Source organism: Heloderma suspectum, chromosome 4, assembly GCF_057233095.1.
Source record: "Heloderma suspectum isolate Gila_16-S chromosome 4, 16-S_ref, whole genome shotgun sequence".
In the NCBI taxonomy this organism is placed as follows: domain Eukaryota; kingdom Metazoa; phylum Chordata; class Lepidosauria; order Squamata; family Helodermatidae; genus Heloderma; species Heloderma suspectum.
Genome location: NC_139461.1, coordinates 168,320,866 through 169,474,298, shown reverse-complemented (window position 1 = coordinate 169,474,298; position 1,153,433 = coordinate 168,320,866). Strand labels below are relative to the sequence as shown.

At 44.7% G+C, this 1,153,433-nt stretch overlaps 4 protein-coding genes and 1 non-coding gene across 13 annotated transcripts; 3 read left to right on the top strand and 2 right to left on the bottom strand.

Moving 5' to 3' along the window:
* Positions 1-83,205: 83,205 nt before the first annotated feature.
* Positions 83,206-224,927, bottom strand: BRINP2 (BMP/retinoic acid inducible neural specific 2). Its single transcript, XM_084848181.1, has 8 exons — positions 224,130-224,927; positions 157,065-157,408; positions 121,674-121,864; positions 117,272-117,471; positions 106,883-106,988; positions 101,701-101,937; positions 95,193-95,415; positions 83,206-85,870 (listed from the first exon to the last, which is right to left on the bottom strand). The coding sequence occupies exons 2-8, from the start codon at positions 157,331-157,333 to the stop codon at positions 84,757-84,759; spliced, it is 2,340 nt and encodes a 779-aa protein (XP_084704307.1). The 5' UTR covers positions 157,334-157,408; positions 224,130-224,927; the 3' UTR covers positions 83,206-84,756.
* A 40,255-nt stretch (positions 224,928-265,182) lies between these two features.
* On the top strand, positions 265,183-571,604 carry ASTN1 (astrotactin 1). 2 transcript variants are annotated; one of them, XM_084851218.1, is made up of 23 exons: positions 265,183-266,796; positions 357,765-357,952; positions 389,927-390,320; positions 391,445-391,591; positions 394,692-394,799; positions 401,353-401,502; positions 404,764-404,931; positions 406,663-406,747; positions 454,377-454,451; positions 457,793-457,930; positions 458,499-458,649; positions 468,614-468,780; positions 469,914-470,108; positions 475,826-475,953; positions 483,229-483,333; positions 485,107-485,295; positions 536,518-536,786; positions 538,193-538,326; positions 543,271-543,422; positions 545,764-545,899; positions 551,793-551,893; positions 562,583-562,766; positions 565,842-571,604. In XM_084851218.1, exons 1-23 carry the CDS (start codon positions 266,469-266,471, stop codon positions 566,074-566,076), a joined length of 3,927 nt encoding a protein of 1,308 aa, XP_084707344.1. In that variant the 5' UTR covers positions 265,183-266,468; the 3' UTR covers positions 566,077-571,604. The 2 variants fall into 2 exon arrangements, with proteins under 2 accessions (XP_084707344.1, XP_084707343.1); XM_084851217.1 differs by having other exon boundaries at positions 391,418-391,591.
* Positions 571,605-578,522: 6,918 nt separating this feature from the next.
* Positions 578,523-777,439, bottom strand: PAPPA2 (pappalysin 2). The gene is made up of 22 exons (XM_084851216.1): positions 776,602-777,439; positions 758,751-759,810; positions 731,901-732,046; positions 723,390-723,683; positions 717,934-718,126; positions 713,558-713,679; positions 712,415-712,904; positions 707,675-707,803; positions 696,882-696,973; positions 688,879-689,072; positions 687,446-687,574; positions 678,274-678,409; positions 676,393-676,603; positions 661,444-661,615; positions 653,121-653,298; positions 651,118-651,331; positions 622,700-622,868; positions 621,633-621,765; positions 618,566-618,675; positions 612,696-612,767; positions 586,499-586,597; positions 578,523-579,665 (listed from the first exon to the last, which is right to left on the bottom strand). Exons 1-22 carry the CDS (start codon positions 777,119-777,121, stop codon positions 579,591-579,593), a joined length of 4,938 nt encoding a protein of 1,645 aa, XP_084707342.1. The 5' UTR covers positions 777,122-777,439; the 3' UTR covers positions 578,523-579,590.
* Positions 777,440-856,548: 79,109 nt separating this feature from the next.
* Positions 856,549-1,098,468, top strand: COP1 (COP1 E3 ubiquitin ligase). 8 transcript variants are annotated; one of them, XR_014790395.1, is made up of 21 exons: positions 856,549-857,014; positions 863,717-863,776; positions 866,098-866,195; positions 872,700-872,764; positions 874,725-874,844; positions 877,201-877,269; positions 897,558-897,617; positions 899,066-899,142; positions 902,907-902,964; positions 908,366-908,480; positions 910,282-910,417; positions 939,878-940,021; positions 956,522-956,630; positions 958,583-958,664; positions 993,255-993,371; positions 1,041,409-1,041,526; positions 1,057,552-1,057,676; positions 1,058,753-1,058,913; positions 1,081,815-1,081,906; positions 1,093,518-1,093,562; positions 1,096,018-1,097,158. XR_014790395.1 is itself a non-coding variant. In XM_084851212.1 (20 exons), the coding sequence occupies exons 1-20, from the start codon at positions 856,632-856,634 to the stop codon at positions 1,096,033-1,096,035; spliced, it is 2,160 nt and encodes a 719-aa protein (XP_084707338.1). In that variant the 5' UTR covers positions 856,549-856,631; the 3' UTR covers positions 1,096,036-1,098,468. The 8 variants fall into 8 exon arrangements, 6 of the variants coding, with proteins under 6 accessions (XP_084707338.1, XP_084707337.1, XP_084707336.1 ...); XR_014790394.1 differs by having other exon boundaries at positions 872,700-872,776; positions 1,096,018-1,097,156; XM_084851212.1 differs by lacking the exon at positions 1,081,815-1,081,906 and having other exon boundaries at positions 1,096,018-1,098,468.
* Positions 1,078,586-1,078,722, top strand: LOC146347728 (small Cajal body-specific RNA 3). The gene has a single exon (XR_014791649.1).
* Positions 1,098,469-1,153,433: the final 54,965 nt, after the last annotated feature.

Genomic DNA, 1,153,433 nt, shown 5'->3' with positions numbered 1-1,153,433 from the left:
GCCCGGCCGCGAACTCGAAAGTTTTTTTAAAAAAAAAACAATGCCCCCATGATAGGCTACGTGACGATTAACGTAGCCTATCACGGCTAGATCTGCAAAGTCAGCCATGATAGGCTACGTTAATCGTCACGTAGCCTATCACGGGTGACTTTAAAAAAAAAGCGCGTACGCTAATGGCGGCCCCCGTTGCCCTTATTTTCGCCGTAGTCTACGTAAAGATTTACGTAGACTACAGCGACCAAATAAGGAACGGGAATGGCGGCTCCCTATGGGGGCCGCCATTATCCGTATGCGCTTGTTTTTGTTTTGTTTTTAAGTCACCCGTGAGAGGCTACGTGATGATTTACGTAGCCTATCACAGCTGACTTTGCAAATCTAGCCGTGATAGGCTACGTTAAACATCACATAGCCTATCACGGGGGCGTTTTTTTTTTCTTTTATTGGAATGGTGGCAGCGGCAGCCGGTCGAAAGACCGGCTGCCGCTCCCACCCAGCACGAACACCCGCCGAACTGCCGGCCGGACCCACCGCCGGGAGGGACATTCGGCAAAGGTAAGTCCCGTCCCGGGGGGGGGTGCGGGGGGTGGGGGGGTGCGGAGGATTTCTCCCCGAAACTTGTTCAGGGGGCCGAACACGTTGGCGCTCGGCCCCCCGAAGTTTTGGGGAGAAATTCTCCGCCATCCCTAGAAGAGGTGAGGAATTGGCAGGAAAAGCTAGAAGCAGGAGTGTGGAGCGAGCCTCCATTTCAAGCACATTTCAGACTTGAATTGATCTGGGCCTGACTTGAGATGGGATGGGTTATACCTGTTAACACATGGTGGCTCTTTTTGAGTGGGGTTCTCCCCCACACACATACACTTTTTGAGCCCCCACACTAGAGCGTCATCAGCATCCCTAGTTTTTGGTAGCATATCTTCACACCATTTTACCTTGATTTAGGGTGGCCATGTGTCCTCTTTTACAGAGGACAGTCCTCTATTTGAAAGGCTGCCAGAGGACTGTCCTCTATTTTGAGGACAGTCCTCTGTTTGAAGGGCTGTCCGGTCCAAATCTAGTTTAACGGAGGGGGGACCCATCAGAAGGAAGAGGTAAAGGGCCTTGAAGTTGCCCACCAACAGCACCTGGGCAACAGACCGAGCAGCAGACACACAAATCACCAGGTGCAGTCTTCCATGCTATAACGAGATGCACAGTATTTCTATTTAAACAAAATATTTCTAAATTGGCATCTATAGACATGAATTAGCATATGCAAATCTTATGCAAATGGATGCCATCTTTTGTTATCTTTTTTCAGAGATACATTTCCTTTTTTGGGTGGTGGAGGGCAATTCATAAGTGGCCACCATACCTTTATTTCACAAGGTGAGGCGTGCCTTTCTACAGCGGTGGCCAGGGAGGAGTCAAGACCATTCAACAGTGTAGCTGCTGCTGAACAAAACCAACTGAACAAAACCAATCCCACATGGTGAAATCAAGTTAAAATGTGAGAAAATAAACCACTGAAAACTAACACTAATTCCCTCTGGTCTTATCTCAAATGTAAGGTGCTCCTATCCTGTCAGCAGCTGCATACCCACCTGCAGGCTGCTGATTTCAGCCCCATCACCTCAGCCTGTGCTGTTGCCTAGCACCTCCCATGAGCACTTGCATTAGGCCGCCCTTCTGCATGGTCACTGGGCAACAGCAGCAACACCTTCCTGCCTCTTTTACCCCGGCACACCTCCTGGTCTGCTGCTGCTACATTTCTAAGCGCAGGGGGCCATGGAAGAATGGCAAAGCAATTCAAGAACTGCAGGGGTGTTTCAGCACATTTTCATTTCTGTTTTCCAAAGCTAGCTGGGCTGGTGTGGAAGAAGCAAGCAGGTACGCCATGCTTTAGCACCTTATTCAAATGTCCCGTCATTCATCTCGTCATCAAGACCCACATTTTGGGGTCAAAATCTGAGTGCTTTCGGCTGTAGTCCTATACATACTTACCTGGGAGTAAACCCCACGAACTCACTGGGACTTCCTTCTGAGTAGACGTGTTTAGGGACTGTACTGTTTGACTTGTTGGGCATTCTCTTCTGTGATTTCTGTCAGGCATCAAATATCATACAACATCTGCCCGTGATTGTATACTACTAACCTATTGCATATCCCCTATCAAATGCTAAAAGCCACTTTGTGTGATATGTACAATACCATAAAAATACTAAATACATGCCAATGGCCAAATAATTGAGATTTGTGACCCCCCTCCGCCAAAAAATCTTTCTAGTCTTAGTGAAAGTCTTTTACTTCCCTTAAGGATTCCTCAGGTGTTTGCCCATGCGGGAATCCCAAAATTTGCTTCAAACATTTGGTAAATATTCAACAGCAACATTTGAAGAGGCAGATTTTGAGGAGAACTGATGGAAGTGGGCTAGAGAATGAACTAAATAAACCCATGTGTGCCAACTCTGTTAAGTAATAATTTCCATCATGTCCCCAAGTGTTAAAATAAACTAACCAACAAACCCCCCTTTACCGTGACATGATATAATTAAAGGTGGGTGGAACTGCTGGGTTTCCACTTTGCTGAGTCTGGGTGGAGAGCAGAATTATTCCATTCCGCTTTGCCAAAACTCAAGAAAAGACTGCGGAAGCTGAAATGGTTTCTGTGTGATCAGGCAAGGGGATAATAAAACACACACACCCCTCCTTCAGGGGTCACGGTCCTTTGCATTCAAGTGGGGTCTAATGCAGCTCCTGAGTTGTGTATGACTCCCTCCTCTCATGCTCAGGTCTCAAGTCCAGCAAGAGGAATGTCTTTATTACCTCCTTCTTGCAGAGTCTGAGGGCTTCATTTTGGGATGTGGGTGCAAGTGTGCTTCCAAACGGGGCTTCTGCTGAGCAATCGTCCTGCCCCATTCACTGAAAGATATGGGTCGGGAGGCAAACTTTGTCATATTCCATCTATAACCCTCTCAGGTTTCCCCACTGCTTCTTCCAACTTTCTTCTTACCACAAAAAAATCCATTACATAGTGAAAGACGGAATAGCTGCACAATGCCTTTGGAGTGGTAGCGCTAGGAGCCCTCCATCTTGAAGGGCCCTAAGTTAGGGGTCTAGAGCAGCTCAGAGGGTACACTTCAAGGCAGGCATACAGAGACAAAAACATCTCCCTCTAGCTGGACTGGAGGCCTTCCTGTCTTTCTGGAGTGGGTTTGGGACTTTGTGGAAAGCAGTGAGTCCTAAGCCTGCTCTGGAAATGCTTCTATCCCCGCCAGAACAGCTGTGGCTTTAGTACAGATTCCATTGGGGGCAGAACTCCATCCTCCCCCTGCATTAGGGGTGGACGAAAGTCACTTACCTGTCCTCGAAGATTTCCCGCGGTGGGGGGGAGGCGCTTCGTTGCTCCCCCCGCGAAGTTCAGGCCGGGGGGGGGGAGGCTTCCCACCTCGCCTGGCCGAAATTCAGGCCGGGGGGGAGGCTTCCTGTCTCGCCCGGCCGAAATTCAGGCCGGGGAGGAGGCGCCTCACCTCGCCCGGCCGCAAACTAAACAGTTAAAAAAAAAAATGCCCCCGTGATAGGCTACATGACGATTAACGTAGCCTATCACGGCTAGATCTGCAAAGTCAGCCGTGATAGGCTACGTAAATCGCCACGTAGCCTATCACGGGTGACTTTAAAAAAAAAAGCGCGTACGCAAATGGCGGCCCCCATAGGGAGCCGCCATTCGCGTTCCTTATTTGGTTGCTGTAGTCTACGTAAATCTTTACGTAGACTACAGTGACCAAATAAGGAATGGGAATGGTGGCTCCCTATGGGGGCCGCCATTATCCGTATGCGCTTTTTTTTTTTTTAAAGTCACCCGTGATAGGCTAAGTGACAATTTACGTAGCCTATCATGGCTGACTTTGCAAATCTAGCCATGATAGGCTACGTTAATCGTCACGTAGCCTATCACGGGGGCGTTTTTGTTTTGTTTTTTTTATTGCAATGGCGGCGGCGGCAGCCGGTCGAAAGATCGGCTGCCGCCCCCGCCCCTGATGAAGACCCGCCGAACCGCTGGCCGGACCCGCCGCCGGGAGGGACATTCGGCAAAGGTAAGTCCCGTCCCGGGGGGGGTGCAGGGTGCGGGGGGGTGCGGAGAATTTCTCCCTGAAACTTGTTCGGGGGGCCAAACACGTTGGCGCTCGGCCCCCCGAAGTTTTGGGGAGAAATTCTCCGCCATCCCTACCCTGCATACACTGAGGGATGCTGGAGAAATCTGCTGCGGACTCCAGTGAGGCTGCATTCCCAAGAATCAGACCTGTGGAGTCCACAGTGGACTGCCCCCCCTTACCTGTGCATCCTCCAGATTTCACATAGGCTGGCTCTCCGGCTTTATAAAGGGGTAAACAGCTGCAATTTAGGTAGAAATAAGTGCTTCTACCCAAAATGGCATAAAATACGCCAATTATAGCTGGACGTTTCCCACAGTAGGCTAATGGGGGTTGCCATTAGTCTATATCGCCTTTTATAAAGCTGGAGAGCTGCTACGTGAAATCTGGCAGACACACCAGGGCTCTGGGGAAATCCACGGGGGGGGCAAGCAGCCTGGATTGCCCCCGTTGGACACCCCCCCACACCGGACATTGGGGGGTTCACCCATCCCTAGCATACACACCTGATTAGTCGATTTTAGAAGTCTTCACTCTTCAGTTCTAATCTCCATTGACTTACAGCTAACCTGTGGCAAATTTGGGGGGAATAAATCTCAAACGCACTCCTTTAAACTTATTTCTGCTGGTGCTGGTTAGATTCTGGTGCTGGACTTTCCTGCAACTGGAGTTGAAGCTGACTCTGGAAAGTGAACAGCTAATAAGTGTGTGACAGGAATAGAAATTCATCCAGTACTCCCTGTACTTCTTCTCTCTGCTAACTGCCATTTCTCGTTAATTGGGTTTTTGTGTACACCAGCCATTATTATTTCATTTTGGCAGCTAGTTCCACATTCAAAGCAACCAGATGAATCCCCTGTCCCCTAAGGAGCCCATTATGTAATCGAGAGTGAGTTAAATTTTTCAGATGGAGAAGTCAAAGGAATGGCGGGAGGGGGGCGGTGAGGAGAGAGATACTAGGCTCAAAGAGAGTTAGAGAATGTTAAGTCCTCTCTCCGTGTGTCCTGCCCTACATGTTAAAGGTGATTTTTGGCTGCCTGCAGAAGCAATGGCCCAAGGTTTCCTCTTCTTCTCTCCCCCATAACTTTGAATGATGCAACACTTATTTATTATTTTCATTATCTCATTTTTCTTCCATTAATAATCCAAAGTGGCTAACAACAAAAATTAAATTAAAAGACTAAAAACCAAAATGATAATAATTAGATCACTAATCAAAGCAACAAAGAATGCAACAAATGATAGACCCACAGCCAGCAGTGGAAAAGGAGAAGAGGAGGAGGAGACGACAACAATTTGGGCATGCACGTTTTGGCAGTAACAATTACTTCCAGCCTCTCTCATCCTATGGCAACTGCGTGTATGCAGAGGTCTAAGAAAGAGATGTCAAGGTGGCAGTTTACACACGTGCAGCAGAACTGGTGCCAATTAGGAGAAATTCATTTGGTTCACATTTTAATGCAGGCTTACCAAATTTCACATTTTTTGAACCAGTATGCGACCCGAAATTCAGTTATCCTTCAAAATTCACACTTCTCAAAATTTTGCAGTGGAGTTCTCCAGTCAATAAATACATACAAAAAGGTATATATTGGGAGAACATACACACAAAACTGAGTATTAGGGGAAATGACATCCAAAAATTGGAAGAATTGCCTGTAGTTTTATTGGTAGTTTGTTTGTTTGGGTTGTCTGTGTTTTATTATGGGGTGGGGGTGGGGGTTACAACTATGCCACTGCTTGGCACTGCACATTATGTTGCAGGTGCAGATGTGTGGTAGATTTTGTGATAATATTATGTACCATTATGTGACAATATCAGTGCCATCTAAGAAACCTAGCTTGCCAAGTAGACTATGCACCTGTGGCCAGTTACTAGTACTACTTGGTAAAGGGATGTCTGCAAATGCCCACAGTATTGGAGGGACAGAGGCTGGGAGGGCAGCAACCAAAACAACAGGAGGAGCAATAGGAATAAAGGGGAAACTAATAGTCTGAAAAGCTTGCTTCCCTTGATAGGCATAATAAGATAATTCTATTTATAACTGGTGATCACTTCAAATATTTATTCCCTGACATGGTACATTCCCCTGTACGGATTTTCTTTAATTCGTTCCATCTGTGTATTGTGGATTGTCAGGTGTTTTTCATTCCATTGTCTGCTCATTGACAGAATTGGATTTTTCCCCTTTCAGAAAAGTCCACCACAATTTACGTAGCTTTTGGCACGTAACGTTTTGCATACTTTTCTTAGCTCAGTGTACAATCACTGAGCACAGCACACAAAAAAAGAGTGCTACACTGCTAAGGATGGGTGAACCCCCCAATGTCCGGTCTGGGGGGAGGGCAGGGTCTGCTGCTTAGGCCTTTTATGCTGTGATTTACATAGAAGAAAGTGTTTTATACTTGCAAATGCTGTAAACTATGTAATTTACAGCCTTAATTTTCCCAAGATGGGCTAATGGTGGCCGCCATCAGCCTATTGCACCTTTTAGACAGCCGGAGAGCTGCCCCACAAACTATGGCAGATGCACCAGGTAAGGGGTGCTGGTCCACCACAGAATTCGGAGGTCGGATTCTTGGGAATTCAGCTTCATTTGGGTCCACAGCAGGTTTCTCCAGCATCCCTATGCCCAGCGGAGGCTGAAGAGAGATCAGAGATGTATAAAACATGTTTTGCTTTAAAAAAAAGAGATGTAAATAATAGCATATTTTCCACTAACTTTTGTACAACTAAATTTTGTTACATTTCTGAAAAGTTTTTTTTAAAGAAGAAGATCCACAAGTCCACATAATCTGCTCAGCTCGAAAGATGCTGCTCTATTGTGGAATCTGTGGGTCACTTCAATGCCCCCCAAAGTCATTTGAATCCATTTCAGATTTATCCGACATCTCTAGTTACCATTCAGCTAATGTGAGACAAGGTCATAGTAGGCCTTAACATGGAGAAAAACAAGCTCTCAAGATTACGGCATCATCCAGTCGTCTGATGGCCTGCTCATATGGAGCCAATGGAAAGGTCACCCTCTTCTCATTACCCTCCTCTGCTCTTTTCTATGTTTCTTACATGGGACTCCAGCCCCTGCCCAAAATCTCATGGGATAGAGATCTCCCAAGACTTCAGGGGTCTTCCTTCCCCTATTCTACCAGTGATCTCTTGCTTCCAAGAGGCATGCCTGCACCTTTCCCAGGGGCTTCTAGGATGAACGGTATGCTTGCTACTTCGCTGCGACCTTGACAAGTCCCCACATTACAAGTCTTTTATATCCTTAACAACAATAGGGAGAAAGAAGATATAACAGAAAGGAGAAAGGAAGAAAAATCTCTCACAGCATGTTCAACATCACATGAATGGCTTGTAAACATTTCATCTGAATCTTCCATAATTTCACTGAGGATAACTGCAGGAGATGTAGGGATAATCGCAGGAGATGCCCCCTCCCCATAGACTCCAGAAATAATCTGGAATAATTCTACTGATTTCATGGGCTTCTTATGGACACCAGGAAATGTAATCCTGACTGTATCTTTGAGTCCTTGGTATATAGGATGAAACTGGGCCTGGCCTAGAGGTCAAGACCTTTTGTGGGGTCATTCTGCCACACTCTTCCACTTTATGTTATTTACTGGAGGTGCCAGAGAATGTCAGAAAAATCTCCAATTGCTTCCTGAAGGGGGTTTCTGGATGCTGCCACATATGTGTGACACCTCTCAAGTAGCTGAGGATCATGTGAACTCATGAGCAGATTAAGCATTGGGAACTGAGGGAACTAAGGGAACTGCAGCCCCCAGCCCACCATCTCAGGGAGCCCACTAGCTAGCCCAGACTTCTGGCATCCAAATAAAAAACACACAAGTCTCTAGCCCTGGTAGTACCTGAAATATGAGTCAAATAGTCAGGCACTATTCTGTCTAATTGTTATGTGCGAAACAAGGCTGCTACCACCTTTTTCAGCATGTTTAACCAACTGACCATCTTTGAGCAGCCGGGCCAGTCCTGGCATTAGGCAGACTGAGGTGGTTGCCTCAGGCAGATGATGCTGGGACGTGGGAGCAAGGTGTTGGAGGAGAGGGCTATGAGCCACGTGGCGTGGCCTGCCCTGCACCCTCTATGCGAACCTGCTGTTTTCAGGTATGATGGAGGACAGTGTCTCATCATCAGGGGTGAAGAAATATTCAACTGCCAGTCCATTTGGCTGCTGTATATGGAATGGGAGGGGGTGCCTTTGACATCATTTTTGCCTCAGGCAGCAAAATGTCTTCGGCTGTCCCTGGTGTAAGCCACTGAAATAAGTTCAGAGCGACCATTTTCTTCAAAGGGGACCATCTGCTTCATTTTGAGCCCCCCTTTTGTTGGGGGGGGGGTCTACCCTCATGGAGCAGTGATTACTACCCATAGAAAACAATGGAGAATCCAGAATTTTCAGTGGCACATCCAGCCCAAAACAACAGGTAGCAGCAATGACAACTTTCTCTAGCTCAGGTCTTATTTCATGCAAAAATGTCTATTTTCTACTGAGTTTGTAGATAATTTTTTTAAAATCACTCTGCCATCACAAATAAAGCCCACCATTGTGCCCATATTAGATGGTGTGGCAAATCATGGGTTATATGAGAGAGAGGGAGAGAGAGAGAGAGAGAGAGAGAGAGAGAGAGAGAGAGAGAGAGATTCTATGTGTGATTATTTTTCCTGGGACTGTGTGCTGTATGCTATAAAAGGAGAAGTAAAAATAGGAGTTTGTGTTTGTATTTCAATTCTCTACCATAGACAGAGTAGGAGGGAGCAATCCTATGCAGATAGACGGCCAGCTCCAAACTTGGAGGTGACCGCCTATCCAGTGCACGGTGGGAGGAGCACAGAGGAGATGGCCTCCTCTGCACTACAGCTGCCCTACATTTGCGCCTAGCCATGGGACATCAGAGCGCAGGGAGGGGAGGCTGGACCCATAGGAAGTGTCATACCAGCACTTAGGAACTCCCCGCCCCGCCCCTGGGAATGCCCCCTTTCCCTCCACTCTGCACTGCTCTTACGAACGCAGAGTGCAGGGACAATCCACGCTGCTTACGAGGCCGCAGGGGAGGGGGTGGGGAGGGAGTTCTCCGGGAACTGACCAATCCCCTGGCCGTCTAGCCGCCGTCTATCAGCCATAGGATTGTGCCCTTAGAGTCTTCTGAGTCCAGGAAAGCCCAACAGATTACTTCCAGTAAAATACGTAGTAAAAAATGTTTTTGTATTATTGTTGTACATAATATAGCTTTCCTGGACTCTGTGTGTGTGTGTGTGTGCGTGTGTGTGTGTGCGCGCGCATGCACGCAGGCACACAAATTCATGTGAGAGTGTAGTGTTGGAGGCGTAGAAGGAGGCCCGTTGCAGCCTGCCAGCCCCAGAGCCCCTCCTAACCCTGATCCGGCCTCTTGTGAACTCCTGCAGGCATGGACTGCTGCCGCTGGAAGTGTTCAGGCAGGAGGTCATGGCTGGGTAAGGAGGGAGAAGAGAAAGAGCTCTTTGAGGAAATGTTCTTTGGCTCCACTCGCCCACATCATGCCAGTCAGCAATGCACTCACCCCGTCAGCTGTGTTTCTTGGCCTCAGCGGCAGTAACGACAAGGTTCAGCAGAGAACAATTCTTCATGAACAGGAACAAGAAGAAATCCCTTTCTGAGGAGAAAGTGTCAGCTACAAGCTGCCATGCCAAGGCCCCAGTCTACCCCATTAACTCACTGGATGTTTGTTGGGGAGCCTTCTTTGACTCGCAGCCCAGCTTGATATGTTTAGGTCACAATCCTAGGCATGGTTAGGCAGAAAAAAATTCTACAACTCCCAGCATTCCCCAGCCAGCCATGCTGGCTGCAGAATGCTGGGAGTTGTAGGACTGGCTGGGAAATGATGGGAGTTGTAGGACTTTCTGTCTGTCTAACCATGCCTAGGATTGCACTTTCAAGCTGACAACAGGCCCTTTCATACATGAGCCTAGCCACTGCTTATGGTGGAAATGGTTAGCAGTGAGAAAAACAAAATGTTGGCCAAGTGACTCTACACATCCGGGAGCGGGGGGCGAGCCACATGACAGCTAGAACTGAAGCAAGATTTTGCAAAAACAAATCGCAATTCTGCAAAAGGTTCAGATTTGAAATTCAACATGAAAAGTACAGTAAGTGGTTGGCCTCTCCTGCTTATTTTGGGTTTGGCAAAAGCACACAGCAGTCACATATTGCCAAAGACAGCAGATCATTGCATGTCAGCTTTCAGACAGTGTTACATCTGAAATACCATTGTGATGTGATGTAGATGAAGATCCAGGCCGGGTGTGGATGGGAGAAATCTGTTCCACCCACCACCACCACCACTGCCTTAAGCCTCGCTTCCCTTGGCATTAGCAGCACGGATTGGAGCAGGAACAGGAAGTGAGACACTCCCACTGGAGAGGAGCAACAGCCTCTCAAAAAGGCCCTGCAGTCTGGCCTCCACAACCCACCCTATCGCTTCCTGCCATAGAAGTGAAATTAGAGATGTGTGGCATTGCCCTTTAGCATTTCACAGCTACCGCTGAAATCCTTTAAACCTCCCTAGTAACTCCTACAGATGTTTCTCCATGAGCCAACCCTCCAAAATGTGCCATACATTGGGTGGCAACTTACAGATGGGTGCAACCCCTCTGGGAAATGGTGCTAAACATAATCAATATGCTTTGAGTGTCCCTTGACATCCCTGCAGATGTTTCACCTGAAAATGACACTCCATACATTTTCTTGAATTTCATAGACAGTGGCAACTCTATGGAGCTTATTCACTTCCATGGCAGAAAACACAGTCTGTACATGCAGGAGAACCAGGTGGCATTATTAACTAGGACGTCACCTAGACAGGAAAGGAAGATGTCACCCCCAAATTACATAAGAGCCAATAAGGGTGCAATCCTATGCAGGTTTAGACAGAAAAAAAGTCCTAGAACTCCCAGCATTCCCTAGCCAGCATGGCTCTCATTTGAAGACTGGTGAATGCGTGGGGATCTGCATAATTAAACTGACCAGTTAAAATTGACTAGGGGGCTAAAATCTGTACAGTTCACACTGTCAGCCTTGCACTCCACCTGAAGGATCAGGTTTACAGGTATTAGACCTAGGTATATTAAAAAGAAAGGAATGGCTCCACCATCAGTTTTAGCAACAAGAGAGACTTGGAATGCAATGGCTTGCCAGCTGCAGCTTGATCCATATTCTCATGCTAAACTAACCTTATGGGAGAATCCAGTTTTGAAAACAGAGAGACAACCTTTTATGTGGAGGAGCTGGGCTGACAATGGAATTTATCCTTTAGATCAGCTAATAGGTTCGGATGATGAATTTCTACTATTTTCAGTATTGCGGATTGGATATCATTCATCATCTAGTACTAGCTGGCAGTATATTGAGCTTCAGCATTTGTTGGTCTATATACAGCCCATCAGCATTGAGTGCTGCAGCCTCTCCAGCACTGTTGGAGGAATTAATTGGTTCCCTACAGAAAGCGGAGCCCACAATAGCTGCCTATAAAAGTCTTCTGGAATGTAGTAAAGTGGATGTTCAGAAGGTCAGAAGTGAATGGAATGAGGAATTGGAATGCTCTATACAGTTTAATCAATGGAAAGTTGCCTTAGCTTCCATATATACTATTTCTGTAGATGGAAAAGGGAGACTGATTCAACCAAAATGAGGTTACATGTATCCTGGACACCACGGAGGCTTGCTAAGAAGAAGCTGGCCAGTTCTGCCAGCTGCTGGTGATGTAATGAGGGCAATGCCTCATTGAGGCAAGTGATGTGGGTGTCTTCTGTTGTGGCCTCTTTGGGGTTGGAAGTCACAACTCTTATACATTTTGTTCTTGAAAACTCAGCAATAAGCAGATGTCCATGCGCTTGTAAACTACATCCCTGTGACATGGGGATGAACAGATGGACAGCAAAAGTAGGTAGAGCCTTTAGAGTTGCAAAGACACTGATACTTCAGGCTTGGAAGGAAAAAACGCCCACCTCCTATCACTCAATGGACTTTGAGCGATCGTACGACATTTGAGCATATCTCCTACAACCATCAAAGTCATATGGATGCTTCTTTAGATATATGGACTGCTTATATTAACGTACATATTTGAAATGTTAATCCTTTTTCTCCCCCTCCTTGTGTTTTCTCTTCTTTTTTCTTTTGTTTCCCTATAGGTAATGATTACTCTATATTGATTGAAATGTTTCGTGATATGAATTCCCCCCCTTTTATGCTTTTTTGTTTGTTTGTCATTATGATTGTGTTGCAAATCAAACATTTTTTTTTAAGGTATTGGATCTGGCCCTGTGAGTGGATGCTCAGATATCCTCCATGGCTCATAACCCTTTCTATCAGCTTTGGCTGATTCACCAGCTTTGTCTTTTCCTGGGAAAATGAGATCTGACTGCAATTATATATGCCCCTGATAACATCTGGGTTGGATTACTGCAATCAACTCTATGTGGGGCTGCATTTGAAGACTGTTTAGTAACTACAGTTAGTACAAAAATCAGCAGTTCTGCTCACTAGTTCAAATAATAAGGAGCACATCTTGCCAGTTTTAAAATAAATTCATTAGCTGCCAGTTTGTTTCCAGACACAATTCAAAACACTAGTTTAAAGGAGCAATCCTATGGCCACTAGACATTGTCTAGAGGGCCATAGGATATGCTCTTTTCTGGGAATTGATCTTCCCCCTCGTCCGTACTGCCTTGGAGGCAGCACGGAGAAGCTCCTTTGTCCGTGCTCGAAAGAGGAGCATGGAGTGACTGAAAAGGGGTGGGGCTGGGGGCATTCCAGGGCAGGGAAAGCAGAGCTGCATGTATGACACATCCTATGTGTCATACATGCAGCCTCCTCTCCCAGTTGGCTTCCCGTGGATAGACAGCCAAAAACGGCTGTCTAGCAGAAAATAGCAGGGCAGGAGAGGCACGGAGGGAACGATCCCCCCTGTGCCTCTCCTGCCTTGCTTCAGAGGCAGCCACCCTTAACCTTTAAAGCCCTACAACAGGCCGACATGAGTCTGTGAGGGTTTTAAGACCTTTGTCAGGGATCCTGTTCAGATCAGAATACCCCCACATTCTGAAGTGAGGTGTGAGTGGTAATTAGAAACAGAATCTTCTGACTTGTGGCACCTCACCTTGTAATACCCTCCCTCAGTTTTGCTGCTGCTGTTTACCAGACTTTAATCTGGCTTTGCTGCTCTGCTTTTAATCACTTTTATATTCTTTAATATGTTGTGAGCCAGCTCATGAACCTTTTGGTTAGGAGGTAGGGTAAAATTGTGATCGGTACATAAATCAGTGGTAATAGTTAGTTTTTAAAAAGTAGAGCATAAATCGTTGGCTGGATTGGGACCAAACTGAATCTACAGGAGTGATTGCTGCAGCCTCAAAGGCGTGGGCCGTCCAACTTTTCTGTTCCACCCTGGCTTAGACTTTTGTTCTCCATCCTTTGCCTCTGTCACAAAATCACAAAAGTTCAGAGAAGACAAAATCCTGAAGGGCCAGTTCATAAAGCAATGAGGCTACAAATGATCCCACCTACTGAGCAACAGAGAGAAGTTCTCTCTTTTATATATACAGTTATCAATATTAAACAGTCGTAATTGGTGCCTTTGGGATACCAACTTTTCTTGCACTCTCAAGGAATTTCTAATGATTAATGCATGCCCAAGGTACCGTCAGCTCAGTACAGATTCTGCGACATGCCTGGTGTCCAAATAAGAGGCCATTAATTATTCCTCTTATTATGGACAAAAGTAAAGCAAAAGTCATGCAAAGGAATGCATGCTTTCTTTCATTTTGAGAAGGATCATCTGTCAGCTAGCTCAAAGCCTTGATGCTGCTTTTTATGATGTCATTGGAGCTTCGATGCCACATGGCAAAAACAGCAAGCTTTAGTTTTCAATGTTTCTGTGAACAGTTATCAAGACGGTATCATCAGCATTGTCACCAGCACACCTGGTTTTATTTTATTTCAAAATGAAGTTAAAAACAGAGGCAACAGAACCACATGAACAGACATACCAATACAAGAAAAGCATGAAAGAAATAAACTCACTAATTACAATTCTTAGTGTCTCATGGATATGCTTATGGGACAGCTAGAGTAAAACAGCTAGAGGAGAAGCACACTATCTCATTAATGTCTTGATATAGAAGTTACATAGCATATAAAAGGTGTGTATATGTCTGTGTGTAGATATTAGTGAGAAAAAATATAGGCACTGATCATTAGTTATATTGTTATATATGTCATTTTCTTCATCATATAATTTTAGTCATATGTGAATTTATGCAGATTTTATCAACTAATTACAGTGCAATCCTATATATGTCTACTCTGAAGTACGTCTCATTGTTTTCAATAAAGTGTACTCCCAGGTAAGTGTGTATAGCATTGCAGTCTTAGGGTTGGGTCCAATGCTGTCATTCCATTGGCAGATTCCCCTCCCTTGCAGGTCTTCAAAATCTGCTCCAGAGGGCTGGAGGGGGGAGGAGAGGGGGGGAGGGAGAGAGTCTAGAAGACTTCTGCTAGCGCGATGTTGGATTTAACCCTCAGGGTGTTTTCCTACATACACTTAACTGGGAGTATGCCCCATTGAACTCAACAGGGCTTACTTCTGAGTAGGCATGCATAGGATTGCAGTGTTAATCTATTAAAATTCATACAAATAATCAACAAGATTTCTTTAATCAGATGACAGCCGTAACAGAGCTACCAATTACCAAACCATCCATTTAGGTGCTTTCTTGTGATATTCAAGGAAGTGTAAGATAAGCTACAACTTCAAACACAAAACCTACCAAGCATCAGAGTAGCTATGTTGGCCATAAGCAAAATTCCAAAATCCATAGTAGTGTAATACCATTATTAGGCCAACTGAGGGTGCAATCCTATGGCCACTAGTCAGCAGCTAGATGGCCATAGAATTGGTCGGTTCCCAGAGAACCGACCTCCACCCCCTCCCACGCTGCCTCATAGGCAGTGCGGATCAGCCCCATGCTCCACACTTGGAAGAGCAGCATGGAGCAGGGAAAATGCAGTGTTCCTGGGGGCGGGGTGGGGCAGGAAGGTTGGAAGTGCCAGTACAACACTTCCTATGTGTCATCTGGCCACCCCTTCCCATGCTCCAAGGTCCCATGGTTACACAGCCAAAATTGGCCGAAAGCAGGGCAGCGGGAGTGCAGAAGAGATCCACTCCTCACCATTCCTCCCGCCCTGCACTGGATAAGCAGTCGCCCCCGGGCTCAGAGGTGATCGTCAATCCAAATAGGATTGCTCCCTTTAAATCACAAAAATGGACAAGCTTTTGAAATCCTGATGTCTTCATCAGGCAAGATGTTACAAAAAGTATGTGGAGAGGAAGGAGATTTGGGGCTTTTCAGATTGGTGAGGTTTCTTTTGTTCAGCACAATCTGATAGAGCTCTCCCAGTCACATCAGAATCTTTTGAACATGCGTCCATTGATTTCTTCCATTTAGACAGAAGCAAGGGAAGATACGGATATATTTTAGTTCTGGTGGATCATTTTACAAGGTCCATCTGGGCTTATCCTACTACCAGCAAGTCTGGAAGGACAGCAGCAGACAAGATTTTCAATGATTTCCTACTGAGATTTGGTTTTCCCAAACTACTATATCATGGTCAAGGCGAAGAATTTGGAAAACCACCTGTTCAAACAACTACACCATTATTGTAACAATTCTTATACTCAGAGGCAAAGCATGGAAGGGCACAGCTGAGGCTGCAATCCAATTACCATGAGGGGTTCTACTCCCAGAGTTCCTTGTGCATAAGCAGGAGAGAAGGTCGGAGCACCATAATAATCAGAGATGATCACAGGGAAAGTGAGAGCATCTGAGCATTTGAGGAGAAAAAAACCCTTCAAGTCTACTTTTGGAAAAGAGTATGAACTATAACCACTTATCTTATTATACGAAATTTACCCCATAAAACAAAACAAAAAAAACGTGCAACTAATTTTCAATGAAATGTGCATTGGTCTGCAGACTGACTGTGGCAGAAGCCGAAAGAAGTCTCAGCAAACCAACACTCATCAAAAACTGCAAGCATTCTACTGTGGCACAAGAACAGTTAAGCCCCCAAGCGATTTTGTTATCAAAGGTGAACATGCAAGAGCAATTGACTTTGGGGGAGATAATTCATGATTTTGCAAAGAAAGGGGTAAAGAAAATAAAGCTTTATTTGTTTATTTATTTATTTATTGTGTGCTCCACCTTTCTCCAAAAAAAAAAAAAAAAAGCACTCAAGGCAGCTGTAAAGTCAATTGGTCTATTTATAAAATGTCTGCAGCTGTGTTGGTCTGTTAGGATCAAAAACACACCAAAACATCAATAAGATAATACCTTTATTAGGAGTTAGGATCAATTGTAAAAGATACAAAATAGTCAGCAAGCTTTATAGGACTCTTCTTCAGGCTGGATGTGAAGTTAAACAAAAATAGCAAAAAATGGGGGGCGGGGCGGGACTGGGAGCGTGGTAGAAAACCTTCAGTATGACCTATGGTGTAATTTCAGAAATGGAGAAAATGTTACTTCAGAATTAAAATCGAAACTTTTCTTCCATGATTCATGATTCATGAGACTCAAGACTCATGAGATATTATGCATGGAATAGGATTGTGGCATGTGTATGTAGGAGGCCTGTATTATAAGTTTGTATTGGGGGGCGGGAATGATGCTTGCACCCTGCCTGTAGTGCTCCATACTACTTCATACCATCCTCAAGACAATGGCAAAGTAGGAAGAATGAATCAGATGCTATTGGCTGTGTTAAGAACTTTGCTGGGTAAATGAAAGGCCAACTGGGCCCCTGTCTACATGGCACCGCCTTCACCCTTCACTCCATTGCAACTGCGCAGCATTGCAGCTTTGAATTAACTTTGGCTGCAATACAGTCGTGATTTACTGTGAGCTTCCCTAAAAGACTCCGCCGTGCCCTTTTTTTGCCATTATATTTTAATGTGCAGCTGTGCAGGCCCTTGAGCGTGGGACTGTGATACTTCAGTGGCTGTTTTGTATTTTAGGGGTTCTGTTGTGTCTGTCCGTCCCTAGTTAGGTGAAATGCGGGTTTTCTGTGCTCCTTCATTTCCACACCATCTGTTTTTAGTTCCCCAGCCTGAGACTCTCGCGATGGTTCACACTCACAAGTGTGAGCAGTACATGCCTACCCACTGCTCCGAAAGGGTGGCTGGAGTGAAGTTGGTCCTCCCCCAAGACCCCCCCCCCCCAGCCCTTGGGCACTGAGTCCAAAAGCAACCATTGCGAAGATACGGAGCTGCAAAAATGTGTGAAAGTGTGATTAAATAAATGAAAATGCCTCCCTGTGCCTCCGTAACTTCGCAGCTGTGAAGGGACGGGGGGAGTACAGAGGCATCACAGAGTGATGCAAACACTATGCACACCTACAACACACCCACCACAAAATGCGAAGTCGCTCTGGGGAAGGGACAGACAGCTCGCAACCACAGCAAACCCACAGCAAACCAAAAACATCATGGCAAAACCCCTCTTTGGAAATCCGCATTTTCCAGGAGAAAACCATGGATGGCTGCGAAGGGGCGACAGCATTGTCTGTCCTGAAGGACCTCAACTTGCAGCCACCCTGGAGTAAAAGGCTCGTGTAGATGGGGCCTGGGAGGACCTCCTTATCCAGGTGACCCATGCCTACACAGCATGATGTAACCTGAAATTGATCCAAACAATTGCAAAAAGCCAGAGCCATGAGGTTCTCCCCTTTTTATTTGTTATTTTGGAGATCACCAGACTTCCCAATAGGCGCTGCATTTGGCCTTTCATCATGCACAGCAACTTCATCAGCAGATCTTAACATGGATGTAGACAAATGGAAAGAGCAGATGAAAGAAACTTACAAATTGGCATAATAGAATTCTCAAACAGTTGCTCTCTGTGGGAAAGCACTGTCACAATCAGAGAGTGCCTGGTGCTGCTCTCATCTCTGGGAACAGATTGCTAGTCAGGAATCGATCAGAGAGAAGATCATTTTAAAAAGAACACAAGAGCACAATAAAACATGAATGTTTAAAATTATAAAATATTAGACACATTTTGATTGTAATAGACTGGATCCAGACCAGCAGCACAATCGTCTGCATGTTTACTCAGAAGAAAGTCAAATGTATTTCAATGGGGCTTGCTCCCAGGTAATTGGGAGCAGGATTGCAGGCTCAGTTAGTTGAACCTAGGTCCCACTGAAATCAGTGTGAAAAGTAGGGCTGTTCACCACCTTGTCACAAAACCTGAATAACAAGGCGAAGCAGGCAGATTCGGAGCAGCCTCCTCATGATACCAAGCAGAGCAGAACTGAGGCACCCCGAGGCGAAGCGCCGCCCCCCACGAAGCACCTCCTCCACCTTGTATAGGCGGAGTTCTACTTAATGCCTGAGCAGTCCAGACAGGCTGTCTCCAAAATGTATCAAGTTCTGAAAGCTCATGTGGAGGGGCAGGAGGAGGAGGCGGGAGGAGGCAGGAAGGCGAGCACAGGAGGAGGAGGGAGTGTACTTTGGCGAATAGGAAATCGTGGCCAGAACTGACACCAGCAGTCTCCTCTCCAATCAGAAAGAGTGATGGAGGAGGGGGGTATATATTTCAGTGAAAGGCTGTGTTTGGTTATTGCATTAGCTGTGTCTTTGGGAGAGGGCTGGTGTATGGGTAGATGATCTGATGTGTGTGTGCACATGTGTGCATTCCTTGCAGTTCCTCTTTCTATTTCTTCATTCTCGACTGCCATTAGGCTTTCCTCGACATTTAAAAGAAAACAAACAGCTAGGTTGTATTGGAATCGTTCCCTCGCTCCTTGTGCAAGCTGACCCTTTGGGACTGTGTCTTTGCACTTGTTGCATCCACCTTCTCCTATTTCTTTCTACCTCCAACTCGTTTGTTCTGTGTTTTATTCATATTCATCTCCCTTGTCAATAGTTTTTTCAAACATAGCTTTTCTTCACTTGTTGCTGCTATGCTCCCCCTTCCCCTGCCATTCCATTGTTCATATTGCTTGTGGACTCCGGAAAAGGCTGCGTTTGTTTTTTAAGGTTGACCTTCACTTCTGCTTTCTCCATTCTATTTCCTTGTCATTTTTGTCTTTCAACTTTGTCTCTTCTAGATTTTTAAAAACCCAGTCTTATTTCAATTTTTAAAAACAAACATTGACTTCTGGGCATGTTCCTCCCCCAGCCCCCTTAAGTCATATTCAACCATTTAGTTTTTTTTTCCTTTCTTAATCCTTAAAGAAAGGCATATTATAGCAGCCTACATGTTTAGTGTTTGGATCCTTCCCCCCGCCCCATGCTAAAGTGAACCGTCTGGGTTTCTTTTCTGTGTTGTTCCTCCAAAGCAGAAATTAAAGAAGCGTTTTTATTTTTATTGTTTGCTTCAGCTTAGCTCTTATCTTATTGCCTCCATCATCCTTCTGTGTTTCTTGAACTTAACCTGCCTTCCATAAAAGAACATGACATATTAAACGATAAATTAAAGAGGCCCATTATTTACTTAGGTAGTTCTGCTTTTCTTTTGCTCTTGTGTGTCTGTGTGTGTGTCTGTGTGCTAGGTTGTTGTTCCACCAATGCTACACGTCCCAATTTCAAGACAGTGTTGAAAAAGCACTAGACACATGCTACTTATATTAATTACTTTCTTATTCCAATAACACTCCACTGTGTGACAAAACAAACCAGTGCTATATGAGGCATCTTCGGGGTGTTGGCAGGGGCAGAGGTGGGCAAGGTGCTGCTGTCACTAGCAGCACTGTTAGGCAAACTGTTCATCCCCTAGTCCAGCTAGTGCATCCCGGTGCAGTAGGGCAGCAGAGTGCAGAGGCCAGCTGCAGTGCCTGGAGGTCACCGTTTGAGGCCGGCATAGGCAGCTGCAGTAGTCGCACTCTTGCCAAAGGTGTCTGACATCCTCAGCATGGTGGAGGGCGAAGAGCAGGAGATCCTCCAGGGTGTGTTGGAGGAGGAGCAGCAGGCAGAGGCTCCAGCACCCAGCCCCTCTTCCATCTCGTGTGGTGCCCCCCCAGACTCAAGCAGTAGTGTAGCGGCAAATTAGCCCTACCCCAACCTTGTAAGATATACAGCCTTCCACTGGGCTCCAAAAATAGTGCAGCTGAGAGTAAGGCAGTGGTATTTCAATTGGAAGTCTGGGAAAAAATGCAGGGGTGTTAAAATCTTTTTCACACACTCACTCACACACTCACTCAAACACGAACATTTTAGGTTTTCAAAATATGATACTCTAAGGAAGCTTCACCCTCTCAACTCAGCCCTCATGGACAGATCCCTTCTCATTAAAACAGCCCCCTTGCACACTCCCTTAGCATCCCAACATCACCATTAGCCTTTCCTAAGCTCCTTCATTATATCGCTCCCATCCCACAACATTCACACACCCAGCAGGATTGAACGACACATACACGCGCACGCGCACACACACACCTTTCTTCCCTTCCCCCAACTGATTTTTTCTGTTTCCCTCCCCTCCACTAGGGTTTGTTTGCCCAGGTACATGCCAACCTTGTACCAAAAATGTTAGCTGACAGAGCATCTGGCAATTCCACCTACTGTAAAATTAATGTTCAAGAATTATCAGTGCAATCTGATGGGTGTTTATGTCGAATTAAATTTACAGAGAACTTGGGAAGGCAGCTAAGGCCGCAGTCCTATGCACGCTTACCTGGGAGAAAGCCCAACTGGCAAAAGAACATAGTTTACTGACTTCTGAGTAAACATGCATAGCATTGTGTGATAAATCCTAAAAACTGGCACAAACCAACTCTTACAATGAATATTAATAATTCAATAGCTGAACAAGACATCATCTAGCTTCTCATTTGCACCACCCATCTGCTTCCATCTTTTTCACGTTCATCAAGATGTGAAAGAAACTGTTCCGTAACATTTCTCCAGCCCCTCCCCCCCAGCACTGTAAAGCACAAAAAGGCACCAATCCTAAACACACATACTGAGGGAGCTGGTGTATTGCTGTGGCTCTCTTCTCCTTTCCTGCCCTGGAATTGTGGGAGTGGGATAGGATGGTGCTGTAGATGGCTCTGGCTGCTGGTACTGGGGTATAGTTTGGAGAACTACCAAGAACAAGTTTAAGCATCAGGAGTTGTAAGGGTGATGCAGTAATGAGCCCTACCACCACCACCACCACCATAAACAAACCTCAGTTAAGGGTATGTAAATCAGCCTGATGTGTGTTTTTCAATAAAAGGTACAAAACAATGGGAGCATATTTTCAAGAGGAGGACAAGGGACTAGGCCATTCACCCTTACTTCCTAAAGGCACATTATATCTAAATGATGTGAGGAAAAAGGAGAACATGATGACGACAATGATGTATAATCAAAATTTATGTTTCAAACAGCTATGTAACGTTAGATTACAAATTAAATTTAAATTCAGATTGTAACTTTCTAGGGGCAGAGACCTGACTTTTTTGCTTATGATTCTCTGTAAAGTGCCACATATATTGTAAAAACCAAAGTCTGTGCGTCTTCTGGAAGCAGCTGAAGACATGTTTTATTCAAACTGTCTTTTGGTGACCAGCAACAGGGAAAGATAAAGTAGATTGATTAGCATATTGTTACCAGCCCTGAGCCTTTGGGATGAAGTAGACTATACATCCAATCAATTAATTAAATAAATAATAACATCAGATATGGACAACAGTGATGATGTATTCTTTTCTACCTCAGATAAAATAGCGACCCTATCATATGGATAGAATAAAGCCTCATGGCCGTGGGGCTTACTCTCAAGTATGGGGACTTACTCGCAAGTAAGCGCAAAGCAAATATATGGAGGAAATGTGTGTGTGTGTGTGTGTGAAGAGGGAAAACAAGAGAAAAGCTGCTTTACTTAACAAATTTATTGAAAGACCACCAGGGTTGCTGGTAATGTGCACTTTAGGCCCTCCCCCTCTGCTGGAACAGCCAAGAAGAAATGCAGCAGGCTGCAGCCTTCCCCAACCTGGTGCCCTCCAGATTTGCTGGATGACAACTCCCATTGGCTCCAGAAAGCATATTGGCCATGCTGGATGGGAGGGGGGGATGATAGGATTTGCAGTCCAACCCATCTGGAGGGCACAAAGTTGGGAAAGACTGGGTAAGAGACGTGATGGAGAAGTTCTGTGGCCCCTGTGCAGAGGCAGGTGAGGTGGCCGCTGCACTGGGGCTCCCAATACCCACGTGCATGTCTTCTCAGAAGTAAGCATATATATTTCAATGAGGTTTATTTCCAGTTATTTCTTATTTTAATTTAATTTTTAAAATTTAATTTATTTTTCAGTCATATAGACTTCCTCCTTCTTCTCTCTGCCCTCCCCACACCCTGCTGCCTTTTTTGGCTGCTGCCACTGCCATCACCCAACAAACTGACTGAGCTGACCTAGCTGAGTCTGATGTTGGCCAGTGTGTTCTTGGGCATGTTGTGTCTGCATGCTGGGTTGCCGTCGCTCTACAACTGGCTAGGCTTGCTGCGGGGACAGGATTGACGATCAGGATCAGAGTCTCCAGCAAGCAACTTAGCCTGGCCCTTGTGCTCCTTCCCTTCCCTGAAACCGGATGGTGACAACGCAGTCTCAGGCACAGGCGTGGTGGCGGCTCCTCCATCTCTCCCTCTCGGAGTGAGAGAAGGCGGGCTGCAAGAGAGGGTGAATTAACCCTTTGCCAGGCAAGGCTGCCTTGCCCAGGTGGCCTCTCAGGACAGGGGAGGGGAGAATTCGCCATTCTTCCTGCCCCATGCCTGGAGCCTTGGGGAGAGAAGCTGCTGTAGCAGCAGCAGCAGTGCCCGCTCACAACAGCATCTCAGGCTCTTCGAGCCACTTGTCCCACTGGGAGCAGGAGGGACCCAGCTGAGACCTGACTCTAAACCGTCCGAGGTTTTCATCCTGGTGAGACCCCCCACCACTGCACCCCTGGACTCAAGGCAGGCAGCCTGCGTCTCCTCCTCCCCTGAAACGTCAGGGCAGCATTGTGTGGGATCACTTTGAGTTGGGAGCGGATCCCAGCACTGCCGTGTGCCACCACTGCAAGGCATCTCTGAGCAGGGGAAAACAGCCAGGGCACTACAGCACCAGCGGCCTGCTCCTGCGCTTAAGGAGGCAGCACCAATCGGTCTTGCTCAGGGAACATCCCCAAACATCCCAGCAGGCCAGCAGCAGGGACAAGCATAAGGCTGGTACTGTTGCCAGAACTCCTGCAAGCTCTCCGTCTTTCACCCCCAAGAGGCTTAGGCAGGCCCCCATGGAGGAGATGGAGTGGGGGAAGTACGGGTCCACCCGGTGGAGGTTTCCAGCTTTCAAAAATCAGTGGCCCTTCTGGGCTAGGCACTGACCATGTTCATTCAAGATACGTTCAAAATACTCATTTAGTGTGTGCTAGAAATAAACAAAAGCAGATAAAAAACAACCTCTTCCAGCCTGCCTGCCAGGTAATGTGCATTCAGCCATAGAGAGGCTGAGCTGGTGATTCTTCTGAATGAGGGTTGTTTTGCACTTCAAAGAAACCTTCAGCAGAGATTAGGGATAGTGACCTCCGCTTCAACACACTTTCCCTTCCGAGTTTGGTCCGAGTTTCTGGGAATATCACATTCAACCTGCGCCTAGCACACAAGTCATTGGGGCAAATGACCTGGACTTTGGCAAGTGGGATGCCCTCGAGGGGGGCTGGGAGGGGCCAAGGTTTCACGCACATCTGTGGACACAGGGAAAAGTTATAGCTCTTTGCTTTGAGAGTTTTTGTGGGGAACATCAAATTTCACCTGCACCTACCACTAAAACCACCATGCCAAACTGTCTGAAATGTGGCAGTTGAAGTCCCCAAATTTCATGTCTGTATCATAAAAACTGAAAAAATTATGACCATTTGTGTTTCCCCATGCAAGTCAATGGGAAAACACCAAAAACAGGTGATCCGGATATCCAAATCTCTCTTCGGATTCAGATCCGAGTCAAAGCAGAGGGGTCCGAATCAGTCTGAGGCAGATAGGGGTCGCTAAGGAGCATCTGAAGCAACATCAGAAGCAGAGCAGGGGGTCCATGCATAGCCCTAGTGAAAAGTGAGTCAGGAATTAACTTATGACCCATTGATTCCAAAGGGAACAAAATGCAATTCGTTTCTTCCAACAGATGGCCAACTGCTTCCAGTTACAAGGAAACCAAAACCTCTATCAATTCTTCTATTACTCAGTAGCTGTTTCCACCCCACCACTACTACATAAATTCAGCACTAGTTGTTTGTGCTTCTCTTGTTCAAAAGTCACCCCACCCTGGGAGTCAGCCACAGCTTTAAAAGCTTGTCCTTCAACTATTGTTTTAATGTCATTGTTAGATGTGTGCACTCCCTAGATTTGCACACCTGGATGTTTAGAGTGTTACTCTTGTTATTATTTCCCCTTTTTCAGGTTCACCTCTGGATAAAGACAGAAAAAAATATTAATGTTTTATCAAATATCTTTACAATTCAGTTTTATTGGCATGTTTCAGGTAGCCCATCATTTATTTCTTGCATAACTTTTCACCCTCTTGCTTGGCATGAAGTGTGCAAATAGCACTGTTCCACCCTTCTAGATTTTGGAGGCACCAGTCATTATCAGCTACTGCTGTATAATGACTGTTGTTGTTTTTACTGTTGGTTATATCCAGCTTTTCCTGTTGTCCTTCCTCCTGCCTGTCTCCTTGCTTTGCCACAGACCCCTTGGGGGTCTCTTTTCTGTGCCTCATCTAAGTGCCCAAATATTTAAAAAAGGACAACCCTGGCACTGGGAGCAGAAGAGGCTTTTGAGTAGCAATCGTTAATCATGATTCCACTCTCACCTGGGCCTGCCATTATGGGCTCCCTGTCTCCTTTGAACAGGAGCAGCCCCTGGGGAGGGAAAGGTGGATAGATAAGAGCCCTCAACAACTTTTATAAAAGCAAAAAAGCATGCGCACACACAAACACACACACCGCTGCAAATGTGCTGAAGTCGCTTGTGACAACCTGAACAGCAGGAAAACACTCCTGCCTGCCAATTAACAAGGAACTGGAGCTAATTTGCCACCTGTACTGCACTTTTGAGCCTGTCAGGGGGGAGAAAAAGACACCAGCAACCCCTTCATCTTGGCTCACCGCCTCACAGGATTTGTCAGGCAATGCAATTCGGGGCGGGGGGAGGAAAGTCACAACAACAACAGAAAAGACTCCCTACATCTCTGACTCTTCCAAGGAAGCTGAATGAATGCACTTAGAAAATGTGCACAGTTTGGAAACACAGAAGAGCCATCTCCTTTTTATGAGAGCTTATTGAAATCTCACCTTTGCAGCCCAGAGAATTCCCTGATGACCAGTGATGTTCTAGCATCCACCTCTACTGTGTTTATGAGGGGCACTGAGACAAAGGCATTTAATTTTATGTACCCCTAACTCGGTGCCTCCTCTAGTTACATCCAGAGTAGATTTCTGCCATTTGCTTTATGTGAGGATGCCTTTGAAGACCATCCAGAAGCTTCTGCTAGTGCAGAATACAGTGGCCTAGATGCTGGTGATCATCTTATACCTCTTTGGGGTGGCTGCACTGGTTGCCTATTCATTTCTGAGCTCAATTAAAATGGCTGGTATTGGTCTTTAAAGCCCTGAACAGTTTGGGACCAAGTAACTTGAAGAACCATCTACACCTGTATGAACGTGCCTGAGCCATTAAGAAATGTGGCAAGGATCCTACTCATTTGCCTCCCATTAGCAGCAACTGGATTGGCCGGTGCAAATGTCTTTTCAGAAATGGCCCTGTAATTGTGATTCCCCTTCCCCCAAAAGGCTCCCGCTTGGCTCCCTCCCTGTCAGTTTTTAGATGGGTCCTTAAGACCTGTCTATTCCAGCCCACTTTTTGCCAACCAGGGTTTTTAGTCCATTATGCTGAGTTTATTTTTCAGTTGGCTGGCCCGCTGAATTTTTTTTTTTACTGTTTTAGATGTTTTTGTTTTATTATCAATGTGCTGCTCTCTTAAATTGTGTTAATTGGATGCCACATTGGGAGATTTTACTTGAAAAGCAGCACATGAATTATTTGCTTATTCTATAGTATATTCAAAAGTGGACTAGGAACTCTTCAAAAGATAAAACTAGTGATGGGCTGACTCACCCAAATTTGTGCCAGAAGTAATCGAGTAATATTTTGGATATGCACACCTGGTCAGAATGACTTGCTCCTGAGTAGGCATGTATAGAATTGTGTTATAAAGCTTGTTTGTGCCTTGTACTTAACATTGTTGACAAACCAAGTTTGCTTTTTAGCCAGATTTAGAAACGTATTCTATTTTTCCTTTTAAGTTCCAAGTGACCTGATTTCCTAAGAATAAGCATATATTTATCCATTGTATTCTAAACTGCCTCCGGGATTGAACTTTCTGTGCCTATCTATGTGTTTAAACATTTTATTGTGTTATATGCTGCTGTAAAAAGCTATTTTCTGTTTTTGCAGAGCGATGAAAGAATGCCGGAAAAAGTGACTTTTTTTGACACTGTCAAAAATGTTTGTGAAAAATGATGAATAGCTTTGGCTTGGTCCAAGTGTCAACCCACCTCTGGATCTGTGTGTCTAAAACTTGCCATTACAAAAGCACTTTAAAAAAAAAATGCTGAAAGAGATCAGAGCACTGTCAGAATCCTGCTTGCCATTAATTCTGGGGGTTTTTCTGGGGAAGTAAAATTCAAATGCTCAGAGGAACCCTGTCATTGTCTTTGATTCAGAGGAAATACTTTTTGGGGTGGTGGATGGGGTGTTTCATGCTGGCCAAATGAAGAATAATTCAAGCAGTGCCCAGTACTCTACAACCAACCAAATATCTCACAATGATATTGGTATTGCTTTAAGCAAAGCTACCAGTTACAGAATTCATACTGAGTCTCCACTCTCTCTGCAACATTTGATAAACTTGCTAATTCTACTACTTTATTTGTCTGCCATGATCAGAGCACATATTCGTCCATACCACCAAACATCCATTGTGCTCCTTAATATTTTGTTTCCAATTGCATTGATCCCATGCAATGTGAATTCTGAAGCTTTGTGCATTCTAATTCATTCTTCATTTCATTCATTTATTACATTTCTATACTGCCCAATAGCCAAAGCTCTCTGGGCGGTTTACGAATATTAAAAACCTTAAAAATGCAGTATTATGCATAATAAAAACAGTTTAGCTACAAACATATAAACAAAGCACACACACACACACACACACACACACACCTAAACAATATCCCATAACTTGATTATGCTGCCAAATGCCTGGGAAGGCCTTCACCTGGTGCTGAAAAGATAACAAAGTTGGCAGCAGGCAGGCCTCGCTGGAGAGTTACTTCCATAATTGGGGTGGGCGGCGGGTGGCAGTTGCCAACAAGAAGGCCCTCTCCCTTATTGCCACCTTCTGAGCCTCCCAAGCCTTAGATAATTATCCTGTTCAGATGTCACACTAAGCCATGATGGTTAGTGTTTTTGAGCTAACCATGGTGGCATAGTGTGACATCTGAACAGGGGTCAGACCTAACCATGGTGGTTTATTAACCACACACAAACCACGCTCACTAACCACTTGCTGCAACATGGTTAATGGGCTCCATCATAGTTAGCTGCATGTGTGGCAGGGGTTCTCGCAGTGGCTAGCACTAACCACCCTGCAGCATGGTTAGCCTAACCACCCTTCCCCAATGTGCATCTGAACAGGGTCAATGAGTGTAGTGTACAGGTAGGTTCATGCCCACCTGGGTTTTAGTAAATGCAGGCCAGCCCTCCCATGAGGTGGGGTGAATCCCTGCCTCAGGTGGTAGAGCAGGAACTGCATCCTTCCCCCACCTGGCAATCTCCTGGGACAGCCCTCCCACAATGCCTGGCTCTGAGGAAGGACCCCTTCAGAGCCAGGCATTGGGCCTGGGCAGCTCACTGAAGGGCTGTGCTAGCCACTTTCTCTGGCCGATGCAGCTCTCCAGAGAACCTTCCCACCTGCCTACAGTGGGGATGGGGGGTGGCAAAGAAGATGTAGCAGCAGCAGTAAGGAGAGGGGGGTGATGACACAGCAGTAATTGAGGGTGATTATGGTGGGGGAGCTTGTGCTGGGACTGAGCATAAGCATGCCTATTGGTTCTTACTTCTCATTGGGCTGTCTTTTCCATTTGGGAGGCTTTGAGGTGTTTTAAAAACAAAGAAGATCAAATCTTAGCAGCCCAACAAGTCTCACCATCCACATGTCTAACTTTGCCAGGTGTGGAAAGGGGGGTGGGGGGGCTACTTTAAGATTTCTGTAAGAGCTGGAAAATACAAGGCATGTTCAAAGTCAACAACTGATAAAGTTACATGTTTGTGACGATGGTGAAAAGGGTTACGTGCAGCAGCCAGATTAGTAAGAAAGTGGGGGAGGGAAAGAGATTAACAGCCCAGACAAAAAGTGGAAGAAGAGTAGCAGAGAAAAAGTGGCCCAGGAACCTGGCTGAAAGGGCTCTGTGACAGAGCTGGGCAGAAGGTAGATCTCCAGATGTTTTGGACTTCAACTCCCAGAAGCCCCTGCCAGCATGGCCAATGCTGGGAGCTGACGTCCCAAACATCTTAGAAAGGATTCCTGGAATCCTTTCTAAGCTTGTGTTTCAGGGCTAGTCTTTTAACTTTCAGAGCCCACATGCTGCTGGTGGAAAGTAATGACACCCAGCTACTCCCTAACCGCAAGTCTTATGATCTCCTGTAGTAGTTCAGTTAGGTAATTTTAGACTTTGGACTTAATGGTCTTACATTCTTACGTCCCCACCCCACCCCACCCCACCCCACATCAGATGTTAAAGTGTATTACTTCACTTGCTTCCAAATGTGGTAAGCCAGAGCTGCTTAGATTCTGGACTTCATGGTGTGTGTGTGTGTGGGGGGGTCCTTTCTGAAAATGGTCTGGAGGGCCGTCCTGCTCATTGTGCTGAGTGGAGTCCTGGATGTCTGTCCCAAAGCCCAGCCACTGACAGCACCGCTGATCCTCTGGCAGAAGATGCTGCTGCAAGAGGGAGCCTCTTCAGGTAACGTTGCCTACCCCGATGCTCGACCCATCATTTTCAGCGAATGAATGGCCTTCTGGGGTCTCTCCTGTGCTGAAGGGAGCCCTCTTCCACATGTCACCCCTCCCTCCTTCTTCAAGGTAAGGCTCTCTCTCTCTTTGGCTTGGGGAAGATGTGCGGAGGAGACCACCATGAATCTGGGCATGGTAGTAAAATAATCAGTTGGGGTTGGTGAGAATTCATATCAAACATCAACAAAAACCCACAACTAATTTTCAGGATGAGTTGGAAGGGGCTCACAGATACCTAACGATTGGCCACAAAGGAGAGAAGATAAGTGGAGATAAACAGCAGGCAGAGAAAGGCAGCCAGTGGCTCTATCAGAGAGCCAGCAGCGGAGTAGGCATGGGTGGGCACCTGCCAAGGCCCACATCTCAGGAGGGGCCCACTGCTGACCACCAAAGCCCCTGGTCCTGCTGTTCCTCCCTTTAGCCATTGCCTCCTACTCTCTCATAGGGATGTGCAGATTAAATTTTATCGCCTCGGTGAATCTCTTTTTGCTTCCCTCAGAATTCATCATAAGTTTGATGAGCGTGACCACACTTGAAAAACTGTGTATGGTTCTGGACACCATACCTCAAAAAGGATATTACAGAGGTGGAAACGGTGCTGAAAAGAGCAATCAAAATGATCAAGGGGCTGCAGCAGCTCCCCCATAAGAAAAGATTACAACATTTGGGGCTTTTTGGTTTAGAAAAAAGTTGAGTATGGAGGGAACATGTTAGAAGTGTTTGAAATTATGCATGGTGTGGAGATAGTGGATAGGGAAAACATTTCCACCCTCATAATACAAAAACCAATGAATCTGAATTGGTGGGAGATTCGGAATAAATAAAAGGAAGCCCTTCTTCACACAGCACATGGTTAAACTATGGATTTCACTACCACAAGATGCAGTAATAGCAACCAATTTGGATAATGACTTTAAAAGTGGATTAGACAAATTCATGGAGGATAAGGCTATTACTAGCTAATAGTCATGATGGCTATATATTACTTCCAGTATTGGATGCAATGTGCCTCTGAATACCAGTCGCTGGAAGACATGAGTGGGAAGGTTCTATGGTTTTGCCCTCATGTCCTCTCATGTTCTTCCTATTGGAACATCTGGCTGGGACCTGTAGGAACACAATGCTGGCTAGACAGGCCTTTAGTCTGATCCCATATGGCTCGTCTTGTGTTCTTTCATCCGTACGTTCTTATCTGAATAGGGAACCCACAAATTCACCTCCAAATGTCACTTCAGGCAAAATTCAGTGGCAACTCTTGTACTATTTAAGTCTCATTTCCTCCTAAGTCCTGCTTTTCACAATTCCTTTTTTCTCCTAGCAATCTCTTCCCTGAAGTGACCTCTTCCCTTCCATCTCCAAGGTGGCTCTCTCTCTTGCTCCTTTTTCTCCTCTCAGAAGTCATGTTTAATGGATAAATGTCCTAGCCATACATTATGCAAAGTTGTTGGAGAGCTTGTGTTGATTACGTGTCTTTTAAAAATGCATACAGGCTGACCTTTCTTTGTTTGCTTTTTTATAGATTCACAGGGATCTTGGAATGAAAAGTTGAGCTTAATGTGTGTCACAGCAAGATTCATGCATTAAAAACTTGTCCAAGTTGGAGCAGAGAAGACATCCTTGCTGGACGACTTTGCTGATGAAGTACAGTTTTTCTCTCCTCTATTAAGACTCAAACCTGGGGGTGAGAAATTTCTGGGATGGATGCAGACTTAGCCATACTTTGAGTAAACCCACCAAAATCAATAGGATGTAAGTTAGTCAACTTAAGTCTCATTAATTTCAATGGATCTACTGTAAGTATAACTAAGTCTGGATCTAATCCACAGTATATAAGCCAAGCACTGGGGAAACTGAGTTTCATTCAGCCTCTAAGGGCGCAATCGTGTGGGAATAGTTGGCTGCCTCTGAACTCAAAGGTGGCCGACTATCCAATCCAGGGTGAGCAGAGCACAGACGGGATCCTCTCCTCCATGCTCCAGCAGTCCTGCATTTTTGGCTAGACAGCTGATTTTGGCTGTCTACCTGGGGATGTCAGAGTGAGAGCAGGGTTGGCCACAAGACGCATAGGAAGCATTGTAATGATCCTTCCGCGGTCTCCTCCTCTCCCTGCCCCCGGGAATGCCCCCTTTTCACCCGCTCCGCACTGCAGTTATGAGTGCAGAGATGGGAAAGAACCGCATTGCCTACGAGGCAGGGGGAGGAGTGGGGAGTGCCGTTTCTGGGAACTGAGCTTGGAGCCCTAGCTTGGCTCGCAGAAACTGAAAAATCCTATGGCTGTCTAGACACTGTCTAGTAGCCATAAGATTGCTCTCCCATCTGGGATTCAGGTTCAGCTTCCATCACTGATGCTCTGCTCAGGCAGACCAGAAACAGATGACATATGGGATGATTTCTACACACAGGGTAATTTCTCCTGATAGCCCTACCAAACAGACAAAAGCTATTCAAAGTATCTTTGTTACTCAAATGCTGAGGTGATTTGAGTATTGCTTAAGGATGACACAGTAATGATACTATTGTTGCTTAAAGATCTTCTTCTTTCATATCTTTCCTCACTGACCAGGATCACTCTTTGCATAGACGTATAATAAAATGGTAAGCAAAGTGGTAATCCATACTTCAGGTCACTTCAGTAGTTCCAGAACACGGTCATGAATGTTCGCTTTTCTGGCCTCTAGACTACCAGTGGGAAAACATCTCAGAATCTGAAACACGACAAAACTGTTCTTTGTTCTAGTGCAACATGCTCTCCTGTCAAAAAGTGGATTTCAAACTCTACTCTTTCGGTATTTCTGTCGTCTGGTTGTAATCCTTCGGTTCATTACATACAAACATCTGTATCTGAATATGAATGAAATAATTACTGATGTTATGTCAAACCTCACCATTCAAATTTAGCAATTCAAATTTAGTGTGGTATAGTGGTTAGAATATTGAACTGGGACACAGGAGATCTGGGCTCTAGTCACCATTTGTCCCTGAAGCTCAATGTGGGCAAGTCACTGACTCTCAGCCTAACCTACTTTGCAGGGTTGTTGTGAGGATAAAATGGAGAGGAGAATGACCATGTAAGCCACCTTGGGTTCCTTGCAAGAGGAAAAAAGTTGGGAAGAAATGTAATAAATCAATAAAACATCCCACACAGAACTAAACAAACCCCTCCAATAATGACTTGTAAGGCTCTAGGGAACTGTAGACAAGGCCAGAAATGTCTTGAGAAGGAGGGTGCTGGACCACCTTAAACTTGTCTGAGCAAATACAGTGAAGCACCTAGCCCAAACGACCAATAGCTTTTTGTAAAGGCTCTTTATATCATCTTTGTTAGCCTCTCCTCTAGCCCTTTATAGTAACTCCTTATATACACTCCTATACACTTCTTAGCTCTTCTGTAGCTTATGGTTTTTTCACGCCAAATTCATTGTTAAATACAAATTAGATACCTTTAGTATTAGAGCTGTAGTTAAAGCATCTAATATCCATTCAACATCGAGGCTTCTGGGAGGAATGGTTTCAGCCTCACCATGAGCTTCAGAAGTTCAAGAAAAGGGAAAGCTGATGGAGAGCACACACAGGGACTTAGTAGAGCAGACCAAAGACCTCTCATGTAAGGGGATTTTCCTGCCCTCTCTTCCCCCAGAGAAACCTTTTTGGATGCTTGAGGGTCCCTTCTGAACGGTGTGGGCTTGGCGGGTTGCTGGGGGAGGGAGGAATTGCCCCAGAATTGCCTTGCACAAGCTTGACCCTGCTTGTAGAAGATGGCTCTGCATGATTTAGGCCAATTCCTCCTTCCCCTAGCAGCCTCCTGTACCTTATCCAACACTGTTCAGGAAGGTCCCCCAATCCTCTAGAGAGACTTTGGGGGGAGGCAGGGGTCTAGAAAGTCCCCTTTCATGAGCATCTTCCCACTTGTGGTTCTTAGGAGCCAAGTCAATGTCTTTGCATAAAGCTATAGGTGACTTGGATGGGTACGTTTTCGTACCTTGTTCAGACAAGCTCAGCTATTGTACAGTGCTCTTCTATCATCATCTTCATGATCACCGTCAGTGTATTTGTATGCCACTTTTCCATGTTCAGCCATAAACCATGCTCAATGCGGCTTACAACATCAGGAAAGTTCACATAATAAAATACATTACAAATAGCCTGGTCTTTTATCTGTTGTGGGGCTTTCCTGGGCTTACCTATAGTTCCCCAGAACCTTGAAAATCACTCTATGGGGTTTTTTTGCCTAGCTTTGTCTGACTTGTAATTATTGTCCATGACTTAGACATCAGGGTCAAACAGAACTGGAGAATACCCAAATTGACCCAATGGAATGAAGAGACAAAGTCTCAGGATGTTGAATATATATATATATACACACACACACACATTCATTGAAGTAGCCCAACACCTTTTGGCCCTGTATAATATATATAGGCCTTCTTGAAGTGCCTGCAGAGACAAAAGAACTGTCTCCAAGATGAATCCTGCAGCTGGTGCAAAAACAAGGCCCAGTGTCAAGGGCAGGAATGGTTGAGCACCTGCCAAGGGCCCACGTCTCAGCAGATGTCCATTGGCAACACTTCCCTGGAGTTGCTGCTCCTCTTCACTATCGCAACCTGCTTGTTCACCTGCCTCTTGCTCTGGCCCAGACAAGTGGGTGAGGGGGGAGAGAAGAGGAACAGTAGATGCTGCTGCCTCCTGGCTCCCTGGCTGCCAAGCAAGCAAATGGAAACAGTGACGAGGAAGAAGAGGAACAAGAGCAGCTGGTGACAATGATAGTGGGAAGACAGACTCGCTGAGGGAAAGGCCCCATTGAGGGCGTGTTGCCCAAAGGCCTTCAAAAACCTGGAGCCAGCACTGGTAAAAACACTCCTTCTTTGTGCCACCAGGCACTTACATCATGGAAGCATCAGTGGAGGCAGCTGTTGGGCCCTACGAGGGTCAAGAAAGGCTTGCAGAGCATTCATGGTTGTTGTGAGCTGAGCCACTTGATCCCTTAAGCCATGGTTTTCTCGCAGCAAAGCCCCCATCATGCAGTGGGGGCTGGAAACAAACCGTCCTGCTGGGCTCCTTGTTTTATAAGCACACACACAGTTAATTGCAATGGAGAAGTCAATGAAGCAGGCCAAGAGCATAGCTGAGTTTTTACCAGCAAACAAAGATTGTGCTGCAGCACTTTACCCTTCTGCCAGGCTCAGCCAGAGAACAGACACCGACTCTTGTTTGAGTGGATGTTTATTACCAGAACACCAAGGTGTGGTGCAGTCAAGAGTTGCCAACGTGGCCCCTTGGGACTGGACCCAGAACAATAGGTGAGTGGTGTTTATACAAACAAGTAAACAAGGCACATGACATAAGCTCTGGGGGATTTTCCTGCTGGTATGGCTGGTGCTCCTGTCAAAGCCCAGGTCGCTCTGTGGAACGCAGAGATGACTAGGGCGGTTGACACGATCGCGCCCAAGCAGTCTATTTTATCCCCCATGCTGTTCAACATCTACATGAAACCGCTGGGGGAGGTTATCCGGAGGTGTGGGCTGAGGTGCCATCAATATGCAGATGACACCCACCTCTACCTCTCTTTCTCATCACACCCAGGTGAGGCAGTGGCTGTTCTGAATCAGTGCCTGGGCACGGTAATGGACTAGATGAGGGCCAATAAACTGAAACTCAATCCAGACAAGGTGGAGGTACTGTTAGTGGGTGGTTCGTCTGCCCGGCTAGGTGATATTCAACCTGTTCTGGAGGGGGTTGCACTCCCCCTAAAGGACCAGGTTCGTAGTTTCGGGGTGCCCTTGGACCCAGAACTGTCACTTGAGGCACAGCTGAACTCAGTGGCATGGAGCACTTTTTATCAGCTTAGGCTGGTATACCAGCTACACCCTTATCTGGACAGAAATAACCTAGCCACAGTTATCCATGCTCTGATCACTTCTAGTCTGGATTACTGCAATGCGTTGGGGCTGCCTTTGAGAACAGTCCGGAAACCTCAGCTTGTCTAAAATAGGGCAGCAAGATTGTTAGCAGGGACTGGCCAATGAGATCACATTATGCCAGTACTTTTCCAGCTGCACTGGCTGCCAGTCCATTTCCGGGCCCGATTCAAAGTGCTGGTATTAACATTCAAAGCCCTTAATGGATAGGGCCAGGTTACCTGAAGGATTGCCTCCTCCCATATGTGCCTGCCCGGACCTTAAGATCATCCTCAGCAGTCCTTCTCCGTGAGCCCCTGCCAAAGGAAGTGAGGTGGGTGGCTACTAGAAGGAGGGCCTTTTCTGCTGTGGCACCCCAGCTGTGGAATGAGCTCCCTAGTGAGGTTTGCCTACGGTTGGCGGAGAATTTCTCCCCGAAACTTCAGGGGGCCGAGCGCCAACGTGTTCGGCCCCCTGAAGAAGTTTCGGGGAGAAATTCTCCGCACCCCCCCGCACGCCCCCCCCGGGACGGGACTTACCTTTCCCGAATGTCCCTCCCGGCGGTGGTTCGTCGGGTCTTCGTCAGGGGCGGGGGCGGCAGCCGATCTTTCGACCGGCTGCCGCCACCGCCATTCTAATAAAACTTTAAAAAAAAAACGCCCCCGTGATAGGCTATGTGACAATTAACATAGCCTATCACGGCTAGATTTGCAAAGTCAGCCGTGATAGGCTACGTAAATCGTCACGTAGCCTATCACGGGTGACTTTAAAAAAAAAAAAAGCGCGTACGGCTAATGGCGGCCCCCATAGGGAGCCGCCATTCACGTTCCTTATTTGGTCGCCATAGTCTACGTAAAGATTACGTAGACTACGGCGAAAATAAGGGCAATGCTATTTGCGTTACCCTTATTTTCGCCGTAGTCTACGTAAAGATTTACGTAGACTACGGCGACCAAATAAGGAACGCGAATGGCAGCTCCCTATGGGGGCCGCCATTTGCGTATGCACTTTTTTTTTTTTTTAAAGTCACCCGTGATAGGCTACGTGACGATTTACTTGCAAATCTAGCCGTGATAGGCTACGTTAATCGTCACATAGCCTATCATGGGGGCGTGTTTTTGTTTTTTTTTTATTTCGCGGCCGGGCGAGGCGAGGCGCCTCCTCCCCGGCCTGAATTTCGGCCAGGCGAGGCGGGAAGCCTCCCCCCCCCAGCCTGAACTTCAGGGGGAGAGCAGCGAAGCGCCTCCCCCCCACCACGAAAAGCTGTGAGACCAGGTAAGTGGCTTTCGTGCACTCCTAGGTTTGCCTGGCACCCACATTGTTTTCCTTCCTGCACCAGGTGAAGACATTTTTATTTTCCCAGGCATTTTAGCTTTCTAGTCTTTTAGCTTTGCTCTTTTAAATCTGTATTTTAAATCTCTGAATTGCTGCTACGTTTTATTCTGGTTGTATTGTTATATTGTGGTTTTAATCTTTAATATTGTACATTGTTTTACTGTGTGCTTTTTGCTTTTAATTTTTGTGAACCGCCCAGAGATCTTTGGCTATTGGGTGGTATGGAAATGAAATAAATAACATAAATGAATACGCTTTGGTCAGTATTTGGTGCAGTGCTGAGTCAAGGGGCTACAAACTTTCTTCAAAGGAAGTTTTCTGGTTTCCAGTGACAAGGGCCCTGCTAGGCATTGTGACTCATGTGCAGTAAGTTAATCAGCCACCATCCTCTAGCACTTATGCAATCACTACGTCCTTTTGTCTACGTGACTCTTGGCACCTCAGCAACACATTCCTATGCTAACAGTGCAAGTGGTATTTTTCCACTTCAGTTGTCAAGAGTTAAGTCCCAACATAGCCAAGGTCAAGTACACAAGAGAGCAGGTAAGTATAATCAGAATCCAGAGGCAGCATCAGGCCAGAGTCCAAGGTCAATAATACAGAGGTCCAAACATCTACACCTTGTGTCATATCATTGCAATCCCCATCATGGAAATGCTATATCCCTCTTGCACATTTATACCTCATAGGACACACAATTACATTTGTTGTGGTATATTGGAAAATGTGGAATAAAAAGCAGGAAATAACACAACAAAAGTGGTACATCAAATGTGTGATGTACCCCAACAGTCACCAGTGCACTTCAATGCCGCTAAAAGCAGTAGCACTGGGGAAACAAGATACCAGGCATGAGGCTCTGAAGAGGCAGCATTGTTTCTAGCACTGGCTAGGCTGAAACTGAAGGCTTATATCACCAGAGCCTTTTCAGCCCCACCTGAGCTCAGCTGTCATTCATTATAGCCCTCTGGCAAGAGTCCTACTCATGAGGACTCATTTCCTCTTGAGGAGTCCTCCTTTGTAGTCAAGCATTCCTTCACACAGGAGCCCTACTGGCCTGCCTTTTGAGGCGACGACACTCCCGGGGGCCAGGGGTTGCTCAGCCTCTGCCTCAGAGGCGGAGTCCCCTGCCCCTTGGAGAGATGGACTTGCAGCCACCTCCCCCAAGGGCCCAGGGTCCTCCTGATCTTCTGACACTGGTTGAACTGGGGTGCTCTTTATGTCTGGGCGCTCTGGCTCCTCCTCTAAGGAGGCTTCCTCCAGTAGGAGCATAACACCATCCACATTCTGTTCCAAATATTAAATTAAGCATGACTGGATTGGGGTGAGGACATCTTGGCCTGATTTCTTCAGCAATGGGGATGTGGTTCCCTCTTCACCACAATTCTCACCCACCTTTTTGTGAACATTAGATGCTTTTGGTATCTCTGCTGATTTGCTGCTGAATTGGGTTATTAATCTCGTGGAGGCTGTTTTTTCTCTCTTACTGGTGTATTGTATTTGTCTTTATTTTTATTTTATGTTTTACTGGATGTGTTTTTAAATGATGAGTTTTAATTATAACTTTGACATTTTTTCTGAATTTTATTGTTAGCTATCTTGAGTGCCGTTTTAGTGGAAGGGTGGGATATAAATGGAATTAATTAAGGACACAATCCTATGCATGTTTAGAGAGAAAAATGTCCTATAACTCCCAGCATGACTTGGACAAAAAGAATATACAACTTTGAGGGCCTGTTAAAATAAGGCAATATGATGAGGTGCAGCGAGCATTACAAATCAATTTAGAAGTCAGGGGGAATGTTTGTTTTTGTTTTAGATTCTCCAATAAAACTTGAAATTGCTGGTCCGATTTCAAATTGAGCTGACAGGAGTTTGTCCATCACAAAAAATAATGACTTTTAATGAAATAAAAAAGAGAATAGTTTCCTAGTGCTGTGCTGATGATCTCTCCCAGCTCCCTTATATTTTATTTTTATTTTATTTATTTATTTGCTGGTGAAAATTTCCATTTGAAGGGGCAATGTTGGCAAAAAATATATAAATGAATATATGCACTAGCTGGGGAATGCTGGGAGTTGTAGGACTTCTTTTCTTTCTAAACATGCATAGGATTGCACTCTTAATTAATTAAAAAGCATATCCTTCTGCCAAAAAAAATCACCAAAAAAAGGAAGCACATATCATGGGGAGAAAATGTTAATGAAATACGACTGCCTTGTTGCAGCTTGGCACTGCAGGTTCCACAATTGCAACTGACTCTGGTACTTTCCATCTCTGGTGAGGGTTCCCCTTGCAGGTCCTACTTCCCAAACTGAATATCCTAGCCGGAAGTGTTTCTACATTCAAACTATTATTACAACACACAATTAACAATCAGGTATTATCAGAGACATTTTTTTTTGCTGCACTCAATACGCCAACAAATTTGGAACATTCAACAGTGGCCACAAGACTGGAAAAGGTCAGTTTACATTCCAATCCCAAAGAAGGGCAATGCCAAAGAGTGTTCAAACTACCGCACAAATTGCGCTCATTTCACATGCCAGCAAGGTGATACTCAAAATCCTACAAGCTAGGCTTCAGCAGCATGTGAACCGAGAACTACCGGAAGTACAAGTGGGGTTTCGAAGAGGGAGAGGAACGAGAGATCAAATCGCCAACATTCGCTGCATCATGGAGAAAGCAAGACAATTCCAGAAAACGTCTATTTCTGGTTCATTGACTACGCTAAGGCCTTTGATTATGTGGATCACAACAAACTCTGGCAAATTCTTAAAGTGATGGGGGTACCAGACCACCTTACCTGTCTCCTGAGAAACCTGTACGAGGGTCAAGAAGCAACAGTAAGAACCGGACATGGAACAACCGATTGGTTCAAAATTAGGAAAGGAGTACAACAAGGCTGCATATTGTCGCCCTGCTTATTTAACTTATATGCAGGGTACATCATGAGAAACGCCGGGTTGGATGAATCACAGGTCGGAATTAAGATTGCCGGGAGAATTCTCAACAACCTCAGATACGCAGACGATAGCACCCTAATGGCAGAAAGCAAAGAGGATCTAAAGAGCCTCTTGTTGAGGGTGAAAGAGGAGAGTGCAAAAGCTGGTTTGAAACTCAACATTAAAAAAACTAAGATCATGCCATCTGGGCCCATCACTTCCTGGCATATGGAAGGGGAAGAAATGGAAGCAGTGACAGATTTTATTTTCTTGGGCTCCAAGATCACCGCAGACGGTGACTGTAGCCATGAAATTAAAAGACGCTTGCTCCTTGGGAGGAAAGCTATGGCAAGCCTAGACAGCATTGTAAGAAGCAAAGACATCACCTTGCTGACAAAGGTTCATGTAATCAAAGCTATGGTTTTCCCAGTAGTAATGTATGGCTGTGAGAGCTGGACTATAAGGAAGGCTGAGCGCCGAAGAATGGATGTTTTCGAACTGTGGTGCTGGAGAAGACTCTTATGAGTCCCCTGGACTGAAGGAGGTCAAATCAGTCAATCCTAAAGGAAGTCAACCCTGACTGCTCATTGGAAGGACAGATACTGAAGCTGAAGCTCAAATATTTTGGCCACCTAATGCGAAGAGAAAAGTCTCTGGAAAAGACCCTGATGCTGGGAAAGACTGAAAGCAAAAGGAGAAGGGGACTGCAGAGGATGAGATGGCTAGATAGCATCACCGATGCAATGAATATGGACTTGAGCACGCTCCGGGAGAGAGCGGAGGACAGGAAGGCCTGGCATGCTATGGTCCATGGGGTCCTGAAGAGTCGGACACGACTTAACGACTGAACAACAACAACAATAACATTATCAGAGACAGCTTATCAAACATAGTGGAAAGATATATATTTTTCCCTCCTCACTTCTTTTTAGCACTTCCAACCGGATTGCACACACAAATCACACAAGCTCTGCGGGAGTGTTACACCCTGGATCAGCAGATAAGACTGTTATTCACCTTCTGCCACTCCCCCTTCTCACAGGGTGGTGAAATACAAATAATAAGGTTTGGATGAGTTCCTATTTTTATCTGAATCCTTTTCTTCCAAACCTGGTAGCAACAACTTGATTTTCCACTTGGAGAAGCTACCTAAGTGCATGGTGATTTATCACAGGGAAATTTCCCCCGCAGCTATAAAACGGGAGCCATTTCAACCCTGCACATAATGAATGGCCCCATAGCCGGAGGTTGCTGCCATTGCAATTGAGTCTGCCTCCATGCAGCAGCCAGAATTATTCCGATCAATGGACTGCCCTTTAGTGTGTTTTGTGGAGAATACTTTGTGCCCACTGCAGGGCTTAATAAGAATCGTGTTATCAGCAAAGGGATGTCCCGGGGGGAGGGGAGGTGGGGGAGAGTCCAATCTAAAAGTTTGAATGCGCATTCAGAAAACATGCAAGTTTGGGTGTTCAAGCTAGTTACCTCAACAAATCTCTCTGTGAGGTTTTCAAATACAGTTCTGCCTGGGCTCAGTTTGAAGCAGTTTTTAGGGAGGGAAGGGAGGGACAGGGCAGGCCAAGTTATTTTGGCACTTGAGGCAGAAAAGCCCACAAGTGCCTCTCCTTGGAAGTAAAAATACAACCATGCTAAATTAAATAACCAACAGTTTGCTGCATTTTTGAGGACACCCAAAATCAGCTGCCTGAAGCAGCGGCCACAGCCGGGCCAGCCGGCCTAATGAGAGGGCTGGCCCTGGGAGGCGATGCCCAGACTCACTCAAAAATAGCGTTTTCTTTGCCTGTACTAGGATTGTGTGGAATCTTGCTGGGAGGTAGGGGGAAATTGCTGGTCTCATCTAAATTCTGACTTCCCTCAAAATTCCTCAGATATTTTACCAGATTCAGTTTACGCAAAATTCATTGCAAACTTAGGGATATACAGGTGCTCCCCGCTCCCCTCCAGACATTTCAGGAGTTTTATCTAAACCGTTGTTTTCTTTTCTTTTTTGCCTGTCTTGAAATTTCTCAGATTTTTGTTCTGCTCTGAATCTCAAAATCTACCTTGAAATTTCATTTTAGGTGAAGTTCAGTGGCTGCTTCATAAAGCAGAGGGTGGCGAAAGCCCATGGTGCGGGAATAGTCCTCTTAAAGGATACAGTCGCTGGTATCCAGAGGGAGTCCTATTGGCCCCTCGTGTCAACTGACAGCTGCTGAGCCAGCAGGTGCAGTACTACTACTGCTGTCTAGCCAGCTGCCCTGGTGGCGCCTACGTGAAATGGAGTAACAGAGCGCATGTCCTCTTCTGGCACGCTGGTATCGCTACACACAGCTTGTCTACATACATACAAAGCTGCTGGCTTAAGACTCCTGTCACTTTACATCCCCTAAACTTTATTCGTCTTTATTCCTGCTCCCTCCCAATCCCTTTTCCTTTTGTGTTGCATCTTTTAGACTTTATTCATCTTTTTTCCTCCTCCCTCCCAATCCCTTTTCCTTTTGTGTTGCATCTTTTAGATTATAAGCCTGAGGGCAGCAACTGTCTTAATGTTAACCTTTCCAAGCCACTCTGGGAGCCTTTATTTGGCTGAAGAGCAGGGTAAAACTGCTGCAAATAAACGATTAAATAAGGGCACCATCCTCTGCAGGTTTAGACAGAAGAAAGTCCTACAACTCCCAGCATTCCCCAGCCAGGTTGGGGAATGCTGGGAGCTGTAGGACTTTGTTCTGTCTAAACCTGCAGAGGATTGCACCCTAAATAAATAGCCTTATCCGGCCCATGGGCTAGAGGTTCCCCATCCCTGCCCTAAAGCCATGACTGGGCTAGGGCAAATTCACTTTTATAGCCAGGAGTTGCTGATATAGACTCTTCTTAGATAGGATGTGCTGCTGCTGCTGCCAGTATAGGTACCCTTGCAAGTGAAGGATTCTGGCTCTGCAAATTATATTTTAAAAAATCCTTATTTTGATTTATATTAAAAGGTTCCTTTATGCCACCTACTAAGAAGCCACAATGTCCTCAGATACTTTCCTGGGGCTGGGGCTGGAATGTTCTAAGCATACTCCATTTAAGCAGATGATGGAGAGAGAGAGAGACAGGGAGAGAGAGAGAGAGAGAGCGCAAGATAGCGCTTTCATTGGGACCCAGGAGTACTGTTCCTTTCAGAGGCACTGCCACAGAACATCTTGCTGCACCTCTCTCTCCCATGAAGCACTGCGTGGTAATCCACAGGAGAGGGAGGGTGGCTGAAAAGAATGAAAAGCTCAGCTCCCTTTGCACAACTCCTATGAAATACATTAATTTCTATGCAAGTATACACACACACACACACACACACACATACATACATACATACATACTTACATATATATATATACACGGTCAGGGCCAGAAATATTGAAACAAGGATAACTGTTTTGGCAGTTGGCCTCCATACACCACCACATTGAAGTTGAAAGGAAACACACCCAGATGGGAGCCAAGTCAGGACTTCCAGCTGTAATTCAAGGGGTTTGGCAAAAGTGGGGCACTAACCATTCAGGAAGGACAGCCAGTGGCATACACACACACCCATCATTGGTGGCTCATACGTAATGGAACGAATGGCTGGCAAGCAGCTGCGTGGCCAGGTGTGGCCTGTTTCCTGGGTACCCCATGACCAAGCAAGCAGAGAAAAGGCCTGGAGGTGGTTCTGAGTGTTACATTTGCATTTGGTAGCTGTTCACTGGAACTCCCAACATGAGGTCCAAAGAGATGTCCATGCGAGTGAAGGAGGCCATCATTAGGCTGGGGAAACAACATAAACCCATCAGAGAGATAGCAAAAACAGTGGGAGTGGCCAACACAACAGTTTGGAACATCCTGAAAAAGAAGGAGTTAACTGGCAAGCTCAGCAACAGCAAAAGGCCTGAAGACCACGGAAGACAGCTAAAGTGGATGACCACAGAATTCTGCTCATGGTGAAGAGGAACCCTTTCACAACATCTAGCCAGGTCAAAAATGCTCTTGCGGAGGTAGGCATTTCATTGTCAACATCTACAGTCAAGAAACGGCTTTATGAATGTAAATACAGAGGCTTCACAACAAGGTGCAAACCACTGGTAGCCCTCAAAAACAGAAAGGCCGGATTAGCCTTTGCCAGCAAACACCTAAAAAAGCCTGCCCAGTTCTGGAATAAGATTCTTTGGACTGATGAAACCAAGATAAACGTGTACCAGAATGATGGGAAGAGAAAAGTATGGAGAAGGAAAGGCACAGCTCATGATCCAAAGCATACCACATCATCTGTCAAACATGGTGGAGGCAGTGTGATGGCATGGGCATGTATGGCTGCCAATGGAGCCGGGTCACTGGTGTTTATTGATGACCTGACTGCTGATAAAAGCAGCAGGATGAATTCTGAAGTGTATAGGGCTATACTTTCTGCTCAGATTCAGCTGAATGCTGCCAGACTGATAGGACGCCGCTTCATATTGCAGATGGATCATGACCCAAAACATACAGCAAAAGCTACCCAAGAGTTTCTCAAGGCAAAGAAGTGGGATGTCCTTCAATGGCCAAGTCAGTCACCTGATCTCCACCCAATAGAGCATGCTTCTCACTTACTGAAGACAAGACTGCAGGCAGAAAGACCCACAAACAAGCAGCAGCTGAAGGCAGCTGCAGTATAGGCCTGGCAAAGCATCTCGAGGGAGGAAACTCAGCATTTGGTCATGTCCGTGGGTTCCAGACTTCAGGCAGTCATTGACTGCAAAGGATTTTCATCCAGGTATTAAAGGCGATCCTTAAGTTTGAAATTATGTTGGTTTGTTCCATTACTTATGAGCCACCAACGATGGGAGGTGTGTGTATGCCACTGGCTGTCCTTCCTGAATGGTTAGTGCCCCACTTTTGTCACACCCCTTGAATTACAGCTGAAAGTCCTGACTTGGCTCCCATCTGGGTGTGTTTCCTTTCAACTTCAATGTGGTGGTGTACAGAGGCCAACTGCCAAAACAGTTATCCTTGTTCCAATATTTCTGGCCCTCACTGTATGAGGAATTGACCATTCTGTTCATTTCGGTCTCCTTCCCTTCCTCCTCAGCACCATTCAAGGACAGTGTATTGAAGCTGCAAGTGGATAGTTGCATGTCTGAATGCAACATAAATGCAGGGAAGCATCTGGAAAATGGACCAGAAATGTATCTTTGTAATGTTAAGGAAGTCCCAGAACCAAGATGTGTGAATCTGGGACCTTTGTAACATGTCGGTCCTATACTTGACCCTTTGCAACGTTATGGATACAGGCATCCTCAACTATTTTTTGGGATGAGCAGATGACCCCGTTCTGTATTGTTATGATTCCATGCCTGCCCCCCCCCCACACACACTTCACAATTGATCACATCAAGATTCCATTTTTGTGCAATGCATACAAAACAAAAAACAATGTGCATATGGGCTCATACCCATCAATAACCTGCAGGGAGGTGAGGTGAACTGAAAATGGTGGCAAGCTACATGTGTTCAACTGTCAGAACAAGCTCTGGAAGTAAATTAATCCAACAACAATGAACGAATGGTGAGTTGCTTGTGCATCACTGCTATTCCATAAACAAAATCAGGAAATTTGGAACCCTAAAATCTTAGCTGTTCAATTCACTTTGAACTTTGTTTCTGTCTTCCAGGGTATTAGCTATCCCACCCAATTTTGTGTCATCTGCAAATTTTATCAGCATTTCCTGCATCATCCAAGTCATTAAAAAAAATGTTGAAGAGCACTGGGCCCAGGACTGAGCCTTGCGGTATCCCGTTTGTTACCTCTTCCCAGTTTGAGAAGATCCCATTGATGAGCACTCTTTGAGTCCAATTCTGTAGCCAACTGTGGATCCACCTGATCGTTGTTTCATCTAGCCCACTTTGAGCTAGTTTTCTAATCTTGGGCACTTTGTCTAAAGCTTTGCTGAAGCTGAGGTATATGATGTCCACAGCATTCCCACAGTCCACAAGGGAGGTTACCTGATAAAAAAATGAGATCAGATTAATCTGGCAGGATTTGTTCTTGACAAATCTGTGTTGGCTTCAAGTAATCACTGCATTGTTTTCAAGGTGCTTACAGATGGGCCAGCAAGGTGATGCTCAAAATCCTACAAGCTAGGCTTCAGCAGTATGCGAACCGAGAACTACCGGAAGTACAAGCGGGGTTTCGAAGAGGCAGAGGAACTAGAGATCAAATTGCCAACATTCGCTGCATCATGGAGAAAGCAAGAGAATTCCAGAAAACGTCTATTTCTGGTTCATTGACTACACTAAAGCCTTTGATTGTGTGGATCACAACAAACTGTGGCAAATTCTTAAAGTGATGGGAGTACCAGACCACCTTACCTGTCTCCTGAGAAACCTGTGCGAGGGTCAAGAAGCAACAGTAAGAACCAGAGATGGAACAACCGATTGGTTCAAAATTGGGAAAGGAGTACAACAAGGCTGCATATTGTCACCCTGCTTATTTAACTTATATGCAGAGTACATCATGAGAAACGCCGGGTTGGATGAATCAGAGGTCGGAATTAAGATTGCTGGGGGAATTATCAACAACCTCCGATATGCAGACGATACCACCCTAATGGCAGAAAGCGAAGAGGATCTAAAGAGCCTCTTGTTGAGGGTGAAAGAGGAGAGTGCAAAAGCTGGATTGAAACTCAACATTAAAAAAACGAAGATCATGGCATCTGGCCCTATCACTTCCTGGCATATAGAAGGGGAAGAAATGGAAGCAGTGACAGATTTTACTTTCTTGGGCTCCAAGATCACCGCAGACGGTGACTGTAGCCATGAAATTAAAAGACGCTTGCTCCTTGGGAGGAAAGCTATGGCAAACCTAGACAGCATAGTGAGAAGCAGAGACATCACCTTGCCGACGAAGCTCCGTCTAATCAAAGCTATGGTTTTCCCAGTAGTAATGTATGGCTGTGAGAGCTGGACTATAAGGAAGGCTGAGAGCCGAAGAATTGATGCTTTCGAACTGTGGTGCTGGAGAAGACTCTTACGAGTCCCCTGGACTGAAGGAGGTCAAATCAGTCAATCCTAAAGGAAATCAACCCTGAGTGCTCATTGGAAGGACAGATACTGACGCTGAAGCTCAAATATTTTGGCCACCTAATGCGAAGAGAAAACTCTCTGGAAAAGACCCTGATGCTGGGAAAGACTGAGGGCAAAAGGAGAAGGGGACGGCAGAGGATGAGATGGCTAGATAGCATCACCGATGCAATGAATATGAACTTGAGCATGCTCCGGGAGAGAGCGGAGCGGAGGACAGGAAGGCCTGGCGTGCTATGGTCCATGGGGTCACAAAGAGTCGGACACGACTGAACGACTGAACAACAACAACAGATGGATTGCTTTATCATCTGCTCCAGAATTTTCCCAGGGACTGATGTCAGACTGACTGGACTGTAGTTCCCAGGTTCCTCCTTTTTGCCCTTTTTGAAGATAAGGACAACATTAGCCCTCCTCCAGTCATCTGGCACTTCACCTGTCCTCCATGATTTCTCAAAGATAATAGACAGTGGTTCTGAAAGTTCTTCTGCCAGTTCCTTTATTAGTCTAGGGTGCAGTTCTTCTGGCCCTGGAGACTGAACTCATTCAAAGTAATTAGGTGTTCCTTGACCATATGCCTATCAAGCTCAAGCTGCAATCCTGCCCTTCAGCCTGTACTTCACCTTTGCCAGGGGGGTCATAGACCTGTCTGTTTTCTGAGTGCTTTCTAACATGTGTGTTTAAACCACTCACAGGGAACCGTAATGTCAGAAGGGGCCCCTAGTACCAGATGCTGGGATGGATATTGCTTTCACGCTCTGCTTGCAAACCTCCCTGAAGCATCTGGGCTTCAGGTGGATGGAATGCTGCATTAAATGGATTGTTGGTCTAATCCAGCATGGTAGATCTTGCGTACATTGGGAGTAATTACAAGATGGATCCAAAGTGCCATCATGGTCAGGATCCAAAGAGCTCCTTTAGATGTGCCCAGTGGAATTTTTTACTCCCCAGCCCTCCCAGAACAGCAAGCCCCTCCCTTCCATGCCATGTCACAAGTTGCTTTTTGAAACTCCCATCAATTTCAAATGCATTGTTTGCCATGCAGCATCATGGCATGTGTGGGCAGGCTTGTATTTCTCTCTCTCTCTCTCTCTCTCTCTCTCTCTCACACACACACACACACACACACACACACGAAGCTCCCTTGGGCTTACACAACTAGTTGCACAGCTGTTTGTATTTTCTAATTGCCATCTTCGTATGAAAACCCGAATATATAATATTTACAGGTTTTGGCATGTACAATACCTTTTGCAATGTACGCCAGTAGTTCTCTTCAGCAGGGACGGAGGTTTGCATGCTGTGACATTAATTAATTTTCCATCCTGCCTTTCAGCTCCAAGACACCCCTGCTCCCCATGGCAGCTTATATAACCATAAAACCACTAATGATTAAAATAAAATAAGAAAAATAATACAGAGTAGGAAATAAAATGCAAGACCATCAGAGCAATGTTCAAGTAATCTAACCAATGCTTTACAAAATGAAAAGGTTTTATCATAAATCTAAAGGCCATTTGAGAAAGAGCCTGGCAGCAGGCTTGTCTGAGCAGGGAAATGCCCAATTAAGGTGCATTTTGTGTAGCCACATCTCTAGTTTTAGTGCACCAAGGGCCAAAACTACATGTGGAGCTAAATGTGTCACTTCCAATTACACAAATCTCTCGCAAGCATTTAAATAGCAAGTGGCGGGGGGGGGGGGGGAATCAAAATTGGGACTGCAGGGAGGGAATTAACCCTTTTCTCCCACACTGCAGTCCCAGTGAAAATAGCCTCTCTTCCTGAAGCTACAGTTTGGCTTGGGAGGGGAGCTTCCATTGGATAAGAAAGAGACTGGCATCTTCTCTTGATTTTTGGAATAGAATTTTAGGAACACATCAGATTACCATACAGCAGATTACTATAAATGTGTGTGCAATACCATAGCAGCCTACTTGAGTAAGAATTGCCCCTTTTTTCTCTGTACTCTGTATAATATGATGACCATTTTTTCTGTTTTCTTTAAAAAAAAATACATCTGTGGGTTTAAAACAAAAACAAAAAACACCACTTGTACCGAGAAAAAAACTGGGAGCCAGTCACATTCTCGCAGAACCAGTGTAATGTGTTCTCTGCTATACTTATCAGTTAACAACACCATGGATGGGTCATTATTGAACCATCTGAATCGGCCCTCCCCAACCTGGTGCTCTTCAGATGTGTTGGACTGCAACTCCCATCATCCCCAGCAACTCCTACAACTCTTTCATACGGAGATGCTCCAGCCCCTTGATCATCTTCTTCCTTCCTTTTATTCTTAAACAGCCTCCAGTCTGCACCTTGCTTTCCACAGGCACCAATCTAAAGATTTAAGAGTAGCCCCTGCCTGTCTTATTGTTGAAAGTCAACATCCACAGTGTCCAGATGAACTAAAGGCAGAATACACCAGGGTCACTCCTGGAACAGAGGAATCTGATCCAGATCAAAAAGGGCAAAGCATCTCTCTCTTTCACTCTGAGAAGAATTTCCCAGTGGCTCACAGGCTTTTGTGAAGCTCTTTGCAGTCAATATTGTAAGAACCGGCATTAACATAATATGAAATAACAACCTGGGGAATTCACACTGAAGTGGTTAGTTCAACCTCACTGCCACAGAGGAAAAGACAAAGATTAGAGTCCATCTTTCCACAAAGCTGCTCTTACACTGGGGAGAAAGCAACTTTGGCTGATTGGAGCTCGCTGGAATAATTACTTCATCAAAAGCAAAGGGCTGGTATGTGTCCTAAGAATATTCCACCAGTAGCAAAGACTAGGGATACCACCAACACTTGAAATTAGGTAGTTTGTTGGTAGAGTCTGTTATGTTCATAATGCCCATATGTGTACCAAGGATGGATGGCTATCTAACAAATTTTAGTATTTTTGTTATTCAAACCAAGATTGATTATGGGCACCTCTATGGCATCTCAGCTCTGCCATTTCTGCACATCCTGATGGTGGCTGGTTTAAGCCTTTACTTTCTGAAGGAAATGTAAATGTCCCGTTTGCAACTGTCGTGGAATGATGTCACTTAACCCTTTGCTTACTGGCTTCCAAACCAACCAGTGTAAAAGTTTGGATTTGAAATCCGTCAACAAACCACGAACATTTGAAAAAACAGCCACATAAGTTAGTATCCAACCCTTGTTCAACATGTCTTTTGCTCTCATGGCTTGGTTTCATTTCTGTATGCAGCTAGTCAACTGAGGCCATTTCTCTCTAGTATCAGACTTTTTTCGCCTTCTTTGGCAAGTAAATGAACTAATGATCTCATTAGACTGGAGTGCTGGTGGGTGGCACCATGAGGGGAGACTGGAAAAGGAATCCAGGGAGAGGGAGATCAAGAGGGGAGCAGTGCAGCCTGGGGCAGCTGGTTAGCAAGAAGATCTGGGCTTCAGCAGATGGAGGTGCCACAGCTCCTCCACGCACTGCAACCACCCATAACAGCCCCAGTGGTTCCATGCCGACTGTGGGGTGAACAGTAGGGCATGTGAAAACAGCCATTCAGAGAGGGGAGCATAACATAGTTATGTATGACATCATGGTGGATAGCATGATACCATACTATAGTGCCCAAGGAACACCTTGTTGATGTGCATGCACAACAGTTGATGTGCATGCACAGTACTTTGTATATACACAAAAAGTCTAAAAATAGTAGAGAACTTTCATCAGATATTGGACAGATGGAATTCATAACTTGATAAGCAAATTACAATTTCTCTTGGGGTAAATTTACCCATCATTAGCAAATACCTTATATAACAAAGACAAAGGCAAAGCAATGAGAGGGCTGGAGTAAGCCCAGGGGACTTTCCATTCTGAGTCGCCGTGCGCTCACCATGTGCTCCTGAGAGCGCCGATTGAATTGAAGGGGTGTGGCCTGAGGACTCCCAGCAGCTGTGTGGGTGGGAAGTTTCAGTCTGTTTCCCGCCTCCTAGCTGAGCAGAGCAGAGGAAGCTACTCCAGCTGGTCTAGGGGCTATACAAGCAAGCAAGCTCCCAGAGAACAAGCGGTCAGAGTGAGTAATCAGGAGTTGGCCAGGAGAGGTCAAGGGGGAGGCCCCTAACATTTTTTAAAGTTTCTTTTTCTTGTAACACATACTTCCATACCAGTGGGACTCTGTTTTTAATCTCTAGTGAATAGAGGACAAAGCACAGGCTACCCCAGTACAACCAGAGAGCTAGAAACAAAAAGAGAATAGAGACTATGGAAGGAAAAGACTCTCAGTGGTGGTGACCTGCAAGGTGGTGACCTGCAAGGTTTTCTTGCCTGAGATCAACATGGCCTACATGGGCAACAAGTGCAAGTTGATCACGCTGTTGGAAGAAAAAGTAAGAGGACTGGAGTGGTGACTGGCAACCCTCCAGGGAATAAAAGAACATGAAGAGTTCTTGGACAGAATGGTGGAACTACAGCAGCAAAGTGAAGAACAGAGGCTAGAAGAGCAACAGCAAGCAAGGCAGAAGAGGAAAATGCTGAGGTGAGGAAAAATGAAGTAGAGGACACTCCTTGGAAAAGGGTGAAAGTTAGGAGAAGAAGAACTAGACGCCACTCTGCACCAGTGGAAGCAGTGGAGCTATGAAAACGTTTCCAGGTACTTGAGGATGAGACTGGAGGACAGACTGCAGAGGAAGAATCACAGGGGAACCTGCATGAGAGCGAGCAAGAGGCTAAAGGTCAGTCAAGCAGAGGCAATGAAACCAAGGCCTTCAACAACAAGAAGAGAAGAGGAAGAGGAGTAGTAGGGATGTACGAAACACCTACCTGGCTCCGCGCCGGGCAATCCGTGGGGGGGGAGGCGCTCCGTCCCTCCCCTCGGAATTCTCGACGGGGGGGAAGGCAATCCGGTCCTCCCCCGCCGGAATCCTGCCCAGCCGGCTCCGCTCCGTGGCCAAGCCGCGGAGCCACTGGCCAACTCTGGCCGCCCACAGCCAGACATCCAGCCGCTGGACAGCCCTGCAGGGACGCAAATGGCAGCTGTCATAGCCGCCGCCATTTGCGTCCCTGTATTGAGCCGTGATAGGCTACGTAAATATTTACATAGCCTATCACAGCAGGGGGAAAAAACCCAGCATACGCAAATGGCGGTAGCCGCCGCCATTTGCGTATGCTGGGTTTTTTCCCCCCTTGCCATGATAGGCTATGTAAATACTTATGTAGCCTATCACGGCCTCCACAGGGACACACAAGGCGTCCCTGCGTTAGCCGTGATAGGCTACGTAAGTATTTACGTAGCCTATCATGGCTACGAAGACGAAGCGAATGGCGGCCGCAGGACGGCCACCATTCGCAAAGCAGCATGGACGAGAGCAGGTAAGTGCTCCATTTTGCATGCCTTTTGTGGGTTGGGGGCGGCGGGGACTTCGTCCCGCGCACCTTTTGTGGGTTGGGGGCGGGGGCTTCGTTCCGCGATGGATTTCGGGGGGCCGAATGCACTGGCATTCAGCCAAACCGAGATCCGTCGCGGAATTCTCTGACATCCCTAAGTAGTAGTGGGAGACTCCTTACTGCATGGGATCGAAACCCAAGTATGTTGCGAAGACCCATGGACTTGCCAGGTATGCTGTCTCCCAGGAGGATGGATTAGAGACATGACTGAAGGGTTGCCTACACCCATAAAGCCCACTGACAGGTATCCCTTCTCATCCATGTGGGAACAAATGATACCACCAAGCGGAGCTATGAAGAAATCACATCAGACTTGACGCTTTGGGAAGGAAACTCAAGAATGTTGGGGCCCAGATAGTTTTCTCATCCATCCTTCCACTACTTAGAAGTGGGATAGAAAGGGAAAGAAAAATACTCTGGGTGAATGACTGGCTATGAAAGTGGGGCTGACGTGAGAGATTTGGATTCTGGGACCACAGGCTATACTTCCTGGAAGATGGACTGTTGGCAAGGGATGGGTTGCACCTCACAAAGGCTGGGGAGAATGTGTTTGGCCACAGCATGAGGAACTTTATCAGGAGGGCTTTAAACTGAATCCTACGGGGAAGGGAGACATAAAGTTGGGGGTAACAATGGACGAAAGCTCATGCACTGCAACAGAGAGAACAGCTCTAATAGCGCCCAATAATAGTCTTCAGAAACATGTTGGAAGAAAGCCAAACTTGAAAGCATATGTTCTTCAATGTCTATATACTAATGCCCAGAGTATGGGAAACAAACAGAACAAACTTGAACTCTTAATACAGGAGGGAAATTATGACTTCACAGGTGTAACTGAGACTTGGTGGGATGACTTCAATGACTGGAACACAGCAATTGAAGGATATAACTTGTTCAGAAAGAACAAGAGGAACAAAAAGGGAGGTGGAGTTGCACTACATGTGAAAAATACATATCTCTGCACAGAAATACAGGAGGGTGAGCTTGGTAGCCCCATCAAGAGCATCTGGGTTAAAATAAATGGAGCAAAGAATAAAAGGATCCTGGTGGTCAGAGTCTACTACCAGCCACCCAATCAAGGAGAAGACAAGGATGAAACTTTTGAAAAGCAAATAGCCAATGTTTCAAGGAAGCATGATGTAGCAGTAATGGGAGACTTCAATTTCCCCGATATCTGTTGGGAGACAAATTCTGCAAAACATGGCCCCTCCAAGAAATTCCTGACTTGTGTTGCAGATAACTTCCTCCTACAGAAAATAGAGGAAGGAACTAGAGGATCGGCTATCCTTGACTTGATCCTAACCAACAGAGATGACTTAGTGGATAAAGTAGCAGTTACAGGAACTCTGGGAGAAACTGACCATGTTATACTGGAGTTCTTGGCTCTAAAGGAAGCAAAAGCTGAGTGTAGCCAAATGCGTACCCTTGATTTTAGGAAAGCCAATTTTAATAAACTGAGAACAATGATAAGTAAGGTCCCATGGCAAGCAACTCTAACAAGAGAAGGAGTCCAAGATGGGTAGGAGTTTTTTAAAAAGGAAATTCTCAAGGCACAATTACAAACAATTCCAACAAGAAAAAAAGGAGGAAGACAACAGAAGACGCCAATGTGGCTTCACCAAAAGCTGACCTGAAAACAAGAGATGACCTGAAAACAAAAAAACCCACACATATAGGAAGTGGAAGGAAGGCCAAGCTACAAAGGAAGAGTACAGGCAGGTAGCACAGAATTGCAGGATGGCATCAGGAAGGCTAAAGCTGAGAATGAGCTGAGGTTAGCGAGGGATGCTAAAAGCAACAAAAAGGCTTTCGCCAGATACGTGCATAGTAAAAGACAGAGGAGAGAAATGGTGGTTAACTATTAAATAAGGATGGCAAAAAGATAACAGATAACAAGGAAAAGGCAAAAGTGCTCAATTGCTACTTTGGCTCAGTCTTCTCCCAAAAGAGGATCTATGACCCCCCTGGCAAAGGCGAAGTACAGGCTGAAGGGCAGGATTGCAGCTTGAGATTGATAGGCATATGGTCAAGGAACACCTAATTACTTTGAATGAGTTCAGATTTCTAGGGCCAGATGAACTGCATCTTAGAGTAATAAAGGAACTGGCAGAAGAATTCTCAGAATCACTGTCTATTATCTTTGAGAAATCATGGAGGACGGGTGAAGTGCCAGATGACTGGAGGAGGGCTACTGTTGTCCCTCTCTTCAAAAAGGGCAAAAAGGAGAAACCAGGGAACCTGGAAACAAAGCCCTATGAGGAGAGACTGAAAGAACTGGGCATGTTTAGCCTTGAGAAGAGAAGACTGAGGGGAGACATGATAGCACTCTTCAAGTACTTGAAAGGTTGTCACAGAGAGGAAGGCCAGGATCTCTTCTTGATCATCCCAGAATGCAGGACACAGAATAATGGGCTCAAGTTACAGGAAGCTAGATTCCGGCTGAACATCAGGAAAACATTCCTGACTGTTAGAGCAATGCGACAATGGAACCCATTACCTAGGGAGGTGGTGGGCTCTCCCACACTGGAAGCATTCAAGACGAGGCTGGACAGCCACTTGTCAGGGATGCTTTGACTTGGATTCCTGCATTGAGCAGGGGGTTGGAGTGGACTCAGTGGTCTTATAGGCCCCTTCCAACCCTACTATTCTATGATTCTATATTAAACCTCCATTTTGGCCATGGTCTGCCTCAACAGCAGGGCTGATTTGCCTGCTGTTTATAGATTCATTGGACTGGTGATCGTCTTTGCAAGGCAGGAGCTGGCACATGTCTTTCATGCATATAACACGTGAATGGCACTCCAAGTTGAGGTACATCCATGTGTAAGCCCAGTTGCTTTTGTAAAGGGAAGTCTTGCCATCCTTTGAGAGTGAACAGGTTTTGTAGATGGGAAGATCTACCAAAGGCTTATATACAAAATACTTAGTTTCTACACACACACGCATGCACACACGCAACAAAGGTGGCGTGCGTAAGTATCAAATTGCAACACAACATGATCAGCACTGGAGCCCACATGCCATTGGGATCAACAGCAGTAACTGGTCAGGAATGTGACACACTGGGAATATAATACAGCCAGGAAAGATGTAGCTTTGCTGACTCCAAGTTGTTTTACTACTGCTGTGATGGGAGCATCACATCACCCTCTTTTATGCTGATTGCCATTGTTTTTTTTATCATGCTTTTATCCTTGTCTATCATTTCATTGATGTTTTTCTTATGTTAGCCCACTGTGGATTCCTTGAAGAACTTTGTTTTTAAAATGTTTTATTAAGTGAGTCTGTCTCTCTGCATCATGGACCAGTTCCACACAAGATGGACAAGAGTACCTTTGCATCCTGATCTAAAATTCAGATTGTGGATCACAGAGGTTTTTGTTTTCCTTTTTAGCAAATCTAGGTGTGTTTAGTCCTGGTGATGAATCAATACTTCATCATAATAGTTGACTGGATTTTATTTCAGGCTATCTTTGCCTAGACAAGATGGAATGGAAGCTAGAAGCTATGATCCCAGAAAGGGAGATACACCAACCTGTATTTAACAGCCCTAACCCCATCAGTCAGGTCACCATCTGCTTCACCTGGATTTTCAGGTGATAACTGTGGCCAGTACATTCCATCAAATATACTTGGACAGGAGCTGTAAGGATAGCTAGATAGCTCTAACTATGACCCACATCTCTATAATGTCATAGATAGACTATTGCAGTGCACTGCATGATGGGCTACCTGGTTCTAACCTAGCCTTCTGCCTGACATGCTAGATGTCTTGTCAAAATTTGATTTAAGAAATTCTGGTATCTGTATAGGGCTAGGAGTGGAGCCTGGGGCAGGTCAGTCACAGAGCCTAGCAAACGCTAGTGCGGGGGGAGGGGGAGGCAACCCAGTGCCCTCCGGATGTTTTGGACTTTACCTCCCATAATTTATTTATTTAATAGATCTATATACTGCTGAACATATTTAAAAATATCTCTACGCAGTTCAAAAAATACATTATAATACTATATTAAAATACATAAAACTGCTAAATACTAATATAAAACATTAATAAAAAAACATTAAAATAAATTAAAACAGCACTGTAATTACAAACAAGCAGACCATCTCTGACCATTGGCCATGCTGGCCAGGGCTGATCAGAGCTGAAGTCCAAAATATGCATAATCCAAAAAGGAATAATAGGATAGGGTGTTTTTTTCCCTCTTCTGGTCTATTGGGAATCCTACATACTTATTTTGAATGTGCAGGGGGGGTACATAAAGGAGCATTCAGACATCTGATTTCCCCACCTCCCTCCTGCCTGCACTCTGAAGGGGTATAGTCCAAAACCGGCTACCTCACATGAGACTTCTGATGAACTGCTCCACCTCAGTCCAAGAGCGGCACTAATTTGGGACAGGGGGGGAAATCAGGGTGAGGAAAAAATCTGCCTCCGAGCCACAAACCACAGATTTCTCATTCTAGAAATGCCATTGGCAATCCCCAGCTGAGAGCAGAATGCAAAGAGGCCAGGTTAAAGAGTTTCTCAGGACTTGGAGGGCAGGGCAGCAGGAGGGGGAAAATAGGAGAAGTGTATGCCAGTCAAAGGTTAAGGATGACATAAACCATTAAGAACAGGAAGAGGAAACTGTTAATGCATTGAACTGTATGTAATGCTCAGGGCATCTCTAGGCATAGTTTTTAGCAAAAACACACACACACACACACATACAGAGCACAAATTTCATTCATCATGTCAATGAAGGAAGTTTCTGCAACCCTAATTAGTGCCGTTATTCTCTCTTGCAGCATTCTGCAAAAAGGAGTTGATCCCGTGGGTTCCCATTCTGGCACAAGCTGAGCCTCACCAATGGCTTCAGGTGTTACCCTTCACAGGCAGGCAGGGGCCGTGTACTTGCTAAGTACTTAAAAGATCGGGGGCACAGGCCCATGACACAGATTTGCATGTGCTAAGGCATGCATGTTTGCATGTGCTAATGCATGCATGTTTAGAATGGCTAGAATTTATTCACCAATTTTAGCAAAAATAACAGTGAGCAATTACAGCATCCCGCTTCCCACACAGTTCATAGTGACAGAATATATTCCGCAGAGATTAAACTTCAGCATTTCCTTTTTAAAAGATCAGCCATTGACCACACGTGTTGCAAAACACACACACACACATACACAGCAGATCACATACATTCTGTTCCGTTCCACACAACAGCCCCTCTTTATTTTTCCATCCTCCAGCAAGTCTTCATAAAAACAAATGTTTTGTTTTTCTTTTTTGCAAGTCTCCTCTACCTCCTCCTTGTTGTATGCAAGATGTTGTTGTCTCCTCCTCCCCATAACTTAATTTGTGCCAAGACTTCACCAGAACTCAGCCAAGGAGTCTGTTTTCAATACCATAGCTAAGTTATGGAGAAAATACCATTACCATGTACCAAGTGCCTTTCCCTCACCACTGAAGCTAGTATCCATGTAAAAAATAAAAAGAAAGACACAAATGACAAAACATGTATGGGTTTAGGCTGAAATGGCAGCCAAATTAGTGGAGTAGAATGGGGTGTGCAGTTTATTAAGACAGCAGTACCAAACTCACAACCTAAGACTTATTTCTAAGAAAACATGCAGAGTGTTTATTGAATTCATTTCATTTCTATACCACCCAATAGCTGAAGCTCTCTGGAAGGTTCACAAAAATCAAAGCCATAAAATACAACATAAAACAATATAAAATATGAAAGCTTAAAACTACAGTATAAAAGTACAACCAAAATAAAACCTAGCAGCAATGCAGAAATTTCGAGAACAGATTTAAAACAGCAGAGCTAAAAGACTAGAGTGCTAAAATGCTGGGAAAATAAAAAGGTCTTCACCTGGTGCTGAAAGTACAATGAAAGGAGTACAACGTAGTATCAGACTGCAAACCTTTTTGTATTTATTACAAAAATAACTTGGGCTGGAATCCCATGTACACTTTTCTGGGGTAAGCCTCACTTGAACATAATGGGACTTTCTTCTGAGCAGACATACATTGGATGGTATAAGTGAGCAATACTTATTCCCCACCATCACCAAATTAACTCCAATTTTTATTAAAGCTTGTCATTCCATTGCTGGATAATGGCAGCTAACAAAGTAGCCCTAGATTCCTTCCTCTGCCGCCATGAACCCACTTTTCCCAAAGAGTTGGGTGAAGAGGAGAAAAACAAATCACCCTCCACAGCTCAGCGCTTGTAGCTCAGTAGTAGAGCATCTACTGTTGGTGGAATGAAGTTCTCCAAGATGCCCAAGTCTGAGTGGGGTTGTTCTTCAGCAAGTGAAGCCTGGATTATCTGAGGGAGTAATTGCAAATCCTCCTTTGCCTCCCTATAGCGTTCATAGGTTTTCTATATCAAATTTCTCCCACATGTATCACAAATTTCCTTCCAGACTTGGAACCTTAGGGGGCAAATAGCAGCCAGGACAGATTTTTGGCAAGAAACCAGCATGGGGCCCAATCCAGCTCCAGATTGGGGCCCTGCAGCTATTTTTCATACAAAATAAAAGTGGCAGCAATAAGCATGGTTTAGTCTTCTTCTTTAAATAATGATGATGCATAATTAATGTAATGTGTGCTTTGGCCTTTACACTGAGGTAAGGAACAAATTGGAGCAAATTTTGTGTTTTTACAGCAGAGGAGAGGCACAAGAAAGGACCAGTGCAACCTTTAGCAGAGGTCTACAACTTTTTCCACTTTGGGCATTTCTACCCCAGCCTAAAACCCTGCATTTAAAATGGGGCCTTCTGCTTCCGTTTTAAATGCAGGATCACGACTCCTTTTTTCACCTGCTTCCTTTCCCCCCACCCCTTCCCCCCTCCTTCTCCCCATATCTGAATCTTCCATTACCTTTCATTGATCTCGCTCCTCTTCTTGCCACTTTTACTATTTTCACAGAGGAAACTCAAGCAGAACACAATGGGGTAATTTGATAGCTCATTATCTGCGATCTATTTAAAAACGGAACAAAGGGCATTTAGTGCAGGAGATTCAAGGCAGGAGATGCCTTGAATCATGTAAAGAGCCTGCAAAATTCCGTGAAGGAGCAATCTCAACTGTAGCATAAAAGCTCAGTGTGAAGGAGCCCAAAATGTCTCTTCATCTGAAGTGAGCAGTGTGGTGAAATGGGGAATGGCTTTTTTTTTTAATCAACCTTCAGCAAATTACCTTTATTTCTGGGAGATGCTGTGCTGGTGGTAGAACTTCATGGTGGATGGGCTTCTTTACTGAGTTAAGATTGGTCGGTGAGGTTCCTACAGTTGTTAGGACAGTGGGAAGGTGGGAATTGAGAGGGGGAGAGGGCTTCAATGTCTTTGTGCTGTTTTATTATTTTACTTGGCATTGAAAAAGTGGGAACTGCTGTTACTGTTCCTTAATAAGAAAACAAGCACATTGTTATTGATCCAGTATGGCTTAGTGGAGATCAGTATACCCATGTGAACTGGAGCTGGCAGTTTACACAGCAGCAACACAGATGCCCTGGTATTCTTGAAGGTGCAGGGCTAAGGGAAGGATCATTCATCGGACAGTGACAGTGGGGTGATAATACCAGAGTTAGGCCTCCCACTTCTACAGGGTGTGGGGTCATGAGCAGCTTCCAAGTACAGTGTGTGCGTGAGAGAGAGACAGAGACTACGGCCACGATTTGTGGGTTTCGTAGAGGCATCTGTTCGGCTACTGTAGGCAACAGAATGCTGGACTAGATAGTCCTTTGAATAACTGATCCAGCAGGGCTTTTCTGATGAGAACTGCAAAGCCACTGAGGACGTGGGCTGTTTGCCGGTCTTGGGCCCTGGAAACTGCCTGACTTGGGCATCCTCTGGAACTGGCTCTCACACTTGGAAGGAAGAGGCAGCCATGCATGTCCAGTGATTTATTATTAACCCAAGAGCTTGGCTGTTGGGCAGTATAAAAAATGTAATTAATTAATAAGAGATTTGTTACTTAGCAGCACCCTGAGGTTGAACTACCAGGTTTTTCACCCCATAGATTCCACTGTAGTTTTAAATTCACTGTCAAACCAGGAGGCAAGATGGCTGTGGCTTCACCTGTTTATTCTCTCTCTACCCTGTTCCTCAGTCTGCTTTCTTTCCCTGCCTGCTGTGTGGCACACTTAGGGCGCAATCCTCTTCAAGTTTAGATAGAAAATAGGCCCACAACTCCCAGCGTGCCCCGGGCAACCATGCTGGCTGGGGCATGCTGGGAGTTGTAGGCCTTCTTTCTAAACTTGCATAGGATTGCGCCTTTAGAGTCCTTTTCACTACATCAGCCTCCCCCAACCAGGTGCTGTCCAGACCTTTTGCACTACAACTCCCAGCCTTCCTGACCATTGGCCATGCTGGCTGGGAATTCTGGGACTTGTGGTCCAACAGTCCTGGAAGGCAACAGATCAGGGAAGCCTGTACTGCATGGAGCAGAGGGAGAATGGATGAGAGACGGTTAAGCCAAGGGTTTTGGGTGTGCGCACACATGAGCTCATTTGCGTGGCCCTCGGTATGCTTGCTGTGTGCGGCTTCTGCTCCCCTGGGCATTGGGGCAGCTGCCGGTTGAGAGAAGCAGAGTGGAGAGTTCTCTGCCTGTATAAATATGACTCCTGAAGCTTTGAAACAAGCACTCCTTAACATTCCAGTCAGGTTCTCAGGCCTACGACAACAACAACAACAGAAAAAGTAGTGGGGGGGGGTGGAGAGAGGGAGAGAAACTCTCCACGCACTCTTGCAAACTGTCAACCGGCAGGTTTCTCCCACTGACAGTGCCATCTAGAGCCCCTGCTCCCTCCCTCCCGGGCGGGCGGGCTGACTACTCTGCCTTCCTGGTCACTCCTGCCTCGGACCCCCCGCCTGTCAGGCAGGTGGCTCAGCTAATCAGCCAGTCAGTTCCTTCGACAGTCAGTTCTGATTCCTGCCCACCCCTCAAGGGATGGAAATGTGGATGAATAAAATGGTGGTGATGCCCCTGTCATCAGGGGTGCCATCTCTTTTGCAGTGGCCTAGCTCCTGCGCCTTGAACAAGGTGCCCCATAGGCAGGAATTCCCCAGGGCAGCTTTTCCTACTACTTTATCTCCATGCCAGGAAAAGCTTCACCTGTTAAATTTCTACCTGACAAATATCTGGAGCAGGGCCAGTTAAAAGGGTTGGCACCCCTAGTTGCCATGAAGGTTCATAGAATCATAGAATAGTAGGGTTGGAAGGGGCCTACAAGGCCATAGAGTCCAATCCCCTTGCTCAATGCAGGAATCCAAGTTAGAGCATCCCTGACAGGTGGCTGTCCAGCCTCGTCTTGAACGCCTCCAGTGTGGGAGAGCCCACCACCTCCCTAGGTAACTGGTTCCATTGTCATATTGCTCTAACAAGTCAGGAAGTTTTTCCTGATGTTCAGCCGGAATCTGGCTTCCTATCACTTGAGCCCATTATTCCATGTCCTGCACTCTAGGATGATCGAGAAGAGATCCTGGCCTTCCTCTCTGTGACAACCTTTCGAGTACTTGAAGAGTGCTATCCTATCTCCCCTCAGTCTTCTCTTCTCAAGGCTAAACAGGCCCAATTCTTTCAGTCTCTCTTCATAGGGCTTTGTTTCCAGTCCCCTCATCATCTTTGTTGTCCTCCTCTGAACCCTCTCCAGCTTGTCTGCATCCTTCTTAAAATGTGGTGCCCAGAACTGGACACAGTACTCCAGATGAGGCCTAACCAGTGCTGAGTAGAGGGGAACTAGTACTTCCTGGGATTTGGAAGCTATGCTTCTGTTAATGCAGCCCAAAATGGCATTGGCCTTTTTTGCAGCCTCATCGTGTTGTTGGCTCATATTCAGCTTGTGATGAACAACAATTCCAAGATCCTTCTCGCTTGTAGTGTGGTTGAGTCACGTATCCCCCATCTTGTAACTGTGCATTTGGTTTCTTTTTCCTAGGTGCAGAACTTGGCATTTATCTCTATTAAATTTCATTCTGCTGTTTTCTGCCCAGCACTCCAGTCTATCAAGATCACTTGGAATTTTGTTTCTGTCTTCCAAAGTATTAGCTATCCCACCCAATTTTGTGTCATCTGCAAATTTTATCAGCATTCCCTGCACCTCCTCCTCCAAGTCCTTAATAAAAATGTTGAAGAGCACTGGGCCACTGGTTGACATGTCCCATATTAGTGCTCCAAACAGGAACTATCCCTAAGCACTATTCGTATGATGCATAGTCCTTTGGCCTTGGTTCCCGCCTCGCCTTGTTATGATGAACTCAGTGAGGCTTAATGCTAAGTAAACATATACAGGATCATGTGTTTTTCGTACATTTGTGTTTTGTAAATTGCCAGCAAGCATATATATTATACATAAAGCAGGCAATTACAGCAAATTTTTTGCCGCGTAAATTGACTTCTGCATTAAGAGCTATATATAATTCATAAGAGGAGCTGATGTTTGGATTACTTTCGGGACAATGTCAGAAGGACAATTAAATAAGCAGATGTAAAAATGTGCCTGAAAAGTAGGCAAAATCCATCATGTTATAACCCCCAACCCACCCACCCACCCCACCCACACATCTTTAAAATGCTTCTGAATCCCTGCATGAAGTGGCAGCTTTGCTATTTGCTTTTTAGCCTGTGCGGGGAGGCTCATGATTGAATGCTTCTCTCTATGCACATAGGAAACTAGCAAATCGGGGAGAAGGGTTCTAGTTAAGGCTTTTCCCATCTGTGTGGGGAATTATTTTATTTTTATTAGAGCAGCATTCAATTAAGGGATCCTCTGCCTACCATCTGAAGTCATACAGACCAGACATGGGTTTGCCACGTCACCTGCTGTCAGAGAAGGAGTAGGCAACATGGTGCCCACAGACCCCAGTTCAACCCTGGGCGGATTTCCTGATGCCCACCAAGGTGCCCTACCACTCCCACTTGTATTGTTGTAAAGAAATATATTAACACGTTTTCTTAGCAGCTGTAGGTTCAAAGGAGCTGTTTATTGTGCTGGGGTTCAGACCCCACCTCAGCCTTGTAGACAGTCTTTGGGGCAGGTTACTTCTCCTTTGTGACTAGCCACGCCTCTCATGGCAGCCATTTTGTGGGGGTGCCCAGGACAGTTTCCCCAAATGCCAAATATGCCCATGGGGCCCCAAAAGGTTGCCTACTCCTGCTCTTAGCCAAATAATATTTGGTCTGAATAATATATTCAGATAGCCAAATAATATTTGGTCACAAAGTAGCAGCCTCCCATTGCTGCTTAGATGCCATTTTAAGGCAATTAAGAAGCAACCTTAAAAGCACTCTCTGAGGTGAAGTGTCTGGTAGCCATCCACTCTCCTTAGTGATTTCTAGTCAGAGACCATCTCTAGCAATTGCAGTTGTTATCAGCCTCCACCTCAGTGCAGCAGTTGGGTGTATAGAACATTATAACTTATCATTATGTGGAGAACAAGAAATAAAGCATGACAGATACCTCTTACTCTGCCAGCTTCTGTTAGGAAGAAGAAAGCAAATAATGGGAAAGAATCAAACCATTTCAAATTTTGCTGTGATACGCATTTTGCAGATCACTGCAACACTGTGTCCTAGCAAAATATTCTTCAAGATCATGAGCTGGGGAGGAAGGCACCTGCTAAATTTTCACATCTGCTAAAATTATTCCTTCTATCACACTCAAAAAGGTACAGAGGCTTAACACTGTGAGAAGCCAGGTTTTCTTTTCTTTTTTAAAAGTTAAGTTGCTAGTTCTTATAGTTGTTCTGAAAGTAGGTTTCCGCAGCTGCCATCTGCTTAAAATGTAAGGATTGTCTGGCTGGATTAAGACACAATCCATTGAGTCAAGCACTTGGGACTTTTTTCCAACAGCAGCCAATGAACTACCAACCTCTGGAAGCTCACAAGCAAGACATAGAGCTGATCTTGGGTGGCCACTTCATCTGGTATTTGCATCAGTATATGGGAGTTCTGTTTATAATCATTGGTAACCCTTAACTTGTATGACACTGGGGTCTGGCTTGACCATTTTTCTTGATGTTACTACTCCCTGTACAGTAATGCTGGCTATGCTGGCTGCAGGTTTATGGGAGTTGTAGTCCCACACACCTGGAGGGCACCAGGTTGGGAAAGGCTGCTCTAGAGAGCTCAAAACAGCTAACAGAGCGCTCCCAATGGTCTCCTGTCCAAGCACTGGTGATGAGGCCCACACTTCGACAAAACTACAGCATCAGGTCATCCCAGTTCATTCACTGAGACTTGATTTGATTGGCTGATCTGGTGGAGTGATGGTGGATGAGTGAGCTTGGACTAAATTGCCCATCAGTTCTAATGTCAGGATTTTCGGTAGCAATGCCATAAAGGGATTGGGAAGGAAGGGCCTAAAAAGGAACACTCTTCAAGTTCTGTCATTCCTAAAACTGTGTATACCCACCCAAAGGGCTAATCCATACATTCCAAATGTGAGGGTGATTTTGAATTGGACGAGATCATATTATGCCAGAACTCTTCCAGCTGCACTGGCTGCCAGGCCATGTCTAGGCCCAATTCAAAGTGCTGGTATTTACATTCAAAGCCCCAATAGCTTAGGGCTAGGTTATCTGAAGGATCGCCTCCTCCCATACATACCTGCCCAGACCCTAATATCATCTTCAGCCATCCTTCTCCGTGAGCCCCTGCCAAAGGAAGTGAGGTGGGTGGCTACCAGGATGGCAACCTTTTCTGCTATGGCACCCCAGCTGTGGAATGAGCTTCCTAGAGAGGTTCACCTGGCACCTACGTTGTACTCCTTTCGGTGCCAGGTGAAGACCTTTTTATTTTCCCAGCGTTTTAGCATTCTAGTCTTTTAGCTCTGCTGTTTTAAATCTGTATTTTAAATTTCTGCATTGCCACTAGGCTTTATTCTGGTTATACTTTTATATTGTCGTTTTAAGCTTTAATATTTTGTATTGTTTTATGCTGCACCTTGTGGTTTTAACATTTGTGAACTGCCCAGGGAGCTTCAGCTTTTGGGCAGTACAGAAAAGAAATGAATAAATAAGAGCTAATGAAATGCCCACAATTATAACAAACAAGATGTCCACATAAGGCTGGTGGTGGGAATCCAACTGGGCTGTTGCAGTTCAACCCCCCTGCCACCCCTGGTTTTCCTCTTGGTAAAGGAGAAACCACTCAGAGTTAGCAGCACTGGGCCGCTGTCCCCCTCCCAATGTTAAGAAACATTGTTCAAAGCTTCTGTTTTCCCAGCAGGAATGAAAGGCAGGAAGTGAAAGTGGTTCCATTTGCGAAATTGCCATGATGGTGGCTAAATTCTGCCTCTAGCAACCGCAGGCTTTTGCATCTCCTCCACTCTGTCCTAAACTGCCTGATTACTTTGTCTCATTGAACGCAAAAGAGCCATTGGGGGGTCAGGGGATCTCTTCTTTGTGGAACTCGCATCTTTCATTTCTGAAGCCTCATACCGGGTTCCGTGTCTTGATCAAGCTACAGTGGGCTGGAACCCAGGAACTGGCTTAATGCAGTAGAAATATACAGCACAAAATGGCCTCCTGGCTATAGTCCAACATTTGCTCTTCTACCAAAAATGGGGTAGATGGGGGAATGGGATGGGACACTGCACTTATGAAAACTCCAAGTGGTGCAAATATGCAACTTAGCTGCTGCGTTCTTTCCAAGATATTCCTGCCCATGCATGGCACAAAGCTGCTCTGTTCTCATATGAGCCAGCAGGGGGTGGCATTGTACATGCATCACACAGGGAGGAGCCAATGGAGCCAGAATCCTATTCCTCCTGTAAACACACTCCAAAGTTGCTCCCAAATTGGTTTAGCCCAAGATTCTTGGGTGCTTGAAATGCCACCCCCCAGACACACACGCACACACAGACCCACTGACATAGGGCAACTTATGGCTATCCCCTCTTCTGGTTCTTCCCCCAAACTGATGGTTCCTGGTGGCCTTCCCAGCTTGCCCTCGGGTCTGGTGGTGCTGCTGCTGTTGAATATCAGGTCGGCCCAAATAAAATCTCCCTTATCCGTGATTTGATTGTGGATGAGGGGGCTGACCTGGTATGTATTACTGAGACCTGGGTGGGGGAACTGGGAGGGGTCACTCCTTCCCAGCAGTGCCCTCCTGGGTACTCAGTGCAGCAGCAGCACTGACTCAAGGGTCAGGGAGGGGGGTTGCCGTGGTCTATAGAAATTCGATCCCCCTCTCTAGGCTGCCTCCCCATTCGAGCACCCCCAAACTTAAGTGAACTGTCACCTGAGGTACAGGTGAACTCAGTGGCACGGAGCACTTTTTATCAGCTTTGGCTGGTATACCAACTACACCCTTATCTGGACAGAGATAGCCTAGCTACAGTTGTCCATGCTCTGATAACTTCTCTTCTGGATTCCTGCAATGCGTTATACGTTGGGCTGCCTTTGAAAACGGTCCGGAAACTTCAGCTGGTCCAAAATGAGCTCATATTACGCCAGTACTTTTCCAGCTGCACTGGCTGCCAGTCCATTTCCAAGCCTGATTCAAAGTGCTGGTATTAACATTCAAAGCCCTTAATGGCTTGGGGTCAGGTTACCTGAAGGATCGCCTCCTCCCATATGTGCCTGCCTGGATCTTAAGATCATCATCAGCGGCCCTTCTCCGTGAGCCCCTGCCAAAGGAAGTGAGGTGGGTGGCTACTAGGAGGAGGGCCTTTTCTGCTGTGGCACCCCAGCTGTGGAATGAGCTCCCTAGTGAGGTTCGCCTGGCACCCACATTGTATTCCTTCCTGCACCAGGTGAAGCCCTTTTTATTTTCCCAGGCATTTTAGCATTTTAGCTTTCTAGACTTTTAGCTTTGCTGTTTTAAATCTGTATTTTAAATCACTGCACTGCTGCTAGGTTTTATTCTGGTTTTAGTCTGGTTGTATTGTTATACTCCCCTTCATGGATCACTGCCTTGTTGTGGCGAAGGGGCTTGCGTAACTCAATGAAGCCATAAGCTATGCCGTGCAGGGCCACCCAAGACAGACAGGTCATGGCAGAGAGTTCTGACAAAATGTGGTCCACTGGAGAAGGAAATGGCAACCCACTCCAGTATTCTTGCCAAGAAAACCCCATGGAATGTATCACAAGGCTAAACGAGATGACGCCGGAAGATGAGCCCCTCAGGTCGGAAGGTGTCCAATATGCTACTGGGGAAGAGCAGAGGGTATTTCCAAGTAGCGCCAGAAAGAGTGAAGCGGCTGGGCCAAACCCGAAAGGACACTCAGCTGTGGATGTGTCTGGTGGTGAAAAGAAAATCCGATGCTGTAAAGAACAATATTGTTTAGGAACCTGGAATGTCAGATCAATGAATCAAGGTAAGCTGGAGGTGGTCAAACATGAGATGGCAAGATTGAACATCGACATCTTGGGAATCAGCGAACTAAAATGGACAGGCATGGGCGAATTTAATTCAGGTGACTATCATATCTACTATTGTGGGCAAGAATCCCTTAGAAGAAATGGAGTAGCACTCATAGTCAACAAAAGGGTGGGAAAAGCAGTACTGGGGTACAATCTTAAAAATGATAGAATGATCTCAGTACGAATCCAAGGCAAACCATTCAACATCACAGTAATTCAAGTCTATGCCCCAACCACTGAGGCCGAAGAAGCTGAGGTTGATCGGTTCTATGAAGACCTACAACACCTTCTAGAACTAACACCAAAAAAAGATGTCCTCTTCATTATAGGGGATTGGAATGCTAAAGTAGGAAGTCAAGAAATCACCGGGATAACAGGCAGGCATGGCCTTGGTGTACAAAATGAAGCAGGACAAAAGCTAATAGAGTTTTGCCAAGAGAACATGCTGATCATAGCAAACACTCTTTTCCAACAGCACAAGAGGCGACTCTACACATGGACATCACCAGATGGTCAATATCGAAATCAGATTGATTATGTCCTTTGCAGCCAAAGATGGAGAAGCTCCATACAGTCAGTAAAAACAAGACCTGGAGCTGACTGTGGCTCAGATCATGAGCTGCTTCTTGCAAAATTTCGGCTTAAATTGAAGAACGTCGGGAAAACCACTAAACCGTTCAGGTATGACCTAAATCATATCCCTGATGAATATACAGTGGAGGTGAGGAATAGATTTCAGGGATTAGACCTGATAGACAGAGTGCCTGAGGAACTATGGACGGAGGTCCGTAACATTGTTCAGGAGGCAGCAACGAAATCCATCCCAAAGAAAAAGAAATGCAAGAAAGCAAAGTGGCTGTCTGATGAGGCTTTACAAGTAGCTGAGGAAAGAAGGGAAGCGAAAAGCAAGGGAGAAAGGGGAAGATATACCCAACTGAATGCAGAGTTCCAGAGAATAGCAAGGAGAGACAAGAAGGCCTTCTTAAATGAACAATGCAAAGAAATCGAGGAAAACAACAGAATGGGAAAGACTAGAGATCTCTTCAAGAAAATTGGAGATCTCAAGGGAATGTTTTGTGCAAAGACGGGCATGATAAAGGACAAAGAAGGCAGGGACCTAACGGAAGCAGATGAGATTAAGAAGAGGTGGCAAGAATACACAGAAGAACTATACAGGAAAGATCTGAATGTCCCTGATAGCCATGATAGTGCGGTCACTGAACTTGAGCCGGACATCCTCGAGAGTGAAGTCAAGTGGGCCTTAGGAAGCATTAGTAACAACAAAGCTAGCGGAGATGACAGTATTCCAGCCGAGCTATTTAAAATCCTAAAAGATGATGCTGTTAAAGTGCTGCATTCAATATGCCAACAAATCTGGAACACTCAACAGTGGCCACAAGACTGGAAAAGGTCAGTTTACATTCCAATTCCAAAGAAGGGCAACGCCAAAGAGTGTTCAAACTACCGCACAATTGCGCTCATTTCACATGCCAGCAAGGTGATGCTCAAAATCCTACAAGGTAGGCTTCAGCAGTATGCGAACCGAGAACTACCGGAAGTACAAGCTGGGTTTCGAAGAGGCAGAGGAACTAGAGATCAAATCGCCAACATTTGCTGCATCATGGAGAAAGCAAGAGAATTCCAGAAAAACGTCTATTTCTGCTTCATTGACTACGCTAAAGCCTTTGATTGTGTGGATCACAACAAACTGTGGCAAATTCTTAAAGTGATGGGAGTACCAGACCACCTTACCTGTCTCCTGAGAAACCTGTACAAGGGTCAAGAAGCAACAGTAAGAACCAGACATGGAACAACCGATTGGTTCAAAATTGGGAAAGGAGTACGACAAGGCTGCATATTGTCACCCTGCTTATTTAACTTATATGCAGAGTACATCATGAGAAATGCCGGGTTGGATGAATCAGAGGTCGGAATTAAGATTGCTGGGAGAATTATCAACAACCTCCGATATGCAGACGATACCACCCTAATGGCAGAAAGCGAAGAGGATCTAAAGAGCCTCTTGTTGAGGGTGAAAGAGGAGAGTGCAAAAGCTGGTTTGAAACTCAACATTAAAAAAACGAAGATCATGGCATCTGGCCCCATCACTTCCTGGCATATAGAAGGGGAAGAAATGGAAGCAGTGACAGATTTTACTTTCTTGGGTTCCAAGATCACCGCAGACGGTGACTGTAGCCATGAAATTAAAAGACGCTTGCTCCTTGGGAGGAAAGCTATGGCCAACCTAGACAGCATAGTAAGAAGCAGAGACATCACCTTGCCGACAAAGGTCCGTCTAATCAAAGCTATGGTTTTCCCAGTAGTAATGTATGGCTGTGAGAGCTGGACTATAAGGAAGGCTGAGCGCCGAAGAATTGATGCTTTCGAACTGTGGTGCTGGAGAAGACTCTTACGAGTGCCCTGGACTGCAAGGAGGTCAAATCAGTCCATCCTAAAGGAAATCAACCCTGAGTGCTCACTGGAAGGACAGATACTGAAGCTGAAGCTCCAATATTTTGGCCACCTAATGCGAAGAGAAAACTCCCTGGAAAAGACCCTGATGCTGGGAAAGACTGAAGGCAAAAGGAGAAGGGGACGGCAGAGGATGAGATGGCTAGATAGCATCACGGATGCAATGAATATGAACTTGAGCACGCTCCGGGAGAGAGCGCAGGACAGGAAGGCCTGGCGTGCTATGGTCCATGGGGTCACGAAGAGTCGGACACAACTGAACGACTGAACAACAACAACAAAATTGTTATACTGTGGTTTTAAGGTTTTATATATTTTATATTGTTTTATTGTGTGCTGTTTGGTTTTAATTTTTGTGAACTGCCCAGAGAGCTTCGGCTATTGGGTGGTATAGAAATGAAATAAATAAATAAAACTAGAGCTGTAGCAAATTTGTCTCTAAAGATTTGTCTCTGCAGACTTTGATAGTCCTACTATTTTCTCTGAGTGAATACTAATGTGCACCATCAGCAGTTGATGCCCAATGATTTTTCAGTAGCAGTATTTGATGTGCACTAGCTTTTAGTGATTTTTTCTGCAATGTGCATTCACTCACTCACTCACCAGGAGACATCCCCTTGATTTGGTTGAAATCCAAACAATATTTCAAACTTTGATGCCCAAATTTAAATTTTGACATCATGCATATACATACATACATACATATCTACCATATTTGAACTGTACTTCAGCTCTGTGGGACACAGGTAGATGAGAAGTTCTACTGCACATGGACACACAACCTTTGCTATGAATGGGAACTGCACAAGGTCCAGCTGTATAGTGGGGCTTGCCCAGAAGAACTTGCCACCAGACTGCGCCTGAGAGGTCAGATCCACTTGACTCTGGCTCTGATACCCTTAATAACACCTCAAACCAGCTGCCTCAATCACAAGCCACCACAAAACCTCTCCCCTGGGTGGCAGGCAGCAGCAGGAGCCCTGACAGTCATCCAGCGATGTATCATATCAGCCGGCAGCAGATGCTGACGCTCCGGCTGGCTTAACTTCCCTAGCATGGTAAAACATACGGCACAAGACCTGAGCTAAGTGGATGAATAATAAATCCCCCTGGTCAAGGCTAGCACACTGTGTCCCGCAGCTCAGAGGCAGACTTAAAAGGCCCCCCTGGATCGGCTGGGCCAAACACCGCCTGGGGAAGGAGGTTTTCACAGGTCATGAAACAATTTTAGAGTTCAGACAGATTTTCCCCGCATGCATTTACAGCTTTGCCTTAGCTGGAAGAGGCAGCCTTTGGGTGCTCTGGCCTGGCCCTCTTTCTGTCTCAATCAGTCCTACCCCCCCCCCAACACCAAACACAGGATGAGGTTTGGTGGTGACAAAAGAACTCTCTGCTGCTTTATGTGCTAGTTGCCTGCCCTGTATTAGCCCAAGGTGACATGCGATGCTGAAACCATGCAAGTGTTCAGGAACAGGAACAGAATAAACATTTCACTGGAAGTGGCAACACTGCTTTGTGTGGTCAGTTTGTTTTTACAGTCCGTAGCCTTCATTCCCTGCTGCTGTGCCAGCTTCCATCATTTGAGGTTGCTCACAGCGTGAATATCCTCTTTTGGGCCCAGGGTTGTCAATCTTGTTCTGGTGCTGCACCTGTGGCTTTAACAGGATACGTGACAGACTTGTGGTAATTCAGCAGGTGATGCTTCTCCTGATATGCATATCAAAATGATAGGGAAAGCTTCCCCTGTTTAATTTCTACACATCAGGAGGCTGTAATTAAAGCAAGATACTGACAGACTTGTGGTAGTTCAACAGGTGATGCTTTCCCTGATATGAATATCAAAATGATGGGGAAAGCTTCACCTGTTTAATTTCTACACTTCAGGCTGTTATTAAACCAGGGGCGGACAAGCTGTGCCCTCAGGCCTAATTTCAGGTGGCTGTCAGTGAAACGTCAAAAGCCCTCTCCATGGGATCAGTTCAGACTTCTGTCAAGAGAGATCTCTTCCTTCCCTGGTAGCCCACTGAGCAGGAAGAAAGAGGGTGTGAGAGAAAAAGGGGAGGCAGAAATGGAAGGAGGGTTTTTGCTCTGACCTTGCCCACTGCTGGCTCCTGACAGATTACCCATGAGGGAATGCAGCCCTCAACATTAAAGCAGGGGTGGGAAGCATGTGGCCTTACTGCAACCCCCATCATCCCTAGCCAGCATAGTCAGTGTTGAGGGATAACGAGAGTTGCAATCCAACCACATCTGGAGGGCCACATGATCTCCACCCCTGTGCCAAAGGAGCAAGAGCAAGGCCAGCATCCCTTGCCCGACGGTGTATCACAGGTGTGCACTTACTGATGTCCTTTCTCCAAAAGGAGGAGCATGAAACCACTCTGTTAAGATCATCCCACGTCAAGGAGCACCAAGGTTCCTTTTGTCCGTAGGCATCAGGGTGCAGCCTCGCCTTATAAGGTGGCAGACTTCTGAATGGAGCTGAACAGCAGGCAACTGGTTTCTCTCCTAACCTTACTTTCGAATGCATCAGACACTTCTCGCTGTGCTGTGTTTGGCCAACAGAAGTCATTCATATGAAAAGGCCTCTAGTCCAAAGCCTTTAGACAACCATTCGTTTGCAAAAATGTACAACTTGGCGAGACAAAACCTGGGGGAAAAGGGGGCTTCACAAAGCCGTAGATTTAAGAGCCCATATCAACCCTTCCTGCACCTACATTTTCACACACTATCATTTCAGGTTAAGTTTTTGCTTTCAAGTATAACAAGGGTGGGGAACTGTTGGCCTGTGGAGGAACCTCCATGGGTCCTGCCCCTCTCACAGGTCACACCCCCTCCCCAGACATAATCCCCCCCCCATTTTATTTTTCTCTGTGCATGGAGCTCCGTGTCTCTCTCTGCAGAGAAAGGGACCTGAACGGTGCTTGGAGATGCTCCAAGCACAGCCAAGCCACTCCATGCACTGTCCCAATCAAGACAAGAAGGGATGCATGAAACCAGCACGTAACTTCGCTGGAGCTTGGGGGAGCTGCTTCTTCAACCGCTGATTGAGTCTCTTTGCACACTGCACACTGACTCTCTGGCCACACACTCTGCTGAGTCTCTTCCTCCGTGCAGAGACAGGCACAGAGCTCCGAGCCTCTCTCTGCATGGAGAAAAGTAAAATGGATGCAGGGTAGGGCCACGTGAGGTCAGAGGAGGGGAGAGGTTTCAGGGGAGGGACTTTGCCCCGCTGAGATCATCTGGCCCTCTGGATTTCTGCAGGGGGGAATCCAACTCCTGGACCAAAATAGGTTTCCTACTGTCACGCCCCTGCTGGAGGAATCTGCCTCCTCTGAGGAGCTAGAGCTCCCAGAGACAGGTGACATCAAGGAACCACCCATGGCAGGAGATCGGGGAAAGCCTGGGCCCTCAGGGGAAATGACTGGGTGTCCATCCCACAGGAGAAGGAGAGAGGCCGAGGCTGGGTTGCCACCTAGCCCCTGAGAGAATTGTCACCTCAAGAGGTAGTCCAGTAGGGCTCCTTTGAGAAGAAGTGTTCGGTTGCAAAGGAAGACTCCTCAAGAAGAAAGGACTCCTTGGGAGCAAGGCCTTCCTCATGAGTAGGACTGTTGCCCGAGAGCTTGTAATGAACTTCAGCTGAGGCCTGGATGGGGCTCTGGAAGCTCTGACTATGTGAGCCTTCAGCTGGAGCTTACACGTTGCTGGGAAGAGTGCCTTACTTTCAGCTCCAGTGTCCCTGACTTTGCCTTATGACTGAACCGCCATGCTGCTGACCTCTGCACTCCTGCTTGACTCTGCTTTTTTGGACGGCACTTCTACAGTACTACTTGTTTGGACCTCAGCTGTGCCTCAGACCTTTCTTCTGGAAACCACAGACATGCCTGGTTATACTGTGCTTTGACCAATGCCTGTATCTTGACTGTTCCTGCCTAGGACTGATCCCATCCTGGACTGATACCTCTGTGCCTGTTGAATTGACTTGCCTGTGGGATTTGCCCCTTGATTTGCTTAACCCACAATCTGATCTAGCCAAAGCAGGACACCAACCCTGAAGCACAGCAGTATGTAGTGCCTGAATGCTTTTGCTTCTTTGCATACCTTCTGGAATGTAATTTTCCTGCTGTGGCACCCCGGCTGTGGAATGAGCTCCCTAGTGAGATTCGCCTGGCACCCACATTGTATTCCTTCCTGCACCAGGTGAAGACCTTTTTATTTTCCCAGGCATTTTAGCATTTTAGCTTTCTAGACTTTTAGCTTTGCTGTTTTAAATCTGTATTTTAAATTCCTGCACTGCTGCTAGGTTTTATTGTGGTTGTATTGTTATATTGTGGTTTTAATGTTCTATATATTTTATGTTGTTTTATTGTGTGCCGTTTGGTTTTTATTTTTGTGAACCGCCCAGAGAGCTTCGGCTATTGGGCAGTATAGAAATAAATAAATAAATAAATAAATTTTTTAAAAATGTAATTGAATCTAAACTTCATTTAACATGTCTAGCACAATTTAGTTGGTTTTATTTTTGATATCTTATGTCTTCTATCTGTCCTAATTTTTATCCTAAATTTAACTATATTTGAATTTTTAGGAGAAGGACTCAGTGGTGGAGCACATCCTTTGCATGCAGGAGGTCCCACGTTCAACCCCTGGTAGAACGGGCGTCTTGCAACCCCAACACCATTTGCATACCTTGAAGTCACCTTATACAGGGGAACATGATGCACCTTCTCTCTCTCCTGTTTTCACCTGTCCTGTTGTAGGAATGGACAAATTACTCTATTTCCTGCCCATATTAGTTTTGCCCATATGCACCCACAAGTCTGTCCCACCCCATTTCCACATGGAGATACACAATTTCCTCTCCAACTATGCATTTTGATACATTTTTTGAACTGAGAACTGCATCACAATATTTGAAGAAGTGCAAAACTGGATAGCTAATCCAATCCACACATTAGTCTAGGAGGTGTGGATCAGGCCCAGGAAGAGGTTTCAGTCTCTTCCAATTGGGTTGCACTCTACCCGAAGGCACATGTGTACTGGTGGGAAGTACTTTTGAACCCAGCTTTTCTTCTGGATAAATAAGTGTCAGCTGTGACCAGGAGAGGTTTTGCCCATCTTGGGGTATGCCTACTACACCCTCTCTGGAGAAGGGTGATCTTGCCCCACTTACACCTGCCATGGACTACCCTGGAACACTCTGCACGTGGGGCTGCCCTTGAAAAGTGTCTGGGAATTGCGACTTGTGCAAAACGGCCAGTCATATGACCTGATCACGCTGATGCTTTATCAACTACACTGACTTCCATTCTGTTTCCAGGCCCAACTCAGGGATCTGGGCCATACCTTTTAAAGCCCTAAATCAGGGCTGGGCAACTTTTGGCTTTCCAGATGTTTTAGCCTACAACTCCCAGCAGCCCTAGCCAATGGTGAGGGATCATGGGAGTTGTACACCAGAACATCTGTACCACTTCAGTCACATGACTGAATACTTCTCCATACCGAAATAAAACTGAAATCCCTCCACATAGAAAGTGAGTGTGTCAGGGAGATAGCTAGAACCTTTCTCCCTGATAGACTAGTTTTCTATGTGGAGAGATTTTTATTGATTTAAATGTGTGGAGGAGCATTCCACCATGTGAGCCCCTACCTTCAGTCTGAAGTGTGGCACAGCTCAGACAAAAGATTTATCACCTCAGTGAGAACTGGACAGAGGGAGGAGCCTAAAGATGCATTCCACCGTGTTAGTCTTCTGTTGCGCTATGCACTCTGGCGCTCCCCTGTACTTGGTGGGGCTCTTATAGGGTCAGGCTGGAAACTGAACTGCTTCCCATCAGTGCGCCTTCTTGTTGTTGTGACTATATGCATTTATTTCTTCCATTATTGTGAACTATTAACATCAAACTCTGGGGAAGAGAGCAAGAGAGAAACTACAAGGGGGGGAATTCACTATTCAGCCTGTGGCTTAGACAAATGAAACGGCAGGTTATTTCCTTCAGCCAGTATCCTTGCAGCACCCTGGAATTTAAGCAGGGATCTGTCAGCTCTTCTAAATGACTGATGTAGATTTAATCATCCTCCTTGATGGATGATGGCTGCAGAAAAAGTGACAGTTCCTTTCTCTCCCCTTAATTGGAAAGAGGGGTTCTCATTGGAGGAGGAGGAAAGCGTTTTTGTGCCCTCCAGCCAATTGGAGAAGAGGGCGTCTTGCAACCTGCTTTGCAAACAACTCTGCGGTTTCGTGGCTGCCCAACCTGCCTGCTGTTGCTGGATGTAATTATTTTATTTGCCTACCTGGGTCAATAAATGCAAGTCAGCTCTCCCCCTTCAACTGGCTAGGCAATTTAATTGCAAGTGATGATTAAAGGCATATTTGCTGAGGTTTAACTACTACTCCATTTAGAGAGTCATTAAGCTTTCACGAGGGGCCTTACGCATCACTTGCTATGATCTGCTAACTGCAGCCGTGTTTACCAGTGTGCTCCCAAGCTATGCCACTGCAAAGGCCAGTTCCAGGTGGCTGTAAGAATGGGGCACACTGCTTTCCCTAGGTCATTGCACCCAGCTTAATTCTACAGGGTTGACATAGCAAATTAAGCAAGACAAGCTTGTCTCAGCATGGACATACAGTGTTGGGGAAAGCATCACCTGCTAAATTTATGTGTCGGGCTGCTGTTAAAGGCACAGGAGCAGGGCCAGTAAAAAATGATGGGAGAAGTCCTCATCCTATGCTGCTCTTAACAACAACGTGTGTTAACAGTGTGTCCTTTCTTGTATCACTACTGAGAGCTACTACTGTGTGTACGGGAAGAAAGGATACAGAAGAGAGATCCAGGGTGGTACCAACCAGCTAGTCTTTTTTTAAAAAAAAATTATGTGTGCCAAAGTATGTGCAGTGCGAAAGTTGGATTACACCTCCAAAAAAGTTCTCACATGTACGTAAAGCAGCACGTTTCTAGTCCTCATGACTGTAGTTTTTTTAATCTGTTTATTCTATTTTATAGATTTATATCCTTTTTTGTGGAAGCATTTATGAAGTGGGTTAAAAAAAAACACCACACAATTAAAAGCAGTATTCCCCCCCCCCCCCCCGGGACTACTTCATAGTCACTGTGTATTTTACATCATTTATTCCAATGGCAGCATCATTTGGTCTAATAATAGTGATAGGTTTTGTCTGAAAATACACAGCCTGTTCTGCAATTTGCTTAGAGCTGTGTATGCAGTAATTCCATAGGAATGCCAGGTGGGGGATGGGGAGACCACAATGTAGTATTGGATGAAGAAATCAACTTCCCAAGAAGCTCAGCTTTAGTTTTTAGAATAGGTTTCTAGTCCTTGTGACTGCAAATACGATTGTAAATATGTGGGCAAAGTCTGCTGGAACCTTAGAAGAAAGAAGGGTGTCTTAAGGTGCAATCCAATGGATGTTTAGACAGAAAAAAATGGCCCAAAATGTAAGCCTTTTTTCTGACTAAATATGCATAGGATGGCGCCTTTAATAAGATTTTCAGTGATTGGTAGCAGGGCTTCAGTTCTTGCTTGGCTCCTTGTCCCTCCCCTGATAAGCAAAACCAGAATAAATAATGCAAAATAAAACCAGATGCAGAATAATTTAGGAAAAAAGGAGAAATTATGCACAGATGCTGAATTTGTATAATGTATTCAGGTTGCAGAATTCTATTTCCTTGAAGCAAAATTTCTGTTGCCTGGTTGCAAAATTTAGAGCGTGTGTGTGAGGACTGTGAACTTTATTTTCTATAACACAGCATAGCCCTTACTGACCTTCATAAAGCCCACTAGTTCTGCAGTTGGCGGGGGGGGGGCTGATATGAGAGACAGATGCATTTAAATGATTGGGCCATCTTATTCAGTCATGGAACTGGCATTTCTCGAGAGAAACTCCTTTGAACTCTCTAGGCCAGAATTTGATGGGAAATTACAGCAGGGAAGAAAGCATCTGTGAGCAGCCACATTTTATTATTTTTAGATGTGCAAAATGTTTTACAGTCTTGATCTTGCTGGCCATCATGAAGCAGGCGAAGGGTCCTATTCCCATTTTTAGAAATGAGAAAAATATTCCCAAGGTGATTCAATGAGGCTGTTTACTAAAGAGGAATTTGAACCCTGGCCTAAGGTGATCCCATGACAAAACAGTCTCCCCATCCCAGGCCTCAGATCAGATGGAGGAGTTTCTGGCTTGCTCTATTCCTCCACCTTCTTATCTTGTAGCTTCCATTCCCAGAGATTGTCCTTCAACCACACACAGCCGCCCTGCAGCTGCCACCCAGCTCCCTCTCAGACAGGCAAGCTCTACCCCCCCCCCCATTCATGGTATCATAAGAAGAGCCTTGCTGGGTCATACCAAGGGTCCATCTAGTTCAGCATCCTGTTCTCACAGTGGCCAACCAGAGGAAGCCCACAAGCAAGACATGACCGCAGTAGCCCCCCCCTTCCACTCCCCACCCAGCAAATACCATTCAGTGACATACATACCTGCTCTGCAGATGGAGCTTCCATGAGGTGCACCTCTCCCCAGTGTGAATCTCCCTCCCCCATATGCTGAGATTCAGGACTAGGGTAGCAGGTAGCTACTTACCTAGTCCCAGAGCTCAGCAGTCTCACACCATTTTGCTATATGAGGGAGGATTCCCCCATGGTTTATCCTTGCAGCCCCACAATTTTTCTCACTTTATTCTGAGTCCAGAAACTTGGTTTCCTTAGCCATACCATTTTGGTTTCAAGAATACAACGTCGAGATGTGGAAAATATACCTTGTGCTGGTCCAATGAGGACTTTTAAAAAGAACACTGAGGATCCTATAGCTCAGGTGTTTCATTTTTGTGTTTAGACCAATAGAAGATGTTGCTGACCAATACAATATGTTGCTCAAAGAGCATTTCTACACCAGCCTAAAATCCCACATTTATAACGGGGCTTTCTGCTTCTGTTTTAAATGCAGGCTCACAATGGAATCCCTTTACACACGCTCCCCACATTCTTTCCCCCCTTATCTGAGTCTTCCGTATGTTTAATTATACAGCCACTAGATGGCGCTGTGGTCTAGCTCCTCTTATTGCCACTTTTTCTCTTTTCACTGAGGGAACTCAAGCAGAACTCAAGCACCATAATTTGATAGCTAATTATCTCCAATTTTTTTAAAAAAAAATTGAATAAAAGGTCATTTAGTGTGGGAGACGCCCAGGAGTTGACGACATCATGTAAGAGACCCTCAAACTTCCATGAGTCACCAATCTCAATAGCAGGACAAAAGCTCCATATGAAGAAGCCCAAAGTCTAGCTTTGTGCCTTCCTAGCGGAGTACCTTGTACCAAGCAGGGAAAAGAAAGTGTGTTGCTGGAATCATCCATGATAGGGTTGATTCACGATCCAGCCTTGGCCAATGAAATGGTGGGTCCGTGGGTTTCTTAAACTGTTTAGAAGCAACACAGCTGCTGAAAATAGAGTACCTATATTTAGGTTAGGCATTTTTACAGTTCTATCAAAGGTACATTGAATTATCATATGCTGAATAAAAGTTAAAAGAAAATTGTAATATTAGCCAACCCAGGGCCGGGGGTCAGTTTAGAGAGTACACAAGGCAAAAAGTCCACTTGAGCTGCAGCAAACACCAGGTAAAGAAGTTTGGGAATTCACAGGAGGCAGCAGTTACAACTGAATTTAAAAATCTGGGGGAGGGAACTTTGGCTCATAATGGCTGGTCCTAGTCTGAGTCGAGCCTGGGGCCATTCACCCATTATTGGTGCCAGCTCTTGTATGGCCTTGATCCAACCCTTGCTATATGGAACCCCTACTTGCTACTGCTCCTGAACTCCTGTCCTGAGTCAGTCTGTTCCTCTAAAATTCAGTGTCCTGTGCCCTCACTGCTGGAGTACTAAAACAGGACAATGGTATTCCCAAAGTGGATTGGAGAATATAGTGCAGAGCCCTCTCAGTACCAGACATGAAAGAACAATCTTTTGCCCTTATCAGGCCTCTTGCCATTAAGATCTCCTGAACAGATCCTTTCTTCTATGCAGGAGGTAGGAGTAGTGCGTTCTGAACAGATCCCCTGCAGTTGTGGAGCATCCTTCCAAGATGGACCCACTTGGCAGATCTGTGGGGGGGGGGGAGGGCTGTAAAGGTTTCTCCTCTACTAGCCATCTGGCGCAGGAATCATTTAGGGTTCTTGAATGCTGTTGATTCCTGACCTTTGCTTTTCGCTGCTTTGGGATGGCTTGATGTTATACAAATTAAAGTTTCTATTGTTATCAGTCTGCTTGACATCTTTGATTAAAATAAATGTTAAACCTCTTGAAACAAATATTAAGAGAAATTAACCAAGCCCCACCTCTGATTCAAATGGAACAGAAAACACAAACGTTTACCCATAAACATGAGTAAACGTTTACCCATAAACATGAATATGGGATGGAAGAGAAACCTCTCAAAGTCAAAGCAAAGATTTACATAGAGACGCAGTCAGTACTTGCCTATAAGGCGGGGTAGGCAGCCTGGTACTCCCCAGATTATTCAACTACAACTCCCAGAATCCCTGACCACTGGCCATGCTTGCTGGGATTTCTGGGAGTTGAAGTCCTAAACATCTGGAAGGCACTAGGTTGGCTATCCCTGCTCTGGGACAGGCCTGTGCTGTGGGATCATCCAAAACGTATTCTCCTAAGCTATGAGACCACCTTTGTGGGCAGTTGAGGGCAGTTGCAGTCTGTGTATCACAAGGGCAAATCTTACCCAGCCTGATCTGGAAGCTTTTATAAGAGGTCAAAGAGCATCATCCTGGCCTATTTGTGCAAGGAGGCTTGGTATGGCTGGCCTCCTAGTCACTGCCTCCTTTGCCCAGAGATGAATCCTTCTTGACGTCGCTCAGGTCATGTCAAGACCCCTTGTGTGTTAGAATTCAACATAGGCTAGGATGCATACAAGTTCAGTGAGATTAATTTGGTCTTCAAAAGGTGGCACGACGTCTAAGAGGTAGAAAATACTGGCAAAGACCAGGAGCACGCCAGTAAAAGAGAGCGAGAGAGAAACAACCAACTGCCCCCTAGTATGCACACAGATAGGGTGGGTGAATTTGTCAACACTGGGACCCATTCAAGCGATTTGGCTACCAAGATGTCTCCTTATTTTCCACCAAATTGTATCCCATGTCAGACCTATTTGAGGACACAGGCAAGCAACTATTGCTTTCCTGGCTGGAGGCCTGGGGCCCGTCTCTCCTTTCCCACTTGGAAGGGTGCCTTGGCCTTCCAATGTGGTGCAGACAGTAGAGGGGCTGGATGGAATTGGAGTGGGGGCTGGTTGTAGCCCATGGGCTTCCACTTGGCCATCCCCGATCTAAAAGCTCAGTTCAACAATGTAGCCATTAAGAACATCAGAAGAGCCCTGCTGGATCAGACCAAGGGTCCACTGAGTCCAGTATTCTGTTCACATAGTGGCCAGCCAGCTGCCATTAAAAGAGAATGTGGAATTCCTTACCTTGGAGGTTTCCAAGAAAAGGCCAAGTAGCTGTCAGGCTTGCTTTAATTACAATGTCTCCTATGTTTAAAGGAAATGGATTGGCTGTGATGATGGATTGGGATCCCTTATGATGCCACTGGATTGCATTATCACTGGACTGATAATGCTAGTTCTACCAACAGCATAGAAAGCGTGTTTTTTTTCCTAGACATTCCTAGAGAATTTTAATTGGACACAGTGCTGTGTTCAATTTCATGGCAGGCAGGTGAGTTCTCCTGGGGTATAGTTGGAACAAGCAGCAAGTGTGTATTACAAGGACAGAATGAGAGTGCGCAGCTGCTTGGCAGAGTCACGGTAGCAGGTCGCTCTTGGCACGCACGCACACACATACTGTAGGAGGTGTGTATGAAAGGGGTAGTAACTGGGATTCGCAGCAAGCTGGCAGGTGTGCTTTCCTCTGCAATGCTTAAGAACTCCGGCATTAGTCAAGGGAGCGGCTTAATTGCTAATCTCAGCATCTCTGAAGGATTTCACGCCGCAGTCCAGAGAAGGTGAAGTTTTAACTTGCAGAAAGGAAGCAGAGCAGAGACTTGGATTAAACTCTGGCCCCTGCTACAGACCAAGATGGTTCAGGTGTGCCAAAAGCAAGGAAAACAACTCACCAGTTGGAGTCATATTCCATTTATAAGAACATCAAACTTGCCTGGCTGGATTAGACAAGGGTGCACCTAGCCCAGTGTTTTGTTTCCGAGAGTGGAAAGACAGCTGCTGCTGGGAAGATGACAAGCAGGGCATGAAGGAAGCAGATCTCCCCTCTTGTTTGACCCACCACCACCATCTGATTTTCAAAGCATACAATCTCTGGCCTTGAGAATTCCATCTAGCTATCATGCCTAATATTTACATTAGGGCTTATTCATGGCCAGCCATCCTAGAGACCATAGGAAGTGATCTAGGCAGTTAACGGGAAGGGTGGAGGGGGTGGCAGAGATGGTTTCACTACAGCACCAGAAGCTCCTTCCCCTTTTCATGGGGAATGGTATTCCATTGAGCAGAAACACCATAGGAAAAGGGGGCACAAGGAAGGGTGTAACCGCTAAGCGTCCAAATGGCTGAGTCCAGAAGGAAAGGGAATGAGTGCAAGGCAGGGTCAAGTGGGCATCAGCTGCTCACTAGGGGCTTCTCCACATCAGTTTTATCCCGCAACTTTACTGGGAACCTTCTGCTTCCAGATTATTTGCAGGATTAAGATGGGCTCCTTCACACACATTTCCTGGGTTTTTTTGGAAGATTGGCCTTATCTGCAAGTCCTATATGGTTCATTATACTAGATGGCGCTGTTGTTAAAGTGCCACTTCCTCTTTACAGGGACAAATTCAAACTGCTTCTTTTTATTAGCTCATTAGTTCCATTTGAAATAAAGCCGTGGAAATGGTTGGAAAGCACGGGAGAGGCACCGGAGGTTGACAACGTCATGTAGAGGACCTGCAAAGTTCCGTGAGTAACCAATCTTGATTGCAGGATAAAAACCTTATGTGAAGAAGCCCTAGAATGCAGGCTAAGATGGGCTGAGGGGAGCAGGCAAACTGCAGTTGGCAAGGAAATGAGAGGGAGGGAAAGAGCCGTGCTGGAGTTTGACAAACCACTGAACCAATGACTGCCATTTTGGGGTGGGAAGGCGGGATATAAATCAATCAAACAAACAAATATTGAGATTGGCCAGTTGCTGCTGTGAACCCAATTTGTGCCCACCCCTATAACATGCCACACAATTGTAGCTAGGTGGTTGCCAGGACAATAATTTCCTTGCTTTGGCACAAGCTTACTGCATGATTGTGGAAACGTCACCATCCCTCATTACTCCTACTACTAGAGAGGTTGCTGTGGGGCTAAAAAACAGCACCCTGATCTTTCTGGAGGAGCAGGGGAATACACAACATAGGGACACCAGATTTATCTAATTTCCTTCTTATTTTTACATTTCTCACACAACACTCTCTATCAATTCCCTTCTCTAAATAGAGGGGTATTCACATTCTCAAACGGTAGTAGCTTACTCTATCAGTAACTTCACTTCTGTACTGTCTGCACTCACAGCTCAGGAAAGAGTAAGCTGATGGTGCAAAGGTGAGGTGCTTTACCACTAAAGTTACTGCTGGAATAAACATATGTTGTTTAAGGAGCATGAGTGCAAAAACACAAACCCCATATCACATATTTCTTTCCACCCACAGGTTTACACAAATGTGCACATGTATGGCGCACACATGTATAGCATGCACACCCACACAACACCACACAGACTGCATCTGTTCAAGGAGTCATTTAGAGGATCATGATTGTTTACTGCTTTCCTCTTTTCCTCCAAAAACAAAAAAAACTATTTTTCTCCCCTGCCCTTACAAAATATAGTAAAACATACATTTGGCTAAGATGTATAACTCAGCTGCAACAGTCAACTGGAAATGGAATAGCCCACTCCAAAAAAAAATTGCAAAAGTAGAATACTTGTTTTAAAAAGCCAACCAATTAAAACCAATACATAAGTAAATAAAAGCTTGAAAGGCCAATCTTCCATTGGGCTCCAAATACACATATAACAACAACTGCCTAGGTGTCACCGCAGGTACTCTTCATGGGTCCTATTTTTCCTGGTGAAATGAGTTAGGTGTGACAGGATCATGTAACATGAGTGGAACAGGAAAAGAGTATGATGTGTTCCCTGGTAATGGGTGGGAGACAGGGACAATTCGGGCACACTTTGCATGCCCCCAGTGCTCCCACTCATCAGTTACCAGAAGGATCTCACCCCGCAAAGGAAAGGAATGGATCAGGGAACTGTATGGAAATGTGGAGCAGGGCAGTAGCAAGGCAGCTGAACCTCTCTTCCTAAACTCGTTTCTTTGGGAGGAACAAGTCCCACTGACAGCAGTGGAGCTGAATTCCAAGAAAGTGTGCTTAGGATGGCAGCTTGAGAAAGAAACAAAGAGAATGTAAAGGCTATGCCGTTGTTAGAAACACCCATAAAAACAATACAAAAGCAAACTGCACCAAGGGAGGCAGGGACCAAAGAAGGGTTCTCCTCAGTGGGTGTTTTTGAAGCACTTGCAAGAATGGTGTCCAGCCCTTTTGCTGTTCCTCTCCCCATCCCTGTTTGAGGGCTTACTGGCCAGAGTACCAGAGCACAAAAGTCAAAGTCTCTATTGCCACCATTTTGCCATCAGTCACTCTTTTCCCCCCACATCCTCTCCTGGATCCTTCACGTGCCTGTGTATGTTCTTGCAGCAGCACTGCACTTTGGCCTCCTCTGGGCTGTGTCATTCCAGAGATTTGTGCAATCACTCATCCCCAAGTTTGGCGCCATGGACCCTGCAAACACTGGAGTCTTGTCAGCTGGCCCCTGAAGCACACAGCTGGCATGAAAGTAAGGCCTTTGGAAGTCTCCACTTCTCTTTCCCCAGTCCTCTCCTCCAGGGTTACAAGAACAGCCCTGCGCTGCCCCACGCCCGAGGCTAGCTACACAGTTTGCCAGTCTCATACTCCACTGGGTTTGGCAGCTTGGCATTGAAGGCCTGCAGGGTGGATTGGATCCGACTTACCTCGTTGTTGGCCAATTTGAGCCTGTGCCGGAGCAGGCAAGAGAAAAGGTCAAGGCGGATTTTTCCGGGTGGAGAGAGACGGTTTACTCGGTCCCTGATCTCAATCAGCTGCAAAATGGCAGAGTCTTGGGAGCCTTGAGTGTACGGGTAATCCAGCTGAAGGACGAGGTCTCGAATGGCATCGGACTCGAAGGGCAGGCTATAGCCAAAAACCTGTAAGCTATTGATCCTCATGTACCCTAAATTCTTGGAAGGGTCCATCTCCAAGGGCTCGTAGAAGATGGTCTCGTTGGAGGTGTCATTCAGAGATTTGATGCGGCTCCTCAGGTAGACGTGGACCGTCTCAAAAAAGGTCTTCCACTTGTTGCCTAGCGTGAGGGTCCAGTTTTGGCACTGGCCAGAGGCATCCACGTTAGTCCTTTCCCAGTCAGGAAAGCCACTCTCGTTGGTGGGCATGAACCAGCTCTCTGAGTGGCTACCCCCAAAGGGGTTGACGTAGATGGCCATGACCGGCTCCAGGGTGCTGTTCTTGGTGAGGCAGATCTGGAGGGAGAGGGCCAGCATGAGGTGGACCAGGCTTGGCTTGTACTTGTTGCTCTTCAGGGTCACCAGCATCCTCTTCCTCCAGGAGGGGTCGAACCAGGTGCCCAGGCGCATGTCGTTGCTGATGAAGATAGAGTGCACTTCGATGCGGCTGTCCCGCTTCTGCAACAGGTACCTGAGCTCCAAGTCCTGCAGGTCTGTCTCCAGCCCTAAATAGTGCTCCAGGGACTCGGCCACCTCTGGGCGGCACAGTCCCAAGGTGAGCACATAGCCAGGATTGCAGGAGCCACACTGGGTGGCGTTGTCCTCTGCACAGGCAGCACATTCTGGACCGTCCCCCAAGGCACAGGGGATGGTCCCCTGGCAGGAGGGCTGGTCGTGGGGGCAGGTACAGCTGAGGCTTTCTTCCACAAACGTCCCTGGCACAGCACTCTCGCTGCAGTAGAGGAGGGACTGAGCACGGCTCCACCAGTAGGTCAAGGGCCTGCAAGAGGGAAGGGAGAGGAAAAGAAAAATGAGCCGTCTTATCAATGCAGCAGGAACAGAGCTTCCCCCACACCCACTCCCAGGAGAGGGCAGTGGCATTCTTCTCCAAGGAAACCCTAAGAGGGCTAGAATGGGCCTTGCTTGGTTAAGCTGGCAAATCTTTGAAATCTCCCCAAATTCTGAGAGTGGAATTCCATATTTGAAAGTTGAATCCACACATGAAAATGGGCAAAGCAATCCTGCTGGTTTAGGTGGGAAATCTGAGGGCAGAGGAACTGCCTCATGCAGGAACCGTTGGGCTCATGTTGGCAGGGAAGAAGGGAAGGGTGGTGTTAGCATTCTCCCCCAGACCCTCATTGTTTGCCCTTAACTTTTACAATGTATCTCCCAGTGTTTGCAATGGGAGCTGAAATGACGTATGCCTGCTCCAAGGCTGACATGCATTTCCCCCGATTCCTGGGTGTGGGGGAGGTGGAAGCATAGGAAGACTATGGTTCCTGCAGATTCTCAGTCCACCCTCAACATGCACATGGAATGCTCCCTTTCTGCCTCTTCGTAGGGATGGGAGAACCAGAGATGCTTGAGCTCGCTGAAATTCTCCAAACCTTACGTCAAAGCTCAGCTCAGCTCACTCCCACTCTCATTTGCGACCATTTTTTTCAGTTTGCTCAAATGCGTATTATACAAAAGTATGCGTTTCCCCCCATTGACTAAAACATGACAATGTGCATGTTTTAAAGGTGTATTTTTTTTAAATGTGCACTTTAAAAAATGCACTTTTAAAAGTGCATATTGTGTTTTAAATAGTGCACTTTCTCCCATTAAAGTGTGAAAATATGAATATTTAAAAATATGCATTTTTAAAATGCATACTTTAATATTGTGCATTTTTAAAAGTGTGTATTTCTTAATGTGTGCATTTTTTAAAGTGCATACATTTCTCCCACTTTAAAAAAATGCACACTTTAAAGTTGTGCATTTTTAAGGTGCACATTTTGTGAATGCATACAAAAGTTTGGGAATTTGTGAACATTTCTAGAGAACATGCACTCCCATTCACTTTTGCATTCAGGTTTGCAAATGGAGCATTTTCGAGTGATTTGTAAACTGAGCGGAAATTCTTATACACCCCTCCCTCTACCATTGTTGGAGCTCTGCTGGAGAAGCAAGGGCTGTGAAAAACTCCTCGGTGGCTAGAAGGAGAGTTGCGAGGTCAGGTCTCCCCTTCTGAGGTTGTACCTCTATCCACCTTGGAAGGGGAAATCCACAATTTCCTATGGCCTGTGGGACTCCCTCCCAGAGACCACAAGATGCAGTCGTAGCCTTGCTGAAATTTCTTGCTTGTTGATTTTGCAAAGCATCGCTTATGAAATATTGTACTTTATCAACTGTCAAAATATCATCACATATTGAGTGCTGTGATCTGTTATCTGCCAACTACCACATATAGTCCAATACTAAATACCAGTACAGGTCAACTATCAAGTACAGTCATGCCTGTTATCAAATGGTGAAATTAAATATCTGATGTCAAATGCAGATTTCGGATAGTAGATATTAGCAAATATTTGGGCAGTCAGAGAACAACTATAGGACATAAAAATCTACAGTGGAGAATTTGGAGAATATCTGAGAACAAATTTGTTTGTGCTTTACATGGGATTAGTCTGCTTTTTCCAGAGCCTGAGCTTTTTCCTGAGAATTTGGCATTTCTGTGCAACAGGCAGGCTGGTGGTTAACAGAGCAATCTGAAGATGGTGGCCGGGGTGGGGAGGTCTATGGTGCAGGAGCCACCACTTCGTAAGTCCTGCTGACTTGCACCATCCAGGGCAGAATTTGGGAGAAGCTGTTTCTTGTTCACATGTGTCCCCATTGCCTCCAATGAGAGGGACTTTACTACGCCATCTGTTGGGCTGGCATAGTTTCTGGCTCTGCTTGAGGACATGTCAGAGGAGTGGGGGAGGCCGAGGACCCTGTGGATACTCAGCCACCCTGACACCCCCAAACTGCCCTGTTTTTGGCCCCCGTACTGGCAGAGGCAGCCACAGTGGCAGAAAGCTCCAGTGCCACCCAAGGAGGAGATCTGTGGGTGGAGATGGAGGTCCACAGCCAGGGATGGCCCTGGGATAAATAACGCCTGGGCAAGGAGCACCTCTGACTTCTGCCCCCACCCCAGCCGGCCAGCTTACAATGCCTTCTATTATTATCTCTAGTCCTTTATCATATGTGCAGTTCCTATCGCGCTTGGTAATGTTGTCTCAAAACAAAGCTGTGTTCTGCTGCTTTCTATCTAAAACAAATGTCATTAAACTGGAAATGGACAAAGGAACATACTTTAGGGCTCATCAATGGAAGTTCATTTTTAGATTTAGTACCCAAACAACATGCAGATGTTGGGGGATGGGGGCAGGAAGGGAAAGAAGCACACTGCTTTCCTTTGCCATACCTCACTGCAGACAGTTCACTCAACAAACACTGAGTCACCAAGCTCAGCATCCCCCTTGGCACCCTTGGTGTGAGGGTCCAGGCAGTCCACCCCTAAGGCTGGTCCTGTCCAGAATATCCAGTGCCCCATCAGTAGCGTGCCCGCCCCCAGGGACCATAGGATTGCTCCCAAATTTTCCTCTGGATTTTTCTTTGGAGAAGTAGGGATGTGTCAGCAATCCACCAATTTTTTTCGTGTCATTTTCTTTAGACTGTTACACATGTGCAGTTTGCTGCAGTTTTCGATGTGTATTTTTCTTTTTCTTACAGGTTAATGCACCCACATGTATATCCGCTTGGTTAAATCATGGCACAAAAAAAAACCCTGATGTGATCCTATGATCACACTGAGATTTGGTTTTTTAGCTATGATGATTTCTTCAAAATACACAAAGTGTATCAAACTGTACATGTACCAATTCAACATTCAACATTTTAGAAGATTTCCACGTTAAACCCAAAGACAGGCAGCGCAGAACACGGGGCAAACTGAACCCATGGAACAATAACAGAATGGGGGTGATCTGCTTATCCCTGGCAGCCATGAGGAAGGGGCAGGTAAGGAGGCATGACAGAGATGACACAAGTCTTCCTGCAACCTAGGCCAGATCTACACCTTGTCCCATATCAAAATGAACCCATCACGGTAATGCTATATTGCTCTTGCACATTTAAGCCTCGTAGTGCTCACCATGACAAAAGAAGTGTGAAAAGAGCCAAGCATTCTCCAAGGTCCCTCCAGTGGCCCTGGGGCCCCCACTCTGCCTCCACCCCTCAGATGACTTTGTGGGGGTGGGGAGAACATATGAAACCTCCCTGTCTTGCTCTCATCATAAGTAGGATCCTCTCTACGCCTCCCTTAAGAAGCGGGAAGGGAGGGAAAGCTTTCTGGCACCCAAAAGAGTTTGGGGAAGGACAAAACTCTCAGTGGAGGTATCTGGTGTGGAAAAAAGCCCAGAGGTCTGCACTGGCCTTCATATACTTTTCAAGGATTTTCAGAGCACCAGAAATTGCCCACTTCATCCATTCATCAGAGTGGGGAGCGGGGGTGAGGGGCTGACCATCACTACTGAAGGGTGCGGAAACTCTGTCCCTTGCTACTTGTGCTTTCAAAGAAGTTTGGCCTAGGGTTTTTTGCAAAGACATTCCTCATCAGTGATTCCTAGACAATTCTCTCACTGATTCTGCAACCCCACTGCCCCTTCTAAAGAAAGTCAAGGAGCCATTCCACAGTTACGTTCAAGCTATGCAAAGTGAGGTGGTAGAGATGGCAGGACTGACTGCTTAATCAAACGCAAGAACAACAATGCAAACAACATTAAAAAAAATATAAATCACAGTACAGATTTTTTAAAGTCTTAAGATTAGTACAGATGACAACACTTTTCCTGCTTGTAACTTAGTATTTCATGCCATCAGGAAGTATTTATCTTGGTTTTTAAGCTGTTAAGGTATCTACAAAATGGTTAAAGGAAATTACTTCAGTATTTAACGGACCCACTTTCCATTTTATGTGATTATTAAACATTTGCAATTACTAATCATGTGTATTTATTTACATATGTATTTACATTTTTATTTATGTAAAATAGGCAGTGTGCACCCCTTCATGGATCACTGCCTTGTTGTGGCGAAAGGGCTTGCGTAACTCAGTGAAGCCATAAGCTATGCCGTGCAGGGCCACGCAAGACGGACAGGTCATGGCAGAGAGTTCTGACAAAATGTGGTCCACTGGAGAAGGAAATGGCAACCCACTCCAGTATTCTTGCCAAGAAAACCCCATGGAACATATCACAAGGCTAAAAGATATGACACCGGAAGATGAGCCCCTCAGGTCGGAAGGTGTCCAATATACTACTGGGGAAGAGCAGAGGGAATTTCCAAGTAGCGCCAGAAAGAGTGAAGCGGCTGGGCCAAAGCCGAAAGGACACTCAGCTGTGGATGTGTCTGGTGGTGAAAAGAAAGTCCGATGCTGTAAAGAACAATATTGTTTAGGAACCTGGAATGTCAGATCAATGAATCCAGGTAAGCTGGAGGTGGTCAAACATGAGATGGCAAGATTGAACATCGACAACTTGGGAATCAGCGAACTAAAATGGACAAGCATGGGCGAATTTAAGTCAGGTGACCATTATATCTACTACTGTGGGCAAGAATCCCTTAGAAGAAATGGAGTAGCACTCATAGTTAACAAAAGGGTAGGAAAAGCAGTACTGGGGTACAATCTCAAAAACGATAGAATAATCTTAGTACGAATCCAAGGCAAACCATTCAACATCACAGTAATTCAAGTCTATGCCCCAACCACTGAGGCCAAAGAAGCGGAGGTTGATCGGTTCTATGAAGACCTACAACACCTTCTAGAACTAACACCCAAAAAAGATGTCCTTTTCATCATAGGGGATTGGAATGCTAAAGTAGGAAGTCAAGAAATCACCGGGATAACAGGCAAGCATGGCCTTGGTGTACAAAATGAAGCAGGACAAAGGCTAATCGAGTTTTGCCAAGACAACACGCTGATCATAGCAAACACTCTTTTCCAACAGCACAAGAGGCGACTCTACACATGAACATCACCAAATGGTCAATATCGAAATCAGATTGATTATGTCCTTTGCAGCCAAAGATGGAGAAGCTCTATATAGTCAGTAAAAACAAGACCTGGAGCTGACTGTGGCTCTGATCATGAGCTTCTTGTTGCAAAATTTTGGCTTAAATTGAAGAACGTAGGGAAAACCACTAAACCATTCAGGTATGACCTAAATCCCTTATGAATATACAGTGGAGGTGAGGAATAGATTTCAGGGATTAGACCTGACAGGCAGAGTGCCTGAGGAACGATGGACGGAGGTCCGTAACATTGTTCAGGAGGCAGCAATTAAATCCATCCCAAAGAAAAAGAAATGCAAGAAAGCACAGTGGCTGTCTGATGAGGCTTTACAAGTAGCTGAGGAAAGAAGGGAAGCGAAAAGCAAGGGAGAAAGGGGAAGATATATCCAACTGAATGCAGACTTCCAGAGAATAGCAAGGAGAGACAAGAAGGCCTTCTTAAATGAACAATGCCAAGAAATCTATGAAAACAATACCATGGGAAAGACTAGAGATCTCTTCAAGAAAATCGGAGATCTCAAGGGAACCTTTTGTGCAAAGACGGGCAAGATCAAGGACAAAGAAGGCAGGGACCTAACAGAAGCAGATGAGATTAAGAAGAGGTGGAAAGAATACACAGAAGAACTATACAGGAAAGATCTGAATGTCCCTGATAGCCATGACACTACAGTCACTGAACTTGAGCCGGACATCCTCAAGAGTGACGTCAAGTGGGCCTTAGGAAGCATTACTAACAACAAAGCTAGCGGAGATGACAGTATTCCAGTTGAGCTATTTAAAATCCTAAAAGATGATGCTGTTAAAGTGCTGCACTCAATATGCCAACAAATTTGGAACACTCAACAGTGGCCACAAGACTGGAAAAGGTCAGCTTACATTCTAATTCCAAAGAAGAGCAACGCCAAAGAGTGTTCGAACTATCGTACAATTGCGCTCATTTCACATGCCAGCAAGGTTATGCTCAAAATCCTACAAGCTAGGCTTCAGCAGTATGTGAACCGAGAACTACCAGAAATACAAGCGGGGTTTCGAAGAGACAGAAGAACTAGAGATCAAATCGCCAACATTCGCTGGATCATGGAGAAAGCAAGAGAATTCCAAAAAAAATCTATTTCTGCTTCATTGGCTACGCTAAAGCCTTTGTTTGGATCACAACAAACTGTGGCAAATTCTGAAAGAGATGGGAGTACCAGACCACCTTACCTGTCTCCTGAGAAACCTGTACGAGGGTCAAGAAGCAACAGTAAGAATGGGACATGGAACAACCGATTGGTTCAAAATTGGGAAAGGAGTACAACAAGGCTGCATATGGTCACCCTGCATATTTAATTTATATGCAGAGGACATCATGAGAAACGCCGGGTTGGATGAATCACAGGTTGGAATTAAGATTGCCGGGAGAATTATCAACAACTTCAGATACGCAGACGATGCCACGCTAATGGCAGAAAGCGAAGAGGATCTCAAGAGCCTCTTGTTGAGGGGGAAAGCGGAGAGTGTGAAAGCTGGTTTGAAACTCAACATTAAAAAACGAAGATCATGCCATCTGGCCCCATCACTTCCTGGCATATAGAAGGGGAAGAAATGGAAGCAGTGACAGATTTTATTTTTTTGGGCTCCAAGATCACCGCAGACGGTGACTGTAGCCATGAAATTAAAAAGTGCTTGCTCCCTGGGAGGAAAGCTATGGCAAACCTAGACAGCATACTAAGAAGCAGAGACATCACCTTGCTGACAAAGGTTCGTATAATCAAAGCTATGGTTTTCCCAGTAGTAAAGTATGGCTGTGAGAGCTGGACTATAAGGAAGGCTGAGCGCCGAATAGGGATGTACGAAAGGGACTTACCTTGTCCCGCAGCTTGCTTCACGGTGGGGGGGAGGCGCTTCGCTTCTCCCCCCGAAGTTCAGGCGAGGGGGGGGAGGCGCCCTGCCTCGCCCGGCCTGAATTCAGGCCGGGGAGAAGCGCTCCGTCTCCCTGGCCGCAAAAGAAAAAGTGAAGGAAAAAAAAAAAACGTGATAGGCTACGTGACGAGTTACATAGCCTATCACGGCTAGATTTCCAAAGTCAGCCGTGATAGGCTATGTAAATCGTCACGTAGCCTATCACGGGTGACTTTGAGGGGAAAAAAAGCGCGTACACAAATGGCGGCGGCCCATGGGCGCCGCCATTTGCGTTTCTTATTTTGGCACGTCTAGTCTACGTAAAGATTTATGTAGACTACGGTGAAAATAAGGGAACGCTATTTGCGTTGCCCTTATTTTCGCCGTAGTCTACGTAAATCTTTACGTAGACTAGACGTGCCAAAATAAGGAACGCAAATGGCAGCGCCCATGGGCCGCCGCCATTTGTGTACGCGCTTTTTTTTTTCCCAAAGTCACCCCTGATAGGCTACGTGACGATTTACGTAGCCTATCACGACTGACTTTGGAAATCTAGCTGTGATAGGCTACGTAAATCGTCACGTAGCCTATCACAGGTGTGTGTTGTTGTTTTTTTTACTTTTTTATTTTGTAATGGCGGCGGCGGAGCTGGTCGGGAGACCGGCCGCCGCCCCCACCCCCACGAAACGCCGCCGAAACGCCGCCGGGACCTGCCGCCGAGAGGGACATTCGCCCACGGTAAGTCCCATCCCGGGGGGGGGGCGGCGGAGAATTTCCCCAACACTTTCGGGGGGCCGAATGCCTCGGCGCTCGGCCTCCCGAAGATTCGTGGAGAAATTCTCCGCCATCCCTAGCGCCGAAGAATTGATGCTTTCGAATTGTGGTGCTGGAGAAGACTCTTACGAGTCCCCTGGACTGCAAGGAGGTCAGATCAGTCCATCCTAAAGGAAATCAACCCTGAGTGCTCATTGGAAGGACAGATACTGACGCTGAAGCTCAAATATTTTGGCCAACTAATGCGAAGAGAAAAGTCACTGGAAAAGACCCTGATGCTGGGAAAGATTGAAGGCAAAAGGAGAAGGGGACGGCAGAGGATGAGATGGCTAGATAGCATCACCGATGCAATGAATATGAACTTGAGCACACTCCGGGAGGGAGCAGAGGACAGGAAGGCCTGGCGTGCTATGGTCCATGGGGTCATGAAGAGTCGGACACGACTTAATGACTGACCAACAACAACAACAGGCAGTGTGCATATTTGAGCTCAAAGTGTTTTGTCAATAAATTCTGCTGTTCATACCTATGATTTCCTTTACAAGGGTGGGCAATATGTGGCCCTCCAGATGTTTTGGCCTACAACTCCCATCAGCCCTAGCCAGCCCAGCCAATGGTGAGGGATACTGGGAGTTGTAGGTCAAAACATCTGGAGGGCACCAAGTTATTCACCCCTGCCTTTGGATCTTGATTGTTTTATGCCATACCTGGCATGAAAGGCAAGGAAAGAGATGCCCACTCCTTTTTATTCCTTACTTTAACGGACTTATCATAGAATCATAGAATAGTAGGGTTGAAAGGGGCCTATAAGACCATCGAGTCCAACCCCCTGCTCAGTGCAGGAATCCAAGTCAAAGCATCGCTGACAGATGGCTGTCCAGCTTCATCTTGAATGCTTCCGGTGTGGGAGAGCCCACCACCTCCCTAGGTAACTGGTTGCATTGCCGTATTGCTCTAACAGTCCGGAACTTTTTTCTGATGTTCAGCCAGAATCTGGCATCCTGTAACCTGAACCCATTATTCCATGTCCTGCACTGTGGGATGATTGAGAAGAGATCCTGGCCTTCCTCTCTGTGACAATCTTTGAAGTACTTGAAGAGCACTATCGTATCTCCCCTCAGTCTTCTCTTCTCAACTTCTCCCATAATCACATAATGGTTATCCCATATTTCAGGTCTTGGAGTTCCACAGAACAGACATCAGCAATTGGTAACATGCTAGTTTACCATGTGCAGGGAAGTTTGTTTTTACATGGGAGCATTTCAGAAATATATGACACGCATACAGACACATCCCACCTACCATCTGAAGTGCTACAATCCAGAATCCCACTACTTCTCATTCTTTCTACCATTTCATTCTGCATGACCTGTGGAATATCTCTAGGCCTCTCAGGGATTCAGATTCCATATTAGATAATAGTTCCCATTCAGAATGCTTCATACAAGTACCCCAAAGGACACTGGCCACACCCCAACAGAGAGTTCAGGCGTGCTTAAGCCCAAGGACATCAAGGCTGCAGCCCTGTCTTGGTTTGAGGCCAAAGACACCCAACTAAAAATATTCCAGACCTCTCCTTCAGGAGTCTGAAGCGAGGTTGCCTGTGGCAGCGTTTGGCCAGATTGAAAAGGCGCCGGACAATCCAATGGGTCTTCTTGGACAGCATCCTCAAGGTGGTGCCCAGTTTCTGATAGCGATGCTGAATATCAAGATCCATTGCCCAGAATTGGGAGACAGCCGTTATGTTCAAGAAGCGGTCCACTGGGAGCTTCTTCACCAGGGACTGAAGTTCCTCTGTCAGGATGGAAGGGAATGTCAGCAAGAAAAAAGCATTAGAAAACAACATCAAGATGCCGCGGCTTCTTTCGGAAGGGAGATGACCAAGTGGCAAAGCTTGTCCTGGACTGTACTACTTCAGGCTGCTGGTGGGGGTGGAGAATTTGCATGTTTCAAGGCTCTCCCAAGAAGAAACTCCCTGTGCACAGGAAACTGGTAAGTCAGGAGGATAGTTCAGCCTAGCTTTCTCCCTAACAGGCTATCTTCCCTCCCATGAGGCAGCATTCAAATACACAACCCCTCCCTAGAGATTGAAACCGTGCAGTCCAGGAAAAGCTTCAGCATTTGATTCTGTGGAGTGTATTTGCACATAAGTTGCAATCCCCCTTTCTCCATGCACAAAGAGCAGGGAGCCAAGGGGCTTCATTTGAGTCCAGCATAATCCTCTTGTCCCCAACCATGCTGGGTCCACTGCTGTTGTGCTGGGGACCCCACAAGGTAAGGAAGCCAGTCACTTCAAGCTAGGGGTGGGATTCAGGGGGTTGGGGAGGGGCTGGCCCCGCCTGCCCACTTGTTTTAAAGGGAAGGCCCGGCCTATTTGGCTATTATTCTCTTGGGGACGGAGTATTTAACCTTTCACTTATGTTAGCTTAGCAGAAAACAACAGACATATTTAGAACATTACGTTTTGCTAGTATACTCTGTAAAATGGGTGATTTTGTCTAGCCTATCTTCTAATGACAGGCTAAACGAATTTACCCATTTTACAGATGTTTAATTCATTCCTTGATAATCTGCTACATATATGCAGATGACACGTTTTGTGGCTTGATGTGAAGACTGTGGATAAAATCATGTGCTTGTAATGGGCTCTGTGCACAGGTCCAGTTCTTGTCGTGTGCTTGTGGTACATTGTTGTATTAATCTGGATTATGTAGACAGATAACAGTGGCCTCCTCTCATTCACGGGGGCCTCCCTTATGTGTCCTCTTTTACAGTGGATGGTCCTGTATTGAATGGGCTGCCAGAGAACTGTCTTCTATTTTGAAGACAGTCTTCTGTTTGAAAAGCTGTCCAGCCCAAGTCTGCTTCAGCTGGGGCTTGAAGTTGCCCACCAACAACACCTGGACACCAGACAGGTCACCTGGTCACAGTCTTCCCCACTATGGTGAGACAGAATGCATTTCTATTTAAATTATAGTAATCATTTCAAACTTTGCAGCTATACATATAAATGAGCACCTGCAAATGTTATGCAAATTTGTGTCCTCTTTTTGTTTGTTATGCATTTCCCCTTTTGTGGCAATTCGTAAGTGGCCACCCTACCTTACTCTTGAGCCACAATTCCAACCCTGCTTCAAACAAAGACTTGGAGTTGCAGTGGATTGGATACTCTACAAGCAGAAGCAGATCTGGGGCTGCATGCAAAGGCTTAGGAGAGAGGGAGTTGCTGGATTTCTCAAGGCAAGAGGCAGGAGCTGCTTAGCTGGGGTGAAAGGCCTGGCTGCGCATTGCAGTGGAAATACAAAACGGAGGGCCACACAAACAACAACCCAGAATGTAACAGACAAAAAAAAAAAATGACTTTTTCGGGGAATTTGCCACCTTGCCAAGCATCTCTATAGCCCTTTCAAACAAGCCACGCACAAACTATCATGCTGGGTTCTCACAAGCGATCCTGAACAACCCAACAAGCTATGGGTTCTCAGGGTAGCTTCTGCGTGGTTAACAACCCACCTGCAAGCCATTGTGCTGGTTTGGACAACACAACAAGCCGCTCTGAAACAAACAAGGGTAACAACCCACCGTGGGTTGTTGTGTTGTGCGAACCAGGTCAATGCTTCTAACACTCCATTTGTCTCCAAGCTTGTGTTGTACAGCCCCTCCCTCAACGAAGGGAATATTAGAACGGAATGCAATGTCATGTCCACTTAACTGCTATATAACTGTCCTGGAATATTTCCTATACTGACTTTGTCTGTGGAGGGACCAGGACTGCAGCCTTAGAAAGTGGCCCTGTGTAGAAAAGTTGGACTCCCAAGAAACCCCTTTGCATCCCACTGTCATTGTGTGGCAGGAGTTGCATTACATCCTAAGCATCAGCTTCTGACTTTTTCACTGCCTCACATTCTCTCACAAGAGGGTGTGAACAAAAAATGTTGACTAAAATTGAAAAAAATTGCTTTATTAAAAATTCAACATATTTCCCAAAATTTAAATTAATAACTCTAAATTCCATAAATACTTACATGTTGACATTCTAGTTTTCAAGTGTGTGTTTTTAAAGATCACCAAATGTTTCAGGTGCCAAAAAACTGAACCTCTATGAATGTGGATATCGCTGTCAGATTAACACCATCCACAACCAAGATTCCTACTTAGTCCGACCTGATTCAGACTACAGCTGGGCTGAGTTTTCAAGCTGCCAAAGGTTCAGGCAGAATAGGGGAGGGGGAATGTGTGTTCAGGGACATAACCACCTCCTTCCTTCACATTTTCAGGAGGGAGAGATGAAACTCACTAGCACTCCCACATAGCTCTGATCAACAGGTGGCTGTCATCTTTTTCCCAGAATGCCCTGTTCGAAGGAGAATCCAGGGTGGTGGTAGGGAGAGATGACAACCATCAACTGATTGGAGCTTTAAAGGAGCTCCACAAGTTCCACTCTCAAAACAAGCTGTGCACCCAACTCCTGGAAACAGCCCTCACCAATTTTGTGGCCTGCAAAGGGGGCTATGAAATCGGAGCCGGGGTTGTGTGTGTGTGTGGGGGGGGGATTTCAGCCCAGACACTAAATTCAGACACTCTTGTCAAAATCCAGTCTTCAGGTTTTAAGCTCTGGAATCAAACAGTCACAGTTCAAACATAGGAATGAAATATTAGAGTAGTTTCCAAGCTTGGCTACACATGACATACATCACATCAAGGCTAGTTACTTGTAAGCCAAGCTCTGACGATTGAGAATTCTGACGCTCCCATGGAGAGGAGACAGGAGCCACAAGCCACCTTGCTCAGCTTATTTCACCTCTCCTTTAGCATAGCAGGTAATAATTGTCCCAAGGGGTTGGGAAAGGAGGGACAATTCATCTGCAGAGGAAGGCAGCTTTAATCTCTAACCTCCATTCAGCAGTGGTTAAATAATTGCTGTCTTACAATAGATTTACTAAAGCTGACATACCATATTAGATTTAGGAAGGGAAGAATTCAATCCCCCCCCCCTGCAAAAAAAAACCCCAGCACCTTGACATTCTTTGGAAATTCATACAGTACTGGGAAATAAATTATCGGAAAAACAATTTTAGTTGGATAAATGTTATTGAAGATGAATCCAATATTTTGCATCTTGTTTTAGGAGCTGTGATAGTCGCATACATTTTATAAACTCTGTAAGTATCGTGTATTTGATGTAATTGTATTGACCACCCTGTTTTTATATGAGCTCATATTTAAAGTGAATAAAAATGTCTTCATCCCTTACTGAAAGCAAGCTCAAGTACATGCAACTGAACTGAACGTGCAGTACCTCTACTACCCTCGCCTCCATCTTCCTCTGTAGCCTCCTCCTGTGTTGAATGTTATAGAATCATAGAGTTGAAAGGGACCTTGGAGATCACCTAGTCCACCCCTGTTCAATGCAGGCTCTGCAGTGCAGGGTGCAGCTACAACATCCCTGACAGGTGGCTGCCCAGCTTCTGAACCCACCACCCTTTGGGCTGTAAGCTCCATGGGGAAGGGCCTATCTTTTTATTGTTAGCCTTTGCTAAGGCTCCACCCATCCACAGTGGAGGGTGCCCACCATCTCTCTGTATGATTTACTGTACTGGTCTTACCTCCTTCTAATCAGCCTCTGTCACATTTCTGCATTGGCTGTGGATGGATCATTTACTCAGTCTTGATGCAGAAAGGCAGCTGAATCACACGCATGCACACACACCGCTTCCCAGCAAGCTCAGAACATTGACTCATGCTCCTCAATGTGTACATATGTTCACATATGTCTAAGTTCACATACGTTTTACTTCTATACCTAATAAAAGTAAACCATTTCAGGTGTAAGAGTGAAATGGGCCTCCCATTTTAAGTCAGGAAAAAGTGTGCCTCGACTATCAGACATCTGGGGAAAGACGAATGCTTTTTATTCATGTTCCTGTGCAAACAAACGTGGAAAACATTTACACAGTTATCCAAATAGATAAAAATCCAATCTTATTTTCACCCTGATCCCGCTAAAGGCATATGCAGATGCAAGCCAGCTTTTCCATGTGTATTCGTAGCTGGCTCAGAGTAATCACACACAAATGCATGCCATGCAGATGGTTCCTGGCCCAATCCAGCTGCTGGTCACATAATTCCTGATAGCATTCATCAGCTACATGGCAGCAGGGGTGGGGGGGTGGATTTAGCCACACCCATTTCCCCTACCAGTCCATTGCTGTTTACCTGCCTGGGCTACACCTGTACTGCTTGAGCTGTTACACTTGCATGCAATTGCACTGGGTGGACTACCTCTGCATTTCCCTCCAAGACTGCCTGATACATTGAGAGCAAAGTCCCTACAAAGATGTTTCCAGACCACATTGACTCCCTGATCTAGGGATTAGATTGCACTAAAACATTATAGCAGCATTGTGCAAGCCACTGACTGTGCGGCGTAGTGGCTATACTGTTCAACTTAAGCCAGAGAGACCTGGCTTTAAATTCATGGGCCAGTCACTCTCTGTCAGCCTAACTTACCTCGCAGGGTTGTTTTCAGGATAAGAGGGGGGTGGAGAGCACAGCCCAGAGCTCCTTTGAGGGAGGGGCAGCAGCAGGGCACAAATGTAATAAGCAGAGTTCTGCTGGAAGCTGCTGCCCCCTTTCAAGGACAGGTCTATGATGTGTCTTGACTGGATTAGGAGGCTCCAGTCTGAAAATCCCAAGGATTAATAGCTGTGCAAGGTGTGTGTGTGTGTGTGTGTGTGTGTGAGAGAGAGAGAGAGAGAGACAGAGAGAGACAGAGAGAAGAGGGGTTGGAGAAGGAGTGCCAAGGCTGTGTGTGACAAATCCTACAATTCTCAGAGCAGCGTCCTCCTCCACAAGTTCATTCAGGCTTGCACCAGCCAGTGTCTACAGTAAAGGAGTACAGGTAGCTCAGAAATACTTGCCTTTTCATGGAATGCGTGGCTTTTTAATGGCAGGCTGTCACCTGATCCCTGCTGAGTTGGTATCTGAAATATCACTGCCTGCAGGGGTGGTACTGCAGTGCAGCAGAGAGCAGCGGCAGCAACAGGTCAGCAGCTCCTTCTCCAAGCAAGCTGCCATGGTGACATAGAGTAAGGTGCTTGAGCCCAGTTGCCAAAGTGCCTGGTTCAAGACCCCTGTACACACTTCCGAAGTTAAAAACAGCAACTTTTTCCTCTGTTGTATTTGCTTATTGTTTTTATCATCAGTGATTGTAAGCTGCCATTGAGTGCCATTTTTGGTAGAAAGGCAGGGTACAAATCCAATCAATCAGTAATAAAAACAGCAAAGAGTTTTGTGGCACCATAAAGACTAAGCAATGAACTTCATTAGTATTAGAAGTGGAGAGACCACTCCCAGCAGCACTAGCTGGCATGGCCAATGATTAGGAATCCTGGGAGTTGTAGTCCAAAATGTCTGTATGGTACCAGGCTGGGGAAGGCTGCTCTATACACAATAAATGTGTTAGTCTTTCAGATGCCACAGGAAATAGAAAATATGGTTGCCTCTTTGGAATGTGCAAAGATAGGCCAAAATCAGTTATTGATTTGAGAAGGACAACAGAGAAGGATCTGTTGTCCTTCTCACTGAATAAATGGCACTCTCTTTCAAAGGCAGCTGTAACTGATGTCCCTAGGGACTGAAGGTGCAACACATTTTCCCAAATCACAATGCGACCATTTCCCTGAATTTGGAATTCCCTGGTGAGAAAGGAATGTAAGATTTTAAAGAACAGGCAGAGTGGCTTCTTCAGCTGTGCTGTGAGTTCAGATTTGCAACTGATGTCACGATCTCAGACTGCTTCAGGTATTGGGACAAAATGTGTACAGGTGACATCATGAGGACTAGCCAATTGGTGGCCTCCACTGCCAGCTTTTCCTCAGTTCAAACTGACCATGGTGGAAACATGCAGAACGCATTTTGTTTTCAGAGCTGGCCCTGAGACAGAAAAAAAGGTATTTTGTACTTAACACATTGATGGCACTTTCAAACCAGTTGCATTTCTCTAAAAAAGAAGAAATTACATCCGGGTCTACATAGGTAAAGTCAATGTTTTGGAAAATCCACATTTCCAAAACTCACCTGATTCCTGAAACTGTTGGTTGTGACTCTCCCAAACTTCCTGGATCTGGAGGAGGCCCTCTTCCATAGCCTGGATGTCAGCTTCAGGACAGTTGCACTGTGGGAAACTAAACCCACACTGGCACCAGCAGTCATTCTCTTGGCAGATCAGCTCCCCCTCCGAATTGCAAGTGATGTAGCTCAGGGCAGCAGCCACAAAACCTTCTCGCAAGTACTCTGGCAGCAGTGCCTGTAGGCCTGCAAAAAGTATACAGAGATGTTACAGGGATCTGCCTCAAGAAGGTATTTTGGAAACCAAAGAGCTGCAGTCACTTCCATAACAGATTTTTCTGACCTACCCACTCTCTGCAACAGTGGCCCTTCTCAGGATACCAAATCTTTAAATACTGCACACCAACCTAACTCCCTGGTTTGTGATTTGTAACGGTGTGCACACACACACTGTATGTACACATGTTGTACTTAATGCGAGTTGACTGGAGAAAGTGCGTAAACACTGGCAATTGTGCACATGTCAAAAGAAGCTGCCGAGAATGTGCCCAAAATAGTCAGGGTCCATGCCGCCATGGTGGAGCTCATGCTTGGCATGTGGATGGTCCCAGGTGGGACCCCAGCATCTCTAGGTAAAGGATCTCAAGGAGCAGGTCTGGGAAGGACCTTAAGGAACAGGTCTGAGAAGGACCTCAAGGAGCGGGTCTGGGAAGGACCTCTGCCAGAGACCCTGGATTGCTGCTGTCACTTGGAACAGGCAATACTGGGCTAGATAGAATTTGGGCCTGACTCTCTGTAGAATGGAAGTTCTGGGCTTACCATGCATTTCTGTTCTTTGAGAGAAGGAGGACAGCTAGCATTAGGACAGGCCCCTCCTCTGGGGCTGGGAAGGCAGCCTCCCTTTCTTGAGTCAGGAAGAGGAGAAAGGGCCTCTCCTCTGGATCCCCAGACATTGCTGTGAAAGAAGTACTTGTGCCAAAGTCAAATCAACAAATGGCAACAACTAGCAACAAACATAACCCATTATTGTTGTTGTTGTTGTTGTTATTATTATATTTAAGACACTCTCCCTTCATCCCTATGAAGGGTCCCATGAAGGGATATTCAGATATGGAGGGAGTCACGGAAACAGAGAGAAAGAGAGAGATGGGGAAGAAAGTCTCAAGACTAGCGATGACCTCTCCACCAAATTCTTGGAGCTGGAGCACTGGGACGAAGATATTGCAGTGCTACCTAGGCTGGGCCTAGTTGGCATCCTTCCCTCAAGGAGAACAGAAATTCACAGGTAGGTCAAGAATATCTGCTTCTCCCCTCAAGGGAAGAAGGACAGCTAGCCTTGGATGCTGAGAAGCTGGACTTCCTGGGGCGGACCAATCGAGGGTGGCCATGTGTCCTACTTTACAGTGGGCAGTCCTCTGTCTGAAAGGCTGACCAGCTCAAGTCCGCTTTGAAGAGAAAGAACCCCAAGGAGGGAGAGCAGGGAGGGGCCTGGCAGTCGCCCATCAACCGTCACCACCTGGAGAGCAGACTGGGCAGCAGGCTCACGGCTCACCTGGTCACACAGACTTCTTGATGATGGTGACGTGTATTGTATTTCTGTTTAAAGTATAGCCATTATTTCTAAACGTGCACCTACATATATAAATTAACACATGTAAATTTTATGCAAATCTGTACACTACTTTTGTTCTCTTTTTTGGCAATGCATAAGTGGGCATTCTAGGCCAGCCCCTTAAGATGCTTCCTAATCTATGATGGTAAAACCCTTTGGAGGTGTCATCATCCAAAGACTGCCTCAGCTGAGGCAAAGGGATCTCATAATGCCTGGTAAACCTAGCCATGGAGACCCAAGTGGCCTCCCTGCTTGTCTCCTTCAGAGAAGCCCTCTCTTCTTCCAAAAGGCAGCAGATGTCACACCCTCTCCCAAGAGAAGTCGCTAGATACCCTCAGATGCTAGACTGATTTTGCCTTCAGCTCCTGGAGGTTTATGCTCACCTCCTGTTCTACGGCTGACCAGGTGGTTTGGGGCCATCCTTCATCTCAGTGGGCTCCCCAGATGTTAGGACTGATCTGTTGTTGCCATCCTGCATTGACATACCTTAATAGGATGTCTCTGGTTCAGATGATGTGGTGAGCTTTATCATTATTTTTTTTAATGGCATATTATGCATGGGACCCACATTTTGGGGGTCTTGTTAATTTATGTCTGGAAATCCAACAAGAAGGTCTACAGTGGTCTGGAGTGAAACCTTGCCCAAGGGAAGACATCTAGGCATGACAGCATTATCCTTAGATGATTTGCCAGGGATTGAATTTTAGATCCAGGGAGCCAATGTGGGTGAGAAGCCAGCCAACTTACCAAATACTATCACTCAAGGGAGAGGAAAACTCAATCTATGGCAGTGTTGATGGCCACTTCCAGATAGTGAATTAACTGTGATGGAGTCAGAAGATTTTTCTCCTTGATTAAGAATTTGTGATAATGAAGGGTAGATATTTGTTATAACGAAGGGTAGATATGTTCATTTCCATATGCTTCCAACCTTGATCCTCAAATGGGGAGTGCACCAGCAGGTCATCTACGCATGGATAAATGTAAATTCCCCCCAGTTGCAGGACACCTCCAGGATCTTTGGGAAGAACCTGGCAGCTGAAGAGAGGGATGCAGAGTTGGTATCGTTGATCACTGTAGCTCATCCTGCTCTGGCTGCTAGCTCAGAATGATAGGCATTGTGATCCAAAACATCTGGAGGGCACCAGGTTGGGGAAGGCTGCTACAGCTGAACCAAATGTACTGGTTTTACGTACAGGACTGTTCAAGTCTTGTTTTTCTTAGCAAGTGAAAAGACAAAGAAGACACCCACCCTCGCCCCCACCCCCACCACTTTTCTAGAGTGGGGACCAGATCTATGGCCATGATCTTCAGCTGGTGTACAATTGCTTTGGAAATCCTCTGATGTTCTGTGGTATCACTGGAAATGGGTACCAGAAAAAACTTTATCTCACAAGATCCTGGTGAACCCCAAATATAGCCCCTGGGGACTGAATACAGAACACACTGGTAGTCCTTGGCGGTGTCTTTCCATTCTAATTTCCATGCTGTCTTGCATCAGAAAGAGAGACTACCTAGCATTATGATGTCTCCTGGCAACCACACTGGAGCCTTGGGCCAGGCTTCATGCTACAGAATGTCCAGTGAAGCATCTGCTAGGAAGGCAGAGAGAGAAACCTTCCTGAAGATGTCTTTGGTTTCTTGGTTAAAGCCAGCTTAGTCTAAATTCTCATTGGGCCAGATTAATGCAGTATGCAGCCTTTGCAAACAAAGAGGCTGTGGATGATGCCCAGAGGGCCATGGCTGAGGCATCGAAATCCCTGCATAAGTTAGACTCCACTCCCCTCCCCAGTTGGCTTATTGGGAAATCTTCTGCACCAGAAGGAAACAGTCCTTTTGAGGTGAGGGCTACAAGGTGGACATCCCTTTGGGGAGTGGCCCGTTTTTTCATGATGTCCTCTCACAACTGCTAGGATGTGTGACAGAACTGGTGATACAATTTGGCTTTGGATGCCTTTCATAATTCTTTCCAGCCAATGATGTCGAAGGGTGCTGGTACCAAAATGGATGGAGCAGACAGCAGGGGCTGGTAGAAGAGCCAAGGTGATCTCAAGGGACTGGATTACTTTAGAGAAGTTCATTGGCTTGCTCATGGGTAGGCTGAATCCATAAGTTTTCCATAGATGGTTGGGAGGTAGGATCTGCTGTTGGTTGCCTGTGAGGAGAGGAAAAGGCTGTGGCAGCCCTCAGCAGTATTGGGAGAGGCATCTGTTTGACAGCAGCCCATGCACACTTCCTCTGCCTTGCCTGCGAGCCATGGTTTGTTGCGAGTTCATTTGTAGCCGGGGACCCCCTGGTCCTACTCCTCTGGTCCAACTCCTCTGGTCCTACTGAGAGGAAAGCCTGGCTGGGGGCTGTTCTGGCATATTGGTTCCCTCCCTGGCTTTCTTTGAGTCTCTGCTGCAGAAGGAGGGGTGTGTGGGTGTGGGTGTGGGTGTGTGTTTAGCCTGTTTGGGTTGGTTGGTTGGTTTGCATCAATGACAACCCCTGCTGGAATCTGCCTCTCTGGGGATTAAGGGAAGGAACACTTCCTCCTCGAGACTCAAAGGACACTCTCTTCCCAGTCCTAGAGGAAGGGGTGTATCTCAGTGTCAGTTATCCTCCTCCAATCAAAAAAGGAAAGAAAAACAAGTTAAAATGTCTTGCAGGCAATTGTGCACATTGCTCAGTCAACATGCATATGTCTCCAAGTGTGGGTAATGTCAACTGGGCAGTGCACATATTGGTTGGTAAATGTGTGTATTCTGTACTTGGAGTCAATGTGTTTCGCCTGGGCAATGTATAAAATGTATGTAAAAGCAACACATGTTAATCAGGAATGTACATAATGTCTCTGATTAATTTACATTCTACAGCAACCTTTAGTGATTATCCATATTAAATGGGTTGTGCATGAAATCTCTTGTCAGTTCTATTAATTTGTAAACATTATCTGCACCTTCATAGGGAATGTACACGATCTCCAGTATTTATGTATACTGCCAGTCAAATCCCATTAACCTTCAACATACATAAAATGACATTACCGTCAGTGAAATAACACACATAATGAAGTATACTTATTTTTCTGGGTATGTGGTACAGCCATGTGACTTGGCCAGGTGGTCAGCTGACCTACAGGGCCTCACATGACCCAGCTGGTTGACCTACAGCAGCATCACCAGAGTTAGCTTTGGATGTGGTCAGGGGCAGAGCTGGATAACAGATATAGAAGAGCGGGCAGGTGGGGGGGAGAATTCCTGTGGGGAAACAGTCTTGGGCCTGGGAGGAGTTCTTACCATGGTAGCTGGATTTAATTCTTTAATTAGGGTGGGAAAGAGATGCCAGTCATGTAATTCAGTTCCCATTCTGAGGCCCTTTGACATATAGATTCCTAGGAAAATAAATGATGCTGGTAGGATAGGAGATCTCTGGGGTAAGCCATGCACTGTATTAAATGAGCGTTGGCATTCTTTGCAGCATAGTATTAGGAATGCAGTTTCCTCCTTGTACACAAGTTAGAAGAAGGGTCAGTCCTGTTAGTGTCAAATGAGTAATGCAGATGCACCCCTGGGCAGTCAAAAGGATAAACATCCTTACCAAGCAGTTGAACTTTGTTCTCAGGGCTCTGGACCAGAACAGAGCTCACAGAATCCAGGTTGTCATAGTTACTGCAGCCAAGTGGCCCTGTCCTGGTTTCAGTGACCTAAGCAAGGGAAGAGCACAACTTTTAACACCTGAAGCGAAAAGATGAAAGGATGTCTGTCTGCCCACCAACAACCTGGTGCTTTCAAGATATGTTGGGATGACAACTCCCATAATCTTTGACCATGCTGGTTGGGGATGATGGGAGTTGTAGTTAGGGAGGCCATGTGTCCTGCTTTACATAGGACAGTCCTCCACTTGAAGGGCTGTCCAAGTACGGTTTAAAGATAAAGAACTGTAAGAAGGGAGAGCAGGTGGGGCCTTGAAGCTGCCGATTAACTGTTACCAGCTGGAACACAGATTCACACTGCTCTCTGTGACAAGCTGCATTGCATTTTTAATTAAATTATAGACATTATTTCTAAATTTTCATTTGTATGTATAAATTAGCACCTATGCAAATTGCATACAAATCTGCACCCTCTTTTGTCCTCTTCTTTTTTGGTGATGCATAAGTGGCCACAGTAATAGTAGTCCAAAACATCTGGACAGGGGGCACCAGTTTGCCTGGTTCAGCAAGTGCTTTACGTTGTTTCATGACAAGGCTGGACCTGGAAACAGGCCTTGTTGTCATCACGGCTTCCTTCTCTCTGCTCCACTCACATCAGGCTGTCATGTTTGGGCAGGACCCTGGCACAGCCCCACTGCCTCAAAGGTAGGGATGTACGAAAGTCACTTACCTGTTCGCGGATTATGTTGATGGTGTGTGGGGGGGCGTTCCATCCCTCCCCCTGGAATCCTCGCTGGGGGGGAGGCGCTCTGTTCCTCTGTGGCCAGCTGTGCTCCGCGGCAGCTCTGCGGAGCAGCCGGCCAGGCCCGGCCAGGCCAGAGCCGTCCGCAGCCAGATTTCTGGCCACGGAGGGCTGTGGGTAAAAAAAAAAAACACGTACGCAAATGGTGGCGGCTACAGCCGCCGCCGTTTGCGTTCCTTATTTTTGCCCTCTTAATCTACGTAAATATTTACATAGACTATGACGGCGAAAATCAAGGGGAACGCAAATAGCGTAGCGGGCGCTATTTGCGTCCCTTTTTGATTCCCCGTTTTAGCCTACGTAAATATTTATTTTACATTTATTTATATTTATTTATGTAAATATTTATTTATGTACATTGTTTTGTTTTGTTTTTAACCCACCCAGCCATGATAGGCTACGTAAAGATGTACGTAGCCTATCACGTCGTGTGTGGTTTTTTTTAAACCTAGTCATGATAGGCTACGTAAATCTTTACGTAGCCTATCACTTCTTTCTTTTTCTTTTTCTTTCTTTTTCTTTTTTTTTACAAGAGTGGAAATGGCGGTGGCGGCAGCCGGTCAGAAGACTGGCCACTGCGGCCACGGCTGCCAAAGCCACCGCCGGAGCTGCCGCCGCCCGGAAGAGCCACCCCAGGTGAGTCTCGTCCCAGGGGGGATCCACGGGGGGGGGGGCAGCAGGCCGTTCCGCCACGGAGTTCACGGGGCCGAATGCACTGGCATTCGGCCTCACCGTGATCCATGGTGGAATTCTCTGCCATCCCTACTCAAAGGCCACAATTGTGGCTCTGCCTCAGCTCCCTACTTCCCAAGTCCATGCCCCCCCCCCGACCCTTATGGGAAGTGCCAGGAACTCACCTCCTCACCAGTGGTTTCATTCCCTCCCCCTGGAAAGAGACACCCGCCACGAGTGCCCCTTCCTTCCCCTGCTCCAGCTGATTCTGCCTAAGTGGGCCTCCCTTTGGGCAGACAAGTGGATCCAACGGGGTCTCCTGCTCTGCTTGCGAGTGCTCCTCAAGAGCCTGTTCTCCTACTCCAATTCCCCTTCTCTCTTCAGTCCTGGGCGTTGTTAAGAGGTGTAACCACTACAAACCCCAGCAAGCACTCCTAAAATAGATGGCTTTTTTCCCTTTTCAATTTTGCATCTGAAGTATATCCAAAAGCAGGCCTTTGAACTTTGCTGTAAATCAGGGGAAGGCACCGTTTTTGGAGCCCACCAAGGTCCCCTATCCCTCCCACTTAAAAAAAACAAATCACGCATTTTCTGACCGGCAGCTGGGATTGCTTCAGAGCAAAGTGAGGGCCTCCAGCCACAGCCACCCTCATTTCCCATTAATGCCTCTGGGCCACACATGGGGCACAGAGGCGTTCTTAGGAAATGAAGATGGTGGACAGCTGCAGGCCAGTGCTTTCCTCTGCAGTGTGCTTGGCTAACAAGAACATTGCCAAATGTGCCCACGGGGCCTAAAAGGTTGCCTAGTCCTGCTGTAAATCTTGCCTCGCTCCTGCTAAACTCGTTCCTCCCCAACACGTCCCTGGTGCTCCTTCCTTCCCCAGCCCAACTCTCCTCCCCTCTTCAACACCTCACTCTTTGCCACAATCATCTGTGACACTACATATGTTTCAACTGGAATAAGTACATGTTTCTTATTAAGTACCTGTTTCTAAAATGGGACAGGAAGCATAATGTATTCATAGTAAGAGCTCTGGGATTCCTATAGGAAGTGGCCTTTGGGGTGCCACAGGCAACATGTGAAGGGTCTCTAGACTTTTTTTTTTAAAGGGGGTTCTGGATGTGAGTGGGGAGTGTTGGGGTAGGAAGAGGGTGAATAGACCTTTCCCAATGTATCAGTTCAAAATTGCTGTACTGGAGCTGCTTTGCTTTGGAAGGCAGGAACACACCTGGGGTTTGATTTTGATTTGGAAAACATCCTGCAAGAAAGGGGGTGGAGGATGCTGCTGCTGCTGCTCTGATGGGATTTACACACACACACACACACACACACCTGCATCAAAGTTTCACAAAACCCAGCTTGTTGGGAAACACTCTATATGTCTGCTTCCTCATGCCTACTTTGGCCCTTAACCTTTGAGTAGTAAGCATAAACCTTCCACCTAGGCTCCTCAAGAGAACTTATTCATCTTTAGCACTGAGGAATTTTTTTTCTGTCTAAACATGCATAGGATGTGGTGGCGCTATGAAGTAAAGTGTGGTGGCAGATTCTGGATGCCATTGACAGTGGTACAGTAGGAGACGGGCAGATCTGTGCCGGTGGCTTCTGCCAGGGACTTCTGCCAGGGACTTTTTTCTGTGCAAGCATCATCAAAATGAAGGGGAGCTGTGCAAGAGCACATGTTCTTCCATGGCTCCCATTTGTTTCAATGGGATTTGCACAGGAAATATTTCTGGTGGATTGTACTCATGTTAAGTAGTGTGGCCAGGGAGGGGCTTTTACACATTAGGCACCCTGGACTTTTCTACATGAGGCTTTTAACCCGCCACTTTACCAAGGCTTCTGCTTCCAGATTCTCTGTAGGATTATGATTGGCTTTTACATGTGTGTTTTTTTTCCTGGGGTTTTTCTTTCTCTGCCTTTCTATATGTTCCATTACACACCCACTAGGTGGTACACCAGTGTGGTGTAGTGGCAAGAGTGTTGGACTAGGAGCTGGGAGATCCGGGTTCTAGTCCCCACTCGGCCATGGAAGCTCACTGGGTGACTTTGGGCCAGTCACAGACTCTCAGCCCAACCCACCTCACAGGGTTGTTGTTGTGAGGATAAAATGGAGAGGAGGAGGATAATGTAAGCCACCTTGGGTTCCTTGCAAGAGGAAAAAAGGCAGGGTATAAATGCAATAAAGAAGGTGGTGCTGTGATATAGCGGAATTGCGCAAATACATTAGGGTTTCATGCTGCCATTCACAAAAATACCAGATTTTCTTCGTTAGGAAAAAAACAATGCTATAATGGTTGCAAAGCATGAGAGAGGCCCCGGAGAATGAGGACATTGTGTAAAGCACCCGCAAACTACAGTGAATGAGGAATCATGAATACACAATGATAGATAGATAGATAGATAGATAGATAGATAGATAGATACATAGATAGATAGATAGATAGATAGATAGATAGATAGATAGATACATACATACATACATACATACATACATGCCTCGTGTAGAAAGGTTCTCTGTTTATACCACAATATCTCCATCAACCTCAAAACTTCAAAATGGGGGTAGCATAAACACAGAAATCCAACAAAAAGGGACATTAAATGCAATAAAATAAGAGAGAGTCTTGGAATAGCAAACCTTGAAGGTCTGTTCTGTAAGCAAGAGCCAAGTGCTCTAAGCCTAGGACAATGCAAGAAGCCACATTGCCTCTAAAAAGAGGAAATAATTGTGTGGTAATTGGCCTGTTGACAGAGAACAACCCTGCCTCTAGCCTTCTCCCACTCTAAAGAAGCTCAGCATCATTAGCAGGGCCAATTTCCCATAAATAGCACAAAGGCGCCAATTGTGGTCTGACTCTGGCTCCCTGCTTGCTGCCCCTCCTGTTTCCTTGGCAGGGGGGAGTAGGGGGGGGGGAACGGATGACTACAGTGATGGGTTTATAATTGCAGACCCTGGTGGCGGATCCCAGGGATGGTAGCCTTGCTTAAGCAACCTGCAAATTAAAATCCAGGCATACAGAGGAGCTGATGGCGGTGGCGGGGTGTGTGTGTGACAGAGCTGCTGTACAAAAGCAAAGGGAACTGGGAAGCAAGTGTCTTTTCTGGTTTGGAGCCTGGCTGTTCCTGTATACCCCTGGAGGGAGGTGTGTGTATGCGTGTGTGTGTGTGTGCGCGCGCGCTGGAATTCTGAATCAACTTTGTTCCCTCCCCCCACATATTTGGTTGAAAATGGGATCAGGACAGGCATGTGCAGCAGCAGAGGGGAAACCTGTGACTGGATCCACTAGGACTTGTTTGCTCATCTCAGACATTCTCTTTCATCTGATGTGGAAATCCCAGGTTCAGTCTTTGGCATCTCCAGCTTTAAAACATCTTGGGTAGTAGGGCTCAAAGCCTTTGAGAACTGCTGCCAAAGGAGACAGCACTAGGTGGGATGGACCACTTGTCTGACTCCACAGAAGGCAGATTCATATGTTCATGCAGAGTATGCATCTTTGCTTTCTTTTACTTGCTTTGTTTTTGTGCTAATTCTGACTTGGGGCTCCATTTTTGTCACTTTCTTGTTGTCATGGGCTCACGTGGAACAGGGGCTTTAGTGTGTGATCATGGCTACTCAAAATTCCTCATTTTCTAGCATGCTTGTAATCCAGAGATTCATATCACAGGTGGACAACAGGTATAAAGCTGTGCCAACAGGTAAGAGAAGCAATTTCTTTCATGATAATTGCTCTGTTATTGTGGTGGCAGCTTGGACACAATTGAGAATTCGACTCTATTTTGATATGGTTGCTGAAAATAATTCCTGTTTGAAGATGCCTAACAACAATGATAAAACCAAGAATTAACTATTTTAAAACGACCCTTACAGTACAATAATAAAACGCTATAACAGCAGCAGAAACTGCAGTGTGAAGTGCTCCTGCTCAGGGGTTCAGCAAGCCATGCCCTTTTCCAGAACATTCCATCCCATTCCTCACACACCAGTCAGCATTCCATGCATTAGGGTGTTGGGGGTATCACCCCCACTACACACACACACACACATGCACACACTTGGGGTTTTAAAAAATATTTTATGTCTGCAAAGGTTGAGGTTTCCCCAACCCTACTGATACCTTCTTCTCATGCATGAATGGTGCTGCTTTAGCTATATTTATTTATTTCATTACTACAGGGGCCCCCAACCCCCGGGCCGCAGACCGGTACCAGTCCATGGCCTGTTAGGAACAGGGCCACGAAGGGGTGTATGAAACCTCCTTATCTGGGGTCTGCGGGGGGAGGGGAGGTGATCCGTCCTTCCCCCCTGGAATCCTCGCCGGCCCCGGCCAGCTCCACGGCAAGTCTGTGGAGCTGCTGGCTGGCCCCAGCCACTGGGACGCAAATGGCGTCCACATAGCGGACGCCATTTGCGTCCCTGTTCTTCAAGTAATAGGCTACGTAAATCTTTAAGTAGCCTATTACTGCAAAGAACAGGGATGCAAATGGCGTCCGCTATGCGGACGCCATTTGCGTCCCTGTGGCCGGAAGTCTGCCCGCAAAACCTCCCCCCGCCCCGGTCCGAGGTGCAAAAAAGGTTGGGGATCGCTGCATTAGTATACCACCCAAAAACCAAAGCTTGCTGGGCAGTTCACAAAAATTAAAAGCAAAAAGCACAGGATAAAACAATATAAAATATAAAAGCATTAAAACTACAAGAGAACAATAGAACCAGAATAAAACCTAGCAGCAATGCAGAGATTTAAAATACAGATTTAAAACTGCAAAGCTAAAAGACTAGGAAGCGAAAATGCTAAAATGCCTGGGAGAATAAAAAAGTCTTCACCTGGAGCCAGAAGGAATGCAATGTAGATGCCAGGTGAACCTCTCTAGGGAGCTCATTCCACAGCCGGGGTGCCACAGCAGAAAAAGCCCTCTTCCTGGTAGCCACTCGCCTCACTTCCTTTGGCAGGGGCCCATGGAGAAGAACTGCTGAGGATGATTTTAGGGTCCAGGCAGGCACATACGGGAGGAGGCGATCCTTCAGGTAACCTGACCCAAGCCATTAAGGGCTTTGAACGTTAATACCAGCACTCTGAATCAGGCCCAGAAATGGACTGGCAGCTAGTGCAGCTGGAAAAGTCCTGGCATAATGTGATCTCGTTGACCAGCCCCTATTAACAATCTTGCTGCTGTATTTTGGACCAGCTGAAGTTTCCGGACTGTTTTCAAAGCAGCCCCACATATAACGCATTGCAGTAATCCAGATGAGAGGTTATCAGAGCATGGATAACTGTAGCTAGGCTATCTCTGTCCAGATAAGGGCGTAGTTGGTATACCAGCCTAAGCTGATAAAAAGTGCTCCGTGCCACTGAGTTCACCTGTGACTCAAGTGACAGAATCCCATATAAGGATTCACACACAAAGAATTAGCTTGCTCTTATTATACAGGGTATCTCCCATTTCCTAATATTCTGCCACACTCTGAAGTGACCAAGAACTAGAATCCAGAATGGGGTTACATAGATAGCAGCAGGTTTGATTCTCAATATGTGGAGTCACCAGAGGCAAGTAGGTTTAACTGCTCCCTCAATGGTGTCCCCAAATGCACCAATTTACTTGCCTCCGTGTTCAGATGGGTGCCATTCACACACTTGGGGAAAAGTAAAGCTCTGAAATTTGGGAACAGTTTTATGGCAGGAGCAAAACCTGCTCCACCGCTGGCACAGGATGCCCAGCTCTGACTCTCTTCAAGAAGGTAAGATGTTTCTCTGTGAATCCTCCACAGGTCTTTGCAGTATATACGCTGTCTCTCCACACACACAAACACACCCCCATCATAAAGATGGGCATTTTGCTATTTTTTAAAAACACAAACATGCATAGGGAGTAACATATATAATAGCCAGTTCCCTCCATTCTCTTTCTGTCAGGCATAGGCCCTGTGAAGGTTTGAGGCCTACAGAGGCAAGGAAAAGAAAAGTCAGGCCTACAGGCCTGGAGTTTATTGTTGGGACAGGGTGTCCCTAGGAGGAAGAGTTTCATTTCCCTAGTTAAGTTTCATTTCTTCAGGTTTGAAGCAGTACTTTCGGTTTTGGGGGAGGAGGATATAACAATGGGGAGTCAGGAAGACCAGAGCAGTAGGAGCAGAGTCAGGGAGACCAAAGCCTGAAGAGAGAAGGAAGAAACAACCTGGGGAAGTCTAAGTACAGCTACGGTAAAGGAACTTACCTTTTGCCACTTTTATTTTCTCTTAATGGCTTTTGTATCACTCAGCTCTATTGTGTAAATACCCTCAGTTGTGATTTGCTTGCTTTACTTGACCAGTAAACTGTTGTGGTCAAACCCTGTGTCTGGAGTGTCAATCTCCCCATGCCTACAGCCCCACATTATTGGAAAGGGGGAGGTAAAAGAAGGAAGGTGGGACTCTTAGGACGCAATCCTTTTCAGATAGGCGGCTGCCTCCGAACAGCAGGAAGGCTGAGTGCGGGAGGAGGATGTGTCGTACAGGTGTTTCTGCTCCCCCCGCCCCGGAACACCCCCCGGAAAGCCCCTTTTTTCAGCCGCTCCACACTCCTCTTGCCAACGCAGAGCACGGGGCTGTTCTGCATTGCCTCCGAGGCAGCACGGAAGTGGGGGGAGGTCGCTTCCCAGAAAACCAGATATCCTATGGCCGTCTAGCCGTTATCTAGCAGCCATAGGATTGCTCCCTTAAGGAGGCAAGAGATCCTTAGGGAGTTGGTCAGGGGGTCCAGGTCATAAGGGGAACCCTGACGGGCCCATACTCATATTTAGGGCTGAGGTAAAAACCCCTCCCGCAATTTACCACCCCATTCACAAACAGCAACACTGCAGTGAGGATTATGGAGGCAATTTTGGGATGAAAGCTTTGTGCGGAGGTTTTTCATTCGTAGTGGCAACAGCCAGCAGTGCAGTTTCTCTTCTTTCATAGTACTGGAGCTCCTCTTGGTAGCTGCCTCGTAGCAGCCACCATTTCCCCCTGAAATTGCCCTGGATATAACACTGTTCCAGAGCCTTTGGGGGAGGGAGGAGGAGGTGACTCCCTCAAAAAAACTGCAGCCACGGGTGAGAGTTGCCATCCCCCCACCCCACCCCACCCGCTTTGGAAGAACGCTACAAACCGGTTCAGATGACACAACAGCCCATCGCGGGTTAATTAACTGCTGGGGCGCTGGGGTGTGGGCAACCCCAAGCTGGGGATTGTGGTGTCATGCAAAAGTGGCTGAGGAGGCTTATTCAAGGATTAAAAGAACCTTCACGTGACTCACGGTTTGTTCTAGAGTTATGTGAGGGTTGTTTAACACACAAATAACCCTCCCCAGCCAGGTTCACCCAACAAGACAAGCCACAGCAACCGCTGGCTGGGGCTTGCTAGGCACAGCATGTGTCGCGGCACCCCAAGGGTTAATTAAACCATGATGGATTGTCCTGTCATCCAGTCTGGCCCAATGTCATGACTGAGCGCCCTTCTGGGGGCCATTCTAGAGGGGGAAATGGCAGGCACTGGTCACTGAGAGAAGCTCCACTACTGCTGCCACTCCTCAGCCACCAACCCCTCAGACATGAAATTTTGCTTCTCCCAAAGTCACCTATTTCAGGCCCCAATTTTGAGCCAAAAGTTCTAAAACTGGTTCCGACTGAAACCCGCAGCGGATGCACTGCCCCACTGACATTGGAGCCACCAGCTGCCACTGGCCCAGCCCTATCCCAGGCAGTGACAGTCTTCATGTGGGGGAGAAGCAGTGGTGTAATGGAGGCAGGGCTCACGGGGTCAAAGCACTAGGATCTTCTGATTAGCAGGGACAATCTCATCATCTGCCACCCACCCCAGGCTTCCCTGTTCCCTCTGAGTTTAGCTGTAATCTTCACAGTGGCTGGGGGAGAAATAGATTTTCCCAGCAACAATATATTGTTGTGAGCTATTCCTGTTGTAAAGCAAAATATTTTGGGGTAGCTTAGTCTTGAAGACCCATTTGCTTTACAAAAGACCTTATGGAGATAAAAACTGCTAGAACTCATTTGTTGACTTTAAGATGAAATGCTTCACCTTGGTGCTGGGAACAAAACTCCTGGAAAACTGCTGGTATTATGTTGCCCGGGGATATGGTATATCCCTCTCTTTCAGTTTCTCCTGCAGTCTCAAGTCTCTCCAGCCAAAGTCCAAAATGCGAACCATTACACTGCCCTTTGCCAGCCCACTATTCTATGACTGTGAGCTGATCCTAATAAACTGGGTATTATGGTATGTACTGCTGTTCGGTGACTGTGTACACACACACAGATAGATATAAATCAACACAGCTACCAGAATTTTGGGGCTGTCCTTGGGGCTGTGGCTATGGGGACTATCATGATTGGTGTCTGCACTTCAGAATTTATCACTACACCACAGTGGAAGAGTGAATGTACACTTTCTCATCTGCCACACACTGTAAGTAGTGCAAAACTACATGCACAAACTACCCTGTTTGTGTGAAAGCTTGATTCATGCAGTCTCCTCCATGTTTTGAATGGGAAGAATCACATGAATTGGGCAGCCACACACAGGCCTCACTCCCCAACGTGCCCATCAAAGTGCCAGACCCTGAAGTACAAATATTTAAACAGTTGTAGTCAGCCGTCAGCCTCAGGTCAGGTTGCAGTCATGGCCTGGAGCACTTGTCACCACCTGCATCTGGAGAGAAAGCTGCAGCCCCTTTTTACAGGCATCAGGCCCACTCACCATCATTCACACCTTTGCAACCTCTGGGCCTAAATTACTGCAATGCACACTATCCAGAGCTGTTTTTAAAACCCGTTTCAAGGTTTCCATTGGCACAGAACACATTTCTATCCTTACATCGCCCTTCTAGGGTTTACCTTGATGGCAGCAGTTGCTATCTGGATGTGATGGAGGCGCCGCAATGTGCTTTCACGGTCGATGAAGTACGAGGCTGCCAGCTGGTGCAGTGTTTCCAAGGAGACAGTGGCGTTACTCGCACCACTTCCTGAGGGGCCACCAACTTCCGCTTTCTGACTGAGCTTGCGCTTGTCCACAAAGATGGTCAAGGACTCTTCTCCTGCGAAGACACAAGGCACTGTATTTAGTCTGTCCCACACTGGAATCCAGAAGACCTGAGACTAGTGCCCCATTAGGGTGACTCTCCAATCAACAAAATAATGAAAGACAGCAGATCTGGAAGCTTTATGTCAGGCACTAGGACCGGATTGGCCCTCTGCTGTGACCAGATTCCATGAACCAGGAGGATTCTCGGTTATTCTAGGAGAGTCACAGCTTGAACTGCTTGCAGTTCCTTCTTTTGACCAGCAGCCTTGGTGGCGCAAGAAGGAGTGAGCCAACTCCTCATCCAGAGGCCTCCTGGTCTGAGCCCCACAATGCTTGATGCTGCCCATATTTCTTGCTTTGCAAAGCATCAAACTAGGTGTGGCGCTTGGAATGTCCATTCCAGTGAACCCTCACTGAATAAATGAACTAAGGTTGTCCTCCTGGCTCTGGGCAATTTCTTCCTCTATAGCACAGTTAGATGCAGTTATAACTGAAACATGCTACTATGCATGGCTAGTAACCATTAGGTTAGGCCAGGGATGGGAAATGTGTGGCCATCCAGAGGCTGCTGGACTTCAACTCCCATCATCCCTCACTATTTGCTATTGTGCTAGGGCTGATGGGAGCTGCAGTCCAGCAACATCTGGAGGGTCACACATTCCACACCCCTGAGTTACATGACAAGAGGCACTTCCACAATGGACGTCCGACAGATGGGCACCTACAGCAGTTGAGAGCACAGAAAAGGATGCCTAACACAAATCCTGGCCAAGGAGGAGAGAGGAAGAAGCAACAGCCTTGGCAAGTGGGAAGATACTCTTTAAACCAATCAGTCACTCGCACAGTAAAATGCCTCTAGTTGTCTTTAGCTGCCTGGCAAGCTTGTTTTGTTGCTAGGAGTAGACATGACTCATGGATTTCTAACAATCCATACAACTACTTTAAGTCCTCCCTCAAACGATGGCTTTAATCGATAATTACACATCCTCCACACCAATTAATAATGGTGAGATAAATTCATTGCCAGGTTTGGAGAAAAGGTGATCCGGTGGACCGCTGCTCCCATGCAGGCTTCAAGGCTGGTCTGAGGAGAGGCATAGGGATGGCAAGAATGAAAGGCCTGGGCTGTGGGATCATCAGCAATTCTCAGCCAGGAAAAGACAACATGGTACAAGTAGGTAACGGGTTACACCCTAACGGAGGAGGCCTGATTTCAAATCCTCACTCAGACAGAAAGCTCAGGCACCTTGGGCTACTAGGCACGGTCGCTCCACCTACCCTGGCTCACAGGATTGTTTTGAGGGGGTGGGGAGACCAGGCATGCTATCCCAAGCTCCCTGCAAGTAGGGCAGGATGCAAAATATGATTATGGAATGAGCAACCTGTTGCAACTCCATGCCTGCTGCAGCTATTTAAATGGGATGTAAACCGCCCCTGTGGCTTTTGCCAGAGTCTTGCCCTTCACTCCGTGGAGAGTTTGTGGCAAGTAAGCCCAGCTCTGTTTGCTTGTGGAGCATGTACAGTACTTACGGGTCCTCTCTTTGCATTCTGTACTGGGGAACACGGGCAGGAGGGTGCTGTTGCGCTCATGTCCTGCTTGTGGATTTCCCATGGGCAGCTGGTTGGCCACTGTGTGAACAGAATGCTGGACTAGATGGACCCTTGGTCTGATCCAGCAGGGCTCTTCTGATGTTTTTATCTACCTGCACCAGGTTGAGGCAATACGACCAGAGGTAGCATGTGCAGGGCAGGGCAGGAATCTGACAGAACTGTTGGCACGGGAGTCATGCCTGCCTGCCTCTGTGGCCAAGGAATTTGGAAATTGCTCTTGAGGGTGGGAGGTCTTACCCCCTGCCAGGAAAGCTTTTATCAGCCTCTGCACTTTTCAGCTAAAGATGGTAGCTTATTGAGCATCCACCCATAAATATATTACAGGAACAAGGGATACACCACAGCTGCGGTTAAGTCTGGGGCTCTGCTACATACCAATATCTGTCCAGAGTGGAATCTGAACCCCTCTGCTTGCCGCTTGCCGTAGCGATGCTCTTGACCAGCATGCTATACAGCCTGGGATCAGCATGAGCTTCCTTTCTCCTCCATCAGTGGTCATACCCCTCATTCTTATGCTCTACAATTAGATACTTCTGATGCAATACAAGGGCAGGCATTTTTCAGCACATTCAGAGGCACCAAAGGGGACATATCCTCAAGAAGATCAAGAGGGGGAGGCAGGCATTTGAATGGGTGGGTCTAGCGCTTACAGTAATATACAAAGTGAGCCAAGGGCTTTTATTACATTTTTCTTCCTTTTACACTTTAGAAACCAAGGTGGCGCTTGACTGTGCACTCATCAGTCCAGCCTGGCTGCTTCAAACACCCTTAGGAATGATGGCATGTGATGATGTACCATTGTATGGGGGAAAGATGGCTGGTCCCGTGGGGGTCCCTTGGACCACGTCATACATTACTGTATGCTAGAACTCACTCACCTGGAAGTCAAATGACTTCTGCTCCCTCCCCCCACCCCTCCACACAAATATCCCCAGATTCCCCCCATCACCACCATCGCCTTTGTTGGGAAAGAAGTTCTGAGAAAGAGGTGTGTGGGTGGGGGAGCCTGTGCAAAACAGTGCTTTGTGTGGCAGCTGCTCCCTGTCGCTTGTGGCTGCCTTGCCCTGAAAAGGCAGACTTGGGATGAGAAAAGGGGTTTCCGGAAGGTAACGGTTCATAGCGGAGAATCGGAATCTCTCCGCTATGAGAGCAGCATTCTTGAGCACTGAGCTATGGTGAAAGGGTGGAGGGAGCCTGGGAGGAGCCTCCCACTGACAAAGTGCTGAAGAGGCAGTAGCAATGGAAGGGTTTGGCTGTGGCCAGCAACAGAGCCATCATGACATTGTTCCCCTGTGGGCTCATGCTCTCTCAGAGAGGCTGCTGGGAAATGTTGGAATGGAGGACCATGATTGGTAGGGCTCTTAGCAGAGCCAGGTGATGTGGAGCTGCTGTAGCTTTTGTTAGGGATGTTGTCAGTAGGGATATTGGAGGAATCCGTTTGGGGGATAGAGCCCCATGGGTTTTCTTTGGTTCAGCCCTTGGACTTCGTTCTGTTTTCTGCTGTGGAGCCCAACTTGGTCTGCAGCAACTTAGTCCAGTTCGCAGATTTTCCATGCTTTTTAAAATTTGCACAAATTACGGCTGAAATGTGCACAAATTACGGCTGAAATGTGCACAAATTACGGCTGAAATTTGCTCACATTTGTGCAAGTTGTGCAAATGTGCACAAACTGCGCCTGAAATTTGCAGAAATTTCGGCCATAATTTGCACAAATCTCTACAGTTCAACACACACAAAAACACGCTGAAAGTTCCCAGAGTTCACAGGGGGGAAACCTGTGGCTTGGCCCACAAATGCAAACCAAGTTGGGTACACCACAGAACTCCATCAAGCCAAATAAGAAACGGATTTCCCAGTGACGGACATCCCTAGTTGTCAGGACATGGCTGTCTCATTGGTAGGGCCGAAGCATTGATGTGGGCTGCACAGAAGGGGAAACAGCCACTACCATCATGTGTGTTGTTTCTACTGTGGCAGCTGATGTTGTGTTGCCAGCTGTCCACTGGATCCCTGTGCCAGCCTAGCACAATAGCACAAAATGGGCTATCAATAGCCCATTTTCTGCTATTGATAAAATAGGATTTAGCTGCATGGCTGCCACCCTTTGCATACTTACTTGGGAGTAAATCCCACTGAACACTGTGGGACCTGCTTCCAAGTAAATATATACAGCCTTCCCCAACCTGGCACTTTCCAGGTGTTTTGGACTACAACTCCCAGCATTCCTGACGATTGGCCATGCTGGCTGGAGCTGATGGAAGTTGTAGTCCAAAACATCTGTAGAGCACCAGGTAAGGGAATGCTGATATGGGCTATGCTGCACCTCTAGACACAGTTACTTGGGAGTAAGCCCCACTTCACTCAATGCCACTTACTTTTGAGAAACATGCTTAGGATCATTTTTTCTGTTGCGTGCGCTTTCTCAAGTGCTAAAGGGGTTCAGTTCACATCACCAAACACTCAACAGCTCTCACAGCTGTTGCACTGAGCATCATTATGCCCATTTCAAAAGTGCCCAGGTATGAATCAGCTCATGTGGCCTGAGACTATATTTTGTGGGTTTAAGAGAGAAAGCTCGCAGGAATAAATAGATGAACATTCACCTCCAAGAGTGGCTGAGAGCAGGAAATGGGTCCCATATTTTTTAATCAGGTTCTCAGTGATCTGTTGGAAGCTGGGCCGGCGCCCCAGAAGGCGAATGTTGCGGATGAACTCTGGAGCCAGAGGCAGAGGCAAGCGGAAGAAATCTCTCCTTTCCAATGCCAAGTTATTCACCTTCCAACGAGCAAATTCTCTGGAGGGAAAGCCAAGAAAGACCAACAATAAAGTACGTACATTTAGCCAGGGGGTTCTAGGAATGTTTATATATACAAACGAGCACGCTTCTAACCCCTCCAAATAAGATGGTGAGGGAAGCCTTTGAAAATGTGTTGGCAGATTCTGCTAAATATTTTGGGCACATCAGGTTTTTGTAGACATCTTTTTTTTTTAAGCACAGGCCTTAATTTGCACTATGTCACAATATGGAAATGCAGTGGAAAGAGAATCTGTTGAACCTGTCTGTGACGCAGTTGTTAAAGACAGAGATAACATCCTAGTGGATTGAAAGCTTAATATGCATGTTTTTTTGCCTGGGGGTTGGGACTAAACCTTGCCTAAAACCTTGGAAAGATGCCATGCATCAGAATAGGCAATACTGCATTAGATGAACCAACGATCTCTCTTGGTATAAGGAAGCTTCCTTTGTAAATAATTCTTGCTGGACCCATATATAGCGAGACAGACAGATATCGATATCGATGTGGTGTTTCCAGGATGTAGTTAGGTGTAAACAAACCCACAAACACTTGCAATAGTTATTCACACTTTACACTTACCTGGGAGTGCAGCCATAGATCCCCGAAAGAAGAAGAAAAATACTACTTGAAAGTCAGCCTGAAAACTATAGATGACTGGAATTCACCCTGAAAAATGCCATCAATGCTACAACCTCAGCATGCTTACTAGGGAGTAAGTCTGACCGAACTCAGAGAGATTTAGTTCTGAGTAAGCAAACATGGGATTGCACTCTACATTTCTTTTTGCATCCCTCAACATCCCTCATATGTTCCTGCTGCAGCAGGAGCCTCCATATTCACCCTGGCATTTTATTTTTGCAGGTATTGCCACTTGTGTGGGGTGTTGCTTCACAAGCCCCAGACTCCTAACAGGACCTTCAGTGCTGGCGAGAGGCAGAAGATGACATCCACAGTACAGCTTGACTAACAACCTGTGAGAATGTTTTGGGTGGGCCCCAGATGAAGATGTACAGAGCACACACACACACACGCATCCCAGGCATTTCACTGGCCTTACCGAGGCTCTCTTTCTGCTGCCTTCAAAATTCCTTGCAGGTTTTTCTCAAGCAGAAACCTCCCAACTCACATCTAGTGTTCCACTTCAGGCCGATGTGATGGCAACTCCGTGGAAGGCTTCATTTTCATGCCTAGTACTTTGACTGCAAGAGGCCCACGCTGCTGCTGATTGCTACAGCCAGAAGTGAGTGATGTGGCCGGCAGCTTGCCGAGACACATTGTGGCACTAGGGCCGAGAGTGCTAGAATCATAGAATCATAGAATAGTAGGGTTGGAAGGGGCCTACAAGGCCATCGAGTCCAACCCCCTGCTCAATGCAGGAATCCAAGTCAGAGCATCCCTGACAAATGGCTGTCCAGCCTCGTCTTGAAGGCCTCCAGTGTGGGAGAGCCCACCACCTCCCTAGGTCATTGGTTCCATTGCCGTATTGCTCTGACACTCAGGAAGTTTTTCCTGATGTTCAGTCGGAATCTGGCTTCCTGTAACTTGAGCCCATTATTCCGTGTCCTGCACTCTGGGATGATCAAGAAGAGATCCTGGCCTTCTTCTCTGTGACAACCTTTCAAGTACTTGAAGAGTGCTATCATATCTCCCCTCAGTCTTCTCTTCTCAAGGCTAAACATGCCCAGTTCTTTCAGTCTCTCTTCATAGGGCTTTGTTTCCAGTCCCCTGATCATCTTTGTTGCCCTCCTTTGAACCCTCTCCAGTTTGTCTGCATCCTTCTTAAAATGTGGTGCCCAGAACTGGACACAGTACTCCAGATGAGGCCTAACCAGTGCTGAGTAGAGGGGAACTAGTACTTCCCGGGATTTGGAAGCGATGCTTCTATGAATGCAGCCCAAAATAGCATTTGCCTTTTTTGCAGCCACATCACATTGTTGGCTCATATTCAGCTTGTGATCGACGACAATTCCAAGATCCTTCTCGCTCGTAGTGTGGTTGAGCCACGTATCCCCCATCTTGTAACTGTGCATTTGGTTTCTTTTTCCTAGGTGCAGAACTTGGCATTTGTCCCTATTAAATGCCATTCTGTTGTTTTCTGCCCAGCACTCCAGTCTATCCAGATCACTTTGAATTCTGTTTCTGTCTTCCAAAGTATTAGCTATCCCGCCCAATTTTGTGTCATCTGCAAATTTGATCAGCATTCCCTGCACCTCCTCCTCCAAGTCATTAATAAAAATGTTGAAGAGCACTGGGCCCAGGACTGAGCCCTGCGGTACCCCACTCGTTACCTCTCCCCAGCTTGAGAAGGTCCCATTGATAAGCACTCTTTGAGTCCGATTCTGTAGCCAACTGTGGATCCACCGGATCGTTGTTTCATCTAGCCCACTTCGAGCTAGTTTGCTCATCAGGATATCATGGGGCACTTTGTCGAAAGCTTTGCTGAAGTCGAGGTATATGATGTCTACAGCATTCCCACGGTCTACAAGGGAGGTGACTTGATCAAAAAATGAGATCAGATTTGTCTGGCAGGACTTGTTTTTGACAAATCCATGTTGGCTTCGAGTAATCACGGCATTGTTGTCAAGGTGCTTCCAGATGGATTGCTTTATGATCTGCTCCAGAATTTTCCCAGGGATTGATGTCAGACTGACTGGTCTGTAGTTCCCAGGTTCCTCCTTTTTACCCTTTTTGAAGATAGGGACAACGTTAGCCCTCCTCCAGTCATCTGGCACTTCCCCGGTCCTCCATGATTTCTCAAAGAGAATAGACAGCGGTTCTGAGAGTTCTTCTGCCAGTTCCTTTATGACTCTAGGATGCAGTTCATCTGGCCCTGGAGATTTGAACTCATTCAAAGTAATGAGGTGTTCCTTGACCATATGCCTGTCGATCTCAAGCTGCAATCCTGCCCCTTCAGCCTGTACTTCGCCTTTGCCAGTGGGGTCATAGACCCTCTTTTGGGAGAAGACTGAGCCAAAGTAGGAATTGAGCACCTCTGCCTTTTCTTTGTCCTCTGTTATCATTTTGCCATCCTTATTTAATAGCTGAACAACCATTTCTTTCCTCTGCCTTTTACTATGCACGTAGCTGAAGAAAGCCTTTTTGTTGTTTTTAGCATCCCTCGCTAACCTCACCTCGTTCTCCGCTTTAGCCTTCCTGACGCCATCCCTGCAATTCTGTGCTACCTGCCTGTACTCTTCCTTTGTTACTTGGCCTTCTTTCCACTTCCTATATGTGTCCTTTTTTGTTTTCAGGTCATCCCTAAGCTTTTTGTGAAGCCACATTGGCTTCTTCTGTTGTCTTCCACCTTTTCTTCTTGTTGGAATTGTTTGTGATTGTGCATTGATAATTTCCTTTTTTAAAAGTTCCCACCCATCTTGGACTCCTTTTCTCGCTAGCATTGCTTGCCATGGGACCTTACTGATCATTGTTCTGAGTTTATTAAAATCAGCTTTCCTAAAATCCAGGGTACGCGTTTGAGTACACTCGGCTTTTGCTTCCCTTAGAACCAAGAACTCAAGTACAACATGGTCGCTTTCCCCCAGAGTTCCTGTAACTGCTACTTTATCCACTAAGTCATCTCTGTTGGTTAGGATCAAGTCAAGGATAGCCGATCCTCTAGTTCCTTCCTCTACTTTCTGTAGGAGGAAGTTATCCGCCACACAAGTCAGGAATTTCCTGGAGGGGCCATGTTTTGCAGAATTTGTCTCCCAACAAATATCGGGGAAATTGAAGTCCCCCATTACTACTACATCATGCTTCCTTAAAACATTGGCTATTTGCTTTTCAAAAGTTTCATCCTTGTCTTCTCCTTGATTGGGTGGCCGGTAGTAGACTCCGACCACCAGGTTCCTTTTATTCTTTGCTCCATTTATTTCAACCCAGATGCTCTCGATGGGGCTACCAAGCTCCTCCTCCTGTATTTCTGTGCAGAGATATGTATTTTTCACATACAGTGCAACCCCGCCTCCCTTTCTGTTCCTCCTGTTCTTTTTGAACAAGTTATATCCTTCAACTGCTGTATTCCAGTCATGAGAGTCATCCCACCAAGTCTCAGTTATACCTATCAAGTCATAATTTCCCTCCTGTATTAAGAGTTCAAGTTCGTTCTGTTTGTTTCCCATACTCTGGGCATTAGTATATAGACATCGAAGACCATGTGCTTCATAGTCTGGCTTTCTTCCTACCTGTGTCTGAAGACTATTATTGGACGCTATCAGAGCTGTTCTCTCCATTGCAGTGCATGCGCCTACGTCCATTGTTACCCCCAACATTACATCTCCCTTCCCCGTAGGATTCAGTTTAAAGCCCTCCTGATGAAGTTCTTCATGCTGTGGCCAAACACATTCTTCCCAGCCTTTGTGAGGTGCAACCCATCCCTAGCCAACAGCCCATCTTCCAGGAAGTATAGCCCGTGGTCCCAGAATCCAAATCTCTCTCGTCGGCACCACCTTCGTAGCCAGTCATTCACCCGGAGTATTTTTCGTTCCCTTTCTATCCCTCTTCTAACTACTGGAAGGATGGATGAGAAAACTATCTGGGCCCCAAAGTTCTTGAGTTTCCTTCCCAAAGCTTCAAAGTCTGACGTGATCTCTTCGTAGCTCCGCTTGGCGGTATCATTTGTTCCCACATGGATGAGAAGAAAGGGATACCTGTCAGTGGGCTTTATGAGTGCAGGCAACCTTTCAGTCATGTCTCTAATCTGTCCTCCCGGGAGACAACATACCTGGCGAGTCCACGGGTCTTCGCGACATACTTGGGTCTCGATCCCACGCAGCAAGGAGTCTCCCACTACTACCACTCTTCTCTTCTTCTTCTTGTAGGCCTGGGTTTCATCGCCTCTGTTTGACTGACCTTTAGCCTCTTGCTCACTCTCATGCAGGTTCCCCTGTGATTCTTCCTCTGCAGGCTGTCCTCCAGTCTCATCTGCAAGTACCTGGAATCGGTTCCACAGCTCCACCGCTTCCACTGGTGCAGAGTGTCGTCTAGTTCTTCTTCTCCTAACTGTCACCGTTTTCCAAGGAGTATCCTCTACTCCATTTTTCTTCACCTCAGCATTTCCCACTGCCTCATCTTGCTGTTGCTCTTCAAGCTTGTGGTCTGCCCTTTGCTGCTGTAGTTCCCCCATTCTGTCCAAGAACTCTTCGTGTTCTCTTATTCCCCGGAGGGTTGACAGTCGCCGCTCCAGTCCACTTACTTTTTCCTCCAGCAGCGTGATCAACTTGCACTTGTTGCAGGTGTAGGCCATGTTGTTCTCAGGCAAGAAAACAAACATTGCACACACCTTGCAGGTCACCACCACTGGAGAGTCTTGTCCTTCCATAGCCTCTTTTCCCTTTTTGTGTCTAGCTTTGTGATTGTTCTAGACTAGCCTGTGCCTGCTCCTCTACTCAGTAGAGGTTAAAAGCAGAGTCCCACTGGTGTGGAAGTGTGTGTTACAAGACAAATAAATGAAAAAAAGTTAGTTAAAATAAAAAATAAAAATAATTAAAGAAAATGTTAGGGGCCTCCCCCTTGACCTCCCCTGGCCAACTCCTGTTTGCTCCCCCTGTTCGCTCGCTTTGGTCGCTCGCTCTCTGGGAGCTTGCCTGCTTCTGTAGTCCCTGGACCAGCTGGAGCAGCTTGCTCTGCTCTGCTCTGCTCAGCTGGGAGGCGGGAAACAGACTGAAGCTTCCCGCCCAGTCAGCTGCTGGGAGTACTCAGGCCACACCCCTCCAATTCAGTTGGAGCTCTCAGAAGCTCCTGGTGAGCTCACAGCCAGTCAGAAGGATAAAGGGCAGGGCAGCGCCCTGGGCTTCCTGCAACCCACTTACCTCTTAGCCTCTGTCTCCTTTGTCTCCTTTGTCTCTTCAACCACTGCAACTCCCCTGGCCAACTCCTGTTTGCTCCCCCTGTTCGCTCGCTCTGTTCGCTCGCTCTCTGGGAGCTTGCCTGCTTCTGTAGTCCCTGGACCAGCTGCTAAAGGGGTTCAGTTCACATCAGTCTGATCCTGTTCTATAAAGGAGTATTTGTGAGCCACACTCCATCTGTGTGAACTAACTTTCCAGATGGCCAGGCATTTGGGAGGCTTTCTACAAGGCAGCCTGGTATTATAGGCAATCTTTAGATAAGGCAAGGTGGCCCAAATATCAGGAGGAAGAGGTAGGGGGCGTATATGTGCATGGCCACACTTTTCCCTTCCTCCAAGGCTGCATAAAATAAGCAAGCAGGTGAACTCACTGGAGAGTAACAACAAGATACTACACATCTACTTGAGTCTGAGCCAGGGTTGCCAAATTGGAGAATCTGGGTTGGTTCCATTCACTTGCGCTGGAAGAAGGGAGTACGGAGGTGATCTTGGCTGATTCCCTGTGTTTCTTTTTAAAAGCGATCAGGCAACCACAGCTTCTCCTAAGCCATTCTTCTACTTGGCTTCTCCCCAGCAGGGAGTGAAGGCTGTGCATGGTGGGATTTGTAGCTTCCTTTGTCTCCTGATTCCTGCCTGGCAGGAAATGATGCTCTTGAAACTTACAGTCAGGGCCAGAAATATTGGAACATGGATAACTGTTTTGGCAGTTGGCCTCTGTACACCACCATATTGAAGTTGAAAGGAAACACACCCAGATGGGAGCCCAGTCAGGACTTTCAGCTGTAATTCAAGGGGTTTGACAAAAGTGGGGCACTAACCATTCAGGAAGGACAGCCAGTGGCATGCACCCCCCCCCCATCGTTGGTGGCTCATAAGGAATGGAACGAATGGCTGACAAGCAGCTGCGTGGCCAGGTGTGGCCTGCTTCCTGGGTACCCCGTGACCAATCAAGCAGAGAAAAGGCCTGGAGGTGGTTCTGAGTGTTACGTTTGCGTTTGGTAGCTGTTCACTGCAACTCCCAACATGAGGCCCAAAGAGGTGTCCATGCGAATGAAGGAGGCCATGATTAGGCTGAGGAAACAAAATAAATCCATCAGAGAGATAGCAAAAACAGTGGGAGTGGCCAACACAACAGTCTGGAACATCCTGAAAAAGAAGGAGTTAACTGGCAAGCTCAGCAACAGCAAAAGGCCTGGAAGACCACGGAAGACAACTAAAGTGGATGACCGCAGAATTCTGCTCATGGTGAAAAGGAACCCTTTCACAACATCTAGCCAGGTCAAGAACGCTCTTGTGGAGGTAGGCATGTCATTGTGAACATCTACAGTCAAGAGATGGCTTTATGAATGTAAATACAGAGGCTTCACAACAAGGTGTAAACCACTGGTAACGCTCAAGAACAGAAAGGCCAGATTAGCCTTTGCCAGCAAACACCTAAAAAAGCCTGCCCAGTTCTGGAATAAGATTCTTTGGACTGATGAAACCAAGATTAACTTGTACCAGAATGATGGGAAGAGAAAAGTATGGAGAAGGAAAGGAACAGCTCATGATCCAAAGCATACCACGTCATCTGTCAAACATGGCGGAGGCAGTGTTATGGCTTGGGCATGTATGGCCACCAATGGAACCAGGTCACTGGTGTTTATTGATGACCTGACTGCTGATAAAAGCAGCAGGATGAATTCTGAAGTGTGTAGGGCTATACTTTCTACTCAGATTCAGCTGAATGCTGCCAGACTGATAGGACGCCGCTTCATATTGCAGATGGATCATGACCCAAAACATACAGCAAAAGCTACCCAAGAGTTTCTCAAGGCAAAGAAGTAGGATGTTCTTTAATGGCCAAGTCAATCACCTGATCTCAGCCCAACAGAGCATGCTTTTCACTTACTGAAGACAAGACTGAAGGCAGAAAGACCCACAAACAAGCAGCAGCTGAAGGCAGCTGCAGTAAAGGCCTGGCAAAGCATCTCGAGGGAGGAAACTCAGCATTTGGTCATGTCCATGGGTTCCAGACTTCAGGCAGTCATTGACTGCAAAGGATTTTCATCCAGGTATTAAAGGCAATCCTTAAGTTTGAAATGATGTTGGTTTGTTCTATTACTTATGAGCCACCAACGATGGGAGGTGTGTGTATGCCACTGGCTGTCCTTCCTGAATGGTTAGTGCCCCACTTTTGTCAAACCCCTTGAATTACAGCTGAAAGTCCTGACTTGGCTCCCATCTAGGTGTGTTTCCTTTCAACTTCAATGTGGTGGTGTACAGAGGCCAACTGCCAAAACAGTTATCCTTGTTCCAATATTTCTGGCCCTGACTGTATATGCAGTGCAGGAGAGGCCAAAAGACTTCTCCTGTCTGCTGTGAATCCTTCTCGCTGCTGGTTATCTCTTCCTCCTCCTCCACAAAGATATTTTTTTTTATTTTTGCTTGGAAAGGGGATGGGGAACTGGCAGAGGAAGAGCGTGTGCTTGTTGCCAAGCTTCCATTAAAAATACTAAAAACAATTGTGTGTGTGTGTGTGTTCCATATTCACAACAACAGTTTACAAAAACAAAATCTCCTGGAAATGAGCAGAGGGGAGTGTGCCCATCCCTGCATCCATTGAGTGCAACTGTATTGTTTTTAAATTGCTGATTATAAGCTGCATTGTGCAGCTGAAAGGCAAGGTTAAAATGTTTAAAATAAGTAATAATGAAATAATGCAGAAAGCAACTTCTTTCAAGTAAATAGGTAGCACCTGACTCTTAGTATAATGATATCACAGTAGAGTGAGTGCTGGTAACAATTTATTAAAGTTTTACATTGATGATCACCAGGTAGGGGACTGAAATGGGCTATTGGATTGGCCTCCCACTGGAACTAGACTAGGACTCCAAGCTTTCCTGGACCTGGAAAGGTTGGACTACTGAATTATCACAGCTGTGTATGTGTTTAATATTTATGTGAAAACAACAAAATGTCTTGTGACACCTTAAAGACTAACAAATTTATTATGGGAGAAGCTTTCATGGACTTATGTCCACTTCATCAGATGTATGAAGTATTATCTTCAGTTGTCTAGACAAATTACTATTCTCCTGAACGGTCGTTATGCTTACTTTGCACACATTCAACTTTTAATGTAATTATCACAGGCTGTGTTGTTTAAATTTCATTTTCATCTGACTCCAGTGTTAACATTTTTTCCCTCTATACCCAGGTGTGTGTGTGTGTGTGTGTGAGAGAGAGAGAGAGAGAACTGAGAATAATACTTCATGCACCACCAAAGCTTATGCCATAATAAACGTGCTAGTCTTAAGGTGCCGCAAGACCCTTTATTGTTTTTGCTGCAACAAGCCAATGCAACTACTCCTCTGTAAAATGTTTACAACAGTAGCTACCATGGACATAAGATGTTTACATTTATACCCATTTTAAGACTATGTAAGAAGAGGTTTCTTGGTCATATGTGCTCAGCTTCAGCCTTTTCCCTTCCACCATAAACATTCATTTTGGATATTTTTTTGTAACACCAGTGGGTTTAATTTCCCTTCATTACTGGTTCAACTTTTTAAGGTTAATAATTCAGCATTTTCACCTCTCTTCCATGTAGCATTATGGGAGCCAAAGCATGGCTGAGGAAGCAAGCAAGCAACACCCAGAATGGATGATCATAAACGAGAGTGGCAGAAGGAAAAGGAAATTGGCCTACCCACTGGAAGGAGGGTCAAGGGTGGAATGCAAGGTAGCACAACCTGAGACTTGTTTTGTTCAGGGAACATAGCTAGATCTGGCCAGTAGCGATCCTAATTTGATATATTTATGTATAGTTTTATATATTTATATAAATATATAAGATTAGGGGAAAATAAGCAATGCTATATATTTATATAAAATTAGCGGTGTTCCTAATATATGTTGTGTGACCAAAAGGGGGTTGTTTTCACCCTGCACTGAAGGGGAGCCGTAGCGCAGTGGTAGAGCTGATGCTGTGCATCCTTGGCATCTCCATCCAAAGTAGCCTTCTCTAACCTGATGCTCTCCAGATGCTTTGGACTTCAACTCTCAGCACTGGGGCTGATGGGAGTTGAAGTCCAAAACACCTGGAAGGCACTAGGCTGGGGAAGGCTGACCTAAAGGATCTCAGGTAGCAAGGCCAGGAAAAGGACACCTTGGAGTCACTTCCAGACAGAAAGGCAGACAATACTGCATTAGATGGATGGCCAAATGACCTGACCCAATGTAGGGTAACTTCATAGGACCTGTTAGGTGTCAATAGACTGGAAAGGCACCGCTGCATTACTAACTGCCTGGAATGACCACAAGAACCAGAGGCTGAGGTCAGGCTTATGCTAAGGAAATTATCAAGATCTCTGTGCCAAAACAAGCATCATCCTGCTCAAAGAATTGTCCTTGGTTTGGTGTTTTTTGTTTTTGTTTTTAATTATACTCCACTCTTCTTCAACAGCAAGCCTAAATTCTGCTACAACCTCCATAAATAATTCTTACTGAGAATATTTGCATACTTCCGCTAATTTTGCATAACTGGGGCTGGGGGGGGCGGGGGACTAGTTTGCATTATTTCTTCTGGTACCATGAGAAGGAGCACAGAACTATACAGGGCATCGGCGGTCCACCCCCTGTGCTGAATCAAATGTGCCCATTTTCTTTATTTCACGGAATGTATCGCAAGCTCGGATAAGTACAGATTGCTGACTGAAAACTGCACCCGTTTCTGCATTTGATTCTGGGAGGTGTGGATTGGGTAAATCCATTAAAAAAACAAAAAACCTTGATGGGATGACTTTCTCACCCATCCCTATTGGGACACTGGAACTCCCCCCGCACAGAGGTAGAGCATCTTCTCTGCATGCAGAAAGTCCCATATGCAGCCCTCAGCACTCTCAGTGAAAAGGATCTTCAGATCATAGGCAGCAGGACTGAGAAAAGGGCCCAAAACCTTGGAGAGTTTTATTCATTTATTATTTCTTTATGGCGTTACTATGCAGCTTTTCCAGCATACAAGTGGCCCTTAAAGCAGCTTACAATCAATCAAATTACATAATGAAAAACACATTAGCAAATAAACCAAATGAAATTACAAAACACCCATAGTAAGGAAAGCAAGCTATCAAAATCTGAACAGGGAATCATTAAACATTAAAAATGCATTTCAAGGGAAGTTGTCTTCACAGTCCTTCAAAGGGCTGAGCGTTGCTAGCAGTCAGAATAGATAATAATGGAGCTAGAATGGTCCAACACTGTAACTTGGTGTAAGATGATTTCAGATGAAGTCTCCTTCACCATTTCATCTGGTTTATGAGGTTACATGTACTTTCAAGCATAACTGTACAACCATAATGGTCAGAAGCATTTTTTTAAACAAATAAACAAAAAGATCTAATTCTTCGGAGGATGAATGTTGAGGCCAAATCATACAATACCCCACAGTGCTTCTCAGCATGTACCCAACCCGGTTTAGGGTGAGGAAATGCAAAGGAGGCCAGCAGGGCTGTCAGGCCTTTTAATAGTTGCATAGAAGAGGGAGGTTTGTCAGGTCTAGGTTGTCATGCAGGAGATAGAAAATCTACACCTTCCAAAACTCCCTCTCCTTGGAAGGTACAGGGGCCCACCCGCCCTGTTTTCCATCTGCTCACCCTACTAAATGTGCATGTACTGCTGTGAATGCAGCCATGCAGCTTTATCTTCCAACATAATAGTTCTTGATAATAATATTTTAAAAGCCCCCCCCCCCCGTTAAGGAACAGCTTTTATATTTGGCCTTTCCTGGGTTGTAATGTTAGAAAAAGTTCTTGCTTCTGGTCAAATGAGAGGCCAGGCAGGCGACAGTGGAGCCAACAAAGTTTTATTGATCGTTTTGCAAAATGGGTACAGAGCAGTCTGGACACAAGGCGTGGTGTGCCCAACCTTTTTATACCCACCCGTAACGGCTCAGTACTTTTCCATCAGCTCTCTACGCATACTCTCAGCTTAAGCTGACTCATTGGTCACGTGGCATGCCTATGTATCCGAATCACTAGCTACTTATGGTGTCCTTTTTATCTAACAGTATCCAATGTTAGTCCTATGCAGAGTAGATCCATTGAAATGAATGAGACTTAAGTGAGTCAAGACTTAATTGTCCCATTCATTTCAATAGGTCTACTCTATATAGGACTAACATTGGATCCTACCCTCTGAGTATAGCTCTTTCTACATATCAAATATAGGATTATTTGTGCTGTCAACAACATGGCCTCAGGCCAGTCGCAATTTCTCAATCTAACTGTCCTCACAGGTTTGTTGTGAGAACTGGGGAGGGGCGGGCGTGCAGGTGGGGAAGGCAGGGAGAAACAGACCCTAGGTATGCCACCCTAGCTCCTCGGAAGGATGGGATAAAAATGTAATTACAAGAACAGTACCTATTCTCAGCCACCTATCAGGACATTCTCTGTATTGAGACCTCTGCCAAAGATAAATGTGTTGACGCTCATTAATTTCATACCAGCCTTCCCCAACTTGGTGCCTTCCAGATTCTTTGGCTGACAATGATGGGAGTTGCAGCCCAACACATCTGGAGTTCAGCAGGTTGGAGAAGCCTGTTTTATACAGAACAGCTTAGCATCTGCAACCTGGGAAGCAGATCGTATGATATGTGCCAAGCAGACCTCCGCTTAAGAGGCCTCCCATAGTCTTTGCACTGTGATAGCTGGCATGGAGATGATTTCAGCAGCCTGCTGTGTTCCCTGAACAATGCCCCTGAAAACAATGATTGGCCAATTTCATTCTAATCTTGACAATTTCACTGTAATTAAAACCAGGCTGTGGCTTGCAAACACTTTAATTAAGTCTGATTGGGAGAGATGGAGGAGAAGCAGGGGAGTAACTGATGGCTGGCAAAGCCAGCAATAACACAGAGTTCCAAGACATATATATGCATCCACCCACACAACTGCTGAGTGAGGTTTTACACCAGGCCAAATGTGAAGTGAAGCAGGAAGATAGGAGTTTAGGCTCAAAGGACAATTGCAAGATTACAACCCTAAGGGTGGCTGAGGAATGCTGGGATTTGTAGGACTTCTTTCTGTCTACACATGCATAGGATTGTGCCCCAAGTCTGTGTTTTCCAAACTTCTGACTGCTCAGGCCAGATGTTTTTTTCTGCATTGTAATTAAAGGCACACTTCATTCTTTAACCTGAAAATATTTATTTCTAGAGTGTTAAGAATAAAGATTAAGTATCCTCTGTGGAGCCCACCTGGTACTATTTCTGCTTGAGTTCTGGCTGTGCCTCCTGGTCTGGGTGTGCCTCCTAATTGAAAGGAGACAAGCTCTGAGCAGAGACTCGTGCAGAAACTCAGCAGGCAAACCCCTCCTCTGAAGTGGGTAATTCTTCTGTATCTCTGCATCAGCAGTGACTGGATGCTCTGCTCACACACCATGAAGAATGACGCACCTGTAGCAAAAGTTAATTGGTAGTAGGCAAAGCCAGAGTAGTATATCTTGCAGAGATGCAGTGGATGGATCCACCTCTTTAGTGGTTGGCTTTATTTAATGTATTTATTTATTGTGGAACACATTGTGAATTACTGTCCTTCTTCCTGAACGCTAAATCCTCCTTTCTCCAGGCACCCAGGTGTTCACACACTGCACACACACACACACACACACACACACCTTTTGTTTCAGTGGTAAAAGAGGCTTGCTGCCCAATCCTAGGCATGTTTAATTGGAAGTAGATCCCACTAATTTAAATAGGACTGAGGGTGGAAATACATGACATTAGAAACACAGAGTTAGGTTGATGAACGTCAGTCCCACTCAACTTTTCTTTCCCCCTACATAGCATGTACTTACTCTATATCCTCTATCCTGAAGCCATTGCACAGAATGTCTTCCTGTCCCTGACATGAGGTCACGGGGTAAGATGCACTACATGTTACAGATGGGGAGTGGGAGGACTCAATATGGAGCTTCCATTTTTAGTGGCAGTCCTGCATTTCTGCTATGGTCTCAGTCTACCCTAAGCCCCAAATAAGTGTGAACAGCATTGCATAAAGCAGAGAATGATCTGTAAGCACCTGATCGTGTAGCATTGTGCAAGGTAAACACAATGCTACATCTTGTTCATTGTTGTGAGCCGCCAAGCAGTATAGACATTTAATTAATTAATTAATATGCTTGGAGGAGAAGCCATTGGGAATTCCATATAAGCCACTCTGAGCTATCTTCTTTCTTTTTGTTAACATTTTATCAAGGCAAGAACACATTTGGATAAATCTAAAACACTTTCCACATCAAGGTCTACTTGAGTAAAACTATATGCATGATTGTGATCCCTGCTTAAAAAAAAACCATTATCTTATCGTAAATGTGTCTAATGGTATTCTTGCTTCTCATACTGTAATTAAACTGGTAATTTGCTCCATAACTTGAGTTTATGGCTTAGTGTCCTAGGGTCTGTCCCCTCTTGCAATTAACTGAATGTACAGAATAGAAGAAAGGGGGTGGGGAGTAAGCTATCCTTCACCTTGCAAGAAATTGTTACCTCCCGCTTCCCTCCTGTTTATGGCTCATGCTATGCCTGCAAAAGTGAAGGGAGAAAGGGACCCTGAAAAAATTACAAAGCCACAAAAAAGAAAGCTTCTTCCAGTATGAGGGTTGAACAGGAGGGTGTCAACCCTCTTATCTTATTGCTCAAGCCAGAATTTCTACCTTTACCTTTAAACATGCTGAGGAATTGGGAGCAGGGCTGGCCTTAGTGGTGGGCAAGCTGGGCTATCATCCAGGGCACCAAGCTGAGCTGAGGGGGGCACTGAGCTCAGGGGCTTTTTTTTTTTTTTAATCACCGTCTGCAGTGAAGTAGGGTGGCAAAGGCATGTGTGTATAAACTTTCCTTCAAGGCTGTACAGGTTGTTTGGGTACAAACTAAAAATGATCTTCCTTCAATTACCTTTACAGTATGTTTTTTTCAATTTCCACTTTGATGTCAGTTGCGCTAGGTGAAAATCAGTGGAACACAGCTTTACTTTGAGGCAAAGTTTCCAAGCACTGAGCACTTCAAATACTGTAAACACTATAAGCACTACATCAATAATAATAAAGTAACAACTGCACCAGGCCCCATAAACCCTCTGAGTGACCCTGCAAAACTGACCACAAGGGGCAGGATACGAAAGGCACTCCTCGCCCAGGGCACTATTTCTCCTAGAGCCAGCCCTGATTGGGAGACAAGGGGTGCTTCTAGATGGATCACAAGCTGACGGTGTCTCAGCTGGACCTCCTGTAACGTTCAGTGAATTAGGCAGGGCAATGGCATGAAGAAAACCTTGCCTGGAAGTCCCCTCAGGCTAGTCCTGCCCAGTTATTTCCACTGGTCATTTTTAGCCACCACCACCCCGGCACACTCTACCTGCACCTGGTATCCTTATTACTAAAGCAATCAAGGGATACAGTGACCAAAACGGGGGGCGGAGGGCAGTGAGGACTGGCAGGAGAAGCTGTGGCTACCTTGCACTCTGCTTCAGAAGCGCATTTAGAGGTACAGGGTCGCTCTTCCGGTTTCCACCTGGCAACAGTGCATCACTTGGCTCCTTCTGTTCCTGTCAGGCGTGTCTTTCTCTGCCTCTGGGCATCCCTAGAAATTCTTGAGGATTTTGTTTGGTCCACATTTCAAAGTGAACGGGCCTGATCTGCACCTCCCAGAGTAGCATGGAACTTGGAGTGCTCTCATTCTTTAGATTTTGCACTTCTCTAAAATTTGTGGTTCACTTCTCTGCTCAAAAAATGTACCAAAATGCATATAACATGCATAAAACTCCTAAGGTTTATTCACTGATAGTAAGAACCTTAAGCTATAATATTTTGGTATTTGTTGTAATTTTAGCCCTCCCCCTTTTCCTTTGGCTGCGCCCCCTTTGCCTTCAGCCCCACCCACCACTACAATGTGGCCCCTCAGGGATTCTCCAAAATGAAATCCAACCTCGGGCTGAAAGAGGTTCCCTACTAGGGCTGTGCACTGCTTCGGTCCAAATCCCAAAGTGGATTGGGGTGATTTGGAGTGCTTTGGTCTGAATCCAAAGTGGGTCTGGAGTGGTGTAAGTGTTATTTCCCTTCCCCTCACCCCTTAGCTTGTAGGGAGTTTTTTCTTTCCATTTCTGCTTTTCTTTTGGTCTTGTGTGTGCGCGCTGTGTGCGTGCACCATACACATTATTGTTGCACAAGCAGTGTGTGGCCAAAGCAGTACACTAACACACAGTCTGATATGAAGCATCATCACTTTTGCTGATTTTCCAAGCCTGTCACTTGTTTTCCCTTGTGTACATCAAATGACCATAAGAAGAATATGATCAGGCTAGGCTATATGTATTTTTAATGTTTGTTTCTTCTTACCCTTCCTGAGGGAAAGGGCTGCCAAAATGATCAGGGGGCTGGAACAACTCCTCTGTAAAAGGCTTCAATGTTTGGCCTATTGAATATAGAAGAAAGGCAGATAAGGGGGGAAGTTTATAAAATTATATGGAGTAGAGAAAGTGCAGCAGTACAATTAATAAATAAGCCCCACTGAGTTCAGTCAGTGTGACTTTTCTAATTTGCAGCCAAAGAGATGGTTAAGTTTTCTTTCTTACTTTAAGGAGAGCCTCAGCCAGGTGGCAGATTCAGGACAGACAAAAGGAAAGTATTTTGCACTTCAAAAATAAAACCTATATCAGAGATTAGGGATTGTGACCTCCTAATTGTCACCTTAAACACCTTCTGATTAGGATCTCTAATCCCCTGTGTGGTTGACAGTTGTTTTTTTAATCTTTTGTTTTAGTCTCTGAGAAAAGGAAAGTTTATGCATGACTAGCACAAAAAACCCAGGGCCAAACTGTCTGAAATTTGGCAGGTTGAGTTACTTCTCATAGGGGCTACCAGGTGCCCAAATTTCATGCACTTCTGTGGAAGCACTGAAGAAGTACAGCTCTTTGCTTTGAGAGATTTCCTTGAAAAATGCATATTTTACCTGCACCTAGCACAAAAACTACTGGGCCAAACTGTCTGAAATTTGGCAGGTTGAGTCACCTCCCATAGGAGCTGCCAGTTCCCCAAATTTCATGCATTTATCGTAAAAACTGAAAACGTTGGGGTCATTTCTGTTTCCAATGCAAGTCAATGGGAAAACGTAAAATCCGAATAATTCGGATATCTGAATTTTGATTTGGATTCAAATCCGAAGCAAATCAGATTGGGTCCAAATTGGTCTGAAGCAAATCAGGGCTGATTCAGAAGTTCCAAATCAGCCTCCAAAGCAAATCAGGGGTTCTCTGCACAGCCCTATTCCCTACCCCTGCCTTAGAACAATATATATAAACAAACACACCTACAATTCTTATTAAACCCCCTTTTAAATGTAGGTGCTTCCAGACACGAGTTTTATTGTGCCTTGTTCACTCAATTTTACCAGGTGTCTATACAATGCTGTCTTCCATTTGTAGCCCATTTGTTTTCCCACTTCTTCCATCTTTTTCCTTACCAGAGAAAAATTGGTTAAGGAAGAAAAGATGGAACAGCTGCACAAAGCCTTTTGATTGTTAGGGTGGAAGCCCTCCACCTGGACACATCCACATACTGGGAATGGGTGGGGCCATATGATGTAGTAATAACTATATTCCCATAGTGTTCCTATATCAAGGCTAAAGTTTTGGACTTACAATGGGGATAACCTGGATCCCAGTCCCCACTTATGAAGCTCTTTGGGTGGCCTTGGGCCAGTCTACCTCACAGGGTTGTTGTGAGGATAAAGATTCCACTCTGGAATCTGTCTAGGGCTCCTTTTACACAAGCTTCCCACCCCCGCTTTTCCACCTTATCTGCATGTTCTATATGATTAATTATACAGCCACTAGATGGTGCTGTGGTCTAGCTCCTCTTGTGGCAGGTAGGTTTTCCTCTTTTCCTGGAAGGAACTCAAATGGAACTCGATGTGTGGTATTTTGATAGCTCATTATCTCCAATCTTTTAAAAAATGGGATAAAGGCCATTTAGTGCAGGAGACGCCCTGGAAGTTGATGACATCATCTAGAGGACTTGCAAACGTCCGTGAGTAACCAATCTCAATAGCAGGATAAAAGCCCTGTGTGGAGAAGCCCTAGATGTGGAGTACTATATAAATGTTGTAAATAAATAAAATAAAAGGGGGAAACCTGAGCTCTTTAGAGAGCAATCCTACGCGGGGAGACAGCTGCCTCCAAACTTGGAGGTGACCACCTATCCACTGCACGGCAGGAGGAGCAGTGAGGAGCGCATCTCCTCCGCGCTCCAGCTACCCTGCAGTCATGGCTAGACAGCTAAACTGTTGTCAGGAGCGCCCTAACGCATTCTTTCAGAAAACTCCAATAGCCAACTCAAGACACAGATGAAAGGATTCTTTGCAAGGCTTTAATCCTTTTACAACTTAGTGACTCTTTCAGGTGCTAATCACCAGCGACTAAGCAATGAACAGCAGAGTAGCCTATGCTCCGGGTAGGCAGTTGATCCCCGTTTGAAGGAGAATCACATGAAGACTCTGAACTTATGGGCTAGGGAGAGATCCTCCCTCTTTCCCTTGGGTCCATGGGAGGTGGCCGTTGCTTGCGCGCCAAATGGGCGCTATGCCTCCTTTCTGCGCCCTCCATCGCTCGTCGCTCCCTGCGTCTGCGTCAAACAACTAGCAAGCCCCCCTCCCGCACTTTCTCACTGCCAGGATCACTATCTATCTCAGGAATGCCGGCAGGAGGAATCTCTGCCAGCTGCTGTGCCTGTGAGGGATGGGCTCGCTCCTCTCCCACGGGTTGCTGATCCTCCTCAGAATCAGAACTACTCTGGGGTTCTTATCGGCTCAGTTTCCACCCTGACAACTGTCTAGTGGCCATAGGATCGCGCCCGTAGAAGAAGGGTGATATAAAAGTGTCATAAAGTAAACCTTGGCTGATTTTTGCTACTGTTAACCATCCCGTGGGATGGGATATAAATCAAAATAAATAACGAAATACACCTATTTATGTACGTTATGCCAAATGTCCAAAGTTTAGTAGATGTTGGGACTGGAGGCCGTTTTTACGCTGTTGCTGTTGTGTTTTTAATTGTTTTAGGGTGCAATCCTATTCAGATAGGCAGCTGCCTCTGAACTCGGAGGCAACCACCTATCCAATGCAGGGCAGGAGACGCATGGAGGGGATCGTTCCCTCTGCACTACTCCTGTCCTGAATTTTCGGCTAGACAGCCGATTGCGGCTGTGTAGCCGTGGAAGCACAGAGCGGGGAGGGAGGCTGCTGTACGACACATGGGATGTGTTGTACAGGTGTTTCTGCCCTCCCCGCCCTGGAACACCCCCAGGAACGCCCCTTTTCAGCCGCTCTGCACTCCTCTTGCGAGCACAGAGGATGGGGCTGTTCCATGCTGCCTCCGAGGCAGCGCAGAAGTGTGGGGAGGTCGGTTCTCTGGGAGCTGACCTCAGAGCGTGGGCTCCGAGGTTAGTTCCTGGAAAACCAGATATCCTATGGCCGTCTAGCCGCTGTCTAGCAGGCATAGGATTGCTCCCTTAATTGTCTTTAATGTATTTATTTTATTATTGATTGTAAGCCAGCTTGAGTGCCATATTTGGAGAGGTATAAGTCACAAAAATAAATAATAAATGCAGGCCAATTGCAGATTAATTTTGTGAACGCTTATATATGAGTTTTCCCACTTTCTAGATACACAAGTAAATGTTGATAATCATATTGAAGTGACTCTCAACATTCACAGATCACAGAATTTACTTTTCCTCTTTTGATTAAATTGCATTATAACTGGTGATATGTAATTAAGAAAAGAAACAAAAGCTACAATTTATATTCAGAGGCACACAGGATGAGGCTGGGGAGGAAAATGGGAATGGAAAAGTGGATCATTAAGAACAGCTATTACCCATAATGGCAAAATCAGCCATCGCCAACCTTGGCCCCTCCAGATGTTTTGGCCTACAACTCCCATCAGCCCCAGCAAGCATGGCCAATGGTCAGGGATGATATAATTTTGAGTAACAGCTGCTGGGGCCAAACCATGTGAGACAGCTGATGCTTTCAGGCTCTGGCTGTAGGCTTCCTGGAAGCAGGGGCTCGTGTGAGAAACAGAATTCTGGACTATATGGAACCACAACTGGATTCAGTGAGGTTCTTAGGTTCTAACACAATTCCCCAACCTGGTGCCCTCCAGATGTATTAAATGTCAACATCCATCATCCACAGCCAGCATGACTAATGTTCAGGAAGTTGTACTCCAAAACATCTGGAGAGACCAGATTGGGGAAGGCTGTTCTAACACATAAAGTTTGATATCAAAATAGTAAGTTGCCCAAGTTCAGCGCAGCCCTACTTTTAACACGTTTTTTTTCTCAGTGGCTGGATACGCTCCCTAGCGAGAATTCCATTGTGAAAACTTCGGTGGGGAAAAGAGAAAGAGAGAAATAACCCCATCAAAAAGTGACAAATATTGGTCTGAGGTAAAGCTTGTGAAGCGCTTTGCCCTGTTAAAATGCTCCAGAAAAGATCTGTGTGTGTACATGTGTGCGCTTTTAATTAATCAGCAGCGGATTAGTCTACCTGTGCTACTCTCAAAGAAAACCCAAAAGGTTAGCAGTTGTCTGCCTACTCGCCGCAGTGGAATGGAAAGACTGAGGCTGCCATGGTCTCACAGGGTAGTGTCTTCCTGCCCTACCTTCGTCACCAGGAGCACCTCAAGAGAGTCGGGGTCCCATAGTGGAAAGGAAGAAATGTATCGGCAAGTGGAAATCCCTCAGCTCCCTCGAGGCACAGGGCTTGAGGGAACAACAGACTGAGCTCAGGCCCTGGCGCCTGATGTTATTGTCAGACGTGCTGCCTTTCAGTATCTCGCTTGTTCCTGTGTGTGTTTTCCCAACCCACCTCCTGGCTGTTCGGGTTTTTGTAAGTGCAGAGAGGGGGAAATGTACACAATTCTTTCAGGAATAATTAGGTGGCTTTGATGATGCTCATTAAAGTGAGAAATTGACAGCGCTGATTAGAACGAGGCGGCTTGTAAGCAAGTACCGTGAAAAATTGCCAGGCTTGGGACTCTGTGGAAGCTCGTCCATCATGACCTGTGGCGCCTCCTTCCATCTACCTTCCCACTGGCTAGAAATCAGTAAATGATGCCAGAACACATCAGCCTACACAAACAAGGGAAGGGAAGAAGCCGGGTATGCTGGAAAGGAATTTTTAGCAGAACAAATAAATGCCCATTAGGCGAGTGGCCAAAAACCAAAACGTTATCGGGCACAACTGCATTGATGGCCTCCTCATTAGCTAGGATGAGGAGGCAGGCTGAGGGGTGAGTGAGGGCCTGGGAGAATGTGATCTGATTGGTTAGGACTCCTGTCCATCTGCTGGAAACCCTATGCGCAAGGAAGATGCCCCTTCAGCCTCAGCTGGTCGGGGTCAGCACGGGAGCGATGCCAGTTTCAAACGGAGCGGAAGTGAACGCCTGGAAAGAGCTACTGTAGCCCTGAGGATCTTTGCTTGAGGTGCCACTGACACAGTTACCCACCCCAAGAGTTCAGGGCTACACTGGTAGGGGAAGTAGCCACGTTGTTGACTCCTCTTATGTTACTGCCACAGTGTGGCAGGGAGCCATTTGGTAGTGGCCCCAGACCTCCTGAGGTAAGATTCAAGGCCTGCCTCAGCAATGGGCAGCTTTGGCAAAGGAGCATCTCACCACATCTGTACCATACGGCTTCCAGTCTGTAAAACAGAATGGTGGAGATCTATTTTCTAAGGTTAATATGGGAATGAATGAGAAAAGGGAATGTTATTATCCACCCTGAGGATTACGGATAGAGCAGGACAAATGGGACCTGCAACAACTGTGTCCCAGTACTGGGATAAAGATGGGGTATAAATAAATAGAAGAAGAAGAAGAAGAAGAAGAAGAAGAAGAAGAAGAAGAAGAAGAAGAAGAAGAAGTGGTGGTGGTGGTGGTGGTGGTGGTGGTGGTGCTCAGGTTCAGGGTTCCAGCTAGTATCCCCCCACCCCCGCCCCCCACCCAAGTTTGATTTTTCTTTTCAAATTGTCACCCTTCATCAGGGATAGACAACCTGGTGCCCTCCTGGTGCCTTGGACTACAACTCCCATAATCCCCAGCCAGTATGGCCAGTGGTCAGGGATCATGGAAGTTGTAGTCCCTGCTCCACACTCCATAGATCTTAAGCATACTCAGGCCTCTTCAGAGATTGTTGTTTTTTTGTGGGTGACCCCTGTTAGGGTTGTTGTTTTTTTTAAAGCGGGGGGCTGTACAACTGCAAACCTTGCGGTTCCCCCAAGCATGCTGATACTTCCCTCTTATTTCTCAGTGGACCGAGTTTGGCTACAATCCTGGTGGCAGCTGTTTCCTAAGTTTGCTACTGGGGAGTGATATAAATGTAAAGTAAAGGTAAAGGTGTCCCCAACCAGTCGTGTCCGACTCTAGGGTGCGGTGCTCATCCCCGTTTCTAAGCCGAAGAGCCAGCGCTGTCCGAAGACGCTTCCGCGGTCATGTGGCCGGCATGACTGAACACCGAGGGGCACAGAACGCTGTTACCTTTCCCGCTGAGGCGGTACCTATTTATCTACTTGCAATTTCTTGCTTTCGAACTGCTAGGTTGGCAGAAGCTGGGACTGAAGACGGGAGCTCACTCCGTCACGCAGCACTCGGGTCTCGAACTGCTGACCTGCCGACCTTCCAGTCTGCAGTTCAGCGTCTTAACCACTAAGCCACCGCGGCCCCACGATATAAATGTAAAGGCACAAATAAATGAACCAAGATCACTAAATGCACTGAATCCTGGCCTGGACAGGACACCATGAGGGAGACATCTCTATTTTATGACTGTACTTTCCGGGCAAGGTACGAATGTTGTGTTAAGACCAAGGATGCAGTGGAGCCAGGGCTCACTGGGATGCTGCAGCAGCACCTGCGCTTTCTCTTATTAGCAGGGAGGCTGACGTCACTGGCCAACCCGCTCGGGCTTCCCCGGTTCCCTCTGAGCTGAGCTGCAATCCTCACAGTAGCTGGGGCAAAATGGATTTTCCCAGCAACAATATATTGTTCCCTGTTGCAATGCAAAGTATTTTGGGGTGACTTGGTCTCAAATGGGCAATGAAGACTCATTCCCTCTACAAAAGGCCTGCTCCTGGTGGAGACAAAAACTGCTAGAACTGGTTCATTAATATGGGTCAACATAGCAGACTGGATTTTTGGACTCACCTTGGCTATGGGCACTGCTATGATGAGCGCCTGCACTTCAAAAGGTCCCACTACACCACTGGTTAAGACACATTCTGGGATCCTGCAAACTGGGTTTAGGGCTCAAGTGAAATTACCCATTCTGTCAATGGGCTGAAAAATTGAATGCTGATTTGAATCTATCTATCTATCTATCTATCTATCTATCTATCTATCTATCTATCTCAGAAAAACTACAACAGACCTAAGAACAAGATTCCGTAACCACAAATCTGCAATTCTTACCAAAAAAACTAGAGCAGCCTGTTGCGAGACATTCTAACTCACCTGTACATAGTCTCTCAGGTTTACAATTGCTTCCAATTGAACAAACAAAGGACACTGGCATGCTTGGTAGGAAAACACCTAGATCTAGAGACTCAAACCCCTACCACTTTCTAATAAAATTATCCAGATGGAGAATCTACGATTCTGTATTTTTACATGTTGTCCAGGTCGTCGACTAACTACTCTGACCACTGGCGAATCTCATTGCTGATGCAAAGACAGGGGATTGGTGTAGCATACCGAACAGTGTCTAAAGGGCCAACTGGTATGTTACCCCCAAGGAGAGAATAGCCTGACCCCTGCTGCTTCCACTGCTGCTTGTTTTGAATGCTAGAGAACAGCAGGTTTCCTTCTCTCAAATGACTTGTGGGGACTGGTCTCGGCACTTGCTTCCTCCCCCAGGAGAGGTGAGTGCTTTTCGGACAAATGCCCAACTGGCTGCCACATGTCTTAGCATCCTGCTGCCTTCTTCTAGCAAGACGACAGGGATTGATTCAAGGCGCCACCTCATTAACTGGGCCATGTCGATTGGCTCAGAATCAGAAGTATGAAAACATCGGGTTTCTCCTGATTAACAGTATTGGTTAAGAGCTGTTGTAGCGGAACGGCTAAGAGACAGAGCTATGATTCAGGAGGGCTCTGGTTCACGTTTCGCCTCTGTCTTGATTCACTAGGTGGTGATTTTCAGCAAACTTCTCTCTCTCTCTCTCTCTCTCTCTCTCTCGGCCTCAGCCTTCCCATTTGTAATATGGGGATAATAATACTGAGCTACTTTACAGGGGATTACAACAAGATAATATACGTGAAATGCTTTGTACACTCAAAAGTGCTATATAAATGCAGAGTGCTCTTATTATTAAGTAGGAGGGGGGTTACGTTTTTCGTTTGCATCACCGCTGTGGCCAGTGCCCTCACTAAGCTCATTTATACAGACCCAAGAAAACAACCCTATAACCAAAGCTAAAATGGAAATCAAGTTTTCTCCAAATGTGAAGTTTCAGACGTTTGAAATTACAAGTCTGAGCTCCCATTTTTGAATGCCAAATGGGACGGTTGTCACAGGGCACCTACAACCTCACAGGGCTGCTATAATGATAAGATAGATATTTCTACGCACATGCATCCCGCTTCAGAGCAGTGAGAAATGTCAGGGGTTCCAGTGTTTACCTAGGGTCTAATTCCCATAAAAGGAGTTCACTGGAGATTTGTGCCCTTTTTGTGACAGAAGGCTTATTTACATACATATACAGGCTGAGCATAAGATGGGGATTCCAGCATTAAAACTCCAACAGAGTTTCCCCATCTAGCTTCCAGGGGAAGCCCTAGTGACATGGGATTTCCTGCAGAGAGCAAAGTCAGCTCTCTGCTTCCTTTCAGTCTCAGTTCCCGGACAGACTGACCTCCTGCTACACACAGTGACCTCATTTGCCATTGCCTCTTGCCTAGAGAGGGTTGGGATGAGTCACCTCCACCCATCACCCATGCCTTCTTGGGACCTCATAGCTCCAGTTGAAACACATTACCAAATTCAACACATCACCAAGGAGCTATCGACTGCCCTTTGGCGAGGTCTCAAGAGATATTGTCATGGGGCTCCCACCCTGATAGTTCTACCTACAGAAATCTTAGATTCCAGAATTACAGAGTTGGAAGTGATCCTGAATCTCTTTGCAGTCAGAGGCACTGGCCCGCAAGGGACCCTTGAAAGGTCATTCAGATCCATCCGAAATATTGTAATCTGCCACAAGTCCTTGACGTAACATGGGAAGGCATTATATATAAAGAATTAAATACAATTTGAAAGTCTTGTGTGTAACAAAACCTTGAATCCAGATCAATAATTTACAAACCTTTAAAAAAATAATTTACAAACCTGACTTATCCTGTTAATGTTTGTTTCAGCTCTCCCTTTAAGCTTGCATTTGTTCACTCTATTAAATGGTTTACTCTCTAACCTTGAAATATTAACAACCAGAAAAGCTCAAGAACAATAGTAACTTTTCTTATTTTTTATTTATATTGGCATAACTGACCATGTCAATATTGCCATTAAGGTGGAATTAAAGGTACAAAGGGGGGGGGGAACAAGGGGAGAGGCCCCCAGTTTCCCCTGTTTTTTCTACCAGAGGCCTCAAATGAAAAAAAAAAATGGAATAGGGTGGGTGGGATTGAAACACTCTTTTACGAAATATTTTCTTTTTTAGAATGATGAGTGAAATATTTTTAAAACAGTGTTTTAAAATAAGGTTATTCTAGCCGATTCACACTGCTGCAACTCTCTTAGATAAAACATTCAAAAGTCATCATGTTAGTTGCTACTCCTTTTGACTTAACTGCTACCAAGTGATGTTCTTGCAGCCCAGTCTTATGTATGTTTTCTCCAGGTGTGCCTAGATTGCAGCCTTAGCAACTGGTGTTGGAAAAGTACTTTCAAATACTGCAGAATACAGAACATACTTCATCAGATATTTCATGCAGGAATGCAATCTGGCAAGGAGACTACAAAGTAGTAAAGCAAGATTAGGTTTGATAAGAAATTAAGTAATGCATATATTCCAGTTTGTTTTCTAAAATGTGTCCCCCCACCCCACCCCAAGAGAAGGAAAAAGAGGTCTACAATTTCCAGAAATTGTACATCTCAAGGTGGAATTGAGTGGCTTTCCAACTGAATTCATATCAAGTACCCAGTTACCTAAGAACAACTCAAGAAAACTAGCAAAAGGGTTAACGTCAACTGAAATAGGCAACACTATTACAGGACCTAATAACGTCAGCCACATCATCAAAGGTTTTCTCACTTGCTCATCTTCCAGTGTGATAGATATATGCTATCATCTGCCAGCAATGCCAGCCTCTACTCAAAAGAATAAATGGAAGCAAAACTTCCATCAGAAATGAAAAATTCAGAAACCAGTTCGGGAACATTTCAATTGCCCTGGTCATTCTGTCATGGACCTTAAAGTGGCCGTTCTTGAACAAAGGAATGTCAAAGGGAGATTCCAGTGTGAACTGCTGAATTACAATTTACCAAGGAGTTCAATTCTATCACCTCTGGCCTGAATCATAATAACAGGTTTTAACCCACTACAGGTGTTAAGTGGCTTACCACTGCCACAGTGTGTGTGTTATCATCAACAATACTTTGTAAATGGTCAATGAAATTATTTTACATACACATAAAGTTCGGTGTAATTATCAGTCTGTATTTTTTGCATTTCTTTTCCCTCAGATCTCACTATTTACAATTCACACACACAGGCACACCAGCACACTCACGCACGCACCCACTCACGCACACACACACACTGTGTATATATCCCACAATAAGTTAGTCAGTCTTTAAGGTGCCACAAGACTCTTTGTTGTTTTTAGACTCAAATGCAAAGCTTAACATTTTGGAGGACCACCATTGCTCCTGATTATGTAAAGAAGCCCTTCCCCAGTCTCCTTCACAGCCCTATCTCCTTTCTCCATCTTCTCCCCTCAGTGAGACAGTGACAAAGTCTGGCACAGAAGTAACAGTCACTGACAGACAATAGCCAGTTCCTCTGGATGCCCAGAGCAATATCTTAACTGCCTTAAAATATTTGCACATTTCATTTCTCTCCCCTGTAAATCTTTATTTTATTAGCAGCCCTGGCTTCCTGACAGAAAGCAGTTTGGCAAGGACTGAAAAATTAACCGCTGAGTGTAATGGCACCACTAGACTTTGGAGCATCAGGAGAAACCCCACTGGGCTTTCAAAAACACAAGACAGAGGGTGCATCACCATAGATGCTCCCTCTCATTCCAGGAGAGAGTGCCCTCAAGTGCTTCTGTGCTAGGATTTTTTTTTAAATCCAGTTTGTAGCTTGCCTCATCTCAGTATCTTGGGTGGCTTATAACTTTAAAATGATGCCATACATAATTAGATAAAAATCAGCTAAAAACAGAGTATATACTAAAAAATCTTAGATCCGTTGCAGCTTAAACCATAAAAGTTCAATCCTCACTAAATAGAATGGTCTTACAAAGAGATGAGTGGAACTGCTGAGTTTCACTCCCAAAAGATTTGGTAGAAGTGGATGTTTTTGTCCACATTCCACCAATCTTAGTTTTTTGGGTCATCTTCTGGAAGCTGGTTGATTTCTGGATGAGTCTCACTGTCTATATACCAAGATCTGCAGTACTCAGTAATATAATTGTGCTATGCTGTTGCATGAAATGCCAGGCCTTGCAGCACATTCGCAGTACTGACTTCACTGAGTGTGCACCCTAATATGGTCTGGAGAACCCCTTCTAGGAGTGCCATACAAACTGCTGGGGGAGCGGGGCATAGCAAACTGCAAGAAAGGATTGTTGCCTTCAGGCTTTGCTTGTTAGCAGAAGTAACTGCCTATTCACTGTTGGTGACACAATGCTGGATTATATGGATCCTTGAATTGATCCAGCACAGCTCTACTTATGTCCTCATATTGCAGCTACCCAGCACTATTCAGCAAAAGCCACCTATGCATAAAAATGCAAGTTTCCGACTCTCTCTTTTTACAGACACACATACAGCTGATGGGAAGCAGTATCTTTCCACCAGCTCAGCTGAGAGATGCACTATTCCCAGTCCCTAACCCAGCAGCAGCCGTTCCATCGGGCTGTAGCAGGAGAGACAGGAAACAGGGCCATTTCACAGTCTCTACTGAGAGACCAGCTCCCTTTATCTCCTCTGCCTGAACAGTTCTCATCTCAGCTGGTCATTATTTGCAACTTTAAGAACTGGTGCCTGCTTTTATCCTCCTCCCTCCCCATTCCTTTATCCTTTCATGTCATGTTTTTTAGACTGTAAGCCTGAGGGCAGGAAATGTCTTACTTTTTAATTGATTTGTAAGCCACTATGGGAGCCTTTTTGCCTGAAAGGTGGGGTAAGAATGCTTTAAATAAATACATCTACCATCACATTTTCTGTAATTTGGAGAATGGCTTTTACACACCTCATATCATGAATCAGTGGATTTTATCTATTTATTTATTTAAAATTATTTTTAGGTTGCCTTTAGGGGTAGATTTAGAATAAGGTTTTCTCCAAAGAGTGACAGGGAAATGCACTCCTTTACTGGAATTGTCTCCCTTGGTGCATAGAGTTTCTGAATTATTATTATTATTATTATTATTATTATTATGGCTTTGTTGTTGTTTATTCGGTCAGTTGCTTCCGACTCTTCATGACTTCATGGACCAGCCCACGCCAGAGGTTCCTGTTGGCCGTCGCCACTCCCAGCTCCCCCAAGGTTGAGTCCGTCACCTCCAGAATATCATCCATCCATCTTGCCCTTGGTCGGCCCCTCTTCCTTTTGCCTTCCCCTTTCCCTAGCATCAGCATCTTCTCCAGGGTATCCTGTCTTCTCATGATGTGGTCAAAGTACTTCAGTTTTGCCTTTAATATCATTCCCTCAGGTGAGCGGTCTGGCTTTACTTCCTGGAGTATGGACTGGTTTGATCTTCTTGCAGTCCAAGGCACTCTCAGAATTTTCCTCCAGCACCACAGTTCAAAAGCATCTATCTTCCTTTGCTCAGAGTCAGCCTTCCTTATGGTCCAGCTCTCGCAGCCATAGGTTACTACGGGGAATACCACTGCTTTCACTATGTTCACTATGCTTTGTTGTCAGTGTGATGTCTCTGCTCTTCACTATTTTATCAAGATTTGTCATTGCTGTCCTCCCAAGAAGTAAACGACTTCTGATTTCCTGGCTGCAGTCAGCGTCTGCAGTAATCTTTGCGCCTAGAAAGACAAAGTCTGTCACTACCTCCACGTTTTCTCCCTCTATTTGCCAGTTATCAATCAAGCTGGTTGCCATGATCTTGGTTTTTTTGAGGTTTAACTGCAACCCAGTTTTGCACTTTCTTCTTTCACCTTCGTCATGAGGTTCCTCAGCTCCTCCTCGCTTTCTGCCATCAAAGTGGTATCATCTGCATATCTGAGACTGTTAATGTTTCTTCCAGTGATTTTAACTCCAGCCTTGGCTTCATCAAGCCCAGCACGTTGCATGATGTGTTCTGCGTACAGGTTGAATAGGTAGGGCGAGAGTATACAACCCTGCCGTACTCCTTTCCCAATCTTAAACCAGTCCGTTGTTCTGTGGTCTGTTCTTACCATTGCTACTTGGTCGTTATACAGATTCCTCAGGAGGCAGACAAGATGACTTGGTATCCCCATACCACCAAGAACTTGCCACAATTTGTGATGATCCACACAGTCAAAGCCTTTAGAATAGTCAATAAAACAGAAATAGTTGTTTTTTCTGAAACTCCCTGGCTTTCCCCATTATCCAGCAGATATTGGCAATTTGGTCTCTAGTTCCTCTGCCTTTTCAAAACCCAGCTTGTACATCTGGCAATTCTCGTTCCATGAATTGCTAGAGTCTACTTTGCAAGATCTTGAGCGTTACCTTACTGGCATGTGAAATAAGTGCCACTGTTCGATAGTTTGAACATTCTTTGGTGCTTCCCTTTTTTGGTATGGGGATATAAGTTGATCTTTTCCAATCTGTTGGCCATTCTTGTGTTTTCCAAATTTGCTGGCATATGGCATGCATCACCTTGACAGCATCATCTTGCAAGATTTTAAACAGTTCAGCTGGGATACCGTCGTCTTCTGCTGCCTTGTTATTAGCAATGCTTCTTAAGCCCCATTCACCCTCACTCTTCAGGATGTCTGGCTCTAGCTCACTGACCACACCATCAAATCTATCCCCGATATTATTATCCTTCCTAAACAGATCTTCCGTATATTCTTGCCACCTTTTCTTGATCTCTTCTGCTTCTGTTAGGTCCTTGCCATCTTTGTTTTTTATCATACCCATTTTTGCCTGGAATTTACCTCCGATGTTTCTAATTTTCTGGAAGAGGTCTCTTGTCCTTCCTATTCTATTATCTTCTTCGGCTTCCACGCATTGCTTGTTTAAAAATAACTCCTGATCTCTTCTGGCTAACCTCTGGAATTTTGCATTTAATTGGGCATATCTCCCCCTTTCACTGTCGCCTTTTGCTTTCCTTTATTATGGCTTACCGAATGATTAATTCATATAACTGACATGTAACGCAATGCTCCTCAGCACTACAAGAACCCATGAGTAACTCTTCCCTTGCAGCGAGTAGAGAGGCAAGATGACTACTATCCCAGAAGCACTGGATAATTTCTCTATCGAGACGCAAAGTGTCATTAGCCCAACGATAATTCTTACTGCTGCCCGTAAAGCCTACTGTGAACTTTATCAAAATCAGTTAGGCTGCCTGGCCCGCTTTTGCCACTCCAGCCCCAAGTGGCTGGCTTATATATATATACATATAAATTTATCTTGCCTTTACAAGCAAGATGGTCTATAAATACAACAAATTTCAAAGCTCCGTGTGAAGCCTCAGCAAGTTTTGAAGGTATTGTGTAGTTTATTGCAAACCTCGCGCTGGTCCTGCTTAGAACTCTGTGCTAACCTAGATACATGTTTTGACTGTATCTAGCCTTGAACACTTGACCTCACTACCGCCTTGAACGTACAGGAAGACATGAAAGTGCCTTATGCCAAGTCAGGACAATGCTCCATCTGCTTCACTCGGAGCAGGAGCTGCTCTCAGAAGAACATTAGAACGGCTGTGCTAGTTCAGGCCAAAGGCATTCTGTTCCCACAGTGGCCCACTAGATGCCTTTGGGAAGACCATGAGCAGGACGTAAGTGCAACAGCACCCTCCCGCTTATATTGCCAAGTAACCGGTATACAGAGGCATTCTGACTCTGATACTGGGAGTAATATACAGCCATCATAACTAGTAGCCATTGATAGCCATATGCCCCATGCCTTTGTCTAATCCTCTTTAGCGCCATTCAAGCTCTCCTCCAGGTTCTTCATGCAAAGGTTTTCCCCAGCCTGGCTACCTAACATCCTTTTTTATTGGAAGTGCCAGGGATTGAACCTGAGGCTTTCTGCATGCAAAGCATGTACTCTCCCGTGGAACTACAGCCGTCCATCGTGAGCTACACTAGGCTAGCTAGGAGGTGAAGTTTACTAGAACCTATCCGTATGCATTTAGAGCCTGACCATTTTAGAGACACGGAACAGATCACTCCTCTTGCAGCTCCCTAACTCCAAGTTCAGATAGTTATGGCACCTGAAAGGTGATCTCCATCTAGCCTGCTCTGTCATAGAGCCTTCAATATTCTCAAAAGTCAGAACCACCTCTCTGTGGTGGCCCCCACTCTGTGGAACTCCCTCCCTAGGGAACTCCGTCATGCCCCCTCTTTAATGAGTTTCCGTCGTGCATTAAAAACGTGGTTGTTCAGGCAGGCATTTGGGGTGGGTTAGGGTATTTTTTTTAAAAAAAAATTATGGTAAAATTTTATTGCTTTAAATTGTTTATGGTGGGTTGTACATCGCCCAGAGTGGCTGGGTGACCAGTCAGATGGGCGATTAATAAATTTAATAAATAAATAAATAAATATACGTGACTAACTTTGACATAACGGCTGTCATGTGTAGCTCGGCTATCTACTATGCTTCTGTCCTGTCCATGATGTTTTAATTAGCCCAGTCCGTTTTTCTCTTCCTGCAGTTCAGACTGGGTACGGCTGTCGCATACATGAACTCTAAGGCTGTGATCCTATATGCACTTACCTGAGAGAAAGCCACATTGATCATAAGGGGACTTACTTCTGAGCAGACGTGTATAGGATTGCACTGTAAGTCATCTGACAAACTGTCTGGTGGAACTGTCCACATACAGATTTGCACTTTGAATCAAAATGTTATGCTATTGATGCACTTTGGCAACTTGATGGAAAGTAGCTGGTGCAGAAAACCAACATACCAGGGAATGTGGATGTGCAAATGACACTGGAGTATCGGTGCCTTCTAAAATCCCTTCTTGGAGAGAAATGTCTCAGAAGGAGCAGAACTTCATGCAAGCCTCTGGTTCTCCCAAGGAGTTGCTGATCTAAAATGTCTGCTTTCCCCATCTAATTTGATGCCTGGGTAGCTCTGCTGCAGCTTCCCAAAGTTAGCAAGCCGGTGAGCAAGCGAACAAAGAACCACAACACATTTTAATAACAACAACAACAACAACAACAACTGAACCACTGATCCTGCCTCATAAAACAGGCTTTGCTCATTTACTCTGACAAGAACTGTTGAAATATTTATGACCATTTTTCATAGTTAAATAGCATGAAGTCTACTGAAGGCAATCCCCAAACGTTGGCTCAGGACAATCAAGCTGCATTGCAGATGCTCCTTATGCCAAATCTGAGCCTAGCAAACACCCTTCAAAATGAGTCTTTCATGGGTTAAGCTTCAAACTTCCCCCAAAATGCATTCAGGGCTCTAAAGGTTGTCCCGGCCTTCCCCGCTGTGCGCTGTGGCAGTGGCTCTCAAGCGGTTGGATGCACACCCTCCTGGGACTGGGGTGCCAGCCAAGTGCTTGTGCATGCGAAGTTCCAGGAAGGGATAAGAGCCTGAAGAAGGCGGTGACTTGTCTCCCACCAGCCGGGGCTTGGGTGATTGAACGCCCAGGCTGGAGGATCCGTTAAGAATCCAAGTTAGATTTGTGGGTGGATGTCTATGTCCTCGTTTAGAAGAGGAGCAGAACAGAATCCCTCTGGCCCCCTCTTAAAACCACACACGGGGAGCCATCTTAAGAGGGGCTCATGGCAAAAAGAAGGTGCAAAATGCAAATACAAGCCAGAGGTAAGGGTGACAAAGCAGTTCTGCCACTTTCCCCAATCTGGAACGCGAATGGCGGCTCCCTATGGGGGCCGCCATTATCCGTACGCACTTTTTTTTTTTTTTTTAAGTCACCCGTGATAGGCTATGTGACGATTTACGTAGCCTATCACGGCTGACTTTGCAAATCTAGCCGTGATAGGCTACGTTAATCGTCACGTAGCCTATCACGGGGGCGTTTTTTTTTTTCTTTTATTGGAATGGCAGCGGCAGCAGCCGGTCGAAAGACCGGCTGCCGCTCCCGCCCCGCACGAACACCCGCCGAACCGCCGGCCGGACCCGCCGCCGGGAGGGACATTCGGCGAAGGTAAGTCCCGTCCCGGGGGGGGGTGCGGAGGATTTCTCCCCGAAACTTGTTCGGGGGGCCGAACACGTTGGTGCTCGGCCCCCCGAAGTTTCGGAGAGAAATTCTCTGCCATCCCTAATCCCATGCAGCAAGGAGTCTCCGACTACTACTATTCTTCTCTTCTTCTTGTTGTAGGCCTGGTTTCATCACTTCTGCTTGACTGACCTTCAGCCTCTTGCTCACTCTCATGCAGGTTCCCCTGTATTCTTCCTCTGCAGGCTGTCCTCCAGTCTCACCCTCAAGTACCTGGAATCGGTTCCACAGCTCCACTGCTTCCACTGGTGCAGAGTGGCGTCTAGTTCTTCTTCTCCTAACTGTCACCCTTTTCCAAGGAATATCCTCTACTGCATTTTTCCTCACCTCAGCATTTCTCACTTCTGCCTCAGCTTGCTGTTGCTCTTCAAGCTTCTGGTCTTCACTTTGCTGCTGTAGTTCCACCATTCTGTCCAAGAACTCTTCGTGTTCTCTTATTCCTCAGAGGGTTGAAAGTCGCCGCTCCAGTCCTCTTACTTTTTCTTCTAGCAGTGTGATCAACTTGCACTTGTTGCAGGTGTAGGCCATGTTGTTCTCAGGCAAGAAAACAAACATTGCACACACCTTGCAGGTCACCACCACTGGAGAGTCTTGTCCTTCCATAGCCTTTTTTCCCTTTTTGTGTCTAGCTTTGTGATTGTTCTAGACTAGCCTGTGCCTGCTCCTCTACTCACTGGAGGTTAAAAGCAGAGTCCCACTCTTTGCCTCTGTCTCCTTTGTCTCTTCTACCACTGCAACTCCTCTGGCCAACTCCTGTTTGCTCCCCCTGTTTGCTCGCTCTGGTCGCTCACTCTCTGGGAGCTTGCTTGCTTCTGTAGTCCCTGGACCAGCTGGAGCAGCTTCCTCTGCTCTGCTCAGCTGGGAAGCAGGAAACGAACTGAAGCTTCCTGCCCACAGCTGCTGGGAGTACTCAGTCTTTTAAATTATTTTAAATTATTTACCTGCTTCATGGAAATTAACAAATGGTTAGTGTAAATGGATTCTCCACACCCTTTCGACAGCTAAAAGACTGATATTACAACATTGGAAGGGTTAACACTCACCTCCTATAATGCAGCGGACTGAGAACCTTACAACTCTTTCAATATTTGAATGGGTAGCATATAGACACCACCTTCAAATGGATGCTTATTTGGATATTTGTTCCATTTTTGTTGAAGCCTATGTATAATTACTCGAAAGTTGTATGTGTTTCATACAAATCCATGTACAAATATTAAAAAATGGATTTTTAAAAATAAAATACAAATTGGGTGCCTGCAGGCACCACTTTGGGAACCCCTTCATGGGAGCCATTGGAGGTGCCCCCTGGAGCCTAGGCAGCCATGGGTGTGACATTGGGGACTCCTATCCTAAAGAATCCTGGGAACTGTTGTGGTCTAGTTCAGGGTTCCATAACGCAGCAGTGGGCAACTTGTGGTCTTCCAACTGTTCTGGCCCACGACTCCCATTATCCCTCAGTATGCTGGTTAGGGCTGATGGGAGTTGTAGGCCAAAACATCTGGAGGACCACAAATTGCCCACCCCTGCCCACATGGGAAGGAATAACTATTAACCAGCTCTAGTCCATCAGGTAGATATGCCCAGAGACATCCACTGACAGGAACATTCCAGGAACTTGGCTTTTTCACCTGCTGAAACAAAAGTGTGTTCTGGTTGTGCAGCCCTACCAAGTCTCTTTGGCTTACCTGTAGATCCTGTACCTGGTGGTGAAACCCTGCCGAAAGCGTTCCATGAAGTCAGCATACTCCGGGGCTTGGTGGAATGGTCCTCGATCAGTAAGCAGCCAGTCCAGTGGCACTTGGCTGGAGGAGGCCGTGGAAGCATGCTGTTCGTGTGGTGTGGCGACAGCAGGAGCAGCCAGCCCCCAGCATCCCAGAGCCAGGACCAGTACCGACGACACCCATGGGACCATCAGCCGGAGCCCGTTAAACCGAGCGTCGCGCTGCCACCTCATGCTTCTCCTGCTCAGCTGGCTCCTTCATTCTCTCCCCACTCCTTCCCTCTGGGCACTCCTTCAGGATTTCCTGCACTGGGAAGGCACAAGGATAAGAAGATGAATCGTGCGTGATCCAAACAAGCTGCTGCAAAATACCTAGGGCTGCCTTCCCCAACCTGGTGCCATCCAATGTTTTGGACTACAGCTCTGGAATCCCTGACCATTAGCCATGTTGGCTTGGGCTGCTGGGAAGTGAAGTTCAAAATGTCTGGACGGCACCAGGTTAGGGAAGGCTGACTTAGGAGAAGGGCTGCACACCTTGTGTGATCCACCCAGCGGAATGCTTGCAGTGAAGAAGCGTTTCTGAACATGGGCTCCAACCAGAGATGGTCCAAGACACTTTAGATGCCTGAAAAGCCAAACAGAGCCCCCCCGCCCAGGGGGGGTAGTAAATATAGAAACTGAATAATTGGCCATTGGCTGACTTTCAGTGGTAGACTAACATCTGCCACCTGAGGAGGGCCCTTGCCTGGTTCTGCTAAATGGTGGGAGTGGCACAGAGTTCAGTTCTCATCAGGATAGGCATCCTTCTGCTTGGGGCCACTGTGCAGGCTCAGGGCTACCGGCTGGCCCTGGAGCATTGCGCCCCCAAGTGGAGTGGCTTCTTCTTGGCCTCATTGTCTCCATCCTGCTCTTTTGTCCTGAGCCATGTGGGGCTAAAAGCTGCGGGAGGAGAGAGGGGCCAGTAACACTATAAAGGTAAAGGTGTCCCCAACCAGCCATGTCCGACTCTAAGGTGCGGTGCTCATCCCTGTTTCTAAGCCGAAGAGCCAGCGCCGTCCGAAGACGCTTCCGTGGTCATGTGGCTGGCATGACTGAACACCGAGGTGCACAGAATGCTGTTACCTTTCCCGCCAAGGCGGTACCTATTTATCTACTTGCAATTTCTTGCTTTCGAACTGCTAGGTTGGCAGAAGCTGGGACTGAAGACGGGAGCTCACTCCGTCACGCAGCACTCGGGTCTCGAACTGCTGACCTGCCGACCTTCCAGTCTGCAGTTCAGCATCTTAACCACTAAGCCACCACGGCCCCTTATTAACACTATAAGTAACACTATACCCTGCCCCTAAACAGGATTCATAACGTTCACAGGAACGTTATCGATACAGGCAACTGAAAGGGAACTGCAGCTGAACATAGGGATGGTGGAGAAATCTGCAATGGATACATTCTCTATGAATTTCTAGGAAATCTGCAATGGATACAATTTCTATGGATCTGACCTGTGGATTCTACAGTGGCTTTTCCCAAGTCATGCATATTCTGCAGACTTCCAGACCCGTTTTTCACTTTGCGGGGGAATTAATGCACATTAGCGCTAATGTGAATTAGTGGGAGTAGAACAGAATACTGGTTAAAACTATTCTGATTTTGTCAGTGAGCAAATGATGGAACAAAAGATGCCTGACTTCCACGAAACCCAGGCAGAACAGATGTAAGAAATCCGTACATCCGTAATTGAACGTATGAAGATGCCTTATATACTTGGGACCAAAACAGACATTACTGTAAAGACGTAGCTCCTAGCTATGTCTTTCTTTCATTTTTACTCTAGAGTGGGCGCAGGGGCCCCAATCTGGATCAGGACCCTAGTGTGTGCAGTAAGGGGGGGTTAACCCTTTCCCCCCAAAAAGTCTGCTGGTTCTGTACCAAAATAGTGATCCAGAAAGCAAATGGTTCACTATTTTGCAATAGAAATTGCAGTAGCATCCCCCCCGCTGATCCATATCAGGCCCATAGCAGGGACAGGAGGGGGGAACCACGCAAAGAGCTTCGGCTATGGGGCAGTATAGAAATATAATACATGAAATAAATGAAATGAAATCCCCCTATCCCCATGCTATTATCCATAATGGAACCCCACCTACTCTAGAGTAAAAGGGAAAGTAACCTCTGGTTTGGCCCTCGGTCATCCCATTGGTCCATGTAGCCCAGTATTGTTGGTTCTGACTGGCAGCTGCCCTGCCGAACCTCAGGCCATCTTTCCCACTGAGATCTTTTTAACTGGAGATGCCAGGGATTGAAGCCGAGGCCTCCTGCAGGCACAACATTTGCTCCACTAAGCTGAATGATGGCATCTAGGCACCTAATACAATGTTCATACCGTGAATAATAGACCATAGCACAGCCTTCCCCATCCAATTGCCTCCAGATGTGTTGGATGGAGAGCCCCATCCTTCCAGCCATGTGTCGCCCAACACATCTGGAGGACAAAAGGTTAGGGAAGGGTGACATGGCTTTTACGTAGCACAGTTCAAGTGTCAAAGCGCTTCCCAAACATTATCTCAGCAAGCCTTACGGTTTGGGTTGACAAGTGACCGGGGGTGGAACGTGGTGAGCAACTCATGGCCTGGCCTGCTCTTGTGCCTTTAAGACCAGCTTGCCTCACAGAGATTGGCAGATGAAGCTTTTCACAGCATGGAGAGATGAACAAGAAGACTGTCCTAATCTTCACACACACATACACACACATTGTGTTCAATGAGCGTGTGCAGCAGGGAGCAGGACTAGGCCACCAGGGTTGCCTCCAACATCGGCATGCCCGTTGGCATTGCTTCCTGACCCCCACATGTATAGCATATGCTCTGACAGGGTGACAGCTGTGCATAGGCATCCTTTTCTGATGATGCACTGAACACACAAGATTTAGGGATTGGACTGGCAGGGTCCAGTAGGCAGAGTCCCACATCCCCTCCCCACATGTGTTGAGTATACATGGGGCGGAGAGGAATGAGCACACATGCCTGTTATCACTGCTGAATGTCAGCACATCAAACTGCGTAGCCGCTTGAAAAATTGGCAGCCCTACTTAACAACTGGCCTATACAGCAGGCCAATATCCTAATCATATTATAGGCATGGGGGTTAACGTTGAGAAAGAATGATAGCATGCCCACCGCCGCCGGGTATGCTTATGGCTCGCTTTTATCACAGAATCTTATTCATGTCACGTATCTCTCACACCATACCTAAATTTGTCCAGCATTTATCCATCATGGGCTAGATCTCAGCCGTGTCTGTACCTGCCACTGAGCTACACCCCACTCGTTCTTCAAGAGGACATCTGCTCTGCCACCCCTACCCCCACCTTGATTACGGCACCAGTATTTTTAAAATCAAGCATTGTCAATCCCAATGCTGCCATACGTGCCCTGTAAAGGCACACAGCTGATTTCTTTTGTTCTAAGGCTTCCATCACTGAGGAAATGAAATGCTGAGTGACAGCAACGGGAATAATTTGTCAGGATCACAATGCCAGTTGCCACACCAGCGAGACACGAAAAATAAAGAAATAAATAAAATCCCAGACAGACAAAGCAAACACAACATAAACAAATAACCAAGCTGAAAGAGCACTTCTTACTCCCAGTCTGGGGCAGGATTATTTCCCCCCCTCCCCACAGAATTCAACTCCCATCTCAGAAGTAAAACATGTGTAAATGATTTCAAGGAGCTGGATGCGAGGTCAAGGTTGCTTCACATATAAATCCTGCCCCAGTTCTGGATGGAAAGCAGTTGAAAGTCTGCTCCCACGAGTCTTCATTTCCAAGTCTATGTATGATTCTCTTCTATCCTCAAAAGTGCAAACGTTTTCTGTTCCCACCCCACCCCCACACCAGAAAAACAGGAGCAAGAATAGAACAAGTGACAGAAAGTTTCACTACTGCTATTATTTACACAACACCATCAATGAACATGGAACCTGACTGAGGGGAATGAAGCTAGGGATGTACGAAAGGGACTTACCTTGTCCCGCAGCTTGCTTCGTGGTGGGGGGGAGGCGCTTCGCTTCTCCCCCCGAAGTTCAGGCGAGGGGGGGGAGGCGCCACGCTTCGCCCGGCCGAAATTCAGGCTGGGGAGAAGCGCCCCGTCTCCCCGGCCGCGAAAGAAAAAGTGAAAAAAAACCAAAAAACCCCGTGATAGGCTACATAACGATTAGCGTAGCCTATCATGGCTAGATTTCCAAAGTCAGCCGTGATAGGCTACGTTAATCGTCACGTAGCTTATCACGGGTGACTTTGGGGGGGGGGAAAGCACGTACGCAAATGGCGGCGGCCCATGGGCGCCGCCATTTGCGTTCCTTATTTTGGCACGTGTAGTCTACGTAAAGATTTACGTAGACTACGGCGAAAATAAGGGCAACGCAAATAGCATTGCCCTTATTTTTGCCGCAGTCTACGTAAATCTTTACGTAGACTAGACGTGCCAAAATAAGGAACGCAAATGGCGGCGCCCATGGGCCGCCGCCATTTGCGTACACGCTTTTCCCCCCCCCCCCAAAGTCAGCCGTGATAGGCTACGTACGATTTACGTAGCCTATCACGGCTGACTTTGGAAATCTAGCCGTGATAGGCTACGTAAATCGTCACGTAGCCTATCACGGTTGTGTTTTTTTGTTTTTTGTTTACTTTTTTATTTTGTAATGGCGGTGGCAGCAGCCGGTCGGGAGACCAGCCCCCGCCCCCGCCCCCACTGAAACGCCGCCGGGGCCCACCGCCGAGAGGGACATTCGGCCACGGTAAGTCCCATCCCGGGGGGGGGGGCGGGGGGCCGGCAGAGAATTTCCCCAACACTTTCGGGAGGCCGAATGCCTCGGCGCTCGGCCTCCCGAAGATTCGTGGAGAAATTCTTCGCCATCCCTAAGCAAAAAACAGTTCCCTATGTTGAGGAACTTATCATATACACAGGAGCCCTGCTGGGGTGACAAGTTAGCAATGCCATGCTTGGGTCTTTTTTACTTCTAGGATTTACTCCCTCACTGATGCTGTTCAATAAAGGCTGTAAGAGTGCCACAGGCGTTGTTTCTTTGTTGCCTAGGGATAGACAGATGACCCTAATCCAGCCTTACCCAATCCAGTGCCCTCCAGATGTGTCAGACTACAAATCCCATCATCTCCAACCAATGGGGTTTGCCCGTTGGGAATGACTGGAGTTGTAGTCTGAGAGGTCAGGGAAGGCTGCCCTAGTTAGTTCAATCTGGCTTCGGCTAGTCTCAGAATGAGGTTTGGGGGAGGGAGGGTAGGAAGCTTGATACTACCAGGGCCAGGGGCCCCTCCACTTTCTGCTCTGGGGGCATGAAGGGAGGCAGGCTTCTCAGGGCCTATAAGTGGGGTGGGTCAGTGCATGAGGCAGTCAGTTGGAGGGACAAGATGGACAATGAATTCTCCTCGGATGCTACTCAGCGGTGCTGACCTATCAGGTAAAACAGAAGGGGGGGGATTGGTCACATGGGTTGCCAGGACATGGGGTGGCCAGAAGGGCTATTGACCCGTGCAACACTCCTCCTGCTTGGCCCGGATGTGCCTGTGAGAGCCCCTTCCTGCCTTTCCTAGTGAGAAGTTAGATCCTCAATGCAAACACAGGACCTCCAGCATGGGAACCCTGAGCTGTTCCATTCAGCCGGGGCTCCCACTGGAGCCCATGGGATCCTGGTGTGGACAAGGCTTGTTCTTAAGGCTAGCGGCTTGGTGGGGGATGCCCCATGGTGTTCCTGTTTCCTACTTGCTGCTGTGGCTGAGGGGGGAGGAGCTGCTTTGGGATGCTTGTGCGATGTGGCTTCAAGTCCTGGGAGCTGCCTCTTTTTTCTCCCTGACATGACTGCTGGTGGCTAGGCATGCAAAAGTTGACTGGGGGCCATATCCTTCCCCACTTCCCACGATGGGTCTTGACTCACATCACTCTTTTCCCAACTTCATGCCCTATTTGTTGACCTACTGGAGGTTGTTGCTGTCAATGTGTGGTTGGGGCTTCCCTTCTTGCCTGATCGAGTCCCTCTCTTTCTCGTCTTAGCAAAAGACCACACACACACACACACACACACACTGGGGGACTTTGAACCCTTCTCCCAAGGAGGGCTGTTCATCTTCTCCTCTGGCCTCCTGCTGACACAGCTATTTGGGTTCAGTGTGATGTAGCTTCTCCTTCCTTCCCTTTATGTTTTGTGATAATAAAAAAAATGGCACTACTCGCTAGCCACTGATTCTGGCCTAAGCAGTATGTCCTATAACAGGACTTGAACCCCTCCTCGCAGGAACATCTGGCAACTCCCAGTATCTGGGTCATTGCTGCCTGTGCCACCGGAGCCCATGTGGCAGGGTGCTGTGGCCCCGTAAAGCAGGGAGTTGTCCTGGGAGCATGTCCCCGTCCCTCTCAGGGCATTGTATCCCTCCATGTCTGAGTGGCAGGGGGTGTCATCACCGCAACAGTCTGTGATTTGCAGCCGCTGCAAGGGATGTATGAGAATTTCATTCCAGCTTGCAAAACTGCAAGCAGGCTGTGTTCATAACTCAGGACACGAGCGCAAGAATGTGTTCACCGAAAATGTTCACAAATTATCGAACATGTGTTCGCGTTTGATTTGCGCAACTTTCCCTGTTTGACTTGCCCAGATTTCCAAATTTGCACAATTTTTAAAAGCAGCCCCACTTTAGTCTATGGGGGAAATTTGCACAACTTTGGGGATTTGCCAGATTTGAGGGGTTTTGCACAACTTTCATCTTCTATAACTCGTTTTGAGCAATTTCCCTGTTCGAGCAAACGAGCAGCCATCGCAAATGTGAATGTAGATCAAGCACAAGACGAGTGGCGAGTTGATGTTCAGAGAAGCTTGGTGAGGTCTCACATCATCGTTTGTGCATCCCTAAGCACTGGTGGTGTTGCCATGGTCACTGGCGGGTCTGGCTGTTGCTTTTGCTCCATCCTGTGTTCCTTGGAGCTGTGGGTTTTCCCCCCTCCTGTTCTGGGCTGGACAAGTATAGGCTTTGGCAAACGCTGTATCTCTCCCTCCCCCCACCACCACCCAAAGGATAGGCCAAGGGAGACCATCTGTTGTGAGGGGCTTCTCAGGGCAGAATCAGTGGCTAGCAAGCAAGCAGGACAAGAAAAGGGTTCCATACTCCAGAAGATCTGAAGCTGTAAGGAACCCAATTAGTCAGCAGAGCAGTTAGGGTGAGCTGGGATTTCCTCATTGCCATCCATCTGGGGAGGAAGAGCACCGTGGCTTTTTGCTGGCCTTGCTTCTATTTTCATCAAATTAGTGGTTTCATTGCATTACATTTGTTTGCATGGAGAACTGCAGCCACCGTCATGGAAGGTTTCTCTCCACCCCGGGAATGTACTATCTGGACAACTTCAATTAATTGAGAAAGCCCCACATAATGTGTCAGTAGTTATTAACAAGAGAGAGGACTTCAGGTAAAAAGAATCGAGACTTATTTTTTCAATTAATCCTAGTTGTGTGTGTTTTAAACTTCAGAATATTAATTCTGATTTTCATTTTGCCCTTTGAAGCTAAGGGAGACACTAAATCTAGCGCCTTCTAGGAATGCGCAATTTTTAAATTTAAGGTATTTTTCTGTTTTTAAAACTTCATTTGTTTAGTGTGCAATCCTATGCATGTTTAGACAGAAAAAAAGTTTTGTGCCCTTAGTTATTCAGTTAATAAATCACTGTCACTTTTGCTATTATTTCATTTGCTTTCATTATTCCTATTCATTTCTGTTTCCCACGGTTTCAAGTGGAACACCCAGATGCTCTTCTCCTGCCTGTAACTTCTGTTATTGTCAAAGAAACAAATGCCAGAGTTCCAAAATAGTTCCAAGTGTTATTTATTTATTTATTTATTTATTTATTTATTTATTTATTAGTTATTCATTCATTTCATTTCATTTCTATATCACCCAACAGCCACATAAAACAATATAAAATATAAAAGCATTAAAACCACAATATAACAATACAACCAGAATAAAACCTAGCAGCAATGCAGAGATTTAAAATACAGATTTAAAACACCAAAGCTAAAAGATTAGGAAGCTAAAATGCTAAAATACTGCAAGAATAAAAAGATCTTCACCTGGCACCGGACGGAGTACAACGTAGGTGCCAGGCGAGCCTCTCTAGGGAGCATTCCAGAGCTGGGGTGCCACAGCAGAAAAAGCCCTCTTCCTGGTAGCAACCTGCCTCACTGTGGGCAGGGGCTCACAGAGAAGGATTGCTGAGGATGATCTTAGGGTCTGGGCAGGCACATATGGGAGGCGGCGATCCTTCAGGTAACCTGACCCCAAGCTGTTAAGGGCTTTGAATGTTAACACCAGCACTTTGAATCAGGCCCGGAAATGGATTGGCAGCCAGTGCAGCTGGAAAAGTACTGGCATAATGTGAGCTCATTGGCCAATCCCTGTTAACAATCTTGCTGCCCTATTTTGGACTAGCTGAAGTTTCTGGACTGTTTTCAAAGGCAGCCCCATGTATAACGCATTGCAGTAATCCAGATGAGAGGTTATCAGAGCATGGACAACTGTAGCTAGGCTATCTCTGTCCAGATAAGGGCGTAGTTGGTATACCAGCCTAAGCTGCATTAATTCCTTGCTAATTCAGAAGGCATTCAGGTGGTGGTGGTGGTTGGAGGGTAGGGGGAGGGAGGGTTGGTAGGGAAAAAAAGACTGTAAGGAAAAGAAATGGAAATGCAACAATGTCCAGGATTTGAGAACATTTAGTCATGTTTAATCCATACAACTAGCGGACACTGGTGATTTCTTGATATATTGTTCTTTTGTGATATGAAACTAAAAACTAATAAAGATTAAGTAAACAAAAAGTTTAAGCCAGCCTTGTAAATAAGCCCACAAAAGTTACAAGCCTGAAAAGATTTTTACTAGCTGGTTGGGGCTAGAAGAGGAGAACTAAAAAGCTGCATTTCTATGCTGGGTGCAGAGGATGGCTCCAGTGCTTCACCCCTCATCTGCCAGCCTATGCATTCACCGGCATGCAATTCCTGGTCACCAATGGCGACCAGGCTAGTGCTTAGATTCATGGCTAGTTTAAGCCCATTGATTTTTAAGATTGTGTTAAACTGTGGCCTACCTACAGACATACAAATGTTATTATATGATGATGTTTTTCCACTTGCATTTTATTCAACAGGCAAGGGCAGGAAATCAAGATGTTTTCACGAAAATTGACTTTTTGCTCCCCAATGGAATATTCTTTATTTTTACCCAGCCATGTTGCTTCAGCAGGAAAGTATTTCAATCAGCTCTAATTGATTCACATGCTGTATTCTGGCTTTCACACAGCTGACAAACCTTTGTGGATGCCTTGGTTGAAACAGGCACCCCACCGTGCAAGCAGCATCTCCCCAGGGGAGCAAACTCAGTTCTGCCAGAAGAGTAAATGCAAAACTTGCAAACAAATCTCCATCACCACCTTCAACAATAAACTATTCAAAGTGCAAAAAACAGGACATGCCAATCACAGCATGTGATATGCTATTCTAATGCAAATATAGCAGTGCAACTACCAAACCTTGCTTTTTGTATGGTAAAATATTACCATAAGGGCTGACATAGGCGTACAATCATGTGTGCAGCAGGTGTAATGTGAACGCGCATGCACACCTTTCTCAATACACACAACACTGCAATCCTTATGATGGCTGTGGGGAAATCCATTACGCAAGACAGAAGAAGCCAATGTGGCTTCACAAAAAGCTTAGAGATGACCTGAAAACAAAAAAAGACACATACAGGAAGTGGAAAGAAGGCCAAGTAACAAAGGAAGAGTACAGGCAGGTAGCACAGAATTGCAGGGATGGAGTCAGGAAGGCTAACGCTGAGAACGAGCTGAGGTTAGCGAGGGAGGCTAAAAGCAACAGAAAGGCATTCTTCAGCTACGTGCATAATAAAAGACAGAGGAAAGAAATGGTGGATCAGCTATTAAATAAGGATGGCAAAACGATAACAGATGACAAAGAAAAGGCAGAGGTGCTCAATTCCTACTTTGGCTCAGTCTTCTCCCAAAAGAGGGTCTATGACCCCCCTGGCAAAGGCGAAGTACAGGCTGAAGGGGCAGGATTGCAGCTTGAGATCAATAGGCATATGGTCAAGGAACACCTAATTACTTTGAATGAGTTCAAATCTCCAGGGCCAGATGAACTGCACCCTAGAGTCATAAAGGAACTGACAGAAGAACTCTCAGAACCACTCTCTATTCTCTTTGAGAAATCATGGAGGATGGGTGAAGTGCCAGATGACTGGAGGAGGGCTAATGTTGTCCCTATCTTCAAAAACGGTAAAAAGGAGGAACCTGGGAACCAGTCAGTCTGACATCAATCCCAGGGAAAATTCTGGAGCAGCTGATAAAGCAATCCATCTGTAAGCACCTTGAAAACAATGCAGTGATGACTTGAAGCCAACATGGATTTGTCAAGAACAAGTCCTGCCAGACGAATCTGATCTCATTTTTTGATCAAGTAACCTCCCTTGTGGATCGTGGGAATGCTGTAGACATCATATATCTCAACTTCAGCCAAGCTTTCAACAAAGTGCCCCATGATATCCTGATGAGCAAACTAGCTCAAAGTGGGCTAGATGAAACAACGATCAGGTGGATCCACAGTTGGCTACAGAATCGGACTCAAAGAGTGCTTATCAATGGGATCTTCTCAAACTAGGGACAGGTAACGAGCAGGGTACTGCAGGGCTCAGTCCTGGGCTCAGCGCTCTTCAACGTTTTTATGAATGACTTGGAGGAGGAGGTGCAGGGAATGCTCATCAGATTTGCAGATGACACAAAATTGGGCAGGCTAGCTAATACTTTGGAAGACAGAAATAAAATTGAAAGTGATCTTGATAGACTGGAGCGCTGGGCAGAAAACAACAGAATGACATTTAATAGGGATCAATGCCAAGTTCTGCACCTAGGAAAAAGAAACCAAATGCACAGTTACAAGATGGGGGATACATGGCTCAACAACACTACAAGCGAGAAGGATCTTGGAATTGTTGTCCATCACAAGCTGAATATGAGCCAACAATGTGATATGGCTGCAAAAAAGGCAAATGCTCTTTTGGGCTGCATTAATAGAAGCATAGCTTCCAAGTACTAGTTCTGCTCTACTCAGCACTGGTTAGGCCTCATCTGGAGTGCTGTGTCCAGTTCTGGGCACCACACTTTAAGAAGGATGCAGACAAGCTGGAGAGGGTTCAGAGGAGGGCAACAAAGATGATCAGGGGACTGGAAACAAAGCCCTATGAAGAGAGACTGAAAGAACTGGGCCTGTTTAGCCTTGAGAAGAGAAGACTGAGGGGAGATATGATAGTGCTCTTCAAGTACTTGAAAGGTTGTCACAGAGAGGAAGGCCAGTATCTCTTCTCGATCATCCCAGAGTGCAAGACACGGAATAATGGGCTCAAGTGACAGGCAGCCAGATTCTGGCTGAACATCAGGAAAAACTTCCTGACTGTTAGAGCAATATGACAATGGAACCAATGACCTAGGGAGGTGGTGGGCTCTCCCACACTGGAGGCGTTCAAGACGAGGCTGGACAACCATCTGTCAGGGATGCTCTGACTTGGATTCCTGCACTGAGCAGGGGGTTGGACTCGATGGCCTTGTAGGCCCCTTCCAACCCTACTATTCTATGATTCTATGAAGATCTTTCTGCCCTGTCTGGAGATGAAAGCCTTAATCCCAATGATTTATTTGTCTGTTTGTTTTAGAATATTTATATTCATTTAAAAAATCTCAAAGTAGTTTACATCAAAAATAAAACAATACATCATTATAAAAGCACAACATCTGGACATATTAATGGTTGAGAAAAGCCAGGGTAAACAAGTAAGTTTTTAATAATCACTGAACGCACATGATTGTCAGAGGGGACGTCATTCCAGAGGGAGGGTGCCAGCAGAGAGAAGGCCCAGTCAGTTTCAAACAGGTGAACCATTTGGCAGTTCAGAGTGCTTATTTGGCCTATAGCCACTGAGTTTAGTTACTGTGGCTCTAGCTGAACAGAACCTAGAGCTAAAATCCAGTGGTTGGGGAGGTGAGCTGAATTCCAGGGCAGGTTTGGAGAGTGTATGGAAGAGCTGTTTGTTAGCCCATGTTTGACTCACACGGGAGTGACTCAGTGGGCAACGCCAGTGATGCTGGCCGTTCTGCCCTTGCTGAGGTGAACATTGTGGCTCCTTGATGTTTTTTTTTTAAAGCCAGTCACAGCTTTATAGCACTCTGAGACTGACCTGAACTCCAAGGAAGTGGATGAAAATGAGTTGCCATGGAATGCTGAAGTAAATGTGGAAGCTTCTGCTCAGGCAAAATGTGAGAGAAACAACTAAACAAAACAAAAGCAAAAAAGAATTTCAATAAGACTAAAAAACAAGCTTGAGTAAAATATTCGTGACAAGATTAGCAACATTTATCAATGGGATTTCGCATGTCCCTAGTGAAAAAATCAAACAGTGGCAGAGAAATAACCTTCCTGCCAAAGAGGAAAGAGACCACAATCCCAGTCATAGGCAAGAATAGCGGCCAAAGGGCAGGACATGGTGGCAGCCCCCTCAATATAGTACAGATAATGAGGTACTGAACTTATAGTAGTAGCAGCATGAACCCCTGGTGTCACCACCAGCACCAGCAGTGTTGCTGGGAAGAGGCCTTTACACTGCCCTCCAACAGCCAGGTCTCTTGAGAGTTGTAAGGCCAGGGTCCCTTTGACATCATCTGCTCAGAGCAACAGCGGCAACAGGAACATCCAGTGGTCTAGGGAGAAGAGTCTGAAGCACATCTGCCCTCTACAGACATCCCTTTCCTGCCACCACCAGGGCCAGTGCCAAGGGTAGGCATGGTCGGGCACCTCCCAAGGGCCCGCGCCCCAGCAGGGGCCCACTGGCAAGAGCCCCCTGGACTTGCTCCTCCTCTTCAGCAGTGCGACCTGCTTGTTCACCTGCCTCTCCCTCTGGCCCAGGCAATGGCCGTGGTGAGGAGGAGGAGGAGGAGCAGGAGATGCCACGGCCTGCTTGCTCCCTGGCTCTCTGCCTGTCGAGCAAGCTGGTGGAAGCAGTGATGAAAAAGAGGAGGGGCAGCAGGAGCTGGTGACAGCGGTGGTGAGAAGGCAGATTTACACAGGGAGCAGGAGCACTGCGGATGCCTTGTCCAAGGGCCCTCAAAAACCCGGGGCCGGCACTGGCCGCCGCTGCCACTGCCACCTCTGAGGAGAGCAGAACAAGGAGCTTCAGCAGTTGGACATCAGCCCAGGTCTGCTCCATGCCATCAACATACAGCACCTGGTGTTCCTGTTCTTCCAGCGAGTGCAATACAGTCCGCTATAAATCCGATTTTGTTATTGACGGAAACTGCTTTGGGAGCCATTACGGATAAAAAGGCAGCATACAAATACTGTAAAACAAAGGAAGTTGATTTTGCCTCCAGAATAAGTTACTGTTTTAAAAAGAAGATTTTGGAATCCAGCGTTTCCAGTGAATTACCCACAGCTTGCAACTTTAAAAAGAAAAGGTCTATTTGACTCTCGCCACCCCAGCCCCAGCCCTGCAGCATGATCCTGACTGTATGGGCAAGTGTAGGAGCTGGGCAGGAGGAACCTCAGAGAGGAGGAGTTACAGCTATATGGAGATGTGGATGCAGATATCAGCGCACCTCTCCGTCAAAATATGGTCTGCAGTGTACGCCTGGCAACCAGCTCTTCCAGCCTACGGTTCATTTTCCATCCAGCCCCCCTGGGAAGCTGCAATGTTAAGGATTATTTCCACGTGTCTGATTAACTTTGCACTTGAGTCACGCACAATGTGTGTGGCAGGCCTATGCTGGAGCGACTACACTTGCACACATCGTCTGGCTGTGCCGCTCAGCCCTGGTCCAAAAGCCCGCTGTAAAATGCCAGTCTTTGGCTCCCATGAAGCTCTAATAATACACTCTGGATGTGACTGGTGACAGCCCTGCTGTTCGGTTATAAAGGACCACAAACGGCTCCGCTAGCGCATGCCGCTCATGACCCTCCTCCTCCTGCTCTTCCAGTCCTGCGCTCTACTAATGCATGCCAGTCAGCACATTCAGTACGCTCCCTGCTATTCAAGTCTTGGATCCCCACATGGTTCTTGCACAGAATCTCAATCTAGGCCTTCATTACCCCCTGCCTTTCCATCTCTTCCTCCACATGTACAAAAGAGCTGCCACCGCTGCGTTTTATTACTGGCCTCCGGCTCCCCCTCCTACCCCTGTTGTGAGTCTCCTGACCATTCGGCTGAGACACCTTAATCTTGACCTGAAGTGTGCTGGCTATTCCAGCTCCAGAGATAAGCAGGAGGAGAGGAAAGGTTTAATAGTGTGTAGCTTAGGGAGCAACTTCCAAGACGGCTTCAAAATCGGCCTCACACTGGCATATCGAAAAACTGAGGCTGGCCAGCTTGCCAACCATGACGCTGGGGAGACCGCATCTGAACAGGAGGCCTGAGGCCCTGTCGGCAGCCACAGCATGGGTGGGGATCTGAAAAGACAGCTAAGTTACCCCGTCTTAAGGACGTTTTGCCAAGAGGGCATGACAGCCCCCCACACTCAGCCTTGAACCCAGACCCTCCCCCCGACAGCAATGGATCTGGCGGGAAGTCCAGACCCAGCTAAATATTTATCTATTTGATTTATACCCCACCTTTCTACCAAAAAATAATGCTCACGGTGGCTTACAAAACAATTTAAAATAGATTAAAACAATAAAATGCATTGAAACACAATAAAAACATTACAATTACAGAATAAAAACAGCACCCAAGCCAGAGACCCGCTTAGAAGCCAAAGGCCTTCTTGAATAAAGCAGATTTTGCTGCCATCGGAAGGACAGCAGAGAGGGAGAGCGCCTAGCTTCCCTTTGGAGGGAGTTTCACAGCCTGGGAGCAGTCACCAAAAAGACCCTCTCTTGTGTCGCCACCAAACATGCCTCTGAAAGCAACGGTCTCGAAAGAGGTGCCTCTCCAGAAGATCTTAAGAACTGGGAAGGCTCATATGGGAGAAGGTAGTCCATGGCTAGCTTCAGGGAAGCTTCTCCATCCAGGGTCTCCTCAGGAGGAAGGGTTTACTCAGAAGGACCCAGTGTACCTTGTAGCCCAGCAGATAACCAGGAAGGAAAGGAGCTGGCTGTAGGGTATACATCTCTCCTGGGGCCTTTGTTGGGATAAAAAGTGCCTATTGGGCTGCCATAGAAATCCCAGCTTATCCTTGCTCCAGCTCAGTCTTGCTCCAAGTAAAATGACCTTTACTTCAGCCCCACCTCTGGGTTGCCCTCCTGCAGGGCATCTGATGATGGACCCAGCCTCATGTGGGCCAATGGCCAGACTGCATAAATTCTGTACATCTATGGCTTCAGGATGCAAAAAAAGAGACATGTTTCAACTTTTCTTTCTGCATCTTGTAAAAATCTCCTTTGGGCTTTGAGGGCAAACATGCCATCTGCCTAAGGCAGGGGTGGGCAACTTGTGGCCCTCCAGATCTTTTGGCCAACAACTTCCATCAGCCCTGACCAGCATAACCAACGAGGGGGGGGGGTGATGAGAGTTGAAGTCCAACACATCTGGAAGGCCTCCAAGTTGGGGAAGGCTGAACTAGACAATCTGAGTTCAGATAGATAGACAGACAGACAGACAGACAGACAGACAGAGAACCTTGCACAATGCTTCAGGCAACCCCCAGTGCAGCGAGTGCAAGAGAAGTTGCTGTCTGCCGGAAACAGCTCATTCCATCCTGATGCTTCACCCTGCTGTTTTTCTGCTTCCCTTGCATGTGCAAACAGGGAATGGTTATCACCTCCTGTGGGCTCTGGCGCACTTGAACTCTCCTGGGGGGACTCCATAGCAGCTGAATGGAAAATGTGACAAACAATTCAACACAACAGTGATCATCTCTCCCCAAGGGCCCTACAGCATCAGCCGCCTGGAAGGAAAGGGAATAAACTTGCAAGCCACGCAAGCCACGCAGTCCTGACAGCTGATGAGTGACCTGGCGAAATGGGCTTCCAAAGGAAACTTGAGACCAGGCCTTGCCTGGCCCAAAAGAAGATAAAAGGTTTGCCATCTGCTCATTTTCTTTTAATGGGCAATCCATAGTTTGAGAGCTCTTCAGTCATAGAACCAAAGCCTTCCATGGACTGAATGCTGCTGTAGATAAGACAGAGTCTCTCAGCTTCCTTCCCCCTCTCCCCAGTTCTCCATCTAGAATACGGGGTTAATAATACTGACCTGCTTCACCTGCCTTTGTTGTATTGCAGCCTTCCCCAACCTGGCACTCTCCAGATATCTTGGACTACAGTCCCCCACCATCCCCAGCTAGCATGCTGACTGGGGATGCTGGGGGTCGTAGGTCTAACATATCTGAAAGGGACTGGCTTGGGGAAGGATGAATTACAGCAAAATTACATATGGGAAGAGAAGCACTTTGAACACCCTAAAGTACTACATCAATACTAATTATTCTTATTTTCCATAAAGGCAGAATTGAGCATACGAACAAATTTTAAAATGTTTTTGGGATCAGAAGCAAAGGGGATTCTAAAGGCAGGAAGAAGCAACAGTGAGTTTGCTTTCAAAGGAAAGAATACAAACATGTTACTGACATTTAGTTTTCTAGAAATGGGATGTGCTCTGTAACTATTTAGCCACACCAACTTTGCAAATTGGGAACAGAAATCTGCAGTATACAAAGTCAGACACTGGTCCATCTAACTCAGCACTGCTTACCCCAGGTTCCAGATATGTTGGGCTACAATGCCCATCACCCCAGCCAGGCCATGCTGGCTGGGGTGATGAGAGTTGTAGTCCAGTCCAATACATCTGGAAGGCACCAGGTTAGGCCAGGCAGGAGTCTTCTCCCAGCCATACCTGGTGATGTCAGGTTTGAAGCTGGGTGGGGCCTTTTGCATGCAAAGCACTTGCTTTACCACTGAGCTGTGGCGTTCTTCAAGAAAACCTCTGTGTGGGATAATGAGGGGATATAATGATCACTACCAGTCTTCCCTGTTCTGCACTTCAATATTTAAAACTACCTTACTAGAGAATCGTGATTCCCTACAAGCCCTTTGTGCTATTATAGTCATTTAGCCCAGCTGACAAAGGGAATGTCTGGACTTACCCTTTTCACCACTTCCTTAAAAGAAAGAAAAGGCAGCAATCTGTGGCTGAGATCCACAGGACGCAAAATTATTGCTCATTGCTCACTTCAGCCTGCTACTCACCCTGCATATGTGAACCGCCCAGAGAGCTTCAGCTATTCAATAGTATAGAAATGAAATGAATAAAATATGGCTGTTGTAAAAGAGCTGACTGAGTTTTAAGTAATGGGGGTGTACGCATGTGTAATCCCCAACCCACCACCTGCTGCTGCATCTGGCCCTTGGGGCCAAAAATGTTACCCACCCCAGACTTACATGAATGGGCAGGGAATTTGGATCTAGCACCCCTTTACGTGCACCTTTCCTGGCAAGACTGCTGCTGTCTCTGTAGATGTAGAGCAATATGACAATGGAACCAATGACCTAGGGAGGTGGTGGGCTCTCCCACACTGGAGGCATTCAAGACGAGGCTGGACAGCCATCTGTCAGCGATGCTCTGACTTGGATTCCTGCATTGAGCAGGGGGTTGGACTCGATGGTCTTGTAGGCCCCTTCCAACCCTACTATTCTATGATTCTATGCTCCCAGGCTGTTTCAGATATGGGTAAAGTCTTCCACCTGCCTGGTTTGGCTTCCTGGCATGTTTACTGATGTCATTGATAAACCTGCCAGCAAATGTACATGGCTGGCAGTCTTTATATGTATTTGGACTGGGGCTAGAGTCACCCTCAGGCAATTGCCGGCCCCCCAGAATCTTAGTATGCTTTGGGGAGAAAAAGAAAAAGAACAGGAATGTCTGCAAAAAGCTGTACCCTTCAAGTAGCAAAATCTGTGTGACTTGCTGAGCCCCTTCCCAGAAATGTCCAACACATTAATTGTATTGAGACGAAACCAGGAGGTGGTGAATGTCTTGAAAAACTTTGCCCTCTGTGAAATGTACCACTCCTCTTTCAGTATTTTGTTTGATTTTTGCTGGGGCGGGGAGGGGGGGGGAGCAGCAAACCAGGGCAAAAATGTTAATTCAAAGGGTAGGATGTTGCCCTTAGATTTGGCTTTGTGATATCATCACATAGCCAACTCTTACAGGCTGCATAATAACATCATAATATTGCCCACATGAAGCTTGATTGGCTTCAAAGAAAGAAGCCGTTGGAGATTTGTTGTTGCTGTTTTTAAATGGCATGAAACCTGCAGATTGGAAAGAATGAAGCAGCACTGAACAGTGTGTGAAAAAAGGAGAGTTTTGTGAAACTTCCCCCAACCTCATTTTTTCGAACACAAATTTGGCACAGCCCTAATTCATATTATTCATAAAATAACACTTTCAAATTGAGCAGATGTATGTTAATCAGCATACATTTATTGATGTGAGAGTTTATTTTGAGTATATACTTAATGACTTTTTTTGTATCAAGTAACTAATTTTGATGTACTTCAGGGACCTGTGTTTAGGGATCCTTTAGGAGAGAAGAAAGCCATGAGGCCTTCCAAGATCTGCTGCTACTCAAACAATCAGTTTGTTTTCCAGGCCAAATTCAAGGTGTTGGCTTTGACTTTTAAAACCCTATACAGTTCTGGCCCAGCCTATCTCAAGGAGAGCCTCCAGCAATACCAGACAGGCCGCTCAACAAGATCAGCCTCGGACAGCCTTCTCTCTGTCCCATCAGCCAGGACAGCTAGGCTGGCGAAGATGAGGGGGAGGGCCTTCTCTGTGGTGGCCCCCACTTTGTGGAACTCCCTCCCTAGAGAACTCCGCCATGCCCCCTCTTTAATAAGCTTCCACCACACATTGAAAACTTGGTTGTTCAGGCAGGCATTTGGAGTGGGTTAGGGTATTTTGAGAACATGATGTCTTAATGATTAATTTTACTGTTTTTGATTGTTGTATTGTTGTACATCGCCCAGAGTGGCTGGGTGACCGGTCAGATGGGCGATTAAGAAATTTAATAATAAATAAATAAAATAAGGCATCCTAGATTAAGATATGAGTTTCCACAACTTAACAAGGTACCTGACTCTGTATTAACTGCTAGTACTCTCTACAGAAGCTCCTCCCCTTTTGACCCCTGAACCAGTACGTCCCCAGAATGAAGGTTCTGGATATTGGGGTGCCATGTCACCTGAGGTTCAGACCCTAAAACTCAAAGAGGTGCCTGGGAACTAAGGGGAAGTGCCATACAGCAGGGGTGATGCAGCTTTCTCAGTATTTCCTTTTTTCTGTCCCAAATCTCCCATCATTCAGCTTCAAGGGATGGCCTTGGGTTCTAGTATTTTGAGAGGGGGAGAAAAATGTCTCCCTATCCACATTCTCCACACCAAGCACAATTTTGCACGCCTCTATCATGTCTCCCCTTATCCTCCTTTTTTCCAAGCTAAACAATCCCAGCTGTTGTAACCCTCCCTCATAGAGGAGATGCTCTAGCCCCTTGATCATTTTACTTGCCGTTTTCTGCACCTTTTCCAACTCTACAATATTCTTTTTTGAGGTGTGGTGACCAGAACTGTACACGGTATTCCAAGTGGGGTTGCACCATAGATGTGTATATGGGCAGTATGACAGTGGCAGTTTTATTCTCAATTCCTTTTCTAATTATGCCCAACATGGAATTTGCCTTTTTCATGGCAGCTGCACACTAGGTCAACATTTTCACTGAGGTATCCACCACAACCCCAAGATCTCTTTCTTGGTCAATCAGTACTAGCTAGGATCCCATCAGCACAAATGTAAGTTGGGATTTTTTGTCTTATTTATTTATTTATTTATTTATTGCATTTATACCCCGCCTTTCTCCCTCTCTCAAGGAACTCAAGGCGGCTTACATTATCCTCCTCCTCACCGTTGTATCCTCACAACAACAACCCTGTGAGGTAGGTTGGGCTGAGAGTCTGTGACTGGCCCAAAGTCACCCAGTGAGCTTCCATGGCCAAGTGGGGACTAGAACCCGGATCTCCCGGCTCCCAGTCCGTCACTCTCACCACTACACTACACTGGTCTTAACCTGCATCACTTTACATTTGCTTACATTGAACCACATTTACCATTTTGATGCCCATTCCCCCAGTTTGGAGAGATCCTTTTAGAGCTCTTCACAATCCCTTTTAGTTTTAACCACCCTAAATAATTTGGTGTCATCAGTAAACTTGGCCACCTCACTGTTCACTCCTAATTTCAGATCATTTATGAACAGGTTGAAAAGCATTGGTCCCAATACAGATCCTTGTGGAACCCCACTGTTTACATCCCTCCATTGTGAGAACTGACCATTTATTCCTACTCTCTGCTTCCTGTTCTTGAGCCAGTTTCCAATCCATAAGAGGACCTCTCCTCTTATTCCATGACAGCTAAGTTTGCTCAGGCATCGTTGGTGAGGGACTTTGTCAAAAGCCTTTTGGAAGTCCAGGTAAACAATGTCTACTGGATCACCCCGTCCACATGTTTATTGAGACTGGGATGCGAGGCAGCAACATTATAGAGGCTTGCACATTTGACTTATTTGCAATTAAGTAAGGGATGGGAAACCTCTGGCCCATGGCCAATTTGGCCTGCCAGGCCAGCCCAGCAAGTCCGCAGGGTATCAAGTTAGGCCCCTCCCCTTCCCTGAAGACTCCCCTTTTGTGGCAATGGGAGCTTGGGGAGGAGGTGGGGAGAGGAATCCCTGGTGTTATCTCCAACTGGAGTGACATCATCAGGCCTGCAGAGTGACAGATGGGAATCATCGGCCCCCAGACGTCTGTGGTTCCCTACCCTTGAATTCAGCTATAGGGCACAGGTGTCAAACCGCAAGGATGTGGGCCAAATCTGACTGATGGTCCAGCCCTCCAGGGTTCACTAGAGAGCCATGCCCCCCTAGCCCCACCCTCAAGCCCCAGACTACCAATTATTTGGTGGTTTCCTGGCTTTTGCATGGTTTTTTTCTTTCCTTTTTTTCTAATCTTGACATGCAGGATTACTGGCAAGAGCTCTAAGCTACAATGCATTGGTAGTTTTGGTGCCTTGGTCCTACCCCTTCTGCCACTGGCTCCTCCCACCACTGGAATGTGGCTGCTCGAGCGCGTCTCCACACTTGAAGCTGGCCCTTGGGCAGAAAGGGGTTCCGCACCCCTGCTATAAAGCTGACGCTGCTTTTTTACCTCTGATTATTTCATCTTACACTTAACGCCGTACACATGCTTTTATATCCCAGCCTCATTATTTTTGCATCATTAACATTTATTATTTTAATCTCCCCCATTTGTCTCCATTGTAGATTTTGTGCAGGCGATTGCTCATGTTCATGAACACTCCAATCATGGCGTTACGGTCCTTGCACTTTCCTTACCAAGTAACTATTCTTCTTCCCCTTCTTTCCAGTCCAAGACGTATCTACTGTCATCTTAATTGTAATCAGGACCCAGGACCAGGAAGTGGCTCCCCCAATCTATTTCATTTAAACGGATGATTTACAACCCAGTGAGCAATTTGGTAAGCTGGCCATTGATTTTGGCAACTTAATGAGAAGTTGAAAATCTGGCCCTAAGGAAGAAAAATTGGGCTTTTGTTCAGTAGTCTGTTGATGATCATCACTATTTATAACTTGCTGAATAATTTGCTTAGGCATGGAAGCCCAATCATAGATGCTTTACCATATGTTAATGCTTTAAGATTTATACATTGCCAAGAACAGAGGATACATGTGTATGATTAAGGAAAGCCTTACACCAGCCTTCCCCAACCTGGTGCCCTCCTGATGTGCTGACTACAACTCCCATAATCCATAGTCTGCATGATTATGGGAGTTGTAGTCCAGCACATCTGGAGGGCACCAGGCTGAAGAAGGCTGCCTTGCACAGTCTGCCCCATATACAGGCAGCATTTCTCCTCCTTAGAGTGGAGAGACATGCAAACCACGGCCTGGTGAAAATGAGCCGGAGGGGCCTTAGCTGTGCTTTTGGCAAGCAGCCTCTCCCTGTGCCATCAGGGATGCTGTAGGATTTCATTAGCTCCACACTTTTAACCAAACAGGCCTAATTTGTACTTTCCAGTCTATAACATGTCAAAATTCAGTTATGCTGTAGATTGTACTTCTCTGAATTTTGCAGTGCAGTTTCTGGCTCAAAAAAAGTGTACAAAATGCATATTTGAGGGAAAGTGTATACAATCATGAATATTTTAGGGGGGGGGAATACATTAGGCAGAATCCAACAGGGCACTGATGCCCCCACCGATTCCCTTCCACCCCGTCAGTTCCCTTCCACAAGTGGTTGTTGTTGTTCAGTCATTCAGTCGTCTCCGACTCTTCGTGACCCCATGGACCATAGCACGCCAGGCCTTCCTGTCCTGCGCTCTCTCCCGGAGCGTGCTCAAGTCCATATTCATTGCATCAGTGATGCTATCTAGCCATCTCATCCTCTGCAGTCTCCTTCTCCTTTTGCCTTCAGTCTTTCCCAGCATCAGGGTCTTTTCCAGAGAAAATGTATAAATTCTCTTCGCATTAGGTGGCCAAAATATTTCAGCTTCAGCTTCAGTATCTGTCCTTCCAATGAGCACTCAGGGTTGATTTCCTTTAGGATTGACTGATTTGACCTCCTTGCAGTCCAGGGCACTCATAAGAGTCTTCTCCAGCACCACAGTTCGAAAGCATGAATTCTTCGGCACTCAGCCTTCCTTATAGTCCAGCTCTCACAGCCATACGTTACTACTGGGAAAACCATAGCTTTGATTAGATGGACCTTTGTCGGCAAGGTGATGTCTCTGCTTCTTACTATGCTGTCTAGGTTTGCCATAGCTTTCCTCCCAAGGAGCAAGCATCTTTTAATTTCATGGCTACAGTCACCATCTGCGGTGATCTTGGAGCCCAAGAAAATAAAATCTGTCACTGCTTCCATTTCTTTCCCTTCTCTATGCCAGGAAGTGATGGGGCCAGATGCCATGATCTTCGTTTTTTTAATGTTGAGTTTCAAACCAGCTTTTGCACTCTCCACTTTCACCCTCAACAAGAGGCTCTTTACATCCTCTTCGCTTTCTGCCATTAGGGTGGTATCATCTGCGTATCCGAGGTTGTTGATAATTCTTCCGGCAATCTTAATTCCGACCTCTGATTCATCCAACCCGGCATTTCTCATGATGTACTCTGCATATAAGTTAAATAAGCAGGGCGACAATATGCAGCCTTGTCGTACTCCTTTCCCAATTTTGAACCAATTGGTTGTTCCATGTCCGGTTCTTACTGTTACTTCTTGACCCTCATACAGGTTTCTCAGGAGACAGGTAAGGTGGTCTGGTACTCCCATCTCTTTCAGAATTTGCCACAGTTTGTTGTGATCCACACAAAGGCTTTAGCATAGTCAATGAAGCAGAAATAGACGTTTTTCTGGAATTCTCTTGCTTTCTCCATGATCCAGCGAATGTTGGTGATTTGATCTCTAGTTCCTCTGCCCCTTCAAAACCCAGCTTGTACTTCCGGTAGTTCTCGGTTCGCATACTGCTGAAGCCTAGCTTGTAGGATTTTGAGCATCACCTTGCTGGCATGTGAAATGAGCGCAATTGTACGGCAGTTTGAACACTCTTTGGCATTGCCCTTCCTTGGAATTGGAATGTAAACTGACCTTTTCCAGTCTTGTGGCCACTATTGAGTGTTCCAGATTTGTTGGCATATTGAGTGCAGCACTTTAACAGCATCATCTTTTAGGATTTTAAATAGCTCAGCTGGAATACTGTCATCTCCGCTAGCTTTGTTGTTAGTAATGCTTCCTAAGGCCCACTTGACTTCACTCTCAAGGATGTCCGGCTCAAGTTCCGTGACCGCACTATCATGGCTATCAGGGACATTCAGATCTTTCCTGTATAGTTCTTCTTTCCACCTCTTCTTAATCTCATCTGCTTCTGTTAGGTCCCTGCCTTCTTTGTCCTTTATCATGCCTGTCTTTGCACAAAACTTTCCCTTGATATCTCCGATTTTCTTGAAGAGATCTCTAGTCTTTCCCATTCTGTTGTTTTCCTCAATTTCTTTGCGTTGTTCATTTAAGGCCTTCTTGTCTCTCCTTGCTATTCTCTGGAACTCTGCATTCAGTTGGATATATCTTCCCCTTTCTCCCTTGCTTTTTGCTTCCCTTCTTTTCTCAGCTACTTGTAAAGCCTCATCAGTGGATCCCACCAATTCCACTGTACAAGCAGGATCCGCTGCGTATGCAAGGGAGATTTAGTGTTACCTAGGGGAAGCCCCCAAATGAGCAGAAATGCTTGTTTCTGGAAGGAGGCAGGTCACCGGAGCTCCCTTATACGAGCCCCACTGACCTGCCTCCTTCCAGAAATGAGTGTTTCTGCTCATTTTGGGTTGCCTTGGAAGTGCTAAATTGCCACAGGGCAAGCAGTGGGGGTGGAAGAGAAATGGTGGGGGTGGAAGTGCCCACTGGATTCTGCCCATTCAATTTAAATGCAAGTTTGGGTGAGTTTTGTTTTGTTTTTAAATCGCAGATTGATATGGAAATGGGACAGGATGGACGTGTGATCGAAAACTTGCAAAACTGACACAGACCAGAAATACAGTGATCCTATTTGCAATATGGAATGAAGGTTTGCTGTTGAAAGGGAAAAATTTCACTAGATTAGTGTTAATGCCTCAGGTGAGCACAAACAGTTCTTTGGATCCAGGTGCAGATGGAAGGGACACCACTGATGAACACTGTTTTTACTCCCATGGCAGACTCCCAAATTTATGCCACTTTCCATGAACCCAAAGCTGAAAACATGCCCACAGAAGATGCGCCTAGTCACATAATGGCTGCTATTGGGGCCTGGCTAGTCAAAAGTGAAGTAATCGTGGGCAGGGGGGAATAGTGAGGCTAGAGGCTGGGAGGGAGGGAAGGGAAACCAACAAGGCAAAGGGGTACAGGGGAGAGAAAGAGCAAGTCTAAGGGCTGGGAGGTGAGAGAAACAGCAAGTTAAAGAGATGGGGAGAGAAATAGCAAAGCTAGAAGCTGGGAGGGAGGGAGGGGGAAATAGCAAGGCGAAGTGGTGGAGAGGAGAGAAAGAGCAAGGCTAGAGGCGAGAAAGGGAGAGAAAGAAGATTGCCCTGACATTTTCCAAGGTTTTTTAAAACCCATTTTTGAAGGGGGCAGTTAAATCATTCCAATTGCCAAATGCACTCAACCTGGTAGTCTTCATCAGTGGCATAAAGGTTGCAGATAGTCCTGAACCAAGGAGTGCTGTGGATCTTTCAGGGTACTCCTTCTCAGAAAAGTTATCATTGCTCAGGTAGATTGCTCCTGCTCAGAAGCCTTTGAGGAAAAAAAACACCTCCAACTGCTGTTCAATCAGCAGCAGCTGTCCAAGGTCACATTCTCCTCCCCCACAAGCAGTGTTCGATGGCTGGATGTGTTTTACAGTGTTAGGTTGCAGGCACAGGACCAAGGAGAAGCTTCAATGAGGCAACTCTGCCTGGCCTATTGCCCTCACTAAGCCTCTGATCAACCAGGTAACTAGCTTATCATCTTCTTGAAAACATTCATAGTTAATTGTACAGTGAAAAGAAAACATTGCACAATCCAGTATGTATTTTAACACCAATAAATAATATATTTCCCATTTTTGCCCCAGTCCAGGCTGCATCTACAATAAGGCCTCTTACTGCCCCACTCTAATTGCACTATTGCTAGCTAGAAAGTGTAGTAAAAACCTGGGACTTTGGTTTCCACAAACTGCTGAGCACACGGCCCTAGAAATTCAGCCCTGTTATGAAGTTAAATTGAGCATTCAGAATTACTAATGACCTTTATAAATGTTGCTTTTAAGCCACTATAATTCATCCTATGGCTCTGACAACCATTTGCCTGAGGCTCTGCCTGCACCTGTTTAAATCTGGTCATTTGTGCATTGGGAACATATACCTAGAACATATATACACCTAGTCCCTTTTAGCACTTTAAGCTTCAAAATGTATACAAAGCTTCAAAATAAATACTCCTTTCTAGATGATTCATGATCTAGGGCTGCCTTCCCCAACCAGGTGCCCTCCAGATTTCCTGGACTTCAGCTCCCCCCACTCCCATGAGTTGGCCATGCTGGCTGGGAATTACAAGAGTTGCAGTCCAACAGATCTGGAAGACACCAGGTTTGGGAAGGCTGATCTAGGGAGGGTCAAAACATCCAAGGAAAGGATCAGGAAACAGAAAGGGGAGAGGAAGCAAGTTATGTGAGGAAGGTTTGGGTACAAAGGTAACTTTAATCTCAGCAGGAGGAGGAGGAGGAGGAGGAGGAGGAGGGAATCCTGTCAGGGTGGGAGGGATGTCACTCCAGCAGTAAGAGGAAACTAAGGAAAATGCATACAGCAGGGGCAAGACATAGAATTCTTGGAGGTGAAGTGAAGACTGGTGATAGATGAGCATAGAGGACAAGGAGGAAGAGAATGAAAAAGAAGAGGAAATGGGCAGAGAGTAATGGAACACAGCGCCACTGAAAGATCTGTAGTAACACATGAATAACATAGGATCTTGGAGAGGGCAGCAATCTTCCTGAGGACCTTCAGCATGTGAGCTCTGTTGCTGAGCGATGGCCCCTGCCATCTCTCTTTATGTAAGCAACAATAAACAGAATGCAGTTGGCAGACTAGGGTGAAATCCATGTGCAGTGGCACAGTGGCGTTTGCACCAAGTGGATCATAAGAAGAGCCATGCTGGATCGGATCAAGGGTCCATCTAGTCCAGCATTATGTTCACACAGTGGCCGACCAGTAGTCCAAGGTGATGTCAGGGCCAGGTTCTCCCACACAATAGCATTCCTGGTGATAGTTATGAAATTTTTCTCAAGACCCTTTGCTTTGAATTCTCTGTGCTGGACTAGCGATGGCAGACAGTACAGCCACAGGCCTAAGGTTCTTTGCTCAGCAAAAGGCTTCCTGTGATGCCTTATCCCCACAATGAAAAAGGCGGGGGGGGGGGAATAGCCCGATGTTTGTTTCAAAGCTGGTGGATTGTACTCCACAGAACCAAACAGCCTCTGCTTTATAAACAAACCTCCATGTTTTATTTAAACAAGCCACCACCACCACCCGCCCCAGCTCTCTTGGGCTGTGGCCTCTCTCTCCTCAGGCCAGAAGCAGTAGGTATTCCCTTCAACTACTTCCTGGCTCCTCCCAGGAAACATACTCCATCCAGGCGAAATCCAACAATTCTTTCATGTTGTTACATCCCTTCTCTTTTGAGAAAGAAAAAACTAAAATAAAAAAATAAACTGGAACTTTACACATAGTCTTTCAGGTGTGCTCTTAATAACTCACCCACTTCAAGTGTGTCTGGGTTCAGTGATGACATCCTCCAGCTGCCATCCTTTATTCTGCTCCCCTCTAGACTCAGGGTGTATCCTTGCTGCAGCATCTTCTTCTGCATTCATCTTCCCTGGACAATATTCTGGTGTGTCTGAGGCTCCAGTCTCTTCGGGGGCGTGGGTTCAAATCCCAGGTCTACCACCATGTTTCAGAGTTGGTGGATTGCACCCCACAGAACCAAACAGACTCTGCTTTATAAACAAACCTCTAAGGGAGCAATCCTATGGCTACTAGACACTGTCTAGAGGGCCACAGGATATGCTGTTTTCCGGGAACCGACCTCAGAGCCTGTGGTTCGAGGTCAGATCCCGGAAATCTGACCTCCCCCTTCGTCCGTGCTGCCTCCAAGGCAATGTGGAGAAGCCCCATCCTCCGCACTCGGAAGACAAGTGCAGCGCAACTGAAAAGGGGCGTTCTGGGGTGGGGAGAGCGGAGCTGCGTGTACAACACATCCAATGTGTCGGGCGGCAGCTTCCAGTCAGCCCCCCCACCGCTAGATAGCTGAAAACGGCTGTCTAGCAAAAAACAGCAAGGCAGGAGAGGCACGGAGGGAATGATCCCCCCTGTGCCTCTCCTGCCTTGCTTAGGATAGGCGGTCGCCTCCAAGTTCGGAGGCGGCTACCTATCTACCTAGGATTGCGCCCTAAGTTGTATTTAAACAAAGCCCCTCTACTGAGCTCTCTTAGCCTGTGGCCTCTCTCTCCTCAGGCCAGGAGCAGTGGGTTAGCCTCAACTTCTTCCTGGCTCCTCCCAGGAAGCACACCACATCCAGGCCAAATCCAGCGGTTCTTTCATATTGTTACAATGTTTACTGTGTAGCTTTGGCATTATCAGAACTATGTCTTCCAGGCCTCATATTTCAGGTTGTATTTTACCACATAACCTGAAATAATAGTAGGGACCAAGTGATCACTGAGGGAGGCATGGAGGGGAGCAGTTCTGGGAAACACTGAGAGAGAATTGAAAATTAGGACAAGCGGGTATTTTAAGATCAGTTATAAGCACTGCACATTAAAAAAAAGAAAAGAAAAGAAAAAGCGTTCCACACTTCAGGCTTCCCGTGGCATCATTCTGTAAAGTTTGTTGAAGAAAAGGTTCACAACACAAGGCCTTCACAGCTGGCTACGTTCTGTAAGAAGAGTTGGCTACATACAGCAGTGATGTCCTCACAGTTCTGGAACACATTTACTCAGGCATGGTTGGGACATGATATCCAAAACCCAAATAGTTCTGTAATATTCCAGGCAAGGGGGGGAATTGCTATGAGGATGAAGGAGCCTTTTCTTAGCTGAAGCCAAGAGGAGGGTCTCTTTCTGCTGCTTGAGGGTGGGCTGTTTGAAGTGCCTTGCGTAATGGGTTTCTTTCTTTTCTTTGCTGTGAGTTTGCTGTGAGTGAGGTATTCTTAAGTCTCTTAACATGAACTATTTAGTGAATTGCTAAATGTGAGCATAACGTTGATATTATTGGTACTGGATATTGTTAACTGACCTATTGGTATGTCTTGTGCTTATTTAAACTTCTTGTATGTTTTAAATGAACTGTAATTGAGTTAACATCGTATTATAATTATGGCTATCGTATTGTTTCTGTGAACCACTTTGTGGAAAATGCGGTATATAAAAATTGCCTATGATTATGAAATGTGCAACCTCTCTTCCCCTCTCTCACTCATTCACTCACACACATCTTGAAAACGGCTTTCTTATCAGTTAAATTACAGGCAAAAAAGATGTTTTTACCACATTTTAATTAAAATTGGGCAGAGCCAGCAACAGAGTCCAGAAAAACTTGCTTTGTTGGTGTGATCCAGTCCATAATCTCCCAGTCATCCCTGCTTTAAACAGTAACACAACACAGCACACAAGGCACAGAGAAAAATTTGATGACTGAAATAAAAATGGTAACATCCATTGTTATTACGTATGACACTGGCCTGGGCTTCCCCCTCACAGACTTGTGTTTCCCTTCCTCCAGGACATCCCACGACATGCCATGTTCACTACTTTCTCTCTCCCTCTGCAGATCTTTGAAGTCCAGGGGCACCATTTTGGGAGAGAAATCTCTCTCACACATGCGCACACACACACACTGCATTTCAGATCACATGAGTATTTTTCCTCAGGAGCACCCATATCTATTCTCAGCCCAACTCACTGATTCTGCTCTCACTTGGGCTTAGGTATAAAAAAGTAGCACTGTGCTGAATTTTTCGACCTGTTTATTTTTGACCATTTGTGGCGGGGAGGGGTGAAAAGAAACTGCGAAAGAAATCCCAAAAATTGTGGGAAGGGGTGAGAATTTTGGAGACATTTCTCAGGGTGCAGGGCTTCAGTGCTTCCCTTACTGTAAGGTGGTGGTTGAGGGTTCAGAGGAGGGCAACAAAGATGATCAGAGGACTGGAAACAAAGCCCTATGAAGAGAGACTGAAAGAACTGGGCATGTTTAGCCTTGAGAAGAGAAGACTGAAGGGAGATATGATAGCGCTCTTCAAGTACTTGAAAGGTTGTCACAGAGAGGAAGGCCAGCATCTCTTCTCCATCATCCCAGAGTGCAGGACACGGAATAATGGGCTCAAGTGACAGGAAGCCAGATTCCGGCTGAGCATCAGGAGAAACGTCCTGACTGTTAGAGCAATACGACAATGGAACCAATTCCCTAGGGAGGTGGTGGGCTCTCCCACACTGGAAGTGTTCAAGACGAGGCTGGACAGCCATCTGTCGGGAATGCTCTGACTTGGATTACTGCATTGAGCAGGGGGTTGGACTCGATGGCCTTGTAGGCCCCTTCCAGCCCTACTATTCTATGATTCTATGATTCTAGGGGTGGTGCGCATGCACTTTCTTTTACCCTTTTCAGTCCATTTTGTCCTTGCAGCCTCTCTGTCTGCTTGAGCTTTCTGTAAAGCCCCGGAGAGGACTTCGCCAGGACTTCCTCCCTTGGGGCTTCCAGTGCTGCTGCCTGCTGAGTGCCTGAAAGGAGTTATGATTCTTACTTGTCTTCTTCTTGTTGGGAAGCCCCAAGGGAGGCAGTCCTGATTATGTCCTCTAGGGAGCCTTCCAAGGAGCTCAAGCAGATAGAGAGGCTGCAAAGACAGAACTGGGGGAAATGGTGAAAGAAAGAGCAATAAGGTAAGCACTGGAGCCTCTTTCACAGGGAAACAAAGTGGTTGCAAAAGGGCACATGGGGTTTCGGCACAGCACTATAAAAAGTAACCACAAGAAATGTCCTTAACATACACCACTTTTTGTGGAGGGGAGGTTGCTTTTTGTTTTGTTTTTGCAATTAAATTAAACAACGGGATGTTGTTATGAATATTCCCCCCCGCCCCACTTCTCTGAATCTTTTTGGCCCCAGGATTGAAATCTGAAATGGCACCCCTGTTGAGGGCTACAGCCCTGGATAAATGTCTCATTTGTCCAATAAAAAGATGAGATGCCCTACAAATGTACCCTCCATTTATTATTCACAGCCTAGTTTACCATCAACTTCACTAACCACCCCTTTGCTCCCTCCCATATACACACAGAGGAGATGTTACACATAGAGGCTTTTGGAAAGCCGCCAGTCAGCATCTCAAAGATGCAATTTGTACATTACGTCTCAGAAGTGCTTGGCTGGTGGTAATGCTCACTTGGCAACTCATTAACAGCGCAGTTCAGCATTTCAAAGCGTAGAGTCCAGCTAGACGGCTTGTAGGCTGAGAGGCCCCATCCAAGATGAGGAAAGACGAAGGTGGCCATTGCTCTGCCTTCATCCATGCAGTGTCCTTCTTAGGGCCAAACGTGAAAGCAATTAATGTGAACATTTTAATGTATCTATTAGCTGCCGTGGGGGTGAGGGGAGCAAGCAGGATCAGAACCACAGGATGCAGGTAGGCACAGTTTAAGCCTCCCATGGTGCCATAGTCCTGACAAAAATTGCCGCCAGAAGCTGTTATTAAAGGGAAGCTACCCTTGATGCCAATGCTAAAATGACACAGTTATAGAGTACACAGTCCTTTTCAAAAGGCTCCTCTTCGGTCTAGTTGGTTTCCTGAGGGGCAACCGAACCCTCAGATGACCTCAGTGCCTTGTTAATAGGATTATAGGGAGGGCTTGTATCCATTTGCATTTGATTCAAGCCTCTTTCACAAGTGGAGATGGATAATTTCTCTCAGTTTATAAACATGGTTAATGCAGCATGCAACTGTGGACTGGAAACAGGGACACACACAGAGACACCATATTTAAGTTGAATGTCAATCCCTGGAAGTGAGACTGTTACATTTTAAATGGATGCTCCTTATCTTGTTCTTGGGAACAGAAACAATCCTAAAGATGCCTCGTATATCACACTGAACACTATCTTTACCGTAGAGAAATGTAGTAGCTAAGCTCCCACAACAGCATAAAATGTTGGCTGTGCAATTTGAAAGTGCTCAGAAATCTTAACAAGAAAAAGTACTGACAGTTTTTAAATAATTCAAAGAGGGGTGTGTGTGTGTGAAGTAAGAGGAAAGTATAACAGAATAACAACTGTAACAATAAGAAATAGGCACGTGTCGTGTACATGGTGCTTGAAAGTGTTCAGAGCGCATACATTATCATTGTACACAACAACCCTGTAAGGTAGTTCATTATTATTATCTCCATTTTGCGGATGGGAGCTGAGGCTGAGAGAGTATGACTTCCTAAAGGCTTCCCTAAGAACCTCCTTAGTGAGTGCATGGTAGAGGCAAAATATGAATATGGGATTTCCTAACTTGCATCTCTGTCTCTTGGCCATACAGTAAACCAGGTGAAGAAGCAATTGGTTTAACTTATTTGTTAAAAGTAATGACATGCACCCCTCCCAATACACTTCAGAAATTTGGCTAGTGCTACTGAAATTCCTTTTGCCTCCCTCAAAATTCCCTGACTATTACCAAATCAGTAACCTTCAACTTTGCCTTGAAATTTTGCTTTGGCAAAATTCAGTGGCAATTCTATGGCTGGTAAAAACAACCACTGCCAAGCAAGGCCAGGAAACTTGATTGGTAGAAGTAACATTATCTAACTGACAATTTAACCTTTTCCAATCCACTTTCTTCCAGTCCAGCTGGTTCAGATATTCTTCTCCCTCAGGGAATTGTGCATATATAACTGCACAACACCATCACCACTCTCACACCACCACCATTCTCATGCTTTTGTAGAAGCACACTCTGTTTGTTTTCAGTTGCTCTTAGGCTGCCCTTCAGTATGAAATTTATTTATTTGTTTGTTTGTTTGCATTTCTATACCGCCCCATAGCCTGGGCAGTTTACAGAAGTTAAAACATTAAATACAATATAAAAAGTTTAAAAGCCATTTACATAAAACCACACAGACAACATACACAAACAACGTATTACTAAAAACAACTTTGAACTGTCAGTCACAACTAAAGACACATCCAGGACCGATTAAAACTCATCATCAAAATTCTCAGAGTGGTGTACAATCAATATTAACATAACAATAAAAGGCATAAGACAAAGGCAAAGACCAAAACACCCGGGATGGGTCAGAGTTTTGCCTCCACTGGAATCCAAGCTGGAACCACAGATTCCACTTGGAGTCAGGGACCAGGGATGGGGACACTTTACTATCTTAACATGCTGTCCAGGGCCACTCAGAGGGTTTATGAAGCCTGCAGCTAGTGTGACATCGGAGGCTCTGCCGCTGTCCCCTACAAAAACGCATGTGTGGGACTCTACTGAGCAATGTGGCAAAGCCAAGGCAGAAGCCAATACAAGTGATGAGGCACAGTGCCCCTTGCTTTGCAGGGCCCTAGGTAAAAAAAACTGGGGTCCCAGTTTCACACACATATACACATACACACACACACCCTCCAGGGTCTCCACTTACCTGTAAAGCACACAACCACATGAAAACAATACCCTTGTCAAAAAAGCGGCTCCTGCTGACGTTCCCTAATCTTTACAACTACCAGGGCTGGTGTCAACGGTTGGCACGATCAGGCACCTGCCAAGGTCCCACACCCCAGCAGGGGCCCACTTACAGTAGCCCCCTGGACTTGCTCCTCTTCTTTACCATTGCAACCTGCTTGCTCACTTGCCTCTCGCTCTGGCCCAGACAACGGTGGTGGTGAGGAGCAGCAGCAGTGGATGCCTCGGCCTGCTTGCTCCCTGGCTCTCTGCCTCCCAAGCAAGCTAGTGGTAGCAGTGCTGAGAAAGCGGATGAGGAGCGATAGCAGCTGGTGACAACGGTGGTCAGAAGGCCGATTCACTGCGGGAGGGGGGCCATGGAGGGTGCCTTACTCAATGGCACACAAAATCTTGGAGCCAGCCCTGACAAGAGTACAGCAGTTCTGCCTACCTTCCTGTAGGCATCCAACCACACAGGCACTTCTGGCCTTAAGATAATAATACTTAGTGTTTGGGAGTGTTCAAGGCACTCCATGTACATCATGGGTAGGCAACCTGGTGCCCTTCAGATGTACTCCATCTCCCATCAGCCCTGACCACTGGTTTGCTGGCTGGGGTTGATGGAAGCTGTAGTCCAAAACGTCTGGAGGGCACCAGGTTGCCTGCTCCTGACATACACTATATCACTGCAATCCTTCAAACTGCCCTGCAAAGTAGGTTCTATTACTACCTTCATGCGGAACATGGGAAGCCAAGGCTGAGAAAAGAGTGGCTTGGCTAAGGAGCTCCAAGGGGTTCATGGCAAAGGTGAGATCTGAGCCAATTCATAACTCAGGCCCGTCACTACAACACTGCACCAGCTCTCGCGTTAATCTGAGTCACTTTTGGACACAGCAAGTCCCAAACCCCTCGCACAGCAGCTCAAAATCCTGCCTGTTAATATATAACTATTTGTCGCATTTGAGGCTAATAACAGGCAGCTGGGGTGGGGCAGCAAAAATTAGGAGGCGGAAAACTCAATTTCATATTTTTCTCTCCAGTGGCTAATGTAGGATTGGCCCCTATGGATCGTTCTCCACTGCTTTGTCTTGTCCAGCAATAAAAGATTCTAGCGACAGGGCTCCGTCCGCTTCCCCAGGGAACTAATTCCACGGTCTAGTGGTTTGGACTGCTAGGAAATGTTTCCTGATAGCCATTTTATGCATTTCCTTTCCTTAATTTCAGCCTATTAGTGTGGTTTTTATAGTGTCCCATTTCCCCACACTCCAGCAGCCCAGCTTCTTGGAGCTGTAATTTAGCCTCCTTCTATTGAAATCAAAGAACAAATAGCAGCGCCTAGCTACTGGCCCTCTCCCACTATCTGGGTGTAATCTTTCCTCTCCCCCACCCTCTCACCCCCTTTTTCTTCCTTTATCGTGTGTGCCCAGCTGCACTTTTTGCTTTGCCACAGCGAGATGCCCATCTGTTCTTCTAGAAATAGGCTTCAGATATTTCTGACATCATGTCAGATGCTGCTCGGTCACTTGAGAATTCGATGGACACGATGAATGCAGAGAATGCTGGCCCCCTTCCCCAGGGGATGTGTCCATCTCTGAAAGGGGGAGCCTGAAAAGCAAAGGAGGATGGAAAGAGCTGCCAAAGCCGGCAGATGGTGTGTAAACTGCTCGAGAGCTCCCCAATGGCTAGCAGAGGAACAGTCAAGACAGAGTGAGGGAGACAGAGGAAGGGCCCATAGCCTGAAGACGGAGCTCACGCTTTGTACGAAGTCCGTACACAGTCCCAGGTTTCCTCCCTAACATCTCCAGTGCAAGGAACAGTGGAGGCTGGTGGCACCAATGTCAGTGGGGTGGTGAATCTGCTCTGGGTTTCATTCAGAACCAGTCAGAACTCTAATGGAGCTATCCAACCTTGGCTCTCTGCCTGTCAAGCAAGCAAGAGGTAGCAATGCTGAGTTCTGACTGGTTCTGACTGAAACCTGGGGCGGATTAACCGCCCCAATGACAAAGGAGCCACCAGCCTCCACTAGAAAGGACCTCCAATCTCTGAGATGCTGTCAGAGGCTGCAATACAGGGGGCCGGGGGCTTCCCCATGAGAATTCTCTTGCACAGCCAAGGCATTGCTTTTCTGCAGAGAGCTGGTAGTGGAAGCACTATATTGGACAGCAATTAGGCCAGCCACTTGCACATCGCCAAAACAGCAGAAATGCATCACCCCAAAAGAGGACAAAAGAGGACAGATCTGCATAAAATTTTCATATGCTAATGAATATATAGAGATGCAAATTTAGGAAGAATTACTATAATTTAAATAGAAATGCAATGCATGTCCCCACAGTCTTGGAGGCTGTGACTAGGTGACCTGTGTGCCTGCTCAGTCTGCTGATCAGGTGCAACTTCAAGGCCCCTGCCCTCTCTTCTTGTGGTTCTTCATCTCCAAACTGGACTTGGCCTGGACAGCTCATCAAATGGAGGGCTCCTTCAAACACAGGACTGCCCTCTGTGGAGTAGGACACGTGGGGAAGGCCAGAGCTCAGGGGTGGAGCACCTGCTTTGCATGCAGAAGGCCCCAGGTTCAATCCCCGGCATCTCCAGGCGGACGGGAAAAACCCAGCAGCACGTGGCTAGATGGACCAAAGCTCTGACTCAGTATAAGGTACCTCCTTATGTTCCTAATATTCTTCTGTCGTATCCACTCACATCACAAATAAGTTCCATTCAGCAAATTCCTTTCTAACGCTAGTTGGAAACCTCCTGTTCGCCAGTTCAGCTCATTTTATTGCTTCCTGTGGATCTCAGAATGAGAATTAGTGATTAGCCTCCAATTTGCCCCCAGAATAGTCTCTCTAAATTGCCTCTTCCTTCATATCGAACCAGTCTGTCAAGGGGTTCCATGTGTGCCATGGACATACACCTGTGCTGTTCTACAGGTCCTATTTGTTTCAATAAAGTTTGCCAGTCATTCAGCCAACTTTGATGGTGCTCAGGATCTGACATATATGAGCCAAGCCTGGCCACAGCGATCCCTGCTCTAGTAACCTCCTGATTGGATTACTGTAATGTGTTATGCATGGAGCTGTCCTTGAAGATGATTCAGAAGCTTCCATTAACTCAGAATTCAGCCGTGAGAATTCTGACTTGCTGCCTATTCGAACCTGAGCCCAGTTCAAAGTGCTGGTGCTTAAGAGACCTAAACAACTCAGGACTAGTGACACTGCTGAATTTTGAAGTAGTTGGATCATTGGTCAAAACTTGTCCACTCGTAACGCTCACCTTCACAGTGAGAATCGATTGAAGTATTACGAATCTGCTATTAAGTTTGGAATTGATCATGAGCTTCAAAGCATGTTCAGTAAAGTAGCACAGTGAGCCCCCCACCTTTCAGTCATCCTACCCCCTAGATGCCCCTAAAACCTACTTAAAGCAGTATCATTAGCTGCTACCCTCATTGTCATCACCACAGCCACAGCTCTGGCTCAGAGGAGGAAGATGTGATGGGTCCATCTTCATACCAGCGATGGTGAGCAAACATCACAGGTTATAATCACGCAGGCAGGCCACATGAAAACATCAGAAAGGGGCCACATAACATGGTGATGCATGACATCATGCTGCACTACATGATTCCAAACTACAGCTGCTAAGATGCACCTTGATATTGTGCTTGGACAAAAACGTTTATAGTGGGATGAGATTCAGTATTACAGGAGAACTCATTCAAGCTCACATAGATTAATTTGTTACTTTCTCAGTAAACAATGAATTCACTCAGGAAAAGTTCCCCCATCGCTACTCAGGACCCAGATATCCAAAGGAGCACCTCCACCCATGCCATCATGCCCATGTGTTCAACACTGCAGATGAGGCCCTTCCCCAAGTACCATCAGTTGGTGAAGTACATTATGTCTGTACAAAGGAGAGGGCCTTTTCTGTGGTGGCATTCCAACTCTGGAACAGCCTCACTAGGGACATTTGACTGATGATTGCAATCTGTTCAGTGCCAGGTTGAAACATACTTATTCACCCAGGCATTTGACATAGGCTTTATTGCCAGTCTGCAGTTTTACAGTTTTGTTGTCTCTCCATTTTATATTATGTGAAGGATGACAATATGTTGTTTTGATGATATCATATGTTTATTATTGTAAACTGGCCTGGAATCTGTTAGGATAAAGGGCAGTCAAGAAATTTTTAGAATAAATCAAACAAAGAAATGACAATATATCAGAGATGAATGAACACTCTTCGAACATTTCTAACCAACCCCCGGTCCCAGTCTTGGGGCTTTGCAGATTTGAATAGTGGTGGAGGAGTGACTTAACCCTTTCCCCTCCTGTCATTTGTCTACTCAAAATCACCCTGCCCCTCCCAAGCTCCATTCCCATCTGCAAGAGAAAAGATATGGAGTCCCCACATTTTATTCCTGGAGGGAGCAAAGCAGCTTGGGGGGGGGGTGATATCGAGCAGACAAGCAGTCAGAGGTGAAAGGGGTAAACAGTCCCTCCTCATGCCATTCCTCTGCCAAAAATGGCATCTGCCCTAAGGTGCATGTCAGTTTTTTTAAAAGGAAGAAGGAAACTTTTCACGTGTCTGCTTTGGCCCTGAGAACTGAACCTCTGTTGTATGACTATAGCTCTCACTGATGTTTCTTGCTTCTCTAAGGACACTGTGACTCTCTCTCTCTCTCACACACACACACACACACCATCTGCAGTGCAAACAGGTGGAAGCATGAGCTTCCGTCATGCATTAAAAACGTTGTTGTTCAGGCAGGCATTTGGGGTGGGTTAGGGTATTTTAGAAAATGTTTTATTGTAGAATTTTATTGTTTTAAACTGTTTTTATTGTATGTTGTACATCGCCCAGAGTGGCTGGGTGACCAGCCAGATGGGCGATTAATAAATTTAATAATAAATAAAATAAAAGACCAACATGGCCAGAGAGCAGCCAGAGCATGAACCATGGGGATGCAGGACAGCAGTCACACAGCCACCATGCCCCCTGCCCAGAAAAAAAGATCTACAAAGATGCCTTGAAAAGTCACAAATCAATTTCCACACCCAGAGCTCTTGGCAAGGTAACAGCCCCCCTGTGGATGCTTCCCAATTTCCCAGTGAGCTCTATGAAGAAGCCTGCTCTAAAGAAAAATAAGAGGCAGAGGTTAACTGCTGCAGTCACCGAGAGTGCAAAGTAACTTATTTTCAGACACGAAGGCTTTTGAAAGGCTAGAGACAGATGCTAGTTTAAGGAACCGAAGCCTATGGCTATATCCTCACCTACTCCGCGCATGCTACGATCAGGTGGGAAGGCCACCTCTTGATAATTTTTATGGATTGTTCATATTTTGGAGATGTATTATGGAAAGCATTTAGACATCTTTCCTCATAAGAAACAGAATCCCAAATGGACGTCAATAAATATTGCATGAATGACAAGTCATAGATGATGTATTCACCACTTTGGTCGGCTGAATGAAACTATACATCTCCTGTCAGTCTGGTGCCGGCTACACTGCCACGAAACTTATGTTGCTTTGATGCCAGATAAGGAATTTCCCTCGGCACAGGGAAACTGGAGAACAAATTTGTATGGAGGGGAAAATATCCATTTCCCTGGAAGAAAAAATGGCAGAAGCTGTTATGTGCTGCACTGGCTTAAAGAAGATGGCAGCTGCTGCAAGCACTGGGATTGCCTCCCCCCTCGGCCTACTGATATTATGAATGGCTACACTGTCCAAAGCCTGCAAGGTAAAAAGGTGTCAACTGTGCTCCTATTACAATGGGAGATGAGCTACAGCAAGGATTGGGTCTTGTGCCAGTGTTGCTGAGGCCCCTAAGGAGGAGCAGCAACATGCCTCCTAAATTTGGGGAGGGGGGTGCAAAGAAGTCCCACCGTTTTAACAATGGCCTTAATATAGGGTGGGATGCCATCTGCTGTTTGAGCTGGGCTTTATAGTTTGGTTTTAATGTATTATATTTTAATTGTTGTATTGCGATTTGGCAGTGGGGGGAGCTACATAGGATGAGTTCAGATATAAATGTATAGAAGTATAACTAAAAACCATCAGTTTCTGCTCAAATGTGTCGCTGGGCTTTTATTCCACAGGGTCGGAAGCACTCCAAAAACCTGTAAAATGATTGTTGGGCCAGACACAATAGTGGGAGAAAAAGACCGAGTATTCACACCAGAGGTGATGATGGCTCTACTGTGCTACCTTTACTTCTCTAAAAAGGAAAACACCTCTATTGTCTGCCTTCAGGCTAGGGAGGATCCATGCAGGCACTTCCCAAAGTTATGCAATGTTTTCTCAGCAGTGCCAACTCCAGGATTTTGGGAACCTTAGGCATGATGCCCTTGGTGGGTCTTGTTACCCTGGAAGAGGAGGGATGTGGAAACTGAGAATTTCCTCCATAGGCGCATTGGGGATGGGTGGGTTGCTCATTTCCACAAGCACGAATTTGCACAAATTTGGGACACTGAGAAAAATCCAATTCCATCAGTGAGCAGACAACAGAACAAAAGGCACCTGACAATCTGCAAAATACAGATGGAATAGATTTCACAGAATCTCTACATCCCTACTCTACCCTTCTTGGGTGATATGTGCAAACTCAAAATGGCAGCATAATGAAGGCAGTGGACTGGCCCTCTGCCTGCCTGCTCTGGGAGCCTGGAAATGCTAGTGTGAGACATGAGTATGTAATCACAATAAATGCTCTTAAAATGCACTGTTGTGGGGTTATTTTCCCCTCTGAGAGGCCCAGGAGGATCAACAGGGTTACACTCCCCTCATTCTTCTCCCCCACGCCAGACTGACCAAAGCAGACTCCCTGCCAAAACCAGGTCTGAATCCTGACTGAAACAGCTCTAGAAACTCATTCAAGAGTGTCTCAAGTTGTACAGCAATTTGCCCACTCAAGCACCATCTTGTCCAGATGAGAAAAACAACTTAGGGTGCAACCCTACGCATGTTTAGACAGAGAGAAGGCCTACAACTCCCAGCATTCCCCAGCCAGCCAGCCAGCCAGCCATGCTGGCTGGGGAATGCTGGGAGTTGTAGGCCTTCTCTCTGTCTAAACATGCATAAGGTTGCACCCTTAAGAATGTGTCCTCCTACATGGGTTGGGCCAATGACATGTTGGGGCAGTCCCCAACATAGTTGTCATGGTAGTGATGAAGTCCTGAGACACCCCTGTCAAGGTAATCTTAGCATGACTGTTGTGCGGAGTTCCCCAAGACTAACATCCCGGAGGTCTTCAACACCAAATCTGAGACCACCTTTGTGAGCTCAGACTATTGGACAGCAGGACAGGCGGTACACTAACAGAATCCCTTGGATCTGTGTTTGGCTGCCCTGTGTGGTGGACCACTGAACTGTAGATGGTATGCTTCTCAGTGAAGAACCTTCTAGCCTGACTCCACCCACCCAGGCTGGCCACTGGATGCTTCTGGGCAGGAAGATCAAAGGGGCTTCCTGTTCCTGCTGAGCCTTGCTTGAGCAACAAGATCTTCCAGAGCTCTGCATCCTTGGTTAGCCTTTAATCCTGGCTTCTGGCTTGTTCTTTGACCCTGACTCCCGGTTTGTCATGGAGTCCTGACTTACTCTTCAGTCCTGACTACTGGCTGATGCCATGGCTCCTGGCTCACCTCAGACTGTTGCATACAGCCTGGCCCTGACATGTTACCAAGCAGCACAGGAAGGAGAGCATTAAGTCCTGCACAAATGGCCCAACTTGAATTCAGTGGGGAGGCAAGGCTGAAGAATTCAGAAGCAGCTGAACAATAAAAGAACCGCATTGCTGGCTTGGTTAGGTTTGAAGGTGAAAAATAGCGGGATTAGAATGTCAAATTGCTGAATCCTGCAGACCTGAATCACCCAGCCCTTTCAAGCTGTGTGCTTTTCTTCCTACCCGGCAGCTGCTAATTAAATCCCAGCTTCAGAAAAGTTTATATATAAGGAACCTTGCTCAACCTAGCAGGTTGTGTGTTGTCAGCCAAATAAGCAAAATGAAATCGCTGTGCCTCCGGAGGCTGTGGCGATGGTGGGAGCGAGAACAGCAATATTAGAGATTGGTGGCAGGCAAACAGACTTCGGGGGGGGGGGCTTACACATCCCCCCCCACACACACACACAAACTTCTACTTCAGCATCTCAACGTGGGGAGGAAAAGGCTTTCAACATGAGCTGTATCAGATTCAGGGTCCTGAACCAACCCTTGAGAATGCGCTTCTGCATTCTCTTTGAATGGTCCTCATTCGAATGTGCGGCAACCCCTGACAAAGGGTTTGCCTCAGCAACTTTGGGATTGATTCAGAACTGCCTTGGCAACTGTAACTCCAGCCAAAATCAAAGCAGGCTCTTTGTTTCCATGGTCACAGGTAGCAAGCAAAAGTGGGATAGGCTCTCCAGCCCCACAAAACTAGAGCTGGAGTCCCGGCAGGGATACGAGGATTTCTTTAATTCCACAGCTAGGATCATTAAGAATGGCATGGAGCAGCCTTCCCCAGCCCTCCAGATATGTTGGACTACAACTCCCATCATTCTCAGCCAGCATGGCCAATGGTCATAGGAATGCTGGTGGCAGCTGAACACCTCCATAAAGGCCCCAGGTTGGGGAAGACTGGTATCGGGGAAAGAATTTTGGTAGGTGCAGCTTGTCATACAAGTCTGAGGAAAGCTGCCTCTGCTGAAATGCCTTCCTTTATGCAGTGATGAAGGCAGAGGACTACTATTGCTCCTTCCTTGAATCTGGCCACCCTGTGAATTCCTTGAATCTGGACACCCCAAGAGGGCCTGGGAGAAAAGGGGCCCTTTCCTGCCTACTAAACCAGCAACATGTGGAAGCTCCCCCTCCTCAAGTTTTGACTGGCCAAAGGGGACTATACCTATTCCCCAGTGGAGGCGGGTGGCTCCGATGTCAGTGGGGCAATGAATCCGCTCCGGGTTTCAGTCAGAACTCTAAAGGAGCTATCCAAGGTGCAGATAGCTTGGATAGCTCCTTTAGAGTTCTGACTGGTTCTGACTGCAACCCGGAGCAGATCCAGCGCCCCGCTGACACCAGAGCCACCTGCTTCCACTGCAACGCCCTGTGTCATGTCAGCTCTCCATCCTAGATGGCTGGAGACTAGCCCCTTACATTACATCTGGACTTGAGCCCCTTTCAGAAGACGTTTCCATGTGTAGAGTAAGTGCATGGCGGGGGGAGGGGGACTGTGCTTGCCAGCCCCAGCCCTGATGCCAGTGAGCCCTGTTGGTCCTGCCCCCCAGACCTGTTTGCATTTGCCAGAAGGACTGAGATTGGCACCAAAACACACAGCATTTAGGCCATCCATGGGATCTGGCACCCTGCACAAGCCTTTCAGACATTCCATTTAATGCGCAGAGGTTTGGTGGACAGAGCCAGCAGAGCACCCTGATGGTGGGGCAGGGCCAGTGGGCACAATCCTGCGTCCCCCTCCATGCATTTAGCAACTGCTGTTCATATCACTTGCTCATCCCTTTGCCCCTGATGACAACTTAGATGCTGCACCTTGTCCAGAATGTCACAGCCCAACTCCTGATGAATATAGAATCACAGAACTGAAAAGGACCTCGGAGCTCCTCTGGTCAGTGCAGGCCCTCCACTAACAGGGTGCAGCTACAGCACACCAGACACATGGCCATCCAGCCTCTGCTTCAGTCCCTCTCCAGCAAAGGGGCACCCAGCACCGCCCGAGGCAGCCTGCTGAACAGCTCCTGCCTTAAGAAGCTTCTTCTAATGTTTAGCCGAAATCTGCTCCCCTGCCATTTCCACCTGTTGGTTCCAGTCCTGCCCTCTGGAGATGCAAGAACATATACAGCCAGTTTTGTGGCAACTGCATGGGCTACCCGTGCTCCTCAGGGCCTAACTCAAGCTCTGCTGCAATGCTTTATGAACCGGGAACAATATGCCTACGAGATCACCTCTTCCCATCTGAGATGCAGGGACCTGATATCTCCCCCCTCCCACAGATAAAAAAGTGACTGGGGGTGGGATTTTGACCAGGAAAATGGTCCAGTAGATTATGCACCCCTCTGGCCACTGCTTCATTCTCCTTCCACACCTACTTTCCTAGGCCTACTGCTTCCCTATGCCCTCTTCAGACACCTCCCTCTGGCCCTCTCTTCTCCCCGCTCCTTCTTGTGGAGAACTCTCCTCCTCCAGACTCCCTTTCCTAGGCCCACTGCTCCTCTTGACCGGCTGCCTCCTCCTTTCCTTGTCCCCACTACATTTCCTTAAATGCCCCCTTTCCCACAAGCCTTTTCCTCCTGCACTGACCCTTTCCTCCAGTCCAGCTTCTCAGACCACCGCCTGCTCCTCTTCCTTCCCTCAGCAATCCCGACTCTGAACCCCCTGTCCTGATCCCCTGCCCTCCGCTGCTCAGTCTGACTGTGACATCATCACTGCTCAGCCACTGTGACATCAGCCCAGCCAGTCAGTGCCAAGAAGCGACTATATATTAAGGCTTCTCTGCCTAGGTGCAAGGCCCCTGCCATCCAACCACACTAGAAGTAACCCCTGTGGAAAAAGAGGTTGGCTGTTCAGATGGTATAAAGCTTTAGAACACTTCATGATGATGTATGTGAGAGAAAAAAAACAGTCTCAGATATAGCACTTTTGTCATGTTAATACATTTACAAAGTTTATCCTACTTGCATTCAGGTCAGTATTTTTCAGTCCCCAAAGCTATGCGTATTTTTCTGATTCTGCAGAAGCATGGAGTGAGGCATCAGGCAGCGAACTCTGAGCTCTCACTCTTTTTTTTTTTAAATCATGACATTTTATTTTATTTTGAAATAAGGTTAACAAAATAAAGGGAACAAAAAGAAGTAGAAAGTGCATAATAATAAATCACAATGACTAAAGAAACAAAGGAATTCACCCATTATAAATCTAAGTAGGAGCTCAATTTCTAATGAAAGTAAAATTGCAAGTTCTTAAGCCTTAGCTGCTCTAATATTAGCTGCTTTAGGATGTTCCGGGGGAGAGGCCAAGGGAAGCAAACGCGAGTAAGGGAGCTCCGTGGTGCCCTTCCGCACAATTTTCTGCATTTCGCGCGACACACCTACACACGGCCGCCGACACACTAATGTGTCGCGGCACACAGTTTGGAAAGCTCTGCTCTAGGAGATACAATTAAAACATAGGAAATGGATCCTCCCACAGAAAAAGGGATGCCATGGTAATCTGACAGATTTTATTTCTGTGCCAGCTATTATCATTCCACTGCTGTGAACAATTATCCCAAACCCACCTCATATCCAAGTCTATCTGGTTTTACTTTCTGAGAAAAAAAAATCCCACTGGTTGACAGCTGCACGTGCAAATTTTTGCACAAGCTTGTCTGAAAAGAAAAATGGCGGTTGGATGTGGAAACTCTTGTGCAAGCTAATTTGGGGTTTAAGAATCATTGTGGGATGTGCTTTTGGATGTGCATCCCCTTGACAGCAATGGAGTAGGTAGATCACACTGTGCACTTCTGAAAGCAAGGTTATCCAAGAAACTCCACATATTCGAGACCATGGGGTGAAAAGCAGAAAATTCCCTTGATGTGTCAGTTTTCAGACATCCCTTCCCTTAGCATTTTTTGTATAGCTGCTCATCTGCCCAGAGATCTGGTTGTTAGAACAAGACTATCACCCTGGATTATACATAAGCGTCAACAAAAGTGGACCAAATATCCAAATAGGTGCCCATTGGAACTATCACCCTGGGTTGTATCTGGGCCTAAGGCGTTGGCTTAAGCATTACAAAGCCCAAACCTCTGCTGGACAGATATGGAGCTTCCGTGGGCTGGACTGGGCCCATGGGCTGGAAGTTCCACACCCCTGTTGTAATGGTTTGAGGCTGATGTGGGTTAGGGGTGCCAGGGCCCATTCCGGAGATCACATCTGTCTTTCCAATAGCTCTGTAGCTGTGAAAGGCGATGCAAGCACAGCTTCTTCCATCCTATATTTCCTTCCTCTCCCACTTGCTGGAGGAAGTAGGACTCTCATTCTGTAGCATATTTTATTATTTATTTATTTATTTATTTATTTCATTTCTATACCGCCCAATAGCCGAAGCTCTCTGGGCGGTTCACAAAAACTAAAACCAAACAACACACAATAAAACAATTTAAAATATATAGAACATTAAAACCACAATATAACAATACAACCACAATAAAACCTAGCAGCAGTACAGGAGTTTAAAATACAGATTTAAAACAGCAAAGATAAAAATTTAGAAAGCTAAAATGCCTGGGAAAATAAAAAGGTCTTCACCTGGCGCCGAAAGGAGTACAATGTAGGTGCCAGGCGAACCTCACTAGGGAGCTCATTCCAGAGCCGGGGTGCCACAACAGAGAAAGCCCTCCTCCTAGTAGCCACCCGCCTCACTTCCTTTGGCAGGGGCTCACGGAGAAGGGCCGCTGATGATGATCTTAAGGTCCGGGCAGGCACATATGGGAGGAGGCGATCCTTCAGGTAACCTGGCCCCAAGCCATTAAGGGCTTTGAATGTTAACACCAGCACTTTGAATCGGGCCCGGAAATGGACTGGCAGCCAGTGCAGCTGGAAAAGTACTGGCGTAATATGAGCTTGCAGGCCAGTCCCTGTTAACAATCTTGCTGCCCTATTTTGGACCAGCTGAAGTTTCCGGACCGTTTTCAAAGGCAGCCCCACGTATAACGCATTGCAGTAATCCAGACGAGAAGTTATCAGAGCATGGATAACTGTAGCTAGGCTATCTCTGTCCAGATAAGGGCGTAGTTGGTATACCAGCCTAAGCTGATAAAAAGTGCTCCGTGCCACTGAGTTCACCTGTGCCTCAAGTGACAGTTCTGGATCCAAGAGCACCCCCAAACTACGAACCTGATCCTTTAGGGGGAGTGCAACCCCCTCCAGAACAGGTTGAATATCACCTAGCCGGGCAGACAAACCACCCACTAACAGTACCTCCGTCTTGTCTGGATTGAGTTTCAGTTTATTAGCACTCATCCAGTCCATTACCGTGCCCAGGCACTGGTTCAGAACAGCCACTGCCTCACCTGGTTTTGATGAGAAAGAGAGGTAGAGCTGGGTGTCATCCGCATATTGATGGCACCTCAGCCCACACCTCCGGATAACCTCCCCCAGCGGTTTCATGTAGATGTTAAACAGCATGGGGGATAGAATAGAGCCCTGTGGAACCCCATGGCACAATTGCCATGGCACAGAGCAATAATCCCCCAGCACCACCTTCTGGAATCGGCCATCCAAGTAGGAGCGGAACCACTGTAGTGCAGTGCCTCCAACTCCATAGGAGCATAGGAGGCAGAAGGACCAGGGGAAGCTCTCAAATTGCCACCCATGGGACCCGTTCTTAACCCATACCGATGCAACAGGAGAGACTGCCGTTGCTGCATTTCAAGCCCCATTCCATCCAGAGTAATGTCACTCACCCTCCTCCTGCATAGAAATATAGTCCCACCCCCCACGGGCTTCGGCAGATGGGAGGCAGGATGGCACCTGGGAACAAAAAGGGCAGAAGTTGCAGTGGTGCCACTTTCCTGAAGCATCAGAACTGCTAAAGCTGTCTGGATTTGCAACCTGGCAACCCTGTGGATTGGGGGAGCGGGCCAGGAGAAGGCACAGCAAAATCACCTTTCCCTGCAGCAGAGCTGTGTAAACAGAACAGGTGTGACCTCTGCGTTGCAAACTGGCCATTCTAGGTGTGGGCTGGAATACAAGGATCCAGAAGCAGAACCTCTTGCCTCAAGGGGCACAAGAGTAATTGTTCCACAGTAGCCGTGCGGGAGAACTAAAGCTCTGAGTGAGCTGGTATAAATTCACCTGCTGCACTATAGCTAATGGCATGTATTGTGCTCCCCTTCTTCTTGAAAGTTGGGTTTCCAGCCCATTGCATGTCCAACAAGGTGTCTGGCCCCTGGTTAAAGCATTCTTAATTGACTGCAAAAGCTGATTCAGGAAATGAATGTAGCATGACAAAAATCAATGCTAATCGCCCCAACAATTAGCTAATGCCTTAATAATTGGAAATCCAGGCAGTGCCTTGGTGTACTGTATGTCCCCAGGGTTGTCAGTGCCGCCAGCTTCAGAAAGGAAGTGGGATCATGACTAGCTTTCGGAGGGGTAGAGCTTAGCGCTGTCCAAGACTGATAATCTTGCCTGAAGTCTAAAAATTGAGGAGAATTTAGAGATCCTTTCCCAGGAGAAGAGTTTGAGGAATTATAAAGGAAGCAAAAGCTTTTGATAAGAATCCTCAAAATTGTCTCCAGCTTCAATTTGGAGGTCCCTGCCAGGGCTAAGCTAAGACATTTTCGTGCCTAAAGCCCCAATGTGCACACAAACATTAATGTGCAGCATAATCCCCTGGGAGGGTCTCCTGCTCCAGCCCCATTGGAATGAATGGGAGCTACACAATGAAATGGTGGGTTGTGCCCCAGTCAGAATAGCCTTCCCCTCTACCACCTTTAGTGGTGTTCCAAATCTGCTGCCTGAGGTGGCCACTTTACCTTGCCTCATGGAAGAGCCAACTTGGTGTCTTCCAGAAGTGAGAGCAGTAGAGCTCTTGCATAGCTCCCCTGCACTTCTGTAGGGCTTGTGCAGGAAAACCCCCTGATGGTTGTGACTTTAGCCAGCATGGAAGCACCCTTCAGCCACTTTTCCATGATAGGATCCGGGAACAGGAGGACATATGTGAAGAAAGCAACTGCTTAGGCAGGGCTAACTGTCTGGGTCTGGATGGATGGGAATTGTATAGGAAAGGTCCACTCAATCAGTCCTGCCTGCCCTGTTCTGCCCCGATGAGGCTCTGAGCTCTCAGGGAAGCAGGCTATGGTTGTGGTACCTCTTTCACCAAGTGGCATAGTGGCAGATGCAGTAATTCTGTTTGTTGAGATCAGGTTTCAGTAGATAAAGCAAAGGTAAGCTTGGACAAAGTGAAGTCTCAGGCAACAAGGCCCAGACTTGGCTGATAGAGCACAAGCAGGCTAGGATTAGGCACAGCTGATCAGGATCTTGGACAGATCACTGGCTGAAGGTTTCTTACCTACAGCATGGGGAGCTGTTGCTTCAGCAGGGTGCAAAAGCCTTACAAAAGTAGGCCAGCCTAAGTAGTGCAGTGAGCTGTGCCCCCCCTGAAAAGCTCCCTAGGATCTTAAAGGGACATTGCCTTATTCAGTAGCCATTTGCTCTTACAGTGAGGGATTTGATGGGGGAGAGTCCTCTGAATCTGATGAGTCCAGCAAATCCGTATCTTCTGGCCTGAATGTAGCTGGAAAAAGGACATGAGAGCCAGTGTAGTGTAGTGGTGAGAGTGACGGACTGGGAGCCGGGAGATCCGGGTTCTAGTCCCCACTTGGCCATGGAAGCTCACTGGGTGACTTTGGGCCAGTCACAGACTCTCAGCCCAACCTACCTCACAGGGTTGTTGTTGTGAGGATACAACGGTGAGGAGGAGGATAATGTAAGCCGCCTTGAGTTCCTTGCGAGAGGGAGAAAGGCGGGGTATAAATGCAATAAATAAATAAATAAATAAACATGGAGACGCCTCCTCTGCGCTTGAGTGGGGGAGAAGGAGTTTGAAGCTGTCAAACATGACACTACCCACCTAGTTGCACCATTTGTGCATAATGCCCAGCCATGTAAGACAACGTCATGGAAAAACAGCTCCCACACAGCTAGAGCTGTGTCTAAAAGGCACCTGACAAGTTCACTTTATAGGACTGTGCTGTGGTGTTGAGAACCGACCAGAGTTCATGAAGGGTATTGATGGAGAGTTATGGTCAAGAGAAGAGTAAACTTTTAAGGACAGGATGAATGAACTGGGTAAATAAAATTCAGAGGGTAGTTATCGTCTTCATTTCACTTGCTAGAAGACACCCCACCCCAAACCAGCATTCACCATCTTCCCCCGTGCTCCTTTCCCCCATTGTGCCCCCTCTTCTCACACGGAGTTCTTTCATCCACCATATTATAAGCACTCAGAAAACACTAGAAAGTATGTATGCCAGGCACATTAAAGATATGTTATTAGGTTAGTGACTTCAGTACCACTGGATGTATTACTTTTTGTATTTGTCAAAGAAAAAGTACACACACACACATATTAAAAGCACCATGAACATGTTCCTATTTTTAAGTTGTTAAGGTAGAATTTCTCTCTTCCCTGGGTGACTTTTAGGAGCAGGTAACCCAAGCCTATTCATGACTAGATATATGAAACCGCCTTTTACCAAGGCAGACCACTGATTCATATAGCCCAGTACTGTCTACACCAGGGGTAGACAAAATGGCACCCATGGGCACCACTGTGCCCCCAGACACCTTTCTATGCACCCACTGCAGTGCCCTAGCCCTCTTGCCTTTTTAAAGTTAATTAACCAATTTCCTTACCAGCACTGGGATTGCATCAAAGCAAAGTGAGATGGGGGGGGGGGGAGAACTCCTGTCACTTCTGTCTGTTAAGCTGTGGTGGGTGGGGGAGTGTGTATGGATGATCTAGAGTGAGAAAGAAGAAGAGATTGGGGGAATGAGTTGGCTGGGGTTGCGGGGGGAGAAAAGGGGTTTGCCTTCTTTGAAACAGCTTTCTGTTGGCATTGAAAACTGTGGGTTCAAAGGAGTTGTGGAGTGTGCTGGGACTCAGACCCGACTCTGCCTTGTACTCAGGCTTTTGGTGGATTCCTTGTCCTTTGTTCCCATGGTACCCATTTCGTGTTGGCACCCAGGACAGTTTCTTAAACTGCCAGATGTGCCCATGGGTCTACTCTGACTTGCAGTAGCCCTCCAAGATCTTTAGGCAGAGTCTGTTTTTGCCTAGCCTTGTGACTTGAGAGCCTTTTTCACTGGAAATGCCACAGATAGAACTTGGAAAGTATGTTCTCTGTCGCTGGGCAATGGGCTTTCACTGCACCTTTTTGGCTTATTACGATCAGTGGATGGTGCTATGTGTGTGTCATAAGGGACAGCAGTGCTACAGTGCCTTCCTTCCCCAGTAATTCCGCAATATGTCTGAAAGTTGGACCTTCTCGGTGGCTGCCCCAAGGCTTTGGAACTCCCTTCCCAAGGAGGCGAGAGTGGCACCCTCCTTGATTTGTTTTCGCAGGCATGTAAAAACTTTCTTGTTCTGGCAGGCCTTTGGGGAGAGCTAGTCTGGACCTGTGAGAATAGGACAGATGGATACTATATTTCTTGTTGTCTTTTAACGTTTTGATATTTTATTCAATTTTAATATTATTGATGATTTAATTATATTTTTAACTTTTGTATACTTCTATTTATATGTTTTAATTGTACAAGTTTAATGTTGTAAAGTGTCCCAGTAGTAGGAAAAGGCGGGATATTAATGAGGATGAGGATGATGAGGGATGAGTCAACAACTGGTACGTGCAGCAAGAACATTTCTACAGGAACTCTTAAACAGGTGCAGTTGGAGGCGATGTGGTTGGAATTTGACCTCCTCCTCAGATCTGGCTCACAAACTGCAAGGCTTGTGCTTCTAAATTGCCTAGAACAGCCTCCACCAACCTGGTGCCAACAGCCATGCTGGCTGGGGATGATGGGAGTTAAAATCCGGCACATTTGAAAGGGACCAGCTAGGGGAAAGCCGCCTCAGAGAGTTCACAGGCTGCTTGCTTATTCATTGCCTTTGTATTTACTTTTTCCTCTCCAGTTTATAATCCTCCTCTCCATCCCCCTGAAATGAATCGCTGGCTAACCGTCCTCCTTATTGCTCAGTTCTCCTCATATATATCATCTCCCAAGGAAGCGCCTTCAGTCGGGGAACCGTTAATCTGACTTGCCTCTAGGAACTCCATGCTTGGTAATTAAGAGACTAGGCCTGGCTCAGCTGGGATTTCATTGGTCCAATAAATGTTTGATCCATGCAATGATGATGGACTCATCAATTCTCCAGAGTCTGGAGGAGCGGGGGCACAACCAGCCTGTAATATGAGACTACGGAAAATCATAATACATTTAATCACAAAGCCCTTCAAGAATCCTTTTCCACTAAGCACCTCCACTCTTCTGAACATGTTTCATGTACTTTTGGGACATACGTTCATAGTAAAGACATTTACATTGACTTTGCCAGAAGAGCCTCTTCTACCCTAAAGTTTTCTAACTAGTAATTTCTACATTACACTCCCCATTCTACACCTGTGGGGTAGAACAAGCAAATCTTTCATTTTTGCATCATCTTACCCCTGCGGCTCCATTAGGAAATTCTATAATCAAATGCCTCCAAGAGAATTCTGGAATTAAAACTGAGATCCCAATGCTTAATACCGCCCAGTATAGTTTTCTGACCCAGGGCTAATAAAAGTGTATCATCTCTGAAGTTTGCCAGATGAGAGACAATTAGAAATAGATCATTAGTACCCTTTTATGGATTAGAAAGAAATCCAGGCAAGGAGGTGTCAATGTTAAATCTAGGGTTACGACTTTAGTAGAGTATCATAAAACTATTAGGACAGATGGGCCATCAGATAAGTGACCAAGATGCCTCATCCCAGACCGTAAATAGGTAAGAAAAACAAGCTCACAAGACAGGATGATGTCAAGGAAATAGGTTTGTGTCAAAAACATACCTGTAACATGTCAAAGAAAGCTAAAATGTTGGGTAAGTATGTTGATATGTGCATTAATCTCGATAAGAAGCTTCAAAACTTGATAATCTTATTTAGACATATGAAGATTTAAAGTAGACAAGTTATCTTTGGAAGTCTTTGATAAGAAATATAAACTGTAGTAAAATAGTTTGGGCATGTTTTATAGCATCCAAAAAGTATGTAAAGGAGACTCAGCACATGCAACAGTGGACAGCTACCCCCAACTTGTTGCCAGTAGAATCAACCTGGTGAGCTTGAGAATGACTGTCATGGAGAACTAGCAAATGTCCTTGACTCTGCTTAGAAGCCTTGCTTAAGAATGATGTTGGATGTTCCATGTGTTTGAATTTATGCATGCATAAGCCCTTGTATTTAGTACTGTTATGCTAATACTTTGTAGTAAAAGACATAAAGACAAATCTTGTCTAAGTGTTTCTTAAGAACTAGAATTCTGTATTACCCATATCAGAGTGAAGGACTGAACTGGCTCTAGATGTTATCTGGTTAAAAGACTGACTATATACACAGTAGACAGGTGATAAGTTGTTGCCAACATACAGACAATATAGTCTGAGAGAATCTCTGAACCAGGGCACATGCCACACCTGCTCTCCGCCACCCCCAGAGCAGGCACAGAGGCTAATTAAGAGTGACTGTGCATTTTTAAGGGTACTATGGCTGAAATGCCAAGTTTTCAGATAAACTGAAAAAATCCTGCTGTCTGCTGCTACTGTCAAATGCCATGTGTCTCTGATTTTCTCTTCTTCCACTACTGGTGGTTGAATGTGCTTTACTATGCAGGCCCAGGGCATGAGAAGCCACAACAATGTCAGGTCTGCCTGGCTTGCTGCCCTCACTAAGCCTCTGAGCATGAAAATATTACATGTTGACTTTATTTTTTAATAAAATTGTTGACATGTCACAGAGCCTTCAGTGCCCAATTTGTGCCCCTGCCCAGGTTGCACCCAGGAGCAGGAAACCCTTATTGCCCCCCCTCCCCCACTTATTGCACTATCAAAGCACTTGGTTCTTCGTAGGGCAGTTCAGTAGGTACAAGCAGGGCTTTCGCTAGGACACTGTAAACACTGTCTCCATCCAAGCACAGCAGTATGGAGATGGCACAATCTATGCAAGGGCTGATAGTAACATGTTACGGCTGGACAAAGGAAGATGACCCTCTCCTTAGGCCTTTGTATAGCTTAATAGCTAAGGACTGAATGTTTCGTAGCTGTGATGGTTGGTGGTTGTCTCAGATTACTGGCTTTGCAGGTCAGACCTACTGAGCCAGGGTAGGGGCTGAAACCAGCATTAGGTCTTGGTGGGGTGGAGGCAAGGACGAAAATGCAGAGCAGTTCACATGCAGCCATTCTAGATGAATGTCTGCATTTTTGCAGATGAGTTAAGCTCCTCCGGTTGTTTGTTTGTTTGTTTGTTTGTTTTGCAGTTGGCTGAAAAGAAGCAGCCACAGTGGGTGGGGCCAGGGGAGCACTAAGCAAGGCAGTTAGTTGTTCCAAACAAATGAGTTTGTTTAGAGTAGCCACTATTTGTGGTGAGTCTCAGCACTGGAAGCTGACACAATAGAGCTCCCAAGGAACCCAGCTATGAATTAGGACTGCCCCAGGGTGTGTCTCACCGTTGCCACGGACTCATGACGTGGCCTTAAGCAACCCATTTCGCCCTCCCTCCATCTGCAATATGGCCTTAATGATATGCATCACCCTTCCGGAACTGGTGTGAAGATGGCGTCAGCATAATATCTGCAAAGCATTCTGAGAGCTGTGAAGTGCTCACAGAGGCTCCGCAGGTTCCTGAGCCCTATGACCGGGGGAGGATTGCTGTGCCAAAAATTAAGACGCGCCTTAAGGAAGCCTGGGCAGAAGGGGAGAAGAAGGCCATCCATCGGCAGAGGAGTGCCATTTGCCTAAGGCTGCAGACTGGTCCGAGCAACCTCCCCGTGGACCTCCGGTTTCTGCCTCATCCGGAAGGCACCATTCCCAAGCAAGCCCATAATATTGTATTTATTTATTTCATTTCTATACCGCCCAATAGCCGAAGCTCTCTGGGCGGTTCACAAAAATTAAAACCAAACAGCACACAATAAAACAATTTAAAAGCTATAGAACATTAAAACCACAATATAACAATACAATCACAATAAAACCTAGCAGCAGTGCAGGAGTTTAAAATACAACAACGCCTAGACACGCACAGCAGCCAGTCAGCACGGACTGAGAGGAGAGACTGACCCCTGCTGGCTGGCAAAAGCCGTGGCATCATGCGGCAGCTCCGGCTTTTCGGATGAGGCGTCCTGAGACCCAACTAAGCTTGCAAGACCGGCTGGGATCACAGCGCGCGGCTCGTGGCCTCGGGCGATGGAACGCGCCCTGTAATGTGGTAGAATGCATTTCTCAGCGGAGCAGCTCGTATGTATTATTAAAGGGAAGAGAGGGGCTGCGCGTTGCTTCAAGAGCTGGAAGCCCGTCTTGGCAACAGGATTCAGTTGTCTTGGAAAGTGGGGAGGTTCCGTTTGTTAAAATGAAAAAAAGCAATGAAGTTGTGCCTTTCAGAAAATCCCCAAAAGTATTTATTTATTTCATTAAGTTTATATTCCTGCCTCTTTGCCTAAAATGGCACTCAAGGCAGCTAAAGATAGCAAAATACAAATAAAAACAGAATCTCAGTTCGGACAGGAAAATGACCAGAATTAATTTGGGAAAGAGACTGTGGTATAATGCAGCCTTCGGCAACTGGCAGCCTCTAGTTGTTATGGACTGCAACTCCCATCATGCCATGCTGGCTGAGAATGATGGGAATTGCAGTCCAACACAACTGGAGGCCACCAGGTTGAGGAAGGCTGGCGTACTGGAGAGAACATTGGAATAGGGAGGTCTGGGTTCAAACGCTGCAGGGTCTTGGGCAAATCACTTTCTCCAAGCCTACCCAAACTGACAGCCACAGAAGCTAGTGGCTCCAATGTCCATGGGGCAGTGAATCTGCTCTGGGTTTCAGTCAGAACTCTAAAGGAGCTGTTTAGCTCCTTTAGAGTCCTGGCTGACTCTGACTGAAACCTGGAGTGGACCCACTGCCCCACTGAAATTGGAGCCACCAGCCTCCACTGCTGACAGGGTTGTTGTGCTGATCAAATGGGTCAACCCCATCCTTGGGGGAAAGACAAGATCCCAGTGGCCCACTGTTTTTCAGCCCTCATTTCCCCTTCTTTTCCTGCCCCGGCCGTTTGCTCCTCCAGCTCTACTGCTGTTAGCCAAACAACAGCAGTCTCATGCTCTCTGACAGTACTGTTCCTGTTGGAGCACGTTCTCCGTAGCTGCCCCCAATGCATGGAACACCCCCTCTGAGCATGATACGGTGCTGCCGCTTCCTTCATTTTCACAAGGCCTTTGGCTTAATTCCGTAATCTTCTCCTCTTACCTGTAATGCATCTTAAATTCCTGTAGCTGCATTTGCTCACATTTATCCCTCCATACCCACCTCTCTCTCTCTCTCTCTCTTGCTCTCGTCTTTCCCAGCGTCAGTTTTAGATTGTAAGTTCCTTGGGGCAGGGTGCTGCCTACTTCTTGCTTGCTTCCAGGCCGTGTGCACTGATGGCACTACATGAATTGTAATCATCGTGATGACAAATAAATTTTGCAAATCTGCATTCTTTGTTCTGTTTCTTGATTTGATTTCAGGAGGTTCAGTCCCTGACATCTCAAGGGAGCACTGAGGAAAAACCTTTTTTTCTGAAACTTCTGGTTTCAGAATTTCTGGAAGATTTAGAGCTTTACACTAAAATACGCCAATGTTTTTGGACTTTTGGCCTGGCCCTTTTGCCTTCCACCCTCCCGCCCACCACTGGAATGCAGACTCTTGAGAGCTTCTCTGAACTTTAATTGGGCCCCTGTGCTGAAAGAGGTTCCCCACCCCTATATAAAGAATACTGAGCGGGACGGACCAATCTCTGAGAGTAAATGGCATGCTCCTGCGTGACGTTTTGATTGCCCAATTTTGTTTTGTTTGCACCATTTGCAATTTGTCTAGAATTAGGACACCTCATGTTCAGTTCAGCACATCTGGGTTTGGCAATAAAATTGTAAGGTTATGCTGGCAAGGGCTGAGGAGAGTTGCAGGCCAAAACATCTGGCGGGCCACAAATTGCTCATCCTGCTGCAAGGGATGTGCATACTCATATATCCATAATTTTGACAGAACTTGCACAGCGGCCATTTTGGCAAGCTAGCACAGAGAAAAGGGTACCTGCCTTTTCGCAGGTCACTTCACCAACTCCTACACAAACCAGATCTAAACATCTAGACCTCTTTCACCCAGCACTAATCACTGTGCAGCTTCTCCTAGAAGCCTTCAGCAAACAGAATAAGTCTTGCAGGCAATGTCTGAAGCTGCTATCCCAAATGCCTCCTCTTAGGCTGACCCCAGTCTATCTAGCTCAGATACAGAAGGCTCCTTTGTTGACCTCTGTAACATTTTTCTGCCCTCGCCCCAATTCTCCCCCCCATAACAACACTGAACAACCTGTATAGAAAAAGTGAGAAAATCCCTTGGCATACATTCATTCAATGAGCTTTACAACAACCTTGCGAAGGTAGACTAGTACTAGCATTGCCCCCACATGGTGGGCGGGGACTGAGAAAACAATGGCTTGCCTAGAGTCACTAGTAGTTTAGGTGGGGTTTGAACAGGAATCTCCTGTCTCTTACTAGCAGCTGCAGGGCTAGTGGAATGTCATCAGGGGACACACACCCCACCCTTCTTCCATGCCACAGTGCTGATAAAAATCCCTTGGCACACCTGCTATTAATTGTTATTTTAAGAAAGGCCACGGCAGCAATTGATATGTTTACTGTCCTCGGTATATTTGGATAAGGGCCTCATACTAAAAATCAAACTCATCCTTTTCATGTGGGTTTCCGAATATGGATTAGTTACCTAGTTACCGCTTCACACTCTCTTATATATTTACAGCCACGTAAGATAACAAGTTGCGAATGCGTGCTTTCTCACCCATACTATCAATGTGTACTTTTGGGCGAAGTAAGCACACTTTTGCAATGGACCCTGGAGCGGTGCCTTTAGCAGTGGCTTGATCTGCAGATATTAGCATGCAAAAATATTTACTTCCGTGCTGCAAAAAGCTTCACGTGTTCCTTTGTGCAATCAGGCTTCTGTTAAAGACAACAACTGTATGCCAGACAGACTGTTTTTTTCTGGTCAGTTGGCACCCCTAGATGAAACAGCGATTCTAGTCCACGTTAATTGTCATTGTGAATATGGACCCTGGGCACAGGAGGGCAGAGAGTGTTGTGTGGCATTAGATTTGGGGGAGGGGCAGAACCAGCTCAGCAACAGGCTTATTGAGCAAAGTGGGATCTCTCTGCATCAGTTCCTTACTGCAGAATGGGAACATCGCAGGAGCCTACACTGCAAGGCTGCTGTGAGGCTAAGCTTTCGGTCCTGGGCACACTTTCAAAGGGATACATCCTACTGAACTTAGTGACTTACTTCTGAGTAATAGGACTGGGCTGCAGCCTGCATATGAGAGAACAGGCCTGTTGCTGGCTGCTCCTGAAACGTGGGGATATGATGGGCTGCACAGATGCAAGGGGGAGGGATGCCAAGGGTGTGGAGAGGGCAGCGCGGCACATCACCTTCCCTCCCTGGCCTTGCTCTTGTTTGCGCGCCTGGGAGCATCCAGCCCCCGGGGCTTCCGCAAGGGGACCGTTGGCTCTGCAGTGAATTGCTGGCGCCTCCTGTGAGAGGACTGGAGGGAGCCGGGTGACGCAGGAAACTAGCTTATTATTTTGCCCTCTGGCTATGCTCTGTAAACATCTTGTTATGAAGGCAATGGCGTTTCTCAGAGGCTTTTCAGCTAGAGAATGCCAGATCATTTAAATACCAGCAGCCTGCCCTGGGGAACACTGAGGGAGGCTGTCCGTGCTTCTTCCAGGGCTGATCGCTGCCAGCAGAGCATGCCAATAACTTGAATTCAGGCACCTGAGCAAAGGCAGTTGAGGGGCTCACAGGCATCCTAATTATTATGAATTATGTTTGTGACCCATCCTTCCTCCACCAAGCGCAGGGGGGCGTACATGCTATCCCTACCCCTATTTTGTCCTCACAACAGCCCTGTGAGGCGAGTTGGGCTGCAAGATGGCATAACCTTTCTAATGGAATAGGGATTTGAACCAGAGTCCAAGTCCAACGTTCTAATGCTCCCTTCCCCAACCTGGTGCTGTTTGGGGGATGCTGCGAGTTGTAGTCCAACCTATCCGGAGGTCACCAGATTGCTGCTCCAATGACTCCTTCACAGTAGCTTCCCCCATCTGGACAGGGCTACCATTTAGGGAGGGCAAGAGAGATCACGCGCACACTTCAGATCCCATGTGACTATTCTTCAGGAGCATCAATATTTCTAATCAACTCAGTGACTATTGCTATAAACAGTTAAAGGGGCCTTTGTAGTAGTTACACTTGGCCATGTTACAAACAGAACAGCCGCCTTTGATACTGGCCTTTGGAGAGCTGATTCGTCACAGTGGCCCTGCACAGACGTAACACTGGCGCCCTGCGAACCATGGTTTGCAACTCAAGGACCAGCTCAGCAATGCACCAGCTCTCCCCTCTTCATGAAGCGGATGCCCTTCCCTTCCCAGCACAGCAGACTTTGGCTTCACACGTGTACCAATGCCACAGCTAATAGGGGCAGAGAGGGTAGTGATTTTTCAGGGACAAATAACTGAAAATAGGGGCACGTTGGAGGGTATGGCAGTGGTGCTTATGGAAAGAGAAAGTTTCGATAGCTATTGCAAACAAGTGGGAAGAAGGGGGAATTTGCTCCGAAGAGGAAAGGGAAGGGAGCATGGGTTCCCAATGCTGGCTCCTACATGATAAACCATGGTTTATAAGGAGCCAGTGTTATGCCTGCCCCAGGGCTATACTTCTACATGAGTTTTTATGTTCCAGCAATATGTGTGGAGAAGATTGTTCAGAATCTAGTGCAAATTCATTTGCAGTCCCAGAATCTGGACTGCAAATTCATTAGAAGAAAATCAAGTTTCTAGCCCTCATACTTGCAGAGACACATAAATGTGTAAAATGATACAAAGTCCCTCAAAAGGCTCCAGTTTTCAATCATATTACTCATGTAACCCTAATTTGGGTTTAAATGTATTTATCCCTTTATCGCTCTCTGCTCCCTGCTGTTAAAAGCTGTCAAAGTCATGAGATTCAAAATAAACACAACTTAATGCAAATATAAAGTTCCTTTTATGCATGATTTGGGTTTGGGGAAGAGAGTGTAGAATATTATAGTTGTTGTAGTTCAGTCGTTAAGTCGTGTCCAACTCTTCGTGACCCCATGAGCCATAGCATGCCAGGCCTTCCTGTCCTCCGCTCTCTCCAGGAGTGTGCTCAAGTTCATATTCATTGCATCGGTGATGCTATCCAGCCATCTCATCCTCTGCTGTCCTCTTCTCCTTTTGCCTTCAATCTTTCCCAGCATCAGGGTCTTTTCCAGGGAGTTTTCTCTTCGCATTAGGTGGCCAAAAAATTTGAGCTTCAGCTTCAGTATCTGTCCTTCCAATGAGCACTCAGGGTTGATTTCCTTTAGGATTGACTGATTTGACCTTCTTCAGGGGACTCGTAAGAGTCTTCTCCAGCACCACAGTTCGAAAGCATCCATTCTTCAGCACTCAGCCTTCCTTATAGTCCAGCTCTCACAGCCATACATTACTACTGGGCAAACCATAGCTTTGATTAGACGGACCTTTGTCGGCAAGGTGATGTCTCTGCTTCTTACTATGCTGTCTAGGTGTGCCATAGCTTTCCTCCCAAGAAGCAAGCGTCTTTTAATTTCATGGCTGCAGTCCCCGTCTGCGGTGATCTTGGAGCCCAAGAAAATAAAATCTGTCACTGTTCCATTTCTTCCCCTTCTATATGCCAGGAAGTGATGGGGCCAGATGCCATGATCTTCATTTTTTTAATGTTGAGTTTCAAACCAGCTTTTGCACTCTCCACTTTCACCCTCAACAAGAGGCTCTTTACATCCTCTTTGCTTTCTGCCATTAGGGTGGTATCGTCTGCGTATTGGAGGTTGCTGATAATTCTCCCAGCAATCTTAATTCCGACCTGTGATTCATCCAACCCGGCATTTCTCATGATGTACTCTGCATATAAGTTAAATAAGCAGGGCGACAATATGCAGCCTTGTCGTACTCCTTTCCCAATTTTGAGCCAGTCGGTTGTTCCATGTCCGGTTCTTACTGTTGATTCTTGATCTTCGTACAGGTTTCTCAGGAGACAGGTAAGGTGGTCTGGTACTCCCATCTCTTTCAGAATTTGCCACAGTTTGTTGTGATCCACACAATCAAAGGCTTTAGCATAGTCAATGAAGCAGAAATAGACGTTTTTCTGGAATTCTCTTGCTTTCTCCATGATCCAGCGAATGTTGGCGATTTGATCTCTAGTTCCTCTGCCTCTTCGAAACCCCGCTTGTATTTCCGGTAGTTCTCGGTTCACATACTGCTGAAGCCTAGCTTGTAGGATTTTGAGCATCACCTTGCTGGCATGTGAAATGAGCGCAATTGCACGGCAGTTTGAACACTCTTTGGCATTGCCCTTCCTTGGAATTGGAACGTAAACTGACCTTTTCCAGTCTTGTGGCCACTGTTGAGTGTTCCAAATTTGTTGGCATATTGAGTGCAGCACTTTAACAGCATCATCTGTTAGGATTTTAAATAGCTCAGCTGGAATACTGTCATCTCCGCTAGCTTTGTTGTTAGTAATGCTTCCTAAGGCCCACTTGACTTCACTCTCGAGAATATCCGGCTCAAGTTCAGTGATCGCACTTTTATGGCTATCAGGGACATTCAGATCTTTCCTGTACAGTTCTTCTGTGTATTCTTGCCACCTCTTCTTAATCTCATCTGCTTCTGTTAAGTCCCTGCCTTCTTTGTCCTTGATCATGCCCGTCTTTGCACAAAACGTTCCCTTGAGATCTCCGATTTTCTTGAAGAGATCTCTAGTCTTTCCCATGGTATTGTTTTCATAGATTTCTTTGCACTGTTCATTTAAGAAGGCCTTCTTGTCTCTCCTTGCTATTCTCTGGAAATCTGCATTCAGTTGGGTATATCTTCCCCTTTCTCCCTTGCTTTGCGCTTCCCTTCTTTCCTCAGCTACGTGTAAAGCCTCATCAGATAGCCACTTGGCTTTCTTGCACTTCTTTTTCTTTGGGATGGATTGAGTTGCTGCCTCCTGAACAATGTTATGGACCTCCGTCCATAGTTCCTCAGGCACTCTGTCTATCAGGTCTAAACCCTGAAATCTATTCCTCACCTCCACTGTATATTCATAAGGGATATGATTTAGGTCATACCTGAATGGTTTAGTGGTTTTCCCTACGTTCTTCAATTTAAGCCGAAATTTTGCAATAAGAAGCTCGTGATCTGAGCCACAGTCAGATCCAGGTCTTGTTTTTACTGACTGTATAGAGCGTCTCCATCTTTGGCTGCAAAGAACATAATCAATCTGATTTCGATATTGACCATCCAGTGATGTCCATGTGTAGAGTCGCCTCTTGTGCTGTTGGAAAAGAGTGTTTACTATGATCAGCGTGTTCTCTTGGCAAAACTGTATTAGCCTTTGCCCTGCTTCATTTTGTACACCAAGGCCATGCTTGCCTGTTATCCTGGTTATTTCTTGACTTCCTACTTTAGCATTCCAATCCCCTATATAAATGGTCTCTGCATGTTTAGCTCTTCCTTGTCCCTTTCCACTTCTCTTGTGTTCAGTTCATATATTGAGAGCACAAAATCCAACAGCAGGTTCTCCTGAATGACCTCCATTGTCATGAATAGGAGTTCTCTCGCACTGCTCCCATTTAGTTCAATGGGACATAGACGGTAGAATTGCCTAGTGGCTTGGGTCCCAAAATATATAATACAGTGTGTGTGTGTGTGTGCATATGTGTTTGTGTGTATGCGCGTAAGTGAAAATCGAACAGCACCTTGTTATTGTTATGATTATTGACATCTTGGGCTGACAAGGTCAACTTGACAGTGATTTTTAGACACTATTGCGCTATTATTATCCAGATGACACCTTGCACAGCTTGATGAGCCAGACTATTTACGACTGGCAAGAAACCAACGCTTTAAGAAAAGACTGCTACACACATTACATTTTGCCAGATTTTACCATATTATTATTTTAACCCACCTTATATTTTACCATATTAAGGGTGCAATCCTATGCATGTTGAGACAGATGAAAGTCCTACAACTCCCAGCATTTCATAGCTGGCTGGGAAATGCTGGGAGTTGTAGGCCTTTCTTCTGTCTCAGCATGCATAGGATTGCACTCTAAGGGTGCAATCAGTTCCCACCTCTCAGGCCTAGTCACTAGTTCTACACTCTAATCAGGAGTGGACAGCCTGTGGCCCTCCAGATGTTAATGGGTTACAACTCCCACCACCCCTGACAACTGACTGTGCTGGGTTGATGGGAGTTGGAGTGCCACAGGTTGTCCAGCCTTGCCCAAAGTTACCATTGTTATAAACCATGATGGGCCTCTATACTAGCTAAGCAATTCATTTGTGAATGTGTCCACAGGCCTTTGGACCTTGCTGGATGTGGCTCCCCACCTCCTGAAATGTAAAATTGGACCCATTTGGTCCTTTTATCAAGAAATAATTACTATATCATCTTAAAGTAAGGATGGTACTAGAGATAGTAGACCCAAGCAATCATCTGTCAGGGAGACATTAGTGCACTCTTTATTACATCTTTGATAGCAGAAGCATCCCCCGAAGCATTTTCCCCCTACATTTAAACTCAACGTGCATTTTATTCTTCTGCCTGAAAAGGTGTACTTTTGAAGTGTGTAAGAATGATCCATCCACCCCACAATGGATCCCCCTCTCCACATGTTATTGCTTGAGTCACTTATCTGCATGTGCCTCCTGACCGGAGGACAGCAAGTCCAGACAAGTGACTCCCGCAGACACACAACAGGCAGCCCCTCTGAGCTGGGGTAGGTTGTGAGTGGGAAGAGATATCTGCTGCTTCTCTGGATCTGGAGTGCCTGAATGATCCAATCAGACCCAGTGCAGAAGCGTGGCAGAATTGTCCAATATAAAGTATGATTAGAAGCAGTGAACTAAGCCAAGCTGGGGCAGGCAGCTCCCTTTGTGGATGGTTAATTTGTGCTCAGAGGAGTTGTCCATTACTGAACGTATTTATCTTGCATGGCCTCCTCTTGCTCCTGGTGCAGCACCACTGCGTGTCACATGGCACACAGTCCGGGAATTCCTGAGTTAGGGGGAACGGAAGCAAAGGAGGATGGGGCTCCTGAACCTTTCCCTGGGTGGGAGAGGGAATTTTTGCCGGAGCCACTTGCCATTCAAGGGTAAGAGGAGCCTCATTTGCCAGAAATCTTTCTACTATGTGACTATTAAAGGCATAGGAGCCCTCTCCTCTTTTGCCTTGGGTTCTCCTCCTGCTGCTTCTAATGCTGATGGACAAACCACACAGCACATTTGGCAGATGGGACATTTGTCCCAGGTCCTGGATCAGTTTTCAAGCCAGGATGGGAGGAGGAGCAGTAAGAAGCCAAACAGGAGAAAGAGCCAGAGGAAGAGCACTGAACTGAATGGATGAATGCATGCATGAATGAATGAAGAGATGTCTGTGGGTGGGTCATGGAAAAGATGGGGTGCATAACTGGATGGTGATACATAAAATCACACTGGGCAATCCTATGTAATTTTGAGAAGGATGGCAGCTACTCTTGAATAAACTAATGCTTTGTGCACAGGACTAGGTTCAACAACGTACAAGGAAATATTATACTGTCCCCAGAACCACCAAGGAACCTAAATTCTTGCCCCACTATACATATCTATGATGAATAATTACCTATACCGCACTATTAATGTGCAAGGGTCTTATGAGCCGGGGGTTGTTTATCCACAATAGAACCCTACAAGGTAGCCTGTTAAGGAATTAATTTTACAATGAAAATTACCTTCTTACAAATGGAGAAAGGGCGAGAGAGGCCTGATTTGTTCCTGGCCATGACAGGATTTAGACCCAGCTCTTCTGTCTCCAAATATAACACCCTGACCATTTTTGCAATACAAATCCTACAGTTATTTAGAGAGAATGACCTGTAATACCTAGGAGGGTTACCAACTATTTTATCAACCCCCATGCCTATGTTAAAACTCCGGGCCTAAATTATCTCTGTCACTGTATAGCTCTACCCTGATATATACTCTGTTCACACTGCCATAATCTATTTCAATCTCTGATGACCTCCCCACCCCCCAGGAAGGGCTCCTGTGCCTTTAGCAGTGGCATAACAGACAGAAATTCAGCAGCTCAACCTTTCTCCTATCACACCATCTCCATGCTGAGAAAGCAACACCTGTTGAATTTCTGCCAGTCATGAAGCTCTTAAACCTTCAAGAGCCCTGCCAGAAAGCAAGGACTAAGCCTTATTCCATCTCTGATTTTCACTGTCTGCCACACACATCTACTCTTAGGTAGCCAAAGAAGCAGGCAGCTGAAATGTCTCTCTGACATCCACCAACTCCCCACCAGGTCCTTGCATTTCTTAGTCACAGGGTGCCAGAGCTCCTGCTTTGAGAAATCCTGGTTTATAGGGCATTTAAACTTGCCCTCTACTCACAGCCACACAGCAGATCTTTGTAACCCACCCGCATTTCCATTAAGAACATACTTAACGGAATGAATGGATTGAAGGGAGGGAAAACAACCACTCAACACCACTGCAAGCACTCATGCTTAACAACGATCTAATGAATTAATTGAAAACATCCTTTGGAACTGGCTAGATCTATGTAATTATGTGTACTTTATTGTCCTTTCCCATTCGTCCCCTCCAAGAGAGGAAGGAAGGAGGCAATCCACATTCCAATTAAGTCAACAGCAGGACTTTGATCTTAACAGGTCTGGGTGTTGTACTTAAAAATATGTCCACTTGGGACCACTTCACCAATTACACTTTTAAGTGTCAGCCTAAGATGTGCTTAGTGGGCATCTAAAGTGTGATTGCATCAAGCAAATATATCATACAGGTGCACTCATCAGGGAGATATTGGCTACGTCTCCCTGTTGGAGTGTCCGCTTGGTGGCAAACCTGGGTTTGCCTCTTTGTAAGGTGTAAAGTGATCTTCACATGAAATGAAATAAGAATTCCTGGTATGGCACTGAGCAACCCAACTAAGAAAAGCACTTCCATGAAGTCCAGCAGTGTGCCGGCCAAACACTATTTGAAATATTAACCTCAAAACAGATATTTCCCTATAACCTCCAGAAGTTCCTGTTTACATTTGGATACTGATAATTTGTGCATGGTTTTTTTACTGACACAGAACAGTTGATTCCCAAAATACAAGTTCAGAACTGAAAAATCTAGGATAACAACTTCGTTGCTCTCTTATTCTTTTTCCACAACTATATAGGGCGAGTGTGTTGATAAACTCCAATGTCAGGTACAAATTCAGTGTAGGTTATAAAATATATACGTTTCAAAAGGGCTGCAGCCAAATTGCTTATAAACCATGCGCAATGCTCCTCCATAGAATTAATTATTATTATTTCCCTCACACTGTGGCTGTCGGAAGGGTGCCATCCTCAGGATAACAGCAGCCTTCTGAGATTAGACCCAGGATTCTGCCTCAGCTGGGGCTCTGATCCCCTCGCTTGCTAGAGTTGGGATTCAAGGGTTGGTTTTATTTGTAAACTGCAAGCGTTTTGGTCTTTTACACCTCCAGTCACATGGAGAGCTGTGTAAGAGAATGGCAGATGGTTATTTTAACTGGAAGCAGAGATGTGAATGGTTCCCAACTGTGCAGCCAGCAAAGAGCATTGCAGGTTGGGTGGGTGGGATATCAGGTCTCTGTCTTCTGAGTTAGAAAGGGATGATTACAAGGTGCTGGGGGGGGGGTGTTGTTGCAGCCCCCAAATTGAAAACGTGGAACTTTTGGACTGCATGTTCCTGCTGTAATAGCCAGCTCCCTCCACCCCACCCCATTGCCATTTAGCCAAACTCCCATCGTGATTTGTTTGGGAGCTTTAGGAGATAGGCAGAATTATCTCAACAACCAAGGGTTGTTTCCCACCTGGAAATCACATCCTTGGGATGAGACATCCTTACCCCATCAACCCAGGTGGGAAGGGAGGGGCTGCAGTTACTTCGTGTGGTGAGGGAAATTCACTCTGCACATGCTCACCAGAACTCTTTATGATTACATGTTCCAGGGCTGAGCCAGTCTGAAGCCCTGGTTGGAATTAAGTCCTGCTCACTGCCTGCTGGCAGTGCCTGCTGCCTTCCTGCCTTCTCTTGGCAGGTACACAGACTCAGTCTTCAAACTGAGGATGGCTCAGGTGTTTATAGGGTGGAGTCACACAACACCCCCCTTCCCTACAAACACACACAGATTCCCTCTGAGTGCTGGTCTAACTTGCCTCCTTCCACCCGCAACCATGTAAAACATCCACTGCGAAGGCAGAAAAGGGTTAGGATGGATGGATGCCAGCTAATCAATCACAGCAGCTAACAACAGAATCAATCAACCGGTATGTTGCCCATCACCCCCCTGCCAACTGCGGTCCAATCCCCACCAAGACCGGGCACTGTGTCAACGGTCCGCCTTGAAAGGACTCCGAGACCATATTGGTGCCGCTGTACGAGAGCCCTGCCTTCAACCTTCGTGTTAAGGCACAATCCATCAGCGCTCTCCCGTAGGGCTTCGCCCTCGCCCACACACACTCCCTGCCTGATATGTGGCATCTCCAGGCACTTCACATGGCATGGCCCTACGAATTCAGCAAATGTGACTCCCTGCCAAATTCACCAAATGTGACCCCCCCACACACACACCCACTTAGCTCTCCCTTGGGGGCAGCAACAGGCACGTTGGTCGGGCTTGCATTAGGCAGCCAACCCAGCCGCCTTGAGAGCAGGCTGCATTGTCCAAAGGGCAGCTGCCAACGAGAGTGAACAGGAACTTTGGAGACTTACCTGCCCCCAAGGCTTTAGGGATGGGGAAGACGGCTGCCGCCCCGAAGACGGGCTCAGATGGGCTCCAGCAAGCAGCTAACTCCACTGAGCAATCCAGAGGTGGCCAGAACGCTCTTCTCGGGAGACCTGGACGCCAGCACCCCGGCGCTGCTTTAAGGCCTTCCTGGAGAAGTTCCCTGCGATGGGTGGACGGGTGAACGGTGTCCCTGGGCCAGCGCCGCTTTGGGTCCTCGCCTGCACAGGTTCCGCCGTGCCATCTGCCGCTCCGTTGGACGGACGCTGCCCACCACCATCCTTACTGGCACGATTCCCATAGAGCTTGCATGGGAGGCTGGTGGGGGGAGGAAAGAAGCCACGCTGCCTCTTGCAGAGGGAGAGGCGAGCGGGATTCAGAGGGACAGAACACGCGGCTCCCCCTCTTGCCCTGCCTGCGCGTTCCCTCCGAGCCCAGCCCTACCCGCGGCAGCCCGTTTCCTCGGGGCGGGAAGCGGGACCCAAGCCGAGAAGGGGCCCTTCTTGGGGGGCATGGTCCGCCCTCTGCCCGGAGGAGGTAGCCACGCTCCTTGCCCTCTGGCTAGCGTGGATGCCCAGCGCCCGGCAAGGCGAGCGCCCCAGCGCCAGGGTGTCCCTCGCGGGCCATGCTGGAGAGCTCGGATCCGGGCCCCGCTCTTGCCTTTTCCCGGTCCTGGACGCCTGGGGCGCGGGAGCTCCGCTCCGTCTCCCTACGTAAGGCAGTGTCACCTGCAGGTCCCCTCGCGGAGAGTGCCTGAAAGATAACAATGCTACTTGCCTCCCTCCCCGGGCTCCCTCCGTCGGCGCGGGCATGCAGATCTCTCCGCCAATGGCAGCCTGGCTTGTACTCCCTGCACGTCCTTGATTGGCCCAGGAGCCTGGTGCAGGCGGGGCGGGGCGCGGCTTGCCTTGGCCGGGGGTCTCCTCCGGCCCTGGCTAAGAGCGGAAGCGTCGCTGCCCCCGATCTTGCCGCCTCCTGCTGCTGCGGCGGCGGCGGCGGCTCTGAGAACTTCTGCCTCCCTGCTGGCTTTCCTTTGGTGCGGCTGGTCTGCGGATCCGGCGCAGAGGAGCGTTGGCCGGGGCTGGGGAGCGCAAGGGCTGGAAAGGCGAACTCGGGCAGAGACGGGAGAGCGCGACACCGCGGAGGCATCAGAAAGCGGGGCGGGGGATTGGGGAGGGCGCCCCGCGAGGGGTCTGCAGCTGGTCGCTGCCTTGCAACCTCTTGCTCCTGAAATATTTAAACCGATCGTGCTTTGGAAATGAGCCCAGAGCAGAGAGGCGAGCGAATGAGGCGAGCAGCCAGACGGACAGATCTTTGCAGAGAGACAGGGAGCGGAGCGGGGCGGGGGCGGGGGCTGGGGGGGGGGAGAAACTGTTAGCTTTCCGGAGGGAAAGCAAGGCAGCCAGGGCAGGGGGTGTCTGTCCAAGGTTAATGCTCAGAGTTACTCTGGATATGGCCTCGCCCCTCCTTTTTGCAGGGGGCCCGACGGCACAGTACATGCCTACACCTCCTCCCCTATCCAGCACATTCAAACACCATGTCTGTCTTTCCCCACAGACAGACTCCCATAACCTCGTGCGCACGCAGGCACACAATCAGCCATAAGTAAAGTGAAACACATGCCTGACTCTCCCGTAAAGATTAAGGGGGCCTTAGAAGGGGTTAACTCTGACTGGATCATGCCTGTAATCTCTGACACCAATTCATGCCACCCACTTTTCAGCAAATCCATTCAAGTGCAGCCCGTTCTAAGAAGCTTTCTGGTTAGATCTCTTCAACCCAAGACTACACCTGCTCTACCTCTCACGCCAGAGGGCCACAAAAGGCCTACATTAAACAGGCATTGCCACCAGGGTTGTAGGTAGGCAAATCTCTGGCAGGGATCCTTGGGCTTGGTCCTGGTGTAGCTTGGTGGCTAAATGTCTGGATTGTGACTCAGGAAGTCCCTGGTTCAAACCTTACCTTTGCCATGAACTTACTAGGTAGGTGGACTTAGACAAGCTACTGTCAATCACACTTAGTCCCCCATTTGCCTACCTTATAGGTCTTTTGTAAAGACAAGATGATATATGCTTTGAACACTTTAAAAAGCACTATATAAATGCTAAAATGTGAAGTACCATCAGCCCTTCTCTCTTTAGCACCTCTGCTGTATCTAACTTAACCCTCTCCCCCAGTCCAATTAAAACCTCTCCCCCTGAAGTTTCCTTCCTTCCCTCTTCCATCCCTGTTCTTATAAGGTGATTAGACAAATTCATAGAGGGTAAGGCTATCAAAGGCTACTAGTCATGATGGCTATATATTACCTCTGTGCATTCATCTGTCTGCACTGGGGCTCTGTTCAGGCATTTAATGAAGGGTCAGAGGTCAGGAACAGGGTCTTCCTGCCACCTCCCTACACGTGTATGTTGAACGCTTGTACCAAATGGCTGAAAGAGACTATAGTACCAAAGCACATTCAGCAACATTCACGGTCCCAAATACCAGTATCAGTGGAGGCTGCTGGCTCCTATTTCAGTGGGGCAGTGAATCTGCTCTGGGTTTCAGTCAGAGCTCTAAAGGAGCTATCCAAAATTCTGAACTCTATCCCCAAAATAGGTTTGACACCTTGGATAGCTCCTTTAGAGTTCTGACTGAAACTCAGAGTGGATTTACTGCCCCACTGACGTTGGAGCCACCAGCCTCCACCAATCAGTATACTCATGTTGACATCGTGTTTCTAGCACACATATTGGTATCACCCTTACACACACACATATGTATTCACTCACTGCCTTGCGTGCACAGACAGAATTCACGCAAGTATCTGCAAACTGGCACACATTCATGCAAAATGGGTTTTCACACAGACACACTTCAAAACCTTTCCTCCCGCCTCTAAGCTAACAGACTAACAACAAACCTTCTTTGGAGGAAGAAGCCAGAAACAATATAAACTTTACAGAAGGATATAAACTGTCCCTATTTCAAACCCCTGGGTGCTGCTGATCTCCAACTTCAGAAGAATACCTGACAGAGTGATCCAAACAGGAAGCTGCTTGGCTAAGACAAACTTCCCAGGTGATGATTTGGTGCAATGGATGGAGGGGGGCAGATAGTTATGAAGGGGAAACATAATGGGATTTGTTTCTCCAGTGAAGATGAAAAATTAGAATTTTGCAGACAGCAGAGAGGTTCCTGACAGCTCTTTAATTGGGGGAAATCATAAGCCTTGTTTTATGGCAGAAGAAGAGAGCTTTTACTAGTGGGAAAAACTAGCCTATTTCCCAAAGCAGTATTTCCTGTATTAATTGAATCCCTTAATTTTTGAAAGAGATTTTCAAGGCTATGGTTGCCTGTACTTCTAAATAGCAAAATCCTATTGGGGGAGAGAGAGCAACAAGTCAGGAGAGGCATGGTGGTGGATTGGTTACATTATACGTTGGGTTATACAAATAAGAAATACCCATGGTTGCTTTAGAAGCTGTTTATTCAGACTTGATCTATTATTATTACACTTGTAATAATTTTTGTGAACTGCCCAGAGAGCTTCGGCTATTGGGTGGTGCAGAAATGAAATAAATAAATGAAATTTTATCCTTCCCATCCTCTAAGGAACTCTGGACAGCCCATTTTTTCCCCTTCCCTCACAACCATCTTGCGAGGTATATTAAGCAGTGTGGGGTAAGGGAGGGAGCAACAGGCCCTTGGTCACCCAGGACATCTCATGGTCAAGCAGATATTTTTAACTCCGGTTTCCTCTGATGGTCTATCCACTACACCACACTAACGCTTCAGGTGTTAATAATATGAATCACCAACCCTTGCTCGCCCAGGCTGAGAAAGTTTTAGTGGTACAAGGCCCACACCTTTGGGGCCTTAAAAGAACTGGGAAGCACTGGAGAAGAGCCAGAACATAAATACAGATTACCTAATATGTTTAACATTATTTAATTCTATTACTTCTCAAGTTTTTATTGAACAATTGGGCAGAATACTGCATTCATGCTTTTCCTGACATATCCATCAGTAAAAGTGGTAGAGCATAGCCGGCTGGGGGATTCTGGGAGTTGTACTCCAACACATCTGGAGGACCCCGGATTGGAGAAGACTGTGCTAGAGACTTCCTGAAAATAATGGAAAAGGCCTCCCAATTCCACCATCAGTGGATACAGCCCTAAATAATACCCTCTTGTTCCGCATTCTTCAGTCGCTGCCAGATCCTGAAGCGGCAACTCTTCAACTCTCCAATAAAGACAATGATCAGATCATTTGTCCTTAGAGGCAAAGAGCCCTAAATATTCGCAGGCTCTTTGCCTTATTTCAACTAATCTAAATTTCTGACTAACTTCTTGATCATGCAAACAAATAAATGATGGATGAATATTAAAAGACTGTTGTTGTTTTAGGATCAGTTAGCAACTGGAGCCTCCTGGGCCAAATCTAGCCTGCTGTGAAGAGAAACTCCCTTGCCAGCCTAAAGGTAAAAGAGCTGAGGACAACGGTGGCAACAGAATTTCTGGCAGGATATGTTGGGGGGAGTGGTTTGAGATCCTGGGTCACCCACCAGCCCTCGTTTACTTCTCAAGAACCTCCTAGTAAAAATCTGTTTCTGACCTGGGCCTTAGAGAATGACACATCACCCAAAGAGATCTCCCTGTGCCTGTTTTCTCCCACAAAGATAAGAGGAAGAAGCCAAGAAATGAGCTTGGGAAGAGGGAGGCAGGAAGCGTGGTTTGATTCTGCCAGGGAAGCGGAGGACAGCACTGGAGATTAAGGCTTTGGAAGGTCTTGGGAACAGAAAGGATTCAGAGATTTAGGGGACTAAGCATAAGGATTAGCCCAGTGGCTCATGGGAACCAGATGTTCAGAATGTAAGGGTAAGGACAAAAAGTGTTGACCACAAGCTCTGATTTTCCTTCCTTCCCACTCCTCCTCCTTTGCTGCTGACCTTGGCTCCTTGAAAAGCAAAATCCGCCCACTCAAGCAAGTGAAGATCCGCAAACTGGGGAGTGGAGATGTTTAAAAAAAGAACTCCAGGGATTGGGTTTTGTTTTTGTTTTTTTGCAAATGGGGAGGGAAGACTGAGCAAGCAAGCGCACACGCACACACCCTGGGAATTTTTTCCACGTAAACAGGCATAGGGCCAGGCTGCACAAGCAAACTCGATTAGTGGGGGAAGGAGCAGTGGTGAAACAGCGCAGGTATGCAGATCCTCCAACTGATTGGACTGTTCACATCCACATCCCTCACTGAGCTTAAAATACTGAGTAAATTTTTGAAGGGTTCCAATGGAAAAAGCACAGGACTCTTTCATCCCTGGGAAGTAGATTTCCATTACCCAAACAACTGGGATGTTCCACTGCAGGAGCTCCAGATGGTATGGAATCAAAACCACGACCCCTGCATGGATGCTCTAGATCAGCTTTCTCCAACCTTCCATCAGCTCCAGCCAGTGGCCATTGCCCATGCTGCCTGGGGATGATGGCAGTTGTAGTTCTGAAAGGTGATGGGTTGGGGAAGGCTCATCTTGATCTTTGGGGAATCTAGCTCTTTGGGGAATGGAAGTAGAATTTGTTTGTTTATTTATTTCTACATTTCTATACCACCCAATAGCTCCGTGGGGGTGGCGGTGCAGTTATGCAGAGAAACCGCAGGGCGTGATCCTTGCATGCCCTGTCTCTCTGCAGAAATGGCAATTCTGCTGGGAAACAGGATGGGCTGCGGGAAACGCGCAACTACTGGGAAACAAGGTGCACATTTCATGTGTGTCTTTGCCTCCCAGCTGAATTGCTGGGAAACTGGCCGCAAGGCCACTTTCGGCAGCGGCACAATCACCTTTGTTCCCAGTGGCAGCTGTGGGAGAGGGTCCAGCTCATGTTGGATTCCAGGGAGGCCAATGCCACTAAAATAATCCACCCCTGACCTAAGCCAATATCCCACTCTACAAAGAAGTTCTGCCACGCACGCACGCACGCCAGCACATATCAGCTCCTCTGCAGATTAACACATGCCACTCAGACTATATCACACGGTTTTTTGTGTGTCATAACAACAAAGGAACACAACCAGGTGCCCTATGTTGGAGGAGTCCCCTTGATTCACGGAGAAGTTTAGTAAAACAACCTACTAGATGGCTGTAGTAGGCAAGGCAAGCCAAACACTATGGGAAAGGTAAATATTGCACACAAAAAAGCAGGATGTCTAAAATGCTTGTATGTAAATGCTTCTGCACTCTATTCAAGTGCAGAAAAGCCACAAAATCTGGTTGCAGGATTCATCTGGAATATCTCAGCTTTCACTGTTTTAAAGAAAGAACTTGCTTGCTTTTTAGGTTTCAGAGCTATGCTTCAAAGTGTGTAGGCAGTGCCTACGGAAATCTCAGAAGCCAGAGGAATTGCTGAATAGGATTTTCAGGGAGCAGGGTACAGAATGGTAGAGCTCCCCCATGTGGTATAGTGGTTAGAGTCTTGACTAAACCCCCACTTGGTAATGAAGTGAACTGGGTGACCCTGGGCCAGTCGTGCTCTCTCAGCCTCACTTGCCTCACAGTGCTGTTGTGAGGATAAAATGGAGGGGGGTGAACAATGTATGCTTCCTTGAGGAAAGGCGGGATATAAATGTAGTAAAATAAATAAAAATAAAATAAATTCTTTCCCTTTCCCCATAATTAGCAAAAGCACAGTAAATTATGCAAAATAATAAATATTTATTACATGTATATCTTGTCTTTTCTCCAAGGAGCGCAAGGCAGTGTACATGATTCCTCCCCCCATTTCATCCTCACAACAACCTTGTGAGGTAGGTTAAGCAGAGAGATAGTGATGAGCACTAGGTCAACCAGTGAGCCTGTCAGCCTACCTGATCCTAATCTGACACTCCAAATATATTGTTATGCTCATTCACCCAACTACCAAGCAGTGAGAAGTTTCAAGGGTTCCAACACTTACCAAAGGTCAGTTCCCATAGAAGGAGATCACTGGAGACTTATGATGATTCAGTGATAAAAAGTTTATTTACACATATATACAGCCCGAGCAAAAGATGAGAGTTCTCACCTTTAACACTCTAATAGATTCCTATTATCCTTCAGGTTTTTAGGGATCTCATAGCCAAAGGATTTCCTGGAGAGAGCAAAATTAGGAGGACTTCCTGCTGTACACACCAACCTCACTCACTCACACCCCTTGACTAGTGGGGGAAAGAAAGTTGAGTCATCTCCACCTGTCACCTGGGCCTTCTTGGGCCATCCCAGCTCCCACTGGAGTTCTGGTGAAATACATCACCACAGTGTACCAACTATCAACAGTCTTCAGAAGTATTGATTACTTACAGAAATCTTAGAGTCAGGAATTATAGAATCAGAAAGGATTCTGAATTTCTTCGCAAGCAGAGGCACTGGCCTGTAAGGGACCCCTGAAGGGTCATGTACACTAACCCTCAAACCCATCACAATATGATGCAGAGTAAGAGAAATAATACAAATGTGCTTATTTGCACCTGGCCACAGAATTCAGCTTTTATTATGTTGCAGACTTTGAGTAGCCTAGGGTGATCATTTTTCCTTTAGCACAGAACTGTTGTTGTTGTTCAGTCGCTAAGTCGTGTCCGACTCTTCGTGACCCCATGGACCATAGCAGGCCAGGCCTTCCTGTCCTTCGCTCTCTCCCAGAGCGTGCTCAAGTCCATATTCATTGCATCAGTGATGCTATCTAGCCATCTCATCCTCTGCCGTCCCCTTCTCCTTTTGCCTTTAATCCTTCCCAGCATCAGGGTGTTTTCCAGGGAGTTTTCTCTTCACATTTGGTGGCCAAAATACTTGAGCTTCAGCTTCAGTATCTGTCCTTCCAATGAGCACTCAGGGTTGATTTCCTTTAGGATGGACTGATTTGACCTCCTTGCAGTCCAGGGGACTCGTAAGAGTCTTCTCCAGCACCACAGTTCGAAAACATCCATTCTTCGGCGCTCAGCCTTCCTTATAGTCCAGCTCTCACAGCCATACATTACTACTGGGAAAACCATAGCTTTGATTATATGAATCTTTGTCGGCAAGGTGATGTCTCTGCTTCTTACTATGCTGTCTAGGTTTGCCATAGCTTGTTCTGTCAACCGTCATTAGCCATGATGGCTACATGGGAACTCCCATATCCAAGGGCAGTGTATCTCTGAATACCAGTTACCCAGGGACAAACAACAAGGGGAATCTGCCACACAAAATTTAAATTTCAAAAGGTCTCAGATTAATTACAAATTTGCATCTTATTTGCACCAGTATCCTCTAATACTGAGACTGATCCAACATAGCTTAAATTACATGTTAACAAGGTCTCCACAGGATCACAGTGGCGGGTGTTACAGGGCTCTCACCAATTCATACAGAAGAAATTAATTTAGGACAAATATTTCTGAAGGATAAAAGAAAAAAACAGAAGGAAAGGATGTCAGGAAATAAATTTTTCTTTATGACTGCAATTGAACAGATATTCCTCATCTGCTTTTGCCTACAGGGCTTCTTCTTATTTGGTGAAGAAAATGACTTATGTAACAGAGTTGACGACCTTAGTTGTGTGACATCTCCAGGCTGAGAAAAGGGTATGACCAATTATTAAGAAGAGAGCATCTTCTGTTTATCAGGCCAGAGTCGCTTGTTGACCTTGGAGCAGGCAAAGTTCTGTCTGGGTTGTTTAATTGTCATCTCATTGTTTTAAAGGCACCTGAAGGATAACCCAGGACACAAGTCTTCCTTATGCTGATTCTTTAACCTTCTGCATAAATTCAACAATTTATAATCCCTTGGCTATCTTCATTGCTCACCAGTCTGGCTGCATCATTTTTAAAAATGATGTAATCAAAACTGGTCAAAGTATTCCAACTGTCATCTAGCTTGTGCCACATTATTTCCTGGGGGGTGGGGGAGGAGGGAGGGAGCGATGGGAAGATGCTGATACTGTTCCCAGACTTTACAATAACTCAACAGTTCCACCATCTCCACGGCTAAAAACTCTATGGATGGCTGGTCCAGTTACATCCCTTTCAAACGGGGATTTGGTTAGTCTGAAACATCACAAATGTGGGAACTGCACATTGGGTTGAATCCCACCCAATAAGTGGCTGTTACAAATCCTGCATTCTTTCACTGTTCCAAATTGTCTTATCACAGCTATGCAGCAGTTGGGGTGTTTAAAACTTGTGACTAAGAGGCCCTTTTCACAACAGGTGCAAGCCAACCAGCACCTCCTGTAGAGCTTTTCAGCTGTGGAGATTGTGGAAGTATGGAGTTAATGTAAAGTCTTGGAACAGTATCTGGAAGCAAATCAACCATTGCATTTTGGAGCCACCATCAAGTACAACTTCTAAGTATCTTTGGAATGATTTATTCAAGACTTCCAGCACTTTTCACTGCAAGATCACTATATAAACAGAAACTGTTGGCACATTATGAAATCAACTTGAGGTATTCGTGTTTTGCCTAGTCTGTATTAGACAACATTTAATACAAATTTTTTATACATTATTAGCTTTGGACAAATCATTATACATTGGGAACTTACTGTATATATCATTGGTATATTATTTATTTACATAATGGATAGATCCGTTTTCTGATAAAGTTACCAAAAGCACTATACATCACTTTAAATATCAATAAAAGAATGAAAAATCACATAATAGAAAACCAACAGTGTGGTATAGTGATTAGAGTGCTGAACTAGGACTGGGGAGGCCTCGGTTCAAATCTTCAGTCACAAAGCTCACTGGGTGATCAGTAATACTTTCTCAGCCTAACCTACCTCACAGGGTTGTTGTGATACAATGGGGGGTGGGGTGGACCATGTATACCTACACCACCTTACGCTCCTGGGAGGAAAGGAGGGATACAAACATAATAACTAACTAACAAACACAAGGATAAAATGAGAAGACTGAAAATGGCAGCAAATGTTATCCATGCCATTAAAAGGCCTTGGTTAAATGGAAGTGTTCAGCAGTTAGTGGAAAGTGGCCAAAAGTGAGACTTCACGGGGGCAACCATTCCAAAGGAGAGCTACCATTGCTGAACAGGTTCTGTGCTGCACTGTGGCGGATTTCACTTCAAACAGACAATATGAATGCCAGGCCTAGCCAGAGAGTGGGTATCATGGCCTAAGGCCTGGTCCTAGACCTGTCTACATCAGTCTCTGGTAATGGGGAGACCCTCTTACTGGGCTATCTTAGGAAGCAGCCACCAAGACAATCCCCGTACAGAATTTCCCCCAGAGGAGGATGAAAAATCCCAAGGAACATGATGCCTCCATCATGTGCTCCCAACTCCTTCCCAGAAACTCCCTCAGTTCTTGGGATTGCACCTTCAGCACCATGACAGTCCAAGGGAACAGGAGACATCACAGCTCTTCTGGAGTGCAGGCCATAGGAACAGGGCTTGGCTGTTTGCTGAATCCTGCAGACCATCCCTGGTTGAGACTGCAGGTTCTTCTTAGGGATGTCAGAGAATTCCGCGACAGATCTCGGTGAGGCCGAATGCCAGTGCATTCAGCCCCCCGAAATCCATCACGGAACGGCCTGCCACCCCCCCGCCCCCCACGGATCCCCCCCAGGACGAGACTTACCTGGGGTGGATGTTTCGGACGGCGGCAGCTTTGGCGGCGGCTGGTCTTCTGACTGGCTGCCGCCGCCGCCGCCGCCATTTGCAGTCTGTTGTGTTTTTCTTTTCCCCTCATAGACGTGATAGGCTACGTAAAGAGTTACATAGCCTATCACGTCTGGGTAAAAAACAACAACAACTGCGTACGCAAATGGTGGCGACCACGGCTGCCGCCATTTGCATTCCTTATTTTTGGTCATCTTAGTCTACATAAATATTTATGTAGACTAAGACGGTGAAAATAAAGGGGAACGCAAATAGCGCTCAGTACGCTATTTGCATTCCTCTTTCTTTTCTTCGTCTTAGTCTACGTAAATATTTACGTAGACTAAGACGGCCAAAAATAAGGAACGCAAATGGCGGCGGCTGTAGCCGCCATTTGCGTATGCGGTTTTGTTTTTTTACCCAGAGCCCTCCGCGGCCAGAAATCCGGCTGCGGATGGCCCTGGCCTGGGCCTGGCCGGCTGCTCTGCGGAGCCACCGCGGAGCACAGCCGGCTGTCGAGGATTCCGGGGGGGAGGACCGGATCGCCTCCCCCCCGTCAAGGATTCCGGGGGGAGGGATGGAACACCTCCCCCCCCACCATGAACAGAATCCGCGGAAAGGTAAGTGACTTTTGTACATCCTAGTTCTTCTCAGACTAATCCTTCTGCTCCAGGCCACTGGCTCCTCTGCAGGCTGCAGACCTGGACAGGAGAATTAGTAGGGCCATGTGGGAGCAGTTGCTCCCCATGGTATGCTGGCCTCAGGCTAAAAAGGGCCTTAAAGGTGCAATGGTATGCATGTTTAGACAAAGAAAAGGCCGCCAGCTCCCAGCATGCCCCAGCCAGCCTGACTTGCTGGGGCATGATGGGAGTTGTAGGCCCTTTCTCTGTCTAAACATGCATAGGATTGTGCCATAAAGGTAATAACCAGCACTTTGAACTCTGCTCTGAGAAGTTAACATACTGCCAGTGCGGTTGTGGCATAGCACATACAATAAGTTCTGGTTTCTCGGCTCCAGCAAGCAAACTACCAGCTTCTGAACTGTCTTCAAAGACAAATCATGAAGGGCAGATTGCAATAATCCAGTCTGGAGGTTTACCAAGGCAAGAAAGACTATGGCTAGGTCATCAAAATGGAGTTGCAGCTGGTTTTGCACCATTCATTCATTCATTCATTCATTGAATCATAGCGTTGGAAGGGGCCTTCAAGACCATAGTAATCCTTTATTTTTATATTTAAATTGTAGTTTATATCCCACCTTCTCTGTACAGGTCAGAGCAGGTCACAGTGCATCAAAAAGAGAGGTGGAGAGAAATAAATTTGACTTGGCATGGATCGTGTGAACACCCCTTATCTACTATAAACCCCAGAAACTTTAATCTCCAGTGCCAGCCCTAAACATCTTTGCACCTGAAGGAAAAGGCTGAAAAGATTCCCACTCTTGATGTACACCAGGGCTGATTTAAAAACAAAACACAAAACTGCAGAGGCTGGAGTCAAGAAAATGCAGCCCTTATTAAATTTGAATGTTCATTGTAATACTGGCCCTGTGATTTTTGCACTGGAAGGAGAGAAACGCAAAGGCTGGAGCACTAGAATAACACATCTCTGGCTTCCCACCCTTGTCAGAAGATGAGCCGCTGCATTCTTCAACAGCTGAAGTTTCTGGATAGTCATTAATGGCAGCTCCATATGGAGTGCATTACAGCATTCTTGCCTCTGTCAGAATAGCAATGGCAGGAAATCCCACTGGCAGAAAGTTTTACCAAAGGGTTAATCTGGAGGAGATCTAGGAGCAGGATCACCAAGGGTGCAGAGCTACTCCTTTCCCCTGGATGCATGCAAGAGAGCACTGCCTCCTAGCAAGAGGGAGCCAAAGAAGTTTGCACTTCTTTAACCAGGGCTCGTTTTTGCACTGCTAAAGGCCATTCCCTGTGTCAGTGTTTGTGTCTGCCTTTTGCAACCAAGTAAAGTTTGCATTGCCTTCCCTTTGTGGACTCAGTTATTCAGCCACACACAGCCTCAAGGTTATGAGAGAATTAATTATGGTCCTTGTGCCTCCACCTGATAAAGACGGTTTGCAGCCTTTTCACCATATGGATTTTATGTAAAGCTTTCCTGCCCAGGGGAGGCCAAATTTATCCCTGAAAAATATCATTTTCTTCCCACCAAGCCACCAGGCCTGGTTTTGTCATTTCCTTCTCTCCCCAAGACGATTCCATATGGTTCCCAGGCAGCTCCCTATCCAGGCAGCTCACAGAGCCACGTCTGCTAGCTTCAGTACAGAAAGAACTACATCGTATGCTTTTAGACCACTGTCTGGATGGAGCAGTTCTGCTGGTGTATAGAGCCCCACCCATTTATTACCGTTGCTTGCATACACTGGGCATGATCCTGCCTACAGTTAAGCACTTTTATGCCACATTGGTTTTAAGGGGAGAACAATGTATATACTTTGCTTACTCTAATTGGGATTAATGGAACTTAATAGCAGGGGCATCATTTCAGGTTGCAGCGGGGCAATATTTCGGTAAGAATTCTCAGCAAGACAAGAGGTGGTCTCTCGCTCTCGCTCTCTCTGATATCTGCAAAGTTAACATTTGAAAAGTAGTTTATTTTCGGAGCATATGTTGTTTTTGGTTACTTTTTATACCTCAGAATAGCCAAAGATGCAGATGCTTATAACAAATAAACACATGTAGACTGAAATGCTGTGCATGTGTGCACGTGTGTGCAAAATGCCCCCCTGCCTTCTGTAAATGGCACCCTTACTGAAAAGTGCTTAACTTCATCAGGAGCATTCCTACTCTTATTTTGCCCTAGCCATTGCAGCAGGGATGTTGAACTTCTTTCAGCCCAAGAGCCGAATGCCATTTTTGGGGAAGCTCCAGAGCCGCATTCCAGCGGTGGGTGAGACAAAATACCAAAAATACCAGCATATTTTACTTTCAAGCAGGGGTCCCCAACCTTTTTGGACCCATGGGCACATTTGGGAATGTGAGAAATAACTGTGGGCACCACAACAAAATGCCTAACCAGCGGACTGCTGCTTTGGTGTCTACCAAAGTGGCATTGATGGATCTTAGGCTGCATCTCATTCAGCAAAAACTTGTGTTTCGTGTCTATTGGACACCGCAACATCTCTTTGATATGGGATTGTCTAATTTGGCTAATTGCTGGCAGTGCAATACAGCGAATGCTTCTTTTAAACATATGTTTTGGCAATGCCCAGTAGTTGCTTCTTTTGGGGAAGAGGTTATTACACAGATAAATGTACTGGAACAGTCTTTAATATTCGCTGATGTACATGCTCTTTTAAATTGTTTACCTGCTTTATAGAAGTGAACAAATGGTCAGTGTAAATGGATTCTCTGCTCCATTTTGACAGCTAAAAGACTGGTATTACAACATGGGAAAGTTAAACACTCACCTCCTATAATGCAATATATTAAGAACCTTACAACACTTTCAGTATTGAACAGGTGGCATATAAACCCCACCTTCAAATGGGTACTTACTATGATACCTGGTCTTTTGTTGAAGCCTATGTATAACTGCTAGGACATTGTATGCATATTTAAAAAGGGGGGTGTTTTGTGGGTGCCCATGGGCACCACATTGGCAATCCCTTCACGGGCACCATTGGAGGTGCCCACGGTTGTTATGGCGCCTGTGGGTGCAGCACTGGGGACCCCTGGTTTAAAGCTCTTCCTGCCTGTAGCCTCAGAGGCTTTTAGAATGGGGGAAAACTGCACAAAAGCAGGGAAACCACAAAGCGATCAGTTTTTGTGGGGAAGAGGGTGGGTCAGGGGAAGTGCCCTCTGGGGAACCCCCGAGGGCCAGATTAGAATCCCAGACCAGCTGTTTGTGGAACCTGGGCCTGAGTTTCTGCACCCCTGCATTAAAGTAATTCCTTCTGAGCTGTGGCCAGGAAAGACCATTCTATCTTCATTTTTATGTGCAACTTTCCAACTGTGTATCTTCCTTACAGCGGTTTTTTCCAGAGTTATACAAACGGCACATAGAATTTTGTGCATAGCAATGATACCTGTTTAATATTATTAGATACTGAAGTCAAGGCAAATGTGTTTTAAAAAGAGGAGAGTGTTTTAAGTTTAAAAAACGGATTACACTGTCACAACCAATATTCCTGGCTCTTAAGTACTCTGTTGTTGGGTCTTGGCATAAGCAGGCTCCGGCAATAGCAGACGGCTCAAGCTGCAGAAATGAGGGGTGGGGGGGTCAAGCCATTGTGAAGTCTTGCCAAGACCTTTCCTGAAGGCAGGAAAAGTTTCAAAACCCGAATGGAGTCCTCTACTTATACCTGGCAAATATTTTCAAAAACTCAACACTTTGTTTCATACATTTTGTGGGGGTTGCTCCCCACCACGAATATTGCTGAAATGGATGCAACTTCCAATTAAAGAAGGTGGGTTTGACTCTCTGGACCTTGCTTTATACCATCAGGCCTATTTGTTGACTTGTACTAAATTTTTGTCTTTTCCAATCCAATTAGATTTTCCACCCTGGTCAGTTTTGGACCCTTTCTGTCTGGAACCTCTTTCTAAATGGATGGCATTAGATTCTCAGCATATTAGAATGGACAAACTTCCTCTCACAACTAGAGGAGTGTGGCGTATAATATCACATCAATTACAGTTTGATCCATTTTCTCATGCTCAATTGACTTTATGAAGAAATCCAGATTTAAAAATGGGAAGGAAAATGTTTTTGTGGCAGACCTGGATAAGTTGATTTTTACCCTGGATCAATTATTGGGCCCTGACAATGAGTTTTTGTCATTTTCTGACTTGCATGCGAAGTACAATTTATCTGCTACAGCTGGATAGCAATACTTGCAATTGCAAGATTTGTTAGAATCTAGATATGGTCCTGCTGCTTTTACAGCTTCAGAGTCTCCATTGTTATTGGAAACACTTATAGCGGCTCAGTCATATCAACCCACAATTCATGTATACATAAATATTTGTTATCAATAAATAAATAAGATACTCAGGGTTTAAGACAGGAATGGAATAGAGAATTGGACCACCCATTTTGCCTAATGAAGGGAACATGGTTTTAGTGTTGGTATCCGAAGTATCTATGGATCTTAGCCTACATCTTATTCAGCAAAAAAACTTGTTTCGGGTTTATTGAACTCCACAATTTCTCTTTAATAAGGGTGTGTCTAGTTCACATAATTGTTGGAGATGTAATACACCTAATGCTTCTTTCAGCTATATGTTTTGGCAATGCCCAATAGTTGCCTCCTTTTCGGAGGTCAAATGGATAAACTTTGTATTGGAACACTCTCTAATATTGAATGATGTACATGTCCTCCTACGCTATATACCGGGTAACTGGGATTTGACATATGCTCAGCACAAATGGATTTTTTTAGCCCTTTTGATAGCTGAAAGACTGATGTTACAACATAGGAAGGACAAATGCTCACCTCCTATAATAAAATGGATTGAGGACCTAACAACACTATCATTTGAATGAGTGGTATATAGGCGCCACTTGCAAATGGATAAAGATATAGATATTTGGTCTGGTTTTGTTGAAGTTTATGCATAATTTTCTGTCTTTTTTAGAATGTTATATTTAAGGGAATACTGATATTTTTATGCATGTAATTTCTTGGGGATTTTTTCCTTCTTTTTTCTCTCCATGATTTGTCTTGTTTTGATAAAATCACAATAAAAAATAATTAATATGAAAACCAGAATGGCAGGGATGAGGGACTGGCAATATACAGGAAAGTGGGTCAAGCTGAGGAACAAACAGGCGAGTAGTCGGAAAGGGCAGGCATGCAGATTGTCCACTGAGGACTGAGATATAAGTAAATGCCCTTCCTTAGCAATGTTTTGCTCAAATGGAAGGGAACCAAGAAATGTTATTGGTTCCCCGTGATCACCTGACTACCTAACTAGCAGTGTTCCAGTCAGCTAATCCGGCTAGGTAGCCTGGTGTTCTCAGTTTCATCTTTTAAAATATATGTACTTTATACATATAAGCTGCGGTGGCTTAGTGGTTAAGACGCTGAACTGCAGACCGGAAGGTCGGCAGGTCATCAGTTCGAGACCCGAGTGCTGCGTGATGGAGTGAGCTCCCGTCTTCAGTCCCAGCTCCTGCCAACCTAGCAGTTCGAAAGCAAGAAATTGCAAGTAGATAAATAGGTACCGCCTCGGCGGGAAATGTAACAGCGTTCCGTGCCCCTCGGTGTTCAGTCATGCCGGCCACATGACCACAGAAGCGTCTTCAGACAGCGCTGGCTCTTCGGCTTAGAAACGGGGATGAGCACCGCACCCTAGAGTTGGACATGACTGGTTGGGGACACCTTTACCTTTTTACTTTATAATATAAAGCAATTTATTTTAGTAATGCATATAAAATGACAATTTTGACAAAATTATACAAAAAAGGAAACAAATGTGTAAAAATGGGACGGGGTAGAAAAAAACCAACCAAACAAAACAAGGAAACAGAATTGCTTTACAACAAGAACAACAAAGATTTCTAACCTATTATGTTGCCAATTAACATTCCAATAAATAATAAAATCATTCCATGTATCCACAGTACAACCTACCTGTTGATTTCCCATTCTTTATTAATACTTTCATAAAATTGATCTATTCCTGTTATTTCCAGGCGTTTGAACAACCATTCATGCACTGTAGGTGGATGAGTCTTCTTCCAATTTCTAGCCCACACTATTTCAGTTGCAAGCAACACATTTATAATCAACCTCTTTTTAATATTTTATAGCAAATTCAATTACATTAGAAAGAACCAATGAAGGAGACATTAAAAACCCAATCTCAGCTTCATCTTTTTGAACAGCTGTCCCAATAGTGAAGTAAGTGTCATGAATTCTGGGGTTTGAATGAGGAGCATCATGTTCTGAAGCTGGAGCCTGGCTTGAGATAGGGTGTGTTCATCTCTCAGACCAATGAAGAAGGGAAGGGCCTTGTACATATAGACGGCAACAGTTGTGTACTGCCTCTTTAAGTAACAAACCGAGGAGTTGGAATGGTATAAAAGCCAGAAAACAAAGGAACAGTCTCGTTATTTAAAACACTGATGTCAAAAACAGTGGGATGTGTTAGGGATACTTGAGAATAATACTGAAGAACAGAAACCCTTCCAATATTATATTTTTATTAATCCCTTATTGCTCAGAAGCCATCCAAAACAAATGGCCCAGTACACCAGCACCTGAGTTAGTCAAACCAACTAAATTCACCACACATTACTAGATGGGATTAATGCAATAAGCCACAAAGATTCCACAAGAGCCACGTTCTGATCCTCATTCTGGGCAATAATTCAAATTCCAGAAAAGTAGCCAAGAAGAACCCCAATGTCTGAGATTGCCAAACCAACCTAATTTACCAGTCACACAGTTGGATGGGATTGATGCCATCACCCTCAAAACTTCCACAGAATTCACACTCTGGTGCAGTTTCTGGCAATACAACATATTCCAGAAAAATGGCCTGGAATGCCAGCTTCGGAGCTAGCCAGACCAACCAGATTCAACAGCCACACATGACTAGCCAGGAATGATGCAATTGTTTGTTTGTTGCATTTTTAAACCACATTAGGTTTAAAAGTGCATCACATAAGATCTCTGGGTGATGTACAACACATTTAAAAACATAAATCACAAACAATAAAATAACAAATAAAACCAGCACATAATAAAACCAACATAAAGACAGCAGCAAAGAATAGAAACAATGCATAAAACCAGAGTACAACCAGCAGCAAAATAAAAGTGCAATGATCTAAAAGCACTAAAAACAGTTTTTTAAATGCCTGGGAGAATTAAAAGGTCTTCAACTGGTGCCAAAAAAGACCATATTGTAGGTATCAGGTGAGCCGCTTTGGGGAGTGTAGTAATTGGAAGCGATTTAAATATTGTATCGAGTTTAGACTCCACCCCTTTAGCTTGTGCTTGTGGTTACTTTGTTTTCCTATTTAGTTCAGTGTTAGCCTGTTCCTCAATAAATACCCTCTTGTTGTTTGGGCATACAAGTGAGCACTCTGTTTCATTTATATTAAATAAATGAGAACTTAACAAGAGGGTATTCCACAGACGGGGTGCCATCACTGAAAAGGCCCTCTTTCTTGTAGCCAACCACCACACCTCATTTGGTAGAGGCATGTGGAAGAGGGCCTCTGATAAGGACTTTAGTGTGTCTGGATAGGTAAATATGGGACAAGATGCTTCTTCAGATAACCTGGTCCCAAGCTGCTTAGGGCTTTAAAGATGAAAAACATCACTTTGAATGGGGCACAGAAATGGACTGGCAGGCAGTGCAGATGGCAAAGTACTGTCATAATATGATCATATTGGCCAGCCCCAGTTAGCAATCTAACACCCCTCTTTTGGACTAACTGAAGTTTGTAGTCTGGGAGTACTTATAGATCCAGCTCTGTCACTTGAGGTCCAAGTAGCTTAAGTGGCACAAAGTTCCTTTTATCAGCTTCAGCTGATATACTAGCTACAATCCTACCTGGACAGAGATAGCCTAGTTACAGTTATCCATGCACCGGTAACCTCCCACCTGGGTTATTGGAATGTGTTATATGTGGGACTACCTCTTAAGGCAGACCAGAAACTTCAGTTAGTGCAGAATAGAGCAGTGAGGCTACTTACTGGAACTGGCTGTTCAAACATATTACTGCATCAACTGCACTGGTTACCGGTTAGTTTCCACGCCCAATTGAACATGTTGGCGCTGACCTTTAAAGCTCTAAATGGCTTAGGACCCGTCTACCAGAAGAAGCGCCTTCTCCGATATGTTCCTGCCCAATTGCTAAGATAGTCTTTGGAAGCTCTTCTTTGGGGGCTGCCACCGGCAATAGTTGATGGGTTGCTACCAGGGAAATAGCCTTCTCTGTAGTGGCCCCCCATCTGTGGACCACCGAATAGGCTTGATAAAAGGCCCTAAGCTGTGTTCAGATTCGGCATGAGTTTTCCTCCACCTGCATTCCAGCAGTTGCCCCACTGCTTCATTGCCCTCAGCATAGATGTATACCAAGGTGCTGCCCAGGGTATGCGAAGAGGGAGAGAGCACTTAGGCACATGTCAACCACACAGGACATTTCCATGTTCCACAGAGTGCCCAGGGTATTGACAGGAGCACCAGCCACGCCAGCAGGAAAATCCCCCAGAGGCCTCTAAAATCCATCAGAATCCATTAGCCTCTGGGAGCTGACCATTTCAGTAGATCCCCCAGTGACAGTCTAAACCTCAACAAAAAATGATTTGAACATGACATAGATATTAAATCCCCTCACCTTCAAATTGCCATCTTTCTGCCTGAGAAAGCTACACCCAGAGTGTGTCCTGCTACATGTGTTCAGCCATGACATGCTGGGTCAGCCCCGTGGTTGTCATGCCCATGGAATGCCAACTTCTGAGCTAGCCAAATCAAACCAATTCACAAGTCACATTAGACAGGTGGGAATGACGCGACCACCCAGAGAAGTTCATCAAGTGGTATAGAAATGAAATAAATCATAAGCCACAAATCTTCTGAAAAATTCATGTTCAGTACGCCAGATTCCACATATAAATAGAAGTGGCATTTTGACCTAGTTTCTACTCCAGAGTTTATTGCATTTTTCCAGCTGGATAATGTTTGATGAGAAATGTACAGTCTCTACCCAAACATATTCTGATTATTTATCAGCACTTGGCAGCGAAGACCACAGCTGACCCTATACTAGGAACATATCTGAGCGACACCATCAGTTTCTCCTTTCTTTAGTAAATAAAATACATTTTCTTCACTTTTCTTATTCAATATTCTTCTAATTAAAGATGAAGCCTCCAATTAGTTTGTTCAGATCATAAGAACGTAAGAAGAGTTCTGCTGAATTAGGGCGAAGGCCTATGTAGTCCAACATCCAGTTTCCCACAGTGGCTGACCAGGTGCCTATGGGAAGCCCACAAGCACAGACAAAAGGGAAGTCCTTCTTCACACAACACATAGTGACACTACGGAATTCACTCCCACATGATGTGGTGATGGCCACCAACTTAGATAGCATTAAATGGGGATTAGACAAATTCATGGAGGATAAGCCTATCAACGGCTACTAGTCATGATGGCTATACCGCTGGGCTCAGCAGCAGCATACCTCTAAGTCACAGTCTTTGGGGAGCATCACACTCTGTGGGGTGAATTCTGAAAAGCCTTAGTATGTGCTGGGAATATTATTACCATCTAGCCTGATGTGGCACGTCAGCGGTATTGTGGAATGTCACTGAACCAGGAAATTTATTTTTATTTATTTCATTTATTTCATTTCTATACCGCCCAATAGCCAAAGCTCTCTGGTATGGGAATGGTATGGGAATATCTTATATGAGTTCTCAGCCTGGCTTAGGGATGTGTGAATCAGCAAAATGCAAACTTGCTGAAGTTCTCTGAATTCCATCTTGAAGCTCGTTCCAACTTGAGTCCGTATCAGATTATAAACTTTGGGTTGTTGTTGGGTTTTTTGCATGAAAATCCATGCATATTTTTCCAAATGTACACATCAATTGTGCACATCTTTGAAATGTATGCATTCTTCTCCCATTGTTTAAAGCATAGTTGTGCGCATTTTTCAAATGTATGCATGCTGTAAAACTCATGTTTTGCGGTCCATAAATCACATTGCACGCTCAGAAAGGCAGATTGTGTCCAAGTCTTTGTTCGATCCAGAAGGTGCAAACTGCATATAAATTCCTGATAAAAGACAAAGTGAAATGAATTTCTCATACACCCCTAATCTGGTTGTGCCGCATACACTGGAACTATGAATTTGGTGCTAGGCTAGGTGGATCTTTGCTTTATTCACGTGTAGAATTATAATATGACATGTCTTGTTAATATGGTTCTTCAGAACCTGTACATGTTTTTACTGAACAGTCTATTCCGCAGAAAAGCCCCTAGAATTACATTTACCTTCATTACCATATTTTGCCTTCCCAAGAAGTCAAAACAGACTAATAATAGCACCTCCAAAACAAATACAATAAAACAAACAAGATAAAACAAATAGTACAAATCAATAGAAAAAAAAATCAATCAATATTCAATACCTAAAAAGGGGGAAGTTCAAGCTGGCAAATATTATGTCAGCAGTGGCAACAGAATATTTATTTACTTATTACATTTATATCCCATCTTACCCCAAGAAGCTCAAGGTGGCCTATAATGTTCGCCCACAATTTCATCCTCACAACAACTCTATGAGGTAGGTTACACTGAGAGATATGTATGCCCCAAGGTCCGCAAGTAGGATTCTTGGTTGAGTGGGTCTCCCATGTCCTATTCTGACATTGCAAGAACGACACCATACCATTTGTCATGGGACCAGCTATGCCTGGATCCATGTGTAGAAGGAAGATCAGGCAAAACAGTGTTCCCCACTCCTTTTTGCCCTTCCCTTCCTGGGACCTTTCTGCTGCCACCAGGTGGAAATCTTTATTTTTCCTGGCTACCTCCATCAAACAGCCTTAACATTCTCTGGGTCTCTTATAAATACTTGTAGGTAGTGTGGGGTTTGGCTTCTAGACATGGGGTGGGTAACCCAACAATAAAAGAGACCACACAGTTTAAACATTTTAAAGGTTTACTAAAAAAAAATATATATATTATTAGAAAAAAAGGTATTTAGTATCTGAATCGTTACAACACACACACACACACACACACACACACGAGCAAAAAGGTTGTAAAAATAACCAGGGTTAAATGAAGCCCGCTAATCCTAATTAGACTATTGCTATTTTATGCAAGTTCTTCCTAATAATACATTACTGTCAGAGTTCTCAGCTCTTCCAAGCAGCTTGCTTTCTTGATCTTATTCCTTCTCTTCTTTCCAGCCCACCAAGCTCTGATTTGCTGCTAGCCTCTCTTCTAAAAACCTGTGTTTGGTTTTCTGTTTTTACATGCTAAGGCTAGTGTGTGCTTTTGTAACTCTGACCAGTCAGGAGGATTCACCTTTGCCCTAAATTCCTGAGTCTTTGCACAAGTAAAACCTCTTGCAAAACTGAAGCCTTGTTTTGCTTTCTTTCCTTCAGAGCAAACTTTTAAGCATTAAAGAGCTGAGCAAGGCTCCTGACCTGAAGCTGAATCTTCAGTCCCCTCCCTTGCTCTGTAGACTTACTAGCAACTGCCATTCTCTGGCTGCCTGAACTTTTGACCTTTTGGCTTTAGCAGACACAAAGGAAATTAACCCCATAACATCCAAAAACTATATACAATATTATAACACAGTTCTGTTCCTTCAGATTACTCTTAACATTCTGAGTAACAGGAGTAGGAAACAAGCAGCAAGCTCTGTTGGAAACAGCTTATGCAGATCTTCCCTGCGAATTCGGTAAAAGTTTCATGATTCACTCCATTGTTTCCATCTAGTCCAATGAATGTTGTAAATTTGGGCAGTTTAGCTCCACAAGAATTTGGCACTACAGGCTTCTATGCGGAATGCTTTTTATTGCCCAACATAGGTACCAGAACATGGATCCTATGGAAATGTTGTGGCTTATTGCATCAATCCCATCTAGTCATGTGTGAATGAATTTAGGGTTTTTTGCATAGCGTTGATGCTGGCATTCCGGGCCATTTCATTCTGTTCTGGATGGCTTCTGGGAGTTATTTGTTGTTCAGTCGTTCAGTCGTGTCTGACTCTTCATGACCCCATGGACCATAGCACGCCAGGCCTTCCTGTCCTGCGCTCTCTCCCGGAGCGTGCTCAAGTTCATATTCATTGCATCCGTGATGCTATCTAGCCATCTCATCCTCTGCCGTCCCCTTCTCCTTTTGCCTTCAGTCTTTCCCAGCATCAGGGTCTTTTCCAGAGAGTTTTCTCTCCACATTAGGTGGCCAAAATATTTGAGCTTCAGCTTCAGTATCTGTCCTTCCAATGAGCACTCAGGGTTGATTTCCTTTAGGATGGACTGATTTGACCTCCTTGCAGTCCAGGGGACTCGTAAGAGTCTTCTCCAGCACCACAGTTCGAAAGCATCAATTCTTCGGCGCTCAGCCTTCCTTATAGTCCAGCTCTCACAGCCATACGTTACTACTGGGAAAACCATAGCTTTGATTAGACGGACCTTTGTCGGCAAGGTGATGTCTCTGCTTCTTACTATGCTGCCTAGGTTTGCCATAGCTTTCCTCCCAAGAAGCAAGCGTCTTTTAATTTCATGGCTACAGTTACCGTCTGCGGTGATCTTGGAGCCCAAGAAAATAAAATCTGTCACTGCTTCCATTTCTTCCCCTTCTATATGCCAGGAAGTGATGGGGCCAGATGCCATGATCTTCGTTTGTTTAATGTTGAGTTTCAAAGAAGCTTTGGCACTCTCCTCTTTCACCCTCAACAAGAGGCTCTTTAGATCCTCTTCGCTTTCTGCCATTAGGGTGGTATCGTCTGCGTATCCGAGGTTGTTGATAATTCTCCCGGCAATCTTAATTCTGACCTGTGATTCATCCAACCCAGTGTTTCTCATGATGTACTCTGCGTATAAGTTAAATAAGCAGGGCGACAATATGCAGCCTTGTCGTACTCCTTTCCCAGTTTTGAACCAGTCGGTTGTTCCATGTCCGGTTCTTACTGTTGCTTCTTGACCCTCTTACACGTTTCTCAGGAGACAGGTAAGGTGGTCTGGTACTCCCATCTCTTTCAGAATTTGCCACAGTTTGTTGTGATGCACACAATCAAAGTCTTTAGCGTAGTCAATGAAGCAGAAATAGACGTTTTTCTGGAATTCTCTTGCTTTCTCCATGATCCAGCGAAAGCTGGTGATGGGATCTCTAGTTCCTCTGTCTCTTCGAAACCCTGCTTGTACTTCCGGTAGTTCTCGGTTCGCATACTGCTGAAGCCTAGCTTGTAGGATTTTGAGCATAACCTTGCTGGCATGAGAAATGAGCGCAATTGTACAGTAGTTTGAACACTCTTTGGCGTTGCCCTTCTTTGGAATTGGAATGTAAACTGACCTTTTCCAGTCTTGTGGCCACTGTTGAGTGTTCTAAATTTGTTGGCATATTGAGTGCAGCATTTTAACAGCATCAACTTTTAGTATCTTAAATAGCTCAGCTGGAAGACTGTCATCTCCGCTAGCTTTGTTGTTAGTAATGCTTCCTAAGGCCCACTTGACTTCACTCTCGAGGATGTCCGGCTCAAGTTCAGTGAGCGCACTATCATGGCTAACAGGGACATTCAGATCTTTCCTGTATAGTTCTTCTGTGTATTCTTTCCACCTCTTCTTAATCTCATCTGCTTCTGTTAGGTCCCTGCCTTCTTTGTCCTTTATCGTGCCCGTCTTTGCACAAAATGTTCCCTTGGGATCTCCGATTTTCTTGAAGAGATCTCTAGTCTTTCCCATTCTGTTGTTTTCCTCCATTTCTTTGCATTCTTCATTTAAAATGGCCTTCTTGTCTCTCCTTGCTATTCTCTGGAACACTGCATTCAGTTGGATATATCTTCCCCTTTCTCCCTTGCTTTTCGCTTCCCTTCTTTCCTCAGCTACTTGTAAAGCCTCATCAGACAGCCACTTTGCCTTCTTGCATTTCTTTTTCTTTGGGATGGATTGAGTTGCTGCCTCCTGAACAATGTTATGGACCTCCGTCCATAGTTCCTCAGGCACTCTGTCTATCAGGTCTAATCCCTGAAATCTATTCCTCACCTCCACTGTATATTCATAAGGGATATGATTTAGGTCATACCTGAACGGTTTAGTGGTTTTCCCTACGTTCTTCAATTTAAGCCGAAATTTTGCAAGAAGCAGCTCATGATCTGAGCCACAGTCAGCTCCAGGTCTTGTTTTTACTGACTGTTTAGAGCTTCACCATCTTTGGCTGCAAAGGACATAATCAATCTGATTTCGATATTGACCATCTGGTGATGTCCATGTGTAGAGTCGCCTCTTGTGCTGTTGGAAAAGAGTGTTTGCTATGATCAGCGTGTTCTCTTGGCAAAACTCTATTAGCCTTTGTCGTGCTTCATTTTGTACACCAAGGCCATGCTTGCCTGTTATGCCGGTGATTTCTTGACTTCCTACTTTAGCATTCCAATCCCCTATGATGAAGAGAACATCTTTCTTTGGTGTTAGTTCTAGAAGGTGTTGTAGGTCTTCATAGAACCGATCAACCTCCGCTTCTTTGGCCTCAGTGGTTGGGGCATAGACTTGAATTACTGTGATGTTGAATGGTTTGCCTTGGATTCGTACTGAGATCATTCTATCATTTTTGCGATTGTACCCCAGTACTGCTTTTCCCACCCTTTTGTTGACTACGAGTGCTACTCCATTTCTTCTAAGGGATTCTTGCCCACAGTAGTAGATATGATGGTCACCTGAATTAAATTCGCCCATGCTTGTCCATTTTAGTTCACTGATTCCCAAGATGCCGATGTGCAATCTTGCCATCTCATGTTTGACCACCTCCAGCTTCCCTTGATTCATTGATCTTACATTCCAGGTTCCTAACAATATTGTTCTTTACAGCATCGGATTTTCTTTTCATCACCAGCTGAGTGTCCTTTCGGCTTTGGCCCAGCCGCTTCACTCTTTCTGGCGCTACTTGGAAATACCCTCTGCTCTTCCCCAGTAGTATATTGGACACCTTCTGACCTGAGGGGCTCATCTTCCGGCGTCATCTCTTTTAGCCTTATGATATGTTCTGTGGGGTTTTCTTGGCAATAATACTGGAGTGGGTTGCCATTTCCTTCTCCAGTGGACCACATTTTGTCAGAACTCTCCACCATGACCTGTCTTGGGTTGCCCTGCAGGGCATAGCGTATGGCTTCACTGAGTTACGCAAGCCCCTTTGCCACAACAAGGCAGTGATCCATGAAGGGGTCTGGGAGTTAAGGGGCTAATAAAAGTATAATATTGGAAGGGCTTCAGTTCTTCAATGTTATTCTCAAGCGTCTCTAACACATCCCACTGTTTTTGGCATCACATTTTTATTTTTTAATAAAGGGGCCATTTCAGCCCATTCTGTCCCTTTCTGTTCTTGGTTTTTCCCCCGGGGTCCTCAGGATAAGACAGGTAATGAGTGCTCTAGAACAAAGTTTCTTTTTTGTAGCAGAGGCCTGTGTGTGTGGTTGGGCCTGATATTCTCCTAAATAATTTTTGGGCCCAAATGGAACAGTAACCACTAGGGCCAATTCCAAGTTACGTCTCACTTGTTAGTTTTCCAGCCTAAGTGGTTCACCTCGGACATTTCCCAGTGAGCTGTTACAATAAATACTTGAGTTATTTAGAAGTCTGGGGTGTGCTGCTGTTTTCACATACCCAGTATCAAGTGGCATTGCTCCCTTGCCTGGCCAGCACAGAAGTATTACCTACCCTGCTTCAGGCTCCAACTTCCCTCACCTTCCATCTTCACCACATCTTCCAGAACTAGATTCAGATATGGGTTGCTCAAATGCCCCACAGTGCGGAATAGGTTCCTCCTAGTTCGAGCCTTGTGGTAACTGGCCCTATTGGTACGAGCAACAAGTTTGTTTTGTTTTGAGTACTGACAAGCCTTACTTCAATTGGTTTCATAGTTCAGTGAGACGTAATGTGGACACTGCCAACAAAAGTGGAAATGAATCACCCCAAAAAATAGGGAGCAGATTTACATACAATTTGCATGTATGCTAATTTGTACATACAAATGAAAATTTAAAAAGAACGTCTGTCATTTAATTAAAAATGCAATACATCTCACCATACAGGTGGAGCAGACTCAAGCTAGCAACTGTTAATCGGCAGCTCCACAGCTCTCCCTTACAGTTCGTTATCTTTAAACCAGACTTGGACTGTTCTTCGAATGGAGGACTGTCTTCAGACAGCCCTTCAAATAGTAGATTGTTCTCTGTAAAGTAGGACACATGGCCACCCTAGAAGTGAGCTCCATTCAAATCAATGAGAATTCCGTCCAGCAAGTGTGTTTCATTTTGAAATTAAAAGCACATAATTAATCATGTGACTGGCCCTGTCTATTTTGGCACCGGTGGAACTAAAATGAACATCTGCTTAAAGACAAGTCTAAGGGCCGATCTACATTGCGTCCGCCATCGCACTGAAGTCGGGGTCCTGTCGGGTTAAATGCACTCGCATTAAAATGTGGTTATCCACACTCACTCATTTTCCCGATTGCGGTTCTTGATCAAATGCAGGAGCTCGGTTCACACTCGAGATCTGTGCTGTTTTCCTGCTGTTAAAGATGGCGGCTCTCATTGGAGGAGCAGAAACTCTTCCTGTTTCTGCTGATTCCCCACCCACCATCCCTCTCTTCCTCTATCCCTGTGTGTGTGTGTGTGTGTGCATGTGTGTGTAGGGATGGCGTGAGCATCCTGTTGGAGCTCGAAGCCCGGTGAGAGCTTGCCACCGCCACTGTAGCAGCTAGGGGTGGAGGGAAGAAGGAGGCACCTATCCTCTTCTTCCCCCCACTCCTGCTGGAGGCCAGGGCGAGAGGTTGGGGGGTGTCTGCCAATGCTCTTTCCCCCATGCCAGCCCTTTGCAGCCAGCACAAGGAAGAGGGGCAGCAGCGACGGCACCCAGCAATCGCGTTTTGGGGGGCGGCTAGCTTCTTCGAAGCTTCGCATTTTCAAAGACCACCTTGTGTTTGTCCCCCGCTCCTGAGATGATGTTAAAATTGTCCACGGACATTTTTATTGATGTTAGTCCGTGGACACTGAGGACTGTCTGCCTGGATATGTGTGTGTGTGAAAACATTTACGCTTGCCTGGGCTTGCCTGGCTTGCTCAGGCTGGAGAAGCTATGATTCTTCGAAGATTCGCTTCTTCAAAGATTCACTTCTTTGAAGATTTGAAGCTTCAAAGATCTGACGCTTTGAATATAATGCCTTAATTTAAAAAAAAAAAAAAAAAAGCCAAAGCGGGGGATAGAGGGGGGTAAAACTTAGTCTCATTTGAAGGGATAGAACAACCCCCTGCTCAATGCAAGAAGCCTGATTCCCAGGTGGTCTCCCATGCAAGCTCTGACCGGGACCAACCCTGCTGAGTTTCTGAGATCAGACAAGCATGCGCACATTCAGCCCTTTGCTTGTTGCTGAGAAAACGGGGAGTGCTGAGGAACCTATGCAAATAGTAGCCGGAAGACGACATGGGGTGTGATTGGACAAGAGGGAAATACAAACACTGCCGTATATGGAGTGGCGTGGGAGGGGACTACAACCAGATACGGTAATGAACGCGGAAAATCAGAGCACATTAAGGGGAAATACCGGGATATCAGGGTACTGAAAGCGGTAGCACGGAAGAGGGAAATTCCAGTTCCAATTTGAGGCGGGTACTGCGTAGTGTAAAAGACAGGCGTGAAACCTAATTGGAAGCAAAAAAGCCCGTAAGTGTAGATTGGCCCTCTGTGTAGGACCGCTTCCATGATATGCCCCAGCCAAACACAATTATATTTCAGTGGGTCTCAAAATCAGAAACAGAAAGCAAAACTTTTTTTTTTAATTAAAAACATCAGCATAGCAGACAAGAAATAAAAATGACTAGGGCCCCCAGTGAGAGACATAGTACTTAACTTGACTTTTTAACTCAGGCCTCAAAATTGATTAGATTTCAACTGGCTGCCCCTTTAATACCCAGCAGCATATTAAAAGAATGGAACCGTAGACTTCATAAAAGGGCATAAATAATGCATCCAAATAAATAAAACGGAGAACAGTGTAATTATGAGCCCTGCTCCTAGCCGCACCTATAGAATCCCCAGAGGCAATTGCCAGAAATTTTGTTCATTGGCTATGTGTATTCCCCGATTAATCATCTAAATGATGCCAAGCATACCCATTTTGTTGCACAAATTCAGAAAAACAACCCCCCCCCCAGCTTTTGTTTCTGCAGTGTGAAAATACACACTTTACAAAACTCTACATGGGGGCAGGGGAGGTTGGGCTTTCCACTCCTAGGAGCCCCCTGGGTTCTTCCCCATCGTGGGAAAGGGTTCTGTATCTACTTCAGTGCAAAAGGTCCTAGGCTTTTAATCAGTCTAAAACCCCAGATACTGACAATCAGTACAGAGCAGGGATTTTGAACCTCTTCCAGCCCGAGGGCTGGATTCCATTTCGGAGAAGCTCTCGGGGGCTACATTCCAGGGGTGGGCAGGGCTGAAGGCAAAAAGGCGGGCAGAGCAAAAAACACCCGCCTATTTGAGCTCAAGGCATTTCCTGCCAGCAACTGAGCCTCTTCGGGCAGGCATTTCAAACTTTTAGAATGGGGAAAAGACTGCACACGAGCTGGGAAACCACCAAAGGATTGGTCATCAGGAAAAAGGGTGCCTGGCCATATGGCGAACTCCAGAGAGCTGGACTGGGACTCCAAGCCAGAGTTTCTGCACTGCTAGAATAAAGTGACAGTAGTGAGCTCCTATGAGGTGGGAGGTAGCGGCAGCAGCAGGATGGGATAGGAGCGGAGGGGAAAGCTCTCTGCTCCTGTCCTACTGCTGTCCTGTTGAGAGCAACTGCTCTGGGGCTGTGGTGCCTTCCTAGTGAAGGAAAGCGGGAAGGAGATTAACCCTTCCCACTCTCCTTTGGAAGGTGAGAAGGACGCAGGCACTTTCCTCTCAGCTTCCATCCTGCCAAAGGAGAGCGGGAAGGGTAAACAGCCCAGGCCAAGCCACCAGTCGGCCAAAGAGCGGGGACTCTGTGCAGGGTGCGCACGGGGCTGGTGACCAGGACGCCCAGCACATGCCTTTCCCCTCCTTGCAAGGAGACCTTTCCCCTCCTCACGAGTTGACAGTGGTGCCCTCGTGGATTTACAGATTATCCAGTTTTAATTTATTTATTATTTATTATTAAATTTATTAATCGCCCATCTGGCTGGTCACCCAGCCACTCTGGGCGATGTACAACATATAATAAAACAGTTTAAAACAATAAAATTCTACAGTAAAAACATTTTCTAAAATACCCTAACCCACCCCAAATGCCTGCCTGAACAACCACGTTTTTAATGCGTGGCAGAAGCTCATTAAAGAGGGGGCATGGCGGAGTTCCCTAGGGAGGGAGTTCCACAGAGTTTTTTAACTAAACTAACCCTCACAAAATGGACAGGTGGCTTAAAAAGAACTGAACTAAGAACCAGACCTTTGAATCACTGTATCAGAAAGTGTTAAAACAAGTTTTTCAAAAATAATGAAGCATATTCAATCACATTGCTCTCACTAAAAATATTATTAATAATACTTTTTAAAGTGAGAGCAAAAATAAATAAACAATATTTTTAAATAGTTTTTAAATTTTATTTCATCTTTATTGCATCCTGTTTAATTTTTATTTTTTGTGCATGTCTTATAATGTACATAATATATTAGTACAGTAGTACATGTATATAGTTTATAAATTAAATATACATATACTGGGGTGCGTGCTCAACATTTTTTCACTGATAGGGGTGCACGATCAAAAAAGTTTGGAGACCACTGTTCTAGGCCACATTTCCCAAATATCTAATAACAAAGGCACACTTTTTAATATAATCAGTTAAATTGGGCGCGTGCTTCACTCTTACAACTGAAAAGTTTTACATTGTTCTGTGTGTCACTGTCTTATCTGTACATATGTCCCTGTCCTCCCTGTTCCCCCTGAGTAGGAAGAGGAAATCTGACTGACTGATGCAGAGGCACAACAGGCACCCTCCTCAGTGGGTGAGGGGTTCTGCTGCATCTCTTCAGTGGAATGATCCAGTTGTACCTGATGCAGTGAAGCAGCAACGTTATTTGCCTCACCAATAGAAGCTGAAGTGAATGGCCACAGTTCAGTGGCAGAACACATCTTTTGCATATAGATGGTCTTGCATTCAGTCTCTGGATCTTCAGCTAAGAGGACCAAATACTACAAGGAACTATCTGCTGGAATCCCTGGAGAGCTGCTGCCACCAGTCAGAGTATACAATAATGACTTAGGTGGACAAATAGTCCAACTCAGTATATGACAGTTCCTTATTCCGTATTGCTAGATAATACGATCAACTCCGCATGCCTCCAGACACTGGGGGGCGATACAGAACATGCTATATCAAGAGCTGCTTGTCTTGTTCATCCCCCTTGTTGTCCTGTAACTGGATTGGTTTGTTTCTCCTACTCCCTCCCCTTCCTCTTTTTTGCCTCTGCAACAAGAAGCATGTTCTCTCTCCCTGAGGGAAGCAAGTAACCATATCTCATGCCTTCACTTACTTACGCTCATGCACCCAGCTTTAGGGGGTGCTTGTAGTTAAACAGTGTTAAATAGCCTAATTCGATGATGTGTATAAAAGCACTAATAAAGTAAGTTGATTTGAACTTCTTCTAAACTGGCTCTAGTCTGTGTTTATTTCCTCTAATACTAAATGCTGTGTTACCACGCTTTCTTTGTCTAAAGCTACTCTGCTGTGAGTCACACCAGACTCTCCAACATATATGAGGCCAGACCTGTGAAGGAGACAGAGATGCCAGAGGCAGCTTCCTTTGTGGATGGGTACTTTGTGCTCACAAAATCCTGAAATTAGTTAATTTGTCTCAGCACATAAATTCTCTTGTTGTATACTAGGATGTCCCATCACACAGTTTTCTAATTACTGCACTAGCAGCTGCAAAGGAACATATCAGTTAAAGCCAACTGAAGACTTTTGTGGGCACAAGTATCTGTATTGTGGTCAGTTCCACCTCCTACAGAGGAGCTGGCTGGACTGTTAAAGGGCCCTTGCCTGACCTGTGAGGCCAGGGCAATGGGGGCTCCACCCGGGTTCCTTTTCCGACTCAGAGGATGATGCTATGTCCTCTGGCGCAGGGGTGGGTCTGGGGCTACAGGACTGACTGTCCTTCCCCTGGAAGAACAATCTGATCTTTGTCAGAGGCTTCTCTTGTACCCTGAAAAGGCCAAGGGTCGTAATGTGGCCCTTTGGTTTAAGAAAGGTGTGGGGGTTTTCAGTGGAGCTTGATAGAAGTTTATAAAACTGGAAAAGGTACAGAGTGGACAGAGAGAATTTCCTCATGTCTCATAATAATGCAATGCAGAACAGTCGGTTCAGGAAAGAGAAAGGGAAGTATTTCATATGACATATGGAATTCATGATCACACAGTGTTGTGACACCCGCTGCATTAGTTGACTTAAAGAAATGGTTTACACCAGTTAATGGAGGAGCCCTATAAATGGCTATGAGACAGAAAAAGCTAAATGAAATCACCCTGTTCAGACATTGTTTACCTCTAAGTACCAGATGCTGGACTAAAGGAGATGGCCATCATCTTCATGCCCTGGTTCTGAGCTTCTAGAGCAGGGGTGCACAACCTTCGGCCCTTCAAGGCCTTTACTGAGGATCCCCAAGGGCTGCCTGTACACCCCACTCCCTCCTTGAGATCCTCATACAGATCACTCTTTCTTCACCACTGCTAGTGGCAAGGAAAGAGTTGTCTGTATCAGAATCACTCTGCTGGGGGGGGGGGCATGCAGACCCCATCCCCCAAACCAGTGTCTGTATGGCCATAGCTGGGGATAGAATGCTAAACTAGATGGACTTTGATGTGATAAAGGCTGTGTCAGGATTGCTGGGGCGTATGTGTATGTACCTGCAGCACCCAACTCCAAAGCCAGCGTCCCATGCAGCCCTTGGGGCCAAAAAGGTTGTGCGCCCCTGTTCTAGAGGCATTGGGCTGGGCAAGGTTGGGGTAGAATGCTAAACTAAGCTGATCTTGATGTGATCAAGCCAGGCACTGCTTCTATCCTTATGAACATTTGAAGCTGACTTATACAGACGCAGGCTACTTGTCTATCTAGGCTGGCATCAACTTCTTTGACTAGCAGTGGCTCCCCTGGCTTTAGGGAAGGGCTTTTGCCAACCTTGCTACCTGAGATTCTTTCCATTTCAGATGCTCATGTTTGAATCTGGGACCTTTTGCTTACAAAGTGTGTGCTCTTCCCCTGAGCTATGGCCTCTCCCAGAATGATCACAGAGTCTGCATTTAAAGATGAATTCCATGAAACCTCAGTAGGTATATATATATGTTGGTTTAGTTCTCTTGATTTTAGAGGGCTCCAGAGATTCGTTGCTTTTACCTTGAGAATCATGATATTTGAGCTTCCCTTTCACTACATTGGTAGGGAGATTGAGAGCCCAGTGTGTCTAACCTCTTGCAGCTTCAGAAAAGGTAGGGATCATTAAGGGGAAAATAGGATTTTTTAAAGGGAAAATCCTTGAATAGATGCAGCCATATTGTGACATTTTCCTGTGTTGACAGCTGTCATTTTCCTTATCACTTTTGTAGGCCTTTTTCACATAGCAACCACAGAGAGAGAGAGAGAGAGAGAGAGAGAGAAACTTAAAAAAAATAGGAGCATTTGGTTGAAAAAAGACAATATTGGCAGGAGACAGTACTGGGAGGTATACTCAAACTAACTCATTTATGTGTGTTAAAAATTGATCAAGCTTCCAATTGGCAGCACCCTTTAAAAGCACTGTTTTAACTGAAACACACACAAAAATTAGCAGCAGCACCACCAAAGTGCACACAGATTGCTTTTTTTATTTTGCTATTGTTTCTTTTAAATAAAAATATGTTCTGGGGATGAAGGATTCTGAGTTCCAAAAAGTACAAAATCTTAAAATGTTCTTAGGGTGCAATCTATGAGTGTTAAGACAGCTGGGGAATGCTGTGAGTTACAGGACTTTTTTCTGACAAAGCATGCGTAGGATTGCACGCTTAACTGGAATCGTATTGTATTTTGTCAAGTAAAGATATCATCTTCTTTCTAGGTCAGGGTCGTTGAATTTATTGGGGCCAGTTTGCCACCCCAGACACACACACACACATGACCTAGATGATTCCAGGGGTGGAGCTCAGCCCCCCAATCCCCAACTTTGCTGACATCATCCATTCTGCCCCCCCCCTTTTGCTTTTCTCTGTACAGAGGGAAGCACAGAGCTCCCTACCTCGCCCTGCACTGAGAAAAGGACTTGGTCAGCACTTGGAGGAGCTGCTCCGCCACCTTAATGCGCTGCTTGCCTTCGCAACTGGGATAAGGAGCAGCACATGAAGCTGAATCCCCCCTGTTATCTCCAGTCACTGGTGTGGCAGATCAAGCAGATCTTTCATATTTGCATCATCTTACCCCTGCTGTTGAATTAGGAAATTCTAGAATCAAAAGCCTCCAAGAGAATTCTGGATTAAAAATGAGATCCCATTGCCTAATACCACCCAGTATAGCCTTCTGACCCAGGAGTAATAAACATGTCTAATCTCTGAAGTTTGCCAGATGACAGACAATTGTACCAGGCAATTACAAACAGATCATAGTACCTCTTTACTGATTAGAAAGGAATCCAGATGAGGAGGTGTCAATGTTAAATTTAGGGTTACAACTTTCACTTAGTAGAGCAGTGGTTTCCAAAGTGGGGTGCACACACCGCAGGGTGCACGAGCTGCTTGATAATTGAGCAGCCTCCTGCTGCCCAAGGAGCAGCCATTGTGTGCAAGGATGGCAGCGGCGGAAGCAGCAGAATGGGAGCCGAGAGGGAAGCTCCATGGCATTTCTCTTTTGGTTCCAGTCCTATCCTGCCTCTGCTGCAGCCACCGAGAGCAACTGTGCCAGTCTCTGCCAGGCATGGCAAAGGAAGGCACAGTTGCTTGCTCGGCTGCGGCTCGGGAGCAGATGCCATCCTGCTGAAGGACAGCGGGAAGATTAACCCTTCCCGCTCTCCTTTGGCAGAAGGAAGCCGAGAAGGAAGTGTTTGCCTTCCTGTCAGCTGCCATCCTGCTGAAGGTGAGCAGGAAGGGTTAACTAGACCAGGCCAAATTACCAGCCAGCCAAGGAGCAGGGGGTGTCATACTTACCTAACCATTTGTCCGACTCTGTGCAGGGCGCACGGCCAGTAACCAGGATTCCCAGCTCAGGTGCAGGCAGCAGCCCAGCCAAGCTTGCCTTTCCCCTCCTTGCAGGTTGACAGTGGCACCCTGACTCAATCATTTGCTTTCAGAGTATTGTGACTGTGCCCAGTTAAGTGGATTTATGGGTTATATTATCTAGTATTAACTAAATGGAAGCAGCAATCCTATCTGGATCGATGGTTGCCTCCCAGCCTGGGGGCGACTGCCTATCCAGTGCAGGGCGGGAGGAGTGGCAAGGAGCAGATCTCCTCCTCACTCCCCCCACCCGGCTTTCGCAGCTAGACAGCCAATCTCAGCTGTCTAACCACGGGACCTCGGAGCGCAGGAAGCGGTGGCCGGACAACACATAGGATGTGTCACACTGGCATTTCTGACCTCCTTGCCCCACCCCACCCCACCCACCCCCGGGAATGCCCCATTTTCACCACTCCGCTCTTACGAGTGCGGAATGTGGGGCCGATCCATGCTGCCTACGAGGCGGCACGGGAGGGGGTGGGGGTTGGTTCCCAGAAACTGACCTATCCTATGGCCATCTAGCCACTGCCTGGCAGCCATAGGATTGCGCTCTAACCCTCACAAAATAGACAATATATTCTTTTTAGTGAGAGCAAACAGGGTTTTTGTACTGTTAATAATTATTTTTAAAATATTGTTTATTTCATCTTTATCTCATCCTTTTTTAATTTGTGTTTTGTGTATATTTTATAATGTACATTATATAGTAGTACAGTAGTACATGTATATTATTTATAAATAAATATATATACATATATTGGGGGTGCATGCTCAAAATTGTTTTACTGATAGGGGTGCATGATCAAAAAAGTTTGGACACCACTTTAGTAGAGTATCATAAAACTGTAAGACCAGATGGGCCATCAGGTAAGTGACCAAGATGCCTCATCCCAGACCGTAAATAGGTAAGAAAAACAAGCTCACAAGACAGGATGATGTCAAGGAAATAGGTTTGTGTCAAAAACATACCTGTAACATGTCAAAGAAAGCTAAAATGTTGGGTAAGTATGTTGGTATGTGCATTAATCTCGATAAGAAGCTTTAAAACTTGATATTCATTTAAACATATGAGGATTTAAAGTAGACAAGTTATCTTTGGAAGTCTTTGATAAGAAATATAAACTGTAGTAAAATAGTTTGGGCATGTTTTATAGCATCCAAAAAGTATGTAAAGGAGACTCAGCACACGCAACAGTGGGCACTATCCTTCTGGATCAGCTACCCCCAACTTGTTGCCAGTAGAATCAACCTGGTGTCATGGGGAACTAGCAAATGTCCTTGACTCTGCTTAGAAGCCTTGCTTAAGAATGATGTTGGATGTTTCATGTGTTTGAATTTATGCATGCATGAGCCCTTGTAATTAGTTATGCTAATACTTTGTAGTAAAAGACAAATCTTGTCTGTGTGTTTTTTAAGAACTAGAATTCTGTATTACTCATATCAAGTATAAAGTACTGAGCTTAGATAATACCTAATTTTAAGAGAAATCTGACTGTATTCACGGTAGACAAGTTATCTGTAGTTGCCAATGTACAGGCAATATAGTTGGAGAGAGACTCAGTTTGCCACACTGATCAGAGGTAACAGCAGGGATTCCTCCAGGGGCAGGGCTTGGGGCCCTCAAGAGTTTTGTAGATTGGAGGTTCCCCATCCCTGGTCTAAACTAATGGAGGTTTCCTTAATGGACACCAAAGGCTAGCAGAATTTGTGCACATAAATATGGATCGTGACTGACAGCTGATAGCTGTTTGACACACCCCAGCTGTGCGGACTGGAAAGAAATATATTTGAATGTAGTCAGTAAAGAAGAGTTTTTCAACCAACCGACAATGAGAAACCTTGCCAGGGCAGAGGTGGAGGATTCTTACAGACTAGCACTGTTTGTCTGGTTACCTGCCTTCTCCCTTATGCTGTTTATAAATGAACAGATATTGCAATAATGCCTTATGTTTCCAGTACTTTCTTCTCATATGGAAAATCTGTAAAAGACTGCTGGCAGAAGCTTCTCGCCATTTTGGAGGGGAAATTTTACCTGTTCTCTTCTGCTGTGACAATGTATTTATTTGACTTATAAACTGAATTTTAGGGGGAAACCCTCCCAAGGCAGCATACAAAATTCAAAACCACAATGCTTTTCTTCCGTAATGGACATTTGCGGTGACAGTCCTGCACCTGGTCCTATAGACTGTCTTGCTTGATGCGGAGCTGCACCAAGTCTTCACTGCTGACTGAACGTTCCAAGCTGCACAGTGATACCGCGCCCAGAGGCTGTTGAACTAGGAGCCAGCAAAAGGCACAATTCTGGTTTCGGCATTATCTCAAAGATGAGGTCTGAAGAAGATCCAAGGGCCAGAGCAAACAAGGTCTAAAGCAAACAAGGTACCAAAGGGATACTAGACAGAAGTCTGTGAGCTGGAGAACAGATGTTGTTCCAACAACCGCCTGACCAGAACTTTTAAGCTTGAGTTCTCAAGAACTCACCAGAGCTTAGGTGCAGATAATCAGAGATGCTTCGGAAAGTCCTTATTTGTGAGTAAAGCCTTACTCACAATTAGCCCACTACTTACAAGGAGTTCTGATTCTTGGACAGGCACTTCTTCACCTGGCACCCAGCTGGGCCTGTCCCCCCCTCTCCGATGCCTGCATTCCCTAGGACTAAGGAAGAGTTCTGCTTCCATCTCTTAATCAGAAGGGGGATGCTTCACATCCTGAGGAGACAGGTCTACTGATGCCACTCCCGAGGGAACAGGATTCCTCTGATCACCCCTGGGGTTTCTTGAACCTGTCTGCTCCTTGGGGAGGCCTAGATCAGTGAGCTCCAGCTCATGATATCGTCAAGAAATAGCCTTGTTCCAATGGGTAATTATATATAACATGAGATACGGACAGCAAAGATTTCAGTGAATGGTTATAATGATGTAATTAACTAACCACTGTAATGATGGTTAGACAAAGCATGGGAACATGCCTTCATTTCAAAATTAACCAAATGCTTACAAGTTGGGGAAAGCAGGCAAAAATGGGATACTTTCTTAAAAACTGGAAATCATTAATTAATGTTGGTAATATATATCGTTGGATACTAATACTGCAATTGTTTCATTTTATTAGAAACATGTGGGAAATGAAGGAAAGATCATTGCAAACTTACATATAAAATATTAATCAAAACAGGAACATATGGCTAATACAACAAGGCAGTTGTTTGATGTGCGACTCTTTCAGGGCGGATCATTATATGATGGCGTTGGATTAAGACTAGAGTTTCATGGATAAAGATGATTAGAGCTATCAAAATCTAGGAAAGGTATTTCAATGCTGTTTAATGGTGACTTCCTCGCAGCAGGAGCACTTGCTGGGATGGCACTATCTAGTTGGTTTAGCCATAGTTACATGTAACTACAGTGTCTGAAAAAGCCTCAGCACTTGAACAATTCCTTCACAATCTTGTTGCGAGCAAGTTTCATGCTCCCATCATAAACATATCGGAAGCTAATTGCATTTTTAAAAAATCAGACTTGTTTCTAAATAACAATCCAGCCCAAATTAAATACTTTCAAGCCCAACTGAGTTCAGTAGAAGAGATATGCAGGTGCTCAAGCCACTGAGAATTAGATTAAAACACGCTTTAGTCTGACTAGATTGGGTCCAGTATCTTACCATTGGATTGCTTTGTATGAGTCCATTCAAATCAATGGTAGATATTAACATATCTACCATTGTCTATCCTGAAATGGTAAAACCATTCAAGCCAATTATAGGGTTTTTTTTTTACAATTAAAGTCACAAATTATGAACTGTACATTAACAAACTGTGAAAAATTCAAAACTGCTAAAAATATTTGAATTCACTACAAGTATTAGAAGTAATTTAGAATGTCAGAAAATGTCCCAAATGTGTTTTTAAACTATGGCTGAAAGCATTAATAGGCTACATCAGGAGATTAATTAATTCATTAACTGCACAAATTAAGTACCCCTGGCTTAAGTGTATTCATCCTATGCTAGTCTGACTACATTAAGGTAGTTTGCCAACTTCTGAAGGAAATTGAGGCCTACTCTTGATTTGTGTTGGGAAATTTTCTACTGTCTTTAATAAGAGTTGGATTGGTTCCCTGGTGCTTTTATAAACATTTGTAGTGACTACTAGACAAGTGCAGCAGTTTCCTTAACAGTGCCTGCTCCCATTCAGAGAATTGGATGACTCTTGATTCTCCTAACACTCTTTCACATATTTCAGTTTTCTGTTTTGAATTTAAGGGGTGCTTCACATCTTATCTTGACAATATACATGTTAAGTCTCTGTATTAGGAAAATATATTTTATATAAGGTGTGAATGGCAGTGCAAAACCCACCTGAGAAATTTTGATGTTATGGAAATTTGACTGAAATTTCACTTCAGGCAAAATTTGGTAGCAATTTTACATGAGTGTGTTTTTCTCTGCAGATTCTTGAGACAGGAATTTCATGCACCGCAGCTCATTTCAAAAATGTAGGTCCGTACCTCAGTCTTTTTCAAAAGCGTAAACTCCCCAAATATAAGAAGTGTAAATGTGACAAAAAACATGCTTATAAATGCATGAATGATATTGGTAGACTCATCAGGGAGCCATGATTCACTGCTGTTCCCTGATGATTATGCCTGGGCAATGCGTGTGAAACGGCCCTCACCGACTCCAACAAGAATGAATCATGGAGGAGCCCTATTAAAATACCTCAGTTTGGAGGACAATGACTGTTCAAAATAAATCCAGTTTGAAGTTGGACCCATTCCGAATTCACAGGGCTCTGGACCCGCTCCTGCTAATGTCCATGGACCCTGATTATAAAACATCCTTTGCATATTTGAAATAGCAGCTCCTTCCTGAAAGCTCTTGGGCTGCAGCTAAGTAGAATGTTACGTTGGATGTAGATACAGGCAGTGTGCAGCTAGGTAATTTTAGACCCTGGATGTAATATGCCCCCCACCTTTTAGATGGCATGTATATAACTTCAGTTATGAAGCACAGAGTTAATGTTTCTCTCCCCCAACTGTTGCTCCATGCTTTAAAACTGTGTCGATATTTCCGACATGTTAGAACAAAATTGTTTGCCCGACTTTCCTTTAAAAAACAACACTCTCAGCATGTGCAATTTTGTATTTTAAACTAAAATCACAGTACTGTCAGGAATAACACAGAATTTGCTTCAGCACCTGCTGCTTTCTGGTTGTTCATTTGGGGCCTCCTCCGGCTGCGGGGCTTTGGACTTTGGCCCCAAGTTCCAGCGCTTGTTGCATCGCTGGATACAGGTGCCCCAGGTAGAAATCGTTGCTCAGCTATGGTCTTGGTGCAGGCATTATCATGCAACCAAACCTACCTCACCCTAGGATCAGTGGAGCAAGAATGGGATACAAATTCATTCATTTCCAGTGCAATCCTCTACGTGTCTGCTCCAGTCCTGTTAAAATTAATGAGACTTATTCCTTATAGCAGCCGTAATAAGAAAAGCAATGTACATGAACACTGTTTTTATTTATGAAACTGTTTTAATTGGGGAAGCCGCTGAGAATGCCTAATAAGGTTGAAAGCTGAGTTATAAATAGGAAACAATAACATATGAGAAGCTGCTTTATGCCGAGTAAAACCATTGCTCCATTCTAGCCCAGAATTGTCTCCTGGTGACTTTCCAAGGTTACACACAGAGGTCTTCGCTAACAAATCAATATTTCCATAAACAACAAAGCAGCTGAACCCTCCAAAAGAAAAGTCACTTGATTCACACAACGCAGTCAAGCAGACGTCCTTGAATATTAAACCTATTTCTTCCCTTTTAAAGTCAATGCAACTCTAGTGCCTTAAAAAACACACCCAAGCGCTTCCATTTGATTAGAAGGACAGGAAATGCACTTTGAGATATTAATGGTGATTTTAAAAGCAGATGCAAAAAATTCATAGGGGATAGCCCTATCAGCAATTGGCCAAAATAGCTAAACTGAACCTCCATGTTCAGAAGCAGGGTGCTTCCAGATGAGGCTTTTATCACACTCTCGCTCTGCCTCATTCTCAGAATTTTACAGGGGGTCCAGACCACGTTGTAGTCTTCCCCTCGTAACCCTCCTGTGTTTTCCCATCACTTTGTCCATCTTTTTTCTTACCAAGTACATCCGTTAGGGAAGAAAAGCTGGAATAGCTGCACAATGCCTTCCGATTGGTAGGGATAGGAGCCTTCTGTCTGGAAGCACCTGCACTTTACCTCTGAATAGCTGATGAGGGAAGCTGGGGGAAAGCTGTGGTCCTCATGCCTAGCATGTGTGGTTAGCCAAGGCATCTGGCTGGCCCTTGTGGGAAACAGGATGCAGGACTTGATGGACCTTTGGTCCAGAAAGGCTCTTGTTGTTGCTTAGGCAACTCCCATTGAATTTTCAGGGCAAGATAAGGGGCTTTTCAAAGACCACTTTGCATTCCAAGATGTAGTTGCAACTCCCTTCCCTTCCCTAACCCACAGGCGACTAGCACTGGATAACCCAGGTGGTAACTAGCAGCCTGTGTGCGTGAGTGAGTGAGACTGCTGGGGAGAAGACGCAAAGGAGGAGGAAGGCATTCAGCTCGGAGACGAAGCCGCATCCCTGATACTTTCCTGCGCCTGCCTTTCCCTCTCTTGCAGCGGCTTGCAGACAGAGCCTCCCTCCAGTCCCCCCACCCCTTCCCCATTGCATTGCATTGCATCGCATTGCATCGCCCAGCAGCGACTGCAAGCCCCCTTCTGGACCAGGGATCTTCTTCCCCGCCCCCTCGGCCGGCTCCTCTGCGCCTGCAAGGCGAGGCGGATGAAGCACAAGATGGCTTTAGCTCGCTTTTGCATTGTGCTTTCTTGCTGCTGCTGCTACCTCTTGGCCTCCGCCGCTGCTAGCACAGGTGCGGCCGGCGCGGCCGGACCAGCCGAAGCGGATGGGGATCCTTCCAAGGAGATGGAGTGCAAGCTGAAGAGCATCACGGTGTCGGCGCTGCCTTTCCTACGGGAGAACGACCTGAGCATCATGCACAGCCCCTCGGCTTCCGAGCCCAAGCTCCTCTTCTCGGTGCGCAACGATTTTCCCGGCGAGATGGTGGTGGTCGACGACCTGGAGAACACCGAGCTGCCCTACTTCGTGCTGGGTGAGTCTTACACCCCCACCGCCCACCCCCCAGACACCGCCGGCCTGGTTGCAGAGGAGCTGGAGGCCTCTCTCGCCGCCTCGCTGCGTAACGGGCTCACTATCCAGTCTTCTCTGTGCACCCGCCAACACCTAGGCAAGACCCCAGAAAAGGCACTTTCTGTACGCCAGCAATGGTGTGGCCTATTCCCCCCCGCCATGGCCCATGACCTTTTCCGCATGCCGCGGCACGGCCGGTTCCAGGCTTGGAGAGGCCCCCGGCGACACGCCCTCGGTGGGCTCGCTCCGCTGGCGAGCCCGGCCTTCCCTCCTCCACCCCCAGGGAGAGGGAGACGGAGTGCAGGTAGCGGCTGCTTCTTGCAGCCTCCTCCACCCCTTGCTCACCTGAGCAGGCAGCGGAGCTGCAGACGCGGCGGCGGCGGCAGCAGCAGCAGCAGCCGCCTCCAGCTCCCCGCGTGCACTCGCTCTGAGAGGCGCGGTAGAGGAGGGAGCCGGCGAGTGAGCGTGGGCAGGCGGTCAAGCTGGAAGACCCAAGCGGGCCGCAGGCGGCAGAAGGGAGCAGCTGCTGTCGCCACCTCAGGTTTGTCTGGGCACTGTGGCAGTGGGGAGTGGGCCCACCGCTAGGCCTCATCCTCCCAGCTGCACGGCCCAGGGGGAGAGCGCAGCGCGGCAATACCCGCTGCTCCTGGCAGCCCCCTTTGCCGCTCAGTGGCCCTCAGGAGCCGCGCGGGAGGGGCAGGAACAAATCCCCGCCCAGCCGGGAAGCGCACTGGGTGCCCATGGACCGGCCAGTCATTCTTTCTCAGCCTAGCCGACCTCACAGCGTTTTACGAAGGTAAAATGGGAGCGGAGAACCACGTAGGCCGCCTTCAGCTTCTTGAAGGAAAGACGGGATAAAAATGTATCTTAAAAAAAAAAAATGAAGAAGCTGGGCCTCACCCATCACCCAAAGGGAGCTGGTGAGAGACAGGAGGCAGCTGCTGTTTCTTGCTGCCATCTGCCCTGCATAGAGTGGGTGATGGAGCAAGTGGAAACTGTAGCTGCCCCTAGGTTTGCTCTCCATGTGGCATGGCAAATGGAGTTGGGTTTATGGCACCACTCAGAGGAAGCAGGTGACTGAGTAGAGTCACTGGCTGCGCGCTCTCTCTCCGGGTGGCCTCTGGCCCAATCCACCCACCTGTACTGTGGGAGAAGGCAAGTGAGCAGAGGGAGCTGCGCCTTGCAGCCACCTCCGACCCTCATGTACCCCAGTGGGTGACAATGCAGGCTACAGGGGGCAGCTGCCACTGCTTCTGCTTTCTCTCTTTGGGTGGCCTGGTGAATTGGGTTGGGCCTGCTGGCCTGAGCAGCAGCCACCTCTGCTTGCTTGCCCTCTTCTTCTGGGTGTGGTGCTGGGCCCAGTCCCCACTGCTGTCCAGAGGCAGAGGCCAGGTAACTGCGTGGGAGGAGCTGCTCCTTTACATGTCTACTGGCTCATTTGGTTCAGGTGGGAGCAGGAAGAAGCTGGGAAGAGAAGGTGTTGCTGTCACTGCTGGTGACAGAATCACAGCACATGGGGGGGCAAGCTGCCCTGTGAGCATGGTGGTGTTCCGTTCTTCTCTGTAGCAGATAGTCAGGGGCCGGTGGGCGCTCCTGGGCTGACCTCTGATGGCAGCCTTGGCCATAGTCCTCAGGTAGGTTTATTCCACTTGGGGCACAACCCTAGGCATGTTTAGACAGAAAGAAGTCCTACAACTCCCAGCATTCCCCAGCCAGAATGTTGTAGGACTTTTCTTTCTCTTAAACATGCATAGGATTGTGCCCTTGATTATTTAAGCATTTAATACCCTGCGCTTCAGCGCACAATTCCCAGAGCAGCTTCCAGTACAAAAGCCTGAGAACAACTATAAATTGAAATATACTACAGTTATAACAATGGCAACAGCCTTAATATCATCCAAGTTACAATATGGGTCTTAAAGGCCTGGGACATTTTTTATATATCACCTAGAACCAATAAGACAACAGACTCTGGGCCAGAGGACCCTCTCTGGGGACCTCACTTATCCTCAGCACATGGCCTTCCTTCCATAGAGGACCTCACTTATCCTCAGCACATGGCCTTCCTTCCACAGAGGACCTCACTTACCCTTCTCTGAGGACCTCACTTATCCTCAGCACATGGCCTTCCTTCCATAGAGCAGCCCTGCAGCCAGGCCAGGGCCTTTTCTGCATACAGTAGCCTTGGTGCCAGGTTACATCTCCTTGGAAATAACTTCTTCCTTGCAATAGCTGTGCATTCTGGGGTGCGAGCTGCTGAGACATGACCAGTGCAACCAGGTCTCAGGATTTTAGCCTTTGCCTTAGAGCAGGCGTGGGCAACTTCGGGAGGTCTGGGAATTTTCAGGATTTTAGCCTTTGTCTTAGAGCAGGGGTAGGCAACTTTGGGAGCCATTTTTGCCCCCCTGGACTCCCCCACCATGGGCCACCCCCCTGTGGGCCACTCCCTGCAAGTGCCAAAAATGGTACGCGTGTGGGGGACGCACACCTGAGAAAATGGCATCCAGAGCTGCTACGGAATCGCAAAAGGCTCTTTTGCAATTGCATAGCAGCTATGGACACCATTTTGTTTACAAAACCACTCCACTCCCATGTCCATCACCTCCGGCACTAGGAACTGTCAGTCTCTTCTTCTGCCCTCATTAGGTGCCACAGGATTATACCCTAATCCTACTAGACTCGATCTTGTGTTGTCAGGCACCCCCCTTTAGCAACATACTGGACATGACACTTATATTTGTGTGTTTTTTTTTAATTAAAGCACGTGAAGGGGGGCAATTTCATCGGGAGCATGCTGGGAAGGAAGGCCTAAACTTTCCCCCCCCTTTTGTGGTTCTGAAGATCTCCCCCTCACACACACTTGATATTAGCCTTGGAAGGGAAGTTTTCCATTGGCACTGCTGGGTTTGCAGCAGCCATGTGCATCGAGGTTCATGGCTCATCCAAAGGTTCATGGCTCATCCTTCATGCAGTAGCCATGCGTTCAGGGTATGACCTTTCATGCAGTGGTGACATCAGTATGAGCTTCGTTTGCAAGTAGTAGCTGTGCATGAAGATTACCCGTGCATGCAGTAGGTTTATGCTACGTACAACATTAAAAAAACGCTTCCTGGATGTGGCAGCAATCCATGGCTTTTTCTACCTGTAGCTAGGTTACAAATTACAACCTCATACCTTCAGGGTGCAGCAGCTATGTATCCAGATTGTGTGCAGCTATGAATCTCCACAAACACAAGCTATACCATAGTTCTTCCTGGCTGCCATTAGCTACGTATGCATTTCCTGGAAAGCCTGACACATGGCACATGTCATTTGAAACAATCATGCATTTCAATGATCATGCATGGGATTTTCTCTCGTCACATAGATTAATCCATGCTACACACCCCATGCATAGCAGTTACTCACATCATCATTCTTGCCTCCCCTTTGCACCTTGCTCAGCCCCTTTCTGCTCATCAGCGATGAGCCCATATGGTGATTCCTCATTCATAAGGTTTCTGATGTGCAGCATTAATTAATGGTCAACAACCTACACAACCAGCAACTCATGACTGCACACCAAGAAGATATTTACAGAGAGATTCTCTTGCATAGTATCTCTTGCATTCGGTAGCTGCTGGGTATCTAACCCTGCCCCAGTCCTGTTCCCGCTTGTATCCAGTAACCAATAAGGGCATTCATTTACCTGGTTCTCACCTAACAACCTATGGGTTGCTAGGGCCACATGTTCCTGGGTTGTTTGCTGCAGCATCCAGCCTGACACTCTGGGTTGTTGAGGGAGAAACAATCCAGTGTTTTAACCTGTAGTTTGTTGTTGGGTAAAACTCTGGGTTGTTTCTCCCTCAATAACCCAGAGTGTGAACTTTGAACATCACAGCAAACAACCCAGGAACAGGATGGTTGCTTGCTCCCATGCAACCCATGGGTTGTTGTTATGTGCAAACTGAGATTTGTCTCCTACCCTTCCACCAAGCAGTATGGGGCAGCATACATAAAGTTATCACATTTTTTTCTTCACAACAATTCCTGCAAGGTCACTTAGGCTGAGAGTGTGACTGGCCCAAGGTCACCCAATTCACTTTATGTCTGAGCAAGGATTTGAATCCAGAATTCCGCAGTTCAAGTCTAGCATGCTACTCTACTCGGTAGTACAGAAGATCGCGCTCCTTTTACTGTTCTCTCTCTCTCTCTCTCTCTCACACACACACACACACACACACACTTCTGCATGTGATATATTTCTCCCTCCTCACTTTTCTGTGTACCTTGTACATTTTCCCCCCTATCACATAAACCATCCAGGACAGTGAAAAGGAATGTTTTCAGGCACCTCACTTTCCATTCAGTTGTTTTAAAACCCAGATCTCTTTGGTAGTCCAGGGTTATACATATCCTTACGAAAAACATGCACAGCTACCTAAGCTCCTATCCCAAGTCCTACAATCTGACTGTTTGTTCTCTGGGAGTTTAATCATTAATTTGCAATCACTATGCAGATTGCCTGTATTTGAATGGCTCAATAGACGTCTGTTGTTCCTCAGCCATTGTTTGGCCACCACTGCTATATTTTCCTATAAAAACGTTTTGTCAGTCCTGTTGGAGGATTCAGCTCTTCATATTTAAGGGGACTGCTTTTCAGCCAAATCTTCTCCTCTTCCTGCTCTCTCATCCCCCCCCCCCTCCACCTTTCAGGAATACTGGCTGCAAAAGTAACCTAGAAGAGGGGAATCTCTTACATAATGTAACTGTATGTTTGGGACCTTAAGCAGTTTTCAGACTGTGTGCAGACACTCTTTCATGAGAAGGTCAGATGCAGAACATCAGTTTAATGCAGGGATGGGCAACTTGTGGCCCTCCAGATATTTTGGCCTACAACTCCTATCATCCCTCACCATTGGCTATGCTGGCTAGGGCTGATGGAAGTTGTAGGACAAAACATCATACGAGCCACAACTTGCCTACACCTGGTTTAATGGGTCTACGTTTGTGAGACTTGATTCGGGATTATAGTTCTCATGCCATGCCATTTATTAGTGCATTTTAAATGTGCAGTATCCCTGCCAATCCTTATTGTAATCACTGATCCCACAACACTGTGAGGCAGATCATGAATTTTCCTGTTCTGCAGATTTGGAATTGAAGCAGAGAGATAGCAACTTGCCCCCAAGGTCACCAGCTGGCTGGGTTTCACACCCAGGCTTCTCATGATCCAGGCATGTCCCAGCCCAGCACTTTAACCACTGCATATGTTACCTTTTCCTGCTGTGTTATCGAATGATGAATACTCTGCTTCTTAAGAGCTTATCCCGACAGTGGGGATGTATGGTGGGGACGCCAGAGTTTTCTTAGCTTCTCACTCTGCTAGTGAGTATATGGTCTAGTTGCAGTAGGATAACACCCAGTCAACCAATAATAATTGATTGGGCGGGTGTGTGTGTGTGGATTTCTCATCAATGCTGTAAACCTATGGGTAGGCTGTATCATTTCAGACTATAGGTATGGATTTATATGGGGGAATGTTCTTCCATACAAAATAAATGCATGCATATAGAAAATTAGCATGCCTTGGAGAAGGCTAAGCTAGTACAGTGATATCTAGTTTGCTATGTGGAGGGATTTTTTTTTTAATTGGAGGAGCATTCAATTATGTGAACTCCCACCTGCCATCTGAGGATCAAACTACACGTGATGCTGAATCGTGTTTACTTAAAAAAAAAAAAAAGTGGAAGAGGCTGTACTTTGCCTTTTGAAGACATGTGGTAGGGATGAGGTTTTTTAAAAAATCCTTTCCTCTGGTAGTTTTCTGACAGAAAATCACACACACAGAGAGCTAATTTTCCACGTGGGTATAACAAAATATTGTTTGGGCCTCAAAATGTTGCAAAATAGTATTTGCTGATATTTGCCTTTTTAAAAACACTGACAAAGTAATGAAAAGGGTAAAAAGTATTTCATGACTCCAGCGTTTGAATGGTAGAGTAAAGAATTGTTTGGGCTTCAAAATGTTAGTGGTATGGTACTGAGGCTCCTTCATGGATCACTGCCTTATTGTGGCGAAGGGGCTTGCGTAACTCAGTGAAGCCATAAGCTATGCCCTGCAGGGTCACCCAAGACAGACAGGTCATGGCAGAGAGTTCTGACAAAATGTGGTCCACTGGAGAAGGAAATGGCAACCCACTCCAGTATTCTTGCCAAGAAAACCCCATGGAACGTATCACAAGGCTAAAAGAGATGATGCCGGAAGATGAGCCCCTCAGGTCGGAAGGTGTCCAATATACTACTGGGGAAGAGCAGAGGAAATTTCCAAGTAGCGCCAGAAAGAGTGAAGCGGCTGGGCCAAAGCCGAAAGGACGCTCAGCTGTGGATGTGTCTGGTGGTGAAAAGAAAGTCCGATGCTGTAAAGAACAATATTGTTTAGGAACCTGGAATGTCAAATCAATGAATCCAGGTAAGCTGGAGGTGGTCAAACATGAGATGGCAAGATTGAACATCGGCATCTTGGGAATCGGCGAACTAAAATGGACAAGCATGGGCGAATTTAATTCAGGTGACCATCATATCTACTATTGTGGGCAAGAATCCCTTAGAAGAATGGAGTAGCACTCATAGTCAACAAAAGGGTGGGAAAAGCAGTACTGGGGTACAATCTTAAAAATGATAGAATGATCTCAGTACGAATCCAAGGCAAACCATTCAACATCACAGTAATTCAAGTCTGTGCCCCAACCACTGATGCTGAAGAAGCTGAGGTTGATCGGTTCTATGAAGACCTACAACATCTTCTAGAACTAACACCAAAAAAAGATGTTATCTTCATCATAGGGGATTGGAATGCTAAAGTAGGAAGTCAAGAAATCACCGGGATAACAGGCAAGCATGGCCTTGGTGTACAAAATGAAGCAGGACAAAGGCTAATAGAGTTTTACCAAGAGAACATGCTGATCATAGCAAACACTCTTTTCCAACAGCACAAGAGGCGACTCTACACATGGACATCACCAGATGGTCAATATCGAAATCAGATTGATTATGTCCTTTGCAGCCAAAGATGGAGAAGCTCTATACAGTCAGTAAAAACAAGACCTGGAGCTGACTGTGGCTCAGATCATGAGCTTCTTATTGCAAAATTTCGGCGGAAATTGAAGAGCGTAGGGAAAACCACTAAACCATTCAGGTATGACCTAAATCATATCCCTTATGAATATACAGTGGAGGTGAGGAATAGATTTCAGGGATTTGACCTGATAGAGTGCCTGAGGAACTATGGACGGAGGTCTGTAACATTGTTCAGGAGGCAGCAGCTCAATCCATCCCAAAGAAAAAGAAGTGCAAGAAAGCCAAGTGGCTGTCTGATGAGGCTTTACAAGTAGCTGAGGAAAGAAGGGAAGGAAAAAGCAAGGGAGAAAGGGGAAGATGTATCCAACTGAATGCAGAGTTCCAGAGAATAGCAAGGAGAGACAAGAAGGCCATTTTAAATGAAGAATGCAAAGAAATTGAAGAAAACAACAGAATGGGAAAGACTAGAGATCTCTTCAAGAAAATTGGAGATCTCAAGGGAACATTTTGTGCAAAGACGGGCACGATAAAGGACAAAGAAGGCAGGGACCTAACAGAAGCAGATGAGATTAAGAAGAGGTGGAAAGAATACACAGAAGAACTATACAGGAAAGATCTGAATGTCCCTGTTAGCCATGATAGTGCGGTCACTGAACTTGAGCCGGACATCCTCGAGAGTGAAGTCAAGTGGGCCTTAGGAAACATTACTAACAACAAAGCTAGCAGAGATGACAGTCTTCCAGCTGAGCTATTTAAGATACTAAAAGGTGATGCTGTTAAAATGCTGCACTCAATATGCCAACAAATTTAGAACACTCAACAGTGGCCACAAGACTGGAAAAGGTCAGTTTACATTCCAATTCCAAAGAAGGGCAACGCCAAAGAGTGTTCAAACTACCGTACAATTGCACTCATTTCTCATGCCAGCAAGGTTATGCTCAAAATCCTACAAGCTAGGCTTCAGCAGTATGTGAACCGAGAACTACCGGAAGTACAAGCGGGCTTTCGAAAGGCAGAGAAACTAGAGATGAAATTGCCAGCGTTCGCTGGATCATGGAGAAAGCAAGAGAATTCCAGAAAAACGCCTATTTCTGCTTCATTGACTACGCTAAAGCCTTTGATTGTGTGGATCACAACAAACTGTGGCAAATTCTGAAAGAGATGGGGGTACCAGACCACCTTACCTGTCTCCTGAGAAACCTGTATGAGGGTCAAGAAGCAACAGTAAGAACAAGACATGGAAGTTCAAAATTGGGAAAGGAGTACGACAAGGCTGCATATTGTCGCCCTGCTTATTTAACTTATATGCAGAGTACATCATGAGAAACGCCGGGTTGGATGAATCACAGGTCGGAATTAAGATTGACGGGAGAATTATCGACAACCTCAGATACGCAGATGATACCACCCTAATGGCAGAAAGCGAAGAGGATCTCAAGAGCCTCTTGTTGAGGGTGAAAGAGGAGAGTGCAAAAGCTGGTTTGAAACTCAACATTAAACAAACGAAGATCATGGCATCTGGCCCCATCACTTCCTGGCATATAGAAGGGGAAGAAATGGAAACAGTGACAGATTTTATTTTCTTGGGCTCCAAGATCACTGCAGACGGTGACTGTAGCCATGAAATTAAAAGACGCTTGCTCCTTGGGAGGAAAGCTATGGCAAACCTAGACAGCATAGTAAGAAGCAGAGACATCACCTTGCTGACAAAGATCCGTATAATCAAAGCTATGGTTTTCCCAGTAGCAACATATGGCTGTGAGAGCTGGACTATAAGGAAGGCTGAGTGCCGAAGAATTGATGCTTTCGAACTGTGGTGCTGGAGAAGACTCTTACGAGTGCCCTGGACTGCAAGGAGGTCAAATCAGTCCATCCTAAAGGAAATAAACCCCGACTGCTCATTGGAAGGACAGATACTGAAGCTGAAGCTCAAATATTTTGGCCACCTAATGCGAAGAGAAAAGTCTCTGGAAAAGACCCTGATGCTGGGAAAGACTGAAGGCAAAAGGAGAAGGGGACTGCAGAGGATGAGATGGCTAGATAGCATCACCGATGCAATGAATATGGACTTGAGCACGCTCCAGGAGAGAGCGGAGGACAGGAAGGCCTGGCATGCTATGGTCCATGGGGTCCCGAAGAGTCAGACACGACTGAACGACTGAACAACAACAATGGTAGTGAGGAGGGTTGTATTGTTTTTTACTAGTACCCAATGCAGTTCACACCAGGACATGACAATTGTAACAACAGTGGACATACCACATAAGGGGAAGAATCACATTTCCCTGGTGACAAACTATTATTTGTTACAAGGAAGTCAGAAGACCATTTTAACCTCACAGCAGCCCTGTGTCATAGGTTAGGCTTCGAGATAATGACTTTCCCAAAGTCACCCAGTAGGGATTTAAACTTAGATTTCCCTCATCCAAACCCAATACTTAAGGCCAGTGTGCTACACTGGGTTTACAAATTGTGGTTTGAATGCTGTTAAAAAGTGCACTGGCTATCTTCAAACAGATGCATTGTTTGAAGAAACATGTAGATCTCCCATCCCATCGTAACCCAAAGAAATAATGGCAAATTTGTTGAGCTCAAAATGACTGTCAGTCTTCTAAACAAAATGGAATTTAACAGTGCAGGCTGCTACGTTAGTTTTTTTTTTTTTAATGATATCCATACAGCCCCCCCTTTCCACTGTCAACAATCTAATTCTCCCCCTCCCTAAATAATTATTACAGCACTCACCAATCATCTAAATGCAGTTTGCCTTCTGCCTCTAGAATCATTCATCCATCAATATTTCAGCATCATCTACATTACACAGTCCCTCCATGTGTGCCTTATATCTTGCATGCAAATTATATAAAGATGCTCGGGATGCCTTTAAAAACAAATTCTTCACGTGCTCACAGATACAGTAGACTGGTCATTCTTAAGGTTTCTGCCTGCTTCCCATGCTCACTGGAAGGTAAATCTCGACTTGTGGCAAATGCATCTTGACTCCATTGCACTTCCATGAAAATTGTTCCACATGGACACAGAATGCCTCTCTGACATACTATCTGGATAGTAAATCCTGCAAAACATACTAGAGTTGCAGTTATTAAATATTATATAATCTGTTAAACATTTTTAAGTTTGCCATTCAAAGCTACCATGGTCAGATTACCCCTGCTTCAGAAGCCAGTGCTGTACAAGCTGTTGCAGGGTAAATTAACCGAACATAGAGCAAGTGGAGAAGCCTCAGGTAGTAATGCTTGGTATGAGAAAAGGTGTTACAAAGTGACATCAGTGAGTCATCATTGATGGGTACAGGCCTAATTGCCAGGAAAAGGAAAGGTTCCTCCTGTGCAAGCACCGAGTCATTGCTGACTCCTAGAGAGACGCCGCTTTCGCTGGCGTTTTCATGGCAGACTGTAGTGGGGTGGTTTGCCATTGCCTTCCCCGGTCGTGACTACGTTTCCCCCAGCAAGCTGGGTACTCATTTTACCGACCTCGGAAGGATGGAAGGCTGAGTCGACCTCAGCCAGCTACCCGAGACCCAGCTTCCGCTGGGATCGAACTCAGGTCGTGGGGAGAGTTTCAGTTGCAATACTGTCGCCTACCACTCAACTTTCTATCAACTCAGAGAAAAGATGTTTTTCCCACATTCTGTTAGGGAGTGTGGAAGCTGAATGGTTGAAGGCATCACATACAAGTTCGTAGCCCGTATGTACCATTGCAGCAGAGGATGGTGGGGAAGATGGGGTTTACAGTAAGAATATAAGAAGATCCCTGCTGAATCAGTCCAAGAATCCATGTTTCTTGTTTCCAACTGGCAGTGCATTACAGTTAATCATGTGCTGTGTGAAGAAGTACTTTCTTTTGTCTTTCTTTCCTGAACCTATTGTCAATCAGCTTCACTGGTTGCTACTGCATTCCAGTACTAGGACATAGGGCGGAGGCTTTATCCACGTTGTATTGTTCATAGTTTTATAAACCCTGGCAAGCAGCTCCTTAAACTTTACACTTCCTTCAGGGTTTTCCCACACAGAATATATATTTCTATCCTTCCTCTTCCCAAGGGCTTTAGGTATGTAACAATAGTTAAAAATAGAACATATGTAGTAGACATAAATAAATTAAACTTACCTTCCACCATCTTAATCCTGGCCATTGACTGCCAGCTCCCAAAGCAAAGTTTTATAGCCCTTTTGGGAAATATACAGCTCAGCCTTTGATAGGATCTCTAAAGAAAATGAGTTTCACAGTTGTGAGGCAGTCGCTGAGAACATTTCTCTATGTGTCTTTGCTGTTCAAATATGCAGACTTATTAAAAGGTAGATGATGAATCAATTGAAAAAAGTCCTAATTGTTAAGTAGTTTAGATTGCTAAATGGCTCTATTTATATGAGCTTTCTCTTCGCAGAGGTGATTAGTATGCAGCTGTTACTAGTCCCTTTGAGGTCTATGAAATGTATCTTTGTGGCTGGGTGTGGGGAGGGAAGAGAGAGCTGGAGGCTGTGAAATATACATGGTAAATGTGCACAGAGCAGATTGTGCTGGCAGTAGCTTATGCAGAGTTGGCATAATGCAGGGTTCCAACCAATATAGTCCTTTTCTTGACTCCCCTCCCCTGCACCAAAATCCACCCACATTGATTTCTACATATGGATATGCCTCTAGGCTGTCCATGGCTCAGTTGAAGCAATGGAGAAGCTGCGAATCAGTGCACTTGAATCAGTGCACTCGCTATGGCCTCTGCAGCAAAAAGGCCTGGTGAGGTTGCCATGGTTACTCACAGCAGAGGCCTGTACTAGCCAGGCAGGCAAAGGTTTTCCCACACACTATGCTACCCTGTACGTCAGCTTTCCCCGAATTGGTGCCCTTTAGCTATTTGGACTACAATTCACATCAGCCCCAGCCAGCATGGCCAATGGTCAAGGATTATGGGAGTTATAGTCAAAAACATATGGAGGTCATAATATTGGGAAAGGCTGCTATATGTGCATAATTCCAGCCTCAGTGCGGAAGTATATTTTGGGGTAAGCCCTCAAATACATTTTCCCTTCTCTTTAAACTGGACTTTTCAAGCCCCCTAAACATCCAGACAGGAGGAAACAAAGAAAACCCGCATGCTGGAGAACCCATATCTAATACTATGTGTAAAGCCTTTACCATATGCTGTGATACTGGCATGTATATCTGAATGGCTTGATTCATAGCTGTTCACTATTTATTTCCTATTGTTTAACACAAGTGTGATGTGGTTCTTGCCAGAGGGGTTCTAATGTAAAAATGACGGAGAGGCTAGTAGTCAGGGCCAGGTAATACTCATATAATCATTGAGAGACCATTTTTCCTTCCCCCAGCAGGGACTATTTATTTATTTATTTATTAAATTTCTTAAGTGCTCATCTGGCCGGTCACCCGGCCACTCTGGGCAATGTACAGCAATACAAACAGTTTTAAAACAATGACATTCTACATTAAAACATATTTCTAAAATTACCCTAACCCACCCCAAATGCTTGCCTGAACAACCATGTTTTTAATGCGTGGCGGAAGCTCATTAAAGAGGGGGCATGGCGGAGTTCCCTAGGGAGAGAGTGCCACAGAGTGGGGCCACCACAGAGAAGGCCCTCTCCCTTGTCCTCACCAGCCGACCTGTCCTGGCTGATGGGACAGAGAGAAGGCCATCCGAGGCTGATCTTGTTAAGCGGCCTGTCTGGTGTTGCTGGAGGCGCTCCTTGAGGTAGGCTGGGCCGGAACCGTACAGGGTTTTAAAGGTCAAAACCAACACCTTGAATTTGGCCTGGAAAACAACTGGTAACCATTGCAACTCCTTCAGCACTAGAGTGATGTGTTCACGCCGGCAGCTGCCTTTAATCAGGCGAGCCGCCGCGTTCTGCACCAGCTGCAGCTTCCGAACCGTCTTCAAGGGTAACCCCACGTAGAGCACATTACAGTAGTCTAGATGAGAGGAGACCAGGGCATGTACTACCGATGGGAGCAGATGGTCGGGAAGGTAAGGGTGCAGCCGCCGTATCAGATGGAGTTGGTACAGCGCTGTCTGGCTCACGGCTGACACCTGAGCCTCCATGGACAGCTGGGAGTCCAAAATGACCCCCAGGCTGAGGACCTGGTCTTTCAAGGGTAGCCGTACCCCATTCAACACCAGGTCAGCATCCCCCAACCTCCTCCTGTCTCCCACCAAAAGTACCTCGGTCTTGTCAGGGTTCAGCTTATTCCTCCCTATCCAGTCAGTCACCATCTCTAGACATCTGGACAGGGATTCTGTGGCCAACCCTGGTGAAGATTTGAACGAGAGGGAGAGCTGCATGTCATCCTCATATTGATGACACCGCACCTCAAACCTCCTGATGATAGCCCCCAGAGGCTTCACATAGATGTTAAATAGCATTGGGGAGATGTTTGGACCTGTGGCACCCCACATGTGAGCGGCCACGGGTCCAAAACCTCCTGTCCCAGTGCTACTCTCTGGTACCTGCTGGAGAGGAAGGACCGGAACCACCGTAATACGATGTCTCCAATGCCCAACCCCGCCAGGCAGTCCAGGAGGATACTGTGGTCAACGGTATCAAAAGCCACTGAGAGGTTGAGGAGAACAAGGAAGGAGCATTCGCCCCTATCCAGAGCCCTCCTCATTGGAAGGAGGGAAAGACGGAACATAGTTCTTTAATCTATGCAGATATTCACCACCCGCATGTTCACTGAATGTGCTGATGGGGATATGAGATTGTGCATGCTGCTCCTGCCCTTGATGCCCTTGAGGCCAAGGCAAGGGCTGAGCTGAATATAGGAGGAAGCTATCCAGCAGATAGCCCTAAAGCTGACAGATTCTAGGCGCAGGTAAGAGGGACTGTGTGTAATTTAGTTACACAGAGTTCTGTGTTGTTTGTGTGTGTTTAAAAACCAAAAGCAGCCTTGGCAAATTGCCAGTCTGAGCAGAAGAAGGGCAGATAGGGAGACACTGCTGAACCCTTTACGCTCCAGTTGTTTTTCAGCTCAAAATTGCCCTCCGCTAGGGATGTGTGAACATGTGATGTTGAAGCACATTGAGGTTCTTCGGAGCTCGTTTCACCTTGTTCGCATTCCCAAACACGAGCATCAGTTTTTTCGATCGGGAAAAAATGTGCATTTTTGATTGGGGAAAATACACATTTTTAAAAGTGTGAATTTTTCCCAATTGAAAAAATAAGCAATTTTTAAAATGCACATTTTTCCCGATTGAAAATGAACATTTCCCCCCATAGGATAAAGCATGAAAATGGAAGTTGGAGTGCATGTGCGCACTTGTGTGCAAGTGCACACATGCAGAGCGACACAATTTTGAATACGAACAGAAGTTCAAGGAATTGCAAACATTTCCAAGTATTGCATTCCTGTTTGCATTCACGTTCAGGACATGTTTGCATGATCTGAGAACAGGAATGAAATCCTCGTACATCCCTCCCCACCTCAACTTGCTTTTCTCACAATGAAGTAAAAAGATGTTTTTCCCTCCGGGTGGGAAAGCATGGGGTGGGCGGTGCAATTTTGAGGAGAGAAACAACAGAAAGGGAAAGGGTTAAGAAGCTCCCCTCCCTGCCACTCTTCCACTCCGTTGCAGGCTCCGAGGCTGCTTTTCAGTAAAACAACTAATAATCTGGGGAAAGAGACAATAGATTCCATGTCATGCCTAGTGTGGCCCTGAAAGTAGACTGCAAGGGAGCCAGATTTGCTGCACTTTTGAACAAGCAATAGCCAGGTCCAGAATGGGCATTTATCTACCTGGCAGCCAGTGGCATTCCTTCTGGGGAACTCTGAGGGCTGTCTCCTGAGAGAAGTTTCACCTTGTTGTAGCTCGAGTTGTTTCCTCTGGAGGGATTCCAGGTGGCTAGGTGCACCCTGTGCCTCCTTAAGATCGACTTGACCTGAGCCCTTTTACGTGTCCACTCCTGAAGTTGTAGGGGTTGACTTGGAGGCCCATCTCTCTGGAGTGGTAGCACCCTAGGAATGAGAGTGGGGGTTTTGGAATGAGAGGGCCCTGCATCTGTGGCAACTGGTGACTTGCCTCCTGGGCTTGAGTCCTTGGCGTTTGTATATAAGGATCTCAGTGCACCATCATCTTCATCTGAGAAGTGGTGGGTGTTACAGCTGGTGATGGCTCACGACACTAGCAAATCCTGACTCTGGTGGGGCAGCCCTTGCTGGTCTTGCTTTCACTCCTTTTTCACCTATGGGTGGGTAGACAGACCTGGGCTGTGGAGACTGTGTCCATTGCTTTATCAGCTCCACCAAAGAGATTACATTCAGGAATGGCGTGTCTTCTGTCCCTATGTTACAGAGGTCTGCTCACTTACCAACTCCCCTGCTTGGTGTGGCAAGCATTACTGCAGTTTTGCCACTGTGAGGTATCATGGTGGGGTGCACAATTCCCAGCTTCACTGGTGCTGTCTCTTTGACCTGGAGTTGAAAGCAACAGCCACTGTCTCATGAGCTATGAGCTTGAGAGCCAAACTAGATGAAATGCAGGAGATCTGTGATGGGAACACTTCGTGTTTTCTTTTTTTAAATGTGGGCAAGAATTTGATTGAGTTATGGTGCTGAGTGGGGAGGGGGCAGATTAACCCTTTCCCCTATACCATTTTCCAAATCTACCCCCCTCCAAGCACATTTTTGCCCTGCTGTCAAAGACATGCAGTGATCCCTGTGTTTTTCCCAGCAGGGCAAACAGCACCTTGGGGATGGGGAAACTTAAGATTGGGAAACAGAAGGGGGAAGTGTTAAGTCCCCCTCCCCCAGAGCAACAGTCCTGATCATATTTAGTGCCCTCCATGATCAGTGGGAGATTTGATCATGGATTTCCCTCACCCTGTCAAGTTTGGCCCTTAGTGGTGGTGTGCACTGTACCAGCATAGTGAAGGCACTGTTGTGTGTGGATGGTAAGGATGTGTATCTAGGTTAGGGATGAGAAATGGTTTCAGTACGTTTTTGATCAGGGTTTTACCCAGTTTGCACCTTCTGGACCAAACATGGACTTGGATGCGATCTGCAGTGGAAGTCCATACATTTCTGAGCTTGCAATGTGATTCGCAGACCAACCCCCCCCCACACACACCATTTGACAGTATGTGTACATTTCAAAATCAGTACATTTCAAAAATGTGCACAAATATGCTTTAATCATGAGAGAAGGATGTATACATTTAAAAATGCATACATTTAAAAATGAGGACATTTCAGAAGTGCATACATTTCCAAAATGAACACAATTGATGCATACACTTGGAAAAATTCGCACGAAAATATGCATGGATTGTCATGCACAAACAAAAACAAAGCTTGCAATCTGATGCAGGCTCAAGTTGGAATGAGCTATGAGTTGGAATTTAGGGAACGTCTTCGAGTTCCGATAATTCGCACATCTCTGAGCTAGGTATATATCTGTCCCCCATTCAAAGCTGCTTTGCAGAGGTGGCCTAAGGGCTAGAAAAACAGATATTTATAGAAAGAGAGAGGTGAATGCGTGCTCAGAGGATGATTCATATGCAAGACTTTATAAAAAGCTCAAGAAGAAATAAATACAACTTTGTCAAAGATCCTTGAATTTTGTCTTGAAAATCCATAATGCAAAGCAATGCAATCTAGACGCTGCTTCTTTTGCATAGACTTGCTCAGTTTACATACTTTGTTCTAAACTTGATGTGTATGAAATAAAAAACGTGTGGAGGGAGAAGGAGAGGTCAGGAGAATGGCAGGAATAATGCATGGGTTAAAAGAACATGACTGAACCCCCGAGGAAGAGACAAACATCCATGCAGAACTCAGGAGTTTAGCTGTCTTGAACATAGGAGCCTCTTGCAGATTATGTCTGCCTTGGTTTCTAACATATTTCCACAACCAAGTAGGCTAATAATGTGTTGTTAAAAATAGCTGGGTTTCTCAGATATAAATTATCTCCCAGATGTTGAGTCCCATGTGAAATTCAACATACGCAATAGATGTGAATTTATGGGCAGCACAGAGGAATAAGAAAAACAAGCATAAAAAGAAAAACCCGTGTTGTGGGCAGATTGATTTTCAGCTATTAGGGACAGAAACTTTGCTGTTTGATCCTTCCTAAACGACTGCGCTTCTAATTAGTATTATCTCATGGTATTGTATTAGAGTTGGAACAAACCTTTGTGTGCAGTCAACAGAGTGAAAATTGGCTCTCAAGTTAGATACCAAATCTGGAAATCCTTTCTCCAGTTTTTGGTGTCTCCATCTGCTGTTGTTCTTCAACTGCATGTCCAATCCAGAATGTATTTAAGGAGCATAAGCTGTACCCAGAAACAATCTGGATAGATTAGTAAGCATGCTGGTCAGGCTTTTAAATCTTGCTGTTAAAGCTATGTTTATAGAACTTCCATATTTTCAGTAGTTCAGTTGTTTTGCATTTGCACTGTGGTTTCAACAATTTGACAGGCCTATATAGGAAATGAATACTTTAACTAGTAAATTTACTGTGAAAAAGGCAAACTAACTCAGATGTTACTTATTAGTAGGGATGCTTCCAAAATTTACCAAAATGGTGTAAGACCTACGCACAGGAAGGCAACAACTACACCACTCCAGTAACATATGGAGAGTGAATTATAGTTGCCTAGAGCCTGTAGGGATGCACTTTGTCTCTTCACACAAATGTCCTACAGCCAGTACCACATTCCCAGTACCACATTGGGTGCTCTTTCTGTGGCTGGGCAGAATGGCAGAATCTATGAAAATCTGATGAATGAAGGAATGTTTCATTCAAGGCATAACCCATTTACAAGATTATTCTGATCTCTTTCCATGATGTTCTCTTCCCATAACAACTATTGCTGTTTGGAGGTGAAAATATACAAATGGCACCAAATGGCCAGGGAGTGTCACATAATTGCAATCATCACTTTGATGTTATGGATCACTTGATGGCTTGTTTGGAGAGAGAGAAGCAATTAAGAGACAGAATTGTCAAACCAAGAAACTGTGCTGGCTTATGTTTCCTTTGAACAGCAAAGGTCATCTCAGTTGCATATTCGTATACATGTATTTGTACGCGCATCTATATTTGTGTTCTCTGGGGCTCTTCAGAACAGAAATTCCATATCAGATCCCAGTCTGCTAGTCTCCCAGTTGTCTCCCAGTCTCCTAGTGAACACTAGTTGAACTTACACTGTGTTTTGATGTTTAACACTCTATTAAGATAATCAACTTAATGATGGACATACAAGTTGCAGGCACTAACCTCAGTGGTGATAGGTTACACTGGGGTGACAGGACAGACAAATACCCCTAGAACTAAGCAGTTGTGGAGGGGACTGCTAAACCCGCTGTTGCTACCATGCTGTGCTCTTGGAGAGCAGCTGAACATTTAACAATATACGCATAGAAAACTGCCAGAATTCAAATTAGCGATTATCCTCAATTCAGACAAACAAATTCTGGCAGCCCTAGCTGCTGGCGAATTTCGGGGGTGGGAGTGGTTATATTTATTTATTTATTTTAAAATTATATTTCTGTAAAAACACTGCAATCCTATGCATGTCTGCTCAGAAGTAAGTCCCATGGAGTTCAGTGGGGCCTACTCCTTGGAACATATAGGATTGCAGCCTTACAACAGCAGAAAAAAATATTAAAACTAAAAAAAAAAACCAACGCACACATAAAGAGCAACAGTAGGAATATTTCAAAATCCATATACCCACTGCTGTATTAAAATGACAGAGAAAATTAAGTTTTTACAACCCACCATGAACTACTTAAAGAAAGGATTTGGTAGGCTTCCCTGGTGAGCTTCCCACAGTTGTGACACCACCACCAAGAATGCCCTCCTCCAGACATCACAGGATCTAATTTCTCAAAAGGAAAGGCCTGGAGCAGGAGTGCAGAACCACAGGCCCGGGGGCCAAATTGACCATTCTGATGTCCCAGTCCAGCCCTCCAGGTTTTCCCAGAATGCCATGCCACCTTCCTTTGGCTTTTTCCCTTTCCCCTCCCAGCTACCGATTGTGTGGTGGTTTTGAAGCTTTTGTGCAGTTTTATTCCCCATTCTAAAAGGTTGAAAGACTTAGTTACTGGCAGAAAAGCTAAAATATGCTGTTATTTTTGGTTTGTGCTCCACCCTTTTGCCTTTAACACTGTCCACCACTGGAATGCAGCCCCTGAGAGCTTCTCCGAAATGGAATTTTACCCATGGACTGAAAGAGGTTCTGCACCCCAAGCCTCTATTGCAGACATCAGTGTGGGGAGCTTCATACAGTGTTTGGAGTTAGCGTAGTGCTCCTGAAATAGCGGGGAGGGTACCCTGAGGGGAGGATCAACATTGAGTTCAATACAGCAATGTAGAAAGGAGGTATACAAAATTAAAATTTAATGAATCGTTTCAGGGAACATTCGGATCCTGAAGCAGATGGGACCTTCCTTTCCTCCAGTAGTTGGATTAAATGATCTCTGGCCAAGATCTTCCCTGATCCTCGATTTATATCTAGGGATGGTGCAGGTGTCCGATTCCATCTGGGAATCCAGCAGAACAGCCTCTGCCCACACCCTGAGCCCTGCTTGCAGAGCCCCTGCCCCCGTTATCCCCCTGCCCCCGCGGCCTTGTTGAGCTCTGTGGTCCACATTTTTTGAAAAATAAAATGGCGATCACAAGATTATGCATATTTGCGTATGTGTGAAAATGCACATTTGTGAATGCACATATTTGCATATGCGTGAAAATGCACATTTTTTGTAAAAGTGCACCTTTTCATGCATACACGAATATGCACATTCACAAAATGCGCACTTTGCGATTGCCTTTTTTTCTTCTCAAAAGTGGCGACCACTCAGCTTGACGAGGCCTCGCGGGTGAGTTCGGGCTGCTTGCCAAGTGCGGGAGGGGCTCAAGCACAATCTGGGGATGATTGAGTGGGGGCAGGGGCTGGGCGGTCATCCGGAGAACCCGGACGGGGGTGGGTTCACACATCCCTATTTATATCCTCATTGCCTCATCATTCCAACATGTTTTGAGAAGAAGGTTCCCTGAAAAAGCCCCTTAATGCAGCAATCTTAAACAGACAACTGAATGGTTGACTAATTATTCATAGTGGAGTTACGTGTGATAGTTTTTCTTACTCTCCTGTAAATGTGCGCAGTCTTCAGTTGGATGCATGATTAGTTTGGCCCTTAGTAGGCAATAAGCTCCACTGAACACTTGTATAGGATTGCACTGTAAAGACATCTGCTTTGTTTCTCTTTACAGCTATTGTTTTCTCCTCTTGAAGTGACCCCAACAAGTCTATGATCATGTAATGAGCATGACATTACAATGTTACATAGCCAGATTTGGCTATGTGATGATACTGGAGGGAAATGAAGTCAGTTCAGAGCGAGGGCAATTGATGCAGAAACATTATATTCTCTTGAAATTGGCTATATTTGCCCTTAGTGACATTGTCAAATGGCCAAATCTGATTATCAATATAGTGTTGTGACTCTGAATGTTGAGTTGAAAGGGAAATAAATGAACAAAGGCATATCCATAAGAAAAGAAGGATTGAGCCAACACCATTAGTAAAAGCTACATTTGAGAAAGTGAGTAAGAAATAAAAACAAAATTTTCTGTTGAATCAGACAAATGGTAGGTGGGTGGGAGGCTCACATGCACAAGAGGCTGTCACAGGATGCTGATGCAAGCAGAGGGTGGGAATACTCCTGTAGGGCAGGGATGGGCAGAAAGTAGCTCTCCGGATGTTTTTGGCTTTGACTCCCAGTGATCCTGGCCATTGGCCACGGTGGCAGGGACTTCTGGGAATTGAAGTTCCAAACATCTGAAGACATTTCTCTCTGCCTACCACAAATGGAGAGAAAAGGGAGACAGAAATGGAGAGAAAAGAGGAACTCATACCAGGAATGCTGTAGTTAGCCTACCAGGGGTAATCATGGCATCCTTTAGAGATGGATGCAATTTGGGGAGTTCCTGGAGCCTTCCTGGGCCTGCATATTTTGCATGTGGTTCTACAATGAAACAAATAATCAAGAACAAGGAAGTGGTTTGGAAATTCCTGGTGACTCTGGGAGGGGGGACACATGTTGTGAGCAAGGATGGAATGGGCATAATTAATTTTCATTATTGAATTTGGGCTTCCCACAGATATAACTGAGATTCCTCCCTCCACCTGCCCGCCCCAGAATACATAATTCTGAAGTATTTTTTACCTACTAGGAAAATACAGCAATTGCCACCTACAGTTCAGCACCAGGCAACAACTTGGCCACACTGCACCAGGCCCTTTCTTTACCCAGGGAGAAGATGATTCCCATCTCCTCCCAAAGTTGCTGTGTCTGCCAACTGGCTATAATTAGCTGAGCGTGCTTGTGCCATTGCTCTCTGTTCCTCCTCCTCAGAGGCTTTGGCTTCTGCAAGTCCATTTCCTTAGGGCCAGAAAGAACCACTGGCCGGAAGCCTGGCAGTGAACTGAATGTAGTTGACAAGGGTGACAGGGCATGTCTGCGGCTCTGTGATGGCAATGCAAGAAGGTGACATGAGGAATTAACCTGTCCTCAGAACATCTGCCAAAGTGACAGTGGGATAGGAAAAAAGGAACAGATGGCTGTGAGAACTGGACTGTAAGGAAGGCTGAGTGCTGAAGAATCGATGCTTTCGAACTGTGGTGCTGGAGAAGACTCTTATGAGTCCCCTGGACTGCAAGGAGGTCAGTTCAGTGAGTCGTAAAGGAAATCAACCCTGACTGCTCATTGGAAGAACAGATACTGAAGCTGAAGCTCAAATATTTTGGCCACCTAATGCAAAGAGAAAACTCTCTGGAAAAGACCCTGATGCTGGGAAAGATTGAAGGCAAAAGGAGAAGGGGACGGCAGAGGATGAGATGGCTAGATAGCATCACCGATGCAATGAATATGAACTTGAGCACACTCTGGGAGAGAGCAGAGGACAGGAAGGCCTGGCATGCTATGGTCCATGGGGTCACGAAGAGTCGGACACGACTGAACAACAACAACAAATGTCCAGTGAATGCCCCCCTTTTGCATGACCTTGTAGAATGAACAGGTGTTTCAGTTCTTGTTTGCAGCTAGAGTTAGCACTTTAAAAAACCTGTCTTTTGGACTTGTGCTGTTAATAGCAGTCAACTTATATACATTAAGAAAATGATGAGGAAAGGTTTAATTTGTGTGCATTAGGCTGTTGCTAAGACACGTAGAAATTAAGTTTATGCTTTTAGCTTGTGCTGTCCGATGTGTTCAGGACTGGAGTTGGGTATTTCTGTGTTCTTTTGTGTGAGAGTGAATTAACTGAAGCTCCACAATTAGTCATTGGCAAAGTGTTATTTTTTCCCCAGAGCTCACCTCAGAACAGCAAAAGATGCATTTGTACAGAATGTGGTGATAATGCTTTGAAACTGATGCCACTCTTCTAAACATGTTATATCCTTTTTCATTCTTGGGATGAAACCTGTTGACAGTCTCACATTGCCATCTTTCCATAAAGTTCTCATCAGTTGGACTGTGGTCACTCACAATGGAAACTGATAATCCTAGAAATATACACAAATGTATATTTCTCCTTTAATGTATTGGTGAAGTACAACTTGAAATTGTGAGGATACTCAAAATTGACGGCTGCTGGATCTTCCTTACAAGCACTCATCTCCAAATGGAGAGGGCTACAGGTGCTGGTGTGTGCTGCCTCATTTCTCATTATTTTTCCTTCCTGCTGTGAAGGACTCTTTCTGTTCTGTAAAAGAGCCCTTTGGTATCTCCCCCCCCCCCCCATGTAATTTCTTTTCATAAGGGAGTGAATTCAGTGTGCAGACAGTCAACAAGCTGGATAGCCCAGGGGTAAAGCTGCAAATCGAAGGACTCATAGGTTGCAATCTGTGTTGGAGTTTAGCATATAACTGCAGGGTGAGGACCTGTGTAGCAGTGGCCAGCTTTTTGTTGTCATAAGTCTCCATGTGCTGATGTTCCTGTTTATCTATCTAGGAAGGTGTGAGTTCAAGCAAATGACAGTAACACTAATTATTTTGTAATAGGTTTGCATGCAGAATCATTGATGTACTTGGTGACGTGGGGGGAACACCCAGAATGTAAATGAAAGAAACTCCAGAATTTTCTGGCTCAAAATAAATCAGGCAAATCAAAGAGAATGTGTGCATGCCTTTGCATTTTTACAAGCTTGCTGAGTTTGGACAGCCATGTTGTTGAGAGGCAGTAGACTTATGATTGCCATACACTTACAGGAGAAGATGGCTCTCTCTATCATGCTATGCCTGTGAGCTTTCCAGGGTGCCTGGCTAGCCATTATTGGAGACAAAGACTCTAGTCCAGAGGAGAGTCACACTTCATCTTAGTGAAATCAGTGGAATGTTGATCCCAATTCCACTTAAATTCCACTGATTTCCATGGGACTGATGTTCTTTCAGTTGAGGCCAGAATGCTACATTGCGTGGGCTCGTGTTGTGATTTAGCCAGGGAATTCTGCATTGAGTTGAACTAACCATTCTGATCTGCAAAGGAGGGTGTGTGGTGAGGCTATTCCTGAGCATGGCCAGTTTGGGGTCCTAACTAACCATAGCCACCACAGAGAGAAAGAAGAAGGTGAGCGAGGTCAGAGGCTGGATTGCTCTGTGCAGGTTCTCCCATGAGCACTCAAGAGTTCAGTCTACTGAGCAGTAGCAGCACTATTCTTCACTCGTGCCATGCCTCACTCCGCAAAAGCAGCAGCAGAATTAGAAGATGGCAGCAGGCCAAGCATGGAATGACCTGGCCTGCTTTACCTAGGTCATCTCTCTCTCTTGGCAGTCTATAGATGGGTGGCCTTGCACTTCTAGTATATACTAGACCAGCTGTAGTTGTGCTGGCTGGGGGGATGTGGGAACTCCAGTCCAGCACATCTGGAGGACACCAGACTGTACTAGATGCTTCTTGTGGATTCCAGCATCAAATCTATACGCTTTGCACTGTCTCTGGGAATTGGCCCCATAAACTCTGCACATTGATTGAGCACAGCTGTTGCTCTTGCTGATTTGACCCTCCCTAGTTTCTTTTGCTAAGTTACTTGTGCTTTTCTGCCCTAAGCCATGACTTATATATTCTGGCACCCAGCAGAAACCCATCAGTCACTTTAAGCTGGTATATTATCTCTGCAGAGACCACCTCCCACGGAGCAGAGGTGTCCTGGATCTCCCATGCTTCAGTGCCACTTTTCTTCCGAAGGGCCGTTGTGTGGGAAACGGGTTCTCCTCCCCTTCCTCACTGCCTCCCAAATCTCTCTTGTTCAGAGCCACTCTTCACGAAACTGAGTTAACTTGGCAGGACAGACTTGTTGTACCTCTCCATTCTAAATTGAAATGGAGAGTCTCCCCTGGAGGTGATGATGATGATGACGACGATGATGATATTTATATCCCGCCTTTTTCCCAATAGTGGGACTCAAGGCAGCTTTACAATGTTAAAACTTATACAGTTAAAACCTATAAATAGAAATAGAAATACAAGTGTACAAAAGCTAAACTATAATTAAATCATCAATATTAAAATTGTAAAAATATAAAAACATTAAAAGACAACCACAACAACAAAAATAGTATCCATACGTCATATTTTCACAGGTCCAGACTAGTTATCCCCAAAGGCCCGCTGAAACAAAAAAGTTTTTACATGCCTACGAAAACATATCAAGGAGGGTGCCACTCTCACCTCCCTGGGAAGGGAGTTCCAGAGCCTTGGGGCAGCCACCAAGAAGGCCCTCTCCCGCGTTCTCACCAGGCGTGCCTGTGATGATGGCAGGATGGCGAGAAGAGTTTCCCCTTAAGATCTCAGGGCACGAGTAGGCTCATAGGGGAGAATACAGTCTTTCAAATTCCCTTTGGCAGTGTGAGGGGGGTGCCACAGGGGCTGAATGACACTTGGGGGTCTCCTGAGGTAAGCCTTTGCTGCAGGTTAGTTCTTTTTCTGCAGAGCACAGCAGGGGCAGAGGTGGGGGAGTCTGTGCAGTATCAACCTTCATTTGTTTTTCCTGTAGCAATTACCATTGTTAACAAACAGCAAATATCGAGCATGTGGGAGCTAAAGGAGTCCATTCAGCCCTCCCCTCCTCTCTTCCCCCAAATTATCTCATGTATAAACTCACAGATTCATCTATTGGTATTCTTTGCTGTATAGGAACAGTGTCCACAGGGATCACAACATTTCCCATAGAGCCCATTGGCAAGAGGCACAAGCTATTTTATAGATAAACATGCAGAAACGAAGTCACATTCACCATCTCCCATAGTGTGCAGAGACCCAATATTTCCCAGAAAGATCTCAGGTATGACTTAAAACTGCCCCATTGCCAAGTTTCGTCTGTTGTATGCTTGCATTTATTTAGCTACTGCTGTTAACAAACTTCTTTAGCTACTGCTGTAACAAACGAGTGAGTTCTGAGTGCACAAGAGCTAAATGACTCTACTATGCTTTCACTCCACACATACTCTTTCATGTATAAACTCTCAGTCTCATCTGTCATTTCAGAAAGAGATGGATGGAGTCACAGAAGAACTGCTCAGGAAAAGGCCCATTGTACCTGATGCACACACATGCAGAAACAAAGACTTGCATGTAACATGGTGCACAGTGCACAATGACTAAACATTTCACAATATGTGACCCTTATAACTACACAAAAAAGGTGGGGGAAAACACTGAGTGCAGGAAAATAATGTGTTGTTTTAAACAAGCATATGTTTCAAGCTCTGCTGTTCTTCAGGGAAACTTAATATAGATAAAAGCAGACAGAGGAAAAAAGAAGGGTTTAAATACTTATTTCAGGTTTTCCTGAAGAAGAGCATAGCTCAAAACATGTGCAGTTTGGAGTATTTTAAAGCTAATTCAATAAATGTTTTGTTGACCTGCAGCTGTGGATGTCCTAACAACCCACTTTTGTGTTCCCTTGTGTATCTTCCTTTTTGCCCTTTCCTTAAAACACTGCCCCATTTCCAGGTTTTTAAAATCTGCCAATATGTTTGCATTCTTTTATTTTTGCCACCTTGATGTGTCTCTGCTTTTTTGCTGGAATGTGATTGCTCCCCCCCCTCCAGTTTTTGCTGCCTGCTTGATTGCAGGTGTTTTGATGTCGATAGTTTCCTTTCACTCATAGATCTCTTTGCCACTTGTGTTTTGCTCTTTTGGAATGCAGCCAACTAGGCTGGCTGTTTCTCTTTGTCCTTTAGTACCCATTTTGTCTCAGGTTGCTGGGGATTTGTTTCCGCAAAGGCAAGAAGGCTTGATGCCATGGTACCTAAACTCTCAGATCTTTGAATAGGTCTCATCTGAAGCGAGGACAAGTTTTGGCCAGATGCATTGACTGTGGTAGTCCAGCTTTGTTAAATTATTTGGAAAATGTCACTAGATCACTACAAAATAGTATGTTATGAGATCACTAGGATCACTGAAAAGATGAAAAGGATGGATTTCCAGTTGCCTTGCAAGGGTAATAATTAATCAACACCCTAAACTCGCAACCCCTTATATTTGAGATCAGTTCTCTTGCTCACAAGGGGCTTTTGCAGTGTGCCAGTCCTGCAAAATAGAGGGCTACCCCATCCATCATATGCTGAAATTTGATAGCATTGAGTCAGCTGGTTTGGCAACTGGAGGGGGGTCCTTGGCCTCCTCCCTCTGCTACTGGCAGTGGCACTGGCTCATCTGTTTCCTGTAGAGTCAGCATTTGCCCAGTTTCCTGCTGTTACAGAGCGCAACAGAGAGCATGTCCTATTTCAGCCTTTCCCAGGCTGGTGCTGGGCCTAGCCCAAGCACTGTGGACCTTGTGGAGCTGGAGCCAGACTCTGACTCAGAGTTAGATCAGGATGATTTAGAACCCAGTTCAGTTGTGGGAAACTGGAGGCCTGGGAGCTCAGCTGTGCCTACCTTCCCATCTGATTGCAGGCTGAAGGAGAGTGATATTCTCTATCAGCCACAGCTGCAAGATTCTGCCTTGAGGGAGGCTTCTGATTTACAGCCTGGGCTTGTGAGAACTGAGCAGGAGGACTCTGCAGGGGGTTGGGGGTGTTGCCCAGGGTACAGTGTTAACTAAAGAGGGCAGGACAAAGATACCCTCTTAGATGTTGTGCTATCCTGACAGATCCCCCTATCAGGATAGATCGTTAGAAGGGGAGCTTTAGCAGCCCCTCCACTGTGCAGGGGCCAAAAGAGCCTTTAGCCAGTGCAGGGGCTAAAGAGCCTTTGCTAGAAACGTCTTAATTGCCCAGAATGCTTTCTTGCCTGGACTTTTCATAAATCTTGAAATATTATCTGCCCTGAATCCTGAATTGTTAAGACTCTCACTTGGAATATATTGCTGGACTTGAACTCTGACTCTGTGTAGATTCTGGCCTTGGAACTTTCTGTTGAACAAAGCAACATGCCAATAGCCTCTGCCTAGGCTGTCTGATTTATTGGGGTCTATAAATGCTGTGAGCTTAGCTGTGAGCTCTGGGAAGCAGGTCTGTGTAACCTGATCTTCTGCAATAAAGAGTTACATTGTTATTTCTGTCGTGTGTTGGATTGCTAAAGCGTGTCAGAAAGTTGGGAAACCTTCCAGATGTTTCCAGTCAGAAAACCTTCCAGATGTTTTGGGCTACAGTTCCCATTAACCCCAGCCAGGATGACCAATGGTCAGGAATGCTGGGAGTTGTAGCCCAAAACATCTGGATGGCGCCAGGTTTGGGAAGGTTGTCTTAATGCAACCTTCGTGTATTCCTTGAAATTCCTTAGATGTTTTACTTAGGAACCCTCAGATTCACTACAATTTTTGCTTCAGGCAAAATATCAGTGGCAAGTCTTATCAGGAAGGGACCTGTTTCTTGATAACAGCTCTATGTATATTTCCTCACTTTCTATTTAGCTTGCCTTACTTGCCATCAAAATTAGTGTTGGATATGTATTTCTCTAGAGACTCACAGAGGGCATTCCTTCACCTCTGGAATGGTGCCTTGCTCTGCAGCACACAGGCAGGGCCAAACTGCCTCTTGGCAGTGGTAGAAACCATCTCTCCATGCCCTTCCACCGAGGCACCAGACAGGCAGGGACTGAAGTGACCAACAGGACAAGCTGAGTCATGCCTACATCTCCAATCTCCCTCCCCTCACTATAGGGTAGGGAGCAGATGCAGCATAGGGGCCATCTTGGTCACTTGAGGTTCTGGTGGCCTCAGTGGCACAGAGTGCCTTCTACCAACTTTAGTTGATGGCCCAGCTATGCCCCTATCTGGACAGGGATAACCTGGCTTCAGCCGTCTGTGCTCTCGTAACCTTCAAGTTAGATTACTGCAATACGCTCTACATGGAACTGCCTTTGAAGATGGTTCAGAAGCTGCAGCTCGTGCAAAACGTGGCAGCCAGATTGATAACAGGGACAAAAAGGTCCCAACATATAACACCAATTTTGGCACACTTGCACTGGCCGCCTGTATGTTTCTGAGCCTGATTCAAGGTGCTGATTTTTTTACCTAAAAAGCTTTACGTGGCTTGGGACCTCAACACCTGACAGAGTGCCTCTCCTGGCATGAACCTACTCGTATGCTATCCCCATCATCTAAGGCCCTCCTCCAGGTGCTTTCTCCAAGGGATGCTAGGAAGGTGGCAACGAGGGCTTTCTCGGTGGTGGCCCCCCCAATTATGGAACAATCTCCCCAGTGAGGCCCATAGCACTACCATTGTTATCTTTTTGGCACCAGCTTAAGACTTTACTCTCAGGCATTTGGCAGCATATACTAAGGTTTTTAATCTGGTCATAGGATTTCTTATTGTTTGTTAAAACTGCGTGTGTGTGTGTGTGTGTGTGCGTGCGCGTGCGCGCACTGTCTGTTTATACGTTTGTATGTAAACAGTTTTTATATTATATACAATATTGTTTTTAAAAAAGATTTTTAATCTTTGCAAACTGCTCAGAGATACTTGGTTATCGGGCAGTCTAGAAATGTAATAAATGAAAATAAAAATCACCACTGCCAACTAAACTCATCATGGTGGTGAGACACATGTCAGCCTTTAAAGGGGATTTACCGATCATGGAAATTTGTAAAGCTGCCACGTGGGCCTCGATCCACACTTTCACTAAACATTACAAGATAGATTCTGCTACTTTGGCTGCTTTGGCTTTTATGTGCAAAGAGTTACAGAAAGTTGTGGCGCCTTAGAGCAGTGGTCTCCAATTTTTTTTGATTGCGCACCCCATCAGTGAAAAGATTTTGAGCACGCACCCCCAATATTGTTCAGTCGTTCAGTCGTGTCCGACTCTTCGTGACCCCATGGACCATAGCACGCCAGGCCTTCCTGTCCTGCGCTCTCTCCCGGAGCGTGCTCAAGTTCATATTCATTGCATCCGTGATGCTATCTAGCCATCTCATCCTCTGCCGTCCCCTTCTCCTTTTGCCTTCAGTCTTTCCCAGCATCAGGGTCTTTTCCAGGGAGTTTTCTCTTCGCATTAGGTGGCCAAAATATTTCAGCTTCAGCTTCATTATCTGTCCTTCCAATGAGCACTCAGGGTTGATTTCCTTTAGGATGGACTGATTTGACCTCCTTGCAGTCCAGGGCACTCGTAAGAGTCTTCTCCAGCACCACAGTTCGAAAGCATCAATTCTTCGGCGCTCAGCCTTCCTTATAGTCCAGCTCTCACAGCCATACATTACTACTGGGAAAACCATAGCTTTGATTAGACGGACCTTTGTCGGCAAGGTGATGTCTCTGCTTCTTACTATGCTGTCGAGGTTGGCCATAGCTTTCCTCCCAAGGAGCAAGCGTCTTTTAATTTCATGGCTACAGTCACCGTCTGCGGTGATCTTGGAGCCCAAGAAAGTAAAATCTGTCACTGCTTCCATTTCTTCCCCTTCTATATGCCAGGAAGTGATAGGGCCAGATGACATGATCTTAGTTTTTTTAATGTTGAGTTTCAAACCAGCTTTTGCACTCTCCTCTTTCACCCTCAACAAGAGGCTCTTGAGATCCTCTTCGCTTTCTGCCATTAAGGTGGTATCGTCTGCATATCGGAGGTTGCTGATAATTCTCCCAGCAATCTTAATTCCGACCTCTGATTCATCCAACCCGGCATTTCTCATGATGTACTCTGCATATAAGTTAAATAAGCAGGGTGACAATATGCAGCCTTGTCGTACTCCTTTCCCAATTTTGAACCAATCGGTTGTTCCATGTCTGGTTCTTACTGTTGCTTCTTGACCCTCGTACAGGTTTCTCAGGAGACAGGTAAGGTGGTCTGGTACTCCCATCACTTTAAGAATTTGCCACAGTTTGTTGTGATCCACACAATCAAAGGCTTTAGCGTAGTCAATGAAGCAGAAATAGACGTTTTTCTGGAATTCTCTTGCTTTCTCCATGATGCAGCGAATGTTGGCGATTTGATCTCTAGTTCCTCTGCCTCTTCTAAACCCAGCTTGTACTTCCGGTAGTTCTCGGTTCGCATACTGCTGAAGCCTAGCTTGTAGGATTTTGAGCATCACCTTGCTGGCATGTGAAAAGAGCGCAATTGTACGGTAGTTTGAACACTCTTTGGCGTTGCCCTTCTTTGGAATTGGAATGTAAACTGACCTTTTCCAGTCTTGTGGCCACTGTTGAGTGTTCCAGATTTGTTGGCATATTGAATGCAGCACTTCAACAGCATCATCTTTTAGGATTTTAAATAGCTCAGCTGGAATACTGTCATCTCCGCTAGCTTTGTTGTTAGTAATGCTTCCTAAGGCCCACTTGACTTCACTCTGGAGGATGTCCGGCTCAAGTTCAGTGACCGCACTATCATGGCTATCAGGGACATTCAGATCTTTCCTGTATAGTTCTTCTGTGCATTCTTGCCACCTCTTCTTAATCTCATCTGCTTCTGTTAGGTCCCTGCCTTCTTTGTCCTTTATCATGCCCGTCTTTGCACAAAACGTTCCCTTGAGATCTCCAATTTTCTTGAAGAGATCTCTAGTCTTTCCCATTCTGTTGTTTTCCTCGATTTCTTTGCATTGTTCATTTAAGAAGGCCTTCTTGTCTCTCCTTGCTATTCTCTGGAACTCTGCATTCAGTTGGGTATATCTTCCCCTTTCTCCCTTGCTTTTCGCTTCCCTTCTTTTGTGAGCTACTTGTAAAGCCTCATCAGACAGCCACTTGGCTTTCTTGCATTTCTTTTTCTTTGGGACGGATTTCGTTGCTGCCTCCTGAACAATGTTACGGACCTCCGTCCATAGTTCCTCAGGCACTCTGTCTATCAGGTCTAATCCCTGAAATCTATTCCTCACCTCCACTGTATATTCATCAGGGATATGATTTAGGTCATACCTGAACGGTTTAGTGGTTTTCCCGACGTTCTTCAATTTAAGACGAAATTTTGCAAGAAGCAGCTCATGATCTGAGCCACAGTCAGCTCCAGGTCTTGTTTTTACTGACTGTATGGAGCTTCTCCATCTTTGGCTGCAAAGGACATAATCAATCTGATTTCGATATTGACCATCTGGTGACGTCCATGTGTAGAGTCGCCTCTTGTGCTGTTGGAAAAGAGTGTTTGCTATGATCAGCATGTTCTCTTGGCAAAACTCTATTAGCTTTTGTCCTGCTTGATTTTGTACACCAAGGCCATGCCTGCCTGTTATCCCGGTGATTTCTTGACTTCCTACTTTAGCATTCCAATCCCCTATGATGAAGAGGACATCTTTTTTTGGTGTTAGTTCTAGAAGGTGTTGTAGGTCTTCATAGAACCGATCAACCTCAGCTTCTTCGGCCTCAGTGGTTGGGGCATAGACTTGAATTACTGTGATGTTGAATGGTTTGCCTTGGATTCGTACTGTGATCATTCTATCATTTTTAAGATTGTACCCCAATACTGCTTTTCCCACCCTTTTGTTGACTATGAGTGCTACTCCATTTCTTCTAAGGGATTCTTGCCCACAATAGTAGATATGATGGTCACCTGAATTAAATTCGCCCATGCCTGTCCATTTTAGTTCGCTGCTTCCCAAGATGTCGATGTTCAATCTTGCCATCTCATGTTTGACCACCTCCAGCTTACCTTGATTCATTGATCTGACATTCCAGGTTCCTAAACAATATTGTTCTTTACAGCATCGGATTTTCTTTTCACCACCAGACACATCCACAGCTGAGTGTCCTTTCGGCTTTGGCCCAGCCGCTTCACTCTTTCTGGCGCTACTTGGAAATACCCTCTGCTCTTCCCCAGTAGTATATTGGACACCTTCCGACCTGAGGGGCTCATCTTCCGGCGTCATATCTTTTAGCCTTGTGATACGTTCCATAGGGTTTTCTTGGCAAGAATACTGGAGTGGGTTGCCATTTCCTTCTCCAGTGGACCACATTTTGTCAGAACTCTCTGCCATGACCTGTCCGTCTTGGGTGGCCCTGCACGGCATAGCTTATGGCTTCACTGAGTTACGCAAGCCCCTTTGCCGCAACAAGGCAGTGATCCATGAAGGGGACCCCTTCATGGATCACTGCATGGATCACTTCATGGATCACCCCCAATATATGTATATTTAATTTATCAATTATATGCATGTACTACTGTACTAATATATTATGTACATTACAAAACATACACAAAAAATTAAAATTAAACAGGAGATAAAGATGAAATAAAAATCTATTTTAAAAATATTGTTTATTTATTAATGGTACAAAACCCGTTTTTGCTCTCACTTCAAAAAGTATTATTAATAATAATATTTTTAGTGAGAGCAGTGTGATTGAATATGCTTCATTATTTTTGAAAATCTTGTTTTAACACTTTCTGATACAGTGATTCAAAGGTCTGGTTCTAAGTTCAGTTCTTTTTAAGCCACCTGTCCATTTTGTGAGGGTTAGTTTAGTTAAAACTAGATAATCTGTAAATCCATGAGGGCACCACTGTCAACTCGTGAGGAGGGGAAAGGTCTCCTTGCAAGGAGGGGAAAGGCATGTGCTGGGCGTCCCGGTCACCCGCCCCGCGCGCACCCGCCCCGCGCGCACCCGCCCCGCGCGCACCCGCCCCGCGCGCACCCGCCCCGCGCGCACCCGCCCCGGTCACCAGCCCCGCGCGCACCCGCCCCGGTCACCAGCCCCGCGCGCACCCTGCACAGAGTCCCCGCTCTTTGGCCGACTGGTGGCTTGGCCTGGGCTGTTTACCCTTCCCGCTCTCCTTTGGCAGGATGGAAGCTGAGAGGAAAGTACCTGCTTCCTTCTCACCTTCCAAAGGAGAGTGGGAAGTGTTAATCTCCTTCCTGCTTTCCTTCAGCAGGAAGGCACCACAGGCACCGAGCAGTTGCTCTCAATAGGACAGGAGCCATGGCCCCCGTCCCATCCTGCTGCCGCTGCCGCCACCGACCTCGTGGGAGCAGTAGGAGGCTGCTCAATGATCAATCAGGCAGCTCGGGCACCCCCAAGGATCGTGTCGCACACCCCCTGGGGTGTGTGCACCCCACTTCGGAGACCTTACAGTACCAGGCCCTTCAACTCACCCTATTTGTCTACTGCTCAATTACGTCCTGAGAATGCTCTCTTTGAGTCTCTGGAGAAAACAGAAATTGGTCTTACCTTGAATTTCTGTTCTCCAAGCTTTATGGAGGGCATTCTACCCACCCTTCTTCAGGGACCAGTATTGATTAGCATATGAATTGGTGGGGTTATGGCTTCTGCCACTGCCACACATGTGGGGAGGTAGGTAGGGATTCCTGGACCCATTCGCCCTCTCTAACTTGCTTGTTTTGGTTGTGATCCACCTGATTGCGTTGTCTTGTGGCTCACATAATCTTACTGTCACGCCCTTGGCATAGTTCTGTGTCTTTTCTTTTTAGTAGGGGTTTGAGGATGTTTTACTCTGCTCTGCCAATACAATCTGGGAGGTCAGGGTGGCTCCTTCTCCAGAAGAAGCAACAGTTTGGCCCTGCCTACATGCTGCTGAGGTAGGCACCATTCCTGGGGTAAAGCAACGCCCTCTGTGAGGCTCTGAGAACAGAAATTTACAGTAAGACTAATCTCCATTTTTTTCTGCTTAGAACCAGACAGAGTACCCAGAGGGGCACTTTGGGCAGGGGTGATGTTACTTACAAGGCAGGGAATTTGGAGCCCCCCTGCCATAATCCCCCCCCAATAAACAGCAGAAAAATGGAGTGCTGGCTGCTGCAGCGGCCTTAGCATCTGTTGCGGCAGTAGTGATGGCAACAGCAGCTGCGCCTGCTATCGTTGCTGACACGGTGGGACTGAGTGAGGAGAGACCAGAAAGGACTGTGTGGGAAAGGTCTTTCGGGGGGGGGGGTGCTCTTCCACCAACGTTTTTTTTTAAAGGAAAGTCCTCTGCAAAGGGTACTGCCAGACAGCCAATCAAAGAGGACTCCCTGCTTCCTCCCCGAGGGGGTGTCAGTGCGCTGGGATGGTCATTTCGTGGCAGTTACTAAACTGTTTGCTGGCTCTGGCTGAATGGCTCGTTTAAGCCAGCCAGAGCCAGTCAGAGGAGACCTTGTGGGCAGGCTGGTTGGCTGCTGTAGCGCCTGAGCAGCCATGGATGAGGAAGAGCAATACAAACTTTTTGTTAAAATAAATTTAATTCAAAGGGATAGAGAGAGAGTTTGAATTTCCTGTGACTGTGCTACCTTCAGTTGCTGAGAGGAGGATCCAGAGGCCAGCGAACCATATATAGATATGTAACGTGTTTTGTTCCCCTTGATTTTATTTCGGGGAATGTGGGGGCTTCTGTTAATGTTGCTGCTTTAAAGATAATTCCCGAAAGCCCGTTTTTGGCACTTACGTTGTGGGCTTTCAATTCATGGGGGTGTCCTTGTTTATTTAAAAAAATCATTTGCTGTTGCTACGGGTCTTTGTATATATTTTAAAATCGATTTTTAGTGCTGGGGAGCATTTCATCTTTTTCAAAATTCAACAGTCCGTATTGCTGTAATGATGCTTTGATTAGGCCAACCAAAAGATTGGAAAATATGTGGAAGCTTTTAAGTTCTCCAGAGCTCTTCATCAGGCAAGATGTTAAAAGGGGCAGGGGTTGCAGGGGGCCGGGGGGAATAGGGAGGGGAAAAAATGATTAGATGATGAAGTCACATGGTCTGCAAGTTCAGGCTACTCCCAAGGTGCAATGTGGGAGAAGGAGTTCCATCTCCTTGAACTACTTGTTAATGCTACCAAAATTTGCTTCAATTTTCTTTTTATTATTTAGAACATCTAAAATTACCTCCTGCTTGAGTTGTTAATCTAAAAATTGGCTAATTTCTCTCTGTGGTCCACTTGTAAAAGGAGCCCGTGTGTTTCAACCAGGATGGAAAACACTTCTGAGAATTCCCCAAATGGAGGACACAACATTTCCACCTCCTTCTTCCCAGCGCTCCGAGGAACATTTCCAGGTCAAACATCTAGCCATGACCGTTACTTGACCTGCTGAGTCTAATTTGAATGCCTGCAGAGTACTCTTCCCACATTCTACCTTGGGACTAGTCTGAACTTGAAGAAAATGTGAGTTTACCATCTAGTCAGTATTTCTTCTCCCCATTCCCCCACCCTTGGACCAACCTCCATTTTACATCTTGCCTGATGTAGAGATCTGGAGATCTCAAAAGCTAGCACATTTTGTCTGATCTTTTTGTTGGCCTAATAAAGCTATTACAACAATATGGATCTTGGAATTTTGCTTATGGACAATGTAGCTACCTTTGCTATTTTTCGTGACCGTTTTCAAAGCCACTGCTGATGTCTTTAAGAAGTATGTGCCTCAGTGGCCAAATCTCATATTTTTCACTGCTGTTATGCCATTGTTGCTCACTTCCATTATGCCTTAGAGAACTCGTATGCTGCATGGATGGCCAACTTTGATTCCTTTAAAAGGTCCCCTGCCTTTGTTTCATTGCACCATGTTATGTCTTAAGAAACTCCTAAGATGCATGGATAGCCAACTTTTATACTTCTCTGCCTTTGTTTCTCCAGCACAGTGTCGACCCATTGGCTCCACCTCTGCCAGTGGCTGCCTTCTGCCCTCCCAACTCCCAGTCACCACTGCCCTTGGCTAAGCAACCCATGAGCTGTCATGCAGGAGCAGGAGAGAGTGAGCGCACTGCCTCCCATGTGCCCACCAGTTCAGCTTTTACTCAATCTGTGCCCAGCCCACTCATAGGTTGTTGAGCGTGACATGCGAACCGTGAGCGCTGGGTTGTTTAGGGGCTAAAACAACCTAGTGGTTAACCCTACAACTATGGGTTAACAGCTGGGTTGTTTAGCCCCTAGGCAACCCAGCGCTCAGGGTTCTCTGGTCACAAACAAGAACCTATGAATAGGCTGGGCGTAGGTTGTTGAGTGAAAGCAGAAGTGGCTAGTGCAGTGCAGGCAGCGCAGCCACTCTCTCCCACATGTGCATGACAGCACATGGGTTGTTTAACCCAAAGGCTGTTAACCAGGTCTTTATATGATAACTGTTGAATTTTCTGTAGAATTCAGAATTTCAAGATGCACCTACAATTTTGTTTTTCTCTCTCTTGATCTGCAAGTTTGCTTTTCTGTATTCATTAGACATGCAGCTTTCACCCACCTTCCACATAATTAGCCTATGGCAATAAACGTTACCACAAGATGTGGGATGCTAAAAGCCCTGGTGGCTCTAAAGAAAGATTGGGCGAGTTCTTGGAAGGTAGGCCCTTCAAAGACTATTAGCTAGAAGGAGCCTTTGGCTTGGGACACGCAACAGTGCTACTTATAAGCCTAGCAGAAGCATCTTGTTGGCCCCTGTTTGAAACAGAATCCTGGACTAGATGGACCTTTTGGTCTGATCCAGCAAGGATCTTCTTATGCTCTTACTATAGTTCATGTTTTCCATGGTCAAGGTGGTATTTCCTCCGCTCTGTTGTGTGGTTGCTGCAGAGGAACGGTAACCTCCTTTGGAAATCTGTATGGAAACTTGTAATTAGGGAAAAGTGGGACAGCCTTGCTGGAGGAGAGATGCTTTCTGGAAAGACCTGGGGAACAACAGGCCTGGCTCCTGATCAGCCAGACTTGCTAACTTGTCGCTCTTCAAAATTTCCAGCCCTGCTTGTTCCTGCGAATCATCCTGACAGGCAGCAAAGGCATTACACTCTCTGGGTCTCCTTTCAGGCTGCATAGAGCTCTGTTTCTGCAGGAGGCAGTGAGACGTGACATGCGTCAGCTTTCGTCCATATCACCCTTCCAGTCTGCCTCCTCTGTCATCTCTGTTAACTCTGTAGCAGACTGGGAATTGCTGTGGGTAGTGCTCCCTTTCTCCTCCCTCTCCAAATCTAATTTACCATTGTGCAAACAGGAGCTGGCAGAAGCCAATGGCTGTTGTGCTAGTTACACAAGGACCTTTTGCACCTTTTTTACTATTGCTTCTTTTTAAGAGTGTTTCTGCTTATTTTCTTCTTCCGCCCAAGCAATTACATCTGCTTCTATTCAATTTTTTATTGCTTGTTTCATTTATTCAGAGAGGAGGGCCAGGATCTCATCTCGATCATCCCAGAATGCAGGACACGGAATAATGGGCTCAACTTACAGGAAGCCAGATTCCGCCTGAACATCAGGAGAAACTTCCTGACTGTTAGAGCAATATGGCAATGGAACCAATTATCTAGGGAGGTGGTGGGTTCTCCCACACTGGAGGCATTCAAGATGAGGTTGAATCGGGGATGCTCTGACTTGGATTCCTGCATTGAGCAGGGGGTTGGACTTGATGGTCTTGTAGGCCCCTTCCAACCCTACTATTCTATGATCCTACGATTCTACCAGCTGATTTATTTTTTATAATAAATATAGATTGCTATCAATCACAACCACATTTCTGTATTTCAAACTCTCCATGTATTTTATGCCTCTTCAGACTCCCAATAATTACTTCTTCAACAGTACTTTTGGAAGTGCAGAGAAATTTGAGTGATGATTATGTAGTTTCAAAAGTTTCTCTTTTGTTCTGGCTATTGATGCTGCATAAATTCAATCTTTGGGAATTGCAGTGTGAACTGATCTGCTTTGCACTTCCTGGACTAATGTATGGATCAGAACATAGTGATCCAAAGGATTTTGTTCTTCTCTGAATATCGCAATGCAGTTTTAGGCTCAGAATTTGAGTAAAAAATGTATCAAGATGCATTTAAAGGGCATATTTTGAGAGGGAAAATGTTTAGAAATGTGTGTCTTGAGATAAAAGATATTTAGATACATATTTAAATGCAATTTTTCCTGTGGGTTGTTGAACTTTGCCGATTAATATGGAAACATGACAAGTGAGCAAACAAGACAGTGATATAGACCAAAAATAGACTGATCTCCCTAGTTTTACCTCCCTAGTTTTACCACTTCTAATTCTCAAAAGATTGGTTAACTTAACAAACTCTACCATGCCCCCTGTTTTCCACAGAATTTCATTTTTAACTGGAATTTCTGGTACTTTCCATATTTATGTAATGTCTTACTTTGTCAGTGTCAACATATTCATAACTAATTCTAGATTTTCTTCAGCTGCTACATTCTATAAACATCCCAGTAAAACACTAATGGGTTCATATTGGATTCTGATCCTGCAGCAACATCCATGACAACTACCTTATTTCATAGAATCGTAGGGTTGGAAGGGGCCTACAAGGCCATCGAGTCCAACCCCCTGCTCAGTGCAGGAATCCAAGTCAAAGCATCCCTGACAGATGGCTGTCCAGCCTCATCTTGAACACCTCCAGTGTGGGAGAGCCCACTACTTCCCTAGGTAATTGGTTCCATTGTCATATTGCTCTAACAGTCAGGAATCTGGCTTCCTGTAACTTGAGCCTATTATTCCGTGTCCTGCATTCTGGGGTGATGGAGAAGAGATCCTGGCCTTCCTCTCTGTGACAACCTTTCAAGTACTTAAAGAGTGCTATCCTATCTCCCCTCAGTCTTCTCTTCTCAAGGCTAAACATGCCCACTTCTTTCAGTCTCTCCTCATACGGCTTTGTTTGCAGTCCCCTGATCATCTTTGTTGCCCTCCTCTGAACCCTCTCCAGCTTGTCTGCATCCTTCTTAAAGTGTGGTGCCCAGAACTGGACACAGTACTCCAGATGAGGCCTAACCAGTGCTGAGTAGAGGAGAACTAGTACTTCTTGGGATTTGGATGCTATGCTTCTATTAATGCAGCCCAAAATGGCATTTGCCTTTTTTGCAGCCACATCATATTGTTGGCTCAAATTCAGCTTGTGATGGACAACAATTCCAAGATCCCTCTCGCTTGTAGTGTGGTTGAGCCACATATCCCCCATCTTGTAACTGTGCATGTGTTTTCTTTTTCCTAGGTGCAGAACTTGGCATTGATCCCTATGAAATGTCATTCTGTTGTTTTCTGCCCAGCGCTCCAGTCTATCAAGATCACTTTGAATTTTGTTTCTGTCTTCCAAAGTATTAGCTGCCCCTCCCAATTTTGTGTCATCTGCAAATTTGATCAGCTTTAATTAATTAATTAACTGCAAATTTCAGTTTCAGCTTTAATCAATTCCAGTATGATTATTGCTCCTTATTACATAAATTATTTTTTTACGAACATTTATTACAAAAGTAACTCTGCCCACAGGATGGAGATTGTATAAGGTCACCTACCTATTAAAAATATAGTAAGAAAGATCCTAAGGGTGAAGGTCCTTCAGCTTATATATCTACAATATATAGCCATTATGTGCTGGATAAACTGAAGGACTGGGTAGAACAAAAACATCTTATAGCTTAGGAACAGGCTGACTTCTAGAAAGAAAAAGTACTTGTGACCAGTGGGTTTTTTTTCTAAGTCATCTGCTTTCTCAGTATATGCATCAAGTTAGAGAACAGGCTTTATGTGGCATTTTTAGATGTTACAGCAGCTTTGATGTGGTGAATTGAGACAGATTCTGGGCTAAGCTATCTTTCTCTCTAATACCGAACTTGGGTGATTCTGTCCTATCAGTTTAGAAGTTGAATAGGGACACCTCCCAAACTAGTTGGCAGTTTCTGCATACTTGGGGGACTCCACAGGCATGCAGAAGTATAGTCACTTTTTAAAAATGCCAATTAGCATCTGTGAGTTTCCAGGATCTAGAGAATGGAGGGTGGGGAGAAAATGAAGGGAGAAGAGGGAATTGTGCTGGTCAACACACAGTAAATACCTTGGAGGTGGGGTTTAAGGTTGGGGAATGCTTTCGATGCCATTTAAAAAACTTTCCCCTCAACCCTATTTATCATTATTGTTTCGTTTATTATTTCATTTCTATCCTGCCTTTTTTCCTCTTGCAAGGAGCCCAAGGTGGCTTACACTGTCCTCCTCCTCCTCTCCATGTTATTCTCACAGCAACCCTGTGAGGTAGGTTAGGCTGAGAGTCAGTGACTGGCCCAAAGTCACCCAGTGAGCTTCATGGCCCAGATACCCCAGATCCCAGTCCAACACCCTAACTACTTCACAATACTGGCTGTCAACCACACTATGTGGAAAGATTTCAGAATGGAGGAAAGGAAAATAGGACACCTTTTCCCTTTCTCACTCTTCAGAATCCTCCCCCCGACACACACACACAGTAAGGCAATAAAACACTCACATTTGGGACTGGCAGCCAGCCCGAAACCTGAGGCCTTGATCACCTTTATAGTACAGTTGGAGAAGTCTTCTAGAAGGGTGGGAAAGAAAAAATGGTAAAACCTCTCCCTCTCTGTGAGTCTTGAACAGCACCGGAGCACTCCTATTAGGGGCTATTGATACACTGTTAACATTTTATTACATACTAACATTGAAATGAGACCATTAACTAAGACTCTATATACCTTTTCAGCATAGGTGGCCTGCTCGCTGGGCACCCTTTAAAATTTTTATGGCACTAACATTATTAATAAACTTCAAAGTCCTAAATTTCTCCCCCCCCCAACTGTCTTAAGCTGTCATAATTATACAGTCTCAATATTGTTATAGGGATGTGATGGCACTTTCCTGCATAGCAGGTATGGCTGTAATATCTTTTAAGAAAGTTTGGAGGTCTCTGCTGGAGATTAGAGAAGGATTAGAGGGCAATCCTATGGGTGTTTAGCCCATAGGATGGAGCGCTCTGGGAATCCAACACCCTGCTGGCAAGAACCTGGCAGGGCAGGAGGAATGGCAGAGTTTTCTTCGCCTCTCCATCCTCTGATTTAGCTGTTTGTGCTAAACAGGCCTCTGAGCCCATCTAGCTCTCACCTTGCCAGTGGTGGGGACAGTGGCTGAGAGGCTTTTGGATCCAGTGGATCCACAGCCTCTCCTCTCCCTTCCCCACCCCATCCATCAGCACCCCCATCTCTCTGTGTCCTTCTTCCCGAGGTTGGAGCTCAGACCTCAGAAGAAGGAGCCACCCCAGAGCTTTCCCACTCAGATTTTCCCCTCCGAGATTGTAGCTCCGTCTTCTCAGCATCATATGGCCCCTCAGACACTGTTTAGGGGCCCTCGGATTGCACTCATAGTGATGTGCTATAGTAAAACTGAAGTGATCATCTTCAGGAAGTGATCAAAATGGTCCTTGGATGGCTTTGATATGGAAAGGTCTTCCAACTTTAAATATCTTGTTGTGTAATATAACAAGAAACTCTCCTAGAATGGGAAAAATTAGGCTCTGCATTAACCACCTGGAAGTCAGCACATGCAATTTTAAATTTCACTTGTGACAAAACAGGGAATTTGATAAACCCTTGCATTAAGAAGCCTTACAGCGAAAGTTGTTGCACAGTTAATGTATGGGGTGGAACTGTGGGGGTAGAATGATCTAAGTGCTTTTAAAATAATTCAGAATCAGTTTTTGAGAGCAATTTTGTCTCTTCCCCATGGTGATGAAGTAAATCATGCTTGTTTCGAAGCCCATTAAAGTCCATATCATATACAGTGTAGATTTTCAAGGAAGATGCAAGTTGTTAAAAAAGGAATCTATTGATGCAGGAGTCAGTCTACATCAAGAATTAATCCATTTGGTATGCAGAATAACTCTCTGTATGCAAATCAGTACAGTATTTTTGAGAGGGGCTGGAGAAAGTAAGTGTATAGGAGCCCTCCCCCAGTTCCTCCATTTTTCCCATCCATCAAATTGTGAAGGCATTATCTAATCATGAATAATACGTCAGTGGCTGACTGCCATGGAGAATGATGGGAATATAAGTTGTATTCTCAAGGTTCAGGCTTAATCCAGCATTGTTCATGATCATAACCTTTAGTGGAGAGAGAAACAATCAAAATCAATAACATATAAACTGGTTAGATCCTAAGTAGGTAAGCTTTTTTGCTGCCACTTGTAACCAGTTACCTTGGAGGACGTCTATAGACTTCAGTGAGACAGTTCTGGAGTAATAAGTTTGTGGATAAGAGCTTTGAAGGTTGTCCTTTACCAGATGACTCAATATGAACAAGTATCAAGAGTGTGTAAAATAAGACCATTGTGATGACACTTGACGCTGAATTGTTACAGCCTCATGCAAACCTTGGCCCTGACATGGTGAAACACACTGGTCTTGTGTGTATCCTGTAGCGTCTTTTCAATGACAGTTTGGACAAGTAGTATATCGAACAATTTCTAAGCCAACATTCTGTTGGGTTGGGTGCTGTTTTTATTCTGTAACTGTTATGTTTTATTGTATTTTAATGTATTGTTTTATTGTTTTAACTAATTTTAATTGTCTCTATAAGCCGCATTGAGTGCCTTGAGTGCCAGTTTTTGGTAGTTTATGTGATACAAATCGCATAAATAAATAAAGAAATATTGGCGATTTGGCCAAGGCAGTCAGTACTATGAGAAATCAAACGGGTAATATGAGAAAACCGGACATGATGTTTGGGAGGCAAACTGACAAGAAAATCCCAAGTTCCACATCCAGAGGATTAGCTTGGCCCAATCAGTCAATTTTGGGAACCTCAAGAAATGGTTTTCTATAATGTGAAATAACCCTGAATGAACCTACATGTTCCAGCTCCTGTTCTTAAAGCCCAGCCACTGCTTCTCCTGTGCAAATCAGAGACATGGAGGTGTGATATGACATAGAGAAGCTTTGAGCAGGAAGAGGGCAACAAAAGCTCTCTCCTGCCTGCCAGTTCACCCCCCCACCCCACCCACCCCACATGCACACATGACTCTCACCTCTTCCAGTGGCTTTTACCCCAGCCCAGGTCCCAGAACTGTGTTTGCAATGAAAAAGCAGGTCTAGAATCTGGCTTGGAAGAAAAGCAGCTGGTAGGGGGGAGTTCTTTTGAAGAACGTAGGGAAAACCACTAAACCATTCAGGTATAACCTAAATCATATCCCTTATGAATATACAGTGGAGGTGAGGAATAGATTTCAGGGATTCGACCTGATAGACAGAGTGCCTGAGGAACTATGGACGGAGGTCCGTAGCATTGTTCAGGAGGCAGCAACTCAATCCATCCCAAAGAAAAAGAAATGCAAGAAAGCAAAGTGGCTGTCTGATGAGGCTTTACAAGTCACTGAGGAAAGAAGGGAAGCGAAAAGCAAGGGAGAAAGGGGAAGATATACCCAACTGAATGCAGAGTTCCAGAGAATAGCAAGGAGAGACAAGAAGGCCTTCTTAAATGAACAATGCAAAGAAATCGAGGAAAACAACAGAATGGGAAAGACTAGAGATCTCTTCAAGAAAATTGGAGATCTCAAGGGAACGTTTTGTGCAAAGACGGGCATGATAAAGGACAAAGAAGGCAGGGACCTAACAGAAGCAGATGAGATTAAGAAGAGGTGGCAAGAATACACAGAACTATACAGGAAAGATCTGAATGTCCCTGATAGCCATGATAGTGCGGTCACGGAAATTGAGCCGGACATCCTTGAGAGTGAAGTGAAGTGGGCCTTAGGAAGCATTACTAACAACAAAGCTAGCGGAGATGACAGTATTCCAGCTGAGCTGTTTAAAATCCTAACAGATGATGCTGTTAAAGTGCTGCACTCAATATGCCAACAAATTTGGAACACTCAGCAGTGGCCACAAGACTGGAAAAGGTCAGTTTACATTCCAATTCCAAAGAAGGGCAACGCCAGAGAGTGTTCAAACTACCGTACAATTGCGCTCTTTTCACATGCCAGCAAGGTGATGCTCAAAATCCTACAAGCTAGGCTTCAGCAGTATGCGAACCGAGAACTACCGGAAGTACAAGCTGGGTTTCGAAGAGGCAGAGGAACTAGAGATCAAATCGCCAGCATTCGCTGGATCATGGAGAAAGCAAGAGTATTAAAAAAAAACGTCTATTTCTGCTTCATTGACTACGCTAAAGCCTTTGATTGTGTGGATCACAACAAACTGTGGCAAATTCTGAAAGAGATGGGAGTACTAGACCACCTTACCTGTCTCCTGAGAAACCTGTACAAGGGTCAAGAAGCAACAGTAAGAACCAGACATGGAACAACCGACTGGTTCCAAATTGGGAAAGGAGTATGACAAGGCTGCATATTGTCACCCTGCTTATTTAACTTATATGCAGAATACATCATGAGAAACGCCGGGTTGGATGAATCACAGGTTGGAATTAAGATTGCCGGGAGAATTATCAGCAACCTCGGATACGCAGACAATGCCACCCTAATTGGCAGAAAGCGAAGAGGATCGAAAGAGCTTCTTGTTGAGGGTGAAAGAGGAGAGTGCAAAAGCTGGTTTGAAACTCAACATTAAAAAAACTAAGATCATGGCATCTGGCCCCATCACTTCCTGGCATATGGAAGGGGAAGAAATGGAAGCAGTGACAGATTTTACTTTCTTGGGCTCCAAGATCACCGCAGACGGTGACTGTAGCCATGAAATTAAAAGACACTTGCTCCTTGGGAGGAAAGCTATGGCCAACCTAGACGGCATAGTAAGAAGCAGAGACATCACCTTGCCGACAAAGGTCCGCATAATCAAAGCTATGGTTTTCCCAGTAGTAACGTATGGCTGTGAGAGCTGGACTATAAGGAAGGCTGAGCGCCGAAGAATTGATGCTGGAGAAGACTCTTATGAGTCCCCTGGACTGCAAGGAGGTCAAATCAGTCCATCCTAAAGGAAATCAACCCTGAGTGCTCATTGGAAGGACAGATGCTGAAGCTGAAGCTCAAATATTTTGGCCACCTAATGCGAAGAGAAAACTCTCTGGAAAAGACCCTGATGCTGGGAAAGACTGAAGGCAAAAGGAGAAGGGGACTGCAGAGGATGCAGAGGCTAGATAGCATCACCGATGCAATGAATATGGACTTGAGCACGCTCTGGGAGAGAGCGCAGGACAGGAAGGCCTGGCATGCTATGGTCCATGGGGTCACGAAGAGTCGGACACGACTGAACGACTGAACAACAACAAGGGGGGAGTTCTGAGGGAAATGGGGAGCTAAGGAAGTGTTAAGTATCCTCTCTCCTGCCCAAAGCTGCTCTGAACACATTGCACCCTTCTGATTAAAGACATTAAAGTGGAGGCAGAACATGTAGTTCCAGGGTCTGAAAAGCTTACAGTGACATAAGATAGGAGCTCATCTCATTCAGAATTAACCATGGCCAGAAATTTTGTATGCCTAACACTACCTAACAATCTGCTTTGGGGAACTCTAATGAACCTATATAGATGGAGGTAGCACATTTTGTGATTCAGTTAATCCATGGTGTGGACATGTGATCCTGGTTCTCTGTTAGTCTTTCATTTTGGCTGGCCATTCAAAGGATTGGACTAGGAATTTACACAAGAATAGCATGTCATGCAAGACCTTGAGTTGGGGGAAGGAGCATGAGTGACTCATCCTTAGATATCAGTGGGATACCTGATACAAGGGGAAACTCAACGGGGGTGAGGAGGAGAATTGGATATTAAAACTATTCCAGGGTACGGCCCTGGTCAAGTGTTAGTTCCAGTCCATGGACCACAGGCCGGTGGGGGTGGAGAGGGATGAGAGAACCAAAGCAGGTGAAGTAGGCCTTCCCAGTCCCCCACTGGATCTTGTCCCACTCCAGGAATCTTCCTGTGGGCACTTGACAAGGGAGGAGAGAGGACTTCTGCACATTGTGATCGGGATTTGGGATGAGTGGCTCTACCTTGTCGAAGTGGGTTGTGTTAGATGGTCTTTGTTCACTTTCATCTCTGTAGCACACATCAGTGGTAGTCAGCAGCCTGTTTGGGGAGAAAACCATTCCCATGGCCTCCCTTTTCTGCTCCTCTGCATCTCTTCATTTTCTTTTCTATGGAAAGCTTGAGGGTGGCGCACTCACCTAGCCTTGAACAAGGAGAAATGCAGAGCAGATTTGCTCCAATTGTTTCTTTAATGCTGGCAAGTGGCTTACTCGCTCTGCATCTGCATTCACTGCACTGTATGTCTGCTCTGCATACTACTGAGACTGGAACCTTAGGGTTGGTTGTCAGTAGCATAACCTTTTAAACTGGTGCAGTTTGGGCTTATTGGAGCTCACAAGCATCATTTTCTATTGTTAGTGAGCAGTTTTAGATTATAGCAGCAGCTGAATACTTCCCCTTCTGTCCAGTCCCTTTTTTTTTTTTTTACTCATATACCAGTTTGGTGGCCTTAGTTGCTGCAGTGACAGCGGGCTTGTATATACAAGATGCTGCACATAGAACAAAATTGCCAGTGGCACATTACCAGTAACTCAGTACCACTTTCATTGTGGCAGGTACATGTATGTTCAACATGTGCATTGTAAGCAAACATTTGACTATTCAGGCATTGTACTGGAATCATCTCTTTCTTTGCTATAGAAGCTGTGATTAACAAATACCCATGGATGGCTCCTGTTCCAGGCTAGAGCCTGTGTGGCAAGCTCTGCGTCAGGCAACTGAGGGCCAGGACCACAGAGAGCTCCCAAGCTTCAGGACTAGGCCAGATACCGGACTCACTGAGGGCCTCAACTACATGCTACATTAAATGCATCATTGCATTTAATGTGACTGTTTTTTAAACAAAAAGTAGCTGCTGTGTGGTAGGCTGATCAGGATTAGGGCTGTAATGGATGGGGTGGAGATTAACCTCTGTGCTGCAATCCCAGTGAAAATGCTCCCCCCCAGCTGCTGTTCGTTTTGGGGGTGCAATTTTCATTGAGGTTGTAGCATAGGGGAAATGGTTCCCCCTCACCTCCAGTGCACTATTGTCCTGATACTGATTGAGGGCCCTTCGTGCTGCTGCTGCTATTATTAGTAGTATTAGTATTATTAGTTTTGTGCAATCACACACGTTTCACCGAGCTTGGCTCTCGCTAAGTTCAGTTGGGCTTACTTCTCCTAAGTAAATGTGCGTAGCAATGGCAGCCTTAGCTGGTTTTGCACTCATATTTTCGGCAACAGTTTATGAATGCTGACATCGTGACAGCAGACTTCCCTTTGATATGTTGGCATATGGCTATAATGTAATGATACTGCTATACAACTTTTTTCTTCCTTTGATAGCAAGAGCCAGTAAAACTGCTGCAGTAATTTGATTCAAATTCTGGGAATTGGCTGAATCATAATCAAAGTTCATTGGGTGCTTTTGATATAACCCTTAATTTGCAACAAAGCCAGGAATGGAATATAGTTGCCCCATCTGATAGGTCACTACCTTATCCACCAGACAGCAATTTATGTGAATCCTATTTGTGCCCACAAATAGTTGTCATTGCCTGATAGCTAACATAATGGCACAAACATGATGGAAATCTTTAAGAACCTAGAAACTAATAGAGACCAAATTATGTCAATGGAAGTTGATAGCTTTTTTTGACTGATTGAATTACTAAATGAGCACGACTAATGGAAAGCAGCAGCTGTATCTGGACTTCAAACCTTTTGAAATAATGGCTTACAAAATCTTATTAAAGAAATTAATTGAACTTGGCTAGGATCGAGGCTTCTGTTGCTTGAATTGAAAACTGGCTAAGTGCCTCTACAGGAGAGCACCAGTACTTGAATTAAGGGGAGAAAGTAGGGGGCCCTAAATTAAATCCACAAACCCCAACCCTTACTCCCCCTCCTGTTGTAATCAAATCATGTTCCCCTCTAGCCTTCTTAAAACAGTAACTAGGGAGACTGTTCCATAGGGTAAGGGGGACAGGACTCCTCTGAAACCACTCCGCTGTAATTTGAGCACTGAAAGGCATCCCTGCAAAAACTGAGGCAGAACGCAGAGCATCTTTCTGAGTACATGGTTGCAAAATAGCTTGATCTTAGAATTATCTTCCAGATCTTCTAACTCCAATTAGAAGTTTTCATAGAGGATAAGCCCATCAATGGCTGTCAACCATGATGCCTCTATGGAGCATCCACGTTCAGAGGTAATATATTTCTGTTGCTGTGGAGCAGCAGCAGGATAGGGCTATTGCCTCATGCCCAGCATCTGGGCTTCATGGATGCTTTTGGTTGTCCACTATAAGAAGCAAGGTGCTAAGCTACATGGGCTTCTGATCTGATCCAGCAGGGGTCTTCTTATGCCCTTCCCTTCTGCTTTCCTTGTAAAGCATGGAGGCTGCATGTGGCCATCAAGGACTTTCTGTTCAGCCCCCAGTTGACATATTTTTCATTTATTTCTGTAGAGAAAGAGGCCACAGCTAAACTGAGAACAATTGAGATGGTTTGAGTCCTGCAAAGAGACCATGGGCTGGTTTACACATGCATGTTCATCACTTGATTACCATACATTTGATGACCGGTACTTGAATATATAGATGGACCCACTGAAAAGCATTGTATCTGTTAGGATATTTACATTCAGTCTGTGATGTTATTAACTGTGATGGTCCCTTTAAACATGCAAGTCATTCCAAGGTTACAGTGATCCAAGTTAGGAGCATTCGCATATGAACCAGCTGTGCATAATATGTCTTGTCAGAATTCCTGTGGATAGCTAACATGATGATCTCCTGACAATAATGCCTAAAAACATCAGATATAAGCACTGAGGCATTAGCACAAGCTATTTTCTCTTGGTTAACCTGCTGTGCTGGAGCTGTTTCCCTGGAGGCTTGCTGAAGCTTCTTTCATAGGTGCCAGATTGCAAAAGTGCAATTTTAAGTGCAGTTATTTCATTCAACAACAACTTTCAGAAGTTTATGCCTTCTTCATTTGGCTTTATTTAAATAGTCAAGGCTATGTGTACTATTCATATTTCTTACATTCAGACTATTGTTAAAGAATATGTACACATTACTTTGTAAAGGTTTGTACAATTTTAATAGAAATAAAATAAACTATAAATAGCCACAGTTAAGATGGATTTTGCATTATAATGGGGATAATTTTGGTCTCTTGATCAAAGTCTTTGAGTTGGGGCAGCCTAGGAATTTAAGTGATATCAGTGTGTGTATATTTATAGAGATGACCCAGCAAGCTACAGTCTGCTGTCCATGTAGGGCAGCTTAAAAGAGGCATGATAAACTTCCTGGTTTTGCTGCCTTTCTGCTGCTGCAAATACAGAGGATTGGGCTTATGAACAGCACAATACAATACATGTCTGCTCAGAAGTAAGTCCCATGGAATTAAGTGTTGCTTACTCCCAGGTTAGTGGGTATGGGATTTTGGCCTGAGGCTATGAATGCAATCAGCTCTACGTGTTAATGTTTGCATTGCTGACTCTAAAGGATGCAACTTAAAATTCTTTGGAGGTGGAAAAATGTTACTCTCATTGTTACTACAAAAATAGAATAAATGAAGAGGGAGGGAGGTGACCATAACTCAGCGGTAGAGCACACAGTCTGCATGCAGAAAGTTCCTCCAAGTTCAGTTGCTGACTTCTGTCTCTGCTTGCAAAAAGATCTCAGGTGGAAGGGCTGAGAGAGACCCTTGCCTGGCACCTAGAGAGCTACTGCCAGCTAGTCTAGATGGATCAGAGAGAAAACAACACACTTTTAAAAGAAAATAAAAGAATAAGAATAAAATACAAATGTCAAACAATTCATTCAGAAAGTCAGCAGTTAAAATAGCACCAACAGTTAAAATTACAATATAAAAGCACGGGCCAACCTCAGATGAAGCAATTGTAAACAACCAGGTCTTTAGACCCCCCTCTCTCATACACGGAAAAGAATGCCTCTTCTAAAATGGTGCTTGCTATTGGCAGTTTTTGTAAGTACTTATTTCTATTAAAAACAGTAAGTCTGCTGCCTGATTAATCAGGGGCACCTTTTTACCCAATCAAAATAGTTATAATTCATTAATCTAACCGATAAATTGAGTAAATGTTGCAGCCCTACTTTCTTGAAATTTAATCTTGAAGATACCAAAAAAGGTCTCTCAACCTTGCAGAGAATCTTACCCCACTAATACCTCCAAATCTGAAATTGCACCCCATTCATTTCAATGGATATAAGCTACAAATATGCTTAAGGCTGCAATCATATGAATATAGGCTTGGAAGTAAGCTCCACCAGGTTCAGTGGGACATCCTTCCAAGTAAACATGCACATAGGATTTCATGGTAATAGTATGCCATATTGATTTTTAGAGGGACAACTGCTTAACTCTGACTTGGTGAATCCAACTAATAATAATAAATGGATTGGGCTCTACATACCAGCAAGATTGCTCTGTCACAGACAGTAGTCTAAAAGCATATAATGTAGTTCTGTGCTGAAGCTAGCAAGTGTGGCTCTGTGAGCTGCCTGGATAGGAACCTGCCAGGGAACCACTGCTTCATTTCCATGCTTAACCTTCTTAATTTCTGCTTGCTAATGTCAGTTAAAACTAAAACTTAGCAAGAGTAATTATGCCCTTGATCTGTATGCCTGATTTTCTCTAGTATTGTAAGTACAAAAGCATGGACACAAGGTTGCTGAGTCTAACACTTAGCTATGCCAGATGTGTATATGTTAGGTGGACACATGGAGACGTCTTGCTTATCCCTCTGCTCTGCTCTGTTCCATCTTCTGGCATGTTGAGTGGCAAAGCTCATACTGTGTGCTGGGAGAGGCAGTAGGCAGGGCTTCTGGCATGTAGACCAAGAGAGCCCAGAGCTACTCTCCAATGAAATGGAGTTTTCATTGCAAATTGTCTTTAAAATTACAATTTTAGAGTTGGCCAAGGGCTGAGAAGGCTCATCTGCCTCCAGCTAGAGAAATTGGCTGAACTGGTACAGATTAAGCATGATAGTGAATGCTAGGAGAGCGGTAAGAATGAATGAATGAATGAATGAATGAATGAATATGCCTTTGCCTACTCAGAAAAACGAGTCTCAAGCATGGATGATTAAGTGGCAGCCTATGTGCTGATACACACATTAAACAATTTTACAGGGTCCTGGAAACCGTGCTAAATTATAATCTAAGCATGTCAAACATTTTGCCCATATTTTTGCATGTAAGGAAAAAAAGTTATTTTCTGTTTTCAGGAAGAATTTCATACAGCTTTGTAGGGAAATTTTGTATGTAATGCAAGTGCATTTGCTCTGAAACTATGAAGCCCTTATCAGTAGTGAGCACTGGCATTTATCATAGAACCTCACCACTCACTTGCCTTGAAAGGGGTTGCATTGTGCAATGAAAAGCATTTCTGACCAACAAATCACTTACTGGAGAACAGTGGCTTATCTGGGGAACACAGGTGGTGACCATGTCTGGTAAAGACCATGGGTGATTCAACAACATGCAGCGTTAGAGGTGGGTTTTATGTCTGATGTCCATTGGCTGTGGTCAGATTCCAAATGACCCCAGCATTTTTTTCTTCTTCTTTTACAGTTTCTAGCTATCTGCTAGCAAAAAAATGTTACAACAGATCACAAAGATCAAGGCAAAGCCTAATCTCTTTTTCTTTTTCTTCTTCTTCAACTCCCATTCAAATATCAAGATTTGTCAAGGCTTCACCCAGATTTTTCACACATTAGAGTAGCAGTTCCAGAAGTAGAACAGTGCAGAATAAATGCAACAACATGTCCACCAACCATAGTTATAGTTTTGCTGATTTAGTTTATTTGCCATTTGTAAACATCTGACAAATATGTTACATTTCTGTGCTGGATAGACTCTGGAATGGGGGCGGGGGGAATCAGCCTTAGAAAGGAAAAATTGCTCCTTTCTAAGCCATGAAAAGTATAGATTCAAAGTAAAACAGATACAATTGAATGTGTATGCTAAAACAGATAAAGCTTATTAATACATAATAATACATAACATCATTGTATCTGATGAGACACTCAAAATGGCAGGGTCAGAGATCTGAGGGGGAGAGGCGAGCATGCACGAGGTTGTTGGGGGCAGCCCAGTGTGCACATCTCTGTCCATGTCCTTAGCTGTAGTTTTCACATGTTTGAGAGAACACATGAAGTGGGTTAATGTTGCAGTATCATGATGGGATTGGACTCCACAGCTGGCTAGTAGAAATGAATGGGTGGCCATCAATGCCAGCTAGAATTTTGGACCTGAAAAGTCAAACAAAAACCAGCCTGGCCCCTTGGTTCTGTCTCCCACTGTCACCCTAAGATTTTAGTCCTTCTGGAGGCTCTGAGAAAGTGGCTAAAGCCCTAAAATTTCAGATAAACCCCTGAGACCTGAGAACCTGTTACCATGTGCCTGGAGGCCAGGCCTTGGCTGCAGTTTGTAGGCTGTGCTGCTTGTTGGGGGAAGCTTCCATAGCTATTACCTCTCCACCTAATCTAATACCCGATCGCAGGTTAATCCCTTCCAGATGACTCCCACACCCATGACACACCATCGTATGCCACCTTCAGTCCTTTAAAAAACAAAGCCATGCTTTCCTCCTGACGGAGTCTGGAAAGTCTATATGTAAATGGAGTTCTTTTCTCCAGCAGTCGGTTACCGTAGCAACACAGTTCCCATTCTGCCTTGGTTGTGTCAAAGGGGCTCTGGAGATGATATTAGTGATCTAAACAAAAGTGTGTGCGTGTGCACGTGCATGTGGGTGAAGACCCCCCCACTGCTGCCCCCCCTCCAAGTATTGGGGAGCTGCCAGCAAAATTTGGCAGTTCAGATATCTGCTCAGGAGTGCTCCCTGGTTCTCAGATATGTATATGGCACATTTTGGGAGGTACTCTTGGAACACAAGATCACAATAAAAGGATCACAGGATTCTAATTAAGTGGCTACTTGTACCAGTTATACTTCAGATGTCCCTCTGTTGGGTCAGGTCAGATCTTGATGCCTGTTTGTGCCAAATTGGCAGTAGCCATCAAAATGGGGTACATTGGGAATTTCCTGTGGGTCTTCCCTTGCCCTGGCTTGTAAACCCAAAACATCTTCCCCAACTGTGAAACAACCCCCTTTTCATTGGCTGATTTGATTCTCTGACAAATATTCAATACACAAGGGGCAGAGGGCTGCTCTACACATTACATGGCAAACCTGGGTTTGGGACAAAGTTTGGCCCCAAATGCTGAGTGGACATGGAAGAGGGAGCGGCAGCCACTCCTGCCTGCAGAGTACATGGGAGCTGGTGTAGCATAGTGGACAAGAGACTTGAGTTATACTTTAGGATGTCCTCCCTGGTTTGAATGTTGCTCCTGCCATGAACCCACCAGGTGGGCTTAGGCAGGCCACACACTCTCAGCCTTAGTTCCTGATCTGCATTATGGGGGTAATAATAACTTGAGGGCTGTTGCAAGAATTGCAGCATGATAATGTATGTAGGTCTTTGAACGTTCAAAAGTGTGATATAAATCCTAAGTATTATATGTTTGCAAATGCATGTTTGTCTCATTCATATGTTACATTCTTGGTGTACGCTGAAAGAATGAGATATACACCTAAGAAACTACAGTGTATAAAGTAGCACTTAAACTCAGAAATGTAGAATCAATTTAAAATCAAAGTTCCTTGGAATGCGGCATGTACAAGGTGTTATTTTTGGTTTTGTCCTAAGCAAAAATAAATTTAGGTGGTGTGTAATTAAAAAAAAATGTTAATGCATATTGAATACATGATTTGTGCTCATCAAACAGCAAGTGTTTTCAGATGACATGCAACTGACCCAAAACTGCTTTGCTGCTTTTGATGCAGGGTGTCAGCGATATACACTTTGCTAGAATTAAATGAGAGGCAGCCTACACAACTTGAGTTGAATGGCATCAGCTTGGATTCCTGCATTGAGCAGGGGTTGGACTCAGTGGTCTTGTAGGCCCCTTCCAACCTTACTATTCTATGATTCCTCGGAATCTTAGTTGCTCCATTAAATCCCAATGCATGCTGGGACTAGGCCACCCTTTAACATAGAAAGACTCTGTTTGCACAGACAATTTATAACAGATGTACCATCAGTACATTCAAGCCAGTGCAGCATAGTGAATAAGGATAGTTGGACTTAAAGTGAAGAAAGACATAACATTTTTTAGAACAGTGAGCCATTCTGGAAGTGCACTCACTGTGTTCAATACAAAAGTACCTATAGCTTTCCAGGCTTTGAAAAAATCATTCTTCGAGTCTGAAGCCAAAGCCCAGTGCTGATTTGCTGACGTACTTATGACATCACCAAGAACACCGCCCTCAACCTGCAATTACTTTTGCCTTTAAAAAACACACATCTTAAAAAAAATTAATAAGCAACAAATGAATGGATAGATGCACTAATGTTTATGCACATTTTTTAAAGTCAAGGTTAAGCATGGGGGAAGAGGCAAGACTGATAATGATGTCAACATATGATTAGGTGGAAGGCATTTATTTCTGTTATATGAGCTGCGAAGCTGGGAGGGAGCCGGCCTCACGCTACATAGCCCAGAAATGCTCTGAGGAGTTTTAACAATTTCATTTGTTTTCCCTAGTAAGACTAGGGAGGCCTGTGTTCCAGTCCTTAGTCAACTAAGAAGCACATTGTGTGGCCTTAAACAATCTCTACAGAACTGCTTTAGAGCTGTTGTGAGGATAAATGAGATAACTCCATGGGCAGCGCCTTAAGCCCCTTGGTGGAAAGGTGGGATATATCAGGGAACTGCATTATATACATTCAGGAAATGCTCTGTTGTGCCAATAGCTTTGTGGTAGATCTGAGTAAAACCCCAAGACAAATCCTAAGAATTAGTGGGCAGGATGCAAATAACCCTAGTTATGAAAAACAACATACTCTATACTGGAGCTACCTGCTGCACACTGTACATCTCCAGAGTTTGGGAAAGAACCTGATCTTCAGTATTGGAACGGGGCTTTGTTTAAACTGCTTGCTGCTAAGGCTAAGCCCTGGAAGCTGTTCTCAGTGGCAGCCTGGCAGGACTCAGTCCTGGAACATATGAAAAACATGTATCTGAGCATATTCAGAGTGTCTCCTGCGCTGCTGAGTAGCCACAAGCTACATCCACATATCTAGAATTAAGAGGTGGGACTTGCAGCTCAGAAGTTATGGCTTCCATATCGGCTCTAATCCCAGCATCTCTTTAAAAAAAGAGAGAGAAACAAGAAATTATCCTCTGCAAGGGAGGAAGTTGCCTTGAATTCTTTCCTGCTGCTGAAATATTTGGGGTCAGTACTGCTCTCCATGGGGTTTTGCTAAATTGGCTTGGTATTAAGTCAATTTAAAACTGATTTTGAATTAATCTAAATTGATGGCATTAAACTGATGCCGTTACTATTGCTGCATCAAGGCCACAGAAGAGAGGAATGTAGAGAAATAACAGTCAAGGATTTTTGAGATTTGTAGCATATAGTAAAAGAAGCCACAGTTGTGCACAAGAGCCTGTAGGGTGGGTTGGCCTTCCGGGGATGCATTCTCAGTATGATTGAACACATACCACTTTGGACATAACTTTTGTTCACACAACCAGGGTGCTTAAGAGTGGATTTCCCTATTCTTTTCAACATTCTTGGAGTGGTAATTTCAATCTTCATTAGAGGTTATAAATATACAGGAGTAACTGCACACTTAACTGGCAGTAAGCTTAGTTGAACTCAGTGAGACACTTTAGAGTTGACATGCATAGGATTGCTCTGTAAAACGTAGATTTAAATTTATTTGTTTGGCTATTGGCCACCATAAGAGAACACATTTACAACAAGGTATTAAACAGCAAAAAGTTAAAACTGGGATACAACATCTTGGGTGATAATAATAAATCAGAAGACAAAAACTGTGTCAGTGTTAAATCAATTATTTTGTATTGTGGTTAAGTATTAGAAAATACATAAAACAGCTTGGTGCTATACAGAACTTTTAAAAGACTGGCCTTTGCTGATAACACACAATAATTTCTTCTTTGTGTCCATTCTTTATATACTCACACACATATGCACCCATTCACCCTGCTCAGATGCAGTACTGAAATGAGCATTTCTCACACCTGTCATTCATATTCTATTCTCATGCACATCAAACATTCTCACAAGCAATCTAACACTGTGATAATCATACTACCCCTACTGGATGCTACCTATCAATGGCACACAACTCCATGTGTCCTAGGATATATGAGCTGGCAGTCTAGGGTGCAGTTTGATTTGCATGTATAGATGCAAATTTAGAAATGATGACTATACTTCAGATATTGATTTAATTTATATCCCGCCTTTGCACCAAAAAATGGTGCTCAAAGCAGCTAACAATAAAATCCAAAACAAATTCTTAATTAAAACATAGCATAAAAACAGTTAAATTAAAACACAAATATATTAAACAAATTAAAAATAGAAATACAATAAAGTTCACCATAGTAAGGAAGGTTGTGGCCAGGTGACCTGTGTGCCTTCTCAGTCTGCTGTCCAGGTGTTAACTGTTGATGGGCAACTTCAGGGCCCTTACACTCCCTTCTTATGGTTCTTTACCTTTAAACTAGACTTGAACAGGTCAGCCCTTCAACTAAAGGGCACCTGGAAATAGAGGACTGCCTTCTGGCAGCCCTTCAAATAGAGGATTGCCCTCTGTCAAAGAGGACACATGGCCACCCTATGACAGTTCGTTAAATTCCTACAGAATTACGGCTGTGCTAAATGTTCACATGTGGATCCTCACTAACCTCATATGGGGTGAAATCTTTAGGGGATAATTTAGGATGTCTGGCTTCTTCCTCAGTTTCATCCTCCTTCACCATTTTCTCTTTTTCCAGTTTGAGCCTTTCCAATTCCACCTCTCTTTGGTGCTTTATTTTTTTCTAATTCCATTTTTCTGTCCCTCTCTTTTTGTTTTAATTGTTCCAATTCACTCTCTTTGGTGTTTTAACTTTTCTAATTCAAGCTCCTGCGCTCTCCTCTCTCCCTCAGTTGCATCTTTGCCCTCAGTTTCTCTCTTTCAAATTCTAAGTACTGAGGCGACATTTCTATATGCGCATGTCTTCAAGGAAGCACCTCTGCCTCTGAGGTGATCTATTAACATCAGTTTTAATTCATCTACTGACTTTCCCTCATAAGGGAAATTCAGACTCTTAAATCTCTCTAAAAGCCCTTGGTTTTTCATGCTTAAAAACTCATTTTCTCAGTTTTCTTTCCCCAAACAATGTTACTACCTGGGTTTTCTTGAGATAGGGTTAAGGATAGCTATTTTGTTTTCTTAGTGCCTTCTTTCTTCCTTGTTACCTCTTGTGACTAAAAATGATTCTGTCGCTTAATTTTTCTATGGTTTATGAGGAAATAAAGCCTCTTTATTTCGGATCCCTTTATTTTGAATCCCACCACCAGTTGTGACCACTTGTGATGTAATAAAATACACTTTTTTCATATCCCGACACTAACACCACTTGTGGCGTTCCTGCCTGGGTTCCACCTTTTCCCCAGCCTCCTCCTCTGAAACTGAGAAACAAACCCCTCAGGTGAAACCCCTGCTTTCACCTGCATTAGTTCCCACTGACTCCCAAGCTTCAGCCCTTTTGCTGTCTCTGGGTTCCAGAGAAGCTCAATATGCTCAATTGGTTCTCTCAGCCCACTAGAGGAGAAATCACAAGGAAATAGATTTAATAATGGTACCACAGCAATTCAATCAACGAATATGAGTCTGTATTTTTAAAAGAACAAATAAAGATTGATTTGTAACACAAAGAGTTATAGGGTATTATTATTCATTGATGTTCTAACTTCCCTACGTACTCTACCCCTTCTAAAATCCTATGTACAAACCCCACTAGCTAGATGCTGCTTCCACGATCCCTGTATTAACTGGATCACATTTAACAATGCAAACACAAACATTAATATAATAGGCATATGTTACAAGGACACATGGCCGCCCTATGACAGTTCTTTAATCTACACCACTGGAATTAGGGCTGTGCTAAATGTTCAGTTGTTTAATTTTTCAGGACAAAAGTAGTGCTTTGGGGAGACGTCAGAATATTCCTCCTTCCGATAACTTGCTTTTTCCCAGATCCATTGCTGCTTTTATACCAGTTTTTGGTTTTGTGTAGTTCGGTCTTTTTCCTGGGAATAGTCATCCCTTTCAGTGGAAGACACACAGTCACTGCAGTGATATCATGATGCTATGCAGCCAGTCAGATATGGCTAACTGCCTTGGATAGTGTGTCTATAATAAAAGAGTGGGCCATGAAGCTCAGTGGGTGACTTTGGGTCACTTACGGACTCTCGGCCTAACCTGCCTCACAGGGCTGTGAGGATAAAACTGAGAGGAGGAGGATTATGTATGTTGCCTTGGGCTCCTTAGAAGGAAATGTAAATGTAACACATAAATAAATGTAAATCTTCTTAAATAGATTTAATAAATGAATACATGCTGATGTCATGGTGGGGGGAGGGCAGGGAACAAAATAAATGGACAGTGGACATAGTGCTGTCTGGATCAGAATTGCCCCTAATCACAAATGACAACACTTTTGCCCAGTTTTGGAACAACTCCTAAAAATAGCTGAAGGGAGAGTAGTGGGTTTCTGTGTGTGCGTGCATGCTGCACATGAACATTTTCAAGGAAAGCATGGCATATATTAAAGTTGTTAGCCCTTGTTGGAAGGCTAACAAGCATTCGCAGATAACTTCAGCACCTGAGCTAGTGGATGGGAAGTCTTCTTTGTATGCACTGAACCCAGAGCACATACAGCTAGTACAGACAGAGGTTTCAAAACCTGCATCCTGTGTTTACCATAGGTTTTGCTTTTTTGGCAAGAATCTGATCATTGCAGTAAGCTTGGCAAAGTACTATTTTTCTGCCATTCTATGCTTTGCTTTGAGTTGGTCAGATCTCCACCCCTGCAATCTGATTTGAAACGGCTCTTATTTAAAATTGTCTGATTTGAAGGACATCTTCTTGCTGTCTGAAATTAACCCATTCTGTAAATCAGATCCAGAATGAGTCAGTGAGCCTTCTAGGCCCTGTTGAGCTGCTCGCAAAAATGTAATCAGAGGCACAACAGGGTCTAGAGGCCTCTGTACAGTTTGTGGCTGCCAAGATCGCTCCTCACCACCCCTTTCCTGAATTTACTGAGTAGGGAATGATGTTCAAGGTTCATAGAAATGGTCACAACAGGGCCTCAGACCTTGGATGCTGCTGCCTGGGTCTGATCTGAAACAGATGAGCAGGGGCAGGCGGTAGGAGAGGAGAATCAAGAATTCTCACCTCTTCATTTCTAGATTCCACTCTCTCAATACTTCAATTTTTATCCTTCATTTGTCTTTCCATGACTTTAGAAGTTGTAAAAGATCTGAAAAAGATGCATAGATATAGAACTAGCAGTATTAGTGAAATCCAGTCTTTGCAAATTCCTCTGAGAAATGTTCTGATCTGCTTCTTTCAAATTGATGTGTGGATTAGCTATCCCAGCAGATTTTGCACCTCTCCTAATGTTGCAGTGCAGTTTTTGGCAGTTCAAACATATCAAAATATGTATTTAAAATTTATATTATGAGAGAAATATGCATTTTAATGTGCAATAAAATGTGTATTAAAATGTGCATTTTGAGACTACCTTTAAAAAATGCAGATAAGTGCAGGAATGGAATGAAACAGAACATGCAAAAAGTGTCATGGACAGGAGGAAATGGACAGATTTGTCCATCCTTACACAGAACCACGCAGTGGTGCTGCATATTCCAGATTCAGCTAATCCAGAACACAAGGACATGATCGTATGCTCATGTACCACGTCTCAAGTGCCACCACCTTGCTGCACATCACCTTTCCATTTGACCCTTTGTTTGTTGATGCATTGCTGAAGGCAGCTAGACCACTGATCGCTGAAGCATCTGAAGTCTGTGATTTTACACCAGCCATCTGCCGGGGAGACTCATTGCAGTGACATGAGTCAGTTTCATTTGTGGCTGATGTGTGTCAGCCTTCATTTTGACAGAGTGGGAATGAGGGACAGGCTGGAGAGGCAGATTGTGTGTGTGGCAGCAGTAAGCAGAGGGGAGTACAGAAGAGTGGAGAACAAAAGAAACAGGAGGGTTCAAGCAAGCAAGGATGTTGTCATGGATCTGCTTGGTGACTGTCCATTTCTTACTGAAGCCAGTGGTTTCAGTCCTTGCTTGCACATTAGTTGCCCTTGCTTCTCCATGGTATCATCTTTTCTCTTTTCGTCAACATGAATATTCTTCCTGCCTTGATCTCCATGTTCCTAGTGGATTCAGAATATTTACCCCAGGCAGGAGGGATGTTTTCTTCTCATGTAATAAATCCATCCACTATGGCAGACCCAGATCTCCTGGATCTGGGTCTGTTCATGTGTTGATCTCTCTGTTGTGAACACACAAATGCACAGATCACACATATACGTGTTATCTCCGCTCACAACCACGACATACATAGCATTTCACATAAATTACAACAATATCTACTTTTTAAAATTATATAACGTTTCACATAACTTACCTCAGTAACCCTTATCACAACCCTGTAAAGTAAAACACTATTATAATGTATCATTCCCATATTGCAGATTTGGGGGTGAGGGGAGCAGGGCAGAAGCTGAGAGAAAGTACCTTGTCTATGGCCACCAACTGAGTTTAGAGGTAAGATTTGATTCTTAGCTTTTCTGCTCCAGAACCCAGGATTTTACAGTACAGTAGAATATGGTGCACATCACAATGTGAGCAAACATACTACTACTGAGCCAAAATTAATGGGGGCAGTTTCATAAAAAGCTTCATCAGAATTGAAAAGGGGCCACTTTCAGCATTGTGCAAGGGTCCCTGATCTTTGATTAGCTCATGTGATCAGAACAAGTTTGCCCTCACTAGTGGGCTTTATGCGCCATTAGTGACATCAACACATCACTAAACCTAACTGACTACATAGCGCTGTGTCATCTTTTCTGTTACATAATCTCTGATTGGCTGGGATCACGCAATTAAGTAAAAAAACAGAAAAAATGATCCCTGGAGCAGCAGCAGCAGAGAGGTGGGGGCAGGAATAGTATCAGCAGTCAAAAAAGTAGCATTAAGGGCTTTGGGTGTATTGATCCCCTCTCAGAGCCAATCCTTTCAAGGCAAAGTTTGAACCTGGAGGCCATTAGGATTAAGCATTAATGGATGTGCATAGTGCATGTAAAAGAGAGAGAGAACTCAGGCTGTGCCTAGAACCCACTTTCTCATCTGACTTTCATCTGCAAAGGTGGGGGCAGAATTTCTGTGATTTTTCTGGGGTGCAAAGATTGCATAACTTTTCGATGAGGGGATAGTTACAATTAGACAAGGTGGCCACTTTTCTGGTTTTTTTTAACCTTAGCATGAGGCAGCCTGGCTCTGGAGCACTTAAAAAATCTACCACGAATGCCCCTGGGAAAACAGTATGCGATGATGTAGCGTTGTTGCCATAGGCACTCCGGGGGGGGGGGCAGCGGCGGGGGGAATAGCTGCCCCCATGGGCCCATCATTTTCCCACAGCAACACCCAGTGAGCTATGCTGCATCATCATGGAGCATCGTTCCTGGGGGTGTTCTGGCCAGAAGTCATCTTGTCTATTAGTAAGATACCCGCCCCCACCCCTGATATGTTCACCCTCCTTTTGAATATTCACCTCTATTCCAATTTTCAGGAGAGTTCCACTCCCACTTCCCTGAATGTTTTTGAAAAAGTTCCTTGTGGAATTTCAGTGAAGCACTGGAGGGAATAATCACACACAACTGCCTGTTGACTCATTTAACACATACCACTAGGGATGCTGGTTCAAACATGGTTTTTGATCCCTTGTGATGTTTTACAAAACAGCATCTGCCATCATTTTATTTAGTCATTTCCTTTGTCTTTCAGCAAGTTGCTTCAAAGTCTTTTTGCATCTAGCAGTGCTACAAAAGTTGCACAGGTGCATCCAAAAGTCTCTGGAGGCCTCCAGAACTCTCCTTGCCCACTTGAGAAAAAAAATATATAATCCCAGCCAGGTGCACAGAAGAGGGAAGGGAGGGTGGAGAGTTCCTTTTAGCAGCTGTTGTTTGTACCGTTAACATAGCCTCTTTCAGTCCCTTTTGAATCTTCATTAATTCCCTGCACAAAGGCTGAGTGAGCCACACACAAGTGGTAGCATTTGTCATAGGACTTCAATAACTTTGGCAGCACTGTGGTGCACAGACATCTTGGTGATCAGGTCAAAAAATAAAATAAATTCATACATCATTTTGTAGTAAAATTTGGATTTGTGCTTTCAGCACAGAAAGAAAATGTTGAAGATCTGGGGTACAAACAAGTGGATACTTACTAGGCCTGTGCAACTTTCGGAATTCCAAATCTGAATCCTGACTCAGGCCCTTCCCTTCCCATATGCCAATTGCCCTTCTTGGATTGACCACTCCCTGGGAGGAAGGTGATGGTGTAACTCAAAGTAATACCGTGGTGCTGGAAAGGGAAGTGAGATGGGCAAGAAACCAGTGCAGGCTAGTGCTCTAATGGCGGGGGCTACACAACAACAGTCCACCACACTTCCCTCCAAAAAGTGAAACTAGGCTTAGTCCTCAGGTCTGACCCCAGTGGGGAAAGGAGAGACTGCAGTCCCAGTGCATGCTGGGAGTGGGAGGTGCATGCTGGGAATTGTGTTTTCCCTCCATCTTAGGCCTGTGCAAGCCTTGGAATTCAGAATCCAGATTTTGCACTGGCCTAATACCTTGCACAAACCCACTTCTCAAGAAGCAATGCCAGGTCTAGGAAGCTTTTAACCTGCTCAGAAAAGATAGAAGAGATGCCATCAGTCACGGACAAGTTATTCCCCTCCAGACCATATTCCCTACAAGCATCAGTAAGGAAGCAGTGATGTCACTGAAGTTCACCATAACTTGGTTCAGAATAGGAACTTGGGAGGCATCAGTGGTGGGCATCACAGCTCTGTAGAATGTATTGCGATTAGTGAATCCCACCCAGCCACTTTGATGAAACCCTTTTCCTCTGTGAAAGAGGCAGCCATTTTTCTGCCTCTTTCATAAAAATGAGAACATTTCTGTGAAATTCCCAGGGAGCTGGGGTGGAGGTCTTACCATAATCATTAACATTACAAGGTGGCCGAGAGGTGTTGGGATGTTCTTTTGATGTTTTATGAAGATCCTCACATCACCCTCCGATACTTTGCTGCCCTTCCAGACGGCACGCTTCTTGCAGTGTCCATGGGAGGATGTTATGTCTTAATATTCTCTCATGGGCATTCCAGGAGGTTGAATGAGGAGTGCTGGAGCATGCGGCAAGGTTTTTTAAAAAAAAGTTAAAAGGACTTAAAAACTTTTTGAAAAAATCCTTGCAGTACACTCTGCCGCTTCTCAGCATCCCCAGCCATCTTCGGAAGCAGCAGAACTCTGGAGAACAGTGCAAGGATTGATTTTTGGAAAGTTAGAAGAAAGAACACCCCATATCCCTTGATCGTGTCGTAATGATAAATATTAAGGGAAGCACTTAACCTACCAACCCTTGCCCTAAACAATTTACAGAAATTGTCCTCCCCTCCCCACTTTTCAGAGGAGAGTTGTTTTCACTTCTTGCCCTTGTGAATGGCTGAAAAAATCTCAGCTGAAATTATTGGAAAAGTTCTGAATATAATCCAAGCAAGAAAAGAATTTTCAGCTCTGCCCCAACTGCTACTTACCTGACAGGTTACCTGACAGTCCAAAGCCAAGTAAGTGAGTAGTTGACTACATTTCCCAAGGGTCCAGAACATACGTTTTCCAGGATTGACTACATTTCCCAGGGTCTGGCAACCTGAATTTCCCAGAGTCCATAGCACCTGGGATACTGCTGTAACAGCATCCCAGGCACCAGGAAAAGAGGGAAGTCTCTGCTCCCCTACTGCATCAGATAAGGGGAAGAGAGCAGCAGCTAGGGTGGGAGAGGGAAAGATAGCTGCTTCTGCTGTAGCAGCAGCTAGGAGGTTTGCAGGCTGGGGAAAGATACGGACCCTGTCGTACTCCAGATGATGTTGTCAGGAGCATAATGAGGTCTTGGAAATTACTGAGCTATTTTCTGACTTTGGGGACAGATAGCTCAGTTAAGAAGCCGATTACAACCTGAGCATGGGGGAGGTTTGCAAGTCTCTTAAGGACAGGATCTGCAGGATCTCCAGTGTAGGGTACCTGTGGTAAGTTGTGGGGTGGTGGAAAGCCAGCAGGCGTGAAGTCCTGCAGCTAATCTGGTGAGCTGACAAATACAGAAGACCAGGTTTCTGATATTTATATCAGACCTGGCCTATCCAGAGGCTTCATGCTTCCTGCCAATCACAGAGGCCAATAGGAATATCCCTATTTCCTTCTGTGCCTAAAGAGAGTTCTGGGAGTTGAGAGCACACATAATAGGCCAATTTTACTAGTTTGGATCCTAGTCTAAGAGCCATGTGGTGCCTGGTTCCAGTTCCAGTCCCCCTGACACCAATGATGTTCCAATGACCTCCCTCTCCATTGGTATTTCATTTCATTTTACTAGTGATCACAGGAACATTTCATGACATAATAATGTACTTAGACTTGTCTAGAGCATTTTGAGTGTTCAACGCACTGCACAAATACAATGCTGTTGTATTCCTACAGCAACTCTTTAAAGTAGGCATTATTCTCATTTTGCAGATGAGAGGACTGGGGCTGATAGAGACTGATCTGCCTGTGACACCGCCTAGTGTGTTCATGGCAGGTGAGATTCACACCAGGGTCTTCATGAGTTTTAACTCTCTTAGCCACTCCACTAAACCAGCTTTTGGGTAAATGTCCATTCAGCTGTGATTCTGGTCTTGGTAAAAACAGTGAGCTTTGTAATATGGGGAGGAAAGATACCAACCAGGGAAAGACTATCATATGAAGAAATTAAATTAGAAGCGGCAAGAGCAGAAGTCATTAAGAAACAGAGCCCTTGAAAATCTTAAATTATTGAAATAATTTATTGACACAAAGACGGTGTTTGCTTTTTGAGTGCATATGCAGCAGATGTAATAGGTACCTTTCCAAATTGACTTTGAAGTTACAATATAAACAGCACAATCAAACAGCATAATATGGCCCAATCAAGCACTTCTCAGTGGTTAATAACATTAGGAATAAATTATTGATGATTTCTTGCCGGGTGGTAATTTTCTTTGTCCTATTGGGAGACACAAGAAAATGAAAACCACCGTCTTATGGTTCTCTCTAATAATGAACATAAAGGTACATCAGTTTCCTGTGTCTTGAGTTGCTACCCACCAAACAGTTGGCGAGAAAAAACGACACTAACACCGCAAAGAAAATGTGTATCGATTTATCCAGGCAGCTCAAATTGACACTTATTTTCAGAAATTCCATTTCTCTCTAGAGGAGGATAGATCTTCTAAGAAAGCAGTTTTCTCTCACCTATTAGACTCCTTTAAAAAAAAAAGTTTGATTATTGCCCATAGTGGTTGTCCCCTGTGAGACAGAACATTTTAGTTTCATACACATTAATTAATGCACTGTGAGATGCAGAGTGAATTGTTTGTTTGCCTTTGTTTTTGCTTGACTTGCCTGTATATAGCTTGTATGCTCCTTGAAGTTGTGGACTGATTCACAAGTCTAAAAATAGGCCCTGTACATAGTTAGATCAGTGTACATTATAGTTGGGTGCATGGCACTGTGGTTCTACAATGGCCCGCATCATGCAGCTAGAAAAGTTTTCCTTGTTTGGAAGTAAGCAATTGTGTGCTCTTGGGTGCTGAAAATTGACCTTGCCAGTCAAGGGAACCTCTTAAGAGGACTGTTCCTCCATGTAGCCAGCAGTAATGCACACAGTGGCTGCATCCTGCCCCACCCAAGGTACACATTTGCTCATGTGAATGAACCATGCACCTCATTTTTTCAGGCAACATCCAAGAGATACCATGAAGCTTCCTAGGATGTTACAAACCTGCGGAGAGCATCTTGCTGGACTCCAGCAAGGGTCTTCAGCAAAAGCATCTTGCTGGTGAGCAGGAAGCTCCGTTCTCCCCTACATCCAGGGACAGAAGGAGCTCTGAAGCTGAACATGCTTTTCGCTGTTAAGTAGAAGGAACATAACAGTTAAGCTGAGGCCACGCAGCTGAGTCAGTCTGAGCATGGATTTTCCTGTGGTCTAGATGTGACAGGTAATAGAAGAGACCCTGCCAGTTAGGGATGTAAGTATCTTGTGAAACCCATTCTGCTGTGTTTTGCAGATTCTCGGGCATCTTTCATTCCTTAGTGCTCTCATTGACAGAATTGGGTTTTTTTTTAACCAGAACTCCATTTTACTTGCACCAATTTCCATTAGTGCGAATGCATACTTGCGCAAATGCACTAATTTGCATTAACTAACGTGTATTCGCGCATTTGCACACTTTCACAAATGTGCATTAGTTAATGCAGATTAGCGTAAATCCCCCCCCCATGAAAAGCTGATTCGTACATCCACAGAATCCACATGACTCAGAAAAAGCTGGTCTGCTGCAGAATATGCGGGCTGTATTCCTAGAAATCCAAACTCATTTAGATCCATTGTGGATTTCGCCAGTTTCCCTACTTCCAGTCCACACAAAACAGTTAGATGGTGACTGGCACAGAAAGATCTAGGAGGAGAGAACCAAGTCCCTCTTGCTAGAATGAAACACCCAAAAGGCCATAAAGAAATTGGCTGCCTCCCCATTCTGGATTGAAATTTGTTTGCACATTCCAGGAGAGCAGATTTCTCCAGCAACTGAATGCAAAAGATGCAGTAATATTGTTCAGAACATAAATATAATGAACGAATTGCCTTGCTGGATCAGACCAAGGCTCATCTAGTGCAATATTCTGTTTCCAACGGGGACCAGCATGATGCTTTGGAAACCCCCTAGTAGAAACAAGTAAACATACCCTAAAGGTTGTCCTTAGCAGCTGGAGTTTGGAGTAATACTTCCTCTACAATGGCATTCCATTTAGATATTGTGGATAGTAAATAAGTATTGGCAGACTCATCCTCCATGAATTACTCTAATCCCATTTCAAAGCCACCTAAGCTCGTAGCCATTGCCACATCTTGTGATAGTGAATGCCACAAGATACACTATGTTTTTGAAATCGGGTTTATGATTTTAAGTAGCTCAGGGTGGTATGTATGTATGTATGTATGTATGTATTTATTTCATTTCTATACCACCCAATAGCCAAAGCTCTCTGGGTGGTTCATAAAAATATATGGCACCCCACCCCCCGATTTTATCCTCACAGCAACCCTGTGAGGTAGGTCAAGCAAGAGATAGTTTCTGGCCCAAGGTCATTTGGTAAGCTTCATGACTAAATGGGGATTATCCTAGATTAAAAGGCATATTAGCCATCTGCTGACTCATAATTGGACACTTCCATGCCTTTGGTCAATAATCCTCATTCTTTGTAGTACCAATACTGACACAGATGGAAACTGCAGCTGTTTGCAAAAGAATCGCAAGGGCGTATGCGCCTTTTTGGATACTGCCCACAGTTGCTATTTCTGTGTCATGTGATGAGTGAACAGCCACCATCTTTAGAATCATAAGCAGACTGAAAGGATCCTGAGACATGAAGCAGAATAGAAATACTTTTTCTGTGCTGGGAATTTCCAGATGATTGGACTATAGGAGGGAGTTAGCATTCATCTCTGGATCCCACTGCTATAATGTACTTATAGTGACGGGCAACCTTGCTTTTGCCAGAAACAAGGTTTGGCAGAGGCAGGAAAAAAGATGGGCTCTTCCAATCAGAGGCAAGTCTTCATCTGGGGAACATTGATTTAGACTTTCACATATAGCTGTCATCTTAATATACGTGCTTTTGCAGGTAATGTCTCTTGAGTTTGAATAATTATCATAAAGAAAGCATTGGGCTCCCATAGGAAACGATATAGCCCTCAGCTGTTTTCAGCACTGGGCTGACAAATTTTATTTTATTCTGTTTACTTAGATAGATAACCCCCTCTATCCCTGGAGGCTCAGGGCAGGCAGCAGTTTTTGTAAACAGAAACAATGGAATGTGAAGAAAGCGATTAAGTAGGAAGGAAAGGTCCCTCTTGTGCAAGCACTGAGTCATTACTGACCCCTAGAGGGACGCCGTTTGTCCTCGGCGTTTTCCTGGCAGACTGTATAGTGGGGTAGTTTGCCATTGCCTTCCCCAGTCCTACCTTTCCCCCAGCAAGCTGGGTACTCATTTTACCGACCTTGGAAGGATGGAGGGCTGAGTCGACCTGAGCCAGCTACCTGAAAACCAGCTTCCGCTGGGATCAAACTTAAGTTGTGGGGAGAGTTTCAAAGTACATGCTCAGCAAACCCTTGCTTATCCCTTTTTCCAGTGTTTCCCAAACTGCCTATCTTCAAATAATTGTTTTCACTTGGACTCATCTGCCATAGAACTCATGCAGGTTTGTCTTGAAATCCCAGCAAATTGCCAGAGGTTCTGAAGCATGTGCTGTTGCACAAGTTTGCACATGGCAATGTCCAGACCTCTTGAGCTACTGCTGCCCCCCATAAACTGGGAGTACAGCCTAGAACACACCCAACACTCCACCTCTGGCTGCCTTTTAGGGATGTTTGCCCACCATTACTGATCTTCCCTGTGAAGGGAAGCTTTCCAGGAACCCCAGAGTTCCGCACAACCCAGTCGGAAAATCACTGCCTTATTCCTGCAACAAGGATCTGTAGTGTGGGCCAGAGACTGCATTTGCCACAGGGATTAGACTGCATGTGGTAAATTTTACCAAGCTGTGTCAAGCAGAAGCCTACCATGGGGTGGATTCTTAACCCTTTCCTGTTGTGCTCTTTCTTCCACTAAAAATGCCCCCAATTGCTTTTTGTCCCCACAGAGAAAAAATAGAATCATAGAATAGTAGGGTTGGAAGGGGCCTACAAGATAATCGGGTCTAGCCCCCTGCTCAATGCAGGAATCCAAGTCAGAGAATCCCTGACAGATGGCTGTCCAGCCTCATCTTGAATGCCTCCAGTGTGGGAGAGCCCACCACCTACCTAGGTAATTGGTTCTATTGTCGTATTGCTCTAAAATTCAGGAAGTTTTTCCTGATGTTTAGCCGGAATCTGGCTTCCTGTATCTTGAGCCCATCATTCCATGTCCTGCACTCTGGGATGATCAAGAAGAGATCCTGGCCTTCTTTTCCGTGACAATCTTTCAAGTACTTGAAGAGTGCTATCCTATCTCCCCTCAGTCTTCTCTTCTCAAGGCTAAATATGCCCAGTTCTTTCAGTCTCTCCTCAAAGGGCTTTGTTTGCAGTCCTGTGATCATCTTTGTTGTCCTCCTCTGAACACTCTCCAGCTTGTCTGCATCCTTCTTAAAGTGTGGTGCCCAGAACTGGACACATTACTCCAGATGAGGCCTAACCAGTGCTGAGTAGAGAGGAACTAGTACTTCCCGGGATTTGGAAGCTATACTTGTATTAATGCAGCCCAAAAGAGCATTTGCCTTTTTTGCAGCCACATCACATTGTTGGCTCATATTCAGCTTGTGATCAACAACAATTCCAAGATCCTTCTCGCGTGTAGTGTGGTTGAGCCACGTATCCCCCATCTTGTAACTGTGCCTTTGGTTTCTTTTTCCTAGGTGAAGAACTTGGCATTTGTCCCTATTAAATGTCATTCTGTTGTTTTCAGCCCAGCACCCCAGTCTATCCAGATCACTTTGAATTTTGTTTCTGTCTTCCAAAGTATTAGCTGCCTCTCCCAATTTTGTGTCATCTGCAAATTTTATCAGCATTCCCTGCACCTCCTCCTCCAAGTCATTGTAGCCACATAGAGCCCTCCCTTTGCATAAGAGAAAAATGCCACAATATTGTAAGTTCAGTAGATAGTGGTTACTGTGGTCATCTCAAGGGATAGAATAGATGGAGCACCATTGAGCCAAACTTAAGTACTTTTAAATTACAACAGCAAACATAAGAATGTGTTTTACTTTCCCCCACTGAACTTAGTGGAACTTAAAAGTGCTCAACTTGTCTTTGGTTGGATTGTGCCCTAGTTTTTTGTTTGTTTTTATTTTTTTTATTTGAAAACAAGAACAACTTGGGAGTAAGCGTTCCAGTTTCAGCCCCCTTGATGAAGAGTTCTTTGAAACGTGAAAGGCTGCATATACACATTTCGACTTGCATTGGTGCAATAAAATATATTTTATCTTTGTCTCTCACAAAATTGTAACATTTCAATTTGGGTCAGAACATTGTTCTGAATTGTATGGGTAAGTTTCTTTCTTACAGGCTAAAAAATATTACATATTTGTGTTTCTTTAATATGTGATTTTATTATTTGCAATACATATTTAAAAAGGAAAAGATGTTGCATAAGTCGAGTGCCGAATCTCTTTTTTGGAATTTTAAAAGATAATGTGTGTGTATTAGTATTATATAAATTCAGCTTTCATTCTACAAACATAGATCCTTGTTCTAGACTGCTACAGGAAAGCTCCTCTGTGCTCATTCAAGTGAGGGAAGGGGAAAATAAATTCCCACAGCCCAGCATTTTGTTCCATGTGAGGTATTACTTGTCCTTTGTTGTTCCTGTGCATTTAGCAGCTTGCTTGATCTGCAAAAATTAGCAAGCAGGTCATTTCACAACCTGGAGGTGAGCATCATCCCCTGTTAATGTCTGAAGATCAAGCTGCTATTTAAAGGCCCAAGAACAGGCTAGTAAAAAAGAAAAGAAAAAAGAGTTGAGAACTGCTCTCTGATGAAGTGCAGGCTTCAGCTGTGTGGTAAAATTCAAGACCCACATTTCAAAGGAGAGCTGTACAACTGCCTCCCTTCAGACCTTTTCGGAATGACTAGAACAAGTTTACTAAATTCCCGCTAGTGTACGAGTGGCTTGGCCATTATGAGGAACATGTCATGTGCCACATTGGAGCACAGACTGTGAAAATGTTTCCTTCCTAACTTTTCTAATAATCAAGTCATCCTGGAGCTTGGATAGAAAACATACATTTTCCCCTCTTGCTTCAACTCTCCTTTTTCTCTAAAGGGCTGCTGCGCCTTTAGGATCTAGGAAAACTGGAATCTTGTGTGACTCCTCTTCAATGGAGCTTTGATTCCATGCCCAAAAGGCACTTAGTGCTTCACTTAATATGAACAAGAAGTGAGCGAGGCTTCCCTGTGACCTTTAGAACTTGTATCACAGGGTATGCGGAGTATTTTTAAAAAAAAAAACAAGCCTGAAGGCGTATGGCTGCAGTTTAGCATAAAGATGAAGTGTCAGTAAAAAACATGTGTCCAATGTTAATTAACACCCAATGAAGACCTTATGCTGTTGAATATCTGGACTGAAGTGATACAAACATCCATACTGTGAAAGAATAATACTCTAGAAAGAAAGATTTCACAGGAACAGGAAGTCCTGTGCCCAAATGAATTTTTTGCCAATAGCATGTAGTCTCTTAATATGCAAGGCCCCATCTACATGGCACATGCTTCACCCCCCCACCCCATTGCAACTGCGCAATGCGGCTTCGAATCAGCATGCCCCGCAATACACTCGCGATGTACTGCGCACTTCCCTAACAGACTCGCCATGCTCTTTTTTTGCCATTATACTGAAATGCGCAGCTGTGCAGTCTCGTGAGTGTGGGGGTTCGACACTTCAGTGGCTGTTTTGTATTTGAGGGGTTCTGCTGTGTCTTTCCATCCCTTTTTAGGTAAAAAGTGGGTGTTTTGTGCTCCTTCATTTCTGTATCATCAGTTTGTCAGTTCCCCAGCCTGAGACTCTCGCGATGGTTCGCACTCACAAGCATGAGCGGTACGTGCCTGGAGGCGATGTGGCTGGAGCGACGTTATTTCTCCCCCAAGACCTGTTGTCCCCCCCCCCGCCCTTGAGTACTGAGTCCAAAAGCAACCGTTGTGAAGATGTGAAGCTGCAAAAATGTGCGCAAGTGTTATTAAATAGATGAAAACGCTCTCTGTGCCTCTGTAACTGCACAGCTGCGAAGGGATGGGGGGGAGTAAAGAGATGGGGGGAGGCACTGCACATGCCTACAACACGCCCACTGCAAAATGCGAAGTCGGTTTGGGGAAGGGACAGGTGGTTCACAAGCTTGGGGAAACCTGTAGCAAAGAAAAACATCGCAACAAAACGATTCCTTGGAACTCTGCATTTTCCGGGCGAAAACCATAGATAGCTGCAAAGTGGCGACTGTGTCATCTATCACGAGGGACCTCGACTCGCACCTGCCCCAGAGTAAAAGCCGGGTGTAGATGGGCTCCAGTTACAACCAAAATTGCTAAAGTTACATGCTTTCTTTGGGATGCAATGATGGAATTTTTTTGCACATTATGTGTTTCTTTGGTAGCTTCAGGTGTGGTGGCCAGAACAGAAGGAGGTATGAGTAGTCAAGGGATGTGTAGGTTGGAGCTGTGAGAGAGGGACAGGTTGCTGCTTAGAACATTGGGGTCTGGTTTACAAAAGATGAGTGTATGAGTAGGCTTGGGGATTGGCAACAAGAGCAGCTTTGTAAATCAGAGGATGTCTACATGTTGGCATGCATGTATAGGTGAATTCCCCCCCTTCAAAGTATGTAGGCTAAAAATGTGGTGTTTAAAATACCACTAAAGTTGAAATCCCAAACTATAGTAGTGTGCTTGCGCACTTCTCACTCTTTTCAATGGGGTTTGTGCAAGAGAGTTTCCCAGTGGATTGCACCCATAATAAGATTCCAGAACTCACCACTAAAAACCACCCTAATTTTTTGAAAATAAAAGTCTTACAACACTTCTGAATAATGCTCAGGCTTCGACTCACTTGACTCCAAGGGCCAAATTAGATGCGATGGGAGGTGTTCTGTGCATGTAAATAAGGAACTACCCTAATTGCATATGAAGGAATGGGGCAGGTCCAATTTTTAGAGCCAAAAGCACATGTAGGTGAGAGGAGCTAAACCCTCCCCTGCCACATTCCTTCCTGCTACCTCTGCTCTGCAGACACTTTTCAGCTGAGCTCCAAAAACTGGAAGTGGCTTTACCTGGACAACAATTACTTGCGGAGAATGATGGTGGCAAGTTGTGGGCACAGGCAGGGCCCAGTTCCCATCACTTGCATGCTCAATTTCACTGTTAAAATCAGCCCCCCACCCCTTTTTATATGTGATGGTGGATGGCCAGGTACAAAGAAGGCTTCTGTACCCCTCTTCAGGAATTTGGGTAGGTGAGGCTTGTCATGTGGAGTTCGGGGAAAGTGTCATCTGCTAAAATATCTCTTCTGTACAACTATGGGTGGTAAAGAAGCTTTGCTCTCCTTTGCATTTCAAGGTCTCTCCCTCTCTCTCTGCCTCCCCTTTCTATTCTCTTTCTCCTTTTCTTAAAATACAGGCACCCAAAAAACTGCAGAGAGAGAGAGAGATCCAGGGGAGGGGGAATAAATTACGTTGTTGCCACTGCTTCAAGTCAGATGTGTGTATGTGGCGGGGGTTATGACCCACTTGTTAGTCCTCTCCTACTAGCTGAAGAGTGATGTGTGTGGTCCTTGATGTGATTCTGGCTCCCAGGTTCTGGTAAGAGAACATTCTTGCTTGCTGCCGGTAAATTGGAAAGGGGCTATTTAAAAACCTTCCTTTGGATCCCATATGTAGGCCTGGGTCCTGGCTACTGGCAAAATACAGCAGTAACCTGTACATCGCATTTTAAAAGCTTTGGCTGAGGCCCACTTGTCTGGCATTCAAATGCAGCCTCCGTTGCTGGAATGTCTTGAATATTTGCTTTTGCTATTGCAGTTGAACTGGTGGGATAAGATAAGGGTGTAAGAAATCCAGAGAGGACAGAGTTGTAGTAAAAGATGATTCACTGTTAGCAGAAGGCTCTGAAGTTTGGGGAAGGTAACTCTGGGGTTACAGGGGAGAGACTTTGTGGAAGAGGGCATTGGCTGCTTGACAGAGAAAGAAGTAGAAGCAATTTCAGAACTTCAAGACAAGGGTCAGAAGGGTCTTGAAGGCAGCTGCAGGAGAAGGGAACAATGGGACATGTGGGGCAGAGAATGAGAGACACCTAGCAGGAAGGTAATGATGGCTTTCTACCTTGTGCTGATGGAAGGGAATGCAAGCTTTCCATTTACACTGAGCTGTTCTTCAGGCAGCACTTTTTTCTTTCGCTTGCTTGATGAGAAATGGCTGAGGCAGAATCAATTGCATATGCTTGATTTAAAATCACTTTCCTGTGCTTTTACCTTCCTGACCAAAAAATTGTGCTGAGAAAGCTTAGGCTCCAAAATACCCTTTTGAAAGAAAGAAGGAAAGAAGAGGGATGTTTAAAAAACAGTGCACCAACTTTAGATTTTTTTTCTTTAAAGGAGGAATGAATTTAAGTAGATAATCCAGACAGATAACCAGTTTGCAACCCGGTCACCCCTTGTCTTAGAAATTCAGCATTGATCTTGAGAAATGTTCTATGTGAGTTCTATCTGCTCAAATTTCAAAGCTTGGTTTTCTCAAAGGGAAAGCTGGGGCTGAACCCAGTTCTGCTGAAATCTCTAAGAACTGGTATTAGTGGCAGCTGGAATGGGTTAAAAAAATTGTCAATTGAAGTCCATTGCAATATTTCAGCTGATATTACTGAGCACTGGAAGCAGTCCCAAGAGATTCCTTCCTTCCTAACAAGCAGAAGAAAATATGACCCATTTTATAGGTTTCGCAAGAGATGGAATTAAGGCGCACACACCAAAATCCTTAGGCCACTTTTCAAATGTGGCTATGGAAATGATTCCGATAAATGAAAATATTGTTCCTATATATTTACATATGTATGTCCCTATGTTCTATTAGCTATTCTTGGAATAATGTAAACTTGACTAAAGGAGAAGAGTAGAGACAAAAGTGACTAGTTTGTTTCTGAGACCCCCCACAAAAAATGAGAAGGGAAACTCGCATCGTTTCAGTGTAATAATTTTATTTATTTATTTAAGTACATTTCTATACTGCCCAACAGCTGAGGCTCCCTGGACAGTTCACAACAATTAAAACCATAAAATACGACGTTATAAAACATAATATAAAAAATCAAAGTCTAAAAGTAGCATGTAAAACCCAACAGTGGTTACAGCCCAGGGAAAGCCTGGGTGAAAAGGTCCGTTCTTAAGATGCATTTGAAAAATGCCATATTTTCTGCATGGGTAAGGGTTTTGCAGAGGTGGGTATTGCTACAGAGAAGGCCTGCCATTGGGGTTCTTTATGGCGACATTCCTTTTGTTTTGGAGTAACCAGCAAGGATATTGCCAAGATTGTCAGGGACATGCTGTAAAGAAGGTTTCAGGTGTCTTGTCACCTGCCAGTCTTACCTTTTGGTCCATTATATAAGAAAGATCATAACTTACTACAAGCTAAAAACCTGTAGCCTGAGAGCTCATTCATACATGCATGAGGATCACTTGATTTCTCCAGACTTCTTGACTCATAGCCGAATGTCTGAACTGACTCCATTGAAAAGCACTGTGTTTGATGTTGACCTGATGTTAGATCTGTAATGGTTGTTGTTGTTGTTCAGTCGTTGAGTCGTGTCCAACTCTACACTTGCACATTCTAATCATTGCTCAGTGTTGCAGTTATCCAGTGATGAACATGTATGTACAAGCTAGTTCTATTCTCATAACCTGAAGGTCCAAATTCTATAAGTTTACGATGAGCAGAATATTTTTTGCAAATGCTGTATCAGCACTGCCCAATTTGTGACCGATCAAGTCAGATACAACTGGTCAGCTTGGAAGGCAGCTAAAACAGGAGGATTATTGTGCCCCTGTTGGGCTGTATCTGGCTTGGTCAGTCATAACTTGTGCAGGCCTGTGCTATATAATACAATTTATTTTTTATTAATTTATTACATTTCTATACCATCCAATAGCTGAAGCTCTCTGGGTGGTTCACAACAATTAAAACCATAAAATGTATGATAAAACATAAGAGTTTAAAACTGCAGTATAAAACCAAAATGAAAAATAAAAACCAAAATAAAACCTAGCGGCTGTGCAAAGATTTAAAATATAGTAACATATTTTAAAACAACAGAAACTGAAAGACTAAAATGCCTGGGAAAATAAGGTCTTTGCCTGGTGTTGAAAAGACCACAATGTAGGTGCCAGGTCAGCCTCTCTGGGGAACTCATTCCATAACCGGGGTGCCACAACCAAAAAGGCCCTCTTCTTAGTAGCCACCTACCTTACTTCCTTTGGTGGGGGTTCCTGGAGAAGGAGCTATGATAGTTGATCTAATAAATAGAATTCCATTTATTATACATAAAGCCAGCACCGACAGTGAAGATTGCTTGTAAAGACAGAATTGTCCATGCTAAGTTAGATTCAGACTGCAGAATAGTGGGCTAATAGAAGGGAGGATGGTATAAGATTCATGGAATATAAGCAAGGGTAGGGAAGTTGGCTTTGGGATTGATGTGGATGGATAAGGAACTGTGAAGACTAAAATAAATTTTTGCCCTGAACCATAAAAGTCTTTCCAAGATCTGCTCTGGCTGCGCAAGTCCCATACTATACAATTGGTATTGCAGCTGGGGTCTTGCATTAGTTCTTCCCACAAGCTTCTGATCTAAGATTTTAACTCAAGGAAACGTAGTATGAAGTGACTTGAAGGTTCAACATAGGGATAGCAGAGAATTCCACCACGGATCTCGGTGAGGCCGAATGCCAGTGCATTCGACCCCCCAAAATCTGTGGCGGAACGGCCTGCGGCCCCCCCGCATATCCCCCCCGGGATGAGACTTACCTGGGGCGGATCTTTTGGGCTGCGGCAGCTTCGGCGGCGGCAGCAGCTGCGGCTGGTCTTCCGACCGGCTGCCACCGCCACCATTTGCAGTCTTGTCGGGTGGTTGTTTTTTTGTTTTTTTTAACAAGACGTGATAGGCTACGTAAAGACTTATGTAGCCTATCATGTCTGGCTTTAAAAAAAAAAACACGCGTACGCAAATGGCGGCGGCTATGGCCGCCGCCATTTGTGTTCCTCATTTTTGGCCGTCTTAGTCTACGTAAATATTTACGTAGACTAAGACGGCAAAAATAAGGGGAACACAAATAGCGTAGCGGACGCTATTTGCGTTCCCCCTTATTTTCGCCATCTTAGTCTACGTAAATATTTACGTAGACTAAGACAGCCAAAAATGAGGAACGCAAATGGCGGCAGCCGTAGATGCCGGCATTTGCGTACGTGCGTTGTTGTTTTTTTAAGCCAGATGTGATAGGCTACGTAAGTCTTTATGTAGCCTATCATGGCTGACTACAGGGATGCAAACAGCGGCGGCTAGAGCCGCCGCCATTCACGTCCCTGCCAGCCAGCGGCCGGATGTCCAGCTGCTGGCGGAGCTGGCCAGCGGCTCTGCAGAATCCCCGCGGAGCGGAGCCGGCCGGCCAGGATTCCGGGAGGAGGGATGGAGTGCCTCCCCCCCCCCCATCGGAACCCGGCGGAGCCAGGTAAGGGGAGTTTCGTACATCCCTAGTTCAACAAGGAACTGATGAAGGAAAAATGGCCTGATGGATACCGCTGCACATGCGGATCTGGAGTTGCATCCAATGCTTGTCTAACTTAAGTCCCATTCATTTCAGTGTAGGACTAATGTTGGATACAACCCATGGTGTGCACCACATGGCTGGATTACAGCCAGCACTTTTAGTAGACACTCTACTTCTAAACATATATCTGGCACTATGTGGGCTAGAAACAGCTTTCCTATTGAAAGATTCTCAAAGGTCTGCTGAATATGTTGGATATAGGCACATTCTGTGCTTTCCAATGGAAACACTATTGAGCAGTAAACCAGTTCCCTTTCTTAACTGTCTCAGTCTCAGAACCTGAGGGACTTGACAAGTATTATCTGAGAGCCAATCAGATGTAAAGCAGCAGAGGGAGGGAACACAATTATGAGGAATCTCTGTAGGGTAAAAGCAGCTGGGAGGGACATTTTGGTGGAAAAGTGGTTGGCACATGGGGAGTTAAGCTCTCCGTTGCAAAAGAGAAGGGGCCACCGGGTTTTGTTACCCCCCACTGTAGTGTAAGGTGTACTTTGTCTTAAAGATCTGCTCATTTGTGAGTTGCCCGAATGGCCTTGGGTGAGTTTGAATGCTGCAGAATTGGACAGGTTTATGCAAGCACGCACTTGCATAGAGCAGTATGTTGTTAAGGACCTTTAATCTAGCAAGCACAGAGTCTTCATAAACTTTCATTGCTTAAGGTTGATTGGTATGAACCTTTCCTGAGCTGTGCGGTTGAATCTGGCATAGTGTTTCAAAGCGCCCAAACGGGCACTAGCTGTGAGAATGTTTCTGTGAAGGATTGGTGGGACCTTCTTTGAAAAGACATGGCCCTGCAAGTGGTCAGTTGCCCATGTGCCCAGGGCAAACTGCACTTCCTTCTCAGTGAGCAGCTGATGGCACACACACATTTCAGGTTGCCCTGTGACTAGGCATGTCTGGTGAGATGGACTGGTAACATTTTACTTGGGCTTTAACTTCTCTGTGCTCATCTGCAAGGTAGCAGTCATGTATATTTCTCTTTCCCATAAGAAATGGTTAGACTGGGAGATCAGTCTCATGTCACGCAAGTATAACTTATCTTGGGTTCTGATTATGGGATATGAGGATGGGAACTGTATATGGAAGTTTGGAAACCTGGCTGTAACTAGGGTGGTGGAAAACCTGCCCCTTTATTTCCAAAAATATTTTTTCCTTCCTGCACATAGCAGTGCTGGAGGATTTTGCTTGGTCCGTATTTTTAAGCAAACCAAATTGATTCACACTTCCCAGACCAATATGCAGATTGGAATGTGGTTATCCTTCAGTTTTTGCACTTCTCTAAATTGCACAATGTAGTTCTCTGCTCAAAAAATGTATCAAAATGCATATAAAATGCATATTTTAGGATTAAATGTATACAAAATGCATATTTTGTGGAAGTAACACCAATTTTTATGTAGTTGAAAAATGCAGATGGATGCAGAAATGGGACAGCAGAGGCTTCTGAATGAATGTATGTGAAACTGACTCCGATGAGAAATAGACTGATTCATCCACCCCTATCTGCAGGCATGGGTTTTGGGACATATATCCACAAAAGTAGATGTGCTGTTTTCATAACATAGATCCACATCACATGTGTGTTTAATAACAACAGCAGCAACTTCTTTATTTATTTATTACATTTATATCCCACCTTTCTTCCATTATGGAACTCAAGGAGGCTATATGTGGTTCCCAAATGGTCCCTCTCCAAGCACTGGCCAGACCCAAACCTGCTTAGCTTCAGCAAGGTGGCTGCCTCACATGCCTTCAGACTATGCCCTGGGATAATAATATTGTTGTCATCATCATCCGCAGTAGCCTTAACTGTGTATCATGTTGTCCATTGAAAATCAGATTTCTCTGAGCAGTATAATGCAGAACTGAATCACTTTTGAGAACAGCGTGCACAATGTGACTTAACTGTGCATCCTGTCTGCATTTTTATGATCATAACCTCAAACTTGCTGCCTAGTCGGGCACTTACCTACCACAACAAATAATGTGGTTTTAACATTGGAAGTTGGAAATCAGAAATCAGGGCATGCCTAACTTTAACCACTAAGAAATACATCTGTCATCTCTTTCTGCCAATTCCTTGAAGTCCCTGACATAGTTTGCTGCTAAGAGACTGATTGCAATGAATGCGGAAGGAGGCGGCTCAGTGAAGGTGAAACGGATTTCTCTCCGTGCTTTGCTTTCCACAGGCGAGTGACCTCCTGCTGCTTTGGAGTCTCTCTTGGAAGGAGCCTGTTTCCCAGCCGAACTAAGCCTGCCACATTCAAGACCTTGCTGATTTATAGAGATCATCAATTTGACAATTATACACACCTGCAGGCTTAATTGCCCCCATTTCCTTGAGCTGTGGACAGATTTATGACTTTATCCAATTCTTGTAACTCTGGAACATGCTTGATTAGACCCCAAAGTCTCTTGCACTGATCAGTCTCTGAGCATTGCTGGTCTTTGGACCCTGTGACAGATTCTCCCTCCCTTCGGGAAAGATAAATTAACAAGCTGCAGTCAGCCAGGTCCTCTCTCCATCTTTCTTTTTATTTGGCATGCTGGTATATTAAAAAGCTTCTCTGCTGCCTATGGGATGAAGTGAATTTGACTTAAGGTCCGTATCTGAGGCCCTGCTCCCTCGTCCGTCAGCAAGGACTGTTAGCCTCTTAGTACCAGGGACTGGGCCTTTTCTATAGTGGCCCCGACGTATCTGGAATACCTTTCCAAGGGAAATATGTTTGGGTCCTCCTTTTTGGCTTTTAGGCGGGCTTTAAGCACCTTTTTTCCAGTTGGCTTTGGGATGATTTTTGGTGCTTTAACTGTTTTATCTGCTGCCACTATTTTAATGTTATTTTTATTTGTTGCTGTTATTTTTATCTGATTGATTTATGTCTTGTGTTAATATATAGATATATTAACACAAATGTGTTTGTCATGATTAGAGTGTTAGACTGCAACTCAGAAGATCTGTGTTCTAGACTCCACTTGGCCATGTATCTTGCTGGGTGACATTGGGGATGTCACTGACTCCCAGCGTAAACTACCTTACACAGTTGTTGTGAGTATAAAATGGAGATGAGGAAGGTCATATAAGTTGCCTTGGGTTGCTTGCAAGACGAAAAAAAGGGGATATAAATGTAATAATACAAATCACAGAATCAGAATAGTAGGGTTGGAAAGGGCCTATAAGACCATCGAGTCCAACCCCTTGCTCAGTGCAGGAATCCAAGTCAGAGCATCCCTGACAGATGGCTGTCCAGCTTTGTCTTGAGTGCCTCCAGTGTGGGAGAGCCCACCACCTCCCTAGGTAATGGGTTCCATTGTCATACTGCTCTTACATTCAGGAAGTTTTTCCTGATGTTCAGCCGGAATCTGGCTTCCTGTAACTTGAACCCATTATTCCGTGTCCTGCGCTCTGGGATGATCAAGAAGAGATCCTGGCCTTCTTCTCTGTGACAATCTTTCAAGTACTTGAAGAGCACTATCATATCTCCCTCACTCTTCTCAAGGCTAAATATGCCCAGTTCTTTCAGTCTCCCATCATAGGGCTTTGTTTCCAGTTCCCTGATCATCTTCATTGCCCTCCTCTGAACCCTCTCTAGTTTGTCTGTATCCTTCTTAAAGTGTGGTGCCCAGAACTGGACACAGTACTCCAGATGAGGCCTAACCAGTGCTGATTAGAGGGGAGCTAGTACTTCACATGATTTGGAAGCTATACTTCTATGAATGCAGCCCAAAAGAGCATTTGCCTTTTTTGCAGCCACATCACATTGTTGGCTCATATTCAGCTTGTGATCTACAACAATTCCAAGATCCTTCTCGTTTGTAGTGTTGTTGAGCCAAGTATCCCCCATCTTGTTTCGATGCAGCCCATACCTGACCTCTATAAAGCAGTAGCTGTTCATAACTGGAAGAGCACCAACCCTCAGGGGGAGCATGCTCCCCACCCCCCGGTGGAGCTCAAATGCCCATCTCCTGCTTCACAGCCCCCTGTCCTATGCAGTGGCCACTGGAGGCGGCTGTGGTCAATGTCTGTCTTGGTGCCCCCTTCTAGTGTGTCTCTTTTGGCTGGTTGGCAGAGAAATCTTTTCTCTCTATGGGTCAGTCTTGAATCCTTGTCCCAGGGAGTGCTGTGGGCTAAAACAGTCATTAAGAAAATAAGAAGAGCCCTGCTGGATCAGACCAAGTGTTCATCTAGTCCAGCATTCTGTTCACACAGTGGCCAATGAGCTGTCAGCCAGGAAACCACAAGCAGGGCATGAGTGCTACAGCACCCTCCCACCCATGTTCCCCAGCCTAGTAGCCATTGATAGGCTTTTCCTCCAGGAATTTGTCTAACCCCCTTTTAAAACCATCCAAATTGGTGGCCATCACTATGTCTTGTGGTAGCCAATTCCATAATTGAACTATCTGCTGTGCGAAGAAGTCCTTCCTTTTATCCATCCTGAATCTCCCACCAATAAGCTTCATGGGACGACCTCGGGTTCTAGTATTATGTGAAATACATTACTTTAAATCTGTGGCTAGCAGCTATATTTCCCCCTATTTTTACTCCCAATTTGGATTGGGACTGTAATGTGGGTGTAGGGGGACTTTAAAGATCTGGATTAGGGGCCCTGAACTTACTGTAGAGTGAGATTGAACAAAAGTCATAGTTGTGAGGCACAGATCTAAAGTAATGTTTGTTTTGGCCCTGTGGCCCTGACAGTGATTGGGGCTGTCACTGGGGGTGGGGGTGGGGGGAAATCCGGGCTGTCACAGGGACGGATGGCTGGGGAAGGGAGAAAGCAACAAGGACTTCTCCATCCTCTAGCCAGCTGGACAGGAGTGAATCAGGCTGCCACCAGAGGCGGGGGGAGGGAGAATCTGGGATGTCTTGAGGGGGGATCTGGGATGCCTTGGGTGGGGGGGCGGTCTGGAGAAAGGAGAAGGCGACAAGGCCTCTCTGCAGGATTTCTGCCCTGGGAGCTATGTGGGTGCTGTGTTGTGTATCATCTCCTTCCTCCACTTTGTGTGTTGTGCTCCAAAATGGTGCTTGTAAGCAGCACAAGAGGACTGAAGTCCCTACCTGTATGGATGCCTGGGGACTTGGCAGTAGCAGGTCATTGCTGGCTGTGTTACTGGGGCTGATGCAGTGGGGGTGCTTGGCGCTGTACATGGTATGATGCAGGGGTGTGTGCTGGGGACATGTCCCCATCGTAGCGAGCTCATTGGCTCCCGCTGTGTGTGGCTGTCATCTGGGCATCATCACTGGCACAGTCCCTGATTGGTGGGCACTAGCAGTTTCCAGATGAACACTGTGGACAGGGATTATTACATTTTTGCAGTGTTTTTCTATTTCCTGGTTGTGCACTTTCCTCTTCACTTCCAGGCTAAGCGTGTACTGGATATGGTGGGTGTTCTGCTAGCGTAGTGGTGGTGCATCCTTCCCTGACCCCCAGCATAATCTGAGGTTTGCTCTGCCCAACTTCACTGAGTTTAGTCTGTTTCTAAAAAGTGATTAAAAAATCAATGGTGAGATTGTCTACTATCCTTAACTTGTAGGCAGCCAGATCCACTTGTAGAAGATCTCCCTGAAATCAACTTTTTCTGTTTACGTTGCATCTGCATGGCTACAAATTATAAGCTCAGAATGTACATTATACAGATCAGTATTTATGCAAACTTTTCAGTTGTTCCAGAGCATTCTTAAATTCTGTATTTTATTTTTATCCTATTTGAATTTTTGTAGAATTTGGATTGGTGAGGGTGGTTGGGGACATAGACTAGTTTTCTGGGGGTGTGTGGATTTGTTAGGCACTGGGGTCCACTTGAACCAGAATGGCACTTAAAATAAAAAAAGTTGCAGAGCAGCTTTTAAAATGATCCCTGGGGAAAGCCGGCAGAATCTGTGGAGCATCCAGTCCAGGATGAATCATTCAGACTGGAGAGGGCTAAAAATGTTTCTGATCATTGAAATGGGGCAGGGTAGAGCTAGGTAATGAGCTTAGTGTAAAACATGATAAGGTCAAAGGGCCATCTGGAGAAATGGATACAGCGGAGAGTTGGAGAAGGACACCATGTATAGATGTTGATATGCTAATTCTAGCAGCCTCTGGGCAAAGATGGGGAGGCAAAGTTGTTGTTGTTGTTCAGTCGTTCAGTCGTGTCCGACCCTTCGTGACCCCATGGACCATAGCACGCCAGGCCTTCCTGTCCTGCGCTCTCTCCCGGACTGTGCTCAAGTTCATATTCATTGCATGGGAGGCAAAGTACTTGGTTTTAAAGGAGAACATAGATATTATGCGCATAACAGAGGCCTCTGGTCTAGTGCAGCAGGGCTCTTATATTAAAAGGGGTTCTCATAAAAGGAGAGGATTGTATTTGGGGTTTTATAGGAAGGAGGCCATGAAACAGGGAGAGTAACCATGCAGGAATATAGTAGCTCAGCTCCCCTGAACGCTGGAAAACTGTCCATGTGGTGCTGGTACATTTTTAAACATCTCTCCAGTCATGAGGGCTGAAAACTTGCTTTAAAAAGAAAAAGAAGAAGAAAAGTACTACATTATCTTATGTTACTCTCCTCATAGAGAATTGCAGAAGACTCATGACTCCATTCATGAGCTTACTTTGAACACAGAGGCAAATGCTGAACCAAAAGCAATGAACGTGTTCCCTCTGGATAGATGATGAACCAGCCATCTTTGTTCCATGCAGCAAGCCTGAATCTACTAAAATAATATCTAATTCTGTTTGCCCTTTTGGCCCTCGCCGTAATGAGCACTTAAACAAATTAGCCTGCAGGAATGGGCTGAGGTTTAAGTCCATCTCATCTCTATAATGCATCCCTCCATCCCACCACAATTGTCCATTTAACCTAGCTTTCACAAATATGTTCAGATGCCATGCCAAGTGCCTGGCAGATGGTTTAGAATAGACGGCCATTACCTTGACTGTCATCCTTTAACAGATATGAATTGCCTCCGTACAAGCATTCCTAGCTGACTTGTGCAATGAAGGTGGCCCTGGAAATGTTATGACGTGCTCCCGTCTGTACTGTTAAAAACACACACCACACACACAGTCTTTATTTGGCTTGTGGACAGTGAGAATGATCAAGTTTTAATGTTTTTCCTCCAGTCATTTTTCTGCTTAAAATTCACCCCCAGTGAGTTTTTCATTCACTTGCCCCATATAATTTCCTCCAAGGGTGAAAAAACAGCTTGGGGAGGATGATTTTGAGCTGAAAACAACCAGAGTGGAAAGAGCCAATCAGTTTCACCCAGCCTGCTCTGCCTCCAGTTACACAGGCTATGTGCCTGCCAAGACTGCTTTTGATTTTTAAAAAATAACCTGGAGAGGAAAGTAACATGGAAGGACCCTATCATGTCTGGTTTGGCCCTGAAAGGAGCCCAGCACAGGGAGCAGGACTGCCTGCTTGCTTACCAGATCAAGGTGCTCTTTCTGAGCACTCTACTGAGCTCAGGCAGCCCAGTTTGAGTGGGATACCCACTCCGCCTAATAGTTAATTCAGCTCTTGATGGTTTTGCTGCATAAAGCTATAAAGACAACTGATTTATGAATATTTAAATGCAATAATACTGCTACTTAGATCATATCAATTATTTTTAACGACTTATGTACTGTGGGTTTTGCCTGAATTACTTTTAACAGTGTAGAAAATCCAAACCATCTCATCTCCCATAAGGGATTTCTAGTGTTTGGATCATTATATAATTTCAGTTTGGGGGGGGAAGCGCAGTATGGAAATACTGAATTTGGCAAATTGGTGCTTAATGACAGTGCCTCAACTTTCCTGAACAAGACATAAGTTGTGGGTAAAAAAAAAAAAAAATCACTCTCAATTTCAGATGCAAATGTTGATAATTGTCATGCCCCACTGGAGCTGGAGCTCCCAGAAACTGAGGGCACTTCAAATGAGCCACTGTCATCGGACCAAGAGGAGTCTGGGCCCTTGGGGAGATGGCTGCAGGTCTATCCCCACCTGGGGAGGGGACTCTCCCCCAAGACAGAGGCTGAGCAACCCCCTGGCCCCCAGGGGCATTGTCACCTCAAGCAACAGGCCAGTAGGGCTCCCCTCAGAAGGAGTGCTCACTTGCAAAGAAGGACTCCTCAGGAGAAAGTGACTGCGCATGAGTAGGCCTCTGACCAGGGAGCCCTAATATACTGCAGCTGGGCTCTGGGTGGGGCTCACCAGGCTCTGTTGTTAAATCACTTCAGTGTCTGCCTAGCCAATGTTGGAATAGCATCAGTTCCAGTGCCTTGTTTTCTGGATCTTGCCTTGCGATTGACTTTCTGGGCTACTAACCCTTGGTCTCCTTCTTGACTCTGCTTCTTGACTGTTCAATGTATCTGACTACCCAACTGTGTTTTGACCTTTGACCTCCTGCCGTAGCCTGAACCTGTGGGACTGAAACATGTGTGCTAGAATCTTTGCCTGCTTCATTACTTTGCTTCTTGGTTAGCCTCCTCACTCAGAGGGTGAATTTGGATGATCAGGGGGGAAGCAACATGGCATTGGTTGTTTCTCCTGTGTGTTCCAGTTGCTTGACCAGGATTACCCTAATCACCCATGCTGCATTGCGGGTTGCCATCTTGTCTGAACCCGGTGCGCAGCAGAGGTGTAGTTCATTTTCACCCACCCTACAACCCATACTGCAAAGGTGGGTGAAAATGAACTACACCTGTGCTGGGTTTGGGTGACATGCCAATGCAATGCAGGTAATTAGGGTAATCTTGGTTGCATAAGCGGTGTGTGTAGGGGAAACAACCAACACTGTGTTGTTTCCCCCACCGATGATTGTCTGAACCTGGTCAGAGTCTGCTACAGCCAATGCAGGACAATAATTTTTAAGATCTAGAGTCTGAAAGTTTGCCACATTTTGAATGTGAAATTTTGTTCAACTTAAATGTCTTATGTTCATCACATACACACAAACTGTGATGTTTGAACTCTCTGCATGCACCTCAGAACCTTGGGAATTGGCCGCATTTTAGAAATTCAGTACAGAATCATGACCATTACACACCTACATTGCACAAAGCAACATATACAAATACTCTCGGAAGAGAACAGGAATGCTTCCTAGTATAAAGCCAGCACAATCCATTGAATGGAGTATTGTATTAGATCTGGAGCAAGGAGAGCTGGATTTGTATTATCCAGTCCTAACAATTTGGAACTGCAGGTGATAGGGTCAGGCTGAGCTCACCCCCCAGGTGATGAGGAGGTAGAGGGCAAATGCAGTCTGTAGTAGGGCTGTGCAAAGTTCTTCCCAACACATTTGCTGGAGCTGTTTTTCAAGTGGAGGAGATATTCGTTTCTGTGTGTGTGTGTGTGTGTGTAAGTAAACCAGGTCTCAGGACTTTTCAGTTGGGGGGAATACTTACTGAGTTGCATGAAGATTAATTACCTAAGGAGTAGAAAAGTATTATAGAACTAACCCTGCTGTTCTACAAACTGAGAAGTATTTAGTGATCATAAGCTGACTGTGAGTAAAGGTACAGCCCTCTCCCTAATACTCATCACCTACTTTTACAGACTAAGGCTAGATTATCCTTGATCATTGGGATAATAATGATTTTAAATCCCATGTTTGTAAATTATCCAGGTGTAAGTCTCTGACACAGATCTAAGCCCTGCTAATCTGCACTGTTCTCCTTTTTTCATATCTCTGTCTCTCTAGTGTCTGGGATTGTGTAGGAGTATTGAGATACTTCCTACCCTGCCTGCCAGGGCCTAGGATAGACTGAGGGCTCCCATCTATAGCCACCTTAGGTTCCTTGGAAGAAAAAAGGTGGGATGTAAATGTAATAATAAATAAAATAGAGTGTCAGTCCCCTAGGGTTGTGCTCTTAAGTTATATTTCTTTGCTCTTGTGGCTTTATGGAAAGCAGCTGTGTGGCAACAATAATATTTAAAAATAGCGAGACAGAGGGTTTGACAATTCAAAATTGAATGGGAGAAAAAATAGTCTTTTTGCTAACAGCAGAGCCCAGTTTAGATATACAAGCTCTGTCCACTTATTTTCCCCACACAGTCATATGTCTGGGTGCATAGCTACTTCAAGAAGCATTGACTGACATGGAAATAGTCCTACTTGAGATGCTTCAGTTTGTTTCAGTGGGGCTTCCACTTCCCAGTGGACTGTGACCCTAGCTCCTACAGGTTTTAATGGCATCCAGTCTTCACCACCTCAGGCTGCCTCCTCCTATAGGGCAGAGGCGTCCTGCCAGTGAGGTGACCAAGGCCTGCAGGCATAGAAGTCTTTCAATATATACCCTTTATTCCTTGTTAGTTTTGCAGCAAGAGCAGCCCCATAGAAGCTCCTGCCAGAGAATGACAGTGGCCATGAACTTAGAAGGACCATGATTCCCTGCTTTAGCACAGTGCTGCCTATTCACAGCACCTTTGGTAAGGACTGAGGATAGCTGTCCTTGACATGTTAAATTACGTGTTAGGGATTTATTTATTTTTGTATTACCCTGAGCAAAGCATACAGCTCATGACTCTATATGGTGGGATAGATTTAGGCCAGAAAGGGAAAGAGCAGAAAAGCACAGATTTCAGGTTCACGGTTTGAAAGATATTAATGGTAGGCCTAGTTCCCCCATGTGGCTTCCATTAAGGCCTTAGATGGGAAGCCATTAACGTTGGTATTAACTTCTAACACCCAGATTAAAAAATAGCCGTCTGGAGCCAGGGGTTAATAACAGTAAGGGAAATCATTTGTTATCCTTCAGAACACAGTGTACGATGGCATCGGATGTGACCCGAGACCTTGGCGCCTATTGGAGGATGGCCTACCTAAGCTCCCAAACGATTTGGTAGTCATCATGGCAGCAGATGCTAAGGAAGTGTGGTGACCGTCTGAGGAAGGAAACATGGAGGGGAAGAAGGAGAAAATAGTATTGATGGTAGAGACACTGGATACAATCCTCACAGAGAACAGAATGTGGAGTGGCTCCCATAGAACCCAGCTACAGCTCTCCTGCACCAACTGACTCGGCATTCGGTGGGGCTGTCCAGTTGCAACTGGGGCCCTCCCGTGTCTTGCCAGCATACTTTTTTTGCCCTTGGCTCCTGTGTGTGTAGCTATCCTCCTGCTTCTGCTAAGAGTAGTGTTGTATTGGTAGTAGGAATGACTGCAGGAATCAGCGGGCCTCAAACACAACTGTTCTTTATTCAGCACACAGAAGTGAGGGCTTAGCAAAAACTTCACCCACGGTTGCTGCTCCCAATTCTACAGGAGCTGCCAAGGTTCAAAAACAATAACTAACCCACAGTACCCCCTAGAATACATAACAAGTAGCCTGGAGAAGAAGATGTGGGAGGGACTCAGCTGCAGTTGAATGGCTTATTTGAGTCACAATGTGCTCAGAAGAAAAGTAGCATGCTTCACCTGGAGGCAACTGGTGGGAGAGGGTAGGGTTGTAGAATAGGGCCTGATTAGAGTAGTTCCTCACCCTGTTTTCCCTGAGTACAGGATTACACTGAATGGGTTTCGGCACTATTATAAACTTCCAGTAACTCTGTGTATTGTTTGTCCCAGAGATGAGCTTTTTAAAAATAATTCTGATCGTCTAGTCACCTTACTGGCTTGCACCATGCCCAGGTATTCTGCTCCTCTGGTTGTATCTACCCAGGATTTAATGTGCCCATGGGGTATGCATGTATGCTAGTTTGTTGGCTTTCTTAATTTATTCATGCTGAGTTCAGCTTTTCTTTTGAAGAACCGTGGGGTATTTAAAAGTGTGTTTGCTAATCCTACAAACACGATTCCTGCATTGTTAGCTGAATCAGTGTGGAAAGAAAAAGAAGAGCTGGGAGTCTCTGGGAAGAGGAAATATGTATTGCAAAAGTCACATTTTGAAATCTGCAGATTTGTTCCAGTTTCAGAGTAAGGAAAGGGTGTCTGTTGCTTTTCCTCATTGGGGACACAGGCATGCCAGAAAAAAGAAAAGAAAAAAACCCTGCTGGGTCATTAACTTACATCATGACGAGTCAGGATTAATAAAGAAGATGAGAATAATAGTTTATATGCCAAGGGGTCAAATTGGAGAGACAGTAGAAACAATCAATAAGCCAGATGGATGAGGCAGCAGATGCCGCCCAGACGCCAGTCAGTTGCGGCGCCTGTGTAGTTGTGGGCTCTTCTAGTTGCTCAGACCAGTGGGAAGATTTTGAGGGGGGTTGGGAGTATCCCCTGACTCATTCTGGGCCAGTGGTGAAAGGAGGTGGGTGTGGGTGACTTCGTTACAGGTCCCTCCTTGAGCCAGAGTTGTAGAGTGGCACCCTGGATTAAAATCCTCACTTGGCATCCTAGCTCAAGATACATTTCAGGCTTGACCTCTGACAAGGACAAACCTGAGAAGGCTGCCTGCCTTACAAGAAATTGCTTCTTTGCTGGCAGGTCAGGATAGAGGCCTAGAGAGAGAAAGGCGTAATGCAGAAAGTTGAGGAAAAGGCAAAACGGATAACATTTATGGTTAATAAAGTGCCTCAAAAGCTAGGCACCTAGCTGAGTGGAGCTTCAAGCTAGGTTTTGGAAGAATGCAAGGCTAACGGCCCTGTACTAAAGTAGGAATCAAGGACTGGCAGAAACATGGCCGACTTCTAGCAGTTCCTTTTGCAGGCCAGAAAAACCGAAGACCAGCCTGATGGATGGATTCAAGGTGTCAGCCAAGGCTCTGATGATATTTAGTCAAGCAATGAAAAGCTGCTGGGTATGAACGGGTTGTGCTGTTGTGAGGTCAGAGTGCAACAGTCCAGTTCTCTGGCAGTCTTGGCTTGGGTAGCTCCTAATTGCTCCCCTGATTTCAGTGGCAGGCTTGATTCCACATACATATCTACCATTTTGAATGAGTATCTTTCCTCCTGACGTATCCAGAGACAATGCTGGCTGTATCCACCCCTTTAATCAGGGGTGGGCTACTTGTGGCCCTCTGCATCTTTTTGGCCTGCAGTTCCCGTCATCCCTTACCATTAACTATGCTGGCAAGGGCTGATGGCAATTGTAGGTCAAAGCATCTGGAGGCCCACAGATTGCCCACCATGCTTAGGTGGTGTCAGCCTAAGAAAGATTACTCGGAGAATGCTGTTCCTCTAGAAAGTTGTCTGTGGGTTTTCTTGTGAACCGGTTTGTTCAGTAGTTCTACTGGTTGCATTGGTCTTCTTCCCTCATCCACAGAAATTTCAGGCAACACAGAAGATATCCCATTGGTGCGTTGGAGGCAGCAGTGGCTCGAAAATGGCACGCTGCTCTTCCATATCCACCATCAAGATGGCACTCCCAATTTGCCTGGTTTGGAACCCACAGAGGAACCCCAGAGCGAATCGGCAGAAGAAGAGCTAAGGATCCTTCACATCTCAGTAATGGTGAGTATTCCGTTTGCCCTCAAATCTGAATGTGGTGCTGTTGCATCATATCCCATTGTCAATTATTCTAGAGGCAGGGTTGTTGTCAAGAGGGTAATTTTGAAGAGAAATGTCTGGTAATAGCTACTCCTTTAGTTGTTACTGAAATTTTGCCTAAAGGGAAGTTAGAACCAAATATGGACGTTCTTCTTCAAACCATGCATCTGATATATTTCAAGAGAAATCAAACTGGTTTCAATAAAAGTAGTGAAATTTCTCAAGGTGGTTCCCCATACCCTAAATTAAAGTGAAATTTAAAGCAGATGAGAAGGTTTCCCCCATAGGCAAAATATCTGAGGAATTTCAAGTGTCACAAGAATTTTCTCTGTTGGATCTCCTACATCTAACCTTAACTACTATATAATCACGTATACCAGTGATTATTCTCCAGTGGTCATGTTGGCTGAGAATGATGGGTATTGTAGTCTAGCACATCTGAGTAGCATCAGGTTGGGGGAAACTGACTTATACTATGTGTGCTTATTGTGAACAATTCCTTATTAAGGTTAAAATATGGTACATATTTGCCATAGCTGTCAGTGACTAAGCCCATACTTATACCAGGGGTGGGCGACTTGTTGCCTTCCTGATGTTAATGACCTGCAACTCCTATCATACCTCACCACTAGATCTGTTGGCTAGGGCTGATGGGAATTGCAGTCCAACAACATCTGGGGGGCCACAAGTTGCCCACCCCTGCATCTACTCCTTATAGTGGCCAAGAGAATCAAACCTTTTTTTAATCAAACTATTTGAATGCAAAAGGAATGTACTAAATTAAGTTCATGCCCTTCATGAGCCTGAAAATGTGAGGTCAAAATGTAGTTACCTTCCATGCAGAAGATACTTGGGTTCTTACAATATAGGGCACAATCTATGCTGGCTGGGGAATGGTGGGAGTTGTAGGGCTTTTTCTGTCTAAACACGCACAGGATTGCAACCTTAGGAATGAAGAAGTGGAGCATGGTTTCCATGGTAACAATGCTAATAGCCCATTACAATTCATCTGGGTAGGATGTTCACCTATCCTAACATTTTGCCTTCCAGACAGATGTCCTTGTGAAGCTCACAAGCAGGGAATAAACAGAGCCATGTATATTCCACAATTCCATACAAGTGCGAAAAATTACAGAATTTGACATTGGGAGCATAATTCAACATCCTAAGAGTCTTCACTTTCATTCTTCCATTCAGCAAATTCTCTTATGGCTGCAAATATAGGTTTAAAATGTGTGTGGGCAATATGTGGTGAAATCTCCAAACACAAAGGCCCATTTTGCAAGTAAGGCGAAACCATCCTATAGTACTATGGAAATAAACCTCAGTAAGGTTCTAGAGCTCCAAGGACTGAAAGAACACATGCCGCCCACCACCGCCACTGCATACTCCCATCATGCTACCCTGATGGATATGTATTTGACATTCAGACGAAGTTCTCTGCAGGTACAGGTTGGTCAAGATCCTTTCTCATGTGTAGGAGCTCTCCGAAAGTGCATCTGTACATGCAGAGACCTCTTTCTGATAAACCTTATGTAGGGAAACATGGCAGCGGTTTTCAGTGACGGCAGTGGACGGGCCTACCCTGTGACCTTTCCACTTGTTCATTAAACGTGTGGAGGGAGCCATGTGTACTCTGCCCCATAATCAGAGGTGTCTCAGCTCCAAACGTAGGGATTCCATTTTTAGCTACTATCTACAATAACAGCTGATACAATTTTTCTTCATGATTCTTTTTACCACTTAAAAAATAATAATTTAAGTTAGTGGCCATCACAACACAGTGGAGCAGGGGTGGAAGGAAGGAGACCCATGCTGCCAGGAACAGGGAGGGATGAAGATGTACAATTTTCTGGCCACTGGAAATTCCTCCCAGACCTTTTCTGGTCTTAGTCCTCTTGGCAACCACCACCTTCACCTTTTAAATTTGCTCCCTCCACCCCAATTAATCAGGGTTCATATGCTTCTAATTGCTGGGTGGAGTTCTGTGCTGGAAGACAGAATGCTTGTGGCTCCGAAAACTTCTCCTTTTTTTAGCATTGGCAGGAGATGTTCTAATAAAGCTCCTTACCTTAGGTGTGTAGTGTACCGTTTTGCACTTTTCTTGCCTTCAGTTCTGAGCTAGGAAGCTTTATGGGGAACTTCATTTCCGGTATGCCCTGTCATTAATGCCTGGTCTATGAAAAAATCCAAGCCTTAAAGATGAGTCATCTGCTGCTGCCATCAGCCTTTTCTGGTATTAGTCCCCCTGCTTCACAAGGGTACGTTCTTATTTATAATATTTCTATACTGCTTAATATATTAAAATTAAGCAGTTTACATAATAGGTAGCCAGTGCAGGTCTTTTAAAACGTTTGTAATATGAGTATATCTAGGTGCTCCACTAAGCATCCTAGCTGCTGCGTTTTGCACCAGCTGCAGCTTCCGAACCAGGTGCAAGGGCAGCCCCATATAGAGTGCTTTGCAGTAGTCTAACAGTGAAGTTATGAATGCATGGATCACAGTGGCTAGGCTATCCCTATCCAGGAATGGGCATATTTGCCATCCCAGCCAAAAATGGTAATGGGTGCTCCAAGCCACTAAAGTTATCTGGGCCTTTAGTGACAAAGATAGATCCATGATAAAGTTATTTCCCACCCAGTAGCTTTGATTTTGGTTTTCTTGAATATACAGAGCTTGATGTTTTATACGTGCAGCCATATTATTGTGAGAGACATTCCTCCACGCAGTTTTTCTGAAGTAACATTGGTTTCCTCCGAGAAGCTTTGAGAGAACAAGAGGAATGAAGAGAGATGGTTAGAGAGAAAATCCAGTGGATGCCAGTGAGGAAAGAAAATAAAAGATCGATGTTGAAGAGGTAGAGTTTTCTTTTTTTAAGCAACGCTGAAGAATTGTACAATTCCTTTTGCCAGCAAAAGATAATTAGCTGGAGACACTGTCGTCGGGCAGCACTGATACCGAGGACGGGGCTGTTTAATGAAGCCTGCCTTAATGAGAATGTCAATATCTCTCCCAGATTGCTGCCAGGGGCTGGCTTTCTCCCTTCATGTTTTGTTTTTGATTAGTCCTGGAGAAAAATTAATAAATGGCAAAAACAAAACTGCAAAGAGCATTTAGAGCCTTTTTGGCCTGGGGGCTGCCTATCGACTCTCTGATAGAATCCCTGAGTCATGGGTTGGATCCTTCACTTGAGAAGCAGAAAAGCCCCTCATTGGCAGGGCTGAACTGCACCAGGTAACACCTACTTCCAGATGTTTACTTGCTACCTGACTTCCTTCCTATATTTTGTACACCTGTGCTGCCTTGTATGTGCTAAGCAAAGACACTGTTCTCTCAGCCTCTCCATCTGTAAATTGGGAATAATAATACTGGCCTATGTTATAGAGGGGTTGTTAGCATTACCGAGGAGCTGCTGACGCTCGAATTCCCGTTTCTCCCTCTTCCTAGTAAAATCTGCAACAGCATAATATGTACGATCATGTCATTATGTTATGTGTCTCCCCACATCTGCCAGCCAGTGTTCTGAAGTGGGGAGTGTTTTATATTTCAATCCATATTAGGTATGAAGATGAGGGAGCAAAGGGAATGAGTTCCATCCTCAATCTAACTTACGTTGTAGGGTTATTGGTTGTAAGAGAACTGCATACACTGCCCTGAACTCCCTGAGAAGGAGCAGAATAAAAATGTTATAAAATAATCTATATGAAACACTTTGACTACTTAGGAAAACCGGTATATACATATTAAGTAGTATTGTTTGCTGCTACTTGAAACCATTGCTCCTAATTGAGGGTTCTTCCCTCAATAGCCCCAACAGATATTCCCTTTCCCCCTTACAATGGAAGAGTTTTAGAGCTTCTCTACATGAACAATTTATTGCATGCTCGTGATCGGTCACTCATGAAAATTTGTGGGTTCTTTACATGATGTCATCAACATCCAGGATGTCTCATGCACTTTCCCCCTTTTATCCCCCCCTTTATCCAGCTTTCAAAAAGATTGGTGATAAGCTGTAATAAAAAATGCTGGTGCAATATCAGCAGTGTGTAATGCCAGCATAGTGCTATAATTCAGCCACTAGATGGCGCAGTTTCATTGAACATATAGAGTATTGCCGAGAAGGGAAGTTTTCAATTCCAAATCACATGATCGCCGTCTAAAGGAGCCCATTGTAAACCCAGAAAGACTCTGGAAGACAAAAGCCCTGGTAAGGATGCGGTATTTTTGCTTAATGTAGAGAAGCCCTGAAAACAGTGTTAATGCCCTGCTTTCATCTTCTTTTCCCGTAAGCTAAACATTTCCAGTTCCAGCCATCATTCTTCAGTCATGATTTGCTCCAGACTTGTTAATTGTCTTTCTGCTCTCTATGTGGAGTTCTTTCTAACCTGTCTGCATCCTTTTTAAAGTGTGGCAGCCAACGGAGACCAATAGAGTAGACTACAGTCTTGCTCTGGTCGAGAAAGTGTCTTTTTATTTCACCCAGTCTTCTTTCACATCCTTTAAAAAAAGCCGGGGGGGGGGGGGGACCTGCAGTAGCTGAGTTATCCACCAGCTCACTGTAATTATTTGTCATAGTTTTGAGAATTCCATAGAAAGTTTTTTAGTTTTTTAGGAACTCATTATTATTTTTCTGGACCTCTCAATGAAACCACCCACACTGGTTCTTCTAGGTTACCAGTGGAATGAGAGTAGTTGGGTTCCATACTGGTTTTATGTGGGTGGTAATTTTGGTCCAGAATAAATGTGTGGCATTTGTAGGAGAATATTTTCAAAAGTGTAATGAGCTGTTGCTAGGTGACAATGTTCAGCCATTGTGACTTCCACCAAACAGCCAGTGAAAACCTGTGTATGTGGGATTCTTCGATAGCATTAGAGAGCATGTAAGATAACCATTGGTGCTCAAGTCTTTCTCCTGGATCAGACTCCAATTGCAAGGGCTGCATTATTGTGGTTGCATTTTTACAGTATTCTCAAGGGACACAGAGGGCTATTTTGCATTTCTGAAAGCCATGACTCCAAGTGGGTGGCAGCTAGGGATGTCGCGAACTTTCATTTCCTACTTCGTCTTTGACTATCGTCTCTCTGTTCGGCTCTCTGAACTGAAGTTCGTGAACTCCTCCTCGCCTGCCCCTGCTCCGCTCCATTTGAGAGTTTCCCACGGTCTCAGGCACTATGGCAATCCTGTTCACCAGCTCCCCCAGCTCTCACCCATCGTCTGTTCAGCAAACAGCTTCGGCGGCCATCCCTTCAGTTTTGCGCATTTGTCCTTTTTTTCGCATTTGCCCCCAATGTGTGCATCTGCATATATGCGCATTTTTGGAGCGGGGGCAGGGGGAAACGCAGCTGCCAGGACCCTTTTGATTTTGCGCATTCAATGAATTGAGAAATGACACAGCCACAGAGAGATCCAGGAAAAGATGAGAGCAAGCAACCCCCTTCCTATCTGAATGATGGTCGTTGCATTCAGATTGAAATGGGCCATTGCCCTCAATTTCTGAGTAACAATTAGAAAGTACTATTCCTTTACAGTGGCAAGTTGAGATAGCCACCGCAAGGAGATGTGCTATTATGTTGCAAATCTCTCCTAAAACTTAGAATTTAACTCCAGCATTTGAGAGAATATGTTCCCAAGCAGAATAAACGGAAAGAAAAAAGATATTTCCTTCATAAATCAGATGAGAGCAAGCTAGCCCGAGAGGGAAATAAATAATTGTTTTACTGTGTGTTTTTTGGTTGTAATTTCTGTGAACGGCGGCCCAGAGAGCTTCGGCTATTGGGTGGAATAGAAATGCAATACCCAAATAAATAGATAAATAAATACATAAATAATAAAAGGGGCAGTGTAGTTTTGGTCTCTTGGTTGTGTGATGTCATTTTATGTGTTTGTGTTTCGACTTGGCCGGGGTGCCCACTGGGCTGTGAGAGAACCAAAAGGACAGCCCAAGAAATATGCCCATGATGGTGATACCACTGTCACACTAGTGGGTATTATATACTATATATTTCTGGAGAAATGGGAAGTTCTCTTTCCAGCTGCAGCAGGCATGGTGCTATACCTATGTAATTCTTTTCACCTCCTCCTTGCCAGTCATGCAGACTGGAAATGTGCACAAACCTCATTTTCAGCAATTATGCTTTGTATCAGTGCTGGCGAAATGCGCGCATCCCTGATTTTATATATTTCTGCTTCTTGCATTTCTGTGTGACTGTCGCAGTGTGGAAGCCATCAGAACCCCCGCCCCCCAAAACAAAGGTCACCATGTCCCATAGGAAACAGCTGGAAGTAGGAAGAACTGCTGGGCAGGGCAGGAGTTTCTTGTTGCCCATTGAATGTGCAGTGCCTTTTTAAAAAGCCCTCCTTGAGGGAAAGGCACATCTTCCATTCAGACATGGCAGCATGCCTAAATAAGTCCCCCTCCCCCCTGCCCTTTCCACAGCCAGGCATGTGACTGAATCTCTGACTGACCATAGTCGGTAGACATTCAGTTATATCCCCAGCCCCCAGGCAGTCACCTGAAGAGAATGAATGAGGTACGGAGTCACCTGCCCCGGCCTGTCCTTTATCATGGAAATGCATTCTTAAAACAAGGGAGACGTGAGTGGGTCTTCCCACGTTCTACCTAATGAACCAAAAAAAGTGTGCTGATTGAGAGAAGTGGTCAAAGCCGTCCCCCACCTGCTTCCACAGAAGCCTCACTCTTGCAAGGGAACTTTGGCTCTTTCAAATCCTTCTTCTTTTGTTATTTATTACAGTTATATGCTGCCTTTTCCCCTCCTTAAAGAACCCAAGGTGGCGTACATAATCCTCCTCCTCTCCATTTTATCCTCACAACTACAACCCTGTGAGGTTGGTTGGGCTGTGTCTGTGACCGGCCCAAAGTCACCCAGTGAGCTTCCATGGCCAAGTGGGGACTAGAAGTTCTAGAACCCAGGTCTCCTGACACCTAGTCCAACACGGTCATCTCTCTCTCTGCATCAACATCATTTCTTCCAGAGATCAGCTTTTAATTTCAGAAAGCCTTGCCCTAGCTAGCAGGCTTCTTTCCAGGAAACTCATTCTGATGATGGATGGAACTACTGCTGCTTTTTCCTCTCTGAGCTCCTTCCAAATATCCCTGATTTACCAGGGGTTTACCCCATATGGTCCAGTCCAGGGCCTGTTCCAGTGAAGCCCCATCCCCCTCCTCAAAGACTGTTCGAGGTTGCCATATCACAGAGAGGTTGCCATATCACAGTGGCACATTTTCTGAGGTTTACAAAGACTCAAGTAAGGTGCCTTCTAGGGGAATTAGCAAATGTAGCCTGAAGCCTACACACACACAGAGAGAGAGAGAGAGAGAGAGAGAGAGAGAAGGAAAAGTAGGGGTGGAGAGGAAGCTACAATGTGTAAGAGCAGCATCCTCCAAACAAAAGAATAAAGCAATAAGTCCTCTTCTGCAGACAGGACAGGAGCTCGTGTGAAAAAAATTCCCATGTCTGCTAATCTGCAATAGCAGCACTGAAGTGACCAGACCCCTTGTTTGTTTGTTTGTTTGTTTATTTATTAAATTTCTTAATCGCCCATCTGGCCAGTCACCCGGCCACTCTGGGTGATGTACAACAGTACAATTTAAAACAATAAAATTACACATTACACATTATTTTAAAATACCCTAACCCACCCAAAATGCCTGCTTGAATAACCAGTTTTAAGTGCGTGGCGGAAGCTCATTAAAGAGGGGGCATAGCGGAGTTCCCTAGGGAGGGAGTTCCACAGAGTGGGGGCCACTACAGAGAAGGCCCTCTCCCTCGTCCTCACCAGCCGAGCTCTCCTGGCTGACGGGATAGAGAGAAGGCCACCCGAGGTTGATCTTGTTAAGCAGCCTGTCTGGTGTTGCTGGAGGTGCTCCTTGAGATAGACTGGGCCAGAACCGTACAGGGTTTTAAAGGTCAAAACCAACACCTTGAATTTGGCCCAGAAACCAATTGGTAACCAGTGCAACTCCTTCAGCACCGGAGTGATGTGATCACGCCGGTGGCTGCCTTTAATCAGGCGAGCCACTGCGTTCTGTACCAGCTGCAGCTTCGAAACCATCTTCAAGGGTAACCCCACATAGAGCACATTACAGTAGTCTAGATGAGAGGAGACCAGGGCTTGTACTACCGGTGGGAGCAGATGGTCGGTAAGGTAGGGGCGCAGCCGCCGTATCAGATGGAGTTGGTACGGTGCTGTCCGCCTCACGGCTGACACCTGAGCCTCCATGGACAGCTGGGAGTCCAAAATGACCCCCAGGCTGCGGACCTGGTCTTTCAAGGGTAGCCGTACCCCATTCAACACCAGGTCAGCATCCCCCAACCTTCTGTTGTCTCCCACCAAAAGTACCTCGGTGTTGTCAGGGTTCAGCTTCAGCTTATTCCTCCCCATCCAGCCACTCACCATCTCCAGACATTTGGACAGGGATTCTATGGCCAACCTTGGTGAAGATTTGAATGAGAGGTAGAGCTGCGTGTCATCCGCATATTGATGACACCACACCCCAAACCTCATGATCGCCCCCAGCGGCTTCACATAGATGTTAAATAGCATCAGGGAGAGGATGGAACTCTGTGGCACCCCGCACGTGAGCAGCCACGGGTCCGACACCTCCTCTCCCAGTGCTACCCTCTAGTGCCTGCCAGAGGGGAAGGACCGGAACCACTGTAATACGATGTCTCCAATGCCCATCCTCTCCAGGCGGTCCAGGAGGATACTGTGGTCAATGGTATCAAAAGCCTCTGAGAGGTCGAGGAGAACAAGGAAGGAGCATTCACCCCAGGCATATAATTGTGCATGTTCTCAGACAACAAAAGACTCAAGTGCCCAGCATTAGCAAAACAAAGGAGAGGAGAGTAGCAGCAGGCAGAATCAATGAGTGAGTCATCATGCTAATGGCTTACAGAATGAAAAATGGTCAGATTTATTCACTACACAGAAAGATCATTGCTCAATCGGGAAACATGGGGGCCTGCCCAACACACATTATCAGCTTATTCTTTTTGCTTGGGATGGGGTGTCTCTGTTAGCAGCAGGGCAGGATCTCAATACTGTATACCAATGTTGCGCAGATGTAGCTGAATGCGCATTTCAGAGATTTAAAAGTGCGCAAATTCGAGGCTTTGTGTGTGAACTTGCCCTTTTTTGTGCAAAAGGGTTCCCGAGTCAACCCCCCCCCAGCGAAGCCGCAAACAGTTCATGGGACGATGGACGGTGACCGCCGATCGCTTGCGTGCTTCAACGAAGGGGAGGAGAGGCGAGCAGCGGGGGGTTTCTCACATCCCTAGTGGCAGCAAAGGATCTGGCTCTTCAGGAACATTGTATGGAATTATTAAAGGAAAACTTCATTCTTCTTCCTTTTCTCTTCTTAAAGTGAAAAATCACAAATTGTAATTGGCTTAGCGAAGTGACATATTTACCTGTTAGGTGTTTCCTACTTGGTTATAGTTGGGTGTATGAGCCTCGTGTGGTGCAGAGTGGTAGGCGGCAGTATTGCAACCAAAACTCTCCCCATGACCTGAGTTCAATCCCAGCGGAAGCCGGGTCCCGAGTAGCCGGCTCAGGTCGACTCAGCCTTCCATCCTTCCGAGGTCGGTAAAATGAGTACCCAGCTTGCGGGGGAAAGGTAGTCATGACTGGGGAAGGCAATGGCAAACCACCACGCTACAGTCTGCCATGAAAACGCTAGCAAAAGCGGCATCCCATTAGGAGTCAGCAATGACTCGGTGCTTGCACAGGAGGAACCTTTCCTTTCCTATAGTTGGGTGTGTTTGTTTTTAACATGATACCTCTCTTGAATACTGAGATTTCAGAGTAAAATTTGGTGCACACATTCGGGACACAATTCTGTATTTCAAATTTGAATATCAGTTCAACCTCCACACCCATTTCAAATGGGGAGGGAAGGAAAATGCAAAATATATTGTCATGCAAAATATATTTGAGCACTGAGCTATCAGAATGAAAGTCAGTGAGTACACTCAGGACACAGCTCTATGATTCAGATTGAAACCCCAACTCAACCCACACACCAGTTTTCAAGAAAACAGGAACTAACTAATGCAGGGATGGGGAACCTCCAGCCCACAAAGGTTCCCCATCATGCCATAAGAACCTCCTGTGATTCCTCCAAGGTGTGGGGCTTGGCCACCAAGCTCTGTTCCCTGGAGGAATTCCTGCTGTTATTTCTGATCCTTGATTGGAAATAACCAGCCGGGATTCCCCCGTGTGCCGCTCCACCTCCCAATTTGCAGGGCAAACAGCACATAGGGGAAGCCCTGCTGTTATATCCAATCACAGATTGGAGATAACAGGATGCAGGCAGCGGGGGACTCAGCTGGTGCTGGGAGGAGAGGCTAGCTGAATTTGTTAATGTGCTGTGCATTATCCCAACAGGGGCAACGCATGGTATGCAAAGCTGAGCACTTGGCTGCACTGGGAGGAGTGACCGCTCTTCCCAGTGCTGGCTGAGTCCATTCACCCACCATGTGCTACCTCTACGGGGACAATGTGCAGTGTACAAAACTGAGAGCTTGGCCAGCACTGGGAGAAGTAGCTGCTCTTCCTAGCACTGGCTGAGTGCTTTTCTCTGTGCTGAGAGTGGATGGAGAAAGAAAAAATTGGCAGGGGTGAGGTGATGAGAGCCCCACCCACTGATATCATCTGACCTGAAGAGGGCCCGATAGAGGGCAATTTGGCCCCCCACCTAAAACATGTTCCCCACCCCTTCTGTAATGTGGCTGGAGGTCCACAAATGTCCCTGCCAGCTTGCCAGTGGCAAGTGCACCTTGTAGTCTGGCAAGAGAGGTGCTGAGGCTCTGCAGTGCAGAGCTTTGAGAAGTCCAGCTGATTTATTGAATGCCCCTGGAATTGCGTGCAAGGTCACGGAAAGCCCCCACCCTCTACCTGAGCTTGGTTTGTTTTCTGCATCGTGAGTGCCTCCAGAGGTCAAGGATATACCAGGAACCAGACTCTACCCTCTACCCTCAGGTTGGAGGAGGGACAGAGACCAGCATTGGGGGCAACCACAAATATGAGGTAGTTACTAATCATAGTCAGTGCTGAGCTGGCATGCCCCCTCCACTTCACCACCCTGTTGGCATGCTCCAGTGTTGAGTGGGGGGTCATTCTGGTGATTGGAGGGGGGGTGAATAGCAGAGTGAACAGGGGATAATTGACCCGTGTTGGTGATCAGCTCCTGCCCTCACTTTGGTATCTTTTGAATAAGAAGTTGACTTGCATTAAAGTAAATGGTGCCCACCAGTGCCGGGACTATTCAAACAGGCGGTAGCAACATCTGCAAAAAATGTGCAGGGTGGCAAGCTTTTGTGCAAACATTTGGTCCTCTCCAGCCACCCATTATCTTTCAGCTCAGCTCTAATCGCAATGAAACTTTCCTGTTTATGACCTAGTTGTACAATTAAGCTTGAACACCAGGTCAGCACCCACACCAGTTTTTAGTTGTAGGGTTGGAGGCAGGAGGAGAGATTAAAAATACTGTCATGCAATATCTGTAGTGTAAGCTGCCCAGAGCTTTAGGAACAGGCCAGGTTGGACCTGGTGGGAGCCTGCAACATAGTGATGCAGTGTTGTTTGAATTATATAAATTCCACTAGAACTCTGAGACTGAGAAGCAAGCTTAACACTCCATCGTGAACCTAAGCAAAGCAGTGTTATAGTGTTATAGCACTTAAAGTTTGGGGCTGCCTGCCTGTGCAGCCAGCCTCAAACCTTCCTATAAATATGTGGTTATGGGGAGTTCAGCTTTTCTTTCCCATGCTGCATCAAAGAGCAATGCAGTGAGAGGAGGGAGTATTTTTACCCCCATGTCTCTGTACTCTATGTGAGACTTGAGGAGTGGGTGGGAATTGGTGTCAGGGGCTGTAGACCTAATGAGCATCACTCAGCCATAATTTCATGTCCCTCTCTCCAGGACCTTTCAGTTATAAGATGCTCTGGTCCCTCAAAGAGTTGTGGGGCTGAGGTAACTTGAAAGCTGAATCCTTAATAGCATCCTGGACAGGGAGAGGGAGGGGATCTCCCAAGCCTAATTGTCTCCTCCTCCAGTTTTAAGCTGTTAATTAGGATTGGAGGAAGCACTTTCTCTTCCAATCCCAGTTAACCACTCTCAAAGCTCTTTTAATCTGTGAAGAGAGCAGACATTCTAACACAGGTGTTGACAACTTCCCATCAGCCCTAGCCAGCATAGATAATGCTGAGGGATGATGGGAATTGTGGACCAAAACATCTGGAGGGCCACTAGTTGCCAGCCCCTGCCCTCACCGGATTCTCATGGCACCATCTTTCAGTCCCCATTTCCCTCACACATTAGGCCCTTGGCTTAAAGAAAGGAGCAGGCTTCTCACTAGGCCGGGTGGCTTCACCTGCACTCTGCCCTCAGGGTTGCTCAGAAGCAGGAAAGCAATAATGTCAACTGTGCATATAAGACTTCTGCATTTTTAAAATTCAGATTTTGAAGATGAGATTTTGAGTTGTTGCATTCCCATCTGGAAATTTTTTGGTGAAGTGGGTTTTCTTTTTCAAATATCCACTGAATCTTCTGGGTAGATTTCTGAAATCTGGGCCTTGCTCTCTCCCTCTCCCTCTCTCTGTGTGAGTGTGTGTGTGTGTGTAGACCTATGGTGCTTTGTGGGATCAACGACTTCATGTACTCTTCAGTATGATCACATGTGCTCAGGGCTCTGGCATGCCTCATGGTAATTGTACCATGATACATTGAGCACAGATTTACTGGAACTTGCTGGATTCACTGACAGATTCTGTTAAGTCGTGGTTCTTCTTCAGGGCCAGTTCCATGTGTAAAACTGCTTCAAATTCTGCTTGAGGTGGAATTTGACAGTGTCACTCATTTTCAGTTGCTGGATATTAGCTTCCCTAGTGTGTATGAGATCACTCAGTCCCTGGTGATACATGTTATAAAAATTGTGCTTGAAACTCCAAAGGTAACCAGGGCCGTGTTTCCACCAGCAATTTACTCCAACCTGGCTGTGCGGTGAGGTCTCTGTGTTTCCATGACATCATGGCCATTCAGCACCAGCCCCGCATTTTATCACTGAAAAACTGCTTCATCTGAGATTGCTTATAGTCTGACTTTTCCAGCTTACCTTGGCTCCATTACTGACCTGTTTCCACAATTGCACTGGGTCCGGTATCATAGCCCTGCCCATGGGGTGTGTAGCCCAACCTTTGTGGGTGTGTTGCTCTGACCTCAGTGACCCAACCCTTTCCCTCTCTGTTTTCTGGAAGTTTCATCGCAGTTTGGGAGCAGGATGCCAAGGGACCAACTTTTAAAACATCGTTGAAAATAAGCACTAGGAACACAGCCCACTACCCCAGTCAAGGGGTGTTTTCTCCCATTGTGCTGAATGAGGCTTGCCCACTCAGTGACCACAGAAATAACAGAGAAGCCCCTCAATTGAAACGTCACATATCAAAGCCCAATTCCTCAAATGCGATTAAGCACAATCTTGAGGCTTCAGTCCATTGCCTTAGGACATAACTCATTCACAGCTTCCATATAGAGGTCCTGTTCATAAAAATGGGGGCTGGTTTCGGTCTCTTTCCCACATCAAATCCATTAGTGTCTCCTCAGAAGTAATTCCCAATGCAGTGGATGAGGCTGAGATTCCCCCTCAATTGAAATGGCACACGTTAAAGCCCAATTCCTTAAATACGTTTAAGAGACCAAGCCAGGCTCCGATGAATTGCCTTAGGAAGAAAGTACTTTGCAGCTTCGTTATAGCTATCCTGCAGATTACAATGGTGACTGGATTCCGTCTTTGTGTTTCCTGCTATCTTTCCCACAACAAACCCATTAGTGTCTCCTCAGAAGCAACTCCCGTTGTGCTGAATAAGGCTTGCCTTTGAATGCCTACACTGGAACTTACAGAGATTTCCCCTCAATTGAAATGGCATACTTTTAAGCCCAATTCCTTGAATGCGATTAAGCGCGATCTCGAGGCTTTGGTCCATTGCCTTAGGACGTAACTCATTCACAGCTCCCATATAGAGATCCTATGTGTTAAAATGGGGGCTGGTTTCGCTCTCTTTCCCATAACAAACCCATTACTGTCTTGTCAGAAGTAACTCCCATTGTGCTCAATGAGGCTTGCTCCTGAAATGCAGGTGCATCTGGACTTTCAGAGGAAAGGAGGGGGGGGGAGCCTCTCTTCACAGCAAAGCTGATTCCTTTTTAAAAATCCCGTACTCCTCCATTAGCTTCTCCTTCTGTTGTCCTGGAAACACGGCCGAGGAGGCGGGAACACTGATGAGGTAATCAGACCCAGCCCAGACTCCACTCAGACTGCACTCAGCCATCAAGAAAATGATTCCATTATTGCTCAGTGGAAACAGCACAGAGCCCCAGGCTACAGCGATGATAAGCTGGGACTTTAAGCACTATGGAAACTGAAAAAGGGGAAGATGCGATTGAGGAAACATCGCAACAGAGTTGCAAACAAAGTGAAGCCGTTAGCATGGAAACATGCCCCAGTTTTTAGATTTTATGCAAAATTCTGTTTCAGCTTGATCTGATGGGCTTTCCCTTTTCTAATGGGCATAGCTATGAAGATCTGCAATTTTGGTTGCGGGGCTCCACAGGTCGCTTCTTTCAAACAGCTGTGAAAAGGTTGAGAAACTTTTTTTCCCCCCTGGAAAATAAAGGGAAAGCCTTCAGTACCATCCAGATGAAGAACAGCTACATTTGCGGAGGATGCAAAGGGGCTCAAAACTAAGGTCAGTCGCCGGAGATAAACACCCACTGAAACGCTGTTTTGAAACTCTTAATTAATTAAGAGAATATAAGGAGGGCGTGCTCAATCTTAGATAGTATTTGGAAACTTAAACTACCAGCAAGCACCACTTGCACAGCAAAAAGCGAAAGTATAGCAGTTGTATAAATCTAACCTGAATGAAAAGCAAGGAGTTGCTGACTTTTACAAAGTGAATTTAACTCAAGAGGTTCTTTCAAAAGAAGAAAAAAGAAATACTTTTTTGGTGAAGTGGGTTTTCGCCGCCGCCACCACCACCACCAACACCAGGCCTTCCCTGTGGACTCCTGCTTGGCATTTTTAAGGGGATTTTTAATTGTTTTTTTTAATTTTTTTTTTCTGGGGGATTTTGTTGTGTTTTTAGGGGTGGGTAGCCTGCCTGATAGGCGGGAGCGAGGAGGCATGTATCCACCTGATGGAGGCAGTGGGGGGAGTGTTGGGGGCCAGAACATACCGAGGCTGGGCAGCAGGCGCTGGCGGAGCGCTAGGGGCAGGCCATGCCGGGTAAGGGGAACAAGGGAGAGATGTATAGTATCTGTCCCCTGCTCCGGGCCTGTCCAGAGCCAAAGGATGGCTGGGGGAGGCATGACCCCATCTTCTGGCCTTCGTTTGCTGCTCTGCAATGCCAGGTCTGTTACCCAGAAAACCTCCCTCATCCATGACATGATCCTGGATGAGGGTGCAGACCTGGCATGTATTACGGAGACCTGGCTGGCCGAGGCTGCTGCTCCAACCCTTGCAGCCATGTGTCCAGCCGGATTTTCGTATGCACAGCAGCCGAGGGCTGGGGATCAGGGAGGGGGAGTGGCTGTTATCTACCGAGAGTCCTTGGTCTTCACCAGACCCCCTCTCCGGGAGACCAAGGTTGCTGAGTGCATGTACTGGAGGTTGGGCCCGAAGGGCAGTCTGGGGATTCTGCTCGTGTACCGTCCACCCCACAGCACAACTGACTCCCTGGCCGAGGTGCTTGAGGTGGTCTCTGATGTGCGTGTACAGTCCCCTAACTTACTGGTGTTGGGGGACTTCAACGTACATTCGGAGGCCATCCTCACGGGAGCACCTCAGGACTTCATGGAGACCATGGCCTCCTGGGAGCTGCACCATATTCTAACTGGGCCCACCCATGTAGCCGGTCATGCACTAGACCTTGTGTTTGTTTCTGGAGAAGTGGGGAGTGATCTGGAAGTCAGAGGTATATCCACCACCCCCTTGTCATGGTGAGATCACTATCTGGTGACGTTGGACTTCTCGGTTCCACAACCCCTCCGCAGGGGTGGAGGACCCATTAAAATGGTCTGCCCCAGGCGTCTTATGGATCCAAATGGATTCCTGAATGCACTTGGGGATTCTCTGGCACGCCAACGGCCACTTGGGGATTCTCTGGCACACCAACGGCCACTCAGTCGAGACCCTGGTGGGTGGCTGGAATGCCGCAATCACTGGGGCATTAGATCAGGTGGCTCTGAAACGCCCTCTCCCCCGAACAGGGCTCGGACTGCGCCATGGTTCAATCCGCGGTTACAAGGTCTGAAACAGGAGGTGAGATGGCTAGAGCGCCGGTGGTGGAAGTCTCGCTCCAAAGACAATCAGACATGGGCTAGAGCTGTATCTTCAGCCTATCACGTGGCGGTGAAGGCAGCAAAAAAGGAATATTATGCTGCCTGTATCGTGTCTGCAGAGTGCTGTCTCAGGACGCTGTTCCAAGTGGTCCAGAGCCTGGTCGGTCCTGTGGCTCCTGAACCACTGGAGCATTCTAAGGCCTCCTGTGAGGCCTTGGCAATGCACTTTGCAGATAAAATTGATCAGATTAGGTGTGTTACTCTGCACACTGTGGATACAGTTAGTGAGCAAGAGGCGGCCTGTGGCAAACCGGTTTTGTGGGATTGGTTCCAGCTTCTTCCTCCTGATGAAGTGGACAAGGTGCTTTCATCTGTAAAGCCAACCACCTGCTTACTTGATCCTTGCCCATCTTGGCTCATTATGGGCTGCAGAGAGAGACTGGGTGAAGGGATCAGGGCGGTGGTGAACGCCTCCCTTGAGGAGGGAGTGATGCCATGAGCCCTCAAGGAGGCAGTAAGACCGCTCTTAAAGAAGCCCTCCTTAGATCCTCAAGTTCTGAACAACTTTCGCCCAGTCTCAAATCTGCCATTTTTGGGCAAGGTGATTGAGCAGGTGGTGGCAATGCAGTTGAAGGCACACTTGGAAGAAACTGATTATCTAGATTATCTCCATTTCACTCAGGCTTCAGGCTTGGGCATGGGACAGAAATGGCCTTGGTCGCCTTGGTAGATGATATGAGGAGGGCTCTGGATAGGGGCGAATGCTCCTTCCTTGTTCTCCTCGACTTCTCAGCGGCTTTTGATACCGTTGACCACGGTATCCTCCTGGACCGCCTGGAGGGGTTGGGCATTGGAGACACCGTATTGCAGTGGTTCCGGTCCTTCCTGTCCGGCAGGTACCAGAGGGTAGCACTGGGACAGGAGGTTTCGCACCCGTGGCCACTCACTTGTGGGGTGCCACAGGGTTCCATCCTCTCCCCGATGCTATTTAATATCTATGTGAAGCCGCTGGGGGCTATTGTCAGGAGGTTTGGGGTGCGGTGTCATCAATATGTGGATGACACGCAGCTCTACCTCTCATTCAAATCTTCACCAAGGTTGGCCGTAGAATCCCTGTCCAAACGTCTGGAGATGGTGAGTGGCTGGATGGGGAGGAATAAGCTGAAGCTGAACCCTGACAAGACCGAGGTACTTTTGGTGGGAGACAAGAGGAGGCTGGGGGATGTTGACCTGGTGTTGAATGGGGTACAGCTACCCTTGAAAGACCAGGTCCTCAGCCTAGGGGTCATTTTGGACTCCCAGCTGTCCATGGAGGCTCAGGTGTCAGCTGTGAGCCGGACAGCGCTGTATCAACTCCATCTGATAAGGTGGTTGTGCTCCTTCCTTCCCAACCATCTGCTCCCATCAGCAGTACATGCCCTGGTCTCCTCTCGTTTAGTCTACTGTAATGCGCTCTACGTGGGGTTACCCTTGAAGACGGTTCGGAAGCTGCAGCTGGTACAGAACGCGGCGGCTCGCCTGATTAAAGGCAGCCGCCGGCGAGATCACATCACTCCAGTGCTGAAGGAGTTGCACTGGTTACCAGTTGTTTTCCAGGCCAAATTCAAGGTGTTGGTTTTGACCTTTAAAGCCCTATATGGTTCCGGCCCAGCCTATCTTAAGGAGCGCCTCCAGCAGCACCAGACAGGCTGCTTAACAAGATCAGCCTCGGATGGCCTTCTCTCTGTCCCATCAGCCAGGACAGCTAGGCTGGTGGGGACAAGGGAGAGGGCCTTCTCTGTGGTGGCCCCCACTCTGTGGAACTCCCTCCCTAGGGAACTCCGCCATGCCCCCTCTTTAATGGGCTTCCGCCGTGCATTAAAAACATGGTTGTTCAGGCAGGCATTTGGGGTGGGTTAGGGTATTTTAGAAAATGTTTTTATTGTAGAATTTTATTGTTTTAAACTGTTTTATTGTATGCTGTACATCGCCCAGAGTGGCTGGGTGACCAGCCAGATGGGCAATTAATAAATTTAAGAATAAATAAATTAATAATAATAAATAAATACTAAGGCTGTTTGCATTTTGAATAAGTATTACAATCTAATTAACTTTCTTTTTCTTTAAATCATTGTTTGAAGGTTTTAATGTTTGAATTTATATGGCTGAAAGCTATGTTTTTGCCCAGTTCCCTCTATCTTCTGCATGACCTTGAGAAAAGGAAGCCAAAATAAATAAATCTTTGGCAGAAAGCCTCAAATAGGCTGGAACAATAACAATAACAACTGGAAAAAAAACTAGGTGAAGAGTTTATAACTGCAAGCCGAAAAAAGAAAAATGGAATAGTTTTATATATTAAGCCACATTTGGGACCGGAATTGGTATTGTCAGATGAACAAGGTCATTTTGTGGGAGTTATAATTACACTGAATGGTGTATCAACGTTGACTTTAGGGGTTTATGCACCCAATGACCACAAAGCGGAATTTTATGAGGATGTCTTATCCAAACTCGTGGATCTAACTTTTGACAGTTGGTTTTTAATGGGAGATTGGAATGGGGTGATTACACCTCAAATGGATAGAATATCGGAGAAAAAAAGCATTATCAAGGGAAATGACCTAAAAGTTTCTTTGAATTGATGGACAATTTGGCTTTAGTAGATGTATGGAGAGATAAAAATGGAAACTCAAAAGAATATACATATTTTTCAGAAAGACATAAATCTTTTTCAAGGATTGATATGATTTTGACAACTAAAGAGCTTGCTACAAAGACTGGCAAAATCCAAGACCTACCAAGATCATTCTCGGACCATAACCCCATATCTATGTCATTTGTGAAAAGAAGCACTACTTTTAGACGGAGATTGAATGAAATGATATTTCAAAATAAAAGTATTGTGGATGACACTAAAAAGAAATTGAGAGCATTTTTTGAATTGAATCTGGACAAGGGAACAAATATCCAAACAGTATGGGATGCAAGTAAGGCCTATATAAGAAGTTATTTTATACAACAAAACACACAACTGAAAAAGAAAAGAAAAGAGAAGGTACAAAATATTCTAAAACAGATAAAGGAGAAAGAAGAATTCCTAAAGACAAAACTGGGAAAGGCAAGTGTCCTACAACAGATTAAATTACTCCAACAACAATTGTCGATGTTAACAGTCCAGGATATGCAAAAAAAATTAAACTTGGTAAAACAAAGAAATTTTGAATTTGCTAATAAACCAGGAAGGTGATTGGCCTATAAACTCAGAAAGGAAAAAGAAAAGAAAACAATTGTGAAAATAAGTGAAAGTGGATTAGAATTAACTGATAATGTGGCAATTCAGAAAGCCTTTTATCAATACTATTCAAATTTGTATAAAGGACAGGATATCTCCCCAGAATTAATGGAGAAATATATTCATAAACAAAGTTTACCAAAAATTACTAAGGAACAAAAACAAATGATGAATGGCCCAATAACAGTAAATGAAATGGTGGAAGCAATAAAAAAAATTAAATTGGGAAAAACTCCAGGACCAGATGGAATATCAGGATTATTTTATAAGAAGCGTGAAGAAGAAATTTTACAACCATTGAAAAATATGATGAACAGTATTTTAGAAAAGGGGGGGATACCAGAAACATGGAAAACAGCATATATAACATTAATACCTAAAGAAGGACAGGATTTAATCTCGACAAAAAACTACAGACCAAACTCATTAATAAACAATGATTATAAGAAATTTGCAACCATTTTGGCAGAAAGGCTCAAGAAAATATTGCAGGAGTTCGTATATGAGGACCAAAGTGGTTTCTTGCCAAGGAGACAGATGAGAGATAATGTAAGAACGGTCTTGAATGTGGTGGAATATTTGGAAAAACATCCAGAAAAACAAGCAGCTCTGATTTTTTTAGATGCAGAGAAAGCATTTGATAATCTCGATTGGAAATTTTTAATTAAGACTTTAGACAAACTGGACTTTGGAGAAAACTTTATAAAATCGGTGAAATCGGTATATACTGATCAAAAGGCTCAAATAATTATAAATGGGGATCTGACTAAACCTTGTGAGATACAAAGAGGAACAAGACAAGGCTGCTCATTGTCACTGCTGTTGTTTATATTGGTACTAGAATTATTGAACAGAGATATAAGACAAGATGATTGAATTACAGGAATAAAAATTAAAAAGGAGAAATATAAGCTGAGGGCATTTGCAGATGACTTGGTGTTTATGTTGGAAGAACCTTTAAAGGGAATTGAAATTTTATGAAAAAATTAAAAGAATTTGGAGCAGTGGCAGGGTTCAAAGTTAATAAACAGAAAACAAAAATTTTAACAAAGAATATGAATGTTCAAGAAAAAAAATAGCTGATAAGTTGTTCAGTCATTAAGTCGTGTACTTCCAAATTGAAAAGAAAGTAAAATATTTGGGAGTCCTTTTGACGAATATGAATTTTATGCTTTTTCAAAATAACTATGTTAAAGTTTGGAATGAAATTAAACAAGACCTATTAAAATGAAAAAAATTACAACTATTTTATTTATTTTTTTATTTTATTTATTTCATTTCTATACCGCCCAAAGCCGAAGCTCTCTGGGCGGTTCACAAAAACTAAAACCAAACGACACACAATAAAACAATTTAAAATATATAGAACATTAAAACCACAATATAACAATACAACCACAATAAAACCTAGCAGCAGTACAGGAGTTTAAAATACAGATTTAAAACAGCAAAGATAAAAATTTAAAAAGCTAAAATGCCTGGGAAAATAAAAAGGTCTTCACCTGGCGCCGAAAGGAATACAATGTAGGCGCCAGGCGAACCTCACTAGGGAGCTCATTCCAGAGCCGGGGTGCCACAACAGAAAAAGCCCTCCTCCTAGTAGCCACCCGCCTCACTTCCTTTGGCAGGGGCTCACGGAGAAGGGCCGCTGATGATGATCTTAAGGTCCGGGCAGGCACATATGGGAGGAGGCGATCCTTCAGGTAACCTGGCCCCAAGCCGTTAAGGGCTTTGAATGTTAACACCAGCACTTTGAATCGGGCCCGGAAATGGACTGGCAGCCAGTGCAGCTGGAAAAGTACTGGTGTAATATGAGCTCGCAGGCCAGTCCCTGTTAACAATCTTGCTGCCCTATTTTGGACCAGCTGAAGTTTCCGGACCGTTTTCAAAGGCAGCCCCACGTGTAACGCATTGCAGTAATCCAGACGAGAAGTTATCAGAGCATGGATAACTGTAGCTAGGCTATCTCTGTCCAGATAAGGGCGTAGTTGGTATACCAGCCTAAGCTGATAAAAAGTGCTCCGTGCCACTGAGTTCACCTGTGCCTCAAGTGACAGTTCTGGATCCAAGAGCACCCCCAAACTACGAACCTGATCCTTTAGGGGGAGTGCAACCCCCTCCAGAACAGGTTGAATATCACCTAGCCGGGCAGACGAACCACCCACTAACAGTACCTCCGTCTTGTCTGGATTGAGTTTCAGTTTATTAGCCCTCATCCAGTCCATTACCGTGCCCAGGCACTGGTTCAGAACAGCCACTGCCTCACCTGGTTTTGATGAGAAAGAGAGGTAGAGCTGGGTGTCATCCGCATATTGATGGCACCTCAGCCCACACCTCCGGATAACCTCCCCCAGCGGTTTCATGTAGATGTTAAACAGCATGGGGGTTAGAATAGAGCCCTGTGGAACCCCATGGCACAATTGCCATGGCACAGAGCAATAATCCCCCAGCACCACCTTCTGGAATCGGCCATCCAAGTAGGAGCGGAACCACTGTAGTGCAGTGCCTCCAACTCCCAACCCAGACAACCTATCCAGAAGGATACCATGGTCGATGGTATCGAAAGCCGCTGAGAGGTCCAGGAGAATCAACAGGGTCGCACTCCCCCTGTCCCTCTCCCGGCAGAGGTCATCCCACAGGGCGACCAAGGCAGTTTCCGTTCCAAAACCAGGCCTGAAGCCTGATTGAAATGGATCTAGATAATCCGTTTCATTCAAGAGTGCCTGGAGCTGTCCTACAACCACCCGCTCAAGCACCTTGCCCAGGAAGGGGATGTTGGCCACTGGCCTATAATTGTTAACATCCTCTAGGTCCAGGTTAGGCTTTTTCAGGAGTGGTCTAATTACTGCCTCTTTTAAAGCAGCAGGCACCACTCCCTCTCTCAAGGAGGAATTTACAACCTCCTGGACCCAGCCGGACAACCCCTCCTTGTTTGATTTAATAAGCCATGAAGGGCAAGGGTCAAGCACACAAGTGGTCGATCGGACTTGGCCAAGCACCTTGTCCGCATCCTCAGGCCTCAGTAACTGAAACTCATCCAATAAAACTGGACCAGACGGTGCTCTGAACGCCTCTACCAATGGAACTGCATTAATGGTGGTGTCCAATTCATGACGAATCTGAGCGACTTTATCCTCAAAGTGCTGCGCAAACTCGTCACAGTGTGCCACCGAGGGTTCCACCGTCTCTCTCCCTGGCCCAGAATGTAACAGGCCGCGAACCACTCGGAAAAGCTCCGCCGGACGACACTGAGAAGATGCAATGCTGGTGGAAAAGAACTGCCTCTTTGCCACCCTCACCGCCACAGAGTAGGCTCGATAGTGGGCTCTTACCTGTGTTCGGTCAGACTCAGCACGAGTTTTCCTCCACCTGCGTTCTAGCCGTCTCCCCTCTTGCTTCATTGCCCTCAGCTCAGGTGTATACCAAGGAGCTGGCCGGGCTCTGCTCAGAGGGAGAGGGCGCTTGGGCGCGATCGTGTCAACCGCCCGAGTCATCTCTGCATTCCACAGATCGACCTGGGCTTCGACAGGAGCACCAGCCATACCAGCAGGAGAATCCCCCAGAGCCCTCTGGAATCCATCGGAATCCATTAATCTCCGGGGGTGGACCATTTTAATAGGTCCCCCACCCTTGCAGAGGGGAAAGGCCGCCAGAAGTCTAAACCTCAGCAGGAAGTGATCTGACCATGACAAAGGGACAGATGTTAATTCCTCTACTTTCAGATCACCATCCTCCTGCCCAGTTGAGAAAACCAGATCAAGCGTGTGTCCTTTTATATGCGTTGGGCCAATGACATGTTGGGACAGCCCCATGGTTGTCATGGCGGCCATGAAGTCCTGAGCCGCCCCGGATACAGCGGCCTCGGCATGGAAGTTGAGATCCCCCAGGACCATCATCCTGGGGGTCCTCAACACCAAGTCCGAGACCACCTCCGTCAGCTCAGGCAGGGAGTCCGATGGGCAGCAGGGTGGGCGGTACACCAACAGAATCCCTAATCTGTCCCGAGTGCCCAACACAAGGTACAGACACTCAAGATTTGCACTCGAATGAGCAGGAAGCCTGGAGAGGGAGATTGAATTCCTATAGACCACGGCAACCCCCCCTCCCCGACCCTCAAGTCGGTGTTGGTGCTGCACTAAGTACCCAGGAGGGCACAGCTGGGAGAGAGTGACCCCTCCCAGTTCCCCCACCCAGGTCTCAGTAATACATGCCAGGTCAGCCCCCTCATCCACAATCAAATCATGGATGAGGGAGGTCTTATTTTGGGCCGACCTGGCATTCAGCAGCAGCACCACCAGACCCGAGGGCAGACTGGTAAGGCTGCCAGGAACCATCAGGTTGGGGGAAGAACCAGAAGAGGGGACAGCTGTAAGGTGTCTAGCCCCTCTTCTCCTCAGCTGGCCTGTTAATCCCCCAACGCCATACCTCCCCCTGCCCGTGACCACAGTTATGGTGGCACCTCCCCCACCCCCTGAGTTATCCAATAGTCCTCCCAAGCACATATTAAAATATTAAGATATAAAATATATAACAGTTTAAAAGAATATAAAAGAGATAAAAGAGAACAGCAGCTAAGAAGGAGCAGATAGTCCACGTTTGCCCCTTCCCCTGGTCTTTAAAGCTGCTGCTATTTGCTGCTGGAGTTGTGGCTGCTGGTGTCTCTGGAGAGGCAGGTGGGTAGATCTTGCGACTCCAAGTGCGACGCTAAGTGCTCCTTCCCGAGCAGCCTCTGGCAGCCCCGCCTTAAGTACCTGTGGGCGGGGGCAGAAGCAGGCTCAGGCTCAGGATCACCCGGTGCAGCTGCTGGCTGGTCCTCCTTCCCCAGGCTCCTTCCCGAGCAGCCTCTGGCAGCCCCGCCTTAAGTACCTGTGGGCAGGGGCAGAAGCAGGCTCAGGATCACCCGGTGCAGCTGCTGGCTGGTCCTCCTTCCCCAGGCTCCTTCCCAAAACTATCACTTTTGGGAAGAATTGCAATGATCAAAATGAATGTATTACCTAGAATGTTATTTTTGTTTCAAATGATCCCCATTATGACATCGGATTTACCTTTTAAGCAGTGGCAGAGAGATATAACGAAGTTTATATGGCAAGCAAAAAACCCAAGAGTTAAAATAAAAATTTTAGAAAGAGGTGGCTTGGGATTACCAGATTTTAAAACCTATTTTTCTGCCTGCTGCTTGATGTGGATGAAGGAATGGGTGATGTTGAAAAATAGAAGACTTTTAGAACTAGAAGGACATGAATTGAGATACGGGTGGCATGGTTATTTGTGGTACGATAAAACAAAAGTGAATGTAGATTTTAATAATCACTATATAAGAAGAACTATATTAAGAATTTAGAATAAATATAAATTAAGGTTCTTTCAAAAAATACCACATTGGATATCTTCACAAGAAGCATTGCATAGAAGAGAATTTGATAGTACGCATAAATGGATAAGATATAATGATTTCCTGGAACTGTCACAAGGGGAATATAAGTCAAAATCAAGGGAAAGCTTATTGGAAGAAAGTCATGTATGTCAGTGGTTTTCATATTTGCAACTTAAAGAAAGGTTTAAAATAGATGAGAAAAATGGTGGATGAACAAACAGAATCTGAGTTTGAAACAGCACTGTGTACAAATGATGAACATGTTATCACTAAACTGTATGAATTACTGTTAAGGTATAAGACAGGATGAACAAGTAAAAGATTGTATGATAAAATGGGCACAAAATGTTGGTCATAATATATCAATGGAAGAGTGGGAAAATAGTGGGGAAAAGATTTAAAATTTACTTTATGTACAAGCCTTAAAGATAATTTTTATAAGATGATGTATAGATGGTATATGTCACCGTCTAAATTGTCTAAAATGTATAAAGGTGTTTCTGGAAAATGTTCGAAATGTGAAGACCAGGAGGGAACATTTTATAATTTCTGGTGGACTTGTAAAGAAGCTAAAACATTTTGGAGACAAACACAGTCTTTAGCTCAAAGAATATTAAAGACTACTATAGAACTAAAGCCAGAAATGTTTTTATTGGGACTAACAGATAAACACGAAAAAGAGAAGGGGGGGAACCCTCTTTCTCTACATGACAACGGCTGCAATTATATGTTATATATGCACAAAAGCGGAAGAATGAAACAATACCAACCATGAGCGAGTGGATCAAGAAAATGATGGAGCTGGCAGAGATGGCAAAACTTACTATTATAATTAAAGAAGGGTCAACAACTAAATTTATTTTAGATTGGAAACCTTTTATAGAATTTGTACAAGAAATAGAGAAAAATGATATTTATGAATGTAGATTTTGAACTTTGAGATGGTTGATTCTCTTTTTTCTGTTGTTAAAATTAGGAGAAAGGAGATAATGTCTGTGAACTCAATGTATGATATACAACTAAGACAAGAACTAGAGAATAATAATAATAAGCATTAGTTGTGTAAGGGGAGCCAAAGGTAGATACCTTACAATCTTAAGAGATATTTTAGTGTATGTGTATTGTTGTTGTGTTTTGTTTTTCTTTTTTAAAAAAATTATATATATAATTTTTATATATTTTTTATATATATATATATATATATATATATATGATCTGCAATTTTTAAATGTCAAAAGCTTTGGGGCTACATTAACATCTACTAAACTCAACCCGTAAGAGCTGACTTCAGGAACATACCTAACCACAGCACTCAGGACTGTGTTAGGTCTTTGCTCCTCTGCTTAATTTGCTGACATTTTTTCTCCTCAGGAAAGGTAGGCATATTCCGTTTCCATTAGGGTGAGAACAAGGTGGGAAAAAATGGCTGAAGCATAATAGCCATTTAAAAAGTCTTTTCCAGCTGTTGTTTCTGTTGCCCATTTAGTAACTCTTGTTTAATCTTTTTTCGTAATGGATCAGATGATGGTTATTTTATTTTATCAAGATCACCCATTGCACAGAGGGGGAGAGAGAGAGAGAGAGAGAAGGAACATGGCTAAGAATAGACCTGAAACTGTTAGTTGGTGGTTAGTGGTCATTTATTTAAGTATTTCTATTCCTTAACTTGCAAAGTTTTAAAGGAAGACAAGCTTGACAGACTGGAGCTCTGGCTTTGTTTCTCAGTCCACAGGTTTGAAATTCAGGTGCATGTTAGTACTGTACCAATTTTTCATGGGTCAGTTTTTGCTGAGAAAGTTGATATTTCAGGAAGTGCAAAAAATATTTGCACCCTTCTGCCTTTCACTGTTTTGAGTATTTTGTTCCTGTGTCTGCTGTTAGTTTGGGAACATTTCCATCTGCCAACATGGCTGGACACCGCAAACATTGTTTGCAAGCTAATTTTGATCCTTTTGGTTCTCCATATCCACTATGAACAATATTTTTTAAAATTCTACTGAATTCTGGATGCAAGGTAGTGGCGGGGGCCACAGCAGGGGGTGTGGAATTGGTATTGGAGTTTTGAGGGCTCGACAACAAGTGCAAGGCCTTCATAGGAACTACTTCAGAATATAGGATTAATTAATTTAACAGCCCCCCTTCATGGATCACTGCCTTGTTGTGGCGAAGGGGCTTGCGTAACTCAATGAAGCCGTAAGCTATGCCGTGCAGGGCCACCCAAGACGGACAGGTCATGGCAGAGAGTTCTGACAAAATGTGGTCCACTGGAGAAGGAAATGGCAACCCGCTCCAGTGTTCTTGCCAAGAAAACCCCATGGAACGTATCACAAGGCTAAAAGAGATGACGCCGGAAGATGAGCCCCTCAGGTCAGAAGGTGTCCAATATACTACTGTGGAAGAGCAGAGGGTATTTCCAAGTAGCGCCAGAATGAGTGAAGCGGCTGGGCCAAAGCCGAAAGGACACTCAGCTGTGGATGTGTCTGGTGGTGAAAAGATAATCCGATGCTGTAAAGAACAATATTGTTTAGGAACCTGGAATGTAAGATCAATGAATCCAGGTAAGCTGGAGGTGGTCAAACATGAGATGGCAAGATTGAACATCGACATCTTGGGAATCAGCGAACTAAAATGGACAAGCATGGGCGAATTTAAGTCAGGTGACCATTGTATCTACTACTGTGGGCAAGAACCCCTTAGAAGAATGGAGTAGCACTCATAGTTAACAAAAGGGTGGGAAAAGCAGTACTGGGGTACAATCTCAAAAACAATAGAATGATCTCAGTACGAATCCAAGGCAAACCATTCAACATCACAGTAATTCAAGTCTATGCCCCAACCACTGAGGCCGAAGAAGCTGAGGTTGTTGGGTTCTATGAAGCCCTACAACACTTTCTAGAACTAACACCAAAAAAAGATGTCCTTTTCATCATAGGGGATTGGAATGCTAAAGTAGGAAGTGAAGAAATCACCGGGAAAACAGGCAAGCATGACCTTGGTGTACAAAATGAAGCAGGACAAAGGCTAATAATCCTTTGGCTAATAATCCAGCAGCACCAGATAGGCCGCTTAACAAGATCAGCCTCGGATGGCCTTCTCTCTGTCCCATCAGCCAGGACAGCTAGACTGGTGGGGACGAGGGAGAGGGCCTTTTCTGTGGTGGCCCCCACTCTGTGGAACTCCCTCCATAGGGAACTCCGCCATGCCCCCTCTTTAATGAGCTTCCGTCGTGCATTAAAAATGTGGTTGTTCAGGCAGGCATTTGGGGTGGGCTAGGGTAGTTTAGAAAATGTTTTTATTGTAGAATTTTATTGTTTTAAACTGTTTTCTTGTATGCTGTACATCGCCCAGAGTGGCTGGGTGACCAGCCAGATGGGCAATTAATAAATTTAATAATAAATAAATAATAAATAATAGAGTTTTGCCAAGAGAACACGCTGATCATAGCAAACACTCTTTTCCAACAGCACAAGAGGCAACTCTACACATGGACATCACCAGATGATCAATATCGAAATCATATTGATTATGTCCTTTGCAGCCAAAGATGGAGAAGCTCTATACAGTCAGTAAAAACAAGACCTGGAGCTGACTGTGGCTCAGATCATGAGCTGCTTCTTGCAAATTTTTGGCTTAAATTGAAGAACGTAGGGAAAAACACTAAACCATTCAGGTATGACCTAAATCATATCCCTGATGAATATTCAGTGGAGGTGATGAATAGATTTCAAGGATTAGACCTGATAGACAGAGTGCCTGAGGAACTATGGATGGAGGTCCGTAACATTGGTCAGGAGGCAGCAACTCAATCCATCCCAAAGAAAAAGAAATGCAAGAAAGCCAAGTGGCTGTCTGATGAGGCTTTACAAGTCGCTGAGGAAAGAAGGGAAGCGAAAAGCAAGGGAGAAAGGGGAAGATATATCCAACTGAATGCAGAGTTCCAGAGAATAGCAAGGAGAGACAAGAAGGCCTTCTTAAATGAACAATGCAAAGAAATCGAGGAAAACAATAGAATGGGAAAGACTAGAGATCTTTTCAAGAAAATCGGAGATCTCAAGGGAACGTTTTGTGCAAAGACGGGCATGATAAAGGACAAAGAAGGCAGGGACCTAACAGAAGCAGATGAGATTAAGAAGAGGTGGAAAGAACACACAGAAGAACTATACAGGAAAGATCTGAATGTCCCTGATAGCCATGATAGTGCGGTCATGGAACTTGAGCCGGACATCCTCGAGAGTGAAGTCAAGTGGGCCTTAGGAGGCATTACTAACAACAAAGCTAGCGGAGATGACAGTATTCCAGTTGAGCTATTTAAAATCCTAAAAGATGATGCTGTTAAAGTGCTGCACTCAATATGCCAGTAAATTTGGAACACTCAGCAGTGGCCACAAGACTGGAAAAGGTCAGTTTACATTCCAATTCCAAAGAAGGGCAATGCCAAAGAGTGTTCGAACTACCGTACAATTGCGCTCATTTCACATGCCAGCAAGGTGATGCTCAAAATCCTACAAGCAAGGCTTCAGCAGTATGTGAACCGAGAACTACCGGAAGTACAAGCTGGGTTTCGAAGAGGCAGAGGAACTAGAGATCAAATCACCAACATTCGCTGGATCATGGAGAAAGCAAGAGAATTCCAGAAAAACGTCTATTTCTGCTTCATTGACTACGCTAAAGCCTTTGATTGTGTGGATCACAACAAACTGTGGCAAATTCTGAAAGAGATGGGAGTACCAGACTACCTTACCTGTCTCCTGAGAAACCTGTACGAGGGTCAAGAAGCAACAGTAAGAACCAGACATGGAACAACCGATTGTTTCAAAATTGGGAAAGGAGTACGACAAGGCTGCATATTGTTGCCCTTCTTATTTAACTTATATGCAGAGGACATCATGAGAAACGCCGGGTTGGATGAATCACAGGTCAGAATTAAGATTGCCGGGAGAATTATCAACAACCTCCAATACGCAGACGATGCCACCCTAATTGGCAGAAAGCGAAGAGGATCTAAAGAGCCTCTTGTTGAGGGTGAAAGTGGAGAGTGCAAAAGCTGGTTTGAAACTCAACATTAAAAAAATGAAGATCATTGCATCTGGCCCCATCACTTCCTGGCGTATAGAAGGGGAAGAAATGGAACAGTGACAGATTTTATTTTCTTGGACTCCAAGATCACCGCAGACGGTGACTGTAGCCATGAAATTAAAAGACGCTCCCTGGGAGGAAAGCTATGGCAAACCTAGATGGCATAGTAAGAAGCAGAGACATCACCTTGCCGACAAAGGTCCGCATAATCAAAGCTATGGTTTTCCCAGTAGTAAAGTATGGCTGTGAGAGCTGGACTGTAAGGAAGGCTGAGTGCCGAAGAATTCATGCTTTTGAATTGTGGTGCTGGAGAAGACTCTTATGAGTCCCCTGGACTGCAAGGAGGTCAAATCAGTCAATCCTAAAGGAAATCATCCCTGACTGCTTATTGGAAGGACAGATACTGAAGCTGAAGCTGAAATATTTTGGCCATCTAATGCGAAGAGAAAACTCTCTGGAAAAGACCCTGATGCTGGGAAAGACTGAAGGCAAAAGGAGAAGGGGACGGCAGAGGATGAGATGGCGAGATAGCATCACCGATGCAATGAATATGAACCTGAGCACACTCCGGGAGAGAGCGGAGGACAGGAAGGCCTGGTGTGCTATGGGCCTTGGGGTCTAGAAGAGTCAGACATGACTTAACGACTGAACAACAACAACAATGTAACAGCCTCAGGCATCCAGCTGTTCATCTTGGGTTCCTGATACTGAAGATAAAACCACTACCGAAACATCCACTTGAGCCTCTAAATAACACTGAAGACATAGGATGCAATCCAGCTGGAGGCTTCCCTGCACAAACCTCTTTGAAATCAATGGGAACTGCTGAAGAGCACAGCTCCCATTCATTTCAGTTCTGCTGTGCAAATTGGAACCAATATTGGTGTTGATTCCAGTGATCCCATTCTGGTATAGAGTCAGAGAGGAGTATTGTCAGGGTGCCTCTGAGCATAGGCAGTGGCAGAGTAGCTCAGAGTCCAAAGAGGAACTGCAAAACTTGGGCAAGAAACTTTCCCAGACTCTTCCAGACAGGGAGGGACAGACTCCTCAGGTTTCAGTAGTCCAGCTGGACAGAGAGAGCCTCTCTTCACACACACACCCATGAGAGATAGTGAACAGGGAGAGGTGGGGCTTGGACAGCCTGAATTCTTAGACACCAGGCGCAGACGTAGGGCCATGAGAGAGATTGCAGGGGTGGAGCTTAGGCAATCTGCCCGATTGGCCCGGCGGGAAGAGCTACGCGTAGATACCTCACAAGACAGAGGGAGATCCCCCCCACGCTCCTTAAGTTAGGGAAGCGTGCCTGCCTTTTCTCAAATGGTAGGCAACTTCCAATCTTCCTGGTTACCCTTTGAACTCCCTGAAGGCTTTTCCTTTGTAGACTGTGAGTTACTGACAATTAGCATCTGTATGACCCATTGAAGTAAAAGGATTAAAGAGTTGTGGATAGAAGCCTCTTGTCTGTGTTTTGATTTTGCTGTTGGGGTTCAGTGGGGACAAAAGGGAAACCTGAAGTACTAACTGCTGAATTAAGATACATAGTAGTGTGGTGCTGGTTTTTGAAGTCCCATCCACTAACCATATGAAGCTTTGCTGAGTCCTGCTGTGGTTTCTGAGCATTCCACAGTCACTTGCGTCCATGTCTCCATGGTTTCTCTGAAGTCTTGAGGAGTGAAAAGGGTGAAATTGCCTGGAGAGAAATTCTAAGTCCAAGACCAAGCTGGACTTAGAAATTCTAAATCCAAGACATGGTGGAAGAGCAGGCGCATGGAACGTGCCACTTCTGACCTATGTTGCAATTGTACTATGCTTTTTCTCGAAGTTGTCTGAACTCTGTTCCATTTTGATTTCCATAGGGTGGCATGATTGCCTTGCTGCTTTCCATCCTGTGCCTGGTCATGATCCTCTACACACGCCGGCGTTGGTGCAAGCGCCGTCGGGTGCCACAGCCCCAGAAGAGTGCCAGTGCTGAGGCGGCCAATGAGATCCACTACATCCCCTCTGTGCTGATTGGGGGTCACGGCCGGGAGAGCCTGCGCAACGCCCGAGTGCAAGGCCACAACTCCAGTGGGACTCTGAGCATCAGGGAGACCCCCATCCTAGATGGCTATGAGTATGACATTACTGACTTGCGCCACCACCTGCAGCGGGAATGCATGAATGGTGGTGAGGACTTCACCAGCCAGGTCACCAGAACGCTGGACTCACTGCAGGGCTGCAATGAGAAGCCAGGCATGGATCTCACGCCAGGTGGGGCATAGTCTTAATCTGTGCATACTTACTGACGACATTCTGTGCGGTTGGGCAGGTGAGCTGTTATTATGTTAGGCATCGATATAGATCATCATTCTTCAGTGCTTTTAGACCCCCAGCTCACCTGAAACCTCAACTGACAATATGGGATCAGCTTTTATTTTTTTGCCATATACATCCATCTTTCTCCTCCTCTCTGTAGCCTAGCGAGATGTGGCCGTTCAAAACAAGCCCCAGGAATGGCCATACAATTTTTGGGTGCCAGATTCTCTATCTTTGGAAGGGATCTCACAGTAGTAAGCAACTGGGAAGGGTCAACGGTGGACATCCACTTTATGCATGACTTACTCAGAGTGCAAAAAGGACATCAAAGTTCATGTATATTGACAGTTATTTAATGTTTTCTTTTCAGTGTGGAATATTTAGGCATATTTTCAAGATGGTAAATGGAAAATCCAAGTATCAGTTTACTAGGAGATTTAGTGAGTGGAGAAGACCAGGCAGCGCTGCAGTTTTTTATTTGCTCCTTTTATTTGCTCCATAGCCTAAGACAGGAAAGCACATTCAGCTTTAAGTGGAAAAATTCTGAAACAGGTGATTCTGATCATCTCCCAGTGGTTGGTCAGTAGTAGCCAGGAGTTCTGTCTGATTGTTTTGTAAAGGGAGGAAATCTCCCATTGGTGCCTGTCAGAGCCTTTCTTCCATTGTAAATAGCAGGTGTGTGACAATTCTGATTGGGACAGTGGTGGGACAAACAGTCAAAGCCCCCTTTTCGCACACCATGGTCCTGATCTGGCTTCTCCCCACCAAAACCAAAAAAACCATGCCAAGCTAAATAATGTTACTAACGTCACATCTAATTTGGCCTTGACCAATTAGAAGTTTCAGCAGCAGTAATCTTAACAGTCCACCCTTCTCTGATAATATAAATGGTTGGTTAACAGCATTGAGATCTCACCGCTGTTGCTAGCTGGTCCACACCTAAAGATAATCCTAAAATTATTGCTTGGCTAGCTGGAAATGAAAACTCTCTCTTTCTTCCCTTCTCCCCCTTCTCTTTCCTTTTCTCCCTTTTTTTTCTCTTTTTCTTAAAGTTTTTGCCTTAAATTCTTCCTGTTCAGGAAGTGACAATGCCAAGCTGTCCTTGATGAACAAGTACAAGGATAATATCATCGCCACCAGTCCTGTGGACTCCAACCATCAACAGGCTACGCTGCTCTCTCATACATCCAGTAGCCAACGCAAGCGGATCAATAACAAGTCACGAGGTACCACCTAGAGTTTCCTTCTGGATGAAGTGGGCTGGGAATGGGAGCGATCTGTCAGCCAAAGTCATGGGTGAACATCCTGAGAAGAGCTTTGCTGGAACAGATCAAGGGTCCATCTTGTCTACTGGTTTCTAACCAGAGGCTCCTGGGATGCTCGCAAGGTTTGGTTTGGTTTGAAATCCACAGCTCTCTCTGTTGTTTGTCCCTGGCACCTAGAATTCAGAGATATTTAATATGGAGGTTCCCTTTATCTGTTGTGTTCTCCACGGATTTGTCCGCTCCATTTTTTGTAAGAATTCCCGTTTTCTGGTGGAGGAGATTAATGGAGGGAGCCTTCACCCTCCAGATGCTGTTTCTTTCGGAGAGCTGATTGTGGATAAAATCTCCAAACTGGCACAGTTAATTTTTCCAAGATGAGGGTTTTGTGTGGGGCTGTTGTTCTTCAACAGTGTCGCACTGTGCCTCTTCTACTTTCTGAAGGCAGGTGGGGAATGCCAGTGTAAACCTCATGGTTAATGAAACCTCAGTCAGTGGCACCACCTCTCTGTTAAAGGTGATGGCACTGATGTAGCTTAGGTGAGAGCAATTACTTTAATGCAGGCAGTAGAGAGTTGTTGGGGCCTTGTGAATACTGCATTCAGTTTGGCCCTTGAGAGATGGACTTCAAAGCCCATCCTGGCCACAAACTAGCACTGAGCCAAAATTGGGTGGGGTAGCTTTGTGAAAATGTTAATCAGAATCAAAATGGGCTTCCCCCACCCCCTCACTTTGTCCTTGGGTGATTTGTCAGGGATCATTATAGAATGGCCATGGAATTGTTTTGATCCTTAAAGTGATCTCCAGTTGGCAAAGATTGCAGATGGGACCAGTACAGCAAACATTGCCTGTATTCCAATGGACTTTCTTTCTCTCTCTCTCTCTCTCTCCTTCCTTCCTTCCTTCCATTATATCCCACCTTTATTCCAAGGGAGCATTCATATGCTGCCTCAAGGCAGCATACATAGTTTTCCCAGGCAGTCTCCCATCCAGGCACTTAATCTACCCAGAACTGCTTAGCAGTAGGCAGAGGACTGAATCATATGCCTTCTGACAATGCCCTCTGTAATGCCAGCACATAGCTAAACCTGGTTGGCAGCATAATGCTTTGATGTCATCATGTCCAATGCATGATCCCTGATTGGCTTAGGGTCACTTGAGGAGGAATGAAAAGGCAAGGGGGGCCTGTATACAGCTGAGAGCAGCCCCCCACCTCCAATCACTACAATGAGCTGAAAAATCAAACCTGAAGAACATTCAGCTAAACACTACCAAAGACTCACTTAATGGTCTTAGTCAAGTCATTGTCTCTCAGCTTCGGATTCCTACCTGTGAAATAGGAATCATAACGACCAACCTCGTAAAGTTGTTTTGAAGATAAGCAAAAATAAATGCTTGGATAGCGTTTTTCACTTTAAAATATTTATGCTCTGGATAGCTTCTTCAAGATTAAACAGCCCCTGGGGTTCCATCACATTCTCATTTCTAGTGTTGCACCAAGAAGTGGAACTCAGGGTGGGATTATGCAGAGAGGGATTGGCTAAATCTGCAGTGGGGGCAACATCACCCATCACTTCTGATAGTTTTGGCCCTGTCTCCACTGATGAGGAACCTGGGGTGTGTATGAGATTGCCCACAGGCGAGGATGCCTACAGACCTCCCCTCTCTCTCTCCATACACTTTGCCCAATAAAGTGATGCTTGTTTCACTAGCGCAGCCTTCCCCAACCAGGCCATTGGGCAAGCTGGCTGGTGATGATGGGTGTTGTAGTATAACTAGGGATGTATGAGAATTTCATTTCTGCTTATAAAACATGTGAACATGCCCTGTTTGAAGCCCTGAACGTGAGTGTGAGCATGAGCATGTATCCGCTGAAAATATTCACAAATTGCCAAACATGCGCTCACATTTGAATTGGATGATTTTCTCAGTTTGATTTGTGCAACTTTCCTAATTTGTGCAAATCCCCACACACACACCCTGAGTCGGCCTGCTTTAGTCTATGGAGGAAAGTTTGTGCAAATTTCATGTTCAATCGCAGCTCGATTTCCGCAATTTTCCCATCCCCGCAGAGCGAGCAGCAATCGGAAATGCAAATGGAAATTGGGCACAAGACAAGCCGTGAGATGATGTCCAGAGAATCCCAGCGATCTTGAACATCGCTCATTCACCCATCCCCAAGTCCAGCACCTCTGGAGGGCACCAGGTTGGGAAAGGCTACACTAGTTCAAAATAATATTGACAGTGCTGCGCCAGTATAGTACACCCTGCCCCTAATTATGGTCTGCATATGGAAAGTGCTTGTCATAATATCTGGGGTGTATCCACATCTCTGCCTCCTCCTCTGCCTCCTCTCCTTTATATATATGGGACCTATCTCATAGCCAGCTGTTACTGAACTTTCCCCCTTTGCTTTGCCTTTTCTCTTGAGAGCCTAAGGCTCAAACTACACGCTACAGAAAGTTCCATGTTCTATTTTAACCCAAAGCAATGTGGGCAGGCTGTGTGTGAAGGAAGAGCAAGCGGGGATAGGCTGCTTTACCCTTTACCCTTCTCTCTGGTCACTTGAGCGTCAGCCCTTGGGCAGTATAGAAATGTAATAAATACATATATTCCAGCTCCAGATCACCTCCCACAAGCTGCTTTTTCACCTCCATGGGAATATATAGAGAGAACATATGGGGATCCCATATCTTTTTTCTAACTGTTAAAAAAAGCAGCTTGGAAGGGATGATTTTGAGCTAGAAAATGGCAGGGGGAAGGGTTAAGTACTCCTCTCCACCCATCCTGTCACTGCCCCGATTCGCAGACTTGCTTTGAAAAAGAACATGACGGGAACAAAAACATAATTCTATGTAACATGTAGGTTGATGGGCAAAAGACCACCTGAGCATATGCTCCTGAGTAAAACCCCATCCAGTCCAATCTTAAATTTCAGTGCGGATCTTTTGCCCCATGGATCAATAAAAGCTTTATTGTAAGATTGTGCGATGGGGGGAGTGGGACACAAAGGGACAGTTATCGCTGATGTTAGCAACTATTTCTTTTCTAATTTTTAATGTAGCTGGCTCTGCATTTCTGAACCCTGAAGGTGATTCTGGGACAGAAGCGGACAGTGATCCCCAGCTGACCTTTTACACGGATCCATCGCGGAGCAGGCGGCGAAGTAGAGGTATATGGCAACAGCAGGGTCACAGCAGACAGAATGGACAAGGATCAGCGCAGAAGGGCTTGCAAAGCTGAGGCCCTTCAAGGCCAAGCAGTCCTAGCTGTGTGTTGATTATATGTCTGGCACGCTGTACATGCTTAGGTGTCCACAGTCACCCAGTTCCTGCTACGCCCTCTCTCTTCAGTCTTCTTCCACCTCCTCCTGAAAGAAGGGTGTTATGGTTATGGGGTATCTTCTTTCCCTGCCAGAATGCAGGTTTGGGTCTGGTCAGTGCTTGGAAGGGAGACCACCTGGTAACCTTGAGTTCCACAGTGGAAGAAAGGTGGGATATAAATGTAATAATTTAAATAAATAAATATAGCCTTACATTCTGCCCTGGCTCAACAGATTGGGTAACTGAATGAAGGCCAACCTGCTCATAGCTGCTCTATGTAGGGCAGGGGTCAATTGTGAGATATGGCTCCATCTTACCTCAGGTATTGAATTTACCACCTAGAGAAGAGGGAGCTCATCCTGGCAAAAATGCCCCATGTCACGTCAACAGTATTAGATAGTGGTGCTCTAGTCAGCTCTGCAGTACAAAAACAGCCCTCTGGCTGTTTTTGTACTGCAAAGCTGACTAGAGCACGACTATCTAATATTTTGGAGGGTGTTGTTCAGGTGAGCACTGTCTAGAAATTTTGAGGGAAGTCAAAATAATTTCAATATGATGAGTGAAATTCCTCGGGGGCGGTCTGCAAATTACTGGGTTCAAGAGTCTTCAATGTAGCAGGTAAACCATAAGAAGCAGGCCTCAGTGCCTGGCCTTAAAAGATGTTCCTTTTGGGGTAGTTTTGCATCTAATCTACCCAGCCAGGACACAGGTACCTTGTGGTGTGGGGGAAACAGGCATGTGTATAGGCGTGGGTCTATGCCAGTCCTGAACAAATTGTGTTGCAACAGCCATGTATTCTGGCCTACCTGGTGCTTGATAGCCATCAGGGATGATGGGAGGTATAATCCCAACAACATCTAGAGGGTCACAGGTTCCCTCCCCCTAATATAAATAATTAATTTCCCCTTTTTAAGCAAAGGGATTTGTACATTTGCATCGATACTGGCAAATATACTTCATGGAACTGTTAGTCACTAAATTATCTAGCCAGAGATATAAGCACTTCTAAGGAATAATGCTGCCCTCCCCAAATGGCACCCCTTTTCTCTGTCTGTGGCTGACTCAGTTCCATTCCATGGCAACCAGAAAACTACTTCCAGAAAGACAAAGTAATCCTACGTACATGTAGATTACTAACACAGATTAATAAGCACTTTATAATAAACAAGAAAATGCCCTCAAGTACATAGTAAATCATAAGAGTTCACATCTTGCTGCCACAGCGAGGATATTCCATAGTTTCTCCTTGCAATGACTTCACTGGCGTCCACCTGATTTTCTACTGATATTGCTGAAAACAGGAATATGCATTTTTTGTGAGCAAGGCAGCAACTGATTAGATTCTTTTGGCCCAGAAAATGCCCAGCCCTTTTTGTGTGGAAGCTAGCTATCGGTCCATCTGGATGCCAAGCTGCCTTTCAGGACTGGATCTGTTTGGGGGAAGAAAGGATGGTGCCTGGTGCAGCTTGCATAGCTTGTGTTGCGTAGGCAGAAAGCCAATGTCTGTGCTCTCAGTTCTCAACAAGTGGTTATCTTGAGAGTTGCAAAATAAGGCCTTGGAAAACACCAAAGCAGTTTTAAGCCATCTCTGAAATTCCCATCAAATTGCCACTAATATTGCCCTGGAGTTAATATTTCAGTTGTTCTGAAAATAAGCAGCATGTGATATCATTTTAATTTGCAACACTATCTCATTAACAACTCTGCTTGTGTAACCATTATCATGACACCTCGACTGACCATGCACTAAATTCAATTGGCCGAGTCTGAGTGCTGATGAAAGAGCCAATGAGATGTAGTGGCTATAGTGTCGACCATAAGAACATAAAGAGCCCTGCTGGATCAGACCAAGGATCTATCTAGTCCAGCATTCTGTTCACACAGTGGCCAACCAGCTGTCGATGGGAGACCCACAAGCAGGACATGAGTGCAACAGCACCCTCCCACCTGTATTCCCCAGCAACTGGTGTACATAGGCTCATTTGCCTCTGGTACTGGAGGCAGCACATAGCCATCGGGACTAGGAGCCATGGATAGCCTTTTCCTCCTGGAATTTGTCCAGCCACACTTTTAAAGCCATCCAAATTGGTGGCCATTGCCACATGCTGTGGTGGCGAATTCCATAGTTTAACTATGCGCTGTGTGAAGAAGCACTTCCTTTGATCTGTCCTGAATCTCCCACCAATCAGCTTCATGGGATGACTCTGGGTTCTAGTATTTTGAGACAGGGAGAAAAATGTCTCCCTGTCCACATTCTCCACACCAGGCATAATTTTGTAGACCTCTATCATGTCTCCTCTTACCCTCCTTTTTTCCAAGCTAAACAATCCCAGCTGTTGTAACCTTCTCTCATAGGGGAGCTTACATGTGGAGAATTGCAGTCACTGTTAATTTATTAATAGAATCATCATTAGCATGTGCTCAGTACTTCACAATAAATTTAAGAAAGGTCCCTTGGCAGGCTTACAGTAGAGCTGGGCAACTTGTGGCCTTTCAGATATTTTGGCCTACAGCTCACCATTAACTATTCTGGTTGGAGAATTGTAAGCCAAAACATCTGGAGGGCCACAGGTTCCCCACTTCTGCAGTATACTAAGGCAGATAACAAGGAAAGGGAGGGAATAGGGTGGGGATAGAAAGTTGCTATGTCAACACTGGACGAAGAAGAATTAGATTTGTTGTTGTACGCTGCCTTGGGAGGGCTCATGGACTGAAAGGCGGCCAAGAAATATTTTAAATAAATAAATAAAATTGGAAAGAATTGGAAACTATCAATAACTATATAAAATGATGATACTGGAAACAGATGAGAGAAACAGGTATGTTTTTAATAGACAATAGCTAGCCAAATACACATTAGAGGAATGATGTTTTTGGAGGTATGGTATAGCAAGAGAGAAAGGGGCTAAGCAAGAGAGAGCACAATAAATTAGAACCGGAAGGGCAAATGTTTTGAGGAGAATACAGAGAAATCAACATGCAGGTTTTAAGTTGGCACAAAATCATGTAGAGGCTTCTAAGCAAGAAAGTGATGCTTAAACCTTGTATGAGATACAGCAGAAGCCAGTGATGGAATAATAAAGAGGAGTGATGATAAAAAAACAACAACAATGAGCAGCACAAATCATCCATGCAGAAGAATTAAGAATGGAGGCTGGAAGAGCAAGGAGAGAATCTGGGAGAGTGATAAGTAAATGAGAACAAGCACAGCTCCTCAAGCTTGAAAGTGAGGTGGCCCCCCACTCTGAAGGCAAATCAGGCCTTTCGCTAGCCCCTCCAGGAAGGTTCTTCTGGAGCCCTTCAATCACAATGGGGGGCTATCAGTGTATATGATACTTCAAAGTAACAAAAGCAAAAAAGACAGGGCCTGCTTGCACTGAGGGGCATACAGTCTGAATGATGAGTGTAGGAGAGACATCTAGGGCAAGAGGCAAGGGTAAGAGAGGAGGGCAGGAATGAAAGAAGAAGGATAACAAGGGATGAATATGAGCAAATGCAGTTACCAGAACTTGTGCTTTGCTTTGCTTGGGAGTGAAGACTAATGTGAGTTTTTCGCGGAAGGATTTTACTCTCAGACTCACTTAGCTCACATGATCGTTGGATGGCCAGAATACAAATATGGTAGATATGTAAGCAAAGACATCCATCAGCAGAGATGCCGTCAGAGTGACACAAGCTGTCAGCAAATTTTGTTTTTATTGTTTTTAAAGAAAAACCTGCTTTCACCATTTGCTTTGAAACCCAACCATTTCAGATTTTTAATTATTATTATTAATATTTTTTAAAGCAACATATTTTCTTTTCAGATGTTGCTACGAAAGCGAGCCTTCATACAGTTGACTAAAACACACGCAGTCTCACATGGCCTGCATCTCTGACCATTGCTTCTGCCCTGCTGGGATGTCATACCAGCTGTCAGAGATAGTAGATGGCAGGATGACTTGATGCCCAAGGGACATGGATGGAGGCTGCCACTCAGGAGTGCGTGCCTGAGACGGGGATAGAGTGGGTGGAGTGAAGCACTCTACGGAGTGTCATTAATTACCCTGGGGAGCCTGATGTCTCTGCACTTGAGGGCTGGTAATGAGGGACTCTACAGTTCACAGCCGCTGTTTAGGATATAGGCTGTCAGCTGACACTCCTATTCTGGAAATTGCCCATTCCTAAATCACCACAGATGAAGCAAAATGGTAAGCAAGGTCTATGTAAGCAAGGTCTATGTATTATGATGGCCAAGTCATTGGGAATTCTCTGGCTAGATGCTTGGCCGTGCCCTTCTGCCCATGCTTCCCTGGCTCAAAGTTTCACAGCAGTGTCTGTGTGCACCTTTTTCTCCCCCCATCTCCCACCCCCAGGCTCTCTTCTCAGTTAACTTCCAGCACCCCCTGATTTCATAGGCAGTGAAAGTCTGGGTTTCTTGTAGTCTTTGGAGTGGGGAAGGGACTCGCCTGAAGCCCAGGAGACAGATCACTGCAACGACATGACAAGGCTGCTGGAGAATGGCAGCAGCATTTCATGAGGAATAGGATGGTGCTCACTGTAGGGAAGACCTCCCCCGCAGTAGGTTCCCCCTGATTGAGCGTGGGCTGTTGAATGTTACAGCAGTGCCGTGAGATGAGCCTCTGTAAAGCACCTCCTGTGGCACCGCTGAGATGTTCTAGAAGGGCTGAGGTCTGTTGGGCTTGAGGCTTGCAAGGAAAATCTGGGCTTGCAGTTCTGTCAAAAGCCAGCAGGACCAAGATCAAGGAGGGATCCTTGAGGGTTCCCTACATAGCAGGGAGGAAATCCTGGCAGGGAGGAAGAAAAAGAAGCAGGTGACCACACAGCCCCCCTCCCTCACGACGAAGACAGTCACAACTGGATTGGCCCTGCTGCTCTCCCAGTCCCAGCTCAAACATTAGACAGCCACGGAATGCAGCCAGTAGCCACACCTGTGTTCTTTCCTACACAACCATGTTTGCTCCATAAACATAAGCTCTATTTGCTCCATAAATGAAAAATAAATTTACAGTCACAATCTGTGCATCTTCTCTAAAGCCTGCACCTCTGATGGGACAGAGGCCCAGACCGATAAAGGGTCCCACCAACTGAGAGCTGGGAACCCCCAATTTGCCATGGCATGTTTTGCACATGTTTTGCATCTGACCTTTCCATGCGCCACATCATGCCCCAGAATCACTTGCGACACACAGTGTGGAATGTGCTTCTATTTCAGATGGGGCCTACCGAGATCAGAGAGAGAGTGGCGCCTCTCTCCCCTTTGAAAGGGCAAGGGTCTCTGAGGTGTTCGCTTAGTTCAGGCATCCTTCTCCCATACATCCTTCAGTGGCTGTGCCTCTCTTCCCCTTGATGGTTATTGGTCTGTCCTGGGCCAAGTTTCCTGAGGGTCTCCCCAAAACTGGGCCTCTCCTTTGAGGTAAACTGAGCTCAGTAGAGAGCTCCTTCTTAGCAGGAGAGACTTTAAGATTTCATTTGTCTGTGTTTTTGGTGTGTGTGTTTTAAGTTTAGACATAAGAGAACTAAGAGACACTTAGCTGTGCAACTATGAAGCTGTGCTGTAAACAACAAAGTCCTGAGTTCAAATGTTGCCTGTGCCATGAACTCAGAAGGTCGCTTTAGGCAACCCACTATCTTTGAGCCTCAACTACAATGTGGAAGTAATATTGACACATTTTACAGGGTTTTTGTAAGGTTTACTGAAATAATGCACGTGAAGCACTTTGAACACTATTCAAAGTACTCTTTATTATTGCTGTTATTGTTGTTTTCATACATTGGGCAGAGCTAAGATCTGTACACTCATGAGTAGTTATTGAATTTAAATAAGGTCCTGTTATTTCCTTTAATATATGAACTCCATGAAATTGCTCGTTGAAGCATGGATTCTTCCATGCAGTTCAGTTTGCTTGAGCCCCATTGGTCATGCATACTGATCACGCTATGCACTGTATTTTGCCTGATCTTAGCCTTAAGCATGTTTTATTAAAAACTGGAATAATTACAATGCAATCCTATACATATCTTCTCAGAAGTAAGCCCCATTGAGCTCAGTGGAGCTTGCTCCCAGGTGAGTGAGTGAGTGAGTCTAGGATTGCATTCCAATAAACACATCCACAATTGTTGGTTTGTGCATGACATTTTTTATTCTTTGAATGGTGGACAGGCATGGGGAAAGACGAGGTAGACTAAATAAAATACTGTTATCCACCCTGAGCTCTTGGGATGTGGTAGACTATGGGTCCAATAAGTTAAATAAATGCTTGTTCATTGCATGCAGTTGTGTTAGCCGTGTTCCTCAGGCTAATCGTCTGTGTTTCACTGAACTAGCTCTCTCCATGTTATTTCCTCTGGTCCACCCCTTCATGACAGTCTCTTCAATTCTTCTTTGCTTTGCCATTTCAGTGGGTTCACCAAGGAGTCCAGTTAGCAAGACTACCCTGACGCTTATCAGCATCACCAGCTGTGTCATTGGTCTGGTTTGTGCCTCCCACGTGAACTGCCCGCTTGTGGTCAAGATAACACTGCATGTCCCAGAGCACCTTATTGCTGACGGTGAGCCAACACTCTATCTGCCACCCCACTGCCCTGTTTGCCAGATCAGCACCAGAAGTCACGTGTGTGCACGCACATCGATGATTCCTCATAGATTCCTCAAATTGGTCTACTTGAAACCTGGTGTCTGTGTCAACCAGGACAGAGAAGCAGCTAGCAATTCTGATTAGGGCTCCCACACTTTCCACTTACCATTTTGCCAGCATGTGTAGAAGATCTCCACCTTCTGCCCCAAACCTGTTGGCTACCTACCCCCTCTCATCAGGGCCAGCTTAGTCATTGCAGTATATAGCATAACACAGGTCCAGAGACAGGTTAGGGGTCCTAATGGGATAGTTGTAAATATAAAGATTTATGCAACTTGCACTTGAGCATCCATGGCCAAGTCCCAGCTGTGGCTTTCTAGCTGTGAATGGAACCCTCCCTGCTATCTCCACTGCAGAGGAGGGAAGCAGGAAAGCTTTGATTTGTAGTCAAGGTCACAGCCACCTAGGCCTGGCGCACACTGTTGATGGCACTGGTGTATGGTAGAATCCAATAAATTGGTGTGGTTCCTGTTCATTTTATGGGCCAAAACCATTGGGAAATACATCCAGTCCTTCCAGATTATTTCCAGAGTGGACTGAGAAGGGTCCAGCCATCTTTAAAGAGCAAAAAGGATGAACTCTAGGCATGTGTTTGTCATTCCCCACACACACACACACAAACTCTTAACAGTTTTTGTATTCGGGAAAAGCAAGGATTAACAGTAGCAGCCAGGAACATAACTAGCCCAATAGGACTAGTTAAGCTCCTGGCTGCCACTGTTAATTGTATCTATTCTTTCAATATACTTATACAGATCTTAGTTGGTGCCTGTCAGATTTGATGAGAGGATCCCTCATCCCCACTTAAGATGCTCTGAGAGGACGAGGGCAGAGAAGAAGAAGGCTGAGTCCCATGAGGCTGTTGGAAATCCCACCAAGCCATGGCCTCCATTCCTGGAGTGCCAGGACACATCCATTCCAAGCAAGTGGGTTGAACTGATGAGACATGGCAAGTGGATGGGACAGAAGGCCGTGAGGAAGTTTGGGTGGAGCATTTCAAGGTCACTGGGTGGCCTTTGGCAAGTCTCCATTTCTCAGCCTGAGCTACCTCACAAGTGATGATAAAATGAGTTAACCCCATGTATAGTGTCTTGAACTCCTTGGCAGGAGGATAGCTTTGAAAGAAAATGCCTTCCTGCCTGCATACAGTTTATATATTGTAATGATGTATTATAGTGCCTTAGAACCTGAGCTATGAACCAGGAGGATCCTGGCTGAACTCTTGCCTCCGCCACGATCTCATTGGATCAGCCTTCCCCAACCTGGTACCCTCCTGGTGGGTTGGACTGCAACTCCCATGGCCATGCTGGCTGAGAATGATGGGAGCGGCAGTCCAACACACCTGGAGGCCACCATTAGGGGAAGACAGCATTAGATATCCTTAGATGCCAGACTCTCAGTCTTAGCACCACCCACCACCTGCTGATCTACCTTACAGAGTAGTTGTAAGGATTGCTGAGACAATGTATGTGAAGCATTTTGAATGCTTTAAAGTGCTGTATAAAATGTTAAGCGACTTTTACGTGGTAGCTCTGCATTCTGCAGAATTTGCCTCTGTCGCTCTCTATGTGGGGCTCGTTTAATATTCTCCACAGCCCACTCTGTGGGCTAAGTTTTGAAATACCAGCAACTTGTTCAGTAGACGCAGGAGAATAGAAACTTCAGATTTTAAAGCCCAACCTGCCTTTGTGCTAAGAAGCTTGCAGTGAAAAGAATATGGCTTCTGGATCATAGAGCCCCATATTCCTTTGTAAGTGTTGGTTCCAGCTTCCCAGAGTGTAGAAACAAATGCTGTCCTGTGAAAATGTTGAGGTGGGTACCCATGATTTTGCCAAGCGTAGGCCCCCTCACCTTCTGTTTGCAGATGGCGAGAGAGAGGCGCATATGGCAGCACGTGTCACATTTACGTTACCTTGTATATGAACACCCAAGAAGTGTTTTAGCTTAGGAACCCAGCACTGATGCAATAATGATCTAATTCTCATGGAGGTCCGCGGGGGGTGGGGGGGTTGTACATCATATGACTGAATGTTCTTCCAATTATAAAATGAATCCCTTCCCATAGAAAACTGGATGTCGGATAGAAGATTAGGGTAGCACTCTTCTGCTTGACATACCACTGTTCTTTGTGCCAGATACTATTTTGTATGGAGATACATTCAGTCACAGGAAGCCCTACTGGCACTCTGAAGTGGAACAGTCCAAACGCAGCTTCACCACCTAAGCAGAAGCGAGGCCAACAAGGTGGGTTTTACAGACTAACAATGTGGCTGGTTGAAGGCTGCCCAGCATGGCACATAACGCAGGTGGGAGCTTGTGAAGAGATCACACTGATACAGCAACTGACACTGGTTTGAGAGGGGGATTCATTATTCCTCTTAGTGGGAGAGTTTGGACTTGAACAGATTTTGAGAAATCCAGTCCACTCCTGTGATGACTTCCATGGTAACAAATTTACTTCTGTGTTTTTAGTTTGTTGGAGCTATCTCCCCATCTTGCTATTTCTCCAGATCCGCTTTGCTTTCACCCTCCCTACACATAATCACAGGAACTGCTTTCTGCCATTCACTTCCAAGGAGGCAGGGTGTGTCTTCACCAGGGCATTGTACCAAGGAAGGGAATTCAATGTTTCATAAGCACTCAGCTACATCTGTATGGGGATGGAAGGACTAGCTCCCAATCCCCCAAACAACCATATGGTCTCTAATTCTCCTGGAATGCTCAGGAGACCAGAGCTTCCAAACATGGTCACTGGCCAAGTATGAACCTTGCACTGGAAGATATACTTCTTGGGCTATTTCCAGAAGAAAATACATGGTGAATCCACTACATCCAAATGCACTCTGGTTGTTTTTGCTCAGTCAGAGTAACAAATAGTTGTTTGAGAAGACAGTGTGGGCTTGGAAGTTATTTGAGAGGGGCACTCTTAGGGTGTTTTCACCCAAGGAGCTTAAAGTGATTGTTAAACCTACATTGGACAGACTGCTCACTCACATTACACATCCCTTTTGCTTTGTCTTTGGCATTAACAATGATCAGATATTCACTTAAACAGCAAGGGGGGATGAGTGGGGGGTGGTCAGCTCAGAGGAGATTTAGACCTCATGCATGAAAGCACCCTCAGCGACAGTCTCTCGAAATATGACGTTTCTCCCAATTTCTATGTCCCTTGTAGGGAGCCGGTTTATCTTGCTAGAGGGCAGCCAGTTGGATGCCAGTGATTGGCTAAACCCTGCCCAGGTGGTTCTCTTCTCCCAGCAAAACTCCAGTGGGCCCTGGGCCTTGGACTTGTGCTCCCGCCGGCTCCTTGACCCCTGTGAACACGAGTGTGACCCTGAAACGGGTAGGTGGGTGCAACATGAACATGGGCATATATCGGGTGGCCTGAGGGAGCTTGTCTCTGTGTATGTGACTGAGCAAATTGGGAGAATTTTATCAAGTTCCAGAAGCTGTCAAACAAACTTTGGTTGTAAAGTCCTGTCCAAAGAGGCAAGTTCCCCTTGATTCCCTCTCTGTGGCAACAGCAAGTCATGAAGCTGCCTTAGACTAATTCTGACCATTCATCCATTCAGTCCAGTACGTACTTGGATGGGAAGTAGCCCCTGTTCTTCAGTCTCTAGGCAGAAGGTCTTTTCCAGCACCTGCTTCCAGAGATATTGAACTGGAGATAGCAGGGACTGAACCTCAAATCTTGTATATGCAAAGAATATGCACAGTAAGGAGGAGATCCTTGAGACCTAGTTTGCTTGTTTTCTTAAAATTTTCTGAGTGCTGCCAGGCTCCACTCTCTGCTTTGACAGGCACCGCCCAGGTGCTCCCAGGCTCCACAGCCTGCGTTGAAGAGCTGAGCCTCAGAAGACCTGGTGGTCGACCCTCCCCTCTTCTGCATCCCCTGCAAATGGTCCCAAGAGGCATCTCTTTTGCCCTTTGCCACCGTGACTCTCTTGCCCATGTCTGCATTCTGTCCCTACAGAGCTGGCATTCCCTCTGTTCCAACCATCTGCCGTGGCAGCTGCCAAGCCCAGCAGGCCTCTCGGAGGGAGGGCAGCGAGTACCCTCATAGGGGGTCTTTCTAAACTCACAGGTTTTTGTCAGTTTTCCTGGGTATGTCTTTTAAAAAACAAATGGGAAGAGCTTCTGCTGAGCCTTTTGTTCTCTTGGCTGTCTCCTGACCTGATTACTGTGTAGAGCCCCGGTTGTTTTCAGAAATACCCGCACTGGGGGCTTGATCCAGGTGCCAAACCAAGCCTCCAGGTCTTTCACATGCAAAGGCAATGCCTGGCTCTTTGTCCTGTTATGTAGGGGAAGACTTCAACCACAAGCCAAGCACCAACTCTCTTCCTTCGTTGCCCCACTGAGACACCTGGTTGGAAGGTGGGGAGGATGACACAGCAGCCCCTTCAAGCCAACAGGCAGAAACCGCTAGGCCATTGTTCTCAGGCCTTTGGGCCTTGGTTCCCCCTTCTAAATGTGTTCTGCCTCCCTCTCCCGACCCTTGCACACGCTCACATGCATGCAGTCTGCTGCTGTGTGGAAATATCAGAGGATCTGGGGGCATTAATCTAACACTGGCGTTAGAAAAGGGAATAGAACAAGGCATCTCACTAACCCTGTGCAGGCGCTTGCCTGCTCACATGTAGTGCTGAAGTGTGGAGGGGGACGTGGGCACTGGGGCTGAGGCTCACATGCACACCCACATCCCCCTCCATTCTTTAGCGCTACATGCAAGCAGGCAAACGCCTGCAGAGGGCTACTGTAGACCAGCCTTCCCCAATTTAGTGCCTTACCAATTTGTTGGAGTACAGCTTCCATTATCCCCCAGCCAGCATGGTGTGCTGGTTGGGGTGGGTTCAATGGTAGTTAGAAGGTGCCAGGTTGGAGAAGGCTGCTGTAGACTTCTGTGAAAGCATTATGTCACTGGCTGTTTTATTTCTGGTTCCTCTCCTAATAATTCCTGACATGGCTTTTGTCTTTCTTCAGTGCTGCTGCACACCACAAAGGCCAGGTTTCTTTCCTGGACAGCCCCATTGCCCCTTCACTGCTTTCCTATTCTTGTTTGTTCTTCCACTTCTAGGCGAGTGCCTTTGCTATGAAGGTTACATGAAGGATCCAGTGCACAAGCACCTTTGCATCAGGAACGAATGGGGCACAAACCAAGGGTAAGTGCTTTGTAGAGGTCTCCAGTATTGCTGCTTGGCCTGAGTAGACACAACACCGTCCTTTACGTCAAGGACCTGGCCAGCAGGCAAGGCGACGCATAGGGTGCGTGGAAAGATGGGTCTGGCGAGGTTTCTTCTTTTGTTGCAACTACCATGGGCAGAAGGCCAATAAGGGATCAATAGCTAGGAAGGCATCCCATGGAGCATGGCAAGGATCCAGGCAAGGCTGGAGAAGTCAGAGAGCTGCAACGGGAACCAAGGGTAGCTTGATGGGAAGTACCCGCAGTGTTCTCAGCTAAAGGCAGACTCAAGCCAGCCACTTGTAGGGAGAGGGCTGGTGAGACTGCAAGGTGGCGTGGTGCTGGGCGAGGTCTTGTTCTGCATAGCTCCAGGGCTGTGAAAGTGTTTGACTTTTGAAAGGTGGGACCCAGGCTCACGTGTTTTTATCAGCCCTAAGAGTGCAGTGGGAGACGGTGGTTGCTTGGTGGCAAGAGGGAGGGGAACCCCATACATGCTCAGAATCACCAAATTCTATTTTTAATTCATTCATTCAATTTATAACCCTCCTATATACAAATACTCTAGTTGGCATACAAAGTTAAAAGCATTTTAACAAAAAATCCAACAATAAAAACAACACAGCATAAAAACAGTATAGAACAGTCAATAAAGAGAGTCTGTCTGTCTATCATCTTCACATATTCCAGGACTCAAACTTGATACTGAAATAAGATTCCAGGGCTCAGCTCCAGTGAGTTTGGGGACAAATTAAGCACTGGAGGTGTTTCTTTGGGTGAAAGGCAGAGAGGAGAACACTCATTGCCCTTTATGAAGCTACAAGTCTTAAGAGCTACTAGGCGCTGTTTTATAAAGTAGTCCTGGTTATGGAGTTACTATGAAATTGGATCCAGTTTTGTGATCTCACTTTCTATGTGTTGTGCTGTGCAAGGTAGGAATGTGTTCCGAGCATGCTAGTGAATCTGTAAAACTCTTCTGTCTACTGAATGAATTCCAAGGAACTATCAGTCTGGGCATCCATGGTTGTAGGGCGGGCACTGAGAGAACTTAGAGGCAAGTGTGTGATTTCTGTTTTCACTGACTTAGTTTGTGTATGTGAGGGGGGCAAGGAGGGAGGGAGAGAGAGAGAGAGAGACACCACACTACCCCCTAGCGTTCAGTGGCAGCTTCTACAGATGACAAAGCTCGCAAAAGCATCCTTAAAGCTCTTCAGGATTGCAAAATCATTGGCCAGAGATCACACATTTGCCTTAAAATCCATCAAAGCAGCAAGAGGGGTGTGTGTGTGTATCCACTACATTTCAGACCACTTTTTGCAAAGCACCCAAAGCAGTGTGTGTGTACACACACACACACACACACACACACTCAAAAATAATTAACTGTAAAAAGCGTTTTCATTTTTTAAAAATACAACATACGAACAGTATTTAACAACAATCATAGTTCAGCCTTTAAATCAGCGACTTACAGAGCCACAGCACATAGAGAAGCAGCCCCCCAAAAGAGAGGAGTAAGTGATTTCCTCATGCCCAGTGCCTCTTGGCCATGCTCCTCCCTGGCTTGCTGTGGACGAAACAGAGTCCTGTTGGCTTCAGCAGAGGGTGGATGAAGGGGCCATTGAAGGAAAAGAGATGAGGTGGGAGGTGCAGTGACTGCACACGCTTCCATGTACCATTTGAAGGTACAGGCAAGATCTGGAGGGGGGCCATAGCACAGTGCTAGAGCACATCCTTTGCATGTACAAGGTCCCGGGTTCAGAGCACTGGGCTAGTTGAACCACTGGCTTGAGCCATTGTAAGGGAGCCTCATACATCCAGCCATGTTGGCTCAAGAAAACAGAAAGTGAGCCTCTTCAGATGAGACTTTAAAAAGACAGAGAACTCAGTTGGGAGCAAATACAGGTCAAAGACAATGAGGAGAGGGGAGAGAAAGAGGGCAGGACTATACCATTCCAGGTCTTGGGCTTCACACACACACACACACACACACTGAGAGAGAGAGAGCAGTTTAAAAATCTTCAAAGATACAAGGAGGCAGAAGGTCAGCCCACTTTCCCCCCAACAAATGACTACTTTCCCATCTACTGATTGATCTTGTGCTAGTTGGACCCAGGACTGGATGAAGGCCATGTGTGGGTCCAAGGCTAGCAGGCTGTAGTGGGCCCCATATTCCACCCGCAACTTTGAACTCTCACATATAACATTTGTGCATATGCATGCAACTCACACACGCACATGGTCAAAGAAAGTTATTACATACAACAACAATGTGGAAAAAGATGATGACATACCTTAGACCATCATCTTCTGTGCCTTCCAGGAAGCAGTAGGCTCTAAAGGGGTCATCTGGAGCAGGGAAGCCACTTTTGCATCATGTGGCTTCCCTGGTCCCACCCCTTAACATCTGCATGGACATGGCTGTCTGCACAAGGCAAGCCTATGCGTCAAGATAAGCAGCACATTTTGTGTGCGTATAAAAACCAAAGACAGAGTTTTTGTTTGAAAGGGATTGTTTGTTCAAAAGTGGGGTCTGAGTGGAACGTTTGGACTCTCAGTCGGCTGCTCTTTGTGTACATGAGCAGGAACACAGAGGAGGGAGAGCATGGAATAAGACATGACAGAAGCAATATAACATACGGAAGAATCTATACAGGCATGACATTTTGGAGGTGGGCTGAGAAAACTGGTGAGCATCTCCTAAGACAGTGGGCCCTGGGTTTCAGCCCAGTCAGCCCATGCCTTGCTTGGAACTCCAACTTTAGGTGCTTCCATATGTGAGGCGTAGCATCGTTTCTTCCTAAAACATTTTGTGGGACTATGAACCTACATGGGTTAGAAGGCTCATTCACATGACAAATGCCTCTTTTTTGCTTTCTGTTCCCTATTCACAGTAATCACACATTCTTGTTAATAGCACGGTCTATACCTCATGTGTTTCTTTTAAAAATGCCCTAAAATTAAGGATCAAATTACACATTACAACCTTACACATAGTGCAGAGGAAAAGGAATGCAGAGAGGGGACATTTAAACATTCCCTGCCTGGTCCTTTTTCTTAAACTCTAGAGTTGCTTTTACCCCAGGCAGGGTTCTTGACTACGTTAATCTCACAAAAATGAGTCTGGAGCTCCCAGTAGGTGGGAAAGCAACTGGGGAGAGGAAAATTTGAAGATTAAGTTTTCACACTCCTGGCTTCTATATTGCCTGTTTCCTTCTCTCAAGGATGCTTTGCAGTTGAGAAGTGGCCATCAGGCTAACATTACTAGACTGAGCTGAGAGTTCTTCATAAAAAGACCAACAGGAAGTCAACACCCTCAATGTATTAACTGTAAAAACTTATTATCACATGAGTTATGATATACTAGGCGAATATGTATACTCATTAACAAGTTTGTGTACAGTGTGGGTGTGGAAACTGGCCTCCTATTTTGTTCACAGTGGTTTAACATTATGTATGCTGTATAAGGTGTTCTACATATATGTAGATCTTATTCTGTATATGTTAATTTCTTATTATAATATTTTCTATGGATACAATCAAAGTTAAACATATTGAAGTCTAAGTGGGCTCAGCGGAAGAGTCAAGCACATACATAATTCTCTGTTGTTTAACTGAATGGGACCTATGAGTCCTCAACTTTTGAGGGGTTCTGTCATCTGTATTTTTGTACTTTGAGACCGTGTGTATGATGCAGTACATTTATAGTTGAAGGGGGAGGGGGTTGTGTGTGCTGTGTATATTATTTGTGGAGGGTGTTTGGTTTTTTGCTGTTTGTACTTCAGATCTCTGAAGCGCACGTTCAACCTGTTAGATGTCTCCCAAGCCATCTTTTTAAAACAAAGCAAAAAAAATCTGCTCTCAGTACTACTAGGAGAGCACAAGAGCCCAAGTGTGTGGAAAATTGCTTGAATTAGAACCTAATCATTGTGATGGCCTGTGTGCTAAGGAGAAAGGGGCTCTAGCCTGCTGGCGTACATAAGAATGCTAAATATGGATTAATTATCCCTTCTCACTCTTTAGCCATGCTATCATAATCGCAAACATGGTGGTTAAAGAATGTCAAAAGAGGGCTGACGTGTATTCCTCCCCCGGCCCTCTGGTGCAGGTTTATGGCTGAAGTGGGGATTCTAATCCATGTTAATTAATGGGAGTAGTAGACCAGCAAGTTGAATTAAATTAATAGGCAGTGTACTGTGCTTGTGTATGTGAAGTCAGTCAAACTCCATAACATTGTGCAGCTGAAGTTAAATCCCATGTGCATCCTTCTCACATACACATACGCGCGCGCACACTCACACACACATGACATGGCTTCGGTAAATGCTGTCAGATCCTGGCTTGTTGGTTATGATCCTGGCTTGTTCTGATCCTGGTAACCATAGTTCCCTAGTTTGGATATAATGGGAAACTATAATTTATTAACCCAAGAAGTGTTGAATTATGGCACATTGAGAAGGGAGGGGGGAAGGGGCGTCATGCGGATGGAGCACTTAGTTACAAAGCTCGTGCATATATTGGCTTAATAAGCTGACATAAGTATGTCCAAATTGGGAGACTGTTTGCAATACTCAGATCGCAAACTGATGTTGCTGGGAAAGTGCAGCAATGGTTGCTGGCCAGGCTCAAATGCCCACTGCATTTTGTTCCTGTTAGCGGCACATGTTCCAACTTATCTTTGCAGACATAAGGGCTAGAAACTTGATTAAAAAAAAATATGAAAATAGAAGTTCTCTGTAAGCTTAACTCTGTGCCTAGTGCCATATCCTGCACTTTTTCTGTGTGCCCATGGAACTGCGCAATACAAACAGTAGCACAGCTTAATTTTGTACTTAATTTACTTTGAAGTGAATCTCAGAGTTCAGTGAGGTATTACCCCAAGTGAGCGCTCATAGACTGCAGCCACAGCCATGCCTTCTTTCACCATATTGGGGAAGCCTTTATACGAGCAAGTGAACTCCAAAGGACTACAGAAATGTCTGATCATGGGGCAAGAAACAGCTTTCTAAAATGAAAGTGTAGATTGAACTTGCCCTTTGTGGTAAAACATTGTAATCAGGGCATCTTTTGGATCTTTACTTTTGAAATGTAGCTTCAGAAGAATGCTCCTTCATCTCATCATCACTCCCCTGAGCCCTCTACTCCCCAACCCCAGTTCACACTGTCTGTTCAGGGCCTTGTAATTTTCACCGCTAACTGATCCTTCACGGATACTTCAATTATCCTATGTCTTTTATTGGTTTGTTGTCCTCTCATGGCTCCTATTTGTAACCGTCTTGGAGCCTCATCTTGTCAAGTTGCAGTGGATTTTTTTTTTCTGCTCACAAATCTTCAGAGAGAAAGGGCATGCTAGACAGTGCCTTCTCCGTCCTTAGGGAAGCTTCCTGCTTCTCCTCAACCTGTCCAGCTACTCAAGCTTGCATTCAGACCCTGCTGCTTCTGTTCTGCTTGCAAATGTGATTATCCTCCTTATTAGTGTCTCTCCCCCCGACTCCCCTTGCCTTCCTTTCTGCCTTTTGCTGGTCCCCAAGAGACACAATTACCTTCAGATGCCATCTTGTCTTTCTTTGGCTCATTTGTTTCCCCTTTTACTTTCCTCCATCTCCCATCACATATCCTCCCATGGCCCGTAAGGTTGTCTAAGGCTGCCTTACACAGCCTTCTGTATCCATTCTGAAACAAAGTGGTCCAATATGATGAGACCAACAGGATTTGAACTAATTCATTGGAGCAAAAGGCAAAATAAATGGTTAGGAGTATGATTCTGAACCTTGTCGACATGTTTGGGAGGAGGTGATTTACTTATGCCCGTAAAGAGAATAATATTACTTACCATTCATATCAGGTGTCCCTAACCTAGTGCCATGCTGGGGCATGCTGGGAGTTGTAGTCCAACACATTGGGGGGGCACCAGGTTGAGGAAGTCTGATTTATATAGGCAGCTTATGTGGTGTCAGGGATAGTGTGCTGGACTTGGAACTCAAAGTCTGGGTTCAAATTTCTGCTTATCCATGAAGCGACTTTGGACTAGTCTCATTCTCTCAGCCTGATCTATTTCATTGTGATGTGAGGATAAGCTGTCAAGGTTCCCCTGTTGCCTACTGAATATTCCAATAGCCAAAATCAACACTCAGACAAAAGGGCTGTTTTCCAAGTCTTTAATTCCGTTTATCCTAATGCGGCATACAGATGCTAATTGCTTGAGACTCAGAGAAACTACAAAGGAACAGCCATCTAGGGGTTCTAAGGGTTAGTACGTCAGTTGATCTCCGTTTGGGGAAAAAGCGGCAATTCTCTGAACTTAAGGGATGGGAGGGGAAGATCTCCCCCTCTCCCGTGATGCTTCTGGGCGCAGCTGTTGACGCCGAGCCAGTCGGGCTGAGCGCTGAAGCTCGGTCCCTATGATCTCTCGCTTGTGCCTGCAGCTGCGCCTCGCGTCTAAAAGTTCGGGTTGTCCCTCCCTTTCCACACCTGGTTCGCTGTCACTCCCAGGGATGTGAGAAGGGGGGGCTCCCCCTCCAGCTGCGCCTCCGAAGTCTGAGAGAGTTCCTCCCCCACAAGTTGCCTCTCCTCCTCAGAATCAGAGCTGCTTTGGGACTCTGTGGGCTGAGATACAACCCTGACAACCCTGCTCACTTATAACTGAAATGGCACCAGAAAAGCGTTCATTCAGGATGTTGTTTGCCATAATAGCCAGGTGCCAGATTTTTTTATTATTATTATTTATTTGCTTGCTTGCTTAATTGCCCATCTGGCCAGTCACCCAGCCACTCTGAGCGATGTACAACAGTAAAATTATACATTAAAACATTATTTAAAAATACCCTAACCCACCCCAAATGCCTGCCTGAATAACCAAGTTTTCAGTGCATGGTGGAAGCTTATTAAAGAGGGGGCACGGCGGAGTTCCCTAGGGAGGGAGTTCCACAGAGTGGGGACCACCACAGAGAAGGCCCTCTCCCTTGTCCTCACCAGCCTAGCTGTCCTGGCTGATGGGACAGAGAGAAGGCCATCCGAGGCTGATCTTGTTAAGCGGCCTGTCTGGTGTAGTTGGAGGCGCTCTTTGAGATAGGCTGGGCCAGAACCGTATAGGGTTTTAAAGGTCAAAACCAACACCTTGAATTTGGCCCGGAAAACAACTGGTAACCAGTGCAACTCCTTCAGCACCGGAGTGATGTGATCACGCCGGCGGTCCCTTTAATCAGGCGAGCCGCCGCGTTCTGCACCAGCTGCAGCTTTTGAACCGACTTCAAGGGTAACCCCACATAGAGCGCATTACAGTAGTCTAGATGAGAGGAGGCCAGGGCATGTACTACCGATGGGAGCAGATGGTCGGTAAGGTAGGGGCGCAGCCGCCATATCAGATGGAGTTGGTACAACGCTGTCCGCTCACGGCTGACACCTGAGCCTCCATGGATAGCTGGGAGCCTAAAATGACCCCCAGGCTGCGGACCTGGTCTTTCAAGGGTAGCCATACCCCATTCAACACCAGGTCAACATCCCCCAACCTCCTTTTGTCTCCCACCAAAAGTACCTCGGTGTTGTCAGGGTTCAGCTTCAGCTTATTCCTCCCCATCCAGCCACTCACCGTCTCCAGACATTTAGACAAGGATTCCACGGCCAACCCTGGTGAAGATTTGAATGAGAGGTAGAGCTGCGTGTCATCCACATATTGATGACACCACACCCCAAACCTCCTGATGATCGCCCCCAGCAGCTTCACATAGATGTTAAATAGCATTGGGGAGAGGATGGAACCCTGTGGCACCCCACACGTGAGCGGCCACGGGTCCGACACCTCCTCTCCCTGTGCTACCCTTTGGTGCGTGCCAGAGAGGAAGGACCGGAACCACCGTAGTACGATGTCTCCAATGCCCATCCTTTCCAGGCGGTCCAGGAGGATACCATGGTCAACGGTATCAAAAGCCTCTGAGAGGTCTAGGAGAACAAGGGAGGAGCATTCGCCCCTTTCCAAAGCCCTCCTCATATCATCTACCAAGGCGACCAAGGCCGTTTCTGTCCCATGCCCAAGCCTGAAGCCTGATTGAAATGGATCTAGATAATCGGCTTCTTCCAAGTGTGCCTTCAACTGCATCGCCACCACCCGCTCAATGATTTTGCCCAAAAATGGCAGATTCGAGACTGGGCGAAAGTTGTTCAAAATTTGGGGATCCAAGGAGGGCTTCTTTAGGAGCGGTCTTATCACTGCCTCTTTGAGGGCTGATGGCATCACTCCCTCCTCAAGGGAGGCGTTCACCACTGCCCTGATCCCCTCACCCAATCTTTTTCTGCAGCTCTTAATGAGCCAAGATGGGCAAGGATCAAGTAAGCAGGTGGTCGGCTTTACAGATGAAAGCACCTTGTCCACTTCATCAGAAGGAAGAAGCTGGAACCAATCCCACAAAACCAGTTTGCTGCAGCTGCCTCTCGCTTGCTAACTGTAGCCACGGCGCATGGAATAACACTCCTGATCTGATCAATTTTTTCTGCAAAGTGCCTTGCCAAGGCCTTACAGAAGGCCTTAGAATGCTCCAGCAGTTCTGGAGCAACTGAACTGACCAGGCACCGGACTGCTTGGAACAGCCTCCTGGGACAGCACTCTGCAGACGTGATAGCGGCAGCATAGTATTCCTTTTTTGCTGCCTTCATCGCCACCTGATGAAGATACAGCTCTAGCCCATGTCCAATCTTCTTCAGAGCGAGACTTCCGCCACTGGCACTCTAGCTGTCCCACCTCCTGTTTCAGGGCTCATAACCGCAGATTGAACCATGGTGCAGTTCGAACCCTGTTCAGGGGGAGAGGGCATTTCGGAGCCACCCAATCTAATGCCCCAGTGATTGCAGCATTCCAGCCACCCACCAGGGCTTCGACCGAGTGGCCATTTGCGTGCTCCAGAGAATCCCCAAGCTCGTTCAGAAATCCATTCGGATCCATAAGATGCCTGGGGTGGACCATTTTAATGGGTCCTCCACCCCTGCGGAGGGGTTGTGGAACCAAGAAGTCCAACGTCACCAGATAGTGATCTGACCACGACAAGGGGGTGGTGGATATACCTCTGACTTCCAGATCACTCCCCGCTTCTCCAGAAACAAACACAAGGTCTAGTGCATGACCGGCTACATGGGTGGGCCCAGTTAGAATATGGTGCAGCTCCCAGGAAGCCATGGTCTCCATGAAGTCCCGAGGTGCCCCCGTGAGGATGGCCTCTGAATGTACACTGAAGTCCCCCAACACCAGTAAGTTAAGGGACTGCACATACACATCAGAGACCACCTCAAGCACCTCGGCCAGGGAGTCAGTTGTGCAGCGGGGTGGATGGTACACGAGCAGAATCCCCAGACTGCCCTTCGGGCCCAGCCTCCAGTACATGCACTCAGCAACTTTGGTCTCCTGGAGAGGGCGTCTAGTGAAGACCAAGGACTCCCGGTAGATAACAGCCGTGCCCCCTCCCCGATCCCCAGCCCTCGGCTGCTGTGCATACAAAAATCCGGCTGTGCACATGGCCGCCAAAGTTGGAGCAGCAGCCTCAGCCAGCCAGGCCTCCGTAATACATGCCAGGTTTGCATCCCCATCCAGGATCATGTCATGGATGAGGGATGTTTTCTGGGTAACAGACCTGGCATTGCAGAGCAGCAGACGAAGGCCAGAAGATGGAGTCACGCCTCCCCCAGCCATCCTTGGCTCTGGACAGGCCTAGAACAGGGGGCAGATATTACACATCTGTCCCTTGTTCCCCTCACCGGGCACGGCCTGCCCCTAGTGCTCCGCCAGTGCCTGCTGCCCAGCCTCGGTATAGTCTGCCCCCAACACTCCCCCCACTGCCTCTGTCAGGTGGACACATGCCCCCTTACTTTCGTCTATTAGGCAGGCTACCCACCCCTAAAAACACAATACCCCCCCAAACCCACCCCCCACCAACAGTTAAACAAAAATCAAAACATCCCCTTCACCAGAACTGGCTCTCCCAGGCCACCTCAGCCAGCCAGCTCATACGGCCCCTCCAGGAGGAACAGGTGGCAACAGTCAGCAGCAGCTGGCTCAGTGCCTGGGGGCCTGGTCCTGCAGATCTACCTCTTGCACCATATGCAGGGACAGTTGGCCCCGGAGCCAGCCAGTGGAGACCTGTTCTGAGTCTTGCAGGAGATGGCAGTCACGAGGGAGCTGAGGAGAAAGTAGGAAGTGAGTGTTGAATGAGTGGCAGCCAGGCCAGCAAGGATTTCCTGTGAACTCAGGTAGGTGTCTGGAAACCAGGCTGGGAAGAAGGAGTAGACGAAGCAGAGAGCCAGGTGCCATTTAACCCTCTTCTGTCTATCTAAGGCCATAGTGAGTGCCCCAGGTGAAGGCCCCTGTGTCCCAATCTCCCCCTGCCCTACCTAGTATTTTCCTATGGAAGATGTGGCCTATCTTTTACAGTAGCGAGCAAAAACGTTACTTGTCTAATTACACTTTCATTGCACCCCTATCATTGGCAGAATGCCCTTTTTGAAGTCATTAGTCTTCGCAGCAGGAAGAGAAGATCATCAAAGACTCTGTTTCCCAGCAACCCCCGCTGTGCTGTTATGCGCTAGAGGATTGCCGAGAGAGTGTGTTAAATCTGCCGTTCGTTTCCTGGCCCTAAGGAGATATTCCTTTGAACTGGGGCCGGAGGGGGCTGCTGACTATTTCCACATTCTTCTCTGAGTTTCATTTTAAAACCAATTTAACAATTAAAGGCTGCACAGGACATCAGAAAATGCAGAGCAGGGATTGTGGATGACCAGAGATATGTGTAGAATTGTGCTGTTTATGGAATATGTTTTCACTTAGAGCCCCTAAAAGGGGAAAAGCGTGTTCTCGGCTCAGACAATGAGCCGTTCATGGACTATGTGTTGAATAGTCCAGAAAGGACCTGTAACTCTATGCAAACTGGTTATACACAAAACAGAATGACAATTTCTTAGCAAATCACCATTCTCCAAATGCCATTTGCAGAATTGCCGCCAACATTTCCCCAGGCATTGGTTGTTTCTAATCGCCATCCTCTCAAGTGTATTCGAGATCAAGTTTAACACACCTTGGTATCTTTCGCGATATTTTCTTTAGTTTGTAGGGTTATAACACCAATTAGCATACCTGTAAAGGAAACATGAGTCAGGGTTGCTAATAATAGAATAGTGATTTGAAATATTTATTGACTTAAAGTAAGACTAAAAGTTATGTGATCTTCAAAACCACAGAGGGCAAAGCACCATGTGCATTCTCACTGGGGAAGGGCCATAACTCAGTGGTACAGCATATGCTTTGGGTGCAAAGGTTCCCAGGTTCAATCCGTGGTATCTCCAGGTAGGGCTGAGACCCTGGAGCACCACTTTTGTGCAGAGCAGACTATACTGAGGTAGATTAATGGTTTGAGTTGGTTTAAGGCAGATTCCAGTGTTGATACTCATGGTATGGAAAGGTTTAAATATTAAGAACAACAAAAAGGCTACCTTTCTTACATGGCTGCCATTAGAGTATTAGAAGAAATGGTCCTTCTTATCAGGACTTGCAGGTGTTTACCACTTACACCCTATGTGTGTACCCCATTTTTTGCAGCAGTAAATATTGTAAAGTGTGAAGGGGAGAGGCACACCTTTATAAATATGCAGTCAAAAAATACAGGGGAGCTTGGGTTGATTGCAGTTTCATAACAAGAATCCCTGTGTATTTCCATAACTGCATCTGTACTTCACAATTTATGATATTTAGCACTGCACTGCACTGCACACACCAATGTGCATTCAGCTTGTTGTGTAAAATGTGAATTGGCTCTGAAATTCCATGAGTAATTGAGCTCAGAGACTCCATTGCTGATGCAAGTAGAGGCACATGTTACGTTTTTGGGTTTTTTTTAAAGTTGTCCATGATTTAAGAGTGTACACCTAACAATGTAAAATGTGAATGTAACAAATGCAGGTATACTTGTCCAGGATCCCACAGTACCTACGGTTCCATGTCAAGCATACACAGTGCAATGTGAGAAACAGCCCAACAACTCTCAAAAGCAAAAAGTGGTCTTGGGTTGGGATAGCTCTTCTAAGACTGAGTTCAGATTTGAGAGAGAGAGGCCACTTCCTATGATGTACATGTAATTATTTTTGTCCACTGTCACCCCTAGTTAAACAGGTTTTATATTTAAAAATATAATACATTTTATAGGATTATAAAATACTATAATACAGTCTCATTCAAGCTGACATACTATTAGAATCTCTTTCTACTGGCTCAGTCGCCAGTATATTGACACCGGAGACAATCTTTTGCTGAAAAAATTCTGCAGACTTTTTTCTCTACCCCCTGAAGAAGGCCTAAAAGTAAGAAAAAGGCCGAAACGCACTGGGCTTCCTAGAATTTTTTTTTTTTGGCATCCTGAGAACCTGATCATGGGATACACCATGCACAGCAAGCCCTCTTTCAAATGGCATTTGATGCTCTGAAAAAATTGTAACTCCTCTCCAGCCCAAGATTCCATTTAATTGTGTGCTGCTGGAGCTACAGCCTATTACCTCTTCTACTTTTCTTAGCAGCAGCAGAGAACCGCTATCTTTTTTGGGCAGTCTTTTTAAGCACTGGAAGAATTTTAACATATCCTCCTCCCTTTACTCTTGTTTCCTCTGAGCTAAATGTAGCCAGTTTTTTATGGAAGATATACAACAGTTCCATCTCTAAAGTCCCAGTAGGACATACAGCAGGCAGGTGCCTTACCCATTCTGTCAAGCCTCCATCCTGGATGAGGCTCCTGAGCTGCTGAAAGTTAAGGGAGGGGGTCATTCTCTGCTCCTCCTTTGAAGTTTTCAGATTTCAATTCAGAAACAGGTAGCAGCAGAGTGATATTTAATTCAGATACCTCCCTTTCTTTCCTGAAGCTTTCACTATTTATAGGTACACTTGAAAGCAAGTCAGCTATATCAGTAGTTCATTACCAGCCCCACATTTCACATTTAATGAGTACCACTGCAATTCCACCATTGGTTTCTGAAGTCTAGGTTCCGCTTTGCACAATGGTTTCCATAGCAGGGATCCCAGTGGCTTTCAGATCCCATTCTTTTTCAGCCAATTTCCTTCTGCTTGCAGACTTGAAACAGCTCGCAGGGGGGTAGAAGGGATTGACAGAATTTTGTTTCCAAAGAACTGAATGGGGCTCATCCAAATTTTCTCTTAGATGTCCTGGTTGGAGGTTGCAACCAATCATGATAAGGACAAGGCCTTCTTCTTCGAGCAGGCTGCACTGACCTGCACGGGGCCACACTAATGACCCAAGAAGCCAAATGGGTCTAAATCCCTGCTGGTCAGTATATGTTTTGAAATGAAGGGAAGTCTGGTGATTTCATTTATAGCCAAATCTTTTCTCTGTATAGCTGAGAAAAAGCTCCCTTTCTGTTCTGCTTTTGAGTAACTCAAAAGCATCTGTACCCCCATGCCACTAAAACAGAGGCCATAACTTAGTTGTGGTAGAGAGCATGGTTTACATGCAGAAGGTCCCAGGGGCAATCCTTGGCGTGTCCAGATGAAAGAATCTCCACTAGCAGAGCTCCTGGGGGAATGGCTACCTGTCATGGTCAGTACTGAGGGAGAATGGCCATGATGTAAGCTAGTGTGAAGTGGCTTCACATGTTCAAAAGACAGTCTGGGAGCAGGCAGGCAATTACTATATCTGGTTTGTATCCTTTATCCTACTTGATTACATATTGACAACTGTGGGGTCCCCAACCCTTTTTGGCCTGGTGGAAACATTTACAACTTTGAGAAAGTATCCAGAGTGCCGTTACAAAATGGTTGCCCATTCACAAAATGGCTGTTGTGGTGGGTGTGGCCAATCACAAAACACCCATTTCACAGAAAGGCAAATTGGTGAGGATAAAGGGAAAATAACTTGTCCCAGAACCTGTACACAAGGTAGAGGTGGGGTCTGAGCCTCAGAACACAAATCCACTGCTTGAACCCACTGTTCTCATGCTCTCTTGCAGGATCACCTCAAAACCTCCCTCCCATGCTCAGGATCCAATCATCCCACACTCCTAGCAAAAGTCCACTCAAGATATCACTTATTTCGCCCTTCCTTTCAGGATTAGTCCTCCAACTCACTTTCACTCTCTGTCTCTATCTCTGTCTCTCTCTGTCATACACACGCGTGTGCGCGCGCGCACACACACACACTCCTTCCCATTTTTTCCCCCAGTTGGGTTGCCCAGCAGGCCTACCCAGCTTCTCCTATCTCTCCAAATGCGCTCCCCGCTTCTGTCCCAGTCTCCCCGCTTTGACATCACCAGTTGGGTCACTTTGCTTTCTCCATTCCCCCATCACATCACCTCCAGCCGAGCCCAGCCCTGGTCTCCCCCCACACACACACACACTCCTTGCTCGGTTGCTCCACCATCATCCTCAAGGCCCCAGGCAGTAGCAACAGGATCCATTCCTTCCTTTTTCAGGCATCTTGGGAGCACTTCAAAGCGTAGCACTGGGCTCCAGCCACCTCTGCCTCCTGCCTCTGGGTCCACATGGGGCCCAGAGCCTTTCTGGGTGATAAAGATGTTGGCCAGCTGGAGGCCAGCACTTCGCTTTGAAGTGCTCCCAGATGCCACTTCACAGATGTCAAAGGAAGCTTCTGCAGGTGCATTGGCTCCTGTGAGTGTCGTGTTGCAGACCCCAATCACCTGGTTCCCTCCAAATGGTTTGGACTACAACTTCCATAATCCCTGACTATTGCCTATGCTGGTGTGGTCTAATCCAAAATACTGGAAGGGCACCAGGTTGGGGAAATCTGGTCTACAGGGACAGCCATCTTCTGCATCCTTCTTTTTGGTATTCTTGAAGGGGCCCTATTCTCTTCTCCAGACAGTGGTCTAAGGTCCAGAAATATATTTTGCTGCTTAGGCTGATCCCCTTCACTAGTGGGCAGAAGTTTCCAAGTAGCTATAATCCAGGACCCTCAACTCTCACATAGAGAGAGGTGGCATTAACATATGGAATGTCTCTCACACACATTCTGGAGATAAAATTCTTTTTTCTTATGAGTGAAACAGTGAGCAAATCTTTTAACTACATCTTGATTAAAATGTAGTAGGCTCTCTAGGGTCCAGATAAAAAAACTTTGTGGGCCATATTAGGTCTGTGGGTCATGTGTTCACTATTCATGGCTTGTAGCCTGAGTTGGGAACCTACAGTTACTGAGTTTCTTTGTATGACCTACAGGCTCTTGTTTAAGTCCCCTAAAACCCCTTTTATTTTGAAAAATTAAAAAATGGATACTTGGTTGTAGAGCCCATACTTTACGACATCAACCAGTGCTGGACTAGTCTCCCAACTCTGAGTGTTTATTGATGAACTGATGTTGTTATTCTGCAATATTTTGTAGATTAATAGGTTAGAGTCATCAATTAAGGGTGCAATCCTATGCATGTTTAGACAGAAAAAATTAATACAACTCCCAGTGTAGTTGTAAGACATTTTCCTGTCTAAACTTGCATAGGATAACCCTAAATCCCTTTTGAACAATTACAGATGGTGTCCCCAATTAATTGCTAATTAATTAGTACAAGTAGTTGAAAAAACGGTGGCTTTCCTCCTTCTTGATTGCACAGGAGGGAAAGCTTCTTGAAAGACAGTGCTGGCTTCAACGCACATGCATCATCTAAAAACAAAGGAAGAATGTATTTCTTCTTCAAAGCTACCATTTTGTTTACATGCAAATATATGTAGATTTAACCATCTAATCAACTAAGTTTTTTTCAAATCATGCAACAGCCCTATTTATAATATATATAGCACAGTAAGTCTGCAGAATGTATTGCTGTTGTTATTGTTATCCTTCACTTCATTCCTCTAATAAGAGTCACCAGGTGGTTTGGGAGGGAGATGGTGGGGCGGGGGGATGGATGAGAGGGGTTCTGAGCACACTGCTGACAGGATTGATTACTGAACTGATCTGAAACAAAATCATCAGTAGTTGGCTAAAGTAAGCTGGATCGCCAACCTTGGCAGCACATCACACATCTCCTCAGGCAGATTCTGTCTCTGTACCCCAAATTCTAGCTATGAGTCATACCTTTATTTCCTTGTTGTAGGGAAGATTGTGCTGGTGGTAAACATCCACCCAGGTCACTATGGGCAGGCCATGGTGAACATTCATTTTTCTTTCTCCTCTGTACTGAGGAGGGTGGCAATGGTTAAGGGCAACTCAGGCTAGATAAAATTCCTGACTGCCTTATGCAATATGGCTGGGGATTGATTGTGGATGGTCAGTGATGTGGAAAACGCATTCTGCACATCCTCTGGGGCACTCTAGGAAACTCTAGGAATTGAGAATTTTTGTAGCTTCCCAGATATTTTTAATACAGGCCTCCTGTTGAAGGCTGATGATTTTGACATTACATAATTTCAGTTATGTTTCCCCCTGGCCACTTCCTACATACACCTTTTCATACTAGTGGGACATAGTTTACAAAGCACTTTTCAGACCCACTCCACGCTTTGTGCGACTATTATATTTGTCACAGCTACATTGGTTTACTGCAGGAAATATATAATGTGTGAAGGAGAGATGCACATCCCTAATTTGCAGTGGACATGCACTGGGACGCCATCGCAAGATAGAGTTACCCATGCTTTACTAAGGAAAACTAGTGCAGTCTGTGAAATGGCTCTCAGTGTAAGGCAGGATGCTCAGTAGTAGAAAAGAGAAGGAAATATTTTATTCTGTGTGCTACACTTCAAGAAGGATAAAGACAAACTAGAATGGGTTCAGAGGTGAGCAACATGTCAGGGGTATGGAAAGCAAGTCCTTTGAGGAAAGACTGACAGAACTTGGTATGTTCAGCCTGGAGAAGAGGCAATTGATATTGGGACACAATAGTAAATACCTGAACAGTGTCACATAGAAAAGGGCAAAGGCATGTTCTCTGCTGTCCCGGGGGCAGGACTAGAGCTAATGGGCTTTAGTTACAGGAGGGTTGATTTCAGTAAGAGCAGTTTGATGATGGAACCAGCTACCTAGATGGGAGGTGGGCTGTTCTTTAAAGGAGGCCTTCAAGTAGAGGCTGGATAGCCATCTTTTGGGGATGCTTTAGCTCTGGATTTCTTGCATAGAGCTTGGAGTTGGAAGAGATGGCCTACAAGGCCCTCTCCCACTTCGTGATCTATTGATGTATCCATCGTCACCTTCTTAGGGATGTTCCATTTTTGTTACTGTTTCGTGGGTTGGTTCTGCCCCATGTCCTGTTCTGCTTACTTTCTATTTTAAATTGGAGAATTTCTAAAATTAATTTTGGGAATTGGTGAATGTGAAGTTTCCCATAGTTTTCAGTACATGTCTCCCCCTGCCTTTAGGGTTTACCTAGACTAGGGGTAGGGAACCCTTTTCAGCCCAAGAGCCAAATTCCAATCTGGCAGAGGTCTCAGGGGCCGCATTCCATCTGTGGGCAGGGCCAAAATGTAATCCCTACTTATTTTAAGCCTAATTAGAGGTAAGTAGGTAAAGCTTCTGCATATCTCCTGAGAGGGAAGCATGAGCAACAGCATGTCACCTGTAAGCAGGGCAAAGCTCTTCATGTCTATTCACAAGTAAGCAGGGCAAAGCTCAGAAGGAAGCAGGACTGAATTACTCAGCAGCTTCTTCCCCAGGCCCTGGCAGGTAAAAGGTCTTATCTCTGATCAGCAGCTAACTGGAGATAATAGCTGAGAAGTGCTGAGAATGGGAGCCCTTTCCAGTGTTCATCAGGTAAAGCTCTTATCTCAGATCAGCTGTTGATCAGAGGTAAGAGCTTCCCCTTGTTTGGGGAGGTGGAAGAAGGTGGTGGGCTGGATGGGGAATTCCCACAGGCCATGTTTTGCCCATGTGCTGGAGTCTCCCCATCCCTGATCTAAATACATATGCAAAGTGATTAAAGCATTATAGTATAATTTTAACTTTATTATTTAAGTATCGAAATATACAGAAAACGTACTATATCAGAATCACCAACAAAACATATAAGTTAATCAGCCCAGTAAGATATCAAACATATTAAAAATGTACATCAAGCTCATCAATTATCACAACAGGTTACTTCATCTATTAATTTTCACAACAAACACCAAGTTCCACCCCATATGTACATCAGGATAATTCACCTCAGTATGTCATTAGATCTTCCTAATAAGTTATCCTAAGACCTTGATTTCTTTCCCAGAACAAACATCCTTTTGTTGTTTATTTGTTCAGTCGCTTCCGACTCTTCGTGACTTCATGGACCAGCCCACGCCAGAGCTTTCTGTCGGCCGTCGCCACCCCCAGCTCCCCCAAGGTCGAGTCTGTCACCTCCAGAATATCATCCATCCATCTTGCCCTTGGTCGGCCCCTCTTCCTTTTGCCTTCCACTTTCCCTAGCATCAGCATCTTCTCCAGGGTATCCTGTCTTCTCATGATGTGGCCAAAGTACTTCAGTTTTGCCTTTAGTATCATTTCCTCAGAGGATCTAAAGAGCCTCTTGTTGAGGGTGAAAGAGGAGAGTGCAAAAGCTGGTTTGAAACTCAACATTAAAAAAATGAAGATCATGGCATCTGGCCCCATCACTTCCTGGCATATGGAAGGGGAAGAAATGGCAACAGTGACAGATTTTATTTTCTTGGGCTCCAAGATCACCGCAGATGGAGACTGTAGCCATGAAATTCAAAGACGCTTGCTCCTTGGGAGGAAAGCTATGGCAAACCTAGACAGCATAGTAAGAAGCAGAGACATCACCTCACCGACAAAGGTCCGTCTAATCAAAGCTATGGCTTTCCCAGTAGTAATGTATGGCTGTGAGAGCTGGACTATAAGGAAGGCTGAGCGCCGAAGAATTGATGCTTTCGAACTGTGGTGCTGGAGAAGACTCTTACAAGTCCCCTGGACTGCAAGGAGGTCAAATCAGTCAATCCTAAAGGAAATCAACCCTGACTACTCATTGGAAGGACAGATACTGAAGCTGAAGCTGAAATATTTTGGCCACCTAATGCGAAGAGAAAACTCTCTGGAAAAGACCCTGATGCTGGGAAAGACTGAAGGCAAAAGGAGAAAAGGACAGCAGAGGATGAGATGGCTCGATAGCATCACTGATGCGATGAATATGGACTTGAGCACGCTCCGGGAGAGAGCGCAGGACAGGATGGCCATGGGGTCACGAAGAGTCGGACACGACTGAACGACTGAACAACAAATCATTCCCTCAAGTGAGCAGTCTGGCTTTATTTCCTGGAGGATGGACTGGTTTGATCTTCTTGCAGTCCAAGGCACTCTCAGAATTTTCCTCCAGCACCACAGTTCAAAAGCATCTCTCTTCCTTCGCTCAGCCTTCCTTATGGTCCAGCTCTCACAGCCATAGGTTACTACGGGGAATACCATTGCCTTAACTATGCGGACCTTCATTGTCAGTGTGATGTCTCTGCTCTTCACTATTTTATCAAGATTTGTCATTGCTGTCCTCCCAAGAAGTAAATGTCTTCTGATTTCCTGGCTGCAGTCAGTGTCTGCAGTAATCTTTGCGCCTAGAAAGACAAAGTCTGTCACTGCCTCCACATTTTCTCCCTATTTGCCAGTTATCAATCCAGCTGGTTGCCATAATCTTGGTTTTTTTGAGGTTTAACTGCAACCCAGCTTTTGCACTTTCTTCTTTCACCTTCGTCATGAGGTTCCTCAGCTCCTCCTTGCTTTCAGCCATCAAAGTGGTATCATCTGCATATCGGAGATTGTTAATGTTTCTTCCAGCAATTTTAACTCCAGCCTTGGCTTCATCAAGCTCAGCATGTCGCGTGATGTGTTCTGCGTACAGGTTGAATAGGTAGGGTGAGAGTATACAACCCTGCCGTACTCCTTTCCCAATCTTAAACCAGTCCGTTAATCCATGGTCTGTTCTTACTGTTGCTACTTGGTCGTTATACAGATTCCTCAGGAGGCAGACAAGATGACTTGGTATCCCCATACCACCAAGAACTTGCCACAATTTGTGATGATCCACACAGTCAAAGGCTTTGGAATAGTCAATAAAACAGAAATAGATGTTTTTCTGAAACTCCCTGGCTTTCTCCATTATCCAGCGGATATTGGCAATTTGATCTCTAGTTCCTCTGCCTTTTCGAAACCCAGCTTGTACATCTGGCAATTCTCGTTCCATGAATTGCTGGAGTCTACCTTGCAAGATCTTGAGCATTACCTTACTGGCATGTGACGTAAGTGCCACTGTTCGATAGTTTGAACATTCTTTGGTGCTTCCCTTTTTTGGTATGGGGATATAAGTTGATTTTTTCCAATCTGTTGGCCATTCTTGTGTTTTCCAAATTTGCTGGCATATGGCATGCATCACCTTGACAGCATCATCTTGCAAGATTTTAAACAGTTCAGCTGGGATACCATCATCTCCTTCTGCCTTGTTATTAGAATGCTTCTTAAGGCCCATTCCACCTCACTCTTCAGGATGTCTGGCTCTAGTTCACTGACCACACCGTCAAATCTATCCCCGATATTATTATCCTTCCTATACAGATTTTCCATATATTCTTGCCACCTTTTCTTGATCTCTTCTGCTTCTGTTAGGTCCTTGCCATCTTTGTTTTTGATCATACCCATTTTTGCCTGGAATTTACCTCTGATGTTTCTAATTTTCTGGAAGAGGTCTCTTGTCCTTCCTATTCTATTATCTTCTTCCGCTTCCGCGCATTGCTTGTTTAAAAATAATTATCTCTTCTGGCTAACCTCTGGAATTTTGCATTTAATTGGGCATATCTCCCCCTATCACTGTTGCCTTTTGCTTTCCTTCTTTCTTGGGCTGCTTCCAGTGTCTCAGCAGACAGCCATCTTGCCTTCTTGGTTTTCTTTTTCTTTGGGACATTTTTTGTTGCCGCCTCCTGAACAATGTTGCGAACTTCTGTCCATAGTTCTTCCGGGACCCTATCTACTAAATCTAGTCCCTTAAATCTATTCTTCACCTCCACTGCATATTCATGAGGAATATTAGTGAGCTCATATCTAACTGCTCTGTGGGTCTTCCCTATTCTCTTTAGTCTGATTCTAAATTGTGCAATAAGAAGTTCGTGATCCGAACTACAATCAGCTCCAGGTCTTGTTTTTACCGACTGCATAGATGTCCGCCACCTTTGGCTACAAAGCATGTAGTCAATCTGATTTTGGTGTCGACTGTCTGGTGAAGTCCATGTATAAAGTCATCTCTTAGGTTGTTGGAAGAGAGTGTTTGTTATGCACAGTGAGTTGTCTTGGCAAATTCTATCAGCCTATGTCCTGCTTCATTTTGTTCACCCAGACTATGCTCGCCTGTAATTCCAGGTGTCGTTTGACTACCCACCTTAGCATTCCAGTCTCCTATAATGAAAATAACATCTTTTTTTGGCATACTATCCAGTAGGTGCTGCAGATCCTCATAGAACTGATCTACTTCTGCTTCTTCAGCATCTGTGGTTGGGGCGTATATTTGGATCACTGTGATGTTAAATGGCTTACCCTGAATTCGAATTGAGATCATTCTGTCATTTTTTGGATTGTATCCAAGCACTGCTTTAGCCACTTTATTATTCATTATGAAGGCTACTCCATTTGTTCTGTGGTCCTCTTGTCCACAGTAGTAGATCTGCTGGTCATTTGATGTGAAGTGGCCCATTCCAGTCCATTTCAGTTCACTGACACCCAAAATGTCTATATTTAATCTTGACATCTCCCCAATAACCACATCCAATTTGCCCTGGCTCATAGATCTTACATTCCAGGTTCTTATGGTGTGTTGATCTTTAGAACATCGGATTCGTCGTTCACCACCAGCACCGTCGGCTGCTAGCTGTCCTTTTGGCTTTGAGCTAGCTGCGTCATCACATCTGGGGCTAGTTGAACTTATCCTCTGTTCCTCCCCAGTAGCATTTTGACTATCTTCCGACCTGGGAGTCCCATCTTCCGACGCTATACTGACATACCTCTGGTTGTATTGATCCATTTAGTTTTCATGGCAAGAATACTGGGGTGGGTTGCTGTTTCCTTCCCCAGGGATCGTATTTAGTCTGACCTCTCTGCCATGACCTTCCTGTCTTGGGTGTCCCTTCACGGTTTAGCTAATGACGTCATTGAGGTGCTCAAGCTCCAGCACCACGACAAGGTAATGATCTCCTGAAGCTGAAGCCAACATCCTTATATTGCCTATATATGTCCTTCTGTATAATACTACATATACTTCCCCATACCTTTTCCCTCTCTGTCATGACATATGTATTTGTAAACATCGGTGTTTATTTCTCCATTGCCTTATTGAGGATATTTCTGCTCTCTTCCAAAATCAGGCAATCAAAATTCTAGTCACTATTATCAATAAAATATTAGCACAGTTTCATATTTTGAGCCCAGCTTCTCCAAATATCCCAGAACCATAATCCACAGGGTCTAAGAATATCACTACTCCACACATTTATTTTACTTTTAATCAAAACTGGATTCCAGAAAATCTGAATGAACAGACTTGTCCACCAAACATGGTTTATATCAGCCCTATTACGTCCACACTAACAGCAAACAGAAGATCCATTGGGATAAACTTGTTCCATCTCCATGGGGTCAGATGGCACTGAGCAAATGCTTTAAAGTAGTTCTCAGTGAAACTAACACGTGGTGAGATTTTCATCCAATTTCCTCATATGTAGGCCCTCACTTGTCTCTTATGCCTGTATTTATGCCACACTCGATTTTAAACAAAAATAATTCTTCGTTACATTCATAATGTCAACCAAGATGGAATAATTCTTTGAGAGCATACTTTTGTTTTAATTTATGATGATTTGTTAGAACATTGTTTCTTGACTCAAACATCTACCTTTATGTTTATCCTGCATCTATTTTTAATTTGGGGGAAAAACTTGACCCATGCAAATGGTTCCCTATTCCTGTTTTTGACCATATTTTGCCTTGTCTTCAGAGCAAATGCTACATTCTCTGGGCCGCTATGTGGTGGGTAGTTCTGAAGAGAGTATTGGAGCAAGTGAATTCCCTCTTTATTTAAAACACCATATGGTATTTTGCTTTATAAATATTTAAAGACCTCTGATCTTTGAAACTTGAGAAATCTGCAACTTTCCCTGATCTAAATAAATGAAATCACCAAGGTCACAACTCAGAGCCCAGTTAGACACAGGGGAGGCTCTACTGAAATAAATGAAGAACAGACATGTGAGCAGGGAAGCTGGCAAAATTTCTTTGTAGAATGATCCTTTGTATGTACTTCACCTGCAAAGCTGATTTAGAGGAGGCGAATACTTAAATACTGTATGAGCAGGCCTCCTGCATCCTGGTGCCCTCTAGACATGTTGGACTACAGCAACCATAATTCCCAGCCGGGTGGGGATAGTGAGAAGTGTAGTCAAATATCTAGAGGCACCAGTTTGAGGGAAGCTGGTATAAATCAAGGATGGCAAAGTTCCTAAATCTCAGATTGAATACCGAACATAGTTGTTAAAAGAGTTTAAAATTTTCTGACAGAGGAATTGTTGCCCATGGTGCATCTACTCATTTCTTTTGTCCCGCTGTCCACTCTAATAAAACCGATTTTACAGGAGGGGTTATTTTGAACACCACAAATCCCGCAAACGTTTTTGATTAGGATGATAGAGAGATGAATTTGCATTGCCACAGGCAATGACAGCTGCTTCTCTGGAAACAAATGAACACACACACACACACACTTTAATCACCCTGCAACCTAAGAGCAGGCACAAACTGCCACATGCCGCAACTTCTTCTTCCCTATTAACACTTTTCCAGGACTCCTCGCCTTTATTTCCCTATCAGCTCCTGTCTTGTTCAGCTGCCACAACGGCCTAATTCCCATCAAGGTAGTTAGTAAACCTGGATCTTACCACTTCAAAGTGCAGGCAGGGGCTCACATGATTCAATTCTTCCTGATTTAAAAAAATATATATACAAAAAAATAGAAAATTGGGGAGACAGCTAGGCTAGAACAAAGGTTCCGACTCTGCCCCTCCCTCCCCCCCGCATCTGAAGACTAAAGTGGTACAACCCAGAAGTTTATCACCTCAATGAGAACTAGGCCCTTGGTTCCCTCCCTTCCCAACAGCCCTTGCTTCTTGTCCCCTCTGTAGCCAGGCTGCTCCTCTTTTCCTCTCAGAGGTTACTCCATCAGAAAAATTGCTAAGCACCACCTCAGAAAGAGGTGTAAGGATTGGACCTCAGGTAGTGTTGTTTCTCTGCAGTGAGAGAAGTGAATCATACAAGAAGGATTGCCATGAAGTGCTTGGCATACTTGCCCTTTCTCCTTCTGCCTTGCATCTGTCCCAGCTATCCCTGGGGAGCAGAGTGGTATGTATTTTCTTCAGTTAACTTTATTATCCATTTTGTTCTTCAGGAAGCCTTTAATTGGGAAAGAAATAGGGAACTTGTGCAGTTGTCTTGATTGGCGGGTCATTTGCTGCCTTGCTTCTGGTCAGCCAGACCATAATGCTTCTGTGGATGGTTTCTGCTAGTTTGGCTGGCGGGACAGAAGATAGCAACACAGAGAATAATTGGAGAGGGAGAGGCCTAGGGTGCCACGTCAAGGTCAGGCATGGCAAGAGTGTTGCACTGGAGGGCCTGGGTCCAGGGCTGGCCAGCCTTTCCCACTACTCAGTGACTACACCGAGTGCTGGGCGCATAAAGAGGTGCCTCCAGAAAAGTAAAAAAAGCTGAATAAGAATTTATCCCCTCCTCCATCTTTCTTATAGCTTCCTCTCTTGCCTTGCTCCTTCCCTCTGTTTCCGTCCATTCTGTTCCTTTCCTTCTGGAGACACGGGACAGGGATTGGGGGGTGAGGGGACACAAATGAAGTCACAAGGGCACCATAGCATCCCCACCCCCGCATGCACGCACACAGACCTCTCTTCGAGCTCTTCCCTGCCACCCAAGACGCTTGCCCCAATATTTATAGCTGCTTCTTTTCACACACACACAATGCCCTGCTGTGTGCCTCTGCTTTAGAAAATTGAAGGACGGTGAGATGAAAAGCATCTCTTTCTCCTCTTCAGATCTGCCTTCTCCTTTTCTCCCCAGGTCTCTTTTGCTCTCCTCTGCAACTCCCAGCATCTCATGGAGAAAAGTGTCTGCATTAGCATTTTTTCCATAATAACCTAGCTAGGAGATGACAGCAGGGGGTGGGAAGAGGGCAAGGACTGGAAAGCCAAGTCACTGACAATCAGAGTGCTCTGAAGAAACAGATTTTGAGAGGCATGAATCTGAGATGAGAAAGAAACACAGAGCAATTGAGGGCTGATTCATACGGTATATGCAGGTGCATGGTTGCTCTGCATTTGGAACTGGTTGCCCTGTGTGATCCTCCACAGGACTGCACAGGGGACCTGGCAGGCCTGCAACCCACTGATAAACATATAGAGGCAGTGAGTGCACAAAATGGCCACCTCCACAGGAAGGCTGAGTGTCTCTGAGAAGGAGGAATGACAGCTCCAGAGCTCCAGTGGCAGTTAAAAAAACCTGTTTTTACAAAAGAAGAAAAATGAATGAAAGTTTAAAAGAAACAAATGAAGAAAAGGGGGAAACAAGACACCCCCTCCCCACATCCTGGAAATGTTAGCCCCTTCCCCTGAGTCATTTTACCCCACCCTTTTCATTTTGGGAGTTCAGCCAAAATGCCTCCCCTTTCACCTGAACCCCTGAAGTGAAATGAAATGATGCCAGTCCTAGTAAATGGGAAAGGCAGAACACACATCAGGCTTTCCCTAGTGCAACACAGGTGGCGCCTTTAAAAGCTGCCCGCCTAAATGCTACCCTCAGCAGGCAAAACATGATGAGTGTCAATCAACTGTTGAGCTGGGGGGGGGGGCGCTGCTGATGAGGAGCAAGTGTGGGCAAGCTGGCACCAGTTTGCTGTCCAGCATCATAAAAACCGACCTCCGTCTGTGGTTTAACAATGGTCCTGGTGATCTAGAGTTGTGGGAGGGCTACTCGAGGCCAGCGAGTTACTCCCCAACATCAAGTGGGAACTAGAAGGCATGGGGTAGTGTCATGCCCAGATTCCACTGGTTCCAGGTTGGTAGGGAAAGGAAGGGCTATATGGACAAAGCAACAGGGCAATAAATAAATAATCCTTGGAAGGGTGACCTATACCAGTTCTTCCTCACCTTAGGTGCTGGGCTGACAGGAGTTCCCCTCGTGGGATTTTTGGGCCTGGCACCTGGGTGGAATCCACAGGATGCATGCCAGATTCCCTCCAGAATGAAGCATTAATACAAATAAATTAGCAAAATCCACCTTGACTTAGCTCTCGCCAGTCAGCCTCTGTTGGGGGGTGGGTTAGTCTTCTATGTCCCAGCATTGGATGTGATTGGATCACATTGAATCACACCTGATGCAGAGGAGAAACAGAATCATTGCTGTCAGAGGAGGTGGCATAATGCCTCCCGACATGAGTCACCAGTCTGGGTTTGTCCTTTTCCACACAAGTGGCACAGCCAGAAGATTGACTCATGCAGATACATAGCAGGTGAGCTCCTGCAAGCACATAATTCTTACCCTTAACACACTCTAAAATAAACGCTCCTGTGTATAAGAGTGAACTGTGCCTCCAATTTTAACCTAGAAAATGAGCGTGCCTCTGCTATCAGACATTTGGAAAACACAATTGTAAAAAATCAAAAATAATATTCTTTATTTTGACTACAATTTTCTTTCACCAAACTAAATCCCACTTGGAGCACCTCATGAAAGAGAGCCCCTGCCCTCCACCAAGGTCCTGGCCCTTTTAAGATCGAGTACTTTCTCAAAGTGTTCACAGTTTGGTCCTGTTTTGTTGTGTTTTTCTTGTCTCCTCCTTTTTCACCTTTTCTGCCCTTCTTCTTTGCCAGAATTCATGCCTCCCCTAGACTGTCAGCTCCTTCTGCAGTGAGTTTTGCCTGTTCCCTTTGAAAACCTGGGCTTTATCCTGAATCTTCTATTCGTAGGCTGGAATCGCTCCTTTCAGACAAGAATTACACTGTAGGATCAAGCCTAGGACAATTTGCATTCAAGCAGCTTCCAGCCAGCCCCAAAGAGACCATATAATCTTTGGAAGCGGACTTTTTCATGTGCAAGGTTTAGTAAACAGATAGCATGGGAACAGCATAATAAATACTCCTTTTAACATTTTCAAAAAAATTCAGAGCATAGGTTTCCAAGTGAAATTGCACAAACTTTCTTGCTTCCAGCAGCATTCAACACAAGCCAAAGCCAGATAAACAAATGACTCAGAAGGCTATTGCTTTCTCACACTATTGCTATTTTCCCCTCATATTCTTCTTTCATGTTTTTACAGACCATGTTGTTCTGTAGGCCCTCTAGAACAAAAAGGCAAGGGGGTAGCTGGTACCAGCATGTGGCGGCATAAGAATATACAAGCTTTTGACGTATGCAGAACACTTCATTCTGAGCTCTATAGAAAGCAAAGTAATGTATTAATGCAGAAGTTGTAACACTGTAGCTATGATATAATATTGCAGCCTTCCTCAATCCAATGCCCTCCAGATGTGTTGGACTACATTTCACAGCATCACCCAGTCAGCAGAGACTTTATAAAAATGCATCTGCAGGTTGAAAGCATGCATGCATTTAAGATGGTTTGAATGGGAGCTTGGATGTGTCTAATTAAGGGCTTCCTCTTTTACTGCAGTATTATGGATGGTTCCATGGACACACAGTTCCCTTGTTCATGGAGCCCAGGAGCTTTCAGTGAATGAGGAACCCATGCTTACAAGAAGCTCTGGGTGTCCATTAAGGTAGCTATGGCTCTTTGAAATGAACTCTTACACCTCAGTCCTAGAACTTTTTATGCAGAAGCACATCACATTGCTCTCGGTGGGACTTGCTGCCAGGCAGCTACATTTAGGATGGCAGCCTTTCAGTTCAGGAAGGACAGAATGGCAGGTTCTGCTCTGCCGAGTTTTGGCAGAGAAAGGAATGGAATGGTTCTGCTTTAAGCTCAAACTCTGGAGTGGATCACAGAATAGAGACAGCATCAGCCATTCACTCTGATCCAGCAAAGGAAAGCTAATAATACAAATATACCCCTTGCTGGATGTAAGGAGGGGCATCTTGTTTCCTCCTCCTCACTGCATTTGAGGGATTATGTCCTGAGATGTGGATATGAGGTGTGTGTGGTTAGTCTCCAAAGCAGGAAGGGAGAGACAAAAACACCTCTCTTCCTGCACTGGAGGCCTCCCTTTATTTCCAGAGTTGGCTTGGTCTGGAATCCACTAGAAAACAGCAGTTAGGTCCGGAGCCTCCTCCGGAATTCTCAGGAAACACTTTTGTGTAATTTGCATAGCTGTTCAATAAAAACATCTTCCTCACTGAGCATGCAAATTGTGACATAAAAATAAAGACAAAGTTGTTGCAAGCCTCTTTGAGTCAGCACAAACATTTGAATGAGATCTGGTAATGTATCTCTTGTGGGCTGCTTCCATAAAAACTGGGTGGCAGCTGAATTAAGAATGCTCATGTGCAAGAAGATACCTGGAATCTGATTACTCGTAGCATGTAAAAAAATCTGTCATGCATTTGGAATCTCCACCATAATTTAATAAAACTAGACATAATAAGCAATGAATATGGGTGGGGATGGGGGAAAGACCCAGTGTGAAGCTGCTGTGAAAAAAGCATTTTGGGCATAATTAGGGAAGGAATCGAAAATCATACCAACAACATACTGCCCTTATACGAACACCATACTGCCCATATACAAATCTATTATATGATCACACTTGGCATACTGTGTACAGTTCTGGTCACTGCACCTAAAAAAGGATATTATAGAGTTGGAAAAAATGCAGATCAACTGAAATGATCAAGGAGCTGGAGCAACTGAGGAAAGGTTACAGTGTCTGGGACTGTTTAGCTTAGAAAAAAGGGTGAGTAAGGGGAGACATGCTAGAGGTGTATAAAATTATGCATTGTGTGGAGGAAATGGATAGGGAGACATTTTTCTCACTCATAATACTAGAACCGGGGTCATCCCATGAAGCTGATCGGTGGAGATCCAGCATAGATAAAAGGCAGTGCTTCTGCACACAGTCCATAGTTAAACTATGGAATTCACTACCACAAGTTGTAGTGAGGGCCCCCAATTTGGAGGGCTTTGACAAATTCATGGAGGATAAGGCTATCTGTGGCTACTAGTCACAATGGTGATATGCTGCCTCCAGTATCAGAAGCAGAAGGCCTCTCGATACCAGTCGCTGGAGAACACAAGCAGGAGGATGCTATTGTACTCCTGTCCTACTTGTTGGTTTTCCACAGGCAGCTGGTTAACCACTGTGTGAACAGAATGCTGGACTAGATGGACCCTTGGTCTGATCCAGCAGGGCTCTGCTTATCTTCTTAAGAAAACAGCAAAAGCTGAATGTGTGGCCTGGATGCTCTTTCCTTGTTTTCCAGAACTTGGGTGCAATGTTTGTTGAATAAATTATACAGAAGAGACATATTTACTATGTATTGGAGTGGATGAGCAAACTGAAGCTTAATTCAGAAGATTGATGTGCTATTTTCAGAGGATTCTGGAGATCTAGGAGTGGGTGTCTAAATGTATGGGGTTAAAAATCAGGTTTGCAGATTGGGGATGCTCCTGGATCCAACCCTGCTTTGGATGACTAGGAAGCTGCAGTGGAAAGGAGTGCTTCTTACCAGCTTCACCTGGTATGCCATGAGCCATTTCCTCAAGATGCCGGACATAGCAACATTCATTCACATCTGAGTCACTTCCAGGTTAGATTACTGCCAGAATGTTAACTGGACCTGGCAGACTGTAGTATGTAACTCCAATATTACATGGTCTGCACAATTTGTTCCTGGGCTCAATTCAAAATGCTGGTGCTGATATCTAGAGCCAAATGGTATAGGATTAGAGTATCTTAAGAATTGCTTCCACCCATATGAAACTGCCTGATATTTAAGGTCGTCCATCGAGGCCCTTCTCCATGTCCCCTGCTGTCCAGAGCATGGCAGGGAGGGCGAGGTTGGTCTGCCTAAGGAGGTTTGTCTGGATGCATCACTGCTCACCTTTCAGTAGGCATTTGTAGATGCTGCCTTTTACAATAGGCTCTGAAGGCTGCTGTTTTATTCTGACTCTGATTTGTACTGTTATGTTTTAATTTTATTATAAATGATTTCTTGTTGTTTTTAAGTATTGCATTTGTTTGTCACTGAGTATAATGTTATAGAAAGTTGGAAAAGGAAACATAAACAAAATGGTCTCCCATGCTGTTCTCTGCTTATGCAGGTAGTTAGGGTGTCCTCCTCCAGCTTCTACTCTTTCCCCTTCCTTAATATAGAGCTTTTCTACATGAGGCTATTAATTGGCTGTTAGTCCACTGTATCTCCTTTCAGTTTCATCACAGATTGAGTTCCGAGCACTACATGAGGAGTATTTCCTTTTCTGCTTTTCCACTACATAACCTCTAGGTGGCACTGTAGTATAGTGGAATAGCGCAAATACACAAGAGGATATCTTGCTTTCTTTTGATTTTGCAATTAAATGCCACATTTTCCCTGCTCTAAAAAAACTTGCTGAAAGTGCTGGTTAGACACAGAAACCAAACTGGAGGGTCACGTCATCATCTCAAGAACTCATAAACGACCATGATTAGGGGATGATGAGCACATGATAAATGCCTCATGTAGAAAAGCTCATAATCAGTTTAAGGACCATAAACAAGTGGTCTTTAGACTTGCCTACATCCATCTGGGAACTACTCTTCTGTAAGAATCTACACCATGGGACCCTACCCCACAGTCAGTCATTCCCCAGTCATGTGGGATTGGCTCACAGAATAGCAACTCCCATGAAGCTGTGGGTAGGTCTAAAGGTCACCAGAGTTGGAATGTGTTCCCACATGGATACACGAATGTCCATGCCCCATTACAATTGTTCTACTGATTCTTCCCCTGCAGTACTTTATATTTGCAGTGTATAGGGGCTGTTTTTGCAAGACTGTTTTGACCCAGTGTAAATTCCACCCCAAAAATTTAATTTGGCCTTCCAGTTGTCAAACAATGTATAGTGAGCACAGGAATGTTAGAAATGGGAATGTTAACAGTGGGAGGGAAAGGCATGAAAACATGGAATACATAGACTATGAAGGCAATATGACAAAGTGCACTGTGGAAGAAGAAGAGGGACAGTGCAAGATACTGATGCCCTATTTTCTGAACATGCTGGGGTTTCTTCCAACATCAAATACTTTCTACCTATTTCCAAGCAGTTCCTGCAACCACAAGGAATAGAAATATACTTTAAAAAGAAAGAAAGCTAAAATTCCTTGCATTCGATACCAGATTCTATGCAAGCACTATGCAGGTATTTGCCTGCACACAAGTAGACCTAAATTGGGATGCAGAGCCCCATCCCTCCCAACATCCCCATGTGCCTAGCTGCGTTGCACATTCAGATGAAGATCTGCAAAGGGTTCTGTAAGAGCATTCGACTAAACATGCTTACAGAACTCCCATGATCAGGAACCCTGCCTTATCAGGGTGTGCAGCTGGGTGCACAGGGATGTGTGAAAAGGGGTGGGGTGGGGGGCTCAAATAAGAACATAAGAAGAGCCATGCTGGATCAGACCAAGAGTCCGTCTAGTCCAGCATTCTGTTCACACAGTGGCCAAACAGCTCTTGACTAGGAACTCAGAAACAGGGCATGAGCGCAACAGTACCCTCTCACTCACTGCCTCTGGTACTGGAGGTAGCACATAGCCATCAAGACTAGTAGCCATTGATAGCCTTTTTCTCCAGGAATTTGTCCAACCCCTTTTAAAGCCATCCAAATTGGTGTCCATCATTACATCCTGTGGTAGTGAATTTCATAGTTTAATTCTGAGCTGCGTGAAGAAGTCCTTCCTTTTATCTGTCCTGAATCTCCCACCAATCAGCTTCTTACGATGACCCCGGGTTCTAGTATGTTGAGAGAGGGAGAAAAATGTCTCCCTATCCACATTCTCCACACCATGCATAATTTTGTAGACCTCTATCATGTCTCCTGTTACCCTCCTTTTTTCCAAGCTAAATAATCCCAGCTGTTGTAACCTTCTCTCATAGGGCAGATGCTCCAGCCCCTTGATCATTTTAGTTGCCCTTTTCTGCACTTTTTCCAGCTCTACAATATCTTTTTTGGGGTGCGGTGACCAGAACTGTACACAGTATTCCAAGTGTGGCTGCACCATAGATTTGTATGGGGGCATCCTCTCCACGCTTGAGCTCTATTCGTGTGTAATTGAACACCTGCTATGATGGTGTGAACCCATGGAAACACAGACTACACGCAGGCCTGTTCTGTTTCATCTCAGCACTATTAGTTGCTGACTTTTATGAGTACTGAATTTACAGCTAGTTTGAGAAGCTTGAGCGAAATACAAGATCTGTCATCTCCATCAGGGCTAATCCAGTCTTATCGGGTGGTGAACTGTGTTTGATCAGCCCTGGTTTTCTTTTGTGAGCTTTCAAGAGCAGGCAGCTGAAATACCCACCAAGAGTTACAGAATCATCACACCAAGCCACCTGCAGGGAGCATGAAAGAAAGGAAGACAGAAGCACTAAAGGGGGAAAGGAAGATGGGAGAGAAACAAAGCAGCATGAACGACAGGGGGCAAAAGATATTGACTGAAAAGATGGGACGAGCAGAGAATGATCATCCATCCATTACTCATCTTGGGGAACAAGGACAGTGTTCCTGTGTTCTCATTTTGCTGAGGGAGAAAATCCAATGCCTCCTTCGAGGATGGTAGCAGAAATGATGGTAAGAGAGTGGCCCCATGGTGGAGGGGACACTTTAGAATGTTTGAGTGACTGTGAAGAAGAAACTTAAGATGCTAGATCAGCATGAGTCTTGGCCTTGGTTTTTCCATTTTCCTCTATCTTCTGGGGGGCATACCAAGACATTTGGGTTAGCCCTTCCCACTGGTTGACCGGCAGGGTCCAATCCAAACAGTCCTCTCCAGAGGTGGATCTACCCTGCCTTCCCAGACAGGCCCTGCATAGCATTGGTTAAATGGGATCCTTGCTGAGCTCTTGAGAGCTCCGCAGCTTAGGTCTTTTTATTTTTCCGATTACTTCATCCATTTTTCTTTCTCCTCTCCTCTCCTTTCCTGTCCTCTCCCCCTTTCCTAACTTTTTCAGTTAGGGACTGGGATTGCGCTTCATTAGAAGGAGCAGCCTCAGGTGCTGCAGTGACTTTTTGTGAGGAAGGGCATCCACTCACCCACCAGCTACCACTGTGTGCAATCTATTGCATGCTATTATTGGGCGCTATTACAGCCGTTCTCTACGTTGCGGTGCATGAGCCTTCATCCATTGTTACCCCAATTTTATGACTCCCTTTCCCATAGCATTCAGTTTAAAGCCCTCCTGATAAAGTTCTTCGTGCTGTGGCCAGCCTTTGTGAGGTGCAACCCGTCCCTTGCCAACAGAATCCTGTGGTCCCAGAATCCAAATCTCTCTCATTGGCACCACCTTCGTAGCCAGTCATTAACTCGGAAGTATTTTTCTTTCCCTTTCTATCCCTCTTCTGATTACTGGAAAGATGGATGAGAAAACTATCTGGGCCCCAAAGTTCTGGAGTTTCCTTCCCAAAGCTTCAAAGTCTGACATGATTTCTTCGTAGCTCCGCTTAGCGGTATCATTTGTTCCCACATGGATGAGAAGAAAGGGATACCTGTCAGTGGGAATTATGAGTGGAGGCAACCCTTCAGTCACATCTGTAATCCGTCCTCCTGGGAGACAGCATACCTGGCGAGTCCATGGGTCTTCTCAGCATACTTGAGTTTCAATCCCATGCAGCAAGGAGTCTCCCACTACTCCTCTTCTTGTTGTTGTAGGCCTTGGTTTCATTACCTCTGCTTAACTGACCTTCAGCCTCTTGCTCGCTGTCATGCAGGTTCCACTGTAATTCTTCCTCTGCAGGCTGTCCTCCAGTCTCATCCTCAAGTACCTGGAAACGGTTCCATAGCTCCACTGCTTCCACTGGTGTAGAGTGGCTTCTAGTTCTTCTGCCCCTAACTGTCACCCTTTTCTAAGGAGTATCCTCTACTTCATTTTTCCTCACCTCACCATTTTCCTCTTCTGCCTCACTTGCTGTTGCTCTTCTAGCTTCTGTTCTTCACTTTGCTGCTGTAGTTCCACTGTTCTGTCCAAAAACTCTTCGTGTTCTCTTATTCTCTGGAGGGTTGCCACTCGCCACTCCAGTCCTCTTACTTTTTCTTCCAACAGCGTGATCAGCTTGCACTGGTTGCACATGAAGGCCATGTTGATCTCAGGCAAGAAAACAAACATGGCACAGACCTTGCAGGTCACCACCACTGAGAGTCTTTTCCTTCCATAGTCTCTATTCCCTTTTTGTTTCTAGCTCTCTGGTTGTACTGGGGTAGCCTGTGCTTTGTCCTCTATTCACTAGAGGCTAAAAACAGAGTCCCACTGGTATGGAAGTGTGTGTTACAAGAAAAAGAAATTTTAAAAAATGTTAGGGGCCTCCCCCTTGACCTCCCCTGGTCAACTCCTGTTTGCTTGCTCTGATCGCTTGCTCTCTGGGAGCTTGCTTGCTTGTATAGCCCTAGACCAGCTGGAGCAGCTTCCTCTGCTCTGCTCTGCTCTGCTCTGCTAGGAGGAGGGAAATGGACTGAAACTTCCCGCCCACACAGCTGCCAGGAGTCCTCAGGCCACGCCCTTTCAATTCAGTTGGAGCTCTCAGGAGTGCATGGTGAGCGCACGGCGACTCAGAGTGGAAAGCTTACTCTAGCCCTCTCCCCGCTTTGTCTTTGTCTCCTCTTCCACTGCAACTCCCCTGGCAAACCCCTGTTTGCTCTCCCTGTTTGCGCACTCTGATTGCTCCCTCTCTGGGAGCTTGCTTCCTTGTATATCCCCTGGACCAGCTGGACCAGCTTCCTCTGCTTGTTTCAACATAAATCACCATTTAGGAAACATAAAAACATTTCTGCTGTTAAACAGAGCTTTGCAAAAGATCCTTAAATCTTAATATCTTAAAAATGAGAGATCTCCTTCTAAGTATCAAGTTCCCTATTCAGTACTGAATAGACTATTTAGCTGACAGGTACACAGACCTGGTGAGTTTCTAAGAAGCAGCTCCCACATTGTAAAATCAGCACATATTTATACTGTTTGTGTAGAAATTACCTCATTACTAATATTATCAACTGTTCCATAATTTACAGCTCACAGTCTGAATTATCTCATTGTTATTAAACGTTCTTAAAAATTTAGAATATACGTAACAGGCATGCATGTACACCTTTCAGGCTAGATAAGATCAATTTTGAATTATACCTTTGAGAAGATGACTCCTTACTTAAAATTTGCCAATTAAACTTAAGCCTATACATTTTTCTAGACATCTGTATATCAAGCTTTTTGATGTGCATATTCTCCACAATATTTTTTGCTCATTAATGACAAGTGAAAACTTTAAGTACACTTTTGACCTGGAATATTACAGTCTCACACCAGTTCATTACCCAAGTAAACCTTTGGCCCAAGTGATAGGCCTTTAAATCACCATTTTCTCTTTGGATAACCATCCAGGTCAACTTTACCATTATTTTTGTGCCAGTTACCCAGAATTCATTGTGAACCTGCTTTTGTCACTGTGTTGTCTGGTCTTTAATACAATGCTCCTTAGTTATTTACATTTTCAAATTCTTAATAAACTATCATTAATATTTAGCATTAACATTTCATAATAAGACATCTTATACTGTTTTAAAACAGGTGGATTAGCATTTTTTCAATGGTCTCCTCAGCAAGTCCAATAAATCAAAGTTAGCTATTTTTTAAAATCCATGATGAGCCCAGCCATTCAGTGTTCCATAAGAGCCATAAAGGAAAAAAAGAAAACACTGTCCGTGTTCCAGGGGCACATTGGGCCACAAAAAGAGCAAACGGAGATGCAGGCTTCCTGCAGCACCTCCAAGGGGAGTTCCTCCAATTCCCCTTCACAGTATTCTTACAAAGCTGGAGAGTTGTAAGAAACCCTGCCCCCCCCCAAACTTGCCAGTCAGTCCAAGATAGAGGGGGTGTACCCCAATACATTAAGAGGTTAATTATGCCAAACTGCTCCTCGGCTGAGCAAGAGATGGAATAGCAAACTCCCTGGTGAAGAACCCAAAGAGTTCCAGTATGTATTTCTGAGGAGAAGTTTAGATCTCCTCCTTCCTCAGAAATAAGGAAGGGTCAACTTTCTGCCAAACAGATTTTCAGAACATTCTTTTCTGTGGAGAGTTTTATACATACTCGTTCTCAGAAATAGAAGGAACAATGAGCTGTCAGGGTTAAGACAAGGAAATTCCCTCCTAGCTGAGGACTTTCCTGCCTTTTTTCTCTGAAGCCACTAAAACAGAAGGAGCAATTTTGTTAGGGAGTTGCTTCTGTCTCCCAAGCCCTGAGATGCTGACCAGGGTTGGGGTCGGGGGGAGGGGGGGACTTTCCAAGGGCAACAGCAGAAGAGTCTGTTAGCTTCCTTAGATGGCTACAATTCTGAAACAAACAAACAAACATGAATTCCTCATGACACTCTGAGGAGTTCAAGGGTTCCCCTGGTGGATGGACTGATAGCTACATTCTGGTGCCAAGCCTTAGCCATTAATCCTTCTACCAAGATTTCAAGTCCAGCCTAAGAAATTCCTGGAATTTTCACCTCAGCCGAACCTTCTCTAAGGTTTAGGCAAGTTACAAGGCCTTTGCCTGTGATGGTAGATAACAAGATTGGTCTGCCTGCATCTTGGCAGCAGAGATGATCAACTAAATGTTCAGATTGAAATATATGTATACTTCAAGTCTGAGATTGATTTGTTCTTTACACTTCGGCAGATACTCCTTTTGGAGAGTATTTGAATATGTTGCAATAGAATCAAGGACAAGTCACAACTTCTTATTCTATACCCAACATAAGATAAAGTTTTCCAAGAGAAAGAAAAGTTTTACTAGTTCTTTAGGTCTCTTTAGGCTTCAGCTTAAGTGCAGAATTATAGGAAAGTCACAATTTTTCTAACAGGATGACAGTGTCCTGTCAGTTTGGGAAAGCATTTAAAAGTTTCAACTAGCTAAAGAGCTTTTCTCCATAGACAGGTGGGTCATATTAAGGCATTCAAGATAATCATTATCTAAAATCACTGGGGATTGATATGTGTAACTCTCCACAGCGTAGGTTCAAGAAAAAAATGTTTTATGTTCTCTGGAGAACCCAACATTCAGGTTTATTGATCATCAACCACTATAACTCAATGGTGAAAATGGCTGGTCCCCTTGGAATGAGTGTTAGAGAGCAACCTTATGGTCCCTGGCCATATGGTTCATAGATTTCCTACATGGAATTTAAACTGGGTGGTTACAGCCATTATAGCTTCTCCCCTTGAGCCCTTAGGCACTTGCTCTCTTAAGATCCTTTGTTTTGCCCTAAACAAAGTAGGAAGGTCTGTTCTTCTGCCGTTTCCAGGTGGCTGGGAGTGTGTATTACCTTTGCTTATCAATCTTTGGAGAAGTCTCCCCCTTTGGGGAACATGACCCACTCATCAGAGGAGCATCCACTAGAACTACTCAGTGGAAGAGTTTTGCCAGTTGGCCACCTGGGCTTCCTTGCACACCTTTACTAAGCATTATAGGATTGATGTTTTCTTGTTGGCAGATGCTGCCTTTGGCAGAGAGTGCCTATACACTGTTTGGTACACTGTTTACCCCACCCAGGGAGGGACTGCTTTGGTACATCCCAGATGTCTTGGAATGCCCTCCAGAAGATACAGGAGAAAGGGAAGTTTCTTACCCTGAATTTCTGTGTCTTCTGGAGGACATTCCACCCACCCTGGAAAGTTGGTATACCTATGTTTTCCTTACAAACTTCTGTCTTCACTATTCATGTGGGGATGGTAGATAAAGTCTCTTGGTTCAGTTTCTCCCTGTTGTTTTTGTGTAATGCTTTCACATTTTCATGAGATAATAGCTGGTGACTTTGCACTTGTTTTCGGTTTTCTTTGTTCCTTTCCATTATTGTCCTAGTTTGGATGTCAAGGTGGGGGGGGGCTATTGGCTTTTTCAGTCCAGTTTGGGAAGGCAGGGTAGCCCCCCGCCCTCCAGAGAGGATTGTTTGTATTAGACCCTCCCTATTGACCAGTGGGAGGGGCTAACCCAAATGTCTTGGAATGCCCTCCAGAAATTACAGGAATTCATAGTAAGAAACTTCCATTTTCCCCATCGCATGACTCCTACCCCGTGCATGTATTAGGACTTGGCACCAAAATCGGTAGCAGATAGTCCTCGTCCCTAGATTTCTCAGATTGCCTCCAGCTTTGCCTTGACATTTTGCTTCAGGCGAAACTTAGTAGGAAACTCTCAGGATACCTGAGGGAACTCCTTCTCCATTATCAACCTGCCCAGTCACTGAGGTCATCAGAGGGCATGTCCCTGGTGGTTCCACATGGACCCATGGCCCAGCTAGAGTCCACCAGGAAAAGAGCCTTCAGTGTAGTGGCCCCCTTCCTGTGGAACTCCCTGCCTTTGGAGATCAGACAGACACTAACATTGTGTTGCTTTTGGCACCTCCTGAAGATAGGGATGGATGAGCCCATCTCCGTCTGAGGCGGGGGGGGGCTTGACGAACTGCCCCCCACAGCTAGCATGGCCCAGACTTGCTTGGCGAGCTTTCCTGCTTGCCCCGCCTGTCCGCAAGCTGCGCAAGCTGCCCCTCTTTCTCGTGCCCGCTGTCAAGGGCTGGTGCGGAGACAAAGGGCCTTGGTGGCCGGCTCCCAGCCTCTTGCCCTGGCAGCCTTCAGTGTAGTGGGGGAAGGAGAAGACGATAGGTGCCTCCTTCTTCCCTCCGCCCCCACCTGCTACAGCAGCGGCGTCAAAGGACAAGCTGGTCATTTTCCCTAAGACTCTTACACTTACGAAAAACGACCAGCCTGGAAAAACGACCAGCCTGGCTGTCCCTCATCCCTGCTGACATGGGGATGAGAGGGGAAGAAGGCAGGGCCTCCCTCTCCTCCTTCTCCCATTCTTGCTACAGTGGCAACGGCGAGGGACAGGCTGGTTGTTTTACATAAGTGTGTAAGAGACTTATGGAAAATGACCAGCCTGTCCTGTGCCACTGCCGCTTTAGCAAGGATGGGGGAAGGAGGAGAGGCGTTGCTTTCTTCCCGTCTTGATGATAGGTGGCTGGCTCGCTGAGGGACTGGGCTCCCATGCTCTTGCCGGACTCAGCATGCTGCGAGTCGGGCAAGAGCTCAGGTCGGCAAACTGGTGTCTGCGGGAGGTTGAACTGGCAACTTCTCGCTGGGCTTTGAGCCCCAACCAAACACTCGCACTATCCCTGCCTGAAGACAGTGTTATTTTGAGAGGCCTACCTTGAGTGACCAGGCGTGGTTTATTAGGTTCAGAATCTGTTTCTTTTTAAATGTTTTAGGGAGCAATCCTATCGGGATAAGTAGCCACCTCCAAACTCAGAGACGACTGCCTATCCAATGCAGGACAGGAGGAGTGCAGAGGGGATCTTCTCCTCCACACTTCAGCCACCCTGCATTCACAGCTAGACAGCCAATGTTGGCTGTCTAGCCACAGGAAGTCAGAGCAGGGATGGGGCAGGGAGGCCAGACGACACATAGGAAGCATCATAACAGCACTTCCGCCCTCCCCGCCCCAGGAATGCCCCCGTTTGCCCTGCTCCGTGCTGCTCTTCCAAGCGCAGAGCACAGGGACGAACCACCCTGCCTATGGGGCAGCGGGAACAGGGAGCTGGTGCTCTGGGAACTGACCTTGGAGTGCAGGCTCCAAGGTCGGTTCCCGCAAACCGACCTATCCTATGACCATCTAGCCACTGTCTAGCGGCCATGGGATTGTGCTCTTAATGGTTTTAATATGGTGTTTTATTCTTTTATCTTGTTGTTCACTGCTCCAAAGTCGTTGATGTGAAGTGGTATATAATTATTGTAAGTAAGTAAGTAAGTAAGTAAGTAAATAAATAAATAAATAAAATGTACAGACTGATCAGCTTTGCCAACTGCTTGAGGAGTTTCTTCACAGTCCTGGTGAATTTGAAGAGTCCTGCTTGGGCAAGCATCCATGCAATTTTGAAAGAAGCAAAATCAAGTTTTGATAAGAGTGGTGAAATTTTCCAATGTGTGTCTGTGCGTGTGCCGGTGCGCGCAGGGTGTGTATGTATTGGTCTGCACATCCCTACGAGGGAGCCACAGTAAACATTAATGCAAGTTATTAGTCAATCTGTGCTGTGAGTGTTGTCAGCTTCTCACCAGCGATGGATATCCTGTTTGGGTATCTGGGGCTGGCACAGGAACAAAGGAGGACTGCAGTGGCCAACAGTGAAATTTTCAGGTGAATTTGGATGTTCTGAGGATTTACTAGAGAAGCAGAAAGAGTTTTGCAGTATATCCCAAGGTTGTCCCCAGATTTCATCCCAGATTTGAAAATGACTTTCAAAACAAATTAGGAGGTTCCTTTTTGGGCAAATGAGGGATGTCAAAAGTACTGAGGCTAGGGATGGGGCAGAGTTTCGTTAGGTCTGCATTTTTAGGTGGACTGATCTAATTCATGCTTCCCAGCCTAATACGTGGATCAGAACACAGTTATCCTTCAGACTGTGCACTTTTCCAAATATGCAATGCAATTCTTGGGCCCCAAAATGCATACAATGCATATATTAAGGGGAAAGGGATACAAAAATATGTAATTTAGGAAAATTTGTGTACAATGTGCATATTTTATGAGGAAATGTATACAAAAGCGCATTTTTATGGGAGAAATGTGTACAATTTAAATGAGAATATTCATATTTTTAAAACGTTTATTTGCAAATAACAGGACGGAACAGGCAAACATTTGAACATGTGTGAAACTGGCATGCACCATAAATAGTCTGATCTATCCATCCTTGTGATCTATCCAAGTGATGCCACCAAAATACATAATTAGTTGGTCCATACGATGCATCTAGCCTGTTTGTAATTCCTGTCTGTATAACGAACCCTGAGTCCGATGTGCCAAAGTTGAAATATAGTTGCAATTAATTGTAGTATCTTCAAAATGTATTACAAGGACTTTTTTCTTTTTTTGCACCCTCACAGAATCACCCTGTCATGAATGGCAGAAATTTGGAATTGTTAAATGCAAGATCTAACCCTTTTAGCAAGCTGCCAAGAAATCACAAGCACCTGGAAGGTGATTAGATGCAAAGGAGGAGAGGGTTTTTTCTTCTTCCTTTAAGAGTAGTGCAGAAGAAGGAATTTCAGCCAATTCAGCTTTTTTCATTCCTGCATAACAAGCTGTACTTGTCAAATTCCATTTTCTACCCAAATCTCAACAATTAAAGGCTCAAGAGGCCTTTTCTCATGTGTACCTGGCCAATGCAGTGGGCAGTTGCTGAAACCATTTGCTGTCCCAGCTCAAAAATTTCTAAGGAAGTTTTGTGACGAACAGCTTGGGCTGGCCACATTCAGTGCTTGGTTGAATTTTAGGGGCTGAACTGATGTTTTCATGGGACTAGCACTGCTTCTGTGCCTGCTGCTGCATACTTGCTCAACATAGCCTTTGTAAATTACCAGATTATTATAAAGATTTTGAAAATCTCTGGTCTTATTTCCTTCCAAGGAAAATTTCTCAGTAAAAGGTGCCCATTTCTTGAAGGGTAAATTGTAGCAAAGAGTTTGATGGTCTCTCATTTTCATTGTCTTAACAGTTGTCTCTGCAAAAACAGGTATCCAGTCTTTTATTTCTAGATTCAATTGTTGCAATAACCTCCTACTTGTGTCTTCCTGTTTAGTCTTTAGTATCAAACTATTTTCTTTCCCCCTCCCTTATCTGTGATCATTTATCTCCTTTGTGTATTTCTTTCCATTGCTCCCTCTTTTCATTTGCTTACTTGTTTTTCAGTCTATATTCTGTACCCACTTGCCTGGGAATAAACCCCATTGAACTCATTGGGTCTTACAGCTGAGTAGACAATAGTGTGCCATATTGCCTTCATGGTCCCATTCCTTGTTATCTCACCTCTTTGCTTTCTTTTTTCTCTTGGTCTCTTCATTCATCCAGCACACCTTCTTTCCAAATTCTGTCTTCCATGTCCGCATTCATAGAATGCTCTTCCCTCAGTATGATTGGTTTCTTCTCTCTCTTTCTTTAAGAAATTGAAGATGCATCATTTTGTTTTCTCTTGACATTCCTGTGTTCCTGTATCTCTGTATCTGATCATTGTCCGGTGTATTATCCCCCACACATACTCCTTCCTTGCCAATCTTCTCCTGTATTTTTCTTGTTAGAACAGTAATTCTCAAGCTGCATACCAATGCACACTACTGTACCACAAGAGAATAAATTGTGAGCCCAAAGGACCCTCCTGTAGATGAGGCTTGCTAACACAACTCTGCACAGTTCACTGCTCTGGCTTTGCCTCTTCTGGGGACAAGTAATTTTTGCACTTCTGGCTGAGGGAACATAGGAAGCTGCCTTATAGCTGGTCAGATGATTTGTCCATCCAGCTCAGTACAGTCTGCTCTAACTGGCAGCCACTCTCCAGGGACTCCAGTAGATAAAGGTCTTTCCTGTCACCTGCTACTTGATCGTTTTAACTGGAGATGCCAGTGATTGAACTGCCTGTGAAGCAGATGCTCCGCCACTGAAGTATGGGTAGTCCTGCTCAGGAGGTGGGGGAAGCGTTCTTCGCCTCCTCCTCCACCTCCAGGCATGGAGATCATGTCCAGTTTGGAGGAATAAGGGGTATGGCTGAGAAAAGCAAGCTTGGCCCTGTCCTTGACTTGCCTGAGGCAATGGACTCAGTGAGCATCTCTGCACCAGCCTAAAATCCTACATTTAAAACAGGGCATTCTGCTTCCATTTTAAATGCAGGATCATGACAGACTCCCTTTATACATGCTTCCTTTCCCACCTTCTTTTCCCCCTTGTCTGAGTATTCCATATGTTTCATGACACAGCCGCTAGATGGCTCTGGGGTCCAGCTCCTCTTGTTGCGGGTTCTCCTATGTCATGCGGGAACTCAAGCAAAACTCAACCACTGTAATTTGATAGCTCATTATCTCCAATCTTTTAAAAAAACAGAATAAAGGTCATTTAGTGCAGGAGATGCCCTGGAGGTTGACAATGTCATCTAAAGGACCCACAACCCTCTGTGAGTAACCAGTCTCAATAGCAGGATAAAAGCTTTGTGTGAAGAAGTAATGGATGGAAGAGGGGAAGAGAATTAGGAGAGTGGGGTAGTCAGGCTCGATGGGCCTTTTGCTAGTGAACAGTAATTGCTTTGATTAACTGGTTCCAAGGCCAGTGAGCCATTAGTGAGCCTGTATTGGCAGGAGCCTTCTGCTGTACATAACCACTCAAATCTGGCCCCAGAGAGCTGCCTATTCAAAAATTTTCACTCACACTGAATTTGCTTTCCAAACAGGAGCTTCTCTCTCTCTCTCTCTTCCCCCCCCCCCTTTAAATGCACATCCCAGTGTCTCTCTGGAACAATAACCTGTCTGGTCTTTTGTTTCTTGCTCACCGCAAGCCTGCAGAGTAGGAATAAAACCCATCTACAGGAGTCTTAAAGGTATCAGCAAGACCCACAGAATGTGCTTGTTTCGCTCTTTGAAAATCTTGCCTCGTTCAGGCTGGTCCCGTTATCTAGCATGAATATTTTTACATATTCTGTTTCAGCCATCAGCTTGAACAAAAACAAAAATTATAATCACATCCTTGCCCTGAAACAACATCAAAATACATAATTTTGCAATCAACCTTTTGTTGTTTTGTGGTAACTATAACAATGTTGGGTTAGAGATGAAGTTGCCTGTGTATTGTTGCAACAGTTACTAGCATTGTCTCTTCCACAGTGCTTCTTGGGAAATTATCTTCAGGCAGAATCTTCAACCAAAATGATGCCTAATCATATATATCTGCATTTGTTCACATCTGCCCTCTGTACCCTCATCCCTCCCTTTCTTCCCCTCCATTGATTTATCCCACCTTCATTCCAGTGATGTCAAGGGAGTATACATGGCTCCCCCAACTTTTTTTTTAACCTTGCAGCAAACTGTAAGGTAGGTTAAGACAGTGGCTGCCCCATGGCCAGCCAGGAAGCTTTGTGGCTGAGTGGGAGTTTGAAACTAGTTCTCCCTACTCTTAAGTCCAACACTCTACCTCAGGGGTACAACATGTGCCCTGGAGGCCATATGTGGCTTCTGTCACCCCGCCGAATTTGGGGCAACCTGGAAAAAAGAATTTAAGGAGAAAAATCTGTAGCTGTTACAGAGCACCAAAAGTAAACTAAACTTGACTCTTTTGATGCTCTGTAATATATATAGGGTCATACCATGGAATGCAGCCCACCAAGGGGGCCCAAAATGGCCCGCGGACCTCTCAAAGTTGACTACCCCTGCTATACCCACTACATCACACTGGCTTCTCAGATATGCTCAGTTTTAAAATTTTGCTGCTCAAGGAAAATCAATGCCCCAAATTAATTCCTTTTCATTCTTTCAGCAGGTTAGGCTTAGAGTCAGTGGCTTGCACAAAGCTACCCCATTAGCGATATGGCTGAGCGGGGGAGATGACGGCATGGAAGGGAATGGTTTGTCAGTATGACAGCACTATGACAGAGAATGCCTGAACTTGAGAACTCTTCCTGCCTCTAAATACATATCTTTAGTACGAGAGTTGCAGCCCTAAAATACCTTCTATTGCTTTCTTCAAGCTGGAGGTCATCCAGCAATGCCTTTCCCACCATTTCCATTTTCATGATAGATCCTCTACCATAGTGGTGGACAATTTGTAGCCCTCCCGATGATGTTGAACTGAAACTCCCATCAGACCTAGCCAGCATAGTCAATGGTGAGAGATGATGGGAGCCTTCCCCAACCTCGTGTCCTCCAGATGTGGACTTTAATTCCCATTGGCCCAGTCAGCATGGCCAGTGGTCAGAAATCCTGGGAGTTATAGTCTAAAATATCTGGAGAGCACTAGGTTGGGAAAGGCTGATCTGGAGGGCCACAAGTTGCCAGCCTTCGCTCTATCAGAATAAAACATAAAAGCCTGTCATAATATCTAAAAACCAGTTGCTGGAACCTGTCTTTGTCACCATCTTGCATGGCCAAGAAATGGAACTGAAGATGGTACTACAAATGAATGGGAGGGAATGTAAGACAAGACAAGCACAGTTCTCAATGGCCCCCATTTAATTCTATTTGACAAGGTAAATGTCCTGCAATATGTAGCGCAGAACCTGTCCCTTGCCTCATACATGGGGGCTATAATATACAGATACTTCCTCTGCTTTGTGCCTTTCATGGTGGATATTTCACTAGTCTAAGGATGACACTCACTTCTTTTTCTGTACTTTACTTTGTTTGAGCTATCCCAGATCCTTGCCAAGCTTAATCTTTATATATCGGCCTTCCCCAACCTGGTGCCTTCCAGATGTTTTGGACTTCAGCTCTCATCTGCCCCAGCCAGCATGGCCAATGGTCAGGAATGCAAGGAGTTGTACTCCAACCATCTGAAGGGCACCAGGTTGGGTAAGGGTGATATAAGTATACACACTAGCCCTTGCCTTCAACTAAGACAAAAGCCTAAGTACATATAATTGCCTCTGGTCATATTAATTAGTGATGGTTGAATTCACCTCGGGTTGATTCAGAATTGGGTCAGAAATTACAAGCATAATTGGAGAATGTTAAGTAACTGGGGAGGAATAATTGAGTTCCCAGTTGACTCCATGTTGGCTGCACCTTATAATTTTCGGCTGTCTGTCAAAATGTCATGTGTTGGGGGGGGGGTTGTACGAATCATAGGGCACAACTATACCTCAGAGCTGTGCTGATGTCACCAAAGGATAACCTTTTGTTTCAGAGAGCTGTATCAGCCTTACCGTGATGCCCTCCAGCTTGATGCCCTCCAGATGTTTTGGACTAAGACATCTGGAGGGTACCAGGTTGGGGCTGGCTGGCTGTGGGCAAGCCCAGAGAAGCTCTGGAATCTTGGGAGCAAGGAGTTGTATGATACTTGTGCTTGTCTGACCAAGGGAAGCTCCCAGCACAAATGGCCTACAACTTCTACAGAGCCTTTTGGCTGCAGTCCTCACTTAACCTTGGGGTAAGCCCCATTGAACTCAGTGGGACTTTCTGAGTAGTAATATATAGGAACTGTTAATAAATTTGCTGTTAGCCCTTCTCTAGCCTCTAGTAGTTTCTTGATGTTTTTAGTTTATGGTGGTGCCACAAGTGCTCCCACTTCAAACCTTAGTGATAAATGCAAATTAGATTGCTTTACTCTTAGAGCTCTGGTGAAAGCAATGAGACTGACATAAAAATACATTATTTCAAATGCAGCTGCTGATTTTACTCCTCTGCACTTTCTTCCCCAGAGCCTCAGTATTAAATGCAAGTTAAGATGCATTTTAATTACAGCTCTAATAGTAAAGGCATCTAATTTGTGTTGAACATAGAGGCTTTAAGGTTCTTGGCTAAAAGAAATCAAGAAAATAGAGGCATTTTTAATATCCAGTGATGTAGTACATCTTTTAAATGGGAAAGTTTTTGCACATGTTAAAGGCTCTCATGTGGAATCTTTAAACTACAGATGTGTGTATACATAGACTACTAGTAAATTCAGTTTGTATTCTGCAAGCATAGGTTCATTATACCTGGCTACTACTGGAAGTCTCCTCACAGCTGATTGAAGTGTGTAAAGGAGTAATGGAAGTCCCACAGCCTAACATTTCACCCATATGAGACTCTATTAAGAGATTATCATCTTCCTTGATTACTGACCTCAACATTGCTTGAAGAGAGTTGAGGAGTACCTTTCCTGAGAGTCACACTGAATCCCTCCTTCCCATTTGAGGAAGTCATTTGTTCAGTCCATCCTGTCTAATGCTTGACTGCTTCAGTGTGCTGTCAGCTTAGGAACTATGAGGTTTCACTGTTTAGCTAGTGTGAAAAAATACTTTAGCCAATGAAAATGACTAAACCAAAAGTTGCTTGCAAGATTCTGCATTTAAGGAAGAATTTCAGCCCAATCTTCCCCTTCCAGGAGATCTGCTGGCAGAGAAGTCCGTAGCCAGTTTACTACCTGAGTCAGTGAACCTACGCTTGAGCAAGCACCTTATCCTGCCTTTCCAGTCAGGGGCCCACAGACTTGGTCCTAGCACAATATTTGTAATCACAAGGGATATTTCAATGGAAGATGAGTTCCTTTTTAACAAGGAACTTGTTTCCCTGTGTAAACATTTGGAAAAGGAGCCCTAGTTAGGGACACTACCTTTTTCTGATACAGCAATCTAGAAAAACTGCTGGCAGCATGGTTTTAAGAAATTTCCATTTGACTATTCCTCCCTTCTCTAATTTTGTCTTAATTTGCACATTGGTGCCATTGGCTTAAAGAGCAAGCCAAAGAAATAGTTCCATAAAATCAGTCTTTCTTCTCTGGAGTCTTGAATACAATTCCTGTCTTTAATGGCTGCTTTAGATGTTTAATGCCAAGGAAGTCAGTCCTAGTTCTGAATAGTGAAGTTGAGAAGAAAAGGCCCCATATGTGAAATCTTACCAAAGTATTCTCTTTCTCCAGGCCATGGCCATATACCATATTCCAACGTGGATTTGATTTGGTGCTGGGAGAACAGCCTTCTGACAAGATATTCAGGTAAGGTTTAGTCTGGGCAGAGTGACTGTCCATATACATTACCCCTCCTCTTCATCCACTGATCTTCTTCTCCATATTTTCTTCAACATATAGTGGGAAAAGGCTGTCTTGGGGACAGCTGCCCCAAATGTTCACAACTGAACTGTTTAAACATGAAAGAGAAGAATTCCCAAGGAGAGCTGAAATGTTCAACAAAGCCTTCCCTTTGCACATGCCTGTTTACAGCCCAAATCAGAAGCACCATTTACTTTTTGAAACCTGCCTTCTTCCTGGGAACTGTGACCTTGCCATGTAACAAATAGGATTTGGCTATGTGGTGACATCACTGTGTGCAAATAAAGGTAATTCAGGGTAAAGCTAGACTGTGGGCAGTTAGCATGATCGAATAAGCCAGCATGGTTTAAGCCACAGTGGGCTCCAGTGTGTGCTGGGAGCCATTTTTAATATTCAGACCATGGCCACAGCTTGTCTTATCATCCAGAACCAGGCAGCGGGGCTGTGTGATGGTTAAACAACCCTCGTATAACCCATGGCCTGTTGCAGGGTTATGCGAGGGTTAACTCTTGCATAACTCCTGCTGCCTGGGATCAGACAACACAACAGGCCGCAGCCACGTCTTGAAAATTCAAAGTTCACCTAGTATGTGCTGACATTTGCCACAGCCCACCATGGCTTAAACAAGTGGGCTGTGGTGATTATGCGAACTAGGTCAGTGGGTCTCCAAGGTCTCTGGCAGCAGTATCTCCCAGCACTTGTTGAAGACATTTAACTGGAGGTGTGAGAAACTGAACCTGGAACATTCTACAATTGAAGCATGTGCTTTCACATTGAGTTCTAGCCCAGTAGCAGTTTCATGAAGCAGTCCAAAGGGAATTGTGTCTTCTTCATGCACACAAGTTTCTCTGCATTCTTGGGCCAGGTTTTCAAATGTATGTACCTCACTTGATTTCTCTGCACACAATTGATATATTCCTGATGAAAACCACTGGGATGGTGTAAGGAGATACAATAGTCCTGTCTGCGGTGTTTATATCTGTGATAGCCCATTCACCCACACGAGCCATCACTTGATGTTGCAGTAATCCATGGGATAAACATTTATGTGTGAACTTGACCATACCAAATGTACATCCCCTTGAAAAACAAGATATATTTTTCTCCAGAGGCTTTCCTCCCCAAATGTTTCACAGTAGCAATGGCCATCCCATCCTGATCCCACAATTGCCCTTCTCTGGAGTATGGGATATGGAGCAGAGTTGCCATTGAACTCTGGTTTGAATTGCCGTGAAATTTAACCTACAGTGAAATTTGCCTGTGAAATAATCACATAAAAATCACCATGTTTTCAGTGAATCTGCTTGAAATTTGCTCTGAATTCATGTTCTGTTTATATTTTGGATTCTTGAAATATCTCTATCCACCCTAAATTTTCTGCATCGAACAATCTTCAATTTAAGAAGAATGTCTGTTTTTAGTTTTAACACTATAATGCTCACACATAGTGAGAATGTGAGCAAAAAAGCATGTTTAGGGCGCAATCCTGTGCATGTTTAGACAGAAATAAATCCTACAACTCCCAGCATCCCCCAGCCAGCCATACTAACTGTGTAATGCTGGGAGTTGTAGGACTTTTTTCTGTCTACATATGCATAGGATTGTGCCTTGTAGGACCTTTCACTAGAAAGGGGGATATGACAGAGCAGGATTTCTCAAGCTTCAGCCCCCCTTCTAACCTCAATCAACCTAGCACCAACAGTGTGTTCAACAGGTGAGCAACAAGTGACTTCCACACACAGTTGTGTGCATGCAGCCCACTCTGTGGATTTGGGCATTAAGCGAACACTGGTGTTAGAAGAATGACAGGAAAGTATCTTTCTGCCATCATCCTAAAAGAACATTAACTAATTAGAAGTTGTTTGCGGGCTTTGTTTTTTCCAAATCAGGTTGGAATGATGGCATAGTGAGTGAGCAATCATTTCTCAAGAAAGCAATGTGGATCAATAAGAAAAGTCCTTTTCCAGGGCTTTCAACCCAATAAATTTTCTTTCCCTAGCATTTTATCCCTACCACTGCCACCACCATGTACGCCTCTCCTGTGCCTCTTCCTTGTAACGCTTTCCCCAGCTGCTGGGGGAAGGAAATATCCTTTTCCTCCGTGGAACTTCAAACCACCCTTCTTGGTGTCCCATGAGTGCCCACCCCACAGTTTGAGAACCTAGGTGAGGGAGACATATAATGTGACAAATTATTTCCACTTCAGAGTTTTTGCTTTCACAAATAGAATTCTAGAAGAAACCACACTTCCAAGGAAGAGCTAGTGTGATATAATAGAGAGTTATTGCTAAGTCATGGATCTGACTGGGTGAGAGCTATTCTCTCTCAGGTTAACCTCATGTTATGCATCCAGTTTAAAATTTGGGAGGGAGGACTCCCAAAATTCAGGAACAATTTTGGGAACGAACAAAAACTTTAAAGGCTTTGGGTTGGGGGGCTTAATGGTGGTGGTGGTGGCAGTCCTTCTGTCTCTGAATTTTTGCTCCCTCTGGTGGTGGAACTCCTTACATACCATCTCCCCAATACCATGGAACTATGCTACATCACATTGGGTGAGGAAAATGTGACAAATGAGTTCTGACTGCAGAGAAGAACTCTCTGAGTGACAGCAAAGATAAAGTAAAAGGAGAAAATGAGAAAATGCTACTGCTGCCATTACCAGCAGACCCCCCCCCCATTTTAAAAATGTTGCTCCCCCCTAAGAAATCAACACAATCGCTTTCCTTCCCCCACTCCCCATTTTCACCTCCTGCAAATTGGGTGCTGAATGTGGGGAATCCTTTTTGTCTCAGACCTAAATCAAGCACTCCAGTTTTTCTTTGTTTTGGCTTGTCCCCAGTACTCTTGTTTTACCTAGTAGAACATCAGGCTGCATAGCTACTGATTATGCATAACTGGATATGTGGGTTATAATTCTGTGGCTTTTATAGCTCCAGACCATCTTTTCTGTGCCTTATAATTAGTAAAACAAATCTCTTCTGGACAGGGGCAAGTTTCACACCTTCCTGAGAGCAGTATAAATACAGCAGCTCAACATCTAGGAAGGCACAGCAGTGACAGATACAGGCACCCTGGACAGCATTTCTCAGCTCCCTCAAAGCTGTGGAACACAAACAATTATACACATTAATTGCCATCATGATTATAGGATGGAGAGCATGTTGAGGGCGAGAGCTAACAAAGCTGGGTCGACAAACCCCACTGAAATTAGCAGGAGTGTGCTACTTTTCCCATATCCCATTGCATGTTTCCAACTGTTCCCCCCCCCCCCTCTGCTCTGGATCCAGATTTACCTACACTCTTGGGGAAGGGATGTGGCTACCACTGAGCAAGAGCTTTGTAATTCCACCAGCGGAACTGGCCATCAATCCATCCGCCAAGTGCAAAACGGACATGACCGTGATGGAGGATGCTGTGGAGGTCAGGTAGGTGCCTTCCATAGGTGGAATCCTGCGTTGCTTGAGAATGAGAAGTTGCAGGTAAAAGGATCACCCAGCTTTCATGAAGCAGTCTTGCCCCCTAGCTTCAGCCACAGTAATGGATGCCTTGCTACACCCTTTTGCTTGGAACTCCTTCCCAGAACACCTGTGTGCTGCTGCCTCTCTCTTCCTTCGAATCCCTCCTCAAACCCCATGTTTTCAATGCAGCCTTTTGCTTAACCCCTTCGTTTCCATCCCATACTGAAATTAGTAGTTCAACTGAACTGAATGCATATTTTGCCCCTATTACCTTCACCTCTGCAAATGTATGCTTATTAGGACAAACCCTAAACAGTTTAATCAGATATAGGCACACTTAAGAAGGTAAACGTTATTTCAGTGGTAGTTCCAGTAATAAAGTGTGTAAATTTTCATCCATCAGTTGGGCAACACATCAGTCAGTTGGGTGACGCATGCTTACATGACTCTGTAAATCTGCTTTGAACACTGATGTGTAATAACAGTATAATGTCAACAATGCAGCAACTAATACTTGTGTTTTTCTCCATTGCAGGGAGGAACTGATGACTTCCTCCTCCTTTGACAGCCTGGAGGTTCTTCTGGATTCATTCGGGCCAGTTCGGGACTGCTCCAAGGACAATGGTGGCTGCAGCAAGAACTTCCGCTGCATTGCAGATCGGAAATTAGACTCCACTGGTTGTATGGTCTGTATACTCTTTATTCAGAGTTACGCAGTTGCCTCTTGGGGAAGTGAGAGTGCGGCAATAAGGTTGCATCTGCATGGGAGTATTCTGGGGTTCCAGTGTGTTGATTTAGTACAATATGATTCTGCAAGTTACATGGCATCCACGCACAGCCTATGCTGATCTCTTGCCTTGCACAGGGAAAACTGAGGGGATCTTGGGATTAGCCCAAGTGACACAGCCCACAAAGGCAATCATGCACAACACAATGTGTTCTTTTTTCAAGGAGTGATCCCACACTTTTGTGTTGAATGACCAGTTCAGAACCATGGAAAGCTCCTATGTGACTATGCCTATGGCAGCCTTCCCCTACTTGTTGGACTCGAACTCCCATAATTCGCAGCCAGCATGGACACTGACCATGCTGGCTGGGAATGATGGGGGTTGCAGTTCAACTCTGGAGGGCAGTAGGTTGGGGAAGGCTAATGTAATAATTTAGCAATGAAGAATATCACACATAATTCTTCATGGAGAGAGGACAAGGGATTTCTGCCACATTCTCTTGTATTGTCTTTAATAAAAAGCTCAGTGGGCTGTTCTTCTCTCTTCTATAATTTTCCCATTTTAAGATCACCTCACATGTTATGCAGGGCTATGTTTCCACCAGTGATTTATTCCAAACTGACTGCGTGGTGTGGTCTCTGTGTTTCCGTGACGTCGTGGCCATTCAGCACCAGCCCCGCATTTTAACATGGAAAAAATGCTTCTTCTGAGACTGGTTATAGTCCGACTTTTCCAGCTTATTTCAGCACCATTACTGACCTGTTTCCACAACCGCACTGGGTTCGGTATCATAGTCCTGCCTATGGAGCGTGTAGCCCAGCCCTTGTGGGTGTGTTGCTCTGACCTCAGTGACCCAACCCTTTCCCTCCCTGTTTTTCGGAAGTTTCATCGCCATTTTGGAGCAGGATGCTGAGGGACCAACTTTTAAAACATTGTTGAAAATAAGCACTAGGAACACAGCCCACTACCCCAGTCAAGGGGTGTTTTCTCCCATTGTGCTGAATGAGACTTGCCCACTCAATGACCACAGAAATAACAGAGAAGCCCTTCAATTGACACCGCACATATCAAAGCCCTCAATTCCTTAAATGCGATTAAGCGCGATGTCAAGGCTCCGGTCCATTGCCTTAGGACGTAATTCCTTCACAGCTTCCATACAGAGATCCTGTACATTAAAATGGGGGCTGATTTTGGTCTCTTTCTCACAACAAACCCATTAGTGTCTCTTCAGGTCAATGAGGCTTGCTTTTGAATGCCCACATCAGAACTTACAGAGATTCCCCCTCAATTGAAATGGCACACTTTAAAGCCCAGTTCCTTAAGTGCAGTTAAGTGACCAAGTGGGATCTTGAGCCACTGAATAATTGCCTTAGGAAGAAAGTACTTCACAGCTTCTTTATAGATATCTTGCGGGTTACAATGGGGGCTGGTTTCTGTCTTTGTGTTTACTGCTCTCTTTCCCACAACAAACCCATTAGTGTCTCTTCAGAAGTAACTCCCATTGTGGTCAATGAGGTCCTGCAGGTTACAGTGGGGGCTGGTTTCCCTCTTCGTGTTCTCCCCCCCCCCCGGCCTTTCCCAGCACAAGCATATGTGTGTCTACTCGGAAGTAACTCCCATTGTGCTCAATGAGGCTTGCTCCTGAAATGCAGGTGCATCTGGACTTTCAGGGGAAAGAAGGGGGGAGCCTCTCTTCACAGCAAAGCTGATTCCTTTTTTTAAATCCTGTGCTCCTCCATTAGCTTCTCCTTCTGTTGTCCTGGAAACACGGCCGAGGAGGCGGGAACACTGATGAGGTAATCAGACCCAGCCCAGACTCCACTCAGACGCCACTCAGCCATCAAGAAAATGATTCGATTAGAGATCGGTGGAAACAGCACATAGCCCCAGGCTACAGTGATGATAAGCTGGGTCTTTATGAGCTGTGGAAACAGGAAAAAGAGAAGATGCAGTTGGGGAAACATCGCAACAAAGTTGCAAACAAAGTGAAGCCGATAGCATGGAAACACACCCCAAGGCAAACTGAGGCTTGCTATACTGAGGGTCAAACTGCACATTCCGTTATCTATATAGCATGCAGCTTCCTTTCTTGTTTTTATTTACTTTAAAGAAAGCATGAGACGCCCTGATCCAAGTTGTGACCACTGATATAATCCTTCCCTCCCCCACCACTTCCCTCCCAAAATTTGCCTCCCCAGTTAAGGAAAGGGGGGAACCGTCCATTAATTTACTCTTCGGGTCAAACTACATGTTGTGTTAATTGCTCAGTGTGCAGCTGAGCTTGATCATTTTCTTTGCTTTAGTGTAACTGCACACAGCGCCAGTTCTGATCACGGCCAGTATGCACTGGGAGGGGAGATTTAAGCTTCCCCCCAACCCATTTGCTTCCCAAAATTCCACGCATGCAAACCACATACACCGGGTAGGGTGGGGGGTAAAAAAAGAGAAAAGCCTCCATTGACTCCAATTGAGACTTTTCATTTTTTTAACTCCCAAGGGGTGGGGTGGGGGGGATTTGGGGAAAAAAAGGGGTGAGGGGAGAAGGTTAAATTCTCCCCTCCCAGTGAAGACAGGTCCCAATCCAAATTGGGGCTGCGCACATTTACACTAAAGTAAAGAAAACGATCAGGCTCAGCTACATGCTACACAATTAGTGTAACATGTAGTTTGACCCTTAGAATAAAGAAAAACAAAGTAGGGGGTTACTTGCTATGTAATTAGCCTAATGTGTAGTTTAACATTCTCTGTACAGCTGGCAGGGAGCTGAACTTGGCTTCCTGATGAGTATGATACTTATTCTTGCAAACATATGTTTGCTGCATTTGCACTTTACATTTTAGGAATACATGTAAAACAACTTGGATGTATGTCTATGTATTTTTAAAGAAGCCCCTAAATGAATGAGGAGCACCGGGAGAAATGGACGACTCATACCCTTTGTTGGTGTAGTCTGCTAAACTGCAGTTTAAACATTAGCAAAATATCCCTGGAACTGTAAAGATGGTGTTCTCTATTTCATGGCTTCTTTTCTGATCAGTGGGCAACCCTAGCTCAATTTATTTCAATTTCTATCGTGCCATGTGCCACAAGGCTTAGAGTAAGTAGCTGATTCTTTTACAGTGGCAAACATCCAGAGCACCAAATATATAGTAAAACAATCCTAAACTCCATTTCTAACTATGGTTAGACATGTTCTTTTTTAAGCCTGGAGGTGAAGAGTTCAGAAATCTGCATCCTTGTCCAGATTTGGACAATGGATTCTGTGGTGAAGAATGTGCTTGTCTCTGTCAGTCTTGGCAATGAGAAGGAATGTAGGGAGAAGGTGGCTTTTATGTAGTTGGGGCTTTTTCACCTTCACAGTGGTTATCTGCTTTAATTGAGTGTTAGTATAGCAATAGTGCCTAAGACTCTGAGCTATGAGCCAGGAAACATCCACTTCAAATCTTGTCTCTACCACAAATTCAGTACATCACCACAAATTCATGGAGGCTGCAATCCTATGCACACTTACCTGGGAGCAAGCCCCATTCAGCCTAGCGGGACTTAGTTCTCAGTAAATATGCATAAGATTATACTGTAAATCACATATCTCTTAGTCCCCTATCTGCAGTGTGGAGATATTGCTGATCTACCTTGGAGGCTGGTGTAGGGATTGCTGAGATAACGTATCTCTGGAATGCTCTAAAACCTATATAAATGCTTGCTGTTATTAGCTGCATGAGAGACAAATGCAGTGGATGTGTCTTTCCTCACCTATGTGTCTCTACACCTTTAAGAGTTTCACCTGCTGACTGTCCACCTGCCATGCCATTTCCAGAGAGCATCTGACTGGAAGTGTAGGGGTGGGAAGGCCACAACTCTAAGATGTATATTGATCTTTTGATATTGCTTGTATTATTCCTGGTTTGTTGTAAGCTGCCTTGGAAAAATTGGTATCTTTGAAGACAGGATATAAATGAGTATGATAAATAAAATAAGGCCAGGCTTCATAGACCAGGATCCGTGTATTGAACTGGGCCTGGGAGACTGTAGGGAGGACAATGTGAGCCCTGTCAGCTTTAAAAAAATGTGTTGGGCCTAGAAGCTGAGTCTGCTATATCTTGTATTTGCTAGATCAGCTTCTTTGCACTTGTGGGAAAAGAGTGCCTCTGTGCTTATTCTGAGTGCCTTTTTCCTTCACTACTGTGTAGCCACAGAAAGTCCACATGTGCCCAGGATTAGGGAGAGGACTTCTGGACAGAGTGTGGTGGCGCAAGGGGGGCGGGCTGTATTCAGGCTTTGGCCCTGGCATCCATATATTTATGTTCAGCATTGGTATGGGGTCAAGATGAACAATTTAATTCTCCTTCTCCTTCTGTCTTTGTGCATCTGCTAGTCCTCATTGCTCAGGAGGAAATGCATGCTAACTGCTTTGTGGCAGATGTTCCCTCCTTCCACCTCCCAACCCCATTTCACTCCACCACAGTTCACCCCCTTGCACCCCTTTGCACAAGGGCTCCCATGAGAGAGAGGTGGAAAGCAATCCATCTACTGTGAAGCTGCCATACATACTTGTCTCAGTGCTGACATTCTCCTTCTGCACCTGCTCTGTGCTGGGAGAGGCATTGCACCAAAGACAGATGTGTACAGAGTGAGAGGGGGATCAGCAAGTGGAACGCGTTCTACACAGATACCTCTGAAATGGTTACTGACGGAGCCACTGCTGAGAGCAGCAGCATGATTCAAGAGAGAGGATCTCGGCACATATTTCCACCTTTTCTAGCATCCCAAGTTCTGGATATTTAATAATAGCATCATTTTCTACGTATTTGATTTGTATTCTGCCTTTCTACCAAGAAAAAACGGCACTCAAGGCAGATACAATATATAATCTCTTATACATTAGGGATGGGTGAGAATTTTGTTGGGTTAAATTTTTTATGAGGACTTAGCAAAATGTACAAATTTCTTCATAAACAAGATGGAAAGCACTTGAGATTTAAAAAAGAAAACTGGTATTGAAGAGGGCAAAACTGACAGATACACATACATGCACACACACACACAATTACAAAACTTCTAAAAGCAATTTATGCACTAAAGTCAAAGTGAAAGTTATGATCCATATCACAAAACAAGTATAACAGACAAATGTGCAAATAACCCAGTAAAGACAGCAGTGAAAAGGTCTTAAGGGAGTAATCCTATGGCCCTTAGACATTGTCTGAGGGGCCATAAGTACTGGGGATTCCCCCCTCCAAGGTCGGAGACAGTACTCCGACCTTGGAAGGGAGAGTCGTCAATCCTACCCCCCTTCCCCACCCCCTTGCAGCTGGCAAGGGAAGAACTGCACCAGCTGCCCACCGAGGTTGGAAAATCAACCTCGGAGATGGGGAAACGGGGTGTTCCGGTGGGCAGGGAGGGGAGGAGACTGGAGAGGCCAGGATATGAGCTATCCTGAGCCTCTGCCAGCCTTCCTCCCTTGCCCTCTGAAGCACCATCGCTAGATGGGTAAAAAGCCCTTCTAGTGAAATACAGAGTGCGGGAGATGGGGAGGCGAAGATCGCCTCTGCTGCTCCTCCCACCCTGCATTGGATGTTTGGAAGCCTCCGAGTTCAAGGGCTTCCAATCATCGAGGGCACAATTGCTAGGGTTGTGCCCTAAATGAATTAATGTCCATTTTGAAACATCAACTCATATAGGAGATATATAGAAACACTACATTTTTGAAAGCTTCTTGATATTGCTTTCCATCCCATAAATACACAGAGGTTGTACATTTTGCCACCAGGGCCAAATCTTGTGTAGCTGCCACCACTTTATCATTGGAGCTGCTTGAAGATAACATGTGTTGGGACCGATTTTGTTGATAACAGGAATTGTGAATTTTGCAGTTCCCGTATCCTTAGAAATTGTTATTGTGCCTAACATGCTTATTTGCATTTCATTCCTCATTTAAAGCACAGATCTAATGCTGTTCCAAATCATTGATGTTAGTTAACTTAATACTGAAACATCTTGCCTCTCCTGTCACAACTTCTATTTCCCACCCCTTTTATTCTACAAAAACTATTTGCAAACCTGTTGCTTGGTTGAGAAACTTATCTCCAACAGCAGATGTGCCATTTTTGCTTTGGGGTGAAAAATCTCTGATGTTTGCAACATTCCTAACCATATGAGGTAGAGACTGAAATGTAATATCAGACTACCTGCAATTAAACTCGCAGGAAGCTGAACCTGTGTATTCCTCACAAACACACTCGTTGTACCTGTGGGCAATCCAGATTAAATTACCTCAGTTAACACAGGGAGTTCTTATGCCTTTCTTCCTGAGGAAAGGGCCATAGCTCAGTGGTAGAGCACTTGTTTTGCATGGAAAAGGTCCCATGTTCAATCCTTAGCATTTCCAGGTAAGGCTGGGACAGATTCTTGCCTGGACTTTGGAAACTAGAAAGCAGCTGCTAGTCAGTGTATACGAGGAGTAGGCAACCTGGTGCCCTCAAGATGTTTTGGACAGCAACTCCCACAACGGCCAATGGTTGGGAATTGTGGGAGTTGTCGTTCAAAACATCTGGAAGCACCAGGTTACCTACACGGGATATAGACAGTACTGAGCTAAATGGACTGCCTCAGTATAAGGCAGCTTCCTGTGTTCCTCTCTGTGGGTTTGAAAATATTAGTATGGGATGGAACAAGGCTTCAAGTATGTAAACATGTTAACTGTATGTACAGTTAACATGTACTTTGTACAAGTTGAACCGCATTCTCTTGAGCTTCTTTCAGTCCATGTGTGGTGCAGCCAGGCATCAAGACCTCCTATTTCAACCTTGGGCACAGAAGCTGCAGAGGATGATAGCAGCAGGTAGGAAAGGGAATACTTCCGAGAAGCAGCAGATAGAAACAAAGCAGAACTGGCAAGTCAGGGATGAGGGAGTGTTCTGGATGGCAAGAGGTGCTAAGAGGATGTGATTAGCCTGCTGCTTTCTGGGACCCCTGCTCACTTCCCTCCATGTTGCTGGACTTGAGCTTGAAGGTTCCCCATGAAAGACTGAGTTTGGGTGCTTCCAGCCAGAGGGCTTTTAGTGCTGGCAACCAGAAGGCATCAATTCCATCTCTTTTTTTTTTCCTTAATGGATTATCTGCAGTGAGGGAAAAGACCGAAGACGTGTGGGGAAGCATGAAGGGGTTATGTCTGGAAAATGTCATCATCTGGACCCCCTGTAAAGCACCCACAGTGTGGAGGAGGTGCCATGCTCCAAGGGGATGGCGAGAGAGCAAGGAAATCTGGACATTCACTTGGAGAAATAAAGAGACAAGGCAGCAGTAAGAGAGTGGAGTGAATTCTTTCAATCCATGTGTGCCTTCAGTGAAACAAAGTCACTAGGAGGCCTTGTCAAGAAATTACACAGCGTCCCAAGTTCAATCCCTGGTGTCTCCAGGGTGGGTTGGAAAAACTCCTGCCTAAAACCCTAGAGAGCTGCTGCCAGTTGTGTCAACAGCACCGGGCTAGAAAGAACATGGGTATCAGACAGGTTCCTATGTTATTAAGTGCTGGGATCTTCTTGGAAGGGAGGTGTGATGGCCAGATGCCACTACGCCTTCCATACCGCCCTTCTCACCCCTCATCTGCAATGACACAGAGACACTAGGACCCAAGAGACACCCTGTCTGGGGAAGTTGATGGGCTATAAGGAATACTTACTGAAGTAGCTGAGAGAAACAAAGCAGACACACACACCCTTCCCTCTGTACCACCCATCACCTGAGCATTGCAGTTGCTGTAGTGTAGGCAACACATGAACTGGTGAATGGGGTGGGTCAAAGGGGAAAGCAGAGGCAACATCACACCAAGGCACGGGACTGTCATTTCACCTATGCCAACGGGGGGCACAATCCAGTGGCCAATTCTCCTGCACACGATCTATGGAAATGAATGGGGAGCTTGGCAAGAGCACCACTACGATGGGCTCTTCTTCAGTTCTGTGATTTTCTAATCCCCTGCGCCAAGCTTCACTGATCACAAAGGAGTCAAATCCATTGAAGGATCAAGCATGCTACATGCACACCCCTCCTTTGCCCAACTGCAACTTGTTGGCACATCTGGTCCACCAGATGGGAAGCTACTGTGATGGGGATGGGTGCTGGGCAGGATCCCTAGACTCCTCATTTGCCTGCTCGCCATCATCCCAAACATCTGGGCCAGCTCATCAAGTGCTGGCCTCATAAAAACACCTAAAGGGCTCTTGTGCTTCTGCATTCCAGCTGGCACTGGAGCGAGGGGAGGTGAAATGTGGAGTAGGCTGAGAGTCTAGTGAGCCCACAGGGGGCCGTATGTTTTGGAAATTGCAGAATTAGTGTCAGCAAGCAACCTGTGTCTTGTTGTGTAAGCTTCAGTCACCAGGACCATGAGTGGGGGGACTGTTTCAAGAACAAGTCCTCTGTTAACACCACATGAGCCAAAACCAGAAGGAGAGAGGGAGAGAGAGAGAGAGAGCAGCCTGCAACTCTTTCCCACTATGTTCTACAAAGTGTTCCATTTGAAAGGAAGACCTTCTTGACTGTATGATCAGTCAGCTGGAGAGCCTTTTAACTCACTTTTAGCATTTCTCATGATGTACTCTGCATATAAATTAAATAAGCAGGGTGACAATATACAGCCTTGTCGTACTCCTTTCCCAATTTTGAACCAGTCTGACTTGTTTATGATTCAGCGACTCCATCCAAAGCTAGAGCAAGCTTGAAAGTTTGGGCAATAGTCCCTGGATAATTGGGGGCTCCTGGTTCAACTCTTTGATGTCTGACCATGTAAACAACAGCACGGCCATTTTCTAAGGTACCCAGTGGTGGATGCAGTTCAGAGTTCATTGCAAGCACACTGTTCCCCTGGAAAATAGCTGGAGATAGTAGTAGAACGGCAGCTCTGCTCAGTGTGAACAAGTTTGAGGATGCAGTGTAACAGCCTTGAGCAGCGGGATGGAAACTGACTCTCCAGGGATGGTTGAACTACAAATCCCTTCATCCCTGATTATCAACCATGGTGGCTGGGGCTGATGGGAGTTGAATTGTAACAATACCTGGAGAGCCACGGTTGTGGCCTTGAGGATCCCTTTTGGCACCTGAGTCCATCTTGAATCCAGGAACCAGACACACACACACCTCTGCACATCCTGAACATCTCCTAGTCTCCAGATGATTATGAAGAAATGAGCAAGCTGAGGCAGGGGGAAGACACAGGCTTGGTCATTCAGCCACTGAATTTTGGAGTACTTCCTCTGCCTTGACCTAGCTCTAGGCCTCAAAGAAGCCACAGAGGTGGATATCTGGAAAGGAGACACACATGCTCATAAGACTGAGGCCAAGGAAGACATAGCATCCAGATTTGAGACAGGGGGCAAGAAAACTGAACAATAAAGTGCACAAATGGTTGAGCTGAGAAATAATGAGAGCGAGAGAAAGATACTCGCATCAAATGAAAAAAAAGGATGAATACAGATGAAAACTGAGGTTTGCAACTGCGAGAAAGAAAGAGGTAACACTAAGGTTATGAGCTTGAAGTGTAGATGATGCTGTAGAATTATTTATTAGAAGAGAAAGTGAGAAAGGAGGAGGAAGTGTGTGGCAGGGTAGGGGGAGAGAAAGCAGTAAATCGCAGAGAAGGCACCACAAATTGTAATGCTGATTCCAGTGAAGATGAAACGGTAGAATTCTAATTGAGTTTTTCTCACCAAATACAGTGTTGCAAACTGTCCAGATGGGAGATGCCTGAGGTTTGTTGTCATACTGTTATTGCTGGAATGCAGCCAGTGAAAGCGTGATGGTGCTGTTGTGTGTTATGAACACCATTTTGTGGCAAGGAGTGAAACAGAAAACAAGAGCTCTGCAGTTTTCCCTATCGATTCTTGAGCTCACCTCTCTTGTGCTGCTGTGCTTTCTCCCTTGGCAGTGCCCCCCTGGGCTCAGCCCCATGAAAGATGGCACGGGCTGCTATGATCGTCACATCGGTGTTGACTGCTCGGATGGGTTCAATGGTGGTTGTGAGCAGCTCTGCCTACAGCAGATGGTGCCTTTGCCAGAAGACCTTGCTTTGTACAATATCCTTATGTTCTGTGGGTGAGTTCCACAAAAGTCTCTCTCTAGCATCCTGTAAGATAGCCTTCTCCAGCCTGGCGCCCTCTAGAAGTGTTGGACTACAACTCCTATCATCTCCAGCAATGCTGGCTGGGGGTGATGGGAGTCGTATACTAACACATCTGGAGGACACCAGGTTGGGGAAGGCTACTCTAGGAAAATGAAGCATAATGGGTCTGGCTGGGGTTTCTTTTCACAATTTTAACATCCGTGGATTGCACCACTTATACCTACTCTGCTGCTACTTCAATGTCCCTTTCTAGCACACCGTCTTTTAGTTACTCCTGGTTTCTCCTTCCAAATATTGAGCTAATGATTATTCCATATTCCTACTTAAGTTTACTACTTAAACTATGATAATGTTGTAGCATTATGCCTTATCGGACTGAGGTATTTGTTATGTCTTTCAACTTGGGGGAGAGGGTTGGGTCACATCCTAAAAATGCTTGGATCACCTTGGCAGAATTTCCTATAATTAGGGATGAGAAGATTTCCCTCTTTCTGTTCAGTTATTGTTTTGTGGGTTTGCTCTGCCCTCTGCTCTGCTCTGCTCTGCCTGTCTTTCAGTTTAACTGGGGGAATTTCTAAAATTAAATTGGCATGCACACAGTTGTTTGTGTCTTTTTTTCCTGTGTGAACTGATAAAATAACTTAGAACAGCCTTCCCCAACCTGGTGCCCTCCAGATGTGTGGGGAGTATACCTCCCATCATCCCATCAGTGTTGGCTGGGGGTGATGGGTGTTACAGTCCAAAACATCTGGAGAGCACCAGGTTGGGGGTGGCTGCTTTAGGACAGGCCCGAGAAACCTCTGCCACATGCAGGAACTCCTTGGCATTGTGGAAAGGACTCACTGAAGGTCGAACAATTGAAGTCCACTGGGCTAGTCCCACGGTGTTAGTCGAATCTTCATTTCTAAACTTGCCAGAGAGATCCTGCATCTATCCCAGCTGTGTGGAGTAAGAAATAAAACACACATACACATATAGATATGGGTTCTTCTTTCACACTGCTAATGTTGAAAGTACAGGTGTTCCCTTCTAGGCCAGGCATCTTCCCCTTTACAAATCTTGCAGCAAGCTGTAATCATTTTCCTTGCATTCATTCCCATGGCAGATGCATTGAAGATTACAAGCTAGGGATGGATGGACGATCATGCCAGTTAATTTCGGAGTCCTGTCCAGAGGGTGGCGACTGTGAAGAGAGCCGAGAGCTGCCCATGAATCAAACTCTGTTTGGGGAGATGTTCTATGGTTACAACAATCAAACCCATGAGGTGGCACCTGGACAGGTGCTGAAAGGGATGTTCAGGTGATGGTGGTATTGGAACAAGTGTTTACCATTCTATTGTTTCCCAGGCCTGCTCTCATTGTTTGTTAGCTATGCAGTGGTATCCATGTACATGGCGCTTTCACAGTATAAGCAAAACAGATGAGGATCTGCCCTGAGTAGGCATGTACGGATTTTGTTAAATCCATTGCATCTGTGTTTCACCGATTGTCAGGCACCTTTTGTTCCATTGTCTGCTCGTTGGCAAAACTGGATGTTTTGTAGGCGAATTTCATTCTACTTGCACTAATTCGCATGTGTGCAAATACACATTAGTTAATGTAAATTTGTGCAAATCTCCCCAAAAGTGAAAAAAAGAGTGAAAAAATGTGCAAATCCCTTCCAAATCAGCATTTTCATGCTTTAGCCTATGAGGAGAAATGTGAATTTTTGGTCAGTGTTTTTTTTTCTTCTTCTTTTTTCTTTTTGTATAACTAAATTTCGTAATTCCAGAAAGTAAAAAACCAGTCTGGAAGTCCGCATGACTTGGAAAAAGCCAGTCCACTGTCGAATCTGTGGGTCTGATTCATAGAAATCTGAACTCCATTGTGGATTTCTCTGACTCCCTAGCCCTGAGGAACTAACAGTCTAAAGTTTCACAATGGGAGGGTCCACATGTATTGCTAAACCATGGTTTAGCGCTGCATGCGTGACCAGAAAGAATCCTGAGAGAAGCCTTGGGCTCACAGACTCGCCCTTCGCTTAAGCAGACTCCTGGCTTGTTGTTATGTGCGAATCAGGAATTGTGGTTTAAAATAAACCCTAGACAGTTGTTACACAAGCCACCTTTAAACCTTGGGCTGTTTTGCTGTTTTGTTTAACAAACCAGAGTTTATTTTAAACCACAGTTCCTGGTTCACATGTAATGACAAGACAGGAATCTGCTAAAGCAAACCTGCATTCTGGCTGGTTCCTCCTCCTGGCCATGCAGGAGGAGGAGAGGAAAGAGGGAGCACAAGAACACAGTGCTTTGCATGGGTCCCACTCTGCTTGTGCATGGATTGCTAACTGTGGTTGAGCATTATATGAGAATGGGGCCACAGGCAAGGGAACAAGTGTAGGAAACATTTGGGTTCCTAGAATCAGTTAGAGAAAACTGATTAGATCAGAGCTTTCCAGAATGGGTGGTAGAGAGAGGGCAAGAATGGAAGTGAGTTACAAGAACTTTTCTAGGGAAAAGTAGCTTTGAGAGGGGACAATTTTCAGTGGAGGCAGGGATGCTTAAGGCATCACCCACCAGCCATTGCCATCGTAACTCTTTACTCAGCTGCTTTTACTCTTGTGGGCTTCCAGATACGACATAAAGCAGTGAAGGGATCTGCAGCAGAAAAGCCGTTGGTTGGTGGTGAATAGTTAATCACCTACACACGCAAAGAGAGAGAGAGAGAGATTGAAAGTGAGAGAGAGAGGCTAACCGCTCCCTCCTGAAGCTACCTAGAGGCCGCAGCCACTCTTGGAGTTTTATGACACATGCGTGCAGTGTATAGTTTGGTTCCAAAGTCTTCTGAAAAGAATAGGGGGAGTTGTTGTCTGTTAAAGCTGTGGTTGTTGTTGTTCAGTTGTGTCCGACTCTTCATGACCCCATGGACTACAGCATGCCAGGCCTTCCTGTCCTGCGCTCTCTCCCGGAGCGTGCTCAAGTCCATATTCATTGCATCACTGATGCTATCTAGCCATCTCATCCTCTGCCGTCCCCTTTTCCTTTTGCCTTCAGTCTTTCCCAGCATCAAGGTCTTTTCCAGAGAGTTTTCTCTTCGCATTAGGTGGCCAAAATATTTGAGCTTCAGCTTCAGTGTCTGTCCTTCCAATGAGCACTCAGGGTTGATTTCCTTTAGGATTGACTGATTTGACCTCCTTGCAGTCCAGGGAACTCGTAAGAGTCTTCTCCAGCACCAAAGTTCGAAGGCATCAATTCTTCGGCGCTCAGCCTTCCTTATAGTCCAGCTCTCACAGCCATATGTTGCTACTGGGAAAACCATAGCTTTGATTAGACAGACCTTTGTCAGCAAGGTGATGTCTCTGCTTCTTACTGTGCTGTCTAGGTGTGCCATAGCTTTCCTCCCAAGAAGCAAGCGTCTTTTAATTTCATGGCTACAGTCACCGTCTGCAGTGATCTTGGAGCCCAAGAAAGTAAAATCTGTCACTGCTTCCATTTCTTCCCCTTCCATATGCCAGGAAGTGATGGGGCCAGATGCCATGATCTTCGTTTTTTTAATGTTGAGTTTCAAACCAGCTTTTGCACTCTCCTCTTTCACCCTCAACAAGAAGCTCTTTAGATCCTCTTTGCTTTCTGCCATTAAGGTGGTATCATCTGCGAATCTGAGGTTGTTGATAATTCTCCTGGCAATCTTAATTCCGACCTGTGAGTCATCCAACCCAGTGTTTCTCATGATGTCCTCTGCATATAAGTTAAATAAGCAGGGCGACAATATGCAGCCTTGTCGTACTCCTTTCCCAATTTTGAACCAATCGGTTGTTCCATGTCCGGTTCTTACTGTTGCTTCTTGACCCTCGTACAGGTTTCTCAGGAGACAGGTAAGGTGGTCTGGTACTCCCATCTCTTTCAGAACTTGCCACAGTTTGTTGTGATCCACACAATCAAAGGCTTTAGCGTAGTCAATGAAGCAGAAATAGACGTTCTTCTGGAATTCTCTTGCTTTCTCCATGATCCATCAAAAGTTGGCGATTTGATCTCTAGTTCCACTGCCTCTTCGATACCCAGCTTGTACTTCCAGTAATTCTTGGTTCGCATACTGTTAAAGCCTAGCTTGTAGGATTTTGAGCATCACCTTGCTGGCATGCGAAATGAGCGCAATTGTACGGTAGTTTGAACACTCTTTGGCATTGCCCTTCTTTGGAATTGGAATGTAAACTGACCTTTTCCAGTCTTGTGGCCACTGTTGAGTGTTCCAAATTTGTCGGCATATTGAGTACAGCACTTTAACAGCATCATCTTTTAGGATTTTAAATAGCTCAGCTGGAAGACTGTCATCTCTGCTAGCTTTGTTGTTAGTAATGCTTCCTAAGGACCACTTGACTTCACTCTCTAGGATGCCTGGCTCAAGTTCCGTGACCGCACTATCATGGCTATCAGGGACATTCAGATCTTTCCTGTATAGTTCTTCTGTGTGTTCTTTCCACCTCTTCTTAATCTCATCTGCTTCTGTTAGGTCCCTGCCTTCTTTGTCCGTTATCATGCCCGTCTTTGCACAAAACGTTCCCTTGAGATCTCCGATTTTCTTGAAAAGATCTCTAGTCTTTCCCATTCTGTTGTTTTCCTCGATTTCTTTGCATTGTTCATTTAAGAAGGCCTTCTTGTCTGTCCTTGCTATTCTCTGGAACTCTGCATTCAGTTGGATATATCTTCCCCTTTCTCCCTTGCTTTTCGCTTCCCTTCTTTTCTCAGCTACTTGTAAAGCCTCATCAGACAGCCACTTGGCTTTCTTGCATTTCTTTTTCTTTGGGATGGATTGAGCTGCTGCCTCCTGAACAATGTTACGGACCTCCGTCCATAGTTCCTCAGGCACTCTGTCTATCAGGTCTAATCCCTTAAATCTATTCCTCACCTCCACTGTATATTCATAAGGGATATGATTTAGGTCGTACCTGAATGGTTTAGTGGTTTTCCCTAAGTTCTTCAATTTAATCCGAAATTTTGCAACAAGAAGCTCATGATCTGAGCCACAGTCAGCTCCAGGTCTTGTTTTTACTGACTGTATGAAGCTTCTCCATCTTTGGCTGCAAAGGACATAATCAATCTGATTTCGATATTGACCATCTGATGATGTCCATGTGTAGAGTCGCCTCTTGTGCTGTTGGAAAAGAGTGTTTGCTATGATCGGTGTGATCTCTTGGCAAAACTCTATTAGCCTTTGTCGTGCTTCATTTTGTACACCAAGGCCATGCTTGCCTGTTATGCCGGTGATTTCTTGACTTCCTACTTTAGCATTTCAATCCCTATGATGAAGAGGACATCTTTTTTTGGTGTTAGTTCTAGAAGGTGTTGTAGTAGGTCTTCATAGAACCGATCAACCTCAGCTTCTTCGGCCTCAGTGGTTGGGGCATAGACTTGAATTACTGTGATGTTGAATGGTTTGCCTTGGATTCATACTGAGATCATTCTATCGTTTTTGAGATTGTACCCCAGTACTGCTTTTCCCACCCTTTTGTTGACTATGAGTGCTACTCCATTTCTTCTAAGGGGTTCTTGCCCACAGTAGTAGATATGATGTTCACCTGAATTAAATTCGCCCATGCTTGTCCATTTTAGTTCGCTGATTCCCAAGATGTCGATGTTCAATCTTGCCATCTCATGTTTGACCACTTCCAGCTTCCCTTGATTCATTGATCTTACATTCCAGGTTCCTAAACAATATTGTTCTTTACAGCATCGGATTTTCTTTTCACCACCAGACACATCCACAGCTGAGTGTCCTTTCGGATTTGGCCCAGCCTCTTCTCTCTTTCTGGCTCTACTTGGAAATTCCCTCTGCTCTTCCCCAGTAGTATATTGGACACCTTCCGACCTGAGGGGCTCATCTTCCGGCGTCATCTCTTTTAGCCTTGTGATACGTTCCATGGGGTTTTCTTGGCAAGAATATTGGAGTGGGTTGCCATTTCCTTCTCCAGTGGACCACATTTTGTCAGAACTCTCTGCCATGACCTGTCCGTCTTGAGTGGCCCTGCACGGCATAGCTTACGGCTTCACTGAGTTACGCAAGCCCCTTCGCCACAACAAGGCAGTGATCCATGAAGGGGCTGTTAAAGGGGCTGTTAAAGGGACAGTTAAAGCTGTGGAGAGAAGGACAAAGAGCAATGAGTTCATGCTGGGGCAGGACAGATTTAGATTGGGTCTCAAGGAAGGCATCTTAACTACAGACTTTTGAAATTTATTTGAAATATCAGTTTTGCAGCTTCCAGAGTGGCTTACAGTGTTTAAAGCAAGCAAACAAAAAAACCTAGTACAGAAGTAAATAAAAATATAATTAAAACAGTGGAGCACCCATGCAAATCAGCAGGATCAAACCAATCTAATGAGGCAATTTCAAGGGCCTGGGTAAATAAACAGCTTTTCACCTGACAGTGGTAAGACATGAGATTCAGCACCAGGTAAGCTTCCTTGGGGAGAGCACTTGCATGGGCAGGGAGCTACAGTTTCATTACAATTTCTAGATGAAAGTGGGGGTTCCCTGGTTGAGCAAACCATCTCATGAACTTCAGAGGAAGCAAACAGAGTTTTGGTAAAAGTAGTGACATTTTTCAGAGAGGCTCTGCACACACCCATTTTGCCCTTGGGATTGCCTCAAAGAAAAATCTGAGGTGAATTTAAAGGATTCTGCTTTTGCGAAGCATCTGAGGAACTCTATGGGGAACAAAAGAGTTTCAATAAATCTAGCAAATTTTCTCTTGGGGGTGGAGGATGGAGGCCTCCACATATCCCTATCTATTTCTTATGGCCAAATTCACACAACTACCTAAGCCCTACATTTTATAAGAGCTAAAGGGCAAGAATGAAACTCCGGGAGTGGGGCTTTTTGGCAGCATTGCACATATATAGCCTGATATTGCTTTGACACTGATTGCATCATCCATATTCCTGTAGAGATGGCTACACCTCACCTTTTATGGTCTTTTGAACTGAGCTTTTCTGTTTCACATATAGTGGACCTCTCTCTCTCTCTCTCTCTCGGGTTTTTCAGGCAGAATAACTTTGCCCGTGGTTTGGAGCAGCAACTGCCAGATGGGCTGGTGTTGGCCACCGTTCCACTAGAGAGCCAGTGCCAAGAGGAACTCTCTGAGCCTACCCCTGACCCAGATTTTCTAACTGGTAAGTGATCCCAGGCAGAGTCATCCCCTGACTCTCTTGTCTAGTCTCAAAGCTACACAGTGCAGACATAATACGAGTGACTTCTACAATCACATGAAGTTTTATTATCAGCCAGCTTGAGGATGGTACGGCTCAACAAGCAGCCAAGACAGTTAACAACCAATAATAACAACATCAGATATACCTTTGAGAACTTTGATTCCCTTGCCATTTTCTCATCGATAACATTCTCTTAAGGAAGGCAATTTGAATAAATGTTAGAGCAACATGAATTGAGTGTGTGCGCACTGAGCAGATAAGGAATAGATTCTGTCCTTTCCGCTGATTGCATAACATCAGACCAAAGCATCTGGAGGGTACCAAGTTGCCTGCTGCTGGCATAAAACTTCAAGAAAGTTTAAATAACTAAAGAAATGGTGCAGATTGGGCATTACTCTGAATGCACATGAGGGAGCAGAAGAGTTGCTGAGTAAGGAAGTCCTCTATTTCTTCCATAATCATTTTAGAGAGGAGAGAGTTGCTTTAATGTGCTCAAGAGCTGGATGTGCTGAAGTGAATGCAATTTAAAGGGAACACAGTCTGCTCTCTTCTCTAGATCCATGGGAGACGAACTCTGTCAGCCTCACACCTTAACTACTAAAATGTTGCATTCCTAAGGGGAGAGAGGCCACCTGATAACTGCATATAAATCCTTTGCTTACACTGGGGATGGTCAGCTGGTAGGTCACAGGCTAGATCTGGCCCTGAAGCACCATGATTTGCCCTGTTCCTCACTGGTTTTATCAAGTTTTAATCATGGCAAGTATTTTTTAACAGCCTAGTTTAACTTGTAAAGAAAATAACCAATGAGATTTGTTGCCTACGTCATGTAGATGTTGTTTTGTTGTCTCCTGCACATACTGGAAGCGAAAATGACTGCTGCCGATCTGTCTGTTGAGCAGCTCTTTGAGGCAACACCAACACATATTCCTCAGCCTCACGCCCCTTCCCCAGTGAACAAATCATGCTGTTTGAGTGTTGTTGTTGTTGTTCAGTAAGTCGTTAAGTCGTGTCCGACTCTTCGTGACCCCATGGACCATAGCACGCCAGGCCTTCCTGTCCTCCGGCCTCTCCCGGAGTGTGCTCAAATTCATATTCGTCGCATCGGTGATGCTATCTAGCCATCTCATCCTCCGCCGTCCCCTTCTCCTTTTGCCTTCAATCTTTCCCAGCATCAGGGTCTTTTCCAGTGACTTTTCTCTTCGCATTAGGTGACCAAAATATTTGAGCTTCAGCTTCAGTATCTGTCCTTCCAATGAGCACTCAGGGTTGATTTCCTTCAGGATGGACTGATTTGACCTCCTTGCAGTCCAGGGGACTCGTAAGAATCTTCTCCAGCACCACAGTTCAAAGGTATCAATTCTTCAGCGCTCAGCTTTCCTTATAGTCCAGCTTACACAGCCATACGTTGCTACTGGGAAAACCATAGCTTTGATTATGCGGATCTTTGTCAGCAAGGTGATGTCTCTGCTTCTTACTATGCTGTCTAGGTTTGCCATAGCTTTCCTCCCAAGGAGCAGGCGTCTTTTAATTTCATGGCTACAGTCACCGTCTGCAGTGATCTTGGAGCCCAAGAAAGTAAAATCTGTCACTGCTTCCATTTCTTCCCCTTCTATATGCCAGGAAGTGATGGGGCCAGATGCCGTGATCTTCGTTTTTTTAATGTTGAGTTTCAAACCAGCTTTTGCACTCTCCACTTTCACCCTCAACAAGAGGTTCTTTAGATCCTCTTCACTTTCTGCCATTAGGGTGGTATCATCTGCGTATCTGAGGTTGTTGATAATTCTCCCGGCAATCTTAATTCCGACCTGTGATTCATCCAACCTGGCGTTTCTCATGATGTCTTCTGCATATAAATTAATTAAGCAGGGTGACAATATGCAGCCTTGTTGTACTCCTTTCCCAATTTTGAACCAATCGGTTGTTCCATGTCCGGTTCTTACTGTTGCTTCTTGACCCTTGTATAGGTTTCTCAGGAGACAGGTAAGGTGGTCTGGTACTCCCATCTCTTTCAGAATTTGCCACAGTTTGTTGTGATCCACACAATCAAAGGCTTTAGCATAGTCAATGAAGCAGAAATAGACGTTTTTCTGGAATTCTCTTGCTTTCTCCATAATACAGTGAATGTTGGCAATTTGATCTCTAGTTCCTCTGCCTCTTCGAAACCCAGCTTGTACTTCCGGTAGTTCTCGGTTCGCATACTGCTGAAGCCTAGCTTGTAGGATTTTGAGCATCACCTTGCTGGCATGTGAAATGAGCGCAATTGTACGGTAGTTTGAACACTCTTTGGCATTGCCCTTCTTTGGAATTGGAATGTAAACTGACCTTTTCCAGTCTTGTGGCCACTGTTGAGTGTTCCAAATTTGTCGGCATATTGAGTGCAGCACTTTAACAGCATCATCTTGTAGTATCTTAAAAAGCTCAGCTGGAATACTGTCATCTCCGCTAGCTTTGTTGTTAGTAATGCCTCCTAAGGCCCACTTGACTTCACTCTCGAGGATGTCCGGCTCAAGTTCCGTGACCGCACTATCATGGCTATCAGGGACATTCAGATCTTTCCTGTATAGTTCTTCTGTGTGTTCTTTCCACCTCTTCTTAATCTCATCTGCTTCTGTTAGGTCCCTGCCTTCTTTGTCCTTTATCATGCCCGTCTTTGCACAAAACGTTCCCTTGAGATCTCCGATTTTCTTGAAGAGATCTCTAGTCTTTCCCATTCTGTTGTTTTCCTCGATTCCTTTTATTGTTCATTTAAGAAGGCCTTCTTATCTGTCCTTGCTATTCTCTGGAACTCTGCATTCAGCTGGATATATCTTCCCCTTTCTCCCTTGCTTTTCGCTTCCCTTCTTTTCTCAGCTACTTGTAAAGCCTCCTCAGACAGCCACTTTGCTTTCTTGCATTTCTTTTTCTTTGGGATGGATTTCGTTGCTGCCTCCTGACCATTGTTACGGACCTGCGTCCATAGTTCCTCAGGCACTCTGTCTATCAGGTCTAATCCTTTAAATCTATTCCTTACCTCCACTGTATATTCAGAAGGGATATGATTTAGGTCATACCTGAATGGTTTAGTGGTTTTCCCTACGCTCTTCAATTTAAGCTGAAATTTTGCAATAAGAAGCTCATGATCTGAGCCACAGCTCCTGGTCTTGTTTTTACTGACTGTGTAGAGCTTCTCCATCTTTGGCTGCAAAGGACATAATCAATCTGATTTCGATATTGACCATCTGGTGATGTCCATGTGTAGAGTCGCCTCTTGTGCTGTTGGAAAAGAGTGTTTGCTATGATCAGTGTGTTCTCTTGGCAAAACTCTATTAGCCTTTGTCCTGTTTCATTTTGTACACCAAGGCCATGCCTGTCTGTTATCCCAGTGATTTCTTGACTTCCTACTTTGGCATTCCAATCCCCTATGATGAAGAGGATATCTTTTTTTGGTATTAGTTCTAGTAGGTGTTGTAGTAGGTCTTCATAGAACCGATCAACCTCAGCTTCTTCGGCCTCAGTGGTTGGGGCATAGACTTGAATTACTGTGATGTTGAATGGTTTGCCTTGGATTCGTACTGAGATCATTCTATCGTTTTTGAGATTGTACCCCAGTACTGCTTTTCCCACCCTTTTGTTGACTATGAGTGCTACTCCATTTCTTCTAAGGGGTTCTTGCCCACAGTAGTAGATATGATGTTCACCTGAATTAAATTCGCCCATGCTTGTCCATTTTAGTTCGCTGATTCCCAAGATGTCGATGTTCAATCTTGCCATCTCATGTTTGACCACCTCCAGCTTCCCTGGATTCATTGATCTTACATTCCAGGTTCCTAAACAATATTGTTCTTTACAGCATCGGATTTTCTTTTCACCACCAGACACATCCACTGCTGAGTGTCCTTTCAGCTTTGGCCCAGCCGCTTCACTCTTTCTGGCGCTACTTGGAAATTCCCTCTGCTCTTCCCCAGTAGTATGTTGGACACCTTCCGACCTGAGGGGCTCATCTTCCGGCGTCATTTCTTTTAGCCTTGTGATACGTTCCATGGGGTTTTCTTGGCCAGAATACTGGAGTGGGTTGCCATTTCCTTCTCCAGTGGACCACATTTTGTCAGAACTCTCTGCCATGACCTGTCCGTCTTGGGTGGCCCTGCACGGCATAGCTTACGGCTTCACTGAGTTACGCAAGCCCCTTCGCCACAACAAGGCAGTGATCCATGAAGGGGTGTTTGAGTGTATTCACCTGCAAACCTGTGAAGACCAACAATATTATAGAACCTGTCCTTTGTAATGAGGTCAGATTCTTCCAGCCCATACAGTTTTCGTAGTGTCCTATACTGTCTCACTATGATGTCTGTGCAGACCAAGCCTAGGAAGATGCATTTCAGAGGGCTCCTCCTCCTAGGTACCCATTCTTTAGAAAGCTCACACCCAAGAGAACAAACAGAACCTCAGAATGGCTGGCTTGCTAGGAAAACTCCACCATGCACAGGGAGTCCCTTAAAGAGGGGGGATCTGAAACTAAGCTAGAACAGGGGAGGGAGAAGAAACCCTACAAGAAAAATGGGTGAGCCAATGATGCCAGTCAAGGGGTAGCCAGAGTTTCCATGCCTCAGACCTACATAGGTACCAAAATATCACCAGCAGCAATGATAATCATAATAATTTCAAAGTAAGCAAGAAGGTGCAATCACCTTCACTGTCTACTACTCTCAAACATCCACGCATCTGGCTCCCTGGTGACTTGCTCCCCTCCCTATGTGCTGCTGCCAGGTTATTTCTTCCTTACCACCTTTCTCCCTGTGTGTGCTCTGTAGCATTCTGAACCAACCACCTTCTTGACATGCTAGTTTCTATATCCAAGAAGGTTTCTTTTGTATGGGAACACCAGAACGGTCAAATATAAGTTGCTGAAATGGCTCTCTGTAATCTGGACACCTTGGCAGGGCAGTTCTCCTACATCCTCCCCAAGAGCACACCCTCTTGCTCCAAGGTGTCATGCCAAACGAGTGATGGCTTTCTGCCAGGGTATAAGTATGGATAGCTTGGACCAGTAGCATTCTATCTCAGTTCATTGAGAACATCACTATGCCAGTAAACCTTCTGGCTCCTCTGAACCATGAACTTACATTTGCATGCAGTAGAATCCTGAGATGGTAAGGTGGATTATATTGCTTCGGACTGCAGGTGTGGAATGCCATTTTTAAATGCTCCCTCATGTAAAAAAAGAACTTCCTGCAAGGTCTCTTCCACCACTTTCTGATGCGGCCTGTGTGGAGCAGCAGGAAAATGGAGGGGTGGCACCAAAAACTCAACAACGAGAAGGCAGAACCTCAGAAGCAGAAATGTTCCTGGGGTATGCCCAGTATGTTTAATGTATCATCTTTGTGAGGGGCAAGAAAATGTTACCCACTGTCTTGTTCTACTATTATGTAGTAGTAGTTTACTTGGGGTATCCTGCTTCAAAAATAACTGCTTCTACAAACAAGATATTGAAGTGAGATCTTCTGGCTCCTGAAGAAGACAGTACATCAAATCACATATGGCACATATCATAAGACATTTTCTCCTTCTGAGCATCATTTTGAGTCCTTACCTCCATTCTGCTGTGTGCACGCCTGCACATGCACGCACGTGTGCGACAGGTGTTGAATGAGCCCTTAGAGCAGGTACCAGGTTGGAGAAGGCTGCTGTATAGAGTGCCTAAAGTTATAGTACCAGAAGACATGGCCCGTACAAGGGCACCCTGATGCTGGTTCAGCGGTGAGGATGAGCCATGTGTGACTGAACTAAAAGTAGGGCTCTATGGTACAAGTGTCGGGCTGGCAGCTACTTCCCTTTTAATGTTGCCTTGAGGCACTGGGCATTTCTGATCACCATTCAGCTCCTTTATCCTCCCCTCCAGCTGGTGTTCACAAGCCTGAGACTCACCCATGCCTCTGTCCCACGCCCCTTGGCATAGGCTGAGGCTGTAATTTCCCCATGGGAGCACATACGGAAATGCCCAGTCGGCTGTGCACAGAAGACAGCTCATTAAAAATGTAATTAGTAGAGAAATTAACATCGTGGGGCTGTGCCCTTGGGACTGGCCTCGCAGCAAAAGAAAAAAACAAGGGAGGCTTGTTATCCTCAGAAGTGGAGACTGGGCTAGAGAGAAGAAACAAGCATAAGCAAACTCCTTTCAAGTCGTATTTTTAATTACTGAAGAGTTGCTGACCCACAGACCTTCCTTTGGTATAATTAGTGTTTCCCTTCTGGCTCCCCCCGCCCCAAACCCTCTCTCACACTGCCTCTGCTCATCCCTTTGCTCCCTCCCATACTTGCCTCTGAATTTCTTGCTGTCTGAGGCAACATTTAATTAGGCATCTTCTTGAATTAAGCATGTTGGCCAGTTTGGCCGCTTAAAAGCCATTCGGGCTATCGTCACCCAGGAAATTAGATGAAGGTAATCAGCCATTTTGTACCACACGATCGCTTTCCTTGGCTCAGAAACGAGGTTTGTAAAGTCTAAGAAGTAAGTATAATCTCAGAGGAACTGCAGAAAATTAACCAAGGAGGACTGGAACAAGGATGATTAATACGTCAAATAGTGGAATATGGTCAGAGCTGTATGTGTTCCACACAAGTGCAATCCACCCCCTTCTGCTCCTACTCAGAATGTGATTTGTATGAGCTACGTGTGTCTTCCCTGAGAAACCCATGAACTGTAAGGTAGGTCCTAGAAAGCTGCAGTTCACAGGTTCATCTTTGAACAAGGCATTAACATGAAACATCTGGTACATGTGTCGAGATCCAGCAACTTCACAGAGGAAACATCCCATGTTTCTTCAGAAATCAGTCTGAATTAGATGGACTCCAAGACTAGCTTTTGAATAAGGGGAGCACTTTACACATTTAGCAGAATGAAGGCAGGAGGATTCTGGCTGCAGGTGAGGGATGATGTGTTTGAATGCTTCATCACACAGGATAAAAAAAATTCCCTGCATATAAGAAAAAGTAGCCTTCTCCTCAACATACTAGGCCAAAATCTTCTTCTTGACATGCTTATTTAGTAAGGGCAGGGAGTTTTTTTCTGTGTGGGACAATTTAAACAACCTGAAGTAGTACAGACCAAAAAACACACAGCTGTACTTCTTGATCATCTCACCGGGCCAAATTTTGACTATTGAAGCGTTGGGAATGCTTTTGTGTCTGTCTCCACTGGTTTTCTTTGCCTCCCCCCAGTGATAAAGCCAGGTTTGCCCATTCTTTTTGTCACAGGGATGGTGAATTTCAGTGAGGTGTCTGGATACCCTCTGCTACAGCACTGGAAAGTGCGCTCTGTCATGTACCACGTCCGGCTCAACCAGCTGACTACCTCTCAGTGTAAGTTATGCCTAGCCCTGTGGTGTGATGGGCTTTGGATTGCAACATCGACTGAGACTCAGGAGGTAGAACTTGACTTAAGGGTGGTATCAGTCAGAGACAGCATGCTTGGCAGCACACCTAAGTCTCTCCTCACCCTGGGATATAACTCTTTCTCCCATAGAGAGAGAGAGTAGGCTAAAGGATGCTTCAGGTCAAACTCCGAGACCTGGCAATCTTATGTGGACTAATTCCTATGACTATTCCGTTGGCACATGGGTTTATAAACTTTTTCAGACCAAGGGATGGACAGAGAAGTCTATTTTTGGTCCATGTCTGTTTCACAAGTGTTTGGTCCATTCTGGCCAGTTTTCACATCAATCTCGGGAAGGGGGGGGTCTGTTTTTTAAATTCCACAAAACTTTGCATATTTTTAACATCTATTTCCACAGAATATGAATTTTGTGTGCATTTTACCCTTAAATATGCATTTTGTGAGCATTTTACACAATTTTATACACATTTTGATACTTTTTTACACTATACTTGATTGTAGCCAAAATGCCAAGAAGCTATTTTTGAGCTGAGACTGTATTGGAGAAGTGCAAAAAATGAAGGATCACTGTATGCAAATCAGGTCGGTCTGCTTAAAAATGCATATTGAACAAACTCCTCTGGCATCCCTACTCTGGAACAGTGTCAGTTTTGCTTCCTTGAATACTGTGTGTTCAAACGCTGTAAGCACCCTCAGTACTGTAACTAGAATAAGCCAAGAGGGACATCTTCCCCAAGAGCAACTTGAACAAGGGCACAAAATGGGTATCTAAAGATTCTGTGATATATTGACCGTGGAATATATCATGTCTTCTTATCAGTTAGGAATAATTGCATATATTATTACAATGGTAGATTAAAAGCTAGGTACCAAAGTGGTACTGTTGCTGATATTGGAGCTGTGCCTGCAGCTTCACACAATAAACCACATTCAGTCATTGAATATAACCAATGAGGAAGGAAGAATTGAATATGACATTGCACAGCCAGCAGGACTTTCTGTTTTCTTTCGTTGTAGAAAAGCAGGAATAGTCTACACGAGGACTGGAAACTTGGATTTCCAACAACAGTCCACAAGCATTCTTGCAGTTCCTGGCTGGGAGGCAATAGAATTAGTAGCTCTGAGCATAGAATTAGTTACAGTAATGGCCCCCATCAAGAACTGACTTTCCAGCCTTAGGTAAGCTGTGGTTTGTTAGGAATCATCAAGTAAATAGAGATAGCCTCCTGTTGCTAAGGAAATTTTTTTGTTGTACAAAAAGGTTGATAAAATTATGAACACAGAGACTGGGTAGAATTTTTTCTCCCTTTTATTGAACACCAGAACTTGGGGATCACAATCACCCAGTGAAATAAGTTCAGGAGAGACAGAAAAAATCACTTCCTTGCACAATGCATAGTTAAACTATGGAATTCACTACCAGAACATGTTGGCAGTGGGCACAAGTTTGGATCACTTTTAAAAAAAAAGGATTAAACACATCTATAGAACACACATCTATCAGACATTATTAGACTTGATAGCCAAATGGAACCTCCATGTACAGAAGCAGCATACTGCTGAGGATCAGGCACTAGAGACAAACAACAGGGAAAGGTTGTGCTGTCATGCCTTGCTTATCTAGGTGGACTTTAGTCTGATCCAGTAAGACAGTCTTTATGTTTTCAAGAAGAGAGTTTCTTCTGCCTGTGCTATCTGTCTTTCTTAATTGCTGCCTGCTGTGCCTCTGTCCTCTGCAGCTTTTGGCAATGCCCTCCATTCTTTGGATGGAGCCACATCCCGAGGAGATTTTGTGGCTCTGCTGGACCACTTTGGCAACCACTATATACAGGAAGCTGTCTATGGCTTTGAGGAGTCCTGCTCTATCTGGTATCCCAACAGGCAGGTCCAGAAGCAGCTCTGGCTGGAATATGAAGATATCAGCAAAGGTAGGGGCCATAGCTGTTGTTCTCTTTAAACACAACAAAATGCAAAAGGGGAATGTATTCTCAAATGTGCCAAATGATAACTTCTTTATTTGCTGCCTTGATGGTGTATGAAAGATGGCCACCACCTTTATAAACTGGCTTAGCTTGTTTTCAGCATTTGTATTTTATACGATTGCTCCTGATGAGGGAGCTTTTTTCTCTGAAACGCACTGGGTTCAAATAAAGACATTTTCCTTTGGCACCTCTGAAAATGTGTTCTCCTTTTGCATACTGTTCAGTTTGGGTGCCTCCCCTCTAGTTTTTGTTTCTCCTTACTCTCTCTCCCTCTCCCCCCTCGCTCTCTCTCTCTCTCTCACACACACACACACACACACACTTTGAGAAAGACAGATCAGTAGTTTGGAGATGTAATAGAATGGGGGTGAGAATCTTTTGTTACTAGGAAAATTCTGCACGTGGAATAAATTATACATATCACATTATTTGCAAAGGTTACTTAACTGTATTATGAATTTTGATGGTTGTGTTTGTGCTTTAACAGCTCTTGGAGATTGAAAAGGGCATTAAAGGAAAGAGAACAACTGAAGGGCAGAAAGTCTTGAGCTGTGATGTTCTGCAGGGCTGGGAGAAAGGAGGAGGAACCTGTGCAGGATATAGAAGCTCTGCCTGGAGCCCTTGGGTTTCTAAACATTCAATAGACTCTCCCCTGTAAATGAACCACTTTTCCTTTTCTCTATAATCTTGTGGTCTGGAAACTTGGTTTTTTATTTTAAAAGAAAAGCTGTGATTTTAAGGAAGATTTTCTCAGAGATCGGATTCCAGTGCTACACATGGATTTGCAAAATATGGACAGACTTGAGATGGCAAAAAGGGAGTAAGAGACCAAGAGGAATGACTGGGAGTAGTAATGTTGATGCTACTTTTCTCTGAAAAGAAGGATAGCTCAGTGGGGTGGTGCACTGTGCAAAGACTGCCTTTGTAACTTTGTCTTTAAAAACACTCTGCCTCAATATCTCATCTGTAAAATGTCAGTGATGCTCTTGGGACTGAGGTGCTTTGATGTAAGTAGTCAGCCAAACACTTTCGTGATGAGGCTGTTCTTCCAGTTAAGAGCAGCAGTGGACAATTTGTTCACACTCAAGGACACTTTTCGTAGCAATCCCATCTATACTCACTTACCTAGGAGTAAGGCCCATTGAACTCCATGGGGCTTACTTTTGAGTAGACTTGTATAGGATTGCACATAGTGGGGCATGTAAATGATTGTCCTTAAAAGTGGAAGAGCTCAAAGCTCTGTGCAGATATACAGTTAAGTGGGATTTAGCAATCAGGAGCAGATTGCAGTGTTGACATAATCCTCTGCCTGCCTTCCTCCTCTCTTTTGCAGATTCTGCTCCCCCACCACTCTCAACCTAGGCATTACATGTGACCACCACCAAATTGAGTTAAAAGGAGCCTGGGTGTCAGGGTTCCCCTTATGACCTGGATCCCCTAAGCAACTCCTTAAACATCTCTTGCTTCCTTAGGAGTCCCACCTTCCTCCTTTTAAATTTCCCCTTCCGAATAACCTGGGGTTTAGGCTGTAGACTGGGGTGATTGGCACTTCAAACACTTGAGTGTTAACCACAACAGTTTACTGGTAAATTAAAACAAGCAAATTACAACTAAAGATATTTACAGAATATTGCTGAGTGATACTGAAGGCAATAAGAGAAAATAAAGGTTGCAAAAGCACAAGTTCCTCTACCCTAGCTGCACTTAGACTTCTCCAGGCTGCTTCTTCCTGCTGTCTCTTCCTGCTCTGGTCTTCCTGACTCTGTGGTCTTCCTCTGTCTGGTCTTTCTCTCCCGTTATATCCCCTTCTTCCCCAAAACTGAAAGTACTGTTTCAGACTTGAAGAAATAAAACTTAACTCAGGAAAATGAAACTTAACCGGGGTAATGAAACTACTCTTCTCAGGGTTACCCCCTCCCATCAAAAAAAGCCCCAAGCTTGTAGGCTTGACCTTTTTACCTTGCCTCTGTAGACTTCAAACCTTCACACTGGGTATGTCCCCAAACTCACTGTCAGAACCTATTTTTTATAGTGGAATCCTGTACTTTCCTACTCAGAAATAAGTCCCATTAAGTCAAATGGGGCTTACTCCCAGTTAAGTGGGTATGAGATTGCAGCCTTAATCAGGGTTCTCAAAATGACCAGCTTGGTAATGGTTCCATTAAAGAGCTGCTGTAGCATCGTCAGAGCCTGAGCTCCAAATCAAGAGGTCCCTGATTCAAATCTTATGAGATGACCTTAGGCAAGCCACTATTTCTCGGCCTTGGTCCTCCTCCTCCTTCCCCCCAATATATAAGGATAATAATACTGAGCTACTTTACAGTGTTGTTGTTAGGATTATAATGATGTATATGAAGCCTGATGTAAATGCTAAATATTGTTATTACTGTGAACTTGGGATGGGCGGGTCTGTGCATCAGAGAGGAACAGTGGGGGTACATGCTCATGATGCAGATGTATGTTCAGTTTTTGTACATCTGAGACAGTTTTTTCACATGAATGTCTTTATAACATGGGTTTATAAATAATATGATTATTGATTTGGGATTCCTTTTAGCTTGCCTCTTTTTCCCTGTTCCTTCTTTTTTTCTTTTGCTGTCACATGTTATAATTTTGCTGCTGCAACCTTCCTGATGCCTACAACACTGACAGCCAGAAAGCTGCACTTTAAAAAGAGTCATGATTCTTGGAAGAACAACAGGGGCTCTTAGGCTGTCCGTGAGTCTGGGAAGGCCACACAGGGCCTGTTGGTCCCTTGGATGGGTTAACAAAAATAATCTCTTGCCATTAAAATGCAAGCTATGAATAATAGAAAGAATATTGGTCAGAACTGCATGAGTTCCAGGGGCAATCAGGTATCATACAGACTTATATAGTTGGGCATTACTCTTACGGAACTTGCCTAAGATGGGTTGGTGTAAAGAAAGGAAATTTATGAGAATACAACATGTGAGTTTGTAGGCACAAACCACTGGGCCATTCTCCTGTGTAAGCCTATAAGGGGAAAACTGGAGGCTAAAATTTTGGGGTCAATTTTCCCTGGTATTGGGCACCTAGGCACACTTACTTTAAACAGCCTCAGTTTGGCCCTGATGTGGTAGGCGAGTTTCCTTTGGGGACCGAGCCCAGAGTGTTCACATTCACCCAGATTTATTTTAATTCTACAAATAAGGACTAAAACAATGGCATAAGCTAAATGCATTTATTAAAGAAAATAAAGAAAAGTTTAACAAGCACACGAACCTTCAACCAAGCAAAGCCATACTCACGCTTTACTTTACCAAGAACAGTAAAGGGACTCGCTCCTACTCCAAACCCCGGCTTCAGCCATGGCCTATAACATAGACCACAGTGTAGCTGGCATGACCCAGAGTAAAGAAGGAAGACCCAGATCTCTTCCGTGTACCCCATTATATACCCTCTCAAAGTTGGTGCCCTCCCCTCTAATACATATTCCAAAATCTTTACAGCTATTGGTCCATGTCATCCTATACGTCGCATCTCATGACACATTTCCCAAATATTCCCTCCTACCTCTTGTTTACTGTGAAACAGGTCTAAGTTCTGCTTTTATGTGGTCAACAGCTCCTATTTTTCCTTCCCTTTTTTTCCAGACAGGGGAATCCCAAACCACAACATGTTCTTATCTATGACCCCTTACTTTTTACCCAGTTTCCTTATAAGGAAGACACCGTTGATAAGGCAAAACATCTCTTATCAGAATCAGCATCTAGCATTCTTTTAATACAGTGGATCTTACTCCCCTACTTGCCCCATTGCCCATTAGCTTTAACCCCCTCCCTATATTGTATTCAAATGAAAATTGCAAGGCCCAAGAAAATCCTTACAAGCCCATTGAAATAAATGGGCTACTGTGCTCTTTGGCAGCTCTCACTCATATCAGTGGGACTTTCAGAGGAGAACTGCTGAGTGGACTATGTATCCCTAGTATCTAAAACAGCTACGAATAACTATTATAGCTGCTCCACTCTTTTCCCATTCTGATGGTTAAAATCCTGTTAAGCCTCAGGAAATATTTTGTCTTATTCTCATTCTAATCCCATTTCTGACAACTTGGTAAATCAAATTTATTGCTTTCTTACTTGCAGAGGAAAAAGAGAGTGATCTTGCATTGCACCATGGATTTTATAAGTTATCCCCTGTATGCCACTTATTTCTGTGAACTTGGATGTCATAGGGACATCTTAGAACAAGGACAAATCAATGTAAAGTATTACACATGGCAGCAGGCGAGTTGTGGGGGGAACCCAAGAATAAAATCTGGATGTAACTAGCACGGTAGTAGTGTTGCCAAAAGGATTTAAAGGTTATAGTGACTAACAAATTGAACATGAGTCAACAGTACAATACTGTGGCAAAGTGCCATTCTAAATTTATTAACAGAAGCATCACCTATCTTAGACTCAGGAAGTATACTACTGCTGGACTCAGCACTGCTAAAGCTTTATTTGATCCACTGTGTTAAGAAGATAAGAACATAAGAAGAGCCATGCTGGATCAGGCCAAGGGTCCATCTAGTCCAGCACTCTGTTCACTCAGTGGCCAACCAGCTGTTGATTAGGAACCTACAAGCACGACACAAGTGCAAGAGCACCCTCCTGCCCATGTTCCCCAGCAACTGGTGTAGATAAGTGTATTGTATCTGGTACTGCAGGTAGCACATAGCCATCAGGACTAGTAGCCATTGATAGCCTTTTCCTCCAGGTATTTATCTAACCCCCTTTTAAAGCCATCCAAATTGACAGCCATCCCTACATCTTGAGTTAGTGAATTCCATAGTTTGACTATGTGCTGTGTGAAGAAGTCCTTTCTTTTTATCTGTCCTGAATCTCCTACCAATTCAGTTGTGGACATCAGTAGTGGAACTAGAGTGGGGTGAGTAGGGCACCTACCCAGGGCTGGTTTAGCTTAGCCCAATAGGCAAGATAGGATCACTAGAGCAAGGTGGGGTGGGCTTCAACCTGCAGGCAAGATAACTGTTTCCCCACCACTAATAGCAGTGGGGAAACAGCAATCTTGATGAAGATTGCTGGGGTGGGGAGAGAGGCTTTAACCTTGACACACACACACCAGCAATCCCTGCAGGCAAGTGAGTGAGTGAGTGTGTGTGTGTGTGTGTGTGTGAGAGAGAGAGAGAGAGAGAGAGAGAAAGGGAGAGAGAATGGGGTGTCCTGGCCCCACCCACCTCCATCTTGCACAGGGCTCGCCCTGCTAACCTGTGTGGCCCAAAAGGCAAGCCCTGAAGATCAGAACTGGGTGGATATGGGGAAATCAGGACTGAAGGTAAAGTTTCTAGGCTATTCAAGAAAAGCAGGACAATTATTTAGGAGGTAGAAAGCATGTAGCAGGAAGTTCTTGGGCTCAGAAAAAAAGGTGATAGTGTATAAAAGGATTTGTTGTTCAGTCGTTCAGTCGTGTCCGACTCTTCGTGACCCCATGGACCATAGCACGCCAGACCTTCCTGTCCTGCGCTCTCTCCCGGAGCGTGCTCAAGTTCATATTCATTGCATCCGTGATGCTATCTAGCCATCTCATCCTCTGCCGTCCCCTTCTCCTTTTGCCTTCAGTCTTTCCCAGCATCAGGGTCTTTTCCAGGGAGTTTTCTCTTCGCATTAGGTGGCCAAAATATTGGAGCTTCAGCTTCATTATCTGTCCTTCCAATGAGCACTCAGGGTTGATTTCCTTTAGGATGGACTGATTTGACCTCCTTGCAGTCCAGGGGACTCGTAAGAGTCTTCTCCAGCACCACAGTTCGAAAGCATCAATTCTTCGGCGCTCAGCCTTCCTTATAGTCCAGCTCTCACAGCCATACATGACTACTGGGAAAACCATAGCTTTGATTAGACGGACCTTTGTCGGCAAGGTGATGTCTCTGCTTCTTACTATGCTGTCTAGGTTGGCCATAGCTTTCCTCCCAAGAAGCAAGCGTCTTTTAATTTCATGGCTACAGTCACCGTCTGCGGTGATCTTGGAGCCCAAGAAAGTAAAATCTGTCACTGCTTCCATTTCTTCCCCTTCTATATGCCAGGAAGTGATGGGGCCAGATGCCATGATCTTAGTTTTTTTAATGTTGAGTTTCAAAGGATACTGTGCTCTAAACTAATCAGGTTCGTCCAAATGGAATCTCCATGGCAGTTAACTACATTGCTGTCAACAGAATTTGGTCAAAGTTTTACGAGCCACTCCTGCAAACAAAGTAACTCTAGGTATAAAGTATTTTAAATACTGACTTTTATAGACAGTACTTCAAAAAGAGTTTTTGTCTAATATATAGACAAGGATTTTTCCTTGGGAAAGAACACTCAAGAAGACGGGGTAGATCAGGGATGGGGAATCTCTGGCCCACAGACTGCATCTGTGGGGCTGTCCCACCTGGCCTGTAGAGGTTTTTTTCCTCAGGCTCTGCCCCCCTCCACACGGATTCCGCTTCACTGCAAGGCGAGAAGAATCCCCACTGTTTCAGTTATAACATCTGGGACCAGACATAACAGTGGATGTTCCCATCCATGTGCTGCTTGCCATGCTGATTATATGAAGGAGGCACCTCACTTGGCCAGTGCTGCCCCAGTTGGGATAGTGAGCATTGTACATCGGAGCTGCTGCTTTTCCAAGCGCTGAAAATGGGGGTGGGGGGCAGGGGATGACATCAGCAGAGGGGACAAGGCTTTGAATCCTTGACCCTGCCCCCTGATGTCATCTGGGCCACCAGATCGGTTTGGGGAGGGGCAATCCAACCCCTGGACCAGAAAGGTTCCCCACCCCTGGTGTAGATGAGCATCATTCTGGAAACAGTAGCACCCAAAATGAAACTGCTCAAAACTGAGAAGGCTTCCTGGGGGGGAAGCCCTGCCATTGGGGCTCTGGGCTGCATATGACTGCAGTTGGCCCTTAGTTCTGTGCACAGCCTTGCTTAGGAGACTTTACTTCTGCATTAACTTTGGTGATATACTTAAATCCATTCAGAGGCTGCCCATCCTTTTTGTTGAGTGCACGCATATAAACCCTGCTGCTGTGCATCAAGCCTTTCTAAAACACAGCACTTTCGCCTTTTCATGTTTCAGGCAACACCATTCATAACCTCTCTCTTTCTTTAGATCTCGCCTTCTCTCTTTTCTTCTCACCAAGTTTCTCATTTCAGCTTCTCTTCAGTCCTGTCACCTGCCACGTTCTCTGCTTCATTTTCTTTCTTTATCTTTTTCCCCTCGGTGCACGTCAAGAGCTTTATATCGATTGAAAAATTGCAAGAGACAAACCATTCTCTGTCACTGCTGCTTTCTCCCCTGAGCCTGCTAAGCAGCAATTCAAAGCCATCCTAAAGTGGTCCATTTCCAGCACGATGGGGAGGCTAAGCAATGTCCTGTATTCTCTTGGCTGCTCCCCCCCCATCCCAGTTTAACAGACTTGTTTTCTTTGTGGGGGTTCTTCGATAAGGGACTGGCACCAGGCACCAACCTATTCTCTACAAAACATTTAGACACAGACAGCAGAAGCTGGGAGAGAAATGGTCTTATTAACTCAGGCACAAAGATGCATCTCCCAGTTCTCATAATAAGACTTGGTTATACAAACGTTTGCTCTCCAAGGTGGGATTAAAGATTTACTGAGTGAATTGGCACTGTCAGTGCTATTAGGTACCTTAGGTTTCTTGTGTCCTCACTCTATTCGCTCACTGTTTACTGCTGTGTCTTATAACATGCTGCCATGCAGTTCATGGGATTCGGTGCCAGAATCCCAGAGCCAGGGGAAGGGGATGGCTTGCTGCTCACTGTCTCCATTTGCAGGCTGGAACTTTACTCCAGATTGAGGCTGCTGACATCAGAGTTTCCATGTCTGCACTGTCCCCTCATCTTTAGCAGCACATACTATGCTAGGGCAAGGGGCTTTTTCAGAGTGGTTCAGGGCAGTTAGGAGATTGTGCCAATCATGTCTTGCATTTTAAACCAGCAATGGCCAACTCTTCAACTGTGGAGGACTGGGCTATCCATGAGCATTCTGCCCCAGGGCCAGTTCCAACCCCTGGCCATGATGATACCGCTTCTTTCCCCCAGCTGTTTGGGCTTGGATCACATGGTCCACCTCCTCTGTTGACAGGTGTTCTTCCCATCTCTGGGGCAACCTCTCATTTCCCAATAGGAAAGCAGAGCTGGATTCAAAATGACCTGTAGCTCCCTCACACACTGTATTTGGCTTGGTCAGCACTGGCCCCTGATCAACTTTTTTCAGGGTGCAGGACTAACAAGGGCAAAAGCAGCGAGAGTCACATAGCACTTTGAAAATCAACATGAAGGCCTGATGCAGCCTTTGGGGTCCCCACTGGCCATTGCTTTCTTCTATGTTAGGACAGCATTTTTGGCACTTACACTGGCAAAAAGGCTAACAAAAAAAGGCAAAAGTCTCTAAGCAGGCTAGTCTGTCTTCTTCACACTCAGAAAAGAAGAAGACAAAGACTTCCAAAGAGTCGTATGATTTTCTGACTCTGCGCAAGCACCTTGTGACCTGGATTGGTCCATACAGGCTATGTCAGCCAGCATTCCAGCTTGAGACGAAGTACCAATCATCCTGCTCATTTCGGTACACATCTCTCAGGATTGACAGTGACCACCACTACAGGACGCATCTCCCACTGCTCCACCAATGCCTACTAGTCAGATGCAACTGCCTGTACTGACAGCCTTACCCAGGCTCCGCCTATGTTATTTTCACCCATTCTGATGGTGAATCCTAGATAGGAGGGGGAATGTATCCCGATAACATCTACGTTGGAGGGCGAGATCCAGAACCCATCTCCAACAGAACCAGTTGCTCAACCACCTTGTCATTATGGGTTGGAAAGCCATGGTACAGCCCTTAATTGCCACCCACATTCACCAGAGTTGGTGTGGTCATGTGCCTCCACTACAAGAGGTCATGCCCTGGTTTTACAAGCAGAGCTGATATCAGGAATGATCTAGATCACCACTGTCAGAGTGGAACAGCCGTTCATCATGGGACATGCAGTACAGGAGACCCCAGGATTGGGTTGACTACTGTAATGAGCCATGCGGCCAGTATGGTTCTCACCATCTGACCCTCCCTATTGGGGACAAAGTCAGTAACACTAACATCCATTGGTACAATGTCAGGACTTCTAGACCAACCAGTCATTTCTTGCCCTTTTGGCACCATTCATGCTGCCAATTCAGTGGCCACCGCCAGTTTAGCAGCAAGGCATTCAGCCTGCCTTACTGTCTGTTCTGCCACAGTCGACTCAGCAACAAAATGTTTTGTCAGTTTTATTACAGCCACAGGCTGTTCAGTTACAGGCCGCTTTGCCTGTTAACCAGCCACCATCTGCACTACCTTTTGGTGCACAAACCAATATGGGTGATACTCAATTGCTGCCTTTGGAAATGAAGGAGAAGTGCCTAGTACGTCAAGTCCCTTCAAGGGAATCCCCAGTGTCTGGAATGGAAGGTTACCAGTCAGATACTGCATCTTAGTCATCCTGCCCTCTCTCCATCTCCTCACCAGATGTGATTGTTGGCTCCAGTGATGCTATATCACCGTTGGAAGATCTGGGACAATTTTCCAATGAGATTCTTAGAATGGCACAGGCTTTGGGCCTAGAGACTCAGCAGGTAGCTTCCACAGTGCAAGACCCTGTTTTTGATTTGATACATTCGGAGTCTTTCAGACCAATGGCCATTCCTCTACTCCCAGCATTAAAGGAAACCATCAAACGATCATGGAAAGCGCCCTCCATTATGCCATCAATATGTAAGTGCTTGGAGGGTATGACCATTTGCAAAAGGCCAATACTGGGTACCTCTTCAAACACCCACCCCAAATTTGATGGTCGTAGAAGCTGCACAGGGCAAAGCCAGCAGGGCTCACTCCTCTCCAACTGACAAGGAGGGCAAACTTACTTGGGAGGAGACTATATTCCTCCACAGCGATGGACCTTAAAATAGTGAACTACTAGGCAGCAATGTCAAGGTACTAGCTACTGCTATGCGACAAAGTTGGTCATCTTCTTGAGCATCTTCTGAATGACAAGAAGGAGCTGAGTCACCCCTTCCAGTCAGAGGCTGTGGAGCTGTCCAGGCAGCAAATAAGTACATCGCGCCACCAAGCTGATCGCTACTCAAAGGTGCTAGTTGGATTCATGGCCCTACATTGCCACGCCTGGTTGAGGTTGTCCGGTTTTCCACAGTAAACCAGGAACCATATTGAGGACTTACAGTTCTGTATTGATGGGCAAGGCTTGTTCAGCACAAAAACTGATGATGTGCTAGTTCAGTACAAAAGGCCTGTACCACGGTGCGTCATATGGGTTTTGTGTTGCAGCAACTTCCCAGGCAACAGCACTGGTTTCAGTCATCTACCACTTGGTACCAATATCACCAGCCAGCTACAACACAGCAACAGCAACAACAGTCACAGGCAGGGCAGTTGGGGAAATAGCTCCCAACTTCAAAATTCTGCAATTATCACAGGAAACCTGACAGCAGAAGTAAGCTGAGCTTTTGACTCACTTCCTGCCTTCCTTCCTTGTCTTGTGGCCCAAACGCCCATTTTTGGAGCATGTCTGTCTGCTTACCATCCAGCTTGGTGCAACATCACATTGGACTCCCAGGTTCTTGCAATAGTCCGGAGGGGCTACCAGATTGAGTGCAATACCCTCCCTCCTCCCAGTACCATGCTGGTGACTGCTTCATTCCCGGTCCTCCATACTGAAGTGCAGACCCTCCTCGAGAAATGGTGATTGAGCCTGTCTCTCGAATGCAACTTCAGGATGAGTTTTACTCAAGGTATTTCACGGTACTAAAGAAGGATAGAGGGCTTTGGCCAATCATGGACCTTCACCTGAATCTGTTTATCTCACCCAGGAAGTTTTGCATGGTTTCTCTAGCATCTATCCTGCCTCTCCTCTCTCAAGGAGATTGGTTCACCTCTATCAACCTCAAGAATGCCTGTTTTTACATCTCCATAGACAAATTGCACCAGTGCTACCTCCACTTTGCCATTGGTACCAATGCCTACCAATTCTGAGTGCTACCCTTCAGTCTTGCCACCACCCCAAGGGTATTCACCACGTGCATGGCAGTAGTCTGCTCCCACCTGCGACTGCAAGGCATAGAGGTCTATCTGTACATAGATGGTTGGCTATTGGTGGCATCAGTGAAAGATCAACTCCTTTGATCAATAGAGGTGACTTGCAGTCTCCTTCAGGAACTTGGACTCAATAACAATGCATCTTGTACCAACACAGTGGATCCAATTTATAGGGGCATTATTGAATTCCCAACTGGGCTTTCTCACCCAACACCAGGATAAAGGCACTGATTCCCCTGGCATAAGAACAGCAAATGAGCAGATCTATCATGGCGCTCGAAGTCTAACGTCTCCTGGTTTTCGTGGCTGTGACGATACCTGTCATTCACTACACTGAGTTGTGTATGAGACAGCTCCAGAACTGGCTCATACGCAACTTTGATACTGATCAGGACGTCTGTCAAACCAGACTGTATCTGCCTCTGGGTTCATAAAATTGTAGAGTAGTGGGGTTGGAAGGGACCTATAAGACCATCGAGTCCAACTGCCTGCTCAGTGCAGGAATCTAATGTCAGAAGATGTCAGAGATTTTCTCTGAGGGTGGTCAGTACTGAGCAGTCTAACCCAGGGCATACTGTTCCTTCAGCCCTCTCCACCCAGAGTTGTGACTACGGATGCGTTGTTCTCTGAATGGGGAGCTCACTGTTTGAGCCTCATGGTTTATGGACAATGCACAGCCAATGAAGCTATACAGCACATCAACTTTCTGGGGTTAAGAGCAGTGGACAAAGCACTTGGTGTGTTTGAACTGGACCTGGTGAACAGACCAGTCCAAGACACTTCAGATAACACGACTGTTGTCACATATTTGAACAAACAGGGAGGTACCAGATCTCTCCCATTGCTCACCCTTATGCTCCAGATCTTTGACTGGTGCATAGCTGTTGAATCAGACTTTTGGTGATACATGTGGCTGGTGTCAACAGTGTCCTGGCCGATCAGCTCAGTTGGACCATGCTGACCTCCCACAAGTGGGAGTTGGACAGAATGGTTATGAACAGCCTCTTCCAGCTTTGGGGGATACCAGAAATTGACCTTTTGCCACAAGGGAGAATGCAGTTTGCACTGCATTCTGAAGCAGAGCAGGCCAAAGTCTGGAATCAATAGGCGATGCCTTTGTATTTCCATGGACATGGGCGCTATTCATTCCTCAGTTTCCTCTGATGACCAGGGTCCTGGTGAAGATCACGACGGATGGCACAGAGTGTGTCACTGTGACACTGTGGTGGCTGTGCCAGCCTTGGTTCTTCCTGCTACTTAAGATGGCAAAGGGTCAGGACCAACGGCTCCTGTTGAACCCGACTCTCTTCTCAAGAGAGAATGGCCAAATCCAATACCCATACCTGACAACTCTCCACATGACAGCATGGAAGATCGAGTGATAGACACCACTTCAGCTTCAGCAGCGATCCAGAGGATCCTGGATGCCACCTGTAAGCAGTCTACACAGCATTCTTACTCCATCAAATGGGCTGCTTTTTCTGCTTTTGCTCATAAACACAGTTTTCACCCACGTCAGTGCTCTTTGCACCAAATTCTCCAGTTTCTTCGGTCTCGTTTTGAGAAAGGACTCAAATGATCATCTCTCAGAGTTTACCTCTCCACTGTTTCTGCGTTTCACCCTCGTGCTGAGAGATTTTCCATGTTCTCTCATCCGACAGCAAAAAGATTTCTAAAAGGGATCAAAAATCTAGCACCGCTGGTCCATTCTATGGTACCAAGCTGAAGCCTTTCTGTGGTGCTTAAGGCACTTTCATCAAAGCCTTTTGAACCTCTGGTGATTACAGGCCTACACCTTCTATTGTGGGAAGTGGTGTTTCTGGTGGCCATTATGCCGTACCAGTGAGCTCTGGCCACTCAGAGTAGACTAGCCTTATCTCATCTTCCACCAAGATAAAGCGGTGCTTAGACCTGACCCTGTCTAAAGTTGTGTCTGAGTTTCATTTAAATCAGGACATTGTTCTGCCTATTTCTTTGCTTTTCCTTCTATACCTTTGAAGTTGATCCTGCATACGCTCGACATTTGTGGTCCTGGCCTTTTGTAAGTTGAGGACTGAACAGTTTCGACTGCCACCACGCCTTTTTGTCTGCTACAGTGGCAAGCGCAAGGGCTTCGTGCCTTGGGTTGTTAAGACTGTCAAGCTGTCATATGAGCCAGCTGGGCTCGAACTGCGGTAACAACATCTGTCACATTTGACAGGGGTGTTGCCAACCCTGAACTGTGCTGCGCTGCAACCTGGTGGACACTGTCCACCTTTGTAAAACAATACAGAACAATATGGATGTTTGGGCTAAAGCTGACTGTACTTTTGGTTATGCCATCCTCTCCTCTGTATTATACTAGGACACCAACCCACCTCCATTGTACTTTAGCTTGCTACTCACCCATATATGTGATTCATAGAGACCATGAAGAAGGAAGACAGGTGCTACCTGTAACTATGGTTTTTTGAGTGGTCATCTAAGCATTCACACAACCCGCCATCCCCTCTTTGGTGTCATACTTGAGTTTGGTGTTGAGTACCAAAGGTATTCTTTGGGTAAATTTCTCTCGGTTGTGAGGCTGCAATGTTGGTCTCAAGGAACTGAGGGAATAAGCAGGAACCCACTAGGGACATGTGCACTGGGACAACAGGGGAGGCGTCCCTGCCAAAATTCCTCGGCTATAGAAGCTTCCCGAATCAAGGCACCTTGCCAGCATAGAGCCCCCCATATCTGTGAATGCATAGATGACCACTGAAAGAACCACAGTTACAGGTAGCAACCTGTCTTTTCTAGAGTGCCCTGGTGGGTGCTTGTGTTGAAGCCCTGGTCATTCTGTGGAATATGGAGATAACCCAGGGTGCTTCTGAGCATCCTTTCCTGGTTTGCCAAGCGTGTTCAGCATCTTGATATACATCTGAGCTGAAGACAATGAAGCAAGCTGGGAGACAACTGGAACACAGGTGAAGGAAAACCCATCTCAAATCCAATCAAACAGAGTAGCTCATTATTGAGCAACTCTGTTGCAATGATAGAGGTGAAGAAGCAATTTTTCTCCTCCACCATTACATCCTCTCAGAGTCATCTAGTGGAGCTTTCCCAAGTGGTTCAGGGCTTTGAAGTTCTAGGGCTGGTGGGAGATCTGATAGAATTCTCAGTAACATGTTGTGACATGCTTGCAAGACCTTTTTGAGACAGAATTGCTAGTTTCCAACACAATTTAGATTTCACAGTTCAGGCAGCTCAATTTGTGGAGGTGTCTAGGTCATCATCTGATCGAATATTGCTGGATGACTTTCCATTATTAGGGCCAGATGATGTTGACTTGGTCAGATTCAACCAACCCTTGCTCCTTGTAACTTAGTACATCTAGTAGGGACGGTATGACCAGCTGAGTCCAAAAGGTTATACATTTCTTCTTATGAGAGGGAGTGGTCTCGGTCTCTTTTAAAGATGTGGTAGTGAGACCACTTCTAGAGAGAAAACATTGTTGGACTTCGAAGATCTGAATAGTTATAGGCTGGTGACTAACATCTCCTTCCTGGGCAAGGTGCTTGAATATCCTGTTCCATCTCAGATTCTGTCATTTGCTTTGGGTGACTGTTCAAGTGCAGAGGCTTGACATGGAACAGACGACTGGAACAGGAGCAGTTTTAGTACAATGGCTAGCACCACAGGTACCACCCATGACTGGATGTCATTTCAAGACCAGAGAGCAGTCCTGCAGTGAGACTGCTGACAATCATAGAATCATAGAATAGTAGGGTTGGGAGGGGCCTATAAGACCATCGAGTCAGAGCATCCCTGACAAGTGGCTATCCAGCCTCGTCTTGAAGGCCTCCAGTGTGGAAGAGCCCACCACCTCCCTAGGGAATTGGTTCCATTGTCGTATTGCTCTAACAGTCAGGACGTTTCTCCTGATGTTCAGCCAGAATCTGGCTTCCTGTCACTTGAGCCCATTATTCTGTGTCCTGCACTCTGGGATGATTGAGAAGAGATCCTGGCCTTCCTCTCTGTGACAACCTTTCAAGTACTTGAAGAGCACTATCATATCTCCCCTCAGTCTTCTCTTCTCAAGGTTAAACAGGCCCAGTTCTTTCAGTCTCTCTTCATTGGGCATTGTTTCCAGTCCCCTGATCATCTTTGTTGCCCTCCTCTAAACCCTCTCCAGTTGGTCTGCATCCTTCTTAAAGTGTGGTGCCCAGAACTGGACACAGTACTCCAGATGAGGCCTAACCAGTGCTGAGTAGAGGGGAACTAGTACTCTGCGGGATTTGGAAGCTATGCTTCTATTAATGCAGCCCAAAATAGCATTTGCCTTTTTTGCAGCCACATCACATTGTTGGTTCATATTCAGCTTGTGATCAACAACAATTCCAAGATCCTTCTCGCTTGTAGTATTATTGAGTCACGTATCCCCATCTTGTAACTGTGCATTTGGTTTCTTTTTCCTAGGTGCAGAACTTGGCATTTATCCCTATTAAATGTCATTCTGTTGTTTTCTGCCCAGCGCTCCAGTCTATCAAGATCACTTGGAATTTTGTTTCTGTCTTCCAAAGTATTAGCTATCCCACCCAATTTTGTGTCATCTGCAAATTTGATCAGCATTCCCTGCACCTCCTCCTCCAAGTCATTAATACAAATGTTGAAGAGCACTGGGCCCAGGACTGAGCCCTGCGGTACCCCACTCATTACCTCTCCCCAGTTTGAGAAGGTCCCATTGATAAGCACTCTTTGAGTCCGATTCTGTAGCCAACTGTGGATCCACCTGATTGTTGTTTCATCCAGCCCACTTTGAGCTAGTTTGCTCATCAGGGTATCCTGGGGCACTTTGTCAAAAGCTTCGCTGAAGTCGAAGTATGTGATGTCCACAGCATTCCCACAGTCCACAAGGGAGGTTACTTGATCAAAAAATGAGATCAGATTTGTCTGGCAGGATTTGTTCGTGACAAATCCATGTTGGCTTCAAGTAATCACTGCATTGTTTTCAAGGTGCTTACAGATAGATTGCTTTATCATCTGCTCCAGAATTTTCCCAGGGATTGATGCAGACTGACCGGTCTGTAGTTCCCAGGTTCCTCCTTTTTACCCTTTTTGAAGATAGGGACAACATTAGCCCTTCTCCAGTCATCTGGCACTTCTCCATGATTTCTCAAAGATAATAAGACAGTGGTCCTGAGAGTTCTTGTGCCAGTTCCTTTATTAGTCTAGGATGCAGTTCATCTGGCCCTGGAGATTTGAGCTCATTCAAAGTAATTAGGTGTTCCTTGACCATATGCCTATCGATCTCAAGCTACAGTCTTGCCCCGTCAGCCTGTACTTCGCCTTTGCCAGGGGGGTCATAGACCCTCTTTTGGGAGAAGACTGAGCTAAAGTAGGAATTAAGCACTTCTGCCTTTTCTTAGTCATCTATTATCATTTTGCCATCCTTATTTAATAGTTGAACCACCATTTCTTTCCTCTGTCTTTTACTATGCACGTAGCTGAAGAAAGCCTTTTTGTTACTTTTAGCATCCCTTGTTAACCTCAGCTCATTCTCAGCTTTAGCCTTCCTGATGCCATCCCTGCAATTCTGTGCTACGTGCCTGTACTCTTCCTTTGTAGTTTGGCCTTCCTTCCACTTCCTGTATGTGCCCTTTTTTGTTTTCAGGTCATCTCCAATCTTTTTGTGAAGCCCCATTGGCTTCTTCTGTTGTCTTCCACTTTTTTTTTCTTGTTGGAATTGTTTGTAATTTTGCCTTTAGAATTTCCTTTTTTAAAAACTCCCACCCATCTTGGACGCCTTTTCTCGTTAGAGTTGCTTGCCATGGGACCTTACTTATCACTGTTCTGAGTTTATTAAAATCAGCTTTCCTAAAATCCAGGGTCTGCATTTGACTACACTCAGCTTTTGCTTCCTTTAAAACCATGAACTCAAGTATAACATTGTTGCTTTGCCCCAGAGTTCCTGTAACTGCTACTTTATCCACTAAGTCATCTCTGTTGGTTAGGATGAAGTCAAGGATAGCCGATCCTCTAGTTCCTTCCTCCACTCTCTGTAGGAGGAAGTTATCCGCCACACAAGTCAGGAATTTCTTGGAGGGGCCATGTTTTGCAGAATTTGTCCCCCAACAAATATCAGGGAGATTGAAGTCCCCCATTACAACTACATCATGCTTCCTTGAAACATTGGCAATTTGCTTTTCAAAGTTTCATCCTCATCTTCTTCTTGATCGGGTTGCCGGTAGTATACTCTGACCACCAGGTTCCTTTTATTCTTTGCTCCATTTATTTTAACCCAGATGCTCTTGATGGGGCTACCAAGCTCATCCTCCTGTATTTCTGTGCAGATATATGTATTTTTCACATATAGTGCAACCCCACCTCCCTTTCTGTTCCTCCTGTTCTTTTTGAACAAGTTACTTCCTTCAATTGCTGTATTCCAGTCATGAGAGTCATCCCACCATGTCTCAGTTACACCTATCAAGTCATAATTTCCCTCCTGTATTAAGAGTTCAAGTTTGTTCTGTTTGTTTCCCATACTTCAGGCATTAGTATATAGACATCGAAGACCATGTGCTTCGTAGTCTGGCTTTCTTCCTACATGTTTCTGAAGACTATTATTGGGTGCTATTAGAGCTGTTCTCTCCGTTGAGGTGCATGAGCCTTTGTCCATTGTTATCCCCAACTTTATGTCTCCCTTCCCCGTAGGTTTCAGTTTAAAGCCCTCCTGTTAAAGTTCTTCATGCTGTGCCCAAACACATTCTTCCCAGCCTTTGTGAGGTACAACCCGTCCTTTGCCAACTGTCCATCTTCTAGGAAGTATAGCCTGTGGTCCCAGAATCCAAACCTCTCTCATCGGTACCACCTTCATAGCCAGTCATTCACCCAGAGTATTTCTCTTTCCCTTTCTATCCCTCTTCTAAGTACTGGAAGGATGGATGAGAAAACTATCTGTGCCCCAAAGTTCTTGAGTTTCCTTCCCAAAGCTTCAAAGTCTGACGTGATTTCTTCGTAGCTCCGCTTGGCTGTATCTTTTGTTCCCACATGGATGAGAAGGAAGGGATACCTGTCAGTGGGCTTTATGAGTAGAGGCAACCCTTCAGTCACGTCTCTAACCTGTCCTCCCGGGATACAGCATACCTGGCTAGTCCAAGGGTCTTTGCGACACACTTGGGTTTCGATCCCATGCAGCAAGGAGTCTCCCACTACTACTACTACTACTACTACTACTACTCTTCTCTTCTTGTTGTTGTAGGCCTTGGCTTCATCACCTCTGCTTGACTGACCTTCAGCCTCTTGCTCGCTCTCATTCAGGTTCCACTGTAATTCTTCCTCTGTGGGCTGTCCTCCAGTCTCATCCTGAAAACGGTTCCATGGTTCCAGTGCTTCCACTGGTGTAGAGTGGCTTCTAGGTCTTTTGCTCCTAACTGTCACCCTTTTCCAAGAGTATCCTCTACTGCATTTTTCCTCACCTCAGCATTTCCCTCTTCTGCCTCAGCTTGCTGTTGCTCTTCACGCTTCTGGTCTTCACTTAGTTGCTGTAGTTCCACCATTCTGTCCAAGAACTCTTCATGTTCTCTTATTCCCTGGAGGGTCGATAGTTGCTGCTCCAGTCCTCTTACTTTTTCTTCCAGCAGCGTGATCAACTTGCACTTGTTGCACATGTAGGCCATGTTGTTCTCAGGCAAGAAAACAAACATTGCACACACCTTGCAGGTCACCACCGACTGGAGAGTCTTGTCCTTCCATAAGACAAGTTCTTCATGATCTCTGTGCATCACACATATGTGCCTGCGCAGAGCCTTGATTCGGGAAACTTCTATAGCTGAGGAATTTTGGCGGGAACCCTTCCCCCACCATCCCAGTGCGCATGTCCCTAGCAGGTTCCCCTTTATTCCCTCAGTTCTCTTTGAACCACCATTGTGATAGCCTCATGAGGGAACTTCTCTGGTGTTCAGTTCAATTTGAAAGTGTTTTCAAAGCTGAGGTTTTATTCTAGCTTTCTTCTTAGCTATCAAAGTACTCTCTCTTTAATCTTTGCATTGTTTTTCTTTCTATTTGTTTTTTTTGCGATAGCCCTCAAAGGTATGTCTCAAATGGCCCTTGAAGCGCCATTTAGAAAGTGTGTCCATTGTGGGGCTAACCTCCCTCCGACAGGCATGCTGTTTGCCTTTTTTGCCTTGGAGAAGGGCATGTTGTTGAGGCTTGTCCTCCTTGCCGAGCCTTTTTGAAGTAGGCGAGGCAGAATCATTCTGAGCAATTGAAAGCCCATCTTTGGAAATGAGTGTTGGACGTAGTTGAGAAGCCAAAAGATATGGTGGTGAAGCCAACCTCATCCTAAGGAGCTCACCCACTGAGCAGTAACCTGCCCCAGTGTTGGGGATATCTTCCCCTCAACATCATACTCCTCTGAGTACACAAGATCCTCCCACACTAGGCCAACCTTTGACGTTCTCACCAGCTAAGAAGCTAGTCCCAAAGGCTAAACCTTCAAATCAGGCTAGTCTGTCTTCTTCAGAACCTAAAAAGAAGAAGAAAAATATTTTTAAAAAGTCGGATGACTTTACCCAGGATGGAGCATGTCCCTTGGGTCCTGCCGCTCTCCCCAATCCTGCCCAGGCATCTTGGGATCAACAGTGACCTCCAGAACTGGCTGCGTCTCCCAGCACCCTTCCTCAGGATTGAGTGTGTTCTTCGCTTCCAACCACTCCTCCTGATTCTGGCTCGGTATCGACAGCAACCTCCAGTGCCGGAAGCATCTCCCATTGTTCCACCAATGCCTCGGGACTGAACCACTGACTGTGCCTCCCGCTCCACCAATGTTATTCTCACCGATTCAAATGGTGAACCACCACCTCTGGTGGACCCCATTCCAATGACTTCTACATTGGAGGGTTAGATCAGGGACCAATCCCCAACTGGTCCATCTACTTTGCCACCTCATTCATACTGGCCGCAATGGTACAGGACATCTCAAGACCAATGTCAGGGATCTCTGGATTCTCTCTACTTAGTTATCCCCTTCAACAGAGATAATCTCCCTAGCCTTTACAAGTAGAGCTGGGATAGAGATCGGTCCAGATCACCTTTGTCTGACTGGGAGAGATGTCTGACATGGGATTCTCAATACAGGAGACCCTGTGATTGGAATGAGGATTGCTATGGTCCATATGATTCATACTACCCCCCTCGCCATCCTGACCTTCCATATTGGGGTAGGACTTGCTACCGTCGGCATCCATTGGCCACCTTGGTGAGACGTCCGGATCAAGATGATACCTTTTGAGTGCCTCTGTCAGTTCCTAGCCCTGTTCTACAATCGCAGCAAGCGATCCAGGTACCAAAACCCTTGCTTTGTGGCCAACCACTGGCAATGCTATAGCCACCAATGCAACTACCAGCTACATTACAGCCACTGCTGCAACCATCAGCCATGCTACAGCCACAGTTACAGCTTAACACTGGTGATGAGTCTTCACTTCCCTGCAAGGAAGGTGACAAGCAGGCTCCGCCACAGGGACCACCAGGGAATCAGTGTTCCCCAGTATGGAAGACTACCAGTCTGACACCACGTCTCAGTCCTGCCCAATGACCATTTCCTCACCTGATGCTAGTGATGTTATGGCATCCGTTCCGTTTCTTTTTCGTAGCTTGTTAGGGATCTTTCGTTCTGTCATCCGCAGTGATTTGAGAAAGCGTATTGAATCTGATTCGCGTTTTCCAGTTCGCCGTTTGCAAACTCCAGAGTTTTGCCTGTGTCTGCCTCTTTTCAAGGAGGGAAGGAAATCCCATTGAAAGCAAATTGCCTTCTGATTTGGAGGTGACAGACGCTGCTTTCCCACCCAAGCAGTGCCTAAAGCAACTGCTTTAAAAAATACCTTAAAAGATGCCAAACTCTGCCAGATGAATTGCATGAACAGCACAATCCTATGCATGTTTAGAAAGTCCTACAACTCCCAGCATTCCCCAGCCAGCATGGGAATGTTGGTAGTTGTAGGACTTTTTTTCTGTCTAAACATGCATAGGGTTGTGCCCTAAATAGCCAGTGAAATCCAAACTTTGAAGGCTTTCTCCTGCTTGGCTGAAAAGACTCCCCCATTCAGCCAGGGAGCCAATGTGTTGGGAGGTACTGGGTAAAACAAGGGTACATAAAACCGAAAAAACGCATCCTCATAATTCCATATGATTTTTAAAGGGGAGACCCACAAAACCAGTATCCAATGACAGAGCACATCTCCCTCCACTGACTGAAGTAAAAAAAATATGCATCTGCCACCAGCCTACAATCCTGCATTTAAAATGAGGGTTTCTGCTTCCATTTTAAATGCAGGATCACAACTGACTGCCTTTACACATGCTCCCTTACCAACCTCCCCTTCCCCCCGCCCTTCTTCCTATAGCTTAACTTCTGCTGTAGCTGTTTTTCTCATGGCCCCAATCCTGGGCACTTACTTACTTGGGAGTAAGCCACATTGAACTCAATGGGACTTACTTCTGAGTAGACATAAGATCACCCTGTGAATCTGCAACCCTTGGCCCTATTGAACTCAATAGGGTGCTCTGAAACAACAGAGGACGTTGCTTCTGAGCTTGGTGGGGTAGGGGATCAGATGTGTCTCCCTTCGTTGCAGGGAGGCATTTAACCTTCTTCTCCCTCCGACTGAGAAATGCAGAGGCAGGAGACGCAATCGGCAGGCGTTTGTCTGTATTTGTCCCAGGGATAGGCTAATGGCAGCTGCCATTAGCGTATCACCTTCAGAGAGCCACTCCACATGAAATCCTCCAGGGTTGGAGGTAAGTGATGCCATTCCACTGCGGAATCCAGAGGTCGGATTCTCTGGAATCCGGCCTCATTTGGGTCTGCGGCGGAATTCTCTGACATCCCTACCTGATGCTGTTGTTGGGTGAAGTGACACTATCTCACCATCAGAGGACCTTGGGCAATTTTCTAATCAGATGGTGAGAATGGCTCAATTTGGGGGGTTGGAAACTAGGGCTGTTCACCACTTCAGCCCAAGGCAGATTGGGGTGATTCAGGCTGAAGCAGTCCAGTTCCAGAGTAGGTTGGAAGCAGCCTGAAGCGGGTTGGATCACTCCCAAAGCACTTTGGGCCATTTTGGCCCAATCTGGGCAGCCGCCCACCTAGCCATGCAAGCCCCCTGCTGTTTACCTAGACCCATGGGGTGGACCCACAGCCATCGCTGTCTTGGAGGGAGTCTCCATGGAGACTCTTCTTCCGGTAAGTAAAAGGTGCGTAGATTGAGGCCGTAAAGGAGCCATCTATGCAATATTACAGGCATAAATGGGCCATTTACGCCTGTAATATTGCATAGATGGCCCTTTTATAGCTACAATCTATGCACCATTTAATTACTGAAAGAAGAGTTGTCATGGTGACTCTCTCCAAGGTGGTGACAGCTGTGGGCATTCCCCATGGGTCCAGGTAAGGAGGAGCAGGGGACTCCTGCAGCTGAGCGGGGGATGGGTGTGGGGTTTGCGTGGCTGGGCAGGGGGTTAGTGCAGGGCTTACGCAGCTGGGGAAGCACTTTAGCTGTCTGGATCATGCTTCAGATCTGGAGGCTGAAGCAGGTTGGCCTGGCTCGAGATTGGCCTGAGGCAGGTCAGGGCCGATTCAGAAGCTCCAAATCAGCCTCTGGAGTGGGCTGGGGGGTCCCTACACAGTCCTGTTGGAAACAACCAGTAACCTCCACGGTGCAGGATCTAGTTTTTGATGCGATCAATGCTGAACTGTCTCAATCTGTTGCCATATCCCTCCTTCCTGCCCTGGAAGAGACTATAAAACAGTTCTGGAAAGCACCATCCACTGTGCCATCAACATCAAAGCACTTGGAGGGAATGTATCATCTGCAAGAAGCCAACACAGAATACCAATTCAAGCACCCTGCTCCAAACTCAGTGTTGGTAGAGGCTGCACAGGGAAGGTCTCAGAGAGCACATTCTTCTCCAACTGATAAAAGAGCAGATGCCTTGACCTGCTTGGGAGGAAACTATATTCCTCCGCAGCAATGGGCCTAAAAATCTTGAATTACCAGGCAGCAGTGTCAGGGTATCAGCTACTGTTGTGGGATAAAGCTGGCCACGTCTTTGAACATCTATCAGATGATAAGCAGGAATTAGGCCACCTTTTCCAAGCCGAGGCAGTGAAGTTGTCAAGGCAACAAATAAATACATCTCGCTATCAAGTCAGTTGTGATTTAAAGGTCCTTGTCAGTCCATCGCTCTACATCACCATGCCTAGTCGAGGTCAGCTGCCTTCCTCAGGAAAATGGCGTATGCATTGAGGACCTACCCTTCGATGGTCAGGGACTGTTGAGTGTAAAAACTGACTATGCATTGGTACAGAAGGCCCATACCATGGGATTCATGCCCCAACTGGCAACCAGACAACAGCATTGGTTCTAACCTTCCACCGCCAGGTACCAACCTCAACAACCCAGGTCTTCATAGCAGCAGCGTCCTCCACAAATGACATCAGGAAGGTCTCAAGTTTGAAATTTCATGGCTATCGCTGCAAAACTGACAGCAGAAACAAGCAGCGCTTTTGACATAGACCCCCTTCCTTTTCGTCCCTCTGCTTGTCTTCCCATCTTCAGAACTCTTCTGTCCTCCTATCATCTGGCTTGGCGCTTTCTGGGACCTTTCCATAGTCCGCAGCGGCTACAAGATCAAGTTTGATGCCCTCTCTCTGCTCAATACCATGTGTGTGACTGCTCCATCTCAGGTCCTCTATCTCGAAGTTCAGATGCTCCTGGAGAAGGGAGTGATTCAGCCAGTCCCACATGCTCAACTTTGGGATGGTTTTTACTCAAGGTACTTCATGGCTCCAAAGATGGATGCAGGTCTTCAGCCAATCCTGGACCTGCAGGAGTTAAGCCTTTACATCTTTCCCAGGAAGTTCTGTATGATTTCACTAGCATTGATACTCCCTCTTCTATCTAGAGAAGATTGGTTCGCCTTTATCGACCTCAAGGATGCATATGTCCACATCGCCATAGAAGAATCGTGCCAGCATTACCTCCACTTTGACATCAGTACCAACACCTACCAGTTCTGGGTGTTACCTTTTGGCCCAGCCACTGCTCCGAGGGTATTCACCAAATGCATGGAGGTGATCTGTTCCCGTCTTTGGATGGGAGGATTGACGATTGGCTTCTGGTGGCATTGACACAGAACTGTCGTCTTTGGTCAATAGAAGTGATCTGCAATCTCCTTCAGAGCCTGGAACTTTGCCTAAATGTTGAAGTCTCATCTGTAACATAGCCAAACTCTACAGTCCATTGGGGCCCTGCTAGATTCCTGTTTGGGCAGAGCGTTTCTCCCCTGAGATCGAATAGAGGTGCTGATCTTATTGGCAGCAGAGCTAAATTGCAGCAAGTCCATCTCAGCCCTCAAGATTTGAGTAGCTATTAGGCGTTACGGCTGCAACAGTGTCTGTGGTCCCTATGCTCAGTTGGGCAGACTGGTCCAGGTCACCTTGGACAACACTGTAGTCGTTGTGTACCTCAACAAGGAAGGGGATATGAGATTGCTTCCACTCTTCAACCTAATGCTTGAGACCTTTCAGTGGTGTTCACCTCATTTGATCAAACTGGTTGCAGTCTGTGTTGCTGGACAATGTTTTGGCTGACCAACTCAGTTGGACCAAGCTGACCTCCCATGAATGGGAGCTGGACAGATTGGTCCTGAGAGACTTGTTTCACCTCTGGGGTACACCAGAGGTGGATCTATTTGCCACACAACACAATGCTGTTTGCCAAGTCTTCTGCAGTCAGGCAGGCCACGGCACGGGTTAGTTAAGAGATGGCTTTGTTCTCCAATGAACAGGAGTGTTGTTTTACCTTTTCCCTCCTTTTCCCTTGATTACGAGGGTTCTGGCAAAGATCAGGACAAGTGGTACCAAATGCATCATTGTCATACCATGGTGGCCTTGCCAGCCATGGTTTGCTCCACTACTCAGAATGGCATGGGGGCAATATTGTCGTCTCCCATCATGCCCATCCCTCCTCACCAGAGAGAATGGGAGGGCCCACCATCCAGACCTCGTGACTCTTCACTTGATGGCCTGGAAGATTCCACACTTGGAATACTGGATACAGTTCTGGTCATGCCAGCTAAAAAAAAGATATTGTGGAGCTGGAAAAAGCGCAGAAAAGGGCAACTAAAATGATCAAGGGGCTGGAGTGTCTCTCCTATGGGAGAAGGTTACAACAGCTGGGATTGTTTCGCTTGGGAAAAAAGGAGGCTAAGGGGAGACATGATAGAGGTGTACAAAATTATGCATGGTGTGGAGAATGTGGATAGGGAAACATTTTTCTTCCTCTCTCAAAATACTAGAACCTGGGGTCATCCTGAAGCTGATTGGTGGGAGATCCAGGACAGATAAAAGGAAGTACTTCACACAGCGCACAGTTAAACTATGGAATTCGCTACCAGAGGATACAGTGGTGGCCACCAATTTGGATGGCTTTAAAAGTGGGTTGGACAAATTCCTGGAGGAAAAGGCTATCAATGGCAACTTGTCTTGAAAGCTGTGTGCTACCTCCAGTACCAGAGGCAGTGAGCGTATGTACACCAGTTGCAGGCGAACATGGATGGGAGGGTGCTGTTGCGTTCATGCCCTGCTTGTGGGTTCCTGGTCAACAGCTGGTTGGTCACTGTGTGAACAGAATGCTGGACTAGACGGGCCCTTGGTCTGATCCAGCATGGCTCCTTTTCAGAAAGGACTCCAGTTGTAATCTTTAAGAGTTTATCTGTCAGTTTTCTCTACTTTTCATCCTCCCATTGTGGGATTTTCAGTCTTCTCACATCTGACAGTGAAGAGATTTCTAAAAGGGATTAAGAATTTGGCACCAGCTGTTCGTTCCATGGTACCTAGCTAGAGCTTGTCTGTGGTGCTGAAGGCATTGTCATCCAAGCCCTTCAAGCCCTTGATGACCATGGGCTTGCCTCTTCTCTCCTGGAAGGTTGCTTTTCTGGTGGCTGTTACGTCTGCACAACATACTGGTGAGCTCTATGCATTCAGAGTTAGGGATGTTGCGGGTGCCCAACTGGGTCCGGGAATTTGTCGGGCTCCCCCCACTCATGACCCCTGGACTGCACTCGCTGAGATGCTCCTTGTTCACCTCCCACTCGTGCCCACTCGTGCTCTCCAGGACTGACCGCAATCCCATTCAGTGAGCACCTGCCATTTTCGCGCCTTTGATTTCTACGTAAAACAGGAAGTTAAAAAATGCGCATATTTAACTATGCACGGTTTGGAGCTGGGAAAGCTAAATAAGCGCAGTATTAGAGGGATTATACCACTAATATTGCACTTATTTAGCTTTCCCAGCTCCAAACTGTGCATATTTAAATATGCGCATTTTTTAACTTCCTGTTTTATGTAGAAATCAAAGGTGCGAAAATGGTGGGTGCTCACCGAACAGGATTGCGGTGAGCCTGGGGAACTCACCGAGCTCATGGGTGGCCTGAGCACGGGTCGGGGGGGGGGGTGCAAGCAGGGGCGCTGCTTCAGCGAGTGCCTGGAGAAACCGAGCTAGGGTGAGTTCTTACATCCCTACTCAGAGTAGACCAGCTTTACCTTACCTTTCACCGGGACAAGGTGGCCTTTAGGCTGCACCCTTCTTTTTTACCCAAAGTTGTACCGGAATTTCATTTAAATCAGGACATTCTGTCTGTGTTCTTTGCTTCACCATCTATGTCCTTGGAGTCTACTTTGCATTAACCTGATGTTTGACGCACACTGGCCTTGTGCAAGTCAAGGACTGAGCATTTTCGACTTTCCCTTCACCTGTTCATCTGTTATGGGGACAAGCGTAAAAGCCAGCTGCTTTTGAATCAGCTCTTCGCTTCCTGGGTTGTCAAGTCTATCAAATTATTGTATGAGCTGGCTGGACTCGAACTGTCTGTCCCAGTCCAAGCTCATTTTACTTGTGCGGTAGTGACAATGGTCGCATTCAACAAGGGGGTTGCCATCTCTGAACTGTGCCAGGCTGCAACCTGGTCAACACCATCTACTTTTGTTAGATATTACAGACTGGATGTTCGAGCTATTGCTGACTGTACTTTTGCTGGTATCGTCCTTTCCTCTGTGTTTTAATAGGACACCGACCCAGCTCCTTGTAAGTTAGCTTGCTACTTGCCCATATGTGTGATGCACAGAGACCATGAAGAAGAAAGACAACCCACCCGCCATCTCCTCTTCAGTGTCATACTCGAGTTCTTGGTTCTGAAGCCGCAATGTCGGTCTTAAGGAACTGAGGGAATAAGTGGGAACCTGCTAGGGACATGTGCACTGGGACAGTGGGGGAAGGGTTCCTGCCAAAATTCCTCAGCTGTAGAGGTTTCCTGAATTGATGCTCCATGCAGGCGCAGAGCCCATATGTGTGAATGCACAGATGACCACTTGAAGAAGTACAGTTACAGGTAGCAACCTGTCTTTATCCCAGCAGTGACTGGAAGTGACTGGCAGGGATTTATAATCAGGCCAGAAGAGTATTTCTGGAAGCTCCACCCTTTCAGTTGGCTGTTAAAGGGCCAGCAGCCTTTTTCTGTAGGCACTGGCTTCTCCTGGGGAGTGAAGATTGGAGGAGTGAGGGAGACGGGTGGGGACTGCTCCTCAAGGACTCCCTATTCACTAAAGGAGTCCAAGTTCCACTCCTTGGAGTCAGAGGGCAGTGGCACCTCTTGGGAATCGTCTGGGTAGGATATGATTTCTGAGGCAGTGGACCCCAGTTCAGAAAGACCAGGGACTGTTTCTGGCACCCCCTTGGAGTCCCTGCCACTGGGGACTGAGCCATGAGATCAAGCAGGCGTTGAGAACAAATCTAAACACTCTTGGATGCAATGGATTTTTGAGATCCATTTCATTTAGGATTTAGGCGTGGTTTTGGCACTGGACCTGCCACCCCGTGGGATGACCTGTATCAGGAGAGAGACAGTGGGAGTGTAACCCTATTAGTTCAGTGGCTTACGGTACCATCAAACATTGCATCCTTCTGGAGAGCTTGTCTGATTTTGGTGTAGGCAGTACAGCTTTACAGTGGTTCCACACATACTTGGATGGCTATTCCTAGAAGGTGCTGCTGGGGGATTTCTGCTTAACCCCATAGCATTTATGCTTTCAGTTCCCATAGAGTTCTGGCTTATCCCTTATGCTGTTTAACTGCTATACGAAACTGCTGAGTGAGGTCATCCAGAGATTTAGAGTGAAGTGCCATCAGTATGCTGATGACACACAGCTCTATCTTTCTTTCTCATCAGATACAGATGAGGCAATGAAAGTCTTAATCAGTGCCTTGCTACAGTAATGGACTGGATGAGGACCAATAAATTGAAGCTTAATCCAGACAAGATGGAGGTACTGTTAGTGGAAGATTTATCTGTCTGGGTGACTGGTATTTGACCTGTTCTGGAATGGTTGCATTCCCCCTAAAGGATGAAGTTTGTTGCTTAGGGGTGCTTATTAGGAGTATGCTTTGGATTTGAACTGGGCAGATTTGGAAGGACTTGGGAGATTTGGGAGGCTCTCCTGAAGTGGTCCAGTTCTGAATATGAAGCCTTCCAGAGCTTTGTTAGTGACTTGGAGGGGCATAGAGACCCAGGCAGTGTATCTGAAAAGAACAGACATATTTCTGGCTAAGCATTCCATACAAGGACACCACTAATGTTGGGAGAGGAGGGAGGGAAAGTAGGGGGTGTAATTTTGTGACTGACAGCTCTAGCTCCTAATTACACTGGATGGTGTATAAGGGTTCTCCAATCCCAGTGCTTTAGGGCAGGGAAGCTGAAGTAATACACTGCAGGACTGATGCAGTGTGCTCTTTTCTAGTTCTCTCCCCAAGGATCAGGAACATTAAAAGAGTTTTTGCAGGGTCTGTGGGACCTGGGAGGGTGTAGCATTGGATGCTTGCTTGAAAAATGTTCTACTTCTACTGCTATATGTTCCACATCCATCATCCACTCCATGCTATGGCACTTTCTATGACTTGGGTGCCAAGTGAGGAAAAAGCTGTAAAACTGGTTTTTGTTCATCATAGCTCTCTAGCTCCTGCACCTATTCTTCTGAAATTTTGCAGATTTTCTGCCTAGTGACACCTCTATAATGTATGCCGTTGTCATACAAATTCCCCCAAAAAGCATGGAAGAGGGAGGGGGAAACCAGTCCCCACCCCTTTGAAGACTCCTCTTCCACAAAAACCACTGCACACATCCTTCCAAAATGTTGCAGGGCTTTTTTAGGAAGAGCCAACTGTTACACTGTCTGCCATTTTCAGAACAATAGCCGACAAGACTATGTAGGGGAATAAGTGCATCCTGTTTTAGAAATTCCCAAACTGTAAAGGCTGCTCTTTCACCCAGTCTCCTGTACCTATTCATGTAAAACCTGACACGCTTGATCTCTTCAGAAGGGGCAACTACGCTTACAATTTTCATCCAATTTGGCCAAGAAATAAAAAGTTCAGGCTTTTCTTTTAATCAGATTTTAAAGGCATCGAGCACAAAGCCCTCTGTACCTATTTATCTGAAATGTGGCAGTCTCATCCCTTCACAAAGGGTAGTATGCCTACGAGTTTCATCCAGTGCTGTCACACAGCAAAAAAAATTGCAGTAGTTCATTCAGTTCCAAAGATAATCAGATGGAGGGGAGAAGTTTTGGATTTCTCAATCAAGATTTGGATTCAGCCCCAAGTCGAATCGAGCAGCTTCTGAATCTGTCTGAGATGAAGCGGGCTGGTTTTTGAATCACCAAAGTGGGGTCCAGAACAAATCATATCATTAGTACACTCTCCTAGAGCTGTTTTTACTAGCTCAGGCTAGTATGCTAGCTACAACCCTACCTGGATAAAGACAGCGTGGCCTCAGCCTGGCCCTGGTAACTTCCCATTTAGGTTACTGCAATAAATTTTATGTGGAGCTGCCCTTGAAGATGGTCTGGAAACTTCTGGTAGTACAAAATATGATGGTTCAGGTATTGACTAGAACTGGGTGTTATGATGATATTGTGCCAGTATTGTATCGTCTTCACTGCCTTCCAGTTCATTTCCAGACCCAGTTCAAAGTCCTGGTGTTAATCTACAAAGCCTTTCACAGCTTGGGGCCACAGTATCAGGAGTGCCTCTTCTCAGATATTCCTACCTGCCCCCTGAGATAGTCATCAGAAGCCCTGCCCTCACATGTTGAGATATGGTGGAGGGCTATTTGGGAGTGGGCCTTTTCAGTAGTAGCCTCCCAGTTAAGGAATACCCTCCCTAGAGAGGTCTACCTAGTGCCTACTTTGTTATTCATTCATTCATTCATTCATTTCATTTCTATACCGCCCAATAGCCGAAGCTTTCTGGGCGGTTCACAAAAATTAAAAAAATTTTATCTTCTCAGCACCAGGCAAAGATCTCTTTATTCTCTCAGAATTTTTAATCCTTAATCCTCCATATATTTCTGCTGCTGTGCTTTGGGTTTTTTTAAAGTAGGTTTAAACTCTGTTGTGTTTCTGTTTTTAAGTGGATTTTATGTTTTTCTTCTATGTCACCTTGAGAGCTATTAGCTATAGGGCAAATAATAATTCTTTAAAATAAAATAAATAAGCAAAGTTAATGGGTTAGCCTTGAGAATCTTTGGCCAGTTGCTCACTCCACATAGTGCTTTGCAAGGTGGCATTTTCATCAGGACATCCAAGACAGGGATGTCTTGACAGGCTGCAGAGGCTATAATGTCCCTTGAAGTAAGGCTAAACTAGCCTTCCATGGGATGAAGGGAGTTGTTGAAGAAGCATGGTCTTCTTTCTTTCTTGACTGTTGCTCCATTCAGAAATGGGTTTTTTTCCTTCTCCATGCAGAAAACTAGGAGTCAGGGAGATGGCTAGATTAGAACCCTCCTCTCTGATGTGATAGTGTTTTATGTGTAGGACTTCTTAATTTTATTTTATTTTTGGGAGGAGCATTCAGTCATGTGAGCCCCACCTGCAATCTGAAATGGCCAAAGCACAGGCACAGGTTTAACACTCCAGTGAGAGGTAGGTCTACATCTTCTGATTCTTTGTAATCTCATTTCCCTAGAGGGACAGATATATCTGTTCAACAACTTCCGAATCTTGTGGTCTCCACCACTGTGGGCTTGAAGAGGTTCTGTGGAGGATGAGTGTTCTCGCATTCTGGTTCAACAGTATACCCAACACGTCCGTTGAAAGTCCCTCAGGATAATTTCAGATTCCAGATATAATCTTAAAATTACTTCTCTGCAGGGTCAGTCCAGATCATTTTGTTTTGATTACTATAGATGTCTCCCAGTATGGGAAGGGATCTCATGGTTGTGGCCAGAGGAAGAGGCTTGCTCCAGCAGGGGCATGTCATGAGGAGGACTCACCTTAAATGCACAGCTGAAGAGCTGTGAATAACTGCACAACCTTTTTATTTTAAAACTTGCATTCCTGCACAGCTGTGCAGGTGTGCATGCATTTTCTGAACCTAAACAAAAAAAGGAGACCTGAAATGGCCCATGTGACATCCCACTTCCCCTGCAATTGCAGCACTGCACTCTGGCTTGTGTCATGTGCTCCCACTGTGAACACAAATAATAAAGCACACATGACCTTGAAACTTCTTCTACTTCTCCCACAATTACAACACTATATATTGGTGTGCAGAACTTGATCATGCTATAAATACAGTGGATACATGTATATTCATTAATGTGTGACCACAGGGCAGCATATGAAAAAAATATTGGCACGGTAGTGCCTTGGAAACAAAAGGGGCTCCAAGATAGATTCTGCACTGGTCAAAGGCAACTACTTCATAGACGAGGAACGCTAATGCTGGGAGATAAGTGGCTGACATAAAGCCAGCCATGGCAGGGACTTATTTTTAGATTATACTTGCATTTTTACTTGCTATTGTAAGCTACTGGGAGTCAGAAACCCTTGGCAATCTACTGCAAATCACCCATCTACTGGTAGTAGATCTCGCTCGACCTTCTGTCTGTCCCTAGTCTAAACGACTGCATAAAATCATTCAAAGCATCCCCTCACAGTGCCCTAAGTGACATAGCTGAACAGATTTGCAAGCAGTGTTAGCGCTATACATCTGGATATGACCCAGCTGAAATCCAAATTCCCCCCTTCTCCATTGAAGGCGGTTGGCAGCTTGGAGGCTCAGAACTGACAAGCAGAGCTTAACTTTTCATCTTGGCTACATTGGCTGTTCCTCCCCTACAGAGGAAAGAGCATCCTGCTGTGTGGGCATTCAGGAAGCTCGAGCTCCACAGCATCAGGCTGTCTTTTTCTCTTAAATGGAAAGTATCTGTCAATCTCTCAGTTCAAAGCCAGGGAGAAAATAAAACTTGCCAATGGATCTGGCATGTTTCTTGTCTATTGCTGTGTAGCAGACAAGATGTGGGCAGCATTCAAGGCTAACGAGGAAAAGGCACCAAGCTACCCAAGCCCTGCTTCCTTGATCTCGCAAGCCCTGCCTGCTTACTAAGGCTTGCCCCCTCTATCATTGTGGTTCGTGAGTAAATACAAGTGTGTGAAAAGTTAACTAAATGTAGTGCTTTATTATTCCTCCCTGACATTTTGTTACAGCTCAGAGTTCAGGCGACAACTGGCTCAGGAGGGTGGCACTTGCTCCATTTGTCATTTTCTTGCAGTTTTTGCATTTAAATTGCGGAAGTGAATTAACACAAAGCAAGGCTGTCCGAGGAGGAGTGCTCAGATGATGCAAACATGCTCTTTCCTTCACTAGCTGAGGGGGGAGGGGGGAGTTTGGATTTAGGCACTACCAAGTTACAAGACAACACAATCCTTTCACTGTGAACAGTAAAAGAACTAAAGCAAGTTCAGGGTTTATTACATGGAGGTTTCTGAATAAGGTATTTGTTAATGGTCCATACATATTTGACTTTAACGGGGCATAGCTAATGGGAGCTTCTTCCACTCCCAGTTCAGTATTTTATTATTATTAATCTTATCTGTGTCCTGCTCAGGGCAGCATATATGAGGTTATGACACTTTATCCCCACAGCAGCCCTCTGAGGTAGGTTAATCTTAGGGAGTAAGATCTGACCTAATGCCACCCAGTCATGTGCAAGTGGAGATATGAACATAGGTACTCCCTGGGACATGATTAACACTATCGTAGCCTGTAGGCCACAGTGTGCCCCCAGATACTTTTCTCGGTGCCCAGCAAGATGCCCTATCCTCCCCCTTAAAAAAACAACACATTTTCCTACCAGCAGCTAGGATTGCTGTGAAAAAGGTTTCTGTTGGTGCTGAAAACAGTGGGTTCAAAGGAGCTGTTTAGTGCATACATCTCAAAGATCTACTGTATGAATCTCCACCATTATTTTGGTGTTGGATTTTTCCTGAAGCTTTTATTCCACAGATGTCTGGGCATTTGCAAAGCTAGAAAGAGGCAAGAACTAACCAGCTCCAAAAGGGGGGCAGTGGGTAATGCTGGGAAGATCAGCCTGGCAAGCAGCCGGGAAGCAGAGAAGCAAATGGGAATGGGAATACACACTTCACACACAAAACACTGAAGTTGACAAGGCAGCATCCCAGCTTCAGTAGCAGCCGCCAACAGCAAGCAGGAACAGTTGGCATTAAATTTAGAATAGAAACCAATTAAAAGATAACAAGCGAACATAAGAGAACATATGCTCAGGATAGCAAGAATCTCAGTGTTTAAAAAAAGCATGACCTCCAGCTCTTGCAGGGGAAGTTTAAATATTGTTCAAAACCCCCACAAAAGTATTTCAGAGCAGACAGATCTAAGTGCTGGAAACGGCTCTGACCTTGGCCAGGTAATTTGTATTAATGAGGGAGAGTCCAGTCAACTGGGTGCTTGGAGTAAGGATCCTAGAAAATCTTGAATGCCTTGTGCAAACCAAAATCCAAATTTTGTACTGGGAGAAAAAAAAATCCCAATTGCTATATTCAAAATAAATTGCACAGATGAACATGTAAATAGGTGTATTTTCACATAAATGTGGTCAATTTGCATGTCACCTTCAGAATTACGATTGCCGGGTTTTTCATAATCAGGCAGTTTTTCAAGACAAGAAGCATATGTCGAAGAGGCAGTGCACTATAGGAAGGGAAACATGACTGGCAGTGTCACTTGTAAGAGATGGAGAAATGCAGACACAGAAGTAGGGTTGGAATGCAGGCCAGGCATTGTCAGATTAACATCTGTTGGTTGATTGCAGTCAGATATTCCACAGAGTCCTTGTGACAGTAGCAACTGACCTTTGCATTGGTGTCATGGGGTCAGCAGGACTGTTAGTATGTGCCCAGGTGTCAGGGTTCCCCTTACGACCTGGACCCCCTGAGCAACTCCTTAATAATCTCTTGCCTCTTTAACAGTCCCACCTTCCTTCTTTTAAACTTCTCCTTCCCAGTAATGTGGAGTTTAGGCTATAGTCATGGGGCGACTCACACTCTAGACACACGGTTTAACTACAACAGCTTACTGGTAAATTAAACAAATCACAACTAAACGTATTTACACAATAGTGATACAAAAAGCATTAAGAGAAAATAAAAGTTGCCAAATGCAAGTTCCTTTACCCTAGCTGTCTTAGACTTCTCCAGTCTGCTTCCTGCTCACTCTTCAGGCTCTGGTCTCGATGACTCTGTTCTTAATGGCTCTCTCACACTCTTTTTATACCCTCCTCCCTCAAAACCAAAAGTACTGCTTCAAACCTGAAAAAATGAAACTTAACTTGGGAAATGAAACTGAAACCTAACTGGGGAAATGAAACTACTCCTCTCAGGGATACTCCCTCCCAACAGAAAACTCCAGGCCTCTAAGCCTGACCGTTTTTCCCTTTGTCTTTGTAGACCTCAAACCTTCACATCAGATAATAGTGATGATAATATTATGGTTGGTGTTGGATGAATATGTAAAAGCTGTCCCACTTTCTGGTCCTTCCCCCAGCCAATGGGACCTGGGTTGCCTTCCCAACCTGTCCTCAAGCCTTATGGTGCTGTTGCTAAATGCTAGGTCAGTCTACTAAAACAACTACCATCCAGGACATGATCCTGGATGACAGAGTCAACTTGACTTGCATCACTGAAACCTGGGTGGGCTAGGTTTGTGATACTGATGATTGTTCTCACTCTGTCCTCTTAGATTTTTGGTACAGCGCTAACATAGTTTGGAGGGCCAGGGAGGGAGGTCTGTTGTGGTCTATAACAGCAGTGGGCAATCTTTTTTCTGTCAGGGGCCTATGTGAATAATCTGTTGGGGGCCCCATGTCAGCAGTGGGAGGGCAAAAGACAGCAGTGGGCAGGGCCAGAGCTAAACATGGGTGTGGGTTGCCCCTTTTCTCTTTCTTTACTTGCCACACATGCATTCTTCCCCCCCCCCGCTCTCCTTCCTTCCTGCCCAGCAGGCTGCCCGGGAAGGGACAGACGGCTCTTGTCAGAGGTCTGACCTGATCATATGCAGAGGGTTTTGAAATTAGCCCAAGGGCCCCAGGTTTCCCATCCCTAGTCTATAAAGATACCATCTTCCTCTCCAGGTTCCTGTCTGGGCAAGTTCTAGTTTTGAGTGTACCAGATGTTGGGTATTTGGAAAAGACTGGGGATTCTGTTAGCATATCCCACTGCCCAGCAATCTTTACCTGATCTGATGAAGGTGATCTCAGATGCAGTGTTGAGGACTCACAGCGCTGTCGTTCTAATGGACCTCCACATCTGTCTTGTCAGGTGCAGCTCAAGATTTAGGGGCTGCCATGACTGTGGGGCTACCCCAGCATATCATTTGCCCAGCACATGTAGCAGGTCTACTCTGGACCCAATGTCCTCTAGGGAGCAGGTGGATGCAAATTTTGAATTGGGGCATGTAGGAGGTTTCTCTTAACTCTGTTGACATGGTCTGACCACTGCTTGGTGAAGTGTGGGCTTTCAGTGACAGTTCCTCTCTACAGTGGCAGTAGATGTATTAGAATGATCCACCAACTGAGGTTGACAGATCGTGGTGGATTCCTTAGAGCTCTCAGGGAGTTTCCAGTAGACATGGCTGGTATTGTTGAAGCCCTCATCGCTGTGTGGAGTGTGGAGATGACTTGGGCAGTTGACACAACCGCTCCTAGGGGCCCTCTCCTGCTTGATAGAGCCCATAAAAATTCCAGGCAAACTGAATTAATTTGGGGAAGGTTCACTCTGCATCTGCCTTTGCTTTTAGACCCCTGGGTTCATTTTTGAAATGGTGATCATTATTACGTCTAAAACATTATTATTTCTACTGGAGGATCACCTTCTATCGCACAAAATTGCTCAAACTCTGTGGGCATCATCTGAAGCCCTTCTTTGTGTACCCTGCCATAATGCAGGTGGTGACCAGGAAGAGGGCCTTTTGGTCATGGATTGCCGTTAGGGATGTGCGAAAGTCACTTACCTTTTCGAAGGGGTGATTCATGGTGGGGGGGAGGCGCTCCGCACCTCCCCCCGAAATCCTAACCCGGGTAGCTCCGCTCTGCAGCAACTCTGCGGAGCCGCTGGCCGGGTGCATTCACAGGCATGCGGAGCCTGTGGACGCAAATGGCGGCGGCTACGGCGGCTGCCATTTGTGTTCCCTTTTTTTGCTGTGATAGGCTACGTAAATATTTACGTAGCCTATCACGGCCTCCGCAGGGATGCAAATGCGTTAGCTGCGATAGCTATGTAAGTATTTACATAGCCTATCATGGCAAAAATGGGGAAATGAATGGTGGCCACAGATGCTGCTGCCATTTGCAAAGCAGCGTGAATGGCACCTGGTAAGTGGTCCGTTTCGCGTGCCTTTCGCGGGGTGGTGGGGCGGAGGGCTTCGTTCCACCACGGATTTTGGGGGTGCCGAATGCACTGGCATTCGGCCTCACTGAGATCCGTGGCGCAATTCTCTGACATCCCTAATTGCCGTCTCCAGAGAGGCTTGCTTGAACCAACCTTGATGTCATTTTAATGCCAAGCAAACACCTTTTTCCTTTCCCTTGGCATCTCAGCATGTAATGTAAGTTAGCCTTGGTTGTGGCTTTATCTAATTTGCTGAATGTTGCAGGGTTTTTTAAATTGCTGCTTCTGCTGTTCTGTTTTTATAGTGTTTATATATTCACTGTTTTTTTATGTTATTGAACACATCCCTAAGAATTTTTACTGAAGGCTAGGGATGAGTGAGAATTTTGTTTCAGTTCAGTTTTGATAAGAATTTAGAAGTTCTCCATATTGGGGACAAAAAGAACTTGAGATTTTAAATAAATTGAATGTGGGAGAAATGGAAACTGACAGAGCCATCCATCCAGGCCCAAGGCTTTGAATGCGTTGCTCATAAAAGTCTGATTTTGAATTCATGTATATTCATCCATGTTAGTGCTTAATTAGGGTTGCCACCTCTTTTTTTCTGACAAGCTCCTCATCTTTACCAGCTATATGGCAGCAGGCAGGTACATCATTGTCCTCTCCATGCTGGGAATAACTGCTCCTATTGAATTTGGCTGGTGCAGATGGGAGAGAATTTCATTTCAGTTTGTTTTTGATCAGAATATACCACAATTTGCAAAGCTCTTCATATTGTAAGAGAAAAAGAACTTGTGATTTTACAAAATTTGAATGCTGGAGAAAATGAAACTGGCAGATTGGCCCATCCCTATTGAAGGATTGCATAGACATTTTCAAAATGAGTAAATAAATACAAGTTGGGACTTGATTGGTATTTGCCTTTCAGAATTGACATGGGAACATGGGCGGGAGGGTGCTCTTGCACTCGTGCCATGCTTGCGGATTTCCGGTCAACAGCTGGTTGGCCACTGTGTGAGCAGAATGCTGGACTAGACGGACCCTTGGTCTGATCCAGCAGGGCTTTCCTTATGTTCTTATGATGTTTGAGTTTTTTAACTGTTTGTTTAAGTTTTTACAACATTAAACAATACACAAATATTTAATACATAAACACCATAGCAGATATGATGATAATTGTATCTTGAATGTACTCTTATACACTCCTTTGTAGTTTGCCTTATTTCCCTTATGTTAGTGCTAATTAATAAGTTTACTGTCCCAACCTAATAAGCCGCTCCCTAAGTTACTATGAGTTACTGATGAGTGTTCTTATTTTTATTAGCAGAGTCAATAAATAGGTACCATTCTTCATAAAATCTGTCAGTCTGTGAATATCCTAGCTGTAATTGAATGTGCTTAGTTAATTTCTCTATCAAAACGAAGCCCCACAACTTGAGCTTCCAGGCAGCAACTGATGATCCCTAGAGTGTCTTCCAATTAGCTGTTATTTCTAGTCCTGCTGTAGTCCGAAAAAATGACAACAGTTCCTTGTATTTCAATTCTTTGTTGAGTGCAGTGTACTAATAAACTTGTAACTGCACAGGGTTTCACTTCTTGTTCCATGAGTTCACTAGCATATTTAAACACTGCCTTCCAAAACTTTTGGAAATGAAAGCAAAGGGAATTACTGCTTCACTCAGGATTTTAAATAGGATCAGTCCTCTGCAAAGCCCTTCCTTGTGACCAGGACCCTCCTCTCTGGTCTCCTTATTAGGGTGAATGTAATTCTGGGGAAGAGAGAAGTTTAAAGTAGGGGGCAAGGAATGAATGCCTTGAGCGCTGGCTCTTCACAGCAATGTCATGAGAACTCTTTGCATGCTTGGGTGGGGAAAGAAATCAAGTTGGGGAGTGGAAGCCACAGAAAGCCTGGACTTGAGGAGGCAAAGAGGCTGAGAATTCAAGTAGCTACAGAGATTTGACAATAGGACAGTGCAAAGCATACTATGGGAGTCCATCTGATAGACCAGTGGTTGGCAGAAGATAGACTACAGGCAATTTCGAGGAGAAAACCACTGAATTGCTGGGAGTCTTGTGAGTATGTTGGGCTTGATCAACTTCCTCAATCTGATCTTAAGGCCCTGATTCTGACCTTTAAAAAGAGTGTATTCTCAAGGTCACATCACAGATTAGTGATGCCTTAAGTGTTTAGAAAGCCTGAATATGCACTCTTGCTTTGTAATTTTAAAGCATCTTGAGGATTCTATTGAGAAGTCGGGGGAGAGACCACTCAAGACTGAAGTCACGCTACCCCTAGGGGGCTACCAAACAGTATTTGGTCAGTGTGGGATTCTTGCTAAGGTCACCCCTTTTTTCTTCTAGCCCTACTCCTCTGACTGCACAGCTTCTGTGGGTCAAGCTGCTGTTAATTGCAGAGGAGCAGTGCCAGTAGGAAAAACAACAAGAATACCTCCCCTGTGTGTGGTGCTATTTGACTGCACTTTTAGGGCGCAATCCTAAGTAGGTAGGCAGCCGCCTCTGACCTTGGAGGTGACTGCCTATCCAAAGCAAGGCAGGAGAGGCACGGGGGGATCATTCCCTCCGCGCCTCTCCTGCCTTGCTCTTTTTCACTAGACAGCCGTTTTCAGCTGTCTAGCGGCAGGAGGGGGGGCGGCTGGGAGAGGAAGCTGCCGTACAACACATAGGATGTGTCATATGCGCAGCTCCGCTCTCCTCGCCCCGGAACACCCCCAACCCCGCCCCTTTTCAGTCGCTCCATGCTAGTCTTCGGAGCACAGAGGATGGGGCTTCTCTGCGCTGCCTCTGAGGCAGCGCAGATGAGGGGGGAGGTCGGTTCTTCGGGATCCAATCTCAGAGCGCAGGCTCCGAGGACGATGTCAGGGTGGACACTAAGCCCATAGAATCCCAGAGTAGTTCTGATCCTGAGGAAGAACAGCCGCTCCTGGGAGAGGAGCCGCTCATCCTTCCCAGGGCCAACAGCTGGCAGGGATTCCTCCCACCGGCATTCCTAGCATAGATAGCAGTCCCGGGAGTGAGAGAGCGCGGGAAGCAGACTCGTTGGATGCGCGACGCCGACACAGGGAGCGGCGCCAAATGGAGGGCACGGAAAGGAGGCGTAGTGCCCGGTTGGCGCGCAAACAACGGTTGTGCCCAGAGGATCCAAGCGAAAAGGGGGGGGACTCTCCCTAGCCCATAAGTTCAGGGTCTGGCAGTGATTCTCCTTCGAACGGGGACCAACTGTTCCAATTTAGGGCATAGGTACTCTGCAGCTCATATCTAGTTGCTAACAGTAGAGTTGTTAAGTTGTAAAAGAGGAATAAAGCTTTGAAAAGAATCCCTTTGTCTGTGTCTGGACTTGGCTACTGGATTAGACTGAGAGAGGCCTCCAAGGAGCCCTTGACAGCTTGGTCCCCGTTCGTCTTTTTTTTCTCTCTCTCTCTCTCTCTTCTCCTATTGCCGTATGGAGGCTGCCGGGGACCCGGCAGTGCAAGCTCTAGCGCAAGAGAACCAGCTGCTCCGTGATCAGATGGCTCAACTGATGGCTGCCATGCAGAATCTACAGACTGCGGTTCAACCCCCTCCACCTCCGATTCCCCCCCGTAGCAAGTGCCCGGTGGCTTTGCCAGAGAAGTCTTCTGGTGAGAAAGGACTTTTTCAGATTTTCAGGGCCCAATCGGAGCTGTACATGCGCCTTCAGCCTGAGGATTTCCAGACGGAACAGGTTCGTGTGGGTTTCATCATTAACCTACTTTCAGGCATGGAGGCTAGATGGGCTTTGGGTCTCCTTCTCGCTAATGACCCCCTGCTCGGGGACTATCAAGGTTTCATGACAGCGATGGCCCATTTTTTCGGTGACCCCCTGCGCACACAGACGGCTTCTCGGGAGATTCGCCACCTCAGGCAGGGCAAGGACTCAGTTTCCAGCTATGCTACAACTTTTTGCTTGCTGATGCAGGATTTACAGTGGAATGATGCCACGCTAGTGGCCTCGTTTTTGGACGGTTTGAACAACGAGATCTTGGATGAGTTGGTGCGCACGCCCAGCCCGCCTACTTTGGAGGACCTCATCCAGACCTGCCTTCAGATAGATAGTCGGCTGGAGGGGCGCCGGCAGACACAGCGGGGTGCCAGGGGCCGGGATTTCCCTCCTCCCATTCCCCCACCTCTCCGGCGGTGGGGGTGGAGGAGACCCCGATGCAGCTGGAAGCTACCCGAGCCCCACTGCCGCCAGAGGAGCTTGAGCGCCGGCGAGCTGAGCGCCGATGTTTTTGATGTGGAAAGCTGGGGCATTTCACCAAGACCTGCCGAGTTAGATCCGCAGCTCCGCTGCCTCCCACTCCTCTCCTTCCCCCTCCTCCTCCTCCTCGTCCCCAGGCCTGACTAGACTGCCCCCCAAGCTTGTTGGGGGCCTCCAGTGTGGGGGTCAGTTCCCCACCGGGTGGGTGCCTTCCCCAACCCCCCCCACCCTCCCATCTGCTGTTGCATGTTCACCTCCGCTCCTCCCAGTGGGGTGGGGTGGAGACCCTAGCTTTAGTGGACTCGGGGGCTATGACCAGTTTCATGGATGAAACCTTTGCCCTCTTCCACAAGATTCCTACCCTGCCCCTTCCTGCCCCCTTGACAGTGGAGACCATCGATGGGTGTCCTCTCTCTTCAGGTGTGGTGACCTGTATTACAGTTCTGTTCACTCTGCGTGCCCAGTCCCATGTTGAGCAGATTCAGTTTCACGTAGCCAAGGTTCCCCTATACCCAGTCGTGCTGGGTGTTTCCTGGCTCTCTAAGCACAGCCCTCAGATTTCTTGAGGGCTTCAGCAAGTGGAGTTTGCGTCTCCCTACTGCCGGGAGCATTGCCTCCCGGAGGAGGCACCAGCCCCAGCCCAAGCCTTAACCCTTTCCTCCCCCTCCTTGTCTGCTTCTGGCAGTCCTTCAGCTACCGTCATCCCCCCAGAGAAGTATGCGGCTTTTCGGGATGTTTTCGACAAGAAAGAGGCCGACCAGCTTCCCCCCCACCGCCCTTTTGACTGTGTCATTAACCTCATTCCGGGGGCGACCATCCCCGCTGGCCAGCTGTATTCGATGTTGGAGCCAGAACTTCGAGCTCTGCGGGAGTTTTTGGACAAGAATCTCAAATGTGGCTTCATTCGCCCTTCTTCCTCCCCCGCCTGTGCCCCTACCTTCTTTGTGGCCAAGGGATCTGGAGAACTCCACCCGGTGCACGATTTCAGAAATTTATATTCAGTCTCCATCACTGATAAGTACCCCCTCCCCGTCATACCTGAGATACTGGAGCGCCTGGGGCGAGCCAAGATTTTCACAAAGTTGGACCTGCGTGCCGCCTACAATCTCATTCACATCTGGGAGGGGGATGAGTGGAAGACCTCTTTCGGGACCTGGTACGGAGCGTATGAATAGCTAGTGATGCCATTTGGGCTCGCCTGCGCCCCCCCCCCCCACGTTTTCATGTTTTATGAATGCCATCTTCCGGGACTATTTGGACACTTTCCTCATTGTGTATCTCGATGATTTACTTATATTTTCTGAGGACCCCCACGCCCATCAGCATCATGGCTCCGCCGTCCTCCAGCGCCTCCGCGAGAACCATCTTTATGCCAAGCTGGAGAAATGTGCATTTGATCTAACCTCTTTGGACTTTCTTGGCTACATTATCTCGCCTGATGGTATCAGGATGAATCCTGCAAAGGTCCAGGCTGTCCTCTCCTGGCAGGCTCCATCCACCAAGAAGGATTTGCAACATTTTCTGGGCTTTGCTAATTTTTACAGAAAGTTCCTGCCCAGCTTTGCTCGGCTGACTTCTCCTCTCACGGACCTCCATAAGAGCAAGAAATCTCCTTTTCATTGGACAGCATCGTCCCAACAGGCTTTCGAGGAACTTAAGAGGCTTTTCAGTTCTGAGCCGATTCTGTTACATCCCGACCCCAGGAAGCCTTTTGTAGTGCAAACTGATGCCTCTGACTTCGCAGTGGGGGCGGTGCTCTTTCAGCCAGATCGGGAGGGCGGCGGGTTGCAACCCTGCGCCTACCACTCCAGGAAGCTGAACATGTCTAAGAGGAATTATACCATCTGGGAGAAGGAACCGTTGGCCATCAAGTCTGCTTTGGAGACCTGGCGTCATCTCCTGGAGGGGGCACAGGACCCAGTCGAAGTTAGAACCGACCATCGCAACCTCGAACATCTTCAGACAGCCCGTGCCTTAAACCAGAGGCAGATTAGGTGGTCGCTTTTTTTTTCTCAGTTCCTCCTTAAGATTTGCCATGTGAAGGCCTCCGACAACCTACAAGCGGATGCTCATTTTCATAAGCCTGACCTCCAGCCAGGGGGTGAGGAAGATCCCCCCCTCTCTGATTCTTCCCCCCCAAAGCCTGGCGGCAGCTGTGGTGCCTCATTCTTGAGAGGAGCTCCTTCTCTCTGCACAGGGTCAGGATGCTTTTGTTTGCACAAAAGTGGAGGAATTGGGGCTAGTCTCTCCCCCCCCACTCTCCCCCCTTCTCTTTGTGAGGTGGCCTGCTTTACCATTCCGGCCAGGTCTATGTGCCTTCTAGACCCCTCCGAGAGAAGGTCCTCCATCAGTGCCACGGCTCCCCCACAGCTGGGCGTTTTGGCGTCGCCAAGACCCTGCACGGAGTGACGAGGGATTTTTGGTGGCCTTGTGTGTGTTTCAGGTTGTCAAGTCCTATGTCGCCTCCTGCCCAACCTGCCAGCGGGCGAAGGCCCCCTCAGGCAAGCCCACAGGCTTGCTTCACCCCCTGCCTACCCCCTCAGGACCTTGGAAACTGCTCTCCCTTGACTTCATCACTGACTTGCCTCGCTCACACGGTAAGACCACCATTCTGGTGGTGGTGGATTTGTTTTCTAAGATGGCCCATTTCATCCCCTGCTCTGGGTTGCCCACAGCCAGGGAGACGGCAGAGCTGTTCTTGGCGCATGTTTTCCAGCTCCACGGATGGCCCGAGGGTCTCATTTCGGATAGGGGGGCCCAATTCACTGCCCATTTCTGGAGAGAGCTACTTGGGTTGCTCCATGTGACACTCCGTCTTTCCTCCGCCCACCATCCACAGACGGACGGTCAGACCAAGCACACCAATGCAACTCTGGAGCAGTATTTGCGCTGTTATGTCAATTACCAGCAAGATGACTGGTTTTCCTTGCTGCCTCTCGCAGAATTTGCTTATAACAATGCCTGCCATGCTTCCACCCACCAAACTCCATTTTTTGCCAATTTTGGTTACCACCCCAAGGCTTTCCCGTCCACCCTAGCTCCCTCTTCAGTGCCAGCGGCCCATGACTTTTTAGAGGAGTTGAGAGCGGTACACCACCTCTTGCGGACTCCCTTGAGCAAGCCAAGACAGCCTACAAGGCCTCTGCGGACCAACGGCGCCAGCTGGGTCCGTCTCTGCAACCGGGGGACTAGGTTTGGTTGTCCACCCAATACCTCCCCTCTCACTCGCCCGCAAGGAAGCTTGCGCCTCGCCGCACGGGGCCTTTCCAGATTATGGCCCAGATTAACCCTGTTGCTTTTCGCCTGGCTCTCCCCCCCTCCATGAAGATCCATCCTGTTTTTCATCAGTCCTTGCTGTCCCCCCTGGTTTCTGGCGACCCTCATCGCTCAGTCGGCTCCCCCCCCGCCACCAGTGCTGGTGGAGGGGGAGGAGGAGTTTGAGGTTGCGGAGATTCTAGACTCCCGCCTTTCTCACGGCCGCTTGCAATATCTGGTGGACTGGAAGGGGTATGGGCCTGATGAGCGATCCTGGGAACCCGCGGAAAATGTGCATGCTCCATTGCTGCTGAGGCGCTTCCACCAGCTGTACCCCCACAAAACCGGAGCCCCAGGGGAGGAGCACGAGGGGGGGGGGCTCATGGGAGTGGGGATGATGTCAGGGTGGACACTAAGCCCATAGAATCCCAGAGTAGTTCTGATTCTGAGGAAGAGCAGCCGCTCCTGGGAGAGGAGCGCGCTCATCCTTCCCAGGGCCAACAGCTGGCAGGGATTCCTCCCACCGGCATTCCTAGCATAGATAGCAGTCCCGGGAGTGACAGAGCGTGGGAAGCAGACTTGCTGGACGCGCGATGCTGACGCAGGGAGCGGCACCAAATGGAGGGCGCGAAATGGAGGCGTAGTGCCCGGTTGGCGCACGAACAACGGTTGTGCCCAGAGGATCCAAGGGAAAAGGGGAGGGACTCTCCCTAGCCCATAAGTTCAGGGTCTGGCAGTGATTCTCCTTCAAACGGGGACCAGCTGTTCCAACTTAGGGCATAGGTACTCTGCTGCTCATATCTAGTTGCTAACAGTAGAGTTGTTAAGTTGTAAAAGAGGAATAAAGCTTTGAAAAGAATCCCTTTGTCTGTGTCTGGACTTGGCTACTGGATTAGACTGAGAGAGGCCTCCAAGGAGCCCTTGACAGTCAGTTCCCAGAATAGACCATATCCTATGGCCCGCTAGACAGTGTCTAGCGGGCCATAGGATTGCTCTCTCCAACACTGTGGTTTAGAAAACACCCTTTTATACACTAGTTAGTAGAGATTTGACATCTTCTGAATGCTGCTCTTTTGTCCATCTATACCACATGCCTGCAGCCCATCTGTTATTGGCTCTGTTACAGTGGGTCACTGTTACAGCCATTGGTAACATATGCAAATCTGTCCCACCAGACATCTGATAGAGATTTCAGATCTGACATGTTCTGTGACTTCATTGCACCATCTAGTGCTTGCTTGATTATAGGCAAGCCTTTTGTATTGAATGCATAACTTCCCCTTATTTTACCTCCATTCCTGGAGACTGGCCGGTGTACAATTTTGGCAGTATTTGAACCATTGTTTTGCAGGATTGTTGCTTGTTGCATACGTAATGAGCACATCCAGAAGCATCATGTTTCTAATGTTGATCCCTATCCATTGTTTCACATCACTGGCACAATTGGCCTCATTGTATGCATTTCAAAAGCACTGCAAATCCAGTGTTACTAAATGTCCTTGTTCACGTATGGGTGTGAACTCACATGTGTACACCTTTGGCTGATGAACCAGGAAATATAGGGATCTTTTGCAAAGGTGTGGTGTGCATATAGCAGATTATGCACCATGATGCAACGAAATGGGAAAATCAGCTCACTGACAAGAGTACAAAGAAATAACACTGCTTCATTTTGCCATAAGCACATACAAAAAGAAGAATTTTGATTATTCTCAGCCCCTAGCACTAGACTAGCAGACTATTCATAATAATAGAAATAGAGAAAGACAGAAGTGGGGAATTACCATTTGCGAAATATGTAGTGAGGAAGGTGTGGCAGGACTTGGCAAACTATATAACAGGTTTCTTTGAGTTTTAATGGCAAAGGGCAGGCCATGCCAGGGGCAGAATTGCTATATTTAACCAAGCTATCCTGAAACTGCCAAATAGCTGGACTCTTGGGCCCAAGGAAATGAGGGGGTGACCAAACCTCTGGCTAAGATACTATTAGGGACCCCTGGGCCACACAATTTGTTGCAAAAAATAGAATTTGGAATGGAGAGCCTAAAAACAAGGTATTTCCTTGGATCCTGACTAATCCAAGGAAAATAACAAACATGGAAGGAGGCAAGGGAACTGAGGGAAGGAGACGAGGAAGAGAAGCTTGCTAAGAGCGTGGTGGGTGTGTGGTTGCACTTGGTTCAAGACGCTAAAAAACCCCAGTACCACGTTCTAGGCTCTCAGTCGCCTGCTTCACCTGTAAGTCACACTTACAGGTGACTCATTAACAATGTCACAACTTACTAAGATTCTGAGAGGCCCACAAAAGGTCATCAACTCCAAGATTTTACTTGCATATCCTGAACAGGGAGGCTAGCACTAATCCCAGAGAGAAGGATTGGGTTCACAGAGTGATTGGGCTGTGCCATAGAATGGATGCTGGCTAGTAAGCTGCAATGGATGCTTCATAGGGGGTGAAACTCTCTGGGACTACAAGGTAACAGGTTTATGTAAGCAACAAGGCAATGGATCTCTCTGGGCAAGCAAGGCAGCAAGGTGGTTCAACATACGCTCCTTCCCAAATTCTACCCTGTTGTTGTTGTTCAGTCATTAAGTCATGTCTGACTCTTCGTGACCCCATGGACCATAGCACGCCAGGCCTTCCTGTTCTCCGCTCTCTCTCGGAGTGTGCTCAAGTTCATATTCATTGCATCGGTGATGCTATCTAGCCATCTCATCCTCTGCCGTCCCCTTCTCCTTTGGCCTTCAATCTTTCCCAGCATCAGGGTCTTTTCCAGGGAGTTTTCTCTTCGCATTAGGTGGCCAAAATATTTGAGCTTCAGCTTCAGTATCTGTCCTTCCAATGAGCACTCAGGGTTGATTTCCTTTAGGATGGACTGAATTGACCTCCTTGCAGTCCTGGGGACTCGTAAGCGTCTTCTCCAGCACCACAGTTCGAAAGCATCCATTCTTTGGCGCTCAGCCTTCCTTATAGTCCAGCTCTCACAGCCATACGTTACTACTGGGAAAACCATAGCTTTGATTGTACGAACCTTTGTCGGCAAGGTGATGTCTCTGCTTCTTACTGTGCTGTCTAGGTTTGCCATAGCTTTCCTCCCAAGGAGCAAGCATCTTTTAATTTCATGGCTACAGTCACCGTCTGCGGTGATCTTGGAGCCCAAGAAAATAAAATCTGTCACTGCTTCCATTTCTTCCCCTTCTATATGCTAGGAAGTGATGGGACCAGATGCCATGATCTTAGTTTTTTTAATGTTGAGTTTCAAACCAGCTTTTGCACTCTCCACTTTCACCCTCAACAAGAGGCTCTTGAGATCCTCTTGGCTTTCTGCCATTAGGGTGGTATCGTCTGCATATCGGAGGTTGTTGATAATTCTCCCGGCAATCTTAATTCCGACCTGTGATTCATCCAACCCGGCATTTCTCATGATGTACTCTGCATATAAATTAAATAAGCAGGGCGACAATATACAGCCTTGTCGTACTCCTTTCCCAATTTTTAACCAGTGGGTTGTTCCGTGTCCGGGTCTTACTGTTGCTTCTTGACCCTCGTACAGGTTTCTCAGGAGACAGGTAAGGTAGTCTGGTACTCCCATCTCTTTAAGAATTTGCCACATTTTGTTGTGATGCACACAATCAAAGGCTTTAGCGTAGTCAATGAAGCAAAAATAGATGTTTTTCTGGAATTCTCTTGCTTTCTCTATGATCCAGCAAATGTTGGTGATTTGATCTCTAGTTCCTCTGCCTCTTCGAAACCCCGCTTGTACTTCCAGTAGTTCTCAATTCACATACTGCTGAAGCCTAGCTTGTAGGATTTTGAGCATAAAATTCTACCCTACCCTTATTTGATTGATTGATTGATTGATTGAATTTCTTAATCGCCCATCTGGCCAGTCACCCAGCCACCCTGGGCGATGTATAACAATACAATTTTAAAACAATAAAATTCTACTTTAAAACATCATATTTCTAAAAATATCCTAACCCACCCCAAATGCCTGCCTGAACAACCATGTTTTTAATGCGTGGCAGAAGCTCATTAAAGAGGGGGCATGGCGAAGTTCCCTAGGGAGGGAGTTGCACAGAGAGGGGGCCACCACAGAGAAGGCCCTCTCCCTTGTCCTCACCAGCCTAGCTGTCCTGACTGATGGGACAGAGAGAAGGCCATCTGAGGCTGTTCTTGTTAAGCGGCCTGTCTGGTGTTGCTGGAGGCGCTCCTTAAGACAGGCTGGGCCAGAACCATATAGGGTTTTAAAGGTCAAAACCAACAACTTGAATTTGGCCTGGAAAACAACTGGTAACCAGTGCAACTCCTTCAGCACCAGAGTGATGTGATCCCGCCGGCAGTTGCCTTTAATCAGGTGAGCCGCCGCGTACTGTATCAGCTGCAGCTTCCAACCCATCTTCAAGGGTAACCCCATGTAGAGCGCATTACAGTAGTCTAGATGAGAGGAGACCCGGGCATGTACTACCGATGGGAGCAGATTGTCGGGAAGGTAGGGGTGCAGTCGCCGTATCAGATGGAGTTGATACAGCGCTGTCCGCTGTACCATGGACAGCTGGGAGTCTGGTATCCATGGACAGCTGGGAGTCTAAAATGACCCCCAGGCTGCGGACCTGGTCTTTCAAGGGTAGCCGTACCCCATTCAACACCAGGTCAACATCCCCCAACCTCCTCTTGTCTCCCACCAAAAGTACCTCGGTCTTGTCAGGGTTCAGCTTCAGCTTATTCCTCCCCATCCAGCCACTCACCGCCTCCAGACATTTGGACAGGGCTTCTACGGCCAACCTTGGTGAAGATTTGAATGAGAGGTAGAGCTGTGTGTTATCTGCATATTGATGACACCGCACCCCAAACCTCCTGATGATAGCCCCCAGCGGCTTCACATAGATGTTAAATAGCATCGGGGAGTGGATGGAACCCTGTGGCACTCCACACGTGAGTGGCCATGGGTCCGAAACCTCCTCTCCCAGTGCTACCCTCTGGTACCTGCCGGAGAGGAAGGACTGGACCCACCATAATATGGTGTCTCCAAAGCCCAACCCTTCCAGGTGGTCCAGGAGGATACCATGGTCAACGGTATCAAAAGCCACTGAGAGGTCGAAGAGAATGAGGAGGGAATATTCGCCCCTATCCAAAGCCCTCCTCATATCATCCACCAAGGCAACCAAGGCTGTTTCTGTCCCATGCCCAGGCCTGAAGCCCGACTGAAATGGGTCTAGATAATCGGCTTCTTCCAAGTGTGCCTTCAACTGCTTTGCGACCACCTGCCAACCACCTTGCCCAAAAATGGCAGATTCGAAACTGCACGAAAGTATCTGGATGATCTGGAACATTTGTGGCCACATCTCTTACAGATGATTCCTCTGACTAGATATTCCCCAGTTCCTGTAAGCTTTTCCCCAGAGGTTGGTTTAAAAGCTGGTCATTGCCCATTGTTCCCCATTCAAAAGCACCATCTTTCTAATTATAATGCAGACCAGAACCATTGCTGCACATATTTGGTACAAGTGGCTTAATTGTGCACCATCCCCCATTGGAAAACTCCATCTTACCAGTGCTGACCTGAATAATTGTTGCCTCATCTCCCCATCTCCCCCATCTGACATTTTTCAAGTGTGCTGCCTATTTGGATGGTTTATTTGCATATGTAAAACATGCAGGTTTTGCACGGAGAGTGGAAAATCAAGGATATTTACATCCTCTCTAGCAAAGATGGAATGAGTCCAGACTAAGGGCTACTTGAGGAGCTTTGTGCTCTTAGAACCAGGAGTCCACTTTCACCATCTTTGCTTTAAGTATCTAGTTACCAAAGACTGCTCTTATCTCCTTTGTTCCCACAGATAGCTTGTTGGCAACAATGTGAAGCTGTGGTGCAAAAATTCAGTTCGGCATTTAGGTTGTATTAATGGGGATTATATCAAATTTTGAGAAGTAATAGAATAATTCTTATCAGGACTGACACTGCTGTTTACTATACTGTGTTTAGTTTTGAATGTCACTTTTAAAGAAAAAATCCAGAAGCTGTATTAGTGTAATACTTTTATCAGGCCAACTCAAAGGTCACCAAAAATGTGCAGGCTTTCAAAATCTCAAGATCTCTTAATCAGGCAAGATGTTACAAAAAGCATCTTGGGGGTGGGGGAGAAAAACACACAGGCTGACTTGATGCTGAAGTCATGATGTCTGCATAGTCAGAGTCTTAAGATGATATGGTAGAGGAGGATTTGGAGACATTCAGTGCCAGTAGGCCCACTGGGAGCAAGAAAGTGGTAGTGATATTATACTAATATGGATTTTGGAATGTTCCTTATGGCCAACATAAATTGCTTATTTATGACTTTTGCAGAAGAATATAGACAATTTAGAAATTATTCTGAGTGGATCTCTGTGGATTATAAATGTTCTGGGAGGCCAGTCATACAGGGGAAGAAATTGGATGGATCTAGTCAATAGTGGGGAAAGGATGAAAGGAAAACAGGTTGACATTTTTAAACATGTCAGAAGAATGTCAAGAAAGAGGGAGCTAGAGATCTCCAAGAGGATTCCTAGCACCCTCAACAAACTATAATTCCCAGGATTCTTTAGGGAAAGGCACAACAATTAAGTTGTCATTAAAAACAAAAGAAACTATATAAGCTTATAACACAGGTCTGGCTTAGCCGGAAATCCACACCTAGTTCCTGCAAATACTAACATATCCACGTGGATACAGTTTCTTTGTTCAATGTTGGTAGACTTTATAATGAAAGCGAGTCAGATCATTCCTCCCTTTTGCCTGATTCTATCCAATGGTGTTTCCTGCAGGTAACTCCCCCTCGGATGAGTCTGAAGAGCGTGAGCGGGATCCCAGGGTCCTCACTTTTCCAGAGTATATTGCCAGTTTGTCTGAATCAGGGACCAAGCGCATGGCAGCTGGCGTGCGTATGGAGTGCCAAAGCAGGGGCCTCTGCCCATCATCGTGTCCGTTATGTCATGTAGCTTCTAGCCCAGATGCTCTGGCTGAACCCATCCTCCTGGAGGTCACCAAAGCAGCACCCATCTATGAGTTGGTCACCAACAATCAGACTCAGAAGGTGAGTGAGTGGCTCAGTACTGGCAGAAGGGCTAATTTAAGCACCAATGGCTCTCAAATAAAGAGTAAACATTCTTAAGGACGCAGTGGTTCCTCTTTGATTTCTCCTTAATAATTCAGTTTTGGAAATAAACTAGATTATTTGGAGAGGGGAAGGGAGTGGAAGAGGGGGAAGGAGGGTGGGACATTTCCTGGTGACATTTCCAAGCTTCTTTTTAAACTAAGACATCTAGAAACTGTCTTGAAACAGGATGAAATCTGAGGTTCTTAAAATACTGAATTCACCATGAAAAAATTATCTCTGGATTTTGGGGTTCTGCATCAACTGATGTGTTCTGCAGAGCACCACTGATACGTTAATGAATTCACTGTTCTCCTGTTTTTAATTTTGGCCTTTGTTCAGATCAGTGTGCCTGTGCACATTTTCTGGAGTTTTCACAGCATGTCTTCCCCCCACCCCCTTATATTTACCACTGCGCACACACAACCATATATTGCTGAACACCACACAAGGACTCTTGTAATTGAAAATGTTTTATATAGTATTTTTTATCAGTCCTCATGTGTACTTTGTGTACAGCAATAATCTACAAGGGGAAAAAATGAGAATGGAAACTGGCAAACTGCATGCACCAATTCCAAAATTAATTTTAAAAAATCTTCCAAGTTAAACCAAAAGACAGATGGATCAGAACAAAGGGCAGAGCCAACCCATGGGACAGTAACACAGTGGAACAGGGGACATCTGCTCATCTCTAATTCTGCACGGTTTCTCTGCTTGGGTAGTAAAAATGCAGTTGTTTGGAATATTTATACACGTTGAATATGCACATATTGCTTTAAGACAGATCCAGGAACCTCAAAACTCTCAGCAGCAGATCAGCAGTCAGTCTGGCTCAGGGTGAGATACATTGCCTAGTCACACAACAAATGTATACATCTTGTCAAAAACACTCAGTGTGGTGAATTTCACTGTGAGATTTTTGTCACAAGTCTGCTTTGAGGTGTTCAGGAACAGGAAGATCTGCCCTGACCCTCAGTGAGAGTCTACAGATCATTGTTTCATTATCATGAAGACAAATCAGAGTGTGGGCAATACTTCCTGCCCTCACTCGGACGCGGTGGAGTTAAATGGGATAAAATGGCACTGAGCAGCAATGTGGAGTGTGGTGACTGCTGCCACCAGGACCACTGCTTGTAAGATGAGCAAATACCTTCCCTCTGTTTTCAGCCTCCTCCCCCAATGGAAAATTCTCTGAAGGGGATCCCTGCTTTGAAGTCTATAAATAGGGTGGCAAACTTGGGGGGGGGGGGGGCGCGGCGGCTTCAATTCTGCCCATGGCAAGAATCTCCTTGTGTGTTCCTGACACTCCTTCTGTGCTTTTTCTTGTTCTCTTTCTCTCTCAGCTGTTGCAAGAGGCCACCATGAGTTCCCTGTGGTGCTCGGGCAGTGGGGATGTCATCGAGGATTGGTGCCGGTGTGACTCAAGTGCATTTGGTGCCGATGGGCTTCCAGCCTGTGCACCCCTCCCACACCCTGTGTATGTGTCCCAAACCATAAGCTTGCAGAATTAAGATTTTGCTAACTGTCTTTTGGGAAATGTGGCGTTGTTGTGGCCTTATTCTTTGTAGCAAATATTCTTCCAGCACCAGATATAAAGGGGGAAATAATGGCTGAGTACCGAGGGCCTAGCTCCCAAAACCATGCCCCTTCCCCTGGGTCTTCTTCAGACCTTTGTGTTTTTTTGTATGAAAGCAAGGTACTGAGGCTGAAGCCTGTCAAGATGCTATCCCCTCTAACCTGGAAATCCTGGATTTGATCAGACTGTTACTTTCTGAACCTGGCATGAGAGCAAACATGCTCATGCCCTGGCCTCCATGAATTCATATCCCAGGTAGAAAGTAACATCTGACATTTCCCATAATGCACCCCAGGCCTCCATGGCCCATGGGTCTGGCTATGCCTTAGTCAGGCCTATACTCAAGCCTGCTCATCCTGTTCTGTGCTGCTGTCTGCTCCACCTAGGAATACCAGGACCTATGGGCTCCACTCTGTAATTAATTCATTTTCCTAAATGAATTGCCAATCAGAACCATAATTTTGAGTTCTTAACATGTCACCAATGTTAAGGATGAATAAATCTATAAATAGGCCCTATCGTAGTGCCATTGTTACAGCCATGCCAGGGCCTAAAGGTGCCTGGGACTCTTGGGATCATAGTTCCCACATGCTGAGAGGCACCTAGTCATCAGGACTATATGTAGCCTGTATGGCAAAATTCAGGCCCTCTTTGCTGCCTCTGCAGAGTCACCTGATGTGGGGAAGAGGCAGCACAGAGAGCTTAATCCTTGATGCTCAGGTGGCTACAATCTCCTTTGAGGCCTGGGATGCCTCAGTACATGGGAACTGTATTTCCCACAATGCCAGGAGCCCACACACGCCCTGTAGCATCTTGGGGCCTCAGAACAGGCTGTGCCCTGAACAGCAAGGACTGGATTCTCCCTTCCGCTTCAGTGAAGCCACAAAGCAGAGAGGACCTGCTCACGATGGTTCAGGCTGCTCAGGATTCTCATGCTTGTGCCATTACTTAGAGACTCCTGAGCAGGCCCAGGGTGCTTCTGCGTATTTTTGGACCAGCATGGGCTATAAATCCAGTTTTGATCTGCAATGGATTCAGATGACCCCAACCTTCAAATCCAGTGCCAAAATCTAATAATTCTGAAGCTTGGCGCCATCGAAAGCTCCAGAGCTCAGTAGACCAGAGGCAAAAGCATTGCAAGTTACTTTGGATTGCTGAATGTACTGTGGTGTCCACAAGAGTGGCACTACCATGTATTTAGAGCTTGACAGAGATTTCGCTATTTCGGTATCTTCACAGTTAGAGGGTTTAGTAACTTTCTATTTTAAAAAAATGCAAGCTGAATTGATCAGAAGACAAGAATTCTTACAAACTCTACCAAGGAGTGTCTTCAGAACAGAGATCTCATCTAAGGATCAAACTACACATTACATAAATTACAAAACGTGTAGCTGATCTGGGGAGGGGGTGGGAGAGGGTTGGGTTTTTTTTACTCCAAAGGAAATCTGGTTTGTGACCACTGCCCACAGGAAGTGGAGGTCTAATGCTTCCTGCCACAGCTGCTCCTCCTGAATTTGGCCCCTCCCACACAACAGTTTGGAAAAGACAAAAACTTCAGTTGGTGCCAACAGACCTGGGGCACAAGCAGGGACAGCAGGACAGATCAGGACCACTGAGCTGAAACCAGGGGCTTCTTCACACGGAGCTTTTATCCTACTATTGAGATTGGTTACTCAAAGAAGTTTGCAGGTCCTTTAGATGATGTCGTCAACCTCCAGGGCATCTCCCACACTAAATGATCTTTATTCTATTTTTAAAAGATCGGAGATAATGCCCTATCAAATGAGCTATCAAATTTTCCTCTGTGAAAAGTGGAGAGGAGCTAGACCACAGCACCATCTAGTTGCTGTATAGTGAAACATATCAAAAACTCAGATAAGGGGGAAAAGGAGGCGGAATGGCGGGGGGAGGAAGCGTGTGTAAAGGGAGTCCGTTGTGATCCTGCATTTAAAACAGAAGCAGAAAACCCCGTTTTAAATGCAGGATTTTAGAGATGCTAGTGTAGAGATGCTCCAGGACTTGGAAGGAGCAACCAGCCCGGCATTAGCTAGTTATATCCCTACCCATTGTCTCACAAGAGGCACTTTTATGGCCTGTCAATCAATGAGTACCATGGGTCAGCCAATCAGGAATAAGATTTGACTACCTGAAACTACCAAATTAAAAAATAACAGTCACCAGCTGGGACCCAAAATAAATTTAGTACAACAGTCCTCAAAGGCCTAGCATGAACAAGAGCATTTTTAGAGGCCTTTTAAAAGCTTCTGCAGAACTTGCCTGGTGCCAAGCTTCTCTAGCAGGGGTGAGCAACTTATGGCCCTCCAGCTGTTTTAGACAGCAACTCCCATGCTGGCTAGGGCTGATGGGAGCTGTAGGCCAGAACATCTTGAGGGCCACAAGCTGCCAACCTCTGCCCTGTGGGAAGGGAATTCCATAAGAACAGCATTGGCATGGGAAAGGCCCTGCTCTTTGTGATTGTCTATTTAGCCTCAGAAGGGAAAGGTAGGGATGTGTAAAACCTGTCCCTACAGTTGTATGGAATTTTCCACTTTTCTTTCCCATGGTCTCGGGTACCCACAGAAACTTTGAAGTGTGTATTAAAAATTCTTGCTGTTAGGAACCACGGATGCAAATCAGGTGTGCATTGCCATGTGTACCAAATGTACATTTGAATGCAGATGCTGTGTTTCTACTCTACTGCTTCCAACAGAATACATATGTTACGGGTGACTTTTATTAGGGCTTATGCTATTTATGTGTATATTTTATTGATAATTTTAAGATACTTTTTTATGTCATGAGCTACCGTGGCAGGCAAAAAGGTGGGGTACAACAATAAATATCAAATAAATATTGCAGCAACACTGCAAAGAAGGCTGGATCTGCAAGAGCAAGAATTTATTGTCCAACATCATAACAAAACTCTTGGATTTCAAGCTGTCGCTCCTTATTAGGATTATAATCTATAAAGACCAGAGCCACTGTCAGATGATGAGATTTGCATCCCACCCTTCCTCCAAGAAGTGCAGGGCAACGTATATGTGTGTTGCCTGATGGATGAATCAATCTATTTCCAATCTGTACCAGTTTTGTACGCATGCAATCATAAGTCCATCCTATTATCTGTAGTTTTCTTTAACTGTTAAAAAAAATTGCATGTAAGTTATATCAATTTCCCCCAAAACATCCATTTGTATGCATTTTCCCTAAAACACGCACTTTTATCTTGTTTCTCCCTAAAATACGCATTTTTGAGTCAAGAACTGGATCACAACATTGAGAGAAGTGTGCAATCCAAAGTATAATTTCATTCTGATGTGCATATTAGTCCAGGAAGTACAAATTAGGTTGGTTCACTTAAAAATGCAAACCAAACAAAATTCTCCAGCATCCCAAGTGTTGTCCCGTTCTATCTTCACAACAACCTGGTGAGGAAGGTAAACCTAATTCAAAGTGATGGGTTGGAATCTGGATGAGTCCAGATCTGCCAACTGCATTTAGTGAGTCCTTTTAAATTGGCCCAATCTTGACGTCTGTGAGAAGGCTATTGACTCTGAAAAAGGACTGAAAAGAGTCCCCACCACCCTCTCTTTTATGTTGCTCACCAAAGCCAGAGGGGTGGCAGAGAGTTCACTATACATCCTATTAATGACACCGGGCCTCATGAAGTCTTGGATGCTACTGAATATGCAGAAACACATCATTTCTTAGGCATCATGGGAAGAACACAACCCCTAAGTGAAGTGGGGACAAGGTATGTGTGTGGATGTCAGGTCGTAGGGGGGCACTCTGTGCTGGGAAAGGTCAAAGGAGAATTCTAGGTCCCTTCACATTCCGGGTGAACTCATCAAGGGAGGTGCAGGCCTACAAGCCTCACCACAGCGGAACCGCAGGGCGGGGCATGCGTTCCTTTAGAATGTCGAGAGAGCAGCCGCTCTGGGAGCAGCGGGACAGTGGCCCTTCTATTCTGTCTTCTGAAAATTATTTAGCAGCCAGCTGTGGCAGCATCAGAGCTCTTCTCAGAGTCTCTCTTGGCAGCCGCTGGTTGGTGGCCACCATTTTCCCCTAAGGTAAAGGTGAAATGGCAGCCATACGTGGGTCACAAGTTGGGCAGGCCTGATGTACAATAATGTAATTGTGTGTGTGCCCTGGGGGAAGGTAGAAGCAAAGAAACCCAGACCATGGAGCTCCTGAAAGGGCCACGACAGCTTCAGAGAACTCTGTTGTTCTATATTTTGGTTTAGTATTTTAAATGTATAAGCTGCCTCGGGTATCGTGGCAGAAAAGTGACATATAAATGCAATAAATAAATAAACAATATAATTAAGCTGTTATATCAATGATCTTTTTAAAGTCATAAGATATGTATTGCCTTATAATATAAGGCCTACATAGTGCATGCAGTTCAACATTAAAACAATAAATGACCTTTTAAATATGTAGAAACAGTGAACCACTTAACCATAAGTAACTTTAAAGTTTTGGATATATCTTGCTCTTAGCTAGTTGCTTTTGCAAGACAGTTTATAATGTATAGGGCTAGTGGTAGCCCCAGACCACATCTGCCCCCCCGCTCCACAGAGGGGTGTGTGTTAGACTGGCCTGGGGCCAGAGCCGCCAGAGTAAGGGAAATAACTCTAGAAATGTTACACAGCCTGTATGGAGGTATGAGCTACCCTGGTCTTTTCATGATATGCTCTTCCAGTGCTTTGTTGCTGAGAGGCAGTGCACGGGATCTATTTCTTAATCTTTTCCAAGTACAAGATGCCTCAGCAGGAAAGAAAAGACAAGAGGCCTACCAAAGGTCAGTCTTAGACTGACCTCTGTTTTGCCCTCTCTCTGCAGGCTGAGGCTGTCCACTGTTCACGAGCCCAGCAGCAACCTGGTGGTGCTGGAGTGGGAGCACTCAGAACCCCCAATTGGAGTGCAGATTGTTGATTACCTCATCCGCCAGGAGAAGGTCACTGACCGCTTGGACCATTCCAAGGTGGAAACTGGTGAGTGCCGTTGATTCTTTTATGGTTACTGAAAGGGTATCAACTTTCTGGAAATAAACAAGGAAAAGCAATATGAAATCACAATATTACTAAAACAGTTTTAGCTTAGACATAAAATCAAAATAAAACTCTATATTCAGTTCCAAATCCAAACCTTTAAAAAAAAAGTGCAACACCCAAGAGGATGGATGTGCCTGAGGCATCAAGTCCAGTGAGTGGCTGATGCAACCTTCCATACCATAGAAGTGTGTGTGCATGCACGTGTGTGTGTGTCATTGCCCTTTGCAAGCTCTGCTTTCTTATAGCCTGTTCAGGTTCCCAATGGGTGAAGAATCTCAGTAAAGATGTTAAGCTAAGCGAATCTTACTTGGTGCATTTGCAGGAGGGCACCCAGATTACAGTGAAAATAATGAGGGAAATGTTGAACAGTTCAAGTTTGTTTGTTTTAAATTTCCATCTCATGCTGAAGAGGCAGCCCATCTCAGTTTAAAAGTTGTAATGTAAGCTGAAAGTGCTTTGCCTCTCAGCAGTGCAAGGTGCTGCATAGAAAGCAAGGAACCTCTAGACTGTGTGCACAGTTCTCTTATGTGTGTTGTATATAGCTTTGTTGAATTTCAACAGAAAACCACATGTCACAGTAAATTTACAAATCCTTTCAGACATCGTTTCATAAGGTAAAGAAATGTAGTACCATCAAAGAAAAGTAAATTAGAATAGTGGTCCTCAATACTGTAAGGTTTAGCTGAGATGGACAGGAAACTTGTTCCTGGGTTCCATATTAAACACTACATTCTGCACTGTACATCATGATAATACAATACCCATTTCTGTTCGTACATTCATTGAATTTGCCTTCCTTCTACCCTGATAATTATGCTCACATTTAGAGTTACCATTAAAACTTCATATGAGATAAAATTTAAGGTGAGCTTGAGGTTCCTCCACAGGAAAAGCACATAAAGATTTCAAGGAATGTCAAACATTTGATAAAATGTGCAGAATTTCTCAGGGCAAGTGGTGGGGAGGGGAAGTGTTCAGTACATCCTTAGATTATCAACTGATTTTGCCTAAAGCAACATTTGAAACAAATTTGGAAACAAAGGTTCTTCCATCTGAGGAATTTCCAGGGTAACCAAAAGTGTTATAATGGGGCAATCAAGCTTCCTTGCATTTCCCTCTCTTTTTTCCCCACTGTTATTTGTGGCAGGTGTAGAAAAATTCATAACAAATCCCATAACAGAGCCCATTTTAGAGACCACAGGTGTGACAATGGTGAAGAAATCTTACTTCTCTGTCGCCATTGCATCTGCTCCATGTTGGCCTGTAGAGCTATACCAAGTTTGGGTTCTTTTACATCAGAGGTGGGCAACTTGTTTCCAGATGTTTTGGCCTACAACTCCCATCAGCCCTAGCCAGCATAGCCAATGATGTGGGATTATGGGAGTTCTACGCCATAATATTTGGAGGGCTACAAGCTGCCCACCCCAGTTTTACATTCTGGTCCCCAGGGAGCAGTGGTGGAAACTTCTGTGGCCCACCACATCCACTTTGTAGAACATGTTACAAATAAAATCACTCACATCTGTTCTGAATTGGATGCCACATGAATTGTAGACTCACTTCTGGATGTTCCCATGGCTCCAACTTGAAACTTGAAATAGTGCAAAATGCAGTGGCAAAGCAGCTGAGTGGAGCCCTACTTTTGGATCATGTAACACCAGTGTGTATAATTACATTGGCTTCTGATTTGTTTCCGTGCTCAAAGTGCTGGTCTTGTACTTTAAAATCCCAAACAATTTGGGACTAGGGTATCTTGAGGACTGCCTCCTCCCAGATGAGCCTGCCTATCTGCTTCAATTGTCAGGGGAGGTTCTGCTCCACGTTCCTCAACCATCTGAGATGTGGCAGGTGAAGGACATAGAATATGGCCTTTTTAGTGATGGCACTCAGACTGTGGAATTCACGGCGCTGTAAAACCTGACTGATCTTTTTCCCTTGCCATCCAGTGCTTGTTAAGTGTTTTTTATGTACAATAATTTGGAAATTTCTGGTTACTTTTTGGCATTTTAGTTCTGCTCATTGTTGAGTGGGTTTGTTTTTTGTTGTTCTTTAGATTGTTTAAATTTCTGCTTGAAGGCCATTTAAATACGGCAGAAAGGTGGGAGTACAAATAGTTTAATACATTAATAAATACATTGCCAAGAGACTCAGTCAGAAGCAGAGCACAGCTGCTTTGTTTTTAAGCCCCTGGTCCAGCTTCCCTTTTCCATTTTCCTTTGTCGTCTTTGCTGCTTGTCCCATCAGTATTATCAGATAATGGCTGGGTTGCCTGTTTCCCTAGAGACGGTGCTGAGTTTTGTGGACGACATCATCTCTGGAGCAAAGTCACCCTGCGCAATGCCAGCACAGGTGCCTGACAAGCTCTCCACAACCATCTCCTTGATCATTCGCTGCTTGGAGCCTGATACCACCTACATGTGAGTTACGATACTAGCAGCTGACTTTCATGCACTCATAAGACAGTAGAATGATAACTTCACAGTGCGTTTTGTAAGCTTTCAGGGTGCAGAGAACTCTCTCTTAGGCTGGATGTTCAAAGACGATGTTTCTGAGAAGAGGCATAGAGGTAATCCCTGCTTATTTTTATCTGCAGGTTGTTTCGGTCTTCAGACCAAACAATGTAAGACCCTTACAGACTTAATTTGCTTGTAGTTTTGTTGCTGGTTTATACCAGGGCAAGCTGCAGGATTGGTTGTTTGGGGGTTGGTTGTTTCTTTATTTCCAACTGAGTAACACCAATAGGAAGCACTAAACACACGATCAGAAAAGAGCAACAAAAATTAAAAAAATTAAATACTACCGAATTGGTGTAGGTATGGCTGGGGAAAGGATTGTGTTTAGTGCTAGGGTCTCCAACATGGTGCCCATGGGCACAAAGCATCTCTGAAGGCCTTTTCCAGCACCTGGAAAGTCTCTGTGTCCATGTTCACTGCCTTCTTCCCCTTCAGAAGTGGGAAGGGAGTGATCTCAACTTTATAAAATACATAGAGGTGATAGAGGAGGTGAGAAGATGTCGCTCTTCTTCACTTCCTTTTTCAACTCTTTTGTACTTTTCTAGGCTGAGATTGACACCTGAGCTACCAAACCAGCCTGAACAAGTACAGGGAGTTGAAAGAGGAAGTGAGAAAGAGCATGCTCTTCTCACTTCCTCTATCACCTCTGTACTTCTCCAGGCTGAGATGAGCTGCCAAGCAGAAGGTGAAGTGACCAGAACTCACCCTGCAAATACATTTAGAAATAGTAAACTTTGTGCAGGGTGGGGAAGAGTAGAGCAGTGACCCAATCAGTGTGTGTGTGTGTCTGTGTTGTAGTTATCTTTCTTGAGGTCTGTGTGTCTGGGTCCACCATCCCCACACGGGGGTCTCTGTGTGTGTCTGTGGTTCCCCCCTCCATTACCTCTCTGGAACTGTATGTCTGTGGTTCCCTCCCTGTCTTCTCTGAATCAGTGTGTCTGTAGTTTCTCCCCCACCCCCTACCTGGATCTGTGTGTCTAGCTCCTCCCCCGCCCCCTCCAATCCCTTCCCTGTGTTGTTGTGTCTGTGGTCCGCTCCCTCCGCTCATGTTTTTCTCTGTGTGTCTTTCCTCTCTCTAGGTGTGTGTGGTATGGCAGCTGTTTCATGGATGGGTGAAATGGCAGCCATTTTTTTACAATATCCACAGCACTTTCAAAATTCCAAATGTGCCCGTGGGTCCAAAAACGTAGCCTCTAGTATAATCAGTTGCAAAGGAGGAACTGAGCAGGGCTTTTAGTCCTCTCCTTTAATAGTTGCTTAGAAGATGATATTTTAGCAGGTGCAAAATAGTGGAATAACAAGCTGCTGTTGCCAACATTATTCTACACAGTGAGGAAAGGCACAGTGAAGAAAGACTGTCCTTTGCATCTGGTCACCCGAGAGAGAGGAGAAAGTATGCATGTAACTCTGCCAGTCCCTACCATTGAGTGGCACCCCTAGTCCGTATAGCATTCTTGATTGCATTGGAAGCACTTCAGCTGTGGGCAGACCCTGAAAGGAGATCTGAGTGATAACTTTACAGTAAATAATTCCCCCTTCTCTTTTTAGTTGAGGGAATGATATTAAAGGCAAAACTGAAGTACTTTGGCCACATCATGAGAAGACAGGATAGCCTGGAGAAGATGCTGATGCTAGGGAAAGTGGAAGGCAAAAGGAAGAGGGGCCGACCAAGGGCAAGGTGGAGGGATGATATTCTGGAGGTGACGGGCTCGACCTTGGGGGAGCTGGGGGTGGCGACGGCTGACTGGAAGCTCTGGCGTGGGCTGGTCCATGAAGTCACGAGTCGGAAGCGACTGAGCGAATAAATAACAACAACAATGTGACATATAGACACCTTGCACAGCAAGTGCAGACAGTTGTACTCATTGGTGCTGAAGTTCTAAAAGGGGGCTGTGGACCTATAGCATAAAATTACCAATATCCACAGAGATTCGCAAGGTTCCCTGAGGAGGCTGTCATGTTTTAACGAGTTTAAACCCAGCTTCAGTTTGCATTGTAGGCATATCCTGGTATTGTTATGAATTTGGTCCTTGCTGATTGCATTCAGTCTATATTTTTAGAAAGCCTCTGGCTGCCAGTTAACTATCTATAGCAGATCAATACACTGCAAACAAAGGGTACACCAGAAATTGTTCTAGGGTGGATTCAGTTCTGGACTTGTACTAACAAGAATTAGTAACGGAAGAATCTTGGGATCCATTTTTCATTTTTATGTAAAAAACCCTACTTTTTATATCATCACATCAAAGTATGTTATAGGTTTTAAAGAAGTCGTATTATTATAAAGGAGATTATTGGAAACAGGTTTAAGATCTTAATACCTTAACAGAAATGTTTTGTTATCTAAGGCCTCTAGTCCTAATAGTCTAAAAGGAGCTTTCCTCTAAGTATCAAGTTTCCTACTCAGCTCTGAATAGGCTATTCAGTTTACAGGCCTAGTGAGTATCTAGATCAAGGGTGGGCAATTTGTAGCCCTCCAGATTCATATCAGCCCTTGCCAGCATAGCCAGTGGTGAGGAATGATGGGAGTTGTAGGACAAAACATCTGGAGGACCATAGAATCATAGAATAGTCGGGTTGGAAGGGGCCTACAAGGCCATCGAGTCCAACCCCCTGCTCAATGCAGGAATCCAAGTCAGAGCATCCCTGACAAATGGCTGTCCAGCCTCGTCTTGAAGGCCTCCAGTGTGGGAGAGCCCACCAGGTAATTGGTTCCATTGTCATATTGCTCTTAAAGTCAGGAAGTTTTTCCTGATGTTCAGCCAGAATCTGGCTTCCTGACACTTGAGCCCATTATTCCGTGTCCTGCACTCTGGGATGATCAAGAAGAGATCCTGGCCTTCTTCTCTGTGACAACTTTTCAAGTACTTGAAGAGTGCTATCATATTTCCCCTCAGTCTTCTCTTCTCAAGGCTAAACATGCCCAGTTCTTTCAGTCTCTCTTCATAGGGCTTTGTTTCCAGTCCCCTGATCATCTTTGTTGCCCTCCTCTGAACCCTCTCCAGCTTGTCTGCATCCTTCTTAAAGTGTGGTGCCCAGAACTGGACACAGTACTCCAGATGAGGCCTAACCAATGCTGAGTAGAGGGGAACTAGTACTTCCCGGGATTTGGAAGCTATGCTTCTATTAATGCAGCCCAAAAGAGCATTTGCCTTTTTTGCAGCCACATCACATTGTTGGCTCATATTCAGCTTGTGATCAACAACAATTCCAAGATCCTTCTCGCTTGTAGTGTTGTTGAGCCACGTATCCCCCATCTTGTAACTGTGCATTTGGTTTCTTTTTCCTAGGTGCAGAACTTGGCATTTATCCCTATTCAATGTTATTCTGTTATTTTCTGCCCAGCGCTCCAGTCTATCAAGATCACTTTGAATTTTGTTTCTGTCTTCCAGGGTATTAGCTATCCCACCTAATTTGGTGTCATCTGCAAATTTGATCAGCATTCCCTGCACCTCCTCCTCCAAGTAATTAATAAAAATGTTGAAGTGCACTGGGCCCAGGACTGAGCCCTGCAGTGCCCCATTGTACTTCTCCCCAGTTTGAGAAGGTCCCATTGATACGCACTGTTTGAGTCCGATTCTGTAGCCAACTGTGGATCCACCGGATCGTTGTTTCATCTAGCCCACTTTGAGCGAGTTTGCTCATCAGGATATCATGGGGCACTTTGTTGAAAGCTTTGCTGAAGTCGAGGTATATGATGTCCACAGCATTCCCACGGTCTACAAGGGAGGTTACTTGATCAAAAAATGAGATCAGATTTGTCTGGCAGGACTTGTTTTTGACAAATCCATGTTGGCTTCGAGTAATCACGGCATTATTATCAAGGTGCTTCCAGATGGATTGCTTTATGATCTGCTCCAGAATTTTCCCAGGGATTGATGTCAGACTGACTGGTCTGTAGTTCCCAGGTTCCTCCTTTTTATCCTTTTTGAAGATAGGGACAACATTAGCCCTTCTCCAGTCATCTGGCACTTCCCCCGTCCTCCATGATTTATCAAAGAGAATAGACAGCGGTTCTGAGAGTTCTTCTGCCAGTTCCTTTATTACTCTATGATGCAGTTCATCTGGCCCTAGAGATTTGAACTCATTCAAAGTAATTAGGTGTTCCTTGACCATATGCCTATCGATCTCAAGCTGCAATCCTGCCCCTTCAGCCTGTACTTCGCCTTTGCCAGGGGGGTCATAGACCCTCTTTTGGGAGAAGTCTGAGCCAAAGTAGGAATTGAGCACCTCTGCCTTTTCTTTGTCATCTGTTATCGTTTTGCCATCCTTATTTAATAGCTGAACCACCATTTCTTTCCTCTTTCTTTTACTATGCACGTAGCTGAAGAAAGCCTTTTTGTTGTTTTTAGCATCCCTTGCTAACCTCAGCTCATTCTCAGCTTTAGCCTTCCTGACGCCATCCCTGCAATTCTGTGCTATCTGCCTGTACTCTTTTTTTGTTACTTGGCCTTCTTTCCACTTCCTATATGTGTCCTTTTTTGTTTTCAGGTCATCCCTAAGCTTTTTGTGAAGCCCCATTGGCTTCTTCTGTTGTCTTCCACCTTTTCTTCTTGTTGGAATTGTTTGTGATTGTGCCTTGAGAATTTCCTTTTTTAAAAGCTCCCACCCATCTTGGACTCCTTTTCTTGTTAGCGTCACTTGCCATGGGACCGTACTGATCATTGTTCTGAGTTTATTAAAATCAGCTTTCCTAAAATCCAGGGTACGCGTTTGACTACACTCAGCTTTTGCTTCCCTTAGAACCAAGAACTCAAGTACAACATGGTCGCTTTCCCCCAGAGTTCCTGTAACTGCTACTTTATCCACTAAGTCATCTCTGTTGGTTAGGATGAAGTCAAGGATAGCCGATCCTCTAGTTCCTTCCTCTACTTTCTGTAGGAGGAAGTTATCCGCCACACAAGTCAGGAATTTCCTGGAGGGGCCATGTTTTGCAGAATTTGTCTCCCAACAAATATCGGGGAAATTGAAGTCCCCCATTACTACTACATCATGCTTCCTTAAAACATTGGCTATTTGCTTTTCAAAAGTTTCATCCTTGTCTTCTCCTTGATTGGGTGGCCGGTAGTAGACCCCGACCACCAGGTTCCTTTTATTCTTTGCTCCATTTATTTCAACCCAGATGCTCTCGATGGGGCTACCAAGCTCCTCCTCCTGTACTTCTGTGCAGAGATATGTATTTTTCACATACAGTGCAACCACAAGTTGCCTACCCCTGATCTAGATGTTAAGAAGCTGCCTCATTCCAAAATTAGAACATACTTATGCAGTGTCTGTGTAACAATTATACAGGTAGATTTTCCTGGCACTTACACTGATATCCTTTAAACATCAGATTGGAACTGTCCTGTTCTCCTGGGTCTTTTAATAAATATTGATCTGCTTTAGTTTTAACAGCTGCATATCTTTGCTGATTTGTTTGCTTAGGTGTTTATGCTACTGGCTTGGATCTTAAGTTAGTCATCCTTAGAGTAGACCTATTGAAATCAATAGGACTTAAGCCAGTCATGTCTAATTTAAGTCTTATTGATTTCAGTGGGTCTACTCTAAGCATGAGTGAGTCTGGATCCAACACGGTATTTTTAATTTGTTTGCTGTGGCCTTCCATATTGTTTTTGGAGTGAGTTGTTAGCTGCCTTGAAGCCCAGGGTGGCAGAAAGGGATGATTGTCATTTTAAAAATGAAATTAAACAAAGGTGCAGGAGCTCCAGGGCAGTTGTGGGGTAGCAACACAGTTGCTCATGTGGTCTAAATATATGGTGTACATATCTGGCAATATTCTCTCTTCTGTCACCAGGTTCACACTCTGGGGTGTGGATAACACAGGGAGGCGTTCAAGATCAAGTGATGTGACAGTGAAGACGCCTTGTCCAGTGGTGGATGATGTGAAGGCCCAAGGTAACCCCAGTGCTACAGGGGCAAGGCACAGAGGCCCACCTATAGGCAAAAAAGGATTTCATATACAAAGACAGAGCTATTTTTTAAATCCCTATGCAGATGTGGAACCTATTCCTACATCTATAAATAATAGGGCTGTATTGAGTGTTCATATGTTTTGGGTTGAACACAATGCTTTTGAGAGGCACAAGATATTCCCTAAACAATTCTGCCTCTGATAATGTTTGCTTTCTTCTGCCGCTGTTCACAGCCATTGTTACTATGATCTGCTGCTGCTCTGGAAGCATTCTCACCCGCATCCCTCGAATTAGGGCTTCTTTCTTCTTCACTGCATGATCCTAGCCAATCAGGGATCATGGAATGAACACAAGGACATCACAGTGCAACAGAGCCAGTCAGCTTTGGCTACAGTCAGGGCCAGAAATATTGGAACAAGGTTAACTGTTTTGGCAGTTGGCCTCTGTACACCACCACATTGAAGTTGAAAGGAAACACACCCAGGTGGGAGTGAAGTCAGGACTTTCAGCTGTAATTCAAGGGCTTTGACAAAAGTGGAGCACTAACCATTCAGGAAGGACAGCCAGTGGCATACACACACACCCATCGTTGGTGGCTCATAAGTAATGGAACAAACCAACATCATTTCAAACTTAAGGATCGCCTTTAATACCTGGATGAAAATCCTTTGCAGTCAATGACTGCCTGAAGTCTGGAACCCATGGACATGACCAAATGCTGAGTTTCCTCCCTCGAGATGCTTTGCCAGGCCTTTACTGCAGCTGCCTTCAGCTGCTGCATGTTTGTGGGTCTTTCTGCCTTCAGTCTTGTCTTCAGGAAGTGAAAAGTGTGCTCTATTGGGCTGAGATCAGGTGACTGACTTGGCCATTGAAGAACATCCCACTTCTTTGCCTGGAGAAACTCTTGGGTAGCTTTTGCTGTATGTTTTGGGTCATGATCCATCTGCAATATGAAGCGGCGTCCTATCAGTTTGGCAGCATTAGGCTGAATCTGAGCAGAAAGTATAGCCCTATACACTTCAGAATTCATCCTGCTGCTTTGATCAGCAGTCAGGTCATCAATAAACACCAGTGACCTGGTTCCATTGGCAGCCATACATGCCCATGCCATAACACTGCCTCCACCATGTTTGACAGATGATGTGGTATGCTTTGGATCATGAGCTGTTCCTTCTCCATACTTTTCTCTTCCCATCATTCTAGTACAAGTTAATCTTGGTTTCATCAGTCCAAAGAATCTTATTCCAGAACTGGGCAGGCTTTTTTAGGTGTTTGCTGGCAAAGGCTAATCTGGCCTTTCTGTTTTTGAGGGCTACCAGTGATTTGCACCTTGTTGTGAAGCCTCTGTATTTACATTCATAAAGCCGTCTCTTGACTGTAGATGTTGACAATGACATGCCTACCTCCTCAAGAGTGTTCTTGACCTGGCTAGATATTGCGAAAGGGTTCCTCTTCACCATGAGCAGAATTCTGTGGTCATCCCTTTTAGTTGTCTTCCACGGTCTTCCAGGCCTTTTGCTGTTGCTGAGCTTGCCAGTTAATTCCTTCTTTTTCAGGATGTTCCAAACTGTTGTGTTGGCCACTCCCAATGTTTTTACTATCTCTCTGATGGGTTTATTTTGTTTCCTCAGCCTAATGATGGCCTCCTTCACTCGCACGGACACCTCTTTGGGCCTCATGTTGGGAGTTGCAGTGAACAGCTACCAAATGCAAATGTAACACTCAGAACCACCTCCAGGCCTTTTCTCTGCTTGATTGGTCATGGGGCACCCAGGAAACAGGCCACACCTGGCCATGCAGCTGCTTGTCAGCCATTTGTTCCATTACTTATGAGCCACCAAGGATGGGTGTGTGTATGCCACTGGCTGTACTTCCTGAATGGTTAGTGCCCCACTTTTGTCACACCCCTTGAATTACAGCTGAAAGTCCTGCCTTTGCTCCCATCTGGGTGTGTTTTCTTTCAACTTCAATGTGGTGGTGTACAGAGGCCAACTGCCAAAACAGTTATCCTTGTTCTGATATTTCTGGCCCAGACTGTATATGACAGTGTCACTGAAAACAGACAGAACTGATTGAAACTGAACGCGATGCTTTTCTGGATTAGTATTTTGTTGTTGTTCAGTCGTTCAGTCGTGTCCGACTCTTCGTGACCCCATGGACCATAGCACGCCAGGCCTTCCTGTCCTGTGCTCTCTCCCGGAGTGTGCTCAAGTTCATATTCATTGCATCCGTGATGCTATCTAGCCATCTCATCCTCTGCCGTCCCCTTCTCCTTTTGCCTTCAGTCTTTCCCAGCATCAGGGTCTTTTCCAGGGAGTTTTCTCTTCGCATTAGGTGGCCAAAATATTGGAGCTTCAGCTTCATTATCTGTCCTTCCAATGAGCACTCAGGGTTGATTTCCTTTAGGATGGACTGATTTGACCTCCTTGCAATCCAGGGCACTCGTAAGAGTCTTCTCCAGCACCACAGTTCGAAAGCATCAATTCTTCGGCGCTCAGCCTTCCTTATAGTCCAGCTCTCACAGCCATACATTACTACTGGGAAAACCATAGCTTTGATTAGACGGACCTTTGTCGGCAAGGTGATGTCTCTGCTTCTTACTAGGCTGTCTAGGTTTGCCATAGCTTTCCTCCCAAGGAGCAAGCGTCTTTTAATTTCATGGCTACAGTCACCGTCTGCGGTGATCTTGGAGCCCAAGAAAGTAAAATCTGTCACTGCTTCCATTTCTTCCCCTTCTATATGCCAGGAAGTGATAGGGCCAGATGACATGATCTTAGTTTTTTTAATGTTGAGTTTCAAACCAGCTTTTGCACTCTCCTCTTTCACCCTCAACAAGAGGCTCTTGAGATCCTCTTCGCTTTCTGCCATTAGGGTGGTATCGTCTGCATATCGGAGGTTGTTGATAATTCTCCCGGCAATCTTAATTCCGACCTGTGATTCATCCAACCTGGCATTTCTCATGATGTACTCTGCATATAAGTTAAATAAGCAGGGTGACAATATGCAGCCTTGTCGTACTCCTTTCCCAATTTTGAACCAATCGGTTGTTCCATGTCTGGTTCTTACTGTTGCTTCTTGACCCTCATACAGGTTTCTCAGGAGACGGGTAAGGTGGTCTGGTACTCCCATCACTTTAAGAATTTGCCACAGTTTGTTGTGATCCACACAATCAAAGGCTTTAGCGTAGTCAATGAAGCAGAAATAGACGTTTTTCTGGAATTCTCTTGCTTTCTCCATGATGCAGCGAATGTTGGCGATTTGATCTCTAGTTCCTCTGCCTCTTCTAAACCCAGCTTGTACTTCCGGTAGTTCTCGGTTCGCATACTGCTGAAGCCTAGCTTGTAGGATTTTGAGCATCACCTTGCTGGCATGTGAAATGAGCGCAATTGTGCGATAGTTTGAACACTCTTTGGCGTTGCCCTTCTTTGGAATTGGAATGTAAACTGACCTTTTCCAGTCTTGTGGCCACTGTTGAGTGTTCCAGATTTGTTGGCATATTGAATGCAGCACTTTAACAGCATCATCTTTTAGGATTTTAAATAGCTCGGCTGGAATACTGTCATCTCCGCTAGCTTTGTTGTTACTAATGCTTCCTAAGGCCCACTTGACTTCACTCTCTAGGATGTCCGGCTCAAGTTCAGTGACCGCACTATCATGGCTATCAGGGACATTCAGATCTTTCCTGTATAGTTCTTCTGTGTATTCTTGCCACCTCTTCTTAATCTCATCTGCTTCTCTTAGGTCCCTGCCTTCTTTGTCCTTTATCATGCCCGTCTTTGCACAAAACGTTCCCTTGAGATCTCCAATTTTCTTGAAGAGATCTCTAGTCTTCCCCATTCTGTTGTTTTCCTCGATTTCTTTGCATTGTTCATTTAAGAAGGCCTTCTTGTCTCTCCTTGCTATTCTCTGGAACTCTGCATTCAGTTGGGTATATCTTCCCCTTTCTCCCTTGCTTTTCGCTTCCCTTCTTTCGTGAGCTACTTGTAAAGCCTCCTCAGACAGCCACTTGGCTTTCTTGCATTTCTTTTTCTTTGGGACGGATTTCGTTGCTGCCTCCTGAACAATGTTACGGACCTCCGTCCATAGTTCCTCAGGCACTCTGTCTATCAGGTCTAATCCCTGAAATCTATTCCTCACCTCCACTGTATATTCAGAAGGGATATGACTGAGGTTATACCTGAACGGTTTAGTGGTTTTCCCGACGTTCTTCAATTTAAGCCGAAATTTTGCAAGAAGCAGCTCATGATCTGAGCCACAGTCAGCTCCAGGTCTTGTTTTTACTGACTGTATGGAGCTTCTCCATCTTTGGCTGCAAAGGACATAATCAATCTGATTTCAATATTGACCATCTGGTGACGTCCATGTGTAGAGTCGCCTCTTGTGCTGTTGGAAAAGAGTGTTTGCTATGATCAGCATGTTCTCTTGGCAAAACTCTATTAGCTTTTGTCCTGCTTCATTTTGTACACCAAGGCCATGCCTGCCTGTTATCCCGGTGATTTCTTGACTTCCTACTTTAGCATTCCAATCCCCTATGATGAAGAGGACATCTTTTTTTGGTGTTAGTTCTAGAAGGTGTTGTAGGTCTTCATAGAACCGATCAACCTCAGCTTCTTCGGCCTCAGTGGTTGGGGCATAGACTTGAATTACTGTGATGTTGAATGGTTTGCCTTGGATTCGTACTGAGATCATTCTATCATTTTTAAGATTGTACCCCAGTACTGCTTTTCCCACCCTTTTGTTGACTATGAGTGCTACTCCATTTCTTCTAAGGGATTCTTGCCCACAATAGTAGATATGATGGTCACCTGAATTAAATTCGCCCATGCCTGTCCATTTTAGTTCACTGATTCCCAAGATGTCGATGTTCAATCTTGCCATCTCATGTTTGACCACCTCCAGCTTACCTTGATTCATTGATCTGACATTCCAGGTTCCTAAACAATATTGTTCTTTACAGCATCGGATTTTCTTTTCACCGCCAGACACATCCACAGCTGAGTGTCCTTTCGGTTTTGGCCCAGCCGCTTCACTCTTTCTGGCGCTACTTGGAAATACCCTCTGCTCTTCCCCAGTAGCATATTGGACACCTTCCGACCTGAGGGGCTCATCTTCCGGCGTCATATCTTTTCGCCTTGTGATACGTTCCATGGGGTTTTCTTGGCAAGAATACTGGAGTGGGTTGCCATTTCCTTCTCCAGTGGACCACATTTTGTCAGAACCCTCTGCCATGACCTGTCCGTCTTGGGTGGCCCTGCACGGCATAGCTTATGGCTTCACTGAGTTACGCAAGCCCCTTCGCCACAACAAGGCAGTGATCCATGAAGGGGGGATTAGTATTACCTATACAGAAATGTCTCCCCATCTATTTCAAACATTTCAGTGAAAAATCAGCTAAAGCAGGTGTTCAGTGCTTCTGGAAAAAATTGCAACAGGAACCCACTGAAAAAATAATTGCATAGCTTGGGGGTACTGCTTGGTCCAGCATTGCCACTTGGGAATCAGGTGGACTCAGTGGTTTGGAGTACTGTTCACCAGTTTCAGCTGGTCCTCCAGCTTGACTGTTTCTGGACAGGGATACTGTAGTTTATACTCTGGTAACCTCCTGATTGGATTACTGTAATGTGTTGTATGTGGGGCTGCCCTTAAAGATGACCCAGAAGGTTCAACTAGTTTAGAGTGCCAGAACATTAACGGGTGCAGCCAGATGGGATCATATTGCACCAATTCTGAGGGAGCTGCACTGGTTGCCTGGTTGCTTCCAGGCCCAGTTCAAGATGCTGGTTTTGACCCTTAAAGCCCTAAACTGCTTGGGACCCAGATACCTGAAGGAGTGTCTCTCCCTGTATCAACCTGCCTGTGTTTTAAGATCTTCTGGGGCTTCTCTCACAGTACCTGTTACACATGGCTGTACACACAACACGCTAACCCACGCTCAGTGGTTGAGTTGTGGGTTGTTTTGAACTGTGGGTTGTTTGTTGAACTGTGGATTAGAGTGCTGCCTGAACACAGCATGTTTTCCGCAGGGTGGGTTATCGTGTTGTCTGAACGCAGCCAGAGTGGCTTGTTAACCATGCAGTGTGGCTTGTTAACCACCCCCAAACAACCCAACCATGGGTTCTCAAGGTCGCTTGTTCGAGAAAAATAACTGTTGGCGTGTTGTGTTTAGAGCCTCAACAAAGGAGAGAACCTTCTCTGTTGTGGTATCCTGGTTGTAGAATGCTCTCCCCATAAGAGGGCAACTGTACTATCCTTTTGGTGCCAAGTGAAAACTTACCTGTTTGCCCAGGCATTTTAGTTAGTCAGTCTGTCCTGCATTTTACTGACTTTTAAAAATTGTTTTATTTCTATTTTATAATACGATGTGCAACCATTTTGTTCATCTTTATATATCACCTTGATACCTGTTTAATGTAGTATAGTCTAAACATAGTTTATTAAATAAAGAAAAGGTTCAAAAAACATTCAGGCCAGGGCCCCAAATGAGCTCTTCAAACTCATCTTTAAGGCATATATTGCTGGCTGATGATCAGCAAGCACATGAAATTACCATAAGAAAAACAACATATATGGAACTATGTTGCAAGTTAACTCCAAAAAGCCTACTCACAGTGAAAAACAAAAATTACCCTAAATTGCTTGAAGTGAAGATAGATGTAGTGTTTCTCTCCTGGGATGAGCTTTGGGCAGGGAAGACAAGGGTGGTTTTTGCAGGTTTTCAAAGTGATTAGGCTTAAATGGGGGCATCTATTGGCTAGCACCTATAACATTATCCATATGCCTCCCGAAAATCCCTGGAGGACTTCGTGTGTGTTTTTTAAATCTGATTTTCTGGTAATGTGGAAAATGAACATACAAAGGAATAAACATATGTTTGTGCTGAGCTAAATTGGAGGGGAGCTGTTCCACATAAAGCTTCATTCAAAGCAAAAAAGGGCCTCCCCTCTTGAAGGCTATTATTGCAAAAGGGCTGAGAAACTGACCCTCAGAGTAATCCAGGATCACCCATGTGACTTGCATGGGAAGCACTGCCTGCACTCTAGTAGGATTCATTTCCTCAGTGCATTACTAAATCTGATTAGCTACATAATGGTTGGCTGGTTGGCTGGGATCACTTGAGGAAGGAAGAAATAGGAAAAAAAATGATAATTCTTCTTCCTGGTCTCTGTGCATCACACATATGGGCTCTGTGCCTGTGCAGAGCCTCGATTTGGGAAGCTTCTATAGCTGAAGATCGTTTTTGCTGGGTACCTCCCCCCAGCCCCCGTCCTACTGCGCATGTCCTGGCAGGTTCTGGCCTATCTCCTCAGTTCTCTTTCGACCGCCTAGCTGGTTGCCTCATCAGGAACTTCGCTGTATTAAGCGTCTCGTTAGTCATTGCTGAGGTAGTTTAGTATTTTCTGTTTTCATTCCTTTATACTATTCTCACATTCTTTCTTCCTTAAAAAAAAAAGTATTTAGTATAGTTAGGCTTTTGTTGTCGTTCTTTGTGATCTCTGATCGCCGCGGGGCATGTATGGCAGTTAAAACCCCATTCCGCAAATGTGTGCAGTGCGGCAGTAAATTACCCCTCAATGATGGACATTCGCTCTGTCTCTTGTGTCTTGGGGAAGCACACGTAGTAAAGACCTCCCTCACTGCATGAGCTTTACAAAGCAAGCCAGACGCAACTGCTCAGACCGCCTGAAAGCAATACTTTGGAAGAAAGCTTTTTTGAAATGGAGAAATGTCAGCTTTTCAAACCCAATGCCTTTTGGGCCTTATGGCAGTAACAGCCTCAGTGGTTGCTTAAGCAAGACTTTGTATGCGTCCTTTACAGAACTGGTTCCTAAGGGGTCTTTACACAAGGTGGGTTCAGTTAACAATACCGGACAAGATTGCAGACTCGCTGTTGTGGTGGATGGTTCAGTGCAACCTCTTTCAGGGTCTTCCATTTGTTCCATCATCTCCATCGGGGATTCTTGTGACTGATACCTTGCTCCAAGGTTGGGGAACACACTGTGGTCCTCTCAGGATACATGAGAAATGGAGCAGCACCGAAAGACTTTTTCACACGAACGTGTTCGAACTACTAGCGTTAAAAAGCCATATCTCAGAATGTCATACACAATGATGAAGTAAAGCACAGATCCATGACTCATGTCCAGAACCTTCTTTGCATATTTTGACAAACATTAACAAAGGCAGGACAAAGAGATGAGAAAAGGAATAGCATGAGAGAGCATGAGTGTATCAGTGCCACAGACTTAAACTGGTTTAATAGTAATTACTTTTCCCCAGGGAATGCTAGGAACGTGTGGAGAAATGGATTTCTAACAAAATTTTCAGTATCCTCCCCAAACTAGGATTCCCAGGATTCTTTGGGGAGGGGTGCGCGAGCCATGACAGAGCAGCATAAAACCGGTGTATGTTTGGAGCATTGTTCTGCCTTTTGGGTCAGTGGATGAAAAGTACTGGCACACATTGAGTGCTAAAGGACTTGTAAATGCATGCTTAAAATTTGCAGAGAATAACAGCTTCGATCCCTGGTCAGATTCGATTAAAGGGATACTTACCCTTTTCAATCCGTTGTTCCAAAAAGGACTGACGCTTACTTTGATTTGAGTGTATCTGGCGGCCATTTCTGTTCAACATCGACCAATTCAAGGCTTTTCTATTTTTACTCATCCTCTCATGCATCAGTTTTTAAAGGGGGTTAAGAACCTTGCTCCTCCAGTGAGAGTCCCAGTTCCTCAATAAGTTTGTCAGTAGTTCTCAAAGCTTTAACTGCTAATACTTTTGAACCTCTTTCAAAGACTGATCTTTGCTTATTTTCATGGAAAGTTGCCTTCCTGGTGGCTATAACTATGGCTCGCAGATCCAGCAAACTGTGCACCCTTTGAATCGACCCACCTTATCTAGCTTTTCATAAAGGTAAGGTAGACCTCCATCCTGATTTCTGCTTTTTACCTAAGGCAGTGCCCAACTTCCACTTAATCAGGACATTGTCCTATCATAGTTTTATCCATCTCCTTCATTGCCTTTAGAGTCAGTGCCGCATGCGTTGGATGTCCATCGAGCGGTTGCTTTCTATAAAGGCAGGACTGAGTCTTTTCGTAAGACCCAGCGAATTTTTGTGTGTTATGAGGGATGTAAGAAGGGACTGCAAGTGTCATCACAAAGGTTCGCTTCATGGATCATTCACATTATCAAGCTGACTTATGAACTTGCTGGTCTCGAGTTAGCAGGTCCGATTAAGGTTCATTCGACGCATGGTATCTCAGCGTCAACCGCCTTTGAACGTGGAGTGTTGGTACCAGAGTTATGCAGGACCGCAACTTGGTCAAAACCATCGACCTTTATCTCGCACTACAGATTTGATGGTCAAGCTCGAAAAGTCTGCAATTTTGGTCATGCGGTCCTGTTATCGCTCTTTCAACAGGACACCACAAAGCACCTACCCTCCTCCAGTAAGTGAGCTTGTCAATTGCCCATATGTGTGATGCACAGAGACCACGAAAAAGAAAGGCAGGTTGCTTACCTGTAACTGTAGTTCTTTGAGTGGTCATCTGTGTATTCGCACAACCCACCCACCATCCCCACTTTGATATCGATGTCGCTATTGATGTTGGTACCGAGGTGTACGTTTTTCTCCTTAGTCGTGAGGCCTGGCTAGTCAGTCTCAAGAGAACTGAGGAGATAGGCGGGAACTCACCGGGACATGCACAGTAGGACAGTGTGGAAGGGTTCCCACCAAAACAATCCTCAGCTATAGAAGTTTCCTGAATCAAGCCTCCACACAGGCACAGACCCCATATGTGTGAATGCACAGATGACCACTCAAAGAACTACAGTTACAAGTAAGCAACCTGCCTTTGAAGTGGCAGCAGTTGGTGGAAACTGTGGGGAAACTGCAGAGAAACTGGTGGCACCTTAAAGAACTTGAGTCACCTTCATCAGATGCATCTTACTGCTTAAAATAAATGAGTAAATAAATAAGGCAATGGCCGGTCCCTCTAGTGCATATGGGGAGGGGAAGACTGAGGGCTCAGCCATCTATTTTTCTTGCATTCAGCTGGCTGATACGTGTGTCAGTGTTGCAAGTTGTGAAGCTTGGGCTGACACTGCACTCTTGTCAGCCAACAAACCGTTTTTCTCACCTGGCCTTATGTCTCAATTTTGGCTGTCTTCCTACATACACTTCCCCATCCCTTCACAATAAGCCATGCTATGTGAGGGCAGAAGTTAGGGGGAATGCTTCTTCCCACCCAGCCACAAACATTTCACATGATGCTCTTTAAACAATACTTGCTATACTCCAAACCAGGTGCAGGCAACCTTTTTTGGCCATGGGTATTTATGGCAATTTGAGAAACGTCCTGGGTACTCCCACAAAATGGCTGCCATGGGAGGCATGAGAAAGGACAAGTAACCTGCCCCAAAGACTGAGTACAAAGCAGAGGTGGGGTCTGAACACACTAAACAACTCATTTGAACCCACACTTTTTGGCACCAACAGAAACCTCTTTCACAGCAATTCCAGCTCTTGGTAAGAAAACGGTTCTGGTTTTTTTAAAGATGGGAGATTTAGGGCACCAAAAACGGTGTCCAGGGGAACATTAGTGCCTATCCCTACTCTGAACTACCCTTCAGTGTGCATACCAACATTTCATCTGCTCTTTTTGTTTAAATCTAGAAATAGCAGACAAGATCTACAACCTCTTTAATGGCTACACTAGTGGAAAGGAGCAGCAAACCGCCTACAACACCCTCCTGGACCTGGGCTCACCAAGCCTCCACCGGGTCCTCTATCACTACAACCAGCACTATGAGAGCTTTGGGGAATTCACTTGGCGATGTGAGGATGAATTGGGACCTCGGTAAGATGCTCCTTAGACCTGCTGACTAACATCATGGAATCCTTTGTTCTGTGCCATGTCGGTTGTTTTGCCATATTTGCTAACATTTTTCTATTTCGTCCCACACAGGCCAGACTTGGCATATAAAACATAAAAGTAAATACACATGCACGCGCACATACACACTGAAACCTTAAGAGTAGAGGAGTGTGATGAGCCAGTGGTCAAACCGTTCAGATTTCATTTGTTCTCGAATGGAATGCAGGCAGTTCTAAAGGACCTGATCCCCTGGGTTACAAACTTTGGAGGTGGTGGGTATGGCAGTGGCTATGTTACTTCCCTTATATACCAGGGGGCAGGGCAAAGATAGTGGGGCAATTGGACCTTGTATGGGAAGAGGTGCTGTAGCCACTTCTCTGAAATGTCATACACAGTGATGAACAAAAGTGCAGATCTGTGGCTCGTGTCCAGAACCTTCTCTGCATATTTTGAAAAACATTAACAAAGGCAGGACAAAGAGATGAGAACAGGAATAGCATGAGAGAGCATGAATGTATCCGTGCCACAGATGTAAACTGGTTTAATAGTATTTCCTTTTCCCCTGGGGAAGCTGGGAACATGTGGAGAAATGGATTTCTAACAAAATTTTCAGTATACTCCCCAAACTAGGATTCCCAGGATTCTTTGGGGAGGGGTGTGTGAGCCATGACAGAGTACCATAAAACCGGTGTATGTCTGGAGCGTCGCTCTGCCTTTTGGGTCAGTGGATGAAAAGTATGGCACAAATTGAGTGCTAAAGGATTTGTAAATGCATGCTTGATTTATCTGGACTTCAAGCTAGCCCTGTCAACAGGTCTCAAAGCAGGTTATCTGATGCAATTTGGCAGGTGGATGGTATGTTGGGGAGGGCATCTTAATTTTTACTGGTCATAGATAATCTTTATTCCTCTTTACCTGATGGGATTTTTTTAAAAGGAGGGGGCGGGGTCAGAAGGGATATGAGAGAGTTAATTCCCTTCTTTAGAAACTGTCTAAAATTAGAGGAGACAGATCATGATGAGATATTAGCACCCAGCAGCCCTAGAGGTCTCAAAGGGATGATGATGAAACCTGAAAACCAGACCCACTTCCTGGATCACCTTCTCCTTGGCAGATCATCTGTGGCAAACAGGGCAGATCACTTGAAGCTTCCTGTTTAACCAGGGAATTGGCTGAGCAGTTTCTTTATTTAAAAAAACAACAACATTTTCTCATCAATGCCTTTGACATCCTGTATGTTAACATGTGTTCCACCAGCTTTGGGGCAGGGAATGGACAATAGGGTGTCGTTGCCCTCCCCCTCGATTGCTGGAAGCACCCTGAAAAAGGAAACACAGCTCATGATGTATATACGCATCCCACTTTTGCCTCTGGTCAAAGAAGTTTTGCAAATGTTTTTATTGTAAAATCTGTGTGACCTGTTTAACCACGGGCAACAGCAGGACCAAAGAAATGGTTGTGGTATGCTCTTGGACGTGATGACCACTTTCAACTGTCTTTGGCCCAAACTAGATGAGATAACAAAATATCTGTAATTGGATCTCCCTTCTATTTGTTTGCAAAAACCAACCGTGGGGGGCTTTTCTTGGTTCAAGACCTGTGGCACGAATGGGAGTTTCATCCTTCCCGCATCCATGCCATCTTCCCAATGAACCTGCAACATGCTGTTTACCCCAATATGGGATGGATGGATGGATGGAAACACACACACACACACACCTGTAAGTTTGCCTTGACAGGGCAAATAGCAGCTTCAAAGGGTGGCTTCCATTAGGTAAATGGTGTGAGGGGAAAAGGGTTAATTTCTCTCCCAGCACTGTAGTCCCAGTCTGAAGTCTTTTTTTTTTTTTTTCAAAAACGTAAAGGGATTCCTGATCTCCATCTTCTCATCTGGCTGGGCCATTAGAAATGATTGCCTGTCTCCGGCCTGGTAGAGTCCTCTTCCTAGCTCTTTCTTCTGTTTTATCATCCTTGAGCACTTCTTCAGAAACCATTTGGCTTTCAAAGCATTTCCTAGCAACAGCAGTTGCCATGACAAACAACCACCACCAAACAAAAAGGAGGGATGTTGGTAACCCAGACATCTGGAAATAGAAAGGCCAAACATCTGGCTTTTGCGATGGGGATGGGAGAGTGGCAGTCCGCCCAAGAAGGACATTCGATGGTATGGTCTAGCCTAAACAAACCCATGTCATTTGTTTCTCACGCTTCCTCTAAGGACTTCAAGGTGACACCTATGGAGTCTTTCTCCGTTTTGCTCTAGCAACAATCCTGCACGATACATTAGTCCAAAGGAAAGTGACTGGCCCATGAGAAACGAGTGATGTTTGTGGCTTGACAAGAATTGGAACCTGGGTCTTCCCAGTCCACGTCCAGAAATTTTACCCACTACGACACACTGGATCTGATATACTGGAGAGTTAAGCTGATAAAACTATGAAGTCATTTGATCTAGCATGTTACACGTTCAAACTGCTTCACATGCATTCTCTCTATAACTCTTACAATTACCCTGTAAGACAGGTTCAGCTCCTCATCTGCATTTTCTTTTCATTATGAAAAGTAGACCTCTACCACATTTTAGATCTGAATGGGGTGGACAGGTGAACAAGAAATGGGCCACAGCCTAGGTATATAATTTCTCTCCCTTCTAGCAGTGGGTGTGAAGGGGAAGCTGGGTTTTTAACTTAAAACATAGAATTGTGTCCTGAACATGTATGCTACATACAAACAAACATAGAAACCAACAAACAAATGCAGAATGGGCCTCACAGTGAAAAGGCCTCATTTTCCTCCACCTATTACAAGCGTTCTGCTGTGGTGCAAGCTGCCCAGGGAAGATGGTGCTTATGGGAACTCCTTCTGTAAAGGCTTTCAAGATATCTGGACAGGCATCTGTCAGTGGTGTTTCCCACCCCCACCTGTGCTCTCTCCAGTGTTTTTCCCCTTCAGTATCTCATGTCCATCTTTCTCACCATACTTTCTCTTCCACCAGCTCTCTGACTTGCCCATTTCCTGATCCGTTGCCCCTTCATTGTCTCTTTGTGCCCCCTGCAGAAAAGCTGGCCTCGTCCTTTCACAGCTTGGGGACCTCAGCACCTGGTGCCACGGCCTCTTACAGGAGCCCAAGATTGGCCTTCAGCGCACCTCGCTCAAATTCCTTGCCTGCCGCTACAGTGAGATCAAGCCATATGGATTCAGCTGGTTGGAGCTGAGTCGGGACCTCAAGAAAACCTGTGAGGAGCAGATGCTGAGCGTCCTCTACAATGACTATGGGGACAAGGACAACTGAGCAGGCTCAAGGAAAGGAGTCAGAGGACTTCCTCAGAGTCAGGAGGAAGACAGGGAGTTTGTAGGTGCCGGTTGGGTGGGTTTTATACACAGATCTTCAGCACACCTGACAGGTCTTTGAAGACAGTGTTGTTAAGAAAGACAGAAGATCCTGTTCTTTGCATTGGCTAACCTGGTTTGATATGGTCAACAGCCTTCCACCATTTGCAAGTCACGTGGGACCCGGGGGCGGGCTGGTATTTGCCATTTTGGGTGGGGAGATGGGTCTGCTAATTTGCCAAGAGTTCCTTAGCCTGGCATGAGAAGGCAAAGGTGCATGTGTGTGTTAACATGGAGAAAATTCTCCTTCACATCGGGGTAAAAAGGGTGCCCCCCTTGTTCTCCTCCCATACCCAGTACAAATAAAACAGAATAACCAAGGCCACCGAAATAGGGAAGCTTCTTTTTGGGGAACAGTACAATTCAGCAGCAGGGAGAAGAACAACGGAGGAAGGTTCTAAGGAAAGGATAGAATGCTTTGAATGAGTTAGATAAGAATCATAACTCTTGCAGAGAAGAGTTTGTACCTTTCTGGCGGTGTCAACTTCCCCTGCCCCATCTCCCTTTATAGCAGCCATCTCCTTTCCAGCCATTTTAGGATGTAACTGGAGCATCTCTACCTGTAGTCCCATTGCTGCATTTATGACCTGTGGCTCAAATGTGTATCATTGGGCTATGTCAGGATCTGATGAGACATTGCAAAGGTGCAGAGTGGTGGTAGGACCCACAATACAGTGGAGGAGCCGGCAGCACTTCAAACGTTGCAGATGCAACCAGGATCATGTCCCACCACATGTAACAAAACTGAATTCAGCCACTAGGAAATGGAAGTAGAATTATTTATATAAGTAGAATTTGTTTACTTCATACCAAAAAAAAGATATTTGATTTATTAAATACAAAACTTAAAGCAGAGGTTGGCAAAAAACTGATCAAATCACTGCCATCCAACCTGGGCCAGTAGGTACTATGACTTTATGATGAACAGTAAAATAAAACATGGGAAGGACTCACAGTGGTTGGCATATGGAAGCAGGCAAGGTGGGATGAAGGTCTGTGGTCACAGGGGCCTATGAAGAATGAGAAGACTATTTGCTACTAACTGCCCCTTCCCACACCTTTCCAAGTCTCAGCACTCTGGGAGATCTATATGGAAGCCAGCTTTTGCATTCCCAGCCAATGCAGATGTGAATGTGCTTTAGGATACAAAGCATTTCCAGGGTGTCTGAATACACACAATGGATGTTGAATGCCCTGGAAACTACACATTCCAGGCTTCCTTGCAACTGCGACATTGATGAGTGGTAGGGATTTGGACTATGATTTGCTGAAGAGGTTCCTCTGTATTTGGCTGCAGCAGAGTGGTGTCTCTCTCCCCTCCCCTCAAGAGTCTTTAGAAGCAGCCTGCTCTACCATCCAGAGTGTGGAGATTTTGGATATTGCTTGGCATGCTCACAAATATCCCAGGTGCAAGGAGCCCTGAGACATATAGGGCTTCTCCACACGGGGCTTTTATCCTGCCATTGAGAATGGCTACTCATGGACGTTTGCAGGTCCTTTACATGATGTCATCCTCCTCTTCCTCCTCCGGGGTCTGTACCTTTCTATAACCAATGCTCTTTGTAACCAAACCTTGTTTTTTCATGATGAGGAGTCTAGTATTTTGTCTCACTATATCCCACCATAGAAGCCTCATGAAAATGCATAATTCCACTATACTGCAGCACCATCTAGTGGCTGTATAATGAAATGTATAGAACTTGCCAAGACAGAAAACCCCGAAAAGCAGCCCATGTAAAGGAGCTGACCTTAATCCTGCAAAGAATCGGGAAGCAGAAGTCCCAGTAAGGGTGTGGGATTTTACTCCTGTGTAGAGGAGCCCTTAGTGTCCAGTGTGTCTGATGTACTCAGACATGCTGGAAATCTACATGTCCAGCCCAACGGTTCCCTGTTGAACTGCATGTGCTCTGAAGCTCAGCTACCATTCTGAGCCGGAGAAGAACTCAGGGAAATTATGAGCTGGAGAAATCTATATTTTGAACCAGGTAATAATGAACTTTAGCAACATAACTAGAACCAGTAAGTTAGGCAAGGCTGAATTCATCTCAATTAGGGCTCATCTTGCCTTTAATTTGCTGGTGATGACATGAGAAATGGAAAGAGCGCAGAGCTCCAAGTGAATGTGCAGAGATTTAAGCTGTTAAAGAAGTCAAAGCTGCCTCTTGCTTCTCAGCTGATTTGATCTGGCATGAGTGGGAGAAGAGCTCAGGCATGTGGAGGCCTCCTGGCAAAAGCCTTTGATTCCCCCCCTCCCACTGCACCCCGTTTATCAGAATCTTATGATTCTCCTTTGAATATTTGGGCAGTAGGAAGTTTGCTGTACCTGTCTGCTATCAGTGTAATGCCATGACAAGCTACATAACAATATTTGCCTAGCACTGGGGATGCCATTTCAGATTTTCAGGTGTGTGAGTGTGTGTACAAGATTCCACAAAGTCCGCCCTTGAATACATTCAGAGTCAGATTCGGAAAAAGCTGTATATTTTAAGAGTGCTTTTTACAAGGCCTGTATCTTTCCCTGCTGGGTGGCAAAAAAGAGGGGGTGGGGGATGATTTTGATTAGAAAAACACCTGGAGGGGAAAGGCTTAAGCAGCCTATCTCCCCCCTCCCCCACTGTACTTCCTTTCACAATTACACCCTGCTACAGGTGCTTTTCATTTAAAAGAAAACTTTTGGGAGACGGTGAGATGCATGTAGCATAGCCTCCTGCAACCTGCTACCCTCCAGATACGTTGGACCACAATTCCCAACATCCCCCAGCCAGCTGGGGGAAGTAGCATACCAGTGTTCCAACCAAGAGGTGGGAGGCTCATATTTTATGAACTGTTTTATACATCCGTTGCTCCCAAGGAGTGACAGTCCAGCAAAAGAATAATAGCGCTGACTTCCTCACATTCAAGGCATGATATGAGACTGGTTGCCAAATATCACCAGCAGGCTACCATCCCTAGAGAGTGCAGCCTAAAAGCCCACATGTTCCTTAATTTGTCTCAGCAAGAAAAGTTGGAAGTGATGGAACAGCACATGGTGGCTGCCATCTTGGATGCCTGCCGTCTAACAGATGCACCATGAGGCCCATGAGGTTTCTCTCTGAGACAAATCAAAAGACAGGCAAGAGGTTGTGTGAGGAAGTGGGGAGAGACAATTTCAGTCCTGCATGAATTCTGCCTCCTTTGATCAAAATCACTGGTACATGAGTCTTTTGCTGAGTGCTCTGGATACGAGAACAAGTCACTTCTCTTTGTCCCTGATGGTACTGAGCATATCAAGCGGAGCTGCCAGCCCCGTGAAGAAGCCTCAGTTGATAAGTCGTGTGAGCATTCACTGAAATCATCATAAGCTTTCTCATGAGTAAAACAATGGTCCTGAAAGGAATGGGGGATATTTAATTTTCAGTGATGGATACACTTGTTGCCACTTTAGGAAAGGCATCCTCACTTGTGTGGGAGAGAAGGAGGGATGCCATTTCTACAGCGGTACCTGCTGCCACACTTTTGTACATAATCATACTAAAAGTAATTAACAATCATGTTTTTAAAACTGCCGCTGAAATGATTGGTGCACCTCCTTAATCAATCAGAAGGTTTTAAATGTAGCCTCCCCCAACCTGGTGCTCTCCAGATGTGTTAGATTACATTTCTTACCATCTCCATGCTAACCGGGGATGATGGACATTATAGCCCAACACATTTGGAAGGCACCAGGTTGGGGAGGCTGGATCCATCAGTTAATCAACTAAACATAGTAACTCTAGCACCAAGTCCATGCACAACCATTCTTAAGGACCCGTCCTTCTCCCAAATGCCTCATTTCTTTCTCTTGACCCTGCTTAGCATGTTTATTTTGCCAGCACTTCTCCCTTTGTGCATCCACTGCCCATTTCCCTGCTCCCAAAATGCCATCGCTATTCTCCCAGTTATAGTAATGTGAGCTCGTACCATTTCCCATTAATATGGGGGTCAAATTTCTGCTTGCAGAATTCAGGATGTTCTTCTTGCAGAACTCTGATCTCCCACCCCACAATGCAGAATTAAAATATACCAGGCTACCTCTTTGAATTTCTGGAATACTTCCATTATGATGTTGTGTTTCTGTTGTTTCTAACTTTGCAGGCACCATTCACTGGATTCCTAAAGCTTTATGTCTTTGTAGATAAAAGCTTGACTTTATGGTGTTGTGAGACCACAACATCCTGGGTCCGTTGCACCTCACAAAGTAGCCCAACAATGTTTATGTTCAATAAGCATTTAAAACCTCATTATAATGTAAAACAAGAAAGCAACCATGCTCTTCGGTATTCTTAATCTCCTCCAGTGAGTTCACAGTAGCTTGTGCAGTGCTTTTAAAAGTGTGCTGTTTTCTGCCCTTTGCAGGTATATCCACTGCTCCTAAGCTCTAGGAACATAAAACTCATCACGTGGACAAGGGACACAACTTTTCCCAAGGCAACCTCTTCCCCAGCAACATCTCCACTCCTCACTCCTGCTGCCTCTACTTTTCCCACCCAGCTGCTGCCTCTGTCTTGCTACATCTCCTGTTCCTCCCTCCCTCCCTCCCTCAGACCAGCTTACCATTCCCAGGGAGGTTGACCCCCACCTCATTCCTTCCCTTGTGTGGGGGGTTTGTTTTTTCCTTTTTTGTGCTCCTCTGCCTACATCTTGCCCCAGTATGTGGCTGGAAAAGGGAGGAAGGAAGGATCAGAAGGCCAAGACTCTTCATCTTTCTCAGACAGATATGAGTTCTGACATCGTGGATATGGGTGTATTGTGGTTGTTCACACATGCTTAGGTTGGGTCCCTGAACATGCACAATACAGTGGTATTCATATTGGGATATTTGCTGAAGCAAAATCTGTCCAGGTAAGAAATGTGAGGGGATTTTAAGGGTAATTGAAATTCTTCATAGCTCTGAACCAGAATCTTGCAGGATTTGGGCCCAAGTGATTGCTTATAAAGTAATTTACACTTTTTACATGCTTACTTTTACTATTTAGGGAATTGTTTTTATAAAAACTCTACCTGTCCACAATCTGATCACCCTTGTATTACTTTAGGATGAAAGGATACAATCAAACTGATTATTATTATTAGTATTATTATTCTTTCAGGATTCTGTACTGCTGTATTAGCATGGTTGGTTACCTTTTACTTGTTGTGAGGTTAATATGCAGTTGATTGGGTCAGTCAATCCCCCCCCCCCCCCCGCACACACAAATGGCTTATTTACTACAATTCTTATGCCTCCGTGTTCTCTTCGAACTCCAATGCAAAGTCTTGCTACTGTTGATCGATGATGGGTGGGGCTGGCAGCAGTGTTGGGAAAAGCAGTATTATTATTGTTGTTCTTTTTAAAAAGGTTTCAAAGTAATAATTGTAACACTCTGTAAAATCCAGATGATTGTCTAACTGAATATTAAATGGCACTGTTAGTAATTCTGGGTTTGGGAAATTGCAACGTCTGTTTATATTTTCAGACCCGCTGATGTCATTTTTTCTTTTTTGGTGTTGGATGAAATGTTTAGGCTGCAGCTTCCTTTGCTTTCAAGCTCATTTCCCTCATCTCATTCGTTTGCAAAGCAAACCCTGCACATTTTTGTAAAGGCTAGTAATGGGGGCAAATCTGCCATCAAAGGAGTTCAAAATACAAAATCCTCCCGTTCAGAAGCCTCAGCTAGCTGTCCTATGACAATTTCTCAGCACCTTTCCCAAGCCTTTGCGTTTTCTCATTGTTTCCTGCCCAGGTGCAATGGGATAGTTTCCTCTGGCTCCCAACTTGAATCTGGACAGGAGGCAAAACATCATAATCTCAGGGCCAAAGCAGACATTACTTTAAATTTGTATCTAGCAGCTACATTGTTTTTCACTTTTACTCTAGAGTAGGTGTGAGGGGAGCTACCCCCATAAGATGGTGCTGATAAGATCGGATCCCTGCACTTACTCTAGCATAAAAATGGGGGGAAATGAGATAGCTTGTAGCTACAGAAGTAATGTCTGCTTTGGCCCACATGCTCCCTGGCAGGAAATGACAGCAGCAGAGCATAGGATTTGTAGTTTCCTCTGCCTCCTGATTCAAGCAGCCCTCCCTGTATTATGTACAGGCAGTCATATCACACGCACACACCCCAAAGGAGGAAGCAAGGACACACCAGGAATCATAGAATCATAGAATAGTAGGGTTGGAAGGGGCCTACAAGGCTATCGAGTCCAACCCCCAAATCCCTGATGGAATGTGAATTACAACTGACAAGGTTGGCGGAATTATAGTTTCCCAGAGAAGACAAGTCAGAGCCATGAATTTCTGTTCAGAGCCCTTCAGGCATAATTAAGCCATGTGTCTTCAACACTTGGTTGTTTTTGAAAACAGACCTCTTTTTTTCAGTTGTTTAGAACAGGACACATGCCATCTCTCCAGAATGAGTAGCTCTAACACTAAATGAAGGGCTAAACACATCGCCATCTACACAATGGGTTCAGTCCAGATTTTGTCATATGTAAATAGACCCATTGAAATAAAGAGGACTTGAGTTAATGGCTAACTTAAATCCCATTGATTCCAATGGGGCTGCTCTTAAGTATGAGTAAATCTGGATCCAACCCTATAAAGTGGTGCAAAAATATCTTAACAGTCATGACACTCTTTTAAGTGGAATTGTCATGTTCATAAAGTGGTTGAGCATTTAGCCCAGCCTTCCCCATGCTGGTTAGGGTGATGGGAGTTGTAGTCCAACACACCTGGCGGGTGCCAAGATGGGGAAGGCAGCTCTTTCCACAGCTTGCAACTACAATTACCAGGGTTCTTTGGTTAACAGCTATGCCACTTAAATAGGCTGGTGTATGGTCTAAATGTAGGGCATAGTTATGTCCAGAGACTGCATATGCATTTTAGAGAAGCATATCACTATATGAGGAGAGAGGAAAAACATTTAATTTGCATTTTTAAACATTAAGCATTGCATGGCAGAGGTATTTTGGCTCTAGCTTAGTGCTGCACCTGCCCCCCAGAACAACGCCCCTACCCAGTGGCGGAGTTGGCCCTGCTGCCATAGACCCATGGTGATTAAATTGGCACAGGTTCATCAATGCAGCACAGATTAACAATAGTTTTAACACTGTCCCTTGACATCTGGGACACAGACATACATTGCCCAGCCGCTATAATTTACGATTTGCTTGCAGAATTACCAGCGAACTTCACTGTCGAGAATAAAGCGCAAAAGGGAGAAAAGGAAGGAATAAGAAAATGTTATGACTGTGTGCATTGGAGGGCTGGGAGGGGGCTCTCAAGTTTAAGACAAACATTTGGCTGAGTTGGGAAACTGTTTTGCGCATTGAAGGTGGGTACTCTGGCACTCTTCTGAGCTTTTTTCACTTCATCTAGGCTTGGAACTAGTTTAAATCTCTTCCCATCTGGTCCTGCCAACTGTGGAACTCGTTTTCTTCTAGTGAGCATGCCAAGAACTTGCACACATGCATTTCAATACACCGAAACCAGTGCTCGAACAACTGACATCAAGCAGCTGAGTCACTAGCAAAGGAAAGCTTGGCGCCTGATAGGTGCATGTTTACACCCAGAGGAAATACGCTTAAATATGTAAAATTCTTCCTGCCTCAGAGTCTATCTGTATTGTCAAGCTGATATTGACCTGGTTTCCACAACATGACAGCCCACCATGGTGGTGGGTTGTTGTGACATCCAAACCCATCATGGTTTCTGTGGAGTGGCTTATTTTTCGCAAACAAGCCACGCTGAGAACCCATGTTGGATTGTTCGGGGAGGGAGGGAGTGGTTGTGGCTTCCAAACCTGACAGGGCGACTACATCATGGTTGTCAGGAAGAGCTAGACGGCAGCCCAGCAAGAGTGGCGAAAACCCCTATTGCTCCTCACAATCTCACTAGTGCCACCACCATCCTCCTCCATCCATTGCCAGTGCCCCCCGCCCCATGCTCCTAGAAATCAAGGACACAGGAGAGTGTCTTGGAATGCATTTGCAACCTTTTTTTAAACTTAATTTTCACTGTTGCGCAAGTGCACAGATGTGAAAGTCTGCCACTATGGAATTTGCATAATTGTCCCCTCAGCTTTACTCTCTGCCACTTTGCGTATTTTAGTGATTTGTGTCATCTGCCAATGCAATTTGCATAATTTCCCCCTCAGCCTTACTGCTTTTTGAAATTTGCATCTGTTTACCTTGAAATCAGCATACGTTTACCAATCCCCCTCACTGCTTTGTTTTGGAATTTGCAGGTGTTTACCAATCCACCTCACTGCTCTGTACCCCACATATATATCCTACAGCTAACAACAGAAACCAGTGGAGGAAAGTGACAAGGCGGCGGGGGAGTGGAGGGAGCTGAAAGCACCCAGCAGCTGCAGAAGGATCTTTTGGGGCAGGTGTGCTTATGTCAAGAGTAAAAAAAGGTGTTGGCTAGCAAGGGAAGCAGGAAAGGGGAGGATAAAATTGACAAGAGGGGGTTAATTAGTATGCTTGGCTAAATAGTGGACAGGTGGTCATGTGCAAGACCATGGGGGGGGGATTGCAAATGCATTACCGCGTTCATAAGGGCTCAGAAAATTAATTCCATTTGGTGATCTGGTGGGGTGGGGGGAAGTTTCCCTCATGAGCAACCCCAGCAGACCAATTGCAGAAAGGGTGCTGACATCGGGACCGAGGTGCCTGGAAAACATGCTGGGAGCCAGAGGGAGTTAACAAGCCGCAGTGCACCCGATCATCTGTCGGGTTTGCAAAAGAACAACCAACCCATGCTGGCTTACTCTCAGGGTGGCCTAGTGTGATGTATGAACTTAACCACTGCCTTTGCTGACAATACTTTTATTTTCAAATCACAGGCCACAAGATGGAGAAAGACACAAGAGGATTGGTAATTATTTATTTTCATAGATTTTTATAAAAAATAATTATCAAATATAAAACAAAATAGCAGCAGCCTCAATTGTGAATAAAACCCTCCCTCAAAAAAGGGGCAAGACGCTTCATAATGCTAAAGGCAATCCCATATTTCTGTACCCTAAAAATGAGCGATTCTCTAAAATGATTTTTCCCCACTGGTATATTCCATCCACTCTACTGATGGAATATAGCTTCTTCATCCACAATGCTGTATTCATAGAAGTCGTTCCTAATCCTTCAGCACCTAACTTGGGGGAATGAGCTAGTTTAATGCTAGAATGTCTGTTTTAGGCAGATGGGGAAACCATCTGGTAAGGTGGCTGAGGAGGGTTGCCAATCAATGATGTCTACATGTTTGAAGCCTGGGAAGCCTGAAGCTCGGTGTCAGAATCTATACTGAGGTAACATATGAAGCAACTGGATGAGGTGTCAAAGATACAGCAGCAGTGAACATAGGCTACGTTTTCCCAATATACCAGGAACAAAAACCCAGCCCTTATGATGAACCCTTATCATGGTGAGACAAACTAGATGAAGATGATGCCCTAAGTCAGAGCTGGTTTGGTGCTTTGGAGAACCTGCATATGCAAGGAGCCATTGAACTGAAGTGGATGTCTTCTACTGGGTCAACTGTAGCTGTTAAAACAATTCTAACAAGGCTTCACTCTACACACAGGTTCTTTGCAAGCCACAGCAGCCTCTGAGCGAAACCCAACATTAATTGAACTGAATTAAAGATTTCATGAGGGGGGGAAACAAAATTGTGCAGCTTGGAAATTGGGGGAAAAAACTGAATTGGTTGACCAAACCTGTTCTCTTTACCTAGTCTCAGAGCAGCTTTAGATGTTAGCTTGCTGCAGAGGAACAGGAAGTTCCAGTTCATAAAGATGCTTCCTGTTCTTCCTCAATTTTTTCCTTTAATAAATTTAATAAATGAATTCAAAACTTGCAGCGTCTCCCATATGGGAGATATAAAAGCTATCTGTGTGCTAGCAGCTTGCATGGCTCCCAGCATAGGGAAGATATGAAGGGTGCATTTTGGATGTGGTGTTGGACTGGAGCAGGCATAGGCAGAAACTGTGCATCCTATAGTTGTGCAGCATGTCAGCATCTAAAGCCACTCTTTGCCAGTTGCCCTTTCCCTTCCTGCATCGCCTCTCATTCTGTGCCAGAAGGGTCTCCCAGTCCCAGCCAGCCAGAGGAATTGCAAAGACCACCTCCGCGCCCCTTCCTCCAGTGCTAGCAGAACTCCGCTAAGCTCTGGGTCCAATCCATGATGTCTTGTTCTGTTGTACCAACCCAACAAGAGCATCCTGGTATTTCTCTTCCCTCCTCTCCCCCTGCCCCTGACAATCAGATGGTATGTATAAACAAAATGGTAAGGCTGGTGACAGGGACAGCCTGTCTCTCAGGAGCTCCATTTTAAGCGAAATGCTAAGTTTGTAAAATGGGTTGTGCAGCTCCAGGATGTCACCGCCACACTCAGCCGTTCCTCCCTGAATTTCGGCCACTCCTACTGGCTGCAGCTGTACCTGCAGTCAGTACGCACTGTCTGGTGAGTGTATCTCTATGATACACACGTTCCCAAATGTGTTTGTCTCATTCATGTATTACATTTTCAGGTGCACAAAAACAAAACAAAAAACCTAAGATGTGCATCTAAAGTACATATTGTACTAAGCAACCTGAAGAAACCAAACATTTCAGGTTTGTTTGGGGGTTTAAAAGCCATTTTCAGTCTACGTGGTTGCAGGAAAACCCCTAAAAACATGTTGACAGCCACATGTTTAAAAACATAAGACCATCCAAATAATTTGTACCTCTATGCTGTGGGTGGCCATCCTGTGGTACGAATGCCACAAACAGTACAGGTGGTGCAAGTTTGTGGCATGCCTTCATATGTACTGGAGGGTCCATAGGTCTGGCTGGATTAGGCCTACATGCTTGCTCATCTCTCAAGCTAATTCCAATTCCCATGTCTCTGTTTTATACGTGCATTGAGTCTAATCTATATTAGTGAATGCAAATACAAAACCAGGCAGTAGTAGTAAGTTCAGATTAATCCACAGTGCAATCATGTTTATACACACTCCCAGAATCTAAAACAGGCCTGGTTAAGTATCACTTTCCCTCTTGCTCCACTCTAAGACCTGATTCATATTTGCTGGGAGCAGCATGGGAGCCCCTTCTTTGCAGCTTCTTCCCATGCTACTTTAGCAGCAACAGAGAAATCACATAAGAGGGGTACAATCATGTGGAAAGAACCACATAAGTTTTAGGAACTGGATCTTGCTGTCTGTCCATATGATCTCACCCAGTTCCCCCATCCCAACCCTACCAGAGTAGCATGAAGAGAAACCATGGGAAGCAACTCCCTCACTTCAATCATTAAACTAGGAATCAAGCCTACATCTCTTCTTAAAAGAAATTCAGTGTGGTTCTGTCCCCTTTTCAGAAACAAAGAGCCTTCAAACCCTCTCAGCATCTCCTGCCTTCCCCACCCCAACCCCCTCTCAACTAGAATAAAATTAACTGCATTATTATCCATACTGTTGTGTGTAGCAAGGATTCATAATCAAGCATTCTTGGGGAGTGGCCCACATGGAGCATTTGGAGTGATGTACAACAACATACGTCAGGGCAGGACTATGTATTATGGGGCAAAGATGGGGTTTCCCAACCCTGTGCTTGCAATATATGTAATACTAATATGGGGGTGAGATTTGCAGGGAAGAATCTGCAGGGGGATGCCAAGTCCTTCCGCTGCCCATTTGTCCTGGGCAACTCCCCTCCCCTGCCATTTTCCTCCTCAGCTATCTCCAAAACCAGAAAAAAACCTGGCTGGGGGAATAACTGATGTGTGAGAGAAGGGTTATGCACCCCACCCGCTGGCATTACTATTAACTGGCAAACATTTGCCTGCTTAACATCTAGTGCTGCCCTTTGAGCATGTAGGGCATGGGTCTAGTTTATTATTCTACAGTATGTTCCAGGCTATGCCGTTCTAGAGCTCAATGTCACATTAGGGAATTCTAGTCCAAATCTCATACTAGAAAATCCTAGTGAGGGCCAAATCCTAGTGAGGGCTATATATGTTACACAGATGCTACATATAACTGTGTAATACACATAGCGTTCTGGAGTGGTGAACTACCTCAGTACATTCTAGAGCACTGGTCTGTTCTACAGTGTCCAGCAGTAAAAGCCCAAACTCAAGTTCATTAACCCATTAAGCTCTGTTAGGTAGATAGTTCTGAAACATCTCTGGGTACTCCTCCTGCAGGCTTCCAAAATGCCATGCTTGTGGTGATGAAGAATCACCCACCAGTGACCAAGCAGGGAAGCTTTTAAAAAGTTGCTTCTTTTCAGACTCACACAAGTAGCAAACATATGCATACATGAGAAGGAGGGCTAGGCTAGTAAAAAAAAATGCTGAAGACTAGTAACCTGTGGACCTTTATTGCAAGTCTACCCTGATGTGTGATCCTTAAATGTAGAACAGTATGGAATGACTTCAACGAAAGCACTGTTTTTAATGTTTGAATATGCAGAGTTTCTGTTGTAACCTTGGGCTTGAGATTGGCAGAGGGTGTGGGGGTTTCTCTTGTTACACTGAAGTACCAGTCTTGTGGCCACTTTATACAACGAGTGGAATCCAGTGTTTTCCCTGGACTGTACCACTTCAGGCTGATATTCCCTGCACTTGGGGGCGGGGGGATTAGAGTGTCAGGTGGAAGAGTAGGCCAAATATAGCTTTCCACGTGCAAGGAGGTTTGGGGAGTGTTGGAAGAGCATTCAAACATGCAAACTTATACCTGCAGCCTGATGCAGTCCAGTATGGGGGAGGGGGGATCCCTTTACTACTTGATTTTGTTTTACTTTAACCAGCCCTCGGAATTCTCTCAGTTTCTGGGAATTCCTCTCATTATGTGACCCACGTTTTCTAATATACTGTACTTCACAGCAGCACATGTTTCAGCTTAATAAACAGCAAATAAAATATAATATAGATTTGTAATAAAATTAAGCTTAAATACTTGCAGACAGATCACTTTTATCTTCCCCCTTTGCTAAATCAAGCCTTAGACAGTGAAGGGGGCCATACTGACAATATTCAGAGCAAAGACATACAGTTTTAGGTGGCAAACCACTGATACAGTAATGCAATGAAGGCAGCCTAGAGGCCTGATCTACAGCCGGTTTGCCAAAAGAGCTGACACGGCTGTGGAATAGGCCTTTGGCTTGTGTTTCGGTTCGGATGGGAAGGACGTTGAACTGGGGTGGTAAGGGTGCCCGTTTCCACCTTGCACTCCTCTCCCTCTCTCCACCCCTTCCTTCATTGCTCTCCTCCTTTCTTACACACTTATGCCTCATGGTATTAGTCTCTATGACCATGCTTCCTATGAAGCCCTTCCCTTCAGCCCTGCCAGTTCCCCTGTTCACACTTCCGCCCCACATCGTTTCCTCCAGTTCTGGCCCTGACGGCACAAGCCATCCTGGATGCCGTTACTGGTTCTCTTCTGCTGCTGGGTCCCGGCAGGTGCACTCGTCTTGGTCACAGCCATTAGGAAATAGGACCACCTGAAGGAATCGGATAAGAGTGTGGTTAAAGGAACAGAGGCTGTCAATTGAATCAAGGAAGGGGCCTCCCCCACCCTCCATCATGCACTCATTCAGTTCAATTATGTTACTTACTGAAACAATTTATCAACTACCTGACCCCCCCAAAATTGTCCAAGGTGTTGTACGATAACATAACATATAAAGCCAGGACAATAACAACCCCAGCAACAATCTTAAACAGTGAATAAAACCAAATCCGTTCACAGCTTCAAAGCTGGCCTAGCCAGATATTTTCACTCACCTATTCAGTGCAGGCAGAAACTAACTCAGCACCTAACCAGATGTTGTGTTCACCATATGAAAGAATTTCTGCCCACTGAAAATCCTGATAGCCCTCTGCCAAGAGGCAGAGAAAGCCAAAGGAGCCCAAATCACACAAACAGTGGAGGGGGGGCTCCTGGTCCCCTTCCTCTGTCGCCACTGATCTCTTCATTTTGAGGCTAATTTTCACTGCACCTCCCCTTCCCAACTCTTAGGGAGAATTAGCCTCTAAGGAGGGATGGGAGGCGTGCTGCCCCTCACATTGATTTTTTTTTTTTTTAAGGCATCTGGAGTGGCCATTTTGAAGCCTTTTTGGTGCTTTGTAGCTACTATGGCGCGCCAAAAGTGTCAACATTAGCTTGAAAACAAGCTAATCTTGACCTATTTGGTGGCCTGTAGCCACTCCAGATGCCACAGGAGGGGTGTGGCTTGGGGGGTTCCAGAGAGCCCCCACACCACCCTCAGTTGCCCACCCCTGCTCTCAGGTGAGAGATAAGTGGGGATAACCAGTGGACAGAGAAAGGTGACAAATGGCTCCCCTCTGTGTATGTGTGTTCTATTCCCTCTGGGTTTCTATGCTGTAAAATCAGAATCTTTAACACGCAGAGCCAGAATGCTCTCACATAGTGAGTGCAACACATAGCTTGGTTCTTGGGCAGATCTCAACTAGAAGAGAGTTCCAGAGATTATATGCCACCATGGAGAAGGCTCTTAACTGCAGTCCCCTGTCAATCAAACATCCTGAGAAGATACTGATGTTAACAGAAAGTGGGTTCTTATGGACACAAGGCATTCTTGGCATTACATTAGTCCCTGGCCTGGTAGGAATGTAGATTCAAGGGTGTGCATTACCCTCGCATATGTCTTCCACAGGGTATAAGGATGAGAATCTTACATACATGAAGGGGACCCCCAGGTTAACATCTGGCCACAGGACCTCCATGGTGCATTGCCTAATTTGGAAGAGAACACCTTCCTCTGCAGTGTGCAGCATCAAGTTCCAACTATTTACTGATATCCTACTTTTCAGCTGGGAGCCCCTATAGGCTCAAAACATTGTTCTGGGCCCTCATTTGGGAACATTCTTATGGTGTTGTCCCACATAAGGCAAATAGAAACCATAATTTAGCAAGTGATAACTCACCATGGTACATGTGTAACCACCTGATAAGCCCAACATCTACATCATCCTGCCAAGTACTGAAGAGAATTATAACACACTTCTGCACCTGATCAGAAATCCAGGGAAGCCGGAGAAAGATAAGTTCCTCCTAGCCACTTAGCAGGGTGATACAGGTAGCTTTACCTGCACAATATGGTCGGTTATCACTTGACAAAAGGTAATTTGTATTCATCTGCGGCCTCTATTTTGTCACAATCCACGTCTTTTTATGATGTCATTCAGGATGTGAAACAGCATACCTGTAGCTCACCTGAAGGCATACAAATTGAGAAGTTGTTAAGGCAAAGCCAGCAGTAAGCCCAAAAGCTGTCAGGGTTGGTCTCTTTGTAATCTTATCTCCATGGTAAATGGTTTCCTTGTGGAGGGATTCTCTTCCCTCTGCTGTAATGTCTCGTGTGATTTGCCAAGGACATCTTCTGGATCATGTGGAGAGTTTCCACACCAGCAATGAATTCCTCCAGGAACATCTGGCAAGGAAACTTGCCACATGTTTGGGAGGATCGACCTGGCAAATGATGCTAACAGTTACAGCAGGGGAAGGCGAGTCACAATGCGGAAGCTGCCTGCCATAGCTATCAGTTCCTCTTTTAAAAAAAGAATAATCTCCATCCTTCTGCTAGTGCTTCACATGACATCTGCACAATTCATCTGTACAGATCCAGCATATTTATACCAATAGGGACAGCAGGCGAGGTGGTACTCCTGTACCACTGTACAGCCCATAGGGCAGCGTATGGTTTACATGCAGAAGGCCCCGGGCTCAGCTGCCAGTGTCTGCCTATGCCCTTTGAGAGCCACTGCCAGCGAGCTAGACAATACGAGGTTGATCAGGGATGCTGAACCTCTTTCAACCCAAGGACCGAATTCCATTTCTGGGAAGCTCTTGGGGGTCGCATTCCAGTGGTGGGCGGGGACAAAGGCAAACGGGGTGAGGCCTGAGCAAAAAACACTTGCCTATTTTAGCCTAAAGCTCTTACTGCCTGTAACGAAGCCGCAGGGGAGGCATTTCCGTCTTTTAGAATGGAGAAAAAGCTGCACAAAAGCTGGGACGCCACCACTAGAAGGATCACTGGCTTGACTCGTTAAAAGGCAACCTACCTGGGGAATAGGCACAGACACATCTGCCAACAAAAGCAGTCGTATGTGTGCCCACTCCGAGTCAGCCCCCTATGCAGTATTATAGGAAGCGGCCAGGATGAGTTGAGAGGGGGAACTCAAGAAGGCCTGCATAGGCCCTAGAGCTTCACACAAACCAGGCTTGGCACACTGAACATCTGGGCGCTTTTCAGAACTCTTCAACATGACCTGAGGACAGGGCCATGTGGCCTGCGAGGCAAAACTCTTTCTGTTCTGGATCAGTTCAAATAAACAAAAAGCACTGATTGGGGATTTTGTAGAGATACTCAATGTCTTATTCCATCTCTACAGAGTCATTTTGTTCCACTTGTTTCGTTTGGCTGCTGCTCAGAGATAGCTTCAGCCCTGTGTTCCCTCACCCCTACCCCCTCTGTCATTCAGCAAACCCGTCCCTCCATCACCAAGGCGTCAATAGTGATGAGCCCCACCCTACAACATATCCTCAGGACAGAAGGGGCTCCAGGTGGTCTCCATTCTAGGTGCAAAAGAATGCCCAAGCTCCACTCCAAGCTCCACACTCCAAAGCCCCCCCCCTTTTCCTTTTCTATTAGCGACGAAAAGAAAAGTAGCTCAAGATTCACAAGAAAGAGTGGAAGAGAAGAACCAGACTCACATATTTTTGGAGTGAGGATTGTCTGTTTCAAGCACATGTATAGATATCAGATGTGGCTTGGGAATACTGGGCAAGAAGATGGAGGTGGCAAGAGATAATTATCAAAAAGAATGAACTAGCTGGAGTCTCAACACAAAGGAGCCTGACCAGGTATGATTTTCAGGGGTGCAAAACAATACCCCATCTTTTGCTTCAAAAGATAAGCTAAATATGTAAGATGATACCTTTCAACAAACTAACTTGTTGGTGCTGACGCATGCAAGCTTTTGGGGGGAAATGTCATACCCCTACACTAGATGTTTTTGACTTTTCTATCTCCAATGGACCCCTTTCCACACTGTCTCATCTATTAAGGAACCCCTGCATATCTGCTATAGAATCGAAGTGCGGTGAAAGGAATCTGGGGCATATTGCAGGGCACATATGCAATTCATGATTGGCACTGTCTAGTTTAAGAATTCAAGAAACAAGCAGGTCGAAGCCAGATGCCCATGTTGGCAAGAGCTAGGGATGAACAAATTAATCTATTTCTGGTCTGTGTCACTTTGCACATCTTCACTCATAAATCCATTTAATCCGGTTTTCACAATAACCCCCCAATTTTAATTTAAAACTGCATGGAAATCTGCATTTAAAAATATTTAAATACTTATTTTTAAAAATATATTTTCTCTCAAAATGTGCATTTTCAAACATATTTCATTCTCAAAATAAACAGTTTAAAAGCATTTTGATAAGTTGTTTGAGCCATGAACTGTGTCAGAACATTTTGAAAGTATGACAGCCTGTAGATAATTAAGATCCAATCCACACATTAGTTTGGGAAGCATGGATCAGATCAAACGAAAGATCAAATTCCTCAAGCAACCCTACCAAGAACTGCATTACTGCACAAGGGGAGATGTAAGGAGGAGATCTGTAAGATATGTAAGCTATTTGGTCTTGTTCACATATGAATGCCCATAGGGTGATGAACAGCAAGTTTCATTTATTTATTTGAAGTATTTTTACGACGCTCCTCAGCCAAAAACGCTCCCAGAACAACTTACATTTAATCAATTTTTTTTTAAAAAAACCAGCCCCTTATTTAACTTACATGGATGAATAGACCATCACAGACACAGACAGACCTGACATGTTTCAAACATTGTCTCAAGCACAATGTGTTTCAATGGAGTTGGTTCATGTGCTCAGCAGCCACTCATCAACTGTACGTAAGTGCAGAATAAATGTACCTGCATGTGAGAACCAGACCTTAGGGATAGTTAATTTTTAATGCCAAGAAGGCACCTAGCTTTTAATAGCTTCTAATGGAGTTAAGCTGTTTCTTCAAACAGAGCTTGTTTGGGGGTGGGGGAGGTGTCCTGCCCGCCTTACCTTCTGTGATGGCCCACTTACCCCTCTAACCTAAAACAGTAGATCTGGTTAAAACTGCGGAGCTTGGCGGCAGGCCGTATGGATTTCATTAAATACCTCTTTACTTCATAATTCAAGCACTGCATTGAACATTACCCCATTTTGATAAGTATCTAAGGGGAAAACTACATATCACACTGTACAGCCTCAGTCCCTTTCTCTGTTGCAAAGTGTCCTCGAGGGAGGGTATTTTTCATTAGACAAGAAATAGAAGGAAGTGTTTAAAACTTCCCTCGCCAGCCAATTCCCCCCGGAAATTCCTCCCTTTCCCAACTATCTTTACACATACAACTGTGTTTACCCCTGTCAGTGTTCTGGATTCATGTTTACCTCCCAAATATGGGTCTGGAACCCCTCAGAGGAGTGAGCTCAGCAGAAAATAGGCTGGTAGGGGAAGGGTTAAGCATTAGCCCTCCTTTAGAGGTAAAAACAGCAAGAGACAGCTGTGTAGAAAAAAAGTACCTTTAATTCCAAACATGTTTTGAACACTAGTTTTTCTCACCACAAAACCTGCTTCACGTATAGGCAAAGTTGCTGGATCTACTCATCAATTCAATAGAACGCAATCTTGTGTCTGCCCAAGGCAATAGCTAATTTTGTAAACTGAACAATTATACTACTTTAATTTTATAAGCATCTGAGAAATACATATAAAAAAGACCCAACTGCCTTTTTTGGGTGAAGACATAGTGGTATTTGAAATGCACTGAAGCCATTTTACTGTTGACAGACACAGCTACACTGCCTACACAGCTCCTGTCTTGCCCCTTTTCACAACTCAGGCTAGATTGTGTTTACTATTTCTTGAGCACACCCTTCTCTCCTAGCCCTTCTGATGCAAAAGAGCCCCTTCTACTGTCACTTTGTACTACAGAAGAAGTCATCAGGGCTTTGTTACACATGGCTGAAGCATAATGTCCTATTTGCCCCATAATGCCTCTAAAACTAAGGGCCAAACCTCAAATAATACTAAATGCATCATTAGCAACTACATCAGGGATTGTTCTTTAATACTAGGTGCAGGGAGAGATTATCACTGGGACTGCAGCACATGGAGAAGGGAGGTTTAACCAATATGACAGCACTCATATCAGCTTTATCAGGACCAAACTAAAGGAGACAACATTTGTGCAATCAGTAATTGTGGGAATGGTTTTTAAAGAGTAAATAGCAGGTGCAGGGAACCTAATCCAGGAGGGCAATGGGGGGGGGGGAAAGGGTTCTGATCCAGGTCAGCTCCTTGCACCTGCTATTTATTCTTTTAAAAAAACATTCATACAACTCCTAATCCTCAGTCATAGTTGTTTACAGGTTCTTTAGACAACATTGTTACCCTCCAGTTTTGCTTCTGTTATTTAAGAGCACTTTCCGGGGGGGGGGAATAGCAGGGAAAATGGAGTATTATTTCTGAAAGCGAAAGAAAACATATTTTCCTACTTGTGTAACTGCATTATTCTGCTATAACACAGTGCCACCTAGAGGAAAAGCAGGAAAGGAAACGCTCTTCATGTAGAGCTTGGATCTCAATTCTGTGACGACACTGAAAGCAGATACAGAGGATTAACAGCCTCCTGTAGAAAAGCTCTTAGTTTGGCTCAGAAAAGGGGGTATGACTGCTGCCATTTTTGATTATAGCAATCATTATTTTTATGCACAGTCATAATCCAGGTGATGCCACCAGTCTCCCAAATTATTCAGGTATATTCATATATCTGGAGGATAAATCTTAATGACACTGAGTGAATTATCTTAGCTCATTTCATGACCATCTCCAGGTTAGGGCACAACCCTAAAGAAATGTGATGCTAATTTGGGGCTAATTTGTATTCAAAGGAGGTGAGATAGAGATTACGGAGTTATTCTCGCATTACTCTTTGTTTTCTCAGTGATGACGCTTGGTTTAATTTCTAAAGGGAAGCCAAGCTTGTAAGAACATAGGACCAGACTGAAGTCCATCTAGTCCAGCACTTGGTTTCCAACTGTGGCTAGCCAGCTGCAACTGGAAGCCCACAATCGGACATGATGGTGATGGCCGCCCCCTGCTTTTTATCATCAGCATCTAATATGTGATGGAAAATGCAGCCTGGAGTTTAAGTGAAGATCAAACCCTTAACTTCATGGATCCTGCCCATAAATGTACAGCAGTTGTGCTAAGGGGTGGTTAACCAGCATCTCACCTACCTTCCTGGAGGAGACTGTGGAGGAGCAACAATCGCCCCCATCGTACCGGCAATAGGCTCGGTTATTGATGGTGTCACACCAGCCATCGGCTTGGAAAGGCTACGAAGGGAGAGAGACGAGTGTTCAGTGAGTAGAGGAGACCACAGTGGGGGCAAAAACAACGAAGATTCTTGTACACTGAAAACAACAATTTTTTTACCGCGTGAGCTTTTCACAGACAGACAAAAGCCCAATGGTCTGCTGTATCAAGGAGAAAAAGGGCCACAGTTCTAAAAACCACTAAGAAATAAGCGAACAAGCACACAACTGTAAATAGGTCAGGTAATAATAGTATAATGTTACAATATGAACACACAATGAACGTAGTGGGTGTTAGTGATCTATTTAAAGTACATTGTTCTTGGAACAATATAATTATACATACGAAAACAATATGAATACAATTGTACATATATTGAAAGATAACAGAAGCAACTGTATTACAGGTATATACATATAAATATTATAATTTGTTCAAAGGATCTCAAAGTCCATCCAAAAAGTCTTACAAGAATCCGGAGTAATCCTGTTTCGCATATGAGTTGCTTCTTCAGATAAATAACAACTGTAAAGATATTAAGATCTATAGTCATATATATATGCACACACAGGCACACACATGTGCGTGCATGCATATGCACATACGTACACACATAGTATTATGTTTATGTTCACATTAGTTGTCAGTTATTATCATAATATGTAAAAAGGTAAAGGTGTCCCCAACCAGTCGTGTCTGACTCTAGGGTGCGGTGATCATCCCCGTTTCTAAGCCGAAGAGCCAGCACTGTCCGAAGACGCTTCCGTGGTCATGTGGCCGGCATGACTGAACACTGAGGTGCATGGAACGCTGTTACCTTTCCCGCCGAAGCGGTACCTATTTATCTACTTGCAATTTCTTGCTTTCGAACTGCTAGGTTGGCAGGAGCTGGGACAGAAGACGGGAGCTCACTCCGTCACACAGCACTCGGGTCTCGAACTGCTGTCCTGCCGACCTTCCGGTCTGCAGTTCAGCGTCTTAACCACTAAGCCACCACGGCCCCTATCATAATATGTACATGTACAAAAACATCATTTCAAATAAACACAAATGTTCTTGTTAAGAATTGTTACCATAATCTTATCAAAAATTATTTACATGAAAGCAGAGCTGTACTTTGTAAGCAAGGAAATTGTTTCAACTCACCATCCTTAGACTCAACAAAAAACGCTGTGGCGGTATTGTAATCTGAATAGTTTTTCGAATGAAGCCACTTAATCCGCTGGCATAGCTTGCAGTTTGTCCCATAGAGCTTCACAGAGCTAAGAAAGAACAAGACTTAAAGCGTATAGTATCAGTGCAGTACCGACAAATTTCTTTGAATGGAGACAAAAAGTAACCAAACAAATCTCAGATCGTAGGCTGGTAATTTCTCCTGCTCTAACGTGGATGAGTTGAGTCGGCAGCTGCGAGCATACCAATTCGTAGCAGGTTTTAAAAACCCAGTGTTGAAAAAGACTAAGTCATCCATATTGCTATTAAAGGTATAGTGTTTGGCTTCATATGCCATCAGAGAATTATCCCTAATACAAATGCCTGTATTTATTACACAAAAGATACCAGACCCAGAGAAACATTCAAACCTTTAGGGATCACAGACTGTAGTTTGAAAATCCACTCCGCCTCCTTACATACCGGTAAGTTATTATAACATCTGTCCAACTGTATTTATGAGAATAAATTCTATCTATAACTAGGAACTTAAAGTCCTCATGCGTATGAACCCGTTCTGCAAAATGTTGCACCAAGAGAGCATCCAAAACGCGGTTTCTTAATTTGGACCGATATTCAATAATCCTAGTTTGGATGGTACAATAGGTTTTTCCTACATACAATAACCCACATGGGCAAATAATAACATAGATAACTCGCTTGGTCGCACCGTTGGAAATATGATGCAATTCCCTAAAAGAATCCCTAAAGGTTTGAATGTTTCTCTGGATCTGGCATCTTTTGTGTAATATATAAAGGCATTTGTATTGGGGATAATTCTCTGATGGCATATGAAGCCAAACACTATACTTTTAACAGCAATGTGGATGTTGTTAAGTCATGTCCAACTCTTCATGACCCCATGGACCATAGCACACTAGGCCTTCCTGTCCTCCGCTCTCTCCCGGAGTGTGCTCAAGTTCATATTCATTGCATCGGTGATGCTATCTAGCCACCTCATCCTCTGCCGTCCCCTTCTCCTTTTGCCTTCGATCTTTCCCAGCATCAGGGTCTTTTCCTGAGAGTTTTCTCTTCACATTAGGTGGCCAAAATATTTGAGCTTCAGCTTCAGTATCTGTCCAATGAGCAGTCAGGGTTGATTTCATTTAGGATTGACTGATTTGACCTCCTTCAGTCCAGGGGACTCGTAAGAGTCTTCTCCAGCACCACAGTTCGAAAGCATCGATTCTTCAGTGCTCAGCCTTCCTCATAGTCCAGCTTTCACAGCCATACGTTACTCCTGGGAAAACCATAGCTTTGATTAGACGGACCTTTGTCAGCAAGGTGATGTCTCTGCTTCTTACTATGCTGTCTAGGTTTGCCATAGCTTTCCTCCCAAGGAGCAAGCATCTTTTAATTTCATGGCTACAGTCACTGTCTGCGGTGATCTTGGAGCCCAAGAAAATAAAATCTGTCACTGCTTCCATTTCTTCCCCTTCTGTATGCCAGGAAGTGATGGGACCAGATGCCATGATCTTCGTTTGTTTAATGTTGAGTTTCAAACCAGCTTTTGCACTCTCCACTTTCACCCTCAACAAGAGGTTCTTTAGATCCTCTTCGCTTTCTGTCATTAGGGTGGTATCGTCTGTGTATCTGAAGTTGTTGATAATTCTCCCAGCAATCTTAATTCCGACCTGTGATTCATCCAACCCGGTGTTTCTCATGATGTCCTCTGCATATAAGTTAAATAAGCAGGGCGACAATATGCAGCCTTGTCATACTCCTTTCCCAATTTTGAACCAATCGTTTGTTCCATGTCTGGTTCTTACTGTTGCATCTTGACCCTCGTACAGGTTTCTCAGGAGACAGGTAAGGTGGTCTGGTACTCCCATCTCTTTAAGAATTTGCCAGTTTGTTGTGACCCACACAATCAAAGGCTTTAGCATAGTCAATGAAGCAGAAATAGATGTTTTGATGTTGATGACTTAGCCTTTTTTCAACACTGTGTATTTAAAACCTGCTACGAATTGGTATGCTCACAGCTGCCGACTCAACACATTGACGTTAGAGCAGGAGAAATTACCAGCCTGTGGTTTGAGGTTTGTTTGGTTACTTTTTGTCTCCTTTCAAATAAATTTTTTGGTAATGCACCAATACTATATGTTTTAAGTCTTGTTCTTTCTTAGCTCTGTGAAGCTCTATGAGACAAAATGCAAGCTATGCCAGCAGATTAAGTGGCTCCATTCGAAAAACAATTCAGATTACAATACTGCCACAGCATTTTTTGTTGAGTCTAAGGACGGTGAGTTGAAACAATTTCCTTGCCTACAGCCCTGCTTTCATGTAAATAATTTTTGATAAGATTATGGTAACAATTCTTAACAAGTTTGTGTTTATTTGAAATAATGTTTTTGTACATATTATGATGATAGCTGACAACTAATGTGAATATAAATATAATAAATATTGTGTGTGTACATATGTGCATATATATATGACTATAGATCTTAATATGTTAATATCTTTACAGTTGTTATTTATCTGAAGAAGCAACTCATATGCGAAACAGGATTACTCTGGATTCCTGTAAGACTTTTTGGATGGACTTTGAGATCCTTTGAACAAATTATAATATTTATATGTCCATTCAGAAAAAAATTTAATTTAAATAGTATGAGAGCAAGTTCAAATATACTTTGGACTTCAGATTCAATAGGATGGGGACTGTACACTGCTGCATTCATAGTTTTTAAATAAATGTATGGCAGTCTGACCAAATGAATACTGGGCATCTCCAGTACATAAGAACTTGTCTTCAAATCACAAATGGACATGAATGCTCCAAGTTCCTCCCAGCAAAGTTGGTACCATAGGGCAAAAGAGAGGGACAAAGGGTGCAGGATGGCAAATCCTATTCCCCTGCAGCTCCTGTGTTGTCTCTCATGCTGCTCCAGAGGGTCGCCACACTTTACAAAGCAGCTTTTCAGGAAGTAGAGCTGGAAGAATCACAACTATCACCTCCCCAACCTATTCCTCAAGCACAAGCTGAACTCTGCTAAGCACTACTCTGGGTCCAACCCATTATCATTATACTTGGCATTTATAGAGCATTTTAGGCATGTTCAAAGCACTTCACATACATCATCACAGAGATCCCCACAACAGCCCTGTAATGTAGGCCAGTATTCTCATCCTTACTATATTGCATAGGGGGGAAGGAGATCTGAAGTTCAGAGATGGTGGCTTGTCTAAGGCCACCATATGACTTCATAGCAGAGAAGATGTGTGAACCAACCAGTTCATTCTCTTAACCTACACTACACCAGCATATAGCTATGCTAGATCAGACCAAGGGTCCACCTAGTCCAGCATTCTGCCTCCAACAGCAGCTAACCAGGTGCACCCAGCATGCTTACAAGCAGAGCAAGGGACAGCCAGCCTCCGGTCCTTGCCCTCTAAGCCTCTAATATGGAGGCTTGCAGTCAGATATCATGGCTGGACATCATTGAGAGAACCATCCAAGCATGAATACGTTGAATCCTTTTTTTAAAGCCACAGAAGCACTTGTGATAATGGATTCCATTTGTTAAATCTGTGCAGTGTGAAGTAGTTCTTTGGTCGCGCACTGTCAAATACAGCCTGTATTTCACTCAAATAAAGCAAACATTAATTAATCTTCATAAAATTAGGGACGTGTAAACCTGTCCCTTTACTTCTCCCCACGGCCATGGATATCCATGGAAACTCTGTGGTGTGTCTAACATATCCATGCTTTTAGAAACCACCGGTATACATGGCATGCACATTAGAAAGCACAGCCAAATGAGTGTGGCTAGCTACTCAATATGATGCACATCTGAATGCTCATTTGAATATACATCCCCTAAGATTTCCTCAACACCCAACTAGCTTGTGCAAGTATGTGTGCATATAGTCACTGATACATATTTTTCCCCTATGGAAAATAAATCAGATAGAATCAGAATTGTTTAGGATAATTGTCAGCACCAGTGGAATTACACTACTAGGACTGGAAATGGAACATGTTAGGTATCATGGCATCCCTACTCGTAATTCTACAGTAAAACTGAATAGTATTAAAAGAACTTGTTTTTATTTAAATGAGCATGGATGATGCACTGTGCCTGCTAACATCACTCAGGATGAAAGGCTGTGAAGGGAAAAAAGGTCAGGCTCAGAGGCTTGGAGTTTTCTGTTGGGAGGGGGTAACCCTGAGAGGAGTAGTTTCATTCCTACGGTTAAGTTTCATTTCTTCAGGTTTGAAGCAGTACTTTTGGTTTTGAGGGAGGTGGGTATATAGAGAGAGACAGCCAGAGCCTGAAGTGAGAGCAGAGTCTGAAGAATGAGCAGGGAGAAGCAGCCTAGAAAAGTCTAAGTACAGCTAGGGTAAAATAACTTGCATTTTGCAACTTTTATTATCTTTTAATGCCGTTTGTATCACTCATCTCTATTGTGTACATACATTTAGCTGTGATTTGTTGGCTTTCAATTTACCAGTAAACTGTTGTGGTTAAACCCTGCGTCTAGGGTGTCAGTCACCCCACATCTACAGCCTAAACCCCATGTTATTGGGAAGGGAAAGGTTAAAAGAAGGAAAGTGGGACTCTTAAGGAGGTGAGAAATCCTTAAAGAGTTGCTCAGGGAGTCCAAGTCATAAGGGGAACCCTGACAAAGGTCATTAACGACTTGGTGGCAACAACATCACCCATCTACTGACTCCCTAAAGCACAGCAGGCAAGGAAGATAACCAGCATAGTCTGAAAGACAGATTCTGGGGCCATTTTCATTTTTTGCAGAATTCCATGCGGCAGGGTGTCCCCCCCCCCCCCAATCTATATCATGACTCACTGGCAAAACCAGAAATCCATTTTTTTTCTTGTTTCCATATAATTATTGCAAACAATTGTCTGTTGTCCTGGATGCTGGTCTAAAATGACTTCCAGATCAGCATCTGTGGAGAGGAGGTGCTGGGATGGGGAGAAAAGGGTTTGTCCTCATAGTATATATGCACAACCACTAATTGCTCCCCTCCCGACCACCTCAAGCTGCCAAAAATAAACCCAAGCCAAAACAAACACAGACTCCTATGACAACCCTGGGGAAACATGGCAGCTCATGTTAAAAATTATCCTGGGTGGGGTGGCGGGTGGGGGATAAGAGAAAAAGTAAAGGCTGGCTAACTGGACTGGAAAGAATGGGTTCCAGTCAGTTTAAAACCACAGTTAACATTCAGCCACCGTAGGTCCAATGGGAACCCTACAGTGGAAAAGCCACATTGGGTAGTAACTAACTGGAACCTTTTCCCCAGCTGGAATGCTTGGAACTCTTACTAGATCTTCCGGCTGTAAAATATTAACTAGAATTGAATAAAACCATACTTAACCCCAAATGACAACTGGCACAATGTAACAGAGGAAGGGCCACTTCAAGAAGTTATTTGTGAGTGTATGTTATGTTATTTAGTTATTTCAATGCTGGAAGATCTAGCAAGAATGTAAACTTCGCATCCCAGGTGAACAGTATTAAAGAGACAGAACACATTGTTCCAGGATTCAGAGAGTGATGTTTACTATAGTCAAGGACAGAAGTAATTGGCTCCAGCTGTCTTAAACATCTGAACCATCCCTCCCCACTTACTTACATCACCTCCTGTGACCACCACTCTGAACTCATCATTAACCATTAGTTTAGTGGGTGAGTGTATGTAGATTATTATAATGAATAGTCATGCATCCTTCTGCTGCACGTGAGAATCTGTTGCTCAGAGCTAGGGCAGCCAGATTCAAAAGAGAACAGGGCTCTTGCACTTTTTAGTAGTTGTGAAGAAGAGGGACTTTCAAGCATTTCTAGCTTGCATAACAAGCTACACCTGCTACAGTTCACTCATCTACCCAACCATTAAAGGTGCAAGAGCCCTGTCCTCTTTTGCATCTGGCAACCTACTCAAGAGCACATAGATACTGCAGATTTTAGAATAAGCACTACTCCTTCCTCATATCCCTGTCATCCCCATTCTCTTGCCTAGAAAACAATTATTTGAATACTCACAGTGGCAACTGGCGCCCACTGGGGCTGATGGGGCAGAGGGCAGCGTTACCAGAGGCAGAGCCAAGTGGTCACTACTAGAGGTGGAGCAGTTTTTTCAATCCCCTGCAGCCCGTACCACAGAAAAGGGACATGGCACATGAACTTCAAGATAATTAGTGCAAAGTGCAGGGGGGGGGGATCCACACAGCCACACAAAAGCACTCCTTTGAACCCACATTCTCCTGTTTTAGCAACAATTCCCATTGAAAAGAGAATCAAGTGACTTTAAGATCATGAGAAATCTACACAGCTATACAATAATAATGCTACAAAATGCTGCTACTACTACTACTAATAATAATAATATCCTCAGAGGCTCACAGAGAAGCAGTCTTTGGAAACCAGCAGCAAGTTCTGAGAGCATCCAAAATCTACTCTTTTGCATGTCCACCATAAAGCAATCCTGAAACTCAAAAGTAACGTATCTAATCAAAAGCAACAGGGAGAAGCAGGAACCACAAAACACCAGCTTAGGCATGTCTACTCAGAAGTAAGGAGGGTTAGATTACTTAGGAGTAAGCATATGCAGCAAGTTCTGAGAGCATCCCAAATCCACCTTTTTTTGCAAATCATCATCATCATCCACACAACCAAAAGCACTCATTTGGAGCCACATTTTCCTGTTCCAGCGACAATTCCCATTGTGCAGAGAATCAAGTGACTTTATGATCATGAGTGCAAAACACTGGGGAGAAATCCACAAAGCTACACAATGACGATGATGATGATGATGATGATAAAAAAGGTAATAATAACAACAGTGTATGCTCAGAGACACACAGCGAAGTAGTCTTTAGAAACCAAGATCTGAGAGCCTCCAAAATTTTGCATGTCTACCATAAAGTATTCCTGAAACTCAAAACTAACATGTCTACTCAAAAGCAGCAGTGAGAAGCAGCACAGTACAAAATTTCAGCTTTGGCATGTTTACTCAGAAGTAAGGGGACCCGGATTACTCAGAAGCAAGCATGGGCAGCAAGTTCTGAGAACATCCAAAATCCGTCTTTTTGCAAATCATCATCATCCATACAGCCAAAAGCATTTTCCTCTTCTAGCAACAACTTGCACTGCAGAGAGAAGAAAACTAAATCAAGTCCCTTTAAGCTCATCATTGCAAAACAATGGTGGCAGCAAGGGGGGCAGCTAGAAATCACTCCACGTAGAAATCCATGCACTCCACACTCAGTCACACACGCACACACAGGAAACACATGCAGACACCTCAGAGCCACACACAACACAAATTGTTACGAAGACCCCCTTCGCCATTGCTCCAGTCACAGGGGTTCATCACATGGAGCTTTTATCCTGCTATTGAGCTGGCACTCTCTTGCAAGTTTGCAAGCTCTTTAGATGATGCCCTTACCCTCCAGGGTGTCTCCCGCCATTTCCTCCAGCCTATCTGGTGTTTTCCTCAAATGCAAAAAAATTATTTTTTCCAGCCCACGGAACAGGAGCGCCATGACCTCCCTGTGAAACTCTCCAATAGCAGAAGAAACCGCTGCGTCTGCCTGCTGTGGGCATTTATTTTCAGTTTGGGGGGGCATGGTCAGGGTGAGATTTGACAGAAGCGAGGGCAAGAATTGCCTGCCAATTGCATCTCCTGCCTCTGCATTTCTCAGTTGGAGGGAGAAGATGGTAAAATGCCTCCCTGCAATGAAGGGAGACACATCTGATCCCCCACCCCACCAAGCTCAGGAAGCAACATCCTCTGTTGCTTCAGAGCACGCCATTAAGTTCAATGGGGCTTACTCCCAAATACGTGTGCCAGGGGTTGCAGATTTACAGGATGATCTTATGTCTACACAGAAGTAAGTCCCATTGAGTTCAATGCAGCTTACTCCCACATAAGTGTGCCTAGGGTTGTAAACTTACAGCACAATCTTACATTTTATGTCTACTCAGAAGTAAGTCAGAGGTTTCCTGGGGGCTGCAAGAAAACAGTAAAGCAGAAGTTAAGCTATGAAAACAAGACTCCCCCCCCCCGCTCCTTTGCACACATGCCGGGGGGGAGGGAGGCACCCCCTCAGTTCAAACCATGTGGCTGCGGTGTAAAGAAGCCTTTCCTAATCCCACAAAGAAGCCGAAAGCAGGAAGCTCCGGAAAAGGTGTGGTTTTTTGTAGGGGTTTTGCTTAAAGTAGAAATACCCACAGTACAGAAACCAACCACTACTCAGGACATTGCCAGGCAGCCGTGAACAGATTTTTTTAAAGGCAATTAAAAATAATAATCCCATGGCAAAGAAATCACCCACCAGCAAGAAAAACAATGCCCCCCCAAGGCATTGCCAGGAAACCACCACCAGATTTTACAAAACAAAATCCGATGGCATAGGAATCACCCACCAGCAGATTTTTCCCAAAGGAAAAACAAGCCCAGCCACGGAACTGCCAGGCAACTACCAGCAAATTTTTCAAAAGACAAAAAAATATTCCCCCAGCCACAAGCAGACTGTTAACAAAGCAATGAACAATGCAATTGCCAACAAGATATTTTGCAAGCAAAACAAAAAAGGGCAATATTTGTCAGCCTAACCAACTAGAAACAGTTTTAAAAAGAAAAGAAAATTGCCCAAACAACAGATTTCAAAAGATGGCTCCCAAAAGAGAAAGGCAAAAGACCCAGAAAAGAGATTAAAGGCGCAAACCTATGCATGTTTACATTAAAAAAGCCCTACAATTCCCAGTATGTCCCAGCACAAGACATAGTGAGAGTTGTAGGGCTTTTTTCCCATCTTAACATGCATAGGATTATACCCTACGGGTGCAGTACTATACACACGTATGCAGGAGTAAGCCCCATTGACCCCAATGGGTCTTACTTCCAAGTAGACATGCATAGGATTGCACTGTAAAGCAGCAACCCAAAAACAGCAAAAAAAAAAAAAAGGAGTCATTATATGCCGTTTTAGGTTTAGATTCTCTTGATGAGCTGACTGGCCTTTTGTATACAGACACACACACTCTTCTTAAAAAATTGTATTATTATAATTTATTAACAGTCACACTCAATTACTTTTTCACTCCTTCATTAAGAACTCAGAACGATATATTGTGTTTGTCTTACACTCACAAAAAGTGTCCTCCTTCACCGAAAGAACAGAAAAAGTCCACCACTCTGAGCATGCCCAGCAAGGAAAAACAAATCACAGGCATGCATCCTCCTAACCCTGTCCACCTCTCTTGTTCTCCTGCATTCCCCTGGAGCTGCGGGGCGGGGCGGGGCGGGGCGGGGCGGGGCGGTATTACCATATATGACATCCAGGTAGGTCGGAGTTTTCCAGCACACTGCCTGGCACCTTGGGATCCTCAGCATCAGCCCTGCACTGGGCCTGTGATGAGCAGAAGGAGAACAAAGCATGCACAAAGCTTCTCTCCTTCCTGAACATGCAGTTCAGCAACTGAATGAGAGAAAAACTGCATTGCTGATAAAAACTGCTCTGTGACACTGTGCTGGAGGAAAATCAACAAAACAATAACAACGTTGGGGAATTAAACTATTTGTGGGTATGGGAGGGGGGCAAAGGTGACAAGTCAATGGGGCTCTGCCTCCTGTTCCCTAATGGCCAGTAACTACTTATGAATTGAGTGCGCCTTCCTCCAGCTACTCCTTGCAGAGTTACCATTCAGGTTCTCAGAGTAAGAGAGGTCAAAAGAGGATGTTCAGCCGCTGCTTATCTTCCAGCAGTAAATACCTACCATAATCCCACAGCTTGTGCCCCTTCTCCTGACAAAAACAGCAAGTCCTAATCCAGGTCTAGAATGTCTTTATCAAACAAAACATCCTTCTAACAGCCAAACTTGTAAGTAGCCACTCATCTGTGGCAAGCAGGTAGCCAAGTTGTAAAGTGAGTGAGATTGGGTTCTTCTTTTTCAGTTTGATCAGAAATGACTTATATACAGCATTTGTTTGTAAGTAACTAGTAACATTTGTTGTGGGCTAGTAACTTCCCTGGATTTATGTGGAAGGCTCATTTCCAGCATGAAGTATGAAAAAGGGAGAAAATAGGTGCAAATAAACCACAAAATCTGTTACGGTCTCATTACTAGAAACAAACATAATGTTATCTTTCAGGTGGTTGCACACTCAAAACCTAGCAGAGATCGTAACATGCCTTTGTGTATACCAGATACTAGAAGTAATAATCTTTTGAGTTGTGAACACAGGACCAGGTATTTCATTTCCACCTTTAATTAGCATTCATGCCACAGATGAATGGCTGAGCACTCTGCAGAAGGAAATCTATCTGGCTCAAATACCTTGAAAAAAGCTGTGATAATCAGAGACTGGGAAGATTTAATTCGGCTCATGGCAGTTAACAGAATCAGAAAGAAGCAAGGATTTGCTCTCATATAGAAAATACCGGTTCTCGCCACATAGTGGTGCATTCATATAATGCACTAAACTGATGTGGATAAAAATTGTAGTTGGCAGCTTTACCAACACGAACTCACTTCCTTTTCATGCTGGGGTAAGTGATCATATAAACCCAATTACTATCTTCTATCATGTAATTGCTATCTTCTGAGTTTACAGTTCCATAAAGAAGCACACAACGAATGATTGTAAAATGGAAGTCAACCATGCAGCCCATGGGGCTAAAATGCACTTAACCATACAAAGAAGCCCATATGCATGTTTCTGCCCGAGCTGGCGATACCTGGCTTCTGCCTGGGCTGCCATTCACTTGTGTGGAACCAGCACACATGGGAAATCCATTTACATCTGACTGGTACTTATGTACTGTTTTCACAGTAATCACTTTCTCCATGACCTTTGTCACATGTAACCTGGGCCTTTAACGCTTTGGAATTCCTTATGCAGTTTCCAAAACCCATATTATAGTAGTACCTTATTAGGCCAACCAAAAGATCACAAAAAACGTGCACGCTTTTGGGATCTCCAAATCCCTTAATTAGGCAAGATGCTGTAAAGTGGATGTTGGCCATGGGATGGGGCAATGGGGAGGAAAAAGAGCTGTGAAGTCTGGATTGGCAGGTCCTGATAAACTATGCTGAAAACAAGCCATGGTGGGTTGGCCACACTGCTGCTGACAGATGATCAGGAGCTTGCTGGCTTGCTGTGTTTCATTTCCCCCTTTGTCCTCCCATCTGCTCCCAGCATGCATCCCAGGGACCTTGCAGCACAACTCATCTGCACTCCTGCTGGGATGACACTCTCCCTCCGTTTTTTCTTGCCTTGCGAAGCACCTGCATTGACATATATATGCCGTATCTTTGGAGTGAGGTCGGGGGGGAGGTTACCTTACTTTTTAGGACGAAATGGCTGAGAGTTTTATTTTCTTTCTTAACACTTAAAAAAATGCCTCCTTTTGTGTGCTACGAAGAGCAACATTCCTCTTCCTAGCACAGCCATGCAAGTATGTATGTGTGATTGACTTACCTCTGGGTAAGCATGTGCACCACCAATTTTGGACCAAGGCAATTCAGGAGGGAGGATTTAAGCTTTCCTTCCTCCTGTTTTCATGATGAAATTCCCCATGGGGGGAGAGTTAAAGAAAGAATTTAAACTTTTTTTCTTTTTTTAATACCTCTGTGGGCAGGGGGATTCCGGCATGAAACAGGAGGAGGGAAAACTTAAATGCCCCCTCCCGAATTGCAGTGGTCCTGAACTGGGCTGCACGTGCTTAGCCAGTCGATCCCACATACATGCACAGCTGTGCTAACTCAGCTCACAAGCGGAGAAAGCCGGCTGCTGTCAAATGAAGTGCTGAGCTGGAGGAGGAGGGGTGGAGGGCACTGTGAGGAGCAGTCATGTTTTTCACCACTCTTGCCAGGCATCTCTGTAGCCTTTCCAACAAAACATGCACAAACCACACTGCCAGGTTTGCATATCACAACAAGCTATGGGTTCTCAGGGTGGCTTGTGTGTGGTTAACAACCCATGCTTAAGCTACCGTGCTGGGTTCAGACAACACGACAAGTCACTCTGAAACAAACAAGGGTGACAACCTACTGTGGGTTGTCATATTGTGCGAACCAGGTCAGTGGCTTATTTCCCCTTTTGCATGTGCCGGTCACATCTGGGGGAAATGAGCATAATCTCCCCAACAACCAATGGGTTCTGGGTGGCTTGTCCTACAACAGCCCATAAGTTCTGGGTGGCTTGTTAACCATGGCAACAAGCCACCCTGTCCAGGTTTGCACGGCATGACAAGCTGAGCTGCTGAGGGCAATTATGCAAATCCCCCTGGCACTGGCATGAGACTGGCACACACAGGGTAGTTAACAAGCCACCATAGTTTATTAACTGCCCTGTGATCGTGAGAACTGAGTTCATGTCTGCATGTTCAGTGACCCAAAATGAAGTGGGGGAAAAGAAGTCTGCAGACATTCAAATTAGGGTCATATGATGGTTACTGGTTGGACCTGTAACTGCCCCTAGGGTTGCGGGGAACAAGCAAGGGGAAAATGGCTAGTTTGGCTGGGATTAAAATCTTATACAGATATCAGGACAAGAGTAGCTTTACATAGCAAGCTGAGAAGCTAAGGGCCAGGTAGCCCAGTGTCAAAGTGGCTGAAAGGTGGAGAATAGGCAATAGAGTAAGAAAGAGGAAACCAAGGAAAGCATAGACAGACGCCTGAGGAAAATGGCAGGAAACTGAGGCAATTTCTTTGCAGCAGGCTTCCGGCATTACAGTATTGTACTATGCTTCTGTGTGCACCTCTCTCTCTCTCTCTCGTTCTCTATCATACACACACACACACACGTACAAACTGATAAGGCAATGAGCCCAGCAGTTCTTGGCTGTTTCAGACTGCCCACTGGAATGAGTGGGGAATGCAGACTGTGGGAGGAAACAACCATATTCATTGTTTGGGTTTAATATTTTTATTGGCCATTCAACAGTTGTAGAATGCCTTTCATTTTACTCTTCATTTCCCACCTCCTGCCTGCATGCGCTCCCTCTCTCTCAAACTGGTATATCAAGATGAACACTAGAATCACAGTCATGGCTTTGATCTAGTACAGAAAACCTGAACAGTGCCTGTTATGCAGTGGGACAGGCTTCAAAAGAGCCCATATGCAGGTGTCCTCTCAGTATCATACACTTTTGGAAATCCTGCTACCTCAGAGCAGGAATCCTGCTGCCTCAAAGCAGAAAGCATTATCCAGAGGTGGCCTCACCATGAGACAGCTTGGCAGAATGGGACTCACGGGGCTCAGTCCACCAGGATGGGAAGTTCCCCTGCACAAACCACATTAAAATGTATGTATTTATTTCACTGGGCTTGGGAAGGGAAACTTCCCAATGGTGACATTACTTAATGAAGGTGGTGGTGATGCGACTTGGCCTTTACATCTATGGCATCAAAAGGTCTTGCGGCATCTCTGGCATTAGCCAGAGTAACATAAGAGTAGCCCTATTGGATCAGACCAAAGGCCAATGTAATCCAGTAATCAATCCAACTGTGGTTGGCCAGATACCTCTGGGAGACTTACCAGTAAAGCATGAAGCCAACAGCAAAATGTGTTGTGTGAAAAAGTGTTTTGTCTGTCCTGAATTTACTGCCAATTTCACTGGGTTCTAGCATTATGAGGACAGAGGACAGTTTCTCTTTGCACCATTTGTAAATATACAAGCCTTCACGATTATTTTTTAAATGGCAGGCATACAGTAGCCTCCCTCTCTCTCCAGAATATAAACCACCAACTATCATTCTAAATTCTGTATCTGCCCAGCTTACCTCTAACCCTGGCACTACACAATATAAAGGTACAGCTAACAGGAATGTAAAGGTACAACTAACATAGGAAATACACTAAATCCAGTTAAAGAAGAGGAACCACAAAAATGCTGCCCATTATATATTTTGCAATATAGCTCTCATCAGTGAACCAATTTCCAGCCACTATTTTTAGGGCGCAATCCTATGGGGATAGGCGGCTGCCTCCAAACTTGGAGGCGACCGCCTATTCAATGCAGGGGAGGAGAAGTAGGGAGGGGACCGTCCCCTCCATGCTTCTCCTGCCCTGCATTTGCAGCTAGACAGCCGATTTCAGTTGTCTAGCCGTGGGAAGGTGGAGATGGGGAGGAGGCTGCTGCATGACACATAGGATGTGTCATACTGGCATTTCCACCTTTCCTGCCCCAGAACGCCCCATTTTGGCCGCTCTGCACTCCTCTTCCAAGCGCAGAGCATGGGGCTGTTCTGCGCTGCCTGCGAGGCAGAAGAGGGGGAAGGTCAGTTCTCCGGGAACCGACCTCGGAGCGCGGGCTCCAAGGTCAGTTCCCGGAAAACCACATGTCCTATGGCCATCTAGCCACTGACTAGCAGCCACAGGATTGCTCCCTTAATTAATTTAAGGTAATCTGCAAAGTTACAGCACACTCTTTCATCCCTTCTGTTACTTATTTTCCATGATCCCCCCTGCCCCGTCCCTGCTTCTAAGAAAAAGCATTTCCCTTGATATGCTCTTTGCTCAAAAACAAAAAATGCAAGCACTTCTAGGTATAAGTCACTGGCCTGGTTTACTGACCCAGTCACAATAAGCCAAGTTTTTAAAAAATTCTGTTTTATTGTGAACAAGCAGGTGTGCTGATGCAACTGGTTGATTGCTCCTGCTTGGCTCCTCCTGCCAGAGGGAGCATCTAAACAAGACAGGGACTCTCGGCCCATGGTTTGTTTAGCATGACACCTGAACTGAGAACTGTGGCTTGTTCTTCTCCTAACTCCCAGAGTTTGTTCTCGGCTTATGGCTCCAGATTGTGAGCAACCCGGAGTTCCTGGTTCCGACATCAGGCTAAATAAACCACAGGTGGAAAGTCCCTGGTTTCTTTAGCTGCTCCTGCTGGCAGAAGGAGCCAAGCAGGAGCGAACAAGCAGCATGCACTAGCCTGGTTGCTCATTCATGATAAGCCAGAATTAGGAAAAATAAAATAAAATCTGGCTTATTGTGACTTCTGAACACAGCCATTATCACAATCTCTATCATATTCATAAGTCAGACATGCTCACAGAACTAATTCATTTAAAATATTTTACCATGCTTATTCTTTGTTCAAAGCAGGTTGCAATTAAAAAGCCCAAATTCTTCAGCAATTAAATGAATAAAACACCACTTTAAACCACCTTTTTTTAAAAGGAGCGTAGGTGAAGTTGCAATACGTCTACTCCTCCTAACCAGTAAGATCTGAACAAATGAAAGACAGCAGAGAACAGCACTGACAGACCATCCCTGGGACCCGTTTCCAATCTTAGGGTCAGGGACACTTCCTGAAAGGTCTTAGTCCTTCCTTAATGGGATTTTCATGCAATTGGCTTTGTATCACCTTGAGCCTCTCTTGCACTATTTGTATGACTGTGTGATTCTTTTAACGTGGAACAGGAAATGGAGCAGAGATATTTGCAATTCAAGTTGAGAAGCTGAGACTGAAAGAGAGAGCAGCCTGCCTAAGGCCACCACCTCCATGGCCAAGATGAGAGTCACACCAAGGAGTTCCTGATTCATAGTCCAGTTTCGTAGCCAGCCACTATGCTACACCAACTTTTCTTAGGATTTATTAGGTGGGAGTGGGACTAGTCATTATTTATAACTACACTTGCCTATGTTTGTTTATGTTCACAAGAACCCTGTTGGGTAAATGAGTTTCAATGGCTAGGAAAAGAAGAAGGAAAAAAGGAAAGAAAGAAGGAAAGAAAGAAGGAAGGAAAGAATCCTACTTGGGTTTTGTCGTATTAAATGAACCGGAGTGCAAACGAGAGAAGAAACCAGAATGGGGACGTTTTGGCAGATTCCTTTTCCTAAGCTATCGCACCTCTAATGGCTCATGTTCTCTGCTGACTTCCCCAAATAAATTCCCTCTGACTCTAGTCAGCTTTTAGATATGTGTGTGTGTAAGCAAACACCAAGGCTTTCTATATGGATTACAAAACAAAACTGCAATTTAGTTCCTGATAAAGGTTTTGGGGAAATAGGTCCAACAACTAGGAATTTTGTGGACTTCCAGACATATCCATTATTTGGCAGTACTTGAAATTAATCAGGGATTTTCATATGGATGTTTTGTGACTTTCTAACACAGTTTTTCATTTTTTAAAACAATCCTGTGTGATCATGTAGTACAAAAATGAATTGTCCCAATTCTGTACCTAACTTAATGTCTTACATTGGTTGTTGTGTCTGTGTTTTCCATCTTTTGGGTTACACTTCCAGCCAGACAGCAGCAGGCTAAATTGCTACTCACAGCAGCCTGCCTCTTTAAATCTCCTGCCAAGCCAAGCCTTGCTTAAGCATGCTACAGGACAGAATGGCTTATGGAAAACAAGCTCCAAACCCACAGGGGCCTCCTGCCCTGTTTGGCCTCTGCCAAGTTTATACTGCAGATCTTAAACAGGGAAGAAAAAACACACTGAACAAATGATGGAGGTGCTTCGGCACTTTCAAACGCTCCCTCGGTTGAGGGGTTTCATTCAATAGGAAGCAGCTGTTCCTTGGTCCCTGCTCAGGTGAACATGTAAAATGCCTTCTTGTCTTCTCTGTTTAGTATTTGTGGGGAGACATACTTAAGTGCACAAAGCGATATACACATCTCTAGGAACCACAGCTGAGGGAGAAGTAGCTGGAGTGAGGTTGCAAGGGGACAGGGTTAAGAATTTCACTCCCACTGCTTCTTCGGTGTGGGTCAGAGAAGCAGCAGCCATCCTTCCCAAGCCCGTGTGCTTCTGTGAGTGTGGCTACACCTAGTGCTCCTCTGCAGCTTTCTTTTTTGAGCAGAAGAGTTACTCTAATGTTCTGTATGTTTTGCACCTCAGAGTTATCACAACCCTTCTCTCTCTTAATTTCCTTTCCATCAGGCTCATGAAAGTGGCTTGGCCATGTACCTCTCCAAAAGCCCCTATGCCTGGTGCCGAACTGACATGTTGCAGCCTCCATCTTCCAACTGCTGCCGCTGCCACCACCACCGCCAGTAGTTTTCCTGCAAATACGCTCCAAAAGTCTCTTCCCTGCTGGTAGCTTGTTTCAATATTCTATACTGCCTTAAGGCAGAGTGCAGGCTTTCTGTAGAAGAAGTGAAAATGGAGGAGGAGGAAGAGGAGGAGGAGGAGCAGAAATATTTGGCAAGAAATGGAGATGGCCACTAAGGCATCCTGTTTCAACCCCAAGTCTGGCTGGAGACAAAATGGTTTTCAAGATAGCTGAAAGTGCCACGAGAGTGGCCAGGTTCAGATGACACAGTGCACTCATTGTGGCTTACGCAGCGGTTGTTTAACCTTTGCATAACCCATGCTCACCAGGTTTGCATGACACAACAAGCCCCAAGCAGGGATTACATATTCAAAATGGCAAGGCGCAGCCTCACCGTGACTTAAATAACCCACAGTGGGCTTTCGTGTCAAGCAAATAGTCCCCCTGTCCCACCCATAGCTTGGACACTCATTTCCTTTATCCCACCATCATCTCTGTTCAAAGAGATTTTTTGGGTTTGGGGAGTTCTATGAAACTTGTTTGAGCAGAGAAACTAGTAGGATGAGCGCACGTACCATAAGTAATGATGGCTATCACCCCATCTTTCTCTCCGGAAAAAGACATTTTCTGTGTCCAGCCTTAGACTTGGGGGCACATCTTATATCCTACTTTTGACTGAAACTGAACATTCTGGAAACGGCGTGACTGACGATGGGCCTTCTTCATCCACATCACCCCTTCTGTATCACCTGCCTCAAGAAGTTATAAAACTATACATGGAGCAATAGCATCAACTGCTTCATAGTCAAGTGCAACCGTACGGAGTGTATAGATGATTCTGAAGGACCCATGAACACTAGTTCCATTGTCCAAGCACTCAAATGTCACTGCTTAACAGGAGGCGAATTTCATGAAAACTTAATGAGAACCAGCCTCCTGTTGAGCAGTGACAGTTGGAGTAGTTGGGCAATGGCACTGCTGGGTGTCAATCCTTCAGAGTAATGTGTATACTCCAGATGGTTGAACTTAATTGTTAAGCAGATGATACTTTGGCATCATATAAAATTGTGTATTTTGAAGATCACATTTGTGTATCAATATGACTAAGCATTCGAACAATGTGTGTTAATCACCATCTTATTCCTCCATCAATCTTTCTAAAGATTTCATTGACTATCGCCATCCCCAGTGTTCACTAGTTGCTTTATGCTAGTTTGGGAAAACCTCTTCTTTCCCCACTTGCTTTGTTCCTCACATGGATACCAGTCCAGTGTAGGACAATCATCACACACAGAGCAACCCTCAGCCCTGGTGTCAATTGCAAACAATTTTGTGGACACTACCACAAAAAGGCAGAGCCAGTTGGAGTACTATTAGCTGTCAAATTATCACAAACCCAAGTCTTTTGAGGCAGAACCAGCCTCAACCGACAGTAAGATTAAAAGGAGACACCACCATCCTCCGAAACAGCTGGTACAAGCCACCACCGGAGACCAGAATGAAGGGGTAGATGGACCATGACCTTGATGTGGCCTGGCAATTGTTTTCTTGTTAAACTTTCCAGCATGAGGAATGGAGTCTTTTGCACAGCATCCTTCTTCTCCATCCTCAACTTTTCCAATTTTATTGTGACTCTCACACAATCTTGAGATGTTTTTTCACAGTAATGCCAAAACATCCCATTTTACATATATACTTTATAAATGGGTTATAAATAAAGTCGCTCATGAATAAAGCTTGCACTCTGCAAGTGTAGATCCAAGTTCCCAGCAGCTAGGGAAAAACCTCTGATGGCTGATTCAGTGTGTGAGGGGTAATAGAATACCCACCACCCAACATTGCAGTCCGTGTGTAATTTTGCTTGCTTTGTGCTGGCCTCCATCATGAAAGAAGTGTCATGTTCTGGGTTTTGACTGTTAGAACTAAACATGTCAAATTTTCAGACATTTCTAGTAATCAGGGTGCTTTGGGCCACATCTGCAACCAAATTTCAGCTTCCTAAGAAGTGTACTTAATTATTTGGGGCTCTATTAGATGGTTCTACTTATGGGAACTGCAGTGGAGAGGTGTACAAATGTCCCACTTTCAGACTTCTCTAAAAATCAAGAAATCATGGCCTACATCTCTGCCAAATTCCAACTCTCTAGGTGGTGTGAAAATTTAAGTTTTTTTGGACGGGGGGCATTATGAGTCTCTCACTGTATGTCTCAAAAATATGCCTCAGGCATCAAAACTGGTCTAACATCCTAGGCCTCAGCAAAACTGCCATTTTTGCACATCCAATAGCCTCACTGCACATCATGTTGGCCCCATTTGAGACTACAGATATGCAAGCACCTCAAGCTGCAGCCCTATGTGCCATTTGAGGCAAACTGTGGACATATTAAGTGGGTAGCAATAATAAGCTAGCTACCTAAGGGCTGTGTCAGAGAGAGAGAGAGAGAGAGTTGGGCTACAAATCAAGAAGTCCCCAGTTCAAATCTCTCCTCTGTCATGAACTAACGAATTGTTTGGGCAAGCCACTCTTTCTCAGCCTCAGCCAGCCCTATATCTGCAACACAGAGATAATAATACTGACTCATTTTAAAGGATAATTGTAAGGACCGCAACAAGTTAATGTACATTATTTGCTTTGAAACTCAAAAGTGTTATATAATTGCTAAATACTAGTAATTTGGTTCAGTTGCATTGAAGTTCCCCATTGAGTAGAAGGCAGAACTGAAACAGAAACTCTCATAAACTCAGAAGCAAAATTTGAAAATACAGATTTGGATATTTATTTCTATACCACCCAATAAATGAAGCTCTCTGGGCGGTTCACAAAAATTAAAACCACAGACTACAGCATAAAACATAAAAAATGCAGAAGCTTAAAACCACAATATAACAATACAACCAGAATAAAACCTAGCAACAATGCAAAGATTTAAAACACCAATGTACAGATTTAAAACACCACAGCTAAAAGATTAGGAAGCTCAAATGCGAAAATACTGGGAGAATAAAAAGGTCTTCACCTGGCGCCAAAAGGAGTACAATGCAGGTGCCAGGTGAACCTCTCTAGGGAGCTCAATCCACAGCTGGGGTGCCACAGCAGAAAAGACCCTCTTCTTGGTAGTCACCCACTTCACTTCCTTTGGTGGGGGCTCACGGACCCCTGAAGATGATCTTAGGGTCCAGGCAGGCACATATGGGAGGAGGAGATCCTTCAGATAACCTGGCTCCAAGCTGTTAAGGGCTTTGAATGTTGATACCAGCACTTTGAATCGGGCCCAGAAATGGACTGGCAGCCAGTGCAGCTGGAAAAGTACTGGCGTAATGAGATCTCATTGGTCAATCCCTGTTAACAATCTCACTGCCTTCATTTGGACCAGCTGAAGTTTCCGGAGAGTTTTCAAAGGCAGCCCCACGTATAACGCATTGCAATAATGTAGACAAGAGGTTATCAGAGCATGGATAACTGTAGCTAGGCTATCTCTGTCCAGATAAGGGCGTAGTTGGTATACCAGCCTAAACTGATAAACAGTGCTTCGTGCCACTGAGTTCACCTGTGCCTCAAATGACAGTTCTGGATCCAAGAGCACCCCCAAACTATGAACCTGATCCTTTAGGGAAAGTGCAACCCCCTGCAGAACAGGTTGAACATTACCTAGCTGGGCAAATGAACCACCCATTAACAGTACCTCCGTCTTGTCTGGATTGAGTTTCAGTTTATTGGCCCTCATCCAGTCCATTACCGTGCCCAGGCACTGATTCAGAACAGCCACTGCCTCACCTGGGTTTGATGAAAAGGACAGGTAGAGCTGGGTGTCATCTGCATATTGATGGCACCTCAGCCCACACCTCCAGATAACCTCCCCCAGCGGTTTCATGTAGATGTTGAACAGCATAGGGGATAGAATAGACCTGTGGAACCCCATGGCGTAACTGCCAAGGCACAGAGCAATACTCCCCCAGCACCACCTTCTGGAATAGGCCATCCAAGTAGCAGCAGAACCACTGCAGTGCAGTGCCTCCAACTCTCAACCCAGATAACCTAACCAGAAGGATACCATGATTGATGGTATCGAAAGCTGCTAAGAGGTCCAGGAGCATCAGCAGGGCCGCTCCCGCCCCTGTCCCTCTCCCGGCAAAGGACATCCCACAGGGCAACCAAGGCCATTTCCATCCGAAAACCACATCTGATGCCTGATTGAAATGGCTCTAGGTAATCCATTTCATTCAAGAGTGCTTGGAGTTGTCCCGCAACCACCCAGTCAAGCATCTTGCCCAGGAAGGGGATGTTGGCCACCGGCCTATAGTTGTTAAAGTCCTCCAGGTCCAGGTTAGGCTTTTTCAGGAGTGGCCTGAGGCCTCTTTAGGAGTTTGTATGTCAGGTGTTTGTATTTGAAGATATGGACTGCAAATATCTTAGTAATAATTTTGCTACCACAGCTCTCCCTAAAATTAATTCTACTCGTTCTTACAATGTTGGAGCACCCTTGTAGTTTATGTCAAAAATCATTTAATACATTTTTGCCACTACATCAGGAGCAAGAGCTCAAAATGAAGTTGTATCTTTTTACTGTTTACACAAGGGATGAGTTACTCCTATATTCTTAGGGCTCTCTCTATTTTTCAGAAAGTGATCCAGTGGACTGGAAATGTATTTTGTTGCACAATGCAACCCCTTCACAGTCAAGCTCTGTAACTAAATTGGCACCACCTAACATTGAAGGCCCGACAGTTATGAAGGATATGCACTGGGGTTTGGCTCAATACATACAAAACCACCAACAGACATCGTATCTTCCGAATATGTCCGTCCCTCAGAATTTTGGAAAACAATTTTCTTTTCCTTACAAGTAGAACACTATAAAAGGTTTCTTTTACCCAATGATTTAGTGAATAGTGAACCCAGACATAGTACAGCAAACTTGAAAGATCTGAATCTAAACTCCACCACACAACCGTGGGCCATTCACTATAAGGCTGGAAATCACTGAGGAGGTGTCTGGAGTGTACTATTTCAGAACGTAGTTGGAGGCTTTCACTAGAGTACTCCTCCATACAAAATAAAAATCCCTGCACCTATAAAACTGGCACATCAGAAGAAGACTAGGTTACAACCCTTGTCTCTGACATGCTAGATGTCTACGTGCAGAGAATTCTTTTAGATGGAGGGGTTAGAACTATGTGACACACACAGAGACACATACACTCCCGCGCAAACACACACACACACACACACACCTGCAATCAGAAATGGTACTAGCACAGACAGAGGTTATCACCTCAAGTAAGAACTAGGCCTACATCTCAGCTTAACCTACCTTACATGGCTGTTATGAGGATAAAATTGGGGGGGAAATGTCTGCCGTTCTGAGGATGGGTGAGATGGGAATGTAATTAATAAACATCTTCAAATTTGTTTGGATGCTGGGGATGGGCAAAGGAAATTGCTTTCCAAGCAGGGTGTGGCTTATCTGGCTCCAGATGGCTACCCCTGGTCTGGTTATCTCCCTCAAGCCTTTGGAAAGGTGCAGGCTTCAAGTCCAATCCATTCATCAAATCAATAGTTATTACGGGAAAAGAACACTCTGACTACTAGAGTATATCAGCAACTGTCAACGGCTTGCAAACCTGTTCCTGGTTTCCTCTCATCCTTCTCCAGCAGAGAGCTACTAGGTCACTCTGTACTCTGTACTCTGGCTCATGCTCTCTCTCGCTCTCTCTCTCTCTCTCTCTCTCTCTCTCTCTCTCTCACACACACACACACACACCCATTCCATTTTAGTTTCTTCTTTTTTCTTTGTTACCATCTGTTTTTCTCATGATAGCACAAGGATGAGCTGCCCCAGTAGCCTCTGTAATTCACAGTCCACTGCACCACCGCCTGTTATTCCTGATGAGCTTTCCAAATGCATTACCCTTTTCCCTCTTTTGCACCCCTCCTTCTGAGTTTACACATGCCTCACTCTTCACTATACTCAACTCTTGGCAAAGAGAGACTGAAAAGGACAGAAAGATTAATGGGCAGAGGAGGAAGGAGAAGAAAAGAAGTTCAGTCATTCTTACACCAGTCACAGAAGAAAGAGGAGTTAGAACCAATCCAAATGACATTAAAAAGTAGCCTGTGGGGGTTTTTTAAGGCTAGGTTAGGGGTTCTTTCTAGAACCACAATGCAAAGGGCAGGTCTACATTACATAACTCCTATCAGCTTTATACTAGTTTAATTATGGCATTCTCTGAAGAATTCTCAAAACTGTAGCTGGTGGGTGTCAGTGCTAAGACTTCTGTTACAGATTCATTGTTTCACTCACAGAACAACATTTCCCAGAATTCCTTGGTGACTGGGAATGCCTATGAAATCAATTAAGGCTAAAATCCTATACCCAGTTTCCTAGGAGTAAGTCTCATTGAGGTCAATGGGACTTACGTCTGAATAGACATGCATAGGGTTGTCTCCACTGTAGATGTGTCCTTATGTGGTGGGCCTCCCTAAGGAGATGTTGGCTACATCCTGACATGCCCACTTGGCCTAGGACAGTCTGTGCATGCTAAAAGGAGGAAGGAAGTGGAAAAAGCAGAACGTTTCCTCTTCTGGCCAGCAACTAAAACCTGGATTTTGATCCAATGCTGAATTTGAACCTGGTTCAACCTGGATCTACCAATGCTACAGAATAAGAGGAAATGGGATGTCACAGTCCTGAGGTGTTAGAATGGGCTGTACCAATTCAGGATGTAGGTGGGAGATCACATTTTTAAATTTTCTCCTACATTAAGAACTCCCTGCAAATAGAAAAGTAGCACAGTAGGGAGTGGACTGAGCTAGAACCTTTCTCCTTCATATGCTAGTTTTCCTCTTGCAGATAGATTGGGGGAACATTAAAAGATGTGATGTTTCCTATCTGTAGTTTGAAGAGGTGCTGTCCATTTTACCACCTTCAGGCTACACCTACTCATTCTGCTGCATGTTTAGATCGACCCTCACATATTATTTCTCTAAGTAGCATGGGAGCAGGGAATGACACACCACATAGTGTCGTTTTGGATATGAGAAACAAGAAAACAAACATTGTTCATAAGTTTTGGAAAACAGGTTTTGTATGCATTTGTATGTGTTTAGAAAATACACAGAATGCTATAATACACCCAATTTAGGTGTCTTTTTATGTTTAAATCAGTGTTCATGAAATGAACAGATGGTCACTAATGGAAGGGAGCACACAGTCCCTTCAAGCTATGGCACTGTATTTGCCAAAGTAAATGTTTAGTTTCCTATTCTTGCTTTTGGATTGTGCCTCTCAACAATTCCGCTGAAAGACAACACCCTTCCTAATCAAGAACGATGCAAGGAGCCAAAACCCAAAGAGGTTACATTCAGGTAGCAGCTCCCCTCTTCACAGCATAAATTTCCCCTGCCCTTCCTGCAATTACCTTCACCATGGTTAAAGGTTATGTCTTCAGTGACCTTAACAGAAGCTAACTAGGATCCCCCTTAACCAGAAGACAGCTTCAAATTCTGGTTACGATGGAAACCCTAGGTAGTGTTAACCACAATTTAAGTGATTACAGCAATAGCCCTTAATCACATCAAAGCAATTCCCAAGGCTGGAGGGAATGGCATAATAAAGTGGAGGGGCTGGAAAATGCATGATGCTGAGCCATGAGAGATTGGGGGCATCATGTTTGCACTGGGCCTAAGTAGCAAAATCTGTAGTAGGGTGGCCCAAAACCAGGTACTGAGTTGTACTGTTGGTCTCTCCACTTAGGCAAATACAAACACTCACATTTCTATGTCTGAGGGAGTCAGTCTTCCTGGACATCTCTCCATAATGCTGCCAACACGACATGGCACAGACACTAAGGCTAAGACAACAAAGGTACAAGGATATGACACTCAACGCCCACTCTGCATGCATGCACACACACATACAGCTTACCTCGCAGGAAGCAATGCAATGAATGGCTTTTGGATGTGGATGCCACTCCAGTCTTCCAGTGCAGACAATGCTCTGAAGAGAGGGAAAAGTAGATTCATGTGGCCAAGGAAGTCAGGTACTCTACAGTATTTAATTAACGTATTTCAGTTAGTTATATACTGCCCTTCATAATATTTATCCCAGGTGGGTTTAAAACGTGTATCACTGTAAATATTAAAGATTCACTATTCCCTGAATGAGCGATGATCTATTTGGCTCTACAATATTTATCTTTAAAGATTCCATGGGTGAAGAATGATAAATTCCACATGAAATATTGCATGCGGGACATAATCTGGATTCCGGAAAATCTCAGCATTTGCATTTTACTTCTTTGAAAAATCCAAGCTTCTAGGTCTCGTGGTTCTGGAAATATGTTTCAAAGGTTTGGTAATGGCTGCAAAAGGATGTGCTTATGTGATTTGCTTGTCTACAGATCCCTGCATAAGGGCCTCGATATCCTTCCCCCATATACTGTGACTTCATCTTCCTCGTCTGCTCATGTCCCAACAGAAAAATCCTAAATTTTACAAAAATCCAGATATCACATATAGAGTATCAAGTTGACACAAAACCAATCTCATTTGCAAACGTTATGATCTTCAAAATGTCTTCTGAGCTCGGAATTTGAACTTTCTTAGCATAGAATTAGGATTTCCTTGGGGAAACAACATAGTCAATGGAAAGCCTCTAATCTAGTTATGGAGAGATGAAACCTTACAGCTATGCTCTAAGGAATGTGTTTCCTATACTGAAAGTATCCTGCAGGGAAAAAGTGTAAAATACACATGTATTTTGACATGTGTGTCTATCACAAAGGTGTATTTTACTGTGTGAACATGCCACAAAATATGCACCTGTGCAACTGTCACTCACAACTATCTACTTGTAGATTTCACACCTGTTAACTTACATGAGCATGCTTTCAGTTTAGAAATGCCTGAAGTGGTCCTTGCTCTCACCTGATGCTAAGCAAAGAGAAGAACTAGGAAAGCTTCCAAAAATACTCAATTTTTCTCAAATATTTTCAGTACAGCCAGAAAATGCCTCCCCTTCAGGGTGAGTTTTCAGCACCCATTTCAGAAACATTCACCTATTCATTTACATTGCCCTCATACCCTCATTATGCCATCACATAGCCAAATCCATGGCTATCTAGCATTGTGATGTTATCCCTTTCACTGAGCGATCCCTGATTGGGCTAGATCACTCAAGTGACTAATCTAATAAGCATGAAGAAGCAAAAGGCAGAGGGGAAAAGGAGCCAGAAAAAGACTGGAAAAGCTCCATGTCAGCATAATCTAAATGTTTTTCTTGACAAATTTCTACCCCACTGAAACTGCTAGTTCCTACCCAAAAATCAAAAAAAGAAGGTGCAGCAGGAAGAACTAAGTTAGATCCAGTTGATATATTTCAACCTGCTTTGCCCAGTCCAGCTTAACATTTCAAAGTTCCCTAGTCTCCTTCGTTGTTTTCCTCATTCCACCCCATTCAGTATAGCAGAGCTAAGCTGATTCAAGAATGCTACAAAGTCTCGGAGACTATCAAGTCCAGGAGGAGAAGCGAATCAAAAATGTACAAAGGGATCAAGAAAATGAGGAAACAAATAAAAAACACGTACTTTAGTGACAGCTCCTGGCAAGGGAGAAGAATTTGGTTTCACAATAACAACCCTCCTCACCATAGTACACTCTTGCTTCTGTCCTCCCATTCCCCCCAGAATGCTTCCACCTCACAAGGGGGTTTGGAGCTGGAAAGAGGAGATTCCACAAAGGAGCACTAATGGGATAACTCCAACTCAAGGTCTTCTTCCAATTCAGAATTATAGGCCCTACACTGGACATCCTAGAGTGCAGCCATGGAAGGCCATACTCCCTTGCTGAGACATATCCTGTGATCTACTGCAGGGTTGATTCAGCTTGACACATGGTGGTGTCTAAAGGCTGGAAACTCTGCCTATACTTCCTGAAAGTTCCCAAGAGGAGCAGGACAATTTTGGATGGGAACCCTGGCTCCTTGCAGTACTATCTGCTTTTATTTCCCCCTTAACTGTGCCTTCAATATGCTTCTATTTCGTTTGCAGAAATATTTATCTCAACAGACCCAAATTAGGGAAAACAAAGAAGTTATAATATTTGAGGTATTTTAGCCATTCCAGTGAGAGGAATCAGGATGATGTTGTCTAAGTTTGCAGTTACCTAGAAACTGGAAATCACAGCCAGAGATCCAGGAGATCAAAACCAGAACGTATCAAGACAGCTTGGAATGGAACTGTAGCTAAATAAAACTGTGAATCTTGAGCTGCTTCCAGACCAATACTCTTGCCACATTTCATTTCGCCCTTCCTCCTAGAATACTTGTATTTGTCCCTTTTCCATGCATATGCATTTTCCTCCCCAGAATTGTGAGCTCAGAAGGATGTCAAGCAGAGCTCTAGCTTGTGTACCAAGCTTTGGCCAAGTGATAAAACTGGAATATTCTTTACATTGAATTTCTTCCTTGAAAATAGTGATTACGGAAGAGTGGGATGGGAAGCCCTTAATCTTCTCTTCTGTGCAACTGTTAGCAACCATTATTGCCCCATTATTGTTCCTCTCTCCAGCTGCTTTTGCTGTCATTTTTCCTGCTCTGTACTTCTTGAGTGATCTTTGCTAATCACAGATCATGTACTAGAAATGGTGACATAAGAACATAGGAAGAGCCATGCTGGATCAGACCAAGGGTCCATCTAGTCCAGCGTTCTGTTCACACAGTGGCCAAGCGTTAACCAGGAACCCACAAGCAGAACACGCGTGCAGCAGCACCCTCCCACCCATGTTCCCCAGCAACTGGTGTACACAGGCTCACTGCCTCTGGTTCTGGAGGTAGCACATAGCCATCAAGACTAGTAGCCACTGATAGCCTTTCTCTCCAGGAATTTATCCAACCCCCTTTTAAAGCCATCCAAATTGGTGGCCATCACTACATCCTCTGGTAACGAATTCCTTAGTTTAACTATGTGCTGTGTGAAGAAGCACTTCCTTTTATCTCTCCTGAATCTCCCACCAATCAGCTTCATAGAATGATCCTAGGTAGGGATGGCGGAGAATTTCTCCACAAATCTCGGGGAGGCCGAATGCCAACGCATTCGGCCCCCCGAAATTGGTGGTGAAATTCTCCGCCCCCCCCCCCCCCCCGGGATGGGACTTACCTCCTGCGAATGTCCCTCTCGGCGGCGGGTCCCGGCAGCGTTTCGGCGGCGGCGGAGGCCGGTCTTCCGACCGGCTGCCACCACCGCCATTACAAAGTAAATGTAAAAAAACAACAACACACACACGTGATAGGCTACGTAACGATTTACGTAGCCTATCACGGCTGACTTTGGAAATCTAGCCATGATAGGCTACGTAAATCGTTACGTAGCCTATCACGTGTGTGTGGTTTTTTTTTTTAACATTTACTTTTTTATTTCGCGGCCGGGGAGACGGGGCGCTTCTCCCCGGCCTGAATTTCGGCGGCGAGGGATGGGGCGCCTCCCCCCTGGCCTGAATTTTGGCCGGGCGAGGCAGGGTGCCTCCCCCCCGGCCTGAACTTCGGAGGGAGAACCGAAGCGCCTCCCCCCCACTGCGAAGCAAGCTGCAGGACCAGGTAAGGGACTTTCGTCCATCCTTAATCCTAGGTTCTAGTATTTTGAGAGAGGGAGAAAAAATGTCTCCCTTTCCATATTCTCCACACCATGCATCGCACCATGGACTTGTATAGGGGCAGTATGATATTGGCAGTTTTATTCTCAATTCCTTTTCGAATTATGCCTAACATGGAGTTTGCCTTTTTTACAGTGGCTGCGCACGGGGTTGACATCTTCATTGAGATTCCAAGATCTCTTTCCTGGTCGGTCATTGCTAGCTCAGATCCCATCGGGCCATACTTGAAGTTGGGATTTTTTGCCCCAACGTGCATCATTTTACACTTGCTTAGATCGAACTGCATTTGCCATTTAGATGCCTGTTCTCCCATTTTGGAGAGATCCTTTTGGAGCTCCTCGCAATCCCTTTTTGTTTCAACCACCCTAAATAATTTGGTGTCATCAGCAAACTTGGCCACTTCACTGCTCACTCCTAATTCCAGATCATTTGTGAACAGGTTGAAAAGCATTGGTCCTAATACAGATCCCTGTGGTACCCCACTATTTACTTTCCTCCATTGGGAGAATTTATAATTTATTCCTGCTCTCTGCTTTAACCAGTTACTGAGCCATAAGAGGACCTGTCCTCTTATTCCATGACTGCTAAGTTTGCTCAGGAGTCTTTGGTGAGTGACTTTGTCCAAGCAAACAATGTCTACTGGATCACCCCCTGTCTACATGTTTATTGACACTCTCAAGGAACTCTAAAAGGTTAGTGAGACAGGACTTACTTTTGTGGAAGCCATGGTTCTTTTTCAGCAGAGCTTGTCCTTCAGCAGGGCTTGTCCTTCTATATGCTTACTAATTTTATCTTTAATAATGCCTTCAACCAATTTACCCGGAACAGGTGTTAAGCTAACCAGCCTGTAATTTCCCAGACAATAAGCTAGAAAGATAATGTGGAAAAGGCTGATTCCTATCAATATTTCCAGGTCAAATTTACTCACTGGTTTGAATAACAAGGAGGGCTCTTTCACACAGAGCTTTTATCCTATGACTGAGATTGCTCCTTCACAGAAGTTTGCGGGCTCTTTACATGACACTGTGATCATTCAAGGTGTCTCCTGCACTAAATGCCCTTTGTTCTGTTTTTAACTAGATCACAGATAATAAGCTATCAAATTACTCCATTGTTTTCCGCTTCAGTTTCCTCCGTGAAAAGAGGAAAAGCAGCAAGAAGAGGAGTGAGATCAATGAAAGATAATGGAAGACTCAGATACAGGGAGAAGGAAGGGAGAAGGGGAGGGGGGAAGGGGAGCAGGTGAAAAAGGACGTCGTCGTGATCCTGCATTTAAAATGGAAGCAGAAAACCCTGTTTTAAATGCAGGATTTTAGGCTTGTGTAGAGATGCCCATAGACTCTGCTGCTGTTGCTCCTTGCCATACACCTGCTTCATCTTTATATTACTGTACCTCAACTTTGGCTTTCTCCCAGGACTTTGCCCCCCTGATTTGACAAGACTCTAGAGTATGTGGGAAGAAGAATAAGTCTGAAGTCTCTTTTGAATGAACATGCAGACATATCAATTAGAGGTGCTCCCTTTTTGCAGCCACTACCAAATCATTTTCAAACATATATCCATAACCATGATGCCTAGAAGCTTTGATTTTTTTTGAAGAAAGGAGCCAGTCAGTGACACGTTCCTAGCTCCATTACAGCAACATTTTTCAGTTCATGGTGACTGAATGAACATTTTGTGAGCCAGCTCTTTTTAAATCTTCAACGCATCCCAATCTAAGCTTGTATACTCAGAAGTAAGTCCAATGAATTAATTCTAAGTAAGTACAGTTAGAACGACTGCGGGTTTAATTAGAAACAATTGCTGCATTTGATGACATGTAATAAGTGACAAATTGTTTATCACTTTCTGAATGGAGCATGATGAAACTCTTACAGACCAGAAACCCCTAGAGGCCCTTTTCCAAACAGCCTCCTCCTCTGCATGCCCCTTCAGTGCCACCTCCTTTTAGCTCCCTTCTTTCATCAGCTTTTTTTTATTGTACCTCTTCTGCCTAAACAGGGCTGATGGGATGGAAAAGTGCATCAGTTCACTTAAGAATCCAAAGCCTCATGTCAACACTTTCCATTGACTAAGAGCAGTTCATTGAAAGGAGATTTAAAACAAATAATTTCAATGTCACTCCTGGGCATCTTTCCCCTTTTTTACCTGGATTCTGGTAGGCTTCAATCTGTGATCCATGGTATCAGCAGTGATATTTTCAGGCAGCATCACAGGGTCTCTTGGAAGAATTAGACAGGAAGGTATGCACACAGCACCTGGAGTGGAAAAGCAAAGCAAAGATTATCATTCTATGTGAAATTACGGAGAGTCTCTTGGGTGTCAAGGGCCTCTATAAGGAACAAGAATTCTTCACAATGCTGCCCATTTCAGAATCTGAAAGGACACACCAAAACTTCTGCATGTGTAATACGGCTTCTGACAGATACTCTAGCAGCTTGTGCAGAACAATGACAATCTTAACTTTTAGGGTTTTTTTTTTAAAAAAGAGAAAGGTTCTAGACTGCAGGATGAATGACGAGGAAATGATGAGGGAAATGTCTGAAAAAGTTAGACTTCTGCTATAATCTTATGGAAGAGACAATGTAGGTGTGGATTCCAGGGGTCAGGTTGGTCTCTTTCCCCACACGTAGCACAGCTATCAGCTATCACATCCCGCAGGTTCCCTGCTCCTGTCTCCTCCTGTAATTTTTCTTTACTTCCATTTTACTTCCCATACTCTTGAATGAATAAATAAATATTTGGACAAAAACATCTGCAAAAGAAGTCCCAAGGCAAAATATGCCACTTTGCAAAAGTTGTAGATGCATGAAAAATCATTTAAATTTTCAGAAGTTATTGCAACTGCAGAATCTGGGAGTAGGGTTAACTGAATTTGTGCATCATGTGTATGAAGAACTCAGCAAAGTGTCTATGAGTTCAAATGGGATCAGGATTTGTATACAAATGAATGGATTCAATACAGAAATATATACATGGGGCTCAATCCAGCCCAACCTAAGCACCTTTAAGTCTTATTGTTTTCAACGGAAAAGAGTTAAGCCAGTGCTTAATTCTCCCACTGAAATGAATTGGACTGTAAACATTTCATTTTGGCTAGATGGTAACCATTATATACTTGCTATATCCTTGAGGGTGTAATTAATGCTTGCATTTCAGTACTAAGCCCTCACAATTCCTGTGGTCCAAAACCCACAGAAAGTCAGACTAAAGATGGTAATTGCCTCTTTGCAGATCACATGATGCAGGACTCGGCTTTCCAATGTGCAAAGATACGATTTGTTCTAATGCATGCACTTTAAATACAGTGCACCCCAGAGATCAAACTGCCAACATGCATTTGGTGCTCTGCACTAAAGATATACAGTCCCAAACTGTCCAGTAATAGCTACTGGCTGCCTAATAGCCTCTGGACGAGAGATACCAGCCAAGTAAGCCACCTTTGGGCTTGGAAACAAAGTTCAGTGCCTTTATGTATTTATTACATTTATATCCCACCTCTTTTCCTCTTGCAAGGACCCCAAAGTGGCCCACATGGTCCTCCTCCTCCCCCCCCTTTATAAAGCCCCCCTCAGCCAATAGGAGAGCTTTACGAGGGCCAAAATTCTCCTCTAGCGCAGAGAGAAGTCCAAGCCTGAGAAGCCCTTCCCAGGCCTACCTGTGCTGCCTAACCCAACCCTAGCCATCCTTTCCGTAACCCAAACATACCCCCCTTCCTTTTGTCAGAGTCAATGTTTACCATACAAAGAAGTGATGACTGCCTCTTATGAAGATCACCATAATGCATTAGATGCATTAAGATAGGAGTGAAAATAAGAACAGAATTTTGTTTAGCACCTTTTGAGGTTTGCCTCTTTGTTTTTGTGGTTTGAGATCAATGCTGCCCTTCTTTTTTCTGCATTTCACTTTCTCTCAGCCTAACCTACCTCAGTAGATTCTTGAGATGGTAAAATTGGAATAACCCCATGTATTCCATCCTAAGCTCCTTGGAGGAAGAATGGGGAACAAATGTGATAAATAACTTAAATTGATCTGTTGATCTTCCTGTTCTTTCTATTTTTGAGGAATGAAACCCTAATTTGAATCCAAAGTTCCCCTGGGTGTACCTATCTTGTGGAAGGAATGAGGGAAAAATAATTTTCCCCCAACAGCTTTATCTCATCAGAGGAAAATACAGGAGTGCAAACAGAGAGTCTGTTTTAAGGATAAAGTTATCAATTGAGATATAGGAGTAGGGCTGTTTGTATGCTGCAATTCTGAGGGAGTGCAGAAAACCCACAGCATATGGTATTGTTGTAGAATTCCTGAGAATCTCAGCTTCCTTTAGACACATGCAGTTTGTAGCTCTTACGCTGCAAATGTGTAGAAAACATCTACTGAAATCTCAGATGCTATGCAAGTTGGTGAATAAAATTTGTCGTGGTCAGTGAGGGGCTTCAGTGTAGTACCTTGCCCCTTCCCACATCAAACAAAATCAGAATAAATTATACAAAACAGTGCAAATGGTTGAACATACTGCAAAATGAAGATATGCAAATGTTTACCTTACATGATTTATACAGACTACAGAATGCAGCTTTTCTTGCCATGAAATTTGAATTGTACTGGTACAGAATTTCAATTTCAAAAAGGCTCATCCTAGGCATCCTTTTACACACCCAAAGTAGAGACCAAGTTTCTACTCCCTTTCTACTCTTCCTGTATTGCCTTTTGCTTGTTCTCCTCAGACTTGCCTCTTCACCCCATGAACTCCTTCCACTTTCTCTCCACTTAATTTGCTGTTCTAGGAACTATACCACCTCCTCTTCTGCACTTCATTCTTCCTGATGTCCAGAGTGAATTTTTATGAACCCAGGAGGGAGATGTTCTTGAACCTGCTGATTGTTCAGCACACCTATCTGCAGCCCATGAATACCTGGCTTTTGTACTCAGAGAGGAAAATCAGAAATACTCATACCATCTCTATTATGCAACTATCTAAGCAGCCTAGTTGGTTTTAAAGTGGCAGTAAAAATTTTTTTTTTAAAAAAAAGAGAAATGTGCCATAATTTTAGTCATTGCTCACCACTGAGTTCTTTATTAATCCTCAGAGAAAGTAACAAACTTAGCTTCGGAGGGGGGCAAGCCCTGCTGGAAGGATTTGAAAAAGGGGAGTGGGGGGTGGGGGGAAACGTAAGTGGAGGGGGATGATCAGAAATTGACATGACATGCTTACCAATTCCATAACCTTGTTCACACTTGTACTCCACTGAATTAAGCTCTTGCGGTGCTGAGCATTCCCCTTGCAATTCTTCACACAACTTAAATTCCTGTGACCACAAACCATCTTTAGTGCAAAGGATTGGGAGCTGAAGCATAAAAGAAACAGAGCACTTCATGAGAAGCAAATAATTCAAGACCACTCTTATGTTGCAAGATTCACTACAGACAATGCCAGCCCAAATATGACTTTCACTAAACTGGCACAAATGCTCTCCTCTGCTGGGGTTGTTCACATTTTTATTGGTGTTACTGTAGTGGTTTGGGGAAAAGGACATTTGACATCAACACACTAGTTTTATAGGCTTGAAAGGGGAGAAAGTAACTGTTAGAACTGATACTAAACCAGTTTTCAACTTCAAACGTCTTAACTGGAGTAGGTGTGTGCGAGTATTCTCCACCCAATACACATTGGTATAATTCATAATCTTACTGTTGATTAGAAAAATAGAACCAGATATAGGAAGGGTGAGTCCAGATAGTCTTTTATTGCACCATTGCCCCACCTCATTCACCAAATTTTCCAGGGGGTCCAGAGGACTCAAAATGCTCCCTGTTTTCCCACCACTTCTTCCATCTTTTTTTCTTACCACAAAAAATCCATTGAGTAAAAGATGGAGATTTTCCCTGTGTGGAAGATTTTATAGCTGCACAATGCCCTCTAGTTGGAAGTGCAAAGAGACCTTCATCTGGAAGCACCCTAAATATCCTAGTTTAATTAATGAGTAGTACAGTGGTGTGATTTTGTCTATATGGTATAAGAAAACCACTGCAGGGAAAGGATGGTAAGGTAAATCCACACACACCCCACCTCATGCTGCAGAGGCCTAGCTGCCCTCGATATACTATAGAAGAAAACCAAGTGCAAGAGATATCACCAAGCATGGCAAAAGCATACAGCCAAAACTTTGCAGAATTGAAGCAGAGATTGCCAAAGGTGCCTGGATCCTCCTTCCAATGGAACTCATAGACTTGTCTCTCAGCTATTAGGAAATGCCCATATTACTGAATGGTTCTCCTTACCTTCTTACTCTGTGGGCTGCAGCTCAGAATGCACTGGCTGTCAAGCTCAAAGCCATTGGTGCAGTTGTACATCCCCTCAAAGACTGGTGGGGGTGGCTTACACAGCACAGGTACACAGCTGCCTTCTTCCCAGAAGCCACTTTCAAGACACAGAATATTTAGGATCTTTCTGGAGGGTGTGGATTAAAAACACAGAACAAGGCTGGTTACTCCACCTGCATCAGAACATCTGCAAGGGGCCAAGAAGAAGGAAAAACCCTGCTATAATGAGCAGTATTTTGTGATGGGGTCCAGACCGGTTGCCCCACCTCACAGAGCACAATCCTGGCTTTCTGGGCACCCAGGGTCTCTGGCTGCTTCTGTCTATTGGGTAGTACAAGTGACTATTCACTGACAATTCCATGCCACCGACCCTGCCCATTCCTTTCTAAATAAAATTGCTTGAGTCAGGTGGGCCAGAGCAGGTTTGCTCATTGTTGGTGCAGCTCAGGCCCCTCCAATGCCCATCTCTCTCCTCCATTTTCTCTCCTGCCTTGGTCAGCTGTGAGGGAGATTTTATCTTCCAGACTTCCATATGTGGATTGGAACTTAGTTATCTGCTGGTTTTCACACTTCCTGGGTGCTATGACATGGTTCTCAGCTCAAAAACTGTATTTGGATAGTTTTAAAATGCATATTTTGAAAGAAAATACATTTTCCCTGTGTGGAAGATTTTACAGCTGTGCAATGCCCTCTAGCTGGTAGTGCAAGGAGCCCTTCATCTGGAACAAAATATCTTGTGCCTTGTGCTGACTCTTGTATACTGTTTTTAAGCTGTGCTGTTTTTAAGCTGTGTTGTTTTTATCATTGGATTTTTTGTTAAGCTGTTTTTAGTTCAAAGTTGTTTTTAGTTATATGTTGTTTGTGTACATTGTCTGCATGCTCTTATGTAAATGGTTTTTAAACTTTGTATATTGTATTTTAATGTTTTAACTTTTGTAAACTGCCCAGAGAGCTTCAGCTATGGGGTGGTATAGAACTGTAATAAGTACATACATACATAAATATGTGTGTTTTGAGAAAAATACATTTATAAATACATATTTTGAGAGAAAATGTATTTCAAATACGTATTCAAATATGAATTTTCATGTGGATTTAAAAAATAATTAATTCACAGATGACTGCAGAAACAGGATGGAAAAGACTTACGGGTAGAAACACACAAAAGTGACATAGGCTGGAAACGGACTGGTTCATTCATCCCTAACTGAAGCATTCGGCATATCCTTATAGCCCCAAAACTTTAATGAAACCAAGAAACATATAGATTGCCTCTCATCCAGAAGTTCATTTTGTTATTGTGACAGCCTTGTTGCCCATCCTAGTTGTCCTAGCTTTCCATAAAAGAAGGAACACAGAATATTGCTTGACAGTAAGCAGGAGTAGGGAATAAATAAACATTCTCCGAGATACGAAAGTCACGGAGCATTGCTACCGACAGGCTCTGCCCTGCTGCCATTTGAAATCTCTCCCTAGTGTCTTGACTCCAGAATCTCCATTGTGAATTAGACTAAGCAGAGGCTTAGGAAACCAGGGCAAGAAAGTAAACACGGGACCTTCAGGATATGCAGATATGTAACTCTCTGACAGGTTCCTATTGCAATCAAGTCACTCAGGCACACCTCTTTCACTGGCAATCCAGAGCCCTAACAAAGGAAAGCACCATGCAGAAAGTACTAATAAACACAACATAGGTACTTAGTCCCCATTAATATCCATTAGCATCCACCAAGGTTAGGGATTTACACCTAAAATATGCATACAACCCCCTCTTACGCTCTGCATCTTCTTACACTAGGCAACTGCAGTGGGAAACCTAAATGCTCAGGTGCCACCTATATCTCCTTTGCCCCTCTCTCAATATTAAGGGGAGAAAACTTCCCCAGAACCAAAGTTTTAAAAAAGAATTATTTGCAGAAGCGAATTCATCATTCTGCACTAGCCAGTTCACCCCTCTCTCACCTCTAAGGGTTTGCTGCTTGCTCCAGAGAGAAATTCATTCTTCCTCTTGTCAGCAAGAAAATTCTACCCTTCCTGTTTGCCAACATACTCATATTTTTACACCAGGTTTTGGGGTGTCTAATATATCAGAAACTCATAAGGAGCAACCCACATAACCCTGATGCTCCAGTTCCAAAGACTCCCAGATCACCACGGACCACTGAGAAAGAATCCCTTCTTACCCCCATCCCTTCAGGATATGTAATATCTATGCTACAACTTCTCTCCCTTTCCAATTCTGACTTTTCTTTCTCACCTCCCTAACTTTAGAACAGCTACCCATGTCTTAATTTAATTCAATTAGACCCCTATCCAGACCCCTCTCCCTTCTTCTGTCCCTTCAAGTTGCTCCTTCTCTCACTCGCTTTCTCTTTGGGCATTTCTACACAAAGCTTTTATTGTGCACTTGTGATTGGTCACTCATGGTTCTTTGTGGGTCCTTTATATGACATTGTCAACCTCCAGGGCCCCTCCCGTGCTTTCTTGCCATTATAGCGGTGTAATTCTCAATGGGGATAACATGATAAGAGATTTGGTCATGCTTTGAAGTGCGATAAATTTCCAGTGAATTTCTGCTTTATCACAGTGCCACCTAGTGGCTGAATAATGAAACATATAGAACTTGCCCAGAAAGAAAAAACCCGAAAACAACCACATGTGAAGGAGGCAAACTTAATCCCGCAAGGAATCCAGAAGCAGAAGCCCCAGTAAGGGTGCGGGTTTTGAACCTTGTGTGGAGAAGCTCTTTGTCTGCCACAAAGCCTCTTCTATAGATTTAACCAAGCAATTGCTAGCCCTCTTTGAATGCTGTTCATGTAATTATCTATTTCTGCAATAAACCGTCTAACTCAAACCATTTGAGTATCCTATCCTAATCCTGGCTTGTTGACGACTTACTATTTCCCCACCTGGATGCCTCCAGTTCCAGCTGAACACTGTGACATTTGGCTAAAGAGCCTAAAATGTGTCCATTCAGATACAAGTGTCATGATTAGACACGTGTAGACAAGACGTGGTTACAGTACATTGGTTGTTTGAGTCAAATATTAATACTTAGCATTTATACAGTGTCTTAGCATTTAAAGTGTTCAAAGCTCTTCATATGCATATTCTAGCATGGCCAATGGTCAGGGATTCTGGGAGTTGTCATCCAAAACATCTGGAGAGTATCAGGCTGCTCCCACCTCTTTCCCCTTAGGGCAACAATTATGGAAGGCAGAGGTAAAGATGTCTGGCCTCCTTCTCCACCCCTCCCTGTTCTGTCTGCTTCTGCACATTGAGAGAACCATGGAGGTTCCCCCTCGGCCCCCTTGCTCAAAGTATGCATAAGGGAAAAGATGGGGGGCTTAATAAAATTATCAAGACATGCCCCCTTACTCCTCCCAGTTTTAGCCAAATCATGCCCTCTCCCATAGCCTTCCAAGGTCTGAACTACATGCTGCATTAAATACATAGCATGCTGCTGATCTTCACTCTTTTGTTTTCTTCCACGGAACTGCGCAGGTCTCAGTCTGGATCAGGACCACTGTGCACATGGGTAGGGAGGTTAACCTTCCCACCCAGCCACTTTTTTCTTTACTTTCACCCCTACACACACACACACACACACTGCTCACGGAGGCTATAAAAAGAAGAAAACTCCATAGGTGTCAATGAAGTTTCCCTCTTTTGTTAAAGCCCCCATGTGTGTGTGTGTGTGTGTGGGGTGCAAATTGAAAGAAAAAAGTGGCTGGGTGGGAAAGATTAAATGTCTCCAACCTGCTTGCAGTGATCCCAACCTAGATCGGAGCCCCATACATTTACACGGAAGTAAATAAAAGAGCAAGGATCAGCTGCACACTTTGCATTTAACATAGCATGTAGTTTAGCCCTAAAAACGGTAGCTAGGGTAGGGAAGGCATCGCAAAAAGCGAAAGAGAGGCCCAGCCTTGTTGGCTCCCCTTCATGTAATTGCAGCACTGAACATGGGTAGAACTGGACAGACAGTCCAAGTAAGCAAAGCAATGCTTAGCTGGAAAGCAGATTTCCCTCCTCACTCAGGCAGGAACATAGCCACAGAGAGACGCAGGTGGTATCAGGCAATAAAGATATTGCATGCATAGCTCCTTTCCCCTCCCCAAGACTAGCAAAACTAGAATCAATTATTTAAACGTAGTATTAAAAAAACCCATAATTATGCAAAGTACAAGAAATCATGCAAATCTGCTAAATTTGTGCAATTTGTGCCCATCACAGAATTCAGCACTTTTTTTGGTTCAGCATTTGAATTACATGGATACAAAATTACTTAGTGTGGAGTACATCTAGCCATGTCTATGCCCCAACATTCGGCACATTCCACAAGAGATGGCTGCTTGCCTGCTTGAGTCTCGTGCTTCTTAAGGATATCATATTCCCACAAGGAAACTACTCCACTTTTCATCCTTCCCTACAAGGCCCCCTCTCTGATTTCTGTCCAAATCCATTTGAAAACAGGCGGCCAGTTAATGCGCCCCTCTCGCTTTGTCATCCTGAAACTATACAGTTTTGGCTCAGGCAAAGGGGCCTTAGGCAAGTCAACCTCTCCAGGCCCTTTGTCATTTTTGTGGGTTCTCTCTGAATTCTGTCCAACTTGTCAATATCTCTCTGGTAAAGGGAAGGGATTCTTTGGCCAGAAAATACAGCAACCACATCTTGTGCTGCTGAAACAATGCTGCTTAAACACTTTATAAGAAAAAAGAAAGGTTGAGAAAACTGTCCATTCACTCTGTTATCCTTGTCAATTACCTATATGCCATATATTTCTAAGGAAGGCATTTGCACCAAAATAATGAATGTACCAAAGGCAGCTCAAGAACACTCTGACCTGATGGAGAAATGGCTATGAAACCTTCACTGATGATGAGCAGCAGCCCACTAGTTGGCCTAATAAAAGGTATCTGCTCATTCAGTCAATTACTATGTGCACATGGTAAGAGCAATTTACTTTGCTTTTTTTTTTTTTTAACAGCAATGAGAGTCACTTTTCACTACTGTAAAATTAGCCCTAATCAACCATCTGTACCTTGAAAAATGTACAAGTGTGTGTGTGGGGGGGGGGGGGGCGCTTCTCTGGAGGAAAAAGCTTTCCTGTCTTCCTTAATTTCTAATAAGGCAGACACCCCTCCTAGTCTAGGCTGTACAACTTATGAACCACCAAGCCCAATACACCCCAACAGCCATGCGTTATGGCCTGCCAGGTGCATTGTCACTCCCCACTGCCTTGCTCCGCACTGTTTTGGTAGTCCCATGCAAGTAATGAAAATAGGAGATCTGAGAGACTTTCATTGACTGGAACGCATGGATGATGGTTCACAAAGTGCAGGGGCCGGCCCAAGTCCCACAGAATTCAAAGGAGATGTGAAATTGACTAGGCCAGATACAAAGCCACTTCTTGTCTAGGCAATTTAATTTCTAAGTGAAACCCTGCACCCCCTTTTCTTTTCGTTTTAAAGGAAGGCCTACATGAGTCCATATGTGGCTCTTTAAAGAACAGTTCCAAAAGTCCCTTGGATTTTTTTTTTTTTGGGGGGGGAGTATGTGACTCAAAACAAAACAAAAATCCCAGGGAGTTTTTTTTTTTGGGGGGGGAGTATGTGACTCCCCTTCATGGATCACTGCCTTGTTGTGGCGAAGGGGCTTCCGTAACTCAGTGAAGCCATAAGCTATGCCATGCAGCATAGACAGGTCATGACCCAAGACAGACGGGTCATGGCAGAGAGTTCTGACAAAATGTGGTCCACTGGAGAAGGAAATGGCAACCCACTCCAGTATTCTTGCCAAGAAAACCCCATGGAATGTGGTCATGGCAGACAGTTCTGACAAAATGTGGTCCACTGGAGAAGGAAATGGCAACCCACTCCAGTATTCTTGCCAAGAAAACCCCATGGAACGTATCACAAGGCGAAAAGATATGACGCCAGAAAATGAGCCCCTCAGGTCCGAAGGTGTCCAATATACTACTGGGGAAGAGCAGAGGGTATTTCCAAGTACAGCCAGAAAGAGTGAAGCGGCTGGGCCAAAGCTGAAAGGACACTCAGCTGTGGATGTGTCTGGTGGTGAAAAGAAAATCCGATGCTGTAAAGAACAATATTGTTTAGGAACCTGGAATGTAAGATCAATGAATCAAGGTAAGCTGAAGGTGGTCAAACATGAGATGGCAAGATTGAACATCAACATCTTGGGAATCAGTGAACTAAAATGGACAAGCATGGGCGAATTTAATTCAGGTGACCATCATATCTACTACTGTGGGCAAGAATCCCTTAGAAGAAATGGAGCAGCACTCATAGTCAACAAAAGGCTGGGAAAAGCAGTGCTGGGGTACAATCTTAAAAATGATAGAATGATCTCAGTACAAATCCAAGGCAAACCATTCAACATCACAGTAATTCAAGTCTGTGCCCCAACCACTGAGGCCGAAGAAGCTGAGGTTGATCGGTTCTATGAAGACCTACAACACCTTCTAGAACGAACACCCAAAAAAGATGTCCTCTTCATCATAGGGGATTGGAATGCTAAAGTAGGAAGTCAAGAAATCACTGGGATAACAGGCAGGCATGGCCTTGGTGTACAAAATGAAGCAGGACAAAAGCTAATAGAGTTTTGCCAAGAGAACACGCTGATCATAGCAAACACTCTTTTCCAACAGCACAAGAGACGACTCTACATATGGACATCACCAGATGGTCAATATCGAAATCAGATTGATTATGTCCTTTGCAGCCAAAGATGGAGAAGCTCTATACAGTCAGTAAAAACAAGACCTGGAACTGACTGTGGCTCTGATCATGAGCTGCTTGTTGCAAAATTTCGGCTTAAATTGAAGAACGTAGGGAAAACCACTAAACCATTCAGGTATGACCTAAATCATATCCCTTATGAATATACAGTGGAGGTGACGAATAGATTTCAGGGATTAGACCTGATAGATAGAGTGCCTGAGGAACTATGGACGGAGGTCCGTAACACTGTTCAGGAGGCAGCAACGAAATCCATCCCAAAGAAAAAGAAATACAAGAAAGCAAAGTGGTTGTCTGATGAGGCTTTACAAGTAGCTGAGGAAAGAAGGGAAGCGAAAAGCAAGGGAGAAAGGGGAAGATATATCCAACTAAATGCAGAGTTCCAGAGAATAGCAAGGAGAGACAAGAAGGCCTTCTTAAATGAACAATGCAAAGAAATCGAGGAAAACAACAGAATGGGAAAGACTAGAGATCTCTTCAAGAAAATCGGAGATCTCAAGGGAACCTTTTGTGCAAAGACGGGCATGATAAAGGACAAAGGCAGGGACCTAACAGAAGCAGATGAGATTAAGAAGAGGTGGAAAGAATACACAGAAGAACTATACAGGAAAGATCTGGATGTCCCTGATAGCCATGATAGTGCAGTCACTGAACTTGAGCCGGATATCCTAGAGAGTGAAGTCAAGTGGGCCTTAGGAAGCATTATAAACAACAAAGCTAGGGGAGATGACAGTATTCCAGCTGAGCTATTTAAAATCCTAAAAGATGATGCTGTTAAAGTGCTGCACTCAATATGCCAGCAAATTTGGAACACTCAACAATGGCCGCAAGACTGGAAAAGGTCAGTTTACATTCCAATTCCAAAGAAGGGCAACGCCAAAGAGTGTTCCAACTACCGCACAATTGTGCTCATTTCACATGCCAGCAAGGTGATGCTCAAAATCCTACAAGCTAGGCTTCAGCAGTTTGCGAACCGAGAACTACCGGAACTACAAGCTGGGTTTTGAAGAGGCAGAGGAACTAGAGATCAAATCGCCAACGTTCGCTGGATCATGGAGAAAGCAAGAGAATTCCAGAAAAACGTCTATTTCTGTTTCATTGACAACGCTAAAGCCTTTGATTGTGTGGATCACAACAAACTCTGGCAAATTCTTAAAGAGATGGGAGTACCAGACCACCTTACCTGTCTCCTGAGAAACCTGTACAAGGGTCAAGAAGCAACAGTAAGAACCAGACATGGAACAACCGACTGGTTCAAAATTGGGAAAGGAGTACGACAAGGCTGCATATTGTCACCCTGCTTATTTAACTTATATGCGGAGTACATCATGAGAAACGCCGGGTTGGATGAATCAGAGGTCGGAATTAAGATTGCCGGGAGAATTATCAACAACCTCCGATATGCAGACGATACCACCCTAATGGCAGAAAGCGAAGAGGATCTCAAGAGCCTCTTGTTGGGAGTGAAAGAGGAGAGTGCAAAAGCTGGTTTGAAACTCAACATTAAAAAAACCAAGATCATGGCATCTGGCCCCATCACTTCCTGGCATATAGAAGGGGAAGAAATGGAACAGTGACAGATTTTACTTTCTTGGGCTCCAAGATCACCGCAGACGGTGACTGTAGCCATGAAATTAAAAGACGCTTGCTCCTTGGGAGGAAAGCCATGGCAAACCTAGACAGCATAGTGAGAAGCAAAGACATCACCTTGCCGACAAAGGTCCGTCTAATCAAAGCTATGGTTTTCCCAGTAGTAACGTATGGCTGTGAGAGCTGGACTATGAGGAAGGCTGAGCGCCGAAGAATTGATGCTTTCGAACTGTGGTGCTGGAGAAGACTCTTACGAGTCCCCTGGACTGCAAGGAGGTCAAATCAGTCAATCCTAAAGGAAATCAACCCTGAGCGCTCATTGGAAGGACAGACACTGAAGCTGAAACTCAAATATTTTGGCCACCTAATGCGAAGAGAAAAGTCTCTGGAAAAGACCCTGATGCTGGGAAAGATTGAAGGCAAAAGGAGAAAGGGACGGCAGAGGATGAGATGGCTAGATAGCATCACTGATGCAATGAATATGAACTTGAGCACGCTCCAGGAGAGAGCGCAGGACAGGAAGGCCTGGCGTGCTATGGTCCATGGGGTCACGAAGAGTCGGACACGACTGAACGACTGAACAACAACAACAAAGTATGTGACTCATCATCTGCACTATCCAATAGGCAGCCACAACAGTAATTCCATCCTACATATATGTTTCTTACAGCAGTATTAGTCATGTTTCTGGTGCTTGTTTTGTGCTTTCCCAACTACTAACTGAAGTACTACAAAATTTTCAAAACTAGTTTGACAGTAGAGAATGGTAGGACACAAAAATTGAGAATATACACTGCAAGCCATGGCAGTTCTGTGATAACACCTGCCAAGACTCTGCTTCTTTCTGTGAGATCAGACTAGCCGCAACAATTGGATCTAACATGGATGGCTAGTACACTAACCAGACAGAATCCTTAACCATGGCCCCACAGTTTGGAAACATTTATAAACTAATAAACAAGCATTCTAAATCCTTTCTTATCCTTTCTATTATCCTCTTCATTGAAGTCATACATTTCCTGATATGCACAGAGTGAGACCATTATCTTTTGTTTCAGGAAAGTCAAAGTCACTGTTTTCTTAAACCAGGCCCCTTGCAGGTACTGGAGTAGAGGTAGTTTCCTTCTAATACCAACCTAAGCCAGCCAGTCATAAGTACTGCAGACTCACCAGGCTCAGTGACCACTCTATCGCAGCCTCAGATTGGCAGAGGATGAGCCTGGTCTGATTGGCTCTTTTTCGTGCTATAACTTACTGAGTTCACGCTCCGGCTTGGGCAGTCAAGGGCAACTTTTATAGTGTTCTTTGAGGTATAGGCTACCCCTCATCTGCCAGGCTACTGTCTTCCAGTTTTCTTACCCTATCATAGTCTGCTTCCTTGGAACCTTCCATTCCACACATTTGTTTGCTTGATTTCTTGCAGCTGACTTAGCATTGCATCTGGATATTTACTTATGGAATTTCAAACACCAGAACACCCCTTGATTCCAAATACAGATCTAGTCCTAACTGTAATTATGCTGTCCTCCAAGATCTGAGCCTGATGGTGGCAATGAGGAAGTTTGGTAAGCAGGAAAGGTTTTATTATATGTGTTGAGTCTAATATTAAGAATCTGTCTTGCTCATTCAGTGGCTTTTCTGCAGTGGAGTACCAAACTCAAGTTTGGTAGGGAATTAGGCATCCCCCTGGTGCATCTCTTGTCTTCTGCCCCCTCCAGAAGGTGCTCTCCAGCAAAAGAGGAGGCTATTGTGCTATTGTTACATGTAACATACATTTGGCTCTTTGATTAAAAAAAAGATTGGACAAATATTCTTGGGTCTGTGTTCCATGCTAAGGGGGTACATAGGAAGACTCCGTCGGAGAAATTGGGCCACGTCAGTTAATTGCGTGTTCTTAACATAAAGTGTAAAATGCAGCACCATTTATAACTAGTGTTTATATATTGTCTTCCCAGGCTGCAAAATATACAACAATCTTGTGTCTATTATCTATGTTAGCAAAATGGAACCCCCCAAACAAAAGAGAAACAATACAGTAGAGAGTAAAGTGGGCAGAGAGACTTAGTCTCTTTTTCTCATAATACTAGAACTCAGGAGTCATCCAATGAAACTAATTGGCAGAAGGTTCAAGACAGACAAGAGAAAAAGAAGTATTCCTTTACAGAGTGCATAATTAATTTGTGGAATCTGTTGCCAGAGATATGGTGGTGGCCACTGGCTTGGACATCTTTAAAAGGGGATTAGACAAATTCATGGAGGACGGTAAGTCTCTCAGCAGCTATGAACCATGGTAGCTAATTGAAACTTCCATGTTCACAGGCAGGGGTGTTACTTAAATACCAGTTCCTGTATTTAACACTAGGGAGGGTGGCTGCTTTAGTGCCTACCTTGTGGGCTGTCTGGAGATATCTGGCTGGCCACAGGATGGTGGATTAGATGGACCTTACTCTGTCCCAGCCTAGTCTTTTTATGTTCTTAGTATATCTCTGAGCACCAGGAAGAAAGGCCTTCTTCCAGTGGTCCAGAAATATTTTGTTGGCCACTGTTATAAACACAATGCTGGGATAAATGGGTGTTTGGTACAGCCAAACAAGGGGATTGGACAAAGGATTGCTCTTACCAAGAACAGCGTCTTCCCAATGCACTGGGTTTTGCAGACAGTAACACCCAAACCTTTATGAAAAGGGTTTTCTGTGGACTTACAGATCAGGAAGTCAGCACTTGTGGGGGAAAGAGCAGGTATGGAAAGTCCAGAAAGTAGGACTGGGGAAGTTTAAAGAGTTCCATTAAAAACCTGAACTACTAGGCGCGCCTTCCCCAATCTGGTGCCCTCCAGATGTTTTAGACTACAGCTCCCATCACCACTGACTGGCCATGTGGCTGGGGTTGATGGGAGTTGCACAGCACCAGGTTGGGAAGGTTGGACTAGGCAGTCATTTATTTGAAACAGTTCCCCTGGGAATGCAGATGCAGCCACTGCTTGGCACTGTTGCTCTTCCCCAGCGCTGTTTCCATTAGACGGAAAACTGTCAAAGAGCACCAGCTCCCTAAGGAAGTAAACAGACTTTAATATTATTTGAAATCCATATTACACTCATCATGAGAAAAGTAACTATGGGCAAGTAGGGATGGACAAATCAGTATTTCTGGTCTGGGTCACTTCTGAATGTCTTCACTCATAGGTCCATTCTGTCATGTTTCCACATTAATCTGCAATTTTTGTTACTACTACTACTACTACTTTGGAATGGCCAAAATTTGCATTTGAATACCTATTTTTAAATATATTTTTCCTTAAAGCACGCATTTCTAAAAGTATTTTGTGTCACAATTTGCATTTGAAACACATTTTGATAGGCTTTTTGAGGCAAGAACTGACTTGCAACATGTAGAGAAGTGGGAAACTAATGGATAGCTATGTACCAATGCACTCATTAGTCCGGGAGGTGCAGATCAGGTTGGTTCATACTGGAATATTGCAAATTGTGTAAGCCAGGCTCTGATGGTTGAAAATTCTGAAAGCTTCCTCTTCATGCAGAGAGAGTTTGAATGAAACGTAGAGCCACCACTGTCATTCTCATGGCAGCTTACTGTCTCTGCTCCTCCCCCTCCCAACTCTTAGCGACAATCGGCCCCTAAAGGAGAAATAAGCAGAGGTAAGTAGGAGACTGAGAAGTTCACCTTTTACTCTCATCTACCTACAGTACATCAGACAGGTAAGAGGTGGTCAGGTGTGGAGCTATCAATGCCTCATCCTCCTTGTACTTTATACTTTGATTTTAAGTGGTAGGTCAGCTCGCTTTGGAGGAAGCTTCTCTGCTTAACAAACAATGACCCTGTTCAGACATCACACTAAGCCATGAAGGTTAGGAGTTTTGAGCTAACCATGTTGGCTTAGCATGATGTCTGAACAGCCTCTGTGGTTAACTGACAGCTGTCATAGAGCTCTGCAGCAAGGGCGGCCAAAGAAGGAGTAGCCGAGCAACAAAATGGCTGACAGCACCAAGCATCAAAAGCATCATTGGCTATGCTGGCTAGGGGTGATGGGAGTTGCAGTCCACTGACATCAGGAGGGCAACAAGTCAGCCACCCCTACTGTAAGTCATGTGCTGACTGCTTGTGCCATGCTCAAATTCCAATCATTTGAGAATTCTAAATGCTCCCCTAGAGAAAGGCAGGGAATGCTGGAAGAGATCAAAGACAAGCATACGGGGAAGTAGGAGCCGCTGGCTGAGTATCTGCACAAAATAACAATGTAGCACACATTTGTCATATACATTATCTCAGCTATCTCAATAATACCAGCCTACATTAAACAATAGCCTTGTAAGGCAGGCCAATATTTTTAACCTCACATTATATTTGGGGGACTGAGGTTGAAAGAATAATGTTTTGCACTCCCTACTGCCCTGAGCCAGTGGAAGGTCCAAAACCAATTTGTTTCCTGTAATATGATGTTTGTACAATATATATTTTATTTACAAATATATACATTAAGTGGGTGGTGGGTGGGACAGAGCAGGCACACATCTCCTCAGATAGTCCTAGCTTTTAGTGCAGCATCGGTACCCTCAAACAATAGCATGAAGCCCTTCAAGACTGCTCCTTGACAGCCATCTGCAAAAACACATTTCTCCATCACAGGCTTTACTGAAACTGCTTTATTGAAACCTCTACTCAGGAAGTCATGTGCCAGTACCTAGAAGCCAACAGCCACTACCCCCATTCCGAAAGCAGTTTTAGTTACCCAAACAATACAAAACAGTGAGAAGGTAATTCTGTACATCCGAAGAGTATGCCTACAAACAATGCTAGATGTGAAGCAGGGATGAGACTATGCAGTTCACTCACTCAGCCTCTATACTATACCAACTAGGGATGTTGAGAAATCCACAACAGAATTAAATGAGTTCGGATTTCTATGAATCCGACCTGTGGATTCCGCAGCAGACTATCTTTTCCTGAATCGCATGAATTCTGCAGATTTCCAGACAGATTTGATTTTTTTTTTTTTACTTTCTGGAATGTTATGCAAATTTAGTCATAGAAAAATATGTAAATTTAAAAAACACACACACACCAGCCAAAATTGCACATTTCTACCATAGGCTAAAGCATGAAAATGTGCAGGGGGGGAGGCTTTGTGAATTTGTGCAAATGTGAATTTGCGCAAACTCAGGAAATTGGAAACATTTCCATCATGGAGTGGACGATGGAACAAAAAGCACCTGACAATCCACAAAACGAAGGCAGAACAGGTTTTACAAAATCTGTACATCCGTAAGCAAAATGCCCTGAAGATAAATCTTCAGGTGCCTGAAAAATATACTTGTCCTCACCTTACCCTGACACAGAGTGTGTGTGGGGAAAGAAGAAGGGAATTAAGTACTTGCTCACATAGCCAGCTCAGCCAGTTTACTGAGAGGCACCAGGACAGGATGGAGCAAGAGAGGTAGGGAAGAGAGAGTGAATTGAAAAAGTTGCTCTAAACCTTCCTTTGTAACAGAGCCACTACTACTTCTTCAGATCCTACAAAACTGACATTTATTTAGAATTTAGCAGCAGAGCCCAAACAAAAACAAAACAAAAATCAAGTGGTTTTAAAAAAAAAAATCATCCAACATTTAAAGGGCAAAATGTGAAAGCCACAAGAAGATGTACAAGGAACTGAGAGCTGCATTTGATGTGCAGGCCTCAATGTCAATCTTGAAAGCATCACAATCCATACAGCAGGGAGACTGGCCCTCCCCACAAGTACATATGAGCAGTGGCCAGGTTTGGGTGCCAAGGAAGATGGCAATAAATTAGCCCACAAGCTCATATTATCTGCCAATTGCAGAAGATTCAAAGATTCCAAGCAGGAAAGAGAAGGAAAGGTATTTGCTGGTAAACTGGATGAAAACAAAATTAGTCACTGGGATAGTAACCTGGTCTCTCATGTTTTCTCAGTGAACAGCCAACGCATTAAGAAAACACACAGACCCCTAAGTCTGCACTATGAAAACCTGAGTGCCCATCAGGCATAATTACTTTGGGACTATATGGTAACATTCCCTTCCTTAAATCTATGGGTTGTCATTACATGTAAACAGCCCCATGTGTAAAATGTGTCAATATGTTCCACATATCTGCTATTTTTTTAAAAAAAATATATAGCAACTACAGGACAGGAGGTGGCAATGAGAATTGGGACCACACTGTGTTTGGAAGATTTGTTTTTAAAAAACAAAACAAAACTTTCTCCCTGGCAAAACACTCCACTCCCAAGCTTCCTCCCTGGGCTGAACAGCCTTTGGTGAAAGGGACAGATTTTTGTCACAACCACAACACAAAGGGAAATGGGCAAACCCTAGGTAAGTGTTGTTATCATTATGCAGATTAGTTACTCTTAGCATATTTATTTTAATCACTATTTGGTACTTACAACCAGGGTAGCTGAGAGGAGATGGACAACTGTCAGATTTTCAGGGTGTGCTAGTGGCTGGAAAGTGATTCTAAATTGTGGAATAGACAAGCAGAGGGCTGTGTGTGTGTGTGTTTACAGATTAAACTAATCCCAAATAAAAGGGTATGACCTCAATTCAAATATCATGCCAAACTGATGTGATGTCTGTATCTGAACTGAAAACCATAGTTTGTTTTTACAATTATATACCCTTCACTCCCAGGGTAGCTAATAGGTCGGTATAACAATTTAAATGATACAATCAGAAAAGACACAATTAAAATAGACATGTATCTATGTATGTATCTATGTATGTATGTCATCCCTCTACTTCCAGGGGTTGCTGCACCACAGAAATGGAAGTAGTGAACAGATGGAAAATGAAAGCAGGGGACACATCCAGCTCAAAATCCTGGTATGGGCTGCTTCCAGACAGAAAGGTCTTAGTGCTAACAATCAGAAGGTGTTGTAAAGCTATTCCCTCTTTTCTTCCTTAATGGATTTTCCACAGCAAAAAAGGGGGGGAAAAGACAGAAAAAGTGATGGGGAAACATGGGAGGATTACAAATGGAAGACAACATTGTCTGGACCATAAAATTCCATGAACGAGGAATGTGATTGTACAATAAAAGCCTTGTCTGGAAGCACCCATGTTGAGATGATGGGGAAAATGAAAGCAGACAAGCAGCTCTAAAAAACATGCTTTGTCTCTACAATTGAAAGTTCAAACCATGGTTTTGGTTCTAAACTACAATCAGCACAAACCTTGATGTAGTGTGGTCTGAACTGAGCCCTTGTATATGTGCATTTGGCCACCACACTGGGCTTAAAAAAGGTCATGTCTCAATGACTGTTAACAGTGTTTCCAGTTGGGAAAAAGGGTAATTGTACCCATACATAATTGTACCCATACATAATCCCATCATGAGAAGCAAATAGCTATACTCTTTGTGGCATAGTGGTTTTCTAGAGACAGAACTGGGGCAGCCTGATACTGAGAGTCTATGCACGGGACACTGCTCTGGCCTTGCCTCCTTCCAATCAGCCTTCACTGACAGTAGCCAATTCTGCTTCATCTCTGCATTAATGAAGCTTGGATCACTCTGTCAGTCCCAATGCAGAGATGTATTGGATACCCGCTTGTGGAGGAAGCATACCCAGAACACAGACCCATCGAGAAACTCCAGGGAAGGTCTCCACTGAAGGCAGGTAGTTTTTACTCTTCCACAGTTTAACAATAAACCTTTTTGGCTATAAGAACGAAGTTCCAAACTTTTCACATTTAGGGTTACCCTACTGTGGACTAAAGTTGAGTTCCTGCAACCGGCAGGGGGGAAGGACAGGGCAAGAGGTGCAGTGGCTGAATCCTTTTCCACTGCCTTATAACTTTGAAAGGTATCGGCAGAATCTCAGATCCAGCAAACCCTAAACGTGTTAAAATAAATAATACAGAAATTAGCAGGTTTACTTTGCAAAAACAAGTAAACATAAAGATGATGATTTTTATAATTTCAATGGAGTGCAGCTTTTTCCATTTACAGGGCAAAACAAATTAGGTTTATTTGGCACAGACTCTGGAATTATTTTGGTGCAAAAATATGAACAGGGCTGCATACATTTCCAGTTAATGTTAGGTGGCCTGCTGCCAAGCTACACTCTTGATGATTCTAGCTCCATCCTCACTCACCCACAGTGGCCTTTCTGAAGGGTTTCCAGCTCCCACCCTGCTGATTATTTCCATTTCCATTTCCCTTCCCCACATCCACCTCCTTTTACTCTTTTATGATCTAACTTCAATCTACTGCACTGTCTGGATAACGTGGGACCTACTGAGGGAAATGAGGATATGGAGGGATCAGAAATCATTACCACTCTCTCCAAGAAAGGGAAGGAGAGAGTGTGAGAGTAAAGATAGGGCTCTGAGGGGAAGAGATGCAGACAGAAGCTTTTTGATGGTACCAAACAGCCTGTGAGCAGTTCAGCGGTTCTTGTTATTATTCAGCATCTCCAATTTCACAAATTGAGCATTGCCACCATTGCTCTTGGCCTCTGTTGTTGTTCTCCAGAATCCCACCCGTGGTAAATATTGCCACAGGAAAACAGCAGCAGCTCCACTAGGAGTTATGGGCCAGATGAAAGAGGACACCAGCAGATGCCTAGAGCTCTTGAAGCATTTTCTCTCCTCCTCCTGGGATCTGGAGTGTAGCACCAGGGCTCAGGCTTTACTGCTGGACAGGCCTAGTGCTGAGAGGCAGGGTGGAGGAGCTCCTCTTCCTCACCTGCTGCACACCAGAACTTTAAAAAATACATGGCTAAAAGGAGGCTCAAAGGCAGAGATGAAAGTAGGCTTATTGCATCCAGAAAGCCAAACATATGCTACAAAAAAGCCAAATTCAGCAAACTTGCCAAGACAACAAGTAATGCACATTTTATTCATGCAAACTATCTTGTAATTGTGGCCTCTTTATCTATCCAGAAACAATATTGTTTTGAAAAACATCCAGTGCCTTTGGGAGTCTAGAATTCTATATTTAAATAGAAAACAGTTTGAGAGCTGAAATTCTGTCACGTATAAGTAAGGCAAATTAGTATAAATTTACTTAAGTTCTATGCATTTTAAGAACCATTTTCTCACAGAATGTGGATTTTGCATATTGACTAGAATAGGGAAAGAAGAAGGAAGGATAGAAATTTCAGGGCATTGGTGAATAATCACTGTATGAAAGCAGAAATGATTGCATGTGGTATGACACAGAGGAGTAAAGAGCGAAGGCTTCAGTGGCCCTTAGTGCCAGACCTCGCTTAATTCCAGACTTACTGAGTAAACACTGTTTTTACCTCTCAAAGCTTTTATCCACGATCCTGAGGGCTACAAACAAACTTATCCCTCCAAGAATTTACAGCTGGATCCTATGCATGTTTACTCAGAAGCAAATCCCACATTGCTCAAATGGAGCCATGGGAATGTGTACAGAAATGCAGCCTAGTGGAGCACTCTGAGGAACCATGGGATATGGTGGATTCTCCACTGCCCGCAGGCCGTAGTCAGAGCTACAACCTTGCAGGGGTGGGAGGGAGTTCGAGCAAGGATCTTCCAACACGTACCCCTCCCAATCACTGCAGAAAGCTCTGTGGGGGCCCCTGAGATCATAACAACGACCTCAGAAGAGGGTTGGGGAAGGAGGAAAGGGGGTGTGGTAGTGGGTGGGAAGGGGAGAGGAAAGATGTAGATCCACAAGCCTCTGGACCTTTGTTCCCACCCCCAGACAGGTAAGCAAGATAGACAGACTGAGAAGCCTGTCTAGCTAAAAACAGCGCACAGGAGGAACAGGAGGCGAAAACACCTCCATCATTCCTTCCGCTGTGCCTGGCAGGGTTAAGACAGACAGAGGGCTCCAATCCATCTTGTTCAGTCGTTCAGTCGTGTCCGACTCTTCGTGACCCCATGGACCATAGCACGCCAGGCCTTCCTGTCCTGCGCTCTCTCCCGGAGCGTGCTCAAGTTCATATTCATTGCATCCGTGATGCTATCTAGCCATCTCATCCTCTGCCGTCCCCTTCTCCTTTTGCCTTCAGTCTTTCCCAGCATCAGGGTCTTTTCCAGGGAGTTTTCTCTTCGCATTAGGTGGCCAAAATATTGGAGCTTCAGCTTCAGTATCTGTCCTTCCAATGAGCAGTCAGGGTTGATTTCCTTTAGGATGGACTGATTTGACCTCCTTGCAGTCCAGGGGACTCGTAAGAGTCTTCTCCAGCACCACAGTTCGAAAGCATCAATTCTTCGGCGCTCAGCCTTCCTTACAGTCCAGCTCTCACAGCCATACATTACTACTGGGAAAACCATAGCTTTGATTAGACGGACCTTTGTCGGCAAGGTGATGTCTCTGCTTCTTACTATGCTGTCTAGGTTGGCCATAGCTTTCCTCCGAAGGAGCAAGCTTCTTTTAATTTCATGGCTACAGTCACCGTCTGCAGTGATCTTGGAGCCCAAGAAAGTAAAATCTGTCATTGCTTCCATTTCTTCCCCTTCTATATGCCAGGAAGTGATGGGGCCAGATGCCATGATCTTAGTTTTTTTTAATGTTGAGTTTCAAACCAGCTTTTGCACTCTCCTCTTTCACCCTCAACAAGAGGCTCTTTAGATCCTCTTCGCTTTCTGCCATTAGGGTGGTATCGTCTGCATATCGGAGGTTGTTGATAATTCTCCCAGCAATCTTAATTCCGACCTCTGATTCATCCAACCCGGCATTTCTCATGATGTACTCTGCATATAAGTTAAATAAGCAGGGTGACAATATGCAGCCTTGTCGTACTCCTTTCCCAATTTGGAACCAATCGGTTGTTCCATGTCTGGTTCTTACTGTTGCTTCTTGACCCTCATACAGGTTTCTCAGGAGACAGGTAAGGTGGTCTGGTACTCCCATCACTTTAAGAATTTGCCACAGTTTGTTGTGATCCACACAATCAAAGGCTTTAGCGTAGTCAATGAAGCAGAAATAGACGTTTTTCTGGAATTCTCTGGCTTTCTCCATGATGCAGCGAATGTTGGCGATTTGATCTCTAGTTCCTCTGCCTCTTCGAAACCCAGCTTGTACTTCCGGTAGTTCTCGGTTCGCATACTGCTGAAGCCTAGCTTGTAGGATTTTGAGCATCACCTTGCTGGCATGTGAAATGAGCGCAATGGTGCGGTAGTTTGAACACTCTTTGGAGTTGCCCTTCTTTGGAATTGGAATGTAAACTGACCTTTTCCAGTCTTGTGGCCACTGTTGAGTGTTCCAGATTTGTTGACATATTGAATGCAGCACTTTAACAGCATCATCTTTTAGGATTTTAAATAGCTCGGCTGGAATACTGTCATCTCCGCTAGCTTTGTTGTTACTAATGCTTCCTAAGGCCCACTTGACTTCACTCTCTAGGATGTCCGGCTCAAGTTCAGTGACCGCACTATCATGGCTATCAGGGACATTCAGATCTTTCCTGTATAGTTCTTCTGTGTATTCTTGTCACCTCTTCTTAATCTCATCTGCTTCTGTTAGGTCCCTGCCTTCTTTGTCCTTTATCATGCCCGTCTTTGCACAAAACGTTCCCTTGAGATCTCCAATTTTCTTGAAGAGATCTCTAGTCTTTCCCATTCTGTTGTTTTCCTCGATTTCTTTGCATTGTTCATTGAAGAAGGCCTTCTTGTCTCTCCTTGCTATTCTCTGGAACTCTGCATTCAGTTGGGTATATCTTCCCCTTTCTCCCTTGCTTTTCGCTTCCCTTCTTTCTTCAGCTACTTGTAAAGCCTCATCAGACAGCCACTTTGCTTTCTTGCATTTCTTTTTCTTTGGGATGGATTTCGTTGCTGCCTCCTGAACAATGTTACGGACCTCCGTCCATAGTTCCTCAGGCACTCTGTCTATCAGGTCTAATCCCTGAAATCTATTCCTCACCTCCACTGTATATTCATCAGGGATATGATTTAGGTCATACCTGAATGGTTTAGTGGTTTTCCCGACGTTCTTCGATTTAAGCCGAAATTTTGCAACAAGCAGCTCATGATCTGAGCCACAGTCAGCTCCAGGTCTTGTTTTTACTGACTGTATGGAGCTTCTCCATCTTTGGCTGCAAAGGACATAATCAATCTGATTTCGATATTGACCATCTGGTGACGTCCATGTGTAGAGTCGCCTCTTGTGCTGTTGGAAAAGAGTGTTTGCTATGATCAGCATGTTCTCTTGGCAAAACTCTATTAGCTTTTGTCCTGCTTCATTTTGTACACCAAGGCCATGCCTGCCTGTTATCCCGGTGATTTCTTGACTTCCTACTTTAGCATTCCAATCCCCTATGATGAAGAGGACATCTTTTTTGGGTGTTAGTTCTAGAAGGTGTTGTAGGTCTTCATAGAACCGATCAACCTCAGCTTCTTCGGCCTCAGTGGTTGGGGCATAGACTTGAATTACTGTGATGTTGAATGGTTTGCCTTGGATTCGTACTGAGATCATTCTATCATTTTTAAGATTGTACCCCAGTACTGCTTTTCCCACCCTTTTGTTGACTATGAGTGCTACTCCATTTCTTCTAAGGGATACTTGCCCACAATAGTAGATATGATGGTCACCTGAATTAAATTCACCCATGCCTGTCCATTTTAGTTCGCTGATTCCCAAGATGTCGATGTTCAATCTTGCCATCTCATGTTTGACCACCTCCAGCTTCCCTTGATTCATTGATCTGACATTCCAGGATCCTAAACAATATTGTTCTTTACAGCATCGGATTTTCTTTTCACCACCAGACACATCCACAGCTGAGTGTCCTTTCGGGTTTGGCCCAGCCGCTTCACTCTTTCTGGCGCTACTTGGAAATACCCTCTGCTCTTCCCCAGTAGCATATTGGACACCTTCCGACCTGAGGGGCTCATCTTCCGGCGTCATATCTTTTAGCCTTGTGATACGTTCCATGGGGTTTTCTTGGCAAGAATACTGGAGTGGGTTGCCATTTCCTTCTCCAGTGGACCACATTTTGTCAGAACTCTCTGCCATGACCTGTCCGTCTTGGGTGGCCCTGCACGGCATAGCTTATGGCTTCACTGAGTTACGCAAGCCCCTTTGCCACAACAAGGCAGTGATCCATGAAGGGGTCCAATCCATCTACAGAGTGTCTATCCCATAGGAATGCATTCTTAAATTCAGATTCTCTGAATTGTGATGGATATGCTAAATTTCACAACGCAATTCATATTGTCCCAACAATGCAGATCTTCAGCCTGCCTTATGGATCTCTTTACTTACAATGAGATTATTTTTTTAATGCTCGTATGTTAATTCTCCTTGTCATGAATTGCAATAGCCATGGGAAAGCATGCTAGATAAGAGTTTGGGGAGGGGAGTGGCTAAAAGACCGAGGGCGAGTTCACACATCTTGATAAGCCACCCTGAAAATAAGTTACAGTGAGGTTGGTTGTTCACTCGCTAACCCAAATTACTCCTGACCGAAAATCAGGGATTCCAGAGTCAGCCATAACTTGTTTCCCACTTAGTTCTCCCATCCACTCCCAATACATATCCCATGAGCCTTTGCAGCACAAACTTGGCAGCCTACTGTGATACTTCGCTAATGAGCGCATTTGTTCTCATTAATGGAGTACAGGGGTTTTTGTAGAATTTTTTTTTACCTTTGGGGAGATTTGCAAACGTTTAACATTATTGCTTGAGTTTAAACTTTCATGGAGATTTGCACAAATTGGCTAAAGCGCAGTAACTACTCCGCTTTAGCTGTTGCTGTGAGAATTACTGGAATAATGTACATGAAGACCTGTGAGATCTGTAAGAAAATGTTAATGGGCATTCAGTAATGTCATAACATTCCAAAAGACAAAATGTATTCTCCCTCCCAGATACTCAACACAAAGAAAAGAGAAGTAACAGCAAGGACTCTAGAAAGGTCTCACTCACATTTCCACAGCACGACTAAGCTCTACCTGGGTTGAAAACACCAGAATGGACTTTTCTATCACTTCCTCTCAAGAACAACTCATAGCTCAGTAGTAGAGCACATGTTTTTCATGTACATGGTCCCAGACATGGCTCCAAGCCTAAGGGTGCCCTGGGCAAAGTACCCTCTGGTGGATGGCCTTATAAGTCAATGGGCCCCCTCAGGCTTATCCAGCAGTGGTAGCAGCAAGAGCGGCATCCAAGGAAGCTACTATTTTACTTTCCCTCAATGCCCCGGAGCACCCAATGTCATGTCACACTGGGTCATTGTGGGAAATTGAAATGGAGGCTTGTAGGCCCAGCCACCTGGTGTGTGGAGCTAGGGGTGGCTGTTAGATTGGGGGTGGGGGGCTCTGCTGGGGTAATGGGGACCTGGCAGCTGCCTTAAGATGCCACATACTGATCTTCAGCCTGGACCCTAGGTTCAATCACTGGCTTCTCTAATTAAAGGAACACAAGTAGGAGGGCTGGGAAAGACTTCTTGGAGTACACACTATTGGGCTATATAACGCAATGGTCTCATTCACTGTATAGTAGCATCATACAGACTCCTCAATATCTTCTTTTAGTCCTACCTGCTAGAGTGTTTACCCAGGCAGAGGATCTGTGCTGAGTGACAGGAAGAAATTCAACAGGTGCAGCCTTTGCCAACATGGAAATACACTGCTGTGCCTGCAGAATTTCTGCCTGTCAGGGAGACGTCAAAGACTCAGAAACGCCATCAGCAAAAAAGGAAGTAACCCTACTGCAATCCTGTAACTGCAATGCATGGTTATTGCCTAATTACATTCCACCTTTCTGCAATTAGTTATCACTGTGATCATTAGGGAATTGCAGAGCACCTGATTAGGTGGCATAAATTTGTGTACACATTTAAAAACAAATCTTTGTGTAATTGCATTCACAGCAGTAAAAAGAAAATAACTTAAACAAACTAGCCAGAGGAAATTCAGCACTAATGGAACAATGCTCACAGAATATTAAGTCTAAAATAGTAACATAGATGGGCAGCTCATTTGTGCATGCCTGAATCTGGAGGAAAGACCAGGGGCATGCCCGAATGTGACAAGCTGAAGACAAAGCAAATGAAATCTGGTTCACACACCATACTTTTAGGTTTACGACATAGCAAAGGCACAGGCACGGTAGACTTACAAACCTCCACTGGACAATAGGCAGAGGAGATCATTGGGATGGCCCTGTGGTAGCATTCTCATACCTTCAAGGGGAAGCTGCAATTATGCACTATGACTTATTCCCTTATCCTGAACACAATAACATTTTAATAGATATTTGAAAGTGTAAGATTAGCACTCATCCCAAAACTAAGGGAGAATGTGGACATTAATTTCATTTCATTTATTGTATATCTATACTGCCCCATAACCGAAGCTCTCTGGGCAGTTCACAAAATTAACAAAAGGACAAAGAGCTACATTCACAGAAAGGGGAAAGGATAAACCTTTTTTTATTTGAAAAAGCAAGTTTTGCACTCTATGTGGGGAATATCTGATGAAGACTCAAGACTACTGGTCAAGATGGAGGAAGAATTTAAGAGTGCACATACAAACATACCTACACACCAGGGTCTATTTTTCCCCCTATTAGGTGAGTTTGGTTTCCCCCACCTTCACTCCTCAAATAACACACATACTTGTTTCTGAATCCAACACTGATTTCCTCTTTACTCCTCCCTCCATGGTCCATGTAGGCTGTCTATCTTTTTATTATTATTTTCATCAAGCACCTTGCAAGTTATCCAATTAAACACTGGCACTAAACAGGGTGTGTTTTTTTTTATTGCGCCAGAGGGAGGAATGTGGCTTCATTGGCAAAACAGTACTGTGTGCAGCCTCTTTCTCTGCAATCATAAATAATGGGGCTTCCCTGAACTCTATTATTAAGAGTTATTACCTCCCAGCTGTGCTCTCCTGGGTACTCAGTGAGACACCAACACCGACTCAAGGATAGGGGAGGGGAGGGATGCTATGGTCTATAGGAATTCGATCTCCCTCTCTAGGCTTCCTGTTCATTTGAGTGCGGATCTTGAGCGTCTGTACGTAGTGTCAGGTACCTGGGACAGATTAGGGATTCTGCTGGTGTACCACCCACCCCACTACCCATCAGACTCCCTGCCTGAGCTGATGGAGGTGGTCTCGGACTTGGTGTTGAGGACCCCTAGGATGATGGTCCTGGGGGATCTCAACTTCCATGCCAAGGCCGCTGTATTCTGGACAGCTCAGGACTTCATGGCCACCATGACAACCATGGCGCTGTCCCAACATTTTATCAGCCCAACTCATGTAAAAAGACACATGCTTGATCTGGTTTTCTCGACTGGGCAGGAGGATGGTGATTGGAAAGTGGGGGAATTAACATCTGTCCCCTTGTCATGGTCGGATCGCTTCCTACTGAGGTTTAGACTCTCGGCAGCCTTTCCCCTCTGCAAGGGTGGGGACCTATTAAAATGGTCCACCCCCAGAGGCTAATGGATTCCAATGGATTCCGGAGGGCTTTGGGGGATTTTCCTGCTGGTATGGCTGGTGCTCCTGTTGTTTGTTTGTTTGTTTATTGCATTTATACCCCGCCTTTTTTCCTCCTGAAAGGAACCCAAGGCGGCTTACATTTATCCTCCTCCTCTCCATTTTATCCTCACAACAACAACCCTGTGAGGTGGGTTGGGCTGAGAGTCTGTGACTGGCCCAAAGTCACCCAGTGAGTTTCCATGGCCGAGCGGGGACTAGAACCCGGATCTCCCAGCTCCTAGTCCAACACTCTTGCCACCACACCACACTGGCTCTCCTGTTCCTCCTGTTCCTGTTGAAGCCCAGGTTGCTCTGTGCAATGCAGAGATGACTTGGGCGGTTGACACGATCACGCCCAAGCGCCCTCTCCCTCTGAGCAGAGCCTGGCCAGCTCCTTGGTATATATCTGACCTGAGGGCAATGAAGCAAGAGGGGAGATGGCTAGAACGCAGGTGGAGGAAAACTCATGTTGAGTCTGATGGAACAAAGGTTAGAGCTCATTATCTTATTTATTTTATTTACAATATTTGTATACTGCTCCATATCTGGAACAGATTTCGGAGTGCTGAATACATGAGATAAAATAGTAAAAGGATAAGATTAAGACACCAGACTAAAATTATCCTATTTTAAAAACAGAAGACCAATAGAACCATGACTGGTCAGTTAGGGAATACCTCCTGGAACAGCGCTGTTTTCAGGAGGCGAAACAGCACAGTGCTGGTGCCTGCCTGACTTTCACAGGCAAGGAATTCCAAATGAACGTTCTTCCAGGTGGTTTGCAGCTTGTTAAATTCTGGATCAAGGAGAGAAACTGTGGAACCCTCGGTAGCACGCCGTGGCGAGTTTGCACGGCACTCTGAAGATAAAGTCGCTCAGATCCGTCATGAATTGGACACCACCATTAATGCAGTTCCATTGGTAGAGGTGTTCAGAGCACCGTCTGGTCCAGTTTTATTGGATGAGTTTCAGTTACTGAGGCCCCAGGATGTGGACAAGGTGTTTGGTCAAGTCCGGTTGACCACCTGTGTGCTCGACCCTTGCCCTTCATGGCTTATTACATCAAACCAGGAGGGGATGTCTGGCTAGGTTCAGGAGGTTGTACACCGGGTTCTAGTCCCCACTCGGCCATGGAAACTCACTGGTTTTGTTTTGTTTTTTAAAAATAAAAGAAATTATTATCAAGAGAGCTGCTGAGAGGTCCAGGAGAATCAGCAGGGTCGCTCGGGGGGGAGCGACGGGGGGGTCCCTCTCCCGGCAAAGGTCATCCCACAGGGCGACCAAGGCAGTTTCCATCCCAAAACCACACCCACTCAAGCACCTTGCCCAGGAAGGGGATGTTGGCCACCGGCCTATAGTTGTTAATGTCCTCCAGGTCCAGTTTAGGCTTTTTCAGGAGTGGCCTGATTGCCACTTCTTTTAAAGAGGCAGACAACCACTCAGAGGTTGTAACCTCTCATCTACATTACTGCAATGTGTTATACGTGGGGCTGCCTTTGAAAATGCTCCAGAAACTTCAGCTGGTCCAAATGAAGGCAGTGAGATTGTTAACAGAGATTGACCAATGAGATCTCATTACGCCAGTACTTTTCCAGCTGCACTGGCCACCAGCCCATTTCTGGGCCCGATTCAAAGTGCTGGTATTAACATTCAAAGCCATTAACAGCTTGGGGCCAGGTTATCTGAAGGATCTCCTCCTCCCGTATGTGCCTGCCCGGACCCTAAGATCATCCTCAGGGGTCCTTCTCCGGGAGCCTCCACCAAAGTGAGGTGGGTGGCTACCAGGAAGAGGGCCTTTTCTGCTGTGGCACCCCAGCTGTGGAATGAGCTCCCTAGAGAGGTTCGCCTGTTGCCTACATTGTACTCCTTTCAGCACCTGGTGAAGTCCTTTTTATTCTCCCAGTGTTTTAGCATTTTAGCTTCCTAATCTTTTAGCTCTGGTGTTCTAAATCTGTATTTGAAATCTCTGCACTGCTGCTAGGTTTTATTCTGGTTGTGTTGTTATATTGTGGTTTTAAGCTTTCATATTTTATATTGTTTTATGTTGCACTCTGTGGTTTAAATTTTGGCAACCACCCAGAGAGCATCAGCCATTGGGCAGTATAGATAGAAAATAAATAAATAAATAAATAACAAACAGTTGAACATCTGCCTGAAATGGGTTGGATGCAGTTCCATAGTGGACTCACCACTCAAATTATGTACATCTGCACTCATCCTAATGTCCTGCTTTACATCCTGTTTTTTTCCACTCTGGAGACATTTAGCGCTGCAGAAGCAGTGCTTTTCTGTAATCAGCTGGCAGCAGAATGAAAACAGAGATATACCACCATTTCTGTGTTGTTATCCAACTGTTTTATGAATGGCTACTTTAAGGTAATTATCACTGTCTGTACTTTCCCTCTTTACAATCCCCTGCCCCCAGCAACCCAGACCAACCATGTGTGCATATATATACATGGTTGGGATCAAGCATATCACTTCATGCATCTGATGGTGGGTTGTAGTCCACAAAAACGTATGCCATAATAAATGTATTGGTCTTAAAGGTACCACCAGACTCTTTGTTTTTGCTGCAAAAGACTAACATGGCTGCCCCTCTGGACACAGTATTCCTGAAACAGAATATGGGCTTCCTTGCCAAGGAATCTGGACTTCTTATGCAGAGTATATGCAACTCTTTCTATAAACTTTGACCCAATTTAAACATTTTAAATCTAGGAGTATTTATTTATTACCCCCGCCTCTCCTTGCATTTAAGGCAGCTTTCAAGCCAATTAAAAACCACACAATGTCTTAAAAAAGCAGAAAATAAATAAATGTATATCAACTCATAAAACATAATACCAAATAGACTTAATAAGCCTTAGGCCACAGAAGCCTGTATACACAGGTATATCTTTTTCAGGGGGCCAGGAGAGACACAGATTATGCAATTCCACTAGAGAGTTCTTCCCATAACCTTGGGACTTGGGCTGTGAAGGCCAGCCTTTTTCAGGATTTAATTGGCTTTCAACTCCAGCCTCCTCCTAAGCTGCTTTGTAGTAATTTCATCTGCTAGCCATTCCAACTCTCATAATGGCTAAGACACGGCTTCCACCTTCCACCTTACCTCTCTACAAAACATACCCAATACTCACTGGCTGACCTAACTTTCCACACTCCTACCTTGCACACCAAATTTACTTGGCCTTTCAGCAATGAAAATTTCCTCTCTCTGTGAGCTGTCAATTATTAGATGGATGTCTCGAATATGTACCATGTGAGTTCAGAGAGTTTTTTTAAAAAACTCAAGCAACTTGGTTTGCTCCAATACACACTTCAGTCAGAGAAAGATATGTGAGGTTGACCCATACATGCCTTTGCAAGGAATAAGAAAGATGCTGTATTTCAAAAGGACAATCTTAGCCAGCCATTTTTGTCCCCTCAATGCTAATCAAAACAAAACTGAACACCAAGCAGCCCATATCTTACATGGTAAAGGCAATTCCAATCATTGCTTCAGCTACACTGAAGTGCTGGCACTGAGAAAAAAGAGACAATAGGAAAAATATCAAAGGGAGAGAGAAAACGATTGTCTTACTTCCTGGGCTTTTCCTCTGAAGTTTCTGCTACATGATATCCAGGTTTACACTTGTAGCGGCAGACAGAACCCACATCGTGATTCCCTTGCAGGCATCGCTGTTCCAGCAGCTTCGCATTGGCAACCAGGCGTGGAGTGTCACACTCCAGCTTGCAATAAGCTTCTGGGAGTGACCAGAGTCCATCCTCTAGGCAGGTAAGCCACTGACTCATTCCTGACTCCAAGCAAGAGAGTAAGAGAGAGAAATAGAGCCCACTCAGAATACTGGACAGAATTATATGTCAAGGACAGCCAACTAGTAGCCCATATGCTCCATTCCACCCTGGCCTGGTTTTTCTCTGCCTTCACCTCCCTTCTCTGTACTACTTTGGGAGCATAAGATGTGGCTTTTTATCTGGCAAGCACCACACTCATTCCCTGGAAGGTGCAAACAAGATAAGAAGTCATGCGGCTCCTCTCACTCACAATTTGAAGAAGAAATGGGTTTCCTTGGTCAAACTGCTGGGAGTGAGGGGGTGAAGGCTGTTTGTGGGGGAGGAATATGCCCTGAGTCACTTGGCCTAGAAGATTCCAGCCCCTCAGTTTCAAGGTTGGCCATTCCTATCATTGGTTGACAGTGCCCAGCCACCCTTCCAAAGGACTAAAGCTAGTTTTAGAATGCTGGTTTTATCCACCGCTGTAGTCACAGTCCAACCTTTCATTGGGCAGATTAAGTATTTGCTGTCCATCACAGTTTGCTACTCCATCTGCAGGTGGTGAATGGGGGGGGGGGCATTTTGGTGACTGGAGGGAAGGTTCCTTAAGAGGCCTGGTGGGATGGCAGCAGAATTCCTTACTAGCAGATGCCATTTTCTTTTCTTCCAAGATGTTCCAGACGCAGCATCATTCCAGGACACTCTGGAGGGAAATATGGTGTGAGCCACCTTTGTTGTTGTTGTTGTTCCCTCATTTATTCCCTACAAAATGCCCCAGAACAATGGTACATCCAAGGCATTTTGAGAAAAAAGTAATGTAGGTCAGCTGCCACCATTACCTCAGGAGCAACAAAAATGATTTTTTAAAAAAGAGAGAGACTTGCCACTGCCAGAGGGCAGCCACCTTGAACCTCTAAATAATGTTCTCTTAAGAAACAACTTCAGAAATTTCACAGCCCTCACACAAACTCCCCCCCCCGGTTCCCCCACCCCCCGTTTTTTCAACCAGAAGTTCTCTTTTGATAACTTTCAGCTCAGCTCTAACTAAATCAATCTGCCACAGGCACAGAAAATACATTTTTACTTGCACACTGTGCTACAGAGGCACAGAAAGCCACCTTTTCAATTGTATATCTATTGTTGTTGACTAGTAGAAATTCGGCTTGTTGATTTGACCAAACAGCAGCGCCAGCAAGAAACTGTTCTATGTATCTGCATCTTATCTCCTTATAGACAGGGCAACTCAACAAATAGTGGGCAGAATGCTTCACAATATCCTCCACACAAATACAAATTCTTAGATTAAATAGAATTTCCCCCTAATGACCATCTAGAATTTCAAAGACCATCTGTTGAAACAGGTAAAGGATCAGAACTCTGATAGGAAATTTTGTAAAGTTTGTTATATAGCACTTGTAATCATGAATATAATCATGTAATACCAAAGGGCTGGTTCTAATTTTGAGAACATACATACATTAGCCTTCCTCAAGGCATCTCTTATTTTGTTTTGAAATATCTTTTTAGCCACCATTGACTAAGAAAGCAACAGGCTTGTGAACAGCCATACAACTGCACAAGCTGCAAGACTTGAATGTAACATTCAAACAGGAAACTTGCTCATCTTCCCTAGAGAGATATGTGCAAATATATGACAAACTCATCCACTAATCATTGCAGGAAGATGCACAAGTTCCCTCTTCAGATGTTATGCAGGAAGTGCAAATATAGGATGTACAAAAGACATAAATGTTATGCTCATCCAAAGATGCCCTGAGTGAGAATGCTCATCAAATAATGGTAGTATACCTTGAAGCTTTGCTGGCTTGATGCAGGAGAAGAAACACCGCTTCTGAAAGGTGGTCCCTTTAGGGCAGGAGAACTCTGCATAAAGCACATGCGATTGGTCTGGAAACTGGCAGTCGATGGGGTCACAAGTCACAGCTCTGTCCCACTGCCCAGAGTTACAGGTCAACAGGATTTCTTTCTGAGAAAGGGAAAAAAAAGTCCACTCCTAATTTCTATTGATTGTTTAAATAACGGTATAGGAGTGTAAAAGCTTAGAGCCTTGGCCAACAACTAATTTTTAATAGATGTATTTTGAATTAAAGAAGTGCAGAATGATCTACCACACTGGCTCTATCCACTGACTCCCTTCCATGTGAGCTAAGACACAGGCAAAGGGAAATTTAACCCTCTCTTTCTCAGTGTGAACAGAAACAGAGCCATTCACTGTTTATGGACTTTAGCTACATACACTGAGAAACAGGCCAAGGGCTCTTAAAAGGTGAATAGTAAGGGTACTATGTGTCTTGGGATCAGACATTATGCCAGGAACCAGATGGAAAGCTCCCTGGGGGCTGTACTGAGTCTCTGACCACCACCTGCTTATTGTTAATTTACAGTACTGGTATTTAGCTATGGCCTGGTAGAAGTGACCCATAAGGGCCTTTTGCAGCCCTCTGCTCTCATCCTTGCAGTTACCTCCCTCAAGCCATTTCTTTATTAAATTTTTATCCTCCTGTTCATGTAAAAATTCTTCTCCTAAAGTGTCTCACATCAATCAAAAGCTCAATGCAGTGCTGGTGTCAAGCACTGTACATAAATGAAAATGAAACACAGGCCCTGATCTAAAACTTACAAACTAAACAAACAAAAAGCACATAGAATGAAGAATGGAGAGAAAAGGTTGACAGCAGTAGTAGCACCACCACCAGCTGGACGGTTTTATATTAGCCATGAGTGATTCTCAGATAATGCCCATTGACTACATAGTCACAAAGACTGTGTTTAGCCCGTGCTAAATAACAGAAAAATTCTGTGCTTGGGCAATCCATGTTCTAGGCCAAGAAAAGGTGTACCTTGGAACCGATATTAAATTATGCAGTTTTAACACATTTGCATGTGTTAAATTCCTCATTTCGCTTAACTGACTTTGCAATTTACTATTTGGCATAATTAATTCTGGTTGTGTTAGTCGTTAGTCACACCGTGCACAAAGAGCTACAGCAGGTGCTGATGCCTCCCCTACCAGGGGAAATTCTATTCAGCTACCCCTCTGCCTCTGTGGACCAGACAAGATATTAGCTTCCCACATAATATGCAGCTACGTATGAGGTTTTCTTACCTAATTACAGGTGCACAGGACTGGGGGGGGGGGGGGCTTACAGGGAATGCAGTATGTGTTCCTCGCCCAGCACAAATGAAGCCAAAAGTGCAGAACATAAATAGCAGATAGGGGAGAAATAACTATTAATAATCATTTGAGACAAATATTTGTTCAGTTCACATTTAAATTAGGTAATGTGAACTTACCTAATTTCTCACTTTTGAACCAATACACAAACCAAAATTCAGTCATCCTCCGGAATGCGCACGTCTCTGAATTTTGCAGTACAGTTCTCTCCTCAAAAAAATGCATAGATTAGGGGAAAGTGCGCCAAAAAGTGTGTATATATTAGTGAAAGTAATGTAGCCAAATGCATTATATTAGGGGAAACTGGTAAAAATGCATATATTCAGCAAAATAGCATATAAAACTGCATATATTAAGAGAAATGGCCAATGGAATTACATAAAAATGTTCATGTAAACACTTTAAAAAAATCTCAACTTGATATGGAAATGGGACAAAACAAACTTAAGCCTGGAAAAATAAGAAAACAAAAGAGAAAACACTCGTCCATCCCATGTGCAGCTGAAAAGTTCCTCTTGGTGCCAATAAGGACTTTTCCCCTATGCATTCTAGCAGCGCATAAGAAGGGATTTTGGCTCCATTCATGCTGAGGAGGGCAGAGATATGCCTCCCCTCCCTGCAACACTGTGTTCCCTGTAAGGATCCCCCCCCCCACACACACACACATACATAATTAGGGGAAGAAAAACTGGATACATAGCTGCATGCTATGCACCAAGTAAACATTTTCAAGCATATTTTTCTAGCCACAAAGGCTAGAAAGCTTTTGTTCTATTAAAAATCCTGAAAGCCAAGATTCTCCGGAATCTGAATTCTGAACCCAGTCGTTGCATGTGGATCCCACCACATGATGCCAATCAGAACATGGCTGGGGGTGGGGTAGGGCGAGGTAGGAGGAAGTGTTATCTAAATCCACCCAGATTGTTCTATCCTGACCATCAATCACTGGCATAGTTCTGGCATACCTTCTGGCAGAAACCAGTCAATGACTTAAGGGTGACCACTGATAGCCTTCTCCTACAGGAGAAGACTATCAACAGCTACTAGTTCTGATAACTATATGCTACCTCCAGGATCAGAGGCAGTATGCCTATGTACACCAGTTGCTGGGAAACATGGACAGGAGGGTGCTGTTGCACTCATGTCTTGCTTATGGGTTTCCTGAGGGCAGCTGGCTGGCCACTGTGTGAATAGTACGCTGGACAAGATGGACCTTGGTCTGATTGGGCACAATTCTTCTGATGTTCTTAAGGGTGGGGGTCCACCTCACACTAGCAACTAACCTGCCTTCCTGGTTTCAACTTCCCTGCCACATTAGCAGTGCCTCCAGAGCAAGGCATAAGAAGAGCAGGTCTCACAGCTAAGATATTTTGCCAAGGTATTTCCTGCTCAATTGCCAAATGTTAAATGAGATTTACTTTTGCTTGGTTTATTTTTTTTTTTAAATTAAGCAAAAAGGACACTTTATTTAACTCTAACACATGGTGTATGTCACAAGGACTCACTGCCCAGTCCATGTTGCATCTGCCCAAATGGATTAACTAGAGGGCTGCATGATTAATCATGCAACTGGGTGAGGAGTGGGGGAAGGGGGCACTGAACCACCCAGTTAGAACTACATGACTTACACATGCGTTCTCCTGTAGTCACCCCTTCCAAGCCACTGACAGCCTTTCATAAATTTTAGTCTAGAATCCCTTGAAACGCTTCTCATACTTGCTTCCTTTTTTCCTAATATCCAGACTGTCTTTTTAGAAGCAGAAGCGAATTCAAAAGCCAATAAAGCACTGAAGAGCAAATACTTAAGTCAGAAGGCTGCTTTTAAAAGGGGGGTAAGCCTGGCTGACAAATGCCACTGCTGCAGCTGCTATTCCATCCACACACCCTTTTTGCCTCTGTGTTGGCAATTTGGGGTCAAGCATCAGGGGCTGGAATTAGCCCGGGAGGCTCCAGTTGCTGATCTTCACAACAAGTTGCAAATGAATTTTAAGATTTCACCCCGACACCAATACTGCCACATGCCGCTGGGACCCATGGAAGCCAACACTTCCTAAAGCTACTGGAAATGAGCGAAAATGCTCATTTCCAAAGTGGTCGGCAGATGCAGCAGAAGGGAGCTTTGCTGACCTGTCCCATTGTTTTGGCTCATTTCCGGGTTTGCTCTAGGAAGTGCTAGCTTCCTGTTGCAGTAGCAGCAGGTCCCACTTGCACAACACGAACAGCAGAGGCACAGTCGCAATACTGGATAGATACTGCCCCTCAACTATGGGGCTGGAGGAAAGTAGGGAGGAGATCCAGGTAACTGGATCAAAAAGGCAAAATAAAGATTTCAGGTCAAAAGGCAGGCATAACTGAGAATGCATAGAAGGAAAAAGGAAGGAAGGAGACTTCCAAGTACACAAGAAAGAACATGCTTTATTGAGTCCAACACACTGGTGCCCAGTTTTGTAATGAAATCTAAAAGCAAAATTTAAGATATCACTCTCATATTGTTATCAATATGAAAACAAAACTGTAGAAGAGAACAGCCAAAATCTGTTTGTTTCACAGTTTCTTTTATTGTCGTTGGGACTAGTTATTAACTGTAGTTTTGAATGTTGTTACACATGTCTTAATATGGATTTTTTTAAAATTGCATTTATATCCTGCCTTTTCCCTCTTGCAAGGAACCCAAGGCGGCTTACGTTATCTTCCTCCTCTCCACTTTATCCTCACAACAACAACCCTGTGAGGTGGGTTGGGCTGAGTCTGTGACTGGCCCAAAGTCACCCAGTGAGCTTCCATGGCCGAGTGGGGACCAGAATCCGGATCTCCCGAGTCCCAGTCGAACACTCTCACCACTATACCACACTGGCTCTCATTTAAACATATTACATCAAAACGGTACATAATTTGGCTGCCCTTTTCCATAGCTCTGTTTTCCTACTGATAAAAATGGTAAGTGGGATATTTTGTTCTTATGTGTCATTCTTAAAATTTGCATAATGGTGCATAATGTTAGTTTGATACAAGTGGGACTTGCAACAAAATACTGTCACGTGGAGGTGCTTCTGTTCTGGATTCCAGCCACATCAGTCCACATTGGGGGGGGACAGCGAGCGAGAGAGGGAAAGACAGAGAGAGTTGCCCCATTACTTTTTCCCCTAAAGGTTTTTTTTGGTAGTTCTGCAAACTTCAGGGTTTCCCCCAAACCTGGGGATACCTGCCCTCTTGTGCGTGGGTGGGGCCCTTTAGGCTATGTAAAGATCGGCATTTGAAGAACTGAGGCTGCTGTTACTATATATGATTGATTATATTTGCAGTTCCCCTGAGGGAGAACAGGGTGAAACCTGCTGGGCTCAACTAAATTCTGGTGCACTTGAAGGCCTTCTTCAATCGTTTTTCCTGCAATTGGTCTCTTCCTGTTTTATTTATTTTTTCTTGCTTGAGAATTCATGGCAGGCAGGTCAGGTGGCTGTGAAGAGAAACAGGGCCAGAAAGAACAGAGACACACTGAGGAGAGGTTCACAGGGCCAAGGGGATGAGCAGGAATAGTCACGAGCAGGAAGAACGAGGAGGGGCACCCATACGTGGCTTGTTCCACAAACAAGGAATTGGGGGGGGGGGGAACCAGACATGACCATGATCAAGAGGGCCCGGAGCAACAGAAGCCAGTCAAGCCACCAGACTCCAGGAGTCCAGCAGAGGAGCAGCAGTTCCAGAGGCTGGATTGTACCCCAGCTCCTGAAAGGCCTGAGGCCGCCCTCTGCTGTTTATCTGGATCAATTAGTTCTGAATTGTAGTACTTGTTTTCTCATTGCTTTCTTCCCCCATGCTGAGCCTTCCTGCTGCTTTTACAAATGATTTTCTAAATTGCACATTTCGCTATCCAATTTTCTCTACTGGGCAATTAATGAACGGCTTGTAAAGGCATGATTCCCAGTATAGATCCTTGGGACCCCCTGTTAAATGTGGATATCTATAATTCTTGTGACTAGATTGCAGTCCAATGGATTAGTCGCTCAATAGACAAGAGGGCTCTCAGAGACCTCTGTCTATTCTAAGCCCTGCCAGGAAGAGCCAGGCACAGTGGGAGGAACAAAGGAGGTGTTATAGCCTCTTGTTTCTCCATTGCAGCACTTTTAGGGCTTCTGGGCGCATCTAAATCACTGCATTTCTGTTAGATTTTATTCTGGTTGTAGTTTTATATTGTAGTTTTAAGCTTTCATATTTTATATTGTTTCATGTTGTACTTTGTGGTTTTATTTAATGTGAACTGCCCAGAGAGCTTCAGCTACTGGGCTGTATGGAGATGAAATGAAATGAAATGAAATGAATAAATAACACCTAGCCTCCTTACCTTCCTGGAGGCAGGAATGAAGAGGCTTGTGGATCCACTTCCTATCCCCTCCCCTCGGCATGCCCCTTTTCCACCCTCTTTGTCCTCTCGCAAGGTTGCTGTTGTGACCTCAGAAGAGCTTTCCACAGCAGCTGGGAGGGGGGACGATATACAATCGGACCGCCTCCTTCATGGTCATAGCTCTGCCTACAGCCATGGAGAAGAAAATCTGCAGCACCCTACGGCTCCATAGGATTGCTCTTCTAATATAAATGAAAAATCAAGGATTTGCATGGCTTTGTTTCTCAGCGTCCATTTAAAAAATTGGAATGGGAGAGGTTAAACAGTCCACAGCCGCTGAAGCTTACAGCCAAGATAAGAAGGAGGGCAACACGGTCTTGATATAAACCCACGAGCGGTTTTAGGAGAATAGGGAATACTCACCAGTGGCTTTGAACTTAATATATGAAATCAGACAAGAGATTTTATGGATAGTAATTGTTTTTGGAGGGTTTTTCTGATGACCATATTGAAGAATAATTAACTGGTATGTTTTGAGATAATTTTCTGGTTTAGAAATTGAGAAATTATGTGCATGATTCAAATCAGTGATCTCTGGAAATCATCAGTTTGAAGGCGGTCATCTATAAAAGGTGTCTGTAGAATACTGTTTAATTGGCCTCCATTTGAAGTTTTATATACAAAAGCCAAAGCCTGTTGGTGAATATCTCTTGCTTTTTTCAATACCTGTTTGTTTGTTTGTTTGTTTGTTTGTTTTGGAAGTGCCGACTTTAAATTGTTTTTATTTTTTACAGATTTTTTAAAAATGTTATTAGGCCACTGACATTCATGTCAAAACATGTTTGGCTTATTTTGTCACAGATTTTAGAGAACCAGGCCTATTCGGCTTATCATATGTTATTGTTAGATGATGTAATAAGAGATCCTGTATAATGTTTACATTCTTTTTTTCCTCCTTAACTCTGTTTTTGACTGAAAATGCAGCATCCACCAGTGATCATGTCAGCTTGGTCCACATTTAATAGTAGTAAAAGTAGTAAGAAGAAGCAGAAGCAGAAGGAGGAGGAGGAGAAGCAGCAGCAGCAGAAGAAAAAGAAATGACCACCTGTATAGCACTTTCAAAGTACTCCATGCATTTGCCTCTGTGATCCATGAAACAACCTTGTAAGGTAGGTCATTATTAATATCCCCATATTGCAAAGGGGTGCACTGGTGCAGGTAAGAGAAAGTGGCTTGCCAAAGCCAACTAGCGAGTTTGTAGCAGAAGCAAGAAATAAACCAGGAATGTCCTAGTTCACAGTGAACTTTCTTAGCTTCTATACAGATCTATTAAACTCTTCAGATGATCCACTAACTAGCTGACGCACTGTGACATCAGAGATTAATTTGGCCTAATGCATGACTAAATACAAATTTCCAAGAAAACCAAAATCTGGCACAAAGAAAACTTAATTTTTGCATTCAAAATAAATTCTGCAAACAGTTATCATTTGCAGGAAGTTGTATGGTTTCCATCTCCCATATTTTATTCTTTTTGCCAAAGATTAAAATATTTTGGGGCAAGGAACAATGTAGTAGCTGTAGAAGGGGTTTAGGAAAGTAAGGAAGAACAGGGGTGAATCAAAAGCAGGGAGGTTAGTAGGAAAAGTACAAGACGTTGTGCAGAGCACCAAAGTTAAACAATGGAATGTTTTACAGAAACATAGCTATAGGTCTTCAAAGACATATTTACAACCACAACGACTACACAGTTTCCTTTCCAATTTTCCCTTTCATGTATGTGTGTGCGTGTGTGAATGTATGTGAATATATATCTCTATATATCTACATCTATATCTATATCTATATATAACACCGGATGATGGAAGCAACATGAAACAAGCAACCTTGCTGATGCTAAGCCAGCCTGGGCCTGCAGGGCCTGGATGGGAGACTGGCCTGGGAACCCTGTGCATACAGCCTTAGTTCCCTCATGGAAGAAAGCTTAGATATAAATGAAAAAAATGAAATAATAATGCCTAACACTAATACTGCAGTCTATTTGTGGGCTAGAACTCTAAAGGAGGGTGAGACCATTTCTGAAACACTCAGCCTTGCCTCAGGTTCCTCTCTCATCCTTTGGCTACCCTAACTCCTGGTTTCCTTTAACTTTCATGCCTTCTAGGACCTCTTCCCACTGAACTTTCCAGACCCGTGCCCAAATACCTGCTCCAGTCCCTAAGCCTTCATGAAATGTTTTTCTTCACCTTAACTAGCCATACACTTCAACTCACACAGCTGAGTCACTGAAAACATCCTGCAGATGGCAACTTTCCTTGGGTGACAGAATGTTCATTAATATTCCATATCATCCCATCAGCTCAGCCAATAAATGCCAAGGCTTCATTACTGCTCCCATCACCACCACCACTGATGAAACCATTGCCACAAAATCCTTTAGTGACATGCTGTACAGATATTAAATGGGAAGAAGAAATGTCTGGAAGGAATTGATTGCCCCGGCAGAAAGTATCAGGAATTTCCATCTGACATGGTAAATTAAAACCCTCTCTTGCTGAAGCACATCTGGAACAATAAGGTAACTCCCATCTACTCACCTGTCCTGGGCGCAGCAACTGCCCATGGGTGGCATGGAGGACAAATCCATTTTCACAAGTAATTACGCATTCCATGTTCCCCTGACTACTGGGGGTGCAGTTGGCGGCAGCAGCATGATGGATATGTGGCAGCACACAGCTACCTTGCTCTCCACAAGTTTGTTGGGTGCAGCTGCAGAGAGAAAGAGAGAGAATGGAACCAAATGCAGCTTCCTGCACTGCACTGCAGGAAGGCGAGAGAAAGCACACTGTGTAACATAAAAACAATAGAAGAAATTATCAAAGGAGTGCCTAATTTATTCACCCTGATGTGTTTCAGAAAGGTTTCTTTCCTTTTTCAGGGGGTGATCTACAAACAAGAATACAAACACTCATATAAACACTTATCCAGTAGAGCTCTAATTATATTCTTAACTGGAAATTTAAAGCATTACCCTTTATCTGGTGGGTTTTTCCCCTCCCCTATCACTTACCATGCCATCTCCACCCCCACTCCATCGCGTCAGTATTTGTGTTCTAGTGCTATTTTTTCATAACTAACTTTGTGCTGCTTTTTTGTTGTTGACCCCTTCAGTTTCTCTCTCTTATTATTCCGCACTCTTTTTGCATCCTTCTGTGAAGCCATAGAGTTATTAAACTTCAGTTCATAACTTTGAAACATAAGCACTTTATGACAGAACATTTGTTGTGGCTCTTTCCTAGGCTAGAATCAATGGTTTAGAGCTAGTCTCTTTGATTTTCTCTTTAGAACCATTATTAATGAATGTTTCTAGGACAATACAGTGGCTGAGATAAAACTCAAACTTTTCATTAAAAAATTAGCAGTGTGGATGACATTTGTTTTAAAAAATATAGGTTTATTGTTAAGAGCTAGGAGAAACAATAGCCTCTCCTGACCAGGGTCCTCAGGGAACAACTTGCAAGTAGGACATGGGGTGACGGTGGAGGAAGAGGAGAACAGTTGATCCATTTGATATAGAAAATCATCAGAGTAAGAGTTAATTACATACTATGAACCCATTAACCAAAACCAAGCCACAGAAGGAATATTTTGTGTCATATGTAACTAGTGCTAAATGTTAAGAGGAAATGTGGATTTTGAGGGAGGTGGAAAAGACATAAAGTACTTGTATCTGCGTGTATGCCCTGGCCATGGGCTGCTAAGGTTTGGAGCTGCCGAGATAATGATAAGCCAGATCCAGGTTTGCTTACAAGGAGCCTTTATTGAGTACTTACAGCACACAGGCATACCCAATGGTTGGATCAGACAGCTTCTCTTAATCCAGAGCTGTGGGGTAAAATGGGTTTTATACCATACAAGTCAGCAGTGAGGCAGCATGATAGCAGCAAGCGTTAATTAGCATTCATCCTCAGCTTTCCCAGCATAGGCTAACAGCACTTGTTCAGAAGGAAAACAATCAGAACTTTTCCCAGCACAGCCACCTGTAACTCGGCATAAATATAGACATCCTAGGCCCTGATAAGATACTAGCCTTCGTTAGCATGGAATGTGCCGAGGCCGTGCTATCGACCTTTGACTCATCACACATGCTCAGAGGCCCACTAGCAAGGAAATTGCACTTATCATGAACCTAGGCAAAGCATTATGGATCTCTAGGCCCCTCTAAAACTACAGGTGACTTGGTTACAGGCCTGGGGCCAATACAGTGGGCAGTGATTCATTAAGTTCTTCAATGAAGTTGGGAGGTCCCAATGGAATATTTAATCACATCCTTAAATCTTTAAAGCTGGTATTATGGCTTGGCAAATGGTGCAGGGTGAATTAGCCTAAAGCGCGGGTGGGCAATCTGTGGCCCTCCAGATGTTTTGGCCTACAACTTTCATTAGCCCTAGCCATTATAGGCAATGGTGAGAGATTATGGTAGTCGAAGACGGAAACATCTGGAGGGACACATGCCCACCCCTTTCATTTCATTTATTATATTTCTGAGCCCCACCACCAGGAAGACAAAGAGGAAGCCCTGGAGGGGGAAGCAGACTGAGAATCTGCTTTTTAGGTTTGGGCTGAAATGCCATAAGTATGCGGATGATACTCAGCTCTACCACCTCTCGTTTCCATCTGCACATCCCAGGGAGGCTGCAGAACTCTTGAACCAGTGTCTGGGGGCTGTTTTTGGGATGGATGAGGGTGAACAAGCTGAAACTTAATCCAGACACGACGGAGATACTGTGGCTTGGGAAACCAACTACTTCGGATGGAGGTTTACAACTGGTCTTAGATGGGGTTCCTCCCCACCGAAAGTCCAAGTGCGCAGTCTGGGAGTCCTCCTGGACTCTGAGCTAACTGGGGAAGCCCAGATAGCTGTGGAGTCAAAGAGTACTTTTTACCAGCTTAGGTTGGTATGCACAAGTCACGTCCAGGCTGGACTACTGTAATGTGCTATATGTAGGGCTGCCTTTGAAGATGGTTCAGAAACTTCAGCTTGTGCAGAATGCAGCCACCGGAGTATTGGTGGGGGCGAGGTGATTTGATTACATAATGCCTGTACTGCACCAGCTGCACTTGTTACCAGTGCATTTCCGAGCGCGAAGGACCCCCCTCACCCACATCAGCCTGCCTGTACTTTAAGATCAGAAAGAGAGGCCCTTCTCATTTGCCCACCTGTGAGAGCAGTCAGGTTGGTGATCACACGTGAGAGGGCCTTCTTGGAAGGAAGGAAGGAAGGAAGGAAGGAAGGAAGGAAGGAAGGAAGGATTCTTGGAAAGAGAAATTGGGGACCATCATGTCATGGACAGATATGGAGAGATATATTTCAATAATTAAAACTGAATCTTAAACTCCTGAAAAACTTTTGTGGATAAATATAAGGTTATTAATATACTGAAACTCTTGTGATCCCAGTTGACTGTAATTTAATTTCCTATCTAATGTTTGTATTTAATTTTTAAAAAATTTAAAAAGAGGGCCTTCTCTGCAGTGGCCCCACCCCTTTGGAACAAGCTGCCATTGGAGGTCCACCATGCTCCATCATTGCAGACTTTCAAGAAGGCCTTGAAAATATATTATTTTACCTTGGCTTTCTCATGATATGTCTGCTATTTTTGCTCTTGATGCTGTTAACATGGCTGCTAGTTTTATTGCTGTTTTTACGTTTTTACTACTTTTAAAATTTTAGATGTTTTTATGTATTTTATTGTTGTAAGCCACCTTGGGAGGGCTTCTGCCCTGAAAGGCGGCCAAGAAATACTTCAAATAAATGAATAAATACACAAACAAACAAATTTGCCCAGTATCAGCTTATCTATGGGCAGTTGCAATGGAGCCCCCATGAATCCCCCTGGAGCCCCATATGCACAGAAAGAGCACGGCCAAGCTCTGAAGTCCAACATTACAATGGAACAGACTATTTTTGAAGTGTTTGGTGGGCAGGGAAAGGAAGGACAAGAAAGAATGCAAGAAAAAGGACCATAAAAATAATATTTCTTTTCTCCTTGCACACATGCATGTTTATGAAGTGAGAATTGGTTTCAGGTCAGCTGTTAAAAATTCTTCCACTAGCTTCTATTTCCACTTGCTTCTTTTTAATATATATTTTACAAGCACATGTAGTTTCTGGGGGCATGTACTTTACCTGCAACGCAGATCTCCCTGCCTACCCACCACACTCACATTTTGTGGCATGAAACTGCCCAACTATCACACATGCTCACAAATTTACAGAGAGCTGTCCGATCCCCTGACTGCAACTGACTGAATTCAATCCAACGATCCCAGTATATTCATGAGCCTATGTAGGGCCCAGCTCTAGGACTTGAATTTTTCCTCCTCTCTACAGATTGATCTGATTTTATTAATCTGATTATTAAGTGAATCTGAACTAAAATACAGCTAGGCTTTTACACCCCAAAAATAATATTTACAGTTAAATGTGATGGCAGTTAGCGCTTTAGCACAAATTTCTGAAGCCATTACAGCAAAAACAACAACGTCCTGGGTCAGTTGGCTATCTTGAGAAGACAAAAGGTATTTCTTAAGGCACATTCAGGTTGCAATCCAGATATGATATTCCCACGAAATTCCAACATGGAAAGGCATAAAAAGGGCACAAAATCAAAGAGGATAGCTGTGCTGTACCAAAACCAATACAGAGTTTTGTGGCACCTTAGCGTTTAAAAAAATGTATCATGATAGCAGCTTTTATGAGCTAGAGGTCATTTGATCAGATACATTAGTGAGCTAGCCTGTGACATGTAGTATGGTCCATACTTTCTGAAGCCCTTCAGCTTAGCCAAGCAAGCATCATCTTTTTTACAGGCCACAAACCATTATCTCCTCTCATAGCTGCTTGTCAGCTGCTTTGTATTTGTGTGTCCAGTTTCACACAGGAAACTGAGGTCTGGATTTGCCAGTCACATAGTCAGGTGAGGTCACCCTAACACTGGATACTAGCCTATGATTGGTACATTTCCACAGGCTCCACCATTGGCTTGTTTTTCAGTCTTCCACTTGATTTAGCGGAGGTGTTCTTCATGATAAGTAATGGTATTGTGCAATGTCACAAATTGTGCTTGCTTACAACTTCCCTTCCATGAAGCCACACTTTTCCTGGGTCTTTCAGGCCCAAATCCAGATGGAAAGGAGGGACTGCCTGGGACCAGCAAAGATGCCCCACAATGTCCTGGTCCTCTATTGCCTTATGAAGCATCTGAGCCTTACTGTATTGCTAGAGGACACCCATGCCCCTTTGTCGCTTGTAACCAAGCACAATTCAGAACATGGATACTCACTGAGGTTGCTTCTGGGTTGGTGTGCAGAAGACATCCAACAATGGGTTAGCTCCTATCTCCCAGGAAAAGCAGGGACCCACGTGACTGAGCTTTAAACACTCTGTCAGTCCAAAGCTCCTCCTAGCTAGTTCCATCTGTGGCTAAAGCTCAGAAACTGAGGAAGAAAACAACTCTTTGTATCATGGATAAGGAAGAACCACAGAGGAACAGACAGTTTGTTAGTAAATTGCTTTTAGTTATATGTTGTTTGTATATATTATCTGTGTGCGTTTATGTAAATGGTTTTTAAACTTTGTATATTGTATTTTAGTGTTTTAACTCCTGTAAAATGTCCAGAGTTTTGGCAATGGGAAGGTAGAGAAATGTAAATCATCATCATCCTAGAAACCAATCTGAGAAAACAAACTTTGAAGATCCTTAGGAGAAGGTCTGGCCAGCCAAGTGCAGAGATTAGGGGCCTGATTACCTACGCAAATAGACTCAGTGGTGTTACAGGGGTGGCTGGGATGCCTTCCGCACACCAACCCAGAAGGAACCTTCTTGGTAAGTACCAATGTTCCGTTCTCCAGATTGGTGTGAAGAAGGCCTTCCATTTAGCACAATGGAATATGCTAAAGCTAGAGCCCTTATTTGGGTGGGAAAAATATGAGGCCGGGTCTACTGTACTACTACTACCTGCTGGAGGACTCTCCTGACAAAGGACGTGTCCACTAAGGCATCTGCCTATTTTGTAATGCCCTATGAAGGAATTAGGACTTGTCCAGGTGGCAGATTTCTGCCAGGGGACCATTAGTACTTAAGGCAGCTGATGTGGATGCTGCCCTAGTGGAGTGAGCTGTGACTCCTAACAACTTGTGAGAAAAAGTCAAAGGAGTTTCCAGAATTTTAGAAATAGAGATAAGTATAGGCTTGAAGTAGGAGGAGATGAGAATTAGCTCTGTCCTGGGGGTAAAGCAGGGAGGAGCTTCAGACGGATAGAGTGTTTAAAACTCAGTCACGTGGGTCTCTGCTTTTCCTGGGTGATAGGGGGAGTTAATCTATTGTGGGATGCCTTCCTCATACCAATCTGGACAATGTGACATAGCACAACATCAGTACTGATCGTGGAGCATGTCTGCTAATTTTCTGGCTTCATGGAGTTTAAGCCAACATGAGATAGCCGTAACTCTGGTCTTAAACTGCCAGGTTTGTTATCAATGAATTTCCCTGGTTTTAAAAAAAGAAATTTATTATTAGTGTTCAGAAAAAAACAAAAACAAAACACTAACAAGTTATTAACTGTGTAAATTTCTCAAAATGAATAGATATGCCTGCACAGGATTCCAACATGGAATCCTGTGATTTCCCTCTCTATCCTCTCTTCATCAGTGATCTATCAATCAGTGAGAGTGATTCCCACAGCCTTCAAAATTACCTCATTCTAATTTCAGTTGACAGTTTCCCGTCTCCTCTTTGCTACTGTCAGAATGCTGAAAAGAACTCTGGAATTTCTCTCAAAACACTGGAGTACTGGCAGCATTCTAGCTTCAGAGTGAATCTAAGCATGCCTGGCATGATTCTGCCAGCAGTTGCTGCAATACACTTTCATGTGGCAGAAAAACCATAATAACTTTTGAAACACTGCTCAGAACTTCACCAAACCAATGGAAGCCACATCTCCTCGACAAACCTGAATAAAATTCATCATTACTTTTCACCAAAATTTGAATATGCCGAGCCGCAGCTTGGGAGTAAAAAGTATGATTGTGACTTTCGGCACTTTTTACTTGCTGTACCTTAGCAATTTTTTTCAAATCCATTTGAAATTTTGCACAACTGTAGACCTCAGCTATAGACCATGGATGCCAAGTTTCACATTATTAGCTAAACAGGTATCACTTCTATAAGCAGTTGAATTTTGAGGCTTATAATGGCAGAACCGTTTTTTGTGATTCACCTTAAGTAAAGGGGGCCTCCTGTGTGCCTTTAATACTTTTGGTTGTTCTGGGTTTGGGTTGGTTGTTTTATTTGCTGCTCTGTAGTGGTTTTGTTTTTAATTATTTTATTATTGATGTTCTATTGAATTGTTCCAATTGTGTAAGCCACCCTGGGCATTTTCTTAAGAAGAAGTGGGGATAAAAAATTATAATAACTGGATGCATGGATGAATGGATGCTCCCCCATGAAAAAATTATTCCTCCACATAGAAAACTAGCATGTAAAGAAACAGGCTATGTTAGAACCCTTCTCCCTGACATGCTAGTTTTCTAGAAGCATTAAACCATGCGAGCCCTCACCTACAGCATGAAGTGGTACAACCCAGATACAGGTTTACCACCTCAGTGAGAATTAGGCCTTGGTGGCAAACTTACTCCTACTTAGAGTAGGCCTATTGAAATTAATGGGACCTAAGACAGTCCTGACTAACTGAAGTCCCATTCGTTTTAAGGGGTCTACTCTAAGTAGGACTAAATTTGGATACAACCTAATGGGTGTGAAACAGCCCTTACAGTATTGAAAATGTATGATCTGTAATGACTTGCATTCCAACAATTAGTCAGACATTACCAATTTTAATTAAACTCTCCTTGCCTCTGTATGCAGCACAGATAATGGTAGTTTTTCAATTTCTACTCTAGACCAAGATCTGCTTATGTCTGGCCTTTGATCATTCTTTGTCAGTGGGTGCAATCTTAGCTGCAGAGCCAGTGTAATCTTGGCTGCAATATTCTTTACATATTTGAAAGCCTTTCATCTCCTTCAAAAATCCTGATAATATTAATGTTGGGTATTTAGCAGTGACAGATTTTACCTTCTTGGGCTCCAAGATCACCGCAGACGGTGACTGTAGCCATGAAATTAAAAGACGCTTGCTCCTTGGGAGGAAAGCTATGGCAAACCTAGACAGCATAGTTAGAAGCAGAGACATCACCTTGCCGACAAAGGTCCGTCTAATCAAAGCTATGGTTTTCCCAGTAGTAATGTATGGCTGTGAGAGCTGGACTATAAGGAAGGCTGAGCGCCAAAGAATCAATGCTTTCGAACTGTGGTGCTGGAGAAGACCCTTACGAGTCCCCTGGACTGCAAGGAGGTCAAATCAGTCCATCCTAAAGGAAATCAACCCTGACTGCTCATTGGAAGGACAGATACTGAAGCTGAAGCTCAAATATTTTGGCCACCTAATGTGAAGAGAAAACTCTCTGGAAAAGACCCTGATGCTGGGAAAGACTGAAGGCAAAAGGAGAAGGGGACAGCAGAGGATGAGATGGCCAGATAGCATCACCGATGCAATGAATATGAACTTGAGCACACTCCGGGAGAGAGCACAGGACAGGAAGGCCTGGCGTGCTATGGTCCATGGGGTCACGAAGAGTCGGACACGACTGAACGACTGAACAACAACAACAATTTAGCAAGCCACGATACAGAGTACATTTTTAATGTCAACTTGGATCAATACATACACAGTTCCTTAATTAAGGGATTAATGACCAGTTGGTAGGACACAATGCCCTAGTACATGGGTCATTAATTCTGGATTTCAGTACTTTCATTCCCTGGCATGCGCTGCACTGAGATAGTACTGTAGCCTTAAAAAGTTTTATTTCCCCTGCTCTTTATGAACCATTTCTATGATGCAATGACATGTGGAGTAACTTTTTAGACGGAACAAAATCCCCTCTCTTGTGTCTCTCTCAAAAGCTGGCAGGATGTCCAAGACTTTCCCAGATTATTTTAATGGATAGTCAGTCTTGACCCCAGCCCTGAGCATCCAGGATTCTGACATAAAGGGGGAGGAACCAGCAGAATCATGAAGATCTGTGGTGCAAACCGTCAGTGGGCTGAACGAAAGCACTCCCTGAGCCAGATATCCATTAAGAACCAGCTTCCTTTAGACCAGGGCCGCAGACTCCCCAGTCCCTGCTCATCAGTGCAGGCTACAGACAAGGCAGGAGCTGACTGAGAGGTGACAAAGTGCTGAACTACAGCCCAGAGAACCAGTCCCTTTAAGGCTCTCCACTCTTCTGGAAGGGGCAGGGGCTAGGAGGAATTGTCTGGCCCAATAGGAATGAAAGCTGGGCTCCACACCTTGTTGGAGCAACTGCTTGGAGCTATCTAAGGTCCTGCAACTCCAACCTGACTCTACCCACTACCTGACTAACCAAGCTCCCCTCAGGCATTCATTGTATCCCATGGCCCCCTGTGAAAGTCTGAGGCCTATAGAGGCAAGGAAAAGAAAAGGCTATGCCTAGAAGAGCAGTTTCATTCCCTTGGTTAGGTTTCATTTTCCTGTGTTGGGTTTCATTTCTCCAGGTTTGAAACAGTACTTTTGGTTTGGGGGAAGGAGAGGATATAAAGGGAGAGACAGCCAGTGAGTGAGAGAGAGAGACCAGAGAGAGAAAGACCAGAGCAGGACTAGAGAGCAGGAAGAAATAGCCTGGAGAAGTCTAAATGCAGCTAGGGTAGAGGAAGTTGCGTTTTTGCAACCCTTCTTTTCTCTTAATGCCTTTTGTATCACACAGCTCAACCCCCTTCAAGGTGCAATGCCTCCACACAGAGGGTGTTGCAGTAACACAATCTAGACTAAGACACATGCAAGTGTGGCTGGGTCTGCTCTCTCTGAAACAGGCACAGCATTCAGTCTGAAGTGGTAACACAGTGGCACAGGAACATCAGCTTAATGAGAACTAGATCTAAGTCTACATGCACCAAGGAGCTGCATCCTGGCGAGTGAAGCTGTATGAGACACGTTTGCAAAGACATATTTGTTGCATTCACTGGTGCACTACAGACACAGTAAGATATTTGCATGGGACCTGATAAGGTAACATACAGGTGGGGACTCTGTCAGAATGACACAACCCTGTGAGCAGAGCAAATGCATCATACACATTTTTCCCACATGGTTACAGCATTCACATGCAAACTCCAGCCTTGTGGGATCTGCTCAAAGAAATGTAGCTCCCATGTGGCTGGGACTATGTCTAAATGGCACCTGACTTGGCTGGGATGAAAAACACACACATACAACTAGCTCCATGTGCCTAGGGGAGTGTTGGATTTGTGATTTTTAAACAGTAACCACCACCACCCCACACATACCACATAGCAAACTGCTTTTGAAATGGAGTGGATTTTCAAAACTGGTTTGCAGTAGGGCAAGGTGTGTGTCCCCTTCATGGATCGCTGCCTTCTTGTGGCGAAGGGGCTTGCGTAACTCAGTGAAGCCATAAGCTATGCCGTGCAGGGCCACCCAAGACGGACAGGTCATAGCAGAGAGTTCTGACAAAATGTGGTCCACTGGAGAAGGAAATGGCAACCCACTCCAGTAATCTTGCCAAGAAAACCCCATGGAACCTATCACAAGGCTAAAAGAGATGATGCCGGAAGATGAGCCCCTCAGGTCCGATGGTGTCCAATATACTACTGTGGAAGAGCAGAGGGAATTTCCAAGTAGCACCAGAAAGAGTGAAGCGGCTGGGCCAAAGCCAAAAGGACACTCAGCTGTGGATGTGTCCGGTACTGAAAAGAAAGTCCGAGGCTGTAAAGAACAATATTGTTTAGGAACCTGGAATGTCAGATCAATGAATCCAGGTAAGCTGGAGGTGGTCAAACATGAGATGGCAAGATTGAATATCGACGTCTTGGGAATCAGCAAACTAAAATGGACAAGCATGGGCGAATTTGATTCAGGTGACCATTCTATCTACTACTGTGGGCAAGAATCCCTTAGAAGAAATGGAGTAGCACTCACAGTCAACGAAAGGGTGGGAAAAGCAGAACTGGGGTACAATCTCAAAAATGACAGAATGATCTCAGTACGAATTCAAGGCAAACCATTCAACATCACAGTCATTCAAGTCTATGCCCCAACCACTGAGGCCGAAGAAGCTGAGGTTGATCGGTTCTATGAAGACCTACAACACCTTCTAGAACTAACACCCAAAACAGATGTCCTCTTCATCATCGGGGATTGGAATGCTAAAGGAGGAAGTCAAGAAACCACCAGGATCACAGGCAAACATGGCCTTGGTGTACAAAATGAAGCATGACAAAGGCTAATAGAGTTTTGCCAAGACAACACGCTGATCATAGCAAACACTCTTTTCCAACAGCACAAGAGGCGACTCTACACATGGACATCACCAGATGGCCAAAATCGAAATCAGACTGATTAGGTACCTTGCAGCCAAAGATGGAGAAGCTCTATACAGTCAGTAAAAACAAGACCTGGAACTGACTGTGGCTCTGATCATGAGCTGCTTCTTGCAAAATTTCAGCTTAAATTGAAGAACGTAGGGAAAACCACTAAACCATTCAGGTATGACCTAAATCATATCCCTGATGAATATACACTGGAGATGAGGAATAGATTTAAGGGATTAGACCCAATAGACAGAGTGCCTGAGGAACCATGGACGGAGGTCCGTAACATTGTTCAGGAGGCAGCAACTCAATCCATCCCAAAGAAAAAGAAGTGCAAGAAAGCCAAGTGGCTGTCTGATGAAGCTTTACAAGTAGCTGGGGAAAGAAGGGAAGTGAAAAGCAAGGGAGAAAGGGGAAGATATATCCAACTGAATGCAGAGTTCCAGAGAATAGCAAGGGGAGACAAGAAGGCCTTCTTAAATGAACAATGCAAAGAAATCGAGGAAAACAACAGAATGGGAAAGACTAGAGATCTTTTCAAGAAAATCGGAGATACCAAGGGAATGTTTTGTGCAAAGGCAAGCATGATAAAGGACAAAGAAGGCAGGGACCTAACAGAAGCAGATGAGATTAAGAAGAGGTGGAAAGAATACACAGAAGAACTATAAAGGAAAGATCTGAATGTCCCTGATAGCCATGATAGTGCGGTCACTGAACTTGAGCCAGACATCCTAGAGAGAGAAGTCAAGTGGGCCTTAGGAAGCATTACTAACAACAAAGCTAGCGGAGATGACAGTATTCCAGCTGTGCTATTAAAAATCCTAAAAGATGATGCTGTTAAAGTGCTGCACTCAATATGCCAACAAATTTGGAACACTCAACAGTGGCCACAAGACTGGAAAAGGTCAGTTTACATTCCAATTCCAAAGAAGGGCAACGCCACAGAGTGTTCCAACTACCATACAATTGCGCTCATTTCACATGCCAGCAAGGTGATGCTCAAAATCCTACAAGCTAGGCTTCAGCAGTATGCGAACCGAGAACTACCGGAAGTACAAGCTGGGTTTCGAAGAGGCAGAGGAACTAGAGATCAAATCACCAACATTCGCTGGATCATGGAGAAAGCAAGAGAATTCCAGAAAAACGTCTATTTCTGCTTCATTGACTACGCTAAAGCCTTCGATTGTATGGATCACAACAAACTGTGGCAAATTCTGAAAGAGATGGGAGTACCAGACCACCTTACCTGTCTCCTGAGAAACCTGTACGAAGGTCAAGAAGCAACAGTAAGAACCGGACGTGAAACAACCAATTGGTTCAAAATTGGGAAAGGAGTATGACAAGGCTATATATTGTCGCCCTGCTTATTTAACTTATATGCAGAGGACATCATGAGAAACGCCGGGTTGGATGAATCACAGGTCGGAATTAAGATTGCCGGGAGAATTATCCACAACCTCAGATACGCAGACGATACCACCCTGATGGCAGAAAGCGAAGAGGATCTAAACAGCCTCTTGTTGAGGGTGAAACAGGAGAGTGCAAAAGCTGGTTTGAAACTCAACATTAAAAAAACAAAGATCATGGCATCTGGCCCCATCACTTCCTGGCATATAGAAGGGGAAGAAATGGAAGCAGTGACAGATTTTATTTTCTTGGGCTCCAAGATCACCGCAGATGGTGACTGTAGCCATGAAATTAAAAGACGCCTGCTCCTTGGGAGGAAAGCTATGGCAAACCTAGACAGCATAGTAAGTGAAGGACGGGAATACCTGGTGTGCTATGGTCCATGGGGTCACGAAGAGTCGGACACGACTTAACGACTGAACAACAACAACAAGGGGTGTGTGTGTGTGTGTGTGTGTGTGTGTGACTGCTGTTTAAAAAACATTTTACATTGTTAAGTGTACTTAAAGTGCCTCAGGTGTACGCCTAAAATACATGATGTGTGATGAGGCTCCAAGTTCTGTTTTGTACGCTATGTGTGTTGTCCTTGAAAATTTTAAAAGATATGGATTAACCAAGGGCCTCCATGAGCCTGCACTGTTCTTTGAAAGAAACTAAGGGCACAATCCTATACATGTTTAGTTAGAATAAAGGCCGACAACTCCCAGCATGCCCTAGCCAGCCACCTGGGAGTTGTAGGATGTTTTTCTCTAAACATGCGTAAGATTTGCCCTAATTAGACTTCACTTAACTTCCCAAGTCTCAGAGAAGAGGCGGCGGGGGGGAGGTCAAGTTTTCCTTCCACATTCTCACTCTAGTAGTTCTGTCTGGGATCTTTAGTTCATGTGTTCTGGGAGTACATGCTTCCATTCTCTCTTTCCAGTGTTACTTCCTTTGCAACGTGCTTTCTAGCTCCACAGACTCTTTACTGTTGCTATCATTAACTGCACAGAGCAAAGAGTTGTGTGGGCCAAGGAAACCAAGAACAGACAGGCTGCAACAAGAACTCACGAGGGAAGCATTTGTGGAATACAACATGGCACCCAGTGACAGGAGATTCCCTTGTCCCCATTCCAGAGCTGCCTCAAACTGATTCATGACATCTGGCGATAAAATGGCAGAAAACCAAAATGCAAGTGGAAAGGCAAGCATTCAGCAAGCTCCCAGCAATGCAACTGTTTTATGGAGATATCCTCTCCTAATGTTTCTTCCAGTTTGTGTTTAAACAGAATGCAGCGAGTGCCAAAACTGAGTTTGGGACATTCCAACCCAGTAGCCCAGTGGGAATCTTTAACCAGCACATTGTTCCATGCCATGTCTGGAACCTAATTTTTAGCTAGACCTCAACAGACCTCAGTCCCAGAACCTGTTTTCAATGCCAGGGCAATGTCCTAGCACCTGTACAAAGGGATTTTCAATTCACTTGCACTGGTATTTTCTGTTAGACCATTTTTCAGGGACCTTCCAGAAGGTCCTGCCTCCTGATGTACAGAGATGGAGAGTAGAATCCATCTTTCGCAGAGGACAGGACACTTTCTGGCTGAACATATACAGCCTTGTGTTTATGTGGCCTAAATTGCTTTCACAACTCTGTCCAGAACTATGCTGCCAAAAGCATTTGCCCTTCTCATCGTTCAGGGGATGCCTTCCACAAATCCCTGTGGATTCTTCCTGTTGCTTTCTAATCCACCACAAACATCTACACTAGCCATGGGGAAGCTGGCCCCATGGGCCAGATATAGCCCATGGAGGTTCACCATCTAGCCCGCCAGCTTCTTCCCCAGGCCCCAGCCCCTCTCCCTAGGCTGAAGACCTTATCTCTGATCATCGGCTAATCAGAAGTAAGACCTCTTCCTTGCCCTGTGCTGAGAGAGGCTCTCTTTCCTAGACCTGAGCAGGGGAAGTCATGTGTATGAATTTGGGATGGGGGTGGAACTGTTCAGTTCACATTTTAATGCAAACTTATCTAATTTCGCACTTTCACACTAATATGTGAACCAAAACTTACATCATCATTCAAAATTCGCACTTCTCCACATTTTGCAATGACGTTCTCTGACCAAAATATGTGTACAAAAATATGTATATTAAGGAAAGGTGCACACAAAACCATTTATATTAGTGAAAATAAAATTCAAGCATACATTATATTAGGAAAACTGTTTGCAAAAAATTGGTCTAATTAGGCAAAATTGCATACAATAAAAGCATGTATTAGGAGAAATGCAATAAGGGAGTATGGCAGACTTACCCAACTATTAATTCCCATGGGGTGGAAGGGACTATACTAAATCCTGATCTGACTGTTCCATACTGTAGTATTTTTGCAGGTATTGCCAGATCTTCCTGAAAATGTTCTATATTTTTAGAGCTAACTGGGTATCACCCTATTCAGCATTTGAACAGAAGACCACCTAGGAGCCCCATATAAACCATTGTGAGCTTCCTGAATAGTGGAATATAATACATACTTTAAATTCTGTTAATCTTTGCATTATTAGGATGAAAGTGTGAGAGCACAACCAGCCCTACATTGTCTTTAGATTTTTAAAAATGAATTCTGCTAAATTTTATTTTGGCTGTAACAGCAAGTACAGCCCAGAGTGTACATTCAAAACATCATTTTACCTGTGTCTCTGGCAGCCGTGTCCCTCATGCTCTGGGAGGCAGTTGCTTGGACTGGAAGGTTCTAATGGCAAATGTGTCCGTAATGCCACTGCAGAGATGCCCACAGAGAGGGAGGAGAAGTTGAACAAGGCAGAGGTGATTTGGTAGAAGGCAACGTTTTCGGTTACGTTGATGATCAGTGGGTTCTGCTGACACGACAGCTCATACGTTGCTGAGGGTGATTAAGGAATAAAAAGAACTTTTGGTCCATGATGAAATCCCCTAAATTAGAGATGGCCTGCAGTTCTCCTCAGACTGCCTTGAGATTTTTCCAGGTTTCCCCACAAAAATGGAAAAAGTAAAAAAAAAGTTCCCATGCCAATCTGAGGGCTTGCAGACATGTGGCCCTCTGACTCTCTCTCTCTCACACATACACACACACACACCAAACTCCTCCCCACTTCCTTTCCTTTAATTAAGAGCAGTGGCAAAGGCAGGTGGGAAGGAGAGTGCAGGAGAAGGTTTGCTCCCCTCACACCTTCATTGCTGCTCCCACCACCACCACTGAGTTACGGGAAGAGCGGGAAGTGTGTTTAGGGGATGGCAGGTATGGCTCTGGGAGATCAGCGATCACAGCAAATTTGGGTAAGAGGGAAGTCAGGGATTATTCTCTGACTTGGATTAAAATCTGAGCTGAAGGATAATTTGGGGTTCCTTGTAAAGTTTGCCTCAGTTTTGAAGTGTGTTTTAATGAGGCTTGAAAGGTTGTTTTCAATCTTGGCACAGAAAGAACTTTGCTGGCATTTCTATTCTAAGTTCACACCGACAGCTGTTTCTTAGGAAGCAATGGCTTTTGAACTGTCTTCCAGAGAATCCATGAGGCTCTTCACAAGCTTTTCAGGGGGTTCTCAATGAGAAGATAAACTTCCCTAAAAAACAGCATGTCTACCACCACCATTCTTCCCCTGCAACATACAGCTGCTGGAGAGGGTTTGGTGTGTTCTACAGCACACACTGCCAATAGTAAGGCCCAAAGGTTCAGGCTAGTGTCCTATAAAAAGTTAATGTGTCTTCTAGAATGTACCCCAGAACCCACTGCAAGGAAAGATGGGTTGGAGGGCACATATTCACAGGTTCCTCAGCAGACAAATTGATGTGAAAAGAATTCTGCAAAGGTACCAAGTCTGAAAGCCACTGCTCTGAAGGAATGCAACAGACTATCAAGGCATCAGTAAGAAATCTGTTCTTTGTGGAAATATTTCTGCTCTCAGCTATGAAGCAACAGGCACACATTGCTGGGCTATGCCATCTCAGACTGCAGGTAAGGGATTAAATATTTGAATGCTCCTCCACAAAAAAGACTCCATAAACATACAAGGATAGCTTGTCATGGAGTAGATTCTAGGCTAGAATTTCCCCAACATGCTACTTTTGTATGTTCAAGGGTTTTTTCTTTGGTGGGGAGGGGGACATCCAAACTTTCAAACCATCATCTGTAGAATGACATGATACAGCCCATCAATGGACACATCATTAGGTGCTTCTGCTTACATGGCCTTGATCACTGGACTAACACCAATAGGTTTGATTCCTACAGTGTTATACGCACATATTTCTTTGCCCCCACCCTGATGTTGTCTCTGATCAAACAGGTTTTGCGGGTCATATGCAAAACACTGCAAAACATGTTTACCAGAGGCAAAAACAGAATAAGTGTACACCCCTGAAGCTGTAGTCAGCCTTACCAAATGACCTGCAGCTCTCTGAGAAAAAAGACACAAAGAAAATGTATGTCTCCAGCCTGCTGCATTGGGCTCATCTTGTTCCTTACAAGAAGTAAATGGCAAAGAAAGGAAAGGAAATATTGCCTGTGTGAAAATGCACCATCACCTGGGCACTCACCAAGAAAGTGGCTGTTCCCACTGATGTCACCCAGCTGAACGGTCACAGTAGGCTTGGGGTGGTCACTGGTGGATGTCCCAGCAGATGCCAGGAAGACAAAGAGTGAGGTAGCCATGCTGGGTCTGTTGAAGTGCACCTAGGCTCCAGGATACAGCAAAGGTTGGGTATGTTAGGGCATGTGCAAAGAAACAGGCGCATAAGATGGTTAAGCAGAAACTCTCCTCCAGCCCATTCCCTGCCCCTGTTCAGACTGCCTAGCAACCCTGGGATTCTTCTACTTTCCCCTGAAGTTCGGTTTATTTTCTTTGGATTGTTCTTCTATATTACTTCTTGAGCTGGGCAGACATTCCTGCTGTGGAGAACTTTGTTCATTCGTTGCTACTGCTTAGCAGCCATTTTTTTCCTTTGGTTCATCCTAAGAAAGTCCAACCCCTAAGGGACCACATACAGCATAATGCAATGTAGCCATTCAGATATTTAAGCTATGTGATGGCTTCACTATGGGTCAGTGAAGCCCATTAGAAAGAGGAGTGTGCAGTACTTCCTGTACTGGTATATGGGTGATACTCATGCCTCTCCCCACTCCTCTGCACAGGAGTACTGCTGCACTGGGTGCAATGCTTTGGGATCAACCATTCCTAATAAAGCAAGGCCCTCCTGAGCCTCATGTACAGTTATCCACCACCACACACCTCTCCAGGCTCCAGTGTACAGACTATGCCCAGTGTATCCTGCATGCCAAGGTGCGTGGAGAAAAGGGAACCACTGGATAACCTCAGGAGGACCTTGTGTTACTGAAAATGGCCAGATGCACAGTATTGCCTGGGAAGCACCCACCACCCTCGGTAATTTTCTGTTTTTACCCCAAGGTAATTTTCAGGGCCTTGGGTCAGTGGAAGAGGGAGGTGGAGGAAGACTGCTCTTTGTGAGCATCCTTCAGCTTTTTGCAAGCATTCCAGACCAAGCACTTGCAAAAAGATCTAGCCTTTGCGAGTTTTGACCTGGAGAGCTTGCAAAGCTTGACTTCTTTCAGGTAGGGATGCCTGAGGAATTCTTTCCATCTGCATTTTGAAGCAAACCAACGTGATCAACAGTTCCCAGACTAATGTGCAGATCAGAATGTACTGGACTCCAGATTTCACACTTTGCCAAACACAAATACTTACAGTGTTACGAGGTACTCCAAGAGCTGCCTTTAAGGGTTTTCATTTAAAAAAACAGGTATTAGCTGTTTCCAAGTGGCTAGGAAGCCTGGCTGCTGCCTCCCTCATGCCCCTAGAAGCAACAGAACATGACGTTCCACCCCTTCCGGGGACATTGCACAGGAAAAGAGAGAGCTGGAGCAGCCATCTCTCTTTCTGAGCAATGTCCTTGGGGAGAAACACCATGTCATCACATCCCATGGCTCTCAAGGGCATTTGTAGCCCCATTTTGAATGTGTGCATGGCAGTCTAGGAGGCAACCTGGAGTGGCTATTAGCTGTTATTGTTTTTTAAAGATGGAAAACTCTGAAAGGAGCCTTTGGACCACGTCATAGCACTGCAAGTTTTGAATATAAATTCAAATTTTAGTGCAGATTGTTTTTTTTTAATATGGAAATGGAACAGGATGCAATGGACTTCGGACAGAGCAGTGATGAGCAAAAGTGACATGGACCAGAAGTGGGCTGATCCATCTCTATGTTCAGGGAAGTAACAGGATGTTCACGCATCATCAGAACTGCAGGATTCTGCAAAAATGGGATTGTTCAAAGGTTCTCAGCTGAGCAGGTCCATGGTACCCTAAACATTCTTGAATACAACAGCAAACTACAGGTTGATCAAACCACTGAAGTAATTCATTAAGCTGCATACATAAGGGAAGGAGGAAATGTGCAAGCATAGGGCTCATTTCCAATCCTTCAAACCACTATTTAGAGGATTATCTGAATACAGCCAACCTCTGTCTTCTCTATCAAATCTGGGGGATGTTCTTCCAAATGCAGCATTATAACCCTCAAACATTTTTTATTTACCCAGGCATTTTAGTAGTGTTTACTGATTTATACCCCCTTCATGGATCACTGCCTTGTTGTGGCGAAGGGGCTTGCGTTACTCAGTGAAGCCATAAGCTATGCCGTGCAGGGCCACCCAAGACGGACAGGTCATGGCAGAGAGTTCTGACAAAATGTGGTCCACTGGAGAAGGAAATGGCAACCCACTCCAGTATTCTTGCCAAGAAAACCCCATGGAACGTATCACAAGGCTAAAAGATATGACGCCGGAAGATGAGCCCCTCAGGTCGGAAGGTGTCCAATATGCTACTGGGAAAGAGCAGAGGGTATTTCCAAGTAGCACCAGAAAGAGTGAAGCGGCTGGGCCAAACCCGAAAGGACACTCAGCTGTCCATGGGGTCACGAAGAGTCGGACACGACTGAACGACTGAACAACAACAACAACTGATTTATACCACTATTGTATCTATGTCTACTCAGAAGTAAGTTCTACTGACTTTAATTGGACTTACTCCTAGGTCCTAAATGCACATACTAGGGAGTAAGCCACATTGAGCTCAATGGGACTTATTCTGAGTAAACATTCATACGACTGCACTGTTAAACAAGTTTTAGTCTGTTTTGAAGTTGTTTTGAAGTTTTTCCCCCATTTTTTGTATTTGTTCCATGCTGTATTTCCTTGAAACCTGATATGAGGAAGGGTTATATGAAAGGTTTTTAATGAATAAAATAAAAGGGGGGGAGACAGACAGTTTTATTACTTGGCTGTAAATAATGTTATGGATGGAAAATAATAAAGTATGCAAGTAGTGCCAGAGATGAGTTTTCAATATAAACATCCATGGGTGAAGGGAATTGACCACGAAATAAATAAAATATGAAATAAAACTGGAATGCATTTTGATCTTTGGTGAAGGGTGGGAAGTGAACATCCCTCAAGTGCTGTAGAAAGGAAGCATTCTCCTTTGTTATGTAGCTAAGTAACGAACGCAGGGAAGCTACCAACATTCACTACCGGAACCAGCAGGAAAGCTCGAAAGAGTAGCGCATGGGGAGAGAGGCTAGCCAAGACACAAGATGTGGTGATAGCTAGCAGTTTGCATTGCTTTTTTTAAAGGATTAGAAAACTCATAGAAGAATGGATTTATCAAGGACTCTTAGCTAGGGAAACTGAATAGAAAGGCTGTTTGCTTACCTGAAACTTACGTTCTTCAAGTGGTCAACTGTGCAGTCACATAATTGGGTTCTGCACTTGCGCAGAGTAGCTCTAGACCCTTTTGGAGCCTCTCACCCTGGGCAGAGAGAGCAGGCCCAAGGGCATGGGGAGAGTGCCTTCCCACTCAGTTCCTTCGACCCAGTTTCAAAAATTTCAGAGATACAGCAATAGCAGAGAAGGAGAGTGGATTGTGTATGTGCTTGCATAAATGACCTCTTAAAGAACATCAGTTACAGGTACGGCACTTGTGGTCTCCTTCATGGTCTCTGCACCGTGCCATAATTGGATGACTGGCAAGCTAACGTACCCTGAGGTGGGAGATCTCAATGAAAGGAACACTGAGAAGAGGAACAGCTCTTCCAAAAACGGCATCAGTAGAAGCATTCACAGAGGACATGGTGCTCAATGAATACAGATAGAGTAGCCCACACAGAACCCATGTAGAGTTTAGGCAGAGATGCTCCGAGAAAGAAGCCTGAAGATATATCATCTCCTTGAGTTGAATGACCCTTGATGCTCATAGCTAGAGGTTGGTTTGCCAATGGGTAATGCGGAGCAATAGCAGAAATCACCCAGTGAGAAGGCCTTTGTGAACAGAGAGGTTTGCCTTGATGGAGAGGACATATTTTGAGCTTTAAGAATTCTATAGTTCTAGCAAGGCAGAAAGCTAGAGCCCTAAAGATGTCTAGAGCCCTAAGAGGGCATTCATCATTTGAAGGCTCTGGAAAAAAGACAGGGAGTTTTCTATCCTAGCTTACATGACACTGGGGAATATCCTAAGGGAGGAGGCTAATGTCAGGGCAGGGAGCCACTTTATCTTTGTCCATTTGCAAAAAGGATGGATCACAACACAGGGCTGATCATTTGCTCTGTATGGTGGAGGTGATAGCCATCAGAAATGCTGTTTTGTAAGAAAAAAAACTCAGGTCACAAGTAGCCCAGCAGCTCCAAAGACCTGGCCATGAGATGAGACAGGACTAAAGGCAGGCTGCAAGCTTAGACTGGAGCCTTAACTGATACAGACAGACAGACAAACCCTTTCCAGGAAAGTTTAATGGGGGGTGGGGGGGAATATGAGGGAAAATATCACCCCCACCAGAAAATGATTAGGTGATTTGTATATGTGCATACACACACACACACACACACACACTTTATGTAGGTCATCTTGGACATTAGTTTAATAGAAAGGTGTGATATACATTTTAAATAAATAATGCAGGAGGAATCCCATCCATTTTCTCAAGAACATGTCCCAGAGAGAGACCAGTTGTCTAAGGGACTTGCTGGATTAGTCCAAGCATCCATCTCACCCACCATCCTGTTTCCAGCAAGTAGCCAGACTAGGGATGGCAGAGAATTCCACCACGGATTCCAGTAAGGCCGGATTCTTTAGAATCTGGCCCCCCAGAATCCGTGGCGGAATGGCCTCCTGCCCCCCCACCCCCCCGCAGAATCCCCCCGGGATGGCACTTACCTGGGGCAGATGTGGCGGAGGCGGTGGTCCCGCCGGCGGCGGCAGCTCCATCAGCTGGTCTCCTGGCCGGCCACAGCCGGGCCGCTGCCGCCACCACTGCCATCCTTGCAGCCGTGATAGGCTACATAAGAATTTACATAACCTATCATGGCCAACCCCCCCCAAAAAAACCCAGCGTACGCAAATGGCGGTGGCTACGGTGGCTGCCATTTGTGTTCCCTATTTTTCGCCGATTTATCTAACCAGATATTTACGTAAGATAAAACGGCAAAAAAAAGGGGAACACAAATAGCGTAGTGGACGCTATTTGCGTTCCTTTATTTTTCGCCGTTCTAGCCTACGTAAATATTTACGTAGGCTAGAACGGCGAAAAATAAAGGAACGCATATAGCGTCCACTACGCTATTTGCGTTCCCCTTTTTTTCGCCCTTTTATCTTACGTAAATATTTAAGTAAGATAAATCGGCAAAAAATAGGGAACGCAAATGGCAGCCGCCGTAGCCACCGCCATTTGCATACGCCGGGTTTTTTTGTTTTGCCCAGCCGTGATAGTCTACGTAAAGATTCACGTAGCCTATCATGGCTGCCTGGCTGGACACAAATGGCGGCCGCTACGGCGACCACCATTTGCGTCCGCAACAGCCAGTCTGCGTCTGGAAATCCGGCTGCGGACGGCCCTGGCCGGCTGCTCCGCGGAGCTGCCACGGAGCAGAGCCAGCCGTCGAGGATTCCAAGGGGGAGGACTGGATCGCCTCCCCCCCATCGAGGATTCCGGGGGAAGGGATGAAGCACCCCCACCACCACGAACAGAATCGGCAAAAAGGTAAGTGACTTTCGTACATCCCTAAGCCAGACAGATGCTTCCAAGAACCCCACAAACAAGGCAATGAATTCAGCATCCCCCCCCCCCACTGTTTGTCCCCCAGCAACTATCTATTCAGAAGTGCACTTCCTCTAAATGTCAAGGTTCCATTTTGGCTACTAGTCACTGACAGACCTATCCTGCTCCTCCATGAATTTGTTTAATCCCCCTTTAATGCAATCTCAGCCTGTGGCCATCACTTTCTGGTGATGTTATCTGTTGTATAAAGACTTCCTTTGACCTGTCCTGGATCTACTGTCCATCAACTTCACAGAGTGACCTCAACTTCTAGTATTATGAGCTCTCCCTATCCACTTTCTCCACACACTATGAATAATTGTATAAACCTCTATCAGGTCTCCTCTTACTTGTCTTTTTTTGTATACTAAAAAGGTCCATATCCATTAGCTTTTCTTTATAAGGAAGGTAATCCACCCATTTGATCATTTTCACTGCCCATTTCTGGACATTTTCCAGCTTTATGATTTATTTATTTTTTTAAGATGGGGCAACCAGAATTGTAAACATCAGTCCATATGCAGCTACACCATAGATGTATATAAGAACAATGCAATATTGGCCATTTATTTTCAATCCCTTTGCTAATAGCCCCTAACATGGAGGGGGGTTTATTCTTTTTCACTGCCACTGCACACGGAGTTGATCTTTTCATTCAGCTATTCACCTCAACTTCAAGATCTTTTTCCTCATTAGTCACTGTGACTACAGACCCCAACAGTGTATATGTGAAGTTAGGGTGGGGTTGCCCAAAATATTTATCACCTTACCCTTCCTTACAGTGACTCTCATTTGCCATTTTTGACCCAGTTTGGAGAGATCTCTTTGGAGCTCTTTGCAGTATACTTGGGTTTCTACCTGAATAATTCAGTGTCAATAATTTGGTACCTGTCCTGGAACAAAACGTCTTGCACCTGGTGTTGAAGGAAGTTGCAAAAAAGCCCATCTGAAGCATTCCTCTTGCTTAGAAGTGATTCTGGACACAGCAATCTCATAAAGGCCTATATTTTTTATCTTCTTAGGGCTCTTAAACACTGAGCTTTTATCCTGCGATTTGAGATTGCTCCTTCATGGAAGTTTCCGGGCTCTTCACATGACACTGTGATCATTCAAGGCATCTCCTGCACTAAATGCCCTTTCTTCAGTTTTTAAATAGATCACAGATAATGAGCTACCAAATTACCCCAGTGTGTTCCACTTCAGTTTCCTCCATGAAAAGAGGAAAGCGGCAAGAAGAGGAGCAAGATCAGTGAAAGATAATGGAAGACTCCAATACAGGGAGAAGTAGGGGGAAGGCGGTAGGGGGAAAGGAAGCAGATGAAAAAGGTAGTTGTTGTGATCCTGCATTTCAAACAGAAGCAGAAAGCCCCATTTTAAATGCAGGATTTTATGCTGGTGTAGAGATGCCCTTAGTCTGCTCAAAGAGTCTGCTAAATAATTGACAGAACCAGTGATATGGAGAGGTACTCAGATGATACAATAGGAAAAGTTCATGACCTGTATACACAAAATCCTGAAAGCTATGCCACCCAGTCTGGCTACATGGTATTTGCTAGTAATAATGGTCTGTTGCTGCCATTTATTGTGTTGTACTTCAAGGAGGTAGGAAGGACACTAGTGCTCCAGAGATCACTGCCAGTTCCAGAGAATTGGGGGGGGGGATCTATTCCAGGGCCATCAGTGGTCCACTGATGATGTGGCCCAAGCAAAGAGCTCCCTATCTCCATATTAATGCATCTGTAATAACCATAATGATTGGAGGGGGTGGGGGGTCAACAGATCAAATAGGCTCCCTGGAGTACACTGGTTTGATTGTTCACCAATATAAGGAATAGAGTCCCTCACAGAGTTTACTTTATTTTTGAACATTTATATCCCACCTTTCCACACAAGGCCCCCCAAGGCAGTTTAAAAAGAAACACAACAAATTAACAAAAACAATTAATAAACTAAAAGTAATTAAAACTGAAACCAAGTGCTTCAACAGATTAACAATAAAAACCTAAACACAAACTAAGTTTCACTAAAAAGTGAATAAAACAAACATTCAGTTGGTTAAGTTAGCAAGTAATGAGGGCACCAGGGGAACATGTCTGAGGTAGGCATAAAGTTGGGGCACCATTTCTGAGAGGACTCCGGATGCTTCCAGACAGAGGACTCCTAGTGCTACCAGTTGAAAAGGCATTGTGCAGCTATTCAGGAATTTTCTCCTTACTGGATTTTCCATGGTAAGAAAAAAAGACAAGTGGTGGGAAAACATGGGAAGGTTACAAGTGGAAGATGCCGTCATTTGGAACCCCTATAAAATTCAGTGAATAAGGCAGGTTGATGGTGCAATAAACCCTTTTCCTGGAAGCACCCCCTGTCACCTAACCTCTGAAGGTGGAGACACCTGGGCAAGTTTGTACACGAGAAGGTGATTTTTCAAAGATTTTTCTCAGGTTCTTTAAGGCTTCATATGTAAAGAAACCCGAGACACTTTGAAGTGCATCTGATAATGAACTAGAAACCAGTGAAGACGGTTTAAGACTGGTACAATCTGTTCATTGTAGTAAGACCCAGTTAATATGCTGGCTGCCATGTTCTGAGCCAACTGAAGTTTCTGAATGCTTTTCATAGGAGCCTTCATACAATGCATTGCAGTGGTCTAACCTGGATGTTACTAAGCCAAGGATAACTGTGGCAAGATCATGTTTATCCAGAAGCACACTGACAGTATCCCCAGGCTGCAATAACTGAAACTCATCTGGAAAAATGACTAGAAGGGCCAAAGGGAACATCCTGTACTTATATTGCATCCTATACTGCATCCAAGTCATAGCTCAGTGCTTAGGAGTTCGTAGTCCTGAAGGTTCAATATTATCACCCTGGGGGCCAGCATGAAACAAACCTCTTGTTACTTGAAACAGCTTCACTGGATGGCATTTGTGTAGACACAATTGTGGTGGTGAAATAAGCTTTCTTTTCTGCCATCACCAACACAGAGTAGGCCCTAAAAAGAGCTCTAGCATGCATTTCAGGAGCCACTTGTTTTTCTCCATTTGTGTTCCAGCCATTTTCCATGTCCTCTATCACACCACACTCCCTGGTATACAAGAGAGAAGAATTGCAGAAAAGGGCACCTTGGAGTGATTATGTCACCTGTCTGGGTTGCCTCCATATTCCAGGTATCAGCCAGGTATGTCAACCAGGAAACACCCCTAGGGCCATTTGGAAAAACTGAGCATCCTGTGCTGTCATGTCAATCCCCATGTGGCAAGAACTGAGAGAGGAACCAAGAGAGGCTCTTGGTTCAAGCCCCACCAATCATGTGGGAATTTGGAGCTGATGATGCTAGATCCAAACCTAGGTCCAAGATGCACACCTGAGAATTGCTACTGAAGAGGAAATCAGAAGTAAATATGGAGGGTCCTGCTCAGGCAAAGCATCTGTAGGATTTTTGAGAGAAGTTTATAGAGTTTCTCCAAGACTAGCAATCTTTGCACAGCACTAAAATCAAATCCTATAAGGGTTCATAAGCTCATCCCTACTTGCGAAAAATTGTACATACTATCTATCCCTTCCTCTCAATATGTCCTTGCTACTGTGGATGCCAAAAGCACTTACTTTCAGCCAAACTCTATCATCCAACAGCATTTTCTCTGTGTCTGTATCTTGAAGATCATGGTTCATACAAGGAAACCAAGCCATCTGAGGTTCATAGGCTGATGTATCCTGAGGATGAGGTTTGCACACCTGAAAAGGAGGGATTTCAATACAGGGGAGGGAAGTGATCAAAGTTGGGGGGGGGGGAATACATTTCAATCACATCAGAAACAAGGAAATCAGAAAGTCACAAGAAAAACTCAGCAAAAGACCTCTTATTTCTCCACCTCATTTCTAAGCATGGAAATGTGGGGGAAGGGGATCTCACCAAATATTCTCTAGGGCTGGGAATTCACCAATAATTTCAGAGAGTGTCTCACTAATATTTTTTGTAGCAACTGCCATTCTCTACCCCCTGCCCAAGAATGCCTGGGAACAACACTATGTCTAAAGCATTGTAGGGGATACAAAATAGCAGCTGATCCACCAACACAGGAGCTCTGCTGTTGCCTTCCTGCGGTGGGAGTAAAATAAAGTTTGACAGCAAAGAATAAGGGCTTTTTTAAAAGGAGTATAGAAGGAAATCCTTTCTGAGCCCACATCCAGCTCCCCAAGAACCCCCTTTGTGGGTTGTTACTGTCTGATTGCTATGGTTGCAACTAAATGGGGACCAGAGACCACCAAGAGAAGCCACTTGAACATACGAAGCTGCATTGTATTACTGGACTTTGGTTCATCAGTCTCTCTGTGGCCTAGTCCTCACTGAGATGGTATATCTGTGACTGGACTGTACCACTTTGGACTACAGAGGAGGGCTCACTTTATTGAATGCCCCTCCATACAAACAAAAACAAACCACAACAACCTGCAGAGAGAAAACTAACATACCAGGGAGAAGACTATGTTAGAACCTGGCTACCTGACATCTAGTTTTCTAGTTGGCAGGAGAGTTTTTTGTGCAAGAGCATTCAAGCATGTGAACCTCACCTGCAGTCTGAAATGGTATAGCCCATATACAGGTTTACCACCTCTGTGGGAACTAAGCCTAGGCCTCAGGTAATGTTCTTTTTCAGCCTTGCTACCTTAGATCCTTTCAGTGGAGATGCCAGGGAAAGGAATCGAGGTCTTGTGAGTGCAAATCATGTGCTCTTTTCAAGATAGAGAAGGGAAAGCTCTTCCTGGTTGCCAAGAAACAGATACTGAGGTAAAAGTGCAGGAGTGCCTGAAGCTAGGCCTCCCCACAGCCCTTGGTACTTATGGAGAAATACTCATAGAATGGCATATGTAAGGGTGGGGGGTAGAATTTCTCCACTGATTTTGCAAGCAGGATTTAATCCATCCCAGTTCAGAGCAGAATCAATAGCTGGCAGACTTGGGAAGATCACAGAGGTTCAGGACATATTCTTCTTCCAAAAATAATGCAAGGGTTTGTATATGAAATAATCTCCCCTCACCCTCACAAGAGGTTCTCCAGTCACCAGGGAAACTGGGCATGCCTTCTTGTCCTGGTGGGAGGCATAGGCGTCTGATGCCCACTGATCCATGTAGTCTTTGGGGGTGTAGAGACCACAATCCACAATGCTGCTGCTTTTCTCAAATGGCTCACAAATGCCATCATTATCATGGACGTAGCATAGGCTTGGTTCACCTGTAATGTTAAAAAAAAATAGAAAGCTAGGATGGTGAATATGGGATTTTTTTTTTGTGACACACTAAGAATCATATTCAGTACAAAAATAGACAAGACTCCTTAATAGTTTGGATCTGGCAATGGAACAATTCACTTATATGCATTTTCCTCCCCTCTTTCACTTATCTATAACTGGAATTATAGTCTGTTATAACTTTTTTTTTCCCCTTCATGGATCACTGCCTTGTTGTGGCGAAGGGGCTTGCATAACTCAGTGAAGCCATAAGCTATGCCATGCAGGGCCACGCAAGACGGACAGGTCATGGCAGAGAGTTCTGACAAAATGTGGTCCACTGGAGAAGGAAATGGCAACCCACTCCAGTATCCTTGCCAAGAAAACCCCATGGAATGTATCACAAAACGAAAAGAGATGACGCCGGAAAATGAGCCCCTCAGGTCGGAAGGTGTCCAATATACTACTGGGGAAGAGCAGAGGGTATTTCCAAGTAGCACCAGAAAGAGTGAAGCGGCTGGGCCAAAGCCGAAAGGACACTCAGCTGTGGATGTGTCTGGTGGTGAAAAGAAAATCCGATGCTGTAAAGAACAATATTGTTTAGGATCCTGGAATGTCAGATCAATGAATCAAGGGAAGCTGGAGGTGGTCAAACATGAGATGGCAAGATTGAACATCGACATCTTAGGAATCAGTGAACTAAAATGGACAAGCATGGGCGAATTTGATTCAGGTGACCATCATATCTACTACTGTGGGCAAGAATCCCTTAGAAGAAATGGAGTAGCACTCATAGTCAACAAAAGGGTGGGAAAAGCAGTACTGGGGTACAATCTTAAAAACAACAGAATGATCTCAGTACGAACCCAAGGCAAACCATTCAACATCACAGTAATTCAAGTCTATGCCCCAACCACTGAGGCCGAAGAAGCTGAGGTTGATCGGTTCTATGAAGACCCATAACACCTTCTAGAACTAACACCCAAAAAAGATGTCCTCTTCATCATAGGGGATTGGAATGCTAAAGGAGGAAGTCAAGAAATAACCGGGATCACAGGCAAGCATGGCCTTGGTGTACAAAATGAAGCAGGACAAAGGCTAATAGAGTTTTGCCAAGACAACACGCTGATCATAGCAAACACTCTTTTCCAACAGCACAAGAGGTGACTCTACACATGGACATCACCAGATGGTCAATATCGAAATCAGACTGATTATGTCCTTTGCAGCCAAAGATGGAGAAGCTCTATACAGTCAGTAAAAACAAGACCTGGAGCTGACTGTGGCTCAGATCATGAGCTGCTTCTTGCAAAATTTCAGCTTAAATTGAAGAACGTAGGGAAAACCACTAAACCATTCAGGTATGACCTAAATCATATCCCTGATGAATATACAGTGGAGGTGAGGAATAGTTTTCAGGGATTAGACCTGATAGACAGAGTACCTGAGGAACTATGGACGGAGGTCCGTAACATTGTTCAGGAGGCAGCAACGAAATCCATCCCAAAGAAAAAGAAATGCAAGAAAGCCAAGTGGCTGTCTGATGGGGCTTTACTGGTAGCTGAGGAAAGAAGGGAAGCGAAAAGCAAGGGAGAAAGGGGAAGATATACCCAACTGAATGCAGAGTTCCAGAGAATAGCAAGGAGAGACAAGAAGGCCTTCTTAAATGAACAATGCAAAGAAATTGAGGAAAGCAATAGAATGGGAAAGACTAGAGATCTCTTCAAGAAAATCGGAGATCTCAAGGGAACGTTTTGTGCAAAGACGGGCATGATAAAGGACAAAGAAGGGACCTAACAGAAGCAGATGAGATTAAGAAGAGGTGGAAAGAATACACAGAAGAACTATACAGGAAAGATCTGAATGTCCCTGATAGCCATGATAGTGCGGTCACGGAACTTGAGCCGGACATCCTCGAGAGTGAAGTCAAGTGGGCCTTAGGAAGCATTACTAACAACAAAGCTAGCGGAGATGACAGTATTCCAGCTGAGCTATTTAAAATCCTAAAAGATGATGCTGTTAAAGTGCTGCACTCAATATGCCAACAAATTTGGAACACTCAACAGTGGCCACAAGACTGGAAAAGGTCAGTTTACATTCCAATTCCAAAGAAGGGCAACGCCAAAGAGTGTTCAAACTACCGCACAATTGCGCTCATTTCACATGCCAGCAAGGTGATGCTCAAAATCCTACAAGCTAGGCTTCAGCAGTATGCGAACCGAGAACTACCGGAACTACAAGCTGGGTTTCGAAGAGGCAGAGGAACTAGAGATCAAATCGCCAACTTTCGCTGGATCATGGAGAAAGCAAGAGAATTCCAGAAAAATGTCTATTTCTGCTTCATTGACGACGCTAAAGCCTTTGATTGTGTGGATCACAACAAACTGTGGCAAATTCTTAAAGTGATGGGAGTACCAGACCACCTTACCTGTCCCCTGAGAAACCTGTACGAGGGTCAAGAAGCAACAGTAAGAACCGGACATGGAACAACCTATTGGTTCCAAATTGGGAAAGGAGTACGACAAGGCTGCATATTGTCACCCTGCTTATTTAACTTATATGAAGAGGACATGATGAGAAATGCCAGGTTGGATGAATCAGAGGTCGGAATTAAGATTGCTGGGAGAATTATCAACAACCTCAGATACACAGATGATACCACCCTAATGGCAGAAAGCGAAGAGGATCTCAAGAGCCTCTTGTTGAGGGTGAAACAGGAGAGCGCAAAAGCTGGTTTGAAACTCAACATTAAAAAAACGAAGATCATGGCATCTGGCCCCATCACTTCCTGGCATATGGAAGGGGAAGAAATGGAAGCAGTGACAGATTTTATTTTCTTGGGCTCCAAGATAACCGCAGACGGTGACTGTAGCCATGAAATTAAAAGACACTTGCTCCTTGGGAGGAAAGCTATGGCAAACCTAGACAGCATAGTCAGAAGCAGAGACATCACCTTGCCAACAAAGGTCCGTATAATCAAAGCTATGGTTTTCCCAGTAATACATACTATCTTATTTATTTATAAATATATTTATTTATAAATAAATAAGATAGTAGCAGTAGTAGTGGTGGTGGTGGGTGTAGTACCAGCTGCAGCAGGGAAAGTGTATGTGTGAGAGAGTTTGTGAACATATGTGAGGGAGCAAGAGGGAAGCTGGCTGCATCAACACAGTTCCCGCCTGCGAGCAGCTCTGGCCACACCCACTGGCATGCAGCCCCCAACCATCCACCCATCACTGCATGGGGCCCTCAGGGGCCAAAAGATTGCCTACTCCTGCCTTAGGCATACTATCCTGGACCTTTGATTGCTCCCTTTCTCCATTTGCCTCCACACCCTTTTTCTATTACTTCTTTTCTGATGAATATTGGTTTCCGTCCCCTCTCCCAGCCTTTTCTTCTCTTAATCTCTCAGAGCCAGCCTGTGGCTCTGGGCAGCTGAACCTGGAGTGTATGTTCTCCAGCCAAAGGCTTCCTGAGGCCAGCTGATGGGAGGTTTGAAGTCCTGGTATACCAAGGCCGATCCAGAGGCTTAACACTGCTTGCCAGCTGCAGGGACTGATTTTGCATCATTATTACCATCCATAACTGAAGAGAACTGTGAGGCCAAAACACATATAATTCCAGATAGCTCAAGTGGCGACGCCCAGCCTAATGGTACCTGATTCAAGTCCCTGACACACTTTTACTTTCTTCGCCTTTTCTCTTTAATTGTGTTATGTAATATTTTACATCCTTATAGCTCATTTCTCAGTGGGCACTTGTGGGTTAAGGTTAGTATGGATATTTAAATAAGGAGAAAAGCTTTGTTTGTTTGTTAGATGTTCAAAAACTTCTGTACACATTTTATGAAAACAATAAAATTGAAAACAAAACCAAAAAAACAAGAAGGGGATAGTCTGTACACATTCTGGTTGAAAACAATTCCAATCTGTTGCTTCACCATTGCCGATGATATTTCAAGTAAATAGTTAAGCACAAAGGGTGCGATCCAGAACCATTAACATATATTATTAATGAATTCCTATACAACTTTTCAGTATACAAAGTTATTTATAATAATATTTTTACTCACTGAAACCCATGAGTTATGAATTAAAGAGCAGCTTGGAGATACTACCTTCCCAAGGCCACCAAGAGAGCTCATGGCTGTGTACAGGATCTGAAGCCAGGAAGAGCCTGGTCCAAATCCAACACACTCTCCACTACTCCACACTGGACTGTTGCCACTGATTTTAACGGAATGTGGATTTCACCCAAAATGTTTTAAATGCCCAAACCAAATTCTTGATGTGATTCCCTTAGTTCCGGCCTTTTGAAAACTGCTTCTTTTAATAAATTAAACCAAGTTCAAGAAAATTTCACACACAACCCTACCCTTCACAAAATGTGAGATTTCCTTTAAAAAAAAAAAAAAAAAGTTGAAAGCTGCTTAAACAATCTGCTTCTGAACTTGAGTGTCACTGTCACAACCCAGATTACCAGCACTGGCTCGGACACTGACTCAGAAGGAGAGGAGTACCACCCACCAAAGTACCTGAGCCTGAGTCCAGCAACTAGAGACCACTGGGATCCAAGACCCCCAAAGCTGAAATATCTGAACCAGAACCTCAGGGATTCAGCCCCTGAGCCGGACCCCACTCAGGAGCATCCTTGCTCACAAAGGCCTCTCATGCCAAATCTGTTCATCACTGCAGCATGCTCAGCAAGAGATGGTGGAGAGATGATGGCATGCCAGAGGCCTGTCCCTTTAAGGATCTCCACTTCCAGCAAGTGAGAGGAGCCTGAGAATACTCAGGCTGATGGACTAAATAAAGCTCAGTCAGCAACCATCTCTGGTACCTGTTCAGGGTTTTGATGGACATGTTTCTGACTACACTTGCTTTCTGATCTGTGACATCTGAATGGATACAAACCCCTTGCACTGTCAGTCACCTGTGTCAAGGATTCCAAGCCCTCTCCCTGAGTAGTGAGGCAACAGAGACTCACTGTGCAATCCCCAAACTTCTTTATTTAGTTAATAGCACCTCTTCACACCTGAAGCTACTACAAAGACTGGAGCTGTCTTCTGGGCCTAATTAGTTAAATAGGGCTTTAAGGGAGCTACTGAAAGCAGCGCAGTTGCCTTTCAACTAATGGATGGGTTTCCTGCCATGCTCGGCAGGCTTTTCTGGGCTCCTCCCTTCAGGGAGAATCCTCCTGACCGAACTTCTGACGGACAGCCAATCTGATGGACCGCCTACCACTTCCTCTCAGTTACGCTCACTTAAGTCAGCAGCAGGCCCTGGCATCTGTCAATTCCGGTGCTCCCTCCAACAGAGGCCAGGTTCCCATGGGGAGGAGAGAAGACAGTCTCTGAGTCTGGCCTCCTGCTTGATAAGCCCCTGAGAAGGTTCTTTGCTGACTCCTGGAGAATCTTGGAAAATTACCTCCCCTGCTCACGGTCTCGGCTGGGCTTCTTCTAGCTCCGTCTCCAAATCTAAATCTATGTCAGAAACCAAACTAGGGAGCCTGGGCCCAATCCAGACACCCTGCTCTGGCCAGAGCTGCTTCTTGTCACAGAAGACAAGCTTAAGAAGGTGTGGAGGATGGAGAATAGGTGTGGATGCAAAAAGCAGACATGCCTGAAGAGGTGCAGATATTGTGGCTGTTCACACAACACGCTAACCCACACTCAGCAGTTGAGTGTGGCTTGTTGTCGAACCTTGGGTTGTTTGTTGAATCTCAATGGTCTACACTATGCAAGGTTGAAGAACACACCCTGAACAGCCCAGCAACAAAGCATTAGTTCTCAAGGTGGCTTGTTAGATAAAAATAAGTCATGCTGCACGGTTAACAAGCCACCCTGAGGATAATGTCCTGGGTTCAGACAACACACTAACCCATGGCTCAACAACAACCCACACTCAACCACTAAGTGTGGGTCAGTGTGTTGTGCAAACCCAGTGTGTGTGTGTGTGGGGGGGGGGGTGTTGTTGAGGCTCCATGTCCTTTCTCCAGAATAAGACCTGCTGAGTGCTGGCCTTGTGCTGCTGCTGCTCCTCTACGGGTGTTCAGAAAGCATCTCCTGGACCCAGCGCCTCCACCTCCTCTTCTAACAGCAACAGCAGCACAAGAGAGGGAGACAAGTGGAGAATCCCCTCTCCCCCATTTCCATAACCCCACAGTGAAAAGGGTTGGCTGGGCTCAGAGTTGCTTCTTCTGCCTCTTTCAACATGAGGCAGTCGGGAAGGCAGGCAAACAGGAAATCCTACACATTTCCACCAACACACACAGCCCTCCATGGTAAAAAGAGCCACCAGCTGAGCTTCTTCCAACACCACAAGGCAGGCAGGAAAGGTGTTTTGCAGGCAGGCATGTGAGTAGGAAATCCCACCCCAACTCACGAAGGTGTAAAGGGCTGCAACCATCACAGATATGCTTTTCCCACCACTCCCCCATGGGTGTTTTGCTTCCCTTTGCTCCCTCTCCCTGTTCTGATATCCAGAATCTACCTTTCACCTTGCCCAGCCACCACCCGTTCTGCATTCTGTCTCCTCTGGTTGGATGGTGCTAGCAGCCCATCAGGAGAGGGCAATACTAGCATCCAATCGAAAGTGAATGGGGAAAGGATGGGTGTTCAGAGGCCCAGCTACAGTGAAAAGCAACTGGGCCTAGAGTTTGTGCTCAGCTTTTAGACTGCACTTCGTATGTTTATGTTGTTTTATCCAATTTTTGTAAGCAGCCTAGGGAGAGCTTTGCACTGAAAAGAAGCATATGGATTTCTTAAATAAATAAATCTGCTCCAAATCCCTATCTGACCTGCTTCCTCCAGATTCACCATGACTCATCCTTGCCAGGTCATCACTATTATCTAAATGTCTAAGGGTACTACAGATGGAAATATCTGTGAGTCTCAGACCTGGTTTACACATTCAGTAGAATGCTGAGATGGTGGAATGGACTGCACCACATCAGACTACATGTGGGCAGAAGGACATATCTATTTATTTATTATTTATTTAAAACATTTGTATCCTACCCCATAACATTAAGATCTCAGGGCAGCATACAGATAAAATCAATTTAAACAGTATGAAACAATAATTTAAATAGCTAAAAGCATATTAAACCATTAAGCAAGCTAATACAAGTTCAAAAATCTAAAACAATAAAACAGTTAAAACAGTGTGCAACTTTAGGGAATTCAATTAGCCCGCAAAAGGCTTTGGTGAAAAGCCATGTTTTAACTTGGCACCAAAATGAAACCAACATCTGCTCAAATTGGGCCTCGAAGGAGAGGGCATTCCACAACTGGGGTGCCACAGCAGAGAAGGCCACATTTTTGCATGCTGCCCTATGTTTAAAAAAAAACCTCCCTGCAAACAACTTGCTGGGGCAGGCCTGATTTAGAATCCTTCACTCTGATTCACATATTTTCTATTATCCGGGAGTTTTTAAATGATGGGGAGTAAAAGTGGAATCCCCTTCCTATAGTTGTACAGATCACAATGCTGCCTTAGTCTGCTACCATGTATAGATCCAGCTTCAAAAATACTGCTTCAGAGTGCAATACAAATGGATGAATCAACTAAAAGGGCACACAACTAATCCTGGCCCAAACTGAGCCCTGCCCCACAGTTACCAAACTTCTCCCCTTGCTACAACATTGCCGCTTGTCAAACAAATTTCCAAGTTCTGCCAAAGCTCAAATACTGGATTCAGAAGAATATATGAAAACAAGGGAAGGCTATGGCAAAATCTGAGCGAAAGGGACAACAGTTATTTATTTTTTAAAAAGAAAACAAAAAAGAGTGTGCTAGCCTTTCTGGACTCACCAACACAATTGAATCCCTTTTCTTTGTTACAGGTTCTAGAGCAACCATCCCCATCTATCAAGTTTCCATCATCACACTCCTCTGCAAGACTCCTAAGAAAATAAGAATAAGAATAAGCATTTATATAGCTTCTTCATGACAAGAAGTTTCCATGTGTGGTGCAATTGATGGAATGGTATCAACTCCTCCACCTTTTTTATGATGCTGGGTCATTGTTTTTACTATTTATGTACGTGTTATATTTTAGGATTATTTTTAATTTGTTGTGATTGAGAGAGAGAGAGAGAGAGAGAGAGAGAGAATTTGTAAGCTAACTTGACATTGATTTATCACAGAAGAGTGGTATAAGTGCTGAAATAAATAGATAAAATAAATAAATCCCTTGATCTTGTGAACATATTCTAGTTGAACTGAGGAATAAACAATTTGAACTGTTTTTTACATACTTGTTACTAATAGGTTTGAATCCTTGGGAAGCTCCACCAGACATGTAATGAAGTCTCTTTTAGGACACAGCCCTTCCAATACAGGACATCTTTTGACTGATAAATTATTTTTATTGCAGGTGTTAAGAGCCAGCAATAAATAACCTTGAAAACTTCCTCTTTAACAACAACACAGCTATGGAGTTTACTACCAAATAAGAATGCATAAGATTGCAGCCCTAGAAACTGAGAACCCTTGTTACCAAATGTCTGTCCTTACTGAAAACAGATTTTCTTCTTCCTGTTTTTTTCTTCTCTTTCTACTCTCTCCTTTAGTCACTTAATTTTTATTTGTCCTTTATACTGGTTTCTTTATACAACACCAGCTCTTTTGATCCTAATCTATTTTCTTTCCATAAATCTTTCACCTATTTTTCTTCCATTTCTTACAGCACAATCCTATACATGGGGCTGTCTTCACGAGCAATTTAGTGTGCAGTTAGAGAAGTCTGAATTCCTTGGCGACAGATGACGGCATCACCAATCTGCTGCCAACTAGCCACTTCCCTGTTGAAAAGCCACACTTCCTGAAATTCCTTTTACTCCGACTTTTTTACTGAAAGCGGCTCCCTGGCGGTTTTGCCACAGTGTGCCATGTTCCCACCCCACCCCCGCGGGCATTAAATCCTGGGCAGTGATATGGTCAAGAGGGTGGGATGCCCCATTCCCTCTTGTTTCCCCAATGGAAGTAGTTTTTCCGGTTGAGAAAATCCCCAGGAGCACAGCAGCAACCCCTCCCATGACCGCAGTAGTGGGGACACCCAATCACCTTAGGTATCCTACTTTTAATCTTTAACATATCCCCGCATTCTGTGCATGTTTACTTGTAAGTAAGAAATAAATCTCACTGCCCTGCAGTGAAAGGGTTAAAGGCTAACTTTAATAACTCACCCTAAAGCGCTCTTTGGCTTCTCCAATGCAATGCTGTGCTTCTTCCGATGTTCTGTAGTTTCCAGTCTACAACTTCCTCTATTGTTATGTAAAGTCCCTGCTCCTTGGTTTATGGGAGCTTCTCATTGCAAGCAGGGAGAGGGAGAAAGGGGAGTTGGAAGTAATAATTCTGGGGCAGAGTGTTGGAATGGGGCAAAATTGAAGGGCTGGGCCGCTCTTGGTGGCAGGGGGGGCCCTTCAGATGCTGCACTTCAGATGCTGCACTTCAGAATCAGGGATTTTGGCTTCTCAATGCAAAAGTGCACACATGGAGAAAAATGGGGTGGGAGCAATAACTCTGCAGCAGATTGCTGGAATGGGGCAAAACTGGGGTGGGGGGAAGCTCTCAGGGGGACCCTTCAGATGATGCACGTGAGAACCAGGGATTTCGGCTTCTTCAGGGAATCTGCACACATGGGGAATTAGTTGCTCTCAATTCATAATAATGTAGTAGCAGGGGGGAGCCTGGATGGGGGGAGGGAGAAACAAGCCTCTCTCAATGGTTGAGCAGCCCCTGCCAGTTTGATAACATTCAGTTCTATTCCCCCCACCCCACCCAGAAGTATGTTCCTTTCAAGCACCATATGACCCCTGAAAACCAGATTTTAAAGGTATGGTACACTCGGCTTATCTTGCTTCGTGTGTCCTTGATGGAGCAAAGCCAATTCCATGAAAGTCCAGGTAATACTCAAGTGCTTCTTGTTCCGTTGTCATGAATGTCTACTTAGAAGAAAGCCCACTGAGTTACATTCTATCTGTTGTCACCTAGACCTTCCATACATTACTATTATTACTTTTATGCTGATTTACAGTTGTATTTTTTAGTACCAGATTACCACATTTTCATTTGCAGATCATAGGTTAGTACAAAAACAGCAAAACCCAACCTGTATCGTCTAACATTTAAATTGTATTATGTATTATTTAATAAAACCTACAGTTATTTATTAAATATTTTTCATACTTTTCACCTTTTAAAAAATTAGTAACAAATAAAATGGAATTGTTCCAAGTATCTGTTAATCATCCCAGTGCGTTTTAACTCTTTAGCCAGAATACTGGAAGGCAGGAACAGTTTTACATCAAATTAAGAGCGGAGTATGATAATGCCCGCACACTTTTCTCTGTGAAGGAAAAAACTAGGAGCATGCTATTGCTTGTATCGAAGTTGAAAATTAAGTGAGAAAGCCCAGCATGATGCTAAGAAGGCAAGGCCCTTGCAACTTCCCCCATTCCTGGCTACAAGTTCTGGTCACGAATTTCCCCAAAGGGCAGCATCTTGTAAAAGACTCTTGGCCATTCCCTTTACAAAAGTAGCCCCAGGCCTGGAATTAGAGGATGCAGTTATATTTTGAAGGTAGTAGTTCTGCGCAACTTCAACCCAAACCTGGGTAAGCCTACAGCCATAGTCCAGGAACCAATGTGAGAGTGAAATACTGGAAACATTCAAGGCTGGATAATTCCATCCTTTCTTGGCCTTAAAAACTCATGACTTTAAAAATGTTTGTTTTTCTAAAGGAATAGAAAGCAGTAGAGAAAACTGCTTTCATGAGTGATGAGCCAAACCACCTGATCCAAGCACCTGTGGCGTTTGCCTTCAACTTCTATAAATATTATTGAGGCTGGCAAACAGGGCCTAACTGAACCAGGGCCAGCTCTTGGAGCCACCTTGATAATTTGGTAGATAAAGATGGCATATACATTGTTGTAATACATAAATAAATAAAAACAGTAGTCAGCCCATAAATCTCTAAGCTGTGAGACAGGTACATACTTTTTTTAATGTATAACATTAAAACAGGGACTAGGGCCAAAAGCCCATTTTCACAGGGGATCCTTGGGATAAGACAGTCTTCCATGGCTAAGTGCTGTTGGTCCTCACCCCCCATTTTCTCAGGGACAATCTTTCAAAGCAGCCCCCTAGCAAAGAAAGAGATGCTTCTCCCTTTTATTTGCTAGGGAGCTGTTTTGAAAAGTTGCATCTCAGAAAGCAGAGGGTTGGGGTAAAAGGATATGGGGAACCCTCATGCCCTAGGGTGGGATTTTGACCCCACCTCCCAGGTTTCCCTGGGAGCAGCTCTTCAAAGCAGCCCCTCCCCTGCAGCGAAGTGATGCTACAAAAGGCACTGTGACAAAATGGAATTTTGTTTTGTTGTGTAATTGTATATTTTAATGCTGGTTTGCTTGATGGATGTGTTCTAACATGTCCTTTCTCCTGAAGGCTATGGTGAGGAGGGGGGAGGGGGGGTAGACTGTTCAGATTTAAACGGTGTCTCCTGATTGGCTGCTGCCTTTTCAGTTGAGAGAGAGGGGGCATCACAGGCGCTGGGAGACAGGGATGGGCTTTCTGAGGGGTGGGATCAGGGCCCTGGGCTCCAGCTTTGGGGGTGGTTAGATCCCCTGGGAGGTGGAGGGGGTATATTTATTATGCTGATGTCTTATTATTCATAAGAATAATAAGAAAGGGTAGAGATGGTAAGGAATTAATAAAAACTTGAAACAAGAATTTTTACCACATAAAACTCAAACTGCATTGAAACATCTTATACTGTGTAAATAAAGTCTCATTTTAATTTGTTCTTTCAAAACACGTCATTCTCGGGTTCATTTGTTACCAGTAAAAGGGTTAGATAAGCCATGGTCTATGAATCTCCACTCACCCACACACAGAAATTGAAGGTTCTCTCCTCACGAGGCGGAGGGTGGTGGCAGCATTCTAATCATAGTATCATAGAATCATGGAATAGTAGGGCTGGAAGAGGCCGACAAGGCCATCGAGTCCAACCCCCTGCTCAGTGCAGGAATCCCAAGTCAGAGCATCCCTGACAGATGGCTGTCCAGCCTTGTCTTGAATGCCTCCAGTGTGGGAGAGCCCACCACCTCCCTAGGGAATGGGTTCCATTGTCGTATTGCTTTAACAGTCAGGAGGTTTTTCCTGATGCTCAGCCAGAATCTGGCTTCCTGTCACTTGAGCCCATTCTGTGTCCTGCACTCTGGGATGATCGAGAAGAGATCCTGGCCTTCCTCTCTGTGACAACCTCTCAGGTACTTAAAGAGCATTATCATTATCTTCCCTCAGTCTTCTCTTCTCAAGGCTAAACATGCCCAGGTCTTTCAGTCTCTCTTCATAGGGCTTTGTTTCCAGTCCCCTCATCATCTTTGTTGCCCTCCTCTGAACCCTCTCCAGCTTGTCTGCATCCTTCTTAAAGTGTAGTGCCCAGAACTGGACACAGTACTCCAGATGAGGCCTAACCAGTGCTGAGTAGAGGGGAACTAGTACTTCCCAGGATTTGGAAGCTATGCTTCTATTAATGCAGACCCAAATAGCATTTGCCTTTTTTGCAGCCACATCACATTGTTGGCTCATATTCAGCTTGTGATAGACAACAATTCCAAGATCCTTCTTGCTTGTAGTGTTGTTGAACCACGTATCCCCCATCTTGTAACTGTGCATTTGGTTTCTTTTTCCTAGGCATTTATTTAACTTGGCATTTATCCCTATGAAATTTCATTCTGTTGTTTTCTGCCCAGCGCTCCAGTCTATCCAGATCACTTTGAATTTTGTTTCTGTCTTCCAAAGTATTAGTTATCCCGCCCAATTTTGTGTCATCTGCACATGATCAGCATTCCCTGCACCTCCTCATCCAAGTCATTAATAAAAATGTTGAAGAGCACTGGGCCCAGGACTGAGCCTTGTGGTACCCCACTCATTACCTCTCCCCAGTTTGAGAAGATCCCATTGATGAGTACTCTTTGAGGCCGATTCTTGTCAGGAGCACCCTAGCGGCCTCTTTCAGTCTACTCCAATAGCCAACTCAAGACACAGACAAAAGGATTATTTTCAAGGCTTTAATCCTTTTACAACTTAATGACTCTTTCAGATGCTAATCACCAGCAACTAAGCAACGAACAGCAGAGTAGGCTATGCTCCGGGTTAGGCAGTTGGTCCTCGTTTGAAGGAGAGTCACTTGCAGACCCTGAACTTATAGGCTACGGAGAGTTCCTCCCTCTTTCCCTTGGGTCCATGGGACGCGACCGTTGCTTGCGCACCAAACGGACGCTATGCCTCCTTTCAGCGCCCTCCATCGTTCGTCGCTCCCTGCATCTGCGTCGAGCATCTAGCAAGCCCCCATCCTGCACTCTCTCACTGCCAGGGTCTCTATCTATCTCAGGAATGCTGGCAGGAGGAATTTCTGCCAGCTGCTGTGCCTGTGAGGGATGAGCGGGCTCCTCTCTCACGGATTGCTGTTCGTCCTCAGAATGAGAATTGCTCTGGGGTTCTATGGGCTCAGTTTCCACCCTGACAATTCTGTAGCCAACTGTGGATCCACCGGATCGTTGTTTCATCTAGCCCACTTTGAGCTAGTTTGCTCATCAGGATATCATGGGGCACTCTGTTGAAAGCTTTGCTGAAGTCGAGGTATATGATGTCTACAGCATTCCCACAGTCCACAAGGGAGGTTACTTGATCAAAAAATGAGATCAGATTCGTCCGGCAGGATTTGTTCTTGACAAATCCATGTTGGCTTCGAGTAATCACGGCATTGTTTTCAAGGTGCTTACAGATGGATTGCTTTATCATCTGCTCCAAAATTTTCCCAGGGATTGATGTCAGACTGACTGGTCTGTAGTTCCTAGGTTCCTCCTTTTTGTCCTTTTTGAAGATAGGGACAACATTAGCCCTCCTCCAGTCATCTGGCACTTCACCCATCCTCCACGATTTCTCAAAGATAACAGACAACGGTTCTGAGAGTTCTTCTGCCAGTCCCTTTATTACGCTAGGATGCAGTTCATCTGGCCCTGGAGATCTGAACTCATTCAAAGTAATTAGGTGTTCCTTGACCATATGCCTATCAATCTCAAGCTGCAATCCTGCCCCTTCAGCCTGTACTTCGCCTTTGCCAGAGGGGTCATAAACCCTCTGTTGGGAGAAGACTAAGCCAAAGTAGGAATTGAGCACATCTGCCTTTTCCTTGTCATCTGTTATCCTTTTGCCATCCTTATTTAATAGCTGAACAACCATTTCTTTCCTCTGTCTTTTACTATGCACGTAGCTGAAGAAAGCCTTTTTGTTGCTTTTAGCATCTCTCGCTAACCTCAGCTCGTTCTCAGCTTTAGCCTTCCTGACGCCATCTCTGCAATTCTGTGCTACCTGCCTGTACTCTTCCTTTGGTGCTTGGCCTTCTTTCCACTCCCTATATGTGTCTTTTTTTGTTTTCAGGTCATCTCTAAGCTTTTTGTGAAGCCACATTGGCTTCTTCTGTTGTCTTCCACCTTTTCTTCTTGTTGGAATTGTTTGTAATTGTGCCTTGAGAATTTCCTTTTTTATTTCCTTAATAAAGTTGTTGCTTAGGTCAGTGGTCTCCAAAGTGGGGTGTGTGCACCCCAGGGGGTGTGCAACACAATCCATGGGGGTGTGCAAGCTGCCTGATCATTGAGCAGCCTCCCGCTGCTTCTACGAGGTGGGCGGTGGTGGCGGCAGGATGGGACAGGAGCCGTGGCTCCTGTCCTATTGAGAGCAACTGCTTGGGGCCATGGTGCCTTCCTGTTGAAGGAAAGCAGGAAGGAGATTAACACTTCCCACTCTCCTTTGCAGAATGAAGCCGAGAAGAAAGGGCACTTTCCTCTAAGCTTCCATACTGCCAAAGGAGAGTGGGAAGGATTAACAGCCCAAAAGGATATTAACCCTTTCCGCTCTCCTTTGGCAGATTGAAGCCAAGGCAAGGTGCGTGCGTGTGCTTTCCGTGTGCTTTCCTCTCAACTGCCATCCTACCTAAGGAGAGCAGGAAGGAGATTAACCCTTCCCACTCTCCTTTTGAAGCTAGAAGGAATCAGGCACTTTCCTCTCAGCTTCCATCCTTCCAAAGGAGAGCAGGAAGGGTAACCAGCCCAGGCCAAGCCACCAGTCGGCCAAGGAGTGGGGACTCTGCACTGGGTGTGGGGCTGGCGACCAGGACTCCAGGCTCTGGTGCAGGCAGGAGCCTGGCCAAGCACACCTTTCCCCTCCTCGCAAGGAGACCTTTCCCCTCCTCGCAAGTTGACAGCGGTGCCCTCGTGGATTTACAGATTATCTAGTTTTAACTGAACTAACCCTCACAAAATGGACAGGTGGCTTAAAAAGAACTGAACTTAGAACCAGACCTTCAAATCGCTGTATCAGAAAGTGTTAAACCAAGATTTTCAAAATAATGAAGCATATCCAATCACATGGCTCTCACTAAAAATATTATTATTATTATTTTTTAAAGTGAGAGCAAAAAGGGGGGTTGTACCGTTAATAAATAAACAATATTTTTAAAGTTTTTTTATTTCATCTTTATCTCATCCTGTTTAATTTTTTTTGTGTGTGTATGTTTATAATGTACATAATATATTAGTACAGTAGTACATTTATATAATCTATAAATTAAATATATATATATATATATATATATATAGGGGGTGCGTGATCAAAAATTTTTCACTGTTGGGGGTGCACAATCAAAAAAGTTTGGAGACCACTGGCTTAAGTTACAGTTGATGTATTCCTTCCACACATACTCATTCTAAGGTATTACCTCAAGAAAGAGGTTGAAAGATTATAGAGGTACTGAAATTCTGGAGCTAGAATCAGTACTTGGTGTTGTCAAAATATTTATGAGGAGTGGTGATGTTATAATAATCACAGGTGGGGGAAGGGTGATAACATCACAGGCACCCTTCAAAGGAAGGGTAAACATGGCAATCTTCTCCATCTTAGATTTTAATTTGAGCAGGATAACAATTCAGGGGGTTCTAATGCTCACCTCTCCCTTCTAGCAAGCATTACAGAGCCTCCAAAGCTCGTTTCTGGGCTTGAGCCTGGAAAACATCACCAGCATCCCTAATTCCTCCTTTACTATAAACTCAGTATGGGAACTTCAGCAAGCCATTCCCTCTCAGCTTCAACCTCCCATCTGAAAGATAGGTATAACAATATAGAGAAATAGTAGAGTGAAGCTGTAATGTTTTCAGTGCGGTGGAACTGGTTTGTAAGTGCCCTCGCTGTTTTCAGCACATATACCTTGTATTCCTGAGGCAGGCTCTGAAAACCTGTTATGCAAATTTGCAGAATTTTTCAGTTAGAATCAGGAAAAGTAATTCTGAAGGATATCGAAAAAACATCACAAAACACACACAACCCCACCCCTCTCTCAATCTCATACACACACATACACTCCACACTAAATGTTTGTTTTTCAGTAAAATGGCAGATGAGCATAGAACAATTTTTAAAAGGGCAGCCTACTAAGAAGGGGCAAAATTTACAGGTGAATCAGCATTCAAGTTGATAGTATGTATTTCTGTCATGCAAGTTGCAAAAAGTAAAAAATGCACTGTAACTGCTCTTTAAATACTATGACTGTCTTCACCCTTTTGGAACTGTAAGGTTTACTAAGAAAAGTATAGGAAGCACTTTGAATATTCTAAAGAATAGTATAGTGTCTAGCAATGAATATTAATAATTTATACAGATATAACTGTAATCCAACAGGTTCAATTTCTGACAGTTATTGCAGTTCCACTGTTGCCAAAAATACACTGAAATCTGTATACGTGGTTGGATGTGAAAAGAATGATGCACACTGGCTTGCAGATCCCAATAAAAGTGAAGGGCAGCAGTGGCATTCAGATGCACACCCTACTGAAAGCAACTGGCCACATCTGCATTGGGATATACATTCAGGTGTGCATCTGAATGCTCATCTGATTTGTGCCAGCAATTACTAAAAGCAAGGATATCCAGATACACTGAGATGTTCCTGTTGATATCTCAGACCATGTATAACAAAAGGAGGAAACTTTGCAAAAATAAGGGGAGAGGTTCTGCATTTTAAGAACTGTTGTTAGTGCTTTTAGATCTTGTTCTTGTTGTTGTTGTTCAGTCGTTCAGTCGTGTCCGACTCTTCGTGACCCCATGGACCATAGCACGCCAGGCCTTCCTGTCCTCCGCTCTCTCCCGGAGTGCGCTCAAGTTCATATTCATTGCATCGGTGATGCTATCTAGCCATCTCATCCTCTGCCATCCCCTTCTCCTTTTGCCTTCAGTCTTTCCCAGCATCAGGGTCTTTTCCAGGGAGTTTTCTCTTCGCATTAGGTGGCCAAAATATTGGAGCTTCAGCTTCATTATCTGTCCTTCCAATGAGCAGTCAGGGTTGATTTCCTTTAGGATGGACTGATTTGACCTCCTTGCAGTCCAGGAGACTCGTAAGAGTCTTCTCCAGCACCACAGTTCGAAAGCATCAATTCTTCGGCGCTCAGCCTTCCTTATAGTCCAGCTCTCACAGCCATACATTACTACTGGGAAAACCATAGCTTTGATTAGATGGACCTTTGTCGGCAAGGTGATGTCTCTGCTTCTTACTATGCTGTCTAGGTTTGCCATAGCTTTCCTCCCAAGGAGCAAGAACTCTCTGCCATGACCTGTCCATCTTGGGTGGCCCTGCACGGCATAGCTTATGGCTTCACTGAGTTACGCAAGCCCCTTCGCCACAACAAGGCAGTGATCCATGAAGGGGTTTTAGATCTTAGCACTCTTCTATTTTGCTGTTGGTTTTACCTTGGTTTTATGCGCTGCATTGTTTTCACTCTTTGCTGTTGGCTTTATCTTGGTTTTATTATGTGCTGATTTTATTCACTGTTGCACTGTTTGTATTTTATGTTTTTAATGTATTGTACACTGCCCAAAGAACTTGGATTCTTTGGTGATTTAAAAATGCAATACATAAATAAGGACGCAATCCTATGACTGCTGCCCTCGCTACTTGGAAGCCTCCAAACAGAGGCTTACGAGCATCCAATGTAGAGCAGGAGGAGCAGTGATCATCACCTCCACCACTCCTCCCATTCTGCATTTTCATTAGACAGGCTTTTTTGCCCTGTTTAGCTGGGGCGTTCCAGAGGGGGAGGGAAGGAGGCTGGAAAGGCCTTGGGATAGCTCATATCCCGGCCAATCCAGTCTTCTCCACTCCACGCTCACCAGAATGCCCCCTTTACCTCCTCTCCAAGATTGTGTTTCTAACCTTGGAGAGGCAGCCAGCACAGTTCTTTCCATGCCAGCTGCAGGGGGGAAGGGGGTGGAAAGCAGATTCTTGGATCCCAAGTTGGAGCGCTGTCTCCGACCTCAGATGCAGGAATCTGAAGTATCCTATCCCCCCGCCCCCGATGCTGTCTAGGGGCCATACAATTGCTCCCTAAATAAATAAACCCCTAATAATATAGGAGTATATTTTTGTGGTATTCATATGATTTAATGGAGAGCTAGAGCAGTTTAATGCTTGGGACTGTAAACTGCTGGCTCATTGAAAACAAAACTAAAAAAAAGGGAGAGAGAATTCGAAAAGGTATCTCAGTACTTACATGCTTACTTTTCCATCCCCGCAATAGGGAGAGCCATGAACGTGGAACAGAGGTGGGGAGGCTTCACCTACAGCAGCTCCTGCCACAGCCTGTACCTGGTACTGATATGGCTGGCCTATCGTGACTTCCCTGGAGAAGTAAGCAGAATCAAATCTTAAGACAGAACAAACAAACAAATAAATAAAGATGTATACTAGGGATAGGCACCTGGTGGCTCACAGGCTCAAACTGGCCTTCAGGGTTTCCCATTAGCCCCCAACATTGTCCCAGATTCCAAGGACTTCCTCTCGATTATCCACCAGCGGCTCTTTAATCCACTCCTTTCCAGTATGAACACTAGCAACTAAAGTTCTGTCACAGCAGTCCCCTACTAAAATGGAGGTCTACAGCTGCTGATGTGCAAGCTAAGAAACAGGCCAATAAGGTATACAAAGATTGAACCAGGCATGACATGGAAGCTCTCTGTCTGGAACTCCTGAGGCCCATGGCAAACAGAAAAAAACCTTGGGAGTGCCAAACAAGAAGATCCCACATCATGCCTAGTTTGACCCTAAGAGGAGGAATATTATTTCCCATAATTTATGTATTTTAAGAGATATTGGTTTCAGGAACATTTTAAACAAAAATAATTAATTAGTAAAGAGTTGTGTATATTTAAGATGATTGGACATTATGTAACCAAGGAATGTAGTAGCAATGTAGAATAATGATAACTGTGTATTTCACCACTCAATAAGATTTTATATATGAATGTGTCAATTCTTATATGGGCATGAAATGCATCAGGTAATACTTCTTGGTTGACTGCTATTAAACATTTTATTTCAGAATTTTTGAGATACTCCCTCCCACTTTCTACATTACCTTGCAGAATAAAGGTACACTGCCTTGATGGCATTTTAGCAGATAAAGGTAAAAGGACACTGACAATGGTGGTAAAATACTGGAATTAAAATCTGATATTGTGCTACTAATTAATCAGTAAACACGTAAAACAAACAAACTGAACTTAAGGCAGAATTCTGGTCTTACTGTGAAGGTTCTGTTTGCTCAGATGGAGTAGGACACCCTGAGAGGGTGACTCCTCCCATTGGCTGATTGGAGGTGGCACTCCAAGAGGCTTTTAGCTTTCACCATGAGGGGTCATCCTCTCAGGTTTGGAAGTATTATAGCTGAGTGAGACACAAACTAATAACAAAGAAAGCATCCAGCACTTTAGAATGTAGTCAGTACGAAAAACAAATAAGCCCTGCATCAAACAAGAAAAGAGGACAGAAAAGATTTCTGGCTCCAAGAAAAATACCTGGTGCCTTCCTTAAGAAGGAGATGGAGGCCCAGCCAGCTAGGCCAGGATGTCCTCCTCTATCTGAGCAGCGGAAACCTTCATGGTGAGACCAGTCTTCCATTTTCACAAGGAGAAGGAAGAGGACATCCAGAGATGGGATGTACCATAACATGATCCCATCAACTCAGGTGGGGGCAGACTGCATTGCTCCCTCTAAACAATCTGCTGTAATATTCTTCATCCACAAGAGACTTCAGCTGAGCTGTAGGTATTCCTTTATAATGCCTCATAAAGGTACCAGTGTCTACTAACTGCAGTTTCTCGCCTGAATAAGTGGACCAGAAACCTCGTAGGGAGTCTAAAACACAGGGACTGGCAGGAACTGACAAGCGGGACCTGCAACGAAACACTGTAGTTGATTCTCACTTCCTAGCACAAGTGCTCCAGTTTTAGGTTTAGTATGTTTTAAAAGGTGTGTTTTCATATTTATTTTTTATTTATATATTACATTTATTAATCGCCCATCTGGCTGCTCACCCAGCCACTCTATGGCTGAACAATAAAATTCAACATTAAAAACATCACATTTCTAAAATTACCCTAACCCACCCCAAATGCCTGCCTGAACAACCACGTTTTTAATGCATGGTGGAAGCTCATTAAAGAGGGGGCATGGCGGAGTTCCCTAGGGAGGGAGTTCCACAGAGTGGAGGCCACCATAGAGAAGGCCCTCTCCCTCATCCTCACCAGCCTAGCTGTCCTGGCTGATGGGATAGAGAGAAGGCCATCCGAGGCTGATCTTGTTGAGCGGCCTGTCTGGTGTTGCTGGAGGCGCTCCTTGAGATAGGCTGGGCCGGAACCATATAGGGCTTTAAAGGTCAAAACCAACACCTTGAATTTGGCCCAGAAAACAACTGGTAACCAGTGCAACTCCTTCAGCACTGGAGTGATGTGATCTCGCCGACGGCTGCCTTTAATCAGGTGAGCCGCCGCGTTCTGTACCAGCTGCAGCTTCCGAACCGTCTTCAAGGGTAACCCCACATAGAGCGCATTACAGCAGTCTAAACAAGAGGAGACCAGGGCATGTACTACCAATGGAAACAGATGGCCGGGAAGGTAGGGGAACAGCCGCCATATCAGATGGAGTTGGTACAGCACTGTCTGGCTCACAGCTCACACCTGAGCCTCCATGGACAGCTGGGAGTCTAAGATGACCCCCAAGCTGCGGACCTGGTCTTTCAAGGGTAGCCGTATCCCATTCAACACCGGGTCAACATCCCCCAACCTCCTCTTGTCTCCCACCAAAAGTACCTTGGTCTTGTCAGGGTTCAGCTTCAGCTTATTCCTCCCCATCCAGCCACTCACCGTCTCCAGACATTTGGACAGGGATTCTATGGCCAACCTTGGTGAAGATCTGAATGAGAGGTAGAGCTGCATGTCATCCACATACTGATGACGCTGCACCCCAAACCTCCTGATGATAGCCCCCAGTGGCTTCACATAGATGTTAAATAGCATTGGGGAGAGGATGGAACCCTGTGGCACCCCACAAGTGAGTGGCCACGGGTCTGAAACCTCCTCTCCCAGTGCTACCCTCTGGTATCTGTTGGAGAGGAAGGACTGGAACCACTGTAATACAGTGTCTCCAATGCCCAACCCCTCCAAGCGGTCCAGCAGGATACCATGGTCAACGGTATCAAAAGCCGCTGAGAAGTCAAGAAGAACAAGGAAGGAGCATTTGCCCCTATCCAGAGCCCTAAATTTATTTATAATTACATTTATATCCCATCTTTTTGCCTCTTGTGAGGAGCCCAAAGCAGTTTACAGGGTCTTCCTCTCCATTTTATCCTCACAACAACCCTGTGAGGCAGGTTAGGCTGCTGAGTGGAAACTAGAACCTGAATTTTCTGAGTCCCAGTACAACAATCTAACCACTACACCACACTGTCTCTATTTAAATGAAAATTTTCATGAAGACTTTAAAAAAATGAATGCAGAAACAGGACAGAAGAGGCTTATGGGTGACCACATGAAAAGACAACACATCTCAGGCCATCCTGCTCCTTCCGAAAAAAGAAGCTTCGAAATCTCCAAATCAATAATGTAAAATTCAAGACACTATCAAATCCAAAATTTTCATGACCTTTTATACCAACTCTACAAACAAATAAGAAAAGCAAACTGGAAACAGGAGCAACCAGCCCTACAGTCTTTGAAGCAGGCTGGCCATTGGGTGTGTGAATGGTGGGCACAAGAATATACTGGTGCAGGTCAAATACATTTAAATTGAATTTATTTAAATAATTTTGGTTAAATAACATAGAATCACAGAATAGTAGGGTTGGAAGGGGCCTACAAGGCCATCGAGTCCAACCCCCTGCTCAATGCAGGAATCCAAGTCAGAGCATCCCTGACAGATGGCTGTCCAGCCTCGTCTTGAATGCCTCCAGTGTGGGAGAACCCACCACCTCCCTAGGGAATGAGTTCCATTGTCGTATTGCTCTAACAGTCAGGAAGTTTTTCCTGATGCTCAGCCAGAATCTGGCTTCCTGTCACTTGAGCCCATTATCCCGTGTCCTGCACTCTGGGATGATCAAGAAGAGATCCTGGCCTTCCTCTCTGTGACAATCTTTCAAGTACTTGAAGAACGCTATCATATCTCCCTTCAGTCTTCTCTTCTCAAGGCTAAACAAGCCCAGTTCTTTCAGTCTCTCCTCATAGGGCTTTGTTTCCAGTCCCCTGATCATCTTCATTGCCCTCCTCTGAACCCACTCCAGCTTGTCTGCATCCTTCTTAAATTGTGGTGCCCAGAACTGGACACAGTACTCCAGATGAGGCCTAACCAGTGCTGAGTAGAGGGGAACTAGTACTTCCCGGGATTTGGAAGCTATGCTTCTATTAATGCAGCCCCAAATAGCATTTGCCTGTTTTGCAGCCACATCACATTGTTGGCTCATATTCAGCTTGTGATCGACAACAATTCCAAGATCCTTCTCGCTTGTAGTGTTGTTGAGCCACGTATCGCCCACCTTGTAACGGTGCATTTGGTTTCTTTTTCTTAGGTGCAGAACTTGGCATTTATCCCTATTAAATTTCATTCTGTTGTTGTTTTCTGCCCAGCGCTCCAGTCTATCAAGATCACTTTGAATTTTGTTTCTGTCTTCCATAGTATTAGCTATCCCGCTCAATTTTGTGTCATCTCCACCAAATGCCCACATGCTTATCAATCATCCCATTACCTTTGTACTCATTTGCTAGGATACAGGAATTGAGGGTATGTTTACACATAGTAATTTGGCAGAATACTACCTGCATGTTTTTTCTGATAGAGGAAAGAGTTCGATTCTTTCTTTTTTTTAAAGAAAATAAACCAAATGGAAGATTCAAGGAAGTGGTTTGGAGTATCCCTGAGGATACTCCAGCAGCTGTGAGAAGGTTCCTCATTGCTCACTCACTTGTCAATAAACGTTCGTCCTGGTTGAGTCACCACTGCTGGGGATCCATCCAGGAATGGGGGGTCCCGGAGAACCCTGTACCTCACAGGTTTGCAGCTGGAACAAAGAGGGCTCTGGGGTGTGGAGATCAGCTGTGCAGCATCTATCTCCATCTTCTCATCAAATGTGTAGATCTTTATGCCAGACACCTTCTTGTTAAGGTTAAGTTTCACTGTAAGGGGGATGTCACAGAATGTGTCCATGGGTCCCAGGTGTACAGAGGCTCCATGCTCCGTCAGGATCTCAATATTTGACAGAGCCTTAGAGTCTGCAGAGAAGTTGGTGGTCCACACCACTAAAGAGTCTGGGTACACAGGATGCAGGAAGCGCAGCTCCAGAATACAACCAAGCGGCTGAAGGCAAGGGGTGGTCATGCTCACGTTGAACAGATTGAACTCGGGACTCCAAGCCTGCAAGCTGGTCTCACAGGGCTGATTCACATCTGGAGGCCCTAGAGAGACAACAGAATGAGACAGTCACTTTGTAAGCAGAGTAGCTCAAAACCTCAAAGGCAGGGCAGTATGCAAGTGCCAGCACTGACCTGAAAGAAGGAGGGGGACCGTTCTGTAAAAAATCTTCACCAGCATTGAAAGTGGGTCTCCCATTTTGCAATTGTTCAGGATTCAATTAGAGCCATCATGCTAATGGGCTTAATTTGTTCTTAGTGACATCAGAACATCTGGTAAATCTGATTGGCTATATAGCATTCTAACACCATTGAATACATGATTAACTGGGATCAATTAAGAAGGAATGAAACAGAGTCTGTCTCGGGGGGGGGGGGTTACCCACTGTAGAAGGAAGAGAAAGGGGAAATAGGGAATACAAACTGTTGCTAACAGTCACGAAAATGGAAAGATGCATCTTTTTGTGGATGCATCTGTCCACTAAGTAAGCATACTACAAAAGCAGATAGAAAATTAACTGGCTTCCATCCATATGAAAAGACAAGACTTATGCATGCATTAGGTGTATATTTACAATATTAAATGCACTCATTTTTTTAAAAAAGGAAAATTAAATATATAAGGTTTCTCTGTTGATGGGATACCAGCTCACACCTGATAATCCCTCTGTAACAGGAGGAAGGGCTGGGAACTTTACCTACTGCTTCCTTTGGAGTCCAGTAGCCAGAAGAATCACAGATCAGAGGAGAGGAGGCCTCATGTACATACTGGCTGAACGTCCCATCTTCAGCACAATCTCCACAGAGATTCCCTGATTCTCTAAAAAGAAAGCACACACAGAGAAGGAAAATACATATACTCTTCTCACTTCCTTCTAATTTGGACTTTGTCTGGCAGTTTATACCACAAGTTTCAACTTCAACTCACATGATTTCCCAAGGCCGTATATAAGACATTTAAAGTGTGACCTACCAGACAGAATGCAGCCCAAACAAATACATTGTGGTGGAAGAGGGCTGCTGGGTCCTCCACACCTCTGCTATCCCTTGTATATATCAGTTCAAGAGGCCAGAGAGGGAAAGGTTAAACCTCTCCTCTCTGCACACTGCAGTTCTGATGATTATCTCCCTCCCCACACCTAGGATTACATTTTAAAAACGCCTGACATAGCTGTAAGCCCAACAATTAATGTAACGGGTAGTTTGACCCTAAGATTGGGATTGAGTAGATCGCATCTTCCCCTTCATGGATCACTGCCTTGTTGTGGCGAAGGGCTTGCGTAACTCAGTGAAGCCATAAGCTATGCCGTGCAGGGCCACCCAAGACGGACAGGTCATGGCAGAAAGTTCTGACAAAATGTGGTCCACTGGAGAAGGAAATGGCAACCCACTCCAGTATTCTTGCCAAGAAAACCCCTTGGAACGTATCACAAGGCAAAAAGAGATGACACCGGAAGATGAGACCCTCAGGTCGGAAGGTGTCCAATATACTACTGGGGAAGAGCAGAGGGTATTTCCAAGTAGTGCCAGAAAGAATGAAGTGGCTGGGCCAAAGCCGAAAGGACACTCAGCTGTGGATGTGTCTGGTGGTGAAAAGAACATCCGATGCTGTAAAGAACAATATTGTTTAGGAATCTGGAATGGCAGATCAATGAATCAAGGGAAGCTGGAGGTGGTCAAACGTGAGATGGCAAGATTGAACATCGACATCTTGGGAATCAGCGAACTAAAATGGACAGGCATGGGTGAATTTAATTCAGGTGACCATCATATCTACTATTGTGGGCAAGAATCCCTTAGAAGAAATGGAGTAGCACTCATAGTCAACAAAAGGGTGGGAAAAGCAGTACTGGGGTACAATCTCAAAAACGATAGAATGATCTCAGTACGAATCCAAGGCAAACCATTCAACATCACAGTCATTCAAGTCTATGCCCCAACCACTGAGGCCGAAGAAGCTGAGGTTGATCGGTTCTATGAAGACCTACAACACCTTCTAGAACTAACACCCAAAAAAGATGTCCCCTTCATCATAGGGGATTGGAATGCTAAAGTAGGAAGTCAAGAAATCACCGGCATAACAGGCAGGCATGGCCTTGGTGTACAAAATGAAGCAGGACAAAAGCTAATAGAGTTTTGCCAAGAGAACACGCTGATCATAGCAAACACTCTTTTCCAACAGCACAAGAGACGACTCTACACATGGACATCACCAGATGGTCAATATCGAAATCAGATTGATTACGTCCTTTGCAGCCAAAGATGGAGAAGCTCTATACAGTCAGTCAAAACAAGACCTGGAGCTGACTGTGACTCAGATCGTGAGCTGCTTCTTGCAAAAATTCGGCTTAAATTGAAGAACATAGAGAAAACCACTAAACCATTCAGGTATGACCTAAATCATATCCCTGATGAATATACAGTGGAGGTGAGGAATAGATTTCAGGGATTAGACCTGATAGACAGAGTACCTGAGGAACTATGGACGGAGGTCCGTAACATTGTTCAGGAGGCAGCAACGAAATCCATCCCAAAGAAAAAGAAATGCAAGAAAGCCAAGTGGCTGTCTGATGAGGCTTTACAAGTAGCTGAGGAAAGAAGGGAAGCGAAAAGCAAGGGGGAAAGGGGAAGATATATCCAACTGCATGCAGAGTTCCAGAGAATAGCAAGGAGAGACAAGAAGGCCTTCTTAAATGAACAATGCAAAGAAATCAAGGAAAACAATAGAATGGGAAAGACTAGAGATCTCTTCAAGAAAATAGGAGATCTCAAGGGAACGTTTTGTGCAAAGACGGGCATGATCAAGGACAAAGAAGGCAGGGACCTAACAGAAGCAGATGAGATTAAGAAGAGGTAGAAAGAATACACAGAAGAACTATACAGGAAAGATCTGAATGTCCCTGATAGCCATGATAGTGCAGTCACGGAACTTGAGCCGGACATCCTCGAGAGTGAAGTCAAGTGGGCCTTAGGAAGCATTACTAACAACAAAGCTAGCGGAGATGACAGTATTCCAGCTGAGCTATTTAAAATCCTAAAAGATGATGCTGTTAAAGTGCTGCATTCAATATGCCAACAAATTTGGAACACTCAACAATGGCCGCAAGACTGGAAAAGGTCAGTTTACATTCCAATTCCAAAGAAGGGCAATGCCACAGAGTGTTCAAACTACCGCACAATTGCGCTCATTTCACATGCCAGCAAGGTGATGCTCAAAATCCTACAAGCTAGGCTTCAGCAGTATGCGAACCGAGAACTACCGGAAGTACAAGCTGGGTTTCGAAGAGGCAGAGGAACTAGAGATCAAATCGCCAACATTTGCTGCATCATGGAGAAAGCAAAAGAATTCCAGAAAAATGTCTACTTCTGCTTCATTGACTACGCTAAAGCCTTCGATTGTGTGGATCACAACAAACTCTGGCATATTCTTAAAGTGATGGGAGTACCAGACCACCTTACCTGTCTCCTGAGAAACCTGTACGAGGGTCAAGAAGCAACAGTAAGAACCAGACATGGAACAACTGAGTGGTTCAAAATTGGGAAAGGAGTACGACAAGGCTGCATATTGTCACCCTGCTTATTTAACTTATATGCAGAGTACATCATGAGAAATGCCGGGCTGGATGAATCAGAGGTCGGAATTAAGATTGCCGGGAGAATTATCAACAACCTCAGATATGCAGACAATACCACCCTAATGGCAGAAAGCAAAGAGGATCTAAACAGCCTCTTGTTGAGGGTGAAAGAGGAGAGTGCAAAAGCTGGTTTGAAACTCAACATTAAGAAAACGAAGATCATGGCATCTGGCCCCATCACTTCCTGGCATATAGAAGGGGAAGAAATGGAAGCAGTGACAGATTTTATTTTCTTGGGCTCCAAGATCACCGCAGACGGTGACTGTAGCCATGAAATTAAAAGACACTTGCTCCTTGGGAGGAAAGCTATGGCAAACCTAGACAGCATAGTAAGAAGCAGAGACATCACCTTGCCGACAAAGGTCCGTCTAATCAAAGCTATGGTTTTCCCAGTAGTAATGTATGGCTGTGAGAGCTGGACTATAAGGAAGGCTGAGCGCCAAAGAATCGATGCTTTCGAACTGTGGTGCTGGAGAAGACTCTTACGAGTTCCCTGGACTGCAAGGAGGTCAAATCAGTCCATCCTCAAGGAAATCAACCCTGAGTGCTCATTGGAAGGACAGATACTGAAGCTGAAGCTGAAATATTTTGGCCACCTAATGCGAAGAGAAAACTCTCTGGAAAAGACCCTGATGCTGGGAAAGACTGAAGGCAAAAGGAGAAGGGGATGGCAGAGGATGAGATGGCTAGATAGCATCACCGATGTAATGAAAATGAACTTGAGCACGCTCCGGGAGAGAGCGCAGGACAGGAAGGCCTGGCGTGCTATGGTCCATGGGGTCACGAAGAGTTGGACACGACTGAACGACTGAACAACAACAAGATCGCATCTTTCATTCAATCAAGACTCTAAAACAGAAAAAGAAAGCCAGAATAAGAGGGGAGCTTGTGTTAACCCTAGCAACTTCTTGAGCCTCCTAAGCCTTTCTCTAAGGCTTTGCCAGTTGAATAAAGGAGAGGATTTTGGCAGAGAATTTAGGCAACAAGACAGGAGATATTTTATGCATATTTTATTTATTTATTTATTGAAATTTATATCCTAGCTCATGGCTTTGAAATGTGCTCTCAAGGTGGCTATTTCTTGCCACAAACATCCTGGATGGCATGAGGGCATCTCCCCACTCCTCCATCAGCCAAAGGAGAGTGGTGAGTGAGGATAAACAGATTCCAGCAGTTAGAAAAAAATAAGACCTGACATTGTGGAGTTGCATGGGTTGGAAGACTGCTACAGCTGCAGCCAAGGAAGGATGGGAGGATTTGCCGTGGGCATACCAAGGATGACCTGGGAGAGGAGGGAGTGTTGCCAGGTTTACAGGTTGCCAGGCCTTGGAACCACTACATTAATAAGCCAGACAAATTCAAAAGTATTATTTATTGCACCCACGTTCATGTTCAGCTCACACTGCCTTCCTCCCCTTCACCCAAGATTCCTCCATTACCTTTCATAGAGCACCCCACTAATGGGGGGCAGCCAGTGTATGGTGAGGGTATCCTGACTCTGCCCAATGACCATCGGTGGCACGGGGATAGGGGTGGGCTTTCGGCCCTGAGTCCACTGCTGGTATACCAAATCCAGATAGCAATGCATCCGAGCCACTTGGTTTGGGGTGAAAGTGTCTGTGCAGTTGTCATCTGTGGAAGAAAGAGAGGCAGTTTGGGAAACAACTCAAAAGGTAGGGCTGACTTCATTTGGGAGCTGGGGGCCAAGCCGGGGCAAGAATTCCATCAGTCAGTCCCCTTTACTAGTAAGGGATGGGGCTTTCTGTGCCCCCCTCCCTTTTACCTGGTCCTCCATCCTTGTGCTCCCCCAGAGTACATAACAGAAGACTCTGGGTCAGTGCAATCCTTCACATCACAGGCACTTAGGAAGTCTAGAAGCAACAAGACACTCTGGCCTAGGTCACACCAAGGAAGTAAAACCATGCCTGGACTATACTAGTACTGGATGAAGTATCTGGCCTAGCTTTTTCTGGCATTTTCACAAAGGGAACAAATCTCCCCAAATATTGTATTACTCTTGAGGGGCGGGGGCCGCACAACTTTCAGGAGCAGGGGGAATGTACATTTCAATGAGGTGACTGAGGTTTTTCCCATGGGGGCAGCCATCTTTTCCCCTGAAGAATGGCCCTGGAAATGATGCTGTACCATCACGTAACATCTTTGTCATGGGCATTCTTACCCAGAAGTGCAGCAGGGCTACTTTGAAGAGCTGAGCCATCACCTAAAGCAGAAGTAGAGCCTTTTCCAGGGATGGAGAGCCTCCAGACCATCAGCTTAATAAGGCCCTCACGGGTTCCCCATCTGGCCCAGCAATTCTTCCCCTGGTCCCACCCCCTCTGCCACTGAGGGAAATGCTCTTATCTCTGTAATAGTTGATCGGAGATGTGCTCTTCCCTGCTTAGCACTGAAAAGGGCTCCCTTTTCAGTCATTAGAAGGGGAAAGCCAGTATTTCCAATCAGCAGCTGATCAGTTAAATGCTTTTCCCTGAAAGTCAGAGGAGGTGCGGCCAGGGAGGAAGCTGCTGAGTGAGTCAATCCTGCTTCCTTCACAGCCTGGTCCTTGTCCAGTAAGAATGGAAGGAACAGTAGGGTGGGTCTTTTATGGACCTCTGCTGGCCTGGCATTTGCCCCAGATTGCCAACCCATGGCACCAGAGGCAAAACATGATGTTATGGGACTAGGAGGAAGTATACTCACAAGCTGTCCTCTTCCCCACCATTCAGAATCTCAGTTTAAGCCAGACTGTGCCAAATTAAGACTGTTTCGGCTCACAATCTTGATTTAGTGATACCATGCACTGATTTGATAGTATTATTTTTCTCTGCTACCATAGGCTGATGGTAAGGTGAAGAGTGTTTCTGAGAAAGTAGAAATCAACTTTTCCTTAATGTTGAAACACCACTGGTCTATATGGAGACTAGTATAAAGTTTCAGCTGATGCCAGGGGTTGGGCCTTTTAAGCAGTGTTGAGCCCAAACGCCTCTTGTTCTTGCAAGTTAAATGCCAAGGGAATTTATATCCCGTGACTCGCACCAAATCTACAGAAACTGAAGGATTTAACAGGTGGATCCTATAAGCAATGCAGCTATGATAGACAACTGTCCATCCCTCTTTTGAAAACCTCCAAGGAAGGAGGTCCAAAAATCTCCCTTAAGCATTTCAGGGCACAATCCTATGTATTTTTAGCCAGAAAAAAAATCCTACAACTCCCAGTATTCTCCAGCCACCCATGCTGGCTTAATCCATTTTGAAATCACCTTTATTATAGTTGAGAACAGTTTCCTAATACTGAATCCAAATATGCCTTACTGTGATTAAATCCACTGCCTCCTGTCCTCTCCACAGTGGATGCAGCGAACAATTTTTCTTTCTTTGACACTCTCTTTTATATATCTGAAACCTTTCAGCATCTCCTCCCTTATGAACAGCATATACAGCTCCTTGGACCCCTTCCATGTCATTCACTTTCTAGGCTTCATGTCATCCTAGAAACTGAATCCTTTCCAGTTTGTTAACATTCTTCCTGCAATAAACTTCTCTATACCCAGAGAGGAGAGCAAAAATTCTTCGTTCATGTCATTCCACACATCTGCCAAAAGATGGCACCATTTCAGCAACACTTAATCACAGGTCCCCAGCCTTTATAATATTTCTTCTTCATGAGAGATTAGTGGTGTTGTCTTCCTTGATGTTGAAAATTACTGACACAGGGCAGGCAAATGGAAGCAGGAAGCTCAAAGCGTAATTAATGCATAACTTTTCACAATAAATGAATGGAGTAAAACAAGGCTGAGAGTGGAGAACTTCCAGTGTCTGCCCAGGGGACTGCTGGCAAGAGGCTACAGAACTTTGGGGGTGGGAGAGTCAGGCATGTGATGTCATGGACAGCCTAGGCAGGGAGAAATTCAATTACGGACTGGACAATACACTCATAAAAATATAGGCCATAGTTAGATGTACTAACTGTACCGGGGTGGACTGAAGGTAGATCTCCAGATATTTTGGACTTCAGCTCCAAAACGTCCCTGCCAACATGGCCAATATCAGGAATTCTGGGAGCTGAAGTCCACAACGTCTGGAGATCTAGTTTCTGCCCACTCCTAAACTGCACATATACAGAGTGACCTCCCTCTAGCTTCCTTCAGGTCTCTCCTTAAAACCCATTTTTCCTTGAAGCTTAAACCTTTAGTCCTTATCCTCAACTTTTAAGGAAGCCATGAAAAGCTTCACCACGTTTTCCTATAGATCAAACTGCTATCAAAGGCGAAGGAGGAGCTGGACACTTTTTCCTAATACCTTGGCAGTCTGACCAACCATAACCAAGCCTAGGTATGTGTAACTGCATCTACTCATTTTCATGCTACCTGTGTCTCTCCCACCCTTCTCCTTCCTCGCGGGTCTTCCCCATTGTTAAAATTAGGATTATTGGGGATATAGACCTGTCTTTTTGTTGTTGTTCATAGATTTCAGTTAAAAGAGCCATGCACATATGTATTTTTAAAATGTCACCCAATTTCTCTCAGTTGCTGAGAACCATGATTCCTAGAGGCAGGAGACCTCCTTAAAAACTCCAGAACTGAATTTACACAACGCTGACCTGAGGCTCAAAGCAAAGGTTTAGGGGTCTGTCCTATGAAATCAGTTTCAGTTGCTTGCTAAAGATCCCTTGGCTTTCTGAGCTCTGACAAGCTTTGCTCAAGGGAACTCTGCATTCCTGGGGTGGTGCCCCGGTGCAGGCCTTTGTGAAATTGGGATTATTATAGTCTCCCTAAATGTGATGTCTAAGCAATTGCTTTGGTTAAAACCCATTTGTTCCACACCTCTTCACTCCCCAAGGTATATACCAGGACGTGGCCTTTATTAGATCACCAGCTCAGGCTGAAATCTTTAAGCAGCTTAACACAACACAGCTGATTATTCCAGAGTAAGTAGCTTGAAAAATGAACGGTTTATTAAGATAGCAGGCCAAACTAGAATTGCCATTTTTCTTTTATTTTCTGGCCCTGTTCCTGGGACCTGATGGGCATAATTAATGCTTTTCCCATGCAGATAAGGGGAGGAAAACATTCAGCTACTAACTTTCTGTATGTGTAACTGCCATTAAAGGCATGGAAGTAGTGCCATTAAAAATGGATGGCAATCTAGCCACTAACTTTTCAGAGGGCAGATTTAATTCTTCTTGTGAATTCTAGATACAGTCCTGACATACAGTGCTATGATAGGGGTTCTGCAGGGATGGGGGAGGTCCCATCAAGGTTGGGTTTGAAGTCTTTGGCAAAGTATGCCCATTGGAAACCTCACCTTGCTCCAAACCCCTTTAGTTTAAGTGTTCAACAGACTTGGCCTCAACATGTTAAAAGTCTATCTCTGTAACCATAAATATTAGTAAGTTCATCAGAAACTAAACTTAGCTTCTGCACTGGAAACGAAATTCCCATGACCCACAACCATGCAAGTTTCTCTGGCTGGTAAAAGCTGGGAAAATATTTCAAACTAGCAAAATGCCCATCAGAATATGTATGGTATACAGACTGGGCTGTAGCTGAAAGGGTGGATGAGTATTTGGTTGTTTCTCACTGTTGTATCCCACATTCATTCTTGATTCTTTGCTTCCAAGGCCTGTAAACCATAGCAATCTTTGCCCTTTCCTTGCTAGGCATGCAAATATGTTTGATACGAGGATGGAGATTAGTGTAATGGCTGCTGATATTACAAAGGTACTGAGAAATCCTTAAAACAGGATTTCTTATTCTCCTATTCTGGGCTAGGCAACCTAGTGCCCTCCAGATGTTTTGGACTACAACTCCCATAAACTCCAGCCAGAATGGATAGTGGTCAGGAATTATGAGAGATGTAGTCCAAAACATCTGGAGGGGACCAGGCTGCCTACCTGTCCTATGCAGTCCCTAGAGGGAAGGGGCATTTGATGTGATCCCTCTCACATGAAACAGCATAGACCTCCCAAACACAGTCTAACGAAGTGGTTCAGGAGTAGACAAACAGACAGACAGACTTGCAGAGTCCCTCAGTGCAAGATGCCAGTACTACCCTTTAAAGCCCTAAACAGCCAAGGAACAGGTATAAGGAGCAGGTACAAAGAACAGCCTTTTCCGATATGAACCTACACAGGTGTTGAAATCTGCCTCAGAGACCCTTCTCCATATCCAACTGTCAATGGAAGACTGGCAGGTGGACACAAAAGAGACGGGGAAAAGCCTTTCCTGGGGCTTCTTATCCCCTTTAAGATGTCCAGCCGAAACACATTTGTTCCAGCAGGCTTTTAAGTTGCTGTTTTGACTTCCATTCATTGTACTGGCTGATGGCTGTGCTGTATTGCCTTTACGCTGGAGTAAATACAGGACAGCCAATGGTTTTTACTGTAAATAATGTGATTTACTCAGCAGAGCCTTCAGAGGTGATATAGCACCGAAGGTCATGACAGAAATACATCAAAAACTGGATCTGCAGATAATTTGCATCTCTACCTGCATACAGGATAAGTTGTACGCATATGATTGAAGACAGGTAAGTTCTGTTTCTCCAGCTAAACTTTTCTGCCAGCCAAGGTGACCAAGATTCCTGATACAAGCAGCCCCTAAATGATCAAAATAATTATTTGATTCTTTAGAATAGAAAACAATGCAGATCTAAAAACGGAAGCCATGTGATGCTTGTATGACCTGCCCTCTGGTTATTCACATTTGATTACTCTGGTTACTCTGCCCTAATGTTTTTCCAATATGTTTATCATTGAAATAATTATGAAATCATTTTAGAATCTTATGAAAATGAAAGCAGAGGCTTCCAGCATCTCAGGGATTGTATATCCCTTCAGGCCACCTGATTCCCCACTCTCAACTAGATGACGCAAGACTTGTTGCTTCCCATTCATTACCTGTGTAGCTCATGTAATTGTTGAAGGGCGTTCCAGAAAAGTGGGTTTGGCCACAGGTGTCACTGATGAGCTCTGGATCCTTACAGAGTTTGCTTTTGGGAGTAGGTGCCGTGTCAGCACAAAGATCTCCGGTCTCCATGGATGGTGTTGTCTCCCTGCATGGGTCATCACAGGAATCCTTTTCGTCCACTCCTTTAAAAACATGGTAGAGTCCCAGGACATGTCCTACTTCATGGATCATTGTATTTGTATGACCCGGCATGCCATAATAAGCTGGATTGAGGACCACTCCACCTGAAATTGCAAGTGTATTCAATGTCACTCAGAGAGAGGAATATGGGCAAGAGGTCTGGATTCTGAGCTAAAATAAATACAAACTTCTGCAAGGAGAAATTCCCTATCTATCTATCTATCTATCTATCTATCTATCTATCTATCTTTTATTTATTATCCTGACATTCCACTAGGCAAAGAGGAACCTTTCCAGATAAGGCAAATTCTGTGACTAATCATAAGAAGATTGGATCTCTTCTAGTGTCTCTTTCCAGCAGATGTACCCATGCATGAGCACCCCAAGCAGATCAACAGGAGGGAAGGGCAGCCCAGCCCAGCCAGCGTTCTGAAGTAAAGCCTATCCAAGCCCGCCCATTTGCTCGAGCCTTTTGTCAGGTTAAATCAGCCAACTAAGAAGGCCTCCATTTCAAGCAGCAGGCTTGGGCCCTCCCTGCCAGCAGATTAACTCATGAGTACATGTGCCAGTCACGGTTGCTTACTCATGACTAGTCTTTAGGCAAGGAAGAATCCAGGTTGAAGTCCTTCCCACTCAGCAGTTTGGCTGGAGGATGAGCTCCAGCTACAAGCTGCATTGGGGAAAAAACAATGGAGTCAGTATCAAGCAACAGGATGGAGCTCCCCTGGACATACAGGTAGTTCTATTGCTGTTCTTTATGGGTTTGAGTGATGGCAGAACTTTCTGGGGGGAGGAGGAGAGACAGAAGGGATAGTTTGACTCCCTGCCTCTCAGAAAAGGAACAGGTGTGGCAAAGACACCCAAAGTTGTTCTTGCTTGTTATAAAACTGTAGGAGAGTGAAGCCCATGGCAGCATGAATGTCCTTGTAGCACCTCCTGCAGGCTACTTATGGCCCAAGGAACTGAACAACCCTATGAAGGAGCAGAGCAGCACAAGCCTACATGCTAAATGCTCACGCGGGGCCCTGAAATCCAAAACAGTTCAAATTAATACAATATCTGACCCTTCAATGGCTGTTTTAGGTCATCTTTAACTTCCACCAACACCTACATCACAGAGACTTCCGAAGGAACTCCTCCTCCTTTTATCCCAGACTAATCTGTCCCACTACTATGGTTGGGAAGCTTGTCAATTGACAAATAAAATATTATCAGTCACCAATTATTTAACTATCATCAAAACTGTCAAATGTCCCATGAGGCCAAGAATGCTTTATCAATGTTGGTGCCCTACCTTTTTGATTCCATTACTGTGTCTAGAGTTCCAGGAGCAGGAATTGAGCTATATTTTGACTACAGTAGTTTAAAATATTATTTCAGTAAACTTGGGTTGCTTTTTGGGTGGGGAGAATATGATTGGCTTCACTTTTTTTTTTTAGAAGTTTTGATAAATCAAGGTGTTTAATAATTGTGTTTTTAATTGATTTGTTCTACCTTTTAACCCCTTCATGGATCACTGCCTTGTTGTGGCGAAGGGGCTTGCATAACTCAGTGAAGCCATAAGCTATGCCGTGCAGGGCCACCCAAGACGGACAGGTCATGGCAGAGAGTTCTGACAAAATGTGGTCCACTGGAGAAGGAAATGGCAACCCACTCCAGTATTCTTGCCAAGAAAATCCCATGGAACGTATCACAAGGCTAAAAGGTATGACGCTGGAAGATGAGACCCTCAGGTCGGAAGGTGTCCAATATACTACTGAGGAAGAGCAGAGGGAATTTCCAAGTAGCGCCAGAAAGAGTGAAGCGGCTGGGCCAAAGCCAAAAGGACACTCATCTGTGGATGTGTCTGGTGGTGAAAAGAAAGTCCGATGCTGTAAAGAACAATATTGTTTAGGAACCTGGAATGTCAGATCAATGAATCAAGGGAAGCTGGAGGTGGTCAAACATGAGATGGCAAGATTGAACATCGACATCTTGGAAATCAGCAAACTAAAATGGACAGGCATGGGTGAATTTAATTCAGGTGACCATCATATCTACTACTGTGGGCAAGAAACCCTTAGAAGAAATGGAGTAGCACTCATAGTCAACAAAAGGGTGGGAAAAGCAGTACTGGGGTACAATCTTAAAAACAATAGAATGATCTCAGTACGAATCCAAGGCAAACCATTCAACATCACAGTAATTCAAGTCTATGCCCCAACCACTGAGGCCGAAGAAGCTGAGGTTGATCGGTTCTATGAAGACCTACAACACCTTCTAGAACTAACACCCAAAAAAGATGTCCTCTTCATCATAGGGGATTGGAATGCTAAAGTAGGAAGTCAAGAAATCACCGGCATAACAGGCAGGCATGGCCTTGGTGTACAAAATGAAGCAGGACAAAAGCTAATAGAGTTTTGCCAAGAGAACACGCTGATCATAGCAAACACTCTTTTCCAACAGCACAAGAGACGACTCTACACATGGACATCACCAGATGGTCAATATCGAAATCAGATTGATTATGTCCTTTGCAGTCAAAGATGGAGAAGCTCTATACAGTCAGTCAAAACAAGACCTGGTGCTGACTGTGGCTCAGATCATGAGCTGCTTCTTGCAAAATTTCAGCTTAAATTGAAGAACGTAGGGAAAACCACTAAACAATTCAGGTATGACCTAAATCATATCCCTGATGAATATACAGTGGGGGTGAGGAATAGATCTCAGGGATTAGACCTGATAGACAGAGTGCCTGAGGAACTATGGACGGAGGTCCGTAACATTGTTCAGGAGGCAGCAACGAAATCCATCCCAAAGAAAAAGAAATGCAAGAAAGCAAAGTGGCTGTCTGATGAGGCTTTACAAGTAGCTGAGGAAAGAAGGGAAGTGAAAAGCAGGGGAGAAAGGGGAAGATATATCCAACTGAATGCAGAATTCCAGAGAATAGCAAGGAGAGACAAGAAGGCCTTCTTAAATGAACAATGCAAAGAAATCGAGGAAAACAACAGAATGGGAAAGACTAGAGATCTTTTCAAGAAAATTGGGGATCTCAAGGGAACGTTTTGTGCAAAGACAGATATGATAAAGGACAAAGAAGGCAGGAACCTAACAGAAGCAGATGAGATTAAGAAGAGGTGGAAAGAATACACAGAAGAACTATACAGGAAAGATCTGAATGTCCCTGATAGCCATGATAGTGCGGTCACTGAACTTGAGCCGGACATCCTCGAGAGTGAAGTCAAGTGGGCCTTAGGAAGCATTAGTAACAACAAAGCTAGCGGAGATGACAGTATTCCAGCTGAGCTATTTAAAATCCTAAAAGATGATGCTGTTAAAGTGCTGCATTCAATATGCCAACAAATTTGGAACACTCAACAATGGCCGCAAGACTGGAAAAGGTCAGTTTACATTCCAATTCCAAAGAAGGGCAACGCCAAAGAGTGTTCAAACTACCGCACAATTGCGCTCATTTCACATGCCAGCAAGGTGATGCTCAAAATCCTACAAGCAGTATGTGAACCGAGAATTACCGGAAGTACAAGCTGGGTTTCGAAGAGGCAGAGGAACTAGAGATCAAATCGCCAACATTCGCTGCATCATGGAGGACGCAAGAGAATTCCAGGAAAACGTCTATTTCTGCTCCATTGACTACGCTAAAGCCTTTGATTGTGTGGATCACAACAAACTCTGGCATATTCTTAAAGTGATGGGAGTACCAGACCACCTTACCTGTCTCCTGAGAAACCTGTACGAGGGTCAAGAAGCAACAGTAAGAACCAGACATGGAACAACCGATTGGTTCCAAATTGGGAAAGGAGTATGACAAGGCTGTATATTGTCACCCTGCTTATTTAACTTACATGCAGAGGACATGATGAGAAACGCCGGGTTGGATGAATCACAGGTCGGAATTAAGATTGCCAGGAGAATTATCTACAACCTCAGATATGCAGACAATACCACCCTAATGGCAGAAAGCGAAGAGGATCTAAAGAGCCTCTTGTTGAGGGTGAAAGAGGAGAGTGCAAAAGCTGGTATGAAACTCAACATTAAAAAAACTAAGATCATGGCATCTGGCCCCATCACTTCCTGGCATATAGAAGGGGAAGAAATGGAAGCAGTGACAGATTTTATTTTCTTGGGCTCCAAGATCACCGCAGACGGTGACTGTAGCCGTGAAATTAAAAGACACTTGCTCCTTGGGAGGAAAGCTATGGCAAACCTAGACAGCATAGTAAGAAGCAAAGACATCACCTTGCCGACAAAGGTCCATCTAATCAAAGCTATGGTTTTCCCAGTAGTAATGTATGGCTGTGAGAGCTGGACTATAAGGAAGGCTGAGCGCCAAAGAATCGATGCTTTCGAACTGTGGTGCTGGAGAAGACTCTTACGAGTCCCCTGGACTGCAAGGAGGTCAAATCAGTCCATCCTAAAGGAAATCAACCCTGACTGCTCCTTGGAGGGACAGATACTGAAGCTGAAGCTCCAGTGTTTTGGCCACCTAATGCGAAGAGAAAACTCTCTGGAAAAGACCCTGATGCTGGGAAAGACTGAAGGCAAAAGGAGAAGGGGACGACAGAGGATGAGATGGCTAGATAGCATCACCGATGCAATGAATATGAACTTGAGCACACTCCAGGAGAGAGTGCAGGACAGGAAGGCCTGGTGTGCTATGGTCCATGGGGTCACAAAGAGTCAGACATGACTGAACGACTGAACAACAACAACCTTTTAAGCAAGATTCTGTTTATCTGTATTTTATTATTGTTGGCTGCCTTGAGCACCATTTTTGGCAGAAGGGTGGGATATAAATTAAATAAATATGTAAAAATAAATACCCTTCCTTCATTCCACCTCCAAAAACGGACAAAAGTGCCTCCCTACTTTCACAATGCATAAAAGGGGATGTAAAGGTGGGGAAGTGCTTTCAGCCCCACTATAAATAAAGTGGGGCCAAAATATTTATTCCACAATAAATTTGCTAGATGGTAAAGTGCTGGAAGAAAATGAGTTGCTTTTATACAAAAGTTATCCCTCTGGAGATCACCATTATTTGACAATATTTAACCTTGTTTAAACAAAGACTTTTTGACAGATCAAATGACTGGCCACCTTTGTCTTTAAGGACAAGATTTTCATTTTACATGACAAGATGGCATGTAAGATACTGGGACTTGCTTAGCCAACAAGCAAAAATTAAAGCAAGAAAAGAAAACTGAGCTCGACTCTCCAGCCAAACCCCAGTCTGAGACAGGAGGCTCCCTTGCTGAAAGCAAAGGAGAGGAATGTGAGTGAGTGAAGAAAGAAAACCTTGCTAATGGCTAAGTTAATGGGATGTTAGAGGCCAGCTGTAATCCCGCTGTGTCAACGGCTAACAGCAAATGGCAAAGTGAGCCTGACTGCTGAGGGCACAAGGGGCCTCAAAGCCTACTATTCCCACCTTCAAGGAGAAACATGAAACCCTTTCCACTGGTGAAAAGCCACTGCTGAGAAGTATCTTGGCAACCTTGCACCCAATCCCCTCTTTATCTAAGACTGTTAGCATGTTTCCAACCCAGGAAAACATAGAAAACTGCATTTGATGGAGAAAAGGTTGCCTATTATCCATGATCCCTCTTCCCCTGTGAGGGTTTCAGCAAATTGCTCAAAGCCAAATTGGCTGACCTAAACCAGGATCTCTGCAAAAGTGGGGCAGCAGTTTTAAAAGTTTCTGGTACACAAAAGTCTCCATCTACAAAACCCCTCCACATCCCGCTCTTCCTGCTTCTATTGTGGCCTCCACACTTACTGCTGCCTTTTACCTGTGGGCTTAATATGAATCAGCTCTCACCCAAATCTTTTGAGTGATCAGCAAGTGACCTGACAAAGGCCAGAGCCTGCACATCAGATATGAAAGTTAAGAGGTGTGGAGTGAGTTCAAAAACATATTTTCTTAGAGATCAAAACCTGAGCAAGCTAATAATCCTAATTTCTCAAAGGCCAATGATTTGGCATCACTTCAGGAACAGAGAGTTTACCACATAGGAACTTAGGCCTTCATAAAAAGCACAGCAGGCTACAAATGCTTAAGCAAGCACTTCACCACACAAGACGAGTTGGTGCCTCTAAGCTTTTGGATCTGGCCAACAAAGCTGAAAGGTCAGTTCTGATTGTTGCAACAACAAGTCCTGACATTATGACCCTAGAATCTCACTCTTAACTCATGAATCAAATTATTCTAAGCTGGGATAACTTGCCATGGCAGAGGTGGGATGAGGGACAGCTTGGGGAAAACTGAAGCTGCCTGAACTTTCTGCTGACCACACACTGACTGAGGTAACAACACAGAGATGTTGGACTTCAATTCCCAGCATTCCTGACCACTGGTCATGTTGGCAGGGGCTTCTGGGAGCTGAAGTCCAAAACATTTGGAGATCTACCTTCCACCAAGCCCAACTCTAGAGGATATAGTTTATGTGCCAGGGATGGCCAGCATGGCAGCAAGATGGAATTCTAACTGGGGCCCATGAAGAAAGTCAGAGGAATCTGCAAAATGCCTTCAAACAACACATATAGGGTGTCTCTATATTAAGTAAAACAAAAGCATACTTTCCAGGGCTTTCTGCTTTCGCTTTCTTTGTGGGATTAGGATGGGCTTCTTTACACAGCAGACATGTGGTTTGCATAGAGGAAGTGCCTCCCTCCCTCCCTGGCATGTGTGAAAAGGAGCTGGGGGTGGGGAGTCTTGCTTTCGTTGCTTAACTTGTGCTGTACTGTTTCCTCAATGCCCTAGGCACACTTACTTGGGAGTAAACCCCACTGAAGTCAATGAGACTTACTTCTGAATAGACATAAGATCACCCTGTAAGTCTACAACCCTCAGCACACTTACTTGAGAGTAAGCCCCACTGAATTTAATGGAGTGCTCTGAATCAACAGAGACATTGATTCTGAACTTGGTAGGGGAGGGGATCAGATCTGTCTCCCTTCGTTGCAGGGATGCATTTTACTCTCTTCTCCCTCTAATCGGTGATCAAGAGACATGTGGTTTGAATCAAGAAAAGTCCTTCCTCTGCAAGTTCATGGCACTAAGCCGGCATTACACACTGCTGATATGGTGCTATTACCTTTTATCACTAGTTTATCTCTGATCTTTTTAAAAGCACAATAAAGGGGAAAGTGCGCGCAAGGAGTCCTGGAGGTTGACAACGTCATGTAAAGGACCTGCAAAATTCTGTGAGTGACCAATCATGAGTGTGCAATAAATCGCTCATGTAGAGACACCCATAGTCTTTGCTGTCCCTTTAATTTTCACTAGGTTTATCGTTACTCCCAGCTGAAAGATACATGTCAAACTTGCACAGAAACCTCCAGAACAATTTGACATATGGCACAAACTTGGCTTGTTTCTGGGTCTTCTGGGCAGAGCACTTGAGGCAGTGGGGGGTCCTTCAGTTTGCACATCCCACCCTTGCTTGCCACTGATAATCTCTTGTTGGAGGGGGACAACTGCAGAGTTGGAGACAGACATATCTACCAGAAAGTTCTCCTGGGCAAGCCTCATTCAAATGAACAGAAGTTGTGCAAGGGCACTGTAGTGCTCCTGTGTAGTTCCTGTGAACATCCTGATGGACTATACCCCATGCCCATTAATGTATGTGCATGCATATCTGTGTGCACACTCATGTGCACACATGCATTAGAAAGCATCATCACAGCCTTAGGTGACAGGAGCCAGGAGTTACAACTAATAGAAACTCTGTTTAAAGCTTCCAATGAGCTCTTTCTGAGCCTTCAGCAAATACTTCCCACACATTTTCAAGGTCCATGAGGGCTAAGAATTTACTTTTTTAATAACAATATTTACTTTCAGTGGTAGGGCACCTGGGGAGTGCCTCTGAGCATGTGCAGAGCATGTGAAAAGCCATTCTTTTTCCTCACTGCTTAATAGCAACAGTTAATCCATATTCAGGATTAAGGAGCAGAAGATCCATAGGAGATTATAGGCTTCCTGGCTAGCGTTCCTCACAAACACAGAAACACTTTTCCCAGGACTCAAGTCTGGAATTGAAAATAGATTCCCTATTGTTACCAAGACTTTCTGTGTGTGAATATGCACATGCGTGCATGTGTGAGAGAGGGAGAGGTGGGGGAGAGTATGCAATGCAATAAGAGAAGACTTACCTTTCACCTTTTAAGCTGAAAAGAGAATTTCCTCTATCATACATGTGGTTTTCTATTTTTATTTAATGGACCAGGACGATGCTAAATCTATCTGCAAGTCTGTCTGAAACCTTCTTTATAATAGATCTGCTAGAGAAGGTGACCCCATTCCAGATGTATTCACAAGCCAGGCTTACCCAGGTGGCTGAGGGCATCCTTGTCCCAGGGCCAGGTGCCAGCACCTGCCAGCTCCTCCTGCACAGAGCTGGCAAAGTAGACATTGAGGAAATGAGTGCTGTTCAGCTGGAGTGCCTCCTTCAACTCCTTCACGCTCATGTACGCCCTGCAGAGATGGTGAGAGGGAATATGGTGACGAAAACAACAATGCAAACAAATAAAAATAAAAAAGAGCTTCAGCTATTGGGAGGTATAGAAATAAAAAAATAAAAAATAAAACTTAGAATTTATAGAGTTCTTTTCCAAAGAAGTTTGCATGCAGGAGGTCCCAGGTTCAATCCCTAGCATTTCCAGTTAAGAAGGATCTCAGTAGAAGTGTTAGGAAAGACCTCTGCCTCAGAACGTGGAATGCTGTTGCCAGTTAAAGGAGATAGCAGTGGGCTAGGGGGACCTATACTTGGTATACAAAAAACGGAAGGGAGGCACCTGAGATGAATGAAAAGCCAAAAAATATCAAATTCTCAGGGGTGCCAATTCTTTTAAACCCAGCACATTTCAGAGACCATAGCCCTTCATCTGGGGCAATCGTATAAAATCCAACTGCTGCAAACAAACTCAGCCAGCTTACTAACGTGGTAGCTATCCTTCATACACCATCAGGCTGATGGTGTATAAAGGACAGCCACTACCTCAGTAAGCTGATGGTGTATAAAGGATAGCCACCTGTATTGGCCCCAGGAGCGTAGCCAAGTCATTTATAGTGTTAGAGGGGCCTAGAGATCCATAATGCCTTGCTTAAGTTCATTATTAGTGCAATTTCCTTGCTAGTAAGCCTCTGAGCATGTGAAGATGAGTCAAAAGGCCGGTAACAGCCTTCTCAGAGTATTCCTTACTAATGAGTAGAAAGCCTTATCAGGCCGTGCCTAGGGGTGAACGAAAGTCACTTACCTTTTCTCGCAGCTTTTTCGCGGTGGGGGGGAGCGCTTCGCTGCTCCCCCCGCGAAGTTCAGGCCGGGGGGGGAGGCTTCCCGCCTCGCCCGGCCGAAATTCAGGCCGGGGAGGAGGCTTCCCGCCTCGCCCGGCCGAAATTCAGGCCGGGGAGGAGGCTTCCCGTCTCGCCCGGCCGCGAACACGAAAGTAAAAAAAAACAACAAAAACCGTCCCCTGATAGGCTACGTGACGATTCACGTAACCTATCACGGCTAGATCTGGAAAGTCAGCCGTGATAGGCTACGTGAATCGTCACGTAGCCTATCACGGGTGACTTTAAAAAAAAAAGCGCGTACGCGAATGGCGGCCCTCATAGGGAGCCGCCATTCGCGTTCCTTATTTAGTTGCTGTAGTCTACGTCAATGTTTACGTAGACTACGGCGAAAATAAGGGCAACGCAAATAGCGTTGCCCTTATTTTCGCCGTAGTCTATGTGAACATTGACGTAGACTACAGCGACCAAATAAGGAAGGGGAATGGCGGCTCCCTATGGGGGCCGCCATTATCCGTACACACTTTTTTTTTTTTTTTAAAGTCACCCGTGATAGGCTACGTGACGATTCACGTAGCCTATCACGGCTGACTTTGCAAATCTTGCCGTGATAGGCTACGTGAATCGTCACGTAGCCTATCAGGGGACTTTTTTTTTTTTCTTTCATTGCAATGGCGGGGGCGGCAGCCGGTCAAAAGACCGGCTGCCGCTCCCGCCCCGCTCGAACACCGGACGAACCGCCAGCCGGACCCGCCGCCGGGAGGGACATTCAGGGAAGGTAAGTCCCGTCCCGGGGGGGGGCGAGGGGCGGGGGGGCGGAGGATTTCTCCCCGAAACTTGTTCGGGGGGCCGAACACGTTGGCGCTCGGCCCCCCGAAGTTTCGGGGAGAAATTCTCCGCCATCCCTAGCCGTGCCTGAGAAGTGAAGCTGTGTGTTTATGCTGAGCTGCAGGTGGCTGTGCTGAGAACCAAGTGCTGTTAGTCTACGCTGGGAATGAACACTAGGGGCGCTTGCTATTGTTGTGCTGCCTTATTTCTAACATGTATTGTATAAAACCCATTGTACCCAATGGCTCTGGGTTCAGAGAAGCTGTCTGATCCAACCATTGGGTATGCCTGTGTGCTGTACGTTACCCAATAAAGTCTTCTTGTAAGTAAACCTTTGAATCTGATTTATCACTATCTTGGCACCTCTAACCTAAGAGTTTAATGCCCATGGCTGGCTCAGTAAGCTGGCTGAGTTTGTTTGCAGTGTTTGCATTTTATAAGTATGCCCCTGACAAAGGAGCCATAGTCTTTGGGCTTAAAATAAACAAATTACACTTTGACATCTCTGAGTATTTGTTTTCTTTTAGCTTTTCGTTCACTTATACTTGGTATATGACAGCTTCATATAAAGGGCATTTCAGACACTCATGGGACACTGTTCAAAGCTGAATCTCTTTGGAGAGCAGATCCACTGATCTAGAATTCCATGCCTTCGTGGAGCAATAACTGCTGCTGATACCCTGGAACAAACTGTGTCAAACCAGATCCCAGAGCTAGAGCAAAAGAACAAAGTGTTCTGTATCAGGGCTGGGAGCCTATTGCAGATATTATTTGTCATATTTCAACACTGCATAACTTGGTTGTGACCCACTAAGCTAAGTAACATTCATCTTGTGCCAAAGCCTGGTGATCATCGATTCCCGTTCTGATTTTTGAAGCAAGAAGAGGAGGTTTTTCAAGTCCCTGGTGGGCCATATCCAAAGCAGAGGACCTGCTTCCACTCCTACTTCCATTTGCTTGTACTGTGTGTGTGGGGGGGGGGGCACCCTGTAGGTGCAAAGTTGGAGTGTGGGAGAGGGGGGCCTACATACTGCTGAGGAACCACCCTCTGTTTTCAGCACTGTAGACTGTCCCTCACCTCCACACAAGCTAACAGAGTGAAGCCATTCCATTAGCTTGTATGGAGTACAAGCAAAAGAATCTTTCAGGTGGCAAAGCCAGCAGTTCTTCTCCTTGTTCTTTCATTTGACATCAGAGCTGGAGAAGAAATCAGAGTCTTTTAAAACTTATCTTTCTTTTGAAGCCCTCATCATCTTTCTTTTTCAAGCCTGGTTCAGGAAAAGGTTGCCAGCATCTATACTAGGGGCTACTTCACACTTCAATGTACATTAACTTGATTTCCCTATCCTTAATTATTGTACCTGTGACAATTACTGCTGGATATGTGAAATAATGCCACTGAAAATAACTCTGTTTTAAAGCAATGCAAAGTTTCATCTGAATGGTGAGACCTGTGATTCACAAATACAAGTTACCACTGGATGTTGCGGTCTTCAAATGATGAACATACATGCATAAATGACTGCTAAGTAAGAAAATAAAAAGGGAAAGGTACTATTAAAGCATAATTCTCGACAGACCAGCAAAATGTACTTCTCAGAACCAAAAAACATTAGGAGGGAAACTCATTCAACACCCTAGAGCTATTCAGTAGACTCAAGTCTTAAAATAAACTTGGTTCCTAACCTATGTGTATCTAGGAAAAACCACTCCAAAGCCTTGAAGTCATCCAAATTCCATGGACTTAAGTCAATCATGTTTGGAGGGATATTCCTGCCGCCCCTCTAGAGGAGACATTTTTCCCACTGCCGCCTGCAGGTCCCTTGACATTAGTAAAATGCCTCTCCTCCCGCCCCTTAACTTCATTATAAATCTCCCCATTTTTCTTTCCATTTACTTGGACCAAGCAAATTTGTGCTAATCCAAAAAATGGAGCAGTTAGATGTGAGGAAGGGGGGAAATTGTCCTTCAACTGCAGACATCCAATCATGAACCTCCCTGCAAGAGACCAAACAACATAGAGACCAAATCAAGCCTGGAATGGACAACTCCCTTGGGCTCCTTCTCTTGCTAGTGTCTCCACTGGTGTTTTCATCTGTCATAAACAAGTATCAGTGCCAATGTTATGTATTAGTCTCCTCCTCAGTGATTAATTCTCATCCCTCAGGCCTTCTGCCTGTGTCTCTCAACTCCACCTCCCCACGATGGCTCCTAACCAGAGGATTCCATGGCAGATTATCTGCACATTAATGGGTATACAGCTGGATGCTATAATCTACTATTATGCTGAGGGGCAGCTAATGAGAAGGGAAAGAGGACTCCAGCAACAATATTTCCACCACACATCCAAGATGGCAGCAATCACGTCCTATGACATCTGCTAAATGCAGCACAAGTACAAGAATATATACTTGTGCTGCATTTATTGCAGATAAATTGGGGGGAGGGGTGTGTGTTATATATTCTACTTTGGGGAGGGGTGTGTGTTATATATTCTACTTTGATTCATGTCAATGTGAAATGTATGTGTACCACTGTGTGGCTTGAACAAGGAAAAAGAGGCATAATTTTTAGGTTAACTAATTAATTTGTAATATGCTGAAATTCAAGAGTTATTGCCAAGTATTTTATATCTACACGGTGCTTGTACTTGCTCAGAGGTGACTGTTCCTCATATGACTGGAATAAAAAAAGACTGAGGCAAAATAGCTCAGAAAATTGTCCCTCAGACGACTCAGAGCCTATCTAGATATGACTTTTCTCCCTCATGCAAAATCTACACTACTGTTTTATAGTGGTATGGAAGTGCACTGACAACTGTTGGGGCACATTACACATTTGATGTACCATTTTTGTAGTGTTATTTCCTGATTTTTATTCCACATTATCCAATATACCACAACAAATGTCATTGTGTGTCCTACAAGGTATAAATGCACAAGAGGGATATAGTGCTACCATGATGGGATTGTAATTATATGACACAAGGTGTAGATCTGGCCTCAGGAAGATAATGGGAATGGACCCAATGCTGTCAGATTATAAATTTGAAATCCTCATCTCAGAACCTCAAAGTCCTGTTTTTGTTCAGAACTCTTGAAAGTGAGGGGAACTCCTCCTGCATCCCCTTTCTCTTACATCAGCACCATAGCCCACTGCACCTCAGCAAATTCCCTGGATGCTGTATGGCTACCACTTTCCTCAGAGACTTCCTTTCCACTCTATCTGCTCTCTCACACACACAAAACCCTCAACATTTTCTACTCAGAGCATTTTCTCAGAGAGGGGCCATAGCTCTCCGGTAGAGCACATGCTTTGCATGCAGGTTAATCCCCTGTATCTCCAGCTATAAGGATCAGGGAGAGCCACTTCTCCCTGGAGAGCCACTTTTAGTCACAGTAGACAATACTGGGCTAGATGAACAAATACTCTAACCTGCTATAAGGTTGAACTATGAACAAAAGATCAGATTATGAGCAGCTTAAGTTCACTCCACTCACTTCCCTAGCAGCATTTCCAGAGGAGGGAAGCTGCCCATTATCTGGTCTTTTGTTCACAGTTCAGGTGCAGTTGCTCACTTCTTCCCATGGTGAGGGGACAAAGGTCCAAGGTCCACTCCTGATTTCTCCCAGTGGAGGAAAATAACATCTAAACAGGGCCTCAGACGAAAAGGCTGACACCCAATATCTGGATAGAAGCACAAGAAGGGAGAAAGAAATTGGCACCTGAGGGAACTGAGATGGTCCTAACTAACTTTGATATCAGAGAGCCCATAGGACCTGGCTGTGACTGAAACCCCTGTTCCTAACAGAGTCATTCATAACTTGGAAAACTGCAAAAGGTAAAGCTAGAGAAGTAACTAGTTTTAACAAGGAGCTGCTGCCAGGGAGCTACATGATCCTATCCACAGCATAGACATAAAGGAAAAAGTCTCATGTTCAGTAAGAATATGATATACAGACAGAGGTCTGGGTATATTCCATGCAGAAACATAAAGCATGCTGACCCCTCTGGGCATTGCTGATGATAAAACAGTGTGTAACAGCACATGCATTCCACTGGAATTCAGATACTTTTTCCCCTGTGGACAGACTAGAAGACTGGATAAACCTTCCAACTGTGCCTCATGAGTAGCTGGAAAATACTCAAGAGCCAGCGAAGCTCAGAACTATCTGTACAAGTAATCAGAGATCCTGGCTGGCTTTTTAAATCCCTCATGGGGTTCCCACTCTGAAAGGAAAATCTTCTTCCCATCACTCTGTGCACAGCTCTGTGCATAGCGGCAAGACACCATTTCCTAGAACCCTGCTGAGCAAGCCAAGATGTCACCAAGAAGAGAGTCCACAGGTAGCACCTGACAAGTGCTAAGGCTGCTTAAGTAGATAGGCAGGTGTTTCTGTGTATCCATGAAAGAAATTCAATCAGATCAAATGAGATAAGATGCATCTGTCCAGGCCATAAGTCACAAAACACAAAATAGTGTTACGGGTTTGGGTTTGGTCTCAATGACCTTTCAGGGATCCCTTACACCCCAGCACCTCTGATTGCAAAAGGACTAAGAATCCCTTCTGACTATGCAATTCTTGAATCTAAGATTTCTGTAAGTAGGGCTATCAGCATGGGAGCCCCACAACAATACCTCTTAAGACCTCACCAAAGGACAGTTGATAGCTTGGTGATGTGTTGATTTTGGTGATATGTTTTAATTGGAGCTACAAGGGCCCAAGAAGACATGGGTGATGGGTGGAGGTGAGTCATCTTTCTCCTCTACTTCCTGCCCCAATAGACAAGGGGAAGGGAGGTCTGTGCAGCAGGAACTTAGTTGTAGTTGGTGCTGGATGGGGACTCAGGGGATCGGGGTTCCACTCCCCCCTCAGTCATGAAGTTCACTGGGTGACTTTGGGCCAGTCACTGACTCTCAGTCTAACCTACCTCACAGGGTTATTGTGAGGATAAAATGGAGAGAAGGAGGACCGCGTAAGCCACCTTGAGTTCCTTGCAAGAGGAAAAAAGGTTGGGATATAAATGTAATAAGAAATAAAACAATAGGAATTAAATCATCCAAAGAAGAACCACAAAGGTAGGTTCTAGGTCAAGCTGACTTACAGGACTTTAGATGTCAGAGAGGGTGGGGTGGGGGTTAAGGTTCAGAGTAAGCTTCAAAGGTTTGCTCTTGGTCATATTAAAGATTAAACTGCAACAAAGCAGTTTATTTTAAGAGCATTTGTTATGGTTGCATGTATATATTTTGTCATACAATTCCCTAAAAGCAAAGGGATTTGTACCTTTGTCATGCACATAGAGCACTCATATGAGCTTACTCTCCCTCCCCCCCTATGCTACTTGCCATGGAGGGGGCAGTGTTCATCAGGATCCCAGCTGGGGACTGAAGGGAATCCTTCCCCTCCTGATGTACTGCAAACCTGATGAAAACCATCACCACCCGCACCAAGTATTTAAAAAAGAAAACAGTCATGGCTGCTAACCACACAGTTAAAGTAACATTTGGTTTGCCCTAAATCAGGTTGTGAGACGAGTCAGGATCCCTCATCTCAATGAACTCAGCAATGACAGTCATACAAGACTTTGGTGATCAACATCTTCAGGAACGCTGGCCAACTTCTGCTGCTGCTCAGAGTCTAGGTGCCATTCTAGCTTGTCAGTCACTCACCCTGCTTTGTGTAATGCCCATGCCCTGCAGGGACAGCTAATGGCCCTTCTCTCGGACTTGTCCAGAAGCTCTACTAACAACAAGCACCCAGATGATGGCCTCAGTAGCGAGCCTCCCTCTGACCCAGAATCTTCTCTATGGTTGAAGTCATACATAATGTAATTTTTGTTGTTCAGTCGTTCAGTCGTGTCTGACTCTTCGTGACCCCAACAGAATGTAATGCATAGTACTAAAGGGAGCTCAAAGCACATTCTTCCGATGCACTGCCAGCCCATCTTCACAGATAAACTGGCAGGCAAACATACCAGCAGAAATGCTGGTACAAGATGTCAGTCTTATTCCTCCTCCTCCTGCTCCATCTGGAGAAAATTAACAACGCAACCAGATGTAAAGGAAGACAAAGCTCCTATACCTTTAATCATTGTTTAAAAGAGGGATTACAGAATAGGATGCTCCTTCCAGGGATGCTGCATTTATCTGGCAATTATTCATCTACACCTGCATGAGACAGTAGATTGTGGTAAGGTTTTCACCGAGGTCAAAATACTAAATCAGCAAGTTGATGACCCAGAGGAGATGATAAAGACCCATAATAATGTTTTATTGAAACAGATTATAAAAGAAAATTTGACTATTTGCCAGCCTGGGGCACTTCCCCTGAAAGAAGGCAGCGATTCCCAGATGCACAGTGCACAGCTGGGAAGACCCTCCCAGCAGTGCAAACATCTGTCCAAGGGAATAAGGGAGTGAACAACTGGAACCCATTAGCAATGTGCCTTCTTCGATTCTCTTCCAAGCTTCACCTCTGCAGTAAATAAGCAACAAAGTTTGCACATGCGCATGGGCACAAACATATGCGTACCCACACCAGAGAGAGATGTTTTGCTCTAGAGTCCATGGCTGGCAACGAATGCCTTGAGATACAACCTTTCCTTTGCTATAACTGGTATGTTGCTCACACTTTGATTCTTTCCCAGAAAGATTTCCAACGAATTCTGGCTGTTCCTTTGAGCTGAGAAAGCAGGATAGGGTGACCAGATGCAAAGGAGCCCAGTGTGTCCATACCTTCAAAAGCTCTGCTGAAGGGAAAATTTCAGCACATGCAGCTTTTCTTATTCCTGCATGACAAAGTACCCCTGTCAAAATTCTATCTACTACTATAAAGCTACAGGGGCCCTGTCCTCTTTTACATCTGGTCATTACCATAAGCCAGAATGGATACAAGGAAGTGCCTTGGACAGACTTGCCAATTCAGCACCTCCAGTTCATAACTAGGGGTCACTAACTCAGTTTCCCACTAGGGATGTCAGAGAATTCCACCACGGATCTTGGGGAGGCTGAATGCCAGCGCATTCAGCCCTCGAAATCGGTGGTGGAACAGTCTGTCACCCCCCTGCCCACCCCTGGGACGGGACTTACCTTGGACAGATCTTCCTGGCAGCGGCGGCGGTTCGGTGGCAGCGGCGGCTGCGGCGGCCGGTCTTCCAACAGGCTGCCAGTGCCGCCATTTCCAGTTAAAAAAAAAAAAAAATGTGATAGGCTACGTAAAGATTTATGTAGCCTATCACGGCTAGATTTTTAAAAAACACCGTGATAGGCTACGTAAATGTTTACATAGCCTATCACGGCTGATTTTTTAAAAAAAAGCACGTATGCAAATGGCGGCGCCCATGGGCACCGGCATTTGCGTTCCTTATTTTGGCACGTCTTAGTCTACGTTAAGATTTATGTAGACTAAGACGGCGAAAATAAGGGGAATGCAAATAGCGTAGACGCTATTTGCGTTCCCCTTATTTTCGCCGTCTTAGTCTACGTAAATGTTTACGTAGACTAAGACGTGCCAAAATAAGGAACGCAAATGGCGGTGCCCATGGGCACCGCCATTTGCGTACGCGCATTTTTTTTTCTTTTAAATCAGCCGTGATAGGCTACATAAACATTTACGTAGCCTATCACGGCTGACTGCAGGGACGCAAATGGCGGCGGCTACAGCCGCCGCCATTTGCATCCCTGCTAGCCAGTGGCCAGATGTCCAGCTGCTGGCGGAGCCAGCCGGCGGCTCCGCAGAATCCCTGCAGAGCGGAGCCAGCCGGCCAGGATTCGGGGGGGGAGGGACAGAGCGCCTCCCCCCCCGGCCAGAATTTCGGGGGGAGGGACAGAGCACCTCCCCCCCACCGCGAATGTCACCCTTCGAAAAGGTAAGTGACTTTTGTACATCCCTATTTCCCACTGGCTTGGCTATCCCTTCAAACTATCGATCCTCAGGGAAAACTTTTTACATCAATGTGGAATAGACCCCTGAGAGTCTACCACAGAAACCCTGAATCTTTTCATCCATCTTCACTGCAGAAGATATAGGACAGATACCTTTGCCTGAACTGATGTTTTCAGGAAGGGAGTCTGAGGATCTGAGGCAAATACTGGTGACAAAAGATGAAGTTCTCAACCTTATTGATAAATTGAAAGCAAATAAATCACCGGGCCCAGATGGTATCCATCCTAGAGTTCTGAAGGAACTCAAACATGAAATTGCTGATCTTCTAAACCAAAATATGCAACATGTCCCTTAGATCAGCCTCTATACCAGAGGACTAGAAGATGGCCAATATAACACCAATTTTCAAAAAGGGATCCAGGGGGATCTGGGAAATTACAGGCCCGTTAGCTTAACATGTGTTCTGGGTAAATTGGTTGAAGGCATTATTAAAGATAAAACTAGTAAGCATATAAAAGGACAAGCCCTGCTGAAAAAGAATCAACATGGCTTCCGCAAAGGTAAGTCCTATCTCACTAACCTTTTAGAGTTCTTTGAGAGTCTCAATAAACATGTAGACAGGGGTGATCCAGTAGACATTGTTTACCTGGACTTCCAAAAGGTTTTTCACAAAGACCCTCACCAAAGACTCCTGAGCAAACTTAACAGTCATGGAATAAGAGGACAGGTCCTCTTATGGATCAGTCACTGGTTAAAGAACAGAAAGCAGAGAGTAGGAATAAATGGTAAATTCTCCCAATGGAGGGATGTAAATAGTGGGGTCCCACAGGGATCTGTATTGGGACCAATGCTTTTCAACTTGTTCATAAATGATCTGAAATTAGGAGTGAGCAGTGAAATGGCCAAGTTTGTGGATGACACTAAATTTAGGATGGTTAAAACAAAAAGGGATTGTGAAGAGCTCCAAAAAGTTCTCTCCAAACTGGGAGAATGGGCATCAAAATGGCAAATGCAGTTCAATGTAAGCAAGTGTAAAGTGATGCATACTGGGGTAAAAAATCCCAAATTCAAGTATAGCCTGATGGGATCTGAGCTAGCAGTGACTGACCAGGAAAGAGATCTTGGGGTTGTGGTGGACAGCTCAATGATGATGTTAACCCAGTGTGCGGCTGCTATAAAAAAGGCAAACTCCACGTTAGGCATAATTAGAGAAGGAATTGAGAATAAAACTGCCAGTATCATACTGCCCCTATACAAGTCTATGGTTCGACCACACTTGGAATACTGTGTTCAGTTCTGGTCACCACACCTAAAAAAAGATATTGCAGAGCTCAAAAAAGTGCAGAAAAGGGCAACTAAAATGATCAAGGGGCTGAAGCATCTTCCCTATGAGAGAAGATTACAACAGCTGGGATTGTTTAGCTTGGAAAAAAGGTGGGTAAAGGGAGACATGATTGAGGTGTACAAAATCATGCATGGTGTGGAGAATGTGGATAGGGAGACATTTTTCTCCCTCTCTCAAAATACTAGAACCCAGAGTCATCCTATGAAGCTGATTGGTGGGAGATTCAGAAGAGATAAAAGGAAGGACTTCTTCACACAGCGCATAGTTAAACTATGCAATTTGCTACCACAGGATGTCGTGATGGCCACCAATTTGGAGGGCTTTAAAAAGGGGTTGGACAAATTCCTGGAGGGAAAGGCTATAAGTGGCTACTAGTCTTGATGGCTATGTGCTACCTCCAGTACCAGAGGCAGTGAGCCTATGTACACCAGTTGCTGGGGAACATGGGTGGGAGGGTGCTGTTGCGCTCATGCCCTGCTTGTGGGTTCCTGGTTGACAGTTGGTTGGCCACAGTGTGAATAGAAAGCTGGACTAGATGGACCCTTGGTCTGATCCAGCATGGCTCTTCTTATGTTCATATGTTCTTATGTTGCAGAAGACCCAGCTCACACTGAGTTCTGAACAGAATTATGGAGCTTCAGTCTTGCCCAGTACAATGTGATAGTGCATCTTAGTAAAACATACCTAAAACTCTCGTGTGGCTGAGCATTGCAGGGGACGATATATAGCAGTGGGAAAGTTGTCATTCAGAGAACTTGTCTGCCTTTATTTATCTTCTCACTGAATATCCCCAATAAGCTTTTGAGGAACCCCCAGGAACAACATTTCAAAAACCATCGTGCTAAAATGCAGCAGGTCTTCACTTGTGCACTTCGGATTCAACCTATGTACTACTAACTTTTCAGTGGTGCATCTATAGCAAGGGTGAGCAACCTTTAGGCTTACAGGATCTATTTTGTTTTTCACTGGAACTGCAAAGTCCACTAACCACAGCCAAGTGCGAAACAGCAGCTCAAGAAGGTGGACACAGAACTGCAGAACATGGTGCTTTGGGCCACATGATCATCAGCCCAGGAATTTGTTTTCAATACCAGAACTGCAGCTTGCATACACATCTTTTGACATGCAAATCTACTCCTATTCCCCACACCCTGAGCTTTCTTGATTTCAGCAGCCTAATTTGAAGGAGGGAAAAGCTTTTTGTTGTTAAACCATTGGGATTCACAAACCTTTGCTGATCTCCTGCAAATTGGAGATCTACCAACAGATCTCAATCTACCTTCTACCCACTCTTTATCTCCCTCTCTCCCCTCCCCCTGCCCACACTTTTCACCCTTATTTCCCCACTACTATGGACAGCCATGTAACAAAACCAATAGAGACAGCTGCAGGATGCAAGTAGATGTCAAAGGTCTCACCCCTCTACTGCTGGAGAGCAGATGATGTGCACCTTTGGAGGGGCAATTCAGATCAGGAAAACAATGATGGGGGACGGGAGCAGGAGGAGGGAAAGTTAAACATACACACATTTCAGTGATATCAAAACTGTTGGAAGAGCTAATAACGGATCTCTCATGTCACATATGTATAACTTGGCCCTAAGTACAGTACCTGGGACATACATGCCATGTGACCTATGAGCAGGTTAGCTGCAAGGAAAACACTTTCTCCACTTCCACCCATGTTGAGATTTGCAAACCCTTCTGTTCTTTGACCCTTGCTGCTCATCACAACTTAATGTGTCTTGCCACACTATCCTCTCACTTGCCCTTCCACATGCCAATACGTTGATCGTTTTACGAGGAACAGATGGATTAGACATTCATCAGATGCTTGGATCTCTGGATAACATTATTAAGTCTGACTTAATTTCTACCCACCCTCCAATAAAACCAGCTTCCAGGCCATCCCATTATTGTTGCTTTCCTGGGCTCCTCAAATATAGAAATTTCCAACTGTCAGGATCCAGGCCAGTATATGGCTGCACATATGGGCATGAGTCAGAGGCTGGGCTTGGGTGCAGGAGATCCATCTGGTTGTCAGCAGTTCAAGGATCAAAGAAGTGTCATACTCAATAAGCCAAAAAAGAGTTTGTAACCAAAGAGGGCAGTCCATTAATCCAGAGAGGAAAACAGGTATACAAAAGGAAAGAGTGCAGACAAAAGCAGTGGGATTAGGCAAGAAGAACAAGGGCACAGGTAGACAAATGGTAAACAAGCAAACAAAAGGCAGAGAAACAGAAAAAAGAGACAACCAGAACCCAGTTGAAATGCCTATGGTCCCACATTCTTGAAAATATTTCCTACTTTACCATTTTATCACCCTTTCATACAATATGGATTGTGGTAAAGAGTGACATTTCACCCGCTATATCAAAGCATGTTTATGGACAAAGCAGGAATTCCAATACATGGTAATAATTACAAATAAGGAACCACTGGGCAGTAGTTATTCCAGATCAATTCATCTGTGCACTCTGTGTACATCCATGCATTTCCCCAAGGACTGAACTAGATGCCATGTTTAACTCAGGGCTGCCACCAAAAATGACAACACTGTGTCAAGTTTTTCCCTAGTAACATTTAAACAGAGTTACTCATGTCATTTCTCTGCCCCTGCCAGCCACTGATGTGGAATGGGCTGGGAAATGCACAAGATGATGACATCACAATACAAATATGTCTGTTTACACATCATAGGTCCCAGAAAGGAGAACACAACACAGGGCTGCCATTTTTATCGGCAGCTGATATTGAACATGTCTAGTCTTCACCCTAAGACTAAAAACCTGACCAGTTCCAGGAAATTAATATAGGGATCTTTGGTCAATTGCCAGTAGGGCTGGAAGCCTATAAGAGCCTGAGTAAAGCTAGTCCCAAGAATTTAAGGATAGAAACCAGGGCACGAGATCAAGGTCCAGGCCAAGGAGCAATAAGATGATTATTCAGGAAGCTATATCTAGCATGCAAGTACTGAAGAACATTATCACTGAATCTGAGGCTGTGGTGAGAGTTACTGCTGATCCTGATCAGCCTGCAATGAATGTCCCCAGACATTTTTGCACTTAGTGCAGAAAATACAAAGGTTGCCATCAGTCACCCACTGTACACATGTGGTCCCCCCACCCCCAAAGTGGTGGTGCAGATGGTAACATCTTGCTGTGCCATAACCAACTGGTGAGGTGGGCCATTAGAAAAAATTAGAACGGGGCCTGAGGACAAAATTGTCATTTCCCTAATATTTCCATATGTGTGTTTTTTAACATCTCTTTCCCAAAGTAGTCAGTCCAATACTTCCAGGAAGTCCACAAGCAGGGCATGATAGCAACAGTCCTCCCAGCTTTTGTTTGTCTTTCCCAGTAACTGGCATCCTGAGAAATACTGCCTTCTAAACCCTTAGAGGTGTCTTTTCACTAATAGGCAAGTAATTAATACCCAGTGATAATCTTGTCCTCCACAAATTTCCTTAATCCTCTTTTAAACTCATCTAAGCCACTGGCCTTCGCCACATCTTGTGGCAGTAAACTGTGACAGCTAAAGGTCCAACTCCTGACATACTATGCCCTGGAGGCACCGCTGCAGCATGGGTCAGAGCGGCCGGATGGATCCAAGGGAAGACTTCCTCTTTGCATAAAAGGGTCTCTGGCAGCTTCTCTGAAGCTCGAGATGCCTTTTCAAAACAGAATCTAGTCAGAAGAGCACCTCGCTGAGGCCTATAATTTTGCAATATGAGCTGCAGAGAAAGCCTCGTGCCACAGCAGGAAGGGACACCAACATAGCTGGCTTGGGGCTGGATGGAGCCAGATCTGGCCAAGGAGGGAGACAGTGAGATAGAGCCCTGAATTCCAGCCACACTTCCTTCAAGGAAGAAGAGTGGCGCAAAGTAAGCCTAAGGGTAATAGGACAGAAAGAGAAGGACAAGCAGGTGGTAGACAACAGAGAAGCCAGAGGACATCAAGTGAAAGCAAAGAAATGCAATGACGCTGATGCAAGGAGATGTCCAAAATCAAGAGAAACTTCCTGTCCTGTGTTTGAATGGATGCAGAGCTTCTTGGCTGACCCTAGTAAACAGACTTCACATTGTGAATGTTCTCTCTTCAGCAGAGAGGGCAGTTTACTGACATCCTCTTCACACACTATAAACGTCAAATGCAGAAAGCAGTTCTGTGCAGGAAAATGCATGAAACTTGCAGGTGGGTAGCCATACAAGAAGTTCCCACATGCATATAATTTGCTGTGGGTACGACATCTTGAAAAGGCTCCCCAGCACATGTACACCGTGTGTACATGCAGAGAAATATACACATGCAGGTTTATCACAAATTCCAATGAAAACCAGTTTTGTGGATTTTTTTTCTTCCCATGATAACACATAACGTGTTAATGGAGTCTCAAATCCTGTTGTGCTAGTGAATTCCCTAATTTAATTATGCATTGTGTGAAGAAGTACTATTTTCTCTCTCCTGAGCTGTCCATTAACTATCCTAAGTCACAGTACTGTGTGAGAGTAAAACAAATCCATATTTCCTCCTCCATGCAATTCATAACCATTCATGATCATTGTGTTGATGAAAGGAAAAGCCTAGTAGGATAAGATCAAATATCCGCATTGTGCCTTAGAAACAAGAAGGCCGGTGCACTATTGACAGGAAGAAAGTGCATGGAGAAGAGAGATTCGGGGGACTGGGGAAGGTGTACCAAGAAGCCAAAGAGGTACAAGGCAGGAGTAAATATTGAAATTGCTTGGCTGGAAGAGCAGAAGAGTCCTCCAGACAAATTAAATGTTCACAAAATGGAACGGAGTAGTTAAGTGAGAGATGCAACGTGTCGTGAGTAAGGAGATGTCAAGGGCTCCTTGGAGGCCTCTCTCAGTCTAATCCAGTAGCCAAGTCCAGACACAGACAAAGGGATTCTTTTCAAAGCTTTATTCCTCTTTTACAACTTAACAACTCTACTGTTAGCAACTAGATATGAGCAGCAAAGTACCTATGCCCAAAGTTGGAACAGCTGGTCCCTATTTGAAAGGGAATTACTAGCAGACCCCTGAACTTAAGAGCTAGGGAGAGTCCCTCCCCTTTTCCCTTGGATCCTCTGGGCGCAGCCGTTGTTTGTGTGCCAACCGGGCACTATGCCTCCTTTCCGCGCCCTCCATTTGGTGCCGCTCTCTGCGTCGGTGTCGCGCGTCCACCAAGTCTGCTCCCCGCTCTCTGTCACTCCCAGGACTGCTATCTAAGCTAGGAATGCTGGTGGGAGGAATCTCCGTCAGCTGTTGGCCCTGGGAAAAAGGAGCGCGCTCCTCTCCCAGGAGCGACTGCTCTTCCTCAGAATCAGAACTACTCTGGGATTCTATGGGCTCAGTGTCCACCTGACAGGAGCGGAGCCTGAGGAGCTTCCGCTATTGGGTGGCATAGAAATGTAATAAAATTAATAAATCAAATATATTACTTTCCATGCCCACTCCCTACCGATGATGTTCACATAAGCACAATACACATTGCAAAAAAAAAGAACACGCACATGTGGGCTGTTTACTGATTTTTCCAGGTACAATATATAGCACTTTGGTTGCTCGTACTGAAACGTGTGCAGGCACCAACCGCAAACAAGAAAAAGGTTCACAAAGCCTTTTAAAAAAAAGATTGTGTGGAAAGACCTGAATCTCAGTAGTCCACACCATGCAATGTTGAAGAGCACGCTGACTAATACATAATCAGTGGGGTTCTCTGTTGAAAAACATAAAGATTCCTCACACACAGCAGCAGAAAACGTGGGACAACTCGTGCCCTTTACTAGTGTTGCACCAATATCTCACATTGTGGAGCTTCAATCTTTCTTTTCACCAATGAAACTTTGACCGCAAGAAAAAATATTCATTCTCCCAAAGCCCTTAACTCTTACACATCACTTTAAAATGCCAAAGCTTCCAGCACCTAAATAGGTGCACTCTGCTAATCCAAAGAATGTACTTACTTTCTCCAACAACAACAACAACCTAGCGGAATCCAGTCTATTTACCAAGTGCTCAAGCTTGCCTTGGTGTGCATGTCACCACATGGCAAGCATGTCATCAGGCTTTCACTTTTTTCAGTCACCATGGTGAGTGTGCTACTACCCTCTTCATACTGAAGGTGGGGACCCACATGACTGACTGCTCATCGACTCATAAAAAATTCCGTGTGCCTAGGAAACTGTCATGCCAGAAAAAAAGGCTAGGCCAAAATCCTTCTGACACCTAGTTTTCTACATAAAGGAAATGTTTGATGAGGAGTATGGAAGAGTGTTCAGTCTTGCAGTCTAAAGAGATACAAACCAGCCAAAGCTTTGTCCCCTCAGGAAGAACTAGGCCACAGTGACTGGCTCAAGGTCACCCAGTCAGAGCTGATCAAGGACTTGAACCCAAGTCCAATATTCTATCCACTATACCACCCCATCTTTAAATACTTTACTCCTACACCATGTAAAGCATGAGGATTAAGTTCACCTGCCCAATGTTCTGTTGCCAGTTGTATTAAATTAGGTTTTTCAACTCTAGCACAGTTGGCTCTAGTGGACTCCCTGTTCCAGAAAATTATTAGCTAAGCTTCCTCAAATGGGAGACTAAAAGCCGCTACATACAAGTACAGAAGGACACACATTTCCTTGCCACAAATCACTATGGTGATCATTCCTCCCAGCTTTCTACTGAGTTTCAAGCATTATGGAGAGCATTATGGGGACAGAAACCTGGGGGAGAGAGAGAGACACTTGGACCAGGGAAACCTATGTTCCAACATCTGCTTGATTCTGAAGGACAGCAGGTGACCTTCGGCCAGCCACTCTCTCTCATCTTCTAACTGACCTTGCCAGGTTGTTTTGAGGATGGGGGGGGGGGTTCATGGTGGAGGAAGACCTACATACTTCTTCAAATTAGGATGCATTTCTTGGAATAAGGGTGGGATAAAATATGATAAACAAAATATTATTATGCATTTGTCTGCATGCGAGAGTAAGAGAGAACTTTCAAGTTGTAACCACATAATGCAATATAGGTTTCCTCCAGTGACAGTCCAGTCTACATCTCATTGTGCTGTCTCCTTGGGGTTTGCTTTGTTTGGTGTTTTTTTAATGGTAGCTGGTAGACAGAATCAATCACACAAGCAGTAATCCTTTGCAAATGGAACTTAATAGATTTTTGAAATGGCAGTCTATTGACCCACTAGACCTTAATGGCTCAGGAGCTGCATGAGTCTGGCATGCAGATTCGCCAGCAGACAGTTTATAAATGCTCACAAATCGAAAAGGGTAGTAAAAATCCTTTTAAGTGGCAGGCGCTCCAAAAACACAGCACAGAATTTCCAGCATTAAAGCCCTTGGTATTTACATTATAACATCACATGCTTGTCTAAGAGAGATGCTGAATGGATAACCGGCAGGGAGCCAGCCTCTTCCTGCCACAGCTGAAGAGGATGACATCACCAGAAAGCCAAGTGGCCTTTAGATGTCCTGCAAAGTTTTTGGAGTTTAGATTAAGTGAACTGGGAACAGGTTATCAATTCCTTGGACTAACACTAGGTTTTAAGCCGAGACGCCACAATGTTTTGCCAAATGTGAAATTCCAAAAAGAAACCAGAAGTTCCTACTTCGGAGAACCATCCAAAGAATTTCTTTAAAAAGTTTAGCAAAATGATTTGTGGGGTGTCCACACATCTCAGTGCTTCTACTTATAGCAACATTTTAAAGCAAAATATTTGCTCCAACAAAACAACCAAGGGGTTTCAAGGGAAACAAAAAAAGATTTACAATCGATAGGGCTCAGAAGTAAGCCCTATAAGGAATTCACTCCATTAAATAAATGGTACTGTACTATAGTCTCAGTAAGGTAAGTTGGGGTAGGGAAAGTGTCCACAGATCCCTAGTGTTAGGGCACCAAACATGGAACACAGGTTCTGCATGTATGTACCTTCCAGAGGGGCACTAAAGAGATAAGGCATGGATAGGAATAGCATTCAAAAAAAGTACCTGCAAGCGGCATTCTTCCACTCAAGAGGCTAGTTTCATTCTTCCTCTCTTTTCATCACCATCAACACACCACCCTCCCCATAGAGGCCATCCAGCTGAATGGGGTTTGGTTATCTTTTTTCTTTTCTTTTTTGCATGACCAAGATGAACGATTCTTATAGGCAGAGTGACACAGGGAGACTTGGGGTTCAATTCCAAGCTCTGTCATGAGATCTGTCAGGGTTCCACCTTATGACCTAGACCCCCTGGGCAACTGCTTAAGGATCTCCTGCCTCCTTAAGAGTCCCACCTTCCTTCTTTTACCTTCACCTTTCCAGTAACGTGGGGTTTAGGCTGTAGTCGTGGGGTGACTGACACTCTAGACATAGGGTTTAACCACAACAGTTTACTGGTAAATTAAAAAAGGCACATCATAACTAAACGTATTTACACAACAGAGCTGGGTAATACAAAAGGCATTAAGAGAAGTTGCAGAACACAAGTTCCTTTACCCTAGCTGTGCTTAGACTTCTCCAGACTGCTTCTTTCTGCTCTTTCTTCAGGCTCTGGTCTCCCCAACTCTGACTCTTACCAGCTCTCTCACTCTTTTTATACCATCCTCTCTCAAAACCAAAAGTACTGTTTCAAACCTGAAGAAATGAAACTTAACTGAGGAAATGAAACTACTCCTCTGAGGGATGCCCCCTCCCAACAAAAAAAACCCAGGCCTCTAGGCCTGACCTTTTTCTTTTCCTTGCCTCTGTAGGCCTCAAACCTTCACAGGGTCATTAAGTGGGTGGGTCTTGGGCAAATGGCCCCCCCTCTCTCTCTCAGATTCAGCTCCCCCTCTGAGAGAGTAACGGTGACCTCTTTCAGATAAATATTGTGAGGATGAAATTAATCCAGATTATAAAGCACTTTGAAAATGAAAAAGTACCATGTGAACCCACCTGCACAGTTTGCCTTTCTTCATCAGAGGATGTTTGTTTGTTTGTTACGTTTATATCACACCATTTTTCCTCTAGCAAGGAGCCCAAGGTGGCTTACATAGTCCTCCACCTCTCCATTTTTATCCTCACAACAACCCTGTGAGGTAGGTTAGGCTGAGAATCAGTGACTGGCCCAAAGTCAACCAGTGAACTTCACAGCTCAGTGAGGACTAAAACCCAGATCTCCTGAGTCCCAGTCCCACATTCTAACCACTACAACACACTGGCAGCAATACAATGTTGTTGTTGTTGTTGTTATTGTTATTGTTTTATTTAGGATAGCTCAGCAGTTACATAAACAATTCCTTATAAGGGTAGTGACAAGGGAAATCTCCTACACTCCCTTTCTCATTTCCCATTCACAAGCTGAAGCCCATTCATAAGGTTGCCTATAGAGCTTATCCACAGTTCTTGCATAGCCTACCACTGAATCTAACAGGTTTGTTTCAGGGAGATTCTATGTTTTAGTCCTGTCAGTATTGTGCTCTCTCAGTCTTGGGCTGGATCTACACTTACTGCCTTTTTTCGCTTCCAATGAGGTTTCACCGAGCACCTTTCGCACTACGCAGTTCCCGCCTCGAACTGGAACCGGAATTTCCCACTTCCGTGCTCCCGCTTTCAATACCCTAATATCCCGGTAATTCCCCTTAATGTGCTCTGATTTTCCACCTTCGCTACCATATATGGTCGTAGTCCCCTCCCCGCCTGTCCATATACGGCAGTGTTTGTATTTCCCTCCTGTCCACTCACAGCTCTCGACGGCCCCATGTCTTCTTCTGGCTACTGATTGCATAGCTTCCTCAGCAGCCCCCGTTTCCTCAGCAACAAGCAAAGGGCTGGATGTGCGCGCGCTTGTCTGATCTCGGAAGCTAAGCGGGGTCGGCCCCGGGTCAGTAGTTGGATGGGCGGCTGCCTGGGAATCAGGCTTCCTGCACTGAGCAGGGGGTTGTTCTATCCCTTCAAATGAGATTATATTTTACCCCCTCCTATCCTCCGCTCCAGATGTGTGTTTTTTAGTTAAGGCATTATCCTTGCAGAATCGGGGCTTCTCCGCAATGTTTTTTTTTCTAATTCAGGCATGATCTTCGAAGATTTGAAGTTGTGAAGCTTCACAAATTCGAAGCTTGGAAGATCATGCCTCAATTAGAAAAAAAGAACATCGCGGAGAAGCCCCGATTCTGCAAGGATAACGCCTTAATTTAAACAAAAACATCCAGAGCGGGGGATAGGAGGAGGTAAAACTTAATCTCATTTGAAGGGATAGAACAACCCCCTGCTCAGTGCAGGAAGCCTGATTCCCAGGCGGTCGCCCATCCAACTACTGACCGGGGCCGACCCTGCTTAAGATCCGAGATCAGACAAGCACACGCAGGAAAACAGCAGGAAAACAGCACAGCGCTCGAGTGTGAACCGAGCTCACGTATTCGATGAAGCACTGCAATGGGGAAAATAGGTGAGTGTGAATAACCATGTTTTAATGCGAGAGCGTTTAACCTGATGGGACACCAAATTCATTGCGATGGCGGGCGCAATGTAGATCGGCCCTTGGTTATCTGGTCCATATCAAAGGGAAAAAATAAAATGATTCATACACGATTTCAAGTATCGCCTATGATAAATCAAATAAATAAAAGCCATGTTTTTAATTTTTGACATTTTCCACAATTATAATTAAGTGGTGGTGAGCTGAATTGTTTAACATAAGAAGAAACACAGTTGTGAACACATAACACAAATGTAACGCTGCTTTTTACTTACTGTTTGACATGGAGCTTAAAGTAAAGCAATCATGCTTCAGAGAACTTCAGTATCTTCAGAAGCTCTTCTCTTTCTTCATTGTTTTGTCTGCTTTTCCTGTCTATCTTTCCCCCTTCCCATCTTTCATTCTTTACTAATCCCAGTACCTTCCCCAACTGCCCAAGCCTCCCTAAGCAAGGAGGTCTAAGAAGACCACAACCAGCCTATGAAGCTTAGAATGCAGCCTTTAATGAGCACTCTGGCAAATACTGTCACAACGTGAGGTTGGGCGCGGGGGTTAAAGAACATGTTTTTCCTTGTAGCTCTCACACTGTTTCTCATACTGTTCTTGCTGTTTCTCTACTGAGCATTGCCTTTACGGACTGCAGACATGATCATGCACTGCTCCTTGTTTGTCCGCAGTCCATAAAGGCAAAGATCAGTAGAGAAACAGTAAGAAACAAGCAGCATCACAAGGGACAAATATGCTAATCTAAGCAATCAATAGTCTTGCCTAATCTCAAATAAATTTACTTATCAGGAGTTTAATGCCCCAAACCAACCCTTATAGCACATAAACAAGGTGTTAACATACAACTAGTTGCACAAGAATGTGGATGGAGTTATGCATTCAAATGCATGTAAGAGTGCAAATTCCACTCAAGCAAAGCAGTGCATAAGAACATAAGAAGAGCCCTGCTGGATCAGACCAAGGGTCCATCTAGTCCAGCATTCTGTTTGCACAGTGGCCAGCCAGCTGTCGACCAGGAACCCACAAGCAGGACACGAGCGCAACACCACCCTCCCACTCATGTTCCCCAGCAACTGGTGAGATGCATTTAGATATGCATTTGGATGTAGATCTGATTTATGACCATGGCTGCCAATTCAGTAAATGATACACAGATGGAAGACTGCATATGTGTTTGGCTCTCCTTAGCTGGACTAAGGTACAAGCATGAGAGAGAAAGCATTCAATCTTGATACATGTACTAGCTACCAAATATTTGTAAGGCAAGAGCACTAATGCTGACTGAAGCTTGCATCCCTAGTGCAGTCTCTAGCAGCAATTACTCAGAGTGAGCATAAATGCCTAACTGCACAGATGTGCAGAAGCAGTATCTGAAGACGTGAGGACTATTTACTTATTTATTTATAAGCATGGTCCAAAGCGTGCTTTGGTGTGGTGGGGAGGGATTTTTCTTTTTAAAAACTTAGCAAAATTAAGCCAGAATATCTCAAATTAGGAAACCTGCTGAGAGGCATAAAATGCTAATTGCGACACAGCCTCCCAAAACATGCGTTCAAATTTGATGAGGAACAGCAAACAGGAGGCATGAATTCTAAAGGAATCTAGCTGGCAGGTACGTATAGCTCCATGACTGACATGGGAGGGACCACAGCTCAGTGGCAGAGCCCCTGCTTTGCATTCAGAAGGTCCCAGGTTTGATCCCCAGCATCTCCAGGTAGGGCTAGGAAAGAAACCTGCCTGAATCCCTTGAGAGCCACTGCAAGGCAGTATCAACAGTGCTGTGCTAGATGGACCAATGGTCTGACACAATATAAGGCAGCTTCCTATGTTCCTTTGTCAAAGCTGACTGTTGTCCAGACAAAGCCCGAGCCTGAACTGGAAGATATTTTTATAGCCCTATCTTGTCAGGTGAGACCAAAGGGCTACAGGGGTAGGTATATCCACACTGGATCTTCGGAGAACTTCACTATAACCTTGAGAACTTAACAATCTTCAACCTTAACTGGTTTACTGCAAATATTTGCAAATCATATATCCAGAAATGCCTGGTTTTTGTTCCAGCAGTGAGAAGGGGAAAGTAACATTTCCACATCCTTTAATATGGTGCTTAGCGCAACAGATCCAGTACAAGATCTAGGTGCATTTATTAATAAACAACTCTTTGTTAAAGAATTATTTGCAATTCTGATAACTCTGGCAATAAAAGCTCTTCCCTCCTTTTCTTTTCTTTTTGTTTAAAAATACAAACCCCAAATCTATATTTAGATCCAAGACACTTGGAGTTCCAGGTAGTATTCTAAAAGGGTCTCTTTTTCTCTGGAATATAAAAAGTCACTCAAATAATTTATTGGGGAAGATTTGTAATGTAAGGATCACATTTTAAACTCTGCACCAAAGAATTTTAAAAAAATAAAATAAATCCAACCCTACTTCTCTCCCCGCAGTGTTGCCCTTGGCAGCGGAGGGTCCCTGACTTTTGGAACTCTCCCTCCCATGGCCTCTTTCAGGCTTGTTTGGACTGCAGGGCTATGGAGCCTCCGGGCTCCATGGCCTCCTGTCTGCCTCTCACTCGGAATAGGAACAATTCCTATTTCCTAAAATAATGGCCTTGGCAGAGCCAAAGAAAACTGAAAACAATATATTCGTTTGACAACACTAACAGTTTCAATGGAACTTGCCAACTAAAACGCTAGCTAAATTATTCTGGAAAGGCTTTCTACTGGACCTGAAGGAAACCCAAAAACTCCTTTGCTGACACTCGCATTTATTTTTGGATACTAGTGGGCCCCAGGGCAGGGGGCAATATCAGCAACTCTGGAGAGGAGCTTGCTCTGTCAATCTGCAGGAGAGACACAGTCAGAAAGGACAAAGTGCTCACATGCACACCTTGAACTAAGCATCTCCAAGAGTCTCCACATTCACTGGCTGGGTCAACGAACAACATGGGGAACATCCACACTACAGATTTAAAACTGATTTAACAGTGGAACAGCAGAAGCTGCCTTCTACTGAGTCAGACCCTGGGTCCATCTAGCCCAATATCATCGACACTGCAGCAGCTCTCCAGGGTTTCAGGCAGGAGTCTTTCCCCTGCAGAAGCAAGAGTTTGAACCTGGGACCTTCTGCATACAAAGAATGTGGACCGCCACTGGAGTTACGGCCCCTCCAATTATTCCCACTTCTCATGGGAATTGTATTTTTGTGAAGAGGGCCTAGGGATCTCCAACCCTGAATTTTCAACACCCTTGCCAAACTTCCCAATATCGATGGAGCATTTCAGTGGCATAAAACTGTTCAATATTTGTAGGGTTGATAGGGCCAAAGAGTCCTGTGCCACTTCAAAGACTAAACCTGTATTGTGGCCTAAGGTTTGATGGACTACAGCCCACTCTGCCAGGTGTGTGAAGCACATAGGGATGTGTGCGTATAGGTGCGTTCCAAAGGAAGGGGGAGCCAATCCTGCCCCCCCACCTCACCTACACACACCCTTACACACAGGGTTTTTAAACAAAGGGCCAAGAAAAGGCAAGAGAGAGTATTAGTTGTTTCACAAGATGTTTCCAGAGTAAGGCTTACTATTCTGGAGAACAGAAATATAACATTCTCAAGTACGGAGGACTCAATCCACGTTCACTGTGTTCTAAAACATTGTTTTAATGGAAGAGAATGTGTGTTCAAACCACTTCCACTGCACTTAAAATGTATGTACGTCTTCACTCTTCTAGGCCCCAGAGAAACAACACGTGATGTGAGGAACAAAGGAGTTTAATGTCCAAGAAGAGGAGCACAATCTCTGGGAAAAGAAAGAGGATTTTCCCTGACTCCTAATGCCATCCTTCGTGCTGAATAGGTCTCATGTGAATCAGGGAGTGGTCACTGCTTTGAGAATGTGTGGCTTTTGCTTCTAGACACATCCGTGTGTGGAAATGGGAGCTGGCAGTAGGGAGAACAGCAGCAAGGATTAGTGGCAGGCTTCCAACCCCTGCCCTTTCTTAGGCCTGTTTCTATGGGGAAAGTAAATGAGTTGGTGGTTGCTAGGCAACTAGTGATACACACAGGTCTTTGTTTGCCATGTGAACAGCAGTGTGTTTCTGATTGGTGGACTCAGTAAGAGCAAACTCCTGTGTTATCATTACAGCACCGTTGCCACTTTTGGCCCCATTCTGTGCTAGTATCAGATGGATGAAATGGCTGCCACCGGCATGGCAATACTATTAACATCCACTAATCCCAGATAATTCCTACATATATTACTGCTTCGGTGTGGGATACAGCCACGTAGAAATGATGACCAGGCTACAACAATAGTACAACATTCATCCCACTTGGCAGAGATCTCTTAAATAATCTTGCTTGAAGAAAGGTGGCATAGAATTCTATGAAATACATACATGTTGTGTACTATAATATAACATAATCCAGCAGCTAGAGACCTTGATTTAGGAAGCCTTTCTTTTATTTTTTAAAGACAGCTGAAATTCTCAGGAAGCTAAATTCTCCATTGGCTACCAGATTCTGCATGACTTCTGTGCATCTGTGTTACTGTGGTAAATGAACAGGCCCAGCTAGAAGTCATTCAAAGGTGAAATGCCCTCAAGAAGCAGAATTATATGGCCCAGTTCAGATATAATGATAGGGAACCCTGGCTTATATCATTTATGAGCAGCATCTCACGTACACTTCTTGATCGCTCCTGCTGCAGGTGGGAGCAACTAAACAAACTATGGACAGTGGTTTGGTCACTGTGATGTATGAACCCTCAACAAGCCAAAGTCATAAGCCAACAACAAACCACGACTTATGACTCTTGTCACGGGAGAGACAAGCCAAAGTTCCTGGTTCGATAACGATAAACAAAGCACAGCCAGAAGGTCCATGGTTTATTTAGCCACTCCCACTTGCAATGGGAATGATTGGGCAGCATGCACAAAGAATCCTGGCCAGATTGAGTCATAGAGTGACACTGGATAACAGAGTCACTGAGGTCAGGACTATGGACTATTGTGGGAGAGGTGTATGTAGAAATATAGTTGAACTGGAAAAAACTGGTTACACTTCCGGTCACTTCCACGCCTTTTCCCATTTGCATCACGTCTATTAAACTGTAAGCCTGTAAATTGGGATTGCCTTGTCTTTCAACACGTGTACAGCACTTAAGAAAATCTGAGGTGCTTTATAAGTGTTTATCAAAATATTAATATTAATAATAATAATAATAATAATCAACAACAACAACAGAGCAGATTATAGCTGCTTAATAACAGGGGATTCTACTGATAAAGACAGAGGCCTCTGGGAGCCTAGGAGCACCCAGACAGTATCCCAGGACACACACACACATGGACACACACGCACCCTTGTCCATTCTCACTTACCGTTGTGGAGAATCTGGGTCAAAGCAAGTCTTCCTTACATTGGTCACTCTGGGATTGCAACAGTCTCCATCATCAAAATTGTGGAGCATATTGTTGCATTCCATGTTGCAAACACCATCCCGACGCTCCCTGGCATAGCAGCGCCCCAGCCAACGGCAGTCACCCCCATCATAACCAGTCAGTGGGTGCTTGCATTCGGGGTTGCAGAATTCATTGCCAATCTTGCTGGGCTCACAGTTCATCAGGACCACACGGTAGCGGAGCAAGGAACTGTACACCGTATGAATGCTCAGTTGCCAAGTGATGTTGTAGTGGCCAAACGCCTCGCTCAGCGCCCGGTGCTGGTGGGCAATCTGCTCCTGGCTGACAGTTGGATGGAGTCCATCATCATCATAGATGTTGACAACACGGTAGCGCACCACTTTCTCATTCCGCAGTGGCCAATGGCTATTGTAGCGGGAGATCAACTCCACATTGTCACAGACAGTCTGCCCACAAAGCGGAGGCACAAGTGGTGACAGAATGTGAGGCTCTGATGCATGAAAGGACTCCATCAGTGGGTAAGTCCCATCCTTGATTGCCACCCACTGCTGGTCCAAGCGGCTGAACCGTGCATTGAGCAACATGGCGGCTTCTCTGTCTTCAATCTTCCTCAAGAAGGCCCTCTGGAGCTTCTCCTGGGGCAAAGCAACACTCCAAAGGGCGAGCAGCGCCAGGTGGCCACGGAAGTTGTGCCCATACAAGTTGTCGCCTCCCAGGATCAGGGTGCGACAAGTAGCCATGAAGGGGCTGTGAAGGGCACCAAATTGCTGGGAACTGCGTGCCACCCGCTCCCCATTCAGGTACAGCAGCATCTGCTGCCCATTATAAGTGGCAGCCACATGAGCCCATGTATGGAGCTGGTAACGGTGGTATGCCAAAATGGTGGAGGATCTCTTGATGCGGTCCGTCCGGAGTGAGAAGAAGAAGCGGGCATTCTTTCTCCCAGGGTTTTCCTGTGAACGGATGCCCAGAGTCCACCCCTTGTCACTGGCAATGTGGGAGCAATTGTCAAACACACCTGAATGGGGAAGAAACAGAGAAAGAAAAGAAAATTGCAATGTAGGAATGCTCATACAAAGGCCACACTATCTCTCGGCTCTGGAGCAGAAGTGAACCCAATATAACACTGGATGGATGGATGGATGGATGGACGGACGGACGGACGGACGGACGGACGGACGGACAGACAGACAGACAGACAGACAGACTAGATATTTAGCACAATTTGCTTTCAGGGCTTTCTTCAAAAAGCCCTGGGAAGTGTAGTTTTGTGAGAATGTCAAGAAGCCTTTGTTATACTAGTTCTACAACCAGTACAGAATTTTTCACTACAGGTTTCCTGTTTGGCAGCAGGAGATAGATTGTAAATTGCATTTTGTATAGTACAAGTGTTATTTAAACAATAAACAACAGAAAAGTGCCCTCACAGATTGCCCCTCAAATTGCCATGACATACTTGTTTTTCCTCATGACATTGCAACAGGGCCTGCTTTTAGTGTTATGGGTGCTCCACAAAGTTAGATGCAATCTTTAGCCCAGATTTCTCCAGACTTCAGATATAGCTGAGGCCCACTTAGTCTTAATTAAAATTGGAGGTAAATTCCAATTTTATACTCGAAAGCATTTCTATTCCAAAGTTTATATCATGAAAGTCCATCTGCCCTCCAAGCCCCCCCCCCGCTGAGTTTGTGTGAGCCACTGTTCTGAGCATGCTCCTGATTGAAAAGAGACACATCCAGAACAGTGACTCACGCAGAAAGGCAGCCGACAGCCTTCACAGAGTGTCAGCAATTCTTTTGTATCAGGAATAACTCACTGATCCACTTGGACTCCAGTGTAAAGAGACTGCAGATTCAGCCACCATCTCAGTGGAGACAGACTGGAAGGAGGCAAGGCCAGAACAGTGATTCATGCTGAGATGCAACAGACAGCCTCTTTTGTGGGTAAGTGGTTTCCTAAGAGCCTTTTACCATAATTATTTTATCTAATTCTTCCAGGCCACAATTTGGTAATTACTAACCTAGACATGTGCTGAAGTTCTTACTGGACTGGGCCCTCTGACAAACGCCATGCCTTTCCCAAGCTACTCACTAGGGCAGCCTGTAGTCTTCTGTCAGGGAACCAGGACGTCACTCTGCATCAGGAATCCTTCAGAACCTTCATTGTTCAGCTTTGTATCCAGCCTTGCTCCCTACCAGTGGAGCTATCCAGAGACTTGGTGCTGACTGAGCAACTAAGCCCTCAGAGGAGCAGCACAGCAGACAGCTCAGATTGGCCACTCCTGGTCTGTCTTGTCTGTATTTCCTTCAACAGCCTTATTTCTTGCCTCTTCAGCAGAACAAGTATTTTATCAAGCTGCTTCCTGGAAGAACAGGATGCATTCTGGAGCAATGGTCCATCCTTCTCCCAATTCTGCAACTGGGCCACACATATTCTGCAGAGTAAGTATTTGTGTGCATTTTGCATAATGTATTCTGCTGCCATTATCTAAGTTTCAATATATTTATTAATAATTATTATTATTTTACATAGTAAGAAAGAGGTGATGGAAATTAAAATATGGAGCGATTTCCAAGTGTTCACTTCCTTAACTGGGAAGCTTAGAAATACGCTCTTTTATTTAAATGAAATTTGATGACCTTAAGGTGCTGGATGTGTTACTAAATGTGCAGAGCTGTAGAAATGCCTTCTCAGGGGCTCCTTGCCAGTTCTGAAATTTCCTTCTTCTTGCCAGAGATTCTGGGGCTTGAACTGGAAACCTTGAGGCCTGAGACTGGAACATAGGCTACTACACTTACCAGAAGATCTACATGTTCTCTCGCCCCAGAAAGGAGGAAATGAGAATATGCAACATTGCCCACTGTGCTTGGTGAGCAATATGGGGCCTCTAGATTGGCCAAGCCTAAGATTAATATAAGGCCTTAAGTTTTTGCCTAATCAACAGAGCAGAACCTTCTGCTCAGCGACCAGAGCTGGAGAACATATCCACCACATCAAGATTTGTATACAGTCTGGCCTTGACACTTATAGAGCTCTTATCTTTTCAGTTGTGACCACCAATAAGTAAGGGAACATTTTAGCCATACATTCTAATGTATTTTTTTCAAGAAGTTGGGAAATATTTTCATGAATATTGTTATCCATCCCAAGTCTTCAAAATTAGAGGTTACAAATTTTAAATGCATGCAGTAATAAAACTCCAGAAGCAACATTACCAAGGCAGGTCCTCAATAAACTTCATAAGTAAAGGAAGCAAGAATAGAGGTCTGAAGTTTCCAGAATGTGCCCACACCACCCTCATTTCCCTATTAACCAAATAGTAATAAACTAAGAGGCCAGTTCCATCCTTGGACAGCAATCACTCTTGTCAGAACATCTGGAACTCAGTGATAGGAAAAACCATCCAGGGGTCCATAAATCTTGTCTGGCCTTGGTAGCCAACCAAAGATGTCTGGTTGCCTGGACCCTCCCCCTCCCTCAAGGAACAGGGTCTTGTATCTGCCTGTACCTCCAAAACACAGTGCAAGATGGGAGACAACCATTTCTGCTCTCCTCTTCAGTTCCAAGTGCTCAAGGCACCTTAGAAGCTCACTGTGAAAACGGCAAGCCCCAGCCTCAAGTTTACAGCTGGAGAGGGGACCAGGGAGGGTCATCACCACACAGCTGTGCTGTGCTTCCAGAGCATTTTGAGCACCTCAGACGGAGAGTTCAACTGCAGGAACGATCCCACACCGTCTTTCCAGCTCCAAGCTTGAGAGGAGAGTTAAACCTTGCCTTTGCTGTGTTGCATTTCTGATGCACTTGGAGTGATGCCCTGTCTGCTCCCCAGCTCCAAGGTCAGGAGGAGGGCCAGAACTTGTCACACTCACTGGGGGAAGGGACACTTACCACAGTGGATGTGGCGAGTGAAACTGTGGCCCCCAGTTCTTCTGAGATTGGAATTGAATGTTGATTATAAAATCCTTGAAGCAGGGATACATTATTTTTACTTATAAAACTCCATGGACACAGGTGGGGGTTATTAATTACCCCCCTCCCCAAATGAGCAGATTTAGGAGACTGTATAATTGCACAAATTGGTTTATTTTCTCTGGAGAATTTTGAATTTTTTCATTCCTACTTGCTTTTCCTGAATCATGAGGGTTTATTGCTGCTGCAACAGGCATGTGAAGACATGGGCACAAGGGATTAGGAAGCAAGAGGAAGATCTGAAGGCATTTGAGAGCATGGAATATCAGTCTATTCCTACTAGAAAACTCATGTAGTTTTTGACACAGTTTCTAAGCTTTTAGCAGAAAAAGTTCAAGTAGCTTCAGAGTTTTCTGTGTAATCATGAATTCAGAATCTTGCTTTAATAAAACAGAGGGCGCTCAGGTTCTCATTATTCCACAGCAGCAACCCATTCTGAACTGGAAGCACCAGTTGACAACTCTGTTACCGTTATTCTAAAGGCATCCCTTTTCATAACTTCTTTTAACACAGCCTTGTCAAGTTCTGCTCACACCCCAAAAAATCTCTCATGGGGATGAGTTACCTACCAAACATGAGAATGTATCTTTTCCCTCTCTCACCACATGCTCCTCAGTATCCAGAGTGAGAGCACAGGTTTTTGCACATTAAACCTCATCAACAAATGCCTGCAAACATCTCGGCATTGTTACCAAAGAGCCTTCACATCTGAAGTCACATCTGGCACTGACCAACGTGATCCATCCCCTTGATGTTGCTCCGGATCTTCACGCTTGCCCACTGCTGTGCTCAACTTCGCCTGGCAAGAGGCACAATGACTACTGCTCTGGAAAAGCTGAGAACCTTTTTCGGGCCCCTGTGTCAGAAGCTTAGCCAGCAACTGGGAACGTGCCCAGGAATGTGTCTGAAGCTGGGATCGGAGAGTTCCACTCCAGCAACAGTCCTAATGAGCAAGCAGTTCCCATAGTCAGGAAGACAGCATGAGCAGCTATCGACATAGGAACAGGTAAACAGAAAGTGGAGGAAGAGGGAGCAAGCACCAAGGGGGTCTTGATGCAAGGGCAGCTGGAACAGAGACCTGGGTTCTAGCAGAACAGACCAGCAACTGGAGGCCCCAAAGCCAAATCCAGCCCATTTGAGGGGCACCATTTGCCCCTTCCCTCTTCGTAAAAGAATTGTGCAGGGGAAGGTGGCATCTGTTGCATCAGGACACCACCAGCAGGCTAGGAGGAAGGCGGTTTTAGAGGCTTGATTCCATTATCAAAGTGGTCCCTCTAGGAAACTAGAGGCTGACCAAGATTCCAGCTTCACCTGTGATGCTGCTACCCTTAAAAGCCAAGAGAAGGTGAACTCTAGATTAGATTAGTATAATGCACTCTACATGCCACTGAAAAGTGTTCACCAATGGCAACTGGTGAAAAATGCAGCTGTGAGGCTGTTGACTGGTGCAGCTGCTCACAGGGAGCAGATGATGCCAGTTTCATAGCGTCTTGCACTGCTTACCTGCAGGTTCCTCGGCACAATTCTAAGTGCTAGGCTTTAACCTTTAAAGCCCTGAGTGGTCTGGGGCCAGAATGTCTGAAATAATGCCTCCTATCACATATTCCCCTCCATGCTCCAAGACAAGGGTGGAGAACTTCTTCTTTTTTTTAACTCCTTCAGCAAAAAGTAGGTGGGGGGCCACATACCAGCAGTGGGGTGAAAGCCAAAATTGGGCAAAACATCCCTTTCCTCATTCTCTCTGTGCCACACCTTCCCCCCACTTCTTGACAACCCTCTTTTTTTCTCCCCTACCCTTTTCTTTCATACACACTTACACCCTTTCCTTCCATCCACATACTCCCCATTCACATTCACCCCCTTTCTCTCTCTGCAACCCCCTTGTCTCCCCACTCCCCTCCTGCCCCTCTCTTTAACACCCATTCACACACTTTACTTCCTCCATTCACACAGTTGCTTTCCATTCAAATTTCCTTCTGTGCTGGGCAGGGGAAACAGAAAGGCAATGGGCTGCCAGGGCAGGAATGGAGCAGTATGTTCCTCCACTAGCAGATCACTTTCCTTCCATGCTTCTTTTTCTCAGCATGCAGCATGGAAACACAGCAGACTGTCAATGGAGGAACAGAGTGATCTCTTCCTCCATCAGCAGCTTGTTTGGCTTCCATACTGGGCTCTGAGAAAAGGCTTCCTTTTCTCAGCACCCAGCATGGAAACACAGGAACAGAGTGATAGTTCCTCCACCAGCAGGTCACTGAAGTGGGGGAGGGGGCTGCAGAGGAGAGGTTGTAAGCCAGATTCCTGCTCTAAGACCTTCAGAAGAGACCCTGCTGATGGTTTCCCCCTTAATGGAGGTACAGGCAAGGAGCAGCAAGATCTTAGGCCTTCCCTGTGGTGGCACCCTCTATTTGGAATTCTTACCCAAGAAACTGCCTAGCTAGAACAGACAAGTTTTCATTGAAGAGCAAAGATCTTCCCCTTTAGAGGAGCCTTTGGTTTATAAATCTTTCGGTAGTAAAGCTCTCTACTGTGCTGAATGCATAAGCATAAAGTGATTTTGAAAACTCTGTCTGAAAGATTTGGGGGAAATGGTCTCCAGAGGGATCAGTCAAGCTTGCATACTGCTGTGTTCTAAACCTTAAAACGCTTTGGCCCACAGATAAAAAGCTTAGAATCTAATCTCTTCCCAGGGGAATGGTGTACAGAAAGGCACCTCTGCAGACCACAGGTACTGCCCACATCCTGTACCTTCTTCGTCAACCCTTTTCCCCACTTCCTACAGTATTGGTTCTCTTGCTTTTCTAGTATCATATCTATTAGACCTGTTCTCCCAGCTTTCCACCTGTTTTCAGAACATGGTGGCAATTACTTCTGCAGATGGAGGTAGGAATGAGAAACCTGCCCCCTGGCATAAGATTCAGCAGTTGGTTTCTGACTCACATCTGGATAATTTATGCTTGCAATTTCAAGAAAGCCAAAAATTTCTTCTCCCCGCTTTTTACTCCTCCTTTTATAAAAAATAGAAACCATGTGGTTTGAATTACTGTTACTGATGCGGTTTTCTATATTGTACATTAAATTGGGGATGGCCTGAACTCCTGCAAGATGAAAATGTTTTGTTTTATTCCTCCTGGTTGGTATCTCTCCCACTCTCCATGCTTCATGGTGAGGGGTGGCTCCTGCACCATTCATAGTTATGCAGAAGAAGGAATTTCAGCAGGAGTAGCTCATCATGGAAACTACTACTATTTTTGTTTTTATTTGTTTGTTTTATTTTTGTTTTATTTATTTATATCCCGCCTTTTTTCCTCCTTAAGGAACCCAAGGCGGCATACATAATCCTCCTCTTCCTCTCCATTTTATCCTCACAACAGCAACCCTGTGAGGTAGGTTGGGCTGAGAGTCAGTGACTGGCCCAAAGTCACCCAGTGAGCTGAACTACTGAAATTCCCTCTTCTACACAACTGTTAAAAGTGCAGTAGCCCTGTCCTCTTTTGCATCTGGCCGCACTTGCGGTGCCCCATACATAGGCCATTTTGATCCATAAATATTGTCATCTTGAGTAACACTATGCTTGCTAATATTCAAGATGATGGAAGTACAGGGAACACCCTGCCCTACCACACATAGCGCCAGTGGGAGTACAGGCTGGGATCCAGAGCAGTGGTGGGTAGACTGTAGGTGGTGGTCCACCAGCCAATTTCCAGGACACCACCAAGGAAGGGCCTGCAGGGATTCTTGTGAAGGAGGATGGGCTTAGTAGACTTTGGTCTGATCCGGCAAGGCTCATCTTAGGCTCTCTCAAGCAAAAGTGCACAGTCATGATTGCCTAACACAGCTTAGTTATATCTTCACCACTCAGAGATCTTGAGTATGCATTCTTATTCTGAAAATTTAAAACATGCTGATGGTCAACAGGCATTCTAGCAACAGCAACAAAAAAGGTTGACTATGTAAGACTGAAGTCAGCCCACCCCTGTTTTGGAGTGTATTCTAATTTCATGCAGAACGGCCCCCAAAGCTGTTTCTGGATATTTTTAAGGGACACTCCAGATTTTACATATGCCTATCTTTTATTCTTGGGCATTTCGTTTTTTGGATTTTCACAGTCATATATACACTGCAATTCTACAGAAGTGCAAAAAAAAAGTGCAAAAGGTCCTGTTGGGTACAGAAGTCCGTTTCTTTTTTTAAAAAAATTCTGCATCATCCAGAATTTGCAGTACACAATAACCCCCATAGCTTTTGTGCTTGGAATGTAACAAAAACTATAGAGATTAACTGATTTATTAAGTAATGAGGTATCTCTCTCCTAGGCAGCTGTCTTGAGAAAAGCTGTACTGTCTTTGCATCAGATCCTGCAACTACATCACTTTCTTAGCCAGCTTCACATCAAGCAAGGAGCCAAGCATCCACCTATTTCTTTTGAATCCTTCATGGATGCTGCTGTTTCTTCTGCTAAAGGTCTGTTAAAATCTATTTAGAATATCCTCTAAATGCCATTTTCGGATGATAACCCATCCTTGATCCTTACTTGATCCTTGCCCATCTTGGCTCATTATGGGCTGCAGAGAGAGACTGGGTGAGGGGATCAAGGCAGTGGTGAACGCCTCCCTTGAGGAGGGAGTGATGCCATCAGCCCTCAAGGAGGCAGTGATAAGACCGCTCTTAAAGAAACCCTCCTTAGATCCCCAAGTTCTGAACAACTTCCGCCCAGTCTCAAATCTGCCATTTTTGGGCAAGGTGATTGAGTGGGTGGTGGCAATGCAGTTGAAGACACACTTGGAAGAAACCGATTATCTTGACCCATTTCAGTTGGGCTTCAGGTTTGGGCATGGAACAGAAACAGCCTTGGTTGCCTTGGTGGATGATATGAGGAGGGCTCTGGATAGGGGTGAATGCTCCTTCCTTGTTTTCCTCGAACTCTCAGCAGCTTTTGGATACCGTTGACCACGGTATCTTCTTGGACCGCCTAGAGGGGTTGGGCATTGGAGACACCGTATTGCGGTGGTTCCGGTCCTTCCTCTCCAGCAGGTACCAGAGGGTAGCACTGGGAGAGGAGGTTTCAGACCTGTGGCCACTCACTTGTGGGGTGTCACAGGGTTCCATCCTCTCCCCAATGCTATTTAACATCTATGTGAAGCCGCTGGGGGCTATCATCAGGAGGTTTGGGGTGCGGTGTCATCAGTATGCGGATGACACGCAGCTCTACCTCTCGTTCAAATCTTCACCAAAGTTGGCCATAGAATCCCTGTCCAAATGTCTGGAGACGGTGAGTGGCTGGATGGGGAGGAATAAGCTGAAGCTGAACACTGACAAGACCAAGGTACTTTTGGTGGGAGACAAGAGGAGGCTGGGGGATGTTGACCTGGTGTTGAATGGGGTACGGCTACCCTTGAAAGACCAGGTCCACAGCCTGAGGGTCATTTTGGACTCCCAGCTGTCCATGGAGGCTCAGGTGTCAGCTGCGAGCTGGACAGCGCTGTATCAACTCCACCTGATACGGCGGCTGCGCCCCTTCCTTCCCGACCATCTGCTCCCATCGGTAGTACATGCCCTCGTCTCCTCTCGTTTAGACTACTGTAATGCGCTCTATGTGGGGTTACCCTTGAAGATGGTTCGGAAGCTGCAGCTGGTACAGAACGCGGCGGCTCGCCTGATTAAAGGCAGCCGTCGGCGAGATCATATCACTCCAGTGCTGAAGGAGCTGCACTGGTTGCCAGTTGTTTTCCGGGCCAAATTCAAGGTGTTGGTTTTGACCTTTAAAGCCCTATATGGTTCTGGCCCAGCCTATCTTAAGGAGCGCCTCCAGCAACACCAGACAGGCCACTCAACAAGATCAGCCTCGGATGGCCTTCTCTCTGTCCCATCAGCCAGGACAGCTAGACTGGTGGGGACGAGGGAGAGGGCCTTTTCTGTGGTGGCCCCCACTCTGTGGAACTCCCTCCCTAGGGAACTCTGCCATGCCCCCTCTTTAATGAGCTTCCACTGTGCATTAAAAACGTGGTTGTTCAGGCAGGCATTTGGGGTGGGTTAGGGTATTTTAGAAAACGTTTTTATTGTAGCATTTTATTGATTTAAACTGTTTTATTATATGCTGTACATTGCCCAGAGTGGCTGGGTGACCAGCCAGATGGGCGATTAATAAATTTAATAAATAATAATAATAATAATCCTATGTATGGGCAGGGGAAAATGACTTAAATAACTCTTCAGAAGACATGGATTGACACTGTATCTGAACTTCTTTGGCAAACTTATCAATCAATAATAAATATTAAGGAAACACATTACTAAGTTGTAAATAGTAGTACGTTAAACTGTAATCAGTATTGCTGTAAGAGGTGTGGGCCGACTGGAATCCCTTGGACATTTCCTATTTTTTAAATGAAAAGTATAATGCCATGGTTTCTATTTATCTCCTATGTGGAAGCCCTTCAAACTCCTGATCAAATTTCAACCAGCTCTCTCAATAATGTACTTCTCCTGCTTAGCTGATTTTACTCTCATTGTTCCACAAGTGTACCCATGATACAAAGGACGGTAATCAGTGAGTTTTTCCCCACTTAGGGTGCAATCCTATGCATGTTTAGACAAAGAAAAGGCCTACAGCTCCCAGCATGCCCCAGCCAGCACTGCTGGCTGGGGCATGCTGGGAGTTGTAGTCCTTTTCTCTGTTTAAACATGCAAAGGATTGCACCCTTAGTAATCTTATTGTATTATGTGTGTTCTTCCTTTATGCTATCTGTAGTCTTAACTTTATTTCAAAGTAAAATCCCATGTTTAAAAAAACTGGAGCACAACTTGAGCAATCTTGGTGTATCACTTTCACTTGGATTCTGAGATGGTGATCTGAGGTTCCCTCCTAATTAACATTATTTTCTGGTCAGCTGCCTGGGGCTGAACATAAAGCAGAAGCCTCACTTATGAACAAGTTCCACAGGTGGTGGCAAATGATTCCCAGGTGGCGGTTTGGCCAAGGAATTTTGTGACAGCCTTTCCCCCTACATCTCTTCCTCCACAGAGTCACTAAAAAGGACAAAATACGGCTGGCTCCCTTCAGCAGAATCCTCAGGATAACAGAAGTGACCAAGTCTCCGTGGTGCTGCCTCTTTAGAAGAACAACATTATTTATTTAAAACATTTTTATACCTCCCTCCAATTCTGTTTAGAATTTCAGGGCAGTGCACAATCCATTCAAACGAAGCATAAGATACAGCAATCAAACAACAGCTAAAACCCTTAATTTAAAAAAAAACATACACAAATTTAAAAATGCTTGCATAAACAGAAACCTTTTGGCCTGGCGCCAGAAAGGCTGCAACATGGGTGTCAAGCGAGCTTCTATAGCTGAGGCCAAGAAAGCACTTTCCTATGTTGACACATCCTGTACCTCTGATAGAAGCGCCTAAAGAAGCCCTTGATCGGCAAAAGATCTTACCGCATGGGCAGCCTGATATACGAGGAGAGGATCCTTTGGGTATCATCCTGTTGGCTACACTATGTTAAGACTGACCACAGTATGATTTCTAATATCTGGAAGTACTACACTAACTAGGTTGCAAATTCCAACCTTGAGCAAAACAAGAATCCAGCATTCTGCAAACTGAGATCTGTTTTGCAAAGTTGGACAAGCGGTGTAGTTGAATTAGCGTAGTGTATTTTGCACAGGCTGTGGATCTCCTTCCCCTCAGAGATTTGTAGAATTCTCCCTCTATGGATGTTCCAACAATCTATTAAAACTGTTCATTTTGTTCTGCTTTCAGTCTTGAGTGATTTTCCTGCCCTGGTTTTTATTGTTATATTTTATCTGTGATAATGTTCCTGCTACTGAATGGAGTTGTTATTTATATCTGTACTATGTTTCATTGTTCATCTTTGGATTTTACCCATTTTAGTTTTGTGAGCCACACTGAAAGCCTTTGGATGGAGAAACAGCCTAGAAATAATATAGACAGAGATACACAGACACTATTCCTACAAATATGTTTTTAGGTTCCCCACTACTACCACAGAAAATGATTTCTGTCAAGGACTAAAAGCAGTAAAGGTGAGAGTGAGAACTTGTGTGTGTCTGCAAGGGACCAAGGTCAATGGGGACAAGTTGGAGCAGCCAGGATGCACAATTAACAAGTGATAACCTCTTCAAACAAGAAGGTGAACAAGCATGTGAAATGTTGCCCACTAGTTCCTCCTGACCACCTCTCTTGTGGTCAGTAACAGGCTCAATGGATATCATGTGGAGGCACCAATATTAAATTTGTTCTTGTATAGCCTATACATAACAACTACGGTGGTTTGAAACAGTCCCACCAGAATCAAACAAACTGTATTGGCCACATTTATGCCCCCCGCCTCCCCATACACACACACAGAAGTACCAATACACACCTAAAGATCATAAGCCCAGTAGAAGCCCTGTGAACTCCTGCAGCTGGTTGCAGAGGCCACTGACTATCTGAACCAGGCCACGTACCACTGTTTACAGGAACAGAATATGTGAACGAATTTAAGAAACTGTGGAAGGATTTATGAATGCAGCTGTGACTTGGGCCAGTTCAAACAATCCCTATAACTGCATTCAGACATAACATTAAACTATGGTTTAGCATTAGCCGAATGAACCTCATGAGCTCCTTCCTCTCCTCCCCCAGCATAGTTGTGACGAGATTAGAAGCTTTTGCTTCCGTATCCATGGTCTGTCATTATGTCTCAACCTGAACAAACTATGGCTAGTCCTATCTACGTTCAGGGAAACAATCCCACTTCAAACCATGGTTTATGATCCTGGCTTACTTCACTAAACCATAGTTAAGATTAGCTACAGTTCCAGGTTTGAACATAACAACAAATCATAGTTTATAATGGAAGAAAAAGCTTCCAATCTTCTCCTTGCAGTCGCACTGGCGTCTCCATGCTGGGAGTTGTAGGCAATTCTTCTGTCTAAACATACATACGATTGCACCACTGTGTTTTCAGTATCTTTGTTTCTTTCTCATATTTAAACTATAAGGGAAGTATATGCTATAGTTTAATTTTTTTTACAAGTATTCCAATAAAAATATCTACATAATATAACATTTAAATCACATTAAGTGTGCTTTAATCTTTTTCCTCAAGTATTTCAGGTCACCTGCTTATGATGTATTAAAAAAATAACACGGGATACTTCTTTAGCTTTGTTATTTATTTTACTTGTATTTAGTCAACATGCTAAATTAAATCACCCTCTAGTGATTTTCTGACACAAACTAAAAGTTTCCGATACAAATTACCCTATGCAAATTAACCTACTTTTCCTGAACATTTTTCAGTTCAAAATTTTCCAGAAAACCCACGTCACTGACAAGGTAGCCACACTGGTATATAAGAAAAAAAGTACAGAATCCACAGTTGGCAATACCAAACACAAAACAGTGTGCAAGCTTTTGTGTTTTCCAGAAATCAGGATGGATGGTACATATTTGCTTCAGCTGATTTTTTTTACCTAATACACCACACAAAATTAATCTCTAGTTTTGCTAATGTACAGATTGTCATGCGGGGTTGGGCCCCCCATGAGGCGGGACGAATCCCCTGCAAAAGGTGGCAGATCTGGGAGGGCAGCAGATCCTGCATGCCCCGCTGCTGGGAGGGCTGTGGGTCCCAACGCCACTGCCCCATGCCTCTAAAAGAAAAGTGTAGGGTAGTCAGTCATTCTGGAGAGCCCTGTGAGCCTCTCTCCTCCTGCAGCAAATGCTGCAGCAGGGCAGCAGCCACTGCAGCTCTCTGGAGCAGCCACTGCTGCTGCTGCTGCCACCACCCACCCTATGCCTCACTCTGAGTAAGGCATAGATGCGTGGCTGCTCTGGAGAGCCTTGCTGCGTGCTCCCCTGCTGTGGCAAAGGCCACAGCAAGAGAGTGCCCAGCACAGCTCTCCAGAGCGTCGGGCCGATACCTCGCTGTAGGCTCTCTGAGGAGCCCTGTTGATTCTTTTCCAAGTGGCCAGTGTGGATGTCCACAGAGTCTGCCCAAATGCTTCACTCTGAGGGGTCCTTCCTCAGAGCGGGGCATTGGCAGGGAGGTGGCCTTGGGGGTTGCCTGTGCTGCCATAGCACAGGCAGTCCCCATAGCCACCTCCCTGTCAATGCCTTGCTCTGAAGAAGGACCCCTCAGAGCAAGGTATTGAGGGGAAGGCAGGTGGCAGGTGGGAACGGGGATGATAGCAGTGGCTCACACTCCCCCTCCTCCTGGCAGCAGCAGTGGCAGCTCACACTACCCCCGCACTCTCCAGCAGCACTGCACAGGTGGCTCACACTCCCCTCCAGCAGCAGCAACAGTGGCTCACACCCCCATCCCAGCAGCCTCAGCGGTAGCTCGCTTTCCCTCCATGCTCTCCCTGGAAGTGCTGTCATGAAGGCTCACATTCCCCCACCCACCTGGCAGCACACCCTCCCTCCTCAGATGGCCGGAGGTCTTGCACCAGCTCTGTTGTCACATTTCTTTTTACTTCTGTTCTCTGCCTAACCAGGAACCCATGTATTTTGCCTACGGCAGAGGCAGCTCTAGATGGATTTCATGTTTTCAAAAATGGGGGGTCGCCATTGCTTCTTCATCGCAGAATCTTAGATGTAACTTGATACCTATAGCACCTAACAGAGACTAATTTGTTCAGTCTGCAAGCTCCATCTTCAGACCAGGTGTAAATGTAGACCTGCAACGCCTGGCCTAACTTTTGTACTCCCCCCCTTCCCCCCCCCCCCCGCTTTTTGTACGAGCCAGCCTGACAGAGAGTTCTGGAGAACTCAAAGGTTTACACATTATTTTGTGACGTTGTGGTTGACCCTAATAAAGCATTCCCAAGTTCTATTGAGAATGAGGTCTAAACTACATGCTAAGTTAAATGGAGTATTTGTGTTTGTTTTTTAGTCCTCACGGGGGTGGTGGGGATTTGGGGTGGGCGGGGGGGAAGAGTGGTTAGGTGGAAAGCTTTCAGTCTCCCCTACCAACATGCAGTCATCCTGATTTGGATTGGGCTTCCACACGCTTATAGTAAGATAAGCAAAATGGTGAGGATCAACTGCACACTATGTATTTAACATAATGTGTAGTTTAGTCCTCAGATCAATGAGATACAAGTGCACATATTAGCCCTCTTAGTCCCATTGATGTGATGGAAATTAAGCACGTTTAATTCTCACTCAACTCTGCAAAGTGTATTTTGCTTCCATTATGGGCTGGGGTGAGTAACTCCACAGTAGAGATCAAATCAGTTTGGTGCTGATATTCCCAGTTCTGTACCTCTAACATCCAGCTTTGAAATAGCTTTGAAACAACAAAATATCTTTGCTTACACACACACACACACACCAATTGTGCTTTAACAGCTTGCTCTGCATGACATGGAGATTTCCTCCAGCAGCATCTGACACAGCACGCTACACACCCTGTACCTTGGACAAGGCCAGTGGAACCAAAACGGATTATGCAAGATTTGTGTTTGAGGATGTAGGACTTCTTTGTCCTCCACTCTACACCAGCATCAACCCATGCATTCAGGCACCCTTCTCGGTGTGATGCAAAAGGATCCAACTTCTGGGGGAGGCAAAGAAAGAGGATCCCTATAGTTTGATCCTTGTCTGCAGCAGCTGGAAGCATATCTGACAAGGGAATACCCCTAATAGATATTACTTTCTGGTGCTTAAGAAATGAGTTTCCCATAATAATGTTGGATGGATCATCATTTGCTCTGCTAGTTCCACAGCAGCACACACAGAATAGGTGGGACAGCTGTATTTATTAAACCAACTTCTGCCACTGGAGAGACAACAAGATAAGGATAGAAATCTGCACTCCCTCAAAGTCCCCACAACAGGCAAAATACTGCCTGATGAAGAATCCTGTGTAACTTGAATGTCTGCAGAACCTGACGGGAAAAAAAGTCCGAAGTAAACTGGAACCTTGCAAATGCCATATCCACCACTGGTCTCAATTTTCTGGTACTTGTGCCTGGTAAAGCACTATTCCTATGGAGAGATTTGCAGATGTCTTATTATCATTTTGTTAATATGAATTTCTATAATAGCCATTCTTCAGGCTTTACTCCTCTTGCCCAATCTCTATATGTTAAATCTCTAAGCAAAGATGGGGATGCATCTCCTGAACGCATATGCCTGTAAATGCACACAGATGGACACTAAGGCCACAATGCTATGCCTACTTATTTGGAAATATCTCCGAAGTGAACACAGGGGGCCTTAGTGCTGAGTAAGCAACCATGGATTGCATCCAGATTAGTCATACTTAGTGCAAACTCACCGAAATCAATGGGACTCGAATTAGTCATGACTAATTTAAGTCCAATTGATTTCAGTGGTCTACTTTAAGTAAAACAGGGTGCTTCCAGACAAGAGGGCTCCTAGTACCACCATTTAAAAGGTGTTGTGCAACTATTCCATCTCTTTCTGTGGTAAGAAAAAGAGAGAAGCAGTGGTGGGAAAACACAGGAATACAATGAGTGGAAGATTACTATCTCTGGACACTCCATAAAAGTCCATGAATGAGGCATGGCGATGGCATCATAAAAGCCTCATCTGTAAGCACCCCAGATCTGGATCCAATCTCACAGGATCAGATTGTAAGGCTGAAAACCCTAAACACACTTACTGAGGAGTAAGTCCCACTGAATTCACTGAGACCTACTTTAGAGTAAACCTACAAAGGATAACTTCAGGTAGTTTACAGTGCAATTTTGCATGCTGCTGCTGTTAATTTGGACCTGTTTTTATAGCATATCTTTAACCAAAAGAACAAATACCCAGAGGGTAGTTGTGTTGATCTATTGCAGCAAAAATAATGAAGAGCCTTGTTGTGGCACTTTAAAGACTAACAAATTTATTCTGGCATAAGCTTTCTGAACTATAGCACACTTCATCAGATGTATGGAGTGTTATAGAGAGCACATGGTGCTCTCCATGGTGTGAGAACAGGAGTGATCATGAGAAATGCTGGTTTAATATTGCTACTGTGAAAATAGAATTTTGTTTAGACAGTCCAGCCGTTCAGCCTGTCACCAGTACAAAACAAGAGGGTTAATGCTGGACCACCATGTAACTCCGGGAGAGAGCGGAGGCCAGGACGGCCTGGCGTGCTATGGTCCATGGGGTCGCGAAGAGTCGGACACGACTGAACGATTGAACAACAACTCACATTATTTAAAACATGGCGTTGTAGAACAGATCCCTAATGCCTACTGGTTATTACAGCCCCATTGATAGCCAATTTTCTTCTCTTTTTTCCTCAGAGTGGGTATGGCAAACACTTATGATCTATGATATGGTGTTTTATACTTCCACATGACATGTTAGGGTGCAGTCCTATGCATGTTTAGACAGAAAAAAGTCCTACAACTCCCAGCATTGCACCCTTCAGCACGGTTACAACCCGATCCTACGCATGTCTACTTGTGACTCTTTGCTTCCTGCGGAAGTCCCTTCTCCCCTCTGGAACAGATTTTTGAGGCTAACCTAACGCAACGGACTAAGGTACCCACATACATTTTTGCGGGGAGGGGGGCGATTTGCATCGGTAAATCGACGCGAGGAGAGTACTAAGCAAGGGCAGGCGCACACAGCACCGTTGTCGCGATCCGTCTGGGAGCCTTTCGCGGCTCCTTTAAGAAAACATCCTCACGCCGGGAGATTCACGAGTGGTTTGGCCCAGCTCTGCCCGTACGTCTGTTTCTCTATCTAGGCTCTCTAAGGCAGCCAAGAGACGCTACGGCCGGGTGGCCGTCAGGCCCACTGCGCCCTCGGGGCCTAGCCCAGCCTTCACACCCTCCCTCCTGATTCTCCCTCCAGTTTACCTGCGATGATCGCTGGGTTGCTCTGGCCCCCTTCGGGCTTCACCCAGGCCTCCACCGTGAATTCTCCGCGGGGCAGCTCAGCGAGGACTCCCGGCCGCAAGAGCAGCTGCTCCCGGCCGCCGGAGAAGTAAAGGGCGGCGAAGGAGCCTGGCGCTTGCGGTGCGTAAGGGCCGGTTCTGGCGCGCTGGCGCAGCGCGACCGCGTTGCTCTCTCCCCACGTGTCTTCCACGCCGCCGCCATCGGAGCTCCTAGCACGCCGGAGCCGCCAGGGAGCAGGGCGCGGGGCCCCTGGCGCTGCTGCCGCCCCCACCAGCGTCGGCCGCGGGTAGGCAGCGTAGGGGTGCTGCGGCAGCGCCGTCGACCTCACCCCGCCGAGCCAGCAGCGCTCCCCGCCCAGGGCTCCCGGCGCCCGGCTCTTCTGTGTTCTCCAGGCGGAGGCGGAGCCGGCCACGCCCAGCAGACCCGCGGCAGCCGCCACCAGGAGGGCGGCGGCCAGCGGCGACAAACCCAGACGCGCCATCCTCCGAGGCGCAGCTTTCACGCTTCTTTGGCCCTCTGCGATCACTTCGCGATCCCCTTCGCATGGATCGTTCCCTTTCGCTTTGTTGCACCTGACCAGTCTTCTGCTCCTCCAGCTTAGGTTGGACGTTGTGCCCAGACCCTCTGCTTGGAGCGCCGGGGAACAACTTGGGGCATCGTCGGACTTGGCCGGCGAACTTCTCCCTCTGGTCTGGAGCCAGCAGCGCCCTCCCCAGCAGGATCACTGAACGAAGCTTGCCGTCAGAGGCGCCGCTCGAGCATCGTCGCCGCGCGGCTGCCCTTCTTCCTCGTCCGCCCCCGTGATGGGCTCGCCTTGCCCCCCACCCCACCGCGCGCCCCCGTCTCCCGCTCGCGAGGTGCTGTCTTCCCTTCTGCTCGCCAAAGAACTGAGCGTCGGAGGTCAAAGGCAGGCTAGCGCTGAGCGCTCAGCCCCATTCCTCGGGCTTTGCTTGCGCTGCGTGCCGGCTTGTTTGTGTAGTAGCATGTACCCCAGGTTCATTCCAGGTGATGCGCAGCTCGTGTGGTTTCCGTCGCCTTCCTTAGAGCCCGCTGGGTTCCTAAGGAAGAGAAACGAATGGAATCAGAAGAGGGATGTGTCTGGAGAGTTCCTCTCTCTCCCTCTCGGCTTTATTTGAAGAGGATTGATGCTGCTGCTGATGGCCAGTCTCATAAATTCTGTACATCACTCCACCTCCTGCCTTTCCCCGTGCCCCCTCCCCCGCCTTCGCCTTCCATTATCTATCTCCTCCCCGTGCTCTTTGGAGATGCTGGCTGGGTACCTCTCGGTGATGCTGGTAGTGGTAGGTTTGCGGCCCAATCCTATCCATTCTTATCTAGAAGTACCGCTGTGATCAATACGGTTTACTACCAAGTGCATAGGATTGCAGTCATTGAACCAGGTAGATGGGGCTTACTTCCAAGGAACGGTACGCGTGGACTCTTTATTTTCTAAATTGCGCTGCCGCTTTCGCAGCAGGCATTGAATCCCAATCCACCAGCGACCCCCTTTCCCCTTCCGATTCAGTGGCCCCCTGATAAAAATGCAATCCTACGCACCATTACTTGAGAGTAGGTTCCATTCAACTCATTGGGTGAACATGCATATCGGATGGCATGTCAATTAACAAGATGTGGACTTGAAACCAATTGGGACTTATGTGTAAACACGTTCAGAAGCTGAGTTTTTGAAACGGAAACCATCTGGATTTGAGGACTTTTAGACCCACTCCGATCCTAAATACATTTACATAGAATGCCATTTTCGGTGGGAATTAATTTTCCAGTAAAGCCGTGTTGCTTGAACACATCGTTGCCTGGTAATCAATGACACTTCTATGTTCTGCAGTGAGATGCGCCTGACATGCAGCCTGATGTCTTCATATGCTTGCTCCCATTGAGTACTCATTCGTGCATAGTATCTAGCCTTAACCTGGGACGAAGTTCCGCGTAACACATGGTTAGGACCAGGGCACTTAAACTTGAAGATAAATTTCATGTATTTATTACCTTTCTATTGCCAATAGCCGAAACTCTCTGGGCAGTTCACAACAGTTAAATCAGTAGTGTTAACTTCCAAGTTCAGGATGCAATCCAGAATAGTTAAGATCCATCGAAGCCTTGCCGTGGGCTCTAATAGGATGTGGATTGCTCCCTAGATGGATTGGGAGGGACCTCCAGTGGCGGGCACTGTGTGTGCTGATAATCAGCCGAAAAGAGAGAAGCAATTAATGCGATCATTTTGCTGTAGACGAACATCACGATTCCCCCCACCCCAAACGTGGGGCAGAGGCGTGGTGGAAGCTTTCATCTCTCGCGAAGTCCGGCTCAGCTGACAAATGGCCTAAGCAGAGTGGGATGGGGGGGGCAGGGGAAGAAGAGTTTCTACAGCGAAGCTGTGTTGCTGCTGGTGCGGCGGCTGCTGCCGGAGGAGTCTTTCTCGCTAGCCTCAGGAATGATTTGCCAAGATTAAGCGCTGGGCCTTTCAAGTGCGGTTAGCAGCAGGCTGCAAAGGACTGCAGGCAGCATGGGCGGTGTGCGAGCAAAATGACAGTTACTGGAAGAGGCAGATCATCAGATGGGCATAGAGCAGGTTAACAAGGACGGACCCATGTCACTTCCAGTTCGTTTGTTTATTACTATAATGCCTGCTGCTCCTCGGTGCTTCTTTAGCTGCCTTTTTCCGGATTAAAATACTGCCTACCATTTATAGAGCGCTGTTTTGCCCGTTCGAAGCGCTTGATATACATGATCTCAATATTAAATATAAAAGAGCATACACACGCGCCCGCCCGCTGGCTCCCTTTCCCACCATTGCCCATGGGTGTCTCCGGGCACAATTTGCATTTGGCACGCACTTTTGTAGCACAATCCGCGCTTGAGCAATGCTGAGGACAGGTCCTCAGTCTTTGTTGCTGTTGCTTCTTCAGATCCAGGTTGGCGCCGATGATAAAACTGGGCCAAGGAAGCCAGTTGTTGAGTTGCACAAAAAGCTTCTTCAGGCAGCAACGTGCCATTCCTGCAGCGCCTTGCTTGCCTTGCCTGCTATATGGGGCGGGCGGCGAGGGGAGGCTCCCGCCGTTGGGAAAGGTGACAAGAGAGGGGTGTCCAAAATGCAAGAAAACTGGCATGTCAGGGAGGGAGAAGGCAAAGGGGGGAAGGAATGTAGGTCTAAGCCCCGATCTTCTCTTCCCACCCCAACAAAAGAAAGCTATATCCATACAAAGGAGAACCAAAACCATCGCGAGCTGGTTTTTAAATAAATCGCTTCTTGCAAACTTGTAATGTCACCTGTCCTTCCCCTCTCAATTAAAAACAAAACGAAAATGGGGGTTTTAGGATTTGTAGCGATCCGTCCATAGGGTTTTTCAAAACAGGAGCGGAGTACAGATCTCCCTCCAGGCACCAGTTTAGAAACGCTGCGCGCGTCCGTGTGTCTCTCTTTCCCCACTGTGCGTCTAGTTGCTCCCATGCCAGTCTCCATTCCTGACATCCCGAAAGTTCTGAGGAGGGAGAGCCTTTATTTTTGCTTGCTTGCCCAAAAGTCTGGGTTTTCCCTCCTACTATAGCTCCTGTTGTGACATCACATTCTTGACTGCCCGACTCCCCAACTTCTTTCCATTCCACACCCTTCCCCTTTAAAGGGGGGATGGGGTGAGCGCTGTCTTGAACCTGGAGCGTTCCTCTTCGGTTCATTCTGTGAAATTGACCAAGCAAGACAGCAAAATACTCCTCCCTTCCCCCCGCCTGATCCAACATAAAGATTTCAAAGGGGCGGGGTGTCCCCCTCTCTCTATTTTGAGTTTTGTTTAAAACAATGTTCCCTTATGTTTGATATGTGCTGGAAAGGTAAACTATATTTTCGAGTCCTTTACCAAAGCCAGTCAGATAACAGTGGATTAAGAACAAGAAAAGAAAGAGGGAATAAAGTATTTTAAGCGTACGCTGCCCCCTAGCTTCCCCATCCAACACTTACCCCACAGAGATCACCGCCCTCAGAGGAGACACACAAGTGTATTTTGTTGTTTTTTAAAAAAGCGTATAAAACCCACCCGCAGTGCCAGAGGAAAAAACTCACTCAGTGCCAAAAACAACCCATTTAAGGGGGGGGGGAGAGTGGCTTCAGAAAGTTGCATATTTGTTTATTAAAAGCCCACGTTCTGCCTGTTACTCAAGTGAGGGTCTATAAAGGCTGGTACATCTGTTTTGAAATCTCAACCATTTCTTCTTCGTAGTCTTTTTTTTCTCTTTCTCTTTGTAACTCCTTTTTTCACTCCAAAGCAGTATCTGTGGCGATCAGACGAAAGCAAGGTTGCCAGCGAAAAGCTGGGAGTGGGAGGCCCCTTCCAGGGTACAGGCTTTTACATCAACGAAAAAGAAAAACGCTGAGGGACTGGATTTAAGGAAGCACAGCAGGCGCTGCTTGAATTATTATTTTTTTCCTTTTAAAAGTTGGGGTCGAAGTAAGGGGGAGAGGGGGGATGACACAACTCGTTAGGAAAATTCAAAGAATGGAGAGGGAGAGAGGCACAGGAGGACAGAACTCCCTTAAACCAGAAGTGAGATCTCATTCGATGCAGGTAAACGTATGAAGCAAAAGGCACTGGAAGGAACGGCTGGATAAACAGGGAGGGAGAGAAAACACTGCACTACACCATAGGGCAAACAAGGACAGAGAGGGAATATTGAGCTTGAAAAAGAGAAGGGATTTGAATCTAGGGATCAGAAAAAGAGAGGAGGATCTGAGCACCAAAAACGGTGTGGTTAATAATCTGGAGACAGCACACACATCCATCACGAAGGTAATGTTAAGAACTTTCTCCCTTTAAAAGCAAATACTCATGCCCCCTTTGAAATCAGAAAGCCTAGATCCTAAGCATTCTTACTTGGAAATAACTGATATTGACATCAATAAGACTTAACAACAGCCAAGTAAATATATCTAGGAATAAATAATGTTGTGTAAAGATGGTGTAATATAGTGGCTAGGAATGTGAATTGAAAAGACCTCAATTCAAATTTCATCTCAGACATGAACTTGCCTGGCTTTTTGCAAATCACAATTCTCTGAGCCTCAGCCTCCCACCTGCAATCTGGGGATAACATGGGCCTACCTTACAGGGTTGTTTTAAAGCTCACTGTCATAAGGTATGTGAAATGATTCCAAAGTGCTATCAATTGCAGTGGAGGACCAAGTTTCAGTCCCTGCTCAGCTCAGGCAAATGGGGATGGTCTTGGGGAAACACTGACTGCTTTCATGAGTTACACTAAAATAAGTTCTTGCATTCCCTTTTTTTGTGAGGGTAATTCCACATTTTAGGCTTAAATGAATATTTTTGCATTTCCCACCTCTGAAAAGTGTGTAAAACCTACAATGTCAGGAATGTACAATTGAGTTCATTAATATTGGCTTTCTGTCCTGCATTAAGAAAATTCATACACATACACACACACGCGCGCACACACAAATAGTAGGAAAGAGGGAAGAGTAATCCTGAGAAAGTGCTCTACATTATATAGAAATGGCCAGGATGTAGATTTGGTTTTAAAATGCAGCTGTTTTGCTTTCCGCAAAGCATCAGCAACATTGAGAAGTGATGCATTCCAGACTTAAAGGCATTCTTATCATCATCAACATTGCAAAAGATTTTGCATGCCCCCCCCCCATGCTTTTCCCAGGACATAGTCACATGAGGCAGCCACCTTACTGAAGCTAAGCAGGTTTGGGTTTGGTCAGTGCTTGGAGGGGAGACCACCTGAAAACTACATGTAGTCACCTTGAGTTCCATGATGGAAGAAAGGTGGGGTAAAAATGTAATAATAAATAAATAAATTTTCATAAATAATTTAAGAATCGGAACAAATAATGCAAGATCTCAAATGGTATCTCTCGGCGTCTTCCACTCTATGTGCAGAATAACAGGCTTAATTAAGAGAATGCACCAGGAAATTTCTAGCATCCACAGCATGGTGTACTAAATTTGCTGTGAAATGTGTTATAATTGGTTTGCCTGACAAGGCCATTGTATTCCTTAACTCACATTGCTCAGATTATTAATTGCTGTTCTCAATCACCATTTTTCAGCACAATAAATAAAGACAGCTAGATAATTATTTCACATACGGCTGCTTCTCTCATGCATGTTCATCACCTGATATTTGCATCATCAAGTGATGACTAGCACATATGAATCTACTATTGCGGATTTAAACGCCACAGTCAAAAAACACAACACTTTCTAATATAACTGAACTCACGTATTCATCATCAAGTTATCAAGGGTAGAGAAACTAGGGGATTGTCAAGGGCTCCTTGGAGGCCTCTCTCAGTCTAATCCAGTAGCCAAGTCCAGACACAGACAAAGGGATTCTTTTCAAAGCTTTATTCCTCTTTTACAACTTAACAACTCTACTGTTAGCAACTACATATGAGCAGCAGAGTACCTATGCCCTAAATTGGAACAGTTGGTCCCTGTTTGAAAGGGAATTACTGGCAGACCCCTGAACTTAAGGACTAGGGAGAGTCCCTCCCCTTTTCCCTTGGATCCTCTGGGCGCAGCCGTTGTTTGTGCGCCAACCGGGCACTACGCCTCCTCCATTTGGCGCCGCTCTCTGCGTCAGCATCGCGCGTCCATCAAGTCTGCTTCCCACGCTCTGTCACTCCCAGGACTGCTATCTAAGCTAGGAATGCTGGTGGGAGGAATCTCCATCAGCTGTTGGCCCTGGGAAAGAGGAGCGCGCTCCTCTCCCAGGAGCGACTCCTTCAGAATCAGAACTACTCTGGGATTCTATGGGCTCAGTGTCCACCCTGACAGCGATGTACATGTGAACTGGCCTGTAGATGTGGCTTCTTACGCTTGAAACATAGTCATGCATTGTGGCATAAACAAGCTGTATGTTGTAGCAAGACACACGAACAAGAAGTTCTGCTACACCTGAAATGCTGTGTCAAGACAAATGTGTTATCTTCAAGGTGTCATAGGACTCTTGGCTGTTCTTTAGCCAGATGTTCACTAAAAGGTTGATTTGTGATTCAAGGTTGGTCCAAGACAGTTTGGCAATCAAGAGGCCCCTCTTCTTGCTCATTAATATGAGGGCAGAATCCACTGGAAAGTTATCCTGCACAAGCCTAATCGCAATAAAGAGGAGCTGCGCAAGTGCATTGCTGTGCTCTTGAGGAGTTCTCATTTGGTTCAGTGGGGCTTGGACAGGAGAACTTCTGGATGTATTGTGCCCCATGGGTCAGAGCTCTCTGTACACAAGTTCGAGCTGTAAATGACCTGTCCTGTGGGAAACTGCCTGACACCATTTACTACAGTGGCTTGATGATCCCCACTTTCATTGAACGGAAGACAGTCAAAGGCAATATCCCTATGTACACCATTTGCTGGGAAACATGGGTGAGAGGGTGCTGTTGCACTCATGTCCTGCTCATGGGTCTCCCATCAACAGCTGGTTGGCCACTGTTCGAACAGAATGTTGGACTAGGTGGACCCTTGGTCTGTTCCTGCATAGCTCTTCTTATGTTCTTATGACAATAGGGGGTTATTTTCTACATGGACTGAATTTGTGAAGGGAAACTTTCTGGCTATAAATTCATTCCAGCAATATCATAGAATCATAGGGCTGGAAGGGGCCTATAAGGCTATCGAGTCCAACCCCTTGCTCAATGCAGGAATCTAAGTCAAAGCATTCCTGACAGATGGCTGTCAAGCTTCATCTTGAATGCCTCCAGTGTGGGAGAGCCCACTACATCCCCAGGTAATGGGTTCCATTGTCATATTGCTCTATCACCAATGCATTGCCATTGGAGTAGGCCTAGCCCAAGACATTTTGCTGCCTGAGGCAAAGGACAAGATGCCCCCACTTCCACGTACAGAAGCTGACTGGACTAACAGTTGAAACTTATTTTAACACAAGAGATGGGACAGCATCCTCTACCCTACCTGAGGGCAGCAGCCTAGCTTAGGGGGGTGAAGCGCAAGCTGTGTGACTCACACAGCTCTGGCCTTGAACACCTTGACACTGCTTCTGATCTATCCCCAACATCTGCCACCTCTCTCTGCCTCATGGTAGGGCCAACCCTATGAGGAGCACATCGAGAGGGGCTCATCCACTGGTGAACTAAGCTGATGAGATCAGGGCCACATTTAAGTCTTTGTCTGGAAAATGACTGACAGAACAGCTGATGAATTGGAACTGAGTATTTATAAAGGCAGAAAAGAACCTGATTAATGTAATCTCATTTTGTAAACATATAATGTTGTATTTTCTTCATACAATATGGACATTAGAGGTTTTACAACTTTGGAAGCATGAGATAATCCTAATTTAAACATAGATGGGAAAACATTCTTTGCAGACTTTCATTTATTACATTTTGTAATAGAAGGGAACTTCCTTTTTCAACATGTTAGACAGAAAAAAAATATGCACTATAAGTGAGGATTCCCCTTGAAACTTGTGTTTTGATTTTAAATGCAAATAGGTAATAATTAAAACTAAAGAAGAGATTATGATGATGAGGCACAGGCTCTGAGTGAAACAGATACAGGTAGTGTGAGACAGGACTTCATGAACAGAGTAAACTGAAACAAATGGAAGATACAGGAGAAGCACAAATACCACCTGCACAAAGAGAATAATATGGAGAGAGATGAGAGGGAGAGCAGGCTTATTCTACCAATCCTTCTGAAGATCTTCCTCGTGAAGACTCCTCCACCCGCAAATGTCACCACCAGGAGCCATTCCACCAGCTCTGCTGAAAGAATTTCCCCCCCTCCTCTTCCCTACCCATTACCTTTTCCTTGTGTGTCATGCCTGTTTAGATTGTAAGCCTTGGGGCAGGGACAATCTTGTTTAATTAATTATATACAAGCCTCTCTGAGAGCCTTTTTGGCCGAAGAGCCATAAAAAAATGCTTCAAATAAATAAATATCAATGAACTGGAGGAATGACAGCAGCATTAATTATTTAATTGCCACTGCTGCTGCCGCCACCCCCACCCCCCAATTCTTTTTTTCCTCCCTTGTTTCTCCTTTTTCTTTGGCTGAATCTACACATAGCAGTTTTACCGTGATTATACTGCAGTGATAATTATTGTTGCACATGACACCAATGGGCTCTGTTAAAAGGTGAATGTAGTAAACATGTTGAGTCTTAATATTAAAGGATTAAACAGTAGGATTGAAAGGAAGAAAGTCATTCAGTTTTTAAAGAGGTAGGTGTATGAGTGAGATGAGTTCTCTCAAACTGGCTCTCAATTTTCCCAGCTCTGAGCACCCTCTCTTCAGCAAACAGTCATCAGCTCTAACTGTCCTATCACCAACCATCTCCAACTCCCACTATCCCTAACTGTCTCCAAGGGTACAATCCTATACAACTCCCAGCATCCCGCAGCTAGCCATGCTGGCTGGGGAATGCTGGGAATTGTAGGGCTTTTTTCTGTCTAAACGTGCATAGGATTGCGCCCCAACTGACCTTTTTCAAATCTTCTGGCCAATCATGTTTCTTATGAAACTTCTAACTGCCAATCACCTTTGTTGACCCACGTAACAAATCTAAACAAAGGTTGTTTCTCCCGCTAGACATTTTAAAACTCTGCCTGAAGCCTCTCTTCATAAACCACTGTAACCAAGGCAACTGTTTTAGGCTGAATACACTGCAACAATGCTAGGCCTCTGGCATGCTCACTTACATCATAACATCACACAGGTCACTCAAAGTATACAAGCAAACAATATATCTGTTAAACCAGCACCACAGTTTGCTCTGTTTGAAGAGATGAGAGAGCTTGATGGCCAGTATATTATGTTAACGGGATTATGAGACACAAGAAAATGACTTCAGTGAATATATGGCCCCAATAAAAGAAGTGTTTTTCTATGAGAAGATGGTTAAGAATCTGCTAGTATTTGCTGAGAGTGAAATGGTGTTGGGAGCACATTTTAATCTTTCAACCCTGTGATTGATAGGAAATGTAATAATAGAGAATCCACCAGTGCCCTACCATATAGCATTCTTAATGGGATTGAGCATTTTGAAGAGAGCTGGAGATTCTGTAACTCCAAAGAGATAAAAATATTTTATTATTTCTATTCCATTCCAAATCAAAGTTATGCATGTATTAACTTCTTCTCTTTTTTTGTACTTCTTTCTTTCTATTGAATGTTTCTGGTATTGAAATTGTTCAGCAATCTCTTCTAAAAATGCACCCATGTCTATGATCTGAGAAGCTTATTGTGCTAAATCTAAATCTACAAATTGGAAACTGAACACATTTTTGTTAAACAATAATGGTGTAGGAACAAAATAATGATTTAAACAAATTTAACTACACAAATGCAGCTGTCTTTGAAGATGCTGAATATTAGATGCTGCTAAGGCTATTATTAGAGGCGGCTTTGCTAATATCTCAGGCTACCATAACACACAAAGAAGAGGAAATAAAAGTAAGTTGGTGAATAAAATTAAAGCATTAGATGCAATGCAATGCAAAAAAAAAAAAAAAAAAGCCCTTTGGATCAGGGATTCTCAAACTCTGGTCTGCAAGGTTCCATTCAGGTTGTTTATGGAAGGCTTATATAACAGTTGAGAATATCTATATTTGGACATGTACTTGATTTATTTTTTGTGATGACTGGGGAACAAAGGCCAGTTTGACTAGGACACATACCTGTGTGAGGTGGGATTTTCATCGCATGCCATCCTCAAGTCCAAATACATATGCAGGATGAATGTTGAACCTCACCTGAGGCTAATGCTAACAAACATTACACCCAACTTCACAGAACTTTCATCATGAAAACAGCAATACATTGCATTAGAAAGGTAAGATTACAGTTATTAAAGTTATGTATGTACTTTAATTTGTAGAACAAGAAAACATTGTTGTAATACACCCAGGAAAAAGAAGTGTGAGAACTGCTTCTCTGGATGATGGTATGTTAGAAAACACTTGGATACAGAAATATCTTTACATTTTCCAGAACAGAAAGACTGAAGTGGTAACAAAGCAGACAGGTTAATAGCTCACAAACTAGTGGTAAACAAGAAAGAAAGTTAATGCCACCATCTTATTTAGAACAGCAGTAATTAATAGTTAAAAGTAATGATAAATTCATTTGTTACATATTACAAGAAACTAAATGTGTCAGATCAACCTGAGATTAGTAAAAATCCTGCTAAATTAAATTCTCCTGTTGTCAGTGAAGAGGATAGATTAATGTTAAATGCCCCTATTCATATGCAGGAGGCACAGCAGATTATCCAGACTCGGAAACCAAATAAAACTCCAGGATTACATGGCCTCTCTGTTGAGTTCTTCAGATGTGTTTTCTGATTTGCTATCAATTCTTTCTCTCTCTCTCTCTCTCTCTCTCTCTCTCTCTCTCTCTACACACACACACACACACACACACATATTCAAGGAGCACATAACCCAAATCACAGAATGATGTCCAGGTTTCATTAATTTATATTTTTAAAAAGGGAATACACAGGTTAGTGACAACATATCCTTGCTGTCTTCTTTGCAAAAAGATGAAACAGAATTATTGCAATATGTATTTATTCTGACCAATCTGGATGTATGTTTTCAAGTAGTACCAGAAGAGCAATTACTGTTATTAATGAATGCCAAAGCCAAAGCAAAAGGAAGAAAGAACAAAATAACAGTTTAAGTGATTCTCAGTGCAGAAAAGACCTTTTATCAAACAGAACACTTATATTATTCTCATCTTAAAAGTGTCAAAAAAATCTTAGTTTTTCTCACGCCATGTGTAATTCTTGTTAGAATGTTTGGAGAGCTTATTCTTTTATACTCTATTTATTTGTAATTATTTTTTTATAGTCTCGCTCTTTTTAAAATTATTTTTAAAAGCCCTCCTTATAAACTGCCCTCTCATGACAGCCTTGTAGGTATTCCAGACAATCAAGCTTGACATTTGTCTAGTTAAATTATTTTGAAAGAAGTCTTGCAATTCTCCTGATAGGTTTTCAATAAGACATTTGTCTTGAAATAACTTGAGATACCAAGGTTTAAGTCCTTGTTTAATATTCATTTCTATTTAATTTCTAAATTACTGAGGCATGATCTGCATAAACCTAGCGATCTTTTTTTATAGAATATAGCATCCTTAATTCTGGTGTTAAAAATATTTCTAAAAAATTCCATTGAAAATAAAGTGTAATCTTTCTCTTCTGGGGACATGAGCATCCTGCTATCTTTAATCCAATTTACTTTTAACCTCTCTCTCTCTCTCTCTCTGATAGATAGATAGATAGATAGATAGATAGATAGATAGATAGACTAACAGAGTAATTTTGAAATATAATTAGAGCTAAACATTTCGGCTTCCACCCTCATCAGTAGCTGTGATATTAAATGGATACCAAGCGTGACAGTTTGGAATGCTTGGAAATGAAAATTCCTAAGGAGAAAAAAAGCATACGTATGAAACGTAGTCTATGAATTGACCTCCAGATTAAAGTCATATGGACTAAGAGTTCTGAGTCTATAGATCCAGATGTTTTCCTTTCTGTCAAGCATGTCAGTATCCAATATACATTTAACATCGCAGCTACTGATGAGGGCAGAAGTCAAAACATTTAGCTCTAAATATATTTTGCAATTACTGTGTTGTTAGTCTATCTTTCTTATATATTTTACCTTAAGACTGACTGCATCCATAGTGGATCCAAAGACTCCTTGTTGCTTTGCTGTTGTGCCACTTTACACCTCTCTCTCTCTCTCTCTCCACACACGCACGCGCACACACAGAATTGAGGTGGATTATTTGTCCATAAAAGGGTTCATTATCTCATTAAATCCTCTCACCAATATCAATTCTTCCTCTTTGAACTCATCAACTTATTTAATAACTTTAGGGGGGAAACTCAGTGTTACCAAAGTTGGATGCATAAACACAGACCATAGTTAACTTTTACTTTTCCGGTTCTACTTTGATTAAGATATAATCTTCTGAATCTAGGGAGCCTAACATAAATAAACTCAGTTTATTACTAATAACAACTGTGACCCGTTCAGACTTGGTACTACTGGATGCTGACAGGATCCTCCCTGTTAACATAACTATAAATATTTAATATCCTTTCTTGCTATCAGAGCCTCATGTGGCGCAGAGTGGTAGGCGGCAGTATTGCAACCGAAACTCTCCCCACGACCTGAGTTCGATCCCAGCGGAAGCCAGGTCCCGGGTAGCCGGCTCAGGTCAACTCAGCCTTCCATCCTTCTGAGGTTGGTAAAATGAGTACCCAGCTTGCTGGGGGAAAGGTAGTCACGACTGGGGAAGGCAATGGCAAACCACCCCGCTATAGTCTGCCATGAAAATGCCAGCATAAGCAGGTGTCCCTCTAGGGGTCAGTAATGACCCGGTGCTTGCACAGGAGGAACCTTTCCTTTCCTTGCTATCAATTAAATCTTCTCCTTGTGGTATCATTATATTTGTTCAATCCTTTAAAAAGAGTAAGCAAGCAAAAATGCTCACTAACTACAGCAAATATTCAATAACTAATTAAAGAATATTTTATCCTTTTCCTTCTATAGTTGAACTTCTCTAAGAGCCTGCCCACATGGGAGGTTTTATCTGATGCTCTGTGGCTTAAAGTCATTAGGGGCAATGACGTTGTGGCCACATGACATTGTGGCCACTCTGCAGCCACCCTGGAGTTTACCTGTGGGGAAGCCACATTTTTGCAAAGTACTTTTACTCCATTGTTTTTTCTTTAATTTGGCTCCCCTGTGGCTCAGCTGCTGTGTGCCGATCTCGCCGATCTCTCTGCTTTAAATTCGGTATGATCTGGGCATTCCTAGGGGTGTGTCTTTCACTTGCACATGCCCTTGGTAACCTAGGTAACTAAAGTAACTCACCTGCCTTACCAACACAGCAAAGCCCTAGAGCGCTCTTTTGAGACTTCAGAATCACCCTGCAATTCCATTTCACTGGTGGGATAATTAGCCTCTGTGATTATTCACTTCTCTGATGTTTATGTTACTTAGTTTCTGTGCTATTGTGTGAAGAAACTTCTGTGATGCTGCATGAAGTCGTGTCTCTGATGTCTCATAACTTTGCTTCTCTGTGATGTTTGCAGTAAGGGCTTAAGAGCATAACCCCTTAAGAGTTTTACTGCAGTAGCAATCTAACAAGATCTCAGGAACACAGTTGCTGAGAAGCTTGTCATTGTGAGCCCAGAGAAGGAGAAAGGGGGTCTGGAAGCTATAACTCAATGAGAGTTTGCTGGAATAGGGCAAAATGGGGGGAGGGGGGCTGTTGTCATAGGGAGCCTTCAGATGCAGTACTGGATAATTGGGTTGTTTCTAGCTATCAGAATTGTGAATTAGTTACTCTCCATTCATAATAATGTAATAGCAGGGGGGAGCCTGGACATGAGCTGGGAAACCAGCTTCACTCATTGGTTGAGCAGCCCCTGCCTGGCTGATGAGGTTCAGTTCTACTCATTCCACCCAACCCAGAAGTATGGTCCTTTTAAGCACTGTGTGACCCATGAAAACTGGAGTTTAAAGGTATGGTACACTTGGCTTTTCTTGCTTCGCCTTTCCCTGACAGACCAAAAACGATTCCATGAAAATCCGGATAAGACTAGAATGCACTTCTCATTCTGTTGTCATGAAGATCCCCTCCCCCCACCCAAGTTGGGGGATATGTAATGTAATGCAATTGCTGTACTTCTTCTGTAGTTCTCACAATCACCAATTCTGAATCTAACTATGCATTAATGCTAGACCCCATTTATAGTGGTATTTTTCTCTTACACAACCTAACCTCTCTTCTTTTACAAAGCCCTTCCAGATGCACATCAGCCAACATTTCTATCTCTTTTCTCTCTCATTCCTGTCCATTTCAGATCCTATGCAAAATGCCTCTTTAATTCATTTAATCAAAAATAAATGAAAATCTCTTTTGGAAACTATTTATTTTTGCAAACACTGTAGTCACTCCATATGCTTGCTCTGCTCCAGCTGTATGTCCTTTACTTAAATTTTAAATAATCAAACCATTCTTCCAAATAACACTAAATTTAAATCATAATCTCCCCCAGGAGTCTTAACCTTACATTATGCTTCCTAAACAATTAATTGAATTAATCAAATCATGTATTTAATTTTACTGCATCCACCTAGTTTTGCCTATCACCTTCCTGAATTGATTTTAACTCTTTTGCCTGAGAAATTGTATCCTTCTTCAAATGGAGTATCTGTTTCACATTTCAGCAATGAGTGCTGTATTTCTTTTAACGTTTTGTTATTTAATTCTTCTGTAGTTAAATTCCTTTTTTTTCCCAGGCACTGAACAGATGCAATGGTGATGGAGAATTACTGCTTCTTTGCTGTTATGACTGCCACACAGCAGGATCAATAATAATCAACTCTTTCCTGTGTCCTGGCAGTCTTCTGCCACTTGCATTCAAGCTGTATCCCTATCTACTTCATAGCATAGGAGCGCTTTAGGTTTCCCTGAAAGATAGCTGAGCATACCCACCAAGGCCAGCCCTGCCATGAACTGGGCTTTGATCCAGAGTTATAATGTTTTAGCCAGCCTCCTCTCAGGGTTCCAGGGGAAGGAATAAAACCACAGGGAGAGGGACCAAAATCAAGGGCAGGGGGGAAGTTATTGTCCACATTACTTGATGAGAGATTTTGCTATTAGCTCTGCCTCCCACCCACCCCACCCCCACCTCTGCGTGTCTGTATGCAGATATGTACATGAGGTGCATGTAGCAAGGAAGCTTAGTGTCTTGGCCAACAGCCAGCAGGTACAGAGAAGATGTGATGGCCCCAAGTCAGCCAATGTGGGTGTAAGATGGCCTACCTGGTATTTAAATGAAACCAGGATGCAGGATTACCACGGTCTGTTGTTGCTGCAAAAGCATCCACTCTTTTAAAATATAATTCTCAACTTTGGGTCCCCAGATGTTTATGGACCACAAGTCCCATCATCTCCAACCAGCATGACCAGTTGTAAGGGGTGATGGGGGTTGTGGTCCAATAGCATCTGGAGACCTCAGGTTGGACACCACCACTTAAAAACACTCACACAGCCAAGTTTTTTGCTTGGTGCAGAAAATAAAATTTCAGATTTGGTCAGAACCAATTCACAGTCATTCTGAGGCTCTAAGTCTGAAGCCTTATCTTGTTTCCTTTTGGCTCTTTCATGGAAAAGAAAAAGTTTCCATGGCATGTATGAAGTAATGCTGGAAGGCTTCATAGCCAGTTCCTTATTAGTGCATCAAGTGCCTGGAACTCCTGCAGCCTAGTTGGTAATATTTCTTCTGGCATAGTGGAAAGGATTAAGAGGTAAAAAAAAGTCTGAAGAAATATGGCACGACTGGCAAATGAGGGTTGGCCAAGAGAGAGAAGGGATAGAGTGGTTGCAGTTAATGCTCTGGCTGAATGGAAAGTGACCACTCTGCCTGCTCTTATGCAACCTTGTGGTGATGGATTAAAGTGAAAATTGCTTCTGCTCCATATTGAAAACAGACCTTTCTCACTCACAGAGGGGGCACACAGGGGCAAAGACAGAGTGCCCACTAAGCTACATCACATGCTGCAAGAGTTCCTTCCCATAGAAAGTTGCTTTCTCTCCTTCCCTACCTCTCAAAGTAGTGTCCTCCTAATTAACAGTGGAAAGAAACATCACAGAAGCATCCTATGGCAGCTACAAGGGGTTGGCATAGCTGTTGTGATAGTATTCCCTCTCTCTTAAATGTTCATCTAATGTCTTGATTATTCCATTTGCCATTTCATTCAATCTGTCCTCAAATATCTTTAATTCTGTATTAAATATTGCTTTCATACCTTCCACTGTCAAGGTTGTAGTAAGCTCTTCTCCCCCTGTTTCCTCCCCAACCTTTTGTTTGTTTGGTATCATATTTGAAAAAGGCTGGTTAACATACTACATGATATTGGCTTCTCCATACAGCATAAAATGGCAACCTGTGTTGCCATGTAAAAGGTTATGTTATTATCATATAAAGCCCTGAACAACTTGGGACCACTAGCAGACCACCTTCCCTTATATATACTGAGATGACATTGAAGGTCTTCAGAGGAGGTCTTGCTGGTCATTCCAAAACAAACAGAACGTCGCCATGCAATACCCTGATGGTAGGGCTTCTCTGTAGTGTCACTCTGGAAAACCCTCCCTTGTGCAGTTCCGGAGGCAGAAAATGTGGCATCTTTTAAACACCTCCTGAAAACACACCTTTTCACCCAGGCTTTCCTTGGGCTGTAACCGCTGCTGTGTTTTACTTTGGTTTTACATGGAACTTTTACACTTTTAAAAGATTTATATTATGTCTTGTCAAGCTGTATTTTATGGTTTTAATTGTGAACTGCCCAGAGAGCCTTGGCTACTGGAGCAGTATAAAAATGCAATAGTAATAAATAAATGTGTAGTCAAATGTGGCCTTCAGAGGCCTTCTGTATGGCCCACACTAGTGCCCAAGCTGCTGTCACCAAATTCATAGACACCTCCCCCAACACTAAATTCCCTCCTGCCTCCACCAGATTCTGCAGGAAATCAGGCTCCCACCAAATAGCTGTTTGGCAGACTGTGGTGGGTGCAATTTTGATGGGAAGAACAGTGTACAGGAAGGGACCACCCCACACACAGTGCTTCCCACCACAATTTTGCTCTCCCCAGACTATTAAACACCTGTTTGGCAGGTTATTTATTTATTTATTTGAAGTATTTTTATCCCACTCTTCAGCCAAAAAGGCTCCAGGGGCCCATCCACATGGGAGGTTTTCTCTGATGCTCTGTGGCTTAAATTCGTTAGGGACAAATGACATTGTGGCCACTCTGCAGCCACCCTGGAGTTTACCTGTGGGGAAGCCACATTTTTGTGGAGTACTTTTACACCATTGTTTTTCTTTAATTCAGCTCCCCTGTGGTTCAGCTGCTGTGTGCCCATCTGTCCGCTTTAAATTCGGTATGATTGGGGTGTTCGTAGGGGTGTGTCTTTTCCCTAGCCGTGCCCTCAGTAATCTAGGTAAGTAAAGTAACTTGCCTGCCTTTCCAGCACTCTTTTGGGCCTTCAAAATCACCCTGCACTCCCATTTTGCCAGTAGGAGTAATTAGCTTCAATGATTATGCACTTCTCTGATGTTTGCATTACATCTCTTCCCCGATGTTGTGTTAAATTGCTTTCCCAATGTTGTGTAAAGTTGCTTTTCTGATATATAAGAGTTTTATCAGAGTGGTGATCTGGTGAGGTCTCAGGAACATTGCAAGCTGGGAGAAAGTGCCCAGGGAAGGAGAAGGTGGGGGTAGCAGCTATGATTCCATGACAGTTTGCTGGAAATGGGATGAAAATGTGGGGGTGAGATGCTCTCAGGGGGAGCCTGCAGATGCTGCACTGGATAATTGGATTGTTTGTAGAGAATTGTGAATTAGTTACTCTCCGTTCATAATAATGTAGTAGAGGGGGGAGTCTGGACATGGGCCAGGAAACAAGCTTCTCTCTTTGGTTGAGCAGCCCCTGCCCAGTTGATAACATTCAGTTCTACTCCCCCCACCCAACCCAGATGTATGGTCCTTTCAAGCACTGTGTGACCTGTGAAAACCAGATTTCAAAGGTATGATACATTTGGCTTTTTTTGCTTCATGTGTCCCTGACAGACCAAAGCCGATTCCATGAAAATCCAGATAATACTCCAACACGCTTCTCATTCTGTTGTCATGAAGATCCCCCACTGGAGTGGCTTAGATATAATAAATGAAACAAGACAGTCCATAACAGCAGGTTTACAATATTAAAAGACATGATACACAAGGAAAAAGAAATGGGGGGGGGAATATTAAGGGCACATTCCTATGCATGTTTAGACAGAAAAAAGTCCTACACCTCCCAGCACCCCCCCACTTGTATGGCTGGCTGGGGCATGCTGGAAATTGTAGGACTTTTTTTCTGTGTAAACATGCATAGGATTGTGCTCTAAGTCTCTCAGCAGGGCCAGTGGAATGGCCCTACTGCCCACTCCCATCGACCTCAAGACAGTCTGCTGGAATGGCAGCTACTGGTGACTGTTGAGTGGGGAGGAGCCTTCATGGGATGGTGGAATAGCCCTGCTGACCTTCTCATCTCCCTCTGTACAGCCTGCTAGATAGGGGGAGCACAATTTACATGGGAAGGAAGGTGCATGGAGAAAGGAGAGTTACCGTCTCCACACACGTCCTCCCCATGAGAGAGAGAGCATGAGTGAGTGAGTAAGTAAGGCTCTGTGTGTGACTGTGTGCATTCCTGTACTCACTAACCTGGCTGGGAGTAAGTCTCATTGAACTCAATGGGACTTACTTCCAGCTAAATATGTATAGGATTACATTTTTAGCCAATCTGTTATTACCTAAATAAATTGGTTAATCGGTTCATCTGATTATTCAGTCTTTACAATTTAAATACACTTCCTCCTTTTTCTCTTTTTCTTTATCCAGTGTTTAAACTCTAGAAGTTTGCAACATATATTTTGGTTTTTATGATGAAAATGAATGGGGAAAAAGATTAGCATGGATTATTGATTCATACTATTGTTTGATATGATTATTTTTATTTTATTTTATTTATTGTTAGCCACCTTGAATATGAGCCACCTCACCAACCCACTCAAGCCCTGTATTTAAAAAGGAAAATGTTTGCAGCTAACCAATGGTTGTTATAATCCTCTAGGTCCAAGGAGTGTTCGAAACAGTCTCACGACTGCCTTCTCACAACAACAACTTAATTAACGATGGAAAGAAATATCACAGAAGCACTCTGTGGCAACTAGGAGGAGTGACCTGGTTTTCATGAAGATGCATTCACATACTGCACTGTGCAGTGGAGGCTGGTGGCTCTGATTTTGTTGGGGCTATAAATCCATTCTGGGTTTCAGTCAGAATCAGCCAGAATTCTAAAGGAGCAATCCAAAGTGCTGAACCCTATCCTCAAAATGGATTCAGCACTTTGGATAGCTCCTTTAGAATGTTGGCCAGTTCTGACTAAAACCCAGAATGGATGCACAGCCCCACCAAAGTCAGAGCCACCAGCCTCCACTGCACTGCGCAGACGTCTGCTGTGATTCCCATTCTACAGACCCCGGAACTGAGACTGAGAGGTGGTGGCTTGTGTGAGATCATCCAGTGAGTCCATGGCTGAGCCAGATTTGAATGGAAGTTTGCCATGTTGAGATTGCAGTACTACCTACTGGAGGGCATGGTGAAGGTTGTCATGCGGACATCTACCACCCCGGGTCCAGGTGAACGCAGAAGTGACTTTTGACTTGCCCCCACGGGCTGAAGAAGAGGCCTCTGTGGGTCACATGCAGCAGGTGGGCTGCAGGTTGTCTATGTCTGCTGCAAAGAATGAGTTTCAACATTGACCCACTGAATGGGTCCAACAAGATTGACCACCTCACTTCAGTTCCTCAAACCTTAATTATCCATCACTTCAATTGTAATGAACCAAAGGAGCATTGTTGTTTTTAAAGGAAGAGCAGTTAAAAGGAATAAGAAAAAAAAATGCAAGCTATGAAGCAAATGGAAGGGTGTTTACAGATGGAGAGATCCTAGTACTAACCATCCGAAGATATTCTTCAATGATCCCATTTTTTTAATTCCTTGATGGAAAGAAAAAAAGATGGAAGAAGTGGTGGGAAAACATGAGAGGATTACGAGTGGAAGATGGCAATGTCTGCTGTGTGTGTCCATTCCCCTGTAAAATTCTCAGAATGAGGCAGGGGCGATGGTGCGCTAAAGGCTTCAAGCTTTTCTACATGAGGCTGTTAATTGGCACATAATCCACTGTATCTACATTCAGTTCCATCACAGAACTGAGAACTAAGCACTATACAAGGAGCATTTCCTTTCCTGCTTTCCACTACATAACCTCTAGGTGGCACTGAAGAATAACACAAATACAAAAGAGGAAATGACACTTTCTTTCGCTTTTACAATTAAATGCAGCATTTTCCCTGCTCTTACTTTTTTTTTTTTTTAACTCACTGAACGTGCTGGTTAGAAGTGAAACTGGAGGGTAATGATGTTGTCTAAGGGACCCATAAACAGCCATGAGTAGTGAATGATGAGCACACGATAAATGTCTCATGTAGAAAAGCCCTTTGTTTGGAAGCACCCCAAATCGCAAGCCACTTCTAAGCTAAAGTTAGGGGTCCACCCTCTGGAAAACTGAAATCTTGCCCTGTTATAGCCTCAACCTATGTCCCTTCAAAGATTGAAAGACCAAGATCTAACCGCAAACCTCTGAGATTATTCCCACTTAAATCTGCTGTCCCTCATAGCCTCTTTGTATTCTCACCAAGCAATTTCCCTGATGTCGCCCCAGCCCACCATCTTAGCCCCCTGCAGAATGCAACCAGATAGGAAGTTAACCTGGCCTTTGCGCACGCATGTCTTTCACTGGCATTGTCAGGCTTGGGGGTAGGTGGTGGGGTAGAGGGTTCCTGGAGAAGGAAGAAATAAATTTAACCCCTCAGAACTGGGATTATCTCCTTACCAACTATGGTTTTGAGGTGTGACAGATACCCTATGGGAACCTAACATAGCATCAGGAATGTGCAGAGGATTAACCAACCCCATTCCATGGGTTCGTCTTAGTCCCTATGATGCTCAAAGCTGCATCCAAGTTGGACCTCAGTGCCTGGGGATAGAATTAACCTTCCTCCTCCATGCCAGTTTCCTGATGAAAATCACCCCCAGAAATGCTATTTGCACTTAAGGTGCTATTTGCAGTAAATAGCACCTCTGGGGGTAAACAGCACTTCCAGAGGATGAGAGTAATTTTTGGCAGGACACTGGCATGGGGAGAAGGATTAACCTCCACCCCACCCTCCCCACGTGCTCTGGCCCAATCCAGGTCACCCCTCCCCCAGAACACACACACAGCTTATCTTTCATTGGGAAAACCCAGTTCCCCAAATCACTATTCCCCATTGGTTCATCCCCAGTCTAGAAAATACTTTATTGAGTTACTAAAGCCAGAACAACAGAAGTTCAATGAGTGCTGCTGGCATTTAGTTGTAAAGCAATTCCACTTGAAGCTGGTACAGTGGGAAGAAGCGCTTAGTAGTGTGCAGTGGCTAGGAACTACCTTGCACCAGCTCACTGATGTTTCAAAAAGTGGCATTCTAGTAAATTGTGAGGACTGCTTGCAGTCAGTAGTTTGCCAGACAATAAGGTGAGGGGAGAGGGGAGACAGCCTCTTGTTGCATCTGCCTCAGACAACCAGTGAATATGAGAAACAAACTCTTGTGAGGCATCGCCATCATCATCACACCTCGGGCTGAGGGGGCATTGAACCCTCGCTCCTGTAGCCCTTGCTACACTTTGCAATGTTCAGGTGTGAACTAAATTTCATTGCAAGAAATAATAATGTACTCCCCCTTCTAATGCTCTATTCCCTAAGGCCAGCAGATGTATTGCTCTCCTTTCCACCCAACTCCTCTAAACAGGCCCAGTGTCAGATTTTGGATGAGGGGCGGGGGGACTGAGGTGTTTTTTTTTTTTTAATTGCACCTTTTTATTGAGTGAGAGGCCATAACTGAGTAGCAGAGCACTTTCTTGCTGGCACAAGTTCTCTCAGATTCAATCTTCGATTGCCAGTTAGAAGAATCACAAGGTGGCAGCCTTGGGCCCATCTCCCCAGTTCAGGAAAGGTTAGGCACTTGATCTTGGAAGTACAAGGAATGAATTTATTTGTTTATTTATTTGATTTATACCCCCCCCCATCTTTCTACTAGGAAATGGTGCTCAAGGCAGCTAACAACAATAACATCCACCATTTAAAATAAAAAAACATAATTAAAATAACGATAAAACAAATACATAAAATACAAAATAAAACAAAAAAGGAAGCTAGTGTTTCAGCAATGGTTCAGTTTACACAGAGAGGTTATATAGGAGCTGTAGGCTCCACACACCCCGCCTGACTCTCAGCCAGGCCCTGATCCAAGCAGATGCATACATGAGCTTCCCTTTCCTCCTCAGTAGACTCAGGTTCTGCTCACTAGGCACTTTGCCAATGGACCTGAAGCTCCTGGACGAGTTTACATGTCACGATAAGCCACTCTGAAAATAAGCTACGATGGGTTGGTTGCTTGCTTGCTTGCTAACCCATGTGACTCCTGACAGATGATCAGGAGCTCTGTGGCTTGCCATGGCTTGTTTCATTTATTAATTTCATTTATTACATTTCTATACTGCCCGATAGCCAAAGCTCACTGGTTGGTTTACAAAGTTTAAATTAGTGCAGTAGTTACTGAACTAAAGTGGGGAAGTTATTGTGCTTTAGCGGATTTGCACAAATCTCTCCAAAAGTTTAAAAAACAAATAGAAATTTGTGTAAATCTTTTCAAAGGTGTGGGGGGGACACGTTAAATTTGCACAAATCTCCCCAAAGGTGAAAAATTACATTAAATATATGCAAAGGGGAGTGGAAATCTCCCCAAAGGTGTATATGGGGTAATTGTTAAATTTGTGCAAATCTCCCTGAAATTGGGGGTGGGGGGGTGAGGTGTCACTGTCTAGGGAGGTGACAAAGTGGAGGAATAAACTGACTGGTGTAATTTCAGGATGTAATACAGAGGGGATATCATTAGTGAGATCCTGAGAAGTGACTAGCAGGGTTTTTCACTGTTCTTGCTAGGCAGCTCTCTTGCCATTTTAAACAATCTGTATTGGTGTGGGGGTGGCTGGGATGTTGTCTAAAACAAACATTAACACAGTTACTAATCTAGTTTGGCCTTGAGGCTTTTGAGTAGACAATGCTGGGCTAGGGCCAAATGGACGAAGTCTAAGACGCACACCCACATCCTGCTATAATGGGCATCTCCTTCAGCCTGCAAACACTGCCTGGGATGGACAAGGCTTCCATTAACTCAGGGCCTTCTGGAATCCTGCCTAGGGTCAAGGAATTCATCGGTCACATAAACAGATTGCAACTTCCAGGGGTTTTATCTGGCATTGACATGGCCTGCTGTCATTGGTCGGCAGGACCTGAAAGCTTCAGGTTGATCAAGGTGCTTTCCTCTTTTGTGATGCAGATTTACTATCTTTCACTAAAAAAAAACCCCTCTACTAAAGGCTCAGTCCTGCACATGTTTAGATGGAAAAAAAGTCCTCCAACTCCCAGCATGCCCGAGCCAGAAAGAAGTCCTACAACTCCCAGCATGCCCCAGCCAGGAAAAAAAAGTCCCACAACTCCCAGCATGCCCCAGCCAACCATGTTGGCTGGGGCACACTGGGAGCTGTAGAACTTGTTTCTGTTCAGCCTTCCCCAACCTGGTGCCCTCCTGATGTGTTAGATTGCAACTCCCATAATTCCCAGCCATCATGTTTGGAGGGAAGGCTGGAATAGCTCATGAAATTAAATAGGGTCTGTCTGTGCATTAATAAACACAGTACAATAGCAAATCTATAGAGGAGTGACATCTCTGGGAAGGCTTCTAGGAGACATCATGGGGCCCCTGCTTGGACCTCAGTCAGTGCTGAAACTGGAGCCGCTGTGAGCTGCTATTATCCATGACTCAGGGTTGCACTAACTACCCCATGACCGAGGGTCTTTTTAGAGATGGGGAAGGCTGTCTATGCTAGGCTAGGGCCTTGAGCAGCCATCCCCAAATCCAGAATAGGGATGCTCATCCCAGTGGTTGAAGCCAAGGCTGTGGGCCAGAAGTGCAGAAAGCAGAAGACACTGCCAGTGGAGGCTAGTGGCTCTGATTTTGGTGAGGCTGTAAATCCATTCTGGGCTTCAGCTAGAACTCTAAAGGAGCTATCCAAGGTGCTGAACCTATTTTGGGGATAGGGGTCAGCACCTTGAATAGCTCCTGTAGAGTTCTGGCTGAAACCCAGAATGGATGCACAGCCCCACTGAAATTGGAGCCACCATCCTCCACTGGGCACTGCTATGTTGGCCAGACATGGGCAAAGGGCCAGGCTTCTAGGACTAATACTGGGGCTGGCCAATGCAGAGACTTTGTGTCGTGCTGCTGCCTGCCAGTCAGAGGCTGATGCTAAACACTCCGCTTTCCTTGTGTGCATGACAAGGGTTCTGAGGCTCAAGTGTGCACAGCTCCAGGCAGCTCACAAGCCTAGACCCTAGTCTCAGAACCTGAAGTGTCCAGTTTTAGCTTTAAAGCCTCTGTCAGGGGAATGGGATGTTTTTCTATGGGACATGCCTCCACAGCACAGGAAACTGGCTGTGACTCGCAATGGGTTGTGGGAATACACTTCAGGCATCTCTACACCAGCATAAAATCCTGCATTTAAATGGGGCTTTCTGCTTCCATTTTAAGTGCAGGACCACAATGACTCCCTTTTTCACCCACTTCCTTTCCCCCCTCCTCTTTCCTTCTCATCTCTGAGTCTTCAGCTTTCTTCACACGGAGCTTTTATCCTGCAGTTGAGATGGCTCCTTCACAGAAGTTTGTGGGCTCTTTACAAGATGCTGTGACCCTCCAGGGCGTCTCCTGCACTAAATACCCTTTGTTCCATTTTTAAACAGATCGCAGCTAATGAGCTAACAAATTACCCTGTTGTGTTCTACTTGGGTTCCCTCTGTGAAAAGAGGAAAAGCGGCCAGAAGAGGAGCGAGATCAATTAAAGATATGGAAGACTCAGATACGGGGGAGAAGGAGGGGGAAAGGGGAGGGGGGAAAGGAAGTGGGTGAAAAAGGACGTCATCGTGATCCTGCATTTAAAACGGAAGCAGAAAGCCCTGTTTTAAATGCAGGATTTTAGGCCTGTGTAGAGATGCCCTTCCATTATCTTTCATTGATCTCGCTCCTCTTCTTGCCACTCTTCTCCCTAGTCCCCTCTCCTCCCCACCCACAGGAACACCCCCTTTACCTTCACTTTTGCAACTTTGGAGAAGCAGCTGGCATGGTTCTCTCCGCACCGGCTGGGAGGGGGAGGGGGCAGGGAGGTCGGACTCCTGGGTCTGAGGTCAGAGCATTAACTCTGACCTTGGATCTAGGAATCCGAACTACCCTATGGCCCACAGTCGCTGTCCAGGGGCCATAGGACTGCTCTCTAAGACTCATTAGCTTTATAACAAAGCTAATGGTGGAGAGGAAAACTGCTATAAGTAGATGGTTGATATGGTATGGATCAACAAAGCTGCTGGGATTTTTTGATGTTATGGGGGTGCCACAATGAGTGCCTTCACTTCAACATTTACTGCTACAAATAAACGCAAAGGAGGAACATTCAGCTCTGATAGAGAAATCTTGTGCATGTGTACTCATAAATTGAAAGTAATTTGCAATGTGTTCAGCGGAGCCTTGTCCTGAGTTGTGTTGTATGATTGTGTTGTATGATACTTACTGGAACTTCCCCTTAGAGAGGAAACTGCATTCAGTGTGAGGGTTGTGATCCCAACCTTTGTCATCCCTGGACCCAGCACTTTTCACGGGATGTGTGGGGATCAAATACATTTTTCATAATTGGAAGTTTTTCAGCTATGGCAGTCCACACACACACACACACACACACACACCAGTGTAGAGAGAGTGACAGAAACCATAACTTCTGCTGCCGAGTGCTAAAACAATTCCAAAAAATCGGAGAACTTTCAGAGAGGCCACTGGTGGCAACTTACCTCTCTAGAGAAGGTCCCTGGTCATTTGGTGTTGATTTGGCTGGTAAGTGGGGAGACCAAGAATATTTCTACATGAGGCTTTTATTGTGCACTCATTATTGGTCACTCATGGTGTTTTGCAGGGCCTTTACATGATGTTGTCAACCTCCAGGGCCCCTCCCTTCCCTTCTGGCCATTATAGCGGCTTAATACTCTATGTGGAAATTGCGATAAGAGACTTCAAAGCGCAATAACTTTCTCATGACATTCTGGAATCATGCTATATTGCAGTGCTATCTAGTGGCTGTATAATGAAATATACAGAACTTGCCCAGAAAGGGGGAAAAAAAGGATGAAACAATGTGAAAAGGAGCTGATTTTAATCCCTCAAGGAATCCAGAAGCAGAAGCCCCAGTAAGGGTGCAGGATTTTAGCCTGGTGTAGAAATGCTCCAAGATTCATCAATAAGAAATTTGTTTTGATCATAAAATCAGGGAGAAGGAAATCAACTGGTGAGGACTGGACTTACACTGTTGGGGGGCCCTGGTTCAAATATCTAGTCAACTGTTGAGTGTCCTTGGGTCTGGCACTGCCTCACAGACTAAACAACCACACAAGGTTGTTGTGTGTGAAGCTAAAAGTGTGTATGTGTGTGTGTGTGTGTGTGTGTGTGTTACACCATGTACACTACCTTGGACTCCTTGGGGACAGGCAGGATACAAATATGTATACCAGTTGCAAATAATATGAATTAATAAATCTTGATTCAGAGTGCATTAACTTATATTAACAGTAGAATTTATTACATTTACATATCACACATTTCTTTCAAAGAGTTCAAAGTTTATTTGTTTCTTTTAGGGCATTTCCATCCCATCTTTCTTCCATCATGGGGGCACAAGGCAGCATACTTGGGAATCCCAGGCAATCTCCCATCCAGACACTGACCAGACCCAAGCCCACTTAACTTCAGCAAGGGGGCTGCATCACATGCCCCCAGCCCCACAGTTTTATCTTCAGAGAATAAAATAACTCAAACCAACCCTTCTTTTTAAAATTATTATTTGAGGATAGTGGCAGGGGATGAGTTACAAGGCTACCCTGTGCTGCAACTTAGTTTTGCCATTTAACCATATGTGCTACAGGAGACAGGCATGTATGCTGCTCCTTATGGGTTGACTGTTCCACCATCTACAGCTGTCTCCCATAACACACCCAGGTTAAATAGCAAAGGTAATGGCGTGTACCACCCTTGTGACTAACCTCCTCACAACACTTACCAGGACTGGGCTCTTCCTACTGGAACTGGGCATAATGGCTGGCAAGAGCAGTCTCCTCCTGGACTGCAACAACATGGAGTCCTCTGACAAACAGACACAGCCATTGCTACTGCCTCTCCTTACTGGACTTTTCCCACAGCTGTTGCTTCCATGCGTAGCTCCATGTTGATGTACTCATCACAACATTGTAAACAAAGCACATGTGATAATGGCTAATCAGAGAAGAATCAATCAAGATGCGTGATATGACCCATAGGGCAGAAAAAGAGTGTCACGCTACACATGCCACATTCCCAAGACACACTTTGATGATGCACATATGCAAAGATTCAGAAATGCTTCAAATGTTTGTAACACAAGAGAGCTTTCATCTGAGTTTATAACATTGGATGTGCAATTTGGCTGCCAGATTCCAGATTGTAATGGGCTCAGTTTGCCCATCACTAGTAGAAACAGCTTCAGTGTCTAGTTACCTGTTTGCCATCATTGAGTTTAGTCTTCACAGAATACTGTAGACTTTAGTAGACTTTTGATTTGTTACCTTCCCAGAAATCAAATCTATCTGATATTTTTAATATGAACGTTTTGTGACTTGGCACTATGATGATTCTTAACAATCTTGTTGAGAGGTTTTGCCATTGACGCTCTCCATCCCAGGCCCATCAGAATCCACTCTCAGGCACCAGGCACAGTCAGGCCTTTTCCCTGCAGGGCCAGGTGCCATCCTCTGTCCATCTGTTGCAGTGCTGCACCTGAGCCACAGGGAATCTGGAAAACCTAGCTCAACCCTTGGCATGTTACTGAGAAGGGAATGCAACTGAGTTCCATGGGACTTTCTTCCAGGGTGAATGGAACTGCTGCCTTAAAGGTACAGGAGTTTGAGGGGCAGCTTCATAGAATCATAGGATAGTAAGGTTGGAAGGGGCCTACAAGACCATCAAGTCCAACCCCTGCTCAATGCAGGAATCCAAGTCAGAGCATCCCTGACAGGTGGCTGTCCAGCCTTGTCTTGAATGCCTCCAGTGTGGGAGATCCCACCACCTCCCTAGGTAATTGGTTCCATTGTCACACTGCTCTAACAGTTGGGATTTTTTCCAGATTTCAGCCGGAATCTGGCTTCCTGTAACTTGAGCCCATTATTCTGTGTCCTGCACTCTGGGATGGTCAAGAAGAGATCCTGGCCTTCCCCTCTGTGACAACCTTTCAAGTCCTTGAAGAGCGCTATCATATCTCCCCTCAGTCTTCTCTTCTCAAGGCTAAACATACCCAGTTCTTTCAGTCTCTCCTCATAGGGCTTTGTTTGCAGTCCCCTGATCATCTTCGTTGCCCTCCTCTGAACCCTCTCCAGTTTGTCTGCATCCTTCTTAAAGTGTGGTGCCCAGAACTGGACACAGTACTCCAGATGAGGCCTAACTAGTGCTGGCTAGAGGGGAACTAGTACTTCATGTGATTTGGAAGCTATACTTCTATTAATGCAGCCCAAAATAGCATTTGCCCTTTTTACAGCCACATCACATTATTCAGCTTGTGATCGACAACAATTCCAAGATCCTTCTCACTTGTAGTGTTGTTGAGCCACGTATCCCCCATCTTGTAACTGTGCATTTGGTTTCTTTTTCCTAGGTGCAGAACTTGGCATTTATCCCTATTAAACTTCATTCTGTTGTTTTCAGCCCAGAGCTCCAGCCTATCAACATCACTTTGAATTTTGTTTCTGTCTTCCAAAGTATTAGCTATTCCGCCCAATTCTGTGTCATCTGCAAATCTAACCAGCATTCCCTGCACCTCCTCCTCCAAGTCATTAATAAAAATGTTGAAGAGCACTGGGCCCAGGACTGAGCCCTGCAGTACCCTGCTCATTACCTGTCCCTAGTTTGAGAAGATCCCATTGATTAGTTTGAGAAGATCCCATTGATAAGCACTCTTTGAGTCCGATTCTGTAGCCAGCTGAGGATCCACCTGATAGTTGTTTAATCTATTCCACTTTGAGCTAGTTTGCTCATCAGGATACCATGGGGCACTTTGTCGAAAGCTTTGCTGAAGTCAACATATTTTATGTCCACATCATTCCCACAGAGCACAAGGGAGGTTACTTGATCAAAAAATGAGATCAGATTCGTCTGGCAGGATTTGTTCTTGACAAATCCATGTTGGCTTCGAGTAATCACTGCATTATTTTCAAGGTGCTTACAGATGGATTGCTTTATCATCTGCTCCAGAATTTTCCCTGGGATTAATGTCAGACTGACTGGTCTGTAGTTCCCAGGTTCCTCCTTTTTACCCTTTTTGAAGATCGGGACAACATTAGCCCTCCTCCAGTCTTCTGGCACTTCACCCGTCCTCCATGATTGCTCAAAGAGAATAGACAGTGGTTCTGAGAGTTCTTTTTCCAGTTCCTTTATTACTCTAGGGTGCAGTTCATCTGGCCCTGGAGATTTGAACTCATTCAAAGTAATGAGGTGTTCCTTGACCATATGCCTGTCGATCTCAAGCTGCAATCCTGCCCCTTCAGCCTGTACTTCGCCTTCGCCAGGAGGGTCATAGACCCTCTTTTGGGAGAAGACTGAGCCAAAGTAGGAATTGAGCACGTTTGCCTTTTCTTTGGGCCGATCTACATTGTGCCCGCCATCGCAAAGAATTCAGTGTCCCATCGGGTTAAACGCTCTCACGTTAAAACATGATTATTCACACTCACCCATTTTCCCCGTTGCAGTGCTTCATCGAATGCGCGAGCTCGGTTCACACTCAAGTGCTGTGCTGTTTTCCTGTGCGCGCTTGTCTGATCTCGGATGCTAAGCGGGGTTGGCCCCGGTCAGTAGTTGGATGGGTGACCACCTGGGAATCAGGCTTCCTGCACTGAGCAGGAGGTTGTTCTATCCCTTCAAATGAGATTAAGTTTTACCCCCTCCTATCCCCCGCTCCAGATGTGTGTTTTTTAATTAAGGCGTTATCCTCGCAGAATCGATTTTCTTTTTTTCTAATTGAGGCATGATCTTCGAAGCTTCGAATTTGTGAAGCTTCACAACTTCAAATCTTCGAAGATCATGCCTGAATTAGAAAAAAAAAATATCACGGAGAAGCCCCGATTCTGCAAGGATAACGCCTTAATTAAAACACACACATCCGGAACGGAGGATAGAAGGGGGTAAAACATAATCTCATTTGAAGGGATAGAAAAACCCGCTGCTCAGTGCAGGAAGCCTGATTCCCAGGCAGCCGCCCATCCAACTACTGACTGGGGCCAACCCCGCTTAGCTTCCGAGATCAGACAAGTGTGCGAACATCCAGCCCTTTGCTTGTTGCTGAGGAAACAGGGGCTGCTGAGGAAGCTATGCGATCAGCAGCCGGAAGGCGACATGGGGCCGTCGAGAGCTGTGAGTGGACAGGAGGGAAATACAAACACCGCCGTATATGGACAGGCGGGGGAGGGGACTACAACCGGATATGGTAGCGAAGGTGGAAAATCAGAGCACATTAAGGGGAAATACCGGGATATTAGGGTTTTGAAAGCGGGAGCACGGAAGTGGGAAATTCCAGTTCCAATTCGAGATGGGTACTGCGTAGTGTGAAAGGCGGGCGGCAAAACCTCATTGGAAGCGAAAAAAGGCGGTAAGTGTAGATCCAGCCTTTGTCATCTGTTATACTTTTGCCATCCTCACTGAATAGTTGAACCACCATTTCTTTCCTCTGTCTTTTACTATGCACGTATCTGAAGAAAGCCTTTTTGTTGCTTTTAGCATCCCTCACCAATCTCAGCTCATTCTCAGCTTTAGCCTTCCTGACGCCATCCCTGCAATTCTGCATTACCTGCCTACACTCTTCCTTTGTAGCTTGGCCTTCCTTCCACTTCCTATATGTGTCCTTTTTTGTTTTCAGGTCATCTCTAAGCTTTTTGTGAAGTCACATTGGCTTCTTCTGTTGTCTTCCACCTTTTTGCTTGTTGGAATTGTTTGTAATTGTGCCTTTAGAATTTCCTGTTTTTTAAACTCCCACTCTGCTTGGACTCCTTTTCTCATTAGAGTCACTTCCCATGGGACCTTACTTATCATTGTTCTGAGTGTATTAAAACTGGCTTTCCTAAAATCCAGGGTACGTGTTTGGCTACACTCAGCTTTTGAGTGTAGAACCAAGTACTCCAGTATAACATGGTCGCTTTCCCCCAGAGTTCCCGTAACTGCTACTTTGTCCACTAAGTCATCTCTGTTGGTTAGGATCAAGTCAAGGATAGCTGATCCTCTAGTTCCTTCCCCCACTTTCTGTAGGAGGAAGTTATCTGCAACACAAGTCAAGAATTTCTTGGAGGAGCCATGTTTTGCAGAATTTGTCTTCCAACAAATATCAGGGAAACGTGCTATGTCCATGGGGTCACAAAGAGTCGGACATGACTTAACGACTGAACAACAACAACAATTACTACTACATCATGCTTCCTTGAAACACTGGCAATTTGCTTTTCAAAAGTTTCATCCTCGTCTTCTCCTTGATTGGGTGGCCGGTAGTAGACTCTGACCACCAGGTTCCTTTTATTCTTTGGTCCATTTATTTTAACCCAGATGCTCTCGATGGGGCTACCAAGCTCATCCTCCTGTATTTCTGTGCAGAGATATGTATTTTTAACTTGTACTGTGACTCCACCTCCCTTTCTGTTCCTTCTGTTCTTTCTGAAGAAGTTATATCCTTTAATTGCTTCAAGGGGACAGCCTTATACACCCATAAGGAGTTTAAGCCCAGAAGCAGAACTGAATTCCAGTCCTAATGGGGAAAAGCTGAGTCAAGGCACAAAAGAAATGACAAGATGAGGAAAACAGATACCAGAAGCATCCATCTGCTGAACCCCACTAACTATTTACGATATATTAGGGTAGAGTAGTGTAAAAATGGGGATTCACACTACACAGAACTGGGTTTTTCAACTAGCGTTCACTTGAGAGGGAGCCACAGCTAAATATTTGGTAGCAAACATGTGTTTGCAACTTTCACACTTTACTTTTTTAAGATGTACACTAACGGGGCAATCCTATTGTTAATTCAGAGGACTCTGACATTTTCTAAGCCTTGCTGGGCTCCTGCTGGCAAGGGAGAAGGGAAGGGTGATGTGAAGGTTTGAGGCCTATAGCAGCAAGGAAAAAGGTCAGGCCTAGAGGTCTGGAGTTTTTGTTGGGAGGGGGTATCCCTAAGAGGAGTAGTTTCATTTCCCTGGTTAAGTTTCAGTTTGATTTCCCCAGTTAAGTTTCATTTCTTCAGGGCTGAAGCAGTACTTTCAGTTTCGAAGGAGGAGGGTATAAAAAGAGAGCGAGACAGCCAGTAAGAGCAGAGTCAGGAGACCAGAGCCTGAAGAGTGAGCAGGAAGAAGCAGCCTAGAAAGTCTAAGTACAGCTAGGGTAAAGGAACTTGTGTTTTGCAGCTTTTGTTTTCTTTTAAGGCATTTTGTATCACTCAGCTGTATTGTGTAAATACCTTTAGTTGTGATTTGCTTGCTTTAATTTACCAGTAAACTGCTGTGGTTAAACCCTGTTCTGGAGTGTCAATCACCCCATGTCTACGGCCAAAACCCCCAGTTACTGGAAAGGGGAAGTTAAAAGAAGGAAGGTGGGACTCTTAAGGAGGCGAGAGATCCTTAAAGAGTTGCTCAGAGGGTCCAGGTCATAAGGTGGAATCCTGGCAGGTAGTATTCACTGCTCCTTTCCTCCTGGCTTTTCTAAAAAACAAAAAATAAAACCTCACAACAATGCTATTGCAGGTCAGCTCTGGGGCTGGTCTTTCCCCCATGTTGGAGGCAAGGTGGAGGGTTGGAAGGACCTTGGATACTGTGTATCAAGAGCCTCCCCTGCTCCACCCATGCCACTTCCCTGACCTGTGCATTTCCCGCCATCAAAGAGTAAAGGACGACAAAGATATTTACAGGGGCAGGGAAAGGGAGATCTGTTCTCTCCTATGGTCCCTGGGAAGCTGACCCAGGTGACATACTATTGCAGCCTTAAACATTTAGGGTATAATCCTATGCTGTCTGGAGAATGCTGGAAGCTGTAGATTTTTTCCTGTCTCAACACGGTGGGTGGTGGGGATGGGGGGAATCTTCATGACAATGGAATGAGAAGTGTGGTGGAGTATTATCCAGATTTTCATGGAATTGGCTTTGGTCCATCAGGGACACAAGAAGCAAGAAAAACCGAGTGTACTGTACCTTTAAAATCCAGAGAAGTGAAGTAATGAAAAACATCAGAGAAGTGCATCATCAGGGAGGCTAATTACTGATGAAATGGGAGTGTGGGGTGATTCTGAAGGCTGGAAAGGCTCAGTGAGGTCACAGCCAGGTGAAAGACACACCCCTGGGCAGGGCTATCATGCCGAATTAAATGCTGAGGATAGGGGCACACAGCACCAGAAGCACGGAGAACCCAAATTAAAGAAATAAAATGGAGTAAAAGTAGATTTTTATTTATTTATTTATTCTTTTCTTTATTTAGTTCATAATTTACCAGGGTTTCTGTTTCCACATTCTAAGCTAGATACAGATCAGCAAGTTCTCTGCAGCCTTGGGGCAGAGAGCGAGTCGGGGTGGAGAGTGAGCCATGAATCAGTGGGTCTCCCAAGGGATTCAAGTTTTTCTCTCTTTCAAAGCAGCATGGGGGTGTATGACTTCGTTGCTGTCAGCTGTTTACATGAGGGGTCGCTGTCTTCTTCCTCCTCCTTCCCAGCCAGCTCTGTGCTGACTTTGAGCCTTTCCTAACCTGGCCAAGAAGACTCTCCTCCCAGCCGAGGTCAACAGGCAGACATGCTGGAGCGGGGTCTGCAATTGTGATTTTCCTGCTAACCCAATGGCTTCTTCTTCCCAGACTGTGGTTATAGCGGAACCGCACATTTAGAGCGTTTCTCCATCAGCCTAAAATCCCACGTTCAAAACAGGGCTTTCTGCTTCAATTTTAAATGCAGGATCGCAACGGACTCCCTTTACATGTGCTTCCCTCCCTTTCCCCCCTTATCTGAGTCTTCCATATGTTTCATTATACAGCTACTAGATGGTGCTGGGGTCTAGCTCCTCTTATTGTGGGGTTTCATCTTTTCATGGAGGGAACTCAGGCGGAACTCAAGCCGGGTAATTTGATAGCTCGTTATCTCCAATCTTCAAAAAAATGGAATAAAGGTCATTTCATGCAGGAGACGCCCTGGAGGTTGACAACATCATCTAAAGGATCCGCAAACTTTCGTGGGTAACCAATCTCAATAGCAGTATAAAAGCTCCATGTGAAGAAGCCCTTACACACAGCCCTTAAAGCGGATTTACATTTAAATGGGGGGGGGGGCTGTTGCGGGATAAAGATAAAAAATAGCTGGATGTGCCCTGGAGGTTGAGGGCATCATGTAAATGACCCGCAAACTTCCATGAGTTTAAATCACAAGCGCACGATAAATGCCTCATGTAAAAACAGCCCTGGACTCAGAAAATCTGGCTTTTCCACCGGAAATCTCTGAGGTGGCTGCAGATTGGTCACGATGTCATCTGCTGCGAATGACCTCAAAATTATCTCGATTTACAGCAAATCCCCTATGAAGACAGCCCCATGCATAGGATGGTGCCCTTAGATGACTTCCTACAAATCTAGGTGGTAGTTTGTTGCAGCAAAAACAATGAATGAGACTATGGCACCTTAAAACAAACTAATGGATTTATTGTGGCAGAAGCTTTTGTAATGTCTGAAGAGGCCCTGTGGCAAGATTTGGACCAGGGACCTCCCAGATCATTGCTAACAGTCTTTGCCACAGTGCTACCGCTGCCCATCCTGGGCCAGCCAACAATGTTGCCAGGATAACTGTGCGGAGGGGCCGTGTATGTGTGCGTGTGCTCTGCTAATTTGCCCAAGGCAAACCGGGGCAGGAGCTGTAAAGTGGGCATAAGAGACTGGGTGGGGTGGTTCTCAAACTGTCATTTGACAGCCAGCTAGGTGTTCCAGGGTTTGCCTTGAGGCATTTTGCTACCTGAGGCAATGCAGCAAATCCCACTCCTGCCCCTATCAAGAGGTATAATACCCAGTCGAGTTACTTTGGTACCTGAGGCAGAAAACCCCACAAGCGCCTCTCCCCGTCCCTGGCAAAAAAATACAAACATAATAAACATACTCTCCATTGTCTTGCCCTTTCGTGACACCTAGAAGCACACGTCTGAAGCAGCCGCCTCCGCACTCTGCCTTAATGGTAGGGCCAGACCAAGCTGTTCAGCACAGCGCCAAACAAATTGTGGGCGACAGTTTTGTGGAGTGAGGCCAGGTGTAAGTGCCCTGGATGCCCTGACCCACGGCCTTTCCTGGAACCCATAGGCTGTTTTTTTCAGTCAGCAACTAATGCACTTTGAAGCTGTATCTATCAGCTATCTATCTCCTGAAGATTTCTGCCTTTGCTTGTTCCTAAAGACCACCCTGGTGAGACAGATACGTCGAGCACTAAGTGTTGGGTGGCTCCAGTGGCCAGCTGCAGTGACCTCATTGCTGGTGCGAGTGCCGAGCACATGATTGGAACGAGCTCCACGAGCCAAAAAGGCTCTTTGAGTGGTGAAATTATTTTTCTCTCAGAGCTTAAATCAAGTGATGAAATATTCATAGGGCACTAAAGTGGGTGGACTGGATGGCTGGCTGCTTTCTTATGGGAATATCAATAAGACTGGAGACAGCCTTAATCCGATATTCAAAGGGCGGCATTCTCTGCTGTCGCTCTGGGTTCAGAGCTCTTTTCGGAAACCTTGCTTTTGCGCCCCCCCTCCACTCCCCCCCCCCTCCATTAGCACAAGCAGCAGGTACAGATAGCTTGATGGGAATGGGGGGAGGAGGAAACCATGCAAGGGGAGACTAGATGGGGGAAGGGGAAAGTGAGGGGAAATGTGCAGCACAGTCGGGGGACTGTGGGGAAAACTGAGGGAGCAAAATACTGAACAGAAGAAGAGCCCTGCCAGATCAGATCAAAGGCCCATCTAGTCCAGATTTTTCTTCCAACAGTGGCCAGCCAACTTGGCTTGGGAAGCTTACAAGCACAGCTTGAAAGCAGAAGCCCTCCCCTGGTGTTTGTCCACAGTGCATGGTACACTTCCTCTGAACATGGAGGTGCAATTTAGGTATCATGGCTGTTGATAAAGCTACCAGGCCTGCATGGACTTGTCTGTGTCAGCCTTCCCCAACCCGAGGCCTTCCAGATGTTTTTTTACTTCAGCTCCCATCAGCCCTAACCAGTATGGTTAAAGATCAGGAATCCTGGGAGTTGTAGTCCAAAACATCTGGAGGACACCAGTCTGGGGAAGGCTGATCTAGGTTCCCCTTATTGGATTCACCCCTCTTTGACACTGAGACACAAGAGAAAGAGCATTCTAAAATATGATTTTAACCCACCCACCCCCAGATATACTGCTACCAAGAAAACAACAAGAACAGATTCTTAGATTTGACTCAGGAATACCAGTGAATTATCATTTTATATTTCCAAGATTTGTAAAGATTCCTCCAATTATACATCTTTTTTTTTTTTGCCTTGCAGAATTTGGAGTTTAGTATTTGCTTTCTGTACTTTTGGCAAATCTTGTTGGGCCTGTGTATAAAACATACTGTGGAGCATAGCTGTCAAAATCTGTAAATGGAAATTTATAGCACAATCCAATGCATGCTACTCAGAAGTAAGTCCTATTGAGTTCAATGGGAATTACTCTCAGGTAAGTGTATATAGGATTGCAGCCTTAGTCAATAAGGATGTATTCGGCTGGGTTAATTTAAATCACATTCCTACAAGTGCTTTATAAGCACTAACATGAACACAGCTCCTGTTGCTACATTTTAAGGCTTTAAAAGAAGACCAAAGAGGGAGTTCCTCTTTCTTTTCTTCTAATACATTTATAAAGTGTATCTTGTGCATTTTACAAATGTAATTCTGGTAGTCAACACAGAGGAAAATTGAGCTCTTGCAGACTTTTAGATCAGAGGCTCATCATGTGGTATAATATTTATTTATTATGTATTATAACTGTTTATATACTGCCTTATCTGCCAAAAAGCCATCAAGGCGGTATACAATTTAAAACAATAAAACCGCACAACAATAAAAAAGAACATTAAGGGTGCAATCCTATGCATTTTTCTGTCTAAATATGTATAGGATTGTGCCCTAAAACAGTTAAATATTAAAACTACACATTGTAAAAGGCCCAGTTGAAAAGATGTATCTTTACACCCTTTCTAAAGACCAAGAGAGTGGGGACTAATCATGGTTCCTGAGGGAGGCGCATTCCATACTTCTGGTACAATACAGGAGAAAGCCCTTCCATGCCTGCCAGACAGACAAATGGGTCTTTGTGGGTAATGGTGCCCTCAAAAAGGCTTCTCGACACTCAGGCAGGTTCATAGTGAGACAGACAGTCCCTTAGATACCCACATCTTCAGCCATTTAGGGCATTAAAATTAAAAACCAATACCCTGACTTGTGCCCAGAAAGCAACTGGCAACCAGCGCAGGTCTTTCGTGAGAGGTGCAATATCGTTCTGATACTGTGTGCCGGGTAGCAGCTGAGCTACCACATTTTTCAGCAATTGACGCTCCTGACCTGGAAAGTCTTTGGGGTAGCACCATGTGGAGCACACTGCAGTAGTCTAAGTGTGATGTAATCAAGGCATGGCTCACTGTTGCCAAGTCAAACCGATTCAGGAAAAGTCAGACTTGGCACACCAAGCATAATCATGCAAACACGCTCCTTACCACCGCTGAACCCTGAAGATCCAGAGACATCGTAGGATCAGGGAGCATTCCCAAGGTATGGACCTGATCTTTCAAGAGGAGCAAAAGCCCTTCCAAGACAGGTTGAATCCCAATCCCCAAGTCAGGCTTTCTATGAACCAACACCTCTGTCTTGTCTGGGTTTAACTTCAGCTTGTTCACCCTCATCCAGACCATTATCAAACCCAGGCAGTGTTCAAGGATTTCATCTGGTTCCTTGTTATTAGGTGACAAAGAGCAATAGAGTTGGGTATCATCAGCATATTGGTTGGAACTTACTCCAAAGATCCAAATGACTTCTCCTAGCAGTTTCATGCAAATATTAAAGAACATGGGGAACAAGATTACGCAACAAGGGGACAAGTGCTAGCTCTGGGGCACCACAAGCCAGCACTACCTTCTGGACACAGCCTGACAAGCAGTACTGGAACCACTGCAAAATAGCACCCCGAGGCCCAACCCCACCAGCAGTCCAGAAGGATAACATGGGTACTGAAATCTGCCAAGGGGTCCAAGAGAACTAATAGGGTTGTGTTCCCCCCACCTAGCTGCTGACGTAAGTCACCCACCAAGGGGGTGTTGCTCATGGCAGTGAAGCTAAAATGGCAGTGAAAGCATCCAGGTTCCTATTTGTGGCTACACCAGAGAAGGTGTGTGCAAGCTTAAGGCCTGCTTAGCTTAAGGCCTTCCTAGGCTTTTTCTTGTATTGTTAAGCTATGGTGTAGTGTTACTTGTGAACTAGGCCAATGTGAAGGCTCCTTCTTAGCTGAAACATAGGAAAAAAACTGAGAGAAGCCAGAAGAGTTTTCATAAGCCTAACAACATTTCTCAGGAAGGGTTTTGCACTCCACAGCTCTGCACCAAGGACACTCATATTCCACTACAAGGCTTTATGAAATTTATACCGTCTACAAATTTTGCATACACATGCTCAAAATGTTCAGGCTTTCATTGTAAACCTAAGGTTTACAATGACAACGTTATCCACAACGGTAGAAGGAGACGGAAGGAGAAGCCAATTGCAGCTTACCTGGATTTTTCAAGGAGCTGGCTTTGCTCCACGCAGGGCTCACGAGCAAGTGTATCGCACCAGTAAAAGTTGCTCCACAGAACATACCTCTGGATGGGGTGGGGTGGGGGGTTGGAGTGAATGTCATCTGACAGGCAGGGGCTGCTCCACTAATAAGAGAGGCTCCCCCACTCCAGGCTCTCTGCCCCCCCCTTTCACCTTTGATAAAATCCCAGGAGGTTTCCTCTTGTGTTGCTACATAAATCACTCTCCTTCTCTCACTCTCTCTTTCTGTCTCCCCGCCCTCCCCAGCATGATTTACTCCATTAAAGAATAATCACTAAGGGAACACAGTGTTCTCCTTCCCCTGAAATGCTGGGAACAATCTCCTTCTCTCTCCCCACCCCCAGCTGTTATTGATTCCCTTAAAGAACAATCACTAAAGGAACACAATGTTCTCTTTGCTCTGATCTGCCAATGCTGTGATCAAGCTTCAAAGCTTCGACATTAAGGCTTCTAAATGCATTAGGGATACGTGATGTCGTGGCCATCCAGCAGCCACCCAGGAGCTTATCAGGGAAAAAAAGGATTTCCTGAGACTGGTTAAAGTCCGATTCTTTTCCTTAAGTCGGGTTCTCTGTGGTATAGTTATTGTGTGCTTCAGCCCACACATTTACCTTGGGTATGCAAGGGGTGTTTCCTGTCCCTGTGTTTCCCAGCACAAACCAATTAGTGTCAACTCAGAAGTAACTCCCATTGTGGTCAATGAGGCTTGTCCCCTGAATGTGCACACCAGCATTTACAGAGATCCTCTCCAATTGAAATATCACTTTTTAAAGCACTAATTCCCTAAAGGCTGTAAAGCGCTTCCCGCAAGCTTCAATTCTCAGTTGTTTGGTTTATTGCCTTCGGAAGTAACTAATTCAGACCTTCGTTCTTGCACAGCATTGGGTTAGAAAGGGGGTTGGTTTCCCCTCCCTTTGTTTCCCCTCCCTGTCTTTCCCAGCACAAACATATGTATGTCTACTTAGAAGTAACTCCCATTGTGGTCAATAAGACTTGTTCCCGAAATGCACAATGAGATTCCCATTAATTGAAAAAACACATTTAGAGAGCCTTGATGTCAAAGCTTTGAAGCTTTGATTGATTGAAGGGCAGCTGGAACACTGTGCTCCGGAACGGATTGTTTATTTATGGAAGTAAGTGGCAGGGGAGGGGGAGAGAAGGAGATTGTTCCTGTCCCCCCCGTGTTTTCCAACACAAACCAATTAGTGTCTACTCAGCAGTAACTCCCATTGTGGTCAGTGAGGCTTGTCCCCTGAATGCTGGGGAGCGTCTTATTCTCAAAGGAGAAAGGCAGGGAGAGCCTGGAAAGGGGAGCCTCTCTTATTGGTTGGGCAGCCCCTGCCAGTCAGATGACGTTCACTCCAACTCCCCAACCCCACCCGGAACTATGTTCTGTGAAGCGATTTTTACTGGTGCTCATTCATGGAGCCCTACACAGAGCAAAACTGGCTCCTTGAAAAATCCAGGTAAGCCACAATTGGCTTCTCCTTCTGTCTCCGTCTGTTGCCATGGCGAAACCCCCCAAGGCAACCAAAGCATTCTCAGTCCAATAACCTGGCTGAAAGCTTCATTGAAATGGGCCCAACTATTCTTAGATTGTACTGTTTGAACTATATCATGCTCTTGAAAGCACCAAACATGCAACATCTACTGCTTCATGCATTTCACCTACTGCTTCTTGGATTTCTGTGACAGTTACAGGGCTTCATCACAAGGAGCTTTTATCCTGCGATTGAGATTGCTCTTTCACGGAAGTTTACCTGATGCCTTGACCCTGCCATGACCCTCCTGCACTAAATGCCCTTTGTTCCATTTTTAAATGGATGGCAGATAATGAGCTATCAAATTACCCCGTTGTGTTCCGCTTCAGTTTCCTCCCTGAAAAGAGTAAAAGCAGCAAGAAGAGGCACAAGATGAATGAAAGATAATGGAAGACTCCGATACGGGGAGAAGGGGAGGTGGGAAAGGAAGTGCATGTAAAGGAAGTCAGTGGTGATCCTGCATTTAAAATGGAAGCAGAAAGCCCCATTTTAAATGCAGAATTTTAGGCTGGTGTAAAAATGCCTTCAGTCTGGACACAGATCAAAAACAGGGTTCATCTTGCAGATTTATTACACCCAATCTGTCCAGTGACTTCCGGTGGTCAGAGAACCATTCTTTGATATTTGAATTCAGGACCTTCAGATTACAAGAACAGTAAGATCTAAGATCTTCTGGAGAGGCCCTTCTTTTGAGACTGCTGCCTTCAGAGGCATGTTAGGTGGTGACCCAAGAGAGGGCCTTATTCAAAGGCTGCTCCCAGGCTATGGAACTCCCTCCTAAGGGAGGCAAGGTTTGCTTCCTCTCTACTGTCCTTCCACTGGCAGGCAAAGACTACTTTGTTTAAGAAGACCTTTAGCCTGTAAGTGAGTTCAGTGGGTTGGGCCGGTTAGCTTAGAGTCTGTTCTGGTTGAAAGCATCATTAAAGATAAAACTAGTATATAGAAGGACAAGCCCTGCTGAAAAATAATTAACATGGCTTCCACAAAGGTAAGTCCTGGCTCACTAACCTTTTAGAGTTCTTTGAGAGTCTCAATAAACATGTAGACAGGGGTGATCCAGTAGACATTGTTTACCTGGACTTCCAAAAGGCTTTTGACAAAGTCCCTCACCAAAGAGTCCTGAGCCAATTTAGCAGTCATGGAATAAGAGGACAGGTCCTCTTGTGGATCATAAGAGGTTAAACTGGTTAAAGAACAGAAGCAGAGAGTAAGAATAAATGATAAATTATCCCAGTGGAGGGATGTAAATAATGGGGTCCCACAGGGATCTGTATTGGGACCAAAGCTTTTCAACTTGTTCATAAATAATCTGGAATTACAAGTGAGCAGTGAAGTGGCCAAGTTTGCTGATGACACCAAATTATTTAGGGTGGTTAAAACAAAAAGGGATTGTGAGGAGCTGCAAAAGGATCTCTCAAAACTGGGAGAATAGGCATCCAAATGGCAAATGTGGTTCAATGCAAGCAACTGTAAAGTGATGCACGTTGGGACAAAAAATCCCAACTTCAAGTATAACCTGATGGGATCTGAGCTAGTGGTGACCAACCAAGAAAGGATATTGTAGAGCTGGAAAAAGTGCAGAAAAGGACAACTAAAATGATCAAGGGGCTGGAGCATCTCCCCTATGAGTGACAGTTACAACAGCTGGTCTTGTTTAGCTTGGAAAAAAGGAGGGTAAGGCGAGACATGATAGAGGTGCACAAAATTATGCATGGTGTGGAGAATGTGGAACGGGGGACATTTTTCTCACTCTCTCAAAATACTAGAACCTGAAGTTATCCCATGAAGCTGATTGGTGGGAGATTCAGGACAGATAAAAAGAAGTGCTTCTTCACACAGCGCATAGTTAAACTGTAGAATTTGCTGCCACAGGAAGTAGTGATGGCCACCAATTTGAGTGGCTTTAAAAGGGGGCTGGACAAATTCCTGGAGGAGAAGACTATCAATGGCTACTAGTCCTGATGGCTATGTGTTACCTGCAGCACCAGAGGCAGTGAGCCTAGGTACACCAGTTGCTGGGGGACATGGCCAGGAGGGTGCTGTTGCACTTGTGTCCTGCTTGTGGGTTCCTGGTCCACAGCTGGTTGGCCACTGCGTGAACAGAATGCTGGACCCTTTGTCTGATCCAGCAGGGCACTTATTTATTTATTATTTAATTTATTAATCGCCCATCTGGCTGGTCACCCAGCCACTCTGGGCGATGTACAACATACAATAAAACAATAAATTCTACAATAAAAACATTTTCTAAAATACCCTAACCCACACCAAATGCCTGCCTGAACAGCCACGTTTTTAATGCACGACGGAAGCTCATTAACGAGGGGGCATGATGGAGTTCGCTAGGGAGGGAGTTCCACAGAGTGGGGGCCACTACAGAAAAGGCCCTCTCCCTCATCCCCACCAGTCTAGCTGTCCTGGCTGATGGGACAGAGAGAAGGCCATCCGAGGCTGATCTTGTTAAGCGGCCTGTCTGGTGCTGCTGGAGGCGCTCCTTAAGATAGGCTGGGCCGGAACCATATAGGGTTTTAAAGGTCAAAACCAACACCTTGAATTTGGCCCGGAAAACAACTGGTAAGCTTATGTTCTTATGGTGCTGTTTTTAATAATATTAAATAAATAATAAAAAATATTAGACTACCTATTGTGCTATGAAAGCTGCCATACAAATGCTATACTAATAACACCAGGGCACTTGGCTGGTAAACTTGAACATTAAATGCACATTTGATCGGTGTGAGCACACTGAGAAAATAGGCCCTGTAAATTGATATGGCAAGATATGCCTCAAGGCTGGATCTGGCCGTGCTTTATGAACAGGCTAGAGCAAGAGAGAGAGAGCCCCTGCTGTCAAAATGGGATGATGTAGCTAGGACTGGCTGCCCCTCCTTTCTGTCTAGTACATCCCCAGCCCGGAACAAGATATGTGACCTGTGAATATATTAGTAGGTGTCCTATGGGTCATATCTGGAGGGTCTTTGAAGGACCCACTATCTCCCAACTTCTTCATTCTTCCATCGCCATTTCTTTTCCCTGCTGCCTGTTGGCACTAGAATGAGCAGATACCTTTAGCAGATACATCAAAGAGGGGATTTCAGTATAAGGAGCTTTTCTCACCCTTGCCTGCAGTGGTATAGGTAGGTAATTTTAGACCTGGGACTTCATGATTTTTTGGGGGCTCCTTTAAATGGCCACATGTATTACTTCAGTTGTGAAGCAAACAACCAATATTTCTCTTCCCCCCTCCGCCATTCCATGATTTACAACTGCTTCTACATTCCGGATATGTTAGAGCAACAACAAAAGTATTTGCCAACCCTGGTTTAAAAAAGGAATTCTTTGAGCATTTGCAGTTTTGCATTGTAAACTCACTTAAATAATAGCACCACAATGACTACAGGAATGAAATAGAGTTCAGTTCTGCACCTGCCACTCTCTGGGTGCTCATTTGTCCACCCCCCTCCCCAGCTATGGAGCCCCGGACGTTGGCCTCAAGTTCCCGCTCTAGCTGCACCATTGCTTGCGTGAGAAGCTGCAACTGCCAACACACCATTTTCTACAGGAGCCTTTCCTAGCTCATTTGACCAGGGGATACAATCAATCCTGGATGCCATATTTTCTTATCATAATTATGCAGGCATGTTGATCAGGAAGTAAGTGAAACACAGGAAGTTGTAGTATTTGCACGATTATCAAATGTAGCACAGACACTGAATTAGAAGGAACAAACTTTACTTAACAGTGTGCTGCTACCCAACTAGGTCCAAAACTGAAACTAGTCAGATACTCCTTAGCTTCCTTTCCCTGCCAGTCTCACCCAGAACTGACCGCCCCCATACAACCATTTTTGAATCACTTCAGTTCCTATTCACATTTCAGAAGATGCTTTATACTAGGCCAGACTGTTTGTCTATCTAGTCCAGTGTTGTCTATGCTGATGGGCAGTGGCTCCCCAGGTTCTCTGGTTCTTCCGCATCACCTGTTTCCTTTTAACTGGAAATGCTGGAGATCAAATTGGGGACCTTCTGCATGCAAAGCACGTATTTCACCCCTGGGCAATTGTCTCTCCCATAGCTCAGGGATTTATCAGTCATATCAAGGACTGTGGAGGTCACATCCACACCAATTCTTGCAATTGGCTAACAGTCTGGACATTTATCCTGCAAAAGGTTGCTGATGACAGGAACCCTGAGCTGGAGAAGAACACATCCTCCAGGTATAGATTTGGGGGTGGCTCCTCGTGGCCCTGCCAATACAGGACCAGTCCGTGTGACAAGAATGCTTTGGGGCGACTGCAAGCATGGCGCCTGCGGAGCTGGTGACAGGAGAACGCAGCTACACAATGCACACATCTTTATTTGAAAGGCCATAAGCTTGATTTAAGAGTTCAGCATACTTTATTCTTTAACTGTAGGGTTACCAGCTTTTTTACAGTTTGATCTACAAATATTAGCAGGTGATAATAATGTTTATTCCGATGCCAAGACAAGTTTAATCTGCTGATTTCTGCATATTGACCTCCTGTGAAAGTCACAGGACAAGCCCAGACCATATTTCTTCCACTAATTTGGCAACAGTATCCAGTAGAAGCCTTAAGAGGTTCAGGAATGGGATTTCTGATTAACGGGAAGCATTCAATTACTTAAATAGCCATTTCACTTCAGAGGAGGGCTCTCTCTTAAATGAATAGGATTTCTCTTTCTCTCCCTCCTACTCCCTCTCATACACAGCACACATGGTTTTTAAGAAATTGGGGGTTTCATTAAAATTAGTGTTTGGTGCTGAAAATGATGGCTTGGCAGGAATCGTCTGGGAAACTGGAGCCCTCTACGAGACTCTGGAGGTCCTCATAGGCCGCTTATCCAGATGATCAAGTCCCAGCCGTATCTAAGATTTTGTGTGATCGTAAAATCCCACATTGTCCAGTCCAATCCTAGACAATAGCCATCCCCCATAAAACTCCACTTTTCCTCCTCATTGTGGGTGGAGGTGAGAAGATGGCAGGAAAAGGGTGGATACACATACAGGCAAAGTAGGATTGCCAATTCTTCAGTAATATTTTACTGGCTTCTGTTCCTTTGTCTCTAGCAGCAGCTGGAGCTACAGACATTGTTAATTATGCTTTTCTCCCATGCTGTGAAAAAGCAACACTGATGGCTTTTTGCAGATGTTGTTAAAGAGCCTTTATACATGAGTTTTTTATTGTGTCTTTGTGATTCTGCACTTAGGGTAGTTTGTGGGTCTTTTACATGACATCGTCATCCTCCGGGGCCTCTCCCATGCTTTGCAACTATTATGGCATTTTTTCCTAATGAGGAAAGTCTAGGGGTTGTTTTTTTTTTTGAATGGCAGTAGAGAAACCTACTATAATTGCACAATTCCACTATATCACAGTGCCACCTAGTCGTTGTGTAATGGAACATATAGAAAGGAAGAGGGGGGAAACCCTGAAAAAAGCCGCATGTAAAGGAGCTGATCTTAACCCTGCAAAGAATCTGGATGCAGAAGCCTCGGTAAAGGTGTGGGTTAAAAGCCTCATGTAAAAAAGCCCAAAGACACAAAAGCAGGCCAGGAGGCTGATTTATTTTTGGCTGGCTGACAATCTTAACATATTTATTTTAATTATTTTTTTCAAAGCATTTCTATCCTACTCTTCAATCAAAAGACTCCCAGAGAAGTTTACAAGAATCAAGGATCAGACAGTCCTGGCTCACAATCTACACAGACACGAGACACAAGGTAAAGGATTGGTGGGTAGGAGGGGGGAAATGCATGGCTTAATTCAGTTGTACAGAGAGATGGGAATATATCAGGTTTGAACTCAGGTTTGCACAGATATTGTCTGCCTGGGCTGGCCTGTTCTTTGTTGTTCATGTTAACATTTTGGGAGTTAATTTTGGCTGCAGCACTCCATAGGCATTAAGGTTTAAAATCTTAATCTGGGTTATCAAATCAAGTAGGATCTTTAGTCTTGTGGGGATGGTGGGGAAAACGTTATGCATGATAGTTCATTGCAAAAGCTGTTCGTCAGATCAGAGAAGCTTCTATGAAGCATAGCAGCCAGAATTATAACCTGAAGAGGACTTTAGTCATGGGCTCTTGGAGGTCACCATGCTTTAGGCAGCCTTCAGAAGCCTGAGTGCAGCCCCATTGCACAATTAACTCTTTCAGACGATGCAGCTCTGCTCAGGCCCCATTTAGCACAGGTCCAAATTATGTTCAGGAAACAGGAATCTCTAACAGCCGATATGGCTTAGGACACAGGGGTGCCTGAAGGACATCTACTCCCATGCCAACCTGCCTGTGTATTGAGGTCATTTTTAGAGGCTCCCCTCCAGATGCAGGGGAGAGAGAGAGAGAGAGAGAGAGAGAATCATTCTGTATTCCAGCAGTGCTCATAAATCCAGTTTGACAACACAGAAAGCAGTCATTATGGACCCTTACTCTTCCTTGAGGACAACTAAACTTTGAGTTTCTTCATAGCAACTTACAATTACTTTTCTACTTATACTAAGAGGATTAGTCTATCTTTTCTCTTTAGTTACTGCAAAGCATGAACTGCTTTTCAGAGTCTAAACCAAGCCTAATGGAGGCCCATAACCCTTTTGCATTGTTTTCTGTTGCTGCCTTCCCAAGTCCACCCTGTTCTTCCAAGGACACCTGACCTTGGAAGAGCAGGTTCGCAATTCCAGCATATTTGCCTGCTGCTGTTGCGGCTTAAACTGTCTTCTAGAACAGGCCATGCCCTCCTGTATTACACACTATGTTCAGACATTTCAACTAGAATCTAGGGGTGGGGACCCCTTCCAGCCTGAAGGCCAATTCCCTTTTGGAGAAGCCTTGGAGTCTGCACTCCAGTGCTGGGCAGGGCTAAAGGCAAAAGGGACTCAACAACCAGCATACTTTAGCTTAAAGCCCTTACTGCCACTAATTAAGGCATAGAAGGGTAGGGATGGCAGAGAATTCCGCCATGGATCTCGGTGAGGCCGAATGCCAGTGCATTCGGCCCCCCGAAAACTGTCGCGGAACGAAGCCCCCGCCCCCCAACCCACGAAAGGCGCGTGGGATGAAGTGCCCGCCGCCCCCACCCCACGAAAGGCGCGCTAAACGGAGCACTTACCTGCTCCCGTCCGCGCTGCTGTGCGAATGGCGGCCGTCCTACAACTGCCATTCGCTTCCTCCTTCTTCAGCCGTGATAGGCTACGTAAATACTTACATAGCCTATCATGGCTAATGCAGGGACGCCATTTGCATCCTTGCGGAGGCCATGATAGGCTATGTAAGTATTTAAGTAGCCTATCGGGGGGGGGAACCCCAGCGTACGCAAATGGTGGCAGCTACCGCCATTTGCGTACGCTGGGGTTTTCCCCCTGCCATGATAGGCTATGTAAATATTTACGTAGCCTATCACAGCTCACTGCAGGGATGCAAATGATGGCGGCTACGGCAGCCGCCATTTGCGTCCCTGCAGGGCTGCCCAGCGGCCGGATGTCCGGCTGCGGGCAGCCGGCCAGGATTCCGGTGGGGAGGCACGGAGCGCCTCCCCCCCCAGTGAGGATTCTGGGGGGAGGGTCAGAGTGCCTCCCCCCACCTGCAGAGCCCAGCGGAGCCAGGTAAGCGGGGTTTCATACACCCCTATAGAAGAGGGAGTTCAGCCTTTTAGAATGGGGGAAAACCATGCAAAAGCTGAAAAAACATCAAATGATGAGCAATCAGGGGAAAAGGTGAAAAAAAGATGCTCTTTTTAAAAAGATTGTTTACCATTTCTTAAAGTTTGAGGTTGAAAACAGGTGATGTAAGATTCCTCCTAGTCTAACTGTCTCCAGCTGACTTTTCTTCAGCTCTTTCCCCAACATTCTGTGCCTGTCTTTTCATTCGCCCAGCACTCTACGAGCTCACAGGACTAAGCATAATTACACATGCATACACACACTGTGTCACATCTGATATTACATGCACAGTATAGGGCATATGCATTAACCTCCCCTTTGCCGCACCCTCTCCTTTTCCGAGCCACCCAAAGCTTGAACTTTGAACTGATTCAAAGCTTCAAAATTTTCTGCATGTCTACACTGCTCAAGCTTCTGTTTTAAAAATATGAGGAAAATTGGTCTGGTAGATCTTTACTAATAAGACTTACACTACTGTACTCTTATATAAGAAGATGGGAGAAAACCAGAAACGATATACCCCTAGTACATCTTCACTTGCATCTTGCATCCATAGACTGGGATTCCAAAGACTTACAGAGCAGGGACAGTATTTGATATGGGTTAGAATGATTTTTTTCTAGATTTTTGGAACTGGCAAATATTATAGTTCTGCCTTTTATGGGACCTATGAATTCAAACTCATATTGAATGAGATATGCTAATCACCAACATATCTAGAAAGTTCATTATTTTTTAAATTAATTGTAATGTAAGAAAGATAAAGAAGGGTCTTGGATTGGTTTTGGATACAAGTGGAAATGGGAAAGAGGTTTGAATCTTCCAATATAACAGATGTTCAGTGGTCTCAGTTATGTAGCAGTTCATAGCTATGCTGCTGATGATACAGGTCTAGAGAAAACATCTGCTCTACTACATACCCATCAGACTACCCCCAGAACTGTACGGCAATATCAATATAATACGTTGGATGTGTAAACAATGAAATGCATTTTTTTCTTATTTGGTGGGAACATCCTGCAGTACAGGATCATTAGAAGACCTTTAAAGATCTAATTAACTACAAGATTCCTTTAATATCTATCACCAAACCATTTTGCTTGACCACTTAAAACTGTATGTTAAAGTGTAACTTTGTTATAGCTAGCGTCTATAACATAAAACTGCATTTTAATTGCTAGAAAATCAAGCAGGTACCTAGTTAGCTAGACTATGTATGCCCAGCCTGTTTTTAATAAAAACGCTCATATATAGAGGACTAGAAGTCCAGGAATTGAAACCTAATGCTTCTATATAAACGAATCTATATTAAACATCTTTGGGAAGCTAAGAGAAATACACACACCTTTTATATAATTTTGGAGTAGAATTATGCCTAAGGAAAATGTCTATATGGAGGTAATAAATGTTGTTTGAGAGATTTTTGGGAGTTAGTCTGGATACATTTTATTATTACTCTTTAAAAGTCGATAAGGTTACTTGATAAATATATTGTCCCTGATAGCCTTGATAGTGCGGTCACTGAACTTGAGCTGGACATCCTAGAGAGTGAAGTCAAGTGGGCCTTAGGAAGCATTACTAACAACAAAGCTAGCGGAGATGACAGTCTTCCAGCTGAGCTATTTAAAATCCTAAAAGATGATGCTGTTAAAGTGCTGCTCTCAATATGCCAACAAACTTGGAACACTCAGTAATGGCCACAAGACTGGAAAAGGTCAGTTTACATTCCAATTCCAAAGAAGGGCAATGCCAAAGAGTGTTCAAACTACCATACAATTGCGCTCATTTCACATGCCAGCAAGGTTATGCTCAAAATCCTACAAGCTAGGCTTCAGCAGTATGTGAATTGAGAACTACCGGAAGTACAAGCTGGGTTTCGAAGAGGCAGAGGAACGAGAGATCAGATCGCCAACATTCACTGGATCATGGAGAAAGCAAGAGAATTCCAGAAAAACGTCTATTTCTGCTTCATTGACTACGCTAAAGCCTTTGATTGTATGGATCACAACAAACTGTGGCAAATTCTGAAAGAGATGGGAGTACCAGACCACCTTACCTGTCTCCTGAGAAACCCATACGAGGGTCAAGAAGCAACAGTAAGAACCAAACCTGGAACAACCGATCGGTTCCAAATTGGGAAAGGAGTACGACAAGGCTGCATATTGTCGCCCTGCTTATTTAATTTATATGCAGAGGACATCATGAGAAACGCTGGGTTGGATGAATCACAGGTCGGAATTAAGATTGCCGGGAGAATTATCAACAGCCTCAGATACGCAGATGATACCACCCTAATGGCAGAAAGCGAAGAGGATCTAAAGAGCCTCTTGTTGAGGGTGAAAGTGGAGAGTGCAAAAGCTGGTTTGAAACTCAACATTAAAAAAACGAAGATCATGGCATCTGGCCCCATCACTTCCTGGCATATGGAAGGGGAAGAAATGGAAGCAGTGACAGATTTTATTTTCTTGGGCTCCAAGATCACCACAGACGGTGACTGTAGCCATGAAATTAAAAGACACTTGCTCCTTGGGAGGAAAGCTATGGCAAACCTAGACAGCATAGTAAGAAGCAGAGACATCACCTTGCCGACAAAGGTCCGTCTAATCAAAGCTATGGTTTTCCCAGTAGTCATGTATGGCTGTGAGAGCTGGACTATAAGGAAGGCTGAGCGCCGAAGAATTGATGCTTTCGAACTGTGGTGCTGGAGAAGACTCTTACGAGTCCCCTGGACTGCAAGGAGGTCAAATCAGTCCATCCTAAAGGAAATCAACCCTGACTGCTCATTGGAAGGACAGATACTGAAGCTGAAGCTCAAATATTTGGGCCACCTAATGCGAAGAGAAAGGTCACTGGAAAAGTCACTGATGCTGGGAAAGATTGAAGGCAAAAGGAGAAGGGGATGGCAGAGGATGAGATGGCTAGATAGCATCACCGATGCAATGAATATGAACTTGAGCACACTCCGGGAGAGAGCGGAGGACAGGAAGGCCTGGCGTGCTATGGTCCATGGGGTCACGAAGAGTCGGACACGACTTAATGACTGAACAACAACAACAAGTTTTTCTGCCGTTTTTTTTTTTTTAGTGGTGTTTCTACCCTTTCATGCTGGATGCTGCAGACATTCTGGACCTAGATCGAACCCATTGTATTTTCCCCCATTTTTAAAATCCATGATCCCATATTCTTTTATTTTCAAATTTAAACATTAATTTAAAATAGAATATTCTGATAAAATGGACTAGACACGCAGTTGTAAGGTATTATTTTTATTTATTTATTAATTTATGTATCTCTTTTCACAAAGTTATCAAAGTGGTAAACATACAATATAATTTCTACTAGAATATAACAATAAATAAACACAACAAAAGCAATACAATCATAAATAATAAATAATTGGCAATTAAACTATACCCTCCACTGTGTACTGCAGACTGTAAGCAGTTGGGTCATACCTCAGAGAAGGCCTCTGTGAAGGGTCTTGAGAAGATGTTTAAATGTCAAAACTGAGGGAGCCTGTCTAACAACAATTGGTGATGTGTTCCAAAGGGGCTTATTGTGGTACTAAACGCTCTACCATAATTGCTCCTGAGGCATACTTCAGGGCCATGCAGCACCACCAGAAATGCTCCCTTTGAAGATTGTAAAGACTGGGCCCAGATATAAGAGATGAGGCGATCCCTAAAGTAATCTGGTCTTAGGTTGTTTAGGGCTGTATATGTGAACATCTTAAACTTGGTCTGCCCAGTTTTTTTTAGCAAAGATGTAACCTGCTGTCGGAAAGAGGCCCGTTAGCAGCCTTGCTGCTGCAATCTGCACTAGCCACAACTTCCACACAGAATGCATTACAATAATCCAGATTTGAGGTTACCAGTGCCTCAATCTCTATGGCTACACTATCACGGTTCAGCAACAGCCGTAGCTGGTGTAACAGGCAAAGCTGGTAAAAAGCATTCCTAGCCACCGAGGGCACGAACCTCCAGTGACAAAGATAGATCTAGGAGTACCCCCAAACTATATGCCTGCACCTTCAGAGGGAGTGCAACCCCATCCAGAACAGGCAACTGGCCTATTTCACCAGGGATGGTTGCGCTGGTGAAGGAGTCCTCCCTCACAGTAGGAGCTTCTGGGCCCTGCAATGCTTCCTGATGGGGCTTCAGTCACATTCGTTCACCTTTACTTCCCCAGAACTACATTCTGGGCATCTCTACACCAGCCTAAAATCCTGCATTTAAAACGGGGCTTTCTGCTTCCGTTTTAAATGCAAGATCATGACTCCTTTTTTCATGTACTTCCTTTTCCCCCACGCCCTTCCCCTTCCTTCTCCCCGTATCTGAGTCTTCCATTATCTTTCACTGATCTTGCTCCTCTTCTTGCCACTTTTCCTCTTTTCACAGAGGGAATTCAAGTGGAACACAGCGGGGTAATTTGATAGCTCATTATCTGCGATCTATTTAAAAACGGAACAAAGGGCATTTAGAGCTCACAGAATTCTGTGAAGGAGCAATCTCAATTGCAGGATAAAAACTCAGTGTGAAGGAGCCCTCTTCTGTGCTCCAATTAATTGATACAGATGTGTTTTTAATCTGTGTGCAGTGCTTAGTACATATTAAGTACTTAATAAATAATAACAATAATATGATGATGATGCCAGGATGACAAGGAGGAGCAAAGTCCAGCTATTTGCAGGACCAGAGGGTCTACAGAACACTGCTTACTGCCTTGATGGCACTTGAAAATACCTTCTGTTAGTAGAAGATCCAGTCTGATTATTGTGGATAAATGGCTGGACTTGGCCTGGGAGACTTGGGTTCCAATTTCTGCTCAACCATGAAAGTTTCTAGTGGGCTTTGGCAGTCTCTGTATAGCTAAACCTATGTCGCAGGGTTGTTGCGAAGGTAAAATGGGATAACAATTTTGCAGAAAAACCGGATGCATTTATCTTGGGCTGAAAAGACAACAGAGTGGCTTCAGTGGTATCCAGGCATCCCAGGTGTTTGTGCTATGCATGCATTATACAACCAGCATGGACAAGGAAAGTTGGCCTAGCCTGGTTTGCAGACTCCTGAAAGAGGTTTCCCAAGGTGCATTCCTGTGAAGCTGAGTACACTGGAAAAGCTGCCAAGCTCACCTCTCACTGAGGTCCAGTTTGTTTTGGACAAATTTTATTTGTCATTTATAAATCCTCATTTGCATGGATCTCAAGCTCTGCCACACAGCCTGCTTGGCGTGTTAGGAAAGAGCTAGTGAGAACCACTATCAAAAAAGCAGGGAGAAGTGGGGGAGAGCAAGGATTGCTTAGGATGGACATGAAGCAGAAACAGTGGATTCTCGTACTGCAGTCCACTTGCATGTTGCTAAACGCTTGCCCAAAAAGGACCATGCCCTCTGGAGGGTAGCCAAAATAATTGGCTTGGGCCTGTGGGAAGCTTTCAGCTTGGAGATGGGGAACAAGTTGGAGGGCACGGGGAGAAGGGTGTGTGGAGTGAGCTATATGATTGACCCATAACTCAGAAGTTTGTTTTGTTTTTTCAGTTATTTCAAAGAAGAGTATTTTTCTTTTAGTCCACTTACTTGTTGTAAGGCAATATTTCACTATGATGGTCACCATGAACAGGTCCATAATGAGGAGTAAATCACCCAGGACTATAAAAGACATGCAAGTGGCATAAACCAACAGCCAGATCCCAACTATCTTTACTCACGGCTTCTCCACACGGAGCTTTTATCCTGCTATTGAGATGGCTCTCTCACGGATGTTTGCGGGCTCTTTACATGATGCCGTGAACCTCCAGGGCGTCTCCTGCACTAAATCCCTTTTAAAATAGAGTGCAGATAATGAGCTATCAAATTACCCCATTGTTTTCCACTTGAGTTCCCTCTCCATGAAAAGAGGAAAAGTGTCAAGAAGAGGAGCGAGAACAATGAAAGATAATGGAAGACTCAGATATGGGGAGAAGGAGGGGGAAAGGGGAGGGGGGAAAGGAAGCAGGTGAAAAAAGGAGTCGTTGCGATCCTGCATTTAAAACGGAAGAAGAAAGCCCCGTTTTAACTGCAGGATTTTAGCAGTTCGAGACCTGAGTGCTGCGTGACGGAGTGAGCTCTCATCTTCAGTCCTAGCTCCTGCCAACCTAGCAGTTCGAAAGCAAGAAATTGCAAGTAGATAAATAGGTACCGCTTCGGCGGGAAAGGTAACAGCGTTCTGTGCACCTCGGTGTTCAGTCATGCCGGCCACACGACCACGGAAGCGTCTTCGGACAGCGCTGGCTCTTCGGCTTAGAAATGGAGATGAGCACCACACCCTAGAGTCGGACACGACTGGTTGGGGACACCTTTACCTTTACCTTAGAGATGCCTTATTTTGAGTAACTGGGCTAAAACAAAGTTATCCTCCTTCAAAATGAAATGCAGCCCACTGACTTCAATGGGATGTTCCAAGGGTTTCTACTTAAAACAAACAAAAAACTGTTCTTATATCTTTATCATCATCCTGATATTCAGAAGTTTTGCAGGTGAAGTTTCTTCTTCTCACTTACCTCCATTTCTTGGGAAACCATCACATGCTAAATTAGCTCCTAATTATGATAGCTAAATACAGCAGTCAAATCTTAGGGACTGACCTAATATTTGTGAGGGGTCAGCCTCCTTCCTGGGGTCACCAGTGGAAAGGCTAAAATCCTGGGGTGAGGAGAAACAGGCTTGGCTCAGACTGGTTTTGCTTACAGCTCCATCCCCATGTTCATCACGTTCCACCCTGAACCACCAGAGCCAGCACAGACTGCTCCCTGCCCTGCCAGGAGCTGCCTTCTGCCCAGGTAGGCTGTGCTCCCTGAATCACAAGGTTCTATAGCTCAATGGAGCCTCCCGTCTTCAGTGTAAGTACCCCTGATGCTGGGGACAGAGGATCGTCATTGCACCCATGTCCTGCTTTTAAGCTTCCAAAGGTATCTTGGCTGGTGCTGGTAATGGGATGCTGGCCTTGAAGGACCTTTGGCCTAATCTATCCACGAAGCTCTTCTGTCAGATTTCTGTGTGCAGGGCTGCTGTGAAAGATGCAGGAGCAGAGACAGTAAGAAGGGACAACCTTTAGGACTGCAGACTGTAATGGGACATATTTCTGACTAATCGCAGGTTAGGATCAGGAACCTGCCAGTGATATTTTATGGAGAACTATGAGTTGTTTTGTGGGAGGGAGCCTTTCATTGTAGAAGGACTGGAGTTTATAAGAGTCAGTGTGTCTGTTCAGTAGGGCTTTGTGGTGCCAGAAATGCCTAAGTATTTTATGGAACAGGAACATTCTGAAATAGTTAGGTATATATTTTCTAACAATCTTGCACTCCCTAAAAGAATAAAATAGCTTGAAACAAATCTGGAATGCAAATTCATTTCCCAGTGTTCAGGGGTAGCTCAGAGGTCTCTGGAAGTGTGTGGGGTGGTGGTGGTGGTGAGGAGAGAAGCTTCCAGTCCAGAACTCTCTGGTCCCCCAAAGCTGCATTAATGGAAATGGAAGATACACACTGTCTGCCTCCAGCTTTTGCCTGACTTTGTTTTGTCAGGTATCATGACCCCTGTACCCAGTCATTAATTTGATGAGCAATGTTGATCTAAAGAGTGGAACTCCAAAGCTTGTGATTCCCCCAAGAATTGGTACACTCAGACTCTAGAGATATCCAGTTGGGGGCTTTGGCAGAGGAGAGGGATGGTCTCTCCAGACATCCAGCTCCACTTGATTTAGGGTACCATCAGTGTACCTTGATTTAGGGTACATCAGCCTGGTGTTACAAAGTAGCTCACTCAGAGTGAACTATACATACTCCATTTTGGGGCAAGGCCAATAAGCTAGACATCTTTACTCTCAGCATCAGTCAGGCAGGAAGAAAAAGGGATTAAGATTGGTCACGTTTGCATGACTAGATCGGACACTTCCATTTCTAATAGACCTTTCAAAAATGCATGCCCAAGGCAAATGTAGGGGGTAAAATTAAACAAAATATGAGTATGCTAAATACAAAGAGGGGTACTAGTATCTGAGACTATACCTTACCTACACCTGTACCTGGTCAGTATAGTGCAGCTGCCCCTATTGTTTTCTTAACACGTGTATTCAAAGCATCCATTCTCCTCAAACACCCTCCTTTGTCATGAGGGAGGGGAGACATTCAGTCTTTCATTTCCAGCAAGCACAGCCAGTCCCAGTAAAAAGCACAAACTTTGCAAGTTTTAAGCACAATTGTCAAAGGGGTTGTGACTTTTCTTTTGTCTAAACAGTGTAAGAAGGGAGGATTTTAGTTGCAAGATGTCGCCATTTTTCCGGTCCAACCCTGGCTGATTGGAATCCCCTTGGGTACTCCCCCACAGGACTCTACCTAGACTCTGAAGAGCCCACTCCTGGGAAGAGCTTCAGGGCCAATTGCTTGGGGAGAAAGGCCAGCTCAGCAGCAGCTCCTACTGGACAAGCCCAAGTCACAGGCCTGACCCTGGTAGTGGAGGCTGCGGTCGTCGTCCCCCAACCCAGCTTTGCCCACCTTGCTAGTTAGTAGCCTGGCAGGTCTGTGCTTTGCCCCTGTGGAAACACAAGACTCGTTTTAAAAGGCAACATAGTTTTTTTCTGCTTCACCTGAAACCAGGAGCTGCAACACCCACTAGTTCCAGTCTGCAGGAAAGGGCATCAGCCTTGGAAATGTATATTGACCTTGGAGGTCCTTGTACAAATTGTAGCCTTCACCCCTGCTTCTCCCTCTTTCTATGTGTGTTTTATGTTTCAAACCTCAGGTAGACTCCTGCCTGTGGTTTTGCAAGTAACAATAGGCGAATGCTGGGATAGCCAGAGCCTGGTTCCCCTTCCTATTAGACTAACTTCCTTTCCAATCCACTCCTTCCACCCTGTTCCAAATGCCTCACTCCAACCCAACCCTCTCTCTTCCTTCGCTCCCATGAGTGTAAGGCACTCCTACTTACCCAAACCCCTCCTCTTTGTTCTATCACCCCAGCGTAGCAACACAAGCAGTTCACCCATGTCCCCGGCCTCACTTTTAGGCCTGGAGCCCAGCTTCACTGAGAATGAAGCTAATTTCCCCATCCACGAAAACGAAGCACAATTCTCGGTGAAGACAGAAGCGCCCCCTGTTGGTGTAATGTTTAACAAATGCTTTGCTCAGCTAATTTCCCCAAAATCATCTTGTGCATTTGAATCCATGTAAACCTCAGTAAACGCGCCGAAGTGGCGTTACCCTCTTCACCTGGCCTGAGTGTGGATGTTTTTGGGTGGGAATGGCCTTCTTAGCTGTAGACGCTCTATTTGCCAACATTAAAAGGTCCCTTAAGGGAACGCAAGTCATGTAGAAAAGTGCACAAGCCTGAACACAGCTCTCAATGGGAGCCCATTTTGTAACACTGGGGCCCTCCAGTTGTGCTGGACTGCAACTCCCATCATTCCCATTGGCCATGCTGGCTGAGAGTGATGGGAGTTGCAGTCCAGTACATCTGGAAGGCACCATGTTGGGGAAGGCTGCGGTACATCAACAGAGAAGAAAATCTTTATCTTCAGTCTTGGTTATACATTATGTGAAAAGTAGCCACCACTGACTGTTGAAAATTCTGGGCAAAGACAGGTGGAGAAAGCTAAAGGGATTGTAGAGACACGGTCTGCCTTTCCCTGTCAGTTGTTTATGGTTATCCTCTCTCTCATTTAGCACCAGAAATCCATAGGCTGCAGCTCAGACAATAGGACCTCCCCTGAAGGTAGTAATGGCCTGGGAAGTTGGTATGGAGGAGTTGTTCCTTGTGGTAACCTGGTCCTGAGTTGCATACGGCTTTGTATACTAATACCAATACCTTAAACCTAGTTTGGTAGCAGGCTGGCAGCCAGTGTAGATCCTTTAGCACAGAAAGTAATATGTGCATGGTAATAACCCAGTCAATAGCCCAGCTGCTGGGTTATTGCACTAACTGCAGCTTCTGAACCAGCCGTAAGGGCAGCCCCACATAGAGCACATTACAGTAATACAGTCTCAAGGTTGCCAATACATGGGACACAGTAGCCAGGCTATCCCTGTCCAGGAACGGGCACAGCTGATACACCAGCCTAATCTACTCCTAGCCATGGAGGTCACTTAAGCCTCCAATGACAGTGATGGATCCAGGAGCACCTCCCAACTGTGAACCTGTTCCTTCAGGGAGAGTACAACCCCATCTCGAGCTGGTGATTCCCCAAATTCCTAGACCTGGGATTCACTCACCAACAATGCCTCTGTCTTATCAGGATTCAGCTATTATTGGCCCTCATCCAACCTGCCACTACATTCACATGCACCCATCTAGGTTGTACATAACCTCATCTGATTCAGATATAATGGAAAAATAGAGCTGGTTGTCATTGGTATACTGATGGTGCCTTGCTCCAAATCCCCTAACAACCACACCAACGGGCCAACATACAATCCCCCAATGCTATTCTGCAGTACCTGCCATGCAGTTAGGAGCAGAACCACCGCAAAATGGTGCCCCCAACCCCCAATCCACAGTGACCATCCAGGAGGATACCATGATGAATGGCATCAAAAGAAGCTGGGTTACACTCCCTCTATTCCTCTCCTGATAAAGGTCACCCTTCAGGGCAATCAAGGCTGATTCCATCCCATAACTGGGCCTGAACCCACACTGGAATGGGTCTAGACAATCCGTATCCTCCAAGAATGCCTGAGGAAAGCTGAGTTGCCACCACACTCTTGAGCACCTTGCCCCTAATGGGGGTATTTGACACTGAGTGGCAATTATTATAAACCTCTGGATCCAGGGAGGGATTTTCCAGGAATGGCTGTATCGCCACCTTCTTAAGGGCAGCAGGGACCACCCCATCATGCAACTCCCTGGACCCACCCAGTCAAAGCACCTTGGCTAGCTGGGCAAGGGCAAGGGCAAGGAGACGTGTGGTCAGTCAAACTGCCTGAAGCATCTTGTCCATGTCATGTTGTGCTTGTTGTTGTTCAGTCGTGTCCGACTCTTCGTGACCCCATGGACCATGGCACGCCAGGCCTTTCTGTCCTGCGCTCTCTCCTAGAGCATGCTCAAGTCCATATTCATTGCATCAGTGATGCTATCTAGCCATCTCATCCTCTGCCGTCCCCTTCTCCTTTTGCCTTCAGTCTTTCCCAGCATCAGGGTCTTTTCCAGAGAGTTTTCTCTTCGCATTAGGTGGCCAAAACACTGGAGCTTCAGCTTCAGTATCTGTCCTTCCAGTGGGCACTCAAGGTTGATTTCCTTTAGGATGGACTGATTTGACCTCCTTGCAGTCCAGGGGATTCGTAAGAGTCTTCTCCAGCACCACAGTTCGAAAGCATCAATTCTTCGGCGCTCAGCCTTCCTTATAGTCCAGCTCTCACAGCCATACATGACTATGGGAAAACCACAACTTTGATTATGCAGACCTTTGTTGGCAAGGTGATGTCTCTGCTTCTTACTATGCTGTCTAGGTTTGCCATAGCTTTCCTCCCAAGGAGCAAGCGTCTTTTAATTTCATGGCTACAGTCACCGTCTGCGGTGATCTTGGAGCCCAAGAAAGTAAAATCTGTCACTGCTTCCATTTCTTCCCCTTCTATATGCCAGGAAGTGATGGGGCCAGATGCCATTATCTTCGTCTTTTTAATGTTGAGTTTCAAACCAGCTTTTGCACTCTCCTCTTTCACCCTCAACAAGAGGCTGTTTAGATCCTCTTCGCTTTCTGCCATTAGGGTGGTATCATCCACGTATCTGAGGTTGTCGATAATTCTCCCGGCAATCTTCATTCCGACCTGTGATTCATCCAACCCAGCGTTTCTCATGATGTCCTCTGCATATAAGTTAAATAAGCAGGGCGACAATATGCAGCCTTGTCGTACTCCTTTCCCAATTTGGAACCAATCGGTTGTTTCATGTCCGGTTCTTACTGTTGCTTCTTGACCCTCATACGGGTTTCTCAGGAGACAGGTAAGGTGGTCTGGTACTCCCATCTCTTTAAAAATTTGCCAGAGTTTGTTGTGATCCACACAATCAAAGACTTTAACGTAGTCAATGAAGCAGAAATTCACAACACCGTAGCATGTTGTGCTACGGTGTTGTGAATTACATATCGTCACTTTAAAGTTTCAGATTTGTATTGCTTCTTTAATGTAAACATCCCTAAATGGGGAGATACACATTTCAAATACATGAATAAAATATGCTTTGCATGCATATGTTCCTTGGTTCACCTCTAGTTAAAAGAATCTGGGGGAAAAGGTTTGGGGAACATGCATGAGACCCTAAATAGCCACTGCCAGTCAAAGTAAACACTACTGCACTAGATGAACCAATAAACTGACAGGATAACACGCCTTTGTATGTTTATAATTAATGAGATGGCTGGCACGTCAGTGGTCCAGCATATATTTCGCCTGCAGAAATCCCAGTTCAGTCCACAGCAGTTAAAGGATCTCAGAAAGCAGAACTTCAAAAGAGCTCAGCCTGAGACATTAGAAAGCTGTTACCTGACAGCACAGGAAAACATGGAACAAGGATCTATTTCAGTATGAGATAAAGGACCCACCAACATAGGGAATTTACTCCAGTTCCACTGTGCCTCACATACGATCATGGCAGATGACATTTGCCCCACTCCGCATCAACCTCGCAATTTTCTGCCCCCAAAGCTGCTTTTTCGCAAAGTCGTTTTGCATAAGATTTTCCCATTGTGGCAGCTTCAGTGCGGTTTGGGAGCCTATGTGACCTCATTTAAGCTTTGGTGCGGGCTGGGGAGCAGCACTAATAGGCAGAAGGAAAAGCTGAATCATGAAATGTGTCTTCCACATGAGGAGAGGTGTTGGCTATACATGTCTACTTGGAAGTAACACTGCCCCTTTGCACAAGAGAATGCAGTAGAGGTGATAGCACACAGCCTACAGAATTCCAAGGTGTGGAGGGCACTGGTGGAATATTGTCTGTGTCAAGGGGAGGTAGAAGGAACTATAGATTGGGAGAAGGGGATGGAGAAGGGTCAAGATAGAAGACTACAGGGGGAAATTGTCCAAGGAAAACAGAGTAGCCAGGGATATGTGTCTTGATTAGAGATTTCTGGAAATTTTGAAGCCATGGAAAAAACTCCCTCCCCGGGTTTTTTTTTGGGGGGGGGAAGCGGAATTTGGGGGGGGATGAAAAATAAGCAATACCTATTTTTTAAGCACTATTTACAGATCTAAAGGCACTTTGTTGCTTTAGGACAGCCTTCCCCAACCTGGTTTCCTCCAAATATTTTGGACTTCAGCTCCCACCAGCCTCAGGCACGATGGCCAATGGTCAGGAATGCTGGCCATTGTCATCCAAAACACCTTGTAGGCACCAGGAAAGCTGCTTTAGGAATGTAAAGCAGCCTTTATGTTCTAAAGTTATATTATGTATAATGTGGTTTGCTTGTAAAATTATCAATATATTTGAAAGCTTTAAAAAGTGAACTCAGTAAATTTGTAATTATTGTCTGAATAAGCTATACTTTTAAAATTTAATATACGAAACATGGTTAATTTTATGAGCAAACGAAGTTATACATAACATATTTTAGATTTCTAGTTTATGTATGACCAGAGGGAACTGCAGTAAGTAGTCCCTGAAACATCTGAATCACACTAGGAGCCAGAAGAAGCAGGAAGAACTGGAGGCAGAGAAAGACAAGCCCAGAAACACAGGATCTAGAACAAAACCCAAATGGTCAAGAATGTAATTTTCTTCCATATTATTCACATGCTGGGAAACTGAACATGACTTAAATGTCTATTAGTAATAGATACACTGGATCAATAATTTTAATAAGAAATGGAAGAAATAACTTACAGAGAGGATTAAAAACATATTTCCCCATGGCTTCATTATTTCCAGACATTTTATTTCTCTAGTCTTTCTATAAAAGTCTTCTTATTACATAGTTTTTAGAAATCATTTGGTGGGGGGAGTAAAGGCGTGGTAACAATATATAAACACCTTGTCTTAAATTCTAAAAGAAAATATTTCATAATCCAAAGCTGTTCAATTTTGCAGGGGAAAACAAAAATGGTCCTTTCTTTCCTGAATGATTTCTTTTCCAAATTTTCCAGTTTTTTTCTGGGCCTTCACATCTCTAGTCTTGATCATATGACGTTCTTGATGACAGGCTCTTACGACTACCTAAATGTAAACCAAAGCCACCCTTGGGTACTGTGAATGGATGGGCCATTCACAGTAGGGGAAACCTGTTAAGAATGCAGTCTCAGGGAAATCTACCAGCATTAGGTACTGCTGATGTTTCTATGAAACACCCAAAACTTACAGCAGAAGCAAACATTCTCATAAATTCAAAATCCAGCAAATGTTCAACGTTTGAGTGGAATTCCTCCCTCCAAAGTTTGTAACAAATCACACCAAGATCAGTAACGTGTGTTCTGCATCAAGAAGATGGGCTCAAAATATTGCACATATACATCTGGACAGTATTTAGTGTTTGATATTTAGGTTTCAGAAGCCCACTTAAAATAAAAACTTAGCATTTGGGGGTTGGCACAAAAGCTTGTTAAAGAGAAATACAATAAACCCTACCCCTTCCACATCATCCAGGGAGGGCCTCATCAGTTGGTCACCAAGTCACCACTCAGGCAAATTCCAATAGGCTCCCTTGGTCCATAGATTGGGATGGGCCTCTCCTCGCTGAGAGAGTCTGTGCTGTACTCAGTGCTGCAAAATTTTCACATGCTCACACAACCATGCATTCACTATCCTCCAGCGCAGTGCACCCACCACAACTAGCTAATCATGTTGCTTTGCCTCTCCCCCCCCACCCCCAGCTAATTGGCTGATTGCTCCTGTGTTCTCCTTTCAGGTCCCCTCAGCCACCTTACAGCTGAGGACCGGCAGGTGCTCTGACTCCCCACCCCTGAAGCCTCCCCCAGGAGGCTAATTACAATAATTACAAATAATTATAATTACAAATTTACTGAGTTCACTTTTTAAAGCTTTCAAATATATTGATAATTTTACAAGCAAACCACATTATACATAATATAACTTTAGAACATAAAGGCTGCTTTACATTCCTAAAGCAGCTTTCCTGGTGCCTACAAGGTGTTTTGGATGACAATGGCCAGCGTTCCTGACCATTGGCCATCGTGCCTGAGGCTGGTGGGAGCTGAAGTCCAAAATATTTGGAGGAAACCAGGTTGGGGAAGGCTGTCCTAAAGCAACAAAGTGCCTTTAGATCTGTAAATAGTGCTTAAAAAATAGGTATTGCTTATTTTTCATCCCCCCAAAAAATTCCGCTTCCCCCCCCCAAAAAAAACCCGGGGAGGGAGTTTTTTCCATGGCTTCAAAATTTCCAGAAATCTCTAATCAAGACACATATCCCTGGCTACTCTATTTTCCTTGGACAATTTCCCGCTGTAGTCTTCTATCTTGACCCTTCTCCATCCCCTTCTCCCAATCTACAGTTCCTTCTACCTCCCCTTGACACAGACAATATTCCACCAGTGCCCTCCACACCTTGGAATTCTGTAGGCTGTGTGCTGTCACCTCTACTGCATTCTCTTGTGCAAAGGGGCAGTGTTACTTCCAAGTAGACATGTATAGCCAACACCTCTCCTCGTGTGGAAGACACATTTCATGATTCAGCTTTTCCTTCTGCTTATTAGTGCTGCTCCCCAGCCTGCACCAAAGCCTAATTGAGGTCACATAGGCTCCCAAACCACACTGAAGCTGCCACAATGGGAAAATCTTGTGCAAAACGACTTTGCGAAAAAGCAGCTTTGGGGGCAGAAAATTGCGAGGTTGATGCGGAGTGGGGCAAATATCACAGCAGCTGGCCCACTGCTCAAGCAAACAGCAAGGCAAAGCTAGAAAGTCCTTGCTGAGAGTGAGCAGCTACTGCAAAGAGAGAGAGAGGGTGAGAGAGAGAGAGAGAGAGAGAGAGGGTAGTGGGTGGGGAGAGCCGCACTTGAGGCAACTGGGTGTTGTCAGTGGCCCTCTGGCCTTGCTGTAGAAAACACTGTGAATCTACACATAGCAGTTTTACCGTTATCATACTGCAATGATAACTATTGGTGCACATGACACTACTTATTGACACCAATAGTTTTCACTGCAGTATGATAACGGTATAAGGGCTCTGTGTAGATTCAGCCTGTGAAGTCTCTGGCACTGACTGGCTGCCCTGATGTCACAGTGGCTGAGCAGTGATGATGTCACACTCAGACTGAGCAGTGGAAGGGAGGGGATCAGGACAGGGGGTTCAGAGTCAGGTTTGCTGAAGGAAGGAAGAGGAGCAGACGGTGGTCTGAAAAGCCTGACCAGCAGGAGGAAAAGGCTTGTGGGAAAGGGGGCATTTAAGGAAACATAGTGGGGACAAGGAAAGGAGGAGGCAGCCAGTCAAGAAGAGGACAGTGGGCCTAGGAAAGGGAGTCTGGAGGGGGAGAGTTCTCCACAAGAAGGAGGGGGGAGAAGAGAGGGCCAGAGGGAGGTGTCTGAAGGGGGCAAAGGGAAGCAGGCATGGAAGGGAGATGGGAAGAGGAGGACAGAAGGATGTGGCTGAAGTGGAAGTGGTTGCATTTGGCCACATGCACATTTTTAGTCATTGGTTTTTCTGGATAATAATTTCTTATGCAACTAAAACAACAGCTTAAAAGAATGAATACTCTAGTCCCTTGGCTCCAAACATTCATACCAAATTAATGGCTTCTTTCATAGAACCCCCTCCAAGATCTCATATCAAACAAAAAGAAAACACCTGAGTAAGAATTATATTTTATATTGGGAAATGTGGGGTGGGGTGGGAAAAAACTCATCACTGCAGTTATTGCAAAGCAATTCCACATTGAGAACAGGAGGATTCAATTTCAAAACTTGACACAAGGTTGGAAAAGAATAACACAGAAAAGAATGAGTTATGGGAAGATATGAAACAAGCAATTAGGAATGCAACTGAAAGTTATATTCCAAAATGAGAGAAGGAGAAACAAGAAGCTTGTGTCAGAAAGAACAAACGATCTTTAGAACATTTAAAAAACAATAAAGGCCAGGATAATTTAATAATGATATGTCCATTGAGTACAATTGAGGAAAGCTTTAAAATCTTGTTGTTGTTGTTGTTGTTCAGTCGTTCAGTCGTATCCGACTCTTCGTGACCCCATGGACCATAGCACGCCAGGCCTTCCTGTCCTGCGCTCTCTCCCGGAGCGTGCTCAAGTTCATATTCATTGCATCCGTGATGCTATCTAGCCATCTCATCCTCTGCCGTCCCCTTCTCCTTTTGCCTTCAGTCTTTCCCAGCATCAGGGTCTTTTCCAGGGAGTTTTTTCTTCGCATTAGGTGGCCAAAATATTGGAGCTTCAGCTTCATTATCTGTCCTTCCAATGAGCACTCAGGGTTGATTTCCTTTAGGATGGACTGATTTGACCTCCTTGCAGTCCAGGGCACTCGTAAGAGTCTTCTCCAGCACCACAGTTCAAAAGCATCAATTCTTCGGCGCTCAGCCTTCCTTATAGTCCAGCTCTCACAGCCATACATGACTACTGGGAAAACCATAGCTTTGATTAGACGGACCTTTGTCGGCAAGGTGATGTCTCTGCTTCTTACTATGCTGTCTAGGTTTGCCATAGCTTTCCTCCCAAGGAGCAAGCGTCTTTTAATTTCATGGCTACAGTCACCATCTGCGGTGATCTTGGAGCCCAAGAAAGTAAAATCTGTCACTGCTTCCATTTCTTCCCCTTCTATATGCCAGGAAGTGATAGGGCCAGATGACATGATCTTAGTTTTTTTAATGTTGAGTTTCAAACCAGCTTTTGCACTCTCCTCTTTCACCCTCAACAAGAGGCTCTTGAGATCCTCTTCGCTTTCTGCCATTAGGGTGGTATCGTCTGCATATCGGAGGTTGTTGATAATTCTCCCAGCAATCTTAATTCCGACCTCTGATTCATCCAACCCGGCATTTCTCATGATGTACTCTGCATATAAGTTAAATAAGCAGGGTGACAATATGCAGCCTTGTCGTACTCCTTTCCCAATTTTGAACCAATCGGTTGTTCCATGTCTGGTTCTTACTGTTGCTTCTTGACCCTCGTACAGGTTTCTCAGGAGACAGGTAAGGTGGTCTGGTACTCCCATCACTTTAAGAATTTGCCACAGTTTGTTGTGATCCACACAATCAAAGGCTTTAGCGTAGTCAATGAAGCAGAAATAGACGTTTTTCTGGAATTCTCTTGCTTTCTCCATGATGCAGCGAATGTTGGCGATTTGATCTCTAGTTCCTCTGCCTCTTCTAAACCCAGCTTGTACTTCCGGTAGTTCTCGGTTCGCATACTGCTGAAGCCTAGCTTGTAGGATTTTGAGCATCACCTTGCTGGCATGTGAAATGAGCGCAATTGTGCGGTAGTTTGAACACTCTTTGGCGTTGCCCTTCTTTGGAATTGGAATGTAAACTGACCTTTTCCAGTCTTGTGGCCACTGTTGAGTGTTCCAGATTTGTTGGCATATTGAATGCAGCACTTTAACAGCATCATCTTTTAGGATTTTAAATAGCTCGGCTGGAATACTGTCATCTCCGCTAGCTTTGTTGTTACTAATGCTTCCTAAGGCCCACTTGACTTCACTGTCTAGGATGTCCGGCTCAAGTTCAGTGACCGCACTATCATGGCTATCAGGGACATTCAGATCTTTCCTGTATAGTTCTTCTGTGTATTCTTGCCACCTCTTCTTAATCTCATCTGCTTCTGTTAGGTCCCTGCCTTCTTTGTCCTTGATCATGCCCGTCTTTGCACAAAACGTTCCCTTGAGATCTCCAATTTTCTTGAAGAGATCTCTAGTCTTTCCCATTCTGTTGTTTTCCTCAATTTCTTTGCATTGTTCATTTAAGAAGGTCTTCTTGTCTCTCCTTGCTATTCTCTGGAACTCTAAATTCAGTTGGGTACATCTTCCCCTTTCTCCCTTGCTTTTCGCTTCCCTTCTTCCGTGAGCTACTTGTAAAGCCTCATCAGACAGCCACTTGGCTTTCTTGCATTTCTTTTTCTTTGGGACGGATTTCGTTGCTGCCTCCTGAACAATGTTACGGACCTCCGTCCATAGTTCCTCAGGCACTCTGTCTATCAGGTCTAATCCCTGAAATCTATTCCTCACCTCCACTGTATATTCATCAGGGATATGATTTAGGTCATACCTGAACGGTTTAGTGGTTTTCCCGACGTTCTTCAATTTAAGCCGAAATTTTGCAAGAAGCAGCTCATGATCTGAGCCACAGTCAGCTCCAGGTCTTGTTTTTACTGACTGTATGGAGCTTCTCCATCTTTGGCTGCAAAGGACATAATCAATCTGATTTCGATATTGACCATCTGGTGACGTCCATGTGTAGAGTCGCCTCTTGTGCTGTTGGAAAAGAGTGTTTGCTATGATCAGCATGTTCTCTTGGCAAAACTCTATTAGCTTTTGTCCTGCTTCATTTTCTACACCAAGGCCATGCCTGCCTGTTATCCCGGTGATTTCTTGACTTCCTACTTTAGCATTCCAATCCCCTATGATGAAGAGGACATCTTTTTTTGGTGTTAGTTCTAGAAGGTGTTGCAGGTCTTCATAGAACCGATCAACCTCAGCTTCTTCGGCCTCAGTGGTTGGGGCATAGACTTGAATTACTGTGATGTTGAATGGTTTGCCTTGGATTCGTACTGAGATCATTCTATCATTTTTAAGATTGTACCCCAGTACTGCTTTTCCCACCCTTTTGTTGACTATGAGTGCTACTCCATTTCTTCTAAGGGATTCTTGCCCACAATAGTAGATATGATGGTCACCTGAATTAAATTCGCCCATGCCTGTCCATTTTAGTTCGCTGATTCCCAAGATGTCGATGTTCAATCTTGCCATCTCATGTTTGACCACCTCCAGCTTACCTTGATTCATTGATCTGACATTCCAGGTTCCTAAACAATATTGTTCTTTACAGCATCGGATTTTCTTTTCACCGCCAGACACATCCACTGCTGAGTGTCCTTTCGGGTTTGGCCCAGCCGCTTCACTCTTTCTGGCGCTACTTGGAAATACCCTCTGCTCTTCCCCAGTAGCATATTGGACACCTTCCAACCTGAGGGGCACATCTTCCGGCGTCATAACTTTTAGCCTTGTGATACGTTCCATGGGGTTTTCTTGGCAAGAATACTGGAGTGGGTTGCCATTTCCTTCTCCAGTGGACCACATTTTGTCAGAACTCTCTGCCATGACCTGTCCGTCTTGGGTGGCCCTGCACGGCATAGCTTATGGCTTCACTGAGTTACGCAAGCCCCTTCGCCACAACAAGGCAGTGATCCATGAAGGGGTTTAAAATCTTATAGAGTATCATATACTGAAGGAGCATTCAGGATAACTGGAAAACAATTTAGAATGACTAGTAAGTAAATAGACATAAAATTAATAGATATGCTATAGTCTAGAGCCCTATTCAGGTGTTCTACAACTGGGGAGATTAAGCACGTGAGGAGAGAGAATGTGCTATCCCCACCCCTCTCCATTATCATGTTCATGGAGGATGAATTTCTGAAGAGGAGAGCCTCCTGTATCCTGCTCCCGATTGAGAATGCTGATTTTCTATGGCTCTTGTCTTCAGAAAGTCGACCTCCATGAGTAGAGGGTGATGACAGAGGGGCAGGGGACTAGTACATTCCCTCTCCTCTGGTGTTTATGCTCAATTGTAGAATACCTGAATAGGGCTTAGGATTCCTGCTGTAATGTAACTGAAGAGTTCCTGTGAGTGAAGAACAAGTCTACCTTGTTGCTTATGATGGACTCTTTTAAAACTACTCACCGTTCAAAATACGGAGGATATTTGTTTCCTTAGCTCATGACCAGGGAGTAGTGGCCATATTCCCAGCTCTTAAGATATTTAATATGCTGGTAGTATTGTCATCATGAGAAATAGAATAACCAACTCTCCACACCATGTCAAATTTCTAGTGTGGAATTAACATGTCCCAACCCTGTTTGTGGCTGTATGATTTTGCTTGTGTGCCTGGAAGTGGCCAGGTCCTAGAAGAAAGCACTTTCCCTTTTAACTTCCTTAATCCCCTTATTTTGGAGAGTTTTCCTCTTTTGAGTCAAATGTGACTATGTTGGACTTCCTCGATAATTTTCCACTTACATATATGTTGTTGAGTGTTTGCGCACATGCATATACATGAAGAGAGAAAGTCCACATTTTCCACTCAGGGCCCACTCCTCAGACTCTTTTAAATAAGCCATCCCTTTTAAATAAAACCTTCTGTCTTTGGTGTGTGTGTGTGTGTGCTTATATATGTATGTACGTATGTATGTATGTATGTATGTATGTGTATATGTATATGAGCATGTGTGTATGTGTGTGTGTGTATATATGTAGCCATCTAGGTTTCCTCTTGTGGATGTCAGGGACAGGGAAGCCATGTGATGCCACAAGGTGGGGGGGGGGCTGCCCTCCCTTGTACTTGAGGAGACCCTTTTGCACAATTAATGTGTGAAGAAAGCTTTAGAGTGTTTTGATTACAGGAAAACATGGAAGATGATGTTCCATTCAGATACATTGTTGGCCTTCTCATGGAAAAGAAAAGTATCATGGATAACTGTAGTCTGAGAGCCTAACAGTGCATTCCTGTATATCTATGCAGAAGTAAGCCTAATTGAATTAAATGGGACTTACTCCCAGGTAATTGTGCATAGGATTGCGGCCTAAGCCATGCAGAGATAGAGAGTGATATGTGGACACTAAATGTATAGGGCTAGGAACAGGAAATGGCATCTGGACCAAAACTGAAACAGCAATGTAAGAAGAGTGAAAGTTGTGTAGGGAAAATAGCTAGCCAGGGCAGATAGTTTAAATAGCAATAACCAGTAAAATGGTTTGGTTTTCGTGCAAGGAATGATATGTTCCTTGCACAAAGTTATTACTGCTCTATATTTATTGGGGGAAAGATTCAGGCAGACACTAGGTAATTGTTGCAGGGTAGTTATGACTTTGTCTACAGGCCTCTGAAAACTTTCTGAGCTCCTATATGCCTGTTTTAAAAAGTTAGTTTATTAATCTCACCTTGTAAAATCACTTCACCCCCACCAGCCCCATGTGTGTGTGTGTGTGGGTGTGTGTGTATGTTGTTGTTCAGTCGTTAAGTCATGTCCGACTCTTCGTGACCCCATGGACCATAGCACGCCAGGCCTTCCTGTCCTGCGCTCTCTCCCGGAGCGTGCTCAAGTTCATATTCATTGCATCGCTGATGCTATCTAGCCATCTCATCCTCTGCCGTCCCCTTCTCCTTTTGCCTTCAATCTTTCCCAGCATCAGGGTCTTTTCCAGGGAGTTTTCTCTTCGCATTAGGTGGCCAAAATATTGGAGCTTCAGCTTCAGTATCTGTCCTTCCAATGAGCACTCAGGGTTGATTTCCTTTAGGATGGACTAATTTGACCTCCTTGCAGTCCAGGGGACTCGTAAGAGTCTTCTCCAGCACCACAGTTCGAAAGCATCAGTTCTTCAGCGCTCAGCCTTCCTTATAGTCCAGCTCTCACAGCCATACATGACTACTGGGAAAACCATAGCTTTGATTAAACGGACCTTTGCTGGCAAGGTGATGTCTCTGCTTCTTACTATGCTGTCTAGGTTTGCCATAGCTTTCCTCCCAAGGAGCAAGTGTCTTTTAATTTCATGGCTACAGTCACCGTCTGTGGTGATCTTGGAGCCCAAGAAAGTAAAATCTGTCACTGCTTCCATTTCTTCCCCTTCTATATGCCAGGAAGTGATGGGGCCAGATGCCATTATCTTCGTCTTTTTAATGTTGAGTTTCAAACCAGCTTTTGCACTCTCCACTTTCACCCTCAACAAGACGCTTCTTAGGTCCTCTTTGCTTTCTGCCATTAGGGTGGTATCGTCTGCGTATCTGAGGTTGTTAATAATTCTCCCGGCAATCTTAATTCCGACCTGTGATTCATCCAACCCGGCGTTCCTCATGATGTCCTCTGCATATAAATTAAATAAGCAGGGCGACAATATACAGCCTTGTTGTACTCCTTTCCCAATTTGGAACCGATCGGTTGTTCCATGTCCGGTTCTTACTGTTGCTTCTTGACCCTTGTATAGGTTTCTCAGGAGACAGGTAAGGTGGTCTGGTACTCCCATCTCTTTCAGAATTTGCCACAGTTTGTTGTGATCCACACAATCGAAGGCTTTAGCGTAGTCAATGAAGCAGAAATAGACGTTTTTCTGGAATTCTCTTACTTTCTCCATGATCCAGCGAATGTTGGCGATTTGATCTCTAGTTCCTCTGCCTCTTCAAAACCCTGTTTGTACTTCCGGTCGTTCTCGGTTCACATGCTGCTGAAGCCTAGCTTGTAGGATTTTGAGCATAACCTTGCTGGCATGTGAAATGAGCGCAATTGTGCGGTAGTTTGAACACTCTTTGGCATTGCCCTTCTTTGGAATTGGAATGTAAACTGACCTTTTCCAGTCTTGTGGCCACTGTTGAGTGTTCCAAATTTGTTGGCATATTGAGTGCAGCACTTTAACAGCATCATCTTTTAGGATTTTAAATAGCTCAGCTGGAAGACTGTCATCTCTGCTAGCTTTGTTGTTAGTAATGCTTCCTAAGGCCCACCTCACTTCACTCTTTAGGATATCCGGCTCAAGTTCAGTGACCGCACTATCATGGCTATCAGGGACATTCAGATCTTTCCTGTAAAGTTCTTCTGTGTATTCTTTCCACCTCTTCTTAATCTCATCTGCTTCTGTTAGGTCACTGCCTTCTTTGTCCTTTATCATGCCCATCTTTGCACAAAACATTCCCTTGATATCTCCGATTTTCTTGAAGAGATCTCTAGTCTTTCCCATTCTATTGTTTTCCTCGATTTCTTTGCATTGTTCATTTAAGAAGGCCTTCTTGTCTGTCCTTGCTATTCTCTGGAACTCTGCATTCAGTTGGATATATCTTCCCTTTTCTCCCTTGCTCTTCGCTTCCCTTCTTTCCTCAGCTACTTGTAAAGCTTCATCAGACAGCCACTTTGCTTTCTTGCATTTCTTTTTCTTTGGGATGGATTGAGTCAGCTCCAGGTCTTGTTTTTACTGACTGTATAGAGCTTCTCCATCTTTGGCTGCAAAGGACATAATCAATCTGATTTCGATATTGACCATCTGGCGATGCCCATGTGTAGAGTCGCCTCTTGTGCTGTTGGAAAAGGGTGTTTGCTATGATCAGCGTGTTCTCTTGGCAAAACTCTATTAGCCTTTGTCCTGCTTCATTTTGTACACCAAGGCCATGCTTGATTATTATCCCAGTGATTTCCTGATTTCCTACTTTAGCATTCCAATCCCCTATGATGAAGGGGACATATTTTTTTGGTGTTAGTTCTAGAAGGTGTTCTGGTCTTCATAGAACCGATCAGCCTCAGCTTCTTCGGCCTCAGTGGTTGGGGCATAGACTTGAATTACTGTGATGTTGAATGGTTTGCCTTGGATTCGTACTGAGATCATTCTATTGTTTCTGAGATTGTACCCCAGTACTGCTTTTCCCACCCTTTTATTGTCTATGAGTTCTAGTCCATTTCTTCTAAGGGATTCTTGCCCACAGTAGTAGATATAATGGCCACCTGAATTAAATTCGCCCATGCTTATCCATTTTAGTTCGCTGATTCCCAAGATGTCGATGTTCAATCTTGCCATCTCATGTTTGACCACCTTCAGCTTACCTTGATTCATAGATCTTACATTCCAGGTTCCTAAACAATATTGTTCTTTACAGCATTGGACTTTCTTTTCACCACCAGACACATCCACAGCTGAGTGTCCTTTCGGCTTTGGCCCAGCCGCTTCACTCTTTCTGGCGCTACTTGGAAATTCCCTCTGCTCTTCCCCAGTAGTATATTGGACACCTTCCGACCTGAGGGGCTCATCTTCCGGCATCATATCTTTTAGCTTTGTGATACGTTCCATGGGATTTTCTTGGCAAGAATACTGGAGTGGGTTGCCATTTCCTTCTCCAGTGGACCACATTTTGTCAGAACTCTCTGCCATGACCTGTCCGTCTTGGGTGGCCCTGCACGGCATAGCTTATGGCTTCACTGAGTTATGCAAGCCCCTTCGCCACAACAAGGCAGTGATCCATGAAGGGTGTGTGTGTGTATACCTCTCCCTCAAAACAAGGAATCAAAGGGAACCCCCATATACTTACTTCCAGGCCACCCAGAAATTTGAAATTTGAAATACGCTTAATCCAAGGAACTCTGGTTATTAGAACAACTAGAAAGGAGGCCATTTTCATAGAATCATAGAATAGTAGGGTTGGAAAGGGCCTACAAGACCATCTCCAACCCCTTGCTCAGTGCAGGAATCCAAGTCTGAGCATCCCCAACAGATGGCTGTCCAGCCTCGTCTTGAATGCCTCCAGTGTGGGAGAGCCTACCACCTCCTTAGGTCATTGGTTCCATTGTCATATTGCTCTAACAGTCAGGAAACTTTTCCTGATGTTCAGCCGGAATCTGGCTTCCTGTCACTTGAGCCCATTATTCCGTGTCCTGCACTCTGGGATGATCGAAAAGAGATCCTGGCCTTCCTCTCTGTGACAACCTTTCAAGTACTTGAAGAACGCTATCATATCTCCCCTCAGTCTTCTCTTCTCAAGGCTAAACATGCCCAGTTCTTTCAGTCTCTCTTCATAGGGCTTTGTTTCCAGTCCCCTCATCATCTTTGTTGCCCTCCTCTGAACCCTCTCCAGCTTGTCTGCATCCTTCTTAAAGTGTGATGCCCAGAACTGGACACAGTACTCCAGATGAGGCCTAACTAGTGCTGAGTAGAGGGGAACTAGCACTTCCCGGGATTTGGAAGCTATGCTTCTATTAATGCAGCCCAAAATAGCATTTGCCCTTTTTGCAGCCACATCATATTGTTGGCTCATATTCAGCTTGTGATCGACAACAATTCCAAGATCCTTCTCGCTTGCAGTGTTGTTGAGGCATGTATCCCCCATCTTGTAACTGCATTTGGTTTCTTTTTCCTAGGTGCAGAACTTGGCACTTATCCCTATTACATTTAATTCTGTTATTTTCTGCCCAGCGCTCCAGTCTATCAAGATCACTTTGAATTTTGTTTCTGTCTTTTAAAGTATTAGCTATCCCGCCCAATTTTGTGTCATCTGCAAATCTGATCAGCATTCCCTGCACCTCCTCCTCCAAGTCATTAATAAAAATGTTGAAGAAAAGTGTTAAGGTACTTCCAGGTCACCCAGAAAGCTAAATTTTGATATTCATGTAGCCCAAAACCCACTGATCAGAACCAAGTACTGAAAAGAGATACTTGTACATATCTCATTAGAATCAGGGGACACAAAACATACCCCCAAATGGCTAAAATACTTATAGACCACCTAGAAGACTGAAATGAACTATGACTGTAGCCCAAGTCACACTTTCTACATAAACAAAGTCTGAAAATGGGACATTTTTGTACCTAAAGCTCAATGTTTACTTCCTAATAGAGGCCAGCATTCCACCCTAGAGCAAGCCAAGGCACAAGTGTAATGAAATGGTGGCCAATGGCAGTTCTGCTGCCTCTTCAAGCTTGGATTTAGAGATGAGCACTTCCACTTGCAGCAAGAATCATGTATCCATGCTTGCAAAAGGCAATCTGCATTTACTAGTGAAAACACACACAGATAGCTCTATAATCTTCACCGTTTAAACTCCTCCCCACCCCCGTTTATCTTGTTTTTCCTCTAAGGAGCTCAAGACAGCATACAAGGCCAGGGCTTTCTATTTTGTAAATGGACTGGTTAGAAAATCTTTCTCTTGAGCTAAGCCTGCCCTCTAGTGACCAGAAACAATACTGCTAAGTAATCCCTTCACCTGTTCTCTCCAATAGTTTTTTCCTTCTTCGTTCAACGCAAACTATGGGTGCTTCCATAGTAAGAGGCTTTAGCACTAATGATGAAAAGGTATTGTGCAGCTCTTTTATATTTCCTTCCTTAACAGATTTTCTGCGATAACGAAAAAGCAGTGGGAAAATACGGGAGGACTACTAGTGAAAGGTGTCACTGTCTGGACCCCCAGTCACGTTCCATGAATGGAGTAGGGTGATGGTGCCATAGAAGACTCATCTGAAAGCACCCCATAGTTGTGTCAAATTGCCTCTCAAAATTCTTTATTTGTGGGCAGGGAAACTGGGGGGGGGATGATTTCGCCTAATTTCTTCTTGGGGAGGAAAATGATCAAGCAGTTTCTCAAAGTTGGGGCTCAAAGTTAGTGGTGGCTATGGGACAACTTTTTTTTTCCTAAGAGTTTTAAGGTTTTAACAGCCACTGCAGGTGGCAACAGCAGCAAATGTGCTGGTAGCCCTGCCACCATTTTGCATCTTCCACAATGTCCCAGACCTAGCATAATTCCCAGGCATTGTGTGTGTCAGGGGGAAGACAGCCACCACACACAAAACGTTGGAGAAAATTCTGCAAAGTGGCCTATTTCTAGAGGCGTATAAAAAGAAAAATCTCTGAACTTTTCTCAGAAAAATTATTCTAAGAAATTTTGTCTGAACTTTGTCATTCCTCAGTGTTCAGGTCCTTCCCCAGCCTCTCCCAAACATTGTGTCTAAGGGGTGATTGCAGATACATCTTGTCGCTAATGCAGATGCTTATAATACTGCTTCTTCCCCACAAGCCTGCTGGTGTGTGTGTGTGTGTGTGTGTGTGTGTGAGAGAGAGAGAGAGAGAGAGAGAGAGAGAGAGAGAAGGGGCAGTGTTCTGTCCAGCTCTGGGGAAGAGGTGGAGCTAGTGCTGTGCCAAAATCTGGCCTCCAATATCCTGAAATGTTTCTTCTCCCGTGAAAGAGGCTTCCATTTTTCTCTCATTCTCAGGTGCTTTTGATTTCTTTTGGTGCTGTTTTAGAGCATACATCATATTGTGAGATGGCCAAGGGTACTATGAGTATTTTTTCTTTCAATTATACATTTCTCCATCACTGCAGCCTCCCCAGCTTCCAGTGCTTGCAAATTCTGATCTGAAAAGGCCCCATGGGGGTGGAGTTACCTCATGATATCTTTCCCTGGGCTTTAATTGAAGTGCAGGAAGCTGGGGAGGCTGCAGGCTGCTGGAGAGATGATTGTTCAATGAAATATAGGACATTCAGACACATTCTTCAGCAACTTCATATCTAAAGTAAGCAGAAGAACCCCATACCCCATCCATGAGAATTTCATCAAAATTTTCTTCCCCTTTGAACATTTTTCGAAAGCAATTTCTTTTCTAACACATTGAATGAGAACAGCTGGGGGGGAAAAGTGGAAGAAATTTTTGGTACAGCACTAGGACACACCTCTGTATTGAAGATTGACCCCAACATCTGTTATTTTTAAAGTTTTATATTCATGCTATTTCAATCTCTATTTTGACAGCATTTGATTATTGATTTTATATATTTACCTCTATGGGACTGTTGTCATTCTTTATTTATGTTGTTGTTCTCTATGCTGGTGTTGCATTTTCTTGTATTGCTTGTATAATTTAACTTTTATTGTTCCATTGGTTTGTATGTTTGGGTAGAGGACTAGACTGATAGGCGACTAACACATATAATATATAAATGTATAAACTGGCTGGGCTACTACCCAAATTTGGGGAACCATGATGGGCCAGATTTGGTCTGCAGATCAGAGGTTCCCAATCCCTGCTACATGCACACTTCAGTCATCATATGCTCTTGCAAAAATTTGGCCTACTTTACTGCGTATACATACATAGCATATATATTGAGGAATCATGCAATTACAGTTTCCTGCTGCATGTATTCATGGGGGAACAAACGCATGTAGCTAGTTCAAACATGGCTGGATTGTTTTACTAAGGGTGCAATCTTATGCATGTTTAGACAGAAAAAGGTCCTACAACTCCCAGCGGTCCCCAGCCACCACTGGCTGGGGAATGCTGGGAGTTGTAGGACTTTAGTTTTGAAAAGTTAGATTCCTGCATTGAACAGGGGGTTGGACTTGATGGTCTTATAGGCCCCTTCCAACCCTACTATTCTATGATTCTAAGTGGGATAAATGTCTTTAAATAAATAATTAAAACAAAACTTGCAAATGTTACTGATAATGCACCAATAAGTTTGATGTCAGGGAAGCATTTTTGTGTGTGGTAGCAATTGTGTCATATTGATAATGTATGAATGGGGCCAAGCTGATTGGTTGGAAGTTTGGGGAAGTACTTGGATGGATTCAGGTTGTCTGAATTTGCATTAGTTGGGCCAGAAACTAGCCTGTTAACTCAAAACCCTATAATGTGGTCTATGGGAACTATAAAGAATTTAGTCTGTTTATTGTCACACATATTATTGTCATATTACTAACATCTGCTTTTCAAAAATTCAGTATATAATTGCAGTTGCCAAATACTATAGAGTTGTTGTTGTTGTTGTTGTTCAGTTGTTCAGTCGTGTCCGACTCTTCGTGACCCCATGGACCATAGCACGCCAGGCCTTTCTGTCTTGCACTCTCTCCCGGAGCGTGCTCAAGTCCATATTCATTGCATCAGTGATGCTATCTAGACATCTCATCCTCTGCCGTCCCCTTCTCCTTTTGCCTTCAGTCTACTATAGAGTAGCTATCTAAGAAGATATTGGTAAAAGCAGATAAAGGGAAGTACTTCTTCACACAGCGAACAGGTAAACTATGGAATTCGCTACCTCAAGATGTAGTGATGGACACCAATTTGGATGGCTTTAAAAGGGGGTTAAGTACCTGGAGAAGGTTATCAATGGCTACTAGTCCTGATGGCTATGTGCTACCTCCCGAACGCCTATGTACACCAATTGCTGGGGAATATGGATGGGAGGGTGCTGTGGGTTCCTGGTCGACAGCTGGTTGGCCACTGTGTGAACAGAATGCTGGACTAGATGGACCCTTGGCCTGGTCCAGCATGGCTCTTCTTGTTCTTATGCAGTAGCCTTTCCACGAGGTAAGGTGAAACGGGTGGCTCAGGAGATAGATTTTTTTGATGTTGTTAAGGGTGGCAGAGTGAGACACCAAGAGCTTTGGCTTGTGGTAGAATCCACTGGGAAGTTCTTTTGGTGTAAGCCCCAGTGAACCGAACGGGAGCTGCAAAAGAGCACTGGACGTCAGGCACTCTTACCCGTAAGTTAAGAAACAGACCACAAGGTGATATCTAGTAAGTAGGCGCATCTGAAGCGTGGCAGAATATGAATAACAGCCAGGGATGACACCTACTTCCTAGTAAAATATTCTGCCTAGGATTGAAGCCCTATGAAGTGAGTGTGTCCATGTTTACTCAGAAATACGCCCTCTTGTGTACAGTGGGGCTTACTCCCTAGTAAGTGCGTTTAAGGTTGCAGCCTAAGAGCGAATACAGAACTGCAGCACTAAAGCCCAATCCTATACACCAGCATGCTGGCTGGGGATGCTGGGTGCTGCAGTCCAACACGTCTGGAGGGCGCCAGGTTGGGGCAGGCTGCTATCCACGGACGGAACCCACGGAGTTCCATAGGACCCCCTACTTCCAAGCCAGAGCGCCTCAAGCCCTCAGCCACATAATCTGCTCTAAGGCCGCGGTCTTCCTGAGAGTAAACAAACTCTTCGTCGGGTAGTCGACGCTGACCGCTTGGTAGGCCATCCCGGTTGCTAGGCTACCGGGCCTTTGCTCCTTCCGCGCAGGTGCATTGCCTTTCGCCGTCCCCTCCCCCCGGCAGCGCGCGCGCACAGAACCACAGACGGCTCGAAGACGCTCTTCTAACTGCGCATGCGGAGTGAACAGTGCTCTTCTCAAGCGAAGGTCGCTCTTGACTAAAGTTTCAACGAGAGGGAGGCTTTTTTCCCTCCGCCCCGCCCCTTCTGTTTTCGGGTGGGAGGGGCAGCTCGCGGGTGCCCAGGAGCCAATCAAATCCCGCGTACGGGGCCGTCGGAGGCGGGCGGGGGGCGAGAGTTCTTGTTCTCGTTGTTGAAGCTTTATTGTTCCCCTCTTCTCGCGGACGGTCGTTCGTGCTGAGGGGAAATGATGCGCTGACTGAGACAAGCAGACGATTCGGCGCCGCCGCCGCCGAGCCCGGCCAGCCTCGCCATGTCAGGAAGCCGGCAGCCGCCGCAGCACCCTCCGGCTGGGCCGGGCGCCGCGGGCCCCCCGGGATCCTCCTCCACCTCCTCCTCCGCGGTCACCACCTCGGCCTCCTCGGCCACCGCGCCGGCGCCGGGCTCCTCGTCGTCGTCGCCGTCGCCTGCCACCTCGGCGGGGCTGGGGGTCTCCGCGCGGCCTGTGCTGGTGGCGGTCGCCGTTTCTGGGTCCTCCAGCGGCGGCCTTTCTCGGCTGGCGGGGGCGGCCCGAGCAAGTGCAGGGAGCGGCGCAGCCAGCGGCGGCACAAGCGGCAGCAGGAAGAGGCAGCTGCTCACTCCGCTTTGCAATGGCCTCCTGAACTCCTACGAGGACAAAAGCAACGACTTCGTCTGGTGAGTTGCGGTGATGGCTAGGGAAAGGGAGGAAGCCCCCGTCCCGCCTGTCTGAGAGGCACAAGGCTGGGGGTGCGGGCGTGCGCGCGCATGGATGTAGGCTATCTCCAAGCGTTCAGAGTAGACCCTGGTAATCTCTCTCTCCAGCTCGCAATATGGGGATGATAATAATAATATTGGCCTCCCTTACCTGATTGTTGTAAAGATTGTTGTAAAGCGGATTATTAATATGTGCATTGTGAACACCGAAGAAAAGTGCTGAATGCCAAGAATCCTTACAATAGCCTTGAGTTATCCCAGTATTGGTCAGTGTTACCCCTATATTGTAGATTGAGCATGGGCTGGTGTGTGGGTCCAAGAGATAGGGCGCGTTCACACAATCACGGAGGGAGGTTGGGTAGTGGGACCATGCTGCGGGGAAGGGTGAGGGAACCACAATGTGGGCATCCCCCCCACGATCGCGGAACCATGCAGGGCAGTGTGGTTCCCTTATCCATCCCTGCAGTGTGGTTTCTTCATCCTTCTCCTGGCGCTACGGTCCTGTATCCCAGCAGCTGCTGTGGCGTCACTATGTGACAGCAACCATAGAGATCACCTGCGCTGGCTAGACGTTGCTGGACATTCCGGAATGTCTAGGCGGCCATCTCTATAGTTGCTGGGATTTATCCATGGAGCAGCCAGATTTATCCACACATCGCCTGACAGACAACACAGTAAGCCACCCCGGGGCCCCTTACCCCTGTTGCAGAGGGTGGGTAACGGGAGTGGGTAATTTACCAATCGTGTGGGGGGGAAATACTGCCCCCCATGACACGCTAACCCACTGTGGGTCACTCCATGCGACCCATGATGGGTTAGCATTACATGTGAACCCAGCCATAGAGAAGTTTGCCTAAGGCCACTCAGAGTTCATAGTTGAGGTGAGATTTGAACTCCGGACTTAGCAGCTCACACTCTTACAGCATGATTATATGCATATTTACTTAGAAGTAAGTTCTACTGTTGTCACTTGGGCGTACTCACTAGCAAATGTATTTAGGATTGGAGCCTTTGCCACTGCGTGAAAGCACCTGAAAAGTGTGCATATGTTTGCTACATCATTCTTGCCCAAGTTAATGACAATACTTGATAGTTATGTACACCTAGCGTTTGAAGTGTTTCACACACATTATTTCAGTTAACTTTTGTAAGGAAGGTCAGTATTATTATGCTGATATTTCAGCTGAGTGTGATACTGAGTCAAATATTGCAGCTTCTCTCAAGTCACCTAGTGAGCTCAGGGATGAGGATAGATTTGGACTGGGGATAACTTGCTTGCAGGTTATGCTTTTAAGGCCAGTTCCCAAATGTAAATGTGACTTGATTTCTCTCCCCATGGTTATTAGTAGTTGAACGTATGAACCAACTCCACTGGAAAACACTGCATGTATCTGTGAGATGAAAAGTCTACCATTCATGATATTAGCTCTGTGGGTTGTATCCAGTGTTAGCTCTACTTAGAGTAGACTTATCGAAATGAATGGGACTTTTGTTGTCTGATGGTCCTCTCTCACTTGCTAATCATTGGCTGCTGCAGTCATTAACTGGTGGACATGTATGTGTGAACTGTGGAACAACTGCAGGAACATAACTATATGAGTTGGTGAGTTCTAGTAGTATCTGCACCTGCCCTTGTATGATACATACCTCCATGTTCATACCACAAACTTGCCTACCATGTACAAAGTGAGTCTGTGCGAGCTGTTTGAGTGTATGCAAGTAGGTTGGACAATTCAGAATTCTTAATTGCACAGGTGTTCCATTATCAGAAATGCTACACAAAGGCTGCATTCATATGGTCATATTTTGGCACACCGCTTCTTCCCTCCCCCCTTCTTGGTCTACCTGAATGCAATGTGAAAGTCTCCAGTTAACCATGGTTTCCCATTTTATCCAAACTGGGAAACTATGGTTACCAGCTTCAGAACAAGCCATGATCTTGAACCAGCTTCAGAGTGTGATTTAAGATTCTGGGTTATGCATATCGCAGCTTATTAAGCTGAGATGTGATTGTCCAAACCAGGCCAAAGAGTTCTGTGTAATTCATAAAACTTTGCATATATCTTCTGGAGAACAATAGCAGCCCAACAACTTTGTATCACAAACTCGTATTGCTGGCAGATATTTTTTTCTTATTGTACAGGATGTAGGTTTACTTCACAGTGTGTAATGTGCCTCGGTGTGCTTCACCAGTTAATGCAGAGTATTCACCCTGCAGCACTATTTGAGTAGCACCACCTTCTGCGTGGAGCATGGATATACTCTCACCCTTGTTTTGTGTCTGGGACAGTTAAATTCTAGACTTTTAATTTATGTGCAGAACAGAACAAATGTTCAAATAAGCCCATAAAAGTTACTAGTTCATAAACAATTTTACTACCTTGCTGTGATGGGGCGGGCAGAGGAGGGACAAAGAGCTGTATTTCTGTGCTGGGTGTGGAGAAGTGGGCTTCCCTCCTCTAACAGTCTGGTTGGTTTCTCTGCTGGGTGCAGCAGAGGGACCGAGTTCTCCATCCCTGCTCCGCAAGCTCACACATGCTTGCATGCAGTTCTTGGTTGCAGTGTGGCTACCAGGCTAGTGCTTAAATATGTGGCTGGAATAGAGACATCTGCATTAGTAATTGGGAGTTTCAGAACCAAGAGGTTGCAGTTATTTCAGATTCATCTGAAATAAGTGTGGAGTCTTATGAATGTGTCCTTAATTTTATGTGGCTAGAGTGTCAATTTATTTTCCTGGGCTAAGAAATTGTAATGTTGGCTTTGAAAGCCCTATACAGTGTTGTTGTTGTTGTTGTTGTTCAGTCGTTAAGTCGTGTCTGACTCTTTGTGACCGCATGGACCATAGCACGCCAGGCCTTCCTGTCCTCTGCTCTCTCCCGGAGTGTGCTCAAGTTCGTATTCATTGCATTGGTGATGCCCTATACAGTGTAGGACCTAGGTAACTCAAGAACTGCCCCCTCTCACTTGCACCTCTCCATAGATTAAGATTGTCATTGGAGGCATTTTCTCTTTGCCCTGGGTAGCAACCAGGAAGAGTGCCTTTTTGGCTGCAGTGCCTGATCTATGGAATGCTGTCCCCCAGGGAGGTTTGCCTAATGCCAACTGTTTTATAACTTTTCGTTGCGAGGCGAAGACGTTTTTATTATCCTAGACTTCTTTAAATGCTAGCTGAAATTGATGCTATCTGATGCTTTTCAGTTTCCCCTATTTAATCATGATTGTTTTGTTGTGCATTGCTTTAATTAAATAACCGCTTGTCTTGCATCCCTTTATTATGAAGTGGTGCATATTTGTGTTCGTGGTATCTGAAGCAGCATGCAGACCTACGGAACAGAAGGCTGGGCTAATTGGCAGGTAGCAAATTAGAGAATTGCAGGCAGGAATTGCTTCTCCTGGCTCAACCTGACAGAATTCATATTTCCAAAAGGCTAGTTCTTATTTTGGAAGTAGCCCTCCCTGGGCTTACATGTGCTGGTCCAGGCCTCATAGTGACGGCACACTATTATGGTCAACCTATAATAGCTTCAATCATCTATAAGTGGGGGCCCCAATTTAAAGAGCCCATGGGAGGATGGTGCCTGCTGCTTATCTTCTTGCAGCGTCTCCCCCAGGCACTTTTCCTCCAGCCTAGCTCACTTCACTGGGAGCCTTGCTGAGGGGAAAAAAATGATATTGGGGGTAAGATTATGAGGAGTTGAGCCATAGCAAAGGTTTAGTACTCATACTGGTTTGCCTCTTCCACTCTTAAAACTGGACACACACACACCCTGCCTACCAATTTGTGATTAGGACAAGGGCCACATTTAAAAAGACACATCTGCTATTGTCACATTTAGTCTGGCCCTTAGGGAATTAACCTGCAGGATGAAGCACCTATCACTGAAATGACCACTGTAGGTTTCATGTAAAATTATGTAATATGAAGTTGATGTCCCTTAATACTAGTTACGTGAGTGTAATCAGGGGAAATGAGCTGGCATGTGTGGGGGTGGTTTACAAGCCATCCTTCTGTTGTGTGAACTGGGCTATTGAGTGGGTTTGCATGATCAGGGAGGGAAAATAGCCACTGTGGCTTATTTTCCTGCCCCATGTGTGCCGGTCACCTGCTGCCGAGTTACTATAATTACCCTCGCCAGGTGCAGCTCAACATGATGTCTGAACCTGGTGAGGCTGGGTGGTTGGAGGTGGTTTACAAAGCTTATTTTCCCACCCTGATTGTGCAAACCTGGTCAGTGTGATGTTCCTGGATCTTTTGGAGAATTCTTCTTGGCACCCTAAGGGTTTAGTAAGAAAAGTTAATTACCTAGCAAAATAAATGCAGCCAGATAAAAAGGATGCAAAAAAGTGTGGATATAACTAAAAACATTAAGACCAACAATAAAAACAATATTTAAATATATCAGAAAGAAGAAACTCTCCAGGGAGGTGGTTGAACCATTGGACAAGGACATTACATGGTGTGGTGAACAAGGATAAGGAGATTGCAGAGAAACTGAATGAATCTTTTGTGAATGTCTTCACTGCGGAAGCTGTAGGGCAGGTACCTGTGCATGAACTGACTTTTTTCAGGAACGGATTCAGAAGAAATGAGGCAACTAGTGGTGATAGATGAAATTCTAGGCCAGTCTTTCCCAACCTGGTCCCCTCCAGGTATTTTGGACTTCAACTTCCTTCAGTCCTAGGCAGTGCAGCTAATACTCAGGAATTCTGAGAGTTATAGTCGAAAACACCTAGAAGGCACCAGGATGGGGGAAGGTTGACCTATTGTATCCCATAAGGATCAGGATTGGGCCAATACTAATTTATTCATAAATGATCTGGAGATAGACGTAAAGAGTGAGTGGCTAAATTTGAGACCAAATATTCAGGATGATAAAATCCCAAACAGAACTCCAAGAGGATCTTTACCCAAATTTAGTGAATGGGAAAGAAAATGGCAAATCAAAATCAGTGTAAGAAAACATGCACTTTGGGGCAAAAACTCCAACTTGACATACATATTGATTGCACCTGAACTTGTTGTGACTCTGCAGGAAAGGTACCTTGGGGTTGTAGTGGAAAACTTACTGAAATTATCAAGTCAGTATGCTGTGGCAGTGAAGAAAGTATACTCAGTATTATTACCAATTTGTGAAATTTGAGAAGTTCACAAATAAAACATGACATACTTTAGCACAGCCATATTTAGAATGCAGCTCACAGCTCTAGTTGCAAATAACTAGAAAATAGGTGACTGTCCCTCCCCTAACTTATTTGTCCTCCTCCTCCCTTTCTTGGAATTCCTTCCATTCTCACTTCTGGAATTCCCAGAGGGAGAAAGAACCCTCTCTCCTTTCCCTTCCATCCTAGAATAAGAGGGAAATCCTTTTATTCCTAGAAATTCCTCCTTTTCTAGAAATCCTAGGAAAGTCAGATGAGGCAACTGCCACTAGTACTGAGTTGTTTGTCCATGGCTTGATGCCACTGGCAGCTTCTCCCTTTCCTCCCTCTCAGATACAAAGCTAAAATCCTTTGGTCTGGGAAGGGACAAGAGAGCTGGAACTTGAGGGCACCTTCCACAGTTTTACTGTTGAGACAGTGTGTACTTCTGTTCTGTCTCGCGCGGGAAAGTGAAAGTAACTAGCTAGAGAATATTGATTATTGGGTGGATTAGAAATGTAATAATAAGTAAATAAAAGTAAATTTTGCAGTGTTTGCCCAGCCAGGTGAACAAAATGAAGCTGCTTAGACTTACACCTCTGTTCCCTCCAAGCTAAGGAGGGAAGGATAGAAAAGGAAAAGTAGCAGTCAGGTCCCCTGCATTTGCTTGCCTGTGGAAGAGAAACCGTCCTACACTGCCTCCAAAGCAGAACAGTCTCTCAAAAACAGCTTTTTGAGAGGCTGCCTGCAAGTGGTTTGTTTTCCCCTTCCTGCAGTGTGGAAAACAAGAGGTTTTTCACAGCATTGCATGTAGCACGTGGTTGCACATGGTCAATTCACATTCACCACAGGCAACCAAGTGCATGATTATTTGCAAACCTAGGCTATAGGAAAGGTGGATCTGGTTGTTATGTTGAAAGGGGTAGCCTTGGAGCAGCAGTGCCCTCCTTCAGACTATTGAGGAGGCATGCTTCTGTATTTATGCTGGGCTGCAGAGGCTTTGTAGTTGTGATAGGATTGACTGGGGCCACAACAGAAGTTGTGGTAGTGTTATATTCCAGTTCTAGAGCATGAAGGCTGGGAAGTTAATTGTGGAAGCAAAGTGAACTTGGAAGTGATGAAAAGATGTTTTGCCAACTCTAGCACTTATCTTTTCCAGGTACAATTCTGAAGGAAAGGTGCCTTTTATTTATGTCCCTTCAGACATCTTTTTTGTTATTTGCTGCATCATATCTTTTACTTTCTAGCATATTTAAGGAGAATATTTTAGATGGAACTATTGTATGCGTGGCTTTGCAACATTTGTTGGGAACGTTTTAAGATTTCAGGCTGTTAGAAAACAATTGTAAACTGTTGCACATGAAGTTACTTGAATCTACTGATTGGTCTCTGTGTAGTTCTATAGTTACTCATTGTAACCAGTTAATAGAGATTGACAATGCCTGGTGGTATTTAATGTGCTTTGACTGTGTTGAATTTATTTACTTAATAAATAATACTTGAATGTTTTTTCCCCCTTTCCAGCCCCATCTGCTTTGATATGATTGAAGAAGCTTACATGACAAAATGTGGGCACAGCTTCTGGTAAGACTTGTTGACAAAACTGCATAGCATGAGTGACTGATTTATAAAGTTAAAAGTCATGAGCTAATGTTGGATTCTTAGATGCACTCAGTGGATGTGGTGGTTTTGGCATAAATGGGATGGAATGACATATTCTGAATTAACATTTTCATGGGCGCATTCTTGGGATAATTTCAAGATTATGCTGATCTTGAACATTATGCTGGAACCAAGTCTTGCTGCATGGTCATACTTTAAATTTCTTACACAGAAGTTACCAATCTCTGTGTCTGAGATAATTACCATGCAAATGCCTATAGTCATTTACCCTGAGGATGAAATGGACACCACTCAGTAGTTCCTAATTGTTTAGGGCCTCTCATCACCTTCAGATACAATATTAACTCTTTGAATCGATAAACACGTTGGAAATTGAGGCAAAATAAGGAGTTACATCACTGTTGTAGGGCATGATAATATCCTTCTAAAAATCTGGTTGAAGGAAGGGATCACGTTCATTCATTGTACCTTTCACCCCAAAATAGGTTTGCGGATGTGCATTAAATACTTTTACTCATCTTCCTTTAGTGATCTCTGAGCACGGTTGAAAGACTGGAGAGGTCGTTGCTTGGTCTCTGTTTGTTCGCGCACACCCACTACCACTGCGTTTGTTGTGATTTTGATGCAGTGCTCACTCCCAAAATACACTTCATTACAGTCAGCAGTGTTTTAGGGGGAACTACATATTTATCAACATTATGGAGCAGCCTGAGATTGTAGTGGAGCCTAGTTCATCTCTTGTGTATCTGGGTAACTTATATTCACATGAAAATCCCATTATTTTGAAATTGTTAACATTCTCTATGTTTTGCAGACAATCAAACAAACCATGGTTTGTTTTCTCAATCCCTGAGTTGTTTGTTTCCCTCCTCCTTCTCCTGCTCCCTCCCTTTATCCCAAATGCCTTTGAGGTGCTGTAGTACTGGCATGTAGAGCAGCTCGGTTTTTAGTTTTTTATTAACACTCTTGCCTGCTGCCCCTGTAGCCTGGCAAAAAAATCCATGAGCAACCTACAGTTCTGGGTTCACATGTAACAGCAACCCATAGGCTGTGTTCACACAAAGCAACAAGCCACAGTATGGGTTGAATCGTGGGTTGTTGTTGAATCGTGGGTTGTTGTTGAATCGTGGGTTGTTGTTGAATCGTGGGTTGTTGTGTTATATGAACCAAGCCACGCTAACAAACCATGGTTTGTTAACCATGAACAACCCATGGAGAGAACCCATGGTTTGTTGTTGCATTGTGAACTGTGGGTTGTTTGTGGTTAACAAACAATGGTTTATTAACACAGCTGAATTCACACAACACAACAGGCCATGATTCAATGACAACCCACACTCAGCCTGTATTCTGGTTTGTTGTGTTGTGTGAACCAAGTCATAGTTTAAACAACCCAGAATTCACAGCCTAACAACAAGTTCTCCTTCTGGCCTATATTTGTGGTTAATAAACCATGGTTTGCTAACATGATTAGATTTGCATATCACAACAATCTAGAATTCAACAACCCATGGGCTAGAATCATGGCTTAGCATTGCTAGTGAACCTGGTCACTGTCTATAATTATGCATCAGAAGTAGATAGTAATGGGCATATTCTGAACAGGAATTATCCTAGTGATGTTCTGTGAGGCTTAATTAGTGCATATGAGGCCAAGAGTGGAACAAAATGGATAGTGAAATGGCATATGAAAAGAACTTGGTGGACACAGTTGCTTTTCTCCATGGCTGGCCAAACACTTCAGATTCTCAGGCACCAGTATTTCATTCTTAGAAGCTGGCAATGCTTTTAAAAGTCCAGCCTTTCACAGAGCTTTTAAAAAAATTTCTGGGTGCTGTCAAAATTTTGGCCGCGTAGAGATTTTCCTTTCTCCTGCATTTTTGTAAACAATTTTTAGGTCAGTGAGTCTATATTACAGTCAATACATAATAAGTAATTTTAACTCTGAGAAACCTACTTTGTCTCACAGCAGCTGCAAAAGTGTCAATTCTGTATAGAATAAGCATCAAATACTGAATTATCTCTCATCTCTCGTTTGATAAATGGCCTTTCCTTAACTTTTAGGGCCAGAACATAAACGTGAGATCTGTTTATAGACTTGAAGTTCTGATCTACCTTTTACATCAGGCCATCTGTGCTGTAGCATCACTTCCTGATGATATAGTTGAAACTAACGAATAATAGCATATGGTGCATCTTATCCAATGGCTCATCTTCTGAATGAGTGCTCCTATTATATTTTGCTTCTCATGGTTCTGTTGTGTTTGTTTTTCCTTGAACAGCTATAAATGTATTCATCAAAGCTTGGAGGACAACAACAGATGCCCCAAATGTAATTACGTTGTGGATAACATTGACCATCTTTACCCCAACTTTTTAGGTAAGTCTTAGTGTTTGTCAGTATTGCACTATTGAAAAAGTATATGTCAACTAGGTTTTCAGTAAGAAGATATTACATCACCTGAGTGTCACCTCCTTATTATGCTAATTTTGCTGACTTCATGACTTGGTTCATGGGATGTGATCTGTAGGCAGGTTGTGTCTGAAGGTATTTTGTAGTTCTACCACCAGAGGGAGAGTAGCTTTGTGGAAGAGAACTTAGGGAACCGTTTGTATATTTTCTTTGGGTTATTTCTTAGGGGCATCATTGAGGGAAATGCTGCTGTAGTAAAGAAGTCTTGTGAAAGGGAAATTACTCTGCCATTAAGGATGGCATCTTTGCAAAGCTGTAAGTTATACACATGAGACAATCTGTGATGGACCATGTGCTGTGAAAGGAGTCATTTTGAATACAATGAGAAACTCAGTGATTCCATAGTCCCAGGTGGTATAATCCAGCTAAGTAGTCTTCACATTGGATTTTGCCATAGGTTAGGGAGAGGATTAGATTTAAACTAGATGTTATGCTAAATGCATTGTTAGCAACTCCATCAGGAAATTAAAAATGTTTAATATTCCCCCCTCCCCAATTTTCATTAAGACCACAGCATGCAGGGAAAAAAGAGTTAACCCCTTTCTCTCCAGCCATGATCTCAAGAATCATTCCACCATGTTGGAAATCATATTAGAAGGGGAAAAATCTCATTGGTATCAATAAGAGTCTTCCCTCTAAATCCACTTGCAGTGCATATGGGTGTGTGTACGTGGAATTTTGTCAGGATTATGACTGGGGAGGAAAAGTTTTAAATCTCCCCTCTGTGTGTGCTACAGTCTCAATGAAAGTAGTGCCTTCCTCCACCCCTCATACCAATATTAAATTTTCTAAACCCCCTGACATAGTTGCTAATGACACATTTAGCGTAACCTGTAGTTTGACCCTCAGAACATAGGGAAGCATATACAATTTTGCTGCTGAGAAGAAGCAGACCTTAGACCAATGGTTAGGTTATATATGTGTCATGGAGATGAAAGGTGGAGATCATTTTAGTAACTGCCCAAATTCCTCATCTGCTGTTGGACTCCCCATGTGGTTTCTCTCACTCCCCATGGCACTTTCTGCCATGATGGAGTGTCGTATCGTCTTCCCGTTAAGCTGTCACTCCTCTTCTTCAGTTCACTTATTTACTAGGCTACCATAACCTTGCCTGTATCCCTCTGCTACCACCTCTGTTCTCATGTAGCCTGATTGTATTGTTGATGATCACCCGGTTAGTCTGTAATAAGGCCTCAGTCACCCATGATTTGATCATGGATGAGAGAGCTGACCTGGCATGAATTACTGAAACCTGGGTGGATGAGCTGGGTGGTGTAGATCCGACCCAGCTTTGTCCACCCAGATACTCTGTATGGCGCTAGGCCAGAAGATGGTGGCAGTGGTGATTCGATCCCCAGAAACTTCATCTTGCTCATCAGGAAATCCCTCTGCCCTAGAATGGGCTTTGAGAGTCTGTACATTGTGTTGGGCCAAAGAGACAGATTGGGATGCTATTGGTGTACTTCCTACATTACTGTTCAATGGCCTTCCTGACTGAGCTGGCTGAGGCAGTCTCGGATGTGGTGTTTGAGAACTGTAGGTCTCTGGTCCTGGGTGACTTCAACATCCATGCTGAAGCTGCCTTAATAGGACCAGCTTGGGACTTCATGGGCTCCATGGGGATGTCTCAATTTGTCATCAGTCTGGTGTAGGCCTTTGTCTCAGGGAGTGAGGGGGGTAGTCTGGATATTGAGGGTGGTGGAAATCACCCTGTTGTCATGGTCAGACCACTTGTGAACCTTGGTATCACAGTGCCAGCCCCTCCCTGAAGTCGTAGGAGGCTCGTTAATATGGAATCTAAGGGATTCTTGAGTGCTCTGTGGAAGTTTCTTAGAGCAAGAGCCGATGATTTTGTTGAAACCCTTGTCATGCTATGAAATGGTGAGGTGTGACAGGCCATTGATGCAATTGCTTCTGAGCACCCTGTTTGGCACTGTGGAGTTCGGATGGTTTCTTCGTTTGCAAAGGAGCTTCATATAATGACCCATACTGGAAGGCAGCTGGAGCTCAAGTAGTGTAAGACTCGTCATGAGGGTGACCGAGCACCCATGAGAGCACATAAGCACGTCTACTGCGTAGTGGTGAGGGCAGTGAAGAAGGTTTACTTTGCAGCCTCCATTGCGTCCTCATATAACCATCTAGTCGAGCTCTTCCAAGTGGTTCAGGGGTTGCTTTCATCTACCCCAGTGAATTCAGTACTGGATGCCCTCTCTGATGAGTTTGCCAAACACTTTGAGGATAAAGTTGCTCACCTTCATGCCAACATGAATGCCTCAATTGATATAGAGTCTGTTGAGGTGTCCAGTGCATTGTCTTGTCCTGTGTTGTGGGATCAGTTCTAGTTTTTGAAGCCTAAGGAGGTGGACAAGATGCTTCCCTCTGTGTGACCCAGTACATGCTCTCTCAACCCTTGCTTGTCATAGCTTCTTCGAAGTAGCCATGAGTGAATGACTGGTTGGATCAGGGGAGTGGTGAACACTTCATCGCAGACGGTGTGGTCCCCACTGCCTTGAAGGAGCTGGTGGTGTGGCCACTCATGAAAAAAGCCTCCCTGGACTATCACACAGGCACAAATACCCCTTTTTGAGTAAGGCGCTTGAGAAAATAGTGGCATCTCAGCTGCAGGTGGTTTTGGAGGAAACTGATTATCTTGATCCATTCTAGTCTGGTTTCAGGAGGGACTCAGTCTTGGTTGTCCTGATGGATGACCTTCTTTGAGAAAGGGAGAGGGAGTGTGCAACCTTGTTAATTCTTCTCAGTAAGTCGCTCAGTAGCTTTTGATACCATTTAGCATGGTAGTCTCCTGGACTGGGTCCATGAATTGGGAGTTGGGGACACCATTTTATGGTGGCTCAGCTCTTACTTACAGGATCGGTTCCAGAGAATAATGTTGGATGACTGCTTCAGCCCCCTGGCAATTTAACTGTGGGGTGCAACAGGGCACTGTTCTGCCCCAATGTTGTTTAACATTGATAAGAAGCCACTGGGAGCTATCACTAGGAGATTTGGGGCACGGTGTCATTATTTAATTTATTTATTTATTTCTGTACTGCCCAATAGCCAAAACTCTCTGGGTGGTTCACGGTATGCTGATGACATCAGCTCTCTTTGTAACATCTGAATCAGGGGAGGCCATGCATGTTCTAAATCAGTGCCTGGATGCAGTTATGGGCTAGATGAGGGCCAACAAACTGAAGCCGAATCCTGATAAGACAGAGCCTCTATGGGAGGTAGTTCCCAGATCTGGTAATTGGTTTATTCACTTGTTCTGGATGGGGTTGGACAGGTACGTAGTCTGGGGGTGCTCTTGGATCCATCTTTGTCACTAGAGGCCCAGATGACCTCAGTAGCTCAGAGCGCCCATTATCATTTTCAGCTGGTGAGCCAACTATGCATGCCCATTCCTGGATAGGGATAACCTAGCCACTGTGATCCATGTACTGGTAACCTCATGATTAGACTATCATAGTGCACTCTATGCAGGGATGGCGGAGAATTCCGTTGCAGACCCAAATGAGGCCGGATTCAAGAGAATCTGGCCTCTGGAGTCCATGGCGGAACGGATCACTTACCTCCGCCTCCCCCCCCCCCCCCGAATCCTCCGAAGCTAGCCCCTCTCTGCGGCGATTCTGTGGAGCTGCACACCGGCTATGTATTGCTGTGAGGAATGAATACAGCTGCAGATGGCATAGTGGATGCCACTTGCGGCCATAAAGCCCTTAGTTTAACCTAAATGCAGCCATTAATCTGCACTTAAAATTCCTGACTTGATTGAAAAAGCAACTTTGGGGCCATTTTGTACATAATGAGAAAAACTGTTTCCAGTACATTGCCATAGTGAACCCCAGTGATGTGGGGTAGAAAAAATTCCATAGAAAATCATTCTAGGAGGCATGCACATTTATGTGCACAGCTCTTCCAACTTGCTAAAATTAGTATGCTAATAGTTCAGTGTTAAGTATTCTAATTTTTCAGTATCTTCAATTTTTTCTTAATCTAAATAATGCAGGGGAAGTATATACTATTGAGTTGTCTTGTCTTAAAATATTTATAAGTGTCCATTAAAAATTTCATCCAGGTTTTCCTGTGGAGGAGTATAAGTCTTGGATGCATATATTTCAATGCCAGATACCATATTACATAGGTAGCACTCAGCCGAAACACAGGTGTTAGTGGTTTGCACAAACCGTTTCTCCCTCACTGAAACATGCCTTCCCATTTTAACGACTTTTCAGGAAGGGCAGGGGAAGTGTTTTTGGCTGCACCCCTGGCACATGTTCACTGTTCTACTTCCTGATAGGTGGTATTCTAGTGATGCTCCAGAATGACCTTCTTGTCAGCCCCATCAGTTGCTGTTTAGGTGTTACTTTTTCTTTCAAATCAACCACCTTCGTCCTAGTAACAGTGAGTTCACATAGCTATTTGGACTACCTGACAATATCACTGTTACTAAGATGAAGGCTGATGGGTGGAAAAATGGTGCTGGGGCAGTAAACCAGCATGGAAAAAAGTAATGTCTTTGGGGTTCCCTGGGGAACATTTCAGCCCCTACATAACATGTTTGCGCAGAAAGTGTTTGCCCTGAAAATTCAGTGCAACACGATAATAATGGCTAAATGAATGTGAGGATTAGCCTGTTGTAAGTGGGCTGTATTACACAATGAAAACTTAACCTTGATTATTCATATGTATCAAATGTGCTTTCTCCCCCACTCCCCCAGTTCATGCTTATTATCTTAACACTATGTTCTTCTACTTGTTGCAGACAAAAATACATAATTTAGAAGGTTTAGGAGCTTTCTGTCAGTACATTTGATATTATAATTTATGAAATCTAAGCTACTGATCTATTTGAGGAAAGATGCTGAACAGTTGGGAGCACTAAAATGTGAATGCATATTAGCCTTGACCTAACTTTTTATTGAGTTGTAGGTAAGATGCATTTACAGCGCAATCCTATGAGTGTTTAGACAGAAAAAAGTCCTACAACTCCTAGTATTCCCCAGCCAGGGCCCATTCTGTGAGCCCCTTACAGAATGGTATCAATGCATTTTTTTTGCATGTGCAAAGTACATATGCATTTAAAATGCTGAAGAAAGAATATAGGTTAAGGTGTTTCTCTTTTGACTATTCAGATTTTATTTTGTTTCACATTCTTCAGGAGTTTATTCCATAAAATGTGTGGCTTTATCAGAGAACATAACAACATAAGAAGAGTCATGCTGGATCAGACCAAAGGTCCATCTAGTCCAGCACTCTCTTCATACAGTGGCCAAACAGTTCTTGGCCAGGAACCCACAAGCAGGATATGAGTGCAACAGAACCCTCCACCCCATGTTCCCCAGCAACTGGTATACACAGGCTCACTGCCTCTGGTACTGGAGGTAGCACATAGCCATCAAGACTAGTAGCCATTGATAGCCTTCTCCTTCAGGAATTTGTCCAACTCCCTTTTAAAGCCATCCAAATTGCTGGCCATCACTACATCTTGTAGGCTAATTGTGCCGTGTGAAGATTACTTCCTTTTATCTATCCTGAATCTCGAACCGATCAACTTCATGGGATGACCCAGGGTTCCAATATTATGAAAGAGGGAGAAAAATGCCTCCCTATCCACTTTCTCCACACCAGGCATAATTTTGTATACCTCTATTATGTCTCCCCTCACTCACCTTTTCTCTAAGCTAATTAGTCCAAGAGGTTGTAAACATTCCTCATAGGGGAGTTGCTCCAGGCCCTTGATCATTAAAGTTGCCCTTTTCTGCACTTTTCCCAACCCTACAATATTGTTTTTTAGGTGCAGTGATCAGAACTGTACACAGTATTCCAAGTGTGATCGCACCATAGATTTGTATAAGGGCAGTATGTTATTAGCAGTTTTATTCTCAAGTCCTTTCCTAATTATGCCTAACATAGAATTTACCTTTTTCACAGTAGCCTCACACTAGGTGGGCATTTTCATCGAGCTGTCCACCGCAAGCCCAAGGTCCTTCTTGTTCAGTCACTGCTAGCTCAGATCCCATCAGCATATATGTGAATTTGGGATTTTTGCCCTGATACTTTACACTTGTTTCCATTGAAATGTATTTGCCATTTAGATGCCCATTCACCAAGTTTGGAGAGATCCTTTTGGAACTCTGTGCAATCCCTTTTTGTTTTAACCACCCTAAATAATTTGGCATCATGAACAAACTTGGCCAACTCACTGCTCACTCCTAATATATCTACAGATGCTTCAGTATGTATTCTACATTATTTCTCTATTAACAAAAAAATACAAAACTTTATTAGGAAACAGTGAAGGCTGCAGAGGTTTAGTTGTTTGATCTTCTTCTTAGGACTAATTTCCTAGTAAGCATATGTCCAGACAGTGTGAGCATATTCCTGTGACCTTCGTTTTCTTTTCTTTAGTGAATGAGCTCATCCTTAAACAGAAGCAAAGATTTGAGGAAAAGAGATTCAAACTGGACCATTCAGTGAGTAGCACCGTATGTCCAAATCTTCTTACTCTCATTTTATTTCTAGTCTTATGTTGTAGTTACAGTGTGTGTTTTTGTTGCTGATGACAATAGCCAATGTTCTCCTTTTGGGGTCGGGGTTACATGTTATTCCAAACATCTAAGCATCTGAGGAAGTCTGGTCCTTTCAGACTGTTCAACCAGTCTGCATCAGCAAAGTCTCATTTAGACTTCTGACTATAAATTATATTTATTTATTTACTGTATTTTTATCCCACTTTTCAGACAATTACTGTCTCCCAAAATGACTCACATCAATCAAAAAGAGATAGATAGGCCTTTCCATCAGGCTTACAAACTAAAATGACAAGACACAGACCTGGTTCACATGTAACAAGAAGGCACCATGGGTGAATTTCCCTGTGGGGCTTGTATCTTATCATGACTTGTGAACTTGGTGAGAGTGGGTTGTTGGGTTTATTGACAAGGCACCCAGAACCCCTAGGCTGTTTTATGGTCGTGGGTGGCTTGTCAGCGACCCCAACAACTCACCCTCACCAGTTTTGCACGCAACAAGAAGCTACGGTGTGCCCTGATTTTTTAAAATGGCTGCTGCTGCAGTGAAAAATCCCACAGGGAAATTCACCCATGATGGCTTCTTCTTATGTGCAAACTGGGCCGTGGAGTGGAGGGGGCAAAAGCTGATCATGAATTTATGAATGTGGATTCAAAGCCAGTCTTTGGTTTTCTATTACAGCACAGGCTATGACACTGAAACAGCAGAACCAGTGGTAGCTGGAGTGTGTTACACTTAGGCAAGAATATCAAAGACTTGCTGACATTAGAGGGCCTGAAATATTTGGTCAAGTTTTATTGGTTGTGGGAATTCACTTAGCAAGACTATAAGCACAAGGGAGGTAGTGAAGTTGTACCTTAATTAGGTTCCAAGTCTGAACATGTTGTGGATGCATGTTGCATTCCTCATTAAAGGACTCAACTTGGTGTTTTATCTGGAACGTTTCAACTATAATTAGATATAAGAATAAATGGTCCCTCTATTACAGGGGTGCAGAACCGCAGGTCTGGGGACCAAAGCTGGCCATCTGGGGTCTCAATCCAGCCCTCTGGGGTTCCCTAGATGGCCATGCCTCCTTGCCTCAACCCCTTTCCCCCTACCGTGGTGTCCCAGCTCTTGGTTTTACCCCCATTCTAAACAGTTGAAATACCTCTCCTAAAGCTTAGTTACTGACAATAAGAGCTTTAAGCTACAATAGGCTAGTATTTTTGGTATTTTGGGGAGTCTCAAGTGGTTTAGAGTGTTTCTGGTCAGTTTCAGTTGGCCCGCCACCTAGGACCATTCCTGGACAGGGATAATCTGGGCACAGTAATTCATGCATTGGTCACTTCCCATCTAAATTACTGCAGTCCACAGCCCTTGAGGACCACATGGAAGTTTCAGGTAGCACAGAAAACGGTCACTAGATTGCTACCGGAAACAGCATCTAGAAACCATAAAATGCTGGTGTTAAAAGAACTGCATTGGCTACCAATATACTTCCAGTCTGAGTTTAATGTGTTAGTAATAACCTTTAAAGCCCTAAATGGCTTGGGACTTTGGTATTTCCCGGTTATAGAATGCCCTTCCCTTAGAAGCCCAACTGGCACCAATGTTAGTCTTTTTCTGGCACCAAGTTAAGACCTAGCTATTTACCTGGGGCTTTGGGTCTCTGTAGCCCAGTTTGATTTATTTGCTTGGATTATTACTGCTACTTTTATATTGATGATGATTGTAGTAGACTGTGGATTATTGTTGTTTTTATAGCTTTATGATGAAATGTTTTATTGATTGATTTTATCCCTCCCTGAGATCTATTGATATAGGGTGGGTTAGAAATATTTTAAGAAATAAAGTATTACAATATTATCTTGGCTATCTTCTCTGAAAATGACTTGATGATTTCTTTGTTTTTCCTCTTAGAATGGCCACAGGTGGCAGATATTTCAAGATTTGCTGGGAACAGATCAAGATAACCTTGATTTGGCCAATGTTAACTTGATGTTGGAACTCCTAGTCCAAAAGAAAAAGCAGCTGGAAGCAGTAAGCTTTTTTCCTTTTGATGTCAATTGAAGACACTGTTGATCTCCTAGAGATTGATTGGGGTTTAATTTCACTTTAAACAGCAGCAAAAAAAGGCAAGAAAGGACTGTAAACTAGTCCCCCCTGCCCCAGTAGATATTATGCAAACAAATAATGTGGGCTTATGTGGGCAAACCAGTAAAAATTCTTGGGGGCTAGGAACTTCTTTATGGGCTTTTACATGCAAGGCTGTCATAGTATATAAATATGCTGTAAAGCAGGCCTACACAACCTGTGATGCACCAAGCCAACACAGCCCACAAGAACGGTATGGTGGTCCACAAAGCTCGATAAACCTGTTTTTGCTGATTGCCTGGGGCTGTAAAAATGGGGTGGTGGTATGTAATCTGGTAGGTCAGGATGCATTATGGCTAGGCTGTATTCAGCTTGCTAAATGTAATGCTGGACTGAATGTTCATGGTTATTAGGTGTTGACTTGAAAACTGCCATTGCAAAATGTGCAAAAAGGTCCATGAAACCTCTTTCTACTGTCACAGGTCTTTTTACCTTTTCACAGCCATTGTTTCTTTCATCTGCTACAGCTTAGGCATCACTTTTTTTGTTTGAAAGGACATTGCTTACACTCTGTTTTCCACCAACGGTGTTGTTGCTGTGAGTTGATGTACATGCGTGTGCACCTTAAGAATCTTAGAGAGCAATCCTATGGTCCATAGACAGCATCTGGGGGTCATAGGATATTTTAGATTCCTGGATCCAAGGCCAGAGACAGTGCTTCGACCTCAGAGCCAGGAAACCAAACTCCACTTCCCCTCCTCCACCCCTCGCAGCTAGTGCAGAAAGAACTGCGCTGACTGCTTCTATGAGTTCAGAAATGCGAGCTCATAGAGGTGTGAAAGGGTGTGTGTCAGTGGGCAGGGAGAAAAATGTGGCCACTGGGATCCAAGCTATCCGCAGCCATTCCCAGCCTCCTTCCCTCCCCAAAGCCTCTGCTAGATGGGCAAAAACACCCGTTTAGCTCAAATGCAAAGCGGGAGGCATGTTGCACCTCCCACGCTGCTTTGGATACTTGTAAGCCTCCAAGTTTGGAGGCTTATGAGTACTCAGGGTGGATCTGATAGGACTGAGCCTTTAAAAACCTTGCTGTATGTTGATGTGCATATATGCTTGTCTTTAAAAACTATTAAGATTTTTTGAAAGTACATTGCTATCTGCTAATACGCCTAAAAATATTATTTTAAGCCCATTTTTGTGCACTGATGTATTTATTACATATATTCTGCCTTTCTTCAGTAGAATGGTGGCATACACAGTGTTACCAGGAGGTTTCCTATCCAGGCACTGATGAAACTTAAATCTGCTTAGCTTTAGCAAGGGTTGCTATATCATGTGCCTTCTAATCATAGCCCTGTCCCATGTTGCTAATATGCATAAATACCTGAATTAAAAGAATAATCTGGAGATCCTCTAGCAAACACTTTTGTTCCTTTCAAGTACCCATTGAGAATGGTGGCCTGTTTTCAAGATATGATAATATTGACTCTGCTCCACTGCCTTGGTTTGGCTGTTTCTTGCCTAACCAGTAGTAGATGGAGACCTGATTCACTGAGTCTCATGTGATGTTTTTGAACTGTACAACCTTTCTTCTTACATTAGTCTTCAGACAAAAAAGAAAAGATGGAACAAGGTGTTCCGTGTCTGCATTAGGTTATCAGTTCCTCAGAGAAAAGTTTCTGGTGGATTGTGACCCATCTGTATACAGCCTCCACTTGCACTTACTCTATGTTACTCAGGATCGTTTAGGACATTGTAGCATTGTCTTTCAACAAATGTAATTACTGAGTGGGAAAAGGGTTGACATAATGGACATTGGGGCTGGTACAGAAATAGTGTTGATAGTAAGTAGATCAGGAACCAGCCTTGGGAGTATGCAGTCCCTCGTCAGAGTTTCTCTACTCCCTGGAGCAAATTCTCCCTGAACAAGCTTTTCCTTAAACCAGGCTGTGGCACTGTGATTTGAAGTCAACTTCAGATCGTGGGTAAAAGGAAGGGAGTATGTATGCCTAAGAGGCAGGCTCCCAGTTTGCTAACTACAGTTAGCAGGGAGCCATTGTTACATCTGCACTGCCCCATAAGGCACTGTTCTGTGGTGGGGCAATTTTCTGTCATTCTATGACATGTACATACCAGTATTTACCTCTTGTACAGGGTATTGAAGAATGTATAAATATCTGGATAAGTAAGTCATTTACTGCACCAGTATTTTATATGCATCTTTTAAATAAAGAAAATGTTTCTGTATTGCCGAGTTGTTTTTTTGCACACAATCCCATTTTTATCACTAAACTTTCTGTTACAGGAGTCCCATGCTGCCCAGCTGCAGATTTTGATGGAATTCCTGAAAGTTGCCAGAAGAAATAAAAGAGAGGTAATGTAACCTACTTTGATTTACTACTATAAAACCTTCTCTCCATTACACTATTTTTAATAATGCAGGTTGGCATATCAGATGGTTCTTAAAGAAGTGTGTGTGTATGGGAATCTTACACAATAGAATATTTGAAATACATGGATTTTATGGACCCTAAAAAGGTGTCCCCAACCAGTCGTGTCCGACTTTAGGGTGTGGTGCTCATCTCCATTTCTAAGCCGAAGAGCCAGCGCTGTCCGAAGACGCTTCTGTGGTCATGTGGCCGGCATGACTGAACACCGAGGTGCACGGAACGCTGTTACCTTTCCCGCCGAAGCGGTACCTATTTATCTACTTGCAATTTCTTGCTTTCAAACTGCTAGGTTGGCAGAAGCTGGGACTGAAGACAGGAGCTCACTCTGTCACACAGCACTCGGGTCTCGAACTGCTGTCCTGCTGACCTTCCCGTCTGCAATTCAGCGTCTTAACCACTAAGCCACCGCGGCCCTTTATGGACCCTAGATTATGCTAATTGTGACAGATAATTTTGTTGTGTGTTTTTTACTTGAATTCAGTGTTTCTTTTGATTAACTTTTCATACTGTTTGGGAGAGAAGATTATCAAGGAAAGTGTATTTGTTAGCAGTTGCACCCAATTGAAATAAATTGCAGTTGGGACTAGAGTTGAACAGCTTTAAAAATTATTAATATATTTCAAGTGAAGTTTATAATCTTAATATGAAAAGCCTGTTGTCACCTTGCAAATACTTACATTATTGAAGATTCTGGGGTGAGTGGGTTTTTATGTTCCTTGCTGAATTTGTGTTCTGATAGATGCTGTTCTTTTCCTACAGAACAGGAGGGACAAAACCAGTGTTGGTTTAGTGGATTGGGAAACACAGTGCTGGCATCAAGTGTAGGAATGGTTGGGTACCTTTCAAGGTCCTACACCCCACTGACAACAGCTTCTTGGAGTTGCTCCTCTTTTTCACATCTGCAACCTGCTTGTTTACTTGCCTCCTGCTCTGGCCCAGGTAATGGTGGTGTTGAAAAGGAGGAGCAGTAGATGCCGTTGTATATTTGCTCACTGGCTCTCTGTATGTCAAACAAGCAAGTGGTAGCAATGATGAGAAATAGGATGAGGAGAAATAGCAGCTTGTGACAATGGTCATGCAAAGGCAGTCTCACTGAGGGAGGGGGGCCACTGAGAGAGTTTTGCCCAAGGGCCCTCAAAAACCTGGACTAGCACTGGGACAGCTCATATAGTTTTGCTATAACTGATTTAGCATTTGGGAAGAAAGGATAAACGTCCAGCTTGCAAGTTTTATCTGCAGTAGACTTATTGACATCTCAAGTTGGGGAAGGGAATTTACTCTGGATGGGCCAGTGTGAGTATTTGGCCGTGTCAAAACTTACTTGAACATGGATTTAGGGAGTGGCCATGGGATTGTACACATGCTCTTATAAATTCCCCCTACCACTTACTTAATATTGTGGTGCATCTAATCATCACCAGCCTGTATTAAAACAAAACCAAGTTTACTCCCAAACTCATGTTCCAAAATCGGCTTAATCAGAGGTCTTCGAGTGACTTTAGGAATGTTCTCAGAGTGTTGGTGCTGGAACAGGATGTGTGCAATCCCAGGGCCTGCTCTGGATCTGCCATTTCAGGTTTGGGTTTGAACTGGGTCTTAGTGTGGAATAAAGTGTTGTTCTAAACAGAGACGTTGGGGGTTAAACATGGAGTTCTCGTCATAATTGTATCCTTTGTTGGACAAGCCAATCTCTCCTGAATGTCTTTATCTTGTCATACCTGTTTTTCAAAACTTACCTGAGAATATTAATACTGAAGTGCAGCGTACAATTTTTTAAAGATAAATGAAGAGTACTTGAATGCTGACAATGGCAATTCTGCTTTGACAGGTAATCAGGATTAGACAAACATAATAAGGCTTCTCTCTAGTGTCTATACCCTTTTTTTAAAGTTCCCATTTGGTACTAGTTAAACAGTGAAAATATTGTCAAATTAGCTGATACTGAACTTATTACCAAGTTTCTGCCGTAGCTTTCTTGCCTATTGCATAATTTCAGTTGCCTTATTTTTCAGTGTAATTTTAGAAACAAGCACAAGCATGTAAAAAGGCCTACCTGTCTGTCACGGATCTGCTGGTCTTTTAGAAATAGAGATTCTTGGTCTTTATCCTAGAACCCCTCAGACATGCACGGTAAATTGGGTTAAATACAAGTTGGTTGCTTTATAGTAGAATCCTGTACATGTCTGCTCAGAAGTTTCAATGAGTTCAGTGGGGTTACTCACAGGTAAAGTAGGTGTAGGGTTGCCCCAGCCCTATTGCTGGTCTCAGAGCCCATGGCTATTTGTTGGATTAATTTACCTCAAAGAAATAGGGCTTGGAACCCCGATAGGGAGCAGTTACTTTAGAATAGAGATCTATGTGTTGATTTGAGTTCTGTGTTCTGAGCTTTCCAGATTGTCTGCATTACTCCTTAAAATACTATAGTGTGCTGTACCAAACAATAAAGCAGAATTGTGGAGTACTTGATCCTAGCGGAATTTATCCAGTTTAGAATGCAGATTCACTTAAACAAATATATTATTACATTACGTAAGTAAGCATAGACTTGTAGTCTAGTGAAGAAATAAAAGCATTCCTTTCTAGTTACTTATTTGAATAAGGGAGTATTAAGACAAATTCCTGCCTGTTTTGAATTGCAAAAAAAACATAATCTGGTTAAGCTTCCATCTCTGAGCCCCGGCCCCAGTAAGATTGGGTATTCAGTAGGAATCCAGACTGCCATATTCCATCCTTGCTAATCTGGACTAATTTGCATATTATGCAAATCACATATGGACTGGCAAATGGTTACACAACTGTCCCTTCCGGTTCCTCACTCCAAATCAACCATTTCAAAGTTGCTTTATACATAAGATTCTTTTCCATGTAATATATATTTGAACCCTCACAGGCTAAACAAAATGTAAGACAATTAGATTGCAGTCCTATACTGCAGAGGAATCTCTTTCATCCCAAAGTCTGAATTCCAGTCTGGGAGAAGTCTCGGGCGCCACATCTCAGTTTTGCCAAGGGCAAAGTGGTTGGGACCAAAATGCAACCCTTATCAATTTTAAGTAAATAGTAGTATCTGCAGGATACCACCCCTTCCAGGCACCCCTGTCTTCCACAAATAAGGCAAACTGCTTCGCCTTTCACCATTCAAAAACTGAAATTCAAACCTGCCAGTCAGAAAAGTACAGCACACTCCTAGGCATCTCTACTCAGAAGTCCCATTCCCACTCAACCCATGCACTGTAAGCCTGGTCATACACGACGGGTTGATGTGTCGTGTGAATGTGTTAAGGGCTTTTCATGTTGGCTCAAGCTCTAAAATGCTGGGAAATTACAGCTGTTAAGAGCCACTCCCTTAACAGATGCATTATTTAGGTAAAATGCATATGGTATGGTATCCTGCTCTGTGATTAGTTCCAGCTTCGCCACTACTTTGGAGCTGGATGGCTGTCAGTGGCAGAGTGGTAGACCTAAGTTCCAGATTTGTCTGTTTGCTAGAATAGAAACATGGATTTTGGTTCACATGATCAAAACAAGCCACTGTATCTTAAATAAGCCATGGTGGCTTGTTTTAATCCCTGGCGGGTGGGTTATTGGAGGGTTGTTTCCCCTTCAAACAAGCAATGCCAGCTGGGTTTGGACAACATGACAAGCTGCATCCTGGTAGGTAATTAGGGAAATGGTGGATAGAGCATGCCAGGAATTAAAACAAGCTGCCATGGTTATTTAAGCCACCATGACTTGTGTGCCCCCAAAACAAAACCATTCATTTAATTGACTGAATGATGTCTGGTTTAGCCCTAACAGTTGCTTGTTTAATTATAAATCTTGAAACTACAAGGTTTGCATCAGTATAAATTGGCAGTGGAACAGTATTGTTTCAAATATTGCTTTAAAATGTTTACTCTTCTGGAATAATGAGTTAAATACGTGAGTTCTTCCCCCTCATTTCCTCCAAATTTTCCACTGCAAAACTTCCTTTAAAAAGTGGGGATGGGACCATTTTTCTGAGTTTTCCCCATGTTTTTCCCCACTTGTATATAACTCTAGATAGGAAGTAACAGCCCATTCTGAGACCTTAAAGTAGCCCCAGTGTACTTACTTTATTTCTGAAATACATACACTGCCCATTCCTAGAGCATCTTTATCTATCTATCTATCTATCTATCTATCCATCCATCCATCCATCCATCCATCCATCGGCACATTTACATCACATTACAATAAAAACATAGAGCATAATAAATAATAAATATGAAATGTAAAATATAAAATATAGACAGGAATATTACAAACGTATGTCTAGGTTACAGATATAGTTTTTTATTTCAGTTGTCACAGCCAGGAAATCAGCAAAGTCTCCATTGTAGGCTCGGTTTTGGCACTCTGTCACTATATGTTGGATAGTTTGTTTTTCAGCCCCACAATCACAATTTGATGATGTTGTTTTGCCCCATTTATAAAGGGCATCTGTACATCTACCATGACCCGTGCGAATTCGGTTCAAGGTTGTTCATATTGCACGGGGCTAGTCAAATCCAGGTGGTTTTTCCAAGATGCAGGGCAAGCTTTGGCATCTTATAAAAGAGAAATACAAATACTACAAAAACATCTAAAGCAATATAAATCAATGCATCATGCTCCTGATCTCGTCTGATCTCGGAAACTGAGCAGGGTCAGCCCTGGTTAGTACTTGGATGGGAGACCGCCTGGGAATCAGGCTTCCTGCATTGAGCAGGGGGTTGGATTCGATGGTCTTCCAACCCTATGATTCTATGAGATAAAACTCCAGTCAATAATTTACAGCTTAAAAGGTTTAACAGCATCTAGAGTTAGAAGTGTTAACAAGCCTAGGAAAACAAGATCTTCACCTGGCACCAGAATGACAGCAAAGTGGGTGCCAGTGCCGGGTAAGCTTCCCTGGGGAGGGCATTCCAGAGGTGGGGTGCCACCATTGAAAAGGCTCTTTCCCTGGTCATCACACATCTTACTTTTGAAGGTGGGGCACCCAGGGAAGAGCCTCAGATGTAGATCTCAGTCTGCAATTTCTCCTAGGTATAGGAGAAATTGGACCACCAGATATCTAAGCTGTGCTGGGCTTTAAAGTCAAGCCTGGAATTGAGCCTGGAAGTTAGTAGAGAAGCAGTTAAGTTGTTTCAAAACAGGTGTGTTATAATCCTACCTCCTTGTTCTTGTTACCATCCTAACAGCTGCTTTCTGAAGTAACTGAAGCTTCCTAGAGTGAGTGCACTGTAGTTACCCAGCCTGGAACTTAACAGAGCATAGATAACCGAGACTAGGCTTTATGTCTTTCAAGGAGGGGCTGTGGTCAGTATATCAGTCTTGGCTGATAAAAGGCACTCCATGTCACTGAGGTCACTTGAGCTCCAGTGACAAAGTACCTCCAAACTTCATGACAAAACACTTGTATTTAAATTGTATTGGTAGAATTGTTACATATGTAATGTTGTAGATGTTTCAGTTAAAATGAGTCAGGAAAGAAGGGGCATCATGTGGGTGTGGGGAGTTGAGAACATCTAATTGCTTAAAAACCAGGACTTAGTTTGTTGTGTCAACATGATCAAATGGTAAGTGGAGAGGGCTTGTGATGATGTAAGATCTTCAGGATGTAATAGTGAAAAAGCAAGAGAATAGTTCTGGAGGACCTGTGGTGAGGTGGTATCCATTTCAGTTTCAGTGCTCCTGGCTGCAGTAGTAAAACTCCTGAGAGCAGTGAACAGCTATGGAGGGTCTGAGCTGTGCACTCCTCAGCTGCTGCTGAAGCAAGAGAACTGGACTGTGGAGACTAGAATCCTCTCAGGTGATGGCAGTTAAGGCCTACCTTTGGGATAGCAGATCAGTTCAAGAGCTTATCACTGTATGGCAGCATTTGGATAATCAAGTCTCTGCTTAATAAGCTGAGATATGTATGAGCTTCAGGCACATGTATGCAACCATTTCAACCATTTCACTTTTCCCTTGGCACAAGCGAGTGAACAAATTAGGAAGTTGCAGTTAACCACAGCTTTCCATTAGGGCTGAACGGGGAAATGATTGCTAGTCTCTTCCAAACAAGTCAGAATATAGAAGCCAACTTCAGACCATATCTTTATTTTCTGGCTTCTTGGGAAGCCATTAGCCATGGATGTTATAGGAAGCTATGGTTAATTGCGACTTCCTAGCTTGTTTTGCTGCTCACATGAGGTGAGGGGGGAAGCTGCTACATGCAGGTGCAAGGGGCTCATGTATGTCTCAGATTATTAAGTTGACTTTTTGATCAAACGTATTTCTTACTAAATGAAAATGATTTTATACAGCTTATGTGTAAATTATTTTGAGCAACTGAAAATATTGTAAAGGAGAAAACTACTCTGGAAATGTTGCATTGCTTTATTTAGCTGAATGTGCATGTTTCAGCATTCTGGAGTTGTCATCTTCCTAAATACATCTGTTCAACTCTTGGTCATCTGTCAACATAATGAAGATGTTAAGTAGCAAAAGATAGAGCTGTTATTAGTTATTGTGTGGTAATCATGGAGAATTAAAAGCATGGATTCTCTAGTGCTGTCATTAGCTCCTGCTAATCGTTCTTCTTGTCAAACTTTATTGCTTGGTCATTTATATATGTGAACAGGTTGATGATTTATAGGTAAGGAGAAATGACAAAGGCAGAAATCAATCATGCTCTCAAAATCACAAACTGTTAATTATTTCCTGTATTCCCAAGGTAGCTTTGTAGCTTCAATATGTTTATTATCCATTTTTCTGAAATAACTTAAATTTTGGCTGTTCAGCAGTTCTAGTGTTCAAGTAGATGGCAGTTGAAAAAAAACATGGATACAAAAGCATATACAGCAAGGGTTTTAGCTGGTTGCATGCTAATTTCCATAAGCATCCAACCAATTGTTTGCATTTTGAGCAATGTGGCATTGAAATACGTTAAAGTTGATTATTTAAAAGTATGGTCACTGCATGATAACCTTTTACTTTTGGGCTTTTAGAATCCTTTCTTTGGCTTTGAGAAAATGTTCATTCCTATTAGTAGGTTTGGGAGGTGGATTTTGGAATGCAGTCTTTTTTAAAGGGTTATCCCATTTATGCCAGTGTTTGGCCTTGGAATGGAATCGCTTTTTCAAACTTTTTTTCAGCCATGCAGTGCAGCTAGTCTACACATGCTAGATGAAGTAACCCCAGCACTGCCACCCACATGTGTAACTGGCATATCCACTCAGGGATCCTAGTTAAAACTTTTTTATTTATTTTTAATTTAAACTACACAATTTCTTCAACATTTTGGCATAGGCTTTGAGAGACAATGACAAAGTTGTGTTAGGGCATTAATTAGGAACCCTGGTTAGATAGGTTCATTGCATGGTGGTGGCCTCACAACTCCAGATGCATTTTGATGATACTGATTATCTGGGCCTATTTCAGTTGGGCTGTCAGCCAGGATATGGGACTGAGACTGTTTTGGTTGCCTTGGTGGATGGCAGGAACTGAATGGGCGGAGTGTGTTCATACTAGTTCTCCTGGACCTCCAGCTTTCGTTACTGTCAACCATGACATCCTTCTGGGCTGCTTGGCAGAACTGGGGGTTGAAGGCGCTATATTGCAGTGGTCCCGGTCCTTCCACTCAGGTCATGTCCAGAAGGTGGTATTAGGGGGCTACTGCTTAGCACTGTAGCCATTGGTCTATGGTGTCCCACAGGGTTCTGTCCTATATTATTTAACATCTACACGAAACTGCTGGGAGAGTAGTTTTCAAGATGTTTTGGCTTAAAACTCCTATCAGCCGTAGACAGCATAGCCAATGGTGAGGGATGATGGGAGGACCACAAGTTGCCCACCCCTGCCATAGAGGACATCTTTTAGGGCAGCTACCTGGGCTAACCTCTTCATGTTTATGAGGCAGTATAAGATAGACAAGTTCAACTCACCTGAGGCTTCTTTTGGAATGAGGTCCTACAGTAAGTGCTGCAAAAGGCGCGTGGGGGGGGGGCTTTTTTCTTGCCTGATTTTTGGGATACTGCTATTGGACATCCCTTTTTTTGTCTGCTCTTTCCCCCCCCGATGGAGAATAAAAACCTGCTGTTACAGTGATGGGCTCTTCTTGTTAGTGGGAAGTGAAGCAGACAGACCTGCCCATTCTGAACTGGATCAGGATGACTGTGGAGAATGGGGTGCAGATTGTGTTTGTGCAGTACCTTCTCAGTAGTTTCAGGGAGGGGTGCTGTTGGAATTCTTCTCCTATGTCCCTCTGTGTTCTCTATTTACACTGTTCTGTGGTTAATGAAGAGTTTTTGGTTTACAAAGGATGTTCTACACCACTGAAGTCAAATCATGTAGCTGGGAGTTTCTGTCCTCTCCTGGAAGGATATTCAGACCTGATTCATATGTAATGACAACCCATTGGTTAAACAATCTGTGGATTATTGTATATGAGTGAGACTGTTGTTGGACTATGCGAGGGTTGTTTAACCTTCTCATAATCTACAGCACCTGAGTTCAGATGACATGATGAGCAGCTGCTGTGGCTTAAATATTCAAAATGGCTGCTGGTATGTGCCACAGCCCATCGTGGCTTAAATAAGCCACGGTGGGCTGTTCGATTGTGTGAACTGGCCCAGACTCTTGCTGTGCCAAAAATATGTTTGGCAGCACCATAACCAATCCTGCTTGACCTGTACAGAGCTCCATGTGTATAATCCTAACCTTCTCACCACTTCTGTCAGTGATTCATATGTGTTGCAGAGCTATTGATGCCATAAGTCAGCCCAACAACAGTGAACTTTGCTAATAAATTCCAGGCTATTGTCAACTACCACATTGTCTTCCTCTAAGCAACCTTGCTGAAGGCATTTTAGAGAGATTTTTAAAAATGTGGTTGTTGTTGTTGTTGTTCAGTCGTTCAGTCGTGTCCGACTCTTCGTGACCCCATGGACCATAGCACGCCAGGCCTTCCTGTCCTCTGCTCTCTCCCGGAGCGTGCTCAAGTTCATATTCATTGCATCCGTGATGCTATCTAGCCATCTCATCCTCTGCCGTCCCCTTCTCCTTTTGCCTTCAGTCTTTCCCAGCATCAGGGTCTTTTCCAGGGAGTTTTCTCTTCGCATTAGGTGGCCAAAATATTGGAGCTTCAGCTTCATTATCTGTCCTTCCAATGAGCAGTCAGGGTTGATTTCCTTTAGGATTGACTGATTTGACCTCCTTGCAGTCCAGGGGACTCGTAAGAGTCTTCTCCAGCACCACAGTTCGAAAGCATCAATTCTTCGGCGCTCAGCCTTCCTTATAGTCCAGCTCTCACAGCCATACATTACTACTGGGAAAACCATAGCTTTGATTAGACGGACCTTTGTCGGCAAGGTGATGTCTCTGCTTCTTACGATGCTGTCTAGGTTTGCCATAGCTTTCCTCCCAAGGAGCAAGCGTCTTTTAATTTCATGGCTACAGTCACCGTCTGCCGTGATCTTGGAGCCCAAGAAAGTAAAATCTGTCACTGCTTCCATTTCTTCCCCTTCTATATGCCAGGAAGTGATGGGGCCAGATGACATGATCTTAGTTTTTTTAATGTTGAGTTTCAAACCAGCTTTTGCACTCTCCTCTTTCACCCTCAACAAGAGGCTCTTTAGATCCTCTTCGCTTTCTGCCATTAGGGTGGTATCGTCTGCATATCGGAGGTTGTTCATAATTCTCCCAGCAATCTTAATTCCGACCTCTGATTCATCCAACCCGGCATTTCTCATGATGTACTCTGCATATAAATTAAATAAGCAGGGTGACAATATGCAGCCTTGTCGTACTCCTTTCCCAATTTTGAACCAATCGGTTGTTCCATGTCTGGTTCTGACTGTTGCTTCTTGACCCTCGTACAGGTTTCTCAGGAGACAGGTAAGGTGGTCTGGTACTCCCATCACTTTAAGAATTTGCCACAGTTTGTTGTGATCCACACAATCAAAGGCTTTAGCGTAGTCAATGAAGCAGAAATAGACGTTTTTCTGGAATTCTCTTGCTTTCTCCATGATGCAGCGAATGTTGGCGATTTGATCTCTAGTTCCTCTGCCTCTTCGAAACCCAGCTTGTACTTCCGGTAGTTCTCGGTTCGCATACTGCTGAAGCCTAGCTTGTAGGATTTTGAGCATCACCTTGCTGGCATGTGAAATGAGCGCAATTGTGCGGTAGTTTGAACACTCTTTGGCGTTGCCCTTCTTTGGAATTGGAATGTAAACTGACCTTTTCCAGTCTTGTGGCCACTGTTGAGTGTTCCAAATTTGTTGGCATATTGAATGCAGCACTTTAACAGCATCATCTTTTAGGATTTTAAATAGCTCGGCTGGAATACTGTCATCTCCGCTAGCTTTGTTGTTACTAATGCTTCCTAAGGCCCACTTGACTTCACTCTCTAGGATGTCCGGCTCAAGTTCAGTGACCGCACTATCATGGCTATCAGGGACATTCAGATCTTTCCTGTATAGTTCTTCTGTGTATTCTTGCCACCTCTTCTTAATCTCATCTGCTTCTGTTAGGTCCCTGCCTTCTTTGTCCTTTATCATGCCCGTCTTTGCATAAAACGTTCCCTTGAGATCTCCAATTTTCTTGAAGAGATCTCTAGTCTTTCCCATTCTGTTGTTTTCCTCAATTTCTTTGCATTGTTCATTTAAGAAGGCCTTCTTGTCTCTCCTTGCTATTCTCTGGAACTCTGCATTCAGTTGGGTATATCTTCCCCTTTCTCCTTTGCTTTTCGCTTCCCTTCTTTCGTGAGCTACTTGTAAAGCCTCATCAGACAGCCACTTGGCTTTTTTGCATTTCTTTTTCTTTGGGACGGATTTCGTTGCTGCCTCCTGAACAATGTTACGGACCTCTGTCCATAGTTCCTCAGGCACTCTGTCTATCAGGTCTAATCCCTGAAATCTATTCCTCACCTCCACTGTATATTCATCAGGGATATGATTTAGGTCATACCTGAAAGGTTTAGTGGTTTTCCCTACGTTCTTCAATTTAAGCCGAAATTTTGCAAGAAGCAGCTCATGATCTGAGCCACAGTCAGCTCCAGGTCTTGTTTTGACTGACTGTATGGAGCTTCTCCATCTTTGGCTGCAAAGGACATAATCAATCTGATTTCGATATTGACCATCTGGTGACGTCCATGTGTAGAGTCGCCTCTTGTGCTGTTGGAAAAGAGTGTTTGCTATGATCAGCATGTTCTCTTGGCAAAACTCGATTAGCTTTTGTCCTGCTTCATTTTGTACACCAAGGCCATGCCTGCCTGTTATCCCGGTGATTTCTTGACTTCCTACTTTAGCATTCCAATCCCCTATGATGAAGAGGACATCTTTTTTTGGTGTTAGTTCTAGAAGGTGTTGTAGGTCTTCATAGAACCGATCAACCTCAGCTTCTTCGGCATCAGTGGTTGGGGCATAGACTTGAATTACTGTGATGTTGAATGGTTTGCCTTGGATTCGTACTGAGATCATTCTATCATTTTTAAGATTGTGCCCCAGTACTGCTTTTCCCACCCTTTTGTTGACTATGAGTGCTACTCCATTTCTTCTAAGGGATTCTTGCCCACAATAGTAGATATGATGGTCACCTGAATTAAATTCGCCCATGCCTGTCCATTTGAGTTCGCTGATTCCCAAGATGTCGATGTTCAATCTTGCCATCTCATGTTTGACCACCTCCAGCTTACCTTGATTCATTGATCTGACATTCCAGGTTCCTAAACAATATTGTTCTTTACAGCATCGGATTTTCTTTTCACCGCCAGACACATCCACAGCTGAGTGTCCTTTCGGGTTTGGCCCAGCCGCTTCACTCTTTCTGGCGCTACTTGGAAATACCCTCTGCTCTTCCCCAGTAGCATATTGGACACCTTCCGACCTGAGGGGCTCATCTTCCGGCGTCATCTCTTTTAGCCTTGTGATACGTTCCATGGGGTTTTCTTGGCAAGAATACTGGAGTGGGTTGCCATTTCCTTCTCCAGTGGACCACATTTTGTCAGAACTCTCTGCCATGACCTGTCCGTCTTGGGTGGCCCTGCACGGCATAGCTTATGGCTTCACTGAGTTACGCAAGCCCCTTCGCCACAACAAGGCAGTGATCCATGAAGGGGAAAATGTGGTTAGTTTTCCTCAAAAGCAGGGAATCATTTTCTGTTTCAGTACAGGCTGAGCTGTGACTGAAACCATTTCTGTTTCCTACAGCCCACGACCTGCAGTAAGGGTTGCGGGGTGGGTATGAAGCCAGCCCCATCACATGCCAGGTTCGGACGATATGGCAATCTGCACTGCATTGCGGGTAATTATGTAAACTGTGGTCATGCGACTGTCATACACAGGAGTGGGAAAGAACCAATGATGGGTCCTTTCACCCCTGTGATCATGCGAACCCAGCCATTGCCTAACAGGATTTGGTTCCCACCCGACCCCGTCAGTATAGCTGTCTTTGTTTTTAAATATTGCATCATAATACTAGATGTTTCAAATGGACAATTCTTCAAACATGCAGAAAGGGCCCAAGGAAATATATTAATTCTTGACATGTACTGTATGATGCAATATGATGTAAAAGCTTCTATTCTCTTGCTTGTTTGTATACCATTCGGCCTGTCTCTTAAAGTTATCTATCTCAGAGTCTGATTGCTGGGAGGCTGCTTTGCTCTGCATTGCCCGAGACTCTGCAGGGCAGACTACCAAAGATACAGCCTACCTATAAGAAAACTCACTAAAGGTATATGCTGACCTTTAAAGGTAGAGAGAAAGACATGGTTTTAGCACCACTTTAATTAGGTATAGAGCCTGGCTGAGCAATGCAGTGCAGAGAAATGCGTTCCTCTTCCCCTTCCTCTACCATGTTATTTATATTCACTCAGCTCAACAGTACGTTGCAGCGTTAAAGCAAAAGGTGCACAGGCTCTTCAGCTGTAAGATGTTGATTATGTGTTAATGATTTATTCTGGAGTACTCCTACCCAATCAGATTTTAACTAGATCCTTATTCTGATTTGGTATACCTGACTTTCCCAGTTTTCCCAGTTTTCCTAGTAGTAACGTATGGCTGTGGGAGCTGTGGGAGCTGGACTATAAGGAAGGCTGAGCGCCGAAGAATTGATGCCTTCGAACTGTGGTGCTGGAGAAGACTCTTATGAGTTCCCTGGACTGCAAGGAGGTCAAATTGGTCAATCCTAAAGGAAATCAACCCTGAGTGCTCATTGGAAGGATAGATACTGAAGCTGAAGCTCAAATATTTTGGCCACCTAATGCGAAGAGAAAACTCCCTGGAAAAGACCCTGGTGCTGGGAAGGATTGAAGGCAAAAGGAGAAGGGGACGGCAGAGGATGAGATGGCTAGATAGCATCACCGATGCAATGGATATGAACTTGAGCACACTCTGGGAGAGAGCGGCGGCCAGGAAGGTCTGGTGTGCTATGGTCCATGGGGTCACGAAGAGTCGGAGATGACTTAACGACTGAACAACAACAATACCCGACTTTTCTGGAGGCAGGGGTTTTGTTCCACTGCATGGTTACAGTCTTTAAATAATGGATTGTAATTTTGTTCCAAGCATTCTTGCGTATCCTGTGGATTACTTAACAATTGGTGTTGGTCTAGATCTCTATAGTGTGAGACGATGCTGCTTTCACGTGCTGTCTTCTAGAAACCTTTGGTTATGTAACCTTGCTAATCGAATGACAAAAGAAAGCTTGGCCAAATTAGTTTTGAAATGCTGGCCTATGGATTTAAATGCTTAAGTTCATAGGCCAGTATCTAAAGAACTGTATATGAGGTTTATGTGGCTTTTGTGGCCTTTCTTCATGACCTTTCTTTTCACAGGGGCTCTTCACACCTACCTGAAAACCCACTCCCAAAGGTCAAGAGATGCTTTGGAGTGGTATCTGATGTGGTGAAAAGGCTGCAACTAGAAATAATCACTGGGAAAGTCACTGTACACATATAAACTCTCTAGGCCAGCATATGGGGTTCTTTAGATCCCAGCGATAGCCTATGAAAGACATAGTGACCTGATTCAGATGATCAAATCCTGGCTTAATAAACTGAGATACACATGAGATTCATGTGCTCACATACAGCCACTTTGCTCCTTTTGTTGTGTGAAAAGGGAAACTAAGCTAGGAAACAGGTTGACCATACATTCTTGTTAACATCAGAACTGGGAAATTGTGATGTATGCCTTCCAAACAAGCCAGGATACAGAAACCATGGTTTAAAATTGGCTTCAGTATCCAGACTTGTTTGGAAGCCATGACCCATAGTTCCCTGTTGGGAATTAACAGGAAGCTATGGCTGACTGCAGCTTCCTGGCTTGTTTCCCTGCTTGCCCAAAGGAAGAGTGAAACGGGTGCCAAGTGGCTGCATGCAGGTGCATGAAGCTTGTGCCTCTCTTGGCTTTTTAAGCTAGGATTGATTAAATAAGCATCAGGGTGGATTGATTTAAGTCAAGGCAATTTAAATCAACGATTTAAATCAGTATTTAAACCAGCAAGAAAAAAGGTTGACTTAAATCACTGATTTAAATCAAGTTTCCTATTGAAACCTTGAAATCATGAACAATGGTGCAAATCTGATCCCTAAACTATAGTGCAGCTTTGGGTACAAAGCCATGTTAATTTACAAGTAAATGGAGTATTATTTACACTGTTTCAGTCTTACAAGCAGGCTTTGTATCTCTGTCTCACTGTATATATTTTGCATGCGTTTCTTTTTTACTTAAAGAGGTAATGACTGGGTTTGCACAATCATGGGGGTAAAAGAAGCCATTGTGGTGTCTCCCCCGCCCTGTGCGTACTATGCACATGCCAGTTGTCTACATAATTACTCGTGCTGCAGTGCGGGTTGGCGTGTCATTTAAACCTGGTGTGTGGCGCAGCGGGGGTACCTGTACACCTAGCTTACAACCCACGATGTGAAGTAGGGGTTATAGGGTGGGTATGAAGTCACCCTTGCCACGCTGCATGCTGGGTTCGGAAGACATGCCAATCTGCAGTGCAGTGCAGGTAATTATGTAAACAAGCAGCATGTGGGACGCACTCACAGAGGTGTGGGGAGATGCCATGATGGCTTCTCCCCCCCCCCCCCCCCGGCAATCATGCAAACCTGCCCAACGTCTTTAAAATATTCCCATACTGGGTATTTCTCATGACCAGAAAGAGGAATATTGGAAATAAAGGAAGACGCTGGATGATATTGTCTTCTCTCTTTCCAGTATTAGTCCTTTCTGCTTCCCCCTGGCTTGTTCCAGCATCACACTCACAAAAAGGAAGTAACAAACAAAAATGAAATGTCCATGACTGATAGGTTGAGCTAAGGTTTGCTAGTTTCTAGGCAGACTAGAACAGTGTATTTTCATGTGGCGAAAATCTTAGTATTTACATTTTTAAAATTGAATTTACATTTTAAAAAATGGTTTTGTTTAAATCATCCTTTTTTAAAATCCACCCTGCTATATTGTTTGGCCCTGTTCGACCTCACATTAAACAAATAGTAACTTTAATCAGAGAAACAGAAACTGAAAGCCTAGAATTTTCAAGAAGCAAGAGCTGGTAGTTAGGCTGGGCAGAGCCACATTCATGAGATGAAAAACTGAAGTGAATGCCCATGTAATTCAGTGTGTGTGAGTGTGATAGAGCCACCAGTTCTTTTTTTAACAGACTGTTAAGTGCAGGTTTACCATATATATGATGAGATCTAATTGTTATTATGTGTGTTTTTTTAAAAGACATTTAGCATTTTATTTACAATAAAAATTCTTTTTTAAATATCTGATTTGTAATTTTTTTAATCATTGAATTTTATAAATGCCAATGATCGCAGCCAGTGTGATGACTAGCTTGCCGTCTAAGGCTGCCTCATTACTGGAATGTTGCTTCTTGGTGTGTGCGTGCTTTTGATTTAAATTTATGGAACATGTTTGTAGAAATGTTTCTTAAATTTAAAATACTGCAACACCTTTTGTTTTATTATTTTAAAACAATGTATTCTAATTATACATTTATTCTGAAGCACCAAACAATATCAGCAAATGAAAACAAGAGGGGAAAAATCAACCTAACGAAGAGCTAAGTGGTATCAAACAATTGGAGATGCACATCATTTCAATGATATGGTTACCATTTATCGACATATATCTAGTGTTCTAATAAAGTTTTAAAAAAACCAGTTCTCAAAACAGTTAATGCTAAAAACCCCTTGCTGCATTCCAATAGTCCCAAGTAAGTTTACTAAAAACAGCTAAATCCCATAATTTAGTGTAATTTAGTATACTGTTCTCTCAGTGTTTGTGAAAGTTTCCAGTATCCTGGCTGCTACAATCATATGCAATAATAAGACTAGCCCCCAAACCAACTGTATACTAGTTGGGAGTTTCAGTGCTACTGAAATTTTCACAGTAGGAATGATAACCCTGAAATATCTTGTTCTCTGGTAATGTGTTGAGATAACTAGATGACTATCATCTTTAGTTAGCCCTTGATAGGCTAAATCTGTAAGCTTAAAAGCAAGGTATTTTCTCTGTGGAGTAGAGGATTATCAACAGTTTACATGTTGATATTAAAGGTTACAGTATTACAGCAGCCAGATCTTAATTGTAGCGCTTTATGTTCTATCTCATATTAGCACAGTGAAGAGGAGGCAAACTAGCTATTCTCTGGGTTTTTCCTGGGACAGAACGCTGACCCTTGGGGATGCTCTTGGCCTTCCCCCTAAATGTTACTCCTTAAAATGAAAGCTGAAGGTTTTAGCCCTTTCACTTATATAGGAAAAACCATGTTGCAGACACAGGCCTGCAAGACATGTCAATGACTGAAAAAACTGGCATGGTGGACCAGCACTGTTTTTAAAAACTCTTACTGGCATTAAATGTTAAATTCTTTTTCTTTTGACAAAGGACTTCCCTTAAGAACAAAATTGCTCTCTATAAAACATATTAAATGCTTAGATGTAAACAGGAATTCAGCTCTTGTGTGTAATTCATCATTTAAAATGCTAGGAAGTAGGTATGTTGAGTATGGGAGGTAGTTAGTAGTAGTGAATGTAAAGTTATACTGTTGTGGCTGGAAATATCCCTCTCTTTAGAGTCAGTCAACATACTCCCAAACCTGCATTCCCAACCTAGGAATTCCTGTGTTTCAAGTCTTACTGTGCGATCATATACATGTCTACTCATAAGTAAATCCAATTTTGTTCAGCGGGGTTTACTCCGAGGTATGCGGACATACGATTGAAGCCTAAGGGCGCAATCCTGTGCATGTTTCGACAGAAAAAAGTCCTGCTGGCTGGAAATGCTGGGAATTGTAGGACTTTTTTCTGTTTAAACATGCATAGGATTGTGCCCTAAATTGCTTTCTGTGACATATACATGCTTGAATATAGGACTGTATGTATAGAGGTGAGAAGGTTCTTCTACCTGAGCATATTGTCTTGCACTGTACTTGAGCTGCAAATACACTTGATAAAACCAACATCTTGACTTTTGTATGGATAAAGGACACTATTAGAAATTGGCTACAAGGACTACCTAATGTGTATCTTCAAGCTGCAGTTATTAAAAGTAAGAAAAGGTGCAGGTGATTTCCGATTCATGTAAGAAAATTTGATAGATTTTAGAGTGTTCTTGTCCTGTAAAGTAAATTTGCATAACACCTACCAAAAGGCTTGTTGTACCCCCCACTACCTGTTACCATGTGTCTTTTATCATGTAAGTATGCACATATAAATGACAGGTGTGTTTTAAGTATGACTCATGGACCTAGAGTATGAGGTGCACCAGGTGGTGGTTCCACTTTATATGTATATTAGCTATTAAGCACAAACTGACTGGTTCACACAATCAAAATAAGCCACTGTGGCGTATTTAAAGTGTGGCACGTGCCAGGCATGATTTCCATAATCACTGCCTGGGTGTGGCTTGTGTCGTCCAAACCTGGGCAGCATGGCTTGTTGAAGGAGGAAACAACCGTCCAATAACCCTACAACAGCCCATGGGTAATTGGAGGGTTGTTTCCCCCTCCAGCAAGTCATTCTGCTCAGGTTCTGATGACACAACAAGGCACGCCCGGGAGGTGATTATGGAAATCACACAGTGTGTGCTGGAATTTAAATAAGCCATGGTGGCTTGTTTTGATAGTGCAAACTGGCCCACTAAGTCTGGCATCAAATAATATAGGCTTTATTACAACGTATATGAGATTACCAAATATATGACTTTGATACAGAATGGAGAAGTTAGATTAACTCAATTAAGTTAGCTTGGCAGCAGTTACTCTAACTAGTAAGTAGACTGAGAAAGGGAGCAATGGAGGTGGGGAAGTTACATTTGCCAAGTAAAGGGTGGTGGTGGTACTAGGGATTTGACAGCCAGTCGTAGACACAATAAGGCAACCTCTGTGTAGTGATATAAGGTCAGGTGGAGTGAGAGGGGGAGTGGAGAGGTGAGAAAAATTGGGAAATGATTGAGAGTTCAGAGAGGATAGATACTTACCTATTCCAGGGGAGGAGGGACATAAAGGAGAGGTTTAGAATGCAGTAGGACTCAGTTCCAGGTTCAAGCATTCTGATTCTGTGATGGGAAATGGGGGGCTAGCAAGGCCCTTGCAGGTCCCTTTAATCTTTTGCTGCTTTTGCATAATTCTGATCTTGCTAATCTTTGGAAGACTGGGGACACTGAAGCGTGACTCACAAACCCATCAGACTTTAGCTCCTGTTTCAGTTACACTACTGTTTAAAGGTTAAGATTGCTAATGGAAGTACTACATTTTTATGAGTATTAACTACTTTTGGGACTCTGAAAAGCAGTTGCAAATCTACTAAATAAATAAACCCCCAGAAATCTTTATTCAACCATCCTTCAGGGTTTTTAGATTTCAGAGGGTACTACCTATATGCTTCCAAGCATAGCCATAAGGGCTAGAGATTGATTGATCGATGGATTGATTGGGAATCCTAGATCCTCAGGAAGCAGAATTCTACCTGAACTGATGAACTGACTTTGTTTTGCTCCTAAGCTACAGCCCAGTATGAATGTATTTAATTCGATAAGTGTATTTTTACATCTCTACATTCAGATAGTTCAAGGGTGATCAGAGCTGTTTTATGTGAGACCCCATAGCAGGGGTGCAGAACCTCAGTTTGAGGGCCGAATTCCATTTTGGAGAAACTCTTGGGGGCCGCATTCCAGTGGTGGATGGAACTGAAGGCAAAACGGGTGGGGCCCAAAATGCCTCAAATATCAGCATGTTTTAGCTTAAAGCTCTTATTGGCAGTTACTAAGCCTTAGGTGAGGAATTTCAACCTTTCAGAATGGAGAAAAAAATGCACACAAGCCAGGAAACTGTGAAATGATCAGTGTTCAGGGGAAAGGGGTCAAGGGCGGGCATCTGGGGACCCCAGAGGATCAGATTGGGACCCCATGTTTGGAGGAATCAGGCCATGGGCCTGAGATTCTGCCCAGTTCTATAGCCAGACAAGGGGAAATAAGTGTTTTTTTTTAATGTAAAATATGGGGCAGTTGGCTTTTTTATCATAGCATGGGTAGGAGTCAGTCCAATTATTCAGCAACTGGTAGTGTGCTAGGTAATCTTTTTTTCTTGCTCTACTGGAGATAGGCCAAATTTCAATTCAGTTGAACTATTGGGATTATTCCATTGTAATCTTTTGATAACAAGTCACAACTAGTTGTATGAAGGCTTCCCATCCTTTCAAAAATGTTTGGATCTGTTAACACTGGTGCCCTTGCCAGTTCTGAAATATATTTATTGCTAGGCAAATGCAATTACACTTGGGTTCAATTATTTTTTTTTACTTGTTTCCTAAAGAGTTTTTGTTGTTATAGGCAAGTGGTGGGTGGATTATCAGTGACTTTCTAATTACTTGAAGCATAATTGTTTTTTTAAATCACTTTAAAAACCATGGATGTTAAGAGTACCACATATTAACATTTAATAATGTGGAGCCTATTTGTTACTGGTGGTGAGGAACATAACATTATTGCATAGATTTCACAGCTTGCAACATGCTTTTAATGTAGTTTGCCTATCTAATGCCTTCCTGAATACACTTTAGTTTGTGCATAGTAACTACCTGAAATGTGCTGTTTTCCAATACAGCATGCATGCTCGCTCTCTTTTTAAAGAAAATGACTTAATTTATGACCACCTCAGTATTGCCAGTACAAATTGGCTTAGATTTCTTTTATCCTTTTTTCATCCATAGCAACTGGAACAGATTCAAAAGGAGCTGAGTGTTCTGGAAGAAGATATTAAACGAGTGGAGGTGAGGCGCCCAGCCATTGTTGCAACTTGAGCAGTTTTTCACTCCCATCAAACTGTCTTCCTTGCTGTGGGCTGCTTTGTTAAATTTATGGCACTTGCTTCAGTAATGGAGAAACGGAACAGATTAAGCTCTCTCGTTAATTCATTCACTTGAATGCTTGAAGTTTTTTGCTTGATGTGAAGGTTTTGCAAATTCTTGTGTAACTTCCAAATGGTTGGTTAATTCTCAGAATTCTTTTCGTTTCTGTGTGTGTTTGTTCTATTTACAAACTGCTTGTGAAGTATTGGGAGTTGTATAAAAACGTTTGGTGGCCTGTGTGACAAGATGGGGGGAACACTCAGCCTCTTTTAAAAATTTTTTTAACACATCAAACTTCAGCCCACAAAATGATTGTGCCAAATAAAAGGCTTTAGCCAGGAAGCATCATTTAGGTAGATTTGTTATCAAATGGGAATAGTAAACTAGCCCCTGTTTATTATTTGGGTATTTTTCAGTTAATTAGTTAATTAATAGAATGAAGCCTATTTTAATGTGGGAGCTCCATTCACATGGTGTGATCCCATGTGGTTGCAACATGCATATGAATATTAGAAACATGTGAGTGAAGCTAGTTGTAGGGGTCTCAGATGGAAAGACGCATGTGATTGCCACTGTCCACATGATGACAGCATTCACATGTATAATGCATCTGTGTGAGATTACACCTCAAGGTATTGAGGGGTGTGTGTGTGTGTGTGTGTGTGTGTGAAGGAGGCCTTTAAATGAACTTATTCACATGCCAGCTACATTTCTTACAATGAAAGTGGGTATGTAGTAACTTGTCTATTTAGCTTTCCCAAGCACTATGCACTAGGTATCTTCTGCACACAGACAAAATAAAACCTCCAGACCCCAGTTTTAATCTGAGACCCCAGTAAAACAGAACATAATTTGACTCTGCTAGTTTGAGAGTTTTGCTACCTGTCAATCTATGTAGCTAGGTTGCCTGTATGCTTTAGTTACCTAGAGAAACTGGTTTAGAAATGCTGAATTGCAAATAAAATGAACTTATTTATTCCCAAATATATCATTTTATCTCATAGTTGCTATCTTAAAAGAAGCTCATAAAGGGATTAACATTTGGAAATGCTGAGAGGTAACACCTGAGTTCCTCCATCCAGGTTGATTTTAAGAGGCTCAGAAGAGAGCTTCTGGTCTTGTTTGCACCAGTCTGCTCTTCAATAAAGCACTTTGATGACAAGCTCAGTGTGGCTCAGCTGGGTTAGCTGCATAAGCAAAGAAAATATCATTAATCTCTCCAGAGGTTGCTGGGAATGTTGTGTAAAAATAGCTGAGCTGAAATAAAAATAATGAATAAAGTAATATGCTCCTAAAGGTGCCTGTTGTTAATGGGGGATGTAAATCTTATTTTGTGTAATTACTGTAATGTGACTCTGTATGTATTCCAGGAAATGAGTGGCTTGTATTCACCAGTAAGCGAGGACAGCACTGTGCCTCAGTTTGAACCATACTCACCTTCACACAGGTACGAATCTATCAGTTGCTTCCGATGTGTGGAAACACATACAATAGAACAAAACTTGTTCTGCCCTTAATCTCATCCTCCTCCGCTCCTGCCCTAGTCCACACTCACCTGGTTTATTAATGTTTCTGTCTTCATGGCAGGAAACATAACTTGTATAGGTCAGCGTAGGGGGACCAATTTCAGCTCAGGGCATGATTTCAATTTCTGAGAAGCTCTTGGGGGCTGCATTCTAGTGATGGGTGGGGCCGAAGGCAAAGGGGGCAAGGCTGGAGCCAAAAATACGAAATATGACAGCATATTGTAGCTTAAAGCTTAGGAGAAGCATTTCAACCGTTTAGAATGGGTGAAAATTGCACAAAACCCAGCAGACTACCAATAGAGGCTATCTATTGGGGGAAATACATTATATTATCCATCGGCCATCAACTGGGGTGTTGGACAAGACCCACAGCACCATAATTTGGGCAGGGGGTTGTGTGAGTGAGGGAAAAGACTGGAGCAGGGGGTGGGGGAGAGTCAGGATGACCAGATGCAGAGGAGGACCTCAGGGTCCCTATAGCTTTAACAGTTGCGTAGAAAGAATTTTGTGAGGTTCACAAGGACATAAGAAGAGCCCCACTGGGGCAGAGCAAAGTCCTATCTAGTCCAGCATCTTGTCTCCCACAGTAGCTAGCCAAATACTTATGAGAAGCCTACAAGCTGGACATGAGGGCAATAGCCCTCTCCCGCTCTTGTTCTGATCCTTGAGGTAGTATATAGCCAACTTTTCTGTCCCTGCATGATAAGCTACACCTGCGACAATTCCATCTTCTACAGGAACCCTCTCCGCCTTTGTTTTTGATCAACACGAAAAGCAAAGGAGAAATGTGGACACATGATAAAATTTGGAGTGGTCACAAGTTGATAGTTTGGGTTAAAAGCTGGTACTGGGTCAGAAAATGTTGAAGACTAGTACCGTAGTCTAAGCCCCATTCCTGCCCTAAAGCAGCCTGTTCTGATGCCTAAACCATTCCCAATGAAAGCTCATCAACCTAATACTATTGTTCTTTGTGTTTATTGGCTGTACTTTTTAAGAAGACTTGAAAAATGAATAGCATCATAAACTGGATGCCAGTCAGAAAAAGCAACATTTGTGATCCCTGATAGGCTTAAAATTAAATAAGTTTTCCCCTGTGTTTTGAGTTCTGCAGAACCTGTTATAATTGTTTGGCATAAATAATGGCTGGTATAGTTTTATCTCACATGGGTAATGAGCGGCCTCTGATGTTCTTTGCTTGGTATGCAAGTTTGAATGTAATGTTTAAGTGGCCAAGAGCTAAGTTTAAAGTTTGTTTGGTCCATTCTGTCTGCCTGCATTAATCTTATCAACAATACTGGGAGTCTGCATTAATCTTATCCGCAAGTCTGGGAGAACAGCATGCATGGTCCTTACTGTGTAATGTGCTTCCTTTGGGAGAAATGCTATGAGTTGTCAGACAGCTGCTAGGTGACTTTTGAGCCCCTTGATCTGTTTGTTGAGATGGAGTGCTTCCTCTCCTGCCTGGTGGCAAAAAAATTGCAACCTGTTCTAACTTTGAGTCAGTTTCTGAGTGAAAGGAAGGAGCAGAACAAGAAACAGAACTCTGTTCCTTTGAATGGCTGCAGAAATGGAGGAAAATCCAGGGAGAATCTGTAGGTTGATCTAATTGAGGTTTGCTGTAGCAGGTTAATGAATCCTTACTTTTAGTGTATTGATTAGAATCTCAGCTAGGGACATGTGTAGTTCATTACTGTTGGGATTATATTGATGTGTATGTCTGTGTTGAATGATGCATGATGATACAGTGTTTAAATACATCTTTTCCGTGTCTAGATTTCCATAATGGCACAGATCTAAATTCGCAGGCTACAAAGCACATATCCTCAAGCTACTCTTTGGTATCTCCTTTCTCAGTGGCAGTGTTCCATTAACTAATTCCTGTGATAGCTTAACACATACCACTGCTTAATGGTTCAATGAAACAATGCTTTCATCTGTGCTTGAACAGTCATAACATTGATGTGGCCTATATAAAGCAATTTCAAGATAGATATATTCTTTGGAAAGACTTGTTTTTTGTTTTCAAGTTTATTACAAATGAAACCATACAAAAATACAGACAAACTAAACCCATGTAAGCATATTTTAAGCAAAATAAAAAAACATATTCATATCATTGTCAAAAACTCCTAAACAAAAATAGAATAAAAGAGATGAAAGTTCTCTTTTATTCATATTATACTTAATATGAATATTATTCATATTATACTTAATATGAATATTATTCATATTATACTTAATATGAATATTATTCATATTATTCATATTATACTTAATATGAACTTAATATATTCATATTATACCAGTTCATGTTATACTTAAAACTTGCACTGTGTTTAGTCTTCTTATTCCAGTAAGAGATACTGCAATTCCATTGATGAAAAGGTCAAGAGCAAATCCATTCCCAGCTCTGCTATGTACAATGGCTGTGAACCTGTCCATAATTATAATGTTCCAGATTTTATTTAACCAGTCACATAAGGAATGAATTTTGATAAATTTCCAGTTCTATGCTTTAAAAATACATGTTGATTGTATTGTACGGTTCTGGTGTAGCTAACACACACATGGCTTCGTAAAGTCATTTCGCTCAGTTTATTTACAATTTAACTCCATGAAATGAGTTTACCTAGCCACCTCCCATTCTGGCACTGCTAGTGATGAAACATAAGGAAGAAAACTGAGTATGGAACTAAATTTTCCAGGTTTCTTTCAGAGATGTATTAAAGAAACAGCATATGCAAATATTTAGCAAATGCATGTTCTTCTAGGGCTTTCTGTGTGTAAATACTTGGTTTGGAAATAACTATATAACTAATCTTTTAAAAGGTGGGCTGAACCTAGAGGGCAGTCATTTTTTAATGCATATGTCTCCCTGGCCTTTCTGGTGGCCTCCACTGCCCTACTGCTGCTGAAATTTGGTGGTGCAGCAGCTTTTCACAGACATTTGTCAGTGCAGTAGTGGCAAAAAAGGGGCTATTTTGCTTTAAAACAAGGGGGCATAGGGAGTATGCATCTTGTTTTCAAGGAAAACCATGCTTCTGGAAGCCTCCTGGGAGCGTCGCAGGGCAGTATATACATATTTTAAATAACTATCAGAGCAGTGCTTATCCCCAGTTCTGCAGGCTTGGGGATGGGGGCCAGTGGCAAGGACCCTGCCAACAGCGCAGTGCCCTTTGCCTAGCAGCCCACTTCCACTCGCAGAAAGCTGTCTCTGGTGGTAAGGCAGAATGCTGGTGGCTTTAGAAATACTGGATCCAAAGCCCTCCAATCCACCAAGAGGCCCGAGGATCAGGCCCCTCAGCTAACCTATCCTGAAGCTGGCATAGTGAGATCTATTATTTTCAGTGGGTTTAAAAAATAAATAAAGATCAGCTGGGCCACAAAGCCCTCCTCCCCAATGTGTCTTGGCTGGTGCGAGCCAGCACACTTTGGAAGCAGAGGAGGATCTACTGCTTCACTCCAGTATCCCACTTAGGATTGCCCTGTTAAAGATTCCAAGCTCATCACCCCTGAAAGAGCTTGAAATTGCTCCTTAATTTTATCCACCTAAGAACTTTGTGTAAAAACCCTTTCCCCTGTAGTAGATAGATCATATTTTTAGATACATTAAAGTTATTGAATTTCAGAGGCGTTAGAACTACACACTCTAACTTATTTATTCAGATTGTTCTTTATTTTACAGTAGCGTTATTGATTCTACAGAATACAGCCAGCCTCCTGGATTTAGTGGCAGTTCCAAGGTAAGAAAATAAGCTTGATATGTACAAAGTTGGGAAATAAGATCTGAGACATTTCTCTCTCAGTCTTGTAGATTGCTCTGGATACTTTTAAGCATTTTCAGCGAGTTGTCAAAGCTATTTCATGGCTTAAATGCAAAGCACTGAAACCTCTCCAATACCTTAGATACTTAAATGAATCTTTCAGAATTGTGAGCAATAAAATGGCAGGTGTAATTCAGTGCATGTGAGATCCAAGGTAGTCATGATGCAGCAGATCCTATTCATGGATCTCCTACATTTTAAAAAAAGTGAATAGCAGCCTCAAGAAGCCTTGATGCAGATCAGGATTATGGAGGAGGGGAATTAACCCTTTCTCTGTTATTTTCCCAGTAAAAATTGCCACCTTTCAAGCTGCTGTAATCTCTGTGGGGGAGTATATGTTTTTCCCCATGGAGCAAATAGCAACATAGGGTTAGCTTCCCTCTAGGTCTACTTCCTCCCAAAGAAAGTTAGAAAACAGCCTATGTATGTCAGAAAACATCCTATGGAGGTGTTAGACAGCTTGGTTTCATCAAAGATGCATTGTGCCAGGCTAGCAGTTAATAACAGGTTGAAGAACAGACCTTTAATTTAGTACAGGAGTACCTTGCTCTATGTGTTCATGCAAGGATGGTAGTTGTAGTCTTCTGATCCACTGAGGGTCCCTGATTTCATTCCTGAGCGAGTTGCCTATGCCTAATGTAGTGGCATTTGTTTGTTACCTTATCTGAGGTGTGTTGAGCTTCTTGTGAACATTAGCTTGTTTCAACACTGTATCCTAAATGGATTAAAGGCCTGGTTTCTCCTCTGTTTTGTGTGAGGAAGGGGTCCTTGAACACACACACACACACACACACACACTATAGTAAAGATGTAATCTGGGTGTGTCTTAAATGCACACACCACAATGCAAGTTGCATTGAAATCAAAGTGGAGCTTACTCCCAAATAAATCTGTTTAACATCTTGATGTTAGTGTGTGAAATGCAGAGTGGGTTTTCCATTAGATCCTGTGCATTAAATCTTTTAAAGCATTAATATTTTGAAGGCAAACACAGGTGTGTGTTAACTTTTTCAGTTTAAAATTTATATTTCTTATTAGAGCTGCATCAATAACATTATAATAAACTAGAGCTTGCATTTCTGCAGCATTTGATCACAAAATCAATTTGGGAGTAAGAAGGCAGGAAAAATTACAGCTCGTCAAGAACATTTATAGATAGGTCATATGTGCCGGTAGGAGCCATGTCGCCCTGGCAAGCGTCCTGCGGAGGTTCCGCAGGTCGCCTCCTCAAACAGCTTTTAAAAGGTTGAAAAACCTTTTCATCTTCCCCTGGAATTAAAAGGGGACGCTAGAGTACCATCTGGATAAGATCTTGGAAGAACAACTTTTGCGGAGCAGCAGAAGAGCTGGACTCTAAGGTCAGTTTTCTGGAGCGTCATCTACTCAAAGCTGTTTTGAAACTCCTATGTAATTAGGAGACTTCAGTGCTGATGAGTTCCAAAAGTATTTATGAATTAAAAATACCAACAATATCTGAGGACCTGCAAAATCTGTTGAAGTGACTGTTTGTAATTATACTTACTTGCTTTCTTTACGGAAGAGGAGGATGGCAGCATCAAGGGGAAGGAAAAAAGCCGCAGGACCACCGCCAGCTCCCCCAAACCCTCCCTTGGCAAAGGTTTCTAGAGATGCCGGAGATGTAGATGAGTTGCTGGCTCTGATAAGAACTTTGTCTTCTCAATTAGCAGAACAGGCTAAGAGGCTGGATACAATCCAAGATTCTATTACTAACCTTCAAGGGGCTGTGGATTTAATTAATAGTTCTTTGCAAAAGATGGAATTGAAGGTTAATGCTCTCCAAGACCAGGTGTCTGCGCAAGAGACGGCTATGCATGCCTCCCATAATATCCTGTCTGCGAGAATTTCCCAAGTGGAGGTATATACTTGTAGAGCGAATCTGCGTATCCTTGGTATCAAAGATCTGCCTGCTGATATAAGTCTGTTTTAATTCTTGGATAAATTTCTGCATGAGCTACTCGCTCTGCCACCTGATTATTTACTTGATATTGAGCATGCATACCGTGTTCCAGGTCCAGTTCATGGCACCAAAGGGACTGCCTATACTGTTATAGTTCAATTTGCAAGAGTTTCCACAAAAAATCACATTTTGCACTTGGCAAGGGAAGTGGGAGAACTTTTTGGGGGGCCAACACAAGACAAAGTTACGTTATGTCTGGATTACACTAAAGAAATCGCTGACAAAAGAAGGCAATTTACCAAGGCGAGCAATCAGGCAAGACAAATGAATCTGCAATATCATATCAACTATCCTGCTATATTTTGCATTCTTTTTGAAGGCCAGATGAAAAAGTTTTTAAATCATGAAATGGCGGAGGCTTGGCTACCTGTCGTTCAAAGTAAAGCATGGGAGACATCTTCCCCAGCCTCATGAGCTGGGAACTTTTCATTTATTCTTCTTTGGATTTGTTTGGGTTATAAGGTCCGGGCAGTATGCCAGTCCAGAGGACTGTTTACATATATCCCCCTTTTTTTCTCGCTTTTTCTTACTTCCTCTTTTTTTACATTAGACATGATATACTGTATAATAACTGTTTGTGTGTGTATAGATATGTATACATTCATATATAGATTTATAAATGACACTATCTAAAATATAGATAGCATAAAGTTATTATTATCCTTTTTAATTTCCTTCCTTTTTATTATTATTACTATCATTATTATGAGACTTTAATTAGTAATATTTTTGGCTGGTTAAGTTGTTAAGCTTTACTATTATATGTTAACTGAAGGGCAATATATGGTTACTGGAAATGAATTGTAGGCTTGCTCCTTTGCTATACAAGACTGAAGATATAATATTGAAATGTAAGGTTGATTATCCATGCTGTACTGAATTGTAATATTGGCAATGTTATAGGTATAACTTTTAAGTAGAATGATACTTGAAGTTTGTGTGTAATGCAGTTTAAATTTAATCCTTTTAAGTTACTTTTTATATATTTTTTCTTTTTCTTTCTTGCTTTCTTCTTCCTTTTCCTTCTTCTCTTTTTTTGCTTTTTCGTTATTGCTGTGTCCTCCTAAGAATACTGTATTGTTGGAAACTGTAGATAATGACTAGGTTGTTGGTACTGTTTATTTCATTTATAAAGATAAAAAATAGAATAAAAAGTATTTTTTTAAAAAATAGATAGGTCATATGTAAACACATATCTATACATAACTCAAAACTGCCTGACATTAAAAAGGGGATGTGTATGAGCTCTGAACCTTTTGCTGCTTACTTAAATCTTACTCTGGGGCCAAATTGATTTAAATACTTGAAATTTTGTTTTCGAAGACTTGGAAGGCCTAACATTACTCAAGGCCTCCCCCTGCCCCCGGCCAGTGTTAAATCATGTATTGTAAAACTGCTAGATTCATATTCTAAAGTGCAGAATTCTATGAATTTAATACTTTGGATTGTAAGTGTGAAAGTATGTTTCTACTAAACTCTGGGCAGTATCCAGTAGGGCCGCTGCACATACCCAACTGATGTGGCACTAGCATACACAACATCTAGCGCAATGCTGATGGTGTAAGCTGGTACAGCAGGTTTTCTGGGAAACCTGTCGTGCCTTACACTTTTGATGTTGTGCTAGAGGTTGCTTATGCTAGTGCTATGTCAGTTATGTAAGTGCAGCTGGTGCTGAATACTGTCCTATATTTGTATTAGGGATGTAGGAATTTTGTAAAATCTGTTCTGCCTGCATTTCACAGATTGTCAAGTGACTTTCATTCCGTTGTCCACATTGATGAAATCAGTTTTTTTCTGATTTCCTGTATATGTGCAAATTCGCACTTGCAAAAATATGACCCCCCCCCCCAAATGTGCAAATCTCCCTAAAATGTGCATTTTCATGTTTCGCCTATGGGGGAAATGCACATTTTTGGCTGATGTCTTCTTATTTGATGAATTTTTCTACAATTAAATTTGCATAACATCCCAGAAAGTAAAAAAACTGGTCCACAAGTCTGCGGAATCAGTACAACTTGGGAAAAGCCAGCACACTGCACAATTTGTGGGTCGGATTCATAGAAATCTGAACTCATTTGATTCCATTGTAGATTTCTCTAACATCCCTAATTTATAACAAGAAATTGACATTGGCAATAGCATTAGGAGGCTGCATGTAATTGAATTTGACTGCCAAATTAATACCATTGTTAAAGTCATAGTAGACATACTTGGGATGGGCAGTTGAGAAAACCATACAGATTTGTTATAATGTAGACACTGTCAGTTGACTATATCTTAGAACAGAAAATAGGGCCACAGTTGTAGAGAACCAAATATGAAACTGCAATTAGCACAGAACTGAAAACTGGTCTAGGTATATTGATCTAATAATGTAACGATATTGAAACATGCTTACAGTCATTTATAATTTTTGCTGATTTATATTTTAGTGAAAATGAATAGTGGTTAAACAGAAATAATATAAATGTGAAAAAATGATGTAGATATGTTATACATGTAATAGGAGAAAATTTAAACAGTAAGTATATTTAAGAAGTCTTTGTGAAATTCTTTTTCCAAAAGTTTTTTCTGAAGGTCTCCCAAAAGCCTTTTTCCAAGACTCTTTTCTGAAACTTAACAGGAACCCCATATGATCCTGTTTCACATATATATAGCTTCTTCAGAGTGAAAAACACCTCAGACTAAACAAAAACACCATGGCAATGCTGCAGACTGAAAAGTTTTTTTATGAACTAGGCTGTCAACTCAACTTACTGCCAACAGAGCATGCTAAATTATCATTGTGTGGTCTGAGCTCTGTGAAGCTGTACAAGACAAAATGTAATCAGTGCCAACAGATAAAGTAGCCTAGTTCATAGAAAAACTTCCTATGGGCCTGGGGACGATCTGCGCCGCCTACAAGCGGGCAGGGGAGCGGGCAGGGAGAACCGACCTCAGAGCACAAGCTCTGAGGTCAGTTCCCGGAAACCAACTAATCCTGTGGCCATCTAGCCACTGTCCAGTGGCCATAGGATTGCGCCCTAAGATACATTGCTGTTTTGTCAATTCATTTGAATATTGTGATAAATGGTTTTGTGTTAATCATCTTCTGAATCTTATGCCTAAAGCATAACTATAGATCTGTTGAAATGACCTTCATACAAACAAGAATCATAGGTGACTCTTTGTAATTGGATCACATAAAAGAATCAGAAAAAGGAGGTACAAACAGTTTTGATTCTTTGCATATCTGAAATGTCTTAACAACTGTTTATAGATTGCGCAGTAGTATCTGCCAAAAGAGTTGGACAGATCTGTGCCTTACTTCTGAATAGTTTTTCTCCTCCTTCCTTTATTTAGACTAAGAAACAGCCATGGTATAACAGTACGTTGGCATCAAGGAGGAAGAGGCTTACAGCTCATTTTGAGGATCTGGAGCAATGCTACTTTTCCACCAGGATGACTCGAGTATCAGGTAGAATACCTATTAGCCACTGAATGGGATGCTGTGTCTTTATCATGTTTCTGGTTCTCATTATCTTTCTCCTATCTAGCATGACATTTGCCACTCATCTAGGATGAGTAATGATTTTCCTAGGTGAGCAAGATACACCCATAGCCATAATGTTGCTCTGTTTTCTGCTTTATATTTTTCTGTGGGCTTGAACGCTTTCGTCTCCCTGATTATGCTCACATTATATTACCCTCCTCCTTGTCAACCACATACAAAGCTTTGGCTTTATATGATTCCTCTCTCTGCTTTGCTCCCGATGTTTGGTCTGTCTCAAAATTATGTTGGTTCTCCCTGTGCAGAACTGGAGACTGTGTTTTCTCTCTCCTTCTCCACCCTTCCCCCTCCTCTTTCTTCAGTATCTGGGGTATGATCTGCTATCCCATTGCCTTCACTACTTGAATCTTTCGATGATGATGATGATGACATGTTATGAGCCACCTTGAGCATTCAGTGGAAACATATGGTGGCATAAAAACTTCAATTCTATTTATTATTTTATTTATTACATTTATATCCCACCTTTCTTCCATTGTGAAACTCAAGGTGGCTACATGCGGCTCCCAGGTGGTCTCCCCATCCAAGCACTGACCAGCACTGACTTGTAGTCCCAGACCTGCTTAGCTTCAGCAAGGTGGCTGTCTCATGTGCCTTTAGATCATGCCCTGGGACATTATATATAATGTCGCAGTTCATGGTCTGAAGGCAGAATTATATATCCTTCTTTTCTTATCCTCAGTCCCCTTCCCTACATCTAGAACTGACTTATTGCTACCATAGTTATTATCTTGTCGCACCCGATAGTTCATATCATGTGCATTCCCTGTACAAACTTCCCATTCCCTTCTGTGTTCCGCACAAATTATTGTTCCTTAACTTGAAAATGAAACCTTTCCGTACCCTCCTTCTGTATTATCCCTGCCATGGTCCTTGCTCCTCCAACTATACTACACTAACTAATACACTTCTAAATGACTCCTCAAAATGGTTAAACTAGGGGCCAACTGGGTTTATAGTCAACTTTGTTGCAGCTGCGCTTAACTCATAGTTAAGTTAAGATCGCAGTATATTTTGGAATTGTATAAAGTAATGACATCTGTCAGTACCTTTTAATTTGTATTGTATAAACGGCCTTGGGATTCAATGTGCTTATGCTATAGCAAGAGTGGTAATGGCTGCAAAAATTAAAACCTTTGTAGAAGAAATGTATGCTTCTTTCCTCATCCTGTAGTTTTGCAAGAAAAGTTGAATGCTCAGTGTGTTACAAAATACAGTTTTGTGTGTTTCGATTTTCATTTACTTGTGATCATTTTAGACTCAGTTTAGAAATAGTATCTTTTATTTTTTCCTGTTCCATGACTTTATAAAAATAGGAGAAAGAAGGCATTTCCCATAAAGCAGCAATATTTGGTAATTTTATTAAGTGGTTTAGATGAGGAAAAGGAATAGAGGAATATACACCTGTCCCCTAATGTTGTTGATATACTACAAGGCTTGTCTTCTATGTACTTTCAGGCATTCTGCCCCTGAATTAAATTAGTATACTGTTGCATATTGCAGGGCATGTTTACAGATCTTGATGAACTGCATAAATGGCCTTTTCCAATCTTGTTCTACAAATTCAAGTACATTTTGTATTTAATTGGGGTATAAACTGAGGGTTAGGTCACTGGAATGGACCTGGAAAGGGGTTGTAGTGGTCTGAAACTGTATTTACCCTTCCTTTTAATAATCCTGATCTCTCTTCCCGCTGCCCCCGGTCTAGATGACAGCAGAACCTCAAGCCAGCTGGATGAATTTCAGGAGTGCTTATCCAAATTCACTCGCTACAATTCTGTCCGACCCTTGGCAACGCTGTCTTATGCTAGCGATCTCTACAATGGATCCAGCATAGTATCCAGGTAATAAATGTGGTGTGGTTAAAGTAGTAGATATTCTGAGAAATGATGGCTACCTAGGATCAGGCAAAGTTATTTTACTTGTAATCCCTCTTTGGTCACAAGTTTTTGCCTAGATGAATAGTGTCCACAATGTCATCTTCTTGGTAGCTTTCTAAAGCTTAGTAAATATACTACTACGAATTACTGTGCGCTGCTTTCACTACACATTATTCTTGTTTCTATCAAATTACTCAGACCTAAATGGCAGACCTCTGATGGCAACTTGTTCCAAAGGTGTGGGGCCACTGCAGAGAAGGCCCTCTCATGTGTGATCACCCACCTAACTGCTCTCATGGATGGGCAGATGAGAAGGGCCTCTCTTTCTGATCTTAAAGTGCGGGCGGGCGATATGGGTGAACGTGGTCTTTCAAGTAACTTGGTCCCAAACCATTTAAGGCTTTAAAGGTCAAAACCAGCACTTTAAATTGGGTTTGGAAACACACTGGTAACCAGTGCAGCTCGAGTAGTAGAGGCATTATGTGATCAAATCGCCTTGCCTCCACCCATACTTGGGCGGCCGCATTCTGCACCAGCTGAAATTTCCGAACTGACTTCAAAGGCAGCCCCCACTTATAGCACATTATAGTAGTCCAGCCTGGACATGACTAGTGTATGGATAACTGAGGAAAGGTCCGTTCTCTGCAAATAGGGCTGCAGCTGGCGTACCAGCCTAAGCTGGTAAAATGCATTCCTGGACACCGTAGCCACCTGGGCTTCCCCAGTTAGCTCAGAGTTCAGGAGGACTCCCAGACTGCTCACTTGGCCTTTAGGGGGAGTGCACCCTCGTCCAAGACCAGTTGTAAACCTCCATCTGAAGTAGTTGGTTTTCCAAGCCACAGTACCCCTGTGTTGCCTAGATTAAGTTTCAGCTTGTTCACCCTCATCCATCCCAAAACAGCCTCCAGACACTAGTTCAAGAGTTTCACAGCCCCCTGGGATGTGCAGATGGAAACGAGAGGTAGAGAGGTATGTTGGAGGGAGTAGCATAATTACCCTCTGCAGAGCGGCTTTTGTCATGCAAACCCAGCCAGGGTAGCTTGTTGTCATGGTTAACAAGCCACCTCAGAACCCTACAACAGCCCATGAGTTCTGGGTGGCCTATTAACCATGGCAAGAAGCTACTCTGGCCAGGTTTGCATGACATGAGAAGCCGCACTGCCAAGGGTCATTATGCTAACCTCCCTGGCATGCGACTGGCACACATGAGGTGGTTAACAAGCCATGGTGACTTATTAACCACCCTGCGATCATGTGAACTGGGTCAAAGTCTGAAACTAAATACTTGGGAGACCTCTTTTCTCCTTGTAATGTCCTGAACATCTTGCAGGTGAACACCTAAGAAGCTTAAAGAGCCATCGGGCAGTGATAATATAATACTGTGATCACCTTCAGTAGTAGCCCTGTCAAAGCACTATAGCTTAACTTTGAGGACTGAGGGTATTTTCAGTGCTAAATAGAACATATTATTAAAGCAAATCAGCATAGCATTCTCATGGGATTAAAACAATTGTTGAAGTTTTCTTGATTAAAAAAATAGTTTGGTGTAACTATAATGTTCCATGTTATCATGATTAAAAGATAGGTAGTAGTCCATGCGATCCCATATTCCCCTTGCAGGTTCTCTTCTCTCAAGTGAATTATCTCTGTCTTTCCTCCAACAGCATAAACTGTGGTTAATTCTAATTTGACCATAACTGTTTAAACTGTTAAACTATTAAACACAATTGTTGTATTCTCAGATTAAAGATATAAAACTATGCATGCATGCTTTGGAATAAATCTCAATATACTTATTGCGTAATACATTTACTCAATATACTTCTGAGTAAATATGCATACATTTGGACTACAAAGCCTATTTAAGTCCGTGAAGGCCAAATTGTTGATAGCCAGAATTCTCTTAAACTCTGCTTGCTTTTTCCTACTATTTATTTTTCAAAGTTAAGGATATTTGCAGTTGTGGAAGTAGGGGATATTTCCATTTCTTATTTGTATGGGAATTACTGGAAGAGAATTGATGTGAGATGGAGGGTCTAAGTTATTATGAACATTTAATGCAACATTTAATAATACTTTGTACAGCTCACCTTCACAAAAATATCCTAAAAAAGTTCGGACACAATCCTTTGCTCCTGAGAAAGCATCGCAGGAACCATAGGATATTTTGGAGCCCCCCTCCCGAGGTTGTAGACTCTGCTATGACCTTAGGAGGGGGGCTCTGTGTTCCAATTCCTCCTTCCACCCCCTGCTCCTTGCAGCTGCTGTGGAAAGAACCACTGCAGCTGCTTCCCAAGGTCACAAATGTGACTTCGGGGAGAGGAAAAGCGAGGTGTTCCAGTGGGCTGGGAGGGGAGGAAAGAGGAGAGGCCAGGATATGCTTTATCCTTTGACCTCTTCAGCCCCAGCCAGCATGACTCCACTAGACAATTCAGGCCCGTCTAGTGGAAAAAAATGTAAAAGGAGGATAGAGAGGCAAAAATCGCCTCCATCACTCCTCCTGCCCTGCTGGCAGCAGCCCGGCAGGCCATTGGATACTCGGAAGCCTCTGATTTCAGGCTTCCATCTAGTGGGTCACAACCTGATAGGATTGTGCCTTGGTGTGTTCCATAGTTTTCATAGTTTCAAAATGGGAATCAGTTTAATGTATATTGTATATCAAGGAAAGAATGAGGTGAAGATGTACTGCTAAAGTACTGGGAACAAGCACATAGAAGCAACTAGCTAAGTTTATTTTTTATCTGTAATCGCAATGAAACCAGACTTGTGATGGATTCCAGCACTGAGCAGGGGGTTGGACTCGATGGTCTTGTAGGCCCCTTCCAACCCTACTATTCTATGATTCTATAAGGACCTTCATTTAGTGTGTGTTCAGAATGGTTAATAGCTGTAGATTACCAGTCCACAAGGTGGCAACCTCTGTTTACTTTGTAATCAACGTCATACGGTCATATACAGCACATGAGTTCTGTGTCCAAACATCTGTTAGACATTTCATGCCAACATGGTCTCATAGCACTTGTGTTCAACAAAGGGACATTTGAAGTACTTTCTTTTTTATTTCTGAATCAGGAAAATGTCTCTGAACATCTTAGGTAATGTTGACATTTCAAAGAATAGAGCTGATTTTTATTTAACTATGTATCAATGGAAATATGCTTCAGATTTAGCTAGCTACCATCTGGTATACCAGTTTTCCCCAACCTGGTGCCCTCCAGATATGTTAGACTACAACTCCCTGGCTGACTGGGGATGTTGGGAGTCATAGTCCAACACATCTGTAGGGCACCAGGTTGGGGAAGGCTGCAATATACAATATTAGAATGATCTGGTATGGAAATTGGCTTCTGTTTACATATAGACAGATGATTTTATGCCTTTAAGAGCTACTTCATGCATTGTTTTTTATGCTTGTGCACATAAAAATGTCTGAATGCAAGAAGCACATGTATTATGCAGATAAATGTGCCAGAGACCGGAAATTAGTGGCGTCCTTGCTATGTGTACTTACGATGGCAATCATAGCTGCTGTGCAGTATGTGACACAAACTTTTTAGCAAGCTTGAGGGTCAGCACATAAAGCAGGGATGAGCACCTTTGGGGGGTCATTTTTGCCCCCCTCAGCTCCCTCCTCCCAGGTCACAGTCTGCTGGGTGCCACACCAAAAAAGTAACAGGTTTTTTTTAACAGGAAAAAATGGTATCTGGTGCTCTACAGAGTACCAGAAATGTCAAACCTTGTTTGGAAGCTACATTTGACCCTTTTTGGCACTCCATAGTGCTCCGGATGCTGGGCGCCATTTTTTTCATTAAATCTTTTTTTAGTAACTTGGGAGGGGCAGTGGGGTTTGGTGTGGGCCCCTCTGGGGGGCAACAGAGAGAGCCAGTGTGGTGTAGTGACTAGAGTGTTGGAATGGGAGCCAGGAGATCCGGGTTATAGTCCCCACTCGGCCATGGAAGCTCACTGGGTGACTTTGGGCCAGTCACAGACTCTCATTCCAACCCACCTCACAGGGTTCTTGTTATGAGGATAAAATGGAGGAGGATTATGTACGCCGCCTTGGGTTCCTTAAGGAGGAAAAAAGGCGGGATATAAATGTAACAAACAAACAACAAACAGAGGCCACATGTGGCCCACAGGTTGCATGTTGCCGACCCCTGAAATAAAGGTTTGGACTACTGATAACCTTGAGCTCGCTGTTGACTGCTTGCAAAGTCTTCATGGATTTTATAAACAATTTTATTAAATAGCCAAGCAGTAAAAATGTCAGTGTATTCTGACACAGAGTTTCAGCTCCTGCAGCTTAACTATTTCTAGTGTTCTCCCACTGTGAAAGCCAATAATAAAACATTTAAGGGATGAATAAAAGATCTACAGTGTTTGCATTAGCTATGATTTTTGCAGAAAATTGCTTTAGCAATTAAAGTACAAAGGCATGTGTAAAAGATTTAGTAGAACTGCCTGTCATTTCTAAAATTGTACCAAAACAGTGATGGGCAGGTCTGTAGCTGGTCTGCTTTGATGCCCATGGATATGAGTGAGATATATTTCGAGAGTGGCTAAGCATATCATCTCAGTGGCCCTTGTTCACACATAACAATCCATAGCATGGGTTGAGCATGGGTTGTTATTGAATCATGGGTGGTTGAATCATGGATTGTCATTATATGTGAACCCTGCAGTATGGTTTAACTATGGGTTGTTCACCATGAAAAACCCAGGAAGAGAGCCCATGGTTTGTTGTTGGGTTGTGTACTCTGGATTGTTCATGGTAAACAAGCCATAGTTAAACCCTAGTGCAAGGTTCACATGTAATGACACCCCACAATTCAGCAACAACCCAACATTTAACAACTCATACCCAACTCGTACTCTGGGTTGTTGTTATGTGTGCATCAGGTCAGTAGCTGTTAGCATGAGCTGTGGCACAAGAAGCCAAAAGTGTGGTTTTGGTTGGAGAAATGAAGACATGTGAAGGAAAACTAGCTGTTTGTCATGTTTTACAAAGCTTTTCAATAAATGGTGGTGGTAATAGTTGTTCCTTATCTACTGAGGAGTAGGACAAGAAACAATTAATTTAAATGACAGCAACATGGATGTAGGCTAAACTTTAGGGAGATCTTCTTGATAATAACAGATCCTCAAGTACGTTGTTAAGGGAGGTTGTAGAATTTCCTTCTTTTGGGATTTTCAGTGAATGGCTGTACTGGTACTTACTGGAGATCTTCTTATGTACAGGATATCCCCTAGGTCTGGGGGTATTTCCAGTTAAGGAGCAGAATTGTACAGGGAAGATGTTTCAACTGAGCACGTGCTTACTCATGTACAAGGAGATTTTGAGTGGCCTAACAACCACATCACACTTTACCACAGAGCTGCTCAGAAACCATAGTTTCTTCTTCATGGTCTCTCTGCATCGCACACATGGGCTCTGTGCCTATGTGGAGCCTCAATTCAGGAAGCTTCTATAGCTGAGGAATTTTGGCAGGGACCCCTCCCTCACCATTCTAGTGCATGTGTCCCTAGTGCGTCCCCGCTCATTCTCTCAGTTCTCTTTCAATCTCCACTGTGTGCGCCCTGTAGGGAGCTTCTCTCATTGTTCGCTGTTTTAAAAAGTGACTTTTTTGACAAAAAACTGAGTTTTTTCCCCTTCCTTTCTCTTTTCTATCAAGTATTTCCATCTGCCTCCTTGTTTTAATTTCTTTTGTTTTTGTGACCTTCGCAATTGCCCTCATGGGCGTATGACCCTGAGGGCCCCATTTCGAAAGTGCACCCACTGCGGGGCAAAAGTGCCGCCCTCATATGTGCAGTCTCTCTGCCTGTTCGGCCTTGGTAAAGGGCACGTCGTTGTGGCTTTTCCTAATTGTAAAGCCTTCTTAAAGCAGGTGAGAAGCAATAGGTCAGATCAGCTAAAAGCTGCACTTTGGAAAAGGGCGCTGGAATTGGTAGAGGAGCCAAAAGATATGGCAAACCCGCCAGCCTTGTCCTTGCACAACCCACCTGCCGCGCAGGAGCCTGCTCCAGTGTTGGGGTCGTTATCCCCTCAATGTCGTACTCCGCCGAGTACACAAGATCCCCCCCCTCAGGTCCAATTTTTAGTGCTTAACGCTGGCAGAAAGACTAACAAAACAGGTGAAAGTCTCTAAGCAGGCTGTCTTCTTCACACTCAAAAAAGAAAGACTTCTAAAGAGTCATATGATTTTGCTCATGATCGAGCATCAGGACTCTCGAGTCTTTCTGACTCTGCACGAGTGCCTTGTGACTGGGATTGGTCTATACAGGCTATGTTAGCCAGCACTCTGACTCAGGATGAAGAGCCGCCTGTCCCGCTTGTTTTGGTACACACCTCTTGGGATCGACAACGACCACTGCTACTGGCTCTATCTACCACTGCTCCGCCAACGCCTACTAGTTGGATGCAATTGCCTGTACTGACCACCTTACCCACTGCTCTGCCAATGTTATTTTCACCCATTCTGACGGTGAATCCTAGGCAGGAGGGGGAACCCATCCTGATAACATCTGTGTTGGAAGGCAAGATCTGGGGACCCGCCTCCGACCGAACCGATCCTTTGACCATCTCATCATTATGGGTTGGAAAGCCATGGTATAGCCCATAATTGCCACCCGCATTCACCTGATTCAGTGTGATCATATGCCTCCACTACAAGAGATCATGCCCCTAGTTTTCACAAACAAAGCTGATACCATGAACGGTCTGTTGTTGGAGTGGGGCAGCCATTCACCGTGGGACATGTGGTACAGGAGACCCCAGGATTGGGTTGATTGTTGTAATGAGCTAAACAACCAGTACTGCCTTCACCATCCTGATCCTCTCTATTGGGGAGAAAGTCAGTACCATCGACATCCATGATCCTCCCTATTGGGGAGAAAGTCAGTACCATCGACATCCATCAGCTGTGGTGTCGAGACCTCCAGACCAACTGGTCGTTTCTTGCCCTTTGGCACTGTACGTGCTGCCTATTCAGCAGCTACCACCAGCTCAGCAGCAAGAGATTCAGCCTCTTTTACCATCTGTCCAGCAACCACAGACAACTTGGCAACAAAACCTTTTGCCCGTTTTATGGCAGCCACAGACTGTACAGTTACAGGCTGCTTTGCATGTTACTCAGCCACTGTCTGTACTACCTTTTGCTGCACGAAATGATACGGGCAGTGCTTACTTCCTGTGGAAGTAAGGGAGAAGTGCCTACAACATCAGGTCCCTTCAGAGGAGTCTCCAGTGTAAGTAGCCCTATGTCCTTGGGTCAGCGTGAGAAAGAAGTTAGAGGTTTTGTGGGAGTGTACTGCCTTGACTGTGATAGCACACAAGGGGGCATTACAGATTATGGTCTAGATCAGACGCCCAATAACCCTTTTATAGAAAGTGCTGTTTCTCCTGTGGAAAGGATCCAGGCCCTGGCGACCTCAAAGCTTTGGATATTAAAATCTGTCAAAATTTGTGGAGATGTATGTACGCAGTTGGTGTCTCTCTTCAGGATTATGTAATTTGTTGATGTTATGGATTATTCTCTTCTCATAGGAACTGTGGAGCACTGCTTTGGTATTCTCAAGCTTCTAGGTCAGTGCCCAGCAAGAAGTAGAGAGAATGGAAAACTTCTTGTCTGAACTTATTTTACTTGTTTGATGGGGGAGAGTTTGGGCCCTGCTAGAGATGTAAAATTTCAGGAAATATTGAAGCCATGGGGAAAAACTGTTTTTTTCCTGATTTTTTCCAGAAAATTTAGAAATTTTAGAAAAATTGAAAAATAAGCAATACTTATTATTTTTAGTACTCTTTACAGAACTAAAGTCACTTTGTTGCTTTAAGGCAGCCATCCCCAACCTGGTGCCCTCCAGATACTTTGGACTTCAGTTCCCATCAGCCTCAGGCAGCATGGCCAATGGTCAGGAATGGTGAGCACTGTAGTCTAAAATGTCTGGAGGGCACCAGATTGGGGAGGGCTGCTTTAGGAACATAAAGCAGCCTTTCTATTCCTAAAGTTATTTTATATATGACTTAGTTTGCTCATAAAATTATCATTATATTTTAAAATTTTCAAAAAAGTAAGCTCAGATAGTAAATTTGTAATTTATTTGCATTAAATGACCACAACAGCATCAGAAAAACAGGACTCTATAGAACAAAACCCAAACGGTCAAGAATGCACATTTACTGTCAAGAATGCACAATGGTGACTCTACCCACATGTTAGGAAACTGAGCATAAATGTCTATCAGTAAAATATACTTTAGATCAAGAATTTGAATAAGGAATGAAAGAACTAACTGCTGGGAATCTTACAGAGAGGATTAAAAAATATTTTCCCCATGGCTTCATTATTGCCAAACATTTTACATCTCTAGTCTTCCTATAGAAGTGTTCTTATTAAATAGTTTTTTAGAAATCGTTTTGTGGGGAGCAAAGTCTGGGTAACAATCTATACTTTGTTTTAAATTCTAAAAGAAAATATTTTGTAATCCAAAACTGTTCAGTTTTTCAGAAAAAACAAGAATGGTCCTTGGGGGGAAAAATGGGAGAAAATGTTTCCCCCCCAACTGTTTCTGTTTTTTTCTGGGCTTTCACATCTCTAGGCCCTGTTATCCATATAGAATATTTTGGGTTGAGCTGACTGTGAGAATTTGCACATTTCGGCTCTGAGAAGAAAAGAAGTATCCGCTCCATACTGCCCAGATGTAGTTTCTTCTTCCAAAGCCTGCCTCTTACTGGGAGCTCTCTAGCAAGTTTGTTTACCTGCACGCATCTGACAAAAAGAAGGAACATCCTCTGGTGAGAGCTTTCCAATTCTGACTCAGTATAAGGCAGCTTCCTATTATAATCTGAAAGAGCTGGCTCGGATGAAAAAAATATTTTCATCCCAAACCTGAAAAAATATTTACAATATTTTCATGTTGTAAGAAAGATGTTACATCTTTTCTGGGTTTTGTATTTAATATGTAAACAAGTGGGACCTGGTACAAATGGTTGCAAATGGTTGCAGTTTGGAGTGTTTCTGATCAGGCTTTCAGCTAGCCAGCCTGGCAGGCATGACCCTTATAAGGAGACTCCATCTCCACCCCCCTGCTTTCATTCATGCAAACCTTGGGGTTCCCTCAACACTGCAGATCCGTCCCTCATGTGTGAGTGGTGCTGTTTTGGCTTCATAAGATCCACACTGGGAGTATGAGTTTACTATTAGTATACAGTTGCATGCAATCCTGCGTTTGAGTGCATGTGTTAGGCACTGGATAACTTTGACGTCCTTACTGCTAGATCGGACAAACTTCATTATGAGACCTGGTCATTTGCGGAGGGATCAGTTTGTATGACAAGCTACACCATCCCTCCACTCCAGACCGCTGTCTGAAGAACAGAATGCCCCCAGATCCACTGCTACTCTAAAGTATACATTTACAGAACTGGCTTGTCAATCCTAAGAATGATTGCAATGTCGTCTTGAATTGTTTTCTGGTATTCTGCATCTTGATGAGTAAAACGGTAGTCTCATTGTGGATTTCACTGGAATTGCTTATAGTTGTTCCATGATGAATTAGAAAATAGCTTTATTATGTATGCTTGAGAGAGTTTTAATTTTTAGGGGTAACATTTGCATACTTTGAATTTGGGAAGTTAATAAATGAAAGCTACTGAGCCACCATTGGGATGTCTTTTATATAGCTTTAGCTGATCATTTTTAGCTCCTGATATTTTGGAGATGCCGTCTCTTATTAAACTTCTTAATGCTTCAAAGAAGTCTCTATCTGCATATAATTAGATGAGTTCTTAAAATTCAAACTTAATTTGTAGCCTCTTTAAAATATATATATCAAGATGATGCCAAGGTTGATTAAAATTTGGGGAAAGTCATACTTTTCATCCCAAAGGAACAAGGTGATATACATATCATCCATGAACTTTGTTTCACTTATTTGCAAAACCCCGCAGTTCCCCAAACCCAAAATATTGTACTGGAGTCTATGTACCAGGGCTCTGTGTGCTCTCAGGTATCCCAATTTTGCACTGTGAAAAGTTAAATTCTGTTGTTGTTGTTGTTGTTCAGTCGTTCAGTCGTCTCCGACTCTTCGTGACCCCATGGACCATAGCACGCCAGGCCTTCCTGTCCTGCGCTCTCTCCCGGAGCGTGCTCAAGTTCATATTCATTACATCGGTGATGCTATCTAGCCATCTCATCCTCTGCCGTCCCCTTCTCCTTTTGCCTTCAGTCTTTCCCAGCATCAGGGTCTTTTCCAGAGAGTTTTCTCTTCTCATTAAGTGGTCAAAATATTGGAGCTTCAGCTTCAGTATCTGTCCTTCCAATGAGCACTCAGGGTTGATTTCCTTTAGGATGGACTGATTTGACCTCCTTGCAGTCCAGGGGACTCGTAAGAGTCTTCTCCAGCACCACAGTTCGAAAGCAACAATTCTTCGGCGCTCAGCCTTCCTTATAGTCCAGCTCTCACAGCCATACATGACTACTGGGAAAACCATAGCTTTGATTATGTGGACCTTTGTCGGCAAGGTGATGTCTCTGCTTCTTACTATGCTGTCTAGGTTTGCCATAGCTTTCCTCCCAAGGAGCAAGCGTCTTTTAATTTCATGGCTACAGTCACCGTCTGCGGTGATCTTGGAGCCCAAGAAAGTAAAATCTGTCACTGCTTCCATTTCTTCCCCTTCTGTATGCCAGGAAGTGATGGGGCCAGATGCCATGATCTTCGTTTTTTTAATGTTGAGTTTCAAACCAGCTTTTGCACTCTTCTCTTTCACCCTCAACAAGAGGCTCTTGAGATCCTCTTCGCTTTCTGCCATTAGGGTGGTATCGTCTGCATATCGGAGGTTGTTGATAATTCTCCCGGCAATCTTAATTCCGACCTGTGATTCATCCAACCCGGCGTTTCTCATGATGTACTCTGCATATAAGTTAAATAAGCAGGGTGACAATATGCAGCCTTGTCGTACTCCTTTCCCAATTTTGAACCACTCAGTTGTTCCATGTCTGGTTCTTACTGTTGCTTCTTGACCCTCGTACAGGTTTCTCAGGAGACAGGTAAGGTGGTCTGGTACTCCCATCACTTTAAGAATTTGCCACAGTTTGTTGTGATCCACACAATCGAAGGCTTTAGCGTAGTCAATGAAGCAGAAATAGACGTTTTTCTGGAATTCCCTTGCTTTCTCAATGATCCAGCGAACGTTGGCGATTTGATCTCTAGTTCCTCTGCCTCTTCGAAACCCAGCTTGTACTTCCGGTAGTTCTCGGTTCGCATACTGCTGAAGCCTAGCTTGTAGGATTTTGAGCATCACCTTGCTGGCATGTGAAATGAGTGCAATTGTGCGGTAGTTGGAACACTCTTTGGCATTGCCCTTCTTTGGAATTGGAATGTAAACTGACCTTTTCCAGTCTTGCGGCCATTGTTGAGTGTTCCAAATTTGTTGGCATATTGAGTGCAGCACTTCAACAGCATCATGTTTTAGGATTTTAAATAGCTCAGCTGGAAGACTGTCATCTCCGCTAGCTTTGTTGTTACTAATGCTTCCTAAGGCCCACTTGACTTCACTCTCGAGGATGTCCGGCTCAAGTTCAGTGACCGCACTATCATGGCTATCAGGGACATTCAGATTTTTCCTGTATAGTTCTTCTTTGTATTCTTGCCACCTCTTCTTAATCTCATCTGCTTCTGTTAGGTCCCTCCCTTCTTTGTCCTTTATCATGCTCGTCTTTGCACAAAACGTTCCCTTGAGATCTCCAATTTTCTTGAAGAGATCTTTAGTCTTTCCCATTTTGTTGTTTTCCTCGATTTCTTTGCATTGTTCATTTAAGAAGGCCTTCTTGTCTCTCCTTGCTATTCTCTGGAACTCTGCATTCACTTGGATATATCTTCCCCTTTCTCCCTTGCTTTTCGCTTCCCTTCTTTTCTCAGCTACTTGTAAAGCCTCATCAGACAGCCACTTGGCTTTCTTGCATTTCTTTTTCTTTGGGATGGATTTCGTTGCTGCCTCCTGAACAATGTTACGGACCTCCGTCCATAGTTCCTCAGGTACTCTGTCTATCAGGTCTAATCCCTGAAATCTATTCGTCACCTCCACTGTATATTCATCAGGGATATGATTTAGGTCATACCTGAATAGTTTAGTGGTTTTCCCTACGTTCTTCAATTTAAGCTGAAATTTTGCAAGAAGCAGCTCATGATCTGAGCCACAGTCAGTTCCAGGTCTTGTCTTTACTGACTGTATAGAGCTTCTCCATCTTTGGCTGCAAAGGACATAATCAATCTGGTTTCGATATTGACCATCTGGTGATGTCCATGTGTAGAGTCGCCTCTTGTGCTGTTGGAATAGAGTGTTTGCTATGATCAGCGTGTTCTCTTGGCAAAACTCTATTAGCTTTTGTCCTGCTTCATTTTGTACACCAAGGACATGCCTGCCTGTTATCCCGGTGATTTCTTGACTTCCTACTTTAGCATTCCAGTCCCCTATGATGAAGAGGACATCTTTTTTTAGTGTTAGTTCTAGAAGGTGTTGTAGGTCTTCATAGAACCGATCAACCTCAGCTTCTTTGCCCTAAGTGGTTGGGGCATAGACTTGAATGACTGTGATGTTGAATGGTTTGCCTTGGATTCGTACTGAGATCATTCTATCGTTTTTGAGATTGTACCCCAGTACTGCTTTTCCCACCCTTTTGTTGACTATGAGTGCTACTCCATTTCTTCTAAGGCATTCTTGCCCACAGTAGTAGATATGATGTTCACCTGAATTAAATTCGCCCATGCCTGTCCATTTTAGTTTGCTGATTCCCAAGATGTCGATGTTCAATCTTGCCATCTCATGTTTGACCACCTCTAGCTTACCTTGATTCATTGATCTGACATTCCAGGTTCCTAAACAATATTGTTCTTTACAGCATTGGACTTTTTTTTCACCACCAGACACATCCACAGCTGAGTGTCCTTTTGGCTTTGGCCCAGCCGCTTCACTCTTTCTGGCGCTCCGGCGTCATATCTTTTAGCCTTGTGATATGTGCCATGGGGTTTTCTTGGCAAGAATACTGGAGTGGGTTGCCATTTCCTTCTCCAGTGGACCACATTTTGTCAGAACTCTCTGCCATGACCTGTCCGTCTTGGGTGGCCCTGCACGGCATAGCTTATGGCTTCACTGAGTTACGCAAGCCCCTTCGCCACAACAAGGCAGTGATCCATGAAGGGGTTTTCTCCATTGCTTAATTTATTTTGGTACTGCTAACCATGGGAGGGGCAAAAGTATTGAATCCCCAAACCCAACCAATAAAAGCCTTATTTTGCCACCTGTTACTTCAGTGGCCATTTCCTGTGTATTTTCAATCCTCTCTCTGTGTTTTTAAAAAGGTTTTGAGATTCCCAGAAAGCTGATTCCTACTTTTACTTTCACATTCTCTGCTTTTACAGAATTGCAGCATGCTTACAGTCCTAACTGGTATGGAAATACCATATTCGCTGTAATGATTAATATAGTGATATTTCATGTGATTATCCTGATGGATGTCACATAGAAAGAGTCCTTGGCTTACTTTTTTTTTTCAAGGAATAGAAGTTCAGAGATCAGATACTATCTTTGCATTTTATGCTATCTCATGGCCAGTAACTGAATAAGTGGAATCAGGACACCTGCCATAGGCTATTGTGCCTTTAGTGAGTTATTCGGTTGCCTAAAGAGGTGGGTTTCATGTTTTTCAGATAATGGTTGCCAGCTAGCTCCAAGAAAGACAACACTATTTGATATTATGTGTATTAAGACCTAGGTTTTCCCAGAAAATTTCCTTCAGACATGGCTTTAAACCAGCTTGTTCTTTTTTAGAGATGTCTGTTGCGTTATGTCAAAGCTTTGTGACTACAGTACACAGCCAAAACCCCCTTGTGTATTTTATGGCGTATTGGGTTTCCTTTGCTGTTAGTTGAATCCTTTTCATCAACTTCAAAGCCTTTTAGAAGAGACATGTATTGAGAGTCACTATCTTTAGGCAATACAGTGACACAGATGAACTTCTCAGGTGACTTAGCAGCACACTGCTTTGCCTTGCAGAACCATGTGTACTTGAACTGAGAATTAGGGCGCAATCCTATCCAGATAGTTGGCAGCCTCTGAACTCGGAGGCTGCTGAGTATCCAGTGCAGGGTGGGAGGAGAGCAGTGGCTCCATGCTCCAGCCACCCTGCATTTCTAGATGGGCAAAATCACCCATCTAGTGGTGGCGCCTTGGAGGCGGAGGGAAGGAGGCTGGGGCAGCCATAGGAAATGCCATACAGCCATCGGCCTGTTCTCTCCTCCTCTCTCCTGGGAACACCCCCTTTTCCCCATCACCACACTTCGTTTTCTGAGCATGGAGAGGTAGTTGGTGTGGTTCTCTCTGCACTGGCTACAAGGGAATGGGGAGGGAACGGGGAGCTTGGTTTCCTGGCTCTGAGTTTGGAGCCAGGAAATGGAACTAACCTATCCCCCCCCCCCCCCTGCTGTCTGGTGGGCATAGGAATGCTCTCTTAATCAGTTAATATCCACAGAATTGGCTGTCCTATTCCTTTGAATAGCTGTTTTCCTGCTGCTCAATTGCAGATTTGTTTTTTAAATACATGGTTTCTTTCCACATTGACAATGTACATAATTTGCATAAACAAAGGACAGTTTCCACCTGGAAAGTGTTCTTTGCTAGAAGTGTGGGCTAATGTAAATGCCTACAAAACGCCATGTGGGAGAAAGCTTTGTGCCAAGTGTCACATATCAAATATTTGGAAAAAATTCAGCTAAACTTGTAGGAATGTATTTATCCACACCTATTTTGTGTGGTATTAATCATGTAAAGTCAAAAAATTGAAATGTATTATCACGAAGTATTGTACTTAGTGCTGTAGAATGCCAGCAGCTTTGCTGGTATCTATTATTTGTATAGCCTGGAAATGATTATGGTGCTTTTCTATAGTATATATTAGTGGGGCAAAGAGGGATAATGCTTGAGAAATACCTTTACTCAGTAGTGAAATGCCTTGTGTCATTAGTAAATTCTGCATCAGATAAAAGTACTTTTGTGCAGCTTGTAGGCTCTTAAAAGCCAGAGAAGGGAGTTTCTAACCCCTGAGTTTGCAAAGATAGGTTTGGAAATGTAATAGTAAAAATGCTAGAAGAATTATAATAAGGATGCGAAAGTTGCCCAAATTACTTATTTCCATATTACAGTGTAGCAGTGCCCCCAACTTAACATTATGCACATGTCATCAAACTGGACTAAAATATGTCACATTCGATTCCAGAGGCTCTTGGGTGAACATTCTTTTGCTTCGGGATGGCGCCTCCCTCTGGAGCTTGTAGGCAGGGCCAAAATAGTTGCTCTTTATGTGGAGGGACTGCCCATACTTCCCAGACTGGCTCTGCCTAAGGGGCCAGTAGGTCATGTTGAGTTGCTGCTCCAGAGAACGCAACTTAGGTAGTTTCCCCACTCCCAATTGTTGTTGTTGTTTCTTCCTTTTCTCTTCCTTCACCCCCTCTCCCACCTAGCACGGCCTAGATAGGAACACCGAGGATTTCACTTAGTTGTTGGGGGAGGTGAGGACTTAGATCGCTGATGGAGCCCATGGCCTAGCATGGTAGCCCCACAGACTGTCCCTGCTGCTTCCTTCAGCATGCTTTCATTCCCCAGCCCAATGGTGGGAAAACAGGGAGAGACTTGTAGGGGTCAGAAGGCCTCTGTGACTAATGCAGAGGAGAAACAGAGACCCAGCTCTTGGGAGGCCATTGGGCCCCAGTCCCTCCAGTGATCTTCAGAGGAAGGGGTGAGTAACAACCCTACTTCCCAATGCCCATAGAGTGGGTCACATTCTAGTCATACGTCCAGCTGCCATTCCTCTCATGATAAGAGGAAAAACAAATTTAAGAAGGGAGGCCATAGGACAAGGGGTCAGTCCGAACATACATGTAAGAAAGACGTTAGGGCCCAGTCTAGGTTGGGCTTCCCCAGCTTCAGCTGGACTCCTCCCCTAGTCTTGACTCCATTCTCTCAGAGAGGATACCACCTTCCAGTCTCCTGAGTTCACTCATCAGACAAGTCAGATGGTGGATTTTGCAGCATTCTAGCTTGTGTGGAGAATCTCCATACATGCATGAGGCTCTCCTCTTCAGACTGTCACCCTCCATGAGTTGAAGGCAATGGTTACACCGAGGGAGAGGTGTAGGCTGGATTGCTCCTTCCCTTTACATGTTTGCCCTGTTCAGGTTGAGAACACCTGAATAGGGTTTGTGTGTGAGCGGGGGGCGGGGGAGGGAGGGAGAGAGAGAGAGAGAGAGAGAAAGAAACCAGTGTGCCTCCATGCTGATATTGCTTAAAGGAGAGAGGCTGGTCATTGTGACTTCATTTATTTATTTATTTCAGTTCTATACCGCCCAATAGCCGAAGCTGTCTGGGCGGGTCACAAAAATTAAAACCAAACGACACACAATAAAACAATTTAAAATATATAGAACATTAAAACCACAATATAACAATACAACCACAATAAAACCTAGCAGCAGTGCAGGAATTTAAAATACAGATTTAAAACAGCAAAGCTAAAAATTTAGAAAGCTAAAATGCCTGGGAAAATAAAAAGGTCTTCACCTGGCGCTGAAAGGAATACAGTGTAGGTGCTAGGCGAACCTCACTAGGGAGCTCATTCCAGAGCTGGGGTGCCACAGCAGAAAAAGCCCTCCTAGTAGCCACCCGCCTCACTTCCTTTGGCAGGGGCTCACGGAGAAGGGCCGCTGACGATGATCTTAAGGTCCGAGCAGGCACATATGGGAGGAGGCGATCCTTCAGGTAACCTGGCCCCAAGCCATTAAGGGCTTTGAATGTTAACACCAGCACTTTGAATCGGGCCCGGAAATGGACTGGCAGCCAGTGCAGCTGGAAAAGTACTGGCGTAATATGAACTCGCAGGCCAGTCCCTGTTAACAATCTTGCTGCCCTATTTTGGACCAGCTGAAGTTTCCGGACCATTTTCAAAGGCAGCCCCACGTATAACGCATTGCAGTAATCCAGACGAGAAGTTATCAGAGCATGGATAACTGTAGCTAGGCTATCTCTGTCCAGATAAGGGCGTAGTTGGTATGCCAGCCTAAGCTGATAAAAAGTGCTCTGTGCCACTGGTTCACCTGTGCCTCAAGTGACAGTTCTGGATCCAAGAGCACACCCAAACTACGAACGTGATCCTTTAGGGGGAGTGCAACCCCCTCCAGAACAGGTTGAATATCACTTAGCTGGGCAGATGAACCACCCACTAATAGTACCTCCGTCTTGTCTGGATTGAGTTTCAGTTTATTGGCCCTCATCCAGTCCATTACCGTGCCCAGGCACCGATTCAGAACAGCCACTGCCTCACCTGGTTTTGATGAGAAAGAGAGGTAGAGCTGGGTGTCATCCGCATATTGATGGCACCTCAGTCCACACCTCCGGATAACCTCCCCCAGCGGTTCATGTAGATGTTAAACAGCATGGGGGATAAAATAGAGCCCTGTGGAACCCCATGGCACAATTGCCATGGCACAGAGCAATAATCCCCCAGCACCACCTTTCGGAATCGGCCATCCAAGTAGGAGCAGAACCACTGTAGTGTAGCGCCTCCAACTCCCAGCCCAGACAACCTATCCAGGGGGATACCATGGTCGATGGTATCGAAAGCCGCTGAGAGGTCCAGGAGAATCAACAGGGTCGCACTCCCCCTGTCTCTCTCCCGGCAGAGGTCATCCCACAGGGCGACCAAGGCAGTTTCCATTCCAAAACCAGGCCTGAAGCCCGATTGAAATGGATCTAGATAATCCGTTTCATTCAGCAGTGCCTGGAGCTGTCCTACAACCACCCACTCAAGCACCTTGCCCAGGAAGGGGATGTTGGCCACTGGCCTATAATTGTTAACATCCTCTGGGTCCAGGTTAGGCTTTTTCAGGAGTGGTCTAATTACCGCCTCTTTTAAAGCGGCAGGCACCACTCCCTCTCTCAAGGAGGAATTTACAACCTCCTGGACCCAGCCAGACATCCCCTCCTTGTTTGATTTAATAAGCCATGAAGGGCAAGGGTCAAGCACACAAGTGTTCGATTGGACTTGGCCAAGCACCTTGTCCGCATCCTCAAGCCTCAGTAACTGAAACTCATCCAATAAAACTGGACCAGACAGTGCTCTGAACGCCTCTACCAATGGAACTGCATTAATGGTGGTGTCCAATTCATGACGAATCTGAGCGACTTTATCCTCAAAGTGCCGTGCAAACTCGTCACAGCGTGCTACCGAGGGTTCCACCGTCTTTCACCCTGGCCCAGAATGTAACAGGCCGCGAACCACTCGGAAAATCTCCGCTGGACGACACTGAGAAGATGCAATGCTGGTGGAAAAAAACTGTCTCTTTTCCACCCTCACTGCCACAGCTGTTACCTGTGTTCAGTCAGACTCAGCACGAGTTTTCCTCCACCTGCGTTCTAGCCGTCTCCCCTCTTGCTTCATTGCCCTCAGCTCAGGTGTATACCAAGGAGCTGGCCGGGCTCTGCTCAGAGGGAGAGGGCGCTTGGGCACGATCATGTCAACCGCCCAAGCCATCTCTGCATTCCACAGAGCGACCTGGGCTTCGACAGGAGCACCAGCCATACCAGCAGGAAAATCTCCCAGAGCCCTCTGGAATCCATCGGAATCCATTAATCTCTGGGGGCGGACCATTTTAATAGGTCCCCCACCCTTGCAGAGGGGGAAGGCTGCCAGGAGTCCAAACCTCAGCAGGAAGTGATCTGTCCATGACAAAGGGACAGATGTTAATTCCTCCACTTTCAGATCACCATCCTCCTGCCCAGTTGAGAAAACCAGATCAAGCATGTGTCTTTTTATATGCGTTGGGCCGATGACATGTTGGGACAGCGCCATGGTTGTCATGGCGGCCATGAAGTCCTGAGCCGCCCCGGATACAGTGGCCTCGGCATGGAAGTTGAGATCCCCCAGGACCATCATCCTAGGGGTCCTCAACACCAAGTCCGAGACCACCTCCGTCAGCTCAGGCAGGGAGTCTGATGGGCAGCGGGGTGGGCGGTACACCAACAGAATCCCTAATCTGTCCCGGGTACCCAACACAAGGTACAAGCACTCAAGATCTGCACTCGAATGAGCAGGAAGCCTGGAGAAGGAGATTGAATTCCTGTAGACCACGGCAACCCCCCCCCCCAAACCCTCAAGTCGGTGTTGGTGCTGCACCGAGTACCCAGGAGGGCACTGCTGGGAAGGAGTGACCCCTCCCAGTTCCCCCACCCAGTTCTCAGTAATACATACCAGGTCAGCCCCCTCATCCACAATCAAATCATGGATGAGGGAGATTTTATTTGGGCCGACCTGGCATTCAGCAGCAGCACCACCAGACCTGAGGGCAGACTGGTAAGGCTGCCAGGAACCATCAGGTTGGGGGAAGAACCAGAAGAGGGGACAGCTGTAAGGTGTCTAGCCCCTGTTCTCGTCAGCTGGCCTGTTAATCCCCCAACGCCATACCTCTCCCTGCCCGTGACCACAGTTATAGTGGCACCTCCCCGACCCCCTGAGTTGCCCAATAGTCCTCCGAGGCACATATTAAAATGTTAGAGTATAAAATGTTCAACAGTATAAAAGAATATAAAAGATAAAAGAGATAAAAGAGAACAGCAGCTAAGAAGGAGCAGATAAAGTCCACGTTTGCCCCTTTCCCCCTCGTCTTTAAAACTGCTGCCCTCTGCTGCTGCTATTTGCTGCTGGTATCTGTGGCTGCTGGTGTCTCTGGAGAGGCAGGTGGGTGGGTCTTCAAGTCCTATTCAGGTCCTGTTCAGGTCTTCAGCATCATGCTGATGCTGTCTGTCTGAGGGAGAGAGACTGGCCATTGTGACCTCATTGTGCTGCTGCCCATCTGAAAGAGAGAGAAACTGGCCAATATGCACTCTTAAAGTTGCTGTACACCTGAAGGAAAGAGAGATACTGTCCCCTGTGCCCTCATGTTGCAGACTACTTTGAGGAGGAAGGTGCTCTTTACACCCTGGAGGAGACAGGGTTTTCTTAGCTTTCTTTCTTATTCACCCACCCTCTCAAATGTAAATTGACTTGAGACTGGCCTGCCAGTTATTTCTGTAATGAACAGGAGCCACTGAAGAGCTAGTCACCAAAATTTGGGGATAAGAAAGCATCACAGTGCCAACTGAGAATGTTGTGGTTATTCCCATAAGGAACAAAGGACATTAAAAAGGAAAGCTAAATTTAAAAAACTAACACAAATATCTAAATTCAAACTAAACTAGAATATTTCCTCCTGTATTCCCCTAGTATAAAAAAAAATGGAAAAAGCGCTCCCGCAGCCTACCTTCAGTGGAAACCTTTGTGCCCCAAAGCAAAAAAAATAATGTGGGGTAGACTCACTATCAGAGTCTAGTGACAGGGAGAGCTTTCTGAGGAGGACATGGAAACTCCTCCAGTCATGGGAGGCTATTCTGTCCTGAGTTCTTTTTAATCCATTTGGCAAAGGCACACCAGAACTTACAGCTTAACAGGGGAGCACCTGAGTCCAGAAGAATAAGACTCTGCCCCCAAAGGGGCCAAATCGGCTTTTCCTCAAGGACACTGAAGCCCATGTCGGTCCCCTCCAGATTCCTTCAGAAGGGTTTGGAAGTTGGAAAGCGCCAACCTTTCCAAGACCGTCAGTACATAAATTGGTTAACAAACTGTATGTTCTCTCCCCTCCCCATCCCACCCCCTTTCCAAGGCCATGTGTCTGCTGAAGGTTCCAGTTGTTGATAGCCAGTGGCAGCACTCACATCCACAGCTGTTCTCCCTTCAGAGGGGGAAGGAGGCCCCAAAGACCTATGTGATATGAAAGTGGAGGCAGTCCTCCACGAAGGGTTCAAGTCCGTGGCCTTCAGGATCTCGGTGACTAATTCCTATTTTTCCAGAGCCATTCAGCTCTGGGCAGGAGAAGTAGTAGCAGCAGAATCTATGCTCATGTATCTTTGCTGATAAAGGAAGGACTGAAAAACTCACAACAGCCCTCTTGGCAGACTGTACCCTAGACACATTTCAACTAATTGCCAGAAATTGGTGTTAACCCCCCTGGCTCATAGGCACATCTGACTACGCAACTGTGATGTTGACCCAGACTCTCAGGCATGTCTGGCCTGAGAGTCTGGCTCTTTGAGGGAGCCAAAGTCTTTGGTCAGCCATTGGAGAAGGTAATGTTTGAGACCAAATACAAGGCTAAAGCCCTTCCCACTGCCAAGATAGAAGAATAAAAGCGTAAGATACAGTGCTCCTTTTGCCCCAGCAAAACCTCCTCCAGAACCTGCCCATTGGCCAGATTCAAGACAAAGTGGAATTGTGGGTGAAGTCTTCCAACAAGACTAATTCCTCTATGCCCTACAGCTCCTCTTCAAGTTCTAAGCAGGGGAAGAAGCTGCAGTCTGCCTGACCCCATCTTTGCCTCATTCACCCAATAGGGGATTTTTCACTGTTTGCAAGAAACCATGTTTAGGGGCTATGCACTGGAATTCATGGTGAACCCCAGGAACAAATTCATTCCCTCTCCACAATCAAGGAACCTGGAAAAAGATTGGAATTTTCTGCAAGCCATAAACCAGGGGTTAGCAACTTAATGCCTGTGGGTATCAATGTGCCCCCGGACACCTTTCTTGGTGCCCACCAAGGTGCTGTACCCCTCTAACTTTTTTTTAATTAACACATTTTCTTACCAGCAGCAGGGATTGCTGTGAAATAGGTTTCTATTGGTGCCAAAAACTGTGGGTTCGAAGGAGTTGTTTAGTGTGTTGCAGCTCAGAGCCCACCTCTGCCTTGTATACAGTCTTTTGGGCAAGTTACTTATCTTTTGCCATGCCTCCCATGGCAGCCATTTTGTAGTGATGCCCAGGATAGTTTATCAAATTGCCAAATGTGTCCACAGCCCAAAAAGGGATTTTCCAATATTGGACATTTTTAAATCTGTGATGTGGGCTTCAATGCACACCTTTAGTAGGTATTACAGAATAGATATGGCATTCTCAGTGGACGTGACATTTTGGTGAGCATTAATTCCTGTGGTGGGCCCCCCTATTTCTTATTTGGGAGAAAATGGAATTTTTCCTACTGTGAATTTCTGTTCTGAGAGGCTCCTGCAGGCCATTCCACCCACCGTAGAGGGACCAGTGCCATGAAGGGATGATGGTCACATTATGGCTTCTGCAATGCCATACATCTGTGGGAGACAGATAGACTTCCCTGGGTTCAGTTCCCTCCCTATCCCTTTCCCTTGGGTTTGTTTTGGCTTGTTGCATGTTTTTTTGCTAATGTTATTTTGCTATTATTTCTTAGTCTAGTTAACATTTACAACAGTTGATGTAGAGCAACCTTTTCCCTCCAGATGTTTTAGACTACAACTCCCAGGATTCCTGATGATTCGCCATGCTGGCTGAGGCTGATGGAAGTTGACGTCCACAATATCTGGATGGCACCAGGTTGGGGCAGACTGCTTTAGAGTTTGGTCTTTTTCCTAGCATGAGGCTAGGTGCTCATCTCTTCCCAACCAGTCTGGGAGGTATGGGTGGCCCCTTCCCCGAACAGCAATAGTTCTGGCCCTGCCTATAAACTCCAGAGTGAGGCGCCATCCTGAGGTAAAAGAATGCTCTGCAAGAGTCTCTTGAGAACAGAAATTCATGGTTAAAAAACTTCTGCTATTTCATGTATATTATCATGGAGCTAAAATATAACAATAAGGACCAGTTCAGAAAGAAGGATTCCAAGCTTAATAAACCATAGTTTATTAAGCCAGAAGCTATCATCATGCTCATGTTCTCCTTCCTCCCCTTGTGCACTAGTTTCCTGTTCATCTAAAATGGGATGTTGTTGTTTAATCTTGCACTCCAAGGCATGGTATGAAACCAGGATCTGATCCTGGTTGCAGATTGTTTCTTGCGTTCGAAGATTAAACCACAGTTTCCTCATTTTGAGTGTAATGGGAAACTGGTTGAAAGAAACCACGATACAGCCATTGATGCTAGTACATGAGATGGGGATGAGGAATGTATGAATATGACACCCATTCCTGGCGTAATAAAACAGTTGAATTGTTGGGTTCAAACATGGCCTAAATCTCTTTCTTTGGCTCGTGCTTTTGCCACTGCATTGCTTTATGCAAAATAGCTCTGCATGCTGGTATAATGCAGTTTTCCTCAGAGCAGTAGGTGGTGCTGGATGAACCCAAATGGTGCTTTTCAGCTCTACAGTGCTACATACATACATATAGAGCCAGAATGGCTGGGCCTATGAGCATCTTGGACATTTCAAAATGGGTTTCAAAGTGTAGTAAAAGTTTTACTCCCCTTCTACCCAGCAGATAAACATTTGTAAGATAGTTCTTTATCTTTTCGTTAACTTCCCCCTGCAATGTCTCATGCCAAAGCAAATAATGTCACTGGTTTGAGCTCATGCTTTTTATTGTGTTTCTTTTAATTGCCAGTCCATTTAAGTTTTACAGACATTTAAATGCCGATTTATTTATTCATTCATTCATTCATTCATTTATTTATTTCATTGCTATACTGCCCAATAGCTGAAGCTCTCTGTTTTGTATTAGCAAGTTATATAGCCTGTGATGTAACTACTCAAAGCCTGTGTATCTAACTAACAAAACCTCCTCAGGTAAGAGGATTTTTGGTTCTTATAACATGGACCTCTACCATACATGGTAATATTTCTCTTTCAGCAGCAGAAGGCTGAAGGTATAAATTGAATCCAAGTAGATGAATAGCTACCATCAGTTTAGTTATGACATTGCACAATCCACCAGCAACAAACAGTAGCTGACACAGCAGTTCAATTAAGAATGTGGTACAAATAAATCCATTGTGGTGGAATAGGCTCCTGGTTGTAAAACCCTTCCTTGAGACAGAGTGAGTTGACAAAGCAACACGCTACAAGGCGATCAAGTGCACTGCAAAAAGCAAATCCACTAGGAAGCTTCTACAAATTAATCCTGGAAGCATACCTCTCCCCTTTAAATTTCCATGGAACAGCATTGAACTGTAATCACTGTTATTTCTGTGAGGCATTAATATGTATCTTAGAAATGGCACCATTCATCTTCCACACCATGAGCAAGTATTTCACTAGGGATTGGCACCCCCAGGCTTGCGGGCATGTAGCCCGGTCTGGACACTTGCTGCTTTCATTTCAAAGCTATGACCAAGTAGTTTAATGCAGTTGAACACTGTATAGCCACAGGCTGATTTTCTGTTTCTCGTATGCCAGTCTTTTGCAGAGGTTCAAAGTTGGTCCATATGCCTAGTGAGGCTCAAAAATGGGGCATGCCCAGCTGGTGGTGGAACAGTTGGACATACATTGAACCCAGTCAGTAGAGCCTGTTCCACCTAGATCTGTGTCATGAGGCAATTGTCAGGAGGCACCATTAGAGTTAGAAAATATGCAAATTGGTCTCAAAAGGGGAAAAGGAGCTGGTGTGGGAAAGGACTGGGCATTCCTTTTGGTTATCATTGGTATTTGGTGATGTTGAAACTAGAATGCCTGCCTTAGGGTGCAGTCCTATTGATTGTGCCCTCTGTGAGTGGAAGCCCCTGAACTTGGAAGCATCCAGTCATCAAGTGCAGGGTGGGAGGAGAAGCAGAGGCGATCTTCAAATCTCCGTTGTCCTTCCCTCCAGATTTTGCTAGATGGGCTTTTTAGCCCATCTAGCAAGGGTGCTTTGGATTGGGAGGGAAGGAGGCTGGAAGAAGCTCAGGATAACTCGTATCCTACCCTCTCTAGTCCCCTCCCCTCCCCGCCCACCAGAATACCCCCTTTCCTCCTCCAAGGTCACTTTTCCAACCTCAGAGGGCAGCCGGTGCAGCTCTTTCTGTGCCAGCTGCAAGGGAGTGGGGGAGAGGGGTCGAGTCTCCAACTCCCCCTTCCAAGGTCAGAGTGCTGTCTCTGACCTTGGAAAAGGGAATGTGAACCATCCTATAGTCTCTGGGATGCTCTCCCAGAGACCATAGGATTGCTCTGTTGTTGAGTTTTGTTTGAGGTGAATCAATAGCAGGAAAGTGAAGACATTGTCCATATAGTCAGTTGGTGTAGTTGGCTATTGCATTGGATTTCAATCCCTATGAAACTCCTTAGGTAATCTTGAGTTGATCACATTCTTTCTGTTGGCCTAACTGATTGCAAAGTGTGGTTGTGAGGATAAAGTGGTTAATTCCATATACACTCCCCACCAAGCTCCATGGAGGAAGAGTGGCATACAAGTGTAATAAATGACCAAGTGTAGGAAGTATGTGGTAACAGCCCTAAAAATTATAAGGGATATTCCAAGACAGTCTTGAACTTAGAATTCCAGTCAACTGCACTCCAAATTGATGATCTGATCTAGCTCTTTGCAAAGGTTTTATTATCTTCATGAAGCATAGGCAATCTGTCTGAAGTCGGCTCTTTGCCCTCTCTCTCCCCTTAAAGCTTTGAAAAAGAGCAGTTGAATAAAACCACCAGGATGCTTGCAGATCAATTTGGAATGAATTTGAGCTACTTTACCTGCAAAGTGTTTTGCAAATTGGTCACAGCAGGCCACCTCAAAATCCTCCATCCTGAGGACCATGATGTTAAAAGGCCTCACACTACTCAAAACAGCTCTGCTGGCCACCTGAGTGGATGCAGTGGTGGCAGAAAAATAAGATTTCTTTGCTACCCTGGAGTAGGCCCTAAAGACTCTATCTTGCATTTGGTCAGTCTTATCTCAAGTTTTTCTTCACTGTTGCTCTAACTGTCATCCCAGCTGTTTTCATTACTATCAGCTCCCCAATATACCAAGGAGCCAAGCTTGGCTTTCAGAAGCAAGAAAGGGTACTTGGGAGCAATCCCTGTCAAGAGCTTACACCATTTCCTCATTCCAGAGGTTGGCTGGGTCTTCAGCACACCATCTGTCATGAAAATGATAAAATCTCCCAGAGCCATCAGGATTTATAAGCCTCCAAGGATGAACCATCCTAGTAGACTGCCACCCCTGCAGGGGATAGTGGTTGCAGTAACCCTAAACCCTACCAGGTAGAGGTCTGTCTATGACAATGGAACAGCCTACAGCTGCTCCACATGCATATCGTCAGCCTCCCTTCTAGTGGAAAACAGCAGGTCCTGCATAAGTTTACATGTAAGAGAGTCACAGAAAGTCCTTTGTATGCTGGATATCAATCTTTTTGGTAAGGAACCCACCTTCAGGAATAGATTCTGCAGGGCTGGGCAGAAAGTAGATCTCCAGACATTTGGGCCTTCAATTCTCAGAAGCCCCTGCTAGCATGGCCAATGGCCAGGAATGCTGGGAATTCCAAGACATCTGGAGAACTACTTTCTGCCCAACCCTGCCATAGAGGACTAAATGTACAAGCATAGCCAAGAAAGCATTGACTAGCTGGCATTGAAGGCAGCTTGGCTAGTGTTCCAGGCCTTCTAGAATTTTATTAAGAGATGGTTCTCACCCATTTGGCAAAATGCCTGCAAGGGCCTATGTTGATCACCAAGAGCAACACTAAACCTTTTATTTTTCTGACAAGAAAACAGGCAAGGTGGGGGTGCATTTAATCACTTTTCAAGCAATCTGCATAGTGGAATGATATTATCTTAGTAGACTGGCTTGTTGTATAGACCATCAGCTAGTCAGAGTGGATGTTCAGTCTCCATGTATTCAAACAGTAAGCTTCAGCAAGCCCCAAGTATGCTTTTTTCCCATGAATAAAGCTACCTGATTCTGCTGCTCCTGCTCACGATCCACAAAGTGGCTGACCTTGCAGCAAAAATTGGTGTGAAGGATAAGGTGTGAATCTCAAGAACTGAAATGGTTCAGTCAGTGCTGTCGTTAAAAAAGAATTCAGCACTAATACTTAAAAATGTCAAATGTCAGCTTTACCCAAAAAGTGAGGAGTCATGTTCATGCATATACCAGTTCCATATGGGAACATCTCTTATTAACATTTCAACTAATCGTAGGTTCCATTCATGGAAACTAAAACAGAGTATTACCTGCTTTGAAGTCCATGACTAAAGCATACCACTAAAGAAGCTAATTCTCAAACTATGTTGGTTACTGCCTGTAGGTTTCAGAGCCTGGGACTCTGTTGGCTAATAAGGCTATGCTGGTGAGGTTCATTATGCAAATCCCCCCGGCATGTGCGGAAGGGAAATAAGCCACCATGGTTTATTTCCCCCTCTGTGATCATGCAAACAGGCCCAGTGTTTCAGTAAAATTCATTGACTTGGTTCGCATGTAACAAGAAGCCACCACAGAGGAATTTCCACATGGGGCTTCTTGTTGTGGTAGTGGCCACCATTTTGAATATTCAACCCACAACTCTAAAACAGCCTATGGGTTCTGGATGGCTTGTCAAGCACTCCAGTGGTCCAACCTCGCTGGTTTTGCACATAATGACAAGCTATGGTGTGTCCCTGCCACGGCTTGAATATTCAAAATGGCGGCTGCTGCCACGACAAAAAGCCCTGCAGGGAAATCCCCCCACAGTGGCTTCTCATTGTGTACAAATGTGCCCATTAGCTAAGTGAAGGGGAAGCACTAGGGTTGCTTAATTTTGCCAGCTTAGGTGCAAAATATTCTTCAATTACCCCTTTAGGCTTGCCATGTTGTCATTTTGTTTAATGCTGAAAAGTAGAGCATCCTTCCTTTTATCTTGACAAAGTCAGGAATAATGTTGCTTTCCCCTACACCCTGTTTTTCCTTTTAATCTGCTTGTTCTCTTGTTCTGTTTCTCCACTGTTTAAAGTTCCTTCATCGTTTTAAATAAAGTGTTCTTATTTGTGGGGAGGGGCTTACTGGGTGAGAGGAGGGTTTTGTAAACTTGGGAGGTATCACATGGTACTGTTGAGTAAGTATGGAAAAATCTATCACTTCTACTTTCTCTCACATTTGAATCTTTTAAAGCTCAAGTTCTTTCCATCCCATTGATTGAAAAAATATGTGAATTTTGGTAAGTTCTGAACCAAGCAAAATTCTCACCCATCTCTACCATTAAGAGGTTTTATTGTTCTTCTGTCAAATAATGACAATAATACAAATATTCATTCATTCATTCATTCATTCATTCATTTCATTTCTATACCACCCAATAGCCAAAGCTCTCTGGGCGGTTCACAAAAATTAAAAACCACAAAGCGCAGCATAAAACAATATAAAATATGAAAGCTTAAAACCATGATACAACAGTGCAACCAGAATAAAACATAGCAGCAATGCAGATATTTAAAATACAGATTTAAAACACCAAAGCTAAAAGACTAGGAAGCGAAACTGCTAAAATATGGGGAAAATAAAAAGGTCTTCACCTGCTGCCAGAAGGAGTACAACGTAGGTGCCAGGCGAACTTATTCCACAGCTGGGGTGTCACTCACAGCAGAAAAGGCCCTCTTCCTGGTAGCCACCCGCCTCACGTCCTTTGGCAGGGACTCACGGAGAAGAACCACTGAGGATGATCTTAGGGTCCAGGCAGGCACATATGAGAGGTGGCAATCCTTCAGATAACCTGGCCCCAAGCCATTAAGGGCTTTGAATGTTAATACCAGCATTTTGACTCGGGCCTGGAAATGGGCTGGCAGCCAGCGTAGTTGGAAAAGTACTGGCGTAATATGATCTCAGTACCCAGTCCCAGTTAACAATCTCACTGCCCTATTTTGGACTACCTGAAGTTTCTGGACCGTTTTCAAAGCAGCCCCACGTATAACGCATTGCAGTAATTCAGATGAGAGGTTATCAGAGCATGGATAACTGTAGCTAGGCTATCTCTGTCCAGATAAGGGTGTAGTTGGTATACCAGCCTAAGCTGATAAAAAGTGCTCCGTGCCACTGAGTTCACCTGTGCCTCAAGTGACAGTTCTGGGTCCAAGAGCACTCCCAAACTATAAACCTGGTCCTTTAGGGGGAGTGCAACCTCCTCCAGAATAGGTTGAACATCACTTAGCGGGGCAGACAAACTACCCATTAACAGTACCTCCATCTTGTCTGGATTGAGTTTCAGTTTATTGGCCCTCATCCAGTCCATCACTGTGCTCAGGCATTGATTCAGAACAACCACTGCCTCACCTGGGTTTGATGAAAAGGAGAGGTAGACCTGGGTGTCATCTGCATATTGATGACACCTCATCCCACATGTCTAGATAACTTCCCCCAGTAGTTCCATATAGATGTTGAACAGCATAGGGGATAAAATAGAGCCCTGTGGAACCCCATGGTATAATTGTCAAGGCACAGAGCAATACTCCCCCAGCGCCACCTTCTGGAGTCGGCCATCCAAGTAGGAGTGGAACCACTGCAGCAACAACAGGAACAGCAAGATGATGATGATGCCAGGAGTATGTACTGTTCACACATTTTGGATCTTATGTGGCCTCTTCTGTTTGTGCTTTTGTTTCTTAGTATTGAGTTTGACCGTGACTGTGACTATTTTGCCATTGCTGGGGTGACAAAGAAGATTAAAGTCTATGAATATAGCACTGTTATCCAGGATGCAGTTGATATTCATTACCCGGAGAATGAAATGACCTGTAATTCCAAAATCAGGTATGTGTTGCCTCTTGTCTTCTATTTAGAGATGTAAGGATAGTGCATTGTACCACTGCTCCACACACCCCAATTCTTGGGGAGCACCTGCCTGTCAGCTCACTGAATCTGTACAATTGAGGGCCTTTAGGGTTGTCATTATAAACAAACCAAGCGAGCCTGTGTCCTTGGTATGTATGCATGCCAAAGGCATAATTCCTTTACTTTCCAGAAATGGGTGCTCATTTGCATATTGATAACATTGCTACAGCTTTGTTATGAGGTATAATCACAATAAATGCTTTTTAAATACATTTTTTGCAGTTTATCTTGAATATCTCCAGGAGAAGATGTTTAAACCTTCCTGAGAAACTTGGACCTGTCCTAACTGTCACTGAAATATGAAATGGTGCCCCTAGTATGCAAAAACCTCCCATGCAAAACAGCTTGCTTGCTACCCCTGCAGGATAGCTGAAGTATTTTTTTACTGTGCTTTTGGTTGGTCTGGTAGCGGTATCTTTGCATATTCAATATTAGGACTTCAAATGTAAAGCAAATCTCTATGCTGTCTGGGAAATAGTTTTTCGTACCTTCTTAAATATGCAGATTTTCTCTACAATAAATTTCCCTTTTAAAAAATCAAAAATTAGTTGAGATGAACTTCAGGAATGTTAGCCTATTACAAGTTTTCTACACAGAACTCAGTTGTCTAAGTTTTTTGGACAATGAGTTGCAGTCCAGAATCCACGCATAGTTGATTTAATGACTGGGAAAGTGCCCAGTGCAGTGGTGATGGTAGGTTACTTACCCTTAGACCCTGGTCAAGGCTATAAATCTAAAGCTACCAATGCCCCAAATTACTTCTTTTTACAAACTTCTTATAGTTTCAAGGTAAGTGAAAGCAATAGCAAGGCACTTTCACTTGGTCCAGTACTTACATGCTTCAGCTCTCGAAATAACTTTAGTGTGCAAGCTGAATAAATTCTTATACCCTCTCATAAAAGGAAAACAACAACATGTACCCCTAGAAAGCACATTTTCTCTAAAGTGTACGTAGTTCCTCCCGACTTGCTTTGGACAAGACAACACCAAGAAGTAACTTCACTAATTTATTTGTTGATGTTGCAGCTGTTGTTGTTATTACATTTCCTAGTGAATGGACTCCACTTCGCACAGGTGGAAATAGTCCTTACAGCAAAGCTTTCAAGCAAACCTACACAGCTGTCAGACAGCTGCACACATTGTGCTTGAGTGACGCTGTGCCCACTGGCACCCCTAGGCACAGCCCTGCTAGGTGCATCCCTGTAGCCCCTTAAGGAAGGGGTTTGTCCACTTCATTTCTCTGGCAGACAGGGGCTGCCCCACAACAGGAGGGAGGGAGCAGGCATGTAACCGTGTCCATTGGCCTACTAATCTGCCCTGGCTTTAAACTGTATTGACTGCAAAACTATGCACTGTTTAGGGAAGTCTGCACCTAGTGGCTGAAAATGTTGGAAGGGTCTGTCCATGCCGTTTCCCTGAGGGGGAAGGGGACTGCCCCAAAGCAGGGAGCAGAGGGTAGGCATATAACTGTGTCCCTTGGCCTGCTAATCTCGCCTGGCTTCAAACAGTATGGGCTGCAAAGCTATGTGCTGGATAGGGAAGTCTACCCCTAGTGGTTGAAGAAGTTATTGCAGGCTTCAACCACACAGACACATTTAAATTAAGGGTGCAGTCCTATGCCCCTTCATGGGTCACTGCCTTGCTGTGGTGAAGGGGCTTGCGTAACTCAGTGAAGCCATAAGCTATGCCGTGCAGGGCCACCCAAGACGGACAGGTCATGGCAGAGAGTTCTGACAATATGTGGTCCACTGGAGAAGGAAATGTCAACCCACTACAGTATTCTTGCCAAGAAAACCCCATGGAACATATCACAAGGCTAAAAGATATGATGCCGGAAGATGAGCCCCTCAGGTCGGAAGGTATCCAATATACTACTGGGGAAGAGCAGAGGGAATTTCCAAGTAGCGCCAGAAAGAGTGAAGCGGCTGGGCCAAAGCCGAAAGGACACTCAGCTGTAGATGTGTCTGGTGGTGAAAAGAAAATCCGATGCTGTAAAGAACAATATTGTTTAGGAACCTGGAATGTCAGATCTATGAATCAAGGTAAGCTGGAGATGGTCAAACATGAGATGGCAAGATTGAACATCGACATCTTGGGGATCAGCAAACTAAAATGGACAAGCATGGGCGAATTTAATTCAGGTGACCATTATATCTAGTACTGTGGGCAAGAATCCCTTAGAAGAAATGGAGTAGCACTCATAGTCAATAAAAGGGTGGGAAAAGCAGTAGCAGGGTACAATCTCAAAAACGACAGAATGATCTCAGTACGAATCCAAGGCAAACCATTCAGCATCACAGTAATTCAAGTCTATGCTTCAACCACTGAGGCCGAAGAAGCTGAGGTTGATCGGTTCTATGAAGACCTACAACACCTTCTAGAACTAACACCAAAAAAAGATGTCCTTTTCATCATCAGGGATTGCAGTGCTAAAGTAGGAAGTCAAGAAATAACCGGGATAACAGGCAAGCATGGCCTTAGTGTACAAAATGAAACAGGACAAAGGCTAATAGAGTTTTGCCAAGAGAACACACTGATCATAGCAAACACTCTTTTCCAACAGCACAAGAGGCGACTCTACACATGGACATCACCAGATGGTCAATATCGAAATCAGATTGATTATGTCCTTTGCAGCCAAAGATGGAGAAGCTCTACACAGTCAGTAAAAACAAGACCAGGAGCTGTGGCTCAGATCATGAGCTTCTTATTGCAAAATTTCAGCTTAAATTGAAGAGCGTAGGGAAAACCACTAAACCATTCAGGTATGACCTAAATCATATCCCTTCTGAATATACAGTGGAGGTGAGGAATAGATTTCAGGGATTAGACCTGATAGACAGAGTGCCTGAGGAACTATGGACGGAGGTCCGTAACATTGTTCAGGAGGCAGCAACTCAATCCATCCCAAAGAAAAAGAAATGCAAGAAAGCCAAGTGGCTGTCTGATGAGGCTTTACAAGTAGCTGAGAAAAGAAGGGAAGCGAAAAGCAAGGGAGAAAGGGGAAGATATATCCAACTGAATGCAGAGTTCCAGAGAATAGCAAGGAGAGACAAGAAGGCCTTCTTAAATGAACAATGCAAAGAAATCGCGGAAAACAACAGAATGGGAAAGACTAGAGATATCTTCAAGAAAATTGGAGATCTCAAGGGAACGTTTTGTGCAAAGATGAGCATGATAAAGGACAAAGAAGGCAGGGACCTAACAGAAGCAGATGAGATTAAGAAGAGGTGGAAAGAATACACAGAAGAACTATATAGGAAAGATCTTAACGTCCCTGATAGCCATGATAGTGCGGTCACTGAACTTGAGCTGGACATCCTCGAGAGTGAAGTCAAGTGGGCCTTAGGAAGCATTAGTAACAACAAAGCTAGCGGAGATGACAGTCTTCCAGCTGAGCTATTTAAAATCCTAAAACATGATGCTGTTGAAGTGCTGCACTCAATATGCCAACAAATTTGGAACACTCAGCAGTGGCCACAAGACTGGAAAAGGTCAGTTTACATTCCAATTCCAAAGAAGGGCAATGCCAAAGAGTATTCAAACTACCGTACAATTGCGCTCATTTCACATGCCAGCAAGGTTATGGTCAAATTCCTACAAGCTAGGCTTCAGCAGCATGTGAACCGAGAACTACCGGAAGTACAAGCTGGGTTTCGAAGAGGCAGAGGAACTAGAGATCAAATCGCCAACATTCGCTGGATCATGGAGAAAGCAAGAGAATTCCAGAAAAACGTCTATTTCTTCTTCATTGACTATGCGAAAGCCTTCGATTGTGTGGATCACCACAAACTGTGGCAAATTCTTAAAGTGATGGGAGTACCAGACCACCTTACCTGTCTCCTGAGAAACCTGTACGAGGGTCAAGAAGCAACAGTAAGACCCGGACATGGAACAACCGATTGGTTCCAAATTGGGAAAGGAGTATGACAAGGCTGCATATTGTTGCCCTCCCTATTTAACTTATATGCAGAGTACATCATGAGAAACCCCGGGTTGGATGACTCACAGGTCGAAATTAAGATTGCCGGGAGAATTATCAGCAACCTCAGATACACAGACGATACCACCCTAATGGCAGAAAGCGAAGTCGATCTAAAGAGCCTCTTGTTGAGGGTGAAACTGGAGAGTGCAAAAGCTGGTTTGAAACTCAACGTTAAAAAAACGAAGATCATGGCATCTGGCCCCATCACTTCCTGGCGTATAGAAGGGAAAGAAATGGAAGCAGTGACAGATTTTATTTTCTTGGGCTCCAAGATCACTGCAGACGGTGACTGTAGCCATGAAATTAAAAGACGCTTGCTCCTTGGGAGGAAAGCTATGGCAAACCTAGACAGCATAGTAAGAAGCAGAGACATCACCTTGCCGACAAAGGTCCACATAATCAAAGCTATGGTTTTCCCAGTAGTAACGTATGGCTGTGAGAGCTGGACTATAAGGAAGGCTGAGCGCCAAAGAATTGATGCTTTCGAGCTGTGGTGCTGGAGAAGACTCTTACGAGTCCCCTGGACTGCAAGGAGGTCAAATCAGTCCATCCTAAAGGAAATCAACCCTGAGTGCTCATTGGAAGGACAGATACTGAAGCTGAAGCTCAAATATTTGGGCCACCAAATGTGAAGAGAAAACTCCCTGGAAAAGTCACTGATGCTGGGAAAGATTGAAGGCAAAAGGAGAAGGGGACTGCAGAGGATGAGATGGCTAGATAGCATCACCAATGCAATGAATATGAACTTGAGCACACTCTGGGAGAGAGCGGAGGACAGGAAGGCCTGGCGTGCTATGGTCCATGGGGTTATGAAGAGTCGGACACGACTTAACGACTGAACAACAAAGCAGTCCTATGCAGGTTTAGACAGAAAAAGTCCTACAACTCCCAGCATTCCCCAGCCAGCCAACCACGCTGGGGAATGCTGGGAATTGTAAGGACTTTTTTCTGTTTAAACCTGCATAGGGTTGTGCCCTAAAACTAGTTAATGTATTTTTAAAAATCAGTAACCTAGAGGTGCATCCCTTACGGGCCCCTTAGTATACATGCCAAGTTTCAGGTGTCTGGGCTTCACGGTCTTGGCACTATGGTGGTGATGGATGGACAGAGGCACATCCTCCTTTATTCTCATAGATTAATTTTCTGTGCTTGGACAATTACTCCTTTGGCTACTCAAAATAGAGATGTCACAGGAAAAGCCATACATTTTCCTCCAGCAGTTCCTCAAAATCTACGTCTTCTTGTATAAATTCCCGCAGATCTTGTGTTAGCTGAATTTACAGATTACCATTGGGGTGGCTTCTGCCACTGTACAGTGATGGCAGTCCTATTGGCAGGCTTTTTGCCACCCTGCTACTTTGAACTCATTGCCATTTTCGAACAGTCTTCAAAGGTACAATACATTACAGCAGGCAATCATAGATGTCAGCCTAGCCATGTTCTAGTATCTCTGTCCAGGAGAAGCTGGCACACCTGCCTAAGCTGATGAAAGCTTGACACAGAGGCTGTCTGGGCCTCCAGTGTCACAGCTCTATGAACCTACCCCCAGTTTATGAACTTGATCCTTTAGGGGTTGTACATCCCCATCCAGAACAAGTTGAACACCATCTCACTGAAGAGATGAGCCACCTACCAACAGAAGCTCTAACTTGCTGGGATTGAGTTTCAGTTTATTGGCCAGCATCGAGCCTATCACTGGTACTGCTTCCTCTCCTTTCTGTTATTTCCCCTGTGTCAAATATTAGATTGTAAGCTTCGCTGTGCTGTGTAAAGTGCCACACACGGATGGCACTATTTAAAATATAATAATGTTTCACCTTCATTCATATGTAGTAAAAGTGGAGGCTCTGAACTGATTCTTTTTTCTCTGAAGCAGTGTTTTAGCATGTGACAGAAAGTCCTTAAATAACTGCACAGGTAGTGATACATTTATTATCTTAGGCTTGTGTAAAGATTTTTCAGATTATCTCTTACTCATTTCTAGATTCTCTAAGTCAGCCTTACCCAACCTGGTGCCCTCTAGATGTTTTGGTCTTCAACTCCCAGCATTCCTGACCAGTAGCCATGTTGGCTGGGAATAGCAGAAGTCCAAAACTTCTGGAGGGCAATAGGATGGGGAAAGCAGCTCTAAGTCTTTGTGTATATTGTGTTAATAGATAGTCTGTGATGTTCTGGGTAATTTGGAGGAACTTGCTTAATGCATCTGCTAAGAGTGGTATATTTGGATTTGTCCTGACATATTCATAAGTACTAGAGTAGGCCAGGGCATGTTATATAAACAGAGTTACACTTTGATGCAAAGTGGCTTGTTCAGTACATCTTTGGGGCCATTCTACACTCTCTGGAAAAAATGTGGGTTGTTTTTTTCATTATAGAACACTTTCAGGTGATGAAGAGAGATTAATAAATGGGAAGTAGATTGTTTTGTCGGGCGTGATAATTTGCTTTGAAATAAAAATAGTATTAAAGGTTTATGGTGTGTGAAAAAACTTAAATAGGTGTTAACAGGCCACTTAGTGTTTACAAACTAAAATATTTTTTATCTGCCAATTTGGATGTTGTCTCATCTTACTGAGTAGTTTGCATTTAGCCATAATTAATTTGTGCATAAGGATGTCAACACTCATTCTCAAGGGCCCAAGTTTTCCCTCATGGAAAGCCTGTATTCATGCCTCCTTTTTCCAATTCTCCGGGTCCCACCAGCTTCTCTTCACTTGCATTGAGTCTACAGTGGAGATGGAGGTCTGTACTGTTTTGTCTATTGGGGTGCTGTTCCTCAGGATACAGTCTGGATCCTTTCCTTGTTGATGATCTGGTTCGGGTGAGAGAGAAGGAAAGATGTTCTCAAAGGCACTGCCAAATTTGAACATATGAGACCTGAAGTTAGACTGTTGGTATGGTCCATCTGGCCTAGTACTATGTACTCTGATTCAAATGGCTCTCCCAAGATCTCAGGTGGAGAACTTTACCTTGTCTGCTTCCAGACAACCTTTTAAAATTAGTGATACCAGCGATTGGGTTCTTTTGCAAAATATATGCTCTACCACTGATCTATGACTTCTCCCCTGCTATTTTTTGCTTCACATCTCATACAACCATTTGTTCCTGACTTTGCCAGAGTTGTGGGGAGTTTTTATTCATCTAATACGTTTCTATATCTCTCGTACATTAAACATTTCCTGGGCAGTTTACAATAACTAGAGTATATTAAGGAAGAAAACTGTTTCCTTGAATTACAGTTTTTCTGGTTTCTCTTTCTGAACATGAGGGTTCAAATGCTCCCCTGAAATTTCAGCAACTATTCTCTCATAAATCTGAGCTTGCTTTTCAAGTTGGGGTTGGGAGGCAGCTATAATGTGTTCACATACAAACTTACTAAATCGTTGGACATATATAGTTAATAGCATGCATTCAGATGCTTTGCTAGAAAAAAAAATAGTATCCTCCAATTTAGCAATTATTCATGGCAAAATGCATCACCCCATCTCTAACTTGTTTGTTGTCTGAAAGCTCTTCCATTCCTTTAACCATTGTCTGAAATACTGAGATGTTGTGATACATTAGCAAACATTCTAAGTGCTCACAGAAAAGGTGTGAAAGAATGCTGGTAAACAGTTCTGAGGGAACTGAAAGGCCAGTTTGGATGGGAACTAAACTCCATGCAGGGCTGAAAAGACAGGAGCAGTTATGTGCTCTTAGCAAGTCTTAAAGAGTGAGGGGGTGTCTCCCTCCCTCTTTAAGGGGGGAGGGTGTCCAAAGAGGTGGATGAACTTCATGTCTTGGCTTACTCTAAACAGGCAAACTTTTGTCAGAGGTCTCCAGCTGCTATACATTTCATATTTTGTCTCTTGGAGTCTGAAAAATGGGGACTGGTACTCCTTGCAGAGGAACTAATAGAGCAGGTATAGGTGACTCGTAGCCCTCCTATATTTTGAACTACAATTCCCATAACTTCTAGTCAGCATAGCCAGTGGTGAGGGGTGAGGGGATTTGTTGGCCACAAGTTGCCCATCCCTGTAATAGAGTAAAGACATGGCTGAACACTTCATATATAATACAAATATAAGATACCAGCCACAGTAGGATCATAAATGTTTATAAATTTAAATATTCCAATCTCTGCATAGTCTGATAAGAATAATTTAGTTATTGTTTTTGGCACTGATTTAAAATGGCCATGGTCAGAAATAATTTAAAAGTCAGTAATAATTAAAAATAATAATTTAAAATAATTTAAAAGCTTTTAAACCACACAACAGCCGTGTCATGTGTGGTTGCCCCCCCCCCGAGATATGGTTAGACTTATATACTTCCCGAAGACTACCTAATGATAGAATGAGGATTTGAACCCAGGTCTCCCGCGATCCATCATCCTAAAACTCAGTCCACTATACCAGGGGTGGGCAACCTGTGGCCATTTGTTGTTGGGCTAGAACTCCAATCAATCCCATCCAGAATGGCCAATGGTCAGAGATGATGGGACGTCATCCAATGACATCTGGAGGGCAACAGGTTGCCCTCCCTTCACTATCCCATGCTGGCTACCCAGTGTCCCATGGCAACTCTTGGTTATATAACGATAGAAAGAAGGACTATGTGCGGAGGTATACAAAATAATTTTGCCTTTTGAGACCATATTTGGCCAAACATAGTTATGGTCTATACTAATCTCTGAAGCCTCCTTGTTTGTTGCATTTATTGCTGCTACTGAAATGCTTTGTATTGCTTTAGAATTGTTTGACCCACTTGCACTTTTAGCATGTGTTAGAATACTGTTATTTAAAAATGTTAAAAGCAATTCTTTTCCAGATTTGAACTAGGACTCAGAAATTCTGTATAATAAATATAGTACAGAAAGAGAAAACTTGTCAGCTTCAAAAACGTAACAATTATATATAAAAAAGGCAATAACTATAGGCAAGAGTCAGAATATGACATTTGGGAGACCACTGTAAAAAGTCATAGGATTGTATTGGATGGTTTCACAAGTGGCCTACTGCTCATGATACCAAACTTTCTCTTCCCCTCCTCCCACTTGTGTCATGCAAAAAGCTTCTTCAGGGGTCAGTGGTCCCTCTTGAACAGCATGGGATGTGTTTTGGAGGGCTGGAGAAGAAAGAAGGACTTGTCCAAAATCTAGATGAGGAACCTGGATTAAGTGGGAAGAGGGGATGGAAAAGATCGGTATCATGAACAGAGGGCTGCAACCATTGAGTACAATCTACTACATTCAGTGGCAAAACTGAAGGATATCAGATGAGTGGAGCACTGAAGGTGAGAATAATGTAAGGTACAATCCTATGCATGTTTAAACAGAAAAATGTCCTGCAACTCTCAGCATACCCCAGCCAGCATGGCTTCCCAGATTCAATTGACAGCATCACCAGGTGAAAGGATCTCTGGTGCTGCTAGGCCAATGGTATGATGTGGCTGCAAACAAGTGTTACTCCAAGCCCTTGGGCTCCGATGAAGCCAGAGGGAGGGGTTGCCAAGGACTGTAGTGCAGAGAGTTGTAGGACTTTTTCCTGTCCAAACATGCATAGGATTGCACCCTTAAAAGCTAAGTTCAGAGTTCCTGACCAGCCACCATTTTACAGCTCTTCAGTCTCTTCCATATGTATTACAGCCTGTGCTCCCTACCTTATGGGGCAATCAGATGGGCAAGGGAATCAGCTCTCTAATCTCTAATACCTCCTGAGGTCCCTTCTCATTGAAACTTTCTAGGGACTACAAGCCCAGGCTTCCCAGGGACTGGTACTACACTAAAGTCCCTGGCAACCCCTCCCTGGCTTCTTCAGAGCCTGAGGGCTTGGAGGAAGACAGAAATGGAAAAAAGAAATAAGATATCCTGGGTCTCAGCTAGCTCAGCATATGAAGCTTGGACCTTTCCATGTAGAGATCTAAGTTACTATAGAACCACCCCTGAAGAGTGTACAGAATTGGAGCAAAATGCAGCAACTAGGCTGCTAACTGGTGCACAGTATCGGAACCATATTACACCTGTCCTGAAAGGCCTGCACTGATTGCCAACTGGTTTGCAGGCAATTTATAATAAATATATAAATAATAGATCCAGGAGATTTTCTAGTATCCATAGATCCAAAGGATATACCTGCAAATCCTCATTCAGCTGGAACACAAAAGTTCCTTTTTGTTATGTTATAGTAAAAAACATGTGAAGTATTAAGCATTGCCATTTGTGTTGTCCTAAACCCAGAACCTTAACCTTTACCAAGTCCTAGTCTTCCTCATAGCAGCCTTCAGAGAGTTAGAGATACATATTAACCACTACATTGGCAACCTGCTAATAAGAGGTTGCTCAGCAAATCAAGCTATGGCGGGTGTTATCTCAACCCTCTCACCACAAGACCATAGATTTCTGCTCAGCAAAACTTCCTCACAACTCTTAGACTCTATGCATTAGGATTTTCCAGTGAGCATGCTTCTGTCTTGATCCTTCCAACTATTCCTTGCCCCATATCAGGACCTGATTGTAGCCAATCTGGATCATCTGGTGCAACTGTGTTGCAGCAGTTGGTTCACACCCTGGGCTGCTAGTAGTGTCTACTCTGTCTAACCAGGAGCTTGATAATCATAGATTCCAACCTGTGAGAATGGCATGCCATCTGATTGAGCAGGACCACATAGGACAAGTGGTCTCTTCTTGAGATCAAAATGTATATCAATCTGCTAGTATTATGTACCACTCAGCTAGCATGACAAGACGTTGCACAGCTTTCAGAAAATGAAATGCCCTCCCCCGAGTCATGGAGGGCATTCCAGCTTGCTTCAGGAGTAGGCTGTTCCCTGTGATATGGTGGTAGGGTCAGCCAGACTTGGTTGCTCCGGAACGAAAGAGGCTTGCTTCTCCACACACCCCAGACTGGTCCTGCCTAGGCCAGAGATGCAGTGTTCATGGCTGCCATCAGATTAAACCCAAACCCAAACAAACAGTCTAACAACCTAGCAACATGGCAGATATGCACAAAGAAGAAGGATCAGATCATCCAAATTAGTGCAGAGCTGAAAATGCCTCCCCACTTCTGTAGACCCATTCCTGATGAAATTCTTAAAGACTTTGTAAAATTCTAAAGGCATTGTAAAAGTTAACAAGAGAGGTTTCTCTTGTTTTGTTTTTCAAACTGTTTTCACTACACAATTCCAAGTGCAATGGGGGGAAAACACCCACATTTGTTTGCCCAACAATGTACCTGGAAGGACTGTACATCACGATGGAGTGTAAACTGTGAGGCGACATGTTCCCAGAGAGCTGTAAAAGCTCTGCCACTGCTTTGCTGTAGTAGAAACAACAGTTCTTAAAAAGAAGAGTAAAGAAGAGGGAAAAAAGAAAACTTCTAATCCAAACTTCACTGTGAGTTTCAGAAACTATTATTATAGGCAGAGATGCATCTCCTTTCTATGAAGGCCATCCACATAAATTGGAGGGAACAAACAGAATGTGGATTGGCTTAGTCTCCAGATTGTAGAATTCAGTAAAAGGTATCAGTCAGGTTGCATTTTAGTGTATAATGCATCACTTAGGAACCTGGGACTGGATCTGTTTATTTCCAAGAGCCCCAAGTATTATTCCAGACGCAGAAGACATGAAGCAGTGACATTAGATACTCCCTCCCAAGCTTGCTAAAATAACTACTGTGTGTTCCCATCTCATTACCTGAATTGGTATTTCGCAATGCATTTCTGGGAGTAGGTTCAGATTTTTACTAGCACCCTTTGGCTTCACAGACCATGGCTCCCATTCACCGCTAGAATGACAGTTGCTCTTCCCTCAGATTTCACAACCATCCAGGCATCTTAGCATAGGGACACTTAATGCACCCCAGTCCTTTCATCCTGTGTCTAATTGCATGGCTGGTGTTTATGACCATATTTGCTTATGAACATATTTAAACGTATGAAGTTGCCTTATATAGAATCCTAAGACTGGAAGCCATCTAGTCCAATCCCTTGCTTGATGCAGGAGATCCAGAGCTAGAGCAATTCCTAGCAGATGGCTATCCAGGCTCTTTTAAAAAATCTCCAGCAAGGAAGAATCTCTCTGCCAATAGTTCTTATTGTTAAAAAGCCTCTCCTAATGTTTGGCTAAAATCTACCCATCTGTAACTCAAACCCGTAAAATTTAGTCTTGCCCTGTGCTCAACAGAGAACAAGTCTTTGCAGACTTCTGTTCAACAGCCCTCCAGGTATTTGAAAAGTGCTATCATATCCTCCCTCAGTCTTCTCTTCTCAAGGCTAAACATATCCAGTTCCTTCAACCTTTCCTCATAGGACTTGTTTTCCATACCCCTGGCTATCTTTGTTGCCCTCCTTTGTACCAGTTCCAATGTGTGTATATCCTTCTTAAAGTGCAGTGCCTAGAACAGGACATAGCACTCCAGATTACATCCAACTAATGCCAAAAAAAAGAAGTGAAATAATGGTTTCTCATGACTTGGACTAAAATCACATTTGCCTTTTTTGCAGCCACATCATACTGTTGGCCTAGCAGCAGCAGAGATCCTTTCACCTGGTGATGCTGTCAGTTGAATCTGGGAACCTCAACATGCAAAGCATGTTCTGCTGACCTATGGCCCCTCCCACAGTGAATGACTGTACTAAGCTTTTAGCTCATGAATTACAAGGCTATACTCCCATAATAGTTGACACTTTGACAGTTGTGTACAGAGCTCCCACAAGTAGGATTTATGGTCTTATCTGAAAAGATTCATCTTCTTGAGGCTGAAATCAAGCATGTTTTAGAGTTTTTGAAAAATGGACTCAGCGGAGAGGCCAAGCTCTTAAACAGACAAATGTTTACTTTGGGTATTATGATTGATCTTGTACACCACCAAGGTTTTTCCCCTTTTATTTAACAGGGAGGATATTCACACCTGGTTGCACATAACGACAACCCAGAGTAAGGGTTGACTATGGGTTGTCATTGAATCATGTGTTGTTGAATTGTGGGTTGTCATTTATGTGTGAACCCTGCACTGTGTCACAACTATGGATTGTGAACAACCCAGAGTTCACAACCCAACAACAAACCATGGGTTCTTTTCCTGGGTTGTTTGTGGTTAACAGCTCATAGTTAAACCGTACTGTAGTGTTTGCATGTAATGACAACCCATACTTTGGGTTGTGGTTATGTGCAAACCAGGCCACTGTCAGGTCCTGAGGGCAAGCCTCCAGTGGTACATAGATTCCCCACCTGGAACCTAAACATAGTGCTCAAGACTCCCTATCATCTTGTGCTCTGTCCCCATGTACTTTCTGTACCTGAAGTGGTGTTTCTGATAACTATCACCATAGCTAAGAGAGTTTCTGAACCATCAGCCCTCTCTGTCGAGTAAAATTTATACATTATTTCATAAGAATAGTGTTATTTTGTGTCCTCCTTACCTAGGGTTTCCCCCAAAAGGCAATACACATTTTCATAGGGCTTGAGAATTAATTCCACCTTCTTTTTGTCTGTCTCTTTGCACCATTAGGTTATGGGGAGGGTGAAGAGAAATATGATTTTCTTGTCTCTTTCTAGGTGGATCAAAGCATGCAATATGGAGACCTACAATGCCTCCTGTTGCATTTTACTAAAGAAGTGTTTAGTCTATGGGGCTTCAACATCTTGGTAGGAGTCTGCATATGGACTCCTATACATTTGCTAGGCATTATAATACTGAAACATTGTTTCAGTAGAAGTAGTTTTTTGCTGCAGGATGCAGTAAGCTGTTCTTGGGTGATCTGGCTGCTGGTAGGGAGAGCAAGGCCTTCTTTTGGGTTATCACACCCTAAGTGACTGCTGCTTTGGTACCTTCCACTATGGAGTGGAACATGTGGAAGGAGGAAAGAATGGAGAACTGTTCCTTCTTCTCAAGTGCTACTCCAGTCCACCTTGCTGGAACAATGAATCACTAAAATATATTTGTGCACACATGAACACACACACTAATGGTGAAAGGGGGAACCTTGAGTGGAAGGTGCTGTTCAGCATGGTTTTGCATCACAGTGGTTTGGATTACTGGTGAGTCTCCCTTGCGCCCATTGGAGATTGTGGGACCTTGCTTTAAACTGTAATAGAGTTGTTGTTAGAATACATAAGTATTTGTTTGAGAACAGTCTACTGAATATGTGAAGAAAGGGACTGGGTCAAAGCCTCTACATTGGAGTCCCTAACATTTTTGGGCACATTTGAAATTTTGAGAACATGTCATGGGCATCACCACAAAATGGTTGCCTTGGGGGCATGGCTAGTCACCAAATGGCAAGAAAATAAAAGTTGGATCTTGCAAATCAAAATCAGATCATCATGAATGGGCATGTTTCTAGGCAGGATCCCCCTGCTCTCCCCCAGCCCCAACCCTTCATCAAATTAAAGATTATATTGGTGACTATACACAGCACAGTAAAAACCATAGATCTGGCACTTGCCAGTGCTGCCATGGCACAGAAACATGGTTCAAAGGCCATGGATCATCATGATCTTTACATAGGATACCAACAAAACCACCATTGAAATGCAGACTCAGAGGTGACCTGTGATGACGGCAGTTTATGGGGGATCCTTTAAAAAATCATGGGGATCTGTGCCTCAGCAGTACTGCTAAGCACCAGATCTGTGACTTTTACTGTGCAGTTTATTGACATCAATATATGCCTTAACTTAATAGTGCTGTACTCGGGGTGGGGGTGGGGGTTTTCTGTGTAAAATCATGCGAATTCAGGAAGATGTATTTTAATTCTACCAGATCTTAGTTTCACCAAGATGCCATGGAAAAGCAGTGTATGCAGGTGTGTGACAGAGATGCTTTTGCTGTGTGCATGCATGCTTTCTCTTTATCTGTATGAGGGTGTGTGTGGGTGGTGCTACGAGTTTTCTGTGGGGAGTGTTGTGTGTGTGTGGCCTACGAGTGAGCTGTGCCTGTCCCCCAATAGGATGGCCAGATGCAAAAGCAGACAAGGCTTTTGCACTGTAATAGTTGTGTAGAAGAGGGAATTTAAAGCAGGTGAAATATCCTCTTCTACACAGCTATTAAAGATGCAGGAGCCCTGCCCCTTGATGTTGCTACCCAGCAGGCTGTGATGCTTCTATATAGCAGCCATTTGTCTCCCATCCTCATCAGGCAGCAGCCATTTTAAAATCCAAAAAAGGATTGCCTGATGTCAGTGTTGACCTGTCAGTGGTCAGTGTTGACCAGTGTTGACATCACAAATCCTTTTTTGGGGGTTCTTGCTGATAAGGAATGTTGCTGAGCAGTTCCCATTCAGAAGCACCATCACCTGCTCAGGTGAGGAAAGCTGGGTGAGGAAGGGGACAGTGAGAACCTTGCAGGTATCACGACATGGCCCTGCAGACTCTGCATTGGGCATAGTAGCTCTAGATATTTGGTATCTGTTCGCTAGTGACAGGGAGAGGGCATAACTGATTAAACAGTGTCCCTGTAATTGGAGGAAGAGGATCTGTACATTTGACCCCATCCTCTATTTTGTGGTATAAAAGTTGAAAAGACACTGTACTTGTAAACTTAATTTAACAATTTCATGTAAAAGAGGGTCAGCTAGTTATAAGAGATCTTCATTACCTTTTCTAGTTCATATTGCAGTGCAGCATTGATTTTGCTGTTTTGGCCAATGTAGAACAGAAATGTCATCTTTGCTTTTCAGCATTTGAATTGTATTGATATAAATCTTGCCTATGCATTTAACAGATTGTTCTCCCTCTTTGGATTCATTTGTTCTTTAAATCTGAGATACTGATAATACTTTGCTCTCATATGGATAAATAACAGGAGACACTGGATGGTGGTGACTGGCATTGTCGTTGCAAATAAACTACAGAAAAAGGAGCCGGTAGCAGAGTCTCACTCACTGGATCTTGCCAGATCATGAACAGCAGATGCTTGTTCCTATGAGCAACAAATACAGCAGTCTCTGGCTGCAGCCCTGATGATGATTCCAGTCCTTCCATTTTGGCAGTGAGCGAACAGGATTCAGTGGGACATGTTCTGGGCTGGAGCCTTTCACTCCAGTGCATTATGTTGCTTCTTAATGGAACTGTTGACATCTCATACAAGGATTTATATGGGTATACAAGGTTTTCAGTACACTTAAAAGTGGGGCATATGTTTCAAGTGTCTTTTTAACAAGGAAAGAAGAGTTTCAACTTCAGTTTCTACTATTTAATACAAGAAAATCCAGTGAAGCTGACTATTTAGTTTAAGCTTTCCACTATCTTGAACTGAAACTGAGATAGGCCTAAAGAAGCAATGGGGACATAGAATGATGAGAAAATCAGCAGATAAGATGGCCTTAACTAGGCAACAATTGGTACTGGTGAATAAATTACCCTGAGCTGTTGCAATACTCATTCTGTCATGTTCTCAGTTGTAGTTTAAAGGAAGATTTTTTCTTATTTGGGGATTATTTCTCTCTTACAGCTGTATCAGCTGGAGTAGTTACCACAAAAACCTGTTGGCCAGCAGTGACTATGAAGGTACCGTCATCTTGTGGGATGGGTTCACAGGGCAACGGTCAAAAGTCTACCAGGTAAAGAAGTGCTGCTTTTTGATTCCCAAAGAATAGTGGTATACTTAAGCTAGAGCAAGATCCTTACTAAGGAAGGATCTGTTTGGCTCTTTCTCATTTCCTCTTCGTCAGAATGTATTTGTAAATGCTACTACAGTCAATATAATTTGTGGGTCTAAAATAATGAGCAAGAATTGTAGAAAGAGAATGGGAACTGCTACTATTCCATTAGAAGTTATTATAAGCACGCGTACCCATTAGAAATGTTTCACCATTAGTGTGAACGATACTTCTGTGAATCATGTGGGGACACTGATGAAAGGTATTAGGAAGACAAATGATTAGGAGTTAGTGAAAGAGGGTAATGTGCCCTGTCTTATAATTTGTTGTGATTCCCTTGTTCTCATGTCCTTCCTTTCTTAGTAACAGCTAAGACCACTGTGACTCTGATCTGACTATTTTACTAGATAACGATGGATCTAAACGATCGATTTAAACGATCTTTAAAATTTTAAAGATTTTCATCTTTAAAATGAAGATAAAGTTTATATATCAAGTCCCTGGTGTAAATGTCAAAAACAAATTTCATGATTCAGACATTCACCAGTAGATCTTAAGACGTGTCCAGAATTGTGAGGAAATTAATTGCTTTTCAGGCATTTTCATCCATGTATTAAAATGTCATTAAAATATTTTCAGGTGTACTAATGAATTGATTCCGCTGAATTAATGGCTCATAGATACATGCAAAGAAAAATGGAGCAAAAATTAAAGTGCAAGGGATGCTTGCTACAAGGGGGAATTAGTGTGTTTGGGGTAGGTTTGCTAGCCTGCTGCTTATAATGCCTGGCTGGAGTGCTTATTCTTGAGTATAAGCTTGTGCTTGTGAGTAGGATACCAAGTTGGCATTCCTACTTTAGACCCCCCCCCCCTCTTTTAAAGGTCCTGTTTAGTTTTGGTTGAAAAGCATGATACACAGGAGATATGGAACATTGTTTGGATTGCTTTCTTCAGTTCCTTGTCTCAGGCACTCCTCTGGTGTTTTAAATTGTCGTGACTTAAATTAGAAACTCTTTTCACCAGAATGTTTCTCCATAAGTTGAATGAAATTTATGTGCCAACTGTTCAGAGAAGAATAGAGTTGCTGAAATGGATTTGTTAGTAAAAGTTAAATAGGGTTCTTCTAGCTCTTGAGAATACTGGTATCTTAAGGAACAACATATTATTTTGAATGTCCTGCCAAGAGGTTAATGCATTTATTATGGGGAAAATCTAGATATTTAGTCTTTGGCAATGTTTCTGTTAAGAAAAGAAAAAAATCCCACTACTGCAATAACAAACCAAAGCACGTACCTTCATAACACAAATAATCTGAGCTCCTCATCTTTCAAAATACAAATAAGCTGTAGTTTGAAAAAAAAAAATGAGGCCTTTATATAGCACTCTAGTTGCCCTTTCCAGGGGCTGCTTTCAAACAGCAGTGCAAGCAGAGCAACGGTGCAAGTGATTTGTCTGGGTGGGAGAAAAAATCAGTTCAAGCCTCATTAAATATAGGCCTGGTTCACACGTAACAAAAACCCAGAGTATGGGTTGAATCATGGGTTGTCTTTACGTGCAAACCCTGTATGGTTTAACTCTGGGTTGTGAACCATGAGCAGCCCAGGAAGAGAACCCATGGTTTGTTGTTGAGTTGCAGACTCTGGGTTGTTTGTGATAAACAATCCATAGTTAAACCATAGTGCAGGGTTCACACTTAATGACAACTGATTCAACAACAGCCTCCGTTTCAAAAATAACCCATAGTGAACCCATACTCAACCAGTACTCTGGGTTGTTCTTACGTGTGAAGCAAGTCAAAGTAAAGCTTCATCCTTATTAATTTAACCAAAACTCCTTGTCCTTCATTACTACTTCATTTATATTTGAGAAGCAACTTGCTATTGTTCCATTTCTGTTATTCTCTCTCAAAACAGGAGCATGAGAAAAGATGCTGGAGTGTGGACTTTAATTTAATGGATCCCAAACTCTTGGCTTCAGGCTCTGATGACGCAAAAGGTATGATTTTTTTCCTAATTACTATTCCAAGATTGAAGTCATATTGGTTGCATTTGCACGTCACAATAACCCAAAATTCTAAACAAATCTGGCTTATTGTGAATGTGCCATTGTGCTTGTGCATGCTGTCCATTGTTACCAAATGTAACAATGGGAATGTGTATGAACTCATGCATGTTCTCAAGATATGCATTCTCTATGGGTTCTTTTTGACTTTGGCAATAGGGTATCTTGCAGGAGGAACCCAATGACACACATTTATTTTAAAAATTTCTCGGCCGCCTTTCAGGGCGGAAGCACTCCCAAGGCAGCTCACAGCAATAAAATACATAAATACATATCCACTGGCAGGATTCCCCCTATGACCCGGACCCACTGAGCAACTCCTTAAGGATCTCTTGTCTCCTTAAGAGTCCCACCTTCCTTCTTTTCAACTTACCCTTCCCAATAACATGGAGTTTAGGCTGTAGACGTGGGGTGATTGACACTCCAGATATTTGGGGTTTAACACAACAGTTTACTGGTAAATTAAAACAAGCAAATCACAACTAAGGGTATCTTCTCAGCAGAGCTGAGTGATACAAAAGGCATTAAGAGAAAATAAAAGCTATAATAACCCAAGATCCTCTACCCTAGCTGCACCTAGACTTCTCCAGGCTGCTTCTTCCTCCTCTCTCATCATGCTCTGGTCTTCCTGACTCTCTTACTGGCGCGCTCTCTCTCTCTCATCCCCTCCTTCCCCAAAACAGAAAGTACTGTTTCAAACCTGAAGAAATGAAACTTAACTCAGGAAGATGAAACCTAAGCAGGGAAATGAAACTACTTTTCTCAGGGTTACTCCTTCCAACAACCCCCCGCCAAGGCCTCTAGGCCTGACCTTTTTACCTTGCCTCTTTAGGCTTCAAACCTTCTCTCTCTCTCTCTCTCTCTCTCTCTCTCTCTCTCTCGCGCACACACACACACACACACACACACACACACACAGGCTTTTTAAAAAATGAGAATTTATTAAATGTAAGTGGGTATTTCAAATGTATATTCATTAATCAGGGAAATTAACTTGGTAGAGTGTTCATGAATCAAAACAAGCAAAAACATATATAAATATGCAAGACACGCTCAGCGGATGTGGTGGGAACCAAGTTATGAGGAAATTAGCTTAAAGCTAGGCCGCATGCATGTGTGAACAGTCTAGGCTGAACTGGGTCGGTGAAGAGGTAAAGAGATGGGGATTAAGTAAACTGGAGTCCCTAACACTCTTGGGAAAGAAAAAGAAAGGTAAACATGCAGGAGTAGGAAGAAGGATTTCAGAGAAGTTGTCCTAACAAGAGGCGGTTTAGTCAGGCTAGTCTTGATGCACAGTCACAGTAACAAAAGGGAATGGGGGAGGATTACCTAAAGCTCAAATAACATTCACTCCAATTCATAGAGCTTTGTGCACTTTCTCCAACTCTGTTTGCTCCTTTTGGCAAGGAAACTTGCCACTGTGCATAAACCAGTTTCTTTGAAGAACCTGGCAAATGTGAAATAGGAGTCCCAGTCAATCCATCCCAGTTCCTGGCCAGGGAAAGGCTACATCAAGTGGCCGGGGTTCCAACCGAATCACATCAAATTCTCTCTCTCTCTCTCTCTCTCTCTCTCTCTCTCTCTCTCTCACACACACACACACACACACACACACACACACACACCATAGAAAAGAGGGTGCAGAGGAAGAGGCTACAGTTTGTACAAAAACCTCCTGAAAACAGGGTAGAAATTCAAAGATACCTCTCCTTAGTTCCGTGTGACCTGTTCCTGTAATTGGTTTGGGCATGTTGAAACTCCTGGGCCTCAGTGGGTGAAAGAATAATATGTCCATTTTAAAAGTGGTTGCAGCAGATGTCAGCCTGTGGTGAGGTGAGTACCCTGACAGCCAGACTTGGATGAGTCTGGACAGAAACTGGCAGAGAAGAGACAGAACCACAGCATCCCATGCCCTTGTCTCTCTCCAGGCTTTCCTGTGGGACTCTCGAGTTTGTCCTACTTCAGACAATGGTTAGAACTTCTTCCAGCAGTTGGGTGGCAAGGAAACTAAGGTGGTTTTCAGTAGCATAAACCCAGATGGTACTGGCCCAACAGCTACAAATGCAGCTGATCTATGAAGTTGGCACACCTGAGTTCTTGGAGCTTGGAGCTCTTAATACTGTTTGAATAAAAGTTCCAAAAGAATAAAATAATGTTCATACCTGGCCTGACAAAAATGTAAAGAGGTGAGGCAATGACTTCTAGGTGGCCTTGTTAGATAAAAAGTTCTTGCTTTCGGTTTAGAAGAAAAGGATGCCAGGCAGGCAGCAATGGATCCAACACTATTTTATTGAAACGTTTTGCAAAACGGGTGCAGAGCAGTCTGGACCCCGAGACACGTATGCAAAAGCCTTTTATACCATATCACTTCTATTGTTCTTGCCAGTAACCAATGAAACAGTCAGTACATCAGCTTACCAAGTTAATAGCCAATAAACAGTCAGTATCAGCCTACCAAGCCGTTAGTCATGAGCGCGTCATTATGGTTCTCCTTTTTGCTCTGCCCACATTTTTCAAGCCACTCGGGCTCCTACATAACTGAGGCACCAACGGTTATGGAGTCTCTTTTTCTAACAATGCCCTCCTTTAAGTCTTTACTCGCATCTTAAAGCATTTAAAACGGAGCCTCTTTATTGGTACAATAAAGCAAAAGCATCTGTTTTGACAGAGCGGTTTCTATCAATCTCTGGGATAAGCCTCTAACACAGGGGATAATGCAGCAAACAAATAATACCAGAACTCCTCCTACCACTACAAGCAAGATAAGGATTGAGGCTGCTAGGTGCTTCCATTTTCCAAACCACTTTTCTAGCCAGGCAGTCAGGGGGTTGTTAATCCCTGAATTCTCGGCTAACTCCTCAGATAAGGTGGTGAGACCTTGTAATGCTTTTGTTACTGTGCCGTCTGGGGCAGTGTTGTTAGGGATGAAGGTGCAGCACCGCCCACCTAACATAATGCATACCCCTCCTTTTTCTGCTAACATCATATCAAGAACATGCCGATTTTCCCAGGCCATTTGGCTAGTGGCATCTAGCTGCTCAGCCAATCCTTTTACAGCATCACGGGTATAATTTATAAATCTTTGTTGATTATAATAAATGTAATTGATCCAATCTACATTTTTGTTAATGGTCGCCCACCAAAACAGGGTAGACTCAAATCCTGCAGCGATTTGATTTCTCCCTTTGAACTCATCTGGCTTTCCCCTTGGCACCCCTATAGAGTCAATGTATATTCGATTATCAAAAGGGGTTACCGACTGTTTCTGTCGGAGTTGGCTAGTCTCCCTTGTTGGATGAAATGCGATTGAAAAGGGGACTGCCAACTGGACCAGTCCACAAACTCCTGACCAATTAAAGGGCAATACTTCATACAACTCTAGACCCCCACAATACCACCAGAGATCAGCCCGTGGGATTGGGAGGGAATCATTTTTAAAGTTAGTGGAATTAACACATCTCCATTTGTTTGTCAGGTTCCCTACAGGCTCCCCTCCCCCTATAAGATTTCGGTATATACATCCAGTATGGTTTCTTTGTTGCACAAAAGCTACAGGGGGTATAACACGATTTTCTAATTTGAGGGGAGGGTACAACTTATTGAGAGTCTGGCACTCCTCCTCTCCCCATGCGTTAGGGTGCTGGAACAAATGGATCACACAGGTGAGGAGGGAGGGAGTGTCCCATCCCAGAGGAAAAGGCAGTACCCTTGCTACCGATCTTCCTGCAGCACAAATAAAACAGTCAGACTTATTTAAGGACTTGGCGGTGTACTTTCCCCATTCTAGCCACACATTATCAGTTTCTTCTGTTATTGGCACCCCTAATCTGGCTTTCCAGGGGCGCTTCTCTATCTCTGGGATCTTTATTAAGGGGGGCAGACGTGGGGCTGCAGGGGTTAGCCTGGCTTGCTGTACAACTTGTCTAATGGTCTGATGGACCCGTGGCGGGCTCCATCGATCTAATCCCCACTGCCCTCCCTTTGTGAGGCAAACTTTGGCCCCTAGTGGTAATTGGCTTTTCCGAGTACCAGTATAATAGGTGTAGGGTTTGGTTAATTGTATCTCAAAAACCTTCTTTCCTAAGCAAGTGATAGACTTCATGGATTTGTAATATTCTGTCCCTAGAGAAGTTCTGAAGACTGTGTTTCCCCTTTCTTGGCAACAAGATTGTTTTGATCCCATTACTCCATAGGTAAGCAATCCACAGCCACTTCATTTTAGCAAGAGTAGCTATTCTATCAAGCCCGATTAAGTCGGATCTTGGCCTTTCCTAGGTGCTGGGATTTATAGACAAGAGGTGATTGTGGCTCCTGGATGGCTTCTTCGCCTGTGTCCTTGGCAGCTTCCTGGGGGGTGCCAGGGAGCAGAGGACCGTTCCCCGTGTCCTCCTGTTCTCTCCGGGTGACAGGAGGAGGCAGGGGTCGTCTAAATGGCTTCAACCGGCTGCAGTGTGTCCATTTGCTAGAACCTACAAGTTTTACACATGAATGGCTGGTTGGTCCCACTAGGTAGGGTCCTTCCCACCCTTCCTTTAAAGCTTCTTTATTCCACTTTTTCAGCAGTACTTCATCTCCCGGTTGGAAGAGATGAATGGGAGCATCTAGTGGCAATCTCTGGAATGGGACAGAGTAGGCTCGTAGCTGTGAAAGAACAGACTGTAGAGAAGTCAACTGGCCCCTTAACATCTGATCTCCCATTTCCCATTTGACCTCCTCCCTCCTTCTGCAGTGTACCCGAGGTGGGAATCCAAACATTAGTTCAAAGGGGGACAGCTTTATGTCTTTTTTTGGCATTTTTCGAAGCTTTGTCGAAGCTATTGGAAGAGCCTCAACCCAAGTGAGTCTTACCCCTTGCTGGAGCTTGGTTAGAGTTTCCTTGAGACTCCAATTGGTTCTTTCAACTTGCCCACTCACCTGGGGTCTCCAGGGGCAGTGTAAGTGCCACTCTACCCCCAGAGCGCGTGCCAACGCTTGCGTAACAGCTGAAGTGAAAGGTGAGCCCTGGTCGGATTCTATAACTTCAGGCAAGGAGAACCTGGGCACCACCTCCTGTAACAATTTAGCAACTACAGTTTTTGCTTGACAGTTCCTGCATGGGAACGCTTCTACCCACCCCGTCATTTGACACACTATTACAAGCAAATACCTGTAACCCCTACACGGTGGCATTTCAGCAAAATCAATCTGTACCCTCTGGAAGGGATAGTACGCCCATGGTCGCCCTCCTTTTGGTGGAGGGGGGACTCTGGGGGAATTAGTTTTCTGACAGACCTCGCAGGTTGCGGCTAGTCGATGGGCGCGTACAGTTAGGCCAGGGGAGACAAATAGCCTTTTGCATTAGTCAATCATGGCTGATGCCCCAGGGTGTCCAAGAGAGTGATGCACTTGTTCCAGGATAGCTCCCTGCAGGGTCTGTGGAAGAAGCAGTCTTCCATCCGTCATCTGGATCCATCCATCGTCACGAGGACTCACTTTGTGTTCTTGTGCCATTTGCAACTCAGAGGGGGAGTATGTGGGGCGCTCCCCCCTTCTGGGTAAGACAAGGAATGTTCCTTGATTCCTTCCCTGGCTGCTCTCTTTGCAGCCTCATCAGCTCTTTGATTTCCTTGCCTCCACTTTTCCTCTTTTTCCTTTCCATGGGCTCGGACGTGGATAACTGCCACTTGTAAGGGTAACTGGAGGGCATCCAAGAGGTCTACGATTAAGCCGCCATTGGCAACTGGGGATCCATTTGCTGTAAGGAATCCCCTCTCTTTCCATAACTGTCCGTGAGCGTGCACAATGGCAAAAGCATTTTTACTGTCAGTGTAAATATTTACCCGCCTTCCTTTGCCTGCCTGCAAAGCTCTTGTCAGCGCCACCAGTTCAGCGGATTGGGCGGAAAAATGAGGAGGCAGTCGTTCTTCATGGACACTCTCGCTATGGGTGACGACAGCCGCCCCTGTGTAACGCTTCCCATCTAGCATATAACTGGACCCATCCACAAACAGATCTTCGGCCCCTTCCAACGGTTCATCTTCAAGATCTGGCCGATCCTTGGTGTCCAAGTCTAGTACTTCAAGACAATCATGATCTGGGAGCCCTGGCCCACGTGTGGCCTGTATTGCCGGTAACAGGGTGGCGATGTTGAAGCTAGAGCAGGCTTTGAAAGTGAGGCTTTCGTTTGTTAACAAGCCTATTTCATAACGGGAGTGCCGAGCCTGGTTGAGGAATTTGCTTCCTCCCCCTGACCCTAGGATTTGCGGCACCCCATGTGGCACCCAGACCTCGATGGCCCCTCCCATTGTCATTTTTTCCACTTCAGTGCAGATCAAGGCTGCCGCTGCTACCGCTCTCAAGCAGCTCGGCCATCCTCGTGCTACAACATCAAGGACTTTGGAGTAGTAACCCACTGGCCTCCAGGAAGGGCCTGTCCATTGGCAGAGCACCCCCGAGGCTACGCCCTTATTCTCATGCACATAGAGTCTAAACGGTCGACTGGGATTTGGCATGGTGAGGGCCGGTGGTGACACAAGGGCAGCTTTAAGGCTGAGGAAAGACTTATTCATTTCTTTAGTCCATTTCCATTTGTCTAATTTATCCTTTTGCAGTGCCTCATATAGTGGTCGTGCTATTTCCCCCTAGTCGGCTATCCACAGCCAACAGAATCCAGTCAATCCCAGGTAGGCCCTTAGCTCATGGGGGGACGTAGGGACAGGAGTGTCACGAATGACTTCAACTCTTTCTGATCCCAAGCTTCGGGTCCCCTTGGCTAAGTGGTAACCTAAGAATTTTACAGTTGGTCAGACTAGCTGCACCTTCTCCCTTGAAACTTTATAGCCTCTCTCTGCTAGATGATTAAGGAGGGAAATTGTCCCATTTAGGCACATATCCTTAGCCTTAGCTGAGATCAAGAGGTCGTCACAATATTGGAGGAGATGCACCTCAAGGTGCTGATGGACCCAAGGCTCGAGGTCCTTTTGAAGTTGCTGACCAAAAACGACAGGTGCAAGATTGAGCCCCTGAGGGATCACTGTCCATATTAGTTGAACCTTTGACTCACCCTCTGGGCTTTCCCACTCAAAGGTGAACAAAGGCCTCGAATCAGGGTGGAGTGGGATGCTAAAGAAAGCGTCTTTTAGGTCTATGACAGTAAACCATGCATGATCTTCTGGAATTCTTACGAGAAGGGTGTGTGGGTTAGGGACCACAGGGTGAGGGGCCTCGATTTGCTGGTTAATGAGGCGGAGGTCTTGCACAAGGCGAAACCCTTTGCCCCCCCCTTTTGATACAGCAATAATGGGCATGTTGTAGGGGGACATTATCTCGATGAGTCGGCCTTCCTCTCGGAGCTTCATTATTACTGGTTGTAGACCCAGCTTCCCTTGGCAGGAACGGGGGTATTTTTTCATATGAACTGGTTTCGCCCCTTCCTTGAGAGGAATTTTGTATGGTGCCGCCGATTTGGCATGAGAGGCCCCTCCAACCCCGGCCAAAACCAGTGGGTTGACTCTGTTTTCTATTAAGCACCAGTCTTCATTTGCCTCTGAGGTGGGTTCCTCCATGGCTTTAAAAAGGGCCATTTGATAGTTGCTGCTCTGTTGCTTGGGAAGTCGTACTTCCATTCTTCCATCAGTGGTGAAAGTGATCTCAATTTGGAGCTTAGTCAATAAGTCCCTCCCTAACAATGCCACTGGACAGGAGGGGGTACAGACAAACGCGTGTTCTAGGTGTGTTTCTCCAATTTTAGTAAACAAAGGACGAGAAAGGGGCACTCGCGTTGCCCTTCCCTCGACCCCCATTATGGTGGTAGTTCCCCCACTTCCCGTTGGTGGCTTGTTAAGGAGGAGTATGGACAAGGCAGCCCCTGTATCCACAAGGGCATCATAGGAGAGACCCCCAACTTTAATTTTGACCATGGGGTCCCGTCTTGCCTCGGAAATGGCCAAGAGGGGTCCGGGCCCCGGTCTGTCCTAATCTCTTTCTTGTTCATACAACACCCTTTGTTCTTCCCCCCTGCTTTCTTTCTCTTTCTTTTTCAGGGCTTCACAGTCTTGTTTCCAATGCCCAATCTTCCTACAGAAAGCGCACTGATCTTTTCCTAAGGGAGGCCCTTTTCTGTTCCCCTTCCACCCTTCTTAGTCCCTCCTTTCTCTGGCTTGAGAACGGCAGCAAGTAGTTTTGCTTGCCTTTTATCTTTTTCCTTTTCTTCTTCTTCCTCTCATCTTTCATAGACCTTCTGGGCTACCTCAACCAGGACTCCCAAATCAGCCGCCAGTCCTCCTTCGACTTTTTGTAACTTCTTTCTAATATCTTGGCAGCTATTTCCTACAAACTGCGTTGTGAGAATTCGTAGGTTATTTGGGTCATTCAGGTCGATGTCAGTATATTTAGCAAAGGCTTCTCTCAGCCTTTGGAGGAAGATGGTGGGGGGCTTTTGTCTTGTTTTAACGTCAAGACCTTTTGCAGATTGGGGGCACTTCGAGCGGCCTGTTTCATGCCCGCTAAAACAAGCCGAAAGTATTCAGCATGTAATTGCCTTTGCGCTGCCGTGGCCACTCCCCAGTCAGGCCTCCCAATAGGCAAAACCTCTGCCATTTGCTCCTCAGTCGCCTGGGGGTTCTCTTCTCTAAATCTAGTTCGCGCCCCTGCAAGAATAGTTGGCTTTTGACTAAGGAAGCAAGTGTTTAACAACATCTGTGTGTCATCCCAGGTAGGATTGTGTGTAAGCCTCACATTTTCCATTAAGGACAACAGTGGACCAGGGTCTTCTTCAAAGGGAGGATTGAACTGTTTCCAGTTGTACAAATCAGATGTCGTAAAGGGAACATAAACAAACATTGTCCCCTGTGGGTGTTGGGTGGTAGGATCGGGGACCTCCCTAATAGGGAAAGTCAATTTTACTGGTGGCTGAGGGTCCTTTCGTAAATTGTAATTAGGCCCTCCTTTGGTTTCCTCCTCTTTATCAGGCACCTTTTCCTGGGTTCAAGGCCCCCAAGCACCCTTCATCTCTTTGAAATTTTTCTCAAGGGCGTTCAAACGATCTTGGAGAGTGTCCTCGAACTCAGTCATAGACCCAATCTCAGGAATTTTTAATGGTTGCAACTCTTGGGCAGGCTCCCTTGGGGGGGGGGGGGCTGGGGCAGGCATAGTCTCCCCGCAACAGCAGGCCCCTAGGGAGGAGGTAGCAACGGATCCTCAGGGGCTGTCGCTGCCACCCTAGGTGTTCCCTTCCTCGTCAATTTTTTTCCAGTTATCACAGGGAGGGCCAAGGACATACATTTAACTACACACGGGGCGGGCCTGCCGCCAAGAGGTACGCAAGTTGCCCATGAATCAATATAGGGAAACTGATCCCAACTTCCCCTTTGCGTTACTATTATGCGCACAGCAGATACCAGGGTTGGGTCAAAAGACCCCTCGGGTGGCCATTTGGGTTCTAATACCGGCCATTCCTGGGCACAAAGAAGGACAAGTTGATCCTTCGTCATCTTAGTTCCATAATCCTGCTTAAAATGTGACCAGTTGCGCAAACAACACTCCAAGGGCGTATGGGACTCTTCCGTGAGCCTGGATTGGGACCCGCCCATGACGGTGGGATTTCACTCAACAAATCTTGCGCTTCGCCCTCCTCTGACCCAGCCCGTCGCCAAGACAAGGAAATGCAGATCGGGGCTCCTCACTCGCTTCGCCCGTAGGCGTCTCACACAATCACAAACACACCACCGTCCCGCGTGTATCCCCTAAAGTAAGCTGTTTCACTTGCCCCGAGGCCTCCTCTTTCCCGCCCGCAGCCGCGTCCAGCTGCCTATTGATCCACTGCCGGTGCCAAAAAGGAGTGATCACGTCTCCCTCTCCCTCTGGCGTTGGTCCCCAAGCGCCTCCGCCGCTGCCGTCGTGAGGAGAAGGCAGTGTAAAACAACCGCCTGTGGCCACTTCTCCTCCGCGGCCCCTCGGCTCAGCGTAAAGGGGATGCGCCCCGAAGCAGGATCTGAGTCACGGCACCAAATTGTTCGATAAAAAGTTCTTGGTTTCAGTTTAGAAGAAAAGGATGCCAGGCAGGCAGCAGTGGATCCAATGCTATTTTATTGAAACGTTTTGCAAAACGGGTGCAGAGCAGTCTGGACCTCGAGACACGTGTGCAAAAGCCTTTTATACCATATCACTTCTATTGTTCTTGCCAGTAACCAATGAAACAGTCAGTACATCAGCTTACCAAGTTAATAGCTAATAAACAGTCAGTATCAGCCTACCAAGCCGTTAGTCATGAGCGCGTCATTATGGTTCTCCTTTTTGCTCCACCCACATTTTTCCCGCCACTCGGGCTCCTACATAACTGAGGCGCCAACGGTTATTGAGTCTCTTTTTCTAACAGCCTCAATAGCAGTTCTAGACTGAAACAATGGGGTTGAGCAGCTCCTTGCCAGAGCCATCTTATATGTAAAAGAAAAGGTGATGGGTGCTCAAGAAGAGGGTGCTGAGCCAGCAGCTATTCCTGGATTAAATTCTTTTTGCAACACTGAGAACTTTTCAGTCTGTACCTGGAGGCTGATAATTATATTTAGCATTTCTTAAGACTATTGACCTGATTAGGCCATTAGGCAAGATGATGATGATGATACCATTTCACTTTCACTTTTTCTGCCTTAGGTTTGGCAAGGATGTCTTAAAAGTGACCATCTCTTTGGTTGTTAACTCTCAGAAGCCTGTGGTGCCTGCTCTGCTCTGAGCAGCCTGCTAACACTGTGGACCTTCTGTCCATGGTTTGTTTATTGTGATGTGTGAACCAGGAATTTTGGCTTGTCTCTCCCCAGACAAGTCAGTCATAAGCTATAGTTTAGTCTTGCCTTATGACTCTCGTTTCTTGGGGGGGAGACAAGCCAGAATCCTCAGTTCGCATGTCATAATAAACAAACAGCAGATGGAAGGTCTGTGGTTTGTTTAGCTTCTTCCACTTGTAGGACAACCCATGCTGGAGCAGTCCAGCAACATGCAACAATACACTGGCTTGTTCACAATAAGCCAGAATTCTTTAGACTTTTGGCCTATTGTGATGCATGAATGCTGCTATTAGGGGTGCCATGGTGTTTTCAAAGCTGAAGGTTCGAAAGGCCAGTATTTCTTAGAGTTTGAAACTCTTTTCTCAGAGGCTCTCAACTATTTAGATGGTTGCATGTAGAGGAGAACTGGTAAGGTGCTTATTATTGGTTTGTTTGTTTGTTTGGGATATTTAGATACCACTAAATATAATAAAATCCCTAAGCGGTTCACATATAAATATTAAAAACACATTTAAAATACAATATTAAAAACACAACATTAAAACCAATTACAAGCAGTACAAGAAGCAATAAGATGGAGCAGCATGATTAATTTAATTACAGCCCAGGGAAAGCCTGTATGAAAGCTGTGTTTTCAGGAGGTGTTTGAAAGATGTCACATTTTCTGCCTCCCAAACTGCACAAGGGAGGGTTTTCCAAAGGGTGGGTGCCGCTACCGAGAAGGCCTACCATCGGGGTATTGCATGGCGACATTCCCTTAGTTTTGGAATGCCCAAGGCCGCCTCTGAAAGGTCACCTGGGTATGTATAAGGGAAGATGGTCTGCTTAGAAAAAGGCCATTTGGAAAAACTGTTTTGTTGTTTATTCGTTCAGTCGCTTCCGACTCTTTGTGACTTCATGGACCAGCCCACACCAGAGCTTCCTGTCAGCCATCGCCACCCCCAGCTCCCCCAAGGTCGAGTCCGTCACCTCCAGAATATCATCCATCCATCTTGCCCTTGGTCGGCCCCTCTTCCTTTTGCCTTCCACTTTCCCTAGCATCAGCATCTTCTCCAGGGTATCCTGTCTTCTCATTATGTGGCCAAAGTACTTCAGTTTTGCCTTTAATATCATTCCCTCAAGTGAGCAGTCTGGCTTGATTTCCTGGAGTATGGACTGGTTTGATCTTCTTGCAGTCCAAGGCACTCTCAGAATTTTCCTCCAGCACCACAGTTCAAAAGCATCGATCTTCCTTCACTCAGCCTTCCTTATGGTCCAGCTCTCGCAGCCATAGGTTACTACGGGGAATACCATTGCTTGAACTATGCGGACCTTTGTTGTCAGTGTGATGTCTCTGCTCTTCACTATTTTATCAAGGTTTGTCATTGCTGTCCTCCCAAGAAGTAAACGTCTTCTGATTTCCTGGCTGCAGTCAGCGTCTGCAGTCATCTTTGTGCCTAGAAAGACAAAGTCTGTCACTGCCTCCACGTTTTCTCCCTCTATTTGCCAGTTATCAATCCAGCTGGTTGCCATAATCTTGGTTTTTTTGAGGTTTAACTGCAACCCAGCTTTGCACTTTCTTCTTTCACCTTCGTCAGAAAGTTCCTCAGCTCCTCCTCACTTTCAGCCATCACACTGGTACCACCTGCATATCTGAGACTGTTAATGTTTCTTCCAGCGATTTTAACTCCAGCCTTGGCTTCATCAAGGCCAGAACACGTCACATGATGTGTTCTGCGTACAGGTTGAATAGGTAGGGTGAAAGTATACTCCTTTCCCAATCTTAAACCAGTCCGTTGTTCTGTGGTCTGTTCTTACCATTGTTACTTGGTCGTTATACAGATTCCTCAGGAGGCAGACAAGATGATTTGGTATCCCCATACCACCAAAAACTTGCCACAATTTGTGATGATCCACACAGTCAAAGGCTTTAGAATAGTCAATAAAACAGAAATGGATGTTTTTCTGAAACTCCCTGACTTTCTCCATTATCCAGCAGATATTGGCAATTTGGTCTCTAGTTCCTTTGCCTTTTCGAAACCCAGCTTGTACATCTGGCAATTCTCGTTCCATGAATTGCTGGAGTCTACCTTGCAAGATCTTGAGCATTACCTTACGGGCATGTGAAATAAGTGCAACTGTTCGATAGTTTGAACATTCTTTAGTGTTTCCCTTTTTTGCTTTGGGGATATAAGTTGATTTTTTCCAATCTGTTGGCCGTTCTTGTGTTTTCCAAATTTGCTGGCATATGGCATGCGTCATCATCTTGCAAGATTTTAAACAATTCAGGTGGGATACCGTCGTCTCCTGCTGCCTTGTTATTAGCAATGCTTCTTAAAGCCCATTCCACCTCACTCTTCAGGATGTCTGGGTCTAGCTCGCTGACCACACCGTCAAATCTATCCCCGATATTATTATCCTTCCTATACAGATCTTCCGCATATTCTTGCCACCTTTTTGTGAACACTTCTGCTTCTGTTAGGTCCTTGCCGTCTTTGTTTTTGATCATACCCATTTTTGCCTGGAATTTACCTCCGATGTTTCTAATTTTCTGGAAGGGGTCTCTTGTCCTTGCTATTCTATTATCTTCTTCCACTTCCGCGCATTGTTTGTTTAAAAATAATTCCTTATCTCTTCTGGCTAACCTCTGGAATTTTGCATTTAATTGGGCATATCTCCCCCTTTCGCTGTTGCCTTTTGCTTTCCTTCTTTCTTGGGCTACTTCCAGTGTCTCAGCAGACAGCCATCTTGCCTTCTTGGTTTGCTTTTTGTTTGGGACTTTTTTGTTGCCGCCTCCTGAGCAATGTAAGAAATTCTGTCCATAGTTCTTCCGGGACCCTATCTACTAAATCTAGTCGCTTAAATTTATTCTTCACCTCCACTGCATATTCCTTAGGAATATTAGTGAGCTCATATCTAACTGATCTGTGGGTCTTCCCTATTCTCTTTAGTCTGATCCTACACTGTGCAATAAGACGTTCGTGATCTGAACTACAGTCAGCTCCAGGTCTTGTTTTTACCGACTGTATAGATAGATGACCGCCACCTTTGGCTACAAAGGATGTAATCAATTTGATTTCGGTGTCGACCATCTGATGAAGTCCGTGTATAAAGTTGTCTTTTAGGTTGTTGGAAGAGAGTGTTTGTTATGCACAGTGAGTTGTCTTGGCAAATTCTATCAGCCTATGTCCCACTTCATTTTGTTCTCCCAGACCATGCTTGCCTGTAATTCCAGGTGTCGTTTGACTACCCACCTTAGCATTCTAGTCTCCTGTAATGAAAATAACATCTCTTTTTGGCATATTATCCAGTAGGTGCTGCAAATCCTCATAGAACTGATCTACTTCTGCTTCTTCAGCATCTGTGGTTGGGGCGTATATTTGGATCACTGTGATGTTAAATGGCTTACCCTGAATTCGAATTGAGATCATTCTGTCATTTTTTGGATTGTATCCAAGCATTGCTTTAGCCACTTTATTATTACTTATGAAAGCTACTCCATTTCTTCTGTGGTCCTCTTGTCCACAGTAGTAGATCTGGTGGTCATCTGATGTGAAGTGGCCCATTCCAGTCCATTTCAGTTCACTGACACCCAAAATGTCTATCTTTAATCTTGACATCTCCCCAGTAACCACATCCAATTTGCCCTGGCTCATAGATCTTACATTCCAGGTTCCTGTGGTGTGTTGATCTTTAGAACATCGGATTCATCGTTCACCACCAGCACTGTCGGCTGCTAGCCGTCCTTTCGGCTTTGAGCTAGCTGCGTCATCACATTTGGGGCTAGTTGAACTTATGCTCTGTTCCTCCCCAGTAGCATTTTGACCATCTTCCGACCTGGGAGTCCCATCTTCCAATGGTATACCGACATATCTCTGGTTGTACTGATCCACTTAGTTTTCATGGCAAGAATACTGGGGTGGGTTGCCGTTAACCTTCCCCAGGGATTGTATTTAGTCTGACCTATCTGCCATCATCTTCCCGTCTTGGGTGTCCCTTCACGGTTTAGCTCATGGCATCATTGAGGTGCTCAAGCTCCAGCACCACGACAAGGTAACTATCTCCTTTGCTGGAGGGGGAAAAAAACTGTTAGTGACTAAATAAACAACTGAGGCTTCATCACTAAATAAACCCCTGTATCTTTAAGATTGATGCAGATGTAACATTCACAGTCTAGTTATAGTTAAGATGCTGTTGGTTTGTATGCCCTCTTCCTCTCCCACGTCCTTATGAGTTCCTCCCTCTCTTCCATACTTTAACCATGGCGTAGTGTAATGTTGTCACGAATGGCTAATGCTAATCACATTCTCTTATAACCAGGGTACTCAAACCATGGTTACAGGGACAATCCCAGTTAGTATTATGTATGGTTAGCACCAATTCAGATGTAACCTTGCACCATAGTTAAAGCAAGTTATAAAAGGGAGGCAAAGGACCCACTTGGCCAGCACACTCCCTGTCTTGTTATCCATGATTAGCAGATCAGGAATGTTATGTCTGCACCAAGTTCTTAGTTACTGGCTGTCACTACTGTATGTATTTCTTCTAGCACTTCTTTCCTTCAGGTGAAGAATTTTAAACACTATTAGCCCAAGGTGAATGAACACAGTAGGAATATCCACGATTCAGTCCTCCCTGCTACATATTTTTGTGTGGTTATATCTACTATATCTATAGTAAGATAATAACTAAGTACAATTTCCAAGTTGGAAATATTTTACCAAGCCTTTTCCAACGGAAAAGAAGGAATATATTTCACAGTCAAGTTTTATTAATTCTAATCTCTGTTTCTGTAACAAGAGAAACTTTGTCAAAATAATTGCTAATCAACAGTTGGTTTTATTCTTGGTGGAGGGGGCAAGGTACAGTCCCTAAATACGTTTGTGCATGGATCTACTGCCTACTCAGTGTTCATTTTTAGCAGCTGAAGTGAGGGGCCCACTGAAGGATGATAATGCTATTTTGAAAATGCATGGAAGCTTTGATTTTCAGTGTCTAAACCAAGAGGCTATGCTCACTGAAAAATGAATAGGAGTAGCTGGCACCTGAAGGGTTATTCAGGAGTGATTGCTATTTTATGCACAAAATACATATGTAGAGATACATATGCAAAACCTTCTCCTTCTCCTCTTCTCTTCTCTTCCATCCATCCATTAGGATAAATGTTCCATCTCTTGTGGGAAAGGAGTTATTAGGCCTGAGTTGATTCTAGAATCTTCCCTCCCTTGTTTCCTTCTCCCACCTCTTCTTCTGTTGAATATTTTAGTCATTTAGGGCTTGTGCAGATGTAACTTATGAGATTGTGTGCATCTTTCATACTTAAGCATGAATTCCTGTGGACCTAAATCATAGCTAAGGGTAGTACCATGGCTAATGCAACATTGCAAATAGTCCTGAAAATTTTTCCTAATTTGAAGTGATAGTGGAGATAGGTACAAGGAGTATGCATGGTGTGCAGTAATTATGAATGGTGTGGAGAATGTGGATAGGGATACATTTTTCTCCTCTCAAAATACTAGAACCCAGGTTCATCCCATGAAGCTGATTGGTGGGAGATTCAGGACAGATAAAAGGAAGTATTCTTCACACAGCGCATAGTTAAACGATGGAATTCGCTCCTACAGGATGTAGTGATGGCCACCAATTTGGATGGCTTTAAAAGCGGGTTAGATAAATTCCTGGAGGAGAAGGCTATCAATGGCTACTAGTCCTGATGGCTATGTGCTGTCTCCAGTACCAGAGGCAATAAGCTTATGTACACCAGTTGCTGGGGAATATGGGTGGGAGGGTGCTCTTGAACCTGTGTCCTGCCTGTGGTTTCTGAGTCGACAGCTGGTTGGCCACTGTGTGAAGAGAATGCTGGACTAGATGGACCCTTGGACTGCTCCCGCATGGCTCTTCTTTTGTTCTTATGTACTTAAGAATATTTCTCTCTCTTGAATTCCAGGAGGGGGAGACTTAGGGGAGCTACCAGTCTTGCTACCACCTTTCCCAGTTTTTTGTTGTTCAAACCATATTTCTCTATCCACTTGAGAAAGGATTAGGAAAATGGTTTGGTATATCTACAAAGTCTAAGCCAGTACTAGCATTTGATCTGGCAATTATTTCACTATTACCTGCCTAGGAAGCTTGTCTTCACATTTTATAATTACATATTTACTGAGGATATAAAATAAATTGATCTCATCTGGGCACCAACCACTGTCTGGCTTTCTGTATTTTCTCTAGCTAATGGATTACTAATGCATTTAGAAGCCAAGTTGAAGATGCCATAAAGTTTAGTTGATGAGTACAGCATTTGCCATGAATATGGAAAATACTGAAGAAGAGTGCAGAGAAGTGGTTATAAAGCTCTAAACGAAGTACTTGGTACAATGCTCCTATAATTCCTTTACAGGAAACTGTCTGTACACACTTTTGACACTTTCAGTATACATTGGGCATAAGGAAGTTCTTATCTGACTGCATTCACACGTAACACTGATTCAAATGACACACTAACCCATGATGGGTTGCTTTTTGGTAGAATGTTCCTACAGGTAGATTCAAGGAAGTATTAAGCAAGCCCAGTATTAAGCAAACCAAATAAGGAAGCTAAATAAGCCAATAGGCTGCTTTGTATACCAATAAAAAGTTTATTTTTTTCTGTGTTGATTTGCTGCTGTTGAGCAAAAGAGTTGGTTTGCTGCTGCAGCAGCAAAACTGCTGAAAGCTTTGTTGCTTTCAAGCCAGCAAAGGCTTGAAAGTTGGGGCAGTGAGTAAGGAATAAGGACTGGGGAAGAGGGGGCAGGAGCAGGAAGGGAAGGGAAGCTAACAGTGTGTTTCACCTCTGTTTAAATCCTCACTTTTCAATGAAAAAGCAAAAATGAGCATTTATCCAGTAGTGCATGTGGTGGCTGCACATAAGGGGGACCTGTATATTACATTTCATCCCCATCCTGCAAAGTTTCAAGAAGTTGGAACCCCTTTTTGTTGCCCACAGACAGAGATAGGGGACCTGGCAAAGGCTTGGAAAGGCAGCATTAGAGACAGTGGGATATGGTTTCCACCGCAAAGGAAGCTGGGATACCTGGCCAGGTGGGCGAGAGGACTACAGAAGGAAGAGGGGCAAAAGGGGGGAGGGATAAACCACATTGCGTAGCTTGTTTGCCTGATTGTCTCATGGGAACAGAGTAGGTTGTTTGCAAAACAACCTACTCTGCATAGCTTATCACCCACCATGGGTTAGCATGATGTGTGAACAGGTCCTAAGCCATGCTTGTTGATTTAGCCATTCACAACTAGGGATGTCAGAGAATTCTGTGACAGATCTCAGTGAGGCCGAATGCCAGTGCGTTCGGCCCCCCGAAACCCATCGCGGAACGAAGCCCCCGGCCCCCAACCCACGAAAGGCGCGTGCGACAAAGTGCCCGCCACCCCCACCCCACGAAAGGCGTGCAAAACGGAGCACTTGCATGCTCCCGTCCATGCTGCTGTGCGAATGGCGGCCGTCCTGCGGCCGTCATTCGCTTCCTCCTTCTTCAGCCGTCATAGGCTACGTAAGTATTTACGTAGCCTATCACGGCGGGGGGGGGGGAAACCCCAGCGTACGCAAATGCGGCTACCGCCATTTGCGTATGCTGCGTTTTTTCCCCCCTGCCGTGATAGGCTACGTAAATATTTACGTAGCCTATCACAGCAAAGGGGAAAAAACTCCAGCGTACGCAAATGGCGGCGGCTACCACCATTTGCGTACGCTGGGGTTTTCCCCCTGCCGTGATAGGCTACATAAATATTTACGTAGCCTATCATGGCTCACTGCAGGGACGCAGATGACAGCAGCTACGACAGCCGCCATTTGCATCCCTGCAGGGCTGCCCAGCAGCCAGATGTCCAGCTGCGGGCGGCCGGAGCTGGCCGGCGGCTCCGCAGCTTGGCCGTGGAGCAGAGCCGGCCGGCCAGGATTCCGGGGGGGAGGCACAGAGCACCTCCCCCCCCCCAGCGAGGATTCCGGGGAGAGGGACGGAGCGCCTCCCCCCACCTGTGGAGCCCAGCGGAGCCAGGTAAGTGGGGTTTCGTACACCCCTATTCACAATGTGCTAACCCACACTCAGTGGATGTGTGGGTTGTTTTGAACTGTGGGGTGTTTGTTGAACTGTGGTTTAGTGTGTTATCTGAACGCAGCACATTTTCTGTAGGGTGAGCTATCGTGTTGTCTGAACGCAGCCAGTGTGGCTTTTTAACCACCCTGAACAACCCAACAACAAACCATGGGTTCTCAAGGTGGCGCATTCGAGAAAATAAGCCACACTGCATAGTTAACAAGCCACTCTGGCTGTGCTCAGACAACATGCTAACCCATGGTTCAGCAAACATTCCTCATGCAACCACTGAGTGTGGGTTAGCGTGTTGTGTGAACAGCCCCATTAATTGTCTTGCAGACAAGCAAACAAACTATGGCTTGTTTTTCCTATTTGTGGTTTGTATCTCCCACCTATTTTGCCAGCCTTCAGAGTTTTGTTTTCAGGCTGCTTGTTGTTACATGCGAACCTAGCAAGGGTGGGTTGTTATGAGTGATTAACAAGCCACCCACAACCCTAAAAAAGCCCATGCTTTCTGGGTGGCTTGTCAACCATCCCAAGAACCTTGTTGGGTTTGCACGTAACGACAAGCTATGGTGCTCCTCTGCCACGGCTCGAATATTAACTGTGGTGGCCGCTGCCGCAATGAGAAGCCCTACAGGGAAATTCATTCTCAGTGGCTTCTCCATATGTGTGAACCAGGTTGTAGCATTATATGTGAATTAGATCCTCTGAAATGGGGAGAGTTGTGCTAGGACTTGTGTGGAGAATTCATTACATTGTTTTCCCAAAGCAGGAGTTAAGCTTCAGTATGTAGTCCTGTTTTGAACAGTCAGCCCCAGCTAGGCATCTCTTTAACATGCAAAGAAATGGATGTCTCTTTGGAAGATAAGGTCTCCTTTTAACATGCACAGCATGAATGGTGACTAAAAAGATGAAAAGCATGAGAATTTATATGGAGAAAGATTCTCACTACTACCTTTGATTGTACAAGGAATGGTCTTGACTTTTTGCAAAGGAGGAATTTAAAAATGATTAAATACATTTAAAAGGCATATTAATCTGAAGTTGTAATAGAAGCTACATTTTGTATGTAACATTACTAGTTAACCCAAGAATGTCTAATACATTTAAAGAACACTGTGACTTCCCTTGGGGTACAATTAAAAAGAGGTTTTTGAGTAGACTTCTTAGAATTCATATTTTCTGAAAATGTTTCAGTTTAGAGAAGTTAATGGTTACCAGACAATTACCCGGTGGAGTAGTAGTGGTGGTATCTGTGAGTCACTTTAGATGTGGCCAATATCTCCCACTTAAGGTGCAGTCACAATATAGCACACTTAAGGTGCAATCATATGCATTTTTCGACACAAGAAGTCCTACAAGTTGGAGTTGTAGGACTTTTTTCTGTCTAAAGATTTATAGGGTTGCGCCATTAATTAGTCAGTTATATTGCCTGTCCTATAATGGAGTTTTCAGGGCAGCTCATTACATGAAGTTGCAGAAAGTACAAATAACTTAACTTTGCAGAAAGTAAAGTTGCAGAAAGTACAAATAACCAGTCTTAACTCTGACTGATTAAAAGTCCTGGGGAGCCAAAATGACACCAAAGTTGGTACTAGGTGAACCTCTTTGGACAGGACATTCCACAGCTGGATTGCCACCACTGAAAAGGCCCTCTCTCTTGTAGCTACTGTTGCATCTCACTTGGTGGGGTTATTCAGAGAAAGGAACACTTGACACCAGCTGTGAATGGAAGACTTATTTAGTGGGGCTGAGAGATTATTTTTCCCATGCTATATTTTTACATCAACTTAGGTATAAGAGTGAGAGTGAGATGCAGGAATGCTGGGGCCCAATTCCTTCCAGAGAGGTTTGCATAACCCTCTGTGGGCCCCTCCCCCTCTCAAAGTCTTGCTGCCTGAGGGTGAGCAGTACAAAGGGGAATCCCTTTGTCATCTCTGATTGGAGATAAGCTGTGGATTCCCCTGCATGACTTCCTGCCTCACCCATACTCTGGGAGGAAGGAGCTCGACTAGCCATGAGTTGCTTTCTCCGCATGTAGATTTTTTTTTTTAAAAAAAGTGAGTGGGAAGCAAATAATGTCATGGGGGGGAGGGTTTTGGGTGTGGGGGCCCACCCCCTGATGTCATCTGTCCCCCCTGGCTTGGTCTGGGGGGGGGGAATCCTGCCACCACAACAAAAGTGATTGCTTTCCCCTAATTTAAATCAAGATGATTTAAATCATTTATATCAGCAAGAAAAAGGTTGATTTAAACCACTGATTTAAATCAGGTTCCTCATTGAAACTTTTTAATATATTTCCTGAACAATAATGGTGATCTGACCACTAAGCCATGCTAATTTACAACTAAATACAGTATTATTTACACTGCTTTATTCTTACAAACAGGTTTTGCATGTCTTTTTCTCTATATATTTTGCTTGCGTTCAATGCTATAGAGGTAATGTATTTAAAATATTCTCATATAGTTCTTATGACCAGCACTGATGACAATTTGGGTTAACAGCACAATCCTGTACTTTTCCCCTCAAAAATAAATTCCATTACAAGACTTCTCAATTTATAACGTATATGATTAAGCACAAGGAAACATTAAAACCACCGCAGACTCATGGTCAACTATGGAGTTGTTAGAATAATAGGATATGTATGGAGTTTGTTAAATGAATAGAGTATAGCTGAGGCAATCTCTGTATTGTAGTGTAGGATATTGATGACAGATGGTTGTCAATGTATTCCCAAGTTGTTTTATTGTTTAATGGGGTTTTTTTGGTTAAAAATCAATAAAAAGTAATCATATAAAAAAAGAAAAAAAGAAGTTCCGTTGAGTCAAATGGAGCTTATTCCCAGATAAATGGATATAGGATTTTGCAGGCTTAGTATTAGTGTTGAAGATTGGACAATTTTGACTTTTCTTTTTCTTTACGGTGTTATTCCTTTCTGTTAGAATGCAGCAAGTGAGCCTTGGCCTCACAAAAAACAAAGTAGCAAACAAAAATGAGATGTCCATGACTGTCAGGTCAAAGCAAGGTTTGATAGTTACTCGGCAGAAAAAACTTCAATCTAAATTTGGAAAAATCCAGGTTTTGGGTTTTTTAAGCATCAGCATTTATCCACCCTGCTATTGTCAGGGCCTAGCTTCAGCACTGCAGTGGGCCTTCTAGGTTATAGCCAGGATTTGACTAGAAGCAGCCTGTAAGGGCTTGGGCCTATTCAGCCTCTGGAATGTCAGAATCTGTGTGAGCTTATCTCTGTCAGTGTTCCCAGCAGAAGCAGGGGGAGTCACCCGACTCCCTGTCCACCTGTTGGGGAAAAATAAATTATTTCAGCAGAGTTGGTAGAATGACCCTGCTCCCCCCCCCCTCATTTCCCTCAGTACAGTCTGCTGGGAATAGCTGCTGGTCTTGAGGCATCATGAGAGAGGCCTTCAGCAGGGCTGATGGAGTGGCCCTGCACTCCCTCTCAAGTATAAATGTGATGAGACATAATCATTTTGAAGAAATGGAGGCTGCAGTTCTATATGCACTTACTTGGGAGTAAGCCCCATGGAATTCAGTGGGAGTAACTTCTGAGTAGATGTGTGTAGGACTGCACTGTTAAACTGCTTCCTGGTTTCTGGTGCATTCTTTTTTATTTGTTGTGAAAACCTGCCCATCTTGATCATACAAGGTAGTTATTGGTGGGCTGAGGTGCCATCAATATGCGGATGACACCCAGCTTTACCTCTCCTTCTCATCAAACCTAGGTGAGGCGGTGGCTGTTCTGAATCAGTGCCTGGGCACGGTGATGGACTGGATGAGGGCCAATAAACTGAAACTCAATCCAGACAAGACAGAGGTACTGTTAGTGGGTGGTTTGTCTGCCTGGCTAGGTGATATTCAACCTGTTCTGGAGGGGGTTGCACTCCCCCTAAAGGATCATGTTCGTAGTTTGGGGGTGCTCTTGGATCCAGAACTGTCACTTGAGTCACAGGTGAACCAGTGGCACAGAGCACTTTTTATCAGCTTAGGCTGGCATACCAACTACGCCCTTATCTGGACAGAGATAGCCTAGCTACAGTTATCCATGCTCTGATAACTTCTTGTCTGGATTACTGCAATGCATTATACGTGGGGCTGCCTTTGAAAACAGTCCAGAAACTTCAGCTGGTCCAAAATAGGGCAGCAAGATTATTAACAGGGACTGGCCAACGAGCTCATATTATGTCAGTACTTTTCCAGCTGCACTGGCTGCCAGTCCATTTCCGGGCCCGATTCAAAGTGCTGGTGTTAACATTCAAAGCCCTTAACGGCTTGGGGCCAGGTTACCTGAAGGATTGCCTCCTCCCATATGTGCCTGCCCAGACCTTAAGATCATCGTCAGCAGCCCTTCTCCGTGAGCCCCTGCCAAAGGAAGTGAGGCAGGTGGCTACCAGGAAGAGGGCCTTTTCTGCTGTGGCACCCCGGCTTTGGAACGAGCTCCCTAGTGAGGTTCGCCTGACACCTACGTTGTATTCCTTTCGGCGCCAGGTGAAGACCTTTTTATTTTCCCAGGCATTTTGGCATTTTAGCTTTCTAGACTTTTAGCTTTGCTGTTTTAAATCTGTATTTTAAACTCCTGCACTGCTGCTAGGTTTTATTGTGGTTGTATTGTTATATTGTGGTTTTAATGTTCTATATATTTTAAATTGTTTTATTGTGTGGTTTTAATTTTTGTGAACCACCCAGAGAGCTTTGGCTATTGGGCAGTATAGAAATGAAATAAATAAATAAATAAATAAATAAATAGATAGACTCATCAAACCGATGTTAAGTTTTATCAGGACATTCTTGAGATGTATAGTGAACATCCCAGTGGCAGTGTTCAGACATCATGCTAAACCATAGTTGCACCAACTGGTGCAAGTCTTGGGCTCACCCCCTCTGACGCAGCCATGAGGAGATAAGAGCTTCCATTTTAGATTACCTGCAGCTTGTCATGTTTGTCCAAACCCAGGAAAACTGAGCCAGTTCCATAAACCATGATTTGATGTTAGCTTGTTTCCACTAAGAAGTTTAACCAGTTTTGGGTGGTGTGGACAACATAGCAAACTGGTTTATTTAAAACTGAAGTAAAAGCTTCCAAACATCTTTCAACTGGACTAGAAAGGGGGAAAGTATGTGAGCCTGAGACTTGCTTGCAGCTTGTTCTTACCACACTAAACTATGGTTTAGTGTGATGCTGGAACATGGACATTCTGTACGAAACTGCTAAAATATACATTAACAAGATTGGAGTCTATAAATCTATAATTTTAAAATATTTCAAACAAATACAGCGCATGACAATTTAGTTTTTAAATGTGATAAGGTAGTGCCAACTACCTCTGGATAATACCTAAGCTATGTGAATGGGAAACTTACTGGGAAATCTGATTCTACATTCCTTACAAAGTATTTTGCTTCATGTATTCAAAAACTATCACAGTGAAGTAAAACGTCAGGCTTGCTTGGTATTTTCCTTTATCCCTTTCAGTTTTCCCAAGGCCTCAGTTGGTTTGGCCTCACTTTGCTTCTCATTCAGCTTGAATTCAATCCCTGCAGGCCATCTCAATTCAGTTGAAAGACTGAAAGGGCATTATCTAGGAAGGAGAAATATGGTATCTTGATGGGTGGGGAATGCTGGAGGGAGAGAAACCACAATTTTTCCAAGGCTCCTGTCAATCCTCCTGAAGGAAAAGGTGTGTATGTGTACATGCAGTACATACCTGTATGAATACTGATACACTTTTTTGTGCAGGTATGCCACATCTATCACATGGTTGTGACTTGAAAAAGTTTGCAATGAAAAAAAAATGTTGAGAATCACAGTATAAAATTTATGATAGACCAAAACAGCCTAAACATGCAGTAGAATCATAGAATAGGAGGGTTGGAAGGGGCCTTATAAGGCCATCAAGTCCAACCCCCTGCTCAGTGCAGGAAACCAAGTCAAAGCATCCCTGACAGATGGCTGTCCAGCTTCATCTTGAATGCCTCCAGCGTGGGAGAGCCCACCACCTCCCTAGGTAATTGGTTCCATTGTCATATTGCTCTAACAGTCAGGATTTTTTTCCTGATGTTCAGCTGGAACCTGGCTTCGTGTAACTTGAGCCCATTATTCCGTGTCCTGCACTCTGGGATGATGGAGAAGAGATCCTGGCCTTCCTCTCTGTGACTCTGTCCTCTCTGTGTCTGATTTCAACCCCATCTGAAGTCCCCACCATCATCCAACCCTCCTTCAGCCCACTCTATCTTGGAAAGCCAGTCGCACTCCCCTTCAGCAAACACTCAGGGCACCTCAGGTCCCCACCTCTGCCCTATTTATGGAAACATTTCCTGATTTCCAAACCCCTCAACTTTCCAGGGCAAAGTCTACAAGGGTGAGCAACTTGTGGCACTCCAGAAATTTTGGCCTACACATCCCATCATCCCTCACCATAACAGGGGCAATGGCTCAGTGGCAGAGCCCCTGCTTTGCATGCAGAAGGTCCCAGGTTCGATTCCCAGCTTCTCCAGGAAGGGCTGTTGTTTCTAGTCAGTGTCAACAGTACTGGGCTAGATGGACCATACAGCAGCTTTGTTTGTTCTGCATTCCATTGGCCATGCTGGCTGACGTTGATGGGAGGTGCAAGTCAAATCATCTGAAGTTGCCCACCTGTGGTCTGCAGTACCCGCTGTGCTGTGTCTTCACTCTCCGGAACTTTGGTCTACAATGGGTTTCAAGTAGGTGTATTTAGAACTGGAGCCTAAGTAACTGTGCTGAATTTTATAGAATGTAATGCCAGAGCACAGCCAGTTTGGAAAACTGGAATTCCTAATTCCTGTGCTTAATTAAAACACTAGTTTATGGACATTGATAAAAATAGCTGCATAGGACATATATTTGGAGAACATTTTTGTGAGTACGCTTATATGTGTACACTTTAATGAGCTTCTGCCACGCATTAAAAACGTGGTTGTTCAGGCAGGCATTTGGGGTGGGTTCGGGTATTTTTAGAAATATGATGTTTTTAATGTAGAAGTTTATTGTTTTAAACTGTTCTATTGTTGTACATCGCCCAGAGCGGCTGGGTGACCAGCCAGATGGGCAATTAATAAATTGAATGAATGAATGAATGCATTCATTCATTCATGCATTCATTCATTCATTCATTCATTCATTCATTATAATGGCCTGGGTTTCTCTCCCGAAGTACTTCTTCCCCCTTCTAGTTTGAGCAGTTATTGTTGACAGGAATTGTCTTATTTTTAACCACAGAAATGAAAATTACTTGCATCCTGTGCCATCAATCCAATAATATTAATGTCCTCTACTGCCAGTATGACACAAACTATGCTGTTTCCTGGAATCTCCTATTTAGACACGAGATAAGCAAAACAAAAGCTTTAGCCTGCGAAAATCTCTCCCAGATGGAATGCTGTATAATTTAATCGTCCTTGTGGGAAGAGGAGGTCTAAGGCCATTTGGTAAAGCTGTTTGTGGGGATAGTATAGTTATTCATAATGTGCTAGACTTTGTTAACTAAAACAAAATAGAATATTAATGGATGGAAATTGGTGACAGCAGGGCATAACTTTTTCATGTAATTTTTGAGACTCTTCAGATGTTCATATCATTGAACGTCCTGTGAAACTCATCTAAGACTTAATGTTCATACTATAAGCCAACAAAGTTAATGAAATTTAAGTGTCATATTTCAAAGAGAAAGTTGAAACGTATGAGTAACTTTCTCCTGTTGAAATTAGGGATGCTGGAGAAATTCAAGATGGACTAAAATGAGCTCACTTTCCCAAAATTAATGCATATAAATTCGTAGGAAAATGCATAAGTTTCTGCTGAGGAAACGTTGAATGAAATGGGGGACAATGCAAAAAATATTTGCATCTGTCTGTGGGCGGACAACAGAACAAAAGGCACCTGACAATCCATGAAACACAGATGGAGTGAATTGTACACATCCCTAGTTGAAATACATGAAACTTAAAACTGCTTAATTTTTGCTGGATATTATCTTGCATTTATATATATATATATATTTAAATATAGACAAACAAAAATAAAAATTACACCCTAAATCAAAACAGCAAAAATTTAATGAGGACATTTTGATTAAGCTGTGTGTCTATCTTAAAAATAGAAGAAGTTACAGTTACTGTCAGGGGCGCCCTAGCTGCCTCTTACAGTCCCTTCCAGTAGCCAACTCAGGACACAGACGACGAGGATTCTTTCCAAGGCTTTATTCCTTTATTACTTAATGATTCTTACAGATACTAATCACTAGCGACTAAGAAAGGAACTGCACTGGGGTAGATAGCAGAGTAGCCTAAGCTCCAGGTAAGGCAGTTGGTCCCCGTTTGAAGGAGAAACGTGGGAAGACTCTGAACTTACGGGCTATGGAGAGATCCTCCCTCTTACCCTTGGGTCCTTGGGACACGACCGTTGTTTTAGCGCCAAACGAGCGGAGCACCTCCTTTCGGTCAGGAAGGCTAAAGCTGAGAACAAGCTGAGGTTAGCAAGGGATGCTAAAAGCAACAAAAAGGCTTTCTTCAGCTACGTGCATATTAAAAGACAGAGGAAATAAATGGTGGTTCAGCTATTAAATAAAGATGGCAAAACGATAACAGATGACAAAGAAAAGGCAGAAGTGCTCAATTCCTACTTTGGCTCAGTTTTCTCCCGAAAGAGGGTCTATGACCCCCCTGGCAAAGGCGAAGTACAGGCTGAAGGGGCAGAATTGCCACTTGAGATCGATAGGTCAAGGAATACCTAATTACTTTGAATGAGTTCAAATCTCCAGAGCCAGATGAACTGCATCCTAGAGTAATAAAGGAACTGGCAGAAGAACTCTCAGAACCACTGTCTATTCTCTTTGAGAAATCATGGAGGATGGGTGAAGTGCCAGATGGTTGGAGGAGGGCTAATGTTATCCCTGTCTTCAAAAAGGGCAAAAAGAAGGAACCTGGGAAGCACAGACCAGTCAGTCTGACATCAATCCCTGGGAAAATTCTGGAGCAGATTATATAGCAATATAGCATCTGTAAGCACCTTGAAAGTTATGCAGTCATTACTTGAAGCCAACACGGATTTGTCAACAACAAATCCTGCCAGATGAATCTGATCTCATTTTTTGATCAAGTAACCTCCCTTGTAGACTGTGGGAATGCTGTGGACATAATAAACTCGACTTCAGCAAAGCTTTCGACAAAGTGCCCCATGGTATCCTGATGAGCAAACTAGCTCAAAGTGGGCTAGATGGAACAAAGATCCGGGGGATCCACAGTTGGCTACAGAATCGGACTCAGAGTGCTTATCAGTGGGATCTTCTCAAACTGGGGAAAGGTAACAAGCGGGGTACCGCAGGGCTCAGTCCTGGGCCCAGTGCTCTTCAACATTTTTAGTAATGACTTGGATGAGGAGGTGCAGGGAATGCTGTTCAAATTTGCAGATGACACAAAATTGGTGGGGGGGGGATAGCTAATACCCCTTCAGTAAAGGAGATTGTTACCTTGTCGTGGTGCTGGAGCTTGAGCACCTCAATGACGTCATGAGCTAAACCGTGAAGGGACACCCAAGACGGGAAGGTCATGGCAGAGAGCTCAGACTAAATACGATCCCTGGGGAAGGAAATGGCAACCCACCCCAGTATTCTTGCCATGAAAACTAAGAGGATCAGTACAACCAGAGATATGTCGGTATACCATCGGAAGATGGGACTCCCAGGTCGGAAGATGGTCAAAATGCTACTGGGGAGGAACAGAGCATAAGTTCAACTAGCCCCAAATGTGATGACGCAGCTAGCTCAAAGCCGAAAGGACGGCTAGCAGCCGACAGTGCTGGTGGTGAACGATGAATCCGATGTTCTAAAGATCAACACACCACAGGAACCTGGAATGTAAGATCTATGAGCCAGGACAAATTGGATGTGGTTACTGGGGAGATGTCAAGATTAAAGATAGACATTTTGGGTGTCAGTGAACTGAAAGGGACTGGAATGGGCCACTTCACAACAAATGACCACCAGATCTACTACTGTGGACAAGAGGACCACAGAAGAAATGGAGTAGCTTTCATAATTAATAATAAAGTGGCTAAAGCAGTGCTTGGATACAATCCAAAAAATGACAGAATGATCTCAATTTGAATTCGGGTAAGCCATTTAACATCACAGTGATTCAAATATACGCCCCAACCACAGATGCTGAAGAAGCAGAAGTAGATCAGTTCTATGAGGATCTGCAGCACCTACTGGATAGTATGCCAAAAAAAGATGTTATTTTCATTACAGGAGACTAGAATGCTAAGGTGGGTAGTCAAACGACACCTGGAATTACAGGCAAGCATGGTCTGGGAGAACAAAATGAAGCGGGACATAGGCTGATAGAATTTTGCCAAGACAACTCACTGTGCATAACAAACACTCTCTTCCAACAACCTAAGAAACTATTTTATACATGGACTTCACCAGACGGTCGACACCGAAATCAGATTGACTACATCCTTTGTAGCCAAAGGTGGCGGTCATCTATCTATACAGTCGGTAAAAACAAGACCTGGAGCTGACTGTAGTTCAGATCACGAACGTCTTATTGCACAGTGTAGGATCAGTCTAAAGAGAATAGGGAAGACCCACAGATCAGTTAGATATGAGCTCACTAATATTCCTAATGAATATGCAGTGGAGGTGAAGAATAGATTTAAGGGACTAGATTTAGTTAAAATCTTTGATACATTTCCTTTGATAGGGTCCCAGAAGAACTATGGACAGTTCTTAACATTGTTCAGGAGGCAGCAACAAAAAAGGTCCCAAACAAAAAGAAAACCAAGAAGGCAAGATGGCTGTCTGCTGAGACACAGGAAGTAGCCCAAGAAAGAAGGAAAGCAAAAGGCAACAGTGATAGGGGGAGATATGCCCAATTAAATTCAAAATTCCAGAGGTTAGCCAGAAGAGATAAGGAATTATTTTTAAACAAGCAATGCGTGGAAGTGGAAGAAGATAACAGAATAGGAAGGACAAGAGACCTCTTCCAGAAAATTAGAAACATCGGAGGTAAATTCCAGACAAAAACGGGTGTGATCAAAAACAAAGACGGCAAGGACCTAACAGAAGCAGAAGAGATCAAGAAAAGGTGGCAAGAATATACGGAAGATCTGTATAGGAAGGATAATAATATCGGGGATAGATTTGACGGTGTGGTCAGTGAGCTAGACCCAGACATCCTGAAGAGTGAGGTGGAATGGGCCTTAAGAAGCATTGCTAATAACAAGGCAGCAGGAGATGACGGTATCCCAGCTGAACTGTTTAAAATCTTGCTAGATGATGCTGTCAAGGTGATGCCTGTCATGCGCCAACAAACAAGAATGGCCACCAGATTGGAAAAAATCAACTTATATCCCCATACCAAAAAAGGGAAGCACCAAAGAATGTTCAAACTATCTAACAGTGGCACTTATTTCACATGCCAGTAAGGTAATGCTCAAGATCTTGCAAGGTAGACTCCAGCAATTCATGGAATGAGAATTGCCAGATGTACAAGCTGGGTTTCGAAAAGGCAGAGGAACTAGAGACCAAATTGCCAATATCTGCTGGATAATGGGGAAAGCCAAGGAGTTTCAGAAAAACATCTCTTTCTGTTTTACTGACTATTCTAAAGCCTTTGACTGTGTGGATCATCACAAATTGTGGCACGTTCTTGGTGGTATGGGGATACCAAGTCATCTTGTCTGCCTCCTGAGGAATCTGTATAACGACCAAGTAACAATGGTAAGAACAGACCACGGAACAACGGACTGGTTTAAGATTGGGAAAGGAGTATGGCAGGGTTGTATACTCTCACCCTACCTATTCAACCTGTATGCAGAACGCATCATGCGACGTGCTGGGCTTGATGAAGCCAAGGCTGGAGTTAAAATCGCTGGAAGAAACATTAACAATCTCCGATATGCAGATGATTCCACTTTGATGGCTGAAAGTGAGGAGGAGCTGAGGAACCTGATGATGAAGGTGAAAGAAGAAATTGCAAAAGCTGGGTTGCAGTTAAACCTCAAAAAAACCAAGATTATGGCAACCAGCTGGATTGATAACTGGCAAATAGAGGGAGAAAACGTGGAGGCAGTGACAGACTTTGTCTTTCTAGGCACAAAGATGACTGCAGACGCTGACTGCAGCCAGGAAATCAGAAGACGTTTACTTCTTGGGAGGACAGCAATGACAAATCTTGATAAAATAGTGAAGAGCAGAGACATCACACTGACAACAAAGATCTACATAGTTAAATCCCCCGTAGTAACCTATGGCTGCAAGAGCTGAACCATAAGGAAGGCTGAGCGAAGGTAGATAGATGCTTTTGAACTGTGGTGCTGGAGGAAAATTCTGAGGGTGCCTTGGACTGCAAGAAGATCAAACCAGTCCATCCTCCAGGAAATAAAGCCAGACTGCTCACTTGAGGGAATGATATTAAAGGCAAAACTGAAGTACTTTGGCCACATAATAAGAAGACAGGACACCCTGGAGAAGATGCTGATGCTAGGGAAAGTGGAAGGCAAAAGGAAGAGGGGCTGACCAAGGGCAAGATGGATGGATGATATTCTGGAGGTGACGGACTCGACCTTGGGGGAGCTGGGGGTGGCGACGGCCGACAGGAAGCTCTGGCGTGGGCTGGTCCATTAAGTCACGAAGAGTTGGAAGCGAATGACCGAATAAACAACAACAAAGCTAATACCCAGGAAGACGGAAACAAAATTCCAAGTGATCTTGATAGACTGGAGCGCTGGGCAGAAAACAACAGAATGAAATATAATAGGGATAAATGCCAAATTCTGCATCTAGGAAAAGGAAACCAAATGCATAGTTATGAGATGGGGGATACTTGGCTCAACAATACTACAGGCGAGAAGGATCTTGGAATTGTTGTAGATCACAAGTTGATGATGAGCCATCAATGTGATGTGGCTGCAAAAAAGGCCAATGCTATTTGGGGCTGCATTAATAGAAGCATAGCTTCCAAATCCCGGGAAGTACTAGTCCCCCTCTACTCAGCACTGATTAGGCCTTATCTGGAGTACTGTGTCCAGTTCTGAGCACCGCACTTTAAGAAGGATGCAGACAAACTGGAGAGGGTTCAGAGGAGGGCAATGAAGATGATCAGGGGACTGGAAACAAAGCCCTGTGAGGAGAGACTGAAAGAACTGGGTATGTTTAGCCTTGAGAAGAGAAGACTGAGGGGAGATAGGATAGTGCTCTTCAAGTACTTGAAAGAGAGGAAGCAGGATCTCTTCTCAATCATCCCAGAATGCAGGACACAGAATAATGGGCTCAAGTGACAGGGAGCCAGATTCCGGCTGAACATCAGGAAGAAATTCCTGACTGTTAGAGCAATCTGACAATGGAACCAATGACCTGGGGGGGGGGGTGGGCTCTCCCACACTGGAGGCATTCAAGACGAGGCTGGACAGCCACTTGTCTTGGATTCTTTGACTTGCATTCCTGCATTGAGCAGGGGCTTGGACTCAATGGTCTTGTAGGCCCCTTCCAACCCTACCGTTCTATGATTCTATGAAAATCAAATCTTAAGCTTGTCGTTATTGTCTCACTCTTCCTGAAATTAGGTATGTTTTCTTAAGCTTATAGTTCATGTTATAGCTTTGTAATATATCTTGGGGTAAATTGGCTTTACTCCACAGTATATGCAGTCTATCCCCATGTTATACGAGAACAGCTTTGCAATTACATTGTCAAAAGTTAATAGGCTACAACCATTTTTACTAGATTGTCTGCCCACACATAACTATGGCAACAAAGGGATAACGTAAGTTCTGTGCAAAATCCCTGAAAGGACATGCCACTGCTTTTAATCCAGAATTTTTGGAAATGTATCAAAGATTTTAACACAGGTCTGGAGTTAGAGTGGTGGGGATGATTTAAAAAAATGGAGCACTACAAATATTGTATCCCCTACAAGCTATATCCTAGTGATCTTTTTTCTTGCGAGTTTGTAGAAAACTTCTGCTTAATGCTATATCTCTGGAGAATCTGGTAAAAAACTAGTGCAAAGGACGATTACAGCAATTGTTTTTTTCTCAGAGTTCAGGAGGCCAACTAGCTGGGCAAAGCCCTGCTTTCTGGGGCCAGAAAGCAGTTTTCAAAGCTTTTTCAGAGAGAGGTGGGGCCTCTCCCTCCTGCCCCTAATCTCCAGTTCACTTGCGGCTTTGTTCTAGAGGTTCCAGCGTTTGGCGTGAGAGTCACTAAGAAAAGAAAAGGGCAGTGCCTTCAGTTCCTACTCTTCTGTGCAGAAAGGCTTCTCTTCCCAAATAGTACACTTCTTTTTTTGAGCAGGGATCAGTTTAAAGTACAGAGACAAGGGGTCACTAACCATCAGCCCACAAATCATGTAGGATCAGTTACTGTGTGAAATCCACCAGAAGAAGAATTAAATCGGGCCTCCCTTTTGTTTGTTAGAAAAATGGTTAATGAACATGTAGAGGTAATAAAGGTAACTGTACAATCTTAGAAAACCGTATAATGTACCTATGAAGGAGACTCAGCAGAGAGCCATTCTGATGTTGCATTTTCTTCTGATATGTATTGATTTTTATGAGGTTGAAAAGCCATTTTCAACCCAGCATATAAAGGTCAGTCTGTAAAAGGGTAATTTGGTGACATGGATCTCAAATCTGTTAACAGGCCCATGACACCTTGAGCCTGTTTTGGAATTTTGCCATCACATTACACCCATGTGCCATCAATTTGCACATTAATTTGCTGACGGAATTCCAAAGCAAACATGGGATGTAATGGACCATATGCTTGCATGTTACATATACCCTTGTATGCACACATAGGAAACAACATCTATGTTTTGAAACTGTGTCATGCAAATCTAGCCTCAGTATATTTACTTTAGTTTTCTTAATCTATTGGCATGTAAGTAATTCTTCCATGTCCTCCTCTCTCTCAAGCTTTTTGTTGCTCATTCATAAGTACATCTGCCCCCGCCCCCTCAGTGTTTTCTCTCACATAAAACTAGATCTATCTTGTTTGGTTGTAATGCAGATCACTGAGCATAAATCTATTAGAACACAGCTGAATAGCAGAAGGTCAGACACATTGGTTTTGTTGCTCTTAAGTCTGAATCCAGTAGCCTCAGGCATCCTGAGGCATGCAACGGAAAAAAACATTCTCATGTAGAATAGAAGCTTCAACTGTCCTGTTCTACACATTACTGTGAAATGGAATCTGTTTTACTCAAACACAATGAAGATTGATGACAAACCATCAAAAATTGCATTTTTGAGCCTACCAATGAGTTAATGGCTGGTAATGATAAAATTTTAGTAAATAGCATGATTGTCTTTTGGTTTTTAAAACAATTGGATGAACCTCTTTCAGGGAAAAATCCTGACTCAGTGATGGAAGTTGATATTTTGACTTGCTTTCTAGTTGTGAACCTCTGAATACTGGTTGTTAAAATATATGTTCCTCTGCCCCCCGCTCCCTGCCCAGGGTTTGTCACACAATGTTTCTGCGGTCTGTGTCCTAGAATAGTTGCTGTAAGTTCTCATAGATTATTAGTACTAAGCATTGCTTATTTTACTGCTAGATTTTTCATTAGCAGTAAAGCAAAGAATAAACATGTGAATAAACTTAGAAAATCAGTTGAAGCCTAACTTGCCCATTTTGTTTGTGTTTCTCATTTTTCCTTAGTGAAGCTATGGTCAACCAACCTGGACAACTCAGTAGCAAGTATTGAAGCCAAGGCAAATGTGTGTTGTGTGAAATTCAGCCCGTCATCCAGGTACCACCTGGCCTTTGGTTGTGCAGGTAGGCATAACAAGTGGCACCTTTGTGTGACAACAGAACAAGATGTTTGCAGAATCCCTTGTGTATCCACACTATACACGTTAACTGTGAGGTGTTATGTTTGGGCTTTTTGTCTGATCATTAAGACAGCTATTGCTGAGCTGTGATTAGTGGAGCAAATTGTGCAGCACTTAATAATTCTTCTCTCCCATGTATCCAGAGGGGGTATATCTGGGTTGGTGCAGCCTCTTGATTGGGTCAATCTTCTGATTTAGCCAAGGAGAGGAGTTCCCAGACCTCCCAGCAGGGGTTTTTTAGGGTTCCTCAGCTCTATCAGATGGTGTTATTCGTTTGAGCTTTCCCCTCCCCTAGTAAGGGGTTGAGTTTGGGGATACACAAAAATTCAATTTTTAGAGGAAGAAGCCTTGAAGGTTCCATCCCCCGTCCCATGAGGCCTCCCTCATGTCATGACTATGCAGGACTAGGTATACACACTTAATTGGAAGTAAATCACATTAAGTTCAGTGAGACATACTTCTCAGTAGACATGCTGTCAGGCACTGAAGAAGTCTTGAGGCTCCTCCTATGAGGCCTTCTGCCTGTTCTTCCCCTGGGTTGAGGCACTACAGAAGTCAGTGATTTAAGTTCTTCAGGTTGTTTGGTGCAACCTCCTTTGCCTTGTCTTCTCTTTAGCCCATCTGACAAAGGACTGGAAAGTGGAGACTGCTGCCCTATGTAGATCACTAATGAAACTCCTCCTCTCCAATAGCTGAGAGCAGGAGCTTGGGACCACTGCTGAAACAGTGCTTTTTTGGATTTACTTGCCACCCTGTTATGGCTGGGAAAGGCCAGAAAGAGAAGGAGCAACAAGCCAAGGTTTTCCTTCAGTAAAAGAAAATATGGTAGTGACTGCAGGGGGTTGTTCCTTCACAAGTGGTTGTACAAAAAAGAACAGGGCACCATTGAAGAGGCAGGCTGCAGCTCAAGGGAGCTCTCCTGTCACTTCCTATTGCTTGAATCAGCAGTTCTGCTGGATGTCTACTTCTTTGGTTACATACAGGCATTGGGTCATGACAGTTTTATTTCAGAGGGCTTTGGGGATCAGAAGTTTTATTGTTAATAGTTTTAGTAATATGTGTTTTGATATTCCTGTGTTTTGTGTAAACTGTTTTGTGTACATAGCTGGGTAGAAAAGTGGGACAGAAATATGTTGACTAAAATAAGCCTGATTTCTTCTTTGTGGTCTCTGTGCATCACACATATGGACTTTGCGCAGACAGTTCAACAATCTTGGAAGGCACTGTCATCAATGGCTCCCACTTCAAAGAGGCTTGAATCTATGTATCGTGTCCAAGAGAAGGATGTCAGTTTTCTTTTCTCTCAGCCATGACCCAACTCTATTATAATTGAGTGTGTGGAAGGACAATCTCAGAAAGTTCATGCATCATCTGTGAATAAAGAGGGGCACAGACTGGATTTGTTGGGTCAAATAATGATTTTTTTTTAGCAGCATTAGGACTGTGGGTGGTGAACTATCAAGCCCCTATGTCCCGTTACCAATTATTTCTGTGGGAGAAGATGAGTTCTCTGTGTGACTACCTCCTGGATGATGAAAGGGAACTAGCGAGAGTGATCCAGGCAGAGGCTGTCAGGCTCTCAAGACAGCAGATCAGTATGTCATCAGGCTGATTGTGATGCTCAGTCAGTGGATGGGGTGATTGCCTTAAGATTACATGCGTGGCTGTGATTGGCGGGCTTGACTCTGGAGGTATGGTCGAGAATAGAGGATTTGCCGTATAATGGAGAAGGGTTATTTAATGCCAAAACAGACAAACGGATTCTGTTCAAAAGAAAAATCCGTGATGAAGAAAATGGGTCTGGGGCAGCAGCAGCAACAGCTGTCTTTCAAACCCCATCAATGCTTTAGACAGCAGCAGCCATAATCCTCAAGGCAGACTATAGATGGGTCTCCTCGGTACCAGCCTGAACAACAACAGAGGAAACAATTCTCTTCCTCAAGGTTTTGCCACAGTCGTGGAAAGACTGACCCTGCTTCAAAACACCACTTCGATTTACCTTTTCTTCTAGCCTTCCCCCTTCCCAATCCCTCCATCTTCGGAATTCTCCCCTCTCATTTTCTGCCAGCCCGGACCGCAATAACATTAGATTCTTGGGTCCTATATATCATCCGTCATGGCTACAGAATAGAATTTGATGTCCTCCCTCCTGTGGGTACTGTTCAAGTGACATCCTCTTCAGAGGTTCTACGCTTAGAGATGGATTCTCTTCTTCGGAAAGAAGCCATTCAGCAAGTTCTACCATACCAACAAGCAAACAGCTTTTTCCCCAATACTTCACAGTTCCCAAACAGGATGGGGGACTTTGGACCTCAGAAACCTGAATGCCTTCATTACTCCCAGGAGATTCAGAATGACTACCTTGGCAATGATTCTTCCATTCCTTTGAAGAGGCATCTGGTTTGCGGTAGTGGATCTCAAGGACACCTATTTCCACATTGCAATCAAGACATCATATCAGAGGTTCCTTCATTTTGTGATTGGTACCGACATGTTCCAATTCCAAGTACGACCATTCGGGTTAGCAACCACTGCAAGAGCTTTTACCAAAGGTATGGCGATAATATGTATGTACCTCCGACTCAAGGGTGTCAAGATCTACCCATACCTGGACAATTGGCTCATCGTCTTGACTTCTGAAGAATCTTTGAATTATGCCATTGAGCTTGTCCTGAATCTTCTGAGGACATTGGGCCTCTGTGTGAATGAAGAGAAATCAAAACTGTTACTGACCCAAGTAATCCAGTTCATAGGAGCAGTCTTAGATTCAAGAACCAAGACCCTGTATTAACACTGTCATACCACTGCACGTATGATCCAACAGCTGCTGGGACATATGGCAGCAACAGTATCCATGGTGTCATGGGCACAACTATGGATGAGACCGCTGCAAAATTGGCTGCTTTGAATCTTCGATGGCACTGCTGCCACTTGACATTTTCACATCCTAGTTCCAGACAGCATTGTCTATACTCATTTGTGATTGATGGAGTTGAAAAACCTTCGTCAAGACATTCCGTTTGTCCAACTGCCTGCATCCCTTGTACTTAAGTCAGATGCTTCTCTACTGGATGTGGAGCTCATTGTGTCCCTCTTCACATTCAAGGACTATGGTCTCAAGAAGAGGGGCAGTACCATATAAATTTCCTAAAGTTACTGGCAATGTGGAAAGCTCTTTGAGTATTCGAGGTGTACGTACAGGGCAGACACATGCAAATTCTTACAGACAATATGACTGTGCTTTGGCACCTCAACAAATGGGAGCACACATTCTTCTATGTTGGTGGACCTGATGATGGATATTTTCAACTGGGCCATTCTGAGGAAAATCCAACTGACTGCCTTGCATTTTGCAGGCGTGGAAAGTGTATTAGTGGACTCACGGAACTGTCTGTACCAATCCACACATGACTGGCAGATGTCTCCTGTGATCCTTCACCAGCTATTTCAAAGCTGGGGCCGCCCATTTGTGGACTTGTTTGCAATACTGCTGAATGTAGTATGTAAGAGATTCTGCACAAGAGTGGGGGTGGGTTGCTCATCTCTAGGAGATGCCTTTCTCCTACAGTGGCAAGGAGACCTATTTTACCTTTTCCCTCCCTTTCCCCTTCTACCAAGGGTGCTCCCAAAAATAAGAGGGTACGGTACTGACTGCGTTTTAAGCCCCCCATGGTGGCTGAGACAGGTGTGGCTTACCATCCTGCTACAGCTATCCAGAGGAGAGCTTGTTCACCTGCCATTGATACTAGATATACTCTCTCAGGACCGAGGTCGGATTCGGCATCCAGATCTATCAACTCTGAAGTTGACAGCATGGAGTAGCGAACAAGCAGCCTTTGGTACCATCAGGGGTACGAGTGGTTTTGGAAGCGGCAAGGAAGCTGACTACAAGACAAGTTTATGCTAGTAAATGGACTGCATTTGTTAAATTTGCTGCACCCTACAGCTTCGACCTGGTCTTAAGGTCAGTTCATAATATTCTTCTGTTTCTACATTACCTTTTTGAAAAAAGGCTGAAATAGTCATCAGTAAGAGTTTATTTAGCAGGAATTTTGGCTTCTAGAGGTCCAGTTCAGGGTTTTTCTGTCTTTACCCATTTGTCAATTTTTGTAGAACCTTGTGCCTCCAGTATGGGCGCCAGTACCACAATGGAGCTTTTCCATTGTGCTTCAGAGTCTGACATTGAAACTATTTGAGACGCTTGCTACGGTTGATCTTTGTTGACTTTCTTGGAAGGTTGCCTTCCTTGTGGCCTTCACGTCTTCAAGAAGATTTAGCGAAATTTGTGCTTTACATGTTGACTCACTGAACCTAATACTAAACAAGGACAAGGTTTTTCTTTGGCCAGATATTATTTTTCTACCTAAAGTGATATCAGACTTCCATGTTAACAAGTGTATTTCGCTACCAGCTTTTGTCCCCAAGGCCTACGTCGGAGTTGGAGACAAAGGTGCATGATCTGGATGTTTGGAGGGCATTAGCCTTCTACAAGTCAAGAACTGCACCTTCTGGTAAAATGCAACACCTCTTTGTATGTTATGGAGGACCTAGGAAAGGCTTCTCAGTATCGTCTCAGAGACTAGCTTCATGGATAGTTCAAACAATATGATTAACATATGAGCTTTCTGGCCTGGAACTCCCGACACAGGTTCGGGTGCATTCAACACAAGGGATGGCAACATGTACAGCCTGTGGAAAGGGTGTGCTGCTGGATTTGTGTAAGGCCATGACATGGTCAAGCCCTTCAACGTCCATGAAACACTATAAGCTTGATGTTTGAGCTTGTTCAGACTGTGCTTTTGGATGAGCCCTTTTGTCATCGATCCTGCAATAGGACACCTACCTCCCACCAGTAAGTCATCTTATTAATTGCCCACATGTGTGATGCACAGAGACCATGAAGAAGAAAGGCAAGTTGCTTACCTGTAACTGAAGTTCTTCAAGTGGTCATCTGTTGATACGCACAACCCACCCACCATCCCCAATTTGGTGCTAATGTCAGTATCACTGTTGGTACCGAGGTGTAATGTTACCCTCAGATCCGAGGCCACCTTTGGTGGTCTCAGGGAGCTGAGGGAATGGGTGGGGATCTGCTGGGAAATGTAGGATGGTAGTGGAGGATTCCCACCAAAAACGTTATTCGGTTATAGAAGTTTCCCGAATTGAGACTCAAAGCCCATATGTGTGAATGCACAGATGACCTCTTGAAAAACTGCAGTTACAGGTAAGCAGTCTGCCTTTATACAGAATACAGGCCATCGGTAAGCTTCCAAGCATGCTTAATCATGTTAATAGACCATATGTGCTAGCCCATTCATATGTAATATTTGCATTCTAGCATTGCCTGCACCCAAGTCACCAGTTGCAAGCATGGGAGTGTTAATACACAAATGGGCAAGCTCACATGGTGAATGTATTGAAACATGACCTGGCTGACATGGAATGCTTATCATTGGTCCTATATAAATGAGCTATAAACAGATTATTCTTCTTGTCTCATCACACCTCAACAACATGAAGGTGAGCAGAACTGGCATAAAATATGGACAGCACAGTATGGTTGTACAGCATGCTTCAAATTTCTGAAGGGTGGAACTTTAGATGTAAACATCTTGTAAAACATTTTGCCTCCTTAAACCTCATCACAAAGGCAGGCTCTAGCACTGCATTCGTTGTGAAATGAGGAGCCTGTGTAATGCATTGTGCCATCCCTTGCTTAATCAACTTCTGGGAAAGGATAAAGGGGTAGTTGATCCTCTCCCTAGCAGTAGTCCACTCCTCCCTAGGGAGACTTGCCTTATAGTACTGGCGTTTACAATTTTAAGTAGCAAGTAACATCAGTAACAGTAATAGTAATGAATGCAGATCAAGTCTCTCTCTCTCTGTCTCTCTCTCTCTCTCTCTGACCCTGCATATTACTTCTTAAATTGTAAATTGAGTCAGAACATCAAGTAGATATTTCAGCATAAATTGTACTAGATTCTCATTCTCATTCTTTTTACTCCCCCCACACTCCCCGAGAGGGCAAAGATAAGTAAGAAAAGTACAGAATAGTGGGAGGAAGGATATGTAAAATAAAAATTGGTGTTATTAGTGTTGAATGACATTTTTAATATTTGTTCTGGCACCATTCTTGGGAAAGTGTTGCAGGTGATTTTTAGTTTTAACTTATTTGTGAAGTTCCAAAGTTTTCTGGGGTTAATGTTTTTAAAAACGAGAGACTTCCTTTTGTGTTGATGTAAGAAGGTACATTACAGAAAATGATGTAATACCAGTAAAAGATACTGAAGGATTTCAATACAATAAATTGGATTGGAGGATTGGCTTCTGAGTAAGGCAGACAATCTTTTGGCATTGTCATTTTCAATTAGGGCTGTCAACAACTGCTGTTTCTGTCAGATTAAGATGTGCTGGCTATACTGCTCTTTCCATCATAATTAATATTCATATATTTTTAGCATAGATAATTCCATTTTTTCTTTCTTAATGGGCTCCTATTCTGCCCCAGTTGGTGACAAGATGAAAGAGTAAGAGTGATTTTAATGGCAGCTGTTCAAAAAGTATCACTATAGCTGAATATGCATAGACAGAGCTTCAGAGGAGTGCACAAGGCTCCCTTTGTGGTGGCCATGCACAGCAAGCATCCAGAAGATTTCCACTTCTCATAAATGAAAGTAGAAAAGCTACAGCTGCACGTGTAACTCTTATCTCTTTGGCTATTTATGCGTGCTGAATGCCCCATGTTTGAGTTGGTATAAGTTTGTGTGCTGTCACGGGATGTCTTCTGTCTGGGCCAAAATATTGAATGTGTCCTGTTCTGTGGAGCTTTGACTAGATACAGGGAAGGCTTACATATGAACCTTAATGGAGTGAGCAAAATCATCACAATGGCGCCAGATGAATACACACTTTCCCCCCTTTTGAATCTATTGTCAGGGGCAGCTAGCTGGATGAGGAGAAAGTCAAGGGTGCACAGAGAAGGAACAGGCAAACAAATTGGGCAGGATTCAAGGAGAATTTCAACAGAGCAGGACAAAGTCAAAAGAACATCAAGAAGGCAGATCTGAGATCCTGCCCAGGAGCTGTCTGGACACATGGATTATTGAGCAGCCTGCCAGTGGCCTTGATTCCTTTGAAAGGGACTTTTGGGAGGAGGCTGAAGTCAAAGATAGCTGGGAAACTCCAGTACTCTCACTTGAGTTTGCATTCGAAGGGTAGGGCTGAAGAGCAATTCCTGAGACACAAGGTATATGTCAGTGCATACCTCTAGCTGACTATGACCTAGTTATTCTCTGAGATGGTTCATCTGTGTCAGGGCTGTAACAATTTGAAATGGCAGGTAGAGGTTCACATGACTCATATAAAGAAAAAGTAAATATCACGGGAAGGGTTCTAGTTTTCTATGCACGGGGACATATCGTGTATAGAGGCACATCTTGTCATTTGATCCCCTACCTACAGTCTAAATTGGTTACAGTCCTGACACAGGATTACCACATTAGTGAGAACAATGCTAGTACAAAAATAAGAGCTCTGCTGTATCAGACCAAAGGCCTGTCTAGTCCGGTTTCCTATTCCCACAGTGGCCAAACAGATGACTATAGGAAGCTCACAAGCAGGACATGAGCACAATAGAACCTCCCACTTTTATTTTCCAGAAACTGCTTTTCAGAGGCAAACTGCTTCCAATACAGGAGGTAATATATAGCCATCATGATTAGTAGCCATTGAGAGCCTTATCCACCATGAATTTGTCTACTCCCCCTTGAAAATTGTCCAAGTTGGTGGCTGTCACTTACTTGCTTTTTTCTAAGTTTAAAGAACTTAATTCTTAAAGAACTTGAGTAACACATGAGAACATACTATACAGAGTAAACAAACAAACAGAATTGGTAAAGACCATCAAAAGAAGAAAGTTACAGTACCTAGGTCATATTATCCAAGGCGAAAAATACACCATACTCCAACTCATTATATAAGGGAAAATGGAAGTGAAAAGATGAATAGGAAGAAGACTAACATCGTGGTTAAAGAATCTGAGAGAATAGTTCAACTGTACTTCTATACAACTATTCAGATCAGCGGCGTCAAAAACAAAAATAGCTGTAATGATAGCTAACCTCCAATAGGAGATGGCACCTTAAGAAGAAGAAGTTTTTGAGGCTCAAATGATAAAACATTTCCTCATAGAGGAGTTGCTCCAGCCCCTTGATCGTTTTGGTTGCTCTTTTCTTCACCTTTTCCAGTTCAACAGAATCCTTTTTAGGTGTAGTGACCAGAACTGTATTCCCATTATGGTTGTATCATAGGTTTGTATAAAGGCATTATGATACTTGAATAGGGGTGGGCAACTTGTGGCCTTCCAGAAATTTTGGCCTACACATTCCATGATCTCTCATCATTGGCTGTACTGGGTAGGACTGATGGGAGTTGTAGGCGAAAACATCTGGAGGGGCCATAAGTTGCCCACCCCTGTCTGTTGTCAGAACTGTTTACATTAGTTCTTTGTGATCTCTATGCAATACACATATGGGTTCTGTGCCTTTGCAGAGCCTAGATTCCGGAAGTTTCTATAGCTGAAGAATTTTGGTGGGAACCCCTCCCACACCATCCTAGTGTGCATGTCCCTAACAGATTCCCACCTATTCCCGCAGTTCTCTTTCGACCACCATTGCATATGCTTCGTAGGGAAAGCTCTCTTGTCATTTCGCTGTTTTAAAGCATCCTTTTTTTAAAAAAAAGCTGAGGGGTTTTTCCTTCTTTTGCTTCCTCTATCAAGTATTTGTATCTGTCTCCTTGTTATTTTATTTTGTTTTCATGACTTCTGCGATCACCCTCACGGGCATATGGCCCTCAGGGCCCCCTGTAGAAATTACACTTATTGTGTGGCAAAACTGCCCACCCTCTCTCTCCCTGTTCTGCCTTGGTGAGGGGCATGTTGTTAAGTTTTGCCCTCATTGTAAAGCCTTCACGAAGCAAGTGAGAAGAAACAAGTCAGAACAGCTAAAATCTGCACTTTGGAAAAGGGCGCTGGAATTAGTAGAGGAGCCAAAAGATATGGCAAATCCACCAATTTCACTCTGAAAACAACCTGCCTGCCATGCAGGAGCCTGTTGCAGTGTTGGGGTCATCATCTCCTTAACATCGTACTTTACCGAGTACACAAAATCCCCCCACTCTGGGCTGATCTTTGGCGCTTACACTGGCGAAAAGACTAACAAAAAAGGCGAAAGTCTCTAAGCAGGCTAGTTTGTCTTCTTCCCACTCAAAGAAGAAGAAAAACACTTTGAAAGAGTCACATAATTCTGCTTGGGATTAAGTACCTGGACCCTCAGGTCTTCCTGACTCTGTGCAAGTGATATGTGACCAGGTTTGGTCCATACAGGTGGTGTCGGGCAGCTCTCTGACTTAAGATGAAGAGCCAACTGTTCCGCTTGTTTTGGTATGGGTTTCTTGGAATTGACAGTGACTCAAGATACCAGCTGCATCTCCCACTGCTCCACTAACACCTAACCACTCCAATGCAGTTGTTTGAACAGACAGCCTTACCCATTGCTCCGCCAGTGGTATTTTCACCTATTCCGATGGTGAATCCTACACAGCAAGGAGAACTGATCCCATTAACATCTTCGTGGGAAGGTGAGATCCGAGACCTGTCTCCAATGGAACTGATCCCTCGTCTACCACCTCATTACGGGATGGATGGATGGATGGAGCACAGGCCATGATCAGCGCCCACGTTCATCAGACTCAGTCTGGTCATTTGCCTTCACTACCAGAGGGTCATGCCCCTAGTTTTTACGAGTGAAGCTGATACCAGGAGAGGTCCAGATCACCATTCTCTGAACGGGACAGATGTTCAACATCAGATGTGCGGTACAGGAGACCCCAGGATTGGGATGATTACAGTAATGAGCTGTACAGCCAATACTGCCCTCGCCATCTTGATCCTCCCTGTTGAGGAGAAAGTCAATATCATTGACATCCATTGGCTATGGTTTTGAGACCTCTGGATCAACCGGGCAGTCCTCGCCCTCTGACACTATTAATGCGCCCATTCAGCAACCACTGCTGGCTAAGCAGGAGATTCAGGTGGTTTTGCCACCTGTCCAGCAAGCAGCAGTGACTCAACAACAGACTGTCTTGCCAACTTTAATGCTCCCACAGTCTGTGCAATTGCAGGCTGCTCTGCCGGCTACTCAGCTATCATTTGCAGTACTTCTTGGTGCCCAGCTTGATGCAGGTGATGCTCAATCACTCCCTATAGAATTAAGGGAGAAGCGCTTACCGTACCAGATCCCTGTGGGGGATCTGGGGGATTCCTAGGCATTGATGCTTGTTCCAGTCATTTCCCACTTGGTATCAACCTAATGTCTGGAATGGAGGGTTACAGTCAGACACACCATCCCAGTCATTCTGCCCTCTTTCCATCTCTTCACAAGATCTGATCATTGGCTCCAATGAAGCCATATCCCAGTTGGAGGATCTAGGTCTATTTATTTATTTCATTTCGTTTCTATACCGCCCAATAGCCAAAGCTGTCTGGGCAATTCACAAAAATTAAAACCAAAAAGCACACAGTAAAACAATATAAAATATAAAAATGTTAAAACCACAATATAACAATACAACCAGAATAAAACCTAGCAGCAATGCAGAGATTTAAAATACAGATTTAAAACAGCAAAGCTCAAAGTCTAGAAAGCTAAAATGCCTTGGAAAATAAAAAGATCTTCACCTGGCGCCGGAAAGAATACAATGTAGGTGCCAGGCGAACCTCAATAGGGAGCTCATTCCGCAGCCGGGGTGCCACAGCAGAAAAGGCCCTCTTCCTGGTAGCCCCCCGCCTCACTTCCTTTGGCAGGGGCTCACGGGGGAGGGCCGCTGAGGATGATCTTAAGGTCTGGGCAGGCACATATGGGAGGAGGCGATCCTTCAGATAACCTGGCCCCAAGCCATTAAGGGCTTTGAATGTTAATACCAGCACTTTGAATCTGGCCCGGAAATGGACTGGCAGCCAGTGCAGCTGGAAAAGTACTGGCGTAATATGAGCTCGTTGGCCAGTCTGTGTTAATAACCTTGCTGCCCTATTTTGGACCAGCTGAAGTTTCCAGACTGTTTTCAAAGGCAGCCCCACATATAATGCATTGCAGTAATCCAGACAAGAAGTTATCAGAGCATGGATAACTGTAGCTAGGCTATCTCTGTCCAAATAAGGGCATAGTTGGTATACCAGCCTAAGCTGATAAAAAGTGCTCCATGCCACTGAGTTCACCGATGCCTCAAGTGACAGTTCTGGATCCAAGAGTACCCCCAAACTACAAACGTGATCCTTTAGGGGGAGTGCAACCCCCTCCAGAACACGTTGAACATCTCCTAGCTGGGCAGACGAACCACCCACTAACTGTACCTCCGTCTTGTCCGGATTGAGTTACAGTTTATTGGCCCTCATCCAGTCCATTACTGTGCCTAGTCACTGATTCAGAACAACCACCGCCTCACCTGGGTGTGATGAGAAAGAGAGGTAGAGCTGGGTATCATCCCCATATTGATGACACCTCAGCCCACACCTCCGGATAACCTCCCCCAGCAGTTTCATGTAGATGTTGAACAGCATAGGGGATAAAATAGAGTCCTGTGGCACCCCATGGCGTAATTGCCAAGGCACAGAGCAATACTCCCCCAGCACCACCTTCTGGAATCAGCCATCCAAGTAGGAGTGGAACCACTGCAGTGCAGTGCCTCCAACTCTCAGCCCAGACAACCTATCCAGGGGGATACCATGGCTGATGGTATCGAAAGCTGCTGAGAGGTCCAGGAGAATCAACAGGGTCGCACTCCCCCTGTCCCTCTCCTGGCAGAGGTCATCCCACAGGGCGACCAAGGCAGTTTCCGTTCCAAAACCAGGCCTGAAGCCTGATTGAAAAGGCTCTAGATAATCTGTTTTATTCAAGAGTGCCTGGAGTTGTCCTGCAACCACCCGCTCAAGCACCTTGCCCAGGAAGGGGATGTTGGCCACTGGCCTATAATTGTTAACATCCACCGGGTCCAGATTAGGCTTTTTCAGGAGTGGTCTGATTACCACCTCTTTTAAAGAGGCCGGCACCACTCCCTCTCTCAAGGAGGAATTTACAACCTCCTGGACCCAGCCAGACATCCCCTCCTTGTTTGATGTAATAAGCCATGAGGGGCAAGGGGCAAGCACACCGGTGGTCCATCGGACTTGGCCAAGCACCTTGTCCACATCCTCAGGCCTCAATAACTGAAACTCATCCAATAAAACTGGACCAGACAGTGCCTCTGCCAATGGAACTGCATTGATCGTGGTGTCCAGTTCATTATGAATCTGAGCAACTTTATCTTCAAAGTGCCATGCGAACTCATAACAGTGTGCATCCGAGGGTTCCACAGTCTCTCCCTGGCCCAGAATGTAACAGGCCATGAACCTCTCAGAAAATCTCCGCTGGACGGCACCTAGAAGATGCAATGCTGGTGGAAAAGAACTGTCCCTTTGCCACCCTCACCGCCACAGAGTAGGCCTGATAGTGGGCTCTAACCTGTGTTCGGTCAGACTCAGCACGAGTTTTCCTCCACCTGCGTTCTAGCTGTCTCCCCTCTTGCTTCATTGCCCTCAGTTCGGGTGTATACCAAGGAGCTGGCTGGGCTATGCTCACAGGGAGAGGGTGCTTGGGTGCAATCATGGCAACCACTTGAGTCATCTCTTCATTCCACAGAGCGACCTGGGCTTCGACAGGAGCACCAGCCATACCAGCAGGAAAATCCCCCAGAGCCCTCTGGAATCCATCAGAATCCATTTGCCTCCAGGGGCAGACCATTTTAATAGGTCCCCCACCCATGCAGAGGGGAAAGGCTGCCAGGAGTCTAAACCTCAGCAGGAAGTGATCTGTCCATGACAAAGGGACAGATGTTAATTCCTCCACTTTCAGATCACCATCCTCCTGCCCAGTTGAGAAAACCAGATCAAGCGTGTGTCCTTTTACATGTGTTGGGCCGATGACATGTTGGGACAGCCCCATGGTTGTCTTGGCGGCCATGAAGTCCTGAGCCGCCCTGGATACAGCGGCCTCGGCATGGAAGTTGAGATCCCCTGGACCATCATCCTAGGGGTCCTCAACACCAAGTCTGAGTCCACCTCCATCAGCTCAGGCAGGGAATCTGATGGCCAACAGGGTGGGCAGTACACCAGCAGAATCCCTGATCTGTCCCGGGTACCCAACACAAGGTACAGACGCTCAAGATCTGCACTCGAATGAGCAGGAAGCCTAGAGAGGGGGATTGAATTCCTATAGACCACGGCAGTCCCCCCCCCCCGACCCTTGAATTGGTGTTGGTGCTGCACTGAGTACCCAGGAGGGCACAGCTGGGAGAGAGTAACCCCTCCCAGTTCTCCCACCCAGGTCTCAGTAATACATACCAGGTCAGCCCCCTCATCCCCACTCAAATCATGGATGAGGGAGATTTTATTTTGGACCGACCTGGCATTCAGCAGCAGCAACACCAGACCCGAGGGCAAGCTGGTAAGGCTGCCAGGAACCATCAGGTTGGGGGAAGAACCAGAAGGTGGGATAGCCATAAAGTGTTTAGCCCCTTCTCAGCTGGTCTGTTAATCCCCCAATGCCATACCTCCCCCTACTTGTGACCACAGTTATGGCGGCACCTCCCTGACCCCCTAAGTTACTCAGTGGATTTCCCAGGCACATATTAAAAATGATAAAAATACGAAATATAAAAAATATAAAAGAGAGGGCAACAGCTAAGAAGGGGCAGATAAGATCTGCATTTGCCCCTTTCTTCCTGGTCTTTAAAGTTGCTGCCTTCTGCTGCTGCTATGTGCTGCTAGTAACTGGTTGCTGGTATCTCTGGAGAGGCGGTGGGTGGGTCTTCATGTGGTCCTCAGTGCGTCTCCATGTGTGACACTAAGTGCGCACTTAGTGTCGCACTTTGCCTCTGGCAGCCCCTGCTCTGAAATACCTGTGAAAGAGAGGAGTGGCTGGTCAGCTGATGGCAGTAGCAGCCGGTGGGAGAGGCCCCAGCAAACAGGCTTGTGATTTTCTAACCAAATCCTCCGAATGGCACAGGTTTGGGCATAGGGACGTAGCAGTTACCTTCCACACTACAAGATCTGGTCTTTGATGAGGTAAATGTTGAATTGTTTAGACCAGTAGCCATTCCTGTATTACCCACATTAGAGAGGACTATTATGCAGGCTTGGAAAGCACCTTCCACTATGCCACCAATCTCCAAATGTTAGGAGGGTATATACTGCTTTCAAGAGGCTAATACTGAGTAGCTCTTCAAACATCCTGCCCCAAATCTGATGATCATTGAAGTTGCACAGGGCACGGCCTGCAGGGAACACTCCTCTCCAACTGACAAGGAGGACAGACACCTTGGTTTGCTTGGAAGGAGGTTGTACTCCTTTGCAGCAATGGGCCTTAAAATAACTAACTACCAGGCGGTGATGTCTGGGTGCCAGCTCCTGCTATGGGACAAAGTTGGTCGTCTTCTTGAGCATCTTCTGCATGAAAAGAAGAAGCTGGGTTGCCTCTTCCAATCAGAGGCTCTGAAACTGTCCAGGCAGCAAATAAATATCTCATGCCTCCAAGTCGATTGCAACTCGAAGGTTCTATTTGGATCCATAGCCTTATGTTGCCACACCTGGTTGAGGTCAACAGGTCTCCCACAGGAAACCAGGAACCGTGTAGAGGACTTACCCTTCGATGGGCAAGGCTTGTTCAATACAAAAACTGATGATGCACTAAATTTGGTACAGAAGGCCCGTACCATGGCGCATTGTATGAGTTTTATGTTCGAACAACTTCCTAGGCACTGACGTTGGTTCCAGTCATTTGCCACTCGGTACCAGCCTAATCAGCCACCACTACAACGCCAACAACAATGGTTACAAGCAGGGCAGTCGGGGAAATCATTCCCAACGTGAAAATTCTGCAATTAATCACAGGAAACCTGACAGCAGGAGTAAGCAGCATCTTTGACTCGGTCCCTGACATCCTTCCTCGCCTAGCGACCTAAACACCCATCTTTGGAATGCACCTGTCCATTTACCTTACAGCTTGACGCAACATCACATCGGATTCCTGGGTCCTTGCCATAGTCCGGAGGGGCAACTGGATCGAGTTTGATACCCTCCCTCCAATCGGTACCGTGTTGGGGACCACTCCATCCCCAGTCCTCCATTCCAAAATTCAAACTCACTTCAAGAAAGGGGCAGTCAAACCTGTCCCACAAGCTCAACTTCGGGACGATTTCTACTCGATGTCCTTCATAGTACTGAAGAAGCATGGTGGACTTTGGCCGATCATGGACCCTTGACAGCTGAACCAGTTCAGCATAGTTTCTCTGGCATGTATTCTGCCTCTCCTCTCTTGAGGAGATTGGTTCGCCTCTATCAACCTCAAGGACGCCTACTTTCATATCTCCATAGAGGAATTGCACCAATCTTGCCTTTGCTTTGCCATCGTTACCGATGCCTACCAGTTCCTGGTGGTATGCTTCTGTCTCGCCACTGTCCTGAGAGCATTCACCAAGTGCATGGCAGTGGTCTGCTCCCACCTGCGACTACAAGGTGTAGAGGTCTATCCATACATAGACGATTGACTGTTGGTGGCATCAATGAAAGATCAGCTTCTTTGGTTGATAACGGTGGCCTGCAATCTCCTTCAGGAGCTTGGACTCTATATCAGTGCAGAGAAATCACACCTTGTACTAACACAGCAGATCCAATTTATAAGGGCATTGTTGGACTTCCAGTTGGGCCGCACCTTCTTACACAACACCAGGGTAAAGGTGCTGACTTCCCTGGCATCAGAACTGCAAATGGGCAGATCTACCAGGGTGCTCAAGGTCCAACGTTTCCTGGGTTTCATGGCTGCAATGACAGCTGTCGTTCGCCACACTCGGTTGCATATGAGACAACTCCAAAACTGGCTCATATGCAATTTTGATACTGCTTGGGATGCCCATCTGTCTGCCCCCGGATGTCAGAGACTCTCTCCAGTGGTGGTCAGTACCAAGCAATCTAATCCAGAGTATGCTGTTCCTTCAGACCTCTCCATCCAGGGTTGTGACTACAGATGTGTCACTCTCTGGGAGGGCAGCTCACTGTCAGGGCCTCACGGTCCATGGACAATGGGCGGCCAATGAAGCCACACAGCACATCAGCTTCTGGATTTAAGAGCAGTGGAGAAAGCACTTCATGTGTTCGAACTGGACCTGGAGGGCAGACTGATCTAGGTCACTTTGGACAATATGACTGTTGTCTCATATTTGAACGAGCAGGGAGGTACCAGAGCTCTCCTGTTGCTCACCCTTGTGCTCCAAATCTTTGACTGGTGCATAGCCATCGAATCGGACTTGTGGCAATACATGTGGCTGGTGTCAACAGTGTCCTGGCTGATCAGCTCAGCCAGACCATGCTGACCTCCCACGAGTGGGAGTTGGACAGAAGAGTTCCGAACAGCCTCTTCCAGCTTTGAGGATGCTAGAAAACAATCTTTTGCCACAAGGGAGAATGCAGTTTGCTCAACATTCTGCAGCAGAGTGGGCCTAAGCCCGGGCTCAATAGGCAATGATTTCCTATTTCAGTGGACAGGGGCACTGTTTTACCTGTTCCCCCATTTTACTGATGACCAGAGTCTTGGTGAAGATTGCATGGACAGTACCAAGTGTATCATTGTGACACTGTGGTGGCTGTGTCAGCCTTGATTCACCCAGCTACTCAAGTTGAACTAAGGGTAAGTACCAACAATTTCCAGCACATCCATCTCTCCTCACAAAAGAGAAGGGTTGAATCAGACACCCAGACCTGGCCACTCTCCACACAACAGTGTGGAAGATTGGCTAACAGATGCCACTTTGACACCGGCGGCAATCCAAAGGATTCTCAATGCCACCTGTAAGCTGACTACACAGCTGTCCTACTCAAGGAGATTGGCTGCGTTTACTACTTTCACTCGTGAGCACTTCACCCATGCCAGTGCTCTTTGCACCAGATTCTCCATTTTCTTTTATCCCTGTTTGAGAACTCAAACTGTTGTCTTGCCGAGTTGACCTTCCTGCTGTTTCTGCATTCCATCGTCCTGTTGAGGGATATTCCATGTTCTCACATCTGACAGCAAAAAGATTTATGAAAAGGATCAGAAATGTAATACTGCATCTCTGCTCTACGGTATTGAGCTGGAACCTTTCTGTGGTGCTCAAGGCACTTTATCTAAGCCTTCTGAGCCATTGGTGACTACAGACCTATGCCTCCTCTCGTGGAAGGTCGCATTTCTGGTGGCCATTACATCTGCATGATGTACCAGTGAGCTCTGTGCAGTGAGAGTAGACCAGCCTAATCTCACCTGATGCTCAGACCTGACCCTGTTGTTTTATCTAAAGTTGTATCTGAGTTTTATTTAAATCAGAACGTTGTTCTGCCTGCCTTCTTTGCTTCTCCTTCTACACCTTTGGAGTTGCCCTACATATGCTTGATGTTTATCATGCCCTGGCCTTTTGTAAGTCAAGAACTGAACAGTTTCGACTGTCACTCCACCTATTTGTCTGCTGCGGTGGCAAGCACAAGGGCCAGCAACTCTTGACTCAGCGCTTTGTGTCTTGACTCATTAAGACTGTTGAGCTGCCGTATGAGTTGGCTGGGCTCAAACTGTCTACCCTGGTCTGAGCCCACTCTACTTTTGCGGTAGTGACATCAGTCACATTCAACAGGGGTGTTGCCATCCTTGAACTGTGCTGCGCTGCAACCTGGCCGACACTCTCCACCTCTGTGAAACATTACAGACTGGACATTCGGGCTAGAACTGACTGTACTTTTGGTTGTGCCATCCTCTCCTCTGTATTGTAGTAGGACACTGACCCACCTCTATTGGAAGTTAACTTGCTACTCGCCCATATGCATGATGCATAGAGACCACGAAGAAGAAAGACAGGTTGTTACATGTAACTGTGGTTCTTCAAGTGGTCATCTATGCATTCACACAGCCTGCTCGCTGTCCCCTCTTCAGTGTCATGGTTGAGTTTGATGTTGAGTAGCAAAAGTATTTTTTGTGTACATTTCTTTCAGTTACAAGGCCGCAGTGTCAGTCTCAAGGAACTGAGGGAATAAGTGGGAACCCAGTAGGGACATGCATGTTATGATGGCAGGGGAAGGGTTCCCACCAAAATTTCTCAGCCTTAGAAGCTTCCCGAATCGAGGCTCTGTGCAGGCACAGAGCCAATATGTGTGAATGCATAGATGACCACTCAAAGACTACAGTTACAGGTAGCAACCTGTCTTTCTTCAGACTTCCTTCCTAATCGTGTCAGTTCAGGACGGGTATCTGCCCTGCATCGTCTGCAGTGAAGACATATGCAAAGGATTCATTCAGCTTCTCTGCTGTCTCCTTATCCTCCTTCACTCCTCCTTTAACTCCCTTGTATTCCAACAGCCAGCTGCCTCTCTAGCTGGTTTCCTGTTTCTTATGTATTTAAAGGTGTTTTATTGTTAAATTTAATGTTGTTAGCCAAGGATGGGCAACCTGGAAAAACAGGGCAGCATGCGGCTCTCGGTATAATTTCAAAAGCGCCCCACATGCAATCAGTTCAGACCTCTGGAATGAGTGATCTTTCCCTTCCCTGGCTGCCACTGTGCAGGAAGAAAGAGAGAGAGAGAGAGAGAAAAAAGGGGTAGCAGAAATAGTAAAGGGGTGATTCACCCACCTTTGTCTCTGGCCCTTCCTTCTTGTTGTTGTTGTTCAGTCGTTAAGTCGTGTCCGACTCTTCGTGACCCCATGGACCACAGCATGCCAGGCCTTCCTGTCCTCCGCTCTCTCTCGGAGTGTGCTCAAGTTCGTATTCATTGCATCGGTGATGCTATCTAGCCATCTCATCCTCTGCTGTCCCCTTCTCCTTTTGCCTTCAACCTTTCCCAGCATCAGGGTCTTTTCCAGGGAGTTTTCTCTTCGCATTAGGTGGCCAAAATATTGGAGCTTCAGCTTCAGTATCTGTCCTTCCAATGAGCACTCAGGGTTGATTTCCTTTAGGATGGACTGATTTGACCTCCTTGCAGTCCAGGGGACTTGTAAGAGTCTTCTCCAGCACCACAGTTCAAAGGCATCAATTCTTTGGCTCTAGCCTTCCTTATAGTCCAGCTCTCACAGCCATACGTTGCTACTGGGAAAACCAAAGCTCTGATTGTACGAACCTTTGTCGGCAAGGTGATGTCTCTACTTCTTACTATGCTGTCTAGGTTGGCCATAGCTTTCCTCCCAAGGAGCAGGCGTCTTTTAATTTCATGGCTACAGTCACCGTCTACAGTGATCTTGGAGCCCAAGAAAATAAAATCTGTCACTGCTTCCATTTCTTCCCCTTCTATATGCCAGGAAGCGATGGGGCCAGATGCCATGATCTTAGTTTTTTTAATGTTGAGTTTCAAACCAGCTTTTGCACTCTCCACTTTCACCCTCAACAAGAGGCTGTTTAGATCCTCTTCGCTTTCTGCCATTAGGGTGGTATCATCTGCGTATCTGAGGTTGTTGATAATTCTCCCGGCAATCTTAATTCTGACATGTGATTCATCCAACCCGACGTTTCTCATGATGTACTCTGCATATAAATTAAATAAGCAGGGCGACAATATACAGCCTTGTCGTACTCCTTTCCCAATTTTGAACCAATCAGTTGTTCCATGTCCGGTGCTTACTGTTGCTTCTTGACCCTCATACAGGTTTCTCAGGAGACAGGTAAGGTGGTCTGGTACTCCCATCTCTTTAAGAATTTGCCACAGTTTGTTGTGATCCACACAATCAAAGGCTTTAGCGTAGTCAATGAAGCAGAAATAGACGTTTTTCTGGAATTCTCTTGCTTTCTCCATGATGCAGCGAATGTTGGCGATTTGATCTCTAGTTCCTTTGCCTCTTCGAAACCCTCTTGCTTGTACTTCCGGTAGTTCTCGGTTCACATACTGCGGAAGCCTAGCTTGTAGGATTTTGAGCATAACTTTGCTGGCATGTGAAATGAGCGCAATTGTATGGTAGCTTGAACACTCTTTGGCGTTGCCCTTCTTTGGAATTGGAATGTAAACTGACCTTTTCCAGTCTTGTGGCCACTGTTGAGTGTTCCAAATTTGTTGGCATATTGAGTGCAGCACTTTAACAGCATCACCTTTTAGGATTTTAAATAGCTCAACTGGAATACTGTCATCTCCTCTAGCTTTGTTGTTAGTAATGCTTCCTAAGGCCCACTTGACTTCACTCTCTAGGATGTCCGGCTCAAGTTCAGTGACAGCGCTATCATGGCTATCAGGGACATTCAGATCTTTCCTGTATAGTTCTTCTGTGTATTCTTTCCACCTCTTCTTAATCTCATCTGCTTCTGTTAGGTCCCTGCCTTCTTTGTCCTTTATCATGCCCGTCTTAGCACAAAACGTTCCCTTGAGAACGTTTCCCATTCTATTGTTTTCCTCAATTTCTTTGCATTGTTAATTTACGAAGGTCATCTTGTCTCTCCTTGCTATTCTCTGGAACTCTGCATTCAGTTGGATATATCTTCCCCTTTCTCCCTTGCTTTTCGCTTCTCTTCTTTCCTCAGCTACTTGTAAAGCCTCATCAGACAGCCACTTGGCTTTCTTGCATTTCTTTTTCTTTGGGATGGATTGAGTTGCTGCCTCCTGAACAATGTTACAGACCTTCGTCCATAGTTCCTCAGGCACTCTGTCTATCAGATCTAATCCCTTAAATCTATTTGTCACCTCCACTGTATATTCATAAGGGATATGATTTAGGTCATACCTGAATGGTTTATTGGTTTTCCCTACATTCTTCAATTTAAGCCGAAATTTTGCAAGAAGCAGCTCATGATCTGAGCCACAGTCACCTCCAGGTCTTGTTTTAACTGACTGTATAGAGCTTCTCCATCTTTGGCTGCAAAGGACATAATCAATCTGATTTTGATATTGACCATCTGATGATGTCCATGTGTAGAGTCGCTTCTTGTGCTGTTGGAAAAGAGTGTTTGCTATGATCAGCGTGTTGTCTTGGCAAAACTCGATTAGCCTTTGTCCTGCTTCATTTTGTACACCAAGGCCATGCTTGCCTGTTTTCCCGGTGATTTCTTGACTTCCTACTTTAGCATTCCAATCCCCTATGATGAAGAGGACATCTTTTTGTGTGTGTTAGTTCTAGAAGGTGTTGTAGGTCTTCATAGAACCGATCAACCTCAGCTTCTTCGGCCTCAGTGGTTGGGGCATGGACTTGAATTACTGTGATGTTGAATGGTTTGCCTTGGATTCGTACTGAGATCATTATGTCATTTTTGAGATTGTACCCCAGTACTGCTTTTCCTACCCTTTTGTTGACTATGAGTGCTACTCCATTTCTTCTAAGGGATTCTTGCCCACAGTAGTAGATATGATGTTCACCTGAATTGAATTCGCCCGTGCTTGTCCATTTTAGTTCGCTGATTCCCAAGATGTTGATGTTCAATCTTGCCATCTCATGTTTGACCACCTCTAGCTTACCTTGATTGGTTGATCTTACATTCCAGGTTCCTAAACAATATTGTTCTTTACAGTATCAGACTTTCTTTTCAGCATCAGACACATCCACAGCTGAGTGTCCTTCTGGCTTTGGCCCAGCTGCTTCACTCTTTCTGGCGCTACTTGGAAATTCCCTCTGCTCTTCCCCAGTAGTATATTGGACACCTTCTGGCCTGAGGGGCTCATCTTCCGGCATCATCTCTTTTAGCCTTGTGATACTTTCCATGGGGTTTTCTTGGCAAGAATACTGGAGTGGGTTGCCATTTCCTTCTCCAGTGGACCACATTTTGTCAGAACTCTCTGCCATGACCTGTCCGTCTTGGGTGGCCCTGCACGGCATAGCTTATGGCTTCACTGAGTTACGCAAGCCCCCACAACAAGGCAGTGATCCATGAAGGGGCTGTGATCCATGAAGGAAGGCCCTCCTACCACTGGCTTAGGCTCCACTCATTGTTGACATGTGACCCCAACAGATTACCAATGAGGGAATATGGCCTTTGCCATGCGTGACACAACAGCCCCGTAAGTAAAATATTCCACGGTGGGCTGTCATGTCATGCAGACCAGCCCATTATATGCTTGCATTTCTTTTGTGCAAATTTCTGTTCCTCTTTCTTCTCCTCATTTTCTGAAGGAAGCCTTCTTTTCTCAAATAGGTTCCTTGACACTACTCTTTAACCTCTCTGGTGACCTCTTGAACTTGGTGGTACCTTTCCTGACTTGCTGTATACATTCTAGCTGACTGTATTGCAGTTTTGGCTAATCCTCAAGCATCCTGGGGAGATTTGACCCTCTTGAATATTTCTTTGAAATTCCTTTTACCAATCCCCTCATTTTTTAAAAACTTCCGTGTTTTGAAGTCATATGTAACTTTGCTGGACTTCCTTGGCTGTTCATTCATTTATATATAAAATAAATTTGATAGCACTGTAGTAGGAATGTTGCGAGTGTCTGGTTGTGTGGTTTGAGTGTCTATATCTCTGCAGGCATAGTGAGAGGGAAAATGAAAGATGAGCAGGTAACATCTTATTGTTTTTGGCAAGAGGAAGTAGGATGTAATATGATAGTTATTGTAACTTCCTCTCACATTAGCTTTATCTGCACAGGTGCTGGAGTCAAGGCAGTGTGATATTATTTTATTGACTAGGTTTGTTCCTCAGTGCTTTGCCAACAGTCCTTGTGTGTATATCTTTATTAATTGCCTCTATTTTTGGTGGCAGTTGTTTAGAGGTAATGTAAAAGGGATGAAGCAAGGTGAGGAATACTAATGTATACCAAGAATGTGATCAGTGGCAGAGGGCTATGGGACCACAGAGAGTGAATGCGTCACTTTGGAATATTTATAAAATGTCAAGTACTAATTTCTGGGTGTTACATCTACAAATGGTTTTTAAGTGTGAAATAAATGGTGTGTACTTGCTTAAAAATGTCTGTCTTAAAATTCCTTGCTTCTAAATCAGGGGTGGGCAATCTGCCACCCTCGGCCTCATTTATGTGGCTTAGTCTAATTTCGGAAGCCCCCTGCATATGATCAGACTTCTGGCAAGAGCAGTGTGTCCCTTCCCTGGCAGCCCGCTGCATGAGATGGAAGAGGGGGAGAGAGAGAGAGAGAAAGAGAGAGAAGGGGGTGACAGAAAAAGAAAAGAGTGGCAGAACGAAAAAGAGAAAAGGAAGTGTTGGCTCTGGCCCTACCAATCACCAGCTTAGGCCCCACTCATCACCAACATGTGGCCCATGACAGATTAATTGCAAGGGAATGCAGCTCTCAACAGAAACAAGGTTGTCTTCCCCATCCTAAATCCGTCTGATACAATGTTGTAGTTTCTGTGAACTCTGGACTTATACATCTATGATTCAAGTCTCACCTCCTGGCTTAGTGTTGCATACAAATGCAGCCAGTTGCTCAAATCGGACACTGCTACTCCTGAATGTGTCGAAAATGTAAAATAGAGCTGGGTATTAATCAGCATACCAATGACTCCTCAAAGCTGCAGTCAGTCTCTTTGAGTTATTTCATACAGTAAACAACTACTGTGATAGTATGGAACTTTGATGGACTCCACAAATGTTCTCAAGGGGTAGATAAACAATGCCCCCCCCCCAACGACACCAGCCCTAATGACTGACCAGAAAGAAAGGAAAATGGAATAGGAACCCTCAGTTTCCTATGCCCATTTACCTATTCATTCTCTCCACTGATTTCACTAGTATCAAATGGTCTACCATATCAAAAGCTGCTAAAAGGACGAATAATATTCAAGGAGATGTTATCTCTGTCAACCTTCAACAGAGATTGTCCATTAAGGGAACCAAAACAGTTAATCCAAAAGCCAGTCTAGAAACTGGATTGACTTCTCACTCAGGAATGCCTGAAATGGAAGTGCAACTTAACACGTTCAATTTGTTTCAGTGGGCCTTACTTCGAAATTTCTACTTAAGACTGAAGACTTGAATTCACATTGACTTTTAGTTAGGCTAACAATCGCTGCAATCTGGTGAAAACAGGAACGTAGTTGTAGTCACTTCGTGGAATGAAAGGCCAACAGAAATGTTTGGGATACCCTTTTTTAATGGTCTACGCTAACTATACTTTGGACAATTAGCACTTCTTACAAAATATTGGTCTTCACTACCTGAACCTTCGACAGCTTCATCTGAAATATTGATAGATAAATAATGGTGTGAAAAAGGAGAGAGCGGCTTCATAGTTCAAACTTAAGGAAGGCTGGGGAAATCTGTTCAACTGTAAAAAAGAGAGAGAGAGAGAGAGAGAGAAAAGAATGGAAACAGATTGTTTTGCCTTCAGCTTTTTCTTTGAAGGCTTCCTGAGTTGCAGCGTTGTTTAGTATGACTTGTAATCACAACTGAATACAAAGGCAGGTAATCTCTTTCCTTTTATTTTTAAACTGATAACTTTTTGCTTTGAAATTATCTGTATGAATCATGAGTGAACTCCTATCTCAGCAATAACACCACTGTATTCAGAGTATGCGTTTCCTTAGTTTCTGGGCTATGGTGAAAAACCCATGGTGAATTAACTGGTTTGCCACTAATAAGTAGGGATGGATGAATCAATCTCGTTTTTGTGGGGTTTTGAGCCAGGAACTGTATCACAAAATCCAGAGAAGTGTGAAAGCTGAAGGATAACTGTGTTCTGATCCGCATAATAATCCATCAGAATCTATTTCCCTTTTGTTTCTCAGAAAACAGATTAATTTAGGCAGTAATGCAGTATGTCACCCCTTGAATACCAATCTGAAATAAGGGTCTTTCTTCCAATAACTTGCAATATGTAATTTAGCAGCCCGTCAACAAACAGATTAACAATTCTATATCAGGCTCAAGTACTATATTCTCGAAGTAACATAGTAGGATAGTCTTATGTTCCATTGGTAAAGAATATTCAGTATTTTCCTCTGCTATATTTTTCCAAAATTGGTTAATGATTTTGCATGCTCCTCAATATGGAAGAAATTAGCTGGTGAAGCAGAGCATCACCAACACCTGTCATGGCCTATTTTATAATTTTGGAATATTTTATGAGGTGTGAGATACCATTCATATTGTGTTTTATGGAAGTTTTTTTTTCATTTTCCTGAGATCAGTCTAGATATTATAGTAGTCTCAATTCCACTGGTCTTGTAAAATTGGCTAATCTGCACATCTTCCCCATTTTCCCTTAAAATTATTTTCGTGTTGTAAATTTAATGACGTGGTAGATTTTACCTTGGGTAACACCCTTTATGTTATCTCTAATTCAAAAGCAGATTCAGATTTTTACTCCTTATACTTGCTAGCGAAGGTTAGAACAGCATGCCTTAATTGTAAAAGTTGGAACAGAGGCGGCATAGTTCCACCTAACAATACAATTTCTTCCATTTCATGCTGCATTATTAAATATTTTATTAATATAGACAGCCCACAAACTTGTCCAGGTACAGATATTACCCAGCAATCCTTGTGATGGAATTGCTTTATTATATGCAATTCAGGTTAAAGGTGGCAATCCAGGGCTCAGTTGAGATTTATATTTCAGGAGTGCATTGAACTGGTTTACCTCTGCAAAACTTAGATTTCTAAGAACTTTCCTCAAATCACAGTGGACTAGTCAAATTACAGTTTAGCACTTTTTGCTCTGCTTTGATCTCCTTTCTTGGAGAGAGCTATTGACTTATTAAAGCTAAAACAGATGAGTGACGGTATAGCATTGTATCCAGTAAACTGATTCCACCTCTTTCTTTTTTTACATAATACCTTATGCACTGTTCTTGTGTGCTTTGAGTTCCACATACATTTTGATATTATGGCCAACTCTTTAAAATAGACATATCTGTCATTAACAGTATTTTCATAAATAAAAGAGATACATGTAGGATTACATGATATTTTTATCTTTCATTTTGGCCTTCTTGCACCAGAATAAGTCTAGATAAGGAGAAAACTGCTCCCTTTGAAGCAGACCCTAACATTGGTGCCCCCAGACACCTCCCTTGGCATCCACTGAGGCCCCTCCCAATTAAAAAATAAATATACTTTCAAGTGTACCTTGGGTGACTGGGAAGCAGCAGATCTCTGGCCTCCAGCAGTCCCACACTTCCCCTTTCCTCTCTCCAGCATGCCTCTGGGCCCCACATAGGCCCAGAGCAATCTTCAGAAAGGTAAGGAAAACAAGGCAGGAAGTCTGCTGCTTCCCAGCCACCCACCAACTGAGAGAAAAAGAAAAGGCAGCTTGGGGGGCTGGGGGTCAGTGGGGAGCAACAGGGGGGATTGGGGAGGCCTCCAGAGAGAGCATGTGCATGTTTGGTTGGGGTGATCCACAGAGAGAGAGAGAGAGGCTGTGTTTGGGGAGGATGGGTGATCCAGAGAGTGTGCTTGGGATGGATTGATGAGAGAGATGGATTGATGGGTGATCCAGAGAGAGAGAGAGAATTGTGGGGAGGGGTGATCCAGAGAGTGTGTGTGTTAGTGGGGAAGGGGTAATTCAGAGAGAGAAAGTTAGTTGTAGGAGATGGGGTAATCTCTGAGAAATGAGTGACTGGGGAAAGTGAATCTTGTGTACTGGAAGCATGGGGTGCGAGAATTTTGAGGGGATAATCCTGAATTAGAGATGTGAAGGCCCAGGAACAAAACCCAGGAAAATTAGGAACAAAACAGTTTTTTCTGTTTTTCCCAAGGACCATTTTTGTTTTTTTTATGAAAAATTGAACAGCTTTGGATTATGAAATATTTTCTTTTAGAATTTAAGGCAAGGTGTTTCTGTATTGTTACCAAGCCTTTACTCCCCTGCAGATGATTTCTAAAAGCTGTATAATAAGACTTTTGTAAAAAAAGACTAGAGATATAAAATGTCTGGAAATAACAAAGCCATGAACAAAAAGGGTTGTTTTTAATCTTTTCTGTAAGATTCTCAGCATAGTTCTTTCTTCCATTTCTTATTACAATTATTGATCCAATGTATCTTTTACTGATAGACCTTTTGGGATGCTCCAAGTCATGCTCAGTTTCCCAACATGTGAATGGAAGAAAATATACATCCTTGGCAGTTTGGGTTTTTGTTTTTGGTTTGCTCATAAAATTAATCAGCATTGATATATTACATTTTAAAAGTATAGTTTATTCAGGCAATAATTACAAATCTATTGAGTTCATTTTTTAAAGTTTTCAAATATAATGACATTTTATGAGCAAACCATGTTATACATAATATAACTTTAGAAACATAAAGGCTGCTTTACATTCCTAAAGCAGCCTTCCTCAACCTGGTGCCCTACAGACATTTTGGACTACAGTGGCTGGCATTCCTGACCCCAGGCCATCCTGCCTGAGGCTGAAAGGAGCTGAAGTCCAAAATATCTGGAGGAAACCAGGTTGGGGAAGGCTGTCCTAAAGCAACGAAGTTACTTTACAGATCTAAAGAGTGCTTAAGTAAGTATTGCTTATTTTTCTGTTTTTCCCCCAAATTTTGTTTTTTTCCACACACAACCCCCCCCCCCCCAGTATTTTTCCATAGCTTCAAGATGTCTGGAGATTTTACATTTCTGTCCTGAATGAGAGAACAGTGGGTTCAAAGGAATGGGTTTGTGCTTAGGGGCTCAGAAGAGCACATGTGACATGTATTCAGGTTCTTGGGAAAATTACTTGTGTCTTGGCATTACCCATTTTCCTTTCTGTGAAATGGGTGTTTTGTGGCTGGCAGCCCCTACCACAGCAGCCATTTTGTGAATGGGCAGCCCTCATGGCAGCCATTTTGTGATTGTGCCTATGACACTTTCTCAAATTTCCAAATGTGCCCAGTGGTACAAAAGGTTGGAGACATCTGCCCTAGCAGTTCTGCTTATCTGTCACCTGTGAAACCATGTGACCTTCAAAGTCTGTTCTAGTCACACTTATGTTTCCATCTGATCTACAGAAAGTGTGTTTCTAAAGTTTTTTGCATCCTTCCTACAATCAAATCCTTCCTACCCTTAGCAATCAAAACACATTTGTGTGTTCATTCTATTCTTTTGGTTTCTTTATCACATCCATACTCTGAAGCTCCTTTTTGTTATAATTCTTATATCTTAAACGGCATTATTAGACATTCTCCTTTCATTCGGAGAGACAGATAAAAAGCACTGGAGCGAGAGTCTTTTTGTCTTACATTTCTTTTTAATGCCCTAAGCCAAAAATTACTGGAACAATATTTTTTATAATTGTAATCATTGTGTTACCCTGAAGGTGCAGAATTGGCTTTACACCATAGCTGTCAAAAGAAATGATGCTGAAAGGTACAAGTTTGATAAATATCAGAAAACATCCCCTTCATAGCTTACCTTCATTGCTTTTTAAGTCAGTTGTTTTGGAATTTGGAAGAATTGTTGAAGTCCAGGGTTCTTTCAAGTAGATATTCAAAGTTTATTTGTTTGCTGGAATAATTCTGTAAAGTAGTAAACAACCCAAAAACCCTCTGTGGCATTACCCCACCCAGTCTCTCTGCCCTCATGTCATGATACATTCTTCCCCGTGAATTCGGCTTCTCCTGATCTTCCACCCTTGGCCACTCTTTCTCCCTTACTGCCCTTTATCGTAGAACTCCCTCCTAAAACATCTACATGATGTCTTCTCTTTTGTTTACTTCCTTGAAAGTCCCTGTCCAAAGTCCACATTTATTCTTTATGATCCCTGTTCACTCCCACATATAGTTTCTTTGCCTGCGCAGAACAAAGTTTGGTACCTTCTAGAGAAAGGCATTAAACGTTTTGACAGAAAACCCAACCCAGTCCACACCGTGCAGGCTGAAGGGACATGGCTGCCCCTTCTCACTCAGTTCCTTATTGACCACTGCTATGGTAGCATCTGTAGGAACTTTCACATTGTTCATCAGATGATGAAAAAGTGAGGTAGACTTTCCTTTCACTTCACTTTTCTCACAATACAATTCTTTTATTTTATTTTGGTCACTACTGTCTAGCTGTTGTGTCCTACAATTCCCATCATCCCTCACAATTGGCTGTGTTGGCCAAGGCTGAAAGGAGTTGTAGACCAGAATATCTAGAGAGCTACAAGTTGCTCACCGCTGTCCTAGGTGGACTGACTCCTCATCTCACCACTCCTGCCTTGTTCCTAGCAACCGTGACCACAATTATCATACATGTCTCTTGGCTTAGAGGTAATCCTCTCCTGAGTCTTGGTCATCCAAAGATTACAACCACTACAACCACAGTTATATGGTGGAGCCTGAATATGTCTGAGAACTAGTTGACAAGGAGCACCACTCATATGGGCACTCTAGGTCCCCAACCTGCTATTGGGTTGGAGACCTATTGCAGATCCCCCCAGGCCATTGTCAGTATGCTATAAGACATGAGCCCTGCTCTTATGGGCATCATTTGTATCAAACTGCTCATCACACTGCCATCACAGGACTAGATTTTCTCACACAAGTTACAGAGAGCTTAACAGCTACAGCAGACTGTGGGAACAGAGGTCACTTGGACCGTGCGAAAGCTATTCCCCTCTTTGGTCACCTCATGGCTGGTTCCAACTATTTCATCCAACTTGTTGTTTTCTTGTCCAGTCTCGGTCCAAAAGTCTTCTGTTCCAACCTCAGTACCAGCCTCAGTACCATATGCATCCTCAATACCAGTGTCTCTTATATACCATAGGCCAAGAAAGGTACCAACAAGTCCAAGAAGTTACCAGCATGATTAACAAGGAGTGTCAAGGAAGCTATTCAAGAAAAGAGGATGACCTTCAGAAATGTTTAGCCCAAGCAAGAAAAATGAAAAGGAACACAAACTTGCACAAAAGAAATGCAAGCAAACAATAAGGGATGCAAAAAAGATGTCGCATGTATTGCTAATAATATTAAGGCCAAAACTAAAAATCTTTAAATATATCAGAAGTAGGAAACCGGCTAGGGAGCTAGTTGGACCACTGTATGACAAGAGAATTAAAGGAATACTAAGCTAAATGAATTATTTGTATCTATCTTCACTGCAGAAGGTGTAGGGCAGATACTCGTGTCTGAACCAATATTTTCAGAAAGGAGGGAGTCTAAAGAACTGAGGCAAATAGCGATGAGACTGAATTATTAACAAATTGAAAATGTATTATTTACAAATTGAAAACACACACCAAATACTGTGTACAGATAGTATCCTTTCAAAAGTTCTTAAAGAACAGAAATGTGAACTTGCTGATCTTCTAACAAGAATATGTAACATATCCCTAAGATTAGCCTCCATACCAGAGGACTGGAAAGTGGTCAATGCAGCACCAGTTTTTAAAAAGGAATCCAGGAGGGTGTAGGAAATGACAGGCTGGTTAACTTCATGTCAGTTCTGGGTTAATTGGTGGAAAGCGTGATTATAGAGTAAAATTACGTTGTGATGATAAAATGGAGAGGAGGAAGATCATGTTAGGCACTTTGGAGAAAAAGATGGAATATAAATGTAATAAATAAAATAAATAAAAACAATGAATGTGGCTTCTTCAAAGGTAAGTCCTATCAGTAATGTTTTAGAGATGTGGGCAGAAGGTAACATCTACAGATGTTTTGGACATCAACTCCCAGAAGCCTCTGCTAGCATGGCCAATGGTCAGGAGGGCTGGGATTGGAAGACCAAAACATCTGGAGATCTACTTTCTGCCCACCCCTGTTTTAGAGTTCTTTCAGAGTGTCAACAAGCTTATGAATAGGGGTGATCTGTAGTCACTGTTTGTCAAAAAGCCTTTGACAAAGCCTCTCACCAATGCCATCAGAAGTCCTCTTACAGATCGGTAACTGGTTGAAGAACAGAAAGCAGAGAGTAGGAATAAATGGACAGTTCTCTCAATGGAGGTATGTAAACAGTGGAGTCCCCCAAGCAACCACTGCTTTTTAACTAGGGATGTCAGAGAAATCCACAATGGAATCAGAGTTCGGATTTCTGTTAATCCAGCCCATGATCCTACAGCAGACAACCTTTTCTGGAGTCGCATGGATTCCACAGACTTGTGGAGTGGTTTTTTGACTTCCCAGAATTTTATGCAAATTTAGTTGTAGAAAAATACATAAAATAAAAAACACCAGCCGAAAGTGTGCACTTCCCACATAGGCTAAAGCATGAAAATCTGTGGGCGGGGGGGTTGTGCATTCTTGCAAGTGCGAACTTGTGAAAATTCGGGAAATTGGAAAAAAATCCACTTCTGTCAGTGCGTGGACAGCAGAACTAAAGGCACCTGGCAATCTGCAAAACTTAGATGGAATGGATTTTGCAAAGTCCGTACATCCCTATTTTTAACTTGCTTATCAGTGATCTTGAGTTAAGTGTGAGGAGTGAGGTGGCCATGTTTGCTGACAATACCAAATTATTTAGGGTGGTTAAAACAAAAAGGGACAACAAAGAGCTCCTAAGGAATCTTTGCAAACTGGGGGAATGGGCATCAAAATAGCAATGTAAGCAAGTGATGCACATTAGGGCAAAAAATCCCAGCTTCGCATATCTGTTGATGGGGTCTGTGAAGACCTCATGGCAATGACTGACCAGGAAATGGATCTTGGGGTTGTGGTGGATAGCTCGATGGCAGTGTCAACCCTGCAGCTGTGGAAAAGGCAGATCCCATGTTGGGGATCAAAAGGAAATGAATTGAAGATAAAACTGCCAATATTATAATGCCCTTATGCAAATCTCTGGTGTGACTATACTGGGGACAGTTCTGTATACTGCACCTAAAAAAATAGATTGTTGACCTAGAAAAGGTGCAGAAAAGGGCAACAAAAAACTATCAAGGGACTGAAGCAACTCCCAACAAGGAAAGTTTACAACATTTCAGCTCTTTAGCTTAGAAAAACGGGGAATAAAGCGGGGCATGATAGAGGTTTATAGAATTATGCATGGTGTGGAGAAAATGGATAGAGAGAAGTTTTTCTCCATGATAATACTAGAACCAGGGTCATCTTGTAAAGTTAAAGGGTGGGAGATTCAGGACACACACAAGGAAGTAGTTCTTCAAACAGTACTTCTTCAGATTCCATAAACTGTGGAATTTTCTACCACAAGATGTGAAGGCCACCAACCTGGACAGCTGTAAAAGGGATTTAGACAGATTCATGGAGGATAAAGCTATCAATGGCTACTAGACATGATAGCTATATATTATCTCCAGTATCAGAGGCAGTATGCTTCTGAATATCAATTGCTAGGCAAACACCAGCAGGAGGGTGTTAGTGCACTCATGTTCTGTTGTGGGCTTCCCATAGGTATCTGGTTGGCCATTGTAGGAAGAGAATGCTGGATTAGATAGGCCTTTTGTCTGATCCAGCAGGGCTGCTCTTACATTCTTATGAGAACTTTATATAGATTTTAGGAGGGAGACTATAATTTAGTATAAGAACACCCAGCTCTGAACATCATTGTGGAACACGCTGAAGGGAAGTCGCAGCAGAAACCTCATTTGGCCTCTGTGGATTGTGAGACCAGAAAGTTAAATGTTATGGGGAGGGAATTCTACTTTACTGTGGCTCTCTATTCGGATGCCTTTCCATTAAACCTTTTTAGTCCTCACCCATTATTGAAAGGAAGCCTATGTGAACTGAACACTTTCCCCCCATTTTTCCTGGCCCCACCTTCCTTCCCTTCATCTACTGCCTCCACTGTTGTGAGTTTTATATTACAAACTCCTCAGGGCAAGGGCCTGAGGGGTTTTTGGTCTTTTTTGTTTGTTTTTCTGTAAAGCTCCAGGAATGCTGATGACATTGGGCCTGTTCAGACTTCACACTAAGCCATGATGGTTAGGAGTTTTCAGCTAACTACGCTGGCTTAGTGTGATATCTGAACAGGCATCTGTCCCTTCCTTGGTGGTTTATTAACCACAGACTAACCATGTTCACTAAACACTTGCTGCAAGATGGTTAGTGGGCTCTACCTTGGCTTAGTGTGATGTCTGAACAGCCTCCATGGTTAATTGACAACTGCCATGGAGCTCTGCAACAAGAACGGCCAAAGAAGGAGTAGCCCCCGAGCACCAAAATGGCCAGCAGCATAAAGGCCATTGAGATGCATGGCCGTCCATCCAGAAGACTGCGGGTTCGTGTGAGAGGGAGGGTGGTTAGAGAATGGTTAGACTTACCACGTTGCAGAATGTGGTTACCTGCATGTGTGGCAGTAGCACTTGCAGTGGTTAGCGGGAACCACCATACACCATGGTTAGCCTAACCACCCTTCCCCAATGTGCGTCTGAACAGGGCCATTATATATAAAGTCATAAAACTGAACAGAAGTGAACTGAGCAGAATAAGCACCAGTAAATTGTTGTTGATCCCTGTTGTGGATGGCCAGGTACATAAACCAAAGATGCTATGAGTAGTAAAGCAGAGGATGACCAACTCATCATGCCAGTGGCGTGCTTTTAAATTATATGTATGTATCCATATTTAGCTTAGTGGCTCTGTCCCGTAGCAAAGAATGTCTGGTTTAACATCCCTCATACTAATGTAGGAAGCTTTGGATGATATTGATAAATGCAATGAGGTAGGAAGATAAGCCTCTGTTCAGAAACTATCCAGCAGGAAACCAATTTTTTTACCTCCCCAAACTTTGAAGTTATTTTTTCCTCTTGCCTGGAAGATTGTGGTTCCCACAGGAGGAACTATTTAAAACACACCCTCTGATTTCAGTATAGTATAGTATAGTATAGTATGTATGTATTTATTTATTTATTTATTTATTTATAAATAACATGTATTTATTTACAACATGGAGCGGTGAACAACAAGAGAGAAAATGAATAAAAGATAAAAAGAAGGAACATATTAAGATTATTCTTTTTTAAAAAGTGCCAATAAAACTGAGGCTGGGCAACCAAGGAAGGCTTCTGGGGAAAGAGCTGTTTTCAGGAGCCACCAAAACCAATGCAGTATTGGCACCTGCCGGACATCCAGAGGCAGGGAGTTCCATAGGAAGGGAGCCACCACACTGAAGACTCTTCTTTGGGTATACTCAAGTGAGGCCATAGAGCCACATGGAACCTCCAGGAGCATGCCCTCTCATGACCTCAGTGATAGTACATGTTTGTTGTAGTCTATTTGGAGTAAATTTGTAATTTAAAACCAGAGGAATGGAAAGAAGTGGAAGTTCTGTTTGTAGATATGGTCTGTCTGGTTTGTCATAAAGCCAGCTTCTCGTGATGTTCTACACCTGCTTACTGTAACCCCCTTGTATCATTCCTATCTATTACATTGGGAATGACATAAGAATAGAACTGGCAGATGGAGAGCATAATGAGAAGGGTGTTCTTTTAAAGCAAATTTTTAAATAGGTCTTACTGGTCTTGAGTAGAGAGCGTAGAATGAACACTGCTTCTTTGTATGTAGAGAAAGAGGACGAGCCTGTCATCATGGAAACCAATGTGTGGAAGTCTAGGTTAAGCTACTGTCTTGACTGGCTTCAGTTATAGGAATGAGGTAACTAAATAAAGAATTTTACTTAATGCTCTGGAGTTGAGGGTGGTTGTGCTTGGGGAGTGTTTTTGTGTGCTCTTGTGGTTTTTTGGTATCTCCCAGCTTTACTGTGCTTTTTCCTAAACATTGTGCCTTACAATTCAGTACACATTAAATAAAAAACAAGTTACTTTTAATAAGTTCAATATAAAATAGAAATAAACACATTGATGTGTGTGTAATGTTTAAGATTCATTCCATCTCTCTTTTCTTCCCCTAAATGCAAAATTGCTGTCACTGCCAGCTATTGCGGCTTCTATTAGAGAGAATAATGCCTCGCCACTTCAGGAGTTCCCAAGGCTGTCTGAGGGGCTTCTAGCCATTGACTCAAAGAAATTGCTTGATGAAATGACACTTTTAGTTACCTGCCTCAACAGATGATATGTCTGGTGCTCTTAATGTTGCGCTGAATAAGTTTCTGCATACATCCAATTTACTTTCTCTCCCCCCACCCCTGGGGTTTTCTGCCACAAGGAAAACGGGCCTTTATGTTGTTTGCGGCTAGCATTTTAGTGAGATTTTCAGACATAATTTTCAGCATGGGATACAGCGTATGTAACATAAATGTGTTCACTCAGTTTCCATAGTTTTACAGCACTTATAAGAACATAAGAAGAGCTGTGCTGGATCAAACAAAAGGCCTATCTAGTCCTACATTCTAAAAGGTTAGTGAGGCAGGACTTACCGTTAAAAGGTTATTCAATCTAAAGGATTAGCTAGACAGGACTTAACTTTGCAAAAGCCACATTGATTGTTCTTCAGCAAAACTTGTTTTTCTATATGCTTGATGATTTTATCATTAATAACACTTTACACCAATTTTCCTGGAACAAACATTAAGCTAACCAGCCTGTAATTTTCTAGGTCCCACCTGGATCCCTTTAAAAACACTGGCATTACACTGGTCACTCTCCAGTCCTCTGGTACAGAGGCTGATCTTTGTTGTTGTTGTTCAGTCGTTCAGTCGTGTCCGACTCTTCGTGACCCCATGGACCATAGCACGCCAGGCCTTCCTGTCCTGCGCTCTCTCCCGGAGCGTGCTCAAGTTCATATTCATTGCATCCGTGATGCTATCTAGCCATCTCATCCTCTGCCGTCCCCTTCTCCTTTTGCCTTCAGTCTTTCCCAGCATCAGGGTCTTTTCCAGGGAGTTTTCTCTTCGCATTAGGTGGCCAAAATATTGGAGCTTCAGCTTCAGTATCTGTCCTTCCAATGAGCACTCAGGGTTGATTTCCTTTAGGATGGACTGATTTGTCCTCCTTGCAGTCCAGGGGACTCGTAAGAGTCTTCTCCAGCACCACAGTTCGAAAGCATCAATTCTTCGGCGCTCAGCCTTCCTTATAGTCCAGCTCTCACAGCCATACATTACTACTGGGAAAACCATAGCTTTGATTAGACGGACCTTTGTCGGCAAGGTGATGTCTCTGCTTCTTACTATGCTGTCTAGGTTGGCCATAGCTTTCCTCCCAAGGAGCAAGCGTCTTTTAATTTCATGGCTACAGTCACCGTCTGCGGTGATCTTGGAGCCCAAGAAAGTAAAATCTGTCACTGCTTCCATTTCTTCCCCTTCTATATGCCAGGAAGCGATGGGGCCAGATGCCATGATCTTAGTTTTTTTAATGTTGAGTTTCAAACCAGCTTTTGCACTCTCCTCTTTCACCCTCAACAAGAGGCTCTTGAGATCCTCTTCGCTTTCTACCATTAGGGTGGTATCGTCTGCATATCGGAGGTTGTTGATAATTCTCCCAGCAATCTTAATTCCGACCTCTGATTCATCCAACCCGGCATTTCTCATGATGTACTCTGCATATAAGTTAAATAAGCAGGGTGACAATATGCAGCCTTGTCGTACTCCTTTCCCAATTTTGAACCAATCGGTTGTTCCATGTCTGGTTCTTACTGTTGCTTCTTGACCCTCGTACAGGTTTCTCAGGAGACAGGTCAGGTGGTCTGGTACTCCCATCACTTTCAGAATTTGCCACAGTTTGTTGTGATCCACACAATCAAAGGCTTTAGCGTAGTCAATGAAGCAGAAATAGACGTTTTTCTGGAATTCTCTTGCTTTCTCCATGATGCAGCGAATGTTGGCGATTTGATCTCTAGTTCCTCTGCCTCTTCGAAACCCAGCTTGTACTTCCGGTAGTTCTCGGTTCGCATACTGCTGAAGCCTAGCTTGTAGGATTTTGAGCATCACCTTGCTGGCATGTGAAATGAGCGCAATGGTGCGGTAGTTTGAACACTCTTTGGCGTTGCCCTTCTTTGGAATTGGAATGTAAACTGACCTTTTCCAGTCTTGTGGCCACTGTTGAGTGTTCCAGATTTGTTGGCATATTGAATGCAGCACTTTAATAGCATCATCTTTTAGGATTTTAAATAGCTCGGCTGGAATACTGTCATCTCCGCTAGCTTTGTTGTTACTAGTGCTTCCTAAGGCCCACTTGACTTCACTCTCTAGGATGTCCGGCTCAAGTTCAGTGACCGCACTATCATGGCTATCAGGGACATTCAGATCTTTCCTGTATAGTTCTTCTGTGTATTCTTGCCACCTCTTCTTAATCTCATCTGCTTCTGTTAGGTCCCTGCCTTCTTTGTCCTTTATCATGCCCATCTTTGCACAAAACGTTCCCTTGAGAGCTCCAATTTTCTTGAAGAGATCTCTAGTCTTTCCTATTCTGTTGTTTTCCTCGATTTCTTTGCGTTGTTCATTTAAGAAGGCCTTCTTGTCTCCCCTTGCTATTCTCTGGAACTCTGCATTCAGTTGGGTATATCTTCCCCTTTCTCCCTTGCTTTTCGCTTCCCTTCTTTCCTCAGCTACTTGTAAAGCCTCATCAGACAGCCACTTGGCTTTCTTGCATTTCTTTTTCTTTGGGATGGATTGAGTTGCTGCCTCCTGAACAATGTTACGGACCTCCGTCCATAGCTCCTCAGGCACTCTGTCTATCAGGTCTAATCCCTGAAATCTATTCCTCACCTCCACTGTATATTCATCAGGGGTATGATTTAGGTCATACCTGAACGGTTTAGTGGTTTTCCCGACGTTCTTCAATTTAAGCCGAAATTTTGCAAGAAGCAGCTCATGATCTGAGCCACAGTCAGCTCCAGGTCTTGTTTTTACTGACTGTATGGAGCTTCTCCATCTTTGGCTGCAAAGGACATAATCAATCTGATTTTGATATTGACCATCTGGTGACGTCCATGTGTAGAGTCGCCTCTTGTGCTGTTGGAAAAGAGTGTTTGCTATGATCAGCATGTTCTCTTGGCAAAACTCTATTAGCTTTTGTCCTGCTTCATTTTGTACACCAAGGCCATGCCTGCCTGTTATCCCAGTGATTTCTTGACTTCCTACTTTAGCATTCCAATCCCCTATGATGAAGAGGACATCTTTTTTTGGTGTTAGTTCTAGAAGGTGTTGTAGGTCTTCATAGAACCAATCAACCTCAGCTTCTTCGGCCTCAGTGGTTGGGGCATAGACTTGAATTACTGTGATGTTGAATGGTTTGCCTTGGATTCGTACTGAGATCATTCTATCATTTTTAAGATTGTACCCCAGTACTGCTTTTCCCACCCTTTTGTTGACTATGAGTGCTACTCCATTTCTTCTAAGGGATTCTTGCCTACAATAGTAGATATGATGGTCACCTGAATTAAATTCGCCCATGCCTGTCCATTTTAGTTCGCTGATTCCCAAGATGTCGATGTTCAATCTTGCCATCTCATGTTTGACCACCTCCAGCTTACCTTGATTCATTGATCTGACATTCCAGGTTCCTAAACAATATTGTTCTTTACAGCATCGGATTTTCTTTTCACCACCAGACACATCCACAGCTGAGTGTCCTTTCGGCTTTGGCCCAGCCGCTTCACTCTTTCTGGCGCTACTTGGAAATACCCTCTGCTCTTCCCCAGTAGCAGATTGGACACCTTCCGACCTGAGGGGCTCATCTTCCGGCGTCATATCTTTTAGCCTTGTGATACGTTCCATGGGGTTTTCTTGGCAAGAATACTGGAGTGGGTTGCCATTTCCTTCTCCAGTGGACCACATTTTGTGAGAACTCTCTGCCATGACCTGTCCGTCTTGGGTGGCCCTGCACGGCATAGCTTATGGCTTCACTGAGTTACGCAAGCCCCTTCGCCACAACAAGGCAGTGATCCATGAAGGGGAGGCTGATCTAGGGAAGAATGGCTAGCTGAATTAATCCTTTGCATCTGTCTTCCCTGGAGAAGATGCGTGGCAGATACCTGTGCCTGAACTAATACATTTAGGAAAGGAGTCTGAAGAACTGAGGTAAATACTGGTGACAAGAGATGAAGATGGTATCCATCCAACAGTTCTTTGAAAAAATCAAATATGAAATTGCCTATCTTCTGACAAACATATTAACATGTCCCTAAGGCTGATCTTAGGGACATGTTAATATGTTTGTCAGAAGATAGGCAATTTCATATTTGATTTTTTCAAAGAACTGTTGGATGGATACCATCTTCATCTCTTGTCACCAGTATTTACCTCAGTTCTTCAGACTCCTTTCCTAAATGTATTAGTTCAGGCACAGGTATCTGCCACACATCTTCTCCAGGGAAGACAGATGCAAAGGATTAATTCAGCTAGCCATTCTTCCCTAGCCAGTTTCCTGCTTCTGATATATTTTAAAAGGGTATTTTAATTATTGGGCTTTATGTTATTAGTAATATGCTCCTCAAAATCCTTTTTTGTCTCTCTTATTGTCTGCATTTCCTTTGTGAAAGTTTGTGTGTTTTTCTTCTCGTTTGGGCAAGACTTCCATTTTCTGAAAGTAGCCTTCATATCTCTAATGCAGGGGTGGGGGGATCTACTTGGGTCCAGAGGCGAGATTGCCCCCTTACAGTGGTTCCAGTCCTACCTACAGAGGTGATTTCAGAGAGTAACACTGGGTGACTATTCCTCGGCCCCTTGGCAATTGAGCTTTGGGGTGCCACAGGGCACCATCTTGTCCCCAGTGTTGTTTAACATCTACATGAAGCTGCTGGGAGAGGTCATTAGGAGATTTGGAGCTAAATGCCATCAGTATGCTGATGACACGCAGCTCCGGCTCCCTGTGATATCTCAGTCAGGAGAGGCTGTGAAAGTCCTGGATCAGTGCCTAGACTCAGTAATGGGCTGGATGAGGGCCAATAAACTGAAGCTGAATTCTGGCAAGATGGAAGCCCCGTGGGTGAATGCTTCCTGAGTCCGGGAGATAGGCGCATTGCCTGTTCTGGATGGGGTTGCACTCCCTCTGAAAGATCAGGTTTGTAGTCTAGGGGTACTCCTAGATCCATCATTGTCGCTGGAGCCCCAAGTGGCCACTGCAGCTCGGCAAGCCTTTTACCAGGTTTGGCTAGTTTGCCAGCTATGGCCTCTCCTGGATAGGGAGAGCTTGGCCACAAGGGTATAGGCATTAGTAACCTCAAGGCTGGATTACTGCAATGTGCTCTACGTGGGGCTGCCCTTGAGGCTGGTCCGGAAGCTGGAGCTAGTGCAGAATGCAGCAGCTCAGCTGTTGTCGGGAGCTGCCCCTTTTCAGCATGTAACTCCTTTGCTGAGGGAACCGCATTGGCTGTCTATTCGCTACCAGGCCAGGTTTAAGGTATTAGTACTAGTGTACAAAGCCCTAAACAACTTGGGACCAGGATACCTGAGGGAGTACCTTCTTCTTTACCAGCCTGCCCGGTCACTGAAGTCATCAGAGGGCTTGTTCCTGGTGGTTCCACATGGACCTATGGCCCGTTTGGAGTCCACCAGGAAGAGAGCATTCAGTGTAGTGGCCCCCTTCCTGTGGAATTCCCTGCCTTTAGAGGTCAGGGAGGCACCAATGTTGTGTTGCTTTCGGTGCCTCCTGAAGACATTGTTATTTTGAGAGGCTTTCCCTGAGTGACCAGCCACGGTTTATTATGTTTAGAATCTGTTCTTTTAAAATGTTTTAATTATGGGTTTTTCTTCTCTTATCTTGTTGTTCACCGCTCCGAAAGTATATAAATATTGTAAATAAATAAATAAATTTGCTCTAGAAATGGGAAATTCTTCTCCCATCTTATAACTGTTTCATTTGGCTTGTTGATAAAATGAAATAGTGTTCCTTATCATGAAGAGCAAGATCCTTAAAAGAACTCTAAGGGTTATTGTGGTATTGAACAATATGTGTCCATGTAATTTTATATCAGCAAAGGCCACTGTCATTATAGGTTGCTTTTAGCACGTACATTACATCCAAGATCTGGAGAACTAGATGGTTGTGAGGGAAGCTAAAGGGTCTAACAGGTAAAACATCTGAGGAAAAGCTGAGTTGAGTAAACCAGAAAGTTCAGTGTGGGAAGGATAGATGGCAATCTACAAATGCTGAGAAGAATATTGAATGAGGAATGTTACTCTTCCAGTAACATAAACTCTTTTTTATGTTACTGGAACGGTAGATCTAGATATGCTATAATGTACACTATAATAGTACTTAATTATCAAGTGAAGTTATAAAAATCTGTCTTATTAGAGAATCTGAGACGTAGGCACTGTGTCATGCCTTAGGGCTGTTCACTTGTGCTTTGAATTATCCCATCCAGCTTTTTCTAAACATAGTTTCAGCTGAGAATATATTTCCCATAACTTCTTAGGGTACTAGCTTTGTGCAGACTGTTCTGATCAAGTGAAAGAATGGAGTGAACCTGTCTTTTTGGTATAATATTAGACTTCTATGCTTCATAAATGTTAGTGCAAGATGAAATATTTCTGAACTATAGAAACTGCATATATAGTAGCACATCATACATCTTTCACACTTCCCAGGTTTGCTGCAGTAGCCCCTTTTTTTGCACACCTATGCCAAATTCATGGTGTAGCTAATGACTATATAGCCATCAAGAATGCCTGTACTGGCAAGTGCTTTTATTATAGGAAAATGTTATATTGGTATATTGTACAGAACTTTCCATCTTTTTCCAAAAGTATCTCAGTTGCAAAAATGAGAGAGATGTTTTCTGTGTGCCAGACTTAAAATGTCAGTACTTTAAAATAATGAATGACAGTCACATGAAAAAAATATTTTAAAATATATCTTCCATTCTCTTTGTCCCTCCTTCTCAACTGGCTCTTTCACCCCACCTGATTAAGATTTTGTATGTGGTACGTTGTGTGTCTTCAATGGATGTTTATTTAATGGAGCTTGTACAGTCTGCTCCATGAAAAGCTTTAGACAAGTCAATAAAAATGTCCCTGACGTGTGAAGACTGTTATCTGTTGCCTGATGAATGTCATCTGTAACCTCAAGCCATAGGGAAGCTGTTCAATGCAAATGTTAAAATACCAGACTGGCATTTGCTTTGTTGGCTGCTGTTCCCTTTGCTTTATGCTGCTCAGGGAGATAGTAAATCCACAGAGAAATGCTATTGTTGAATGGCCACTTAAAAATAATGCAGTAAACTACTGATAGAAAGTGGTGTTGACGTAGCTGTAAAAAGTGTGATTGTGGGATCAAGTCTTTGCTCCACAGGAGAGCATAGAGAGGAAAAATTCATCAGAATGCAAAATCCTTGAGATCTCATAAAGAAAGATCCAGGAGGAGACAGGGCAGGAATCTAATCTTCCTTTTTAGCTCTTTCCAGCAGATCTTAAATAGAGTTTTATTCTATCATGGATATTCCTCAGTCACCTTAAAATAAAGACTGATAAAAAAGAGAAGTAGAGCTGGGTATAATCAGCATACTAATGACACTTCACCCCCAAATCTCTTTAGAATTCATTCCAGACTGTTGTTACGCTAAATTCAGTTTATCCACGTTCGGAAACATCTCTTCAGTGCAAGTCTAACTAGAACTGCATTTAAGGGCAAAACTACTTGTAACCTTGGCAAGCAGATGTATCCAAACCTGACTTTGCCAAGGTAATGTGAATTTGGGGGAAGGGGGCATTTGTGCGGAAGAATTTACCCCTTCCCGGCCCCCCTTTCCCCCTACAACTGCCTTGTGAGGCACAGAATTAAAATGACTAGGGGCAGTGAGGGGGCAGGGGGATTTGTAGGGAGAATTGGTAGGCAGGGAATGTGTTAAGCATGGCCTCCCTGTGTACCAGTTACTTTCTGCAAATACCTTCCCACCCCAACTCCCAGTACCCACTTTAACATTAAAACATGAACTTGGGGAATGGGACCCCTTATTTCTTGTAGCAAGTATTTCGACCCTTGTGCTTCGGTGCTATTCTCGTGTTCCAGTGCTTTCCATCCTACTTCCCCAATGCTTTTCTCCCTATGTACATTTAGTACTGGGAAGTGGTCCCATATTCTCTAAAAGACAGTAGACTCAAAGGAGATGGTCTAGCCATCAGTTTCTGATTGAAGCAGCTTAACCTTATTTCTGAACTAGTAATAATCACTTTTTGGGACAGCTGAACCTTTCAGGAGTATTGGGAATGCTTTTAGAGGTAACTTAAAACTAGGTATATATAATCATTCTGCAAGAGCATTCGTAGCTTTAATAGGAATTATGAAGCTTGGTGTGAGTGTATCACAACATGGCATTGCTTTGTAGACAAACAGGCCTTAGCTGTTGTTCTCTAATTTTATGGATCTCCCCTTGAATTATAATAGTGTTAGCAGTACCTCTTCAAATACTGAATGGCTTTCATCACATAATATTTAGCCAGTTTTCTTGCTACAATCTGGGGAACTAAGGCAGCCATATTTAGAAAAAAAATACAAGGAGTTTGATCCAGTCTAAGTTAGTTGCACTTATTTCCCATTGAAGTCAATGGAACTTAAGTCATGACTAATTTAATCCCATTATTTTCAGTGGGACCTAAATTCAACTAACTTAACCTGAATCTAATCCAGGGTGATTGCTTATAATCCACTTACTTTGCTTGTATGTTAACTTTGGTTTTGCCCTTAACTCTTTCCACAAAATCCCATTTACATTTCTCATTCAGAGAGAGAGGTGCTTTAGTGGATCATTTCTCACCATTATCCCCCAGATTGAGTGATAATCAGCTGAGGGATGTGAAGTTGCATGCTATTTTGTACTTTCCTGTGAATGCCTAGTATATTTTTTAAGGATGTGTACATATTATGATGTGTACATATTGGGGAGGAACCACTGTTCAGTAGTAGAGTACATACTTCACATGCAGAAAATGCCTGGTTCAATTCCCAGCTTCATCACTGAAAGGATCTCAAATAATGGGACTGCGAACAGTCTCTAAGACCTTGGAGAGTGACTGCTAGTCAGAGTAGAAAATAGGCTAGAAAGAAATGGACAAAGTTGGTGTAAAGCAGCTTCTTACATTCTTATGTACACATGGACAACTTGGTCTTTAAGTTATTTCTGTTTCCCAAGTTGGCTTAGGGAATGCACTTGTCTACCAGTGCACTTAATTGTTGAAATGAAGAATTTGGGTCCCATTTTTAGATTTGCCCTGAGTAGTGCAGGAAGAAACCATTAAAAATATTTTTAGGGATGCTATGCACCTTTAGTGACCAGCAGCAGTTTATTAAATGGAGAGGGTTTTGCAAGTTAGGGTTGAATGTACTTTGAGTTAAAGTTCCTTGCTGCTGTGGCAGGAAGACTTAATGGGCTAGGATCAAGGGATATTGGCAAAACCATCACTGTCTTCCTGGACTGTTCTTGGTAGTCATTATACCTGGAATTGTCTGACTGTTTTAGAGCACTTTAAATATACGGTCCAAGATGGATAGGGTTGCCAGGAGTGATGCCAGTTGTGAGCAGTTTCAGTCCATCGTAAGTCAATTTGAGAAGACTTCTGCTGAGGTACCTGGGATTTTTATTCCTCTCACTTACCTGCTTTTAGATCTTGGCTTCCTTAGTATGTAGCACTTTTATCTTGTTCAGTGAAAGGTCCATATGGTCTGAGAGAGAGATTCTCTTTAATTAGGAAACATGACCACCTGTTCAGGCATTAATGAATGTGATGAGCATTAGACTTGATGTAGCTACTTAAAAATTGTGACTTCGGATTAATAAAAAATAATAATGAAACTGCAGTTGGGCACAGACACTAGCTGCTGAAATAATCAATTATTAAGTGGCTAATTTTAGAAACCAGTAGCCATATAGTTCTACCCTGGACTCGTACTGATCAGAACAAAGTTGATTGATCACATAGGCTGCACAAGTGGGCATGCTGTGCTGGGGCCATATGCCGTCGGACTTGGTGTTGTTTATTGCAGAATTTGGAAGGAGAATTTAAAACTGTAAGCAGATGCTTCAGCCCCACTGCAACTTTTCTCTTTCCATAGCAATCCAGTTGCTTATCTATGCCCTCCCTTTGACATTCATTCTGTCGTAGGTTGATGCTTGAAATCTGCAGTACTCCAAACGTCTCTTGTATAGATGCTGGCTTTCCAACTGGACAGAAGGCTGCAGTTTTCAAATAGGATTCAATCAGTTATTATCTTGCACTCCACAAGCTACAAATAAAACCTTTTTCTAGAGAGGTAGCTATGTTTATTCTGTGGCAACAAGAACATAGATATCACAGATATCCTAAAGACTAGCAGATTTCCTGAGGCATTAGCTTAAATAATCCAGTTGACAGGTAATACACAAACAATCAATTGTAAGCAGTGGGACCAGAAGTCGTGCAGGTGGTTGTGACATTCCTTTGAATAACTCAGATGTTTAGAAGATTAGAACTATGTCTATTCCCTACAATAGTAATTGTGCTATCACTAATCTCCCTAACATTTCAGTGCTAATTTAACACCTGTGAGAGAAATCCATGGTCTCAATTTAATAGCTTTCTGAAACCACCCAGTCTCTTAAAATATATACTGTTGACAGCCTTGTGGAAGTGGATTGCTAAAGTAAGCATTTCCAACTTTTTGGTTTAGGGGACCCCTCTCCCCATTATTTGAACACGCTCTGGGAGAGAGCGCAGGACAGGAAGGCCTGGTGTGCTATGGTCCATGGGGTCATGAAGAGTTGGACATGACTGAACAACAACTCCCCATTAATGTTTCTTTGAAGTCCTCTGACTGAATTCATTTCCATTTCATTAGGCCTCTTTGCTATGCAGGCTTCAGTACCAACTATGCCAGTTGCAGCATTAACAGTTAACAACAGTGTTGCATCAGCATTGAAGTGAATGCTACTCATAGTTACCTTTTAAGCAGGGTTTGCAAACTAGCTTCAAATCCTACTTTCAGCTCAGTTTGAAAGTGAACTATAATTATCATCAGTGCAGGGCTAGTGGTACACCATGGTTAATGTTTAAGAAAGAAGGGAGGGGGATATTGAAGGGCAGGGAGCCTGCGGTGTGCTCCCAGTTTAACTTTGGTTAAGAGATTGGAAGCTTTGCATCTATATCTGTAACAGCCCCCACTAGTTTCAGTGCCATTTGGCTTCTCCATATGTTAGGTCCCTCCAGTTTAATGGCCCATCTCACAGATACGTGATTAGAAACATGAGGGGGTAGACTTGCGTTTAGATACAATCCATAGATCTTTAGGGATGTCAGAGAATTCCACCACGGATCTCGGTGAGGCTGAATGCCAGTGCATTTGGCCCCCCGAAATCTGTGGCGGAACGACCTGCCACCCCCTGCCACCCCGCGGATCCCCCCTGGGACGAGGCTTACCTGGGGCGGATGTTCCGGGCGGCGGCAGCTTCGGCAGCAGCAGCTGTGGCAGCTGGTCTTCCGACCGGCTGCCACCACCGCCATTTGCAGTCTGGAGGGTTTTTTGTTTTTTTTTACAGAGACGTGATAGGCTACGTAAAGATTTACGTAGCCTATCACGGCTGGCTTTTTAAAAAAAACACGTACGCAGATGGCGGCGGCTATGGCCGCCGCCATTTGCGTTCCTTATTTTTGGCCGTCTTAGTCTACGTGAATATTTACGTAGACTATTACAGCGAAAATAAAGGGGAACGCAAATAGCATAGCAGGCGCTATTTGCGTTCCCCTTTATTTTCGCCGTAATAGTCTACATAAATATTCACGTAGACTAAGACGGCCAAAAATAAGGAACGCAAATGGCGGCGGCCATAGCCGCCACCATTTGCGTACGCGGTTTTGTTTTTTGGTTTTTTACCCAGAGCCTTCCGCAGCCGGAAATCCGGCTGAGGATGGCTCTGGCCTGGGCCTGGCCAGCTGCTCCGCAGAGCTGCTGCAGAGCACAGCCAGCCATTCAAGGATTCCGGGGGGGGAGGGACGGAACGCCTCCCCCCCCCCATAAACATAATCCGCGGAAAGGTAAGTGACTTCTGTACATTCCTATAGATCTCTCTCACATGAAAAAACAGGTTTTCTTGCTTACATTCAGCATTACATTCAGGTTTTATTCTGGTTGTATTGTTATATTGTGATTTTAAGCTTTCATATTTTATATTGTTTTATGCTGCACTCTGTGGTTTTAATTTTTGTGAACTGCCCAGAGAGCTTCGGCTATTGGGTGGTATAGAAAATAAATAAGGGCGCAACCCTATTCAGATAGGCGGCAGCCTCCAAACTCGGAGGCAACCGCCTATCCAATGCAGGGCAGGAGACACACGAAGGGGATCGTTCCCTCCATGCTTCTCCTGCCCTGCATTTTTGGCTAGACAGCCTATTGCAGCTGCCTAGCCACGGGAGGGCAGAGTGGAGGAGGAGGCTGCTGTATAACACATTGGATGTGTCGTACAGACATTTCCGCCCTCCCACCCCAGAACGCCCTGTGGGAAGGCCCCTTTTCTGCCTCTCCACGCTCCTCTTGCAAGCACGGAGCATGGAGCTGTTCCACACTGCCTCCGAGGTCAGTTCTCCGGGAACCAACCTCAGAATATGGGCTCCAAGGTCACTTCCCGGAAAGCCAGATATCCTATGGCTGTCTACCTGCTGTCTTGCAGCCATACGATTTCTTCCCCCCATAAATAAATAAATAAATCCCCCCCCCCCCAGCCATAGAAATAGTAATTAAAATTTGACAGTGAAACTCAAAAGTATGGGAAGATAGAGTACACTTTGGTAAGAGGACTTTGTATTATGGAATCGGTTGTCTAGTTCTTGGTTTTTGTTTCATTTTATGCGGAATTTTGTAGAACATAAAACACACTGCAATTCTGAAGCACATCTGTTTATGCAGCTTCAGGGCAGCTGTGAAATAGTTAAGGGAGCTGTAATTTGAACTTCTTTCTTTTTATTAGCAAAAATGTGCATTTCTTCTAATTAGGCAGGAAAGATCAGAAACAAGTAGCAACTTGCTCGATAGTTAGAATAAATGTGGGGCTACCCCCCGCCCCAGTTGTCCTTTATTCCAGACTAAGGACTAGCTGCAATTTTCTCGCTTGTCGGATAAAGCTGTGACTAGAACAAAATCAGAATCTGAATCTGTGGCATTATGCTCCATCCCTAAGTGCGTGGTAACTGGATAGTTGAATATTGTTGCATAGTTTTTCTGTATACTGTTTTCAACGTACTATATTGTTGTACAGTTTTTCTATATGCTCATCCCCTTTTTTCTTTTTGCCCAGATCACTGTGTTCATTACTATGATCTTCGAAACACTAAACAGCCAATCATGGTCTTCAAAGGGCATCGCAAGGCTGTTTCATATGCAAAGTTTGTTAGTGGAGAGGAAATAGTGTCCGCGTAAGTATTTTCCTTAGCTGTTTGTGAAAACCTGCCGTGCTTACTGATTATTCTTGGCAAATTTTAAAGACTAAGTTTGTACGTGGCTTGTGGGTGGGGGTATATGCCTATGCCATGTGTTTGCGTGAACTGTCATCCTGCTCAACAGATTGGTGTGCTTTTGTCAGAGCAAAAATAGAAAACTATTTCTCACCTTCTTTGGCTCCACAGCCTCTCATTAGCACAAAGGAGTCCAAGAAAAGTGTAGATCATAATGGTCATTTGCTTTATGTTTGTAAAGTTCCTATTCATTAGTCCCTTTGGAAGGAGTAGCAAAGAACATGCTATAACAAATGCTTAATTCTGTGAAGGCTTAAATTTTTATTTCTTTCTGGTCAGATGTGAAAGTTATCATAGAAGGTCAGATAATAACACTTAATATCCTGGTCCAAGGCTAGATACTTTCATGTTTGAAGAACTGCAGGAGTGCCCCCTTGTGGCCACAAACAGCTCCAGGTCTGTTACATTGGGGAAGTAGGTGCTTAGGGGGCCCTCAGGGGAGGGTCATCTCATATAATTGGGGAGGGAGAACCAGAGGTGGGCAGATGGCAGTTTCTTTGATAACTAGAATAAACATGGGGCTAAGACACCCCCCACCCCCCGGACTAAGAATGAGCTGCAATCTTCATCCCTGACTAACAAAGCCATGATTGCTTAAACTATGGTATTATGCTCTATCTCTCTTTGTGTTGAGGTACTTGATAATTGAATAGTGGGATGACACTGTTTTTCTTAGTTTTTCCATGTACTGATGGCTTTTTTTTCCTTTTTCCTGATACCCATAAACACTATATCTAGAATTTCTTATAAAATTGATAATTTTACAATTTTAACTTATGCTAGTAGCTTTGATTAAAAGTTTGCCCACTCAGGACAGCAAGGTGACAGGTACTTGCCAGGAAATCTCTGTTTCTCCAGTGGAGGCTGGAGGGCATTCTTCAGGATTTCCCTTCCCATCTGAAAAGGGGTTGTTGTTCAGTCGTTAAGTCGTGTCCGACTCTTCGTGACCCCATGGACCATAGCACACCAGGCCTTCCTGTCCTCCACTCTCTCTCGGATCGTGCTCAAGTTCATATTCATTGCATCCGTGATGCTATCTAGCCATCTCATCCTCTGCCGTCCCCTTCTCCTTTTGCCTTTAATCTTTCCCAGCATCAGGGTCTTTTCCAGTGAGTTTTCTCTTCGCATTAGGTGGCCAAAATATTTGAGCTTCAGTTTCAGCACCTTATTATAGATTGACTCCTCCAGTGAGAAGGAGCATTCCAGTTCCTGGAGCAGCCCTGCCTTGTGGTAGAGAAGCAGGGTTTAGGTTGAATTCTCCAGAGCTCACAATTTTTGGCTTGCTAAAATATTTTTCTTTTCTCAAATCCTCTCTCCTGCCCCAACCCAATATGCCCTAGAAAGTAATGCCCCCCCCCCAACGGAGAGAGATCTGTTGTGGCGCTGTTGGCAGGACTATTACCCTCAAACCGTGCCTCTTCTGAGGAAAGCCTGCAGAGCAAAGGACAGTGGAATTGTCTGAGCTGTGGCTGCAGCTTTCCTAAGAATTATCACCACTTGGCACATCCCTGCAGCACTTCCTTTTCCCCAACCAAGCTTTTTCCTTGAGACAGGTGAGGTCATTACAGAGAGGTACCACTTCAATGGTCAACAGGCCATTTGGACAATGGCACTGCACTGAAGAGGCCAAGGACTTTATTCTTCTTCCCTTCTCAACTTCCCTTTTTCTCTGGGCTGAACAGGTGGGGCTGTGAAGGCAGCTGGAACGGTCTCTCCTTTCTAGTCCTCATCTTAGTTGAGAAGGGGGGATTTGCAAAGCAGTTGCAGTCTCACTGCAGCGGAGCGCTAATTAGAAGCAGGTGCTTCCTCAGAGAGCTCATCCCTGCCCACTGACCTGGAGGCATACTTATTGGATAATTTAATTATTTATTTGAATACTTATATCCTGCACTTTACATTCCAGTAAGGAATGTTCTACAAAAGAACGTTTCCATCTAAAGCCCTATGGAACAATATAATCTGTATCGAATAATTAAACACCATCAAGGAAGGAAACTGAACCTCCCCCAATGACCTGAGCAGCCAGGCAGGATCATGCAGCAGTCCTAGGGTGTTAAAGGTAATTGCCAGCACTTTGAATTGGGCTTGGAAAGAAATCAGAATCCAGTATAGCTGAGGCAATAGAGGGGTCACATGATCTCTAAATCCCTGCCCCAGTTAAAACACTCATTCTATGCCAGCTGACATTTCAGAGCACACTCCAAAGGCAGCCCAACATAGATGATGTCACAGTAATCCATCCTGGATGTGACTAAGCTGTACAAAAGCACTCCAGCACACAACTGCCAAGTGGGCATCTTGGAGCACTCAACTATGAACCTGACTTTTCAAGGAGAATGCTACCCCATTTGAAACAAGCGTTATACCTACTTCTCAATCAGCTCTCCTACTGACCAAAAGCACTTCTGTTTTGTCTGGATTTAATTTCTGGTTGTTGATCCGCATTGTATTCCCCACTCTCTGCACCGGTTAAGGACTTGCACTGTTTCCCTGGAATCTAATGAATAGGAGACATGGAGTATTGGGAAGGACTTAGTAGATGAGGCCTTTACACCCCATCTGACCTTTAATCCTGTGACACAGCAGATCTTGGTCCAGATTCCCACTCATGGAGCCCCATAAGGGAACAAGAAAGGAGCAAGAATTGCTCCACAGGCAGATGCTAAGCTTCTGGTCAAGTACTAAGATTCTGATCGCTTTTGTAGTCACACAGTGAAGACAATTTTTCAAATTGCTTTTATTATGCAAGCCACTCCCAGATCAACAGTGCTTCAGGTTACAATCAGAATCCACAAACAGTAAGGCAGAGCTAGGTTTTCTGGTGGGCTTTGCATAACACAATGCTACTTAGATTACAAGTAGCTATCTTTAGTTAATACACCATGGTAAAAAGTTACAACAAAACTGCTACTAGCCATCTCTTTACAACCTGAATGGCTCTCTAAGTCCCGCTATCAGGATGGGTCTTTTCAGAGGGACTTCTCCCAGGCTGCCAGCCTTTTAGAATGCCTCACGTCCCAGAGCTGCACCTCCCTCCTGACCCAGCATCTCATTTTTGGATATTTTACTTTTAAATCCTCCTCCTCCTTAAGATCTTGCATTCTTACAGGTGGAGAGGGCCTTGGCTGGCTTTTATCCAACCTATTAGCCAGCATCTGGACAAACTCCTCTCTGTTACTCTCACAGATCTCCTGTGACGTTGGGGGCTCAACAGCACCTTCCCCTTCCTTCCCATCTGACTCTGAATCAGTTCCACATCTTCTTGGCATGCTTCTGCAGAGGTGCTGGGACCAGTCCCTACATCTAGCACCATAGGTAGCCTGTCCACCTCTAGGTCTTTGAACAGAAGCTCCTATAGCTCTACTCCAGGCATTAGCCACTTCAGAATTCCTTAAGCAGATGCCCCTTCTGGATTTAGGGATGGGTCAAATTGAGGTCATAATTCATGCTTCACCAAATGGAGGGATCACAGAGCCCACTTCATCTTCTCCATCCATGTCGGAAGTCTCTCTAGTCATGTTTGTAGAAGAGTTGCATCAATTTTCGCACAAGTGTTCTTAAAACTTCCTACCATACCTTGTCCAGAATCCACTGACAGGATCACCAAGATGGAATGGAGCAGTCCAGCCAGGTCCAAGATAGTCTGTTATTTGGTTAATAATCTGTAATCCTTTCATGAAGAAAGACTGGCTCAAACTCCAACAGTAGATGCTCCAGTGATTGCATTGTCATCACCTGTAGTTACTCCTATAGAGGGCAAAGGTGGACCAAAGGACCACTGCAACAAGCATATAGAAACAGCTCTGAAGAGGAGTACCAAGGCCCCAGCAGCATCATTCTGTGCATTAGTCACCACCAACGATGTTTGCAAGGATAATTGACATGTGTGTGGAAGAACTTACAGTTTCGAACCCCAGCCTATGCAAGATTTTAAAAGATGACCTAAAGAAGATATCCTTATTAACTACCCTACTGGAGGACAAGTTCCTGGATGCCGTTCAGCTAAATTCTAGGGCCAAGACCTCCAGCATCATAGCCAAGAGCACATATATTATATCATTGGGATGTGGACCCAAAGTTCCCAATCATGAATAATTTCTTTATTGGGCACCAAACTCTTCAGCAAGAAATTATATGCAGTGGTAGTTGAGACCAAAGACAAGAAGTCTCTTTCTACAGCCAAGAATGATAAGGCCAAGCCGCAGCAGCCCTTTCAGTACTTCAAGCAACCCCACGGATCTTGCAGCTCCACCACATAAAATCTAAAATGGCCATGTTCCTAATTGTCAGCTAGAAAATCTACAAGGAATTCTTCAGGATTGACCATCTGACACCAGAATGCTCAGTGATCCCTGTCACACAGGTGGTGACTGTTTCCTACTCTTAGCACCACAGTTGGTACAGATCACTATCATCACCTGGGTCAGGGAGACAGCATCACTAAAGTATGCTCTGGAATTTGCCATGAGACAGTTTTATTGCCTCAACATTGGAGACATTTCAAGATGGAGATACTAAAGTCAATGTCAATAGTATCAGTCATCGAACCTCAGGAATTCTTGTATATGTCTCTCAGAAGCATTTCTGCACATTGCCATATGGCTATTACTCAGAAAGTTCCTATGGTTTTCACAGAATTACAGATATTTTCAGTACAGAGTGCTGCCATTTGGACTTGCTGCAGCTTCCAGAGAGTTCACTAAGGTTTTCATGGCTTTGGTAGCACCCTTGAGATCACAGAGGCTGTTCCTCTAAATATCTAGATAACATTCTCACCCTCTCTCATTCCAGAACACAAAGCATCTGAGCTGTGCAGACCACCTTGAAGTGCTTCTGAGATCATGTTTTTATGGTTACAAAAGAGAGAACACCTTGGTTTCTCATTCTCTGTATCACTAGGGAATTTGGCTAGACACTGTGAAATGTCTCATGTTCCTTTCTGAAGATAGGAGGGGGAAGATTCTTGAGCTGACAACATTATTCAGGTCTTCCCTGATTCATTTTGGGCTGCAGATGAGAGTGAAAAGACACAGACAGGAGTAAATGGCTGCCTTAGATGTCAGTGGCCATGGGGCCTCCTATAAGCCTTCACACCCCCACCCTGATTCCCAAGATTTTGAGAGAAATAAGGCGGCAAAGGAGGAGATCATGCTAATTATACTACATGGTTCCCAGACCATGTGATGATGTTCATCATACCACATTGAAAATTGCTGGACCAGGAAGATTTTAGGTCCAATTCTACACATTGCTGGACCAGGACTATTTTAGGTCCAATTCTACACGTTTGACCACACATAATCCAATTGACAGCATGTAGGCTAAGCAGTAGAGGCTGAAGCAGTTCAGCTACTCAGAAGTAGTATTAATTCCCTTCTGGCCTTTAAAACAGCCATCTATACTTAGAGTGGTTCCCAGCTTTGCATCCCCAGAAGCTGTTGGAATATAGTTCCCACCGTCCTTGGCCATTGGCTTTGCTGTGACCATAGTGAATAGGTAGGAAGGCTTTTTGGATTGGTGCTTCCAAAGGTGCAAGATTCCAGAGTGTAAGAGCATGCACTTCTAGAATTTCTACATGAATTTCTATTGGAAGTATTCAAACCTTCCATGAAAATGAAAGATGTTGCACCACCTCGTTCCAGTTGGTATGTGTCATTAGGCAGCTGAATTCTGCAGGGCTTAGTAGTATTTTGGGATGCACAGGGAAGGGATTCATCTTGGCTTACCCAGGTAGGCAAAGATACTTGAAGGGTGTGGCCCTTCTGAATCCATCCACACTGCACTGTTTCCCATATTTCTTAATCTTCTAAACTCATTTCATAACCTTCAAAACATCAATCTGTCTTGACCAACCTGAACTCTCTTGCTATTCAAAACACATCCATGATCTATTTTTTCATCTAAGATTGACTGCAATAACACATTTAAATCCTCTGCCAGCTGTCTTACTGCAAAGCACTAATAACAACCCCACCCACCCCGGCTAATTTGTTAAGATGGAAACAGTGAATACTTCCAGTTAGCTCTTCGGGTGGGCCTGTGTTATAGAATCTTGTACTAGATTTTCTCATACTATTTTCATCGTTTCTCCACTGAGATGACTTCTGTTAGCATGGCAACTAAAAGAGCAGCATTGCTAGTAAAACTTAGATCAAACTGAATTGTTAAACCAGTGACAACGTCAGGGTTTCTTAGAAGCAGAATGGGAGTTTTTTGCTTGTGTAATCAGGTGGCAACATCATATATGGACCTTGAAAGGACAAAATAGGTATGGCCTACTTGGGAGACAGGAATCTGTAAATGCTTGTTCCATAGCCCTAGGTTATACTGACAAAGCTGTCAAAATCAGATGAAACAATAGCTGGGCAAGTGTGTGCTATGCAGCAGTGTATGACTCTCTTCTCCCACCCACCCCTTCCAACACAAAAGTAACATTGTAGAAAGCACCTTACATCTGTGTTACATCTCTAACGCATGTCAGTAGAGGAGCTTCATCAGTGATAAACTGCACTAATAATAATAACAAAAAATAAAATATTTGCTCTTTCCAATCTAAGCTGTTTTATGGATTGCATTGATTCACTCTGCCTCGTTGAGTTACATTTTGACCTCTAGGCCATTCAGAACCATCTAACATTTAACAGGATTCATTGATTCTGGTGCTGATTTACAGAGGTATGGCCAGTCCTGTGTATTGTGAATAGTTGGTAGGGAGGGACACACTTTAAGGGTGTGTGTATGCATCTCCAGTATAACTGACTTTTTTGTTCTCTGTTTCTTTCCTAATGTCCATTGGGCTTTACTTCCATGATTAAAATAACTAAAAGATCCCATACGCACACCTCGAAAAGGTCAAGCATGTCAGCCTTTTCTGTGGTGGCCTGCAACCAGAATGTGTTGAGGCCGTTGGAGTTTCATTTCCATATCCCAAGGTCTCTTGCCATACTTCTATTTTCCCAGATAGGTTCATGATGTTCTGAGGAGTTCCAAGCACTTGCAGTGTTCACCAAGCTCTTTCCCACTTATTGCACACTTTCTGCCCTATAGGGAGACACAAGAACAACTAAAATCAGCATTATAAATATTTATTAAGAGTACCCAATGTAGAGCACATGGTTTGCATGTATAGCATCATAGGTTGAATCCCTGCCATCTCAGTTAAATGATCTTAGGTAGCTGGGCTGAGAAATACCTCTGTCTGGCAGTGACACTATGGTTTTAGACAAAGTAAATGCTGGGCTAAATAGATTAGTACTCTGACTCAAAGTATGTCAGAGCTTCCCTAGACATAAGGCTTGTGGGGCCGTATAAGTCTGGTTAGGCTGTCAAAAAATGCTAGTCCAGACTTCTACAAAGTTACTGACACTTCCCAACAAAGCACTATCTTTTTCAAACAATAGAGAGGCCCACTCAAAGGCAGCCCCTGTAAACAAACTCAGCATGAGAATACTCAGCTACACTCCATAGCATAGTCTTGGGAACACCTCTTTAACAGGCATTGGCACAAATTAGGAAACTGGGGGGGTCTTCTCGCAGTCTCCATCAAATGCTTCTGTGATGGGTGCAGAAGGACATGAAGGTCACCACAAGCACTGTTGCTGTAAGAGATGCCACAGCAAGACTCGATGGCCTTCTAGGCCCCTTCCAACCCTACTATTCTATTATTCTGTGACTGTACCTCAGTCTGTAAAGCTGCTGTATGAGCCTTCAGGCCCTGGAGAATCTGCAGGAGGACTGAGTCTGTGAAACTGCTTGAAGCGACATATCCTATTCCTCCTTGAGACTCATTATTTGCTTGGCTCAAGCAAACTGTCAGGAATGGGCCTTGGCCAGCAGTCTGGAGTGAGTGAGGAGCTGAGAATCAGATGTCAGGACTGGGGAGCACTCAGGATCAGAGAGTAAACCAGAAGGCAAAACCAGAGAACAAGCCAGGAGTCAGGACCAAAGGAACAAGACTAGAAACACAAACCGTGCCAGAACTCAGGTAGTCCATGTTGCTCAAGCAAAGCACTACTGAGACAGGAAGCTCTCTTATACTCCTTCCTACCCTGGAGGAACCAGTGGCCCGCCTGAATGGGCAGTCAATCCAGAGCTGCACTGGGAGGCTGCAATTACGCAGCTCTCTACATGGGGCCCTGTAGTTCCTGACAAATATGGCACATCACACATGAATTTAAAGCAGCTTGAAATAAAAGGGTCTTCAAGGTCCATTTAAAAGCCAGAAAAGTTGTGACCATAGGTACGTCCCTACGGAGGGCATCCCGCAGATATTAGTCCAAGAGCCCATGTCAAAATATTTACATCATGAAGTACAAAAGGTTTGGCTATCTGGACATCTTACAAAAGTTGTGGCAAATCCAAAACTGCTGGTCTTATCTGCAACTCCTGGGGCATTTAGGGGGTGGCAGCCCCCTTCAACTTCTTTTTGGGGCCAAAATCATAAGGTGTTGTTGTTGTTCAGTGGTTAAGTCATGTCCCACTCTTCGTGACCCCATGGAGCATAGCACACCAGGCCTTCCTGTCCTCCACTCTCTCCCGGAGCGTGCTCAAGTTCATATTCATTGCATTGGTGATGCTATCTAGCCATCTCATCCTCTGCTGTCCCCTTCTCCTTTTGCCTTCAACCTTACAGCATCAAGGTCTTTTCCAGGGAGTTTTCTCTTCACATTAGGTGGCCCAAATATTTGAGCTTCAGCTTCAGTATCTGTCCTTCCAATGAGCTGTCAGGGTTGATTTCCTTTAGGATTGACTGATTTGACCTCCTTGCAGTCCAGGGGACTCGTAAGAGTCTTCTCCAGCTCCACAGTTCAAAAACATCAATTCTTCGGCGCTCGGCCTTCCTTATAGTCCAGCTCTCACAGCCATACATTGCTACTGGGAAAACCATAGCTTTGATTATACAAACACATCATAAGGTACATGGATGAAATAAGCAGTATCTGTTGAGGAATACTGTATATAATTCCAGACTCCAATCTGACTGACTTAGTTGGGGCGTGCCTCCTTTCTGACCTCTCACAAAGGGGGGGGGGGGCATTAATTACATCGTAAGATAAATGGCTGAAACGGGTCCCATTTGGTAGAGATCATGTTCCTGTATCATAAAATATCCAATCTGACTACTTTATGTGGGGCTAACCCCAAATCAGACCATTTAATATTGTTAGAGCCATAATAGTTTCCACTGTCCTGAGTTAAGTAAGGATATCGCAGCTCCAGAAATGTATTGGTAGTTCTGTTTTTTGGGCTTAACTGTGGAAGGACGTCTGCATAATCACCAGCATCCACCAGACAGGGAGCCATGAAACAGCAAGATTGCTAGGGGATGATGTCATTAACACTTGCAAGCTAAGACACACAACACTGTTTTACCAAGATGTTGTGTATGTTGTAACAAATGGACATATGAAGCTATTTTTTTTTAAAAAAGAAACAATTGGTGTTGCAATGAAAAGTATTACGGGCAATAGGAAAATCCTTGATATTCTTAAACATCCTGGGCACAGTGTGAGCTGTTGAAAAAATAGGGACTGAATCAACATTTTCATTATTTGATGAAGAGAGGGCCACCCCACAAGGAATTAAATTATCATCACAGTTAATAACAGGAGTTGCCTGGGATATGGTGCATATGTCAGCACTATTTATGGAAAGGGGACTCTTCATGACATAGATGGTATCTGTTTTCAAAATGTTGTATGGAAACCCTGAGAAGAAGAAATGGTTGACATGTTACCAAAGCCCTCAATATCAAAAAGGAAGAGAAGGCCTCTCATAGTTTCTGGTTTGGAACTGGAACCATACAGGAATAGATCAAAGATGCTTCCAGGTGGAGTGCTCCTAGCACTACCAATTAAAAGACATTGACCTGGTTGACATGACACAATAGGTCGTGGCATAATTTACCTACAGGGGCTGACCTGTCATGCTTGCTTTAGGGCTTTGAGCTTGCTTAACTGTTATTTGAGGGTTGTCTAACCCTCAAACAATCCCTGCCACCTGGGTTCACACAACACAACAAGCCATGGCAAGCGGGACACCCATAGGCACCATGCAAAAATGATGCCTGCAGCCAGCCAGCAAGAACCCCCGCAGGTAAATTAAGCCATGGTGGGCTGTCGCAATTTGTGAACAAGCCAGTTGTGCAGCCATTGATCCTGTTTGTACATAACGACAGCCAATCATGGGTTAATTAACCCACAATTTTCCACGGTGCATGCCCTGTCTGTGCCACCACCATTTTTAATATGCAATCTCCAATCAGCCCGATAGGAGGTTGCTCTGTGACATCTGAACACAGACACTATGGGCTAATCATAGGTTAAACAACACAAAGTTAACCCATGGTTTGTTCTTAGGTTAGCTTTGGGTTGATTCACCGACAATTAACCCATAGTGTCCAGGTTTGGATGTCATGGAGCAACCTCTGATCAGGCTGATCAGATGTTGCATATTCAGAATGGTGGCAGCATGCAACCCTGGTAAATCATGAGTTAACCCTGGCAAACCTTATATAACCCACAATTTGCCACCATTATGTGCAAACAAGGTCATTCTGTTTTTTCTCCTTAATGTATTGTGGAAAGAAAAAGATGGAAGAAGTGTGGGAAAACACGGGAAGGTTAGAAATGGGAGATGACAACACGAAGTACCCCAGAATTATCATGGTCTAAGATTTGTACCACTTGATGATGACAAAAGATCTGCCATCTGGTTAATTATGAAGGTTTCATTGTGCTTGACACTGTGTGGATGATGTCACTGGAATGTAAGACTGGCATGTAACACTGGCTCCAGTGTTAGACAGATTGGAATTCCAAAGTTTTGGTGGATAAAGTTTCCCTATAGAAAACCAGGTATTTCCCACAAATCAGCCAGTACCCAACATTGCTATAGGTTATGGTAAAAACAATTAAAAGATCCCACAAAATAACTGAGGGATGCCAGCAGAGGCACATTATTAGGACATATGGTTTGTCCTAAAAAGCAGTCAAAAGTTCTAAGTTTGACAAGTTGTTCCCAATGCTTTGTCAATTTCACATCTGCCTGGCATATATCAACACTGGATAGGACAGTTGCTCCATCAATATAAGTCCCTGAATGAGACAGAAGAGCCAACATCAGGTGCCATGACCAGCAGTATGCAATTTCTGGTGTAGAAATTAGATGACCTTCTGATTTCATTGGAGCACTAAGGAATAATAACTTCAAAGAGGCTCTGGTGCTGTTTCTAGCAAAAGTGTGAAAGTCTGGTGATTATATAATTCTTAGTCTCAAGGTATTGCGTGGATTTCTAAAAGAACTGAGTTACGTTTTCCATACTGTGGATTGTAGTATTCAGTGCCGTGAAGAGAGCCCCTTTGAATGTACCCATGAAGAGGCAGATTCCCAACTGATTTACCAGCTTGCAATGTCATGTACCTCATCAAGTAACGGTCATACACCACAATGGCACAGATGGGCTGAGAATTCTTCTGAGAAACATTTCACTCTTAAATGATGCAGTAAATGTTTGGATGGAAGAAGGCCTGCAGTCAAACAACAATTTGAGATGGAAAGATGTGAAAAAGCTAGCAGACTGATTGGCATCATCAGTGCCACGTGGCTCAACAACACCACAAGTGAGAAGGATCTTGGAATTGTTGTAGATCACAAGCTAAATATGAGCCAACAATATGATGTGGCTGCAAAAAAGGCAAATGCTATTTTGGGCTGCATTAATAGAAGCATAGCTTCCAAATCCCGGGAAGTACTAGTTCCCTTCTACTCAGCACTGGTTAGGCCTCATCTGGAGTACTGTGTGCAGTTCTGGGCACCACATTCTAAGAAGGATGCAGACAAACTGGAGAGGGTTCAGAGGAGGGCAACAAAGATGATCAGGGGACTGGAAACAAAGCCCTGTGAAGAGAGACTGAAAGAACTGGGCATGTTTAGCTTTGAGAAGAGAAGACTGAGGGGAGATATGATAGTGCTTGCTCTTCAAGTACTTGAAAGGTTGTCACAGAGAGGAAGGCCAGGATCTCTTCTTGATCATCCTGGAGTGCAGGACATGGAATAATGGGCTCAAGTGACAGGAAGCCAGATTCCGGCTGAACATCCGGAAAAACGTCCTGACTGTTAGAGCAATACGCCAATGGAACCAATTACCCAGGGAGGTGGTGGGCTCTCCCACACTGGAGGCATTCAAGATGAGGCTGGACAGTCATCTGTCAGGGATGCTCTGACTTGGATTCCTGCACTGAGCAGAGGGTTGGACTGGATAGCCTTGTAGGCCCCTTCCAACCCTACTATTCTACTAGTGTGCACATCCTTACCTGGATTTAATTGCTTCAGTGGATGTGACTACACTGCAGCCTTTTTCAAGAAAGGGGAAGATTCTGGAAAGAAATGAGAATGCACAAGCTGCTTTTTCTTTCTTAGGGCTTTGGGGTTAGAGTATGAAGGGGGGAATAGGGAGTTTATGTTGGGCTTTTGGGCAAGTTGCATGTTAATTGTCTTCAGTGTTGTCATAACTTAAAGAAATATGCTTGTAACAAAAACAATACTTTGCTTTGACTTTATTGCTAAATTAGCTCATAATTTCCAAACTGATATACATAGTTCCAATCGAGTTTATTGGAAATTGTTATGACTCTGGTCATATTAAATGGTCTGATTTGGGGTTGGCCCCATGTAAAACAGTCTTATTGGATATTTTAAGACACAAGAATGTGATTGCTCCCAAATGGGATCAGTTTTAGCCATGTACCTTAAAACACAATTAATGCCCCCCCCTTTGGGGCACACCCCAACTAAGTCAGTCAGATTGGGCAGTCTGGAATTATGTACAGTATTCCCCAACAGATATGGCTTGCTTCATCCATGTGCCTTATGATGTAATTATTGGCCCCCAAAAGGGATTGAGGGGGGCTGCCACCCCTAAATGCCCAGAAGTTGCACATAAGACTGGCAGTTTCGGAGATGACACAACTTTTGTAAGATGTCCAGACAATCAGACCTTTTGTACCTTATGATGCAAGTATATTGACACGGGCTCCTGGACTGCGTGGGGTTTACCTCCTTAGTGTGAACTAGGCATACACATTACAAAGAACATGGTGCTGCTGTCAAATTGGTGGCCCCATGTTGAGTTCTCTCCTCTTTTGTAATATCTAGCTTAACTTTTCCTATGCGGTCGTGTCATTGTAATGGATGTTTTCCCACTCCTGCTGCACGTCATTGGCTGGCAGGCAAGAAAAAGATACGGTCTATCCTGACATCCTTATAGGATAAGTTGTATATGAGGGCATTAGATGTGGGGCTGCTATTATCAAAGGCAGTCTTGTGTTGTTTATAACATGTAGTTCTACCAACACATCCTTATCTTTGTCACATTATAAACAGTGATATTTGGTAGCTTTTTTTTATATGGAAAGCCATTGACCCAATCCAAAAGTCAACTGGGGTCCACAGCTGACCATGCGTGGAGCTAACACTAAAAGCCATCCCCTTCTCTCTTTCTCTGCCTCTAGCTCGGTATTGGAAGGGGATGGTGGAAGCTTGTCTTTGTGCCTGCTGGGTGGTTGGTGCTCCAACCACCCGGCAGGCATATAGGTGGAGGAAGTGCCTTAAGAAAGCGGCAGTTTCACTTCCCCTCACTCGGCTGTTCCAAGAGAACAGCCAAATGGGGCAAAACACATGCTATTGGAACCACTTCCCAAAGGTACACAGAGTGCCGCAGGGTAGTGGTGCGCTTACCCTTGCCCCATCTGGGTGAGATGGGTAATTACCACACCATTCCTGGAGGAAAGTGTGTACTGGATATTCTCTGCGACTGCTGCTGCTAAAATTACCTTAGAGTTAAAACTGGCTATTTATTTATTGCTTTTCTATACCACCAAATAGCTGACACTCTATGGGTGGTTCACAAAAGGCTTTTCAGAGCCTCTGCTTCTGCAGGTTTTTTAGTTTTTCCAAATAAGCTTCTAGTTTGCTTAACATAGGAAAATGGAGCTTAAGTAATCTCTCTCTTTCTATGAAGAGATAGATGATCTTCCTAATGAGCCGACTAGCAGTTCCAGTGTAAAAGCAACTTGAGTTCTTAGAACTGGTCATTAGTGGATATTGTATTGGGGATTTCTCACCCTTTGAGAGATTAAACACTGCACCCACTAGTATAACCTCTTTAAAAAATTGCTAGTGCTAAATTAGTGTGTTTTTTCACCAGGGTAGATTGATTTTAAATCAAAGTGATATAAATCACTAAGAAAAAAGATAGATTAAAATAATGGATTTAAATAATGTTTCCCATTTTGTGATTTTGTTTCTAGAACAAGCATGTATATTTATTGCTTGCTAGAACACTTTAAATATGTTGATCTGCAGCTGAATAGAACCTTTTTATTGTCTTACTAGGAACAGAATCTTTTGTTATGCAACCCACATCCTTTTTGCCCAACAGTCTTAATCTGCTTGCAGACAAAAGAGGCAGTTGTAAAATTAAGGGATTTCTATACACATATAAGGATACTAAGCAAGATCACTATCTTGCAGACTGAGGTTGCAGTCCTATACCCACTTACCTTGGATGGAAACAAAATTGAATTCAGTGAGACTTTTTTCTGAGTAGACCGTATAGGATTGTGCCATAGGGCTGCAATCCTATGGACCCCCACTTAAGTAGCCCCATTGAATGCAGTGGGACTTAAGACTGGGCTGCATGTGTCCAGAACTTTCCAGAAGCAAGAAACAATAGCTATTGTTGGAAATGGTAAGTATTTGTCATATGTTTATATGAAAGAGTGTAAACCTCCATAATTTGCCAGAATAATACATCATATTTTGTTGTCATAATCGACCTGAGAAATCAGATTCTCCTCATGATTTGTTTTTACATAAAAAGCAGGCTTTAAATTAGTTGGTTTTACAGTAATAATTCTGATTTGATTTTAAACTAGGTTATTTTTCAAAATGGTATTTAATATAATTGAAATTTAAAATATACCAAAATCCAACCTAATTTTTTTAAAAATGATTTAAATTATAAAAGTTTGTGCATGTATCGGATGAGTAATGGTTCAAGAAACAGAAGGTATCTTCAGTATCCAAATCTTCTGCATGTTTGTTCAGAAGTAGGGCCTCTGGCTGTGTAACATGGGGCTTATACACCAGATTGCCACTTTCATGGATGGACACAATTTTCCTGGGTGGGTGCTTTTCCTTATTTTTGTCTGGGCTTTCATGATTTAGTGTTTATGGTGATTTTAAAAAAAGTACAGAGCCAGCCACATGATTAGGCAAAGTAAACCAGTTTACAGCACGTTATGGGAGTGGCAACAACACCCTTGACCCTCCCCACTAATACTGTCCTGCTCCCTCTAAACTGGTGATCCAGCTAGTAGCTGCATGAAATTCTGTGGTCATCAGACAGGGAGAGGGCGCAGCTTCACCAGCAGGATTCCTGTTGCTACACACGCTGCCAGTTGATGCAGTAGAAAGCCTTTGTTTTCAGTGCCTTCTCTTTCCATTTGTTGCTCTGTGTGCTTTTTCAGTAGAGGCTTTCTTCATTCCTTTCTCTTTCCGTTGGTTTCTGTCTATTTACATCCTTTTCTCCTGTTCTTTCTCGGGGGGGGGGGGTGTATTCTCCATTATCACTTATTTACCTCTTCCCCCACCCCATTCTTTCCCCTTCTTTCCCCCACTTGCTTCTGGTCTTTTTCTTTCTGTTTTTTTTCCCCATCTCAGTCTCCCTGTTTCACTCCATTATGTAATGGAGATATCATGTTGGAAATTGGCTTTCTGGTTCACTCAAGGTGTACACTGATGTCCATGTATGTAGTAATTTTGCCTGCCCTGACAAATGTTCATGCCTCCTAGAAAGGCCTTCTTAGCACTTTGACAGTGCCAACTTACAACTTAACCAGAGGTTTGTATCTCTCTTTTCTCAGGTCAACAGACAGCCAGCTAAAGCTGTGGAATGTAGGGAAGCCACACTGTTTGCGCTCCTTTAAGGGTCACATCAATGAGAAGAATTTTGTAGGTTTGGCATCTAATGGAGACTATATTGCATGTGGTAAGTGAAACAGCTATTCAGCAAAGGAGGTTAAAATGTACTGTCAGGTTCAAACCTTTATGATTGCCCAGCTCATGCTTATGTGTCACAATAGTATTAAAGCACTAGGCATCCTTAGCCTCCTGATACAGTACAGCACATTGTGACTTGCACTCCCATTAAAAAACTGAAGACTCCTGTCCTCAGTATGGTACAACAGATGGATCACCTATGATCTTTGACTTGTCAAGACCATGTCTAGGTTATGGAATAATACAGTTGGAACTAAATATCCAATGGATCCCACCCCCTTACTTGAGATGAAATTCCTTGTGTTTAAAGTGTTCTTAATAAATGTCTGTCCAGCTGTTTTCGGGGGGTTCCACAACCCAGATACTTTATTCTGATGACAAGTTGCTCTGTATATTTATGATCTATATTTATGAAATTCTTCATGTTTAATCCATATCAAATTCACTATTTTGCAAAATTACTGAGGAATATGGTAAGTAAATGTCCTTTCCCTCTTTCTGTGATACTCCAAAATATTTGAAAAATTGTCAGCATTTCTCCCCCTTACTGCTCTTTTCTGTAGCTGAAAGATAACCCAAATCTTTCAGCCTAACCTGATAGGATGGCCCTTCCAGACCTCGTTTCCAGATCATTTATCACCTTTGTAGCTTTCTTCTGAATCCTTTCCAACTTGTCAGCATTCTCCTTGAACTATGGTGCCTAGAGCAAAGCATAGAAGACGTCATATGAAGTCATGCCATTGCACTGCAGAATAATGATGATATATCTTCGAACTGATACTTCTGTTTAAAACCATATTGGCACTGAGAGCCATCTCCTTGCATTGTTGCTCACTGCATTTCCTGAATCTAGTGCACCTATAACCAACTGTTGGTTATAGCAAGTTATAGGTGTGTTATACAACAGTGATCTTACTCACTCATACCTTGGAGTTCTTTGCTTTAGTTGAACAGTTAGCTTTTGATGTGATGTTTGGGGTTGAGCTGGGGCCTAACTGAAACACATATTTAGAAATTCCTGTACACAATCAACCTGCTTCTCCTTATTTTTGCTTTTGATTGTAGGAAGTGAAAATAACTCCCTCTACCTGTACTACAAGGGCCTCTCAAAGACACTGCTAACCTTCAAATTTGACACTGTCAAAAGTGTCCTGGATAAGGACCGTAAGGAGGATGACACAAATGAATTTGTCAGTGCTGTATGCTGGAGGGCACTGCCAGATGGGGTAAATGCTTTTGCTTATTTTCTCTTCCTGTTGTATCTTAGAAAAATTGTTTTCCTAATGGAGGCTTGTCAGGCCATTTGTTTGGATCAGCCTGAGGCAAGTGGTAAACAGGTACTGAAACAGGTACAGCGGTAAACAGGTATGGAAGATTCCCTTTCAGATCAGGAAGCAACCAAGGTTTGAGTTATTTCAACAGCATGAGAGCTGCTTTCCTATGGAACACTCAAGGAATGTGTCTATGGAGGAAACAAAATACGTGGTTACAACATGCACATGTTACTGGACCTGTGCCTAGGCTGTGCCATTTCAGACATCATGTGGGGGCTTGTGTGCACATCCATACATAAAAGATTAGCGTGTCAGGGAGATGGTTCTAGCCTAGTCTTCTCCCTGACAGTCTAGTTTTCTGTGTGAAAGGAATTGGGTTTGGAGTTTTATTTTTAGTTCTTATATGGAGATTTTATCATGTGAGCTATTTATTCTTTGCAATCATACCGCCCTAGTACAGGTTTAGCCCCTCAGTGAAAACTAAACCTGGGTCACAGGGAAGCAGCTTCTATGACTGTCCTCTAATATATGAATTGGTTCACAGTACTTACTAAGTTTTTGCAAGTTAGATGTTGAAATTTGGCAATGGCATTTTGTGTAAGTGAAATGATAGAAAGTGCTTTAAAACAAAGTTAATACAATGTAATGGCTGTGATTTTAAGTCCCTGCCCTTTCAATTTAGTGGTCTTAGAGAACAATAATTTGGGGTATGTTGGCTTTTGCGATACAAAATGTCATTTTGAATGAACAGTTAACAGTGCAACAGAAGTACAGGCACTATATGAAGTCTCTACTCACACCATCTATTTAAAATTATTTTCTTCTTTAACAGTCTCAATTCTTTTTAATGGGTAGGAACTTTAGCCACATTATGAGATACTCGCCTGGTGTATTTGCCTTTCACTGAATTTTGAATATGTAACAGTGGTCATGAAGATTAGAACACAGTACTCTGTTTTGATTATCTTGATCATTCTGATAAATGCACACAGGAACGGTAATTTCAACAACTTCCTCCCCTCTTTCCCCAGATATACCCATCCTGTAAGTAAATTAGGAGGCAATTGCCTATCAATGATTCCTGAGCTTCTCTCTCTCTAGCCATCACCTTTTCATTCCTGCTTCCCCTCTTTTTGTCTCCATCCGCCACTCTTGTTTCAGGCTCACTGGCCAATAAAATACACTCTGGATTTGAGTCCCCCCTCCCTCTCCATGCCTCAGTTCGGGAAGTAGCCCCTTAAGGCTTGAAAAAGAAAGGAGAAACTAGGCTCTTGTCCCAACAATGCTCTTCCTGTCTAGCTTGCTCCCTGGAAGGTTTGAGCTGAGCAGGAGGGCATTTTTTTCAATTTTCTGATTGTTCTGTAAATTGTCTTGAGGGCTCTTGTAGCCAAATGTGAGATATTTTTAAATAACAATACAAATAAATAAAATAAATTGGGTTGTACCTTGGAAGGCTGTTTCCTTTCCCCTCAGCATGTATCCTGCAGGGAAGATGCTGGGCAGAAAAGCAGTTCAGGCCCAAGACATGCAGTGGAAACCAGGCTGTTGCCTCACTCTAGCACAGTTTGGGTTGGAACTGCCTTGCCTTGCTGCTAGTTGGAAAGAAGATACTGGCTAGATTTGCACGATCATGGGGACAAAAGAACCCATTGTTGGTTCTTTCCTTGCCCCCACGTGTGCTGATCACGCGACCACGTTCTACATAATTCCTGGCGATGTAGCCATGCCGTCTGAACCCAGCACACAATGGGGCAGGGGTGGCTTCATACCCTCCCTGCAACTCACAACCTGCAGTAGGAGTTATAGGGTGGGTACAAAGCCACCCCCACCACACTGCTGAGTTCGGAGGACATGGCAACCAGCTCTGCATCTCAGGTAATTATGTAAAATGCAATCACATGACAGGCAGGGGTAGGGAAAGAACCAATGATGGGTTCTTTCGCCCCTGCGATTATGCGAACCCAGCCACTGGGTGAGAAATAACATCCTTCCCCAACCTATAGGCAATAGAAAATAAAAGCTCTACATCAGCCCCACCCCCTGGAGGAACCCAAGGAAACTCTGTGGGTTGGATGCAGAACTTCCATAGGCCGGATTAGGCCCATCTGTCCAGAGGCTCCACATCCCTGACAAATACAGAACAAATGGTATCATGAGGGTTGCCCAGGAGGTACTTTAACCAACTGATCTATCTTGAGGTGGGAATGCTTCAGGATCGGGTCATGTTTCCTGCCTCATGGGCTGTCTGGCTGCGGTGGTGACCAGGTAGTCACATAGGGATTTGCATGTGTCTGGAGTTCACAAGCTTTCATAGTGCTGTAGGGCAAATTCCTTTGATTAAGTTACAGTAGAGGACACACACAGCTCAGCTATGTAATAGTTCCCTCGTTACCATGCAGGACAGCCTCTCTCTTTCTGTGGCTGCATTTGGACGTCACTTAAAGCCATGGTGGCTTTTGAACTATTCACAGTAGTTTATAAGCCACTGTGCCCGCCACACAATCAGGCAAATAAGCTACTGAGGGTACCTTATTTCCCTCTCCCACACAACCCCCTTATCCCCCACCAAGAACCATTCCCCCCCGCCAGCCTGAAAGAGCCCTTTTTGCAGCTTGCCTTGTAAAAGTCAAACCGCAAATAGGGCTCTGTCAGCCTGGCAGGAGGGAAATGGTTTGGGGGTGTGGGGAGAAGGGTGTGTGTGGTGGGGGAGCATGTCCCTGTGTTGGGGAACCCCTATGGCTCTCCCCCAAGCCTGGCAGGCTGAGGCACCCCGCTGGGAACCTGGTCCATTAAAGCGGGGTGAAGAAAAGCAGATGTGAGATCTGCTTAAGATCGCATCTGCTTTTCTGCATCCCGCTTTAATGGACCAGGTTCCCAGCGGGATGCCTCAACCTGCCAGGCTTGAGGGAGATTCAGAGGGGTTCCCCAAGACAGGGGCATATCCCTCCTGCCACACACACCCTTCTCCCCCCAAAAAAACATTTTCCCACAGCCTGGGTAAAGACTTCCTGTTCAGGCTTGTCCCTTTTGTGCAAAAGGGGCTCCAAGAACAAACAAAAGTTTTGAAAATTGGGGTTGGGGGCCAAAGCCACCACCCACCGAGGACTGTAGGGGCATTACAGTCCTTGGTGGGGGCTTGGATTTCACACCCCACCCCAATTTTTGCCAGGAGGGCTTGGAAAATGTAAGTGAATGGATCAAAGATCTCTATTGGCTTGCATTATATTTTCAAAGTGCCCCTTACAAAAATTGGCAGTGGGAGGGGTTCCACACACACCCCGCCATTGGTCCTTGGGTTGACGGGACCCCCGCCACGCAGGGTGGGATTCCCCCCACCGCCACCAATTTTCACAAGGGGCACTTTGAAAATATAATGCAAGCCAATGAAGCTCGTTGATCCATTCACTTACATTACATTTTCAATGTCCTCCTGATGAAAGCCAGGGTTTCCCCCCAGTGTGTTGCCCCCACAGTCCTTGATGGGGTTTGAATCCCCCCCCATTTCCAGATTTTTCTTTATTTACCCAAGCCCTGTTTTGTGCAAAATGGGGCTGGGGAAATTTTAAAAATGGTAAAATCGCAATCGGGCAGGAAGGGGCATGGGCAGCTGCTTGGGTGCAATCGGCGAATGGTGATCGCGCCCCACTTTGGCAGAACTGGCAAGGGTTTCTGCCGTCCTTGCCAAGTGGCTTGCTGGCTGATGCCCTTTACCCGTGGTGGAGTGCCAGATGATACGATAACTCACGATGGATTAAATAACCCTTACTGCAGACCATTTGTTATCAGAGTGGCTTATTTCAGCAAAATAAGCCATCGTGGATTTAAAAATGCTTGACAGACGACACAATGACCAACGATGGGTTAAATAAGCCACCATGGCTTGTTTAACCCATCATGTGTTATCCTGTCGTCCGAACCCATTCTCGTTCGTTCTCTCTCTCTCTCTCTCTCTCTCTCTGGTTCCTGGCGGCCTTCAAGCTTCTTGCTCTTGCTGCCATTCTCAGAACAAAATAGATTTTTTAGCCAAGGTGCTAGCAAGATGCCAACAAAATACAAAATACAAAACACAAACTACATACACACACACACACACACACACACACACACACACATATATATATATATATATAAATAAAGCCATCATGGCTGATGTTCTCTGTAAGAACAGTGAAGCTTGTGGATATTTAGAAGCAGGTGAGAGTACTAGCTTCTCCTTGTGCTCTTTTTGAGAATACTGTTGTTACTGGGGCAGGGGGTGTTGATTGCTGTCTACCTGTTTACCTGGCATCCTGTTAAGTTATTCTTTTTCAGTTTTCCTATGACAACCAGCATACCTTCTTTCAGCCCACGGAGAAAAGCAAACAAACTCTTAAGAAGCTTTGTTTGGTTCAGGAAAAGGCTGTCCTGTTATTTCAACTCTGTTTTTGCCTCTAATTATAGCAGCCACATTCCTCTTCTGCACATTACACTAGCAACACTTCATGACTCACCCAACAACAAGTGTTACATTTTTGCCACCAGGCCACAGCATACCTATTTTTGTAATTCTTCTAAGTGCCACTGAGCCAAGGAGTGATGTTCCATCCACATTCTCTTGAAATGCTCACTTTAAAATGCATTTCAGTTGTCATTTGGCAGAAAATCCTGCACACAAGATAGTGGCTTTCAAACACAGGCAGCCCTCCTAAATATGGTGTGGAGGATTGGAAACGAGCCATGGGCTTGCATACTCCCCCCTCCTCCTCTCCTGTTATGTGTGGCTTTTCTTTCACTTTCCAGTTTAGTCCTTACTTTTGTAGAGGTGAAGTGGATGAAAAATAGAGGACCTTTTCAGCCATGGCACCCCATCTATTCAATATGCTCTCTCAATCTTTTATTTATGTTTTACATCCCACAACACAATAAAACAGCTTAATATAAAGAATTAGTTGCATAAAATGTATATACTTACATAGAATATGTAAAAATACTACCTGGTGCCAACACAGCTTTCTTATAGGTGCCATATAACTTCTTATCCTCTCCGATTTTAAGTTTTTGGCATTTTAAATCTTGCCAATAGTTCTGTTTTATCTGCTAGCTTGTTTTGTTCTGTGTCTTTAAGGTTTTGATATTTTAATTGCGTAAACCTCCCTGGTACCTATTTCAGTGAAAGGACATATAGTAAACATAGTTTACTGTGACATCCCCATTGGCAAACTGTAGTTAGCACTTGCCCTCCAAATCAGAATCAGAAACCACCGTGTCACAGCAGACAGCAGTTGGTGCTAAACAGGAAATGTTGGGTGATACTGATGACAGAGAAGAAAGAATCTAATGTTCACATATGAATACTCACAATCCCAGACAACTGTTGTGGGTGTCTGAAAAATCAGAGATACAGTAGATAATATTGACAGTCATACAAATGTGATTGTTGATATTCACTTATCTATGTCTCAGAAGTGAGAATAATCTGGGATTATCAGCATTCATTTGTAAATGTCAATATTGACTGAATTTTGGGTATTCACTTTAAAATGAACAGAGAACTAAATAACTTTCATCAGTTACCCTGGGGCTGTATGTCCATCCTGTAGACCAATAGCTGCCATAAACCTGGGCTACTCAGCAGGAAGCCTTTGGCCCCATTCACTGGTAGTTCCAGACGGTTATATCACTAACCTTCCAATGCAAACATCTCTTGGAACTGCTGCTATTTATAGGGTTGTAGCAAATGATTCTGACTGCTTTCAGGCTGTTTATGGGATGATTGTGGAAGTATTAACGCCGTTTCATGTAGATGTTAAAAAGCATTGGGGACATGATGGAACTTTGTAGGACCCCATTGCATAAATGCCAAGGGTTGAAGATTATTCCCCCTAAACTAGACAGCCTTTTCGGAGGGATTCCATGGCCAATGGTATGAAAAAAGTTCTCACTGAATTAGCAGGGCAACACTCCATATGTCTTTCACCTAGCATAGGTCATCCTGGCAAGGCCCATACCTTGTTGATAGAACAAATGCTTGGCATACAGCAGGTCCCAGATTAAAACCCCTTAATCTCAGTTAAAAGCAAGACAGGTAGGAGGACCTGTATTTTGTATTTGGTCTGTGCTCTTATATAAATGTGAATCATATAAGAACTGCTTAAGATATTAAAGTAAAAGATGAAAAGATATGCTTGATCTCAGAGTCCTCTAAACTGTATTAATACCAGGAATTTTGTAAACTTAACAGTTTCTGTGGTGGCACTTTGTTCTTGGGATATGCCGTGGGATACCTTACCAGCTGAGCCATTATCTGGCTAAATACAGTGAGCTGGAGTAGGCAGTACTGGACTAGATGAACCAGTAGTCTGACTTCATATAAGGTACCCTCATGTGTTCATATGATGACACCAGTCAGTTGACAGTACTTTTTTGTCAATTGACTAATCCTTCATAAAACTGTAATCTGCCCTGACTTTTCAGGTAGTGTGGAAATCAGGTGAATGACCGTTGCTGTAAGAGTATGCTGAGTATTAATTGGAACATTTTTCACTTGGATATGTAAGTGCATTCACCAGCAGGGTGTAAAAGATGATTGATAAATCAAGATACCTCTGAATGCAAAATACCATGTGCTGAATAACAACTTTGTGTCAGTAGAGTAACTTGCAATCTCCGGTTGATAGGTGTGTTTGAAATGTTTTTAAAAAATAAAATAGGAATAATACTGTTGGAATAATAGTGTTAGGCTAACTGTTCTTTATGTAGAAGTATGTGATTCTGAGAGATTCACAGAAATCTTTTAACAGGCAGCCATGTTTAGTAGATGGTGGTCTATTTTCAACCCCCTCCTTTTTTTTTACATACTTCAAACATACCTATTAGCATGGCTGTGGAAATGCCCCAAAGCTACAATTCAGCATATTATACTTTGCCTTTGATTTCCTGGTTCATCACAGCAGACTTTAAATTCCTGCTAGTGAATATCTTTGTGTTCTGAAATGGGGTTAGAAGTTCTAAACCGTATAGATTTACCAACAGAAATTCATTCAGTCATAAACTTTGATTTTATCTGATTTTGTTTTACAGAGACATGTCATATCTGTAATCCTTTAAAACAACCTTGTTAAACAGGGCAGTAGGGATCTCAAAGTGAGTTTATGAGAATGCTCAGTTTCATTATAAAGCAGCATGGCAATGTCCTGCTGAAAACTGGGGTGGCATGGGGGGGTGATTTATACACAATAGGAACAGTGGAGGATGTGACACATATTTGCCCTAGAGGCCTTTGCATCTTACAAGACTCCTGCACCAACCTGTATAATAGGCTACCTTGCAGATATTTATCCAAAATAAAGAGTTATTGTTTTTCTACATTTTTCTTATAAGCAGTAATTCTCCTAAGCTATAATTTTCATAAAGAAGCAAAGGGAATATTAACATATATTCCTGTATGAAGTTTGAATCAGTTTGATTCTAACAGAAGCATTCTAGCAGAAGCAGTTGTACTGACATACTGTAACTTTTCATTGACCTCTGAACCTGTTATTGTTCAAAAGACATGAGAAAAGCATGGTTTCCCCCCTAAACTCAGGAAAGGCCAGCAGGTGTTTCAGATAAGGAACCTGGGAAAATGGTTGTCTCCCTATGCGTAGTTATGGCACAAATAAGTGAAAAATAACAGGAAATATTGTGAGAAGTAAATAAAACCAAGAGACACTTCAGATGAGAACAGCAAGACAATAAACCTGTGGAAAAGATGCAGATGTTATCCTGTTCAGGAACTTAAGGGAAGTGCATCTCAGCATTGCTGACAAAACTATGAGGTAAATTTATCACTTCAAATCATAGCTGGAAACTATAGAAAAATAACTAACGGTTAAAGAAATTTCCTTTTGTGGGAAACATACATAAGTAAGCTCATCAAAAATTTCCTAAAAGTAAGAGGCAAAATACAAACGCTCCAGGACATACCATTTGTCTCCAAGAACCAATCATCAGTTCTCACAGGATGCAGTATCTGTCTGCAGGAGGACAATGGCACCAGTCCTTATTGACTTCTCTGCTCCTTTTTGCTGCAAGCTCAGAAATGTTATTGGGTGAGAAACTGTAGTATTTAAAGAGGCAACAGTTTTGAAATGTGTTTGTGACAATGATGTATTTTGTATTTGGTCTATGCTCTTATATCAAATGTGAATCATATAAGAACTGCTTAAGATATTAAAGTAAAAGATGAAAAGATATGCCTGATAACAGAGTCCTCTAAACTGTGTATTAATACCAGGAATTTTGTAAACTTACAGCTTCTGTGGTGGCACTTTGTTCTTGGGATATGGCATGGGATACGTTACCTGCTGAGCCATTATCTAGATAAATACAGAAATCCCATATCATAAATCCTTAAGACAAGGACAAATCTATCACAAGGAAGAGTGTTACAATGCCACAAACCAGCCCCTAAATCCTAGTTTCAGTGACGGGGTTCAGACAACATGCTGTGGCTTGTCATGGGTTATATGACATGTGCACAGCGCCCAAAGGGACCAAGTTGCATATCCCACGTCCATTCAGCTTGTCATGTCATATGAACCCAGCAAGCATTCACATGACATGGCCATGGGTTATGCATGGGTCGTTTAACCCTCACGTAACCACGCTTGCTGTGTTTTCATGACATGACAACCCCCATTCAGGGGTTACATAGTCAAAATGGCGGCTGCACACACTGCAGCCTCACCATTAAATAACTCATGGTGGGCTGTTGTGTCATGTGAACAGCCCCAATGTTACGTCTGAGAGGGGGGCCTGGTGTGTCTCATGCTTTTGAAAAAGTCCCCATACAAGTCAGGCACTTTCTCAAATGTGGTGTTAAGAGTCTAGTCTTAGCTGTGGCTGCTGAGAGGAGAGCAAAAAAAAAAAAAAAAGATTACTCCTGAACACACAAGCAATTTGATTATGTAGATTAGGCATGGTCTCAATCTCTCAGCAGCATTATAAAGAAGCCATTTCATTGTGTGCTTGTTTATGTGTGTTCATTGCTATATAATATGTAGGTTGACTTGGGAAAGACTTAACAAGTAGAAATGCCATGTTTATTAGAACTATAGGGAAATGCAGATAAGAGGAGAAGATGGAATGCAAATTAGCAAAGAGAATACCTAGAATCCTTTCAGAGAGAAGCCAGGAAATAATAGTAATATGGGATTGTGAAGAGCTTATAAATTTAGCTTCATGCTGATGGGACCAGAATTATTGGTTTCTCTTCATCCAGTTCTGTTAATTGCATAGCCTTTCTGCAGCATTAACAGAATATCCTGTTAACAAGCAAACCAGGAGACTAGAGCTAAAGAGCTTTTCCCTTCTTCTGTGATTCAATGGTGTTGGTCAGTTGGTGGATTCCCAGGGCAGCTAAACTAGCATCAGTTGGTAGAAATCTTGGACTGCTAAACTAGCACCTATTGGTAGAAATATGTTCAGATTTCATGCCTTGGTATCTTCATTCTTTCCCTTTGTTATTTTTGCATATTTGCGGGGGGGTGTAATTAGGGATGCTTGATGAATTCAATCCTTGCAAATTCTAATATGAACTGAACTAATCCACACCTCCCAGACTAATATGTGAATTGGAACTTAGTTATTCACCAGTTCTTTTCACTTCCCCAATGCTTCAGCACAATTCTCAATAAAAAATATTACAAATGCATATTTTTGGGAGAAAATAAATTTAGAAATGCATACTTAAATATATCTTTATATGTGAATTTAGTGGGGGGGTGTTAAATCACAGATTAATGCAGAAACAGGGTGGAACTGATGGGTGAACACATGAAAAAGTGACATGTATATTTATTTATAAGTTTTATTACCCACTTTTCATTATAAAATTATTCCAAGATGGAGTACAAAACCACATCCCTAGATGATATCCTGTACTGTTGATCATAATCACTGGTTGTTAAGTGGCACGGCAGAAGATAATCTCAAATAGTTTATTCAGTTCAAAGTCAGGTACTGTGAACTTGGAAAGAAACAGATCTAGCTGTCTCCGAAGTATTGACTTCCATGGAGTCCCAATCTGAACTTCATCTGCATTTCATCCAGAATAACTACTTTAGAAAGGGTTTAGCCATAGGGAGATAATAGAGTCAAGTCATCGCTCTAATACTGTATGAATCTGGCTTCAAGATGCCAAATCTGGCAGAGGAGTCTAGCAAGTACTCTGATCACTGTGTCCTTCCAGCTGTGGAAGAGATATTTAATCTGTTTCAGCCTAAGATGCCTTAAAGGCATATAGCACCTAAAGAGTTAGGAGGTGGTAACTTGTATTGATTTAAAAAATTCTTACGATGATTTGAGTAAGATCCTGAATGTTCTGTGTGTGAAATGTTTGGGATAATCACCAATTAATGTCATTGGCAATGGTTTACTATACATAAAGGATATGATCTAGCTAAGGTTAACTGCTCTTAAGCCCCATTGATTTTAGTGCAGGACATGTGCTGAATTCTCCCTGTACAATCAGCAGCTTTGACATCCTTTTGTCCAATTTCCAGCATTGTCACTACGTTCTGTTCGTTCCATGCAATCAGCTTTCAATGAAAGGAGCACTCCAATGGCGTACCACGTTTGCTCTTCCATGGTAGTGCCAATTTGTACGTAGGCTCTCTTTTTCCCTCCTTAATTTCAACTCTAAACAGTGCCAGTTGGACAAGAAATATACTTAGCTTGAAATGTGTGAGACTAGAAGTGCAGTCATTTATTTAACATTTACTAACATATGCATGTTATTGGAAGAGAGTAATGTTACGTGCCAAGTAATTTTCATGTCCAGTTTCCTAAAGGAATTGCAAATTGTGCCTGCGTGTATTTGCATATAATGCTTATTAAAAGAGTACGCGTCCTATCACCTTCTAGATCCCCACAGTGGATACCATTTCTTACATGAATAATTGGAGAAGGTGCCCAGCTGACTGTAGCAACTCTTTACTCATTACTGCCACCTCAGATGTCCTACTCTTGAGATCACTATGAGTCTGTCAAGCTGTTATTATTAGTGGTACACGTGCTGACTCAAAATTTCAGTGTTTTGACACTTCAGTTCTTCTGCAAAGCCCTTTAGATAATATGATTATGCAAAATACAGGAGTTGGAATTCATTTTTAATCTTCTCCCTTTTTTTTTTTTGCACTTTTGTCAGATTTCCCATTTGCTCCCTTCTTTCACACATGCAAGTCTCTTTAGAGTTCCTTTCTGGGAAATTGTTTCTGGAAAACATGGAAAAGAATTAGGATGTCAAAACTCCCAGGTTACAGTTCTTCAGTCTACATGTGTTCGCTGCAATTAGCAGCCATATGTTACTCGAGAGAAAATTCTTTTTTGGAGAAAATTCTTCAGCACAGCTCTGGCATAGTCCAACTGTAAAACCAACTGCAACTCCATTTTACCTTTCCTGTGTTAAACTGGTGGCAGGAGAGCTTATGGTATTTTAAAATTGTCATTTTCAGAGTGAAAATAATTGTACCCTTATTTTTATGTGCCTAAAGTTGTACTATCTCCTACCCATTTACTTTACCAAAATCATTTGAGCATGAGCTTGATAACAACTTTCCTGTGGGCTTCGGTCCTATTTCTAACTCCCAGGTTTGGTTTGGTATATATACTTTACATTTGCTATGCAGGCAGGTGTAAATGTTGTGTGTTGCTACTTAAATTTGAAAATTAGCTTGAAATATTTGGTAGCTGGAAGACTTGTGTGTGAAATTGTAATCTATAGAACTTACTCTTAAATAAAAATTATTGTTTTCTGTGTTCTTCATAACTTTAGTTGTTAATCCCTTTAGAAGAATTGATGGCTTGATAAAATAGCGGAGGATAATTTCCACGTGCTCCCATTGTCACTGTGATTTTCTTGAGGAGCAGATCAACAGTAACCTTTGTGAATGAAATATTTACAGGGCACTAGTCCAGAAAGGTAAAATTAAACATTGTCCAGTTTGATTATTTGCCTTCATCCCTTCTGACTTTTCCCAAGTTTGCTTTTCACAGTACTTAGACGGTTGTGGCAATAACAGTAGAGAGAGTGACCAAAAATTTACTGCAGGCCATGTTGCTGTGATCACAAACAATAGTCACAGTGTCAGATTGGCATGATTTCTAGCCACACACAATTTTGATGTCATCGTTGACCCTCTTCAAACTAGTACAATTGATCGCACTCTAGCATCACACCTGTACAGATTCTCAGATGCTAGTGTAGACGATACAGGTCCATGCTTCATTCTGCACTGACCCAAATCATAGTGCCAAGTAGCTCATTGCATCCTACAACATCAGTTGTTTACTCCTCTTCTTGATATTGTCCTACTTGAAAATTATTACATTCTTCTGCAGTTGAAATAACTTCTTTTGTCATGATGGTATAGTGTCCAAGTCATTAATAATCCAGAAAGTGATGAGTATGTAGACTGAAGCTGAAAAATCTGAAAAGCATACAAAATGTAAAGCACCTTTTATCTACAGCAAGAACTTAATAGTTACGTCTTAACCAGTATAGTACAACGTTGGGTTCTGAATTGACCTTTTGTCAAGCAACTTAATTAATTAAAAACATTTCTGTCCTGCCATTCATTAATCAAACTTCAAGGTGACTAACAACAATCAATTAAAGCAATAAAATAAGAACAATAATATCATAAAATTATAAAGTTTGAAGAGCCACAAGGGTTAAAACAGTAATCAAAGGCATCCAATAAAACAAAGTAAACTTCCAACAGAATTTAAACATAGCCACTGAGAAGACTCCCTCTCCTTAGTCCCAACCAGATGTATTTCAGGAGTTGTTGAGACACCAAGAGGGCCTCTACTGAAAAAATCTTAATAAGCAGGTAGGCTCATATGGGAGGAGCTGGTACTTCAGTTATCCTGGTGATATGCTGTAAATGGCTTTAAAGGTAAAATCTCACATCTTAAATTTGGCCCAGAAGCAGATGGGATGAGAATGAAGCTACCATGTGAGTGGTGTCAATGACTGGGAAAGGCCCATGCTTCACTCACATTCATGTAGTTCCAAGCAATATAAAATCAGCAAAGGGAAGCAGTTCCTATATTGCTGTGAGTGTGTGTAAAGGGGACCATGGTGTGAAAGCTAATAATGGTTGTTCTACATCTTCCACAGAGTCCCTGTGAATTTTTGTCCTTCTGTGGATATCTGTCGAAACCAACAGCTCAGTAGTCAGTTGGAACAAATAAATAGTATTATGAACTGTTACAAAAAGAAGTTGGGAGACATAGAAAATGTTCAGTCCAAACCTTGAAGACCACATACTCTTTGTCCCCTCTCAAAAATATATTGCAAAACTAGGGAAAGTCATAGACGAAGCTCCAAAATGCTATGGATATTGGATGAAATGGTCAAAATGGTTTAGGATTCCTCAGCATATGAGAGAGACAAAAGCAAAGGAGAAAGAGGTTAAAGTATGTGGAATTCACACTGGATACGGTGCAATATGCTGTGTAACCAGATTTTTAAAGGATGAAATAAATTCCTGGAAAATAGGAAGAGTAGATGATTTTCAGAAAAGGTTAGAGAAGTGTTACTCAAGTTACGGGCCCATTCAGCCAATGATCTATGCAAAGACATATTGAAGACCACATAGCTTATTCCTTTGAGGGACTTTTAGTATCCATGCCAAGGTCTCTTTATGAGTGGCTCAGTTTATGTCCTCTGTGACAAACAAGGGCTTGTCACAGATTATAATTGACTCTGTTTCCTGTCTCCTAGCTGAGCAGAGCAGAGAAGGCTGGTCTCGGGGTTATACAAGGAAGCAAGCTCCCAGAGAGCAATCGATCAGGGAGAGCAAACAGGAGTTGGCCAGGGGAGGTCAGAGGGGAGGCCCCAAACATTTTTTTTAGAACATTGTTTTTTTAAACTTCTTTTTCTTGTAACACACACTTCCATACCAGTGGGACTCTGTTTTTAACCCCCAGTGAATAGAGGACAAAGCACAGGTTATCCCAGTACAATCAGAAAGCTAGAAACAAAAAAGGAATACAGACTATGGAAGGAAAAGACTCTCAGTGGTGGTGACCTGCAAGGTCTGTGCAATGTTTGTTTTCCTGCCTGAGATCAACATGGCCTACACGTGCAACAAGTGCAAGTTGATCACGCTGTTGGAAGAAAAAGTAAGAGGACTGGAGCGGTGAGTGTCGACTCCAGGGAATAAGAGAACATGAAGAGTTCTTGGACAGAACGGTGAAACTACAGCAGCAAAGTGCAGAAAAGAAACTAGAAGAGCAACAGCAAGCTGAGGCAGAAGAGGAAACGGCTGAGGTGACGACATATGAAGTAGAGGATACTCCTTGGAAAAAGGTAACAGTTAGGGGCAGAAGAACTAGAAGCCACTCTACGCCAGTGGAGCTATGGAACAGTTTCCAGGTACTTGAGGATGAGACCGGAGGGCAGCCTGCAGGGGAAGAATTACAGGGGAACCTGTAGTAGGAGACTCCTTGCTGTGTGGGATTGAAACACAAGTATGTCGCGAAGACCCGTGGACTCTCCAGGTATGCTGTCTCCCATGAGGACGGATTAGAGACATGACTGAAGGGTTGCCTACACTCATAAAGCCCACTGACAGGTATCCCTTTCTTCTCATCCATGTGGGAATAAATGATACCGCCAAGTGGAGCTATGAAGACATCACATCAGACTTTGAAGCTTTGGCAAGGAAACTCAAGAACACTGGGGCCCAGGTAGTTTTCTCATCCATCCTTCCAGTAGTTAGAAGAGGGATAGGAAGGGAAAGAAAAATACTCCGGGTGAATGACCGGCTATGAAGGTGGTGCCCTCAAGAGAGTTTTGGATTCTGGGACCATGGGCTATACTTCCTGGAAGATGGACTGTTGGCAAGGGATGGGTTGCACCTCACAAAGGCTAGGAAGAATGTGTTTGGCCACAGCATGAAGAACTTGATCAGGAGGATTTAAACTGAATCCTACAGGGAAGGGAGACGTAAAGCTGGGGGTAATAATGGATGAAGGTTCATGCACCACAACGGAGAGAATAGCTTTAATAGCGCCCAATAATAGTCTTCAGAAACATGTAGGAAGAAAGCCACACTATAAAGCTCCTGATCTTCGATGTCTATATACTAATGTCCAGAGTATGGGAAACCAACAGAATGAACTTGAAGTCTTAATACAGGAGGGAAATTATGACTTGATAGGTGCAACTGAGACTTGGTGGGATGACTCCCATAACTGGAATACAGCAATTGAAGGATATAACTTGTTCAAAAAGAACAGGAAGGACAGAAAGGGAGGTGGAGTCGCACATATCTCTGCACAGAAATACAGGAGGATGGGCTTGGTAGCCCCATCAAGAGCATCTGGGTTAAAATAAATAGAACAAAGAATAAAAGGAAACTGGTGGTCGAAGTCTACTACCAGCCACCCAGTCAAGGAGAAGAAGAGGATGAAACTTTTGAAAAGCAAATAGCCAGTATTTCAAGGAAGCATGATGTAGTAGTAATGGGGGACTTCAATTTCCCCAATATTTGTTGGGAGACAAATTCTGCAAAACATGGCCCCTCCAGGAAATTCCTGACTTGTGTTGCGGATAACTTCCTCCTACAGAAAGTAGAGGAAGGAACTAGAGGATCGGCTATCCTTGACTTGATCCTAACCAACAGAGATGACTTAGTGGATAAAGTAGCAGTTACAGGAACTCTGGGGGAAAGCAGCCATGTTATATTTGAGTTCTTGGTACTAAAGGAAGCAAGAGCCAAGTGTAGTCAGACGCGTACCCTGGATTTTAGGAAAGCCAATTTTAACAAACTCAGAACAATGATAAGTAAGGTCTCACGGCAAGCGACTCGAACGAGAAAAGGAGTCCAAGATGGGTGGGAGTTTTTTAAAAAGGAAATTCTCAAGGCACAATCACAAACAATTCCAACAAGAAAAAAAGGAGGAAGACAACAGAAGAAGCCAATGTGGCTTCACAAAAAGCTTAGAGATGACCTGAAAACAAAAAAAGGACACATATAGGAAGTGGAAAGAAGGCCAAGCAACAAAGGAAGAGTACAGGCAGGTAGGACAGAATTGCAGGGGTGGCGTCAGGAAGGCTAAAGCTGAGAATGAGCTGAGGTTAGCAAGAAAGGCTAAAAGCAACAAAAAGGCTTTCTTCAGCTACGTGCATAGTAAAAGACAGAGGAAATAAATGGTGGTTCAGCTATTAAATAAAGATGGCAAAATGATAACAGATGACAAAGAAAAGGCAGAAGTTCTCAATTCCTACTTTGGCTCAGTCTTCTCCCAAAAGAGGGTCTATGACCCCCCTGGCAAAGGCGAAGTACAGGCTGAAGGGACAGGATTGCAACTTAAGATCAATAGGCAGGCCAAGGAACACCTGATTACTTTGAATGAGTTCAAATCTCCGGGGCCAGATGAACTGCATCCTAGAGTAATAAAGGAACTGGCACAAGAACTCTCAGAACCATTGTCTATTATCTTTGAGAAATCATGGAGGATGGCTGAAATGCCAGATGACTGGAGGAGGGCTAATGTTGTCCCTATTGTCAAAAAGGGCAAAAGGAGGAACCTGGGAACTACAAACCAGTCAGTCTGACATCAATCCCTGGGAAAATTCTGGAGCAGATGATAAAGCGATCCATCTGTAAGCACCTTGAAAACAATGCAGTGATTATTCGAAGCCAACTTGGATTTGTCAAGAACAAATCCTGCCAGATTATTCTGATCTCATTTTTTGATCAGGTAACCTCCCTTGTGGACTGTGGGAATGCTGTAGACATCATATACCTCGACTTCAGCAAAGCTTTCGACAAAGTGCCCCATGGTATCCTGATGAGCAAACTAGCTCAAAGTGGGCTAGATGAAACAACGTTCCGGTGGATCCACAGTTGGCTACAGAATCAGACTCAAAGAGTGCTTATCAATGGGATCTTCTCAAACTGGGGAGAGGTAACGAGCGGGGTACCGCAGGGCTCAGTCCTGGGCCCAGTGCTCTTCAACATTTTTAGTAATGACTTGGATGAGGAGGTGCAGGGAATGCTGGTCAGATTTGCAGATGACACAGAATTGGGGGGGTAGCTAATACTTTGGAAGACAGAAACAAAATTCCAAGTGATCTTGATAGACTGGAGCGCTGGGCAGAAAACAACAGAATGACATTTAATAGGGATAAATGCCAAGTTCTGCATCTAGGAAAAAGAAACCAAATGCACAGTTACAAGATGGGGGATACGTGGCTCAACAATACTACAAGCAAGAAGGATCCTGGAATTGTTGTTGATCACAAGCTGAAGATGAGCCAACAATGTGATGTGGCTGCAAAATAGCCAATGCTATTTTGGGCTGCATTAATAGAAGTATAGCTTCCAAATTCCCTGAAGTACTAGTTCCCCTCTACTCATCACTGATTAGGCCTTATCTGGAGTAGCTGCAAAAAAGGCAAATGCTATTAGGGATGGGCAGATTCCCTACCTGCTGGTCCAGGTTGGAATCCGCCCTTGGGGGGAGGCAATCTATCCCTCCCCCCAGAATCTGCCTGGGCCGGCTCCACTCCACAGCAATCCTGCAGAGCTGGCCGCCGGGTCCGCATCACTGGTGATATGGCCAGCCGCCATTGCCGTGCTGTATCACTGGGCTAACTCTGGCTGCAAATGGCGTCCACTACACCATTTGCGGCCGTAACGCTGTTAGGTTAACCTAAATGCAGCCATTTACAGCGCATTTAGGTTAATCTAACAGCTTTACAGCCGTAAATGATATCCAGTATACCATTTGCGTCCCTGTTTTTTCACACGATAGGCTATGCAAATTATATTTACGTAGATATGGCTGCATTTAGGTTAACCTAACAGCTTTACGGCGCTCTTCAAGTACTTGAAAGCTTGTCAGAGAGAGGAAGGCTCTCGATCATCCCAGAATGCAGGACACGGAATAATGGGCTCAAGTTGCAGGAAGCCAGATTCCAGCTGAACATCAGGAAAAACTTCCTGACTGTTAGAGCAATATGACAATGGAACCAATTCCCTAGGGGGGTAGTGGGCTCTCCCACACTGGAGGCATTCAAGAAGAAGCTGGACAGCCACTTGTCAGAGATGCTTTGACTTGGATTCCTGCACTGAGCAGGGGGATGGGACTCAATGGTCTTATAGGCCCCTTCCAACCCTACTATTCTATGATTCTATGACCATTAAGCCAAACACAAGCTCAACCTGGTGTTGTGTATAGGACAGGATGATTGTGATATGTGGGTGGGACAGATAACGTCCTAGTCTTATCTGACAATATGTCCTATTGAACTGCTACTCTGAGTAGACTGGCATAAGATTGAACTGTATACAAAGTCTGGACCTGTCTGTGCAAGGCTACTGGTGAGAGAACATGCATTCAGAATGATGCCGTATAACACAATTCAGCACCTGAAAGTGGCTTTTATTCCTGTTGTGCATATGCACACAGACATTTGCTCCAACCATATAGTTATCCAGTGTAAGAAGAGAGTATACCACTTGCCCTGCAAATTCAGTGTAAATACAATCTCATCTCAGTATGCTTGCAAAAGAGTTATACTCCTTCTTTTCATTCCTAAAAAGCATGAGATGCCTTCATTCAACATCTCATGTTGTCAAACTATTTTTACTTGACAATGCTGAGAAATAATCCATCTCTAAAGCTTCCATGTGTTCCTGCATATGTCATGTGTCCCACTGAGTGTCCCAGGAGTAGGCGTGCTTTCTTGTTTATCTGTTGAATGGAAATGGGATGAGGGTGGGCGGGGGGAGAATCAGTGTTAGATTTCACAATATTGCCATTACAGTCCAACCTGTTGTGGTACAGTGAGCAAAATCAAGAGAGCAATTCCTAAGAAATTAGGAATGTTACTAGAAGAAAAATAATTTTAGTTCCTATAGTCCTTGGGAAAATTCTGATAGATGAAAGTGCTAATGTCAGAGCTCACAGTTTTTAATAGGATGAAAAGTAAAATGCTACGTTTGTTGGGAATAATCTAATTTCTCATGTTACTACTTAAAGACATGGGAGTAGATCATATGTCTTATAATATCAAATGGGCAATATGTGAAAGGCACAAGTTTATTCTGTGGTTTTGTATACAATGGCCAAATGTTCTCTTAGATTCCTTAAATTTTTTTTAGAAGTCTAGCCCTCATTGTTGGAGATTTTTTCAATCATGAAAGCAAATCCTGCTTTTAGAGAATTTGAGGCTATTGAAGGAATAGCAGAGGCTTCCATTCTTGGCTAAAGGAAGAATGTCTTAACACAACACAACTCTCGTAACAACTCCTAAATCTCTCCTAACTGCCGCATGTATCCTCAAAGTCCCAATCTTCCTCAAGATCAACTTAGCAGAAGAAACCTGCATTAAACAAGCTTTCCCTAAATTAACTTAATTGTAGAAACCTTTAAATCACTGGGGGGGGGGATGCATTTGTCTGTTCGTTAGAATTTTTTTTTCTTCATAAGCTAACAATAACTCTGACCTGGATTAAACTTGCCTCCTTAATTAATTTTCCTTCTCTCTCTTTATTTGTATGCATTAATGCGTGCAGCGAAAGAGCTTGGAATGAAAAAGGGGATGTAATAAAAGGGGCTCTTAATAATGGATCTTAGTAAAATTATAAGCTGAATAGACCTCCAGTGCAGGCAAATGAAATGTCTTTTGTCTGTACTTTCAGCCTTCCTAGAGTAAAGTGAAGGTTTCTGTCTGGTTTAGGACAGCCAACTGATCCAGATCGTTCCCCTTTACACATTTTCAGAATCTGCACACAAGCCTCAGTGCTGCAGCCATTGTTACAGCCTGGTCTACAATGATGAGTTGACATTCAGGAGAGGAGAATGGAACCAGGCAAGCACTGCTCTTTTAATGTGTAGGACTAAGTATAGCTGGTTTTTGGTAACCAAATTCTTAGCTTTTTTAAATGTCATCACCATAGTGGCATGGTTTTTATATTTCTTTCTCCAAGAGGCTTGCTGGATGTTAACGTTCCAGAGTGGTCAGGAAATTTAACTAAGAAAAGATCTGTGTGTTGGGGTCAGGTCATGATACCCAGATTTTCAGACTCTGAATATCCACTTTAAGTGGTTCTTGAGGTTTTTCACTATGTTATATAACAAGCGAGACCTGCAACAAATTGTTGTAGTGTATCCCCAGCCCCCATTTTCCTCTTTCCCACCCCCACTCCCTGAAGCTATTTTTTGCTGTGCTATATATCACAAGAGGGCTCAGGTTTGAGATTGGCTGTAGCCTTGAAGCTCAGTGTTTTATAGCAGGGTAGGGGAACCTCTGACTCTCCCAATGTTCTTGGACTCCAATTCCCATTGGCCCCACCCAGCATTGTCAGTAGTCAGAGATGATGGAAGTTGTGGTCCAAAAACATATGTGGGGCTCATAGGTAGGGTTGTGCGGATTTTGTCAAATCCACTCCATCTGCGTTTTGCACCTTTCGTTCTGTTGTCCGCTCATTGATGGAATCAGATTTTTTCCAGTTTGCTGAATTTGCACATTTTTGCCTGATTTGTTAAAATTTTATTTTACGTATTTTTCTACAATAAATTTGCATAAAGTTCCAGAAAGTAAACAAAAAACAAAAAAAGGTCCGCAAGTCTGCAGAATCTGTGTGACTCAGGAAGAGCCAGTCTGCTGCAGAATCAGCAGGTCAGATTAATAGAAATCTGAACTCATTTGATTCCATTGCAGATGTCTCTGCCATCCCTGCTGTCGGGTTCCTTCGTCCTCCCCTTTCGCAATCAACACACTCCAGGAAACAAGGCTTCAGGCTCACTACTTTATTAGTTAATGACTAGCTTACTTACAAATGCAGTTTTTAGGAATCTCTCAGACTACAATGAAACAGCTAATCTATGAATATCAATAGAGGAGCCCAAGTGGGAGTTAGAGAAGTTGCCAACAGTCTGGGCAAGAACTTCTCAGCCAGACTAGCTTTGCAGGGATGCCCCTCCTTTAGGGTGGCTCCCTGCTACTTAGGCTTTCGTGATTGGCCAACCTGGTGGAGCATCTGGGCCCTGCCTCTAACTTTTCCCACTTCACTCTGCGACAGACCCTAGCATCTCTCAAGTCATGCCCCTCGTTCTCCTCTTCCAAACCCTGGATTCTCCTGGTAGAGGAAAGGGGGGATGCATACAGGCTGAGCCATCTATGTGTCAAGGTCTTGGGAAGACAGCCTTGCCATATCTGAGCTCACTAGGGAGTGTGCCTTTCCCTGTTCTGGCTGTTCCTAATCCGAATCTGAGCTGCCAGACATCTCCACACGCTCAGATTCATTCCTGACACCTACTTACAGGTTCCCCACCACTGCTAGATAGTGTGTGTGGAGGGGCATTTCTGGGGAGTGAAAAAATTTTCTTTTTTTTTTCCTTTCCAGCATGAAACACCCCTGTATAGCGCAGTGTGGGGGTGTCTTTTAACTTCACAGCACACATCTCAACCATAATCCCCCCTTCCAGTACACTTACTGTAAGGTGATTATGCAGACCAATTCCCACTGTCTCTCCCCCCCACACACACACACACCTCCAGCTTCCTTTGTTTCCTCTCAAGTGGCACCTCAACATTCCATACATCCTGGAAGTTCATAGGTGCTGTCAGGTTTAATTTTGGGTGAATATTTTTCTTGTATTTTACAAACATACAAAGTTCTGCACATCTAGGGAGCCCTCCAAGTATGTAGAAACCACTACTTTATTTTTGGGTGGCCTCATTTTACTTCCTTGCTGATAGGCACTTAACCACCTGAGTTCACCATTAGGTAGAATATATTTTATAGTTCTGTTGGTATAGTCGAAATTTTCATTGTTAACTGTTAGAGAAATTCAGGAGAAAATGGGGCATGGTACTTACAAATCACAGCCTTCTGTTCCTGTTCCGCATCCCAATCAGATCTGTTTGGAGTAGTGACACAACCATTTTGGAGAAGGTAGGCAGAGTGTCTCAGGGTATGCCCTTTTCTGTCTCCTCTAATTCCTCTTTAGCTTTGTTACTATTGTTCCAATTGATGTTCCATCCGATAATGAGGATGATGGTGTAGGTTCTAAATTGACTTATCCTTGACATTAATAGTTTACTTTATTAAATTTCAGTCCCATCGTGTCAATAAATCAGTTATATGTGCACATCTAATTAACTATCCAATCAGTAAAAATAATACTTCAAATTATTACAGTGCATCTCATCAGAGAATCCAAAGCCATATAGAAAGCCACTGTCAGGTAGTTAAGCAATATTGGGGCTTCATAGATCAGCAGGCTGAGGCATTGTGACTGTCTGGTTTGTCCCAAGGTCAAATGTTACGTCAGTGGCAAAGCTGGAGTTTCTCTAGAGAGTTCCACTGGATATATGTGGAGTTATTATCCCTTCATCTAAGTTTGCTTTATTAAGTACAGAGTTATTTACTATTTCCATTGTGGATGGTCATAAATGGAATTTTCCTTACCCTTATATGCTACAAAAATATTAGTTTTCAAGTTATGTTCTATATTGAGCAGATGTATGTCCTGATCCATTGTGTAGCAGTACATAAGCTAATGTAGCTGCAACAACACATAAGCCAGTGTTCCCCAGACTTCTTATAGCCGAGACACACTTAGTTTCTGAATTAAAATTTTAGGCGCACTTCACTCTGCGTCTTGACAGATGTGTAAAAACTAGCCACTGGCAAAAGAATTCAGCCCCTGCATGAATCACTGACTTGGGTTTGCCTCCTGATTTGAAAGGAGATGAGTTCAGAATATTGATTCATGCAGAGATGCAACAGGCAGTAGCGACTGTGGATAATTCTGCTGCATCACTTTATCAAGAATAATCTAATCATACCTGACCTATATAGGCACACAGGAATTACCTGCCTCCCAGAGGAGGGTAACTGGAAGGAGGTATGGCTGAAGTAATGAATCATGCAACAGGCAGTCTCTCTTGTAGGTGAGTATTTGGGGTTTAGAGAAACTCTTTAATTTTATATATTTGCAACACGTTATCTCATAGCTTACAGTTTGGAAATCACTGATATAAGCTAAGTAAGTAGGGTTGGTCTCTTCTTGTCTCGTGTTCAAGTACTGGTGTTTAACTATTCACTACTCTATATTCAAGGATATTTGGTTTATATATTTAGTTTAAGAGACGAAAAAAGGTACCTACAGATTTGTTGTTGTTCAGTCGTTAAGTCGTGTCCGACTCTTCGTGACCCCATGGACCATAGTACGCCAGGCCTTCCTGTCCTCCGCTCTCTCCCGGAGTGTGCTCAAGTCCATATTCATTACATCGGTGATGCTATCTAGCCATCTCATCCTCTGCTGTCCCCTTCTCCTTTTGCCTTCAATCCTTCCCAGCATCAGGATCTTTTCCAGTGACTTTTCTCTTCGCATTAGGTGGCCAAAATATTTGAGCTTCAGCTTCAGTATCTGTCCTTCCAATGAGCAGTTAGGGTTGATTTCCTTTAGGATGGACTGATTTGACCTCCTTGCAGTCCAGGGAACTTGTAAGAGTCTTCTCCAGCACCACAGTTCGAAAGCATCAATTCTTCAGCGCTCAGCTTTCCTTATAGTCCAGCTCTCACAGCCATACATTACTACTGGGAAAACCATAGCTTTGATTATGCGGACCTTTGTCGGCAAGGTGATGTCTCCGCTTCTTACTATGCTGTCTAGGTTTGCCATAGCTTTCCTCCCAAGGAGCAAGCGTCTTTTAATTTCATGGCTACAGTCACCGTCTGCGGTGATCTTGGAGCCCAAGAAAATAAAATCTGTCACTGCTTCCATTTCTTCCCCTTCTATATGCCAGGAAGTGATGGGGCCAGATGCCATGATCTTCGTTTTTTTTAATGTTGAGTTTCTCACCAGCTTTTGCACTCTCCACTTTCACCCTCAACAAGAGGCTGTTTAGATCCTCTTCGCTTTCTGCCATTAGGGTGGTATCATCTGCGTATCGGAGGTTGTTGATAATTCTCCCAGCAATCTTAATTCCGACCTGTGAGTCATCCAACCCAGCATTTCTCATGATGTACTCTGCATATAAGTTAAATAAGCAGGGTGACAATATGCAGCCTTGTCGTACTCCTTTCCCAATTTTGAACCAGTCGGTTGTTCCATGTCCGGTTCTTACTGTTGCTTCTTGACCCTCATACAGGTTTCTCAGGAGACAGGTAAGGTGGTCTGGTACTCCTATCTCTTTAAGAATTTGCCACAGTTTGTTGTGATCCACACAATCGAAGGCTTTAGCATAGTCAATGAAGCAGAAAGACATTTTTCTGGAATTCTCTTGCTTTCTCCATGATCCAGCTAATGTTGGCAATTTGATCTCTAGTTCTTCTGCCTCTTCGGAACCCAGCTTGTACTTCCAGTAGTTCTCAGTTCACATGCTGCTGAAGCCTAGCTTGTAGGATTTTGAGCATCACCTTGCTGGCATGTGAAATGAGCGCAATTGTACGGTAGTTTGAACACTCTTTGGCATTTACTCATGTGCTAAAACCTTGGAAATTGCAAGTCAGGGCATTCATCCTTAAGTTCTATACAATGTAAGCAATAAACACTTTGTACATTGTCACATATTGTGCTTGGTTACAATTTAACATCCTGGACTTGGCTGGGGGATTAGGATTTGGGATACCATTCCCTTCTTCCACCACCACCCAAGATATGCTAAACTTGGGAGGGGGTTAACTTAATTTTGATTAAAATAAGTGCTTTTTGCTTCAGTCCCAACCGATGATCTCTAAAGGCTTAGGTTACAAAGGTGGCAGACCTCCACCTTTGGGGTGGGGACCCTGTGGCCTGATTTCATGCGGCACTCAGCATCGTCTAGTGCTCCAGACACTATGGAACCACATTTGCTCTCTGGACTACCTCTCTGGGAATCTGGGGTTGGGAAGGGGGATTGAGGTTTGGGGCACACAGTGCTTGCCTCCAGCAGACCCTAGGCAGATGAGGCTTAAGGGAAGCAAGTGGTCTGCTACTAATGGCACTCCAAACCCACTGAGGCCCTGTGGCTCTGTTCTGCCTTCATGTTGCTAAGCTTCTGTGGCATACGATGTGGGCAGAGCACTTATGTAGCCCTCATTTGGGAAAGATTTGTTTGTTTACAAACTAATTTTTTCTGTATAGCTGGGGTTTTTTCTGGGTACAGAGAAACCTTCCTGTTTGTGGCTAACCCTTTTCTGCTGCTCACCTGTTTTGTTGTTAGAAAAAATGATACTGTCTCATCCTTAAAATAATCAATTTTATCTTGAAAACCCATGAATATTTTTTTCTGTCCTTTAGCAACTGGCACAAAATGTTTTAGGTGATAAATCTGATAGTAATTGAATTAAGATACTAATTAATCATACAAGTAGGCTTCCACAAGTGTGCTTTATCAGCTTATTTAAAACATTGTTAGACTGTTGTATAAGAACACCTGTGGGATGTTTATCTGGACAAATTTAACAGGATTTTCTTCTAAATACTGAATTTGCTGTAGCCTCTACGGTTAGCAAATCAAAAAATAAACTATCCACTTTTCCACAAAGAGAAGGAATGCCTCTTGCCACCTTCTCAGACATACCTTGAATTCTCAAAGGTTTTTTCCTAGCTTTTTTCTCCAAATCCTCAGTGTGGAGTTAACTGGGCCCCCTGTCCATATGGGTAGGGGGGCAAGAGGGATGAGAGACCCTCTCTCCGCATACAGTTGTTGTCGCACCCTAGCCACCCATGACCACCAACCTATCCCAAAGAATCGGGCTGGCAATCAACAACACGTTATTTTTTGGCCCAATCTTGTGATCCGATGGCAGCACCCAGAAAAGCCATCCCTGTGATAGGCAAGGATCTGGGCTCCCAGTTCTGGCATTTTCTTCCTGGCCTTGGCCCTTCCATCCATTTTGGTCTTCATCCTGCCTTGGATCTGCTGGAGCTCTTTGTTCTTCAGGAGCTGTTCACCTGGAGGTCTTTACTGCATAAAGTCAGTGATGGCAATAGCTGAAGCCATGTGTGTGCCTCCTATATATGCCTTGGGAATGGATGGAAGAGGGAGCTCTTCCTCTCTGGTCCACGCCATAGGTTCCAGCCCCGGCAACCAACCAGCACTGCTGATTGGTCCCCAGGCTTACTCCCATCTTGCACCATGGCCCCCTGGGCTGTCTGGCTGCACTGCAAGAAGGGGGATCTGGATCACCCCCTTCCTCCACACCATGTACAATGGTGCAAACAGGTTACCCAGTAAGCTGGGAATCAGGCTTGCATTTTTAATAACACTCTGCTAAGCATGCTGCAGAATAACACAGATACGAGAATAAAGCTTTAGTAAAGTCTTCTCATTACACATTAAAGGAATAGAGTAACCTTAACAAAATGGGGCAGGATATACCCAAACAAAATAAGTCTTCCTTAAAAATAGGTGTTTGTACACACCTGTGTTAGAAGACTGGGAAGGGAAGCAAATGGACTCCCAATACAGAGAACTGTGACCACCCTTGTCAGGAAGGTTTCAAAATTTAAAAGAACCGCTAATGAACTTCACATGGGTAGAATGTGTGGTTTAAAGTGACCCCAACTGAAGGCAGCCTGGAAGCATAAGGCATTCAAGACAAGTTTTTTGTTTTTGTGATTGAATTAGTGCTTCAGTAGGAGAGAAGCACTGCATGGAATCTCCCTGAGCAGTAGTAGAACCTCAGCACAATTGACTAGATAGACTTGTAGCCCAAAGATCTGGCGGTGTAGCTTGATTTAAACTACAGTCCAACAGTGAAATTCAGTGCAATGTTCTTGACAAACTCTTTCCGTCTCTCCTTAGCCTCCTGCATCCTTGGCAACCAAATCAAGCATTTTTAGGTGATTGATAATCTTACTTCTAACCAACTAATAAATACATTTTGCCTTATTTTTGGTACCTTCAGGATTAATTGCCTTATTGAGTGATGGAAGAAAGTATAGAAGTTATAGTATAATAAGTACAAGCTACCACTCATTAGAAGGAAAGGAGGAATTTTTTTCAATCCTGTATTATTATAATAAGCATTTAAATGATTTTTTTTTTAAATGCATGTGTTTGGAAGGGGAACTGTAACTTTCTACCTGCAAAATTGAACATATCTTAGAAAGGTTACTTATGTAACTTAAGCTGCTATTTATAAACTCTTTGTACCATACGATGTTCTATCTTGAATCAAAAAGATGTCTTTTGAGACCCTAAAGCATTCAGAGCTAGGATTTTTACTTGTTAACTATCTCAACCATTACATCACCTAATCAAAAAAGTGCCATTGCCTCATTTCCTTTATGCAATCCCCCCAAAACGGAGAATTAGTGTCATATAGATTGCTATCTTCAGCTATTCACTAATGTCCACAGAGCATTATTGCAGCAAGAAAATTCCTCTAAACTATTCAGCAAAATCACTCCACACAGCATGTTAATGTCGCTCCTATGCAAAGTAATGGTTTCTTTTTTAGTGAAAAGGTTGCATTTGATTGCTGTGTGATACTACTGTCAACTCCATTAGGGACTTTAGTCCTTCTTGCACATAATAAAAATCCTTGTACTATTTTTCTTGAAAGAGTAGACCATTTGTACAATGATTGAATGAATGCCTTTTAACAAATTTCTGAAAGCAAAAACAGATGTTCTACATTGAAAATATTGGTGTTGCTGCCACTTGGTTCTGTGTTGTGAACTTTGATAATTTTTCACCTGTCAGCAGGTTTCAAGGTTGAAAGGTATGATAGATAGGGCTCCTGTTTTGCTACTCTTTTCTGAAAGCAGCCTGTGGCTGCATTCCCAGTGTGGAAAATGGCAATCATCTGCTCAGGGACATGAATATGAAAGTTTAAATGCTGACTATTTATGGAGACAATTCAAATGCTTTCAGTGCTGTTTTATAACTTGCACAAATTGGTAGCCGCTTTGAGGCAAATCAATAGGAAGGCTTGAAAGCTGGGACTAAAAGTTGCATTTCTAAACGTGTGTCTCAAGCCAAATCCAAGAGAATAAAAAATCTGAGTTCTGAGCTTCTCCTGGGCAAACAGTCCTAGATTGTAAATACAGGATATTAACCAAGGTTGTGGAGGAGAATAATACAAACCAAAAGGAAAATGGAACAAGGTGATCTAAAAGTAGTAGCACTATAAATCTACCTGCATGACACTTCTGTTCAGGCTGTGTTAACTAATGAAATAATTTTTAGTTGCTTCATCACCAACCTCTTGACTAATCAGTTGACTAAACTGAAGTGTGTGCATTATCCAAGCCTCATTATAGCTGCTTTCTTAAGGTATTTAAGAAATTTAGTAAACAAAAGCTACCACTGATTGGAAGGAAAGAACATCTTTACCCCCTCGCTCCCATTCCCTCAAGAACAAGCAAGTCTACTTTAACTCCCACCCCTGCTGATTTAATATTAGGTCTAACTCATTAATCAACTCAAGCTTTAGCTGAATAATCTTCCCATGAAACCTTGACCTAAATTATGCTTTTGATGCATACATGAAATATTTAGGTCATCAGAGCTCCATTTCATGATAACTGCCAAAATAGAGCTGAATATATGGCTCACCTTTTTGAATTATACCATCTGTGCCATTGTAGCTAATGCAATCATTGGATGTGCTTTCGGATTGTTGCCTTGGATTCATTGTTGTCATCATTCTAACCATGCTTTCCTTCTCGATTATGTTTCTTTGGCATCATATTTAATATGATAAAAAAAGGTAGCTGGGTCTCATGAGCTTTATTAATCTTCTAAAGCTCAGTTTTGTAAGGTTGCCAGTGCATTATTGTTACGTTTCCCTCAAACATGTTTGTTTCAGTTATGAGAGAGAGCTGTGTGTTCTTGGCACTCAGTCATGTAATTCAGCCATAATGCCGAACTATGATGTAGCATTATGTGCACGAGCCTCAGGCTTATGCACTCCTCCTCCCCTCTCTAGAACAACTGCAAGAAGGAGATTGGAAGCTTTCGCTTCTAATTTCATTTAACCATGGTTTATTGTTATGTCCGAACGTGATTAATCTTAACTATGGTTTAGGGCACGGGTGGGTTCTGTGTAGCCCTCCAGATGTGTTTGGACTGCATCTCGCATCAGGCCTAGCCAGCATAGCCAATGATGAGGTATGATGGGAGTTTCAGTCCAGCAACATCTGGAGGGGTCCACATATGCCCCAGTCCTGGTTTAGGGAAACAAGCAAGGATCATAAACCTCAGTTTGAGTTTGGCTTGTTTCCCTAAACTATGTTTAGACTAACCACAGTTTGTCTGGGTTTAGACATAACGAATAACAACACACTGGACATGGGGAGGGGGCATGAGCCCCAAACACTAAAACTAGAATTTTAGCATTATGTCTGAATGACGCCAAATTTTTACTTTTTATGTATATGTGTTCCTCAACAAAGGAGAGTTTCACCACTTTCTATGTGGGTCTGCCTGAGAACATGTACATCTCCTCACTGTCAGCTGTTTGGTGGGCCAAAATCTGAAATGCCACCATAGAGAAGTATGCCTGGCCCCATTGCTATTGCTTTTAGATAAGCAATGAAATTAAATTCTCCCAGCAGGTACTTTCAGGATATGGCTTGTATTATTGGCCACTTTTTAATATTTTGTCATAACTGTGTGTTTAGAATTTTAATACTGACTATTGTTTTATAGTTTCTAAGGCTGCAAACCTATCCTTACCTGAGAGTAAGTCCCATTGAACTCAGTGGGACTTACTTCTGAGGAAACATGTATAGAATTGCACCTTGGCTATACTGTGTATACTATATAGAAAGTATACTGTACACAAAGGATTAGTAGAAATGCTAGGAATACATTCAAAAATGTAAATATTATTAAACTATCACATTATAAGCTAATGAGTTGGTTCTTGCAACATAAAAATGTCCCCTAAATCAGTATGTCATTCCAAATAGCAGAAGTTATGACATTTATATTCCTGGTGTGGACAATTCTGAGCTACAATTCGGAAATTTTACAGGATGTGAATTGTTTTTGCCCATAAACTAAGAAAAAAAAAAAAGAAGGAATGTCAGAAAAGAGTTAGGTTATTGCAAGAAATCAAAAACTTATTGGTAGATATTATTGAATTCCAAATGAACAAGTTAACTTTGTTAGAAGTTTGGAGGAAAGGAATATACATTAGTCAGTTCTCCATTTCTTGCAGTTTCTAGCTCCAGTTCAGGTTTGTAACTAGCCACTTCCCTGGTTGTCTCTTGTGAAAAAGGATTGTTTCCAGTCATTTAGGCAGGGATGTTTTATAGAAGTTTTCCTCTCCATTTATGTTAGCTTAGATATGTGTAGGAGATTGACTAGAAACTTTTGTGGACCTACTTGAGTAGAAATCAATGACATATTAAAAAAATAATGTTTGGGGGAAAGCAGACCATTTTTAAGACATTTCTAATTTAAAAAGGGAAGACTGAAAGATACATTCAAAAATAATGTTTCAGGTATAGGAAGAAGGAAGATGAAACGAGTGAATATGTTCGATAGGACAAGAGAACTATCTGTAAGACCAATCAAAGTAATGAAAAGCCCAGACTAGAATATAAAGGAAAGGTGAGGAAAGGCCAGACCTGTGAAAGCTTTAAAGTAAGCACAAGAAGTTTTTTAATTGAATGAAAGACAAAATTGGGAGCCAGTAAAAAGAAAAAAATCACAAATGAGTAGGATGGATAATGTGGGCAGCTCAATTTTAGACAGAAATAAAATGTTTAAACTGGAGTTTTGCAATATTTTAAAAAGGGGAAAGAATGTGACTGAGCCAAAGGAGCAATCCACGGGGTGGGCTGGAGAATAAGGAATTCTCTGGGGATTGAAAGAGGACAGTCCTTGTTCTTGGGGATCACACCCTTGGAGCTCCGAAGGCAGGGTCAGCTGCAGATGAGGGCCCGACAGTCCTCCAGACCTGCTCTTGCCTTGCTGCAAAGCACAGGGTGACTGCTTACTTGGAGTTCTATATTTAACAAAATTGCTTTTTAAAATTGCATTTAAAAAACTGATATTGATTAGGCTTCTTCCTTTATTCCTTCAACATGCCCAGGTAGCATAGAACGGGGGTGGGTGGGGGGTCCATTGGGTCTACTGTCAGTGGAGGGTGGTGGGAAAGCCGAGAAAGGCTGCAAAGGACTGCAGAAATGCTACACGTCTTTGGCCAGACCATCATTCCTTCCCCTGGCAGCAGCCAAGAAAAGCGGTGAAGGTGGCCACAGCAGCAAAGTGCTCCGCCTCTAGGAAGGCAGGCACCTTGAAGGGGTGTGTGACAGGCCACTTCATCTCCCTGCCTGGGCAAAGCCGTTTGTGGGGAGTAGGAGGACTCGGAAACTGCAGCCATTTTTTCCTCTGGGCCAGAGCAACCATGTGGGAGTGGTGGGGGAGCTCCGGGCAGCTAGTAAGTAGGGACAAGGAGTATGCAATGAAAGAAATAAGCAAGAGGGATCAGTTGAAAGAGAATTCCCCAAAAGCTTGATTGAAGAGTGGTATACAGGAGAAACTGTACAAAACGTAATAAAAGAATGATCGTAATGGAAATCAAGACATTTCCAATAAAAGAGCAGATGAAACAAAGAAAGTTTCATAATGCGCTCTGCATGGTGAGTTAAGGAACATTGGACCAGAGGGTGAAAACAAATGCATGAGAAAGTGTGAAGAATCGTTAATATAAATACTAGGGTGCAGTCCTATATGCAGTTGCCTTGGAGTAAGGCCCATTGAACACAGTGGAACTTACTTCTGAGTAATCATGCTTAGGTTTGTTCTGTTACAGAGCAATCCTGTGGGTGGGGGCAGGAAGATCCAAAGGTGGAGGAACTGCCTTCTCCAAAGCCCTGCCGGCTCATGCTGGAAGAGAGCGAGGATAGTAGGTTTTTCTTCTTCCCTCTTTTGCTTTTTTTAACGTTTTGACCAATGGGAGGGAAACTATGTACACCAACTCCAGGGCTGAGGTACATTTCCCCCTCTGTCAGGGACATGTCTAGGGACCAGGACAGCTTTGCATCCTGTGGATCCCCTGATCTGCCCACAAAATACCTCACAATCCCCCTCTGTCCCATTACCCTCACTGATGTCAGTGCTCTGATGCTGGAGAGGTGAAGACTTCTGAGGTTTCCATGAAGGATGGAAAGGGGCTTCCAACCATAAGATTGCGGACTTAATCACCAAGAATGAGAATGGGACATGCGAAAAGAATCACTAACTGATACAAAATGGCATGGGATTGTGGTTCTGGAAGAACAATTTAGAGGGTATTTGTGTAAGAGTGGGCATAATGGTAGTAGACCTTAAGAAAGCAACTATGACTTAAGTGGCAAACAAGAGTGCTACTTTTCTTAGTATCCTTTGAGATTCTGTATGCTTTTTGGTCTGAAAGCAGGAGGGTGATGGTTAACTAAGAAAGAAACTTCATTGAAAAGCAGCAGAAAATAATTGCTGCCTGCCACTTGGTGTAGCAGGAAAAGCAGCCCAACTGTATACTGGAATTTATTAGGATCTTTCCCATACTGGCCTTTGAGTGAAATGCTAGATTATCAGAAGCATTTCGAGGGCATACAGCCTGCTTTACCTGCAGACTTTGACACTTTGCAGAAGACATTCTCTATTTGTTTATGGCTTCTGCTATCCTAGATAACAGAATCATGCTTTTTATTACCAGTCCTTTATGCAGATGTTTCAAAATAATGGTTAATAATAAGGAAGTATGTCTTTGCTGCCTAAGATGAATGCTTTACATATGTCTTATAAAAGAAGAAATTGAGGCCCTTTTCTGAGTACTTTCAATGGGAGAAGTTTATCATGTGTGTACAAAAGAGAGGGCCTTTTCTGTGATGGTGCTCTGACTTTAGAACATCCTCCCCAAAGAGGTTCAACTGGCACTGATATTGCACTCTATCGGTGCCAGATTGATATAGTTTTATTTGCCCAGACATTGTCAGTGATCATATTGCCTCTGTCTGCTTTATAGTTCGATTGCCTTTCAGTTTGTTGTTTGTATGAAGATTGTCTTTATTTTATTTGTTATAATAACATTATGTCTTTTATATACTGCCCTGTAATCCATTTGCATGAAGTATGGTTTAGAAATACTATAAATAAATAAAATTATGAGACCGTCAGATAAGGCAGGAGTGGGCAACTTATGGCCCTCCAGATGTTTTGACCTACAACTGTCATAATTCTTCACCGCTGGTTATGCTGACTAGGGCTGGTGGGAGCTGTAGGCCAAAACATCTGGGGAGTGAAAGGAGAAAAACTCAGGGAAGTTCCTGGCTGCTTGATTGAGTTAAAGCTAGCTAACATGAGAGTTGTAAACCATGCTATGGAAGAATATTGAATAGAGGAATGCAAAACAAAAGTTATTAGAAGGGGTGCACAGATGGTACTCTAACCAGTTGATCTCTGGGAGTGGGAATGCTTCAGCTTTGGGTCATATTTCCTGCCAAGGCGCTGGACTGGCTGATTGTGTGACAGCTCCTGTCATGGGTTGGCTGGGTGGTGACTTGCAGTCAGGTAGGCACAGAGCAACTTCTGACAATGTTATCAATGATGGAATTGCATAGGCAATTGATTCTGACCCCTCTACAGCCATCCAAAACTCTCCTCTTATTCCTGGCAACCTTTGAGCCTCTGACTCTGCTGCCCTTTCAGAACAAAATGGATTTTTTAGCTAAGGGTGATGCCAACGAAGTATAAAGCGCAAATACAGAGAGACAGTATGTCTGCACTCCTATAACAAACTCCAGTAAGTCTGGGCTCACAGCCTCCACAATTCCCTTCTCCTAAAGTCTGACCATGAGGAGAAGATTGGAAATTCTGTTTTAGATTAACCATAGTCCAAACCCTATGTGATTATTTATGGTTAGTGAAAATAAGCCAGTTTCATAAACTATGATTTGAAGTCGGCTTGTTTCCATAATTGCTTAAGACAAATGGCCATTTGGATGTCATGACAAGCTTTGGTTAGTCTGAAAGTGTAGCAAGAGCTTTCAAACTCCTCACAGCCATGCCAGAGGAGAAGAGGGGAGCTCCATGGGTTAGTTTTATGTGCAAACACAGCCAATGACTAACCAGGTGAATAACTGAAATGCTATTAAAAATATTAGAAGTGGGCATAAACTATCTGAGTTCTGGCAGGAGGTTAAAGGAATATCAAAATTATGATCACATGTATTTTCTAAGCTGTTTTGTGTTCTGCTGTTGTAATAATTTCTGAAAGACGTTCCTTATGTTTGTTCCAAGTGGGCAATTACTGAGCTTAGTTGAGGCACCTGAGAACTTTTGTACACATGCCAGAGAACACAGAAAACTGTTTATATTTCTTACTTACCTCCCAGGTGCACAGATCTGGAGATGATTTCACGTTTGTCAGTTATTTTGAAGTAAATTATAAAATGTCACTAATTGTTGCTGTTCCCAAACTGTTTCAGGTGCAGTCTTTTCAGAGGTTATGAACTTCTCTTTAAAGTTGAAATTCCAGAATCAAACATGTTTAAATCATAAAATAAACAGTACCTGTTGTACCTATTCTACTTCCTGCAGCATAGCTCTAATATCTTTCCTTGTTTTTCAGGAGTCCAATGTGCTGATTGCTGCTAACAGTCAGGGTACAATTAAGGTAAGTTAATCTACACTGCTCAGTTTTAAAGAACTGACTCTTGGTAGCAGCAAGGTCACAGAAAATTGGAAGAGGCCATTCCAGGAGTTCCTCCTTACTGCAGATGTTTATAATTTAAAATGACTTATTTGCATCTGCTGCAGGCTGGGGAGATAGGAATAGTGTGAGTTGGAGATCAGAGGTGTCCAATCAGGAAGAAGGTGTAGAATGTAATGATGTCCGGCAGGCACCGCCATTGAGGGCCTCTGTGGAATGCAGTAAGCTGCAGCTAGAATATTCTGTTGTGCACAGTCCAAGCGGTGGAACATGAAAGACTGTCCGGGATCATGTGAGGTGTTCTTAACAGATGAGGTATGCATGCACCCTCCCACTCAGCTCGCCTCTGACCTCCACCTCAGCCTTAGTGAACTCTTTCGTACCCTTTCTGGGCTTGTTAGGCCTTTTGTCCTTCCTGTTTCTCCCCCCCCCCCCCACTCCCCCAATACCTTTTCAGTTTGGAACAAAAATTAAAGGGCCATCCACTTGTCCTGCATTCATCTTTCTTAAGGTGCATCTCTACTTTTTGGTGCACTCAAATCTGGATGATACGGAGTGATCTTTAAGGATATTGCTGCATTCCTGTTGTTGGGATAAACTGATTCCAGCCATCTGACTCTGTGAATGTTTCACCCAACTCAATATTGTGTTCCAAGTCAATAGCATGTAACCAATTATTCCTATATTCCTTTGCCCTGATAACATTGTGCGTGACCTGTAGAACAACCAGAAATCGCTTTCAGGTGTCAGCTGGATGAATTATGAAGCAAGAGGGAAACTGGGCTAAAAGCTAGAATACCTGCTGATCATCTGTCCTTCTCTTGGCCAGCAACAGATCACCTGCTGCTATAGCTGATCTAGGAAAGGAGCATGAATGGGGTTGGTTTAAGTCAGGGGTGGGGCGCTTTTGGCCTGTGGCCCTAACAGCCTACTGGGGGGTCCCCTATCTGGCCTGCCAGCTTCTGTTCCCTATCTTTCATCTCTGACAGTTTCCCTGCTCCTCCACCTGTGCTGCATTTCGGCTTTTTAAAAGCCTCCATCGGTGCCAAAAGGAGGCTTTTAAAAAGCCTAATTGCAAGGGTGGGGGCGTTTTCAGGAGGGAGGGTGCCCAGTTTTGAATGCACTTTGCCTGCTGCTGGCATGTGGCCCCCAGCATGCTTGTCCTCGCACCAAAAAAGATTCCCCACCCCTGCTTGAGGTGCTCCCACTTCTTTGTTCTTTTCAAATGACTCTTCTTTGCCATGGGCCTGGCATTTGCCCCCCTTTCAGTCCACTAGCCTTGAATCACACATTTGCTCTCCAAATCTGGGATGTATGGCAATTCAGCTTTAACTTTCTGGATTAAAGTTACTACATGAAGCCTGAAACCAATGCAGTTATGAGAAGTACCGGCTGTGAGCTTATCCCCAGTCTTCGCTATTCTTGGCAGAGAAACATTTTGACAATGGGGCTGTAACATTGCAGATTACCATATTAGTGTATTTATTAATTATTTGTTATACTTTCAGTTCACCCAATAACAAATATAACAATCTACAAAACAGCCATAAAATCTTCATGCAAAGTCTGTAAAATGTCTGGGAGAAAATAAAGTTCTTTGCCTAGCACCAAAAATGTAACAGTGGAGGTGCCATGCAAGCCTCCTTGGAGAGGTCATTCCTGAAACAGGGTGCCACAGTTGAGAAGGCCCACTCTTTTGTAGTCACCCACCTCAACTTCCTTTGGCGGGGGCACTCAGAGGTGGGCCTCTGAAGATGACCTGAGGGTCTGAGCAGGTACATATGGAAGAAGACGTTCCTGTAGATACTCTGATCCCAAGCCATTTAGGGCTTTAAAGTTCAGCACCAAAACTTTGAATTGGGCTCAGAAAACATACTCTCTAACTTAGGGCTTCTTCGGTGATTTGTTGTACTAGAGGACATGGGAAGGAAAGGGACCAGAACACTTTTGAGGGTTAAACGAAATTGGGCAGCCACTATTTTTTCTGTTCTGTTTCTAGATAAAGCAGTGTATAGGGTCATGTGTAATTTTGTCATTAAAAGGGGTGCACAGATGAGTGGAGATGATCCCCTCCCCTCCCCACCACGCCTTCCCCCACCCCCAACATCCTCCATTGCTTCAGGTGCTTTTTCCCCCTAGCCCAGTACCTTGTGATTATTGGGAGCTGGGCAGGGGAAAAGAGCAGTTTGGGTGAATAATTGCATGGTGGGAGAGGGGGTCCAGCTCTGCTCACTCACTTCATATGTACCCTGTGGATAAAATTGGACTCCTGTCCTGCTTCATACGTGCAGCTATGTGAACAACAAATGTGGCTGCTTCCATCACATTTAGTTTCACCCTAAGCTACACGTTTGTTCATGAAGAAGATGAAATGAGGTCTGTTCCCCGATGTTAACTTTTCTTCTTTTCTTTTAACCAGGTACTGGAACTGGTATGAAAGGTGTTCTCTCTCTCAAGGCTTTGAATACTTGGTCCTGCTTTCATCTGGGATTCTCAGTGGGGCACAAAAATGAAGCTAACTTGCTCTTCCTTCTCAGAGTGATCACATTTTGGGGGGTCTTTTCATTTATGGACACGCTTAGGACATCTGGGGACTCTGAGAAGTACCAGTGAATTCAGTACCATCAATATTAACTCCACAGACTTTGCTGCTGCTGATTCTATTGCTTGTCTAATTTTTATGAGGAGGGTGGGGGAGAAATGGATTCTTTTAAATAAAAGCAGATACTGAAAAAGGAATGGTGAAAGTTCATTGAGCCACACATGGAAGCAGGGCGTCCCTCTGTTGATAGACATGGTGGCAGGTTTGCCCTTATACCAGGATTTGTTCAAGGGCCGTGCTGTGGAGCCACCTTCTGGATTACCACCGCTGGCCTTTTTCCTAGATTCGCACCAGAGGAAAACACCCTCTCTAATCCTGACTGGAACACCTTGAGCATGTGTCTTCCTAATTTGAAGCCCTCAAGTAAAATTTGGTTTAGCCCTTTTTGTTTTAATTCTTGAAATGAATTATGTGTTCAGGCAAGTTTACCACTCCAAAGATTGAAGTCATCTCTACAACCAACCAGAACAGCCTGTCCAATAACCAATAATTCCTCTACATTGATGTAAAAGGACCACTTCTAAGGGCATGCAAGCAACTTGATCTCCAAGTCCACCTGCTCCTCAGTCACCTCTCTTGCCTGCCAGCTAAGTAAGGGTGCCATCTGTGATTCAGATATGCGCTGATTGGGAGCGGATCTGACACTACTTAATTATCCCACACACACACAGGCCACCAAACTTTCAATAAATAATGACTTCCTGTCTCTTCTGATCTAAGTTACATTGAAATTATTGAACTGGAGGCAACAGACAACAGTGCCTATCCACACATGGTCCAATTTGTTCACCCCCAATCATCCCATCCCCCATCTGTGACACTTGTAGAAACCAAGCATTTTGAATGTTGTAATATATTATGGGGACAGGCTATGGTAGCCTTATTTTTTAATAACCATGCATACACTTAATTGTACAAGTGGAGAGAATGGGGAAATAAACTGTGATTCCAACTGTTCCATACTGTTAATTTGTCGTGCAAAAAGTGAAGGCTTGTTTTAGGACAGCGGGGTTGGCACCTTGGTACTGGCCACAATACTCCCATTATTATAGCTTGGAAGAATTGCACACCTAAAAATGGGGCTGCAGTGCTTAACCAATTAGCTGGTTTGACTGATCAATTAAAAAATAGAATAAAGAGGTGCTCCCAATTTAATTGGGCAAAAGATTTGTTGAAATTTTTTTTCATATCAATAGTTACAAAAACTGCTGATGGCAAGCATAAAAAAGAGGCATTCCCTCCTTTTTTCTTATGTAGTCAGGAATATCTCTTTGAATATGGTGCTTACTACAACTCGGGTATACATTAACAAGGAAAGTGAGCTTCTTCCTTCAGAAAGTTTGTACCCACATGCTTCAATTGATAGAGGAATTGAGGAAAACTCATATGATTAATTAGATTTTTTAAAATTTCCAATTTCTTTAATTGGATTGCAGCTTGAGTAAAAAGGAGATGGCAACATGCTCTACCAAAAGCATGTTCCCTGTCTTGCCACAGCTTTAAATGGAACTCTGAGAATCCCAGCTTTTGTTGAAAAATATTTTTTTGTTTCTCACCATCATGGTTGAAGAGAGTTTTTTCATTCCCTGCTCAAAGGAACAGAGTTCCATCAACAGTTCAAAATACCAACTATGTTTTAGTTGAGGTTTTTCCGTTTGACCCAGACATTCTCACCTGATATTACAGATGTTCAACATATCTTCCAGCATTAATTTGATACCTGCCACAGACATGAAGACATTATTTCCATCTAAGCCACTAGATCAAACTTTTGCTTACATATACCTTATTACTTATACATATTTCTTTAGGAATTGGTGGTAGATTTTTTTTTAGTTTATTCTCTGCAGCCATGTGGGGGGTAGAAATTTTAAAATATGAACGTATCAGTTCTTAGAATTCTGGTAAATTTACTTCGTGTTTGGAGCAGAGAACCTGATGTCTACATGCCATCTCCATCATGCAAATTTCTCAATTTTTTGTTTTGCAGTGCCATATTTTTAATATTGATACTGCTATACAATCTTCATCTTGTTTGTCAAAACAACCCTGTTACGTAGTTCACCAAATATTGTACAGGCCAGAATTGGGTAACTTGGTCATGATGTTGAGTGCCCACACAAAGGACTGGAAACTAGGATGTTAATGGGGCTTGTTGATGTTGTCATAACCATAATGAATAGCATCTATTGTAGCCTTGCAAAGTGTGGTGGATACCTACGCATCTACTCCTTCCTGTTGTTATAAATTACCAGCGGATGACACCCCACAATTGCCATTACATTGCCTTTTTCCCCACCTGTCTAGACATAGCATGGGAGACCCCTAGCTGCCACCCCATGGTTTTAGAGTTGGGAGATGAACCGAGGATAGATAATACTGTGGTGCTCTTTCCAGCTGTGGAAGAGTGCTATGTTTAAATTGTATGCATTTGTTGTTTGTTTTATTACATTTATATCCTGCCTTTCCTCCAAGGAGCTCAAGTTTCTCTCCCCGTTTTATCCTTACAACAACCCTATGAGGTAGGTTAGGCTGAGAGGTAGTGATGCCCAAGGTTATGCAGTGGGATTTCTTCGCAGTCCTCATCCAGCACTCTTAACCACTATGCCACATTGGCTCATATAATGATAATGTGGCAGGTGTTGGAGGGCAGTGGCAAATGGCGATGAAAGAGCAGAGACAATCTGCTTACCAGAATAATTTCTCATCTGCTTACAGGGGCAATTACTAACTCAGATGTTCAACAAATTCATCTGTGATTTGAGTACCTAATTGTCCTGTACCTCATAGCCCATGAGTGGCATGTAGTTAGTTGTACTGTCCATAGCTTCCAGATTTTCAGAGGCGGGCTTACTGTTGCGGGTTTACTGGGGTCACACAGCCACTGTAGCTTGTCATAGCTTATTTAAGCCATGACAAGCCATGGCATCCATAGGCACCTTTCCGAAAATTCAAGCCGCAACTGTGGCATGTGTCATCTGAACCCATCGGGGGTGGGTTGTACAAGGCTTAAATAACCCCCACATAATCCTAAAACAGGCCATGTGTTCTATGAGGGTTGTTTAACCCTCATACAACCCACCCCTGCTGGGTTCAGATGTCACAACAAGCCATGGTTGCTGCTTGAATATTCAGAATGTCCACTGACATGCAGCACAGCCCACCATGGCTTAAATAAACCACAGTGAGCTATTTGATCATGTGAACAGACCCATTGTTTTGAACATGTGGAGAGAACCTTGGGCAGTTACCAAGAATGAACAAAAATTGTTCTAATCAATGCTTTTGCTTCCCTTCGCCTCATGAAGAAGGATTCTCAAGACTCCCTTGTCAAGGACACTTAACAAGACTTTGCTTTTCTAGCTTAAGGTGTGATGAGCGAATATCCAAGTCTGTGTATGAACTTGTAATTCATGGATTCAGATAGTTGGCAAAGGAAAGCCATTCACAAGCAAGAAATATCTCTTTCAGAGTTGTTTTCTTGATTCAGTTAACCAAGGAAGGAAGGAAGGGTGTATTTCTTGATTGAGCTATGTCTCTGTAACAATGCTCTGAAATGGCCCCAGATTCCAGAATTATCTGGTCTGTAGTATGAATTCAGTCCGAGTTTCAGATTAGTAAAGTAGTAAGTACATATTAGATCACTCGTGGGCATCCAAAAAACTAGTCCACCAACCATGGATAATATTACTAATCAAAGTTTGGTGAGTCTGCCCACTTCTGCTAGTTTTATATGGGAGGAATGCTCCATAAAATGTTTTGCACATGTATATGCACTTCAGGTGTTTCAGTACTCTTATCACCTTTTGTGACTCACCTCATTCTTCTTCATGGCTATTTATACATGTCTGCCTTCTTCCACGAACAAAGAAATGGAGGGTTGACTATACTTGCCCTATTCTAGTTTTCTGGGATTTATTTTTGCCAAAGCATCGTCATCCTTCCCATTTTTCTTAATAAGCCTCCACTGGGAACATAATTATGCATGCTTCATGGCTTTCATAGCAGTAAATTTCCATGTGTACATGATAAGCTCTAATTGTTTCCCCAGCTCTGGAACATCTTTGTCTTCTGCATTTGCCAGTGTCTTTATTTAATTCTCAGTTTTTCTAACAAAACAGATCTTGGAATAAGAAGAAAACTAGAGTGTTCTGAGGCAGCTCCTCAAATTCAATAGGAAGCTGATTTATTTTTGAATACATTTCTATTCTCTGTCAAGCTACATTCAAATTTCAGTGTCTGGCTTTAATTAGAAATGTAGCACTTCCCGAGCAAAGTGATAGCATTTTTTTTTTTTTAGTGGCAAGTTCTTCATTTACATCCCCTTAATTTCTTTTCCTTTAGGTAGTCTTCTATGTATTGTTATGTCAGTTGAAGTTATTTGCTTCTGCAATTTGTGATAGCAGGTTAATCTTTCAAGTATCTCTTTGTCTCATGAAAGTTTCTCTGAGTAGCATCAGTTCTTTTCTCTCCTCTTATATTAGGCGTATGCAGATTGATTCTAAGCTTGCCTGTAAGCTTGCTGTGTGGCTGTATGGAACTCCCCTCTTAATAAGAGGATCATGGAGGTGGAAGGTGTCATTTTGAGGGGCGTGTTTGGTGAGCTGTGTGCATATTTGTTGACCTCCCAGCTGTTACGCAAACAAACCAGCCAACCCAGAGCAGAATCCAGGCCTTTGCCTCTCACTTAAGTAACTACCTGACATCTTGCTCCAGGCCACCTCACAAGCCATACTTTGGGCCAGATTGCAAGACATGGCAACCAATCATGGGTTAATTTCCCATGGGTTCTGTGAGAGTTGTTTAACCATCAAAATAACCCCTACCAGTCAGGTTCAGATGACATGGCAAGCCATGGCAACCCCCAGCCGTGGCTTGCATAGAATCACGGTGGACGGCATGTGCCATGGCGCCCTGAGGGTTAATTAACCCATAGCGGGCTGTGTCATCCAACCAGCTCATTGTCTGTGGGGCCACTGTTACCCTAGGCAGACAGGCCCTATTGAAGATAAGGCTCAAAGTCGTCAGGTTCCACAGCACAGCCAAAAGTCTGAACAGCTGTGGAGGAATTACTCCTTTCAGAAAAGAAGAACCATGTGTATGCTCAAGGGCATTTCCCTTTAGGTTAGAGGTCTGAAGGACTGCTTTCCACGTTCAGTTCAGAGTCACTCAGTTCTAGGTGCCATAATTTATGTAAACAAAAGGTGGCAACCTTAGCTTATTGTTCACTCTTTGATGAACCTGTGACTGACTTGTATCACTTCAGATGATAAGTGGGGGCTCAAATGATTGAATGCTCCTCCATAAAAATCAAATCCCTGCACTTAAAGTAGCATGTCAGAGAGAAGACAAGGCTAGAACCCTTTACCCTGACGTGCTAGTTTTCTATATGGAAGGTTTTTTAATGGAGTCGTCCTCCCCCATGCTGTCTTAAGTTGTACTTACCAACTACTGGTTTACCACCTCAGTTACTACTAGACTTTCCCAGGACTCTCATAGAGCATTCCAATATTCTTATCCTTCGGGATTAAACCCTCCTCTTCCGCCATTAGCTCAGACTGGCCCTGCCTACTGGCAATACAACAGGGCCTCGGGTGAGCTCTAGGCACACTCCGTCAGTTGCTTGTTTTTCTTCAGTCATAGGTCTTCTCCGCTCCCTCCCTCACCCCCTTGACAACAGGCTAGTTAGGGCGGTGGGGGATTACACACAGAAAACAAAGGGAATGTTTGTTGATTCTTGAGGAGCCTCCAGTCTCCCTCCATTGTGGGGCCACTGAGGCTGCAACAGGGTACGTTTTCCCACCGCTGCCAATCTTCTGCAGCACAGGCAATTGGAAGAAAGTGAGCCCTGCCACCTCCTCTTGTTACAAGGCAGGGGACAGGTGCTGGCCTCGGCGTCTTTCTCCTTCTCCACTCCGCTGGAAGGAGATGGAGACTGAGTGATCCCATAGCATGGTTGACTTGGCCACCTCCACCAGCAGCAGCCGAGACTGCAGGGTGCTCCAGGAACAAGGTGTCAGGGTGGACACTGAGCCCATAGAGCCTCAGAGCAGTTCTGATTCCGAGGAGGAACAGCCGTCCGTGGGAGAGGAGCGCGCTCATCCCTCCCAGGCCCTGCAGCTGGCAGAGATTCCTCCTGCCAGCATTCCAGACATAAATAGCGGTTCTGGGAGTGAAAGAGCGCGGGAGGAGGGCTGGCTGGATGCTCGACGCAGACGCAAAGAGCGACAAGCTATGGAGGGCGCAGAAAGGAGAGGACCCAAGGGAAAAGGGGAGGGACTCTCCCTAGCCCGTAAGTTCAGGGTCTGCAAGTGATTTTCGTTCAAACAGGGACCAACTGTTTCCAACCCGGGGCATAGGTTACTCTGCTGTTCATAGCTTAGTCGCTGGTGATAGAGTTATTAAGTTGTAAAAGGAATAAAGCCTTGAAAAGAATCCTTTGTCTGTGTCTGGAGTTGGCTACTGGAGTAGACTGAAAGAGGCCGGCTAGGGCCCCCTGACACAAGGTATATCAGTAGAGTGAGTGAGTAGAGCATCTTCACCCCTCTGCCCCAAGTTCCCAGATCTAAGTGGGGATAGAGCACACCCTGAGTTTGTTCAGTGGGTGCAAACCCTAGTCCTCAAAGAAGTGAGGGGGGCTATGACGTATGGGTGGGCTGTAGGCAGGGATTTCTCCCACAGGTCTCCCTGCCCACCTCCCAAGAAGTCCCATAAGGGCAAGAAAAGACACAGACCTAGACATTTGAGGGGCAGATCTCATTGCAAACATAAGAAGGGATGTAGATCTCCCTCCTCCACCCCCTCCTCTTCTAGGAGCCCCTCCTCCAGACACTCTTCCTGATCTGATTCCAGGTCTAGTAGGGAGGGCAGGGGGGGCAAACGCTGGAGGGTGGCACAAAAGTCTTCAGCAGCTCAGGGGAAAGCAACTGCTTCTCGCTCCAAGGCACTTAAATCTAAACCATCCCACACAGGAGGGGACAACAGGGCTGTTTCTCAGGCTCTTCCTCAGTTCTCCCCTAATAGCTCAGAGGCTCTGTCTGACTCTCAGCTCAGGGAGGAGGGGGAACTATCACAGGAAGATTTAACACAGGCGGTTCCCAAAGTTAACAGACATTTCAGCCAGAATTGTTCCCAATTTTGTTGGTTAAAGCCTGCCAGGCCGTACAGATCACTGGGGGTAAGACAACAGAGACAGAAGGAGGGAATAGGCAGTATTTCCTCAAGAGGAAGAAATCCCTACTACAGTCCCTTCCCCCCCCCCTTCTTTAGGAAGATATATAAGGTGGAGTGGGACAATCCTGCCAAAAGGAGGCCTTCCAACCGATTAGCTAACAAACTGTACACACTCTCCCAGGAAGTTATGGATCAGCTCAAGGTGCCCCTGGTAAGTGCACCTGTGGCAGCACTTACTTCCACCACCACTATCCCTGCAGACGGAGAAGGCAGGCCACAGGATCCATGTGATAAATGCGTAGAGGCTGCACTCCGAAAGGACTTCCAAGCCTCTGCATTAGGCTTTACAGCATCAGTTACAAATTCCATGTCTGCTAGGGCAGCTTTCATATGGGCACAAGATCTGGAAGAATTGTACTCTATTCCCAAACCTGTGAAGGACGGGTTCCGCAAAAGCAGTGCTCTTGGCAGATTCTTCCGTGGATGCAGTTCAGGCTCCATCTAAAGCTATGGTGGCTAACGACATGGCTCTCAGAAACTTATGGCTGTGCAGCTGGGACATGGACCTGGGCTCTCCAGCTAAACTAGCTACCTCTCCCTTTGTGGGTCCCAAGCTTTTCAGGGAGCCTCTCGAGAAAGTTCTGGTGGAAGGAAAGGACAAAAAGAAGGCATTTCCCTTATCCAAGAAAGAGGAAAAGAAGGCCAGGGCTCAGACCAATTTTTGTTCTTACAAATCCTCCTTTAGGTCCCGAGGTTTCTCAGATCATAAGCCCAAGTGGCTGTGAACCAGAGACATGTACAAGAAGCAGGTACAGACTACAAACACATCAGCAAACTCAGACAAAGAGGCAAAGAAGCTACATTCCTCTTGACGCCAGAGGTTCTATCGGGGGCAGACTTCTTCAGTTTGCTCATCGATGGTTGTTGACAATGACAGATGCTTAGGCATTGGAGTCAGTTTCACAGGGCTATGCCCTGGAATTTGCTCGCCACCCCAGGAACAGATATTGGGTGACTCCCAAATCCAAGAATCCAAAGAAACATCGGCTTTTCAAGCTGGCCATTCAATACCTGCTGGACATTCAGGCAATTGAACTGGTCCCACAGGAACAGGAAAGATTGGGGATCTACTCAAATATTTTCTTGGTTCTGAACAAAAACGGGGATACCAGAACTATATTGAATTTAAAATGGCGGAAACGCCACTTCAAAACGGAGATGTTGAAGTCGATAGTAATCGCCTTGACAGGAAGCGATTTTTTAACTTCAAATAGACCTGTTGGAGGCCTATGTACATGCACCAATCAGGGTCAGTCACCGGAAGTTCCTGCTTTTTTGTTTACCATCACAAACATTACCAATACAGGGCACTGCCTTTTGGGCTGACGTCTGCTCCACGGGTATTCACAAAAATCCTGGGACCTTTAGTGGCTCATCTGGGACAGGAAGGGATCTACCTGTACCCATACCTAGGTGACATTCTGGTCTGCTCTGCAACCAGAGAAAAGGGGATTCAGGATGTCCAGGCTACTCTGGTCTGTCTCCAGGCACATGGCTTCAAAGTGAACATACAGAAAAGCTTGTTAGTACTGACACAGTGCTTGGAACACTTGGGGGTGATTCTGGATGTTCCTCACAGAGGATAGAAAAGGCAAAATTCTCCAAATGTTGGAGGAAGCAGCATAGACAAACCACATAGACTTGATGTCACTGGCATAACTTCTAGACCTGATGGTGTCCTGTCAGGACATAGCGAGTTGGTCACATCTTCACACTCAACCTCTGCAGCACTTTCTTCACCCATTCCAGAGTCACATAGCATGCAAGAAACACTTCAAGGTGGAGATTTCCATGAGGTGCGGACTGCGTTAGGTTGGTCGCTGGAGCCCTTCCAGCTGATCTGCAGAATGTCACTGGAAAACCATGATAGAATTGTCATCACCACAGATGCCAGCATGTTTGGTTGGGGTAGGGATGTCAGAGAATTCCGCCACGGATCTCGGTGAGGCTGAATGCCAGTGCATTCAGCCCCCCGAACTCCATGGCGGAACGGCCTGCCACCCCCCCACGGATCCCCCCCGGGACAAGACTTACCTGGGGCGGATCTTCCGGGCAGCAGCAGCTCCGGCTCCGGCGGCTGGTCTTCCAACCGGCTGCTGCCGCCACCTCCATTTCCAGTCTTGTTTAAAAAAAAAAGAAAAGAAGAAGACATGATAGGCTACATAAAGATTTACGTAGCCTATCATGGCTGGGTGGGTTTAAAAAAACAAACAAACCCGCGTACGCAAATGGTGGCGGCTATGGCCACCGCCATTTGTGTTCCTTATTTTTGGCCGTCTTATTCTATGTAAATATTTACGTAGACTATGACGGCGAACATAAAGGGGAACGCAAATAGCGTAGCGGGCGCTATTTGCATCCCTTTTTGATTCGCCGTTTTAGCCTACGTAAATATTTACATAGGCTAAAACGGTGAATCAAAAAGGGATGCAAATAGCGCCCGCTACGCTATTTGCATTCCCCTTTATTTTCACCATCATAGTCTATGTAAATATTTACGTAGATTCAGACAGTCAAAAATAAGGAACGCAAATGGCGGCGGCCGTAGCCGCCGACATTTGCATACGTGGGGGTTCCCCCCCCCCAGAGCCCTCTGCGGCTGGAAATCCGGCTGCGGACGGCTCTGGGCTGGGCTGGGCCTGGCTGGCTGCTCTGCGGAGCTGCCGCAGAGCACAGCCAGCCATCAAAGATTCTGGGAGGGAGGAACGGATCGCCTCCCCCCCCCGTCGAGGATTGCGGGGGGAGGGACGGAACGCCTCCCCCCCTATAATCAACATAATCCACGAAAGGTAAGTCACTTTCGTACATCCCTAGGTTGGGGAGCTCACACAGAGTCACAAGTGGCTCAGGGCACATGGTCAGTGAAGGAGGCAAAGAGAAACATAAGCCTGCTAGAGCTATGAGCCATCAAGTTGGCTCTGTTGGAGTTTCAAGACAAAATATGGAATCACCACATTCTGGTGCAGATGGACAATATGGCAGCCAAGGCTTTTTGAACAGACAAAGAGGATTGAAATCAGAGATGTTAGACTTGGAGGCATGTGTGATTCTAACATGAGCAAAACACAATCTGGCATCAATCAAGGCTAAGCGCTTGGTGGGGAAATCCAGCCTCTTGGCTGATTGGCTCAATCGATGCAGGAAGCAGAATGGGCACTTCACCCAGTGGTGTTTCATCAGATTGTCCAAAGATTCTGACTGCCAGACACAGATCTCTTTGCCACACCACAAAATGCCAAACTTCCCTGGTTCATGACAAGAGACATTTCCCCAGAAGCAGTAGGAAGAAATGCACTCGTGACGCCATGGCCTCCAGGACTCCTCTATGCTTTTCCACCCCTACCATTGCTTCCACAGGTACTTCGACATCTACGGGAGCTGAAAGTGGAGGTAATTCTGGTGGCGCCTCTTTGTCCATGCAGACCATGGCTTCCAGATCTAGTCAGCCTCTCCACCCAAGAATGTTGGAGACTTCCCAACCGGCTAGACTTGTTGACACAGGGTCCAGTGACTCATCCTCAGCCGCATATGTTCCATTTGACAGCTTGGAGGTTGAGTGGAATTGGTTGGGGGGGACTAGGTTATTCTTCAGAGGTGCTTACAATCCTGTTAGCATCTCGCAAAGCTTTAACCAATAGGGTATATTCCAATACTTGGAGGGCTTTTTTGGTTTGGTGTAAGACAGAAAGAAGGAATCCTGAAATGGGATAGGTCCAGGATATTCTTGATTTTTTACAGGCTGGCCTCTCAAAAGGTTTAAGCACTAATACACTTAAATGGCAGGCTGCAGCCTTGAATAGTTTTCTGAGTTGTGGGGGTGGAGTGAGTGTCTTCCCATCCACATATCCACCGGTTTCTAAAAGGAGCAGTGTTACTGAATCCTCCTCCTATCCATAGGTTTGCTTCTTGGAATTTAAATTGGGTTCTCACGCGTGTATGACGGATCCCCTTTGAACCTTTGGGGAAAGTCTCCCTCAGAGTTCTTACATTAAGAATGGTATTTTTAGTGGCTGTTACATCTGCTCGCCGGGTGTTGGAGTTGGGGGCTTTGTCCTCTAACCCTCAGTTATGTGTTTTTCATTCTGACAAAGTGGTGCTCCGTCCTGATCCATTTATTCCCAAAGTGAATTCTATTTTCCATAGATCCCAAGAGGTGGTTCTTCCATCTTTTTGCCCTAATCCTAAACACCAGCAAGAAAAGGATTGGCATAGGCTAGACGTACGGAGGGCTTTCCATTTTTATCTCAATAGGACAGAGGCACATAGAAAATCTGAATCTTTCTTTGTGTCCTTCATGGATTCTTCTTTGTGTAAAAAGGTGTCCAGGTCTACTATTTCCCAATGGCTCAAGGATTGTATTCAGGTAGCATATGTTAGTCTTGGGAAACAGGTTCCTCACGGGCTGACTGCTCATTCGGTCAGGGGAGCAGCCACATCTGCGGCCTTGTGGGGTAGATCCTCTATTGAGGATATTTGCAGGGCTGCCACTTGGGCTTCTGTACACACTTTTTCTAGGCATCACAAGGTTGACAAATACTCTTCTACTGATGCAGCGTTTGGGAGGAGAGTTTTGCAACGGGTGGCTCAATTTTAAGGTCAGACAGCTGGATTCCTGCCCAGTGATGGAATTTGCTTTAGGACACCCCTAAGGATAAGAATATTGGAATGCCCTCCGGGAGTCCTGGGAAAAAGGGAATTCTGACCGTGAATTTCTGTTTCCAGGACTCTCCAAAGGCATTCCCCCACCTCCTCAGTCCAGTTGTTGAGGGTGAGATGTTTTGTAGGGCTTCTGCCACTGCCACACATGTGGGGGTGGTAGTGTTCCTTTTCATCTTTATTGGGTAGTTCTTCAGCTGAGATGTTAACATGTTGGTCATTTGACCTAGCCTTTTTCTTGCCAAGGGGTGTGCTGATTATCTCCTTTTTCTAGTTTTTGTTTTTTTGAGGAAGTGGGGGGGGGGGTTGTCTGCTTTTCTAGTACCAGTTTGGAGAACAGGGCTACTCCTCCCTCTGGAGGAGGCGAGCAAGACATTAGCCCTGCCTACTGCCAGAAGAGGAGGGGTTAATCCTTAAGGATAAGAATATTGCAATGCCCTCCGAGGGTCCTGGATGTAGAAATTCACGGTAAGAGCTCCTTTTTACACAGGTTGATTCCTAAACTTTAAGGGAGGATAACAGCAACAGCAAAGGGAGAGATTTCAGTAATGGAAAGGTGACAATAGTTGAATGGCAGTGAGGGGGCTGTCTGTTTTTAGCTAAATTTTAACAACAAATGTCTTATGAACTGCAGATAATTACTTACAGATTTTATCACTTCCATTGTGTACCTGGACTTACCACCCTTTCCCCTGGACTTCACCTTCAATCACTTTAACAATACACACCAGCAGGTAAAAAAGAAATTAATGTAACATTATGCAGGGAAAGGGGGTAGATGCAAGCAAGATGCTGTCAATTCCCACAATATGCAGCATGTCCTGAACTTGGCTACATAATGTAACATTAGAGCCACAGTGGATAATGTATTTGTTTATTTTTATGCCTTTCCATCTCCACTTTAATGCTCCTGCAGGCATTTCCATTTTGTTGACTCTTCAGAGATGTTCCCTCAAACACCACTGAATAGCTTGTATCTGTGCATTTCATTCTTTTATATACAAATGGAAGTCTGCGTGGCTTTGTGTGATTAAAAGAGTTACTATCCCATTCTTCACCCTCCAAGGGACTCTCAGAACAGCTTACAAGAGTTTTTTGTGTTTTTTTTAATCAACCACTATAATAATTTTAGCACCACAACTGAAAAGATGTCTCCGGTCACCACTTTCCTCCCCTCTGGAAGAAGAGAGGCTCAGAGAAGCTCCTCGGGACATGTTCTCTAAACATGTCTGCAGGTTACTTTTCTGTGTTCAGGCAATAAGCCCCACTAGAACATGAATGACTGAGAGGAGGGGGCAGATTTAGCTCAAATATGTGCTAGTGGAACCATTTCCCAATGTGACCCTGAGCAGGCTGCTGTTGGTCTAGAAAAACTGGTCCAACATAGTGACCTTTGACCCAAAACATAGGGTGCCCAGTCTGTGTAGCTGGGATCATGAAACCTGGGAAGTGCAGTGTCCTCATAAGGTCCCCACACGCAGGCAACAGAAATGGAGGTTCTGGTTCATTTCCAGAAAATGAACATTATTAAGAAGAGCATAACAAATCACAATGAACTGGTTTAACTATAAAGCTTCCCAGGAAAAGAGAGAGAAGGAGAGGAGTGAGTGGTGCAGCTGCGCTACATGGCTTTTGGCTTTAGAGGAGAAGGGGGAGAGAGAGGACTTAACAAAAAGCCGAAGAGAGAGTAAGCGATGGGAGAGAAGGGTATATTACCAGTCTTTCCTTACTGCTGTATTGGGAGACTGGAGGTGAAGGTGATGATTTAAAGGTGCAGGCAGATGCAAGCCAGGCACTTGCAAACTGTAGGGAAGGGGAGGAGACTTGGGGGAGGGGGTCCTATGGAGGACACACATGAACTAGAGCTCAAGGAAATTCTGGCATGGGCCAGGGCAGTTATAGATTTAGGTGCTGAAGAGCTGATGAAAGAATGGGATGCTCCTGGACGGGCAATTTCCAGGCGCGTGAAAAAGGAGACAATTGTCTTGCGCTTGTTTAACAAAAGGATGGAATGTACATTGATAATGGGTTTAACAGTATTTCTTTACTACTTAGGGCTCTCAGTGGCCAATTCAACTGGTAGAACAGTATGAAGTCATTACTTTAGTTCTGGAAGAATACTGGTTATACGTGGTCACAGGAAGTCCGGCACTACCACCCTCTTGTACATGTCAAAAGAGGGTTTTCAGTAGAAAACCAGTACACCTGGATTTGCCCTGTATAGCCACGCCTCAAAATGGAATATTGGTGTTGGGGAATACGCATGCACAATGGTGACATTATTTCCTGCTGACTACAGGCAGGTTCAGTATCCTTAGTTACCCAGGGCCCAGGCCATTTAAGGCTTCAGACATGAAAATCAGCACCTTGAATTCTGATCTGAAATGGACTGGGAGCCCATGTTCAAGATATAGCCCTGGGACACATGATAGCAATCTTACTGTGGGGCTTAGCAAGAGTCCGCCAGCACCCCTTTCTGGAATCAGACCTCCAGAGGCCTGTGCCTCCAATCCCACTCTCAGCCTAATTTAACTTGCAAGGCTCTGAGAGGAGAAAACAGGATAAGCAACATTCATGCAACCCTGAGGTTCTTGGAAGAACAGTGAGATACAAATGTGGTGATGAGGACAATAATGCTAAGTGTTTTTTAAACATGTTGAACTTGTATTACCCATTATAAATGTACTGTCTCTTCCAAGACTGCCCTCCCTAACCCAGCACAAACCACTTTGCAAAGTGGTCTTGACGTGACCTTCAAAGGACTTTTTAGAATGCACAGTTCTGTCTCCCCACCCCCACCCCTTTCATTCTTTTTTGGTGGTTCTGTTGGAAAATGGGTATTCTTCTCTGTTGCTTCCTTCTAAAGCCTTTAGTTCAGCTTGAATCTGAGGTACCAGACAGCTTTACCTTTTGGCTTACCTGGCCAACAGTATTAAAGGTTGACTCTCTTTCAATGCACTCCAACCATTTCAGGAATATTTATGTTCCACTTGGAATTGTATTGCCTCTGGCTGACCCAGAAATAATTCCAGCCAGCATGGCAAATAAGGTGCTTCCAGGTGGGAACCCACAATAACTTGCCCTTGCCTTCTGCCCAACCTTTCTCTTTCTTTCTCTGGGACTCTCCAGATGCAGATCTGCTAGGTAGGTGGGTTTGAAGAGTGAGTACAAAGTGAGGGAGGAAGTCTCCTTCCTCTCTCTGCTCTACCTGCGGTGGGCCCAAATTCATTCAGAGTTGTATCTTTGTACACAAGCATTCATATGCAGGCATTTGCACAAACACACATTCACATACACACAGGCTCTTTCAGATACATGTGCCCAAAATGAGGTGTGAACTAGGAATGCTGGACAGATTCAAGATGAAATAAAATGAGCTTGGATTTCTACGAATCCACCCTGCAGAATCCATTGCAAAGCGACCCCTCACTGCACGGAGTCCGTGGACTTTCAGATGTTGTTTTTTTTTACTTCCCTGAAATTTATGCACATTTATTAGTAGGAAAATATGCAAGTTTCTGCTGAGGAAAAGTTGAATGGAATGGGGGATAATATGCTAAATGTTATGTACTAAGGTAACTTATCTAAATTCTTACAAAACCTCTTATGTAATTAGTTACATATTTTTCCGCATGACAAAAAAAAAAACTCGCATCTGTCTGTGAGCAGACGATGGAACAAAAGGTGCCTGACAATCCGTGAAACACAGACAGTGCAGATTTCACACAGTCCGTACATCCCTGGTGTGCACATATTCATTAAAAAACATCTCGGCATGCTCAGGGTGCATTTGCCTTTTTTTCCCTTTGAAGAAGGAAGGAAAACGCTGGCCTGCATCCCAGTCAGAGGCTTGCATTCATAGCCCAGGAGTTGGGCCAATGGGAAAAAGTTCCCCCCTCAGGTCTGCCCCCAAACCAACCAGCATGTGTCAACTGGCCAGCAGGAGGGCACAGGCAGTTGTGGTGGCGATGCCATCGGCCATGTGAACTAGCCCATCCTCCCACTCTCCATCCTGTCTGCTGCCAGGCACAGCAGAGGGATTCCAGCTGGGGTGGGGACCAAACGTCTAGTAGCAGGCTTGGCTCAGCCTTTGAAAAGCATTAGGCAGGGTGAGCTACCTCTATGGCAAAAGCAACGCACACACACAAACAGCATTTGAGGAGGGTTTGATGGAAGCATGCAACTTACTTTGCATTTCCCCTGAGGTCAACCCAAATCTTCAGTGATCACTGGAGACTGGTGACAAGTGAGCACACGCAATCATCCTGAACTCCTAAACTAATCACTCTGGGTTGGTTTGTGACATAGGGAGCACTTCAGAAGCCCTGATGATCACTTTGAAGGTCAAGCCCACCAGGTCTTGTATTAGGCTATGAATGGAAAAGAGTGGTGGGCCACTTCCGTCTCCGCATGTTCATAGTGGCTTCTCCCCTCTTCAGGTGGGCTGGACAAGAACTAGAGCTGTGCACAAAGGGCCTCTCAAAATTCTCCAGCTGATTTGTTGGCAGAGAAATGGGGACAATTTCACCAAATTTCATCTAGGAGAAGAGAAATTCTCCAACATTTTCTCACAGATAGGGCTCACTATTAGCAGGGGTTGTAGCTAGGGATGGCGGAGAATTCCGCCATGGATTTCAGTGAGGCCGAATGCCCTGCCCCCCCACGGATTCCCCCCGGGACGAAGCTGACCTGGGGCAGATGTTCCACTGGCGGCAGCTCCAGCGGCGGCTGGTCTTTCGACTGGCTGCCACAGCCGCCATTTGCATCTGCTGTTTGCTGTGATAGGCTACGTAAGTATTTACGTAGCCTATCACGGCAAGCAAAAAAACAAACAAACAGCATATACAAATGGCAGCGGCTACAGCGGCCGCTATTTGCGTTCCCTATTTTTCGCCGTTTTAGCCCACGTAAATATTTATGTAGGCTATTACGGCAAAAAAAAGGGGGAACGCAAATAGCGTAGGGGACGCCATTTGCGTTCCTTTTTTTTTTTTTTTGCCGTAATAGCCTACATAAATATTTACGTAGGATAAAACGGCGAAAAATAGGGAACGCAAATGGCAGCCGCCATGGCCGCTGCCATTTGTGTACGCTGTTTGGGGTTTTTTTGCTTGCCGTGATAGGCTACGTAAATACTTACGTAGCCTATCACAGCAGCCTGGCTGGACACAAATGGCGGCCGCTACAGCAGCCGCCATTTGCATCCACAGCAGCCAGTCCGCGGCCAGAACTCCGGCTGTGGACGGCCCTGGCCAGCTGCTCCGCAGAGCCGGCCAGGCAGGATTCCGGGGAGAGGGACAGAGCACCTCCCCCCCCCCCCACGAATCAATCTGCGAAAAGGTAAGTGACTTTCGTACATCCCTAGTTGTAGCACAAGTTCTTTCTTTTTTCCAAAGGGTTTTTGGTTTATTGCACTACCCCTGCAAGTGACAACAGCATCAACTATGTTGAGGCTTCCATTTTTCTGAAGCAGAATTTTGAATTTTGGTTTTTGGGTAGAAGGACAGCTGGGTGACATTTTGATCACTTGGGGCAGGATTTCAGAGCTTCACATAGTTCTTCCCTACTCCTGATAACTAGAAACATTGGAGGAAATGATGAGAATAGTTTGGGGGGGGTTAAAAGCAAGATACGTTATGTAAAGGGCAGTCAATTATACAAATATTATTAATTTGCATAATTGATATGTGTCAGGATTCAGTTTTTCTTGGCACAGAATTTTAACCTAGCCCTGCCCACACCATTCCTGTTACACAAAGATGTCCATTCTATCCAGGTGCAATCTAGCTTGCTGTGAACGTTTTGAAAGCACCCTGGCTTCCAAATAGGCTCCATCTGCCAAATCCTGCTAAGTTCTTTCTTTCCTTTTGTAGCATTTTGGCAGTTCTAGTGGCTCCTGATAGAAAATCAACCCATACCCTTCCCACAGCACAAACAGGCAAGAGATGTTCTCTTGCAAGTTCTGCTCCCCTACAATGTTCCTTACCTTCGGATAGCCGACTGCCCTGGAGCTTTCTGGTGGCTGCTCTCACAAATCTTTGTGACAGGGAAAGAATGTTCAGCTTGTGCTTAGTCCTTGCTTGTCGGGACAAGGAACTGAGAAACTCTTGTTTTATATGGCATCTTCAGTGGAATTTATTCTTGGATCACCTGGTAGAATAAAGGTCAGTCATTATCCCTTTGCTGTATTCAGAAGTTTGGCAATAGTTTGCTAAGTAATCAGCTTTGACTAACACTGATTTCAGCAAAGTGTGATTCTTATATAATGAGCTATCAATCCAAATAGAGCTGGTCAGGTTTTTTATTTTGGACTTCTGGCCAAGATGGCACATGTGGCCAGAAGTCCAAAATAAGGGTTTAAAAAAAAAACACCCTGACCAGCTGTATTTGATCATCCCAAAGTAAGCTCCTGTCTGCCCCACTGCAAGGTCTGCTTGTTGTAATCCTTCCCTGGTCCCTAAAGCACATAGGTAAGCCATAATGGCAGCACTAGCCATGTGCAGCTTCTACTTTTCCTGTGCATGCTTTGGATGAAGTATAAGATGTGGTGGAAAGGGTGATTCTCTCTGTTTGGCACCATCCAGTGGTCCAGACGTGGCATGCATGTCTCCACTCCATCTAGCAGGAGCCTCCAGTGGGGGTGACACGCAACACAGAATATTAGTTTCCCCCTAATATTACAGAGACTTGCTTAAACAGCAACACGCATTTACAGATGCATGCAGAATAGCCAGGGAACATGACATCCTGTATTACACCCATTTTCTTGCCATATTCTACTCGACACACAGGTCAGCTCTGCAATTTTTGTGAGTCAGAAGCAGCTGAGAACTTTTTATTAAGCCTGGATTGGCCTGCAGCTGTGCAGCTGAATAATGAGACACCACTCCACTAAGGATTATTGGACAGTGTGTTCACCTGTAACCTCACCATGCCTCCAAGGGGAACTCAAGAACTTATTGAAAGCTCCCTAAGCTTTGAAACCAAGCCAACTGGACAGTGGTGGCTCCCAGGTGTTGTGGGCCCTTGAACAATGTACCCCTAGTGGACCTTCTGAACAGGCAGGGGGTTAGACGTACAAGCTGAGAATTCTCTCATACTGCCTCTGACCGATTCCTGGGGGGTCTGTGCAAAGTCAAAGTGCCCAGTGGTCCTGAGACTTGGGGGAAGGTCTGTAGCCCAGTGGCAGAGCACCTGCTTTGCATACAGAAGGGTCCTCGTTTCAATCCTCAGCATGTTCAGGTAGGACTGGAAAAACTCCTGGGTGGGGCCGTGGCTCAGTGGTAGACCACCTGCTTTGTATGCAGAAGGTCCCTGGGTCGATCCCTAGCTTCTCCAAGTAGGGCTAGCAAAAACTCCTGTCTGAAGCCCTTGAGAACAGCTGCCAGCCACTGTCGACAATACTGGGCTAGGTGGACCAAGGGTCTGACTCTGTATAAGGCAGCTCCCTGTGTTCCCATGACTTCAGAGCTGAAGGGAAGCACACACTACCTAGCCTCAGCTATCAGCCAGTGAACTAAGGGTCACTGAGAGGTTGCACCCCTGCTTCTCAAGAAGCGGCAAGCAGAAGACCAGCCCGGCCCCATCCATCAGCCAGAGAAGACACCACAACTGCAGGTTGGTTGCTTTGCTCCCCACCCCCATCTCTGCCAGAAAGAACACTCAGCCCCAGCTGCTGGTTGCCCTGGGACTGCAGAGCTGAAGGGAGGGCTTTTTAACTAAGGAAAAATGCAGGGAAGGGGAGATGGCATAGAGGGGTATACAATTATGCAAGGTGTGGAGAAAATGGATAGGGAGTAGTCTCTCTCTCTCTCTCATATAATGCTAGAACCTGGGGGCCATGAAGCCGAGTAGTGGGAGATACTGGATAGATCAAAGGAAGTACTTCTTTGCACAGTGCATCACTAAATTATGGCATTTGCTACTACAAGATGTAGTGATGGCCACCGTTCATAAGGCTATCAGTGGCTACTGGTCAGGATGGTGTATATTACCTCAGTACTGGAGGCAGTATGCCTCTCCACACCAGTTGCTGGGATCACAAGCTGGTGGGTGCTCATGTCCTGTTTGTGGACTTCCCATAGGCATCTGGTTGACCACTCTGGCACACTTTGGCCTCTGGGAGCCCCTGGAAGGATTTTACAGCAGGGCAGGCTCCAGGTCTGAGACAGGCTGCAGAAACAGCTCAACAGAAACAGTCAGTACAATTTTGAGGCATCCCCCTTTAGCCCACCCTCCACCTATTTACAAACTAGGTGTGTCCTAGCTTGTAATGAAAGAATGGCAGCTATTCATGAGTGCTATTTCATCTTCTAGGATTGCTGTGCTCAAGCTAGAAAACATGAGCATGCACCCAGAGGGTTCAACATTTTTAATCCTGCCTGTTTTAAATGTTGCGCATATATCCTTTGAAGTTACAATGACCTATTTTGCAAGCTTAAATGTGCATGAATTAAAACACCCATTAGATGTTCTAAGTTCAGGGGGATCCAAAGATCTGAACCACATGCACAACAACGTTGTGTTGGATCATCCATTGTGACCCTGGTGCTCCAGATATTGGACTAGTTACAGGAGAGACAAATCTACTCCCCAAAATTACCTTCTTTAAACACTGATATTGAATATCATTAGGTATCCTCTGAATATCTGAATGCCTGTTGAATAATCAGCCAAGTATTTGGTATCTATATTTGATGTCCAACCATGTCTGGGTAACAACTGGATGGCAAAGACCCACTCAGTTAATTTCATCCACATAGCTCTAAAATTCACTCTGTCCATGTCGCTCTGGGGTTAGTGCACACATGCATTGGTGCAACATGAGATTGCACCATGGGGAAGCAGCTCAGTATGTGTGAATGGAGCCTTGGTGTCCTGCTGTAAGCCTGACAGCGTAAAGAGGATTTTGCCACAGAACATCAGTGCAGGTGTGTGACAAAATGGTTGTGACCACCCAGTGACATTTTCCTATCTGAATGGACAGGGCAGGACATCCAACCAATGAAGACAGCAGAAGCTCCACTATGGTTATAGTACAGCCAAGGGAGGCTACTTGCACGTGGTTGTACCTGTGTGTGCTATACATTAGCATAGCTAAAATAAATAGATTGTCCATTCGACCGGTATGTGATGGATTTGTAAAACAGCCACCTTAAAAAAAACAGAAAACCCAAAGCAACGTTACTGCTGCTGCTATGATGCATGTTTCAGAGAGGGCACTGGAGACAGTAAGGGTGACAAATGATATATCAAAAATTGATTAAACGGGCTGTGCAGGTGACGAGGCAGAGAGAAGATATTCTAATGAAAAAATTACATATAATCAGCAAGACGGAAGAGAGAAAAAGCGGCAAATGAAAGTTCCGGAGTATGGATTTGTCTGCAAGGACCTTGTTTAAATAACTAGTTTGTCTTGATTATAGCGTCTAATGTGAGTTGTCAAAATCCCCATAAAACAATTGAGGTGTTTAAGAAGGAAGATAACAATCAGGCAGCTGCAGGAAGTTGGAGTCAATTGGGAGTTATTGCTTGGAATATTGAATGAAGAAAATAATACAGGGATGCTGCCACATTCCTTGCATCCCAATTCTCCCATGGATTTGGGGGCTCCTCCTTAGATGGAAGCCTGACCCAGCTGGGGCCCCAACTTACTGTAGTTCCAGGGAGTCTTGTAGATCTGGTAAGGCCTGTTAGGCCTCACCAAACAAGCACAGAGATTTCATAGAATCATAGAATCCAGCTGAGTGGCTGATGATTTAATGGATCTCTCAGTGTGCTAGAGGCCTCTACATACTTGAGCACTAAGAAACATTATGGCCTGTCATCAACTACTGGCCATGCTTGATGCACAGATTTGCACAATAGTAGAACTGGGGATGGCTGGGCACGTGTCATCCAACAAAGCTGAGCAGTGGTAGATTAGGGATAATCAAAAGGAAGTGCTTTATCAAATAAAAATTAACATATTGAATTCAATACTGCAAGATTATGATTTTTTTAAGGTTTAGATAAATTCATGGAAGACAGACCTATCAACTAGCGTTAATGATGACAAGCCACGTTGAGCCTCCCATGTTCAGAGACAGTATATCTCTGGTTACCAGATGCTGTAGACCGGGGCGTCTCAAACTTTCTACTCTCAGGGCCCCTTTGAGAGTCCCACCAGTCACAAAATTACAGTGCATGGGCAGAGCCAGTCACACAAAATGGAGATGGAGTTTGGCATCATCAGCTGGCAATTATTGATATACGTTTATAGTGATACCATAATATCCATATATTGTTCCATAATTCAGCTCACGTTAAGTACAGATATTAGCTCTAGAGGTATCTTGGCTCAGCTTCCCCATTTCAGACAGAATTTGCTGATCCAGAGGCTCTAAGGAGGACTTCTAATTTTATATTGTTTTCATCCACCATCAATGCACATGCCTCTCAAAGTATTCTTACTCATCTCCTGTCAATTCTTCTTCCCTCCACACTTGTAGCCTCCCCCGCCACCGTTTCTTTCATCCCTCTCTCCTGCTGGAGATACTGGTTGGGCTGCAGCACTGAGGTCCACCTGAAAGTGGGCAGATACCCAGTGGTGGTCCCTTGCCCACAGTTTTGAGAAACGCTGCTCTAGACAAATAGGGAAGGCCTTGGCAGACTGCTTGTGAATGCCTTGAGGCCTGTGGCTGGCCCCGTTTGGAGACAGAATGCTAGACTAGATGGACCTTTGGTGTGATCTAGCAAGGCAATTTTGATGTTCTATATCCCAGGAATCTAATCAATTGGAGGGATGAGTTCCAATGACATGAGGGGCCATGCCATGCCACTCTCAGACAGAATCATCAGCAAAACTCTGCTTGAACTGGATTTTTATACTAGGCTTTGGAGCTCAGGGATTTCTCAGAACCATTTACTAGGCATCTGTCTGAAATTGGCCTGAAAAAGTCCAGAAGAACTGCGGCCTTCTCATGGCTTGCTCTAAGTGCATCTCTGATGATGACCCTGGCTGAGTGGCAAGGTAGGACTAGAGGCCTGTATGCCTGCTGCATCCTGTCCAGATTGGATCAGGACTGTCCTCACCTCTGTGGCAGAGGTGGGCAACCTGGCACACTCCAAATGTTTTGCACTACAACTCCCATCAGCCCCAGTCAGCATGGCCAACAGTCCGGGATTACAGGAACCAAAGTCCAAACCATCTGGAGAGCACCAGGTTGTCTGCTCCTGCTCTATGGAGTGGCATAGGAAGGATTCCACCGACAGCAGCAGGGTGGGGTACTTTAGGCTCAGAGGCCTGTAGAGCCCAATGCACACCGAATGTCGTTCGCATGCGCCAGAGCCTGCAGTCCTCCGAATCACAATTAATTTACAGATATTCATCAGATAGCTAGGTGATTAATCTGATTTTCTGGATTGGACAGAAGTAGTATGTACACCCATCCTTAATCTCAAGCAGCTGAACATGATCTATGGCTGGCATCCATACCTTGCCAGCATGGGTGCCTTAGTATCTATTATTTCTTTACTATGGCATTTTATATGCTGCTTTTCCACCATTCAGTAGCCCACAAGGCAGCTTAAATCAATACTAAATACATTTTACATAATAAAAACAAAAACCAGTTAATAAAACCACACAATAAAACAGCAGCCAGGGACCATGAACATCAAACATGAAATCTTGAAACATTAAAACATTTTTTAAAATAACTGCTTTTACACTTCTCCAAAAGGACGTGGGGTCCGAGCCTACGCTCCATCACAAAGAAGACCCTCTCCTGCACACCTACCAGTTTAACAAGCAGTCAAAATCCCATAGCAGTACAGATGCAGGATGACTTGAGCCCCTGGGTCCATCCATGTTGCTGAACTGGGGAAGAGCTGCTTCTAGAAGGCACGATGAGTTTGTAGATGTAGGATTGATACTGACAGCAGCGTGTGCCACTGTGGGAGCCTAAACGTTGGAGATAAAAGCCTCTTTTGCAGATCCAGAGTATGAGGAATAGTCAAGCTTCTGCATTTTTATGCATTGAGAGTACAGTCTGAGAGAGTGCTGTCAACAAAGCAAACATCTATTCACAGGCCCATATAATCATAATTGTGGAAGTGTATGTTACCGTGAGCTGGGCAAAGCCGGTTTCCTTGATGCATCAGAAACAGGAGGAATTAACTATTCAGTGAAGTCTCTCAAGCTGATATTGACTGGATGGCTGTTTGCGCATGAAAGCAAGCAAAAACATTGCTAACAAGGAGTCAGACGTTTATGCTGCAGGATGCTGATGCCATCAAAGAGAGGGGATCTCCATGAAGCCTCCACGGTAGTGGTGTCGAAGAACGGAATCCTTCCAACAACACTCTTCAGAAGTTCAAGAGCCACAAGATGTGCATAACCTTTACACACACATCAAATATTCATTTTTATGTTAATAATATAAAATAATAATAGCCTTATCACAGCTAATTAGAGGCAGAGACTTTGCTGGCTCTACTTCTTTTGAAATTTGGTTGATGTGAAAAGGCCTTGGAGGGCACAGATTAATCCCCCCACCCCAGGTGAGGTGTCCAGAGCAAGGATGGAGAGGAAAGGCTGGGGGAAGGCGCAGATCCCCCCCCCCCCGCGGTAATACCCTTTGAAAAGGGAAAAGGCCTTGGAAGGGACAGATGGATCTGCCTGTTCTAAGTGAGGGGCAGGAGAATGGGGAGTTGAGGGGAAGCCGCATAGCCTGGGCCAGATTCCTGCAAAGTGGCTACAAGTACCCCAGAGGGGCCAAAACTGGCTGGGGTGGCTGCTTACGCATAGCCAAAAAAGAGGGCATAACATTTGCATACATTCCTTTATATGTATAGATACAAATTTAGAAAGAATTACGCAAATTTAAAAAGAAATACAATAAATCTCAACATAGCGAGGAAGACCACGCACAGGTGCGCTGTGTGCCTGCCTGTTCCGTCGGCTGTCCAGGTGCGGAGTACGGATGGGCAACTTCAAGCCAACCCCCTGCCTCCGCTCTCCCTTCTTAGGACTCTATCTTTTAACTGGACTTGGGCTAGACACGCCTTCAAATAGAGCGCAGTCCCCTGTAAAGTAGGAAAAGTGGCCACGCCACCCCACCCCCTTTCCAGGCTTGGGTAGCATCTTCTCTTTTCTCTCTGCCCTGGGCACGGCTTACTCCTTTTAGCTGAGCCTGCCATTTCTCTTCTCCATGCGGTTTGCAACTTTTCTGCAGCCTTTCCAGAGTGAGCAGCTCTCTCCTTTCCACACTGTCCACAGTTCTTTGGCAGCCACTTCTGCCTCCACCCCTTCCATGCTTCCCCTCCTTCCTCTTCTCCCTCCAACGCGCTGCCCCTGCCTCTTCTGCTGCTCCTTCTCCCCCCCGCGTGCCAAATGCTTCCCCTTTGCCCTCAGCGGTGCCTGCAGCCCAAGCGACTGTAGAGGGCAGGGACCACCTGGTACGCCAGCACCTTGGGGACGATGCCGGGAGCCACAAAATGGATGGACACCTTTGTTGGCTTGAGAGCCGCAACTGAACTTGCAGAGCATGGCTCCCGAGTGACAGCTTGCCCAGCCCTGAACTACATTGAACCGAATGTGGAAGGGATGCGCGATGAAGAGAAACCAGCCAAAAAGTGGCACAATTGCATTTAGAGGCTGAAAGCATTAGATGAGTAGAAGAATGAACGCCAGAAAAAAGAGGCCTACAATTAGAAACGGAACTCAGAGGGGCTTGCTTCCCAGTACCAGAGGGCTGGGCTTGACTCTGAACTTCAAACTCTCAAACTAGATTCAAACTTCACTCTGAACTTCTGAGTCAACAGGGCTTGACTCTGAACTTCCAAGAGCCAGAGGCCTGGGCTTGGCTCTGAACTTCTGCCAGAGCAAGGCCCTGAAGCACCTGGCCCTGAGCTGATGCCTGGAATCCTGCTCTTGCCATTGACAGCCACTCTGCTCCTCACTGCCCGTGCCCCTCCTCCAGGGCAGTTCCTCTGGGAACTTGCTCAGGGACTCTCGTACTACTCAAAATGGGACATAATTCAAGCTCTTTCCATGCAACAGACTGTCTCTTCAGAGAACTTTCCCCTTGCAACAGCAGTGTCATTCTCCTGGCTGTTGCTTCACATTCAATCGCTGCCTCTGTGCTCCTTGTGCTTAATCCATCCTCTTGGCTTCTGACATTTTTACAAAGGACCATCTGCCATGAGCTTACTACTTGGATCTTGGTTTTAAGCATGTCACATCCCTGTGGGCAGGATTGCTCCTGTCCCCCGGCTCCAGTCTCTCACATGGCCGTGTAGCCTTTCCCCAGGTGTAGCAGGGAGATTCCCAAAGAAAAAGAAATGCAAGAAAGCAAAGTGGCTGTCTGATGAGGCTTTACAAGTAGCTCACGAAAGAAGGGAAGCGAAAAGCAAGGGAGAAAGGGGAAGATATACCCAACTGAATGCAGAGTTCCAGAGAATAGCAAGGAGAGACAAGAAGGCCTTCTTAAATGAACAATGCAAAGAAATCGAGGAAAACAACAGAATGGGAAAGACTAGAGATCTCTTCAAGAAAATTGGAGATCTCAAGGGAACGTTTTGTGCAAAGACGGGCATGATAAAGGACAAAGAAGGCAGGGACCTAACAGAAGCAGATGAGATTAAGAAGAGGTGGCAAGAATACACAGAAGAACTATACAGGAAAGATCTGAATGTCCCTGATAGCCATGATAGTGCGGTCACTGAACTTGAGCCGGACATCCTAGAGAGTGAAGTCAAGTGGGCCTTAGGAAGCATTAGTAACAACAAAGCTAGCGGAGATGACAGTATTCCAGCCGAGCTATTTAAAATCCTAAAAGATGATGCTGTTAAAGTGCTGCATTCAATATGCCAACAAATTTGGAACACTCAACAGTGGCCACAAGACTGGAAAAGGTCAGTTTACATTCCAATTCCAAAGAAGGGCAACGCCAAAGAGTGTGCAAACTACCGCACAATTGCGCTCATTTCACATGCCAGCAAGGTGATGCTCAAAATCCTACAAGCTAGGCTTCAGCAGTATGCGAACCGAGAACTACCGGAAGTACAAGCTGGGTTTCGAAGAGGCAGAGGAACTAGAGATCAAATCGCCAACATTCGCTGCATCATGGAGAAAGCAAGAGAATTCCAGAAAAACGTCTATTTCTGCTTCATTGACTACGCTAAAGCCTTTGATTGTGTGGATCACAACAAACTGTGGCAAATTCTGAAAGTGATGGGAGTACCAGACCACCTGACCTGTCTCCTGAGAAACCTGTACGAGGGTCAAGAAGCAACAGTAAGAACCAGACATGGAACAACCGATTGGTTCAAAATTGGGAAAGGAGTACGACAAGGCTGCATATTGTCACCCTGCTTATTTAACTTATATGCAGAGTACATCATGAGAAATGCCGGGTTGGATGAATCAGAGGTCGGAATTAAGATTGCTGGGAGAATTATCAACAACCTCCGATATGGAGACGATACCACCCTAATGGCAGAAAGCGAAGAGGATCTAAAGAGCCTCTTGTTGAGGGTGAAAGAGGAGAGTGCAAAAGCTGGTTTGAAACTCAACATTAAAAAAACGAAGATCATGGCATCTGGCCCCATCTCTTCCTGGCATATAGAAGGGGAAGAAATGGAAGCAGTGACAGATTTTACTTTCTTGGGCTCCAAGATCACCGCAGACGGTGACTGTAGCCATGAAATTAAAAGACGCTTGCTCCTTGGGAGGAAAGCTATGGCCAACCTAGACAGCATAGTAAGAAGCAGAGACATCACCTTGCCGACAAAGGTCCGTCTAATCAAAGCTATGGTTTTCCCAGTAGTAATGTATGGATGTGAGAGCTGGACTATAAGGAAGGCTGAGCGCCGAAGAATTGATGCTTTCAAACTGTGGTGCTGGAGAAGACTCTTACGAGTCCCCTGGACTGCAAGGAGGTCAAATCAGTCCATCCTAAAGGAAATCAACCCCGAGTGCTCATTGGAAGGACAGATACTGAAGCTGAAGCTCCAATATTTTGGCCACCTAATGCGAAGAGAAAACTCCCTGGAAAAGACCCTGATGCTGGGAAAGACTGAAGGCAAAAGGAGAAGGGGACGGCAGAGGATGAGATGGCTAGATAGCATCACGGATGCAATGAATATGAACTTGAGCATGCTCCGGGAGAGAGCGGAGGACAGGAAGGCCTGGCGTGCTATGGTCCATGGGGTCACGAAGAGTCGGACACGACTGAACGACTGAACAACAACAACAGCAGGGAGATGCTGTTCCGAGTGCTCTCCAAGTCCTTGACTCCTAAGAGCTGTCTCCATCCTGGCCTTCTATATATACCAAGTGCTCCCACTCTAGCTAGGGGATCGCGCTGGCTCTTAGTAAACGTGTGTGTGATATTTATTGTGTGAGATTTGTGCATCTTTCCAAATGCTTTATACATGATACACTGTGATGGAGGTAGCAGAGAGAGCAAACTAGTTGCCAAGCCATTGCCTTGCCCTCAGACATTTTTCTTGGATGAAGGTGTCTGTATGTGCAGATAAGGAGAGATGGTAATTTTCTTCTTCTTCTGGTTATGTGAAAAATGGCCTCAGATCTCTGAAGCTTGACACCATCCGATGTAGCCCAGGGCAAGCTGGCTTTACAGCCATCACCTCCCCAGAGAGGTGGCACCTACTTTTGATAAAAGTCAGTGTATTTTTTCACATCGTTGGCTAAGCTCCCCTAAGAGGCAGCTGCCATCCCTCTGTGTATCTCCTGTAGGAATAAGTCTGTGTCATGAGAGAACTTTTCTCTCTAGGGCAGCACAGAACACACTCTATATTTAACCACAAGAGTTGATGTGGTTTGAACTGCCCCCTTCTCCCTCTCTCATTTCAGCCCAATTGGTGTGATTAAAAACTCTGAAACTGCATGGGGGGGGGGGTTGAAGTAGGGAACGCAAGTGAACTTGAATACTTCTATGCTTAAGGCAGTAATTCCCAAAATGTGGGGTGAAGAAAGGTAGTCTGGTGTGAGAGAATTGCTAGCGAGCTGTGCGAAATAAATTAATGAAGAATTGATGCTTTCGAACTGTGGTGCTGGAGAAGACTCTTACGAGTCCCCTGGACTGCAAGGAGGTCAAATCAGTCCATCCTAAAGGAAATCAACCCTGATTGCTCATTGGAAGGACAGATACTGAAGCTGACGCTCAAATATTTTGGCCACCTAACGCGAAGAGAAAACTCCCTGGAAAAGACCCTGATGCTGGGAAAGATTGAAGGCAAAAGGAGAAGGGGACGGCAGAGGATGAGATGGCTAGATAGCATCATGGATGCAATGAATATGAACTTGAGCACGCTCCGGGAGAGAGCGGAGGACAGGAAGGCCTGGTGTGCTATTGTCCATGGGGTCACAAAGAATCGGACACAACTTAACGACTGAACAACCACCACCTTATGGACCTAAAGTACCCAGCTGCAGAAGAGGCTGCCTGCTGCATCTCTGTATGATTTGTTTCTCCATCCTTGCCTCCTCCTAATCAACCTCCATTGGGGGCATGGAATTCGACTGTTTGTATTGGCTGTGATTGGGCCAGTCGATTCCTCCAGATGCAGAGAGCCAGCAGAACTATTTCCTCTCAGAAGAAGCTGCCCTTTGTGTCTCTTTGAGTCTCCGCTCTCCTGTTATTATTTTTAAACCTCTCTATGCACAGAAAATTAGCATGTCATGAAGAGGAGTAGGCTGAATGTTCCCCCCTGATGTGAAAGGCTTCTATACACGGTGATTCCCACCCCACCCCCATCAGTGGTGGACTTCATGGTCTTACCAGGACTTCCTGAGATGGTAATATGCATTAATTCACTTGCTTCAAAATATGGTGAGCCAGGCCTACTGCATTTGGGGGTCCTCCTCCTGGACATGGCCCCAAAGTCCTGCCAGGAATACCCCACTGTCCCCCCCACCCCGCCCCGCGCGCGCGCACGCACGCACGCACGCACGCACACACACGGGAGCAATTCCAGCATGAGACACCTCCCCACCCTAATTCAGCCTCAACCGGAGAAGCCCAGGCAACGCCTCAGACCTTCTGCTGACTGAGCCGTTCACTACGAGGAAGCCAAGCTGGAAGGTCCCGCCCGCTCCGTGGTGGGGAGGCGGGGGGCACCACCTTCCCTCGGCAGACACAGGGGTCTCCGAAGGGCTTCAGGGATGACAAATATGCAGGAGTCATTTGCATAAACAAGTCGGGAGAACAATGCCTGTTATTTACACAGTTGCTTGCTGGCTAGAGGGCGGGGGGCGGGGACGGGGACGGGGGATGGACTGCTGCGAGGAATCTGCAATGCAAATGAAGCTTATTGGAGCGGCAGCCTGGCATGTTTATCAGCGTGCCCCAGGAGCCTGCAAAGGGGGAGGAAGGGAGAAGAGCATCTATTATTACTTGCCTCCTTTCTCTCTTGCCTTCCACTTCTTCCTTAAGAGATTAATGGCGATACTTTGTCTTCTGATATGACGGTAGTTTATGAATTCCCCAACTCGGCCTCATCCTTTAAATTACCTACATAATAAAATATGTATTCGGTGATTTCAGGTTATAATTTGATCTGCTTAGGGACAAAAGCAGGGGGGTGGGAAGGAGTGATGGAGAAGGTGCTGTGGAGCTCAGCTCCCTTCCATTTGTCTTTGTTGCCCTTTCCTTGTTCGCTTGGGATCTGGCGATGCCAAAGACCGAGGGTTCACTCCCCAGGGTGCAGCGAGGGCTGGGCCTGGGAGGCAAAGCCCAGGACCCCGCAGCCCAGTCCCTCCCCCATGGCATCTCAGAGAGCAGCAGGTGAGGCGGGCGCCCGAAGCGACCTCCATTTGATCCCTGTCGTCGAGGCGGTGCTATGATTTAAGTGAGTTTAAAATGCAAAACTGGACACGCTCAGATATTTTTCTGATATCAGGGTTGGCAAATAGCGTATCAGGACTGCAAAAGCACTCGTAAAGCGTGGGGTGGCGGTTGCGGGGGGGAGCGAAATCTGCGTTGCGTGCTTCACATGTGGCCATCTGAGAGGGTCTTCCGTTAAGTCCAAGGTCTAACTTTGCCCAGCTGCACCAGTGTAACTCCCGTTGGAGCGCTTCGCCTAGTGGTGTAAGTAGACAAAATAGGGTCCCCCGTCTTTGACGAAGCCCCTTCTTTCAAGAAACTTGCAATTTAACGACAGTATAATAGATCGTATTCTGTGACTATACTGGCAGCTTCAACGCAGAGAGAAAATGATCCCTGGTCTCGCAGCATGCAGAGAAAATGGTGGCTGCCATAGCATGTAGCCGCCCTGGTGGAGGGCGCAGTAGACTGCTGAGAGAGTAGCAGCGTGCCGCAGGAGAGGCTCGTGGGGAACCAGCCGCTTATGGAGCGGAGGGAGGGGGCCTGGTCCCTACCTAGAGGACTCCTTAAAACGCTGAGCCCGCCAAGCGCTGGACTGCAGCAGCACCACACCCAGACATTAAAAAGGTAAAGGTGTCCCCAGCCAGTCGTGTCCGACTCTAGGGTGTGGTGCTCATCTCCATTTCTAAGCTGAAGAGCCAGCGCTGTCCGAAGACGCTTCTGTGGTCATGTGGCCGGCATGACTGAACACCGAGGTGCACGGAACGCTGTTACCTTTCCCGCCAAGGCGGTACCTATTTATCTACTTGCAATTCCTTGCTTTCGAACTGCTAGGTTGGCAGGAGCTGGGACTGAAGACGGGAGCTCACTCCATCACGCGGCACTCGGGTCTTGAACTGCTGTCCTGCCGACCTTCCGGTCCGCAGTTCAGCATCTTAACCACTAAGCTACCGTGGCCCCTTTTACACCCAGACATTACAAAATAGTAATTAAAACTTACCCCTGAGGTTAAGAACATAATGTGAGCCCTGGTGAATCAGTCCAAGGGTCCGCCTAGTCCACCATCTTGCTTTTGGTAACAGTGGCTAGCCTGGTGTTTCTGGGAAACCCACAAGTGTGGGGCATTATGCTGACATCCTTCCCCAGTGTTTGATTCCCTGCAACTGTAGTCAGAGACACCTGCTCCCATGCCACCGCTAAACTGCATGCTAGCACTTCATCTCTGACCCAGTACTCACTTGCCGTACTGCCTCTATTTTTATGAGCGGTAGGTAAATGTTTGGAGCAAAGACCACTCCAGCACCCTTTTTCCCCCACAGTGAGAAAACCCCACTAGTGGGGTCACAGTGTTAGTAGCACTGTGCCAGGCTGCTCTGCAGCAAGACATTCCCAGTCAAAACATCCCAGAGGGATTTTTAAGCGCTCTATTGTTTTTCTGTTTATTAAATGACTATGTAAACCCCCTAGGGGTGTGTTTTACAGGATTGTTTATACTGAGAGGACCAGCTTCAGACTCCAATTTTCTTCACACAATCTACAAAACATTATTGGGGGGGCCCGGGTGGAAGCAAAGAGTAATTGTTACAAGTCTTCACTCTTTCTTCTTTGAATCAGCGATTATGCAAACAGGTCTGTGTCTTTGTATGCAACTCTGTATGCAACAGAGTACGCAACTATATAAACTACATTTAGAGTGGTACTGAGTAGTTTTCAGCTTCAATATTCAAGGAGAAAGTAGCCATTTTACTGGGGCAGACATTTTTCTTGAATAATAGTTTTATTGAACAGGGGCAAGAAATGAATGACTGCTCACACAACCTCTTTCCCTTGGAAAAGGCTGCTATGTCTGTGCCATCCCCGTCCCCGGGGTCTTACTGCTTCTCCATCCCACACAGTCAGGGACCATGCAGTGAATGGCAGCCAACACCATTAAGCCAATCAGACTGAGGACCAGTGAAGGAAATGTAAATAAACTAGTGGCATGGCAGCCAAATACTTTGCTCACAAATTCTAATAAATAGGTAAAAATTGAGACATTTCTGAGTTAACAGCAGGATTTTATATTTTCAGAAATGGAGGATCAACAATTTGTTTATGTATTTTATTTAAAACATTTCTTGGCTGGCTTTCAGGGCCTAAGCTCTCCCAAGGCAGCTTACAGCAGGAAAATACATAAAACAGTTAAAATATCAAAAGCGATAAAAACATAAAAACTATAAAAGCCAACTATAAAACCAGCAACAATGATAACAATAGTATCAGCAAGACTAGCAGTCATTTCAAGAGAAGGCCACCGTAAAATAATATGTTTTCAGGGCCTTTTTAAAAGTCTGCAATAAGGGAACATGGCGGACATCCGATGGGAACTTGTTCTAAAGGCATGGGGCCACTGCTGAGAAGGCCCTCTCACGTGTCTGCTACTTTCCCATTTCCAGTGGTGCTAAGGGCACTGAAACCTGAAACCACCATATCAACTAGTACAGCCCAGTGTCTGCAAACCCTTCTCCATATCATCTGAAGGCCTGGTTTGCACATATCGACAACCCTGAGTATGGGTTGTTGTTGAACCGTGGATAGTTGTTGAATCGTAGGTTGTTACGTGTGAACCAGATCATTGTTTCATACCTTTATTAGGCCAGCTCAAAGGTCACCACAAATGTGCAAGCTTTCCAGATCTCTTCATCAGGCAAGATGTTACAAAAAGCAGGTTGTGGGGGGTAGGAGGGGGGAAAGGTTACCAATGTTGAAATCAGGATGTCTGCAAAGTCAAGAGGCATGGACCTGGCTTGCACATAACCCAGAGTACAGGTTGAATATGGGTTGTTGATGAATTGTGGGTGGTTGTTGAATTATAGGTTGTCATTACGTGTGAACCCTGTACTGTGGTTTAACTATGGGTTGTTAACCACAAACAACCCAGGGAGAGAACCCATGGCTTGCTGTTGGGTTGTGAACTCTGAGTTGTTCATGGTTAACAACACATAGTTAAACCATAGTACAGGGTTCACATGTAATGACAACCTGTGATCCAACAACAACCCACAATTCAACAACAGCCCATACTCAACCTGTACCAGGTCAATGACTCTTGACTTTGCAGACATTTGCAGACAGCCACCTGTCAGGGATGCTCTGACTTGGATTCCTGCATTGAGCAGGGGGTTGGATGCGATGGTCTTATAGGCCCCTTCCAACCCTACTATTCTATGATTCTATGACATACTGATTTCAACATCAGTAGCCTTTCCCCCCCTGCCCCCCACAGCCTACTTTTTTAAGGTCTTGTCTGATGAAGAGATCTGAAAAGCTTGCACATTTTAGGTGATCTTTGAGTTGGCCTAATATAGGTATGAAACAATGACCTGGTTCTCATGACATGACAGCCCCCTGTGGCTCAATTTACCCATGCGGGCTGCTGTGGCATGTTGCAGGCACCATTTTTGTTTTAGGGTTATTTGAGTGCAGACAACCCCTGCTGCCTGGGTTTGCATGACATGACAAGCCACTGCAAGTCAGGCAACTGTGGGCACCATGCAAAAATGCTGCTTGTGGGCACCTGGCATGATGCAACAGTTCCTGCAGGTAAATTAACCCACGGTGGCCTGTCGTGATGTGCGAACAGACCCATTCGTTGCTGCATTCCCTGGAGAAATCAATACAAGCCTTGCAGCCTGGGGGCAAATGGGGTGTGTCAAGAAATTATGTGGTCTAGGTAAAACATCCCACTTGGAGTTACCAGTGCCATGCCAGCCAAAACAGTGGAGGACCCCAAGCTAACTGATATTTCAGTGGAAAAGTTGGAAGCTCCCCTCCCCCATGAACTGCCATTACTGGGCATCTTGTCTTTGGCCATCTCTCAGATGTGGCTGGGGAACTTGTCTGGTAGTTGCTAGGATGAAGGGGTCAAATGTGAAGGAAAGCGCGTAGTCCCTGACGCAGGGGACTACTGTATATGTATGGAGGAGGGCCACACCTGTGCTTTATGCTCGAGCATAACAGCGTTGCTGCTTACAGCATGTTTGCAATGCCAAAGAGAAATGCTTGAATTCACGGGAGTCATTAGCTCAGTGGTAGAGTACATGCCTTGCATGTACACAGTCCCAGGTTCAATCTCTGGTTAAAAGGGCAGAGAGAGCTAACGTGCTGTAGTGGCTACAACGTCCTGGCTCATGTTGTGTATTGCCTCTTTAAGAGGTAAGCCCAGAAGGGCTCAGCATGAGCAAACCATGGGAGCGAACTAGAAGAAATAGAGTCACTTTTGCAACAGAAGCCTTCATGGGTGGTTGAGTTTACATCATCTCCTCAGGGATCAGAACAACCCTGGGCCTATATGGATGGACGAGTAACCAGGGAGAAACGTTCAGTTACATTTTGCTTCTTTATTTTGCTCCAGTTCAAGTTTTTCTGCCCTGGGTTTTCCCAGAGAGTTGCAATAATAGTTGCATTTAGGGGAGATGTCTGGTGCATGCTGCTCTTCTGTTGCTCAAATCCTGCCCCTGTCATAAAGTCACCAGTTGTCTTTAGGCTGTTGTCTTTCAGCCTCAGGCCACGCTGTGCAATGCAGTGCTACTAACACTGTGACCAACCTTGAAAGGGTTGCTATAGGGATTACTGAGATCATGAACAGGAAATGCTGAGGGAATGAATGTGAATTGCCTTGGGCACTTTACAGTGCTATGCCAGGATTCCCCAATGTGCTGCCCTCCAGATGATTTGGACTTCAACTCCCATCAGCTTCAGACAACAATCCTGGGAGTTCTAGTCCAAGGCAACGTATTGGGGAAGGCTGGGCTATACAAATGGTAGGTACTTATTATTATTTTATTATGGACCTTGGGCAGCAGGCCTGATTTCCTGGAAAGCCGCTGCCAATCCAGGTAGACAGTACTGGGCAACTCTTGATGCTCTTCTGTGGCTCCTCCCCTTTTATCAGCCCTTGTCTGATCTGTGATGCCATTGTGTCCTTGTGCCTGGAGAGCACATTCATTACTTCAAACACCTGGGGCTGTCAAATTTTCATGTCTTAGCATTGGATTCCAGATCTGAATGTAGGTTTTAATTGCTCTAATATGCCCTTTAATAATGCTGTAAGGTTTCAATGAATTGCACTTCATAATAGCAGCACTAAAAGGGTATGCTGGCACTTTGGGAAATGAATTTATCACACCCTGCTGAATAGTGATGGCTCTGTGGGGAGTTTGACTGAAACCTGAACCTGCTCCTTTCAACCATCGTTTTTATGAAGTCATTGCTTAGAAACTTTGCAAAGTGGAACTTTTGTCAATTAATAGTTTGGAAGTATGGATTTATCTAGGCATGTCTATGGGGTGTCTGTTGCAATGGAACCCCAAATAAAACCAATGGGTGCAGTCCACTGGAAAGATCGCCAGTGTAAGCATCATTGAAATGAATGGGAACTTTGCAACGGCACAGAAATTTGCTACGGGACAACATCAACCACTTATACTGTTTCTCTTAGAGACTACCTTCTGCCTTTTTGTGCCAGTATCACTCACACAGATGAACATCAGCATCCAAGGGTAAGACAGTTTCTATAACCTCGAGGCTTGAAGCTTTTCTTTACTTTCCCTCATTCTTGTGCACCGCTAAATCTTTCTGTCCCCTGGTCCTTTCTCTGCCCCCTTAGACCCTTCCCTCTGACCTCCTCTTCCCCTTGTTTCTAGCTCTCTCTTCTCCTCCTTCCTCATGCTCACATTCTTGCATTCCTAGGGTCCCTAGTTCTCTCTGCCTTCTCCTTGCCTAGACTGCCTCTGCTTCCTCTGTCCATCTTCCTTAAATTCCTGTTTCCTTAGTCTGTTGCTTGCTCTGCTCCTTTTCTTTGACCCCCCCCCCCACTTTCTGGGCTCCCTGTTGCTAAGCTACCCTCAGGCTCTCTGTGACATCAGAGTTGCCTAACATGTGTTAACAGAAAGGCTTAATCTCTCTTTTGCAAAATCTGTCAACTTCATGACCACCACCACTACCCAATAAATAAACAAGTAACTCATTAGTGCTTTAGAGAGGTGGACGTCTTTAAGAGAAGGCTGTAATCTCATATGAATGAGAGTGGATCTGAGAGGGAAGAAAGTTGATTTAAATCTGCAACCGATTTTAGACGAGCCTTTCCCAACCAAGTGCCCTCCAGATGTGTGGACTGAAACTCCCATCATTCCTGGGAATGATGGGCATTGCAATCGCAACACATCTGGAGGATACCAGGTTAGGGAAGGCTGTTTTAGACTGGTTTTTTGGAAGTGACCCACAAAAGGGTTTGATAAACCACGCTTCACCTATTTTATTTTAAATCTGCAAAATGTATTGGTTTGCATGACTTTGCATAATGAACATACACACTTATAGGATTTTGCTGTTTTTTTATTCCACATTTTTGCACATTACTCAGAAAGGACTAGGGGAATAAGAGTGAAGACAAAGGCAGTAGAGACTGGTGGCTCCGATGTCAGGGGGGCAGTGAATCCACTCTGGGTCTCAGTCAGAACTCTAAAGGAGCTATCCTTGGATAGCTCCTTTAGAGTTCTGACTGAAACCCGGAGCAGATTCGCCTCCCCACTGACAGTCTAAAATAGCCTTCCCTGTGAACCACCTTGGTGGATAGCTCTTTTAGAGTTCTGACTGGTTCTGACTGAAACTCGGTGCACATTCACTACCCCACTGACATTGGAGCCATCAGCCCCCACTGGACAAAGGGCACAATCCATTTGGAATTTGACCTTCGTGAGCTATGTTCAACCGAATGCAATGTGTATGAGAGCACAACCTTGCTAAGATCACATCCTTCTTTTATGCCAGCAGTGGGAAACTTGTGGCCTTCCAGATGTCTTGGCCTCCAACCCCCCTCACGCCACACCATTGGCAGTGCTGGCTAGGGCAGAGCTGTAGCCCAAAATATCTGGAAGGCCACAAGTCACCCACCCCTGCCCTATGTGTTGTTTGAGACCTGATCTACGGCAGTATGAGATGACCGAGTTCTGATTGAAGTGACAGTGGACTGTAGCATTCCAGACTTCAGGTGGAGGTGCCATTTTTAATGCTCCCCTGTGTAAAAGTCCCTGCAAGCAGAAAACTAACACATCTGAAGAGTAGGTTCTAGCCCTCTCTGCTGTGCTAGTTTCCTGTTTGCAAAATCCTACAAGCTAGGCTTCAGCAGTATGCGAACCGAGAACTACCGGAAGTACAAGCTGGGTTTCAAAGAGGCAGAGGAACTAGAGATCAAATCACCAACATTCGCTGCATCATGGAGAAAGCAAGAGAATTCCAGAAAAACGTCTATTTCTGCTTCATTGACTACGCTAAAGCCTTTGATTGTGTGGATCACAACAAACTGTGGCAAATTCTGAAAGTGATGGGAGTACCAGACCACCTTACCTGTCTCCTGAGAAACCTGTACGAGGGTCAAGAAGCAACAGTAAGAACCAGACATGGAACAACCGATTGGTTCAAAATTGGGAAAGGAGTACGACAAGGCTGCATATTGTCACCCTGCTTATTTAACTTATATGCAGAGTACATCATGAGAAATGCCGGGTTGGATGAATCAGAGGTCGGAATTAAGATTGCCGGGAGAATTATCAACAACCTCCGATATGCAGACGATACCACCCTAATGGCAGAAAGCGAAGAGGATCTCAAGAGCCTCTTGTTGAGGGTGAAAGAGGAGAGTGCAAAAGGTGGTTTGAAACTCAACATTAAAAAAACTAAGATCATGTCATCTGGCCCTATCACTTCCTGGCATATAGAAGGGGAAGAAATGGAAGCAGTGACAGATTTTACTTTCTTGGGCTCCAAGATCACTGCAGACGGTGACTGTAGCCATGAAATTAAAAGACGCTTGCTCCTTGGGAGGAAAGCTATGGCCAACCTAGACAGCATAGTAAGAAGCAGAGACATCACCTTGCCGACAAAGGTCCGTCTAATCAAAGCTATGGTTTTCCCAGTAGTAATGTATGGCTGTGAGAGCTGGACTATAAGGAAGGCTGAGCGCCGAAGAATTGATGCTTTCGAACTGTGGTGCTGGAGAAGACTCTTACGAGTCCCCTGGACTGCAAGGAGGTCAAATCAGTCCATCCTAAAGGAAATCAGCCCCGAGTGCTCATTGGAAGGACAGATAATGAAGCTGAAGCTCCAATATTTTGGCCACCTAATGCGAAGAGAAAACTCCCTGGAAAAGACCCTGATGCTGGGAAAGACTGAAGGCAAAAGGAGAAGGGGACGGCAGAGGATGAGATGGCTAGATAGCATCACGGATGCAATGAATATGAACTTGAGCACGCTCCGGGAGAGAGCGCAGGACAGGAAGGCCTGGCGTGCTATGGTCCATGGGGTCACGAAGAGTCGGACACGACTGAACGACTGAACAACAACAACAAGTAATAGAGGACTGTAGTAGTAATGGGGGACTTCAATTTCCCCAATATTTGTTGGGGGGACAAATTCTGCAAAACATGGCCCCTCCAGGAAATTCCTGACTTATGTGGCAGATAACTTTCTCCGACAGAAAGTAGAGGAAGGAACTAGAGGACCAGCTATCCGTGACTTGATCCTAACCAACAGAGATGACTTAGTGGATAAAGTAGCAGTTACAGGAACTCTGGGGGAAAGCAGCCATGTTATATTTGAGTTCTTGGTACTAAAGGAAGCAAGAGCCAAGTGTAGTCAAACACGTACCCTGAATTTTAGGAAAGCTGATTTTAATGAACTCAGAACAATGATAAGTAAGGTCCCATGGCAAGCAACTCTAATGAGAAAAGGAGTCCAAGATGGGTGGGAGTTTTTAAAAAAGAAAATTCTCAAGGCACAATTAGAAACAATTCCAACAAGAAGAAAAGGTGGAAGACAACAGAAGAAGCCAATGTGGCTTCACAAAAAGCTTAGAGATGACCTGAAAACAAAAAAGGAAGTGGAAATAAGGCCAAGCAACAAAGGAAGAGTACAGGCAGGTAGGACAGAATTGCAGGGGTGGCGTCAGGAAGGCTAAAGCTGAGAACGAGCTGAGGTTAGCGAGGGATGCTAAAAGCAACAGAAAGGTTTTGTTCAGCTACATGCACAATAAAAGACAGAGGAAAGAAATGGTGGTTCATCTATTAAATAAGGATGGCAAAATGATAACAGATGACAAAGAAAAGGCAGAGGTACTCAATTCCTACTTTGGCTCAGTTCTCCCAAAAGAGGGTCTATGACCCCCCTGGCAAAGGCGAAGTACTGGCTGAAGGGGCAGGATTGCAGCTTGAGATCGATATGCATATGGCTAAGGAAAACCTAATTACTTTGAATGAGTTCAATCTCCAGGGCCAGATGAACTGCATCCTAGAGTAATAAAGGAACTGGCAGAAGAACTCTCAGAACCACTGTCTATTCTCTTTGAGCAATCATGGAGGACGGGTGAAGTGCCAGATGACTGGAGGAGGGCTAATGTTGTCCCTATCTTCAAAAAGAGTAAAAAGGAGGAACCTGGGAACTATAGACCAGTCAGTCTGACATCAATCCCTGGGAAAATTCTGGAGCAGATGATAAAGCAATCCATCTGTAAGCACCTTGAAAACAATGCAGTGATTACTCGAAGCCAACATGGATTTGTCAAGAACCAATCCTGCCAGACTAATCTGATCTCATTTTTTGATCAAGTAACCTCCCTTGTGGACTGTGGGAATGCTGTAGACATCATATACCTCGACTTCAGCAAAGCTTTTGACAAAGTGCCCCATGATATTCTGATGAGCAAAATAACTCAAAGTGGGCTAGATGAAACAACAATCCGGTGGATCCACAGTTGGCTGCAGAATTGGACTCAAAGAGTGCTTATCAAGTGGATCTTCTCAAACTGGGGATAGGTAACGAGCAGGGTACCGCAGGGCTCAGTCCTGGGCCCAGTGCTCTTCAACATTTTTATTAATGACTTGGAGGAGGAGGAGCAGGGAATGCTGGTCAGATTTGCAGATGACACAAAATTGGGCGGGAATTTTGTTCCCGCCCAAGACAGAAGACAGAAACAAAATTCCAAGTGATCTTGATAGACTGGAGCGCTGGGCAGAAAACAACAGAATGACATTTAATAGGGATAAATGCCAAGTTCTGCACCTAGGAAAAAGAAACCAAATGCACATTTACAAGATGGGGGATACGTGGCTCAACAGCGCTACAAGCAAGAAGGATCTTGGAACTGTTGTAGATCACAAGCTGAATATGAGCCAACAATGTGATGTGGCTGCAAAAAAGGCAAATGCTATTTTGGGCTACATTAATAGAAGCATAGCTTCCAAATCCCGGGAGCTACTAGTTCCCCTCTACTCAGCACTGGTTAGATCTCATCTGGAGTACTGTGTCCAGTTCTGGGCACCACATTTTAAGAAGGATGCAGACAAACTGGAGAGGGTTCAGAGGAGGGCAACAAAAATGATCAGGGGACTGGAAACAAAGCCCTATGAAGAGAGACTGAAAGAACTGGGCATGTTTAGCCTTGAGAAGAGAAGACTGAGGGGAGATAGGATAGCGCTCTTCACGTACTTGAAAGGTTGTCACAGAGAGGAAGGCCAGGATCTCTTCTCGATCATCCCAGAGTGCAGGACACGGAATAATGGGCTCAAGTGACAGGAAGCCAGATTCCGGCTGAACATCAGGAAAAACGTCCTGACTGTGTGAAAGCAATACGACAATACGACAATACCACCTCCATTCCCTAGGGCGGTGGTGGGCTCTCCCACACTGGAGGCATTCAAGACGAGGCTGGACAGTCATCTGTCGGGGATGCTCTGACTTGGATTCCTGCATTGAGCAGGGGGTTGGACTTGATGGCCTTGTAGGCCCCTTCCAACCCTACTATTCTATGATTCTGTGAGTCATTAAAAATGGTACCCACTTCTTGCAGCCTGACATGGTACAGCTTGTTCTGCCACATCAGGACTATACCATCTTATTCCACCTATACTACCTTTTAAAGGACTGTAGCTCAGTGGTAGAGCACCTGCTTTGCATGCAGAAATCCCAGGTTCAGTCCCCAGCACCTCCAGGTAGGGCTGGAAGAACTCCTGCCTGAAACCCTGGAAAGCCGCCGTCAGTCAGTGTCTACAATACTGGGCTAGAGGGACCCATGGTCTGTCTCATTCTAAGGCAGTTTCCTCCGTTCTGACCTTTTTCTGCTACTTGTGTAGAGTTCTGGCTCTAATGTGATTGGCCAAGGGAGCCATCATTATGAGATCAACATTCAGCCCATATAAACCTTTGTTCTACAAATGTATATGAGTAGTTCTCCAAAATGGGCACCATTGGACAACTAGAACAAAATGGGACAGCAACAGGGAGACTTTTTTTAGGTATGCAAGTGTGAAGACAAGGTAAGGCTTTTAAATTACATGGCTGATCATATATGGTGCTTTACAGAGTACCACCACCACCGCCATTATCATAATCATCATCATTCATCAATCAGCAGCAGCATTAAACCAGTCCCTGTCCTGAGGAGTGGACCATCTAAATTTAGATAGTGGGGAAGGAGTGGCAAAGCTGATGAATATGAGCATATGCAGGTACATCTGTAGAGCCATAGTAGATACGGTGCATGCAAAAGACCCATGAATCCTGTTGTCTTAAAAATGAAAAACAGCCATGGGAAGGGGGATTTGAATCAGGAAGGAAAGGGGATGAACCCTTCTCCTGTATGGGTTTTCTTTGACCCCATAGACATATTCTGCAAGGAAGCTCCAAGCATAAGGACAGCATATAGGGAGCACCAAGGCTGAGAGAAAACTGGCTTGAGTCCCATTAGTTTGAGCTGGAGAGAAGTGAGGGCTTCATTTTGGTTGCCCCATGTGTCCAAAGAGGCCCTGACTCTGAGCATCCCACTTCAATCAGCTTTTAGCGGCTGCGGATAAATAGGTGGGCAGTTTTAATCTTTGCATTGCTTCTATTTTCTTGACATTTTATCTTATAATGAATGTAATTATTTCCTCCCTCTCTTTCCTCATGAATCAAGCTCTCCAACCCTTGATCTTGTCAGGGGTCACTTCGTTTAGGACTCTCCAGTTTGGCCATGCTCATTTTGGCTCTGCCTTTTCCCTCAAGTGGGCCAAGCCTCCCCAAAGTCCTCTCCTTTTCTCCCCTCCTCTCCCTTCTGGCTGTGGGTGACCTTCAGAAAGTTCAACTGATTGTTTGATGTCAGTCATAAAGCCTTTTATTATTTTTGTTTTAGCTAGTCCAATGTGGATTTATTGACAGGGCCGAGACCACCCCCGGGGCTTTTCCAGCAATCTGACCGCTGCGTGTGGAGAAATAATTAGTTGTTGAAGTGTCAGGAACAGATGTCGAGTTGACATCTCCTGTTCGTGGGTGTCAAAGCAGGCCATTCTGTGCTTCTCCATAAATTACCACAGCATCCCGGATGCTGTGATTTTGTGTCATTAGAGCTGGAGCTTCCCAACACTGAAAAGCATAAAAAATTCTCTTGCTGCCCTTTTTCCAGTGCCCTTTGCTCCCTTAATTTCCCCTCTTCCCTTTCTGGATTTTTAGTGTTTTGGCTTGGAAACTGACGGTAGCTTAATGAAGCCTTGCTTGCTCTTCCTCCCTTCCCAAGCTAGGTCTGAACTAATCAACTGAGAGCTGACCATTGTTAACATGTTCTCTGAGGGCCATTTCACACATTATGTAGCAACATCTCTAGGGCTGAGAATACAAAAGGGGCCATAGCCAATGCTAATGCTCTGACAATTGCACCTTTTATGATTCACCCGTTTCCAGGCTTCTGCTTGGTCACATCCATACTTTAGATTTCTAGGTATACATGTAATAAATCTTTAAAATATAATAATGTTGAAGCCCTTGCTCTGTGAATAAAAGAGTTGGAACTGAATTAAAGCCCCACCTTCAGCCACGACTGCAGAGCGTGCTTCCTAGCACATGTCCATGGAGCACCCATGTGTTCCTGCATTGACCTCCGACATCCCTTCTAACTCTAAAGTTCTATGATCATATGACTGCGAATGCAAGTGGCCTTCCCAATTTTATAAATAGACACCACAAGAAATCAAATCCATGTGAAGCAGCATGTGCTGATTGCTCTTGGCCCAGTCACTGTCACATGTTTTCAGTTCCCATCTGTAAAATGACCCCCTCCCTGTCCCCCGTTCCTCCTTTCAACCATCCTGCAAGGTGGGTTAGGCTCAGGGTCAAAGTACAGGGTATGTTAAATATGTAGTGTGCAGCTGGGCCTCTTTTTCTTTCTCACTCTAAAAGTAAGTGTGCAGGGCCCCAGTCTGGATCAGGACCACCATGCATGGGTAGGAAAGCCATTCGAATGGCTGCAGAGGCCCCCCACATGTACACCACCTCAGCCACATGCTCACTGGATGTGCGGATATTATCGGCATGTAGGGCCTGAGGTGGTGGCTTGCCACACTAAGCACCCATATGCAGCCATGACCCCTTGACTGGCAGTGTGCAGCCTTTTGTAAGTGATGCCGCTCTCCCCAGCTGCCACCTCCTGAAGGAAAGCAACGTCCCAGCCAGCTCCTGCTTTATACAAACACTGGGCTGCCACTCACTGAAGTGGTAAACCTGTGCGTGGGCTGGACCGCTTCACAGGGGTGGGGGGTTCACATGAAGGAGGGCTTCTGTATGTAGCATAGTAGCATGTCAGAGATAAAGTTAGGCTGTCCCTTTTCCTGCAGACAACTGGTTTTCTGTGTGGAGGGAAGTATGTGTATGGAGGAGTATTCAGTGATATGACCTGCCAGTCATCTGAAATGGGACAGCTCAAACACAGTTTTACCCTCTCAGCAAGAACTAGTATTTATTTAATTTATATCCCACCTTTCCACCCAAAAATGGTGCTCAAGGTGGCTGATAATAAAACCCAGATTAAAAACAGCAGCTAGACTAGAGACAGAGGAACCGCCCTGTCTGCTAGGAATTAATGACATTGCTGTATTGCACCACAGCGGGACTCCTTTTAGCAAGCTCTCCTTTCTGGTAAGCTGTGGACAGGCTAGCTGTCCTTTGGCAGGAGTGCTCTGGGAAATCGCCCTCTTTTTTTACTCCCAGACTTGAGTTGCTTTCCTGCTCCCCTTTTCAGATCCTTGTGCAACCCCCCCCCCCCCGCTCTCCTCCCTCATGGGCTTTTCACCAACCCCTTTTAGCCGGGTGGCTTGGATAAATGGGCCATCTTTTCAATAGAGGGCCGGCCGTTTTATTTCTGCATATAAAAAAACCAGTAACTCTCATCCCACCTCCCCGGAGGCTTGAAGAAGTGGATATTAAAAAGGCTGACATTATCAAGGAAGATAAATTATATTAAAGATCAGGCAGGGAAGCGCCTAGTTTGTCAGCAATCAAATCCTCATTTTGAATTCCTCATTTTAAATGTGTTCCTTGGAAAGCACCATGAGTGACTTTTTAGCAGCAGTCTGTCAGTCTTTCTGGAAGCGCTCCCTTATATCTCCACTTGATTCTGGTGGAGATGACTGGTGTGATTTGAAGAAGTAGTTCTGGAGGAGGCAAGGAGGAGAAGGCAAGAGGAAGATGTTAAAGATACACCCCAATTAAGTGTCCAATTCCTACTGATTTCAGCCACTGCTAGACAGGCACCTAACTGGGTCTTTGAAAATCTATCTTTCCTTCAAAAGTCCTTTTCATTTGTAAAGAACATCAATATCCTTAGTAAAACAACACTGAGGAGTCTGATGGAGGGTCAGATACCAGAAGCTTTTGGATCAAAACTTCCTCCAGTTGAGAGCCCAAATGATTAATGTAACTGGAGTCTTCACTTTTCTTACACAGTTGTATAATAAAGTGCAAATGCTCCAAGTTATACTAAAACAATACAATTAAATTAAAATTTACACCACACTTGTTGAAAGTTTTAAGGGCCAAATTAGATGCTGTCACAACAAATGTGTTTGCTGAGATTACACAGAATGAGCGGAGCAGGGAAGATCCCTTCTTATACTTGCCAGTTTTCCCCTTGCAAACACCTCTAGGGCCATTTCCTCCCTAGCTGGACTCATTCCCTGTTGTGGAGCCTGGCTGTGAGAGAAAAGCCCATTAAAAACAACTGGGGTGGGATGGGCCTTTGCAGGAAGAGCATCACCAGCTCAGGGAAGGGTTAAGCCACAGTAGTACATGACAACATCATGTGGGAGATTTATGTTCCAGGGACTGGTGGTTTGTGAAATGAAGCTTGAAACATGATAATGGCAAGCACCAAATGGAATGAAGCTCTAGAGTGTGTTCCTGTACACTTCTAGCTGAAAAATCGCACACAACCTGAAAAGCAGAAGTAGAGTTGCCAACTTTTGATTTCAAAAATATGGGGCCAATGCAGTGGTGCCAACAGGGCAGAACTTTGGGGGCAGATGCTTTTAGCGTGTGCTTGTGATTCCTCTTCATGGTAATTTGTGGGTGCTTTACACGATATCATCCTGCTCCAGGGCCTCTCCTGTGATTTGCAACCATTGTGTTTTGTTTCCTAACAAGGACATTCTAGTATTTTTCTCAATGGCATTGTAGAACCCTCCGGTAATTGTGCAATTCCACTGTACCACAGTGCCACCTAGTGGTTGTGTAATGGAATATATAGGAAGGCAGAGAAAGCCCCCCCCCCCCCGAAATTGTTGTTGTTCAGTCGTTCAGTCGTGTCCGACTCTTCGTGACCCCATGGACCATAGCACGCCAGGCCTTCCTGTCCTGCGCACTCTCCTGGAGTGTGCTCAGGTTCATATTCATTGCATCGGTGATGCTATCTAGCCATCTCATCCTCTGCCGTCCCCTTCTCCTTTTGCCTTCAGTCTTTCCCAGCATCAGGGTCTTTTCCAGAGAGTTTTCTCTTCACATTAGGTGGCCAAAATATTGGAGCTTCAGCTTCAGTATCTGTCCCTCCAATGAGCACTCAGGGTTGATTTCCTTTAGGATGGACTGATTTGACCTCCCTGCAGTCCAGGGGACTCGTAAGAGTCTTCTCCAGCACCACAGTTCGAAAGCATCAATTCTTCGGCGCTCAGCCTTCTGTATAGTCCAGCTCTCACAGCCATACATTACTACTGGGAAAACCATAGCTTTGATTAGACGGACCTTTGTTGGCAAGGTGATGTCTCTGCTTCTTACTATGCTGTCTAGGTTTGCCATAGCTTTCCTCCCAAGGAGCAAGCGTCTTTTAATTTCATGGCTACAGTCACCGTCTGCGGTGATCTTGGAGCCCAAGAAAGTAAAATCTGTCACTGCTTCCATTTCTTCCCCTTCTGTATGCCAGGAAGTGATGGGGCCAGATGCCATGATCTTCGTTTTTTTAATGTTGAGTTTCAAACCAGCTTTTGCACTCTCCTCTTTCACCCTCAACAAGAGGCTCTTTAGATCCTCTTCACTTTCTGCCATTAGGGTGGTATCGTCTGCATATCGGAGGTTGTTGATAATTCTCCCAGCAATCTTAATTCCGACCTCTGATTCATCCAACCCGGCATTTCTCATTATGTACTCTGCATATAAGTTAAATAAGCAGGGCGACAATATGCAGCCTTGTCGTACTCCTTTCCCAATTTTGAACCACTCGGTTGTTCCATGTCCGGTTCTTACTGTTGCTTCTTGACCCTCGTACAGGTTTCTCAGGAGACAGATAAGGTGGTCTGGTACTCCCATCGCTTTAAGAATTTGCCACAGTTTGTTGTGATCCACACAATCAAAGGCTTTAGCGTAGTCAATGAAGCAGAAATAGACGTTTTTCTGGAATTCTCTTACTTTCTCCATGATGCAGCGAATGTTGGCAATTTGATCTCTAGTTCCTCTGCCTCTTCGAAACCCAGCTTGTACTTCCAGTAGTTCTCGGTTCGCATACTGCTGAAGCCTAGCTTGTAGGATTTTGAGCATCACCTTGCTGGAATGTGAAATGAGCGCAATTGTGCGGTAGTTTGAACACTCTTTGGCGTTGCCCTTCTTTGGAATTGGAATGTAAACTGACCTTTTCCAGTCTTGCGGCCATTGCTGAGTGTTCCAAATTTGTTGGCATATTGAATGCAGCACTTTAACAGCATCATCTTTTAGGATTTTAAATAGCTCAGCTGGAATACTGTCATCTCCGCTAGCTTTGTTGTTACTAATGCTTCCTAAGGCCCACTTGACTTCACTCTCGAGGATGTCCGGCTCAAGTTCAGTGACCGCACTATCATGGCTATCAAGGACATTACTATCATGGCTATCAAGGACAATAAGATCTTTCCTGTATAGTTCTTCTGTGTATTCTTTCCACCTCTTCTTAATCTCATCTGCTTCTGTGATGTCCCTGCCTTCTTTGTCCTTTATCATGCCCGTCTTTGCACAAAACGTTCCCTTGAGATCTCCGATTTTCTTGAAGAGATCTCTAGTCTTTCCCATTCTGTTGTTTTCCTCGTTTTCCTTGCATTGTTCATTTAAGAAGGCCTTCTTGTCTCTCCTTGCTATTCTCTGGAACTCTGCATTCAGTTGGATATATCTTCCCCTTTCTCCCTTGCTTTTTGCTTCCCTTCTTTCCTCAGCTACTTGTAAAGCCTCATCAGACAGCCACTTGGCTTTCTTGCATTTCTTTTTCTTTGGGATGGATTTCGTTGCTGCCTCCTGAACAATGTTACGGACCTCCGTCCATAGTTCCTCAGGCACTCTGTCTATCAGGTCTAATCCTTGAAATCTATTCCTCACCTCCACTATATATTCATAAGGGATATGATTTAGATCATACCTGAATGGTTTAGTGGTTTTCCCTATGTTCTTCAATTTCAGCCGAAATTTTGCAACAAGCAGCTCATGATCTGAGCCACAGTCAGCTCCAGGTCTTGTTTTTACTGACTGTATGGAGCTTCTCCATCTTTGGCTGCAAAGGACATAATCAATCTGATTTCGATATTGACCATCTGGTGACGTCCATGTGTAGAGTCGCCTCTTGTGCTGTTGGAAAAGAGTGTTTGCTATGATCAGCGTGTTCTCTTGGCAAAACTCTATTAGCTTTTGTCCTGCTTCATTTTGTACACCAAGGCCATGCCTGCCTGTTATCCCAGTGATTTCTTGACTTCCTACTTTAGCATTCCAGTCCCCTATGATGAAGAGGACATCTTTTTTTGGTGTTAGTTCTAGAAGGTGTTGTAGGTCTTAATAGAACCGATCAACCTCAGCTTCTTCGGCATCAGTGGTTGGGGCATAGACTTGAATTACTGTGATGTTGAATGGTTTGCCTTGGATTCGTACTGAGATCATTCTATCATTTTTAAGATTGTACCTCAGTACTGCTTTTCCCACCCTTTTGTTGACTATGAGTGCTACTCCATTTCTTCTAAGGGATTCTTGGCCACAATAGTAGATATGGTCACCTGAATTAAATTCGCCCATGCCTGTCCATTTTAGTTCACTGATTCCCAAGATGTCGATGTTCAATCTTGCCATCTCATATTTGACCACCTCCAGCTTACCTTGATTCATTGATCTGACATTCCAGGTTCCTAAACAATATTGTTCTTTACAGCATCGGATTTTCTTTTCACCACCAGACACATCCACAGATGAGTGTCCTTTCGGGTTTGGCCCAGCCGCTTCACTCTTTCTGGCGCTACTTGGAAATACCCTCTGCTCTTCCCCAGTAGTATATTGGACACCTTCCGACCTGAGGGGCTCATCTTCCGACGTCATATCTTTTAGCCTTGTGATACGTTCCATGGGGTTTTCTTGGCAAGAATATTGGAGTGGGTTGCCATTTCCTTCTCCAGTGGACCACATTTTGTCAGAACTCTCTGCCATGACCTGTCCGTCTTGGGTGGCCCTGCACAGCATAGCTTATGGCTTCACTGAGTTACGCAAGCCCCTTCGCCACAACAAGGCAGTGATCCATGAAGGGGCCCCCTGAAATAAGATGGTGTAAAATCAGCTCCATGTGTAAAGGAGCTGACCTTAATCATGCAAAGAATCTGGAAGCAAAAGGCACTGTTGAACAATGGTTCCACTCCTACCTGCAGGGCCAATTCCAGAGAGTGATATTGGGGGAATCCTGTTCTACCCCATGGCAATTAAGCTATGGGGTGCCACAGGGTTCTATTCTATCCCCCATGCTGTTCAACATCTATATGAAGCCGTTGGGTTAGGTCATTAGGACTTTCAGGGTGGCATGTCACCAGTATGCTGATGATACTTAGCTCTATTTCTCCTTGTCGTCGGAAGTTGGCTGAGGCAGTGAAGGTGGTAGACCAGTGCCTGGAGGCTATAATGGGCTGGATGAGGGCCAATAAACTGAAGCTAAATCCTGACAAGAAGGAAGATCTGTGGACTGGTGGTTCCCGAGTCCGGGAACTGGTAAGCAATCTGTCCTGGATGGTGTTGCACTCCCCCTGAAGGAGCAGGTGTGTAGCTTGGGAGTACTCCTAGATCCATCCCTGTCACTGGAGCCCCAGGTGGACTCCGTGGCGTGTTGTACTTGGGGCCAGCTTCAGCTGATCCGCCAGCTATGGCCTTTCCTGAACAGGTATAACCTAGCCACAGTAGTACACGCGCTGGTAACTTCCAAATTAGACAATTGCAATGCACTTTATGTGGGGCTGCCCTTGAAGATGAGTCAAGCTAGTCGTCTTCAGCTAGTGCAAAATGCAGCAGCTAGACTGCTGACTGGAACACCTTATAAAAATCATATAACACCAGTTTTAAAAGAATTGCACTGGCTGCCATTATGCTTCTGGTCAGAATTCAAGGTTTTGGTGATGACATTTAAAGTCCTAAGCGGCTTGGGACCTCAATACTTGAGGGAGCACCTCTCCCTATATATGCTTGCCTGAGGACTGAGATCTGTTGGAGGGGCCCTCCCCTGCGTCCCACCAGTGTGAAACATACACTGTGGTAGGATGTGGGAGAGGGCTTTTTCTGCTGTGGCACCCTGGTTGTGGAATGTCCTCCCCTTGGAGGCCTGATTGGCGCAGACATGGGTCTCATTTCGGCGCCAAGTAAAAACATGGCTGGGGAATGCTGGGAATTGTAGGACTTTTTTCTGTCTAAACCTGCATAGGATTTGTCCTGGCCCAAAATCAAAGACACTTTCAGGTAGGGATGTCAGAGAATTCCGCCACGGATCTCGAGGAGGCCGAATGCCAGCGCATTCGGCCCCCCGAAATTGGTGGCGGAATGGTCTGCCCACCCACCCCCCCGGGATGAGGCGGGGGGATCTTACCTGGGGCGGATCTTCCTGGCGGCGGCGGCTCCGGTGGCGGTTTCAGCAGTGGTGCAGCGGCGGCGGGCGGTCTTCCGACCGGCCGCCGCCATTTCCAGTTTAAAAAAAAACGCGTGATAGGCTACGTAAAGATTTACATAGCCTATCACGGCTAAGTTTTTTTTAAAAAACGTGATAGGCTACGTAAACGTAAACGTGATAGGCTACGCTATTTGCATTCCCCTTATTTTCGCCGTCTTAGTCTACGTAAATCTTGACGTAGACTAAGACGTGCCAAAATAAGGAACACAAATGGCAGCGGCCATGGCCGCCGCCATTTGCATATGCACTTTTTTTTTTTTAAGTCAGCCGTGATAGGCTACGTAAACATTTATGTAGCCTATCACGGCTGACTGCAGGGACACAAAACGGCGGCGGCTACGGCCGCCACCATTTGTGTCCCTGCTAGCCAGCGGCCGGATGTCCGGCTGCTGGCGGAGCCGGCCGGCGGCTCCGCAGAATCCCTGCGGAGCACAGCCAGCCGGCCAGGATTCTGCGGGGGGAGGAACGGAGCGCCTCCCTCCCCTGTCCAGGATTCTGGGGGGAGGAACGGAGCGCCTCCCCCCCACCATCAACATAATCCACAAAAGGTAAGTGCCTTTCGTACATCCCTACTTTCAGGTACAACACACCTTTATTTGATAGAGAGAAAACGCTGCAGCTTGCGGAGTTCACTCGCTGCACAGTGAAATAAACTCCCCCCCCGCATGCTAGACACCACTAGCTTTTTATTAGGAAACTGATTATACAGCCACCTGATCATGCACAGAATGCTTGTTGCTTTTTGTGCTCTCTTCATACCAATTATAATATATATCTCACTGCCCTTGAGCGACCCTGGAACCTTGTTTTTCCAGGGCCCCCCTCAAGTGCACAATCTTTATCCAAGTCAAAGGTTCCTTTCAAAGAAAATTGCTTGGATGGGTCATTTCTGCTATCAAAATGCTATTTGTCCAGAAACTTACAACTCCCGGGACCATAATTATCATATACCTTGTGGGCATCCCCGCTGGAGCAACCTGTTTGCTCTGACCTTTACCCATGGTCCCTAAAATGTAGGTTTTCCTCAATAGGCCAATCTTCCCGTCCCTTTAGACCCATGCCAGAGTTGGGACTGTGCCTTTACCCTTAGTTGAAGCTTTGCACCCATCCCTGCCACTCGAGATTTCAGTCACTAGGACCCTGGCCCCTGAGTGATGGGTGGCTCCCATATCCGACGAGTGCCCCTTTGGACTAGACCCACAGAAGTCTCAAGTCCTTTCTCTAAGCTTCAACCAACTCTGAGATCAATCTCTTGTATACCTTACTCCTGAGACTGGAGTCCCGCCTTTGTTTCTCTCAATCAAGGAAGTGCCTGGGTTCTTTTGGGATCCTGAGCAGTCCAAGAGGTCTTGATTGAAATCAGCCAAGCAGTGAGTGGGGATTTTAGCAAAGCAAGGGTCCCTTCCCAAGGCACCTTTGAAACTCACCTCACTCAGTTGACTGGAGAGATTCCTCCTTGGGTGTCAACGGGACCCCAGGCGAGCCCCAAAGAAACTGTCCTGGCCCAACAATCAAAGACACTTTCAGGTACAACACACCTTTATTTGATAGAGAGAAAATGCTGCAACGTGGGGAGTTCACTCGCTGCACAGTGAAATAAACTCCCCCCCCCCCGCATGCTAGACACCACTAGCTTTTTATTAGGAAACTGATTACACAGCCACCTGATCATGCGCAGAATGCTTGTTGACCAAAACGGAAGTCTAGTTGAACCACAATTCCTTAAACTGTTGGCTGGCCTGTCTGGAGAATGGTGACATACAGGCAGTTCCCTATTTGGCTTGTTCACATATAGAAACTTCTGCTGGTTAAGCAAACTGCTTTTCAGTACTTTGTAGATCTTGCATTTTTCAGGGGGGGGGGGCGGCAGTGGGCATGTACACATCCAAGAATTCCACAGTGAAGATACCCAGGCCCAACCTTTGCTGCGCCTCAATATGGCTTCCCTCTGGTCTATTACAGTTGGCCATAACAGATTGCACCCTTACTTTCTCATGTGTTGCCATGCATGTAGAAAGTGCATTGGGACCAGTACAGCAGCCAGTGGTGCTGTGAAACACACATACTTTTTTTTACTGCAAGCTGGCTGGCCGCTGACCGGCTTCTGTGGTTTTGCCCAGAAAGGTATCTGTGCAGTTAAATCTGAGGGCTCCTTCACACCGGGCTTTTATCCTGCAGCTGGGATTGTTCCTTCATGGACATTTGTGAGCTCTGTAGTGACACCATGACCCTGCCGTGACCCTCCTGCATTAAATACACTGTGTTCTGTTTTTAAATAGATCGCAGATAATGAGCTATCCAGTTACCCCATTGTGTGTTGTGTTCTGCTTCGGTTTCCTCCGTGCAAAGAGTTAAAGCGGCAAGAAGAGGAGCGAGAATAATGAAAGATAATGGAAGACTCAGATAAGGGGAGAAGGGGGTGTGGGAAGGAAGCGTGTGTAAAGGGAGTCAGTGGTGATCCTGCATTTAAAACAGAAGCAGAAAGCCCGGCCCCGTTTTAAATGCAGGATTTTAGGCTGCTGTAGAAATGCCCTATCTTTCATTGATCTCGCTCCTCTTCTTCCCGCTTTAACTCTTTGCACGGAGGAAACTGAAGCCGAACACAACGGGGTAATTTGATAGCTCATTATCTGTGATCTATTTAAAAATGGAACAAGGGGCATTTTAGGCTGGTGCAGAAATGCCCTGAATATATCTTGAGTCCTGGAGTATATGGTTCTCAAGAAGATACATGGAGCCTCTGCAGTTGGTAACCAGCTGGGGTTTGCTTAAGTGATTTTCCCCAGTCTGCTACACAGACACCAGAATTGCTGCTAGTGACTTACTTGAGTATGTAGATTTATCTCTTCAGAGCATATTTAAATAAAGATACAATAAGGCTGCAGTCCTAGACCCACTTACCTTGGAGTAAGCCTCAATGAACTCAGTGGGACTTACGTTTGAGTAAAAATGCATAGGATTTTGCAGTAAGGCTGCAATCCTATATAAACTTACCTGGGAGTTAACACATTGCACACAGTGGGGCTTGGTTCTGAGTAAACTTGCATAGCATTGCTCTGTAAAGTGTGTGTGTGTGAGAGAGTGTGAGAGAGAGACAAACAGACAGACACAGACAGACAAACAAGAGCACACCAGAATGCTCTTTTTTCTCCCTAGGAGCCCTGAAGGGACAGAATGGCTACAAGAACCACCTAACTTGACTGTCTAATGCAAGAGGATTTTTATGTTAAGCAGAAAGGCCTGGCTCACTGGCAGTGGAGAAGAGGCGGTGAATGCTTTGAGGGTCAAAGGAAGAGCATGAAGTGGAAATGTAGGGCTAGTTCCAATGTGACAATAATACCCCGTGGAGGAATATCCACTAAAAACATTGTTTAGAGGCAAAATAATTGGGGAATTTTAGAGGGAGAAACTATGGAGGATGGGAGAGTTTGGGAATGTCCTCTCTGGCTAGCAGATCACTTGTCTCTCTTGATGGGTATTCTTCTGATAGGAAATGTGTTATAGCAGAACTGTTCTCAGAGCTCCAATACCTGGTCAGGAAGGAGCAGATATCCAAAGCGCTGTCAGATTCTGCACTACAAACCCAGCACGACTGGATTAATTTTCCCCCTCTGTTGTGAGGCAGCAGTGAGGGTGCCTGCTTTTCCTTCCACGTCCTGATGTTGCCTGGGGCTAGCAGGTAGTCACAGCAAGAAAAGAAAAAGTTAAGACCACTCAAAAGTTAAGACAGAGACTGTCACACAGGCGTGGTTTATGACTAGGGAGCCAGAGTGGTGTAGCAGCTAGCGTGCTGGAGTGTGAAGATCTGGGTTCAAATTCCTGGTCAGCTGCAATGCTTATTGGATGACCTTGGGCCGGACTTCACCAGGTTCTTGGAAGGATAACATTATCCCCCACACCCACACCACCGCCCTGAACTCCTTGGAAGAAAGGTGGGATACAAATCTGATGATAAACAATATACATGCTTAGCTATGCCTAACCTGCGAAACATTGAGGTATTAATGTTTGGGAACCACCCAGAGAGCTTCGGCTATGGGGCGGTATAGAAATAAGATAAATACATAAATAAGCCAGCCAGCCAGCCAGCTAGCCCCCAAATCTGGCTGGTTAATTCACATGAATTACTGTCCTCAAGCCTTCAGTTTTCCACCTCAGTGTACATTTCCTTTCTGCAAACTGTACACAAACAAACTTGCCCTGTCATGATGCCCTTTACGAAGTTTCCCCTTCAGACCTCCTTTCTTCTCTTGTCTCTCCCAATTCCTCAAGGCCCTGCCCTTTCCGTGCTTGGGCCATGAGGCCTTGGTGTTCACCACTTATGCATCACTAAAAAGGAGGGAACACGTCACCAAACAAGAGAACAAAAGAGAACACAGATTGGCCTAAAATTTTCATGTGCTGATTTATTCCCAAATTTAGAAACAATTACTCTAATTTAAACAGAAATACAATACATCTCAACATAGTGAGGAAGACTGTGAATAGGTGACCTGTCTGTTCAATCAGCTGTCAAGGTGCTTTGACTGCAGCATTCTCAGGGGGTCTCCAAGGAAAATCTTAGGGTAAAGGGCCAGAAGCAAAGAGGCAAACTCCTTCCCACACAGCCCATTTTAAAGTACATTCCAGTTAAAGTATCTCTCTCTCTCTCTGTGAGAGAGTGACTGAGGATCTAACTACATATATCGCTTGCAGCATTATGTGAGGTTCTTTTTATTTGCAAGTTTTGGGAACCCGTTTTGAATCATGACCACATTTCATAGTGAGGGGAAGTCTAACCCTGCCTTCCACCACTGCGATCCTGACAGTTTAAGAACTGGTGCCTGAGTTTTTTCCTCCTCCCTCCCCATAGTGCAGAAAAGGGCAACTAAAATGATCAAGGGGCTGGAGCATCTCCCCCATGAATGTAACCATGATGTAACCAGAGAAGGTTACATCAGCCGGGATTGTTTAGCTTGGAAAATGAAGGGTAAAAGGAGACTTGAGGTCTACAGAATGATGCCTGGTGTGGAGAATGTGGATAGGGAGACATTTTTCTCCCTCTCTCATAATACTGGAACTTGGGGTCATCCCATGAAGCTGATTGGTGGGAGATTCAGGACAGATAAAAGGAAGGACTTCTTCACACAGCGCATAGTTAAACTATGGAATTTGCTACCACAGGATGTAGTGATGGCCACCAATTTGGATGGCTTTAAAAGGGGGTTGGACAAATTCCTGGAGGTGAAGGCTATCAATAGCTACTAGTTCTGATGGCTATGTGCTACCTGCAGTACCAGAGGCAGTGAGCCAGTTGCTGGGGAACATGGGTGGGAGGGTGCTGTTGTGCTTGCGTCCTCCTGGTCCACACCTGGTTAGCCACTGTGTGAGCAGAATGCTGGACTAGATGGACCCTTGGTCTGATCCAGCATGGCTCTTCTTATGTTCATTCCTTTTTCCTTTTGTGTCATATCTTTTAGATTGCAAGCCAGAGGGCAGGGACTGTCTTTTTTTATTGATTTGTAAGCCACTTTGAGAGCCTTTTCAGCTGGAGAGCAGGTGAAATGGTTTAAACCAAGGGTGGGCTACTTCTGGGGGTGGGGGGGCATTGCCTCCCCTGGTACCAATTGAGGCCCGCCCACCCACCCCAGCTGCAGCCGAGATTGCCACCAAATTTGCTGTGGGGGCGGCAAAAAAGCAGCAATTTTGCAAGGAAAGAAGGCCTGTGGGGAGTGCATGCCTTGTTTGGAAGCAGAACTGTGCTCCCAGGAAGGTTCTGGGAGTACATTTCTGCTTGCACACAAGCTGTGTGCTCCCTGCACGTCTAGTTTCCTTGCAAAATCACTGCTTTTTTTGTTGCCTCTGCAGCAAATTCAGCAGCACGGGGCAGGAGAGCTGCAGAAATGGCCTTGGAGGCCGCATGTTTCCTATCCATGCTTTAAGCAAAAAAGCTCCTATTGGTGCCAATTGGGACTTTTTCCCATCACTAACTGCAGTGCAGTACAGGGGAGGGGGGATTTGGGGCAGGATCATGGGGGGGGGAGAAGGGTTAAAGCTCTCCATCCCATGCACTACGGTCTTGATTTGGAATCCCCTCATCCACTTTCTGTTAAATATTTAGAAACTGCAGTTATGTCCTGAAAGGGGGCACCAGCAGAGACATCATAAATCTATTTTCAAAACACATCGAGAAAGAAGGCAGTAATTCTGCCCTGGAGATCAGCTGGGAGAGACTTGCGAGATCTTAAAAACTGCCCTCAGATTCACCCTATGCTCCACCC

Bases quoted from the DNA above. Each gene is read 5' to 3' on its own strand.
- BRINP2 (XM_084848181.1), bottom strand. From the start codon at position 157,333: ATGAGGTGGCAGCGCGACGCTCGGTTTAACGGGCTCCGGCTGATGGTC. The intron at 117,472-121,673 runs GTGAATGTTCAT...GTGTCTTCGCAG, and splicing joins GCTCTCAGCCACTCTTGGAG to GAGAAGAGTCCTTGACCATC. The intron at 85,871-95,192 runs GTCTGGAATATT...TCCCTCTTGCAG, and splicing joins TTCAGACTCCTGAAGGAGAG to GCCCTTGACCTACTGGTGGA.
- ASTN1 (XM_084851217.1), top strand. From the start codon at position 266,469: ATGAAGCACAAGATGGCTTTAGCTCGCTTTTGCATTGTGCTTTCTTGC. The intron at 391,592-394,691 runs GTACCACCTAGA...TTTTTAATGTAG, and splicing joins GATCAATAACAAGTCACGAG to CTGGCTCTGCATTTCTGAAC. The intron at 406,748-454,376 runs GTAAGTGCTTTG...CTCTTTCTCCAG, and splicing joins GAATGGGGCACAAACCAAGG to GCCATGGCCATATACCATAT.
- COP1 (XM_084851209.1), top strand. From the start codon at position 856,632: ATGTCAGGAAGCCGGCAGCCGCCGCAGCACCCTCCGGCTGGGCCGGGC. The intron at 866,196-872,699 runs GTAAGTCTTAGT...TCTTTTCTTTAG, and splicing joins TCTTTACCCCAACTTTTTAG to TGAATGAGCTCATCCTTAAA. The intron at 993,372-1,041,408 runs GTAGGCATAACA...CTTTTTGCCCAG, and splicing joins CCTGGCCTTTGGTTGTGCAG to ATCACTGTGTTCATTACTAT.
- PAPPA2 (XM_084851216.1), bottom strand. From the start codon at position 777,121: ATGGCGCGTCTGGGTTTGTCGCCGCTGGCCGCCGCCCTCCTGGTGGCG. The intron at 713,680-717,933 runs GTAATGGAGGAA...CTTTCTTTTTAG, and splicing joins AGTGGGGTGCTCTATGAAAG to AGAATCAGGGAATCTCTGTG. The intron at 696,974-707,674 runs GTAAGTACTGAG...TTATTTTCTTAG, and splicing joins GGGGATGGAAAAGTAAGCAT to GAGTCTTGCAGAGGAGTGTG.